At 34.1% G+C, this 838,980-nt stretch overlaps 5 protein-coding genes and 1 pseudogene across 5 annotated transcripts; 2 read left to right on the top strand and 4 right to left on the bottom strand.

The window, feature by feature from the left end:
* Window positions 1–36,686: 36,686 nt before the first annotated feature.
* LOC106644661 (uncharacterized) lies at window positions 36,687–37,910 on the bottom strand. The gene is made up of 3 exons (XM_089598557.1): window positions 37,783–37,910; window positions 37,002–37,704; window positions 36,687–36,959 (listed from the first exon to the last, which is right to left on the bottom strand). Exons 1-3 carry the CDS (start codon window positions 37,908–37,910, stop codon window positions 36,687–36,689), a joined length of 1,104 nt encoding a protein of 367 aa, XP_089454683.1.
* Window positions 37,911–77,832: 39,922 nt separating this feature from the next.
* LOC111643483 (uncharacterized) lies at window positions 77,833–85,668 on the top strand (annotated as a pseudogene).
* A 50,850-nt stretch (window positions 85,669–136,518) lies between these two features.
* On the top strand, window positions 136,519–753,627 carry LOC106641897 (neuropeptides capa receptor). Its single transcript, XM_089598482.1, has 6 exons — window positions 136,519–136,612; window positions 248,305–248,597; window positions 322,203–322,293; window positions 520,792–520,991; window positions 531,220–531,465; window positions 753,218–753,627. The coding sequence occupies exons 2-6, from the start codon at window positions 248,348–248,350 to the stop codon at window positions 753,457–753,459; spliced, it is 1,029 nt and encodes a 342-aa protein (XP_089454608.1). The 5' UTR covers window positions 136,519–136,612; window positions 248,305–248,347; the 3' UTR covers window positions 753,460–753,627.
* LOC149375503 (uncharacterized) lies at window positions 155,423–156,673 on the bottom strand. The gene has a single exon (XM_089598552.1). The coding sequence runs from the start codon at window positions 156,671–156,673 to the stop codon at window positions 155,423–155,425; it is 1,251 nt and encodes a 416-aa protein (XP_089454678.1).
* Window positions 157,313–159,888, bottom strand: LOC149375502 (uncharacterized). Its single transcript, XM_089598550.1, has 4 exons — window positions 159,416–159,888; window positions 158,775–159,355; window positions 157,673–158,627; window positions 157,313–157,568 (listed from the first exon to the last, which is right to left on the bottom strand). Exons 1-4 carry the CDS (start codon window positions 159,886–159,888, stop codon window positions 157,313–157,315), a joined length of 2,265 nt encoding a protein of 754 aa, XP_089454676.1.
* A 33,022-nt stretch (window positions 753,628–786,649) lies between the features above and the next one.
* LOC149375501 (uncharacterized) lies at window positions 786,650–791,572 on the bottom strand. Its single transcript, XM_089598549.1, has 6 exons — window positions 791,439–791,572; window positions 788,692–789,034; window positions 788,322–788,634; window positions 787,768–788,222; window positions 787,101–787,680; window positions 786,650–787,041 (listed from the first exon to the last, which is right to left on the bottom strand). Exons 1-6 carry the CDS (start codon window positions 791,570–791,572, stop codon window positions 786,650–786,652), a joined length of 2,217 nt encoding a protein of 738 aa, XP_089454675.1.
* Window positions 791,573–838,980: the final 47,408 nt, after the last annotated feature.

Raw genomic sequence — 838,980 nt, 5'->3', positions numbered from 1 at the left:
ATTGAAAACTTTATACGAAGTAAAACTATTCAATTAGAAGAAGTAGAATAATTTTATAAAATAACAAAATTTACTTTGTATAATGATGACTCATGTAAAATTCGATGCAACGTATAGAACAACATTGCTTATTTTGTCTAATCAGCTTGTATTAAATATGATTCACAATTAATTCATCAAAGATTTAAATGTGTTTAATACTTATTTCAATATTATACATACATAATATTCTTTAGATAATACTCCCTTAGAAAGTTATGGCTAAAACTGAATTAAAATATAATTTCAGCAATCAAAATCATGAGTTGCATCTGAAAAAAATTTCAAAAATTACTAACATTGAGAAATATAATTTGGTTAAAAAAATTGAAAACTCAAAGTCTATATCTTTTTAAACTTTTATCAATGGACGAGAAAACGTCAGAGACTTGAGCTTGTTTAAAACGTTATTTGTAAAAGATAATTACTAAAAAATCTTACATGGTTACGGAAACAAAAAGGTATTTGAGAAACGAATTTATTCACATTAACTCTTTCATGCCAAACCAATACATGACAGAAATTACTCATGAAAATTTAAAATTGGAGTAATCAATTTGAAATAAAAAAAAATTGCAACTTTGAATAAGACATGTAGTAAAATAATTTAGAAATATTAAAACAAGAAATGAATATTAAAGATTTTTTTTAATATTTTCATTACGGTAGTGAATGAGCCTTATAGGAAATACTACTTTAATGGATGCATATAGTTATTTACCACAAGGTAATATAAAAAAGACATTCAAAAGTAAAAAAAGCTATGATGAACAATTTTTATGATAAAAAAAGTTTTATTTCAAAATCACTGAAATTTTTCTGTGTAAATGTTTTATACGGGTGTAATAAAGCATTTAAAAAATCTTTAGAAGGAGTTTATAATAATTTTATAAGGAGTTAATAATTGTATTATAAAGGCATGTTAAGGATTAGTGATGAATTTGAAATAGATGTTTTAAAAGTACTTAAAAAGGCATTATGGAGACTATTATGAGAAACCAACTTACGGTATCTCACAAGGAGTTGTTGAGCGTAGCAAGCAAAGAACAAAGTCCTCCTAGTATATATACTATGACAACCTCCCACCAACCCTCCACAAACACCCACAGATCTACCATTTTATTGTCTCCTCGACGAGCTCCCACAGATCCTTCACTTATGTACATACCTTACAAAGTTAACACATTATTCTTTAAGATTTTTTTGATCTGATATGATAGACATTTTTAATTGCCTCAACTAAACGCCAATGATATGAGTAGAAAAAAAATTAATACTGTATGTATAAGCAAGTTTTTAGGTTTAAGTTTTTTCAGTAAAGTTTTAAGCATTTTAATATTTAGGACTAGTAACCTCATTTTGTAATAAATGTAATACTATTGACCAAACGACTATTGAAATCACTAAATATTTCAGAACATACATTGTTTGATATCCATTTTTTATGAATATTAAAAGTTTCTACATCTCCATTGCTTACATTTTTTTTTTCATCTAAAATCGTGGTACGTCTTAGGTTGAATGTATGTCATATATTTTAATGTTTATTTTTTAAATTAATTAAAATAAATTTTTTAATTTAATTTTAATAGGTTCAAAAATTACAAGCTTACATAAGAAAAATATGCATCCAACTGTGATCTGCGTTCTACAATCTATTCAAATAAATAATTTTCTAATCCACCATGAACTGTTTGCAAACCTGATTAACGCTTTCAGGTTTTGTCATATCCATATGATACCAGTATAGTAAGGTGTTCGTGCTTTTTACGCCGATTTGAAACTATCCGGAAGTAATAATATACAACTTATTGGACGTATTTCTGTACACATAGAGAATAATGAGTTTATGACTGTACTTAAAACTTAAACATACGTTTATGAAATGGCTCTTTCTAAATTTTGCGATGATTTGAACAGTTAAATCATCATAAAATCAACCAGTCACGGTGATATCCACACATTTATACTACCATACTACTCCCCCATTCTGGATTTTTCAAAAAGTGCACATGGCAAAACAAAGTATACTTGGTAACCTTTAGTTTAAGCGAAGAAACGTGTTTAACCATATCATGAAATTCAGAGGGAACTAGTGATCTGATTGACGCATTTTGTCCCACATATGAGCACATCCACGCGGAACTAGCCATCTGGCGCTCGCAGCACGTTTTTTCAGTAGAACGCGCTCTATTTAACTTACTCACAACTGATGGAAAATAGCTAGAAAAAAAATTTAATGACATGAATCGATAGATTTCGACCTGCTTTTTCTGATAGTAACATTTTTTTTCTGGAAAAATTTTTTGAAGCAAAAAACCAGACAGTCCCTTCCAGTCCAGACAAAGGTTGTAAAAACAAAAGAAATATTTACCAGTTCCAACTCTCAGAGAAGTTAAGAAACCTCAAGATTTGTAAAGGTCTGAAGTATTATCGTTACTTTATTTTCACATAAAATTTAGTTGGGATATTAAAAACTCTATCCACAGTGGAATTTCAAGTTAGGGGCTCCGGTATTACCACCAATTAATGTCACTTAGTATCACTAATGTAAGCGCACTCTTAGCCAGCATAAAAAAATATACGAGTATTGATTTCTTTGTCTGCTTATATGAGCACGTCTACGTAAAGCCAGCTACCCGACGCTCGCAGCACGTTTTTTCATTAAAACAGACGCTATTTAGCTCGCTCATAAGCGATGGAAAACAGCTAGAAAAAAATGTAATGACATAAATCGATAAATTTTGACCTGCTCTTTCTAATGGTGACATATGTTTTTTCTGAACAAATTTTTTTAGTGTCGAAAACCAAGTTTTCAGTTAAGGTCAATTTTTCTCTTAGTATGTTTTTCATGAATATATATATATTTATATATATATATCCTTATATTATATAAATGTATTGACGAAAGTGAGTCTCAGCCCCCCCGCTCCCTCTCAGCTCCCCTACAGCTCCCCCTCGATTCACGTAGTTATTTGCTTGTTTTAACGTCATTTTTAATCAAATCATATTAAAGTAGGCTCCACCCCACTCCCCCTCAGCTCCCCCTCGCTCCTCCTCCACCTCCGCCCCAATATAATACTTATTTATCTAATGTTTTACCATCATAAATGTTAAAAAATATACGCAATTTAGTACCTAAGTCGTACCTCGTTTTTAGGGTTTTTCTAAGTCACTGATCGTAGGTCTCCTACTGTCTATTCGCTTCCCCTTACTCACTATGTGTCTCTGAAGTACCATTATTTGTTTAACTTGATTGAACTTTTACATTTTTAATCTCTTTCTGGTCCATGTCTACTTTACCCAAATCTAAAATTCTTGATTACTTGAGGACTTTATTAAGTAAAAGACAGAACTCAGGAGGAGGTATTATTAAATAGACAAACACAATTAAGCTTTTAAGACAATAATTCATTCGGTTAGTTTAATGTTGTGACATTTTATGTGTGATTTTAATCCATCTGTTCTTTTAAAACCCTTTCCACATTTTCCACATATTTGTTTTTCATAGTTTTTATAAATTAATATACATCTGTTTTAATGTGACGATCTTCAAAGTTACACATTTTTGAATAACTGAAAAATTTCTATCCAAACAATATTTTTAATTTCTGATTTATTCTCAGATGCAATTTGAATAAAAATTCTTCTTGAATTCTTACGTGTTAATAAAGCAACGTATAATTGTCCGTATGAGAATAAAGGTTTTTTAATATACAATCCTCAAGAATTAAAACTCTGTTTTTCTGATTTTTTAATAAATGTAGAACATGCTTATACAAAGGAAAACTGTTTTCTATAGCAGACAAAAGGTAATGATAATAAGGTGCCAGTATTCAATGTTATTCTAGGAATATAAGCTTTGCTTTTTTTCTCCCATAATTATTTCTGCTTCTATGTTATACTTGAATAATTTTGTTATTTTTAATCTTGTGCCTTTACAGATACCGTCTGATATACTTTAAGTTCTTATTAACTCTACTATGGTGTTAAGGTGGTTCTTCACCTAACCCATTTACTTAAACTTACAGGGAAACTTGAAGGGATTGTTATTAAAGTTATAAGGCATCTTCTCTTAAAATTTTAAGTCCCTTTATCAGGCAAATTTTTGAAAACAAGTCAGTCAAAAAATGCACTTTTAACATGTATTCTTATGTAGGTTACTTTTTCATACTACGATATCATGTAATATCTCGTAAAGTAGACTTAAGATCGTAATAGAAAAAGTTTATAGTGAAAGAAGAACTTTTCAGCTTTCTAATAATATAATAAAAGTTTGGGCTGATCAGGGAGTTAGTATACGATATCTAATCGTAAACGAAATGTCTGCCGTGTAAACTGCGGCAACGTCTGCTTGAGTAGGAGCGTACATGCCATTTTCAGAACCTTGCATCAAAAAAAAATTTTTTTATAACTCTTACTCTGACTTTATTAGCTTGTTTATTTGTACGTAAATGCAATGATATTATAGTCAAGTGCCAGTAAAACATATTTAATGTTGCAAATAATAAGCTAATCGAAAATTAGAAAACCACAGGGTCCCGTGTCGCTTTGATACGGCACCATCGTCAAGAACCACCTTAAATAACGTTTAATGTCATTCAAGTTTGTTTTCAGCTTCAAATCAAAAACTAAAAACTGTGGACTACAGTCTCACGCTCCTTTACAGGCTGCGGGACAGCAGATAGTCCAACTATTTGTTTGTTTAAGAAAAATTAAAAGGATGGAAGAAGTAGAGTGTTGAATATAATATCCAGATTAACTTACGTTTCTTTCCGCTAATTATTATTTCGGATGACCTGCACTTCCTCTTTCCGTCGATTTATAATTATTTATTTTAATATTTATTTATTTGTTATTTATTATTTAATAATAATTTAAATTTCCTTTCCAATTAGTTGTATATCACATTATTTTATATTACTAGTATACATATAAAATAAAACAGAAAAGAAAAAAAAAAGACGGAACGTCTGGTTAATCTTATAAAATTAGTTATAACGTCTGCACTTGATGAGCGGCAGCGGGCTACTAACTAAAACGCCGCGCAAAGAAATGCACCTTGCACGAAGTTTTAGTTGAAACTTTTTTGTCTTACTTGCTATGGGGCCGGTACTTGCTGACTTCATGTGTTTAGGCTTTATGGCTCGCTTCGGTTGTCACTTGACACTTCCAAGAGTCACGAAGTACACAGTTAGCTTTGTTAGGCGACGACTCTCGTTGAGTATAACTCTGTAAATAGTCTTAAAATTTTATCATTGGGAATGCAATATAACAGAATAAAATAGAATAAAAATAAAAATTTATTAATTTACGCAAGTCGTCACCTAACAGCCTCTCCTTCTTAAAACTATCACCGTTCTCGGTGAATATATATTATATTATATTATTTTATTGGTTTTTTTTTTTTTTTTTTTTTTTATACTTTCATTTTATAAGTAAACATTCATGAGTTACATAACATTAACATTTTACAATAATCCTCGTAGTAATGTAATAAAGTATTAATTTACAGAATTAATACATTTGTTCATTCGGGACTGAGAGTAAGGGAAGGAATGGACTCGTGAATATTACGTCTTCTTCTTCTCCTTGGCCCCTGATTTTGTGTTGTTAACTACTAGTCTATTGAGTGCATCGAGATTTGCTGACATTCCCATCTCAAGGCATAGTTTATAGTGCCAGTCGTTTTTTACCAAGTTAATATTTTCCTGGCATGATGGGCAGATCTTTTTTAATTTCATTTGTGTTTTGCACAGAAGACTGTGCACTTCAAGGTGGCATTTGGATATTGAATTTTCACACTATGAATGTGTTATTATTTCACGGCTTTTTTGCGAGTCTTTTTGGGAGTAATTTGCCCCATACATTTTGAGTCCTTTGAGGGCCCTTTCCGTCGATTCTTCGTTACAGTATGTAGCGGAGCTTAGGTATAACTGTCTTGCATCGTCGCGTTTGACATCTAATGGGTAGTAGTTTAAATGGCTCAAAGGGCCAAAGGTCATTAACAACCGGGTGTATTCATCCGGATTCATAATGGCCGGTACCTTAGATACTACTTTTCGTGGAAGTGAGTCATTGTCTTTTGGATCGTTATTTATTTTTATCGTGTTTTCTGTTTTTGGTTTTTTTGTGATTACATTTTTTGGCTGCTGAGTTATGCAATACACTACTATCTGGCGAATGTTTTCTGCCCACTCAGCGGATCCATACGTTATATAAACGGGAATAATATCTTCCCGTGTTTGTTTTTTGGTTGAAAAATAAAAATCTTTTATTGGATGTTTGTTTTCGAAAAATTCAATAATATAGTTTGTGTTAATAGGTTTTTTTTAAAATGACGCTTATTTTAGTCCCGGTACGATTAACTCTTACAAATCGTAATATTGGACTAAGCTCTTCTTCATTAACTTTTTTAAGGGTTTTGACTTCCGTCGTTGACTCTGCATTCTCAGTTGATGCTTCGATGTTTCGTGAAGATGATTTGTCTTCTATTTCCATGGTTGTTGTATCATTTAAGGTTGCTGCAGCAACTGCTGCATCACATAGTTGGTAATATTCGGCCTCGTAGCTAGTGTATGGGGCCGAACATGGCTGTTCTTCTAATGATAACATCGGACCAAATTTGTTAAGCGATGTTTCCAATTGGCGCTTATCAATTGGTTCTTCGGTCATTATGTTTAACCTACGTCCATTTTCCGATATATTGTGGACCTTGACTTGTCTTTTATTTGGCAAGGGGACAGGTGCCGTTGACTTTGCCCAATTCCTCTCGTCTGATACATTCGACAATGAGTCGAATAGCTCCTGTAGCGTTGGCGCTGCATTTAGGTTATCAACCGCTAACGCTGTCTCCCGTGGTGAAAGGAATGCCACCTCGTAACTTGAGTACCCCATAGCACAGGGTTCCCGTTCGATGGACCTCACTATCCCGAAGTTTTCCAGAATTTTTTTTAGCACTAGCCTACTATAATCCCCCTGCAGCAGTATGCTAAGCTGGGATCCATCAGCCATTGCTTCTATGATATTAGCGTTTTGTTTGTCCATTGTGTGTGTAATTCTGCAAGCGTAAATATGATGGATGTTGTGAGGATCATCACTTGATACTGTACATGTATGAGTATTCTTGTAGTGTACTTCGTGTTCTTATTGTTCGTAAGTGATGTATGGAATGCAGATATGAGAATAAAATTAGGTTTATGAAACTATTGGATAATGGGTAGGGAATACATGGATGGATACAATTATTGCTATGCCGAAATATTTGCGTATTTTTAATACAATTAAATAAGTAGTTTTAATACATGCTAAAGCTTAATATTACAAAAGAGGAGAAAAAAAAAATTTTGACAATAGAGTAACATGGAGCTAAAATAGAATACAACATGCGCTTTTAAATTTAAAGCCTAATTATTATTATTTTTATAATTATCATATTTATTTATTTATGTTTATATATATATTTATATGTATTTTTTTTTTTTTTTTTACTAATAATAAACGTACTTCATATAAATCCTACAGATAAAATTAAATAATAAAGTGAAGTTAAGAAGAAGGAATACGTGAAAGGAAAAATTGATTTTACAAAGCTTAAAGTTAAAATCTTAGAACTAAGTGATGTGTATTCGACGTAGAAGGTGGCTAGTTGAATGGTAGGGTTTAATTATGGGGTTCATTTTCTGCTACTTTTGATCTTTTCTCGTAGATCAATGGTTTTGGTAAGGATTGACTTCGTTTCTGTAGTTTGTGTACAGCGTTGTCTCCTGCATGTAATCACATGTCTGTGGTAGGTCATTAACTCAACTTGTTGTTGACATAATTGGTGAGTCAATTTTCGGTTCATTTTGTATTTTGTACTCCTTTTAATTGGTTCAGCGTATTTTGTGCGATATTCGGGTTCATCGTTCTGCAATGCTAAAATAGCGCTTTTAGGATCCATGTATTTTACATATCCTTGGGATAATCTTCCTCGCCGATCTCTAACAGCATAGCAATATTCTAGGGTGCCAAATTGAGAGAAATGATTAAAGAAATCTCTTTCCCTTTTCGTTTCTTCTATATCCCATGGCAGAAGACACATAAGTCTTTTTGGATCAATGTTTGGTGTATCATTGTCGTTTCTTGATGGTGTTGGTGAAGAGATCTTTTCTGAGTGACAAATAGTGGATTTCATCTTAAAAGGAGAAAGTGATTGAACTTCTTCTCCTGTATTTAGTGTTTCATCAGTTACTTTAGTAAATGAATCACTATTGTATTTGGTGGTTATACTTCAATGTTCATAACTATGTAAATCCGTAAGTATGTGAATTTCCTTAATATTTCCTTTATTTTCTAATTGTTCGATAACTTCATGTAAAGGTTGGTTTATGTTGACTCTAGTCTTTATTGTTATTTCACAATCGGGGTTCATTGTTCTACCTGGAAGGAAAATAGTATCAAATTACTATTGATTTATGAGTCCATTTCCAGTTTTTGGGGTGTATGGCGTGGAAGTATCAAACTCCGTATCTTCAATATAGGTCTAGCCTTAGATGATTTAGGTATTTTTTGTTTTTCTTTAATTTCAACATACAGTTCAGTTAGTTCGTGTTCATTTAGTTCTTGTTTTATGCTTACTCGGGGTTCTGCGTTCAGTGGGTTGATGGTACGTTTTATAAATTTTTCCGAGACACTACGTTTCATAATCTTCTTGAAACAGCTTCTTGCTTTGCTGATAAGTATTGCTATTATAATCATAATAATAATATCTTCAATGACATATCGTATTAAAGAAAAAAGAGAAGTTTGTTTTTCCTCCAACTTTCGGGTCCGTATTTTCTCCATTTGATTTATTATATTTTGTACATTTAATTCTTCATCTGTCCATGCTTGTTCATTAAAGTTTAATTTTCGAATCGATTTTATAGCGTCATGGAAGTCATCAGTGTCTTTTAAGGGTTCATGTAGTACTGTTAAGTTTAAGTTCACTTCTACTTGATAGATATATTTTATTTGAGTGATAATCTTATGTTCACTGGTTAAGGTTAATCCGTGAGTTTTTCCCGTACATCCATCATTCATTCGTAGAAGACCTATACCTTTTACACTTTCTTGTTAATCCATTTTATTAGGACAGATAATGTTCAATTGTTCTTCATTGGGTGTTGAGAATAACCATGAACTATCAGCTGGTAAATAAATCCATTGGCTTTCGGTTTTCGGCGTGAGCATAATTTCACAGTATTTAAATACTTCTGGTCCAGGTCGTAATAACATAAGAATTTCACATTCGTTCATAGAATATAGTTCCTTCAGCGGTTCCATAGCCGAGCATATATAACCATATATCGTCTCATCGCATTGGTTAAATGTAACTTCGTTTAGTCGTAAATACGAATTATGGTCTGCTGCTACTGCTAGGTACGGGTACGACGGTTTTATGTAGGCAGATCCATTTTGTCCAGATTGGGGTATCATGACTGGATGTAGTCTATAAAGATTGTAAGGGGTTCGATCTACGAGTGGCAAATGTAATATTACCATGGTTCTATTTTCTTGATGTACAACATCTAGTTTGCTTAGGGTACTTATTTCGCCAGCATAAAGATTTTCTATTGGTGCTACAAATTCTAGATTTCCCGCAAGGTTCTTTACATCCCGGGCTACTGTTCTAAATATATTTGGAGAAAATAGCTTTGGATGTGCTTGACCTCTTCGTAAATTATGCAAGATGTCAATCGGATCTTCATGGTCACGAATAATGTGATCTAGGGTAGCCTCAGTTCTTTTAGGGTATGCTGACAAATGAATCAGATATCTGTCAAGAGTAAAATCCTGTCCTGAAGTCAATATATCAGCAACTTGTTTTGAAATGTGCTCATGGCTTTTCGTGGTATTGTATAATTCTTTGAATGGGGCTGCAAAAATATGGCTATTTTGTTCGTACAATTTAATATATTCTTTTTGATTGGTATCCAAATTGTTGATGTTAGTGTTTATAATGTTAATATCATCTTCTGTTAATAAGCCGTAAAGTCCTTTAGCATTGCTCCCAATAATTCCAAAAGGTGTCAGTCTTTTTGCTCGTATGCTGGGGGGTGGAATAATGTTATCTCCTGCATGGATTCCCACAGTATTTATTATGTTCAATAGTGTTGCTTTGAGGTTTGTCAATCGCTTTATTTTTAAATTCAAGAGGTCCATTTCCATATAGCGAGTGCAATTAGAATAACCAAACTGTACAATACAATATCGAAAAGTTTCTTTTAATCCTTGAGTAAGTGTTTGTTCCAATATAAATTTATTAACATCCAGCCATATCACAATCTTCCAATCGGCTCTCTTAATCTTTATTATACCGATTCGTTCGTAGTATATTCCAGGGTTTGTTTCAAGTGGTTCTATGCTGTAGTTGCCATGATTAGCATAGTTTAAATCTGCGTGACTTTCAAACGCTATTGTCATTAAAATGGCCAATATAATCTGCATCGTTGTGTTTTTTTTTTTCTCTGGAAGACATGTAGAATATGCTTCTTACAAGATATTATTATCGGGAAACTAGTTTTAATTTATCTGTATGTTTGCGTATACTTTCACCATTGGTTTTTTCAAGTAACACATTATTTCCCTCTAAAACTGTTCTAACCTTTAGGGGTTCATTATAAAAGCGATTAAAATAATGGGAACGCACTTCTTTTTTTACCCAAACGTAATCTCCTGGTTTAACATTTAAAGGCTTTAATTTTTTATCATATCTTGTTTTTGCTTGTACTTTCATCTTTATTTGTTGATTTCCTGCCGCAATTTGCATTTCTTGAAGTCGCCTTATAAGATCTTGTAAATATAGTGGGTATGTTCGTAATCTTTCATCTTTAGGTATCTTCAAGGGCAACCTCGCTACTCTCCCAAATACTAGTTCATAAGGCGTAAAATTTGTAGCTGCATGTACACTCGTGTTATACGTGAAAGCTGCAAATTTTGCTAACTTGTTCCAGTCATCATATGTTTCAGAGTAACTTCGTATAAAGTCAGCTAGGGCAGCATGACTTTGCTCTAGTGATCCGTTTGTTTGAGGGTGGTATGCTGATGTAGTTAGATGATTGGTTTTGAGGGTTCTCATGAGTTGTTTCAATAAATTAGACATAAATGTAGCATGTCTATCTGATAGAATTGCTCTAGGCGCACCATAAACTAATATTAAATTTTGTACGAGTGCATTGGCAAGAGTGCTTGATCTTAGGTCTGGTACAGAGACTAATATGATATATTTAGTCAAATTACACTGTATGGTCAGCAATTGGCAATTACCATTTCGTGTTATTCTCAATTTACCAACGGTATTGATCAAAACCTTATCAAAAGCTTAACAGGTGTATCTGTAAGTACCAAGGGTTCTCTTATTTTTAGTCGCTCAATTTTTTTCTCTTGAAACTTGCTGCATTTACGTACATAATTGAGAATATCATTTCTCATTCCGGGCCAATAAAACCGTTCTCTTATTTTCCGGTAAGTTTGGTTTATTCCCTTATGTCCTCCAACAGGGCTGTCATGTAATGTTTGTATTATTTTATTACGTTCTTGGATTTTCGGAAAATCAACGTCACCGTAAAAGACAGTAATTTGTATGGGTGTTTCATCAAAAATTGTTAATAACATTTTTGTTATCAATCCAGGTTCTAATTTGTCTGTAAGATCTCCTCTTCTTGAAATTCGGAAGGTTTTAAGATTTCGTCTCAACAATATTTTTTTAAGCGATTTAAAAGCTTTTGTAAGACTTTCTGAAGATACTAAATCGGTCGACGTTTCATTAATAACGATTGACAGTATATTATGTCCTCCATAAGGTGTTATTAAAATTTGGCCAACTCTTGGTTTCTTAGATTTCAAATAGCTAAAGTCCAGTGGACCTATCGATCTCAACAGCCTTGAGACAGATGTGACTGGTTGACAATCCTTGCTAATAAAATGAGCTATCTTGTCTCTTTTGTATGTAAGACAATATCTGGTGGTAATGACATTGTTTACTAGCTTAGCTCCATTTTCTTTTTAATAATTATCAGTACTACTGCTACTATCACTAAGACTCACGTACACTTTTCCGTGCTGTTGTTTGTATCGATTGATGGGTTGAAAAGAGTATAAGTCCGATAGTAACATGAAATCAGGTGCAATAGTTCGATTCATTGATTTATTTTCATTGCAGTTTATTTGTTTGTTGTTTTTATTTAAGTTATCCGGGGTTTCTTCTGTTATTTGTTGCAAGTCCGGCGCTTTAGATCGTCTGATTTTTGCAGTAGCAAAAGTACTCGTTTGCGTCGGTGTGCTAGAACTTAAGGGTGTATTTTCCTGAATGCGTAGGGTAATTGATAATTTTCCACTTGTCCTATATTTTCTTAAAATTTCTTCTTCATCGAATAGGGGTTCAAGACCTGTTGTACGTCTTAATATATCCGCAATTCTTTTATCTAATACAGAATCATCAAAATTATCAGGATCGTAGGTGTCCATTTCGGTTAATATGTCTTGAATTTCGGGTCCGGTTTATCCTCATCAGAAAATCTAGTTACTGATAAAAAATCGGCTTGTTCGGGCTCATCATCGTTGTTAGACTTGTCTAAATATTCTTGAAGGCTTTGGTTAAATCTCTTTGTTAACTCTTCTATTTCTTAATAAGAAACTTCATCAGTATTATTTGTCGTAGTTTTAGGTTGGTCTTCAAAAACATCATTATTTGAACTTTCGCTAAGTGAAATTGGTGTAACGGAAATTTCAGTATTTGTCATGTCTGAGTCTGAATCAGTATCCGTATTTGAGTCTATTTCTGTTTCAGTCAGTTCTTGCCGTGATCCACTTCGTCTAGGGTCATATACTGATATTTGAGTATCTTCTCTTGACGATTTTTCAGTATCGCTTGGGTCATTTTCGGAAAACATACTTGTTCTTGACGATGCACCAAGGTTAATTATATCTCTTACTGGTAATTGTGTCATTTCCTCATTTTTGGAACTATTATGTTTTATTTCTGTAGTTTCTAAATTCGTATCGCTAGCGTGTGATGTTGAGGCTACTGATTCTGAAAAATTCACTTTTAATGAGCTAGAATCTTTTGATGTATTTTTAGTGACATTTCTTAATATATTCGGTTGAGATGTAGATGATTTCTGTGGCTGTGGAGATGTTTTTGTTCGGATTCTTTGAGCAATCACACTATGATCTAATTTCGGCCGTTCTTTGTTTGTTTTTGAACCAAGGGGTCGTCCAGGGCCCTTGATCAACTTAGGTACATCTGGTTCTGATTTGGTCATGCTTCTTGGTTTTGTTACTCCTATTATTTCCTTCAAGGTTGTTGGCAATGCTTTAGGTTTGATCGTCGTTAATTTGGGTGCTCTTACTATTCCTTTCCTCTGACTTTGTTGACTTTGTAATTCTGTTTTCTTCTTTTCCTCTATTTTCTTTCGACCCATCATCATAACTCTTAGTAATGGTAATCCATTCTTTATATTATTTTCTGCATAAAGAAATGGTCCTACTGGGTTTCTAGATAATGCATCAGCGTTGGTATTGAGTCTTCCTGGTTTGTATTTAAAAGTGTATTCATAATCGGTGAATTTAAACATCCAGCGCATCAAACGCTGACCTGAGTCTTTTCTTGTATGCATCCAATTCAATGGTTCATGATCGGCTACGAGAACGAATTTATTTCCTAATAAATACGAACGAAAGTAATGCATTGAATATAGTGCGGCTAGACATTTCTTTTCAGTCGTGGAATAATTTATTTCGGCTTTATTTAAAGTTCTTGAAAGTTAAGCGACAGGATGGTCAAACCCATCTGTTTCTTGACTCAATACCGCTCCAATTGCATAGTCAGATGCATCTGTTGTTAACTTGAATGATTTACTAAAGTCGGGGAATTGTAAAATAGGCTCTTGGCATAGGTGATCCTTTAGTATTTGAAAACTCTTTTCCTGCACTTCAGTCCATTCAAATTTTTCTCCCTTTTTTAATGAATCTGACAATGGTTTAGCTATTTTTGAAAAATCTTTAATAAAGCGTCTATAGTATCCTGCTAGTCCTAAAAATTGTCTAATATTTTTCATAGTTTTTGGTTGGGGAAATTCTCTAACGGCTTGTATCTTTTTAGGGTCCTGTTCAATCCCTCGTTGACTCACTATATGCCCAAGAAATATTACTTCTTTTCGCAAAAATTCAACTTTATCTGATTGGAGTACCATATTCGCTGATCTTAACCGATCGAAAAGTAACCTAACTTTACGCTCGTGATCTACTAGATCTTTTGCGTAAATAATATTATCATCTAAATACACTAGCATTTCAACATTCATCAAGCCTCTCAATATGAGATCCATTAGTCGTTGGAACGTGGCAGGTACGTTTTTCAGGCCTTCGGGCATTCGTCTATATTGGTAATGTCCATGGGGTGTCATAAATGCTGTTTTATACTTATCGTGTTCATCCATGGGAATTTGTGGGAATCTACTTGCCAAATCGAAAACTGAAAAACATACGGCTCCTCCCAACTGGTCCATAATATCTGCGATATTAGGCAATGGATATGCATCACAAATGGTCTTTATATTAAGTTCTCGGAAATCAATTACTACCCTCCATCTTGGGTTTTCATGGCTATCAGGTTTTTTAGGGACAATCCAAAGAGGTAAATTATATGGTGATGACGAAGGTTCGATTATTCCATCGTTAAGTTTTTTTGCTACGTGTTTCTCTAAAACTTTTCTATGTACTGGTGGGTGACGATATTGTTTAGTGTTGATAGGGATGTTATTTTCCGTCGGGATTTCGTGTGCGACGAGGTTAGTACAAGGTAAAGTGTCTCCTGGTAACAAGAAGATTTCTGAGAATTCAGAAATCAATTGATATATCTGGTCTCGTTCTTCCAAGTTTAAATAAAGGGTGCGCACAAGTCCTTTTAGGTCGTTTATTCTATCTCGTTTATTTTTAACAATTGGTCTGTCATGATCGCTGCTAGTATCGGGATCAAATTCAGGTGCAATGTATTCGAAAGGTAGGATTTCTCTTGGGTCTATTTCAATCGTAATATCATCCTTATTAGTATTTATCGCCATAATATTACATTGACCGATCTCATTTTTTACTATTCCTTCTCCTAAATATATGTTATCACACCCTACATCTATTCGCGGTAAGTATCCTTCAGTTAAATTAGTATTAATTAAATTAATTCTTACTATTTGACGTGTTTGAGCCTTAATTGTATATTTAGTTGCCTTACCGGTATTTTTTTGTTTCTCATTAGGGCAATATTCTATACTAGGAGTATTTTTATTCTATTCAATGGCATGGGATTGGTCGACTAATTCATTATTTTCACTGTATATCCCACTTTTATCAGTTTTATTATCAGTGGCCTTCATAAGATTTTTACCTCTTTCTGATAAAATCAATTTGTCAAACTCATCTCGAAAATGAAAATCAGCTTTTATGTCTCCAAATTTTTCGTATTTAGGTATATTTGACCTTTCGGGTGGGCCTACGATGTATTCATCATAAAATTTCTGTTGGTTAATTTTATCCTTAAGGCATTCTGTCTCTTTGTTAGTATCAAGGGTTGTAGCTAAAATTTGATTTTTCCGTGCTTGTTTTTTGAGTTTCATTGTTTTTTGTTATTTTTCATCTCTTTTCAATTGCTCTATTTCCTCAAGAGTTTTTAAAAAAGGGATGGGGTTCATTACGTCATCATCTAGTACTATAGCATCATGATAATATGATAATGTGGCTCGTCGTTCCTTACAAAAGTTTCGACCCAATAAACCGCCAACTTTGATCGGAAAATCGTTAGGGATCACATGAAAAATTGTAGGTTTTCCTTTTATGGTCACATACGTTGTTCCTTTCGTTAAAACTGGGTGAGGTGTGATTCCAGTAAGGTTAATAATTTCACTAGTCTCTACTCGTGAATATGGGTGCAACTAATCTAATTTAATCAGATTTGTGGTGGCGCCATTATCGAGCATGAGTGTGATAAAGTGATTTTTCCCTTCTGGGATTGATAACCTTATGCTTGTAGGCTCGTCGTCTACGCCAAGTCCCTGGCAGGTACCAATGTGGACGGTTTCAATTCTGTTGCTATTTTCATTACCTGCGCTGAAACATTCGGTGTAGGGGTTGAATTCTGTCTTTGGGGGCTTACCTCCGAACGACGATTGGGGTGAGCTGCCTAAGAGTTTAAATGATGCGGCAAACGGTTGCCTCCTGGTTGGTATTGATTTTGAAAGTTCTGATTCTAATAGTTAGGATTAAAACTTTGTTGATCATAACTATTATAATTATTATTTCAGGGGTACCTATTATAATCCTGACCTCTGCCTCGGCATCCTTGATTATTACCAGGATCAAAATTAGCATTTCTTTGAGTGTAATAATCATTAGGATTTTCGTTATTATATTGTCTGAAATTATTCGGATAATAATTAGAGTTTCTTGATTGATTTTGAAAATTCCAATTTCTTCCCTGATTCTGATAATTTTTACAGTAATTCTGTCCATTATTTTGTTGTTGATATTGTCTATTATAATTTTGATAATTATTATACTGCCTATCAGTGTGATTATTCTCATTGTCGATCTGTTGTTCATTAACTTGTGCCACTTGATGTGATGAGAATGGCTGATCGGGATACCTATTCTGCTGTTGATATGAGTTGTTTAAATTATTTCTAAAGTCACTACGAGGTAGTCCTTGATATCGCGTATCCGGAATTATACCCGCTCTCATTCGGCTCTCCAATCTCAACGCGTAATCGAAGGCGTTGGCTAGGGAAGCAGGTTCTTTCGCATCTACCTGCTGGCTTATCATAGGTGCTAGTTCTTTTATGAACATGTCTAACGCCATGTCTTTTATAGGGGTCATCATATGTGCGTTGTATGTATTGCCTTTATCTTCCATCAAGGCTTTTTCAGCACCGCTTAGCAGTAGGTTTACATAATCATAATATTCACCAACCAATTGGCCTTGTCATTGGCGCCCTTTCTGTAGCTGAGTTTGATAGTAAGCAACGGTTTTTCCTGTTGCATCTTTTTTTTTTAATGGGTTATAAATGCTTCGAGGTTTTCGAAATCTTGGCCATTTACGCTTATGCGTGCGGCACCTCGTAGATTCTGCAATACTGCTCTTTTACATAAATCTTTTTGATCATCTCTGACCCAGCTTTCTGCATTTCTAACATGTTGTATATAATTCTTCAGTGGAATATTTTTCCCATCGAATATAGAGATGGATTTAATTGCATGCTGAAATGAGAAGTTGGAATTTAGAGACTCCATCATCGCTTCGGCTACTGTGATATCGGCATCATCGTTTCCATTGACCATTTTCTTAGCTGTATAATACCTTACGTGCGTTTTTTTAAATTTAATATAATTTTTTTCTATTCTTTATGTGTGTAATACTAACAAACAAAAAAATTATACTACTAATTGTTTTGGTTATTTGTTTTTGAAATATATTCTATTAAATCCTTGACATTTATCGCAGAAGACATAAGTAATAAAGAAATAATTGTATATATATACATATATATATATATATATACATATATCTGTGTATTTATTCTTGAGTGGATGTGTATGTCTTTAATGTGAGCGTTTGCTTAACGCATGCAAATTCAATAAGTTTGCTTTAATTTTTATAGGTATACGATAAGTGTACTATGTGTATGCCTAAAAACTAAAGTGAGAGAGCGTAATCGAGCGCACTTATATGATATCATCTGCTTTAAGCAGGGGAGTATACGGCGCAGGGATTTCTAATGTGACATGTGTAGCTATATATACAAATTGCTACTTGAGCATCAGCTAGTGCGCGGTGTTATATGGAAGGGCTCTTTCTGTACGAGAATACCCGACTTAACTTAACACTTTTTTCTCTTTAAGCAAGAATGGGCTCGACGGTCATGGTTTAAATACCGTATTGATAAATTTTTTATATATTCGTATGTATATGAGCAATCTTCTGCCTATGCGTTTATATGTTCTAGAGTGCCTTTTAGTAACTCTTTTTCAGCGAAGACAATTAATTCATCAAATTGTGTATTTAATTGAATTTTAAAATTATCGCATTTCCGCTGAACATTAATTTCTGGATTATAAAAATTATTTTTCTGAAACGTACTTACTACTTGTTTTTCGATTTTTTTGTTTTTTGATAAATTACTGTTTAATGTATCACAGTTATAGTAATTTTGTAACTGATTATTAATAAAATCTATATTTTTTTCTAGAAAGTTTTTCTCTCTTATAAGCTCCTGCATAAACAATTTTCTACCACTTCTCTTACCTTTTTTATTACTCGCAAAATTATTCGTTGGCGGTTTCATGAAATATTATTTTATAAACAATCGTGGGTATACAAGTGAAATCATGAATTACATTCAATCTTTACTCCGTTTTTTAAGAATTCTTCTTCTACTAACACTATTACGTGCAAATATGTCTGTGTGTATGTATTTGTTATTTTGATAGATCGCTTTAAGTAGCAGATTTAGGGTAAAGAGTGTCCGCTATTTCAGCAGGACTAATGGGGATGAACCGCTCTGGTTAGCAGATTCAGGGTAGGAAGAGAAAGACCGCTCTGGTTAGCAGATCTTGGGTATAGAATGTCCGCTATTTCAGCAGGACAAGAGGGATGAACCGCTCTCGTTAGCAGATTCAGGGTAGGAAGAGTGTATTTGTTCTGTCTTGTAAGCGTGTAGTATAAGAGGTCACTATCTTCTTATTTTCTATTATCATTTAAAACACATTATTATCTTATTACTTATTTATTTTTTTGTTATTTTAACGACAGTTAACTCTTATTTATTTTTCCGTTTATTTATTGATGTATTATATTTATTATTTACTTCATTTATTTATTTATTTTTTTTTTAGTTATAACGAAATATCGCATACACCATGCTATCTGCAAAAGCACAGCATATACGCGTCCACGCACAGTGTACTATATGGGGTATTACGCGTCATTCATTAACATGCTTCATTGAATGGTGTTTGGTGTTTCTTAAGAGAAAGATAGTATTAAGAGAATATATAATAAATAAACAAATGGCTAGAGACCATTAACCACGCTCTGCTACCAATTTTGTTAAATAACGTTTAATGTCATTTAAGTTTGTTTTCAGCTTCAAATCAAAAACTAAGAACTGTGAACTACAGTCTCACGCTCCTTTACAGGCTGCGGGACAGCAGATAGTCCAACTATTTGTTTGTTTAAGAAAAATTAAAAGGAAGGAAGAAGTAGAGTGTTAAATATAATATCCAGATTAACTTACCTTTCTTTCCGCTAATTATTATTTCGGATGACCTGCACTTCCTCTTTCCGTCGATTTATAATTATTTATTTTAATATTTATTTATTTGTTATTTATTATTTAATAATAATTTAAATTTCTTTTCCAATTAGTTGTATATCACTTTATTTTACATTACTAGTATACATATAAAATAAAACAGAAAAGAAAAAAAATAGACGGAACGTCTGGTTAATCTTATAAAATTAGTTATTACGTCTGCACTTGATGAGCGGCAGTGGGCTACTAACTAAAATGCCACGAAAAGAAATGCACCTTGCACGAAGTTTTAGTTAAAACTTTGTTGTCTTACTTGCTATGGGGCCGGTACTTGCTGACTTCATGTGTTTAGGCTTCATAGCTCGCTTCGGTTGTCACTTGACACTTCCAAGAGCCACGAAGTACACAGTCAGCTTTGTTAGGCGACGACTCTCGTTGAGTATGATTCTGTAAAGAGTCTTAAAATTTTATCATTGGGAATGAAATATAACAGGATAAAATAGAATAAAAATAAAAATTTATTAATTTACGCAAGTCGTCACCTAACATATGGCATTTTTTTAAAATTTTAATTCGTGTAATGGAAGAGCCTCTCTAATATTATCCCAAAATACTATTGGCAAATTAATATTTACGTTAATTTATTTATGTCAAGTTAATTATATGTTTTATCAACTCCTTTGTGAGTCACGTATTCTGCTGTTGGGAACTAATTTTCAGCCTGCATTTATAAATACACGAGTAATGTCATTATTTTGTCTACTCAATCTGTTAGTGGGGGGTTTGCGCATGGAGCGCGCAGGGGGGCGTTAGCCCCACTGGTATATATACTGGTATATACTGGTACATATACAAAACAGCATTTTATGAACAACATCTCCTCAAATTTTCAGAGTGGGAGAGCTAAAGGTGTAGAAATAGTAAGTAAATGAAAACTATGGCGCGTGGTAAAATGTCACTATCAGGAAGAGTAGGTCAAAATCAATTGATTCATGTTATTAAATTTTTGTCTAACTATTTTTCATCTTTAACACTACAAGATTTAAAAGATACCAAACATCTTGTCTGATAGTCCAAAGACCTTTTTGTCCAAGACTAATGACTGGTCCCAACAACAAGTTGTAATATAAATTCATTATTACCAGGATTCTAAAAGAAGCTTAAAACAATAACTATTACCCCACAATCTCCAGATTTCTTTGGGTTGTCAACCTCAAATTCACCAAGCACACCAGAAAGTACGAACGTATACTTACAGTCAAATGTAGGTCCTTAAGATAATTTAAGTTTACGACTTTCCAACAAACTGGAGGTTTATAGGAAGTGGTCTAAAGCACTATAAAAGCTTCAGCCTCTAAACAAAAGAAAGATTTAAAGTGAGGTTAGATCGTAAATTTAACAGATCATTTTACGCTTCCGACTTTGTCATGAAAACTAGACAACAAGGTGTTAGTACTGTGACTATTGAAATTTAATAGATTGCAAAGGATTTGAAGAATAAGGAAAGATTAAAAGATTAATCAATTAATGCTCTCACTTCAAGACTCGAACCACAAAAATCAGTTTCATGAACTACATTAGTAGCAAGAAGAACTTTAGGTGCTCTAAGAAACATCGTAAGTAACACAAATATTAGGACATAAACTATCCTTAGTATCTAGGTTCTTAAGGAGCACCTCTTATACTCGCTCATTGTCCTCCTTACTCGCGTTCTTATTAGAATCAGACGCATCTTTGTGCATTAATGTGAAATGCCTTTTGTGACATTTAGAGCAAGTATATTTTAAAAACACTTAACTGAGCTATGGTTACCAAAGCAAACTAGGTAAACTTTTTTGCTATTAAGAAAGCTCTTTTTTTGACTACAAGGTCTGGTTTTTAAATTACCACATTGATGCAGCCAATCAGCTTGATTACAGAACAAACTTTTAAGTGTAGTAACATCAGCCGAACGGCTACAGTCTGATGCATGGCAAGACATTTTTTGACCTGATTCTTTTGTTCAGAATTATTTGTCAGTTTTCAAACAGATGCTTCTAATGTAATAATGTGTGCAGTTATGCAGTGACGCAGCTGATTAATGATAGTAGCATTGGTACTACTTACCAAGTGTTTCTGCCGATCCTTATTCATACAGATATCAGATTTACTTGTAACCAAGGCTGTAAACATGCCATTATCACCCATCTACCTCCCCATAGCTATTAAATAGTTGAAAAGATCTAGTATTTTTTCGGATATGTACTTTATTTAAATCTAAAAAGCATTTTCTATAGGACGAGCACTAGTTATAGTGCTGGCGTTAGATGATCCGAAATTGGTTGTCGTGGAAGACAACCAGGGTTTTTAAGACCTGTCAACAATTTTCCTCTATGAGAGGTATATTTTCAGTTAGTACGCATGACTACTATCATGAGTACGTAGATGTTGACATTTAATTATTCTAGAAATATTTTGCTTGCTATGAGCTAGGGCTTCAAAGGCATTTCTAAAGTTTCTCCTATACTAAGGTTACCATCAACGACAGGGAGATTAATGGACAGTAACAAACAATATCCTTGCAAGTTGTTCAGTATTGGAGGAGAGTGTTAGAAAGAAGAAATTAGACCTGGATTACTGGTAAAAAGAGGAAACAGGTGGTCCTCAATGTCCCTAATAACCGAATAATAGTGGTATTCACAAACCTCAAATAGATTATTGTCAAAGTAATAATGTTATTTTGCAAGATTCTAATTGTAGCACACAGCATTGATTGTCGTAAGCTGCTTGAATGCATTTTTAAGCTGCTACATCCAATACACAGTTTGACCCCTTCTTGTTTTTTAACAGCACAAAGCTTTTTTAAATTCGTAAAATCATTTTTTTTTTTTAGTAAAAAGGCTAAGCTGTGGAAAATAATGTGCCATTATAGCGAGCAAAAGTTCACTTTACTTGGCAGTGACTAACTAGGTATATTGAAAGTGAAAATTGTTTAAATGAATTTTCTGACTAACGATAAAAAAATAAATGCTCTCAAATCGATTTATAACATGAACACAATTAGATTATAACGCTTATGCTGAAGCTAATTTTAAAATTCTAATATTGATCGATATATGAAATTATGTAGTTACCAAAATATAACTTTCTTAAATTTAATACTAATCATTATTTGAGAGTTCTGATCGTCTCGTCTGGTACTATATAAGCAATCGTTGAAATGTGTTACAATTTTTAAGTATTTTGAAATAAAGATGATATTAGTCATGTGATACGATTGTGTAAGTGGTGCCTGAATAGTATCTTTAATTAAACCAGAAAATCTAATAACGAATTGCACTGGACAAGCGATCTTTGTAGGCACGTGCACGATGACACCAATCAAAACGAGTCAAGTGGGTGTGAACGTGAAGTGCGCAGTGATGAGTGGCTGTGCAGAGTGGTAGTTCAAATGCTATTAGATACAGCTTATACTTATTACTATCGCTCGTACATACAAATGATAAAAGTACTGACTCGCTAATTTAAATGTAATTATTACACTGCTCTATTGTTATTGAATTATACCTATATTCAAACCTTGATGTTAAAAAAGAATGATACATTTATAAGGTTTGAGTTGTGTTCTGCATATTTCTTTTCAAGTCTTACTTGTAGTTTCAATTATAGTATGAAAATTTAATATGGCACCAGGAGCAAGATTTTTAGTAAAGGTGTGAGGGTTACTTCTCACTAATGCAGGGATTAATCAACTTCATTTTGAATGAATTACGTTTAACGAGTAAAAAAAGAAAATTACATTATTTAGAAGGAAGCAAGTAATCGCATTAGAACTATACAACCATACAAAAAACATTTTTATTGGGTTAAATTTCGTGGGTAAGACAAAGGGAGATTATTATATTTAAGAGAAGAGCTAAAATCACCTTATTAAGGGGAAATACGGGGGAGCCACACGAAGTTTTGTCAAATTGAAACTTTACAAATGTATAATTCAGAAAAACGTGTGCATGTGCGTATGCGTGCTTTCATGTGTGTGTGCGTATGCGTGTGCGTGCGTGCGTGTGTGTGTGTGTGTGTTTATGGCTCAACATCTCCATGCGCTCCATGCTACTCTATTGACAAAAACCATGTGACTTTACCACATGGTAAAAAACGTAGTTTTACCATATCGTAAAGTCACATGATTTTTTTAATAAAGTAGCTCCCTACTCTAACTTAAAGTAAGGGTCTTACAATTAAATCTATAATGTAATAACTTATGTAACATTTAAATTTTTGTAATGCTGTATGCTTAATGAATTCGTAATAATGCATACTAATACTAAAAAATTTTTTTAGTTTTTCATAAAACATACAATACTTATAATGCATATACATTAAAATATGCTTATTACACTCACGATTTTTTTAAATGCTTATGGTCCTACCCAGAATACCCCAAAGGAAACTCTGAAAAACATACTATTGGGCCTGCATTTCATTAAACACTGCTATTTAAAGATTAAATATTGTTTCTCAAAAAAACAAAAAACATTTCTGTTTGGGATTCAAATTACATAAAGTAAAAGATGTGACATCATTAGAAAATTTAAGAACGTATAATGGAATCATTGACAAAACATTTAAAGATGTTGCTATAGCAATGGGATTGATGAAATATGACACTTAAATTGATGATGTATTAAGAAAAGCTACTATCATTATGTTACCTTATTAATTGAGACAATTCTTCGCATGGTTTTTACTTACAGAAAATATTTTTGGTGAATATAATTAGAATGAATATAACCCAATTTTATAGAAGATTTTATTTTTTGATAAAAAAAATTTTGCTCTTTGGCACATAACTCAAATTCTTGCTATGGAAGACAAATTTCGTGAGTCGTTTAATTAACCTACTCGTAATAATTTGATTGTGTACAAAAAACAAATAACTCAAGAGAAATTTTTTTTGTAAATAAAATTTTCGAATCGCTCAAAAAAATCGTGAAAAAAAAATACGGGGGTGATCAGGTGTAAGAGCACATTGAGCGGAGTTAAAGAAGGGCTGAGGGGGAGAGGGGAACAAAAGAATGGAAATAAAATGAGGGGACTATTATTTATTATTATTATTATTATTATTAATGTTATTATTATTATTATTATTATTATTATTATTATAGTAAATATGATTATTATTCAAATGATAATAATAAGTTTTGAAGATTGTTTTAAGAAATGGTACTTATAGATTAACTAATGAATTATGTATTCTAATATCAAGTTTGCTTCGTTCTCGATTAAGTTGTAATTTAGTACGGTTTCATCGAATTTCAATAATGTTTTGTTTTCTGTGAGCTAAGAGCTTCACCTACTATGTTAAGCTACACTTGTTGAGTTGTTATACATAATTATACATTTAAACATAATTTAAGATTATTTTTGCAATCATTTTGTATTTTTTTTGTGCACGTGACCGTCCTGGTCTGAATCATATAGTTATTTCCCTATAATAAATAAATGCATGTTGTGCCACATAATCAAAACACCGTATCCCCTTTCTCGGAGAAATTGATACACGCACTTTATATAAATATATACTTATGAATATATAATATTATTTACATATTTTTATTAGCTTTTCACGTAACATTGGGTGTAATCCGCAATCGCCGCCAGTAGTTACATATGTAAGACGTGACAACGTTGCGTGGTTGGGGGCGCTACTGTTAATTTACTGGTGATGTGATCCGCAATCCCGCCAGCAGTAAAGCAGACAACGTCGGTCTACTTGCTCTTTTTCGTGACAATTTTGCTGTGATCAGACTATATTTTTTGCAAAGCAGACTATATTTTCGAGTAGCTTAATTGTTAGGATGTTTTTTAAGTCATCGTGTTTTTTATTCAAGTAGATAATTTCACATTTTGTATCATGAACACCAAGGAACATCATGGAGGAAAAACGTTTGAGAAGATCTGAGACAAAAGCATATCGAGAAGAGAAACTAAGTATTTTTAAAGCTATTTTGGAAAAAGTGCAAAAGTAACAATATATTTTCGATACTCATCGTTACAAAACTACGTTGTAGGAATTACAGTGTACATTAATACTTCTATTTTATTTTTAAAAAAGTTCAAATGCGATTGTTTTATTTTCTTTGGGATACCATAGATTATTCATAGTGTTCTCTGTAACGTAATACTAATTGTAAGTCTTACAAGACTGTTATTCATGATTTATCATTACATGAATAGTGAATGTAAGAAAAAAAGTCTGTTTTGGAAAAAAAATTACAATTAGAAAAGTTCTATTTTGTTTGAAGAACACAAATACTTGTGTACGTACCATCGCTTTAATCTAGTTAACTAAAATGTAATAATTTATAAGTCATGCAAGACTGTTAAGTATAAAATACCAAAAGTTACCAATTAATAAATAGTTAATGTATAAAATTACAATTTTCTACTATTAGATAAGTTACAAAGATTCTATTTTGTTCGAAGAACACAAATACTTGTGTACGTACCATTACTTTAATGTAGTTAACTAAAATGTAATAATTCATAAGTCATACAAGACTGTTAAGGATAAGTAACCATTACATGAAGAGTTAACGTAAGAAAAAAAAGTCAGTTGTTTGTTGTGAAAAAAAATTACATTTTCATACAATTACAAAAGTTATAGAAGTACAAGAATTAACAAAAGATTGATACAAAAATGCACTTGTAAGACAAAGCGTATTTTGCATTAATAATAAATATTACATACTTAAAATATTTCTAATGTTCTCTCTTTTAATTATACCTTCTTGTTTTTGAATGTTATCAATTGACAACGGAGGAGTACATTCATCGACTACGTCAGGCACCAGTATTGGATACTCACACTTATCTTCTTCTTTTATACATAAGTTATGCAAAATACAACAGCAAAGAAGAGAGTATGGTATAAGGTCTGTTCTTCTCATTTGAAGTTTATCTAGTCAACATCTCCAACGCGACTTTAACAATCCAATCGAACGTTCGACCATTGTTCTGGCTCTAGAAAGAGTTTTATTAAAAAAAATTTGTTCAACTGTCAAGTGTCCATCATCCTTATAAGAAACCATGACATGTTTTTGGATAGTGTACGCAGAGTCTCCTAAAATATGCTCATTATCCCGAAAGAACGTCTCATTGCACATCTGCTGTACACCAGAAAACTTAAAAATCCTCATGTCATGTACCGAACCAGGCATCCCGCAAAAGCAATGAATAAACTCCAGTTTATCGTTTTAAATAACCTACATAATATTCAATACATTTTACTACAACTGGTAGATTTCATTGACAATCAATATTACACAATTTTATAAACCTGCAGTTGTATTGTGTGTACATTTTTACGGTTGACATAGCTTTAACCATCTCTTTTAGGAGCTAAGATTTTGATGTGGATACCATCCGCTGCTCCAACAACTCCTGGAAATTTATATTTTTTCTCGATAACCTGTGTGATTCTGTCAGCCTCTTCGATGGAAGGCCATTTGATAAAAACACTGCTAAGCTTGCAGATTGCTTTCACAACTCTTTTCACAGATCTCCATGCAGTTGCATGTCCCACTCCGAATTTTGAAATAACTGATCTAGTTTTCAAATTAAAAATTTTGATTATTTACATCATTTAAAGAAATGCTATAACAGTGAAACCTATAACAGTCTGGAGTTCCTAAGAACCATAACGTTATTAGCAACTGTTTTTCAGGTTCAATAGGCATGTTGCCTGCAACTCCTGCAGTCCCCTTCATGTCTGGTCTTATCAAAGCAAGTAAGTATTAAAATGTACTTCTTTTTAATCTATAAATTAACAGAATTATTGTTATTATAACAATACTCATTATATACTTTTTATCAGTAGCGATACATAATTATGTATTAACCGAAAATTTTCTTGGAATTCCTTTGCATTAAATCTGTAAACCACAGTTTCAATGAAATTCATCACTCTGGGCTTTACTCTTCTTTCATCATTTTCATCGTCACTGCTAAAAAACGATGAATTATCGTCTGAATCACTAGAACTGGAACTGCTGGAGTCAAACATAACAGCAAGTATTGGAGCTGTTATTTCCATTTTCCTTTTTGGCACTTGAAACTATTTTTTTTGGTCTGCGTGTTTGTTCACGTCTAGCACAATATGCTTTGTTTACAATCAGAAAATGTCACGAAAAAGAGCAAGTAGACCGACGTCGTCTGCTTTACTGCTGGCGGGATTGCGGATCACATCACCAGTAAATTGACAGTAGCGCCCCCAATCACGCAACGTTGTCACGTCTTACATATGTAACTGCTGGCGGCGATTGCGGATTACACCCTACGTTAGCTAATTGTCTTTTAACGTAACCACCTTAGCAAATTGTCTTTTTATGTAACTACAGAAAACAACCCTATCCAAATATCAATACATATCTATTTATTATTATTTTTTATTATTACATATATATATATATATATATATATATATATATATATATATATATATACATAGAAAAGTAAAGAGATACGTAACATAGTATGGATATTTCTTAAAAATCGTTCTTCTTCCTGAAAAATTTTCTTAATAGTTTCATTATATTTTTTATTGAGCAATATTTTTATGCAGTACTTCCGATTTATGTATAATATAATTAATGTTATTTTTATATAAAGTACATTTTCATGGTTTTACAAAAAGACTGATGATCTCTAAAGTTGTTATTATTTCACCATGACATAAAATTCTATAGTTACACGTACGTATATCATGTCCTACACACGGGCACACGATAACAACAAAAAAAAGATCAACGCACCTGTTCATTCGCCTCATGGGCGGTGTAGAAAAAGTAATTGAAAATATACCAAATTAAATTATTATTACAAGGAACCATCGACCATAATTGTTTTAATAAATCTAATATTAAAATACAGAAAATTTTAAATCCTTATGAGAAGGGGTTGGGAGGAGGGGGTAAGAAAGCATGAAAAGACAATAAGGGTGAGGCGAGCAGATGTAAGAACAAATTGATGGTCGACAAGAGAGGCTGGGGGAGTGTCATAAAAAATTTTATTGTTTAAATTTCACATTGAAATTGAAAACAATTTTTTTTTGTTTTGAAGGGGGTGAAAAGGGCCGAGGGAAGCTAAGACACACGTAAAAAAAGAATGAGAGGGATTGAGCAGGCGTAAGAACAAATTTATAGATCGTGAGGGGGGCTGCCGGGGGGATAGTCACAAATTCAAGTGGGTTAGTTTCGCATTGAAATACAAACAATTTTGGCTTTTTTTGAGGAGTGGCTAAGGGAGGGCTGAGGGGTGGCTGAGGGGCTGAAGAAAAAAGTGTTAGGGGGTCAAGAGATCATGAAACTATGACAACGAGAGTAGGGCTGAGGAAAGCGTGTGTGGACAGCCCTGCTGAAATCACTATATATATATGTGAGTCTTTGCATTCTTGTGCGTTTTGCGCACCAACTTTTCAATGCTATAGTGATTATCATAACTATTTTCTTTTTAGTCTTGAATTATGAATTATGAGATTCCATACTTTAAAAAGTAACTTATATTGCATAAAAATATTTTGTATTACAGCATTGGATATAAAGCGTTATATGTATTTAAAAAAATAAGGTGATTTTGCTTAGATATCTATTTGTTAATCCGCAAACTTGATCCATGTTGGATCTGATACACCAAGAATGGATGCAGAAAAGATCCTATACTGATGATTCTTTTCATTAAGGATATTGTAAGAAATAAAAACAGATGCTTCATTTGAAGATTAAATCAAACTACTCCAAAATATATCAAACACAATGAAGATACGCGGTCGAAAATTTTACTGTTCAGTAATTGGGTAATTTATTTTCACTGTAATCGATTAAAACAATAAGTTTTGGCTCTTTGGCGATCCAACATACTTTTCTCTTGTGATTCATGAATTAATCCTCATTAATAATAAGGCATTTATTTAATGTTTATTTAGAGCTTTTATCTTATGAATAAATAATTACACATCCACGAGATAACATAATCTCGCTACAGGTACTCCCGAATGTCTTGCACCAAAGATACTTTTACCCAATATATTCTGTCCGTCATCATACGCAACTATCTGAATGGAAACAACTTCAGTCATTCTGCATTATTATAATACAGCTTGGATCCATGTTATTTTTAGAAATCAGGGTATGGTCACATGAAGCACACATTTCGCAATGCATAACCACTGAAGCTCCTGAAAGTGAAAGAGAGGCAAAGTAAAATAGCACGGAAGAGACCTCTCTCACTCTTCTGGGCTTGAGTTGTTCCGTACTATAGATTGCATGCTCCATGTGATCGTGGCCTTAGTTTCATTGTTCGTAAAACTTTTTGATTTCCTTTTATTTTGTTTTCCTAAAAAAAATAATGGTTTATAAATTACACGTACCAAAAACATCGAAGCATTTAATCCAAAAAGTTACTTGGAAAATCATTACATACCTGATCTCAACTGAATTTTTCCATCATGCTTAACATGGAGGTATTTACCCTCAGGTAAGGCTACCTATGCCAGAGCTCAGTATAAAATTTGCCAGCATGAAAGCAGCCCAACTAGAAATAAAAGTGGGCTGCCAATCTAAATTGCATAGGCCAATTTAAGCAACCAAACTTAGGTGCAGGTGGGTTTGTAATGCCAAGCAGACCAGGCTACGTCCAAGTCAGTGCCGTATAACAAGCCCACTGGGGGCCAGATCAGCTGATAAACTGTGGCCAAGGTAGGCAGCGTGAAAGCCAAACTTGACCCCAGTCTTTGTACCAAAATATTTGTATTTCTTTTGATTATTATTTGTATTTCTTTTGATTATTATTTGTTCGTAAAAATAAATGGATTTTTTGAAATAGACGTTGAATTTAAAAAGTTTGTTGAAATTTATCATACTTTAGAACAATCAAATATGAAAATCTCAATTTTAATTATAGCATTGAAAATAATTCAAGTGATTTAAATTAAACACTTTTTTTATACTAATGGCAGTAGACATTATGACTTATTACAACAAAATATAGTAAAAATTCATGAAAAATAAAAGGAAATTATGAACAAAAATTATTATGATTTTAAAAATGAAAGTTGCAAGATAATACAAACATTACAATTTCTAATAAAAACAAAAATCTTGTAGTGTTACAAATAGTAGAATGAGATCTAAAAATAATAGTTTGGGAAAAAAAATGTGTCAACTAATAAGAGAGATACAAATGCTGAATACAAATCTTGTTCTGCAAAACTTTGGCACAGTGAAAGATAAAAATTTAATTGTTGTAAACGTGGAAGAATATTTTAACCTGCTTTAAGTCTGTATATAAATAAATTAAAGCAACTATTGTTAAGCAATGAAAATTTTGAATATTTTTTTTGATATGACAATAATCTTTTCTCTTTTGCATCATTTAGTACTAATGTCATGAGTGCAAACAAAGCTATTTATAATTTTAAAATTAAAGGTTCATTCAACAACTCTTTTCGTAATAATCAAGAAATATTAAGGATTGCATGTTACCACGGTCTAATATTTCATATAATACGTAGTGCATCAAATCGTTCAAAAAATTTTGAACACAATTATGTGGTTAACATTTTCATTCTACCTCTAACATACATTGGGCATACCCTATAGTAGAATTTCGTTACACGAATACAACTGTCATACCAATGTTGAATATTATACGCATCCATCCAAAGTGTACAGTATATTTTCAACTATAATTATATAAGAGGAGATTAAACATTTTGTAAAATAACAAAAACAGATATAAACGCTAATGAAAATATTATAGAAGTATGTGATAAAATATCAGAGTATGTAGATGGTCATTATCTAAGCTTCATGGAAGCATCATAGCGGTTGCAAGGATTTCCTCTTTGAGGACGAAATCATTTGCTATTTAACTTACCATAACATGTTGCAAATAAACAAAATATAGTATTTGAACAAAAGAATAATTTCAATGCTATAGAAAACTCACAGACAGCTTTGACGACTTAATTCAATTTAAATAAAAAAGATAGTTCTGCAAGAAAAATTCACTACTGAAATTTTTACTGGTTTAATTCAGTAATAAAAACTTATCTCAAATAAAAAAAAGTCCAAAATAATTTAACAATAGGTTGACTCAGCATAGCGTTCCCTAAAGACTCGGAGCATTTTTTTTTTTTAAATAGTTTTCAAACGCATTACCGGAGCACAATCCTTTGAAATTTTAAATGCAGTTGATAGAATACTTTATAGTACATTTAAAAATACTACTAGTACTTTAGGTTTACTGGAACACGATTCCCAGATTTGTAATATTATTAAAGAAGCATGTAATGTTATGCTGCCATGCAAATTAAAAAAATTTTTGCGTGGTTTTTAATATCTGAAGATATTTGTGGCAAAAATTTATGGGAAAACTTAAAACAACTTTTTAATAAATGTTTCAAAAAATATTTAAAAAAAAATGCTTTATTGCAGATTAATTTAATTTTCAAAAGAAAAGAAAAATTGTGCGAAGATTATAGACTACCAAAACTAACTTTATCAGTAATTTTCAAAGAAAATGAAGAAGATAAAACAGTTATATTTAAAAAAACAATTAAATGATTTTTCCATTAAGCTCAATAGTTATTAAAAATATTTTAAACAAAATAATTCGAAGTACAACAAAATTATGTTTTATTGTTGGTTTGGGAGGTTTTGCAAAAACATTTTTGTACAAAACATTAAGTCATTATTTTTTGTCAAGAAAAAAGTTATTTTTATGGTTTGTACTGGAATAGCTTCAACTTAATCATGAGATAAGAATATTATTAACAGTATTATTTGAGAACATGAGTCTAATAAAAAAAATTACGTAAAGTACACTGAGAAAGAAGTGGGAGCGGTGATGTACCAGCGGTGGTGAGGTTATGCTCTCATAGTTAAAGGGCGTATGTAGCGCCACTTACGGCACAACAGGTATCCCGCACTCGAAGGATCGCTTTTGTATCCTGCATGAGTGGGAGCTGTGGCGTCCCACTGGGTGGACAAAATCGCACCGTCAGTGAAATAGCCACATAAGAGACAGTTGCAGTCTCGCCAAGTGAGATTGTGTATGCACCGCAAGGGGGGCTCTGTCTCTCGCTGTGGGACAGCAGCTGCCCCACTCGAGCGGAGATAAGTAGTCCTACTGTTTGGTAAAGCAGAGCTCCTTCGAAAGAGTTCTGCTCTCCCACTTCGTTCTCAGTGTAGATGTAGCTCTTTGGAATAAAGCCACAACAATCCCTAAGAAAGCTTTGGAAATTGTGGACAAAACATTAAAATAAGACTTAAGTTATAATGATTTGCCGTTTATTGGTAAATTATTTCCATCACGAAGTGATTTCATGCAACTACTTCTAGTAGTCAAGCATAGATGTTAAATCATAATTATTAACGATACTACAAAATACTTATTCTTGTGAAAAACTTTAAAATTGAAAAATAAAATGCGTTGCATGAATAAAGAATTAGCTTTGTTGTCCATAAAGATAAAAAATGGAACATTTAATATTCCTGAGAAACAGAAATTAATAATATTTATAAAAAATTAATGAAGATCAAGATGGTCTAAATGGTGATCTTTACAAGGTTATTTTAACAACTTACAATGAATTATCTTATATTTTATGCAACGAAATTCTAAATTAAATGAAGGGAATCGATCATACGTATTACAGTATAGATTATGCAAAGTATAATGAAAGTGATCGCACAGACGATTATATAGATGTAAATTTTCCAGTCAAAACTTTCAATATTATATATAAAGGCTTATTACCATATATTTTAAATTTGAAAGTAGATGCAATTGTTATGTTCATAAGAAACTTAAATATATGTTATGGTTCATGTGATGGAACTAGACTTATCTTAGTTGTTTAAATAAAATATTAAAGCAAAAATAGTAACTGAAAAAAAATCAGACTATAAGATTCTTATACTAAGAATTACATTGAATATGGGTGATAACTAATCCTTACCATTTATATTATACAGAAAACAAATAATTTGGTACGATCTTTTTATACAAAAATAAATAAATCACAGTGCCAAAGTTTTGATAAAATTGGATTTTACCGTAAAAGACCCTTATTTTTTCATGCGGTCAACACTATATTGCTTTCAAGATAAATAATAATATGTGTGTACAAAATAATTCTAAAAGTAATCAACCATTCAAAAAATTGTAGGGTTAAAAATTTTTTACGTTTAAAAATGGAAAAAACAATTTTTTTTCAATAAATAGTCGTATACAACTGTTATACTAATGAAACTGCTTTCTACACACAGCCAAATAAAATACATCCTTTTTTTTCACATTACTTACTTTAGAGTACTTTTTATACCAAGTGTGTCTATTACAAATCTTACTTTTGTATAAAATATGTCATTATTTAAAAAAAAAAAAGATATTATTAATAACAATGTAAATTTTTAAAATTACAACAAATGTATCAGGTTGTTATAGTAATCACTTAAACGACAATTTTACTGTATATTGTTTGGTATTTTTATCATGCAGTCATGGATTTTTATTTATAATTTAATTTAATAACTACCATGTGGGGCATCGTTAAGGGACTGGAAGGAGGAGGGAGCGGAGGGAAGGCTACTTAAAATATGAGGTGAGCGAAGGGGGATCGTTATTTTTACAGAATATTTTTTGTTTGGTTTACCAAACAAAGAAGTTTTGAGTTTTTTCCATTATTTTGAGGCGGGCTTAAGAAAAAATTCAAAGATGTGTGGATGGTCAAGAGAAGTTAGCAGGGGTTGGGGACTAAAATTGGTCTTAGAACTATATAAGGTAAGATACATATATATTTTTACTTTATCATTTGAACTTAAATTATACTTTAATTTTTAAATATGATTTAGTTATTCAAATAGTAATGAGGATTAAAAAATTGAAACATTCTTATATATTGGTTAATATGAGTTTAAAGTTATGAAAACATAGATAAATAACTGTATACTACAAGTTTAGATCATAATGCTAGCTGTCAATAAACTTCTTATTAATTATCAACATTTTACGTCATTAAGTTTACATTCCTGACAACCTTTTTAATTCCAAGAGCAACTTACACTATTATTAATTTATGTTTTTGTGAATTTATCTGTGATAAAAAAAGAGATAGCTACATGATAACAATAATAATTATTTTTATGTTGATGATACGAACAATAATAATAGGAGTGATGATCATTGTAATAATGATGATAATAATAATAATAATAATAATAATAATAGTAAAAATAATAGTAAAAATAGTACTAGTAACAGTAATAATTTTAATTACAATGATAATAATCATTCGACTGAGGCCGTCGACCTACGGGCCGCATCCCACGGATGGTGGATGGAGGTAAGATTTCCACGAGTGTATGGTTCTAAGGCACTGTGGTGGTTGAGGCTTGTGTCTGCGGGTAGTTGCAACGGAATAAAATAATTCCTATAGACCAATGGCCGAGAAGAAAACCTCGTTAAAAAGTCTACTGTAGCTTCTCAAATGAAACCAAAAATGGGTGACACTAATTAGAATGGAGTATCCCAGACTGTTATCTTTTAGAAGAAATCTATCACCAGTTTCGATCTGGTAAAAGCCTGGGTGACTGGTGTTAGCCTTATGGATTTTTGAGAAGGCCACAAAGGCGTACAGCAAGAAAGTGATATGCTTTTTTACACTGGAAGCAATACTTAAGTGGAAGCTGGCTAATTGATCAGAGCAACGGATTCCAGTACGTTGACCTTAATAGCTAGAATGAACATGAGCTGGTACTGGCTGAATCAATGGTAGTCGCTTACCTCAGGAAAATCCTGAGTAAAATAGAAAAAAGGGGGAAAAAAGCACTAGATTAGGTGACAGAGATCCTACAAAGTATTAAAAAAGCAGTAGACAAATAGCCTAATGCTAGTAAGGACGTCAAGGAAGGCAAAGTCCTTCTCGAAAGTATCTGTGGACTTTTGAAAGTTCTTAAGGGTCACCGTCAGAAGACTCTGTAGAAGATGTTAGCCGTAAAGACATCTTTTCCAGCCTGTGTTATCAGGCAGCCTCCCGAAAAAAGAGGTAGAGACGATAGGGCTACCGAAGACTGTAGCGAAACAAAAACAATCAAGTCCCGCGCAAGCAACACGACGGGTATCGTTCGTGCTATTACCATAGCGGCTGCGGAGGAGACCGTGCGGTAGGCACACGCGATTCTTAAGGATCCGATGCGCTGCACCAAAGTTAGGTGCTCTCGGAGATCCTTCCTCGCAAGTGCGTCCGCCCACACCTCCGCACCGTACAGCAGGATCGAGTTGGAGACCGACGCAAGGAGCCGTCTTTTGGCTTCCCGCGGGCCCCCAACGTTCGGCATTAACCGTGAAAGTGCCCCAGAGACCCCAGCGGCTTTATCGGCTGCTCTTCTGATGTGCTCCCCGAAGGTGAGTCGTGAATCGATCTACACTCCGAGGTAGCGCACCACCGGGCTCGCGCAGATTACCTCACCCGCAACGCTCAGGTGAAAATCACCCCCGAACCACCTCTGCCTGGTGAGGACGACCATCTCCGTTTTTCCTACAGCCAGCTCAAAACCGTGATCTCGGAGCCACTCCGACACCATCGCGACCGCCCACCGTATTTTGTGCTCGGCCTCCTCTCGTGATCTTGCTGTGACGTGCAATGCTATGTCGTCAGCAAAGCCCGTCAGCTTGACCCCCGGAGGCATTTCAAGGCGCAAAAGTTCGTCGTAAACCAGGTTCCAGAGATCGGGGCCAAGGGCAGATCCCTGAGCGACTCCCGACGTCAGACGCCTCTCTTTTGGTCCATCCTTCGTGTCGTACCGGAGTACTCGATCCTGGAGGTAACTGTCCAGGATCTTTCTCAGGTAGTCCGGTACATTCTGGCGCTTCAGGGCCCTCATTATGTCGGACCATTTCGCTGAGTTAAAGGCATTCTTCACGTCAAGAGTCGCCAGGACACAGACGCTCCTCGTCTTATGAGGAGGGTTTCCATGCCTCCTCGACCGACCCGAGGACCTCGGCCACAGCCATAACCGTCGATCGCCCCTTACGGAACCCATACTGATTTTCTGAGAGGTTGACTTCTCCTCTCAGGCGAGTTCTGATCAGCCTCTCTAGCATTTTTCCAGCATTGTTTAACATACCTAAGGGTCAGAATGACGACGGGACCAGGGGGGGTGGTTTGACCTTGTCCAGAAGAACGAGCCTTTGGATCTTCCAACGCCTGCTGAACAGTCCAACGCGCAGGCACGCATTGAACATGTCCAACAAAACGTGTGGTTTTTCCGCAGCTATTGTTTAGAGGACTTCGGACGGCACCCCGTCCGGGCCAGGGGCCTTTCGCCCCGGCGTCTCCGATGCCACCGACCTCAATTCCTCGAGAGTGAAGAGAGGTACCTGTCCTACACTTATGTCCTCCCCCCTCCTAGCGGGATGCTCCGGAAAGAGGCAGGAGACCACTCTCTCCAAGAAGGAAGGTTCCATCGGCGGCGCCGGGTCCGAACCGCGAAGTCTTTTTAACGCGATCTGGTAGCCCAGGCCCCACGTGTCCTTTTCAACCTCGGCGATGAGCTCGCGCCAGCATCAGTTCTTGCTCACCTTGATCGCCCTCACCAGCGCTCTTTTTGCTTCCTTGTATGCAGCAGCAGCTGACCCGGTGCCTTCGCGAGTCCTGTGTCGCTGTGCAAGACGCCGTAGATGCTGCGCCTCTCTGCGCAAGTCAGCAATGTCCTCGGTCCACCAGTAGCACGAACGTCGACCCCTCCTGGCAGACCTTTTGGGCATACACGTGTCGCACCATTCCTTGACCCGTCTCGTAGTGCCACTCACGAGTGCCTCAGCCTCCGCTTGATTATTGATCTTATTCAAATCGGCTGGAGGCGGCGCGCCAACCATGGCTTCCAGTAGCAGATCTCGGTTGAGTTTTGCAACGTTCCACCCGTTAACGCGCCTTCGGCTTACATCTCGTGAAGCTGCACCACGAACCTCGTGTATCACGAAGCTGACGTACTGGTGATAACTGGCCGTGTAGTCCTCCAGGACTTGCCAGTCGGAGACCCGTGCCGCCATTTCTGACGACACCAGCGTGAGATCGATGATCGTTCCCCGGTTACCAGGTCGCCTGAACGTTGCTGAACCACCAGAGTTCATGACGATGAGATCCAGCCTTGCAGCCATCTCTAACACCGCCCGTCCTCTGGGGTCGGTTCTCGGCTCCCCCCAAGCGATGGCCTTGGAGTTGAAGTCACCGGCCAGGATAACATCACCACTCTCCCTGCACACTCGAACAGCATCCTCGAGTTCGGCAAGCCGATCTCTGAAGACACCAATCGAAATGTTAGGGGATATGTAGCAACTCACATAGAAAGCACTCCCACACCTGATCCACACAAACCCGTCTCCGCCTCTGGTATCGGATACGGAGAATTTGTCGCTGAAAATCAGGATGGCTGCGCATTTTATCCTGTCGCAGTACCAGCCCCGGCCCGGTAGCGTGCGGGATGGCTCGTTTATAAAGAGCATATCCACACCCCGGGCACGGGAAATCTGGCACAGCAGATCATGCGCGAGCACGGTCCTATCAAGGTTCACCTGCAGGATCAGCGCCATTTCTTCGGCGCCACTCCCACAGCTGCCCGTAGGGCTCCACACCTGGCAGACCCAGCGACATGTCTGGTATCCGGCCTCGGGTTCACGTTCTCGCACAGGTAGCAGCTCGCTTCTTTTTGCGAGCAGCTCCTTGCCACGTGACCCTGTTTGCCACACCTGAAGCATGCCCCGACTCTGTCGGGCCCGCCACACTGGCTAGAGATGTGGCCGAACCCAAGGCACCTGTAGCAGCGCTCAGCTCTAGTCCTGGGCCGAATCCTGCAGTTGACCCAGCCAAGCCGCAGGTGGTCTATTTTGTCGAGGACCACCGCCGCAGACGCAGGAGCCTCAACATAGGCGACCCTGTTGCCTCTGGCCGTTCTCGACGAGAGCCGCACCACCATCTCTGGTGCAGCAGCCCCGTCGAAACGACCTTTTACCGCTACCTTAATCTCCTCTTCGGTTACCGTCAGGTCGACGTCCCCGATCTCCCAGGTCGAGCGCGGGGCTAGTGTCCTTACACCACCCGCGTCCGCCACGGCCCTTTTAATTGCCTCGGCGAACGCATCGCGGTGCTCGGACACGGTATTCTTCAGTTCGACGAGGACACCTCCTGTCCTCGTCTCCCTGACAGCTCCCACGCTCGCCCCGGTCCCGGCAACGTCAACCTTCTTCATCATTGCCAGGACCTCGGCATACTTCTTGCCTTGGGCTGGCACAACCAATATCGCCTCAGGCCTGACCCTGGGACGTCTCTCCTTCGCGACCTTGGGGGTTTTCTCCGTACCTTCTTGGGGCTTGTTCCCCTTAGCCTCTTTTTTTTCCTTTTTCCCCTTTTTTTGGACCTTCGTCCATTCAGTTTCCTCGGCCGGAACCTCTGCTGGAACACTGTCTGGTTTCAGCCGAGATCCGGCCCCTTTTGCTTTTTTCGCGGCCTTACTTGGCGTAAGCTGAGGGCTCGGAGTTTCTCCCCCTCGCCCTCGCTTCCTTTTTCCTGCATTTTTGGCCTTTGCCTGGCTGTTACTTAAAGCCAGTCCTTCTTTTTCTCTTACCCGCTCCCTAAGGCGCCTCAGGACACCCATGGCAGTCACCGCCGCAACGACGTTGGTCTTTATGGTGCCTGCCGTGTTGGGGTGCCTCACCATGAGTGCCCCAAGCTCGTCCAAGGCCTTGGACGCAGCATCGTCCAACTCACCTCCCTGGTCGGGCTTCTCCACGGGATCCTTGTTAAAAGGGTATACCCTCTCATCAGTTGCTCCTTCCCATCCTCCTTTGGTTGTTGAAGTCAGCGCCATATCTAAAACACACAGAATTCATCCCAAGGTCCCCACCGACCCATCTGGATCCCTCACCGGTGGAGGCCGCCGGCCGCCCCCAACACATGTCTGAAGGGCGGTCTCGGTCTGGGTGGGTAACCCCGAGGTATAGCACGCCCTGCCGCCCTAGCCCACCTCCACTCCCTCGAGCATCACGCCCCAACCAGAAGCGATCCACTCTCTGGAGAGTTTCCGGCAGACATCACGCGGCAGAACGCACTCACCACACTGAGGGAGCCACGAAGAGGAGCAAGCCAGAAACGCCGCGACAGCAGCCCCCCGAGCCCGGCGAGAAACCGCCAAGCCGGAAAGGAACAGGAGCTAAGCAGAAGACTGCCACGCCCCCACACCCACCCAGCCCAACAGGCCCCCCGCCAAGCCCGCAAGGCCACAGCCGAAGCGCGACCAGCCCGCCCCGGGCCGCGACTTTCCCAGTGTTAGCCGATTGACCGGACCTGGTTAAGAATCCGGCCTCCCGTCTTGCAGTCAGTAGGAGCCAAAGACAGCTTGGGTCACTTCGACACGCAGCCTAGGTATCGCCTTACTGCCCAGGATCTCCCTTTGGCCGCTCACGGGTCGCACCGCACGGCAAACACGGCGAGCCTTCTACCCTCGGCTAGGGACTATTTTTTAGGAGTTCCCAGAAATAGCAAACTAGGTGATAAGGTATTGTGAGAGTGTAGGGTGTGGTTCTCCTGCTTCATGCCAGCTCCGGCCCACGATTCAAGGCGAATGCAACCACCACATCGTTAACACCGGCCGAGCGAAAGAGTACCAGCTGGTATGCACTAATAGTGCCCTCCATATAGTCCGTCAATGGCCAGATTCCTTAGTTAAAAAGATCGCCACATCTTTTTTGTTTTCGAACGTCCGACTTTATCAGCGGTAGAGATACCCGGGCCTCCCCAGTCACCGCATCGAGTCTCACCACCCACTCCCGCCCGACACAGTGCCACGGGCGGCAGCAAGCCTCCGCACGCAAACCAAAGCGTCAATGCTGCAAGAGTATGTCAGTGTCGATGAATGTTAGTGTTTGAAGGATTTTGTGAGAGGATGGAGGAGTTAAGATGTGTGTAAGAGAGGAGGTATGCCGTTAGTTTAAAGCCCCCTCACCCGACCAAGGCTGCAAGCAGCACGGTCTTCGACAAGGTAACGCATACCATGGAGGGGGAGTAGTAGTAGTAGTAGTTTTTTTTTTTTTTTTTTTTTTTTTGTGGAGGGAGGGGAAATGCATTGAGGCACACCGCAGGGACAGCGGTAGTGTGGGACTCGGTGGATTTTTTTTATTAGACCACCCATACCCACTAAAACCCCCCCCCCATGCCGCGTGGCTTTTGATCCACCCCGGAACCGCGTTAGCATTACTTCAGGGTGGAGCCACCAGGGAGACCATCGCGTCTCACAGCTTTAACGAGCTAACTCGCCACCATTTGCTAGAGGTGCTGATGCTCTCGAGTCCTGAAAAGGACTCGGGGTCCCTGAGGACCAGCACCTTGTCTAGCGCTTCATAGCAGGCCGCCCACTCAGCCAGCACCACTACAAGCTTAATGCTTTCCCTTGCTGATAGGTAAAAAGTACCGAGCGCAGCGTGGGTCCACAAAGCCTGTCTTTCAACTCAAGGCCTCTTTGCCTTATTTAATTCCTGCTTGGGCCTTATCCCTGGCCTCTTTCAGGGCTCTCCTGAATAAAGGGCAGCTTCCGCTGCCTGCTTCGTGCTTGTTGTCCGTTGTTGGGCAAAGGAAGCACCGTGCTGGGCCTGTACACTCTTTCTTCCGGTGGTTTGAGCTTCCACACCGAAAGCACAGCTTGGATCTGTTTTCGTTCTCACAGTTGCCCGAGACGTGTCCATATCCCAGGCATTTGTAACATCTTATTACTTCAATTCTTCTTTGTATTCGGCAGCTTACGAAGCCAACTCGTAACCTGCCTTCCTCTTCTACTTGTCTGGCAGTTGTTTCGTCCACCTTGATTAAAGCCAGCCTCTGTCCTCTGGCATTTGGCTTTAAGAGAGTAACTTCTGGCTCCTGGCTCTTAAGTCCAAAAGTCTTAGCGAAAGCCTTTTTGACCTCGTCTTCCTCAACAATGGCATCCAGGTCTCAGACCTCTAAAGTCACTTTTCTGCTGCTTATTTTGACAGTACCTTGTCCGGCTACCGACTTTTCAATTTGCTGTGAGAATGCAGTAGCATTCTCTACACCTTTGGCCTTAATAAGTATGTCTCCTTTTTTTGTAGTGACAACACTTTGGATTGACACGTCAGTCTTATCGGGGTCGAAATTCGCCTTCATCGTCTTCAGCACCGTTGCAAAGGTTTGTCCTCCAGCCATCTTCACTACTACTGTTGTTGTGGCGTCTACTTTTTTCTTCTGGCTTGTTTTGTCATTCAGGGGAATTTCTTCTTGTTTGCCACTAACTGTTTTCTTTTTTTTTAAAGACATAATATGCTGGCGTTTCTCAGGGCTGTCCGATGGGCTCCTTTTTTTTTTTACTACGTTCTATTTGTTTAAGGGACGTGTTCAAGGTCTTCTTCTGAACATGCCGTCGAAAATTATCTCGCCTTTGTTCCCTCCACTGCAGGGATTCAAATGACGACTTCCAAGCGTTGACGTACGTTTCTTCTTCGTAAAGAAAGCCTTTTCTTAGCACCTCTGCCTCTTGAAAGTGTTCTAGCGCGGCTTTTAGCCCATTCTTAACAGCGTTCGCTGTGTTGCCGTACTTATCGTTGATTAATTGTAGCGTCTCTGTTATATCTTTCGTTGCTGATTGGACTTTATCAGCCAATTGCTGTCGCTTAACTCTAAGCTTAGCACCATCTTCTTCAAAAGAGGCAAGCTCCTCCCTTGTCTGGTTGCTGAATACTGACACGTTGCTGTCCTCGGTGTCGTTAGTGCCTATACTCGACAGGCTTCCTCTTCGTCCTTTGTCCGTTAAAAAAGGCCATGGAACATTTAGCAGTCCCTGTTGGCCATGAGACACGTCTTTGTGGCCCCCCCAGAATCCGTGGGGCCTGCGTCAGTCACCCGGGCTTTCACCGGATCGGAACTGACGGCGGATTCCCTCAGAGAGGTTACCGCCTGGGGTACCTGTTTTACATCGACGTTTTTCATTTTGGCATCTTTTTAGTGTCGTACTGACCCGCGAAGGCCAGCACTACCCTTTTTTCTAGAAATAAGTATTTGGAAAGGGTTAAAACCAGAGCAGCAGCCCTCTCTGTCACCAGAGAAGACCGCTACTTGCTCGGACCGGCCGGGAGTCGCCACTCTCCCTCAGACCCACCCGCGGAGACTTCCCTGGCGTTGAGTAACAAGTGTGAGAAGGGTGTTCGTGTGTAATGTATGTATTTGTTGGTACACAACGGTCATCCCAGCGAGACGAGCGGCAGGTGTACAGTCCCGAGACCGCGCAGAGAACCCAACAAAACGGGCTGGCGTAAGGCACTTAGGTGCCGCCATATAGCCTCCTCAGTGGTAGTAAGCCTAGATTAGTCGGCCCACCACGTCTTTTTTGTTCATGAGGCGTACAGCCATATCAGATGTGGTTACACAGACTTACCCGGGCCTCATCATCCGGCTTCACCCGTCGCCGGGCCCCCAACGCAAGCCCGGAAAAGGACCCGCCACACGCAACTCGGAACAATCCGTAAGTGTCCCTGTGTTTGTTTAGTAAGAGTGTGTGATGCATGTATCTGAGAAGAATGTTTTAACCGCCGCTTACTTCTATACACGACGGGTGCTAGTTTTTGTTGGCCCGCATCAAGCAATGGAGTGCCACCCGCGGAAGCAGCAAAAAGCGAAGAACAAGAAGCATAAGCAGAGCCGGCCCATGCATCCACACCGATGGAGGCATGGGGCACTAGTCCCCCGTCCACATCGCCGCAGATACACACGCCAACGCCACACACGCCCCCCGATCCACGCCCCCGACAGCCACCACAGAGAGCCACCCCAGCTGCCCATCGTCACCTCTTATTTTAAGAGGATGCCCCTATCCGCCACCCGGGGAAGCGCCCGGTATGGAGAAACTAGCGAAAACCCCACCCGGGAGTAGTAGTAGTAGTAGTAGTAGTAGTAGTAGTAGTAGTAGTAGTAGTAGTAGTAGTAGTAGTAGTAGTAGTAGTAGTAGTAGTAGTAGTAGTAGTAGTAGTAGTAGTAGTAGTAGTAGTAGTAGTAGTAGCAGTGACAGTAGCGAGGATGATGGTAAATATTATTAGATGCATCTTTTTCTTCAGTTATTTTCAAATATTCAAAATTTTTTTTAAGAACTACCGTTACAGAATGGCGAAGGAGATCGTCCGCGTTTTATCATCGAAAACATAACAACTAGACGATATCGTCGTTTTAATTACAAAGGACGAGAAATTCAAGGTAGATTGGCGAGACCACCCCCAAATGTTAATTTATACGCATGGCTTGAGGATTGTATGAATGATTTACATAATCATTTAGTCGAAAAAAGCAATCCTGAAGACTTTATACGTGTTACTATAAATTCTCAAATGTTTCATCACGGTCCGTTGTGGATATCTTTTAGGCCTACTCGAAATTTTATTGTTGAAGATTTATGGGATGTTTTGTTTAATGCCGTTCAGAGTTCGAGTGACTTTGAAATCGATGACAGTTTTTCAATTAATTGTGCCATTATAAGTGGCATCAGTGAAAGAGGACGTGTAGCCTTGACTGAGAACAACGTACGGAAAAAAATCAATATTAACCATCAATAACAATGATAATCTTTGTTTGCCACGAGCTCTAGCAGCAGCTTATGCTTACGTCGTCCGGGGAAAAATACGGACAGGTAGGCTACATAATTATTGGAACCTTATAAGACGCGATTTACGGGCTCACTCAAAAGAGAGCTGCCGAAGAGTTTTTGCGATTAACAAAAATTTGTGTGCCTGATACAGGGTTTGGCCTCGCAGAAGTTCACGAGTTCCAAAATTTTTTTTTCTACTCACAAGACAGCAATTGTCGTTTATTTGTTTCAAAATTTTGGGCGTGGTCATCGGCCCCTGTACGATGGTACTCGTTTAGTTTTAGAGACTCAAGGACAAATCGTTTATACGTTACGATTAATAAACTATGAAAACGCTGCGCATTACGAGCCTATTCTGAATTTGATCGGCGCAAGCGGTAGTTGTGGTTACTGTATACCGTGCAATAAGAGTTACTGGTGTATCGAGGATCACAGATGCTCCAACAAATGCTACAAGTGTATGAAATCTCCTCTTTGCGATGTGACGGGTCCATCAAAAAAGTGTGATTCGTGCCACAGATTATTTTTTAACTTCACGTGTTTTGAAAATCATTTAAAAAAGGGTTCGTATGATAAATCTTTTACCGTTTGCGAAAAAATCAAAATTTGCCCGTTATGTTGCAAAACTGTGCGAATATCAAACAAGAAACATCAACATCAATGCGGTATTTCTTTTTGTTGCAATTGTAAACAGTATTTACCCGTAAATCATCAATGTTACATTCAACCGTTAAAATTGAACAGCAAAAAATCTAATTTTTTAATATTATTCTACGATTTTGAAACGCAACAGACGACACCCATCGTGGGTGATGAGGAAAAAAAAATCCACGAAGTAAATCTGTGTATTGTTCAACAAGTTTGTAATGCTTGTAGCAACGTACAAGATATTTCGATAAACTGCGATCATTGCGGTATTCGAGAATATATTTTTCAAACTAATCCAATCAAACAGTTGGTAGATCTTGCTTCGGATCATCAAAAATATTTTGAAAAGATCATTTGTATAGCACACAATGCACAAGGATTCGATGCTCAATTTATTTTTAAGTACATAGTGGAAAAACACGGTGAACGCGTAGTACCATCCGTTATCATGAACGGATCAAAAATAATATTGATGGAATTTATGAAAATAAAATTTATCGATAGTCTCAATTACTTTCATATGCCTTTAAGCAGCTTACCTAAGTCGTACGGTCTGTCGGAAATTGAAAAAGGTATTTTTCCACATTTTTTTGACAAGCCCGAAAATCAATCGTACATAGGTCCTCTACCGCCGCTCGACGTATATTCACCTGATAGCATGCACACGAAAGATCGAGATCAATTTTTAAAATGGTACAATGAACAAGTAGAAAAGAATTATATATTTGACTTTAAAAGTGAAATTATAAAATACTGTAGGCAAGACGTGAAAATTTTAAGATTAGCTTGCTTAGCTTTTCGAAAAACTTTTGAAAAATTCGAGGTGGACCCTTTTGGGGAATGCACAACGATCGCTTCGACCAGCATGCGTGTGTATAGAAAAAAATTTCTGAAAAAAAATCAAATTGGTATAATACCACAAAAATGTTACAGAATGGCTAACAATCAATCTGAAATAGCTTCAAAATGGCTTTATTGGATGGAAAAACACGTTCTCCAGCGATTTATCCAACTCGTTGGACACTGCCGAGAGAGACGCTTACCAGAAGGTATCCTCGTCGATGGATACCGTACTCCTCTAGATGGTGTGCATGATCATCGTGGAATTGTATTACAATTCCAAGGTTGCTTTTGGCACGGCTGCCCACGGTGTTACCGAATAAACCGAGATACCATTTTGACGACCGGAGATACAATGGATGATAGATATGAGAAAACTTGCACGATTAACGAAAAGATAAGAATGTCAAATTATGAGTTAATAGAAAAATGGGAATGCGACTTTCACCGAGAAATACGTGAAAACGAAGAACTTTCAAATTTTATTCGTGAAAATAAAAATTATTAGAGTAGAAAGCCATTGAATCCACGTGATGCATTTTTCGGTGGTCGAACAGGAACCACTGTAAAAATGTACGATTGTCAAGATGGAGAAAAAATTAAATACGTTGACGTATGCTCTTTGTATCCATATATCTGCAAACGAGGTATATTCCCCGTTGGTCATCCAACGTTATACTCTAACGAAGGGGAGTGTAAAAAAATAATAGGTGACAATAATGATATTTCCCAAGTAAATGGATTAATTATGTGTGATGTGCTACCACCTAGAAATTTGTATCATCCTGTATTACTGGTGAAAATGCACGATAAGCTTATTTTTCCTTTGTGCCATACGTGCTGTGAGAATATGCTTCAAGAGCACTGTACCCACGACGATGAAAGAGATCGCATTCTAAGAGGTACGTGGGTATCCGAAGAAGTCAAGGTGGCTGTTCGCGTAGGTTATATCGTTAAAAATGTTTATGAAATATATCAATATCAGGTAACACAGTATAATCAAGAAACGGACAAAGGAGAATTATTTGCACATTATATTAACGAGTTTTTTAAACAAAAAACACTAGCTTCGGGTTACCCACCTACCTGAATATCTAATGAGCAAAAGGAATTCTATATCGACGAAATCCGTAGAACTGAAGGAATAAATCTCGACAAAAATGAGATAAACCTCAATGCTGGCTTAAGATCCGTTGCAAAATCATTACTCAATTCTTTGTGGGGTAAATTTTGGTCAACGTGAAAATTTGACAAAAACTGAGGTGGTGACGGTCCCAGAAAGATTAATGGAATTACTTACGAGTGCGGAAATCGATGTTAATGGTGTTTTACCCGTCAACGATGATACATTGTACGTTAACTGGAATTGTAAGACTGAGGCCCTGACGTCATTACCATCAAGTAACGTTGTGGTTGCCACTTTTGTGACGGCACAAGAACGCTTAGAGCTTTTCGAGTATCTGCATTTTCTAGGAAAACGTGCTCTCTATTACGACACAGATTCCGTTTTTTATGTTTCCCGAGAAGGACTGGACGATGTACCCATTGGCACGACACTAGGCAGTCTCACTGACGAATTGGCCGATAAAGGAGTTGGCGCATACATTTCTTCGTTTTTATCCGGTGGGCCATAGTTTTACGCATATAGGATTAAAAAACCCGATGGTAGTGAAGATTATGTTTGCAAAGTGAAAGGTATCAAATTAAATTACAGCAATATTCAAAAGATAAATTTTGACACGATTCGTGAGCTTGTTATGACTTATATTACGGAAATAAAATTGTCGAATTTTTCCATTCGTCGTACAATTTTTCACGATGTAGTAACTCAACCGGAAATAAAAACATGTCAACCAGTCTATAGTAAAAGATATTTTGACAGCATGACCACGAGTAATCCGTATGGTTACCAACGTGATGTCACAGGAGAAGGGATATAATACATCAGAGTAGGGGAAAACACTCACTTGGTCGAGGTACGACAAAGCTGTTGGTTGGTTGGTTCATTTCCCTTTTTACAACCGATGCATCAACAAGTAAACGGCAAGATAGGTTCGAAGCATAGCAAAGCAAACGCTACACCCACGAGCTCTAGGAACAATGATGATGATTGTCGAAAACCGCTTATAGAAAAAGCATGTGAAAAAAAAAAAAAAAAAAAAAAAAAAAAAAAAAAAAAAAAAAAAAAAAAAAAAAACGTTTCCCAAAATAATTTTCTGAATCAAAAAAAAATGGATACAGAGTCATGAAAGATAGTTAATCCAAATGCGAAAACCGGTCCTTTTCAGGACCAACACATCACTCATTTATACTAGGTAAAAATGTAATTGATTACCTGATACGCGTATCGGTGTTGCGTCGGATGTTTAATGAAATACGATACATATTTAAAAAAAAAAAAATAAAAAAAATAAAAAAAATAAAAAAAAAAAAAAAAAAAAATGACATCAGCACATTCTTCACCATGAAACTTAAACCATGAGTACAAAAATCATCCTTACGTACCGAAAAATGTATTTGATCGCTTTATTCTCGCGTCAGCGCATTCTTGAAACCGTTGCGACGAATGTTTGATGAAACTTGATACATATTTCGAAACCTGTGACATCAGCACATTATTTACCACGAATCTTTAACTTTGAAAAAAAAATTATCTCGATGTCAGTTACTCGTGCGACTTCAACCTCAAAACTGGCACGAATAAGGAGGAAACTTTGTAATAAGGTAATCTTGATCATGCGCAATAGGTACTCCAACCACCGTGACGTTACAAGCCGATTGGTCGCCATCCATGGGCGATGGTGGGGCGCGGCGGCGGCGGCGGCGGCAGCGAAAAGAGCTCGATTGGCTGTTGAACCGACGAAACGAGCTGATTGGTCGTGCGAGCCGCCTTTGCGCTAGCCTTCCAAAAGCTCTCGCGGTTTTGCGAGCGATCCGCGGAGGCCCCCGCCGCGGTCAATTAGCTTTTTGACAGAGTTTAGTTGGGCAGTATGGATACGCGATGGCAACACCCGTGGACGTGTACACTGAGTGGACCCACAGGTTGCGGAAAAACTGTGTTTGTTAGACGGTTTTTACGACACATTGTCCGTATGAGTGATACTCGATTCGAGTAGATCATTTTTTGTTACGGTGAGTGGCAGTCTGGTTACCGCAATCTCGGGAGTAATATTGAGTTTCACGAGGGATTACCACAAAACAGCGATTGGGTGCGCGATCATAGATCAAAACTGATTATTATTGACGATTTGATGCGCGAATCATCCGGTAGTAGCAGTATCGTCGATTTAGTTACTAAAGGTAGTCATCATAACAATTTGAGCGTAATTTTTATGACGCAAAATATATTTCATCAAGGTAAGGGTCAACACGATATATCGCTAAACTCGCAATACATTGTAATCTTTAGAAATTTACGAGATCGCGCTCAAATACAACAATTTTCGAGGCAAGTGTGTCTAGAAAATCCTCGATTCTTGCAAGAAGCTTATTAGGACGCTACTTCCCGGCTATTTAGTTACCTTTTCTTGGACCTCAAACAAAATACACCGGACAATTGTCGATTTCGAACTTGTATTTTTCCGGATGACGAGTATCTATACGTATACGTGGCTAAGAAACAGATGAAAGGAAGCGACACGACGAACCATGTTACAATCGTATCGTTGTAATGGCACCAAAGTCACGTTCCCCGTTTGGTCAAAAGCACGTCGCCATTTTGAGAGCTCTTTATCATCTCGACACCGAACAACAGAGAGCACTGTTGCGCAAAGCAGATAAGACGCTAATCAAGCACATTTGCGAGTATGCGTTGAACATTCTCGAAGGAAACGTTTCACTAACAGCGGCGCACAAAAAAACGCTTGCGTAGACACGCCAGCGTTCTCAGAAAGCTCGCGAACGCAAAAATTTATCCGTCGTCAAAGAAAAAAATCATCGTACAACAGGGAGGGAGTATTTTACCTGCTTTGTTGGGTCCACTCCTCGGAACGGTGTTGTCGATGCTGTAACAAATATGGAACACGAAAAAAAAAAAATTCTTCTGCCTCAAGAAAGCGTGGATCGATTGCGAAGCGCGTTCCTCAACGATGGTCTGAAGTCTGTACAAACGCTGGGCACAACAATGAGTCGTCTCGACGCAGAAATGAACGACATCTTGAATTTACCGTATACCGATGAGCGAGAAAAATGGAAGAAATACCAACGAATTTTACAACGATATTTACACCTTAGGGAATTGGACAGCGAAAGAAAACGACATACTGACACGATTACGGAGAACACCAAGGTATCGCAAGATAACGATCCCTCTGACGACGACGTCGACGAGGACGAAGAGAAACGTAAAGAGGAGGAAAAGCAGGATACCGAGGTTATCGAAAGCGTACCGAAAAAGTTTTGTCAAAAAGCTGCACTTATCATACGACGATTGCGCACTACTGGTAACTTTGAGTGGACCAATGAACATACCGTCATCATAGGTGGCGTTTGCATACCACAGTCGAACATTGTCGATCTGGTGAAAGATGCCTTGAGGAACATAAAAAATCGCATACCAGTGGGCCGTGATGAGTTTGCAGTGGCACTTCGTATGGCAAACATTCCGCAAGAGTGTGTCGGAAACGCTCAAGTATTAAAATTACTGATCAACGACGACGACGACGACGACGACGACGACAACGACGACGACGACGATAAATCAAAATCACCAAATAAGAGTCCGAGATCTACGTCGAATAGTGGAAGTTTTCTTGATGAAAGTGGTGCTGAATCAACGACGTCACCGAATAATAGAAAAAAATTTAAAAAGTTGTGCCTTCGTCGATTCAAGTACAAAGATGGCGTCGATTGAGCGGAAAAGTGACCAAGGCGAAGAAACAGAAGTAAAACTCGAGGAGGAGGAAAAAAATAGTACTCTCGACGCATTAATCGACTTGCTACCGTTTGAGATGCATGTACCTGGATAAAAATTTTGCGGTCCTGAAACGAAGCTATCGAAGCGTATTGAGCACGGTAATGTAGGTATAAATCCCTTGGACAAAGCATGTCGTCAGCACGATCTTGCCTACGCTACGGCGAAGAAGGGTCAACGTGTAAAAGCCGATCGGGCGTTGGCTGAATTTGCTTTTTCGCGTATGCTTGCCAGAGAAACACCGCCGGATGAGCGAACAGTCGCTTTTTTGACAGTATGCTGCATGTGTAGCAAGATTACATTTGAGAAGTTTTTTTCACGCATCAAGAGAGCCATTGGCCCCAAGTCTAAAAAGAAGAAACAAAAGAATAATTCATAAGACATTGCAAAAACTTTACTACGAAGCGGCGCGACCAACTGCATACGCTGGTGGTAACAAACTTGTAAGTGCTGTGAAAAATAAATTTTTGCGATCGAACGTTATTAGTTGGCTAGAGAGTCAAGATACCTATAATTTACATAGGCCTATAAGAAATCGCTTTCCCAGAAGAAGCTATAACATGCGTAACTTTGACGACGTGTGGGAAGCTGATTTAATGGACTTGAGAACCTTAAAAACTTACAATGATGGCTACGCTTATGTTCTCGTTGTCATCGATGTCGTCAGCAAATACGCTTGGGCGGTACCTCTCAAGGATAAAACATCGAAAAACGTCGCTAAAGCATTTCAACGTATTTTATCAAGAAGCGACGATCGTACACCAATGTGTCTCCAAACGGATAAAGGTAAAGAATTTGTAGGTCGTGAAATGCAATCCGTTTTACGAGAAAATGAAATTAAATACAGGGTAGCACGTAGCCCACAGACGAAGGCTGCGATAGCCGAACGTTTTATAAGAACTAATAAAGAAAGAATGTGGCGATACTTTACTCACGCAAACAATCGACGCTTCGTAGATATTCTTCCAAGTATAATAGCGTCATACAACCGCACGAAGAATTCGTCAACAAAGATGGCGCCAGCTGACGTGACTTTGCACAATGTTGCACGAGCACGAGAAAACATAAAGCAACGATATGATAGACATATTTATAAAAATACAAAGTACAACGTTGGAGATTTAGTTCGTATCAGTAAGACGAGAAGTGTCTTTGCCAAAGGTTACGAAAGCAGTTGGACTTTAGAGTTGTTTAGAATTGTACGTATCTTTTGCACGCGACAACCTCCAGCTTATTTTCTCAGAGATTTGGCTGACGAAGACATTGACGGTTTCTTTTACGAGGAAGAGTTAAGCAGAGTACGAAAGGAATTGAACGAGAGCTTCTTCGAGGATGACAAGATATTGAAAAGTAGAGGTAAAGGACGTTCTAAAGAACTTTTCGTCAGCTGAAAGAGATATCCTGAAAAATTTAATTCCTGGGTAAAAGGTAATTATTTAAAAGATATAAAATGAGGGACGACTTTCACGTTGTGTTGCCTAGCAACAGTAGCATGCAGTCTTATCCTGATAATACTACTGCGCACTACGTGACAAGATTACCTCAGTAAATTAGTTTGCAAGGTCAATGGAGTGTTGGTATAACAGAAATTTAATTACCATTGACGTTTCAACATGCGATAAAAAATAACGAAAGAAAAATTTCCTTACAATATATACTACACAATAATGTACACACAGAAAGTCCTGTGATTCATGTAGATAATTACATACGACCCGGTCTATACACAAATATCGAAGAAATGATACAAGAAATCATTAGTTTCGATACCATACGAGATCACGTGGTTTTCAGTTTGGAAAGGGGTGGTTATGTAGTGGCTAAGTTAGTATGTTCCGAAATAGTGCGCAGTGAATACATGTTTCGCTATTTAATATTGTCCGAAAAATTACGTAAAATCTTGGGCTTTGAAAGTACAACGAGTCTTTTCTTGGAAGATAATGAAATTCGATCCATTCATCCAGCAAATCTCGCCAATGCTTTACCGTCAATGCTCATGATTCACAGCGACCTCTGTGAACCATACATTGTAGGAGACGTTCAATCGCGTTTGTTGCGGGCGGTGTCATTGGATCTTCAAGGTTACGCGTACGGTTGTGTTAAAAATAAAATTTTCTCACCACCTATGTATATACCATTATTGTTGAGCTCCTTTCACAACATCGAAATCGATATAAGGGACCCGACTGGTGCCCCCATACCATTCGACTTTGGGACACTGATGGTAACGCTTCACGTACTTCAAACGAATCGATTAAAAATTATGGATCCTTACGAGGACTACTTTATTGCACAAAGTGGTGGTGGTGGTGGAAGTCTGACCACAATTTATGGAAACAGTGGAGGAGGTGTCGAACGCATTTACGTTGGGACCCCCGATCAACGAGGACACGGAGGTATCGGATCGTTTCTTACTGGAGTATTTCGACGAGTTTTACCACTCATTAAACGAGGTCCCAAGCGGTTGGCAAAGAAGCTGTTCGTGCAGGTATGAACATTATGTCTGACGTCACCGCTAAAACATACCTTTCAAAGAGACATTTCGCACTCGTGTGATGGAGTCTGGTAATGCGCTTAAGAGAAAAGCCGAGGAAAAATTGGACAAGCTGATGGAAGGATCGGGATATAAACTCGGACGGCGCGACGAACCATTTCAGTTGCAATTACTTCGTAGAACTGTGCAGTCAAGGCGTGGTCGGCGTAAGAGTAAAAAGAAAAAAACTAAGAAAGCGTGTAAGCAAGATAAAAAGAAGAAGAGAACAATAAAAAGAAAAAAGAAGAAGGGACAGAGATCTGCAAGAGATATTTTTGAAAGTTAAATTTTTCAAAAATGGCTTTTTTACACAGTCACTCATGCGAGTGCTTAAAGTCTGAGCTTCTTTTGTTTGATACTCCACCGACTCAAACAACTATTGAGGGATCGCACTAGATTCAATACAAGCCGATATCATCGCTCACGGATGATTCACCGATCGAATTTGTCGTACCAGGTAATGGTGACGAATACATCGATCTCGCGCACACGATGCTCAGTCTTCGTGTCAAGTTGACCGTTGATGAAGATGAAGAATTAAATACTGACGTAGCATCTAAAATCTCAAAGACGGGACCAATCAATAATTTCATGCATTCGTTGTTCAATCAAGTCGATGTGTTTTTCAATCAGAAACCTGCGATCCTAGCTCTGAATGTTTATAGTTTGTAAAAAATTTCATACGCAGCGTTTTTTTATCCGCACGCGATACACGATCATACTTGCTTTATTTAACGTTATCCTGAATATGTTGTCGACGCAATTTTTCATGCTATAACGTGACTTACCACCTCTAAACGTTTTTCATACTGTCTCTTTCGATCTACAACTAGTATAAAAAATCGGGTTAGTCGTTAGTCTCTGCCTGCTCATCATATCGTCAGTACAATTAAACAGAAAAATGGAGTTCCAGAAAAAAAAGGTTGGGTCGTCGGTAGCAATCGATCTCTCAAGCGCAAAACAGTATCAACAGTCACCTCCGCAGATTTATTGCAAGCTTTATGGCTTGAATAAATCATTTGGCAAAAAAGTCATAGTTGGTCTGGAATATAAGAAATTACTTGACAACGATTTGGAACCTGTAGTTTGTCTATTAAGCACAGATTTAAAAGGGATTCCTTTCAAAATTTTGGATTGGAACGAATTCAAATTGCCGTTTACAGACATTGAGAAGTATTTTACCACGGACGACAGCAACTTGCAGGACATCAAAATTTATGGGTCCAACTGGTCTCTAAAGTTTACTGTAAGTTATAACGACAAGGCTATTGAGCTTGAAGAAGGACGAAAACAAGGTATGAGTGGTAGTGTCGCGAAGCAATATCGTCGTAGTTTAGTTCTAAAAAAGGTGACCTTTGATCATTTAAGCGAATTCATTGTCAAATGTATTGATTGTAGTTTACGTGTATTGAGTGATTTGTCGGATTTGATGCCTATTGTTGTGCAGAAGTTTGTAGATTATATTTCAGAAAAAGGTAGTAATATGTATGAAGCGCAAATCGATTATTATAGATCCGATATTGTGAAGAAAATTGTAAGAGATATGAATGATTCAGATGTAGAGAGCGTGTATGAAAAAGCCGTGTCTACAGATACGATGAAATGCGAATATTTAACAAAAGAATATGTATGCGATTTTATATACAATATTGCGTCATTTCATACAATGGCACTTGTAGAGGCTTTGAATTCTAAAATAAATTAATAAACGTATATACCTTTGTTGTTACTTACCTAAAATTCACACCACATCCTTATAAATCACATGTTATTTTGATGTCATGAAAAAAATTAAGAAATATGTTGCACCCTTTACATTGGAGAAACCTATTAATATTATAAAAAGAATACCCATACTAAACGAGAGGGAGAATTTTTAACCTTTCTAGTAACTCAAAAGTGGGGAAGCCCTCTCTCCACTCTTAAAGTTGGGAGGGGCCCTAACCGTGGTAGGGTCATGTCCCCCACCCACATGCCTCGTCTTTGCTCATGATGGAAAGCTCCTACGTAGGTGGTGGGGGTTTGTTGTGGCGGGCCAAAGTGTTGCAACAACTACTGTCGTATCTTCATCTGATATTTTAGAGTCATTATTTTTTCTAATTATTCAACAGATTAATTATAAATAGTTTACGCTAGACATCTGAAGTAAAGAAAAAGAAAAGTAATTTAACTCTGCTTCTCAGTATACAAACATTTCGATCACGGGCGTTCTTTGCACTCATTGATAAATTACTCCCTATAAATAATCATCATAGGCCAGGAGAAAAACACTGAGGACAATCACAAACTCACTGGAAAAACGTATGGATATGCTCATAATCCAAATTCAAAAGGAAAATAAAATGGAATTTTTCGAAATATTTTAAACTAAAAACTCAGTTTATACCACTCAGCTTGACACTAGGGCCACCATTCAGTCGGTACATTAGAGAACTGGGATCTTACTGCCCACTAACCTTAATAAACTCGATAAATAAATTCAAAAGATTGTTGGCCAAGACGGAAAATGTACTCACACAAAGAAGTGGTTACGAAAACGTGGCAATGAGTACCGATTAGCCCTTGGGATAACTCCCAGAACCTTCGCTATTTCCTTTCATAATTAAAACTGCTTTCTTGGTACACCTGATTCGACTTCTCACTTTGATACCCCCAAAAATCTAAATCTAGTGATTTAATTAGATGATCTATGGTGTAAAAGGTCCCTATTCAAACTTTGCACCAAGCTGCCTAATTTGGACCCCCTTAAAGGTCGCCTGCTTACATCTCATATAAAATAAAATATATATTTAGTATTGCCAACGTATATCCTAAAGCGTGACCTTTCTCGGCCCTATTTTTTTTTATAATTAATAAACTTGACTGAATGAAAAATCCCATCTAACTAACAGAAAGTAATACTTAAGAAACGTAATAAATTGGTTAATTATTACTAACTCCCAATCGAGATGATCCTTTGAAATTACGTCTAGAGAAATAGAATCGGCGTCTCATAAATATGGGTAATCTTTATAATCAGGTAACCATGGAGCTGGATTAGGGGTAAAAATCAAATTAGATTATGATAATGAGAAATCGCCTGAGGTTGACCGATCGTCTGGCCTTAAAGTATGTCTCTTGTGGAATAGTCACTTGGATATTTAAAAATGTTCTCGACGTCTGGTTGGCGACGTTTTGACTGCCAACAACTTCTGAAGTTTGTGCAGAGACGCTCGTTTAAGGGGATACTTAAGCATCCTAAATAATCTCCGAAATTTCGTAATCACTCACGGTGCGATTGAACCAATTCAGGCGTGAAACTCTCAAGACATAGAAAAATTACACCCTAGTGACAATACATCTTTCTACGTCAAGCTTCGGAGATTCGTCTTTCCACACAATAGCTACTTTGACGAAAGTTTGGGGACGTATTAAATCTCTGAGGGCTTAATAACGATTGGAACCCTGGGCTTAACTTATTCTGATTTACGACTTGCAGATACAAAACTAATATAATCACTAAATAATAAAAAAAGACATGATTTTAATAGGGAAAAAATAAGACGGTGACAACCCAAGATATAAGAAAAATTGATAAAATATTCTTGTCCATCAAATTGACAATTGCCCCAGTTTCTATATTTCTCATTGTATGATCAGAACAAAAGCATTACGTGCAATGATTCAAAGATATTCGATTGAAATAGTCTCTTCTACACCTTTTCTTTTCCGTGTGTGGGATCGACGGTATGCGTCATGGACTGTGGACTCAGATGTTTGGGTCCAGGCCTTACGGGTTACTGCACGATCTATTTGCACGTCAGTAAGTACGGTGCCTAATTTTCTTTGCTTGGCGTTTGTATTTATCTTTTAGCATTTTCTCAACTCATCATAAGGCAAGCTCAAAGTGTCATATGATTCCTCAGTAAACTTCCTTCATGCTAACGAAAATGTAAGGTAAATGAAAACACCGTAACAACTTGTTTGGATACCATTATCAGAATCAACTCATGGAAAAAATGCCCTGAGATCCAGGAAGATAAATTACTTAGCGAGAAAAGAATAAAAAAAAATGAAAAAAATGCTTATGGTTTCAACACTCATTAATCCTAAAGGCTACTCTTTTTTTTATCAAACTCTTTCTGTGACGTATCGAAATCCAACACTAAAACATCACTGTTAGGATCACTAGAGTCAACCATTGGATTCAATTCAAATTTTGGGGTAATAAGTTGCACCTACATGATGCCATGATGACATGAAGCCAAATGCTCCTAAACCTGGACCAGTTGCAACCTCAGATGCTTGATTTCCGATTGAATCCCTACCACTTTCTGCGTTCGCCCCCTGTTAGCTTCGCAATATGGTTGCAACTGAGACCCATGGTTAACCTCGCGAATTTTTTGATGCTCGTAATCTGAAAGCTTATAAATCGTATTGCAAATAATTAGCGTTTTAAAGAACGATTCTTTGGAAAGGTGTAAAAACTTTAAGGTGATTCTGGATTTGGCAACTGAGAAATGATATGTTTCAACTTAAACCGGGTCATTAAGCTTATACTTTTGTAAACTACGAGACTCATCATATTTGTCAGCACGCATAATCTCCATTTTTTGTATCCTTCGAACCTTTTGAACAGTCGCTGTTGAGGTGGGAGATTGTTTTCAAAACCAAATAGGCTTCTTATTTAAATGTAACTCAATGGAGGTATACTTCGTAGTATCGTGATAAATTTTATTCATAAGTGCATGTATCAATGGTACAGATTTTATCCAATCACTATGTTTCTCCACTATTCATGATTTGAAAAAACGCCTTTTTTCATAACACGTTTCGCTTTATCACTTTGTGGGGGATGAATTTTCAAGAAAAGAGGTACGACCCGTCGTTGCTGAAGTTGTTCAGACCAATGTTTAGACCTAAACTGTGTACCATGATCGCTTTGGATCGGTTTGGGCTTACCTTAATTAATAACATAATGATTAGTAAATCGTTTTAATATAACTATCGTGGTCACCTTTCTGATCGGATATAAAGAAACAAAGTTGGTAAAAACGTCGACTGCTACCTGCTAAGAATATGGCCTGAAAATGCAATTCGGATTTAAAAAATTTAGTCTTCTTGAATTAAAGAGTGATATCAGTCTGCATAATGATATAAAGTAATCCATTTAATTGATCCATCTAGTCGTGCATATAAGTTTTTAAAAATATTTTGAGAACTTATGATATTAACTTATACACTACATTCACAATCGACAAAATATTTTCTAAATAAAGTATTAACACACTAGTTATCACATAATTTCTCCCTTAAATTGACTATAAAAAATTTTGTATTAAAAGTTTGTCAATATTTTAAATTTAAATATTTTTTTAACAATATCTTTTGATATCGATACTTCGAGTTACAATAATATCAATTTTTAAATATTGTACATACCTAAATGTGGAGTGGTAGGAAAATAATTGTTAAACATTTGTGTTTTATCTCTTTTAATCAGCTTATATTAAATAAAAAAATGTACATAATTTTAAAAATTATTTTCTTAAACATCCTATTTGTGAAATAGACTATAATACAATACAATACATTCTTATAATTGTATACTATTATCGTCATCAACATCAACATCAATCCATGTCATATTAAAGTAAAATTTCTTCATTCAACTAACATTATGAAGGACACACATGGATTTGTAGGCTCCATTGTGATGTGCGCAAGTAGTGACTAATCTTGGGAGTTTAAACGGTGAGTAGTCTGTCATATCAGTGACCTTAAGGCCAAGTTTTTCAAGCCATTTTTTTTCAAATCTCTGATAACATGTATATTTGTAGCATTTTCAAGATTCTCCTGTGAAATATTTCCTATCTCCATGTACTCAATTTTTTCTCAGTCCCAGGTTAGTCCATGACAAAAAAGTTTAAGGTATAAATTTTCATCTTATTACTTTTGTGGTAACTTTCACTAGACATAAAGTGCTTTGAAAAAAATACTTGTGTTTCTTAATCGTTAGTATTTAGTAGAAGTACAGTCAATTTTTTGAGCCCACAATCAGTACCCGGTTTCTTGAAACCTTGCGTGTCCACAAAATACTCCATCTTTCGCTATTATATTATTTAATTATTTTTTCAACTTTTTTGTTACCTTTATTTTTAGACCAAGATCCTTTGTGGGTTAAATACTTATTGACGAGGTTTTTCAGTCCAAATTTCTTGTATCTATTATCATCATCCTTATTTGAGGTTTTTTGACACTTAACATTAGTTGTGAAATTGCTCGTACACGGTTTATGCGACATATTGATTAAAGTAAAGCTTATGAGATAAATTAATTTTTCAAACAATTTTACAGTCTTTATTTTTTAGTTTTTTCACAGATTTTGTTTTTTCAACCTTTATGTCTTTCTCCACATTTCTCGTAATACACTTTTCATACTTTTTTTTTCGTCGTTTATTTTTCGCTTCTACTCTTCTCCAGCTGTTGATCTGGCTCTTATTCATGGCAGTTGAAATTACACTGCTACTAGCAAAGCCATGAATTGACTTTATAAATATTTACATGAGTTTCTTGACATCCCCACTCATCGGACTGTACTAAACGATACGGTCATGCAAAATCAAGCAATAAGCCAACCTATTCACAGGAAAATTGGTATACAACTCAAATTCTAGCCTCACATCTATTGGAGCATTTTTTAATGACTCGTTTTGTTTGGAACGATCGAGGAAAATTAAAGGTATTCGATTGAGAAAGTGATGTTTGCCTAGTGAAGGGGCACAATCTTTGCCATAATATAAACTTTGAAAATTAGCATACATTTTATACACAGAAAATAATTTTGAGCATAAGGAGATCAAGTACGTGTGCTTATAGAGTTCAAATCGTTTTGAATTCCTAGTACACAAGTACTTGGACTACCTAAGATCAAAGATTGTGTCACACTAGTTCAAATGTGCATTGAACTCGTAAAGCACAAGTATGAGAGCCACGCTGCCTATAGTTTGTGCGCACACAGTACGGCAGAGCATTGAACTGTAGAAGCTTGTGGAAGGGTGCTCATGGAGCTCAGCGATCGTGCTCTCACAGCACAAAGTCTGGGCTCATCTTATGTGAATAGTATAGGTATATACTAACGTGTGTATAATTAACGTGCTTTTGCAGTGCAAGCCTTGTGTCTTTTTTGTGTTTACATTAATGTCCACTACGATTAATGATAAAAAGTGATCATTTTGTAGTGGCCAGATACGATATTTAAATTGAAAAAGAGCAACTCAAACTGTATTTTTTAAATAAATTATTTATTACACAAGTTAAAACATTATTTCGTCCCCACCCCCCTCCAATTTTTTTATTTGTGTCACCATTTAACAAAATATCACGTTTATAAATTATTTAGTTAACTTGCTGTTTAAAAAGCTCCAAAACTCTTAGACTAATATCTATTAGATGCATTTACTATACTAGTGTATTGAGTAACAAAATTCATATTGGTAGTTCTGTGGTTCGAACAACTTTGGTTAAACTTATTAGATCTTGTTTTGCCCAGCACAGCTCTCTCAACTAACATAAGTTGTAACCTGAGGTATGTTTTGTATAAATAAATACAATATAATTAAAATTTGTTTCAATAATTTTTTGAAATTTCATAATTATTAAATAGAATTGTCAATCCGTTTATACATACAAAAGTATTTAAATTTCAAATACTCCTTTTTGTTCTATACTGAGTTTTATCTACAAACTACGTTTGAAAAACGTAGTTCCACGAAAGTTTTTTGATAAAATTTATTGATGTTATTGTTAAAACGATTCTAATGAAAATGCGCTGTAATGACTAAATGTAGTCAATCTTTTGATGATTTTTAAAAAATATATCGAAAATCCGTTATTGTTGCACTCAAGTATTTTCAAATATTGTAAAAATTTACGAGATGTAATCTGAATGGATAACTATTTTATTGACATGAAACAGCTTTCGTATGTTTGTTAAAAACCTATTTCCGTTGTATATATACATATACTCACTGTGGTCATTGGCCGTAAGCCTTTAGTATATTATTAAGCCCAATTATTAGGCTCATGTAATTCGATGATGTTTAGGGCCGAGGAGGTATACGCACGATTAAGCTTTCTCAGCCCAAAATACGGTATTGCAGAGCTCAACAAAGATTTGAACACACAAAGCCCAGACTTTGTGCTGTGAGAGTACGATCGCTGAGCTCCACGGGCTCCCTTCCACAAGCTTCTACAGTTCAATGCTGCGATGTACTGTGCGCGCACAAACTATAGGCAGCGTGGCTCTCATGCTTGTGCTTTACGAGTTTAATGCATATTTGTACTAGTGTGACACAATCTTTGATCTTAGGTAGTCCAAATACTTTTGTAGTAGGAATTCAAAATGATTTAAACTCTATAAGCACACGTACTTGATCTCCTTATTTTCCGTTTATAGCAATGCATATTGATTATGCGTTATATTAAGATTCATATCACCATAAGGATGATATTGTCAATTAAAATAGAGTTTCACTCTTCTTATGTTGCAGTGGTCAAACATATAAGTGCTTACATCTTCCTGATTATTACGGTTAGTTTGAAAGGCTAAAATAATGTAACGTAGCTTTTCTAAATGATTAGATGTTTTAATTGTCTATCTATGTTAGATAAGAGGGGATACTATTTAAAAATCTTCTTAAGTTGCTACTACCGTGGAATCAGTATCATTGACATTATCTGGAGTTTGCAACACGGCATTTATATTGATTCTTGCTCTTGTAAGTATAACTCATGTTACATTAACAAAACGGTAGTCTTCTTAAATTATCTTAAAACATATCCAGTGAAAGCATAATATCCAAAAAGCCGTTATTATTAGTAAGATTATCTATTATAATCTTTTTCTTCAACACCAAGCTAACCTACCTTTTTTACAGATTTTTATCGGAATGAAGAGATAGCCAATTTTTTATAAAGGTTGTTAATCCTAAATTTTCACACTTTTTCACCTCTATATCATCTATCCCACATTTTATGATTCTGTAAATAAGTGGTAAATAACGTAGTTTATCAACAAAGTATTTGTTACTGCAGCATTTACATCTGCTTCAACCGATCTTCCATAAACGTGTAATGAACTTCTAGATGGTAAAAGACATAAATCTTGATGTTGAATTGAAACACGAATTATATCGCTGTTGCCATATATTGATGATGCAAACGGCTGATGATCATAAATCTCATAGTGCACAATAGATTTGTCAAATGCGACTGGAGGCTGAATACTTAGAATCTCATCCATTTTGTATACAACCAAAAAGTATCCAACTTATTTTTCACCAGGGATTTTTATTCTTAGACTGAGACTTCTTATAAACTGTGGGTTAGCTTGGCGATTAATGAGTTTGTTTTTGACATGTTGGCTGTATTCTTAGATGTATCGATGCTATGATGGGCTATTTTCTCTGATGTCTGAGAAGTTTAAGAGCTCGTTGTTGACAGTGGTGGAGTGCATATTGAGCTGCCTACATGATTTGTTTGATTATAAATGATACCCACTATAAAGATGGTTTCATGTGCAATCTTATAATTATGATGACTTAGTTAGTTTAGTATACGTTGTTGTATATAATTAATTATACGCCCAATAACCGGTAAATAAATGATTTGTGAAAGAACTTTAACAGTTTTATATTCTGGGGGCACACAAAATTTTTGAATCGTGTGCACTTTGTTGCTATTAATATAAGCTTCACTCTTTAAGTTACATTCGACTCATAATGCGCTTATTTTTAGAAGGGCCACAGGTAAGTCTGAAGAATAAGGGGTGTTATTGTTTAGAACTGAGTTAAACCTAATAGACTGCCTATTGAACTTTTAGGTTTTAAATTAATGGTATAACTACACTTGATAATACTGCAAAGCGTATTCTTTTTCTGGTTAGTATGAAGAGTTATGTGGTGAGGTTATAAAACGTAAATTAAAAATTATCATTTTTGATGATGATATAATATCTTCAATCTCATAACTGCTGGTTGGTAATACATTCACTTGAATGATAATAGTTCTACTAAGCCAAGAACGTAGTTGTGTTTTGGCAATAATTCAATCTGTGAAAAATGCTGTGCTTCTCAAGTAGAAGTGTTCAGAGAAGCTGAGAATTAATGTTTCTTTCATGATTGCCAAAGTGTAACGTTTAAGTGATACGAGTAAGAAATTTATTCATTCAGTAGAAGAACGTATTGTTTTATGTTGTTATAACTTGTATTTAAATCTATCTTTTTGTGTTTGGCTGTACTCTATTCCATCAATCAACAATCTTATGCAAAAAATTATACTTTCATGATAGAATAGTTGAACAAAATACTGAAATGATCCATGTACTGGCCAACAAAAAAATAAATACCAAACAGTGGCATACCACAGTGTTTTACATACTTTCAGAAAACTTACATTATTTTTGACTGCACTGAAATTCAATTAATTTATTTAATTGATACATATGGCTGTTAAGCGTCCGATAAAGCTATTTTTTCTCAATCAAGTTTTCTTGAAAAATTGGTCCCCACTTATAATGCCACTATGGTTGACAAGACGTACAACATTGAAGTCGAGTGTGCTCAAAATCGTATTGATTTGATTATCCCTCTGAGGCTTGGAAAAAACAAACAACTAAATAGTAATGATTCTACTCTGACTAATCAAATAGCTGCTGTGAGAGTGTACGTCAAAAAGACAATACAGTGGCTAAAACTTTTTTACACCATGAATAAGAAGCTTGGAAATGTATTCAATATGTCAGAGGGCGGGTACATTGCTCGGAGTAAAAGCGAAGTTGCTTGGGATGCCAATTTTATACAAAAATATTTCAAAGTAACTTTTATCAAAATTTTAATTAAGTTGTTGAATAATCTATCAATCGCAGCAATACATACAGTAAATTGTAATCTTAATAACAAAATCAACTTATAATTAAACTCTGGAATTAACTTTAAATAATAATACAACTCGCATTGACCTGTGGAGAAGTAGATTTAAATAAATGAAAATAACTGATTGTTCTCTTTCTTAAACTTATTCACCTCTATTTTTCTCAAGAAAATTCTGTTTTTAATCTCCATGTCTTTCACTTATATTGATTTTAATAATTAGAGCAGTTTTTAAATTAACAAACAAAATTTTTATACTTTATTTCAAAAGATTTGAATCACTTCGAGATGAGTTGAATTTTGCCCTTGAAAACAAAATGAAGTTAAATTTTTAACTTAAATTTTTGCTAATCTATAATTAAAAGGATTTGAAATTTTCCCGCACAAATTCTACTACGTACATTTGGTTGGATTAGGGTGAATTATATTATTAGTACAACCACGGAGTGTGAGTCCTAGGTTTTATGCCTATTCTGAAATAGTCACTTAGGGCTAGGTCGTCCTTAGAGTCCTTAAGTGTCTTGAGCACAGCTCAAGCGATCGATCCAGGTACTTCGCCCAAGGAGCGTCGGGTCGTCGCTATTCTTAGTGCCTCAACTACTTGGTAGCTGTCTCTCTCGGCTTGTGCGCGTCGTGGTTTGTACCGGTGCACGGGAGAGTTCCAGATCTGGGTAGGCAGTGGATCTCCGCTTCCCAGGTTCGCTGGAGGAGAAACATGTTTCCTTGAGCGACAGCGAATTTGACAGCTGACTCATAGATAATTCGCTGCCGTAAACTGTGCTATCTCTCTGTGCACTATTGATTATACATATTCGCCGATAATCCTTGCGCATATCTTATTTAGTTTCCTGCGCGTGGTTGAAGCGCACATTTTATCCATCGTGCTGATTCCCTAAATTTTACCTTGGCAAATTTAGTGTTATTTATCAACTACAAAAAAAAAAAATTTATTAAAGGGATGTAAATAAGAATGTGTATTATACATTTCCAAGCAAGAAAGAGTGCCTTTTGCAAATAATGGTAATTGTACAGTTGTAGCTGATCTTGTAATTTTAGAAAACTTTTGAATATTTCATAAAAAATTTTAATGCAATGTGATTTGTTGCAGCTGATCTTGTTAATTTAAAAAAACCCTTTACTATCTGAGAAAGAATTTTAGTGCAACGTAATTAAAAATAAAAACTTATCTTTCCATAAACATTAATTCTACTAATAATAAAGCCAACGCTAAGTGAACATAATTTGTTTATTGTACATCACAGTTAATAAAAGTACAATTTAATCCTTTTTAGTGTAATTTTTTATTCAATGAATTTTTTAGTCATTATATTCTATTTGGTTATATCCATATTTGACAAATATAACAAAATATTTCTAAAATAAACGTAACGAAATTTTGATATATAATCTACTACTAGTTTTTCATCATACGCAACTTTAACTATATATCATCAAATAGTGCGTAAGTTGCAAAATCACAGTCGTGGATATCACTAAGGAAAATGTTAAACATCGCCTGACAGTAGTGTACGTGTAATTTTTTTAAATTGTAATGTACTATTAATTTTCACAAGCTAGCAAGCTATGTACTCTGAGTAACCTTTTCCGCAGTTTTTGTCTTATCTTCAGTGGGACTTTTGATTTCGATAACGTTCTTTCCAATCACTATTCCATCTGGACTGCAAGCAACCTATGATATACTTGGATGGCATATTTAATCACATCGAGGTACAGCAATCTTTTTCATTTTCTCATAGCAACTTCTAGATTTTGATTTATTTTTGACTCCCTGGTTTGTGCTAGCATTTCCTTTGAATTCGATATTTACATAATCATAGATTTTTTTCTAATTTACTTTTTTATTGTTCAAGTCAGTAAGAAGTAAATAGGCATGACTTGTAGTAATTATATTAATTCTTTCGTGTTTCTAAAGTTGATTGTTTAAAATTCTAGTTTCAATATTTAAAGCTATTGCTTTTTTAACCGTCAGACACACAGAAGATCTATAAAATTGTCTCTCATAGCCCCTGAGATCAGAAAATTTGACTGTATTCAAGTAAGCTGTATTAATTCTGTTAGGAATCGCATATAGTACACAGTCATATTTTATACAACAATATATGTCACTTCTAAATATTCTGTTAAGTTCAAGTTTGTCCATAATAAAACTATTTCCATACATTTTTTCTTCAGAATTTTCGTCAAAAATCCGTACACTACAATTTTTTTCATATCCCACCTTAAAATTTGTTGGAATACTAGTAGGATTATCTCAAATTATTACATTTCTTTTAGTAAGTATAAACTACAAATTACAAAAATTTTAAAAGGATGCAATTGGACCTTTTACCAATTAGGATTTTGCATGTCAAATTCTATTTGATTAATCTCGTATAGTTTTGAAAATAATCGACACGTATTTTTATTTATTTTCTAAAAAATAAAAATTGTTAAAGATATAGTACCTAAAAATTATGGTATTTTAAATGTTACAGAATACACCATATACATGTGACCTTGTGAAGTATACATTACACGTAATGTTCTACAAATAGATACGGAAAAATGAGCCCAGAAACCTAAAAAACGTTTTAAAACTTCCAAAGATACAGCGTTTGGAAAAAAGTATTAAATATACATATGACCTTAAATAACGTATAAAGTTTAACATTGTATAAGCTCAAAATTTAACCTCGTCTACATAATACCAAAATCAAGTATTCCTGAAAGTATCAAGAAAAAATATTTATTTTTCCTTGAGTTGTAGCAAAAAATCAAAATGACTGTTTTTCGTGCATATTATTATGACGTCACATACTCAAGGAGTATAGTTATAAAAAATGAAAAATCTTCAAAGGACTATATCTTGTAAGGTTTTGAATTTAAAAAAAAAATCACGTGTCGATTATTTTTTAAAATGATACAAGACAGATCAAATGGAATTTTTCGTGCAAAATGCCAATTAATCTAAAATTGCAGTCATATTTTCAGGATTAACAAATAGTATTTTATGCTTTAATTTTTTACTCCTCCGTAACAAAATTTGTTTATTAGTACAGTTGCATAACTTTTTTAACATCATTTTGCTTTTTCTTGCCCCAAACTTGTTTTGTATCAGTACATGTGGTAATTTCAATTTTCAGTTTTTCTGCTTTAGAATCTTTTTATGTAAAAAAAATAAACGACAGTGTTTTGTACTTTCAAGAAATTTGTATACTGTACCTAGTCAAATGAATTAAAGAAGCTGTAATATGTTTGCATTTCTCACTATTACCAGCCTTCTAGAAACATAGGCAACTAATGTGCTTAATATTATTTGTAAATTAAATTTTAAGCATTATTTCATGTAGGGGACTGAATAAATCACTTGGTTTCAGGCAAAATAACATTAGCTCAATATAACTACTCGTTTCTAAGGTTATATCACAATAAATAAGATAATTATCATTCGCTACATTTTCACCACATATTTACGCACTCCTTCGCCAACATAATTTACGAAATTAGTAACGGAAATTAAGTAATCCATTGTTACTATACTCAATACGTAATCAATATATAATCTGATTTCCTTTTAAAATCAACACAAAGGGCTTAGAACAAATAAACAATAATCGTTTCTCTGCAAAAACGAGTTAGAGGTTCATTTACATTTTATAATATTAAAACTATGTACAATTAAATACAAACCTGAAAACAAAGAAACTTCATTCAAAGTTTATTTTTTACCTTATTAGTTTAAGTGTTTTACAGAAAAATTTATGTTTACAATATAAAAATTTTTATAATTTTCGAACTCATAATGACTTAGTACTTTTTCATTTTCCTTATTCTTATTCTCTGCTTCGCATAATTAGATTACTATTATATCGACTTGAGTAAAGGTGCGGGAAAATCCAAACTAAGAATAAGGAAAGAAATTTCCTTACAAATATATCTATATTAACTAAGCCCACAAAAATTTCAGAACAATTTCAATGTAACATGTTCTGGTAAAATGTTAAACTACCAGATGGCGCTGATGGTACGGTTATCATAACAAATGCATTAGTAAAGCAGAACAATTGAGGGCTACGTTATGTAATAATTCAAGGAATTCAAGTTATTTTCCGGCTTCCCTTTCCCTATTGTATTTTTCCAGTAACTAGATCCTTGTAACTATATAAGCTACTTTGTTGATATCCTCAAGAAAATAATCTATTATAAAAAAAATTGTTAAATAGAATATAAATAATCATAAAAAATAGAAAATAAAATGAAATAACACAAGAAAAATAAAAATTTGAGTTAGGTTAAAGCATTCTTACAGTATTACAAAAGGCTTAGTTCCCCACATGGGATGCCAATTTGTTACGTCCGAACTTTAAACTGAAGGGTGGAGCTCATAGATTTGTTCTATAAACAAATAAATTTAATTTTTCTGTGTCAGGAACCAGCCGTTAGCCAAAAGGCCTTATTTTGTCTTGCTTAATGTATGCTTTTCTTTTAAATCGCTGACTTAGCGTTGCGGTGTTAGGTTTCACCGAATGGTATATGTATGAAGTGGTGTTTATGTATCGTATGCCGAGCTGATGTTAATCTACTGCTTGAATTTCTATCTTATATAATGCAGTAGAAGCGTATTTTATTCGTCTCTTTATCTTACATCCTTTGAAAGGTCTTTGTCATACAATATCTGCTTATTTTTGCTTTATATTGAATTTATCCATCAAAACTGAAACTATGCTTCTGTTAATTGAAATTTGGAATTTTGAAATATTTAAATTAAAAAATTTGACGAAAGATTTTATAAATAATACATTTTTGTTTTAGCTCAGTTTGTGATTCCTATATAGAAATATATCAAAAATATATCAATTTATCTTGAAAAATTTAATCTATTGTCTGAAATAAAAAAACACGTAAACTTTTTACTAAAATCCAATATTCTTTTTATATTAATTAATGATACTTAACATCTTTTTACTAACAGTTTTGTGAATGTTTCTGCATTGTCTTAATAATAAATCTTTTCTTGAAAATTTTGTTTCAGTAATAAATTAATAGTATTAGAAGGAGATTTTCGACAAATCCTACCAGTTATAAAAACGGTAATAGAACTACGATAATAGAAGAAACTATTAAATCATCATTTTTATGGAATTGCTTCAAAATTTTAAGATTACAAAATAGTATTCGTTCTAGTAATAAACAATTTTCAAAATTATTGTGAAGAATTGGAGAACAAGACATAGAAACCTTTAACACCCCTAAATCCTGGATAACACATGATGTCTGTACCAAAATATTTGGTAATTACAGCAACTGTTTTGATAATAACGTAATACTAACTTTACATAATGAATAATTTTTTTTTTAACAATAAAGTTTTAAGTAAATTAAATAAAGAGACTAAAACTTACTACCACATCGATACTGTAACCTATAAACGTGTTAATAAATCAGATGTTAATAGTTATATGAATTTTCCTATAAAAAATGTTAGATAATATTCGTGAAGGCTTGCCACCTCATGAACTTAAATTAAAAATAGGTACAATGGTAATGTAAATTCAAAATTTATATATATCATCGGATTATGTAATGGTACACGATTGCGAAGTACTAAATTATTAAAGTGTAACGTAGAAGGCAAAATAGTTACGGGAGAAAAAATTGGTAATAAAAATTTTATTTCAAAAATGACAATAAATACTCGAAATACTTAATCATTACCTTTTATTTCATATAGAAAACAATTCCCATTAGTTGTAGAATTTGCTATGACAATAAACAAGTCTCAAGGACAAAGTTTTGAAAATGTGGGATTATACTTGAAAAAACCTATATCATCTCATGGTCGATTGTACGTGGCTTTATCGAGATGTAGAAATGAAAATGGAATTTTTGTTCAAATCGATAGAGAAAATGTTTTAGATATTAAAAATATAGTTTGGAAAGAAATTTTTGAATATAATAATGTATCTAATATTCATAACATGATTTAATTATTATTTTTTTATGTAGAAGTAAAATTTATTAAATAATAATACATATCATGAATGTATATCGTGTTCATCTATTGTACTAATTTCAACATTCATTTATAACAGAATAAGAATAGACCTAAGTCTTCGTGGTTTGATAGGGCTTGATAAGTTGACTCATAAAATGAGTCATATTCATGCAAAACATCCACAGTTTGTATTTTTTACCAGTAAATGTAACTTACGCTTTGCTCAATGATCCCTTTTAAATTAAGTATGACTTTAAATTTTTTCTTGACGATGAAATAAACTATAGCGATAAAAAAGTTTTGTCTTAAAGTAATTTGGTAATGAAGAAGATTGATAATGAAAGATGAATATATACGTCACGAACACGTCTGTATACATATCAAGGTTCGAGAAAGACGTTATAATCCCTGTCAGATTTTCCAGAAGTAGTGTGTGGCTGGCAGGGGGGTGATAGGGGGTTACGAAAAATTACGTGGAGGCTGTGAGGGGTTTTTGAAAAAAACTGCTATGTGTTCAAATAAGGGAAAAAATAACGGGTTTGTGCCTCATTATGTGGGGAGGGGGAAGAGGTGGGTTATTGGAGGTTTGTAGGGGGCAGTGTGGAATGCCCTGCCGAGCTAACTATATAATAGAGGAAGATATGTGTGTGTATATATGCGTGTGTGAGTGTGTCAACAAAGTTTTTTAATATTTTAAGTATATATATATATATATATATATATATATATATATATATATCTTGGCCACGAAAGGCTGTATGTGAAGTGTTAGGACTCGACCATTTATTTGATTGAAAAAAAATTTTGTTTTTTCAAAGTGTCTAATAATGGCAATTCTAAATTTCCGAAATATTAGACTAATGTAATATTGTTTAATGATGAATAGTCCTACTCAACCATCCAAATTTTCATCCCTTTTTTATATTAAATTAACATATTATTCTTGTTATGAGTAGAACCTTGAAACCTGCAATAGATAAAGAAATTCCTTGTTTGGATTGTAAAATATGAAAAGTAACTATTACAGTAAAAAATACTCATACTTTACTGTCAGATGGCAGCGATCTCTTACTCTGTTATCAAATGAAGGATTGATTACATATATGACATAAAGAAGCTTGATCATACGTGACCTTCTCTGCTGTTGTGAAATTGATCATCTTGATAGGATTTTTACACAATTTTTTCAGTTTTAAAGTAAAAAGATAAAGAATATTAATAAATTGTTTAACAGGTGTCTTATCATTATTTTCATTATTTTGTCTATAAATTTGATGCTTTAATTTCCTATCATCATAAATACATTTGATAAAACACCCAATACTATACTATACATGGTGTTGATATGCACGTTTACTTATAACACATTTTAATAAACATTCAGAGTCCACATAAATAATAAAAAGTACTCGAATCTTGTATGTAAAATCTTAAAATTCCAGTATGGGATTATTCATCTTTTTTTAGGTGGAATAATAGTGGAACTTTTGATACTTTTACAATCTTCTTCAATTTTCTTTTGCTTTCAATTTTTCTGTAGACTAAAAGCAGTGAAGGCATCAATCATCAATCACATATGTTTGTGGCGTGCTGATGTGTGGACGACTGTTTGCATATTTAACGTGAAAAATTTTCAATCCAAACATAATGATAATTATATTTCGTAAGTAAAATTTTCTCATTTTTTAAGTTCACTCCTTAATCATTTTTTTCATTTTTCGTTGGTATATTCTTTTTGATTATTTGATAGTAGAAACTTATTACCTAATAAAACCATTAATACTGAAACCATCAGAGGAGCCCCATATGGTAGTGGAAGCTAGCTGTGGCTGTTCTCTGAAAAGTAAAATAAAATGAACACCGTAAATTTTTATTTTTTATTTTTACACTATTCAAATTTTTAATGTAACGTAGTATATCTTTTTCTTCTACTCCTTCTTTTTTTTTTCTTCTTCATCTTCATCTTCTTTTACCATCTTTGCGTTACTCTTTGCATTGGAATGCTTTCCTAATCAGTTGCTACTGCTGCTGTTGGTATTGTTTGGTACAGTGTAGGCAAGACATTTTCTTCTTCTGTTTCTTTAATTGGATTTAGCACTGTTTCAGAACTCCAATTCTGCTTCATCCTCCATGGAACTGATAAAGATAAATCTGTTAATAGTGACTCGACAGCCAATATTTCATCTATCCGTGCAGTTCTAGATGCTGTTAGGGTATTTTCTTTTTCTTTTAAAAAAACAAAATATATATTATATAATGGTAAAAATATCAAGATTTAATATAAACAAGCACTTTTTTTCTTACCTTTGTTTTTTTTCCTAAAATATCTGCTGTGGATACTGCATCTTGTGCAGTGTATCTGCAAAAGGATCCATAGCAGTATTTCGAACCGAATCCACAGCTTTAATTTAGGCTGCTACCACAGCATCTGACAAGGGATTCCCAGCATTTTTTGCATGATTTATAGGGTCCATCATAAGGGTAAACTCTTTTTCTTCTTCTTCATTCTACCTTGCATAATTGTTTAACACATGACACAAAAACCGTTGGTTAAACCTGTGGATGTCACTCATTGCTATCTTTTTAACCATGTTATATGCTGTAAAAAAATTATTACCTCTTGAAATGATAAAAAATTATTTGTAGTGGAATTTTTTTTTAATTTCAGTCAAAAGGTAGGTAATTGTACAAAAATCTCAACATTATTTACATAGGGAGAGATTGAACATCTTGAAATGATATGATATCTTTACATGATTTATAAATTTTTTTTTTATATACTTTATATTATTTATATCTAAATGATATGATATAAAAAAAATGATATTTCTAACATCATTTCTGCGATAAAAGTATTATTTAAATAAAGGAAATAGAAAATTTAAAAAACTGAACATCGTTGCTGTAGAGAGAGAGTTACAATAGAACTTGCGTGATTTACTACCTATGACTTGAAATGAAGGTCAAGAGCAGCCCTAAACTTTTTTGAAAAGTGCATGTAAATACATAGCAACGAGGGGGGTCGCATGTTGTTTCTGATGAGCTATTTAAAAATTTTGAAAAACCTATAATTGAAGGAAAAATTCTTACATGTAGATAATTACCTGTGTGCATGACACCAAGGGAGAGAATCGTTGTACATATCATAAGTATCAAACATAGTTTCGCATGCTTTGCATATATTCTGGGGGGGGGGAGGGAGGATTGCACTTGAATCTTTTTCGAACTCTGCTGCTTTCTTATTGCGCTTGTATCCTTTTCTAACATTGCTATTTTCTTATTGGATTGGAGTAGTTGAACTCAGGTTAAGAAAAGCTTAGTAGCCCTTTGATATCCATTATTCAGAAGCTGTATTCTGAACTATTCAGTTACACATTACTATTACAACTCGAAAACATGATCTTTTTAATATTTTTGATAAAGTTTTTCTATGGCAACTAACTGAAAATGATTTTTGGGATGATTCCATAATTCCATGAGCTGAATAAGAAAACGGGGCAGTGATGGGTAAGTTTAAAAAAATTATTTTCTCAAATTTTTTTTCTCTTTATCATTATTTTTTACTTTTTTTGTTTGACAGATGGTACACATTATTTTGAACATCTTTTTTCAAGGCTATGTTCCCCAGTTGGTGTCATCGAGGTAGTCCGAAAACCACCTTTATCTCTGATACGTTCATACATGGAGAGTTTTTATGCTCTTCAAGCAGCACAACAACAAGCTCCTGGCGGAGTTCCTGCTACATGAACACTACAGGCGGCTGTAGCCCGTCGTTGGTGATGGTGACAATTTGTGCTATGTCTGTGATCGAGTGAATTCTACTGTGATTTATATTTACATTTGTGTTTTATTAACTGTTCTTTGCCGACATTTTAACCAGTTTTACTACTTATATATATATATATATATATATATATATATATATATATATTTATTACTTATATTTACAGTATTGCTCTCACATTTATCACTCCTTTAGATATTGTTATTTTATTTGTTAGTTCTATTTGTTAGTTTTATTGATATAACATAATTTTAAATCCTCTCGAACTGATATATGTGTATACGTGTTTTGCAGTTACCTGCGGCAACTGCTGTTGATAACAATAATCATGTAGTAAGCAGAGCTATCAAGGGCTGTAGCCCTTAGCTCTTTAAAACAATAAATTCAATTCAATTCAACGTGTATCAGAACACACAGCTCCTCTTGCCCTGTCCATTGTACCAAAGCTGGCAAAAATCGCACTTAACACAACCAATATCGAAAATGCTTTATTTGGAGGTAAGTTTAATTACTTTTTAACTATTTTTGTGATGTGTCAGTTTTCTTATTTTTTTTATTGAAATTTTTTTTTTTTTTTTTTTTTTAGTTATTATTTTTAAATTTTTTCAATAGATTTCGAAGCTGATCGTCAGTTTATATCATCGAGATTATCTTTCTGTACTATTGCTATTGCGGTATTAGGAAAATCACCGCAATCACCAACTTCGTCATCCACTGAGAGTTTTTACTCTGTCCAAACGGTGATTGGGTGTGTTTTACTGCAAAGAGCACTACCCTACTTAACCACAATATCGCCCCAGTCAGCAGAGGTGCTACAAGTCTTTGATGTGGCATCATCAGTTGCATCACAAGTCATTAGTGTACGATCTTCACTAATGATTCTTATCGATTATTATCGATGTATCATCTGCAGCAGAAGTTCTAGATACAACTTTTTCTTCGCAGCCACCTCTAGACAATGTGGAATCGCCTCCGGAAAGAATTAGTTAACTATTTATTCAAAAGAAAGAGGGCAGAAGAAACAGTTAATAATAATGAAATAAAAAAGATATACCACGTACTAAGCTTTAAATAAGAAACGTTAAATAACTTAAATTATTATTTTGTACATGTATTGTAAAATAGCTTATTTTTAAATTAAACAATTTGATGAATATATGAGCATTTTCAAGAGTACAAGATCGTTACATTTATTACTATAGTATTTCCCTAAATTCCAAAAAACTTGCTGTCTGTGTTGTACGACCCAGTGCATAGTACACACATTCTCCATGGACTTGTCCATAAGTCTTTACATTATGACACTCATTTAGAAGGCAAAGGGCAAAGTTTAACATGCTCAATTTACATGAAAGGGATAGGATGATTTATTGGGAATTAAGTATGATGTGCTTTTACCATGGGATTTATTTGTTCACATACCCGTGACCGAAGAACGTATATTTCTCCTTCTAATGATGAAGTATATTGTAGATATTCAGTGTGTCAAGACCACAAAACACAAATTTCTCCTTAAAGAAATTTTCTATGTTAATCTTGGAAAAAAAAGGAATTCCATGGGAGTTGTAATAGTGCTTAAGCCGCCTTTTGAGTAGAAAAATTTATCACATGAGGACAAAAAGCAAAATCGTTGGCTAATAACCATAATTTCAACGGTAAAAGCTAGAATAGTGGGAGTGTTATCTATAAAAGAGTACTTAATATAATTAAAAACGAACTGGTTGACGCAGAAACAATTTTTTTCAAAGTTCTTTAAAAAATTCTAGAAGAAATAATACCATGCAAATACATATACTGGTAGGGTTTTGCCCTCTTGCGCGCTTTGCACGCCAACCCCCATTAACGGATAAGTAAAATCTATTCTCAAAGTTTATACTTAAGTTTTGATTCATTTATTTGTATTTTATTGGACCTGAATTAATTAGGTCATTCGAAGTTGAGTAAGCAAAAAAAAGTTAAATTGAATCTTACCAGATTTTAAAGACTAAGGTAAAAGCACCAGTACGTGAACACTTTTTCCATAAAGTCTTTGTTTTCTTATTTTTATTGAATTTCTGATTTGCATAACAACAAAACAGTCATTGCGCTAGTAAGTTTATATTTTTTCCTTAAAAAAAAAAAAAAAAAAAAAAGTTTTTCTAGGTCATGTGTACAATTGATAAATTAATTTTAAAGTTTTTTTACCAATGACCCAGTAGATAAACCGCGTGTTCAGGTATTAGTACCAATACGTATTTTTAACCGAGTACTTGAACATCCCATGTTAATTAAATGGGAGAGAGGTTATGTTAGCTGCCTTTTACTGATTTCTATTTTTATTATGTATTGCAAACAACCAAATTAAAAAATTTCTTTCTAATTTCATTGGTAACATATTATGAAAACTATAACGACTGGCTTAACATACTATTATTATTGATTAACAGTGATTTCAATAGTTTTTATGTGTTCGAGTACTGGGCATAGGTAAAACCTAATGGTACCAGTACCTGAACAGTCTCACAAGCCACCTTCATGCAAGTTGCACGAATAAATAATTCTTTTCTCGTTGAGTATAAAGACTTACTGAAATATAAATTTTGTTTTATCTAAAGAACGATCAAAGGATATCAGAAACATTTTTTTTATCCACTTAAATTGAAAATAGTTTATTCAAGCTGTTCAATTTACTGGTGCAATTTTAGGAAGTGTTCACGTACTGGTGCTTTTACCTTATGGCATTTCGCTAAAGTACTCAAAAAAAGAATTTCTACAAAGGGGGCTAGGTTAAAAATACGGGGCTGTTTTTAAAAATATTTAAAGAATAGACTGTTTATTCCAAATGAATGCCTTAAAGCTCACGTATAAAGAGAGATATGCCCTTCTTTTTTTTAGGCAAATTTTAGTGTCAGGGGTCCCCTGATAGTAGATACTGCCTTTTACACGTAGTACATGAAAATAAAACCAAATAAAGTCTCTCTTTATGTGTCATAACTTTATTAAATATTTTAAATGTTTTATGGTAAGAATATATTTTTAAAGATTAAATTGTACCTCTTTTGATTTTTTTAAGGTGTGGCTTGTAGTTTCAATTCAATTTTCGCTTTTTAAAATAATACCAGCATATGTTCGATTTAATGTATGCTCAGCTAAAGAGTAAACAAAAGAATATTTGAAAAATAATTTGTGAAAACATTAAAAACACTTATTTTGTAGATGATCCTCAAGGATCAGGAACAACCTTTTTATGTAAAACATTAGTTTATTACGTCACATCAAAAAGAAAACTAATTTGGTTGATGGCCTGGACTAGCATTGTGTCAGTACTCCACCAAAAGCTATATGTGCAAGTCATTCACGTTTTTCTACACTTTTAAAGTAGTGAATATCAAAGAATACGGACGTCCAGCTCTTGCAAATTTTAACGAAGACTAGTTTCTATGAAAGTACCATATATATCTAATATTATTTCGTTGTATAACAGAGTTCAGTTACCAACTTCCACTCACCCCCCATACAAGCATCGTCGGCTCTCAAGATTTAAAATTTTTCCTCTAGCCCCTTTCAAAATAAGGGACCAAACTCAAAATTTCTTCCTTCAAATGACCCAAAAATAAATATCCTACAAAAATAAAGACCTCCTTTGCCCCTCATGCTCCCCTCCAATACCCTTCATGATACTTGTCAAAATTAAATTATTAATCATAAGTTATGCATACATCATGAGAATATCAAACAATACACAGTAAAATTATCATTTTCCTACTTCGGGCGTTTTTGAGGGTGTGGTGTGCCCTCAGCAGTGGTGGGTAGATATAATGGGTGTAATCCGCAATCGCCGCCAGCAGTTACATATGTAAGTCGTGACAACGTTGCGTGATTGGGGGCGCTACTGTCAATTTACTGGTGATGTGATCCGCAATCCCGCCAGCAGTAAAGCAGACGACGTCGGTCTACTTGCTCTTTTTCGTGACATTTTCTGATTGTTAACAAAGCATATTGTGCTAGACGTGAACAAACACGCAGACCAAAAAAAATAGTTTCAAGTGCCAAAAATAAAAATGGAAATAACAGCTCCAATACTTGCTGTTATGTTTGACTCCAGCAGTTCCAGTTCTAGTGATTCAGACGATAATTCATCGTTTTTTAGCAGTGACGATGAAAATGATAAAAGAAGAGTAAAGCCCAGAGTGATGAATTTCATTGAAACTGTGGTTTACAGATTTAATGCAAAGGAATTCCAAGAAAATTTTCGGTTAATACATAATTATGTATCGCTACTGATAAAAACTATATAATGAGTATTGTTATAATAACAATGATTCTGTTAATTTATAGATTAAAAAGAAGTACATTTGAATACTTACTTGCTTTGATAAGACCAGACATGAAGGGGACTGCAGGAGTTGCAGGCAACATGCCTATTGAACCTGAAAAACAGTTGCTAATAACGTTATGGTTCTTAGGAACTCCAGACTGTTATAGGTTCACAATGAATTTTTTTTACATGTAAGTACGCATTTCTTTAAATGATGTAAATAATCAAAATTTTTAATTTGAAAACAAGATCAGTTATTTCAAAATTCGGAGTGGGACATGCAACTGCATGGAGATCTGTGAAAAGAGTTGTGAAAGCAATCTGCAAGCTTAGCAGTGTTTTTATCAAATGGCCTTCCATCGAAGAGGCTGACAGAATCACACAGGTTATCGAAAAAAAATATAAATTTCCAGGAGTTGTTGGAGCAGCGGATGGTATCCACATCAAAATCTTAGCTCCTAAAAGAGATGGTTAAAGCTATGTCAACCGTAAAAATGTACACACAATACAACTGCAGGTTTATAAAATTGTGTAATATTGATTGTCAATGAAATCTACCAGTTGTAGTAAAATGTATTGAATATTATGTAGGTTATTTAAAACGATAAACTGGAGTTTATTCATTGCTTTTGCGGGATGCCTGGTTCGGTACATGACATGAGGATTTTTAAGTTTTCTGGTGTACAGCAGATGTGCAATGAGACGTTCTTTCGGGATAATGAGCATATTTTAGGAGACTCTGCGTACACTATCCAAAAACATGTCATGGTTTCTTATAAGGATGATGGACACTTGACAGTTGAACAAATTTTTTTTAATAAAACTCTTTCTAGAGCCAGAACAATGGTCGAACGTTCGATTGGATTGTTAAGGTCGCGTTGGAGATGTTGACTAGATAAACTTCAAATGAGAAGAACAGACCTTATACCATACTATCTTCTTTGCTGTTGTATTTCGCATAACTTATGTATAAAAGAAGAAGATGAGTGTGAGTATCCAATACTGGTGCCTGACGTAGTCGATGAATGTACTCCTCCGTTGTCAATTGATAACATTCAAAAACAAGAAGGTATAATTAAAAGAGAGAACATTAGAAATATTTTAAGTATGTAATATTTATTATTAATGCAAAATACGCTTTGTCTTACAAGTGCATTTTTGTATCAATCTTTTGTTAATTCTTGTACTTCTATAACTTTTGTAATTGTATGAAAATGTAATTTTTTTTCACAACAAACAACTGACTTTTTTTTCTTACGTTAACTCTTCATGTAATGGTTACTTATCCTTAACAGTCTTGCATGACTTATGAATTATTACATTTTAGTTAACTACATTAAAGCAATGGTACGTACACAAGTATTTGTGTTCTTCGAACAAAATAGAATCTTTGTAACTTATCTAATAGTAAAAAATTGTAATTTTATACATTAACTATTTATTAATTGGTAACTTTTGGTAACTTATACTTAACAGTCTTGCATGACTTATAAATTATTAAATTTTAGTTAACTAGATTAAAGCGATGGTACGTACACAAGTATTTGTGTTCTTCGAAAAAAATAGAACTTTTCTAATTGTAATTTTTTTTCCAAAACAGACTTTTTTTCTTACATTCACTATTCATGTAATGATAAATTATGATTAACAGTCTTGGATGACTTACAATTAGTATAACGTTACTGAGAACACTATGAATAATCTATGGTATCCCAAAGAAAATAAAACAATCGCGTTTGAACTTTTTTAAAAATAAAATAGAAGTGTTAATATACACTGTAAACCCTACAACGTAGTTTTGTAACGATGAGTATCGAAAATATATAGTTCCGTTTGTACTTTTTCCAAAATAGCTTTCAAAATACTTAGTTTCTCTTCTCGATATGCTTTTGTCTCAAATCTTCTCAAACGTTTCTCCTCTATGATGTTCCTTGGAGTTCATGATGCAAAATGTGAAATTATCTACTTGAATAAAAAACACGATGACTTAAAAAAAATCCTAACAATTAAGCTACTCGAAAATGTAGTCTGCTTTACTGCTGTTGGGATTGTGCGGGATCACAGCAAAAATGTCACGAAAAAGAGCAAGTAGACCGACGTTGTCTGTTTTACTGCTGGCGGGATTGCGGATCACATCACCAATAAATCGACAGTAGTGCCCCCAACCACGCAACGTTTTCACGTCTTACATATGTAACTGCTGGCGGCGATTGCGGATTACACACAATACCTAGAGCAACGTACCAAGTTTCTGACAGGTAAGACACCTGGTAAGTTACCTCACGAGTTTCAGATAAGTTTCTGACAAATTAGTTTCTGACACACTCAACAATGATGTCAGTGATATCAAACCAGTGTGCCTAAGGGTAAGATAACATAGAGTCTGGCAGTCTGCAGAATGGCAGAATCGCGCTAAGTTTAAATTATGTTTAAATTATAACATCTCAGAATAATTTAGTAAAATAAAGAAAAAATTGTAATTATTGTCATAACAGAATAAAGGCTTAGTTACGATCAATTTCATTTACAATAAAACGTGTCAAATATTATTTTATAAATTTTTTTATAGATTTATGTCAACATCACACAGTCAGTCAGTAGGGTCACTGATGTAACCTGGTATGTACAACAATATGTAACTGTGACAAAACGTTTTTCGTCGCCTTTTTTTTCATAAATATTAGTTAATACAGAAATGCAAATGTATTACGATAATTATTTCTTTGCTTACGTAACAGGTTTTGAATATTAATAATGAAACATATTTTAAACTTAGCGTGATTCTGCCAGTCTGCAGACTGCCAGACTCCATGTAATCTCACTCTTAAAGTAGTACCAAACGTAAAGCGCAAAATTCAAATCAGGTCTTAAATTACAGGCGCCTTAAAACAAGTAAGCCTGCACTTTCCTAATCAATAACATAAGCGTCTATAACCAGATAACCCAGGATATTCAATGACTTTTTAAATTTTATTAAAAATAAATATTTAATAACATAAGCACCAGTTATCTGATGACCCAGGGCGTTTATTGGCGACCTTATTAATAATAAAAATTCATATTTAATAACATAAACACCTATCACTTCGTGACTCAAGGCATTTATTGACCACTTTATTGACAATAAACAAAAATAATTAAAAACATAAGCACCTATCACCTGATAATGCAGGGTGTTTACTGGTCACTCTGTTAAAAAATTAAATATTAATTATTAATACAAGCGTTCATCACCTGAAGACTCAGGGCGATTATTGACCACTCTATTAAATATTAAAATATTAAATAACTAGCAGCCCCCCCGTCTCAGCTTCACCCGAGACTTACTAAATGGAACATCGTAGAGTGTTGACATGTAATGTGAAACGTTTTCAGTTAAAAAGTTTACATCTATTCCTGACACTTCTCAGAAAAAAAATCTTCTTATTAAAAACATATTTGTTTGGAATCCATACAGTTCATTTGGTCAAATAATAAGCTATAAAAATTGAAAAAATAACATTATTATGCAGAAAAGTACCATGTGGTCCTTATGCCATAAAATAATCGTTGGCTATAATGGGGCCGTTAATTTGCAGTTTTTTTCGTATAATTTACAAAAAGGCTATTTTTTAAAGCTGTTAAGATTTAAAACGCCCAAAAAATAGATATTAAAAAAAAATTTTTTTCTTATTTCACAACTTTATTACCAGAGCAAAAAAGTCCTAGAGCTTAGTCTCAAAATTTTTTATAGCCAAAAAAATACATATACATTTTTTACTTATTTAAAAATCTAGAAGATTTAAGAGATAACTGTGAGGGTACTGATTAAAAAGCTGATCTCTCACGCAATGGATTTTTTATTCGTGAATTTTGACGCTGCTGTTTCAATCTCGACAAATGTTCTGCGTCAGTTCTTGACGCCTAAAATTGTATTCATTAGATACAATTAAACTTTTCCTTACAGTTCGCCCCCTTGTGACTTTTAGCTTTCTTAAGACTTTTGTGACCCCTAAAGGCTGTTTTCTGTCAACTTTGTTCAGTTCTAATACATTTATTGGCAAGGTGGTTCAACGTCTTATGGCCCTTAAAAGGACAAGTGAGTTTTTTAAGTAAACTCTTTCTTGACTGAAGTTAACAGCAATTGTGACTGCCTGGATACCTCAGGGTGGTCTTCTCTGGCCTGATATCGAAGCCCTAGACTAATCAGGAGAGAAATTACAATGTCCGAAGCTTTGGAGGTAGTTGTAGTGCTCTTTCCCAACGTCTCCTGGTATAACGTCGAAGACGGTATCTAAAGTACCTTTTTTTGCAGACTCCGTTATTTTGGTAATCTAAGATAGGGAGATTGGTTCGTGATGCTTGCTCGTTGAAACCTATCCCGTTGGCTCAAGCTGTAAGATTCGCCCTGCGCACTCTTTGGAAAGGATCGATGATTCCTGGTTGAATGCTTATATGAAGAGTAATGTAATGGAGGGTCATCAGTCACTGGGGTTCCCAGGCTTGCGAAGAACAACTCCACTCGTGACGACTGCCAGTGCATGACTGACTTGGTTTAATAGTAGCCGTCTTTAGTTAACATAGTCTTTTAGTTGACGAATCGCTTTCAGAAATGGTAGTAAGAATGTATTCGTTGGCAAAGTAGTTTAAGCTTAGGTGGCCCTTGAACTGATGAAATTGATGGTTAAGTAGGGAACGTAAATGCTCATAATGGCCATGAAAAGGGCCAATGGTAAAATTTCCAGTTATTCCTATTATTATTCTTGATGATGGAGAGCTAGCTGCGGATGACTTGACTTTTATCCTTAGAGTCTCTGTGTACGGAGACCGTAGAGAAGAGAAGTATGCTGCTGACCGAAGAATATCTCGTCTTTAGGTTGTTCCCCGGATAACCAACTGCTTATCGTCAGTCGGGAAAGTGGCTCTAAAGAATACCTTCTCTGTGGGTATGCCGTTGGAACGACTACTGAGAAGGAAGCCATTTTAGCTGTCCGTACTTCTCAGGGCTGCCTCCCCTGGCTTACATTAGTTGTATAAATTCTCTGATAGCACCAGGTTGGATGGTGGAATGGCCACATAACTCTAAAGTGTTGGAGCAGGTTGTACTCTGGCTAGACACGTCTCCTGGTATTCCGCTGGAGACGTAATCGGTTTGAATAGTTTTTTATTGGTGGCACTCGTCCACCGTGGAGCATCAGGATGGAAGTAGACCTAGGTCACTTGCCCATTGGAGAAGAGTGTCGTTGGTTACCGGAATACCCAGCTGCACGACTATTATATAGATATATTCTCGATGCAGCTTGATGAAGCTCGATTATCTTACTGAACTAAAGTGGCGTATTTTTACAAGACTTTGAGCTTATTTGTTGCTTTTGTTATTAAATTTTTCAAGATAAAAACTATACTAATATCATCTAGGAAGTGTCAAGAATCGGTATGCAAAATTTCAGCAAAATCGGTTCAGTAGTTTTCGCGGTTAGCAATTACAACGGTTTTAGCGACTTTGCTTTATATATTTGTAAGATAACACAAGCATCTATTACCCGCTGACCTGGGGCCCTTACTGGCAACTCTATTGAATAATAAATTATAAATTATTAACACAAGTGCCTAGTACCCGATGGCCCGGGGTCCTTATTGGACACGTAAAAGACATTCTTGAAATGTAAAGTGGTGCTTCAAAGCTCTTTAACTGTTCGATTATAGTAACTACAGTGACTCAGGTTCTCGGATAAAAGGAAGAAAGTTGCATCTCATATTCGTTCATGTTGAAATTATGTAATCTTAAGCAGCTGTGGATGGAAAGATGTCACCTATTCTCATAAAGAGAAGTTATAAATACTGGTAGTATCTTATTATTTTTTTAGTTTTACTAAGGTAACACGAATAGTAACAGCAATAGTGAAGAAGAGAACAGCGTCACATAGAGAATATATTCAGAAAATAATTTTGAACTTCAATATTCATAATATAAAAATACTCATTAAATGCATTATGGATTTTATTATAAGTATTCATGGCCTTTATAATGCTGATAGATACTTCATATTAAAACAATTTTTAGTGGTTTCTTTGCAAGGACATTGTTTGCATCGTTGTTAGACATTGGATAATCAAGCCACCTAGCAGTTTTGATAATTTGCCATTAGATATAAAAAAGCATAATAATTACCAGACGCTAGAAGCCTTCGAAATCGAATGATTTGAGGGCGATGTTACTTTAAATGACTTAAAGTATTATCTTATAACTATTGCTAAGAACCTCAAAAAAATTTATACTTACGGAGGTAATAAAATTAAGTTCATTAGCTCAATCTTGGCGTGCAAAGTTTACGATTCATCCTAAATATGTTGTCCTTTCAAAGACCTCGAAGATAAAGTCTCTTCTCCCGTATATCTTACACATGGGCGAAACCATTTAAAAAAACTATTTTGTGCCCGATATAAACCGCACTTATTAAAACAATAGTTTCTGACAAGCACATTAGTCAAATCACTAAGGCAATACAGCGATTCATATTATGCATCATATGAACGCTTTGAATAACAAAAGCAACAGCCTACTTCGATGACTGGCTATGACGTGGTTAGTTTAGGGAAGTATATGAGAAAAATAATAGTGAAAAAATTTTTATAGTATATTCTTATGTATTTCAAGAATAAGATGTTTAAGAAAATCATTTTGTAAATCATGCCAATTTTACGATTCTTGTTTTGTAAATAATGCACATTTTTTGTATTTCATATAAACTATTTTTAAAAAATTGACAAAAAATTTTCAACAATTACATTTCTACTACTCTACATCTTACATTATGCATCATGCAACGTACTTGCTAACATAAAAAAAATTTGTATGTATATAACTACCACGTTCACAAGCTGCACATGCTTTTGCTAATTCAAACAGCTCGCATACACTAACCCTGCAGACGGCCGTTGCACGTCAGAAGGTGGCACATCAGAGCTGCAGGCGACTAATGCATATTACAGCACGCATAAACTCAAACAGTGAGGGCAAACTAAAGCGGCATCGCAGGTGGCACACATAACTTAAGGCAGCTCACGCAGAAAAGTGTGAGAAAGCCACAGCTCATGCTCGCCCATTGGCTGAAGAAGAAACGGTTTCACCCAAAAAGAGAGAGAGTCACTTGTCATGGAAATAATTCGGATACCCGTGTTAATCAACGCATTAACTGCATTGCCCTGTAACGGCATTATTGTTTTCGGACAATAAATCGATTGATTATAACATGTGTTTGCGGAACCTTAACAATCTTGTTTATTTAGAAATTTTTCTCTAAATGTTAAATTAATTGAGTGAATATTCGGATGAACGTATCATTTTCAATCCACCGGTGCAAGGAAGACATCTGACAAGACTATCTAAAGAACCCGAACACGTTTTTTCCTTTTGTTAAAGAATTTTTCCCTATATTGACAACGTTGTATAGCTCATAACAATGTTAGGTCTACTGTCATTTAGTTTTCTGATTTTTAACATCGATTTTAATTACCTGCTTGTGCTCTCGCCAGTTTTCGGATGATATTTTTTCGCTACGCGTATTGTTAGAATTGGAACTCTGTGGATTGTAATTACTACGATAGTTATTATAAAATTAGTTTGGATTATTACTATTATTGCTATTATTTCCAGCTTGGGAACTTCTGTTGCTCATCGTTGAACGGCAAGGGATGCCTTGATTATTCGGGTTTATTAAACTGATATAAGTATCCCTATAATTATAACGAAACTGAACTTCCTGATCCTGTTCGTAAGGCAAGTTCAATCTACTCATCGCTTTGAAAGAAGTCAGCGTAGTCGTTCATCCGTTGATCGTTCTACAATCTCTTTTAAGTATAATTTGCTAGATTTGTCCGTTGAAGTGATGCGCAAACTAACATATTATCTCAAGCTCAGTAGGCACCCTTGTTAAGTATAGGGTTTGATTATAAAGATGCAGGACATATTTGCTACGCAAATAGTACTTTTCCTTTTTATAATATTCAAATTAAAGCTCTCACAGAATTGACATTAAAGTCTTCTTGTTTTAATGTTTGGATCCACGAAAACCATCAAAGTTACGAACACTAGTATATACAAAGATCTACTAATCTAATGATAAGCGTTTTAAAGCTTGGCCAATGACATATTTAAATTCACTACAGCCAACTCTTATACCCTGTTATTAAAACACTATTTAAGGTTTTAGAATTAATTGAGAAGTTTAACCGTGTCTTGTTTAATCATTGAAACCGTGATGAAAAACACTTTAATCACGTGGACAGCCTATTTATTGAAGTTAGTAACCTTTTGATCCATTTTTTAAAGTGACATACAAAATCAAAACTCAAATTATGTATTAGAAAATATTTGGAAATTTGAAAATATTTCTATAAATTGAAATAGTTTATTACATACTAAGGGAAGAAAGTACGTAATTTCCTCTTGGGTGTGAGTTGCCACGCAAGCCGAAGGTAAGGGTCGCTAACATCCGCGAGATGATGCCGTACTTTTTTTTTAAAACCGATATTCAATTTTTTCCCTTTCTTCGCCAAAAATACGACGTTTTTCTGTGATTTCAGGAAGAAAAATGCAACATAACATCTGAGGTAGAATTTTCGTTTACTACTTATTAAAAAAAGTATCTCACATTCTCTGAGAGGCAGCCACTAAAAAGACATCAAAATACTTTTTCTCTATACAGTACATGCGATTTTTTATCTGCGAGAAATAGTGTCCTTTGCTCTCTAAACAGGTAACAAAGTCGTATTTTTGACGAAAGTATGAAAGAAATATTCGTTTATATATGTATATAATATTCTTATATTATACAGTTAGAATCAGAATTAAAATTAAAATTAACTTTATTTAAGCCTTTTGGTAAGCCACGTCTGACTCTCCGAGATGAATATAAAGATAATAATAATGTTAAAAATTTTCGATATAATGCAACATTTGACAATCCAATTGGCTTACAAAATAAAATACAATAAAATAAATACTCATCAAATAGCACAGATCATATGTCATACACTAGATTAAAGCAGTAGACTGAGCACAATAAATTAATAATACAGTTATGATTATATAATTGAATGGAAATAGTTTAAAAATTTAAACACTAAATCATATAATAACAATGATAAACGCAGATAACACAATTAAGAACTGGTGCAAATCGAGAACGAAGCATTGATATGAATAAAATCAATAAAACCAATAAAGTTATGAACTCACATTGGTATACTTGTACAAAAAGTAAGTTAATAAAAAAAAAAAAATAAAATAAATATGTTAAAATAACACAAAATGTAATATAAAACGCAATACAATGTTAGCTTAAGTACAATGTTAAAATTTATCAAAGTTCTCATTTAAGCACTTGATTTTAATTTCATAAAAATGTGATTTTAATCGAATTGGCAAAGAGGTAGAGTTAAGAGAACAAGCCATGTACTCAGGAGGTAGCAAATTATCATTAGATGTCCAGTGAGGAGGGTTGGTAAAGACATTATGTCAATTATTTAATCGCTGATTTTCTAAGTCTATTCTATTTAACTTTGCCTCAGTAAAAATTGGAATAAGTTCAGTGTCACGAGATTTTTGCATATGAACAGTGAGATTTTTAAGTATTGGAAACAAAAAATTTATTGACTTATGGATTTTGATTGCTTTGCGCCGTAACTGATAAATAATAAGTGGTAAAAGTAGATGTAGGTAAATAAACGAATTTTTGCAAGTGCCGATCATATCATCAATTCTCACTTTCGCAAGCTTCTTTGATCTGCTCAGTATTTTATCACGTACATTCAGAGATACAAGGCGTGCAACGATAGCGCAAATACAGCTCGGATTGCCGGCCGATGTAACGAAGTATTCGAGTGACCCCTCGAGACATTCCAATTACGCAAGAAAAGTATACATATATACTGCAAAATTCAGGGCAACTCAAAAAGTCAAAGACGCTCATGATGATATCAGAACTAGAAATCGTAACAGATGCAGGAATATTTGTGATAAGCAGTTTACCTGTGTCATGCAAGAAAGATCGAGATTAAATTGTACCAATCGGTTCAGACACAATTTCAGTTTGCGTTCTAACAGCAGTGTCCAGGAGATTTATACGCTCACCCAATGACTCAGATAAATCAGAGACGGTAGAGTCAATTCTTTTCACGTTGCGTATTCGCAAACTTAACCTTAAGATCATCCTGAGATTAACTGATTTCTGCTTTTAATTAAACCTGTGAAGAGGCAAAATCGTCAATAAATTTTTGAAAATATGGAGGGGCTGGCTTGCCATCATTTGATGTCATGTCATAGGCCTGATACGTGCAATACTTAAGAGAAGTGTCAAGACGCGGCCACTTGTGAGTTTGTATACCTTCAAAGTCAGTGAGCAGCAGAGAGCGTTTGCGAGAGTTTCGAGATAAATCAGAAAAAACAATGGTAGGTGTGCGTGTAAGAGGTAGGCAGGTAAAAATCGTCAAGGAACAACAAATATAGTTAAGCGCTTTAATATCTGTAAACCAACGTGTATTGGTGTATTTAAGATGAAACGGCTAAGAGCATACCGAGCAACAGACACATGAGCGATCACCATATTTCAGATAATCAGTGCGTCTACAAGTAACAGAAGATTTGTAATTCATACGTTAAGCAGCCAATATGCCAGTTCTTCACCAAAATACTCACTACAATAACACAAACGTATAAAATTAAATGAGATAAGACATGTACGGAAGTATAAAATCAAAAACAAAGAGAACAGTATAAATAATAAGTGTCCTGATATAAAATGAAACCAAGATAAAATACACACTAATGAAATAAGTCAGGCAGACACATACACCTTAGTACATTCAGCCATGGGCATTGGATTATACGGCTAATACAGCGATAATACACGATGCGTGCAAAACAAAAACAATGTACGAGAGATTGAATAAGAAACCGTTACAGAAAACAATAAAGTACGATGGAAAATTCTCGAAACATATGTCAATTTAAACGGTCCACTTTTAATTTTTTAATTTAGACAGTCTTATAATGAAACAGTGTATTTAACACAAACAAAATGACTAGTATGATATGCTGAGTGAAGAGACTAGATGAATATTTATACAATAGCTGTAAAAATCAGCTGGGACCAATTTCTGTCCGCATATATAACTACACTCACTATGAAAGGAGTAGCCCAGGCTCGAAAAAGCCGCTCCAAGGATTTGGTCGCCCCACAGTGTAGATAGTGATGCCTCGATGATTGAGACACGATAAGGATGGAGATCAATTCAGTACTTGCACCAATACTTAGGAAACGATTCAAGAAGTGATGATGCAGATGGTCATCCTAAAGAGCAGTAGCATAGGAGAACCATTGGCCACACAACAGGAACCAGCGCTGACGCAACAAACTTAAAAGCAGGTAACTGCCAACTCCTTGGCTCAAAAAAAGAAAGCCTGTCGTACATCTCTTACGCGACTAGAGCCCACAGGAGTCAGGGTACCTGCAACAGATGCAATGCCTCAGAGAGGTTGCACAAAGCAAGTGTGGGTAAGCTTATTTACTACAAGGCTAAACAGCAGGAGCAGAAATAGACACGTCTGTCTCTACTCACCTATGGAGCGCGATGAGTAAGATGTGTGGGGTATTCCACATAACTCTCCACTCCTCTCACTGCCCTTACCACCCGCCAAAAGAAAATTTACGGGAAAATTCGTCTCATGTTAACGTTATTTTAACCCAATAAATATTAGACCAAAACCCCCACTGCTTCGTCACCACCCCTTTATTTCCCCCATCGGCCCTTCACAGTCCCACTACACAATTTTTCTTGCCTCTCCCCATCACCCCCCACCCCCACATGACTTTTTTACTGATAATCTATGGATAATAAACAAGCATGTGCTAAATATTTCTACAAAAGATAGTTTCAGTAACAATACAGGAGTGCTTACTGTTATGAGATTGATTAGTAAAAATGTTTTCTTATAATGTAAAATACATATTGAGCGAGAAAGCTATAAAATTTCAGCTATTTATTTAATAATTTGAGGTTTATAAGCTTACTTAAGTTTGAATATTTCCCACATGCTTTTGGAACTACAGAAAAATTGAAAATTTATCAAACAAAAACATAACAAACAATTTGTTAAACGTAGGGTACACAATATAGTCATAAAAAAAACATTACGTATGCCACGTAAGGAAGCACACGTACAGTAAAATTATACGTTGCTTTATCTGTGACCGAAAATTTAAGAGAACAACACATTTACGGCGTCATTTACATGTACATAACTCGGAGCACAATGAAATTTGTAAACATCGAGGAAAAAAACTTTCAAAAAGAGATGCATTAAAATGACATTACAATAGAGTTTATTATAGAGTAAATAAAGAATTTTAATAAAATATCAACAATCATCAACCACCATAGTAATGTTTGATATTCAATCTTCTTACATTTTTCAGAATATAGATTAAACTATTTTGAGCGGTAGATCAAATGTCAATGTGTACCCATCAATATATATTAAAATATTTCTGTGAATTAAAATAAATAAGAAATAAAACTCATAAATAAGAATTTTTATTAAAAAAAATATCCCTAACAATATTTATCGTAAAGGTACAATGATTAAATTCTTTTTTATCAAGTTAAATAATCATATTTCATTTACTTCATCACAAACCACTATTTATTTTTTACCACAGACCAACTGAAGCTGATGTTTTGACAACAACCATATTTATTTTACAAGAAATGTCTTTATCAAAATTTATAGTTAAGTATTTTTTTAATTATTGTCAAATCATGGCTAAGTGACTTTCCTGTGCGAGTAAATTTTGATTTACAACGTATAAGCTTATACTTATTTTATCGTGTATGCTGACTTCATACCATTGTTTTGATAAATTACTATTTTTGCTATCTATACTATATCATCGTCTATTTTAAAATTTGTACAATTAATCCCAAAAAAACCAAGTCAGAAGTTTTACTTCTATAAAACTATATGGCAAATAATAAAATAATAAATATAAGTATACCTCGTATGAAACGATAATAGTACAATTGTGGTGCAATTATCGTTGGAATATATCTACGTTATACGTATACCTACGTTAGTTGGGTGTGGTTTCAATAAATATTTTAATATCTAATTACAGAACACTTATAAACAATATTTTATGGTACAGTACAATATGAACAACATGTCTGCTGGTCAGTACAAGATTGTGCTCTTTTATCGAATCTTCCGATGGTTTCAAAACAATTTCCTGAGAAAATAAGAAATACCCTTATAAAATAGCAGATCGTTCAACTGTGCCCTTTTTTACGTGCTTAATTAAAAAATTTTCAATTTTACATGTAACCTCATGGAAAAATTACTTTACATTGGATTTATAAGATCTATATAAAGCTGCCACTTTTGTTTCTATGAAATTTTACTATTCGATGAACCTATTTCATTTTTAAATAGATCTATAGTTTTTTTTTTTAATAACACAAAAAAGGGGTCAAGTGTGCGTTAAAACGTGACAAACGTTACAATTAATGACAAATAAATGAATGTTCCAAATTTTTGAAAAAAAACATGTACAAAAAAAATAAACATTATTAAATAACCTATTTATTCAATGTACAATGAAACCAATTGAATAAATACACAATAAACAAAAATTTACACTGAAAATAATTTACATTAAAAATAATGTACATTGAAAATAAGTTACTAACTGTAAGATAAAATTAAGTAATCCATATTCCTATAACAAAGTGGGTTAAGAGCTTGCCTAGTGTGCAAAAGGAGGGGGGTTCGATTCTCTTCGTGAACTGTTTTTTTTTTTCTTTTTTTTTTTTTTTTTTTTTAAAGAAATCAGTTAAAAGAAAAAAAATGGTAAAATTCAAAATGTGTGGTGTGGTATGGTGCAATAATGTTGTATAATGTGGTGGGATGATGTTGGGTGATGTAAGGGGACTGGAAGTACGTCAAGAGGGGTGGGGCGAAGGGGGAGAATCAAGCAAAATCCACTTCCGTTACACTTTTTCTCAAGGTCACTAATCTGAAATGGTTGATTTACCCCGCACCCATTTACTCGCACATGCCTACAGCCTATCGATACAGTCGTGCACTTCAAAACTCTCTCCCGACTTGAGACAGCTAATAAACTGTAAAAGTACAAAAATAGACATAATTTTATTTCACATATTTCGATTATTTGAATTTTCAATTTTCCATGGTGCTGAAAACAAGGTTTAATCAGGCCAGGGATCACAGTTATCTCGTGAGCACTTTACTTCTTGTCTGAAACAAAATGTGTCATATCAATCATTTATTTTGGTTACAGACTTCTTTAAAAATGTGATTTCTGAATTTTTTATGGAGCTCGATAGGCAAGGGTTTTGTAAAAATATCTGCTGTCTGTTCTTTTCTATTCACCCATTTTCACCATATTCACCATGGATTACACATTCCTTAACATAATGCTCATGTATTTCTGTTATATGTCTTAATTGGCCACTCCCACTTATCTTTGAATTTAATTCGGCTGCCTTGTTATCACACCACAGGTCAGCCAGACAATAAGTTCTATTTTGGATGATTTTAAGGGAGTGGTCCACTGACATCAACTCTCTACAAGCTTCACTTAATGCCACATATTTAGCCTGACAAGTAGACAATGCCACATAGGTATGCTTGTGAGTTCGCCAGGCAACGGACTCTCCAAAGAGCCTAACGACGTGTCCACTCGTCATTAGAGATCACTTACAATCACCAAAGCTGGCATCTGAGAATGTTTCTAAGTTGTCCTGCCTTCCTAATAACTTTAAACCAAAAGATTTAGTGCCTGCCAAGTACCAGAAAACTCTTTTGACCATGTTCCAATCTTCGTCAGTTGGATTTATCTGATGTCGACTGAGTACATTTACAGCATAGCTGATGTCTGGACGTACAGTGTTCAATCGTTCTGCCTTTCAGATTGTTCTCTTTGTTTTCTTTGATTCAACAGATGCCCAGTGACCATGGGAGTTCTCACAGGTTTTGAATTTTTGAATCCAAATTAAGCCAAAATTGTATCTATATTATCAGTCTGAGTCAATGTTAAGACCTGCCTCTCCCTTTCTCTTCTGACTTCGATACCCAAAAAGGATTCTACTTCACCGAGATCTGTCATCTTGAATTTGCTTTGCAGACTTTCTTTAACAGACTTTAAGCGATTTGGATCATTACTTGCAATGATCATGTCATCAACATATAGAGCTAGAATAAGAATTTTATCTGCCTTGTGCCTAGTAAACAGGCATGGTTCTAAATTGTGTGACTTCCGACCTATTTTAATTGCCGCTTCCGAAAACTTTCATGCCATTTTTTAGGACTGACCTTTAGCCCATACAAGGTCTTTGCAGCTTACAGACTTTATTCTGACGTTCTTTGTCTGTGCAGTTTAAACCTTCTGGTATCTCCATATACATTTCGTCATCAAGAGTACCATTTAAGAAGGCTTTTTTTGTGTGTCTAGTTGACAGGTATCCAAGTTTAATTTATTGGCCAGAGCTAGAACCGTTCTGATCAAGGTCAATGTCGACACCGGGGCGTAGGTTTCTGTCAAATCGTATTTATTTTTATCTTTGAATCCCCGAATTATCAGCCGTGCCTTATATTTTTTCTGCCTTTGGGAGTCGACCTTTTTCTTGAGCACCCAACAAGAATCAATTATATTTGTTCATTTGCCGTTTATAAGTCCCACAGATCTTTCTTTAAGAATCCAGACGCTATTTTTTGCCATTGAGTCGAGCTCATCTTGTATCGCCCGAATCCAGTTTTTGCGATCCATTGCCTTCATTGCTTCTCTTTTTCGGCCTTACTGATTTTCTTCGTAAAATCGCAGGCTCTATCTCCGTTGTTCGCATCTCTTCCATTTCTTTCTCGAAAGTTAAAAACCACTCATCTAATTTTATGTCTATAGTTACTTTCTCCCAATTATTAATTGAATTTTTACCGTATACATCTCCATACACAAAACGCTCGTTAAATCTGACGTCCCTGCTTTCGTAAAACTTTCCTTCATCTGGGCAGAGCAGGCGATACCCTGTGGGTGTATAGCCCACCATGATCATTTGCTTTCCTTTAGCCTGAAATTTCGTGTTGGTGTTTCTTTAAACTCTCATGTAGTAGACGCAACCGAATCTTTTCAACTGATTTATACCTGTTCTTTGGTTTGGGGCAAGTTTGACCAAGGGGATTTCCAAATTGTTCGAGCAGTGTGGAGTGCGAATATACCAAAGACTGCCGCGTTTAAAGCCAAGTCTCACGTATTTTCCGGGAGTCCCGAGTCACATATGAGAGCTCGTACTTTCATTTGGAGAGTTTTGTTCAGTATTTCCGACGTACCATTTGATTCGGGGGTATCTGGACAGCTCAGATGAAGTTCAGTTCCAAAGCTGGTCAGTACTTCTCAAGTGCCCTCCCCCCTCCCGGTGAATTCTGTACCCTGGTCTGACCTCAGATAACAGACTTTAGTATCATATCCTAGAAGATTTTTACAGCCTTTGACGAAATTTTCCAGACATTTACCTGTATCACTTTTGTTCTTCATGGGGTATGCCATTGCAAATCTCGAGAAATTATCAATGAACACAGAAATGAATTTGTATTTTTTTGGAAAGGATGCCGGATTTCTTACTCTCATGGTGTCAGAATGAATAATCTGATGTGGTCTATCTGCTCTTTCTTGCATGGAGGGGAAAGGTAGTTTTTGAGACTTTGTTTGAGACAGACGTCACACATCCTTATTGCGTCACTAAAAACAGCCTCCTTCAGACTTTATATTTCCAGATATGCTTTCTGCAGCTCTCTGAGATATCCTAATGACGCATGTCCCAACCTGAAATGCCATAACATAGCCCCATTATTGTCTGTAAACATTATATATATTTCAGATAATTAACTTTGCTTTTCATTTATTAGTTTAGCCTCGACAGTACCGACATCATAAAACTTTCTATCTCGTATCAGAAATACATCGTCCAAAGAACAGTCATCTAGATCCACCCTTCCGGTCGACCTCTTCGAGTTATTTGTTAAATTCATGCTTTCCGGAGCTGAGTTTTCAGGACTAGTCTGTGCTTCTGGCTCTGCCCTTAGTATTTTCATTCTTTTACCACTTCCAATCTGTCTTTGACCAGACTTTCTAATGCTATCCGATATTATGAATTCAACTGTCCAGTACGGTTTTTGGTATCCAGACATTTTCTGTTTCAGGATCGAAAATGCTAATTTCTTTATCATTTAAATAGATGGACAGACCCATGTCAGAAAATTTACGTAAAGAGAGTAAATTACTGATTAAGTTCCGATCACAAACTACTCCCTTTAACTGTACCTCGTTATTTCTATTTCTAAGTAGCAGACTTCCCACTCCCTCCATTCTCAAATCTGCAGATGAGTCTGAATTTGCACATTTAATTTTTCCAATTTTTCTTCTGTCAAGGTTTTTAAATAATTTTTCCGACTTCATAAAATGATCGTCACTCCCAAATCAGCGATAAATTTAATTTTATCAGTCCCATCCAATTCTAAATTATTTGCCTAATTTGCAGAGTTCGAAAACAGAGTTTTGAGAGGCCTGATCAACGTCAGAGATTCACCTTTATTGAAACCCGACACGTTTTGTTTTTCCTTAGTATTTCGGTCCTGGTCAGAAACTTTCTGCCTTTTAAAATCTTTTCCATCTTTGAAGTTGCTAGAGTCTCTTTTCCAACCAAAACCTTGGGAATTTGAGTGGCCCTGACCAATGCCACAGCCACGGCCGTGATCACCTCGATTACCTTGATTTCCTCCCCCCTGCCTTATAAAATCCCATGAATCTGACTTAATTTGCTTACCACATCTTGGACTGCACTTCTTGTGGGCTGGTATTCCGTTCAAAAAAGTGCCACAAGTGTAGCACTTTTTAAGTTCAGTTCCAGCCTTCGGGCATCTATCGGCCATATGGTCCCAGTCGTCGTAGTTGAAGCACTGAAGGGGGACTAAAACACTAAACGCCATGATGCTGTCAACGCCACCGTCGTGGATCAGCCTCCAGTGGCTTCTGCCAGGCCTTCCAACTCAACCTTTAACATGTACGACATGAGATTTTCATACGTCATACCCTTTCCGTCTCTATTTTGCATTTTAAGCGTGAAATCTGTCACCTGCATGCTAGGTACCATTTCTACTACGGTAGTACAAAAGGCATCTCGCTTTTTTTCTTCATAAAAGGGAGTAGACGTACTTATAATCTCATAATTCCTTACCAATTCTTCAAATCATTCAACAAATTTACATACTGATTCTTTCCCTTTATTCAATTTAATTTCGTGCAATTTTGTTCGAATCGCGGCCATCGTGATGGGCGTTTCTCCCCTTTTAAAATCTTTTAGACTTTCTGAAACTGCAATCGGATCTTGCAGTCGCAATATTCTAAGATGATATCTCTTAGTTACTCTGTTCAACAGTATATCTCTGACTTTTAACTTATCACGAATCGCGTCTTCATTTATTGACTCTAAGCTTTTAACCAACGGATCAATAATGTACAGTAGACCTTTTGACCGGAGTTCTGATCAAGTTATCATAAAAGACTTTAAATTTAACATCTTTAGTAATACTTTAATTAAAGAAACTATGAGACTCACGTCCGAGTCTGGAATTAATCGTATTTGAAATGGTTGTAGCAATAAGTTCCGTGCCACTTTTAGATATGTTGTCTGCCTTTGTTCCGTTGAAGGAAGTTTTGAGTTTTTCTTTTATACTCACCTGATTTCTTTTAGGTCTTGACATGGAGTGTGAGAGGAGACTGGAGTTGGCCAGTGCCTCAAGTTTCACGAGCCTCTCATTCCACCTGTTCAGCCTTTGGTCAAAATTTTGTAGGATCGTATAAAATTCCTCTCTTGCCCGCTTTGCTTCCTGCCTTACCTCTTCTGCCTTTTTTCTTTTCTCTGCAGCCTTCCTATTCTTTTCCTCCTGCCTTTTTAATGTCCTGTCGAATTCAGCCATCAGACTTTCTAGTCGACGTGTTGGACTGTTTTCTGAAAATTTAGAAATTTTATTTTCATTTGAAGTCAATAGTCGTTTATTTACTGTCTTGGACCATTTGTATTTATTTGGCACTATTTCTACTTTCTTTATATTTATTCAAGAAGGTTCGCATGTACAAAAACGGTTTTTTCTTCATTTTCCAATGTGTTCTCAATGCCTGTCTTTCCGTCTAATTTCAATTTCTCGTCACGTTTTCTGCCATTACCGATAACATTGAGAGCATTTGTATCAGACGTTTTATAAGCCAACTTTATCTTATCAACTGTCTTATTTACATCGACCGACTTTACAGATAACCCGGGTTCATTTCAAGCAGAATTTTCGTTTTCGTAGTCTTCCTTAAAAAGATCTCCTGGTAGTGTTAGTTTTCCGCTCTTTAGGTCGAGGAAATTCAGTAAGTATAAAACGTCGTTTTCGATCAGGAACTCTAAAACACAACAAATAGCAGGAGTCTTTATAGATTTAACCTAGACCGACCTAACACAAGTCGTTTCTAGTTATCCAGCCCGGTGCACACAAACGTACTCGAACACAAAGCATTATTGTGTGCTGAGCACCTACACAGCCCTGCGTGACCGAAAACAAGCCTCATATGACATTTTTTAAATGTATTATACACACACACACACACATAAAATATATTACACACATTCAACATTTATAACTTAATGCCCAACGTATGCCCTGATACCGCTATCATCCACCGATATAATAATTACCGAACCTCGTGCATTCGGACTCACATGCAAACAAATCCCATGGGAGACTCTTGATAGGGCATCGAATGTCCGCTCATTTAAAATATTTTTGCTGCCTTTTATACCAAAAATATTCAACGAATTATCTCTGACTTTTATTTAATATGAAATATCTGCCTTTGTTGTATCGATCCTGGAGTTCTTATGTATTAGCCTTTCTGCCTTTATTAAAAGCAAAACAAAACACAAACTGGGCACGCGCATGGTTACTATAGAAAAACGTGAGAGAAAAATATTTCGTGGTTAGAAGTCGTGTAATGCTGTACAATGCATGCGAGAGAGACCATGTGGTCTCATGTTAGTAAGACAGAGCGAACTCTTTCTCTCTACTACCTCCCCCTATCTTTTTCCCGCACATTATAAAGCAACTGAGCACGTGCCCATGGAGCTTTTGTCATCGAATCCGAGTAGACAGTTTTGTTTATTTTATTTACTTTTTTTTCCTGAATTCTTCTAGGAACTCTCTGACCTTCTCCCGTTTGACTCTCTCGTCGTGGCACTGTCTCCAAGATTCGACACAAAACGTTTAATAATATTGTCATCACTTACCGATATTTGCCACCTCAAACCAAGCTATGTTTGCTGCCTCGGGTGATCCTGGAGGCAACACCGTCGCCGCGGCCTCATCCTCGATCCCGGTCTCCGGAAGCTCCTCGTCCACTAAAGTCGCGATCTTCTCACTCTCCTTCTCAGCCAGAGCTGGTTTTTTGTTGACCATTCTCCCAGGGACACGAAAAAGGAATAACACATGCGAGAAAATCGCAGTAAAGTGCGCTGGGGCCCGTAACCTGAAAGGTTAAGTGTTGAGGAAAATGAGGAGACGACTGAGCAGATTTAGTTTTATTAATTATTTATTGAACTGACTTGACCAAACTAACTGACGACTGACTAAAACGGACTTTTCTATGTATACATACTTAAATTTTCGGGGAGAGCGAAGTATAGCGTGCACACTTGACTAGGATTAAATCAGAACTGTCGCACACCTGACTGGTGCTGTTCATACATCTCCTTAAACACACGCATACATATACTCGTACATCCCTACAGCCTATCGATACAGTCGTGCACTTCAACAGATAGATAAATAAATTTTTATCAATATATAAGAAAGCTGCTTCACAAAAAAATTCAAGTAATGTATTTATATAATTTTTTTTCATTAACTAATTAATAAAACAAATGTAAATAAACATTCAAATAGAAAATAAGTAATGAAGCATACTGTAAGGAGAAGTAATAAAATTTCTCATATCGGAACCGTTCATAGCACAAAGGGTAAGGTACGTAGTTTGTGTGCAGAAGATCACTAGTGTGAATCTTAAGGAATTTTTTTTTTTCATGGAAAATTAGTTAAAGAATGAAAATCGAAATTAAAAGTGTGTATTGTGGTTGCTTGACATGGTGGGTGGTGGTTTGTGGCATAATGATAACTTACTGGAACATTAAAAGAAAACAACACATTATTAAGAGTAAATAAACTAAGTGAATCAGTGATTTAAGTATGTATTAGGTTTAAGTACAGTAATAAATTTTGTTTGATGTTGGCTCACGTCCTACGAGATCAGGAAAAAAAAAAAAAAAATGAATTGTAACTGTGTCAATATAATAGCACAATTGTTTTTGTCAACGAACAGTTAAGTTTGTATACGATAAATAATAAACTTTTGAAACTCTCTGTTTTGTAAAAAACTTGATGACAAAAAGACTAACGGTCGTGAAATTACTCTACGAGGAATAGAAGTAAAGATAAAAGCAAAGAACTAAATAAAACTTGGCAAGTATTAATTATGAATTTTATAAATTAATACATGAAGTCAGCTTCTGATTTCGACAAAACTAATTTTCCCGTATTTCAGGGGAAATTCTGTAGGGAAAGAACCAATTTTTCCTCTACTAAAAACCCTAAAATTGAATTTTTTTTTCGGGTAACGAACTAAACTGCCCCTTTTACAGCTAGTGCAATCTGTTCCACAGAGCGGGGTACGGGGAGTGGAGAAAAAAGAGTACGATACATGTTGAGTCAAGCTACATGTATATGCTTACAGTGGCTGTTGTAAATGTGTAGGTAGTGCTGACGGTACGTGGCGCGGGGAGGAACTACTGGCTGAATACAAACTACAGAGGCTGAACAGAAGAGAGCCATAAAATCCTTCGATTCGCGCGCAGGAAGAGAGAGATAGCTACGTTAGTTAACGTGTACAGCTTTTTGCACGGCTGTATCACTGTAGCACGGTCAAAAAAAGTCTTGTTACACTTTTTTCGGTCTAGCCCCCAGTCACTCAAAACTCATAACACGAGAAAGGGAACTTTGTTCTAGGAAACTTACTTTTATCATATATTTTCTTAAGTTTATAATTCTCAAACTATTGATTTACTTAAGCGCATAACACGCCTATAGAAGTATAATTTCCAAAATTTTGTTTAATGAAGTTTAACGTTGAGTTTGTACTGAAAAAGAGTGTAAATATTTTTTAAAGCTTCACTTACTCAATGACGTGATCCAACATGATAAAAATTGGTTATAATCCAATCCAGGAGGATATTGCTTATCGAAGAAAAATTATAAATAGCTCAAAATGTAATGCATTAGACGATATATTTAGGAAAACTTCTTAAAGTGCTCAACCTGAAAAAAGTGGAAAACTACTTTGTAGATGATTTGATGAGCATATTACTAGGAAATTTGTTGGTTCATGCATGTTGTGACGACGTTTTATTGAACTATACCGTTAAAGAAGCGCTGTATCAACCTAAGATATAGGCATAATTTTTGACAAACGTTTGTTGCATTATGAAAAACTATGAAGTTTTTACCTATGTTATTGCATATATACAGTTGAGAAAAATGATGACAAATTTACTATCTCATTGCTCAAAAACACATTTTTTAAATATCTTAGTTTTTGTTGATACAACAATTCAGACACTTGAAGACTGCCATGCCGATCCGAAGTCTAGTTGAAGTGTGACAGAAAATTGTAGTTATATATCAATCAATAGCTGACAAAAGTAATGTAGCTGCAATCCAACAATAGTTAAAAAACGACGTAGCCGTTATTTAATACTAATAAAGAAACGGTGATTATTGTTTAGCCGTAACTCAATAAACTCTCTTTATAGCTGCAGTTCGATATTTCCGCTTCATGCAACTTTTTATAACTATGTGAGTTATTGTTAAACATTCATAGAGTTTTATAAAAATATTTATTAGAGTTATTTTAATGCTTAGAAAAACTGTTCTAATACTCAAATCTTAGTAAAAAGCTTTCTTGCAACATTGTATTATTTTAATGCTTTTTACCATTTAAAAAGATTGAAACAACTTATAAAAAATGTGTCTTAAAGTGTTATCATCAAGAGACAAAAAGAAAGTTATACAAGAATGCTCATTAAATACTCAACTTTTTTTAAATGTCATGCAGATTAATTTATTTATTGCTAAAATGATAAAGCATGAATTTGTATATATTAGTAGTAACATGGGGGTGGGTGGTTCGCTGATACAAAAATGACTGGCTTTGATTCCCAGACCTTAAATTGTTTTCTCTGACTGTAAATATTTTTTCTTCAAAATCAAACATATTATTTCCAATTTTGATTTTTAATGCGTTTTGTCTCATAATAATAAATTCAGTTTTATCATCAAATTGGGAAAAGATAGATTACCTGGAAATCTGAGATCAGGAATAGTATATGTTAAACGCAGACATCATGGGCATTGGAAAAAAGAGTCTATTGATATAAAAGAGACAATTTGATTTAAAAAATTAATTCTGTTGCTACCAAACTATTTATGTATTTTTCCCATTCCTTAGATTTTTTTAGGGTTGTTTCGATTTTTTGGTTTGATTATAGTATATATATAGAAAAACTGATTTGTGCAACTTAAATCCTCCGTAAATGAGGTTTATAATTAATATTCACCCTTTTCTATACATAATTAACATTGAATTTTACACATGTTAATTTTTTCATTTAATCTTACATACCAGTTCCGTACGTAATTTGAACAAATTATACGTTTGATATATGAATCCATTCATTGTAGTAACTCTATATTTTAATAGCCACACGTCTCCATATTCCCTGTATAGTATTAATGAAACAAAATTTTTATTGAGACCTGCACGGTTTTGATTAATGCAATGTACATTTTTTCTTCCTTTGTCATCATTTATATGCGACTAAGTCGGATTCTTGAGACAAACATTGTAAAATTTATGTGCAGTGCTTTTTTGTACTTAAATCTAAGAATAATGATGTACAGCTTATTTGTACGACTTAATTTTTTTATTAGAACCTTATTAATTGTTTGTTTTTTATTTCAGTTGAGCAAACTATTTTACTACTTCGCATTTTATATTTTTGTTTGTTGACTGAAGAGGCTAACAATGATTGGTAAAAGGTTATAAATTTAGTTAATAAAAAGATGTTCCAAGACACTACGGCATGTCTTTCTTTTACTTAAAATTCGCAAGTGAAGAGCAAGATGAAGTGAAAGATATTTATAGAAATTTTTTTTTTTTTTTACTTTTTGCAGTCATGCCTGTGGGTGCAATAATGCATGTAATTCATTACTGACCTACCACTCACGGACATTAAAGTACAATTATTTATTGGTTATTTTAGTAAATTTGTATCCGTGGATACAACAAAAAATTTAGAAATAATAATAGCAGACTAGCTGTGGAACAAAGAAAATGTTTGCTATCTTACAATTTAATAATTACTAAGTGATTGTAAATAATTCAAATTTTTTTATAAAATTTGTTAGGACATAGCATCATATTTGATTTTTTTTTTTTTAATACGAAGAAAATTAGTAACTTTTTCATGAAATTAGTTGCGTTTCGCTATACGCAAAATTGACGGACTTATGAGTATTATTTAATTACAAATTTGATTCTTGTTCAAAAACTAGGTTAAAACTGAAAAAAAAATTTTTTTTGTAGAATGACTGTTCTTTGTATTCTTTAAAAAATGCCAAAATTTTTGAGTTTAACTTTTTTTTACACCTTGTGCTGGCAAACAGATTTTTAAATGAATATTTGAATTGGGCCATTTTTTAGATTCCCGTTAAACATGTTTAGTTAAAGTAAGAAAGAGATTTGATTAGAAACTGATATATTTATGCCATAGTCCTGAGACTGTACAGCAACAATATATAATTACAGTGAATTATGAAAGTTTTTAATAAAAACATAGTAACAACATTCTTCATAACAAACAGTTTTTACAAAATAATTTATGTCACTACTAAGAACTGTTATAACAATACCAACCGAACGAAGGGTTAATTGTAATTATTAATTTTTACTTACTAACTTGTACTCTTGGATTCAAGCTGTATAACGTATCACTAAATTCAGTAACTGATCAGAACTTAAATTAAGACCAAAACGAACAGCTACACCAACAAGGTATACATCGATAGCATACAATGCAGTCTTAAATGACCCCATCGTATCAGAGTCCTTGATAGCTTTCAGAAGCTCGTCCCAAAACCTGAGTGCATTTATGGTAAATGAATGCTCATGTGTAACCGTTTGGGCCAAAATCCTGTGAAGTTCCTCCACCATACGTCTCACTGAATGTCGCACCCTCTCAGCCCTGACCGGCAGGTAATTCAGGTACTGTGGTCTGTACTACTAACGGACTAGAAACAGACTCGAAACGGCCTATTCCAATAGATATCTTTGGCGTGCTCCGCTGGTCAGCTAACCCAAACGTCTATATGACGACCTCACTTACACGTCCTAACCCAAACCGAAAATAAAGTGGACAATCGTGTTGCATATGTGGTATAGTTAAGTGTCCAGATACTTTGACACATAAAGATAAACCAACGCTGGGTAATCGAAGTATGGTAGAAGAAGCATACCAGCCTTTTTAATGGTTCATGAAAGTGACTAGCCTTGTATCTCAATCTATGGAGGATTCCGAGAACAAAAGACGTCACGCGTGACACCTGAGCATTCGCAATCAGATTCTCGTGGAATAAATCTCTAAGGTTCTTAACCATAAAACTGCCACAAGGGAAGCTGGACAGACGTTGACCATAACAAGAGGCAAATCAGCTTGATTTATGCGCATATTGCACTGAGTAGTCACGAGCAACATCATTCTAAGTTTAGTTAAATTAAGCAAGAATCCATTACTAGTGGCCTGGAGTACGACCAGTTTAGCATCCTCATTCAGCTTCCTGAAAGCAGTCAGAAAATTCGTGGGGTGGCACTGGATGTAGATCTGCAAGTTATCAGCAAACGACATCACCTTGTAGTGGCACAATACCAAAATACGGGAATTTCTAAAAATTAAAATAAGAACCAGACCTGACGACGAACCTTATGGCAATCCAGACGTAACAGGACGTGATTCGTTATTCCTTCTATCCAAGCACACAAAGGTCTGCGACCGTCATTTGAAAAATTATCAAGAAATTTTTTGAAATTGAATTCATGGCTCATGTAAGATAGAAACATTGAAAAAAATGAACTGCATACATGTGGGGATGGGCTTTATAGCTGTTTAACATTCCAACGTAGTTGTTTATAATTTTTTCGTGAGCGATTAACGTGATCCGCTATGTAAGGTTGTACACCATAGACATGAAAGAAGAGCCATTACCGTATTAATAAGAATATATAGCAACCAAATTAGTACCTGGTTTTGTATAATTGTCAGTGTTTATAACAAATATTGTGGATTTCATAATACGCGTGAAATCTGATCTGCCGGGAATACACCCCAGTATCAAAATAAATTCGTGAGGGTTGTTGCAGTACCTGTAGACTGTCCATGGTTAATTACTGTTGTTTTTAATGATTTTTTGTTAAAACTGTGTTTATAGATCGAAGACTATTATTTGTAAACATTATTAATGGAAACTTGAAAGCACATTGATATTGTAGACAATCTGGCTTTAATGCGTGATGCATGCAATACTTCTCCTTTGAAAAGGTTTTTAAAGGCAGACAATTGATCTCGTATTCCAAACTGATTATTTCATAATTCGTAATTTTGTGCAAATCGTATCACTTTTTAGAACCTCTAACGGAAATTTTGCGTGCGTTTTTTCCAATATCATTCAAAATTTAAAAATCGCCTCTAAAGATACTTTGCCTTGAAAAAATTAAGTCCATGATGATAACGGGACACTCAAATATTTCGTCATTGCACCTCCTCACTCGATTATTGCAAACGAAAAAGTGATACGACCCCATATGAGAAAAAATCATTGTTCAAAGCAGTGATAGCACTTTTTTCAGCACTGTTACGGCTTTTTTACCTAGTATACTGAATGTCTACAACGAGGTCCATTGCATTTTGTGGATGGTTGAGCATACCAACAGAAACTAAACTTTGTAAGAGACAATAGATGTGTCAAAGCAGTAAGTGTATATGTAGTTAGTGGCGCTATCTAGTGACTAAAGTTGATCATAATTTGACGTTTTAACAGCTTAAGGCCTTATTTGCTAGATATGAATAATGTTCAAATATGCATAACGTAGGGATGTAGGTATTTACAAGTACGGCTGTAATGCTCGATCCAAGAGCCTTGTCCTTTCATTTACACATGTTACGAAGGCGCCCTCTCTGGATTTTCGTGGCACAAACTTGCCTCGTTTTGAGTCAGTTGTCTCGTAGCTCTGCAAGAGAGAGCATGCGTAGCGCTCTCAGTCTCTCACGATTTGCCACTGTGCATCATGCTTACGATTATCCAATCTGACGTGTAGGCATTGTGTATATATCAAAGAATTAGGCTTGTTGGCCTACATAACGACTTTTTAATGTTGCAGGGCCCCGAAATTCTTGTCAGCATGTACAATTCCTTGTGTTATTGAGTAATATTACATAACAGTCAATTACTAAAATTATTTATTTTGTTTTAAGCCTGTTTCGTTCAGTGCGCACGTTTAGTTATAAAGCTCGCGATAACCTTTGTTATAATAAATTTGAGTGTTAACGCATATGGAGTGTATTATTTTCTTAGCATAAGACTGGGTTTATTGAAAGTACGTAACCAAACTCCTAAACCTTAGGGAGACTTTAGAACATAAAACTTTCTGACCATACAGACGTGATGCATCGATTTCGGGAATATTCTTATACTCGGCATTCAATATACAGATAACAGTCAAAGTTAGGGCGTCAAAAAATTAAACGTCCAATTATACGTTACCGTATTTATTCAGATTCTAATAAGAACATTCGTTGGCCAGTAAATGTGGTGTTAAAGTGAATGCAAAGAGGCAGTAACCGTTAGCATTAAGATTCGCAATCGATTGATTTTCTTCATTGAGAAAGTGAACGTTGGTACCTGAACTACAAGTATAATAAGCCTCAACAGATAAATTATGAGTTCAAAAATGGGACTGTAATGGTTCAAAAAAAACTTCAATGCCATCTATGAATGAACAAAAAAAAAAGAATATTAAAATGATAAAAATTAAACGGATTCATAGTGCGACCGCCATTATAAGCTTAATTTTCAATGAAATTGACAATTATTCGCTTAGGTCATTAGCCCAAAACGATATTATTGTAAGTTCCGCCGTAAATACCTCTGTACATCATCACAGTTTTTAACTTTGACACGTGTAATAGACATTTTGCTGTGATCTTTGACAAAGCTTTAGTATAGGTTAGAAAAACAGATGGGCTTGTGTTAACACGTCTCACTAAAAGATTTGCTTCTTTGATGCAAATAGAAACCAAGTCTAAAGTGTCTGTGAGACAAAATGCATCGCGAGATCTTACTCATCACATTCTCACCTCGACACCATTGATGAGTAACTTTTCCTGATTGCATACATTGCAATCAAGGTGACCAATCATATTAATCCATTTCTTTGCTGGTAGAAATGTACATCGCTTGATGAGACTCGTGTTGGCATCCAACACATCGTCTATTTTTATCGCCATAACGTTGCACCATAGAGCACTCGTTAAGTGGAATAATTTTGCGGCAGGCCTGTAATTCAATAAAGTTTGCAAATACGTTCTGGAAGCGTACGCATTTTTAGAAGGTCTTATATGTTCATGATTAAAATTTATTTATCGGCCTTGATTTTGTAATTTTAGATGCTACATTAACAATCAACTCTTCATCTTTATTGACGGCCGACTTGATACGAAGACTGAGCAACGTGTGTGCGAGATCGAACTACAAATGATACAAAACTATTGAATTCTTGTATCATTGCTATGATATTTGTGTATAGACCTAGGGGTATGCAATAATTAACATTAATTAGAAGATGTTTTCTGTGTACATTATTGTACAGCCATGGTATGCATTTTACAATAATTTTTTTTTTACTATCGTTTACTGCGTGTTGAAACGTTAATAGTAATTGAATCTCTGTTGTACCAACACTTCATCCACCTTGCAAAATAATTTACTGAAGTAATCTAGTCACATAATGGGAAGTAGTATTATCAGGGTATTACTACACGCTAGTGCTGCTAGGCAACACAACATAAAATTTGTCCTTCATTTTATGTTTTTTAAATAATGGCGTCTACCCAGGATATAAGTTTTTTAGTTCTTATAAGCGCTTAACTTTTGCAGCCTTTGTCTGTGGATTATGTGCTACTCTATGTTCAATTTTAATTCCTTATACAATGTATTGCGTTTCACGGCCTCCAAATCTTTGACCTTTATCCGTTTAGAGATACATTGGTGTACGATCGTTACTTTTTGATAAAATATGTTGAAATGATTTGACGACGATTTTCGATGTATTATCCTTGACAGGTTCCACCCAAGTGTATTTGCTGACGACATTGACGATAATGAGAGCATAAGTGTAGCCATCATTGTAATTTTTTAAAGCTCTTAACTCAATTAAATCAGATTTCCACACGTTATCAAATTTACGCTTCTTTTAGAAAAACGATTTCTTATGAGTGTATGTAAATTGTAAACATCTTGACTCTCTAGCTAACCAATTACGTTTAATCGCAAAAATCTATTTTTCACAGCACTAGCAAGTTTGTTATCACCTGGGTATGCAGTTTTTTCTGTCACTTCATAGTAAAGTTTTTGCAAAGTATTATGTGTTACCATTGTTTTTTTTTTCTCTTTAGATTTCGATCTAATGGCTCTTGAAAAAAGCTTCTCAAACGTAATTTTGCTACACATATGCAGCATGCTATCAATTAAGAGACTGTTTGCTCATGTGATAGTATTACTCTAGCACGTATATGCAAAACAGCAAATTCAACCAACGCCCAATCGTCTTTTAGATGTTTGACCTTCTTCTTTGTAGCGTAGGCAATATTCTGATGACGACATTATTAGTCCAAAGAATTTATACCTACATTGCCGTGCTCAATGTGCTTTGATAGTTTCGTTCCAGGACCGCAAAAATTGTATACAAGTAGATGCATCACAAACGATATCAAGTTGATTAAAGCGTCGCAAGCACTGTTTTGTGTTCTTCCTCGAATTTTACTTCTGTTTTTTCACCTTAGTCACTTTTCTGCTCAACCGATGTCATATTCGTGCTTATTTGGATTTACTTTGTTTAAGATTTATCTAATTGGTTGGTTGTTAAAGCGTTCATCGTTGAAAAAAAAGCGATTAAACCGAAGGCAGAGATTAGTAGGAATATTGCTGACTGCCATGCTATGAAGTGTGCTCACTTTTTTCCAGTGGTTCGAGCGTCCTGCCGCGGCCAAGCGGCCAAACTGGGTGCACATTTTTTTTTTTATTTAAGAAGCACGGTAGGGGTATGAGAAGAGTGGAATCGCGTGAAAATGTCCATGTAGGCGCTCATTTTGGAGATGCGTGGAAGGGGTATACCGAATGTGCGCCTACGAGGAGAGGAGTAGAAATTTCGGCTATATAGCTGTATATAGCTGAGCGCACAGCCAAAGCAAGCGACGACACGAGTTTATCTCTTTTGAGAGTTTTTTGACTCTGCAACCGAGTACATGCTATGTATATATTTAACTGACTTGCTCTTGCTCTGGCTTCAATGTTATCTATGAATCTCATTTAATTAAATCGTGGAACTAAATGCTCATTAGTTATATACACAGACTTTTAATTTCAATACATTATTTTTTAACTCTCCCTTACTCTTAACATTCCCAAATCCATTTATGTTTTTAAAAAATATGTAGCTTCAACTGTTTTTTAAGGTTTTCAGTACAGCTTTAACCACTAATTCATTAATTTTACACATCCTAACTGCTGTAAACTGTAGGACAAGCTCCGGAGGATATCCATGAACATATGTGACTTCGAAAGGGATATAACATGTTCTTCGGATAGCTAAGATGGAAAAGGCTTATGCCTCTTCGTAGATTGTTTTGCACTTAAGGGTTCGAATCCACTTTATGGTAGATATTTTTTTTTTTTTTTTTATTCAATGTATTATTTTGTCTTCATTTCTTTTATTTATGTTTCGTTAAATATATATATATATATATATATATATATATATATATATATATATATATATATATATATATATATATAAGTTGTCAACATTTTTTTTCGGATACATCAAAATAAATTAATATTGTTATTTTAAAACTTCTTGTAAGCAAGGCAATTCCATAATTTTATAATACTAAAATAACTTTTAAGGATTTTAACATAACTTGTGTATTTTAAAACTCCTAAGAAATTATGAACATCCTATCTACGACAAAAAAAAGCCGAAGGCAGAAGAAAACTCATACTTTTACTACGATTATATCAAATATGATTATTACCGCAGTAAAGTACAACTTACATCCAATTATACGTGAATATTTATCTACGTACATATTTTATATTTTTGAGCTTATATTTACATTTCTCATTAATATCTTGTGTTTATTGCATTGACAAAATTCGTACTACAAATATGTACAAATATAAAAGTAGATTCTTCAGTCTTTATAAATAGTACGTATTTTAGATGCAAGAGTCTTACAGAAACTAAACAAAGCTTTTTTCGTTCAAGACAAATTAGTTTCAACCACCTGTAACTCAGAGTATGGATTTAAAAAAAAGGTTGTATTTTGTAAAAGCAATTAATCTTTTTACCTACAATGAATTGTCATTGTAATTTTTCAGAAATAGATACCAAAATTTTTTGACAGTGCATCAATCATATACAGTTAACAAAAATTTTTTTCCTTTGTTTTAAAGGTGGCACTATGTATATTTTTATAGATAAATAACTATACGAAATATTAAAATTTCACAATTTAGATTGCTCTTTTAATTATGTCAATCGATCAATTAATTTTACATTGTATGCAACACACGATTGTTGAATTGAATTTATTCGATTGTTTGTAGTTAATAAGATAAATCATCAAAAAACACCTCTAGCCCTACAACGCAATGCAGCTAACTTTTTTTTTTGTGGTTATAGTAACAGTTGTATTATCGGTATCTTTAACCACGTGACATAGGTTGCTTTTATTAAAAAGCTCGTGGAACTCTCACGACGAGTACCTTACCTTTAAGATCTTTAAAATGCTTTTTTCATAGCTCTACGTATTAATTTTTGAGAATCATAGCTGAATTAATTTATCATAAAGAAGTATGCACTTAAATACAGTAAACAATAATAGTTTGAATACTTCACGATTTTAAGAATAAAATGGAAAACTAGAATAAATAATTGGTCGATTTTTTCAGAAAACTGTAGATTTTTTAAATATTTTGCACTACAAATGTATATGTTGATACTATTTTGAGGGGGTTGACGTGGTAAAGTCAATTTCAAAATTGAATTTGAGTGTTAGAAATGTCTTTGTTCTGATTATTCTTAACAAAACAGGTAAATAATACAAAAATTAGGTGTATGAAACAGAAAACTGCCCAGGAAAGTAAACACAAACGTTAAAACAACAAATTAACCTAACTTTTGCCTTGGACTGTACCACTACATAGGTATTCTAGTAACGTTGTAACTGGACTTTAAACTGTTATATTTTGAAAACGGTAAAGCTAGGCTTGCCCAATTTTAGTATACTTATTTTAACTATAATAAACCCTAAGATAATTATTTTTTAAAAGATTTTTAAAAAAACTTCAAGAGTTATAAGTAAAAACGTGCATTTTCCGACAAGTCCTTCTTAAGAGCATATGTATAAGTAGCCAACTTCGTGATTTTATTTCTCAAAAACGGTGGATCTAGGATCTTTGAAATTTTAATACGTTATTTATGATACTGAAGCAAACCTATAAAAATTTTTTCAGAAATTTCTTAAAACAATGAAATATCACAACATCCCCCGTAACTTAATTGAAGTTTTTGCTAGCAGAAATAGACCCAGACTCAGTTTTTACTAATATGGAAATTTGTAGTTAAAAAATTTTTTCAGTTCTCACAATTCCTGATTCTAAATAATTTATCACGTTAGCATGATAAAGAGTCTTCTCAGAGTAATAGGCGTAAAAAAGCCTTTTCAAACTGAATATAAGAAAGAACCTTTAATTTTTATTTCTCTGATTTTAAGTTGGTACTACATTTATGTGTGTATTATATATAATTGATCTATAAAAACACATACATTACTACCTTAAAATAGAGGTAAACAAATTAGTTAAAAAGGCATTGATATCTTTTTGTTGAACTCCTCGTTTTGCTCTCCAGCATAGAATAAATGTGTGGATTCGTAAAAGGGTACGAGACCAACCGAGATCTGGGTGAGGAGCAAATAAGAACTCAAAAATGTCAAAGGATAATCTTGAGCGACGTTTCGTTGGGCTTAATTATACGATGTACCTCTGTACAAAAAGGCTTTTTCTTTAAGTTTAAGAAGACTTTCTTCTGCCCGAAAATTTAAAAAGGCTTTTTCTTGACTTTTACTCTAAAAAGACTATTTCTTGCACTTACCTGATGGTATCATCGTTATAAGTATTACGATGCTTTTTCTGCATTTAATATAAATGATTAAACTTCCTTAATAATCTACAGCCTAAAAATATGTTAATTACAATCATCACCTTTAAAGGTAATCCATTTTTTTTTATTTTCTAAATAAAATACTGCGGTATTATAAAAAATGTTTATAGTCTCAGAATCTTGCCGAATAAATTTCATTACTTATTCATTGAACTGTTTCATTTATTATTATTCTTCTGGCTGTCTAAAAATAAATCAAAGTAGCACACCTTATCAAAGATTTGCAAATAATTTTAAAATTTTTACAAAACTGTTTTCTATTGTGCTCATCAAATTTATTTACTGATTAAAATTTTAACATTTAGTAAATAGCAGTTAACGAGTGGCTTTTTTTGTCGTTAATAGGATGTGCATTATTTCTTAGGAGTTTTAAAATACACAAATTATGTTAAAATCGTTAAAAGTTATTTTAGTATTACAAAATTATGGAGTTGCCTTGTTTACAAGAAGTATCAAAATAACAATATTAATTTGTTTTGATGTATCTGAATTAAAATGTTGACGACTTATATATATATATATATATATTTTTTTTTTTTAATGAACCGTAACTAAAAGAAATGAAGACAAAATGATAAATTGAATAAAAAAAAAAAAAAATTAAAAAAAAATCTACCATAAAGTGGATTTGAACCCTTAAGTGCAAAACAATCTACGAAGAGGCATAAGCCTTATCCATCTTAGCTATCTGAAGAACATGTTATATCCCTTTCGAAGTCACATATATGTTCAAAGGATATCCTTTGGAGCTTGTCCTACAGCTTACAGCAGTTAGGATGTGTGAAATTAATGAATTAGTGGTTAAAGCTGTACTGAAAACTTTAAAAAACAGTTGAAGCCACATACTTTTCAAAACATAAATGGATTTGGGAATGTTAAGAGTACGGGAGAGTTAAAAAATAATGTATTGAAATCAAAACTCTGTGTTATAATTAATGAGCATTTAGTTCCACGATTTAATTAAATGAGATTTATAGATAACATTGAAGCCAGAGCAAGAGCAAGTCAGTTAAATATATACATAGCATGTACTCGGTTGCTGAGTCAAAAAACTCTCAAAAGAGATAAACTCGTGTCGTCGCTTGCTTTGGCTGTGCGCTCAGAAATATATACATGAGCTATATAGCCAATATTTCCACTCCTCTCCTCGTAGGCGCACATTCGGTATACCCCTTCCACGCGTTTCTTAAATGTGCACCTATATGGATATTTTCACGTGAATCCACTCTTCTCATACCCCTACCATGCTTCTCAAATAAAAAAAAAAATGTGCGCCCGGTTCGGCCGCTTGGCTGCGGCAGGACGCTCGGACCACTAGAAAAAAGTGAGCACACACTCCATAGCATGGCAGTCAGTAATCTCCCTACTAATCTCTGCCAAAAGTCACGATCGTTCTTTGGGCAGCTGAGCACCTTTCCTTTCTCTACACCATCATTTTATATCTCTTAATGCCTTGTGCTGTAAAAGAATTGAGTTATCACAATGCAGAAAGCATCCATAGATTTAGGGATCGTTCACAGTAGAACAACAGAGACATTGCCTGACGTTGTTGGACGTATCAAACAGCAGAAAGTGACAGAGTATGCAGCTTAAACCGTTTTGCTGTAGCTAACAGTACCTTATCTATTGTATGTGCATAGGCTACAGACATAAATAAACTATACATGAATCTAACAAGATACTTCGAGCTGCATCTTCTGCTACTTGATTTAGCTGGCTACGTCAAGCAACGTCAGGCAATATCTCCGTTGCTCTACTGTGAACGATCCCTTACTGATCTGCCGTATATTCATAACCGTATAGGTAACTTGCATTTGCAGTAACAAATCTCTTTTTTCCGTAAACTGGTTTGCAAGTTTATGCTTCTGGTAGCGTTATCACATCATGAAAAGCTGTTTGCCGGGTAACATTATTTAATAAGGTGAATTCTGATACATTCGATCTTATCGATTTCGTGAACTGTGTCGAAATTAATTTTTTGACTGTTAGAATAATTTAATCTAATACCATTTACCTTGTAAACGTACTTTCTATCTCCATTAGGTTTTTATATTCGTACGCGTTAAACTTTGGTTTACCAGATACAAACGATGTTATGTATGTACTGATACCTTTATCAGATAGTTCGTTCGCAAGACAGCCAAGTGTTGTACCGAAAAATATATCGAGTTCTCCTTCTCAACTTCCGTAAAAAATAGAATTCGTGTCATAATATAGTGCAAGCAGCCCCAATACGTGTAAGTAGCTAAACTATTTTTACCGAGCTTGAGCCGTAACAAAATCAAATATAACTACGTAAGTTTGCGAAGTTGGTGTTAAAACTTCTATTTTATCGCTCCAGTTCACGTAGAACGTATAATCGTTTTTCAGCCAAAATATCGTTAACATCTACTTTTGTACTGGTAAGTAGTTCCATCAATATCTTAGTGGTTCTACAACTTCTGTTTTCATTAAATTCTCGCATGAGCCAAATTTAACTTACAAAGAGTTCAGAGACAATTGAGCAACAGATGTTAATCCAGCATTAAAAATCCATTTTACTTTTATTGAGATCTAATCCTTCAGCCTCTCCTATTTAATGAATAAACGTATCCTTGCCTTCATTTGTGAGACACTCGAGGCGATAGGTGGGAAAATGGTGGCGAAATTTTTTTTATTTCTCTCTGAATATAACCAAACAAAGTTTGTGTTAAGCCCCATGCTCCCCACTACCCCCTCTCAAAGCCACCCACCTGGATCAAGTAGCCCCTTCAACCTCCCCACAAAAAGCCCGAAAAGATCAGCTTATAATAAATAATTAATTTGACAAAAGTTTTGCTAAAATTATAAAAATTATGTTTGAATATTTTATGTTGAAAATCAAAGCGTTAATATTTTTGACAAGATTACTATTTAATGAAAAATTATAAAATTATAAAAATGTAAAACATTTTCATTTGACTAATAAATTTTAAACTGATAATGGGGGTTACAGTGTAGAGCGCGCAGAGGGCGTAGTCCCACTAATATTTATATATATATATCTTCTTATATTATATAGTTGTATTGACGAGAGTAAGTCTCAGCCCCCTCCGCTCCCCCACTCCCCTTCAACCCCCCCTTAATTTACGTAGTTATTTGCTTGTTTTAACGTCATTTTTATTCAAATTATATTTGAAGGAGCTCCCCCCCGCTACCCCTTAGCTCCCCCTTAGCTCCCCCTTAGCTCCCCCTTAGCTCCCCCTTAGCTCCCCCTTAGCTCCCCCTCCACCTCCCCTCATACAATACTTATTTATCAAATATTTTACCATCATAATTGTTAAAAAATATACGCAATTTAGTATCCAAGTCATACCTCGTTTTTAGGATTTTTTAAGTCACTGATCATAGGTCTCTCTCTGGCTGTTCACTTCCCCTTACTCACTATGTCTCTGAAGTACCATTATTTGTTCAACTTGATTGAACTTTGACATTTCAAATCTCTTTCTGATCCATATGTTTACTTTACCCAAATATGAAATTCTTGATTGCCTGAGGACTTTATTAACAAAAAGACAGAATTCAGAAAAAGGTATAATTAAGTAGACAAACACAATTAAGCTTTTAAAACAATAATTCATTCTGTTAGCTTCATGTTGTGACATTTCATCTGTCGTTTAAACCCATCTGTTCTTTTAAAACCCTTTCCACATTTTTCACGTATTTATTTTTCCTGGTTTTTATGAATTAAGATATGTGTGTTTGAATGTGACGATCTTCAAAGTTACATATTTTTGAACTACTGAAAAATTTCTTGCTAAACAATATTTTTAATTTCTGGCATCTGGTAATAAGGCAACGTATAATTGTCCGTAAGAGAATAAAGGTTTTTTAATATACAATCCTAAGGAATCAAAACTCTGTTTTCCTGATTTGTTAATAAATATAGAACATGCTAATACAGAGCAAAACTGTTTTCTATAGAAGATAAAAGGTGACGATGATAAGGTGCCAGTATTTAATGTCATTGTAGGAATATAAACTTTGCTTTTTTTATCTCGCATAATTATTGCGGCTTCTATATTATACTTAAATAATTTTTTTATTTTTAATCTTGTGTCTCTACAGAGACTGTCTGATATACTTAAAGTTCTTATTAACACTACTATAGCATTTATTTTTAATTTTAATTCGTGTAGTGGAAGACCCTCTCTAATTTTATTTTAAAATACTATTAGAAAATTAATATTTATGTTATCATATGTTTTATCAACTTATTTGTGAGTCACGTATTCTGCTGTTGTGAACTAATTGTCAGACTGCATTGATAAATACACGAGTAATGTCGTTATTTTGTATACTCAATCTGTTAGTGGGCGGTTGGCGCGCGGAGCACGCAGGGGGGCGTTTGCCCCATTAGTATATGTATATTTATACATGGGACGTTCTTTGTCAAGCGAATAAGGGTTGTGCCCAAAATTGTATTAGTCGTAAAAAATTTCTCATGGGTAAAAACTTAAGCTTAGTTAGTGAGCTTTGATTTGCCATCCGGCTTTGTCCCGAAATTAGCAATGGCAGACCAATATAGTAGTAATAAGTGGTTAAAATCAACATAAAGAAAAGCAGTAAAATGAGTATAAAATTTTGTCTGCAACTAATTGTTGATTGTTTTCCTTGTGAGTTTGTTTACGTAGGTGTCAAACTCATCAAGTACAAGATTTATAACAGAACTCTTTTGATTCTCCCAAGTCTAGTCTTTGTTACGATGTAGTACTAGTAAAATATCACTGATTGATACTTTGAAATTGTTTATTATGACGCATCCTCTGTTTAACGTACATCCATAAACAAAGTTTTAATACGACTTATAATTATTGTTAATAACAATTATTTTTCTACTTATGCTGATGCATTGAAACATGTAAATTTTGATATAGTAGCACTTTCTTGCGTTAAAATCAAGTGTTAATTTTGGAATGCGGCATTTAATAAGATTCTACTAGAGTGGTGGTAGTTAAGGTGCACGGTTAGCAGTAAATAATACTTTTTTCTATCGATTTGTTTTATGACCATTGATGAAGGATACACATTTTTCCTTTATTAATTCTTTAATACACATTGATTAGATCATATGCATGAAAAAATTAGTATAGAATAAATTTTTTTTATTTACAACCATATGTACTTTAACAGACATCATGCGTATAATTTCATTAAATGTCGATTTCCAAAATCAGTATATGCTTGTACGGCAAGTGAGTGCTACTCTGCACTGCTTATATATTGTAGAACCTAATGGTCTATTCGTAAAATTATTAATTACATGTTAATCGTATTTTTTTATGTTTACACCATACTGCAGTGTATGTCTAAAATAAAACTTTATGGGTACGAAGGGACCTTTGTGTTTTTGTCATAGTATACTTTGTACTATTTACTCTCCACTTATACGATTATAATTCTAGTACTGATCAAGTAAAATAATATTTAAAATAAAATGTTGTCAACACTCATTGTTTATAACTATTGCTTTATTTGGTGCCTTTTTTTATTAGGATAACACTCATCACATTAAAAGTGTTAATAATGTCACAATCAAAACTTGCTTCGACTAAAGTACATTATCACAGATGCATCAATCCTTTAAAAAAAGATGGACATGTGGGAGAAGATCTGCGCACAGTTTCGAAAAATTTTCTATTATACGCTAGGTAACCAGCACTGAAAATGCCATTGTTTGGCAGTCAATTTAAAATGCTGTGTTGCACAAGCGAGTACGCCTATGCAAAGTCACGCTTAATAGACCGTCTTATATTTAAGTTCGTCATTCAATTAGGTATTTATAAGGTACAAAATGTATGTTTAGATAAAAGTTGGCTAATAAGAAGGAGGAACTATACATTTAAAGGCAAAAAATCTAGTTTTAACTATTTAGATGTACGATTGTTTCGTGCGCTGTTTCAGCTATTTCTCGTGCAAAAGGTGCCAAGGAGAAAAGTATGTCGTCTGCATCACGAATGATTCTGTTGTTGTTACAGCTTTGTAATGTCGATGACCTTTCTCATATTTCTGTAATTATTGATTTAATGGCCTACTCTGAATCATTGGCTCACTGGTTTTTGAATGACTACTTTCTAAATTTACTCAAATGAAACATACTTCATGAGTTTGTGTCAAAAATTGTACAAATACTTTTTTTTTTTTTTTGACTTAAAAAATTTATGTTAACAAAACATTTACATAACCTAATTTTGTATACTTCTATTTGAATATTATAATAATTAGTATTCGACTTTTCGCTTGCAGCCCTAGGGGTTTCTCTTAAAACCCGTCCTTTTAAACAACGAGTCTGATCGTCTCAAATTTCCTTTAAAGTGTTACTAACGTAAAAACTTTCGACAAGTTTATGACCTTTTGAGAGGCTTTTTTTGTGAAAGACTTTGGTTTCTATTTTTTGATATCCTGGTTGTATAGTAACAGCCATATTTTTAGCTAAAAAGTTGACATTTTATTTCAAATTTACAAATAAAAACATTCATTTCTGTTGGCTTTGCTATGATGCAGACATTTTGACACCACCGCTATTCAAATGAAGAATTCAGGAGGTGGCGTTACTGATTCGCGTCAAAGATAATTACCTACCGTATTATACCCATACATACCAGCTACAGCTAAAATTTGTAGAGCTTGCAGAAAAGCTTGCATTGCAGATGCAAAACCCTCTAACGATTCTTTGAGTCATGAGAGTATTGATATTGGCGAAGAACAATTAGAAATAAAGAGAGTCCGTATATCGAGAGAAGCTCAATTAAAAAAGATGTTGGATGAAATAAAAAAGATCCTCGATTAGTTTTTATTTTGACAATAGCACCTGACTATCGGATAATTCATGACATAACTTTAGAGTTTGGTTTCTCTTACAGGATTGCGGAAACATCACGAGATTTAAAAAATCAACATGGTGTTTTTGCTATTTCCGAGTCGAAAAAGGGTAAATCACTACCTAAAAATACGATGAGAAAAGTTATAGAAACCTATGAGTCTGATGCTAATAGTTGTGTGATGCCCAACAAAAAATATGTTGTTAGAAACAAACAAGATGATAAAACGGTATACGTTCCTAAAAGATTACTGCTCTGCGATATTAAAGTTTTTTAAGCACAATTTAAAGACGAATATCCTGAATGATCAACGAGTTTTAGCAAATTTGCAAAAATACGGCCTAAGTGGTATGTTTTGGCAGGGGTAAGAAGTACACATACTGAGTATGTATACGTAGTACACCAAAATTTTAAGGCTATTTTTGAAGCTTTAAATTTAACAGCACTTACAAAAAAATCGCGTAAGCCTTTAAATGGCTACAGTGACTACTTTTTATTTATTTTGTGTATGAATCCAACATCTGACTGTTAATTGAGGAAGTGCAAAGAGTGTCCCAACTTTTAAATAAAATTGAAGAAGTTATTTTTAGTATTTGGCAGTAAACAGATATATGTACTTTTAAAACGTCGTGTTTAATGATAGATGATTGTGTTTTGGAGTTGTCTTCTATCTTGGAAAAACTAATGCCACATCATTTTATCGCAAAAAATTAATCCCAATGTATAAAAGATCAGAAAAATAATTTGCGATAAAATGAAGGACTCTTGGAGACGGATTTTTTCAATAATTATGCCTATGTTGTTCAGGACGCTGCTCAAAAATTTTACTTTAATAATATTCAGTGTACACACAAGTGGCAGTGCTTTATTATAAACAAGGACAAGAAATAAGTCATCGCAGTTTTATATTTCTATCTGAATGTACAGCTTATGATACGTATGCAGTTTATATTTTACAAATAACAATCATACCTGAAGTAAAAAACCGATTTCGAAAAAATAAATACGATCACGTATACTATGTTACAGATGGAGCAAAACAATACTATACAAATAAATACCAAATGATAAACTTTGTAAATCATGAGTTAGACTTTCAGATAAAGGCAGAGTGATACTTTAATTTCACTGTGCGTCGAAAAGGGTCTTGTGACGGAGTTTGAGCTGTGTTAAAAAAAGAAGTGACAAGAACTAGCTTGCAAGCTAAAGCCAACGAGGCAATTGTGATGATCTTTTTAACTGGAAAAAAAAGAAATTTAAAAAATAGAATCTTTCCGCTACACTAAACAGGATCATGAATGATCAATGAGGACACTTAAAAAAAAGATTTACTGCGGGTCCACCAGTTCCAAAAATTTCAGGACACGTATTCATGCTTTCCTCAGATAGAAGTCTTACAGTGTTTAGATATTCTACTGCGACAGACTCATTAACGTCACAACATTATACATGAAAAATGATACTGAATCTAATTAAGACTCAATAAAATGTTGGATCAGAAATAAAAATAATATTAAAAAAAAAAGATATTTGTAAGAAAACGATTAAACAATTTTTATACATAATTTAAAATAAGGGATAAATTTTCATGCTACATGTCGATAAATTCTTCTTTCAAGTTCTCCTATAATTAGAATAACTGTAAACCACCAAAAAAAATTGTAAATAAGTGCTTCGAGGTTAAGGACGAACAGCAACATAAGCTAAAAAATATAATTAAAAAACCAATAAAATAATAAGTATATTATCCTTTAGTGTTAAGAAAGATAAGGCTACGAAATTTTTCCTGAATTATTTTACGTTTAAAACGAGTAAAAACCAAAAATAACTGGTTCGTTTTGGAATTTTCTTGAGTTTAGAAAGAATCAGTGATATGTACGACAAAAAAAATGTGAATTTGTGTGCAGGTCTGAAAAATACACATTATTTTTTTTTGTTTTTTTTTTTTTTGGAAATTTTTGACGTTTGAAACGATTAAAAACTACGAAAATCTGCTTTATTTTGAAATTTTTTAAGGTAAGGAAGGATGAGTAATGTGCTAGGTAAAAAATAAGAATGGGTTCGGAATCAACGTTAAAAAATGCATAAGACTAAGTTTTAATTAGAAATTTCGAGGGTCCAAAATTATTTTAAATTATATAAAGTAGCTGCTTTATGGTGATTTTAACGACTTTTAGCTGCCATATTGGTCTGCCATTTTAAAGTTGGGGAAAAAGCCAGATGGCGAATTAAAGCCCACTAATAAAACTTAAGTTTGCACCCACAAAAATTTTTTACGACTAATAGAATTTTGGGCACAGCCCTGATTTGTTTGACAAAGAACGTCCCACACTCACGCGCGCGCGCGCGTGCACACGCGCATGTATACATACAATAGTTGCTTCGTGTGGGCTAGTCATGATGTTCTATCACGCTCCCCCCCCCCCGTCACTCCACAGCCCCCCCACAAAATAAGGTAAAATTCGATCGTTTTATACGTGATACCTAAAAAATATGCTAGCATTACATTAAGCTCTCCCATGCCTCCCACAGGTTTTGTCCTTTTTCGATCAGCTGATAAGTGCACGCTGCTTTTTATTCACTGATAGCGCAGGTTCTTTCGTATCGTTTGTTCATTGTATCGACAGTTACTAAAGAAAAATCTATGTTTATTCTGAAACATCGTGGACAACCATGCCAGAAATAATCGTGAAACTGTAATACGATATCTCGATGTTTATCTATATCAATTTGTAAAGTGCAATAGCCCCTCGACAATGATACTTTTTGATGATCATTTCTCTTGGCATCATCCAGTATGTTTGATAAGTCGATCAAGAACATGCTTCTCCATCCGACACAGCCTTAACAGCGCTACATCAGACTGATTATTTACCAATCTATGACCTCTTGGTGGTAAAATAACGATTTGGTTTGTTATTCAATAAAAAAATCCACTTAGAATTTTGCAAAATTTGTTTGATTAGCCACATCAACTAGTTTCAAAATTTTTACGTTTTGTTTACAAAACTTAATAATTTCCTCTTGAAAATCGAATATATAATCGTTGACTACTTGTTCGTTGTGTCACTTCAAATAATTTTCTTTTTCTTGTGCAGATATACTATCAGGCGAATGTACACCCAATAGTGGTAAAGGACCTACGTGTGATTGATTTTTGAATGTGCTGAAAAATGTGAAAAAACGCCCATTGTAATATCAGTCTGACCATAAGTTTAAGACTACTCAAAGGCATGTGAAGTACTTGCAAAAAGAATCACGTAGTACAAGTGAATGATAAATGTAACATAAATTAGGTGAAACTGCACTAAATAATCTAAGAGAAAGTACATGCTGCGTAAAACTAAAAAATGTTTCTATGAGCAGATCTGCGTCCAAGAGAAAAAGCTTAACAAAAATAGACTCTGACTCTGCACACAAATTGAGGAGCTGGAAACGAAAAGGGCGCATAAGTTGAGAAACACGTAAAAGTATTGTCCAAGGAGTAAATTTTTCAAACTCACCATATCGATTTTTAAAAAATACTAGCTTGTATAGAATGAAAATCCACACCTTTTTTACATTTACAACTTTTTGAATCAAGTCGTACTTTTTGAGATAAAAAATAAAAACCGCATTTCTTGAAAACTCAAATTCAATCACTTTTAAAAACATAAATTGCTGTTTCTCAGTCAATTATGATCGAAATTGTTTGAAATTTAGTACGGGTACGTGGAAAGCCTCAGCGCTGCCGATGAATTAATCAGATTTAGTTGAATTTTTTATAATTAATTAATATTTAATTAGAAGTAGGTAGTGCACGGATTACGAAGGTTGTCATTTTCAATGAAATAAAGTGTGCGGGAAAGTTTCAGCTTGACAAAACTTTCAGCGACAAAGTTGTTCCTCAATATTCGAAGAAGTTTTCCTAAAAGTTTCAAATCGATTTATCAAAAAACAGCCGAGATAGAGAACTTTTTGTAACAACGTGCACGGATGGTAGGCAATAAGCTGTCACCGGCATGCAGCAGACGGCCTAACCTATGATGGTGTTGTTGAGCTGGGCGACCGCCGTGGCTCAGTTATTGTCAGCTGTGCACGTTCTATTTATACAAAGTTCTATATTTCGGCTGTTCTTCAAGAATACCTACTATACGCTCCTGAAATGAATAATGTGAATGATGAGCACCGTGGACGCAAAAGGATAAGAAACGAAAAAAACTGGCAATCAAACCTGAAAAAAAGAGCTAAAAATGAGGTATATATTTACGTATACGTGTCTGTTCATACGTATTGTTTTTTTACTCATTTTTTTGTTGAGCATTCACGAAATGCTATGGAAATTTGTGTTCATATATAAGTGAATACCGTTTGATATTTTATCATTGATTACCTGATGTTATTTATGTTGCTTACTTTGCAGGGTAAAACGTATGAGACTCTTTTGGGTAAAGAAGTTCTCGAGAAATCATTTGAACCTATCGCTAGCTGTTGTAAACATGAATGTTTTAAAAAAATTGCCGTACAATTACAGATTGATAAACATATTGATTTTTGGTCACTGGGCAATTACAATATGCAGAATGTTTATTTATCGAATTGCTTGAAATTACGCGATCCTTGTACAATAAATCCGAGTAATAAATCCCAAAGATTAGTCATATGGACTTATTTATTTCATACGTCAGAAGATGTTTATCAAGTTTGCCAAAAATTTATTCTTAGTTTATTTCAAATTGGAGAAAAAAGATTAAGAACAGTCCAGAGAAAAATATTAAATCAAGATAGTTTCAACGACCAAAGAGGGCAAAAAAATCTTCATAATTCAAAATTGACGGAAGAAGTGAAGCAGTTAATTTTATTGCATTGTGAATCGATTCCACATCGTCAGCCCCATTATTCATACGAAAAGTCTTCATTGAAGTATTTTGAAAACCCTACCGTTAATTCAAAAAATTTATATGAATCGTTTTTGACTTATTATACAGCTATAACTGGCAAAGAAGATCCTCCAATAGGAGAATCATCTTTTGCAAAATTTTTTGATCATCATTCGGGCTTCTCTTTTAACTTACCAAGGTCAGATGTATGCAACATTTGTTTTGAAAGTGAAACTGCTGGTGCAATCAGCCAAGAAGTTCAAGTTCATAAAAATAAGGCAGCAGCTTATTTTAAAATGAAAAAGCAGTTGATTTCAGAAGAAAATGCTTTGATTCTTGAGTTTGATTTTGCACAAAATCTTCCTTTACCCAAACTACCTGTTTGTGATCAATTTTTTCGTCGATTAATGTGGGTATACGTGTTTAATGTTCATGTGCATAAAACTGACGTCAGTTACATGTTTATTCTACCAGAAGGTATTGCTAAGAAAGGTGCTAACACGGTTTGCAATTTTGTTTCATTCGTTATCAACAAAGAATTTAAGCCTATGATTCATAAAAAAATTATTCTCTTTTCTGACGCTTGTGGCGGTCAAAATCGTAACTATATGATTTTAAGGTTTTTTTCTAGCTTAGCATCAGAGTTAAATATTGAAATTGAATATTTATACCCTGTTCGAGGACATTCATTTAACCAGTGTGATCGTAATTTCGGTCTATATTCACAGAAAAAGAAACATTTTGAACGAATTGAAACTCAACAAGAATATGTCAAAATCATCGAAAGTGCTCGAGAGCCGCCGTTTATTATCGTGCAAGAAAAAGAATATCAACTAATAGATTATGAAAAAATATTCAAAGGTGACATAAAAAATTTGTACATCAGCAAAGCTTTTCATATTAAATTTTACGTACAAGGAAAGGTTGATATCTATGTAAACTATGACAATTATTCACAATCATTTACAATAGAGCCAATTATTAAATTTGATAGTATCAGCTGCGTATCACCGCCTATAGTTGGTTTAGCAAGTGAAAAAATAAAAGATGTTGAAAGTTTACTCAAGTATGTTAGTCCACAAAGTAGAACATATTTTATAGAACATTTTGATAAAGTAGGAAGAAAGATTGTTAAAAAAGACATTGATCAAGAAAATAAAAACAAACTGAAAACAGAGCCAAAAAGAAAAAAAAACGAAGATTCTATTAGCCAGAAAAAAGAAATTAAATTGAAAAAAATTGTTGAACGGAAAAAAAGCTTAAAAGCAGCTGGCAAAAGCAAAGTACAAATTAAGCGTGATCATAAAAACATAAAAAAAGCATAAGAGCAGAAATTAAAAAGTGATGAGCAGTAACTCAAGACAAAAAACAGATTAAAACAGATGTAAAAATCAACAGAGAATTATTAATTAAAATTACTTAGACAGAATACAGTCAAATTTTAATAAAATAGTTAAATGAAATTTTAATGATTAAACTAAATAAAATTATTCAGAAAAGTTGCTTACTATAGTATTGTCTTCAATTCTTTACAAGATTTTATCATTTATATTATTCATTTCAGGAGCGTAGGTATTCTTGAAGAACAGCCGAAATATAGAACTTTGTATAAATAGAACGTGCACAGCTGACAATAACTGAGCCACGGCGGTCGCCCAGCTCAACAACACCATCATAGGTTAGGCCGTCTGCTGCATGCCGGTGACAGCTTATTGCCTACCATCCGTGCACGTTGTTACAAAAAGTTCTCTATCTCGGCTGTTTTTTGATAAATCGATTTGAAACTTTTAGGAAAACTTCTTCGAATATTGAGGAACAACTTTGTCGCTGAAAGTTTTGTCAAGCTGAAACTTTCCCGCACACTTTATTTCATTGAAAATGACAACCTTCGTAATCCGTGCACTACCTACTTCTAATTAAATATTAATTAATTATAAAAAATTCAACTAAATCTGATTAATTCATCGGCAGCGCTGAGGCTTTCCACGTACCCGTACTAAATTTCAAACAATTTCGATCATAATTGACTGAGAAACAGCAATTTATGTTTTTAAAAGTGATTGAATTTGAGTTTTCAAGAAATGCGGTTTTTATTTTTTATCTCAAAAAGTACGACTTGATTCAAAAAGTTGTAAATGTAAAAAAGGTGTGGATTTTCATTCTATACAAGCTAGTATTTTTTAAAAATCGATATGGTGAGTTTGAAAAATTTACTCCTTGGACAATACTTTTACGTGTTTCTCAACTTATGCGCCCTTTTCGTTTCCAGCTCCTCAATTATAGGAACATTTACACCTTTGTTAATACCAAGAGAGCCCCAGTGGAAGTTTGAAAACGTAAAAAAATGTAAGAAAAAGTAAACACGTGTAATAATATGCTGTAACCCGCAAGAGAATGTAAGGAAATGTAAGGAACTGTAATAGTCTCATGGATTTCGGACGTTTTTTAAATTTTATTATGTTATGTGACGTTTTCTTACATTTTCTTCACGTTTTAATATAATTTACCACATACTGTTACACTAATAGTTTTTCATAATAATTACTTAATGTTTTTTCATTTAAGGCAAGTTTTATTCGAAAATGTAAGGAAATGTGTCTAAAAGTTATTAATAATAACAAAATATAAAAAAAAGTGTAATAAACTACAAAAAACTGTAAGCTATTATAAAATATTACAGATGACAACACTTTCTTATAGTTTATTAGAGTTTACTACAGTTGCTTTTTCACGAGATTCAAGTGTCTTTTTAGAATTATAATAAAATGTAATGAGTCGTAAGATAATGTGTTGGGTTGTAGTGGACTATAATCAAACATAACAAAACCTAACAAACTGTGACTATGGTCAGAAATCCAACCAAACTTTACATTAAATCACAGGAAGTAAGGGTTTCTACGTTTTTTTACATTAATTTTTTTTCGTTGGGAGGGAGAGAGAGAGAGAGAGAAGAGTGGTTCGGTATGGAATACCCCGGGTATGGCAGATATCTGAAGTTGTGGGTACGCATATATGTTTAAGCTGCTGAAAATATGTGCGTGGCCTCCTGCTACGCTTTTTGCTCAAGAGTAAGTGTGTTATTCTTGTTACTCAACTTATTACAGCAACGACAACAAAATACTTATTATTTATTTACATTATTTAATAAGTTTTTTTATTATCTTGTAGGGTAATTCAGCATCTTAGTTACAATCTACATTTTCAAGTAACATTCAAATTGTCAATTTAAGGATTTTTCTGAATAAGTACATCTGAGGTGGTCGTGCTTCATGTTTTTTCATACCTGTCAGCTCTAAATTCATTTTTTACTTCATAATTTTGACTTAGAATAAACGCGTTCTTATTGATTTTTCACTGACAGAAAAGGAAATTTTTCGTCTTATTATTATTAAACTAGTAAAACTAATAAATTTGCTTGATCTTTAATGGGTGTATTAGATACTTATAAAATCAGTTTAATTTACATAAAATTTTTATACATTCGATAAATTATATCGTACGGCACTAAACAAAATTTTGAGAAAATTAGGATAAATCATTATTTGATTTCGAAATAAACAAGAAAACTTGTGCATGGTTGAAAATATTTGTGTTGGATACTTACAAATCAGGATTTATTTTTTAAAAAATTGAAGCTGATGCCTCTGTTAAACAAAATGATTTTTCCCAATAATGACACTATATTGCCAAGCAATGAAAACGATTTTCTTACTGGTGGCAGAAATTTCCTTAGTATATAATTTAATTAAAAGACTAATACTATAATTATTGTATAGTTATGTGGATTAGGCTTGCACGTATAAGTGTTGTAAAAAGGATACAGCTGAACAATTTGCAATTTTTTTGGGTATTTCTTATGGTATTTTTAGTATACTATTCATGCTTAAATAACATTTGTCTAAAAAATTTATGTATGATGAACGTCTTGAAGGCACATTTCCTGGCACGTGCTTCTATGCTACTAAGGAAAGCGGTACTACAGGATTGTTGGTCTTAATTTTTGAGATACAATCATATTTTGGGTATTCAATATGGACTACAAATAAGTATGTTAGCCTATGTAATGGATGTGAAAGTAACGTTAGATACACATGTTAAGTATATCGTACATTTATACCAACGTATATATAAGTACATGTATGAGCGCGTGGTGGCTCAGTCGGCTAGGCCGTGGATTGGCAAGCGGGAGATCGCGGTTCGATTCCCGGCCAGTGTGACTTTTCGGGGAAGTACCTCTGTGATTTTTCCCATGTGCTTTTTCACCACGCAATTTTCCTCGAGGAGGGCTTAGGCCACCTTCTCGCAGCGAAAATTGCCTAATTTTCCACCACCTCCCTCCTGTAATGGGAGGTTTTTCATCCCTTTCCTTGTCCCTTTCCCAAGTGCTAAGTGCTCATAGTAGTGCCCTTATTAAAGGAGCCGGACGTAGAGCACTATAATATAAAAAAAGAAAATAAAGTATATATATGAGAGATGGACTAGGGGCGCCATCTCTGGTAAATTACAATTGTATAATAAGCGTCGATACTTGGTACTCAAACGGGGGCGCAACACAGCTCTCGTCTTCCGTCTAAGAATTCGGTTGTGTGCATACACGCTAGGTAACTTGTGGGGAGTTGGCCCTGGCTTTGTCCAGTGCTCTCTCCAGTTCACGTGAGCTGCTCCAGGATGTAGGGTATTTACAATGACAATAAGGACGAGAGGTCGTTAGAATAATATAACGTTTATTTAGTAGTCATGTTGATGTGACCGCTCTGCTAGGCGGCTAGCCATGGACTGACTATACCACTTCATACAAGTGCACTTGCTTTGTGCTAGGGGAATCTCCGCACTACTAAGCTAGTTGTAATACAATATCCCCACAATACTCCCCCCAAGTTATGACCATAACTTACGAATTAACTTAGCTAAATCGCAGCTTACGCAGGCCTTAAAGGAGTTTACAAACAGCGGGATAAATTTATACAAACTGTTATCGCAGGTATTACAGGCAAGTCAGTCAATATTTAAAGAAAATACGAACAATAATTGACGCTAGTTATAATCATGGTTTAAAGAGATACACGCAGGTAGCTCATGATATAAAATACATGAAAAAGAAACAATGCCTAGGCGCAACTTCAACATTAAAAATACGTCTAATTAGTCTTAGGACTAAAGCTAACCTGTTTTTTGGCAAACGTTTTTCATACATATTTAGGCTCTGTACGCTGACTAGGAATGGAAAATGGTTCAGGAAAAGCTAAAGGTTGCAAATCGTCAGGTACGAAATGAGCGGGTTTAAGCTGTTCCGTGGACACCACCCAAGGATTACCATTAACATCTATCTTATAATCTAAATCAGAAATTTGCTCCAATACTTTATGCGGACCGGAGTAGGGTCTTTCGAGGAACTTCTTAACCGATGGAGCTTTCAAAAGAACATGAGAAGACGTTTTTAAGTCTTTGAAGAAAAAGGCACGGGGCTTGTGTCTATGGACCACCGAAACGGGTTTGACATCTGCATGTGTACACGGAACTCCTCTAAGAAGATCTGAGGATTTGGCGTAAAATCATCGGGCAAGCAGAATTCACCAGGCAAGTGGAGAGTTGTTCCATAAAAAAATTCCGCGGGGGATCCGCCTATGTCCACGCGCACCGCAGTCCTTAAACCCAAAAGTACAGTAGAGAGTTGACGCAGCCAATCACGATTTTTATGGCACATCAGCGCCTTTTTAAGATTGTGATGCCAACGCTCAATCAGGCCGTTAGAGGCAGGATGATGAGAAATCTTCCTCACACGTTGAGTAACAATTAGACTTAACAAAGCCTTGAACACCTGAGATTCAACTGGGCTCCCTGATCTGTAGTGATTATACGAGGAGCGCCAAAACGAGCTACCCAAGTGTCATAAAAGACATGGCTAACTGACAGAGCAGAAATATCTTTTAATGGGGCCACCTCAGGCCAACGCGAAAATCAATCCATGATAGTTAGAAGATAACAATAACCATCAAAATTAGGTAAAGGGCCTACGATATCCATGTGGATTTCTGAAAACCTATCATCGGGAGCGATGAACTGAACGGGGTTATTTTTATTGTGCAAGGAAACCTTAGAAATTTGACAGTCTATACAGAACTTGCTCCAGGCCTTAATACCGCGATGCATCGAGGGCCAGACGTATCTCTGTCTGATTATAGAGTCCGTCACCTTGGCACTTGGATGGGCAAGCATTTGGAATTATTTGTAAACGCGTCTTCGAAGAGGCTTAGGCACATAGGGACGTAAAATATTACCGGAGATATCACAGTGAATTTTATGTAGGTCCTGGCCCCATTCAATAGCCTTGAACTGAAGCGAGTGCTTTACTGGATCTTCAAGCAGCTTTACTAGTTCAGGATCAACTTTTTGAAGCTGAGCGAGCTCGAGAATATTAAACTCGACCGGAAGACGAATGAGGTCCACACAAGATAGGGCATCAGCAACTAAATCATCCGCGCCTGCCAGGTGTTTAATACAAGTCATGAATTGAGAAATAAATGTCAACTGCCTACATTGGCGAGGAGAAGTCTTCTCAGCTCGCTGTTGAAACGCGTGGATAAGAGGCTTTTGGTCCGTCAGGATGTGGAATTCTCTACCCTTAAGGAAGTATTTGAAGTACTTGATTGATTTGAAGATAGCATTCCTTATCGTACACCCCATAATTTAACTGGGCCGGCGAGAGTTTTTTTGAAAAAAATCCCAAGGGTTTCCAGACGTTACTCTGTAGCTGCTCAAGCACACCACCCATGGCCAGATTTGAAGCGTCGGTCATTAGACGAGTTTCAGCGGAAAAGGATGGGTAACATAAAAGAGCGACCTCAGCCAAATCCTACTTAATTTTTTCAAACGCTACCTCAGACTCAGGAGTCCAGATGACCTCACATTTATCATTTTTGGTTGATCCACGCAAGTATTCGTTCAGCGGAGCAAGAGTTTTAGCCGCAATAGGGTGGCAACGACGATTGGTATTAACTAGGCCCAGAAAACGGCATAATTCAATAACGGTCTTGGGCTTAGGAAAGTTGCTGACCGCTTGAACGTTGTCACGTGAGGGCTTAGAAACATCCTTGTTAATAACATGGCCTAAAAAGGCAATTTATGGTTTAAAAAACTTACATTTACTCAAGCTCAACTGTAATCCAAAATCCTTCAAACGCTCTAAGACAATGTTAAGATGCTTAGCATATTCCTCGGGGCTCGAAGAAAATATCAAAATATTATCCAGATAGACAAAGACACATTCCAAACCACTAAGGGGACGATTTATGAAGCGCTGAAATGTTTGACAAGCGTATCTCAATCCAAAGGGGACCACCAAATACTCGAACAGCCCAAAGGGGGTTATTACAGCTGTTTTGGGGACGTCTTCAGGGGCGACGGGAATTTGATAATACGCCCGGTAAAGATCCAAAGTGGAAAAAATCGATTTACCATGCAGGGTGACTGAAAAATCATGCAGGTGAGGAATCGAATACTTATCAGATTCAGTTACACTATTTAATCTGCGGAAGTCACCGCAGATAGGCCAGGATCCATCCTTCTTACTCGTTAAATGCAAAGGACTAGTCCAAGAACTACTTGAGTGTCTACAGATGCCATCCTGGACTAGTTTTTCAAATTCCGATTTAACAGCCTGGTATTAGTTAGGATTTACACGACGAGCACGCTCCGAAGCTGGGAGGCCTTTAGTAATAATGTGATGAAACACATTAGGCAAGTTCAATCTGATTGGAGGCTTCTGTCCAGTTAACTCGGGAAATTGAGACAGAAGCCTACTAACCTCATCACAAGCTACCACACTTACCAAAAAGGCAAAACCGACTTGACAAAACCCAGCGTAGACGCGTCAGAGCGGGGGTCAATTAACTTACGTCTACGAATATCAACTAGTAGTCTAAGGCTATCAAGCAGATCCGCACCGATAATAGGGTAAGGAACTGCAGCTAAACAAAACCTCCAGGTTATTGGATTATGAAAGTGGAGGTCCCAGACCAAGTCAGTATCTCCGATTAGCTCAATAGGAGTGTTATTAGCTGCTACTAGTTGAGTGGATGCAGGAGAAAAAGACTTAGCCGATTCCTTAGGCAATAATGACAGTTCTCACCCTGTATCAATTAAGAAAACTAAATTTGTCTCACGATCCTTAATGTGGAAACGTTTAGACCTATTAGCCTCAACCACTGCTCCAACATGGCGAGGTACTGTTAGTTTTCTGAGGGAGGAGACCAAGAACAAGGTTCAAAACAATGGTGAGCTTTGAGACCATACTTCTTGTGAAGACGACAAAGTTAGGAATCACCCTCCGAAGAGCCAGAACGAGGATTAGGTTTGCCACGGGACTTAGAACGGCCACTTTGGCGTTTAAATTAATCCAGATTAGTTTTAAGATCAGAAACTAGGGTAGTCAATCGCAACAAATCATTTTGTAAAGTTAGAAAAGAAGGGGCATAAACTGAAACAGCAGAAACTGCATTACTATAAGGGTCAGCTGCCTCCATGTATTTATCAGCTATTTCAGCGATTTTGATCAAATATTTAATACCCTAAATTACAATAGCAACGCGACAAGGGGCGGGAATCTGGTCGAGAAATACTATGCGAAGTATGTCATTGCTGCACTTAGTATCTAAAGCTTGCAACCTACTTAAAATTAAAGATGGTTTGCCATTCGAAGGCACTTGGCCTTTAATAAGTTGGCGCAACCTTGCTTCTGCTGAGCTACCAAAGGTGGATATTAGCCTAGTTATAATCTGATTATAAATATTGATTTTAATCCGATCATCAACTTTAAAATATCGATAGATGCAATGATGTATAACAAAACAAAAAGATCAGAACGTTACTGTTGTGTGCTGTTGGTTGTACAAATAAAAAAAAAAATTTTCTTATTAAACCATTCTTTTAATTTACAGCCTTTCTAATATTTCTGTAACTGTTAATCTTATGGAATATTCAAAATTGCTGGCTCTCTAGTTTTTAAATGACTACTTTCTAAATTTACCCAAATGCATATTACTTACTGCTGAATGTTTGCACAGACTCAATCCTGTGTTACAATTGCATAAATAATTTTTCTTAGTCCGGTGTTCATGTAGCTAGCAGAGTATGATAACTTACAATTAAATGCTTATTAAAACAACGATTAAACCATACTTCATAAGTTTATGAGAAGAACTGTATAAATAATTTTTTTTTGACGCAAAAAATTTATGTAAATAAAATATTTATTTAACAAAGTTTTGTATACTTCTATTTAAAGATTATAATAATTAGTATTTGACTTTTCGCTTCCAGCTCCAGAGGTTTCTCTTAAAACCAGTTTTTTTAAACAACGAGTCTGATTGTCTCGAATTTACTCTAAAGTGTTACGTACATGAAAACTTTCAACAAGTTTACGATCTTTTGAGAGGCCTTTTTTGCGAAAAACGTTGGTTTCTACTTTTTGAATACCTGACTTCATAATAACAACCATATTTTTAGCTCTAAAATTTGTAGTTTATTATTTCAAATTTACAATTAAAAAACATTTATTTCTCTAGCTTTGCTATGATGCAGACGTTTCAATACCACCGCTATTCAAATAGAAACTCCAGGAGATGGCGTTACTGGTTCGCGCCAAAGATAATTACCTAGCGTATATAAAAGTGACTGGCGTGGCAGTCTTTGTATAAGTTATTTTTTTTTATCTAATATGTATTTTCTATTAATCAGAGTGTGCTAATTTCTTGATCCATGGAATAAATCCCTGAAGATATTAACAATATAATCAGCATAGGCAGTAGGAAGTTGTTTTGAAACCATCGGAAGATTCAATAAAAGTGCATAGTCTTGTACTGGCCAGCTTCCATATTGCTTATATTGTATTGTGCAATATTATATTTTTTATAAGTGTTTGGTTATTTGATAATTAAATATTTATTATAACCACACCCAACTAACGTAGGTATACTCATTCCGACGATAATTGCACCACCTTTGTACACAATATCGTTCCACAGAAAAAATGTTTGTGTTCGTAATTCTATTACTTATCTGCCATATAATTTAATAGAAGTGTAACTTCTTACTTGGGTATCCAAGAACCCATTGTCCACTGATTTTTTTTTAGTTCAACTATTAGTTTTCAACTTATATACCGTGCTAAGTGAAAATAATAGTGTCTATTTTTACATCTCAAAGCCTTATAAAGACGAAACCTTAAAAAATCAGGTTTCCACATGCAATAATATTAAATTTAAATACATGATAACGTGAAGATCTTAAGAAAGTAAAATATCTTGTAGTGGAATGGATACGAAGACTAAATAGTCAAAAAGTAAATTTTTTCAAGTAACAAAATTAATGTGTAATCTCGTTTTTTATTCACATTTAATTTTACTTATTCATATTTAATAAATAAATATAATGATTTAAAAATTGTTGTTGTAGATAGAGAAGAGAAATCAATATATTAAAATAAAATTATTTCTAAAAACGGAAGACACATATTGTAAAAAAAATTTGACCGTTTCAAAATGGAATGAACATTAGAATAAACGTTACATACTATAATTATGTTCACGTATAATTTGTTTCTTTATTTTTCGGCATTTTACCTATGAAAGTATGATTGAGTTGAATAATTAGAATTTTTTAAATGTGACTTCTCTATTGAAAAACACCATATGGTTTTTCCATGTGGTAAGACTATATGGAATTTCCATATGGATTTACCATGTGAATTTTCCATATGGTTTTTGTTCCAAATATCCAAATGGTTTTTCAGTTATATCTATATGGTTTTACCATATGGAATTTCCATGTGGATGTACCATATGGATTTTCCATATGGTTTTTGTTCCAAATTTCAAAATGGTATTTCAGTTGTGTCCATATGGTTTTTGATATGATTTTTCCATGTGGTCTTACCATATGGAATTTTCACATGGATTTACTGTATGGATTTTCATATAAATTTTTTTGTTTCAAATATTTATATGGTTCTTCATTTATACCCATAAGGTTTTACCACATGATTGTACCATGTGGAAATTCTATATCGATTAACCATATGGATTTTCCATATGGTTTTGACTGGATTTTCCATTTGTTTGCCGTATTAACTGTCTGGATGATTCTATATATATTAATATACTGTTTATTCACTCGAAACCGTATGACTTCTTACTTGTAACTAAATGATTATATTACTAAAAACCCTATGATTATTTGCTCCGTAATACCATACAATCTACAATTGTACTTAAAACCATATTGTTCTGGTGTAAACCATGTTGATATCTATATAGTATGAAAATTGAGACGATGTACAGTTTTTTACTAATTAAAAAAAAAAATTTTTGTTTTATCAATACAAAAAATCTTTACCAGCTGTATTCGCTGTGTGCAGCAATCTGAAACAGCACCACCCGTATGGGAAACAGGGTCGATGCTGGATAACAGGAGTACCATAGTCTCTTATGCCCAGAGAACTTTGTAAACGATATAACTTTTCCTAAAAACATTTAATTTAGCATTTTGTTATTTAATCTTCGACTAATGCGTGTATACCATTAATTATTTTAGTATAGCTGAATGTATATAAGCCAAAGTTTATTAAAAAATTTATGTGAATAAGCTTTTGTTACGTGGGTAGAATTACTTATATGAGAGGGAAGTCGCGTGTGTCCTAATCTTGCGGGCCCAGTCCTTCCACTCTCGTGTCTCTAGCTTATCTCCCTTTCGATGCCTCGTACGAAGTCTAACCTTATTCACATTCTCTCATTTAAATAAACATTGAAAAATCTGAATAAGGATGGACTTCGTACGAGGTGTCGCTTTACTCTCTCCCTTCGCTCGTTCTTTCCCCTCACTTATCTTCCCTATTCCCCTACCTTTCGGGCCCAAACCAGCGGAGGCACACGCACGCATAGCTATATGCTATTGTGCGTAACACTTTTTTATTTCAATGCTGGGTTATAAAACAAAAAAACTCAATGCTTGAAAAATTTAATAATTATAAATATGTATGTGTAAACAGAAATTCAAAGATGTTAATGAAATTTTTTCGTAACTGCTGATTATAAACTACTCATGAAACTTACAGAAAGTTGTAAGTATGTATAGTTGTAGCCACTAGATCTTTCACATAAAGTTTAATATAAATCAGATTATTTTTAATTTCCAGCTTTGTATGTCTCATTATATTTATAGAAAAAGCTTTTTTTTAAAAATCCATTTAAAAAACATTTTACTATAAAAACTAAAAAATCTTTTTCTGGAAAATATACTTTCGTAATGATGAAAAACGTATGTTTACTAGATGGAAGCTAAATTAGCAATGTCATATTCAAATGTCTTGAGTGCATAATAGTATGTATAGATACAAAAATTAGCACAACACAGTAGAGCTGATAATACAGCATAAAAATTAAGCTGTAGTTAACACTTTTTTGCAAAACTCAAAAATAAACTACAAATTGTCAATAATAGGATATTTTAGAAAACAGTTATTACCATAGATAAAAAAGTTGTAAACTTAGCTTATTTCATTATTTACAAGGTCATTTTTTGTAAATAAAGTCCTAAGAACTTTGAAAAAATTAACTTACTCCTTAAGTTATGATTACAGCGATACACATGAAAATTATAGGGTTCTAATGAATTTTAATCGAAAGGATGGTTATAAAATAGAATTTGAAGCAGATTTATACCTTTAGCAAAAAACATTGCATAATGACAATTCAGTAAATTGGTTAGTTAAATTTTTCCATCGTGTGATTCTAGTAATAACTCTAGTAATTCAACATTAATTTCATTAAATGAAAGTATTTCAAAACCATAATATGAGAATTTCATTATTAATATTGAAAATCAGTTTAATTTTCTGTACACTTGCTGGTTATGCACAATAGATTCTTATCTTTGATAAGGAACTTCATCTACGTTCTTGAGATATGAGCTAAAAAATTTTACCTTTAACGTTATTCAAGTGTGTAATATGTATTAAAAGAAATATCTGGACCAAACATTATGCTGCTACGAGTATAAGATAGTATCAGAACAATTATTATATCGTGAGGGACAAAAAGTTTTAAAAAAAATAATTTTTTTGAATAAACTTTTGTTACAGAGTTAATATATGTGATGTTTGGCATATTTTTTAATTATGCACAGATAATAATTTGATGAACGTAAGTGATCTTACACGTATACTTAAAATCATTTCGTAATAATATCGAATGTGGCCTACAGTCCAATGAGAATTTGCTTATTCATTTTATTAGTGGTTATTAATGGTAATAAGCATCTTTTTGAGTTTTTAAATCCAAATTTTTTCAAATATTCGAAAAGTTTTGTGTGAGGAATACCACAAAGTAATAGTCATAATAAGTAAAAAAAACATGTTTAATTTCCTTACGTACCATAAAAGTTTGACTATATATAATCCTTACCGAAACTGAAACATATGGAATAATACTATTATGGAATAACATACATGCTTATGGATTCCTTTCAAAATAGTATTCAGCTATAATTTCTGCATGGTTTCTTCTAATAGCATAAGAAAGGTGATTTTAAATATGATTTCAGGATTGTCTACTACGCAAAAAAAGTTAGCTTAAACGGTACTGACAAACTAAAATTTTTTTTTTTTATGACATCTTTTTTTAATTTGACGCGAAACTGTGTACAAGCACTATTTTATAAAGTTATGCTGGAGAAAAAGTGTGAGTTTACGTAGTAGTTAAAGTTATTGTACATGCAATACCGATGAATTTTTATTTAACAAATGAGTTCTTAGAACATGCAAAAGTGGAACTATTTTATAGAATAAGCTACATATCCTAATCTACAACATTTAATATAATAATCAGCTGAGCGAAGTATCCTATATTCTCATACACACTATATACCTGTAGTTCAATTAACTGCAAGAACAAGGACTCTGCATAGAATTGAAACTTGTATCTCTGATAAAACTCATGAGAATTTTCCAAAATTGTAAGCCAAACCAGGGATTTACGGAGAAAAATACCAAGTAAGTAGAAGTTGTAGAAGGTTAGTAATCAATTTTCCTGTCTTTAATGAAAGAACAATCACATCTGTATATCAACACTGTCTAATATAACTAACAATAAGATTGAAGAATAACTAGGTGGTTGCAAGAATTTTTTACCCTTGATTTGGCTTCTGGCTGTCAGTAGGTACCCATATATTTGTAAGATTTCCCGATAAATACTTCGTCTATCCATTTTAACACTTGCAAATTAAAAGTATGCCTGTGGACCTAAGAGGATCTCCTAAAACCCTCCAAGTGTTGATGAACAAGACCTCATACGGCTTACAACCCCACTGAAAATATTCAGGTGACTTGTCATGTTATTTGTCAGGTGACATGTCAGGTTAAAAGCCGTGCCAATTTACCATATAGAAGTGTCATGTAGAATTGTCATGTGAAAGTGTCATGCGGATTTTTATAAGCTAGATTTTCGGCGATTCAAAAGTGAAAAAGTAAAACTTGTACTTCTAACTGCTTAAAAGCTGTGAGAATAGCTTACATTAATAGTAAAAAAAAGCATCAGTAAAGGGCTTTGAACATGGTCCGGATCATTGGTAGTCGAATGTCTTCACCACTGGGCCAGAATGGATTAGACATTTGGGACAGAATCTACGTCCTTATCAGGTACATCTAAAACTAATGTTTATTTTATGATTTCGTGAATAACATTTACCGCCTTAGTTACCTTATTGATAATTAACTTTTTGTAAATGTACATTTTACATTGTTTCGTGTCTCTTAATACGTTCGTCAACAGTAAATCTAGTGATTGATTTTACAACTTCTTTTTGTTCACAGATTTTACTTAAACTTTCCAGATACTTCACTTTCCAAGGGAAAAAGTCTATTTTTAAAAATGTTATAAATTTGTTATAACTGCTACAACAAAGTTGTGTATTACAATTTCCTCTTTACTACTTTAATGTGCGTATTGAATACCAACAGAAATGTATTTAAGATAATGCTTTATACAATTTCCAATTCTAGTTAAGATAACAATTTTCAAATTTTTGTTTGAATCTAATAGTTTTCGAAAAAACCTTTTTTTATGTATACGCTTACGTTGCAGAAATTTGTATAATTTATCTGAGTACTGTATAAATAAGTGAAAAATTATTTTTTTTGCTTGTATTCGATACGCACATTAAAGTATTAAAAAGGAGCAGATAGTCCACATCCTTGTTGTAGCAATTACAACAAATTCATTACACTTTTAGAAACAGACTATTTTCCTTTAGAATCGAAAGTATATGTAAAGTTTAAGTGAAATCCGTGAACGAAAAGTAGTTGTAAGATCAATTAATAAATTTACTGTTGATGAACGTATTAAGAGACACGAAACAATATAAAATGTACATTTACAAAAAGTTAATTATCAATTAGATAACTTAGGCAGTAAATGTTATTCACGAAATCATAAAATAAACATTAGTTTTAGATGTACCTGACAAGGACATAGATTCTGTCTCAAGTGTCTAATCCATTCTGGCCCAGTGGTAAAGACATTCGACTACCAATGATCCGGACAATGTTCAAAGCCCTTTACTGATGCTTTTTTTTTACTATTAATGTAAGCTATTCTCACAGCTTTTTAGCAGTTAGAAGTACAAGTTTTACTTTTTCACTTTTGAATCACCGAAAATCTAGCTTATAAAAATCCACATGACACTTTCACATGACAATTCTACATGACACTTCTATATGGTAAATTGGCACGGCTTTTGATCTGACATGTCACCTGAAAAATAACATGACAAGTCACCTAAATATTTTTAGTAGGGAAGGCATCGAATTCTTCGTGTACATAAATGACATCGCAATTTATGTAACTTAATTTGCTTCAAGAATAGTACAAAGATTAAAAAAATACTAGATCAATTGAGAACCACAGAACTAACCTTACAACCAGACAAATGCCTATTTTGTAGAAAACATGTTGCTTATCTAGGACTATCTCAGAAAAAGAAGTTAGGTCAGAACCTCAAAAAGTTTATGGGTTGGCTGATTTACTGACACTTAAAAACTTAAAAAGTATAGAACAATTTTTATGATCAACGCGACTCTGATTTTCCTTAATTAGTTAGACCCTTAAATTCATTACTAACGAAAGGTACCTCATTTCAATGATCAGAGTTATAGATATACCTACATAAACAAAGTTCAGTGGGAAGTTCCGAGCGCTCGCCCATTGCATTTTTTTTAAATGAAAAAAAGAACTTTTTTGTCCCAGCACCTCTACTAAGGCTTTAATCACGTAAAGATTTGTCTTATCGTAAGAGTATCTTATTACAAAAATAGTAAAAGAGTATCTTTTTTTTACGTCGAAAATGATTTTCAATAGGATTTTCAAATGGATTTGTAAGAAAATTTTTGTACTTTTTTATTTATAAAAAAAAATCTATGATCCTTTCCCCAACCAGTTTTTGTTTTTATGTAGTATATCAGTATACTAACAAGATTTACACTTTTGAAAGCTCTATAATTTGAGGAAAGCATATGACACACTTACAAGTACCAATTTTTCGTAACTAACAATTGGTCTTATTCGATGTACAGCGCTGTAACTCCGTCAATTGGATTCACATCCCATGAATATTTCCTAACATAACTTTCTTTTAACTATTACAACAATAAAATATACTAAAACAATAATAAGCTCTGAAGAAAAATTTTTCTGACCTCAGAAATGCCGATTTTCTGATCGAGTAATTAAAAATTTTCTTGTGTTTTGATTTCGAAATTGAAATTCATGATTCATTACTCGCCCAATTTTTATTTTTATGTAATTTATAAGCAAATTAATAAGGTATATAATTTTTAAAGCTCTAAAGGTTTAGGACATTATATAACATACATACCGATGTTTCGTAACTAACAATTGGTCTTATTAATTGAGGATGTACAGCGCTATAACTCCGTTTAGTGGATTCATATTTTATTTATATTTCCTAACATAACTACAAGTTAACTATTACAACAATGAATTACACAAAAATATTTACGAGCTCTGGGGAAAATTTTTTTCTGAGCTCAAGAACGCCCATTTTCGGATTAGGTACTGAAAAATTTTCTTATGCTTCTATTTCGCGATTGAAATATAAGATTCCTTACCCACCCAGTTTTTATTTTTATTCAATTTATAAGCAAAGTTAGAAGATATAAAATTTTAAAAACCATTAAATTTAAGGAAAATATACGACATACTTACAACTACCGACTTTTTGTAACTGACAATTAGTCTTATTTGATGTACAGCACTGTAACTCAGTTAATTGGATTCACACCCTATTTACATTTTTTGACAAAACTATAAGTTAACTCTAACAACAATAAAATGTACTAAGGTAAAGATAATAAGCTCTGAGGAAAATTTTAAGAGACCTCGGAAGCACCTATTTTCGGATCCAGTGATACAAAATTTTCTTATTTTTTTTCATTTTGCAATTAAAATATGTGATACCTTGCTCGCCCAATATTTGATTTATGTAGTTTATAAGCAAACTCACAAGGTTTATAACTTTTGAAGCTCTGAAGGTTTAGGGAAGTATGTAATTTACTACAAGTACCAATTTTTCGTAACTAACAATTGGTCTTATTCAATGTACAGCGCTATAATTCCGTTCATTGGATTCACATTCCATTTATATTTCCTAAAATAACTACATGTTAACTATTACAACTACATGTTACACAACAATATTTATGAGCTCCGAGGAAAATTTTTTCTGAGCTCAAGAATGCCGATTTTCGGATCAAGTGATAGGAAATTTTCTTATGTTTCCATTTTGCAATTGAAATATACGATTCCTTACGCACCCAGTTTTTGTTTTTATGTAGTTTATAAGTGAACTTAAAAAATGTATAATCTTAAAAACCATTAAATTTAAGGAAAGTATATGACATACTGACTACCGATTTTTCGTAATTGACAATCAGTTTCTATTGATGAACAGTGCTGTAACTAAACTGTTCGGTTTCAAATCTCTTAAATATTTTCTAACATAACTATTTATTAACTATAACAACAATTAAATATACTAAAACAATGATAAGCTCTGAGGAAAATTTTTTCTGAGCTCAGAAACGCCGATTTTCGGATCAAGTGATGGTAAATTTTTTGTATGTTTTTATCTATAAATAAAAATGTATGCCTCCTTACTGGCCAAGTTATGGTTTTTATGTAGTTTGTAAGCTAGCAAGCCAGATAAATGTATATACTTTGGAAAATCCTGCAGGTCAATGAAAGTCTATAACACACTTGCATTCACTGATCGTCCGTTACCGTCTGCGCTCAAACTCACTTAATAGGTTTTTAATTTCCATTATTTCTTTTACCATAAGTACTAGTAAACGATTATGACAATATACTTTACTATAATGATGATAAGTGCCAAGGAGAAGTTTTTTTATGTTTAGGATTGCCTATTTACAGATCAAACCATGGTGAAATTTTCACTTCAGTACCTCTTAATTTCAATATATGCTCCCTCACACGCTTATTTTTATTCTTATGGTATGTAGTATCTCTATGTAGTGGGAGTCAGCAATAAGATACACGCTTTTTATTAGAGAGATCAAATGGTTTATTACTTAACAATACACAAGGATACAGAGTGGTCATTGCGAGATGCATGCTTATGCTCCCGTGCCTGCACATACACTGGACTCGTACACGCCAACGCCACGCTCATGATCTGTGGCGCAGGCAACAGCGCTACTCTATAGTAGTTACGCTCGCACTCACATACACAACAATCCTCCCCCTTGAAAAAAAATAAGCCGCTACAAATTTAGTCTTTTTCTGCGCTTTGGCATACGTTCCGATTGTCTAAGAGGTATATTGTCAGCATGAGTCTTCGCTTGCGTAACTCTTACAGCAACTGACGGTTGTTTGATAATTTCGGCCGGTATTTCACACGAAGACGCATCTTTGCTTGTTTCATTACAAACCACAACATCATTAACAATCTGATCTGTAAGGACTCCCTGATTATTGATAACCATTTCTTTTTTACCGGAAGGATCTGTCTTGCTTAACTGTGGGACAGCTGAATGACTCAGCATACTTGGTTTGACATGGTCCAGATGTCTCTTCCACATCAGATCATTTTGAGTTTTTACCAAATAAGTGACTGGACCCAATTTGTCTACAATCTTAGCTTTTTCCCAGGAATTATTCCTGAAATCCTTGGCCACGACCCGATCGCATCATTACTGTGGAAATCGATTATTCTGTTACCGCGAAAATTTTCTTTTTGTAACAGTTGCTTCTTTTCAACTGACCTCTCTGCGCCTTTTTTTAATAGATCAAAACGCGTTGGAAATTTTCAACCGGTCTGGAGTTCGGCTGGTGAGAGACCAGTGGTTACGTGCGGAGTGGACCTATAGTGGTATAAATACTTGGATAGTGCTTCGCGCCTATTTAGTCCCTCTAACAAAAACAATTTAAATTTACTTTTGAAGGTTTTAACCGAATTTTCTGCAGCCCCGTTGCTAGCCGGATGGTAAGGTGGAGTTAAACAGTGATCGATCATATACCTGCGCAAAAACTTCCTAAATTCCTGAGAAATAAACGCTGGGCCCTTATCAATAACAATTTTTTCGGGAAGGCTCCACGCTGCAAAATACTCTTTGAACGCCTCAATAGTTGAATTAGCCGTGATATCACTCATTTCTCTCACGTCGACACATTTAGAGTGCGCATCAGTTACTATCAAATACATCTTGCCTTGAATAGGGCCTAAAAAATTAGCGTGTAAACGTAAATTTGAAGCCTGTGGCCATTCCCATACATTTAATACAGATTTAGGTGGATCATTACCATGTTTCGAACATAACTCACATTTTTTTGTAATTGCCTCAATTTCAAAATCAATGCCCGGCCACTAGACATAAGACCTGGCCAACGCTTTCATTTTCACAATGCCCATGTGACCGCCGTGTAATTCGCTCAAGACTAATGCGCGCAAGGCCCTGGGGATGACAAGCCGGTGACCCCATAACAAACAATCTCCTTCAATAGATAACTCAGATGCTCGACGCTAATATGACTCAAATTCGTCGCCAACCACGCATGGCCATCCGGTTCTGACATAGTGGCGCACAGTTTTGAGAACTAGACACTCATTCAACTCACGCAGGACATCGTCTATCGAAACGAAGCTCAAAACTTCTTGCGAATAATTTAAATACGTAAAATCTCCTTCTACAGGATTCGCTATCTTAGAATTATTTAACCTAGACAAACAGTCGGCGTGGCTATTATTTTCACCCTTAATGTGAACAATTTGATAATCATACCCTGAAGGAAAAACTTCCCACCTTTGCAAACGGCTCATTGACATATGGGGTAAACCCTTTTTCTCCCCAAATATGTGAACCAGCGGTTTGTGATCAGTTTCCAAAGTAAACTTAAACCCAAACACATACGGATAAAACTTACAAATTGCAAAAATAATAGCCAATGCCTCTCGATCAATTTGAGAATAATTTTGTTCCGCCTTAGTCAAGGTTCGCGAAGCGTAGGCTACCGGCCTTTCGCTACCATCCATCATGACGTGAGACAAAATCGCTCCAATACCCGTAGGTGATGCATCGCACGTGACCTTGATCGAAAGCTTTAGATTAAAATGAACAAGAACGTCAAAAGATGGTAAACTAGCTTTGGCTTTGATAAATGCATCCTCGCATTCTTCTGATCAGCACCAAGTTACATTTTTCTTAAGAAGATTGTATAAAAGATGAATGGTCATCGCATAATTTCTTACAAATTTAGAATAATTCACTATACCTAAAAAAGTTTGTAGCTGTTTCACGTTTTTTGGGCTAGGGATCTGCCAAATTGCATCTATTTTTTCACTCAAAACATGAATACCGTTGTCATCAACATCATAGCCCAAAAATTTAATTTAACTTTTTGAAATTAAGCATTTTAATAAATTAAGTGTAAGACCTGCTGCTTTAAGACGTGAAAGTACCTGAAATAACCGATCATCATGCTTAGCTTGATCTTTTTCCCCTATTCTGATATCGTCAAAAAATATACTAACCCCTTCAATATTACCTAACAGCCCTTCCATTTCTCTCTGGAACCAACCCGGAGCCGAGGCGATACCATAACGAACCCGCGTATATTTAAACAGTCCTTTATGAGTCGAAATGGTGGTCAACTCCTGTGACGCTGAATCCAACTCAATCTGCTGGTATGCTTGGGTTAAGTCCAACTTAGATTGAACCGCATGGCCCTGCAGGGTAGCTAACAGGTCTTGAACTCGAGGAATGGGGTACCTGTCAATTTTCATATAGGGATTAAGCGTGACCTTGAAGTCACCGCAGATCCGCACTTGACCGTTCTTTTTTAAGAAAGTCACAATGGGAGTGGCCCACTCACTGCTCTTAACTGGGACAAGAATACCCGATTCGACCAATCTATTCAATTCAGACTCAACTTTAGATCTAATAGCATACGACACTGTTCTCGGTTTACAAAAAACTGGTCTGGCATTGTTTTTCATTGCAATAGTAAATTTTTTTTACATTAAACAGTCCTAAAGATTCAGAAAATACTCCATTAAAATCTTTCAGTAACGCTCTCTCATCAATTTTATTAATCAAAACAACACCGTTAGAATCACGCTTTATTATGTCCAATGTCCATGACCAATCCAACCCAATGATAGGAGCGTTGTTGCCTGGCATCACAAACAATTCTAACGAGAGACTTTTATTTTTATATGTCACAGGCACAATAGCGAAACCAATTGGGTTCATGGTCTCTCCGGTATAACAATTAAAATGACGTGACGTTGGGTGGATTTTCATATCAATAGTAAAAAATTTACAATAAGTAGATTCGGAAATAGCCAATATGACCGAACCTGTATCAATTTAAAACGTGACTTCCTTGTTACAAACGAAAACATCTACGGTTAACCTTCTAGTATCAACATCGGAAAAAAAAACATTATCAACATCACTCACATCTTCTTCATCGCCCGATTTTTCCTCTACAAATTGATTTTTAGCTTTAACTTTAGAACTAACTTTCTTTAGCTTAACACGAGTTTGGTCACTTTTCTGTGAATTAACCTTACAAACGCGCGCTAAATGTCCTTTCTGACCGCACGCATTACAAACATACTCAACAAACCTGCACTTCAACGCCAAATGATTCGTATATCCGCCACGAACACACGCTTTACTTGTCCCCTCTGCTGAATTTGATGAACTGCCGATGCTGCTGCTGCTGCTGCCGCCTTTCTGCCACTGCTGCCACCCCTTAACGAAATTCATGGAACTGCTATCAAGAAGCATGCCTGCCGCGTCACGTGTTGCTGACTCCATTGCCAGGGCTTTTTTTACCGCTGAGTCAAATACTAAATTCTCTTCCCGCAGCAACATCTTCTTGATGCCATCGTCGCGAATGCCCCACACAAACTGGTCGCGTAGATGACTATTGACCTCGTCGCCGAAGTTGCAGTGTGTGGCCGCCTTTTTCAGATTCGAACAAAAGATACTGACTGAATCGCCGTCTCGTTGAACACACTTTTTGAACTTAAATCTTTCAGTTATTTTACTAGGTGCTGGGCGAAGGTGCCTCTTCATTAATTCAACCAATGCTGTATAACTCTTCGACGAGGGCAGGTCAGGCATGCACAAGCTCCTTATCAATGCATATCTTTTTTTACCCAACAATGTTAGAAGAACACTCACTTTCTTGGTATTATCAATGCCATTGGCAGTGAAATATAACTCTAATCGCTCAATCCATTGATCCCAGTCATCTTCGTCTTCGTCGAATGACTCGACATTTCCCAATGGACCTTTGTTTGCCATAGCTTCGTCTAATTCTGTTAACAAGTTGCGATTCTCTTGCCCTAACTTGAACACACTCTCAGTAAGAGTTTTCAAATTACTAGCTTGTTGTGCAAATTCTTTCTGACTTACATTGCACTATTCACACACATCTCTATTACCTGCCATTCACCTCGCTGCAACTCTCTACGTTGAAGAAGGAAAAAAAAAATTTTTACTTGGCGCCAAAATCACCAAGCACGTGCAAGCCACTGCCCGTTGTACTTGATCAGATCAACCCCTCAATCTTTTACCTCGTCACTAATGTAGTATCTCTATGTAGTAGGAGACAGCAATAAGATACACGCTTTTTATTAGAGAGATCAAATGGTTTATTACTTAACAATACACAAGGATACACAGTGGTAATTGCGAGATGCATGCTTATGCTCCCGTGCCTGCACATACACTGGACTCATACACGCCAACGCCACACTCATGATCTGTGGCGCAGGCAACAGCGCTACTCTATAATAGTTACGCTCGCACTCACATACACAACATGGTAGTCATGAGCTAACTCACTATGTATATAATTTTGAGAACCTTGCAGGTTAAGGAAAGTACATGACACATTTACAACCACTGATTTTTTTTTCGCTGACAGCCAAGCATTTGATGTTTAGCTCCGTCACTAAGCTAATAAGTTTTACATTCCTATTTTTTTTTCTAACATAACTACAAGTATATTTATGGAACAATGTAGAAGAAATAATTTATAAAAAAGTTTTGCATGTATTGATTGATTTTTTTTTTATAGATATTTCAATTCAAATTAAGATCATACAACAATTCAGTAAAAAATTTAATGTCACACTAACCCTTTATTAAATTATGATTCAATATATATTTTTAAAGTATTCAAGTGACAAGCATATGTAGTGTGAGGATGTTTGAATTGTATTAAAATGGCCATGGTAATATTCCTTTACACACACACACACACACACACACATATATATATATATAAAATAAGACTGGAATTTTTGCACTCATATTTTTTTAATGCAGCATGGAGTCACTTTAATATTGTATAAAGTAAAGGAATAGAATAATGTACAAACTAGGGAATACTTTAATTTTGTAATGAGGTAAAACGCCCAATACTTGGACAAAACTGAAATTTAGACCGATAGTTGGACAGTGGGAAATCAGTCATTGTAGCAAATAAAAAAGAGATATTTTAAAAAACGTAATAGATTAGTATTGCTATGATTATTATTGATGATATACTTGAATTTTTTAATAAATTTCAGCAAAATTTAATACAAGCGAATGATTCTAAATTTAACCGTAGGTGCCATAAGAGTGCGATAATTTTCCTCTGTTTTCTATGATTTTGATAATAGGTTATGCTCGTTAAAATTAATCCAATGCATTTGTATGCATACTGCATGGTATTATTTTACAACTTTTACGTTAATTTCAATGTAATCGTAGAAAAAAATGTTTATAATTTAAAATTAGCTGTCCAAGTACACCTCACGATTTCGTAGTAGTTGGGCAGACGTGGAGCTCTTGTCCAACGTCAGGTCATAGGCACAAAAACGTTGTAGCCAGTACATGGACATACAATCAAAGTTGTTTACCTTTTAACGTAGTTAATCTTTTACGCGAATTTTTTTTAACAAAAGTGTATGAAAAGTGAAGTACTTTGTCGAAAAAAAACACTGTACTAATCAATTTTGTTGTTAAGAGGTGCACCGCTCTAAGAAAATCGTTTTTTTAACATTTTGAAAAGTTAACCTCCAATTTACTGTAAATACAGATGAAGTATGGGTTCTGAAAAGAGGAAAAATGTTTTAAAAAAGATTTAAAAGAATGAAAACAAACAAAAGTGGAAGTCATACAACAAAAACAAAAAAGAAAAGTAAGAAAAATTACAATCTTATTAAAAATGAATCTTAAATTACAAAACTAAAAAAAAACAGTAAAATTGCGTTTACACTACTTTACTGATAGAACAATCGAAAAAACTAAGTGAGAACCGAGGTGAGAACTTAATTGAGTTGGATAATTCGTTTGCGATTGAAGAGATGCAGTTCCTGCAAAAGAAAATTCAAATCAAGAAGAAGTGCGATTCCTCACAAATAAAAATGTTGAAAATCAAAATACACCCTGAGGAATTCATCTTGTATTTAATAAATTATTTTTTGAAAAAAGATCAAGAACTTTATTTATGAATTTCACGCAATGAATTTGTTATTATTTATCACCTTCGTTAACCTTTTTTCGTTATAAGGTATTTATCTAAATACATACCTTAGTTTTAATAAGTACTTGCGCCTTATCATGATTTATACAACTGTAAAATTGTTTAAGTAAGTATTGTCTAAGTACTGCTTTCCAACTTGTCCAAGTACTGCAGCATTGTCCAACTTTTGGTTTTCAAGGTTGTCCAACTACTACGACAGTGGAGAATGATTGTCCAACTACTCCGATAAGTTGACATGTCTTAAAATGTACGATAACTATTATTTAAGAGCTATTTTAAAACATTTTTCGTGTGTTATATAACCCTAAGGCATCCTAATTACAAGTTAATATTTAAAAAATATGGAAGTAGGTATTGCACATTAACTTCGGAATATGAGCGTTAAAACTAGTTTCGAAAAATCTGTCCAAGTATTGGGCGTTTTACCTTGAAGAAAAAAATATTTCTAATTACGCGAGATGCTATATTTTACGGATGAAAAAAAATTTTCAGCAAATTATTTTACGTCTATTTCACTTTCTATTTAACTAGTGTATTTTTTCTTGATATTTACAATACATGATATAAAATTAGTGAGAAGCAAGTTTGATACATATGCATTCATACGTTCTACCCATATTGTATGTATTTCAAATTTTCTTAATGTGATTTTACCCATATGCACAAAAAACAAATTAAGGGGGCTTGGGCGTTTGGTGTCGTATCTATTGAGGGGCCCCTGTGGGGTATTTGTCATACAAATGATCCTTTGTAATATTTTTTTTATAATCATTTTGATTATACACATGTGTTAACAAAATAGCAATAATACGCGGAAAAGTCATTGGGAAAATCGATATTAAAAAATTTATTAGTTTTCCCGAGGTACCTTGTGTAAAGATGACGGCCCTGCCACGACAAAGCTGACAGCACTGTACTCTCTTGCTCTCATCTGCTCTTATATACCTATACTTGTGTTAGACTCAAATTTTCATGCTTGTATGTTTATGAATGTACAGCGCATGCGTACTTAAAGTAGCTGAACAAAACAATTCTCATGTTCGATGTTTTCCTCGCTATTTTCTCAAAATTTAACGTGTTGATCCTATTCTTTTTTTTAAATAATAGATTCTTTATACTTTCAAGTACATGTACCAATTTAATGTGTGGGCCCACAGCTTTTTATTGCGGTAAGGTAGTCTATTGAATTTCGGGTTCCGTTAGGTTGCGTGTTAAAATGACGAATTTTCACAAGCGATTTTCTCGAAAATAAATGTGTTGACCTACCTATATTGTTTTCCTAAAAAAATCTAGCAAACTTTATCTATATAATCTCTGAATTTCAGACCTAGCCAGCATTTAATTCAAAATCGCCCAAGCCTCCTTAATTTCGTAGTTTTCGCATTAGCCATCGATATTAAATTAATTATTTATACACTGCATATATACAGCCACGACGATGAACAAGTACCTTTAACTTTTGGAGGGAATCCAGCGTAGCTTAAAAATCACTCGCGATAATAAGTTTCACGTTCTACTCACTAGAGGGTGAACCCTCGAACAAACTGTAGGGATTGAAGTCGCTACTGTATGTAGATGTAAGCCCCAGCAGGAAGCTCCCCAGGATAAGGTGTACTACAACAAGAATTATACGTCCTGGTTGATTATGAACCGAGTGTTCATTCAAAAAGTATTATGCAGGAGAACCGCTTGGGTAGGTGGTAGAACAAGCACTGAATATCATGATGTACGCAGTTAAGTATATTGTGTCCACTAGAGATTTACTTCCGCTCATGCTAGTTACTTAAGGCTATATTCCCCACAATACTTCCCCCAAGTTATGACACTAACTTTTTAAATAAACATTCTACGTGTTAAACAATTAATGGGGGCAGTAGTAGGAATGCATGACTTTTGCATTGTGTAATCACAGTCGAACAGTCTATCGATTAATTACGTTTTTATAAAACATAAAGCTTTTACACAACTTAAGTTGTAAATTTATAAATGTATACAAGCGCTACAGAGATAAATCTTGTTAAACGTTAACAATACGTTTTGTCCTATCAATATAAAAAAATTTGTTTTTATCAGTGTTAAACACTACTGTCTCTGTAGAACTGTTAACAACTTTTTCATTTGAATACGTCTTAAGAATGTGACGGACTTCCGGAGCCTGTTTAGACAGTGGAAAGGCCTCTAAAAGTGGTGGAGGCTATAGGTCTTCCGGAACAAAGTGAGCTGATTTTAGCAATTCGGTCGAAGCTGTCTTTGGAGAACCGTTTACATTGATTTTATAACTTTGGCCCGAAATACGCTCAAGGACCTCATGAGGGCTAGAGTACGGTCGTTCGAGCATCCTCTTTGAAAGCGGAGCCTTTAGAAAAATATGCGTGCAGGTGCGCAAATCTTTTAAGAAGAATACACGTAACTTCTGACGACATGCGTCACAGGAATGGGTTCAACCTTTTGTAAGTGTACACGAAACTCCTCCAAGAAATACTGAGGGTTCGGCTTAAAATCATCAGGGAGACAACTTACCTGGCACCCTAAGTGAGGTACTATACAAAAAATCGGCAGGCGAAGCCCCAAAATGAAGACGCACAGCTGTCCGCAAACTAAACATAACAGTAGACAGCTGCTTAAGCCAGTTTTCATTATTATGGCGCACCAAAGCTTTTTTTAAGTCTCAATGCCAACGCTCGATCATACCGTTTGCAGCAGAATGATACGCTACCATCCGGATCCGCTATACGCCCAGGAGATTCAGAAGGCCCTGGTTAGTCATAAGGGTGCAAGGAGTACCAAAACAAGCGATCCAGTTATCGACGAAAGCTCGCGCTATAGTAGTGGCTGAAATCTCCCTAAGCGGTACAGCCTCCAGCCAACGAAAAAACCTATCAATCATCGTAAGGATATACGAATAACCCTCGCAGCTGCGCAGTGAACTAACAATATCCATATGTATATGTGTAAAGTGACCATCCAGAGCGAAAAAGGTACAGGGATCATTTTAAACATGCCAGCCAACCTTTGAAGCTTGGCAATCGACACAGGTCTTACACCAAGCCCTGATGTTGATATGCATCCTAGGCCAAACATACCTCTGTCTGATGATGTTATCAGTAACTTTGGCTCCAGGATGTGCAGGATCATGAAAAAGTTCGAATACTAGTCTACGAAGAAGCTAGGTGACATACGGACGAAGAACGCTTCCCGAAACATCGTAAAACACCTTATAATGGTCTTGACCCCGCTCAATGCTCTTGATAACTAGCAAGTGCTTACTCAAATCCTCCAACAACTTGGCTAACTTGGGATCCACCTTCTGAAGTTGAGCCAACTCAAGTAAGTTAAACTCCACAGGCAGACGTATCAAATAAATACGCGAAAAAGCATCAGCGACCGAGCTCTCAATACCGGAAATATGCTGAATAGATGTAGTAAATTGTGAGATAAACGGAAGATGCCTGCACTGACGAAGTTAAGCATTGTCAGCGCGTTGCTTGAAGGCGTGAACAAGGAGATTATGGTCTGTAAGAATATGAAAATTTATTGTCTCTAAGAAACACCTAAAATATTTGGTTGCCTCATAAGCAGCTATGAGCTCTCAATCGTAAGTGCTGTACTGGGTGTGCGCCGGTGTAAACCTCCATGAAAAGAAGCCCAAAGGTCTCCAGCACCCGCACTGACGCTGCTCGCGACAATAGTTCCCATCGCTAGATCCAACGCGTCCGTAAACAGACGGGTTTCGGCTCCAATAGCGGGGTGGCTCAAGAGAACAATACTAGCCAAATCTCTCTTAGCCATTTCAAATGCAGCGTCCACTTCCGGCGTCCACGCGATCTCACGTCTACCATTCTTTACCGAACCACGAATACACTCATTCAGCGGGGTATGCGTCTCAGCCACGTGGGGAATGCCGCGCTGATAAGCGTTAACGATTCCCAAGAACCGATGCAGCTGGACCACAGTCTTTGGTTTCGAGAAACTTGAAACCGCTTGAACGCTCTCAGCTGAAGATTTGGAACCGTCTTCTTTGATGATATCGACGGTTGGGTAAAAGACAGAGCCAACTCAGATACTTGGTGAAAAAGGAGCCAACTCGAAATTTGGGTTGAAAAAGGAGCCAACTCAGGTTCGGGTTGAAGAAGCAGCCAACTCGGGAGTAATTTTTTTTCATCAAGTTTTGTCGTGGTAGCACTGAAATTCACAATATAGGTATACCTATATAAACGAACAAAGATTTTTCATTAATCCAATGGTTCAGAAAAATAATTTATGTTATTGTAATAGAGTGTACTGTGTTTATTAAGATATGTGCTTTTTATACGTTATTTTTTTTATCTGTTCTTATGTTTGCCTCTCAAATCTGATTTAATAATACCATGGTCATCCTTTATTTTATTTTCAAAATTGTTCAAATCATATCGTGCTAAACATCTATAACAAACATAAAAAATGTAAAGCAAAAGTATTGCAAGTAAGAGAAATTAAAATTACTCCAGATTCTACAATTTACTTTACATACGATTTTGATGAACGATTCCAAACTACGTCTCTGAATTCAGACACACTTGTAAATCATGCACTAAACAAAGCATACAATACAAAAATTCAATTAAATAATAAAAAAAAAGATCTTAGAGATATGTGCCAGAGTGGTGTCATCCCACAAGAATATCACAGTTTTTTATGAAAATATTATGAAGTAGCGTGCCGCATTGACATACGTTTAGTGTATTAATAGTAGAGAAAAATTAAAGATTACAATAACTGTTTATGCTACAGTTCACAAAAAAAAAAAAACACTTGTATAGTTAACACAAGTTTTTTTTTTATTCAACACGACATTTAAAAATAAAAAAGTATTGAACAATTTTTGGAAGAACATTTAAAATGATTTACATCCATAGTCTGATCATAGAATTTACGTCTAATCGCAGCAGACTTGTAAAGTACATAATTTAATGAGTGTAGTACACTCTATTACAATAACATAAATTATTTTTCTGAACCATTGGATTAATAAAAAATCTTTGTTCGTTTAAATAGGTATACCTATATTGTGAATTTCAGTGCTACCACGACAAAACTTAATGAAAAAAAATTACTCCCGAGTTGGCTGCTTCTTCAACCTGAACCTGAGTTGGCTCCTTTTTCAACCCAAATTTCGAATTGGCTCCTTTTTCACCAAGTATCTGAGTTGGCTCTGTCTTTTACCTAACCGTCGATATATCCCAAAAAACTGACTGTACGTATATGTGAGGGTCTCTTCGCAGTTGAAGAGGCCTCGTGTTCAATAAGGGAATTTACGTTAACTCAATAATAATAATCGAACTGAATTATTTGAATTTTCTCAAATGTACTAAAATATCTACATTAAATATAATAAAGGACAGGATGGATCTGGTCGGGTAAATACTAAATAAGTAAATAGAATTGTGGGAAAAAGCTGAGAAGCATAAAAAATCCAATTTATTAGAAAAAAGCGGACAAATTAAATCAACTGTAATGTAAGTAAAACAAAAAATAATGGAGGTGTAAGCAGCGTGTGTATGCGTGTGTAGAAAGATTAGAGAGACGGTCAGTAGAAGTAGAGTACGAATGGGTCGGCACGTGGTGCTAAGTCTGAGAGACTGGGAAGACGGAGATGTCGATTCCGCGTGTTACTCGAGCTGGTGGACGTCCAAGGAGGTAGGTAAGAGTGGAGAGAAGCTCTCACACTCTACGGACCGGCTGGCCAAGCGCGGTCGCACAATTAAGGGCGACGATGATGACGTGCCCGGTCGGTGGTATTCACGGCGAAGTGAAGTCGCCGGACACACGTGTGTGGCGCAATCCACGGCACGTGGCGAGCCCGCACTTACGAGCAATTTACGCGTGTTCCACGTACACGACAAAACTATTATTCGCGATTAAAAATGTTGTTCACAGATTGAATGTTTAACATTAACCCAAAAACGGAATCGATGGTACAAACAAGTAAAAGTACTGATCTCACCAAGTGGCAACGGCAGAGGACTGTCGTCAGCGAGGAGCGAGAACAGAATGAACGAATGCGCGCGGCACTTTCCTGAAGATTCGGTAGCTCTCCCGCATTATCCTTTTCTCTCTCCTCCCGGTCCGAAAGCACACCAATTAGCAAACGATTTGTAATAGACACGCCCGTGCCCGTGTACAGGATTTTTCCGATGTGAGCCGAACGGAGTGTGCACGATCAAGAGAGACTAGCGTATACCTAAATCGGTTTGAGACGGAACACGCTCCCCCTGTTGCGAGGAAATGTGAGCAAAATGACAGATAGATAGAGCTGATGTGTCTGAGCGTGATGTAAAGTTTACAATGAAATTTGTGTGACTATGTTTCTATTGGTTATGGACAGAGTTGTGTAATATTTTGTGAGTATTCTCCTTGAGCGGTTTTGATTGATGCAACTCGGGTGATTCCGTCGCTCCCAGGATGAACCTTGAGGACTACTCCCAGCAGCCACCTTCTTCAGAAATCTTAACGCGCTCGCGAGATAAAGCGCCACACGGATAGACGGTTTGCTGGAACAGAAAGAAGATTATCCTCGGGCAGCATCGTGAGAGGGCGACCAATTAAAAAATGAGCAGGTGTAAGCGCGGAGGGGTCATTTGGATTGGTAGAAAGAGTGCAAAGGGGCCTGAAATTTAAAATACTCCCGACTTCTATGGCGAAGGTGTTAAGCGCTTCAAAAGTCAAAGGTTTTCCACCGATTACGCGTTTAAAATGATGCTTGAATGATTTTACCGCCGTTTCCCATATGCCCCCGAAATGGGGCGATAATGGTGGATTGAAATGCCACTAAATGTTTTTTCGTACGGCTTGATGGTGGATTTCGTCGCGAAAATTTTCAGAATCAAACATAGCTTACAGCTTCCGTAGCTGATTATTCGCACCTAAAAAATTAGTCCCATTGTCGGAGTATACGTGAGAGGGAATTCCACGGCGCCCGCAAAAACGCCTGATTGCGCCCAGAAACTCGTCGGTCGTCATATCGCTAACTATTTCTATGTGTACCGCCTTCGTCGTCATGCAGACAAACACACATCCATACGCCTTGATTTTATTCCGATTACAAAACTTTTTCTCTTTGATATAAAGTGGGCCGAAATAATCCACACCAACATTATCAAAGGTTGCCGCTTGGTTAACTCGCGATTTCGGTAAATCACCCATTTTTGCCTGCAGTGGAATGGTTTTGTGTGGGATACAAGTGACGCAGTTTCGGACGATTTTTCGGACTTGGGATTTTCCGTCCAATAACCAAAAACGCTGCCGTATATTAGATAAAGTGGTTTGAATGCCAGTGTGGTGATTATCACGGTGGATTTCAGTAATAATAAGTTTCGAAACGTGATGATATGACGGTAAAAGTATAGGGTATTTCTGTTGCTTGGGAATATTCGCGTTGTGCAATCGACCACCGACGAGTATTAGACCATGTTCGTCTAAAAACGGATTCAACGTGGCCAATTTAGTATTTTCGCCACCGGTCCCCGATATGCGCTTTATCTCTTGGCTAAACTGCTTATGCTGAATTAAAGAGAGTATTTTTCGTTCGGTTTTTGTTCTTTTGCGCGTACTGATTTCCCTTTCGGTATAACGACTGAGGCACAAACGTGACGGACGCAAACGTAAACAATAGGAAATTGAATCAAGCAAAGTGGAATAAGATGAAAAACGATTAAACAAAGTGCAAATAACGGGCTGTAAAATAAGGCAAAGATTTTTTCGCAATCCGGGCAGTTCAGAGACCATAATTTCTTTACTCGCGGGCCAAGTGTCAACGGCCCTTCTCAGCCAAACGGGTCCCGAAAACCAATTGGCATTCCGCAAAAATTCTGCTGGAAACTGCCCTCTCGATAACGCATCAGCCGGATTATCCTTTCCGCTTATGTGTCGCCATTCTACATTATTACTGAGGGCTTGAATTTCGGCAACGCGATTCCCTTCGAATACTTGAAGCGCTTGAGGGGATTTTTTGAGCCACTGCAGCACGATCATTGAATCCGACCAAAAAACTACCTGATCTACCGGCAGATTCAGTATCGCATGTGACTCCTGGTACAGGCGCGCTAAGGTCAAAGCGCTGCATAACTCGAGGCACGGAATTGTCATAGCTTTGAGGGGTGCTACTCGGTATTTTGAACAAACTAATCTAACAAGTACGCGGCTGCTACTATCGCTTGATCGCACATATAAACATGCCCCGTACCCCGCCTTACTCGCGTCGGAAAAATCATGGATTTGTATATGCGTTGGGTTGCTTATTATCACTCGTCACTCGATGGACAATTCGCGCAGGCAACCGATTTGACTCGCAAGCAAGTTCCATTTAGTATATAGAGCCTGCGGTACCGACTCACCCCACTTAATTTCGGCCTTCCAACATTCCTGCATAATCAAACGCGCGCATAAAATTACTCGGCCTAGCAAACCGAGAGGGTCGAAAATTTTCGCAGTTTCGGAAAGAATGTAGCGCTTTGTTAATTTGACGGATTTATCAATGAGTTGCACAGAATATTTGAGCTAATCGGATTGAGTATCCCAAAATACGCCTAAGTTCTTCTTTAGTTCGCTTTCCTTAGTAGCCCGGAATAAATCAATTACTTTATTATCTGATTCATTCGACAAACGCAAATTATTGGAGGCCCATTGACGTATATTAAATCCACCCCTTTGTAATACTTTAATCAGCTCGTCGCGTATTTTGAAAAACTCATCGAACGAATCCGTACCCGTTATGAGGTCATCCACTTAAAAATCGTGCTTCAGAATTCCACTAGCCCAGGGAAACTTAGCGCTCTCATCGTCGGCGAGCTGTTGGAGGGTGCGTATGGCCAGAAACGGCGCGGATGATACACCGAACGTCACGGTATTAAGCTCATATGCTCGAATCTCCCCTTGACTATACCACAAGATTCGCTGATATTTTCGATCGTCCGGATGTATCAAAACCTGCCTGTACATAGCCTCGATATCGGCGGTGAGAGCGTAAACGGGTGGACGAAACCTTCACAAGTGCTCGAATAGCTTAGGCTGTATAGTGGGTCCAACCATTAATGCATCGTTTAGCGAGCAGCCTTTGTTTACCTTCGCCGACGCGTCAAAAACTACTCGCAATTTGTCGTGGCGCTCGAGGGCTTCAAAACGGCGTGATGAGGAATATAATAGCCTCCCGACGTTTCCTGCTCCATCAGCGTCATGTGTCCCAAATCGATGTACTCTTGCATAACCTTTGTGTAATTCGCTTGATATCCCGGGTCGGCATTAAATTTACATTGAAGAGAAAAAAAGTGGCGTAACGCGTGTAACCGAGTATCACCGAATGTAGGATCATATGTACGAAACGGAAGGCGCACTATATATTTCACGCTCGAGACGCGTTTCGTGTGTTGGACGTAGTGACTTTGACACAGCGTTTCTTCGAGCGATCTGGTAGATTTATCGGTCACATCCTCTATTGCCCAGAATTTGGTTAGTTGGTCAGCTAATTCGGTTGGATTACAAGAAATCAAGCGCGCTTCTACGTCGTTATTTACACCCCCAACAATGGTCCAGCCCAATCGCATTTTTTGTAAAAATAAGTTGCAGTTGTCACGTGAAAAATTTATTTGGCCTATCGAAAACAAGGAGAGGGTGGCGCCTGCACCAATCAATAAATCTACGGCCCAAGGAAGGTGGAAGCACGGATCGGCTAATCTCACGTTCACAGGGATTTCGATTTCACCTCGTGGAAACGGCTCGCTCGGGACGAGGTCGGCAATCCTCTCTACCGTGAGAAACGTTAATGCCCTTTTAAACTGACAAGTACGCGAAAAAAAGTTAAGATTGAGACTGTTCTTCGACGTCGATTGCATAGCGTCCATTGCGTTGATAGGTACTACACACGGCTGCATGGGTAGTTGAAGTTTTCGCGCAAAGCTCTCCGTAATAAAATGCGTGGTTGAACAAGTGTCAAGTAGCATGCGGGCTTCGATAAATGTACCGTCCCCACCCTGCACGTCAACTACCGCGCTCATCATGAGCTGGTGCTGTGACGTACGAGAAGTCGTGCTTAAAGCATCCACGCCTAGTCAAGCGGCTGGTTTATGGGCTGGCTCGAATTTGGGGTTGCCCTTCGATATAGGGTCAGCATGCAACGAAGTGTGATGATGGCGAGTGCATCGTCTGCTGTGCATAGAGGGGCACTTTTTGAGGTGAGTACGAAGACAATTACGGCATAAGCTTGTCGTTTTCACGAAGTCCCAACGCTGTTGGACAGTTAATTTGTCATAAGCCGGACATTTAAAGAGCGCGTGATTGTCTCCGCACTTAGCGCAAGTGATCGTAGCGGTGGTCGTGTTAGTTACGAGCACACGGGCTCCAGCTTCATTCTTTCGCATTTTTGATGGACCTGATTGATCTACACGACGCTTTCCGGCGAAACCATTCCCCTGGCGAACGGGCGCATGTTCTGATTGTTCGAGTCGATACGCGAGATTTTCAATAAACGTATAAAATTGCTCAAGCGTGGGCAGCGTCTGCAGATTCACGGTTTTTTCCCACTCGTCAAGGATATTCTTAGGGAGCGCGCGCTCGAGAATCGCGAGAGTGAGGTGAGGATCGGGTTTTACGCCTAGAGAAGCGAGCTGAATAATGTGTTGGCACGTATCATCGACCAACCTTGATAGTCCGTTGGAAGTAGCAGCCGTTATCTTTGCCAGATCGATAATGGCGTTGAGGTGTTTCGATACCAACACGCGTTTCTTATCGTTTTTATCATTTAGGAGTTTCCAAGCCGGCTTGTAGTTTTCCGCGCTCGTCTCATAAACCGCGATTTAACTCAGAGCGGCTCCTCGCATGGAATTCTTTAGGTACATGAATTTATTGAAGTCATCGATATCAGTGCGCGAATCAATCATGTTGGTGAAGGTATTACGATACGACAGCCACTCGCTGTGATTGCCGTCGAACGTTGGGAGCTCGGGCATGGGAAGTTTCGGTGGACGCGGTTTATCGAGCAGCGTTGAATGACCGCCCGGAAGGGTAGCCAGGTTATCCAGCGACGTCGAGCCCGGCATGTCCTCAACCGTGCTTGACACGCTGTAAAAATCGTCCTCGATACTAGTGAAAATTGTCGCCAATTCGGTATTCTCGGAATCCAGTTCTTCAAGTTCGCAGTGTAAGGCTTCATACTTGTGAAACAGCGTGGTCAGGTTCGCGAGGCGCAATTTCGCGTTAGTTTTATCGAGCTTCTGCTGATCGAGTAACTTCGACAAGGTCGTAATCTTCCCTTTAAGAGTCGAGCGCTTTTTCACGATGTTAGCTATACGTTGAGCCGTGCCCGCCATGATGTCTCAGTAGCGAGGGTGAGAGAAATAATTCGATACAACTGAACGTTGAAACTCGGAAACGTTTCGCTGGCTCAAACACGTTGCGGTGGCACGATCAGATAAGCGATGAGTTACTCGTGGCGTTAAGCACGTGAATGCACGAACGGAAATAGGTGGAAAAGTCACTCTTAAGTACTAGGAGAGTAAAATTAACACAGGTACTTATCTGCTGGCTCGGCTACAGCTGCTGGAGAGCGAGGTATCCTTGACGGGAGCGACATCCGAGTTGATGATGTTGCGTGCAGGCAAATAACAGATGCCGTTGTTCTTCTTCCTTGCACTTTATGTGTGTGTAGGAGAAAAGGAGAAACGTGTATACGCGTGTTCACACCTCACAGGAGGCACCAAAAAATGTACGTATATGTAAGGGTCTCTTCGCAGTTGAAGAGGCCTCGTGTTCAATAAGGGAATTTACGTTAACTCAATAATAATAAGCGAACTGAATTATTTGAATTTTCTCAAATGCACTAAAATATCTACATTAAATATAATAAAGGACAGGATGGATCTGGTCGGGTAAATACTAAATAAGTAAATAGAATTGTGGGAAAAAGCTGAGAAGCATAAAAAACCCAATTTATTAGAAAAAAGCGGACAAATTAAATAAACTTTAATGTAAGTAAAACAAAAAATAATGATGGTGTGAGCAGCCTGTGTATGCGTGTGTAGAAAGATTAGAGAGACGGTCAGTAGAAGTAGAGTACGAATGGGTCGGCACGTGGTGCTGAGTCTGAGAGACCGGGAAGACGGAGACGTTGATTCCGCGTGTTACTCGAGCTGGTGGACGTCCAAGGAGGTAGGTAAGAGTGGAGAGAAGCTCTCACACTCTACGGACCGGCTGGCCAAGCGCGGTCGCACAATTAAGGGCGACGATGATGACGTGCCCGGTCGGTGGTAATCACGACGAAGTGAAGTCACCGGATACACGTGTGTGGCGCAATCCACGGCACGTGGTGAGCCCGCGCTTGCGAGAAATTTACGTGTGTTCTGCGTACACGACAAAACTATTATTCGCGATCAAAAATGTTGTTCACGGATTGAATGTTTAACATTAACCCAAAAACGGAATCGATGGTACAAACAAGTAAAAGTACTGATCTCACTAAGTGGCATCGGCAGAGGACTGTCGTCAGCGAGGAGCGAGAACAGAATGAACGAATGCGCGCGGCACTTTCCTGAAGATTCGGTAGCTCTCCCGCATTATCCTTTTCTCTCTCCTCCCGGTCCGAAAGCACACCAATTAGCAAACGATGTGTAATAGACACGCCCGTGCCCGTGTGCAGGATTTTTCCGATGTGAGCCGAACGGAGTGTGCACGATCGAGAGAGACTAGCGTATACCTATATCGGTTCGTGACGGAACACTGACTTCCTCCTTGACAAGCTTGCATTTACCGAGATTCAATTGCTGTACGTATAAATATTAGTACCTATATTATAGCTATAATCGGATGTATGAATAAGGTGTACGTAAACATTTATTTATAGGTATAAAATAGATGTATGATACTCAGTCAAAAATGTATAGCTATATATATTAGAACTAAGATTATAGCTATAACTATCTTTAAAATAGCTATCAATATAGCTTAAAATTTCGCTCGGATTTTACATAAAATTTAATTGAAAATGGCGTTTTTTAAAGGTTTATTAATCTACAATAGTGCTATCACCCGTATAATAACATTAAAATTGGAGGCTTAAAGTATTTTTGAATCAGTAGAAAAAAAACAAAAATCTTTAAAAATATTTTAAGTTTTTTAAAAATTGTTAAAAATTACTTCAGGCCTCCAGTTTTTATGTTATTATACCAATGATAGTACTAGTATAGTCAGATAAACCTTTAAACAGTCCGATTTTACACCGTTTTTTATGAAAATCTGAGCAAAATTTATAGCTATAATTTATACCTGTAATTATACCTGTAAATAAATGTTTATGTACACCTTATTCATATACCCGATTATAGCTATAATAAAGGTAGTTATAGCTGTATGTACAACTGTCAAAACAGCTGTTTGTAATAGCTATATTTTGCTCCTGTGTCATGCAGCTGGAGCCCTGCGACTTGCAACGACGATGATCACGTTGGGGTCACCAATGTAGGGATTGAATTCCCATAGCGAGCAACGACGAACAAGTACCTTTAAGTGTTGGAGGGAATCTAGTGTAGCTTAAAAACCATGCGCAATAATAAGCTTCACGTTCTTCTCACTAGAGGGCGAATCCTCGAAACAAACTGTAAGGATTGAAGTTGCTACTGTATATAGATGCAAGCCCTAGCAGGGTAGGTGGAAGAACAAGCACTGAATATGGTGCCGTAAGCAGTTAAGTATTTAGTGTCAACTAGGGATTTACTTCCTCTCATGCTATAGTTACTTAAGGCTAAATTTTCCAGAAACAGTAACGAGATAGCTACTCACGAAAACCTTTTTCCGTTTTCTTCGCTTTCTGTACGTGCGTGGTCCACCGAGTCTTCAGAACAAGTGACAACCGTTCTACAGTGGTTAGCGTACGTACTCATTCGTAAACAACAACACTGCCACATAATGTGAGATGGTTTCGCACGAGTCGGATCGCACAATGCAGGAAATTAAAGTAGTAGTAAAGTATTTTACTCCTCTGTATTCTTTTAGAATAATATCATTAAAAAGTTCATAGACAGCAGATGAAAATGACTGCAAAAACGGTAGGGGAAATCAGGGCACGCAGGGCACTCTAACTTTATTGAGCTGTATTTCTTAAAGGAATGAGGATTAGAGTAGCTAAAAATTTGTGTTGTAAAAGTATGATACTTGTGAACCTAGCCTACAAGTTAAAAAATTATTGTGCAACATTTAAAATTCAAAATAAAAAAAATTGCTCGTTCTTAAAAAGCTCTACTATGCCCCATGGGTGGGGTATGGTGAAGTAAAGGCTGGGGCATTCGCAGCGTGAGGGATACATAATAGTTAAGTAGTGTGTGCTATAGAAAAAAAAGTTAGGTAAATTTATATTTAAGCTTAGGTAAAAATTTATTTTTTTATTTTTGAATCTTTCTTCTCATTGTGAGTGAACTTATTACACAAAATCATGAACACATTAAATTTCTGTAATAACATTCTTTGGCTTTTGAATATGTTATTCACTGCATTACATCAAAGTAAATTATTAAATAAATTTTTTTCCTCTGAAAAATCAGTAGCAAAAAGGATTTGGCAGTCTGGAATCGATATATTATTCTGATTGCAAATAGTAGAATTCGCACTCTGATGTTCATTTAATTGTACTATTTTGTTAATATTTAAAGCTTTTAGTGAATTTCTTCGCGTGTTTTTTGTAGTCTTAACGGGTAAACTACCTATTGTTTACATTGTTCTGCAAAAAACTTAACCTAAAAATTAGCTGTGTAACGCTCGCGCCAGCGCTCACACTGCCGCGGCCGGGCTACGCTCTGCCCCAGCCAGATACTACGCTGTGCCCTTTATGACACGCTTGCTTGTTTTTGTTATAATTTTGTTGTTACTTCTTTTCTAAAAAAATTAAAAAAAAGGAATTGTAGCTAACGATTCCAGCTTACAATGAAGCCCAATTATAAAAATGTTGCTGTAATAGGCTATATTTAATCAGCTGTTGAAAATGATCATCTGGTCAATGTAAATACTACAAATATAAAACTTTTTTTTAAATGACTAAATACTTATTATAACGCCTAAAAATATTTATGGGAATTCAAGGGACATCAGTACAGGTGTCCAAAAAAAAAACCTGAAAATTATCATTAGTTATCTTTTTATTTAAATGCCACGCAGTCCCAGACTGAAACAATTACCCTGGTCTCCCCTATGTGCTTCACGCTGTTAAGTATTGTTACTATAATAAGATTTTTTATAGTGTGCAAACATTTCTTATGATAAACAAATCATGTTTAGAATTATAATGGACTCTGCAAAAAAAAAATTTAGTAAGAGATTAAAAAATGCAGTGGATAAAAGACAGCCTTTAGAAACAAAATATGCCCGGATCCCCACATTATGCAGAAACACAATTGATGATGTTGACTTTCGCTACGCCGAGGGATTTTTAATGAAGCAGGTAAATTGTTTTCTATTCGCATATACAATTGTTTTCATGTTACTGTCAGTACTTCAAAAAAAAATTATAGTATCTGTGTCGTTTTCGACTATGTAAAAGTTAACACAGGTCAATTATATAAAATTGTGGTTTTAAACTATCGGTCTTTTCAGTATTCCCGACATGCTTCTATATGGGTGATTCTGCCGTAATTATCTCAAATCGTGTCAGGTACTCATACTCACGTGCCGTAATAAAATCCAAAACTTTCAAAACGTTAAAATGTGTTAAATGTTGTCAACTTCACTTGACATATTGTCTAATACCGATATGTTAATTTCCTCATTGAGATAATCGATCATTTAGAGTCGAATTTTCCATTTCGACCCACGTCCGCAACTCAATTTCACTCATAAAAACTTTCACCGGTAAAAAATAAGGCTTATCTGCCATTTGGGTGTGTAAGCATTTTATACTTTAGCTATTGGAGATAGGATTTTTACCTTAGCCCAACCAAAAAATGACAAAGACGAGTGTGTTTTCACTGCATACATTTTGTCCGCATATTTACACCATAACGGTTTTAACAAAAATCAGTTCAAACTAGTAACTTTTTGGATCAAAAATGCTAACCAATAGTCACTTTTCAAAGTATAGGACTAAAATTAACAAATCCTCACGACAGTAGTACCAGAAGTTGTTACGTCTCGAATAAGCTAGCTCTTCTATTTGCGTATTTCGTGCGTACAAACATTTTATTCCATTCCGACCCCCCATGCAACAACCACTCGGTGTACGTGTGTAGGTACACAAACTACAGTTTTTTTTTTTTGCATTTGAGGCTAGTAAATCAAGCATGAGTGGACAAGTCATTGTGATACGTCTATGAGTCATACGAGCACTATAAACTTTGAAAATTTCATTTCGAACTTTTCCATTCTGACCCTACCTCACCTTAAAGTGCCGTTTTTTTTTTGTTTTAGAGCAATCAATCCCAGCCAAACTTTTTTTTCATCATTATTGGGCTAAAAGGCGAGACACGTATTTCGGGGTTTGTCAAATTGGCCTCTTTTCGCTACATAAATGCAAAAACGATGGTGCTACTTCCAACGTTGGTAGCCAAGTAATGCACTCCATTAGGTGGCTTTATCAGGGCTTAAATGAAGGAAAAACATAGTCGTAATGATTAAAATATCAATCTTTGAATTTTCTGCCCCGAATGAAAAGTTATAGTAATTGTATGAAAAATACTGAATTTTAGTCAAAATCACATTATTAGCGATATTTACGCTCTAATTGAAATAGCTGTAACTTTTGAATGGAGGCACAAAATCAAACAAAAATTTTTTTTAATCGATAGGTCTTGATGCAATTTTTTATTTAAGCTCAGTAAGAACACTCGAACTGTTGAAGGAGCTTAGCTACACATGTTAGAAAGAGATACAATTTTTCAAAAATAGATGAAAACTGACTTTTTTAAATATTGTATATCTTTTGGCTAGTTAATCTTGTAGTTGCATCGCTTTCGATATTTGTTACTGATGTTGTGTACAGTAGAAATACCATGAAAAAAGTTTTTTTTAACCAACTTTTTTTTAAACAAGTCCATCTGAGAAAGTTACGACAGAATTACCCATATCTATTTTAGCTGAATGAGTATCAGTGAAAGAACTTTGGGCAGGAGTTAGAGAGGAACTCCCCCCCCCCCTTTCAACCCTTGCCTCGCTCACTATCTTGCACATTATTTACGACAAACGTTAATAATTGCATAGTGGCTCTCGACAGTTAAGTGTGCTAATTGTACCGCATTAGCCTCATATCGGATTTTCGATTCTCACTTTTTTTATGATTTTTTTGTTAGATTATATATTGTTTGCTGTGAGACTTGAATATTATTATTTTACTAGTCTTTTTGTGAAAATTAAATAATTTTTGGATTGGGAGAAAAATTTTTAATATTCTGAATTATTTGGTACAATCAAGCACACTTTTTTTTAATCATTAACAATACGATGTACCATTTGATATGAAAAATTACGCTGCAGGGAATGATTCTACATTGATCTCTGCAAATAGATTAACTCAGTCAGTGTTATTACTCCCTAAATATCATCAAGTAAATTTTTACTCGTATTGAATGAGAATCTGACTACTCGCAACCGAGTAAAAAATTTACATGTAGATTGCGGATGAAATTTACTCGCAGCTACAAATGGCTACATCATAAGGGCTCAAAACACTATCCTGTGGGGCTTAAAGTAGCTGTTTTTTGCGAGTAGATGAAAGAATGTATTATGTACTTAGGGCGCGCTTGTTCTGTGTTTATGCCCGAGGCGAGAACGACTTTTTTCGTACTGAGGTCGGGAAGTGCAACTTTCCGCCCGCAAGCAGACTGTCTTTATGCCCGCTAATAACTTCCCGCCCGTGGACAGGAAAAACTGTACAACCCGCGATGGCGTGAATGTTCTTCCTGGCCTAGAGCGGGAAGTAATTACAGAGCCAGAAGTGCGTCCTAGGGCGGGAAGCACTGCGTCCAAAATACGAAATGGTAGTTTTTGACGGACATACGACATCGTCTCCCGGGTGATTTTTAAAATCACATTTTGAATTAGTTCTATTTGTTTATAAATATTAAAGTTAAAATATTTCTTTAAAAAGTTATGTCACTGTATCTTCAGCATTTTTCTGTAATAAACTGTTAATGACTTTCGTAATAAAATGAATAAAATTAATGATCATAAGTATAAAATTATATTATTCGTAATAAAATATTTGTTTTGAAAGTTACAATTTTTTTAAGTTTGGCCGTTTCAGTTTGAAAAAATTTTATTTTTTTCAATGATGCAATTACATTTTCAAGTAAGCTAATTTTTTTTTTAATAAGATGAAATCAGCCTCAGGCTAAATATATATATTTACATATATATATATATATATATATATATATATATATATATATATATATGGTGCCACCGAAATCAAAATCTCCTCCAATCTTTAAATAACGCCGCCAATAAAAGGTACTATAACTGTTTTGGTTAAATGTACTAAAAATTTAACATTATGTGACTGCAAAACTATGTATTTTTTCAATTATTCATGCAAAAAAATGAATTAATTTTTTCAAGATTCAAGATCTAAATCTCTGTTAAAGCTCAATGAAATCTTTATTGAGTCTTGAATCTTCATATCCCGTTTTTCATACTTATTGCGTGAACTTGAAACAGAATAAAATAAGTTTACATCATACATAAATTACAAAGAGTTTTTGGAGGCCTAAAAGGCCGTCAGGCTCGGGAAATGAGTAGTTTGCCCTCCTACATGTACAGGAGTATACATATCGAAAAAAATCGAATCTATCAATAATAATAATATCAATTTTTCTGTACGTATTGTGCGATCTAGTAACAAAAGTAAGATAATTTCTACCATAAATGCAAACAATTTTAAGGGTTCTTCAGTGGGCTCAAGAGCCACTAGGCTACGGAAATAGGCAGTTTTTCCTTTGTACGCATTTGAGCGTATACGGAAAAAAATCTGAAAAATCCTTATAACTTCATATATACTTATTGCATGAAATCAAAATATAATAAAATTGGTTTCTACTATTAACTATGTATGATTCTAGCGGCTGTTTGGGTTAACAAAAACTTCATTGGATTGTGTATGTGTAAAATAGGAAGTAACTATAATTTGTTTTAAGTTCTCGCAATTAGTAAAGAAATAGTTATAAGCGAATAAACTTTTTTCATATACGTAAGTACGAAATATTATTAAATTTAAAATCCTGGCAGCCCTTTAGCAATCTAAAAAACCATTTAAGGTAGCTCCCTTGTCTACTGCTCTAGTCAAGTAAGAGAGTTTCACTTGTGTACGTATGCTTATATACGAGGTGTGTTCAAAAAATAACGAGAAGTTTCGTTTTATGAAAAAAATACTCAGTTATTCATCAATATCTATTTTGTCCCCATCAAAATAATCCCCCTTCGATATAATACACTTTTGCCAACGCTTTTTCCAATCCTCGAAACACTTTTGAAACTCGATCTTTGTAATAGCTTTTAGCTCTGCTTTCAGCGATTCGCTTTTAATGTCATCTATGCTTGTAAAACGACGGCCTTTTAATGTTCTCTTTATTTTAGGAAATAAAAAAAAGTCACATGGAGCCATATCTGGTGAATATGGAGGCTGAAGCATCGTTACAGTTTTATTTTTGGCCAAAAATTCACGAACAAGCAATGAAGTGTGAGCAGGTGCATTATTGTGGTGCAAAAGCCATGAATTGTTTTGCCGCAAATCCGGGCTTTTTTTCGCATTGCTTCACGCAAACGGCGTTGAACTTGTAGGTAGTACTCTTTATTGATTGTTTGACCTTGTGGCAAGAATTCATGATGCACTATGCCACTTTTTTCGCGTTTTCATCGGTTGTTAAAGTGCTTGGGCATCCGGGTCGCTCGTCATCCTCAACGTTTTCGCGGCCATCTTGGAAACGCTTATACCACTCGTAAGTCCTTGCTTTACCCATAGCAGACTTACCATATGCTTTTGTTAACATTTTACAAATTTCACTACACTTTATTTAATTTTTTAGGCAAAATTGAATACAAATTCTTTGATCCCTTTTTTTTCACAAACAAAAATCACCGAGCTCGAAAAACACGTCTACCGTTAGCGGCTGCTACTAAAAAAGTAAGCAATGAATATTGCTGAAAATTTTATCGTACTTCAGGGGCACGTGTATCAACATAATAAAAAAAAAATTTTATACAAATGGACTCTCCAAACCCGCGAACTTTAAAAATTCTCGTTACTTTTTGAACACACCTCGTACGTACATCAGTATTGGTATTCTGCTACCATCCATCATTTATAACCATGAAGCTGATTTTCACGCCTTTCTCGGCAAATATCTTTGGAAAATGCCCCATTATCAGCATTTGATACGACAGGATTCGGAAGAACAGAGATTTTTCTACAAGCACATCATAATTTATCTGCTCAGGTTGTTTTTTGTGAGTTAGGAAATGCTTGTTAAGCTGATATTTTGATGATCTGCCATTTGAGCTTGTGTTCAACAGTTCAAATTTGAGTTAAAATATCTCAAGATTTTGCTCCACATGGGGTATAAACAAGGACACCGTTGGATTCAGTAGATCACAATCTATGAAATAAAACATTTTATTCCATAGGTTTTCGCAAAGGTGCTATCTTAAATTGTGAGTATTTACTTTAAAAAGTATGTATACTATGTTTGTAAGGAAAATTACTCATTTCCCAAGCCTGGAAGTCTTCCAGGCCTTTTAAAACTCTCTTTGATCGTGCGTGTTTGTTATAAAAAGCAATTTGACTTTGATTCAGATCCACCTAATAAATGTAAAGAAAGTTGACTTTGATTTTTTTCGTATACACGTGTACATTTGTGAGCGGAAAACTTCTCATTTTTCGAGCCTGGCGATCTTCTAGGACTCCAAAAACTCTTTTCAATTGTCTGTACATATGATTGAATCAAATTTTACTTTGTATTAAGTTCGCGCAATGGTTGAAACAAAAGTGATTAAATTTTTATTGAGTTTTTTATATACACGTACATTCTAATATGCGTTAACCTATGTATTTCCCTACACAATAACAGTTGTTTGTTGTTAAAAAATGACTAGATATTGTGGGGTTTTGAATAATATTAGTATCTATCGTTTTCAAAGTAAAATATGCTTGTCAAAAAATTTTTATGCCCTGGGGCCTCATAAGTGCGATTCGTCCCTGGTAAGGCTATTTTAGCGTAAGGCTAATTTTAGCTCCATTTTTTTCGAAGATTTTTTTTTTTCATGTGGCTCTGCCCTCTAGACCGCTGCTAGCGGTTTTGCAGTCGACCCGCCCCCCCAAAAAATATAAAATACAATGTACATAGTTTATTTGTATCGCCGGTATCGCGACGTTTTGTCGACGAACTTGTCAACCTCGTCAGGATAAGCTTACTATGAAGGCAGACAGGGTCATTGTATATATGTATAGTATGTTTATCAAAAAAAAACTCTGAGACTGCTTCTGATTTTGCAATTAAAATGAAAGGAGGTCCAAAAATATCTAATCTCACTGGGTATAGTTTGAAGTATGAGAAATAGCCACAAAATCATTAATTGGAGATCAATACTCAGAAATATTGAAACAGTATTAACAGCTTAGAAGGTGTTTATATTAGTTGGCGAAATCGTAAGGGATATTTTTTACCAAATAAGGTTCTTCCTTTTTTCCTTCAGATTATAACTTAAGGACTTTTCTTGATGTTAGTTCATTAAAATTTGTCGACATATTATACAATAAAGTATATTATTATTTATATACATTAATTTATTTCGTTTTACTCGTAGATCGCTGATAAGGTGAACAGAAAGTGCTCCAAATCATTCAGAAAACATGTACGATATATATGGGAAACAAAAGATTCAAGCATAAAAGAAAGTCTTCGGAAAACAATGAAGTTAAAAAGTACCAGTAATATAAATTTAAAAGAAAATAAAATTTTAGAAAAAATAAATCAAACAGCCAATACGTTTTTATGTTTTCAGTTGATCATTATAAAAACTAGGGGGAAAAGTTAAACTTACTCGATGATTTTTGTCATGATAACCCTTCAAACTCCACGAAAACACATGATGATGATAAACTAACAAATCAGGAAAAACCGTTCTCATGCACGCATGCAATCATGCCATAAATAAATAGGATAAAAAAAATCAGTTTTGAAGATGAGCAGGTGCAATCATCATTTTAATAATCCAATGCAATATAAATTTATAATGGGCCGTATTTGGAACCGCTTTGGAAGCGGGAATGATCGTGTCGTTGTATGGTGTGAGCATCAATATTATAAAAAAAATCAAGGAAAGTTGTGTTTATATCCAATGGTCAGTGAGGGTAATTCAAGTTTTAAACATAATTTACTTTTTACTGGTGATGAATGACCATTGGAACTTGTTGACTGTGATAAGTGCAGAATCAAAACATGTGGAAAAATCTGACAACAAAATAAATTTAAGTAAGGTGTATGATAATAAGCGTGATAACTGTTTTTAGTGTCGGTAATATGAATAAAAGCAGGGATTCTAGTAGCAACGATTGTGATATTATTCATCGATCTACTACAAGCACTAATTGTATCAATAACGACTGTGATATTAGTTATGATAGTATGGTTTGTCATAACAATGTATGGTCGGGAATTCCTCAACCCGAGGTTATCCCACAGTTGATATTTTGCTTTCTTTTTATATTGTTCACAGTCTCGCAAAATTACAAGTTAGAGTCTATTGGACACTAAAGATAATTGTTTATTTTGAAATACAACTCAATAAGGATACATAAATGTGCTTATAGCTAAGATTTACAAAAGTATGAAAGTATAAATGCGTGTTTTATCGATTTTAAGTTGTGGACACTTTATTGTATTTTATAGTCACGGTGTGAAACTAATTCTTTATGAAAATCGGTAAATTAATCGACGTCGGGGCCCCGTAGAAGAGATAACGTTCGTTCGTTACCAATATGAAAAGAAACTTCTTGCTAATCTCATTCGTGAGCGAAGACCCGGGCCCAAGTTTTAATAAATAAATATTAAAAAATGTAAAGAAAAACCGATAAAAACAAATAAAAACAAATAAAAACAAATATTTACAAAGATACTCTGTATGAATTTGGAAAATTATTTTAAATATATTTGAATTAATTTATTTTATTTTATTTTTTTTTGTAAATTTTTAGTAAGTATCTAATAATGTACAAAATTATTTGTTTTTATTTATCCTATGATAACAATTTTATTGTGAATAGACATTTTATTTAACCCGAATTTTATGTGCAATTATTATTAAAAGCCGTTAACAATACGTAAAAATTTTCGATGCAACGGATTTTAACAGAAGTCAGTGTAGATGAAATGTTAAGAACGTAATACTGTGACTACGTTACGTATTATTGCCGAAACGTTCGTACAACTTTTTTCAATATTCGTGAGTTGTACGAAATTTTAAACATTTTCATACTTTATTGATACTAACTCAATGTTCATTTCAATGTCGAATCAACATGCTGAATCAACGCTAAATCATTAATGAATCAACGATTTTTACGTCAAATTTTTACATGAAAAGTCCACGTGAAACTTACACCTAAAAAATTCATGTACACTTTTTTTTTAAAATCAATTTGTACGTAGACTTTCTACGCGGAAATTAGAAAAATATAAATATTCAAAAATATAAATATTAATTTGGCAAAATTCAAACATTTCCGCAATTCCACTCTTAAAGAGGATACTTACACGATCTTTTTATTCATTTCTACCCTTTTGTAAGTCAAAAATTGGGGGTATATATACTAAATCTAAGGTTGCAGTCACATGGGGCACGGAGTCCGCATACGGAACTCATTTAAGCCCATAGGAGTAAGAGAGAGGTATACGGAAGATCAGTTCCGTACACCTCTCTCTCACTCTTATGGGCTTAAATGAGTTCCGTATGCGGACTCCGTGCCCCATATGACTGCAACCTTAGCCTGTAATTTTTTTCAAAAAGTGTTTTGAGCCTAAAAAATTTTCCTTTACATTTTCTTGAATTATCATTACATTTATCACTTACATCTAGTAGTTAAGTAAAGTATTCATAATAAAAATCTGTCAGTCTTCAGTTACATTGTTTTCAGAATATAATTTTTAATACTGGATCAATATTTTTGTAGCGGCAACGGGAGCTGATATACCTACAAGCGCAGGAAGCTATTTTTCAATTAAAATCCACGAATATTAAGCACTGGAAGTGGCGTCCTAGCGAAAAAGTCAGCAGTTGAGCAAGCTTATGAAAGCTTAAAACCCAGTAAGTTTTACATTACTATGATGCATGCATCATGGAGGCAAAAAAATTTGTCAACCAGATGCATGAAAAAAAAAAAAAAAAAACACAAACTCTGAAAGTGTTGACCCCTAAAAAAAAAAGAGCTATCAGAGAACATTTTATTCACTATCTAAATCATTATAGATACAGAGAACCACTCTACAGTAATGAATTAGGCAATATAAATGATTATGCTCGTCGGGCAATAAATGGAGCAAAAAAGTGGGTTGAAAGAATTAAGGATTATCCTTTACTGGAATCAGACAGTGAAACTGGAGAAGCGGAATTTGTAGTTCTTTAAATCTTTTGCAATTTGTTTTGCTCTAAAAGTGTTCGAGTTTAAATAAAGCAGCATGCAGTTTACACAGTATTCATGAAACAATGTGCCTGATAGGAATAAGTTTGATTTGCTCTAAGTGATACTGTTTTATTATAATTTAAGAGATTAAGTGTTTTATCGTGAATAATAAAAAACATTAATTGACAATGAAAAAGAGCTAATTTTTTATCTTAACAGACCTTTTCATTATTGATTGTCGCACGAACACAAGTATGATTTTAATCGGAAATAAATTATTTAAAAAAAATAAGTAAATATTATTCATTAAAAAAAAATTTAATAAACAAAAGTAAAAAAAAAATACAAAAAATTGAAAAAAAAATTAAATAAAAATAAATATTTACAGAATTTTTTTCTAAATTCATACAGTATTTCTTAGTAATTATTAGTTTATATTAGTGAGTATTGGTTAAAAAAGGGTATTCTTCCAATATTTTTTTATTTTCTTCGAAAATATCTGTTTTTATTTGTTTTCATCGGTTTTTCTTTAAATTTTTTAATATTTATTTATTAAAGCTTGGGCCCGGGGACTCGTCAGCCAGGGCGCCACGATGGCTGCGGAGGTCGTTAACTACACTCGATCGAACAGAAAAACTCACGGGCGTCAGCTAACGCACCGAACACGACAAATCGTGAGAGGTTTTTTTTAGAGCACCATGTGCACCTTCTCGCTGCGCAGCAAGAACTGAATCAGAGAGCGCAGTCGGACAGGCTCGGCTTGGCGCTGCCAAAGGCTCCAGAAGTCAGACGCGTATACAGCTAATTCACACACAGGTATACGCCGGCCTCCTTTACTATGTATATAGCTTCTTTTCCCCCTACGTTGTGTCTCATTTTTTGCCATAAATACATGCCGTACAACAATGATAAAATTCCTCATATCTTTGGACTCTGCAACTGAGTACATGCTATGTATATATTTAACTGACTTGCTCTCGCTCTGGCTTCAATGTTATCCATAAATCTTATTTAATTAAATCGTGGAACTGAATGCTCATTAATTATATACACAGAATTTTGATTTCAATACATTATGTTTTAACTCTTCCGTACTCTTAAAATTCCCAAATCCATTTATGTTTTCAAAAAATTAACCACTAATTTATTAATTCCACACATCTTAACTTCTGTAAACTGTAGGACAAGCACCGGAGGATATCCATGAACATATGTGACTTCGAAAGAGGTACGTCCCGTCCTTACGATAGCTAAGATGGATAAGGCTTTTGCCCCTTTGTAAATTGTTTTGCACTTAAGGGTTCGAATCCACTTCATGGTAGATATTTTTTTTTTTTTTTTTTTATTCAATGTATCATTTTGTCCTTATTTCTTTTATTTATGTTTCGTTAAAATATATATATATGTGGTCAACATTTTTTTTCGGATACATCAAAACAAATTAAATTAACATTGTTACTTTGATACAAGGCAATTCTATAATTTTATAACACTAAAATAATTTTTAAGGATTTTAACATAATTTGTGTATTTTAAAACTCTTAAGAAATTGTGAACATCCTATTTACGACAAAAAAAAAGCCGAAGGCAGAAAAAAACTCACTCTTTTACAACGATTATATCAAATATGATCATTACCAGTAAAGTTCAACTTACATCCAATTATATGTGAATATTGAACTACGTACATATATTATATTTTTGAGCTTATATTTACATCCCTTATCAATACGTTGTGGTTATTGCATTGACAAAATTCGTACTACATATATATGTACAAACATAAAAGTAGATTCTTTAGTCTTTGTAAATAGTGCGTATTTTAGATTAAAGAGCCTTACAGAGACTGAACGAAGCTTTTTTTATTCAACACATACTAGTTTCAACCACTTGTAACTCAGAGTATGGTTTAAAAAAAAATTTGTGTTCTGTGTAAACAATTAATTTTTTTACCTATAATCAATTGTTATTGTAATTTTTCAGAAACAGTTACCAAAATTTTTGACAGTGCGTAAATCATTTACAGTTAACAAAAATTTTTTTTCCTCTGTTTTGAAGGTGGCACTATATATATTTTTATAGATGAATAACTATACAAAATATTAAAATTTCACAATTGAAATTGCTCTTTTAACTATCGCAATCGATTAATTAATTTTACATTGTATGCAACACACAATTGTTGAATTGAATTTATTCGATTGTTTGTAGTTAATAAGATAGACCATCAAAAAACACCTCTAGCCATACAACGCAATGCAGCTAACTTTTTTTTTTGTGGTTATAGTAACAGTTGTATTATCGGTATCTTTAACCACGTGACATAGGTTGCTTTTCTTAAAAAGTTCGCGGAACTCTCACGACGAGTAGCTTAACTTTAAAATCTTTAAAATGCCTTTTTCACAGCTCTACATATTAATTTTTGAGAATCATAGCTGAATTAGTTTATCATAAAGAAGTATGCACTTAAATACAGTAAGCAATAATATAGTTTAAATACTTCACGATTTTAAGAATAAAATGGAAAACTAGAATGAATAATTAGTCGATTTTTCAGAAAACTGTAGATTTTTTTTAAATTTTGTACTACAAATGTATATGTTGATACTATTTTGAGGGGGTTGTCGTGGTACAGTCAATTTCAAAATTGAATTTTCGTGTTAGAAATGTCTTTGTTGTGATTATTCTTAACAAAACAGGTAAATAATACAAAAATTAGGTGTATGGAACGGAAAAATGCCCAGAAAAGTAAACACAAACTTTAAAACAACAAATTAACCTAACTTTCGCCTCGGACTGTACATCTATATGGGTATTCTAGTAACGTTGTAACTGGACTTTGAACTGTTATATTTTAAAAACGGTGAAGCTAGGCTTTCTCAATTTTAGTATACTTATTTTAACTATAATAAACCCTAACAAGTTAATTTTTTAAAAAATTTTAAAGAAAATTTTAAAAGTTATGAGTAAAAACGTGCATTTTCCGACAAGTCAATCTGAAAGCATGTGCATAAGTGACAAACGTCGCGATTTTATTTCTCAAAAATAATGTATTTAGGCTCTTTGAAATTTTAATATGTTATTTATGATACCAAAACATACTTATACAAATTTTTTCAGAAATTTCTTAAAACAATAAAATATCACAACATCCACGTAACTTAATCGAAGTTTTTGCTAGCAGAAATAGACCCAGACTCAGTTTTTACTAATATAGAAATTCATAGTTAAAAAATTTTTTTAGTTCTCACAATTCCTGATTCTAAATAATTTATCACGTTAGCATAATAAAGAGTCTTCTCAGAGTAATAGGCGTAAAAGAGCATTTTCAAACTGAATATAAGGAAGAGCCTTTAATTTTTATTCCTCCGATTTTAAGTTGGTACTACATTAATGTGTGTATGTATATAATTGATCTATAAAAATATATACATTACTACTTCAAAATAGAAGTAAACAAATTAGTTAAAAAGGCATTGATACCTTTTTGTTAAACTCCTCGTTTTGCTCTCCAGTATAGAATAAATGTGTGGATTTGTACAGGGGTAAGAGACCAATCGAGAGCTGGGTGAGGAGCAAATAAGATCTCAAAAATGTCGAAGAACAATCTTGAGCAATGATTCGTTGGGCTCGATCATACCAATCGACGCCAACACCTCAGTGCAAGTGTACCTCTGTATAGCAAGGCTTTTTCTTTTAGTTTAAGAGGACTTTGCTCTGCCCGAAAATTTAAAAAGGCTCTTTCTTGACTTTTACTCTAAAAAGACTGTTTCTTGCACTCACCCGATTGTATCATTTTTAAAAGTATTACGATGCTTTTCCTGCATTCAATATAAATGATTAAAGTTCCTTTATAATCTACAGCCTAAAAATATGTTTATTACAATCATCACCCTTAAAGGTAATTCATTTTTTTTTTTTTTTTTTTTTTTTTTTAACAAAACACTGCGGTATTATAAAAAATGTTTAGTCTTAAAATCTTGCAGAATAAATTTTATTACTTATTCATCAAACTGTTTTATTTATTATTGTTCTTCTGGCTGTCTAAAAATAAATAAAAGTAGCACACCTAATTAAAGATTTGCAAACAATTTTAAAATGTTTACAAAACTATTTTATATTGTGTTCATCAAATTCATTTACTGATTAAAATTTCAACATCAAGTAAATAGAGGTAAACGGGCGGCTTTTTTTTGTTGTAAATAGGATGTTCACAATTTTGTAGGAGCTTTAAAATACACAAATTATGTTAAAATCCTTAAAAGTTATTTTAGTGTTATAAAATTATAGAATTGCCTTGTATCAAAGTAACAATATTAATTTAATTTGTTTTGATGTATCCGAAAAAAATAATGACTACATATATATATTTTAACGAAACATAAATAAAAGAAATGAAGACAAAATAATACATTGAATAAAAAAAAAAAAAAAAATATCTACCATAAAGTGGATTCGAACCCTTAAGTGCAAAACAATTTACAAAGGGCCATAAGCCTTATCCATTTTAGCTATCGTAAGGACGGGACGTACCTCTTTCGAAGTCACATATGTTCATGGATATCCTCCGGTGCTTGTCCTACAGTTTACAGAAGTTAGGATGTGTGAAATTAATAAATTAGTGGTTAATTTTTTGAAAACGTAAATGGATTTGGGAATTTTAAGAGTACGGGAGAGTTAAAACATAATGTATTAAAATCATAATTCTGTGTAGATAATTAATGAGCATTTAGTTTAACGATTTAATTAAATAAGATTTATGGATGACATTGACGCCAGAGCGAGAGCAAGTCAGTTAAATATATACATAGCATGTACTCAGTAGCAGGGGCCAAAGACTCTTAAAAAAGAAAAACTCGTGTTGTCGCTTGCTTTGGCTGTGCGTTCAGATATATATGCATGAGCTATATAGCCGACATTTCCACTCCTCTCCTCGTAGGCGCACATTCGGTATACCCCTTCCACGCGTCTCCAAAATGTGCGCTTATATGGACATTTCCACGCAAATCCACTCTTCTCATACCCCTACCGTGCTTCTCAAATAAAAAAAAAAATGTGCGCCTGGTTCGGCCGCTTGGCCGCGTCGGGGCGCTCGAACCACTGGAAAAAAGTGGGCACACTCCGTAGCATGGCAGTCAGCAATCTCTCTACTAATCTCTGGTTGATAGTATAAATAATGATTATAAGCACAGCGAGTATCGGTAATATGATAATACTAAGTTTCATAATAACATAAATATATTTTCTGAAATGATGACCGAAATGATGATAATGATGATGACGATGATGACGGCGATGCGACGACGAGGACGACGACGAAGACTGGACCTTAGCTTTTCACAGTAAAGTTAGATTTAATATTTGTATCATGATTTACTACTTTCACAAACAATTATGTAAATAAAAATAATAAAACATATCTTTCAAAGTAATAATAGGTACATAAAAGATTATTTCTGTGGTTCGATCTGAAAAACAGCATTTCTAAGCTTAAGACTATTCTTCCTTTGCGTACATCTTAAATATAGTAAAGTATACTGTTGTCATACTATACCGGTAAATATATTCAAACAAAAAATATGTAAATGTAAATCTCGTTACCCAAGCAACAGTGCTGTGCATCGAATATAATTGATTGTCAGCGATCGAAAATCGATGAGTGCCACTGTATCATGTAACTTCCTTAACCTAAAAGGTTCTCCAAATTATAGAAACACTAAGTTTACTCATAAGCTGCATAAAAAAAGATTTAGCAGGTTTATAATATTATTATTTATAGATAAAATCGTAAAAAAGTTTACTTTAATCAGATTTGCAAATCAGCGCAAATGAGTTTAGAAAAAAATTTTCTAAACATCTTTTATAATTATAGTGAAGGTTATTGTTGCAATGGCTTAACAGTTATTAAATAAAAAAAAAAACAATAAGAATGTGAAACATTTTACCAGAGCCAGAGCGCTATACATCGGATAGAACTGAGTGCCCGTGACGAGAAATCGGTAGTTAGAACCGTGTCGTGCATTTTACTTTATATAAAATTATCTAAAAATTATAAGTATTGTTTTTTAGATAACAATCTACATAAAAACACAAACTATGTAGGTAAAGAACTATAAAGTTTATTTTATATATAAAAACATCAAAGGGTAGTACGACTAGTTTCGAAAATCGGCGTTCCTGAGCTCAGAAAAATTTTTTCTTAGTATGAATCGTTATTATAGTAAAGTATACTGTTGTTATAGCTTACAAGTAGCTAAGTCACAAAATGAATAGAGATGTAAATACCTATTAACTGAGTTACAAACGCTGTACGCCGAATAAAACTGATTGTCAGCGACGCAAAATTGGTTGCTGACGTGTTTCATATACTTTTCTTAACCTGCAATGTTTTCCAAGTTTTATATCTTGATAGTTTGCTTATAACATACTTGAAAATAATAACTGGGTGGGTGAAGAAGCCCAAATTTGTATTTGTAGTAAGAACATAATAAAGTTAACTAACGCTCGATCTGAAAATCAGCGTTCGCAAGCTCAGAAATAATTTTCCTTGGACTAAAGAAATTTTTTGATCATCATAATAGTATCGTATATTATTTTTATAGTACATTAGTTATTATATAAAATAATATAAAAAAGATGCAAACTATTACCAGAGTTACAGCGCTATAATTCGAATAAAACTGAATGTCAGACCAGAAATCGGTGGTTATAAGTGTATCATACTCTTTCCATAACCTGTAGGGTTTTCAAAATTATATATATTGTACGTTTGCTTATGGACTGCATCAAAACAAAAATTAGGCGGGGAAAAAATCATAGATTTCAATTTTGAAATGATAACATAAGAAAACTTTTCATCACTTGATCCAAAAATTGTCATTTCTAAGTTTAGAAAAAATTTTCCTTAGAGCTTATTATTGTTTTAGTATATTTTCTTATTCTCATAGTTAACAAATAGTTATGTTAGGAAATATTAAGGGGATATGAGCCTGAATAACCTTAATAACCCGAACAACTGAGTTACAGCGCTATTCATCAAATGAAACTGACTGTCAGTTACAAAAAGTCGGTAGTTGTAATTGTGTCATATACTTTCCTCATAATTTAGGGCTTTAAAAATTGTAAATCTTGTTAGTATACTTATACTAACTTTATAAACTACATCAAAACAAAAACTGGTCGTGTAAGCGATTAAAGTTTTTTTTTTTTATACATTCAAAAGCACAAAAATTTTCTTACAATTTATTAAAAATTAGTTCTTCGACGTAGAAATAAGATACTTTTTTTGTTTCTAATATTTTCATTTATAATAACTTATGCTTACGCGATTAAAATTGTATTAGAGGTGCTGGGCCAAAAAAATGCAATGGGCGAGCACTCGGAACTTTAGACTCATGATTTTATTTTTGAAGCCCTTTCTTTGGTACCGAGATTTTTCCAGACCAGTAGTGAGTCTTATAGAAGCTTCTAATCACCATTACTCTTCTGACTTTGCTTTGGGAGCTATCCTTAGTCAGAAAAAGATTGATAAAAATGTACCTTATATCCTGTGCTTCTAGAAGTTTAATTAACACCAAAACAAGATGTACCACTCCCAAAGAGAAATGACTTTCCATGGTATTCGCTATTACCCACTTTAAATCCTATATACATGGACGAAAATTAACTTTAGGTTGCGTTCGAATAAATTGCATTTGTATCCCGATTGTATCCCAATCCTATCCTAATCCTATGCTGGCGTAGTAGTCGGGAATACGATTTGGATACGATCGAGATACAGATACGATTTATTCGAACGCAACGTTACTAACGGACCAAAAACCTCTTGTTTAATTATTTACCTTTGGTAACTTTGATTAGTTACGGGAATGTAATAAGATGTCATTTGTAGAGAAAAAATAACCTCAAACGCCAACGTGCTCTTCTAGAATCTGATTCCCTTGTGCATGCTAATGGATTTAAAAAATATTGAAACTAAAATATAAAATATATATTTTTTTTGTATAAGACCAAGATTATCTTTCCAAATCAGCTTCTTAACTCTACAAGACCCAATATCCTTACAGATATGACGACCCTAGAGTCCGTTGCAGAAAGCGTAGATACATATAAAGGCCATAAACTGATATGGATGTACAGTGGACTAAGATTGGGCCACATCCGTGTGTCGGAGTCAATGGATCATGTAAGTCTGTCTTTAAATGGTAACTTGCCTGTTGGAACAGTAGGTGTAATATTGTAGGTTATACGAGATTCAGTTTCATTGCAGGAAATTGAATAAGAGTCTGGTCTGCAAGGATCTATTCTGACCTTTACCCAGAACAACTGGTCCATTGGAATCATAGAGCTCTATGATTGGAATAGTGATAAAAGGGTAGGCCATCGGACAAGAAAAGGATACTGAGGTTATAGAAGAGAAAGATTAAGACAAGAGCGAAAATTAAATCTCAAGAATACAAAGTGGGTGCTGATGATCGTACTAGGGAACAGGGTGACGCCCCTGAAGAGAGAAACAAAAGAAGCACATAAAAAAAGCAACAGAGAAAAATTTGTGGGCTGAGGTGACGGAAAAAATAATCGGATCTGATAATGACAGTAGGAACGAGACTATAGTACTGGTACTTGCTGTTAAACGCGTAAAATTTTTAAAAGACCAGTTACTTATGGAAAAGGATAATATTGCTCAATGTAAATTAGTAGTAAAAACATTACATCAGTGTGCAAAAATTTAAAGGACTCAGAAATGATAGGCACTAACTAGATAAAACTCTAAGGGTTCCATACTATATATAGACTAGTATAATAGACGAATAGTTTCCTTTATATTTTTAAAAAATAAAGCTAAAGACATGTACTCAGTAAAGACAGTTGTACAATGTTTAAAGAGACTCAGAGACATTATGATTAATGAAAGAATAATGACAGTTGGTGTAGCCATGGTAGATAAAAAAAGACATTGACTGCTTGTAAAGTAACCTAACTTAGACCTAACTTAGTACTCAGACTTTTTCCTGATACGTGACGCAACAGCAAAAGTGATAGCTTCTCATTTAGCCTTAGAATTTATATGCAGATTGAGATGTCCAAAAATCATAAAGGCAGATCTAGGATCAAGTTAATAAATGCAACAATTGATTAAGATTTTCAAAATCAATTTATTAAAATTAACAGCACTGAGGCCTCAATCTCTAGGCTTAATCGACAGAAATCATCATTCATTAGTCAAGTATTAAAAATATGTATTGAGTGTATCCCTTTTGAGTTCCAAAGCGGTGGTAAAGACGAAAAATATCTCATATATTAATATTAACTTCTTAGCAAATCAGTTAATGCTTTATATACAGCCTGAGAAAAGTTAATAAAAGCAAGAAAGTGTCTGATGATGGCTATTATTTTACCACCTTGAATTTTTTTAAAAATGTTTATACCAATATTTATTAGGAATCAGAGTTACCCTCTTATTTGGATTCAGAGATGTCAAAGTATAAATAATTATGAAAGTAGTAGTAATATGAGACCAAAATAATATATATTGATTATATAACTCTGTGCTTATTGATTCCAATGTGTTTACTAAAGAACAGCACCATCTAGGGACAGTGCCAATTATATACTTCGTGACTCCTAAATGTGTCAAAATACAACCTGACCGAGCTGCAAAATTCAACATATGATCAACACGTATTTCAACCTCTATTTCAGTTGATCTTACTCGTATATAAAGTAAAGTCACTAAAACACTTGTAATCGATAACTGCAATAATTAATTCCAAGATGGATTTCGTGTAGTTTTTATCTTGATAAATTAATATCAATACCTTCGAAGCGCATCTTTATCAGCACCACCACCAGAGTTGTGAACTATCGCTTATGTACACATATGTGTAGACATATGATGTATATATACACCCAAGGAACGTATATTCGTTCCTAGTTCTTGTCCTAAATGACAACATCAAATATAATGTCCGATAATAATGTCGGTAACATGGATGGATATCGTCGATAAAACGAGAAATTACATTATTGTTCCTGTAGGTCACCTGTGCTGGCCAGGATATAACCTGCTGTTTACATCTTACTTTTTCGTGTTTGTTTACGTTTGGACCTCACCTGGCGGCGCTCAACCAATCGCGTGATCGCCGCCAGGTCAGCTCCAGGAGTCATAAGTTTAAGCTGTCATTAGATTAGCATCTCGTACAGTTCTTACATAAGGCAACTTCGATCTTATTTATTTACAATCTTCGTGGAGTAAGACTATCAAGTTGAAAGAGGCACTATTCAGCAGTTATGAAAAGGATCAAATGAAAGGGTTCTTGCAACAAGGTTAAGAGTGTTTGAATTGATTCAAAGATTGTTTACTTAGACATTACTTGTTAAAAACTGTTCGCAGTTAATATTGGATCAAGTTTGGAACGGTTCCGTACAATTTTTAAACTAACCAAACAAGAGTGCGTCATGTCATCTGGAGATCTAAAGAAGCTGGAGGCAGAGGTAAGTAGAGAGATTGCTAACGCCAATGCTACGATGGGGGTGACTTTTTGGCACTGATCGGAGCGCCCCGCCGTGGCCAGCCGTCGAACCGGGCGCACATCTTACCACTCATATCGAACAGCGTGCACCTACGAGAAAAGGAGTGGATTCGCGTGGAAATGATCATATAGGTGCACATTTTGGAGAGACGTGGAAGGGGTATACCGAATAGGTGTCTACGAGGAGAGGAGTGGAAATGTTGACTATAGCTATATATCTGAGCGCACAGCCAAAGCAAGCGATGTCACGAGTTTTTCTCTTTTAACTGCAACCGAGTATATCGTATATATAATGAACTGATTTTTGCTCCCACTCTTTTTTATCTTTTTTCTACTTTTAATACTTATTTTGAAGTTCAGTATTATTTTGAAAAAAAATTCTAGCTATTTTTTCAAGGATGGCAGTTTAGTTATAATCCCTAATTTATTATTTTTCCTCATAATTGTTATGAACTATAGGACAAACTCTGGAGGTTATTAATAAACGTAAGTGGCTTTCAGATACCTATGGATCGAAGTTTCGGTAGCTAAGTTTAATGATGCTTATGCCACCGCTTGAATTGTATTGCTATCACGGGATCGATTCCAATTTTCTGCAGATTTTTTTTTTAGCGCAGCTCATCGTTCTGGTTGAATTTGTTTTATTTACGTTTTATTTAAATTTATAAATAATGTTGCTAATTTTTTTTTTTGATACGTTAAAATAAATATATTTTTTATACAAAATCTATTCAATCATTTAGTAAGTTGATACTTCTCGTTAGCAAGACCATTTCGCAATTTCATAATAATAAAATAAATTTCTTAAGATTTATGTATAATTCACACATTTTAAAAATCACAAGAAATTATAAACATCTTATATATTAAGAGATCTTATATATTAAGAGAGAAAAAAATCCGAAGGCACAAGGAAATTTATACAAAACTGCCTAAGCATTTTGATTTGCATCTTTTGTTATAAATGTAAAAAATTACTTAAACACCCATCTACTATAATTACTGCAGGTTGAGATTTTACTCAAAAAAATCATCCAATTAACAAATGAGAGAACAAACCCAAAGGCACAAGAAAACTCACTTTTATTACAATAGCATCAAATATAATTATTACCAGCAAAATTTTTACGTTCCTCACAGTTTATAACTTGTGGTAACAACTACTTGTTATTTAACTAATTAATTTATAGTGAGTGTGTGTGTGTTTTTTTAAGGAAATGGTTAAGCTGTTCCAATCAGCAATAATCTATACGATGATTAATTATTTATTAAAATCGTTTAAAATACATAATAATATAAAACGTGAATAAAAGAAATTTAACCAGAATGATGAAAACCAAGGGAAACTTAATCTTCGTCATTCACTATCGACAAAAATGCTTAAGCAAGAAAATTACTTAAAATCAGTAAAAATAGTTACCCTTGATTTTGTCAAGGAAAAAAAAACATTTTCAAACATTAAAATTAAAGTAATCGTTCAATCTGTTATTGTTTGTTTTTATTTTATCAAAGATATTCACTGAAGTTGGACTCCTTCAACAAAGTATCTTTAAAGTTTTATAAAATTTAAAAAATAAAAAACTAATTGAAGAAATGTAGTAATCAGCATAGAATACGCAAGAATCTTGAGTAAATGTAGAAAAGAGTAGGTGCTAGCATATAAGTGACATACAATGAATGTTTATCACAACTGAGTATTCGGAATCTTAAGTTCCGGAGGTTATTAATAAACGTAAGTGGCTTTCAGATACCTACGGATCGAAGTTTCGGTAGCTAAGTTTAATGATACTTATGCCGCCACTCGAATTGTATTGCCATCACGGGATCGATTTCAACTTTCGGCAGATTTTTTTATTAACGCTGTTCATCATTCTGGTTAAATTTCTTTTATTCACGTTTTATGTTGTTATGTATTTTAAACGATTTTAATAAATAATTTATTATCGTATAAAATATTGTTGATCGGAACAGCTTAACCATTTTCTTAAAAAAAAACACACACACACTCACTATAAATTAATTAATTAAATAACAAGTAGTTGTTACCACAAGTTATAAACTGTGAGGGACGTAAAAAAAAAACAGCCTACATCCTTGATTTACTGATCCACAGATATTTCAACAAGCAGCCGTAGAAGCAGCTATAGCTTATCCAGAATACACTTTTCCATTAACAAAATAAGTATCAATATAAGAAGCGCTAGAGATATCTTAAGTCACCATATGTTTTAAAAAACCGTACCTTTTTTATCACACGGAAATTCCACTACTTGATAAACAAGCATTTTCGTTATACAAAGCAATACTCTGGCCAATCAAACAAAATTTGATGAATAGTACGGACACGTTTGCATACATATGGTCCAGAAGCCCTTACATAGCCCTTAACAACATTTCTAAAATCTACTTACCTATTCTAACCGAAGCTTTAGGCAAATGCAAAAAGCTGGATAGTTACTACATTTGTAAGAATACAGAGCCTATACGTGATGTAACAGAGCATTCGGCTTGTGAAATAAGACTAGCGATTAGCCGTGGTGCATTGACTAAGGGCTGTGACATAAGGATGGCAAGACTACAAGAAACATATTGGCATCGACTAGAAGCTTCTAATAGCTTCGTATTTTCGTTAAACAATAGATGTAACCTATACATTCAATGTCAAGGTGTCGCTAACTGTGTGACAATAATTTCAGAAACGGGTTTACTCAAACTTCAAGCGGGATGTTGCGCACGCACATTATATACAAAGATGTCAGCATCAGCAAAAATCACCACGGATACCAATATCACAAGTTTTGATGGGATAAATCTAAACATTTGGTCGATCATAGACATCAGCTTACTGGGGTTCAATGCTACTCAACTGATAGAAGAAACATTCGCAGAACAACGGTTAGTGGTAATACAGAAACAAGGTAGTGTCTTTGAAAACGAGTTAAAAACAGGAGCTTCACTACAAAATTTTGAAAACAAAGCCTGGAAGAGAGGTGGAAGAAAACTGGCTAAGGAGGAAATTCGCAACATAAGATCATATTTTTTTTCTACTCTCCTTTAAGCTTATTATAATTGCACCCACGGGGGTAGCGTTACGGAAATTGTTGTTCCCAGGGAGGGCCCTGTTACTAATTTGAATAAGATTGTTTACAAGTAAACGAGACATCAGAAGCAACGAAAGGCATAACATAGAGGTGGCTATCTTTAGAGAAAACAACACCATTCAGAACGAGGCACATACAATCGAAGAATATGCACCTGTAACTGTAGCTGATAATTTGAGCTTAGGCTCACACCTGCAGGCTATCGCAGTAGAAGGAGGGCGAGGTCTGCGAATGAAGCTAGTACCTGGCACCGCTCACGATAGGATCCACCACCAGCATCAATCACAGCAGTGAAATGCAACCTACGAAAAGTTGATATATATATATCTTCCTATATTATATAGTTAACTCAGTGGGGCATTCCACACAAACCCCCCACCACCCCCCATTTTCCCCCCATCGGCATAACCTGGCACTTCAACCCCCCTCTCGCTCCCCATTTTGGTGGTATTTGGGAAGCAGCCGTAAAACCACTTCAAGCGCGTTATCGGGGATCAATTGCTTAAATTCGAAGAATTGAACACCTTTACCATTGAAATCGAGGCTCTTCTAAATTCGAGACCCTTATGCGCTCTTTCCACCGATCCAAACGATCCGAGCGCACTAACACCAGCGCATTTTCTAGTCGGTCGCCCTATGACGATGCTGCCGGAATGTAATTTGCTTTCTGTTCCAGACAATCGCCTTTCCATCTGGCGATTTATTTCGAAGGCCCGACAACATTTCTGGAAGAGATGGCAAGTCGAGTATCTCACGGAACTCCAAAAACGGCAAAAATGGCACACGGGAGATGATGACCTCAAACCGGGCACAATCGTCCTCGTCATCGACAAAAACATCCCTTGTGCTCAATGGAAGCTGGGAAAAGTACTCGAGGTGCATCCAGGCAACGACAAGGTCACTCGAGTCGCTACAGTCAAGGCTGGAACCTCCACGTTTCGACGCAGCGTAACACTGTTATGCCCATTGCCGACAGAAGAGAACCTGCTAAAACCCTCATGAAGATTCTCACATACATAACACACAACAATTTTGCTTGGTTACTCGCAACGCGGGGAGAATGTTGCGTCGGTTCGGTATGGAATATACCTCTGTAATAGCCGCGTCGGTCCATAATTCAAGGAAGAAAGACTTTGCTTCCATGCAATCGTGCACACACATCCGCACTTGTACATGTACAGCAAGAAAAGAGGAGGGAAAGAGAAAGAGACAGTTTTCACACCAATTAGTCGAGACAGGATCGAGTCTCCCCCTGCCTGAGTGGAGAGAGGGAGGGGGGAGAGTCTTGACCAGCGCCGACGCATCAGAACTAATAACCTTTTGTTTTAAGTAATGAGGCTACTCTACGTCTGGCTCTCTTGAGATACTTACGTCGGCTCTCTTGGGACTCACCGTAGTAATTCGTGCTTATAGTTTTTCTGTGACCTCGTGTTTTTCTCACGTAGATTACGTTTAACTAACGCCGTGCTTTCTTGTGTGCTCTTTCTCAATCCCGCCTTCTGATCGATACGCCGCGGTATATTCACGTGTTCGCGACCGCAACGCACCAGCGTCCTCGTGGACACACCGAAGTGATCCGTGCCGCACGCGATCAGTGGCCCAGCCACCCACGACACCGTCGCTCTCGCATCAGCGCGAACGACCAGGCGCCAACCACTAGGTTAGCGACGCGCCGTTAACGAGCAGCTCTGAGTTGCATTCACACACACACACATACACACACGTTGGCTCACATCTTTGTATTGTATTTTATTCTTAGTTTATTCAGTGTATCATTTAACGTTCGTAATATTCAGTTTAATTCAGTTGCATTCAATCCAGATTGTATTTGTTTTTATTTCATTAATAAATTGGGTTTTTTTTTGCCTCCCGGCTTTTTTCCCTAAGTGCAGTATTTTTTCTTTCTTTATCCTCTCCCTATAAACATAACTACGAAGCCTCGTCAAACCGACAAGGTTTCGAGCGTACAATATTGTATAGTATTTTTTTTCAAAACATCCCACATTCACTGTACGTTATACAACTAAGTACGTTTAAAAACCAACTTATATGGAGTTAACAATATTTTGAAACCAAATAATATATACACATATATTGGTGCGCATACTTATTATATCATCATCACTTTTATAGTCCTTTAATACGCAATTCTTTTTTTCACGTACATAAACTTAAGTTAAATTAAGAGTATCAATAATATAAACAATGAAAAATTCGCATCACTTTAATAGTCATCCTATAAAGCCTGATTAAACCACGAATACTTACGTCCATTTCTATTCTGTTTTAAATTAATGCTGAAATTGGTACAATAGATGAACACGATATACATTTATGATATGTATTATTAATTAATAAATTTTACTTATGCATAGAAAAAAAAAAATTAATAATAATTAAATCATGTTATTAATATTAGATACATTATTACATTTAAAAATTTCTTACCAAACTATATTTTCAATCTCTAAACTGTTTTCTCTATCGACTTGAACAAAAATTCCAGTTTTATTTTTGCATCTTGATAAAGCCACATATAATTGACCATGAGAACTTAAAGGTTTTTTTAAGTATAATCCCACATTATTAAAACTTTAACCTTGAGACTTATTCATAGTCATAGCAAATGCTACAACTAATGAGAATTGTTTTCTATATAAAATAAAAGGTAATGATTAAGTATTTCCAGTATTTATTGTAATGCTTGGAATAAAAAATTTATTACCAATTTTTTCTCCCTTTACTATTTCACCTTATACGTTATACTTCAGTAATTTAGTAATTCGCAATCGTGTGCCGTTGCATAATCCGTCTGATATACTCAAATTTCGAATTAACATTACTATTGTACCTATTTTTAATTTAAGTTCATGAGGTGGCAAGCCTTCACGAATGTTGTTGAACATGTCTACGGGAAAATTTTTATAAATATTATTATCTGATTTATCAACACCTTTATATGTTGAAGTATCGATGCTGTAATAAGTTTTAGTTTCCCCATGTAATTTACTTAACATCTTATTGTTGAAAAAAAAAGTATATTCATTATGTGAAGTTAGTATCACGTTATTGTCAAAACAGTTGCTGTAAGTACCAAATATTCTGGTACAGACATCATCTTTTATCCAGGATTTAGGAATGTTAAATGTTTTTATGTACCCTTCTCCAATTCTCAACAATAATTTTTAAAATTCGTTATTACTGAAACAGATGTTATTTTCTAATCTTAAAATTTTGAAGAAGTTTCATAAAAATCATGATTTAATGGTTTCTTCTATTATTATAGTTCTATTACCGTTTTTTATAACTGGAAGGATTTGTCAAAAATCTCCTCCTAATACTATTAATTTATCACCAAAGCATAGTTTTGTATTACACAAGTCTCTCAACGTTCTATCAACGATTTCTAGAGCTTTTTTTGGAATCATGGAAGACTCGTCCGATATTATTTAATCAACTTCCCTTATTTTTTTTTCAGTTTTAAATTCTAAAATTACGTTTTTTATATTATCTAAGTCTAGAGGTAAACGACAAGTTCTATGACTGGTCATACCTTTTTGTAGTAATACAGATGCAACTCCTGTCCAAGCCATTGAAAAAATATTTTTACCTCTAGAAATAAAGTAATAAATGAGTGTCTTATATAAGAAGGTTATTCCGGATCTACTAGGACCATCTATGAAATGTTCTTTTTTATCTTGTTCACAAATAGTTTTAAAAATTTTTCTTTGATCTTCATTTAAATTTGTGTACATTATATCGAACATTTTTTTGCTAGAAGATATTTTCTCAATATTGCAATTATTTATATAGTTGCTAATAGTTGGTCTCGGTAAACTAAAAGACTCACATGATTTACCTTCCGATACTAAAATTTGATTAATATGTAGAAGAACACAATTATTATCATCATTATCAAAGACTTCCGTAAAATATTTTTTATATTCATTTCATATTTTATCTCCTTGAATGTTTTCTGAAATTAAAAACCAAGCAAAAAATTGTCTTATCTAGTATGGAAACATAATTATTGTAATGGCTTCTTTAAAACTATTGTTGATTTCAGAATCATGTTCTATGAAACCCATTGCAATTGCAGTATCCCTGAAAGTTTTATGTGTTATTCCATTATGTTAAACGTCTTCAAACGATGTAGCCCCATATAATTTTTTGAAAATAAATTTAAAAAAAAAGAGTTCATGATCTTTTGGAGATACTATGTTTAATCTACCTACAGCAATATTTTTCAGTATAATTTTCCTTTTTTTCCAAATTTTAAGTTTATTGTCCAAAATGTAATGTTCTGGAATGTTAACATATTTTAGTGATTTTGCAAAATCATCTACTTTATTTAATTCAAACCAAGCTGTGATTACAAATCATCACAAATCATCAGGAATCACAAATTCCCACTAAAAATTTGACGTGGTGATATAATTTTCCAATAATTACTTTACTGTGTAACTGAAAAAGTTAAGAATAAATAAGAATAAATACACTAGAATCATGAAAATGTAATTCTTATAAAATATTCAAAAGTTGGGGGGTTGGCGCGCAGTGCGCGCACGGGGGCGTAAGCCCCACTAGTATATATTTATACGAGTAGCCCCCCTGCGCGGTCCGCGCGCCAACCCCCCACTAACAGATTGAGTAGACAAATAATGACATCACTCGTGTATCTATCAATGCAGGCTGATAATTAGTTCACAACAGCAGAATACGTGACTCACAAAGGAGTTGATAAAACATGTAATAACATAAATATTAATTTTCCAATAAAATTTTTAAATAATATTAGAGAAGGTCTTCCACCACACGAATTAGAATTAAAAATAAATGCTATAGTAGTGTTCATAAGAACTTTCAGTATATTAGATGGTCTCTGTAGAGGCACAAGATTAAAAATATCAAAATTATTTAAGTATATTATAGAAACAGAAATAATAACGGGAGAAAAAAAGAAAGCAAAGTTTATATTTCTAGAATAACATTGAATACTGGCACCTCATCATCATTACCTTTTGTCTTTTATAGAAAACAGTTCCCCTTTGTATTATCACGTTCTATGTTTATCAACAAATAACAAGAACAGAGTTTTGATTCCTTAGGATTGTATATTAAAACACCTTTATTCTTTTACGGACAATTATACGTTGCTTTATTAAGATGTAAGAATCCAAAAAGAATTTTTATTTAAATTGAATCCGAGAATAAATCAGAAACTAAAAATACTGTTTAGCAAGAAATTTTTCAGTAATTTAATAATATGTAACTTTGAAGATCGTCACATTTAAACAGACGTATGTTAATTCATAAAAACCATGAAAAACAAATATGTAAAAAATGTGGAAAGAGTTTTAAAAGAACAGATGGGTTAAAACAACACATGAAATGTCACAATATTAAGCTTATAGAATGAATTGTTGTTTCAAAAACTTAATTGTGTATGTCTATTTAATCATACCTCCTCCTGAATTCTGTCTTTTTGTTAATAAAGTCCTCAGGTAATAAAGAATTCTATATTTGGGTAAGGTAAACGTGGACCAGAAAGAGATTTGAAATTTAAAATTTTAATCAAGTTAAACAAATAATGGTACTTCAGAGACATATAGTGAGTAAGGGGGAGAAAATAAACAGAGGGAGACCTATGATCAGTGACTTAAAAAACTCTAAAAACGAGGTATGTCTTGGGTACTAAATTACGTATACTTATTAACATTTATGGTGGTAAAACATTCTATAAATAAGTATTTTTTAGTGGAAGGTGGAGGGGGAGCAAGGGGGAGCTGAAGGAGAGCGGGGGGAGCTTATTCAAATATAATTTAATCAAAAATGACATAAATACAAGCAAATGACCACGTAAATAGATGGGGTGCTGAGGGGGAGTGGGGGGAATGGGGGTGGGCTGAAACTCACTTTCGTCAATTCAACTACATAATATAGGGAGATATATGTATTTATCTACATATATGTATATACAAAAATGTAGTAAACGAGAGGACATAATACAACCAATTGTAACAAACACTCAAACGTTTGATTTCAGTAAAATCGCAAATGGACCAGGATACATCGATTAAGGGCACTCCGATAACATCGATGATGGATAGGCACTTCCTGAAGGCCACCCCCGACAACAGGCGTACAAAGTGATGTCGACGAAGCTCAAGCCATTATGTATATTAGTATGTAACACATCAGGACTAAGCAAATTCTAATAGTTGCTGTTGGCTCTAGGAACATTTTCTATACAAAAAGAGTAGTCATTTGGCAAAAACATCAACGAAAGGGCCTTTAACACGAACAAATTTTTTAATACTTACACACTGCACGTATATTTGTTACCTTTTGATGTTAAGTAATCTCCAAATTGACATACTTACCACCTTGGAAAACAGCTCAAAACAATAAAAATAGTAATGACACAATGGCAACACATCATAAAAAATACCTTACCCAACGAATCGAGGGAAGCAAATGATAAGTTGAATTGAAAAAAAAAAAATAAAAAACGTAGTTATAGGTTGTATTATTGTGAAAGTTGGTTTTAAGTACCAGTTTAAATCTAAATTTACTTTTAAACAAAAAGGCTTAAGCTGAAAATCGGTACGTGACATGGGCTTATTAACCGTTTATTTATAAAAAATCTCTATACCCGTACAAAAAAGAAAATAGCCGAACATGGTGTGTGAGGTGACGACCGAGGCTTAAAAAAAATTTTTTTTATTTCTCATTCAGAACACTGCTTGTATCACTAGAGTATTATAAGAACTTGTTAAATCATATTGTTGTACACCCATCCCAAAACACACTTTACCACAACAGATAAACATTAACACAATAACACATCGCACACAAGAAATACAACGTGAAACTCAAAAACTCAAGAGAAATCGACTGCAGCAAGGCTCTAGAATCACCGGCAACAATAATACCCAATAGCACAGCTACTGGCAGCAAACCAAATAGCTAGCGGAGGTGCAGATGAAAGACGATCCAACGAAATGCGATATGACGGATGTCGCACGCCAGCTACCCATGCCAAATGTTTTCTTTTCTCTCGTTGCGATAAGACAATGTGTGTGTCATATGCAAAAAGGAAAAAGCAAGACATCAGAGATGTAGCAGGAGTAACTTAAAAAAAAAAAAAGAAGTCAACCGCTACGATAAAAAATAACGACTGCTGCAATTTGCTCACATGGAGAGGAAGAAAATGTCTTTGCATTGTCAATTTTCACTGTAATCTAAATCAAGCAGAGAGCGATTAAAAACTCAAAAAACTACAGATATTCCACACAACATTTTCCTTTTATCATCTTCCCGCATTCTCACATTGGTACTGGCAGTGCGCTGTATGGAGCTGAATGTCACAATCAGCGTAACGTAATCAATCGTATACACTGTCAAAATAAATGCACGACTGCATTGCCACACATCGCTCCTAATACATAAGCACTCGGATAACGCTACCAATCTCAACACACTCTTTTATAAAAAAAAAAAATTTTACATAATTAAATAAAAGAATAAATGAATAAATAAATAAACAAGATAAAAATAACAAAAAAAACAAAAAAATAACGTATTTTAACATAAGTATTTAAGTGTAATAAAAAAATTATGTATAAGAATGTAACATGGGCAGTGGTCTGTGAGTCAAGTAACTTCTTTTCAAAAATACATACATACGTATAGAAGACTTATATTCCTCATGTCCCTGTTAGGTTTCTTTTCCGCCGTTTAGGTAAGTTAGATACATAGACAATATTCCGTGGTGTGTATTCTTTATTAAAGGCTTATGTCTAGTTATACTGTAGGTTGTTGGTCAACTGCCGATTCAGCGTTGTTCTCTTCTTAATATTTTTTTCCACTACCATTGTGTTGGAAGTAGTGATGACCCCTATAGAATTTCATGTAAGTAGGGGTTCCGCGTTTAATAGAACTGATACAGTATTATTGCAATCGTCTAGGGGTATTGAGGAGCGATTTGTAGTAAGGTGGTGCCGATGACCACCTGAATTTGCGCCTTTTGGCGTGCATGTGAGGACATCAACGTTTCGAGCTAAAGCTAGATAACGTCTGTAACACTTACAACATAAACGCTTATCACTCAATGACACGAGGCACTTACTAGCTACATTATAAAACAATAAAATATTAACTCATAACACAATTGCCTTCCACCCGATGACCCGGGCGCTGCACTATTAAAAAATAAAATTTTAATTAATATTACGAGCTCCTGACACCCGACGATCTGGGGTACTTAATGGTCACTCTATCAATTAATAGACTGCGAATTTATAACACAAGCACCTATAAGCTAATGACCCGGGGTGCTTCTTGACCATGCTATTTAATAAGGAATTATTAACTAATAACACAAGCGCTTATTGTCAAAGGTCACTGTCGTATTGTACAATTAATTGAAATATTAAATTACTGGCATTGCAACCCTGTAAAATAGTAAGCTTTGAACGTTAAATTTTAATGCAACAGTACAAAGAATAAGTGTTTTAATGCATAAAATCATCTTAGTGTTATTAAGGCCTATTAATTAAGAAATAATAAACTTCAAAATCTTTTGAAGGTTTTTTTATCGTGAGTACACGTTGCATCATGGGTCGTTGCGCTTTGAATCAACAATATTATCAATGAATTGACTATCACACTTACTACTATCACACTTCATACAAAATTAATAAAAGCTTTTGTATTTGTTTATAGTGTATTATTTATTTTGTTAAGATAAATACTCCTCTGGAATTTAATTTTTTCGTAATAGTAAATACAGCCCCCGTTAACTAGTGGTAAGCGCTTGTGCTATTAATTAACATTTTATTAATTAATAGAGTGACCAGTAGGTGCCCCAGCTCACTGGGTGATAGGTGCTTCTGTTAATAATTAACATTTTTTCAACTAATAGTGCGGTGAGTAAGTGCTCCAGGTCATCAGGTAATAGGTGCATGTGTTATTATTTAAAAATCTATTTATTTATTTCGTGGCCAGTAAGCACCCTGGGTCAGCTTGGCCTGTCGGTCAGCACTGTCAGCAGAAAACTTTTGACCTTTGCGGCTAACGCAGTTCAGTTCAGTAAGATTAGCTAGGTGGTGTGGAAGTCAAATCGAAGCTACCTGCAATACAGTTATGTAAGTCTGGTTATTATATGCCCGAGTAACGTATTGAATACCACAGTCCACTGGCAGTGCATGAAGCATAGAGCTAGGAGTCGTGCAGCTGGATATCCTGGCTACTGACAACACTTTTTTCTAATGGATGAGTGATTTACGTCAAACTCCATCCCGAAGCACCAAGACTGATGAGTGCCACCAATAAAAAGGTGTTCTAAATGCTAATATCTCCAGTGAAATACTGGGAGACGTGTCTAGCCAGAGTGCAATCTGCCTTAGCAATTTGCGATTTTATGGCCATTCTTTAAACTATCCTGGGGCTACAGGACCAGATTTTGCTACAATAGAAAGCCAGAAAAAATAATTCTGAGGAGTTGGGGCAGCCACAGTGGCCTTTTTCTTAGTGATACATCCCAACAATAATAATAAAGAGTAGCTGGAACTTTCACTACTGATCCATTTCAGGGCCATTATAAGTATTTACGTTTCCTACTTAACCATTAATCTCATCGGTTTTTTTAAGGGCTACCTAAGGTTAAACTACTTTGCCAATATATATATTTTTACTACCATTTCCTGCAACGATTCGTCGGCTAAAATATTATTTAAAACCGGCCATTGTTAAAACCAAGTCAGTCATTCACTGGCAGATCTCACAAGTGGAGTTGTTTGTCGCAAGGCTGGGAACCCTGGTGACCAACTATCCTATTCACTGTGAGGATGAAGATCAGCACCACTCTAGAGGATTCTTCCCAAGACCTAAACGTGTTGTGAGCATAGAGATATTATTCTCTATGGCCGTGAGCCGATTTTTGTAACGTGATACATACAAACTCTACGACATAAATATTTATTGCAATTGATTGAGAGCTCGTGGTACTTGGCACTTTTAATTTATGAAAGTTAGTGCAACAACTTATTAATGAAAAATTTAATAAGCGACTCACAGTAACTCTAGTACATGTCTTTTCTTTAGTTACAAAAAGCAAAGTGTACACTGTACAGTCATCGCCATCGTCATTGGCACTGTGGCTGCAGTCAACAACCACACGCAGAGAGATACACACGTATATACACATGTATATACTCATGACCTTTTTGTGTTATCTGCAATAACTCCGAATTTTTTTTAGTGTATTTACGTTTATGTATCGCTTTGAAGTAAAAAAAAGTTAAATTAGCTAAGATAGTTAACCAATAATTCAACAATTAAAAACTATTAAAGATGTCTCTCTGTCTGCTTCTGTTTTTGCTCGGGCATGAATATATACATACAGCTCGCCTGTTTCTTGGCTTTGCCCTTGATATTTCTTAGTAATACACAGCACTGAGATAGGCTAAAAAGTTTTTTATGGATAATTCCTTACGCAAACTTTTGTATGTTAAAAGTTCAGAGTACCACGAGCTAACAACTTATTGCTATGAATATTTATGTCGCAGAGTCTGTATGTATTACGCCACAGCAATTGGCTCACGACACAGTGAGGTCTCAGGAAAAATCCACTTGAAAGGAAAACTTCCAATGCATTCAATGTATATAATTTTAGGCGTCAATAAACTAACACAAGACATTTATCAAGATTAAAGCAGCAGCAGCATCAAAATCGACGAATAAAGAATTTGTTAAGTGAGATATCAGCTCTTTATTATGACCCTCGCAGTTATCACTTAAATCTTCTAGCTTTTTAAATGGGTAGAATATATGTTTACAGTTATCACGATGATAAAAATGGGGAGATTAAGCTCCAGGAGTTAAATGATTGTGAGATAAGAGAAAAAATTTGTTTAATTGTATATTTTTTGTGAGTTTTAAATCTCAACAGCCTTAAAAAATAGCCCTTTCCATAGACTATACGGGAGAAACTGCAACTTAACGGCCCTTTAGGGCTTTTGATTATTTTATGGCTTAAGGAATTAAGGCACGGTACCTCTAACGGTACTTTTCGGCATAATTTTTTTTTTTCACTTCTTACAGCTTATTAATTGACCAGATAAATCATATGGATTCTAAACAAATTTGTTTTTAATAAGAAGATTTTTGTTTTGAGAAGTGTCAGGAATAGAAGTAAAATTTTTAACTAAAAACTAAGTCTCAGGCGAAGCTGGGAGGAATGAGTCTAGTTAGTTATAAAACTAAAAGCTTATTGTAATAACCTCGATATCATATCGTATGAGAGTTCCACTTTAGTATTCAACGGCCACATATACACATCTTTCAAATCAGTACCCCAAATCAAATGTATTATATTAAATTTATGTACGAAATTTCAAAAATAAATACCCCCACACACAATAAATACAACTTGCTTGCAAAATCATAATATACAAACTAATAACATGGTGAAAGTATGTGGACGTCATATAAAAGAAAACAACATTAAAATATTATTCACGCAAATAGACACATTTGAAAAAAAATTCATATTATTGTACATGAAACAATATTTACAATACAATATTATAACAATATTAATTTTGGCATACTTAAAATCATAATTGTATATTTTGTGTATTTCACAAAGTGTTGGATATACCCTTAAAAGTCTGTGTTTTTACAATGTAGTTGGTTGACAGTACTATTTTTTAATAAATGTTCCGATCTTATATTAGGTACCCCGGCCAACGTATCTTGCGCAGAATGCTCGTTCTCAGCCATCATATAATCCTACTGATGGCGTTATCCACACTACCGCCAAAAGAGTTTAAAATTTCGTAGAAACTTCTGACCTAGGAATACATTTGGATGCCAACACACGAAGCAAAGGCAAAGGTACAAGAATCGCTTCTTCCTTCGTAGATTATTTTTATTAATATGTTCTTCATAGGGAATCACCAGCTTGCGACAACATCTGAGGGTAAAAATGTAAAGGAGACGCCTTATCAAGCTGACAATAATATGCTGAACCGTGTTTACGAAACGCCAAGTCAGGATGCGCTTCGTTAATAAATAATTACTATTAAAGTAGAAATTCAAAGTACTTTTCTAAGAAAAAATGCTGGACTAGAAAATGATAAAGTAAGAAAAGAATTAAACATTCTAGAAATAAAACAATGGAAAAAGAGTCTGAACTAAAAATTAAAGCGCAAAATGCAAAACGTCTAAAAAATGAAGATATTATTGGAAAGAAAAGCTTGCAGAAGCTATGATCAAGAAAACTGATTTACGTTTAATTGATTACTAACCGTTTAAAAGTGCGAAAGGAACCCAGACGTCCTAGGCTGGAAGAATATTAGCCTGAGTTACTAAAAACAATGGTTGAACTTGTGTCTTTTGGAGCTAGCACGGAAAATATATGTTGTAGTGACGTACTTTGCAGTTGCAGGACGCTGTCTGATCTTCATGAGAAATTAGAAAAAGTAGGTCACAACATATCATGATCTGCAACGTATCTTCGTTTTCTTTGAAAAAAAGTAACTCAAACGAAGGTAAGAGATATGTCACAACGGTACGTGTGCGACTTCTTCGTCCTCAGGCAGATCTTTACAAGGCCTATACTGACCAGAATTTCTGCATGGTAACCATCGAAACGCTAGCTTTTACGCCAAGCTCAGATCAAGTTAATTTTATATCACAAGATGACAAGGCTATAGTACCATTAGGTATAACAGCTGTAAACAAACAAGCATCAATTTTGATGCACCTAGACTATCAGGTATTTAAAATTATGTGAAAATTAGTAGCTACTACGTAGTACTATAACTTATCCCTGTTGTTGCGGTTCAATAAAAACCAATAAAATTTTACAATGGGATTTTTCTATTAGTTTCTTATCGGTATTTGCACCCGTAAATCCAAATAAAATCCGAAATGGTTGAAAATAGATTTTCTATATCATTTATTATAACTAGGACATGATTGAACAAAAATAAATTGACAAATTTATGTCATACCATCCGGATGGTAACATCAAAACGGGGGGATTAGAGTATTTTATATGTAAATTGAAAGAAAAGTTAGTTATTAATTTTTATTAGAATTTTGTAAAAAATACTTTAGTCCCCCCGTTTTGGTGTTACCATCCGGATGGTATGACATAAATTTGTCAATTTATTTTTGTTCAATCATGTCCTAGTTATAATAAATGATAAAGAAAATCTATTTTTGACCATTTCGGATTTTATTTGGATTTACGGGTGCAAATACCGATAACAAACCAATAGAAAAATCCTATGGTAAAATCAATGAATTTTTTATCGGTTTTTATTGGACCGCAACAATAGGGATAGTTATATTCAACTTTTTACTTGGATAGACTAAGCTACCCGATCACGACTGGGTAGTAGCAGAGTGGCACAAGCTGGTGCCTTCTGTATACGCCTCTATTGTCATCAAGCTAGATTCCATGGGTCAGCCAGATGTCGTTTCTTATTCTAGTCCAACATACGTTGCCATGAGAAGTGGAAAATATCACTCTTCGACAGCCTTGACACTTGCTGCAAATTTTGAAAGACTCCTTGGTGTGTCATCCTTGCAGACTTTTATGACAAACAAAGAGGGTATGCTTAAGCCAGTTGTCATCCTCTCTATCGATGGTGAACCAAATAAAAATCCTTGGTACCCTAAGGTGGGGCACCCCTAAGGCACATTCAATTGACATCTTTCAAAAGCACAACCTAGATGCTTTGTTCATTTTTACCAACGCATCTGGAAGAAGTGCTTATAACCATGTTGAAAAGAGAATGGCTCCACTGAACAAGGAGCTAGCTAATGTCATCCTTGACCATGAACATTTTGGGCCTCATCCCAACGCCAGTGCAAAAACTGTAGATCCAGATCTTAAGATGCAGGAATTCGCTCATGCTGGTCGAGTTTTGGCTGATTTCTGGAATAATCTAGTTCTTAATGGGTACAATGTATTCTGCGAAAACTTGTTACTTGGGGGAAAGGGGGAAGCTAAAAAGAGCTGATTTTAGCGTTACGTAATTTGTGGATGGCCCCATAGTTTCAGTCAAAGATTTATTTGTCCATTTATGTCATAAAGTAAATTAGAGATTTCTGGATAAAAGTATATCTTCAATGTACTTTTTGACTGTATACTTATACATGAATATTTCCAAAAAAAGTTAGATCATAGTACAAATATGTTTTTATTCAGACTTAAACACGCTTTTACCTGTAAAATGAATTTGCAGTCAGTAAACACACAATAAGCAGTATTAGAAAAGTAAGAGAGAAGTCATTTCTGTTTTTCATTATTTTAACTAAAATTATTTTTTATTAAAACACACCATTTTCCTCTACCATTCTTATACATGCTTAAATATTAACTTTGAAATACTTAGTCTCATTTATGTTTGTACACTACCTAAGATTAGATTAATTTACATGAATTTTATTTTGATTTATATGTATGTATAGCGTTATCGAAGCAATAAGGTTTTATCGGTAATATTAGTGATAAATAATGTAAAAAATACTACATTTTTATTTGTTTTTGTATGACATGATACTCATACACAAATGAATTAAAATTACATCTAGTAATGCAATAATAATTATTACTGGCATAATAATTATTAAGTTTGGGTATTTGAAATTCTTTTAGCAACTTAACGTAAAACTTTTTGTCGTCATACATTTTTTATGGTATTTTTCTTATTTGATGGCTTACTATAGTTATTTAAGGTTGCGTGGGTGATTCTTATCGGCTAGATCAAAACCTCTGGAATTCTGTAATGATGTAAATAAAGTATGCCAAGTTCATTTGAGATAAGAAAATACTGGGGTTAACGACTCAATTTTTTCATAAATCGCTACTGAAAATTTACCAATATGTCACCTACTCTTATGGACAGTGGTCACAAAATTGACTATATCTTCAGAAATCTTTGATTAACCTCAAAAATTTAAAATAGTTCTTGCGTATTTTTTTACAAAAAATCTATAAAATTCTTAAAAAATATAGGGTCAACGACTTAACTAAAAAGAAAATCAGACAAAAAGTGTAAAGTAATAATCTGGCTTGCCTAGCAACATCTCTCAACTTTCACAATTTCAATTTCACAGTAGTTTTCTGGAGATTTCTTGATCTTTTACTTTGGTTTTATCAAAATAACTATATTTATTGAAAAATTTACCGTGGAAAAACGTTGAATTTTTAGGGGCCCTTATGGCACCCTACTCTAGGTATGGTACCAACCACCTAAGCTACCTTAACTTATACATTCAATAAAAACTAGAAGGTTGTGGACGGACCTCATGCTTTGTTACATGCCGTGAGACCGACAATTTTTAAATCTGTTTACTTGACAAGTCTGAGAGTTACACAGCTTTTTTTCTGTTTTAATTATTATATGGTTCTTTAACGATATTCTAAAGACAGTAGTTCTAGGTACAAAAAGTTATACGTGGAAAACGAATGATCTGATCAACAGTAATAATTTTTGCTTTAACATTAAACATGTTATTATTTTTAACTTATTTTATACTTATTAGTATTATTTTATTACCCAATCCATTTAATGTACTTAACTTATTTTATAATTTTTAGTATTGTTTTATTATACAACCTATTTTATGCACTTTATAGTTTCTTCTGTACATGCCTTAAGCCCCAATTTTCAATTTTAATGTATGTGATGAAAGACCTTTACTAATATTATTCATAACTTTTAGTGGAAAATTATTATAAATATGGGGAATGTTCTTACCAACCTGCGATAAACTAGCCATACCTGAAGAGGATATAAATGAGGAAGAAGTTAACCTCCCCACATCCTCTCTTCACCTATACTTGTAGGTATGGTATCAGCTAGTGTGTCCACTTAGTCACACCAGCTGGATCCCATTTCTGTTGCCATATCGTCGACATTTTCTCTCATCTGTAACCATCCTTTTCGTTGCTGGAGCACAGAAATTTCTTCCACCACTTCAGCGTGAGTAACATAACGACGATTATCCATGCTATCTCCATAAAGGTGGAGTAGAAAACTGTGCGATAGGTACACGCAATCTTTAGGGATCTGATGCGTTGGTAGGAGAGAGGTACTCTCAAGCCCCATATTGCCAGTACATCTGCCTATACCTCCACGCCGCACAGCAGTATCAAGTTGGAAACCCAAGCAAAATGCCAACTTTGGCTTTTCACTTACCCTCAACGTTCAGCATCAACCATATAAGTGCTTTTTCAACCCTAGTGGCTTGTTCTTTTGATGTGCTTTAAGAAGATAATTTTACTGACGTTGATTCACACTCCCAGGTAGTGCACCACTAGGCTCGTTTGGATTACCTCACCTGCAACGTTCGAAAAAAAGTCCCCCTGCCTGATAAAAATGACCATGTCTACCTTTTAGATTGTCAGTTCGAAACCGTTGTCTCGAAGATACTCCCACACTTTTACGACTATTTACTGGATCCTGCAGTTACTCAGCTTTTTTCGGGATCTCGCTATAACGTGCAATGCTATGTCATCGATAAAGTCTGTCAGCTTGATTCTCAGCAGCATTTCAAGACATGAAAGTTTACCGTACATCACGTTCCAGAAGTCGGGACCAAAGAAAGAGCCCTGCATGTCAGTCACCTCTTTTTTGGTCTGTCCTTCGTGTAGTGCTAGCATCCGATCCTAGAGAGAACTGTCCAGTATCTTTCTTAGGTAGTCTGGCATATATTTTATCGTCTTAAATCTCTCGTTATGTCCGACCATTTGGTTGAGTTGGAGGAATTTTGGACGTTGAATGTAAGCTAGGATGATGACGCTCCTCGTTTTATGAGAGGATTTCCATGCACCTTCACCCATTCAGGGATCTCAGCCACAGTCATGATCGTAAAATCTCCCATATAGAACCTGAACTGGTTGTTCGAGAGACTGTCTTTTCCTCTTAAGCGAGGGCATATCAGCCTTTTGACTATTTTTTCGGGATTGTCTAGTATGCACAGAAGTCTGAGTGATGACGGAACTGGTGGGGGGGGGGTTGCCCTTGAATAAAATAAAAAGCTTTTGGTTCTTTTAGCACACCATATAGTTGAAAGTGATATAAAAATATCAATAAATTTTTCTTATTATTATTTTTAGAAATATTTGAAGTAGTTTTTAAAATGTAAACTAGTAACCGTTGATAGCACTTAATATTTAATGTTTTTTGTTTACAGCAAAATGACTAAGTATCATATTATTATGCCATATTATAATGCATGTCTTATAACGCAATTACTAAACTCATAAGCAATTTAATACAAATAATATCACCTCATAGCAATATCTTAACAGTAGTTTTAAAATTTTCTAATAAATTATAGTAAAAACAATATATAAATAAGAAGTACTGAACAGAAAAATCAACCTGCTAAATAAAACAAAAAAATGAGGGGATTTAATCTTATGTTTATTAAGTAAGAGTTACGAAAATTTGTGCTAATGGAGTTAAGTGTGAAATACATTCAAATTAAATAAAATATAAACTTCAATAGTTTTACCTTATGTTAAAGTGTTAATAAAGTTACCACAAAACATAAGAAAGTTGGCGCTGACTTAAAAATTTTACTTAATTAAATAACAAGCAAACTCAGAACGCCTTTCTTTACATTGAGAAAAGACAGAAAAAAAAGGAAATTCAATAGATTTGATCCGTTACTTTAAATTAAAAAAATTGTTCTGTACACCTTTTACCCTACCTTCCATAATATATGTAAGACAACTATTATCCTTAGCTGTGTATATTCATCTGCTCTTTTTATTATATTTTAATTAATAAACATAATGTAACAAAATATTTTCAATAAATCTTTGTATACAATTTGGTAAGTATTATATTTAAGGCACGTCAAATTTTATTGTTATTATCAAGTACTAAGTAAGTAGTAACTGTTGAAATTCTAACATTTACGCTCATTTCTGCAGCGTGGTATAGTTATACATATTTATTGATACTCAAGCAGTAAAAAATAATAGAAACCATGGTAGTCATCATGAGTAGCCCTGTGCGAGCACAGACAGAATACCCTGATACCTGATTTTAAGGAAAAGAAACAGGTTTTTATGCATATACTAATGTGTTTACTTATTGCAATTCGGTTACATTACAAAAGTTTTTTTAAATTGCTCGGTATTTGCTTATTATTTCTATCTTTTCTAAAAAAATCTGTCTGTCTCTAACTTGTATTTTTTAAGGTAGATGTATTAAAGAAAAATTATCCAACGCGTAAAGGTTGTCATTAATACAACTACAATTTTCACTATGTAAGACTTTTCGTACAAAGTTCTAAAACCTGAATTTTTTAAATTATTTTTTTCTTAAACATTATAAAGTTATCACAAAAACTTCCTAATCTTACAAAAAAATAATGAAATGAACGATTCAATTTAAAGTAAAAATTCAAATAGTTATGCTCAAAAAAAATTCTAACTTCAACCATTTTCAACAAAATTGTAACAAAATGAAGTATTATCAAATCAAGTCATATACTTGTATTTGATAATGCTTTAATTTAGATAAACATTTTCAATTTATTACATTTTTTTCTTTTTATGGCGTGTACTACTACCTGATAATTAAAAATTTATTTCTAAACAACATTTACTCCTAATAAATTATTTTTATGTTTAATTTGCATACATATCCCATCTTTAGTTTTGCATATGTCTAAGAATATGTAAGATAGTAAGAAAGAAAAAAAAGCATTTCAAAATGAAGTATAACCTTTTTTATTAAAATAAAACAAATGACAGTTTTCTACAGAAGTAGATTAAAAACAACATTATAACCTAAATTGTATTACCATTGTTAAGATACTTGAAGCACTATTATCAAGATAAAATTATGAGAATTGAGATTTGCGCTTCAGTTTCAGCTGATTAAGTGTTAGCATGCAATGCCTGAAGGATAAAGAGACCGCACTAGCAAGTATATACAAGTGAGACTCCACCCCTTACGCACTCAGTGCGCTGATCCCCTACTATAACTTAAAATAGAAGTCTTTCAATTTAATATATAGAATATAAACTTGATTTAGGTTTATAAGTCAATTTAAATAAATATTAACAGTTTAAATTGTGTTAATTTTTTAACAGTTAACACAATGCTTACAATGAGTATAAATCAGAAAATGTTTGGTCTACAAATCATGATTATTTATTTAAGTGTGTATGATTTGAAACATTGTTCGGTTTATCTTTCGATGAATTAAACATGTCAAAATTTTTACTCGTTTTACATTTTGATACTATGATTGCGCTAAATTAAATTGCCATCAATTTATGTGTTATTTTTTTATTTTTTTTAATGTGGAAAATGCATCATTTTTTTGGTTTGTTAATATATTTTGCTGTAACTAATTATTATTAAAAAACGTATACTATATATTATAAATATACAACAGTTTGGGATTGAGCCCGAGTAAAGCGAATAATTTAATGAAGGCTTAAATGACCTTTTGCCAAATGCTGAAAGAGTAAGTAGAAGTTTGAGGTAAGGCAAAGAATTATACAACACGTGGACTTTACCTAAACACATGATATGTATATTTAACAGCAACAGAAATGTAGTGGATGCACTACAATACTCAACGAAATAAATTAGTGTCACCAAACGAAATATTAAATGCAGCTGGTAACACCTAACGAAATAATGAGTAACGTGCAAATCGCAAAAAAGTGTTTTTTGGCAATTTTTTGAAATTTCGATAACTTGCGTTCTAATTAATATTAAGAGCTGAAATTCTGACTAAGGGTAAGTATTGCAGCCCTTAACATTGACACAAAATTTTAGCTTGATGCGATGTCAACTTTTTTCAAACTACAGCAAAAACCAAAAAAGGTCCTTTCGTAAAACAGCTAAAAAAAAGTTGTTAGACAACGTACATAAATTTTTTAAACACGCTTGTATTCGTCTGAAGTTACTCTACAATACATCAAAGTCTCTTAAAATTATATGCTGTGGAAGCATTGTAAATGTTCACTGCAAGAAAAATTGAGATCGTAATGTTGGCACGGTGGCATGGTCGTGCTCTTTCAGCCACTGTAGGCCCATTTCCGCTTGAAAATATTTTTTTGAAAAAATTTAAAAAAATCTGAAAAAAAAATGTTTACTTACGAAATGTTGACAACACTGCTTTTTAACAATAACTTTGTAAAAATTTTTTTAGTGGTGGTAATTGCAATGAATAAAAAACTAAAAAAATCGTTTTTTCCTTTTTTTTTTTCAATCGTTCAATCATTTCATGTAATCACACTTATTTTGTCAAAGTATTAAATATGAAAAAATATATTGTAAACAACATTACTGTACGACAAGCATTTTTGTAATCAATCAAACGTCCGTTTAAATTTTTCATACTTTCCTTTTTTGGAAAAAGGCACTACCGATTCTATGTCTGCGTCTACCCTCTCTTCTATTTTTGTTGTATTCCTTGTGTTATCCATATTTTCGTCTTTATCTTCTTTCCCTTCACTTTCTTTTTCCTTATCATGACATACTCTGTCCATTGCTAATTCCACCAAGATATCTTTATAGTCCTCATTCGTGGTATCTTCAGGTACGTTCAGCTGAGTTAGTTCGACGTTGGAACAAGTAGCTCCTCGACAGAAGAGGCACAAGTGCGAACACTATAACTCATGCTTTTTGTAAACTTCATGAGTTTTTTTTACATCTAGTGACGCACCAACAAGAAATTTTTTTGTAACATCTGGTAGAGTTGTTCGTCATTATGAACATAGAACAGAACTAAGCTGTTCAGCGTACTCTTCCAGCTTCAATCGGTCGTATTTAAAGGAGGGCCTAGCTACGTCTGCACTTGTAGGAACACTCTGAGTAAATGTTGGGTGGCTGCTCCATCAGTTGGAGGAAGGTTTTGCAGTTTAAATGACAAACGGTTCATTGTTCGTAGCATGACACGTTCAATGTAAATATACTATTTTTCCCACCATATAAACGCAAAACGATCGTATTATAATGTACAGGGGGGGGGGGGAAGTTTGAGAGTAACCAGCGTAGCCTACATTTAGCGTGATGGCGAAAACAAGTTCAATAAATTTAGCGATTGTAGTGGAATTGCTTCTGTACCTTCAAAGCTGAAAACTATGAAATTTTTAACAGAGGTTTACAGTAATTTTTATGTACATTACGTTTTATCTTATTAAATATTTCAAAAACTTGTATGTAATTAAATATGTAAAAAAAGAAAAAAAGGAAAAAAAATTTTTAAAATTTTTTTTTATAGTTTGTTATTAATTACAATTATCACCCAGAAAAATACAGTCAAAGTTATTAGGAAAAAGCAGCGTTGTAAACGTTTTGATGAAGAATGTTTCTTGCCCAAAATTTTAAAAAAATTTAAAAAAAAAAGTATTTTCAAGTGGGATTGGGTCTATAGCGACTGAAAGGGCGCCACCATGCCGTCGCGCTGACGTCACAATCTCAACTTTTTTGCAGTGAAAATTTACAATACTTTCACAGCATCGAATTTAATAATACTTTGACGTATTGTAGATTAACTTCAGATGGATAAAAGCGCGTTTAAAAAATTTATGTACGTTGGCTAACATTTTTTTTATAGCTGTTTTACGAAAGGACCTTTTTTGGTTTTTGCTGTTGTTTGCAAAAAGCTAACATTTCATCGAGCTAAATTTTAGTGTGAATGTTAAGGGCTGTAATACCTACCTTCAGTCTCAATTTCAGCTCTTATTATTATTTAGAACGCGAGTTGTCAAATTTTGAAAAAATGGCCAAGAAACAGTTTTTTCTGCGAATTGCGCAAAAACTACTGGACTAACCGGGATTTGTAACAAAACATTTTTTTTAGTTTTTTCATGGTGGCTTTTTTTTCATGAAACACCTTTTTATGTCCAACGCATAGTTTTCCAGTAAATCACAAAAAACTGGTTTTGACAGATTTTGACATTTTTTTTGACAGCTACGCTGCATGTTTACAGTTATACAAATCAAACATTATCACTAACGTGATTATCTACGAAAGTTAATTTTTTAAATACTGGTATCCATTTAATTGGCATAAATGCCAACTCTGCCTGACTGCTAGTAATCTTGCAACTGTGTGTGTGTGTGTGTGTTCATGAGAGCTCTATATTTGTATGTTTAACGACCCTCAGTTATTTTTACTTGCGAACATTTTTGTCTATGAACCTAGTTATTTGCGTTTCAATTTATAGATCGTTTGTCGTGACCATGGTACAATAAAACAAGGTAGGCCCATGCACATATTTACATGACCAAACCAATCAGAGAACGAGCCTGTATGACGTCATAATCAGCGCTAAATTCAAACTATATATATATATATATATATATATATATATATATATATATAAGCAGCAAGCAACAAAGTGCTTTCGTTATTTATTAAGAAGGTGAGTTTTGATGGTCACTGTTACTTTAATATAAAGTATAATGTCGAACTTGTAAAAACGACTGACCTGTTCAAAAATTTTATAACTATAAGTTATGAGTTACGAAAAAGAAATGTATTAACTCTTCAAAAAATTTTCAAAAATTATTGAAAAAATCTTGTTGATAAGCCTCAAGTTTTAATTTATTCAAAAGCAGAAAGCTCTAAACCTTTGTACAGACACTCCGGTATACTACAAGGCTCAGTGCTTGGCCCGATACTTTTTTCCCTCTACATGAATCATATTAGTACTGCTATTAAATACTGCTCATATCATCTTTATGCTGATGATTTATGTATTTATCTTCATAGTTCGTTTGATAAATTGGCGAGTATTGTGCGTAGAAGTAATAAGGATTTGCATAATATTTTATTATACACACTCTCTAATGATCTTCATATCAATAAGGCAAAGATATGTGCTTTATGGTTGGGCCCACGTAATTTCATCAGTAGACTTCTAAGCATCCATGTACCTGACGTTTTGTTTCATGGTTTCATAGTTAAAATTTCTGACACACTAAATATAATAGGCATTGTGTTTGACTCTACATTAAGCTTTCAAGCGCAGTGCTGTAGTACATCAAATGAATGTTCTGTGCTGTATCGCTTTCGTAAATGCAGATCGTTACTTCCTTGGGATTCTAAGCTTACCTCAGTTAATTCGCTCATGCTGTCTTGCTTTGATAACTGTGCTGGCTTGTTTTTCTCACTGTCTAAGGAGCTTAAAACTAAACTTTTCAGGAGCATGAATGCAGCTATTCACTTCGTACCAGAAACATGCAAGCACGAGCGCATCACAACTGACTATAAAAAATTAAATATGCTTCTCTATTTCCTCAAAATTAAATATCTTACGCTTTCATTTCTTATTTTAATCCTCAGCTGTGGTTAGCCACAATATCTATCGTACAGATTCAAATTTAGACCTCATGATAGGCCTGGCACTAAACGGGAACCTCATCTTGATCTGTTTATCCCTTCTGCTCTCCTAAATTTCTGCATAATTCTTTCTTCATTAGTAGCGCTAGCGTGTGGAATGGTTTGCCAGTTGCTATATGTGACATATACCAGCGTCTGTATTTCAAGAAAGAATTATATAAATACCACCAGCTTGTGTTCGTCAATTTGCGTTGATTGTTATTTGTAACAAAAATTTATCGTGCTGTACCATTTATTTATTTACGTCTACCATCACTATTGTTATAATTTTTAACTTTTGTTCCCTTAAATTTTTTTATTATTTTACTTTAATTATGCAATAATTGTGATAGTATCTTTGGGCACTTATATTCAGTAGCCCCTTTTAACTGCATGAATGTACATACGGCTTAGACTATACAGGACCACTGAGTATGTCTCTGAGTTCTTAATCTATTAAATGAATAAATCTGAATCTAAGTCCCCACTAAAAGATTTTGCATGTTCTTTCCACTCATAATACTACCTCACAAACGTTTTGGCCAAGGCAAACTGCTGCCTGGGGTTACAGGCAGGGTGGATTTTCTCGCTCCTTATCTCTTAACGCCTCTAAGATTTCATATGTCTTTCTCTCTCTCTATCTCTCTCTCTCTCTCTCTCTCCTTCTTGACATATTTCATACTTTCTTCCCCCTCCCAACCTCACAAATACTTACATGCAACCACGGTGTGAGATATAGGACAGGTAGTCCCATGTAGGCATAATTTTTATAAAATATTTGTGCTGTTTGATTCAAGATTAAGCAAACGGCAAAATGAGAAACGAGGACCGTATCCATAGTTATACTACTATTGTTAGCAAACACTTGTGTAATACTAGCTGAAGTAATAGTGTATCGTTTGTTTCGAAAAAATTTATTGACATTAGGTATTGTAAAACTCTGAATAAAATATTTAACATGTAATGTATGATAAGTAACGAATACATTTAACAATTTTGATAATTTTTTGTGTTCTTTACTTTATGTTTATTGCAAGGAAACTTAAAATTGTAGTTTCGTACGATGCTTTTAATAGTTGCTTCATGTATAATATGTTTATAATTTTTTATGTCATCAACAGAATACTCTTTTATATTTTGCAGTAAATCATATGCATTGATATCGACATATACAAATTCTCGACGATTTTTTATTTTTACCAGTTCTGCCTTTGGCATTTCACAATTTTATAAATTTAGCAGTGTCAAGAAAACAAATAAATACATGACGAGGTAGCGAACACAATGAAGATAAAGATTTACCCACCTAATAACTTTGTTTAACGTAACGAATTAAGATTATTATTAATTCTTTGAGCTACTCTCTTGGCACTGAGATAGCCACGACGCAAGCATGTGTACCTGTCAACGGGCATAGTTTATCTGCCTAATACCCAAAACTAATACCTCCTTACTATCTTGTCATAGATACTCTGGTTCTCATCATAACCCGTACGAGTCATGTAAAAGCCATACAGTTTATGTTACGAGCCACAAATATACATTTTATTATACGAATATATATTTACTTAAGTTCTAACAAGCAGTAAGAATGTATTTATAATAAACAAAGCATTTTTTCAAGTTAATCTAGAATAAAGGATTAAACGGTTACTTTACTTGGAAAATAATTTTGCCAGATAGGTCTTTAGTGACATTTTTATAACAAATGTCATCCTCGGTGGAATATGTTCCCCACAAATCCAACTATTTCTTTTTAGAATGATATAAGCTACTGAAATAACCTCGCTCCATGATGTATACAGACTTTTGTCATTTTTTCGTGCACTAAATAATATTGAGCCACTTTTACAGTCTTTTACCCACAATTTTTTGCCCATTTCAATTAATAAATGTTCAAATCAATAAATACAAATGTTAATATAATTTTACAATTACGTTTATTATTTATATTTCTCCTTTTTAAAGTTTTGACTGGCTCCAGGTTCTCGTCTGCTTGGTCCTCGTTTTTTTATGCAAAACCTGGTGGGAGAAAGTGGAAATGACACGAAATGTTTACAAAATTTACTGTAGGGAATATAGAGAATAGAACCACCTGTTATATCTTACACCGTGCATGCAATACTTTGGCTCCGTCAAAGCAGGCCTCTACCCAAGTGGTGGGAGTTTGTTTCAGCAGGCCAAAGTGTTGCAACAACTACTTAAGTGTATACTCGTTATTAGAAGTAAGTATAAATTCTATTGTCCATACAATAAAGTTATTTTAATAAAAAGTTCATATCTTTACCAAAAATATCGGAACATACATAAGTTGTTTTCCATTTACTTGGCACTTGCATGTTTAAGTTTTTCTTTCTCCAATATTCAATAGTATATTTGAAAATGTTTTGTCAATTTAAACGAGTATTAATGTGAAGTTTTAGAATACGAAACAATGACCAGAGACCGGTAAATTCAATACTTTCTTTTACAATCATGCTTCTATGACTATTTTTCTAAACTAGAAGAATCAGTCCCAAATCTTCTCCTAAATATTTATTTACTACCAAAATGAATATTTGAATCACATGAATTAAGTAATGTTCTTTCAACTATTCCTAAGGCTTTTTTTATAACTTTTTATAGATCTAATAAGAAATTGTTTAAATTTTTTCCATGAAATTTTACGATATATATTTTTTGATTTTAAAAACCACGCCAAAAATTTTCTCAATTGGCATGGTAGCATAACGTTCCATGCTTTTTCAAAAACACTATAAACTTCAAAATTGTGTTCTAATAAACCTAAAGCAATAGCAACATCTTTTAATATAATATAAGGAATTTCGTCAACTGTTCTTAACATTTCAAAATAGTCTGCTCCATTATTGCGATCTGAATAAGTTTTAAAAAAATGCTCTTAATCCTTAGAGGACATTATGTTGAGTACCTGTAGTCAAATATGATTTCGAACTCTCTCGTTCTACTCCAGTTTTAGTAAATGAATTAAAACAGTAGTATTCCAGAATATAAACACAGTCAATTTTGTACCGCAAAATTTTGGCATAGTAAAAAACAAAAATTTTTTCCACTGAAAAATTGAAAAAATGATGTTGCATGTATTTGGCTACATTTTCCTGGAATATTGATCTATAGTACAGAAGAGCTTATACATCACCTTAAACTAACCGTGCATCAATAAACTACACCACAATTGCCAAGCTGCAGATTATTATAAATCTTTTATTAAAAATAAAAATTGAAAATAATGCAATGATGGTTGTGGTCAAAAATCGTAAAAAATGCTTTTTTCAAACTTGAAAATTTTTTAAAAAGAATCTGTGTTACTCGTTATTCTTCGTGATTTGGGATGAAATTTAACATAAGTCGCTTGTCCATTGGAAGAGAGTGTCGTCAGTAGTCAGGTTACGTAGCTGCAGGACTCACTTCTCTATTTTTGATACACTGCCGGTAAACAACTATTGTATTCGGCAATTTTCTCAGGAATACTATATATACCACTATATATACCAGACCTACTTACTTCAATTGCAGCAGCTTTGGATTTAACTTTTTCCCCACCTAGTGGATCCTCCTAAACTAATGTGAGAAGCTAGCGTATTTTTTAAAATTTTGAAACCTAATTATTGCCATCATTATTCATTTTCTTAGGAAAAAAGCTATACGTAAACTATCTAGAAATTGTCATTAATCAATATACAAAGTTTGAGCCAAACCGATTTATAAGTTTTCACAGTTAGCGATTACAATGGTTTTTGGAATTTTGCTTTATATATAAACGAGAGGATGACTTTACTTCTATAGAAAAACGTTCGCCAGAATGACTTGTTTTTACAAATTCTTGATTTTTGTGCATTAAGTTCTTATTTGTATCTTATTTTATTGTTTACTGCTTGATACATTATTTTCCAGAATGTTTTTTTTTGTAACTTTTTTAAAATTTAAGTAATTTTTGTTGGTAACTTCCTTTAGTTTTTTTGTATCCCGACATTACTGTGTTGTAATAAGTCATCATAATGCCTGCTGTAGTTATTACCAGGCAAAACGATAAAATTTTAATCATGAGAATTATTTTTAGTAATATATGTGAAGTTTAAACTTTGGTTGTTCAAAATTTAAGATAAAATAGTTTTTTTCTAATCATACAACCCTTATTTTAAGATAGAGTATTGGGAGGTTGGCAGACACTAGGACATTTATGTACTAAAAATATAATATGTATATGTACTATATAAAACGTTCTAGCGCCCCCCCCACATCTGATTCGCCCGAGACTCACTAAATAGAACACCGTAGTGTATTGACATGTAATGTGAAACGTTTTCAGTTAAAAATTTAATAACTATTTCTGACTCTTCTCAGAACAAAAATTTTCTTATCAAAAACATATTTGTTCAGAACGCATACAGCTTATTTGGTCAAGTAAAAAGCTGTAAAAAGCGAAAAAAATATAATTATGCTGAAAAGTACCGTGCATTTCTTATGCTATGAAATAATCGTTGCCCTTAAAAGGCCGCTGATTTGCAGTTCCTCCCGTATAGTTTATAAACAGAATTATTTTTTAAATCTGTAAAGATTTAAAGCTCACAAAAAATGTATAATTGAAAATTTTTTTTCTCTTATCTCACAACTTTAAACCAAAGCAACAAAGTCCTGGAGCTTAATCTCTACGTTTTTATCGCATCAAAAATACAAATACATATTCTACCAATTTGAAAATCGGGAAGATTCAAGAGATTACTATCAGGATTATGGTAAAAAGCTGATCTCTCACTAAATGAATTCTTTCGTCATTTTCTTGACGCCTAAAATTGTAGTCATAATATGAATTAAGAGTTTTCCTTTCAATTTGACTTCTTGTGACATTTGGCATAGTTATGACTCTTATAAGTCCTAAAGGCTTTTTTTTTCAACTTTATAAGGTTGTAATATATTTGTTGGCAAGGTAATTCAACGTCTGATGACCCTGAAAAGGACCAGTGAGCTTCTTAAGTAAACTCTTTTTTGACTGAAGTTTCCAACAAACGTGATTGCCTCCATACCTCAGGGTGATCTTCTCTGACCTGTTATTGCAGCACCACACTGATTGGAAAGTAAACTACAACGTTTGAAGCTTTGGAGCTGGTTGTAGAGCTCTTTTTCAACATTTCGTGGTATAACGTCGAAGACATTGGTGTCTAAAGTACCTTTTTTTTGTGCATACTCAGTTGTTTTGGTGATCTAAGGTGGGGATATTGGTTGATGACGCTTGTTCATCAGAGACTGTCTCGTTTGCTCAAGTTTATTTTTCCTTCATAGCTATTAGGTTCTCCCAACACAGACTTTAGAGAGGATCGGTAATTTCTGGTTGAATGCTGAAAATTGAGAGGATAATATAGGGTCGTCAATCACCAGGGTTCCCAGCCTTGTGACGAACAACTCTGCTCGTGACGTCTGTCAGTGAATGACTGATTTGGTTTAATAGTGGCCAGCTTTACATAGTCTTTTAGTTGACGAATCATCTCCAGGAATCGTAATAAAAATGTATTTGTTGGCAAGGTTATTTAAACTTTAATGGCCCTGAAAAGAACCGATGAGATTGATGGTTAAGAAGCTAACGTAAATACTTATAATGGCCCCGGATAGGGCCAGTGATATGATTTCCAGTTATTTCTTATTATTATTCTTGATAATGGAGAGCCAGCTGTGGGTAGCTTGACTCTTATCCTTTGAGCTTCTATGTATGGAGCCCATACAGGAGGAAGGTATGACGCTGACCAAAGAATATCTCGTCTTCACGTCGTTCCCTGGAAAACCAATCGTTCATCGTTAGTCAGGAAAGTGGACCTGGAGAGTATTTTCTTTGTAGGTATGCCGCTGGGACGACCGATAAGAAGGAGGCCGTTGTGGCTGTCCGTACTCTTCAGGGCTGTCTTCCCTGGCTTGCATTTGAAGTAGAAAATTCTCTGACAGCACCAGGTCAAATGGTTAAACGGCTACATAATGGCCAAAATTTTGGAGCAGGTTGTGCTCTGGCTATACACGTCTCCTGGTAAGATTCCACCGGAGACGTTGACATCCTAAACACCCATTTTTTCGTGGCACTTGGTTATTTTGGCGATCTGGGGTAAAACCCGATTTATTTCGCTTGCCCATGAGAGAAGAGTGTCATCGGTAGTCACAATACCCAGCTGCACTATGGACTATTCTGTTCTTGGTGTAGTTCCTACGATCAACTACGGTAATCGTCAATTTGATGGGGCATCTTATAACCACTCTTTACTATCTTTGATTGCGAGTGGCTTCAATTTTACCTCGACGCCACCCAGCAAATCCTACTGAACGAAAGCGTAAAGCTAGCTTATTTTAGCAAAACTTTGAGCTTATTTATCGCTATTGTTATTAACTTTTTTAAGAAGAAAACTGTATGAAAACCATCTTGGAATCATCAAGAATCAGTATACAAAATTTCAGCAAAGTCGGTTAAGTATCTTTCGCGGTTAGCGATTACAACGGCTTTAGCAACTTTGCTTCATATGTTAGTAAGATAAAAATGATTTAAATTCATATTTTATACATATATGTATGTATGTATGTATGTATAAAATTTATTATATGAATTTAAATTGTTTTGACGGTTTTTTAACAATTATTTTTTCTTAGTTGTTAAAGAAACTACCTTTTTCCGAATGATACGTATGTTTAGCTGTACAAAAATACACAAATAACTTCAAACGAACATTGTAGAGGAGAATGCAAATTTTTAATAAACATTACATTATCTAGTTAACATTTTTGATACGTTGAAAAATCTTTTTTTTATCGCCAGTAACTAATACTGCTATTAGATTATATTTTTGTGATTCAATCTGTGAGAAAGGGGGTAGGCTACATGATTATGATGATAATAGAGTGGTAATAGAGTGGTAGTCGTTGTTGTAATAGTGATGATGATAATAATAATTATAATTGTAACAATGACATTATCATTGTTAACAATAATCATAATAATGATAATAATAATGGTGATTAGAAGAATGTTTATTATAATCATAATGATAATAATAACGATAACTGTGGTAATGATGATGATAATTGTGATCATGAGGATAATGATGTTAATTTAAAAATTATTTCTCAAAAATGATTGTCTATATTAACAAGAACGTTTGCTACTTTTCTGTAAATTTTTAACGAATATTTATCGTTATGAAACATCAAGTTGAAACATCAAAACATCAAGAAAAAACAGTTAAAAATCAGGAAGTAAACATATCTTACATAAAATTGTCTGATTTTAGTCTTGTTTTGTATGAATTAATTTGTTGAAATGAATAAAAACTTAGAATTAGTTAAAAATTTGAACTGGAAATCAATTATTAAAGTACTATGAAAAGTACTTTTTACCCAAAAAAACAACAAATAAAGTCATGTTAGGAATGGTCCTTCAAGTAACTTTCTAACATAGATAGATGTATATATACATATTGTTTTCGTACTAAAAGCTTCAGTCAAGTAAATATGATTTTCAAATTTCTCTTGTACTCTCAATAAATTACAAAATCTTTTTTCAGAGATTGTGGAGATAGATAAGAAAAATATTACTTAAATGGGTGAAGGTTGGAGGTGGTTGTAGAGAGTGATCTGCGGGTAATTGAGTTGGAGCTGTGAGGGAGCGGGTGGGCCAGAAGTGGACCTGGCTCAAAAAATATGGGATTAAAAACTATGTGAACATAAGCAATTGACTACGTGAATTGAGTGATAGCTAAGAGAAAGCTAAAGGGGAGTAGTGAGGTCTGAGAATTACTTTTGTCAATAGAACTATTTAATATAGGAAGATATATATGCATACACATACGTTCAAAAATCCTCCAAAATGATGAGCATTAATAATTGACACGTAAAAAACGAGTGTCAAGAAGTACTTTAAAAGCTGAAATTCATTTATAAACTGTTTTTTACAACTAAACAACAAAATGTATGCATTAAGTCACATTGGTTTGTCTTTTGTGTTTGTACAATGAAGGAGCGTATTGCAATAGGTTGGAATTATCTTACACGCATATGTTGACAACATACGTTACAGCTTAATTTAACTAACAGCTAATATAAGAGCTCTAGATCAAAGCAGATTACTGTTCAAACAAAGAGCAAAACACATGTGTGCAAACTGTTAAATAGATGCCTTTATATATATCTGCCAGCAAACTTTTCTATGGTCAAATTGTTGACGTGAGGCGAAAATGTCCACAGCTCAGCGAGTCCCGTTCAGCAGGCAACGCATTAGTCTGACGTACGTTTATTGTCAGCGTCTTGGCAGTGATGAAAGACTTGAGAAAAAAAGGGTCTTAATGCACGATTTATCGTGCTCGATAGTATGAGACATGGATGATTATGTGGTACAGCCCTATTAAGATAGCTGAACAGCATCTCAACGTCTGGACTAATCAACAGCATGCTTATAAGGGAGGAAGGGGCAGCCATGGCACTCTAACTTAAATCAAATGTAGAAGTAACATTAAAGATGAATTCAGTATTTAAAAAAAAGAAACAAAAAGAAAAATTGGAGTAGAATTGTAATCCACAGTCAAAAAATTTTATTTTTTACATTATTGTCAACAAATAAACTAAAAATAATATACTTCGAAAATGCTCCACCTGCCCTACCGTTGGGTGGGGAGTGGCACCCCGTGGGGCAGGCGTAGCACGGTCGCAACATCTCATTTTTATATTGAAATTTTTATGGCATTTTTCTTTCTGTTTTGATTAAGTAAACATCAAAGGGTTGTAATAAATTTGTTAGTTGTTGTATATTATTATTTATTTTTATCAAAAAAAATTTTTTTTCATTACAGAAAATTAATTTAAAAAACTTAAAGTATTACTTAAGCATACCGACTTACGTTTAATTAATTGCTAAATCACAATATAATACTTCTTGTTGCCTTATTTAAAATTATTGCACTCAAGAATCCTTGATTAAAGGATCTCTTAGATGAATCTTATCTGTTGATAATTTACCTACAACTACTTAAGTATTGCACTTCTATTTTGTGGACTGCTAACATCAGGTTTATAGGTAAGTATACCTATACGTAACAGAATAAGTTAGGCGCAGTCAGCTGATAAAGTGCAGCAAATATATACCGCAACTGCTAACCGTGCTCCGCCTGCCCTACCCTCGGTGCTACGCCTGCCCCATTTTAATGAGGTTTTATATTGTTTATAACATTGTTTAGATAAATTAAAAAAAAAAAAAAAAAAAAAAAATAGCACTTTGAAGCTGAAGACTTAAGCTATCAAATGCACCCATTTTCGTTAAAAAAATCTAATATTTTCGAGTTGTTTCAAGCCAATGAAAAATGAAGCCAACTTTTTCTCAGCAGTGAAATTTTTAAAATTACATAATAAATCGGAAACGTAATTTTTCGACATAGAAAGCATAGAGGATATTAGGATAAGTATTTCTCATTACATTTATGGCAAAATTCGATTTTTTAAGTCTATGATTATTGATATTATGAGGGTGCCATGCTGAGCCATCGTGCTCTGCCTGCCCCACCCTCCCCTAGCTGTTGAGTGACCTTCTGTTCTAGAAGCATACTCTTGTGGTAGTTACAATGTGAATCCTACACTATATGGCACAGCTAATATCATTGCACCTCATCACAAATGTCCGATTTAACAGTTTATCAATAGGAACTACAACTACTATCCGTGGACATGGCCACGTCTTATTCAATAGCTGGTCATAATATGAGTATGCACTCTACTGCTAGCTTCTCCTTTTTTTCATCACTACTACCGCACCTGCAGCTTACGAGTTACTACTTTTTTACGTTATATAGCAGCAACCTCTTGTTATCAGGCAAACTCACATTTCCTTTCTCTCCCCTCACTAAAATCTATCCTACTTTCTCTTAGAAGTGCTCATTAGTCGAACTAAATGAGAAAAGAGAAGAAAAGAGCGTTAGATACGCCATCATACTATCTGCTCAGTCACCAAAGAACGAATATTTTATTCACTTCTTAGAGCAGCTTATATAATTCTAGGTTGATTCATCATCTATGTATAAAGACTATAATCAGGATGCATGCCTTTAAAGGACTGAGGTAGCGCATTGCTAAAAATAATTGTTCGACCAACGTTTTTTAAAATTATTTCTTTCTTTTTTAAATAATTTATATTGACTCAGGTTGGTGTCAAAAACCGTAGAAAAATTTTTATTAGAAATAAGAGAAAACGGTTTACTGATTAGAAAATGTGCTGGTATGAAGACTTGTAGATCGTAATTATTAGAACTCATTCGAATGAGAAGATACAAGTTTAGACAGGCCTCAACTTATATAAACACTGGTACAGCTATTTAAAAGTGAGCATATGTTCTATACTCATCTGTTTGTCCAGCGTCAATAAGCATCCGCAGTGAGGTGAACTTCAAGGTATAAAACTGCAATTGGTACCATCGTTTGCGAACAACTCAGCAGTCTCATGATAGATTTTTATAGTCTTACTGAACGTTTTATCGAGAATCTACTTTCAGCAACAAGGAATGCAGTAGCGTTATTGCTAAACAATGACCAGCATGGACCTTGACGCTCAAAAAATCAACAAAAGGCTGTCATAAAAGACTAAGAGGATACATTACTTACCGATGCTAGGTAAATGCACAACCTTTCTTATTTCGAACTGCAGTTGGCCCTGCACAATCTTGGTTGGATCTAGAAAATAGTCGAGACTTAACAACTTGATCCTGATGCAGATTTCTTATTAGTTAATGAGTGAAATGAGGCTTTGTTTTTGACAAAAAACACAACATTTTTTTTAAATTCTCCAAATCCAAAATAACCAGATTGATGAGGTAAAATCGTTCAATATTTGCGATCAAAACTTAGATGAGAGTGCTCTAATCTATCTCTTTTTCTTATAATTGGAAACTCCTGGTCAAAGAACGGCTTGTATTTTTTCAAATGATGCAACTTGGACAACAGCTTTACATTAGACAGCAACTTCATCTCTGGTCTCATGAAATAAGATTAAACAAGTTGAATCACTATCATTTTAGCTTTGTACAACTCAACCGTAGATAAAAAAAACGATAAAGGGGATCGATCAGGAAGACCAGACAAGAGGAGAGGTTGATTAACGAACACCTATCAACTTATCTCATTTTTGTGTGGTTCCATCACTGACAAACGTATTGTCAACGTAGACTCGAATAATGATAATTTTAGACCCAAAAGGATACTTAACTTTTTCATTGATTGATAACTGTTAAGGAGTTTGAATAGCTGAACCAGGTACATTAGCAGTATCGTCAGTGACGATGGTAAGCCGGTAATCTATCGGGGAACATTAGGATTGAGGAACCATTGAGGAACCAGACAATTTGTTAAAAATCCTGATGTTTTTAATAATATTGACCTTAAAAGCTACGCGATAGCAATACCAGTAAAGTAAAGTTAATGGAAGATCAGACTCTACAGTTAGGCTAGATGAGAGATAATTATTAATACTGTAACGATAAGTTTTTCCAGCCTTATCGAAAACTACTTCTGATTTGTGTTTATTAAATGAGATGGTGGCTACTGCATAATAAGGGAGGTACCAAGAATTTGTACGATTAAGTTTTGAACCAGGTATACAAGATATATAATCTAGAGCATTATCGAAGCCATGAATTCGTAGCTAAGGAATCGTCTCTCACGAAACGTTTATGCATTGACTTATTGTCAAGATTATCCTACCCCTAGTGGGCATTCTTTAACCAAACATGATTTCAAATACTACAATTTGTTAACATTAGGAATGTGAGTTAAATCATTGACCATATATTAAAAGGGTAATGTATCAGATAGGTAAAGATACGTAAAATCTGCAGAAAGTCTTCTAATCTTTTAAATTTTCTAAAAAAATAGGGAGCGAGAGTTCTTAAAGTGGGTGGCAGTAAATATTATAGCCAAAGCAACGTAAAAATAACTCAATTTTTTTTATTTTGTTTGGTCAGGTAGTGGTAGTCCTCTGAGATGCTGAAAAGATCTTTCCAAAATGATGTTTAGGTACTAAGATCGTGACAATTAACATCGGAGTACTCTAACTTGCTGGAGATCAACTCTTTCTGGCTAGGCTTGCTTCTTTTACATTCAGTCATAGTCCTTGTGTTGTTCTTCATCAAGTTGACTTTGATTAATTTCTTGTGTCTAAATAGTGGTAAGCCAAGCTTCCCCTTCTCTGAAAGGCGTCTCTTAAAAGACAGTGTTAAAAAAAAGCGTCTTTAATAAGTGGTGGCTAAATTTTCCGCCTCCAAAAAGTAGGAAGTTCTATTTTGTGACCTTGGTTGGTTCTTAGCTTTTGAAAGTATTGGGTGAAACTTTCCATTTTTAAAATACAGTGGCTAAAGAACTCGTTTTCTAAAAACAATAGGGTGAACCATCTATTTTCGGCAAGCAAGTGACAGAGCCTGATTCCAAAAGACCGTCAGCCAAGTTAGCTATTCTTAAATGTAGCAATGAATTCTAAAAGCATACAACTATTTTCTTGAATTTTTTAAAAGCATTTTGTTTTTTGGAAAAGCCTTAATATTTATTTTCGTTTATTGTTATTATTGTAACTGTTATTATTATTATTATTATTATTATTATTATTATTATTATTATTATCATTATTATTATTATTATTATTGTTATTATTATGCGTTTAACTCTTACTAATATTATCACTATTCTTGTCGTGATCTTTTTTTATTATCACAAATTCGAGCTTCCAGCTTACGTAAGATTCAAGCTGTCGAGATTTGTATCAACCTGTTCAAGATTGAAGGCTTTGATTAGAAGAAAACAAGACAAGCTCTCAACAGTTCCCCCTCTAATAAAATACAAGCTCATGGCTTTCATTTGTTTTAGTTGAAACTCTTTGAGGCCTAATATCGAAAAATCACTTCAAGATTTTATAGAAAAAATTTAGTTAGCTAGAATTATTTAAAAGTATATCAAGGTTTTGACTCATTTAATCTGTGGTTCTTGAGTTTCTAAGAAAAGTTTCAGAGCTGCATAAAAATAAGCCATTATTTTTCTCCGTTGGAATCAAGCCCTACTAGCAATGTCAACAACTCATCAAGAAAATTTTTCATACAATTTAAAAATGGTTGAAAATGTGTGACTTGTAATGTAGGGGTTTGTATTAGCGCTATCCTGTAACACTACTTCTACATAAATTATTATAGTTTTGTGCTAAATATTATGTACGCCAGTAATTTTGAGGCATACTATATTAATAATAACATATCTGGGTTCATGGTATTCAAATAATGCTATCATTTTATTCATTTCAGTAGTATGCAACGTCTTAAGTGCCACTCAATTTTTTTTAAGTTTACTGGAGCTACAGAAGCAATCAAAATTTAATAACGAGTGGAGATAAGAAGGTTAAAAATTAAAATGTAAGTTAATAAGCCTATGAATTACTAATAAACAAATTAGAGTAAGTAACGGTGAGTATCATAATGATCAGCCAGAGCCATCGATTATTGCACATACAGAAGAATTAATTAGATACTTTATTTCTCAAGTAACCAATATGAAAATTAAGGACACAAGCTGATGCACTATAGTCAAAAATGCAATGATAAATATAAGCCACACTACTCTTACTTTTTTTTAATCACCATTTACTCACTCAGGGTACCAAAAAATGTTTCACAATTCACTACAACCATCAGCATTTATAATTAACATGTAAAAAAGGAGTGTCACAAAGTACTATAAAAGTTTTAGTTTATTTATAACCGAACAATGAAATTAATTAACAGAGTCACATTGGTTTTTGTCTTGAACTCACATAATAGAGAAGAAAATCACAAAAAGTTCTTATTATCTTACATACATTCTCTTATAACATTTGTTAACTAAAACAAATACAAGCTCATGGCTTTCATTTGTTTTAGTTGAAACTCTTTGAGGCCTAATATCGAAAAATCACTTTAAGATTTTATAAAAAAAATTTAGTTAGCTAGAATTATTTAAAAGTATATCAAGGTTTTGACTCATTTAATCTGTGGTTCTTGAGTTTCTAAGAAAATTTACTAGGTTCAGCCATGTCATTGAAGTATCTCTCTCTCGAGCCGGTCTGGGAAAGCAGGATTCGGTGTAAGGGAGGGAGAGAGTTAAAGTTTGGCTAGTAGTAAGGGGTTGTTGCGTTACAACGTGGAAAAATAGTTACCACTAAATGACAGAAGCAAGAGAAGCAATGAGAAGAAACAGAGAAGCATACAATGAAGCCTACGCTCGTCTTGCGACCATCTAGTAAGCGAGACGTGGCCCTGTTCATGACCTGTTGCAATCATTTGCCTTTGTTCATGATTTCTTAGTGCTGTGATTCCTACTTGTGAACTATTAAATTGAACGTTTGCGATCAGGTTCGATGAAATTGACTGTGTTATACAGTGCAAGATTGACGGTGTAACTGCCACCAGAGTGTGATTCTATAAGGGAAGGTCGCTAAACGGCCACGTATGTGCTGATGATGAGTCCGATCGTTAAGCTGCTGTTTAGCCATCTTGTTAGGGATGCACCACATAATTATTTATCTTTTCCCGGGTCAAGCGCAATAAAATGCTGTCTTCTTCTCTAGTCTTCTTTACCACTTAGAGGCTGATGACAGACGCGAGTGGGACCAACGCATAAATAGCAATCTAGGTATTAGTTTGACAGTTTGAACACATGTGTTTTGCTTATCATTTAAACAGTGAGTTGCTTGATCTACAACATATATGTTAACTGCCAAATTATGCTGTAACAAATGTTATAAGAGAATGTATGTAAGATAATAAGAACTTTTTGTGATTTTCTTCTCTATTATGTGAGTTCAAGACAAAAACCAATGTGACTCTGTTAATTAATTTCATTGTTCGGTTATAAATAAACTAAAACTTTTATAGTACTTTGTGACACTCCTTTTTTACATGTTAATTATAAATGCTGATGGTTGTAGTGAATTGTGAAACATTTTTTGGTACCCTGAGTGAGTAAATGGTGATTAAAAAAAAGTAAGAGTAGTGTGGCTTATATTTATCATTGCATTTTTGACTATAGTGCATCAGCTTGTGTCCTTAATTTTCATATTGGTTACTTGAGAAATAAAGTATCTAATTAATTCTTCTGTATGTGCAATAATCGATGGCTCTGGCTGATCATTATGATACTCACCGTTACTTACTCTAATTTGTTTATTAGTAATTCATAGGCTTATTAACTTACATTTTAATTTTTAACCTTCTTATCTCCACTCGTTATTAAATTTTGATTGCTTCTGTAGCTCCAGTAAACTTAAAAAAAATTGAGTGGCACTTAAGACGTTGCATACTACTGAAATGAATAAAATGATAGCATTATTTGAATACCATGAACCCAGATATGTTATTATTAATATAGTATGCCTCAAAATTACTGGCGTACATAATATTTAGCACAAAACTATAATAATTTATGTAGAAGTAGTGTTACAGGATAGCGCTAATACAAACCCCTACATTACAAGTCACACATTTTCAACCATTTTTAAATTGTATGAAAAATTTTCTTGATGAGTTGTTGACATTGCTAGTAGGGCTTGATTCCAACGGAGAAAAATAATGGCTTATTTTTATGCAGCTCTGAAACTTTTCTTAGAAACTCAAGAACCACAGATTAAATGAGTCAAAACCTTGATATACTTTTAAATAATTCTAGCTAACTAAATTTTTTCTATAAAATCTTGAAGTGATTTTTCGATATTAGGCCTCAAAGAGTTTCAACTAAAACAAATGAAAGCCATGAGCTTGTATTTTATTAGAGGGGGAACTGTTGAGAGCTTGTCTTGTTTTCTTCTAATCAAAGCCTTCAATCTTGAACAGGTTGATACAAATCTCGACAGCTTGAATCTTACGTAAGCTGGAAGCTCGAATTTGTGATAATAAAAAAAGATCACGACAAGAATAGTGATAATATTAGTAAGAGTTAAACGCATAATAATAACAATAATAATAATAATAATAATGATAATAATAATAATAATAATAATAATAATAATAATAATAATAATAACAGTTACAATAATAACAATAAACGAAAATAAATATTAAGGCTTTTCCAAAAAACAAAATGCTTTTAAAAAATTCAAGAAAATAGTTGTATGCTTTTAGAATTCATTGCTACATTTAAGAATAGCTAACTTGGCTGACGGTCTTTTGGAATCAGGCTCTGTCACTTGCTTGCCGAAAATAGATGGTTCACCCTATTGTTTTTAGAAAACGAGTTCTTTAGCCACTGTATTTTAAAAATGGAAAGTTTCACCCAATACTTTCAAAAGCTAAGAACCAACCAAGGTCACAAAATAGAACTTCCTACTTTTTGGAGGCGGAAAATTTAGCCACCACTTATTAAAGACGCTTTTTTTTAACACTGTCTTTTAAGAGACGCCTTTCAGAGAAGGGGAAGCTTGGCTTACCACTATTTAGACACAAGAAATTAATCAAAGTCAACTTGATGAAGAACAACACAAGGACTATGACTGAATGTAAAAGAAGCAAGCCTAGCCAGAAAGAGTTGATCTCCAGCAAGTTAGAGTACTCCGATGTTAATTGTCACGATCTTAGTACCTAAACATCATTTTGGAAAGATCTTTTCAGCATCTCAGAGGACTACCACTACCTGACCAAACAAAATAAAAAAAATTGAGTTATTTTTACGTTGCTTTGGCTATAATATTTACTGCCACCCACTTTAAGAACTCTCGCTCCCTATTTTTTTAGAAAATTTAAAAGATTAGAAGACTTTCTGCAGATTTTACGTATCTTTACCTATCTGATACATTACCCTTTTAATATATGGTCAATGATTTAACTCACATTCCTAATGTTAACAAATTGTAGTATTTGAAATCATGTTTGGTTAAAGAATGCCCACTAGGGGTAGGATAATCTTGACAATAAGTCAATGCATAAACGTTTCGTGAGAGACGATTCCTTAGCTACGAATTCATGGCTTCGATAATGCTCTAGATTATATATCTTGTATACCTGGTTCAAAACTTAATCGTACAAATTCTTGGTACCTCCCTTATTATGCAGTAGCCACCATCTCATTTAATAAACACAAATCAGAAGTAGTTTTCGATAAGGCTGGAAAAACTTATCGTTACAGTATTAATAATTATCTCTCATCTAGCCTAACTGTAGAGTCTGATCTTCCATTAACTTTACTTTACTGGTATTGCTATCGCGTAGCTTTTAAGGTCAATATTATTAAAAACATCAGGATTTTTAACAAATTGTCTGGTTCCTCAATGGTTCCTCAATCCTAATGTTCCCCGATAGATTACCGGCTTACCATCGTCACTGACGATACTGCTAATGTACCTGGTTCAGCTATTCAAACTCCTTAACAGTTATCAATCAATGAAAAAGTTAAGTATCCTTTTGGGTCTAAAATTATCATTATTCGAGTCTACGTTGACAATACGTTTGTCAGTGATGGAACCACACAAAAATGAGATAAGTTGATAGGTGTTCGTTAATCAACCTCTCCTCTTGTCTGGTCTTCCTGATCGATCCCCTTTATCGTTTTTTTTATCTACGGTTGAGTTGTACAAAGCTAAAATGATAGTGATTCAACTTGTTTAATCTTATTTCATGAGACCAGAGATGAAGTTGCTGTCTAATGTAAAGCTGTTGTCCAAGTTGCATCATTTGAAAAAATACAAGCCGTTCTTTGACCAGGAGTTTCCAATTATAAGAAAAAGAGATAGATTAGAGCACTCTCATCTAAGTTTTGATCGCAAATATTGAACGATTTTACCTCATCAATCTGGTTATTTTGGATTTGGAGAATTTAAAAAAAATGTTGTGTTTTTTGTCAAAAACAAAGCCTCATTTCACTCATTAACTAATAAGAAATCTGCATCAGGATCAAGTTGTTAAGTCTCGACTATTTTCTAGATCCAACCAAGATTGTGCAGGGCCAACTGCAGTTCGAAATAAGAAAGGTTGTGCATTTACCTAGCATCGGTAAGTAATGTATCCTCTTAGTCTTTTATGACAGCCTTTTGTTGATTTTTTGAGCGTCAAGGTCCATGCTGGTCATTGTTTAGCAATAACGCTACTGCATTCCTTGTTGCTGAAAGTAGATTCTCGATAAAACGTTCAGTAAGACTATAAAAATCTATCATGAGACTGCTGAGTTGTTCGCAAACGATGGTACCAATTGCAGTTTTATACCTTGAAGTTCACCTCACTGCGGATGCTTATTGACGCTGGACAAACAGATGAGTATAGAACATATGCTCACTTTTAAATAGCTGTACCAGTGTTTATATAAGTTGAGGCCTGTCTAAACTTGTATCTTCTCATTCGAATGAGTTCTAATAATTACGATCTACAAGTCTTCATACCAGCACATTTTCTAATCAGTAAACCGTTTTCTCTTATTTCTAATAAAAATTTTTCTACGGTTTTTGACACCAACCTGAGTCAATATAAATTATTTAAAAAAGAAAGAAATAATTTTAAAAAACGTTGGTCGAACAATTATTTTTAGCAATGCGCTACCTCAGTCCTTTAAAGGCATGCATCCTGATTATAGTCTTTATACATAGATGATGAATCAACCTAGAATTATATAAGCTGCTCTAAGAAGTGAATAAAATATTCGTTCTTTGGTGACTGAGCAGATAGTATGATGGCGTATCTAACGCTCTTTTCTTCTCTTTTCTCATTTAGTTCGACTAATGAGCACTTCTAAGAGAAAGTAGGATAGATTTTAGTGAGGGGAGAGAAAGGAAATGTGAGTTTGCCTGATAACAAGAGGTTGCTGCTATATAACGTAAAAAAGTAGTAACTCGTAAGCTGCAGGTGCGGTAGTAGTGATGAAAAAAAGGAGAAGCTAGCAGTAGAGTGCATACTCATATTATGACCAGCTATTGAATAAGACGTGGCCATGTCCACGGATAGTAGTTGTAGTTCCTATTGATAAACTGTTAAATCGGACATTTGTGATGAGGTGCAATGATATTAGCTGTGCCATATAGTGTAGGATTCACATTGTAACTACCACAAGAGTATGCTTCTAGAACAGAAGGTCACTCAACAGCTAGGGGAGGGTGGGGCAGGCAGAGCACGATGGCTCAGCATGGCACCCTCATAATATCAATAATCATAGACTTAAAAAATCGAATTTTGCCATAAATGTAATGAGAAATACTTATCCTAATATCCTCTATGCTTTCTATGTCGAAAAATTACGTTTCCGATTTATTATGTAATTTTAAAAATTTCACTGCTGAGAAAAAGTTGGCTTCATTTTTCATTGGCTTGAAACAACTCGAAAATATTAGATTTTTTTAACGAAAATGGGTGCATTTGATAGCTTAAGTCTTCAGCTTCAAAGTGCTATTTTTTTTTTTTTTTTTTTTTTTTAATTTATCTAAACAATGTTATAAACAATATAAAACCTCATTAAAATGGGGCAGGCGTAGCACCGAGGGTAGGGCAGGCGGAGCACGGTTAGCAGTTGCGGTATATATTTGCTGCACTTTATCAGCTGACTGCGCCTAACTTATTCTGTTACGTATAGGTATACTTACCTATAAACCTGATGTTAGCAGTCCACAAAATAGAAGTGCAATACTTAAGTAGTTGTAGGTAAATTATCAACAGATAAGATTCATCTAAGAGATCCTTTAATCAAGGATTCTTGAGTGCAATAATTTTAAATAAGGCAACAAGAAGTATTATATTGTGATTTAGCAATTAATTAAACGTAAGTCGGTATGCTTAAGTAATACTTTAAGTTTTTTAAATTAATTTTCTGTAATGAAAAAAAATTTTTTTTGATAAAAATAAATAATAATATACAACAACTAACAAATTTATTACAACCCTTTGATGTTTACTTAATCAAAACAGAAAGAAAAATGCCATAAAAATTTCAATATAAAAATGAGATGTTGCGACCGTGCTACGCCTGCCCCACGGGGTGCCACTCCCCACCCAACGGTAGGGCAGGTGGAGCATTTTCGAAGTATATTATTTTTAGTTTATTTGTTGACAATAATGTAAAAAATAAAATTTTTTGACTGTGGATTACAATTCTACTCCAATTTTTCTTTTTGTTTCTTTTTTTTAAATACTGAATTCATCTTTAATGTTACTTCTACATTTGATTTAAGTTAGAGTGCCATGGCTGCCCCTTCCTCCCTTATAAGCATGCTGTTGATTAGTCCAGACGTTGAGATGCTGTTCAGCTATCTTAATAGGGCTGTACCACATAATCATCCATGTCTCATACTATCGAGCACGATAAATCGTGCATTAAGACCCTTTTTTTCTCAAGTCTTTCATCACTGCCAAGACGCTGACAATAAACGTACGTCAGACTAATGCGTTGCCTGCTGAACGGGACTCGCTGAGCTGTGGACATTTTCGCCTCACGTCAACAATTTGACCATAGAAAAGTTTGCTGGCAGATATATATAAAGGCATCTATTTAACAGTTTGCACACATGTGTTTTGCTCTTTGTTTGAACAGTAATCTGCTTTGATCTAGAGCTCTTATATTAGCTGTTAGTTAAATTAAGCTGTAACGTATGTTGTCAACATATGCGTGTAAGATAATTCCAACCTATTGCAATACGCTCCTTCATTGTACAAACACAAAAGACAAACCAATGTGACTTAATGCATACATTTTGTTGTTTAGTTGTAAAAAACAGTTTATAAATGAATTTCAGCTTTTAAAGTACTTCTTGACACTCGTTTTTTACGTGTCAATTATTAATGCTCATCATTTTGGAGGATTTTTGAACGTATGTGTATGCATATATATCTTCCTATATTAAATAGTTCTATTGACAAAAGTAATTCTCAGACCTCACTACTCCCCTTTAGCTTTCTCTTAGCTATCACTCAATTCACGTAGTCAATTGCTTATGTTCACATAGTTTTTAATCCCATATTTTTTGAGCCAGGTCCACTTCTGGCCCACCCGCTCCCTCACAGCTCCAACTCAATTACCCGCAGATCACTCTCTACAACCACCTCCAACCTTCACCCATTTAAGTAATATTTTTCTTATCTATCTCCACAATCTCTGAAAAAAGATTTTGTAATTTATTGAGAGTACAAGAGAAATTTGAAAATCATATTTACTTGACTGAAGCTTTTAGTACGAAAACAATATGTATATATACATCTATCTATGTTAGAAAGTTACTTGAAGGACCATTCCTAACATGACTTTATTTGTTGTTTTTTTGGGTAAAAAGTACTTTTCATAGTACTTTAATAATTGATTTCCAGTTCAAATTTTTAACTAATTCTAAGTTTTTATTCATTTCAACAAATTAATTCATACAAAACAAGACTAAAATCAGACAATTTTATGTAAGATATGTTTACTTCCTGATTTTTAACTGTTTTTTCTTGATGTTTTGATGTTTCAACTTGATGTTTCATAACGATAAATATTCGTTAAAAATTTACAGAAAAGTAGCAAACGTTCTTGTTAATATAGACAATCATTTTTGAGAAATAATTTTTAAATTAACATCATTATCCTCATGATCACAATTATCATCATCATTACCACAGTTATCGTTATTATTATCATTATGATTATAATAAACATTCTTCTAATCACCATTATTATTATCATTATTATGATTATTGTTAACAATGATAATGTCATTGTTACAATTATAATTATTATTATCATCATCACTATTACAACAACGACTACCACTCTATTACCACTCTATTATCATCATAATCATGTAGCCTACCCCCTTTCTCACAGATTGAATCACAAAAATATAATCTAATAGCAGTATTAGTTACTGGCGATAAAAAAAAGATTTTTCAACGTATCAAAAATGTTAACTAGATAATGTAATGTTTATTAAAAATTTGCATTCTCCTCTACAATGTTCGTTTGAAGTTATTTGTGTATTTTTGTACAGCTAAACATACGTATCATTCGGAAAAAGGTAGTTTCTTTAACAACTAAGAAAAAATAATTGTTAAAAAACCGTCAAAACAATTTAAATTCATATAATAAATTTTATACATACATACATACATACATATATGTATAAAATATGAATTTAAATCATTTTTATCTTACTAACATATGAAGCAAAGTTGCTAAAGCCGTTGTAATCGCTAACCGCGAAAGATACTTAACCGACTTTGCTGAAATTTTGTATACTGATTCTTGATGATTCCAAGATGGTTTTCATACAGTTTTCTTCTTAAAAAAGTTAATAACAATAGCGATAAATAAGCTCAAAGTTTTGCTAAAATAAGCTAGCTTTACGCTTTCGTTCAGTAGGATTTGCTGGGTGGCGTCGAGGTAAAATTGAAGCCACTCGCAATCAAAGATAGTAAAGAGTGGTTATAAGATGCCCCATCAAATTGACGATTACCGTAGTTGATCGTAGGAACTACACCAAGAACAGAATAGTCCATAGTGCAGCTGGGTATTGTGACTACCGATGACACTCTTCTCTCATGGGCAAGCGAAATAAATCGGGTTTTACCCCAGATCGCCAAAATAACCAAGTGCCACGAAAAAATGGGTGTTTAGGATGTCAACGTCTCCGGTGGAATCTTACCAGGAGACGTGTATAGCCAGAGCACAACCTGCTCCAAAATTTTGGCCATTATGTAGCCGTTTAACCATTTGACCTGGTGCTGTCAGAGAATTTTCTACTTCAAATGCAAGCCAGGGAAGACAGCCCTGAAGAGTACGGACAGCCACAACGGCCTCCTTCTTATCGGTCGTCCCAGCGGCATACCTACAAAGAAAATACTCTCCAGGTCCACTTTCCTGACTAACGATGAACGATTGGTTTTCCAGGGAACGACGTGAAGACGAGATATTCTTTGGTCAGCGTCATACCTTCCTCCTGTATGGGCTCCATACATAGAAGCTCAAAGGATAAGAGTCAAGCTACCCACAGCTGGCTCTCCATTATCAAGAATAATAATAAGAAATAACTGGAAATCATATCACTGGCCCTATCCGGGGCCATTATAAGTATTTACGTTAGCTTCTTAACCATCAATCTCATCGGTTCTTTTCAGGGCCATTAAAGTTTAAATAACCTTGCCAACAAATACATTTTTACTACGATTCCTGGAGATGATTCGTCAACTAAAAGACTATGTAAAGCTGGCCACTATTAAACCAAATCAGTCATTCACTGACAGACGTCACGAGCAGAGTTGTTCGTCACAAGGCTGGGAACCCTGGTGATTGACGACCCTATATTATCCTCTCAATTTTCAGCATTCAACCAGAAATTACCGATCCTCTCTAAAGTCTGTGTTGGGAGAACCTAATAGCTATGAAGGAAAAATAAACTTGAGCAAACGAGACAGTCTCTGATGAACAAGCGTCATCAACCAATATCCCCACCTTAGATCACCAAAACAACTGAGTATGCACAAAAAAAAGGTACTTTAGACACCAATGTCTTCGACGTTATACCACGAAATGTTGAAAAAGAGCTCTACAACCAGCTCCAAAGCTTCAAACGTTGTAGTTTACTTTCCAATCAGTGTGGTGCTGCAATAACAGGTCAGAGAAGATCACCCTGAGGTATGGAGGCAATCACGTTTGTTGGAAACTTCAGTCAAAAAAGAGTTTACTTAAGAAGCTCACTGGTCCTTTTCAGGGTCATCAGACGTTGAATTACCTTGCCAACAAATATATTACAACCTTATAAAGTTGAAAAAAAAAGCCTTTAGGACTTATAAGAGTCATAACTATGCCAAATGTCACAAGAAGTCAAATTGAAAGGAAAACTCTTAATTCATATTATGACTACAATTTTAGGCGTCAAGAAAATGACGAAAGAATTCATTTAGTGAGAGATCAGCTTTTTACCATAATCCTGATAGTAATCTCTTGAATCTTCCCGATTTTCAAATTGGTAGAATATGTATTTGTATTTTTGATGCGATAAAAACGTAGAGATTAAGCTCCAGGACTTTGTTGCTTTGGTTTGAAGTTGTGAGATAAGAGAAAAAAAATTTTCAATTATACATTTTTTGTGAGCTTTAAATCTTTACAGATTTAAAAAATAATTCTGTTTATAAACTATACGGGAGGAACTGCAAATCAGCGGCCTTTTAAGGGCAACGATTATTTCATAGCATAAGAAATGCACGGTACTTTTCAGCATAATTATATTTTTTTCGCTTTTTACAGCTTTTTACTTGACCAAATAAGCTGTATGCGTTCTGAACAAATATGTTTTTGATAAGAAAATTTTTGTTCTGAGAAGAGTCAGAAATAGTTATTAAATTTTTAACTGAAAACGTTTCACATTACATGTCAATACACTACGGTGTTCTATTTAGTGAGTCTCGGGCGAATCAGATGTGGGGGGGGGCGCTAGAACGTTTTATATAGTACATATACATATTATATTTTTAGTACATAAATGTCCTAGTGTCTGCCAACCTCCCAATACTCTATCTTAAAATAAGGGTTGTATGATTAGAAAAAAACTATTTTATCTTAAATTTTGAACAACCAAAGTTTAAACTTCACATATATTACTAAAAATAATTCTCATGATTAAAATTTTATCGTTTTGCCTGGTAATAACTACAGCAGGCATTATGATGACTTATTACAACACAGTAATGTCGGGATACAAAAAAACTAAAGGAAGTTACCAACAAAAATTACTTAAATTTTAAAAAAGTTACAAAAAAAAACATTCTGGAAAATAATGTATCAAGCAGTAAACAATAAAATAAGATACAAATAAGAACTTAATGCACAAAAATCAAGAATTTGTAAAAACAAGTCATTCTGGCGAACGTTTTTCTATAGAAGTAAAGTCATCCTCTCGTTTATATATAAAGCAAAATTCCAAAAACCATTGTAATCGCTAACTGTGAAAACTTATAAATCGGTTTGGCTCAAACTTTGTATATTGATTAATGACAATTTCTAGATAGTTTACGTATAGCTTTTTTCCTAAGAAAATGAATAATGATGGCAATAATTAGGTTTCAAAATTTTAAAAAATACGCTAGCTTCTCACATTAGTTTAGGAGGATCCACTAGGTGGGGTAAAAGTTAAATCCAAAGCTGCTGCAATTGAAGTAAGTAGGTCTGGTATATATAGTGGTATATATAGTATTCTTGAGAAAATTGCTGAATACAATAGTTGTTTACCGGCAGTGTATCAAAAATAGAGAAGTGAGTTCTGCAGCTACGTAACCTGACTAGTGACGACACTCTCTTCCAATCGACAAGCGACTTATGTTGAATTTCATCTCAAATCACAAAGAATAACGAGTAACACAGATTCTTTTTAAAAAATTTTCAAGTTTGAAAAAAGCATTTTTTACGATTTTTGACCACAACCATCATTGCATTATTTTCAATTTTTATTTTTAATAAAAGATTTATAATAATCTGCAGCTTGGCAATTGTGGTGTAGTTTATTGATGCACGGTTAATTTAAGGTGATGTATAAGCTCTTCTGTACTATAGATCAATATTCCAGGAAAATGCAAAATTGAGTCAAAATGGAGCCCTTGGAGCTATATCGTAAGTTTTTGATCTCCGTGTCTTATCTTTTCTTTCTTTCCCTTTGTGTTCATAAATAATACCCTCACCTTTAGCTTCCTAATTAGTTTGGTTAGTTAAAAGATCTAGTACCGAAGGTATTTTATTACGGATTTTCCTACTAAACATAAGATATGATGGTGATTTTCCCATGGTACCATAAAGCATGACGTTTGCTGTAGTTCTGCTTGTTAGTCTCATCCGTTAGCGTTGGCGATTCTTATGCGCTTTCTGATTGATCTATTCGTGTTTTATATTTTTCCATTTGCTCGAGGCTAGTAAAGTGTTGAGTGTATCAACTCAATGTTGTAATTAGAGCAAAAAGTTTTAAATTTTTCTCTCGTGAATGGTGCTCCGTTATCGGTTTTTACGTTTTTAGAAAATCCAAGACATGAGAACAATTTGATCAGGTATTTTATGATAATGGAAGCTGTGGTGCTCTTAAGAAATTTTATTTCTTGTTATCTGGAGTATTATTCAATGATTACTAATATAATACTTTTATCGGGTTGTCATGGACCCATGAGATCCATAGCAAGGTATTGCCAATGTCCTTCAGGAAATTTGTGTCTGGTTATAGATGGTGGTCTGTTAGGTTGTGAGGCTAATAAGCAATCTGGGCAGCTTTCAACAAATTTTTCAACTTGCTTATCTACTGAGGGCCACAACATTTTAGCTCGTTAATGCCATTTCATGACTGTTTACCCCAGATGTCCTTCGTGTACTAACTCTAAGACCTGTCTAATCAGCGTTTAGGGTATAAGAAATCTATCGCCTTTCAGAATAATGGATCCCATAGTGGTTGTTTTTATCCTGAAGGAAAAATATGGATTTTTGGCGTTTGCACCCCAACAATTGCTCTCATTTTTGTAAATAATATCTGGTATTTCACTGTCTTTACAGATTCAGAGACGATTTGTGAGATTTGCAATATTTTTGGTACGGCCTGCTCAATAGTTCTAAAAATGTGGTTTTCATTATCAGCATCGAAGGAATGTTCTTCTTCTATTTTACATAGCCTTAAAAAAGGATTAGCAATATTTTTTTTTCCAGTTTGTATATGACTTTAAACTTGAACGCTTGCAGTCTAAGTAGCCATCTCATGATCCGTGCAGGTGGTTTCGATGTAGATTTGAAAATGGCCTCTAAAAACTCATGGTCAGTTTCCAACTCGAATTATATCCCTATAAAATATAAATAAAAACGTTCTGTTTCCCAAACAAGTGCTAAACTTTCTTTCTCTGTTTGAGAATATCTTTTTTTGACATCAGAGAGTCTTTTGCTTGCAAAGGAATCACTTTTGAATTTTATTAATGGTCAAATTGCAGAAGAACTTCTCCAAGAAATATCGGACTCGCATAACAAATAAATCTGGTCCGTCTTTGAGGGTCAAAATATAATAAAATTAAAAGTTCTGATAAGGCGTTTTTAAAATTTTCAAAATCCAGCTGGGGTTTTTCTGTCCAATTAAATTTCGTTCCTTTTTGACAAGTTGGCGTAAGAAGTCTGTTTTAGTCCCCAAATTGTAAATAAGTTCACCAACAAAGATTATCATTTCTAAAAAACTACGCAATTCTTTTTTGTTTGTAGGAGCTTGAAAGTTCACAATTGTTTCTATCTTTTGTGGATGAGCACTAATGTCCTAATCAGATGGTTTATGTCCTAAAAAATGTAATTCACGAAATTTTAAGACCCATTTTGAGTTTAAAACAGTGTTTTTCTCCTTTAGAGCCTAAAAGACTTTTTTAAGTCAATCGTTGTGTTTTTTTTTCGTTCTTTTCTCACATGATGATATTATCTAAAGAATTCAAGCAATTTTTACAAGGTGCTAATATACTTTGAAAAATCCGTTGAAACATTTTAACAGCAGAGGTTACGCCAAGCAATAACTGCTTAAAGCGCAACAAACCCTTGTGTGTTATGAACGTTGTAATAGGACGTCTATCTACGTCAATTTCGAGCTGATAATATGCACTTTCTAAATCTTATAAAGAGAAAAATGCTGTCCTCTTCAGTCTCGTCATGAGGGACTCGAACGTTGGAATCGGGAAATTTTCTCTGAGTATGGCTTCGTTTGTTCTACGCATATCAATACATACCTTGATTTCCCTTGACGATTTCGTTATGATGACTATTGAAGATATGCACAGGCTTGGTCTTTTCACTTTTTTATCGATATCAAGTTCTAAAGCCTTGTCCAGTTTATCACTGACTTGCTTCTCCACAGCGATCGGAACTCTTCTAAGGGGTTGTTGAACTGGCTTGACTTTATAATCTATAGATAGTTTTATGATTACATCCTTGATTTTAGGAGACGATATGATCTCCTCCATTACATTAACCTCGATGTCTAATTTAAGAATTTCCAGTTGTTTATAGGTATATTTACCAATGATTGAAACATAACAACCGTTAATTACGTAGATGTGTGAGATGATTTTTTGTTTGCTAGGCAGATTAATCGTTGTCATGAGTCTCATTTCCATACTCGAAGGATTTTCTGATACGTATGGTTTGAGTACATCGGTTAGCTCCTTGTTTGCATCCCAATTAATAGCACTGTTTTTAGAAATAAGTTCCTAATAAACAGTTTTAGTACGTTTACTCTACACCCTGAGTCTATTCGAAATGTTACGAGTGCCTCCTCCCTGATTAGGAATCTGACAAGATCATTAACACTGTTGTCACGGATTTTCACACCTGGAGTGCTAATTTTGAAGCAGTTGAAACTTCTTATTTCATTTTCTGACTTAAGCTCTTGCTTTCTTAATTAACGTGGTCAACTTTTGATTTAAAACGTTCGTTATTTGATCCATACACATTAGATGAAGAAAAATTTTTTTTTAAGTTATCATTAGGAGCTTTGTAATGTACAACGAAGTGCACTTCGAAACCATATTTGTAAAAATTTGTGTTCTTTTTCGATGGGCAAGATTGTATACCAAACTGCTTTGTCGTACTACAGTGCGAGCTGTTAGTAGATGTTTCTTTTTTAGAATTTATTTGGTTGACCAAGGTCAATAACGAATTAGTTGTAGCATTGTTGACACCCATAGACTTAGCTTGATTAGATATTTTCTCATAGATCTGATAAGAATGAATAACCTTATGTAACGTATGATTCTTTATAAGAATCTTTTTTTTTTGAATCTGCTGGTGCCCCGGTGTCAATAATTTTGTTCTGTGTGCTTATTTTTAATGATTTACTTTTCTTTTTTCCAAATGAACAGTATTTTGTCTGGTGTCAGACTTTAAGCATGAATTTATTGAATTCTTCTCCTCGGGCTTTAGACTCCTGAAAGCATGCTGTTTTAAAATAGAGTCTTGTTAAGATAAAAATAGTCAAATAACGTCGTAATGAGAATCCTTAAAACGTCGTTGTCTTTGGTGGATACGAGAAAAGCATTTGGTACATTGTATGTAACATCTCGTATCTAGACGTACCCTAAAAGAAGGAGTTTGTTGCATTTTTTTCAGCTGCCTTTATCCGTTCAACTTAAAATATGGATTTAGTGATCCAAGTCATCTTTCCCTTTCAGTCCTGATCAAAGCCTTGTCGATATTTTCACAAAGAAAATGTGATATCCCTGTTTTCTCGTTCATTTCGCTCAAACGAATAATTAGCATAGTTGTCTCACATTCTCTTTTTTACATATCATGCATCGAAATATGCAAGGCTAGCTGTGATCTTGCAGCTTTAACTTTATACAGCTCACAGCTAATGATACGAGTGTTCATCAGCGACGACAGCACTTGCTCTTAATTTCGTGCTCACAGCTCACAAGGGTCTACTTGGCCCAGCTCTCTATCTCAGGTTCACCATTCTAGGCGTAGCTCTCAGCCCACCCAACCTTTTAATTTATGAGGTTACCTCTTGCAAAAAACAAAATTCTCGTCACCAAGTGTGCTACTCTAGAGCCAGGACAATACTTATCAATAATGTATATATTTTGTTAACATAAGTAAACACACGAATAAATAACGAATAAAGATATTATATTAACAAAACACAACTTTATTCAAGATCCTCACGATACAACCTGACATACTAATAGTCTACACACATATATTATATATCCCTGTTGCTGGTCCCTATCTTCAATTGCTTATAAAACATACAGCATCTTGTGGCTCACGTCCTGCTAGTCGCCATTAGTACGATGATACATAATATATTATAGTTAGTAAGTTAAGCTTATCTCTTAAGAAAGTTTCAAGCATACTATATTAAGAATACAAGAGTTCTATAAGCTATATGTATTTAAATAAACAAACTTTATTGAACGTATAAAAAAAACTACTTGTACTGTGAAATATATTAAACATTAATTTAAGATTCAAGTATATGATAACACAGCCCCACAAAAAAAAGTGTCGGTACTTTCGAAGAGACACACGTATTCCTATAGATTCAGAGCCGCTGATTCCGAATTTAAAGTCAAAACAGCACCTTCCTCGATCAATTTTTTAGATAACCTCAAAAATCTAGTTTTTTGATTATGTGATGGAAATACGTAATTTTTATTTAGATTTTGCACTGCTGAATTAAAACAAAAGTCACATTTTCAGAAATACTGATGACTTAGCAACATAACCATAAAAAAAAGTACCAACTCTTGTTTCTAACTGTATAAGCACCGCACACTCGTAGATTTTGAGGTGTGGAACCTGAAATTCTTATAGCTCAAAAAAAAAGTACACGTAATTAGACATATGTTTTTTTATGTATTTAGAGTCACTGAATTAAATTAATTTAGAAATTATATCGTTTTTTACGATTATTAGTAGACATAACCTTAAAAGAAACTTATGTTTAAGTGCTTGAGTTCCTCATATTACAGCATGATTTTAAAATATTTTTAAAGTTACTGGAGTGAGAAAAGTGCCAGGTTAGACATTGAGTAAGAAATTTGGTACAAGATTTCAAAACAAATCGAAGATAAGCATTTTTTTTAATGCCACAGTAAGTCCAATACTTAGTTTAAATCAGTGTTGGTACCTTACAGTTCTTTAATAAAGCAATTATTTTTCTTATTATAATGTGCTCTCTTGTATTCAAAAGACCTTCGTAGTGACTTTCTTCGTTTTCCACTTTTTATCTCATTCTCATCCCTTTTTAATGTTTAACAGTAATCTGCCATCATATTTTCATCCCATCGTCATTGATATCATTGTTCCATCACTTTGATATCTTGGTGGAATCTTTCTCTTTGTTCTTCACTGTAGTCTCCAAGATTTTTAGGAAAGTATTCTACGTGAGAATCAAAGAAATGTAACTTCAAATTCATCAAACAATTCAGCTTTTTGAAACTGTTAACCATTCTCGATATATTTTTTTTCTATTCGAGACTTTTCACATTGCCCAAAAACTATTCAATAACTTTTTTGAAACCAAGCCATAGTTTTTTCTCACGAGTCATCATTTTTTTCACAAATGTACCGTCATTAAATGGTTGCCGAATTTAAGGACCGTCAAATATTCCTTCCTTTAATTTTGCATCAGACACTTAAGAAAACTGAGACGCTGTATACTCAAAACATTGTCCTTCTTTGTCCCATGCTTACACAAATTGTTTCATAAACCTAGCTTTCCAGCAAGCACATTTTCTCAAGATTTCTTGTAGAAGTCTACAGGACTTCTACAAGAAATCTTGAGAAAATGTGTTTGCTGGGTTGATATGAACAGGTGGAAGGATAACTTTTGATGGATTCACTAATGGGTCATTGATGACGTTTTCAGATCCTGGTTCCAGTAACAATCTTTTTGGCCAAATTTTTTTCTTATAATATTTGCACGATCTCGGATATGACATGGGCACTGATTGCTGCCCCAGAAGTATTGTGAGAACTTTGAAATCTCCGCAAATTCACCATTGATGTTGTTCCTACTTTATATTTTCCAGGACAGTTTTTATACTTTTGTGATCTTCTTTAAGGTTTGTTGAATGAACTATTGAGACTGATGTATAAACGTTCGTGTTGTGTAATAGGACTGCTCTCAGGCTATGTTTAGAAGAATTTATGAACACTTATGAGCTTTGTAAATTATTGGTTTAAACTCATCCATCAGTTCATATATACCCGTGCAATAGACTAAAGACAGTTCTCGATTGAGATAAAAGTATTTTGAAAAACATTTTTCTCTGTTCCGATAAAAACTACACTTAGTTCTTTTTGCAAAATTGCCTTTTTTTATACTTGCAGTGAGGTGTTCAGCACCATTCTTGTGTCATCTCAAGTCTCAAATTAAGTCATTTAATTCATCTTAAGTCTACATACCCAAACGTTCCATTTTTTTGTTACATGAAGCGTATTCATTATGAGTTTCTTCATATTTAGAACTGGAATCTTCACTATTGCTTGGACCTTTTTTTTCTCTGGCACGATTTTCATTTTTTTAGAACTAAAACGAGAAGGGCCAGCCTCTACTTAAATCTCAGCATCTTTTTTCATATGTGGTAGTACTACCAAAGACACTTTTGTATGAGAATTCGGTTTTTTGCTAAAAATTCCTTGTTTTTTGCGTCGTTCATGCAGATGTAAGAATCTTTTTTATCCCGTGGTTCTTTCCAAATTACTAGTACAGTGAATTTCAATTTATCATTGCTACCCTTCTTCTCACATTTATACAACATTACATAACAAGCGGAGCAAATGATATGTGGAATCCAGCTGTCGTTGCGCTCTTTAAATTTTGACTTCAAAGTATTTTGTATACATGTTTCAAATTTTTTTGTTCATGTTTTTCCAATACTTTGGTATTTCATACTTTGTACAAACAAAACAAAATTGATCCAGATTGCTTGCGGAAATGTGTTTTTTTTTTTTATTGTGTTTTATTTTTAAAACCATGGTAGTTATAATTCCTGCTTACTAAAGATCCTGGCCCAATCACAGGCGAGTCCATCGTCCTGGGAGTGATAACCCTTATACCTCCTCAGGGCTAAGATGAGGGCTTTCCAGCTTTGATGAGGACAATGTCAACTTAGCACCGGACAAACTACGGCTTTATTCTTACACCTTAATGCCCCCCTAGGACAGCGTTACCTGGATTGATAGATAGATCATTCTACATATCCCCTTTTGGAGCAGTTGTCATTATCTTCACTACCCAGTACAGCAGCAGTTATGTGAATTAAGTGTCCGAGTGAATCGAGTACACTGAAGAGTTGGCATTTTTTGCTCTTGCCAATCGTGTGAAACACATAGTAGATTAGTAGATAGACCATTAGTAGATACCTTAACCCATTTAAGTATCAAATTGCTTTGTCAGTGATGAATAATCATTTAATAATTCGTTAAAATCTGTTGATAAAAAAAAGCTGTTAGTTCTTTTGAGTAGTAAGAATGTTAAATTTTGTTACCCATAAATGTTTAAAGTAATGGTAGATTATACGAACAGAATAACAAGTTGTTTGATGAAACTAGTTTCACGTAAAAAAAATTAATGATATAATATCTTACATGTTCAAAGTTTTTATTTACTTAAACAAATCGTATATTATATATTACATAAGTATATGGTTTGATTATTATCATTTGATGTTATCAATCAAGTATGAGTACTAAGAAACCCCAATCACTTGAAAAATATTTTATCTCTTAGTCGACGAAGAATTTTCTCAACAGCATAAGTATCAGAATATTTGGTTTTCTGCATTTCCTGATCGTAAAAGGCTTTATAAATTGGCTGATGTTAATTACTATTATTTAATTATTATATTTTGAATAGCAAGATAGCAAGTAGGTTGGAGCTAATTGTGCTATAATGATAACTAAGCAACATAACCTACAAAAAAAAGTATCAACTCTTGTTTGTAATTGTATGAGCACTGTACAAGACTAAGGACATTGAAGAGGGCAACGTCTGCGAAAAAGTGGAAAAGGAAGGTGGCCAAGAAAAAAATTAAAACGGCAGAAGTCCACCTGATTAAAGGCAAGAGCGGCAACGCCATAAATAAAATTATAGTGCTAAAGTTGAAAAATACAGAAGACAAGATAGAAATATAGAAATAATGAGAAACGAAAAAGATTTATAATAGAGGAATTTGCGCCGACGACGACCTTACATTAGTGGTGAGAGAGGTACAAAGGTCGGTCAGAGAAACAGCAAACCGATGAAGGAAAGAAGATAAAGAGGTAAGGACAGGATATATGAAGATCTGCATAGATAGAACATAGATTAAATGGGACGAAAAGTGCACCCAACTTAGAGAGCCAAAGGAGGAAGGCACAATGTCAAGCTAGCTAGTAGAAGAAGAACACTCGGATGACAGCCTCGCTAGGTGTGCTTCTGGAACGTGGCAGGAGTGGCAAACAAAGGTAAAGACTTTTGGGATCATATAAAAAAATTGATGTGGTAAGCCTGCTAGACACATGGGCAGAGCAGAAAGAATGTAAAAATATGATAGACAAATTATCAAGTAGGTTTACCTGGAAGCACACCTTGGTGAAAAGAGAATACAGGAAAGAGCAAAAGGCGAAATATTTTACGGAACAAGGAAGTCTCAGAGTAAAGCTACAATCAGCGGTGAAGAGCTGAGTGAAAATGTAGTGAAGTGGTCTGGTTTGATTAAAAAAAAGTGGGTGATTATGGTAGTGTATAGTTAATGAAAGTGATAGATAGAAATTTGGCAGACGATGGAGGCTATTTTTTAATAGGTGGCGATTGGAATGCAAGAACAAGTACGCTAAAAGGTCCGATTACTCATGACTAAGAAGTATTAATTACTAATGCCAAAGATAAGATAGAAAACAGCAAAGAAAAAACATTGATCAACGAGATTGAAGAGAGAGGATGGTACATCATAAATGGAACAGAGGAGAAGAGCTGGGCTACAGGTATATAGGGGAGAAAGTGCAATAGATTATATCATAACAGACCAAGAACTAGGGGAATAAGTTCAAAGCTTGAAAATGGGATTCAGAAACGACTCAGACCACCTGCTGTTAGAAATTCAAATTAATACAGGATCTAAGGAACAAGTACAAAGAGAAGACAGGGCCAGAGAGGAGCACCTGTAGAAGAGATGAATCTGATAAGTAGACGTAATTTTGAAATACTATGAAAACTGCCAGAACTAGGACATTCAAGAGACGGATCATGACAGACTATTTAATGATCTCAAGCAGAAAATAAGTCTGGCAGTATAAATGGAGAAGAGATGATATGACCGTGGCAACTAGGTATCAGACCATGGCATGACAAAGAATGGAAAAGTAAGAAATAGAAATGAGGAGGTTAGTTAGAGACTGGAGGAAGGCCAAAGTTGGAAAAAAGGTGATATTAGAAGCAAAAAAGAACTACAGAAGTTGATGCAGAGAGAGACAAGAGGCACACAAAAAGGCTGAACTGCAAAAGATAAAAAGGATCCTGGAGCTATTTAAGTTAGTACAGGAAAAATATACCAGGCATAAGCAAGGAAATAAGCATGCACGAGTGGAAAAAGCACTTCAAAAATAGAGTAGGAGGAAAGGGCAAGCAGGCCCAAAACGAAAAATAGGATGCGCAAAGACCGATTAAAAAAGAGGAGGTAATAAAACAAGTAAGAAGTTTCAAAGGTAATAGTACACCAGGAGAAGATGGGCTAGAGAACAAAATATGAATAAGAACGCTAATTCCCATAGGAGAAGTATTGCTAAGGCTCCTACAGAGCATATGTAAGCAGGAAGGTATACCAGAGAGTTGGAAAAAAGGCTTTGTATATCCAATATTCAAGAAAGGAGACAGAAATAGAGCAGAAAACTACAGAGGAATCACACTTCTGAACACGGCATACAAAATTTACGCAGTAATTTTGAATGAGAAACTCGATGAGGAAATAGACAGTAAATTACAGGAGAACTAACTAAGATTCAGAAAAGGCAGAGAGCGTACAGACGCAATCTTTATCCTTAACCTCGCAGCAGATGTGAGACTAAGCAAGCAGAACGGCAAACTATTCGTCTGCTTTACTGATCTCAAAGAAACGTTTGATTGCTTGAATAAAACTAAGCTAAAGAGGCATGTAAAGAATAAGCAGCAAAGAAGCACTCAAAAAAATAATTCTCGAGATGTACAAGGAGATGAGCAATATGATCAAAACAACAAAAGGCATCTCAGAGAAACTTTGGACAGAGAAAGAGTTAGGCAAAGCTGCCCGTTAAGCCCAACACTGTTTAACATATATCTAGTGGATCTGGAAAACTACTAAGAGAGTAAGGAAGTAGGAGGAATAGTGATTGACAAAAAGAAGATCAGGACTTTGATGTTCGCAGATGACATAGCACTCTTGGCAGAAAACGAGGAGGAAATGGGAGACATGCTGATATAGTTTAAAAGATACCTGGATAAAAAGCTCTTGATTCTAAGTATTAAGAAGACAAAAATCTTAGTTTTCGAGAAGTCAAAAAGGAGGCGAGCAAGAACATGAAAATGGAAAACTGAATATATAGAAATCAAAGAGATGAGGTACCTAGGATATGTTGTACAGTTAGATGGGAAAGCAGATAAACACTTAAGAGAAAAAAAAGGCGATTGAAAGGGCTTTAAGGTATGAAGAAAAAGCGAGTACCACAAAAAAAGGCATCATTCTAGAGTGCACAAAAGAGAGAAAGAGAGATGGCTTATATATACAGGCAAAATACTGGGCAAAACGCAGATTAAACCTACTGAACAACGAATACACAGTAGAGTTAAGAAATGAAGAGAGGCTACTTACACACACAGTACATATATTAAGAGATACAGAGAGGAGCAAAAGTTAGAAAAAATAGAGTGCTCCAAGTATAACCAAGATTATGAAAATATACTTACAGAAGAGAGTGACTAACCAAAATACTTGAGAATAGTCAAAAACGCCGAAGATAAAAATAATTATATCAAGGTTCAGATGTGAAAATAAAACTAAGAGCAGAAAATATTGGGAAAGAGAAGAAGATAGGTGGTGCAAGACATCAAAACATCAAGTTAATCACACACGTCCTGTTGGAATGCACATTCACTAAAACAGAAGGCATGACAGAAGGAGTATTAAACGAAAACACAGAAAACAGTAAAGGCAGAGGCAAATACTAGTCAAATACAACATTTTCACATAATGTAAACAGCATAACAGACATGTGAAAAAGTAAAACAAGGCGACCACGTGCAAACTAAAGCAGGAAAAGCGAAACCAAACAAGCAGAAATGAAGAGTAAAGAAGTGAACAGCAGGTGGCTAAAAGAGGTATGGGACAAAAAATCAGAAAATTAAAAAGATGCTTATTACATGAAAGAATCCCTTACAGAGGCTCTTATACAGTGCTCAGTGAACAAAAAAAATGCCTCTGGAGAAAAGATAGAAGGAGGAGATAAAAGAACTCAGTTATCAAAAAATACAAGTAGAAAATTTGTACGACACAATGAAAATGTACATTACATACGAGTTTGATCTCTTATCAAAGCACACAGAGCTAATCTTACGTATATTAATTTTATTCGTTTGGTCTTGACAGAGCCACAGCAGAAGGACAGTGAGAAATAAGGTACGAGCCCACTACTCTCTATCGATTCCTTGCTGGGATTGCCGCTCTCAGCTAATTTACGCTCTCTTATCACCTCGGTTTTCTCCCACTTAGTACAATGCCTCTGCTTCTTCTATAGAGTGCGGAAATTTTATTTTTAATACTATGTAAACGGAATTTTTCGTCAAAGTATGGTAGTACAATAACAGACATGATTAAAAACAAATGTCAATAGTAGTACTATAAGGATACGCTAACTAAATCCTGATTTTTTATTACTTTATGAATAACGTTCATTTTTGGATACATGCAGGAAACACATTCTATTGATAAATTTTCATATAAACTGCCATCTAAAACAACTTGAAATGAATGTTAATTTTTGATTTAACAACATGAGCTTCTGATTGTACATTACATTTTCAGAATTGACCAAACGCTGGAGAAATTCTATCACGAAGTCTTTTTACCATAGGTTGTATAATGTGTTTGATTTTCTTCTTTATCATTACACATCTAGTGATTATTAGGTTATTGCTCCTTGTGGCAGTTCGAAACACATTAGAATTCGTAATTAAACTTCTGTCTAAATTTAAATAGTCAGCCTAGCAGTTTATGCAATTTTTGCAAGCCTACAAACTTTTTGTCTTTGAAAAATAATGAGTTTAGAAAGTTTTAAGGGCTGATTCTAAGCCCGAGAAAAGATGTTAAACTGTCTTAAAGTGTGTCACTGTAACAATACCTAAAACAATTACTGATTGACATGTAATACTTTGGAACTTGCAGCTGTGACGCTATTAATTTAAAAATATCAACACTACTTTATAACATTATTTGCGCAAGTGGCTCACTTATTATAAAGGAACACATTTTACACAAAAATATTGCCAATTTTAGTAGCCTTTTTCTAGTATACAAACAAACTCTTTCTGTTTATCTTTTATTATCTTACATATGTTTGAAATTTCTTAGAGATAGTTCTCAGATGTATGATTTACAATTATTCTAATAAATGTGCTTTTCTAACTTTTAGATATTTCCAAGAAATCATTAAAAAATACCAGAAAACTTGTAAGATGTTATCGTTACATACAATCCAATCAAATATGTCAGAATCGGAATATCTTACACACGTCTTGGGTCCAAGATTCTTACCTTTAGATGTCATCATTCCTTTAACAACAATTTACGCAATAATATTTTTTTTGGGTATTATCGGAAATCTAGCTACTTGCTTAGTTATCATGAAAAACTCATTTCTACAGAGTGCCACAAATTTTTATTTATTCAGTTTAGCAATATCTGACGTTACACTCCTATTGTTAGGTAAGTACAAATAGCTATTCATATTTTCATTTATTTTTAAATAAACTAGGGTAAATTTCTTTGCTGCTCACAAAATATACACCTTAAAAAAGTTTATGCTCATTAATTATCTAATTTTAGCAAATATGTTTACGTACAGTTCTCGTTAATCTCATTTATTTGGAAAAATTGTTTATAATCCCTAAAATATATTTAACTTTCTTTTAACCGAACAAAGTTACAGCATATAGCTACAGGGCTTAAGCAGAGTTTCAACGGAGATGAAGCGCTCACACTTTGAACTTGGCTGATGTTGAATGAGTGGGATTTCACTGAGTTTTAAAAGAGGGCATAAGAGTGAATAGAGTATTAATTCAGTAAATGTAAGTAAACTTGAACAGGTTAGTGACATGAAAAGAGGATACAGTATGTGTAATAATCTGGGTTTTGAGCTTATTTCTCTTACAGTCTAATATAAATGGGAAAACACACTAAAATACACACCATGTACTAATTAAACTAACTTTTACCAAACAGCTAATCATCTGTACTGATGACAATTTTTTTTTCCTGGTTGTGAGTAAGTAAAAAAAAAATCAAGTAAAAAGTTATACTTCTACAAAATCATATAGCAGATATAAAAATTATGAACATAAACATACCTTCTATAATATGATATTTACAAGGGCGGTGCAATTATCGTACAATGAGTACACTTACGTTACTTACGTATAGTTTCAATAAATATTTTAATATTTAATCACTAAACCAATATAAACAATATGTTATGATACAATACAATATAAACAATGAGGAGGCTGGCCAGTATAAGACTGTGCACTTTCATTGAATCTTCCGATGGTTTCAAAACAACTTCCTAAGAAAATAAGAAATACCCTTAAAAAATAGCAGATTGTTTAACTGTATCCTTTTTCACACGTTTAATTTAATAAATTTCCAATTTAACATGTAGTCTGATGAAAAAATCACTAAAATTAAAATTGCATCATTCCTCCCACCCCCCTGAATTTTGAGCTGAACTTTTCCTCTTACTAACTATGTGATAAATGTCTTTAAGTAAAAAAATCACCTTTATCACAAAGAAAAAATTGTGAAAGCAGAAAACGCACTAAAAATCAATTATTGTATTTATATAGTACAAAAAATTGTTTTTTCAATTATAAAAATTTTTAAGCAATGTAAAATAATTGTATAAACAACAATATATTTTTTTGAAAAGAAAACGAATTGATGATAAGTAAATAAATTTTTAGTAATACTGATGAAAGCTGCTCTGCTAGTATATACTAATTTCCAAATTTCCAAATTTTCGAAAAAAATATGTATCTAAAAAATATATTTTACTAAATAAATTTTTTTTTTTTTTTATGTACAATCAAACCAAATAAATGGGAATTTACAATAAATTAACACTAAATAAGAACTCACAATAAATAAAGATACGAAATGTAAGATAACATGAAGTAATTTAATTTTCTCCACCGGGAGCGCACAAAGCAAAGTGAGTAAAGGCCCCCACTAGTGTTCAAGAGGTCGAGGTTAAAATCTATTTGGAAACTGTTTTTATTTATTTATTTATTTTTTTTTAAATTAATCAAAAGAAAAGGAAATACACTTTATACAATTCAAAGTGTGTAGAATGATGGCGTTGTGTGGTAATGTGGTGTACATGGGACCAAAAGTACGTCAAGGGGGTGGGGCGAAGGGGGAGAATCAAGCAAAATTAACTTCCATCACACTTTATCTAAAGTTCACCAATCTGAAATCGTTAATTTACTCTGTAGTGCAGAACGTACCTAAAGAAGGATCACTTAAAGAAAACAAATTTATCTGCAGTTTCAATTTTGTAGTTTCGTAATAAATAATAAATATTTTATACTGGTTAATTTATCATCTCAAACGATTTGAAAATAAGGTATAAAGTATTTTGACGTTTCAAATTTTTATTACGTGAGAATAATACATTGTAATATTAGTGCTCGAGGAAGGCAATTGACGCACGCATGTGTCAATCAGCTAACCTCTTGCACGTGTGGTGTATACAAATTTTCGACACATCGTGCGCGGGGAACGAGATTATGAGCCATCTAATGTGGCTTATAATCGAGTTCCTCGCGCATGGCGTGTTGAAATAGTACATTACGTCATGGGGAAATAAAGTACGAACACGAGTGCCCGAAGGGGACACTTTGCGATTAGTATAGCACTTCATATAACGTGGTGCAGGAATTACTGGAGCGCAAAATGTGGCCCAAAGTTGTAAAGTAGTACTTGTTCTTTGTGTGTATAATAAAAATGTATATTATTTTAAAGGCCACTATAAGCAAGAACTAGATTCATTTAACTCTTTTACTTAGAAAACCAAGTGTAGGGCGCGTCCAAGCCAAGCAGAACGCGTGGCTTGCACAGAGCCTTTTTCGCATTTAAAACGTTCTATTGAACTTAATTATAACAGATGGGAAATAGATAGAAAAAAAATGTGAAGACAAAAATCAATACATTTTGACTTGCTTTTTCACGCAGTGGAGTCAGTTTTTACGGAAAAATTTTTTTTACTTAAGGTGGCTCCTCACTAAATCAAAACACTGGAGTATTAAATGATATTTTAATGGATGATTCTTGAAGGTGCAAGGAGTCTTTTCCCAAAATTTTAGACCTCGTCACCACCAAAATTGTTGAAAAAAACTAACTGGAAAATAGACTCTGTAACATAGCCTCTTATGGAGGGTTGTCAAATTGGTGGCGCAGGTTGTATGATATCTCAGCAAAGATGCTGTAGTTCCTAATAAAAACTATGTAGCAGATAGAAGAAATCAGAATCTTTCCAACGACATTCAGGTACTTGGACATTACCATGGGTTTTATAGGATATTTTGTGAAAATAGTAGATAACTGTGCAAGTCACGGAACAGATGAAAAGTGTGGGGCGTCTGCTACACCGAAGAGCGGTAGCCCACGTCGTTTGAATTGGTCAGGAAGTTGTACGTAAAATGAATAGGAGTTCTGGGGAATCGTAATTATAATAAAAATAAATGAGACGCTGAACTAAGAAAATAATTTAATGCGGGGCTGACTTATGTACTTTTTTGACTAATAGATAAAATTAATAGAATATATCACGATAAAGTTAGGACATGGTTGTATTTACTTGTCACTAATAAATAACTTGTAGATTTTTTCTAAAGTTTTCTTGTCTTTGGTCACCCGTGGCTTATTATTAACATTTTCAGAGAGTAAAATGCGGAGACCCTCTTTACCGTTTGTGCTGAATGCTTCTTGTAAAATGGTATTAGTAATACCAGTTTCTGCCATTTTATTTATTATTCTTGAAGACAAGTTGTCTTTGTACTGTAATAAAGTACCTTTAATTTGTACTTTAAGTACTTTCAATCTCTTTTCTTCAGCGATAACCAATATGCTTTTTGCATGACTTTTGACGGTTTCCTCAGACTTCCCAGTTTCTAAAAGCAATTTTTTTAACGCTTGTACGTCGCTCACAGCATTATGAAGCGATAAAGACGCTTGGTCAGGAAAGTAATCATGTAGCAAAGCCCCTACAGAGAATTTGCTTTTCCGTTCAGTCAAAATTTTTTTGAAAATTCGGAGGGAGTCGGCAAATCCATGTACCACATCGCTGAACTGTTCGTATAATTTATGACATTGCATTAATCGCAATAATCGATCATTATCAAACCTGCAGAAATTACACATTAAAAAAAATCTTAGATGATGACAGTATAAACATATTAACTATAGACGTACGAAAAGCCGTTGTGAGCAACCAAAATAACAGGACTCTGGAAGCTCTGCAAATACTCTATAAATTGCTGGCAAGCAATCACGGCTGGAACAGACTGAACACGATTTTCAAACAGGTACAATTCACCAGATATCATCTGAAGACCTGTAACCTGGGATGCAGATTTTGTAAAGGGTTTCGACGGAACGATGTACGTATTGAACGGTCGTGTTTCTGAAAAAGACTCCGCTGCAATCTGTGAAAAATACAAATTTTATTTATTATTATAAACAAATCAAAAGTGAGATTGTTTGCATCAATCGAATACGAACTTGTACGATATCATCTTGGAGAGACAAACCAGTCGTTTCTAAATCGTAAATCAATACCTTACATGATTCCAAATTAATACTGTTTGATGTATAGACCTTATAGTTGGGTATTATATGAGACGTATCATTTAATGAATAGCCGCTTTCGTACGTGATACCCTCTCTTCGATCACAGGCAGCATTTTTGGATGATCTGAACTTTTTCAACGTTTGTCTTTTTTTTTTTGTCTCAATTTTACCGATTCGATTTCGCTTTACTTGTCGCCGAGCGTCGATTTTTTTTTTTAATAAGCAAACTTTTCTCACTCTAAGAATATCCCATTATTTGAAAAACATGCGTTGGGTATTGAACGCCAAGATTTTTTTGACAAACAGCAGCGCTTACTCTAAAATTTTATGACTCTGATAAGGCGTAGTGTCTGGACTTGGGACATTTTGAAGCAATCATGTGATTCAAGGACTCAGTACCTTGAGTCGAACCACATTGAGAAATTCGTGCAACATTTGACGCGTATCTATTGATTAGTTCACTTAGCTTGATTTTTAGGTCATTTTCAGTCAAAGGTTTCCCTTGGGGAAGATACTTGTGAGTGTAATTCTCGCTAACAGTACCCTCACACCAATCACCGCATTGGGAGTGATCACTAAATGCGTGTGGTACAATGGCTCTCAAAGCCTGTGAGATTTTTTTTTCATCTCCTCTGTTTTGCTTAATTGCAATAGAAAAACATTTACCGAAATATGAAATTAGTGCTGGAGATAATTTCAACGTGTACAAATGACTTGTAAATCCTTTTTTGATATGGTTGTAATCAGACCATTTCTGTACTTCATGTGGGGCAGCTCTCCTTACTGACGAAATCGTGCAGCTATCATCATCTCCAATAACAGTTCGAACTTCAACATTTTGATCAATAAACATTTTATTGTTTGTCAATATTTCCACAGCCATATGAGCTTCCATGGATTTTGCGGAATCTTCATAATTCAACTGGCAATCGTGGTCAGACTGAGGATGACCATTTTTACAAAGGCGACAATCTTTGCTTCTGACAGCATAAGTAATTACTTCACCTGAGTAATACCCAATTGCAGTCCCATGTCCTAAAAATGTCGCAAAATATTGTACAAAAAAGTATACAAATCAATGCACAAATTCAAATACTGCATTACCACTCAGGCTATTATAAGAACGACCGTTGCCACGCTTTTGCCAATCACTATCGTATGCCGCTTTCAGGTGTACCCTCTGGACACTCTGTTGACCAGAGTCAGATTCAACAACAGCTCTGCATTTCATACAAGAAGATAATTTGAGGAGAAGAATGGTATTGGAAGACAAGATAAAGATATTTTTTTAGTGCTTTTTATTTTAAAAAAATTTGTATTTTTGACTGAAGATTACATAGCATTTAGATGAAATAAGAGTAAGCATAAATAAGGAGAGTTTTGTAAAGGTGTAAAAAAAGATCGACGTACAACGATAACAACACACAAATATGTAAATAACTAATCTACGGTATAAATATATCTATGTAAAAATCATTGGTAAACTAATTGATCAAGCACAGATTGTTCAAAATAACTAAATAAAATAAAAGCCTTGGCGGAATCTTACAGCTGCTGCTCCGGTTCATTGTCTAATGTCACTTGCTTCTCCAGCTGGATAGCTTCAACGCATGATTGTGCTGCGACTTGCTCTATAGCATTGCCTACTTTTCGTTCATATTTCTTTAAGGTACGTTGTGTCATTGGAGGAATATCGATAGCTGTTAAAACCGTGTTAATGTGTGTTTCACCCACTCCTGCATCGATCATACCTGAAAATAAGACGTATCGTTGATGACAGACTTCCTATATTTTTGATACGTATACTCCATATTACCTACAAACACTTACCAAAGGCTACCTTTGAATTGATTGAGTAAGATTTGCTTTCCTTGTTGTACTCATTAGTGTGAACAGAAAAAACGTGGTTGCAATTCCAACATTGCACTGTAAAAACACTAGCTAATCCTTTTTTTTGTTCATCCAGTATATGAGATAGTGACAATGGAAATTTACAACTCTTGCACCATAATTGTGAAGCCAAGGTCTTGATCTCCACAACACGTCTTGAATTGTTCCAATCACTGCTCTGTGCCATTGATAAATTTATTATTAATGCAACTCTTCATTGGAGAGTTATTTTTTAAATCGATAAATATCAATAGTACTTACAAGATCTCGTACAACATTGTTCGACGAATAATCGACTCCTGACGATGCCTGCGATTCTCGTGCCCTGCTGTCCTCAACAGCTTTTAACAACTTCTCTCGGGCTATTACTACTTTTTTTTTCACAAATTGTCCTTTTTTTTCCTCTCGTACGACGAGCAGGACGATTTGTCGGGGGCATTGTCTTTTTTGTTAGGTACTTATCGCCAGCTTATTATTATTTACATACAAGGGTTATGTTGTCAGATTTGTATACATACGTCTGCTCGAGTCACTGTATTGTACGATATAGGTCAACGGTGTAGATGTGACTAAGCTTTTTTTGAAGGGACTATAGGTACCTATCCATTTTTAGTCAAGAACTTCCACAGCCAATGAAAAGCTGTGTTGCAGTATGCTTACTCTTCTTGTGGGATTTATAGTGAGGAGCCACCTTAAATCAATTTCCAAGTTTAGGCTATTTTTTCTCAAACAGAGTAGTGTGAACGTTGTAAAAGTTGTCAATTACACTGACTTACATAAATAAAAGGTACGTATATAGGTAGATCAAAAGTTCGGAGCCTATTAGAACCTTGCCGAGGTCTGTGAAAGGTTGGTGAAGATTTGGTGAAAACAATTAAATTGAAAGAGCTCCCGTCAGCCCCCACAACCTTCTAGTCCTCTTTTAAATAAAAGAAAATTGTATTGGCAATAACCTCATTTTTATTGGGTTAACTTTTAATTCAGCTTCCCCCGCTTACACTCAATTACCTTTTTTAACCCTCCTTAGGCCTCCTCACAATTTTATAACCCAATAACTGGATAATTCAATAAGTCTTCTTCTTAATTTTGAAAAAATTTCTTCAGCCACCCTTCAGCCGTATCTCTAAATGAGGTTGAATTAGTTTCAGCTCTTCTTTCACTTTTAAAGAATCTTCCTCTCAGCCCCTTACAATTTTTCGACATGCTGCATTGTTTGTTCTAATCCTCTTTATCAACTTTTTATCACTTGCTCAATAATTGTTGATATATATTATTTGTTAATACATTTTCACACAACCCTAGATATAGTGCAATGCTGTGCTGGTTCTTGTTTAGTAAATTCTCAGTAGACTTATTTATAAGGTTGTTAAACATGTATAAGAACACAACGCAATACTTTTATACTTACTTAAAAAACAACGAATTATTTTATCAAATATTAAATCCGTGGACCTTATTCTGAGCTCTATTTACCACGAAAAGATAGGAATTATCTTTATCTGTTTATTAAAATATGTTAAATAATTTACTAAAGCTTACACTTTTTGCTTAAGTCTAGATATAACGCATCTTACAATACAATAAAGTTGATGTGCAATAAAGAGAAGCTTTATATTATTCAACAACTTTATATACAAATAATTGTAATTTATATATGTTTATGTTCTACTTTAATACTTTAATATTACAAATGAAATTTTTGAGAATAAATCAGTAATTAAAATTATTTCCGAATTTACTTGTTTCCCTGTAATTATTCCATAACATATTAATAGTAGCCCCCCCCCCCAATGGAGAAGGCATTTCTGTATAAGAAAAAGAAGTCCCGTTGCCGCGATTATTGACCCTCAACATGTAAAACTGTTAGCTATCTGTTGCGAACCGTTGCTCGTACCTATGGGTACGCAATGTAGTCCATGCTTTCAATACTTATTCTAACACTATGTATACTCTATCGATAGCTATCTATTTAAGTGCATTACCACGTGTACCGTAGTACACTTTCTTTTATCTTTCTCCCTTTTAAGTTCAGCGTTGAGCTGTAAGTGTGGTTCGCTCTTTACAAATAAAGAACATAATAATAAACGTATCTTTTAATTCTCTTGCTTTCTCTTTTTGTATCTTACTAATATATAAAGCAAAGTCGTTAAGACCGTTGTAATCTTGAACCGCGAAAACTACTTAATCGATTTTGCTAAAATTTTGCATACTGTTTCTTGATGATTTCGAGATGAATTCCGCATAGTTTCTTTCTTGAAGAAGTTAATAACTATAGCGATAAATAAGCTCAAAGTTTTGCTAAATTAAGCTAACTTTGCGCTTTAGTTCAATAGGATTCGCTAGGTGGCATCGAGGTAAAACTGAAGCCACCCACAATCAAAGATAGTGAAGAGTGGTTAGAAGATGCCCCGTCAAGTTAACAATTATTGTAGGCGTTCATCGGCACTACTCCACGATTAAAGTTGTTAGTCGTGCAGTTAGGCATCCCGGCGACCAATAATGTTCTCCTTTCTTTGTAAGCCAGTGCTGGACAGCGTCTTCTTTCAGGGCGTGGGGCTCGTTTCTCTCCAGGAGAGTAGCTTGCTTCCCGATGGGCTACCCCTGGCGAGACTTCCTCTAGGTGTGAGTCTTCAGGAGCCGAGCTGAGTTGGCCGAGCCACGAGCGTCGTGAAGCGGTAGTATTTCGCGTTTCAGGTGCAGTGCCATTTGCGTCATTTCCCGTGCCGAATCAGTGATCATTCAAGAGTCTTTGAGCGTTGCTTCGGGACCACCCTGGCCGGGACACTCTAAGTGTCACAGGGCGAAAAAACGCAACGTTACATGGTCCCTATTTAACCATCAATATCATCGGTTCTTTTAAGGGCCACCCGAGTTTAAACTATCTTGCCAACAAATACATTTTTACTACCATTTCCAGGAACGATTCGACTAAAAGACTATGTAAAGCCGGCCACTATTAATATAATCCAAGTCAGTCATTCACTGGCAGACGTTATGAGCAAAGTTGTATTGTATGGCTAAGAACCCCGGTGATTGACGACCCTTCATTATCCTCTCGACTCTAAGCATTTAACCAGGAATTACCAATTCTCTTCAAGGTCTGCGCTGGGAGAACCTAACAGCTATAAAGAAAAAATAATGAATGTGAGCCAACAGACAAGCGTCATGAACCAACCTCTTCATCTTGGATCACCAAAACAACTGAGTCTGAAGAAAAAGAAGGTGCTTTAGACACCATTTTTCTTTGACGTCATATCAGGAAACGTTAGAAAAGACTTCTACAACTAGCTCTAAAGCTTCAAACGTTGTATTTTTTTTCTCAATCAGTGTGGTACTAAAATAACAGGCCAGAGAAGATCATCCTGAGGTATAGAGGCAATTACGTTTGCTGGAAACTTCAGTCAAGAAAGAGTTTACTTAATTTGCTCACTGGTCCTTTTCCGGGTCATTAAACGTTGAACTACATTGCCAGCAAATGTATAACAATTAAATAAAGTTAGAAAAAATAGCCTTAAAGGCTCAGAAAAGTCTAAATTATGCTAAAAGTCACAAGAAGTCGAATTGAAAAGAAAACTTCAATTGAGTCTAATGGATACAAATTAAGGCATCAAGAAAATGACGCTGAACATTTATCGAGATTAAAGTAGCATAAAAATTAATAAATGAAAAATTTATTAGGTGAGAGATCAGCTTTTTACTATAACCCCCATAGTAATCTCTTGAATCTTCTATTTGTATTTTTGTGATAACAAAAAATGTAGAGATGGAGCTCCAGGAATTTGTTGTTGTGGTAATAAAATTGTGAGATAAAAGAAAGAAATGTTTTAAGTATATTTTTTTTGTGAGCTTTGAATCCTTACAGCTTTAAAAAATAGCCCTGTTTATAGATTACATGGAAGAAACTGCAAATCAACGGCCTCTTAATGCCAACGATTATTTTATGGCAAAAGAAATGGACAGTACTTTTCAGCATAATTATGTTTTTTTCATTTTTCACAGCTTTTTACTTGACCAAATCAACTGTATGGATTTCAAGCAAATATATTTTTAATAAGAAGATTTTTGTTCTGAGAATTGTCAGTAATAGATGTAAAATTTTTAACTTATCATGTTTCACATTACATGTCTACAAACTACGGTGTTCTCTTTAGTGAGTCTCAGGTGAGCCCGAGACGGAGCGGGGGGAGGGCGCTAGTAATTATTGTAGTTTACTTTAGTATTTTTGTCGATGTAAGTGTTTTTGCTTTTTAAAAGTTCTCTATTGTAAATATGTATTATTTCGTTATCCCTTACTTCCCATGGGCTTAACGTGCGAACGAGTCAGTTAGTAAGTTTGTGAATAGTCAGTTATAATATTGTGCGCCCCTACTTGCCTGTGGGGTCATATGACATATTTGAGACCTCTGTGGAGCCAGATAGTTTTATGATTAGTTGTCGTATATTTTATTTGTGCTTCGATCAAGACAAGCTTGGAGGCATGAATGAAAAAAAAATCATTTCACGGTGGTGTATACCGCATTTATGTTTTGACCTGTGTCGTACATTTTTCTAGTATTATTTATCCTTACATTTTCTAAGACTATATTCTTCTACTATCCTTTCTCTCTTTTTTTTATGGGATCAGATTTAGGAAAGAAATTATAAGGGTATTTTATGTTGACTTCTACTTTCGATGCCGTACACGCATTTGCTGATTGCGTTCACTGATTTTTCCCTGTTTTTTTTTCTTACAACAACAAGACCTATATTCTTTTTCTATAATATCTGGAAAAAATGTACTTCCTGAGATTTGTTGCTGATTGAGTTCTCGAAGCTGAGTTTCGACACTGCTCGTGTGACAACGCGATTTCTCGCGCCATGAGAATTTTTGTGTGTAGTCCGTATGGACGCAATGGAGGAGCAGCTCACATGCACTGTTGCGCAATGTCGTTATATAAGTAACAGCGTATGTAATTGCAAATGCTCTTTATTTCTTTCAGCTAAGCACGTGGGTTGGTGTAGATTCATATGCCTTCTCTCTTCTTTCTTTAAGGTGGACGGTCTGACGAATGGTCTATCCGTTGCATTGAACATGGCAGTCAATTTGATATCTCAAAACGAATATGTGTATTGTCTCAGGCGTTATAGTTGCCAGCAGATTGAGACGGCAGGAGTAGGGTTGTTTCTAATGGGGGACGACGAAAGGGGGAAAAAGGAGGTTCAATCTTTTGTACTCGACGTCGGCTTGTGGGCCTCTTAAAAAATAAACTTATTTTTTCTGCGATTGCTGTATTTATTTTACTTTTATTTTTTTATGCTCTTCTTTACCTAACAATGATTGCTGTAATGATTTTTTCTTAAACAATAATGATGTCAATGGATTACCAAAAGAAATTTTTATTTGTTCATACTTTTTTTGCTTGCTGATTTCGCATTAATTTTTTTGTGTACCTCTTGCATAAATTTATTTAAATCTACAAGTACATATCTCAGCCTATACTTATATAATTTTTTTCCTTTTTATTTGCCTTTTACTATCTTTAATATGTACATTTAGTCTGTGAGTTAATTTTACGCTTATTAAGTATAACTAATTGATCCCTGCTTTCTGTTATATTTTTGCGCTACGTCCGGAGGCTGCGAAAAATTTCATGCGAAGGCGAATGTTGAAGTCTGTACCTTTGTGTCCCTCACCCTGTTTTATTCTCTGTCGGTGCCTTTACTATACATGCGTTTTTTAATTTTACTTACATGTGATACTCTTATTTCATCGCCTCTTTGTAGTTTTACGTTTCCGTTATAGTAATTAATACGTATTATGTTATACAAGCCCTCCTATTCTGAATCATATTTACTATCCGATGGCTCTTTCAGCACATAAACCATTTCTCCCTCCAAGAAATATCTTGTATGAAGTTTAAGGACAGTAATACTTTGATCGGTATTTTCCCTCAACTAGGTTCACTTCTGCGATGGTTTTCATTTCTATTAGGGTCTCAACTAACTTCTCAAAATGTTCATTTGAAGTTTGGCCTTTGGGTGGCAATTTGATACTGTATGGTATTCTAGCTCTTTTTCGAAAACTAGTTCATGTGGTGAGTATCCCATCCTCTGATGGTCAGTGGTATTATATGACTGCATGCACATAGATAAGCCTTAGCCCCCATGATCATTTTTTTCTACATAGGCATTAATGTAGTTCGTGAGAGAATGATGCTTACGTTTGATGATGCCGTTTTTTTGTGGGTAGAATTCTGCGTTACCCATTTCATCGACTTGAAACAACCTTGTGAATTCATCCATGATTTTGTTTATAAAATAAGTGCCTCGGTCTAATAGTAAACGTTATAGTGGCCTAAAGTATAATATAAATTTATCTGTAATCATTCTTACTGTTTCTTCAGCTGTTACTCTTTTCATGGCTGCAAGGACGATAAACTTCGTTAGCTAGTCTTACATAGATAGTATGTGTGTGAACTGATTTGCTGAGGAATGACTAATGGACCCGTAGAAGTCTATAAAAATCTTTTTGAACGGTCTACTAGATGTGACGGTGATGAGCATGGCTTGTTTTTTTTTAATTTGGACGAGATCTTTCGCTTGGCATTATGGATATCTTAGGATGACTTGCCTCAAATCTCGGCATATGTTGCTCTAGTAAAAGTCTTTGGCGATCCTATTATATATCTTGTCCATTCCTCTATGTCTGTCTATTGCCACTTCGTGGTATTCCCGTATGATTTTAAATCTTTGATCTACTGGTGAGATTACCAGAGTGTTCATGTAGAGTACCGCTGCTAGTCTAGCATCTTTGAATATTTTCTCAAAGGTATTGACAAAGTATCCCCACTGGGTTAGACTGAGGATAACTAGGTCCACAACGATTCGAATCGTTTTAATTTCATTTGCTACTGTTACATCTTGAAGGGCCTTGATACACTTTTCAATGTTCTATTTTAGTGCCATTCTTGGAAATGCTCCTTTACATACATGTTCATAAATTTTATTCTTTCTGCATTTATCATTTTAGCTTATCCTAAATCTCTTTTTTCTTGTTCTTGCATGTCAGATTAATGTATCCCCTCTCGTGCAGAACATCTATGACCTCTGTTTTAGGTACTGTTTCTGTTATTGTCATAACTGCTAGATTATGTAAGTATTTAAACGCGTGGCCCTTGATCCTGTTTAGTTTTTGTAGTAGGGGTGGGTCTTACCCCTCTTTTGGTGCCCATAGTAGCCTTTCCATTGGTAGGTGTGTTCTGCACACTCTATATTTTGCCATCGATGGTGAGTGTATGATTATGTTCGCCTTATTCTATCTCTTTGTTTTGTATAGCACATTATTCAACTCGTTAGTTTGCTTTCTTTGTTTCTCTGGTGTACGTTTATTGCTGTCGTCATCGCTGTTTGTCTGCTATCTACTCCCTCCTCGTTTTTTGTAAGCTTACTTGTATCCACTGCTCTTTCAGGGGGGTCTTGCTTCTTTTCTGAACGACTTTTGTCTTTTTTTCTCTACTTGACACTGTCTATTCTTTCATCTAGCTCAGATGCGTGCTTTTGCTCATCACTTCTCTCACTACTGCTGTGGTTTCTTCATGGGGTCTCTACCCCTGACTCATGTTTTGAATTTATCGCTTTAAAAACTTACATAAGAGGTGGATAGTATACATTTATACCTAAACCTTGTAGATGTACATGGCTGAATTCGCCATCTGCTTTTGCAATATAATGAGTGTATTTCCGATATATTACTCCAGATCGCGGTAAATTAGGTATATTTCCAAGCTTCTATTCGTGTTGTGTCTCTCACATATTCTTACCACTGATCAGGGTATGCAACTTTCTCCAGCTGCTCATTACGTTCGTTTCGTACCGTGTTCTTACTTTCCTCTGACTAAGCCATAATCCCTCTGTTGTGTGCAATTTTGTTTTCTTTTTCACTTGTGTGTAGCTCTGCTTCTTGTACAGTTATTATCTCGCTAGACTTCAACATATCTATCCTCATTTCCAGTCTGCCTTTTACATCTCGCTTTTCAATGTCAATTATTACTAGAGCCCACAAATCCTTGAACCTTTTCTCTAGTAAGTCATGTATATTCAGCTATTTTCATTTATCTGTTAAAAATTCCATCGCTTATTTCATGTTTCCTTTTTTTTCTTCTACATCAGTTCTCTGTTCTTCTGTAATTAACTTTTTATTTTATTTGTAACGCTGACAATTACGTGTCACAATTGGCTACTATTTATTCTTTTGACAGGCCAGTCATCATTTGCGTAGCTAAAAAACACGGTTAACGTCTATGCAAAATGTCGAGTTGTCGTTTACGTGCTTTACGTAATGTTTCTTTTCATTCAAGAATTGCTGGCGTGCTTGTAGCACTTATTCCCATTCAAAGGCCTAGTTCTTTAGAAATATCCTATGTCATGTATTTAATTTCAGTAACTTGAAAACACAGAGTTTCGTTTTTAAATTATAAAAAGCAAAAGCTCAGCGATCTCGAACATCAGGCGGTATACCTGCTTCTGCAATTGCGTGGTATATAACTTACTTCTTCTAAAACCAGCTACCATCGCAAAACTTAAATTACGCATGTAACCTCAGACAATATAATAAAACACTTACCTTATTAAATCAATTCGCACAAGTACACCAAAACATATGAATAATTGACAATTTCAACCTTTTTACTCCATATGTGCACAAAAATATCATACTCAATTTCAACAGCAACTTGTAATTTCAAAGAGATCAGCAGTTTTAACCAATAATTACTGTGAAATTATTGCACCACGTCTGTGCTTGTGTCAGTCAAAGGTAATTGGGTTAGGCTCTGATTGGTCTTTTAGATCCCCAACTTGACGTGTCCTCCTTAAACGAAAGAGTATAAAAACTCCTTGCACATAATTATTTTTGGCTTTTCTCTTTTATCAAGTGCTCTAAAGTAAGTATAATGGTTGGAGAGTGAATTCTGTTGCGTCTTTTAAGTGGATGTAAGGTTCAGTTTGGTAATTAAGCTACGTGTTAAAAGCGTGTATTTCAAACAAATGTAAGACTTAGTTCAGTGGCTAAGCTGTGTGAGAAAATCTTGAGCAAACCAGATTAAAATAGGTGGTTATAGAGTAAAACCCGATCCTTAAGAACTTTAGCCAAAAAAATAGAAAATAAAAATATAGAAACATTGAAAATATCTTAAAAGTGTGAAATAACCAACAATTTTCCCAAAAGAATATTATCCAGAGCAATTAATGAAGAACTCAAGTCATGTAAGCACTAAGATAACTGTATGTTTCGGAGGGAGTGCTTATTTACTAAACGAAATAAAATATCAAAAACTAATAGAATGCAACAACATTCTCTTCAGTGGGCATAGAGGCATGAATAAAACTTATAGAAGAATAAGACAATTGTATTAGTGTAAAGGTATGAGAAAAGGTATGAGAAAAGGTATTAAAAGTTTTGTACGAAAATGCAAAATTTGCCAAGAACAAAAACTAACACAGATAAACACAAAAGAATCTATGATAATAACTGATACTCCAGCTTAATTTTTCTTAAAAGTAACCATTGATACTGCAGGATCGTTGGCAACAACAACATCTGGAAATAAACATATATTAACTATACAACATTTATTTTTAAAATACTGTGTAGCAATATCTGTACCCGATAATCAAGCTATAACAGTCACAGACGCTCTGGCAAGACACTTTATAGCGTTGTATGGAGTGCCAAAAATAGTACTCATCGATAATGGAAAGAGTTTTCGAAATGGTAGACTAACGAATTCATCCCAAATTTTCAGTTTTAACCTTAAGACCACTACACCTTACTATCCCCAATCCAACTGTTCATTAGAACGTAGCCATGTCATGCTTGCAAGCTTTTTAACAACAAAGGCTACAACTTAATAGAACTGGGACAAAATTTCACCTTTTACTATAAATGAATATAATACATCACTGCATACAGCCACCGGATTTACACCATATAAATAGGTATACGGCAAAAGAGCACATCCACCAAGTCCATATCCACCCAAAAATCAAATGTAGTCTTATACTAATCATCCTATTGATTTAATCCATTGCTTAAGAGATATGCATGAAAAAGCTCATGATAAGCTCATCAAATGTACACATAAAAGTAAACAAAATGATGATAAACATGTTAGACCTCATAATTTAGAAGTTGGTATGAACGTTTACGCAATAAAAGGACCTTGGAAGGAAAAATGAGATAAATACTACAACGGAAGTTTCGAAATTATTAATATAAATAAAAATAACAATAATATAATAGTTAGATCAGGAATTGGAAGAATAATTATTTAACATCTGGATAAACTAAAATCCTGTTACGAATGAGATCTCCCTTATATTTCAGGAATTTTAACAACGTAACAAGATGATCCTTGGACCACTTATAATGGGATTTATTATAACAAAGGAACTCTCAGCATAATTATTGGACCACTCTTCTTTGAAAAGTTTTTATAAAAATCAAGAAATATCCCACAACCCGGGAATTCATTATGAGTACCAGAATGAAGTTTGTCTTATCTGCACACAATAGACAATAACCATACTTTTGGACTGTAAAAACCTCACAAACTATAAGGAAGAACTAAATTTTTAAGTATATGACTTGTTTTATCGCTACCATTAACAGCTAAATACGAACCGATGCGAAAAATTAATACCTCTATCACACTTAAAACAATTACTTGAAACCATCAACTAATAACGATTCGAGATACAACAATTTTTCTGACCAACCACTAAAGTTTCTGACTCATCAATAACTGAATCTCATAGTATGAAGAAAAGGGGGCACAACTCTTGAATTCAAGGGATGTATGTCTAAGAATTTTTGGAATAATGGACGCAAACGATAGCAAAGAAATTGCTTCTGAATTAAACAAAACTTATTTAAGGAGTTTCGGTCGTTTTTGAGGAGATTTATTCATTCACTAAAAAAAATAGATGTTGATTTTTAACATGCTTGAAGTACATATGCATTTCTTTCGTATTTTTTATTAGCTAAATTTTCAAGAAAAAAATTCCTGAAATTGCATGATTTAACATTGCTCTTATGGATGAGAACAATTATTCAGCCTTTGTTGCACAAATTTTGAGGCTAGAGATTTATTCATGATGAGAAAAAAGTTCAAACGGATCGCTCAACTTTAAAGGAAGACTCTCGTACTAAAAAATGTGCACCTTATCAGGCATTTGGAAAAAATATCTGTGCAAACGTAAGCAAAGTCGCGAGCAGATTTTATGCTGGCTGTACAGGAGAGAATCGAGCATCGTCTGCTGTCAGCTGGTCTGTTCACACGGAGCGAGACATCTTTACAAAATTGCGTCTAGAATTTGTTAAACTAGAAATCATGGTCTGAGACTTGGCCCAGCCTTTCTTAAGACTTCTAACTATAATCCTGTGCAAAAAAGTTTGTTTTTTGAAAATTCACAACACACTTTTGTTGATGAAAGTTAAGTTTCCTCTTAGTTTCTTAAGATTATTCTTTATTATGCAAACATGTTTTAAAGTTTTTTTACTTGAACTATCGGAAACAAACTGCTTTCAAGTATGTACCATAATTTGTTCATAGCAGTTAATGGTTTAACTTTGAAGCACTGACGAGTTAAACACATTTATATTAACCGTGATGCAGTAGTCAGTTTTTATGCATGGTTAGTACGACTTACTTTAACACGGTGTTTTATGGGAGCCCTCGCACACCCACTCACCCCCCGGGAAAAACGACTGAACCTCCTTAAAAACGAAAAGTATTTTTGTTCTCATCGCAAACCAAACGCATATTGTATAATTAAATTTAAAAACGCTTCATAAAGAAATGGAACGAACAAAAATCAATAATTTAAAAATTCACACAACGAATATGGTAGCTAACCATAAATTCCATGTATTTATTAGAACAGAAAAAAATTGATACAATCTTACAATCAGTTAGCATATGAGTTATACATTTTTAGGAATTCTTGTATTACATACTGCAATCCTATAAAACATTAATTAACACAATCGAAATTACTACAAAAGGTCATCTACACCCCCTTCTACTTTCCTCCGAACTATTGAGTCAAATAGTAATAGAAATTTACTCATTTAGTAACAAACATTCTCTACCAATAGATGAAGCAAGAATTACCGTTACTTAATTACATAGCTTTTCCCGTAAAATAGCTGTAATGAATTACGGGCAATTAGCAGTTACAATAACATTTCCTTTAATCAGAAACGACAAACATAGTATTTACAGAATGCATCCACTACCTATGCCACAAAATATACACCAAAACTTACAAAGTTAAGTCAGTATCAAGCCCAAAACGAACTATTAAATTATAAACCACCATCAAGCAAATTATTTTCTAGCTGATAAAGACTATAGTAATAAATATACACACTATGGTTGATTTCTACTATGTGAACCTACCTATGCAATAATGGAAGAAATCAACGATGCTACTTGTCAATTTCTCCTCTTTACAAAACCCACAGAAGAAGCCCTAAGAAAATGTGAAATTATTTTATATAACTCGGAAAAATCATATTAGACCAAATTAAAATACACTTAAAAATGGCTATATTCTACAACAGATCCTCTGACACTTCGTCTAATTTGTGATTATAATCATCGCCAAGAATGAACACTCAAGGGCTCCGGAATTCTTACATTAAGCGAGCAGTGCACAGCACATTCTTGTGACGTCACTCCATGTGGCATAAACTAATTTACACCTATATCTACAAACCTGAGTTAACCCTAAATCTATCCACATTAATATCTCAAGATGTACTTCCTCGCATTACAAAAAACACGCTTTATTAAGAGGAAGAAGAGAAAATAATGATTACGAAATGGGCTGAATAAAATGACACCCTACCGCTAGAAGATATCAAAGGAAAACTGAGAAAAATTGCAAACCATAAATAGAAAAAATCCCTAGAAAAAATCTATCTTGCTACAGCATTTGGTAGGAACTTGATTATCGTAATTATCATACTTATAATTTACCAAATGGATTTAAATTTGTCGTATAAAATCATAAGCCAATGGACCCACGCCATAGGTCGTCCAATATCCCTAAACATAAGACAACCAGTAGAAGAGCCCAAGATTTTTGCAACCCCAGCAAGACCATTAATGCAACCTATACCTACTCAAAAATGTTACTTCCCTAATAACACAGATAATATTTACGCTCATATAACGGGGACCATAATCTTACCCTCTAAGAAACATATCAAATTACCCACACAAGGCATGCATTAGCATCGTCATACACTGGTATTATTATTTTTTCATTTTTCATATCACTACACTTTTTTTCTCTTTTTTTTTCTTTTCTTTTCTCTTTCTTCTCTTTCTTTCCTTCCATCCTTCTAAAAAAAAACAAAAAAAAAAAAAAAAAAAGAACAAAAAACGAGTGAAGAGTATCAAAACCCCTGACAGAAGTAAAAATTTAACGTTCCACACATATATACGCATACCTGATGTGTAGTGAGAAGCAGGCATTTTGAGTGTATATATGGTGACTTGGCGCAGTAAAGCAAACACTGTACGGCGGCACGAACTATTGCACAGATGCATGTAGTTATCTGCGTGTGTATGCGTTTCATAACGCATCAAAACTTTGTATTGCAGCATTTCTGCTGTATATTTTACCATCAGACACAAGAAAATTACGTAGTTACATAAAAAAAACTGAGTTATAATCGTAAAACTATTTATTGAAAAAAAAAACTGGAATCTTTTCTTTTTTTTTACATTTATATTTATAAATATTATTTATTCAATTTTGTTTTTTTTTTCTTTTGGTTCCTTAGTCAGTTTTCTTTTGTGATCCTCGTTAATAATGTATATTTGTTTATAAATTTATAACATATGACTAATTAAAAATTAAATCAGTAATAAGATCTAACTACAACAAATTTGTAAGGAAATAATTTCAGTAGTTGAAATATACATAAATAAATTTCAAATAATTGGTTTCCAAACTAAAACTGCTTCAACAATAGTTGAATGTAAGAAATATTCAAAACTTATTACCAATGATATCCAAATTTTTAATCTCCTTAAAAAAAAAAAAAAAAAAGTTTTTATAGTCAAATGAAATTTTACAAAATTTTTTTTTGTAAGTTTACGTATACTACTCGTTAAAATTGTACTCTCTTACTGTATAACATCTAACTTGTAAACGCAAAATAAATTATGCGTATGTGCAAAACCATGAATGGAAGATTTCAAGTTTTTAAGATGTATTCCCAACCACTGACTTTCAACAACTTACTTCAACACCAAACATGAGTAACAATAAACCTCATAGTGTTATAACACAATTTTACGCAGGATTGAGAATAATATAATAAAGGCATGACAGCAACAATGCAGTACCTCCACTCACTTCAGGTCAATGAAGCATTACAGAACCCACAGAACTGTCACATAAAACATCAATGCTATTAGAATACTGTATTAAATGCAAAACATCCACGCCTACTACATATCACTATCAATTAAAACTACAATCAAGAAGAAAAGTAACCGACAACTCTCTAATAACTTCTATCAACACGCCCAACGACCGATTCGTCGCAATTCGCTCCAGATAACAGCTATATGTCAACCTTATTATGTACTCCAGTTACACAGTTACAGTATAGGGGCACCGCTATATCATATAATGCCTTAAGCAGAAAAAAAAGAGAGAGCTGACCAACAACTTCGAATCACCTTGCTCATAAATTACGATACAGTAAAGGGCAGGCATCATTCCTATCGAACACAGTAAGAATCAAGACCGTTAAGCTGCCAATTCCGAATTGCAAAACTATTCTACAATCATAACTATAGCACAACATCACATACAATGAATTTAACACAGAAGACTTGCAACGGCCACACCTTAAGAAATAATAATTGATAATATAAATTGAATTAATTAATATGTTAAACATAGTTCTTATGTCTTATTTTTATAATTTAACACTATATATTACTAGGAATACGTATATTATAAGTATGTTGTATTTTAAGTTTTTGACACGGATTCGACTGATTTCGCTCTTGTGATTGTCTAGGGTGGCGATTAGCTGAGGGGGGGCATGTGACATCTCATGTCATAAACTTAATATTTATTACTTCAAAACGAGCTCCGTTTTTAAATAATGAAAAGCAAAAGTTCAGCGATCTCGAACATCAAGCGGTATACCTGATGCTGCAATCACGTGGTATATAACTTACTTCTTCTGAAACCAACTACCATTGCAAAACTTAAATTACGCGTGTAACCTCAGACAATATTATAAAACATTAATCTTACAATATCAATTCACAGTGGTACACCTAAGAATGTGAATAATCAATAATTTAAATATTCACTACTGCGTATGTCCGCAAGAAATATCATCCATAATTTTTTAACAACTTGTGCCTAATATAAAATGTAAGAGATCAGCAGTTTTAACCATCAATTACTGCATCATTATTATACCATGACTGTATTCACGTTAACCAAGAATAATTAGGTTAAGCTCTGATTGGTTGTTTAGATCCCCAACTTGACGCGTCCTCCTTAAACGCAAAAGTATAAAAACTCCTCGCACATAACAATATTTGCCTTTTTTCTTTCATCAAGTGCTCCAAAGTAACTATAAAGGTTAAAGAGTGAGTTCTGTTGCGTCTTTTAAGTGGATGTAAGACTTAGTTCGGTGACTAAGCTACGTGTTAGAAGCGTGCACTTAAAACAAATGTAAGACTTAGTTTGGTGACTAAGCTGTGTGAGAAAAGCTCGAGAAAACCAGACCACTGTAGACTCGCCTAAAAAGTAAATCAATGAGCAACAAGAAAGAAATGACCGTTGACTTGGGTTCTGACGTTAAAAGCAGCTGCCTAGTTATTGTCATCGCCATGAGTACTCTCGTGTAGGATAAGGATCGTCGTTGCTCAATTAACGATCATAAAAGTAAGTTGAGTTAAGAATACTATAAATTGCATAAATTTGTGAATGCAAATTTGAAACCTTAGAATTTATACTACTTGTAAAGTCAACTATTTCTGGCTTTTCTAAACTTATTAAATCATCAGAGAAACGTAACTTTGTTGTTAATTAAATTTAATTCAAAATAATCCTAACTACTAAATTATATAAAATATTCCAAGATTCAAAATTTTTATTGATAGAAACATAATTCTTACTTGATTATTAAATTAAAAATTGAAGAAAATGAAATAGTAAGTAATTTAGTTCTTATCAGAGGTAGAAATCAGTGGGACGATTGCTGACCTTAATGCTCCAAGGTGTGTGCAGTTCTTTCCATTAATTCTAACAGCCTATCATGGAAAAGTGGCTGGACCATTGTCACACTTTTTCAGAAAAGTTTCATAATAAGGACTTAGTTATAGAACAGTAGTTACTATGTTTTATAATTAGGTATATTTCTATTCTGTATTTTTTTCGTAAGACAAGATAATTGTATAATTTACAACTATATTTAACAATTAGAATAATAATAGTAAAGTCATGGTTTTGCTAGAGAAAATCAACATTTTTAACATTAAAGCTGACAAATTAAGGAGAAAAATTCAAAGAATCGCTTATGTCTAACAAAATGCCAAACAATTTTAATTACTTATTAATTGAAATGTATGTTTTATTATTCTTTTGTAGTCTAAAATAAGAACGTAGTTACATACTTTACTGTGTATTCAAAACTACTAATCTCTGTCAGAGGCAATTATGTAAACATATACAAAGGTGCCTCATGGCACTACTATCTACAGGCAAAAGTAATAAGCTGCAGTAGCAGTATAGGGACCTGGCTTATAAAAATGTAATGTGATTTAGTCTTGAAAAAATGATTTATTTCTTAAAACTAGCTCCTGTTGCTACCATTTTCACTAATGTGAGGTTTTATATTAATATAATCGTAGCACTGTTATCGTTTTTTTCTTCATACTAGGTTCTTATACAGATAACTTCTGTAGTCAACTGTGACTACTATAGTACCAGCCAATTAATGGTCTTTAATTATTTCCTGTATTCATTCAAAGTAGTGTTGGAAAGCAATAATAAATATTAAATAAGGATCCATACAATAAAGTAAATTAGAGTTTGAGAATGGATAGCAAGTAAGCATGTGTTAAATATACATACTCAAGACGTTCTCAGTGTTAATATGGGGTGTTTTCTTTGATGGGATTGGTTACTGAAAACATTTTCTCAGATTGTAAAACATTAAGCGTAAAAAATTCAAAATTTTAGCGGTTTATTCAACGATTTCAGGTCAATGAGCTTACTTAAGCGTGAATACTGCCCAGATGTTTATAGAACTAAAAAAAAATTAGAAATTTATAAGAAAAAAAATAATGGGCCCAGGACCCATAAAAAAAAAATCTTATTTTTTATACTTTAAAATTTTGCACCGTTTGAGAACGTCACGTTTACGTACATTCCTGATCGGAAATTCTAACTAAGCTACCCATCTGAAAGATGGATTACGGCATTTCTTGCGGTTTTACATACGGCTTTGCAAAGGGGTTTTGAATTGGGGACGTCATATGTAATGCCGTATGAAAAAACATATGAAATTACAAATTGAACAAAAATAAAAATTTGTCATCTAGAAACAACTGCAGAATACTCTAATCTACCATACTTTCAAGTTTTAAGTAGTTTTGTTATTATTTGCATAAGCAGAGCAACGTCCTAAGTTAATGTATTTTTTTGTAAGTAACTACATTATCGATACCTTAAATGAAATGGATAAGCATATCACAATACCAACTTAATGAGTGATTTTTAAAAGAATTTTGATCATTTCATTGTTTAAATCTGTAAAAAGTATTATAACATGAGTTGAAACTTTGCACGATAACTCTTTGAATAGTTTGGTATCAGTTCTGTAAGTTTTGTTGACATGTATTATTTCTATCATAGTTTTGAATGCTGATTCAGTAGCCGTCCCGTAAGATCGTATGGTAAACACGATTCTTCATCGTGTTATTTTTTGATATTTGATATTATAACGCATGCTAAAAAAATATTAGTGGATTAAAAATAGTCTAAATACAAATATTTTCAATTTTCTTTTGATTCTGTTATTATTTTATACAACTAGACAACGTCCTTAACTAGCAAAAAAGTGCATAAGTGTATCGTGTTTTAAGAATTACTAAAGACAACGAGAACAGTTTAAATAATTTTAAGTAGATATTTTCTGAAATAATCAAAGTTTTATCCGCTTATTAAATAATGAGTCATTTCATTTCCTTAATCGATAGCTATTTTCTTTAAATTTTTAAAAGTTCTGAAAATTCTATGGAAGATCATTCTGTAAACAATACCTATATAGGTACACACAATCACTATATATGTATATCTCAACAAACTAGGATGTCTATGTAGGGCTGAGCTCCTCCCCTGTGCCATCACGCCACCATCCAATGCAAAGCATTTTCCATACAAGGACGAATGTATGCTAGAAAGTCAGCGTTCCTCTCCAAGACTGTGTATTCATATATGTATAGTATCCTTGTTGTATCTTGGTCGTTTTTCTTTTTCTCCTCGTCATTATCAGAAGATTTTGGGCTTGTACATTCAATTCTCACAATCTTTGGTTTCCACTATAAACTTTCTATCTTTCTTCCTCAAACTTTGAAAACTCTTACCAGGGATCCATCGCTGTTGCATTTCCCCGCATTGTTCTGTTGATTGGATATTTCATCTCTTGTCATCAAGTGGCCTATTTGTTATGTCCTAGTGACGTATACCTTTAAATTCATACTCTTGAAGTCGCACTTTGAGTCTATTAAAGCGAATGTCTAGTTTTCTTGATAATAGGAAACATTTAAGAGGCTTGTAATATGTGATAACTGTAAGTTGAAGCGTCCATATAAATGAAGTCTAAATTCTTTAGCAATGTTTGTTTCTTAGCGAATAAGATTGCCAGTAACTCCTTGTCACTTGTGACACATGTTGATACGGTCTCTTTGTTAGGTACATGACTATTGCTTGCAGGTAAGTTAGAAATTTGATACGAACAGTAGGTATACAAGCGAATGTTGATACATCTTTATTATTGTATCAAGAGGCGCATGTGTATAAACGGCGGCACTTTTTATACAAGCACTCTATATCCTACATACATACTTTTTTCTCACTATCCAGTATACTAAAGATTCATAACAGTAAACCATATAATTCATTTTTCAAGAAATTTTTTTAAGAAATAAACAAAAATCAGAAAAATATACTCCTTCGTTGCGGATCGAACATACAACCTAGACAGTTTACTAGACAGTTGCTCTACAACTTCAGCTACCGAGGAACCGTCTATACACATGTACCTCTTGAGAAAGATGTATTAACATTCGCTTGTTTACCTATTGGTCGTATTAAATTTCTAGTTTAACTACAAGCATTAGAGTCATATACCTACTTCATCAAGCTCAGGTGAAAGACAGCTTTAAAAATTGAAAATTAAAACTTATCTAAAGTCATGGTGTGAGTAAATGTATGGCTCCTCGGTAGCTCAAGTGGTAGAGCAACTGTGTAGTAAACAGAAGGTTGTATGTGCGATCAGCACCTGGAGAGGATATTTTTCTCATTTTTATTTATTTTTTAAGAAACTTTCTTGACAATAAAATTATATGGTTTACTATTATAAATCTTTAGTATACTGGATATTGAGAAAAAGGGCATGTATAGAGGATATTGAGTGCTTGTATAAGAAGTGCCACCATCTATACATATGCGCTTTTTGACACAGTGATAAAGATGTATCAACATTCACTTATATACCTTTTGGTCGTATTAAATTTCTATGATCTCTTTATGTCAATAACAGCTACTTGATACCTTCTGTCTATTAACATGTAAGTCGTAAGAAAATTTACCATTGTAATCGAAATCTCCTCTCCTATAACTGTCTCAAAAGTAGCCTTTCTATTCATTATTGTGAACTCCGTAACTGGAACAATGGTGGCATTGATGCCACTGAGTAGGGATGTATTCATATTCTACTGCAATAAGTTTTATTTCTTGTTGTAAGGTTTAAGTATTCAGGCTGTTATAGCGCGCTTTTACGTCCACTGCTTTTTCTCGCTCTGTTGTCTGCAGCCCGCAGTAAGAGATTATTAAATTTTTTATGAAACAATTAACTAAGATCAAGTAAAACATTCTAGAATAATAATTCTTCCTTAATGGTAATAGACATGTGTTAAAATATAGAGAAAATTATTCAAAGAGAATGAAAAAATGTTTTGTGGTAAGGTAATTCATAAAATTGATTAATTGTATAAGAATTTTATTTACGTAAAACTTGTTTTAGTACAAAAAATAAAGTACTTTTTATTTCTCTGAACTTATTAATATTTTCAGTAACAGAAGATTAAACTTTAAGTAGTAGATGATTTTTAACGGGTTTTATGCCACGTCACCTTAAAAAAGCTTTGTACAAACCATTTTTTAGGAAGCGTGCATTTCAAATAAATGTAAGACTTAGTTCGGTGACTAAGTTGTGTGAGAAAAGCTCAAGCAAACCAGGCCACTGTAAGATCACCTAAAAAGTGAATCAAGGAGGAATAAGAGGATGAGGACTGTCGACTTGGGTTCTGACCCTACTGATTGATATTTTGTAATCACATATGTAGTTTCATCTGTATTTGCACTTGTAAAGTCACTTGGAATTCTACTTGGAATTCCACTTGGAATTCCACATGGGATTTTGGATTGGAAATTCCAAGAGTCATTCCAAGTGGCATTCCAAGTGGAATTACAAATGACCACTGAAGATACGTTTTTTCCTTTTTTAAAATAGTTAAAATTGAAATTTCAAGTAGTATAATGGCCATATTAGGTGTTATCATCCATATAGTAACACCAAATTAAAGGGGTTCAAGTATTTGTTCTCAGATTTCGAAAAAATAGATTTTTTTATTTTTCGTTCAAATTTTCTTGAAATGACTTGAACCCCTCTGCTTTGGTGTTACGACATAGATGATAACACCTGATGAGGCCATTAAACCGCTTAAAATTTCAATTTTAACTACTTTAAAAAAGGAAAAAATGTACTTTTAGTGGTCATTTGTAATTCCACTTGGAATGCCACTTGGAATGACACTTGGAGTTTCCAATCCAAAATCCCATGTGGAATTCCAAGTAGAATTACAAATGACAAAAGTGTAAATACAGATGGAATTACATATGTGATTACAAAATATCAATCAGTAGGGGACATTAAAAGCAGAAGCTTAATTATTATCATCGTCACGAGTACTCTCGTGTAGAATTAGGAACATCGTTGCGGTCAACTTTGTAAGATCTTGCAACTGCATGCGCGCAAGTAGCGGCTAACCAACGATCATAGAAGTAAGTTAAGTTAACAAAAACTATAAATTGTATAAACGTTGTAAATGTGAATCTAAAACTTTATTATTTATACTGTTCGTAAAATCAACTATTTTCGGCTTTTCTAAATTTATTAAATCATCAGATAAGACAGAACTTGGTTGTTGATTAAATTACTTTCTTAAATCAAAAATATTCCAATATCCAAATTATATGAAATACTTCAAGATTCAATATTCTAATTGATTGACACATAATTCTTACCTTGATGAATAAATTGAATATCGAGGAAAAATTAAATAGACAACGTATGACAAAGACCTTTACAAGGACGTGAGATAAAAAGACGAATAAAATATGTCACTACCGTATGACATAAGACATAAACTTAAACAGTAGGTCAATGCCAGCTTGGCGTACACCACTCGATATATATCACTCGGTGAAACCTAACTCCACAACGCAGAGTCAACGATTTAACAGAAAAGTATACTATAAACAAAAGCTAGTAAAACCTTTGGGCCGACGGGTAGTTCCTGACGGACAAAAAATTATATTTATTTGTTTGTAGAACGAATCTACGAGTTCCGCGTTTCACCTATATAAGTTCGGACGTAACAGGGGCCTTCACATGTAGTCTTCATCGTGCCACGTTATAAGCTTTTCTTTCATAAGGTTGTGAGTTTAGCAATGTATCGTCATCACACACCCACTAAAACTTGTTTCTATTTTGTTAACTTGTTTTTGTTTCCTATGTTTTAGAAAGCAAAACTATCCTTTATCCTCTATTATTTGTCTACGCAGAAGCATATTGCGCATATCAGCGTCATTCAGTAGCATATACATATACTGCTCTAACTCTGCAGCTCGTTGTGCTCCTTCTGCTGCATTGAACTATGCAGACTTTTCCTTTAGAACAACTAAAAAGTAATCAATAAGTATCAGAAACATAAGCAGCGTTTAAAAAAGGCGAATAAAATTATAATCGAGCAAGGGATACTCTCACCCAATCTTATGATAGTCAACGTCGTTTAGTTTCTCCTTGTACTAATTCTGTCTTGAGCTGTTAAATAGCTCCTGATCTAAAATTTAACGCTTCTCTAAAGAAATGATGTATGTATTTGATTCCTTTGTAGCTTTCAATAGAAAACAGGGTGATGAAGATATCTTTGTCGATTTTGTAGCTAGCCGCTTTAATTTTAACATTAATAAAAATCGCCAAAGACGTCTAAGGTGTAGTACAAACCACTCAAGAATTAAAACAGTTTATTTTTTCTAGATTATAACTTTGGAGGCCTCTGTTGGGAAAGAAGTTAATACCTCTGATGGTAAGATGGAAAAACCTGAAAGGAATTCAACAATTCGCCAAAGCTCAGTAAATCATATACTTGTAGTTCTTAGTGTTTTGTATGCAACCAGTTACATCTTCAGCATCAGTGTGATAATTTTAAGACTAAATCTTGGGATGAGAGAGAACAGTATATAAATAATAAATGTTTATTCAAATGTTTTTAATAATATAAGTTGATGAAGATCTCTTAAGGTCCTTTTAGCAACTGCTCGTGTTTTTGTTGGTCAGCCTAATGGCTCTTGCATGTTGATTAGGGCGTTGGTGAATCAGGGCTCTTCAAGTTCCTTAATAGCTAGATTCTTGTATGATGTAATAGCATTACAGAGACTTGGTGCAAACATCTATTTGACTGTTATTGGTAATCAGACAGTAATTGTGGTCAAAAGTTCAGTTTACTTATTTTTCAGTCACACTCTGACTTAAATTTTAGTTGTAGAATAGAAGCTTCAGTTGTTTCAAATATTTCTGCTTATAAAATACCTATCCCACCTATCTCACTAAGTATATGTTTTGTTTGGTTTTAGCAGACCCAGATTATGGTAATCTTAACAGGATAGATATTCTACTTGATGCTCCAGTTCCCACTCTCACAATTAATGGTGCTGTTCAATAGGGTACGGCTAACCAAGCTGTTGTATCTTCCTCTAAACTTGAATGATTGTTGTGAGGTCCAGTACCTTAAAGGCCCTATGCCTGTCACGTTACACGTTTTCGGTAGAAAAGAAATTGAGAGTTCAACACAAAAGTTTTGGTCAATTGAAGAGCTTTTAATTAAACGTATTCTTTTAAAAGAAAGTCAAGAATGTGAAAGTAACTTTTTTCACTCACACTCACGCTTACCTAATGGTGGTTATGTGGTCAGTCTTCCATTCGGGTGTGCTAAGGAGGACTGGGGAAGATATCGCGAGAGTTTCTATAGAATAGAACATGATATGTTTAAGCATTTAGAAAAACGCTTGCTAACTGACCCATAGTTACAAGAGAAGTAAAATCATTTTACGTGTAAATAGTTCAGACTGAAGCAGATAATTAAAAGTTCCGATACAAGGCTCGCTACTTGCATTTTGCCCCATCATTGGGTATTAAATCTTATTGATCCGAATTCTAAGCCAACAGTAGTTTTTAAAGCAATATTCAAAGGCTCCAATGATTTCTTGTTGAATTCACTGTTAGATTTTAGTCCCAACTTGTTATTAAATATTTTTAAGATTGCTTGCGTAGAGACTTTCTAAATTTGCTTTACCACTTGAATTAAGAAAATGTCTCATAAAATCTCTGTGATCTCTGAGAATCAGGTGTATCAAGCTATTCTGTGATGTCTAGAATCTGACAGTTTAGTTAAAACCTTCTTGTAATCAACGGTGACCTGTGGTTAGGCGAGTTTCTCTATTGTGGAAACCAGGGTATTAAGGGTATTATTCTAGAGCTGGTAAAATTCTTTGAGAGAAAATGTATGTGGATGGCTGTTTGTCAGGTGGTCTCTCTCTTAAAGAAGTAAGAACTAAAATTGATGAATTGATGGCCCTAACTTAGTTGGGTAGATTTCCACTGCGAAAATGGTCTTTAAAAAATCTAAAAGACTTAGTGAATATTTCCGCATAATTTTAACTAAAACAAGCAAAGTATCTTAAAGTAAACGTTGAAAGTATTCAATACTTAGTTCGTCCTAGAATCCTCTAGGGAACTGTCTTGAATTTCAGTTTTCCATTTGTGATTTTCTTAGCTGTTAAATTAAGTTGAATGTTTTCCCTCATGAAGCAAAAAAATTTGACCCTTTGGAATAATTCGTACCTATTTTAATTATTGCTAAAGCCCTATTCCAGTCCCTCTGGTTATTAAAAATTTTTTTAGACTACAGCCTCCCATAAACAGTTGTAGTGAATTAGACAAAATGGTGGAGTGAGATTTCTATATTAAACTAAATTCGTGTACCATGGTAGAACTACTATGTACTTGATGTTAGTACCATTCAAGTACATGGGTTTTCTAATGCATTTAAGTTGGCCTACGCTGTTAACAGAATGGATTTGTTTAATGTACTTCATTGGCTGAGAGCTCCTCCATCGGAACGGCCTGTATTTGTAGCCAATAGTTATTCGAAAATTCATAAACTAATGCCAAAGAATAACTACCATCACGTTGTCTCTTTACAAAATCCGGCAGACTTGGCCTCTTATAGAGAACTGCCTAGTCAATTAGTGGAGCAACGGCTGTAGTTTACTGGACCATATATAATCCAAGTGCTCATACATTACATATTTTTATCCTTATAATAGATGATATATCTTCGACGAATCTCATATCCACTGTAAAAATGAAAGACATTCAATTCTTTGATGATTTTCTTTGTTCTCATATTTCAAGGAAAGGATGGTTAGTTCGAGTAACTGCTTATTGTATTTGTTGTGTTGATCGAAGTTTAGCTAGAGTCGTTACTAAGATCTGATACGCTATTTCAAGCTAAATTATGGTTTATTGATGTTCAAAGTTTCACTCGTCAGTGAATATTTATTCTGATATTAGGAGAATTAAGGTGTATGGGTCTATTTTTAATTTACACCCATCAAAGAAGGAATTTTTCTTCCAATGTCACTGTTATAATTATAAATAAAGGGTTTTTTATATGATGCTAAGAATCTCTGCCTCATTTTAGCCGCTTACGCAAATTCGCGCTTACTGTATCTCATAAACTGTTGAGAATTAGAACTAGGTTGAGTAATACTTTGTTGGATTCTTATGCTAAGCACTCCTTAATTATGTATGGCAAAGATTCTTTAATTTAGATGGTGGTTGAGTATTACCGTCTTTTGACATTACATGGGTACATTTAGTTAATTATTTCTTCTATTTATCAGTCATGTTAAATACTAAAGAGTAAACAAGTTGTTCGTACTGAGATCAGTCATTGTTTGAGATGCAGACGATATGCTGCTCTGCCTTAATCTCAGTTGATGAGCGACCTTCCAAGTGCTCGAGTGGTATCCTGCCCAGATTTTTAAAAACAGGTGTCAATCAAGCTGAACTCCCTCCTAAGATTAGTAGTGGCTTAGTTAATGTAAAGAATTTGTCACAATCCTGATCTGGGTAAGGAGAGATATATTTAGTCAGAGGCTAATAATATTTTCAGTAGATATAGCTCAGTTTGATCAAAAAAACAGCCATGACGTTCTTTACCGTAACAGTTTGCTGTGCCTAAATACCAAATACTACGTACTTGTAACAAGAGCTAACAACTTGATCTGCTAGTAGGTCTAGAGATCAATTAAATGAAAAATTCAGGTTTCTTATAACGAGACATATAAGACTGAAATACATAATTATCATTGAATTAAAACCAAACTAAAATACAACACGTTACATCGTATCTCTACTTTATGTATTACATGACTACGTTAAACTGTTAGTGTTCGTTAAGTTTAAGATATATGTTATGTTTCGACGAGACATGCGTTTTAGATTACAGGGAGTGTCGCCGAGGGTATCCGGGCAACACAAGCCTGGTCGAGGTCGTAGCTTCTACTTCGGTAATCCGCATCGGCTGTACCCCGTAACAATATATATATATATATACACACACTCCTACATTATATAGTCAAGTGTGTAGGGCATTCCACATAATCCCCCACTGCCCTTCCACCACACCTCTATGGATTCAGGTACAGTTCGTCTTATTTCTACGTGATTTTAACTCTATAAATATTTGATCGAGACCCTCCACTGGCCCCCACCACCACTGAACTGCCCCCATCGCCCCTCCACTACCCTTTACACGATTTTTCTACTGTTTCAATGCACTTCCGTTGTAAGTGTAGAATGGATAAAAAGGATGGACAATAAACAAGCCTGTACTAAACATATATACTGATGATAGTTTCAGCCATAAAACAGGGGCGTTCTTTGTAATAAAATCGTTTTGTAAGAATATTTTCTTATAATAAGGACGTTAAGCAAAAAAATCGAAAATTTCAGCTACTTATTTAATAGTTTCGGGTCAATAAGCTTAACTAAGTGTAAATGTTACCTATACATGTTTAAAACTACAAGATAATTAAAAATTTATTAAGAAAAACGTAACAACAAATTTTTTGAATGGAGTTTATACAATGTAGTTATAAAAAAAACATTACGTACGCCACGTAAGAGAACAAACGTACGTCAAAATCATACGTTCGCTTATCTGCGACCGCAAATTAAAAAAAGCAATTGATTCATGTCGTTATTAACCTGTACACAATCGGAAGTACAATGAAATTTGTAAATATTGTGGAAGAAAATTAAAAAAAAAGATGCAATAAACAAGCACAACAATAGAGTTCATAAAAAAAAAAATTAAGAATTTCAATAGCATGTCAGTAATCATCAACCATTGTAGTAATGTTTGATAGATAATTATCTTAATTCTTTTAGAACACAGATTTAACTATTTTAAATGGAAGATTAAATGTCAATATATACCAAACAATATATAAAAGTATTTATGTAAATCAAGACAAAAACAGACGAAAAATAATACGGATGAAAATTAATATTGACTGTAAAAATATTTTAAGTACTATGCTGAAATCATTTTTTTTTTAGTTAGATAACTATATTTAATTAGGTTTTATTATAACCCGTTCTTTATTGCTTACCACAGACCAAGTAAAGCGAATTTTTTTATAACAACAATACTCAACTTTTTTGAGAGGTATTTATTTTATCTTTAAAATTTATATCATCACTTATACAACTTACGTTTTTCAATTAATAAACACTTTTTTTATGTACGACCTTTTGCCTTCTACCTGAAAGCCTGGGTAAAAAATTATAATGCATTAAAAGGGCACGAAGTGCACAGGGAGCAGAGCCTTACCTGTATATATTCTCCTGTATTATGTAGTTAAATGTGTGGGTAATTCTATATAACCCCAATTCCCCTCCACTTCCCCCCACAACCACCTAAAAGATGCCCCACCGTCCCCCCATTGCCGTTCCACTGTCCCTCCACACAATTTTGATTGCCCCCTACTGCTCCCTCTACAATTTTTTTACTGTATAAATGCACTTCCGTTCTTGTTGGTGTACAATGGATGAAAAGGATGGATAATAAACAAGCCTGTACATATACACTAACGATAGCTTCAGTAAAAACCGAAAGATGCTCTTTGTAATAAGATTAATTGGTAAGAATTTTTCTCATAATGTAAAATATAGAGCGGAAAAAATCTAAAATTTCAGCTATTTGTTTGATAATTTTAGGCCAATCAGCTAACTTAATTGTAAATATTGCCCATATGTTTTTGAAACTACAGAAAACCTTAAAATTCATACAAAAGTAAAGTAACAAATTTCTTAAATGTAGTGTATGCAATACAGTTGTGAAAATACTATACATACATAACTTAAGAGAGTATACGTACGGTAGAAATATATGATGGCTTACCTGTGACCAAAAATTAAAAGAAGCAATACATTTACGGCTTCATTTACATGTACATAATCTGGAGTACAATACAATTTGTAAATATTGCGAAAGAAAATGTTTAAGAAAAAATATATTAAAAAGACATTACAATAGAGTTAATAAAAGAGAAAATAAAATAACTCAAACAGCATGTGAATAACTGTTAAAAATTATAGCCATACTCGATACATAATTTGCTTACTATTTTCAGAATAAAGATTAAACTTTGAAAAGGAAGATTCAACGTCAATGTGTACCTATTAGTATATTTAAAATCATGTTGATTATAAAGAAAATGAATAATAATGGAACTGATTAATTAAATGTATTGTAAGAATATTTTAAGTACTATGCTAGGATTATTTTTTTATTCAATTAGATAATTATATTTTATGAAGTTCTATTATAACCCGTTCTTTTTGTTCACCGCAGACCAAGTGAAGCTGATGATTTTATAACAACTAACTCCCCGAGTGCGGATCGAACACACAACTTCCTGTTTATTAGACAGTTGCTTTAATACTCAAGCTACCAAGGAGCCACATATTTACTCGCACTGTAGGCTTAGATAAGTTCCCATTCTTAATTTTGTATACAAGCAATATCGATACATTTATCATCGTATCAATTGACACGTATGTCGATAGCGGATTTTCCATATAAGCACTATTGAAACCATTCATACTTTTTTATGGTAACAAATGTGTAGTTGGGTTAAAACACTCAAAATCAACAACAGGAACTTATCTAAACCTACGGTTAGAGTAAATGTACGGCTCTTTGGTAGCTCAAGTAGTAGAGCATCTGTCTAGCTATCTAGTAAACAGGAGATTCTGTGTTTAATCCGCACCAAAGCTGGAAACTTTCTCATTTTTACTTAACATTGTTGTAACCAGATTTGTTCAGAGTACGGCCTTAACTACTTTATTTTAGTATCATTTATGGGTCCCTTAGAGCTCACCTTGTGAGCTGTATTTGTTTGTGTGTATTTAGTTGTGAAAAAGTTCTTCATTTGAATGATATGAATGATTTGAATTATTGTTTTTTTTATTCAAACAAATTAAAGTAGTTATTTTTTTTAATACAATTAACTTGAGTCACTTTAACAAAGTTTGGTATTGATTAGATTACTGATAAATATCTATCTATCACTGATTGTTATTACGTGCAGTATTTTAGAGTGGTTCCTTAAACTACACGAATTAATTTGTGGCTGGTAAGATGTAGCAGTTCCGGTTTCCTCTGCTATTGCCAGAACCACTTTCAGTAGGCCTCCTTCGCTGTACCTCACTCCATAACGTAGTCCGATACTATTAATCTTCTTAAAATGCACCCGATCTGCCTCAACCAACACGTTATGCTTAACGTGTATAAGGTACTTGTGACTCACGAGAGTTAAGAGTAGACTAAAACTTTGGAGAACATGTGATAGAGGTAAACAGAGCAATTTTTCTCTTGATAATGCGTTTTTATAGCATCAAAGTGAGTAAAAGAGGCCTTTGGTTGAAATAGGTTAAATAATAAGCGATATTTTTGCTGACTGCATTGATAGAAAAACAGTAGGCTTGCATGATGATGTTTTCATCTTATGTTTTTATGTATTAGAAAATTATAATATACCAGTACCAATCGCATTCTTCTGACAAGTGTGATTAAGTTTTTAGGATCAGTGATAATGAAAGTTTGCATCAGCAATAAAAAAAATACTAAATACAAGTACAAATGTGACGAATAAATATACAAGTTTTGCAATTAGTTATTTTGGAGGTCATACAATTAATTTTTAGTATAATAAAATAATTCATTAGTTACAATTTCAAATTGGTGTACATTATTAGAAATAAAGAATTAATGCGCAAGTTAACTATTCATTTATGCATACAATACAATTCATGCATTAATGCATATAACGTACAGTTTCAATACATAGATGCATTCTTACAACGAGGCTAGTCATACTATATGTCAGCGTATGATAAAATATTCACCTTAAAGCTAATACACACGTACGCATATAAGTAATGTATGAGCTCCACTTGTCATATGAGCTTGTATATATACACAATACATCTTGTAGAAATTTGACGAATAAATTGCATTTTCCATAATTACATGATTCGTTTGTATCAACTCAGGATGTAAAAGAACACTTAAGGGCAATGACATACATATTTATTTTTTTAAATATGATTTTAAGGGGGATTTTGAACACTGGGAAAAAAGGGGGTTTGCTTTTGCGTTGCAAGTGTAAGAGCCAAAATGGTTAAACCTTAAGAAAAAACACGCAAACCGTATCTCAGCTGAGGGGTTTTTAGTTAAAATATGATTCATCAGTATCAACTTGGAATGTAACACTATCCTTCTTCGATTGTTGTTGCCCTTAGCAACTTTGGTCCCATTGAAAATTTAGGCGAGTAGATAAGACGAATTATTACGATATCGTTTTGGATATAAATGTTTTTTTTCCTGCCTTTTTTTTGTTAAAAAAATCATTGATCAATTATTTTACTTTTCTACTTCCATCGTAAAGTAATATATGTATCAAGTTGTTAAATGAAAATGCATGCATAAGGTATCAATGACGCTGTAGGTTTGTTTTTCTTCATAATTATATACATAAATAATATTTCCGTTTTGTTAGTTTAATAATTAAAATAATAAATTTATGGTGTAGTTAAAAAGTTTTTCAGTGATATGCAATGAATAAAGTAGATATAACTTTTCATAATACTGTAGGATTATGGCGCGTAAAGGGAAACGCATAACAAAAAAACGTAGCCACCCACGCTGAGATCCAAACCCTTTCCTCCATCTCATCTCTTACACACTCTCTCCAGCTCCATCTCTTTCTTTCGCATGTACGCCACGCGCTCCCTTTCCCTCACACTGCTACTATACCTATACATATACACATATATTGTAGGTATATTGTGTGTATGTTTCTATACGCTCTGACTGAACTGATGCACGATGCGCTTGCTCAAGCTGATGAGGTATACGTATAGAGAAAGGGTATAGGAAGACAAAAAAAGCATTTTGCTGTGCATACCCATACTATAAGCAAAATATGCTATAAATATTGTATACTTGCATACGTGTTGCATGTCCCGGTCATTACATACATGTTAATATGTATACATGTATAAAAAAAACGTGCATTAAGTATTAAATATGTATAATGCAATACGCTAACCTTTGAAAACAAGGAAAAACGCTGTCTCTCGAAAGAAAAGCGAAATTGGCTGAATATAAAAATTTTTACGGGGTCCCTGAAGAGAAATAAGATGATTGAGGTGCACAAATATAAAAGCTAAATTAGACTATAAACAAACATAACCTTTTTTGATTACTTTCTTTTTCGACTGCATCTTGAAAAGAACAAGCAAAAAAAATTTTTTCATTCAGTATGGCATTTTTGGAACATTAAAAGGGTTGTGGACCAAATCTTTTAAGAATTTTTGTTACAACATAACCTTTTAAAGTTACAAAAACAGTCATATCTTGAAAGAAAAACTAGATAGGCAAAAATAACTCCACGTACAGAAAATAATTATTCAGGGGAAAATATTACATTACAATGATAGTGTGCGAGAAAGGCGATTGACGCACGCGTGTCAGTTCGCACGCAAGCACTAGCGAGTATTATGGTAGCCAAAATTAAAAAAAAATTTATCGAGATTGGAACAGCAGCGTCAAAATCGACAAATAAAGAATCCATTATATAAGTGATCAGCTTTACATTGTACCCTCACAGTAATCTCTTAAATCTATCTGTTTTTTAAATAAGTATAAAATGTATTTTTATTTTTGTGGTGATAAAAACTGTCAAGATTAAGATCCAGGACTTTGTTGCTCTGGTAATAAAGCTGTGAGATAAAAGAAAAAAAAATTTTTTTTCCATAAATTTTTTGGGAGTTTTAAGTCTTCACATCTTTAAAAAATAGCCCTTTTTGTAAATTATACGGGAGAAACTGTAAATCAACGGCCCCTTCTGGCCAACGATTATTTTATGACATAAGGAACGCATGATACCTTTCAGCATAATTAAATTCTTTTAATTTTACCAGCTTATTATTATTTGATCAAATAAACTGTATGGATTCCGAAAAAATATGTTTTAAAGAAGAAGATGTTTGTTCTGAGAAGTGTCAGGAATATATGTAAGATTTTTAACTCAAAACGTTTTACGTTACATGTCAACACACTACCATGTTTCATTTAGTAAGTTTTGGGCGAAGCTGAGACAGGAGCTGCTAGTTTACTATACATACTCCTTATGGCTGCGTTCACAGTGGTAGATTTAGTATAAAACTAGTGTCAGGGCTGAGCGTGTAACTTGAGCCATGTCGTAAATATAATTGGCATCGGGTCAAATATTATATTTACGACGTTTCATAAAAAGCAAAATCTTAAATTTGGTGATTTAACGTCACATGTCCCATCGTTGCTGTGAAAAGGGTGTGTAGACGTGCAAAAAATACTTCGACACCGGCAAAAGGATTCGACTGGGGCCATTCGGGTGTAATATTAAATATTTGTTCAAAAGTATCTTACCACTAGGCATGCATTATCTTAAAACTCGGGCTGAATTTAAACTTGATTTGATTGTTAAGACACGTAACAGAAAAAAAAAATGTTAAAGTGTGCGATCTATTTCCTACTAGTTTGAGGGCATTCGGTGTAGGTATGCGTCTTACCTTACGGGCTCCACTAGTTAAGTAAATTGTAGCGCGCTCGCCAGGAATCGATATTAATGGCTTTTTGAGAGTTGATCGCGACCGGTGACCGGTCACAATACACTCAGAAACTCAGTAGTTCAATCGGGGAATCCGATAATCGTCGACTTCGACGAGATAAGTCAAAGTAACGTGGCGTCAACTTAACCTTTTATCCCATATTTAAAAAGTAAATGACGTAACAAGACCAATACACTTTCCGATTTATTGAATTCACCGATTGATCCCCTGTTGGGGGATCTGATCGCGATATTTCGATACAGCCTGATACTATTCTATAAATCTCGAAAATAGCGCTCTAATTGGTTAGTTCCAGTGATATTCGATCGAATACTTAGTTCAGAATAACTGACCAATCAAAGAGCTGCATCGAGTGATATCGGGCTGTACCGAAGTATCGCGATCAAAAGCACAGGGACGTAAGAAAAGCATTGGTTGATACGTATGTATGTGGGGAAGTATGAGGCACTACCGGCAGCCCAACTTCATTAATTAATAATGACGAAACTTCTAGGAGTAGAGCTATGAAAAAAATCTCATTTCAAATGCACAGTATTAAAATCATGTATACTAAACATTGCCGTGTCAAACTGGTATTTGAAAATTCTTGTACGGCCATTTTTTTCGATTGACAATTGTAACCGCTACTTGTACTAAATTACTGTTATTATTATGTTCGTAATTTAGTTTTCTAGAAGAATCAGCAAAAACCATTCAGGACAATCAATTCAAAATAATTTTTTTTATTAATTCCTTGTTAGTATTAGAGACATACAGGGTGACGGAGTGACCTAACCTCCACCGCATGCACCGTTTTCACACTATCTGTGAAAACGTAAGTGCATAGTGCTTGTGTATGCACGTGTATATAGATGTACTAAACAGTGCTATTCTTACGTCTTTGCATATCATGTATATGCCAATTTAAATTTGGAATCGTTATGTTGTGGTAGCCCCATGGATGCAGGGTAGAGCTGCAGGACATAATTGTCTCTATAAGCTGCTATGCTTAGTCTATCCTGGGGCTCTACAATAGTAAACGATGTATCGTCATATTGCAAAATTCCTCTCTAAAATTTCTTTAGTTTTCTCAATTTTCTCAAACCTTTTTTATTCGAAGACTTTCAAGAGAAGTTTGTGATATCGCGATATATCGTTTAAGTTGGTAGAGCCTCTTGTGACAAGTTTCGATATATCGAAAAAAATAGTTTTTTGCGATATCCCATAGACCACGCATGCGGCTTAACATAAAAAAACTAAAATCGCAAGCACAGTCTTAGGGAATATCGCACAATTTTTTAGTTTTTTCGATATATCGAAACGTGTGACAAGGCTCCTTGAGTGGTTTTGGGTATCTTAAATATATGATTTTAGCTCTGGTCTCAACTTCAACACAAAAACCTGACGTCGCGTTAACATTTAGATATCTGTTTGGACGTGACGTCAAGATTCATGGTTGGTGCTGCGACCGCAGCAAAACCCAGATACTTAAGGGTGCGTTCGATTCACATCGGGCGATCGCGTATTGATCTCTCATCGGTTAGTTACTCCCAAGTACAGTATATCTACAAATAATACTGGTACTTGTACATGAATATACCAGACTATATCCGATCAGCAATCGATACGTGACTGATACGCAACCGTCTGATGTAAATCGAACGCAATCTTGGGTACCGCAATACCACCGTTACTACAGGATAGACCTTTTGCACAGCAGGATAGACTTCACACGGCAGCTTATGGAGAAATTCCATCCTGCATCACTCTATTGAGCATCATGTGACTGGGTTCGTATTCCGTAACTTGTCCAGCTTACATTTACGCTTACTACAGTAGACTCCAGTTAGCGCAAGTGTCAGCAACTAGCTAGCTATTGCATGAAGTTACCCCCGGGGTGGTATTTTGTAACGTGTCTAGCTTACATTTGCCCTAGCTAGACTAGACACACTAAACTTGACGTCATGTTACAATGCTAAAGTGAATGGTAACGTTCTATCAAAGCTAGCTAGTCTATAGTCTAGCGCTAGGCTAGCTGGTGCACGAAGTTACGGAATGCAGTCTTTGGACTTACACTGGACGTATTAGGTTATGCCACACAAGCTTATCCCCCAGATGGCGCGATCGTGCCTACGAGAATGTGGCGTCTTCAAGTGTAAGCATATATACAATGTCTACATGTATTCGTTTGTATTGAGTTCGGGTTATTGAGTTATTTGGAACTAAAAATCCTAATATTGGAGTTTCAAATGTTTACCACAATGTACATGTATACACGTCTATTTGCGGTACACCGTACTTCCACGTGAGGTGATGCGTCGATGTCGCGCGATGCATTAACATGCGTTTTAAATGGGATTGCTTGACGTGACAATATGGATGGGCAAAATATATATCGATGTACCGGAAGTACTGATATTTTTTTACCGATATATCTACACGTTTTGCCGTTACATTTTTCCACCGATATATCGTAGATCGATAGATTTTCAACGGTATCAAAATGACATCACGAACAATATATTTTCGTCCATACAAACATTTAACTGTCAAGATTATTAAAAACAAGAAAAACGGTGGAAAAGATTACGCACTGCAAATATACACAGTGCGTTTTTTATCAGTTAATTATTTTTGTATGTGCTAATACTTGAAATTAAACCCAATTTCCGTGTGCATTTATATACACATCTATCGATGTATCGGAATATCGGTGTACTATTCCGATAACATCGATATGCTTCAGATATATCATTAATATATGGATATATTTTATGAGTTTGCTCAAAGTAACTCATTGTACACTACACTTACACTGCCATCTATGCAACTCAACTACTCTATGTCTTTAAACGAATTTCGATACTTTCGACTGTATATGTGATAGTCTCCCAGTGTCCGGACACCGTTGAGACTATCATTTTTGTCAATACACTGACACTGCCATCTATGAATCTTGGGTGCTCCAACTATCTAAACAAATTTCGATACTATCGACTATATACGCGATACTCTTGCAGTGCCGACCCATCATTGAGACTATTAATTGTGTCGAGTCACTGTTGCGTCGTGTCGCGATACTCTCGCAGTGTCGAGACACTATTGACACTATCGTTTTTGTCGAGTCACTGTTGCGTCGTGTCGCGATACTCTTGCAGTGTCGAGACACTATTGACACTATCGTTTTTGTCGCGTAGCTGTTGAGTCGTGTCGCGATACTCTCGCAGTGTCGAGACACTATTGACACTATCGTTTTTGTTGCGTAGCTGTTGAGTCGTGTCGCGACAATTCAACGTCGGTACCTTAAGCTACATGATGGATCTAATAAAAAAAAAAAAAAAAAAAAAAAAAAAAAAAAAAAAAAAAAAAACTAAGCACCTATATATATGTATACTTAAATACAAAGGTTAATGTTCACTAAATTCTCAAAGACGCTCCTAGCTGTCTAAATCACCAAATGCAGGAATGCCGAGAATTCTTCTGTACCGACGTTGAATTGTCGCGACACGACTCAACAGCTACGCGACAAAAACGATAGTGTCAATAGTGTCTCGACACTGCGAGAGTATCGCGACACGACGCAACAGTGACTCGACACAATTAATAGTCTCAATGATGGGTCGGCACTGCAAGAGTATCGCGTATATAGTCGATAGTATCGAAATTTGTTTAGATAGTTGGAGCACCCAAGATTCATAGATGGCAGTGTCAGTGTATTGACAAAAATGATAGTCTCAACGGTGTCCGGACACTGGGAGACTATCACATATACAGTCGAAAGTATCGAAATTCGTTTAAAGACATAGAGTAGTTGAGTTGCATAGATGGCAGTGTAAGTGTAGTGTACAATGAGTTACTTTGAGCAAACTCATAAAATATATCCATATATTAATGATATATCTGAAGCATATCGATGCTATCGGAATAGTACACCGATATTCCGATACATCGATAGATGTGTATATAAATGCACACGGAAATTGGGTTTAATTTCAAGTATTAGCACATACAAAAATAATTAACTGATAAAAAACGCACTGTGTATATATGCAGTGCGTAATCTTTTCCACCGTTTTTCTTGTTTTTAATAATCTTGACAGTTAAATGTTTGTATGGACGAAAATATATTGTTCGTGATGTCATTTTGATACCGTTGAAAATCTATCGATCTACGATATATCGGTGGAAAAATGTAACGGCAAAACGTGTAGATATATCGGTAAAAAAATATCAGTACTTCCGGTACATCGATATATATTTTGCCCATCCATATTGTCACGTCAAGCAATCCCATTTAAAACGCATGTTAATGCATCGCGCGACATCGACGCATCACCTCACGTGGAAGTACTGTGTACCGCAAATAGACGTGTATACATGTACATTGTGGTAAACATTTGAAACTCCAATATTAGGATTTTGAGTTCCAAATAACTCAATAACCCGAACTCAATACAAACGAATACATGTAGACATTGTATATATGCTTACACTTGAAGACGCCACATTCTCGTAGGCACGATCGCGCCATCTGGGGGATAAGCTTGTGTGGCATAACCTAATACGTCCAGTGTAAGTCCAAAGACTGCATTCCGTAACTTCGTGCACCAGCTAGCCTAGCGCTAGACTATAGACTAGCTAGCTTTGATAGAACGTTACCATTCACTTTAGCATTGTAACATGACGTCAAGTTTAGTGTGTCTAGTCTAGCTAGGGCAAATGTAAGCTAGACACGTTACAAAATACCACCCCGGGGGTAACTTCATGCAATAGCTAGCTAGTTGCTGACACTTGCGCTAACTGGAGTCTACTGTAGTAAGCGTAAATGTAAGCTGGACAAGTTACGGAATACGAACCCAGTCACATGATGCTCAATAGAGTGATGCAGGATGGAATTTCTCCATAAGCTGCCGTGTGAAGTCTATCCTGCTGTGCAAAAGGTCTATCCTGTAGTAACGGTGGTATTGCGGTACCCAAGATTGCGTTCGATTTACATCAGACGGTTGCGTATCAGTCACGTATCGATTGCTGATCGGATATAGTCTGGTATATTCATGTACAAGTACCAGTATTATTTGTAGATATACTGTACTTGGGAGTAACTAACCGATGAGAGATCAATACGCGATCGCCCGATGTGAATCGAACGCACCCTTAAGTATCTGGGTTTTGCTGCGGTCGCAGCACCAACCATGAATCTTGACGTCACGTCCAAACAGATATCTAAATGTTAACGCGACGTCAGGTTTTTGTGTTGAAGTTGAGACCAGAGCTAAAATCATATATTTAAGATACCCAAAACCACTCAAGGAGCCTTGTCACACGTTTCGATATATCGAAAAAACTAAAAAATTGTGCGATATTCCCTAAGACTGTGCTTGCGATTTTAGTTTTTTTATGTTAAGCCGCATGCGTGGTCTATGGGATATCGCAAAAAACTATTTTTTTCGATATATCGAAACTTGTCACAAGAGGCTCTACCAACTTAAACGATATATCGCGATATCACAAACTTCTCTTGAAAGTCTTCGAATAAAAAAGGTTTGAGAAAATTGAGAAAACTAAAGAAATTTTAGAGAGGAATTTTGCAATATGACGATACATCGTTTACTATTGTAGAGCCCCAGGATAGACTAAGCATAGCAGCTTATAGAGACAATTATGTCCTGCAGCTCTACCCTGCATCCATGGGGCTACCACAACATAACGATTCCAAATTTAAATTGGCATATACATGATATGCAAAGACGTAAGAATAGCACTGTTTAGTACATCTATATACACGTGCATACACAAGCACTATGCACTTACGTTTTCACAGATAGTGTGAAAACGGTGCATGCGGTGGAGGTTAGGTCACTCCGTCACCCTGTATGTCTCTAATACTAACAAGGAATTAATAAAAAAAATTATTTTGAATTGATTGTCCTGAATGGTTTTTGCTGATTCTTCTAGAAAACTAAATTACGAACATAATAATAACAGTAATTTAGTACAAGTAGCGGTTACAATTGTCAATCGAAAAAAATGGCCGTACAAGAATTTTCAAATACCAGTTTGACACGGCAATGTTTAGTATACATGATTTTAATACTGTGCATTTGAAATGAGATTTTTTTCATAGCTCTACTCCTAGAAGTTTCGTCATTATTAATTAATGAAGTTGGGCTGCCGGTAGTGCCTCATACTTCCCCACATACATACGTATCAACCAATGCTTTTCTTACGTCCCTGTGCTTTTGATCGCGATACTTCGGTACAGCCCGATATCACTCGATGCAGCTCTTTGATTGGTCAGTTATTCTGAACTAAGTATTCGATCGAATATCACTGGAACTAACCAATTAGAGCGCTATTTTCGAGATTTATAGAATAGTATCAGGCTGTATCGAAATATCGCGATCAGATCCCCCAACAGGGGATCAATCGGTGAATTCAATAAATCGGAAAGTGTATTGGTCTTGTTACGTCATTTACTTTTTAAATATGGGATAAAAGGTTAAGTTGACGCCACGTTACTTTGACTTATCTCGTCGAAGTCGACGATTATCGGATTCCCCGATTGAACTACTGAGTTTCTGAGTGTATTGTGACCGGTCACCGGTCGCGATCAACTCTCAAAAAGCCATTAATATCGATTCCTGGCGAGCGCGCTACAATTTACTTAACTAGTGGAGCCCGTAAGGTAAGACGCATACCTACACCGAATGCCCTCAAACTAGTAGGAAATAGATCGCACACTTTAACATTTTTTTTTTCTGTTACGTGTCTTAACAATCAAATCAAGTTTAAATTCAGCCCGAGTTTTAAGATAATGCATGCCTAGTGGTAAGATACTTTTGAACAAATATTTAATATTACACCCGAATGGCCCCAGTCGAATCCTTTTGCCGGTGTCGAAGTATTTTTTGCACGTCTACACACCCTTTTCACAGCAACGATGGGACATGTGACGTTAAATCACCAAATTTAAGATTTTGCTTTTTATGAAACGTCGTAAATATAATATTTGACCCGATGCCAATTATATTTACGACATGGCTCAAGTTACACGCTCAGCCCTGACACTAGTTTTATACTAAATCTACCACTGTGAACGCAGCCATAAGGAGTATGTATAGTAAACTAGCAGCTCCTGTCTCAGCTTCGCCCAAAACTTACTAAATGAAACATGGTAGTGTGTTGACATGTAACGTAAAACGTTTTGAGTTAAAAATCTTACATATATTCCTGACACTTCTCAGAACAAACATCTTCTTCTTTAAAACATATTTTTTCGGAATCCATACAGTTTATTTGATCAAATAATAATAAGCTGGTAAAATTAAAAGAATTTAATTATGCTGAAAGGTATCATGCGTTCCTTATGTCATAAAATAATCGTTGGCCAGAAGGGGCCGTTGATTTACAGTTTCTCCCGTATAATTTACAAAAAGGGCTATTTTTTAAAGATGTGAAGACTTAAAACTCCCAAAAAATTTATGGAAAAAAAATTTTTTTTCTTTTATCTCACAGCTTTATTACCAGAGCAACAAAGTCCTGGATCTTAATCTTGACAGTTTTTATCACCACAAAAATAAAAATACATTTTATACTTATTTAAAAAACAGATAGATTTAAGAGATGACTGTGAGGGTACAATGTAAAGCTGATCACTTATATAACGGATTCTTTATTTGTCGATTTTGACACTGCTGTTCCAATCTCGATAAATTTTCTACGTCAGTTTCTTGACGCCTAAAAATGTATTTATTAAATACGTTTAAGGTTTTCCTTCTCTCTTCCGACTTTTGGCATGCTTAAGACTTTTGTAACCCTTAAAAGCTGTTTGCTGTCAACTTTGTTAAGTTCTAATACATTTATTAGCAAGATAGTTCGACGTCTGATGGCCCTAAAAAAGACCAGTGAGCTTCTTAAGTAAACTCCTTCTTGACTGAAGTTAACAGCAATTGTGACTGCCTGGATACCTTAGGGTGATCTTTTCTGACTTGCTGTTGAAGACCCGGACTGATCGTGAGAACAATAACAAAGTCCGAAGCTTTAGAGCTAGTTCTAGAGATCTTATCCAACGACTCCTGGTATAACGACGAAGACGTTGGTGTCTAAAGCACCTTTTTTTTGCAGACTTAGTTGTTTTCGTGATCTAAGATGGGGAGAGTGGTTCGTAATGCTTACCCGTTGGAGACTGTCCCATTGGCTCAAGTATTTTGTCCCTTGATAGCTGTTAGGTTTGCCCAGCACAGACCTTGAAGAGGATCGGTGATTGCTGGTTGAATGCTTAGAGTCGAAAGGGTAATGTATTTTCATCAGTTGCTAGACTTTTTAGCCTTGCGAAGAACAACTCGTGACGACTGACAGTGAATTACTAACTTGGTTTAATAGTGGCCATCTTTAGTTAACGTAGTCTTTTAGTCAAAAAATCGCTTCTGGAAATGGTAGTTGAAAATGTATTTATTGGCTAGGTAGTTTAAACTTAGGTGGCCCTTAAAAAAACCGATGATATTGATGATTAAATAGGGAACGTAAATACTTATTATGGCCCTAATAAGGGCCAGTGGTGTAACTTCCAGCTATACCTTATTGCTATTCCTTATGATGAAGAGCTGGCTGCGGATGTCTTGACTTTTACCCTCGAAGTCTCCATGTACGGAGACTGTGATGGAGGGAGGTACGCCGCTGACCAAAAAATATCTCGTCTTTGTGTCGTTCTCCGGACATTCAACCGCTCATCGTCAGTCGAGAAAGAGTGGGCATGCCGTTGGGGATACGACCACTGAGAAGGAAGCCGTTGTGGCTGCTCGTGCTCCTCAGCCCTGTCTTCCCTGGCTCACAGTTGCAGACAAAAGTTCTCTGATGACACCAGGCAGGATGGTGGAACGGCCACACAACTGTGAAGTGTTGAAGCAGGTTGTGCTCTGGCTAGATACATCTTCTGGTATTTCGACAGAGACATTATCAGTTAGAAAAATTTTTTGTTGGTGGCACTCGTCAATCATAGAGGTTCAGGGTGGATGTAGACCTAAGGCACTTGCTCACTAGAGAAGAGCGTTGTCGGTAACTAGGATACCCAGCTGCACGACTATCATCTACATTCTCAACGTAGCTCGATGAACTGCTGGTAAACAACTGCAGCAATTTCGGAGACGCTGTGGCCTATTAAAACCACACTTATTTAATTTTGTTGCAGGTATCCTCGATTTTATGTCGACGCCGCCTACTGGATGCTGCTAAACTAAATTAAAAATCTGGCATATTTTTGCCAAGCTTTAAGCTTATTTATTTTTATTGTTATGTAATTTTCCAGATAAGAAATATACTTAAACCATCTAGGAAGTGTCAAGAATCGGTATGCAAAATTTAAGGAAAATTAGTTTAGTAGTTCTCGTGGTTAGCGATTACAACGGTTTTAGCGACCTTGCTTTATATATAAGTAAGATGTATTTTATGCATGCGCGAGCTCAATTACGTAATAATAATGAAATTTTGACTATTTTTGTACCAGATTTTTAAAGACCTATTTAAATAAATTAAATAGAAAATCTTTCAATAAATCATGTAATATGATAAATAATTATTATTTAGAAAAAAATTTTTCTAAAAATAAAAAATTTAAACTCTCGAAAAATAAAAAAAGTATTTAAACAGAAGTTGACAACTCAATAAGAAATACATAAAAAATCAAACAGGAAAGGGAATCTCATATTACCTTAAGAGTTAATCATACTTAACCTTAACAGTTCGAAAACTGATTAGATAATAGTTTACATCAAACAGATAGGAATGGATTGTTCAAAATTTTTTATATTTTTTTGTATAATAAAGACTATTTTCATTCTAGAACAAGAGGTAGGATTGTTAAAAATGACGTAAAAAATAAAACTTTTATATCGATTTTATTGTTAAGAATAAGTATTTAAAAAATGTAACAAATTCTGAAAATCTTTTTGAAATAATAACCTACTCCAGAATTTATGGTACGTCAATTAAATACAAAGTATTGTGGGTATAATAAATCTACACATTACAATTGTTTTTCAAGATTGTATAAACGTGTTATATTTTGGTAATTGTTTAAATTATTTTCGTTAAATATTTAATTCTCAGAAACTAACGATTCGGGTATATTAAGGTTATTGTGTTAAAAAATAGGGTTATTGGAAGGAAACTACAAAATCTTATGGATATTGCATCTTAAAAAAAAAAAAATTCTGAATGTAAGAAAATGAATAATACGTTTAATAATAGAAATTTAAATAAAATTTTGAACAGTACTCTCAATAAAAATAAAGAATAATTAGTCAATCCTGCGTCTTATAGTGAAATTAGTTCTAAGTGTATGTATTGTTCAGCAATATTTCAGCCAAAAGAAAAAATAAGTCAACATGTTGTCACAAGGGAAAAGTTCGTCTTAGTCCGTTGAATAAATATAATTTAGAATTAGAAGAACTTTGACTTCTTAATGAAAATTGTAGTATACTTATCAGGTACTACAATAATGTGTTCAGTTTTGCATCTCTGATACGTAGAGAAATAGAACACAAAGGAAATGGTAAATAAAATATTAAAATTGAATGACAAATTTTTCATGTTGCGCAAAACTTATTTAATTTTGATCGTAATAAAAAACCAAAAAATAGTCAACTGTATATATATGATGACGATAATGATGATGATGATGATAATGATGATGATGATGATGATGATGATGATGATGATGATGATGATGATGATGATGAAGTTGCTATTGATATAAGGTTGAAATTTATAAATAGTATTAAGATTCTTAAAAAATATATCGGAAGTTTGACAAAAATTAAGAGGGAAAATCCAATATCAAGGAAGTACAAACACTTACATCAAATCGCAAATGTAAAAAAACTACCAAATCATAAAATTATTTTTAACAGTTAGTAAAAAACAAACTATTATGTTAGTCCTACGAACTGTCTGAAAGACCAAAAAAAAAAAATTGATTTTTATCCATTATTAAATCATTTAACATATAATAAAAAAAAATTTAAGAATTTTATGTTATCGCGGCTTATTAGATGCAATTGTTAATAGTGCATCCAACATTTCTAAGAATTTCGTGACAAAGAAAAGAATTGGACATCTTTCTATACTTCTATGAAGATACATTGGAAGTCCAAAATATACGCAGAAATAATAATGCAATGTCCATAATTAATAAATGTAGTAGACCAGATTTATTTGCAACAGTGACATGTAATCCTAAATGGAAAAAATGAAAGTTGATTTTATCAAAATTTCCTGAAAATACGACACCAAATGCTATTTCAAACATAACTGTTAGATTGTTTCACTCAAAATTAATGTCAGTTTTTGATGACATCATTAGAAACAGTATACTCGGTTCAGTGATGGCATACGTCTATTCTATCAAATTCCAAAAACGTGGTCTACCTCATGCACACATCTTAGTAAGTTTGCATCCTGATAAAAAAATTATTACACCTTAACAAATTAATGTAGTTATTTCAGCTGCAATTCCTTCTCGTACTAAAAAACATTTAAAATTAGTGATTAAACACACACTTTATGGACCTTATATAAAACAAAGTCCTTGTATAATTGAAAAAAAATGTACAAAAATTTTCCACAATTTTTTACAGACATCACTACATTGTAAACAATTAGTTTCTCAGAATTTACAAGAAAAAATAATACTTCCGAACAACATGTTTATAAGTTTTTGAGAAAAAATAAAATTCCAGTAGATAATTCAATAACTGTACCGTATAATAAATTTTTAGTAATGGTATACAAACGTCATGTCAACGTCAAATTTTGTGCATCTTTTCAAAGCAAAAAATATATTTATGACTACTCACATACACGTCATAGTGACAGAGCATGCCTCAAAATTCAAAAATTAAAAGACCGAGACGAAGAAATATTTGATGGAATTATTACTAATGTTAATGCTAGATATGTAGCTCCAATGGAAGCAGCTCAGATTTTCCGAGAATTTCCTATTTTTGGTAGAAGTTTTACAGTTGTAAATTTAGCTGTTCACCTTAAAAACAAACAAAAACTGGTTTTCGAAGAAAATAATATTGAAAAAGTTATAGAAAACTACAAAACCTAGTTAACAACTTGGTTTAAATATAATAAAAATAATCACTTTGCAAAACCCTTTAAGTATGTGAACATTTCAGAATACTACATTTTTAATGATAAATTAAAAATTTGTGCAAAGAAAAAGAAATGTAATAAAAATAAATACTGCTTTTTTTTAAAATTGTATTAAATAAAGTAACTGGTTTAACATTATTCAAAGGTATTAAAACATATAATAGAATAAAATATAAGACTTTTAAACATACTGTAATTGCATTAGGTTTAATAGGCAATGATAAAAAAGTAGATGACATTTGAAAAGAAGCTATTCCTATTATTTTTCCATATCAATTAAGGCAATTTTTCGTTTGGTTTTTAATTTCAGAAAACGTCTATGGTGATAAAACATGGAATAAATACAAAAATTTTTTACGGAGGATTTGCTTAATAATAAAGATAATTCAGCTTTTTTACATATTAAATAAATCTTAGAATCACAAGATAAATCATGTAAATGTATTAATTAACCCTACACCAAAAAAATGAAAATTAAAAAGGAGATATAGATTGAGAAATACGTTTCAGTAAAAAAATGTTAAACTTAATGTTTCAAAGTTTAAATAATGACCAGAACAAAAATATTTCATATTATATGCCAACAAACAACGAATATTTTCTTTATAGATAGCCCGAGAAGGTCGGGTAAAACTTATTGATATAAAATGTTAATTTACTTTTTTTCTCAAAATTAAAAAAAAATTATGTCAATTGCATGGACTGGCATAGCATAAATGTTGCTTTTATAGGGGATGACAAGTCATAGAATGTTTAGACTTCCTTTAGATCTCAATAATATAGAGTGCCTTTTTAGAATTCCAGTCAGATAAAAAGAAATTTAGAGAAGTTGATTTAATTAATTGGGATGAAGCTTTAATGATTCTAAAATAACCTTTGAAAATAGTTGACAGAACGTTAAGAAATTTATGTAACACTGGAAAATGTTTTGGAAGTAAATTAATTATTTTAGGGGTTGATTTTTTCCACATTCTCCTAGTGATCAAAAACAGTCATAGGAAAATTATAATTGAACAAACTATTTAATCATTATTTTTATAGAACTCCTTCCAAATTTTAAAACTAGAAATTAATGTTTCTTTTAACGATGAAGGATTTTTAAAATTATCATTGTAAATTGGGTAAGGGGAAATAAAAAATTTAATCATTCCTAAAAATTGGATATCAAACGATGTATGTTCTCAAATATTTTCTTATATCTATATTGTTTAATGAATACTGTTATACTAACATCATTAAATTAGAACACCTGTTATTAGAGTAATAAGATTCTTAAAAACTTAACTGAAAAAATTAAAATTTACTATGGATAACGCAATTTATAAGGGAGTTGATAGATTGCACAATAATATTTATTTAAATTTTCTGGTGAAAATGTTGAACAATATTTGTGAAGGATTACCACCTCATAAACTTAGTTTTAAAATTGATACAAAAGTGATGTTACTTAGGACATTAACTGTATCAGATGGACTATGTAATAGAACACGCTTACAAATCACGAATTCATTACAGTATAATATAGAAGGAGAAATAACAACTGGAGAAAAAATTGGAAATAGAGTCTTCATTCCCAGAATAACTTTAGTCACAGAAACCACCTTAACATTACCTTTTGTTTCGTATCGTAAACAATTTCCAATCGTACTGGTATTTGCTATGACAATAAACAAATCTAGGTCAAAGTTTTGATGACGCAGGTATGAATTTCAGAAAACCCTTATTTTGTTATGGTCAACTATATGGGCCTTTATTAAGATGAAAAAATAAAAATAGTTTGTTTATATAAGTAAAAAAAGAAGAAAATATAGAAATAAAAAATATTGTTCGGAAAGAGATTTTTACAGAATTAATTGACTTTACTTGATAATTTTTACAGATGAATCGTCAATATTTATGGTAATAATGTAAAAGTTAATATATTTATGAATATTTTATCATTTAAAAAGTACACATTACGTAAAAAATCCCTATTTTATCAAACAAAATTATATTATAATCGCTCAGTGTACATGTTATAAAAAAACTACTACAGCTGTCTTTAAATTATGTAGTTAATTTTATCCTTATTAATATTCGAAATTGTAGTTATGAAATAAAACTTTAATTTATTGATTCACAAAATCAAAATACTACAATAATTATTCTATTACACTTATACGTCAAAGAAATAGGTACGAGGCAGACGGATTCTTTAAATTGGGATAGTATATATAAGGTATTCTTTGTGAACGAATGACCCCCCTGCTATTCTCCAAACTTGGACTGATTTATTTAGATTCTGTAGATAGTCAAATGAAAGGTCTAAGCATCTGGTTTCTAATGCTAAGTGGCATATATTGAGTCAACATTCCTGATGCAATATGGCTGCCTGAACCACATGACCATTAGCTTTTTTTAAAAAAAAACTACTGTAAACCTCACAGCATAAGCCCTAAAAACATCTAAAAACGCTTTAATTAAGAGTCTTGAGCTCTCCCATCAAAATATGTACAAAAGAAAATTTTTTGTCTGCTATAAAATCCAAAATGGCCGTAAAAACAGGTGACCTTCAGATTTTTTTAATAAAACTACTATAAGCCTCGTAGCATAAATCTTACAGCCGTTTAGAAAAGCTTCAATTAAAAGTCTTCAGCTCTTCTATCAAAAAAAAATTAAGGAAAATGTTTTATCTGCTATAAAATTTAAAATGGCAGTAAAAATACGTGACTTGCGATTTTTTAAAATTAAACTACTAAGAAACTCACGATATAAGCTCTACAGGGGTCTGAAAAGGCTTATTTGAGAAGTCTTGAGCTCTTCTATCAAAAGATGTATAAAAAATTTTTCTGTCTACTATAAAATTAAAAATGGCGGCAATAACACGTGACCTACAGCTTCTTTGCAACAAAGCTACTAAGAAACTCATGGCATAAGCCCTACATTCGTCTAAAAAGGCTTAAATGTAAAGTCTTACGCTCTTCTATCAAAAGATGTATGAAGAAAATTTTCTGTCTGCTATACAATCAAAAATGGCTGCAGGAAGACGTAACCTACAGCTTTTTTACATTTAAGCTAATAGAAGTCTCGTGGCATAAACCCTACAGGGGTCTACAAAGGCTTGAATGAAAGGTCTGAGCATATCTATCAAGCATGGTACAGAAATAATTTTTTTGTCGAATATAAAATTTAAAATGACGCTAAAACACGTGACTTACATTTTTTTTGAGTGAACTGTAAATTTTTGGGCATGAACCCTACCAGGGTTTACAAAAAATTTCAATAAACCATGCTTTCATTGTTTAACAAAACAAATCAATTATTAAAATGAAGATATTCGGAGGTGCGTGAAACCACCAAACTATTGTATAAATAAAGTACTATTCCTTAAAATTTACTAATCATCATTTGCAAACTGTTCCTTATTTTATGATTCACAATATAAGTTCTGTTTTTTTACTATTATAAAAATATCTGACAACAGTTATTGGGTTGATCAAGAAATTTCAAATATAACTTGTTTTTGGCTACGATTTTGTTTGAAAGATTATTATATAATACTTTTCTATTGCAAATAATTTTTTATGATTTCTTGAGGTTTTGTGCATAAGCACACGATCAGTAAGAGCTAATTTAGGAGTGAGAATAAAAACTCCAAAGTCAGGTGTTAGTTTGAGCAACGTTTCGTTGGTCTTAACGCCAACCTCATCAGGCTCAGTCTATATCGTTAAGACGATCGTTACAGAACAGTCTGTAACGATCGTCTTAACGATATAGACTGAGCCTGATGAGGTTGGCGTTAAGACCCACGAAACGTTGCTCAAACTAACACCTGACTTTGGAGTTTTTATTCTCACTCCTAAATTAGCTCTTACTGATCGTGTGCTTATGCACAAAACCTCAAGAAATCATGGAAACAATTGGGAGCAGAACGGCACGTTCAACAAACACCGTAATAAATAATTTTTTATATCTCTCTCCTGCTACTATACGAGGTGTGATGAAAAAGTAAGGTGACTTTTTGAATTGCACGCGCTCTTTACACTGTAAGTTAAAAACTTTTTTTTATTATGTTGATACACTAGTCACGATCATATGTTCATAGTTTTGACTATATAGCAAGTGTTGTTTTTATGTGAGATACTTAAAGGTTTGACTCGTGTTTGCGTACTCGGCGATTTCTTTTTGTTGAAAATAATAGAGCAAAGAGTTTTTATTAATTTTTGTGTAAAAAATGGTATTAAGTGCTTAAAAACTCTTGAAATGTTGACAATAGCCTACGGTGAGTCAACTATGAGCAAAAAAATTATTTATAAGTGGTTTAAGTTATTCCTAGAGGGCCGAGAAAATGTTAATGATGAACCTCGCTCCGGGCAACCCAGCACGTCAAACACCGACGAAAATGTTCAGAAAGTGAAAGAAATGGTGCTAAAAGATCGTCAAATTACGATAAGAGAAATAGCTGATGATCTTGACACATCGTTTGGCTCATGCCAATCAATTTTGACGGATGTTTTGGATAGAGACGTGTATCCGTGAACACCATGATACCTGCGCACAAGTCGTTATTAGTTAGTAGTTTTTTGGCCAAAAACAGTACTTCTATCATGCCTCAGCCACCATATTCACCAGACTTGGCCCCCAACGACTTTTTCCTCTTCCATAAATTGAAAAAGCCCATGAAAGGACAAAGATTTGCCACGATTGAGGAGATTAAGGCTACATCGCTGGAGGAGCTCAATGCAATACCCAAAATAGCATTCCAGAAGTGTTTTGACGACTGGAAAAAGCGTTTGCAAAGTGCATTGTATCTGAGGGGGATTATTTTTAAGGGGATAACATAGTTTTAGATGAATAAATGAACATTTTTTTATAAAAATGAAAAGTCACCTTACTTTTTGATCACACCTCGTACATCCTAAATAACCTTGAAAAAATGATTGTTGAAATGCGTTTCGTACCGAAAATACTGGAATAATGTGGTTGATACCGCCATATTGACAATGAATAATTTACAAAATCATAAAACTGTACTCTACTCAGAGAAAACATCTATTTGTTCGTATTATAGCTTTAACACATTAGTGCAGAACCAATAATGACATCTCAAGTTTAAAACCACAGCAATTATATATTTTCAAAGTTTACATCATCATCATATAAGATGAATGATTATTGCAGATTTATTAGGACCTGAGTAGAACAAAAAAAATTTCTATCCTACAATTTGTTAAAAAGACGCATATCTCACATGTTTTTGACGCCATTTTTAATTCTAAGTTTAACAAAGACTTTTTTCAGAATGATTTCTAAGAATAAAACTAAGAACTGTCATTCGAATGTCTGTAGACCCCAGTTGGATAAATGCAGCACGTTCATGATAGTTTTAGTAAGAATAAGGTATGGGTCACGAGTTTTGCCGCCATTTTAAATTGTTCAGCTAACAAGAAATACACAGCTTTTGATATAAGAGCTCAAGATCTTTTATTCAAGCCTTTGTAGACCCCTATAGGGTTTATGCCGCAAGACTTATAGTAGCTTAAATGTAAAAAAGCTGTAGGTTACGTCTTTCTGCAGCCATTTTTGATTGTATAGCAGACAGAAAATTTTCTTCATACATCTTTTGATAGAAGAGCGTAAGACTTTACATGTAAGCCTTTTTAGACGAATGTAGGGCTTATGCCATGAGTTTCTTAGTAGCTTTGTTGCAAAGAAGCTGTAGGTCACGTGTTATTGCCGCCATTTTTAATTTTATAGTAGACAGAAAAATTTTTTATACATCTTTTGATAGAAGAGCTCAAGACTTCTCAAATAAGCCTTTTCAGACCCCTGTAGGGCTTATACCGTGAGTTTCTTAGTAGTTTAATTTTAAAAAACCGCAAGTCACGTATTTTTACTGCCATTTTAAATTTTATAGCAGACAAAACATTTTCCTTAATTTTTTTTTTGATAGAAGAGCTGAAGAGCTGAAGAGCTTCAATTTTTTAATAAATTATTCATTATGCCTTTCATTGGTTCTAATTTTATATGTATTTTTTTGAAATTCAAGTGCACAGTATAAGTTTGCTTTGCTTTACAATATAACAATGTTTGTGTAGATTTGTACAGATTATTTATAACCGTATTATTTCATCTCAATCATCTGCATCTATAGATCTGCATAATTAAAAAAAAATCCACCCCACATATTCTAGTAGTTCTCGTCTCTTAATTATGTGGCTAAAAATAACTTTAATTATATTATTGAAATTTGCTTCAATAAAATGTATTTGTGTTTTAGGTGTAAAAAATAGTTTTAGATCTTCGTATATTGATTTTGTTCAAAAGTATAATATGATTGTTTATCGCGTTTCTATATGTATATTGTACATCAAGGTATTAACTTTGCATTCTTGATTTTCAAGTACTATAGTACATTGTTCCAACGCAGTATCTAGTTGTTCATTGTATAGTTCAGTTTGGTATCGAATGCTACGAAAATCTTATGTAATAGTAACAGTACGAATTAGTCTGACTTTGTCAGTGAACTCATAAAATATACCTTTATCATTTACTAAAAGCACGCTGTCTTGAGATTTTTTATCTATATCCTTCTTGCTTTTTAAAATACAAGTCCTAAGTGTTAGCAAAAGCAGAGGGGCAATTTTTGTAGTCAACATATTGACCAGATCAATCTGCAACGAAAAAATAAATATTAACTTTTTTTTTGGTGTTGTAGTATGCATTTTTCTGCTGCGTTATTTCTTCTACTTAGATGGAACAAAGGTATATCTCCTCCACGTTAGTATTTTTTCTTCTGATATTAATGTTTTAAAGTTTTTTCGAATAATGGGCTTAGAAGTGTTTGACGACTCCATAAAGCAGTTTTTTCTAATTTCGGGAAGTGTAAGATAATGATATAAGATAAACACTAAGATGGATATAGACGCGTTTTGTGAGAGATTTATCGTGGTGAAAGTAATATGTACAATTTAAGACTATTGTTTGATGATCTGATCATTTGTTTCCTTACCTGTTCTGTCTCTTATATCAATGGAGATAATGGAAGGTGCTCTTTCTATATTGGAGGATACTTTGGTTATAAGTTCCAATGAGAAGAGTTGGAATTAAATACGTTAAATAAGGAAAAAGAAGTGAGAAGGGAAAAGAGTACAAAAATATAATTGTATGTATATGTGCTTAAGACTAAAGATTTGTAAATAAGATTTAACTATTATTTTTGTTTTTATGTTAGTATGAAAATGTAAAGAAACTCGATTAAATTAATTATCATGGACTTGCATGTGCATGACTATATTGATAATAATTTTTTTTTTAGTAGCAGCGTTTTACTTTGTTATTATGATTATTAATTATTTTTCAATTTTCTGATTTTAATATGACGTTTTTATAGCTTTTTTTTTCGTTAATTTTTAAAATTTTGTTATAAAATCTATCTAATTTTTCTTCCCAAAATCCCTTGAGCACATAGACTGTCATCCCAACTTCCAAGTTCTGTGGCTTTAACTTATAATCATAACATGATTTTGTATTTTGTTTTAATACTTTAAATCTATCACAAGCTATTTCTTGAACTGTAAGTAAAAAGTGGGCAAGGTCACTAGCATATGAGCTGTATATTTCTAGTTAAAATTAGTCTGAAAGTGGATTTGGAGAACGTACCTATCTATCAAAGACAAGTTCGAAGGGTGTAAAGTGAACAGACTACTGAACGAACTAAAGTGTTGCACTCATGCGTTACAAAGAGAATCATTTTATTCCGGTCATTTTGATTTTTAGCGCTATTTTTCAAAAAATCGTTTAATATAGCGTGGCATCTCTCTAACGAACCACTTAATTGCGGATAATGTGCACTAGTCAGAGCTAAACGGAATTCATACATTTCTGATACTTCTGTCAACACTTGATTAATAAAACTTTTTGATCTATCACTGGGAACAGTACTAGGAATGTAAAATGTTAAAATGAAATATCTTGAAACATCGGCAAACGTTATTACTTGTATGCAAGGAACAGGAACTGGAATAAAAAATTTTGTAAGTAAGGATTGCATTGTTAAAGAGTGCCTATTTCCAGATGTATTTTGTAAAAAAAGGCTTACAGTATCTATAGCAACTTTGTAAAATACTTATGATGGTGAGTCTGTTATCACCATAGGTTCTCTGCTTTTGTGTGGACTAATTTTTGTTCCTGGCAAATTTTACATGTTTGTATATATTCAGCAATGTTGTTCCGCATTCCCTTTCAATAATATTTTTCTCTCATTCGTTTATCAGTAATGACTACTCTTTTAGGACATCCAAGAAAAGCAGTATGACATTCAATAATTTTTTTTTCTGTCTTCTAGAGCTTGATGAAAACATGCGCTAAAGTAAATTTTTACCGCAAGAGGAAGGTGACGTTAATCTTTATATAAAAGTATTGACGTTTCTCTTCTTGGAACATTAAAGATGAGATCATTTTTCCTAGGAACACAAACAGTGTTAACTTCTCTTAATGTTATAGCATTTGCAAGATTTTTAAAGCACGTTTGTAAAATTCTAGGCTTTATTTTGTCATTGAAGTTTTTTTCACGACTAGTCAAAGTATGTAGTGATTTCGGTTTTTTGTAGTGATAACGTCTTCTAATATTAGTTGAACATCGAATTACTCTTTTTTTAATATAACTTCAATATCTTATTAGTAATTAATTGTTCATTGATCTTAAATATACAGTTTTTAAAATAAAATGTATGTTATTATCCTTGGTATAGGTTAAAATTCTTCAAGTATTGAGAAATGTTAATTTATTAGCTTTATAAGTTACGTTAGATGGATTTCCAACAGGGCTTATTACTTTCATCATCGCTTTGCTACGAGACAGGTCCTAATTTTTTTGTGTAGGTTGTAATGTTGCTGTATGGCTTGCTTGCAGTAAAATATTTTGATAAGAAGTTTCCTTGCTATCGTTATCAGTTTTATTTTGTATATTTTCTAATTGAGATTGGTCATCATTTCTTTCTTTACTTCTATTTTTTTTATTAGGTGATAAAGTTCTTTTTACAGTTTATCACTAGAGTCTAGCAATTTATTACTTAAAAAACAATTTCTATGGTGGTCTTGTAGTTTAATTAAAAATTTTCCTCTTATGTGATCTCCGTTTGCAATAAATTAACTTCACCAATTTATTCATTTACCATAGTAGAACAGATTCAATTTTGAGAAGACAACGTATGTCAATTTACTCATTCTTGATTAAAGTAACTGTCGTAATGATGTTAGTGGAGGATGTAGGTAAAGATTATACTTCTCCAAGAACGCTTTTATTCGGTATTTAATTTTTTTTTTGTAACCATCCCACTAAAATGAGTTTTAATTTTATTCTTCAATAAATCTTCCTTGGTTGCAATCTTTATTACTGTTAGTAATAATTCATAAATTAGGTAACTATTTTTTATTTCTAATAGTATAGTTTACTTGATCTCGTATGGAGCAGCACAAAGTAAACTGAAATTTTTGTTTTGCTGTAGTTGAATTTTAAGTTTCTTTATTATGAGGGGTAGAGTCAGCCTATGTTAAAAAATTACAGATTTCCTGATCAATGTTATTGGCTAGGGATGTACTGGATTTAATGGAAGTCTTAGTCTATATCGGTGAAATTTCTACATTTTTTTCAATTGTTCCTTTAATTTAATTGATTTCTGAATTTTTGTTACTTAGGATTTCGATTATATTTTGAGGGGTCTTTTCTTCAGGTAAACTTTTTAAACTTGCCATAAATAATAATTGTTTAAATCGTCTTAAAGCGTTGGATTTTAGCTCGCTAAACTGTGGGGTACACGTGGTGAGAGGTTCGAGTGACGACTTTTTTATTTGAACTCTTGGTGTTTCTTTCCTTTGTCTTGCATTCAATCTACCTTGCATTTAATTTTCTTTGTCCACCTTTTATACCCCGAGGTACTTTTAATAGTGTATCTCTAGGTTAATTTTTTCTTACTCTAGGTGCTGATTGTATACTTTCAATTGTATCAGAATGAGATTGATTGGTTGTTGACATATTTTGGCGAGCTATTAAAGTTTAAGTTTGTTTAGGTTCTAAAGGTAACAAACGAGCTTTAAATAATGTTTTTTTATCCGAAAAATGATTTTTATTGTTTTCATCTTTAAATAATTCTATTGAATTTCTTAATAAGGCATCTGCGTTCGTACTTAGTCTACCAGGTTTGTATTTACAAATATAATTACAACATTGAAGTCTTGCTCTCCATCTTTTTAGCCTACTCATAGGATCTTCAATATATTCAAACTGACACAAGTGCTTTGAATAATATTATTCTTAAATTTTCAAAGCTTTTCTGTTTTTTTGTATATATCTCTATTTTAATTTTTCTTTTTTATCAACAAGAACGTTAAAAGCTCTGGAATTTCCACAAAATTTTGTACAAAACGACGATAAAAGCTCTCTAATCCTGAAATTTGTTTAACGTTTGTTTGATTCTTTGGTCTTGGAAATTTTCCAACTGCCACTAATTTCTTAAAATCTCGTTTGACTGTGTAGTTACCCATCTTATGTCTTAAACATATAATTTCAGGCATTAAAAAATCACGTTCATCCAGTCTTAAGTTTAAATTTTGTTTCAATACTTTATAAACAAATATGTTATGTTTGTGACATGATCTTTAAAAGTTTTTGAGCAAACGATTATGACACCAAGAAATATAATAAATAACTTAATTCCTTGCAGTCATCAAGGAATTGCGTTTATTAATTGTTTAAGTGTAGCAGGTGCATTGCACAGCCCAAACGGCATTTCTTCATATTCATAATGACCCTTAAATGAGCTCAAAGCAGTTTTATGTGTATCTGTGGGGTCAACTTTTATTTGATGGAACCCACTGACTAGATCAAACAGGAGAAGTAATTTGAGCCTCCAGTTTGCTCTTATATTACAGTAATGTTTGGTAGTAGATAAGCATTTGGGATAGGTCTTTCGTTAAGTATACGGTGAACTATTACTAATCTGTATCTTTTAGATTCATTGGGTCCTTATTTTTCAGATTCTATCCAGAGAAAACTTCTGTAAGGGCTGTTTGATTTTATGATTGTACCGTCTGCTAATAATTCCTCTATTTGAGCTTTTATTTTTTTGTGTAACGATAAGGAGTATCAGTATCGTTTGACACATATAGGACAGTTTTCCGTCGTAGGTATTTTATGCATCATAATAGAAGTATGAGCCAGGTCACCTAGAATGTACAATAAGATAGCGTTATTTTTTACAATTTTCTTATTTCTGATAAACTAGATTTTTTAGATTCCATAACATCAAAAGGTTCAAGCTCTTGTGCAGGTATTGTTTAGTCAAACGCGACTAAAATCAAGTACCGCCATGTGAGCAGAGGAGGATCAAAGCTCAAAGTACGTTCGTATGCATCAACACATAAAACCACGCTTAAATTCATTTACTTCACATACACACGCGTTACGCGCGTTTTTTATTGTGCTCTGGATTCTCGCTCTCTCTCCCACTTCAATACCTACTTCTTAGCCTGTCTCGCCCATCTAAGGCATTGTTCGCGTCGCGACGCCCGATTGACACTCGTGATGAATAACACCTCCACTAATTAGCGCGCATCCTTAGAAAGAAAGGGGGGTAAAGGGAGAGTGAAAAGGTAGCGCCACTGGAAAAATTCGGTAGTCCTCGTCCAGTCCGATACTTGCCTCTCTACAGAGCGATCTCCAGTTATTTTCTGAGAAATCTTGTACGTAGCTTGTCTTGGGTAATTTTTGCTCGTTTGAGTTTTAGAGAAATTTTTCGTTGCACCACTACGCATTAACGTGTTTTTTTGCACTAATTTATCTTTGTTCGTCTAAATCTAGAATACAGCCACGTGCCACATCAACATTTACTACGTGCTGTGAGCACCCACGGCGAAAATCCGCACCCACGGAACCGTGGTACGAAGACGAGAAAGAGAACAGTGCGAACGTTAACTTACACTCACACTCATACACATTTATACCTCCACATCTGCACACCAATTAAAATCAGATTGTTATTCATTGTTCTCTTCAATTTTTTATCGGTCGTTCTTTCCTCTTAGGAGGTTTTTATCGCAAGAGTTTCCTCCTTTGAACCACAAATTATATCTTCATCAGTGGCTCATAAATAGCGTTTTTCATTTAGTTCAACCCAACCCATACTGTCCTTCGTAAATTAACGTAGATACTTTCACAATTAATTTCCTTTCATTTTCTGTAAAGTAGTTTTGTATTTTAGCTGTGTAATTATTGCGCGTAAATTTAGAAGTTTGTCCCGTGCTTCCGCATCATAGTGTTATACTTTTCTCGCGTTTTATATTTTGTATTTTGTACTTGCTTCGTGTTTTCTCCGTTTAATATCTTAGTAATGAATCAGATGGCTTCGTCGCTTAGACGCAGTCATAAGGGTGGCATAAGACCCCTGTGCCACAATTCAGGTATTTTTATTTTTGTCTGCTTATCTCTCGTATTTCAAGCTTTTGTATAATAATGACCTTCTTTGCAATCAACTACCACCTTGCTTATGTATATCTGGGTGTGGCAGTAATTCAACGAAGATAAGTATCGCCAGTGATCTTATTCTTAGCGTTTCTTCTTCAGGCTGGTAATTTATTACTTCTGTTGTTAATAACCTTAAATCCTTGATGATTATAATAAAAATACCGCGTGGGGATTTAGGTATCGGGTATTGGTTTTTCGGTTGTAAAATAAAAAAGTTAATTTTAAAAAAATCGATTTAAAATTTGGTTGAGTTTTCAGACTTAAGGGTTTTTCTTGTTTTTCATTAATTTAAGAGAGTTGATTGTATTATTTTCGTATGAAAAAAGGATAAGTTAAATTGGTCCGCTTTCTTCTATTAATGCAGTTAAATTGTAATTTATTCTCACTTTTTCTGTTTAGAAAGATCCATTTTTATTCCAGACTTATAACGTAATATTCATGATCTGTATCAAACAAATTTATCGTAACAGTCCAAAGAGCGTACACTTGCTGTGGAGCAATTCCTTCTTATTTTATTAATGAACATTTGTAGTGCTAATTTTTTAAGTTGTTATTTTTGTGTCGTCTAGAGTTTGTTATCATTCAGTTCAGTCAATAGGGCTGTTAAAGTAGCTTCTGTGAGAGAAGTTATTTTATGATAAAAATTTTTAATTGTTACGTTTTGTTTTATTGTAGTATTTAACATATCTGCCATATATTTATGATACGATTGGGTTAGCAAAAACACTTATTTTAGACGTTTCTTGAGCTGATTTATTGATGCAACAGTAGAACCTATTGAGTTCTCTCAAGTTTAGCCTTTATAACTAATTATAACAGTGCGTAGGTACATAGGTTTTTGAGCAGCTGTTATAAGAGTTTGTCTTTTTTTATATCATGTAAAAGGCTTTTGAGGAAGTCGAGTATCCGTCGTAACAAGGTGCGTGTTGAGATGCTTGATTTATGCACATCAATGAATTGGTGGCCTTTAATCCTTGTGAAACGTTTGAAAACAGTTGTAAAACGGAGTTATCTACTACAGAGTCGTCTTTACTATTTCTTGGTATTTTTTCTTATTTATTTGTATATAATTCATTTAAAAGGTGTTTTTTGTATTATTTTTTTCTTTTAAACAAAACTAAATTTGACAAACTCATAAGGGATGCCAATTTTTGACTGAATTTATTTAGAGTATGGTCTTAACTGATTGATTTTAGTGTCATTCGTGGGTAATATTCTTGAAACTATGTTTACAGCAAAACAGTCAGCTTGCACGAAAACGTTTCATTATATATGATTTTATGTATGAGGAGGTCATAATTTTGATCATTATAAGATAATTTGTTAATCACAATTGTCAAATCGGTGTAAAAAATTACAAATGGACAATCAATGCTCAAGTCATACATTCATTCATACATACAATACAATTTATGCATACATGCATGTAACGTACAGTTTTAATACATACATGCATTTTAACAACGAAGCTTGTCACATCATGTGTCAGCATATTATACAACATTTTTCTTGAAGCTAATATACACACATGCCTATAAGTAACATATAATCTTTATTTGTTTTATGAGCCTGCGTATATATAAAATACGTCTTGTATGCATTTGACGAATGAATTGCATTTTCAATAAAAATATGACTCGTATGGATCAACTCGGAATGTAACAAGTGCACTTGAAAGCAATGACATTTATATATATTATTTTAACTGTGATTTTTAGAGAGATTTTGAACACTACAAATAAAAAGGGAGTTAGTTTCTGCGTCCCAAATGTGAAAGCCAAAATGGTTAAACCTTAAGAAAAAAGTACGCGTTCCGTATCCTTGTTGAGCCCCTAAAAGTTAACTCCTATCAGGCGTGATGAGGGTTGTTTTCTTGGAATTTTGGCCTTGACGAATTAACATCCAATGGCTGGGAAGTATTTCTGCTCTTAAGATTTATATATGTATATAGTTTTTTTTATATTATAGTACTATACGTCTGGCTTCTAATTAGGGCACTACTCTGGGCACTGAGCACTTGGAACAGGGAAAGGAAAAGGGATAGAAGGCCTTTCTCTACAGAGAGGGGTGTCAAGAAAAATATGTAGTTTTGTTGCGAAAAGGTCACCCACCCCTTCATGAGGCGTTTTATGTGGCGAAAAAGCACACGTGTAAAATCACAGAGGTACTTGCCCGAAAAAGTCACACTGGCCGGGAATCAAACTGTGGTCTCTCGCGTGCTGATCTACGATCCAGCGAACTGAACCACTGCGGGCTTTAATATACATAGTTAGTTATCTTTGTGTACAAGCTTAGAAAAAATCTGGCTTACATAGTGAATCAAGATTATCAATACCCACTAGATAGAGCTGCAAATGCAGCTCAAGAGTAGGCCAGCAGTATAAAGTCACAAAACAATTAAAAATATATTTTTAAAATTTATACCTTTTTCTTTATAAAAGATGAAATAAATTTTAAAATAAAATTCAGGTTCTGTAATTTTTTTGTTTATGATCGCAAAAAAATCACAAAAATAAAGCGTAGATAAACGTTGTCTGATTTTTTACTGGTGAGATTGTAGAAAATGTCACCAACATATATCGACAGAAGCCCTTTTAGTCAAGCAATGTTGTCATGTCTTTAAGGGTGCAACCCTTAGGGTACAATAAGTCTATGCAGCAGCAGTAAAGGCTTAACATATTAGCTCATAGGGACAATTCTATTATGCACGCTCTATTACGCGTCGCGCCGTGAGATTGCACCCTTATATTTACTCCACAGCACTACGTCCACTATTTTGCATCACTATCTTACCAACACTAAAGCTACAGTATGCTACAGTTAAAGTATGTTTTTTATTGGAGTTTGTAATATATAGATGTCACTAGTAGTTTGCTATACTTTTTTTTTCTTTGATTTTAGAGCCATTCTGAAAAATGGTGCATATAACGGCTCTGCATTGCTGTGTTATTCCTGCATGTATATGCTATCGTCATTAGTATTGTGAAAAATCACGTCAGACATGATTGTTATATCAACCACTTAAACAGTAAAAGGAACCTTATTATAACATGGCTTATAAATCTTAACGACAAGAAAGTTTTGTCTTGAAGTAATCTAATTACAAAGCAGATTAATTTTAACAGATTAAAACGTAAATGTATACATACATACACGACACGCACACGTATGTGTACATATCTGACTCCGTAAAAGACGGTTTGATCTCTGTCAGGTTTTCCACAAGTAGTATGGGGGTTGGTGGGAGAAGGTGGCGAGGGCTAATAAATGAATGCGTTGGGATCAGTAGAAGGTTTGGGCAAAAATTGCGATATTTAAAAATAAGTGATAAAATGACTGAATTTTATCTTATTCTGTGGGTGGCTGTGTGTAGGAAAGGGGGGTTTAATTGATTTTTGGGGGGTTGTGTGGATTGCCAAACCTAGATAACTATACAACATAGAAAGATATAAAGGTTAAGTAGCACGTACCTCAGTTGCAACTAGGATGAGTTATAAAGAGTGTGAGTAGAAAATTTTAGGAAACACTTAAATGGCGTGGACCTTAAAGTGAGGCATAAGCCGTGAAAAAAAGGAAAACGGGTTTTGAATTGACTTGTGGGAAAATATCGTCATCTGATGCAAAAACCAGTAATGTAACTTTTGGTATGAAATTTTTTTCGTTCATTTCACAAAACTTATTAAATCATTTCAGACAAAAAATATTATGTCCATGTTAAAAAGATATGATAAAAATATTAAAAATAATAATTCAAATATAAAATTCATTTAAAAAATCGATGACTTAAAAAGTACAGTAAAATTATAACTTTTAATTGATACATATTTATGATTTTTTTTAGTTGTATTCCTTATTTATCACTGCTTACCAGCTAAAGTTTACTTTCAGATAAAGTTTAATTTTTGAATATAGATAAGCTAGCTTCTCATACAGAAGATCGTTTGATGATAACATTCTAACACAGTTTATTGATGCCAAGGGCTATGTACCGGTATGGCAGAGACTTCCAGAACAGTAATATAAAATAACAATTTCAAAAAAATTAGAAATGTAATAAATGCATATAAACTAATTTCGCACAACAAACTTATCTTACTAATATATAAAGCAAAGTCACTAAAACCGTTGTAATCGCTAACCGCAAAAACTACTGAACCGATTTTGCTGAAATTTTGCACACTGATTCATGATACTTCCTAGATGGTTTAAGTATAGTTTTAATCTTAAAAAATTTAATAACAATAGCAATAAATGAGCTCAAAGTTTTGCAAAAATACGCCAGCTTTTCACTTAAGTTCAGTAAAATCCGCTAGGTGTCGTCGACATAAAATCGAAGCTACCTGCAACATAATTGAATAAGAGCGTCTCAATAGTAATGTAGTCGAATTTCAGCAGTTCAACGAGCTGTATAGTCAATGAAGATTATAGTCCTGCAGCTGGATATCCCGGTTACGGACGACACTCTTATCCAAGGGGGAAGAGACCTACGTTTCCATTCGCCCTGAATCTCGACAAGTGCGATAAAAAAAAAAACCATTCCAACCGATAACATCTCCGGCATAATACCAGGAGACATATCTAGCCAGACCACAATCTGCACCAGCTCTTCAGAGTTGTGTGGCAGCTCCACCATCCTGGCTGGTGCAGTCAGAGGATTTTTAGCTACAAATATAAACCAGGGAAAACAGCTCTGAGGGGCACGGGCAGCCACAACGGCTACCTTCTTAGTCATCGCGTCCCCAGCACGCTTACCCACATGTCCCTGCCTAACGATGAGCGGTTGGTTATCCGGGGAACAACCCGAAGACGAGATATTCTTTGGTCAGCAGCGTACCTCCCTCCATCACAGTCTCCGTACATAGAGACTCCCAGGGTAAGAGTCAAGCAATCTGTAGCCAGCTCTTCATTATCAGGAATAATAATAAAGAATAGCCTGGAAGTTTCACTACTGGCGCTTTTTAAGGCCATTATAAGTATTTACGTTCCCTACTTCACCATCAATTTCATCGGTTCTTTTTAGGGCATACCTAAGTTTTAACTACCTTGCCAACAAATATATTTTTACTACCATTTCCGGAAGCGATTCGTCGACTAGAACACTATATTAACTAAAGACGGGCACTATTAAACCAAGTCAGCCATTCACTGGCAGACATCACCTGCGGAGTTGTTCTTCGCAAGGCTGGAAAACCCGGTGACCGACGACCCTATATTACCCTCTCGACTCTAAGCGTTCAACCAGGAATCACTAATCCTCTCCAAGGTCTGCGCTGGGCAAACCTATAACAGCTATGAAGGAAAAAAAACTTGAGCCAACGGGACAGCCTCCACTGGACAAGTATCACTAACCAATCTCCCCATCTAAGATCACCAAAACAACTGAATCTGCAAATAAAAAAGGTACTTTAAACACCAACATCTTCGACGTTATACCGGGAGACTTTGGAAAAGAGCACTACAACTAGCTCCAAAGCTTCGGACTTTGTAATTTTTCTCCCGATCAGTCTGGGTCTTCAACAGCAGGCCGGAGAAGATCACCCTGAGGTATCCAGGCAGTCACAATTGCTGTTAACTGCAGTCAAGAAAGAGTTAACTTAAGAAGCTCACCGGTCTTTTTAAGGCCATTGGACGTTAAACTACCTTGCCAACAATTATATTAGTACTTAACAAAGTTAACACAAAACAGCTTTTAGGGGTCACAAAAATTTTAAGCATGCCAAAAGTCGCAAGAGGGTGAATTGGAAGAAAAACTTCAAATGTATCTAATAAATACAATTTTGCTTAGGCATCAAGAAACCGACGCAGAAAATTTATCGAGATTGAAACAGCAGCGTCAAAATCGACAAATAAAGAGTCCATTACGTGAGAGATAAGCTTTTTCATTGTACCCTCACAGCAAACTCTGAAATCTTTGAAGATCCTACTTTAGATTTTTAAATAAGTAGAAAATGTTTTTGTGTTTTTGTGGCAATAAAAATGTAGGGTTTGCGGTCCAGGACTTTGTTACTCTGGTAATAAAGTTGTGAGATATGAGAAAAAAAATTTTTTTAATATAAATTTTTATGGGGTTTAAAATCTCAACAGCTTTAAAAAGTAGCTCTTTTCGTGAATTATACAGGAGAAACTGTAAATCATAGGCTTCTTATGGCCACCGATTATTTTATGGCATAAAGAATGCACGGTACTGTTTAGCATAATTATTTTTTTTGAATTTTCACACCTTATTATTTGACCAAATAAACTATATAGATTCCGAAAAAATATGTTTTTAATAAGAAGATTTTTGTTCTGAGATGTGTCAGGAATATGTGTAAAATTTCTAACTGAAAACGTTTCACATTACATGTCAACACACTACGGTGTTTCATTTAGTAATTCTCGGGCGAAGCTGAGACGGGGGACTGCTAGTAATACAATAATATTTGCAGTACTATGTTTTATTAATGTAAACAATACAAGTTTTAAAATGCATTTATTATTCAACAATGCCTCATAATGACTGAAGCATGAGAACATACATAGATAATACGATATTCTCTCCAAACTGCCTAACCCTGCTAAAGTAAGTTTTCATAGCATGTTGCTTAAATAAACTTAAGCGAATTTCTCAGTCTGATGCATGCAGAAAATTGGTCCCAGAGCTTCATATCACACTGTGAAGAAGATGCGGCATAACAACTGGAAAATGTACGTGGTCTATTGAAGTCCGATCAACAGAGACGCTCCGGACGATGTAGTGGAAAAAGACACTAACTACTACTAACTATAACTACTACTACTAACACTAACTACTACTGCAGCTCTTACGTGTTTAAAATTATGTATGCTCCTCCCGCTAAAAAGTAGTTTTGTCTAACACTTTGGTGCAATCACTCTACTCGTGTACGTCGTTTAGTCAAAACGACTAAAATTCGTAGACCACCTCGTGAGCGGTGGAGGATCAACCTCGCAGCACGCCGAAAGTGGCAGCACACCGAATTTACACAAAAATTCATCACATATTCACACATGCAATCGCTGGTCCATTTCTTTCTTACCTTCATCCTTTTTCTCTTTTGCTCTTATCAAGTGTTCTCGGGTCATAGGTCTCTCCCCCTCTTTTAAGTGCTTACATCATTTTCTCTCTCTCTCTCTTTTCCTGGCTTTTTACATAAGGTGTAAGGGATTGATGGGTCCTAGCGACTGCAGTGGGTGGGAGAATTAAAAAGGGAACGGGGTCTTGCGACTACTTTGGGTGGGCGCGCCAGGTCCATTCCGAACTATCTGTTTATAGAGAACGATCTACAGTTGTCAACTGCGATCTCGAGTATCTGGCATAGTTGGGTATTATAGTTGTCCTACTGGTTTCTACATCTTTTTTCATCATTATCACGAACATGCATTATCTTCGAGAAGCTTGGCGTGCTGCAAGTAAAGCACGGCGAAAATCCGCTTCGCAGACCGTGCGACGTTTTTCGATTCGTGAGTTTTTCGAGACACGTGCGGACGTGCACGTATACGTTTTCTACACACAATACACAAGTGCACACTCTTCATTACAGGAAATTTATCTCAAATTTTATAGTTCAACCTCACTCGTTTGTATTTCCGTTAATTTTTCTTCTCTTGGGTCTTTTTCTTCGGAGTTTTTCCCTTGAGCCACGAAACATATCTTCGTTCGTGGCTCATAGTCAGTGCATTTTTAATTTATTTTATCCAGTTCATTCCCATCCTCCGTTCCGATAAATTCAGCAAAATTGTTTTTTTTAGGTGGGTTTTTATCAGTTATTTGTCAATTGAGTAGTTTTTTTGTGCCACGATCCCTCATAAATTTATAAGTAACAAATTAGTTGACTTCATCAAAATAGACGCAGCCAACAGGGCAGCAATACTCTTGCTACAATTTATACGTTATTGTCCTATATACAGATCCCACCTAATGTTAAAAATAAACCTGATGACAGTATTACGAACCCTATTTAGTTTGATAAAAAGATACCCTAATAGTACGTCATAGACCAAGCATGCATATTCGATGTGGGCTATGATGAAGCTTGACACTACCATCGCCTTCAATGAGCTAGTTAATAGTCCAGCTCAGTGGCATAAACGATAGAGCACTCCATAAACCCACGAACACATGGGTGGTATGTTAGAACTCCAACCTTAATTGCCTGAAACTACTATACTGCGAATCTTCATCCACTTGTTGAAGAAATTAAAAGTTATCAGTCATCCGTTAGAGACAAAATATGAGAAATAAGTAATTACAAGATGTATTCATTTATTTCTTTTATCTCTATTCCAACGGATCAATGATCACTTTGAATTTCTTAATTCATTGGAGGGCACTAACAAAATTCAAATTACTTGGTAAAGGGTATCGAACGACTACTGGCTATGAGTGGCGGCAATTTAGTCGTATCTATGCGCATAAGATTCTAACTGATGCCCACCATAACAGCATACAACATATCAAAATTAAATCGCAGCCCATGATCGTCAGCCCAGCCTATGACTCTGCACAATGTCATCCTTAAACCGCGAAATAAACAATCTTAACAAAGCTGACTGCGTGCTTCTATTTATGCGAAAACTTGATTGCATGGGTAAAAGCATGTTTTTCTCCTCCAGAAACTCTGTTAGTCTATGTGCTATTAAAGTATAAAATACTTTAAGGAACGAAACTTGGTTTACGACTGAACAAAAGTTACTGGATCTCAGGAGGTTCCATGCCTTACCCAAAGGGACCACAATTGAACTCTTCGATGCAACTGGAAAAATGGAGAGAGAGAGAGAGAGAGAGAGAGAGAGAAAAAAAGAGAGAAAGAGAGAGAGAGAAGTAGTCTTTAGAGGCCCTGATGTTAAAGAAGAAACTTGTCCCTCACTATCCTACAATCTGTAACTAGCATGTTAGAAAGGGGATTATAACGTGACTTGCCCCTTACCCAACAATCAAAATCAGCTATACAGCTGTATCAATAATAAACTTGTAGTTTTAATTATAGTCATAAATAATGAGTTAAATCACTTACAATAATCGCCATATTAAACTACAGAGCTTAAAAGATCTAAAAATATAATCTATGAAATGGCTTACAGTTTAAAATTTTGCAAAACAGCTATGTATAAGAGAAATAATACAAATGGTTTGCTTATCGTATAATGTGAGGTCGATTACGAGATTTAAATATACTGGTGAAAGATGAAGCCTTGAAAAAAATTACTACCTAAGTTTAAAAAAGGCCAGTAGAATGTGTAGCAGGAAGAGAAGAAAAGGTAAAGACAAGAAAAACTGAGTGGACGTGACGGAGTGCAAGTACATTGTATCGATAATAAATGTATAGAAGATGGTAAAATTTCTAGTGAATCTCCAAAGAAGAAGACAGACACTGAAAGCAATAGAAAAAATGAGGTGGAAAAACGCTAAGTTATACTGTTATTTATGAAACTAGTAATGTATTTTAGCAGATGCATTGTTAAAAATATCTCTAAAAGAATAAGTTTACTTTTTAGCATATGGCTGTCTACACCTAGGTCATAGTAAGCACTTGATTGAGCCACGATTATCATAATAGCTCCAAAAACGCTTTTACTTTAACCTTGTCTACACTAGTTAACTATAAGTTTTTGTAGTATTTATATAACCTGACTATAATATAAAACTCTACGGAAGACAACGACAGGATCCCTTATGTTGATGACTACCATCAGTATGTAGCATATTACGGAATTGTTTAAAATTAAACTTTTATCTGTAAACTAAAATTATTACTTAATTAGCCTTATAGTAGTTTTCTACTAAAACTTATAAGTAGGCAACTGTAAAGTTATAACTATGAATTGCTAATGAAGTTCTCTGAACTGACACTAAAATTCATGACATATTTTATTAGAGGCCTAATAAATCCAAGCAATAATTAAATATAATTATTAAGAAATAGTTTAATTAGTTTATGTTTATGAAAAGTATTACTTATTACAAAAAATCAAACAGTCACATAAATGATGTTGTAAAAATTATATAAGCCTAAATATTAATATTCTTTAGGACTACCAAATGAGTTAGGTGTATTTTGGCAACAATATCCCTGGGTTCTTGGACTTGGACTATGTAAATTTAGAGCATACTTATCTGAAATGTAAGTTTACGTTTTGTTTTTTTTGAAATATTAATATAAATGCATATAAGTATTTGAATTATCATTTGAATGTACTCAAATAAAAAAAAATTAATTAATTGCGCAAAATATGAAGAGATGCACAAAAATAAAAAAGTACTGTGACCAAATAAAAATTGTATTATAAATTTAAATACAGCTAACAAATTGTAAGAAATAACTACTATTGAATCAGCAAACACCTTTTTTCAAAATGTCACTCTACTTTTAATTTTATATATACATCCAATGCATCTGGTAAAATTTATTTCTTATTTCAAATAAAAACTGATCAGCAATTAGTTTTATTACCGCATGATAATTCGTAATTTGTTGTTCTGAATGCATATGCTATCCCTATCACATGGCACTTTAATGACAATAACATGATATACTTTTCCGTACACTCTGGAGTAATAATCTGCTCGTCCGCGCCTTTCTTTCAGCTGTCTTCATTGCCAAAATTATTATTATACCTAAAAACTGCTAACCCTTAGAAAATTTAAACAATTTTTAAAGAGATAGCAGATCTCCTCCACTCTCCGTTTTTTCAAGTAGTGCTGCAAGGCTTGTAGCACTTTTCATTCTTCTGTCTGGTACATACTTACGCACACTAAGTCATGTTTTTATCTATAGGTATACTAATACACTATACTATGAGGTTCAGCTACCTCTAGTTTCTCACTACTATATTATATAGAATCCTTAAATACTTGAAATGAAAAAAACTTTCATTCCACCTTTGTGATACATATTGTTTCTGAATTTTCTGTCTCTCTTATATTATTTTAAGCTCCAATTTTCCTAAAAATATGTACTAATCCTTTCTCTTTGTCTTGCCCTATTGTTTTACTAAATATCACTTTATTTTTTACTGATACACTCTAGTTAACATTCTGGTTAGTATTCTCATTTTCTAACTTTTTATTGTCTCTCAGTTGATTTTCACCTTTATAATATCTCGCATGTGTATGTCACTTCACTTATAGTAAACTTCTCCAGCCCAGTTTACTTGACCTTTCTCTTGTTACCGTCACTCAGGAGTTATGATAACAGCTATCGAAATGCGCTATTTAGCATATGGTGTTAAGTTAAGAAGGGCAGGTTTTGGACGCCCTCAACCAACTGCAGCGTAGTTTTAAACCATTGACTACAAGAGTGATAGTTATGTCTCTCATGACCAGCTGTTGTGATGGAATTGCGTATTTGTTTGTGGCCATTTATAAACCAAGCATGGAGAGGATGTCCCTTCTTGTTTAAATGTTTGAATTCTTTTTCATTGATCATACTAACCACTTTTTTACCCTCCTCTTTAAATTTTTTTATATATCTCTGCTCTTCCTCCTCTTTTCCCTTTAGTCTATTTTTTGTTTGCTCTTAGTCGTTAATTTTATTTCCATGCGTATCTTTTAAATTGTCTTATTCTGCTGCCATATTCATCTTCTCTTTTAAACTTTTTTTTTTCTTTTCCTTCTATCTTGATGTTCTCTTCTTTGTGTCTTTTTTTTCTTTTCCTTTTCCTTTGCTATGTTTTATGATTCTACATCTCTTTTCTTTTTTTTGCTTTCCTTTGATTAATACAGTCTGGCTGTGACATATGTGGTCAATCGAAGACCATTTGACTCAAAAAAATTGATAGGACCGAGTCCCAGGGTACCATTACTCTAAAAAGCGTGGTAACTAACAGTTGGACACGGGAATAATATTAGAATACATCATTTACCTCTGTACCTGATCCAAGTTTTCTTACATTTTATGGGACATTTCCTCCCATACTCACCTGGAAAGTTTCTATTTAACTTTTTATCTTCAAACAAGATCTTTTCATTTAAAAAAAAACATCTAAGTAAAGTTTATTGCAGACATCATCAAGAGCAGAGGGTTCCTCCACATCGTCCAATGGTTAACATGGGCTTATATTTTCTTATGGAATTTCTTTATTTATGCTTATTTCTTCTTCTTTTACCTATCGATTCTTCGTATTTTAAGTTAAATTATTATCATAATTGGCTTGACTTCTTCTTTCCTATGTTTTTGTTTTTTTATTGACATTTTTCTGTAAATTATTGCTTGAAAGTTTTATTTTCCTCTCGTATTCTTTGGGATCCTCTTACTAAAAAGAACGAAAACTGTTCATTTTTATCTGATATACTTTTTCTTTATGAGTCTGAGCCTCTTTCTACTCATGTAAATTTGAAAAATACTTTACAATCATATTTTTTAGCTTATCTATTCTATTTCTATGCTCTTTTATCATTTCAAGTCATGTACATGAGCTTTAGAAAGGCATTCACTTCCTCCTTTTCTTTCTTTTAACATCTAGAAGATCGATGACTAAATTTTCACTTTTATACAAGGTTCTTCATATCTCTTAATGCGTCTTACCTCCTTATCTTATCCTTATAAACGTTAGCTCCCATCCGTTTTATAGTTTTAGTTGCTTCTATCTTTACACGTAAGCTCTTTACCTGATGGAAATATCCCCTATAGTTTAAGTTAACTAAAGACACTATTGTTATCGTCTAGGACGCAATATCTATTGCATGCTATATTTTTTAAGGTATTCTTCCTTATTTTAATGTTCTGAAGAGAGAAAAAACGATTGTGCTTTTTACCCTCATTTTACTTTACTCGACTGGATCAGCTAGTAAACGATGAGGTGGCATAAGCACGCGCCTAACCTCATATTACTTTAGTGTTTCTTTCATTAACTAATTATTAAATTTCTTATCATTGTTTGTAAGATATTAGTCTTGAACTGGCAACCAGAACATCACTAGTTTCTCAAATATTTAAGATAGAAATTTTCAATTTGCTTTAAACAGAGGATTTAGTCCAATTCATTGTACGTGTGGCCACACGAATTTTTTTTCCAAAATACACACTTAGATTTTAGATCACAATGAGAAAATACACTGAAAAATTTGTACAGATTGTAACGGGCGACTAACACTGTAACGCCGTTTACGCTTACCTAGACTGCGTGAGGAAGAAAGGCCAGAGAGAGAAGGGGGGTGTCATGATGTGTGCGAGAGAGAGAGAGAGAGAGGAAGGAAAGACAAGCGTCTTGCAATGCGTAGTAGCGCGGGACGCTCTTGGCCATTAGGTCAGAAGAGATTAGGTATAGGTAGGGTAAACACGTGCGTCTCTTGCTCGAAAAGCACACCGCGTCACTACGGGACAGCCTCACCATCGCCTTGTCAGCGCCTGTCACCTCACGTCTACAAACGAGTGGCTTATCAGTAAGACATAAGGCCGAGGGGTTCTGCTGAGAGATCATCTACTTGGCGAACGAGCGTAAATAAGAGACTGCGAAAAGCCAGGTAAGCGCAGTGCGTGCGTGAAAGCCGTGGTAGCCGTGTAATCTCTCTCCGCGCCCGATCGAATTATTGCGTGCCGTCGGCTCCGAGAGGAAAGCCTTTCCTTGGCCGGGCGTGCCTTGTAATTAGCGCGATCGAACGATAAACACATACACACATACACACCCAGATGCTTATGTACAAGTGCAATTAATATAGTCTCCGTTCATATAATTACTAAATGTTTGTGTCTTGCTTTACGTGAATCCTTCCTTGCATGAAGCCCTTCTAGCTACTCCTCATTTACAAGCTTTATTTAGAGATCACGACCTCCAAAAGGGAGTTGCAAGCCAAGTACCGGCCTTATCCAGCCGCCTCCGTGGGCTTACGCGTAAACATCGACGCGTGAGCATCCTGAGTTAAGCCGGGGCTGAGCTGGCCCCTCAGCAAGCAGACGACAATAAGGAAAAGTGGTCTCACTATCCGCATTGTAACGAGAGTGTGTCTTCATGGGTACCCGGGAAGCACAGTCCCGGTCAGAGTACTCCTTGCATAAATTCGTGTCTATCAGAGCCGTAAGCGGATACTGGCACCCCGTTACAAGCTGTATCGGCAGTACAACACTACCAAAATAGCAGTGCTGGCCACAGCAATTCTTGTACTTCACCATCCTGCGGCTTTCACAAGAGAGCCTAGAAGTTATGACAGTACGTCCACAGCTTATCCGTCAATTCAGTACCACCGCAAAAATCAGTGTACTGACTCCCGCAATTTTGTGCTTACAGCTAACACAGAAGTACATAGAGGGAAATGATCCAATTATTGCACAGCCACTAATTACTGTGCACTTGGTGGTAATAAAAAATAAGAAAAATAGACTGTCAAATTTTTGCTCAGATACTGTAACACGTTTGGATATTAATAACGTTTAATCCAGAATCATACGTTACATTATGGCAATTATAATTGGTTAACTGAAAGACTCTAAACGAATCTAACCTCCAAACATTTGTAGTCATGTGCAGTATTTGGTATGCAGCAATTGGATTTGGGCTTCAGCATAAAAAAAACTTACAAAAGATACCTAGGTAGTAATAAGAGTGCAGTAGCTGGTACTGATTTCATAACCGTGCACAGTAGTACAAGCAGGTAACATCAACACTGAAACAATTATTTTAAAAAATAAAGTAACATAACTGAAAAACATTTGTACTTTTAATCGCATAAGATGCTGCAAATAAAGATATAGTAAAACTGCTTCAATTGACATCGAAAAACATCGAGAAATGAGAAATTGAGCAGAGTATTTAGTAGAGTATTTATACCTATTTAGATTATATATTATGTAGCAAGTGTATGTATATAGATATAGTGTAAATAAGTGTTAATAAAAAGAGAAAGAGAACCTATCAAAAACGTGAACTTTCATCACCTGCCTGTTAATGTTTTTATACAATTAGATAGTTATCATTCATTCATTCATTTTTATTTCATTGAATAATTATTTTTTAAATATACTCAAAAACAATAGAAGAAACTATATTGCATGCATAGTTGGATATAAAAGTGCTACAAAGTAAATACGCTCTTGTATATGTAAATACTTCGGTGTACTGTAGCATGAGTATATACGCATTATATGTTGTAGCCTGAGTTTAGCAATCAAATGTATACGCACAGAGCATTGCATTGAGCGTGTAGAGCGTACACACTGCGTAAAGCGCAGGAGTCGGTACCGTGGTTTCAGTGATGGTACCGAATTAAGTGATTAGATGTGTACGTACCACCACAACTTCTTATCTCTCCTGCAATAGCCGCAGGACGGCGCTGTACAAGGATCGCTGTGGCCAGAACTGCCGTTTTGGCAGTGTTGCACTGCTAATATGGCTGCACAAATTTTTCAGTGTAACTTCTGAAGTCCTGCAAACGTGACACTGGACTTCAAGTTTTGACTTAGTTTTAGTAAGGTTTTTTATGAACTGACAACTTTAACTCCACACGCATGAAAGATTACTTTAGATCACTATGCTAACCAATGTCTCATGGATCAGTATTTATACCATATAGTGTAAGACCTATTTTCTCTCCCAGGTTTCTCTGAATTAGTTACACATGTGAATATCGCACCATTTTGATTATAACAAAGTTTCTATGTCTAGTACTAGGTCTCCAGAAGCTGGTTTTAGGAATGTATGAAACCTGCAGTTAAGCTTTGGGTTATACAAAACGGTGATCAATATTCTCCTTAGACGTTGTCTTTTTTTTAGCCACACTTACTTTAACATCTTGTTAATCTCTCTTATCTTGTTTCTTCTTCTTATTAGTACTTAAAACATCTTGTACTGTGACACAATATACTTACTCTTCGATTAATACACAGTTATTATCTGTTTGGATTACGTGTGTTAGAGCCAATTAGTCCAGAAATCCTCATCATACTTTAAATGTATTTTTAATAATAGTTAAAACGCAACCCTAGTCCATTCACTCATTCCTAAATAACGGCTCACTTCTTAAGGTAATACACAGAGCGCTTGCTAGTGGAATTCAACCTCACAGACACAAATTATCGCAAAAGCGATCGTGCGCTTGTTTACATTTAGGTAAGCATTACTCTGACTGATTTACAAACGTTGGGCTTAAATAAAATCACTTTGGACCTTTAATATGGCGCCAAGTTGTCTTGATCGACAATAGCACCTCGTATTAGATATTCGATACGTAAACTATCATTATTATGTAAAAATTGTAATTGTTAAAGAAGCTTAGTTAAGCAACGTTGTTATATTTTGTTTAAGCAATTAGCATTGAGAACAGCAAATCTTTATAATTTTGTATTAAGGACAGTCATACAGCGTTGATTTGTTTTGCAAGAGGATTTATCCTTAAAAAGTTTATGATTAAATTAACATCAATTAAGAAGCGTATTTTGTTATGGTTTCTAATGGTGACTTTTATTTTAGTTAAAAGTATATCGTTTTTCGTGCACTTATCGTATATTTATTTATTAATGAAGCATAGTCAATACCTTTCGTTATACTGCGTGTCCGAGGTTGATACGGTAAGTGTAGAATTCTACTATATACACTTACTATACACGAATATAAATATTAATTTTTTCTCCAACAAAAAAAGGCAATTCACAGTCTACTCCTTTTTTGACACTAATCTTTTTGTTACAGAACTTGGTATTGCATCCAATAAGATTCAGCAGAACTATGTAGTCTTTTGTTCTACCTGTCTTTACTTGTGAGCTCCGCTACAAACAACTCGCTGTTAAGATAAGCAATGAAAAACCGTTAAAGTTTAGCACCTAGTATCATAGATTGCGTTTGTTTCTCCAGTAACCATGGCCTATTCTTCCCCCTACCACTAACGTCGTCGCTAGTGTTGTGTAATGGCTTATTCACAAGACCTAAGATGTGAAAAATTAACAGCCTAAATGTACCATCCAAATTTAACGTGGGTAAACCCGCGTGCAGGCTCTCACTGGTAGTCTTTGAACTAGATGGAGATACTGGAATCTACCATTTCTGACTCTGATTCATTGTTGCTCGATCACTCCGTATATATTTACACGTCCACCATATTTAGTTGTGTCCTAGGGTACGGTATCAAAATGACCACTCACATGCGTCCAGAATATCTTTGTATTCAGCTACAAACAAGTTTTTTAGCTTATGATCTCCTATTCACACAAAAACATAATTACTTAAAAGAGTCTATCTCTTGCACTGTTCTTTCTACACTAAGACCTCATAAGAGTAACTTGCCCCTGGAGCCTTCAACTTTATTGCTCTAGTACTGCGCTTGAGTGCCTGCAGAGTGCTTGAATTCACAATCACCTGTACAATCTCTTGATGAGACGCTACAGTGTTAAATTAACATTGAGTAAAAATTAGTTTTCTATGTTAACCTTCCTCGTGGAGATGTGCAATTCACTAGTAACAGTGCTTAAAAAAAATATCACACGTGCATTTAATTATAAAAAACAATTGTCATTCAATCAGATATATTGCGAGGATTTTTCTTTACGTGGGATAAGGCATATGATAAAACCAGGAGCACAATGTGTATAAAGAAAGAAATGCAAAATAATTATAATTCAATTTCAAAGTATATTCAAATCTCTCGTCTTATAAAATAGTTACAAAATTTAATCTTGATGCAATGACTAATTTATTGATATAATAAAAAAAAATGAGAAAACAAGAAAATATAACGTAGTTATTACACAATATTCAACCCCAATTAATCGTGGATTTAAGATGAACTAGATAATATGCTTTTCCCGTTCACACAACTCACTCTTTCGGATCAAGAAATTATACAACTGTTTGGATAAACTTGCTTCGTAGAGCATTAACGCTACTTCTCCTGTAACAATGATATAATATGTATCTCACTCGAAAACGCCTTTTTTTTATACGAGTCTTACACGATATTTACGATTAACGTGGCTCTAGTATATCAATAAATCATAATTTTAATTAGTTTATTAACATACTTCAGACTTTCGCTTTTATTTTGATTTAATTACCATTAAACGCAAAATAGTAATTGTAAATAACAAAATTTGGATTCGCCTATACGATCTCTCTCGTGAACGAGTTTCATGTACTGATAGACAATAATTACATATTGAACTGAAATCCCTTACACTCTATACTCTATTGGACTGAATAATCTCGAGGATATAATATTTAAAAAAAACATAAAGAGTACAATCGTGGGCTCTTTGCAGAATCAACGGGATGTATCGGCTCAATAACACGGTAGCACGAAGTATAAAAACAACAAAAGAAAGGAACTTCAAAAAGAAAGAGATAGGCTAGTCAGTCAGCAAAGGAATATGAGTACGCCTACGAAGCCACCGCAAGGGAGTTATTGCTTCCGCAACGAGGAATTATCATAATGATAATTCACGAACTCCTTTTAATTGCCTATTAGATAGCCCCCTTTCACTCACGCAGACTGGGAAGAGAAAACAGATAGAGGCAAGAGGCTTGGGATGAAGAAGACTGTGTTCCCGGAGAGGACCCAGAGAAGAGAGCCAGCGGTTGCTGAGCACCCCTTAACCGTTCAACTTGATTAAGTCCGGTACATGAGGAACTCTTCCTCTGAATGACACTCACGTCTTTTCTCTCTAGCTTTTCTCTGCTTTTCCCTTTCCCTGTGGTGAGCCGCCAAAACCGATGCCTGTATTCGGGCATTTTCGCATTTCCTCGCCTGCGGTCGGGGCCCTACGCGTCTAGTCCCTGCAATATGTTGTACTTGTGTATTTAAAATATAATCTAAGAAATAATTAGTTGTAGCTCGAAAACGGTATAGTTTAACTTGAAAATACGACCAACTTTCTAACTCACCCTCGAACTAAAATTGACGAAAGGACTCTTCTCTTCAAAATGACTTTTCTTATACCTACTCTACCAATCCTATTACTTGTATTTGGACTTTTCTTATGTAGGGAGTTTGACTGCAATGTGTCGGCTAAGAAGAACGAGCTACTTTTAAATGAAAGAAGCATCAGTAGCAGCAGAGTGAGTTACTATATTAGTAAACCAAAGAAAAACATTAGATTCATGACGCCTGAAAGTATATTAATGAGAAACATTTAAAATTTTTCTTCCAATTTACCCTCTATAAACTTTTGGCATGCTTAATACTTTTGTGACCCCTACATTTCTGTCAACTTTATTAAGTTTTAATATATAAGTTGGCAAGATAGTTCGACATCCGATGGCCCTAAAAAAACGGTAAGCTTCTTAAGTAAACTCTTTCTTGACTGAAGTTCACAGCAATTATGACTGCCTGGATACCTTAGGGTGATCTTCTCTGGCCCGCTGTTGAAGCCTCAGACTGAGCAGGAGAAAAATTACAAAGTTCGGAGCTTAGGAGCTAGTTGTAGACATTTTTCCCAACGTCTCCTGGTATAACGTCAAAGACGTTGGTGTTTAAAGCACCTTTTTTTTGCAGACTCAGTTGTGTTGGCGATCTAAGATTGGGAGATTAGTTCATGATACTTGCCCGTTGTATGATGTCCCGTTGGCTCAAATTTTTTTTTCCTTCATAGCTGTTAGGTTTGCCCAGCACAGACCTTGGAGAGAATTGGTAATTCGTGGTTGAATGCTTAGAGTCGAGAGGGCAATATACGGTCATCGGTCACCAGGGTTCCCAGCCTTGTGAAGAACAATTGCGGTCGTGACGACTGCCAGTGAATGACTGACTTGGTTTAATAGTGGCCATCTTTAGTTAACATAGTCTTTTAGTCGACAAATCGCTTCCGGAAATGGTAGTGAAAATGTATTTGTTGGCAAGGTTGTTTAAACTTAGGTGGCCCTTAAAAGAACCGATGAGATTGATGATTAAGTAGGAAACGTAAATACTAATAATGGCCCTGAAAAGGGGCAGTGGTGAAACTTTCAGCTATTTCTTATTATTATTCCTGATGATGAAGAGCTGACTGCGGCTAGCTTGACTTTTACCTTCGAAGTCTCTATTATTTGGAGACTGTGATGGAGGAAGGTACGCTGCTCACTAAAGAATATCTCGTCTTCCCTGGATATTCAACCGCTCATCGTTAGTCAGGAAAAAGTGGGTATGCCGTTGGGGATACGACCACTGAGAAGGAAGCCGTTGTGGCTGCTCGTTCTTCTCAGGGCTGTCTTACCTGGCTTACATTTGCAGCCAAAAATTCTCTGACGGTACTAGGTGGGATGATGATACGGCCACACAACTCTTAAGTGTTTGAGCAGGTTGTGCTCTAGCTAGATACATCTCCTGGTATTTTGACAGAGACATTATCACTTAGACAAATTTTTTGTTGGTGGCACTCGTCAATCATAGAGGATCAGGGTGGTCGTAGGCCTAGGTTACTTGTCCATTAGAGAAGAGTGTCGTCGAAAACCGGGATACCTAGCTGCAAAACTATCATCTACATTTTCGATGCAGCTCCATGAACTGCCGTTTATCGAACACAGAAATTACTGAGACTCTTTCTCATATTATAACCACACTTATTTAATTCTGTTGCAGGTAGCATCGATTTCATGTTGACGCCACCTAGCGTATCCTGCTGGATGAAAGTGAAAAGCTAATGTATTTTTGCAAAACTTTAAGATTAGTTATTGCTATTGTTATTAAATTTTTTAAGATAAAAACTGAAATAAGCAAATTTTCACGCCACCTAAAAAGTACTACTACAAAGCATAAGGTTCTTATATTTCGTGGAATCTTACGCATACAGTAATAAATTAGTTTAAACAATTGAAATACATATTTTCGAACTGTGTCTATTGATTGTAAGTGATTTATAAGATCATAATAAGTAGCTTCAAAATCACAAAAACAATTATAAAAAAATTGCTAAAATACAGTTAATGACACTGATATCTTGTAATGTCAAGTTAAAATCATTTCTAAATAATTATGTGTGATAAAATATGAATAAATTAATTTATAATTATAAGGAATCACAATGTTTGATTTTTCTGATGACTTTTGTAGCTTAACTTTATTTATCGAATAGTACGTTAAAACGGTCCACTTTGTGAAGGGTAATTTGTGAAGGAAAGTGGATCGTGGTATTATGGCAGACAGAGGAGCTGAGGAGACACGCAACTAAAAAGAAACGAACTCAAAAATAATCTTATTTAATTCTCGGTATTTATTCAAATTTCTTAATTGACAGAAAAAAAACTCTTTAATATCAATCAAATAAAATCATAAGAAATTAAAGAACTGATATCGATTATCTTACACAATGAATCATTTTTTATGATTGAAAACAAACAAAACAAAAAAAAAAGAATTGTATACATAATTTTTTTTACTTCTGCGAAATCTGACTTAATTACAAAACGTGATTTTTTACAAAATTAATAGAAATCAAATAAAAAATCATCGACGAGATTCTATCAAATCACCTGATAATAAAAAAAAAAATTTCATTATCGCAGAAGACTCGTTTTTGTAGAATCCCCCTTATATCTCCCCATCACAAATATGTCACCTTTGTACATCAGATTTGTTTACCTTAAGTCTAGGCATGAAAACTATGTTACGATAACTCAAAGTACGACTCTTCAACAGGAGAGTTCCAAAGTTCGAACAATAATAGTAAGACGCATATGTATAAGATCACTATATATTAGAAGAAAAGCATCGCGGGTAAAATCAAAACGTACCACGCTTGAATACCTCTAATTCTTTATGAATGTAATATGCAAAAATCAAAAATCAAAAATTAACCAAGAGAGGGGCACAGAATTCAAGCACACATACAGTCAATACTACTGTGCGGATCGTTACACGAGAGCGTCGCCGATTCAATCAAAAACTTATAATAAAAAATAAATAAAAACCCTTAAGGATAACACAAAAAGCGGTCAGAAGGTCACCTCTTGGTTGACTTAACAACCGGGGATTTCTACCAACTAACTAAATGATCCCACGAAGTGAGATCAACGCTTGTCATCGAGCTTAAAAAAAACAAACAAATCCGATTCTTCCCCCAAACACAATAAACACTCCGTTAAAAGAAAACTATGGCTTCCAAGGCAAAGGAAACACCGGAGAAAAACTCCTCCAAACTAAATCACGCACACCGGGAGACTCAACGTACACAAAAAAAATCTCCTTCGTATCCGATCACTGACCTAAGGCCACCACTTGGTTGATTAATTGAGCAACCAGGGATTTCCGCCTTTTTTGGGTCTGAACTCATGAACTAAAGTTGATGAGAAAACGATATCGGAAATCAAAGGGAACACTTACTCCTTTAACTGTGCAGCAATCTGTAATAATTTCAAAGTAGCTAAACGATTCCCAGTGACAACCAGACGCACGAGTGGATTCCACAGGCCCTCCTGGTACTACTGCCAACGTCGTCCCCTCGGAGGCGAGCCGATCTAACTGCTCTCACGAGCTCTCTTTTCCGAGCTCCTCTCCAGCGAAACCCTACTCTCGGACCCCATCAACGTCCGGGTGCGCGTCCGTTATAAATTCCATTCTCGCGCAGTCCTATTCTAATTTTACCCCCCAACGCTCTAGTGCACACACACACACAAGTTACCCCTATATGTGTACTCTCAACGCAATAGAAAATACTTTAAAACATAAATATTTCTGCCTACGTAACATTTTCGAGTTTTCCATTATTTTTTTAATTTATCTGTATTATTATATGATTTATACCTTTAAATTGACATAAAGCTACATAAAACTTGTGGTGAGAGCACAATGATTCGTTAAAGTATTATCTTACTTTACCAAAATTTTGATGTTGTGATTTGTTATTATATGTTGAAAAGGCTAAAAAGAAAAAAAATTGTTTTTCGTACAAAAAAAAACAAAAAAAAAAACGTGTTTTAAAGGCCATTCTTTGTATCAGATCCTTATTCCCAATTTTTCATTACATGTCATTTTTTTTAAATTTGAATAATGTAACACTTCTTAATTGCACTTTATTATGTTAACTTGCAGGGACTAGACGCGTAGGGCCCCGACCGCAGGCGAGGAAATGCGAAAATACCCGAATACAGGCATCGGTTTCGGCGGCTCACCACAGGGAAAGGGAAAAGCAGAGAAAAGCTAGAGAGAAAAGACGTGAGTGTCATTCAGAGGTAGAGTTCCTCATGTACCGGACCTAATCAAGTTGAACGGTTAAGGGGTGCTCAGCAACCGCTGGCTCTCTTCTCTGGGTCCTCTCCGGGAACACAGTCTTCTTTATCCCAAGCCTCTTGCCTCTATCTGTTTTCTCTTCCCAGTCTGCGTGAGTGAAAGGGGGCTATCTAATAGGCAATTAAAAGGAGTTCGTGAATTATCATTACGATAATTCCTCGTTGCGGAAGCAATAACTCCCTTGCGGTGGCTTCGTAGGCGTACTCATATTTCTTTGCTGACTGACTAGCCTATCTCTTTCTTTTTGAAGTTCCTTTCTTTTGTTATTTTTATACATTGTGCTACCGTGGTATTTAGCCGATACATCCCGTTGATTCTGCGAAGAGCCCACGATTGTACTCCTTATGTTTTTTTTAAATATTATATCCTCGAGATTATTCAGTCCAATAGAGTATAGAGTGTAAGGGATTTCAGTTCAATATGTAATTATTGTCTATCAGTACATGAAACTCGTTCACGAGAGAGATCGTATAGGCGAATCCAAATTTTGTTATTTACAATTACTATTTTGCGTTCAATTGTAATTAAATCAAAATAAAAGTGAAAGTCTGAAGTATGTTAATAAACTAATTAAAATTATGATTTATTGATATACTAGAGCCACGCTAATCGTAAATATCGTGTAAGACTCGTATAAAAAAAAGGCGTTTTCGAGTGAGATACATATTATATCATTGTTACAGGAGAAGTAGCGTTAATGCTCTACGAAGCAAGTTTATCCAAACAGTTGTATAATTTTATGATCCGAAAGAGTGAGTTGTGCGAACGGGAAAAACATATTATCTAGTTCATTTTAAATCCACGATTAATTGGAGTTGAATAGTGTCTAATAACTACGTTATATTTTTTTATTTTCTCATTTTTTTTTATTATATCAATAAATTAGTCATTGCATCAAGACCAAATTTTGTAACTATTTTATAAGACGGGAGATTTGATTATACTTTGAAATTGAATTATAATCATTTTGTATTTCTTTCTTTACACACATTGTGCTCCTGGTTTTATCATAAACCTTATCCCACGTAAAGAAAAATCCTCACAAACTATCAGTTTTACTTATCTATAGTGTGATTGGTACTCTTACACCAATTCTTTGATATAATTTACGCAGCGAGAGATCTACTTAAAAACAATTTTAAATGCCTACAGAAAACTTTTAAACCTTACATCATTTTTGCAATTTTAACATTTAAAATGTTTGTATAAGTTTTTTAGCCACATGATTATTGTGATAATTTTTTCTAACCATTTTGACACTGTTTTGATAAATATATTTTTTAAGAATTTTTTTTTTTTTTTAAGCTGATTCTATGTCGAAATTCTAAAAAACAGCATTTACAATTAATGAAAACACAATTATTTTAATAAAAATAAGTTTAAGTTGAAGAAATTCAATACTATAGACAAACTTTAGGAATGACAATAAAATTTTTACAGTATATATATAGACTTTGAATAGTCATTTTATACAATCCCCCTCAATTCCTTTGGTACCACTCAGCCACCTCTCTTTATAAGGAACAATTCTATTAGTTTTTAGTGTATTTTAATTAGGTTTAGATTTTGTTCCCCCCTCCAACCCTTACTACTCCCCCTTTAATTTCATAACCCAATAACAGTATTACCGAACACAATTTTTTTTAGCCCCCTTCTACCCCCTCCTAATTTCATAACCTAATAACAGTATATTCTAACATAAGTTTTAAGATCTCTCTTTTGTTTCCCTTGAGCCGCATCTCTGAGATAAAATTATATGGGTTTTCATGTCATTTTTAGTTATATTACTTTTCTTCCCTCCCTTTTATGCAATCCTTAGAGTTTTAAAATAGCTTCTAAGTCTTCATACAATTTCTAAGCACATTGTTTTAGGAAAGCTCCAATATTTGTTATAGCCCTCTTCAGCCACTTACCGAACCCCCAAACTTCAGATTGGTAGTCCGGGACCTTATCCATTATGCTACGCATCACGCAGACCTGATTTCTGTTCATATCACTTATGGATACCAACCAAGGAACTTTTAAATCGGAAAATTGATTAATAGTTCGGCGTTTTTTATGTTATATGTAATTTAGCCCACTGATGGCAAATCAAATAGTTACAGTTATTTTTAAGTGGTCCAATAAAGTTAAAATCATGTTTTAAATTTCGTTTTGATTATATCTGGCGACGGTTTGAGATGGAAAAAAAAATAAAATACCAGCATGTAGGGCGAAAAATTTTCTATCAATAAACACTTTTTTTTGTTTTGTTTCGACAAGCGCAAAATATTGAGAAAAAAAATGCATTTTGGTATTACCTGTAAAAGTGAGATAGAAAGAGCCATCTATCGTCTTCTGTCGCGCGCTTTCTCTCTCTCTCTCTCTATCATCATCATCTCTATTGTTCTCTAACAGGTTATAATGGAAAATTCCGTTCACATAGTATTAAAAACAATTATTCCACATTCCTTAGAAGAAGGAGACATATTATAGCAAATGGGAGAAAATCAAGATAATGAGCGAGCAAGAATTAGCGGAAAGCGGCAGTCCCAGCAAGGAATTGATAGTGAGTATTGGGCTCGTACCCTATTCCTAACTGTCCTTCTGCTGTGGCTCTGCCAAGACCAAACAAATAGAATTAATATAAGTAAGACTAGCTCTGTATGCTTTGATTATAGATTAAACTCGTACGTATTATATTGAAAATAACAAATTTAAATAAACTACAAACTTAATTCTAATTTTGGAGCGTTTGTATCTATTGTTTGCTTTTAGTATACATATGAATTTAGTAAGGATGATTTTGGGCTTGCACCCTGAATTTTGTCTTTTCATCCATATATTTAACACCTATATTTTCTTCCCAAACAAAAATAAGATAACTACTCACCGCAAGTAGAATTATTGACGAGTCATTGAGAAGATGACAACTGGAGCGAAGATTACTCGTAAGAAAGAGTCACAACAACAAATATAGGATAAGTACACTCGTCGTGGATATTCAAAAACCTTTCTGAAATAGTTCGCGTGAAAGCACTAGTATTGCTGACACCAAGAACGTTTCTACTATATCCTGACTCCCTCCATATCATCTCCTGGAAGATCAGAAAATATATTTATAATATATAAATACAAACCATGCTCAGTGTATTAAGTTATTTATAACACTTCACTCCTTAGTTTCGATAATATATTAAAATATTACAGACCCATAATTATCGAATCATTACGATATTGATCATGAATTTTTCATGTTCTACGCACACGTATGCGTATCGATCCATATTTCGATATTTCAACTACCAAGGCCGTTTGAATTCTAGGAAATCCGTGTACTTCATGACGTTGAATCGAGTCAATATACTTACTGAAAAATAAACACTCTACGTGCGCCAAGTTCTTGAGCAAGCTATAGAAGCTTAAAAGGTATGCCTATAGGCCTTATTTCATTGCTTTTGTCAATATTTTGCCCTTGTAGAAAACTATAAATTAAACTTCAAATCAGTATTATTTTTTCATCATTTTTAAAAAATTGCTTTTTTGGTAAACATAATTATTTTGAAATATGAAAATTTCACCATAATTCAAAGTTTTTCTGAGATCTCCCAATTTTGTTCACTCAATTGTTGCATTTTAATCCTTTTTTAGTAAAAAGCTCACGAAGCTCGCGCATGTGCACAATTATGTATGTTTAGGTATCCAAAAAAGGACAGCGAGGAGAGAGACAGAGAAAGTAAAACACATGAACGTACTGTTAAACACATGTATTTACCTGTGTGTCAGTTGGTAGTTTAGATACTCTTTGCCATGTATTGTTGTTCTTTCTCATTCTCTTTGTATGTAAGTTCATGAATAAGCAAAGATTTAAAAACATTATTTTTTATTTGCTTTTCTCAAATCTATAATATTCGCTGGTAAAAATGCATATTCGTAGATAAGCTGTCTTTTCAATATGAAATCAAAATTATTTAGAGTAAAAAACAAATACTTTTCCATCACAGACAATTAAATATTATCGATATCAATCACTTATTCTTTGATGTTTCACATCTGTTGGGGATCTCAAGACCCAGACGTAGTTCTATCTATTTATATTGGCTCGCGCATTACCATACCACTTTTCAGGTAGTGCTATGGCACGCAAGTCTTTTTTTCCAGTTCTCAAAATTTTATTAATTACATTATTGAATATGTATTAAACATGTAGCATATGTTTAATAAATAGTTTAGTAAGTTTTTTGTTACTTGAAGTAATCCAAGCAGATATTTCATTATTTTTATCTCCAAGAGTGATTATTTTATTTTCAGAATGTTATATTATGGGTGAATGTGCACGCGGTACTTCGGAGTTTTTAGAGCTTCATTGTGTAAATATAAGCTTATATATTACCAAAAATATTTTTACGCATTATATCATCTAAGATTAATTGTAATTTTGTGTGGAATAGCTGAGCAGTTGTATTTGATGTAGTTTGGCACTTTTTTTTGGAAAGTAAGCCAGAACCGTTTTTAATTTTTTTCATTTAAAATTAATCGTTACTGTAACAAATAAATATGATCTACCACATTTTCTCATAGTAGTCACAGCATCTTAATAATAGGGTTGCATATAACGTGGTCCTCTAACATACGTAGATGGCAATATTTATACATCTCCAGTTTTCTTTTCATTTTCATAATTTTCTAATATAGTTGACCTACTATTTCTTACTGCATCAAATAAACCTTAATTACATTTGATTTTTAACTTTTTAAAAGTATTTTTTTAAAGTTTAGCCTATCGTTGTCAATTATAAGGTATACATGTAAAAGAAATTAAGTAATTACGACGTATAATAGAGGACTAAATTTTTGTATGTTTATGCTTAACGATAATCTAGATGAATAATAATACAACATAGTAAGATTATTATTTTCATTATTCTTATTACTATTATTACTATTATTACTATGATTATTATGACTATTATTATTATTACTATTATTGTTATTTTTATTATTATTATTATTATTACTATTATTACTACTATTATTATTACAATCACTATCAAAACAATGTTTAAAGTAATTAGTACTTTATCCTAAGTCACTAAATGGATACATCAACGGAAATACCATTGAATTCATAAAATAGGAGGGCTTATTAAGATGACATAATCTCCACATTTGGCAGTCAATGGTTTATTGTAGGTACATTTTTTTTTATTTTTTCGTAAAAAAAAATTTAATAATTAGGAATTTTTTCTCACATAAGCAATTTAATTCAAATATCTATAGTTCTTAGTTATAGGTTTTTTTATAATTGAAGTCAAGAGTTTACTGTAATTTTTATTTGGGTTACTGTTTTTACTTGAATTCAATCCTTGTTCAATCGCTGCTTAATCGTCATATGTACATAATTAGCCATGTGTAGTTATTTTGCTCTCATCTTATATAAGAGTACTAGATATAAAGTAACACATTTGTTCCTCAATTTTTATGTTATAAATAGATTTACCTTCTTGATTTACCTTATTACTTATGTAATATGCAAAATAAAAGATGTTACTGTAATATTGGATAAGTATTCTTAAGATTTATCATAAAAAAAAAAGTTTTTTATTTTTTTGTCATACTTACTTCAAGGACTTTAACAAATTTTACCATTGTGACAACTACACTACTAACGTTTTTCTTCCAAAATATTGCTTAACAATACTTATGTTTGTAACTCATTTCACCATAGCAAAAAGGTTCTATTAAGCATTCATTCTTATTTGTCCTACTGACACGATGACAATTCTCATAACGATTACTTGATTCTTCCAACTTGTTTTTTCTTTTTTTTAATAAATTAATTGTACAGTTTCTAACATGTTTTTTTTATTCACATTTTGAAAAGTAATTTAAGTAAAAAGACCAGAATCGATATCACCAGAAAATAATATACTTAACTTAAAATAACTAAAATTAAACAAATACCGTTACTTAATACTTTAAATTTAATTGTAATGTACACATGAAACATTTTTACAAAACATCAAATTTTTATTGCAGTGGCAAAATTACACTTTGTGACATATAATCAAAATAATTATTACTGAATATTACATTTTCAAAGTAATCATTTTCAGTAATCATAGAAAAATATTGGAAAATTGTTTAGTAAATTGTTTTCATAACCAACAATTACTATTTCATCAAAAAAACTTATAAATTTTTTTATTTTATCGTAATTGTCGTTGAAAGAAATACTGTTTTGATTTTTTTTATTTTTTTATCGACTTACTATTCTATTTAAATTATTATTAGTATCTGAATTTTAATACTCTAACATGTCATGATAACCTGACTCAAGAATTCCTGTGAAAAGTAAAGTCAATTTTTTATAATTCTTGGAATTTTTTAAATGTATTGTTTTTTTCTTGTTATTAAAAAATGCTTTTCATTAACTTTGTGTATTTTAACAAAGCTTTTTATGTAAAAACTTCGTATTGTTTCAACTTCAAACGGCAAAAATTAAAAAATTCAGTACTTAACTAATATTTAAAAATTTGGGGGTTGGCACGTAGAGCACACAGGGGTGCAAATTGCCACAAGTAAATACATATATATATATATATATATATATATATATATATATATATATATATATATATATATATATATATATATATATATATATATATATATATATGCATACATTTACATTCATGATTCATTCGTAAAAAACCTATACCTTTTACTCTTTCGTGTCGATCCATTTTATTAGAACAGATAATGTTTAATCGTTCTTTATTAAGTATCGAGAATAACCATAGAGTTTTAACTGGTAAGTAAGTCTATTAGCTTTCGGTTTTCAGAGTAAACATAATTTCATAGTATTTAAATACTTCTGATCCAGGTCGTAATAACATAAGAATTTCATATTCATATATAGAATAGGGTTCTTTCAACGGTTCCATAGCCAAGCATGTGTAACCGTATACAGTTTTATCACATTGATCAAATAAAACTTCGTTTAATAGTACATACGAATAATGGTCTGCTGCAACCGTTGAGTAAGGGTATGATGGTCTTATACACGCAGATCCATTCTGTCTAGGTTGAGGTATCATGACTGGATGTAATCTATAAAGATCGTATGGGGTTCAATCTACAAGTGGCAAATGTAATATTACCATGGTTCTATTTTCTTGATGAACAACATCTAAATTGCTTAGAGTGCTTATTTCACCAGCATAAAGATTCTCTATTGGTGCTACAAATTCTAGATTTCCTGCTAAGTTCCTTACATCCTGGGCTACAGTTCTACAAATTTTTGAAGAAAATAGCTTGAATGTGCTTGAGCTTTTTGTTGATTATGCAAGATGTCAATCAGATTTTCATGGAAACGAATAATGTGATTTAAGGTAGCCTTAGTTCTTCTCAGGTAAGCTGATAAATGTATCATATATCTATCAAGAGTAAAATCTTGTCCTGAAGTCAATATATCAGCAACTTGTTTTAGAATATGCTTATCGCGTTTCGTAGTATTATATAGTTCTTTAAATGCAGCTACGAAAATATGGCTATTTTGTTCGTACAATTTAATATATTCCTTTTGATCGGTAGGCAAATTGTTGATGTTAGTGTTCATAACGGTAATACTGTATTCTGTGACCAAGCCGGAAAGTCTTTTAGCAATGTTTCCAATAATTCGAAAAGGTGTCAGTGTTTTTATTTGTTTGCTGGGTGGTGAAATAATGTGACCTCCCGCATTAGTTCCACAGTATTTATTATGTTCAATAATGTTGCTTTAAGATTTGTCAATCGCTTTATCTTTATATTTAATGGGTCCACTTCCATATAATAGGTACAATTAGGATAACCAAACTGTGCAATACAGTATCGAAAGATCTCATTTAATCCTGGATTGGGTGTGTGTTCCAATATAAATTTGATAATATAAAGCCATGTCACTATCTTCCAATCAGCTCGTTTAATTTTTGTAATACCAATTCGTTCATAGTATATTCCAGGGTTCGTTTCAAGTGGTTCTATGCTATAGTTACCGTGACTAGCATAGTTTAGATCTGCACAACCTTCAAGCACTATTGTTATTAAGATGGCCAATAGAATCCACATCGTTCTTTTTTTCTAGAAGACATGTATAGTATACTTCTTACAAAGATACTATTATTGGGGAACTAGTTTTAATTTTTCTGTATGTTTTCGTATGATTTCACCATTGGTTTTTTCAAGTAACACATAATTTCCTCTAAAACTGTTTTAACCTCTGAGGGTTCATTATAACAGCGATTTTTATGGGAACAAATTTATGGGAATGTACTTCTCTCTTGACCTAAACGTAATCTCCAGGTTTAATATTTAAAGGCTTTAATTTTTTTTTGTATCTTGTCTTTACTTGCATTTTCGTTTTTATTTGTTGATATCCTGCCGCAATTTTAATTTCTTGAAGTCACTCAATAAGATCTTGTAAATGCAATGGATGAGTTCGTAACTTTTCGTCTTTAGGTATCTTTAAGGGCAACCTGGCTAGTCTCCTAAATACTAATTCATAGGGAGTAAAACTTGTTGCTGCATGAACACTCATGTTGTACGTGAAAACTGCAAATTTGGCTAAACTGTCTCAGTCATCATAAAATTCAGAGTAAGTTCTTATAATGTCAGATAGGGCAGCATGACTTCGCTCCAGTGATTCGTTTGTTCAAGGATAATATGCTGATGTAGATAGATGATTGGTCTTTAGGCTTCTCATGAGTTGTTCCAATAAACTAGACATGAATTTAGCATGTCTGTCTGATACAATTGCTCTAGGCGCACCGTAAACTAATATTAGATTTTTTACGAGTGCATCGGCAAGCGTGCTTGATCTTAGGTCTGGTACAGGAACTTATATAATGTACTTAGTCAAATTACACTGTATGGTTAGCGAATGGCAAATACCATTTGGTGTTATTCTTAATTTACCGACGAAATCAATGGAAACTTTATTAAAAGCTTCAATTGATGTATCTGTAAGCACTAAGGGTTCTCTTGTTTTTATTTGGTCAATTTTTTTCTCTTGACATTTGCTGCATTCACAAACATAATTGAGAATATCATTTCTCATTTAAGGCCAATAAAATCGTTTTCTTATTTTCCGATAAGTTTAATTTATCATCTTATGTCCTCCAACAGGGCTGTCATGTAGGGTTTGTATTATTTTATTGTGTTCTTGAATTTTTGGAAAATCAACTTTATCGTAACAGACAGTAATTTGTATAGGTGTTTTATCAAAAGTTGTTAATAACATTTCTGTTATCAATCCAAATTCCAATTTGTCTGTAAGATCTCCCCTTCTTGAAACTCAGAAAGTTTTAAAATTTTGTCTAAACAATATTTTTTTAAGTGATTGAAAAGCTTTTGTAAGACTTTCTGAAGTTACTAAATCGGTAGATGTTTCATTAATAACGATTGACAGTATATTATATCCTCCATAAGGTATCATTTATATTTGGCCAACTTTTGGATTCTGTGATTTCAAATAACTAAAATCCAGTGCACCTATCGATCTCAACAGTCACGAGACAGATGTGACTGGTTGACGATGTTTGCTAATTAAATGAACTTTATTATCTCTTTTATGTAAGACAATATCTGGTAGTTATTACATTGATTATAAGCTTAGCTCTATTTACGTTCTTGTAATTGTCAATACTACTGCTACTATCACTCAGACTTACATACACCTTTTTGTACAGTTGTTTGTATCCATTGATTGGTGAGAAAGGGTATAAATCCGATAGTAGCATGGAATCAGGTGCAACACTTCAAATAATTGATTTGTTTGTATTGCAGCCTATTTATTTGTTGTTTTTATTTAAGTTATCTAGGGTTTCTTCTGTTATTTATCTTAAGTCCAGTGCTTTAGACCGTCTGTTTTGTGCAATAATAGATGTACTCGTGTGCGTTGGTGTGCTAGAACTTAAGTGTATATTTTCTTGAATAAGAGGGGTGATTGATAATTTTCAACTCGTCACATATTTTCTAAAAATTTCATCCCCATCCAAGATATTTGAAGTCTACTGAAGGTCTTGATGGATCTGATATTTTTCATCCAGTACAGAGTTATCAAAATTATCGGGGTATCCCTTTCGATTAATATGTTCTAAATCTCAGGATCCGGCTTGTCTGCATCAGAAAATCTAGTTACTGATGAAAAATGTACTTTGTATCAGCTTGCTCTAGTTCATCATGATTATTAGACTTGTCCAAGTATTCTTGAAGACTTTAGTTAAATTTTTTTGTTAACTTTTGTATTTCTTGATGGGTAACCTCATTAATATTACTGGTTGTAGTTTTAATTTTGTCTTTAAAGTCGTCATCATTTGAACCTTCACTGAGTGAAATGGATGTAACAGAGATTTCAGTATTTGTCACGTCTGAGTCTGAGTCAGCATCTGTATTTGAGTCTGCTTTATTTCAGTTAATTCTTGCCGTAATCCACTTTATCTAGGGTCATATACTGGTGGTTGTGTATCTTTCTCCAACGATTCCTCAGTGTTACTCGGATCGTTTTTGGAAAAGATACTTGTCCTTGACGATGCACCAAGATTAATTATATCTCTGACTGGTAACTGTGGCATTTCCTCATTTGTGGAACCACTAAGATTTATCCTAGAGGTTTCTGTATTCGTATCGCTAGCGTGTGGTGTTGAGGCTATGGATTTCGAAAAATTCACTTTGAATGAGCTAGAATCTTTTGATGTATTTTTAATGACATTTCTTATCTTAATATACTCGGTCAAGATGCAGATAATTTATGTGGTTGTGGAAATGTTCTTGATCAGATCCTTTGAGCAATCACACTATGATCTAACTTTGGCCGTTCCTTGTTTATTTTCGAACCAAGGGGTCGTCCAGAACCTCTTACCAATTTAGGTACATCTGTTTCTGATTTGGCCACTCTTCTGGGTTTTGTCATTTCCACTGTATTTTGCTAGGATGTTAGTGGTTTTTAAGGTTTGATAGTTCGAAAAATTGGATGTTCTTACTATTTCTTTCCTCTGAATTTGTCATTCTGTTTTTTTCTTTTCCTCCATTTTTTTCGACCTATCATCATAACTATTAGTAATGGTAATCCATTGTTTATATTGTTTTCTGCATAAAAAAATGGTCCTACGGGACTTATAGATAGTGGATGGGAATTAGTATCGAGTTTTCCTGGCTTGTATTTAAAAATATATTCATAATCCGTAAACTTAAACATCCAGCGCATTAAACGCTGACCTGGATCTTTTTTTGTATGCATCCAATTCAAGGGCTCATGATCAGCCACAAGAACGAATCTATTTCCTGATAAACGAAAATAATGAATTGCGTATAGTGCAGCTAAGCATTTCTTTTCAGTCGTAGAATAATTTATCTCAGCTTTATGTAGAGTTCTTGAAAGATAGGCGACAGGATGGTCAAACCCGTTTTTTTTCTTGACTTAATACTACTCCAATAGTGTAGTCAGATGCATTTGTTGTCAACTTAAATGATTTACTTAATTTAAAAAATTGTAAAGTAGGCTCTTGACATAGATGGTCTTCAAGGATTGAATTCAGGTGCAGTATTTTCTAAGGGTAGAATTTCTCTTGGATCTAGTTTAATCTCAATATCATCTTCATTAGTGTTTCTCACAATAATATTACATTGACCGTTTTCATTTTTAACTATTCCTTCTACTAAATATACGTCCTCATGCCCTACTCCAACTCGTGGTAAGTATCCTTCAGTTAAATGAGTATTAATAAAATTAATTCCTACAACTTGACATGTTCAAGCCTTGATTGTATATTTGGTTGGTTTATTAGTGATTTTTCTTTCCTCATAAAGATAATGTTTTTCTTCACTAGGTGCATTTTTACTCTATTTAATGGCATGGAATTGTAGTGTATCTTGGTCGTTTAATGCGTTATTTTTACTATGTATTCCACTCTTATCACTTCTATTATTAGTGGGCTTCATAAAATTATCACACGTTTCTCATAAAATCACTTCATCAAATTTATCTCAAAAATGAAAATCAGCTTTTATGTCCCCAAATTTTTCGTATTTAGGTATATTTGATTTTTCGGGTGGACCTACACTGTATACATTATAGAATTTTGGTTGATCAATGTTATCCCTAAGACTCTCTGTCTCTTTATTAGTAGTAATAGTGGTAGCTTAATTTTGATTTTCCTGTGCTTGTTTCTTAAGTTTTATTGTTCTTTGGTTTTTTCCATCCCTTTCCAATCGCTCTATTTCTTCAAGAGTTTTTAAAAAAGAAATGGGGTTCATTACATTGTCATCTCATACTATAGCATCGTGATAATACGGAAACGTGGCTCGTCGTTCTTTACAAAAGTTTCAACCCAATGAACCGCCATCTTTGATCGGAAAATCTTTAGGGATCACATGGAAAATTGTAGGTTTTCTTTGTATAGTCATATACATTGTTCCTTTAGTTAAAACTGGGTGAGGTGTAATTCTGGTAAGATTAATAATTTCACTAGTCTTTACACGTAAATATGGGTGCAAATGATCTAATTTAATCAGATTTATGGTGGTACCATTATCGAGCATGAGTGTGATAAAGTGATTTTTCCCTTCTGGGATTGACAACCTTATGCTTGTAGGCTTGTCGTCTACGCCAAGTCCCTGGCACGTACCGGTGTAGACGGTTTTGATTCTGTTGCTGTGTTCATGACTTGTGCTGAAACATTCAGTGCATGGGTTGAATTCTGTCTTTAGAGGCTCACCTCTAAACGACGATTCGGGTAAGCCACCAGGGAGTTTAAATAATGCGGCAAACGATCATTTCCTGTTTGGTTCTGATTTTAAAAATTCTGATTCTGATAATTTAGACTGAAACTTCGTTGGTGATAACCATTATAATCATTATTTTGTAATAATATTAATATTTTGCATAAGCAAGAAAGAAATAATTAAAGATATATGTGTATATGTGTAAATTTTTAATATAAGCGTTTGTTTGGCGCATGCATGAGCAATAAAATTCCTTTGATTTGTGTAGGGGTTTCTCATATGGCCTGGGCATCTATATATCCTAACCGTTACACCGCCGTTATGTAGGGCGTGATTTAAAACTCTCTCTCCCGCTCTGCGTTGAATGAAAGTATTCGCCTTCTAGTGCGCTTAAATAAGCTATCACTATATCTTCTCTCGACCATTTACTAGTATACGTATTGTTAACAGTGTATGGATCTGTGTTTGTATTTCTACGCATCTATGCAAGTATTTGACAATGCAGGCACTAACGCCTTAATGCCAATTATACTGTATTTATCTACACAGTATTGATATGCTTGCTTATGTAAGGTGTTGGGTTCTACTTTTGTTTTCATTTACTATGGTTATACATTACGAAAAAAATGCACTGCGACCTAATACAGAATAATATTGAGTGTTATGTATGTGCAACGCGCAATTTGTGTGCCTATGAATCATAAATGAGGCAAGGGGAAATTGTAAGAAGTCTTGAATTATTAGTAAATTATTAGTAAATTTCAAAAATTTTTATTATTTTTCTTCTTTTAATTTTGAGAGTTTCCTTTACACAAAGATAATCAAAGTGTCAAATTGTTAATTAATTTGAACTTTAAAATTATTAACTTTACTTTCCGATAATTCAGTTTTTAATTCGTGTAAACTATGGAAATTTTATATTTCATCATTAATTAATTCCAATCTTTTTTTCTAAAACATTTTTCTCTCTCATAAACTCCTAGACAAACAATTTTTAACACTTGTTTTACTTTTCTTATTACTCGCAAAATTAGGTGGTAGAGGTTTCATAAAATATTATTTTATGAACAATTTTGTTTGTATAAGGGGAGAATCACGTCAACTGTCCCAGCGCCGCGGTGGACGGCCTGCGCGGTCGTCAAACACGACGTTTTCAACTCGTCGTTTCGGTGTCAAAACTTTGATAAAAAAATAATCCAAGAACATACTCTTACGTATTTTTTCCTCAGCTTTCTAGCGGTGGCATCAGTTTTTAAAAAATTTGCTCTTATAACCTCGAAAAATGCACTTGTTTGAAAAACACGTTTTATCTCCATGATCTTCAACTTTTGGAATTTTTTTGATAGTCTGGATCGAAAGATGAGACATTTTAACGTAGATATCGACAATAAAAAAAGAGGGATTTTTCGTTTTTATAACGTATTTAAACGACGAACGAGACGATGCGAGCCGCGGCGGCCGGGCCACGCGCGGCAGCAGCGCGTCCGCCATGTGTCGTCTGCTACGGTGAGTCTGTTTGGCTATATAATATATAATGTAGTAGTGGAGATGTAAACAACAATTAGTTAACCGGGGCTTACAATGGATAAATAATAAATGTTCTGATAAAATTTATTCATATATACAACAATATTATAATAAAGAAATAAATAATGATTAATATTGATTAAATATTAGATATTTACATTAATAAAGCAAAAAATAAAAACAAGTTTGTTCTACTTCGTTCTTTTTTTTTTTTTAGGCATGGTAATCGAAGTGACACTTGTTTTACGTTCTTTCAGTTTCGGAAAAATTTCATACTGGTTACTCAAAGAAGTTTTCTTCAACATTAATTTATTATCCTTAATGGGGATAAACGCATGATAATTCAGTGTCCCTGGAATCAGTTTCGCACTGGAAATTTCGTCTTTTAATCTCAAGGAAGTTTCTTCGTAGTCAGATTTGCTACTAAAAAAACCTTCGTTTCTTTGCAGTAAAATCTACGAAAACTTCGACTTACGATAGCACAACCTCAAGTCATAAAAATAATAAATACTTATATTTAATTAATCAATCGAAACTTGTTGCGAAGTGCAAACCGTCACAGTTAGGTATATTTGTTTACATCCAGTCAGAGAGACGGTAGCAGACGGCGCGCTCCTACCGCGCATGGCCCGGCCACCGCGGCTCCCATCATCTCGTTTGTCGTTTAAATACGTTATAAAAACGAAAAACCCCTTTTTTTTTTATTATCGATATCTACGTAAAAGTGTCTCATCTTTCGATCTAGACTATCAAAAAAATTCCAAAAGTTGAAGATCATGGATATAAAACGTGTTTTTCAAACAAGTGCACTTTTCGAGGTTATGAGAGCAAATTTTCGAAAAACTGATGCCACTACTGGAAATCTGAGGAAAAAATACGTAAGAATATGTTTTTAGACTATTTTTTTATCAAAGTTTTGACACCGAAATGACGAGTTGAAAACGCCGTGTTTGACGACCGCGCGGGCCGTCCACCGCGGCGCTGGGACAGTTGACGTGATTCTCCCCATAAGTGAAATTATTAGCTTATAATAAATCCTTACTCCATTTTTGAGAATTTTTCTTCTACAACTAACGATATTGAGTGCGAATTTGTTTGTTTACATGTACTTGTTATTTTTACACATCGCTTTAAGTAGCAGATCTAGGGTAAAGAGTGTCTGCTATTTCAGCAGGACTAATGGGGATGAACCGCTCTGGTTAGCAGATTCAGGGTATGAATAGAAAGACTGCTCTAGTTAGCAGATCTTGGGTTTAGAATGTTCGCTACTCAAACAAGACTAAAGGTATAAAACACTCTGGTTAGCAAGTTTAGAATAGGGATAGTATATTTGTTCTGTTTCGTAAGTCTGTAGTATAAGAAATTATCTTTTTTTTCTTTTATTTTTTTACTTTTATCACAACACAGAATTATTTTATTTTTCACTTTACTTTATTTTAATTTTATTTGATAACAGCAACCTTTTCTTGTTTATTTTACCATTAATTTACTGTTGTAGTAATATTCATTAATTTTTTTTTAATCCACTTCTATTTTGTACATTATAACCAAGTTTTGCATTTACTGAGCTCTCGACACAAGCACAGTATATATACGTCCCGCACACTTCACTATATGAGATGTTATGTATCATTTATAAACACGTTTCTTTGAATGGTGTTTATTCATTCTTAAAAAATAGCACTGAATACTTGTAGTAAACAAACAAATTGCTAGAGAACATTAACCACGCTCTGCTACCATTTTTTGTTAAGTGATGAATCGTAATTATTTAACTTTATCATCCAGTGAAAGTTAGATGTTTGTGGACTTGAGTATCACGCTGCCTGACAGGTCGCAGGATCAGCGGTATGTCCAACTTTTTTGGTTGTTTACTTTTCTTAGTGTAATGTGATTTTTTTTTATTTATATGTATGTGTGTGTATTAGAATAATAAAGGATCGAACACCTAGTTTTATTATCCTTGGTTGTTTTATACTTCGTTGCTGTCAATCTGGTGGTTTTTTTCTCTGTTTATTAATAGCCACTTCAGGTAAATCAGTTAAAAAATTTAAATCGCTTTCACTTTATTCGGTTTGTTGTTAATTGATTTATTTCTATGTAATTCAGAAACAAATTGATCATACAAAGTAATAAGGGGGAAAAAAACATTCAGTCACTTTTTAACAAAAATGTTTAGCAAGCTTCCTGTTTAATGATGTACTGCACTCGATGAGCAGCAGCGAACTACTTTCTAAAACGCCACGAAAAGAAATGCATCTTGCACGAGGTTTAAGTTTAAATATCTTTGTCTTACTCGCTATGGGGCCAGTGATTGCTAACTTCATGTGTTTAGGCTTAGCGGCTTGCTTTGGTTGTCACTTGACACTTCCGAGAGCCACGAAGTACACAGTTAGCTTCGTTAGGTGACGACTTTTGTTAGGAACGACTCTTTTAAAGAGTCTTTAAATTTTATCATGGGAATAAATATAACATAAAACGGAATAAAAATACGGTATTTATTTATTTATGCAAGTCGTCACTTAACAGCGAGTTGAGCTGAGTTTTGAAAATTAATGTTTATGGTGAACGGCATTAGACGACCTATAAATCTTCATATGTTGAGTAAGTTCATAATGTGAACTATATATTTTCAAAGACCATGAGAGTATCGGTGTTTGTCTTTTTATTTTAGAGGCTCTGTCAAAATTTTAGATAATTCAATGCATTACTTTTTGAAGAAAGTTACATTTCAGATTGTGCGCACCGAAACAATCTTTCATTATCAGAAAATGTAACTCTTCTCTTTCAATTTTCCACGGATTGCATTGAATTTGGGCTCAATTAATTTATAAAAGTGCCAGCTTAGGAGCTGTTTTAACCATTTTGGGCTTAAACGGTTATACAATTAGTTATTAACATTAATTTTTTATTATAGGAAAGTCGGTAGAGTAGAAATTTTAGATAATATACTGAATGCCCTTAAGCTTCAGTTACATGATAAGTGAAGTTTTTTGTATTAATATGATTCCTTATGATTATACTATCTGCTTTAGTTCAGTTATCTATCTCAGTCCCTGTTACTTTAGAATTATTTCATTATTTTTACTTGTCACTTTACAGTTATCATCTAATAATTGTCTTAGAAGTTATGAATTTTACTACTACCGTGTAAACTTATATAATTAAAAATCGGTTCATTGTTTTTAAAATACAGGTTTTTTGCTCATCTATTTTTTTTAGCTTCAATGTTTTTCATGACTATTAAGTCACATCTTTCTTTTTTTTGTGCACAGGTTTGTGTAATATCCGTGGTAGCACAGTCTTTGCAATTCTTACGTACTTCTTGCACAAGATTTACATCGACAGCAAAATTGTGTCTGCGAAGTCTGCATCTAGTATGCTTCCAAGATCTTACGTTATTCTGATGCGCGACGGGTGAGCAAGACTCTTGCGTAAGAAGCGTACAAATCTGACGGTCAGTCAAGTGCGTTATCATATTGGCTTGACGCACTTCCGCTTGCGTTAGATTTGCGGATGATTACCGGGCAGTCGAGTGCGCAAAATGCTTGTGTTAGAAGTGCGTAAATCTGACAATCAATCAAGTGCGTTATTTGTCTTGACTCGACGCACTCCTAATTGTGGCAAATTTGCACAAGATTTGCGTGCAAGCAAGTGAGCAAGATCCTTGCGTAAGAAGTGCACAATTCGTGGGTTTGTACTTGCTTCCTAAAAAAAATGTATCACAGTATTTTTCGACTTTCTATTCTTTTTCAGCACTTTGTAACTTAACAATATTTTTCAATGTCGTAATAAAAAATATAATCTACAGATACAACTTTTATTGACAACAATTTTTCTGATCAATATCTGAAAAACGTACTGTAAGTGTTTGGTTAAAAATTTATTGTTTGTATTGGTCAATTATTTGAAATCCTAAGCTCTTGTAACTATCGTTGTGTACACGTATATCTGTTTCTTTATTTAATGATCTAGTTTTCTTGGCTGGTTATTTTAACCCCCCTCTGTCACGATATCTTGGCCTTTCTAACCACCCTGCAAAGTAAAGAACAATTCGCTTGTTTTCATCAATATGTATTATAGGGTATATTCGTTGAGAGAAGCACTTATACCCCTACCCCAAATATTTTTATTTGCACCTCATACTCCTGTTATAATACTGACTGAATATTTCATTTTACAAAATATTTGGATCAATTTTTTAACTAGTGATTTCATTGTAGAATCTATTTTATTTATATTTACAATCAAATATATATTTTTTTCACACCACTTTATTCTTTAATCCTTTTCATCCAAATTTTCATTAGAGGAAGAAGTAAATACATTTTTTTTGTCACTATTTTTATTTTCATGTGAAATTATTAGATCACTGAATTAAATAACTCCTTCACCCCTTCATCCCCCATCTCAATTACTAGCTTTGTTTTCATTTATGAAGAGAACTCCCTTGTGATTCCTAAAGAAATTAAGCTATTCTGATTTGAAATAATTCAAACAACTCGTAATAAAACTATGTCCACCCTAGAGTCAATTATTTAACAAACATTTTTTTTTTATTAGTGGTTGAATAGTTGAATCATCAATAAACGATGTCCAACACCAAACTTTCTCCAAAGAGAGATGAACCTATTTTTTCTGTGCTCATTATGATACTTTCCCATAATTTATTGATTTAAGATATTATTATAGGAATGTGACTCTAATGTTTGTCGGTAAATAAGAATTTAAATACGTCCAATAGGTATACAAGCGAACGTCGATACACTTTAATCATTGTATCTATAGGCGCATGTGTATAGATGGCGGTACTTTTCATACAAGCACTCTCTATTACCATCCATACATGCTCTTTCTCAATATATAAGGTATAGAAAATACTGATAATACAAATCCACATAATTTCTTTTTCAAGAAATTTTTCTTTGGAGAAATAATTAAGAACGAGAAAAAATCCTCCCCGGGTGCAGATCGAACACACAACCTCCTGTTTACTAGACAGTTGCTCTACAACTTGAGCTAATGAGGAGCTGTGCATTCACTCGCACCGTAAGTTTAGATAAGTTCTCGCTCTCAATTCTTAAGCTGTCTTTCACCTAAGCTCGATATTATAGGAATGTGACTCTAATGCTTGTCGGTAAATTAGAATTCAAATACTTTGCCATCTATACGTATGCGCCTAGAGATACAATGATTAAAGTGTATCGACGTTCGCTTGTATACCTATTGGACGTATTTGAAGTCTCATTTACCGACAAGCATTAGAGTCACATTCCTATAATATCGAGCTTAGGTGAAAGACAGCTTAAGAATTGAGAGCGAGAACTTATCTTAACTTACGGTGCGAGTAAATGCACAGCTCCTCGGTAGCTCAAGTGGTAGAGCAACTGTCTAGTAAAAAGGAGGTTGTGTGTTCGATCCGCACCCGGGGAGGATTTTTTCTCGCTATTAATTATTTCTCCAAAGAAAAATTTCTTGAAAAAGAAATCATGTGGATTTGTATTATCAGTATTTTCTATACCTTATATATTGAGAAAGAGCATGTATGGATGGTAATAGAGAGTGCTTGTATGAAAAGTACCGCCATCTATACATATGCGCCTATAGATACAATGATTAAAGTGTATCGACGTTCTCTTGTATACCTATTGGACGTATTTGAATTTTAAGATATTATTATAAGGTATATATTCATTCTCCTGAAGCTGTTTGTTTTAAAAGTTACTTTTTTTTCTTAATAAAGTAAGCCCAAGTTTTGTACAGTATTTTTACAGCTTATTCCGCAGTTGTCAAAGACCATTCTAAGTATTGAAATAATACTTTCATAGTTTCTGTCTTCAAAGGTTAACGTTTAAGAAATAAAGTTGTGAACTGATATCTACAACTAAAGAAATTTTTTTTTTTTCCATTTTCAAAATGAATGATAACCATGAGAAATACTATTTCCTAACACTGGGCACAAAGTGCGGCGGAGCATTTGCGTGCTTGGGTCGCACTTTGTGCCCTCTGTAAGAAAAATAATGTACGTCACTCGGGCACAAAAGAAAAACAACAGCACCATTTCGGGGCTCATGTAATTACTTTGTGTCCCAGTGACCCAATGTACCGTTTCGCGCCCAAAGAGGCGAAGACCCACCACTGTATGTATACATACATGTATTATATAAATGTTTGGCCTTGTCTGGGAACCATAACCTGCGATATGAAAGTAATTCTGTATTATTTATTCTTTACTTACGACGATTATCGTGCATAAAAAGATGCCAACATTCTAATTATGTTCCTGAAATTAATTGTTCCTGCAAAAATAATAGTTTAGGCTTGGAGACTTTTTAAATGTTCAAAGTACAGTTAAAATCGCTGCAAATAAATAAGCGAAAAGCTTCCTCTAAATCCATATGTATAAAGTTTCTCTAAAAAAAATTCTTTTTTTGTTATAGAATGTTTTATTAATTTTTACTTGTAACCCAGTTGTTGAAATAAATGGATTTTTGAAACTTTTTCTTGTGAAATAACTTTTTTCAAGGGAGTTCACTCGTACGTAACCTTTTTGACGCATAAGATCAGCAGTATTGTAACGTGCATGACTATATATACAAATATACCGTGACATACTAACGGTAGCTGTCGAAAGAGAATTATTTTATTTACTAACTTATTGCTTATTCCACAAGCCATGAACGAAGATGAGACTGTAGCTAAGTAATCACCAAGTTTTTAGGTATTCTTTAAAAAATTTCCAAGCGAATCTTGACGTCGGCTATGCAGAAGTTGAAAGTTATTTTTTATCTTCAATCATTATCAAAGGTTGTTTGATTATTTTTATTCGTACAACACTAGAAAACTTATAAAAAAACTACTGTATTTTTCTTAATAATGTAAAACCCATACAATTTTTTCACCACTACAAAATATACAGAAAAAAAGAACATAGTACTAAAAACCCTTGGCTATTTTCATCTGTTGTCGCTTCCCTGAACTGTAAACGATTCGATTCTTTATAAAATTGTAGTATTTCTCGAATAAAAAAAGTTAAATAACAAAAGTTGATAAAAAAACAAAGTTAAAAAAGTTAAATAAAAAAACAAATAAAAATAATAAAAGACCCAATGTAAAAACCATTTGCCAGAAATCGAAAATACACTGTATCTATACCTTCATAAGGTACAAGACTTAAATTGATTTTTCATTCTGCCATTAGTACGTGACAAACAGAATTTGAAGCCCAGGACCATTGTTATCTATAGTTGTTTTCCTGACACATCAATAAATCTTGAAATTTTAGTATTGTACACATTTAAAGTAATAAAAAAAACCTATTAAAAGGATTAATAATTTAAAATAGTGTTGATTCTACACTCAAGAAATCAAAATTATTTTAACAGCAAAAAAAAATTATTAGACTCTTACTACAGTAAAAAACCGTGTCATAAATCGAAAATAAACAGAATCGACCTTGATAAGGTGCGAAACTAAAATTTCTTTTATAAGATTTTTACGAATATCCTTTTCTTTTGTTATTATTCTCTTATTTAATCATATGAACAATATATTTTCTGTTAAATTAACCTTAAATTCTATATGTTCATTAATAATAGTAGTATTATGTGCTTTTTGTGAGCTGTCAAGCTTTTTTTTTGGTACAAATCTTTACGTACCAATCCACTGCTTGAGTATTTGTCCAAATCACTTTAGTAAAACGTTTTTTAACACATAACACACTTAACAGTAGCAGATTTTATTTCAGGGGGACATAAGTAAAATTTCTTTTTACTTTTTTCAGTAAGTACTTTCACCTATGGCAAATCTATACTTATATCATTAATTTAAATAGAATTTGAAAATGAGGTATACTAAAAACTGCAACACTTAGAATGATTTAATACAAAAAAGAAAAAAATTTTGTGGTCAATCTTTAATGTTGGACACGTTGCGCAACCGTTTCAACATTTACAATTTTCTACGCAATACAGATGACTGTTATTGCTTTTCATTTGGATGTAAAAATTTTTAAAAATGTAATAAATCATATTTTGTTTGGATATATTTCACCATATACTACATACAACAATGCAGTATTCAGGTACGTATACCATAACATAATTTGACTTCTGGATGGACATGAATTACGTTAAGAAAAAAAATGAGGATTGCTTATGAAACAAAAAAAATTTTTAAATATCTTGAGAATGTACATAGAAAGGACTTATTATTTTAAGAAGGGGGGCTGGAAAAAAAATGAAGCTAATCTAAAAATAAAGAGAAGTCAAAGGCAGATCTTTTTTTCTGCGGCATTTTTCCTGACTTTATTACAAAATGAAGTCACTTTTTTTCTCATGTCCATAAAAGTAGCATCGTTAAATTCTTTCAGCCCCTTTTACACATGTTCTTTTCCAGATTATTACTAAAAAATGCTGTAGTTCTCTAAATCTGATCCGATTGACTTCAACATAGTTTTTTGCCTTTTTCCCACCTACTAAACAATCAATTATATAATTTTTTAAGGTTTAGTGAAATAAGAATGCAAAAGTTGTGTAAGCTTGAAGTTTTGTAAAAATACGCTAACTTTTCACTTTAAATCAATAGGACTCGCTAGGTGGCGTGGAAGTGAAATCAAAGCTACCTGCAATATAATTAAGTAAGTCTGATTATTGTTTCCCCAAACAAAGTACCAAATGTCACAGTCGATTACCGACAGTGCATGAAGCATAGAGGTGGGAGTTGTGCAGTTCGGTATCCCGGCTACCGACAACACTGTTCTCCAATAGACAAGCGACTAACGTTAAACGCCATCCCAAACCACCAAGATGACGAGTGCCACGAACAAAAAGCTTTTTTAAATGCTACGGTCTTTGGCAAAATACCAGGAGACATGTGTAACTAGAGCGCAATCTGCTCTAGTATGGAGGGATTTCATTACCTTTCTTTCAACCGTCCTGGAGCTACCAGAGTAGATTTTTCTACAATAGCTAGCCAGGAAAAACAACTCTTAGGAGTTTGGGCAGCCACAACAGCCTTTTTCTCAGTATTAGTCCCAACGGCATATTCACAGAGAAGGTATTCTCCAGGCCCACTTTTTCAACTAATGATGAGTGGTTAGTTATTCGGGGAACGACCCAAAGACAACATATTCTTTGGTCAGCGGCGTACCCCCCTCCAGCACGGTCTCCGTACACAGAGACTCCAGGAGTAAGAGTCAAGCTTTCCGCAGCCAGCTCTCCATCAAGAATAATAGTAAGAAATAGCTGGAAGCTTCAGCACTGGCCCTTTTGAGGGCCATTATAAGTATTTCCGTTTCCTACTTCTTAGGTTTCACTACTTTAATAACAAATACATCAACTACCATTATTGGCAACGATTCGTCGACTTAAAGACTATATAAAGCCGGCCACTATTAAACTAAGTTATTCATTCACTGGCAGACATCGCAAGCAGACTTATTAATCGCAAGGCTGAGAACCCCAGCGACCGTCGAGCCTATATTACCCCGTTGACTCTAAGCATTGAACCACGAATCATCAATCCTCCTCAAGGTCTGTGCTGAGTAAACCTTACAATTATGGAGGAAAAATAAGCTGTAGTAAACGGGAGTAGTAGTCTCTAACACTCAAGCATCATGAAGACATCTCTCCACCTTAGATTAACAAAACAACTGAGTCTTTGAAAAAAGAAGGTGCTTTAGACACCAACATCTCCAGCGTAATACCAGGGGACGTAGTAAAAGAGCTTTGCAACTAGTTCCAACGCTCTAGACGTTGTTTTTCTTCTTCCAATCAGTCTGGTGCTACAATAACAGGCCAGAGAAGATCCCCCTGAGCTATAGAGGCAGTCACGTGCTGGTAACTTTAGTCAAGAAAGAGTTTACTTAAAAAGATTTCTGGTCCTTTTTAGAGAGCCACCGGACGTCAAACTATCTTGCCAAAAAATATGTAAGAACTCAACAAAGCTGAAAAAAAAACAGTCTTTAGGGCTCACGAAGATCTCAATCATGCCAAAAGGCGCAATAGTGCAAATTGAAAGAAAACTCTTAAATGATTTAAGTGTTTTCACTTTTAGGCGTGAAGAAAGTGATACAGAACATTTATTGAGATTAAAGCGAAAGTATTAAAATCGACAAATAAAGAATTTATTAAGAAATAGGTCTGCTTTTCATCATAACCCTAACAGTTATCTCTTAAATTTTACAGATTTTTCAAATAGCTTGAATATGTATTCATATTTTTGTGTTGATAAAAAATGTAGTAATTAGGCTACAGAATTTTGGTACTTTGGAAATAAAGTTATGAGATAACAGAAAAAAAATTTTTAATAATTTATATTTTTTGTGAGATTTAAATTTTAACAGTTAAAAAAAATAGCCCTTTCCTTAGATTATACGGGAGAAGCTACAAATTAACGGCCCTTAAGTGCCAACGATTATTTCATACACCCGCAAATAAATAGATTGGCTCAAACCGTTGAGTATAGTGTCTTGATTGATGTGAGTTGCACAGAAATTTTTTTTTTTCGTTTGATGAAGCAAGGAGAAAAAAATCTTCATAGACACCCAAGATATTTTGGTAGTGGTGTCAGATTCACCTGGTGTGCTACCGACTAAAAAAAACTCCCCATCGGTCTATGAAGATAATTTTCCAATAAAATAAAAAGCTCTTAAGAAAAAAAGGAAAACGTAAAATAACTCAGAATTTGAGAGGCTTACTTGCTCTGAAAGGAACAAGAGCAGGGTCACTGGCGCATTTTTGTGAAGCTCAAATATTATCTTGCACTGGAGTAAAAAATCTTATTATTAGAACATAATCCGTCAACAGGGACTTGGTAGAAAGAGCATGTTGGAGGCCGAAGTTGTGTTTACATATGTATACTAGTGGGGCTTTATGCGCCAACTCCTTTATTTGTTAATATTAGGTATATACTTCATTCTTTTTGCTAATTTTTTAAAACTGAAATAATACATCACCCTTTGTGAAGTAGTTAAAAAATTGAGATAAAGGTTGTGTAAATTGAATAAATTCTTTTTCATGAATTTATAAGGCGATTTATTATCTGCTATCCAACCTCAAAAACAATCAAAGAATTTTTAAAGAATCTCACAAAATTTGGAAAATCTTTTTAATCAATTTATGAATTCTATACTGTTCCCTAAAAAAAGATAAAAAATGAATTTTTTACTTAATTTTACCGTCTTAGCATAGGACTCTCGTTAGTCTTGATATTGAGTAATGATAAGAATATTACAACAAGTTATAACAATTATATAATTGTATTTGTTTTATCTGGCCATAAAGTATGTGTAATAGTTTGTGTTCCGTCGGTTCAGTATGAAAGATCCATATACATATATGACAGCCACGTCTGTCCATAGATTGAGAGAAAGAGATAGGTTTCACGCCAACTAATTGAGGCAGGATCGAGAATCCCCCCCCCGCCCAGGCGGTCCCACTCGCAGAGAGAGAGAGGGGGGAGAGTGTCGAGCAGCGCCGACGTATCGGGAATAATAGTTTTTTCTGTTTAGCTAATGAGGCCACTTTACGTCTGGCTCTCTTGAGATACTTACGTCAGCTCTCTTGGGACTCACCGTAGTAATTTGTGCCTAGTTTTTTCTGTGACCTTTTGTTTTGCTAACATACATTACGTTTAACTGACGCCGTACTTATTTATCGTGCTTGCTTGTGCGCTCTTTGATATGATCTCTCTCTGATTGATATGCCACAGTATATTCACATATTTGCAACCGTGATGCAACAGCGTCCTTAGAACAAATTGAGGAAGGGCATACTATAAGTGGCACGCATTGTTATCCGTCAAGGTTTTCACGCCCTCCTTTTGGAGGCCTTTAAATTTTAATTATCCGTGACAAGGTGAGATGTCAGCCAGGGGAACGTGACTTGCAAAAATGCAGTGCCCATTGGCGTGTTAATTCCCCCTGTTACGCGGGATATACATTAATGCATTTCCCCTGCAGCAAGCATCCTTGGGTACTGGGACAGATGCTTTGCCCATTCTCATCCGTCGCCATGAAGCCCAATCCACCCCCTGATGTACAAGAGGCAGACCGAGATCCAAGAGCTTTATTTGAGAGTGCACATGGGGAACTTCGGGTAGGCGCATCTGCTAGCTCCCGATTGGAGGCTACACAAGAAGGAAATTGTTGCTAATGTATGGGCAGAGGCGCAACTCTCTGAGGCTGCCGAACGCAGTCCCTATTTACCCAACTTTCAAAATGTGCAAGAGTATCCCCCGGGCATTCACAGCCCCAGCGGCATTCCAGGCCCACCCACGCGTAGGCAGCCAAGGAGCCACCAGAACAGTCACGATTGGATGCCTGGAAGAGAACCCCTGCCTAGAGGCGATGCTCTTAGGGTGGCATTTACCTGTAGTGCTTTCAAGAGCTTTCAGCTTTAGCTCTTAATTTATAGCTTTTAACTTACAACTAATGTCGTCTGCCACATTTTTTCTTCAAGCAGGTGTTACGTCGAAGACGGCGTAATAGTAAATTCTGTATTTAGGCCTAAGCTTTCGCTCAATAGCCTGGGGACACGACAGCAAGGGTTGAAGACGAGGCACTAGGGTAGGAACAGGGTAGATGATTAGAGAAGGGTTAGCTAGCTACTTGGCCATCGGTATTTGTACCCACGGCACGTAACTTAGCGTTGCTTGATTTTTAATTAGAGACTAGTTGTTTGGCCATCGGCATTTGCACCAACCGGCACACAACTTAGCGTTGCTTGATTGATTTTTTTTTAAATGGAGGCTAGTTGTTTGGCCATCGGCATTTGCACCAACCGGCACACAACTTAGCGTTGCTTGATCTTTAATTGGAGGCTAGTTGTTTGGCCATCGGCATTTGCACCAACCGGCACACAACTTAGCGTTGCTTGATTGATTTTTTTTTTTTAAATGGAGGCTAGTTGTTTGGCCATCGGCATTTGCACCAACCGGCACACAACTTAGCGTTGCTTGATTTTTAATTGGAGGCTAGTTGTTTGGCCATCGGCATTTGCACCAACTGGCACACAACTTAGCGTTGCTTGATTGATTTTTTTTTAAATGGAGGCTAGTTGTTTGGCCATCGGCATTTGCACCAACCGGCACACAACTTAGCGTTGTTTGATTTTTTAAATTAAAATTTTTTTTGAATTAAAAATTTTTCCACCACCTGCTTGGCCATTAATATCCGGATTGAACGGCACGCAAAGTGGGTTTTACGAAGAGAAGAAAAAAAAACTATTAGGGGATATATGAGAATTAAGTTTAAAAAGTATTGTTACTTACTTTTATTAAAAAGAAACAAAGGGGGAATATAAGTGGCTCTCGAGGCAAGATCCGGGTGGCCGGATATAATTGAAATTGAAATTGTGGACCGGATTCTCCAGGTCACGAATAGGCTTCGACCGGATTCTCCAGGTCGTGTATTCCTGTCTGGCTACTACTCTCGGTGGTTTACCAAGCTGGCCTGACCATTGAATGCATCGACCGGGTTCTCCAGGTCGTATGCCTTTAGTCTGGCTACTGCTCTAGGTATACACCCAGGCTGGCCTGACCATTGAACGAATTTTTTTGAGACTGAGCTGCTCGTGCAGGAGGCCATGGGCTTATATAGCCGAAGATCTTGCCTCCTTATCACTGCCACTACGGCCAGAGACGACGAGACGCACATAGGTTCTCAGAATTAGTCTGCATCATCTCATGGCAGGGAGAGGGAAAGATTTCCTATATGCTTTCCGTCTTCCTTTACATATGTTGTTTTGGTTTTGGGGTGACGCTTACTTGCTAAAGAATATAATATAGTAACGATACTGGTCCCAGTGCTTGCTAATCGGGATTAGGTCGTATTATAGTTCGCGTTATTTTTCGGCTTGGCGTCTCTGGATATGTGAGTGTTAGAGAAAGAAGGTGGTAGGAGTATAGCATGCTGTTGTCAAGTCGCGTTGCATGAACGCTGGCCGATGTGTAGATCAACATCCCGGCTCGCGCGTCGGGTTATTTACGAATGGTTAGGACACAGAAGAGGGAAAGGATAGAAAATTATTAAATTTCATCAGGCGATGTCGACGTATAAGGAGGGAGGGAGATGTAGACTAGTTCTTCTTTGTCTTGCTCGGTTTCTCCTTATTTGTGTGTCACGAAGCCTTAGTTTCGGTACTTGGTGTATGTGTGCGTGTATGTCATTTAGCTTGCTATGAAAACGCGGCTTTACGAGGAGGATAAGGAGAGGAGGAGGAGAAAAAAAAAAAAGGGTACGTCGAGCGCAGCCTCGATGTAACACAGGCCAACACAAAGTTTTGTTAAGTCCACGAACACCTCTGGCGAAGACACCAAGAATTGGGCTTTGTTCGGCCATTTGCTCAAATTAAGTTGTCGCATAAAGAACTTTCGAGGGACCTCTCTCAGAAGACAATCAAACAGTCGGTGTTCGGATGTATTCCTTCTACCGCAGATACAGGTGTCGTAAGCCCAAGCTCATTCAACTTTGCTTTGAAGCCACCATGTCCTGTTAGCACCTGGACGCTTTGTCAATCGGAAACGAACCACCGTGCTTTCAGTCTCTGTCTAACGTTGCTGAAAAACGCTTTCGTAGCTTGACCCCTGGTAGCAGTCTCCCACCTACGTTGCCTCATGTCGAGTACTTCTTCCCTCTCTGAGATTTCCCGTGCTCTGGTCCAATCGGTAAAATTAAGCGTATCAAAAGAAATGCTTTTACCCTTTTGAAGGTTGTACAGAGCGATTTTGTTTTCAAGCAGGATGTCAACAGGGAGTGTGCCAGCGATGACACATAAGGCTTCCGTTGATGTGGTCCGGTATGCGTGGGTAGCTACCACCAGTGAGCTGTGCTGTATACTCGACAGCGTCTGGAGGTCGTGCATTGTGCATTTATCATTAACACAGCTCGATGAATTTTCAAAATAATGGCATGTTTCAGCCCCCATGACTTTTGAACAAGGTTTTTAATTTTGTGGAATAGCGGGTTGACTTTGTTTCTCAGGTATTTACAATATTGAAGCTCATACCTTTCTCTATGTAAATACCCAAGTACCTCACTTTTTCACAGACCTTGAGGCTTTTGCCACAAATTTTAATGACCAGATTCTTCAGAGACGGATTCAATTTGAGCTTTCGAATTTTTCACGCTCTGTCCGGTCTGTCACCATTGCAACGACCAACTGGCTTTTGAATAACGGCCTTAACTTGCAGGTAAATGCCTTCAGTTTTGCTCTCGGCTATCTGGAGCTTTACACTGCAGTTCCACTCCAGTACCAAGTTAACAACTTCCTGGCTCTTGCTTTCAATTTCTGCTCGCGAGGTGCTTTCTATTATAGTGATGACATCATCTGCATGAGCGATGAATTCTACGTCGGCCATGCTTTTGAGCTTTCAGAGCAGCAAGTCCAAGGAGAGATTCCAGCAGATCGTTCCAAGGACAGATTGCTGTGGGCATCCGTTCGATGCTGTCTTTAAAATACGTTGGTCAGATCATTCAATTTCAACTTTCCTGTTTTCAAAGAAGCTCATAATGAGGCTGTATATATTTCTAGGGCAGCCCCTTTCCTTCAACGCTGAGAGGATCACTGCGTGCTGAACATTGTCAAAAGCTCCATTTATATCGAAGAGAATCCCGAACGTGTGTTGACTGTCAGAGTCATCTACAATCTTTCAAAGTTCAGAGATAGCGTCTTTGGTGGACTGATTCGGTAAAAAGCCATATTGGTGATCTGATATGCCACTGAAGCCCAGGACAAGCTTGTTTATTCTTTTGACTATCAGCTTTTCTAGGAGCTTGCCCATGATAGGAAGAAGGCAGATGGACCTGTATGACCGTGAGTCCGTCAGATTCTTATCAAGACTTTTAAGAAGAAGCCTCAACCCACGCTTCCACACGTCTGGGAAAACCCCGTGCTCTAGGCACGCGCTTAGTAGTCTTTTAAAAATAAGCGGGATCACCGAGAGTGCTCATTTTACAACGACCACTTCAACAAGATGTACTCCCGGGGCCTTTCCATTCCTCATCCTTCTGGCCACACTCTTAATGTTTTCAAGAGAAAAGGGAGGCGAGTTTTCCATATTGAGGGCCTCGCCCAAGTCCCCTTTCATTAGTCTGAGCTCTGGAGTGCCTTCAGAGTCACCGTCATCTGGAATGTAGGTGTCAAGCAGTACTTTTTCCGTCTCGGATATGCTGAGCGTGGCACCACACGGGATCTTTAAGGTGCTAAAAGCGGTTCAGGCCTCACTTTTCTGGCCATCTGTTTGTATACGTACCCGAATACATAAGGGTTACCAGTGTCAGTGACATAATTCCTTCAGCTTGTAGTGCGAACCTCGCAGATTGCTGTCCTGTAAGCTTTAAACCTAACCCTTTACTCGCTAAGAGTATCCCAGCTATGCACTGCCTTACGTAATCTGTACGCTTTTCTAAGTTAAGCTTTCAATCCAGTCAGATTACTATTCCACCACTGATTTTGACGTGCTTTCAACTGAATCCTTTGCATCGCACTCTTGCAGGAGTCGATGATGACCTCCGTTAAGGTGCTCGCAAAAATCTCCACGTCACTAGCCGCACCCAAATCGAGACTCTCGAGTCTTGCTTTCAACAGTGCCTTAATCTTTTCCTCAAACTTTTCCCAGTCGGCTCGTTTTAAGTTGAACCTGCTGGTACTAGGCTGAGAGTCACTTCGGGCTTGGCTCGGGGTCTCAGTGTCATAGGTTATAGCATTGTGGCCAATATTGCTTACCCACGACCTTTGCACTTGTCATCCATATATTTGAGCACTCATGTTTGAACTCGTCAGGGTAACATCGATGTACGGTTTTCCTTCCGGAGTCTCAAAAGTTTGTGGCCCGGTTTTCGAGTTATGGACGCTCAGGTCATGGGCTGCAATCAGACATTCAACAAGTTCACCCTTATCATTTGTGCCACGGCGGCTCCAAATGGAGGACTCACCATTGGCATCTGCACCTATTATGACCCCTTTACCCTTAAGCTTTCAAAGCACTTGGCCAAGATGGTCCAGGTGCAACTTTCTATCGTTTGAAGAGAGGAGTAAGGTAATAGAGGTTATGAAAATGAACATTATAAATATTATGGAGTTAGATAAATAAAAGCATGCATAAACTTGAGTGTTTGCCATGCTCTCCTGCAAAAGAAAGCAACAGCTACGCAGCCAGCCAATCAATGGCATGCACAGTGTAAAACTAAAACTAAAATCAAAACTAAAACTAAAACTAAACTATACTATACTAGAATAGCTTCACTCACTTCTACAGTACAAAAGCGCACAGCACATACAAATAGATAAAGTGAGCTAGTGAAGAATAGATGTATAATCATATTAACTAAAATAATATAAAATAGCCATAACGTGAAAATTGAAAAGGAAAAACACGCACGCACAACGCCAAAAATGCGTGCAGGAGCTCGACTTGGGCAGCTATTGTCCGACTCGGCCACACTCGTGCACTACCATGATACTTTAAAAGAGCTCCAAGAGACACGTCCATCTACTACGGGTACCTGAGCCAAACTATGGCTGGCTGAGCCAAACTTAGTTCTTAGGACATACCGAAGTGATCCGTGCCGTGCGCGATCAGTGGCCCCAGCCACCCACGATACCTTCACTCTCGCATCAGTGCGAACGACCAGGTACCGACCACCAGCTCTGCAACGAATTGTTGACATGCAGCTCTGAGTTGCATTTACACACACACACACACACACACACACACACACACACACACACATACAGATGTTAGCTTACATCTCTGTATTTTTTTATTATTGCAAGTTTATTTAGTGTATCATTTAATGTTCATAATATTTAATTTAATTTAGTTACATTCAATTTGGATTGTATTTGTTTATATTGTTTATTAATAAATTGGGTTTTTTATGCTTCCCAGCTTATTTCACAAAATACAGTGTTTTTGTTTATCCCCTTTCATTTAATTTAATCACTGCAAAGCCTAGTCAAACTGAGAACGTTTTGACACACTGGTGCTAGCCTGCTGCAGCCAAGCTTCACTGCATTTAGCTGTTGATTTTATTTTTACTTCTAGTAGATTTAAAATTTAAAGAAAGTACAAACTACGCAATATTAACCAATCCCCCACGTGTAGTACGCTTACATGCGTGCCACTCGTGTATAGTTGTTTGCTCGTCACGTCTTGTTAGTTAATAAGAAGTGAAAGGTGCGTGGTAGTAAGATATTCCGTGCCTCATTGATCAGCGATTGTCACTAGCATAAGCTTGCCCGCATACACACGTGTTGTTTTTGTTTTTTCCCGCGTAAAACTTATATGTTTTTATAGAGTACACGTGCACGTGTTATTTTTTCTTTTTTTCCTGTGCAGGCCTCGTATGTTTGCATCAATAGCCCAAGTGCGCTTTGTTTATATTGAGTTTTACGCCCAGACCCCGTTTCACGCATAGACTTGCCTGCACGTGAATATCATTTTGTCATTTTTCCACTTAGGTCTCGTGTAATTCTATACATTTTTTTCTTCTGTTTTTCAATCACTATGACCGAGCAAGTAGCGTCATTAGCACGCAAAAGCCCGATTTTGAAAGGGAAGATAACCGCCTTAAAAAGGCGGTAGAACATGGTAAACTAAATAAAACGAACGCGTTGCTTCGTCTCGAGAGCCTTACGAACGCGTTGAATGAATACGAGTCCCTCAACAACGAGCTTGCAGCGATTGATGCTGAACACGCCAAGTTGGAGCATATGGCGGGCTTATAGTGCAGCTACATAGAGCTCGGGGTCCGTATAAGGAGTACGCCTGCCCACAGTTAGTCACAACGCAAGGCTCGGCAATCCACTCGCGCATTCAGCAATCGTCAAAAAAACTACGCTCTCTCAAGCTACCGATCGCAAATCTCCTGTGGTTTAACGGTGATTACGGTGAATAGCTTTCGTTTAAAAACACTTTTTTGTTAATGATAGATTCGCGTATCAAAATCGACGATTCAAACGAATTTTTATACTTGAGAGACTGCTAAAAGGGCCTGGTGTTTAATAAGCTCTTGCTTTGCGACGTTAGCAATGAGAATTACAAAACGGCGTGGGTAATGATCGTTAGTGAATACGAAAAGCCGCTTATACTCATGGTCAATTTCAACTGAATTATCGATATTCCAGCACTCACGTACGCGACCTTCGAGGGCTTGATGAAAATTGTGGACGATGCTCGTCAGCATCTTAACATGTTAAAATTGCTGAAGGTAACCTTAGAAAATGGCCTCGTAGTCCGATTGCTCGAGAGAAAGCTGCCAGCCAATGCACGGTCTAAATAGGATCAATTCCTTGATTTTAATACGTATCTGACTTTGGAAAGATTTTGTAAGTTTGTGAGTGACACCACGTTTGGATTAAGTACCCTGTCAAATAAAGCGGACCGTCAAGGAGATGGGTTTAACAAACGTCCGGTGGACAGAACTTTGGCAGCCTCGAAGGATTGCAAAACCGAACCAGGAGCGCGCTTTCTTGTCTCGGCAACACAAGCTGCCTGCTCCTGTTGCGATGCACACCATCCCATTTTTAAGTGCGATGACTTCTTAAGACTTACCATTTCACAGCAGTGGAACGCATTCAAGGACAAAGGGTTGCGCTGAAACGGTCCTCGCCTGCACACTGGCAATTGTGCGCTTTCCCATTGCAAGGAGTGCAAGTGGCATCACAACACGCTTTTGCACTCTAACCCAACGAACAACACGAATCTCAAGCAGGCTCCTAAGCCCGAGTCGTCCAACAACACAAAATTTACATGACTAGGTATGAAGTGCTTCAGTTTAGTTTCCCACGCCCCATGAGCTCAGCTGATAATGAGTGCAATGATTCTAATGACAAACGCTGACAGGAAATTTATTCAAGCACGCGCGCTTTTTAATACTTGTGCAACCGCGAATTTCATAACATCCAATTTCGTGTGAAACTTAAATTTTCCAATGCGTCCGTGCAACGTACCTGTAGGCACCATCAATGAGCTGCGCGCCATAAGACTTACAGTGAAATTTCGAAATTTTTAGTCATACCAAAAATCGCCGAACTGGTTCCGGATGAAGTTTTTCCTTGCAACTTTATCGAAATTCACTCTAACGTACGCTTAGCTGATTTACTATTCCATCTACCGTGATCCGTAGATGTTTTTTTTTGGAGCTGATATGACTTAATCACTTTTTAGTGTGGGTCAATTAAATTTGTCTCGCGGTAGAGGCGATTTGATTTTCCAAATACACAGCTCGGATGGATAGTTGGAGGTGGTATTGGAGAAATAAGCGGGGACACAACAGTTTCTTGTAACTTGATTGAACTCACGCGTCAAATGGAAAAGTTTTGGGTTATCGAGGACATTGGATCAAATTTATCAAAATCAATCGAAGGGACGCAGTGCGAGGCTCATTACGTCAAACACGAGCCTAATACAGTCACTTTTGGCGTGTCTTCTGCTCTTTTATATGCACAGTTCAGCAACTTGCTAATGACGATGGCTCACACTTTCCACGAGCTGCTCAAGTACTCAAAAACGACTTGTACGTTAACGATTTTTTAACTGGTGCCAATACGATTGAGTAAGTGCTCGAAATTTGCAACGAGGTAATTTCTCTTTTACGGAGGGGAGGTTTTGATATCCGTTGTTAGGTTTCAAACCATCACAACGCGTTGAAAAATCTTGAAGAGCAAATAATTAATTAAGATTGCGTGATCGAGACGAATACAGTTCTAAAAATGTTGGGAATCGCTTGGAACTCGCACGACGATAAAATTTTATATTCAGTCTATCTCAGTGATTCGAAAAACACATAAAGCCTTCAATTTTGTCGAAAATCGCTGCTATATTTAATCCGTTGAGACTTCTTGGGCCCACAACTTTGTATGCCAAGACGCTTTTGCTATCCAAGCAGTTTCGAGACAGCGTGGAGCACTTTGCTTCACATAAGGACATGACCTGGCCCTTCAACCCCCCTCTGGCTCCCCATTTTGGTAGTATTTAGGAAGCAGCCGTAAAATAATTCAAACACCATTTCAAGCGCGTTATCGGGGATCAATTGCTTACATTTGTAGAATTTAATACCTTTATCATTGAAATCGAAGGTCTTTTAAAATCAAGATCATTAAGCTCTCTTTTCATCGATCCAAACGATATGAGCACACTAACACCAGCGCATATTCTAGTCGATTGCCCTATGACGATGCTGCTGGATTGTAATTTGCTTATTGTTCTAAACAATCGCCTTAGCATATAGCCATTTATTTCAAAGGTCCAACATCATTTCTGGAAGACATGGCGAGTCGAGTACCTCATGAAGCTACAAAAATGCGGCAAAAATGGCTCACAGGAGATGATGACCTCAAACCGGGCACAATCGTCCTCGTTATTGACAACAACATTCCCTGTGATCAATGGAAGCTGGGAAGAGTACTTAAGGTGCATCCAGATGACGACAAGGTCACTCGAGTCACCTCATTCAAGACCAAAAACTCTACCTTTCTACGCAGCGTAACACTATTATGCCTATTGCTGACTGAAGAGAATCAGCTCAAAAACTCATAAAGATTCTCACATACATAACACATATTAATTTTGCTTGGTTACTCGCAACGTGGGGAGAATGTTCCATCAGTTCAGTATAGAAAATCCATATACATATGTGACAGCTGCGTCTGTCCATAGATCGAGAAAAAAAGATAAGTTTCATGCCAATTAGTCAAGACAGTATTGAAAGTCTCCCCCCACCTGCACGAAGAGAGAGAGAGAGGGGGAGAGTCTCGAGCAGCGCCAGCACATCAGGAATAATAGTTTTTTCTGTTTAACTAATGAGGCCACTCTACGTCCGGCTCTCTTGAGATACTTACGTCGGCTCTCTTGGGATTTACTGTAGTAATTTGCGCCTAGTCTTTTCTGTGACCTTGTGTTATGCTCACGTAGATTGTGTTTAACTAACACCATACTTACTTATTGTGCTTTCTTATGCGCTCTTCCTCAATATCTCTCTCTGATTAATACACTGCAGTATATTCATGTGTTCGCGACTGCGATGCACCAGCGTCTTTGCGGATACACCGAAGTGATCCGTATCCCGCTTGATCAGTGGCCCCAGCCACCCACGATGCCGTCGCTCTCGCATCAATGCGAACGATCAGGCGTCGATCATCAGGTCTGCAACGTGCCGTCGACAAGCAGCTCTGAGTTACATTCACATACACACACACACGCACGCACATGCACACAGATGTTAGCTCACATCTCTGTGTTGTTTTTTTTGTTGTCAGTTTTTTCAGTGTATCATTTAACGTTCATAAACTCAATTTTATTTAGTTACATTCAATCCGGATTGTATTTATTTATTTTGTTCATTAATACATTGGATTTTTTCATGCTTCCCGGCTTATTTAACAAAGTAAAGTGTTTTTCTTTATCCTCTTTCCATTTAATTTAATAACTGCAAAGCTTAGTCAAACTAACAAGGTTTCGAGTGCACATTTCGTACATGCTGACAGTAGCGTAGCCCAATCTCGTGGCATTACTCTAATCTATCATTGCTGTTCAACCTAAAGTAGATGGACAAATGTGATCGGAAAATAAAACTTGCCATAAAATTTGCCAGAATTAAGAAACCTTGTGAACTATGAAGATGTAAAACTTTATTGGTATATTTTGTTCTGGTGAGAATATGGGTATGTAAATAGTATTTTTTTGTCAGTTTCACGTACCAACTGCAAGGTCACTCAATGGATGTAAAATAAAAGGATATAACTGGTAAATGAAATTTGTGCCAACATTTAAATTGATCTTCAACTCAAAAATTGACATTTAATAAAATATTTTGCCACACAACAGCAACACCATGCAGCGGACTAATATAAAATTAATTTTACTTCTTAAAGAATAATTACCAGTCATAGAACATTTTGTCTACTATGAGACTTAAACATTTTAACAGTTCTTTGTGTAAATTTAAATCTAAAAAAAAATTCAAAAGAAGTAGATTTGTTTGTATAAAATAAGGCTACTATGATCTCTAAAGTAGTTTTAGAAGTATTAATAGTACTGAATGAAGTCTCGTCTCGTTTTGGTCTCGTCTTGAAGTTTCGAAAAAAATTCTGAGTTCTTCAAGACTCTCGGAAGTCTCGAAAAATTTTTTAAGAATTCCGATATTAGACCTTCGAGTCTTGAAGGTCTCGAAGAAAGTTTTTGACACTTTCGAGACTTTTTGGGGAGTCTCAGTGATCTCAAGAAAGATTTTCGAGATTTTCGAGTTCTTTCAATGATTATTGGAAAGCTCGGACTGCGGTCACATTCATGTTTACGTGGATTTCCAAAAAGGTGTACACGATACAATTATACGGGTTGAAGCTTTTTTGGTACGTAATATATGTATTTTTACAATTTTTTGTGACCACAGTCTAAGGTCACGTTCTGACGGACCAGCAATGGACGGGATGGTTAAACCTGCAAGAGGGCGTAAGATATGTACGGCAAAGGTGGTAGGCCACGGGTTACATGATGCCCCAATGCTTCACTGCGTCGTATATAAAGCCCATGAGACATTTGGAAGCGAGGAAAAGACACGTAAAAGACTAAGTTGTCTGACCTTTTGATTTGATTCTGACCATGATTTTATATGAGCTACACGCAACTTAATAACGCAATTAAGCACAGTGCAACACATGCTTAAAAAAGCTTAAATCCGTACAACTGTATCTTGTAAGCTTTTTTGCAATCCACGTACACATGTATATGACCACAGTCCAAGTTTTCCGCTTATCACTGAAGAAATTGGAAAATCTTGAAATTCTTCCTCGAGACCTCCGAGTCTTCCCAAAAAGTCTTGAAGGTTTCGAAAGTTTTCTTTGAGACAAGACCGAGATGAGACGAGACTTGAAAAAAATTTCGAAACTGAAACCAAAAAATTTCGAGATGGGACGAGGTATCGCACATGCCTAGCTTATGTTATTAAACTTTATGTTAATATTCATTTCATTGACAAATTCTTCTCAAAATCATTATTAGATATTAGAATAGGAAAAACTAAGTTATTGCAAGTGCCAAATAAATGGAAAACAACTGATGTTTGCGCAAATATTTTTGGCAATATATTACCTTGTTAATAAATACTTACTTCCATTAAACTAATGTTAAACTCACTTTTCTTAAAAAATAGACTTACTCTTTGAATAATAAAATTATAAATCATGTAAACAGAGAACAAAAACGTATTACAGAATAGATCATGTTAATGACAAAGGTGTTGATGAATCTAATAGTGATTTTTGTATAAATTTTCCAATTGAATTATTCAACGAAATTCGTAAAGGGTTACCTTCGCAAGCACAAAATAAAAAAAAACTTTCAATACAGGAAATTCAGTATCATTATCGTTTATTTTATTCGAAAAAAAATTTCCCTTAGTCTTAGCATTTTCCACGACTATAAAATCTTCAAGTCAAGAGTCTTAGAATACTGGATTAAATTTGAAAAAACCTTTACTTTAGCATGGTCAATCATGCAACACGTTATCAAAATTAAATCACGTCACAAACACACTATTTAAATCTTAAGAAATCTGCTAAAATTACATTTCTAATATAAAAATAAGAATATGAGTATAACAAAATTGTAAACAGTGCCTCATTGAATAAATAAATATTACCAAGTGAAGAGTAATACCAAAGGGTTGAACAGAGTTAAAAAGCTCAAATTATAATTTTATGGCACGTCATAAGTCGAATTCACATAATGCCTGAAGTAACGAGTTCATTGGTGACATTAAAGGCATAGACAAAAAAGAAGAAAATAAAGATGAAGGTATGATAATGTATACATTTCACAAATATAACATCTTCTCTCTCTTTTTTCCTATAAACTGGTAAATAGTTGGTCAGTCTGCTAGTCCTGTGGCCCATCAGGAGTGCAAAAACTCAAATCCACAAATATCCAGTATTTACTGGACGATGAAGTTAAATAATTACGATTAATTATTTAACAAAAATGGTAGTAGTGTGTGGTTAACTACATTAACACATTAACAAATAAACGATAAAATATACTAGAAAAGCTTGGCATTATAAAATTAAAAAAACTAGAAAAGTCCTGCTTTAATAGTGGACATTTTAAATCCAGGATCTGCGTATTTAAGCGATCTTTTCCCAATTATGTGTGTATAAATAAAGATTCGAAATACAATTGATATCAGTGCATAAATTCTCTAACGTGGACGGGTAACAAGAAAAACAAAAGAAGTGTCAAAGAACTTTACTTACAAAAACTATTAGTTGAGAAAATTTTCAAGAAAAAAACTTTTTTCTATTAATAACCAATTACAATATTACTATAATTCTCATAAGCCTTACACTAATTGAAAAGGAAACAATAAATACGAAACACAAGTAGTACGTACGCTGCAGAAAAATAATTTTTACAATTTAGAAACCAATGTTAAGCAGAAATGCAATAATTTTAAAATTCAATGTATAAACGCATAAGCAAAAGATTACTTACAAACACACAAATGTATGAAAATTCTTAAGACAGTGTTTAAGTGAAAGCCGTTGTACCCCCACCTAATCTAAAGAGGAAAAAGTGCGAAGTTATATGTTGGATACTCTCTCTCTATACAGAAAGAGCCTTCAATCATACACCACGTACTAGACGATGCTCGCGTAGTAATTAAGTATACAGCCGTACATGCTATGTTGAGAATCCCTGCGTCGTATACTCTTTTTCTAGCTCAAAGCAGAGGGTACCATATTAACTACACTCTCTCACTTTAGTTTCTGGACATTACACATAGTATACTTATCGCTCTGTTGGCAGGCATACACCTATTATAAAAACTTCTTTTCTATTATACGTGTATGGGCCCAAAAAGCATTTACACTATATATATATATATATATATATATATACACATTTTTTTGTACACATGCATAAAAAAAAAAAAAAAAGAAAAATAGTTTTCACTATTATCATGGGTAGCACGTCAAATACATGATTATCGATATTATTTACATATGTATGTATCCAATTTTTTGTTTGTCCCTTGTGTCTTTTATGATGCACGGCAAGGACCTGATAAAACGTTTTTCTGAAATAAGTAAGCTAAACAAAATTAAAATAAATAATAAATTTTTCTCTGGAACGTGATCAAGTCTAATTAAAGAAAGGAAAATATAAGAGAATGTAGTGTAAAAATAAGTAAGACGAAAAAAATATGCACATAACTTTAATAATCTAACAGAGATAATTATTAAATGGTAAAAATAGTATTTGAAAACGATGATCCAGCTGATGCCAATATATCGGTAGCTAAAGCGCTAATGGAGTCACTCAACGCCAACTTCTCATTTCAACATGCAATCAAATTAAGACTAGCACCTATGATGAGCCAGAAGGTAGATGCAAAAGAACTTGCTTCCTTAGCCGATGTCGTCGAGTATGCGTTGAGATTGGAGAGCCGAATAAGAGTGGGTTCAATCCTGGATATACGATACTAAGGACTATCTTGCAGTGATTTAAAAAGTAATTAAAATAACTTATATCAAAAGCAGAATAGGTACCCTGACAAGCCATTCTCGTAGCATCAAATAGGACAAGTTTATGAACACCAAATGAACAATCAGTATCAAAATCCTACTAGGCAATTCGATAATAATCCAAATTTTCAAGGAAATTTTAGAAATAATAAAAGAAGTTGATATCATGGAAATCAACAAAATAGTAATAGCTATGGGCAAAACAATTTTGATGAATATAGCAACGAGAATCCTAATAGTTATTATGCACAACAAAATTCAAATTTTAGTTCTAGAAGTTACCAATCGGGTTATCAAGGCTGGAAAAATAATTATCATAGATATCCAGAAATATAAATAAGGACAATCACAACAATTACAACCAACAAAATTTTAATTCTAATTATCAGACTAAACATTTTTAGACTTATCAACAGCGAAAAGACAGTTATTTGATGCGTCATTGAAACTCGCACATAACTCACCCCCAATGTCGTACAGAGGTGAGCTCCAGCATTTCAATCAGAACCAAACACCGAGAACTACACCTCAGGAAATAATTATTGCAACATAATTTAAGCCGTCCATATTGGTACCTGCCAGGGATTTGGCGTAGACGACGAGCCTACAAGCATAAGGTTGTCAGTCAAAAAATCGTTTTCATCGCATATTACCTTATTAAACTAGACAAGTTGCACTGATATTCACGCGTGAAGATTTGTAAAACTATTAATTTTACGAAGATTATACCCCATTCAGTTTTAACTAAGGGAACAACGTATATAACTACGTAAAAAAACCTAAAATTTTTCATATTATCCTTAACAATCTTTCCGTCAACAATGGTGGTCTATTATGTACCAACTTTTGTAAAAAACAACGAACCACATTATTATATTATCATGGTGCTATAGCATGAAATGATAACGTAACAAGCCCCATTCCTTTTTTGAAAAGTCTTGGAGAAATAGAGCAATGAGAAAGGGATGAAAAATAACTAAAAGCAATAAGACTTAAGACACAAGCGCAGCAAAATGAAATTTTTCATACTACTCTTAATACGAACAAAGAAACAGAGTGTTCTGGGGATAAAAATGACCAAAAAAAATTTTATGACGAATACATCGTAGACAAGCCCAAAAAGTCTAATATATCTAAATACAAAAAATTTGGAGACATAAAAGCTGATATGCACTTCGAAATAAATGTAACAAATTGATTTAATTAGAAAGAGGTGACAATTTTATGAAGCCCACTGATAATAAAACTGGTAAAAGTGGAATATACAGAGAAAATAATGGAGTAAACAACCAAGATACACTCTAATTCCCTGCCATTAAAGAGAGTAAGAATACTTCTAGTGTAAAACAATATTGTCTTAATAAGGAACACAAAAATACTAATAAACCAACTAAATATACGATCAAGGCTCAAACACTTCAAGTAGTAAAAATTAAGTAATACCAATTTGACTGAAGGATACTTACCACGAGTTGACGTAGAACATAATGGGGTGTATTTAGAAAAAGGAATAATAAATAATGAGGACGGTCAGTGTAATATAATGGCGATAAATACTAATTAGGATGATGTTATGATTCAAATAGATCCAAAAAAAACTCTACCCTTCAAAAACATTGCACCAGAATTTGACCTTGATACTAGTAGCGAGTATGGGAGACAAGTCATCAAAAATATAGATATAATAAAAGATATAATAAAAGACCTGAGAGAACTTGTGCTTACCTGTCAGGGAAACCTGGATGAATAAGACTAAATTTATCGATTGATTTCCGAACTTCTAAGAATCTTTTTGTTATCAGGGACCCTTTACCCTGTACTAATCTTGTTCTACATAAAACTCCGACGTAAAATAACATACCTATTAAAATTTTCTCATTCTTATTTATTTCTTAAAAAAATTTCTTGAAAAAAAAATTATGTGGTTCAGTATTGTGAGTCTTAAGTATATTGGATATTGAGGAAAAGAGTATGTACAGAGGATATAGAGTGCTTGTATAAAAAGTACCACCATCTATACATATGCACGTCTTGATACGATGATTAAAATGTATCAATACTCGCTTGTATAACTATTGGTCATATTTAATTTCTAGTTTACCGACAAGCATTAGAGTTATATACCTACTATATCGAGTTTAGGTGAAAAACAGCTCTAAAAAATTAGGAATGAGAAACTTATCTAAACTTACGGTGCAAGTGAATGTACAGCTCCTTGATAGCTCAAATGGTAGAGCAACTGTCTAGTTAACAAGAGGTTGTGTGTTCGATCCACACCCAGGGAGAATATTTTTCTTACTCTTATTTATTTCTTAGAGAAATTTCTAGAAAAAGAAAAAATGTGGTTAAGAATTGTTAGTCTTAAGTATATTGAATATTGAGAAAAAGAGCATGTATAGAGAATAAAGAGTGCTTGTATAAGAAGTGCCGCCATCTATACATATAAACCTCTTAATACAATGATTAAGATGTATTAACATTCGCTTGTATACTTATTGGTCATATTTAATTTATACCTATTAACAGTTAAAAATATCGTCACCCACCGGTACATTGGAAAGTCTTAAAAGGGCACGTAGCAAAAAAACTTAACGATGGAATAATTCAGCCATCGTCATCATCTTATAATTTACCCCTCTGGATTGTTCCAAGAAAATCTGACAGCCATGCAAATCTAAAATGAAGGGTAGTAATTAATTTCTGAGAACTTGATGAAAAGACCATTGGTAATGCAAGTCCATTGCCTAACAGCGCAGATATTATGGACCAGTTGGGATAGTCTGTATATTTTTCAGGTTTTGATTTAGCAAGTAGATTTTGACAAATTCCTGTGGCTGAATATGGTAAGTATTAGACAGCATTTACGACAGCCCATGGATATTCTCAATACAGACGAATGCCCTAGGGCTTGAAACTTGCACCTACCACATTTCAATTACTAATGAATCTCATATAAAGAGGTTTATCAAATGTTGAACCGTTTGTGTATTTAGATGATATTATTATTTACGCAAAAAGTCTAGTAGATCCTAAACTTTAAGTAAGGTTACTTATCGATTGATTAGGATCAGCAAATACGGTACTCCAGCCAGTTAACATTAAATTTTTGCGAAAAGAAGTTATATTTCTAGGATAAATAGTAAGACTACGAGGAGTTGAACCAGATCCTAAAAAGATAGAAGCCATTAAAGAATTTCCTAAGCCAAGGACTATGTAAAATAAAAGACAATTCTTAGGACTAGCAGGATACTACAGACGTTTTATTAAAAGTTTTTCGAAAACAGCTAAGCCATAATGAGATTTATCAAAAAAGGAAGAAAAATTTGAATGCACCAAAATGCAAGAAAAGAGTTTTTTAAATACTAAAAGGTCTTCTATGTCAAATGCCTATCTTACAGTTTTCCGACTTTAGAAGACCATTTGAGTTGATAATATATACATCTGACTACGCTATCAGAGCTGTATTAAGTCAAAAAAAGATGGGTTTAACCATCCTGTCAATTATCTTTCAAGAACTATAAATAAAGCCAAAATAAATTATTCTATGACCGACAAGGAATGCTTAGCCACCCCACATGCAATACATCATTTTCGTTAGTATTTATTGGGAAATAAATTTGTTCTTGTAGCTGATCATGAGCCATTTAACTGAATGCATACAAGGAAAGACAAAGGGCAGCGTTTAATGCGATGGTTGTTTAAATTAACTGATTTTATGGCTACACTTTTAAATAATAGCCAGGAAAACTTAATGCCAATGCTAATGCATTGTCTAAAAATATAGGAGGACCATTTCTTTGTATGGAAAATAATATAAATTACAGATTACTGTTATTAAGAGTTATGATGAAGGGTTAGAAAAAAATAAAGGAAAAGAAGAAAATATAATAATAAAGTCAGAGTAAAGTATTAGTAAAAACATGCAATTTAACGATAATTAAACCTAAAGCACTGCCAACAACCTTGAAGGAGACAGTGAAAGTAACAAAATCTAGAAATATGATTAAATCAGGAGGCTTAGAGGACTTGAACAAAAACATTACCACAACCACAGACATAATCTGCTCCTTAACCGAGTATATTAAAAAATGTCACTAAAAATACAACAAAAGATTCTAGCTCATTAAAAGTTAATTTGCAGAATCAGTAGCCTTAACATTATACGCTAGTAATATTAATACAGACATCATCGGGATAAGACCTTGTCATTGCAAAAAAGAGAAAATTCTCTAATTACCAGTCAAAGATATAATTAACCTTGTTGCATCGTCAAGGACAAGTATATTTTCCGAAAACGATGCGGTTGATACTAAAGAATCGTTGGGAAAAGATACACAATAACCGGTATATGACGCTAGACGAAGTGGATTATGGCAAGGATTGACTGAAGAGGAAGTAGACTGAAATACAGATCCTGACTCAGACTCAGACGTGACAAATACTGAAGTCTTTGTTACATCCATTTCACTAAGTGTAAGCTCAAACGACGACGTTTTTAAAGACCAATCTAAAGCTACGACAAGTAATATTGAAAGGGTTACTTATCAAGAAATACAAAAGTAAATGAAAAATTTAACCAAAGTTTTCAAGAATATTTAGACAAGTGTAACAACGATGATGAACCCGAGTGAGCTGATACGGGTTTTTTTATCAGTAACCAGATTTTCTGATGTAGATGAGCCAGATCCTGAGATTCAGGACATAATAATCGAAATGGGCACCTATAATCCCGATAATTTTTACGATTCTGTATTAGCTGAAAAAATTGCTGATTTATCTAGACGTACAACATACTTTGAAGCCCTATTTGATGAAGATAAAATTTTTATAAAATATATGACAAGTGGAAAATTATTAATTACCCCTTACATTAAGAAAATATCCACTTAATTTCTAGTACCATGACGTACACAGGTCCTTCAATTATTGCAAAAAACAGATGGTCTAAAGCACTGGACTTGAAACAAATAACAGAAGAAACCTCGGATAACTTTAGTAAAAACAACAAACAAATAAACTGCAATGCAATTAAATTGATGAATTAAAGTTGGAAATTGGTAATCGGTGATCCGTTGGGGGTAAGATACATGATATAAATAAGTACATACAAGGTGTATTTAAATTTTCTATGTTGTTTTATAAATGCAACGTTTTGCTGACCATTTGTGTCAGCCTTATCAGGCTACAAAATTAAAAACACAATAAAAGATCAGGTAAAACTAACACACAGAAATTAAATAAATTTAAGATATAAATTATTACCACAGGTACACGAAAATTCGTAAGTATATTGACTTACTTGTCGACTGTCAAACTATCGACTGACAATAAATTACACGATAAGCTAACACTTATATAGGCGAAGCAACAAAGGCAGAATGGTAAAGGGCGACGAATTCGATTGGGACATTTAAACTTCCGTAGTAAAGAAGGGTATGCTCGATTAAAAAAAAGCACATCTTCCTTTCTATTAATGTTACGCTTATCCAGTTTTATATAAAGCATTTAAGAAATCATATTTTTTTTGTGACTAGATTTTTTGTCAAGTATATTAAAGTTGTCCGAATCGAATTCATGGTTGAAAATATTTTGATGTGGGCAAACAACGAACTCAGAATTTTTGTTTGTTCTTAATGTGTTCATTAATACGAACGTTAGCAGCTTGCTTTGTCTCACCCACATATGACGCAGGACAATTTTTATAATACAATTCATACACGACACTTGTTAGTTTAAGTTTTTCTATCATGTCTTAAATGGATGACCTGGAAAACGACTGTCTTTCCATTTGAGAAAATAATTACAATAATAATCTAGCTTTTTGTGTTTGTTACGTAGATGATGTATTATTTGTTATTAACGTGGACCACATTGATCAAATATTAAATGCTTTCAACTCATATTGTCCTAAACTACAGTTAGCTCATGTAATGAACAGTGACAAAAATCTCAACTCTAATCAGAAATTTGAGCCACTTTAATTTTGACTGGATTAAAAAACCTACTTCTTCCAGACGTATCTTGAATTCTTTTTTTGTCGTCTTGTTAGCTACAGAGGAAATATTGTTTTCAATTTGGCTGATAGAGTCATCTTACTTTACGGTACACATTTTAACTGTGTAAACATTGCCACATTAAAAAACCTCTTCACAAAAAATAATTACCCGTTGAATTTTATAAACAAAAATATGGAAGTTAGATTAAAAAGACACAAATCAAGCAATTATAATAAAACTACTATAAACACTCATCCCCTCTGCAAAATTGGTATACTATATATAGACAATAATTTTGAGAAAACATTAACCATGTTAAAACTTTACAATATTTACACTTACCCTCTTATTAACTATAAACTAAACCACGTCATCTGCTGAGAAAAAGATAAAACAGAAAACTTTAAACAAACAAATATCGTATATGAATTGTATTGTAAAAATTGTTCTGCGTCATATGTGGGTCAAACAAAGTAAGCTGCTAAGGTCCGCATTAATGATTGAGAACAAAAATTCTGAGTCCGTTGTTTGCCCACATCAAAATATTTTTAACCATGAATTTGATTGGGACAACTTTAATATACTTGACTAAAAATCTAGTTACAAAAAAAATCATTTCTAAAATGCTTTATATAAAACTGGATAAGCGTAACATTAATAGAAAGGAAAACGTGCTTTCTTTTAATCGAGCATACCCTTCTTTACTACGGAAGTTTTAATGTCCCAATCGAATTCTTCGCCCTTTACCATCTACCTTTGTTGCTTCGCCTGTATAAGTGCTAGCTTATTGTGTAATTTATTGTCAGTTGATAGTTCGGCAGGTGATGAGTAAGTTAATATTCTTACGAACTTTTTTCTACCTGCATTTTTATTTCATATCTTAAATTTATTTTATTTCTGTGAGTAAGTTTTACCAGATCTCTTATGGTGTTTTTAATTTTGTAGTCTGATGAGGCTGACACAAATGATCAGCGAAACGTTGAATAAATAAAACAACATAGAAAATTTAAATACACCTTGTATGTATTTATTTATTTTGTGTATCTTACCCGAAGTAACTGATTAACCGATCACTTTGAATTTCCAAATTCATTGGAGGGCACCGACTAAAACTAAATTAATGAATAAATTGAAGTATTGCACCTCATTTTATTCTACTATCGGACTTATACCCTTCCCAACCAATCAATCGATACCATCAACAATATAGAAAGGTGTATGTAAGGCTAAGCGATAGTAGCAGTAGTAACGACAATAACAAGAACGTAAATAGAGCTAAGCTTATAAACAATATAATAACTACCAGATATTTTCTTACATAAAAAAGAGATAATATAGTTCATTTAATTAGCAAAGATCGTAAACCAGTCACATCTGTCTCGTGACAGTTGAGATCGATAGGTGCACTGAATTTTAGTTATTTGAAATCGAAGAATCCAAAAGTTGGCCAAATATTAATAAAACCTTATAAACGACACAATATACTGTCAATCGTTAGTAATAAAACGTAAAGTAACTTCAGAGGGTCTTACAAAAGCTTTTAAATTACTTAGGAAAATACTGTTGAGACGACATCTTAAAACTTTCTGAATTTTAAGAAGGGGAGATCTTACAGAAAAATAAGAACCTGGATTAATAACAAAAATGTTATTAACAACTTTCGATAAAAAATTTATACAAGTTGCTGTCTGTTACAGTAAGGTTGATTTTTCAAAAGTATAATAACGTAATGAAATAATACAAACACTACATGACAGCTCTGTTCGAGGACATAAGGGAATAAACCAAACTTATCAGAAAATGGGAGAACGATTTTGTTGGTATGGAATGAAAAATAATATTCACAGGTATGTTCGTTAATGCAGCTAATGTCGAGAGACGAAAATTGAACGAATAAAAACAAGAGAGCCCTTGGTGCTTATGGACACATGTATTGAAGCTTTTAATAAAATTTTTATTGATACTGTCAGTGAATTAAGAATAACACAAAATGATTATTGCCGTTTGCTAACTATACAGTGTAATTAAACTAAGTACATTATATAAGTCCCTGTATCAGAGATCAAGCACGCTTGCCGATGCACTTTTACAAAATCTAGTAGTAGTTTTTAGTGCGCTTCGAGCAATTCTATCACACAGACATGCTACATTTATGTCTAATTTATTAGAACAACTCATGAGAACCCTAAAGACCAATCATCTAACTACATTAGCATATCATCCTTTAACGTAGGGATTACTAGAGTAAAGTCATGCTGCCCTAGCTGACTTCATACAAATTTACTCTGAAACTTATAATGACTAGAACAATTGGGCAAAATTGGTAGCTTTCACATACAACACAAGTATACATGCAGCAACAAATTTTACGCCCTATGAAATAGTATTTAGGAGAGTAGCAAGGTTGTCCTTAAAGGTACCAAAAGATAAAACATTATGAACCTATCTATTATATTTACACGATCTTGTTGAGCGTCCTTAAGAAATGCAAATTGCGGCAGAAAATCAACAAATGTTAATGAAAATACAAGCAAAAAAAGATACTGTAAGAAGTTAAGGCCTCTTAATTTTAAACCAGGAGATTACGTTTGGCTTAAGAAAAAAGTACGTTTTCATAAATTTGATAGCCACTATAATGAACCCCTAAGGGTTCAAAACAGTTTCAGAAGAAAATGATGTGTTACAAAAAAAAAAACGATGGTTAAATCAAGCAAAGTCTACATGTCTTCAAGAAGTAAAAAAAGAGAACAATGCAGATTATACTAAGTATCTTAAAGACAATAGTGCTTGAAAGTTACGCAGATTTAAATCATACTAATTATGGCAACCATAGTAAAGAACTACTAGAAACGAACTTTAGAATATACTAAGAATGAGTTAGTACTACAAAAGTTTAAAGTGCTGATTGGAAGATAGTGATAAGGCTTGATATAAATAAATTTATATTAGAACACATCTACTCAAGGATTGAATGGAACTTTTCAGTATGGTTTTGTACAGTTTAGTTATTTTACGTGTACTAACTATATAATAATAGACCTCTTGAATAAAAGATAATGCAATTAAAAAATTCTTAAGTATCACTTTTTATCATAACACAGGCCCACAAAAAAAAAAGTTCAGTTTGCTAAGGAAGATCAATTTTTTCTGATGTATTACTCAACGCTGAATCCGAATTCACCATAAAAAATGGGAGTTAAGGGTCACATTTCGAAGATAATCTTAAAAAACATTAAAAAATGACGTTTTTCACTAGTTATAGCTTAAGAATAAAAAAGAATAGCAACAACAGTCTTGAAAAAAACCGTAAGTTTGTGTAATATTGCCTGCTGAATATAAACTTTGTATGATGAAAGAGATTTGACGTTCAGATTATAGACATAACCTCAAAAAACTACTTAAACGAAGTTTTTACTATGAAAAGCTCGAAAAAAGTAGGAGTATGGTTCGTTTTACATCGCATGTATCTAAGCTTTGTATATTTATGCCTGCTGTACTGGAACTTGTCATTATTAAAGCGATTTGATGTGCAGATTTCAGATATAACCTAAAAAAGCTACTAAAAACGAAGTTTTTAGTATTAACAGTTCGAAAAAAGTGTAAATATGTTTCATTTTTCATCGTAATTACCTTTTCTTTAAATATTAATGTCTGCTGAATCTTAATTTAACAAAGTAAAAGACGTTTAACATATATGTTTTAGGCATAACCTCAGCACACTACTGAAAACAAAGTTTAGTGTATTAAAAGCTAAAAAAATTGGAGTATGATTTATTTCTCATCGCAAAAAACTTAACTTCATATATTTGTGCCTGCTAAATCAAAATTTCTTATAGTTAAAGAGTTAAGACTTACAAATTTTAGACTTAACCTCAAAAAACTACTAAAAACAAAGTTTGAAAAAAAAAAAGAAGAAATAAATGAGAATACGAGTCGTTTTACATAAATACAGTAGTATTCCTGTCAGTTTGTATTTTTTGAATCTGAATGTATTACGAAAAATATGAGTTGAGTAAATTTTGAATATAAGCTTCGAAAACTTGTTAAAATGTTAAAAATCATAATTGTTTAATAAATTTGACGCTCCACTTCCTTGATTCCAGTGATGAACAAGGTGAAAGAATTCATCGAGACATGAAGAAATTTAAACGTAAATGGCAAGAAAAATGAAGCATAAACATGTTGGTGGATTATTTCTTGATGCTAAAAATAGATAAAAAATCTAATGATAAAAAGCGACATAGAAATCCACTACACATATCATTAGATGACAAACGTATATGCAAGCGTAAGTTGATATAGTTCTCGTGCATGATATTCTTGGGCTAAGACTGATCAAATTCATGTTTTTCAAGATTTCACTGCTTAAAAAGTGATTTTCAATAAGTTTTCAAAGCTGATGTTCTTTTTTAAATCAACTCAATTTACAATGTTATATAATTTACAATTTTATATAATTTATAGTTAAGACAATAATTAGTCTTCTGCTTTTAACGTCGAAGCGTAAGATAACGGTCGTTTCTTTCTTGTTCCTCCTTGATTCACTTTTTAGGTGAGTTTAAAGTAGCCTGGTTTGCTTGAGCTTTTCTTACATAGCTTAGTCACCGAACTAAGTCTTACATTTGCTTGAAATGCACGCTTTTTACACGTAGCTGAATCACTGAACTAAGTCTTACATCAACTTAAAAGATGCAACAGTACTCACTCTTTAACCTTTATAGTTACTTTGGAGTATTTGATGAAAGAGAAAAGGCGAATATTGTTAAGTGCGAGGAGTTTTTATACTCTTGCGTTTAAGGAGGACGCGTCAAGTTGGGGATCTAAACAACCAATCAGAGCTTAACCTAATTATTCTTGGTTGACGTGAGTACAGTCATGGTATAATAATTATGCATTGATGGTTAAAACTGCTGATCTCTCGAATTTTACGTTAAGTACAAGTTGTGTACATCTGCAGTAAAGATTGTTGAAGTTGTTGATTAATAACATTATTTTGTGTATTTGTGCAAATTGATTTCGTAAGATAAGCATTTTATAAGATTGTTTAAGATTGCACTCGTAGTATGAGTTTTACGACGATAGCTTGTTTCAAAAGAAGTAAGTTATATGTCACGCTATTGCAGAATCAGGTATACAGATTGATGGTTTGAGATCGCTGAGCTTTTTTTTTATAATTAAAAAACGAAACTCTGTGTTTTGAAGTAATAAATATTGAGTATATGACATAGGATGTCACAAGATTATCTTCGAAATTTGACCCCAGACTCTTATTTTTTATGGTAAATTTAAATTTTTTTTGTGGGCCTGTGTAATGAATACTGTGGGAACCAATGCAGGACATAACATCATTTCACCTCCCAGCATATGAACAAAAAGACTGACAGCTTTTGAAATTGTTGGAAGCTTTGCTGAAAGACTTTTTGGCTAAGTCACAGAAGACAATATTAATGTTATGAAGACTAACATTAACAATTTTCATACCGATCAAACGGAACAAATTAAATTATATGAACAAAACAGCCATACTTGTGCAGCTGCATTCAAAGAACTATATAATACTACGAAACGTCATAAGCATATTTTAAAACCAGCTACTGATATATTGACTCCAGGACAAGATATATCTCTAAACAGATATTTGATACATTTATCACCTAACTCTAGAAGAACTGAGACTACCTTGGATCATATAATCTATTTCCATGAAGATCTGATTAACATTTTGTATAATTTACAAAAAATTTATGCACATTCAAAGCTATTTTCTCTATATATATTTACAACCGTAGCCTAGAATGTAACGAACCGATCAAGAAATCTAGAATTCGTAGCACCAATACATAATCTTAATGCTGGCTAAATGAGCACTCTAAGCAAATTAGATGTTGTGCATCAAGACAATAGAACTATAAAAATATTACATTTGCCACTCGTAGATCGAACCTCTTATAATTTTTAGACTACATCCAGTCATGATACCTCAGTCTCGACAAAATGGAGCTGTCTACAAAAAACCGTCGTACCCTTCCTTAGCAGTAGCAGCTCACGATCATTCGTATTTATGATTAAATGAAGTAACGAAGTTTTTATATTTACATTTCCTACATAACCTATAAAATATTACAATTATTGACAGCACAAAATACACTATAACAGTACTCACATATATACATGTATCAATCAATAATCATCGTAACACCCATCAGACGTTTGCTTACAGAGTACATAAAATGACCAAGATAATAGACACCATTGACAGTGGACGTTCCCTAAACCTTATGCAAGAGGGCCGTATAAATAAACTCGAATGAAAACAGTTGCTTTAATGATACGGTACGGTCCAAACCTTACAATAGCAGCCCTGTGTTGCTCCATATACAACCTACGAAGCCATTTACTACGCGCCATCAGGGGCCGTTGATGCATCTACATCATTGATGATGAGTCCCACATTGATGCCGATGGACACCATAACAGAGGAGATGCCAATATTGGTACCCATTTGCGTTTGCGAATAAGACACCCTGCAATGTATCTATAACAGAACAAACATCAATTAAGCGACAGCCACCTATACCTAGACCATTACAGTCTAGATTAGATAAAAATACCGTGATCAAATCATGTGACAAGGATGCAGAAATACTTGTTCTCTACTTTGTAAGAGTAAAACGAACAAATAAATAAATTCATGTCCTGATAAAGAAATTTTATAATACTTAAGACCTGACGGAGTTCTTCAAATATCCGTACGGCTTACAAGATATGTATTTTTCCAACAAACCTTGAGACGGAAAATACATTGTACCTGTTCATATCAAATATGGTATGGCAGACAAAGCTGAGGTGATGCGAAGGATATTTATACATTGCATTACAACTCAATAAAAGAAGCCTAATGCCATCGCCAACACAACTAAAACCCCAACTACAATGAATATTCCACTAGTTGTAGACACTTTAAGCGGCACTCCCAGAAAATTACCACGAAGGTTGATGATAAAAGTACGGGTTGTTATTACGACTGACGAGTGGACTTAGTGTGTGATGATTTTTGGCCCATGTAAGATATTAGTTATATGTCACTCCAAGCCATAAGCATTGCATAGTATATTGTGTACAATCTAAATTCAAATGAAAATGAGATGCAATATTTATAATGAGAATGTCAGCTTTATCAAATATGTCTGGTATCACAACCTTTGTTGTAGAACAGGACCAAACACTAATCTCGAACGCTAACATCAACTAACGTTAAGAGTTAACGCAAATAATATTACGTTAGGGGGAAAAAGACAAACGACAACGGTGGAAAATAAAAAAAAAGAATCAAACCTTCCTTCCAAACCACACAGAAGTATGAATCTACCTTAACTCACATTACCATCATCAAACCTAATACAATCAGCTCATCATCCAATGCCTAAATTATATCAACCCAATATGAATCATATTTCCATTTTAGAAATAAGTTTCAAGCACTTAATATACATATTTGTAATGTAGTACATAAGGTTGTTTTGTATAATGCTTACATAACTGTATATTCACTGTTTCTCTGCCTCTTCGACATCATGAGCCGGAGGTGTGCCAAAGTTCTGCCACGGTGTCTAAGTCTGCAGCTTAGACATCAGGTCAGAAATGAGGCAGATACACCAGGCTATTCTGGATCAGGTTTTTCCTACAGAAGATTTTCTGGGGTTTTCCTGATCCACATGACAATTGTCATAGGCGAATGCGGAACAGTTGCTAGGGCCCTCCCTCCCTCCTTCCAATCCCATCCTAATTTTCTCCCAATCCCAAGTGCTAAGTGTTCTAAGTAGTGCCTCTACAACAGAGGCAGATGTAAAGCACTATAACAATAAAATAAAAAAACTACATATTCACCGAGGACGGTAATTGTTTTAAGAAGGAGAGGCTGTTCAGTGATGACTTGCGTAAATAAATAGATTATCATTCTATTCTTTTGTATATTGTATTTATTCGCTCACTAATAAAATTTTAAGGCTAAAAAAGTCAGACTTAACGAAAGTTGTCACCTAACAAAGCTGACTATGTACTTTGTGGCTCTCGGCAGTATCAAGTGACACCCAAAGCGAGCCGCTCAGACTAAACACATGAAGTCAGTAAGTATCAGCCCTATAACATGTAACCATGTAACACAAAGGAGTTTTAACTAAAGCTTTACGCAAGATGCTGAAATTGTAATTTGATTGCACGTCATAAGTAAAAATCTCATTTAACCTGAAATTACGAGTTAATTGTTGACATTAAAGACAGATACTAAAAAAAAGAAAATAAAGATAAAGGTATTTTAATATATAAATTTCACAAATATAACATCTTTTTCCTCTTTTTTTCTATAAAATGGTAAGGAGTTGGACAGTCTGCTAGTCACACGGCCTGCCAGAGAGTGTGATACCCAAATCTACAAATATCAAGTTTTTATGGGATAATAAGGTTAAATAATTACGATTAATCATTTAACAAACATACTTACACAAAAATTTATATAACTATTATTGTTTAGCTTACGAACCCATCTATATGTTGCGTTATCTTTGCTGTACCATGTTTCAGTTTCTTCAGTTAACTTTTAACGAATTCTTCCATTTAAGAAAGTGATATACTCATAATATTTTATAAGTATAACACTTTTAACCCAATAGCTATTTGAATCAACAAATATTTAGAAACACACATTATTCAATCTTCGTCCATCATGATCCAAAGGAATACTGATTTGAAAATTCACGATTTAAAGTATCCATAAAAATATTATAATAATAGTTTCTCAAGTTATAGCAGTTTTGTAATGTCGGTAAATTAAAAATTACCAATAATCTCTTCCCCACTCATTCGTAAGGCAATCTTCATGGAGATTTGAAAGCAATTCGAGCAAGGACCCACGTGCATCCGAAAAGAGGCATAAATCACCTGCAAGTTACTCGTAGCTGCAGCACGATGACCAACTATGATTCATGCACATGCACGAGGGCCTATGCTGACCGGAAACGACGAGCAAAGTAAAAACGAAATAATTATGAAAACCAATTAATGCAATAGTTCAACTGGAAATAGCTTCGCTGATGATTAATATTAGATATTAGTATGTATACATTGAGTTTCAAAGACGCGATGTTAAAAACTAGGATGACTTAGAGTTAAGACCCATAGACTAAGCGAGAATATTAGCAAATGCTAGAATTATTACATATGGCTAATACAACCTGTACACGCTACACCATTAGCCAGTAACAATATTACATAAATCTACGAAAGCAATCTTATTGACTCTCAAAGAATTATCCGATTTTTACCATTCATGTTTGCAGGCTCATGGTTTACTGTACAACCCTTTTGTATCGCGTTAATAATTTCATAAACATACTGCAATAGCCTAAATTGTAATCTTGTTAAAAACTGTCACTGCTTTAAATGTAAATGAATACGGGAAAGTCATGGATTTTCCCCCTTTTTCTGACACAGAGATGTCGAGAGAGAGAGAGAGTCCGCATTCTTGCCCCCAACACGGGTAACGGAAATTCCGATTCCCCAGGGCACCCTGAGCCGACTTCCTCTCCTACGACAAGCAGAGAAAACCATAGTTGACCAAATGCTACTAACATTTGGAAATACATGTACAACTAACAATGAATAAGAACTATTGGTAAATCTAAGTAAGTTAACAATATAATAGTTCGCGACGAGCACCCCACTACTGTTTCTATAGATATGCGTGTTTTAACCACAGAAACCACTGTTGTTAATTAATCATTTATGATTATTTATTAGTCCGATCAATGCTCACGTGTACAGGTGTAACTAGCGGAAAATCTAGAAATTATTACTTTTTCTTAGTATAGTTATGTGCTAATTTTTTAGTTTGAAACTATAATAGCAACACATTTTGGTAGTAATTATTCATAATATGTACGTTTTTGTGACAATATTTTAGAAAAAAAATAGTTGTACAACTTCGTAGTTTTGTTAACGTATGAAATTTATAATAAAAAATAAAGAACCATAAAGATCAAGAGGATTCTGGTCGAGTTGTTTGAAAGTGATGGGGGCAGTGGGAGGAGGGGGGTTAAGAATAATGCGTTGAGGCAGTGAAAGATAAAGGGTCTGTGGGGAGACTTTAAAGGGTATGCAGCTGCTGTGGGGGGGTGATGAAGGATTTGGGAAAAAATCGTCATGTGTCAAAATAAGCGAAAAATGAAGAAACTTTATCTCATTTTCTGGGGGGTTGGTAAGAGAATTGTGAGGGGAGAGTAGAAATCTGTTGGAAAGTTGTAGGGGGCTGTGTTGTATGCCCTACCTAGTAAACTATACAATATAGAAATATATACATGTATTTCTAGAAGTATCTACATGTACAATATGACAGGAGGATTAGATCCCTACATAGACTCCAAATAGACTATACATGGAGAGTTCACACAACCTTTTCCAATCCTTATAAAATTCTTTTATTTGTTATTATTAAAAGAATTGGAAAAAAATAATAATAAAACTGCATGCTAAGAAATGCTTAAAAAACGTGCATGAAACTTTTCAAAATTATAATACAACAGCTGAACCAATGAAAACATGAAAAATGTTGTAGTTTTATACTCATGTTAAAATTTTATTTTCAGTTTCTTTTATTCTCAATCTATGATAAGGCATAACTTAACCGTCGATATTTCAAATCGTGTTTATTATATTTAAAAAAATGTAAACATAGAAAATGTATGTGTGCGATATGAAAAAGTTTTGAATTGAAAAATGTGCAATAATAAAGATGTATTGGCGTGTATCTTCCATTTTTATAACTTTTCTAGATTCTCACATTTTCTTTCTTGATAGAGTTAGGAACATTACTCGATTTTATTTATTTGTCAATATAATGATAGAATATTTACTGATGCATTACTATTTGTTATCTTCCTAGATTTAATACACGATATACCATTACGATGGCTTATGCTGACACTCTGCAAAGCTTATTTATGCAGAATATTTCTTACTTATGATGACTGACAGCATGAATTTTTAATCTTGTAAGTATCTACAAGTATACAGTAGTGCAATAAGTAGTATCTACTATAAAGATAGAATTCTATAACAACACGAAGCAGAAAAAGCCAATTATTTTAATACATACCACTGTAACCTAAGTGTAACGACCAAACGTTTAAGTGAAGGGTGAAGCTCGTAGATTTATTCATAAAAAAAATAAATTTAATTTTTGTTTATCGGGAACCAGCCATTAGCCAAAAGGCTTTATTTGTTCTTACTCAAAATGTACTTTTCTTTGAAATCGTTGACTCGGCGTTGTGGTGTTAGATTTCACTGATGAGTATATATGGAGTGGTGTTAATGTATCGTACGTTGAGCTGGCGTTGACATAATGTTCAAATTTGTATTTTACGTAATCCAGTAGTAGTATATTTTATTTATTTCCTTATCTTACGTCTTTGTCATGGTTTTTGTCATACATTACCTAACTCATTTTTACTTGGTATTTAATTTATTCATCAAAGCTGAAATTATGTTAGTAAATAAACTATGGCAGTTCTGTGTCCCCCCCCCCACTCAGCTGCCCCCCTTCCTAGACAAGGGTCCATACGTAATCTCTCTCTTACTCCTAGCATGGTGGTAGCGAAGGTTAGTGGTAAGGATAGTGCGATACTGCGCCAGGGCAAGGGGTACTATAAGACGAGCTGTTAGGCAGGGTCCGAGCGTTATATATATATATATTGCTTCCGGTGTGATCTATCTTTTCTTCTTGTGCTATCAAGCAGGGGTCCACGCATTATCTCTTTTTCTCTCTTTTTCTAACACTCCCAGCATGATAGTGGGGATAGTGGAATACTATGCCAGTGGTGGAGCCTTGTGCTGTAGGATGGGGCCCACGCGTTATACATATATATATCTTGCTCCACAGAGTGCTCTCTCTTTCTTCCTCCTGCTATTAGAGTCCAAGTGTTCTATGTATGTATGTAAATATGTATGATCTTTCATGCACATGATAGCATTTACACATGCACGACGCACGAGCGTATACACATGCTTACACAAGGTTAAAATAGTGTGTTCATAATCTTAAATATTATACAGATGGCAACGTAGCTTAGCGTTCAAAAAATGTGCATATAAACATGCCGTTATTGTGGAATGTAAACCTTATTCGTGCTCTGTAATATGCAAGTCCTTAATAGATCAGTTTGTTAACCATCTCATTGGTATGATGTTTGAATGTGCGAAATCGTGTGCAGCTTGTGCACAAGGTAGTTATATGCAAACAAAAAACTGTTTGTGTTAACGGAAGCGTTGCATAATAATGTAGGATGTGAAGTGGTAGAACAATAATTTGTTTAATATTTTTTTGTTTTCTTTTTTTAAATCAGTTTATATTTAAAAAATGTACATGATTTACAAAATGATTTTATTAAAAATTTTACTCTTAAAATACAATACAATACAATGCATTCTTACAGTTTTACATTATTGTTATCATCAAACCATTTCATATTGAAATAAAATTTTTTCATTCACTCCAAACTCTGTTGTGATGTGTTTAAGTAGTAACCAATCTTGGGAGTTTGAATGGTGGATAGTCTGTCATATCAGTGACCTTGAAACCAAATCTTTCAAGCCACTTTTTTTAAATCTCCAATAACATGTATCTTTGTAGCATTTTCAAGATTCTCATACAAAATTTTTCCTATCTCCATATAATCAACTTTTCCTTAGTCCAAGGTTAGTACGTGATAATGAAGTTCAAGCTATAAATTTTCATGTTCATAATTTTGTGGTAATTTCCGTTAGGTAAGGATGCTCTAAAAAAGAAATGCTTGTACTGTTGTACCATTAGTATTAAGCGGAAGGATAGCCAATTCTTTGAGCACATTATCATTACCTGGTTTCTTAAAACCTTGCATGTCTACAAAATACTCCATCTTTCGCTACTATAATATTGAATTTTATTGTTTTTTTATTTTTTCATATCATTTATTTTTAGAACAAGACCCTTCGCTGATTAAATACTTATCGACAAAGTTTTCCAACCCAGATTTCTTATTTCTATCAGTATCATCCTTAGTTAAAATTTTTTAATACCTAACTTTAGTTGTAAAATCACTCGTACACGGCTTATGTGACATATTGATTAAATTAAAGCCTATTAAACACATTAATTTTCAAAAAATATTACAGTCTTTATCTTTCGATTTTCCCTCAGATTTTTTTTTTCAACGTTTATTTCTTTCTTCTCGCTTCTTTTTATAAATTTTTCCCACTTTTTTTGACGTCATTTATTTTCTACTTCTTTTTTACTCCAGCTATTTTATCCATGGTGATTAAAAATAAACTGATGCTAGTGAAGCTCTGAATTGACTTCATACATCTTTACACGAGTTTCTTGACATCCTCACTCATCGGACTATGCTGAACGATGCAGTCATGCAAAATTAAGCAATAATCTGACATACTGGAAGGAAAATTTGTATGCGTTTCAAACCTAGCCTCACATCTACTGAAGCATTTTTCAATAACTCATTGTGTTCGAAATAATCGAGGGCGATTAAAGGTGTTCGATTGAGAAAGTGATGTTTGCCCAGTAAAGGTGTACAATCTTTGCCAAAGTATGTATTTTGAAAATTAGCATACATATGATATAGCAATGCATGCCGATTACGCATTATATCACGATTCAGATCACCATAAGGATAAAATTGTGAATTTAAATAGAGCTTCACATTTCTTAGGTTGCAGTGATCAAACATACTGCCACTTACATGGTTCTGATTTTTTCGATTAGTTTGAAAAACTAAAATAACGTAATGTGATTTTCCAACTAAATAGATTTACGTGACCAGAGAGGTCGGGGATTCAAGCCAATAATTCAAGAGCCCCAAGAATTTGGAAATAACGGCGCTAGGTTTTACGCGTAATTTAAAAATAATTACCAACATAGCTTGGTGGGTAACATAAATTTTTTTTTGCAGAAGTTACGAGACTTGGTGAGTCAATAATCCAATAAGCGCGTGGTGCACAGAAAAAATCGCGAGGTATCCTAAGTAATTTAAATAAAATTACCGACGTTGCTTGGCCAGTAACAATAATTTTTTTTTTTTTTTTTTTAACTATTATGAAGGTAACAGGAGTGGGTGGTAAGTGGGGTTTTTTAAATAAAAACTATTCAAAATTTATTCTATACATATATTTTACAAGAAACATACACTATACGCTTACATATAAGTGCATACAAATTTAAAAAATAACAAAAAAATGCCTAAGAATAGTTTTTGCATCTGAAACATAAAAAAATTACATTGGTGCTTATAAATTAAAAAAAAAGTGCTGCCTTATATCTACTTTCTAGCTTACTTATTTTTCTCCCAAAAAAGTTACATTTCTAACATACTTTTTTGGAAACATAATAAGTTCAAATTCCTCAGTAAAATACACTTGAGGCTTGCGACACTTTTCTTCACACGCCTTTGTTTCACATTTCACTTCAAGTATTTTTACGTCATGGAGACAAAAGTTGCGGCTCTGAAACTTCACAGTAGCCTCTCAAACTGTATGTTCAACATCGTTTGATAATTTAAACATACATAAAAACTGTTTCTGTAACAGTGGTTCAAAAAAGATCAGAATACCTTTATATCTTGGCATAAATCTTTCTGTAGTCTTGACAAAATAACAAAGATGTTACTCCATACGCATTTTTTCCTGTAATTGTCTATGTTTAAGACAGTCTACAGAATGTAGCGGGGTTATTACACTGTTGGTGGGGATTCCACATAACATCACGAAAATTGCACAAAACACCCTCCTTCACCTAATTTTATTATGTATAAAAATTATTACGCTTTGTTTCTGAATCCGTTTATTTGTAGGCATGTGTTTACGTAAAATGATGTTATCTATGTCTTTGAGTATAAAATATTTATCTAATTAACGATTACTAACTCTTATTATTCTGATTAAAAAACTTGTTACATATAAATGCGTAGAAAAAGTATCGAAATACATTTTTTTCGTATAACTAAACACTGATGGGGGCAGATATTGAAATTAGGTCAAAAAAGCAGTGTTGAAGAAACTAATATTTGATTTTTGAATGTGTCAACATTTCGAGAAACAGTTTATTTCTCATAAGGCTCTAGGGTTATGAAGGTCGATTAACTACGAAACTGAAAACGTAGGTGAAAGTGGAGGAGTAGTATAACCCACACTACCTAACAATATTTTTAAGTCTTACAGGTGATGTAAACATTTTTTAAAAATTGTGCAAAACTATAAACAGTATTATGAAACGAAACGTCAAACAAAATCTTTTAATATCCTACAACATTATTTATTCTATTCAATTTAAAATGTGTGTCATTTAAAAGTATTTCTAAGCAGTACCTAGTTAACTCTAAAAATACCATATTAAAATTTTTCTCTAAAAAAAAAATTATCAATTGTAGAATAAAGATTTTCTTTAACATTTTTTCGTAAAGTTAAGTAATGTTCTTTAATCAACATATCAAAATTTGATACACTGGTTATTTTCACTAGAGTTACACTTTCTAATAAAACAGTTAACTCATTCACTATAAATGCCTTGCACTTATCAACTAGCGTTGCTGCACACTCGATTTGGTGCAGTATTTCATCCACACATATGACAGCTTGAATGAGTCCTAAAAAGGTACCGTATTGCATAACGATGGTTGAACCGTACGTTTTCTTTTTTTTCTTATTTCCATCTTGTCCATCGCTAATCTCATTTTTACCAAAAATTATTGATTTAATTCCGTAAGATAATGTGAATATCAACTCGATATCACCTACTTGTAAGCGTTCCATTTGACTAATGTTTTTATCGTTAAAGTAATCATTTATAGAAGCAAGATGATTCTTAAACTCACTCTATACATGTGCATTTATAATTACACCTCCCGTAAACTGACATTTGGAAAGTTGCAACAAAGACTCAAAACACTGACGATTTACATTACAATGAAGCCCTACGACAATTTTTTCGTAGCCGTCTTGTTGAGTGGATACGAATGCAGTAATACCTTTGCAGTGGATACTATACCACTTTCATTATTTGTAAAATTAATAATATCTGCTGGATGTTTACCGCTATCACGTGATAGAAAATGCATTTTTCTTAACTTAACACAAGCCATTTTTGCAGATTTATACGACACAGTTAATTTAAATTAAAAATCATTTTACCAACAAAATTTTGCAGGTACCGTGAAAATTATCTATGTCAGCTGTCATCTAAGTTGTAACGAAGACTAACGGGTCTATAAAAAAGTATAACCCTCGCGTTGGACAAACTTTTAAAGCTGTTGCATTCCCCCCCGCCCCTCAAAATTTCCACATCAGGTGCAATCTCCCACTCAAATTTCTTGGCAATGAGTGATTCATAAGGAGCGATAGTATATTCTTTATTTTATCATGTAAAATGCAGCGGAAAAAATTCATCAAACATGCTCAAACCTGAAAAACATCTCTCACTTACTCACCCAAAAAATATCTGCAAATGGCTGTAGAGAAAAGTAAGTAACGACAGCGGGAGTGCGATATGAAGAAAAGTAAGTAACTACGGTAGAAGTGAGCGATTGCCCCTTAAAGGCATTATTTCACTACCAAACTTTAACTCTAGAATTTTCCAGACTGTGACTAGAGTGGACCACCTGACTGTGTATACCTATAACGTTAATCATATATTGGCAACAATTTTTTCCAAAAAGGAGAAAGTATGAAAGTTAGTAAAGAAAAGAAAAAAAAGAACGCAAAAGAAAATCAGTCCTTATCTGACACTCTTCGTCAAATCATATTTTCTGGCTGATACGTTGTAACAATCTTACGTGTTACATCTCGTTTAAAGTCTTCCCTATTCTCAATGTATTTAAAAGTTTCATACAGTGTATTCTTTTCATTTTCTTAAACTTATAAAAATTCTGTAACAGTTTGTTTCTACTGTTGCGTTGCATTAGTTTTTGGTAGCTGCGCCGATTTTTCTTAGTTTTCTACACGTATATAAAAAAAGTAAAAAATGGATGCATCCATGATTACTGCTTTGTTTGGGATCGTACGTTCTTGTGCGTGATATGCGACCATAGTGTTAGAAGATGCACGTAAAGTGTACAGTATAAAGTGGTTCAAGAACATGCTACCTGCATACTCTATTAGCTAATGAATAGGACTATTGCAGAAGTTCCTTATAATTTACCTGGAGAGGGTACGCGAGGTCACGTTGTACCCTTCATATCTAACTCGTAATCCCATAGCCATCACAGTGGTGGTAGAGTGTCTACTTTCTAACGATAGAAACAACCAGATGACAAAGGAAATGTACAAGACGTACGATAAAATTGGTAAGTGATACATTACAGTTTTACAAAAATTTTTATGCCTACAAAATTTTGCATGATTGGGAAAAAAAAATTAAACAGAATACTTTGTAAGTTGCCAAAATATGTTTCGAAGATTCTGAGAGCCTTCCAAACGTTGATCGCACACTCAAAAGAAAGCAGTAAGACCCTTTGGACGATAATACACCTAAGCCGTCAGGAGCTATGTATGAAACTTTTTAAAAAACGTAAATTTAGTATAATATTTTAAGACAATGAAAGTTTTTTCACTCGCATAACACTATTTTATTTTATAAAAATAATAATGTCGTTTACTTGTTTACTAGAAGTATATAAATAACTCGTTGAAGTTTGTTACCATAATACGTACAGTTCAAAAGATAGGTTACGTACGACTTTGTTCATATTTATAGAATTATCTTTTAAATTGGTCATTGATTGTATGTCATATGAAATTTTTCTTGTGAATTCATAAAGAGACCTAAAATTCACAACTACCACGATTCTTTTATCAACCGAGTTGCGTAACAAATACATGAATTTTTATATTCCATGAATAGGGACATGTTCCACGAATAGTGACATTTACCTCATGTAGTATGCAACTTATTACATCAAAGTATCACTTAAATACTTAGAATTGTTTTATTTTTATGACTTTGTAACGCGTCAAGACATATAATTACACGATACCACTAACACGTGTATACATTCACCGATCCTTATCATGGTTAAAGTACGATGCAATGCATATATAGACGAGATAGAAGATAATCCCTATGGCTATCAGGTGATGCCATGAAAAGAGAGAAAAGATTGTTTGATGTTTCGTCCCAGGAGCACGCCAGAACTCATCAGTAAAGCTGATGACGTGCTCCCTGCCTTAGACACCTATATCGGTGGGGATACCCTAGCTTAATCTTAAACGCCCTTATATATTAACCAACATGAAATCCGGGCACTTGCGAGAAGGTCAAGTTGAATGGTTAGACACCTAGCGGATGGTTGGAAAATGACGGAGAGCCGAAGTGTACAGTGTGTGAGAGGGTCCCCGCATCTCCATGCTATTAGGGACATCTGTTGTGTTAAATTGCTTATTTTCGAGGGTGAGGAGTACCTAAAAATTTGGTTAATTTTGCAGTGAAATTTAAAAGTAAATTTTACTTCGCTTATCTGCATAGTATATAATTCTCAGGCTTTTGATGGTTAATTTATAATAATATATGTTGTAGACAATAAAAATGGTTCCCCCCGCAACATTACTCTCAATGGACGTACAGATTCAGTAATATGTACAAGAAATAATGAAAATGTAAGAGATTATAAACCATCTAATACCTTGTTATTAGTACAACTAACAGATGAATTAGAGGTGTATGGTGAATGATCGTATATAGAGACCTTTGTTTCAGGAGGTTCTAAATTTTATGCGTACCACGTGCGTACAGCTAGTGTGGGGTTTCATGATGTATACAACGTCAAGTGTATTAAATTAAATTACAAAAACTAATTAAAAATAAATTTCAATTTTATTGTAACTGTAGTCACACAATGGAAAGAAAATAACGTAGAATCAGATAACGCAATAAAAATTAAAAATACGATGATTAGAAAGTCTGACATACGTGAAGTCATAAGGCGTAATGAAAATAAAGCATGTGCTACAGTTTTTAAAAATCGGCAGCTTATCTCAGAAATCTTATCGTATCCTTTTGGTTATAAAAAAATAAATGGAAACAAATGAATTATTTTTGTTATAGATACCGTACACAAAATCAAAAAAGTCTGTGCAGACGGAAATTGTGATTTCCATCGTTACTGTTGTTGTATGCAAACGTGCAAGTTTTATCCATCCCATAAATCCTCTATAAAAAGATTAGCATATCACTCCCTTTTATATACGCTTGTTAAACTCAAAGCAGATGGAGAAGTTAATGAGTATCGTGAAGTGTATGAAAATCTATCCAAGCTTCATTTTTTTCTAAATATAAGAACATCAGAACATTTGCATTTAATTAATACAAATCGAGTATAAGAATTCATTTTCATTAAGTTCGACGTTTAGATGAAAAACAGCGTGATGGCGGTGTAATTTATAAATGTCGCAACGGTCATTTAATAGAAAAACATATTACAAATGATGGATTGATGTAGATAAATATAGACGCAGACTGAGGTTGTTGAAAAACGAATTTCAAAAAAAAATTTGTTCTTATGTATATAAAAATTACTTGATTAAACTAATTCCATACGATAATTTGTTTTTTATAGATTTCTTGTACACTATTTAAATATACTGCTCTCTATCAAAATGCTCATGTTGTGAAAAAGTTTGTAGATTTCTTAAATGTGTACGCTTTCCAACTTTTTGCTCAACGTTGCAAGGCTTATCGTGGCACTCATTATTTCATACCTGGATAGAATGAAAAAATTAAACAGCAGATATCCACCTACAGACAATTGTATAAAAAAATGTACATTATGAAAACACTTTCAGATATCATATTTCATGTGAACTTTATAGGCTATTTTAAAAATTCAAGTATGATAAATGATAGGTCGACAGTGACTTATGCAGACTTCACGTGCTCCTCACATATATATTAATAAAATAGTGGAATTATGCGGACGTCTGCATAATTTCTCTTTTATTTTCATAATTACTCTTTCATGTATGTAATTTTCCGCATAAGTCATCTTTTCATAAACATCTATTCATGTGATAGTCATACAGCTAGGATGACGATTGTCAAAATAACTGGTGTGTGTCTGTTGGTATGGACTTGCAAGAGATAAAAACAAAATATATCGTAATCATAATTTTAAGAAATTTTTTAATAAACTGTGTGTTTTCCCAACGTAAATGTAAAACCTTTTATTTTTTCCTAATTTTAAACTTTCTATACAATTTTAATACCAAACGTGTACTATATACCAATGCTGTAGAAGAAGAATCAATGGTGGTTATAGTTCAGTAAGGTGAGTCGCTTGCTTCTTTCATCTCTTTTACTCAGAAGACGATCATTTTTATGATATTTTTTGAAAGTGCGTATTAAGATAAAATTTTGTTTTAAAAAATTTCTTACTTATAAATATTGGGAATAAAAAATATATAAATAAAAAAACAATATGTAAGTCCCGAAGAGCTCGAGTTAAATCAACGTTTCACGCCAATAAAACCACTTAATAACTGAGCTATTCAAGACTTGTATCTTCCAAAATCCAAATAAGATACTACTACAACTTTCTAAGTAATAAAAGTAATAAAAGTATAAGAGTCAATCATTTTTGTAGTTGGATACCAAGTCAGGTAATATTTTTCCGCTGCATGCTCGTTCCATTTGCCCAAGAGAATAGTTGAGAGAAGGAGAGAGTGGCGTTTGATGTGAGCGTAGATACAAATTAGCTGGCGCACACACATTGAACCAACCCATGTGTAGATGTATTTCTATATATGTGAGTATACATGTATACATAAAAGTATTAGCTACGTCATCGTACCATCGCAAACACCATCACCTAGAGTTTAACGTACAATCTTTTCGAAGGATAATAAGTACAAGAAATATTGTCATAATAGATACCCACTGGCAACACCCGTGGACAATTATGATATGCGGTCCAACTGCCTGTGGTAAAACAGTTTTTGTGAAAACATATTTAAACCATGTATAAAATAAATGACAAATTTTACGTTTAAGCGTATTTTATTTTACTATGCGGAGTCACAGGATGGTTATCGAAGTAAAATTTTGTAAAAAAGTGGATTGCAAATTCAATTCTATAAAGGGTTGCCAAAACCATAGGAATATTTAACCGATCCTTATCTTGCGACAATAGTGAAGCCAAGTACGTTATTTCACTCTTAGCACGTGAAGTTTATGATTTGTAAACAATTAGTCCTTACTTGGAAGAAATTGAAGATAACTCTTTACCCATATATCATACACATTCAGAACAGAATTTCTAAAACAAACAGCTATTTTTTGCGTTACATAAAGCATACTTAAAAAATAGTTTATCAAGACCTTATCTTCAAAAACCTCGACGTATGATAGTGATGAGTATTACAGTGCATACAAATGTTATAAATTTAAAATAAAAATTAAGATTGGCTTATTAGAGAAGATGTCGTTGATGGTGCAATAAAAGAAATTATCTATAAAATTTCTAGCTGTACATGTTAAAGTAAAGTTGTAATCAATAAATGATATAAGCTAACACACTATATATTTATTAAAATTACCTATACGCAACCTTTCCTTATTACTTGCTTACAAGAATTAAAAACTATATAAAAAAAGTTAATTTATGAATTAAAATAAAAAATTATAAGTTCAAATCTTTAACGGATCAATATGATTTACAATATCATACCAATAAAACGCTTAACCAACTGAGCTATTGAGAACACGCATGTTACAGAGCACAAATAAAATCTACGTCCTGCAACAATGGCATGTGCATATACAGATTTTTTTTTATGTCAAGCTATGGACTGTATAATAATTTAAGATTGCGGATATACTAATTCAACCTCGTGTGAGAGCTCGTTCGCTTATGCATGCATGCGTTTGCTCACGATTGTGCGTGGTGTACGCGTACGATCGCAGGTGGTCGCGTACGCTCACACCTGGTGCACGCATACGATCACACGTGCTCGCGTGCGCTCGCGCGTGGTGCACGCGTACGATCTTGCGTGGTGCTCGCGTACACTCACGCATGTGCATGAGAGGTCGAACATGTATCCATACATACATATACATAGAGCACTCGAACCCTTGTCTAATAGTGGAAGGAAGAAGGAGAAAGTACTTTGCAGAGCAAGATATATGTAACGCATGGGCCCGATCTTACAGCACAAGGCTCCACAACAGGCATAGTATTTCAATATCCCCACCATCATGCTGCAAGTGTTAGAAAAAGAGAGAAAGAGAGATAACGCGTGGACCCCTGCCTAATAGCACAAGAAGAAAAGAGAGATCACACCGAAAGAAAGATATATATATATATATATACATATTTAAATTTTATTAATATAATATATAATATATATTTATATATTTAAATAATGTTTTTCTTCAAATTGAATCCGAGAATAAATCAGAAATTAAAAAATACTGCTTAGCAAGAAATATTTCAGTAATTCAAAAATATGTAACTTTAAAGATCGTCACATTTAAACACATGTATGTTAATTCATAAGAACCATGAAAAAGAAATATGTGAAAAATGTGGAAAGGGTATTAAAAGAACAGATGGGGTTCAAACGACACATGAAATGTCATTAAGCTAATAGAATAAATTATTGTTTTAAAAGCTTCATCCTGTTTGTCTATTTAATTATACCTTCTCCTGAATTCTGTATTTTTGTAAATGAAGTCCTCAGGTAATCAAGAGTTTCATACTTGGGTAAAGTACACATGGACCAGAAATATATTTAAAATGTTAAAGTTTAATTAAGTTAAACAAATAATGGTACTTCAGAGACATATAGTATGTAAGGGGGAGCGAACAGACAGAGGAAGACCTATGCCTAATAGCACAAGAAAAAAGGAGAGAGCACACCAGAAGCAAGATATATATATATCTTGCTTATTTGTATATATACATTATTTTATCCATGTATATATATGTATACATACAGTATTATATTTATTTATATGCTTTCTTGTATGTTGTATATACCTTAGTGTTTATATCAAATACATATGCATTAGTGGGGCTTCGCCCTCCCACGTGCGCCAACCCCCTACTGTTCTTACTTAAAAGGAGAGCCTTTAAGTTTCATCTGTTAATGGAAACATGTTGGTGCCCAGAATTTCGTGAGGAAGAGAGTTTTTGAACAACATTATTAAGCATTAGTTATATATTTATCAGTAAATTTCCACACCACCCAGAAGGTACTATTGTAGGACGTTAAAAGTTTTTTTTTATCTCTTCATTATGTTTAGAGAAAAAAGGTATACATTATTTTTTTAATGATTTAATTCTAAACAACGAAAAGTTTTAATCACTTTAATAACATAAATAATTTAAATTTAATGTAACATATACTTTATGTTTTTTTGTTACTATTATGCATTCTATATTTTATCGATTGATATAAGAGGTTAAAAAAAATTTTTCGTTTTAAATTCTATGACAAATATAGAAATAATTACTTTACAGTGTTATACACTGTAAATAAAAAAAATCGTTTGTACTTTGTACTAATAAGATTTAATTTAGAATCAAACTAAATATTCTTCAAATTTTAAAAAATGAACAATATGAAAGTTAGCTTAAAAGGGGACGGAAATTGTTTATTCAGAACTTTTTCTTATTTTCCGTATAGTGACGAAGATTTTCACATGAGTGCTCGTTCTTTAGTAATCAATAACGTTGTGAATAAATGGCAAAGTTATGATGAATTTATAGCAGGAAACGATTATTATCAAAATATAAAAAGTAGTGTTAAATATATAAACATAATGGCAAAAAATGGGACTTATGGTACAAGTATTGAAATTAAATGCTTCCGAGATTTTTCTACATGTTTACGTTATAGTTAATCTCTCAAAAAACGATATTCAAACATATGGGAATTCAAATATTTATGCCTACAAAATTTTACATGATTGGGAAAAAAAACTAAACAGAATACTTTGTGAGTTGCCAAAATATGTTTCGAAGATTTTGAGAGACTTCCAAACGTTGATCGCACACTCAAAAAAAAACAGTAAGACCCTTTGGACGATAATACACCTAAGCCGTCAGGGGTGGAGCTATATATAAAACTTTTTAAAAAACGTAAATTTAGTATAATATTTTAAGACAATGAAAGTTTTTTCACTTGCATAACACTATTTTATTTTATAAAAATATCGTACTTTGTACTAATAAGATTTAATTTAAAATCAAACTAAATGTTTTTCTAATTTTAAAAAATGAACAATATGAAAGTTAGCTTAAAAGGGGACGGAAATTGTTTATTCAGAACTTTTTCTTATTTTCCGTATAGTGACGAAGATTTTCACATGAGTGCTCGTTCTTTAGTAATCAATAACGTTGTGAATAAATGGCAAAGTTATGATGAATTTATAGCAGGAAACGATTATTATCAAAATATAAAAAGTAGTGATAAATATATAAACATAATGGCAAAAAATGGGACTTATGGTACAAGTATTGAAATTAAATGCTTCCGAGATTTTTCTACATGTTTACGTTATAGTTAATCTCTCAAACAACCACATTCAAACAAATGGGAATTCAAATAATAATCTTAAACTAAAAACTAATCTTAAAGGAAAAATGTAATAAAAAATGTTTCAGTTGGTCGATTAAACATTGTATCTCTAAAAGTTCATGAAAGGTTTTTTTTAAAACTTGTATTAAACAAATTAACTGTTTTGACATCGTTTAAAGACATTATAACATATAAAGGAATAACTTATGAAACTTTTAAAGATACTGCAATTGCAATGGGTTTAATAGACAATGATGAAAAAATCGATGATATTTTTAGAGAAGCTATTGCTGTTATGTTTTCATATCAATTAATTTTTTGGTTGGTTCTCAATTTCAGAAAACTTTCAAGGTAATGAAATATGAAATAAATAAACAGAATTTTTTACGAAGGGTTTGCCTAATAATAAAGATAATTTAACTATTTTAAATATTAACCAAATTTTCGATTTAGAAGATAAATCATGGGGATGTTTTAATTTACCTACACCAAAGAAAATGGAGAGTAAATGAGAAAGTATAGATGATGAAATATGTTTAAGTAAAGAAATGTTCAACTCGATGTAAAAAAGTTTGAATAATGACCAGAAAAATATATTTCATACTATTTGCGAACAAAAAAATTATGTTTTCTTTATGGATGGTCCCGAAGGGTCGGGAAAAACTTATTTATATAAAACGTTAATTTATTTTCTTATTTTTCAAAATAAAAAAATCATGTTAATCGCATGGACTGGCATATCATCAGTTTTGCTTTCAAACGGGATGACCAGTCATAGAACTTTTAGACTTCTTTTAGATCTTAATAAAATAGAGAGTGCATTTTTAGAATACGAGTTAGATAAAAAAAAATTAAGAGAAGTTGATTTAATTATTTGAGATGAGGCTTTAATAATTCCAAAAAGAGCATTGGAAATAGTAGACAGCACGTTAAGAGATTTATGTAATACTGAAAAATATTTTGGAAGTAAATAAATTATTTTAGGAGCTGACTTTCGTCAGAGTCTCCCAGTGATAAAAAACAGTAATAGAAAAATTATACTTCAACAAACTATTAAATCTTCATTTTTATGGAACTCATTCCAAATTTTAAAATTGGAAATTAATATTCGTTCTAACGATAAAGGATTTTCAAAATTATTATTAAACATTGGGGAAGGGGAAATAAAAACTTTTAACACTCCTAAAAATTGGATCTCAAATGACGAATGTTCTCAAATATTTTGTAGGGATTTTTGTTGAAGGATCTTGGGTGAGCATATTCAAATATACAAACTGTTGCAGTTTGTATATATTATTTTATTTTTGCTACGTTTCATCCGAGTTTCTCGGATCTCATCAGGCAACTGATGGAGATTGAACTTAAAACATTAAATAGTAGCCGAATGTAACTCATGTGAAACAGACGGCAGTCAGCACTCTACTGTGAGTATGCTCACCCAAGATCCTTCAACAAAAATCCCTACATAATTTTACATGAGCGAATTAAGATAATTACTGTACCTGTTCTCAAATATTTTCTAATCTCTACAATTGTTCGATGATTAGTGTTATACTTACATTGCATAATGAGAACACCTCTTACTTAAATAATAAAATTCTTAAAAAATTAACTGGAGAAATTAAAACTTACTATAGAATAGATAACGCAACTTGTAAAGGGGTTGATAAATCAGACAATACTATTTATTTAAATTTTCCGGTGGAAATGTTGAACAATATTCGTGAAGGATTACCTCCTCATGAACTAAATCTAAAAATAAGTACAATAGTGATGTTACTGAGAAATTTAAGTATATCAGATGGACTCTGTAATGGAACACGTTTACGAATCACAAAATTATTACACTATAAAATAGAAGGAGAAATAATAACTGGAGAAAATAAAATAACTTTAGACACAGAAAACTCCTTAACATTACCGTTTATTTTGTATCGTAAGGAATTTCCAATTGTTGTGGCATTCGCTATGAGAATAAACAAATCTCAAGGTCAAAGTTTTGATACTGTAGGTTTGTATTTAGAAGAACCCTTATTTTCTCGTGGTCAATTACATGTGGTTTTATCAAGAAGCAAAAATAAAAATAATTTTTTTTTTTTCTAGTAGAAAGGCAAAAAATTGCAGAAATAAGAAATATTATTTGGAAAGAGATTTTTACATAATTTATCGATTCTACTTGATGATTTTTATAGATAAATTGGCAAAATTTATGATAATAAATTGAAAGTCACTTATAAATGTTTTATCATTTAACAAGTATACATGACATGATGTATGAAAACTGGTGTGGGTGGCCTGTGGAGGGGCTGTGGGGAATCTAAGAAAAAAGTTAGAAAGTGTTAAAATAGCGATCAAAATGGTCGAATTTCAGCTTATTTGTGGAGGGGGCTGTCAGAGGTCCACGTGCAGGATCTGTGGGAGGCTTTGAAGGGTCTGTGGGGGGCTGTGGGGGGTTATGTGGAATGGCTCACACAAATCACTATATAATATAGGAAGATATATATATATATATACCGCTCGGACGCTGCCTAATAGCTTTATTTATGCTGACGGTTTATTTATTGTGTAATTTTATGTCATTTTATATTTTAATTCTGTTGAATGAATTGTATATTAACTAACGTACTAATATTACACTCATTTACTTACTGCTGATCTGAATTCAATCATTTATGGTATTCTATGATATAAAAACTCTATTGTTAAATGGGATACAGAAACTAGATTTTTGCCTAGATGGTAAGTTGATAAGTTCGGAGATTTTTGAGGTGACTGATTACAAATTTAATGTCAGATTTTCTACCTTTCACCCCTTTTACCCCTAATTGATCACCCTCTTGCATGAAATATCCCATATTTCACATCGAACTTGAGTCACTTGTTATTTTTGTAAGTTCTCGAGATCTCTGTTCATGAATGTAATGGTGAACTTTCTAAATTTCATCCCTTTTACCCTTAATTAACCCCCCTTTTTTGAGAAATATCCATATTTCACATCGTATGTAAGTGACGCATCATTTTAGAGGCTTGTAAGTTGGTTACAAAAAATCAATTCTAGTAATAAAATAATGACAAAGTAAAATAATTTATAGTATTAGCAAGTTTGTGTGACCAATTTATTTTTCAAAAATTTGCACTCATTTTCAGAAAATATAAGATTCAAATAATTTATCGTAATACATTCTTGTTATTTTTTTAATAGCTATTTTTAAATAAAAAATACATTTATTTTAAAATTTATTAAAACAAAATAGGTTGTCTCTCTAACAAGTCTTCATAAGTCTATTAGATGCTAAATAATCACTGAAATCAACATCACTAGCAGACTTTGCAATTTCTCCTTAAATAAAACTCACGTTGATTACAATAGATAGGGACAGTAATAATTGAACGACTTTGCCTGATAAAAATTTAAATTGTTCATGGGGCAGATCTCGACAACTCAATGTTACAGGGCATGACGGAATAAAAATCGAAAAAAAACATCTTTCCTAGTTTAATGTCGGAAATGTTTGCGTGCAAAATGTTTTTGGTATGCTTTAAAAAATTTATTGCATGATTTCTGAGCTTCTGCCTTCATCCACCCACTTTGTAGATATTTGTGCTTTTCTATTCATGGGCCATGGATTAACGGTTTATAAATACAAGTTGGTGTATCATACCACTCATACTTCAGTGCATATCATTCAGCTATTTTTAAGGAGGTTTGGGAGTATAATTCAGAGAAGCAAGGAACGGGGAGTCTCCCCTACCCGTAAAGCTGGGCCCCCTTTCCCGCGCACCTCCTCTTGCACTCTACAAACTTGAAACTATACGACTGTAACTGCTTATATTCTAAAAAAATGCCTGGCAAGGCTTGATTTTTTTGTCGAGCATCTTCCTTTAGTACCAAGGTATCTACAAAAACGTTTTTTTTTTTATTCCAACATATTTAGAATATACCTTAATTTCAATTAACAGGTAAACCCAACCTTGCTCTCTCATAAGAGACCGTGTTAAACTGTCAGTATTTCATAATTTTTTTCTCGAAAATTTCCCCTAGTATAAAATCTGAAAAAATTCGTGTGCACTCCTAATATGCTCAAATATAAGATACTTTTTTTTGGCATGTATCTGCATTTTGAACTTTTCTCCCAAACCTCCTTAAGCAATAGTTTTTAAAGCTAGGCTTTAGAACGCTATTATGTAATATTTTCAGATTTTTTAATGACATCTTCACCGTCAGTCACGATCACGAATATTAAATTTTTCACATTGACAACAACCTTGTGAATTTCAGTGGGAAAATTATGCGGGTCAAGAAGAATAAAAAAATACGTTTTCGAAAATCACGATAAAATTATTTTAAAATTTTGTAGGTTTGATTTTCAGCATATTACGGTGGTTTTTCATATTTAAATCAAAGTTTGGAAAAGTATGACAGCTTTCTAAATTATTTTTTTTTTTTTGTCAAGTGTAAACCATCGACTTTTCTTTTAAGCCCTTTTTGTCCCAAAATAGGCTGCGGATCAGTGTGGCCACTACAGGGCTCCAAAGATGCACTTTTCTTCTACTTTTGGATTCGTGAGAATTATAAGCATTCTGTAAAAAAAGTTATATTATAATACGTTTTTAAAGTCACTGGTAAATACCATGGTTTTCAAAATTAAATTTAAAAAAAGGCAAATCCCGTATGACAGACTGATACTCAGAATTTTACAAATTTTCCATTTTCCCCAAATGTACTATGATTTTTATACAATTTGTAGGAGACAGTAAACCTTGTTGTTTTTTGATAAAGTACATATCCAATTAGAAATAATTATGTTGTTTCGTTACGTATTTAAGTACGAATCAAAAATACGTTATTTCAATACGTAGTGTTTGTTTCAAAAATTCGTCACCTAGTTGTATCACGTGTTTTGCCATCATAAAGTGTAATCTACGTTAAAATAGTTTTACAATATAATTACGACGTGCATTGGCTTGATCGTACTACTAGTATGAAATTAAAAAAAAAAAAAAAACCAAGTACAAGTAGCACTCCGGGAGTGCAGGCAGAAGTGAAAACTTGAACTTATGGCGCGTTGGGCATTTTTTTGGGTGAGAATTTTTATGTGCGCTCGCGACATGAGAAATTGTACATGAAAAATCAAGTTTATCAAAGCAATGTGGGCACTTTTTAAATGGACATGGAGTATAATAATATAGAAACTATTTTCGAAGGAAGTGGTTTTATTTAAATGAGTAAATATTAGTAAATAGTAAATACAAAATTCATCAATTTTTTTTAACACAATACCATAGCAGCAACACAAGTCAAATGAAATATTTAAATAAATAAATTTTCCGATTAATATTCATTTATAAAAAAAATATAAAAAACTCTCAATCTCGTCTGTCATGAGGGCACGAATGAATGCCCATGCAAAGACTGCGTATCAGTGTTGGTCTGAGCATTATTCCACGCTCACAGTTCATGCTTGATCGCACATGGCGCCGCTGACTGGATCCCACCGAGAACTACTTCGCGCGAGAATTTGAATTCAAAATCGTATGATTTTTTCAACAGACAGTAGGCGCGGGAATTAAAATTCGAAAGAATTCTTGGTATACTATTTATGTATGTAATCATGTGGCGTCTCACAACTCTCGCGCTTCAGGCTCTACTTGCCAGGTGGCAAAGCCCCTGATGTTCGCTCCCGTCAAGCGGCAAAATTCTCGCACGATTTATATATAAGCGCGATCGAGTCACTCTAAATCCACTCCTCTTCTGTGTCTAAGGCAGGGAGCACGTCATCAGCCTTACTGATGAGTCCTGGCGTGCTCTCGGGACGAAACACCTTTTTTATCTCTTATAGATGACCTCTTGATTTCTATAGTCATACAACATTATCCAATATTTTTAGGCATTAATTAGCCAATACATACAAAGATTTCTTTCAAATTTGAATCTCTGCGCCTACTGTCTGCTGAAAAAATCATACGATTTTGAATTTGAATTCTCGTGCCAAGTCGTTCGCGGTGAGATCCATGCAGCGGCGCTATGTGCGATCAAGCATGAACTGTGAGCGTGGAAAAAGGAATAATGCTCAGACCAACGCTGCTGCGTATAGCATGCAGCGCTCTCGCATACCTATACACTCTGAGTATACATATAGATATGTAATCTCGTCTATCGCGAGAGCACGAACGAATGCCCATGCAAAGAGCGCGTACAGTATACATATATTATAAGAATACACGCGGAGTATATCTGTGTAAAATCTCGTCTGTCGCGAGAACGGCTGAAAATGCTCACCCACAAAAGTGCCCAACGCACCATAAGAAGTTTTCACTTCAAAAATTTGAAATCGTCATTTTTCCTATCTTGGGCTACTTTGAGGGTTGAGTGTGCCCTCGATAGGAAAAATAGGGTTCGCACATGGTGTGCACCCAACCAGGGCAAGCACAAGGAATCCTTCGGGCCCATATTCGCAGGTCCCCTGGGCCTGGTGCTTACCCTACTACTACTAAATTTTATGAAAAATACAGTATGATCATTTGAAATGCAAAATTTGTGAAATTCCAAGTATTGGTCGGCCATATTGATTTTACCATGTTGAAACATGATGTTTTGCATCATGTTATTGATCAGTGAATTCTGTAACATATAATTAAATAGCTTTTTATAGAATATTTATGATCCTAACAAGAGAAAATAGAATATTTAAAAATGTGCCATTTTAGAGCCTTCCAATAACAACACCAATCAGCAGCCTATTTTAGGAGAAAGAAGATTTAAAAAAAGATGGCCATAAAATAAAGCAAACAAAAAAATATTTAAAGTATCATAATTCCTGAAAAGTCAATTTCTTCATCTTAAATTGCTGTTATATGCTCAAAATCCCACCCAAAAATTTTAAAATAATTTTATTGTATTCTACCATTTGCTCACTGAGAAAAGTTGTGTTATAAAAATTATTACAACTGTAGTAAGAATTACTATATTGTACAGGAAAGCTAAGACATGATTTCCATATTATAAAAGTAACTATGATACACAGTAAAACCAGATTACATTAAAATTTGATATTTGATATAGTAATTTTAACTTTGTTCACAAATAATTTTCATGTTAAAGTTAAATAAGAAATACATTACAACGGTCCACTTTTGTTGATGGTGGCTCGTGGGGTAAAGAAAGCCACGCAATGAGCTTAAATTATGGTTAACAGAGATGTTGAGGACAGAGGCAACTAAATAAAAGTTAGAGTAAATGGGGAATTTGAATAACTTATTAATGTTTATTTAAATTTGTCAAAGAACAACAAAAAATTAAGGGAAATATAAATCACGTTGTCACATTAAATAGTTATCACTAGATCAATTATTCCAATGACCAAAACTCATTCCTTATGATTGACAAAAAAATAAAAAAACTTCGTGTGTTCTTGTAATAAACAAAAAAATACGAACAATGATTTTTCGTAATAATAATAAATTTATGAACTGTAATCTTACGCTCAGAAAAAAGAAGAAAAATTAGGTTTGCCAAATCATATTACATTGAAGACAAAAATCGTATTAAACAACAAGATCCGACACATTAATAATTTTGTACAATCCTTCCTATATACATCGCGAACCAACTCAGTGATCTTCACTGGGTGAAGTGTGTTTTTCTTCAGTTTAAGCGTTCAGACAACTCTATCATAAGTGTGCACAATATTAACTCTATTTACATTATAACGCTGAATTATCAAGAAACAATGCAAAGTAATCATATACTTAAGATCGTTGTTAACTATGATAAAATGAACATAGGCAAAGTTAAGATGCACCGCCTCTCGACTTTTCCAGCGTTTTATTATTCAAAATCAAAAATCAGATCAACTAATAAAAAAGAGAGAGAAAGACAGATGTAGCGCACACATACAGCCCATGCCACTGCGTGGACCGCAATACGAGAACGTCATCCACATGATCAAGAACCCCCTAAATAAAAATTATTCCCAAAAACGAAAAACCCCCTGGGGATGACTGAGAAAGTGGTTGGTAGGTCACCTCTCAGTTGACTGAGCAGCCGGGGATTTCTAACTACCAATTAAATGATCTCACGAAGTGAGATCGACGCTTGTCATTCACCTTTAAAAAAAACGCACTCAGCTTCCACCCACGAGTCGAATAAGAAATAAAAAAAAAAAATGCTACATCAGAGAGAAGAAACATCAGAAAACACTGGAAAACCTTCTCCAAGCAAAAGCACTGCGCACGAAGAGACTTTGCACAAAAAAATAGGCCTCCTTTGTTACTAGTCAACGACTTAGGACCACCACTTGGTTGAATCAATCAAGCAACCAGGAATAGTTACTGTCCTTTGTCTGAACTCACTAACAAATGTTGATGAGAAGACAATACCAGAATGTGAAGGGAACACATACTATTTTTTAACCGTGCAGCAACGTGTAGTGACTACGTTAGCTTCGTCTAAAAATCCTCAAGATCCCCAGTGGCAGGCAAGATACACTAAAGATGTACTGACGCCGCACGGACCCTTTGTATCGATGCCTTGCGTCATCCCCTTGAAGATCACCAATTCAAACTACTCTTCCAAGCTCCCCTTTCCGAGCTCCTTTTCAGTGAAGCTCTACTCTCAGACCACTGCCAAGCAGCGCCGTAACTGATGCGCGTCCCTTCCAAACTCATTTCTCGCGCATTCCCCATGCTAATTTGTCCCCCGACGCTTTCGCGCGCACACACACACACAAGGCACCCCCTATATGTGCACTTTCAACATACATACATATGTATATGTATATATATTGTACAGGAAAAATATATGTTATGAACAGAAGATTAACATAAATAGTATTTTGTGCATAGACATTTTTTTTTTTTTTAAATACAGATAACTACTCGAGTGTTTTAAAAATATTTTATTCTAAAAAGAAACTGCAGTGACTGGGAATGAAACCTTTGTCTTTTGTAGATTTCCTGTAGACCACACTGTAATTAGTTGATATGAATATATTTGTCTGCATGTATTAAATTTTTACTATTATTAGTCAAAAAATATGTTTCTCGTCATGATTACATTAACATAACCGTAAATTCAAAAATCAATAGGCGCGTACACCTATAAATATTGTACAAAATTACTTTTAAACGTAGTGATTCTTACTATCCACAATGTGAACCCGCCTCTTGCACCGCTCTCGTGACAATCAATAAAACTAACAAAAAGCAGGTAAGTGCTTACTGATCGCTTTGGTAACATCGGTGTATCCACATTAATTCTTTTTTTTCCTTTCTTCAAAACTTTCTGTGCGGATCTTAGAAAACTAAACGCAGGGGCCAATGTGCATTTAAAAAGAGGTTAATCACCTACAACATTGCTCGTAGTGAAGGTACTACAACCATGCATGATTTACATACTTGCATGCTGGCTCATGCTGACCGGAAAAGAAATCAAATAAAATACTTTTTAAAGCATAAAATAATAAAACAATTTTAAAGGAATAACAGATTCAAAAGGTTAGCTAGGAACAGTTGCGCCGGTAGATAAAAACTAAGACAAGTAGACTAAGATAGAGTTAATGTACGGTTGATAAGTAATCACAATATAAGTAATAATGTTAACTACTGTAAACCTAACAAAGCAACATTATAAGTTTTTCTCTCGTTTTTGATACATGAGTTGCCAAGCTACCCTCTTACACCATAGAATTTTTATATCATTTGCAAAAACCTACTTTTTGTAATCCGGACGAATGTTGCTACTTTTTAATATGTAAAAAAAAGCGGGAAAGTTGAGCCAACTGTTAACAATAGCTCCTTTCTCTTTCTCTGACTCAGATATGTTGAGAGAGAGTTAGTACGACCGAGCCAATAAAAGTAACGGAATTTTCAAATCCCCAGGGCACCACGTTCCGATGTCCTCTCCGACGAGTAAGCAAAAGGAAAAATGAGAATTGATCATGCTACTAACGTTTCAAAATACATCCGTAGCTAACAATAACCGACAAGCTTAGTTAAGTTAACAATCAATGGGTCATGACAAACACCCGATAAGTGCTTTGACCACAACTACAGCTATTTCAGAGATAAATAGATGAATCGCTGTTAACAATTACTCTTTTCTACTCTGTCAACACCTCGTAACGTTCCTTTTTGCGTCACGATGTTCTTCGATGCCCATCGTCGTCCTTTAGCGCTCATTATGCCTGGTTAGTAATGTCGGACCGCTTGCAGTAGGCGCTGCCGAAACCCATTTCTTATGAGCTGATTGGTAGCTTGCGGTAATGGGCCATACACTGAAGCCCCACAAGCATTGCGCTGCGTGCAGCGATCTACCTGCTCTTCACTCTGCGTGCACCTATTTAAAACAGAATTAGTAGCAAGCACAGTGCTAGCTATCAACATAAAATGAGAACAAAAATATTTCTACCTATAAAAAAAGATATAATTAAAGACCACTAATTACACATCGCTTCACCCATAATTATAAATTAATGAGAGAGACCAGTCGGTCACAACCTACATGAAATATTGGGCGATTTTTATTGCTCTTATTGCAATAAATTCGACTAAATGAACGAGCAATGCTTAGACTAAGTAAATTTTAGCAATATGTCATCCTAATGATAACATTAAATAACATGGGAAGTCTGTAAAATCTTGATGTAAAAGAGAAAAGAAGGGTGCAAGTGAGTGAATCACCTTCTCCTCTCTTGACGTGTGTAGGAAAACTAGCCAAAGTTGGAAAGAGCCAATTTCGAGGGGCTAAACTAGAGCAACTCCAGCCAATTAGGTCTTCGGCTATTGTCTTTCCCCCCAAAATTTTCGGTGGCAAGCTTTCCTGCATTTTTTTCCAGCCAGCGCTTGGTCAAGGTCTGCTACTCTTTATAAAAAGAGCCTGAAGGCACAGGGAAGCATAATTACAGTTTAATTTCACCCTTAAACGGTTGACTGGATAGTTAGAGTCCGCCACTGCTATGCCACGGTCCTCCCCAAATGGAGTTTTAAATCTTCGAATTCGGACACTTCGCGCTGGTTTGGCACATGTACGTTTCAGACTGAAAATAAAAGTAAGTCAAGTTTAAATACTAAAGTGACAAATCTATTTTTCCTCTTAGTTTCAACGTGGACGTGTTTTTAGAGTTTGAAATACGGTGTCAATAAAATACCACACTACGAGATTAAATAAAGAAATTATTCCTCACATAAAGTCTGGGGCAATCACATTTACTCCGGATGGTACTGGTGGCTCCTAGACCGGTCGCGAACTTAAATCATTTTACCCCCTTGCGTCACCTCTAGAGTGTAAATACCTTTGCTCGTTACGGTATTGGTAACCTCTAGATTGCGAACGGGATACTACTCGACACATCGCACCGGGTGTTCTCGATAAATCCGAGGCGCGCTGCGAATGAGTGCATCGCACTATTGCACGACAAACGCGTCAATTTAATGAAAAATCCGTCCTCACCCCCTCACCTCACCCCCTTTTAAAAACTCAGGCAAGAAATATAACTACCTTTGGGCCCCGAGTCCCACCTACGTGACCAGTGCGAGTCCTGAGTTGTCAAGCGAAAGCTTAGACTCGAATAATACGTTGCGTGGACGTTACACTTTATTTACTTAAAATAAATAAACTAATAAAACAAGTGCTAATTTCCGCACAACCCAAGGCACGTTCTGGTAATAAACTAATTACACAAGCAACCAGTAAGTGCCTTTAGTTGCCTTTTGATAAGCACTTGTATTATAATAAAATGCTGTAATAATACACACAGCGACTAGTAAGCGCCCCGGGTTGTGTGGTGATTATTGCTTACGTTATTTGTATTACTACAAATAATTAAAGCAACCAGTAAGTGCCCCAGGTTGTGCGAAAGTTGGTGCATGCGTTGATATTTTAATTTTTAATAAATAAAGAAACCAGTAAGCTCCCTGGGTCATGAGACAAATGGCTCTTATGTTTTATATAAATTATCGATAAATGAAAATGCTACTGAGCGACAAAAATTGTGCAGAGATTGGTGCTTGCGTTATTACATTATTTTGAAATAAATAAAGAAGCAAGTAAGTGCCCGGAGTCATGTCGGGGTTGACGCTTGCATTATTATTTCATTTATTGTTGATAAATAAAGGAACCAGTAAGCACCCCAAGTTGTGCAAATAACGGTAATTGCGTTATTATATGACTTTTAAATAAATAAAGGAACAAGTGAGCATCCCGAGTTGTGTGGTAATTAGCACTTGTGTTATTATTTGACTTTTCAATAAATAATGGGACCAGAAACCTCCCCTGGTAATGTGGGTATTAGCACTTGCATTATAATGACATTTATTTTAAATAAACAAAGGGAGACGTAAGCACCCTCGGTCGTGCGGAGATTGGGGACCGCGTTATTATTTTATTTATTTTAAATAATAAGAGAAAACAGTATGCGCCCCAGGTCGTGTGGGAATTAGTGCTAGCATTATTATTTTATTTATTTTGAATAAATAAAAGGAGCCATAAGCACCCCGTGTTGTGTGGAGATTGGCGTGTGCGCTTATATTTTATTTATTTTGAATAAATAGAGAGACTAGTAAGTACCTAAGGTCGTGCGAAGACTAGCACTTGCGTTATTAGTTTATTTATTATAAACAAATTAGGCAGCCAGTAAGTCCTCCCGTTCGTGCGGGGATAAGCAATTACGTTACTATTTTAAATATTTTAAATAATTAAAGAAAACAGTTAGTGTTCCGGGATATGTGGGAACTGGTGCTAGCGTTATTATTTTATTTATTTTAAGTAAATAAAGAGACAAGTAAGTGCCCTGGGTCGTGCAGGAATTAGCACTTGCGTTATTATTTAGTTTATTTCAAATAAGTAAAGGGACCAGTGAGCACCTTGGGTTGTGCCGGAAATGGTGCTTACATTGTTTTTTCATCCATTTTATGTTAATAAAGGGAAAAGTAAAAGCATCAGGTTGTGCGAAGTTTGGCGCTAACGTTATTATTTTTATCATTTGAAAAAAAATGAAGGGACCAGTAAGCACCCCAAGTAGTATGGTGATTAGCTTTTGCGTTATTATTCCGCTTGTTTTAAATATACAAAGGGAGACAAAAACATCCCGGGTCGTGCAGGGATTAGTGCTTGCATTATTATTTTATTAGTTTTAAATAGTTGAAGGAACCAGTAAGCACCCCAGGTCATGTGAAGATTGGTGCTAGCGTTTTAATTGAATTTATATAAATAGAGGGACTAGTAAGCACCCCAGACCATGTGGGGACAAGCGCTTGCATTATGAGTTTATGTATGTAAAACAAATAAAGCGGCCAGTAAGTGCCCCGGATCATGCGTGGATTGGCCCTTGCATTATTATTTTATTCATGGTAAATAAGTAAAGAGACCAGTAAGCACATCGGGTTGTAAGAGGATCGGAGCTTGCTTTAATATATTAGGTTTTATTAATTAAAGGGACCAGTCAGCAGCCTTGATCGTGTAGGGATTAGCAATTGTGCAATTAAATTAATTTTTAGTAAATAAAAGGGCCAGTTAGCAGCCCGGTTTGTGTGGAGTTTGGTACTTGCGTTACTATTTTATTTATTTGAAATAAGTAAAGAGACCAGTGAGCGCATTGGGCTTTTAGGAGATTAGCGTTTGCGTTAAAATATTAATTTGTAATGAATAAAGGAGTAAGCACCACGGGTCATGTGAGGATTGGCACTTCCGGATTAATTCATTTATTTTAGGTTATTAAGGGACCAGTTATCCTAATTAAGCACTGATTGGCACTCGCGTTATTTATTATTGATTTTAAATAAATAAAAAGACAAGTAAGCGTTGTAATAATTATATCAATTTTTAATAAATCAAAGGGACAGTAAGGGCCCAGGATTGTGTGGGGATCGGTGCTTGCGTTATTATATTAATTTTACATAAAGAAAGGAACCAGCAAGGGCATGGCGTTCTGTATGAATTGGCGCTTGAATCAATATAATAAGATTTAATAAATAAATGGATTAGTAAGCGCCCCAAGTTGTCCGGGAATTGGTGCTTGCGTTATTTTTTAATTTGTTTTAAATAAATAGAGTGCAAGCCCCACAGATCAGGCAGAGACTAGTGCTTGCGTTGTTAGATTATTCATTTTGAACAAAAAAATCAACCAGTACGTGCCCTGGATCATGCCGGGATTAGGGCCTGCATTATTATTTCATTTATTTTAAATAACGAATGGAATCAGTAAGCGCATCATATAGCGGCACGTATTCATCCCAGGACATGTGGGGATTCACGCTTGCGTTATTGTTTAATTTATTTTTAATAAACAAAAGGAGCTGTAACTACCCTTAGTTGTGCAGGGATTGGTGATTGCGTTAGTATTTCATTCATTTTCAATAAATAAAGAGACTAGTAAGAGCACCGAGTTGTGCAAGAATTAGCGATGACGTTATTTGTTTATTCATTTTAAATAATCAAAGCGACCAGTAAACGTATCAGGTTGTGCTGGAATTATCGCTTGAGACATAATTTTATGTTTCTTAAATAAAGAAAGAAACCAGTGAGCGCCATGGGTTGTGTGGTGATTAGCACTTATGTTTTTTTCTTAGTTCTCACAAAATAAAGGGATCAGAGAGCACCCTCAGTCAGCTAGAGATAGGAACTTGCGTTATTATTTTCTTTATCTTAAGAAAATAAAGTGACTGTAAGTGCTTTTGGTCGTGTAGAAATTGGCACTTGCGTTATTATTTTATTTATTTAAAATACATAAAGGGACCAATAAGGACCCTGGATAGTGTGGAAATTGGCGCTGACGTTATAAATAAATTTATTTTAAATAAATTAAGGGACCAGTTAAAACTTGTGCGGGAATTGGCGCTTGAGTTATTGTAATAACTTTTGGTCATTAAAAAGGTCAGTAAGCGTCCCAGGTTGTGCGATGATTGATAATTACACTTATTTTAAATAAATCAAGGGCCCAGTAAGCGCCCCGGGTGGTGCAGAGATTAGTGCTTGCGTTATTATAATAATTTCTCATAAATCACGAGAGCCATAAGCACCCTGACTTGTGCACCATTGTTGTGTGGAATGTGTGATTAGCACTTGGGTGTTTTAATTAGTTTTCAATAAATAAAGGGACCAGATTGTGCTTTTAATCAGGTGTAGACAGGCATGTGTGTTGTTATTTCATTTATCTTTAGAAAATGAAGGGACCAGTAAGGGCCCTGAATCATGCGAGATGGAGCGCTTACGTTACTTGAATAAGTTTTAATCGATAAAGAGTTTAGTAAGCGCCCTAGTTCATGCAGGAATTCAGGCCTGCGTTATTATTTCATTTGTTTAAAATGAGTAAAGAAACCAGTAATTGCATCGGGTTGTAAGTACATTAGCGCTTAATTTTTCACATTTATTTTTATAATTTATTTGGACCAGTGAGCACACTGGGTCATGTTGGGATTGGAACTCGCGTTATTATTTAAATTATTTTAAATTATTGGAAGGAGCCGTAAGCACTCCAGGTTGTGCGGGGATTGGCACTTGCGTTATTGTTTTTTTTTTTATTTTTATCAAATGAAGGGACCAGTAAGCGCCTTGAGATGTGTGCAGATAAGCGCTTGCGGTATTATCGTATTCATCTTAAATAAATAAAGCAACCAGTAAGCGCAACAGGTCGTGTGAAGATTGGCGCTTGCGTTATTAGTTCATTTATTTTAAATAAATAAAGTGACAAGTAAGTGCTTCGCTCGTGAGTGGATCAGTGCTTGAGTAATTATTTTATTTTATTTTTAGAAATAAAAAACCAGTAAGCGCCTTGGTCACGTGGGGAAAGGTGATGACGTTATTAATTTATTTATTTTCAATAAAGAAAGAGACCAGTTGGCGCCCTGGGACTAGCTGAAATTGACGCTTGCGTTATTGTGATAACTTTTAGTCAATAAAAAGGTCAGTTAGCACCCCGGCTTGTACGGTGATTGATAATTACGTTGTTATTTTGCTTTTTTCAAATAACTTAAGGGCCTACTAAACGCAACGGGTTGTGCAGAGATTAGAGCTTGCGTTATTATATTAATTTCTTATGAATAAAGGGATCCATAAGCACTCCAGGTTGTGCAGGGACTGGCAGTTGTGTTATTATTTCATTCATTTTAAATAAATAAAAAGACCAGTAAGCGCATCAGCTTGTGCGTTAATAGGCACTTGAGTTAAGATAATAATTTTTAATAGATGTATGAATAATAAATGGATTAGTAAGCACTCTGAGTTATGCGGGGATTGGCGCATGCGTTATTATTATATTTATTTTGAATCGATAATAGTACCAGTAAGCACCCTGAGTCATGCAGGGAATGGTGCTTGTGTTATTATATTAGTTCTTGATAAATAGAAGGACCACAAAGTGCCCTGGGTAATGTGGGGATGGGCACTTGCGTTGTTCTTTTATTTATTCTAAACAATTCAAGGGAGCCATTAGCACCTTAGGTCGTGCTGGGCTTTATGCTTGCGTTACTTGAATAAGTTTCAATCAGTAAAGGGTTTACTAAGTGCCTTGGGTTGTACAAGGTTTTATGCTTACGTTACTATTCTATTTATTAAAAATAAATAAAGGTACAAACAAGCACCCCTCATCGTGCGATGATTGGTGCTGACGTTATTATTCTATCAATTTTAAATAGAGAATAGTAAGCACCCCGAGTGGTATGGTGATTAGCACTTGTGTTATTATATTGGTTTTTTAAAAATAAATGGATTAAAAAACGCCCCGGGTCGGGCGAAAATTGACGCTTACGTTATGATAATGATTTAAAATTAATAAAGGGACGAGTAAGTGCTCTGGCTCATGTGAAAATTAGGGCTTGCGTCACTAGTTTATTTGTTTTAAATAAATGAAGCAACCAGAAAGCGCATTAGTTTCTACAGAAATTATAACTTGCGTCATTATTTTATTTGTTTTGAATAAATATAACAACACGAAGACGCCCTTGAACATAAGGAAATTTACGCTTGCGTTAGTGTTTTATTTATTTTAAATAAATAAACAAAGCCATAAGCCCTCTTAGTTGTGCAGGGATTAGCGATTGCATTATTATTTCTTTCATTCCGAATAAATAAAGTAACCAGTAAGTGCAGCAGGTCATGCAAAGATTAGCGCTTACCTCATTTCTTTAAGTATTTTAAATAATCAAAGCAACTAGTAAGCGTATTGCGATGTTCTTAAATTATCGCTTGAGATATGAATTTTTTTTCGAAATAAAGGAAGAAACCAGTAGGTGCCATGGGTTGTGTGGTGATTATCATTTGTGTTATTTTACTACTTTGCAATAAATTAAGGAAACAGAGAGCGCTTATGGTTAGGTGAGGATAGGCACTTACATTATTATTTTATTTATCTTAAGAAAATTAAAGGACCAGTAAATGACCTGAGTTGTGCAGAAATTGGTGCTGACGTTATTATTTCATTAATTTTTAATGACTAAACGGACCAGTAAGCACTCTGTGTTGTCTGGAGTTGAGTACTTGCGTTAGTATTTTAAATTTAAATAAATAAAGGGAACAGTGAGTGCCGTGGATTTTGCAGAGATTAACACTAGCGCTATAATTTTACTTATATTAAATTAATAAAGGTACCAGTAAGAGCCCTAAGATGTGGTGGAATCTGTGCGTACGTCATTATTTCATTTATTTAACATAAAAAAAGGGACTAGTAAGCATCTCAGGTTGCTTGTAAATCGGTACTTGCGCTGTTATTTTTATTATATTTGATAACTCCAGAGACCAGAAGGCACCCAAGGTCGTGCAGGAATAGGTACTTGCGTTATTACAGAAATTTTAAAATAATAGAAGGATCAGTAAGCACTCATAGTTTTGAGAGGATCAGTGCTTGCGTTATTATTTTATTAATTTAAAAAGAATCAAGTGCCAAGCAAGCGCTTCAGTTTGTGCGCAGATTAGTGCTTGCGTTATTATACTGATCTTTGATAAATAAGAAGACTAGTAAGCGCTCCAGGTCATGTTGGGATTAGCACTTGCAGTGTTATGTCATTTATTTTAAATCAATCAGAGGAGCCGTAAGCGTCCTCAGTTGTGCAAGGATTGGCACTTGCATTACTATTTTATTTATTTTGAATACATGAAAAAACTAGTACGCACCCAAGATCATATGAACATAAAAGCTTGTATTATTATTTTATTGTGTATTTAAATCGATAAAGGTACGAATAAGTACCTTAAATCGTGCGGATATTGGTGCTTACGTTATTTTATTTATTTTAAATAGATAAAAAGACCAGAAAGCACCCCAGATTGTGCGGAAATTAATGCTTGTGTTATTAGTTTATTTGTTTCAAAATAGTAAAGTGCTCCAGGTCGTGCACGGATCGGTGCTTGCGTTATTGTTACATTTATTTTAGATAAAAAAAAGCGACTAGTAAGCGCCCCAGGCTGTGTGGTTATTGGCCCTTACGTTATTATTTTATTTATTTTAAATCAATAAAGCGACCAGTAAGCACTTTGAATTTTTCGGGAATGGGTGCTGACGTTATTATTTTATTTATTTTAAATAAGTGAAAGGACCAGTTAGCACCCTGAGATGTGTGGTGATTAGCACTTGTGTTATTATACTCGTTTTGAACAAAAGTAAAGATCAGAAAGCTCACTGGGTCGTGCAGGGATTGGCGCTTGCGATTTCATTTCATTTATTTTAAATAAATAATAGGACCAGTAAGTGCCTTGGGTTGTTCAAGAATTGACGCTCACAATATTATAACAATTTTCAACAAATAAAGTTATTAGTAAGCAAGTCTGATAGCGCAGGGATTGGTTCTCACGTTATTATTTCATTTTTTTAAAATTAATTAAGGGCCACTACGTGTCCCGAGTTTTCCATGGATTTATGCTTGCGTTAATATTTTATATTATACTTACATTCATAAATGTACCCATGAGCACCCCAAGACATGCGGGGATTGGTGCTTACATTATTTTTTTAGACATGCTGAATAAAGAAAGTGCTAGTAAGCACCCCACGTCATGTTTAGAACGGCGCTTTCGTTATTATAATATTTTTTTTAAATAAATAAAGGGACCAGTATGCGTCACAGGTCGATCGGAGATTAGTGGTTGCGTTATAAGTTTATTTATTTGAAATAAAGAAAGTGACTAGTAAGTGCCCTGGGTCAGGTGAGGATTGGTGCTTGCGTTATTAATTCATTTGTTTTATACGAGTATAAGTAAAGAGACATGTAAGCGCCCCGGGTCACGCGAAGATTTGTGCTTTCATTGTTATTTCTCTTAGTTTGAATCAATAATAGGTTAAGTAAGTGCCCTAATTTGTGCAAAGATCGGTGCTTGCGTTATCAATATAAATTTAAATAAATAAAGGGAAAAGTAAACTTTTTTTTTTTTTTTGTTTGATGGAGCGAGGAGGAGAAAATCTTTATAGACACTCCAGCTAATTCAGTGGTAGTTTTGGAGTCACCCAGTGTGCCTACTGACTAAAAACTAACCTTCCTGCATTAGACAGGTCCCTGAGGACCACTCCCCAGGACGACAAAACGGCATAGGAGAGAAATGAAGAAGAAAAATAACGGAGAATTTTTGAGGCCAGCTCGCTCTCAGAGCAATAAGAGGAGGATCACTTACGCATCTGGGCGGAGCTTTAATCTTGACTTGCACTGAAGTAGAGTTAGAGAAGCTTAAATTTGGTGTTATTGTATGTGTGTGTAGATGTGTGAGTCTGCTGGGTATTGTGTATTTGGAAGCGTACTTTCGATAAGTGTAAGTGTTGTATAGGGTTCAAGCCGGGAAAGGATACGACGGATAGAAGGGTGCTCCTGAAGGGAGCGTACGGATTGAAGTCGGGTTTGTTTTGACGAGATCATGGAGATGCATTCGATGAAAGCAAGGGAGAATAATAACCTAGAGTATTGAGAGTTCTCGGGGTTCTGTGCTAGAGCGCATGGACGTCGTATAAGGTCGAAGCGCCCGGGTTGGAGGTTTACGAGTGTGGCGATGGTGGGGTTTGGGTGGTCCGTAATGGAGGAGTGGATTTTAGACGCAAGGATGGGAGCTGCTTATATTGGAGGGACGATATTGAATTCCTTGATAATCTGGATATTCCTGATGTACCACAGAATACCCAGGACCGACCTTTGTATCTTCATGAAAGGGCCCTGGATGCCCTGTAGTCGATTTTCCTTTGCAGCGCCCCACGTTGGTATTGCGTAGGTGCTAATTCTCTTGATGATGGCGTTGAAGGTGCGCAGCTTGGTCTTCTGAGAGACTGTTTTGTTGTTAAAAAAGTGCTTCAGTTGCACGAAGGCACCGTATGCTTTTCCGCGGGTGCTGTTGATGTGCCGAACGTATGTAAGTCGACGGTCTAGCGTTACGCCGAGGTACTTGGTGGAGTAGCTCTAGCCGATTTCTACTCCGTTGACCTTTATCTTTTGCAGTTTTTTCCTTAGATTTTTCCAAGAGACAAGCATGGCTATAGTCTTTGCCTCATTTACGACCAGTTTCTAAAGACTTTACCAGTTATGAAGAGTGACGATATGCTCGTTTAGAAAGGTGGTGCACCGAGAGTGTTGTTTTGACGTACAGCTGACCACGAAGTTGTTTGCATAGACGTACGTGTTGATATTTTCAAGCTGGGGCAGGTCATGGCAAAAAATGTTGAAAAGGGTGGATGAGAGTTAAGAGCCTTGGGGGACCCTGGAGTGTCCACTTAACGTGGATGTATCAGTCAGATAGGTAGGATTTGATGGTGCCGATGAGGTAGTGCTGAAAACCTAACTGAATAAGCTTGTACAGGAGACCCTTGTACCAAACTCTGTCGAAGACCTGCTGTACATCTAGGAAAGCTATCGCGGTGAAGTTTTTGTGGATGAATCTATCGAAGAGGTCTTCGGTGACTTTCAGAAGCTGGGGTACGGCTGAATGTCTGGCTCTAAAACCGTACTGCACGTCTGGAAGGATGTTATTTTCCGTGGCGTGCTTGTTTAGGTGGGTGAGAATGACGCTTTTGGTGATTTTACTGGGCGATGAGAGTAAGCGAATGTGTCTGTGGCTCGAAGGGTTGCTGATGGAATTTTCCTTCTTCGGGAGGCAGATGACGGTATCCACCTTCCACACACTTTGGAAATAACAAAGGCGCATGTCGGCGTTAGTGATGTTAGAAATCGCCGTGATGAATTTTTGAAGAAGGATATTTAAGATGCTTTTAGAAATGCCATCTCTGACAGGGACTTTCCAAGTTTTTAGGGAGCGGATGATACCTCTAATTTCGAAGGGTGTGCAGTGTTCGAAATCTGGATTATCAAGGAACTGTTGCTGCACCATGTGGTTGATTCTCGCGTGATTCTGCGTTAGCTCTTAAGCGCTAAGGTTGAGGGAGCATTGATTTTGTAGCGAATTTGCAAAGATCACTACTTTGTCCAAATCTTGTGAGTAGAGTTTGTTCCCTTGTTGAAGGGGGGGGGGGAGAGAAGGCCGTTTGTTACGGAGTTTTTTGTCGACCTTCCAAGTATTTCTTGGGTGGAACCCTGCCTCGGCTATGAATTTTTTTAAATTCCTTATTTCAAAATTTGAAGACTTGGAATTTAACTTCCCTTTCAAAGAAGTTAAGGTGAAGTCTTAGTTCAGGGGTTCTCCGTTTTTGCTATAGTTTCTGAACTCTTTTCTTTTTCTTGATGAGACGCAGGAGGTCCCGGGGGAATTTAAGTGTATGTTGGAAAGCTGTGGTTGTTGTGGTGGCTTCTTGTGTGCACCTGTTGAGTTCGTCTGTGAATTCGTCAACTACTATGTTGAGTTCCGTTTGGGACCTGATGGGATGACATTTAAATGGGGAGGATTCGCAAGGTTATACGCAAGGTGGACCCAGTCTATGCGGCTGGTGGTAACGGGTACGGTAAGAAGGGATCTAGGGATTTCTAGGTAGACTGGGTTATGGTTGCAAGGGAGATTTGGAGATGTCCGTGGTTCTGTAGGAATGGTCAAGTTTTTCGTCAGGAATATGTCTAAGATGCTTAGGTCTTGGTCTGGTGAGCTGGGATGATGAGTCAGTTCACTCGGAACCTCAATGTTGATGTTGAGGTTGCGCAAGTGTTTAAGGAGGAAACGACCCTTAGGATTTTCGTATTTGCATCCCTACGATTTGTGCTTGGCGTTCAAATCACCAGCAACTATCGTAAGGATGTTGGAGTCAAACAGCGAGTTTATGCATTGGAGGTTTAGATCATCTGTTAAAGGAGAATAGAGGGAGACGATTTTGATGGAGGTAGATGAAGTAGTGTGTACTTCGACTCTGAGTGCTTTACAATTAGCAGCGTCCGTACTTATGACTCGATGGCGGATGCCTTTGCGAAAAAAATAGCCCCTCCACCATGGAACTTTTCACGTCTGTCACGTCTGTGTACCGTGTAATTAGGTATAGAAAGTGTCTTTGTGTTGTCAAAGTGCATTCCTGTAATGCATGCATTGTCAATGTTTTTCGTCTGAAGTTTGTGTGTAAGTTCAGTCGTTTTGTGTGTGATGCTGTTCACGTTCCAGTTGAGTAGCGTGAAGTCCCTGTCTAGCGTGCTGCTGTTCTGTTGCCCTCGAGACCGGACACTCTTTGGTCGAGGCGAGTCAGCAGGGTCATTATTGAGTGGAGGATTGTCTCAGTGGTGGGTGTGTGTTGAGCAAAGGTGTCAGGGGTTGAGCTCCTGTTCGGTGTTGTTGAGAGAATCCCACATTCGCGTATGACATCCCTGGACGAATGGTGTTTGGTGTTGTTGAGAGAATGACACATTTGCGTATGACACCCCCGGGCGAATAATGTTCGAGCGGTGAGCTGTTGTCTGAGGGGAGGCTTTCCCAAAAGGAAGAGGAGGGGCAGTACTTTTCTTGGGAACGTGAGCTCCTTTTGGGGGATTTTTGGACAACCCTGGTAGAAGGCGTGGTGCTTGCCATTGCAGTTTGCACAGCGAGGGGTGATTTGATCCTTATCCTTTTTTGGACAGGTTGCGGTGGCGTGGTTTGAGCTACAGAAACCACAAACAAAGGCAGCACGGCAGTAGGCCGCCATGTGATTAAACTTTTAGCAGCGACGGCACTGTGGAATGTCGTTCGACTTACGCTTCTGTTTCACTCTAACAGAAATGCAGCTGAGAGACCTGATGTTGTAGATGTTGTGGGATTTGATATCTGACCCATCCAAGTATACCGTGACCAATGACCAGGTTCGGTCACCTTTGGTCATACGGTAGACACAACGGGCAGAGGGTACTTTTTCCTGGATTATGTCCAGGATTTCAGCTTCCATGTAGCAAATATTATAGCCATGGATGACGACTATCATTTCACAGTCCTCGTGAAGCTGATGGGTGGTAAACTCGACCTTTTTCTCGCCAAGGTCGTGGACAAGTCGTCGAAAACTGTCGACGTTGTAGGGGTAAACGCGTGTATCTTTTGAGGTCGTAATGACGCGGTGGACAGGAATATTCTCCACTATGAGGTCTTTGTTTATCTTGGGCCATAATTTTTGGTCCAAGATTTTCATTGGTAGAGGTGCCTATTTCTTGGGAGCGCTGTTGATTTCTTCCGTGTCATATTGGGCTTGGTCTTCAAGATGACCGTCCAAAGCATTTTTTCCTGCTTGGGAAGAGCTGAGTGGTAAAACTTGGGTTGGGGATTTTCCTATCTCCATGTCAGAGAAGTTTGCTGCGGAATTTTCTGCGTCGAGATCACATGTGCACCGTTTTTTCTGGGGTGGCTTTACGTTTGGGAATTTCGCAGAGGTGTTGTTTACCTTTTCTGGTAGCAAGGGGAATTTCTGAGCTTCCAGAGAAGAAGTCTTTAGAAGATTCAGGGGGTCATGATTTTGAGGTGACGGTTCAACAGCAAGGCCCGGGCCTTTAAGAAGCAGAATTTTCGCTGTGAGAGGGGACTTTGCAGAGAGTGCTGCAACGATCACGTCTTTTGCCACGTCGGAGGCTTTAGCACGTTAAGTTGCTGGATGAAATTTTTCAGCTGAACAGAGTATTCACTTACTTTTTTCTCCAGGTACTCGATCCGTCTTTTCTGGTTGTTAAGTTCCTTGGCGATTTCAGAAGGCACAGCTGTGTCTCGGGACAGCGGGCTGCGTTCCTGCTGCGTGCTGAGAGTTGCAATGGTTGATGCGGGGGTCTCAGCTCTTTAGCTTGAGGAATTGCTGGTCCATTGGCCGGCTGTCTGTCATGTTAGACTTTGCGGGGAACTGTGCACTATTGTCACTTGATCTAGCACTATCACTTGTACTATTGAGCGTGAACATCTCGGAAGATGAGGAGTTTATTTTTTCCAGCAGCGCGTCGAAAAAATTAGTCATAATGATATTGAATTGTGGATTATATACAGTGTTCATTGTTTGGCTGCGCCCTAGTAAAGAGCCAGCTATTTGAGCCACCCCTGAGAGTGGTACGTACGCGGGTATAGGATTCAGTGGAAACACAGTCGCGCAGAGCGACTAAGTCTCGGTTACGGAAGACGAAATATAGGTAGCCCTAAAAAAGGCCGTGTAGAGAGAACTCAAGTCTGAGTAAGAACGATGCGTAACGGGCGTGCGCAGAAAGCGTGCGTTCGGTACGAGCGCTCAAGCGAGACTCGGACCAGTAAGCACCATAGATTGTGTGATGATTATCACTTGGTTTATTTTACTAGTTTTCAATAAATAAAGAGACCAAAAATTGCTCTGGGTCATGAGGAGATGGGAACTTGCATTATTCGTTCATTTATTTTAAATAATTCAAGGGAGCCATAAGCGCCCTAGGTTGTGTGGAAATTAGCGATTGCGTTATTATCTTATTTGTTTAAAAAAAGTAAAGGGATCAGTAAGTGACTCAAATCGTGCAAGAATTGGCGCTTGCGTTATTATGTTATTTATTTTGAAAAAATAAAAAAATTAAGAAACCAGTGAGTGCTCTGTGCCGTGCAGGGATTAGCGCTTGCGTAACTTTATAGGTTTTAATCAATAAATGGTTTATTAAGCGCCCCAGGTTGTGCGGAGATTGGTGCTTATGTTATTATTTCAATTATTTCAAATAAATAAAAGGACTAGTGAGCACCCCAAATTGTATAGTGATTGGCTTTTATGTAATTATGTTATTTTTTAATAGATAAAGGGACCAGTAAGCGCCTAGGCTCATGTTAAAATTAGCGCCTGCGTTATTGGTTTATTTATTTTGAATAATAAAGCAACCAGATGGCAGCCTGGGTTGTGTGGCGATTTGTACTTGCGATATTATATTATTGATATTAATTAAATTAAGGGACCAGTTAGTGCAGTGGGTCAAGCAGTGATTAGTTCTTACGTTATAATTTATTATTTTAAATAAATATAGCGATCAGTAAGCGCCCAAGGTCGTGCGATGATTAGCCCTAGCATTATTAGTTCATTTATCCTAAATAAGTAAAATGTCTAGTTAGTTCCCTGGGTCATGTGGAGATGGGCACTTTTGTAAATCTTTTATTTATTTGAAATAATTCAAAGGAGCCGTAAGCGTCCTAGGTTGTGTGGAAATTATCGCTAGCATTATTCTTTTATTTATTTTAAATAAATAAAAGGACTAGTAAGTGCCCTGGTTTGTGCTGAAATTAGCGCTTACGTTATTATAATAAATTTTAATAAATAAAGGGACCAGTAAGAATCCTGGGTTGTGCGGTGATTGGTACTTGCGTTATTATAATAATTTTTAATAAATAAAGGGGCGAAGATTGACTCTTACGTTATAATATCAATTTTGAATTAATATAGGGGTTAGTAATCACCCTGGGTTGAGCAAGGATTGGTTTTTACGCTATTATTATTATTTTTTTAAATTTATTAAGGGCTTAGTAACTGCTCCAGATTTTACGCAATCATCTGCTTGCGTTATCATATTATAGTTTAATTCATAAAGGGAACAGCAATTGCCCTGGATTGCGTGGGGATTGATGGTGGCGTTAAATATTTTTATTTATTTCAAATTAATAATGGTACCAGTAAGCGCCCTGAGTCGTGGGGAGATCTGTGCTGATGTTATTATTTCATTCATTTTAAATAAATAAGTGGACCAGTATTTGCCTTGTGTTGCGTGGAGATTGGCGCTTACGTTATCATTATTATTATTTTTAATAAATGCAGAGACCAGTCAACGCCCTAAGTGGTGCAGAGATTTGCACTTGCAATATTACAAAAGTTATCAATTAAAAAAAAAATTAGTATGCACCTAGAGTTGTGGGGATTGGTGCTTGCGTTATTACTTTATTTTATATTTCAATTATTAAAGGTTCTAGTAAGCGTCCTAAGTGATGCGAGGATTAGTGCTTACGTTAATTTCTTATTTTTTTCAAATAATTAAAGGGACCTGTAAGCACCCCAGGTCACGTTGGAACTGGCGCTTGCGTTATCATTTTGATTATTTTCAATAGATAAAGGGACAAATAAGCATCTTCAGTCATGTGGGGATAGTGGCTTGCGCTAATTTTTTTATTTTAAATAAATAAAGGCATCCGTAAGCACGCCAGGTTCAGCGGGGTTTGGCACTTGCGTTATTATTTCATTTATTTAAAATAAATACAAAGACAAGTAAGAATCTCAAGTTATGTGGTGATTAGCCAATGTGTAATTCTACTAGTTTTCAATAAATAAAGGGACGAGAAAGCGCTGCTGGCCCTGTGAGAATTTTCACTTTTGTTATTTTTTTATTTTTTTTAAATAAAACGGAGAAGACGTAAGCACCTTAGGTTGTGCGGGAGTTGGCACTTGCGTTTATATAATAATTCGTTTTGAATAAAAGGATCAGTTAGCGCCCTAGATTGTTCAAGAATTGGTCGTGGCGTCATTATAATATTCATTTTAACAAAACAACGTACTGGTAGGCACTTTGAGTCGTGTAGGGATCGGCACTTGGATTATTATAATAATTTTTTATCAATAAATGGATAAGTAAAAGACATAAGTTTTGCGAGGATTGATGTTAACATAATTATTTCATTCAGTTTAAATGAATCAAGGGCTGAGCAAGCGCTTTGGGTTGTGCAGATATTAGTGCTTGTCTTATTATACTAATTTTTGATAAATAATGGAACCAGTAATCGCCCTGGGTCATGTGGAGATTGACACTATCGTTGTTCTATTTATTTTAAATAAATAAAGAGAGCCATTAGCGATCCTGCACCGACCCTAGAAATTGCGTTATTATTTATTTATTTATTTTTAAAAATTAAAGGGACCTGTAAGCGTCCTAGGTCATGAGGGGAATAGCCGTTACGTTACTTAAATAAGTTTTAATCAATTTGGTTCTCACGTTATTATTTAATTTATCTTAAATCAATTAAGGTACCAGTAAGCATCTTGAATCAGTTCGGGATGAGTGCAGACATTATTATTTCAATTATTTTTAATTAGTGAAAGGACCAGTAAGCATTCCGAGTTGTGTGGTGATTGGCACTTGTGTTATTATATAAGTTTTTAATAAATAAAGGGATTAGAAGGCACCCTAGATCTTGCCAAAATTGGCGTTTGCGTTATTATTTTGTTTATTTAAAATAAATAAAAGAATTAAAGAGTTCCTTGAATCGTTAGAAAATTAGCGCTTACCTCATTATAACAATTTTTAATTAAAATAAAAAGATTAGTAAGTACCGTGGGTTGCGCAGGGATTAGTTCTTACGTTGATATTCGACTTATTTGAAATTAATTTAGGTCTTTGTAAGCGTGCCGGGTTTGCGAAATTTAGTGCTTGCGTTATTATTTAAATTCTCAATAAATAAAGAAACCAGTAAAGATCCTGGGTCACGTGGGGGTTAGCACTTGCGTTATTATTTTTATTATTAATGACACATGCAAAGACCATTAAGCACCTGGGGTTGTGCGCGGATTGGCGTTTGCGTTATTAATTTATTTATCCTACATAAATAATAGAACAAGTAAGTGAACTAGGTCGTGCAGTGATTGGCTCTTGTGTTATTAAAATAATTTTCAGTTAATAAAGGGATCAGTCAGCGCCAAGGGTTTTGCAGGGATTGGTGCTTACGTTGTTATTTCATTCATTTTAAGTAAATCAAGGGCCAAGTAAGCGCTTTGGGTTGTGCGGTGATTAGCGCTTGCATTATTATTTAACTTTATATTCTGTGATGCGTCGTGCCTTGCTCACCTTGCAGTGAGCAGCAAGACACGGCACATATAAATTTATTCTTTATTATGACTTACTATAGGGCTAAGCGGATAGGAGAGATAGCTAGCAATCAGTATACATACATGGGCGAGATTAACATTTAAGCATTTATTTGCATTTATTAATAACTCAAAACTTATTATTATTATTTCTATACAATGTTTACTCTGCCCGACTATCCAACTTGGCCTGACTCTATACAACCTCAGCCCTGCAGGTGCAGGTCCGGCAGTTGCTGCTCTGCACAATGCTTGTCTACGGTAGGGACGGGATAAATAGGAAATAGGCCTACCGTTCTTTTGCTACAGTAGGGGTCTCTCTGTAGCACTATCCTCGGGCACCGGGAGGTCTGACGAGCAGGGGTTGGCACTCAAACCCAGTAGTCCTTGACAACAAGTATGTGAAGGTCACTGTGGCAGTCCGGGTAGCCAACAAGTAGCCATTGTTTTGCGCCTCTGGTGGCCGCTCGGTACAGCACACAGTCGTATCTAGCACACACACCCGTAGAACTATATAATGCTGCGAAGCCCTCGCATAATACGTCCGGGCGGGGAACAGACAAGACGGAGAGTGCCTTTTTGGTCGTCCTGCCGATTCGTGCTCCCTGATACTGTAGCTACCTGCCTGTGTATGCGTCGGTGCGCACACACACCCGCTGCTGCACACAGTTAAGTGCTGCCTATAGTAGGGATAAGTGAAGAGATAGGTCGGTACAAGGGCCGTGGGTGGGGTGGGGTTGGTGTGCACAGTGCCGCCTCTCCTCTTGTCTGTTACTACGATATACCTTCCTACCGTGACGTCGGTCTCCCATGTCACAATTCATATTAATGAAGGTACTAACAAGCGCCCCAATTCATGCAAATAATTGGTGCTAATGTTATTATTACATTCATTTTAAATCAATGAAAGGATTAGTAAGCACCCCGGATCGTGCAGGGATTAGCGCTTGCGTTATTAGTTTGTCACATTTGAATAAACAAAGCCACCAGTAAGTGTTCGAGGTCATGCAGGGATTAACGCTTGCATTATTTGTTTATGTATCCTTAATAAATAAAGGGATTAGCAAGCGCCTTGGGTCTTGCAGGGATTAGTAAATACGTTATTATTTTATTTTTTTCAAATAAATAATAGGCCAAGTTAGCGCCCTGGTTTATGCGAAGATTCGTGCTTTCGTTATTTTAATAGTTTTTAATAAATAAAGGGACCACTAAGCGCCCTAGGTTGTGCTGTTATTGGCGCTTGCGCTATTATAATAATTTTCAATGAATAAAGAGATTAGTCAGCACCCGAGGTTTTGCGGGAATTAGTGCTTTTGTTATTATTTTATTTATTGTCGATTAATCCAGGGGAAAGTGTGCGCTTTTTGGTGTACGAAGATTAGTGCTTACGTTAAAATAATAATTTTTTATACGTAAAAGGACAAGTATGTTACCTGAGTTTTGCGTGGAGTGATGCCTGCTTTATTATTTTGTTTTATATTTAAATTAATAAAGGTACTAGTAAACGCCCGAGTTATGTGGGGATTGGTGATTGCGTTATTATTTCACTTATTTAAATGCATAAAGGGACCAGTAAGCACCCAGGTCATGTTGGAGTTGGCGCTTGCGTTATCATTTTAATTATTTTTAATAGATAAGGGGACCTGTAAGCACTCTAGGTCATGGAGGGATTGATGCTTGCGTTATTTTATTTCTTTTAAATGAATAAAGGGAGCCGTAACCACCCCAGGTTGTGTGGTGAATGGCTCTTGCGTTATTATTTTATTTATTTTAAATAAGTAAAAAAACAAGTAAGCACCCTGAGTTGTGCGGTGATTGGCACTTAAGTAATTATATTAGTTTTTAATAGAGGAACCAAAAAGCGGCCCAGTTTACTTAGGGATGGCGCTCGTGTTATTATTTTGTTTTTTTCCAATAAACCAAGGGAGCTGTAAGCGCCTTATATAATTCGGTGATTAGCGCTTTCGATATTAGTTTATTCATTCGAAATAAATAAAGCGAACAGTTAGTGCTTTGGTTCAGGTGGGGATTGGCGCTTGCGTTATTATTTTATTCATTTTTAATAAATAATGGGCCCAGTGAGCGCACAAGTTTTTGTGGAGATTGGAGCTTGCATTATTATTTCATTTATTTTAATGGAATAAAGGGACTAGTAAGTGCCATGGGTCGTTTGTGGATAAGTGCTTGCGTTATAATTTTATTTATTTTAAATATAGAAAGTGACCAGTAAGTGCCCCAGGTCGTGTAGTGATTGGTGCTTGCATTATTCTATTAATTTTTAATCAATAAAGGGACCAGTAAACATCTCAGGTTTTGCGGAAATCGGTGCTTGCGTTGTTTATTCATTTATTTTAAATAAATATTGGGACCAGTAAGTGTTCTGGCTTATGTGGGTACTAGTGCTTGCATTATTGTATGAATTTATTATTATTATTTAATGTGTATTATTATTTATTAAAGCATGTGAGAATGCTTATGCACCTGTTGGGTTATTAAGTTGAAAACTTGAAATTATTTTATTGTGTATGAAATGCTGTTGAGTTATTTGAGTTTTGTGTCATGCTCTACATATTTGTCATGCAACATTTTAAAACGGTTACAGTAAAATCTACTATGTTTTATAGCAGAAATTGTACCATAAAATTTCTTACTATATTAGACATAGTAATTCTATTATGTTGCGTTATTATTTTTGTACTGCTGCTACACAGTAATTAGTTTTTTAAATATAATAAAAATTATTTTAATCGTATCAATTGGTGTCATTATGTTAATATGTCTTAGCTTTTCTGAAAAACATAAAAATTTTTAGTAGAGTTATTATCCTTCTTTTAGCAACACTTTTATCAGTGCGGTCATATTCAAAAATTTAAAATCTGTGTCTATCACTGGCGGCGAAGATGATTGTCAAAAATTCTGAAAAATTTACCGAATATTTCTGTCATGGAGAACTTTCCATCTTAAATGTTTGTAGGGCATTACAGGGTGCCAATCTGGTCAGTTGCCACGTTGATGATGCTGTTGATTTTTTCCAAGCAATAGTGGTTTTTTTTGTTGAAGGATGAATTTAAACTAGCTGTCACTAACGATGTAAAAAAAATTTTTTTTGTGTAAAACACCTTTATTGGTGAACATTTGTTTGTACTCGGTTTGACCTGAATTGCCGTTACAACTCAATCAACAAATCAAAATTAAACTTTTGAATTGTTCTGCTGGTAAGCTGTTGTTCACTTTAAGTTGATCTGATGCAGTACGGTTGATGATGTAGTAGAAACTGTTATTTATTTCCAGCACTATAATCTGTAATATTTATTATCTATATTTTTAAGATACTCTCGGTAATAATGCCCTTCTCTTACTTACCCAGAGAGATATAAGAATAGAGTGCAGAAACGGTTAAATGTAACGATAAAGGCAAAGAGAGAGACAGATGCTGACTATTCATCTGTCTCTATCTTACAGAGTACTGCGATTGGATAATGAGGAATGTTTGGTAGTAATTCCTATCACTTGCATAATGAGAGTATAGCAGACAAGCAGACATGGAGCTGTATGAAAATCGTGTATACATATACGTATACCGTGTATCTATACAAGCACGTTTTATTTTTTATTTCCAAACGAGTTAGCAAATGAAGGAATGTGACAAATTGACAATGCAAATAGTGTTATTAAATTACTAAAAAATATGAGTACTTGTATTTTATGCAATAAAAGTTATTCTCCGTTAAAAACAATCGGTTTTCATGTGTAAGTAAAATTACAACCTCAAAAGTAGTATGTTTACTTATTTTTTATTCGCACATTAATAAAATTTTCCATCTAGATTCCCAAAGAATGCAGAATTAAGTAAAAAATGCATGGTAGCTCTTCACTTATCAAACGTAACTAATCCACAGTCCAAACACGTTTGCAGTGATCGTTTTCATGAAAGTAGTTATTTGGAGTCTCTTGTAGGAAGTAGTCGGAGAAGACTTCCTACGGGGCTGATTCCAAGTCTCGTTATCAGTGAAGACATTCTTTCCCAAGAGAAACAAGAGAAGTTAAGTATCAACACCACAACAATGGAAGTAGTTAGCACAAGTCAAAGTCTAGAGAATGAAGCTCAGCATTCCTGGTCTCCATCAAGTATGCTACAGAATGGGATATCAGTCAATGATAATATTCAAGATGATGTTCATGATTGTGTAGCAAATGACCCAAAGAGAATTATTCATGTGGACATTAAATCAACTGGAGAGTTCGTACTATTGCTTACTGCGAGTCACAATTGTTACAACTCTACCAGTGCAAGACAAACTGTTAACAGTCAAAAAAGATATTTTTCAATACTATGTCAAGTTTGAAAAAATAGTTTGTTGATGATCAATACGCTCATGAATTACAGGACAGACGTATTGGCTGGTGGTGTACAAAACAAAAGTGTAAGATTCATGGATGGATGTCGAGTATAGAGGGAAGACTGCAGTTCAGATGAAGCTTAGAAAAAATTTCTCAGATTCAAAAGAAGACAAGACCTAATCTTTTCAGCTGCTGCTGGTTCAATTGTTTATGATTTAAAAAAGAAAATAAAATGCCAACATTGTCTACTACTTTTTCCGCCTTCTAACCTCAAAATAGCACCTTCGCCGCTTGATTTTGGGTTTTCAGGCGGAAAAATAGCATACGAAACTTGTTCAAAAAGGCTTTTTTACGAACCTTGTTACGGCTCTCGCCTTTGATCGAATCGAAGCCTTTGCAAATTCGTACGCAATATACTATTACATAAAACCTCTTTCACAAAACAGAGTGAATTAATAAATTTACGGAACTAGGGAGGGCTAAACTATGCATCAACTGATGTACAAGTTATTTGCAAAAGTGTTGAGAAAATTATAAGGCAGACTAAGGATCTTTTTTTGAAAAATATTTATACAAAAATAACCTGTGACACACTGAAAATATTTCCTAAAAGTATTTTTAATAATACACATTGTTCAGAACAAGAATTGCTGTTAGATCACCGATCGCAGCTAATTATGCTTATAATCAGCTAACATATAGACATTAACTTGCAGCATATAAGGAAATTGTTAAACAATCAGCAACAATGAAGAAGAATGCGTAACAATAATATAACCATATTCAGTAGTCAATCATATTGTATGTGACTCTAAATATAAATTAGAAATTATTTTTCATTTTTCGTCTACTTATTTGTGCGTTAGATTCTAAATAATTTGTATTTTTACCTGTCAAATGCTTTATACTTATATAATAATTGTACTCTGAAACCATGTTAAGACTTAATAAAAATCATTATGCTACCATTCCTTTATGAATAGTTCTATATGTACTTTTGACTAATTCTTTGATTTGTAGGATATTTAAAAAATCATGTAAGTATTATTCGAATTCAGTGCTGATAACAAAGATGAAAAACTGTGTGAAAAAACTCCCACTTCACCATCTTCAGTAGGGCCAATCACAACGCTCTGCAAGAGAGATATGGATGAATAGTCGACGTCTGTCTCTCTCTTCGCTTCTATCGTTTCCACTTACAGGCTAGTATAGCACTTTTGCACTCTATTCTTATATCTCTATGTACTTACCTATCTTAGAGCATAAATATATGGAGGAAGCATCGTATGCTTAAACTGCGTGTCGAGAAATGAGAGACAGAATACAAATAGTAGTACATCCTTTCTCTTTCTAACATGCTCGTGATTGGTTGACCCTTTTTCATTTGTATAGCTATACTTGCGTGCAAATTTATGAAGTAGTTGAGTATAATATATATATATAGTCACCTAGCTGGCGGGGGAGAAAGTGACAGAGGGGAGGTTGCAGAGCAGCTAGACGGGTAAAAAAATCAAACACGCTGTCATTAAACATAGTTGTATTGTATTATCAACGAATATAGACGTTTATAAAAGCCCACTTCCCCTGTTGAGAGGTGGTGACAAATTTTTGGCTAACAGAGCTTAGTTCTGTTAGCCGAACATGGTATGGCGCTGACGCTGATGACATATATCTGGCAGAAATTTCAAATGTGTGTGGTGGAACACTTAGAAGAATGCAGTTTGCAACTAAATACTTAGGACTTAGCCCTTTTATTATTGGAACTCTGAACACAAACATCAAAAGAAATAACAGCAACATTCTTTTAGTAAGTGAAGCAGGCGTGTTAGCATCAATAAATATGTAAGCTTCCCATACATTAGATGAGTATAATGCGACTTTCATTCTTCTAAAGGTAAATACTTCCGTAGCATAGGGGTATCTGTTTTGCCTCCAGTGCTTCAGGACTGCAGTTCAAATATACTTCGCATTGTTTTTTTTTTGAATTTTTCTTACATTATTATTTTTTTTGTTTTCGTATTTTTTTCTGTTTTATCCAAAAAAAAAAAAAAAAAAAAAAATTTTCGTCAGAGAGGTCGACGAGCTACTACTTAATAACAAAAAAGGCATATTAAATAATATGAGATAAGTTATATAAAATCCAATCAGTCAAAAAGCGATAGTTATTAAGTAAAGTTGGAAAAGTGCGTTTTCATAAAACGAGCATTGACCTAATTTTAAGTTGTCGACTGGCTTTGGCGTAGAAGCCGATGATTAAATGTAATTTCGTAATTTGAGGGTCATGTTTCCGAAAAAGCTTCAAATGACAATGGATACAAAAATTGAAAAAAAAATTTAAATCATTGAAACGGAAGACAAAGAAATAAGATACTCCGATTCCGTATTTATTAATTACTTTTTGTAGTTTTATACATTTTTTTATGCTTCGAAAACGTTATCATTTTGCATTCGCGTTGTCCAAACTTTACCAAGTTTAAATAGACATTTTTTTCTTGAAAAAAAAAAAACTTGTTTTTGCTGCTACTGTGCTTTATGAGAGAAATGTTAACGCTGTCTTCACTATCATATTTTTAAGGGTAGACTACGTGAACGCGAGAGTTTCTGGTATAAAACTCATAAAAGGATTTACAAAGCTCGAAAACAGCTTCTGAACAAAAAATTAAACCGACAAAGTAATTTTTTTGTAACCATCAATTTTATCAGTTAAAAAATTTATTTATTTATTTATTTACGTATTTGTCTTTCAAATATTAATGTAAGTTATCTTTTGCACATTAAATAATATTTTATATGATATTTAAGCAATTTTTTTTTTAAAGTCAACTTTTTTACGACCAACCATAAAAACAGTGGTATGGTACAAACGAAGAATGCAAAATACATCGGAAAACATAATAAATTTTTTCGTACGAGTGCATATGTTTTATAAATTAGAACAAATAAACTGGGATTTTAAAGATCGAAAAAGAACAAACGCGAATAGTAATAAAATTAATCGGTTTTTGTCAACACAAAGAAACATGTACAATTGTAAAAATGAAAAAACATTATGTTAAGAAATATAAATAATGAATAATATATTCCCACCTAACAGATTTAAAATAGACACTTTTATTTAAGAGAGAGAATTAAGCGATCAGTAGATACATCGGTACATTGATTCTATGATATAAAATAAAATAAAATCAGCTCTCTTTGAATTTATTTATTTATTGGTATTTTTTTATTTAATTCTTTTCAAGAAATGTAACAAATTGGCTGAACTGCGGACGATAGGCTAATTTAACATTCAGCGGTTCGGGCCAGCTGATTTAAAATTAATTGAATAGCTTCACCGTTAGTTTATTGTTTGCTACCGCTTACTAAAGTATTAAACTATGAAATAATATTTCAAAAAAAGACCTCTAACACGAATGAAATAATATTTTAAGTTGCAGCTTGCGTATCTTTCTAACAATACGTTCATAAAGAAAAAAAAAAAAAAAAAAAAAACCGATCAGAAAATTAGACCATAAGAAAAATAAAATATTATCAAGAAAAAAATTGATGGGTAAAGCGTAATTGAACCGTAGTCCTCAGGCTCCACAGGCAAAAGCTGATGCCACTTGGTTTTTTTTTTTTTTTTTTTTTTTTTTTTTTATAAAGAACATTTATTCATTAAATTGGTTGGATACATAGTCTGTGTTTGGAAGCGTTCAGGAACGTACAAAATTTCGCTTAGTGTATAACAATGGTGAGACACCTTTACAGTAAACTTTGTTAAGGTGTAGAATTTAGCCTTAGTTGGTAGTTGAACAAAGATGTTGTGAGTGATTACAATCAAGTGCAATGTTCTAGTACATTAGAAGTAGTTTGTGTAAGATAAAAGAAAAATATTGGAAAAACTCTTATTACGATTACTATGGTCTTAGGTATGGCAGTCTAAATGAACAATAAGTGAGTCCACTGATATATTTTGTAGTATAATAGGTAACTATCTGCATCGGATTTTGCAGCGATAGTTTCTTATGTGTATAAAAAATGTATAAGTATGTTTACAGAAATATTACAGAATCAAGAGGATTTATAAAAGAAAAGTTATTCTAAACAAGTATAATACAAAAGGTCTACTTAATAATAATAATTAACCGCTTATTTGGATAAGTATACATGCAAGTGCTTAGTGTACGTTTTTTTTTGTACAAATGTGTGTTGCATATAATTACATAGGTAGCAGGTTAGGTATGACTAATTAACACTGGGCTTACACGATTTATTCTATGATACATGATATGTTTACACGATACATTCTACGGCAAAGAACGGGTAAAGAAAACGGACACGGCTGGGCCCGATGAGGGCTATGCCGTGGTACTTGGTGCTAGTTTTTTATTTTATTTTTTTGTTTATTTATTTGTTTTTCTTCTTTTAGAGTGATATTTCAAAGCTCTCCTCTGTAGTTCAGCCATGTCCGTATCCCTGTCGCAGAGCCACCAATATTTGTTAGAGCTTAACCTAGAGAAGTCATAGTAGTCTATTTTTGGGATGATCTGTGAGTACTTCAGAGGAGGCATACTGACCCTATTTGCCGGAATTTTTTTGTTTTTTTGGTGTCTAGACCAATGAAAGATTATGAAGACGTTGTCTGAGTTTTGGATCAGGCCTTGTTGATCAAGAATCAAAAAGGCTTCTAGTGGTAGTATGTCCACTCTTTTTCCATTTTCGATCTTTAACGCGTCGGGATTAATAAGTTTATCTGAGACATAAGGGTTATCAATTTTGATTGCTTTAGCAAAGTGCTCTCTCATAATCCTTATCATAAAATTGTCTATTTGCGGAATATTAGCCGCTTCATAAAGCTTTCTGTTGGAAATAAATTTTCTGAAGTCAGAGTTTCATAACCTGTACATTTTAAGGCAGACCCTCAGGCAGGACCTTTCAAAGATAAGGATTCTTTTCATGGTGGAGGCACTTTGGTTTATCCACATAGGGGCCACACATGTGATCATGGGTCAAACAAGCAAGCAATATGCGATTATTTTAGAACGCTCGTTCAAGCGCTTATTGTAAAAAAATTTGCCTAAGCTCGCGAATGTGCGACGAGCTTTTTTCAATTGGATGATGGGTTGCTGGCTCATACGAAAGAGTTGATGGATTTGGATACCCAGGTATTTAACGCTGTCTTCGTGCCTTTTTTTCTCTGCCTAGTCTACTGCTGTCCAGTCTAATTAGGATGAATTCACACTTAGGGCCATTCACTTTCAGCTTCCATTAGTTATAATACCTGTTTATTTTGTTTACTAGTAATTCAAGATCATTTTGGGCAAGAGTGGGGGTCTTTCGTGGGCAGCAGAGTATGAGGTCATCTGCGAAGAAGGTAGCATGATTACCTCCCTCTTTGTTGAGATTAAAGAGCTTAGAAAGGTCACTGAGATTGAACAAGATGGGTGCGTTGACTATCTTCTGCTGGAGGCTCTTATAGAGAAAGAACTCGTCAGAATCAGTTCCGTTGTAGTGGACTATGAAGCGTCTGTTGTTAAGCATTTTTAGGACCAGATTAATGATATGAAGTGGGAAGTTTTTTCTCAGCAGTTTAAAAAATAATCCTTTCAACCAGATTGAGTCAAATGCCTTTTCAAGGTCGATCAGGCAGATAACGACCATTTCATGTTGGTGAAGTTGTGCGTGAATTTCGTACAAGACTTTGTGGATTGCGTGACAAGTGGATAGCTTATGCTGAAATCCAAACTAGTCAGGCGGAATGAGGTTATTGGCGGAACAATGAGCAGTGATTTGATTGTTGATTGTGGCTTCGAAAATCTTGCTGATATTTGGTAGTAAGCTAATTGGTCGGTAATTTTCAGGTTTGCGTTGGTCCTTATTTTTTTTCGCAATTGGTATGATCTTTGCTATTTGCCAACTAGGGGGGTAATAAGAGTTGTTTATTATATTATTGAACAGGATGGTATAGTTACTAATTGCTTTGATTGTTAAGTTTTTTAGAATTAAGTTTGGAATACAATCTATGCCGGCAGAGGTCTTGTTGTTAGCTGATTTGAACAGGTTGAGGATTTTTGAGAAATTTGTAAGAATCTTGTTGGGACCATCTGCCGGATGGGTGGATCGATTTTTATCACTAAACGTGATAAACCTTAGATTGATTGCTGCCCACTGGTCGTTTGCATCTTTGATTGATGCGTAGTTTTGAACTATTAGACGAGTGAGTGGGTCGTCGTTATTTTTGTGCTTAGGATTGCTGATTTATTGATAGTGAGCGGCTAAGGTGTTAGGTTTTTCTTTTTTTTCAGTAACAAAAATCTGTTGTTGATCAATTTGCTTATTTTTTATATTTATTTTTGCGTTATTTAAAATTTTAACATTGTTGATATCAATTTTGATAGTGTCAATTAAGTTTGTATTATTGTTTCGAAACATTTTGTTAAAGTTGGGAAAGAAATCCGGTTTTTTGTGGTCAAGGTCTTTCGTTTTTTGTGCCTAGAATTTGTTACAAGAAATTTAAAAAATTTTTTTGATTTCGTAAGTAATATTGTTCATATTTTTTTTCGTTTTGGCGATTTCTAAACTTATGTGGCGGAGGTTTGGATTTTGGGATCTGGTTAGTAGATTTAGATGGGTAAAAAGAGCTGCTCTAATTTCGCTCATTGTCTTGATATCTGGGATGATATATTTATCACAGCTATTGGCATGTTTGAATTGCGGTACTGCTGAATCAATAGCTTTAGAGATATGTTGGTTTAAGGTGGCTCCTCACTATAAATCCCATTTAGAGAAAGCATACTGCAACACAGCTATTCATTGGCTGTGGAGGTTCTTGACTTAAAATGGATAGGTACCTATAGTCCCTTCAAAAAAAGTTTAGTCACATCTACATCGTTGACCTATATCGTAAATACAGTGACCCGAGCAGACGTATGTATACAAAAAGTACATAAGTCAGCCCCGCATTAAATTGTTTTCTTAGTTCAGCGTCTCATTTATTTTTATTATAATTACGATTCCCCACAACTCCTATTCATTTTACGTAAGACTTTCTGACCAATTCAAACTACGCGGGGTACCGCTCTTCGGTGTAGCAGACGCCCCACACTTTTCATCTGTTCCGTGACTTTCACAGTTATCTACTATTTTTACAAAATAGCCTATAAAACCCATAGTAATGTCCAAGTACCTGAATGTCGTGGGAAAGATTCTGATTTCTTCTATCTGCTACATAGTTTTCTATTAAGAACTACAGTATCTTTGCTGAGATATACAACCTGCACCACCAATTTGACGACCCTTCATAAGAGGCTATGTTACAGAGTCTATTTTCCAGTTAGTTTTTTTCAACAATTTTGGTGGTGACGAAGTCTAAAATTTTGGAAAAAGACTCCTTGCACCTTCAAGAATCATCCTTTAAAATTTCATTTAACACTCCAGTGTTTTCATTTAGTAAGGAGCCACCTTTATGAGTCCAGAAAATGTTTCTGGTTTAACAGGTTCCTGTTATTCGGGATATGAATGTCCAGGCTATCAAGCACCTGTTGGAATTTTAACCATTTCGGGTTTTTATAGTTTTTTGCAAAGTTAACTTGGTTAAAGAAGGGGATAGAGTGAACATGTGGGTTTTAATTTTGTTTTAAATCAAGTCATTTATAGAGATTATGGAGTCCGCTATGCATACGTCCAAGTACGACTGGCTACTACGAAAAGCGGGTTTAGAAGGGGAGGGGGGGGGAAGTTAAAGTGGATTGATTTTTGTTGAATCCACTGAACAATGTAGCCCCCTCTAGAGTTTATTTGGAAATCACCAAATTTGGTGTGCCTAGCGTTGAGGTCACCTGCTAGTAAAAAAAAAACTATTCAGATCCAATAGGTTGTTTTGTTCAAAGAGGTGATTCAATTCTTCTAAGAACGATATGTTGTTATGATCATGGGTGTAAGCACTAATAATAATTAAATTGTGATGCGCGTTAAGTGAGATTTTAATAGCGCATGTTTCTAGTGATTTTGCATGGTGAAGGTTGGTGAAGTAAATCGTACTAAATTTAATGAATCTCCTAACTAAGACACCAGTGCCACCACCTTGGGTAGAGTTAGGTCAATCACACCTTACATGATCGTAACCCTTGAACGATAACTGAGGCTTATTGTTTAATTTAGTTTGGCTCATTAATAAAATGTCCAGCTTATGTATATTTAAAAAATTTACTGTATCGTTTCTTTTAGCATTGGTTACGAGAGATTTCACATTGACTGCTATGATATTTACGCATCGGGAAGCCATTGCAAATTCAATTTCTCATTTATGAATTTAATCTTATCAGAAATGGATTCAATTTTTTGTTGAAGGGAAATATTAACAGTATTTATTTGTTCGGATTGGCTTTGAAACGTGGACTAAATTCTCTTTTGTAATCGAATGATAAGGCTTTTGAGTTCGTTAATATCGCACTGTTCCGCTTCACGACTTACTTGACTAGTTGACTTTTGGACGATGGGTTCTTGGTTGACTGCCGTGTTGTGTAGGTTATGTAGGTTGCCCACGGCCAGCGCAGCTTTGTCCCTGAGAGAGGCACCAGCTTTAAGTCTTCTTTAGGAAGCAGCTGTCTTGCGGGCATCTATCTCCGCCTGGGCCGCCTTAAGATAGGGGCAGCCTCTGTAGTTCGCTGGGTGGTCCTGCTCGCAGTTTACGCATTTCACCTTATTATGGTTTGGGGTGTCTTTACAGGTAAGGCACTTGCCCAGCTCGTGACTGTCCAGGCACTTAACACACCTGTATGGTTGCAGTTTTTACTGGCGTGGCCTACTCTTTGACACTTTCTGCACTGGTACACTTTGTTCTTGCGGTATAACTCCCACTTTATAATTTGGTGAAGCAGCGATTTGCGTGAAGAAGGGCACTTTGGATCACTGTCACTGCTGAGATGAACTAGCAGAATATTGGTTTACGAGTTGATCTGTGATGCAGATAATTTTTCTATTCTGATCACAGTAGCTGCACTTCCTCCCACGCTTTGTAACTCTTTCTTAATCCCTCAAGCGAGAACGAAGTGTTAAGCCCTTTTAATACTATAAATTTCGATTTTTGATCATTCAGGGTAAGAGTGAAGAATTGTATATTATGATGCGTGAGGGTACTGTTAATATTTTCAAACGCCTCGCTGTCTTCACTCACAATATTTTGTGCTTTGTTGCCTGTTGCCTTGATGACGAACTCGTTTGAAAGGCCGTTAGTACTAAGAATGTCAATAAGCGATTTAGTCGAGTCAGCGAATGCGTGTATTGGCTGTGCTCGGTCGTGTTTTGTTTTTTCATCACCTTGCGATTTACCTTTCTCCTGTTAAAGCTTTCTCCTAAAGTAGCGGTAGGGTGCACAGGAGAAAGTTGTTGTTGCGTTGAGAAAATATCTTTCATAGTGTGGGGGAAGGGGGGCATGCACGCGTCTGGCTCTTGGAGGTTGGTTTGGTCTTCGAGCGTTTGGAAGCTGTTGCTGAGCTCAATGTGCGTGTTCACAAAATGGCCGCCAAGCGTTAAGATTTTGTTTAGCTTTCTATTTGTGGGAGTCTGCCAGCTCTCGTTTTCGCAGAGTTGAGAGTCTAGAAGGCTGCTGTTGGTGGGCTGATCACGAGGTGCCTTTTCCTCACTTTTAGCTAGCTCCTCAGAGCTAAGGTTTAATTCAGGCAGTTGCAGATCTGAGCTTCTTGCGCGCACTGAAATGTTATTTATAGTAGGTTTGAATTGGGTGCCACTAGGATTTTTACACTTGTTTACAAGTTTCATCAACTCCTTGTCTTGCCTGATGATGAGAGGTATTGAGGCTATTGATGATATGGTGTCACTTTTTGTCTTCTTGGCAGCAGAATTAAGCGAAAGCGCTGGGTCTTGTGGGCTTAAAGAAGTCTTCCCACGTTTAAAAAAGTGTTGGCTAACATTGCCGGACGTTCAAAAAATCTGTGAGGTCAGCATTTTAGATGTATGGCGTCACTGTGATTTGACTTATCTTGCCTCGACTTTTTTTTCACTAGGATGTTAATTTCACTCACTAAGATCTTGAGTTAGGAAAGCGCAATATGGCTGGTGATGACATTGTGCACTTTACGCATGACGCGAAGATGACCATCAAACAATGGATCGGCACTTTGACCTTTTAATAAAACTTACTAGTTTGGTTTTATCGGTTTCGAGAGCTTTCTAAAAGCAAGGGAGCAGGGAGACCGGTTGCAGGTTGAAATAGAAAAATCAGATTGGTTCAACTATGGCTAAGAGCAGTGCGTGGCAACTCACGGCGCGTACGACCGTTTCTTAGCGTGGTTAGAACGCGACTCCGCTAATGCCAGTGGGCTACCTTAACATGTGTACGTCATAGAATGAAAGTCGCATACAATCATCTATAAGGTAGGAAAACTTGTTTGTTCAAGCTTACACTCTTTCTTAAGTTATTCAAGGAATATTTATATTGTTAGCTGTTTATTTATGTACTCGCATGAAGTGTAAAATAATACGACTTAATAATAAAATACTCAGTAAAGAAGAAACTGGCTTTATCTGTCTCAAACTCTTAACCTCTTAATCATGCGAAATCGTACGAGTAGCGCTATCCACGGTGACTTAGGAACTATCAAAATTTGTCGCCACCCCCCCTATGCTGCGTGAGTTTCTACAAGCGTCTATTATAGAGATATTATAGATCGAGGAGAGAAGGTATTGGGTTGCCTGTAAGTGAAAAAGCGACGGTGGTAGAAAGAGAAAGAAGACAGCGATTTGGATGCATCTCTCTCGCACGTCTCCACTGATTTGTTGGCTCGATGGGGACGAGGGGAGAGAGAATAGCAGGGGAGAGAGTAAGGAGCCGACAGCAACATAACCAAACACGCAGCTGTTACAGCTGTATTGTCGTATTGTTTGGTTTGCAATTATCCATTAGTTTACCGAATGATGATCAATATGACAAAAATTTGCTTCGTTTGTAAAAAGCTCTGGATTTTGGGTGACTGTCGAAGTTTTTACAAATAAGTTCTTGTGACTATATTGACTGTTGATTTAAGTGATTGCACCATCTAATGATATCATGAAATATGTACCCATCGTTAATAATACTTTATTTTCGAAGATGCAGGTTTCCCAATAACATTGAAATGAAACAAAAGTGGATGAGCACAATCAGTGTGTCATTGGTCCCAAAAATAGCTACAATATGCAGTGATCATTTTGATCAAAATTCTTTTCACTAAACGGATGGATACACGACAGTACGACGCCTGCTATCTGATGCAGTTACTTTGATAGATATCAATTGCCAGCAGTCAAATACATCACCTATTGTTGAAAACAAAGATATTGAAAAATGCAGATATAATAAGAGATCGAATCATAAAGAAACGCCAATGGAAGAATTGTTTAAAGAGGTGGATAATGAATCCTGTCGAGTGTATAATAACAATGAAGTGCAAGCAACTGAGAACATCTGTGTATTATGATCTGCTGAGTTTAACGATAGGCTAAACGAAGAATCAATAAACCTACTCGATCAGGACAACAATACAGACTTAGACGTTTCAGAAATCAGTTTGTCAGTATCACATAATAAAAATACTGCTATTCCTAGTAATAAAAGGTAATTGAGTAATACTATTATGGGTGTGCAAGGAAAATACTCATTACAAATATGTGTTGAAAATGAATTTTATATATTTCAGGAGACGATCTGTCGATTTAAGAGATACTGCATCGATCAAAAAAATACGTTTTATGCATGGCTTTGAGACCAAGTATGTTAGGAGTACTGATTTTGTTTCTGATTCTGCATGGAAAAATTTTCTGTGTTACAAAGAAAGCAAGGACGCCCAAAATGAAGCAGCAAGGAAAAACAAGTATAAAACTCACAAAAAAATTAATAGTTACAAAGAACTAGTACACAGCTTACAAGAAAAAGAAGCAACGTCCGCTGCGGAGAATTTAGAGGTTATATAAGTTAGAATTAATGACTTGCGTTAACAGTTTTATTTTTTATTTACTTTTTTTTTAATTTAACTTGATCGCGTTTGAGATTTTTTTATAATTTAGTATTATTCGCCAGATACAATGAATTAGGCACTATTTTTTTTTTTTTTTTTTTTTTACAACTATTTTTATTAATTATTTTCTGCTCAGAAGTTGGACCATTGATTAAGCAGTGGAATTAATTTCTTAATCGTCAAAAATACATTACGTTTATTATTACTTATTCTGTTATTGAAACAAATACCTTTTTTATCTCCACTCTAGGCCTTACCTAAATTCGTGAAACAACTTGGTAATAGAATGAAAGACAATAAGCCCACTGCTCCATTTTCTCTTAAACTAAAAAACTTTGCTAGAGTACTCCATTTTCATTCTCCTGCTGAATATCAAATGGTGAGACAGAGTTTTTTGAAGTGCTCACCCTGTGTGGAAACATTAAATGCCTGGAGTTGCTCAGCTAAGTATACACCGGAAATTTCTGAAGAGATTATTATTATGTTGCAACTATGGTGCAGAATAGTTTACAGAACGGTCAAAAACTTATTTTCAATCTGACATTCGATGAAATGAATATAAAGAAATAGTCTATGTGTTATAAAAATTCACATGAATCGAAGGGCTTGGTCGATCTTGGTGGGCAGCTTGAAGAAGTTGACGAAAAGGGCGCAAGAAAAAAAGCTAGTAAAGCTTTAGTACTTATGCTAATAAAAATCAATGGTGCATTCAAAACGCCTATTGCATATTATTAGACCAACTCCTTATCAAAGGAAGGAAAATTTATATTATTAAAAGATATACTTATTGAATCACACAATCATTCAATACGTGTTGTAAGCGTCACATTCGATGGGGATGAATCTAATAAAAAATCATGTAAGATTTTAGGGGCTAACTTTGATTACAAAGACAAAAGAAAATTCAAACCGTATTTTCAGCATCTCTCGACGTCTGATAAGGCTTACGTATTTTTTTACCTGTGTCACATGCTGAAACTCGTCAGAAATTACTTTGTGTTAAAAGGACCGGTAAAAATCAAGGAGTCACGAAGGATCGCTTGGGGTTACGTAATTTAATGGAATGACCTACAGTACAAAAAAGGATTGCACTGTGCATGCAAAATTAAAAACAAGCATGTATATTTCTCCAACGAGAAAATAAAGGTTTTCCTTGCTGTACAAGTATGAAGGTCTAGTGCATCATCTGCGTTAGTTTATCTTGAAAATGAAATGAAACATGTCAATTTTCAAGAAGCCAGTGCAGCAGCCGAATTTTGCAAAATTTTCAACGACATATTTGATATATTAAATACAAAAAATCTGTTTTGCAAAACACATGGGAGAAAAGTCTTGACAATTGAATCATTGCCTGAACTAAAGGAAAAAATTGACGAATTCGTAAACTTCATCGAAAGTTTGCAAATATCCGTGCCAATAGTTAAAAGATCGAAGAACGCCGAGGATACTTATGTTACAAAAAATTGTGTTCTTAAAAGTGTCTTAAAAACTTTATTGCCCGTACTGGTTTTAATGGCCTTATTGTTTATTTACAGAATTTATATGCGTTGTGTGATGATCTTTTTGAAAACAAAACCTTGAGATATTTTTTATCTTACAAAATATCACAGGATCACGTGGAAATGCCTTTTGCTCTGATTTGACGCATAAATGGTTTCTCAAATAATCCTACGAGTGTGCAATTTCAATCAGCATATAAGAAACTGTTACTTAATAATATGAACGTGTCTGTACCAGCTACTGCTAATTGCACTCCCCAAGATCATACCTTAATGATTTCGGATGTTAGTGATCTTGCTGCTGCTAATGAGCCGAAAGATGTGAAAAAACCAGAACACAAAAAAAAACTGTAACAAAAATAACAAGGTCTAAGGGGACACATACTTTTCTAGTCGATGAGTATTTATATACTAATTATAAATTGTCAGACCACGATTACGGTAAGCAGAGTACCTGGATCGAATCAGAATATTCTGATGATATTATCAGACACACGGCTGGTGCAACGGTATTTTCAATTTAAAAAAAATTCATTGTGCTACATGCATCAGTTTTTTGGAGTCTTTGCCATTAATCATCTCGAAACTAACGTTATTGAAAAACAGAGGAGGCCTAAATTTTCCTTCAGATGACGTTTACACAATATTTCACAGCACTGAACAAATTTTAAGGCAACATAAACATAATTTAACGTCGAAAGATATTCATTTTATAATTGTTAGCAAAACATTGAAAATTATTCCCCCTGTAGTATTTTACCATGATCCTCATAATTTAGAGCAAGAACCGTTGTATGATCACCGGCAGCAATTGATATATTTAGTTATTCAAAATTACCTGGAAAAACGTTTAAAACATGAAAGTAATAAATTGTGTGATATAAAGTACCGCATTTGCATAATGTATAACAAAATGACAATTTTTAAAGGTGAGTAAATGTTGCGTAACAATTTTGTGTGTATATATTGTTATGTAAATTTAGGATGTTTGAATTAAAGGTTTTGGATGTTTGAAATAAAAGTTTTCGATGTTTGAGATGAAATTTTTTGTTGTGTGATTGAACATTGATGAGACTAACGAATTATTTATAAAAAAACAAGGTGGAACGTATTAAAATAACTAGGGATCCACAACTTTTTACAAATGCAGCAGATCGTTCTATTACAAATTATTCAGTAAACTAATTGATAATCGCAAACCAGACAACACGACAAATTAATACAGCTGTACAGTAACAGTTGCGCGTTTGGTTATTGTGCTGTCTGCTCCTTGCTCTCTCCCCTGCCCTCCTCTCTTCCCTGGTTCCCATTGAGCCAACAAATCAGCGAAGACGTGCGAGAGAGATGCATGCAAATCGCTGTCTTCTTTCTCTTTCTACCACTGTCCTCGGATCATGACTCGCTTCCCTTCTCTATCTGTAATATCTCTATGGCGTCTATATTTGGTGGTATTATTCAATTAAAATGTGCTTCTGTTAGTTTGGAAAACATTTTAAAATACCTATTAAATTAGTGCGTCCTAGGTTGTGTCTACGATAAGTTAATGTATTTTATTTGCAATTTCACTATTTGTAATATATTAGTTAAAGATTGCCCAAAAATAAAGAAAAGAGGATAAAATGGCTTCATGAGTTGAATCGTTTGTTTGTCATAGAGGACCAATCGTACTTGTTTGTTTGCAATTTACATTTTGACTCAACTTGTTTCAATGATTTTGGAAAGAGTACACGGCAAAGAATTAGAAATGGATTTGTCCTAACAATTTTTGTAGCTGCTAAGTAATAATTTTTAACCTAATATTGTGTATTCTTCAAAATCCTCTGTATTTGTAAGTATAGTATTTATCTTATGACTGTTTATACATCTAGATCTAGCGATACCGATGAAAACGACGAGAGCAACTGCGCAGCTACAATACCTGGTGTTATTAATGATGCCTCTCAGATGGATGCCATGAATGTAACAAATACAAATCAATCATGCATTGATAACAATCAGCCTGAATAAAGTAAAGTGAATGAAGTCTTCAGCATCCGCTATGAGGATGATAAAATTAATATTGATGACGCAACCAGTAATGTTAGTCTAGCTGATAACACGGATCGCATTACAACGAATAAGTTACAAACAAATATATGTGTAACTGATTCACTTGAGGATACTTGCAGTATCCTGCAGCAAAAATCATCTGAAATATAACGTTTATGAAATGGTTTGATACGCGCAATGTAACGTATTTATTTAAACTTTGTTTGCTGTTCTAGTAAAACAGTTGTACACAAAAATAACCAAGTAAAGTCTTCGTTGAATGTAAACATTAATTTTATTGAAAGTAAAACTGAGATAAAGCGTTTGTTACTGCTGGTTCAAGTTAAAAGGAGATAAATGCTGTTCGAAGAAGGAATCGAATTTTGAGTGCAGGTTATACTGACTTTAGAATAAAATGAAAAATTCCAATTTTTTACTTCGGCATACTTAAAACAAGAATTTTATTACGGATGAAGTCTCCCATATTCTAAAAGTAAGTCCTACAACTTAATAATGGTTACATCGAAAATTTTTTTGTATGTAATACGGTTCATTCTGAACCCTATGTTTGATATCTCCGATTATGGAAAGTAGTTTTTTTGTTAACGATTTTTAATTTTACAAAAAAGTGTGAGTTAAAAAAAGCTGTATATTAACTCGCTGACATAAAAAATGTACTTATTTGTGACAAGGTTGTTCTGTTTACTTCGTCAAAAACTTAAAAATCTAGTTGTGTACATAAGTTTTTTTTTTCTCACTAAATACTTTTGTATACTTCAATGAATTACTGAATGCATAAGATTTGATCTGTACACATTGTTTTTGTGAATATATTAGTTCTAATATGTGTAAAAAATAAGTATGTATACAACATATACATAGGTGTCTCATGTTATTTGCTATCATTTGTAGAACACGTCCTGAGCAGTCAAGTGCACTAAAAAGAAGATGTGCCTAGAGTTCTAAAATGAGACGGGAGTACGAGTAGTTCCATAAATGGGTGTATTTGCAGCTTTGATCGTTTGAGGTTACATTGCTTGAAAAATTATGGTTTGCATTTAAATCATATCTTACTAGATATGAATATGAGATCCTTTGGATTAACGATTCCAATGGATGTGCACCAGGTGCGAACCCTAATTTTTCTAGTATTTGAACGTCTTTTTTCTCAACAGATTAGCAAAACTTACTCTATATAAATACTTATAGATTACAGAAATATGTATATCAATTATTTTTCATACATGTATATGACAAAATCAAATGGATACAGTAGTTTTTAAAAGTCAAAAATGAAAAAAAAAATCTTTTAAGGCCAAATTGTTAAATGTTAAGTTTACACAGAGCGTCATCTATGTTACTTTAGTAGTACTTAATTGCATGACCGATGGTGTGCATCGTTCTACAGTTAGTGGAATACGAGCTACCAGCCTGTACACACGATGGTTACAAACGACGGTAAGGTTTTATGTAAAAGACAGCAAGACTGTATAATAATAATAAATTGTGTTTACCTTATAAATAACTGACAGTGTTCTTTAGTGTAACTTCTTGTACCCAAGCACAAACTTATCAATAAGCAGTCTCGCGCAGTGAAACTAATTATGTTAACAGATTATGGGCCCAGCACGTTTTAGTATTGCGCGGGACTGTTTTCTTCATGAGTGGCTGTGTGCTGGGGATCTCGTGCTTCCAATTTCTTTGTGTGAGCCCTGAAGTGATAGGTGTTTCTCTGTTGTAGTGAGCTTCTTTCTCGTTTTTATTTGCTAAAACATGAGCACAAGTGAGCAAGGTGAACATCCCGAGCCCGAGGCCGAGGTTGAGGTCGAGGGCTTGACAGACGACGGCGAGTTGGTTCCACCAGTGACGGGAGATGCGGCCGAGGAGGGCCAGGAGGTGCAAGCCGCGCCAACGCAGGAAGGACTGACGAGAGAGACGGAGGAAAGGCCGATGAGAGACGCAGCATGCCAAGTGAATAGTAAGTTGTTTTCCCTCTGTAGTTGCGAGTTGTGGCGAACGTGTTTGTGTGGTCGCATGTGGCCTCCATCGACCGGGTACTTCCGGGTTGGGACTTGTCCCGGGAGAGGAGATGAGCAGGCGTGAGGACGGTTTGGCGGTGTGGCGCCGTGGTTGCTGACATGGGCAGCCGGGGCGCCGGTTTGATGCCGGGGACGCCTGGTCTCACCTACGTGCCGAGATACCATCACCACGGCGTAATCATGGCTATCGGCTCTTTTCCACTCTCTACAGTCCCGAAGTGCACGCGTGTGTGCTGCGTCCGCATTTGTGTATGCACACATGGGCAGCTAATACGCCATGTTATTTTTCCTTAATCTTATCCCGGTACGCCGGGACGTACGTGTTCTACGTTTTCCTGTGCACGCTGGGGGGGGGGCGGCCTGGCCTGGCAGCTGTTTGCGCGCGTAATGGTTACATGCGTTGTATGCACGAAGACGGGAATACACATATAAAGACGGCTTTATTTTAGATGAGGAAGTAATCGACGCATATATGCAACTCTTTCAACTGGGGGCAGACATTTGTGGAGAATGTCTTGGGAGGGATTTATCCATGAGAATAGACGATGGATTAGTTATATATGCGAGTAAGAAAGAGTCGATCACAGCCATTTCAAAGAGTAACTTTGAGCCATCAGAGTTTGACAAAATATCACGTACGATTAAAAATTCTGGCAATGTTATATCTCTGTCTGCGAAAAATACTAAAAGTCTGAGAACTCCAAAAGGCTTGGACGCGCTTGATTTCTCGCCTGGGTACTTAAAGAGAGCAACATTTAAAACGACAGAATTAAAAAGGACTGAGCTTCTGACAGATAGAAAGACAGATGATGAGCTTGACGACGAAATGCATTTCGGTAAATACAACGACAGAACACTAAAAGAAAAGTCAGCGAGCCTAGCTTTTCTGAGACATCTGAAGATTATAAAAGACGGAAAGGTTGCTTTTGAATACGAAGGCCACGACAGAGGCAGCTGATCGACTGAGGGCCTTAGAAGAGGCGGTTGGCCATCTCCAGACTGACTGAACGACTGGAAAATTTTATGTCAGCACAAGAGGTTGGTCAATCAGATGCCTTAAACTCAACGGCTCTATCTTCGTCAAAACAAAATCACGAGCATAGAATTTATCCCCTTTCGGAAAGGGTTCTTAATCATACACTGCATGACAGAACAACTGATCTTGATCGGAGTAAAAGGTTTCAACTCGAACTGTTGAACAAAGACTCACCTTCTCGTTACGATTATAAATTAACTCTTAGAACAAAGATATAATTGTTTCTCGATAAATTATTTTCAGAGTTAAAAATTAAAATACTGCTGCATGTATTAGATGACACCATTCGATTTTTCATATTGTTGTCAGCCAAAGAATTAGAAAATCACAAAGAAAGGATATGACATATAATATTTAATCACATTGATGATTTCCATTACTTAAAGACTGCTCATTATTTCAACCCTAAAGAGCTGTTGAATAAACTAAAAGAAATTAAAAGAAATGAGACAAATCAGACGAAAATTGTATACTTTTCAGTATTTACCCAATAAATTGACAGGGTCAGACTTCGTTGATACATTTAAAGAGCTCCTCAAAAGCTACGAAAATTTACAAGGGAAACAATCCTTGTCCAAAGAAGAGATACGTGATGCATTCTATAATGCCATCGTTAACAACGTATCACAGATTGAAACCCTTGACGCCATGATCGAAGATGCGCAAGAAAAAAGAATGACTTATGACCGCTTGAAATCTTTCTTTTTAAAGACTGAGTCGAGACAACGAAGAGCCGGAGCAGCTGGAGGAACTGTTTCTACAACGGCACTCCGGGTGCACCAGACAAATTCAACGCACGACAATGTCCGGTGTTATCGATGTAATGATTTTGGGCACCACTCCTACAACTGCCTGGTCGACGCAGGACTAAGGAAGTGTTACTCCTGCGGAAGGCTCTAATGGAACCTTATGGAGCACAAGAGAACCTGCAGGGGTGCCTCATCAGGTGAGAAGAAAAACGTTAATTGGGATTTTAAAAGGCGGAAAATCAAAGATGGTCGTTGATCAAAGATCTCTACGAACAAAAAGGGAAAAAGAGAGCATGACAGTAAACGAAATACCCAAAATAAGAGACAGAATAAAGACAATGACAAAAGTAATAAGAATGAAAGTAAAGCCAAAGAACAAAGTAGAAATGCAAATGAAAAGAAAAGTGAGACTGTACTTAGGCAAAGCAACGTTGCTTTCTCCCTGTTTTCAAGGTCTATCAGTGACGCAAAGACTGATAACTACAACCTAATTAAATTTATTGCCGACTCAGGAGCAACCGATCACTTAGTTAACTCTAGACTGGTATTTCAGAGCTTGAATTGCAGTAAGACAGGCAAAGTTAAATGTTCAAATAGTAATCCTTCAGCAGACTTGAAAATGGAGGGTGAAGGTATGGTTGTTGGCAGAAACAATAATAATGACTTTACACTGAATAACTTGATTTGCTCTGATGCTTTGTCAGAAAATTAACGCTCTTTGAGAAAATTAGTAGATTTAGGCCTGGCCATATACCTTGACAATAATAAAATCGATATATTCGATCCAACTTCAAACGAGTTTTTTCTCACAGGAGTCTATCAACAGCCATATTGGCTTATTGAATTGAACATTCATAACAAAGATAAAAATAAGACTGACAGGAAGCTAGCATACCTGGTGACGAATGGCTCGGCCGAACCTCGGTATAATTCACGAACCAGAGCGATAACAAAAGACAGCAACCAAGACAGAAACTCTAGTAAAAATGTCGAGCAAGAGGAACCTACTGAAAATTTATCAATGCCACACCCTATAGACTCTTACTTTGAAAACTCAATCGAAGACCATAAGCTTTTGAATCCAGATAAAATAAGTGTGAAAAATGTATCCATTAATGACAGTTATAAAACCCTTGAGAAGACAAACTCTATAAACGTAGTGGTCTTGTGGCACGTTAGGTTAGGTCATGCTTTCCTCATCTACCTTAAAGCTTTTCATAAAAAATTTTCTGAAAACAAGGATTTAAAGAAAGTCACGTTTGATGACAGTATATCCAGTTGTGACATACGTTTGATGGCAAAATTCAGCAAACTCCCCGCTAAGACAGTAAGAGTCTAAGCTACAGCTCCCCTCTAGATCATTCATTTGGACACCATGGGTCCAATAAGTCCGATCTCACATCCCAAACGCTACAGGTATGGATCGGTATTTATGGACAACTATTCCAGGATGGCCATGGCATATCCAATGAAAGCTAAAAGTGACACAGAAATTTGCTTAGAAAACTTTTTCCAAAGCTCCAGAAACATCTTAGGGTATGACGCCAACTTCTGCTACCTTACGTCTGACCAAGGCACAGAGTTCACCGGTGGCTACACCCGAGAAGTGTTACAAAGACTGGGGGCTGAACTGCAGCTGGCTAGCCCAGATACGTGAGAGCATAATGGAACAGCTGAACGTTTCAACCAAACAATTGCAAAGAAAATAAGAGTCTACATGTTTTATTCTGGTCTCCCAGAGAATATGTGGGACTTGGCCCTGAGCGTGGCAGTCCATGCATTCAACTGGACACTTCATAGATCAAATGAAATGGAAATCCTGTTGGCGAAATTTGCACCGCATAAAAATCTCAACATCGAGCAGTTGAAACGGTTTGGATGCTTGGGCTATATAAAAATACAAAGAAATTCTGGTCCAAAATTTGGCTCATCAGCTCAGCGAATTGTTCTAGTAGGATACACTGCCACAGGATTTATCCTGATAAAATCAGAAGACGGAAAGTTTTATGAGAGTAAAGATGTGAGATTCAATGAACGACTGGTGTATAAAGACAGATATCTAAAGAACGATATATTAAATTAGGAATTAGTCACAAAAGAAATTAATAATGACAGCTGGCTCCTGAAGTTTGACGAAGAAATGGAAGAGAGTGCAAAAACGAAGGGAGAGACCATCAAACGAAAAACAGGACGACTTCCAAAGAAATCTGATACAGGAAAAACAGAAGAGACTCCACCATCAAAACGACAGAAGCCGATACATGACACTAGCTTCACATGACTGCAGATAGCCCATAGCCCAAACAACCAAATCAGTTTGGGGCAAGAAAACTTAGATGAAGAAGACTGCTCTGTAAATCAAAATCAGGATGAAGTGTACCATGCGTTATTGGTCGAAATTTACAAAGATCCAACCAACTACCAAGAAGCCCTGAGGAGTAAAAATAGCACAGAATGGTTGAAAGCAATAGATGAAGAGTTGAAAGCAATGAACGACAACAACGTCTGGAACGTTGTGAAGAAACCAATGACTGATGGCAAAGGCAGAAAACCAAATGTAATTGATTCTCGATGGGTTCTAAAAAGGAAAGAAGATAACTTTGGAAACATAAAATACAAGGCCAGGCTAGTAATCCATGGATTTATAGAAAGAGATCACTATGATTTGTTAGAAACCTATGTTCCAGTCTCTCGACTGGCTGTAATCCGAGTCTTGTTGGCAGTTATTAACAAATATGATTTGGAAACATGACAGCTTGATGTAAAGACTGCTTTCCTGAAAGGTACATTAAATGGCGAGATATACATGGAAATACGAGATGGTATTCCTTGTGCCCAAGAGTTAAGAAAGATCAAAGTTTACAAATTGGAAATATCTCTGTACGGACTTAAGATTAGTTTCAAACGTTGGTATGAAAAATTTTCAGAGACAGCTACTAAAATAGGACTCCTGGAACATCCAAGTAAGCCTTGCCTATTTATATGGAAATGTGATGACAAATTTTTGATTTTGATTCTGTATGTGGACGATATGCTAATGGCCAGCAACGATGTCAGAAAATTTATGGAAGTATGTGATAAGCTTAAAGCCGAATTCGAAATGACTAACCTAGGGGAAGCGAATAACTTCCTGGGAATACAAATCGACAGAGACAAAGTGAATCGAACTATTCGATTAACATAGAAAACCTACACAAATAAAATACTGTAGAGATTTAGCTTGGATAATACAGGACAGTGCAAAACACCTATGGTGACAAGACAAGTCGTTAACTTACAGCGAAGAGAAAGAGAAAAATCTGGGAACGAAGAAGATAGAAAAACGGACTAACCAGAAGATATTCTATATCGGGAAGCAGTTGGCAGTTTGCTGTATCTGGCAAACACTGTTCGACCCGATATCTCCTATGCAGTGAATGTATTGAGTAGACACCAGATTAATCCTACAGAAGAATACAGACAAATGGTTAAGAGAGTTTTCCGTTACCTCAATGGTACTAGAAAGAAAAAACTGACACTTAAAGAAAACACAGAAATCATGACTGTTTATTCTGACGCAAGCAAAGATTCGCACACGACAAGCGGATACGTTATAAAACTATTTGGCGACTCTGTGTCTTGGAAAACACACAAACAAACATATGTCTCGTTATTGACTTGCCAAGCTGAATACATTGCAATGAGCGAGGCATGTCAAGAACTGGTGGCTCTAAGAAACACTTTGATAGCGGTGTTAAATACTACATTTTATCCAATGACTGTATGGTGCTATAATAAAGTGGCTCAAGCAAGCACTAAGTCTTATGGTGGAACTAAACTCAGACACATAGCGTCTGTACAAGAACATTATGTGAAAGAATGCGCTCAATACGGGTTTATAGAAATTAAATGGATCGCCTCTAAACAACAGATTGCCGACATTTTTACCAAAGCTTTACCGATTGAACTGCATGAGAAATTGACTGAAAAACTGCTAAATGACTGATAACATTATACGACAGTAAATTCAGGTCCATCTTTCAAATCTAACAATTATTGTTTAAATCTGTTTTAGGCAACAATCAGTAAAGGAGCTCTAGAAGACAGAAAGAAGAAGACCGTCAGTTCACTTGCAGGGAAATGATAAGACAATCAGTCATAGACAACTTGAGATTGGCGTTCTGTGAAACTGAAGGGAGTGTTGGATGTAAAGTTTACACAGAGTGCCATCTATGTTATTTTAGTACTACTTAAGTGCATGACCGGTGCTGCGCATCGTTCTACAGTTAGTTGAATACGAGCTACCAGCCTGTACACACGATGGTCACAAACAACGGTAAGGTTTTATGTAAAAGACAGCAAAGCTATTTAATAAGTTGTGTTTAACCTTATATATAATTGACAGTGTTTTTTTGTGTAACTTCTCGTATCCTAGCACAAACTTATCAATAAGCAGTCTCACGCAGTGGAACTAATTATGCTAACACAAATTTTCAAGAAACATTTTTTTTAGTTCACATACTATACTGAATAAAGGTAATAACTTAAACAATTGATTAGGTCCATGTAACAGACTTTTTTTTATTTTCGTTGTCGAATCATGTAAGATTTTTGCTGTTTCAACTATACCCATAATTTGCTTAATAAGTGATTGAGCTTTTGAATCAAGCGTGTAAGTCGTTGCATAAAATTTGTTCCAGAGATTTTCCTGTGTATAAGAAATTTCACTCTCGTCGAAAATTGTAGGTACTTTTAGCCCTCGGGATGAAATATGCTGTCTTTTAGTCAATTGTGCCATAATATTTAGAAATGCAGGGATATATGAAATCATCTAAAATGACAGGAAATCGGAGAACTTCTCACTTAAGAGACCGCAACTCTGGACGACCTTTTGAAGCAAAGTTATGTTAAAAATGAGTAAACCAAAATATTTTTTTTTTTAATTTGATGTTCAAATTTAAAAATAATTAATCCAATACAGTCTGTCACATTGCTCTAATCAATTGTCCAAAGCATTTTATTTATTCTGTAAGGCGTGTGTGAAAAAGTATTTAAATAGTGTGTCTTTGACAAAATTTTTATGATTACGAAATCTCTTGGGAATCTTGGGATGACTACAATTATCTTTGAATTTTAATTTGTATTTCAGGAAACATTATTGACTGAAGTGTGGAGCTTTATCAAGAGAGTATAAGAGAAGCCAAACCATAAATTTCAATTTCTGATCAAACTGCGAACGTTTACAACGACATTACATTTTTACTCGCCTAATGCTTACTATCATGTTCGAGACAAATTTATGAAACATCTTCCCCATCCTAGTACAATTAGTAAATGGCATAATAAATTAAACTGCATACCAGGCATTAGTGCTGTCAGTATTGAAGCAGTATCAAGAAAAGTTGAGTCAGAAAGACAAAAAAACAAGGACAAAAAAATTTTGTGCAATTTCGTATTTAACGAAATGAAAATTAAAAAGTTAACCGACAACATTAACGATAAGGAATATGGTTATATTGACATTGGGACTGGAGCTGATACTGACAGTGTACCAGGAGCTGAAAATTCGTTAGTTTCTATGTTAGTAGCAGTTAACAGCAATTGGAATATTCCATCAGTTGCATTCTATTTTGTTAACTCTTTAAGAGGGGAGGAAAAGTCACGCATTGTGACAGATATTTTGGTAGCTTTGAGCACCACTGGCATTACTATAGTATTGATTATTTTTGATAATTTGGTATCAAACATTAACATGTGCCATAATCTCGAAGTCTCTTCAGGCGCTGAAAATAAGTGCTTCGTACACCCTACCGATAACAATATTGTGTACATTAATTTTAACGGTTGTCATGTGTTAAAATTGATCCGAAATACAATAACTAAATATGATTTTCATGAGGATGAAGGTAATCTTGTTTTTTGAAACTTCCTACGGAACCTAGTAAATTTTCAAGAAATAGAAGAAGTCCATCCTGGAACCAAAATTCGAAGGCAATATATTAATTTTCACGAAAATAAAATTAATGAGAGACTTGCTGCTCAAACATTGAGTAAAAGTGTTTCTGTAGCTTTGATATGTATTTTAAAGATGATGAAACAGAAAGTGACTTCCCACATAGCGAAGATACTGCAAAATTTTGTTCTGTTATAAACGAGGCTTTTGACATTTTGAATTCCAGAAGTATTTTTGATAAAAGTAGTTCAAAAAGTGCTATAACCCAGAGAAAGATCAAAGAGACGAAAGAAAAAATTTAAAAAATTGTTACGTACCTTTAATCCTCATGGCTACTTAATGGACAAATTGTCATTAATTGTAAAAGAAAAGCTGGATTTCTTAGTATGATTGCGTCCTTACGTAACGTCATTCATATTTACGATGTTTATTTTACCCAACCAAATTCCTTCCTTCTAGCATGTAAGTTATCTCAAGATCATCTTGAAACTCAAAAAATTTTTAGTGCTGTTCGATCTAAAGAAGGTTTTAACAATAACCCCACCTGCTATCAATTTATAACTATTCATAAAAAACTTGTAATTCATGCTGATGTGAAAGAATCGGCAAGATCAAACTGCTTAAGCCAAGATAACACCGAGCTTCTCCATGTAAATGTTGAATATCTGACAGGCCAAGCACACATGAAGATGTTCATACTAATATTGAATAACGTAACAGCGATACTGCTTCCGATATTCAGTCATTAGATTTTTATGATTGTGGCAAGAATAAGAAATATATTGATAACGTCGTCAGTCATCTAGCTGGGCTTACTGTACGCTCCATTTTAAAAAAAAGTAAGTGCTATCTTTGTCCACTGACATTGACCTCTGACAACAGTTACTCTGCTTTAACGGAAGAAAAAATCGGGGCAGGTTTATTCTTCCCTCTCAAAGTGCTATAAATATTTGTAAAGTAATAAGAAAATTCTTCAGATTATTTCACAAAAAAAAAGTTTTTTGGTACAACTTTCAAATATAATTGAAAATTTTATTTCTGAAACTTTTTTAGAAATCATGCACTCAGACGATCCAAGTAAACATAGAAAAAATATTATAAAACAAATAATTTTCACGTATTTAAGAATTCGAGTCAATCATTATGAATGTCAAGTGATGAAATCTAAAAAAAGAATTCGTAGATTTTGTACCAAAGTAATATCATTTAGAAATGAGTAATACCTAATTACCTATATCATACATTCATAATCATACCGAGTCAAATTTAACATTTGATGTTCATTTTTCGCTGTAATTTATTAAAGATTTCGTTTTATTATGTACTTTTTTTTATTTCCTTCATCGTTGATCTTAGCTAATATTCAATAATTATGATCATATAATTTTTCACACAAGTATAAATAATTATTTCTTTATTTTTTTACTAGCTATTTTATTGTAATGCTTGAGTTTGTAGTTATCTAGAAAGTTAATTGTGATTACCTTTTAATGATTTTTTTTTCTTCAGTTTATTACAGCAATAAATAATTTTTGTAAGAAGAATATTGTATTTTCATGTATAATACGTTTTTACATTTACTTTTACGTTTATATCTAATTATGTTTCTTTCTTATATTGAATTTTATTATTATAAATGGAAATTGTAATGTTGTAGTATTAATCATTTTATTACGAACAAGCTCTAAAAAAAAAATTATTCAGTCGTGATTTAATACGATATCTAGCCCAAAAAGTTTGTGAACCTTATTCAATCAGTTACAATGAATCCTACCCAAAAAAAGCTGTATAATTATTCTTTTGCGCTCATAGATGTAAGCTCCCGCATTTTTTTCTCTATTCCGAAAAAAAAAAGTTTTCAGCAAAAAAGTTGTATACTTATTTTATTGATAATATGCTTGAGTAGATAATTAGTTTGAAAATTTTTATAGAAAAAAAAAATAATAATAATAAATAAAACGAATGTGCAATTTTCCGTAATTTTTATTATATTCAAAAATTAAAAAAAAAATTATTGTGAGTGGCATTGACAGCTTAATAATTCAGCTTGAACAAAACGTTCAGTCCACTCGGCTATCAAAAAATGTATTTATTTATAAAACTTGTAAAATATAAGGTAAATGTACCAATGCTTGGCCACCAAAAATTTGGTCCCAAAGACTGGCCACAATCACAATTTTACGATTCGCACGAATTTTCGCAGCTGTAAAAAACATTTTTTTTAATATTCACGCTTAAAAATAATATTAATTTCATTGTTAATAGTTATCTTGATAATACTTTACTTTACTTTACTTTAACCAGGAAATTAGAAAAAAGTGTTTCTATAAAGTGATTTTGGTCGGCTGGCTAGGCTTTGGGACGTATATCAACGTGACCTCACTTTAAGTGTGTCATTATAACTGACCAATTTTAATTGCGTACAATTCACACGATTGGCTAGTTATTGGGACTTGACGCTTCGGCCACAGAGACAAGTTTTTTCTACAGTGGCCAAAAATTGGGACATTCCATCATGTCAAATAATAAATAAGAACTTTTTTTCTGCGTATGCAAAGAATCCTTTCTTTTTGGTACAGCTTAAAATAGTATTACAACTATAAAATAATCCCCATTAGGACTTAAAATTTTTTTTTTTTTACATTTATAGAGTACTTAAGAAGTTGGTCTACTAAGATGGCCAACGTGTGGTACATTTACCTTAAGGTCTTATAAGTGGGCAAAGCTTAGGTTAAAGTCCGCAGTAGGGGGGTTTTCCCCTACGTTACCCTACTATTTTATAAGCTTGCGTGCAAGTATAGCCATACATATGACAAAGGGTCAATCATGAGCGTATTAGAGAGAGAAAGGATGTACTACTATAGGTATTCTGTCTCTCTCTTCCCGACACGCAGTCTAAGCATACGATGCTTTCTCCATATATATATGCAATAAGTTACATATTCTTTGTCTCTTTCTTTCTCTCTCTTACTTGCACATGCACTATTATTCGGTATTTGCACAATATAATTTGCACACATGCGCGCGCAAAAAAATAATTCTGCTCAAAATATTAAGTGTAGTGTCTTCGTTTATGTAATTAAAAAAAAATTTTCGTTTAAAACTACATGTCGAATTCTTCCAGTTGTAAAAAATTAAAATAAAATTTATGTTGCAGAAGGAACTTTTAACCATTTAATTGCTTGGTATGCATTCTACATGTAACGTTAATTAATTATTAAAAAATTTTTATTGCTGCTGTTAGAGAGATATGAATTTTCAGAATACCAGAAAAATAGAAAACACATGATACATAAACATTTTTATAAACATTGACGATTTTTTAAATAATAATATTACATGAACGTCCCTCAATGAATTTATACTTTTTCAACAACAAAATGGAAAATAACGTGATTAAAGAAGCCGTAGTTAACTACAACATCGATCACGTGAGATGTAATAGAATAGATTAAGCCGATGACAATCTATATTCATACTGAACTTTTTAATAGAGTTCTTAAGTAATAGCAGAGGAATTGTGTTGCTACATAAACTGCATTTAAATAGTAACTTTATCCTATTAATAAGAAATTAAAGAGTATCTAAAGGTCTTTTAAATTATGCACACTTAAAAATAACTTAATTATTGAAGTACAAACGAACAGCAGAAGTTATCACTGGTGAGAAACAAGGAAGTAAGGTTATATTTTACAAATTACATTAAATGTATAGTCATCTTATTATAAGTTTATAACTTTTGTAGTAAAGGATAGTCATGAAATAGTTACTACGGGCATCAAAAATTTTATAGAATCAGCATAATAAATAAAAAAAAAGAGCAACGATACTAACAAGTCAAAATTTAGTCTTTTATTTTTTACAAATATTTCTATGTTTAGTACTAAAAACTTAGGTTGAAAAAAAATTAACGCACCATAGCAGTATCTTCTTAGAGGTAAAAGAATCTGTCATTACATCTTACTAATATAGAAAGCAAAGTCGCTAAAACCGTTGTAATCGCTAACCGCGAAAACTGCTGAACCAATTTTGCTGAAGTCTTGCACACTGATTCTTAACACTTCCTAGATAATATAGTTTTTATCTTAAAAAATTTAATAACAATAGCAATAAATAAGATCAAAGTTTTGCAAAACTACGCCAGCTTTTCACTTTACTTTAGTAGGATCCTTTAGGTAGAGTCGACGTAAAATTGAGGCTACCTGCAACAAAATTAAAGAAGTCTGGTTATAATACGGTGGCTGGAGCGTTTCGAAAATTTCTGCAGTCGTCTACCGGCAGTTCATCGAGCTGCATCGAGAATGAAGATGATAGTCGTACAGCTGGGTATCCCGGTTATCGACAACACTCTTCTCTAATGGGCGAGGGACCTAGGTCTACGTCCATCCTTAATCTCCACGATTGACGCGTGCCACCAATAAAAAATTATTGTAACCAATAATATCTCCAGCATAATACCAGGAGACGTATCTAGACAAATTACAACCTGCTCCAACACTTCAGAGTTCTATGGCTATTTCAGTTTGTTTGAGCCAACGGGACAGTTTTTAACGAGCAAACATCATGAGCCAATCTTGCCATCTTGGATCACCAAAACAACTGAGTCTGCAAAAAAAAGGTGCTTTAAACACAAACGTCTTTGACGTTATACTTAGAGACTTTGGGAAAGATCTCTATAACTAGCTCTAAAGCTTTGAAATTCCTAATTTTTCTCCTGATCAGTCTGAGGCTTCAACAGCAGGCAAGAGAAGATTACCATGAGGTATCAATGCAGTCACAATTGCTGTTAACTTCAGTCAAGAAAGAGTTTACTTAAGAAGCTCACCGGTCTTTTTCAGAGCCATCGGAAGTCGAACTAGCTTGCCAACAAATATATTAGAACTTAACAAAATTGACAGAAAATAGCCTTTAGGGATCACAAAAGTCGCAAAAGGGTGAATTGGAAGGAAAACTTCAAATGTATCTAATGAATACAATTTTTAGGCATCAAGAAACTGACGCAGAAAATTTATCGAGATTGGAAGAGTAGCGTCAAAATCGACAATTAAAGAATCCATTTCGTGAAAGATTAGCTTTTTATTGTACTCTCACGGTAATCTCTCAAATCTTTACAGATCTTAAATTTAGAGTTGTAATTATGTAGAAAATTTATTCGTGTTTTTGTGGCAATAAAAAATATAGAGTTTGAGCTCCAGGACTTTGTTGCTCTGGTAATAAAGTTGTGAGATAAGAGAAAAAAAATTTTTTTTAATATATATTTTTGGGAGTTTTACATCTTAATAGCTTTAAAAAATAGCCCTTTTCGTTAATCATACGGAAGAAACTACAAATCAACGGCTCCTTACGGCCAACGATTATTTCATGGCATAAGGAATGCACAGTACTTTTAAGCATAATTATATTTTTTTATTTTTTACAGCTTATTTTTTGACCAAATACACTGTATGGATTTCAAAGAAATATGTTTTTAATCAGAAGATTTTTATTATAAGAAGTGTCAGAAATAAATGTAAAATTTCTATCTGAAAACGTTTCACATTACATGTTAACACACGACGGTGTTCCATTTAGTAAGTCTCGGGCGAAGCTGAGATGGGGTTTTTTAGTGTATTATGAAATAAACTCTTGTCTCCTCTTCAAGTATTAAATTATAAAACTAAGTCTTGCTATTTTTTGTTCGGTTATTATATTAATAACATAATCCTGCTTACTGCAACTCTTATTTTATTTTGAAAAATAAAAAAAATGGTCTCATAGTTAATTTCAGCATTTCACAACGTACTTGTACAAAAATTTAATCACAAAATTTTGTTATGGCACTACCTGCACGTATGTATGTAAGAGTTATTTAGTGTTATTAGCAGCTTTTTAAAAAATTTTACGAACACCAGGAAGTAAAGAAAAATTTTTTGTAAATACGTGATATTTAACAAATAATTATTTTTTAACGGTAAAATTTTATTCAATATTCAAAAGAACACAAAATTTTAAACTGGTTAAAATGTAGTCCATGTTAACTGCAGTGTAAGAGATTCTTATACTTAACAAGACACATGATAAATTATAATAAACATCCCGATTATAAAACTTCAAACACATTGTTTAATCAAAAAACGTTAAAAATACTTTTATCTCATTTTTTGCGTACATGTTTATCATTGTTAATCTTTTACATTTTGATTTCTACAACATGAGTAGAAACTAAGGATGAGCAAATAAATAGAAAAAAACCTTTAAAATAATTTTATTCTATAAAAAAAATCAATGTTATATAGTCAGGATGTAAGGCCCATTAAAAACATACATGGTGCGTGAAGCTTATTAAAAATATTATGATTTCATTTTTTAAGGAAGGTGAAATGGGAATAAAAAATTTTTCTGGGGGTAAGAGTAACCATTCCCACCAAAACAATTTTAGAATGTAAAAAAAAAAAAGAATAATTGGAGGAACTAAAAAGAAATAAAAACAAGTGACCAGAAACCAAGAGATGGAATGATCTTATTTCAATTAGTTAAAAATCACGAAAAAACTACAAAGTCATCATTTCATTTAAAAAAAGCTAAGAATTAGCTAAGGAAGGGCTGACGAGTAGCTGAAGATATGCAAGGAGGAACAAGAAAAGCAAGTAGTTTCGAGAAGAAAAATAACGCAGAGGAAGAGGGAGGTGAATTGTGATGTAGTTTTATACAACTTCATAATATAAAAATTTATATACACAGAATATCTTAAATAGTCATTCAGAAGGGGCTGTCCACCCCTATTTTGCTCCTTCAAACTTCCCCTCATCGCCCACCTAGCCCTTCTTTGAGATGAGGCAGAAGTCCTTTTTAATTTCTGAAACTAACACAATTAAATTCTGATGTAGCTTCCCTCAACGTTGCTTAATACCTTTTGGCCCCCTTCACATTCTTCTTTTACCCCCCCCCCCCCCCCCTGACCTTCTCTCAGCCCCCCTTAGAATAAGGCAGAATTTCTTTTCTTTCTTTGTGAAACTAATCTTCTCTCACCTCGCACCTCCTTACTTTTCCCCTGGCCTCCCTTACCACCCCTCTTGAAAAAAAAATGATTCTCTTTATTTTTTATGCACCTCTTACCACTTCACATTTTTTATGCCATCCCTTACTCCCCCTCAAAAAAGGCAGAATAATATTGATTAAATTCACTTCTTCTTTGCTTTTCCTCAGCTTATTTAATCCCCTCTTTTATTTAAACATGGATTTTCTTTACTTCTCTGTAAAGTGAACCTCATTAAATTTTGCTTGGCAAATCAATCACATATAAGTTAACCCTCTTCTTTCACCTTCCCAACTTTCACTATCGCACTTTTTATTTTAGTTAAGCAACTCATCGCTCATCCTTGCCTCTATAAAAGGAGTCTGAATATTTTTCATTTCCATGTAAAATCAGCTGTGTATGATATTGTCTACTTTTACCACACCACCCATGAGGTAAATAGACACTCATCTGTATTAGAGTTGAAACTTTGAGATCACCGCAAACTTTCAATTGATGTTTTGAGTAGTCTGTTTTCTCCAATACTATCTGTAAATTCCCATAGGTTTTTTTTTGGTTTTATGGAATCAGCTATTGGAATAGGAGCATACGAATTTTCGTTGTGAACCAGATCTGCTTTGAGACTTTATTTTGATGAATTAATAAAAGGTCTCTACTCTTCGTCCTTGTAAATATTTGGTTTCAACTCATCAACTAATCCTTTCACGTCAGAGCAGAATACCAGTAAGTTTTCCTCATCTTTGGTAAAGGATTTTCAAAACTCCTTATCTCTATCACGATAAACGTAAGCATTAGTCCCTTTTGGTAGCAAATTCTTCTTCTTCAGTGCTGCTGTCAGGTATTCAGCTCCATCTTTGGGTAAACCAAGATCTCATATCAAATCATTCAATTCTTCCTGGGTAAATAGTTGAGGAGCACTTCTCTTAGAAACTAGTGAGTTATCGTCTTCCTCGTCATCTTTCTCACGTTCTTCTTCGAAATAATACTCAGTTTACATTGCTTCCTCTTCGCAAAATTGGTCAACATCCATGGTTTCTGGAGCTATTGTTTTATTTGAGGATACTATTTTTTTAGATCTCACAACTGAAGAAACATTAGCATACGAAACGTTAGTCTTTGTATCTGTGGTAAAACCTGTAGTATTTGTTATACAGAAATAACAGTTTCCATGGCATGATGGGGCAGACCATGACATTGGCTTCGTGAATCTCAAAATCTCTTTTTTACCACATCGTGTCAACATCGTATAACACGAATCGCAAACTATATGTGGCATCCAGTTCTCATTCTAACTGGTTTCAGATTCAACTTTAACTGCAATTCTTGAGTAGTGACACCTGAACTTTTGAATAGGAAGTTTATTTTCATGTATTACACACAGTAAGAAAGCATTAATGAGCATATATTATAACAAATTTGACCCCATCCAAAAACACCTTCTCCTAAGTATTTCAGAACACTGCCGATATTTTCTGAATCTAGTCAGAATTATCTTAATACATTTTTTTGCTTACTTAACAATTACTGATTTTGTTTTTCAAGGCTGAGTCAAATAACAATTCAAAACTTTTACAAAAAATGTAATAGTTTTAGCATTACCTGTAAGTGGAAGGTTGGTGGGCAAAGCTTCAATAATATAAATACTAATATAATATAGTGATTTTAGAGGGTCATTTCACACATTCCCTTTATCTTTAACTTGAGATTTATTATTAGTCATGGACAACTCTAATACCAAGTAAAATTTTTTTCTATATTAAACAAAAAATAATAAGGGTGCATTTCCTGCATTAACAGTCATTTATGGTTTAAAAATCAGTACAAATGTTTTCTCTGTTGATAATTTTTTATAGATTTAAAAAAAAATTTCATAACTAGAAGTGTTAAATAATTTGGATAGTAAAAAGTTTGTACTTACTTAAAATCTTTGCACCTGTGTACTGACTCGGCCTTACAATCTGATTGTGGCTGAGCGCTTGGGCGCTCGGCTGAAAAGCGCTGAGCTTGTGCTCAACGCGCAAGCCACGGGCGTAGACTGGCCACGCTGAACCACGTCTATGACACGTCTGAGGGTCGCAGGCCCTCGCCCTGGAGGGTCCTGACAAATTATAACAAAAACACAACCAAGGGGCAAGGCGAAGTTGTATTTATGTGTTGAAGGTATACGTGCTTTCTCTCGAAGAGAAGTTGGGTAATACAATTTAGTTTAACACAGAATAATAATAATAATGTTAATGATACAATAATAATTATGACAACTGATTTAGCGTGTTGATACAAAGCTGCGTATCTAACACATGGAATATGCGTTATTCCTGAATCTGAGTTAAATTGATATAAAGGTATGTGCCCTTCTATTTTATTTTATTTTTTTTTTTTTTACATGGATTTTTAAAATATTCCGTACTGTGTGTGTTCTCAGTCACAATTTTTACATACTATTAGTTGATTATAATTAATTGTAATACTATTCAAATACGTAAAAAATGTATATAAAAAAATAAAAACAATAAGGCCATCTGTTATAAAATACACAAGTGTTGAGGTTTCCGTGATATGGTTGTTGTTACCTCATTTTAATTAACACTAATACGCACATATTAACATACTCATATTACTCAAAGGAAGAATACTATTTAGGGAGGCCATACTCAGCAATCCCATGTAAATGACGTGCTTGCTGTGTTACTTTTAAATCATTACTTTTGTGCTGACTATCGAGTGTGAGGAAACCAAGTTGTGAGCTTATGGCTTCTACTGGTTTCCAAGTTCTGCTTTTTTTTTTTTTTAAGTGTCGACGTTTACATAATTGTACGTACTGTGGAGGTATGATAGCAATTATAAGAAGCTCCCATTACTTCCCTCTGTTCATGGCAAGCGTTCTCTAAATGGCATCCGTATTCCTGGGTGATATCCCATATGCTGATTGCGGTTTATATCAGTTTGGTTCGTCTTTACGCTCAAACCTTCAGTAACGTTGTTTAGAAGAAGGATTTATTTTTGTTTCTTCTCTCTTAGCGTTCTGTACTTTGCAGTTGGTATTAGCGGACCATATCGTTGCATCTGTTGTACTTTGCAGTTCCCGACTTTGACTCGCTCGAATTAGTGCCAGTAGGTGTTTTCTCTTTGCTTATAATAAAAAAAAAACAGAAACAAGATGAACCATGCTGCAGCATTTTTACTAACCGAATTTCCTGGGCAGCTGGCGTTTCATCAATCACGCCAAAAACTAGGGGCACGAGGGTGCAAGCTCTCATGATAGTCACCCCTCCTTTACTATTAAATAATCAGCTATAAAGGAGGTGGTATACGCCTGCGGGATGTGTAGAAAGGTAAATGAATTGTGTAATTTCTTAGAATGTGCAAGTGTTGTAATTTAGTTTTTTTTGTTTTATTTTGTGTTCTTTTTTGTTTTTTTCTGTGTTGTTTTTTTTGTTTTTTTTTTTTAATTGCTTTACGCTCGATGGATTATTACTTTCAAACAAAATTCCGGGTATTGTCATTATTAGCATGTGCGAATGTATGTTTTCTAAAAAAAACATGTTTTCAATAATTATAAATAAAATGTATTTATAATAAAGAGCAGAGTTAAATAAATATTTCCGTGTTGTAGTAGTTCTTCTTTTTTTGTTATATCTTCTAAAATTGCAGGTTGACCACCTATATATTAAATAAGTAATTGTGCACTATTTATTTGAAATATTTTTTTAATTTCCGTTGTTGTGATTAGTTTCCCTTCGTAGGCATTTTTGGCTGATATGGTTGGTTCTATTATACAATTGACTCTATGTCTATCCACCTTTGCTTCCTGGGTTACTGCCCATGTGCACTGAATTATGCTTGCCCAGAAAAAAGATTGCTGACGGAAACAAGTTGTTCTCTACGCTCCTCGTTTTGTTGCTGCATCTGACCGCCTGTAAACCTTAAGATTGTTAGTTGTAGGAACGCCCCCCCCCTGGAATAAGTATTTTCCAAACTACGAGTCCGCCTAACAGAACGCTGGCTAGTTCCATGACATATTTCCCTATGCTGTTTTTTACCCTTATTGTATCCACCTTCAGTCTTTTGTATTCTCGAAGCTCTCGGGCTTGTAAATAATGACGAGTAGAGTTAAACCCTGACTCAATTCCTGTTCCAAGGCCTTACCTTGGCTTTTAATCGTCGTTACTCTCTCCCTAAGTAGTAGCTACCGAATTGCTTCTTGTAACCTTGATGAGTTGCTGAAAGGGGTCGCCTTGTCAATAATTTTGTTTATGTTTAATCCCGTACCCCAAAAACATTGTAAGATTGCCTTCAGAGACTGTCGTTGACGCTGAAAACGATCTTTTACCATCTGAGCGTGCCTTACATTCTGCTTGAAGTGTTAAGGTGCCTATTCTATTAATTGTAGTGATGAAGTCATCAGAGCCGGTGCATTTTATCTCTAATGGTATTTCATCTGTCGTGGAGTAGGCCTAAGTGTTCTGTGCATGCATTTTATTCCAACAGATTTCCTTTAGCTGCGTGGCTCTTATCTCACAACTATTGTCGAGTCAGTCCCCTATCCTACCGACAACCTTACCTTAACAAGACACATGATAAATTATATTAAACATCCCGATTATAAAACTTCAAACACATTGTTTAATCAAAAAACGTTAAAAATACTTTTATCTCATTTTTTGCGTACATGTTTATCATTGTTAATTTTTTACATTTTGATTTCTACAACATGAGTAGGAACTAAGGATGAGCAAATAAATAGAAAAAAACCTTTAAAATAATTTTATTCTATAAAAAAAATCAGTGTTATATAGTCAGGATGTAAGGCCCATTAAAAACATACATGGTGCGTGAAGCTTATTAAAAATATTATGATTTCATTTTTTAAGGAGGGTGAAATGGGAATAAAAAATTTTTCTGGGGGTAAGAGTAACCATTCCCACCAAAACAATTTTAGAATGTAAAAAAAAAAAAGAATAATTGGAGGAACTAAAAAGAAATAAAAACAAGTGACCAGAAACCAAGAGATGGAATGATCTTATTTCAATTAGTTAAAAATCACGAAAAAACTTTAGAGTCATCATTTCATTTAAAAAAAGCTAAGAATTAGCTAAGGAAGGGCTGACGAGTAGCTGAAGATATGCAAGGAGGAGCAAAGAGAAGCAAGTAGTTTCGAGAAGAAAAATAAAGCAGAGTAAGAGGGAGGTGAATTGTGATGTAGTTTTATACAACTTCATAATATAAAAATTTATATACACAGAATATCTTAAATAGTCATTCAGAAGGGGCTGTCCACCCCTATTTTGCTCCTTCAAACTTCCCCTCATCGCCCACCTAGACGCCGAATTATTGGTTATATGCCTTATGGGTTCCATACTTTTACAAATCCTGATGTTACTTAATTTTTTACAGCTGTTAATTTCTCCTGCCAATATTGGCATGTAGATATGCAACGCATTGTTGAGAGCCAGGTAAGGGTTTTGTTGGCCATACACATGCGAAGTTACTGGTGGCATTCCCTAGGTCCTACTTGATGGGTAAGGATGTTGCTTTATACAAGTTGAACGTGAGAAGGTTTAACAGAGGTATCGAAATGTGACATATTAAGTGAGGATGTGTAAAGAAAATGGTGACCTCGGATATTTCAAGGAGTTCTGTAATGGATTTGGCGTATATAAGGGAAAAACGATTTCTTGCTTAGTTTCCTTTACTGTTATCGCTATAGAGCGAAAGATTCCTGGATCAATGAATCTGGGGTGAACCACTCCCTTTATAGCGAACAAAATAGCGTCCACAATTGTGTTTACGTCTCTTAAAAATTGTTCCACTTGAATGGTCAATGTCAAAATAATGTAGTTGATTTTGAAGACGTTGAGTGAATGTCTGTCATTCACCTTTGCTAAATCGTTTTCTAATTTCATTATGTTCAACCTACTTTCCAGATCCTCCATGAATTTATGAATTATTAAGGTTTGCTTTTGAATCAAGTTTGCTATATTACTTGACATACTAGAATTTTCCTTGATTGCATGCTCTAGTTATATTTGGTCTTCCGCATCCACAGTCCCGAAAAACCGTTTTAATCCTGTCCCCACAATGGGTAAGATTGTTGATTTATTAACATCAGGGACAGTCCGCGCACACAGAGCACCCCCATACAACGGCATCGTACCGCCGTATGCGGATTGCAAACGCAGCACCGGCAGGGGTATTCCGCACACGCGGAATATTAAACATATGTAGGTATCTTAAACCACGTACGTGGATCGCAGATGCAGTATCAGCGAGGGTAGACAGCGCAGGCAGAATACAAAACATAGATAGGTGTCATGTACTGCATACGCGGATGCAGCAACGTCAAGGGTATTTCGCGCACGTGGAACAATACTTACAGCGCTTTTCGCTTAATGTCACAAAATGTGTAGGTGTATACTGCTTTGCTACTTTTTATATTTAAGTACATTAAGTAACTTATGAACAAAAATTAAGGTACTTCTGAGAATTATTACATTTTATTATTAATAATAACAATTGAAGTATTTTCAAGTAAAAACTTTTTTCTTAAAAGAATTATTATATTTTTAAGCTCTTCTTTGTTGCTTTTGTCAAATTTTAAATGGATAACATGTTCTACGTCTCTTACGTTATGGTTGCAAACTTTATCAATCTTTATAATATTCATCCAATCAGCTGCAATTTTTTTCTTTTGATCTTTGTGCTTCTGAATGGGTCGAAGATTTATCAACAAGTACCGCAGCCCTTTTTCGTCTGAATAATAAAGGTCATCGGTAATAGTCTCATATACACTGGAATAAAAGTAAGCCTGCCACGCCACCAAAAATATCTATAGCGGCGTGCTCGTACTTATGGTGCTGCTGCTCGTCTGCTCTGGGTGCGCTGTGCTGTAGATCTGTTATAGTCTCTATATGATAACTCACGGTAAGATATTGTATATATACTAAAGGCAGTTTAATTCGTTGAGCAAGAAGTATAAAATTTACTAATGAAAGAGGTTATGTGATGGAATCAGCTAATGGGAATAAAATATTTCAATTTCCTGCTCAACGAATTAAACTGCCTCCAATGTACATTTATGTATACTAACTTGCTGATGCAGCAATGTACAAACTCGACGCGCAATTACATAGGAAAAATGCATTTGTAATATGCATATGCATACAATGTATAAAATGCATATGTAATGCATATGTATACAAATAGTAAAACGATGCAGTTAATTTTTCGATTCAATGCCAGTACTATTAGGTAAGGAAAATAAAAATGCATTCAAAGATATCAATTTGTAAGATATAATTATTATAATTTTAGATAATCACAAATCATGTGGAGCAACAACAAATAAGTCTCCATTTGATTTAATGTTTAATGCACAAGGTGCTATGTACGGTATTTCAGAGTGTTTAATCAACATATTTTTTCCATCATTGAAAACTAAATATGCATGAACATGTTCATAGAATGTTATCTCGGTAAACATTTCTGGAAAAAAGTAAACAGAGTTACCTAATTTATAAATTTTAAGAATTTTACCAAATTCTTTTTTGCTCCTCATCATGTAAGTTACAATCATCTTTCTCATCGCACGTTTAATACCATCAATATTAATATGACCGCTCTACGACTATCTGATTTTACTGCGTATCAATAATTTTGGTAGCCCGCTCTCCGTGCGATGTGAGCGCGCTCCGCACCCAGAGCAGGCAAGCAGCAGCACCATAAGTACGAGCACGCCACTATAGGTATTTTTGGTGGCGGGGCAGGCTCACTTTTTTCCAGTGTAGCATATCGAAAAATATGGTACATTTATCTTCATCCTGGGTTCTCTTCCTTTTTTTCTCTCGAGCTACAAAACTTCTTCTGATCATTGACATTTTCGTAACTCGGCTTTGCTGCATGATAACCTTTAAACTGTCTATAAAACATAATATTTTATTAGCTAGCAATCACCTTATGAATATTATCAAAAAAAATTTTCTTGTTTTTTTTAGACAGTACGAAAGGTCAGAAATTACTGGGAACGTTTAAGCCTGACCTACAATGGTTCGACCAAATTTCAAAAAACTCGCTATTTTTTTAATGTATGTTAATATAAATTTATCAAAAGAATCTGTACAACTTGTCGTATCCCCTACTAAAATTACAACTTAAAGCTTCCATTAAAAAAATATTTATAAGTTTTATATATGTGAACAAAAAAGTAAAACTGTTTTTAAAGAAATACCCTCGCTTGTTTTCATGATACAGCATATACTACATGAAAACTGTATGAAACAACGCAATTCTAACATACTTGTAACAGATATTTTTATCGTTACAGTGCCTTATGTATTAAGTTAGTGTATAATAGTTAGAGTATAATAGTTAGTGTATAATAGTTATAATAGTTAGAGTAAAGTGGTGGCGGCTCATCTGTCTGAGCCACTTAGAGGTGAGCCGCCACACCACTATCCAGCCAAGGGCGCCGAATGCGAAAGACCGCTTTTTAACCATTCATGTGTAACAAACTTGCTGGTGGTTAGATGAAAGGGCATTTAGAGATCTTATAGATGAATTCTTGACAAACAAGAGCATTTCTGAAAAATGGAGCTACGTTGTACCAAAACTTTTTTATGGCCATTTTACCAAAAGACCTTCTTTTAGTTTTCTTAGCGGTACACGAAAACTTTACAATCAATCTTACTCAAATTTTGTGCGTATATTTCTGGGTATGATACCTCCATTGTATTAACATTTGAGCTCTAAATAATCGTTAAAACGCAAGTTATAGAATTTTAAAAAATGGCCAAAAGTAACAGCTTTCTTATGTTCTAGAAAACGCCTTAACCGATTGGAACTCAAAGTAGCTCATTCTTTTTTTTCTTTGAATCGCGCAACTTTTTGTATTTAACTTCATTTTTTACGATTCTATTTTTTTTCTAGGTGCAAAAAATCTGTTTTAGCCAGATAAACTATTTTTTGGCCTTTGCTGAACTTTATAGGTGTTTAAAAGTCGAAAAATTGGTTAGAAATGAAAAAAAAATAGCGATAATATTTTCTCATGCTATTATTAATTTTTCAAAACTTCCGAAATTTCAATCGATTTGAAGCTAATTTTATTATACTATTTTTATTATACTACAATTTTATTGTGAAATGTTATTAATTTTAGTTTTTTGTCATCAATATAATTAAATAACAAAGAATCATACCAAAATTATTGTTATTCATAGTTTTACAAAGTCCATCCAATAGTCGTCAGGCATTGTAACGGCGCATATATGTATTTATCATTCAGTAATTTAGTACTGGAGCGAGAATTATCTCTTACTTTATATACCTTGAGTTGCTTGATAATCATCGGACATATTTTGTCAGATTACTTTCAAGTTGCACTTGCCTGATAAATAAACTTACGTAATTACTTAATTATAAATAACCAATCCGCTAAAACACTCACAGTGCAAGAAAAAAGTTCAGTTTTAGAGAGAAACTAGAAAAGTAGAAAGAAATAACTGAGAACTTAGCTTGTGGCAAAAGAATGAAAAACAACTTGGTAGATTTCAGAGAGTGTGACAAAACAGAAATTCAGGAGAAACTCCAGCATACATAAAATAATAACGCGAGCGCCTATCACCACACTACCCGGGGTGCTTACTGGTTGCTTTATTTATGTAAAATAAATATAATAATAACGCAAGCGCCAATCGCCACACAATCCAGGACGCTTACTGGTCGCCAGAAGTTAGTAGGGAGATTGCTGACTGCCATGCTACGGAGTATGCCTACTATTTTTCAGTGGTTCAAGCGCCCCGCCGCGGCCAAGCAGCCGAACCAGGCGCACATTTGTTTTTATTTGCGAAGCACGGTAGGGGTATAAGAAGAGTGGATTCGCGTGGAAATGTCCATATAGGCGCACATTTTGGAGACGCGTGGAAGGGGTATACCGAATGTGCGCCTACGAGGAGAGGAGTGGAAATGTCGGCTATATAGCTGTATATATCTGAACGCACAGCCAAAGCAAGCAACGATACGAGTTTTTCTTTTTTGAGAGTCTTTTGACTCTGCAACCGAGTACTATGTATATATTTAACTGACTTGCTCTCACTCTGCCTTCAATATTATCTATAAATCTTATTTAATAAAATCGTGGAACTAAATGCTCATTAATTATATACACAGAATTTTAATTTCAATACATTATTTTTTAACTTTCCCGTACTCTTAAAACTCCCAAATCCATTTATGTTTTCAAAAAATTAACCACTAATTTATTAATTTCACACATCCTAACTGCTGTAAACTGTAGGACAAGCTCCGGAGGATATCCATGAACATATGTGACTTCGAAAGAGTCACCTTCCGTCCTTCGAATAGCTAAGATGGTTAAGGCTTATGCCCCTTTACAGATTGTTTTGCACTTAAGGGTTCAAATCCACTTCATGGTAGATATTTTTATTTTTTTTTAATTATCTTATTCAATGTATCATTTTGTCTTCATTTCTTTTATTTATGTTTCGTTAAAAATATATATTTATATATATATGTAGTCAACATTTTTTTTTGGATACATCAAAACAAATTAAATCAATATTGTTACTTTGATAAAAGGCAATTTTATAATTTGATAATACTAAAATAACTTTTAAGGATTTTAACATAATTTGTATATTCTAAAACTCCTAAGATATAGTAAACATCCTATTTACGACAAAAAAAAGCCGAAGGCAGCAGAAAACTCACACTTTTATTACGATTATATCAAATATGATCATTACTAGTAAAGCTCACCTTACATCCAATTATACGTGAATATTTAACTACGTACATATATTATATTTTTGTGCTTATATTTACATTTCTTATCAATACCTTGTGGTTACTGTGTTGACAAAATTCGTACTACATATGTATGTACAAACATGGAAGTAGATTCTTTGGTCTTAATAAATAGTGCGTATTTTAGATTGAATATTTTGACAGAGACTGAACGAATTAACCTTTTTTTATTCAACACATACTAGTTTCAAGTACTTGTAACTCAGAGTGTGGTTTAAAAAAAAAATATGTATTCTGTGGAAACAATTAATCTTTTAACCTATAATCAATTGTTATTGTAATTTTTCAGAAATAGTTACCAAAATTTTTGACAGTGCGTAAATCATACAGTTAACAAAAACTTTTTTTCCTCTGTTGGGAAGGTGGCACTATATATATTTTTGTAGATGAATAACTTTACATAATAATAAAATTTTACAATTGAAATTGCTCGTTTAACTATCGCATTCGATCAATTAATTTTATATTGTATGCAACACACAATAATTCGCATAAATTTATTTGATTGTTTGTAGAGTATAAGATAAACCATCAAAAAACACCTCTTGCCACACAATGCAAGTCAGCTAATTTTTTTTTTTTTGTAGTTATAGTAACAACCGCATTGTCGGTATCTTCAACCACGTGACATAGGTTGCTTTCCCAGCAGGCATTATTTATTCTAAATGAATTCATTTTGAATTCAGAATATTTTAATGAATTCTACAGGTTGTCATGATATTAGCTAAATGAATTCTTAATGAATTTATAATCTCATCAGGTTATGTCATGTGTCTTGAGTTCGCAAGGAATTCTTAAAGAATTCTTTTAAAGAAACTTTTTATTACTTTTGTGGGGAGAGCTGCTGAAAGACCAGTAAAAAGAATTTATTTAAAGTTCATTATGAATACATTGATCATTCTTTAGTTAGTGTAATGAATTTATTTACTGTCCCTAAGGAATTCATTTAAAAAATTTTGGTACATACTTTTTATTAATTTGCTATACAGTAACAACAGAAAAAAATAATTTTTGCATCATTTTTATTTTCTAATGTTTTTTTAACATGTAACAAATGTTAGAATCTCTATGTTTAGAAACTAATTATATTATATGACTACGAATAATAGAGTACCTTTCAACAAATCATAAATTTATAAGATCGCACTAATCGTTTTACTTATCTAATATGTTGTAAACATAAATCACATAAATTAGTTATAGCATTGACGGATATTTAAACTACAAACTACTCATCAATTAACAAATAACCACTACTTTCTCATAATGTAGTACGGCAACCACAAACCATAAAGAATTCTTTATGAATTCACCAAGAAACTTGTTTTTGTATTCGCAAAGTGTTCCTGAAGTGTTCTTAGATTATTCCTAAAGTATTCATTTTGATCCCACGGTACTTAAAAATTAAACTTGAATAAAAAATTATTTTATTAATAAGTTGGTTTTCTCCTGTACACACTTACTCACTCCGGCTTTGGATATACATTAATATCCGAAAAAAGTCTGCCGACAAGTGGAATCGAACCCAGGTAGCTAGAGCCCGCGTGTAACACAAACACGCTTCACCACTAGGCTAACGAGGATTTGGAAATTCCCAAACATTAAACGCCTAAATTAACTATTTACAAAAGCTATGATTCTTTGTTATTTTAATTCCCTCTTATGATTACAAAATTGTGTGAAAAATCTCTGTGCTCTTCTCGCTAATGGACAACGCTATCTTATAACTTTTTATTACGCGCGCACTTATCTCTACATATTATAGCAACGTCATACGATCTGGATTATTTATTATTATAAGTACATGATCTTATAATGCAAATTATAAAAAAAGTCTTCAGACTTGTAACAAAAATTATTTTTAACACAAATAAATACAAAATTGAGATTGCGGAAAAAATCGTATAATCATAGCAAGCTTTCATATTTAGGACAAGCTTCGGAGCTTCACCATAAACATGATTAACTTTTGATCTAAAGACTTTCAGTGCTTTCGTAGCACAGGTGGCTCGCACGCGTATCTACCGTTTCTTTTTTGCATTCTCGGGTTCGAATCTCAGTATGGAAGATGACTTTTTTTTTGTTTCAGTGGTCTTACTGGTTATTCTGTATTTTTTACTCGACAAACTCTTTTATCATTATTACTTATGCAGATATTTAAATTTAAATTAAATATTAAATACCTTAAAAAATTTTATTTTCATTGTCCAATAAGCTTCAGATTGTATTTTTGTATCTTATACATACTTTTTCATTAAACTTCTATTCGATTCATATAAATAAGTTTTTTCCTACTTCAAGAAAAAAATAATAAATAGGATGTCGTATAAAAATTTTTCTTATAACTTAATAATAATTCTTCAGATTTATTTTGAATTTTAGCGATAGCTTATTTCGTGTCGTTTTAGTTGTTAAAAAGTAAAGCAGTGTTTAAAAACAATAAAAAATTCATGCACAAACGAAAAAAGTCTTAAAAGGATATCTAATTAAAGTTTCATTTATTTTTTGTATTAACAGGTGAAAATCAATTAAGTAGTGCACCATAATAAACTTTTACTACCTTATTAAATATTTAATTTTCACTTGCGTGTCTACCTAATTAATAGTAATAGAAGACTTTAAGTGAAAAAAGTCAATAAATAATTAATAAGGCCTTTAAAGTGATTTTTAAAAAATCAGATCACATGGATAAAGAGTCGAGTCCAAGAATGCAAAAACGAAACGACGAATTTGCATGCGAGCCATCTGCGTTAAGGGCAAGCTGTGTAAGCTACAGTCAAAAGTCACTTATATTCATAACAAAGCTCCAAAGCGTGTCCTAAACATCGCTGGGGCTCGTTAGAGTTATTATATTTATTTTGCAATCTCAACTTGGTATGTGTTCGTATTGATAATAATTTTGATTACACGTGCAAAAACTTTAAATAATAATTTTCATCGTCACCAGAAAACTCTGTGAAATTACATCACCGTAACTGCAACCTTTCTCCAGTACACACCTTTAATTTTTTCCACCCTAACAAGAATTAAATAAAATTATATAAAATTACGTACTTCACTATCACAGATGAATAGAAAGATTTATTAATTTTACTCATCATAAGCTATAGGCCAAGCTCCGGAGGTGGTCGATGAACATATGTGACTTCCAAACTATCGTGACACAATGTCTCGATAGCTCAGAGGGTTAAGGCTTGTACCTATGGAGAGATTATTTTGCAATGCTGGGTTCAATCCTCATTGTCACCATCATTTTTTATTTTTTTTTTATTTTTTTTTAAGTAATGGATTATTCTGTTTCAATTTCTTAGTATAACTTTTATTTCAACTTATGTACGTTGTCAACTCTTTGTGTCGAATACATTAAAATAAATAATTTTTCAATGCTGTGTTACGTGAGATTGAGAAGCTGGTAAGGAGGTGGGTCACAAAAAAAACTTAAGGGGAGAATCACGTCAACTGTCCCAGCACCGCGGTGGACGGCCTGCTCGGTCGTCAAACACGACGTTTTCAACTCTTCGTTTCGGTGTCAAAACTTTGATAAAAAAATAATCAAAAAACATATTCTTACGTACTTTCTCCTTAGCTTTCTAGTGGTGGCATCAGTTTTTCAAAAATTTGCTCTCATAACCTCGAAAAATGCACTTGTTTGAAAAACACGTTTTATCTCCATGATCTTCAACTTTTGGAATTTTTTTGATAGTCTAGATCGAAAGATGAGACATTTTAACGTAGATATCGATAATAAAAAAAGAGGGGTTTTTCGTTTTTATAACGTATTTAAACAACGAACGAGACGATGCGAGCCGCGGCGGGAGCCGCGGTGGCCGGGCCACGCGCGGCAGCAGCGCGTCCGCCGTGTGTCGTCTGCTACGGTGAGTCTGTTTGGCTATATAATATATAATGTAGTAGTGGAGATGTAAACAACAATTAGTTAACCGGGGCTTACAATGGATAAATATTAAATGTTCTGATAAAATTTATTCATATATACAACAATATTATAATAAAGAAATAAATAATGATCAATATCGATTAAATATTAGATATTTACATAAATAAAGCAAAAAATAAAAACAAATTTGTTTTACTTCGTTCTCTTTTTTTTTTTAGGCATGGTAATCGAAGTGACACTTGTTTTACGTTCTTTCAGTTTCGGAAAAATTTCATACTGGTTACTCAAAGAAGTTTTCTTCAACATTAATTTATTATCCTTAATGGAGATAAACGCATGATAATTCAGTGTCCCTGGAATCAGTTTCGCACTGGAAATTTCGTCTTTCAATCTCAAGGAAGTTTCTTCGTAGTCAGATTTGCTACTAAAAAAACCTTCGTTTCTTTCCAGTAAAACCTACGAAAACTTCGAGTTACGATAGCACAACCTCAAGTCATAAAAATAATAAATACTAATATTTAATTAATCAATCGAAACTTGTTGCGAAGTGCAAACCGTCACGGTTAGGTGTATTTGTTTACATCTAGTTAGAGAGACGGTAGCAGACGGCACGCTCCTGCCGCGCATGGCCCGGCCGCCGCGGCTCCCATCGTCTCGTTCGTCGTTTGAATACGTTATAAAAATGAAAAATCCCTCTTTTTTTATTATCAATATCTACGTAAAAATGTCTCATCTTTCGATCTAGACTATCAAAAAAATTCCAAAAGTTGAAGATCATTGAGATAAAACGTGTTTTTCAAACAAGTGCATTTTTCAAGGTTATAAGAGCAAATTTTTAAAAAACTGATGCTACCACTAAAAAGCTGAGAAAAAAATACGTAAGAATATTTTTTTAAATTATTTTTTTATCAAAGTTTTGACACCGAAACGACGAGTTGAAAACGTCGTGTTTGACGACCGCGCGGGCCGTCCACCACGGCGCTGGGACAGTTGACGTGATTCTCCCCTTAACTCGTTGGTCAATTATTTATTAGCTTCATGAAGGCAAAGGCATGTGTGTGTCTCGCGTGGTGTCCCCACTTATCGCCCGGCCTCTTGCCTGAAAGACACTCGAGTAGCTTTACAGCAAGTAGCATGACTTTTAGAATTTTTAAACATGGTGTAGTGATTTGAACAGTAGATAAGTAGGGAACACCGCACAAGACACACACACACGCGATTTTGAACGACATCCTATTTATTATTTTTTTCTGGAAATAGCAAAAAACTTATTTATATGAATCAGATAAAAGTTAAATGAAGAAGTATGTTTAAGATACAAAAATACAATCTGGAGCTTATTGGACAATGAAAATAAAATTTTTTAAGGTATTTAATATTTAATTTAAATTAACATATCTGCATAAGTATTAATGATAAAAGATTTTGTCGAGTAAAAAATACAGAATAACCAGTAAGACCCCTGAAACGAAACAAAAAGTCATCTTCAATACTGAGATTCGAACCCGAGAATGCAAAAATGAAACGGTAGATACGCGTGCAAGCTACCTGTGCTACAAAAGCACTGGGAGTCTTTAGGTCGAAAGTTAATCATGTTTATGGTGAAGCTCCGAAGCTTGTCCTAAATATGGAAGCTTGCTATGATTATACGATTTTTTTCGCAATCTCAATTTTGTATTTATTTGTGTTAAAAATAATTTTTGTTACAAGTCCGAAGATTTTATTTTATAATTTGCATTATAAGATCATGTACTTACAATAATACATAATTCAGATCGTATGACGTTGCTATAATATGTAGAGATAAGTGCGCGTGTAATAAAAAGTTATAAGATAGCGTTGTCCATAAGCGAGAAGAGCAGAGAGATTTTTTACACAATTTTTTAATCATAAGAAGGAATTAAAATAACAAAGAATCATATCTTTTGTAAACAGTTAATGTAGGGGTTTGATGTTAGGGAATTTCCGAATCCTCGATAGCCGAGTGGTGAAGCGTGTTCGTGTCACACGCGGGCTCTAGCTACCTGGGTTCGATTCCACTTGTCGGCAGACTTTTTTCGGATATTAATAAATATCCAAAGCCGGAGTGAGTAAGTGTGTACAAGAGAAAACCAACTTGTTAACGAAATAACTTTTTATTTAAGTTTAATTTTTAAGTACCGTGGGATCAAAATGGGATACAAAAAAAATTTTTCTAAATGATTATGAAACACATGTTAGTAACAACGCAATCTCTTAAATCAATTAACCCAGTAATAATTTTTAGGGTGCTTAGGTACGTCTCAAGAAAATACGATGGTTTAGGCTCTGACAATAATTACTACAAAAAAGTTGCATCGTATTTTACATACTGATATAAATTACTCTTAGCAACGACTGACTATTTAAAATAGACTAGCTTTGATGTTTTGTATTGGAACAAGCAGTGACTGACAAAAAGTAATGAATTTATTATGTAAATGTTAAATTTTGAAACTATTTTAATGTACTTCAATTAACATTTTTTAAGTACTTCTTGATTGAGTAAAAGATAATAATTAACATTATGTTGTTTTTTATAATTATACTCAGTTAAATATGAGGTTTCAAAAATCTGTATAATAATTTAAAGAACAGATTTGAAATGTATGTAAAAAAAATTTGAAATAAATGTGTAAAAACAGGTTTTGTTTTAGAACGATAGTAAAACTTCCAAGTAACTACAATGAAAATACTTTTTGAACGCATTAAACATCAAAACAAAGTAATGTTCTCAACTTAAAATAACAGGTTCAGAGCCAGCTTTGCGGCAGTAGTCTTCTTAGTTTTTTGTTTAAGCCTGTCAGAAGTATGTTGAAGCTAAGTCTTCACATGATGACTACATTTTTGTTTCGTATACTCTTTTGATGATTTTAGGATTCCATCTGAAATTCAATGTTTTCATTAGTTATAAACTCTTAAATACAGCCAGAAACGAGTCTAGGTGCACAAGGGTGCTGATGACGATGTTCTGCTTATCGTCACCTAGAGTTTTTAATTTAAAAAATTCAATGAGACTCTAACGAGAGTCTAGGTATACGGGGGTGCCGATGATGATGTCCTGGTGATCGGCACTGAGAGCTCTTAGTTATAAATATTTAAATAGACTCATAAACGAGTCCAGGTATACGAGGTTGCTGATAACGATGTCCTGGTGATCGGCACCGAGAGTTTTAATTTATAAACATCTAAATAGACTCATAAACAAGTTTACCGACCGACCGACTACTTAAAAAAACGCACCCAATGTACATACATACATACATTAGCCCGTTCCCCGCAAAATTTGAACTCTTTTCATTAATTATAATAAAATACGAGTGATAATCATAACCATATCGTAGTTGTAGATAAATGAAAGTTGTGTCGGGATTAACCTCGTAACAAAGTGACATCAATTTATTTTGACGTTCAGGTTATTGTAACTAAATAAATAAATCATTTGAATTTTGCTGGGAACACATTAAGATATCAGGCTGATATACATATGTGCGATAATTTCAGGCAGTCGATAAAGAAGATTTTTTACATGAAGACTAATGAATTCTTTAAGAACTCTTGTTGGGCTCTTCTCACATGACATAAGTTGATGAATTTATGAATTTTTAACGTGTACTTAACGACGTAAAATTATGATAAATAAGAATTCATTAAAAATTCTTTTTAAGACATATGATCACATATTGAATACATATTGAATTCATTCTAATGAATTCTTTAAGAATTAAAAAAAAAGAATTCAATTACAATTCACATTGTGTTTCCGTGCCTGCTGGATATTTTATTAAAAAATTCGCGGAACTTTCACGACGAGTAGCTTAACATTAAAATCTTTAAAACGCTTTTTTCATAGCTCTACATATCTATTTTTGAAAATCATAGCTAAATTAATTTATCATAAAGAAGTATGCACTTAAATACAGTAAACAATAATAGTTTGAACACTTCACGATTTTAAGGATAAACGGGAAAACTAGAATAAATAATTGGTCGATTTTTCAGAAAACTGTAGATTTTTTAAAGATTTTGCACTACTAATGTATATGTTGATACTATTTTAAGGGGGCTGTCGTGGTACAGTCAATTTCAAAATTGAATATTCGTGTAAGAAATGTCTTTGTTGTGATTATTCTTAACAAAACAGGTAAATAATTTAAAAATTAGGTGTAAAAATTGTATGGAACAGAAAAATGCCCAGGAAAGTAAACACAAACGTTAAAACAACAAATTAACCTAACTTTCGCCTCGGACTCTACCACTATATAGGTATTCTAGTAACGTTGTAACTGGACTTTAAACTGTTATATTTTTAAAACGGTGAAGCTAGGCTTCCCCAATTTGAGTATACTTATTTCAACTATAATAAGCCCTAACAATTTAATTTTTTCAAAGATTCTTAAGAAAATCTCAAAAGTTATAAGTAAAACCGTGCATTTTCTGACAAGTCCATCTAAAAGCATGTGTATAATCGGCCAATTCCGCGATTTCATTTCTTAAAAATGGTGTATCTAGGCTCTTTGAAATTTTAATGTGTTATTTTTAAGATACTGAAACATACCTATACAAATTTTTTCAGAAATTTCTTAAAACAATGAAATATCACAACATCCCCCGTAACTTAATCAAAGTTTTTGCTAGCAGAAATAGACCCAGTCTCAGTTTTTACTAATATAGAAATTTGTAGTTTAAAAATTTCTTTAGTTCTCACAATTCCTGATTTTAAATAATTTATCACGTTAGCATAATAAAGAGTCTTCTCAGAGTAATAGGCGTAAAAGAGCCTTTTCCAACTGAATATCAGAAAGAGCCTTTAATTTTTATTTCTCCGATTTTAAGTTGGTACTACATTTATGTGTGTATACATATAATAGATTTATAAAAATATATACATTACTACTTTAAAATAGAAGTAAACAAATTAGTTAAAAAGGCATTGATATCTTTTTGTTGAACTCCTCGTTTTGCTCTCCAGTATAGAATAAATGTTTGGATTCGTACAGGGGTACGAGACCAACCGAGAGCTGGGTGAGAAGCAAATAAGAACTCAAAAATGTCGAAGAATAATCTTGAGCGACGTTTCGTTGGGCTTCATTATAACAAACGACGCCGACACCTAAGTGCGAGTGTACCTCTTTACAAAAAAGCTTTTTCTTTTAGTTTAAGAAGACTTTCTTCTGCCCGAAAATTTTAAAAGGCTCTTTCTTGACTTTTACTCTAAAAAGACTCTTTCTTGCACTTACCTGATGGTATCATCGTTATAAGTATTACGATGCTTTTTTTGCATTCAATATAAATGATTAAACTTCCTTAATAATCTACAGCCTAAAAATATGTTTATCACAATCATCACCTTTAAAGGTAATACATTTTTTTTTATTTGCTAAACAAAATACTGCGGTATTATAAAAAATGTTTAGTCTCAGAATCTTGCTAAATAAATTTTATTACTTATTCATCGAACTGTTTCATTCATTATTGTTCTTCTGGCTGTCTAAAAATAAATAAAAGTAGCACACCTTATTGTAGATTTGCAAACAATTTTAAAATATTTACAAAACTATTTTGTATTGTGTTCATTAAATTTAATTACTGATTGAAAATTCAACAATGAGTAAATAGCAGTAAACGGGCGTCTTTTTTTTGTCGTAAATAGGATGTTCACAATTTCTTAGGAGTTTTAAAATACACAAATTATGTTGAAATCCTTAAAAGTTATTTTAGTATAATAAAATTATAGAATTGCCTTGTATCAAAGTAACAATAATAATTTAATTTGTTTTGATGTATCAAAAAAAAAATGTTGAATACATATGTATATATAAATATATATTTTTAACGAAACATAAATAAAAGAAATAAAGACAAAATGATAAATTGAATAAAATAATTTAAAAAAATAAAAATATCTACCATGAAGTGGATTTGAACCCTTAAGTGCAAAACAATCTACAAAGGGGCATAAGCCTTAACCATCTTAGCTATACGAAGGACGGAAGGTGACCTTTTCGAAGTCACATATGTTCATGGATATCCTCCGGAGCTTGTCCTCCAGTTTACAGCAGTTAGGATGTGTGAAATAATTAAATTAGTGGTTAATTTTTTGAAATTATAAATGGATTCGGAAATTTTAAGAGTTCGGGAAAGTTAAAAAATAATGTATTGAAATCAAAATTCTGTGTATATAATTAATAAGCATTTAGTTCTACGATTTAATTAAATAAGATTTATAGATAATATTGAAGCCAGAGCGAGAGCAAGTCAGTTAAATATATATATAGTACTTGGTTGCAGAGTCAAAAGACTCTCAAAAAAGAAAAACTCGTATCGTCGCTTGCTTTGGCTGTGCGTTCAGATATATACAGCTATATAGCCGACATTTTCACTCCTCTCCTCGAAGGCGCACATTCGGTATACCCCTTCCACGCGTCTCCAAAATGTGCGCCTATATGGACATTTTCACGCGAATCCACTCTTCTCATACCCCTACCGTGCTTCGCAAATAAAAAAAAAATATGCGCCTGGTTCGGCGGCTTGGCCACGGTGGGGCGCTAGAACCACTGAAAAAAAGTGGGCACACTCCGTAGCATGGCAGTCAGCAATCTCTCTACAAATCTCTGCTGGTCGCTTGTGTAATTAGTTAATGCTTTGGATTAATTAAGAAAGCGACCAGTGAGCACTCCAGATTGTGTGTTGATTGGCGCTTGCGATATTATTATATTTATTTTACATAAATAAAGCGACCAGTAAGCGTCCCAGGTTGTTTGGTGATTGGCACTTGCGTTATTATTTTATGTGTGTTATTCACTATTAAAGCTCGTGAGACCGCTGATGAGTACGTTTGGTTATTGGGTTAAAAAGCTTGGTGTTAATTTATCATATATGTAATACTGTGAAATTGTTTGGGTTTTGCGTCATGTTCCATATAGCCAATTTAATTTTCGCACTAGATCATGTGCCACTTACGAGATCTACCTCCCTTTCTTTTCTTTTCCCTTCTCTCTGCTTAACGCCGGCCGCACCGCCACAGAGAGAAAAAAAGATGCAAGAAGCGTATTCGCGCATGCACAATCTTTCTTCATTGTGGAAAAAATAACATATTTTTTATCACGTGTCAAACAGAATGTAGTTTGGTCGTACAGGCTTTGTTTGTTCCCACATGGTATACGATCTCAATCGATTTTCTCTTGTGGTCAAGATGCTGGGTCACGAATTTTTTACCCTTGCTGCATTAGAAGAGGCCATTAAGCTGTTTAAAAATGAAAATGACATTAAACTAGTGAAATTGCAGTGTAAAAAGGCAATACGGAGCATTCAGTGTATTGGTTCATGAATTACCAGTGCCGTCACCCAGGAAAAGTTGTCAGTATAGGAAGAAGGAAAAGTAGAAAAGTTGAGTGCCCTTTTCGAATACTTATTGGCAGTGCAAATTATAAGCTAACTGTGTTCGTCAAATCAAGCTTGCAGCATAATAAAGTGTGCAAAATTGTGCGAGGTGTGGCTACGTCACAGGAAATGTGGGAGATGGACGCAAATGCCATTAAAGAAAATGAAGTTGTGGAAGCTAACATGAAAATAGATAATGATACAAAGATTGATGAGACAAAGCAAGAGAAGGATGGAAAAAATAACAAGGACAATGATGTTGATAATGAAGCCAGGAATGAAGACAAAGACAGTGGGAAAGAACAGCAAAATTTTGATACAGAAAACAGAGAAAAGATGATTGAAGGAAAATATATTACTGGAACCATTAACCTATGATTTTTAATATTACCTAGTAATTATTTTAAATTCTACACTTATAAATATCCAGCCACTATTTAAAAAATTTCTAATTATATAATTATTGATAGGTTTTCCTGAAATTCTAACGCGTATAAGAAAATTGTTCTGTACGTCACCAAATTGCCCGCATACATACATATATATAAGCAAGTATTTGTATATGTACTGTACAACAAATTCTTTGCACCTTACGATCAAATTAATAAATGTCACATACATGCACACACAGATGTAATTGTAAGCATTATAATTTATCAAAGTAGAAAACTAAGTTATTTTCTATATAAAATTTTGTTTTACCTTCACAGAAAATTAATTTATCCTCGCCACAGAAAGCAAAAAAAATCGAAGTATACACCAATAAAACGCAAGAGCAACAAGCAAGTCTTCTGTTGTTGATGCTCAGCTTTACACATGAAGCAATCGAGGACTTGATGCAGAAAAAAGCCATTATAATGGAAAAACAACTGATTAGAAAAAAACTACCAGACAAGTTTTTAATTAGTAGTGTTAAAATTGCTGTCCTAGAACCATACTTTACACCTGAAGCTTTCACAAAACTAGGCAAGCTGAAATAAAAGTTACCAAAAAGCTTTGCTTGTCCTATTTGTTGACATAGAGCAAGTTCAAATGTAATTGGATGCAATTCGTGTAGGCATTGGTATCACTTTGATTGTGCACAAGCATTAGAAGACATTGAAGTTGATATCAGGTTCTGTGACTTTTGTCTCAAATAAAACACTTAACAAAAAAATCGAATAGTGCAAGATAACAAAAAAGTTTCATTTCATATATGTGCAATTGAAATATTTTCTTACCATCTAATTTCTTATTATATTTTAAATTTTTTTATTTCAATGTATAATGTTCACACTCCTGAAAAATATTTGTATATTTTCTGTAATATATTGGTAATTGTTCTACTTATAATATAAGGTAAAGGTACCTATTATGAGCCACTTACTCACTACCTTTTTGGAATCATGGTCATTGTAAGATAATAATACGTCTTCTTTTAATACTTCCGATACCTTCTTGAAGCGCTAGACTTATCAAATGTGTACCAATAGTAATAATTGTGAAAAAAAGTGTTGAAAAGATTAAAATTCAGAAAATGTCGACATCCTTTTTTGTATGTATTATGGGCCTCTAATTTATTTATGTCACTCTGGCCTATAATCTTTGTCCGCATTATGGGCCACTTTTAAAAGTTATTACACACAAATAAATCACACTTATTTTTTATTCCTTGTGATATTTAAATGAACAAATGATTTTAAGTAAAATATATTTTAATTTATTTTCACAAACGGGATTACTTTACTTGGCTTAAAAATTGTATGTATTCTTGTGGCCCATAATATGTATTTTGTAGGATTCTACATGAGTCCATATTATGGACCACCACATTGGCCCATCAGCATTGGTATATAAGTATACTGAAGGTAAACAAAGATTCAGTTTTATCGTCGTTTTAGGTTAACTTATTTCAACTCTTGATTTTAACAAGTTATTCATGTTCTGAGGTATAAAAATGTCTTCTTCAGCTTTATAAATGTGAACAAAATATTGAAAAACAAACATACTATTGGTGAATTGCTTAAAACAATGATAAAGTTGCTTATTATCCATGGCCCATAATATGGACATGCTTTAATGGACCGTAAAAATGTGTGAGCCACCTTGCTAGTACCAGCCCGTAATATATACAAAAAGAAATGATATGGTTCATAAGTTAGGCCACTATTTTATTTAAAAAATAGGATTTTTAATTGAAAAACTAAGATTATCACGTAAATCTACATGCTTCAAGCTACTTGCAACGTTATCATAACATGACCTACAAATTTCTTGTTATTTAATAAATTGCAGTTTAATGAACGTGGCCGAGAGCATATGATGCACTTACTGTCCTACAACGCCTGTTAGATGCCCCAACTTTATAGATACGAGATTTACCTTTTTTTTTTGATTAAAAACTTTTCAAAAATATATTAGTAAATAAGTCATTTTAAAGTGTGAGACTTGAATTTTCAGGTCCACTGATTTTCAAGACAATAATAGTGACCTGAATCCTTTATTTTTGACGATTAACGTATAGGTGGCCCATAATATGGCCGGTGGCTCATAATAGGTACCTTTACCTTAATGAGCGAATAGACAATTGTAATACCATTTACATTCCACGCCAGAGGTCGATAAAAAATTATATTTTGTAAAAGAAATTGTAAACTAGCTACTTCACGTGCGTGGAATACCCTCGCTGTTACCGCATCCGCAATCCGATTACGCAGTACAGGAGACCTGCATACCTTTTCTATTCCGCGTGCGCAGAATACCCTCGCCATTGCTGCATCCGAGTACGCGGTACATTACACCTACCTATGTTTTATATTCCGCGTGCGCTGACTACCCTCACTGATACTGGATCTGCGATCCGCGTACGGGGTACAGCACACCTACATAGCTCAAAACTTACTAAATCAAACACCGTAGTGTGTTGACATGTAATGTTAAATATTTTCAGTTAGAAATTTTACATTATTTTTGACACATCTCAGAAATAAAATCTTTTTATAAAAAACACATTTGTTCGGAATCCATACAGTTTATTTGGTCAAATAATAAGCTGTAAAAATAAAAATAAAAAATTATGCTGAAAAGTACCGTGCGTTCCTTATGATATAAAATAATGGTTGGCCATAAGAGACCGTTGATTTGCAGTTTCTCCCGTATAATTAACGAAAAAGTCTATTTTTTAAAGGTGTTAAGATTAAAGCTCCCAAAAAATACATATTAAAAAAAAATTTTTTTCTCTTTACTCACAACTTTTTATCAAAGCAACAAAGTCCTGGAGCTTAACCTCTACATTTTTTATCACCACAAAAATACAAATACATTTTCAACTTTTTGTAAAATTCTGAAAGATTCAAGAGCTTACTGTGAGAGTACAATGAAGAGCTGATCTCTTTCGTAATAAATTCTTTATTTGTCGATTTTTATGCTGCTGTTCCAATCTTGATAAATTTTCTGCATCAGTTTCTTGACGCCTATAATTGTATTCATTAGATACATTGAAAGTTTTTCTTTTAATTCACCTTCTTGCATGTCGTGGCATAATTAAGACTTTTGTGACCCCTCAAGGATGTTTTTTGTTAACTTTGTTAAGTTATAATATATTTTTTAGCAAGGTAGTTCAACGTCCGATTGCCCTAAAAAAGACCAGTGAGCTACTTAAGTAATCTCTTTTTTGACTGAAGTTAACAGCAATTGTGACTGCCTAGATACCTCAGGATAATCTTCTCTGGCCTGCTTTTGAAACCCCAGGCAGATCGGAAGAAGAATTATGAAGTCCGAAGCTCTGGAGCTCGTTATAGAGATCTTTCCCAAAGTCTCCTGGTATAACGTCAAAGACGTTGGTGTCTAAAGCATCTTTTTTTACAGACTCAGTTGTTTTGGTGATCTAAGATGGGGAGATCAGTTCGTGATATTTGTCCATTGGCTCAAGTTTTTTTTACCTTCATAGCTGTTAGGTTCGCCCAGCGCAGATCTTTGAGAGGATTGGTGTTTCCTGGTTGAATGCTTAGAGTTAAGAGGGTAATATAGGGTCGTCAGTCACCACGGTTCCCAGCCTTGTGACAAACAACTCCACTCGTGACGACTGTCAGTGAATGACTGTCTTGGTTAAATAGTGGCCGTCTTTAGTTAACCTAGTCTTTTAGTCAACGAATCGCTTCCGGAAGACGTAGTAAAAATGTATTTGTTGGCAAGGTAGTTTAAATTTAAGTGGCCCTTCAAAGAACCGATGAGAGTAATGGTTAAGTAGAGAACGTAAATACTTATAATTACCCTGAAAAGGGTCAGTGGTGAGATTTACAGCTATTCCTTATTATTATTCTTGATGATGAAGAGCTGGCTGCGGGTAGCTTGACTCTTATCCTTGAAGTCTCCGTGTACGGAGACTGTGATGAAGGGAGGTACGCCACTGACCAAAGAATATCTCATTTTCAGGTCGCTCTCCAGATAACCAACCGCTCATCGTTAGTCAGAAAAATATGGGTATGCCATTGGGGACACGACCACTGAGAAGGTAGCCGTTCTGGCTGCCCCTGGCTACTCTAAAGTACTGAGAATTAATTTTTTCATCGTAAAAATATTTGAACTATATTTTGAGTATGCTTAATTAATGGCTGCCATAGTTTGTACTTCTTCTAGTGTTTGGGATAAATTTCTTATACATTCGTTTGTGTTTATGGTTTGGGAGCGTGAACCACAGCTCATGGGGGTTCATGCTTTGCTACCAAAGACTAACTCGTGCAATAAGTAGCCCATGCTTTCGTGTACCATCGTGTTATAAGCGGGCATGCAGAGGTTTAACCAATTGTCCCACTCGTTTTGGTCTTTGCAAAATGCCTTCAGATACTTGGTTATTGTATGATGCATTTGTTCGATGCTGCCGTTGGACTGAGGTCTATATGTAGTTGTGTAATATTTGTTGATTTGGAAAAAACAAGCAAATTCTTCTAATAGCTTATTTCTAAAGTGTGTACCATTATCCGACAGTATATTATCAGGTGGACCAAAAAGGCAAAAAACTTTATTTAAGAGGTTTTCAGCTGTTTCCATCGCGTTTGCTTGCCTTACTGGTATTAATATAATGTATTTAGTAAAACGGTCTTGCACTGTAAGTGTCCATCTGTTGCCTTTCTCCGTTTCTGTTAACGGGTCGTAAAATCTATCGAAATTTTACAGAATGGGAAGGCAGGTTATCAGTCAAAATCATAGGTAATTTTGTTTTTAGTCGAATTAGTTTGTTTTTCTGACATCCGTTGCATCTTAAGATGTACTGTCTAATTTCGGGTTTTATATTTGTCTCGTACAAATCACCGGAAATGTTCTTACATGTCTTGTGTATGCCCCTATGGTCTCCTATTGCTGATTCATGGTATTCCTTTATTATTTGCAGTCTCTTTTTTACTGGTAGGATTGGTAAGTTATTTAAATATAAAACTGCTGTTAACTCGTGTCCTTGAAACATGTTTTCGAATTCTTCTAGCAGGGTTGCTTTAGTATTTCTAAGTCTCTTACAAGCCCTATCGATTTAATGTTGTTAGCCTTCATAGTTTTCTAAAGCTCTTTTACATATTTGTGTATATCTCTAAGAAGGATCTTATCTTCTAAGTGCGTTCTTATAAATACTATTATTATGGCTATGCCAAATGGCCATTGAACTTCGGTCCCACCTATCGACCATTCTTCTGTGTGAAGTCTTTCTGGTTTTATTAGGCCCCTTAAAATCCATGCTACCGTTATTTTCGTCTCCAGAATGCCTGATGAGGACCTTAGTATCACTAAATTTTCTGTGTTCTTGAACGGATGCTCAGTGACTTTCTGAATCTTGTAAAATATCTCCTTGCCTTATGGCCATGGTGATTTTTCCCGAGGTGGATGGGCATTAGCTACTGTGTAGCGTGTTAACCCTTACGATAGAGCTCTAATGTGGGCAGTGTTATCCACCGACACTGCACCTTAATTAGAGTTTTCCGATTCGCCCTATTTCCATGGTGATTCGGTGTCGTTCCCGTTGCTTATAACTTTGGGTCTTTCTCCTGAATGTGTGATGTTTGTCTCGTGCTCTATCCCTTCATTTCGTTGTATATAACATGCTTTGTTCAGTACGTCAGTGATTGTTTCAGCTTGTTCCCGAGGTAAGATATACTCGTCCCTTTCCTTCTTAAGCTGAACATCTACTAATTTCGTTCTAAAGTCTATTGTGTCCTCATAGTCTTTTTTATATACAAAATAGTTTACTTAAGATTGTGTAAGCCATTTTACGCTTATGTCCTCTTCGTTCCCGAATACATTTTGCTTAAGTTTTGCGCAACCTCTTGCGCCTCCCATATATCTATTCTTGCTCCGTGCTTGCCCTCGAGTGTTTTAATTTCCTCTATTTTTATGGACAGGTTGACCGTTTTCCCAGGCTTGCTACTTAAAATTATGCTAGCTATTTCCTTTCAGTTCAATCTTCTTTGCGTTTCCTGTGGTAAGCGTATATCGTCACTGTGACTTGTTTGCTGCGTTGAGTTAAATTCTTTTCCATCTGTCCATTTTCATTGAGTGACTGTTAGTTCCTCTGCAGTATTTGAATAGCTTGATTCTTCGTTGGATTTGCTGTTGTCCTGCACTGGAGATGAGCAGGTCTTAAAAGGTATGGTCACGTCTTTTCGTGCTGGAATGAGGGTCTCCTCTAGCGGCGTACTTGCTCCTCGAATTTCGATACTTAGAAATCCACTCTCTGAGGGGTATTCTGCTGTCTCATACGACTCTGTTTTGATTTTAATGCTTTTTTTCTCTGTATTGCTTGCATCCGAGTTAATGGTAAACTTTTTCGGCTTTTTATGCTTTTGAAATAATTTCTTGCCTACCCGTACAGTGTTGAGTTCCGTGCCTGGCTCCATGCTGTTGTAGTCAGCTGAAGAAAAATCTGAATCTGATTCCTGCGAGCTTGCTCCATCGATTTTTATTTTCTTGTCGTTTTCTTCATCATCCTGTTCTCTTTTAGCCCGAACCACAAACATCCCTGCTGGTGGCCCGCTTTCATGACAGATCCCGTCTTTCTCCTGCTCTTCTGCTAGTAGGTAAAGGTCTCTTTTTGGCAACTCTGGATTAATTTCCCTTTCCGCAATTACTGGATTCTTAGAGAAGACATCCACGTAATTTTCTTTTTTACGCCTATATACAATGTCGAATTCATAACCTAGCAATCGACGTCCATATAGGTAAGGACAGAATTATTCTTTCTCAAAGACTGAATCCAATAATATAATTATTTATATCGCTTACCGTGCGAAATTTCGAGATATTATTAATATAATATAGCGCTTTCTAACACGTATTTTTGTGGTGGAGCTCGCACAGGCAATGGAAACAACTTAAAAACTCAAAAAATTAATAGTTCCTGTCATAAGAGCACACACATTTTGTAGAAAAAACCTCTTTCGAATGACGCCTAGCAAAGTAAGTGTTACCCTGGAAAATTTTGAGATATTCTATTAAAAATTAATCAAGTCATAATATTTCCACAGGTTAATCTGTGTTCTCTTGGGCCAGTGATGCCAACTATACCTGAGTTTGCAAACAAACTCGAGACCTACGACGAAGATTAGCATTTCTGCACGAGGGAGCCTCCTTAATCATAATAGAGAAAGTTGATGTTGGATCACTTATAATAAAATCGATTAAGAAATAATGCAGGTATTGTTTTTCTAAAAATATTTCACGTTATGAGGCTGTATGTATAATATCAGTGCTAACAATACCCTAAAACTTGAAGACATTCTACTTTTGTTGAAAGGTAGTTTTTTATTCATTTCGTGACTTTTCTGGCATAATATTAATATTTTTTATGGGGGACTGCATTGAAAATGGAAAATTGTATTTATGTAACTAGTACTCATACCAGATGTTTTTTACCTAAAAAGTAGTAAATTATTTGATATTTATGTAATAATGTATTAGCTGTTTATTCATTTGAACAAATTAATCCATGCGTATTTATTGAGGTTCGGGCACTTTGCATTAAGAGCTTTTGGAGGTGTTAACACGGAATTACCAAGTATATTGAAATTATCTTACCTTATAAGTTATCTTGCTCTTTACTTTACTCAATACTCGTTTTTGATTTGCAGCAATCATTGGATATCCAACGATAAAGTAATTTCTTGATAATTGGTACTCCTTGGTTGGTAATCTTTTCTCATATTATGCATTAAACCAAATACCGCAGAAGTGTGAACTTGGAAAATAATAATTGAAGTATGTATAAGTTAACAGAAAGGGAGATCAAGTGTTTGTGAATAAAAAGTTTGAAGTTAGTAGAAGTTCTGGATGTTTATAAGCATGTTGATTGGTGAGTGTTCCAGAAAATGTATAGTTCTTATACTGCAGCCATGAAGGTTCAGTATTGTGCTAAGTGCACTAATATAATGCTCATTAAAAAGAAAATCGCTAATTAAAATGATATACACGTGTGCGCATGTAAGAATTTTTATTTTTGATTTATCTATCTACCATCTTTTTATAAATTTTGTGTTTTTTAACTTAACTTTAATGTTATGTTTTGGGAAAAAGTAAAATGTATACTTTATATAATTCTAATAATTTTTCTAATTTGCTATAACTTTGTTTCAAATTTTCCACCTTAACTTTATGGAGAAATATCCAAAACACTAAAATTTGAGCTTATGTTTTTACAACATCTTTTTGTTTATGCATCGCGATGTTTTTTTCCTCTTAGGAGATTGAGGAAAATTGTTATTTTTGGTCTATCTTGCTTTTATTTAAGATATAGCGTTGTTATCAACTCCTGGTAATAAAGAAGTACGGGTTTTAAGGAAAGCAATTTATTATCTAATTCAATGGATAACGTCTTGACAGTAAGCAAGGCTAAAAGATACTGACGTTCGTTTTTAACAGACAAAGAAAATAATAACCAAAAGAGTCACGTCGCGCGTCGTTGCCTTGGCAACAACGTGTGCCAACGCGTGTCAATTAATTCAAAAGAAAAAGAAGAGACGCATCTCGACTGAACGCCTGTGCACAAATCTTAATGCCTGTACACTCCGTGGCTCCCTTCATCTTATCAACTCCCTGAGTTGCTGAGAAAAGGAAAAGCACCCCCGACCAACCCTTATTCGATCAGTCGTGATGCGGTCTTTACAGAGACTTTCTATGTATCCTGTGTGATGATACGCCTTTTCTTAATTAAAAATTCAACATTAATAAATAAACAAATGCAGAAAACGAACGTTTAACGCAAGTCTAGCAGGAGGAAGTGGAGCCATTTCTGGATTTGCTGACTTTGCTTTGAGTAATTTGCATTTCACGCAAATAAAAGCTAAACTTCTTAACGCTTGTCTGAGTCCTGATATCCAAAAAGTCTGTCTTAGTTCGTTCAAAACAGTGTCATTGCTGCCATGAAAATATTTTTCATGGTAATATTTAATTACAAGTTTGACAAAAGTTTCCTTAGCATGTAAAATAATTGGTTAATAAAGAGATTCGTTTTCAATACTTTCAAAGTTTACTAATCTTCCACTGATTCTCATAAATTCATCGTTATCAATAAACGGTTCTAAACTACAAAATAGGCTATTTTTTGAAATTTCTTTTTTGTTACTTAAAGCATTGTATTCATTAAAAAAAGATATTTGTTGAGAGTTTTTAATGGAATATTTTTCTGCTTTACATCTTTAAATTAACAAGAATTTTTTTTTCTATTCATCTATAGCCATATATACTCGAACTAATTCAAAAATACAACAAAGAAATTTCGAAAATCGGCTGAAATCAATGACACTAACCTGAACGACAATAAAACAGAGAATTTCTTTTTTTAATTCGTCGGTGTATTTTACTTTTCTCTAATTTTTAATGTTTTGTACTGGCCATTGTGGTTATTTTTCTCTCGAAAATGACGGACCTATAAACCAACGAATATTTTTATTCAAGCTTCCAGAAGCAAAGCTAGTTCCATTATCCGCGGGATTTTCCTTGGAAGGAACGCAACGCCATTCGCATTCTTTTGAGTTTTCTAGAATCTTAATTAAACGATTTGCTATGAAAATTTTAAAATCTCTTAGTTATTTTCTAATCCAAGACAGTAGCATTGCCGAATCTGACCAAAATACACATCGTGTTATTTTATAATCGTGTTCCTTTACAATTAATTTTGCTAGTTAAGTGGCTAAAAGAGCAGCTTGAAGTTCTAAATGTGGAATCGTAGTTGTTTTAGTTGTTATGTGAATTTTGGATACAATAATACTAGTGTGAAATACATTTTCTCCAAGTGAAAATCGCCAATAAGCCATGGTCGCGTAAGCCTTAGAACTGGCGTCGCAAAAAATCTGTAATTTGGCTTCTTTTGTTTGAAATTTACTTAATTGATAGCATCTATTGAATTTACACATTTTTGCGAATTTTTGGTCCTTGAGCCATTCCTTTCATTTAGAAAATTCCTTATCGCTAATCTTTTCATCAAGATTCGAGAATGTATCGTGAAAGGAGAAAGAAAGCCTAAAGGGTAAACAATTGACATTATTACGCTTAAAAAATTCTCTTTTTGTTGGTATTTTAATTCCATTAATCAGTTCATTATCAATTTTATTTAAGTTTTCATTAAACCCAAGTTCATCTGATTTATGAAACCACTGGAAGCCTAAAATTGTTTTTCCTCCATTTTCTGGGGACTCTATTTTAAAAAGTTAAGAAGAGTCTCGAATTTTTTGAATAGCAGTTAACAAAGATTAATCATTACTGAACCAGCTGTACATTTCCCAGTTTGCGTGTAAGTTAATTTCAATGATTTCTTTAATTCGATTATGAGCTTTTTCGCGTGACTCCCAGGTGTCCAAAAAATCGTCTATATAACAATTCTCTATAAAACTTTGTGAGCTTTTTGGATGTTTTAATTTAAAAAAATCTGCATTTTTGTCTTTAATAAGTAATGCAGTACAAGGAGATGACTTGGCCCCAAAAAGTAAAGAGCTCATTAAAAATTCCCATGGTGGATTAGATCGATCTTTGTCCCTCCACAGACAACGTCGAGTATCACAGTCTTCTTTTCTGATTTTAATTTTAAGAAACATATCTCGCATGTCTGACTTTACTGCGAAAGAAAACTGACGAAATCGCATGATAATACCTGAAAGCGGTTTTAATAAATCGGGACCAGCTAATAACAAATCGTTAAAGCTTTTGGATTCCGATTTAGCAATGGCATCAAAAACTAAGCGGACTCTTCCTGGTTTGTTGACATTCTGAACTCCAAAATTAGGTAAATAACGAATATTTATTGTTAAATAAATGTTTATGAGCTTCCGTTGCAAAATTATTTTTAAAAAGTCGGGCCATTTCTTTATAATATAAATTTGAGTAAGTTTCATCTTTGTCAAGTTTTCTTTCCAGTAAAGCAAGTCTATGAAGTGCAGTTTGTTTACCAGATAAAAACATTTCTTGATCTGTTTCTCAAAAAAGACCTACTTTCCAAGAGCCATTCACATATCGACTTGTTTTATTCAAAATTTTTAAAGCTCTTTCGTCCTCAATTTTAATCGACAAATTATTGCTCGCCTCCAAAGAGTCCAAACCAAAGTAAAATCTTACAAGTTTATTTAGCTCTTCAATTCTGCAATAACAATCGCTATCGTTTGAAATTTCAACAAAATTAACTTCAGATTTCTTACCATTTCTTATAAATTCGGGATTATAATAACCATAAAGCGTCCAACCAAGTAAACGTTGACTCACAAAAAGAGTCTCATTCTGAATTTCTCGGATTTCTCGCGGTAAAAAAGGTCTATGTGATCTTGCCCAATAAGCATCGTAGGAGATTCATTACACGGTTTTCAGAAAATTCCAGCCGTTTTTTCATATAGTCGTCTAACGTGCTCGTTTATTATTTGAGATGTAAAAGGGAGACTATCAACAACCAAGACATTATTTATTTAAAAAGTTCCGTTTTCATTTGTTAAAATAAGATTAGCCTTTTTATTTGTTAAAGTGAGACCACCGAGACTATTAATAGTTAAATTATTGTCCAAGACCTTCTCCCCAATTTCGTCTATAACATCTGAACTAATAATAGAAGTTGAAGAGCCATTATCAAGAAAAACAGTTATTCTTTTCGATTTTCTCAAACCCTCGATAGTCAATGTAATCACTTTGAGAAAAACTTGGGAATAAAAATTTCGTTACTGAAAAACAGTATTAAAATTTTTTGAGTCTAGTCATTTTATCTTGATTTGATTTGACGATGACTCTGTGTTGGATTGGGGCATATCATGTAAAGATTCTCTGTGTGTTTGATGGAAAAGCTCATGATGCCTTCGTCCACATTTTTTACATGAGTATAACTTACATGAGTATAATTTCCACGAAGATGACCTATTTTTAAGCAATTTTAGCACAACTTTTTTGATTAGCCTTCTAACGCTTAGCAATTGATGATTTATAAAATTCTCTACAATCATTAATCATATGATAATTACTTTTATAATTCAAACACAATGTGTTAACTTGCATACTTCTCATCTTTATGTCTTCATTTTTTTTTTAGATACGTTTGCCAAAAACAAATTTTTTCGTTTTTATTACTTTGATTTGAACGTTCAGATGTTTTTGAAGACTTACTCAAAGGAAAAAAAGGACTCCCGCTGATATTGTTATTTCTGCCTCTTTAAACAAAAAACCACCTATTTCTTCAAATTCAGGTATTTTTTCATCTCCAAAAGCGGCAAAGCAAATATAATTATTCATCAATGATTCAGACATTTTTTGAATCATGTCAGACGATAATTCTAGACTATGCAAATAACCAACACTTTAGAGAGTTTTAATTGCAGACACAAAATTTTTTAAGCAGGTAGCGACTTATACTAAATTTCTTTTACGTGAATAAATTCTTGGTAAATCTCGAATATCGTTTATAATTTTGCTTGAATTCAGTTAAGTATTCCCAAATCGCATCTTTATTGTTTTCATTATTTCATTAGCACTTGTTCCGGCAACAAAGAGCTTACTACTTGCGTCACGAGCGTCTTCCTTTAAAGATTCTGAAAGCCTGATTGCATTTTCTTGATCACTATAATGATTTTGTACTGATTACATTTTCTTGATCACTATAATAATTTTGTACTGATTACATTTTCTTGATCACTATAATGATTTTGTACTGATTACATTTTCTTGATCACTAGAATAATTTTGTACTGTTAATAATTGATAGGCTTTTGTAAACTTTATTCAATTAAGTAGATCGCCAGAAAATAAAGATAAAGATTTTGACGGAATTCTATTCATGAGCGTCGAATTATTGGAAGTCAAACTAACCTCTCTAATAGTATCTGAAGTGTTTTCAATCGCATTTGTTAAGCTATTTATTAAATCCCTTGATTCAGGTGTGCTACGCGTACTATGAAATTGATGATTTAAATTATGTTCGACAATATCGCTTAATTCGCTACCTGAATCAAACGGGAAAATTTCTTCGTTATTGTTGAGTTCTTCTTCTGAAGACAAGTCGGAGAAACCTTTTTCTTGTAAAAGATTATGTTGTCAAAAAACAGGAAGATGAGCTGTCGCAGGGACCATTGGTGCAAGCTCTGGGATTGGCAGCACAGCAGCATGGTGTGGCGCTCGATCGCGAGCTACCACGGGAACTGCAGGTGCAAGCTCTAGATCTGGCAAAGTGGCAGCACGACGCTGATGAGGTGGCGCTCGATTGTCAGCTACCATGGGGTCTGCAAGCGCAGGCTCCGGAGCTACCAGGACATCAGCACGGCGTTAAGGAGAAGGTGCTCTGTTGCAAGCTATCACGGGAACTGCAGGTGCAAGCTCTGGATCTGGCAGAACAGCAGCATGACGCTGACGAGGTAGCACTCGATTGCAAGTTTCCACGGTAACTGTTGGCGTAAGCTCTTGAATTGGCGGTACAGCAGTACAACGTGCGTTGACGTTGTGGCGCTTAATTGTGAGCTACCAGTGGATTCGCAAGCACAGGTTACAGAGCTGGCAGGACAATAGCATGGTATTGACGAGCTGCTGGAGAAGATCTAACTCTCTTTCATCTCCCTCTGGGCCACGACGTCGTAAGTTCGCTATCTCTTGAAGAACAGCGTCAGCGTCTTAATTCTCATCATAAGGATGTCGTATAAAACTAAAAGGACGCCACAGAGGCTCTTCAACATCCATTGGAGGTTGGACTAGAGGTCCTTCATCTTCGTTGGGACGAAAATGACTCGCTGGTGGTCCACCTTGGAGTGGGCTCAAACTTCTCTTCATAATTATAATGATACAAGAACAAAAATAAAAACTTAAAACATTCCCGGACGATGTAGCAAAAATGTTACCAACTCCTTATGATAAAAAAAGTGGGTTTTAAGAAAAACGATTTATTATCCAATTCAATTGATAACGTCTTGACAGAAAGCAAGGCTAAAAGATACTGACGCTCGTTTTTAACAGTCAAAGAAAATAATAACCAAAAGAGTCATGTCGTTGCCTTGGCAACAACGTGTGCCAACGCGTGTCAATTAATTTGAAAGAAAAAGAAGAGACGCATCTCGACTGAGCGTCTGTGCACAAACCTTAATGCCTGTACACTCCGTAGCTCCCTTCATCTTATTAACTCCCTGAGTTGCTGAGAAGAGGAAAAGCACCCCCGACCAACGCCCTTATTTTAGTGCTTAACTATATATTTTTAATCCCTAGGATACCTTTCGTTAATCGTCATTTTTGGCCTATCCTGTTTCGTTTTCAAAAAATGGCGTATTTTTTAATATTTGGAAGTTACAATACATTTTAAAAACCCGTAGAATCAATATTGGCTTTTTGCATGTTCCATGCATGCAAAAATTTTTGGGTTATTTACTTTATTACAGCAATAAAATTAGCTGAGGTAAATGTCCCTATTATGACCACAAATTCCATGATACTTTTTTTTTAATTTTTTTTTTTAATTCTTAGCTTTTATGACAGAAATTTCAGTTTTTACTGGTGGGCTATAAATTTACTATTACTATTTTTATTTTAAAGTATGTTTATTTATTGTTTAGTTTTTTGTTTATGAAAAGATTGTAAGACCAAAATATACATAATTATAAAACATTGTGCTTATTGTTTCACGATTATGTTCCTATTTATAAAACTTTTTTTGATAACATACATTGAGTATAATATTGTATGACAGGAAAAGTTTCTTTACTTGTACAACACTATTATTTTCAAGCGAAATTACTTCAACATTTATTCGTTCATTAAAATTGTTTAAATTATTTTTTTAAGTTTGGTACTATTATACGGACAGTTCCAAAGACAGGTTATGTTTGACTTTGTCCCTATTTATGGAATTATCTTGAAAATTGGTTATTTATGATCAGTATAAAGAAACTATTCTTGTGGATTTATAAGAATATATAAAATATACAACTACCACAAATTTTTTTTCAAGTATATTGCATAAAAATTACATGAATTCTAATTTTCCATGCATAGGGACACGTTTCACAAATAGAGACATTTACCTTGGTCTGTATAAATATTATTGACTGCGAGCATATCTTAGATGGTGCTGCCAATGCTAAAGTTACGTACTAAATTTTTCATCATAAAATCATAGGGTTTAAAGGGAACATCTCTATTTTAATTATCTATTATACTATTTTAAGGAGGTTCGGTCGTTATTCCCAGGGGCTGAGCGGGTGTGCGAGGGCTCCCATAAGACACCGTGTTAAAGTGAGTTGTACTAACCGTGCAAGAACACGATGCCTACTGCATCATAGTTAATTCAACTGTGTTCAACTCTTCAGTGCTCAAAAGATAAACCATTAAATGTTACAACTAAACTACGGTACATACTTTAAAGCAGCTTGTTTCCAATTAAAAAAAAAAAAAAAACTCAAAAATATGTTGTTTGCATGATAAAAAATAATCTAAAAAAGTAAGAAGAGACTCAGTTTTCGTCAATAAAAGTGTGTTATGAATTTTCGAAAAACAATTATTTTTTTACTTAGCATTAGAGTTTAAAGTCTTCAGAAGGGCTGGGCCAAGTTTCAGATCATGATTTTCAGTTTAACAAATTCTAGAAGCAATTTTGTAAAGACGTCTCACTCCGTATGAAAAGACCAGCTGACAGCAGACGATGCTCAGTTCTCTCTTATACACTTAGCATAAGACCTGCTTGCAACTTTGTTTACGTTTGCACATATATTTCTTCCAATCGCCTGATAAGGTGCACATTTTTTGTTACGATAGACTTCCTTAGAAATTAAGCTATCCATTTAAACTTTTTTTTCATTATAAATAAAACTCTAGCCTTGAAATTTGTACAACAAAGGCTGAATGATTGCTCCCACGCATAACAGCAATGTTAAATCACGCAACGTCGGGAATTTTTTTTCTTGAAAACTCGGCTGATAAAAAATATTGAAAAAATTCATGTGTATTTCTAGCATGTTAAAGTACACCATTTTTTTTCAGCGAATGAATAATACTCCTCAAAAACGACCAAACCTCCTTAAAGTAGCAGCTTACAAAATTGGCAATCATTAAAAAATATTAGAATAGTTTATCAAAAAAGGTTATTTATGAGAAAACAAATCAGCAGAAAAATACAAAGTCAAGGGTTTTGAGGCTCTACGTTAACAGCACGTATTGACTATACCTATGTATAGTAAATCTAATTAGCTGACTAACCTGGCCTAGCTGGTATGAAATAAGTTTTAGTCACATATGATAGGAAGTAAAGTTGGGATGTACGGAAGTGCACTGGATGCGGGCACCGGAAGATCCGATGGGCAGGCGTTGGCACTTGGACACACCAGTCCATGGCAGCACGTGTGTGTAGTTTGTTGTTGCAGCCCGGATTGCCAACAGGTAGTTAATGCGGTCGGTCGGTGTTTGCACAACGTTATATATCTTTTTACGCACCCAAGAAAACGCACACCTATGAGATGCATCGTCCCCTCAGAATAATCATCACGATGGTAAGCAAACAAGAGTAAGAGTCATTAAGTTGTTAAGTCGAGAAAACATACGCCTACGAGATTTATCGTCGCCTCAGAATACGCGTCGCAACGATAAGCAAACAAGAACAAGAGTACTCCTCATGCCAGTCCACCGATTCGTGATCCTATATGCGCCCTGTGGTCAATTGCTATCCAAAAACTGGTAAAACAACAGACTCAAGATGTACCCGGGGCCAAATCACATGTACCTCTGCATTCATTAATGAATTCTGCAAGTTTGCAGTTACCAACAACTGACAGCATCAGTCAACCGCGTGTGGAATGACATAGTCATGGCTCAGGTATCTTACAAATCCAGCATCGATGTGCAAGGTCACTCCCCAATAAAACAATTACCCTAACGGTCTGCGCCCGAAGTTCTGAAGATCGCGTGCTATAAGAAAGTTGCATGAAAACATCATCAAAGAATCTGAGAGTGCGTGGTGTAGCTTTCCCCTTATCGCACCAAAGGCAAACGGGTAATCTTATTTTTGTATAGATTACCAAAGTCTTAACGAAATTACAAGAAAAAACGCTTATCCTATGCAACTTATGGACGATATCTTAGATAAATTGCGTCAGGCAAGGTACCAATCAAAAATCGATTTAAGCCAGGCCTACCATAAAATCTTCTTGGATGAGAATAGCAAGGAATACACAGCGTTGACTGTGCCTGGTAGAGAATTATGCCAATATGTGCGCATACCCTAAGGATTGACCAATGCCTCAGCTACATTCCATACCATCATGGATCATGGATACACGTACAGGGACGATATCATAATTATTACGAAAACGTTCAAGGATCTCTTCAAGTGCTTGAGGATTGTTTAAAGAGCATAAAAGGAGGTAAATCTTGTGACTAATTGCAGGAAAATCAGAGTTTAGATGTGGAGAGGACAAGTACCTTGGATACCAGGAATGGTCTCAGGACAGATTTTGACAAAGTCTAACTAATCTTGGAGTATCCCACACCCACTACTCTTAAACAACTCAAGAGATTTATAGGAATAATTGGATGGTATTCCAGATTTATCCCTGATATCGCCAAAAAGAAATCGCTCCTATAACGAAGCTAATGTCCAAAGACGTGAAGTGGCAATGGACTAACGACTAAAAGTCTGCCTTAAAAAACCCCAAACAAGCCCGGACTGAAGCCCCGGTTTTATCAAGGCCTGATTTTTCGCAACCGTTTATCCTACAAATGGATGCCAGCGACTATGCTGTGGCTGCCGTATCAACACAGAATCTTGAGGGTGAAGAACATCCAATATGTTATGTTAGCCGCACAATGAATCTAAAGTGAGCTATATCCCTACAGATCATAACAATGAAAGGGCGAGAAATGACATGCTTACTGACCAGGCGCAAGGCTTGGGCAGCCACGTCGAGGAGGGAACGTAATACCCGACTCGACGATCTACATCTTGAGCCTAGTAAGCCAGAGCTGTGGGGAACCAGTGTGGTCGCACACCTGGCACGGTTGGCCTTCCAACTGAGTCCAACATCGCCGAGGAGTCAGTCCACTCATGGAACGGCTCATCCAGATGGCCCTTTACGAGGTCCCAAGCCTGAGGGACCACTTATTACTAAGGGAAGTGATTCACCAGCACGGTAAAAGGAGGCAAATTTTGCCACTACTGATCCCTACCGAGACACCTGCAAGCGTTTTGCACAAGACCCCCTGAGATCCTGAGCCGGTGGGCCTGTGGGACCTTGAGACGCTGGACAAGATCTTGGGAATCGTCAGCACCCCAATCGAAAGGTCCAGGCCAAGGGGTGCCGATAAGTGGCTACAGATGGTACTCTGGCAGGTCCAACTAGGGCAAAGACGGTACGTGCTTCTCACGGCATCAGTGCCACCCTGCCCACTGCGTCGAGTAGTGCCACCATTCTTACAGCCACCCACACAAATAAAAGGAGTCCCGTGCTTTTTAGCATAATTTTTAATATCAGATGAAAGTCGTTATGTGTGGTTATAAATCTTAACATGATTTTTTACTGAAAATCGTAAAAGTTAATAAGGTTGTAAGACTTATATTTAAAAGGCGATTTTTACATTTCTTAAGTTCCATTGCTTCGTAAAAAAAGATCTAAGATGATCTTAGCAGTACTGATCTTTTAAGATCTTGCGACTGCTTGCGTGCACCATTGATCACAGAAGAAAATTATGTTAAGAAAAATTATAATTAGTTATAACACTGTACATATGGACTTAATAATTTATAATTTATGCTATCCATTACAATTCGACTATTTCCTGCTTTACTAAATCGATTCAACTGTCAGATAATACATAATTTTGTTGTTGATTACATTTCTTATCCAAATTTAGATATTGTAAAGCTGAAAATTCCAATTCATAAAACAGAATTTAAGCTTTAGTATAAAATAAAAATATACAAACTAACGTATAAAAAAGACACCTTACAAGGTCATACAATTAAAAGACGCATTAAAATCGCAACTACTGCATTACGTGAACAGAAATGTATACAGTAGGTCAGCGTCAGTTTGACGTATGACACACCAACACTACTTCATACATATCACTTAGTGAAATCTATCAGCACAACGCTGAGTGCACTATTAAAAAGAAAAGCATAAGAGCTTTCCTCTAACTTCTTAAGTAAGAACAAATAAAGTCTTTGGTCTTACCAGCTGGTTTCTTACTAACAACGATTAAATTCATAAGAACTAAGTTCTTTATCACGGGTTACGATGAGATATATGCTCCCCGTGTGTTTCCTGTGTATAAAGACGGTTGAGAACAAGGACCCATCAGCCAGACAGTGTAAAAAAAAGCATGCACTTTTAGAGGTGGGGGGGGTTTAGAATATCAGTGGCAAAATAGAGAGAGAGGGAGAGAGAGCCAGCCAGCCAGCAGGGACCCGTTAGCCAGAAAGCGTAAAGAAAAAGCTTGTACTCCCATTTTCTCTAGAAAAAAAAAAAACTTCAAGAGAATTTGATTACAAATCAAACGTAAAAACAGTTTTTGCAAACCAATGTTGTTTACATAAATGGAAGCACTTTTTTGGTCAACATGCATATACACGACTCTCACACCCATCGAAGCTTAGGCGTCACAATCACATAAAATTAATAAAATATACGCAGAGAGCAAGCTTGTACCCGCATACCAAGCAAACCACAAAAAAGTGTTTAAGGAGACTGAATGTGTGTATGTGTGTTGTCATCCTCACTTTGCTGCGTTAAAATTCTTACGTAATGCACATATATTTCTGCGCACTCGCTGGTTGAGAAATGAGCCTGTGTGCATGTGTATAGAATGTAGTAATTAGTATTAATACTACATACACTAGTTAAAATAATTATTTATAATAAAGTACATTATCAAATAGCAGATCGATGAAGATATCTAGTATTGATTGAACGGGTTCTTATAATATGGTATAACCTCCGATTATTTCAAAAAATGCCATATCTTTAAAAGGAAGCAAGATAGAGCACAAATAACAAGTTTGACAAATTTTTTTAAAGAAAAAAAATTGTGGCCCACAAAAAGAGAAATGTTGAGTTACGTAAAGACATAACCTCAAATTTTAGTATTTTAAATATCTCTCTATAAAATCAAGGTTGAAAATTTTCGGAAAAATCATAGAATATTTGCAAAATTAGTACAGATATGTAGGATATAATTCTCGTTTGTTGCCCAAAAATATTGAACTAACATGTATTTACTAACCTTGTATTTTACAGTATGCGTGTAATTCCTACATACATACGAAAACTTTTTTTTAACTGGGAGGCTCCGAGTTCCAGCACCAAATTCAACACCCCTAAATACTAACGTAATATTTCTGTTGGTTAAAATTGCAAGCCTCTTTTAAATCATTAGTTTAAATTAGATAGCTTGAGCCTTTCAAAAAGTTTAAATCCTCAGCAACTACTCTAACGGTAATTCAACAATTGGCTAATAATATTTTTTTAAGTTTATCAATATTTTCGTTTATTGTTTACGTACTTGGACGTGCGACACGCTCTTTATAGTTTACATCCTATTGGCCAAAGAAAATTTTGTACCATCGATAAATGTTACTTTTTCCCTGGTAGCTTCATTCTATACAATACATGTTTGACCTTGACAGCATAAGTAGGGAACATAAGGACCTGATAATGCCATTTGGGAAGCGAAAATTTGATACACATAAGCACACACCCATACACACACATAAATATCTCATTATATAGTTGTTGGACCAGATTCAGTTTACCTTTTCCTTAAATCCATTTGTCCTCGCCCGAAAAATTTTTATTTGTTCTTTTGGTCCCCTCTTTCCAAACAGGGAAAAATCTCCTATTACTTCTCCCATACCAATCCAAAAGAATGTTCTGCTGATCTTGGAGTATCAGCGAAGAAAACTAACGCCAAATATTTTTCAAGTTTCTGCAAGATAAATAAAGTACCATTTTTCCATATGAAAAAAAAGAAAGATATTGTAGACTATGGACACTGATGAGAGGTGCGAAAGAGCGACATACGCTGATCAAACTATTGGCAATTTCTCTTTATCTCACAACCAATACCAGAGAAAGTAACTCTTTTCCTCGAATTTTCCTTCTTTTCAAGTAAATAAGAACTTAATAATGTCACTACACTCATTATTATAAACAGCCTTACTATTATTAAAGTTGTCATTCTGCTATTAATATTATCATTAATTACACTTTTAAGTTTAAAGCTAAATAGTTCTTTCATTACTATTTACGATTATAATTATCATTATAGTTATTATTGTTACTGTTCATATATTTGTTAGTTTATAGGAGAATAGTAATCTCACTACAATTTACCATTACCATAATTGTCATCATTTGCACAGTAATTTATAAACTACTAGGCCTATCATCATAATCTATCCCACCTGAAAAAAAATGTCGGAATTCTATGTAAAATTACTTCTGTAATACTTTCAGGAAAGCCATATGGCATTACACATGGTTTTACATATGGCATTACATGAAGGGTTTTAGCTTGATGATGCCATATGTAATCCCATATGGAAAAACACATGGAATTACTAATTGGAAAAAGAAAAAATTTCTATCATCTAGAAATAACTGCAAAATACCATAATAAGTTATTTGCAGTTAACAATTTGTCCTACCATCGGGATTTTAACTCCAAAATAAGGGGGTTCAGCTGATTTTACTTCTATATAAAAAAATTTAATTTTTCAATTTTTTTTTCTTAATTTCTGAAATATAACTTGAATCCCCTTGTTTTGGAGTTATAATCCTGATGATAACACTAATTGTTCACAGTAAATGACGCATTACAGTATTCTGCAGTTATTTCTAGATGACAAAATTTTTTTCCTTCTTCCAATTTGTAATTCTATGTATTTTTTCAAATGGAATTACATATGGCATTACCAAGCTAAAACCCTTGTGTAATGTCATACGTAAAACCATATGTAATGCCACATGGCTTTACTGAAGGTATTACAGAAGTAATCACACATGGAATTCCGTCTTTATTTTTCAGGTGGGATGAATGTAAGTTAAACTGTTATACCTCATCACAAGATCGTTTAACAAACATAAATCAATTACAAATACAAAGATTAATCATTTTTTAGCTTCGTTTTTTGAAATTTCTTACTTGTGTTTAAGATTCAAGTGAATTTTAGTCGCATTTATTCATGTAGCTATAAACTTTTGAGTTTTTATTGCTGACAGCTACATTTTTACATTTACATCTCTACTTCAATTATATCATCGGAAAATACTACAATGCAAAATGCAAAAAAGAATTTGTCCAACGTTAAAAGCAACGTTCTATTTACTTTACACACATGATAACTGTTTTTAATACTCATGCATACATTTTTTTCTACACTGCTTTTCAGAATAGTTTTGTATAAGTTTGCCTAGAGCATGTAGAGCTAAAGCAACTAACTGTACACATTTTTTATAATATGCAAGGAGGTTGAACACTCAACGGCCTTTCATATTAAGCAATACTTAAAAGTTTGTAGAATATTCTGTAAATTAATAGTAATTCTTTGCTTTGTCTTCCACCGTTTCTGATTTATTGCTAAAGGTAACATTTACTGTTAAAATACCAAACAGTTTTAACCAAATAACTGTAAGTCACTTTCTTACATTGCTTCGTTTGGGAAATATTTTTTTTTTGTCTTCGTTAGAGATCGCTATTACCTAAGAACTGGTGTCGACTTCCATTGTTACAATAATAGTACTTACTCGAATTAAAAAAAAAAAACTTGTTCAGCCTTAATTTAAAACATTTCCTCCTCACATATAGTTTTACTTTTTAATATTCCAAAAAACTCTTTCGTAAATAATTTTTGCTTTCTGTATAAGCCATTTCACGTCAAATCGCACAATCAGTGTGCGAAATCACTTTTTATCGTTAGATCATAGTATCAGCATTCGTACCATATCTTAGGTTCGAAAACAATGCATCATTCATCATGAATGTTTTATTATAAAATATTAAAATTTTCACGTTATAATAAATAATTTTTATCAACTGAAACTTTGATACATTACACTATTATATGTTTAAATATTTTTCTATACCTTTGCAGTTTTCTTGGAAATAGAAGATTTTTTAATTTTTCGATTGGAAATTTTCAAAAAAGATGCAGATTAAGGATGTTTGATAAAGCTTGAATGTGCTTTTATCAAGACAAATAAATGCATGATAGCAGAGAATTTCAGGTATCATAATACTCTTATAGACCCTTTCTTTCAATTTCAAAGCAGCTTTTTTGTAAAATTCTTTATTACTGACAAATATCTCGGTTTCTTTTTGTAAAATCCATACAAACAATAAATTTACCGACTTCAAGATTTTTTTTTTTATAAAAAAGGAGATTGTTGTTCAACCCAAAAGGTGTGCGTTTTAAATTTCTTTAATTTTTCGGCAAATATATTAACTAATTTATGTGTACGTAATAACTGTTATGCTACATTACTTCAAATATGTTATTGTAACTAGAGAAACACTCTAATAGGTACTCATGTAAATTACTAGTGTTGAGAAAATCTAAACGATCTCTTAAAAAAGCACTTTGCTTCTTATTTGTCGCAAACAATCGAATTTACGTAGCTTCAACAGTTGGCAAAGGATAATTAAAATTTTTTTGTCAGAGCATTCTTACTAGCAGCATCACATTCTCATGCTGACCGCATATAGATACATTGTAAGTACCACTGAAATCGGCTTGAACATACTGTGAAGGTCTTCATTGCGTGAATTTTGTAAATTTAGTTTTAACTACTCGATTATTTTCTTGAAACATTATAAATTTCTCTTTAATTTTCAAGGACCAATCTTTTCTTGACATACTTACAGTCACCATTTTTCAGCTTTTCAGAGACAAAGTCCTTCATGCCAGGCATAACACGACTTATATGATCAAAATTTTGGACTAAAGAAACGGTATTATCCGAAATAACTTTATTTTTCTTTACAGGTTCTAGACGTAATCACTTTTCAGCAAACATTTTTTTCTACAATCAAACTTTATGATAAGAGCAATCTAACACTCTTTCTAATTCTCTCATTGATCAAAATTGTGGAGCTAGAGTAGAAAGTAAAACTATTTGACTACTTGACTTTAATTCTGAAATTTTTTACATTTTATTAAGAATTGCGATGCTTACTGTATGATCGTCCGATTAATTATGACGCCCCTCTTAATTAAGGACGCCCTTTTGAAGCTATAACATGTTTTACATTTTTTTGGGGTTATGATGACTTTTTTTCGTAATTTTATCGATTTTATCTAAAGCTGAGGTTATTATACGTAGGAAATGATTACTTCGATTTACCTTACTCGTAAATTTAATACTGTAATCAAACGATTAAAAGTGGTCCTACACGGCACCTGGGCGATTCAACGTGAAATGCCTTATATTAACGCCAGTGCCACAATCACTTTTATCTTTTGCTGTCCATGCTAAATTATGACATTTACGTTGAGAATTTGTATTATTTTTATGGGCATTAGCAAATTTATCAACAGCATCAAAACCAAATTTCGTTTGGCACACTCTTTTCAGATGACCTTATTTTAAAAAAAAATTACAACTCAAATGATTCACCCGAAAATTATGCATGCTAAACAATCGCAACACTGACAGACTATTTTTAATCTTTGCTGATTAGTTACATTTCTACAGTTACTTGCCGTTGTACCTTTCTGTTCTTTGTTGTTTTGGCGCTCTCTTTACCATACCGTAGTGCGCTTTAAGTTGATTGAATTTTCTATGCTGAGATAATTTGATGTTCTTGCTGCATTTTAAACGGCCGTTTCTTTTATCATCGCTAGTTTAACCACTAAATCAAATGTTAATTTATCTTGGCTCAACAATTGCATCTTGTTTTTTTTCATCAGCTTGTTCACAAGCAATTCTATCTTTAAACGTCTCTTCTAATTTCTTGAAGTTATAGTTTAAAGCAAGATCTTTTAGTCGTTTTACAAATTCTGCTACAGACTCATTTAGAGCTTTTTTTCAATTGCTTCAATTAGTGCTCATAAGTCTTTTATTATTATTAATGTTGTACAACTGATTTGAGTTATAAGTTGTGCAACTTTAGTTTTGGTAACAGTTACTTATTCTAAATTTATCTAAAGTTACTTATCCTTGGTTGTATTGTGTACAATATAATATGTATTGTGTTCAATGAAATAGGTGTGCATCCATTTGCTATAATTCTCTTAAGTTTCTTTTTTTGAAATGAATTTTCAATTCTCTTTCATGTTTCTTTCTGTTTTCGAAAAAAAACTAAACAAGTTACACACACATACATACGTGCATGTGTACACTGTATACGGGCACACTGCTCACAGTAACACACTACGAAGCGGCAATAGGAGTATACATAACATCACATGCTGACTATACATATGTAGTTGAATCCGAAGACGAACGATGATACTCGAGTTCCAGCGGGTTGCAGTATATATATAGAGCGCGTGGTGGCTCAGTCGGCTAGGTCGTGGATCGGCACGCGGGAGATCGTGGTTCGATTCCCAGCCAGTGTGACTTTTTGGGGAAGTACCTCTGTGACTTTTCCCATGTGCTTTTTCACCACGCAATTTTCCTCGAGGAGGGTTTAGGCGACCTCCTCGCAGCAAAATGGTCTAATTTCCCCCTACCTCCCTCCAAGTAATGGGAGACCTCCCATCCCTTTCCTTGTCTTTTTCCCAAGTACTAAGAGCCCATAGCAGTGCCCTTATTAAAGAAGTCAGACGTAGAGCACTATAATATAAAAATATATATATATATTTATGTACGTACTTACGTTTCTACCATTCCGGTCCCCAACTTAGGTGCGCCTGAAGAAGTTCTTACTTCAAAAGAATCTGAGCGTGGCTGCTTACGCACGCCTAGTTGCAGACGCGTAAAGAAAGAAAGAGAATGTAGGAGCAGGAGAGAGCGAGAGAGGTAGCGGCAATACGCGTGCACCCATATGCCCCTCTTTCGTTTTTCCTGCCACGCTATTTCTCCTTAAGCATTGTTCTGACGTACTGACTTATGGACGTAGGTTTAACGAAATATGTCGCTAACCAAGTGTGCACAGTAAAACTCTCATTGAAAAAATAAAAAACTTACCCTGATGAAAAAAAAGCCTTAAGTTTAAATAATAAGCAATAATAATATAATAAACTTAACATTATATAAAGCTGCAATAAAATATAATTGAAAAGTTAAACCAGAATAATCAAAACGTAATAAGATAAAAATTGGATAAAAGAATCCTCATATACGTATAGGTTCAGAAAGTGACCATAAGTTGGTTTTTTTGCTAATTATTTGAGTAGTTTAAAACCTGGTTATAATCCACTATACGCTTGTTGTTATGCCACTAGACGTATTTTATGAGAATGTAAATAACTTTTGTTGACTGCGGCCATTTTAACTATTTTTCTTCATAAAATTTAAACAAAAAATTGATAACTATGAGAGCAGAACCACAGAAGCACATAGCTAATAAAACGTATTTTGACATGGATTGAGGGTTCCAAAATATTTATTTTTAATGAAATGGAGGATTTATTTTTAATGGATGGAAATAAAAATACTCTATGATTGTAAAACATAAACAGTTTATTGATATTTGTAAGTATTGGCTATGATTTACTGACTGATAATATCAATAATCATTAAAGTTTACTTTATTTTTGATATAATAGTCAATAAATTTGAGGTCACAGATAATTAAAACTTTTTTTCATCTATTAATAATACACCTTTTATATCTTATCTAGGTCTTCAGATGTTTCCGTTTTAACAATCATGATGTTTACAATAGAAAGATATTTTGCAATATGTCACCCTTTCAACTTCAATATGCTGAAAAACTTACATGGTAGGATATGTCTTATTCTTATTTCATGGATTATAGCTTCCTTATGTGCATTACCGTTCGGATTGTATACAACTATAAGCTATGTGGAGTTTCCTCCTGGTATGTACAATTTTTTGACTACTTTGTAAACAAGGACTAATAAGGTCTTTAAACTATTACTACATTAAAATTGAGTTCTTACAAATAATAATAGGTAAGAAAAAGATTTAGGTCCTGGAGCATTTTGAATTTTCCGCTTTTGCGACGTTGCCATTGCATTTTTGTCAAACTATTATTTAATTTTTTTATTCATAAGCTAATCAGACGATTGCCACGAAACTTCGTGTAAATATAGTTAATAACATTATCTGTGACATATAAAAAAATTGGAGACACTCATCGCTCCAATTTTTTTAAAACTGAGTTTTCATAAATTTCCCATAAGCGACCGTGTTAAAATGACTGAACCTTGAAATTCAATATCTTGGAAACGAGAAACAAAAACCTCTTGAAATTTTAACAGCTTCATTGTCACAACACTAAGAACGTCTGGTTAAAATTTCAAAAAGATTCATCACAGGGTTCTATCTCTACCGAACGTCCTTAACCTACTCATCCAAACAGATCAATAAACAATTTAAAATAACGTCTAAACTTAGAAATAACTTTGAGAAGATGTAATTGAGCTACTCGATAAAAACAATGTCGTTTACCACATACCATGTGCGAATTGCAACTGTTATTATGTCGGTCAAACATCGAGAGCTGTAAAATTAAGAATGGCAGAACATAAAAGAGACATAGAGAGAAAAAGACACATCTGTACTATCACAACATAGCATTGAATTTACACTTAACTTTAATTTTGATAAAATAAAAATTTTAGACACAGAATAAAATTACAAAAAGCACCTATTTCTAAGATGTTTAATATTCATTATTTCAATAATAATAATAATAATAATAATAATAATAATAATAATAATAATAATAATAATAATAATAATAATGATAATAATGATAATAATAATAATAATAATAATAATAATGATAATAATAATCATAGTAATAATGATAGACAGTAATAATAATAATAAGATACAGAAAAATTGAAAAATATAAGTCTCTCGTTAAGTCAATTAAGAAAAGAGACTAACTTGATGTATATGATTGGAGGAGCCCTTTCATTTATAGTATAAGGAAAACATGATCTGCTTACGTGCGTCTTACAAGGAACTGCTTGCGATTCTTATTTGATTGTATTATAAGCGTATACTATGTTATTTGTGTATGTGCAGGGTGTAAAAGCAACTAAATTTAAAACCGTCACTACATTACGATTTTACATCCCTTTCGTAAGAGTCATAGGTTCATACACTTCACTTAATTTGCGTTTATTGTATTTACCAAAATTTGTATTATGAAGAATTTTTATTACTCATAGATTTTTGCACCTGATGAGGGTCGGGACATTGTCCAAACTGCCGAAATGTCGTTTTGTTTTTAATAAATACAAAATTTGACAGTATCACCATTGGACAATATTTTCAATTATTAACCAACTGTTATTAGACGTCTTATTTTATTATTTAACATCAATTACCAATTCAACCACATATTTCTAACGTCCTGGGCACAATTTCATCATACCTTTAAACGCAATTCCACCGTAGTTTTCTAATGAACGAGACACAACTTTACCATTCTATAGTAATACTTTGTAATGCAACTCGAAAAACTCGTTTCATGAATTCATATTTGATATTTAACTATTTAAATATATCTTACGACTGCTTTTTACAATTCACTACTACTGCTCTTAGGTATTAATATCCTGAAAGAGGTACCTTACAACGTTATTAAGACATTAATTGAGTAGTTTTTTTTAGCAGTTATCTTTTTTGTTCATGAATTTACTGTGAATATTATTTTTTGAATTTGTTATAAGGCTTTTCAGACGAATGAAAATGAAACTAAAATAGTACAAAATTATACATTTTAAAGAATACTGATGATAGACCAAAGTGTCAGTTTTATTATTAGTAACAATCTTTAACTCATTTTCTGGACACTATTTTTTTTCTTAAAGTTTCTTTTTTTTCTTGAAAATGGAAAAAAAAGTTGGCAGCTCAAGTGTAATGCAGCTAAGAATTTACTTCTTAATCCGAAAATTACCAAAGTTAAAGAGTTTCAGTTCTTTCACGCACCCTAAATAATGCAAAACAGGAAAGAAAAAAAAAACAGCTTTTTTTGAATATTTAATCCATGGAAAAAGTTTAAGGAAAATTAAAAATTAATTAGGCAAAAAGGTGTTATAATTATTAAAGAACGTCATGTATAATTAAACTGCGTAAGCACATTGACTATAAAAGTAGAAGTTGATTCTAATTTATTTTTCTCAAATGACTCAAATAAGCAGCCAAACCAGAGTGCCTTAGTACTTAAATTTATCATATTAAGAAACACATTATGCGAGAAATTGTTGCTATTATCACTGAGCACCACAGTCGTCTGTGTTATGAGTGTAAAATGTCCTGCTCCCCGTGTTATGAGTGTAAAGTGTCCCCTCTCCCTGTTGGGTAGCCCCCCACCCTTTTTACTTATCTCTTTTCAGTGGTGAGTACCCAAAATAGTAGACTTAGTGAGCCTGGAAGTATGACACTATAATATAAAAAAGCTGTGCATGCAAATTAAGCTTTTTTACATAAATCTGAATAAGCTTGCATGGTGGGCCATGATGAGACTAGTGCACATTTCTTAGCTTACCTCATTTCCCAGTGATTCCGTTAATACTAGTTCGGTAATAAGCGGATCTCTTGGATAGGATATGATAGAAGTTATTCTTTAGGTAAGAAGTTGTTACCTGGGTTAATCTTCTAGATAGTAGGTTTCAATAAAGATTTGAACGAAGTGACTGATTACCATATTTAGTTAAATATTGGCAGGAATAACCGTCACCCGCAACCATGAACCGTAGATCTAGTGAGAGAGAGTACAAATCTGATTGTAGTACTATGGATATCCTAATATCCAATCACATCTCCGATCATTATATAAATAATACATAAGTATTAGGCATCGCATACCTTAATTTGAACTTATAATATAAATTGTTTTATTAGAATTATGCAATAATTATACGGACATATCGATTCATATAAACGTACATATATGTACCGTTTTGCAACACATACACTTAAATTGTGACATTGTGGGGACAGTCAAAATAAATCAAATACTATCCTAATAAGACTCGCACCATAATTGAAATTAGAAGCAGTTATTCAAAAAAATCACTTAATTATATTTATCATCCTATATCATATAGTTATTTTGGTGGATTTGGTGATAAGCTCCCAAACATTGCAGAGTTGTAGTTTTAGTAGTCTTTAACAACCACACTTAATTGCAGCAAGATTGGATCGATAGTTTTTGCAAACAGCTGCTTAATGCAAAAAAAGGTACTTTGGATAAGGGCCTAAAAAACGTTGTTTACAACGTTAGATGCAATTTTTTAACGAATCATATTCTTGAATACTTACTCTACAATTAACAAACAATTTCAGCTCTTAGTGTTTATGCAAACGAGAGTTATTAATTTTTTGATATTGGCTCAAAAAACGAGGTCTTCTGAATTTTTTCGGGCAACCATTAAACCAATTGGGATCGACCAGCACTTATATAGTTCGTCTTTTTGCCACGCATATGCCTATATTTTTTATTTTTTACTTTAAGGCTTATTGTTTATTTCCGATGCTAAAAACCGTGTTTTGCCTTTTTTGCCATTTTTTTAAGCCTTAGTGGAAAATATTTTCTGTTTGATTTTATTACAATCGATTGGCATTGTTTGATTCTGTACAACATATTTTTCTTAAGCTAGTCTGAATTTCCATTGCCGAAAACCTAATTTTTTTCTCGGTCTTTTCCGACGGCATCAGTATTTAGGATGTCAAAAATCACTTGTGTCATTTTTAAAACAAGTAATTGGTTACTTGCTTACTTACTATTACTTATTGGTTACTTACTTAACTAGTGATGTTTGGACTTCCAGGGACTTCCTTTCCAAAAGAAAAGCCTGGCCAGCTTATCATTGTTGGTTATAAAAACGTTGGTACAGTAAATTAAATGGTTTATTGAAGAATATCTTACCATTAAATTCGATAATAGCTAAGGTATGCTTCAGACAATCACTGCGTCCTATAAATAGAACCCAGTAAAATGTATGACTAAGCCGTTTAGGGGATTTTTGCAAGGGACCCGCACGAAAGACTCGCATAATTGGAAAAAAGTACGGTAATTACGAAAACAAAACTCTAAAAGGTAGAGATCAGGGACATAAGATATGTTAAAGCATGGGTATTTATGGAATCTTAATACAAATACTAATACTAGTTAGAAAAAGGGAAATGTGACTAAGTCAGAACCTAATTAAAAAGAGATAAACTAATCAAATTCTCGAATGGAGCTATAAGTAGTTTTTTTTTTTTTTTTTTTTTTTTATATCGGGTTACCGCGACAGCCTATTGGCCCAGTCGCCGGGGCCACCCACTCACTACCTATGAGTGGGGGTGTATTGCCACACCCATTAAATCTTCTCTTTAATTGATACCATACAAATCATACCATGGGCACAGTGGAAGTATCTCCGGTGTAACACACCTTGTCAGTTAAGCTGACACTCTCTGCACCGGAAGAAAGTGCATCGGGTCAACTCACCACTGTGTAGCCTGGGTCCGAAGCATCGGATCCAGGCTAATTAGCATCCCCAGAGAAGCCCCATGTTTCAGGGGCCACTCCTCGCCGGTAAGGCCGGCGATCCCTGCCTGGCATCGGGCCCGCTAATCCCTACCTATTAGGCCCTAACACTGTTTCGCATTCACCCAGGCCCGAAAACCTGTGGAGCAAGGAAAAAACCCTGGAATTACTCTGGAGAAAAATTCCACGGTAAAACCCGCCCCGAAACAGCAGGGGTTACATAGGAACTTTTTCCGGTGAAAACAGTTTTTGAAAAAATCTGCACTCACCGGGAATCGAACCCACGACCATCGAACAGCGTTGTATCAGTCGCAAGCACGCTTACCACTGAGTCAATGCCGCTCCCTACCTATGAGTACTTATTTTAATAAAATTAGAAAGAAGGAGTCGAGTATGAATAAAAGCGTATGTATAGATATATTTGCAAGATCAAACTAATAGAAGCAGCGTTGCTGCATATTTCCACTGCTTTCACCTCTCTAAACATTCACCATGCTAACTGTAATAAACGTCCTTGAGTAAAAACATCACGTTGGTCCTGAATGAAAGTTTGTGAAAGATCAAAACGAAATAAAAACCAACTAATGTATTAATGGAAACTTGTATTAATAAACCGTTAATAAAAAAACGATGAAAAAAAATTACACAGGCTATTAATGCTATAACCATATTCCTTTGATTATTTTGCCACTGAACCTAAATTTCTAGCCCATTTCACCCGTAGATGCAGGGATTTTCCATAACCTGAAAAAACACCTCATAATTCACCAAAACCATTAAATAACATTTCAGATCACCACAACAAAAAGTTTCTAATCTAAGGGTCTAATAATGTTAACTATACGTTTTTGTTGTAGCTAAGTTTGAATTCAAGGTCTTAATAGCTTCATCTAGTCTGCATTCATGCATATCACCTCAAAAATCTGCAGTATAGGCTACAAAAAACGTTGAAAAATGTTTGCTCTGATCAGATGAGACAAGTAGGTTTACTGTGTGTTTTTGGAGTCACTACATTCAGATCTGAGGTGTTAATAGCTCCACCTGGTCTGTATTTATCCATAAACTTAATAAACATACTTTTATAGGCTTCTGTGTGTAAGCTTAACAAAAATTTTGCTTTGGTCTGAGAAAAAAATACGTATACTGTATGTTTTCAGTATTGCTGGATCCCTTGCCCCCACAATCCCTTAATCATGTAACTCCTTAATTCTACAACCCCAAAACTCCATAACCTTAAAACCCTAGTTATTGGGAAGACTTTATGCAAGAAATAAAAAAATTGTATGAATCCTTTAATAAGCAGGAATAATTTACTTTTCTTCACAGCTTTACACTGATAAAAAAGAAAAGCTTTATGACAATCTGCTTTTTCGAACTCTGTTATCCTTGAATGATCTATGAAGTAAATTACGGTTAAGTTTCTTAGCATTGTCTGTACTTTCTCTTTTTAACGTCCAACAGTATTTAGCCATCATATTCACACTCCAGACACCCTGATAATATATTTTCATCTCCTTCATATCTTGATGAAAACGTTCCCCTTCCTCTTCGCAGTACTCCCCTAGATTTTATACAAAGTCAACAAGATGTGAGCCATGAAAGTATATTTTGTAACTCATCAAGCAGCCTAGTGTGTAGTAGTTTTTCAGGAGATCATCCACTGATTCTCCATAATTTTTACTGTGGTTTCCTCAAAAGTTCTTAATCATGTTTTTAAAGCTCAGCTATGCAGTTCCTTCTTTCTTATTCATAGAATCAACGAACGATTTATCTCTTAACAACTTACAAATTTGAGGCCCATCAAAGATTTTTTCTTTAATTTTTGCACTAGATAAAGCTGGAAATTATTTGACCAAATAAGGAAAACATTGCACTTCCTTGTCCAATGCTTCAACAAATTCTTTCTTCAACCCGAGTTTAATGTGCAAAGGAGAAAGTAAAATCTTTGATGGCTTAACTAATGGTTTAAAAATGAAGTTGTGAGACCCAGTTTTCATTAAATCCCGAGCTGGACAATCTTTTTTGGTTTAATGATTAGCACGATCCCAACTGTCTCACAAGCATAGTAAGCATGGAAACTTCGTTAAACCAGATTGCTATCCCAGAATAATTGTGAGGGTCTTAAGATCACCACAAATCTGCCAATTGTGTTCAGTATATTTAATCTTCTCTAAAACTATTTTGTTATTTTCACATTTTTCTTTGAATATTACTGAATGGGCGATAGGTACACGAGCATATAAATTTGTATAATGTAAAAATACTGCTTTCATGCTTTGTTTCGAGAAATCCATGAACAATCACTAGTCATTGGCTTTGTATATGTATATTTTTTTTCATTTCATTCATTAGACCATAAACATTATTACAGTACACCAAGTCTTCTTCCCTGCTGAAGTACTTCTGGAATGCTTCTTTTCTGTTACGATAAAATGTCACTTTTTTTTCTCTGGATCGCATATTCCCTTCTTTCAGTCTCGAAATTTATGATTCTTCACCATCTTTCAGCAATCCAAGCTCTCTGATTAAATCACTTAGATCGTGTTGATTAAATAGTTTTAGCGTAGTATCCGTCATCCTTGGTGAATATTCTTCTTTGTCATGATCTTCTGTTTCACAAGTTTTTGCTTTACTTCCCTTTCCATACATCACATTAACTTCATCTATTTAAGCTACTCTATCTACTCTATCTTCTTCTTTTAGTTTATCTATGTTGACCCCAACTGACTTTATTGATATTTTTTAAACTATTCCGATATTTTCGTGCTACATTTTTAAATTATTTTAGAAAATTGCGATAGACGCTCAATATCGTTGTGAATTGTATAAGACCTTACAAATCCTCTTTTCAAAAGGGATGATGTAAGACGGTCTTTTGAAATTCTTTACAATCTCTGGAAACATATTTTTATAAATTGCAACCCAAGTGGTAAACGTTTAAATTAATAAAAATCTAGTACTTCTGGACCAATTTCTCTGATTTTTGTTGTTATGAAATATACGTCATTAGGTTATGTTATTATGAAAATGGTGAAAATATTCGAAAATTCTTATATGTCTTTTATTTCAAATCCTACGAAAGATTAGGAGTACCATTTGTGAGTATAAACTACGTTTTTAGATTATTTTTAGCTCTACTTAAAATAATTGTGCGTTTTATTCTCTTTGTAACAGTTTTAAGCACCTGATGATAACAATAATTTATCAAAAAAATTTATTAACTATACGATAGGTAAGTATCTGTGGTGTGAAGTACTTACACCGTCTCGTAGATTAATATTCAAATCGTAAGGTAGAAGAAACAATTAATGCTGTACTGAGTACTGATGTACTCAATTTGACATTACGTTGCCTGGGAACAGTAAGAATCAACTGTCAAAAAAGTTACAGTTGGGTAGATGATCCTTTCTAGTCGATCCGTACATAATCCTATTTATATACATTGTTGATTCTGGCTTATACCAAATGTCGGATATGTGCCTACAAGTATTAAACAAGCATGGCTATCTAGTATGCTAATCATTCGTTGTTTGCGTTTTATTCAAATAAGAATGTTACGGTTAAGTCCCTTGTTAAGTGTTTGGAGATATCAAGTGATAAATTTAAGAGTATTCCGGTTTTTTTATCTAATCCAAGGTCTAACTGCTTTTTTTTATATAGATTTTTCAGGAAAAATAGCAGCTTTCGTCAGTGGTATGCGTTTTTCCAGGTCTATGCCAGGTCTCAAGGACGTTTGTGGTACAATACTCAATACTTAACAGATCTCTGTGACTACCCTGGATGGAAATGTACGGGCAAAGAAATAGTAAACGATATTCTCCTACGGTGGTTGCAGTGAACTTTTACAGTAAAAGATAACATCTGAAGTACAAAATACAAAATTTAAAAAAATACTTGGATAGTTAAATATAAATTATACTATTAGCTTATTTTCTTTAGTGCAAAATGACATTAAAAAAGCTTAATTGCTTTCACTATTTTTTTCTTTCACAATATTAGAATTCTTACAACAACAGCAGATCAAGAAAAAAATCAAGCAGCAAAGAAGAAAGTAAACTAAAAAATCACAGATAAAGATATTTACTTAATAAGTATTGAGATTAATAATTTAAACAGACTTTATTTAAACAACATGTCTATCCTTACTTCAAAGTTTGCCTCACAGCTAACGCAACAATAAGACCATTTCGCAAACACTGAGCCCGAAAAAATCTTGTTTTGAACATTCTGAAATATGCATATCTCATTCTCATTATTTCAACAAATTTCTTGCACCTATTTTTCGGTAAAGCTGTAAAATAGGATTAAAGAGACAAAACTACATAAAAAAACAAGAAGCTCACTGACGATGGTAATTATGTTTTAGTATTTAAAAATTTGAGTACACGAATCTGGAGCAAATAGTAGCGTAGTCACCAAAGCTACGCTTCTTTCTCACGCTCTACGCTTATCTCGTAACACTACTGGATAGTAATTATATTTTTAGCTACAGAAACTTAATAACCAAGATAAAAAACACCATTGGATTAGAGCACAACTATAGAATTATTAAATATCTTAAGTATTTTATTAAAACTTATATCAATGTTACACTACACGCTTATGTGGCTTAAATTATGTTTTCATGGCAATGCAGCATCAATGGTACATAATTAAGAGTACTTTTCATAAACTATTATTTTTCATTGAATTTTACCCAGTTCAAAAGTGATCCTTTGTTATGGATCAAAAAGTTTATTTGAATAAGCGGTACAAGAACTTTCTTATTTTATCACAATGTTATTATTATAGCACATTGTGTTGTAAGAAAACTCTTATTATCATACTTTGGTGTATTTCTAACTCTTGCGTCACCCGCAGGAGGAAAAACAGAGTTTGCGCTTGGAGCGCATCGAACCAGGGTTAGAGCAAGGAGTCCTGGGGTTTACTCTGGTGACGTAAGCTACCTGATACAAAAACTACCTAATGACTAAAAAGACAGCTGAACCTTATCGCAATTAGAGTTACTGCATTGAATAAGTAAATAATACCAAAAGTAAAAAAGTGATGTAGTAAATTAATACGGCTGTAAACTCACGTATGTCATCTCAGACAGTTCAAAATTCTTAACGAGTGGTAACTATAAGTATATTTTTTGTTTATCTGCAGAAGAAAAGTTGTTCCAACATCCTGATATTTTTCTTTCTAGGTTTCTTTCCCAAAAACATACTCTGTCAAATACCAAAAATTAGTTTTGATAATTCTTAGCTTCAAGTTAGTAAAAATTTAAAAACAAATACGTTATGTCAAATACAACGGGCCAATTCTTCTGTTATTTGTGTTCGAGTATAATATAACTATTAATAATCTTGTCGTTCATTAAAATACTAATGGTTGATACAGCTTTTGGGTACTAGTCCTATCTTGATCTGAAAATAACGAATATTTTGAATACCTTAGTTTTAATCAAGTACATTTAATCCAGGAATGTTTAAAATGTATAGTACATTTTTGTATTTTTCTTTGTTTGCTGTATACAATATTAACTATTACTTAATTTTTTTTTAAATAGTTCTCTGTTTATGCATTGCAATACAAAGATTTGAATTTTCAGGTTCAGGAAACTATTCCGCAGCATCTGCCATTTGTGCAATGCTAGTCATTAATTTGCCAAATTATCCTATCTATGAACTTAGTAGTATAGTATTTTTCTTCATTCCAATGTTCGTAATCATCATTTTATACTTGAAAATAAGTTTAAAAATTAGAGAAAGTTATCAGCTGAGACAAAAACTTAGCGGAAAATTAAATTATGAACTGGTCTTAATGAGAAGGAAGAGAGGAACGACAAAAATGTTGGGTGAGTAAAACATCATCAAAATATTTGTTGCATTGTAAGTAGTACTGAAAATGTACACAAGTAAATAATGATTTTCTAACATTATTAGTTATAACATAAAAAATCTAAAAGACTAAAATTTTTAGAGTACAGTGAGAACCTAGCTGTATATAAGTTATCTCCTTACAAGAATTTGTGTTAATTTGTAAGAAGTACGATTTGATGTTCTTGGAAAGAAAAATGACGTACTTTGGGCACAAGCATACGAAATCCCACGCTTCAAACAAGATTTTTCTACTTTGCGCCCATGGTATAAAAAATACTGTTTCCAACCTCATGCGTTTTTGAGGATCAGGTGTGTCCTTGGTAGGAGTCGATGGCACTTTTATAACGAAAACTGCCATTTCTTGCTATAAGCATAAAGTTTAACTATCTCTTTACGCCATCAGATGACAATTAGTGCTCTTGTAATCATTTTGGGACCACGGGTAGAAAGGGTTGTTACGCCTCTAAGGCCTGAAGTAATTAATTAGGCGCAAAGAGTTTTCTAAAGATATTACACTTTGCAACCCTGATAACAAAAACAATATACGTGAGTTGGGCATGAACATACAACAACCATGCTCTTCATGTGCCACCAGCTTAGTCAACTTTGTGTTCTACTGACGCAACGTTCTAGTCTTCATGTTGCTTAGAAAAAAGTAAAACACATCATGAACTGTACATGTTAATAATACTGGAAGTAGACGAAGTTGTCACGAGGTAGAAATGGTAAACTGTAATGTGTTTTGTGTAGTTTTCTTAATCAGCAGAAGTACCATCATAAAAATTATTATTATAATAACAAAATACATATTGTTCTTATGAAAAAAATTTTGTTTACTATGAAGCTTCAAGAAAATTGTTCTTAGGTTTTAAATTTAAATTGTACAAGTCTACCTAATTGTCACAGATAATTAGTACAAAATGAGAAAAAGTTATGGCTCTACATGAGTTTGTTACATGTTTTTGAACGTAAGTATTAACGTTTTTCCCTATGCAAGTGGCTCTATTTTTCATTGCTGCACAAAGTAAATACTTACACTCGATTTAAACTCAAAGCTGCTTAGTAATGAGGCTTACAATAATTTGATGTATGCTGGAGAGTTAATTTGTATAAATAGTTTTGAATTATTACAATCGATACACTTTATCAAAAAATATAATAATCCTTGGATTTATCATGTACAATGCTTTTTTTCTAATTGACTACTGTATTTTACAATTCTCAACGTTTTCGTTTCCCAGCTAATAACGCAAAGTGGATAACTATATTTTTTACATACTTTTTAGATAAAATGTTTTGTATTGACATGCATTGACACACGCATCAAAACACACTAATGTGTCATTTACTCCACTAGATTTTACCAGTACGTCTTGTTCTAAGCTGACGAGGTCAAATTATTCTAAGTGACAGATATCAACAAACTGCGTGACTTTTACAATTGATTATTATTTATAACTTACAAAAACTCTTAAAGTGATGTGCAAGTTACAAAAAAGCATTTAAACAATTAATTAATTTAATTCTACTAAAAAAATAACCTTAGAATGTTTAATTATTCTTAACTCAGATTGTTTAGCTAATGAGGCTTGGATCCACCGAGTTTTATAAAGGTCAGTTTGACATTTATTTAAGTTTCCTAGTTTATTCTCTAGAATCTTGTGGGCTTTATAGCTCTTTAACACAACAAGCAGAAGAAAGTACCCTTACTTATCACACATGGTTAAAAAAGTCAAAAGTTGGGTAACGTTTTCACAATTTGCTACTTTTTTAAAAAATTTTCATCTTGAGCTCAAAACGACGCTCCGGACGAAAACAATCTTGGCGTACAAAGCCGGACGAAAACTATCTTTTGTTACAACGTTCGGACAAAGACTATCTTTGCTCTCCTCATTCGGAAGAAAAGAAGCTTAACTTATGAGGCCGGACGAAGACTATGCTTTACTCATGGGGCTGCACGAAGAGTATCGTTGCTTGCCATGTCCGGACGATGACTATGTTTGCCCACCGTGTTTGGACGAAGGCTATCTTTGCTCTTGATGCCGAACCAAAACTATATTGAATTTTTTTTCAAAGTCTAGGATTATCTAATAATGTTATGATGATAAGTATTAACTTAACGATATAAGTTTAACATTTAAAGTATTATTACTATGATAATTAATATAAAAAATAATATTGATATTAATGCTGATATTATTATTATTACTATTATTATGATGGTGATGATTATTATTATTATTATTATTATTATTATTATTATTATTGTACAAAGTGACTATTTTAGTCAATGTACAAAATATAATATGCAATTCACATTAACAGATAATTTTTTTTATCATTCTAAGATTATCAAATAGCATTTGATAAACGTCTTCCTATTACAAGGATCATGAAAAATATTCTACTTAACTTTTGCGATGTTACTCCTTTTGTTACTATAATATTTATGTAAAGTTTATTTTTTTGTCTGATTTCAAGGTAGCAATTTTTTTCGTAGCAACTTTCGATGATCGTTAAATATGGAGCTGAAACTAGCACCACGCTGCAGTAGCCTCACCAGGGACGAATGGGGTCTGGAGGGGCCCTAGAGCTGAGAATTTTTTTTTTTTAGCTTATTTCAGCTAGAAAACGATGAATATCGTCTCACTTCTCCCATACACGACTTAGATATTGTTTTTCAAGCCGTGAAAGGCCGCCAGGCTTTGAAAATAAAGAATTTCTCGTAGACTTGCATATAAACGTATACGGAAAAAATCGGGAAAAAAACCATAACTTTTTTAGAGCTCGTATGCCACGATAAAAATGAATAAAATACATTTCAATTGGGATTTTAACTCTGGCAGTACGCATCCTCGTGGAAAAGATGCGAAGCTGGGAGAGAAGGCTCTCATCCACTGCTCCATTTATAGTACGTGGTAAATAGGTGTATAGTAAACATAATGCTATAATGTTTAAAAATGCATTGTCATTTGACGATCCCACATTTCATAATATACCTTACATAAAGAATTTTTTCTCCCTCGACATAATTCTATAATACTTCTTCAAGCTAGTGATACATATTATTCATTTTATAACCTATAAAAAACAAGACTATTTTAATTCCATAATATGCTGCTTTAAATAAGAATAATTACAAAACTTCCTTATAAACATGTATACATCTAACAAAACGATGAATATTAATCAAATAAATTAATATAATTTTGATAATTATTATCTATAAAAAATGTTTGCATAAACCTATTAACCACGTACTATAAATGGAGCAGTGGAAAAGAGCCTCCTCTCCCAGCTTTGCATCTTTTCCACGAGGATGCGGACTGCCAGAGATCAAATCCAAATCAGCGTTTGATTAAAAGGATTCCCACAGTGGAAATTACGTATACGAAAAAAATCGGGAAAAAAATCATAACTTTCTTGAAGCTCGTGTGACACGATAAAGATCAATAGAATATATAATAATGATACATTTCTATGATGTCTGTTCATAAACTTTATGTGTTTTTTAAGCTCTGCAAGGCCGTCAGGCTTTTTTAAGAATTTTTTTTCTAATTTTTTCGTACGTGTAAATGCAAATCTGCAGGAAAATCTTCATTTTTTAAGCCTGACAGCCTTGCATAAATTAAAAAACCCATAGGAATTATAAATAGACATAATTGGGATCAGCGTTGGAGTAAGAGGATTCCCGCAGTAAAAATTACGGTCAGTAACATAAAGGTTACTGTCACTAACATAACAATCTATAGAGTGTTGAAGAAGCGAAAAGGCAAAGGTGGAAAGAGGATTCCATAAGTTCTCACCGGTGCTCCCAAATGTGACTAGCAAACATGTGAAAAAAAACATAACGCGCCCACACAACCCGGAGCGTTTACTGGCCACTTTGTTTGTTTATTAAATAAATTAATTAACACAAGCGCCAATCCCCACACAATCCAGAGCAATTACCAGTCCCTTTATTTATTCAAAATAAATATAATGATAAGACAAGCGCCAATTCCCACACAACCAGAAGCGCTTACTGGTACCATTATTTATTTAAAATAAATTAAATATCACAAGACGAATCTCCACACAACCCGTAGCAATTACTGGCTACTTTTTTTATTAATTAAATAAATTAAATAACACAAGCGCAAATCCCCACACAACTCAGAGCGCTTACTGGTCCCTTTATTTACTTAAAAGAAATAAAATAACACAAGCGCCAATCCCCACAGAAACCAGAGCGTTTACATGCCACTTTGTTTATTAATTAAATAAATTAAATAACACAAGTGCCAATCCCGACACAACTCAGAGCGCTTACTGGTCCCTTTTTTTATTTAAAATAAATATAATGATAACACGAGCGCCAATCTCGAACAACTAGAAGCGCTTACTGGCCGCTTTGTTATTTAATTGAATAAATTAAATAATACAAGCGCCAATCCCCACACAACTCAGAGCGCTTACTGGTCCCTTTATTTACTTAAAAGAAATTAAATAACACAAGCGCCAATCCCCACACAACCAGAAGCGTTAACTAGCCACTTGGTTAATTAATTAAATAAGATAAATAACACAAGTGCCAATCTCCACACAACCCTGGGCGCTTATGGTCCCTTTATTTATTTAAAATAAATAAAATAACACAAGCGCCAATTTCCACACCACCCGGAGCGTTTACTAGCCGCTTTGTTTATTAATTAAATAAATTAAATAACACAAGCGCCAATCCCCACACAACCCTGAGTGATTACTGGTCCCTTTATTTATTTGAAATACGTATAATTATACAACAAGTGCCAATCCCCAAACAACTAGAAGCGCTTACTAGTCCCTTTATTTATTTAAAATAAATTAAATATCACAAGCGAGAATCCCCACACAACCCAGAGCGTTTATGGGCCACTTTGTTATTTAACTAAATAAATTAAAAAACACAAGCGCGAATCTCCACACAACTCAAAGCGCTTACTGGTCCCTTTATTTATGTGAAATAAATTAAATAACACAAGCGCCAATCACCACACAACCCAGAGCGTTTACGGGCCACTTTGTTATTTAATTGAATAAATTTAATAACACAAGCGCCAATCCCCAAACAACCCGGAGTGTTTACTGGCTGCTTTGATTATTATTCAAATAAATTAAATAACACAAGCGCAAATCCCCACACAACTTAGAACACTTACTGGTCCCTTTATTTATTTAAAACAAATTATATAACGCAAGTGCCAATCCCCAAACAAACCAGAGCGTTTACATGCCACTTTATTTATTAATTTATTAAATTAAATAACACAAATGCCAATCCCGACACAACTCGGAGCGCTTACTGGTCCCTTTTTTTATTTAAAATAAATATAATGATAACACGAGTGCCAATCTCAAACAACTAGTAGCGCTTACTGGCCGCTTTGTTATTTAATTAAATAAATTCAATAACACAAGCGCCAATTCCCACACAACTAAGAGCGCTTACTGGTCCCTTTATTTATTTAAAATAAATTAAATAACACAAGCGCCAATTCCCAAACATCCCAGAGCGTTTACTAGCCGCTTTGTTAATTAATGAAATGAATTAAATAACACAAGCGCCAATCCTCACACAACCCTGAGTGATTACTGGTCCCTTTAATTATTTGTAATACATGAAATAATACAACAAGTGCCAATGCCCACACAACCTAGAGCATTTACTGGCCACTTTGTTATTTAATTGAATAAATTAAATAACACAAGCGCCAATTGCCGCACAACCCGGAGCGTTTACGAGCCACTTTGTTATTTAATTAAATATATTAAATAACACAAGCGCCAATCCCCACACAAACCAGAGCGTTTACATGCCACTTTGTTTATTAATTAAATAAATTAAATAACACAAGTGCCAATCCCGACACAACTCGGAGCGCTTACTGGTCCCTTTTTTTATTTAAAATAAATATAATGATAACACGAGCGCCAATCTCGAACAACTAGAAGCGCTTACTGGCCGCTTTGTTATTTAATTAAATAAATTAAATAATACAAGCGCGAATCCCCACACAACTCAAAGCGCTTACTGGTCCCTTTATTTACTTAAAAGAAATTAAATAACACAAGCACCAATCCCCACACAACCAGAAGCGTTAACTAGCCAGTATGTTTATTAATAAAATAAATCAAATAACACAAGTGCCAATCCCGACACAACTCAGAGCGCTTACTGGTCCCATTTTTTATTTAAAATAAATATAATGATAACACGAGCGCCAATCTCGAACAACTAGAAGCGCTTACTGGCCGCTTTGTTTATTGATTAAATAAATTAAATAACACAAGCGCAAATCTCCACCCAACTCAAAGCGCTTACTAGTCCCGTTATTTATGTAAAATAAATTAAATAACACAAGCGCCAATCGCCACACAATCCGGAGCGTTTAAGGGCCAGTTTGTTATTTAATTAAATATATTAAATAACACAAGCGCCAATCCCCACACAACTCAGAGCGCTTACTGATCCCTTTATTTACTTAAAAGAAATAAAATAACACAAGCGCCAATCCCCACACAAACCAAAGCGTTCACATGCCACTTTGTTTATTAATTAAATAAATCAAATAACACAAGCGCCAATCCCCACATAACCAGAAGCGTTAACTAGCCACTTTGTTTATTAATTAAATAAATTAAATAACACAAGTGCCAATCCCGACACAACTCGGAGCGCTTACTGGTCCCATTTTTTATTTAAAATAAATATAATGATAACACGAGCGCCAATCTCGAACAACTAGAAGCGCTTACTGGCCGCTTTGTTATTTAATTGAATAAATTAAATAATACAAGCGCCAATTCCTACACAACTCAGAGCGCTTACTGGTCCCTTTATTCACTTAAAAGAAATTGAATAACACAAGCGCCAATCCCCAAACAACCAGAAGCGTTAACTAGCAACTTTATTTATTACTTAAATAAATTAAATAACACAAGCGCCAATTCCAACACAACCCGGAGCGTTAACTAGCCGCTTTGTTTATTAATTAAATAAATTAAATAACACAAGAGCCAATCCCAACACAACCCTGAGTAATTACTGGTCCCTTAATTTTTTTGCAATACATATAATTATACAACAAGTGCCAATCCCCAAACAACTAGAAGCGCTTACTGGTCCCTTTATTTATTTAAAATAAATTAAATATCACAAGCGCTAATCCCCACACAACCCAGAGCGTTTACGGGCCACTTTGTTATTTAATTAAATAAATTAAATAACACAAGTTCCAATACCCACACATCCCGGAGTGTTTACTAGCTGCTTTGTTTATTATTCAAATAAATTAAATAACACAAGCGCAAATCCTCACACAACTTAGAACACTTAATGGTCCCTTCATTTATTTAAAACAAATTATATAACGCAAGTGCCAATCCCCAAACAAACCAGAGCGTTTACATGCCACTTTGTTTATTAATTTATTAAATTAAATAACACAAATGCCAATCCTGACACAACTCGGAGCGCTTACTGGTCCCTTTTTTTATTTAAAATAAATATAATGATAACACGAGCGCCAATCTCGAACAACTAGAAGCGCTTACTGGCCGCTTTGTTATTTAATTAAATAAATTAAATAATACAAGCGCGAATCCCCACACAACTCAGAGCGCTTACTGGTCCCTTTATTTACTTAAAAGAAATTAAATAACACAAGCGCCAATCCCCACACAACCAGAAGCGTTAACTAGCCACTTTGTTTATTAATAAAATAAATTAAATATTACAAGTTCCAATCCTGACACAACTCAGAGCGCTTACTGGTCCCATTTTTTATTTAAAATAAATATAATGATAACACGAGCGCCAATCTCGAACAACTAGAAGCGCTTACTGGCCGCTTTATTATTTAATTGAATAAACTAAATAATACAAGCGCCAATCCCCACACAACTCAGAGTGCTTACTGGTCCCTTTATTCACTTAAAAAGAATTGAATAACACAAGCGCCAATCCCCACTCAACCAGAAGCGTTAACTAGCAACTTTGTTTATTACTTAAATGAATCAAATAACACAAGCGCCAATCTCCACACAACCCTGAGCGCTAACTGGTCTCTTTATTTATTTAAAATGAATAAAATAACACAAGCGCCAATTCCAACACAACCCGAAGTGTTTACTAGCCTTTTCGTTTATTAATTAAATAAATTTAATAACAGAAGAGCCAATCCCCACACAATCCTGAGTGATTACTAGTCCCTTAATTTTTTTGCAATACATATAATTATACAACAAGTGCCAATCCCCAAACAACTAGAAGCGCTTCCTGGTCCCTTTATTTATTTAAAATAAATTAAATATCACAAGCGCTAATCCCCACACAACCCAGAGCGTTTACGGGCCGCTTTGTTATTTAATTAAATAAATTAAATAACACAAGCGCCAATCCTCACACAGCCCGGAGTGTTTACTAGCTGCTTTGTTTATTATTCAAATAAATTAAATAACGCAAGCGCCAATCCCCACACAAACCAGAGCGTTTACATGCCACTTTGTTTTTTAATTAAATAAATTAAATAACACAAGTGCCAATCCCGACACAACTCGGAGCGCTTACTGGTCCCTTTTTTTATCTAAAATGAATATAATGATAACACAAGCGCCAAACCTCACACAACGCTAAGCGTTAACTAGCCGCTTTGTTTATTAAATAAATAAATTAAATAACACAAGCGCCAATTTCCACACAACCCTGAGCGCTTACTGGTCCCTTTATTCATTGAAAATAAATTAAATAACATAAGCGCCAATTTTCAAACAACCCAGGGCGTTTACTAGCCGCTTTGTTTATTAATTAAATAAATTAAATAACACAAGCGCCAATCCTCACACAACCCTGAGTGATTACTGGTTCCTTTATTTATTTGTAATACATATAATTATACAACAAGTGCCAATCCTCACACAACCTAAAGCGTTTACTGGCCGCTTTGTTTATTGATTAAATAAATTAAATAACACAAGCGCAAATCTCCACACAACTCAAAGCGCTTACTAGTCCATTTATTTATGTGAAATAAATTAAATAACACAAGCGCCAAACACCACACAACCCATAGCGTTTACTGGCCTCTTTGTTATTTAATTAAATAAATTGAACAACACAAGCGCCAATCGCCACACAACCCGGAGCGTTTAAGGGCCAGTTTGTTATTTAATTGAATATATTAAATAACACAAGCGCCAATCCCCACACAACTCAGAGCGATTACTGATCACTTTATTTACTTAAAAGAAATTAAATAACACAAGCGCCAATCCCCACACAAACCAAAGCGTTCACATGCCACTTTGTTTATTAATTAAATAAATTAAATAACACAAGCGCCAATCCCCACACAACCAGAAGCGTTAACTAGCCACTTTGTTTATTAATTAAATAAATTAAATAACACAAAGGCCAATACCGACACAACTCGGAGCGCTTACTGGTCCCATTTTTTATTTAAAATGAATATAATGATAACACGAGCGCCAATCTCGAACAACTAGAAGCGCTTACTGGCCGCTTTGTTATTTAATTGAATAAATTAAATAATACAAGCGCCAATCCCTACACAACTCAGAGCGCTTACTGGTGCCTTTATTCACTTAAGAGAAATTGAATAACACAAGTGCCAATCCCCACACAACCAGAAGCGTTAACTAGCAACTTTGTTTATTAATAAAATAAATTAAATAACACAAGTGCCAATCCTGACACAACTCAGAGCGCTTACTGGTCCCATTTTTTATTTAAAATAAATATAATGATAACACGAGCGCCAATCTCGAACAACTAGAAGCGCTTACTGGCCGCTTTGTTATTTAATTGAATAAACTAAATAATACAAGCGCCAATCCCCACACAACTCAGAGTGCTTACTGGTCCCTTTATTCACTTAAAAAAAATTGAATAACACAAGCGCCAATCCCCACTCAACCAGAAGCGTTAACTAGCAACTTTGTTTATTACTTAAATAAATCAAATAACACAAGCGCCAATCTCCACACAACCCTGAGCGCTAACTGGTCTCTCTATTTATTTAAAATAAATAAAATAACACAAGCGCCAATTTCAACACAACCCGAAGTGTTTACTAGCCTTTTCGTTTATTAATTGAATAAATTTAATAACAGAAGAGCCAATCCCCACACAATCCTAAGTGATTACTAGTCCCTTAATTTTTTTGCAATACATATAATTATACAACAAGTGCCAATCCCCAAACAACTAGAAGCGCTTCCTGGTCCCTTTATTTATTTAAAATAAATTAAATAACACAAGCGCCAATCCTTACACAGCCCGGAGTGTTTACTAACTGCTTTGTTTATTACTTAAATAAATTAAATAACACAAGTGCCAATACCGACACAACTCGGAGCGCTTACTGGTCCCATTTTTTATTTAAAATAAATATAATGATAACACGAGCGCCAATCTCGAACAACTAGAAGCGCTTACTGGCCGCTTTGTTATTTAATTGAATAAATTAAATAATACAAGCGCCAATCCCTACACAACTCAGAGCGCTTACTGGTCCCTTTATTCACTTAAAAGAAATTGAATAACACAAGCGCCAATCCCCACACAACCAGAAGCGTTAACTAGCAACTTTGTTTATTACTTAAATAAATTAAATAACACAAGCGCCAATCTCCACACAACCCTGAGCGCTTACTGGTCCCTTTATTTATTTAAAATAAATCAAATAACACAAGCGCCAATTCCAACACAACCCGGAGCGTTAACTAGCCGCTTCGTTTATTAATTAAATAAATTAAATAACACAAGAGCCAATCCCCACACATCCCGGAGTGTTTACTAGCTGCTTTGTTTATTATTCAAATAAATTAAATAACACAAGCGCAAATCCCCACATGACTTAGAACACTTACTGGTCCCTTTATTTATTTAAAATAAATTATGTAACGCAAGCGCCAATCCCCACACAAACCAGAGCGTTCACATGCCACTTTGTTTATTAATTAAACAAATTAAATAACACAAGTGCCAATCCCGACACAACTCGGAGCGCTTACTGGTCCCTTTTTTTATCTAAAATAAATATAATGATAACACAAGCGCCAAACCTCACACATTCCTAAGCGTTAACTAGCCGCTTTGTTTATTAATTAAATTAATTAAATAACACAAGCGCCAATTTTCACACAACCCTAAGCGCTTACTGGTCCCTTTATTCATTGAAAATAAATTAAATAACATAAGCGCCAATTCCCAAAAAACCCAGGGCGTTTACTAGCCGCTTTGTTTATTAATTGAATAAATTAAATAACACAAGCGCCAATCCTCACACAACCCTGAGTGATTACTGGTTCCTTTATTTATTTGTAATACATATAATTATACAACAAGTGCCAATCCTCACACAACCTAGAGCGTTTACTGGCCGCTTTGTTTATTGATTAAATTAATTAAACAACACAAGCGCAAATCCCCACACAACTTAGATCACTAACTGGTCCCTTTATTTATTTGGAAGAAATTATATAACGCAAGCGCCAATCCCCACACAAACCAGAGCGTTTACATGCCACTCTGTTTATTAATTTAATAAATTAAATAACACAAGTGCCAATCCCGACACAACTCGGAGCGCTTACTGGTCCCTGTTTTTATTTAAAATGAGTACAATGATAACACGAGTGCCAATCTCAAACAACTAGTAGTGCTTACTGGCCGCTTTGTTATTTAATCAAATAAATTCTATAACACAAGCGCCAATCCCCACATAACTTAGAGCGCTTACTGGTCCCTTAACTTACTAAAAAGAAATGAAATAACACAAGCGCCAACCTCCACACAACCCGAAGCGTTAACTAGCCGCTTTGTTTATCAAATAAATAAATTAATTAACACAAGCGCCAATCTTCACACAACTTAGAGCGCTTACTGGTCCCTTTATTTATTTAAAATAAATTTAATAACACAGGTGCCACTTCCCACACAACCCGGAGCATTTACTAGCCGCTTTGTTTATTAATTAAATAGATTAAATGACACAAGCGCAAATCCTCAGACAACCCTGAGTGATTACTGGTCCCTTTATTTATTTGTAATACATATAATTATAAAACAAGTGCCAATCCCCACACAACCTAGAATGTTTACTGGCAAATTTGTTTATTAATTAAATAAATTAAATAACACAAGCGCAAATCTTCACACAACTCAAATTGCTTACTAGTCCCTTTATTTATGTAAAATAAATGAAATAACACAAGCGCCAATCACCACACAACTTAAAGAGTTTAATGGCCTCTTTGTTATTTAATTTAATAAATTAAATAACACAAGCGCCAATCGCCACACAACCCGGAGCGTTCACAAGCCACTTTGTTATTTAATTAAATATAATAAATAACACAAGCGCCAATCCCCACACAACTTAGAACACTTACTGGTCCCTTTAATTATTTAAAATAAATTATATAAGGCAAGCGCCAATCCCCACACAAACCAGAGCGTTGACATGCCACTTTGTTTATTAATTAAATAAATTAAATAACACAAGTGCCAATCCCGACACAACTCGGAGCGCTTACTGGTCCCTTTTTTCATTTGAAATAAATATAATGATAACATGAGTGCCAATTTTGAACAACTAGTAGCGCTCACTGGCCTCTTTGTTATTCAATTTAATAAATTAAATAACACAAGCGCCAATCGCCACACAACCCGGAGCGTTCACAAGCCACTTTGTTATTTAATTAAATATAATAAATAACACAAGCGCCAATCCCCACACAACTTAGATTACTTACTGGTCCCTTTAATTATTTAAAATAAATTATATAAGGCAAGCGCCAATCCCCACACAAACCAGAGCGTTTATATGCCACTTTGTTCATTAATTAAATAAATTAAATAACACAAGTGCCAATCCCGACACAACTCGGAGCGCTTACTGGTCCCTTTTTTCATTTGAAATAAATATAATGATAACATGAGTGCCAATCTTGAACAACTAGTAGCGCTCACTGGCCACTTTGTTATTTTATTAAATAAATTCAATAACACAAGCGCCAATCCCCACACAACCCTTAACGCTTACTGGTCCCTCTGTTTTATTTAAAATAAACTAAATAACACAAGTGCCAATTTCCACACAACCCGGAGCGTTTACTTGCCGCTTTGTTTATTAATTAAATAAATTAAATAACACAAGCGCCAATCCCCACACAACCCTGAGTGATTACTGGTCCCTTTATTTATTTAAAATATATATAATTATACAACAAGTGCCAATCCCCAAACAACTAGAAGCGCTTACTGATCCCTTCATTTATTTAAAATCAATTAAATATCACAAGCGATAATCCCAACACATCCAAAGCGTTTACGGGCCACTTTGTTATTTAATTAAATAAATTAAATCACACAAGCGCGAATCCCCACAAAACTCAAAGCGCTTACTGGTCCCTTTATTTATTTGAAATAAATTAAATAACACAAGCGCCAATCACCACACAACCGAGACCGTTTACGGGCCACTTTGTTATTTAATTAAATATATTAAATAACACAAGCGCCAATCCCCACACAACCCGGAGTGTTTACTGGCCGCTTTGTTTATTAATTAAATAAATTAAATAACACAAGTGCCAATTCCTAAACAACTCCGAGCGCTTACTGGTCCCTTTTTTTATTTAAAATAAATGTAATGATAACACGAGCGCCAATCTCGAACAACTAGAAGCGCTTACTGGCCGCTTTGTTATTTAATTGAATAAATTAAATAATACAAGCGACAATTCCCACACAACTAAGAGCGCTTACTGGTCCCTTTATTTACTTAAAAGAAATTAAATAATACAAGCGCCAATCCCTACACAACCAGAAGCGTTAACTAGCCACTTTTTTTATTCATTAAATAAATTAAATAACACAAGTGCCAATCTCCACACAACCCTGAGCGCTTACTGGTCCCTTTATTTATTTAAAATAAATTAAATAACACAAGTGCCAATTCCCAAACATCCCAGAGCGTTTACTAGCCGCTTTGTTTATTAATGAAATGAATTAAATAACACAAGCGCGAATCTTAACACAACCCTGAGTGATTACTAGTCCCTTCATTTATTCGAAATACATATAATTATACAACAAGTGCCAATCCTCAAACAACTAGAAGGGCTTACTGGTCCCTTTATTTATTTTAGATATATTGAATATCACAAGCGCTTATCCCCACACAACCCAGTGCGTTTACGGGCCACTTTGTTATTTATTTAAATATATTAAATAATACAAGCGCCAATCCCCACACAACCCGGAGTGTTAACTGGCCGCTTTGTTTATTATTCAGATAAATTAAATAACACAAGCGCCAATCCCCACACAACTTAGATTACTTACTGGTCCCTTTAATTATTTAAAATAAATTATATAAGGCTAGCGCCAATCCCCACACAAACCAGAGCGTTTATACGCCACTTTGTTCATTAATTAAATAAATTAAATAACACAAGTGCCAATCCCGACACAACTCGGAGCGCTTACTGGTCCCTTTTTTCATTTGAAATAAATATAATGATAACATGAGTGCCAATCTTGAACAACTAGTAGCGCTCACTGGCCGCTTTGTTATTTAATTAAATAAATTCAATAACACAAGCGCCAATCCCCACACAACCCTTAACGCTTACTGGTCCCTCTGTTTTATTTAAAATAAACTAAATAACACAAGCGCCAATTTCCACACAACCCGGAGCGTTTACTTGCCGCTTTGTTTATTAATTAAATAAATTAAATAACACAAGCGCCAATCCCCACACAACCCTGAGTGATTACTGGTCCCTTTATTTATTTAAAATATATATAATTATACAACAAGTGCCAATCCCCAAACAACTAGAAGCGCTTACTGATCCCTTCATTTATTTAAAATCAATTTAATATCACAAGCGATAATCCCAACACATCCAAAGCGTTTACGGGCCACTTTGTTATTTAATTAAATAAATTAAATCACACAAGCGCGAATCTCCACAAAACTCAAAGCGCTTACTGGTCCCTTTATTTATTTGAAATAAATTAAATAACACAAGCGCCAATCACCACACAACCGAGACCGTTTACGGGCCACTTTGTTATTTAATTAAATATATTAAATAACACAAGCGCCAATCCCCACACAACACGGAGTGTTTACTGGCCGCTTTGTTTATTAATTAAATAAATTAAATAACACAAGTGCCAATTCCTAAACAACTCCGAGCGCTTACTGGTCCCTTTTTTTATTTAAAATAAATGTAATAATAACACGAGCGCCAATTTCGAACAACTAGAAGCGCTTACTGGCCGCTTTGTTATTTAATTGAATAAATTAAATAATACAAGCGACAATTCCCACACAACTAAGAGCGCTTACTGGTCCCTTTATTTACTTAAAAAAAATTAAATAATACAAGCGCCAATCCCTACACAACCAGAAGCGTTAACTAGCCACTTTTTTTATTCATTAAATAAATTAAATAACACAAGTGCCAATCTCCACACAACCCTGAGCGCTTACTGGTCCCTTTATTTATTTAAAATAAATTAAATAACACAAGCGCCAATTCCCAAACATCCCAGAGCGTTTACTAGCCGCTTTGTTTATTAATGAAATGAATTAAATAACACAAGCGCGAATCTTAACACAACCCTGAGTGATTACTGGTCCTTCATTTATTCGAAATACATATAATTATACAACAAGTGCCAATCCTCAAACAACTAGAAGGGCTTACTGGTCCCTTTATTTATTTTAGATATATTGAATATCACAAGCGCTTATCCCCACACAACCCAGTGCGTTTACGGGCCACTTTGTTATTTATTTAAATATATTAAATAATACAAGCGCCAATGCCCACACAACCCGGAGTGTTAACTGGCCGCTTTGTTTATTATTCAGATAAATTAAATAACACAAGCGCAAATCCCCACACAACTTAGAATACTTACTGGTCCCTTTACTTATTTAAAATAAATTATATAACGCAAGCGCTAATCCCCACACAAAGCAGAGCGTTTACAAGCCACTTTGTTTATTAATTAAATAAATTAAATAACACAAGTGCCGATCCCGACACAACTTGGAGCGCTTACTGGTCCCTTTTTTTATTTAAAATAAATATAATGATAACACGAGTGCCAATCTCGAACAACTAGTAGCGCTTACTGGCCGCTTTGTTATTTAATTAAATAAATTCAATAACACAAGCGCCAATCCCCACACAACTCAGAGCGCTTACTGGTCCCTTTATTTACTGAACAGAAATGAAATAACACAAGCGCCAATCCCCACACAACTTAAAAAGTTTAATGGCCACTTTGTTATTTAATTAAATAAATTAAATAACACAAGCGCCAATCGCCACACAACCCGGAGCGTTTACAAGCCACTATGTTATTTAATTAAATATATTAAATAACACAAGCGCCAATCCCCACACAACTGAGAGCGCTTACTGGTCCCTTTATTTACTTAAAAGAGATGAAATAACACAAGCGCCAATCCCCACACAACCCAGAGCGTTTACGGGCCACTTTGTTATTTAATTAAATATATTAAATAATACAAGTGCCAATCTTCACACAACCCAGAGTGTTAACTGGCCGCTTTGTTTATTATTCAAATAAATTAAATAACACAAGCGCAAATTCCCACACAACTTAGAACACTTACTAGTCCCTTTATTTATTTAAAATAAATTATATAACGCAAGCGCCAATTCCCACACAAACCAGAGCGTTTACATGCCACTCTGTTTATTAATTAAATAAATTAAATAACACAAGTGCCAATCCCGACACAAATCGGAGCGCTTACTGGTCCCTTTTTTTATTTAAAATAAGTATGATGATAACACGAGTGCAAATCTCGATCAACTAGTAGTGCTTACTGGCCACTTTGTTATTTAATTGAATAAATTCTATAACACAAGCGCTAATCCCCACACAACTCAGAGCGCTTACTGGTCCCTTTATTTACTAGAAAGAAATGAAATAACACAAGCGCCAACCCCCACACAACCCGAAGCGTTAACTAGCCGCTTTGTTTATTAATTGAATAAATTAAATAACACAAGCGGCAATCTTCACACAACTAAGAGCGCTTACTGGTCCCTTTATTTACTCAAAAGAAATGAAATAACACAAGCGCCAATCCCCACACAATTCAAAGCGTTTACGGGCCACTTTGTTATTTAATTAAATAAATTAAATAACACAAGTGCCAATCCCGACACAACTCGGAGCGCTTACTGGTCCCTTTTTTTATTTAAAATGAATATAATGATAACACGAGTGCAAATCTCGAACAACTAGAAGCGCTTACCTGCCGCTTTGTTATTTAATTTAATTAATTAAATAATACAAGCGCCAATCCTCACACATTTTAGAGCGCTTACTGTTCCCTTTATTTACTCAAAAGAAATGAAATAACACAAGTGCCAATCCGCACACAACCCGGAGTGTTTACTGGCCGCTTTGTTTATTATTCAAATAAATTAAATAACACAAGCGCAAATCCCCACACAACTTAGAACACTTACTAGTCCCTTTAATTATTTAAAATAGATTATATAACGCAAGCGCCAATCCCCACACAAACCAGAGCGTTTACATGCCACTTTGTTTATTAATTAAATAAATTAAATAACACAAGTGCCAATCTCGACACAACTCGGAGCGCTTACTGGTCCCTTTTTTTATTTGAAATAAATATAATGATAACACGAGTGCCAATCTTGAACAACTAGCAGCGCTTACTGGCCGCTTTGTTATTTAATTAAATAAATTCAATAATACAAGCGCCAATCCCCACACAACTCAGAGCGCTCACTGGTCCCTTTATTTACTGAAAAGAAATGAAATAACACAAGCGCCAATCCCCACACAACCAGAAGCGTTAACTAGCCACTTTGTTTATTAATTAAATAAATTAAATAACACAAGCGCCAATCTCCACACAACCCTAAGCTCTTACTGGTCCCTTTATTTATTTAAAATAAACTAAATAACACAAGCGCCAATTCTCACACAACCCGGAGCGTTTACTAGCCGCTTTGTTTATTAATTAAATAAATTAAATAACACAAGTGCCAATCCCTAAACAACTCGGAGCGCTTACTGGTTCCTTTTTTTATTTAAAATAAATGTAATGATAACACGAGCGCCAATCTCGAACAACTAGAAGCGCTTACTGGCCGCTTTGTTATTTAATTGAATAAATTAAATAATACAAGCGCCAATTCCCACACAACTCAGAGCGCTTACTGGTCCCTTCATTTACTTAAAAAAAATTAAATAACACAAGCGCCAATCCCCACACAACTCAGAGCGCTTACTGGTCCCTTTATTTACTTAAAAAAAATGAAATAACACAAGCGCCAATCCCCGCACATACCCAGAGCGTTTACGGGCCACTTTGTTATTTAATTAAATATATTAAATAATACAAGTGCCAATCTTCACACAACCCAGAGTGATAACTGGTCGCTTTGTTTATTATTCAAATAAATTAAATAACACAAGCGCAAATTCCCACACAACTTAGAACACTTACTAGTCCCTTTATTTATTTAAAATAAATTATATAACGCAAGCGCCAATTCCCACACAAACCAGAGCGTTTACATGCCACTCTGTTTATTAATTAAATAAATTAAATAACAGAAATGCCAATCCCGACACAAATCGGAGCGCTTACTGGTCCCTTTTTTTATTTCAAATAAGTATAATGATAACACGAGCGCCAATTTTGAACAACTAGAAGCGTTTACGGGCCGCTTTGTTATTTAATTAAATAAATTAAATAATACAAGCGCCAATTCCCACACAACTCAGAGCACTTACTGGTTACTTTATTTACTTAAAAGAAATTAAATAACACAAGCGCCAATCCCCACACAACCAGAAGCGTTAACTAGCCACTTTGTTTATTAATTAAATAAATTAAATAACACAATTGCCAATCTCCACACAACCCTGAGCGCTTACTGGTCCCTTTATTTATTTAAAATAAATTAAATAACACAAGCGCCAATTCCCAAACATCCCGGAGCGTTTACTAGCCGCTTTGTTTATTAATGAAATAAATTAGATAACACAAGCGCCAATCTTCACACAACCCTAAGTGATTACTGGTCCCTTTATTTATTTGAAATACATATAATTATACAACAAGTGCCAATTCCCAAACAACTAGAAGCGCTTACTGGTCGCTTTATTTATTTTAGATAAATTAAATATCACAAGCGCTAATCCCCACACAACCCAGAGCGTTTACGGGCCACTTTGTTATTTATTTAAATATATTAAATAATACAAGCGCCAATGCCCACACAACCCGGAGTGTTAACTGGCCGCTTTGTTTATTATTCAGATAAATTAAATAACACAAGCGCAAATCCCCACACAACTTAGAATACTTACTGGTCCCTTTACTTATTTAAAATAAATTATATAACGCAAGCGCTAATCCCCACACAAAGCAGAGCGTTTACAAGCCACTTTGTTTATTAATTAAATAAATTAAATAACACAAGTGCCGATCCCGACACAACTTGGAGCGCTTACTGGTCCCTTTTTTTATTTAAAATAAATATAATGATAACACGAGTGCCAATCTCGAACAACTAGTAGCGCTTACTGGCCGCTTTGTTATTTAATTAAATAAATTCAATAACACAAGCGCCAATCCCCACACAACTCAGAGCGCTTACTGGTCCCTTTATTTACTGAACAGAAATGAAATAACACAAGCGCCAATCCCCACACAACTTAAAAAGTTTAATGGCCACTTTGTTATTTAATTAAATAAATTAAATAACACAAGCGCCAATCGCCACACAACCCGGAGCGTTTACAAGCCACTATGTTATTTAATTAAATATATTAAATAACACAAGCGCCAATCCCCACACAACTGAGAGCGCTTACTGGTCCCTTTATTTACTTAAAAGAAATGAAATAACACAAGCGCCAATCCCCACACAACCCAGAGCGTTTACGGGCCACTTTGTTATTTAATTAAATATATTAAATAATACAAGTGCCAATCTTCACACAACCCAGAGTGTTAACTGGCCGCTTTGTTTATTATTCAAATAAATTAAATAACACAAGCGCAAATTCCCACACAACTTAGAACACTTACTGGTCCCTTTATTTATTTAAAATAAATTATATAACGCAAGCGCCAATTCCCACACAAACCAGAGCGTTTACATGCCACTCTGTTTATTAATTAAATAAATTAAATAACACAAGTGCCAATCCCGACACAATCCGGAGCGCTTACTGGTCCCTTTTTTTATTTAAAATAAGTATGATGATAACACGAGTGCAAATCTCGATCAACTAGTAGTGCTTACTGGCCACTTTGTTATTTAATTGAATAAATTCTATAACACAAGCGCCAATCCCCACACAACTCAGAGCGCTTACTGGTCCCTTTATTTACTAGAAAGAAATGAAATAACACAAGCGCCAATCCCGACACAACTCGGAGCGCTTACTGGTCCCTTTTTTTATTTAAAATGAATATAATGATAACACGAGTGCAAATCTCGAACAACTAGAAGCGCTTACCTGCCGCTTTGTTATTTAATTTAATTAATTAAATAATACAAGCGCCAATCCTCACACATTTCAGAGCGCTTACTGTTCCCTTTATTTACTCAAAAGAAATGAAATAACACAAGTGCCAATCCGCACACAACCCGGAGTGTTTACTGGCCGCTTTGTTTATTATTCAAATAAATTAAATAACACAAGCGCAAATCCCCACACAACTTAGAACACTTACTAGTCCCTTTAATTATTTAAAATAGATTATATAACGCAAGCGCCAATCCCCACACAAACCAGAGCGTTTACATGCCACTTTGTTTATTAATTAAATAAATTAAATAACACAAGTGCCAATCCCGACACAACTCGGAGCGCTTACTGGTCCCTTTTTTTATTTGAAATAAATATAATGATAACACGAGTGCCAATCTTGAACAACTAGCAGCGCTTACTGGCCGCTTTGTTATTTAATTAAATAAATTCAATAATACAAGCGCCAATCCCCACACAACTCAGAGCGCTCACTGGTCCCTTTATTTACTGAAAAGAAATGAAATAACACAAGTGCCAATCCCCACACAACCAGAAGCGTTAACTAGCCACTTTGTTTATTAATTAAATAAATTAAATAACACAAGCGCCAATCTCCACACAACCCTAAGCTCTTACTGGTCCCTTTATTTATTTAAAATAAACTAAATAACACAAGCGCCAATTCTCACACAACCCGGAGCGTTTACTAGCCGCTTTGTTTATTAATTAAATAAATTAAATAACACAAGTGCCAATCCCTAAACAACTCGGAGCGCTTACTGGTTCCTTTTTTTATTTAAAATAAATGTAATGATAACACGAGCGCCAATCTCGAACAACTAGAAGCGCTTACTGGCCGCTTTGTTATTTAATTGAATAAATTAAATAATACAAGCGCCAATTCCCACACAACTCAGAGCGCTTACTGGTCCCTTCATTTACTTAAAAAAAATTAAATAACACAAGCGCCAATCCCCACACAACTCAGAGCGCTTACTGGTCCCTTTATTTACTTAAAAAAAATGAAATAACACAAGCGCCAATCCCCACACAACCAAAAGCGTTAACTAGCCACTTTGTTTATTAATTAAATAAATTAAATAACACAAGTGCCAATTTTCACACAATTCTGAGCGCTTACTTGTCCCTTTATTTATTTTAAATAAATTAAATATAACAAGCGCTAATCCCCACACAACCCAGAGCGTTTACGAGCCACTTTGTTATTTAATTGAATAAATTAAATAACACAAGAGCGAATTCCCACACAACTCAAAGCTCTTACTAGTCCCTTTATTTATGTGAAATAAATTAAATAACACAAGCGCCAATCACCACACAACCCAGAGCGTTTACGGGCCACTTTGTTATTTATTTAAATACATTAAATAATACAAGCTCCATTCCCCACACAACACGGAGTATTAACTGGCCGCTTTGTTTATTATTAAAATAAATTAAATAAAACAAGCGCAAATCCCCACACAACTTAGAATACTTACTGGTCTTTTTATTTATTTAAAATAAATAACATAACGCAAGCGTCAATTCCCACACAAACACGAGCGTTTTCATGCTACTTTGTTTATTAATTAAATAAATTAAATAACACAAGTGCCAATCCCGACACAACTTGGAGCGTGTACTGGTCCCTTTTTTTATTTAAAATAAATATAATGATAACACGAGCGCCAATTTTGAACAACTAGGAGCACTTACTGGCCGCTTTGTTATTTGATTAAATAAATTTATTAATACAAGCGCCAATTCCTACACAACTCAAAGCGCTTACTGGTCCCTTTATTTACTTTAGAAAAATTAAATAACACACGCGCCAATCCCTACACAACCAGGAGCGTTAACTAGCCACTTTGTTTGTTAAATAAATAAATTAAATAATACAAGCGCCAATCTCCACACAACCCTAAGCGCTTACTGGTCCCTTTATTTATTAAAAATAAATTAAATAACACAAGCGCCAATTCCCACACAACCCGGAGCGTTTATTAGCCGCTTTGTTTATTAATTAAATAAATTAAATAACACAAGCGCCAATCCTCATACAACTCTAAATGATTACTGGTCTCTTTATTTATTTGAAATAAATTAAATAACACGAGCGCCAATCATAACACAACCCAGAGCAATTACAAGCCACTTTGTTATTTAATTAAATATATTAAATAACACAAGCGCCAATCCCCACACAACACGGAGTGTTTCCTGGCCGCTTTGTTTATTATTCAAATAAATTAAATAACACAAGCGCAAATCCTCACACGACTTAGAACACTTACTGGTCTTTTTATTTATTTAAAATAAATAATATAACGCAAGCGTCAATTCCCACACAAACACGAGCGTTTACATGCTACTTTGTTTATTAATTAAATAAATTAAATAACACAAGTGCCAATCCCGACACAATTTGGAGCGCTTACTGGTCTTTTTTTTTATTTAAAATAAATATAATGATAACACAAGTGCCAATCTCGAACCAATAGTAGCGCTTACTGGCCGCCTTGTTATTTAATCAAATAAATTAAACAACACAAGCGCCAATTTCCACACAACCCTGAGCGCTTACTAGTCCCTTTATCCATTAAAAATAAATTAAATAACATAAGCGCCAATTCCCACACAAACCGAAGCGTTTACTAGCCGCTTTGTTTATCATTAAAAAAAATTAAATAACATAAGCGCCAATCCTCACACAACCCTGAGTGATTACAGGTCCCTTTATTTATTTGTAATACATATAATTATACATTAAGTGCCAATCCCCACACAACCTAGAGCGTTTACTGGCCAATTTGTTTATTAATTAAATAAATTAAATAACACAAACGCAAATCCCCACACAACTCAAAGCGCTTACTAGTCTCTTCATTTATGTGAAATAAATTAAATAACAAAAGTGCCAATCACCACACAACCTAAAGCGTTTACTGGCCATTTTGTTATTTAATTAAATAAATCAAATAACACAAGCGCCAATCGCCACACAACTTGGAGCGTTGACGGGCCACTTTGTTATTTAATTAAATATATTAAATAACACAAGCGCCAATCCCCACACAACTCAGAGCGCTTTCTGGTCCCTTTATTTACTTAAAAAAAATGGAATAACACAAGCACCAATCCCCACACAAACCAGAGCGTTTACATGCCACTTTGTTTATTAATTAAATAAATTAAATAACACAAGTGCCAACTCCGACACAACTCGGAGCGCTCACTGGTTCTTTTTTTTTACTCAAAATGAATAGAATGATAACACGAGCGCTAATCTCGAACAACTAGAAGCGCTTACTGGCCGCTTTGTTATTTAATTGAATAAATTAAATAACACAAGCGCCAATTTCCACACAACCCGGAGCGTTAACTAGCCGCTTTGTTTGTTAATTAAATAAATTATTTAACACAAGCGCCAATCCCTACACAACCCTGAGTGATTACTGGTCCCTTTATTTATGTAAAATGAATTAAATATCACAAGTGCTAATCCCCACACAACCCAGAGCGTTTACGAGCCACTTTGTTATTTAATTAAATAAATTAATCAACACAATAGCGAATCTCCACACAACTCAAAGCGCTTACTGGTCCCTTTATTTATGTGAAATAAATTAAATAACACAAGCGCCAATTACCACACAACCCAGATCGTTTACGGGCCACTTTGTTATTTAATTAAATTTATTAAATAACACAAGCGCCAATCCCCACACAACCCAGAGTGTTTACTGGCCGCTTTGTTTATTATTCAAATAAATTAAATAACACAAGCGCAAATCCTCACACAACTTAGAACACTCACTGGTCCTTTTATTTATTTAAAATAAATTATATAACGCAAGCGCCAATCCCTACACAAACCAGAGCGTTTACATGCCACTTTGTTTATTAATTAAATAAATTAAATAACACAAGTGCCAATCCCGACACAACTCGGAGCGCTTACTGGTCCCTTTATTTACTTAAAAGAAATGAAATAACACAAGCGCGAATCCCAACACAACCCGAAGCGTTAACTAGCCGCTTTGTTTATTAATTAAATAAATTAAATAACACAAGCGGCAATCTCCACACAACCCTGAGTGCTTACTGGTCCCTTTATTCATTTTAAATAAATTAAATAACATAAGCGCCAATTCCCACACAACCCGGAGCGTTTACTAGCCGCTTTGTTTATTAATTAAATAAATTAAATAACACAAGCGCCAATCCTCACACAATTCTGAGTGATTACTGGTCCCTTTATTTATTCGTAATACATATAATTATACAACAAGTGCTAATCCCCACACAACCTAGAGCGTTTACTGGCCGCTTTGTTTATTAAATAAATAAATTAAATAACACAAGCGCGAATTTCAACACAACTCAAAGCGCTTACTAGTCCCTTTATTTATGTAAAATAAATTAAATAACACAAGCGCCAATCACCACACAACCCAAAGCGTTTACTGGCCCCTTTGTTATTTAACTAAATAAATTAAATAACACAAGCGCCAATCGCCACACAACCCGGAGCGTTTACTAGCCGCTTTGTTTATTAATGAAATAAATTAGATAACACAATTGCCAATCTCCACACAACCCTGAGCTCTTACTGGTCCCTTTATTTATTTAAAATAAACTAAATAACACAAGCGCCAATTCTCACACAACCCAGAGCGTTTACTAGCCGCTTTGTTTATTAATTAAATAAATTAAATAACACAAATGCCAATCCCGACACAAATCGGAGCGCTTACTGGTCCCTTTTTTTATTTCAAATAAGTATAATGATAACACGAGCGCCAATATTGAACAACTAGAAGCGTTTACGGGCCGCTTTGTTATTTAATTAAATAAATTAAATAATACAAGCGCCAATTCCCACACAACTCAGAGCACTTACTGGTTACTTTATTTACTTAAAAGAAATTAAATAACACAAGCGCCAATCCCCACACAACCAGAAGCGTTAACTAGCCACTTTGTTTATTAATTAAATAAATTAAATAACACAATTGCCAATCTCCACACAACCCTAAGCGCTTACTGGTCCCTTTATTTATTTAAAATAAATTAAATAACACAAGCGCCAATTCCCAAACATCCCGGAGCGTTTACTAGCCGCTTTGTTTATTAATGAAATAAATTAGATAACACAAGCGCCAATCTTCACACAACCCTAAGTGATTACTGGTCCCTTTATTTATTTGAAATACATATAATTATACAACAAGTGCCAATCCCCAAACAACTAGAAGCGCTTACTGGTCCCTTTATTTATTTTAGATAAATTAAATATCACAAGCGCTAATCCCCACACAACCCAGAGCGTTTACGGGCCACTTTCTTATTTAATTAAATGAATTAAATAACACAAGCGCGAATCTTCACACAACTAAAAGCGCTTACTGGTCCCTTTATTTATGTGAAATAAATTAAATAACACAAGCGCCAATCACCACACAACCCAGAGCGTTTACGGGCCACTTCGTTATTTATTTAAATATATTAAATAATTCAAGCGCTAATCCCCACACAACCCGGAGTGTTAACTGGCCGCTTTGTTTATTATTTAAATAAATTAAATAACACAAGCGCAAATCCCCACACAACTTAGAATACTTACTGGTCCCTTTATTTATTTAAAATGAATTATATAACGCGAGCGCAAATCCCCACACAAACCAGAGCGTTTACAAGCCACTTTGTTTATTAATTAAATAAATTAAATAACACAAGTGCCAATCCCAACACAACTTGGAGCGCTTACTGGTCATTTTTTTTATTTAAAATAAACATAATGATAACACGAGTGCCAATCTCGAACAACAAGAAGCGCTTACTGGCCGCTTTGTTATTTACTTGAATAAATTAAATAATACCAGCGCCAATTCCCACACAACTCAGAGCGCTTACTGGTCCCTTTATTCACTTAAAAGAATTTAAATAACACAAGCGCCAATCCCCACACAACCAAAAGCGTTAACTAGCCACTTTGTTTATTAATTAAATAAATTAAATAACACAAGTGCCAATTTTCACACAATTCTGAGCGCTTACTTGTCCCTTTATTTATTTTAAATAAATTAAATATAACAAGCGCTAATCCCCACACAACCCAGAGCGTTTACGGGCCACTTTGTTATTTAATTGAATAAATTAAATAACACAAGAGCGAATTCCCACACAACTCAAAGCTCTTACTAGTCCCTTTATTTATGTGAAATAAATTAAATAACACAAGCGCCAATCACCACACAACCCAGAGCGTTTACGGGCCACTTTGTTATTTATTTAAATACATTAAATAATACAAGCTCCATTCCCCACACAACACGGAGTATTAACTGGCCGCTTTGTTTATTATTAAAATAAATTAAATAAAACAAGCGCAAATCCCCACACAACTTAGAATACTTACTGGTCTTTTTATTTATTTAAAATAAATAACATAACGCAAGCGTCAATTCCCACACAAACACGAGCGTTTACATGCTACTTTGTTTATTAATTAAATAAATTAAATAACACAAGTGCCAATCCCGACACAACTTGGAGCGTGTACTGGTCCCTTTTTTTATTTAAAATAAATATAATGATAACACGAGCGCCAATTTTGAACAACTAGGAGCACTTACTGGCCGCTTTGTTATTTAATTAAATAAATTTATTAATACAAGCGCCAATTCCTACACAACTCAAAGCGCTTACTGGTCCCTTTATTTACTTAAGAAAAATTAAATAACACACGCGCCAATCCCTACACAACCAGGAGCGTTAACTAGCCACTTTGTTTGTTAAATAAATAAATTAAATAATACAAGCGCCAATCTCCACACAACCCTAAGCGCTTACTGGTCCCTTTATTTATTAAAAATAAATTAAATAACACAAGCGCCAATTCCCACACAACCCGGAGCGTTTATTAGCCGCTTTGTTTATTAATTAAATAAATTAAATAACACAAGCGCCAATCCTCATACAACTCTAAATGATTACTGGTCTCTTTATTTATTTGAAATAAATTAAATAACACGAGCGCCAATCATAACACAACCCAGAGCAATTACAAGCCACTTTGTTATTTAATTAAATATATTAAATAACACAAGCGCCAATCCCCACACAACACGGAGTGTTTCCTGGCCGCTTTGTTTATTATTCAAATAAATTAAATAACACAAGCGCAAATCCTCACACGACTTAGAACACTTACTGGTCTTTTTATTTATTTAAAATAAATAATATAACGCAAGCGTCAATTCCCACACAAACACGAGCGTTTACATGCTACTTTGTTTATTAATTAAATAAATTAAATAACACAAGTGCCAATCCCGACACAATTTGGAGCGCTTACTGGTCTTTTTTTTTATTTAAAATAAATATAATGATAACACAAGTGCCAATCTCGAACCAATAGTAGCGCTTACTGGCCGCCTTGTTATTTAATCAAATAAATTAAATAACACAAGCGCCAATTTCCACACAACCCTGAGCGCTTACTAGTCCCTTTATCCATTAAAAATAAATTAAATAACATAAGCGCCAATTCCCACACAAACCGAAGCGTTTACTAGCCGCTTTGTTTATCAATTAAAAAAATTAAATAACATAAGCGCCAATCCTCACACAACCCTGAGTGATTACTGGTCCCTTTATTTATTTGTAATACATATAATTATACATTAAGTGCCAATCCCCACACAACCTAGAGCGTTTACTGGCCAATTTGTTTATTAATTAAATAAATTAAATAACACAAACGCAAATCCCCACACAACTCAAAGCGCTTACTAGTCTCTTCATTTATGTGAAATAAATTAAATAACAAAAGTGCCGATCACCACACAACCTAAAGCGTTTACTGGCCATTTTGTTATTTAATTAAATAAATCAAATAACACAAGCGCCAATCGCCACACAACTTGGAGCGTTGACGGGCCACTTTGTTATTTAATTAAATATATTAAATAACACAAGCGCCAATCCCCACACAACTCAGAGCGCTTTCTGGTCCCTTTATTTACTTAAAAAAAATGGAATAACACAAGCACCAATCCCCACACAAACCAGAGCGTTTACATGCCACTTTGTTTATTAATTAAATAAATTAAATAACACAAGTGCCAACTCCGACACAACTCGGAGCGCTCACTGGTTCCTTTTTTTTACTCAAAATGAATAGAATGATAACACGAGCGCTAATCTCGAACAACTAGAAGCGCTTACTGGCCGCTTTGTTATTTAATTGAATAAATTAAATAACACAAGCGCCAATTTCCACACAACCCGGAGCGTTAACTAGCCGCTTTGTTTGTTAATTAAATAAATTATTTAACACAAGCGCCAATCCCTACACAACCCTGAGTGATTACTGGTCCCTTTATTTATGTAAAATGAATTAAATATCACAAGTGCTAATCCCCACACAACCCAGAGCGTTTACGAGCCACTTTGTTATTTAATTAAATAAATTAATCAACACAATAGCGAATCTCCACACAACTCAAAGCGCTTACTGGTCCCTTTATTTATGTGAAATAAATTAAATAACACAAGCGCCAATTACCACACAACCCAGATCGTTTACGGGCCACTTTGTTATTTAATTAAATTTATTAAATAACACAAGCGCCAATCCCCACACAACCCAGAGTGTTTACTGGCCGCTTTGTTTATTATTCAAATAAATTAAATAACACAAGCGCAAATCCTCACACAACTTAGAACACTCACTGGTCCTTTTATTTATTTAAAATAAATTATATAACGCAAGCGCCAATCCCTACACAAACCAGAGCGTTTACATGCCACTTTGTTTATTAATTAAATAAATTAAATAACACAAGTGCCAATCCCGACACAACTCGGAGCGCTTACTGGTTCCTTTTTTTATTTAAAATAAATATAATGATAACACGAGTGCCAATCTCGAACAACTAGTAGCGCTTACTGGCCGCTTTGTTATTTAATCAAATAAATTTAATAACACAAGCGCCAATTCCCACACAACTCAGAGCGCTTACTGGTCCCTTTATTTACTTAAAAGAAATGAAATAACACAAGCGCGAATCCCAACACAACCCGAAGCGTTAACTAGCCGCTTTGTTTATTAATTAAATAAATTAAATAACACAAGCGGCAATCTCCACACAACCCTGAGTGCTTACTGGTCCCTTTATTCATTTTAAATAAATTAAATAACATAAGCGCCAATTCCCACACAACCCGGAGCGTTTACTAGCCGCTTTGTTTATTAATTAAATAAATTAAATAACACAAGCGCCAATCCTCACACAATTCTGAGTGATTACTGGTCCCTTTATTTATTCGTAATACATATAATTATACAACAAGTGCTAATCCCCACACAACCTAGAGCGTTTACTGGCCGCTTTGTTTATTAAATAAATAAATTAAATAACACAAGCGCGAATCTTAACACAACTCAAAGCGCTTACTAGTCCCTTTATTTATGTAAAATAAATTAAATAACACAAGCGCCAATCACCACACAACCCAAAGCGTTTACTGGCCCCTTTGTTATTTAACTAAATAAATTAAATAACACAAGCGCCAATCGCCACACAACCCGGAGCGTTTACGGGCCACTTTGTTATTCTATTAAATATATTAAATAACACAAGCGCCAATCCCCACACAACCTTTCTGTTCGCTGTGATAATCGATTTAATTAATTAAGTTATAACGCGTGTGCTTATCACCTGGATATCCAGGCTACTCACTGGTCACCACTGGTTGCACTTACATTATTATTTAATGCTTTAGAATAGTTATAAATGCTACTAGTAAACGCTCTGGCTTATGTAGTGATTGTCGCTTGCCTTATTATTTCATAGATTGTGAAATAAGTATGCGTCCAGTAAGCGCTCCGTGTTTAGTGGTGATTGGCGCTTATGTTATTTATTTTATTCAATTAATAAACAAAGCAGTGAGTATACGCTTTGAGTTGTGTGGAGATTGGCGCTTGTGTTATTAAATTTATTTTAAATAAATAAAGGGACCAGTAAGTGCTTTAAGTTATATGGGGATTGGCACTTGTCTTATCAGTATATTTATTTTGAATAATCGAAGACACCAGTAAGCGCTCAGGGTTGTGTAAGGATAAGGGCTTGTGTTATTTAAATTATTTAATTAAACAACAAAGCGGCAGGTTAACGCTTCAAGTTGTGTGGAGATTGGCACTTGTGTTATTTAATTAATTTAATAAAATAAGAAAGCGGCCAGTAAACGCTTTAAGTTGTGTAGGGATTGGTGCTTGTGTTATTAAATTTATTTTTAATAAATAATAGGATCAGTAAGTGCTCCTGGTTGTGTAATAATTAGAGCTTGTGTTATTTAATTTATTTAAATACAAAACAAAGCGGTCAGTAAACGCTCTGGGTTGTGTGGTGATTGGCGATGGTGTTATTTAATTTATTTTATTAAATAACAAAGCGGTCAGTCAATGCTCCGGGTTGTGTGGATATTGGCACTTGTGTTATTCAATTTATTTAAATAATAAACGAATCGGCCAGTAAACGCTCTGGGTTGTGTGAAGATTAGTGTTCGTGTTATTTTATTTATCTTAAATAAACAAAGAGACCAGTAAGTGGTCTAAGTTGTGTGGGGATTAACGCTTGTCTTATCATTATATTTATTTTGCATAAATAAAGGGACCATTAAGTGCTCCAGATTGTGTAGGGTTTGGCACATGTGTTATTTAATTTATTACATTAATAAACAAAGTGGCTAGTAAACGCTCCAGGTTGCTTGTGGATTGGCGATTGGGTAATTTAATTTATTTAATAAATAAACAAAGCGGCCAGTAAACGCTCTGAACTGTGTGGAGATTGGCACTTGTTATAATTAATTTATTTAAAATAAATAATTAGGCCGGTAAGTGCTCAGGGTTGTGTGAAAATTAGGGCTTGTATTATTTAATTAATTTAATTCAATAACAAAGCGTCCAGTAAATACTTTGAAATATGTGATTATTGGCACTCGTGTTATTCAATTTATTTTAAATAAATAATAGGACCAGCTAGTAATAGATTAGTACGTGCTCCAGGTTGTTTGTTAATTGGCACTTGTTGTTTAATTTATTTAATTAATAACAAAGTGGCCAGTTAACGCTTCAAGTTGTGTGGCAATTGGTGCTTGTTATATTTAATTTAATTTAAAAAAATAATAGGACCAGTAAGCGCTCCTGGTTCAGTGGGGATTGGCGCTTGTCTTATCATTATATTCATTTTAAATAATCAAAGGGACAAGTAAGCGCTGTGGATTGTGTGGGGTTCGGTGAATGTGTTATTTAATGCATTTAATTAATAAAGTAAGCGGCCAGTAAGCACTCCAGATTGTGTGGGAATTGGCACATGTGTTATTTAATTTATTTAATTAATAAACAAAGTGGCCAGTAAACACTCTGGTCTGTGTGGGAATTGGCTGTTAAGATATTTGATTTATTTAAATTAATAACAGGAAGGTTAGTAAACGCTCTGGGTTGTGTAAGGATTGGCGCTTGTGTCATTTAATTTGTTTTAAGTTAATAAAAAGACCAGTGAGTTCCCTGCGTTGTGTGGGGATTGAAGCTTGTGTAACTTAATTTTTTTAAATACTAAACAAAGCAGCCAGTAAACGCTCTGGGTTGTATGGTAGATGGCGCTTGTGTTATTTAATTTATTTAATCAAATAACAAAGCGGCTAGTAAACGCTCCGGGTTGTGTTAGGATTGGCGCTTGTGTTATTTAATTCATTTAAATGATAAACAACGCGGCCAGTCAACGCTCCGGGTTGTGTAGGGATTGGCGCTTGTTTTATTTAATTTATTTTAAATGAATAATAGGACTAGTAAGCGCTCCTGGTTGTGTAATAATTGGCTCTTGTCTTATTTTTTTATTAATTTTTATTAATTAAAGAGACCAGTAAGCGCTCTGGATTGTGTGGGGTTCGGTGCGTGTGTTATTTAGTTTTCTTTTAATAAATAAAGGGACCAGTAAGAGCTTTGAGCTGTGTACGAATAAGGGCTTGTGTGATTTTATTTGTTTTAAATAAATAATGGGACCATTGATTGCTCCGGGTTGTATGGGGATTATTGCTTGTATTATTTAATTTATTTTGAATAAATAATGAGACCAGTAAGCGCTTCAGATTGTGTGGTAATTAGAATATGTGTTTTTTAATTTATTTAATTAATAAACAAAACGGCCAGTAAACGTTCTAGGTTGTGTCTGGATTGGCGCTTGACTTATTATTATATTTATTTTGAATAAATAAAGGGACCAGTAAGCGCTTCAGATTGTGTGGTAAATAAAATATGTGTTATTTAATTTATTCAATTAATAAACAAAGCGGCCAGTAAACGCTCTGGTCTATGTAGGAATTGGCGAATGTGTTTTTTAATTTATTTAATTAAATAACAAAGTGGCCAGCGAACGCTTCGGGTTGTGGGAGAATTGGCACTTGAGTTATTTAATTTATTTAATCAAATAAAAAAGCAGCAAGTAAATGCTCCGGCTTGTGTAGGGATTGGCTCTTGTGTTATTTTATTTATTTAATTAAATAACAAAGTGGCCAGTAAACGCTTCATGAATAGTGGGGGTTAGCGTTTGTTATATTTAATTTATTTCAAATAATTAATATAACCAGTAAGCGCGTTAGCTTGTGTAAGGATTGGGGCTTGTGTTATTTCATTTATTTTAAATAAATAATAGTACCAGTAAACGCACTGAGTCGTGCAAGGATTGGCGCTCGTCTTATTATTTTTATTTTTAATGAATAAAGGGACCAGTAAGCGCTCTGGATTGTGTGAAGTTTGGCACTTGTGTTATTTAATGTATTTATTCAATTAATAAACGCTCTGGGTTGTGTGTAGATTGGCGCTTGTTTAATTTAATTTATTTAATTAATAAGCAAAGCAGCCAGTAAACGCTCCGTATGGTGTGTGGATTGGCGCTTGTTATATTTCATTTATTTTAAATTAATAAAAGGACCGGTAAGCGCTTCTGGTTGCGTGGGAATTATAGCTTGTGTTATTTATTTATTTTTAAATAAAAAGTAAGACTAGTAAGCGCTCCGGGTTGTCTGGGAACTAGTGCTTGTGTTATTAAATTTATTTAAATAAAAAACAAACCAACCAGTAAACGCTCCGGGTTGTGCGGTGATTTTACATGGTTTTATTTAATTTATTTAATTAAATAACGAAGCGGCCAGTAAACGCTCCGGGTTGTGTGGGAATTGGCGCTTGTGTTATTTAATTTATTTAAATGATATACAAAGAGGCCAGTAAACGCTCTGGGTTGTGTGAGAATTAGAGCTTGCGTTATTTAATCTATTTTAAATAAACATAGGTCTCGGTGAGTGCTCTGAGTTGTGTGTGGATTGGCACTTGTCTTATCATTATATTTATTTTAAATAAATAAAGGGACCAGTAAGCGCTTAAGATTGTGTGGGTATTGACATATTTGTTATATAATTTATTTAATTAATGAACAAAGCGGCCAGTAAACGCTCTGCGTTGTGAGTGGATTGGCGATTGTGTTATTTGAATTATTTAAATAATAATCAAAGCGGCCAGTGAACGCTTCAGGTTGTGTAGAGATTCGCGCTTGTGTTATTTAATTTATTTTAAATAAATAATGGGACCAGTGAACGCACTGAGTCGTGCGAGGATAAGCGCTTGTCTTATCATTGTATTTATGATTAATAAAACGGAGGGACCAGTAAGCGCTTTAAATTGTGTGGAGTCTGGCGCATCTGTTTTTTAATTTATTTATTCAATTAATAAACGCTCTGGGTTGTGTGTGAATTGGCGTTTGTATAATTTAATTTTTTTAAATTAATAATAAAACCGGTAAGCGCTTCTGGTTGTGTGAGGATTATAGCTTGTGCTATTTAATTAATTATAAAAAAATAATAAGACCAGTAAGCGCTCCGGGTTGTGGGGTAATTTGCGATGGTGTCATTTAATTTATTTAATTAAATAACAAAGCGGCCAGTAAACGCTCCGGGTTGTGTAAGGATTGGTGCTGGTGTTATTCAATTTATTTTATTAAATAACAAACCGGCCAGTTAACGCTCCAGGTTGTGTGAGAATTGGCGCTTGTAGTTTTTTATTTATTTAATTAAATAACAGAGGGGCTAGTGAACGCTCTGGGTCGTGTAGGGATTTGCGCTTGCATTATTTAATCTATTTTTAATGAATAACAGGACCGGTTAGCGAACTGAGTCGTGTGAGGATTGGCGGTCGTCTTACTGTTATACTTATTTCGAATAAATAAAGGGACCAGTAAGCGTTTTGGGTTGTGTGGAGATTGGCGCATGTGTTATTTAATTTATTTAATTAATAAACAAAAGGTACAGTAAGCGCTTCGGGTTGTGCTGTGATTTGCGATGGTGTTATTTAATTTATTTAATTAAATAACGAAGCGGCCAATAAGTGCTCCGGATTGTGTGGGAATCGGCACTTGTGTTATTTAATTTATTTTAAATAGATAAAGGGCTCGGTAAGTGCTCTGAGTTGTGTGGGGATTGGCGCTTGTGTTATTTAATTTATTTAAATAAAAAACAGAGCGGCCAGTAAACGCTCCTGGTTGTGTTGTGATTGGCAATGGTGTTATTTAATTTATTTAATTAATAAATAAAGTGGCCAGTAAATTCTCCGAGTTCTGTGTAAATTGGCGCTTGTGTTATTGAATTCATTTTATATAATCAAAGGAACCAGTAAGCGCCCAGGGTTGTGTGGAAATTGGGGCTTTTTTTTATTAAATTAATTTAATTGAATAACAAAGCGGACAGTAAACGCTTTAAAATGTATGGGGATTGGAGCTTGTGTTATTTAATTCATTTTAAATAAATAATTGGACTGGAAAGCGCTCCTGGTTGTATGGAAATTGGCAATCGTCTTATCATTATATTTATTTTAAATGAATAAAGGGACCAGTAAGTGCTAAGAGTTGTGTGGGAATTGGGGCTTGTGTTATTTAATTGATTTAATTTAATACCAAAGCGGCCAGTAAACGCTCCGGGTTGTGTTGATATTGGCGCTTGTGTTATTTAATTTATTTTAAATACAAGAAGGGACCAGTAAGTGCTCCGGGTTGTGTGGGGGTTGGCGCTTGTGTTATTTGATTAATTTAATAAAATAACAAAGCGGCCATTAAACGCTTTGAGTTGTGTAGGAATTGTCGCATGTGTTATTTAATTTACTAATAAATAAACAAAGTGTCCAGTAAACGCTCTGGGTTGTGTGTGGATTGGCGCTTGTTATATTTAATTTATTTTAAATAAATAATGGGACTGATAAGCGCTCCTGGTTGTGTGGGAATTGGCGCTTGTGTTATTTAATTTATTTTAAATAAATAATAGGACCAGTAAGTAAAAGACCAGTAAGTGCTCTTGGCTGTGTGTGAAATGGCACTTGTATTATTTAATTTATTAAATTAATAAACAAAGCAACCAATTAACTCTTTGAGTTTTGTTGGGGTGGCGCTTGTTATATTTAATTTATTAAAAATAAAGAATGGGACCGGTAAGCGCTCCTGGTTGTGTGAAAATTGGCGCTTGTGTTATCTAATTTATTAAATTAATAAACGAAGTGGCTAGTAAACGCTTCGGGTTGGGTGAGAATTAGCGCTTGTCTTATAATTATGATTGTTTTAAATAAATAAAAAGACTAGTAAGTGCTAAGATTTGTGTGGGGATTGGGGCTTGTGTTATTTAATTAATTTTATTAAATAACAAAGCGGCCAGAAAACTCTTTGAGTTGCGTGGGGATTGGCACTTGTGTTATTTAATTTATTTTGAATAAATAATAGGACCTGTGAGTGCTCCTGGTTGTGTTGGGATTGAAGCTTGTGTTATTTAATTTATTTTAGAAGAATAATGGGACCAGTAAGCGCTCCAGGTTGTGTAGGGATTGAGGCTTGTGTTATTTAATTTATTTTAAATAATTAATGGGACCATTGATTGCTCCGGGTTGTATGGGGATTATTGCTTGTATTATTTTATTTATTTTGAATAAATAATGAGACCAGTAAGCGCTTCAGATTGTGTGGTAATTAGAATATGTGTTTTTCAATTTATTTAATTAATAAACAAAACGGCCAGTAAACGTTCTAGGTTGTGTCTGGATTGGCGCTTGACTTATTTATATTTATTTTGAATAAATAAAGTGACCAGTAAGCGCTTCAGATTGTGTGGTAAATAAAATATGTGTTATTTAATTTATTCAATTAATAAACAAAGCGGCCAGTAAACGCTCTAGTCTATGTAGGAATTGGCGATTGTATTTTTTAATTTATTTAATAAATAACAAAGTGGCCTGCGAACGCTTCGAGTTGTGAGAAAATTGGCACTTGAGTTATTTAATTTATTTCATCAAATAAAAAAGTGGCTAGTAAATGCTCCGGCTTGTGTAGGGATTGGCGATTGTGTTCTTTAATTTATTGAATTAAATAACAAAGTGGCCAGCAAACGCTTCGGATTGTGTAAGAATTGGCGCTTGTGTTATTTAATTTATTTAATCAATTAACAAAGCAGCCACTAAACGCTTCGAGTTGAGTGGGGATTAGCACTTGTGTTATTTGAATTATTTAAATAATAATCAAAGCGGCCAGTGCACGCTTTAGGTTGTGTAGAGATTTGCGATTGTGTTATTTAATTTATTTTAAAAAAATAATGGGCCCAGTGAACGCACTGAGTCGTGCGAGGATTAGCGCTTGTCTTATCATTATATTTATGTTTAATAAATGAAGGGACCAGTGAGCGCTCTAAATTGTGGGGAGTTTGGCGCATGTGTTATTTAACTTATTTATTCAATTAATAAACGCTCTGGGTTGTGTGTGAATTGGCGTTTGTATAATTTAATTTTTTCAAGTAAATAATAAAACCGGTAAGCGCTTCTGGTTGTGTGAGAATTATAGCTTGTGTTATTTAATTAATTAAAAAAAAATAATAAGACTAGTAAGCGCTCCAGGTTGTGGGGTAATTTGCGATGGTGTCATTTGATTTATTTAATTAAATAACGAAGCGGCCAGTAAACGCTCTAGGTTGTGTAAGGATTGGTGCTAGTGTTATATAATTTATTTTATTAAATAACAAAGCGGCCAGTTAAAGCTCTGGGTTGTGTGAGAATTGGCGCTTGTAGTTTTTTATTTATTTAATTAAATAACAGAGGGGCTAGTGAACGCTCCGGGTCGTGTAGGGATTTGCGCTTGCATTATTTAATGTATTTTTAATGAATAACAGGACCGGTAAGCGAACTGAGTCGTGTGAGGATTGGCGGTTGTCTTATTGTTATACTTATTTCAAATGCTTAAAGGGACCAGTAAGCGTTTTGGGTTGTGTGGAGATTGGCGCATGTGTTATTTAATTTATTTAATCAATAAACAAAACGGCCAGTAAATGTTCTAGGTTGTTTCTGGATTGGCGCTTGACTTATTTATATTTATTTTGAATAAATAAAGTGACCAGTAAGCGCTTCAGATTGTGTTGTAAATAAAATATGTGTTATTAAATTTATTAAATTAATAAACAAAGCGGCCAGTAAACGCTCTGGTCTATGTAGAAATTGGCGATTGTGTTTTTCAATTTATTTAATTAAATAACAAAGTGGCCAGCGAACGCTTCGGGTTGTGTGAGAATTGGCGCTTGAGTTATTTAATTTATTTAATCAAATAAAAAAGCGGCTAGTAAATGCTCCGGCTTGTGTAGGGATTGGCTTTTGTGTTATTTTATTTATTTAATTAAATAATAAAGTGGCCAGTAAACGCTTCGGGAATAGTGGGGGTTGGCGTTTGTTATACTTAATTTATTTCAAATGAATAATATAACCAGTAAGTGCTTTAGCTTGTGTAAGGATTGGGGCTTGTGTTATTTGATTTATTTTAAATAAATAATAGTACCAGTAAACGCATTGTGTCGAGCAAGGATTGGCGCTTTTCTTATTATTATATTTATTTTTAATGAATAAAGGGACCAGTAAGCGCTCTGGATTGTGTGAAGTTTAGCACTTGTGTTATTTAATGTATTTGTTCAATTAATAAAAGCTCTGGGTTGTGTGTAGATTGGCGCTTGTATAATTTAATTTATTTAATTAAAAAGCAAAGCAGCCAGTAAACGCTCCGTATGGTGTGTGGATTGGCGCTTGTAATATTTCATTTATTTTAAAGTAATAAAGGGTCTGGTAAGCGCTTCTGGTTGTGTGAGAATTATAGCTTGTGTTATTTATTTATTTTTAAATAAATAGTAAGACTAGTCAGCGCTCCGGGTTGTGTGAGAATAAGTGCTTGTGTTATTTAATTTATTTAAATAAAAAACAAACCAACCAGTAAACGCTCCGGATTGTGCGGTGATTTGCGTTGGTGTTATTTAATTTATTTAATTAAATAACAAAGCGGCCAGTTAACGCTCCGGGTTGTGTGGGGATTGGCGCTTGTGTTATTTAATTTATTTAAATGATATACAAAGCGGCCAGTAAACGCTCTGGGTTGTGTGAGAATTAGAGCTTGCGTTATTTAATCTATTTTAAATAAACATAGGTCTCGGTGAATGCTCTGAGTTGTGTGGGGATTGGGGCCTGTCTTATCATTATAATTATTTTGAATAAATAAAGGGACCAGTAAGCGCTTAAGATTGGGTAGGTATTGGCCTATGAGTTATTTAATTTATTTAATTAATAAACAAAGCGGCCAGTAAACGCTCTGGGTTGTGTGTGAATTGGCGCTTGTCTTATCATTATATTTATTTTAAATAAATAAAGGGACCAGTAAGCGCTAAAGATTGTGTGGGTATTGACATATTTGTTATTTAATTTATTTAACTAATAAACAAAGCGGCCAGTAAACGCTCCGGTCTGTGAAGGGATTGGCGATTGTGTTCTTTAATTCATTGAATTAAATAACAAAGTGGCCAGCTAACGCTTCGGATTGTGTAAGAATTGGCGCTTGTGTTCTTTAATTTATTTAATCAATTAACAAAGCAGCCAGTAAACGCTCCGAGTTGTGTGGAGATTAGCACTTGTGTTATTTTAATTATTTAAATAATAATCAAAGCGGCCAGTGAACGCTTTAGGTTGTATAGAGATTTGCGCTTGTGTTATTAAATTTATTTTAAATAAATAATGGGACCAGTGAACGCACTGAGTCGTGCGAGGATTAGCGCTTGTCTTATTATTATATTTATGTTTAATAAACGAAGGGACCAGTAAGCGCTCTAAATTGTGTGAAGTCTGGCGCATGTGTTATTTAATTTATTTATTCAATTAATAAACGCTCTGGGTTGTGTGTGAATTGGCGTTTGTAAAATTTAATTTTCTTAAATTAATAATAAAACCGGTAAGCGCTTCTGGTTGTGTGAGAATTATAGCTTGTGTTATTTAATTAATTAAAAAAAAAATAATAAGACCAGTAAGCGCTCCGGGTTGTGGGATAATTTGCGATGGTGTCATTTAATTTATTTAATTAAATAACGAAGCGGCCAGTAAACGCTCCGGGTTGTATAAGGATTGGTGCTGGTGTTATTTAATTTATTTTATTAAATAACAAAGCGGCCAGTTAACGCTCTGGGTTGTGTGAGAATTGGCGCTTGTAGTTTTTTATTTATTTAATTAAATAACAGAGGGGATAGTGAACGCTCCGGGTTGTGTAGGGATTTGCGCTTGCATTATTTAATCTATTTTTAATGAATAACAGGACCGGTAAGCGAACTGAGTCGTGTGAGGATTGGTTGTCGTCTTATTGTTATACTTATTTCGAATAACTTAAGGGACCAGTAAGCGTTTTGGGTTGTGTGGAGATTGGCGCATGTGTTATTAAATTTATTAAATTAATAAACAAAGCGGCCAGTAAACGCTCTGGTCTATGTAGAAATTGGCGATTGTGTTATTTAATTGATTTAATTTAATACCAAAGCGGCCAGTAAACGCTCCGGGTTGTGTGGATATTGGCGCTTGTGTTATTTAATTTATTTTAAATACAAGAAGGGACCAGTAAGTGTCCCGGGTTGTGTGGGGGTTGGCGCTTGTGTTATTCGATTTATTTAATGGAATAACAAAGCGGCCATTAAACGCTTTGAGTTGTGTAGGAATTTTCGCATGTGTTATTTAATTTACTAATAAATAAACAAAGTGTCCAGTAAACGCTCTGGGTTGTGTGTGGATTGGAGCTTGTTATATTCAATTTATTTTAAATAAATAATGGGACTGGTAAGCGCTTCTGGTTGTGTGGGGATTGGCGCTTGTGTTATTTAATTTATTTAAAATAAATAATAGTACCAGTAAGTAAAAGACCAGTAAGTGCTCTTGGCCTTGTGTGAATTGGCACTTGTATAATTTAATTTATTAAATTAATAAACGAAGCGGCCAATTAACTCTTTGAGTTTTGTTGGGGTGGCGCTTGTTATATTTAATTCATTTAAAATAAAAAATGGAACCGGTAAGCGCTTCTGGTTGTGTGGAAATTGGCGCTTGTGTTATTTAATTTATTAAATTAATAAACAAAGTAGCCAGTAAACGCTTCGGGTTGTGTGAGAATTAGCGCTTGTCTTATAATTATGATTGTTTTAAATAAATAAAAAGACCAGTAAGTGCTAAGATTTGTGTGAGGATTGAGGCTTGTGTTATTTAATTAATTTTATAAAATAACAAAGCGGCCAGTAAACGCTTTGAGTTGCGTGGAGATTGGCACTTGTGTTATTTAATTTATTTTAAAAGAATAATGAGACCAGTAAGCGCTCCAGGTTGTGTAGGGATTGAGGCTTGTGTTATTTAATTTATTTTAAAAAAATAATTAGACTAGTAAGCGCTCTGGGTTGTGTGGGAGTTGGCGCTTGTGTTATTTAATTAATTTAAATACAAAACAAAGCTGCCAGTAAACGCTTCAGGTTGTGTGGTGATTGGCGATGGTGCTATTTAATTTATTTAATTAAATAACAAAGCGGCCAGTTAACGCTCCGGGTTGTGTTAGGATTAGCGCTTGTGTTATTTAATTCATTTAGATAATAAACAACGCAGCCAGTCAACGCTCCGGGTTGTGTAGGGATTGGCGCTTGTTATATTTAATTTATTTTAAATAAATAATAGGACCAGTAAGCGCTCTTGGTTGTGTAATGATTGGCTCTTGTCTTATTTTTTTATTAATTTTTATAAATTAAAGAGACCAGTAAGCGCTCTGAATTGTGTGGGGTTCGGTGCATGTGTTATTTAATTTTCTTTTAATAAATAATGGGACCAGTAAGGGCTTTGAGCTGTGAACGAATTAGGGCTTGTGTGATTTTATTTATTTTAGATAAATAATGAGACCATTGATTGCTCCGGGTTGTATGGGGATTATTGCTTGTATTATTTAAATTATATTGAATAAATATTGAGACCAGTAAGCGCTTTAGATTGTGTGGTAATTAGAATATGTGTTATTTAATTTATTCAATTAATAAACAAAGCAGCCAGTAAACGCTCTGGTCTATGTAGGAATTGGCGATTGTGTTTTTTAATTTATTTAATTAAATAACAAAGTGGCCAGCGAACGCTTCGGGTTGTGTGATAATTGGCGCTTGAGTTATTTAATTTATTTAATCAAATAAAAAAGCGGCTAGTAAATGCTCCGGCTTGTGTAGGGATTGGCTTTTGTGTTATTTTATTTATTTAATTAAATAACAAAGTGGCCAGTAAACGCTTCGGGAATAGTGGGGGTTGGCGTTTGTTATATTTAATTTATTTCAAATAAATAATATAACCAGTAACCGCTTTAGCTTGTGTAAGGATTGGGGCTTGTGTTATTTGATTTATTTTAAATAAATAATAGTACCAGTAAACGCACTGTGTCGAGCAAGGATTGGCGCTTGTCTTATTATTATATTTATTTTTAATGAATAAAGGGACCAGTAAGCGCTCTGGATTGTGTGAAGTTTAGCACTTGTGTTATTTAATGTATTTGTTCAATTAATAAAAGCTCTGGGTTGTGTGTAGATTGGCGCTTGTATAATTTAATTTATTTAATTAAAAAGCAAAGCAGCCAGTAAACGCTCCGTATGGTGTGTGGATTGGCGCTTGTAATATTTCATTTATTTTAAATTAATAAAGGGTCCGGTAAGCGCTTCTGGTTGTGTGAGAATTATAGCTTGTGTTATTTATTTATTTTTAAATAAATAGTAAGACTAGTAAGCGCTCCGGGTTGTGTGAGAATAAGTGCTTGTGTTATTTAATTTATTTAAATAAAAAACAAACCAACCATTAAACGCTCCGGGTTGTGCGGTGATTTGCGTTGGTGTTATTTAATTTATTTAATTAAATAACAAAGCGGCCAGTAAACGCTCCGGGTTGTGTGGGGATTGGCGCTTGTGTTATTTAATTTATTTAAATGATATACAAAGCGGCCAGTAAACGCTCTGGGTTGTGTGAGAATTAGAGCTTGCGTTATTTAATCTATTTTAAATAAACATAGGTCTCGGTGAATGCTCTGAGTTGTGTGGGGATTGGGGCCTGTCTTATCATTATAATTATTTTGAATAAATAAAGGGACCAGTAAGCGCTTAAGATTGGGTAGGTATTGGCCTATGTGTTATTTAATTTATTTAATTAATAAACAAAGCGGCCAGTAAACGCTCTGGGTTGTGTGTGAATTGGCGCTTGTCTTATCATTATATTTATTTTAAATAAATAAAGGGACCAGTAAGCGCTAAAGATTGTGTAGGGATTGAGGCTTGTGTTATTTAATTTATTTTAAAAAAATAATTAGACTAGTAAGCGCTCTGGGTTGTGTGGGAGTTGGCGCTTGTGTTATTTAATTAATTTAAATACAAAACAAAGCTGCCAGTAAACGCTTCAGGTTGTGTGGTGATTGGCGATGGTGCTATTTAATTTATTTAATTAAATAACAAAGCGGCCAGTTAACGCTCCGGGTTGTGTTAAGATTAGCGCTTGTGTTATTTAATTCATTTAGATAATAAACAACGCGGCCAGTCAACGCTCCGGGTTGTGTAGGGATTGGCGCTTGTTATATTTAATTTATTTTAAATAAATAATAGGACCAGTAAGCGCTCTTGGTTGTGTAATGATTGGCTCTTGTCTTATTTTTTTATTAATTTTTATAAATTAAAGAGACCAGTAAGCGCTCTGAATTGTGTGGGGTTCGGTGCATGTGTTATTTAATTTTCTTTTAATAAATAATGGGACCAGTAAAAGCTTCGAGCTGTGAACGAATTAGGGCTTGTGTGATTTCATTTATTTTAGATAAATAATGGGACCATTGATTGCTCTTGGTTGTATGGGGATTATTGCTTGTATTTTTTAAATTATTTTGAATAAATATTGAGACCAGTAAGCGCTTTAGATTGTGTGGTAATTAGAATATGTGTTATTTAATTTATTAAATTAATAAACAAAGCAGCCAGTAAACGCTCTGGTCTATGTAGGAATTGGCGATTGTGTTTTTTAATTTATTTAATTAAATAACAAAGTGGCCAGCGAACGCTTCGGGTTGTGTGATAATTGGCGCTTGAGTTATTTAATTTATTTAATCAAATAAAAAAGCGGCTAGTAAATGCTCCGGCTTGTGTAGGGATTGGCTCTTGTGTTATTTTATTTATTTAATTAAATAACAAAGTGGCCAGTAAACGCTTCGGGAATAGTGGGGGTTGGCGTTTGTTATATTTAATTTATTTCAAATAAATAATATAACCAGTAACCGCTTTAGCTTGTGTAAGGAGTGGGGCTTGTGTTATTTCATTTATTTTAAATAAATAATAGTACCAGTAAACGCACTGAGTCATGCAAGGATTGGCGCTTGTCTTATTATTATATTTATATTTAATGAATAAAGGGACCAGTAAGTGCTCTGGATTGTGTGAAGTTTGGCACTTGTGTTATTTAATGTATTTATTCAATTAATAAACGCTCTGGGTTGTGTGTAGATTGGCGCTTGTATAATTTAATTTATTTAATTAATAAGCAAAGCAGCCAGTTAACGCTCCGTATGGTGTGTGGATTGGCGCTTGTTATATTTCATTTATTATAAATTAATAAAGGGACCGGTAAGCGCTTCTGGTTGTGTGGGAATTATAGCTTGTGTTATTTAATTAATTAAAAAAAAATAATAAGACCAGTAAGCGCTCCGGGTTGTGGGGTAATTTGCGATGGTGTCATTTAATTTATTTAATTAAATAACGAAGCGGCCAGTAAACGCTCTAGGTTGTGTAAGGATTGGTGCTAGTGTTATATAATTTATTTTATTAAATAACAAAGCGGCCAGTTAAAGCTCTGGGTTGTGTGAGAAATGGCGCTTGTAGTTTTTTATTTATTTAATTAAATAACAGAGGGGCTAGTGAACGCTCCGGGTCGTGTAGGGATTTGCGCTTGCATTATTTAATGTAATTTTAATGAATAACAGGACCGGTAAGCGAACTGAGTCGTGTGAGGATTGGCGGTTGTCTTATTGTTATACTTATTTCAAATGCTTAAAGGGACCAGTAAGCGTTTTGGGTTGTGTGGAGATTGGCGCATGTGTTATTTAATTTATTTAATCAATAAACAAAACGGCCAGTAAACGTTCTAGGTTGTGTCTGGATTGGCGCTTGACTTATTTATATTCATTTTGAATAAATAAAGTGACCAGTAAGCGCTTCAGACTGTGTGGTAAATAAAATATGTGTTATTAAATTTATTAAATTAATAAACAAAGCAGCCAGTAAACGCTCTGGTCTATGTAGAAATTGGCGATTGTGTTTTTTAATTTATTTAATTAAATAACAAAGTGGCCAGCGAACGCTTCGGGTTGTGTGAGAATTGGCGCTTGAGTTATTCAATTTATTTAATCAAATAAAAAAGCGGCTATTAAATGCTCCGGCTTGTGTAGGGATTGGCTTTTGTGTTATTTTATTTATTTAATTAAATAACAAAGTGGCCAGTAAACGCTTCGGGAATAGTGGGGGTTGGCGTTTGTTATACTTAATTTATTTCAAATGAATAATATAACCAGTAAGTGCTTTAGCTTGTGTAAGGATTGGGGCTTGTGTTATTTGATTTATTTTAAATAAATAATAGTACCAGTAAACGCACTGTGTCGAGCAAGGATTGGCGCTTGTCTTATTATTATATTTATTTTTAATGAATAAAGGGACCAGTAAGCGCTCTGGATTGTGTGAAGTTTAGCACTTGTGTTATTTAATGTATTTGTTCAATTAATAAAAGCTCTGGGTTGTGTGTAGATTGGCGCTTGTATAATTTAATTTATTTAATTAAAAAGCAGAGCAGCCAGTAAACGCTCCGTATGGTGTGTGGATTGGCGCTTGTAATATTTCATTTATTTTAAATTAATAAAGGGTCCGGTAAGCGCTTCTGGTTGTGTGAGAATTATAGCTTGTGTTATTTATTTATTTTTAAATAAATAGTAAGACTAGTAAGCGCTCCGGGTTGTGTGAGAATAAGTGCTTGTGTTATTTAATTTATTTAAATAAAAAACAAACCAACCAGTAAACGCTCCGGGTTGTGCGGTGATTTGCGTTGGTGTTATTTAATTTATTTAATTAAAAAACAAAGCGGCCAGTAAACGCTCCGGGTTGTGTGGGGATTGGCGCTTGTGTTATTTAATTTATTTAAATGATATACAAAGCGGCCAGTAAACGCTCTGGGTTGTGTGAGAATTAGAGCTTGCGTTATTTAATCTATTTTAAATAAACATAGGTCTCGGTGAATGCTCTGAGTTGTGTGGGGATTGGGGCCTGTCTTATCATTATAATTATTTTGAATAAATAAAGGGACCAGTAAGCGCTTAAGATTGGGTAGGTATTGGCCTATGTGTTATTTAATTTATTTAATTAATAAACAAAGCGGCCAGTAAACGCTCTGGGTTGTGTGTGAATTGGCGCTTGTCTTATCATTATATTTATTTTAAATAAATAAAGGGACCAGTAAGCGCTAAAGATTGTGTGGGTATTGACATATTTGTTATTTAATTTATTTAACTAATAAACAAAGCGGCCAGTAAACGCTCCGGTCTGTGAAGGGATTGGCGATTGTGTTCTTTAATTCATTGAAATAAATAACAAAGTGGCCAGCTAACGCTTCGGATTGTGTAAGAATTGGCGCTTGTGTTCTTTAATTCATTGAATTAAATAACAAAGTGGCCAGCTAACGCTTCGGATTGTGTAAGAATTGGCGCTTGTGTTCTTTATTTTATTTAATCAATTAACAAAGCACCCAGTCAACGCTCTGAGTTGTGTGGAGATTAGCACTTGTGTTATTTGAATTATTTAAATAATAATCAAAGCGGCCAGTAAACGCTTTAGGTTGTATAGAGATTTGCGCTTGTGTTATTAAATTTATTTTAAATAAATAATGGGACCAGTAAACGCACTGAGTCGTGCGAGGATTAGCGCTTGTTTTATCATTATATTTATGTTTAATAAACGAAGGGACCAGTAAGCGCTCTAAACTGTGTGAAGTCTGGCGCATGTGTTATTTAATTTATTTATTCAATTAATAAACGCTCTGGGTTGTGTGTGAATTGGCGTTTGTATAATTTAATTTTCTTAAATTAATAATAAAACCGGTAAGCGCTTCTGGTTGTGTGAGAATTATAGCTTGTGTTATTTAATTAATTAAAAAAAAAATAATAAGACCAGTAAGCGCTCCGGGTTGTGGGATAATTTGCGATGGTGTCATTTAATTTATTTAATTAAATAACGAAGCGGCCAGTAAACGCTCTGGGTTGTATAAGGATTGGTGCTGGTGTTATTTAATTTATTTTATTAAATAACAAAGCGGCCAGTTAACGCTCTGGGTTGTGTGAGAATTGGCGCTTGTAGTTTTTTATTTATTTAATTAAATAACAGAGGGGATAGTGAACGCTCCGGGTTGTGTAGGGATTTGCGCTTGCATTATTCAATCTATTTTTAATGAATAACAGGACCGGTAAGCGAACTGAGTCGTGTGAGGATTGGTGGTCGTCTTATTGTTATACTTATTTCGAATAACTTAAGGGACCAGTAAGCGTTTTGGGTTGTGTGGAGATTGGCGCATGTGTTATTTAAATTATTTAATTAATAAACAAAGCGTTTAGTAAACACTCTGGTCTGTGTAAAGATTGGCGATTGTGATCTTCAATTTATTTAATTAAATAACAAAGTGGCCAGTAAACGCTTTAAAATGTATGGTGATTGGTGCTTGTGTTATTTAATTCATTTTAAATAAATAATTGGACTGTAAAGCGCTCCTAATTGTATGGAAATTGGCAATCGTCTTATCATTATATTTATTTTAAATGAATAAAGGGACCAGTAAGTGCTAAGAGTTGTGTGGGAATTGGGGCTTGTGTTATTTAATTGATTTAATTTAATACCAAAGCGGCCAGTAACCACTCCGGGTTGTGTGGATATTGGCGCTTGTGTTATTTAATTCATTTTAAATACAAGAAGGGACCAGTAAGTGCTCCGGGTTGTGTGGGGGTTGGCGCTTGTGTTATTTGATTAATTTAATGGAATAACAAAGCGGCCATTAAACGCTTTGAGTTGTGTAGGAATTTTCGCATGTGTTATTTAATTTACTAATAAATAAACAAAGTGTCCAGTATTCGCTCTGGGTTGTGTGTGGATTGGAGCTTGTTATATTCAATTTATTTTAAATAAATAATGGGACTGGTAAGCGCTTCTGGTTGCGTGAGGATTGGCGCTTGTGTTATTTAATTTATTTAAAATAAATAATAGTACCAGTAAGTAAAAGACCAGTAAGTGCTCTTGGCCTTGTGTGAATTGGCACTTGTATAATTTAATTTATTAAATTAATAAACAAAGCGGCCAATTAACTCTTTGAGTTTTGTTGGGGTGGCGCTTGTTATATTTAATTTATTTAAAATAAAAAATGGAACCGGTAAGCGCTCCTGGTTGTGTGGAAATTGGCGCTTGTGTTATTTAATTTATTAAATTAATAAACAAAGTGGCCAGTAAACGCTTCGGGTTGTGTGAGAATTAGCGCTTGTCTTATAATTATGATTGTTTTAAATAAATAAAAGGACCAGTAAGTGCTAAGATTTGTGTGAGGATTGAGGCTTGTGTTATTTAATTAATTTTATTAAATAACAAAGCGGCCAGTAAACGCTTTGAGTTGCGTGGAGATTGGCACTTGTGTTATTTAATTTATTTTAAATAAATAATAGGACCTGTGAGTGCTCCTGGTTGTGTGGGGATTGAGGCTTGTGTTATTTAATTTATTTTAAAAGAATATTGGGACCAGTAAGCGCTCCAGGTTGTGTAGGGATTGAGGCTTGTGTTATTTAATTTATTTTAAAAAAATAATTAGACTAGTAAGCGCTCTGGGTTGTGTGGGAGTTGGCGCTTGTGTTATTTAATTAATTTAAATACAAAACAAAGCTGCCAGTAAACGCTTCAGGTTGTGTGGTGATTGGCGATGGTGCTATTTAATTTATTTAATTAAATAACAAAGCGGCCAGTTAACGCTCCGGGTTGTGTTAAGATTAGCGCTTGTGTTATTTAATTCATTTAGATAATAAACAACGCGGCCAGTCAACGCTCCGGGTTGTGTAGGGATTGGCGCTTGTTATATTTAATTTATTTTAAATAAATAATAGGACCAGTAAGCGCTCTTGGTTGTGTAATGATTGGCTCTTGTCTTATTTTTTTATTAATTTTTATAAATTAAAGAGACCAGTAAGCGCTCTGAATTGTGTGGGGTTCGGTGCATGTGTTATTTAATTTTCTTTTAATAAATAATGGGACCAGTAAGAGCTTCGAGCTGTGAACGAATTAGGGCTTGTGTGATTTCATTTATTTTAGATAAATAATGGGACCATTGATTGCTCTTGGTTGTATGGGGATTATTGCTTGTATTATTTAAATTATTTTGAATAAATATTGAGACCAGTAAGCGCTTTAGATTGTGTGGTAATTAGAATATGTGTTATTTAATTTATTAAATTAATAAACAAAGCAGCCAGTAAACGCTCTGGTCTATGTAGGAATTGGCGATTGTGTTTTTTAATTTATTTAATTAAATAACAAAGTGGCCAGCGAACGCTTCGGGTTGTGTGATAATTGGCGCTTGAGTTATTTAATTTATTTAATCAAATAAAAAAGCGGCTAGTAAATGCTCCGGCTTGTGTAGGGATTGGCTCTTGTGTTATTTTATTTATTTAATTAAATAACAAAGTGGCCAGTAAACGCTTCGGGAATAGTGGGGGTTGGCGTTTGTTATATTTAATTTATTTCAAATAAATAATATAACCAGTAACCGCTTTAGCTTGTGTAAGGAGTGGGGCTTGTGTTATTTCATTTATTTTAAATAAATAATAGTACCAGTAAACGCACTGAGTCATGCAAGGATTGGCGCTTGTCTTATTATTATATTTATATTTAATGAATAAAGGGACCAGTAAGTGCTCTGGATTGTGTGAAGTTTGGCACTTGTGTTATTTAATGTATTTATTCAATTAATAAACGCTCTGGGTTGTGTGTAGATTGGCGCTTGTATAATTTAATTTATTTAATTAATAAGCAAAGCAGCCAGTTAACGCTCCGTATGGTGTGTGGATTGGCGCTTGTTATATTTCATTTATTATAAATTAATAAAGGGACCGGTAAGCGCTTCTGGTTGTGTGGGAATTATAGCTTGTGTTATTTAATTAATTAAAAAAAAATAATAAGACCAGTAAGCGCTCCGGGTTGTGGGGTAATTTGCGATGGTGTCATTTAATTTATTTAATTAAATAACGAAGCGGCCAGTAAACGCTCTAGGTTGTGTAAGGATTGGTGCTAGTGTTATATAATTTATTTTATTAAATAACAAAGCGGCCAGTTAAAGCTCTGGGTTGTGTGAGAAATGGCGCTTGTAGTTTTTTATTTATTTAATTAAATAACAGAGGGGCTAGTGAACGCTCCGGGTCGTGTAGGGATTTGCGCTTGCATTATTTAATGTAATTTTAATGAATAACAGGACCGGTAAGCGAACTGAGTCGTGTGAGGATTGGCGGTTGTCTTATTGTTATACTTATTTCAAATGCTTAAAGGGACCAGTAAGCGTTTTGGGTTGTGTGGAGATTGGCGCATGTGTTATTTAATTTATTTAATCAATAAACAAAACGGCCAGTAAACGTTCTAGGTTGTGTCTGGATTGGCGCTTGACTTATTTATATTCATTTTGAATAAATAAAGTGACCAGTAAGCGCTTCAGACTGTGTGGTAAATAAAATATGTGTTATTAAATTTATTAAATTAATAAACAAAGCAGCCAGTAAACGCTCCGGTCTATGTAGAAATTGGCAATTGTGTTTTTTAATTTATTTAATTAAATAACAAAGTGGCCAGCGAACGCTTCGGGTTGTGTGAGAATTGGCGCTTGAGTTATTCAATTTATTTAATCAAATAAAAAAGCGGCTATTAAATGCTCCGGCTTGTGTAGGGATTGGCTTTTGTGTTATTTTATTTATTTAATTAAATAACAAAGTGGCCAGTAAACGCTTCGGGAATAGTGGGGGTTGGCGTTTGTTATACTTAATTTATTTCAAATGAATAATATAACCAGTAAGTGCTTTAGCTTGTGTAAGGATTGGGGCTTGTGTTATTTGATTTATTTTAAATAAATAATAGTACCAGTAAACGCACTGTGTCGAGCAAGGATTGGCGCTTGTCTTATTATTATATTTATTTTTAATGAATAAAGGGACCAGTAAGCGCTCTGGATTGTGTGAAGTTTAGCACTTGTGTTATTTAATGTATTTGTTCAATTAATAAAAGCTCTGGGTTGTGTGTAGATTGGCGCTTGTATAATTTAATTTATTTAATTAAAAAGCAAAGCAGCCAGTAAACGCTCCGTATGGTGTGTGGATTGGCGCTTGTAATATTTCATTTATTTTAAATTAATAAAGGGTCCGGTAAGCGCTTCTGGTTGTGTGAGAATTATAGCTTGTGTTATTTATTTATTTTTAAATAAATAGTAAGACTAGTAAGCGCTCCGGGTTGTGTGAGAATAAGTGCTTGTGTTATTTAATTTATTTAAATAAAAAACAAACCAACCAGTAAACGCTCCGGGTTGTGCGGTGATTTGCGTTGGTGTTATTTAATTTATTTAATTAAAAAACAAAGCGGCCAGTAAACGCTCCGGGTTGTGTGGGGATTGGCGCTTGTGTTATTTAATTTATTTAAATGATATACAAAGCGGCCAGTAAACGCTCTGGGTTGTGTGAGAATTAGAGCTTGCGTTATTTAATCTATTTTAAATAAACATAGGTCTCGGTGAATGCTCTAAGTTGTGTGGGGATTGGGGCCTGTCTTATCATTATAATTATTTTGAATAAATAAAGGGACCAGTAAGCGCTTAAGATTGGGTAGGTATTGGCCTATGTGTTATTTAATTTATTTAATTAATAAACAAAGCGGCCAGTAAACGCTCTGGGTTGTGTGTGAATTGGCGCTTGTCTTATCATTATATTTATTTTAAATAAATAAAGGGACCAGTAAGCGCTAAAGATTGTGTGGGTATTGACATATTTGTTATTTAATTTATTTAACTAATAAACAAAGCGGCCAGTAAACGCTCCGGTCTGTGAAGGGATTGGCGATTGTGTTCTTTAATTCATTGAATTAAATAACAAAGTGGCCAGCTAACGCTTCGGATTGTGTAAGAATTGGCGCTTGTGTTCTTTAATTCATTGAATTAAATAACAAAGTGGCCAGCTAACGCTTCGGATTGTGTAAGAATTGGCGCTTGTGTTCTTTATTTTATTTAATCAATTAACAAAGCACCCAGTCAACGCTCTGAGTTGTGTGGAGATTAGCACTTGTGTTATTTGAATTGTTTAAATAATAATCAAAGCGGCCAGTGAACGCTTTAGGTTGTATAGAGATTTGCGCTTGTGTTATTAAATTTATTTTAAATAAATAATGGGACCAGTTAACGCACTGAGTCGTGCGAGGATTAGCGCTTGTTTTATCATTATATTTATGTTTAATAAACGAAGGGACCAGTAAGCGCTCTAAACTGTGTGAAGTCTGGTGCATGTGTTATTTAATTTATTTATTCAATTAATAAACGCTCTGGGTTGTGTGTGAATTGGCGTTTGTATAATTTAATTTTCTTAAATTAATAATAAAACCGGTAAGCGCTTCTGGTTGTGTGAGAATTGTAGCTTGTGTTATTTAATTAATTAAAAAAAAAATAATAAGACCAGTAAGCGCTCCGGGTTGTGGGATAATTTGCGATGGTGTCATTTAATTTATTTAATTAAATAACGAAGCGGCCAGTAAACGCTCCGGGTTGTATAAGGATTGGTGCTGGTGTTATTTAATTTATTTTATTAAATAACAAAGCGGCCAGTTAACGCTCTGGGTTGTGTGAGAATTGGCGCTTGTAGTTTTTTATTTATTTAATTAAATAACAGAGGGGATAGTGAACGCTCCGGGTTGTGTAGGGATTTGCGCTTGCATTATTCAATCTATTTTTAATGAATAACAGGACCGGTAAGCGAACTGAGTCGTGTGAGGATTGGTGGTCGTCTTATTGTTATACTTATTTCGAATAACTTAAGGGACCAGTAAGCGTTTTGGGTTGTGTGGAGATTGGCGCATGTGTTATTTAAATTATTTAATTAATAAACAAAGCGTTTAGTAAACACTCTGGTCTGTGTAAAGATTGGCGATTGTGATCTTCAATTTATTTAATTAAATAACAAAGTGGCCAGTAAACGCTTTAAAATGTATGGTGATTGGTGCTTGTGTTATTTAATTCATTTTAAATAAATAATTGGACTGTAAAGCGCTCCTAATTGTATGGAAATTGGCAATCGTCTTATCATTATATTTATTTTAAATGAATAAAGGGACCAGTAAGTGCTAAGAGTTGTGTGGGAATTGGGGCTTGTGTTATTTAATTGATTTAATTTAATACCAAAGCGGCCAGTAACCGCTCCGGGTTGTGTGGATATTGGCGCTTGTGTTATTTAATTCATTTTAAATACAAGAAGGGACCAGTAAGTGCTCCGGGTTGTGTGGGGGTTGGCGCTTGTGTTATTTGATTAATTTAATGGAATAACAAAGCGGCCATTAAACGCTTTGAGTTGTGTAGGAATTTTCGCATGTGTTATTTAATTTACTAATAAATAAACAAAGTGTCCAGTAAACGCTCTGGGTTGTGTGTGGATTGGAGCTTGTTATATTCAATTTATTTTAAATAAATAATGGGACTGGTAAGCGCTTCTGGTTGCGTGGGGATTGGCGCTTGTGTTATTTAATTTATTTAAAATAAATAATAGTACCAGTAAGTAAAAGACCAGTAAGTGCTCTTGGCCTTGTGTGAATTGGCACTTGTATAATTTAATTTATTAAATTAATAAACAAAGCGGCCAATTAACTCTTTGAGTTTTGTTGGGGTGGCGCTTGTTATATTTAATTTATTTAAAATAAAAAATGGAACCGGTAAGCGCTCCTGGTTGTGTGGAAATTGGCGCTTGTGTTATTTAATTTATTAAATTAATAAACAAAGTGGCCAGTAAACGCTTCGGGTTGTGTGAGAATTAGCGCTTGTCTTATAATTATGATTGTTTTAAATAAATAAAAAGACCAGTAAGTGCTAAGATTTGTGTGAGGATTGAGGCTTGTGTTATTTAATTAATTTTATTAAATAACAAAGCGGCCAGTAAACGCTTTGAGTAGCGTGGAGATTGGCACTTGTGTTATTTAATTTATTTTAAATAAATAATAGGACCTGTGAGTGCTCCTAGTTGTGTGGGGATTGAGGCTTGTGTTATTTAATTTATTTTAAAAGAATATTGGGACCAGTAAGCGCTCCAGGTTGTGTAGGGATTGAGGCTTGTGTTATTTAATTTATTTTAAAAAAATAATTAGACTAGTAAGCGCTCTGGGTTGTGTGGGAGTTGGCGCTTGTGTTATTTAATTAATTTAAATACAAAACAAAGCTGCTAGTAAACGCTTCAGGTTGTGTGGTGATTGGCGATGAAGCTATTTAATTTATTTAATTAAATAACAAAGCGGCCAGTTAACGCTCCGGGTTGTGTTAGGATTAGCGCTTGTGTTATTTAATTCATTTAGATAATAAACAACGCGGCCAGTCAACGCTCCGGGTTGTGTAGGGATTGGCGCTTGTTATATTTAATTTATTTTAAATAAATAATAGGACCAGTAAGCGCTCTTGGTTGTGAAATGATTGGCTCTTGTCTTATTTTTTTATTAATTTTTATAAATTAAAGAGACCAGTAAGCGCTCTGAATTGTGTGGGGTTCGGTGCATGTGTTATTTAATTTTCTTTTAATAAATAATGGGACCAGTAAGAGCTTTGAGCTGTGAACAAATTAGGGCTTGTGTGATTTCATTTATTTTAAATAAATAATGGGACCATTGATTGCTCCGGGTTGTATGGGGATTATTGCTTGTATTATTTAAATTATTTTGAATAAATAATTAGACCAGTAAGCGCTTTAGATTGTGTGGTAATTAGAATATGTGTTTTTTAATTTATTTAATAAATAAACAAAACTGCCAGTAAACGTTCTAGGTCGTGTCTGGATTGGCGCTTGACTTATTATTATATTTATTTTGAATAAATAAAGGGATCAGTGAGCTCTTCAGATTGTGTGGTAAATAAAATATGTGTTATTTAATTTATTCAATTAATAAACAAAGCGGCCAGTAAACGCTCTGGTCTATGTAGGAATTGGCGATTGTGTTTTTTAATTTATTTAATTAAATAACAAAGTGGCCAGCGAACGCTTCGGGTTGTGTGAGAATTGGCGCTTGAGTTATTTAATTTATTTAATCAAATAAAAAAGCGGCTAGTAAATGCTCCGGCTTGTGGAGGGATTGGCTCTTGTGTTATTTTATCTTTTTTATTAAATAACAAAGTGGCCAGTAAACGCTTCGGAAATAGTGGAGGTTGGCGTTTGTTATATTTAATTTATTTCAAATAAATAATATAACCAGTAACCGCTTTAGCTTGTGTAAGGATTGGGGCTTGTGTTATTTGATTTATTTAAAATGAATAATAGTACCAGTAAACGCACTGAGTCGTGCAAGAATTAGCGCTTGTCTTATTATTATATTTATTTTTAATGAATAAAGGGACCAGTAAGTGCTCTGGCTTGTGTGAAATTTGGCACTTGTGTTATTTAATGTATTTATTCAATTAATAAACGCTCTGTGTTGTGTGTAGATTGGCGCTTGTATAATTTAATTTATTTAATTAATAAGCAAAGCAGCTAGTAAACGCTCCGTATGGTGTGTGGATTGGCGCTTGTTATATTTCATTTATTTTAAATTAATAATCGGACCGGTAAGCGCTTCTGGTTGTGTGGGAATTATAGCTTGTGTTATTTATTTATTTTTAAATAAATAGTAAGACTAGTAAGCGCTCCGGGTTGTGTGGTAATTAGTGCTTGTGTTATTTAATTTATTTAAATAAAAAACAAACCAACCAGTAAACGCTTCGGGTTGTGCAGTGATTTGCGTTGGTGTTATTTAATTTATTTAATTAAATAACGAAGCGTCCAGTAAACGCTCCGGATTGTGTGGGGATTGGCGCTTGTGTTATTTAATTTATTTAAATGATATACAAAGCGGCCAGTAAACGCTCTGGGTTGTGTGAGAATTAGAGCTTGCGTTATTTAACCTATTTTAAATAAACATAGGTCTCGGTGAGTGCTCTGAGTTGTGTGGGGATTGGGGCCTGTCTTATCATTATAATTATTTTTAATAAATAAAGGGACCAGTAAGCGCTTCAGATTGTGTAGGTATTGGCCTATGTGTTATTTAATTTATTTAATTAATAAACAAAGCGGCCAGTAAACGCTCTGGGTTGTGTGTGGATTGGCGCTTGTCTTATCATTATATTTATTTTAAATAAATAAATGGACCAGTAAGCGCTAAAGATTGTGTGGGTATTGACATATTTGTTATATAATTTATTTAATTAATAAACAAAGCGGCCAGTAAACGCTCTGCGTTGTGAGTGGATTGGCGATTGTGTTATTTATTTTATTCAATTATTAAACGAAGTGGCCAGTAAGTGCTCCGGATTGTGTGGCAATCGGCGCATGTGTTATTTAATTTATTTAACTAATAAACAAAGCAGCCAGTAAACGCTCCGGTCTGTGAAGGGATTGGCGATTGTGTTCTTCAATTCATTGAATTAAATAACAAAGTGGCCAGCAAACGCTTCGGATTGTGTAAGAATTGGCGCTTGTGTTATTTAATTTACTAATAAATAAATAAAGTGTCCAGTAAACGCTCTAGGTTGTGTGTGGATTGGCGCTTGTTATATTCAATTTATTTGAAATAAATAATGAGACTGGTAAGCGCTCCCAGTTGAGTGGGGATTGGCGCTTGTGTTATTTAATTTATTTTAAATAAATAATAGGACCTGTAAGTAAAAGACCAGTAAGTGCTCTTGGCTGTGTGTAAATTAGCACTTGTATTATTTAATTTATAAAATTAATAAACAAAGCTGCTTATTAACTCTTTGAGTTTTGTTGGGGTGGCAATTGTTATATTTAATTTATTTAAAGTAAAAAATGGGACCGGCAATCGCTCCTGGTTGTGTGGAAATTGGCGCTTGTGTTATTTCATTTATTAAATTAATAAACAAAGCGGCCAGTTAACGCTCTGGGTTGTGTGGGGATTTGCGATTGTGTTATTTAATTTATTTCAAGTAAATAAAAAGACTAGTAAGTTCTCTATGTTGTTTGGAGTGTGGCGCTTAAGTAATTTTATTTATTGAATTACTAAACAAAGCGGCCAGTAAACGCTTAAGGTTGTGTGGTAATTAGCGCTTGTGTAATTTGATTTATTAAATTAAATAACGAATCGGCTAGTAAACGCTCCGGGTTGTGTGGAGATTAGCGCGTGTGTTATTAAATTTATTTTAAATAATCAAAGGAACCAGTAAGCGCTCAGGGTTTTGTGGGAATTGGGGCTTGTTTGATTCAATTAATTTAATTAAATAACAAAGCAGCCAGTAAACGCTATAAAATGTATAGGGATTAGTGCTTGTGTTATTTAATGCATTTTAAATAAATAATGGGACTGAAGAGCGCTTCTGGTTGTGTGGAAATTGGCGCTTGTCTTATCATTATATTTATTTTAAATGAATAAAGGGACCACTAAGTGCTAAGAGTTGTGTGGAAATTAGAGCTTGTGTTATTTAATTGATTTAATTCAATACCAAAGCGGCCAGTAAACGCTTTGAGTTGTGTGGGGATTGGCGCTTGTGTTATTTAATTTATTTTATAAAAATAATGGGACCCGTCAACGCTCCGGGTTGTGTGAATATTGGTGCTTGTGTTATTTGATTCATTTAAATAAAAAACAAAGCATCCACTAAACGCTCCGGGTTGTGTGGATATTGGCGCTTGTGTTATTTAATTTATTTTAAATACAAGAAGGGACCAGTAAGTGCTCCGGGTTGTGTCGGGATTGGCGCTTGTGTTATTTGATCAATTTAATTGAATAACAAAGCGGCCATTAAACGCTTCGAGTTGTGTAGGAATTGTTGCATGTGTTATTTAATTTATCTAATAAATAAATTAAGTGTCCAGTAAACGCTCTGGGTTGTGTGTGGATTGGCGCTTGTTATATTCAATTTATTTTAAATAAATAATGGGACTGGTAAGCGCTTCTGGTTGTGTTGGGATTGGCGCTTGTGTTATTTAATTTATTTTTAATAAATAATAGGACCAGTAAGTAATAGACCAGTAAGTGCTCTTGGCTGTGTGTGAATTGGCACTTGTATTATTTAATTTATTGAATTAACAAACAAAGCGGCCAGTTAACTCTTTAAGTTTTGTTGGGGTGGCGTTTGTTCTATTTAATTTATTTAAAATAAAAAATGGGACCGGTAAGCGCTCCTGGTAGTGTTGAAATTGGCGCTCGTGTTATTTAATTTATTAAATTAATAAACAAAGTGGCCAGTAAACGCTCTGGGTTGTGTGTGGATAAGCGCTTGTTATATTCAATTTATTTTGAATAAATAATGGGACTGGTAAGCGCTCCTGGTTGTGTGGGGATTGGCGGTTGTGTTATTTAATTTATTTATTCAATAAACAAAACGTACAGTAAACGCTTCGGGTTGTGTTGTGATTTGCGATGGTGTTATTTAATTTATTTAATTAAATAACGAAGCGGCCAATAAGTGCTCCGGATTGTGTGGGAATCGGCACTTGTGTTATTTAATTTATTTTAAATAGATAAAGGGCTCGGTAAGTGCTCTGAGTTGTGTGGGGATTGGCGCTTGTTATATTCAATTCATTTTAAATAAATAATGGGACTGGTAAGCGCTCCTGGTTGTGTGGGGATTGGCGCTTGTGTTATTTAATTTATTTTAAATAAATAATAGGACCAGTAAGTAAAAGACCAGTAAGTGCTCTTGGCTGTGTGTAAATTGGCACTTTTATTATTTAATTTATTAAATTAATGAACAAAGCGGCCAATTAACTCTTTGAGTTTCGTTGGGGTAGCAATTGTTATATTTAATTTATTTAAAATAAAAAATGGGACCGGTAAGCGCTCCTGGTTGTGTGGGGATTGGCGCTTGTCTTATCATTATATCTTTCTTGAATAATCAAAAGGATTAGTAAGGGCTCCGGATTGTGTGGGGTTCGGCGCATGTGTTTTTTAATTTATTTAATTAATTAACAAAGTGGCTAGTTAATGCTCCGGGTTGTGTGTGGATAGGCGCTTGTTATATTTAATTTATTTTAAATGAATAATAAGACCAGTAAGAGCTCCTGGTTGTGTGGGGATTGGCGCTTGTGTTATTTAATTTATTTTAAATAAATAATAGGACCAGTAAGAGTTCCAAGTTTTGTGGGGATTAGGGCTTGTAATATCTAATTCATTTTAAATAAATAATGGGACCAGTAAACGCTTGAGTTTGTATAAGGATTAGTTCTTGTATTATTTAATCCATTTTGAATAAACAATTAGATTAGTAAGAGCTCCAAGATGTGTGGAAATTGGCGTTTGTGTTATTTAGTTATTTTAAAATAAATAATGGAACAAGTAAGCGCTCTAAGTCGTCTAAGGATTGGCGCTTGTCTTATCATTATATTTATTTTAAATAAATAAAAAGACCAGTAAGCGCTCTAGATTGTGTGGGAATTGGTGCATTTGGTATTTAATTTATTTGATCAATAAACGAAGCAGCCAGTTAACAATCTAGGTTGTGTGTGGATTGGCGCTTGTGTTATTTATTTGATTTAATTCAATAACAAATCGGCCAGTTAACGCTCTGGGTTGTGTGGGGATTTGCGATTGTGTTATTTAATTTATTTCAAGTAAATAAAAAGACTAGTAAGTTCTCTGTGTTGTTTAGAGTTTGGCGCTTGTGTAATTTTATTTATTGAATTACTAAACAAAGCGGCCAGTAAAAGCTCCAGGTTGTGTGTGGATTGGCGTTTATGTTATATATTTTAATAATTTCATAAACAAAGCGGCCAGTAAACGCTCTAAGTTGTGTGGGGTTGGCGTTTGTTATATTTAATTTATTTTAAATAAATAATAGAACCGGTAAGCGCTATTAGTTGTATGGGATTTGACGCTTGTCTTATTATTATATTTGTTTTTAATAATCAAATTCACTAGTAAGTGCCTAGGGTTGTGTGGAAAATTAGGCTTGTGTTATTTTATTAATTTGATTACATAACAAAGCGGCCAGTTAACGCTTCGAGTTGTGTGGGGATAAGCGCTTGTGTTTTTTATTTTATTTGATTATTAAACAAAGCAGCTAGTAAGCGCCCTGGATTGTGTGGGAATTGGCGCTTGTGCCATTTGATTTATTTAATTAAATAACGAAGCTGCAAGTAAACGCTCTGAGTTGTGTAGGAATTGGCGATTGTGTTATTGAATTTACGTAAATACTAAACAGAGCTACCAGTAAACGCTCTGGAATGTTAGGTAATTTGCGCTTGTGTTATTTTATTGATTTAAATAATAAACACAGCGGCCAGTAAACGCTCCAAATTGTGTGGGAATTGGCGTTTGTGTTATTTGATTTATTTTAAATTAATAATGGGACCAGTGAGCGCAATGAGTCGTGTAAGGATTGGCGCTTGTCTTATCATTATATTTATTTTGAATAAATAAAGGGACCAGTAAGCGCTCTAGATTGTGTGGGAGTTAGTGCATGTGGTATTTAACTTATTTTATTAATAAACAAAGCGGCCAGTAAACGCTTTAAGTTGTGTGTGGATTGGCGCATGTGTTATTTAATTTATCTAATTAATAAACAAAGTGGCCAGTAAACGCTCCGGTCTGTGTGGGGATTGGCGCTTGTATATTTTAATTTATTTAATTTATAAACGAAGCAGTTAGTAAACGCTCCGTATTGTGTGTGGATTGGCGCTCGTTATATTTAATTTATTTTAAAAAAATAATGGGACCAGTAAGCGCTTCAGGTTGTTTGAGGATTAGAGCTTGTGTTACTTAATTTATTTGATTCATAAAAAAAGCGGGTAGTTAACGCTCCGAATTGTAAGGGGATTGGCGCTTGTTATATTTAATTTATTTTTAAAGAATAATAAGGCGGTAAGCGCTCCTAGTTGTGTAGAGATTAGCGCTTTTCTTATTATTAAATTTATTTTAAATAATCAAAGGATTCAGAAAACGCTTCGGGTTGTGTTATGATTGGCGCTTGTTCTATTTAATTTATTTTTTAAAAATAATGACACCTGTAAGCGCTCCTGGTTGTGTGGGAATTAGTGCTTGTCTTATCATTATGTTTATTTTAAATAAATAAAGAGACCAGTATGTGCTAAGAGTTAAGTGGGGATTGAGGCTTGTGTTATTTAATTAATTAAATTAAATAACTAGGCGGCCAGTTAACGCTTTGAGTTGTGTGAGGATTAGCGCTTGCGTTGTTTGATTTTTTTTAATCAATAATAAGACCAGTAAGTGCTTCTGGTTGTGTAGGGATTAGGGCTTGTGTTATTTAGTTTATTTTGAAATAATAATAGGGCCAGTAAGCGCTCCAAGTTTTGTGTTAATTGGCGCTTGTGTTATTTAATTTATTTTAAGTAAATAAAAGGACCACTAAGTTCTCTTAGTTGTGTAGGGATTGGGATTGGCGCTTGTGTTAATTAATTCATTTAAATAAATAATAGGACCAGTAAGTGCTCTGAACTGTGTGAGGATTGGCGCTTGTCTAATTATTATATTTATTTTTTATAACTAAAGTTGCCAGTTAACGCTCCGTGTTGTGTGGTGATTGGCGATGATGTTATTTATTCATTTGATAAAATAACGAAGTGGCTAGTAAACGATCTGTGTTGTGTGGGAATTGGTGCTTGTGTTATTTAATTTATTTAAATAATAAACAAAGTGGCCAGTAAACGCTCCGGGTTGTGTGGGGATTGGCGCTTAGGTTATTTAATTTATTTTAAATAAATAATAGGAACAGTAGGAGCTCCAAGTTGTGTGAAAATCAGGTCTTGTGTTACTCAATTTATTTTAAATAAATAATAGGATTAGTAAGTGCTTCTAGTTGTGTGAAGATTATAGCTTGTGTTATTTAATTTTTTTTTAAAAAATAATAGGACCAGTAAGAGCTCTAGATTGTGTTGGAATTGGCATATGTGTTAGTAAATTTATTTAATTAATAAACAAAGTGGCTAGTAAACGCTCTGGCTTGTGTGTGGATTGGCGCTTGTGTTATTTATTTAATTTTTAATAAATAAAGAGACTAGTAAGTGTTATTAGTTGCGTATGGATTGAGGCTTGTGTTATTCATTTTATTTTAAATAATAAGACCAGTAACCACTTTGAATTGTGTGGGGATTTGCACTTGTGTTATTTAATTTATTGAAATACAAAACAAAGTGGCCAGTTACCGCTCCGTGTTGTGTGGTGATTGGCGATGGTGTTATTTATTTATTTAATAAAATCACAAAGTGGCCAGTAAACGATCCGGGTTGTGTGGGAATGGGCGCTTGTGATATTTAATTTAATTAAATAATAAACAAAGTGGCCAGTAAACGCTCTGGGGTGTGTGGGGATTGGCGCTCAGGTTATTTAATTTATTTTAAATAAATAATAGGACCAGTAGGAGCTCCGAGTTGTGTTGAAGTTAAGTCTTGTGTTACTTAATTTATTTTAAATAAATGATAGGACCTGTAAGTGCTCCTAGTTGTGTGGAGGTTATAGCTTGTGTTATTTAATTTATTTAAAAAAATTAATGGAACCAGTTAGAGCTCCAGATTGTGTTGGAATCGGCATATGTGTTAGTTAATTTATTTAATTAATAAACAAAGTGGCTAGTGCACGCTCTGGGTTGTGTGTAGATTGGCGCTTGTGTTATTTAATTAATTTTTAATAAATAAAGAGACTAGTAAGTGCTCTTAGTTGCGTATGGATTGAGGCTTGTGTTATTTATTTTATTTTTAATAAATAATAAGACCAGTAAGCACTTCGAATTGTGTGGGGTTTGGCACTTGGGTTATTTGATTTATTTAAATACAAAACAAAAAGGCCAGTTAACGCTCCGTGTTGTGTGGTGATTGGGGATGGTGTTATTTATTTATTTAATAAAATAACAAAGTGGCCAGTAAACGATCCGGGTTGTATGGGAATGGGCGCTTGTGTTATTTAACTTATTTAAATAATGAACAAAGTGACCAGTAAACGCTCCGGGTTTTGTGGGGATTGGCGCTTAGGTTATTTAATATATTTTAAATAAATAATAGGACCAGTAGGAGTTCCGAGTTGTGTGAAAATAAGGTCTTGTGTTACTCAATTTATTTTGAATAAATAAAAGGACCAGTAAGTGCTCCTAGTTGTGTGGAGATTATAGCTTGTGTTATTTAATTTATTTTAAAAAAATGATGGGACCAGTAAGCGCTCCAGATTGTGTTGGAATCGGCATATGTGTTAATAATTTATTTAATTATTAAACAAAGCCGCCAGTAATTGCTCTGGGTTGTGTGTGGATTTGTGCCTGCGTTATTTATTTTATTTAATTAATAAATAAAGCGGCCAGTAAACGCTCTGGGTTGTGTAGTATTTGGTGCTTGTGTTATTTTATTAATTTTAGATAAATAAAAAGACTAGTAACTGCTTTGAGTTGTTTGAAGATTGGCGCTTGTCTTATCATTATATTTATGTTGAACAAATGAAGGAATAAGAAAGCGCTCCGGATTGTGTAGGGTTCGGTGCATGGGTTATCCAATTTATTTAATTAATAAACAAAGCGGCCAGTAAACGCTTCGGGTTGTGAGTGAATTGGCGCTAGCGTTATTTAATTTATTCTAAATCAATATAAGGACCAGTAAAATAGACAAGTAAGTGCTCCTGGTTATGTGGTGATAAGTGCTTGTCTTATCATTATTGTTATTTCAAATAAATAAACGGACCAGTATGTGCTAAGAGTTGTATGGGGATTGGGGCTTGTGTTATTCAATTAATTTTATTAATTAACTAAGCTGCCAGTAAACGCTTTGAGTTGTGTGAGGATTGGCACTTTTGTTATTTAATTCATTTTGAATAAATAATAGGACCAGTAAGTGCTATTGGTTGTGTGGGGATTGAGGCTTGTGTTATTTAATTTATTTTAATAAAATAATGGAACCAGTAAGCGCTCCGGGTTGTGTGGAAATTGAGGCTTGTGTTATTTGATTTATTTCAAATAAATAATAGGACTTGTAAACGCTCCGGGTTGTATGGGGATGAGTGCTTGTATTATTCAATTTATTTTAAATAAATAAAGGGACCAGTTAGTGTTTTGAGTTGTGTGGGAATTGGCGCTTGTATTATTTAATTAATTTAAATAATAAACAAAGTAGCCAGTAAACTCCCTGGGTTAAGTGGGGAAGGGTGCTTGTGTTATTAAATTTATTTAAAATAAATAATTAGACCAGTAAGCGCGGTGAGTTATGTGAGTACTAGCGCTTGTCTCATCATTATATTTATTTTAAATAGATAAAGAGACTAGTAAGCGCTCTGGATTGTGTAGGAATTGGCGCTTGTCTTATCGTTATATTTATTTTAAATAATTAAAGGGACCAGTAAGAGCCCTGGATTGTGTAAGGATTAGTGCTTGTATTTTTTTAAATTTTTTAAATAAATAATATGACCAGTAAGTAAACTAAGTCGTGTGAGGATTGGCGCTTGTCTTATCATAATATTTATTTTGAATAAATAAAGGGACCAGTAAGCTTTCCAAATTGTGTGGAAATTGGCGCATGTGTTATTTAATTTATTTTATTAATAAAGAAAGTGGCCAGTAAACGCTCTGGGTTGTGTGTGGATTGACGCTTGTGTTTTTTATTTTATTTAATTGATTAACAAAGCAGCCAGTAAGCGCGTTAGATTGTGTAGGAATTAGCGCATGTGTTTTTAAATTTATTCAATCTTTAACAAAGCGGGCAGTAAACACTCCGGTCTGTGTGGGGATAAGCGATTTTTCTATTTAATTTATTTACTTAAATAACAAAGCGGCTAGTAAACGCCCCAGGTTGTAAGGAAATCAGCGCTTGTGTTATTTATTTGATTTTTAATAAATAATAAGACCGGTAAGCGCTTCTGGTTGTGTAGGGATTGGCGCTTGTCTTATCATTATATTTATTTTAAATAATCAAAGGGACCAGTAAGCGCTCTGAATTGTTTGGGTTTCGGCGCATGTGTTATTAAATTGATTTAATTAAATATTAAAGTGTCCAGTAAACGCTCCGGGTTGTGTAAGGATTGGCACTTGTGTTATTCAATTTAATTAAATAATAAACAAAGCGGCCAAGGAACGCTCCGAGTTGTGTAGGGATTGGCACTTGTGTTATTTAATTTATTTAAATAATAAACAAAGCAACCAGTAAACGCTTCGTATTGTGTGATGATTGGCGATGGTGTTATCTAATTTATTTAAATAAATAACAAAGTGGCCAGTTAACGATCTGGGTTGTGTTGAAATCGGCGCCTGTGTTATTTAATTTATTTAAATAATAAACAAAGTGGCTAGTTAACGCTCTGGGTTGTGTGAGGATTGGCGCTTGTGTTATTGATTTTATTTGCAAAAATTAATAGGACCAGTAGAAGCTCTAAGTTGTGTGGGGATTAGATCTTGTGTTATTTAATTTATTTTAAATAAATAATGGGACCAGTAAACGCTCCAGGTTGTATGGGGATTAGTTCTTGTATTATTTTATTTATTAAAAATAAATAAAGGGACCAGTTAGTGCTTTGAATTGTGTGAGAATTAGCGCTTGTGTTATTAAATTTATTTAAATAATAAACAAAGCGGCTAGTAAATGCTCTGGGTTTTGTGGAGATTGGCGCTTGTGTTATTTAATATATTTTAAATAAATGATTAGACCAAAAAGCGCACTGAGTTGTGTGGGGATTGGCGCTTGTCTTATCATTATTTTTATTTTAAATAAATGAAGAAACCAGTAAGCGCTCCAGATTGTGTGGGAATGGGCGCATGTGTTGTTTGATTAATTCAATTAAATAACAAAGTCGTCAGTAAACGCTTCAAATTGTGTAGGGACTGGTGCTTGTGTTATTTAATTTATTTTAAATAAATAATAGGACCAATAAGTGCTTCTGGTTGTGTGGGGATTGGTGCTTTTGTTAATTAATTTATTTTAATTAAATAATAGGACCAGTAAATAAAAGACCAGTAAGTGCTTTTAGTTGTGTGTGGATTGGCGCTTGTGTTATTTAATTTTTTTAATTAATAAACAAAGCGGCCAGTAAACGCTTTGGGTTGTGTCTAGATTGGCGCTTGTTATATTAAATTTATATTAAATGAATAATAGGACCGGTAACCGCTCCTGGCTGTGTGGAGATTGGCTCTTGTCTTATCATTATATCTATTTTAAATAATCAAAGAAACTAAAAAACGCTTTGGATTGTGTGAGGTTCGGCGCATGTGTTATTTAATTTACTCAATTATCTAACAAAGCGGCCAGTTAACGCTTCAGGTTGTGTGGGAATTGTTGCATGCGTTATTTAATTTATATAATTTATAAATAAAGCGGCCAGTAAACAGTCCGGGATGTGTGAGGATAGGCGCTTGTGTTCTTCAATTTATTTAAATACTTAACAAAGCGGCCATTCAACATTCTAGGTTGTGTGATAATTGGAACTTGTGTTATTTAATTCATTAAATTAAATAATAAAGCGACCATTAAACGCTTTGGGTTGTGTGGGGATTGGAACTTGTGTTATTTGATTTATTTTAATAATAAACAAAGCAGCCAGTAGACGCTCCGGGCTTGTGCGGATTAGCGCTTGTTTTATTTTATTTATTTTAAATAAATAATGGGACCAGTAAGCGCTTGTGGTTGTGTGGAAAATAGCGCTTGTCTTATCATTATGTTTATTTCAAATAAATAAAGAGTCCAGTAAGTGCTAAGAGTTGTGTGGGAATTAGGGCTTGTGTTATTTAATTCAATTTGAATGAATAATAGGACCAGTTAGTGCTTCGAGTTGTGTGTGAATTGGCGCTTGTTATATTTAATTTATTTTAAATAAATAATAAGACCAGTAAGGGCTTCAGGTTGTGTGGGAATTGGCACTTGTGTTATTTAATTTATTTAAATACACAACAAAGCGACTAGTAAACGCTTCAGGTTGTGTTGTGATTAGCGATAGTGTTATTTGATTTATTTAATTAATAAACAAAGTGGCCGGTTAACGCTCTAGTCTGTCTGTGGATTGGCGCTTGTGTAATTTAATAATTTAAATTAATAAACAAAGCGGCCAGTAAACAGTCCGGGTTGTGTGAGAGTTGGCACTTGCGTTATATAATAATTTTAATTAATAAACAAAGCAGCTAGTAGACGCTCCGGGGTTGTGTGGATTAGCGCTTGTTATATTTTATTTATTTTAAATAAATAATGGGACCGGTATGCGCCCCTGGTTGTGTAGGGTTTTTTGCTTGTCTTAGTATCATATTTATTTTAAATAATCAAAGGAACCAGTAAGTGCTCTGGATTTGGTGGGGTTCAGCGCATGTGTTATTAAATTTATTCAATTAATAAACAAAGCGGCCAGTAAACGCTATAGGTTGTGTGTGGATTGGCGCGTGTATAATTTAATTTATATAATTAATAAACAAAGTGGATAGTAATTGCCCCGGGTTGTGTGTGGATTGGCACTTGTTATATTTAATTCATTTTATGAAAAAAATGGAACAAGTTAGGGCTCTGAGTTGTGTCGGAATTGGCGCTTGTGTCATTTAATTTATTTGAATAATAAAAGAAGCAGCCAGTAAAAGCTTCGGGTTGTGTGGAAATTGGCGCTAGTGTTATTTAATTTATGCTAAAAAAATAAAGGGACTAGTGAGCGCACTGAGTCGTGTTAGGAGTCGCGCTTGTCTTATCATTATATTTATTTTAAATAAATAAAGAAAACAGTATGCGCTCTGGATTGTGTTAGAAGTGGCGCATGTGTTATTTAATTTATCTAATTAATAAACGAAGCGGCCAGTAAACGCTTCGGTCTGTGCGAGGATTGGCGCTTGTGTTATTTAATTTATTTAATTGAATAACCAAAAGGCCAGTAAACGCTTCGGTTTGAGTGGAAATTGGCGCGAGTGTTATTTAATTTATTTAATTAAATAACAAAGTAGCCAGTGAACGCTTTGAGACGTTTAGGGATCGGCGCTTGTGTTATTCAATTCATTTAATTAATGAACATTGCGGCCAGTTAACGCTCCGGGTTGTGTGTGGATTGGCGCTAGTGATATTTAATTTATTTGATTACTAAACAAAGCAACCAGTAAACGCACCGGGTTGTCTGAGGGTTGGCGCTTGTTATTTTAAATTTGTCTTGAATAAATAATAGGACCACTAAGCGCTATTGGTTGTGGGGCGATCAAGGCTTGTGTTATTTAATTAATTTAATTAAATAACAAAGCGGCCAGTAAACGCTCCGAGTTGTGTGGGGATAGGCACTTGTGTTGATAATTTATTTTGAATAAATAAAAGGACCAGTAAGTAATATACTAGTAAGTGCTTCTGGTTACGTGGAAATTGATGCTTGTGTTATTTAATTTATTTTTCAAAAATAATGAGACAAGCAAGTGCTTCAGCATGTGTGGAAATTGGGGCTTGTGTTATTTAATTTATTTTAAATAAATAATAGGACTAGTCAACGCTCCGGGATGTGTGTAAATTGGCGCTTGTAATATTTGAATTATTTATTTAATAAACAAAGCGGCTAGTTAACGCTCCAAGTTGTGTGCAGATTAGCGCTTGTGTTATTTAATTTTTTTCATGTAAATAAAGGGATTAGTAAGTTCTTTAATTCGTGTGGGGATTGGCGCTCGTGTTCTTAAATTTATTAAAATACTTAACAAAGCGGCCATTAAACGCTCCGGGTTGTGTAGTAATTGGCGCTTGTGTTATTTAATTTATTTAATTAAATAACGAAGAGTCCAGTTAACGCTCTGGGTTGTTTGGGGATTGGAGCTTGTTATAATTTATTTATTTTAAATAAATAATAGGACCAGTAAGCGCTTCTGGTTTAGTGGAAAATAGCGCTTGTCTTATCATTATGTTTTTATTAAATAAATAAACAGTTTAGTAAGTGCTAAGAGTTGTGTTAGGATTGAAGCTTGTGTAATTTAATCAATTTAATTAAATAACAAAGAGGCTAGTAAGCGCTTTGAGTTGTGTGGGGATTAGCGCTTGTGTTATTTAATTTATCTTGAATGATCAATAGGACCAGTTAGTGCTCTGGGTTGTTTGTGGATTGGCACTTGTTTTTTTAATTGATTTTAAATATATAATGAAACCATTAAGGGCTTTGGGTTGTGTGGGGATTGGGGCTTGATTTATTTATTTAATTTAATTGAATACCAAAGCGGCCCGTAAATGCTTTAAAATGTGTGGGGATTGGCGCTTGTGTTATTTAATTTTTTTGAATAATAAATAGGAACAGTCAGTAATGAACCAGTAAGTGCTCCTGGTTGTATGGGGATATGAGCTTGTGTTATTTAATTTATTCAATTAACTCACCAAATAGCAAGTAAACGCTCCGGGTTTTGTGGGGATTGGCGCTTGTCTCATCATTATATTTATTCTAAATAATCAAAGGGAGCAGTAAGCGCTCCGGATTGTGTAGGGTTCGGTGCATGGGTTATCCAATTTATTTAATTAATAAACAAAGCGGCCAGTAAACGCTTCGGGTTGTGTGTGAATTGGCGCTAGCGTTATTTAATTTATTCTTAATCAATATAAGGACCAGTAAAATAGACAAGTAAGTGCTCCTGGTTATGTGGGGATAAGTGCTTGTCTTATCATTATTGTTATTTCAAATCACCAAAAGGACCAGTATGTGCTAAGAGTTGTATGGGGATTGGGGCTTGTGTTATTCAATTAATTTTATTAATTAACTAAGCTGCCAGTAAACGCTTTGAGTTGTGTGAGGATTGGCACTTTTGTTATTTAATTCATTTTGAATAAGAAATAGGACCAGTAAGTGCTTTTGGTTGTGTGGGGATTAAGGCTTGTGTTATTCAATTTATTTTAATAAAATAATGGGACCAGTAAGCGCTCTGGGTTGTGTGAGAATTGAGGCTTGTGTTATTTGATTTATTTCAAATAAATAATGGGACTAGTAAACGCTCCGGGTTGTATGGGAATGAGTGCTTGTATTATTTAATTTATTTTAAATAAATAAAGGGACCAGTTAGTGTTCTGAGTTGTGTGGGAATTGGCGCTTGTATTATTCAATTAATATAAATAATAAACAAAGTAGCCAGTAAACGCCCTGGGTTAAGTGGGGAAGGGTGCTTGTGTTATTTAATTTATTTAAAATAAATAATTAGACCAGTAAGCGCACTGAGTCATGTGAGGACTAGCGCTTGTCTCATCATTATATTTATTTTAAATAGATAAAGAGACTAGTAAGCGCTCTGGATTGTGTAGGAATTGGCGCTTGTCTTATCATAATATTTATTTTGAATAAATAAAGGGACCAGTAAGCTTTCCAAATTGTGTGGAAATTGGCGCATGTGTTATTTAATTTATTTTATTAATAAACAAAGTGGCCAGTAAACGCTCTGGGTTGTGTGTGGATTGGCGCTTGTGTTATTTATTTTATTTAATTGATTAACAAAGCGGCCAGTAAGCGCGTTAGATTGTGTAGAAATTAGCGCATGTGTTTTTAAATTTATTTAATCATTAAACAAAGCGGCCAATAAACACTCCGGTCTGTGTGGGGATAAGCGATTTTTCTATTTAATTTATTTAATTAAATAACAAAGCGGCTATTAAACGCTCCAGGTTGTAAGGGAATCAGCGCTTGTGTTATTTATTTGATTTTTAATAAATAATAAGACTGGTAAGCGCTCCTGGTTGTGTAGGGATTGGCGCTTGTCTTATCATTATATTTATTTTAAATAATCAAAGGGACCAGTAAGCGCTCTGAATTGTTTGGGTTTCGGCGCATGTGTTATTAAATTTATTTAATTAAATATCAAAGTGTCCAGTAAACGCTCCGGGTTTTGTAACGATTGGCACATGTGTTATTCAATTTAATTAAATAATAAACAAAGCGGCCAAGGAACGCTTCGTATTGTGTGGTGATTGGCGATGGTGTTATCTAATTTATTTCAATAAATAACAAAGTGGCCAGTTAACGATCTGGGTTGTGTTGGAAATGGCGCCTGTATTATTTAATTTATTTAAAAAATAAACAAAGTGGCCAGTTAACGCTCTGGGTTGGGTGAGGATTGGCGCTTGTGTTATTTGATATATTTTAAAAAATTAATAGGACCAGTAGAAGCTCTAAGTTGTGTGGGGATTAGATCTCGTGTTATTTGAGTTATTTTAAATAAATAATAGGACCAGTAAACGCTCCAGGTTGTATGGGGATTAGTTCTTGTATTATTTTATTTATTAAAAATTAATAAAGGGACCAGTTAGTGCTATGAATTGTGTGAGAATTAGCGCTTGTGTTATTAAATTTATTTAAATAATAAACAAAGCGGCTAGGAAATGCTCTGGGTTTTGTGGGGATTGGTGCTTGTGTTATTTAATACATTTTAAATAAATGATTAGACCAAAAAGCGCACTGAGTTGTGTGGGGATTGGCGCTTGTCTTATCATTATTATTATTTTAAATAAATGAAGAAACCAGTAAGCGCTCCAGATTGTGTGGAAATGGGCGCATGTGTTGTTTGATTAATTCAATTAAATAACAAAGCGGTCAGTAAACGCTTCAAATTGTGTAGGAGTTGGTGCTTGTGTTATTTAATTTATTTTAAATAAATAATAGGACCAGTAAGTGCTTCTGGTTGTGTGGGGATTGGTGCTTTTGTTATTTAATTTTTTTTAATTAAATAATAGGACCAGTAAATAAAAGACCAGTCAGTGCTTTTAGTTGTGTGTGGATTGGCGCTTGTGTTATTTAATTTTTTTAATTAATAAACAAAGCGGCCAGTAAACGCTTCGGGTTGTGTCTAGATTGGCGCTCGTTATATTAAATTTATAATAAATGAATAATAGGACCGGTAACCGCTCCTGGCTGTGTGGAGATTGGCTCTTGTCTTATCATTACATCTATTTTAAATAATCAAAGAGACTAAAAAACGCTCTGGATTGTGTGAGGTTCGGCGCATGTGTTATTTAATTTACTCAATTATCTAACAAAGCGGCCAGTTAATGCTTCAGGTTGTGTGGGAATTGTTGCATGCGTTATTAAATTTATATAATTTATAAATAAAGCGGCCAGTAAACAGTCCGGGTTGTGTGAGGATAGGCGCTTGTGTTTTTTAATTTATTTTAAGTAAATAAAGGGATCAGTAAGTTCTATGATTTGTGTGGGGATCGGCGCTTGTGTTCTTTAATTTATTTAAATACTTAACAAAGCGGCCTTCAACATTCCAGGTTGTGTGATAATTGGAACTTGTGTTATTTAATTCATTAAATTAAATAATAATGCGACCATTAAACGCTTTGGGTTGTGTGGGGATTGGAACTTGTGTTATTTGATTTATTTTAATGATAAACGAAGCAGCCAGTAGACGCTCCGGGCTTGTGTGGATTAGCGCTTGTTATATTTTATTTATTTTAAATAAATAATGGGACCAGTAAGCGCTTGTGGTTGTGTTAAAAATAGCGCTCGTCTTATCATTATGTTTATTTCAAATAAATAAAGAGTCCAGTAAGTGCTAAGAGTTGTGTGGGAATTGGGGCTTGTGTTATTCAATTCAATTTGAATGAATAATGGGACCAGTTAGTGCTCCGAGTTGTGTGTGAATTGGCGCTTGTTATATTTAATTTATTTTAAATAAATAATACGACCAGTAAGGGCTTCGGGTTGTGTGGGAATTGGCACTTGTGTTATTTAATTTATTTAAATACAAAACAAAGCGACTAGTAAACGCTTCAGGTTGTGTTGTGATTAGCGATAGTGTTATTTAATTTATTTAATTAATAAACAAAGCGGCCGGTTAACGCTCTAGTCTGTCTGAGGATTGGCGCTTGTGTAATTTAATAATTTAAATTAATAAACAAAGCGGCCAGTAAACAGTCCAGGTTGTGTGAGGATTGGCACTTGCGTTATTTAATAATTTTAATTAATAAACAAAGCAGCTAGTAGACGCTCCGGGCTTGTGTGGATTAGCGCTTATTATATTTTATTTATTTTAAATAAATAATAAGACCGGTATGCGCTCCTGGTTGTGTAGGGTTTTTTGCTTGTCTTAGTATCATATTTATTTTAAATAATCAAATGAACCAGTAAGTGCTCTGGATTTGGTGGGGTTCAGCGCATGTGTTATTAAATTTATTTAATTAATAAACAAAGCGGCCAGTAAACGCTGTAGGTTGTGTGTGGATTGGCGCTAGTGATATTTAATTTATTTAATTACTAAACGAAGCAACCAGTAAACGCACCGGGTTGTGTGAGGGTTGGCGCTTGTTATTTTAAATTTGTTTTCAATAAATAATAGGACCAGTAAGCGCTATTGGTTGTGGGGCGATGAAGGCTTGAGTTATTTAATTAATTTAATTAAATAACAAAGCGGCCAGTAAACGCTCTGAGTTGTGTGGAAATAGGCACTTGTGTTGATAATTTATTTTGAATAAATAAAAGGACCAGTAAGTAATAGACTAGTAAGTGCTTCTGGTTACGTGGAAATTGGGGCTTGTGTTTTTTAATTTATTTTGCAAAAATAATGAGACAAGCAAGCGCTTCAGCATGTGTGGAAATTGGGGCTTGTGTTATTTAATTTATTTAAAATAAATAATAGGACTAGTAAACGCTCCGGGATATGTGTAAATTGGCGCTTGTAATATTTGGTTTATTTATTTAATAAACAAAGCGGCTAGTTAACGCTCCAAGTTGTGTGCAGATTGGCGCTTGTGTTATTTAATTTTTTTCGTGTAAATAAAGGGATTAGTAAGTTCTTTGATTCGTGTGGGGATTGGCGCTCGTGTTCTTAAATTTATTAAAATACTAAACAAAGCGGCCATTAAGCGCTCCGGGTTGTGTAGTAATTGGCGCTTGTGTTATTTAATTTATTTAATTAAATAACGAAGTGGCCAGTTAACGCTCTGGGTTGTTTGGGGATTGAATCTTGTTATAATTTATTTATTTTAAATAAATAATAGGACCAGTAAGCGCTTCTGGTTTAGTGGAAAATAGCGTTTGTCTTATCATTATGTTTTTATTAAATAAATAAACAGTTTAGTAAGTGCTAAGAGTTGTGTGGGGATTGGGGCTTGTGTAATTTAATCAATCTAATTAAATAACAAAGAGGCTAGTAAACGCTTTGAGTTGTGTGGGGATTAGCGCTTGTGTTATTTAATCTATCTTGAATGATCAATAGGACCAGTTAGTGCTCTGGGTTGTGTGTGGATTGGCACTTGATTTATTTAATTGATTTTAAATAAATAATGAAACTAGTAAGGGCTTTGGGTTGTGTGGGGATTGGGGCTTGATTTATTTATTGAATGTAATTGAATACCAAAGCGGCCCGTAAATGCTTCAAAATGTGTGGGGATTGGCGCTTGTGTTATTTAATTTCTTCTACATAATTAATAGGAACAGTCAGTAATGGACCAGTAAGTGCTCCTGGTTGTATGTGGATATGAGCTTGTGTTATTTAATTTATTCAATTAACAAACCAAATAGCAAGTAAACGCTCCGGGTTTTGTGGGGATTGGCGCTTGTCTCATCATTATATTTATTCTAAATAATCAAAGGGACCAGTAAGCGCTCTGGATTGTATTAGGTTTGGAGCATGTGTTATTTGATTTATTTTATTAATAAACAAACCAGCTAGTAAACGCTCTGGGTTGCGTGTGGATTGGCGCTTGTAATATTTAATTTATTTAATTTATAAACAAAGCAGCCAGTAAACGCTCTGGAATGTGTGTAAATCGGCGCTTAGTATATTTAATTTATTTTAAATAAATAATAAGACCGGTAAGCGCTCCTGGTTGTGTGGGAATTGGCGCTTGTCTTATCATCATATTCATTTTAAATAAATAAAAGGATCATTAAGCGCTCCGGGTTGTGTGGGGATTGGCACTAGTGTTATTTTAATAATTCAATTCAATAAGAAAGCGGCCAGTTAACGCTTTAAGTTATGTAGGGATCGGTGCTTGTGTTATTTAATTCATTTAAATAAATAATAGGACCAGTAAGTGCTTATGGTTGTGTGAGGATTGGGGCTTGTGTTATTAAATTTATGTTAAAAAAATAATTGGACTAGTAAGCGCTCCGGGTTAAGTGAAAATTGGCGCTCGTGTTATTTAATTTGTTTAAATACTAAACGAAGTGGCCAGTTAACGTTCCGGGTTGTGTGGGGATTAAGGCTTGTGATATTTGATTTATTTAAAATAAATAATAAAACCAGTAAACGCTTCGGGTTGCGTGAGGATTGGCACTTGTGTTATTTAATTTATTTTAAGTAAATGAAGAAACAAGTGAGTTCTCTAAGTTGTGTGATGATTGGTGTTTGTGTTATTTAATTTATTTAAATAAATAACAAAGTAGCCAGTAAACGCTTTAGGTTGTGTGAGGATTGGCACTTGTGTTATTTAATTTATTTTAAGTAAATGAAGGAACAAGTGAGTTCTCTAAGTTTTGTGATGATTGACGCTTGTGTTATTAAATTTATTTTAATAATAAACAAAGCGGCCAGTAAACGCTCCGGGTTTCGTGGGGATTGGCGTATGTGTCATTTAATTTATTTTAAATCATTAAAGATACCAGTAAGTGCTTTAAGTTGTGTGGGGATTCGCGATTGTCTTATCATTATAATGATTTTACATAAATAAAGAAACCAGTGAACGCTCCAGATTACGTAGGGTACGGCGCATGTGTTATTTATTTTATTTGAATTTTAAACAAAGCGGCCAGTAAATGCTTCAGGACGTGTGTGGATTCGCGCTTGTGTTCTTTAAATTATTTTATTAATAAACAAAGCGGCCAGTAAACGCTCAGAATAGTGTTAAGATTGGCGCTTGTTATATTTAGTTTATTTTTAATAAATAATAAGGCTATTAAGCGCTTCTAGTTATTCGTAGATTAAAGCTTGTCTTATTATTAAATTTATTTTAAATAATTGAAGGGACCAGTAAGCGCTTAGGGTTGTGTGGGATTTAGGGCATGTTTTATTTAAATAATTTAATTAAATAACAAAGCGGCCAGTCCACGCTTTAAAGTGCGTGGGGACTGACGCTTGTGTTATTTAATTTATTTTAAATAAATAATAGGACCAGTAAGTAATAGACCAGTAAGTGCCTTTAGTTGTAAGTGGATTGACGCTTGCGTTATTTAATTTATTTAATTGATAAACAATGCAGCGAGTAAACGCTTCAAATTGTGTGGAGATTGTTGCTTGTCATTTTTAATTTATTTAAAATAAATAATGGGACCTTTAAGCGCTTCTAGTTGTGTGAAGGTTTGCGCTTGTTTTATCATTATATTTAATTTAAATAATCAAAGGAACCAGTAAGCGCTCTGGATTAGGAAGGATGCTGCACATGTGTTGTTTAATTAATTTAATTTGTAAACAAAGCGGCCAGTAAATGCTTCGGTCTTGGTTGTATGGAAATTGGCGCTTGTCTTATTTAATTTATTCAATTTAAAAACAAAGCGGCCAGTAAGCGCTTCTGGTTGTGTGGGGATTGGCACTTTTCTTATTATTGTATTTACTTTAAATAAATCATAAAATCAGTAAGTGCTTCTGGTTGTGTAAGAATTGGGGCTTGTATTACTTAATTTTTTTTTAATAAATAATAGGATTAGTAAGAGCTTTAAGTTGTGTGGGGTTTTGTGCTTGTGTTATATAATTTATTTTCGATAAATAATAAGACCAGTAAGCGCTTTGAGTTGTGTGGAGATTGGCGCTTGTGTTATTTAATTTATTTAATCAATAAACAAAGCTGCCAGTAACTACTGCAGATTGTGTGTGTTTTGGTGCTTTCTATATTTAATTTCTTTTAAATTCACAATGGGACCGGTAAGCGCTTCTGATTGTGTGGGGATTGGCGCTTGTCTTATCATTGTATTTATTTAAAATAAATCAAAGGATCAGTAAGCGCTTTGGGTTGTGTAGGGATTGGCGCTCGTGTTATTTAATTTATTGTAATAACAAACAAAGTGGCCAATAAACGCTCCAAGTTGTGTGGGAATTATCGCTTGTGTAATTTAATTTATTTAATTAAATAACAAAGTGGCCAGTAAACTCTCCGGTTTGTTTAGGGATTGGCGCTTGTGTTATTTAATATATTTGAAAACATATCAAAACGGACAGTAAACGCTCCAGGTTAAGTGGGGATTGGTGCTTGTGTTATTTAATTTATTTTGAATGAATGAAGAGACCAGTAAGTGCTCTTGTTGTTTTGAAATTGGCGCTTGTGTTATTTTATTTATATAAATAATGAATTAAGCGGCTAGTAAACGCTTCGAGTTGTGTGGGGATTGGCGCTTGTGTTATTTAATTTATTTTAAATAAATAAAGGGACGAGTAAGTGCTCTTGTTGTGTTGAGGTTAGCGCTTGTGTTATTCAATTTATTTAAAAAATAATTAAAGCGGCCAGTGAGCACTTTGAGATGTGTGGATATGGGCGCTTGTGTTATTTAATTTATTTAATAAATAAACAAAGCTGCCAGTAAACACTTCAGGTTGTGTGTGTTTTAGTGCTTTCTATATTTAATTCATTTTAAATTTACAATGGGACCGGTAAGCGCTCCTGATTGTGTGGAGATTGGCGCTTGTCTTATCATTGTATTTATTTTAAATAAATCAAAGGATCAGTAAGCGCTTTGGGTTGTGTAGGGATTGGCGCTTGTGTTATTTAATTTATTTAAATAATAAACAAAGTGGCCAGTAAACGCTCTGAGTTGTGTGGGAATTAGCGCTTGTGTCATTTAATTTATTCAATTAAATAACAAAGTGGCCAGTAAACTCTCGGGTTTGTTTAGGGATTGGCGCTTGTGTTATTTTATATATTTAAAAACATATTAAAACGGCCAGTAAACGCTCCGGGTTGTGTGGGGATTGGTGCTTGTGTTAGTTAATTTATTTTGAATAAATAAAGGTACCAGTAAGTGCTCTTGTTGTGTGAGGATTGGCGCTTGTGTTATTTAATCTATGTGAATAATAAATAAAGAGGCCAGTAAACGCTCCGAGTTGTGTGGCGATTGGCGCTTGTGTTATTTTATTTATTTAAATAAATAATGGGACCACTAAGTTCTCTGAGTTGTGTGAGGATTGGGCTTGTCTAATCATTATACATATTTTAAATAAATAAAGGGACTAGTGAGAGCTCTGGATTAGGTGGGGTTTCGAGAATGTGTTATTTAATTTATTTCATAAATAAACAAAGCGGCCAATAAAAGCTCCGGGTTGTGCGTGAATTGGCGCTTGTGTTATTTGATTTATTTTAAATAAATAATGGAACCGGATAGTGCTTTGAGTTGTGTGGAAATTGGCGCTTGTGTTATTTAATTTATTTGAATAATAAACAAAGCAGCCAGTAAACGCTCTCAGTTGTGTGAGCATTGCTTTTCGTGTTATTTAATTTATTTAAAATAAATAAAGGGACCAGCAAACGCTCCAGGTTGTACGGAGATTAGTGCTTGTATTATTTAATATATTTAAATAAATGAAGGGACCAGTAAGTTCTTTAAGTTGTGTGGGAATTGGAACTTGTGTTATTTAATTTTTTCAAATAATGAACAAAGCAGCCAGTAACACTCTGGGTTGTGTGGGGATTGGCGCTTGAGTTATTTAATTAATTGAAAAAAAAAAAACCAGTAAGTGCTCTTGTTGTGTGGGAATTGGCGCTTGTGTAATTTGATTTATTTAATCAAATAACAGGGTGGCCAGTTAACGCTCTGATTTGTGTGGTTGTTGGGGCTTGTCTTAATAAATATATTGAAGAACATATTAAAATGACCAGTAAACGCTCCTGGTTGTGTGGGGATTGGCGCTTGTGTTATTTAATTTATTTTAAATAAATAAAAGGACCAGTAAGCGCTTTTGTTGTATTGAGATTGGCGCTTGTGTTATTTTATTTATATAAATAATAAATCAAGCGGCCAGTAAACGCTCCGAGTTGTGTGGGGATTGGCGCTTGTGATATTTAATTTATTTTGAATGAATAAAAGACCAGTAAGTAAAAGACCAGTAAGTTTTTCTGGTTATGTGGGAATTGGGGCTTGTGTTATTTAATTTATTTTTAAAATATTATAAGACCAGTAAGCGCTCCAGCTTGTGTGGGGATTAGGGCTTATGTTATTTAATTTATTTTAAATAAATAATGGGACCGATAAGCACTCCTGGTTGTGTGGGAATTGACGCTTGTCTTATCATTATATTTGATTCAAAAAATTAAAGGAACCAGTAAGCGCTCTGGATTAGGTGGGGTTCAGCGCATGTGTTATTAAATTTATTTAATTCATAAACAAAGCGGCTAGTGAACGCTTCAGGTTGTGTGTGGATTGGCACTTGTGTTATTATTGTTTTAAATAAATAATATGACCAGTTAGTGCTCTGAGATGTGTGGGAATTGGCGTTTGTGTTATTTAATTCATTTCAATAATAAACAAAGCAGCTAGTAAACGCTCTGGGTTGTAAAGGGATTGGTACTTGTGTTATTCAATTTATTTTAAATAAATAATGGGACCAGTAAACGCTTCGGGTTGTATGGGGATTAGTGCTTGTATTATTTATTTTAATTAAATAAATAAAGGGACCAGTAAGTGCTCTGAGTCGTGTGGGAATGGGCGCTTGTGTTATTTGATTTATTTAAATAATAAACAAAGATGCCAGTAAACGCTTTAGGTTGTGTTGGGACTGGCGCTTGTGTTATGAAATTTATTTTTAAAAAATAAAGGGACTAGTAAGCGCACCTAGTCGTGTAAGAATTGGCGCTTGTCTTATCATTATATTTATTTTAAATAAATAAAGGGGCCAGTAAGCGCTCTGGATTGTTTAGGAAGTGGCGCATTTGTTATTTAATTTGATTAATTAATAAACAAAGTGGCCAGTAAACGCTCTGGTCTGTGTAGGGAATGGCGCTTATGTAATTTAATTTATTTAATCAAATAACAAAGTGGCCAGTAAACGCTTCGGGTTGTGTAAGAATTGGTGCTCGTGTTATTTAATTCATTTTGAATAAATAAAGGGACCAGTAAGTGCTCTAGTTGTGTGGGGATTGGCGCTTGTGTTCTTTATTATATTCAATTACATAACAAATCGGCCAGTGAAAGCTCCTGGTTGTGTGGTAAATGGCGCTTGTGTTATTTAATTCATTTCATTAAATAAAATAGCTTCCAGTAAACGCTCCTGGTTGTGTGGGAATTGGCGCTCGTCTTATCATTATATTTATTTTAAATAAATAATAGGACCAGTAAGTGCTTCTGGTTGTGTGGGGATTGGAACTTGAGTTATATAATTTATTTTAAATAAATAATGAAATTAGTAAAAGCTCCAGGTTGTGTGGAGATTTGTGCTTGTGTTATTTAATTTATTTTAAATAAATAATAGGACCAGTAACTGATCTAGTTGTGTGAGGATTAGAGCTTGTGTTATTTAATGTATTCAAATAATACACAAAGCGGCCAGTAAACGCTCCAAGTTAAGTGGGGATTTACGCTTGTGTCATTTAATTTATTTAATAAAATAATAAAAAGGCCAGTAAACGCTCCGGGTTGTGTCGGGAATCGTGCTTGTGTTATTTATATTATTCAATAACATATCAAAGCGGCCAGTAAACGCCCCGGGTTGTGTGGGGATTGGCGGTTGTGTTATTTAAATTATTTTAGATAACTAAAAGGACCAGTTAGTGCTCTAGTTGTGTGGGGATTGGCGCTTGTGTTATTTGATTTATTTAAATAATAAATAAAGCGGCCAGTGAACGCTTTGAGTTGTGTTAGGATTAGCCCTTGTGTTATTTTATTTATTTAATTAATAAACAAAGCGGCCAGAAAATGCTCTGGGTTGTGAGGCGATTTGCGCTTGTTATGCTTAATTAATTTTTATTGAATAATGGGACCAGTAAGCGCTCCTGGATGTGTGGGAATTAAAGCATGTCTAATTATTATATTTATTGTAAATAAATAAAGGGATCAGTAAGTGCTCTTGGTTGTGTGGTAATTGGCGCATGTGTTATTTAATTTTTTTAATTGATTAACAAAGTGGCCAGTAAACGCTCTGGGTTGTGTGTGTTATAGTGCTTTTTATATTTAATTTATTTTAAAAGAATAATGGAATCAGTAAGTGCTTCTGGTTGTTTGGGGATTGGGGCTTGTGTTGTTCTATTTTTTTTTAATAAATAATGGGAGCAGTAAGAGCTCTGAGATGTTTGGAGATTCAAGCTTGTGTTATTGAATTTATTTTAAATAAATAATAAGACCAGTAAGCGCTTTAAGTTGTGTGGGGATTGGCGCTTGTGTTATTCAACTTATTTGAAATAAATAAAGGGACCGGTGAATGTTTTAGTTGTCCGGGGATTAGCGCTTGTGATATTTAATTTATTCAAATAAGAAACAAAGCGGCCAGTAAACGCTCCGAGTTGTGTGGGGATTGGCGCTTGTGTTATTTAATTTATTCAATTAAATAACAAATTGGCTAGTAAACGCTCCGGGTTGTGTCAGGATTCGCGCTTGTGTTATTTATTTTATTTAATTACATATTAAAGCGGTCAGTAAACGCCCCAGGTTGTTTGGAGATTGTCGCCTGTGTTATTAAATTAATTTTGTATAAATTAAAGGACTAGTAAGTTCTCTAGTTGTGTGGAAATTGGCGCTTGTGTTATTTGATTTATTTGAATAATAAATAAAGCGGCCAGTAATCGCTCCAAGTTGTATAAGAATTGGCGCTTGTGTTATTTAATTCATTTAATTAAATAACATAGCGGCTAGTAAACGCTACGGGTTGTGTGAGAATTTGCGCTTGCGTTATTTAATATATTTGAATTAATAATGGGACCAGTAAGTGCTACAGATTGTGTTAGATTCGTCGCATGTGTTATTTAATTTAATTTATTAAAAAATAAAGCGGTTAGTAAGCGCTTTGGGTTGTGTGTGAATTCGCAATTGTGCTATTTAATTTATTCAAGTAATAAACAAATTGGCTAGTCAACGCTCTGGCTTGTGTGGGGATTGGCGATTGTTATATTTAATTTATTTTAAATAAATAATAAGACCGGTAAGCGCTCCTCGGTGTTTCGGAATTGGCACTTGTCTTATTATTATATTTATTTCAAATAACCGAAGGGACCAGGAAGTGCTTAGGGTTGTGTTAAAATTTGGGATTGTGTTATTTAATTAATTTAATTAAGTTACAAAGCGGCCAGTTAACGCTTCGAGTTGTGTTTGGATTGGCGCTTGTGGTATTTAATTTATTTTAAATAAATAATAAGACCAGTTAGTAATAGACCAGTAAGTGCTTCTGGTTGTATCTGGATTGGAGCTTGTGTTGTGTTATTTATTTTAAATAAATAATGGGATCAGTAAGAGCTCTTGCTTGTGTAAGGATTCAGGCTTGTATTATTAAATTTATTTCAAATCAATAATAAGACTAGTAAGCGCTTTAAGTTGTGTGGAGATTGGCGCTTGTGTTATTTAACTTATTTGATATAAATAAAGGGACCAGTAACTGCTCTAGTTGTGTAGGGATTAGTGCTTGTGTTATTAAATTTATTTAATTGATAAACAAAGCGGCCAGTAAACGCTCTGGGTTGTGTGTGTATTGGTGCTTTTTACATTAAATATATTTTAAATAAATATTGGGATCAGTAAGTGCTTTTGGTTGTTAGGGGATTGGAGCTTGTGTTGTGTTATTTATTTTAAATAAATAATGGGATCAGTAAGAGCTCTTGCTTGTGTAAGGATTCAGGCTTGTATTATTCAATTTATTTTAAATAAATAATAAGAGCAGTAAGCGCTTCAAGTTATGTGGGGTTTGGCGCTTGTGTTATTTAACTTATTTCAAATAAATAAAAGGACCGGTAACTGCTCTAGTTGTGTGGGTATTAGCGCTTGTGTTATTTAATTTATTTTGAATAAATAAAGGGACCAGTAAGTGCTCTTGATGTGTTGAGATTGGCGCTTGTGTAATTCAATTTATTTAAATAATAATTAAAGCGGCCAGTGAGCGCTTTGAGTTGTGTGAGGATTGGCGTTTGTGATATTTAATTCATTTTGAATGAATAAAAGACCAGTAAGTAAAAGACCAGTAAGTGCTTCTGGTTATGTGGGAATTGGGCTTGTGTTATTTAATTTATTTTCAAAATATTATAAGACCAGTAAGCGCTCCAGCTTGTGTGGGGATTGGGGCTTATGTTATTTTATTTATTTAAAATAAATAATAGGACTGATTAATGCTCCAGGTTGTGTGTGAATTGGCACTTGTTATATTTAATTTATTTTAAATAAATAATAAGACCGGTAAGCGCTCCTGGTTGTTTGGGGATTGGCGCTTGTGTTATTTTTTTTTATTTTAAATAAATGATGGGACCAGTAGGAGCTCTAAGTTGTGTAGGAATTGGCGCTTGTGTCATTTAATTTATTTGAATAATAAAAGAAGCAGCCAGTAAAAGCTTCGGGTTGTGTGGAAATTGGCGCTAGTGTTATTTAATTTATGCTAAAAAAATAAAGGGACTAGTGAGCGCACTGAGTCGTGTTAGAAGTCGCGCTTGTCTTATCATTATATTTATTTTAAATAAATAAAGGAAACAGTAAGCGCTCTGGATTGTGTTAGAAGTGGCGCATGTGTTATTTAATTTATTTAATTAAATAACAAAGTAGCCAGTGAACGCTTTGGGACGTTTAGGGATCGGCGCTTGTGTTATTCAATTCATTTAATTAATAAATATTGCGGCCAGTTAACGCTTTGGGTTGTGTGTGGATTGGCGCTAGTGATATTTAATTTATTTAATTACTAAACGAAGCAACCAGTAAACGCACCGGGTTGTGTGAGGGTTGGCGCTTGTTATTTTAAATTTGTTTTGAATAAATAATAGGACCAGTAAGCGCTATTGGTTGTTGGGCGATCAAGGCTTGTGTTATTTAATTAATTTAATTAAATAACAAAGCGGCCAGTAAACGCTCCGACTTGTGTGGGGATAGGCACTTGTGTTGATAATTTATTTTGAATAAATAAAAGGACCAGTAAGTAATAGACTAGTAAGTGCTTCTGGTTACGTGGAAATTGGGGCTTGTGTTATTTAATTTATTTTTTAAAAATAATAAGACAAACAAGCGCTTCAGCAATTGTGGAAATTGGGGCTTGTGTTATTTAATTTATTTTAAATAAATAATAGGACAAGTAAACGCTTCGGGATGTGTGTAAATTGGTGCTTGTAATATTTGGTTTATTTATTTAATAAACAAAGCGGCTAGTTAACGCTCCAAGTTGTGTGCAGATTGGCGCTTGTGTTATTTAATTTATTTTCAATAAATAATGGGACCAGTAAGTACTTTGAGTTGTGTGACGATTGGCACTTGTGTTATTTAAATTTTTTCATGTAAATAAAGGGATTAGTAAGTTCTTTGATTCATGTGGGGATTGGCGCTCGTGTTCTTAAATTTATTAAAATACTAAACAAAGTGGCTATTAAACGCTCCGGGTTGTTTAGTAATTGGCGCTCGTGTTATTTAATTTAATTAATTAAATAACGAAGTGGCCAGTTAACGCTCTGGGTTGTTTGGGGATTGGAGCTCGTTATAATTTATTTATTTTAAATAAATAATAAGACCAGTAAGCGCTTCTGGTTTAGTGAAAAATAGCGCTTGTCTTATCATTATGTTTATATTAAATAAATAAACGGTTTAGTAAGTGCTAAGAGTTGTGTGGGGATTGGGGCTTGTGTAATTTAATCAATTTAATTAAATAACAAAGAGGCTAGTAAGCGCTTTGAGTTGTGTGGGGATTAGCGCTTGTGTTATTTAATTTATCTTGAATGATCTATAGGACCAGTTAGTGCTCTGGGTTGTGTGTGGATTGGCACTTGTTTTATTTAATTGATTTTAAATAAATAATGAAACCAGTAAGGGCTTTGGGTTGTGTGGGGATTGGGGCTTGATTTATTTATTTAATTTAATTAAATACCAAAGCGGCCTGTAAATGCTTTAAAATGTGTGGGGATTGGCGCTTGTGTTATTTAATTTCGTTTAAATAATAAATAGGAACGGTCAGTAATGGACCAGTAAGTGCTCCTGGTTGTATGTGGATATGAGCTTGTGTTATTTAATTTATTTAATTAACAAACCAAATAGCAAGTAAACGCTCCGGGTTTTGTGGGGATTGGCGCTTGTCTCATCATTATATTTATTCTAAATAATCAGAGGGACCAGTAAGCGCTCTGGATTGTATTAGGTTCGGAGCATGTGTTATTAAATTTATTTAATCAATAAACAAACCGGCTAGTAAACGCTCTGGGTTGCGTGTGGATTAGCGCTTGTAATATTTAAATTATTTAATTTATAAACAAAGCAGCCAGTAAACGCTCTGGAATGTGTGTAAATCGGCGCTTGTTATATTTAATTTATTTTAAATAAATAATAAGACCGGTAAGTGCTCCTGGTTGTTTGGGGATTGGCGCTTGTGTTATTTTATTTATTTTAAATAAATGATGGGACCAGTAGGAGCTCTAAGTTGTGTAGGAATTGGCGCTTGTCTTATCATTATATTTATTTTAAATGAATAAAAGGATCAGTAAGCGCTCCAGATTGTGTAGGAATTGGCGCATGTGTTATTTAATTAATTTAATTAATAAACAAAGTGGCCAGTAAAAGCTTCAGTCATTATGGGAATTGGCAATTGTGTTATTAAATTTATGTAAATAAATAACAAAGTGGCCAGTAAACGCTTCGGGTTGTGTGGGGATTGGCGCTTGTGTTATTCAATTTATTTAAATCATGAACAAAGCAGCCTGTACACGCTTCAAGTTGTGTAGGAATTAGCGCTTGTGTTATTTTATTTATTTTGAATAAATAAAGGGACTAGTAAGTGCTTTGAGTTGTGTGAGAATTGGCGCTTGTCTTATAATTATATTTATTTTAAATTAATAAATGCATCAGTAGGCGCTCCGGGTTGTGTGGGGATTGGCGCTTGTGTTATTTAATTAATTTAAGTAAATAACAAAGCAGTAAGTAAACGCTTAAAATTGTATAAGGATTGGTGCTTCTGTTATTTGATTTTTTCTAAATATATAATCAGACCAGTAGGAGCTCCGAGTTGTGTGGGGATTAGGGCTTCAGTTATTTAATTTATTTTTAATCAGTAATGGGACCAGTAAACGCTGTGGGTTGTATGGGGATTAGTGCTTGTATTATTTAATTCACCTAACATGAACAAAAAGACCAGTTAGTGCTTTGAATTGTGTTAGAATTGGTGCTTGTGTTATTTAATTAATTTAAATAATAAACAAAGCGGCTAGTAAACGCTCCGGGTTGAGTGGGCATTGGCGCTTGTGTTGTTTAATTTATTTAATTAAATAACAAAACGGCTAGTTAACGCTTCGGGTTGTGTCGGGATTGGCGCTTGTGTTATTTAATATATTTAATAACATATTAAAGCGGCCAGTAAACACTCCAGGTTGTGTGATGATTGGCGCTTGTGTTATTTAATTTATTTTAAATAAATAAAGGGACCAGTAAGTGCTTTAGTTGTGTGGGGATTGGCGCTTGTGTTATTTAACTTATTCGAATAATAAATAAAGCGGCCAGTAGACGCTTCGAGTTGTGTTAGTTTAGCGCTTGTGTTATTTAATTTATTTTATCAAATAACAAAGTGGCCAGTTGATTCTCCGGGTTTTGCGATGATTGGCGCATGTGTTATTTAATTTATTTAATAACATAACAAATTGGCCAGTTAACAATCCGGGTTGTGTGGTGAATGGCGCTTGGGGTATTTAATTTATTTAATTTAATAAACTAGCGGCCAGTAAACGATCCAGCTTGTGTAGGGATTGGCGCTTGTGTTAAATATTTTATTTAAATAAATAATAGGACCAGTAAGTGCTCTGAGTTGTTTGAGGATTGGCGCTTGTCTAATCATTATATTTATTTTTCATAAACAAAGTTGTCAATAAAAGCTCCGGGTTGTGTTTGGAATGGCGCTTGTGTTATTTAATTTATTTAAGATAATAAAGGGACTAGTAAGTGCTCCGAGTTGTGTGGGAATTGGCGCTTGTCTTATAATTATATTCATTTTAAATAAATAAAAGGATCATTCAGCGCTCCGGGTTGTGTGGGGATTGGCGCTAGTGTTATTTTAATAATTTAATTCAATAACAAAGCGGCAATTTAACGCTTGAAGTTATGTAGGGATCGGTGCTTGTGTTATTTAATTCATTTAAATAAAAAATAGGACCAGTAAGTGCTTATGGTTGTGTGAGGATTGGGGCTTGTGTTATTAAATTTATGTTAAAAAAATAATTGGACTAGTAAGCGCTTCGGGTTAAGTGAAAATTGGCGCTTGTGTTATTTAATTTGTTTAAATACTAAACGAAGCAGCCAGTTAACGCTCCGGGTTGTGTAGGAACTGGCGCTTGAGTGATTTTATTTATCTAAAATATATAATGGAACCAGTAAGTGTTCCGGCTTGTGTGGGGATTAAGGCGTGTGATATTTAATTTATTTAAAATAAATAATAAAACCAGTAAGGGCTTCAAGTTGTGTTGGGATTGGCACCTGTGTTATTCAATTTATTTCAATACAAAACAAAGCGGCTAGTAAACGCTTCGGGTTGCGTGAGGATTGGCACTTGTGTTATTTAATTTATTTTAAGTAAATGAAGAAACAAGTGAGTTCTCTAAGTTGTGTGATGATTGGTGTTTGTGTTATTTAATTTATTTAAATAAATAACAAAGTAGCCAGTAAACGCTTCAGGATGTGTGAGGATTGGCACTTGTGTTATTTAATTTATTTTAAGTAAATGAAGGAACAAGTGAGTTCTCTAAGTTGTGTGATGATTGACACTTGTGTTATTAAATTTATTTTAATAATAAACAAAGCGGCCAGTAAACGCTCCGGGTTTTGTGGGGATTGGCGTATGTGTTATTTAATTTATTTTAAATCATTAAAGATACCAGTAAGTGCTTTAAGTTGTGTGGGGATTCGCGATTGTCTTATCATTATATTGATTTTACATAAATAAAAAAACCAGTAAACGCTCCAGATTACGTAGGGTACGGCGCATGTGTTATTTATTTTATTTGAATTTTCAACAAAGCGGCCAGTAAATGCTTCAGGACGTATGTGGATTCGCGCTTGTGTTCTATAATTTATTTTTTTAATAAACAAAGCGGCCACTAAACGCTCAGAATAGTGTTAGGATTGGCACTTGTTTTATTTAGTTTATTTTTAATAAATAATAGGGCTAGTAAGCGCTTCTAGTTATTCGGAGATTAAAGCTTGTCTTATTATTAAATTTATTTTAAATAATTGAAGGGACCAGTAAGCGCTCAGGCTTGTGTGGGATTTAGGGCATGTTTTATTTAAATAATTTAATTAAATAACAAAGCGGCCAGTTCACGCCTTAAAATGTGTGGGGACTGACGCTTGTGTTATTTAATTTATTTTAAATAAATAATAGGACCAGTAAGTAATAGACCAGTAAGTGCTTCTAGTTGTAAGTGGGTTGACGCTTGCGTTATTTAATTTATTTAATTGATAAACAATGCAGCGAGTAAACGCTTTAAATTGTGTGGAGATTGTTGCTTGTCATTTTTAATTTATTTAAAATAAATAATGGGACCTTTAAGCGCTACTAGTTGTGTGAAGGTTTGCGCTTGTTTTATCATTGTATTTAATTTTAATAATTAAAGGAACCAGTAAGCGCTCTGGATTAGGAAGGATGCTGCACATGTGTTGTTCAATTAATTTAATTTATAAACAAAGCGGCCAGTAAATGCTTCGGTCTTGGTTGTGTGGGAATTGGCGCTTGTGTTATTTAATTTATTTAATTTAAAAACAAAGCGTCCAGTAAGCGCTCCTGGTTGTGTGGGGATTAGCACTTTTCTTATTATTGTATTTACTTTAAATAAATCATAAAATCAGTAAGTGCTTCTGGTTGTGTGGGAATTGAGGCTTGTATTACTTAATTTTTTTTAAATAAATAATAGGATTAGTTAGAGCTTTAAGTTGTGTGGGGTTTTGTGCTTGTGTTATATAATTTATTTTTAATAAATAATAAGACCAGTAAGCGCTTTGAGTTGTGTGGAGATTGGCGCTTGTGTTATTTAATTTATTCAATTAAATAAATAACAAAATGGCCAGTAATCGCTCTGGTTTGTAAAGGGTTCGGCGCTTGTGTTATTTTATATATTTAAGAACATATTATAAAGGCCAGTAAACGCTCCGGGTTGTGTGGGAATTGGCGCTTGTGTTATTTAATTTATTTAATTACATAACAAAGCGGCCAGTAAACGCTTTTGGTTGTGTGGTAAATGGCGCTTGTGTTATTTTATTTATATAAATAAATAATGGGATTAGTAAGCGCTCTGGATTAGGTGGAGTTCAGAGCATATGTTATTAAATTTATTTAATTAATAAACAAAGCGGCCAGTAAACACTCCAGGTTGTGCGTTGATCGGCGCTTGTGTTATTAAATTTTTTTTAAATATATAATGGGTCTAGTTAGTGCTCTGAGTTGATAGGAATTGCACTTGTGTTATTTAATTTATCAGAATAATAAACAAAGCAGCCAGTAAACGCTCCGAGTTGTGTTAAGATTGGTTCTTGTGTTATTTAATTCATTTTAAATAAAAAAAGGGACGAGTAAGCGCTCTGGATTGTGTGGTGATCGGCACTTGTGATATTTAATTTATTTAAATACTAAACAAAGCGGCTAGTAAACGCTTCGGGTTGTGTGGTGATTGGCGCTTGTGTTATTCAATTTATTTAATTAAATAACAAAGTGGCCAGTAAACGCGTTGGGTTGTTTAAGGGTTGGCGCATGTTATATTTAATTTATTTTAAATAAATAATAGGACCAGTAAGCGCTATTGGTTGTCGGGGAATTGGCGCTTGTCTTATTTTTTTTTTGTTTCGAATAATTAAACGGACCAGTAAGTGCTCAGGGTTGTGTGGAGATTAGGGCTTGTGTTATTCAGATAATTTTCATTAAATAACAAAGTGACTAGTAAACGCTTTGAGTTGTGTGGGGATAGGCGCTTGTGTTATTTAATTTATTTTTAATAAATAAAAGGACCAGTAAATAATAGACCAGTAAGTGCTCCTGGTTACGTGGATTATAGGGCTTGTGTTATTTAATTTATTTTAAAAAAATAATGAAACCAGTAAGCGCTTCGGCTTAAGTGGGGATTAGGGCTTGTGTTATTTCATTTGCTTAGAATTATTAATGGGACAAGTAAACGCTTCGGAATGTGTGTAAACTCGCGCTTGTTATATTTAAATTATTTAAAATAAATGATGGGACCGGTAAGCGCTCCGGGTTGTGTCGAAATTAGGGCTTGTGTCATTTAATTTATATAATTAAAAAACAAAGCGGCCAGTTAACGCTTCAAGTTGTGTGGATATGGGCGCTTGTGTTATTTAATTCATTCAATCAATAAACAAAGCTTCCAGTAACTACTGCAGATTGTGTGTGTTTTGGTGCTTTCTATATTTAATTTATTTTAAAATCACAATGGGACCGGTAAGCGCTTCTGATTGTGTGGGGATTGGCGCTTGTCTTATCATTGTATTTATTTAAAATAAATCAAAGGATCAGTAAGCGCTTTGGGTTGTGTAGAGATTGGCGCTCGTGTTATTTAATTTGTTGTAATAACAAACAAAGTGGCCAGTAAACGCTTTAAGTTGTGTGGGGATTAGCGCTTGTGTAATTTAATTTATTTTGAATAAATAAAGGGACCAGTAAGTGCTCTTGTTGTGTTGAGGTTGGCGCTTGTGTTATTTTATTTATATAAATAATGAATCAAGCGGCCAGTAAACGCTTTGAGGTGTGTGGGGATTGGCGCTTGTGTTATTTAATTTATTTTGAATAAATAAAGGGACCAGTAAGTGCTCTTGTTGTGTTGAGGTTGGCGCTTGTGTTATTCAATTTATTTAAAAAATAATTAAAGCGGCCAGTGAGCACTTTGAGATGTGTGGATATGGGCGCTTGTGTTATTTAATTTATTGAATAAATAAACAAAGCTGCCAGTAAACACTTCAGGTTATGTGTGTTATGGTGCTTTCTATATTTAATTTATTTTAAATTTACAATGGGACCGGTAAGCGCTCCTGATTGTGTGGAGATTGGCGCTTGTCTTATCATTGTATTCATTTTAAATAAATCAAAGGATCAGTAAGCGCTTTGGGTTGTGTAGGGATTGGCGCTTGTGTTATTTAATTTATTTAAATAATAAACAAAGTGGCCAGTAAACGCTCTGAGTTGTGTGGGGATTAGCGCTTGTGTAATTTAATTTATTCAAGTAAATAACAAAGTGGCCAGTAAACTCTTCGGTTTGTTTAGGGATTGGCACTTGTGTTATTTTATATATTTGAAAACATATTAAAACGGCCAGTAAACGCTCCGGGTTGTGTGGGGATTGGTGCTTGTGTTATATAATTTATTTTGAATAAATAAAGGGACCAGTAAGTGCTCTTGTTGTGTGAGGATTGGCGCTTGTGTTATTTAATTAATGTGAATAATAAATAAGGAGGTCAGTAAACGCTCCGAGTTGTGTGGCGATTGGCGCTTGTGTTATTTTATTTATTTAAATAAATAATGGGACCACTAAGTTCTCTGAGTTGTGTGAGGATTGGGCTTGTCTAATCATTATACATATTTTAAATAAATAAAGGGACTAGTAAGAGCTCTGGATTAGGTGGGGTTTCGAGAATGTGTTGTTTAATTTATTTAATAAATAAACAAAGCGGCCAGTAAACGCTTCGGGTTGAGCGTGGATTGGCGCTTGTGTTATTTAATTTATTTTAAATAAATAATGGGACCGGATAGTGCTCTGAGTTGTGTGAAAATTGGCGCTTGAGTTATTTAATTTATTTGAATAATAAACAAAGCAGCCAGTAAACGCTCTAGGTTGTGTGAGCATTGCTTCTTGTGTTATTTAATTTATTTAAGATAAATAATAGGACCAGTAAACGCTCCAGGTTGTATGGGGATTAGTGCTTGTATTATTTAATATATTTAAATGAATAAAGGGACCAGTAAGTTCTTTAAGTTGTGTGGGAATTGGAACTTGTGTTATTTAATTTTTTCAAATAATGAACAAAGCAGCCAGTAAACGCTCTGGGTTGTGTGGGGATTGGCGCTTGAGTTATTTAATTAATTAAAAAAAAAAAAACCAGTAAGTGCTTTTGTTGTGTGGGAATTGGCGCGTGTGTTATTAAATTTATTTAATTAATAAACAAAGCGGCCAGTAAACGCTCCGGGTTGTGTGTGGATTGGCACTTGTTTTATTATTGTTTTAAATAAATAATAGGACCAGTTAGTGCTCTGAGTTGGGTGGGAATTGGCGTTTGTGTTATTTTATTCATTTTAATAATAAACAAAGCAGCTAGTAAATGCTATGGGTTGTAAAGGGATTGGTACTTGTGTTATTTGATTTATTTTAAATAAATAATGGGACAAGTAAACGCTTCGGGTTGTATGGGGATTAGTGCTTGTATTAATAAATTTAATTAAATAAATAAAGGGACCAGTAAGTGCTCTAAGTCGTGTGGGAATTAGCGCTTGTGTTATTTGATTTATTTAAATAATAAACAAAGCTGCCAGTAAACGCTTTAGGTTGTGTTGGGACTGGCGCTTGTGTTATGTAATTTATTTAAAAAAAAAAAAGGAACTAGTAAGCGCACTGAGTCGTGTAAGAATTGGCGCTTGTCTTATCATTATATTTATTTTGAATAAATAAAGGGACCATTGAGCGCTCCGGATTGTTTGGGAAGTGTCGCATTTGTTATTTAATTTGATTAATTAATAAACAAAGTGGCCAGTAAACGCTCCGGTCTGTATAGGGAATGGCGCTTATGTAATTTAATTTATTTAATTAAATAACAAAGTGGCCAGAAACGCTTCGGGTTGAGTGGGAATTGGCACTTGTGTTATTTAATTTATTTAATTAAAAAACAAAGTGGCTAGTAAACGCTCTGGGTTGTTTGGGGAATGGCGCTTGTGTTATTTATTTTTCTTTTGAGTACTTAAAGGGACTAGTATGTTGTCTGAGTTTTGTGCGAATTGGCGCTTGTGTTATTAAATTCATTCAAATACTAAACAAAGCGTCCAGTAAACGCTCCGGGTTGTGTGGAAATTGGTGCTCGTGTTATTTAATTAATTTTGAATGAAAAAAGGGACCAGTAAGTGCTCTAGTTGTGTGGGCATTGGCGCTTGTATTGTTTATTTTATTTAATCACATAACAAAGCGGCCAGTAAAAGCTCCTGGTTGTGTGGTAAATGGCGCTTGTGTTATTTAATTCATTTAATTCAATAAAATAGCGGCCAGTAAACGCTCCTGGTTGTGTGGGGATTAGCGATTGTATTATTTAATTTATTTTAAATAATTAAAGGGACTAGTTAGTACTCTTAGTTGTGCGGGAATCGGCGCTTGTGTTATTTAATTTATTTAAATAATGAACAATGCGGCCAGTAAACGCTCCAGGTTGTGTGAGGATCAGCGCTTGTGTTATTTAATTCATTTTAAATGAATAAAGGGACTGGTAAGCGCTCCTGGTTGTGTTGGGATTGGCGCTTGTCTTATCATTGTATTTATTTTAAATAAATCATAGGATCAGTAAGTGCTTCTGGTTGTGTGAGAATGGGGTCTTGTGTTATATAATTTATTTTAAATAAATAATGGAATAAGTAAGAGCTCCAGGTTGTGTGGAGATTTGTGCTAGTGTTATTTAATTTATTTTAAATGAATAATGGGACCAGTAACTGATCTAGTTGTGTGAGGATTAGGGCTTGTGTTATTTAATGTATTCAAATAATAAACAAAGCGGCCAGTAAACGCTCCGAGTTAAGTGGGGATTTACGCTTGTGTTATTCAATTTATTTAATTAAATAACAAAAAGGCCCGTAAACGCTCCGGGTTGTGTCGGGAATCGCGCTTGTGTTATTTATATTATTTAATAACATATAAAAGCGGCCAGTAAACGCCCCGGGTTGTGTGGGGATTGGCAATTGTTTTATTTAAATTATTTTAGATAACTAAAAGGACCAGTAAGTGCTCTCGTTGTGTGGGGATTGGCGCTTGTGTTATTTGATTTATTTTTATAATAAATAAAGCGGCCAGTAAACGCTCTAAGTTGTATGAGAATTGGCGCTTGTGTTATTTAATTCATTTAATTAAATACCATAGCGGCCAGTAAACGCTCCGGGTTGTGTGGGAATTGGCGCTTACGTTATTTAATTTATTGTAAATAAATATTGGGACCAGTTAGTGCTTTAAGTTGTGTGGACATTGGGGCTTGTCTTATCATTATATTTATTTTTAATAAATTAAGGGACAAGAGAGCGCTCCGGGTTGTGATGAGATTGGCGCTTGCTATTTAATTCATATTTAAAATAAATAATAAGAACATTAAGCGCTTCTGGTAGTGTGAAGATTGGCGCTTGTCTTATCATTACATTTATTTTAAATAAATAAAGGTAACAGTAAGCGCTCAGAATTGTGTGGGGATTGGCGCTTGTGTTATTTAATTTATTTCGAATAAATTAAGGGTTCAGTTAGTGCTCTGAGTTGTGTTGGGATTTGCGCTTGTGTTATTTAATTTATTTAAAATGAATAAAGGGACCAGTAATGCTTTGAGTTGTGAGAGAATTGGGGCTTGTGTAATTTAATTTATTTTAATTAAATAACAAAGCGGCCAGTAAACGCTCTGAGTTGTGTGAGAATTGGTTCTTGTGTTATTTAATTTACTTAATTAAATAAGAAAGGGGCTAGTACATGCTGAGGCTTGTGTAAGAATTGGCAATTGTGTAATAAAAATCATTTTAAATAAAAAATAGGATTAGTAAGCGCACCTAGTTGTGTGGGAATTGGTGCATGTCTTATCATTATATTTATTTTGAATAAATAAATAGACCAGTAAGCGCACCAGGTTGATTGGCGATTTGCGCATGTGTTATTTATTTAATTAATTAATAAACTAAGCGGCCAGTCAACGTTTCGGGTTGTGTGGGGATTTGCGCTTGTGTTATTTAATTTATTTTAAATGAATAATGGGACCAGTAAACGCTTAGCGTTGTGTTAGTATTGGCGCCTGTATTATTTAATTTATTTTAAATGAATAAAGGGACCAGTTAGTGCTCTGAGTTGTGTGATAATTGGCGCTTGTGTTATTTAATTCATTTAAATAATAAAAAAAAAGGCCAGTAAACTTTCCTAATTGTCCGGGGATTGGCGCTTGTGTTATTAAATTTATTTAATGAATTGACAAAGTGGCCAGTGAATGCTTCGAATTGTGTAGGAATTGGCGCTTGTGTTATTTAATTTATTCAATTGAATAACAAAGTGGCCACTAATTGCTCCAGGTTGTGTGGAGATTGGCACTTGTGTTATTTAATTTAATTAATGAAATGACAAAGTGGCCAGTAAATACTCCATATTGTGTAAGGATTGGCGCTCGTGTTATTTAATTTATTTAATTAAATAACAAAGTGGCCAGTAAACGCTCGGGGTTGTGTGGGGATTAGCACTTGTGATGTTTAATTTATTTTGAATAAATGAATGGACCAGTAAGTGCTCTCGTTGTGTGGGAATTGGCGCTTTTGTTATTTGATTTATTTTTATAATAAATAAAGCGGCCAGTAAACGCTCTAAGTTGTATGAGAATTGGCGCTTGTGTTATTTAATTCATTTAATTAAATACCATAGCGGCCAGTAAACGCTCCGGGTTGTGTGGGAATTGGCGCTTACGTTATTTAATTTATTTCAATAAATAATGGGACCAGTAAGTGCTCTGAGTTGTGTGAGGATTGGCGCTTGTCTAATCATTATATTCATTTTGAAAAAATAAAGGGACTAGTAAGCGTTCCAGGTTGTGTGGCGATTTGCGCATGTGTTATTTAATTTATTTAATTAATAATCTAAGCGGCCAGTCAACGTTTCGGGTTGTGTGGGGATTTGCGCTTGTGTTACTTAATTTATTTAAATAAATAATGGGACCAGTAAGCGCACTGAGTCGTGTGAGCATTGGCGATTGTCTTATCATTATATTTATTTTGAATAAATTAACGGACAAGTAAGCGCTCCGGGTTGTGTAGGGATCGGCGCTTGGTGGATAATTCATATTTCAAATTAACATTAAGCGCTCCTAGTAGTGTGAAGATTGGCGCTTGTCTTATTATTTTATTTATTTTAAACAAATAAAGGGAACAGTAAGAACTTATAATTGTGTGAGGATTGGCGCTTGTGTCATTTAATTTATTTCGAATAAATGAAGGGTCTGGTTAGTGCTTTGAGTTGTGTGGGAATTGAGGCTTTTGTTATTTAATTTTATTTTAAATAAAAAATAAGACCAGTAAGCGCTCTAAGTTGTGTAAGGATTGGCGCTTGTCTAATCTTTATATTTATTTGGAATAAATAAAGGGACCAGTAAGCGCTACGGATTGTGTCAGATTCGTCGCATCTGTTATTTAATTTAATTAATTAATAAATAAAGCGGTCAGTAAACGCTTTAGTGCGTGGTGATTGGCGCTTGTTATGCTTAATTTATTTTTAATAAATAATGGGACCAGTAATCACATTTGGATGTGTGAAGATTGGCGCTTGTTATATTTAATTTATTTTGGATGAATAAAAGGACCAGTTAGTGCTCTGAGTTGTGTGGGAATTGGCGCTTGTGTTATTTACTTTATTTAAATATAACAAAAAGATGGCAGTAAACGCTCCTAATTGTCCGGAGATTGGTGCTTGTGTTTATTAATTCATTTAATACAATAAAAAAGCGGCCAGTGAACGCTTCGGGTTGTGTAGGGATTGGCGCTTCTCTTTTTTAATTAAATTAATTAGAAAACAAAGCGGCCAGTAAACGCTCTGGGTTGTGTGAGAATTGGCGCTTGTGTTAGTTAATTTACTTAATTAAATAACAAAGGGGCTAGGACATGCTAAGGGTTGTGTAGGAATTGGCGCTTGTGTTATAAAAATCATTTTAAATAAAAAATAGGACTAGTAAGCGTACCTAGTTGTGTGAGAATTGGTGCATGTATTATAATTATATTTGATTTAAATAAATAAATGGACCAGTAAGTGCACCAGGTTGATTGGCGATTTGCGCATGTGTTATTTAATTTATTTTATTAATAAACTAAGCGGCCATTCAACGTTTCAGGTTGTGTGGGGATTTGCGCTTGTGTTATTTAATTTATTTTGAATAAATAATGGGACCAGTAAGCGCACTGAGTCGTGTGAGCATTGGCGCTTGTCTCATTATTATATTTATTTCAAATAAATTAAGGGACAAGAGAGCGCTCCGGGTTGTGAAGGAATTGGCACTTGGTATTTAATTCATATTTAAGATAAATAATGAGAACATTAAGCGTTTTTGGTAGTGTGAAGATTGGCGCTTCTCTCATCATTACATTTATTTTAAATCAATAAAGGTAACAGTAAGCGCTTAGAATTGTGTGGGGATTGGCGCTTGTGTTATTTAATTTATTTCGAATAAATAAAGGGTTCAGTTAGTGCTCTAAGTTGTGTAGGGATTTGCGCTTGTGTTATTTAATTTATTTAAATAATAAACAAAGCGGGCAGTTAACGCTCCGGGTTGCTTGGAGATTGGCGCTTGTGTTATTGAATTTATTTAATGAATTGACAAAGTGGCCAGTAAATGCTCTGAATTGTGTAGGAATTGGCGCTTGTGTTATTTTATTTATTTAATTAAATAACAAAGCGGCCAGTAATCGCTCCAGGTTGTGTTGGGATTGGCACTTGTGTTATTTAATTTATTTTAAGTGAATAAAGGAACCAGTTAGTGCTCTGAGTTGTGTGGAGATGAGCGCTTGTATTATTTAATTTATTTGAATAATAAAAAAAGCGGCCAGTAAATGCTCCAGGTTGTGTGGAGATTAGCGCTTGTGTTGTTTAATTTATTTAAATAATAAACTAAGCGGCAAGTAAACGCTCTGGGTTGTGTGGACTTCGTTGCATGTGTTATTTAATTTATTTTAGTAATAAACAAAGCGGCCAGTAAACGCTCTGGGTTCTGAAGTAATTGGCGCTTGTGTTATTTAATTTATTGTAAATAAATAAAGGGACCAGTTAGTGCTTTGGGTTGTGTGTAAATTGGTGCTTGTGTTGTTTAATTAACTTTAAATGAAGAATGAGACCAGTAAGCGCTCCGGGTTGTGTAGGGATTGGCGCTTGTGTCATTAAATTCATTCGAAATAAATAAAAGAACCAGATAGTGTTCTGAGTTGTGTGATGATTGACGCTTGTGTTATTTAATGTATTTAAATAATTAACAAAGCGGCCAGTAAACGATCCGGGTTGGGTCGGGATTGGCGCTTGTGTTATTTTATTTATTTTCAGTAAAGAGAGGGACCAGTTAGTGCTCTGAAATGTGTAGGAATTGGCACTTGTGTCATTTACTTTATTTAAATAACAAACAAAGCGGCCAGTAAACTCTTCGGGTTGTGTTGGGATTGTCACTTGTTTTATTAAATTTATTCAAAGAAAAGACAAAGTGGCCAGTAAATGCTCCAAATTGTGTGGGGATCGGCGCTCGTATTATTTAATTTATTTAATTAGATAACAAAGTGGCCAGTAAACGCTTCTGGTTGTGTGGGGATTGGCACATGTGTTATTTAATTTATTTTAAGTAAATTAATATAGGACCAGTAAGTGCTCAGAGTTGTGTGGGGATTAGAGCTTGTGTTATTTAATTTATTTAAATAATAAACAAAGCGGCTAGTAAATGCTCTAGGTTATGTAAGATTTGTCTCATGTGTTATATAATTTATTTAAATAATATACAAAGCGGCGAGCAAATGCTTAAAGTTGTGTAGTAATCGGTGCTTGTGTTATTTAATTCATTTTTAATAAATAAAGAGACAAGTAAGTGCTCTGAAATGTATGGGGATTAGCGCTTGTGTTATTTAATTTATTCAAATAATAAACAAAGTGGCCAGTTAACGCTGTGGGTTGGGTGGGGATTTGTGCTAGTGTTATTTTATTTATTTTATTTCAGAACAAAGCGGCCAGTAAACGTTCTGAGTTGTGTGGGGATCGGCGCTTGTGTTATTAAATATATTTAATTAATTAACAAAGGGGCTAGTGAACGCTCCGGGTTGTGTGGGTATTGGCGCTTGTGTTATTTAATTTATTGTAAATAAATAAAGGGACCAGTTAGTGCTTTGAGTTGTGTGGAATTCGGGGCTTGTGTTATTTCATTCATTTTAAATAAAGATAAGACCAGTAAGCGCTCCGGATTGTGTGGGGGTTGGCGCTCGTGTTATTAAATTTATTTTTAATAAATTAAGAGACCAGTCTGTGCTTCAAATTGTTGGGGGATTGACGCTTGTGTTATTTAATTTTTTTGGATAATAAACAAAACGGCCAGTAAACGCTCTGGGTTGGGTAGAGATTGGCGCTTTTGTTATTTAATTTATTTTAAGTAAATAAAGGGACCAGTGAGTGCTCTGAGTTGTGTTGGGATTTGCGCTTGTGTTATTTAATTTATTTAAATAACAAACAAAGCGGCCAGTAAACTCTTCGGGTTGTGTTGGGATTGTCACTTGTTTTATTAAATTTATTCAAAGAAAAGACAAAGTGGCCAGTAAATGCTCCAAATTGTGTGGGGATCGGCGCTCGTATTATTTAATTTATTTGATTAGATAACAAAGTGGCCAGTAAACGCTTCTGGTTGTGTGGGGATTGGCACATGTGTTATTTAATTTATTTTAAGTAAATTAATATAGGACCAGTAAGTGCTCAGAGTTGTGTGGGGATTAGAGCTTGTGTTATTTAATTTATTTAAATAATAAACAAAGCGGCTAGTAAATGCTCTAGGTTATGTAAGATTTGTCTCATGTGTTATATAATTTATTTAAATAATATACAAAGCGGCGAGCAAATGCTTAAAGTTGTGTAGTAATCGGTGCTTGTGTTATTTAATTCATTTTTAATAAATAAAGAGACAAGTAAGTGCTCTGAAATGTATGGGGATTAGCGCTTGTGTTATTTAATTTATTCAAATAATAAACAAAGTGGCCAGTTAACGCTGTGGGTTGGGTGGGGATTTGTGCTAGTGTTATTTTATTTATTTTATTTTAGAACAAAGCGGCTAGTAAACGTTCTGAGTTGTGTGGGGATCGGCGCTTGTGTTATTAAATATATTTAATTAATTAACAAAGGGGCTAGTGAACGCTCCGGGTTGTGTGGGTATTGGCGCTTGTGTTATTTAATTTATTGTAAATAAATAAAGGGACCAGTTAGTGCTTTGAGTTGTGTGGAATTCGGGGCTTGTGTTATTTCATTCATTTTAAATAAAGATAAGACCAGTAAGCGCTCCGGATTGTGTGGGGGTTGGCGCTCGTGTTATTAAATTTATTTTTAATAAATTAAGAGACCAGTCTGTGCTTCAAATTGTTGGGGGATTGACGCTTGTGTTATTTAATTTTTTTGGATAATAAACAAAACGGCCAGTAAACGCTCTGGGTTGGGTAGAGATTGGCGCTTTTGTTATTTAATTTATTTTAAGTAAATAAAGGGACCAGTGAGTGCTTTGAGTTGTGTTGGGATTTGCGCTTGTGTTATTTAATTTATTTAATCAAGTAACGAAGTGGCCAGTTAATGCTTAAAATTGTGTGGGAATTAACGCTTGTGTTATTTAATTCTTTTAATTAATAAACAAAGCGGCCAGTCAACGCTCCGGGTTGTGTTGGGATTGGCACTTGTGTTATTTAATTTATTTTAAGTGAATAAAGGAACCAGTTAGTGCTCTGAGTTGTGTGGAGATGAGCGCTTGTATTATTTAATTTATTTGAATAATAAAAAAAGCGGCCAGTAAATGCTCCAGGTTGTGTGGAGATTAGCGCTTGTGTTGTTTAATTTATTTAAATAATAAACTAAGCGGCAAGTAAACGCTCTGGGTTGTGTGGACTTCGTTGCATGTGTTATTTAATTTATTTTAGTAATAAACAAAGCGGCCAGTAAACGCTCTGGGTTCTGAAGTAATTGGCGCTTGTGTTATTTAATTTATTGTAAATAAATAAAGGGACCAGTTAGTGCTTTGGGTTGTGTGTAAATTGGTGCTTGTGTTGTTTAATTAACTTTAAATGAAGAATGAGACCAGTAAGCGCTCCGGGTTGTGTAGGGATTGGCGCTTGTGTTATTAAATTCATTCGAAATAAATAAAAGAACCAGTTAGTGTTCTGAGTTGTGTGATGATTGACGCTTGTGTTATTTAATGTATTTAAATAATTAACAAAGCGGCCAGTAAACGATCCGGGTTGGGTCGGGATTGGCGCTTGTGTTATTTTATTTATTTTCAGTAAAGAGAGGGACCAGTTAGTGCTCTGAGTTGTGTAGGAATTGGCACTTGTGTCATTGACTTTATTTAAATAACAAACAAAGCGGCCAGTAAACTCTTCGGGTTGTGTTGGGATTGTCACTTGTTTTATTAAATTTATTCGAAGAAAAGACAAAGTGGCCAGTAAATGCTCCAAATTGTGTGGGGATCGGCGCTCGTATTATTTAATTTATTTGATTAGATAACAAAGTGGCCAGTAAACGCTTCTGGTTGTGTGGGGATTGGCACATGTGTTATTTAATTTATTTTAAGTAAATTAATATAGGACCAGTAAGTGCTCAGAGTTGTGTGGGGATTAGAGCTTGTGTTATTTAATTTATTTAAATAATAAACAAAGCGGCTAGTAAATGCTCTAGGTTATGTAAGATTTGTCTCATGTGTTATATAATTTATTTAAATAATAAACAAAGCGGCGAGCAAATGCTTAAAGTTGTGTAGTAATCGGTGCTTGTGTTATTTAATTCATTTTTAATAAATAAAGAGACAAGTAAGTGCTCTGAAATGTATGGGGATTAGCGCTTGTGTTATTTAATTTATTTAAATAATAAACAAAGTGGCCAGTTAACGCTGTGGGTTGGGTGGGGATTTGTGCTAGTGTTATTTTATTTATTTTATTTCAGAACAAAGCGGCCAGTAAACGTTCTGAGTTGTGTGGGGATCGGCGCTTGTGTTATTAAATATATTTAATTAATTAACAAAGGGGCTAGTGAACGCTCCGGGTTGTGTGGGTATTGGCGCTTGTGTTATTTAATTTATTTAAATGATAAACAAAGCGGCCAGTAAACGCTCCGGGTTAAGTCAAGATTGGCGCTTGTGTTATTTAATTCATTTAAATAATTAACAAAGTGCCAGTAAACGCTCTAAGTTAAGTAGTGAGTGGCGCTTACGTTAGTTAATTTATTTTTGAAAAATAATGGACCAGTAAGTGCTCTGAGTTGCGTTGGGATTGGCACTTGTGTTTTTTAAGTTATTTTAAATGAATTATAAAACCACTTAGCGCTCTGGGTTGTGTGGGGAATAGCGCTTGTGTTATTAAATTCATATAAAATTAATGAAGGGACCAGCAAGTGCTCTGAGTTGTGTGAGGATGTGCGCTTGTGATATTAAATTTATTTAAATAATAAACAAGGCGGCCAGTAAACGCTCCAGGTTAGGTAGGGATTGGCGCTTGTGTTATTTAATTTATTTTATTTAAATAAAGAGACTAGTAAGATCTCTAAGTTGTGTGGGGATTGGCGCTTGTGATATTTAATTTTGTTAATTAAATAACAAATTGGCCAGTAAACGCTCTAAGTTGTGAACGGATTGGCACTTGTGTTATTTAATTTGTTTTAAGTAAATAAAATGACCAGTAAGTTCTCTAAGTTGTGTAAGAATTGCCGATTGTGTTATTTTAATTAGTAAACTGATAAACAAACCAGCCAGTAAACGCTCCGTGTTATGTGGGGATTAGCGCTTGTGTTATTTAATTTTTTTTAATTATTAACAAAGCGGCCAGTAAACGCTCTGCGTTGTGTAGGGATTAGCGCTTGTCTTTTTAAATTTATTTTAAATAAGTAAAGGGACCAGTAAGTGCTTTTATTTGTTTCGGGTATTGGCGCTTGTGATATTTGATTTATCTAAATAATAAACAAAGTGACTAGAAAACGCACTGGATTGCGTGGGGATTGGTACTGGTGTTATTTAATTTATTTTATTAAATAACAAAGTGGCCAGTAAGCGCTCCGGGTTGTGTGGGGATTAGCACTTGTGATGATCAATTTATTTTAAGTAAATAAATATAGGACCAGTAAGTGCTCTGAGTTGTGTGTAAATTAAGGCTTGTGTTATTTAGTTTATTTTAAATGAATATTAAGACCAGTAAGCCCTCCGGGTTGTGTGGGTATTAGCACTTATGTGATTAAAATTATTTTAAATAAATAAAGGGACCAGTGAGTGCTCTGAGTTGTGTGGGGATTGGCGCTTGTGTTGTTTAATTTATTTTAAGTAAATAGAGGGACCAGAAAGTGCTTTGGGATGTGTGGGGATCGGCGCTTGTGTTATTTAATTTATTTAATAAAATGACAATGTAGCTAGTAAATGCTTTAAATTGTGTTAATATTGGCGCTTGTGTTATTTAATTTATTTAAATTATAAACACAGCGGCCAGTAAACGCTTAAGGTTGCGTGATTTGGCGCTTGTTTTATTTAATTTATTCAATTAAATAACAAATTGGCCAGTAAACGCTCTAGGTTGTGCAGGGATTAGCACTTGTGTTATTTAATTTATTTTAAGTAAATAAAATGACCAGTAAGTTCTCTGAGTTGTGTCGAGATTGCCGCTTGTGTTATTTTAATTATTGAACTAATAAACAAAGCGGCCAGTAAGCGCTCTGAGTCGTGTTGAGATTGGCACTGGTGTTATTGAATTTACTAAATATAATAACAAAGAGGCTAGTAAACGCTTCGGTTTAGATGAAAATTGGCGCTTGCGTTATTTAGTTTATTTAAATAATAAACAAAGCGTCCAGTAAGTGCTCTGATATGTGTGAGGATTTGCGCATGTCTTATCGTTATATTTATTTTTAATAAATAAAGGGACAAGTAAGGTCTCCAGGTTGTGTGGCGATTGGCGCAGGTGTTATTTTATTCATTTAATTAATAAACAAAGCGGCCAGTTAACGCTCCGTGTTGTGTGGGTATTGGAGCTTGTTGTCTTTATCATATTTTGAATAAATAAAAAGACCATTAAGCGCTTCTGGTTTTGTGAAGATTGGCGCTTGTCTCATCATTATATTAGTTTTAAATAAATGAAGGGACCAGCAAGCGCTTAGAATTGTGTGGGAATGGGCGCTTGTGTTATTTAATGTAATTAATTAAATAAGATAGCTGCCAGTAAATGCTTTGTGTTGTGTTTGGATTGGCGCTTGTGTTATTCAATTTATTAAAAAAAAATAATGGACCAGTAAGTATTCTAAGTTGCGTTGGGATTAGCACTTGTATTATTTGAGTTATTTTAAATAAATTATAAAACCATTCAGCGCTCTGGGTTGTGTGGAGATTGGAGCTTGTATTATTAAATTTATTTAAAATAAATGAAGGGACCAGTTAGTGCTCTAAGTTGTGTGGGGATTGGCGCTTGTGTTATTTAATTTCTTTAATGGAATTCCAATGTGGCCAGTAAATCCTCCAAATTATGTGGGGATTGGCGCTCGTGTTATTTAACTTATTCAATTAAATAACAAAGTGGCCAGTAAACGCTCCAGGTTAGGTAAAGATTTATGCTGATGTTATTTAATTTATTTTATTGAATAACAATGCAGCCAAAAACGCTCTAAGTTGTGTGAGTATTGGCGCTGGTGTTATTTGAATTATTTAATTAAGTAACAAAGTGGCCAGTAAACTTCTCGAGTTGTGTGGGGATTGGCGCTTGTGTTATTTAATTTTTTTAAATAATAAACAGAGCGGCCAGGAAGTGCTCTGGGTTGTGTGGGGATTAGCGCTTGTGTTATTCGATTTATTTTATTAAATAACAAAGTGGCCAGTAATTGCTTTAGATTATGAGGGGATTAGCAATTCTGATATCAAACTTTTCTAATTAAATAACAACCGGCCAGTAAACGCTCCAAGTTGTGTGGGGATTGGCGCTTGTGTTATTTAGTTTCTTTTTAAGTAAATAAAATGACCACTAAGTTCTTTGAGTTGTGTTGGGATTGGCGCTTGTGTTTTCTAATTTATTTAAATAATAAACAAAGTGGCCAGTAAACGCTTCGGGTTAAGTGGGGATTGGCGCTTGTGTTGTTTAATTTATTTTAAGTAAATAAAGGGACCAGTTAGTGCTCTAAGTTGTGTGGAGATTGGAGCTTGTGTTATTTAATTTATTTAATGAAATGACAAAGTGGCCAGTAAATGCTCTAAATTATGTGGAAATTGGCACTCGTGTTATTTAATTTATTCAATTAAATATCAAAGCGTTCAGTAAACGCTCCTTGTTGAGTGAAGATTGGCGATTGTGTTATTTAATTTATTTTGAATTAATAAAGGTACAAGTAAGTGCACTGAAATGTGTGGGGATTTACTCTTGTGTTATTTATATAATTCAATAAATAAACAAAGTGGCCAGTTAACGCTCCGGGTTAGGTTACAATTTGTGCTGATGTTATTTAATTTATTTTATTGAATAACAATGCGGCCAGTAAACGCTCTGGGTTGTGTAGAGATTGGCACTGGTGTTGTTAAATTTATTTAATTATATAACAAAGTGGCTAGTAAACGCTTCGGTCTGTGTTGAAATTAGCGCTTGTGTTATTGAATTTATTAAATTAATAGACAAAGTGGCCAGTTAACGCTTCGGTTTGTGTGGGGATTGGCGCTTGTGTTATTAAATTTATTTAATGAAATGACAATGTGGCCAGTAAATGCTTTAAATTGTGTGGCGATTGGCGCTCGTGTTATTAAATTTATTCAATTAAATAACAAAGTGGCCAGTAAACGCTCTAGGTTGTGTAAAGACTAGCGCTTGTGTTATTTAATTTATTTTAAATAAATAAAGGGACAAGTAAGTGCTCTGAAATGTGTGGGGATTGGCGCTTGTGTTATTTAATTTATTCAATGAATAAACAATGCGGCCAGTAAACGCTCTGGGTTGTGTGGGGATTGGCGCTGGTGTTATTCGAATTATTTAATTAAGTAACAAAGCGGCCAGTAAACGCTCTGGGTTGTGTGGGGATTGGCGCTGGTGTTATTCGAATTATTTAATTAAGTAACAAAGCGGCCAGTAAACGTTTCGGGTTGTGTGAAGATTGGCGCTTGTGTTATTTGAATTATTTAATTAAATAACAAAGTGGCCAGTAAACGCTCCGGGTTGTGTGGGGCTTGGCACTTGTGTTATTTGATTTATTTTAAGTTGATAAAGGGACCAGTAAGTGCTTTGAGTTGTGTGAGGATTGGCGCATGTCTTATCGTTATATTTATTTTGAATAACTAAGAGGACCAGTGAGTGCTCCAGGTTGTGTGGCGATTGGCGCATGTGTTATTTAATTTATTTTAAATGAATAGGGGGACCAGTAAGTGCTCTAAGTTGTGTCGGAATTGGCGCTTGTATTATTCAATTTAATTAAATAATAAACAAAGCGGCCAGTAAACGCTTCGGGTTGCGTGGGTATTGGTACTGGTGTTATTTAATTTATTTTTTCAAATAACAAAGGGGTTAGTAAACGCTTTAGGTTGTGTGGGAATTAGCGCTTGTGTTATTTAATTTATTAAAATAATAATTAAAGCGTTAAGTAAACGCTCCAGGTTGTGTGGGGATTGGTGCTGGTGTTATTTAATTTATTTTAAAAAAATTGGAGGACCATAAGTGCTCTGGATTGTGTGGGAATCGGCGCATGTGTTATTTAATTTATTTAATTAATAAACAAAGCGGCCAGTAAACGCTCTGGGTTGTGTGTAAACTGGTGCTTGTGTTATAAACTTTATTAAAATAATGAACAAAGCGGGCAGTCAACGCTCCAAGTTGTGTGTGTATTGGCGCTTGTATTATTTAATCAATTTAAATAATAAACAAAGTAGCCAGTAGACACTCCGGGTTGTGTGGAGATTGGCGCTTGTTATAATTATTTTATTTAAAATAAATAAAAGAACCAGTAAGCGCTCCTAGTTGTGTTGGGTTTGGCGCTTGTGTTATTATTATATTTATGAAAAATAAATAAAGGGACCAGTAAGCGCTTAGGGTTGTGTAGGGATTGGCGCTTCTGTTAATTAATTTATTTAATTAAATAACAAAGGGGCTATTAAACGCTTTGGGTTGTGTCGGGATCGGCTCTTGTGTTATTTATTCTATTTTATTTACATAATGGGACTAGTAAGCGCAATTAGTCATGTGAGGATTGGCGCTTATCCTATTATTATTTTTATTGTAAATAAATAATGCGACCAGTAAGCGCTCCTGGTTATGTGGGGATTGGGGCTTGTGTTATTTAATTTATTTAAATAAATAACAAAGTGGCCAGTAAATGCTCCAGGTTATGTGAAGATTGGCGCTTGTGTTTTATAATTTATTTAAATAATAAACAGAGCGGCCAGTAAACGCTCCGGGTTATGTGGGAATTGGCGCTTGTGTTATTTAATTTATTTTATTAAATAACAAAGTGGCCTGTAAACGCTCCGGGTTGTGTAGGAATTGGCGCTTGTGTTATTTGATTCATTTAAATAATAAACAAAGCATTAAGTAAACGCTTCGGGTTGTGTAGGGATTGGTGCTGGTGTTATTTAATTTATTTTATTAAATAACAAAGTGGCCTGTAAACGCTCCGGGTTGTGTAGGGATTGGCGCTTGTGTTATTTGATTCATTTAAATAATAAACAAAGCGTTAAGTAAACGCTTCGGGTTGCGTAGGGATTGGCGCTTGTGTTATTTAATTTATTTTAAATAAATAGAGGAACCAGTAAGTGCTTTGAGTTGTGTGGGGATTGGCGCTTGTGTTATTTAATTTATTTAATTAACAAACAAAGCGTTAAGTAAACGCTCCGGGTTGTGTGGGGATTGGTGCTGGTGTTATTTAATTTATTTTATTAAATAACAAAGTGGCCTGTAAACGCTCCGGGTTGTGTAGGGATTGGCGCTTGTGTTATTTGATTCATTTAAATAATAAACAAAGCGTTAAGTAAACGCTTCGGGTTGCGTAGGGATTGGCGCTTGTGTTATTTAATTTATTTTAAATAAATAGAGGAACCAGTAAGTGCTTTGAGTTGTGTGGGGATTGGCGCTTGTGTTATATAATTTATTTATTTTAAATACATAAAGGGACCACTAAGCGCTCTGGATTGTGTGGGGTTTGGTGCATGTGTTATTTAATTTATTTAATTAATAAACAAAGCGAGCAGTCAACGCTCCGGGTTGTGTGTGGATTGACGCTTGTGTTATTTAATCAATTTGAATAACAAACAAAGTGGCCAGTAGACGCTTCGGGTTGTGTGGAGATTGGCGCTTGTTATAATTAATTTATTTTAAATAAATAAAAGAACCAGTAAGCGCTCCTAGTTGTGTTGGGTTTGGCGCTTGTGTTATTATTATATTTATGCAAAATAAATAAAGGGACCAGTAAGCGCTAAGGGTTGTGTAGGGATTGAGGTTTGTGTTGTTTAATTAATTTAGTTAAATAACAAAGCGGCCAGTCAACGCTTCGAGTTGTGTGGGGATTGGCGCTTGCGTTATTCAATTTATTCCAATCATAAATGAAGCGGCCAGTCAACGCTCGGGGTTGTGTGGGCATTGGCGCTTCTGTTAATTAATTTATTTAATTAAATAACAAAGGGGCTATTAAACGCTTTGGGTTGTGTGGGGATCGGCTTTTGTGTTATTTATTTTATTTTAATTACATAATGGGACTAGTAAGCGCACTAAGTCATGTGAGGATTGGCGTTTATCCTATTATTATATTTATTTTAAATAAATAATGCGACCAGTAAGCGCTCCTGGTTATGTGGGGATTGGGGCTAGTGTTATTTAATTTATTTTAATAAATAACAAAGTGGCCAGTAAATGCTCCAGGTTATGTGAAGATTGGTGCTTGTGTTTTATAATTTATTTAAATAATAAACAGAGCGGCCAGTAAACGCTCCGGGTTATGTGGGAATTGGCGCTTGTGTTATTTAATTTATTTAAATAATAAACAAAGCGTTAAGTAAACGCTTCGGGTTGTGTAGGGATTGGCGCTTGTGTTATTTAATTTATTTTAAATAAATAGAGGAACCAGTAAGTGCTTTGAGTTGTGTGGGAATTGGCGCTTGTGTTATATAATTTATTTATTTTAAATACATAAAGGGACCACTAAGCGCTTTGGATTGTGTGGGGTTTGGTGCATGTGTTATTTAATTTATTTAATTAATAAACAAAGCGAGCAGTCAACGCTCCGGGTTGTGTGTGGTTTGACGCTCGTGTTATTTAATCAATTTGAATAACAAACAAAGTGGCCAGTAGACTCTCCGGGTTGTGTTGGGATTGGCGCTTTTTATAATTAATTTATTTTAAATAAATAAAAGGACCAGTAAGCGCTCCTGGTTGTGTTGGGATTGGCGCTTGTGTTATCATTATATTTATAAAAAATAAATAAATTGACCAGTAAGCGCTTAGGGTTGTGTGGGGATTAAGGTTTGTGTTGTTTAATTAATTTAGTTAAATAACAAAGCGGCCAGTCAACGCTTCGAGTTGTGTGGGGATTGGCGCCTGCGTTAATAAATCTATTTTAAATAAATAATGGGACCAGTAAGTGGTCCTGGTTGTGTGGGGATTGGTGCTTGTGTTATTTAGGTTATTTTCAATAGATAAAAAAATCAGTAAGATCTCTGAATTGTGTGGGGATTGGCGCTTGTGTTATTTAATTTATTCTTATCATAAACGAAGCGGCCAGTAAACGCTTTGGGTTGTGTGGGTATTGGCGCTTGTGTTAATTAATTCTTTCAATTAAATAACAAAGGAGCTATTAAACGCTTCGGGTTGTGTGGGGATCGGCTCTTGTGTTATTTATTCTATTTTAATTACATAATGGGACCAGTAAGCGCACTGAGTCATGTGAGGATTGGCGCTTGCCTTATAATTATATTTATTTTGAATAAATAAAGGGACCAGTAAGCGCTCGAGGTTGTTTGGGGATTGGCGCATGTGTTATTTAATTAATTTAATTAATAAACAAAGCGGACAGTAAACGCTTCGGGTTGTGTGTGGATTGGCGCTTGTGTTGTTTCATTTATTTAATTAATAAACAAAGCGGCCAGTAAACGCTCCGGGTTGTGTTGGGATTGGCGCTTGTTATATTTAATTTATTTTAAATAAATAAAAGGACCAGTAAGCGCTCCTGGTTATGTGGGGATTGGTGCTTGTGTTATATACTTTATTTAAATAATAAACAGAGTGGCCAGTAAACGCTCCGGGTTATGTGGAGATTGGCGCTTGTGTTATATACTTTATTTAAATAATAAAAAGAGTGGCCAGTAAACGCTCCGGGTTATGTGGAAATTGGCGCTTGTGTTATTTAATTTATTTTATAAAACAACAAAGTGGGCTGTAAACGCTCTGGGTTGTGTAGGGATTGGCGCTTGTGTTATTTAATTCATTTTAAATAAATAGGGGGACCAGTTAGTGCTTCAAGTTGTATGAGGATTGGCGCTTGTGTTATTTAAACCATTTTAAATGAATAATACGACTAGTAAGCGCTTTGGATCGTGTCAGGATTGGCGCTTGTATTATTTTATTTATTTTAACTAATTAAAGGGACCAGTAAGTGCTCCGAGTTGTGTGGGAATTAGCACTTGTGTCATTTAATTTTCGTAAATAATAAACGAAAATGCCAGTAAACGCTCCGGGTTGTGTGCGGATTGGCGCTTGTGTTATTCAATTTATTTTAAATAAATATTGAGACCAGTAAGCGTACTGAGTCGTGTGAGGATTGTCGCTTATCTTATTATTATATTTATTTTAAATAAATAAAGGGACCAGTAAGTGCTCTAGATTGTGTGGGAATCAACGCATGTGTTATTTAATTTATTTAATTAATAAACAAAGCGGCCAGTAAACGCTTCAGGTTGTGTGGGGATTAGCGCTTGTGTTATTTGATTTATTTAAATAATAAACAAAACGGTCAGTAAACGCTTCGGATTGTGTTTGGATTGGCGCTTGTGTTATTTAATTTATTTAATTGATAAACAAAGCGGCCAGTAAACGCTTAAAGTTGTGTGTGGTTTGGCGCTTGTGTTATTTATATTATTCCAATCATAAACGAAGCGGCCAGTAAACGCTCGGGGTTGTGTGGGTATTGGCGCTTGTGTAAATTAATTTATTAAATTAAATAACAAAGAAGCTATTAAACGCTTCGGGTTGTGTGGGGATCGGCTCTTGTGTTATTTATTCTATTTTAATTACATAATAGGACCAGTAAGCGCACTGAGTCATGTGAGGATTGGCGCTTGTCTTATAATTATATTTATTTTGAATAAATAAAGGGACCAGTAAGCACTCGAGGTTGTTTGGGGATTGGCACATGTGTTATTTAATTAATTTAATTAATAAACAAAGCGGACAGTAAACGCTTTGGGTTGTGTGTGGATTGGCGCTTGTGTTGTTCAATTTATTTAATCAATAAACAAAGCGGCCAGTAAACGCTCTGGGTTGTGTGGGAATTGAAGCTTGTTATATTTAATTTATTTTGAATGAATAATAGGACCAGTAAGCGCTCCTCGTTATGTGGGGATTGGGGCTTGTGTTATTTAATTTATTTCAAATAAATAATGGGACCAGTAAGCGCTCCTGGTTGTGTGGGGATTGGTGCTTGTGTTATTTAATTTGTTTTTAATAAATAATGGGACCAGTAAGCTCTCCTGGTTACTTGGGGATTGGGGCTTGTGTTATTTAATCTATTTTAATTTAATAATGGGACCAGTAAGCGCTCTGGATTGTCTGGGGATTGGCGCTTGTGTTATTTAATTTATTCTGAATAACTAAAGGGACCAGTTAGTGCTCTGAGTTTTGAGGGGATTGGCGCTTGTGTTTTTCAATTTATTCATGTATTAAACAAAGCGGTTAGTAAAATCTCCAGGTTGTGTGGGGATTGAAGCTTGTTTTATTCAATTTTTTTAATTAAATAACAAAGTGGCCAGTAAACGCTCCGGGTTGTGTGGGGATTGGTGCTTGCGTTATTTAATTTATTTAATTAAATAACAAAGGGGCTAGTAAACGCTTTAGGTTGTGTGGGGATTAACGCTTGTGTTATTTGATTTATTTAAATGATAAACAAAGCGTTAAGTAAACGCTCCGGGTTGCGTAGGGATGGGTGCTGGTGTTATCTAATTTATTTTATTAATTAACGAAGCGGCTAGTTAACGCTCCTGGTTGTGTGAGGATTGGCGCTTGTTGTATTTAATTTATTTAATTAAATAACGGAGGGGCTAGTAAACGCTCCAGGTCGTGTAGGGATTTGCGCTTGTATTATTTAATCTTTTTTTAATGAATAGCAGGACCGGTCAGCGAACTAAGTCATGTGAGGATTGGCGGTCGTCTTACTATTATATTTATTTCGAATGAATAAAGGGACCAGTAAGTGTTTTGGGTTGTGTGGAGATTAGCGCATGTGTTATTTAATTTATTTAATCAATAAACAAAACGGTCAGTAAACGCTCCGGGTTGTGTTTGGATTGGCGCTTGTGTTATTTAATTTATTTATTTAATAAACAAAGCGGCCAGTAAACGTTTAAAGTTGTGTGTGGATTCGCGCTTGTGTTATTTAATTTCTTTAATTTATAAACAAAGCAGCCAGTGAACACTTCGGGTTGTGTGTGGTTTGGCGCTCGTGTTATTTAATCAATTTTAATAATAAACAAATTTTTATCAACAAATTTTCGGCACGCCAATGGGTTCTCCTATTTCACCTTTGTTTGCTGACCTAGTAATGGATGACCTGGAAAATGATTGTCTCTCCATCTTAAAAAATAACTATAATATTATTCCATCTTTTTATTTTCGTTACGTGGATGATGTATTACTTTTTATTAATGTTGACCATATTGACCAAATCTTAAATATTCTTAATTCATATCATCCTAAACTACAATTTACATATGAAATGGAGATTGACAAGAAACTCAACTTTTTAGACTTGACGATAATAAGAAATTCTAATTATTTTAATTTTGACTGGTTTGAAAAACCTTCTTCTTCCGGACGAATCTTAAATTATTTTTCTGGTCATCCAGTTAGCTATAAGAGAAACATTGTTTTTAATTTGGTTGATAGGGCGATCTTACTTGCCAGTACACGTTTTCACGGTGTGAATATTGCTAGGGTGAAAAACCTGTTGATAAAAAACAATTACCCTTTTAACTTTATTAATAAAAACATAAAGATCAGATTAATAAGACACAAATATAGTAATCATAACAGAAGCACTACAAACACCTACCCTCTCTGCAAAATTGGCATACCATATATTGACAATAATTTTGAAAAAATTTCAACCATGTTAAAACCCTACAATATTCACACTTACCCTCTTATTAACAATAAACTGCAGCATATCGTCCGCTTAGGAAAAGATATAACGAATAAACATAAACAGACAAATGTAGTATATAAGTTTTATTGTAAAAATTGTCCCGCGTCATATGTGGGTGAAACAAAGCGAGCGGCGGAGGTCCGCATCAGTGAACATATGAAAAGTAAAAACTCCGATTCCGTTGTTTGTGCACACCAAATCAATTTTGACCACGAATTCGATTGGGATAACTTTAAAATCCTTGACAAAGAATCCAATTATAAAAAAAGAATTATTTCCGAAATGCTTTATATAAAACTCGACAAACACAACATCAATAGAAAGGAGGATGTGCTTTCCTTTAATAGAGCATACCTTCCTTTACTACGAAAGTTTAAATGTCCCGATCGAGTTCATCGCCCTTTACCGTCTACCTTTGCGGCTCCGCCTATATAAGCGCTGGCTTGTGGTTGTAATTTATTGTCAGTCGACAGCACGACAGGTGACGAGTAAGTCAACCAAACTTACGAATTCTCGCGTATCTGCGGTAACAATTTACAAAAAATTTATTGTATTTTTGTGTTTGAGCCTTCCAGATCACTCATTGTGTGTTTTTAATTTTAATTTTGTAGCCTGATGAGGCTGACGCATATTGTCAGCGAAACGTTGCGCATCAATAAATCAACGCAGAAAATTTAAATACACTTTACTTGTATTTATTTATTTTCTTACATTTCGCCCCCAACGGATCACTGATCACTTTGAATTTCCAAATTCACCGGAGGGCACTGATGTATACTAGCAAATCATTATAAGTAACTCTATAGAAAAATTACTAATGACTTTTTCCACAATTCTACTAGAGTCTGTGTGCTAGAGGTTTTGCACAATAGTTTTATCACGCTGTGATTTGCGGCATTTTAATTTTAGTTCCAAAAGTTTCGGGTAATGTTTTGGCCTTGGCTATCAAATTTTGGGCTCTCAGTATGAACGTTTTCACTATGTCATTTTAGAGTATCAGTAAGTTATTTTATGTGGTTCATACATTTAAGTAAATGTATACCTTTTGACTGCAAAGTATTCACGATTGGTAGCAAGAATGCCGAATATTTTGCAATGAGATAAACACTAATAATCAACTCTGAATTTATAGCTGTTCAAAGCAACAGGTAAATCTCTCTCCTCATTTTACTGAAACCTATTTGACAGTATTTTAAACACGATAAAAATTTGCACAAAATACTCTTCAAATATTGCTACACAACTACGTTGTTAATATTATCAAATTTTGCAGGGCCTTCGCAATTGGTATCAGATTTTGACGCAGACAACATTCTCGAAAAAATGATATTATTGCTTCAATTGTCAAAATTTGTATTTCGTATCATTGCCATGCTATTTGGATCATTAACAACTAAGCTTCGTTTGTGAGTAACACAGGAAAAACACAGTATTTTCCTATACTTTTTTCGTAAAAATTTCTGGATAATGTCATTTTTTTCAGTCATACTATAAAGTCCATCGTATTCTTATCCAAAACATTTCTCTTTATCAAATCTTGTATTTTCTATAAAGTTATTAATTAAGAAGGGTATTCATATTGCATCCATGGTATTCAGCACTACGAAAACAAAACGTTTCTCATAAAACATCATTTTTTATTCATAAAAAAATCTTATACCACTAAAAACTATTTCTTTCTCTTATACGTTACTATTTTCGTTTGCAAAAGTACTATAGGACTTACGCCTTCTGTGCGTTATAAATTATATTATTTCTGATGACATTGCCTCAAAGGCTAATTATTTCATTTTGAATTTTTAGTTTTACGTATGAGGCATGTTTTCCACAATTTTCTAGACGATTTTTTAAAGTTTCGTCACAAGCTTTAACTAGGAGTCTCAACAAACGTTAAAAAGTACATTTGTGATGTTCTTTGTCCCTTAGAAGAAGGTCAAGTGTGGTAAAAAACACAATAGTTAAAGTTTTTCAATTTATCGCTTGCTTGTTAGCATATATCTCTTTTTGGTGTGTTGAAACTAGCTGTTAATCGATAGGAATGATTTCATTAAAAAATTTTGCTGCTACGACAGCTAATTTGTACCACTGAGATAACATACGGCTTTTTGCCAAAGTATGCTTATCTTTGCAACGTATAAACGGTTTCACAATAAATAAACCTTAAAGAAACTGTACATGAGTCGGTGGAAACAATACACAGTATATGCACAATACAACCTTCTACAATTTTGGAGTACGTAAACCAATGATTATTTTTCACTAACCAGCTGTATTGAACATTTCTCTTGAATAATCTAGCATTACTAGCAAAGTTGTTACTTGGAGGAGGTGACAACAGTTTTTTAAAATTTGTTTTTTTGAGAGATGGTCAAACTAGATAAACATTTAAGGTAATGTCCCACATTATTATGATCACAATTTTAATTATGTTCTATAGAATCTCATGTAAGTCAACGTTCACTTGATGTAGCTAAAACACCATAAGATGTAAGTGCAGTTATACCACAAAATTGTATCTCTCCTAGTATCACTTATGTCATGACCGGTATTATCTGGTTAAAGCTTTTTCTGTCCGTCTAAAACACAAAAGAAATAGTCTAGTTGCACTCTATAAGAATAATGTGAAAAAACTGCGGATGCTGAAAATTATACCATGTTGCTTCGAAACCAACCTAAACATGATAACGTATTAAAACAATACAGAATTAGGTACACACCTTCCGAACTACAAGACGTTTGAAGATCTTTCTAATATCCATCACAGACAGCCGAAAGTAAAAATACATGACTAATAAACCCACGAGTAGATAGGGTTTGATAATAAGAATATGAAAAAGGCTTTATCCAGAGCAACAAGATAACGAATCTACTTTTTGATAAAGTTAGTGTGTACTTTTGTATACCTATTACTAAGAAGGAAAAAGAAGGGTATAACGTGAAACTTGGCTGCTATTGCGAGCACGTCTTAAGCGATTGAGCAGAAGTTCTTCGAAATTTTCATTGTAAAGTACAGGCGATCATCGTGTTAATTGTTTAAAAAGAGAGCTAATGCTTGAGGTACACAGTATCTAATATCTAATCAAAACAAAGCTGTTAACAAAATTTTCTTATTGTAGCAGTTTTAAGACTATTTCAACACAGACAGCTTTTTCCCTCAAGGGCAACATCCCACAAGAAGCAAAAGGCTAACGAATTTCACCTTCAATTTAATTTTAAAGCTATGAGATCAATCAATTGTAATTCTTTAATTAATTATATATTGTGAGAAGCTAGTACTGACATGTTATCGTATCAATTCAAGAAATCTTTCGCTTGATTTTTTATTTTAGAAAATACATAAGGTGATAAAATTTGGGAGAAAAATCATTTTAATCATGTTAGTGAAGATTTTATCAAAAATAAACATAATTGTGCTCTTTTATGTACAAATCAAATTTTGGAATTCGAAGATAAATCTTGTGTATCTAAGTTTACTGATTTCTGTAAACATTCATTTATAAGAAAATGAGTCTTATAAAAATTGCATTTGGTACAAAAATGTTTAAATATATCTTAAATAAATTCAGATAAAATAACATTTTCAAAACAATCTAAAAATAAAAAAATAGAATTATCTTCATTTATGGTTATGGTGAATCAGGAAAATCATTACTATACAAAACATTAATATATCACCGTATTACTCTTATTAAATAAATTTTACGATGGCATGGACTTGTGTCGTCTTAATATTACTTCTTAAAGTTATGACCAGTCACAAAACTTTTCGTTTACCATTAGATTTGAAAAATGTTGAAAGCTCATTATTCGAATCCAAATCAGGAGAAAAACATTTTAAAAAGTAGATTCAATAATTTAAGGTGGAGATTTCCGTTAAATTCTGCCTGTTTTTAAAAAGTCGAGTATGATTATATCCGAAAGTATTCAATCATCTTTTCATTAGTCAGATTTTTATAGAATGAAATGAGGTGTTATTATTAGCTATAATGACCCGTAATTTTCTTCATTATAGTTAGAAATTGTAGGAAGAAGAACAAAGTCATTCAAAATTTATAAAACATGACGAACTGAATGTATGCTTGACAACTTTCTTTAAAACTAAAAATCGTTTAATAAATAATGTTGTTATCACTTTTCATAACAGATACACTTGATTTTTAAATGGCAAAATTTTAAATTATTCACCAGGAGGAATGAAAACTTACTATAGCATAGATCATGCAACTTACAAAGGAGTTTACAAGTCTGACGACAAAATTAACAGAAAATTTTAAGTTAAAGTTTTAAACAATTTTTTTAAAGGTTTACCACCTCATGAGCTGGGTTTGACAATTGGAGCAATCGTGATGCTGATCCGAAATTCAAGTGGTGCTGACGGTTTATATAATGGCACAAGATTACAAACTTTTTTAAGTATAGCATTTAAGCTGAAATGATAACTGGTGAGAAAATTAAAAAGAGTTCGTATTAGAAAGACAACTTTGAATACTGAAAATACATCAAGTCACGTGGGAACACGACGAGGTAAGTTTGAGAATGCAGACAAAGCCTTGGCAACTTTACTACTATTTACTTCAGATTCGAATACTCGAATTTTCAAATACCAAAAAACAAGTGTTTTTGCTGGTATGCAAACTACAAAAACGAGGCATGTGTGTTGTAGAATACTAAAAACCAGATTTTTTTATGGCTCAGTGTTCAAAAAGGGGTCTTATCATTAAGTTAGTTGCAAGCAAAATTTTAACTGTGTATGATTCGAATAGCCGTGTTCTTGAAAGTAATCAATGCTACCAACAGTGTGATATTGACTACAGGTATTTCCTAATCTCTCTACCTGGTATAATTCCTTTTACTGTGGCATGCAGATTTGTAGATAATAGTAAAGAAAAAATATGCCTTAGAAGAGGGGGGCACGTAAATAATTTTTTTATAGTAAAATTGTCTCAGAAGTAATAAATAACACAAATTAAAATATATATGTGGTAAATCAAAGTCATGTATATGTATGTCTGTACTAACAGCCTTTAAACAAAGCATTGCATTACTAAGGTAGGATACTTACTTGGCCGAAAATTTTAAATGATGCATAAAAATTCTTATACCTTGAATACATCAATATCCTTTTATCCTAGCACTGAATTTTATTCACCTTAAACGTGAACATAATAATTTTAGTGTCTGAAGTAAAATTCATAAATAATAAATTATTTATCAGCAATAAATTAAACAATGTTTTTGTAACAGTGTTAAGTAATATTGACTTTTAACAGGTACTTTATGCAAACCTAAGATCAAATACATTAATACTTTATTCTGTCGAAAGTATACGAAAATCTTAAGGCATAAGTCAATATTACTTAATATTGAAATGCAAACTTGGTAGAGCAATATCACTTAGTTTGATTTTATTAATGTATGAGTACTTAACAGTATTATACTACAAGTGTCATACAAAATGTATGCTGCACAAAAAAAAACAGCTTTACTATTTTTATTTTCTAATTTCAGAACATTTTAAGGCCACAGATTCATTAGAAAGAACACTATCTATTACCAGTGTATAAGGGCTTCAGAAACTTCTTATAAAATATTAACTCAGTATATCAAACCTTCCTTACGCTGAGGCTGAGACTCGAGAACTCGTGAACATGCGTTACCAAGCTACCCTCCCCCCCCCAGCTACAAGAACTCAGGCTCCACCTCAGACGTTTATTTACGTAAAATCTGCGACATTTGTAACCTTGTTTACTAGATATGTAATATACTAATACGATGTTGTATACGAAGTCGATAAGAGATCAGAGGCCTTCGAGACGGAAAAACTCGACCGCTTGTGAGCTTGTACGACCAACTTCGAATAGAGTAGCAGCACAGCAGCAGTAGCTCAACAGATATATATGTATACTGACACGATGGCTCAGTGATAGAGTCGCAGTCCTGTCAATCACCGATGTTAAGTAGCATTTGGCGTGGTTAGTACTTGGATGGATGATCGTTCAAGCCTCGCTGTTTTGCCTCTGCTGTTCGCTTTGTGGAAAGATTGACTATTTCTCTGTCTTTTTGACATTGTGAGTGGGAGGTATATTAGGAATAAAGCAGATACACTGAGCTGTTCTAGATCAGGTTCTTCCTACGGGTAATTTTCCTGGGTCCTGATCCACATGACAATAGTTATGTGCGAACGCAGAGCAGTAGTTAGGGTCCTACCCCTTTCCAATCCCATCCCAATTTCTTCCCAGTCCCAAGTGCTGAGTGCCCTAAGTAGTACCTCTATAAGAGAGCCGGACGTAAAGAACTATAACATAAATATATATATATATATATATATATATATATATATATATATATATATATATATATTTGGATACACACGTTCCGCTGATCGTCAATTGAGTGGAGTGGGAGAAGTATGTCGACCTACCGATTTTTCCTTGTTCACTCCTAGCCCCAGAAGAACGGTGTAAAAAAAGCTTTGCTTCAAAAACAGTACTACAATATTCACTTATGAAGCACAACACAAAAGCACTCAGCATCTTTGATCGGTCAGTCAGACTTGGAAAATTCGTTAACTAAGTGCCCTGTCAAGCATTCAATAGTTTTTGTGTTTGATGTTAACGGAAAAGTTTTTCATAAAATAGCTAGTTATGTATATAAATCTTCAAAGAATCATCACATCAAATATATTTTCGATGATTATTAACTTATAATATATCTATTACTGTAAAATAACTAAATCTATAGCTATATATAGCCTCAGTTAAGTATGAACAATGAATGCATTGGACTTAAAATAATAGGAAATGGTAAGACTGGAAATCCAACACACAAAATAGGTGAAAATTTTCCTGAAGATATTCCTCTCAGGATAAATGTGCCTCTTAATGAAGTTATAGAGCTAGGTCAGCCTCTACCTGACAAAAATGTTGAAGAGTTACCGTCTCTAAATACTATTGTTGGTAAAATATGGGGAGTAAAAATCTATGCTTCTATCGGTAAACTATTTTTTTACTGCTCAAAAAAAATCAGAGTCTTTCGTAGCAATTGTATTAAAAAAGGCATGTTGTACTTTACGTATTCCTTCTATTTTTAAATTAGAATCAGTTCAATACTATTTGATGTAAAAATAAAATGTTTAAGAAAATGAAGTGTTACAACCTAATAGCTCACCTAATTTTTAAACTACCTTAATTTCAAAGTTATATACCCAAGATGTATTTTAGAAAGAGAAGTTCATACTTTGCAGGGAAGGTTCCAAAAATTATAAAAACTGTTTAAAAGTCAGAAAAAAAGTAAATCAGGGTCTCACCTTGACCTGCGTCTATTTAGAAAAAGACAGTCAAGGATGCAGGAGAAAATGGACAATATTTAAATACAAGCAAGAAATTCAACTTCTCAAAGCTCTCCTAATAAAATACTAAATAAAGATCAACTAGTTCTACTACACAAAGAAAATATAAAAATTCTGCATTGATGTAATAAGACCTTTACTAAAGCATTTAAATTTCTCTTTGCTTGTGGTACATCAACGTATAAAGAAATTTTATGATAAAAGTTTTATTTTCCTAAAATAAGAACGTTGGCTTATATATAAAAAGGTTTAATATTTAACATTGGAGAACCCATTACTGAAATTTCAAATTTTTCATCCATCAACGTGAGAAACTTTGAAAATAAATCTTACAAAGATCGCATTACCATTTTGGACGAGATAACTCAGTCAAAAATTATTAGCTATTATTTTAACTATAAATTATAGCTGTATTTACAGCTATAATCAGCTACAATAATAGCTATAATTTACTACAAAGTAGCTATAATCTATACAAATAACAACTACAAAAAGTAGCTGTTTACAGCTATAAATTTCTAGCGAATTTTAATTAACAGAATTTATTCAATAATCTTTTTTTTTTTGAACAGTGAACGAAAAAAAATTTAACAGTAAAATTTTTTTGTTTCTTCGTTTATTGTTTAAAAATACTTGAACCCTCCACTTTTAGTGTCATTATACGGATATCACCTTATATGGCTGATATACCTTACAAAAAGAAAGATTATTGAATAAATTCTGTTAATTAAAATTCGCTAGAAATTTATAGCTGTTAACAGCTACTTTTTATAGTTGTTATTTGTACATGATTATAGCTACTTTGTAGTTATTTATAGCTATTATTGTAGCTGATAATAGCTGTAAATTTGTTTTCGGTTATCAAATCGAAGAATGCGATCTCCAATGCCGTACAAAAAAAACATTCGAATTCTTCTATAAATAGCAGCACACAGTGCAAAGAAATTTATAACCCAAGTTATATTAATATTAATAAGACAGAAGCAAACGTTTTTTTTTTAATATAAGGCTACATAGTTCAAAATATTTAAGAAATTAAAAAAACGTGTTAAATTTGTGTTTTACAAATTCAATCTTTATAGAACTTGTTCTGTTCTTGTAATATTCTCTTACACATCAAAGCTTGGAAGCGTAAAAATCTAATTTTTGTTAACAAAAGCACATTTTTTTATGGAAATAAAAAAAATATTCCGTTGGAATCGAGATCATTTATTACATAAGAGAATAAAATAAAGTTTTTATATATGGCTACATTTTCTAAAATAGATTAGAGTCTGCCAGAAAGCCATAATTTAAAATTAAAAATGATCCAACGGTTTTGCATGTTCTAACTTTATATGCGTTCTGGTAAAATAGCCCTACCCAAAAAAAAGCTTGGCTTATGCGAGCAAAATCTTTACGATGCATTAGCACAAAATAATATTCATTTACACACTATACTTTTTTCAACTTTAATACTTTAATGTAACTGTTTAAAAATATGTTATTTTATAACCTATATAATTATATTGTAACATTTTTGTAGAATGTACAGCTTCTCATGCTGTAATTTTCTGTATAATTTATTTAAATTAAATAATACTCTTCATATCAACAACTTAAGTAGATAAGACTTATCTTAACCTTAGCATAACGCTACCACATTCTTTGACACGCTTTGCATACCTGGAATATAATTTTCGATATATTCATAACGTTTTCTGATAACCAATATTATGTTAGAATATGATTTTTTAAATTTAATTTTACGACAACAAACAATAATAAATTTTTACAATGTTTTTTGGCATTTGATTTTCCTATTATCCATTCATACGTCAGGAAGTATTTCGGAACTGTTGACATTGTAGCTATATTCACTAATTAAAAATTGTACATTACGTCACTACGGCACAAAGTACAAACATAAACTGAACTGAAGGTGAAATTTTGGGTCTGTGAGTACGTTTTAAGCCCCGTTAATGACTTTGGGCCCTAGGGCAGAAAAGTACCTTATGCCTGGGGGGATAAACTAGGTGAAAGAAGGATAACAAGGGCTCAAAGTATGGCCTGAGGGTGCAAAGCGGCAATTGCACTTAGTGCTCATGATAAAGAAAAAGAACATTTTTTACGTTTATTCCACTCAAAACATGATAAGATTTTATTTCAATTTCTTATATTTCTACTAAGTTCAATGAATAAATTATTTTAATTTGTTTCCTGGCATAAAATAATTCAAATTTTTCCCTACACAAGCTTTGAGCTTTGCAACCAATGGCAGTGGCTCTGCCACTCCCTAACTTGGAGCCTACTAGTAGTCGTATTAATTTATGGTAACTATTTCTATTTGTATATATACAATATACATCCGAAACAATAGACAATAATGCTTCTGTGTATGTTAAAGTGTATGTATGTATTAATTAATGTTTACGTTCATATTATTATACGTGTAATTATATACACGTGTTTTATAATGTCAATGTCCACATGTATTTATACACGTCTATTAGAAGTGTGTGTGGATGCAAATGTACACGTATACACTTGCATATACCAATATGAAGGTATTTACTATCACATGTTTCCATAGATGCATACATTTGTATACAATCGTATGCACATATACGGATGAATACATACATTCATATATTTACATAGACACGTGGATTAATGCACACAAGTATCCACTGCAGCGCACACCATCATGCATTTATCCATACATTTTCGTGCAGATGCACGCAGTTGACAGCTTTTCTCTCTTCACCTTGCCTCGCTTTATCTTGCTACTTTTCCCTCGGCCCTGTCTCGCCCTATTCCCGGTAGCAGCGCTATAGAACACCTGTGAAGTGGGTATTTTATCTAGCAGCGTCCCTTACGGATCAAAATAATGCTCGATGGATTGGTTGCTTGCTCACCAACAATTTCCGCACCTTAACATCAGCAATCTCATAAGTGATAGAATATGAAGTGCGTGGAAATCGAATGAGGTAGAAATAGATATTCACGTAAATTAAAGAAAAAAAAGTACTCATTGCGTTAGCTAATAAATTTAAAAAATAATTTAGTTTAACACAAGAATTTAATTTTTATCTTTTTTGGTGAGCATTTAATGCATTATTTTTCATCTAAGGACTTGTGTACGTTTCACTAAACCTATATTATTTTTCTGCAAGTTGTTTTGCACAGAATACTACACTAAATTCTTGCTAAAACTCTTTACGATTACAATTATTCCTGATGTACGTACGGTTTTTTTTAGGTTAATCTTCAAACTTTCACGTATCCTTAGATGTATCCAGTTGATGGCTTCGGGTTAGCCTTGTACATTGTGAAAAATGTGACAATATGTAAAAACATTGAACATAACGCTCCCATGATTAGTCTTTTTTATTTCAGGATTTAAAATATAGATTCGATAAATGGTATACAATTGCAAGTGACGTTTTCTTAAAAACAATTGGATCATCATACTGGCACAACAAATCAATTGTACACGGAGAAAAGCGGTGTTAAAAAAAGTATTATAAGGATACTAAAAATTACTATATTTTTTAAAAGAGCTTCAACATACTCACCTGATGACGCAAATTATTACGTTTGAAATAATTTTTATTATGTTTTAAACAATTTGTATTATGTAGTAGCTCTACAAAAATTATTCCACAGTATAATAAAAATTACTATGTCTAACATAGTAAAAATTGTAATACTATAATTTTTGCTATAAAACATAGTAAATTTTTTTTTTAACGTTTTAAAATGTCCCACATTCAGAAGTAGCATTTGTTATGTGACATAATAAAATTTCTCATTCCACTGAATTGCTATTCAGTAAAAATTACTACGTTCGAAAATAATGTTGTAGGATGTCTATAGGTATACACACCTATTAAGTGGTCCAAATTTGAGGTTATACGAATGTAAATATTAAAAAAATCAAATTTTTTGATTTATAAGGTTAAAAAATTGATACATGCTAACAATCAATATTGAATCGACTAATTATCCGTTGTCAACACTGTGGTCCACAGGAAACCCTTTGATTTTTAACTTTATTGTGTGTATGATAAACAGTACACGTTCCCACATGTACTTTTTCCATACGCGCGTGGACATAATGTCCCGTGGTCTAGTGGTTGCGGAGCTTGATTCGGAAACCGAAGGATGAAGGTTTAAATCCCAGTCGCTGCAGATCTTTTCTAGAATAATAAAATTGTATTTTACATCAATATTAATTTGTACTCTGTGAAAAAATATCTATGTATATATAACTTATACATACAAATATATATATATATATTTTTTTTTTTAAATTTTCTGATAGTTACATGTACAGTCCCTGTGTATATATATAATAAATATATATATTTTTCTTATTTCTGAACAAAGCCAAAATTACTATGTTGAATAGCAAATTCTAATATGATCTGGTTTTACTATGTAGCATAGCAATTTTTATAATATGGCGAGTATGTCTTAGCTTTCTTATAAAATATAGTAATTTTATTATAGTTGTAACACTTTTTCTAACACCATTTTTCTCAGTGTATAAAGTGGGCTATATGACTACTTTAAGAGCAATCTCCGGCTAACTTTAATACTTTGAACTGAAAGCTCCAGTAAAATATTTTTATATTATATGTTTATTGCAATTACCAATTGCTTAAGGGTATGTATAATCACATTTAAAAACTTGTTTTTTCTAAAAAAAAATAATCCTCACAATTTTTTTTTCATTTTAGAAATTTGATACATAGGATAGTTTTTACAGCCTCGACAAGATTCTACTGAAAATGTAGAAATCGTCAGAGATTTAAAGAGGCAGTACTTGTTTCAATCTGAGTGATTGAGCTTTGTTCGACGACAATACTGCAAGTGTTCGGGAATATATCTACGAGGATGTATTATTTTAGTTATTTAAAAATAATGTATACATTTACACTATTAAATGATTTTTGTTAATGTTCTATATCATGAACATTTACAGTATTAAATGGTTTGTGTTAATACTTTATATTATATCCTCTGTCAATACGTATACAGACTTCGTATAAATTTTTTCAATAATGTGCTTAACTTATCAAGCATACTTTAATTTACTCAAACATTCCACATATTTTTCACTAAATTGGGACGAAAAATATTTTAAAAACAGTTACAGAAGCATTGTATATTAATAAGTATTATAAAATAAAACATTCTTTATTTTTTTCCTTTCTGGTGTATTTTGTTTGTTCATATCCAGTTAGTTGTATTCTGAATTTTTTCATTCTTTTTTATTTGAGCCTACGACATAAGATTTATTAAATTTACTTATCAAAAAAAAATTTTAATCAGAATTCATATAAAAATAATTTCTTATAGCAAAAAATACTAAATCAACTGTATTGTACCCTTTTTAATTTATATTAAATACATAATCATAACTATTTATCATTATCATCCGATTAAAACTAGATATTTGTGTACTTTCATCTTATGCTCCCAGTAGTACATCCAACTATTCGGTTCTTTACTTTCCTTAGTAGAATGTGACTTTTAACATACATGGGACGTTCCACGTCAACCGTAACACTCGAATGGCCAAAATTTGGAGCGACCAAAAAATTCTGTCAGGGCTCAAATTATGTGTCTAACCGTTAACTTTGAAAATCAATTAGGCCTTTTTGAAAATTCAAGATGGCGGATGCAATACGGCAGCCGAAACCTGGAAAAAATCGATTTTTGACCAAAAAAAGGTTTTAAAAATAAGAATCTGCAAAAATCAAGGTCCTTTTTTGTCTTAAATTACATAAGATATATGTTTGTTATTATGTCATGATGTAGGTTAAAAAATTGTAACAGGGCAGATCCAATATGGCTGTCAAACCTTCAATATGGTGGCCAAATTTTTTCAAATCGACCGATTTGTAACAAATTTAGTTAACGGGGATTGTTTGGTGTTGCTGTTCACGAATTTGGGATAAAATTTGCCAAACTCAAGATGGTGAATTCAAAATAGCGGCCACAATTTTTGGAAATGAATGGATTCATACTAGATTTGTAGTGCTCCAAATTTTGGCCACAAAAAAAACCGTAGACTTTTAAAATTAATTAGGGGTTTTAAAGAAAATTCAAGATGGCAGATGCAATATGGCGAAAAACTTTTCAAAGATTGATGAATTTTATATTTAAAAAAATACTATATAATGCTCTATGGCATTCCAAGTAAAAAATTTTTTTCCTGATTCATAATTATAATTGTCATTGTTGAAAAAAAATTTATGTATTTAAAAAAGTTTTCTAGCTTGATAAATTTGCACATTTTAGTCCGATAAGAAAAGACATCACGGTATGATAAAATTTGTATTGGTTAGCTTATTGCGAAATGGAGGTCTGTTGTTAAATAATTGTAAATGGCTATAAGCAATACTGATTTTATAGTACTTTTATTAAAAATAATTCATCAATATTGCGTACAACTCAAAAATGTTTTAGCTCCCGAGTACCTCATTATCTTTAGAGACTTATTCTCTACAACAAAACAACAAAAGCATGCTCATTCTGAATATTCTTTACTGCAAGAGCTGTATTAAATCATTTATTTGAATGTTTTCCGGTTTTTTCATGAAGTGTGCAGTAGCATGCATGTGCCAATCTACAGTAATACTAAAATCAGACTTATGATGAATCAAGTTGCACATTTGAAAGCAGTTTTTATAATGCTGCTTGGCCCCGTCTGTCACATAAATAATTTTCTTCAATTTGGGAATAATTTTTCTTATTTCAGGTATTAACGGCTGTTGTAAATCGTAAACAGCTGCGGACACTTCGTAAAATTGATGGACATGCTAATGGGGCCCTACCAAGGATGTTCTACAGTAACGTATTGACACGAAAGTGCTTCTAGTGCAGTACTAACTCTGTGGATCCAAATGCATGCTTTGGTACATGTTATCGGATTCTAATTTAAATGTCATCTTATATTGAATATCTAAAAACTGACAAAACATTGACTTTTCCTATTCCACCCTGCAATATTACTGTGATACGTCTGTTAAACTCCAATCTGATTACATTTATCGAAGCACTTATATAAACCCCAGAAGAAGAATTCAACTCGAACCTTGAGTCCCATACAAGTGTATAATAAAGCCAACAATCGTAGACAACAAGCGTACAATTACCAAGTTCGTGTTTAGTTATAATATCAAAGTACAATATAATAGATTTATCATAAATTATGTACTAGTCAGTAATAAGGACGCACTAATATTTGCTACCTAAGACCCCAGCAAATGTTAATTGGTACTTGGCGGATGCTCAATCGATCTTACGCTGATATCCTAAAGCAGTAAATGATGTCTATCTATATCGGTCCAAAACATGCAAATTTGTCAAGCTAGAAAACTTCTTCAAATTCACCAAATATTTGAAAAACAGCAATTTCATTCAATAATTAGCAATTGATATTTCGTGCTTGAATTTTGTTTTACATGAGATTTTATTCTTTTTTTAAAAATTGTTTAGTTTTTGATGAGTTGGCCGCCATGTTGGATCCACCATTTTAAATTTTTCGCCATCTGATTTCGGATTTGTAGCCAGCGTTTACAACTACCTAATTAATGTACAAACTTTTGTATGCGGCGATTTCTTTTAATATGAAACTGAATTATGCAAATTTATCAAGCTATCAAACTTTTTTTAATACATAAATTTTGTTTTAACAACAACAATTATAGTTAGGAATAAGAAAAAAAATTTCTTACTTGGAATGCCATAGAACATTATATGGTATTTTTTAAAATTAAAATTCATCAATCTTTGAGAAATTTTTCGCTATATTGCATCCGCCATCTTGAAGTTTTTTAAAAAGCCCCAGTTAATTTTAAAAGTACACCGTTTTTTTTTTGTGGCCAAAATTTGAAGCACTAAAAATCTAGTATAAATTCGCTTACGGTTATACAAATAATTTGAACCCTGACAGAATTTTTTTGGTCGCTCCAAATTTCGGCCATTCGAGTGTTACGGTTGACGTGGAACGTCCTATATATATATATATATATATATATATATATATATATATATATATATATATATTAGTGGAGCTTTGCCTCCCTGCGTCCTCTGCGCGCCAGCCCCCGACTTTAAATAAGGATTACTTAGACTCTAACTAAACCCCTGGTGGTTTCCCTCAGGGTCGATTGGTTAAAGTCTATTATGATTTATTTGTGTGTATCTGGTGTGTGCATGAGAAACATATTTTCCTTGCCATTTAATTTGTACAGAAATCAATTTCCGTTAGTTTTGGCACTTACTATGACTATAAATATATTTCAAGGTCAAAGTTTCGATAATCTTGGTATATACTTGAAGAAGCCTTTGTTTTCTCATGGTTAAATACATGTAGCCTAATCAAGATGCAAAAATAAAAAAACCATTATTATACAAAAAAACTGTAACAATGATTCAGGATAATAAAGAAATGGGATAAAACTTATTGATATAAGTTTTATAACATTCATAAATTGTAACAATTTAAGGAAATCAAATAACTTGAATACTAAATATTTAAAGAAAAACTTTTTATGTAAACAAATGTTGCCTTTTTTAAAAATAATACATAACATGACGTAATAAAATTTTAAAATTGCAGACTTCTGTTAAGTAAATTAACTTAGTGTATTGTATTTAAAAATAATAACTCATCTTCACGGCTTAGAATTAAAAAAGCTTTATTGGTAAAACTTAACTATTCTTTGTTAATAGAAAATAAGAATTGAATGCACAGCTCCTTGGTAGCTCAAGTGGTAGAGCAACTGTCTAGTAAACAGGAGGTTGTGTGTTCGATCCGCACTCGGGGAGAATTTTTTCTCGTTCTTAATTATTTCTCCAAAGAAAAATATCTTAAAAAAGAAATTATGTGGATTTATATTGTCAAGTATTTTCTATATCTTATATATTGAGAAAGGGCATGTATGGATGGCAATAGAGAGTGCTTGTATAAAGAGTACCGCCATCTATACATATGCGCCTATTGATACAATGATTAGAGTGTATCGACGTTCGCTTGTATACCTATTGGACGTATTGAATTCTAATTTACCAACAAGCATTAGAGTCACATGCCTACAATATCGGGCTTAGGTGAAAGACAGCTTAAGAATTAAAAACGAGAACTTATCTAAACTTACGGTGCGAGTGAATGCAAAGCTCCTCGGTAGCTCAAGTGGTAGAACAACTGTCTAGTAAATAGGAGGTTGTGTGTTCGATCCGCACCCGGGGAGAATTTTTTCTAGTTCTTAATTTTCTCTCCAAAGGAAAATTTCTTGAAAACGAAGTTATGTGGATTTGTATTGTGAAGTATTTTCTATATCTTAGATATTGAGAAAGGGCATGTATGGATGGTAATAGAGAGTGCTTGTATAAAGAGTACCGCCATCTATGCATATGCGCCTATTGATACAATGATTAAAGTGTATCGACGTTCGCTTGTATACCTATTGGACGTATTGGACGTATTGAATTCTCATTAACCAACAAGCATTAGAGTCACATGCCTACAATATCAAGCTTAGGTGAAAGACAGCTTAAGAATTGAAAACGAGAACTTATCTAAACTTACGGTGCGAGTGAATTGCACAGCTCCTCGGTAGCTCAAGTGGTAGAGCAACTGTCTAGTAAACAGGAGGTTGTGTGTTCGATCTGCACTCGGGGAGAATTTTTCTCGTTCTTAATTATTTCTCCAAAGGAAAATTTCTTGAAAAAGAAATTATGTGGATTTGTATTGTCAAGTATTTTCTATATCTTATAGATTGAGAAAGGGCATGTATGGATAGTAATAGAGAGTGCTTGTATGAAGAGTACCGCCATCTATACATATGTGCCTACTGATACAATGATTAAAGTGTATAGACGTTCGCTTGTATACCTATTGGGCGTATTGAATTCCAGAAAATAATAATGTTATAACTTATTTTTATGACATAATTTGTGCATTAAGTTACTTACTCTTAACAAAAGTTTGATTTCATACAAATATTTATCATACGTATTGAAAATAGTGGCTTACGAATAAATTTTTAATTAGATTATTAGTTAATAAAATATTATTTATAAAATTCCAAAGCACTACATTTATAGTGTTTATTATTTATTCAGTATTTTTTTTTATTGTTCTTACTACGTACGAATCCAAGAAATTCGTAAAGGACAGATACGTTGTTTTTTGAAAAATAACAAGAACATTTTTATTAATATTTATTACTGTTAATTTCTGAAAGAGTTGGGAGAGACTAGTTCTGTCTTTTTGTGGTGACATAGGGCTAATGTCGAGAGCTTTTTCAACAAAATTTTTAATCTTTAAATTGAAACACTTCTTGAATTTTTGTGAAAAATGTTAAACAACTGCTATAAATTATAAAGTGTTTGTGTTTTTTTTGTAAAAATTAAAAGTATATCGAAATTTTTGTGAAATTCCAGTAAAAACTTCGAACACTAAAAAATTAATATTTTCTAAAAATTTTAGTAGAAAATCCTTCGACATTCAGCAAACTTCCACGGTTTAAATTATTAATGTTATTATGTAAGTTTTTAGATGATGCATTTATTTTTATCATGTCATAAAAATGTATGTTTCGATCATTGACAATTACCTAGTACTAAGATAATACAAATGAAAGAAAAACATAACGTGACTTACACTTTACACTTATTGAATATAAGCTGTTAAGTCTTACAGTTTGTAAATTTAAATATATTTGTGTATACTCTACGTATATAAATTCAATTTGATAAGTTGAGATAAGTTATACGTTAAGTTAACAACTAATAGAATTTGTTGCATGAATATTTTTTAAGTGTAAAGTGTGTCTATTCGCCTCATGGGCGGCCTGAAAAGATAGACTGATAACGATGCATGGCACGTTAAAATGATATTAGGAAGCATAGGAGGACTAAATGTGCGACTACCAAATTTTTCCGCTTCGTCAAAATAACGTAAAAAACGAACAAATTTAACCTTATTTTGTAGAGGGCTATTTGTAAACAAGTTTTTTTTGTGGGAAAACTATGTGGGTTCGTATATAACATTAGTTAGTATATATAAACATGCAGAAATTTATGTTTTTTTTTAATACAATTATTGTCTCTGATTGGAATAATTCATTCTTTAGATAAAAAGTCTAGAAGGTAATTTGTTTAGATATTGTTTTTAAGAGATCATTTGTTTATCATATGTACAGTGTCTTCTAGATGCTTCATTAATTCTAATATAAGTTTATTTACACAGCAATAAATTTGTTGAATATTAGATTCTGTTAACAAGTCTTTGGTTTTAATCCGTTAAGTGATACAAGTTAAATAACGTTATCATAATATGTTTAGAACAATCAGATGCATAAGTTTTATTCTTATGCTTAGCACATTAAAATAGTTTGGGGGGCGGCTGTGTGGGCCAAATAAATCTGTGGGGGCTGTAGGGGGTGGGGCGTAGGGAGACTAAATGTGGGGCTAGCATATTTTTAAATATGTCAAAATCACGTATAAAACGATCAAATTTTATCTTATTTTGTGGTGGACTATTAAAAACAAGATCTTTTTTGTGGGGGGGAGTGGGGAGGAATTGTAACTGCCTTACACGCAACATCTATATGCTACAGTAAGATATATATGTTGATATGATAAAAGATCAAATACCTAGTTTTATTTTCCTTTGTTGTAAAATGTAAGTTAAGATATCGCTTTTTTTTATTATTATGTATACTCCGTTGGTGTCAATCCAATGTCCGCTATCTTTTTCTTTATTTATAGCCTCTTCAGATGAATTAGTTTAATAATTTTAATCACTTTCCCTTTATTTGATCTGTTTTTAATTGATTTATTTTCTACTTGGTATGGATATAAATTAATCGTACAAAGTGATAAAGAAGAGAGAAGAACAGTAAGTCACTCTTTAACAGAAATTTTTAGTAAGTTACTTGTATAATTAGGTACTGCTCTCGATGAGCAACAGTGGGCTATTAACTAAAACGCCGCGCAAAGAAATGCACTGTTCATGAAGCTTTAGTTAATACTTCTTTATCTCACATGCTATGGGGCTGGTACTTGACGACTTCATGTATTTAGGCTTCGTGGCTTGCTTTAGTTGTCACTTGATTCTTACAAGAGCCACGAAGTACACAGTCAGCTTTGATAGGCGACGATTTTTGTTAAGTGTGATTCTTTTAAAAGTCTTAAAATTTTATCATAGGGAATAGGTTGGGAAAAAAATAGGATGAAAACAAAAAACTTATTTAATTAGGCAAGTAGTCACTTAACAGTCTCCCTATTTTCAAACTATCACCGTCCTCAGCGAATGTATGTAGTAAAATAATCTGAGGTAAAGGTGAGAAGTGGCTGGTAAATTGAATACTTAAAAGAAAATTTCCACTTCTTTCAAAATAACTCTTACCTTATAAGTCAGCATTTATATTTATGACTAAATGGAAATAAGCATATTAGAATAATTGTAGTATTCTTTTTTTTTCTGTATCTTATAGTAAGTATTGCTGAGGATAAAAAAAGAAAATATTAATATATTAAAGGAGGTAGTAATTAATTTACAGAATTGTCATATTTATTTACTTGGAACTGTACAAAAAAAAGAAGGATAATTGGACTTGTGATCAGTTGTACTATGTCTCCTTTTTTCTCATTGTATTAAGATGATTATCAGTGTATTGAGGGCATTCAGATTTGTTGAAACACCCGTTTTAAGGCATAGCTTGAAATGCCAGTCGCATTTTACTAAGTTGATATCTTTCTGGTATGATGGACAAGTTTTTTCCAACTTCATTTGCATTTTGCACAAAAGACTGTGCACTTCTTAGTCGCTTTTATATATTTCATTTCCACACGGTAAATGCGGAATTTTTTAGCAACTACCACAATACATAGCTAGTAATATTCGGTCTCATACCCTGTATATGGGGCAGTACATGGCTGTTCTTTTAAGAATAACATAGGACCAAATTTTTTTAGTAATATTTTCATTTGGTGTTTATCAATTGGTTCATAAGTCATTATATCTAACCAAAGTCCTTTCTCGAATATATTGTAGATCTTAATTTGCTTCTTATTTGTCCAGAACTTATTTCTTTCAACATGAGCCAACTATAATTTCCTTGCAATTATATACGAAGTCGAGGTCCATTTGCCGTTGCCTTGACAGTTGTAGGGTTTTGCTTGTTAGTTCTGTAATTCTGTAGGTGTAAATATGATAGGTGTTATGATGGTTAGTGATTGAAACATGTATGTGCATAAGTACTGTTGTAGTGTATTTCGTGATATTAATAATTGTCAGGATTCGCTGGTTATGTGTGGAATATAGATATAAAAAATAAAATTGTGCTCATAGAACGTGTTGAATGATGTGCAGGAAATATATGGATGGAGACATCCATTACTGATCATGCTATGTTAAAATATTTACAGATTCAACGGATTAAGTAATATTATTACATGCTTAAACTTAATATTAAAAAAATTTTATAATAGAGTAATATGCAACTGTAATAAAATATCTCATGCGTTTTATTCTCAAAACCTAAAATATACATATATATATATATTATATAGTTGTATTGACAAAAGTGAGTCTCAGCCCCCCCGCTCCCCCAACTCATCCCCACTTCCCCTCAGCTTCCCCGAGATTCATATAGTTATTTGCTTGTTTTTACGTCATTTTAATAAAATTATATTTAAGTAACCTCCCCCAATTCCCCCCGCTCCTCCCCTCTCCCCCTGCTCCGCCTCGTACCCCCTCGTACCCCCTCCACTTCCCCCTAAAAAAATACTTATTTATAGAATATTTTATCATCTGAAATGTTAAAAACTATATGTAATTTAGTACCCAAGTCATGCCTCGTTTTTAGGATTTTTCAAGTCACTGATTATAGGTTCCCGTCTGTCTATTCTCTTCCCCTTACTCACTATATGTCTCTGGAGGACCATTATTTGTTTAACTTGATTTATCTTTACCATTTGGAATCTCTTTCTAGTCCATGTGTACTTTACCCAAATATAAAATTCTTGATTAACTGAGAACTTTATTTACAAAAAGATAGAATTCGAGAGAAGGTATAATTTAATAAACAAACACAATTAAGCTTTCGAAACAATAATTCATTCTGTTAATTTAATGTTGTGACACTTCGGGTATCATTTTAACCCATCTGTTCGTTTAAAACCCTTTCCACATTTTTTACATATTTTTTTCATAGTTTTTACGAATTAACATATGTCTGTTTAAATGTGACGATCTTTGAAGTTATATACTTTTGAATCACTGAAAAATTTCTTGCTAAACAATATTTTCAATCTCTGATTTGTTCTCAGATTTAATCTGAATAAAAATTCTTTTTAAATTCTTACATCTTGATACAGCAACGTATAATTGTCCGTGAGAGAATAAAAGTTTTTTAATATATAATCCTAAGGAATCAAAACTCTGTCCTTAAGATTTGTTGATAAATATAGAAAATGCTAATACAAAGGGAAACTGTTTTCTTTAGAAGACAAAAGGTAATGATGATGAGATGCCAGAATTCAATGTTATTCTAGGAATATAAACTTTGCTTCTTTTTTTTTCACCCGTTATAATTTTTGCTTCTATATTATACTTAAATAATTTTGTTACTTTTAATCTTGTGCTATTACAAAGACCGTCTGATATACTTAATTTCTTATTATCATTACTACAGCATTTATTTTTAATTTTAATTCATGTGGTAGAAGACCTCCTTGGATATTATTTAAAAATTCTATTGGAAGAGAAATATTTATGTTATCATCTGTTTCATAAACTCCTTTGTGATTCGCGTATTCTGCTGTTGTGAACTCATTCTCAGTCTGCATTGATAATTACACGAGAACTATTGTCATTTTATCTACTCAATCTGTTAGTGGGGGGTTGGCGCGCAGAGCATGCAGGGGGTACACTAGTATATATATATATATATATATATATATATATATATATATGCGCATGAGTGGAACCCACTTTAAAAAAAATACGCGATTGGAAAAACCGTTGGTTATTATCAAACTCAGCTGCAGAGAGGGCGCCAACGACAAGGCCAATCGGTTGGTAAATATTATGATTATGTAAACCTACTGCTTAGTGCTGCTGAAATGGCCTTGCTCAAAGATAAGGACAATACATACAACGCGCATATAATGACCCTTACATAAAACATGGCGTTAGACATGTTTATACAAGGACTAACATCTATGATAAGCCAGTAGGTGGATGCGGAAGAACCTGCTTCTCTAGCGGATGCCTTTGATTATGCGTTGGGATTTTATAACCAAATGAGAGCGTGTATGATCCTGGACACACGATACTAAAAATAACTCGTAGTGATTTTAGAAATAATATTTAAATTTAAATTTATTTAAATAATTAACATCAACAGCAGAAAAGGTACCCTGATAAACCATTCTCATCACTTCAAATAGAACAAGCTAATGAACAACAGATTGACAATTAGAATTATCCAGCTAATAGGCAGTATAATAATTTTTAAAATAATGAGAGAAAATATCAACAATATAGTAATGGACAGAATTATTATGGAAACTATCAAAATCAGGGGAGAGATCGGAATTTTTAAAATCAGTCGAGGAACTCTTATTATTATTAGATAATATAATAACGAAAGTCCTACCGATTATTCTACTCAAAAGGATGCTAATTGTAACCCTAGGGATAGTCAAAGATACTGAGGCAGAGGTCAGAATTATAATACATACTCACAACATAATATTTATAATGATTATAACTAACGAAATTTTAATCCTTATTATCAGAATCAAAGCTTCAAAATCAGTACCAACCAGGAGATGACTGCTTGCCTCATTATTTAAGCTCTCAGGCGGCTCACCCTAACTGTCGTTCAGAGTTAAGCCCACAAAAACAGAATGAAACCCCAACACCAAATATTTTAAGGTAAGTAATGAACATAGCTAAAGAATCAAAACCGTCCACATCAGTACGTGCCAGAGATTTGGCGAAGACGACGAGCTTACAAGCATGAGGTTGTTAATTTCAGTAGGGAAAAATATCTTTATCACAACTATACTCAATAATGGGGCTGCTACAAATCTGATTAAATTAAATCAGTTGCACCCATATTGACGTGTAGAGACTAGTGAAATTATTAATTATCTACACAAAAAATCAAGTAGATCATAATTGTTAAGTTAGATTATTTTTTGACTGGTTGAGATAATCAAATATGGTACTCCAGCCAGAAAAAATTAAATTTTTCGAAGAGAAGTAAAATTTCTTGGGTAAATAGCAAGTCAACGAGAAATTGAATCAGACACTAAAACAATACAGGCTGTTAGAAATGTTTCCGAACCAAAAATTATAGAACATATCAGACAATTCTGAGGACTAGCAGGATACTATAGATGCTTCATTAAAGATTTAAAAAATAGCTAAGTCTTTATCAGATTTATTAAAAAGGGAAAAAAATTAGAATGGACTAAAGTGCAAGAAAAGAGTTTTCGAGCACTGAAAGACCATCTATATCAAAAGCCTATTTTACGATGTCCTGACTTTAGTGAATTATTTGAGTTAACACCAGATACATCTGATTATACTATCAAAGCGGTATCAAGTCAAAAAAGAGATGAGTTTGACCATCCTGTCGCCTATCTTTCAAGAACTCTAAATAAAACCGAAATAAATTATTCAACAACCGAAAAAGAATGCTTAACTACCCCATATCCCATGCATCATTTTCGTTCATACTTATTAGAAAGTAAATTCGTTTTTGTAGCTTATCATGAGCCATTGAATTAGATGCATACAAGAACAGATCGGAATCAGCATTTAATGCGCTGGATGTTTAACTTCACCGATTATGAAAAAACTCTGAAACACAAGCTAGGAAAACTCAACACAAATGCTAATGCATTATCTAGAAACCCAGTAGGACCATTTTAAGAGTTATGATCATGGGTCGAAAGAAAATACAAAAAAAAAAACAGAATTACAAAGTCAAAGAAGAGTAATAGTGAGGACATCTAATTTAACAGCCATCAAACCTAAAACACTACCAACAACCTTGCAAGAGACAGTGGAAATGACAAAACCTGGAAGAGTGGCCAAATAAAAAGCAGATGAACCTAAATTGGACAGGGGCCCAGACGACCCCTTGATTCAAAAACAAACAAGAGACAGCCTAAGTTAGATCATAGTGTGGTTGTTCTAAAGACTTGAACCAAAAAATTTCCACAATCACAGACATTATCTATATCTTGACCGAGTACATTCAGAATTGTCACTAAAAATACATCAAAAGATTCTAACTCGTTAAAAACAAATTTTTCAGAACTAGTCGCCTCAACATTACACGCTGGTGATACGAATACAGAAACCATCGGAATAAAACCTAATAGTTCTAAGAATGAGAAAATGCCACAATATCAGTTAAAGACACAATTAACCTCCATGCATTGTCAAGGACAAGTATGTTTTCCAAAAACGACCCAAGTGAATCTTAAAAATCATCAGGAGAAGATACACAACCACTAGTATATGACCCTAGATGAAGTGGATAACGACAAGAATTGACTGAAACGAATGTAGACTTATATGAAGATACTGACTTAGACTCAGACACGACAAATACATAAAATATCCATTACATCCATTTTACTTACTGAAGGTTCAAACGACGACATTTTTTAAGACCAACCTAAAGCTACGACAAGTAATAATAATAAGGTTACTTATTAAGGAACACAAAAGTTAACAAAAAAATTAAACCAGTCTTCAAGAATATTTGGATAAGTCCAATAATGATAATAAACTCGAGCAAGCTGATACGGATTTTTCATCTGTAAGCAGACTTTCTGATGGAGGAAAGCCGGATCCTGAAATTCAAGATATAATAATTTAAATGGACCCCTATGATCTTGATAATTTTGATGATTCAGTATTAGATGGAAAAATTGCAGTTTCATCAAGACGTGCAACGGACTATGAACCCTTATTCAACGAAGATGAAATTTGAGGAAAATACATGGCGAGTGGAAAATTATTAATTACCCCTTGAATTTGAGAAAATATACCCGTAAGTTCTAGTGCTCTGACACACAAAAGAACTTCTATTATTGCAAAAAACAGACGGTCTACGGCACTGGAATTGGAACAAATGACAGAAGAAACCATGGATAACTTAAATAAAAACAAAAAACAAACAAACAAAACTGCAATTTTAACAAATCAAGAAATCGAAGTGTTGCACCTCATTTCATGCTATGATCAGATTTATACCCTTTCCAAACAATCAATCCCAACAATAGTACGGAAAGGTGTACGTAACGCTAAGTGATAGAAGCAGTAGTACTGCCATTTGTATCAACGTAAATAGAGCTAAGTTAATAAACAATGTAATTACCACCAGATATTGTTTTACATACAAAAGAAACAATATAGTTCAATTTATTAGCAAAGATCGTCAACCAGTCATATCTATCTCGTGACTGTTGAGGTCAATAGGTGCACTGGATCTTAGTTATTTGAAATCGAAGAAACCAAAAGTTGGCCTAATATTAATAACACTTTATAAAGGACATAATATACTGTAAAGAGTTAGTAATGAAACATCTACTAATTCAGTAACTTCAGAGAGTCTTACAAAAGCCTTCAAATAACTTAACGAAAATGATATTGAAACACATAACGAAAATATTATTGAAACTAAATCTTAAAACTTTTTGAATTTCAAGAAAGGGAGATCTTACAGACAAATTAGAACTGGATTGATAACAGAAATGTTAATAACAACTTTTGATAAAACATTGATACAAAATATTGTCTGTTACGGTAAAGTTGATTTTCCAAAAATTTAAGAATGTAATAAAAAAATACAAACACTACATGACAGCCCTGTTGGAGGACATGAGAAGATAAACCAAACTTATCAGAAAATAAGAGAAGGATTTTATTGGCCTAGAATGAGAAATAATATTCACAATTATGTTTGTAAATGCAGCTAATGTCGAGAGAAGAAAATTGAACGAATAAAAATAAGAGAGCCTTTGGTACTTACAGATACATCTATTGAAGCTTTTCATAAAGTTATCATTGATACTGTCAGTAAATTCAGAATAATACGAAATGATTATTGCCATTTGCTAGCCATACAGTGTAATTAAACTAAGTACATTATTTTAGTCCCTGTACTAGACCTTAAATCAAGCACGTTTGCCGATGCACTTGTACAAAATCTAATATTAGTGTACGGTTCGCCTAGAGAAATTCTATTTGATAGAAATGCTACATACATGTCTAATTTATTGGAACAACTCATGAGAGCCCTAAAAACCAATCATCTAATTACATTAGTATATCATCCTTGAACAAATGGGTCACTAGAGCGAATTCATGCTGCCCTAGCAGACTCGATAAGAACTTACTCTGAAATTTGTGATGACTGGGAAAATTTAGCAAAATTTGCAGCTTTAACGTATAACATAAGTGTTCATGCAGCAATGAATTTTACGCCCTATAAACTAGTATTTGGGAGAGTAGCAAGGATGCTCTTAAAGATACCTAAAGATAAAAGGTTACAAACCTATAAATTGTATTAACAAGATGTTACTAAGCAACCACAAGAAATACAAGTTGTGGCAGGAAATCATCAAATAGAGATAAAAGTACAAGCACAAATAAGATATGATAAGAAACTAAAGCCTCTAAATGTTAAACCAGGAATTCACGTTTGGGTAAGAAAAGAAAAGCATTCCTATTAATAGTTTTGGAGGTGAATAATGTGTTACTTGAAAAAATCAATGGTAAAATCAGACGAAAAGACACGGATAAATTAAAATTAATTCCCCAATAAAATCATCCTTGTAAGAAATATATTCTACATGTCTTCAAAAAGGAAAAAAACACAACGATGCGGACAAAATTGGCTATCTTAATGGCAATAGTGCTTGAAGGTTGCACACATTTAAACTTTGCTTATCATGGAAACTATAACATAGAACCACCTAAAACAAACCCTGGAATAAATTACGAACGAATTGGTATAACAAAAATTTAAAAATCTGATGGGAAGATTGGGATATGGCTGCATATTAATAAACTTGTATTGGAATTATTACCTACTCAAGGATTAAATTACACTTTTTGATATTGTATTGTGCAGTTCAGTCATCCTCATTGCACTTACTATGAAAAAATGGACCTCTTGAATTTAATCATAAGGCGATTAACATACCTCAAAGCAATGCTATTGAACATAATAAATACTGTAGGAACCCGGAGGAAAGATAACATTATTCTACCACTCACTATAGGAACAAAAAGACTGACACCTTTTGAAATTATTGAAAGTATTGCTAGAAGACTTTTCGTCTTAGTCACAGAAGACGATATCAACGTTATAAACACTAACATCAACAATTTGCATACTGATCAAAAAGAACATATTAAATTGTATGAACAGAATAGCCATATTTTGCAGCTGTATTCAAAGAACTATAAAACACTACGAAATGCCATGAGCATAATCTAAAACAAGTTGCTGATATATTTACTTCAGGACAAGATTTTCCTTTTGACAGATATCTGATACATTTATCAGATTACCTGAGAAGAACTAAGGCTACCTCAAATCACATTATTTATTTCCATAAAGATCTGATTGACATCTTGCATGATTGACAAAGAGGTCAAGCACATCTAAAGCTATTTTCTTTAAATATATCAAGAACCGTAGCCCAAGATGTAAAGAACCTGGCAGGGAATCTAGAATTTGCAGCACTAGTAGAGAATCTTTATGCTGGTAAAGTAAGTACTCTAAGCAATCTAGATGTTTTCATCAAGAAAATAGAACCATGTTAATATTACATTTGCCACTTGTAAATCAAACCCCTTACAATGTTTATAGACCACATTTAGTTATGATACATCAACTTGAACAAAATGGGTGTGACTATATAAAACCACCGTACCCTCACTTAGCAGTAGAAGCAGACCATAATTAGTGTTAACGATTAAACGAAGTTACATTCAACCAATGTGATAAGAAGATATATGGTTATATATGCTCGGCTATGGAACCGTTAAAGAAACCCTACTTTACGAAATAATTTGAATTTCTTATGTTATTACGATCTGGAACAGAAGTATTTTAATACTGTGAAATTGTGTTGACACCCAGAACCGAAAGTCAATGAATTTACTTACCAGCTGATAGTTCATAGTTATTTTTGACACCTAATAGAGAAAAATTAAACATTATATATCCTACTAAAATGGATTGACAAGAAAGAGTAAAAGGTATTTTACGAATAAATGATAGATGTACGGGAAAAACACACAAACTAACCTCAACTTCATGACTCTAGAAAATCGATTTGAGAATTAAACTTTAATGAACAAGCATAGACAGATGGAGAATTAAATAAACAAAATATAATAAATTAAATGAAAAAATACGAACTCAAAAGTTGGAGAAAAAACCAATTTCTCTTTTCATTTTAATGCGTTTAATTATTGAAGCTGTTATTTTTATAATTATAATAGCAATACTAATTAGTAAAGTAAACATCTGTTTAAAGAAGGCTATGATATATAGTGTCTCGGAAAACTTTATAGAACGCATCATCAATCCACTGAACGCAGAACCTCGAGTAACTATGAAACAAGAATCAAAAGAACACGAACCAACTAAACTCTATGTCAAAGCAGAAGAAAAATAAAAAACACCTAAATCAACTAAAACCAGACCTATAATGAAGACACGGAGTTTGTTACTCGTACGCGATACACCTCAAAAGTTGGAAATGGACTCATAAATCTATAGTAATTTAATACTATTGTCCTTTCAGGCTTCCCGATGAACTCTGATAGTGAAACAACGATAAAGACTAGAGTCAACGTAAATCATGCTATACATAAAGTTATTAAATAAGTAATCAGATAATAAAAGGAGCATTAAGGAAATGTAAATACTTCTGGATTTACATATTTACAAATACCAAACTATAACCGCTAAATACAGTAGCGATTTATTTACTAAAAGAACTGATGAAACACTAAATATAGGAGAAGAAATTCAGACACTTTTTCCTTTTGAGATGAGATCCACTATTTGTCAAGTAGAAGAGGTTTCTTCGCCAACACCATCAAAAAGCTACAATGATATAACAAACATTGATCTGAAATGACGTATGTGTCTTCTACTGTGAGATATAAAAGAAACGAAAATGCAAAGAGATTTCTTGAACCATTTTTTTCAATTTGGCACCCTAGAATATTATTTTGCTGTTAGAGATTGGGAAAGAAAACTATTCCAAGGATATGTAAAATACGTGGATCCTGAAAGTGCTTTTCCAGCCTTCCAGAATGATGAACCCAAGTATCGCACGATATATGCTGAACCAATTAAAGGAAGTGCAAAATACAAAATGAACAAGAAATTGACTCACGCTTTATGTCAACAACAAGTTAAGTTAATGATACATCAAAGACATGTCTTTACATGCAGAAGACAACGATGTACAAAAATTTCCCCCTGCCAAAATCATCAATTTACGAGAGAAAATCAAAAGTAGCAGAAAATTAACCTAATAATTGAGCCCTACCATTCAACTAGCCACATTCTACGTCAAGAAAATACATTACTTCGTTCTAAGATCTTAATTTTAAGCTTTATAAAATCAATGAGCAAATCATGTTTAGTTAATTATTACCGTCTCATATTCAAACTATGTTAGTAGATACAGATATCACGTAACTCATTTTCTTAACTGCGCTCTATTGTTTAGTTTTATCTTTAAGATTTATATAAGGTATGTTTGTTTTTAGGTTTTGCATATGACGAAAAAAAAAAAAATATGAATATATAAAACCTAAAAAATATATATATACATGTGTATACATTTATATATATATATATATATATATATATATATATATATATATATATATATATATATGTGTGTGTGTGTGTGTGTGTGTTTGTGTGCACGCGCGCGCATGTGTGTGTTAGGCTTTACCCCCCTTCACGTGCCAACCCCGAAGAAATGTTTAAAACTTAGAAATTCAAGAAAATTATATAATTTAAATTTAATATCTACAAAATAATGAACTTGTTAGATAAATAATTAATTGTAACTCAGTTTGTTTACTTTTTTTATGCTGTTTCCCATGTTTTGATGTACGTAAAGTATACCTGCAATATATACTTTCGTATCACAATGTTTTATTGTATGATAAATATAACTTAAGTTTGTATGTATCTGCATAATCGTCTAAATTAAAATATTCAGTAATCAATGTGTGAGGCTATTATTATTACATAGCAGCAATATGGTACTTAGTGCGAAAAAGGAAAGTGTGAAACTTTTGTGATAATGAAAATGGCGTTTGAAATTTTACGATGACTTTTGAAATTATAAAGTATCTAGTGTGAAATTGAAAGGTACCGTGTTCTTCAATTTTGTAAAATTAATTGTTTGCCAAAATTCAAAATTTTCAAGATAAATGTCAAAATTATAATATGCACGAAAAATTTTGTAATGCGATCATTTCTACTTTTTTTTTAAGCAAGAATTAAAAAAAATAGTGCCTTTATGTATAATTTACTTTTATGTTCTGACTCATTAAAAGGCTAATTTTCAAGATGCATTCTATATATTTAAAAAACTCAATTTCTTAAAGAAGAGTAAAAAATTATGAGAAATAATCTTTGACAAACAAATAATAAAATTAAAAACAACGTCCAATGGTGGTACTGTCAAATTTTGAATTTATTAAAAAACAAAACGACGTTTCGGCCGTTTGGACAACGTCCCGGCCCTCATCAGGTACAAAAATCTATGAGTAATAAAATTCTTTGCAATACAAATTTAAGTAAAATATAATAAACGCAAATTAAGTTACATGTATAACATACCTCTGACTCTTACGAAAGGGATGTAAAATCGTAATGTAGTCAGAGTTTCAAGCTAAGTTGCTTTTATACCCTGCACATACACAAATGACATAGTACACGCACGTAATACAATCGAATAAGAATCGCAAGCAGTTCCTTGAGACGCACATAAACAGTTCATGTTTTCTTAATACTATGAATGAAAGGGGTCCTCGAATCATGTATATAAAGTTAGTCACCTTTCTTAATTGACATAACGAGAGACCTATAACAATCTTTCAATTTTTCTGTATCTTGTTGTCTGTTAATATTATTATTAAAGTAATGTATATTTAGCATTTCGGAAAAAAGGCGCTTTTTGTAATTTTGTTCTATGTCTAAAATTTTAATATTATCAAAATTAAAATTATGTGTGAATTCAATGCTGTGTTGTGATAGTACCGATGTATTCTTTTTTTTCTCGATGTCTCTTTTGTGTTCTGTCATTCTTAACTTTACAGCTCTCGATGTTTGACCAACATAACAGCGGTTGCAATTCGCACATGGTATGTGGTAAACAACATTTTTTTTATCGAGTGGCTCAGTTACATCTTTTCCAAGTGAAAAGATCGATTTTAATTTATTGTTTAAACTGTATATAAGACCAATGTGAAGCTTCTTACAATAATATTTAATATGACTATGCAAGTGGGGAATATACGGTAATGATAAGATTAATTAATAATTATTTTTATTTCTGTTGCTATTGTCAATCGTATTCATGTTTTTCAAGGTATTTAATCTTTTATTCACAAATTTGTCAATAAATCTTTGAGGATAGTTGTTAGCTAATAAAAATTTATTAATCAATTTTAAATTATTATTATGAAATTGTGTGTCTGCTAATTTAATAGAAAAGTCTACAAGTGTGTAAATGATACCTATTTTATGTTGTATTGGATGGTGGGAAAGAAAATTCAAGTATCGGCCTGAGTGTGTAGGTTTTTGGTACCAATTAGTTAGTACTGTGTTATTTTTTTGAATAATAATCTCCAAATCTAAGAAACTGATGCTGTTGTTATTGTTACATGTCTCAACAGTGAATTGTAATTCAGGACAATAGCTATTAAAAATGTTTTTGGTATAGTAGATATATTTAGTAGGCACGCATATAAGGATATCATCCACATACCGTACGTACAATGGAACATCAAAACATAACTTATCTAAACATGAAATTTCAAGTAAACGCATTACGAGATCACACATTACTGGACTACAGGGACTGCCCATTTGGTAGAAATGTAAGTTTTATTTTTTATAAGCTTAGTTGTGTTCAGAGGGAATTGAAGAGCAGTGAGTTGAAGTGCAAATTTTTAATTAAATGTAGGGCTTATGGCGTTTTCCCAAAACATATTACACAAAGTACTAACAAGCTTAAATATATTACCTTCTTTAACTTCCGATCGAACATAAAACATAAATCAACTATATCTAAATTACATAAATCAATTTTGAATAATGAAATTTCGGACTCTTACACAAAAACTAATTATTTAAGAAATAAAATTCAACTAATACGAAATAAGATTTTAAGTAATGGCTGTGAATCTGTTGTAATAAATTTATTTATTGATTATTATGAATTAAAGTTGAATAGCATTTTTCGCGAATATCGTTGTAAGTTGGATAGAAAGTTTGATGCCCTTTTGTCACACGAAGAATCCGAGCGTGAAGGGGTATACGAAACACTTCCAGCTACAAGTGTCAGTGACCCTGGCCCGGTTCGGTGCCCTGAAATTGTCAACAATGAAGGCACAAGTGAAATAAAAGAAAACTGGCTATGTAACCTTTCTAATACACCGCTGCCAGATTGTGTATCAAGCATATTAGAATTAGGCGATAAATTTAATTTTGTTTCTAATATTAAAAAATCTGATTATTTTCATCTTTTTAAGAATGTTAAACATTCACTTAAATATTCTGGAGAATTTGAGACTGTTAGAAAGGAACTTCTTAACATTATCAATAACAATAAACATAATGTATCTACTCGTCTTTCTTTAAATGATGGAGTTCTCCAAGACAATTTAAAGCGAACACGAGCCTTCCTTAAAAATAATGAACACATTTTAATTACTAAAGCAGACAAAGGTAATGCCACTGTTGTCATTGAAAAAGAAACTTACATTAATAAAGTAGAAGAATTGTTAAGTGATGATAAATATTATTTACAAATAGAGAAAAATCCTTTATACCAATTAATAAAAAATACTAAGAATTTTGTAAGCAAGTGGGATAAATACGGTGTTTTTGATGAATTTGATGAATTAAGTAAATTTGATAAAGATATTCATAAAAAAGACTTATCTAAATGCTATGGACTGATAAAAATACACAAAAAAGACTTTCCTATCCGTATCATTGTCTCAACATTGAATTCACCCACATATAGTTTTTCTAAATTTCTTTCTGATTTTTTGATTAAGAATATTCCGCTGGCAAAATCACACATAAAAAATAGCTATGAATTAAAAAATAAATTAAAAGAAGTTATCATTCCACCTGGTTACACTCTTATTAGTCTAGATGTAGTTAGTCTATTCACTAATACTAGTGAAACCTTAATCACAAATGCAATAAAACATTTTTGGAAATTCTTGAATAATAAGATCAATGTTTCTTTAAATGAATTTTGCGCAGGAGTGTCATTGGTTTTGAATTCAACTTTTTTTCAATTTAACAAAAAATTTTACAAACAAGTTTTCGGCTCTCCAATGGGCAGTCCCTGTAGTCCAGTAATGTGTGATCTCGTAATGCGTTTACTTGAAATTTCATGTTTAGATAAGTTATGTTTTGATGTTCCATTGTACGTCCGGTATGTGGATGATATCCTCATATGCGTGCCTACTAAATATATCTACTATACCAAAAACATTTTTAATAGCTATTGTCCTGAATTACAATTCACTGTTGAGACATGTAACAATAACAACAGCATCAGTTTCTTAGATTTGGAGATTATTATTCAAAAAAATAACACAGTACTAACTAATTGGTACCAAAAACCTACACACTCAGGCCGATACTTGAATTTTCTTTCCCACCATCCAATACAACATAAAATAGGTATCATTTACACACTTGTAGACTTTTCTATTAAATTAGCAGACACACAATTTCATAATAATAATTTAAAATTGATTAATAAATTTTTATTAGCTAACAACTATCCTCAAAGATTTATTGACAAATTTGTGAATAAAAGATTAAATACCTTGAAAAACATGAATACGATTGACAATAGCAACAGAAATAAAAATAATTATTAATTAATCTTATCATTACCGTATATTCCCCACTTGCATAGTCATATTAAATATTATTGTAAGAAGCTTCACATTGGTCTTATATACAGTTTAAACAATAAATTAAAATCGATCTTTTCACTTGGAAAAGATGTAACTGAGCCACTCGATAAAAAAAATGTTGTTTACCACATACCATGTGCGAATTGCAACCGCTGTTATGTTGGTCAAACATCGAGAGCTGTAAAGTTAAGAATGACAGAACACAAAAGAGACATCGAGAAAAAAAAGAATACATCGGTACTATCACAACACAGCATTGAATTCACACATAATTTTAATTTTGATAATATTAAAATTTTAGACATAGAACAAAATTACAAAAAGCGCCTTTTTTCCGAAATGCTAAATATACATTACTTTAATAATAATATTAACAGACAACAAGATACAGAAAAATTGAAAGATTGTTATAGGTCTCTCGTTATGTCAATTAAGAAAGGTGACTAACTTTATATACATGATTCGAGGACCCCTTTCATTCATAGTATTAAGAAAACATGAACTGTTTATGTGCGTCTCAAGGAACTGCTTGCGATTCTTATTCGATTGTATTACGTGCGTGTACTATGTCATTTGTGTATGTGCAGGGTATAAAAGCAACTTAGCTTGAAACTCTGACTACATTACGATTTTACATCCCTTTCGTAAGAGTCAGAGGTATGTTATACATGTAACTTAATTTGCGTTTATTATATTTTACTTAAATTTGTATTGCAAAGAATTTTATTACTCATAGATTTTTGTACCTGATGAGGGCCGGGACGTTGTCCAAACGGCCGAAACGTCGTTTTGTTTTTTAATAAATTCAAAATTTGACAGTACCACCATTGGACGTTGTTTTTAATTATTTACCAACTGTCATTGGACGTTTTATTTGAAAATAATAAAATTGTTAACGATCAAAAGTTTCATGCCATACAGTGTTTTTAATGTTTGCTTGGTTCTCAAAATTATTTTCTATAAATATATTCTTAGGATTTTCTTATTTTAATACTAATACGTATAGTTGACCATAAGAAAACAAAGGTCTATTCCAGTAAGATCTTAATTGATCAAAATTTCAACCTTGCGATTTATTGATGGTCATAAAAAAGCTAGAACTACCGGAAACTGTTTTCTTTATAAAATAAACGGTAAAAATAAATGATTAACATAAGAATAGCATCTACTTTAAAATTAAAAGCATGTGGCTTTAATACTTCATGTATATTATTTTCAGTTTCTATAAAAAAATGTATGTTTATATTTTCATCAGTGCGATCACTACTTTTATGTTTTACATTATCCATGTTGTAATAAATATGTTTTTTTCCTTTAATATCACTAAAAATTTTATTGTTTGAAATGTACAAAAGTTCGTTATGAGTTGTTAGAATTTCTTTTTATAGGCAGCTATTTGTACCATCTCTATGAATTTTTTTAGAACCGTCATCAATTTTCCGTCCATTTAAAATTTAAATAGACTTTACTGTTCCATTTGCAATATCCATTAACAACAACAAAAATTTAAAATATGTATACCGTATATTACTTTAATTTTATAGTTTCACAGTGTTTCCATACAAATGAATACCTTATAGTTTTACTAATTATAAAACTTTTACACTCATGCTTTATAACTGAAAGTATTTATCTACAACCGCCTCTTAAAATAAACGATTTTCCACCAAGTAAAATATTGTTATCACATAAATCTTTTAAAGTTTTATCTACTATTTTCAAATATTTTTTACGTATCGTTAAAGCTTCGTCCTAAATAATTACATTTACTTCTCGTCACTTCTTTTTATCAGCTTCGTATTCTACAAAAGAACTTCTAATGTTGTTGCATTCTAAGAATACACAAAATATTCTATGACTTGTCATTCCTTAAGGTTATTAAATTAAAGCAATTTTGATTCAAGCCATAGCTATAACCTTTTTTTTTAAACAAAGAATAAAAATAAATATTTTGTATAAAAACGCTTTTTGAAAACTTTCTAGATCATCGATAAAATAAAATTTTGTGTCACTGTTCATATTTTGATCAAGAATTACTTCTTGATTACCATTGAGGTTAACAAATGAATCCTTAAAATCTGTTACTATATTAATTACAGTACGATTGTCCTCAACGCTTGCAGACTCTACTGTTTTATTTGATTCTGGTAGTCCATAATCTTATCATAATTTTACTTTAAATTTGGAGATTTCGTTTAAATGTAATGAAGCATTGTTTTGTTTATCGTCTTTTAAGTATTGAATACAAAATTGGTTGAAGTGATTATCTCATCTATTGTCACTTCTTTCGTAGTTTGGGTATCCATTTTTTGTAAAAACAGTATAATTAGTGAGCTTTTTCGAAAACTTTTTTGTACAAAATTTTTTGATGACTGGTAAGATATGGACTATCTTTAACATGAGGGCCATGAAGCATGTGTTTAATAACTAATTTTTGTATTTGTGAATCAAGGGGAATTTCCGCTGAAAAAAAATTAGGTCATCCAAACTTTTGCATTGTTACCATTGCATCTCAATAATGATATTCTATAGCTTTCTATCATTCTATAGGCATGCAAAAAAAATTGTTACGTTAATCTTTCAGCATAGAGGATGGGACTACAAATCTCACTATTTGGTAGCTAGGAAGTTCGATATAAGTTATTTTGAAGCAACGTAAGATTTTCTGCTTTTGTTAAAAGTTTTTGTCTTTCACATGTATTTCTTTCTACATCTCCTACCGGAAATAATAAAGGAAATCCAACATACAGCATCGATAATGCTACCTATAAAGTTATTGATAAATCAGACGATAATAATTATACAAATTTTCCCCTGAAAATATTAAACAATATTCATGATGGCTTGCCACTTCATATACTTAACTTAAAAAAAGGTAAAATAGGAATCATGATTCGAAATTTAAATATATCAGACGGCTTAGGTAACGGTACACGATTGTGAATGACTAAATTGTTGAAGTATAACGTAGAAGGCAAAATTGGTACAAGCGAAAAAATTGGTAACAAAGTTTTTATTTCAAGAATTACATTAAATACCAGTACTACTTTATCATTACCTCTCATTTTATATAGAAAACAATTCTCATTAGTTGTAGCATTTGCTATGCCTATGAACAAGTCTCAAGGTCTAAGTTTTGATAATGTAGGACTATACTAGTCAATTGAACGTGGTCTTAACAAGATGCAGAAAAAAAATGGAATTTTTATTCAAATCAATAGAGAAAACATTTCAAATATTGAAATCATAGTTTGAAAAAAAATTTTGATTATGAGTAATAATGTCTCTTATAATAACAACATAATTTGAATATTCTTTTATGTATAGACAAAATTTATCACCTAATAATACATCCCATGAATGTATATTGTGTTCATCTATTGTACCAATTTCAACATTAATTTAAAACAGAATAGTAATAGACCTTAATCTTAGTGGTTCAATAGGGTTTTATAAGTTGATTTGTAAAATGAGTCATCTTAATGTGAAACTTTTTATAAAGTAAATGGTATTTACGCTTTGCGTAACGAATTTTTATGAATCAATTGTGGCTTTAAAGTTTTTTTTACGATGAGATGAATTACATCGATAAAAAAATTTTGTCTTAAAGTAATTTAGTAATGAAGCAGATTGACGATAAACGATTATTATATACGACATGAACATGTCTGTACACACATTCAGGTCGGAAAACTACGATATGATCTTTGTTAAATTCCCCAAAAGTAATGTGGGGGTTAGTGGGACGACGTGACGGTGGGGGCCACGAAAAATAATGTGGGGGCTGGGGAGTTTTTTAAAAATACTGAGATGTGTCAAAATAAGGAAGAAAATGAGGAATTTCTACCATTTTGTGGGGGGCAGCGAGGGAAGACTGAATGGGATTCTGTGGGAGACTGTGGGGAGTTTGTGTGGAATGCCCCACCGAGATAACTATTTAACATAGGAAGCTATATATAAATGGGTTTTATGTATATATTATAACGGTGCCCCACCGTTAGACCACATAGGTAGGTTAGGTCACGTAGGGAAGTACGGAAAAGAGAGACAAGAGTTGAAGGGACTGGGTAGGAAAGTGATAAGGGAAAAGAGGGGAAGGCAAGGAAAAAAATTTGGGAGAGAGCAGATTAGCTTGGGCTCTCGAGCACGCGTATAACTATTTTTTTGTTACGCGATAAGCGATTTATTGGTTCTTACACCTAAACTTTTATAAATGTATATATATGCAGTACAAATGTTTGTTTGGCGCATGCTTGTATAATAAAATTGCAATACATTTCATAGGCATACGCCAGCTGAAGGAACGAATAGTGTACTATGCGTACTGTCCAGAAACTAAAGTGAGAGAGTGCAAGTAAGCACGCGAATATGGCACCCTCTGCTTTAAGCTAGGAAGAGAGTATACAGCGTAGGGATTTGTAACATGGTATGTGTGGCTTTATATTTAGATTTCTACGTGAGCATCGTCTAGTGCGCGGTATAAGATTGAAAGATCTTTCTGCACGAGAGGCATAGTATCTGACACAATTTGACACTGTTTCTTCTCTAAGTTAGAAGGAAGCACGACGGTCCACGTTTAGATAATGTATTAATAATTTTAATACAGTTGTGTGTATATGGGCAATGTTTTACCTATGCGTTTATACGTTTCTGAATGCCCTCAAGAACTTCTTTTTCCGCGAAAACAATTAATTTAGCAGATTGTGTATTTCATGTAATTTTAAAATTATTGCATTTCTGCTGAACGTTAATTTCTGAATTATGTAAATTACTTTTTTGAAACGTACATACTACTTGTGTTTTGATTTTTTTATTATTTAGTGAATTAGTGTTCATTGTATCAGAGTTGTAGTGATGGTGTAATTAATTATTTATAAAATCTAATTTTTTCTCTAAAAAGTTATTTGGCTGATAGATTTTGTAAGTAAAGTTCTTCCCCCTTTTTTTATTTTTCTTATTATATGTCTACGTTGAAAAATTCATGTGCTGGTACTTTTTGTATTACGAATCTTTACTTATAATTTTTTTAATTTATTTACTGTCTTATCATGTTTTTGTAAATTAGGAAAAGGTCGCTTTAATAAGCAAATCCTAGACTAAGAATGTCCGCCAGTAAAGCGGGATCAAGGAAACGAATCACTTTAATGAGCAGATTTAAGGTAGAAGTAGATAAGCCGCTTTAGTTAGCAGATCTAATGTTAAGGTGTATATCTGTATGTGTAGTATAACAGATCGTTATGTTTTACTTTTCTACTGTTTTTTTAAATACAATTTAATCTTATTTTTTCTGTTATTTTTACGACAGTTAACTCTTGTTTGTCATTCCGTTTATTCAATAGTGTAGTGTTACCTTAATTATTTTTTGTTTACTTCCATTTTTTACAACGATATGTCACATATACCATGCTCTCTGCAATATATATAAGAAAATACACTAAATGAGAATAGGAATATTTAGGAAACACGAAAAAATATTGTAACACTTTTTTTTAAGGTTAGGAACATTATACCACTAAATAACTTGATAAACAGAATAAAAACGCACAATTATTAATTAAAAAAAAATTATGATAATTTAATGCTATATTAAAGAATATTTGCGGTTAAAAACCATGCACTTCTGCTTTTTCACAAATATTTGGAGGTCAGGGACTTAGTTTTGCAGTTTGATGTATCTAGAATTATAGATTGACGATCACATATCAAAAATACAGTTATCTCCCATAATTATGGCATTGAATTACAACTAAAGTGGTTCAAAACCATAAAAAACTGATTATGTACAATTCTTTTTAGGTTTTAAATAATGTATAGCCTTAAATACTAGTAAAGTATTCAGAAAGTATCTAGAAATTAAAGATATCGAAAAGCACACAAATTTTTCTTCATAGCCATAAGCAAACCTCATATATCATAAAAAATTATTAATTTTGGGGCAGATAGACTGCTTTAAGCCACCATATTCGTTTGCCATTTTAAATAAATGAAAAAATCCACATACTATTTCAAACCAGCAAGTAAAAGCTACATTTTATGCCAAAACAGTTTTCAAAATTCTTTAACCAATTATGAACAGGGGGGTGTCTAGTTGACAATATATATATATATATATATATATATATATATATATATATATATATATATATGTATCCCTATATGATATAGCCATTTGTGTGGGGCATTCTACAAATCCCTCTACATCCCCCCTTTCCGCCCACCCACAACCCCCCGCAAAAGCTCCCCACATGTTCACCGTTAATTTGACATTTTAATCTTTTTCCTGAAATCCCCCACAGCCTTTCACATCACTCCCACAGCTCTCCACGCCATTTTTTTGTCCCCCCACATCCCCTACATTGTTCTTCTTGGTAAAGGTATAAAAAAAATTGTAATCTATTTTTCCACACCGCCAAGCAGGGCTAAGAGAACATATGGGTTCTGTGGGTACTACTACCCACGTGAAAAATTCTATGTGGGTGAAATACCCACGCAAAATTTGATGGCATGTATACACCGTATACACCTATATTACGTGAACTGAAAATAATTTTAAAATGAAACGTGAATGAACGACAAAAAATGAATGCACGCATTGTTTCGTTCTTTCTGAGAAGCATTTGGATGCTCTTCTTTCGGGCTATCATGTGGAAGGATCGCACTCGACGAAAATTGATAATTAATTTTAAATATTGAAATAGTGGTTTTCATACGATACGCGCACAAAGAAATGAACGACGAAAATCAAACACACCTGTAACCTTTTATATGGTTGTCGTATTTGTTTGCTTCTGTGTGACGTGCCCATTTTTATTCTCTACTTCCTTCTTTCTCTCTTTTAGTAATGGTAAACAAGGTGTCGAGAGTGGGGACCGTAGGAAAAAAAAGATGGATAGATTCGTAGTACGAGTCTACAGAAAAAATGAGAAGAGTATGGATGCTGCTAGAGAGCAGGAGAAAGCAGATTCAGAAGCACCAGTGGAGTCCAGTACTAGTGCCACCAGTAGAGAGTCTAAACTCACTGATGTTATAGTTGAGCATCTTCTACTAGCTCGGGCAGCTAACACTGAAAATCGTAAGTGTACAATGAAATCACTTAATTTTTGTTTTTTTTTGTTTTTGAAGACAATAAGAGGAGAAAAATTTAGAAATGAGATAGTTTACGTATGAGTGCTTATTTTAATTATACTATACATTACATATTCCCAAACACCAAGTCACCAAGCGACTGAAGTGACTTTCTTTGTATGTAAACAATATTATATATACTAAACCCTTAGCCAAGAGCCCAGCACTTGGTGATTAGGACTACAAGACGTTGGAGTCGTGCAGCTAAACCTATGTTGAACTGTACAGTGTATAAGCTCGTATACGTGAACTATCAGAGCTCAAGATTTTTCTCTCTGTGTATGCTCTCTGCTTGACCATCCATTAATCTTATACTCCAATATACCTGACTATAGGACCTTTTACTCTAAAGTAAAAAAGAGAATCTTCGTTATTTGTAAACTTTTTTTTTCTAGCGCCAGCTCCAATTGCTGCGAATACTTTTCCAGTCCCTACGATTATTAAAACTTGGACCAAGGACTATCCATGGCTTGAACTTGACAAAAACAAAAAATCTATTTGCACCATCTGTACTGAAGCGTGTACGCGAAATTTAATAATCAATTTAGACTAACATAATATTCAATCGAAGCTGGCTTGGGTCGACGATGGTTTTTGTAATTGGAAGCATGGAACGCAACAGATAAAAAAAACATGAAACAGGTTCATTTCACTTAAATTGGGCTAAAGTAATAAATATTGTGCAATCTATATCATTGGTTTAAAAAAGAAAATGATGGATAGTCATACAGCATTGCTAAAAATTTTAAGTACATTGAGGGATTTAGCTTAACAAGGTCTTCCTATGCGAGGAGAAAAACGATAAAAATTGCAATTTTATGGCAGTTTTACGGGCTTGAGCCGAAGATGTGCCACAACTACAAACATGGCTACAAAGAGATGGTCATTAGTGGCTTTATCATGAAAGTTAGAACGAAATTTTGGGGCTAATGGCCACTAAAATATTATCTAAAATCATTGACGAAATAAGAGCATCAGAGTTCTTTTCAATTTTATTAGATGAGACCTTTAACATATCAAAAACTGAGCAAGTATCTGTTTGTCTCAGAATCGTTTGTAATGACTTCACCTCAAAAAAATATTTTATCGATTTCTTTTCAACAAAAAATATTTGTGCAGAAACTTTATTTGATCTTGTAAATGATCTTTTCATCATGTATAAATTGCCCATTACAAAACTCAGAGGATAATGCTATGACGGCGTATCGAAAGTTTCTGGCAAAATTACTGGCCTAGAGTCTCATACACACAATAGAACCTAAACCTAGAGCATTATTTGTCTACTATAACGCTCATAATCCTAATTTGATAGTTCAGGATGCAATAGAAAATATTTCTGCAGCAAGATACTGTATAGGAACAATCAAAGAATTAAGAAGCGTTGTCAGAGTGTCACCAAAGCACATCGAACAATTCAAAGAGCTACAGGCTGAGAAAGAATACGAATACGACTGTAGTTGCAAACTACCTTCTCTTACAGCTTATTGTTCTACAAGGTATGCATTCAGGTTAAAAATTTTATAAATTTAGGATAGATTAGTATACATACAACATACGTTCTTATGTTGCAAATGGGTAGTTCGTATAAAAGCTCTGAAGGCTTTAAGAAAAAACTATCTACCATTAATGCAGTTTTTCAATGATCGATCTAATGATAAAGAAATTGACAGTTCGATATTACCATAAGCATCAGGCTTTATCGTTATTTAAAATCCTTTAATTTTATACTTTTTTTAACGCTTATGATTGAACTTTTTGATCGCATAGAAATCTTAAACGTTGAGTTACAAAAATCTGAATTGTGCGTTGTCGAATCTTATGAAAAATTGATATCGTTACATTTGTTTTAAATGCATCGTGAGATGTAAAATTTGACCAAGCTTGAGAAAAACCCTCAAAGTAGTTAATGAACTGGAATTAAACGAACCTCATATTCCTCGTCAGCGTAAAATATCAAAGAGACTCGATTCAGGTAAGGGTGGAAATGTTAAATTTGAAATACCTCAGGATTATTACAGAAAGTCATATTTTAAGGTCTTCGACCACCTTATAATGTCTCTTCGTAGCCAGTTTGATAACGATTCTGAAAAATTTTTTAAATTATTAGAAAGATGAACACTAGGCCGAACTGATGATGTTGATAATGATGGAATTATTAAATTTTACTACGAGAATTTTGACAAAGATTGATTGGTAAGCGATAGATAAATATTTTTACAAGCTGTCAAAAGGCAAAAAAAACAGGCAAAAAACGTAAGGAATGTTGTGATTTTTTTTGCGAAAGTATGAATGGACAACAGAGCTCATCCCTGAGTTCGTGAGGTTTGTGCGCCTAATTATGACTATATCAGAATCTTCCTGTACTAACGAGCGAAGTTTTTCCTTCCTGCAATGCTTAAGATCATATTTAAGATCAACAATGCTTTGAGATTGTCCTAATTTTATGGCTTTGCCTTGAGTCTATTCAAATATGACTGATGAACTCAATTGAGAACCGTTATTGAATGAATTCATTTCAAAACATTTAAAGCGTAGTAAAGTTTTTGTATTGCGATGAATGTGATAATCAAATTAATTTGGTAATTTAATTTTATTCATAAATAAAGTAAGATTTGAAAAACTTCTTTTCGTTGTAATTAAAATATAAAACGCATTTTTCTACTTACTTTAAATTTATTTTAGATACACTATAAATAATGTTTTGTATACAAAATTGAAATTTTTTTTACTATTGATGATTTTTATCACCAAATAAAATTCTTGTAAATAAACAAGCTATCTGTGGATCATGTGGTTTAAAACGGCCCTTATATTTATACAAAAAAATATGTCGGACAACTACCCATGCGGGCCAAGAACCGTCTGCCAGCCCTGCTGCCAAGGAAGCAAATAAATGGACTTTTTTTCGGTGCGATGTGTCGAATAGTATCCCGTTCGCGATCTAGAGGTTACCAGTACCGTAACGACCAAAGGTAGTTACACTCTAGAGGATACGCAAGGGGGTAAAATGGTATAAGTTCGTGAGTGGTCTAGGGGCCACCAGTACCATCTGGAGTAAGTGTGATTGCTCCAGACTTGACGTGAGAAATAATTCCTTTATTTAATCTCGTAGTGTGGTATTTTACCGAAACCGTATTTCGAATTCTAAAAAAAAACACGTCTGCGTTGAAACTGAGAGAAAAAATAGATTTGTCACTTTAGTATTTAAACTTGACTTACTTTAATTTTTGGTATGAAACGTACACGTGCCGGACCAGCGCGAGGTGTCTGAGATCAAAGTTTTAAAACCGCACTTGTGGAAGACCGTGAGATAGCAGAAGTGGACTCTAACTATCCAGTCAACCGTTCGAGGGTGAAATTTAACTGTTATTATTCCTCACTGTGCCTCCAGGCTTTTTTTAGAAGGAGTAGCAAACCTGGACCACACGCTGGCTGGAAAACGACGCAGGAAAGCTTGCCGCCGAAAATTTTGGGGGAACTGACAATAGCCAAAGATCTCATTGGCTGGAGTTGCTCTAGTTTAGCCACTCAAAATTGGCACTTCCTACCTCTGGCTAGCTTTCCTCCATGCGTCAAGAAAGAGGAAGGTGATTCACTCACTTGCACCCTTCCTTTCTCTTTCACATCAAGATTTTACAGATTTTCCATGTTATTTAATGTTGAAATTAGGATGATATATTGCTAAAATTTACTGAGACTAAGCATTGTTCGTTTACTCAACTAAATTTATTGCAACAAGAAAGGTGGAAATCGTCCAATATTTAATGTAGGCGTTGACTGAATAATCGTTCACTGCGTTGCTATATTAATAATAAGGTTAGTAATAATAACTTTTACACATCAGTAACTATAATAGTTGCTAGAGTTGCCAGATACATTAATCGAACAAGTTGATAGTTGGAAAGAGTAATTGTTAACAGCGGTCCAACCATTTATCTCTGAAGCAGCTGTAGTTGTGGTCCCAACACTTATCGGGTGTTTGTCGCGATCCATCAATTGTTAACTGAACTAAGCTTGTAGGTTATTTTTAGCTACGGATCTAGTTGTAAATGTTAGTAGCATGATCAATTCTCATTTTTCCTTTTGCTTACTTGTTGGAGAGGACGTCGGCACGTGGTGCTCTGAGGATTTGAAAATTCCGTTACTTATATTGGCTCGGCCGTACAAACTCTCTCGACATATCTGAATTGGAAAAAGGGAAAAAAGCTATTGTTGACTGTTGACTCAACTTTCCCGCTTTCCTTTACATATTGAAAAGTAGCAACAAATGTGCGGATTACAAAAATTAGGTTTTTGCAAATGATATAAAAATTCTATGGTGTAAGAGGGTAGCTTGGCAACTCATGTATCAAAAACGAGCGAAAAACTTATAATGTTGCTTTGTTAGGTTTACAGTAGTTAACATTATTACTCATATTGTGATTACTTATCAACTGTACATTAACTCTATCTTAGTCTACTTGTCTTAGTTCTTATCTACCGGCGCAACTGTTCCTAGCTAACCTTTTGAATCTGTTATTCCTTTAAAGTTATTTTATTATTTCATGCTTTAAAAAGTATTTCATTTGCTTTCTTTTCCAGTCAGCATGGGCCATCGTGCATGTATGTGAGTAATGCATGGTCGTAGTACCTTAGCTACGAGAAATCTTGTAGGTAATTCATCTCTTTTCAGATGCACATTGGCCCCGGCGTTTAGTGCTCTAAAATCGGCACGGAAAGTTTTGAAGAAAGGGGAAAAAATTAATGTGAATACACCGATGTACAGAGCTGTATCATAACCACGAAGAGACAGAACTCCCAGTACCCAATTTTAAATTAGGAAAATACCTGAGAATATTGAGAAAAATATTATCAATTTACACATTAATTGTATTGATAATAATTGTAATAATTAATAACTTCATAATAACATGTATACTAAGCTATTATGTCACAATCAACTGTGTTACAAAAATTATAGATTCTTTATTCTAAAAACTTATAGATTAAATTTTTTTAATAAAAGAGTATCATAATAGAATAAAAAATACATCATGTCATGTATTATTGTTATTGACCAAATCTTTATAAATGTAATAACTTTCTATTCATTGCCATAAATTTTGTCGTTTCGTTAAAAATTATTATTTGTCTATAAGAATTACTAAGTAACGTCAACTAATTATAAAAAATTTCTTTCCAAACCAAATTTTGTCTATTTTTGTATTTTTTTCCTATTGACTTTAATAAATAAATGACTTTTTTTTTGCATCTTGGTAGAGCCGCATATAATTGACAATGAGAAAATAAGGGTTTGTTTAAATACAAACTTACATAATCGAAACTTTGACCTTGAGATTTGTTTATTGTCATCGCAAATTCCTCAACGATTGTACATTGTTTACAATACAAAATGAAGGGTTATGTTGAGCTGTTTCCTGTGTCTATAGTTATTCTTGGAATGAAGAATCTATTTCCAATTTTTTCTCAAGTTATTATTTTTTCTTCTACATTTTACTGTAATAATTTCGTGATTTGCTGACGTGTTATATTACTCCTTAACTAAATGTACGATAAGAAACTTATTAATATCAATTGTACTTCAATTAACTAGTAAGTATAAGGTTCTTGGTTCACTAAGTTTTTTTTTGTAAGCACTTATGATAAGCTATGTGTGAAATGTTAATTATTATGTGTATGTATGACATTATTTTACATATATGTTTATAAGACCAATTAATTGATAAATTCAAATGACATTAGTTTTATTATTAAAACAAACCGTAGATGTTTCACATAGAAATGACTTACTTTATGAGTCAAATTATTAAGCCCTATGAAATCACGAAGACTTACGTCTGTTCCTATTCTGTTTTGAATTAATGTTGAAACTAATACAATAGATGAACACAATATACATTTATCGGATGCATTATTGGGTAATAAATTTTGTGCATACGTATAAGAATATTCAAATCATGTTGTTATTATAAGATACAATATAACTTATAATCAAAATATTTTTTCCAAACTACATTTTTAATATCTTAAATGTTTTCTCTATCGATGTAAACAAGAGTTTCATTTTTATTCTTGCATCTCGATAAAGACACCTACAATTGACCATGAGAAAAAAAAGGTTTTTTCAAGAATAATCTCACAGTATCAAAACTTTGATCTTAAGACTTATTCATAGTCATAGCAAATGCTACAACTAATGGGAATTGATTTCTGCATAAAATAAAAGGTAATAATAAAGTATTTTTGATATTTAATGTAATTTTTAGAATAAAAACATTACTACCACCTTTTTCTTCCATAAATTATTTGTCTTTTACCTTATACTTTAAAAATTTAGGAATTCGTAATCGTATACCGTTACATATGCCGTCTGATGTATAAGAATTTCGAATTAACTCTACTATTGTACCTATTTTAAATTTATGTTCATGAGGTAGCAAGCCTTCATGAATATTGCTAAAAATTTCTACAGCAAAATTTATACAAATATTATTATTTCATTTATTAACTCCTTTATAGATCGCATTATAGATGCTGTATGCCGAATACAACATGCCGATCTAATGGTATTTCCTTTATTATTGCCAGTCGAAGATGTAGGATGGAGTACAAACGATGGACAAAAAATTTTAACAAGAGCAAGAAAACTAACGTTGCTTCAATATTACTTACATCAAACTTTTTATGGTCTCAATAGTAAAATTTTGAGTCCCATACCCTATCTTGGAAAATATACGCAACAAATCTTTTTCCATGCATATCATATGATAGAAAGCTATAGAATCAACTTCTTTCATTGTGACCAAAAAATTCTAAGAATTGAATGTTATTATGATCCATCAAGGTTTAATAGATCACGTAATGCATATTGCTTCAAATAACTCTAAGAATTTTAAAAACAATAAAGCTGGAAATATGTTCATGTAACCTTCAACATAAATCGGTGGCACTAGGTATATGCAGAAACACTATCAAGATGCAATGGTAATTATGCAAAAGTTTGGAAAATCTGATTTTTTTATCACCGTAAAATTGAACCCTAAATAAGAGTAAATAAAGCAAATTTTAAAAAACTTTGCTGAAGGTATCACTCCGAATGATATACTACATATAACAGTTAGATTATTTCACACAAAATTGAAATTAATTGAGGATGGTATAACTAAACACAATTTTTTTAGAAAAGTCATTGCTTACGTATACTATTGAATTTCAAAAAAAAAAATTATCTCATATTTATATTATCGTAACATTGCATCTAAACAGTATATTATTTACTACTACTGACATAGATAAGGATACTTTAGCCGAAATTTAAACTGATTCACAAGTACAAAGATTAGTTACTAAGGACATGCTTCATGGACCTCTTAGTAAAAATAGTTCATGTCTTACCAGCCATCAAAAAATTTGTTCAAAAAATTTCCCGAAAAAGTTCACTAATCATATTTTTTTTTACAAAAAACGGATACCCAAATTGCAAAAGAAGTGCGATAGATGTGACAATCAAATATCTAGAATCAAAGAGAGTAATTAAAAAATTTTGGTCGATTATTCCATGGTGGTACTATACAATCAATTTATACTAACGAAATATAATTGCCACATTAATGTTGAGTATTGTGCATCTATTTAAAGTATGACGTATATTTTTGATTATGTTCTTAAAGGATGAGATAGAGCATTACGTGAAAGAATGAAAATAGATACGAGTGATAAAAAAGACGATATAGAAATTTTTTATAAAATATCAGAGTATGTAGATGGCGACTTTTTCAGCCCCATGAAAGCAGCGATTGCAAGAGTCCCTTCGTGTGGACGTAGTCATTCTTTGTTTCATTTACTTATGCATATTGAAAATAAACTTAAAATAGTTTTAAAATAAATTAATATGTACAAAGCAATAGAAAACTCTGAAACGGCATTAACGGCTTGGTTTAAATTGAATAAAATAGATAGTTTCGCAAAAAAATTAGATACGAGAAGATTCCAGAATATTACTGTTTCTATTAGATAGTAAGAACTTGGTTTAAAAAAGAAAGAGTTAGACGTAATTTTACAATAGGGCGACTAAATATAGCGTTACCCAAGGACTTACAGCATTTTCTTTTTTTTTAAATAAATTTGAAACTGGGGAAGTGGAGCTGAATCTTTCGAAAAAGTTTGAAAACAGTTGATAACATACATAACAGTACTTTAAGATATACTACTATAGCTTAAGGTTAAATTGAATACGACTCTAAAATATATATATAATATTTAAAGAAGCTTGTCACGTTATGCTGCCATATCCACTGAGAAAACTTTTTGCATAGTTTTCAATATCTGAAGTTGTTTGTAGTGAGTCTATTTGGGAATCACTCCAAAAATTTTCTATTGAAGACTTAAAAGACGATAAGTAAAATCATGCTCTATTATATTTTAATGCAATCAAACCAGAACCAAATCAAACAGTAAAATCTGACAATATTGGGGACAACAAAACTGTTGTTTGTTTAGAAACAAATTTTAAGGATTTATTTGCTAAGCTAAATGATATTTAAAAAAAAAAATTTTAATAAAAATATTAACAGTCATACAAATATTTATTTTATTGATGGTGTAGGAGATTCTAAATGAACACTTTTATTCTTAATAAGTACGATATATTAATTTTTTTAAAATTTTTTTATTTTAAAAAAAGATTATATCTATGGCTTGAACAGATATTGCTTTAATTTTATTACTTAAAGAAATGACAAGTAATAGAACATTTTGATTACCATTAGATGTCCATTACATTTGAACTTTTTCCTTAGAATAGAAAGCTGATTAAAAAAAATTATGAGAAATAAACGTCATTATTTGGGACAAAACTTCCATAAGGTCCAAAAAGCTTTGGAAGTAGTAGATACAACTTCTAAACATTCATGTGAAAGTGATATTTCATTAGGTAAAAATATTTATCTTAGTAGCCAATTTTAGACAAATACTTTCGGTGATAATGCATGAGTGTGATAGTTGATGATGCTTCTTCAAAAATTTTTAGAGATGGTACAAATAGCTGCCGATACAAAGTTATCCTAACAACTCATTGCGAACTTTTTTACATTTCAAACAATAAAACTTTTAGTTTTATTAAAGGTAAAGAACATAATTATTACATCATAGATTATGCAAAATATAAAGGTAGTGATCACACTGATGAAAATATAAACATTCATTTTTTTATAGAAACTGTAAATTATATACATAAAGTATTACAGTTACATGTTTTAAATTTTAAAGTAGATGCTATTCTTATATAAATAAGAAACTCGAGTATATTTATTGGATTTTGCAATAGCACTGGATAACGTATAACAAAATTATTTAAATATAATTTCGAAGCAGAAATAATACTTGGTAGAAGTCTAGTTACAAAGTTTTTATTTCAAGAATCACGTTAAATATAATTAACATTTAAGTTTTACTGCTTATTCTTCATAAAATACAGTTTCCAATAGTTCTAGCTTTTATCATGACAATTGATAAATCGCAAGGTCAAACTTTTGACAAATAAGGATTTTACTACCAAAGACATCTGTTTTTTTGTGGTCAACTATATGTGTTGGCATCAAGACGTAAAAGTCCTGAGAATATATTCATGCAAAATCATTTGGAGAACCAAGCAAACATCAAAAACATTGTATGGCAAGAAATTTTGTATCGTTAAAAATTTTATTATTTATTTGTCAAAGTTTATTCCTTATATTTTTTTTTTTTTTAAGAAATAAAGTTTTTTAAGTATATAGAATCCATCTTGAAAATTAGAATTTTAACAAGTGACAGCATAAAAAAAACTTATATATGAAGATACTGTATTTTTAAATTCTTACATTAAAAAAAATTGAAATGCTTTCATTATAAAACTTTTTGTGCGTATGATAACTTTGACATTCATTTTAAAAATTTCTATAGTTTGGTCAAAAATTAGTTTTTTGAAATAAAAAGACAGGATAACCTTTAATTTTGTACAAGAAATCCTATAATGACAAAAATCGTCGTATATTTTTAATCACCGATTTCGTAACTATAAAGATCTTACACTTTTATTTTTTGTGCAAAATACCATTTTTCTGCTATGTTTTAATAACAATATATGTTGGATAGTGAAAATTTTAATTTGTACAATGGTACAGATGTATTGATTTTTTTTTATAAAAATGGTTATTTAATAAAATTTTTATCTCTGAATACTTTAACTTCAAATATAAGTTGTATTTATCATATAATAAAATATTTTACCAAACTTTATGTTATATGTATATTTTAAGTATACTGGAATATTAGAAACATCATTAAAAAGAATGAGCAAACTGAGTAACAGTTGATTATTCATGTAACAAGTCCGTAATTCTGTAGATACAAAATTTAAATCATACGTTGTTATTGAATTTTAAAGTCTTAAGTATTCTTGGGGGTTGGCACGTGAAGCGTGCAGGGGAGCGAATCCCAACTTATATATATATATATATATATATATATATATATATCTACATTCATACAGTATAATGGTAAAAGATCAAATACCTAGCTTTATTTTCCTTGGTTGTAAAATGTAAGTTAAGAAATCGCTCTTTTTTCTGTATCATACTCTATTAGTGTCAATTCAACGTCCGCTGGCTTTTTCTCTATTTGTAGCCTCTCCAGGTAAATTAGTGTAATAATTTTAATCGCTTTTACTTCATTAAATTTGTTTTCCGTCAATTTGTTTTCTATTTGATTTGGATACAAATTAATCGTACAAAGTGGCAAAGAAAAGAAAAGAGCAGTAAGTCCATCTTTAACAGAACTTGTTAGCAAGTTACTTGTGTAATTAAGTACTGCTCTTGATGAGTGGTAGCAGGCTACTAACTAAAACGCCGTGCAAAAAATGCACCTTGCTCAAAGCTTTAGTTAATACTTCTGTGTCTTATTACATGCTGTGGGGCTGGTACTTGATGACTTCATGTGTTTAGGCTTCGTGGCTTGCTTCTGTTGTCACTTGATACTTTCGAGAGCCATGAAGTATACAGTCAACTTTGTTAAGTGACGACTTCCGTTAAGTATGACTCTTTAAAGAGTCTTAAAATTTTCTCGTTGGGAAGTAATTGGAAATAAAATAGAATAAAAAAAAAAAAATTTATTCATTCATGCAAGTTATTACTGAACAATCAAACTCATTTTTTTGCATTTCTACGTCAAGTGATGATACCATAACGTTGTCCTTTGTAAAAACATTATATTAGGCCCATTTCTTCGGTTGAAATCTTTGTTCAGGAATTTCAGTATAAATGGTGTTGCACTTTCCATTTCATATTCCTATATAGAGTTTAGGTACAATATTAGTAATCTTAAAACATTCAAATACTTTTAAATATTAAAAAATACTTTTACAATTGTCTAAGCTAATTGTTCGATAGTTGTCGTAATAATTGAAACCAATGTAAGTAAATATAAGTTTTTGACTTTCTGTTGGATTTGTAAAGAGCCTAACATCATTATATTAGGTGTAAAAGAATTATATCAACATTTTATACTAGAAAAAGTAGAAGGGTACACAAATTAGTTATGATATATTACGTACGAAATCATATCAATTTTATACTGGAGCTGATGTGCTATTTTTAATTTAAAAAAAAACTAATAACATGAAGTACACGTTAACGCTGGATAAGCTGAATATTAAGCTTTTAGGAACTTGTTACATCAAAATAATACATATTTGAATTGTTTGATAACATTTTTCTTATAAGTATTTTATAGGAGTATAATGTTAAATAATGGCTTGTGTATCAGAAGTTTTCAATTTTTGTTTGTATTATTTCATGTAATATACAAAGTTTCAATTCCGACTAAAACTATATGAAAAATACAATTTTTTCGCTCTGAATTCGATACTGCAGAATTGAGACAGTTTATCATGTAGTATTTGTAGTGGTTACATTTTTAAAGTAAAACAGTTCATGTACGTTAGCAAGTTAAGTGTAAATTAGTATAAGTTTATTTGCGTCATTTAATTTATTTTAGAAGATATTTAAAAAATTACAGAATCCCAAAATAAATGTAAGTATTAAACATTATCAGAACAACAACAACACATTTTTTCACCCAAGTTACAGTCAAAAAATCCTAATATTTTCATTTCCAACTCGTTTAACTACATGTGTGTAAATGTTTTTCACTGTTTAAAAAATTATGTAACAATTTTAAAATGTTCTACAATGTTAAATCAAACTATTTGCAAAACTTTACGTAGATATGCATATGTGTGTCTACCTAGGGTAACATTAAAAAATCGTGTTAAGTGTACGTCCTTAATGGTAAATGATACAGTTTTTATAAACTGATTTATTTAAACGAGTAAAGGAGACGTATAAGTAATTTTTCTGTGTGAAAAACCAGTTCCTTTGATATCTTGTGTAAAATTATCGATATTATAACCTGAAAATCGTAACAAATATGTTTGAAAAAATTAATCTTTTAAAATTATGTTACAATAGAAAAATAAAAGACGTATTTCTTGATTGAATGACTATTATCAAAGGAATAATCATGACGTGGTCGTTTATTCGGATACCTGCACAACATTTTCTTTTACCTTGCTTGAGAAAATCACATGCTTGCTAAAAACCAAAGGTTTATAAAAAAAAATTGTTATTTATTATTATGCACACATTGAAAGTATATAATACTTCTTTTTGTAAGTATGACTTTGTTGAGACATGTAAAAAATTGAGCTTATATTCAAAAAACTTCAAATTTGTTAGAGACTATTCTATCAATAATCTTGTATTTGTATAATCCAACATACAAACAAATTTTTTTAAAAGTTTTATTACCATTCATTAATTGGAACTAAAACGTATTATTTCTTAAAAATGTTGACTTTTTTAGTAAAGCCACTGCAGCAATACATATTTAGAGATATGTTTAAATTTCAAGTTTGTATGTAAAAAAGTGTCGAATACATGTATTTTTTATTTGATCATCGTCTGTCCTCAAACTATTGCTTATGTACTTAGTGTAAAAATCTATAACAGTGTCATTAAAGCACACATTTTTTTTTAATAGTGTAGATCCTAGACGTGTACACAAGTGCCACATGAAAAGAAATTTTAAAAGCTAGTACCTCAAACATCTTGTACACTCGTACTTACAAGAAGATTAAACGCTGGGACTTCCAATTACGATGAGCATGTAGTCAAATTAAAAAGCCCAGCAGTTCAAAAGAATTTGAACAACTGCACGTTAGACTTGCAGGTTCGAGGCCATGAGATTGGAAGTATTTGACTTCAGAGAGTGTTGAACACGCAGAGCTCCGAGCTCGAGGTCTCACACTTCAAAGTTGGGCAGCTAAAACTCTCAATTTTGAAGTTGCACAGCCTAATTCTATTGGAGCTGTATACTTACATACAAACATTGACTGCAAGCTCGCCAATGCAAACGAGAGAGACAACTCTATCTTATACTAATATATAAAGCAAATTCGCTAAAACCGTTGTAATCGCTAACCGCGAAAACTACTGAACCGATTTTGCTGAAATTTTGCATACTGATTCATAATACTTCCTAGATGGTTTCAGTGGAGTTTTTATCTTTAAAAATTGAATAACAATAGCAATAAATGAGCTCAAAGTTTTGCAAAAGTACGCCAGCTTTTAACTTTAGTTCAGTAAAATCCGCAAGGTGGCGTCAACATAAGGTCAAGGCTACCTGCAACGAAATTAAATAAGTGTAGTTATGATATGCCGAAGCGTCTAGGTATCTGATGTATTCGTACTTCGACAGTTCAACGAGCTGCATAGAGAATGTAGATGATAGTCTTGCAGCTGGGTATCCCGGTTATGGACGACACTCTTCTGTACGGAGGAATGGACCTAGGTTTCCATTCACCCCAAATCTCGATAAGTGTAATAAAAAAAAAATTAATTTCAACCGATGACGTCTCTGCCACAATACCAGGAGACATATCTAGCCAGAGCATAATCTGCACCAACTCTTCAGAGTTGTGTGGCAGTCCCACCATCCCACCTGATGCAGTTAGAGGGTTTTTGGCTACAAATGTAAGCCATGAAAAACAGCTCTGAGGGGCACGGTACCTTCTTGGTCGTTGCGTCCCCAACGCGCTTATCTACATGTTTCCGTCCAACGATGAGCGGTTGGTTATCCGGGTAACGACCCGAAGACAAGATTTTCTTTGGTCAGCGGCGTACCTCCCTCCATCACAGTCTCCGTACATCGAGACTCCCAGGGTAAGAATCAAGCAACCCGTAGCCAGCTCTTCATCATCAGGAATAATAATAAAGAATAGCCTGGAAGTTTTACCACTGGCACTTTTTAGGGCCATTGTAAGTATTTACGTTCCCTACTTAACCATCAATTTCATCGGTTCTTTTTAGGATCCACGTAAGTGTAAACTACCTTGCCAGCAAATACATTTTTACTACCATTTCCGGAAGCGATTCGTCGACTAAAAGACTATATTAACTAAAGACGGGCACTATTAAACCAAGAAAGCCATTCACTAGCAGACGTCACCTGCGGAGTTGTTCTTCGCAAGGCTGAAAAACCCGGTGACCGATGACCCTATACTACCCTCTCAACTCTAAGCATTCAACCAGGAATCACTGATCCTCTCCAAGGTCTGTGCTGGGAAAACCTATAACAGCTATGAAGGAAAAAAAACTTAAGCCAACGGGACAGCCTCCACTGGACAAGTATCACTAACCAATCTCCCCATCTAAGATCACCAAAACAACTGAATCTGTAAATAAAAAAGATGCTTTGGACACCAAAGTCTTTGACGTTATACCAGGAGACGTTAAGAAAGAGCACCACAACTAGCCCCAAAGCTTCAGACTTTGTAATTTTTCTCCCGATAAGTCTGGGTCTTCAACAGCAAGTCAAAGAAGATCACCCTGAGGTATCCAGGCAGTCACAATTGCTGTTAACTGTAGTCAAAAAAGAGTAAACTTAAGAAGCTCACCGGTCTTTTTTAGGGCCATCGGACGTCGAACTACCTTGCCAACAAATATATTAAGACTTAACAATGTTGACAGAAAACAGCTTTTAGGGGTCACAAAAATTTTAAGCATGCCAAAAATCGCAAGAGGGTGAATTGGAAGAAAAACTTTAAGTGTATCTAATAAATACAATTTTACTTAGGCGTCAAGAAACTGACGCAGAAAATTTATTGAGATTGAAAGAGCAGCGTCAAAATCGACAACTAAAAAGTCCATTACGTGAGAGATAAGCTTTTCATTGTACCCTCACAGCAATGTCTGGAATCTTTAAAGATCCTACTTCAGATTTTTTAATGAGTAAAAAATGTATTTGTGTTTTTGTGGCAATAAAAACGTAGGGTTTAAGGTCCAGGACTTTGTTGCTCTGGTAATAAAGTTGTGAGATATGAGAAAAAAATTTTTTTTTTAATACAAATTTTTTGGGGTTTTAAAATCTTAACAGCTTTAGAAAATAGCTCTTTTCGAGAATTACACGGGAGAAACTATAAATCAACGGCTTCTTATGGCCACTGATTATTTTATGGCATAAATAACGCACAGTACTTTTCAGCATAATTATTTTTTTAAATTTTTACACCTTATTATTTGACCAAATGAACTATATGGATTCCGGAAAAATATGTTTTTAATAAGAAGATTGTTGTTCTGAGATGTATCAGGAAAACGTGTAAAATTTTTAACTGAAAACGTTTCACATTACATGTCAACACACTACGATGTTTTATTTAGTAAATTTTGGACGAAGCCGTGACGGGGGGCTGCTATTATATATATATATATATATTCCTATATTATATAGTTAACTCAAAGGGGCATTCCACACTAACCCCCCACTCCCCCATTCTCCCCCCACTGCCCCCCCACGAACCCCCCACAATATGAGGTAAAAATCCGTTCTTTTCCTTTTGACATATCGTAGTTATTCTCAAAACCCCTAACAGCCCCCCACCGCCCCCACAGCCCCCCACCAACCCCCGACACATTTTTTATGGCCCCCCACCACCCCCTTACCAACCCCCCACAAAATATTATATGAATAGTATAGAAGTATGGTATAAGTCTTTATTCAAGCCAGGGGGTTCAACCACGTATGGCTTCATGGGATGATAACAATGTATGTTTTAATATTTAATCAAATAGTTACAGATTACTGCACAATACTATAATCGGCTAAACTTAAATACAATTAATTGTATTTCGATTTACTGTAACCCTTGGTTTCTTTGTAAGCATAAAGTTTTTGGTGGGCTGACTTTTTTTGTTAGCATTTCGTAACGTTGCATTTTGCCAGCCCTATCAATGTGTTAAAGTCTGTTACCACATTCCTACCAAATCACATGGGAATATTGTATAGTATTTTTTCTCAAAACATCTCACATTCACTGTACGTTAAACAAGTAAGTACGTTTAAAAACCAACTTATATGGAGTTAACAATATTTTGAAACCAAATAATGTATAAACATATATTGGTGCGCATACTTATTATATCATCATCACTTATATAGTTCTTTAATACACAATTCTCCTTTTTACGTACATAAACTTAAGTTAAATTTAGAGTATTATTAATATAAACAACGAAAGTTTCGCATCACTTTAAGAGTCATCTTATGAAGCCTGATTAAACCACGAAGACTTACGTCTATTTCTATTCTGTTTTAAATTAATGCTGAAATTGGTGCAATAGATGAACACGATATACATTTATGATATGTATTATTAATTAATAAATTTTACCTATGCATAGAAAAATAATAACTAATAATAATTAAATCATGTTATAAATATTAGATACATAATTACATTTAAAAATTTCTTTCCAAACTATATTTTCAATCTCTAAACTGTTTTTTCTATCGACTTGAACAAAAATTCCAGTTTTATTTTTGCATCTTGATAAAGCCACATGTAATTGACCATGAGAACATAAAGGTTTTTTTAAGTATAATCCCACATTATCAAAACTTTGACCTTGAGACTTATTCATAGTCATAGCAAATGCTACAACTAATGAGAATTGTTTTCTATATAAAATAAAAGGTAATGATTAAGTATTTCCAGTATTTAATGTAATTCTTGGAATAAAAAATTTATTACCAATTTTTTCTCCCTTTACTATTTCACCTTATACGTTATACTTCAGTAATTTAGTAATTCGCAATCGTGTGCCGTTGCATAATCCGTCTGATATACTCAAATTTCGAATTAACATTACTATTATACCTATTTTTTATTTAAGTTCATGAGGTGGCAAGCCTTCACAAATGTTGTTGAACATTTCTACGGGAAAATTTTTATAAATATCATTATCTGATCTATCAACACCTTTATATGTTGCAGTATCGATGCTGTAATAAGTTTTAGTTTCCCCATGTAATTTACTTAAAATCTTATTGTTTAAAAAAAAAGTATATTCATTATGTAAAGTTAGTAACACGTTATTGTCAAAACAGTTGCTGTAATTACTAAATATTTTGGTACAGACATTATCTGTTATCCAGGATTTAGGAATGTTAAATGTTTCTATGTCCCCTTCTCCAATTTTTAACAATAATTTTAAAAATTCGTTATTACTAGAACGGATATTATTTTGTAATCTTAAAATTTTGAAGAAGTTTCATAAAAATCATGATTTAATGGTTTCTTCTATTATTATAGTTCTATTACCGTTTTTTATAACTGGAAGTATTTGTCAAAAATCTCCTCCTAATACTATTAATTTATCACCAAAGCAAAGTTTTGTATTACACAAGTCTCTCAACGTTCTATCAACGATTTCTAGAGCTTTTTTTAGAATCATAGAAGACTCGTCCGATATTATTAAATCAACTTCCCTTATTTTTTTTTTCAGTTTTAAATTCTAAAATTACGTTTTTTATATTATCTAAGTCTAGAGGTAAACGACAAGTTCTATGACTGGTCATACCTTTTTGTAGTAATACAGATGCAACTCCTGTCCAAGCCATTGAAAAAATATTTTTACCTCTAGAAATAAAGTAATAAATGAGTGTCTTATATAAGAAAGTTATTCCGGATTCACTAGGACCATCTATGAAATGTACTTTTTCATCTTGTTCACAAATAGTTTTAAAAATTTTTCTTTGACCTTCATTTAAATTTGTGTTCATTATATCGAACATTTTTTTGCTGGAAGATATTTTCTTAATATTGCAATTATTTATAAAGTTGCTAATAGTTGGTGTCGGTAAACTAAAAGACTCACACGATTTACCTTTCAATACCAAAATTTGATTAATATGTAGAAGAACACAATTATTATCATCATTATTATAGTCTTCCGTAAAATATTTTTTATTTTTATTTCATATTTTATCTCCTTGAATGTTTTCTGAAATTAAAAACCAAGCAAAAAATTGTCTTAACTGGTATGGAAACATAATTGTTATGGCTTCTTAAAAAATATCGTCGATTTCAGAATCATGTTCTATTAAACCCATTGCAATTGCAGTATCCCTGAAATTTTTATATGTTATTCCATAATATTTTTTAACGTCTTAAAACGATGTAGCCCCATGTGATTTTTTGAAAATAAATTTCAAAAAAAAGCGTTCATGATCTTTTGGAGATACTATGTTTAATCTACCTACAGCAATATTTTTCAGTATAATTTTCCTTTTTTTCCAAATTTTAAGTTTATTGTCAAAACTGTAATGTTCTGGAATGTTAACATATTTTAGTGATTTTGCAAAATCATCTACTTTATTTAATTCAAACCAAGCTGTAATTACAAATCATAACAAATCATCAGGAATCACAAATTCCCACTAAAAATTTGACGCTGTGATATAATTTTCCAACAATTACTTTACTGTGTAACAGAAAAAGTTAAATATAAATAAGAATAAATACACAAGAATTATGAATTTGTATTCCTTATAAAATATTTAAAAGTTGGGGGGTTGGCGCACAGTGCGCGCAGGGGGGCGTAAGCCCCACTAGTATATATATATGTACATACGTGTATACAATGCGAGCGCGGCATGTGTACCTGTGCATGTAAATTTCGTTGTCAGTTCTTTACATATTTTATTTGCATAAATACATCATGCCAGAGAGTAGAATACATCAAGCTATTTGCTGCAATTATGATTGTTAATAATATTATGAGAAAAAAAGTTATCATTTATTATTTTTAAAACGGTTTATTTTTGGAGCAGTACGAGAGGTACCTACCCGTAAAAAACTGACCAGGCATGATAAGTTTTCTGCGATCTACTTAAACATAAAATATGTCACTACAATTACAATTTATTTTATTAAAATTAGTAGAGCCGACTGGGCATAATCAGTTATTAAATTTTACTATTACCTACATACATGAGCGCACAGCGGCTTGGTCGGGTGGTTTGTGGGATGGCACGCAGGAGATTGCGGGTTCGTTTCTCGGCCAGTGCGATTCTCCCGAGCAAGTACCTCTGTGAATTTTTACTTATACTTTTTTACCACGCAATGCTCCTCGTGAAGAGATAGGTGACCTTGCCGCGAAATAGGCCTACCACATATATTCCCTGCTTTCGAGGTGATCTATGTGACATTATCTTCGCACCAACGAACTACAACTGTATCCAATAATGTGAAAATGTAACCAATAATGTAACATGTAACCATGATTTGTAATACGTAACAAACATAATGTAATAATATGCCTTACTGTACCAAGGCTATATCGACGGCTCTTACGAAAAACAATGGAACTCAGATTTTCCCTTTTAAAATAACATTGGAATTTCTGAGTTTCGTTGTTTTTCGTAAGAGCCGTCGATATGTACTCGTTTACAATAAAACCTAAAAAATAAGCACACTACGTTAGTAAGTATTAAATTTTTGTTAAAAAAAAAATCTACATGCCTACATTTGTTTTCATACTAACATACTTATAAATTATATTTTCTACTTAGTAACAACATAATAAAAATATGTATTATTAACTAGTAAACATGGACTGATCGGATGAATTAGTTTATAATTAAAAATCTCTGCTGGTTCATCACACCAGTTAACCTCGTAAGCATATAAATGGCAACTAAAATAGACTACTTCAACATTGCATACAACAAAGTATACTTCACCAGAATATCTGAAAATATTAAAATTTAACTAAACTTTGGACTGTTGTCTTATACGTCCGTGACAACAGCAGTGCCTTGAGAAAATTTTTTTCCTGAAATAATAACAGATTTGTACGTGCTTGCTAAAGGAATGGTAGGTACAAGACTTTGAATATCCGTATCTTTTTGCCTAATTAACTTTTCCATTGTATGGTCAGGAGCACTAAGATTAACTTTATTTTAATAACATTCACGTTATTAATTTCTGATAGCAATCGATAGTGGAATATTCTTTTCCCTATTACATTTTCTATTAAGAGAGGCTGAAGTTTATTTAAAGATTCGACATTACCATAGGTAAAGCATTTAATACGATAATTTAAAGCTTCTAATGAAAACAGCTTTTCCTTTTCAATAAGGCAAGTCAGAACTTTTAATAGAGTGTAAGGTAGGATTCCCTCTCATAAATGATGCATGATGGCAAGTGATGAATTTTTAGTTATGTGAAAATCTATTAGTTTATTGAACACACATTTCTCCTTGACGCCCGTGATACGCAAATTTTTTAATACAGCAATGTCATAATTATCCTTATTTCTTAAAAACTCTTCAATTTCTTCAATCATATTTTGACATTGTGAAACAGTGGTCTGGCATATTCTTCAATAACGCGTTGCTGCGAAGCTTTCGACAAAACCTCCGATAGCATTAACACCTTAGTTATCGTCTAACAATAAAGCACACCTGAATAAAATTGTTTTGGAAAAACTATCAACATTTATAACTATGCCTGTTTTACATAGTTCAATAATTTTTTAAATTGAATTTCTGAACACATCGTTACCAAGCATTTTTCGATATTTAGTGTAAAATAATGAAACTGCATCATTATTGCTTAGTTTTGCTACAAAATTTGTTGAAAGAAAAGGAAAAGATTCATAAACTGCACCAAGCTGCTGTTGCCCCGCATGGCTTCCCAGAGCGTTGCCAAGCTAAGAGTCATCATAAAATAAAAAAGGGGAGTGTGAACTGTTCATTATCATAACTTTGCCGTAGTGAAACTTGCATGAAGTAAGATACAACAGGTTTCTTCTGTTGAAGTTCATCCAAGTATTTTAAAATTTCGTTGAACGATCCAGGAGTTTTTAATAGATTTTGGAAAGTGAATTGTAGAGGTACATATTAACTGTGTTCACAGGTATTTTTTGAACTTGAATATAATCATAATTATTAGTTTGAAAAACTGTATCTTACCCTATTTCGTATAACTCAGCGTATTGAAGAATACACTTTTTTTTCATGCGTTTAAAATTGTAAGTATCCCCTGGATACATTTTTAAATGGATTTTTGCTATCTTCCAACAAATTTAAAACTGTTTTACTGTCTATTTCATTATTAGGCTAAGCATTTTTGACAACCTGATTTTTGAAGTATGATTTAAATATCTCAGACATTAATTAATCAACTTTTATAACAATCTCTTGAACGACACTATGAGGGATTATTTGATAATTATACAGTGACAACGTAAATTTTATCATTTCTTTTTCAAAGTTAGCATAATTACAAATTCAAAATTTTGTAAATATAACAAAGAGTTCAGTGATGTGCAGACTAATGTTACAATAATTTAATGAAGATTTTAAAGTAAACATCAATGGCTGCTGTGATTGAATTAAATACGAATTTCACATCGTCGTTCACGACCACATAGACTTTTCTTGGATCATTCAATACTCCATACACAACAATAAATCGGTACACAAGGTCGTATCCAATTACTTGATATTAAGATTTTACAAAGTTGAGAATTTTCATGAAATCATCGTTTTTATCTAAGTTTCGTAGATCCTGAAAACCATTTTTATAAATGTGGCTTAATGTAATACGATTAGGTGATAACTGAACCTTATGATTATATATCAACTGTACACGCAAAAAAATTTTGTGTTGAATGAGTACACGTTACTTGGGGTAGGAACTTCCAAGTACCGAACTTATACAGCTCAACTAACCAGGCGCCATCTAGTTCAAAACTTGTACTTATACAACTCAAGGCACTGTTGAACTCTATGAGTCTGTGGAGGGGGTACCGTACGAGCCCAACGGGTTGGACTATTTGAGTGCAACCTCTAGAGCTTCTGGCTTCAGCCATATGTATATGTATATACATATTGCCTTGAGGTAATCCAAATGTCGCTAATCTTTTAGTGCTATTATTTTCTTCAGAGCTACTAGTAAGTATATGATTGTTTGTGTCTATGCTTCTTTTATAAGAACAATCAACAAGTTTTTCACCAATTTCAGGAGTATTTTGCATCACATTGAAAGGGTACACAAATTTTTCTTGGTGCTAATGATACTAAGTATTCAAGTTTAAATAATTCAAATTGGTCTGACAGCCAGTGAGTAAATTTTGCCTATAAGCTATGTGAGAATTCATCACATTATTAGAGCCATGCTGAGCTTGAAATACTAAAGTTGGCTAAAGAAAAGATTGATGGTGATACATGAAAGGTTCTGATTGTGAGTTCATGATCAGAGTGTCATGTGATGTTTGAGTTGTCTATAACGAATTTGGTAAATTCGAAAAGGAAGAATAAGACACAAGCTGATTCTGATGATTCACGTGACTATTAACTCAATTATTTGCGGCAGGTTTTAAATGAATGAACGGATTAGTGCTGACGGACAAATAAATAAATATGAAAAGAAGTGTAATAATGTTACTGTTTTGATAATCTTTATAAACATCTTGAAATGAGCTCGAGAAATCAAAAGTAGTTAATTTACTCATGCTAAATACACTCCAAGAAACGACTGTGAAATTAAAAACACGTACGCAAAACAACATAAACACTCGTTAATTAAAATTGAAAATGCAACTAAATACTTGAACAAAGGCAGATATAAATAAAAAATTATTAGTCAGAATTCGTACATTTGTAGGTTATATCGAAATTTTTTTCATACTTGTATATAGATAAACAACACTGGACAAATCTTTTTGTATTGTGAGTGTTAGTAGGTACTTTATACTCCCAGTTTACGATACACTTCTTCATGCATGAAATTATCAAGCATTGGCTATCCATTAGCCAATAATGGTGAACACAAAATTTCAGGATATAGTATCTCCGTCTCTTTTGGATCAGCTGATATCGAAATTGCTGTGTGTGATACTGTGATCCTATTATGTAGGTCAGCAGTCCGGTGCACTGGACATGTCCGGTCCGGCACGCAGGATACACACGCACGCGAACGCGTTGTATACACGTATGTAAATATATAGAGTTGTCTCTCTCATTTCCATTGGCGAGCTTGCAGTCAATTTTTGTATGTATTCGCTCCGTGCATGACATGCAGCGCCACCCTCGGTGTCAAAATCGCGCAATACCGTACCCCCGTATGATTAAATCGTAACACTGTCGCTTATAGGAGAAAGTATTATTTATTGAATAAGACGTACATACTGCTACCGCGTAAACATCAGCACCCTAAAAAATGGATATGATTATCCAAACAGGCTTTAAAAGTATAAGTTGCAACATAGTTTTTAATAATGAAACGCTGAAAAAAGCTAAAAAATTAGTAGAGACTGGGCACGTTGCCTACGTACAGAAATATGTAAATAAAGGAGTCGGTCATCTGATCAATTGCTATGTTGTGAGACAAACATCTGTCAGCTTAAATCCATACAAAGTAGAATTATCTGTAAGTACATTATTGCCTATGCTTGACAAATGTAGGTTATGGTAACATATACATAAATGTGTGCCACAAACTGCCATCAGGACTGTAAAATTTTCATGATAATTTTACTTATAATCAATAAAAATAATAAAAAAAATTCCGTAGGTTAGGTACGAACTTTTGTCTCCTAACTGCCCTAATCCACAGCTCCTTCTGTTTTGTTTCATGGGGTCTACTTGGAAATTTATACAGCACCACCCCCTGCTTTTCTTTCTTGTTGCAATTAACAACGCAACACTGTCTCGTACGCATTTCGTTACTTTGTAAACGTAAGCACTGATTCAGATTATACAGCTAGTGGCAGCCTACATCGACTGCTTGGAGTTCTTGCTCTCACGTATACAACATTACAGATAAGTATGTGTGTTGTGTACTATATGACAAATGATATTTAATAACCGATTATTTAAAATTTCGGGCGATTTGAAGTGCCTAGCAAAATTATTTCTCCGTATTATAGACCCGGTTTGGCTAAATAACATTTTTTTTCCGCCTTCAATTTCTCAACTAATTACTTTGAATAAAATAATATCTTTTCTCATATAAGACAACGCTTACTATACGATTCATGGGGGTACGGGTTCACCAACTTTGCTTACCTACAGCGCTGCAGTCGTTTTTTTTATCCCCTCCAACCTGATGCATGGAGCGAATAGGTACAGCTCTAATAGAATTGAGCTGTGCAACCTCAAAATTGGTAGTCTCAGCCACTCAACTTTAAGGTGTGAGACCGTGAGCTTGGAGCTCTGCGTGTTCAAACAATCTCTGAAGTCAAAGGTCTCCAATCTTGTAGGCTCAAACCTGCAAGTCTAACGTACAGTTGTTCAAATTCTTTTGAACTGCTGGGCTCCTTAATTTGACTACAAGCCCGTCGTATTTGGAAGTCCCAGCGTTCATTTTTTTTTGATGTACGATTGTACAAGATATTTGAGGTCCTAGCTTTCAAAATTTCTTTCCATGCACGAGATCAGGTGGTGTTGGTGAAATAAGTATACTGTAAATATTATCGAGTTTATAACTATATAATATAATAAACATTATTCTTAAAAAATACACAAAACTTACGTGTTTTTCATGTTTTTTTTATAGATCTTACATTTTATAGATTCATGAACCACCAACACTTTGGTTTTTTCTTTCATCTGTGTTGTTCGTACTTTGCGACAAATGCTTAACAGTATTATGATATGGAGTGTTAACTTATAGTGATAAAAGTTTATTATATCTACGTCTGCTTATTATCATGGGATCTTTTTTTGGTATAGTGGTTAGCTTAGCGGAAGAATCTTCGAGCTAGGAAAATGCTTAAAAATTTTAATATCGATTGGGGAGCACACAACTCTTAGGTGTATGATTTACTCAAATTTGACACATTACCATTATGTAAAAAGACAAAGTTTGTTTGTATATGTTCACAAACATCTCAAAAACTACTGAATCAATCGATCTGTAATTTCCACAGAAGTTCAATTACGACTTCTCTAATGTGTCATAGGCTATTAAAATGAACGATAACTTCAATAGTAATGTTTTAATGCTACTTATGAAAACTTACTGCAAAACAGCTCTAAAAGGTAGTTACTTCAATAAGTAAAAGTTTGTAGTAGGCTTTAGTAACGTGTGACATGCACATCAGCATATAGTTGATGTTGAGTGATAACGCATCTCATAAAATGTTATATCTCATGTATTACCATTATATTACCTGTATCAACGACAATGACTTGCTTTTTTATATGTAAAATTTTTTACAGTAATACTATTAAACTTACATTCTTTTGTACATTCAGGGAATATTTGTCCAAGACAGGGATCATTAATTTTTTTTTCCATAAGATATACAGTACAGACTTGTGATGCAGACATTTTAAGCTTTGCATTATTTTTTAAATAATCTAGACTGATTGGACGTAGAGTGTTTGAGTGTTTGATGACGTATGATCTCCTTAAACAACTTTACACTTTTTGCGAATCCTTAATCTTTTTTTTCTGTGTTGTAATTTTAAAAGGATTTTTGGACGTTTTCAAAGTCTTATGAATCTCTTTATAAATTTTTTCCACTTAAAGCCATGTCAAAATTTTTAGCAAACTTTATAACAAAATGGATTGCAAATACTACTTGTTAAATTTTCAACACTACCAACAATACATTGTACATCGCTTCTATTGAATCTTACATTTTTGTACAGCTTACTCGTGAAAAACAAAATATGATCATCCAAATTCATTTTTCGATATGAAACATCTTATGGTGGGCAGTGAACAGCCACGTAAAGGAAAATATGCAATGAAAAGTCTGGTCCGCTCCTCCGTTGCTGTTCACTGAGGCCTCGTTCTCTCTATATATAGATACACGCGATGAAACTTGTGTGTGTATATATATAAACTTTTTTTGTAAATAGTATGCGTACACACGCGTGTACTACCCGTATATATAGATATATAGAAGTGTGTATATATGATTAGATACCATGCACACACGTATTGTATATGTAGTATATATATATATATATATATATATATATATATATATACACATGTATGTATGTATATCGATGTATTTATCGGACATTCCACGTCAACGGGGACACCTGAATGGCCGAAATTCAACGCAATCTTGAAAATTCGTTTTGGGCTTAAATTGTTCGTATTATCATAGGCTTTTAAAAGTTATCTAGTCTTTTGAGGAATTCAAAATAGCGGATCCCATATGGCAGCCTGATTCGGAAAAATAAAAATATCTTATTCTTAAAAAATAGCATCAAATACTAATTGTAAGTCTTAGCAAGAATTAGCTCTTGCGAATTTCTATTTAATATTGCCGTTTTCTAGAAAAAAAATAATGAATATTTACAAATACGTTTAGCTTGATAAAAATGCATGTTTTGGTTCTATACAGAAAGAGATAGCCTAACTGAAGAAGTTTGCAAAATATGTTGGTGTTTAAGATCGCTGACTACGAATCTAAGGTCAGGTGTGCATAAATTTAAAATGGTAGATCCTAAATGGCATTGAAAAGGATTGGAAACTCCTAATATTTAAATTAGATTATCAGTAAACCGCCATTTTTTGACTCAATAGACGTATGTGATAAATTTCAGCATCATGCAATAGAATTTTACATATTTCTACATTGTAGTGCACGTATAGGTACCATAATATCCACACTGTGAATGTGCTATTCAGATTCCAAGTGGAATATACAGGGAATTGACAAAGATCTCACTTGTATTATTTTATGTTAGATTTTTGAATGAGGTTTACATTTGAAGTAGTGTCAAATATATGATTTCAGTTACGAACATACCCTTGCCGTTATTATATACCCATATCTGGGATAAACGTACGATACAGATAAGGCCCTCAATGTTGTTTCCTTAGAAAATATTGTAAGCTCTTCTAAATAACCTGATCTTTGTATCTGATCGTGATATTTAACTTACCTTTACGGTCAGAAGTATATTTTTGTTCAAGAGTCAAACTTTTGTATCATATACCTGTTAAAGAGGTTAGATTTATCAACAACAAAATTATCTAATCGTAAAGGTCAGTTGAATTTTAGGGTCAGATAAAAAGATCAGGTTGTTTAACATTCTAGGCTATAGGGCAATCACATCTTAGCAAGATTAGACGTTTAAGACGATCCAATTAAATCCATTAAGATATGTTTAACAATCTTGCTAAGTCTTCTTTAGTAGGCCGCTCCCATATAAGAGCGTGTGGACGCGTGCGTCCCGTGGATTGTGGATTTCAAAAATACGGGGGTCTGATAGACTTATGAGACTTGGATCTGATAAGTCTGGTAAGTCTGTTGTAATACCAGGCATTTAAAAAAAAAGTTTCAAGAGAACATTTCTACTCCAAAGAATTACCGGAACCAGAAGTTTTTAGAACGAAGTTCTTTATGTTGCGTACTCAAGGGGCTGGAATTTTAAAACCGACAGATTTTTTGAAACGGAAGTGGTTTACCCGAAGTCTCTTCCTCTCAAGTCTCCCCCCTCACCCCGTTCCCCTCACTTACTGTTCTCTACACACTTCCCCTCCCGCCACTATATGTGTATATCTGCCAACCATGCCGTGTTACTCTTCTGCACACCTTTGCCCACCATCCCCCCTCATACTCCCAAGCAATTAATTTTCAAACAACTTTTCATTTTATTTTCTCACAATAATTTTTCTTTAATTTAGAAATTTTTTCTTTAACAATTCTTGAAGAAAAAAAAAATGGGTCGTGGGACCCGCGATAGAAGTGAAACTTCAAGTATCAAACATTGAACTGATTTTATACAGAAAATTATATGAGAAGCAATCATATGTGTTATTATTACGAGTTAAGATAGACCTACAATTTCATAAAGATAGACCGCAAATACGAATTTGAGGATATGTAATCATAACAAATGACACCTCAATTTGTGCGTCTCAATATTTTATTTCCCTTTTAGGACACCCGTAAGAAATTGGTATTTTTGGCCTGTTTTGCTTCTCCGTCGAGATATGACGATTTTTCTTATTTTATGAGGTTATGTTGTCATGAAAACACTTTAAATTTCTTCGCGCACATCTGTATTATTAATGTTTAAAGTATACTGTAATTTATTCGCAAGTTATAACTCCAATTTCATAAAGATAGAGCGAAAATACGAATTTGAGGTGATGTAATCACAACGAATGACACCTCTATTTGTGCCTCTCGATATTTCATTTCCCCTTTAGGATACCCATAAAAAATTGGTATTTTTCGCCTATTTTGCTTATCCGTCGAGATATGACGATTTTTCTTATTTTGTGAGGTTATATTGTTATAAAAACACTTTAAATTAATTTGTGGACACCTCTATTAATTTTCAAGGTATATTATAATTTTTTCGCAATTTATAACTCATACGTCAGAAAAGTATAACTAAAATACGAATTTGAGGTAATTTCAGAACAAATAATACCTGATTACACACACACACACACACACCCATACACACACACACACGGCGGCTAGAGTTGGAGTAGTAGGGATGCCTGTTAGTATAGCATGTGGTGGCAAGGGGGACGCGGCAGAGAGATAGAGAGTGGCTGGAGTGGTAGGGATGCACTGCTAGTATAGCATGTGGTGGCAAGGGGGACGCATAGAGAGAGAGAGCGGCTCGAGTGATGGGGGGCTTAGAAATTTCGTGTCGCTTAAAAAAATTCACAACGTGCCATAAGAAATTTCACTTCAAAAAAAAAAAAAACACTTTCTACTTCAGAGATTTGAACCCTCGACCTCCTGCATATGAGTCCAGTACCTTACCCACTCTGCTACGAGCACTGCCGACTATAGGAACTCGGTTTCTCGTACTTATCGTGTGGTTCGTAACTATAATATTCCATTTTTATATGCATTCACTGATAATACATTCAATTCATGATAAATTATGTTCTTGTTTTCAAAATAATAAATCTAAAAAAAAAAAAAAAAAAAAAAGTAATGAACTTAAATATGAAAAAAAAAGAAATGAAATATGAAAGAAAAAGAAACGAAAAAAAAAGAAATTAAATTAAATAAAATTAAACAAGAAATAAAAACAAAAAATTAAATAAATCAATAAAATATAAAGGGAATTAAAACAACAAACCAGGGGGGATAAATGGGTCATGGGACCCACGGTAAGAACGAGGTTCTTTAAACGTGACATGAGTATAAAAACACAATTTCTAAGGTAACAAGGGGGTCGCCAGACCCGTAGGAAGAACAAAGCTCTATAAACGTAAGTACTGCATTCATGTAGTTCACTAAACAAAAACTTGAAAAACGAATGAAAAAAAAAAAATATTTCAGTACTCACAAAGTTGAACCATCGTGAGTACTGGACTATTTTTTTATTTCTTTTTTTATTCGTTTTTCAAGTTTTTGTTTAGTGAACTACATGAATGCAGTACTAACGTTTATAGAGCTTCATTCTTCCTACGGGTCTGGTGAGCCCCTTGTTACCTGAGAAATTGTGTTTTTATGCTCATGTCATATTTAAAGAACTTCGTTTTTACCGTTGGTCCCATAACCCATTTATCCCAGTGTTTCTAACAACCAAGAATTCTCGCGCATGCGCACAACGGTTTTACTCTCTCTCCGACCAAGCTAGCAGTGGAGGGAGAGCTCCCCCTACCTTTACCTTTAACCCAAGCTCCCCTCGCTCTAACACCTTAAATATAATCTTATATCTTAGAGGGGTATACTCGTCGTTGGTCGAGCGGGCTACGTCTTTTGCCCGCGTATAAAATCTGACCAATATGCCATCGATTCTTCATCAATGCACTTTTTTTTTTTTTCTTACTTTTATCATTTATTTAAGCGTCATTTTTTACAATAGTCATTTTATTTATCAAATACTTTTTCGAAAAATATCACATTTTTTGTTAAAAAATAATCTTTCGATCCCTTTAAATTCGATTTATAATTTAAATAATGTAATGTTAAACACGAAATATTTTTTGGTATGGTTATAATAATATTATTGACTTGTTTATAAACATTCTCTTCAAGTAAAAAAACTTTTTTATCATGTATTTACATGCTTGTGCAGCAAATAATATTTTTTCCATACCACCTTGCCGTAAGTATCTTGGTGTGTTGTTTTTTAAAGAAAAAATTCAAATTCCGCAACAATCCTGAGTTTAAAAAAAAACTAGATAATGTGCCATAGAATTTAGTAAAATTCAATAAAAAATACCTTTAGCACTGTCATTATCTTTGCTGATTTATTTTTTCTTCAAGTGGTTTCCTACGCCTAATTCCACTCGTAATCAATATTTTATATAATAAATATTTTTATTACTAAAGGAGACTAGTTGAGAGTCTAATTATTTAAAAAGTTTTTAAGTTTACTATGAATGGTGAATATTTCAAAAAATAGCTATTCCAGTAGAGCTCAACATAACTTTAAATAAATTTTACTAAATTCCATTTCACATTATCTAGTTTTTTTTTAAACTGAGGATTGTTGCGGAATTTGAATTTTTTCTTTAAAAAACAACACACCAAGATACTTACGGCAAGGTGGTATAGAAAAAATATTATTTGCTGCACAGGCATGTAAATACATGATAAAAAAGTTTTTTTACTTGAAGAGAATGTTTATAAACAAGTCAATAATATTATTATAAACATACCAAAAAATATTTCGTGTTTAACATTACATTATTTAAATTATAAATCGAATTTAAAGGGATCGAAAGATTATTTTTTAACAAAAAATGTGATATTTTTCGAAAAAGTATTTAATAAATAAAATGACTATTGTAAAAAATGACGCTTAAATAAATAATAAAAGTAAAAAAAAAAAAAAAAGTGCATTGATGAAGAATCGATGGCATATCGGTCAGATTTTATACGCGGGCAAAAGACGTAGCCTGCTCGACCAACGACGAGTATACCCTTCTAAAATATAAGATTATATTTAAGGTGTTAGAGCAAGGGGAGCTTGGGTTAAGGGTAAAGGTAGGGGGAGCTCTCCCTCTACTGCTAGCTTGGTCGGAGAGAGAGTAAAACCGTTGTACGCATGCGCGAGAACTCTTGGTTGTTAGAAACACTGATTTATCCCTCCTGGTTTGTTGTTTTATTTTTTACATAAGTTATTCTTTTTAATATTCAATAAAATAATTTTTTTTTTCAAACAACCACATACCTAAATTAACACCATGCTAATAGGTACAATCGTATAAATAAAAATCTCGCGCTGACCGATTAGATTGAAACTGCACATATGATGCATGCAATATCTATCGTACAAAAATAGTCATACACTGAAGAACACAAAAATCAATTTAATTGAGTTCGTCAATAAAAATATGTTTCGTTCATGATTGGGATAATGAATTTTGAGAAATAAACTTAAATTAATTTATTGATGTGTAAATTGAAATTTGAAGTAGCTCAAGAGCAAAATACAGTAATACGTTATTTTATACATTAACAAGACAATATCTTTTGTTCCAGCTTTGTGAAAATCTAGTAGAAAATTTTTTCGTGCTGTTTTCAAAAGCTGCATGTCAAATTGATAAAATTTTTTCTATTTTTATTACTGTCGTGCTCATAACATGTAATATATTGTTATCAGTATGTCCACATTTCAGAAAAAGATGTATACTGATAGATGTGTTAATCCTCATAATAACAAAGAGCTAAGATGTATTTCTAAAAGTATGCAAGCAGCATTTCCAAGTATCCCTCCCATAGCTAGAGTATGTAGAAATTGTAGACAGTTGTTCTCGGTAAGTCAACATTTAGTGAATGAGACTGATGAGCTAGTTAGTTAGTTAGATGAGCTAATCCAGTACTTGATTCTTCGTGTTTAGTATCGAAAGATTCAGATGATGAGACGCTTTCACCAAAAAAAAAAAAAAAAAAAAAAAAAAAAAAAAAAAAAAAAAAACATATATCAAGAGAAGCTGCTCTAGAAAAGATGTTACAAAATCTCAAAGACAAGTTTTCAAGTTTATGTGCAAACGATCCTCTGCGAATAACACTTTTGACTATATCACCAAGTTTCTGAAGTATACGTGACACTGCGGAAGAGTTTTGTACCTCTCGGAGAAGTGTTGTTAAATCACAAAAGCTGAGAAAACTTAATGGTGTGCTGGTATTTTCTCAGATAAAAACTGGAAAATCCTTACCTGATAGTACTGTAAAAAGAGTTGTAGAGTTTTATGAAAATGATTCAAACAGTCGAATAATGCACAATAAAAAAGACTTTTTCTGTAACAATTAATGATGCTAAGATTAAAATGCAGAAAAGATTATTTTTATGTGATATAAAGGTCCTTTATAGTCAATTCAAAGAACAAAACCCTACATTTCCCATTGCCTGAAGTAAATTTGCAGATTTCCAACCGAAATGGTGTGTATTGGCTGGTACCAGTCGTACACATAGTGTATATGTTTGTGTACTACACCAAAACCTTAAGTCAATAATTGATGCTTCAAATTTACCTAAATTAACTCTGAATCATGAGAATAAAATAACATCTTTTACAGACTCGTTCAAGATTGATTGTTCTGTGTGACAATCGATCGGCATCTTGTTATTTGGGCGATTGTAAAAACTGCCCAGATGTTCAACAGTTTTCGGATTTCATTTATGATATTTCGAGGGAAAATGACATCTTAGAGGTTACTTTTTCAACTTGGCAAACAACTGACCGTTGCACTCTTAAGAAAGAATATCTTCCAGTCGATGATTTCGTTGATGATTTATCTACAAGACTAAAAACTCTTTACCCCATCATTTCATTTCCAAAACGCAATCCCAATTTATATCAGACTTAAAAAATAATTTGAAAGAGGAGATAGTCTTAATACACACGGACTTTTCAGAAAATTATGCTTATGTTACCCAAGATGCAGCACAGGGATTTCATTACAATAATGTACAATGCACTGTACATCCCGCTGTTGTATATTATAAAGAAAAAAGAGTGATACAGCATAAAAGTTTTATTTTATTATTTGACTGCTAAACACATGACACTTCTGCAGTGTACATAATGCAACAACTGGTAATTCCAGAAATTAAAAAATTTTTGGCCACAAGTAAATAAAATAATATATGGCAGCTACGGGGCTAAGCAGCAATACAAAAATAAGTATCAAATGAGCAACCTCATCAGCCATGAGGAGAATTTTGGTGTAATAGCTGAATGGCATTGTTACGCTACTGTACATGGTAAAGGCACGTATGACGGCGTAGGAGCTGTCTTGAAACGAGAAGCGTCCCGAGCTAGTCTCCAGGCTATGTGGGCTAAAGCAATGTTGATACCAAAAAGCCTAGTCGAATGGGCAACAGAAAAGTTTAAGAACATACAGTTTTCTTACTATAGCCCACAGCATCATGAAAAGACGCGAAAATATCTGACTAGAAGATTTTCTGAAGCTCCTGCTGTATTAGGAATATCTACAGCTCATGAATTTATTGTGATTTCTAATGAAGAATAAAAAAATATGAGATTTTCAACAGCTCAGGATCCAATAAGGATTTTGCAATATTAGAAGTCGTCAAAACAATGTAATATTTTAAACGAGATTTTAGATAAGAAAACTCTTTATAGTAAAAAAACTGCTATTTAAGTTTAAGTAACAGAAACTTTGAGTTACATTGTTATTATTGTATTAAATAATGTTAAAATTTATTGAGCATTGAATAATAAACACGACTGTTAACTAATAACCTAAGTTAACTATTAGGAGTTTTCAATCCTTTTCAACGCCATTTAGGATCCACCATTTTCAATTTATGTACACCTGACCTTGGATTCATGGTCAGCGACCTTAAACACTAACGCATTGTGCAAACTTCTCCAGTTAGGCTATCTCTTTCTGTATAGGACCAAAAGATGCGTTTTTATCAAGTTGGACATATTTTCGAATGTGCACAATCTTTTTTCTCAAAAACGGCAAATTTAAACAAAAATTCGCAGGAATTATTTCTTGCCCAGAATTTTGAGTAGTATACGATAGAATTGTTTTAAAATACAATCCGTCAATTTTTTGGAATTCCGCTGCCATGTTAGATAGGCCATTTTTGATTTATGTTCACCTGACCTTGGATTCGTAGTCAGCGACCTTAAACACCAATGTACTTGAGAAACTTCTCCAGTAAGGCTATCTTTTTCTGTATAGGACCAAAACATGCGTTCTTATAAAGTTGAACGTACTTGTAAATTTTCATAATTTTTCTTCTCGAAAACGGCAAAAATAAATAGAAATTCGCAAGAGACAATTTTTGCTCAGAATTATAATAATTATGTAATAGTATTTTTGAAAAATAAAAATTCTCTTATTTTTCAGAATCAGGCCACCATATTGAATCCGCCATTTTTAATTTTTTAAAAGAACAGATAACTTTTAAAAGCGTATGATAACACGAAGAATTTAAGCATAAAACGAATTTTCAAGATTGCGTTGAATTTTTTGCCATTCAGGTGTCCCGGTTGGCGTGGAATGTACGATAAATATATACAAGTGCTCCGCGCGCCAACCTCCCCCATCCTTGTTGTGTTATGAGTCTAATTTTTTAGAAATAAGCTTCACATTCGTAAATTTTACAAAATGTTTAATCGAAAATGTGACAGTGATTTAGACTCCCAAATTGCAACGAAAAAAAAATTCTTCCTTTTACATCTACAGAGAACTTAATGTCTAAATTTAAGGTTGGACATAGATCTGTGTAAGAAAATTGTTACTATTACTACTATTTTTCAAGATATAACAAAATTTGAAAAAAAAATTATTTTCATCGCTGGTCCTGGTGGATCTGGAAAAACTTTTTCATGTAAAACAGTAATTTATTATTTCATATCAATTCGAAAAAAGTCTTACAATGGCTTTAACAGGTATCGCGTCTATTCTGCTTCCAAAGGAAATGACCACTCACATAACTTTAAGACTTCCTTTAGACTTAAGCACTATAAAAAGTGTGTTCTTCAAGTTTGAGCCATATAAACAAAAATTACGTAATGTAATTATTTGGGATAAAGCTTCTAGGATACCGAAAAAAGCGTTAGAAATCGTTGATAGGACTTTTAAAGATTAGTCTAGTAGTAATAAACCTTTTGGAAATAAAATACTAATTTTAGGTGAAGACTTTCGTCAAATTCTCTCAGTAGTAAAAAATAGATGCAAAATTACTATTGTTCAAGAAACCATTAGATTTTACAATTTTTGGCCTGTGTTAAATATTTTTTATTTAGAAAATAATATACTTTCGATTGATAAGAAGTTTTCTTCATTGCTACTGGATATAGGAGAAGGCAAAATTAAAACTTTTAGAATTCCTCAAATATGGGAAACAAATTATGTATGTTCTGAAATTTTTAATAACGATGATGATTTTTTTATAAGTAAAGCTATAATAACATCTAACAATAAATACACACATTTTTTGAACAAAAGAGTTTTAAGTAATATGGTTGGAACATTAGTGACGTATTAAAGTATTGATAAAGCAACTCACAAAGAAGTAGATAAATCAGACGATAATATTTTTATTAATTTCCCTACAGAATATTTGTATGGTTATAAAGGAGGTCTTCCTCCACACGAATTGAATTTGAAAATTAACGCTATTGTTATCTTAATACGAAACTTAAACATATCTAAAGGACTCTTCAATGGTACAAGATTACGAATTATAAAATCATTTAAATGCAGCATCGAAGCTGAAATAATCACAGATGAAAAGAAAGTAAATAAAGTCTTTATTCTAAGAATAACACTAAATGCAAACAATTCTTCTTTGCTACCATTTATATTGTACAGAAAAAAATTTCCATTTACCTTAGATTTTTCTATGACTATCAATAAATTTTAAGGTCAAAGTTTTGATGCCTTAGGATTATACCGTAGAAAACCATTATTTTCTCATAAGCAATTATATGTTGCATTGTCTAGATGTAGAAACCCAAAAAAAATTTGTATCCAAATGGAATCATAAAACAAATTCAAAATTGAAAATATTGTATGGAATGAAATTTTGGAGAAACAAAAAAACTATTTCATAGTTCATTACTATTTTTATACTTTCTTGCAAATTTTTTCTTTCATCAAAAGAGCAAATTTTAGTATCGTCTAGAACCTAGATTTATACACAATATCATACACAATCCGTTTTATGTAATATGTTTTCAGATACACCATCATGGATGCAAAATTTTATCAGTGTGACAAATGTAACTCAAAATTTTCAAATCAAGAGTGTCTATCATCGCACGAAAAAATTCACAAAAAAAATTTTTTTGTATGTGATCTATGTAGCATTATAATTTTAGAGAAGAAAAATTATTTTCGTCACACAAATAAATGCAAAAACATTGAGAAATATTTTAAGTGTATTAAATACGCGAAATGTTTCAAAAGAAAGTATCACTTACAGAGACATTTGAAAAGTCATGAAAAAAACGTTCAAAAAAATGTTTGTCAAAATTGTGGAAAAGTTTATGTAAGAGCAGAGCACCTAAAAAGATATGTTAGAGTTTGTCATTATAATAAACATCGTTAATAAGTTAATCTTAACTAAATTTTTTGTTATGGTCAAATAAAACTATATGTGAAAATTAGACCATTTGTAACAGTTAATATATAAAGCTTTACAAATCAATTTACATTATACATGGGGGAGCTGGGGGAGTATGGATGAATCTGGAGGGGTGGCAGGGGGAGCGGGGAGGAGCTAGCAAAAAAGTAGGATTACTCGAAAAATGCAAGGAAATGAAATAGAAGCTACCTTATTTGGGGGTGAGCTGGGAGGGAACGGTGGGGAAGCGGGGGGAAGGTGGAAGGGAGCGGGGGGGGGGGCGCAAAACCTCGCTCTAACTCTTACGACTATATAATATAGGAATATATATTTATATATACATATATATATTACATAATATATGTATTACATAATATATGTATTACATAATATATGTATTACATAATATATGTATTACTGAGTCTGAGAATCGAAGCCACATCTTTAAGATTGGTAGTTAGGAATCTTATCGATTTATCGAGCTTCGCACAGATGCGTAAGTGCCCCTTCTCTCATTGCTCTAAGAGCGAGATGGCCTCCAAAATTTTTCGTTATTTTCCTTCTTCTTTTTTCTCCTATGCTCTTTTGTCTTTTAGGGGAGTAGTCCTCACGCACCTGTCGCATGCGGGAAGGTTAGTTTTTAGTCAGTAGGCACACCGGATGAATCCGACAGTACCACCGGATTAGCTGGAGTGTCTATGAAGATTTTTTCCTGCACGCTCACCGATCTGACCTCTGTTCTTATTACTTTTGGATATCAACTGAAAAACTTCTGAGGTAGAAAATTAATTGGTAATTAGGCATTTTTTTGTAGTGTATCTAATTCAGCCCACTGATTTCAAGTAAAATAGCTTTGATCATATTTAAGTGGTCTGATAATGTTAAAATCATGTTTTAAAGTTCGTTTTTCTTATAACTTGGAATAGTTTGAGATACAGAAAAAATGAAAATACCAGCGTGTGGGGTAAAAAATTTTCTATCAATAAGCAGTTTTAACTTTGTTTCAACAAGCGTAAAATGTTGGGAAAAAAAATTGAAAAAGACATTTAGGCAGTACCTTTAAAAGTGAGATATTTGATATGATGAGCCATTGATCGTCTACTATCGCGCTCGCTCTCTCTCTCTACTGTACTCATACTGGTAGGCCTCTTTTATTGCTTTTTTTAGTACTTTTTGCTTGTAGAAAATGATGAATTAATATTAGAGCTAGTATGATTTTTTCATTATTTAAAAAAAATTTCTTTTTAGCAAACAGGATTATCTTAAAATATAAGTATGTGACCATAATTAAAGTTTTCCCGGGGTTTTCCAATTGTGTTCATTGAAACTCCATCCTTAACCAGTCTTTAGTAAAGAGCCGACGGAATTCGAGCACGTGCACAACTACGCACAGATATTTGAAAGACAAAAAAGTAGTACACATGTATTGTTAAATATATGTATGTACCTATTTGTAAGTAGGTAGTATAGATCCTCTTCGTCGTGTATTATTGTTATTTCTCGTTCTTATTGTTTACATGGTTATGAATGAAAAAAAATATAAACATAATTTAGTATTTACTTTTTCCTAATTTATAATATTCACTTATAACAATACATATTCGTAAATAAACTGTCTTTTTAATACAAAAATATGAAATGAACAGTGTTTAAAGGAAATAAAATAAATATTTTTCCTACGTCGGGTGTGTTCGAGAAGCTGTTGTGCCCTAGGTAGGAAAAATAGGTTTCATCACATAAACGCTATGCCTCCGTGGCTACCTTATGACGATGCCACTTATCCGACGAAAACTACTATTTTCATCATAGACAGTTAACTTTTACCAAGTTCAATAATATACTCTTTAATGTTCCACATCTTTTGGGGGTCACGAAACCCACACCTGGGTCTTTTTTTGTCCAATATAACAAAGTTCTAAATCTATATGGTATTAAAATAAGTAATAAGTAGGCAGACAAGATTTTGGGACTCAGTCTTCATCCAGTTCTACAAATAGCTTATTAATTAAGTGACTGGCAACGATTTGCTTTTCTTTTTTCATACAATACAAATGTTTTTGAAAAAAAAAAATCCAAATATGTGGACATCCCACCAGTGTCGTAGCCAGGATTGTGGTAAGGGAGGTATCACAGATATATGTATATATATATATATACATATACGTATATGTATATATAACCCGTTTACCCATACATAATACTAGGAACCTAAGCCCCATAACCCAATAACGAATAAAATAACAGACAATAAACTTTAAGTATCTTAAATCAAAAGATCATGCATTTATTCTATTAAACTAACATTAATTTTATTTTTGTACATTAATATAAATTTAAGTATATAGAAAATTAAGTAAATAAGTAATATAATAGTTGTTTCTTCCTTTTTGTATCCCTGATTTGATTTCACATTGTGATTCTCCTTGGTGTAGAAAAAACTACCGCATTTTTTTTTCAACTTAAATTTATAATTTACTATGTCTCTCTCGTACTCCTGAGAGTAATGAGACTTTTCGGATTTTGCGATAACAATATATTGTTTTGAATGGTCAGATGCGACTGATTTTAAAAGCTTCGATTTGATTTTGAGTTTATTTTGCTTTCGCGTATTACTATGTGACAGTGCAGCAGATTTGTTTTTACGTAAAATTTTTCATTTGTCACCATGATTTGATTAAGAGTCATTCAAAGTTTTTTGTCTCTTAAAAGGTGAAACGAAATTAGCTTGTTCAAATTTAGATTTGTTCATGATTAAAGTGTTGCTAGAAAAGTTCCTTAAGCTTTCCTTCTTTCTCTGATTGTCTGAAATTAGTTCATCTACGTCACTACTTCTGAGGGTAATGAATTTTTCTACAGTCACACCTAGAATATTTCTTTCACAAAAGTTTGAGCAAAAAAACTGAGAGCAATAAATAAGCTCATTATTTTAAAAAAATATGCTAGCTTTTTAGTTTAGTTTAGTAGGATCCGCTAGGTGACCTAGAAGTAAAATCGAAGCTACTTGGAATTAAATTAAGTAAGTCTGGTTATACAATCCACGAAAAAATTGCCGGATATCATAGTCATTCACCAGCAGTGTATGAAGCATAAGAATAGGAGTCATGCCATTGGGTACTCCGGCTATCAATGACACTGTTTTCTAAAAGACAAGCGACTTACATTGAACTCTATCCTGAACCACTAAGATTAACGAATACCACAAATAAATAGGCACTCTGATCTCTAACATTAACAGCGTAATACCAAGAGACGTCTAGCCAGAGCACAATCTGCTAACAACTTGGGATTTCATGGCCGTTTTCCAACCGACCTGGTACTACCAGAACAGATTTTGCCAGCAAGCCAGGGACAACAACTCTGAAGAGTTTGGGAACCGACAACAGCCTTCTTCTCAGTGATTTGTCCCAACATCATACCCACAGAAAAGATATTTTCCAGGCTTACTTTCTTGACTTACTAACAAACCTTTTTAGGGCCATCATGAGTAGTATCATTTTCTATGTAACCACCAATCTCATCGATTCTTTTAAGGGCCCTCTTCTTACCATTTCTGGCAACGATTCGTAGACTAAAAGACTACTTAAAGCCAGATAATATTAAATCAAGTCAGTCATTCACTGGCAGACGTCACGAGCTGAGTTATTCGTTGCGAGGCTAGGAACGTGAGATCCCTGACCACTGATGACCCTGCATTACCTTTTTGATTTTAAGCATTCAACGAGAAAGCATTGATCCTCTCTGAGGATGCGCTGTCTTCAAACGGGATAGTCTTCAACGGGGAAGTATCACGAACGAATCTCCCCAACTTAGATCACCAAAATGACTAAGCTCTGTAAAAAAAAGGTGCTTTAGACACCAACGTCTCTTGCATAATACCAGGAAACCTTGGAAAAGAGTTTTACAACTAGCTCTAATACTTCAGACGTTGTAGTTCTCCTCCCAATTAGTATTGTGCTAGAAAAGATCACCCCAAGGTATCCAGATAGTCACGTTTGCTAAAAACTTTAGTCAAGAAAGACTTTAGCTTACTGGTTCTTTTAAGGGCTATTAATTGTTGAACTTCCTTGCCAACAAACACATTACAACGTAACGAAATTGACAAAAAATAGCCTTTAGAGCTCACAAAAGTTTTAACCATGCCTATAGTCGTAAGAGGGCGGATTGGAAGGAAAACTTTAAATGCTTAAAATTGATACAATTTTGTTGCTCTGGTAACAAAGAATTTAAAAAAAAGAATTAATAAACTTTATATTTTTGTTAGTCATGAAACTTGAGAGTTTTAACAAATAATTTTTTGTAATTTATTATAACGTTAGAAAACGTAAATTAACAACTCTTTAAAGCCTACAACCATTGTATAGTGGAGGGAACGATTGGTACTCTTTAGTATTGTCATATTTTTTCATTTCTTGCAGATTATTATTTGACCAAATTAACTGTACAGATGCCAAACAGAAACATTTTTAATAAGAAGTATTTTTGTTCTGAGGGGTGACAGGAATAGATATTTTTCACTAAAATCGTTTCAAATTACATATCAACACACTGCCGTTTTTCATTTAGTAAGTTTTGGGCGAAGCCAAGACGGGGGCCACTAGTAATAAAATACCTTATCTTATTAGATACAAGCACATAAAAAAAATAGACGTTTAGACTTCGGTGAAAAATTGAAAATATCTGAATTATTGCTTAAACACTGATGGACTTATTAATCAGAAGAGTACGTTGTCTTACTTTATAGGGTATACTATTCAACAAAACAACAGCTGTTGGTACAGTTGTACGAAATCAGGTAACTCTTTCTTGCAACTTAAGCAGTACTTAAAATCTGTTAAGTTGAATGCGCAAAAAGAACACTTAGCCAAGTAGCCTCTGATATATTTCAATTTTGCCTAAGAATTGTAACGTTTATATAGCGTTATTTTACTTATAGACGAAGTCTTCGAGACTTTAGATGCTTGCACTGAATTACTGGGGATGTAGTTGCGAGAACTGATGATATCAACAGTACGTTTGATGTTGCTGATAATCTAGAAAAGTAGAATAGAAATATTATTTTCAATATAATAAGATTTTGCCGTATTTTACTTGGTTATGTTTTTTTCATTTGGTTGGCAGTACAGCCCTTCATAAATTATCGGCTACATTACCGTAACATTACTTACATTCCGCAATCAGCATAAGAAAACCATAAAAAATAGATAAAAGGAATAAGAGTACCTGGTTATTTTTACGAATGACCTTCCATCATAAATATTTATTTTAATGAAGACATTATCGACTAATCTGTATTCACAAATACATATTTTTGATAGAAACTACGGTTGTGGATAAATAAACACAAAGAAAATAATAAATAACATTCACACAGAAACGACAGCAGCCGCATGACATCGTCAAAAAACTATTTGTAAAAACTTTTACAAAATGATGGAAAACTGTTATGCTATGATTTTCAATTTAAAACTGACTTCTGACGACTATGAATATCGTCGATCGAAAAATTCGGTAAACATAGCGTACAGAAAGTGCAATGGTCTTTGCAGATGCGAATGAACGGCTCAGGGCCATTACTGCTGACACAAAACCTGGTTAGGTGGTGATTGTTTTTTAAAGGCTCCAATCTTCTCTTAATCACCTACCTGATCATGAAGATATGGTATACAAATAGTGAGACCTGTGATAAATAAATAAAAAAAGGAATATTATCCTGGTATGCCGATATTGCGAATTGATCCGCCGGAGTCCCACATCAAGTACTCGCATGGTTTCTGGAACGAGAAAAAACCTTGGGACCTTGCATACTTGCTTGTTTGTAACGTCGTTATGGCCCTTGAAACTCGGTTAGAAAGTGTACTCAATTGAATTGACGATATCATAGAATTCTTTGATGAAAATTTACGTATAGTGTGCGTTTGTGCACGTAGAAAACGAAGAGCTGTTGGGATATGTCTTAATCACCAGGATTTATTTCAATTAATATCCGAATTTTCACGGTAACAATTAGATACAGAAATTGCTATTCAAAAGTTTAGTATAGGAAGGACTGTGAAAGCTGCTTTAAAGTTGAAGTAGGAGCCACTTCTGAATAAAAAAATATAGTCACAAATTACGAGACATACAAAGAAAAAGATGAGGTCCTTCACAACTTAAATTTGATTACAAACAATATTATACTCCAAAGTTCTATTGTAAAAGTAAAATTTTATTTCTTTTACATGGTTATATTAACTTATATTTTTTTTATTAACGAATTTTCCTTTTACCATAAAAAAAAGTTTTTTGTAAACCTAACAGTTCGTGAAAATAACATTCATCAAATTCGATTTGTTAAAATGACTAGTAATCAACAATAGCATTTTTTAGCAAAAATCAAATGCAAATAATTAAAATTTCCTTTACCTGTAACAACTATAAGTCAATCATATAGAATGTATCAATTAAAATTGTAATATTGGAACAAAAATAGTTGATTCTAAGACACAAAATTTATCCACAAAATTAAATTAACTTGCAAAATTAAAAAAAAAAATTTCTTTTTAACATACTGTTACGTCACGACACGTATTTTTAGGCCAAGGCTTTCGCCTTGTAGACTGGGATCGATAGCACGGGGACAGGGGAGCACTTAAGACTTAGATCAAATCCGTGGGCTCGCGTTCGGTACTAACTGGGACTTATTCGTCAGCACATGGGGATCTGGGGATTTCGTCTACCTGATTTTAACCGTGTGCAATCGTTCGATAATACGTGGTTTACTCTAGCTTCGCGTCAGCGGCTTACGGGGGCTACGGAATTCATCGTAGTCCCGATGGCCACGATCTCTGAGCGTCTGGAAGGGACGTTAAAATTTCGTTCGCACCAGCTAACGTAACGTTAGCGATATCACTCGGACCAGTGGTGGTTTGTCCAGCTGCGCGCGAGATTCAGGATCACACACTGAGACCTCGTGCGCAACGATTTGGGGTAAAAGAAAAATAAAATATGTAATTTGACGACTTTACATTTTATTGACTTGAATAAGGTGCAACTTGTGTACTGGGAGCAGGGCTCTTGTTCTCTAGGATAAACACTAGAGGTAGGAACCTGATGGGGAACTGCTCTTCGTGCCTGTACGGGTCGCATTTATATACAATTTCTATGCGCTAAAGAGGGTTCGGCGTGAGGAGATTGGAGGTTCCTAATGACTTATGGTCAAATAAGATTGGGCCAAGTGTTTATGAGCCGATTGTACGGCACACACGTAGGCTGCCTCTCCCGCGTCCAGCTTTTATCACGTCAGAAAGAGGGAAAGAAGTTTTGGTATTACTTATCTCTTTCCGTCTTTCTTTGCACAGGTAAAAAATTGTAATTTATTAGCTAATTATCCTATTTTGCTCAATCAATTAGTTTTATATCACTGCCCTTATAATAATCTCGGTGAATAAAGCTAGTGCCAATTGGAATGGTGAAAATCGGCCTATCCAGTGAAAGATTACCGGAGGGCATTTAACGGCTCTGGCTGTATTCCTCGATTTTATTGCTAAACCTTATTGTCAATGTGTTGAGCCCATTATTACCAGGGTATGAAGTATAATTGAGTAGCGTGCACCGTTTTTGCATAAGGTTACTGGATTGCACAACATGTTGCTGCTTTGTTCGGTTGTTATTTCTGTGGCTGTACTTAAATGCTGTGGTATGCGTGTGTTATGAATGTTTAATGATGTTTGCGCGTGTCAACTGCCCTACATATTTAATGAACTAGTTATTTTGAAAATTGATATCGTGCACTGCTACTTGACGTTACAATACATTTAATATTCAGTGTTTATTTATGAATTTAAGTATCGCTGGCGAGTGTCTTTGCGCTGTTGCTGCAAGTTTTCCTTTAATTTAACTCGTGGATTTTGCTGTGCGAGAGGTAAGGGGTCACACTCCGGCAAGGAGTGCGTATTGAATACACTTGTGCGAGTGTGTCTGTTCCCCCTTTCCGCGTATTGTATAAAACATTTGATGAGGCTTGCCGCGAGTAGGTCTGGTTCGGGCAGTACGCTTGCGGCACTCTCCCCGTCCAGACTTCGAGCGAAGAAGACGTACATACGCAACAGCAATTATACTCGAGCAAGCAGTATAGTGCAGCAAAGTCGTTTTTCGGGCTAAAGATGTGCCCAAGCAGCAGCAACACCGCAGAGATTTACTACTCCACGCTGGATTTGTAAATTTTAGTATTTTTTATCTTTTAAAGGCCTAAGCAATAGAGGCAGCATTCAAATACATAAGAACTGCATGAATGGCTAGCTAATCGTCGTGTCAAGGCAGTGATTTTGTTGAAGCGTTGTCAATTTTATCTGCACGATCGACTCGCTATTCATCGTATCAGCAGACAAATTTAAAGCGTAGACAGCTCGCTTTGTAAAGCTGATCTAGTCTGAATTTTAAATATTCTTTGAGAGCGTCGCGATTTTCCATTATCTAAGAAATTATTGTTAATCTCTTTCTCTTTGGTAAATATATTTGTTGGTTGTTTAAAGTGAAACCATTTTGTAAATCCTTTCACTACCCCTCGCAGAAGCTTGAATTTATTCCAGAAAATTAGACAGCAAATTTCCACTTTCTTTAAATCGGCAGCAGCCCAAATTTGCCCTGGGTTTTTCCATTCGAGGCTTTCGAAGCTTCTCGAGCCTCGAAAAAAGCCCAGCATATATACACAAATATAAAATTTGGTAGCAGAGCGTGGTTTCTCTTGTTTTTCTGGAAAACAGATCTATAGTTGGACGCGGCCGTCGTCAAGACCATCGTGACGTCATCGAGCACGCAATCGTCCAAAACAAATCGCTACCATCGGAGAGAGAGAGAGAAAGAGAGAGAGGCATTTGGAGCGCACAAGGAAAGCCATCGCCGTCTCCTCTTTGTGAGGATCCTAGCTTCGGTGACCAGGCTTTTCCCCTTCTTCGCAACCTTCATAGCCCCAAGTCAAGCTCGATTCTCGCAGGCCTGTATTCTTCGGCGTTTGGACGAGACCAAGTAAAGGGGAAGAGGTGATAGGGACGGTAAGCCTGAGTAAGAAATGTCTCTAAACTATAAGGTTTACTGCTAGTAGTGAAAATTATCGACACAATAACCCGGTAACAGCCAAATGTAGATCTGTGATATTTTGAAAATTAGAAAATATAACAGATTTTGACTTATGTGTGTATCCAAATGATTTACTAGATAATATATCAAGTCTCACATATTTACACAAATAATCACACTATGTTGATTCAATGGTTTTTTCCTGACTACATTGATCAAAAGATGTAGGATAGAGCCCTTGCGAAATTTGAAAAAATTGTATGGAATCATAAATTCTTAGGCTGCTACAATATTATATTAGAAAAGTCACTGATATTTTCTTTTAAGAAAAATATCACCGTTTGGCGTTGGTTTTTCCTTCACTAAGCTATCTAAATTGCGTGCACTTGTCAATTTGTATTGACGAAACAAACATTTGGAATATTTAAACATCATACTTAAAGCTTACAAATCTACGTTGTAAATACGTAAATAAATTAAAAAGTTAACTGTAACGTACGTATGTATAGGAAAGATTCTAGGCTCTCTTTCCTTACATCTTGTAGTAAGGGATAAGGCCAGGATAAGGCGAGAGTGAGCAAGGATAAAAGCTTTCGGAGGAGTACTAAGAGTCTTGAAAGGGAATACACGTGCAACTTTAGCTTATAAAAACGATACCTCGAATAAAGTTCCATAACGTAAAAAGTGTTGATCATTTTTATCACACACATCTTAACCAGTCTCTTGTCCTTATAACAGACTTGGTGCCAAGTGTGAAGTTCAGTAAGAGTCGGAATTTTTTAGAACGAAGTTCTTTATGTCGCGTACTGGGGGGGGGGGAGGGCTGGAATTTTAAAAACAACAGATTTCTATGAAACAGAAGTCGCTTACCGCAAGTCTCTTCCTCCTAATTCATTGTATTTCACCCCTTACCCCGTCGCCCTCACCATCAGTCTCCTACTCACTTTCCCTCTTCCTATATCTTTCAACCCTGATGCGCTAGTCTCCTGCACACCTCGGCCCACCACTCCCGTTCACACTCCCAAGAAATTAATTTTTGAACGAATTTTAATTTTGTTTTCTCAGAATAATTTTTATTTAACTTTGAATTTTTTTCTTCTACAACTCTAAAAAAAAAACTTTCCAAGAAAGAGATTTGAACCTTCAACGTCCTGCATACGAGTTGAATACCTTACCCACTCTGTTACAAGTGCTGTCAACTTTAAAGTTTCGATTTCTTGTACTTATCGTGTGGTTCATAACTTATTATGCATTCACTGATATCATTTAATTAATGGTAAATTATTTATTTGATTATTTATTATAATGAAGTTCTTTACATCGCGTGCTTGGGGGGCTGGAAGTTTTAAAACGACAGAATTCCATAAAACGGAAGTCGCTTAGTAGAAGTCTCTTCCACCTAAAAAAAAATTTTTTTTCCAAATAATAAATTAAAAAAAACAAAAATTAAATTAGCATAAATATTGTTATGTAGATTAAATCGAATAAGGCGCGTTATTATTCATTAAATATTGGTATTTTATGCACTTAATGCATCAAAAACCGACCAATTTTTTTTGGAAACCTGATGTTTTTTTGGCATTAAAATAATGCTAATAATTACTGTTATAAATAAATTATTTGATAAATAAAAAAGTTATTATAGTAAACATATACAATAGAGCTGCAGAACGTATCAATGGTTTTTATTCGACAAACAAATTATGTTACAATGTCACAAAATTATATCAACATAGTAATTTATTAAATCAATAATGAATAAATTATGTAAGATCATTATATATGTATGTTTCAAGTAACATATCATTCTAATGGTTTTTAAGGGCGATTATTTTGAATTTGATAAACAAATATTGGCAAAATGTCATTAAATAGTTCTATAAAAATAAAACAAAGATCGTATTAATTGTTTATACCATTGCAAAAAAATTAATAAAAGAAAATGATTTAAAAAAAATTTATGTACAGAAATTCAATGAAAAAAATGTAAGCAAAATGCAATGATAAGCAATTAAAAATAAAGAAAAAGGTATTGAATCAAAATTAAAAAATTTAATAAAAAAAAATGAAAATAAGTAATTATAAAGTGATGAGAAAAATGAAATAGAAAATAATATGAAAAATAACTAGAAAATGAAATAAAAAAAAAGGAATGAAATCAGAAAAGACTTTAAAACATGAAATAAAATGAGAAAAAAAATGAAAATGGAAATGAAATGAAAATACACGAAATAAAATTTTAAAAAATGAAAAAAACGAAATGCATTAAAAAAAAAAAAATCAAACTACAAAAAGTAATAGAATTAAATATGAAAAAAAAATGAAATAAAACCAAAAAAAAATGAAAAAATACAATGGAATAAAAAACAAAAATGAAATAGAAAAAAGGAATTAAAAGAAAAGATTAAATAAAAAATAAAAAAAAAATGAAATAAAGGAAATACAAGAAAATGAGAAAAAAAATAATGAAATGAAATATAAAAAAAAGTAAATCAAGAAATGATAAAAAAAAAATAAAACAAGAAATAAAAAAAAATAAAGGAAATTAAAAAACAAACCAGGGGTCACGAGAACCATAGGAAGAACCAAACTCTATAAGAATAAGTACTGCATTCATGTAGTTCAGTAAAACGAAAACTTCTGGGCTCATCTCATGTTTAAAGAACTTCGTTCTTACCGTGGGTCCCATGACCCATTTATTTTCTTATTTTTCTCGTTTCAAAAAAATAAAATTCCGCCGAGAAACTTACATAGTATAGTGCCACGAGAATAAGACGATTACACATTGAGAGGCCAAAGATCTAATCAAAGACGATAAGACTGGCCATAGCTTACCAAAAAGCGACTGAACACTTTTCCCTTAGATTAACTCTATTCGGAACAGTCCGAGAATTTCTTTGGAAACTTTCAAACAGATATAGTAGTATAAGATCAACTCAGACACGTTAATGGCAAATGACAACAAAATTAGAAGTCAATAGAGGACTACAGTGGGAGGGTATAACATCTGTACAATAGGTTAAAAATGCTACACTACTCAAACCCAAGCCTGTTGCCAATTCAAAAGCAAGTTTTAAAAAAAGATGTAGAAGCAGAGGTAATAAAACAATTCACGTATAGCCTGAACCTAACATTCAAGTGTACAAGTTTAAACCCTAGAACTCTCTGAGAAGCAATAATAGAGGCACTAAAAATCAAAAGCCACTTTAGTTTACTGCACGCAATACCAGTCAGTGCACTGTCCATATAAAGTAAGGCCACAACCAGGTGGTGACCTCTAGTTAATCTTGCAAGAAAATAAATAATACGTGAGAAATCCCGAGTGGGGCACATGGAGCGACATTGGAAAATGAAAAACGCTGTATATACTTCAACGACTGAACTGGGAATTCGATTTGAGAATGCCAGAAACTACTAGCGTTCATAAACTACAGAAAGGCTTCAAGAGACAATTGGAAAGAATTTAAAAAAATTGTAATTATTTTCAGAAACCAGGGCACTACGTGACAGACTGCCATACTCACAGACGAGGTAATGAAAATGAATGCAGGCAGCAAGGTGGTAGACAAAATAAACCTAAAAAATATACATGGAACAACGATAATAACTAGTTATAACAAAGGTACTTATTTTTCTATTTATTTGAAAAATCAACGGGCAAGAGCTCTATACAATGTTTAACACAATTTAGTGGTAACACAAGGTTACAATCTATCATCCACGCTTATAAATAACGATCATGTCAACCATCGTCCCACACACTACATCAGCAAACTTTTAAAGGCTATAAAATTACTTGCATTTCTAATCTCAGCAGGAAGAGATTTCCATACTTTTCTGAGGTGAGACAACGCAGAGCTGTGTAGATAATTGCGCACTGTATTGGTTTCGAGCAAAGATCTTACATTTCTTAAAGTATAATTACAATCTTGAGATACAAATAATAAAGTGACCGACACACAATCAACATCTCCTGCAAGTAATTCAAACATAAAACAACAGTCGTTATAGTTATGAAGCTGACGAACATCTAATAGGTCATCTCTAACTAAATACGCCAGTAATCGTGATTAATTGGCGACATGGGAAACCCACTTCTAAACGACACAAATATCCAAAATCTATGATGTATTTCTTTAATCTTATATATCGCTTGTTGTCAATATGGTCTTTAGATCTGGGAGTAATACAATAGGTGAGGCAATAAAAGGGTCTTATACAGACACACCAGTGTACACACAATAGTAAAACTCCTACAGCTTCTTATCAAGAATCTAAAGGCCTTGTATGCCACTGACAAAACAGAGCTAATTTATTTGGCAAAAGTAAAAGAGTCCTTGAAGAGGCCACCTTCATCAGAAATGTTAGTCAGTCTTATCAGCGATGAGTAGTTCAGAGCATAGTCATGAAGTACGACCTCCCTAGACCTACAGAATAAAATTACAGCACATTTCGAATTGAAATAGGCCTATTATTTTTAACACAAGCCTTTTTACCCTTTTTTTAATACAGTAATAATCTGAGACACTTTCTAACACTGCGGCATGCAACTAGTTGCCAATGGTTGGTTAAACAAAATCATAAGAAGCTCTGAGGTATAGACTGAAATATTTTCAATAATAATTATAATAATGACAATTATAACTATCACAATAACTATAAAGCTAAAATGATAATGACGAATCAAGAAATGCAGGCACTTACTATAATAATCACAGTCATGATAATCAGCACAGTTATAACAGCAGAGAATTTCATCCATTTAACAAATACGAAAGTAGTGAATACATGAATCAAAACCGTAGGAAAAACTATGATAAAGATCGTACCAGAAGTGATAAACTTTCACCAAACATACCTTTACAACAAAAAGGGGCATATAAGCCTAGCAATAGCAGACAAATTGGTGGCCTTAAACTAACAAGATGTTTGGTATAGTTCCCGAAAGTCGAACATGAACTAGACAGAGAGAGAGACAAAAAGAAGCGTGTCTAGCAAGGAAAAGTGAGCAAGAGAAGGGCTGCCGACGACGGAGCAAGAAATAGTAGAGGTTAAAGTGTACTACAACTACTCCTACACACTTCTACACAGCAGCACGGAAAACGTACAGAAAAAGGCAGGAAAGTATGCAAAAAGGGTAATTGGACAAAAATGGACACAAATGTAGAGAATGACGAATCCAAGCTTTCCAAATGGGACAAAGAAATAGGGCAAATTCTCAAAATAATTATCAAACTTACGAGAACAGAGCATAGGCTATTGATCTAGTAACGGGACCCACAGTTAGAGAATGGAAAGGCAACTTTTTATGCAGATATAGGAGCAGAGATTTCAATTTCAAAGGAAAATTTTCTAAGCATCAACAAGCTGATGGGCAGTTAGTATTAAATAACTATTATTGCCGTAACTCATAGATTACGCAAAACATTGGGCACAGTACAAGCTCAACTGCATAGATTATATAGCACAATACCTATAGTCCCCATAACTTCCCAATTGACGTGGATGAAGTGTAGGGTAGGATACTTTTAAGTAATATCGGGGCCAGATAAGCGACAGTAACAATATGATTCAATGACATAGAGATAGCACTGTTAAGGCTGGAGTGTTTTAAGCTACCTGCAACATTAGAAAAAAATATAAACGTTTGAATGAAAAAAGCAGGAATAAAGCAAAAAAAGTACTGCATAACAGTACACGTAAGCTACTCTTGCAGAATTGCATCCACGAAAAACGTACATAAAGATTTTCCGGGTGCGAGGAACCTTGTCACCAGAGCTGCATTGAAGCTCAGCTTTAAAAACTCTGACAGCGACGCGAACACCTTAGAAAAAATGCATTTTCCCCATATATCACAGAGAAATAAAAAAAATTTTGTTGTGTTAAACGAAAAACAGCAAAAAGCCCTAAACCAAATTAGTAAATACGTTAACGCATCTACGGTGTTGAGTGTGGAAATAAACAAATAATACCTGTATGATCTTTTCCCTTAAATCTGATCGCATTAAAGAAGAGAGAGGAGGAATAGCAGGAAAATATCCTATTAAAACGTGTAAGATAAAAAATACTAGAAAAATATTAGGACACACGGTAAAATGTCAATGTAAAATACATTACCGTAAAATAAGTCACACCTTAAAACTTAACTTGACTAAAACATAAGTACATATAAAGCGATCGACCGTCAAACTACCTGACTCCACAATGTTCTTGAATATATTATATGATCTTGCATGCAAGATTAGGTGCACAATATTATAAACTGCATTTCACGTACTCAATAACCCACTCATGCCCACATAAATGCTGATGTGAAATAGAAAACAGCGTAATAAAACATATTTGTGATAGGAAAATTTCGAACAAGGAAAGAATATTCATATTGATAATGATACTTAAATGGTCAACAATAAGTATAAAAAAGGAGGGCAAGAGAATAAAACGATACGTGCATTTTTATATATGTAATATATAAAGAGCTCACAACAGCTCAACACTGAACTAAAAAAGGGAAAAAGAAAAATTAGAAGATACGGTACATACGGTAATGCAATGAAACAGATAGCTATTGATGAGATATAAATAATATCAGGATAGGTACTCAGCGCAAGGAATAAAACGCATGATCGTGGGCAAAAACCAGGGCTTACATCAAATAGCTAAAAGTTTCATACATAGCAGGATTAGTAATTGCAAGAAGGGGACTTCTTTTACTTACATATAAGAACCTCCTGTATCAGCGGGCCCTACTATAAATATGTTACAGAATGATTACAGGAAAGCAAAGGACTCCAGAAGAAATACAAGAATTAGCAAAAGTTCAGAACACGCCAATAGTACAACTCCAAGCAGAGAGGGGACTACAGCCCTCTAGACGCGTAGTTGAGTTGCCGTTGGCCATGACACGTGATCAAAATTCGCCAAAAAATAAGTATGAGCACCGGGAGTCGTTCAACTATATTTGGAGCGCAGTCCATTGGATAAGACCAAAAAAGAGCTTTTTTTTCTAAAATATTCAATAAGGAGAGAGTAATGTAAAACTTATTTGTATAAAAAAAAATAAACAAAAATATTAAAAAATTTATCGTTGATCATGCGACGTAAGATAAATCAACAAGAGAAATAGTAAGTAAGAGCACTGGAAGTCCCTCTACTGTATCGAGAAGCGGAATCAATAGGACGAAGACATAAAGGAATTTTCTTTTCTCTGTATAACATGATGACAAGAAATTTGTATGATAATTGTTTTTTGATGAATAAATGAATAAGAAATAAACACATGTAAAGGGTGAAATGAATATTCTATCTAAAATAACGTAATGGATAATTCTAAAGGTATTATATGGCATGTAAGAAAAAAACTTAATGTAAAGTAGTAATAAGCAGATGCCTTGCTCACAGAAACGTCATGCATACTTGCAGTATAAGACAAAGCAAATCCGTAATCAATATTGTTATACATTTGGCACACCATGAAAAAAGACAGAATGATAAGCAGGGCAAAAATATTTATGTGAGGAGAACAGTGGTTTCTTACGATGGAATGAAAAGATGAGTGTAAAATACTAAACTATACAAACAGCAGATAACAGGATACACTACAGCTCACGCACGCACGCACACAAGCGCACAGAGAGAGAGAGAGAGAGATACAGACAGACAAAATTGCAAACAAATCCGCATACTCAACACTGTGACAAGTCAGCGTCATCGACGGTGACGACATCACAGCATCAGACGTGTATTCGTAATCGTAAGCATTAAAAATATGCGTACTTTTTACTGTTGTAATAATTTTTTTTGGAATTATACTTTCTTCCATATCCACGTAATGAACAAAATCGTCTATGATGAAGAATTTTTATGTTTATTTTATATAACATTAACATTCATATACATTTTTTAAAATAAAAAACCATCTTCCAAATCTGACAAATCGATAACAGTAACAACTTTGTTCAATATATCATCAGTCTTAGAATACTTAAAGTAACAGCATAGTTTTCTATGTAATAGAAAAAAAAAATATTTTTTTTTTTAATATAGATTTTAAATTAAAATATCTTTAAAAAGGGTTTTTCAATTATTATTTATTTTTAATGTTACGAATATAAAATTAGAGGAGGCATAATAATGTTACTTAGGAGCCATTTATCGTGAGTGCATCAGCCGATGGCAAAGGTCGACAAAGGTAGTGAACGGTAGGCAATCAGCGTCAGTAGGTGACAAGCAGAAGCAATAAGCATCTACGATGCAGTTGCCGTCTGTTCTCTCACGGTTGTGTACTTTTGATTTATGTTGCCAGCTAATCCCTCTCTTGTTGACACTGTTTAACACGGTTTGCTGCTATTTGCCGGTACCTTTTCTCAACTGTAATCACGTAAACACTGTTTTTTTGCAGAGAAAAGTCTGTAGCAAGCTTTTTTTTTCTTCGTATACGATCACTGCTTTTTGTAATGGGTTTCGAGTACGGCTGCTGCTAGTGCTGATACTGATCGTCTTTTTTTTTGAGCTCAACTCGATCGTGGAACATTTTCAGATTCTCGATTGCTTAAGAACTTTTTTAAACAATAATAAAACTGCCAAATGACTTAAAACTTCTTGAGAAAGAAGTTCTTCTTCCATACTTTTTTATTGGAGATGCAGCCTATCCTCTCATGGACGTGCTCGTGAAATCATACCGTGAAGAGAAGTTAAATGCAGATCAAGAATATTTTAACGTGAGATTATCTAGAGCAAAACGAGTAGTAGTGTGTGCATTTGGCATTATGACTCAAAAATGGAGAATACTCTTGACTACGATACATTAAAAACCAGATGTAGTAAGGTAAACTTAACTGTGGTTCCGTGGCAAGAAATAAATTGAAAAAAATTTTTTTAATCTCATCCCATCAAATACAAATCCAAAAAGCACACACTGATCTTAACATTATGATGTTAATTTTTTAAAATATATCATTTCTTAAGTAGAGAACAAGATTCAACATTCTAGGTAATTTTGTTTTAATAAGCAAATCTTTTGTACTCCTCAGTTGACAAGAGTGAATAAACAATATTGAAAAGCCTTATACGTACTTAAATTAATGCTAGGCACTTACAAATGTGTTTTTATGTTTTTATACTTGTGACTTTCTCCTTCTTTTGTATTATGCCTACAGTGACTTTACCGCATATAACTTTGATAGTTTAAATGTTTTCAAGTTTTCACAATGATTATATACAATTATTAGTATTTTTTTTTCATTGAAAGTTTTAGCGACTAGCCTTTATATAATAAAAATATTATAAATCCACACGACTGCAGAAAAAAATACTTACTAGCATACTTGTTTCCAAGTTCAGCTACAACTTTATCCCAAGCCTTACTACGATAATGCGAGTTTTTGTAATTTTGATCTATTTTTCCATAAGAAAGGTCTTTTCATGATTGCACTGATAAGGATCTCTTCTTTGGCAATACTTATCACTAGAGGTTTGTTGCACACTTTCTTAAATTTTCTCACTTTCTTGATTGTAGAAAAAATGTAACGTGGTAGTATAAGATACCTCGTCAATTTCCGATAATAACTTCTGACAGCTCGTCAAGCTCATCAAAAAAGAATGATCAGCATCAGCAGTAGCAGCAGCCGTACTCGAATCCCACGACAAAAAGCAGTGATCGTACACAAAGAAAAAAAAGCTTGCTACCAGAGATTAGTAGGGAGATTGCTGACTGCCATGCTACGGAGTGTGCCCACTTTTTTCCAGTGGTTTGAGCGCCTCGCTGTGGCCAAGCGGCCGAACCAGGCGCACATTTTTTTTTTTATTTGCGAAGCACGGTATAGGGGTATGAGAAAAGTGGATTTGCGTGGAAATGTCTATATAGGCGCACATTTTGGAGACGCGTGGAAGGGGTATACCGAATGTGCGCCTACGAGGAGAGGAGTGGAAATTTTGGCTATATAGCTGTATATATCTGAACGCACAGCCAAAGCAAGTGACGATACGAGTTTTTCTTTTTTGAGAGTCTTTTGACTCTGCAACAAAGTACTATGTATATATTTAACTGACTTGCTCTCGCTCTGGCTTCAATGATATCTATAAATCTTATTAAATTAAATCGTGGAACTAAATGCTCATTAAATATATACACAGATATTTGATTTCAATACATTATTTTTTAACTTTCCCGTACTCTTAAAATTCTCAAATCCATTTATGTTTTTAAAAAATTAACCACTAATTTATTAATTTCACACATCCTAATTGCTGTAAACTGTAGGACAAGCTCCGGAGAATATCCATGAACAAATGTGACTTCGAAAGAGTCACCTTCCGTCCTTCGGATAGCTAAGATGGTTAAGGCTTATGCCCCTTTATAGATTGTTTTGCACTTAAGGGTTCAAATCCACTTCATGGTAGATATTTTAATTTATTTTTTTTTTTTATTCAATGTATCATTTTGTCTTCATTTCTTTTACTTATGTTTCGTTAAAAATATATATTTATATATATGAAGTCAACATTTTTTTTCGGATACATCAAAACAAGTTAAATTAATATTGTTACTTTGATACAAGGCAATTCTATAATTTTATAATACTAAAATAACTTTTCAGTATTTTAACATAATTTGTGTATTCTAAAACTCCTAAGAAATTGTGAACATCCTATATACGACAAAAAAAGCCGCCCATTTACTGCTATTTACTTAATGTTGAAATTTTAATCAGTTATAATATTTAATGAACACAATACGAAATAGTTTTGTAAATATTTTAAAACTGTTTCCAAATCTTTAATAAGGTGTGCTATTCTTATTTATTTTTAGACAGCCAGAAGAACAATAATAAATGAAACAATTCGATGACTAAGTTATAAAATTTATTCGGCAAGATTCTGAGACTAAACATTTTTTGTAATACCGCAGTATTTTGTTAAAAACAAAAAAAAAGTAAATTACCTTTAAGGGTGATGATTGTAATAAACATATTTTTAGGCTGTAGATTATAAAGGAAGTCTAATTATTTACATTGAATGCAGGAGAAGCATTGTAATACTTTTAACAACTAGACCATCGGGTGAGTGAAAGAAAGAGTCTTTTTAGAGTAAAAGTCAAGAAAGAGCCTTTTTAAATTTTCAGGCAGAATGAAGTCCTCTTAAACTAAAAGAAAAAGCCTTTTTATACAGAGGTACACTAACACTTAGGTGTCAGCGTTGATTGGTATAATTAAGCCCAACGAAGCGTCGCTCAAGATTATTCTTCGACATTTTTGAGTTCTTATTTTCTTCTCACCCAGCTCTCGGTTGGTCTCGTACCCCTGTACGAATCCACTTATTTATTCTATACTAGAGAGCAAAACGAGGAGTTTAACAAAAAGATATCGATGCCTTTTTAACTAATTTGCTTACTTCTATTTTGAGGTAGTAATGTATATATTTTTATAGATCAATTATATATATACACACATAAATGTAGTACCAACTTAAAATCGGAGAAATAAAAATTAAAGGCTCTTTCTTATATTCAGTTAGAAAAGGCTCTTTTACGCCTATTACTCTGAGAAGACTCTTTATTATGCTAACGTGATGACTTATTTAGAATTAGGAATTGTGAAAACTAAAAAAATTTTTTAACTACAAATTTCTATTTTAGTAAAAACTGAGTCTGGGTCTATTTCTGCTAGCAAAAACTTCGATTAAGTTACGGGGGATGTTGTGATATTTCATTGTTTTAAGAAATTTCTAAAAAAATTCGTATAGGTATGTTTTAGTATCATAAATAACGTATTTAAATTTCAAAGAGCCTAGATACACCATTTTTGAGAAATAAAATCGCGAAATTGGCCACTTATACACATGCTTTCAGATTGACTTGTCAGAAAATGCACGGTTTTACTCATAACTTTTGAGATTTTCTTAAGAATCTTTGAAAAAATCAAATTGTAAGTGCTTATTAAAGTTGTAATAAGTATACTTAAATTGGGGAAGCCTAGCTTTACAGTTTTTAAAATATAACAGTTTAAAGTCCAGTTACAACGTTACTAGAATACCTATATAGTGGTACAGTCCGAGGCGAAAGTTAGGTTAATTTGTTGTTTTAACGTTTGTGTTTACTTTTCTGGGGCGTTTTCTGTTTCATACACCTAATTTTTAAATTACTTACCTGTTTTGTTAAAAATAATCACAACAAAGACATTTCTAACACGAAAATTCAATTTTGAAATTGACTGTACCACGACAACCCCCTCGAAATAGTATCAACATATACATTTGTAGTGCAAAATCTTCAAAAAATCTACAGTTTTCTGAAAAATCGACCAATTATTTATTCTAGTTTTCCCGTTTATTCTTAAAATCGTGAAGTATTTAAACTATTATTGTTTACTGTATTTAAGTGCATACTTCTTTATGATTAATTAATTCAGCTATGATTCTCAAAAATTAATATGTAGAGCTATGAAAAAAGCATTTTAAAGATTTTATTGTTAAGCTACTCGTCGTGAAAGTTCCGCGAACTTTTTAATAAAAGCAACCTATGTCACACGTGGTGAAAGATACCGACAATGTGGTTGTTACTATAACTACAAAAGAAAAAAAAAATTAGCTGCTTTGCGTTGTGTGGCAAGAGGTGTTTTTTGATGGTTTATCTTATCAACTACAAACAATTGAATAAATTTATGCAAATCATTGTGTGTTGCATACGATGTAAAATTAATTGATCGATTGCTATTTTTGAAAGAACAATTTCAATTGGGAAATTTTAATATTTTGTAAAGTTATTCATCTATAAAAATATCTATAGTACCACCTTCAAAACAGAGGAAAAAAAATTTTTGTTAACCGTACATGATTTACGCACTGTCAAAAATTTTGGTAACTATTTCTGAAAAATTACAATAACAATTAATTATAGGTAAAAAGATTAATTGCTTACACAGAATACAAATTTGTTTCTTAAACCATACTCTGAGTTACAAGTGGTTAAAACTAGTATGTGTTGAATAAAAAAAGCTTAGTTCAGTCTCTGTAAGACTCTTTAATCTAAAATACGCACTATTTATAAAGACCAAAGAATCTACTTTCATGTTTGTACATATATATGTAGTACGAATTTTGTCAACGCAATAACCACAAGGTATTGATAAGGAATGTAAATATAAGCACAAAAATATAATATATGTACGTAGTTAAATATTCACGTATAGTTGAATGTAAGTTGAACTTTTCTGGTAATGATCATATTTAATATAATCGTAATAAAAGTATGAGTTTTCTTCTGCCTTCGGCTTTTTTTTGTCGTCAATAGGATGTTTACAATTTCTTAGAAGTTTTAGAATACACAAATTATGTTAAAATACTTAAAAGTTATTTTAGTATTATAAAATTATAGAATTGCCTTGTATCAAAGTAATAATATTAATTTTATTTTTTTTTTATGTATCCGTAAAAAAATGTTGACTGCATATATATAAAAACATATTTTTAACGAAACATAAATAAAAGAAATGAGGCCAAAATGATACATTGAATAAAAAAATAAAAAAAAAATAAAAATATTTACCATAAAGTGGATTTGAACCCTTAAGTGCAAAACAATCTATAAAGGGGCATAAGCCTTAACCATCTTAGCTATCCGGAGGAAGGAAGGTGACTTTTTCGAAGTCACATATGTTCATGGATATCCTCCGGAGCTTGTCCTACAGTTTACAGCAATTAGGATGTGTAAAATTAATAAATTAGTGGTTAATTTTTTGAAAACATAAATGGATTTGGGTATTTTAAGAGTACGGGAAAGTTAAAAAATAATGTATTGAAATTAAAATTTTGTGTATATAATTAATGATCATTTAGTTCCACGATTTAATTAAATAAGATTTATAGATAACATTGAAGCCAGAGCGAGAGCAAGTCAGTTAAATATATACACAGTACTTAGTTGCAGAGTCAAAAGACTTTAAAAAAAGAAAAACTCGTATCGTCACTTGCTTTGGCTGTGCGTTCAGATATATACAGCTATGTAGCTAACATTTCCACTCCTCTTCTCGTAGGCGCACATTCGGTATACCCCTTCCACGCGTCTCCAAAATGTGCGCCTATATGGACATTTCCACGCGAATCCACTCTTTTCATAACCTTATACCGTGCTTCGAAAAAAAAAAAAATGTGTGAATGGTTCGGCCGCTTGTCCGCAGCGGGGCGCTGGAACCACGGGAAAAAAGTGGGCACACTCCGTAGCATGGCAGTCAGCAATCTTCTTATAAATCTCTGTTGCTACGTACTTTTTTTCACAAAAAAACAGTGCTTACGTGGTTACAGTTGAGAAAAGGCACTGGCAAATGGCAGCAAAACAAGAGAGGGATTAGCTGGCAACATTAACCAAAAGTACGCAAACGTGAGAGAGCAGACGGCAACAGCAGTGCAGCTGCTAATTGTTTTTGCTTGCCACCTACTGGCGCTGGTTGCCTTCCATTCACTACCTTTACTGACATTTGCCGTCAGCTGCTGAACACACTGTAAATGGGGAATTATGGATTTTCTGTAAAAAACTGCTTTTATGGTGGATTTTGTGGGAATTCTCAATTAAATAATATTTCTGAACAGACTCGTGTCATAATGCTACCTGTTTAGTTTAAAAAGTTTACAGCTTTATTTATGTTTTAGAAGATATTTTATGTAATTAAAGTTAAAAAAATTATGAAAATGGTTAAATAGAAGATACAAAAATACGGATACAAAAAAATCGTATGTTTTTCGTACAAACAAAGTTTTGATATTACATTTTTGTTTGTACAATACATTTTTTACTTTACATTTAATTTCATTATATGGAATAAGGCCTGAAAAGCTCTAAAAATAATAAATGAAACGTTACATACTCTATGAAATACAAAAATTTTTCTTAGACTTTTTCAAATACTCTCCGATCGTAAAACACTTAATCAGTGTATGGGCTTTAAACAACCATCAAATAATTATTTCTTACTATTAATTTTGTATTTCAAAACGAAATGTTTATATTTATTTAACTAACAAATAAACATCATAATTGTAATCACCAATGAGAGGCCGAAAAGGAAAAACATTCAATGTTCCAGAAAAACTGTTGAAAAGAGTACTAGTGTAAGAATAGTTTATTGAAATTCTTTTCAAGCTAGCAGCGTTATACTTACGATTTGTACTGAATATACTTATTTTTTTAACTATCTCAAGTTCTTCTTATGTTAAGAATTTTTTTCTCATTTATTTTTAATAACGTATAGATTCAAATGCTTATAATTTTGTATGTTCACTATTGAAGTGCTTCTTAAAATTATTCCGTTGAGACATGAACTCTTTACAATTCAAAAGATAGCTTCTGTTATTATCATGGATACAAGACGTCAAAAAAAATGTTTGTTTTTTAAATAATAATTCACAAATCATAAGTTCTTTGAAATTTCTTTCTACTTTCTTAGTCATAAATACAGTGCCTTTCGTATTTTATCATTTTCTTTCGCTTGTTGTACTGGAAATATTTATTATAATGTATTTTTTAGTAAACTCTACACGAACATTTATTTTTGTAAGCCATTAAACAGTATTTACAGTTTACAGGTAACTAGATTCAGAATAAAATGTCAAATTATTACTTTCCTTTCTGACTGATCCATATTCTGAGATATGTTATATTTTATACATTTAGGGTGAGATTACATGGAGTCTGGCAGTCTACAGACTGGCACAATCGCGCTAAGTTTAAATTATGTTTAAATTATAACATCTCAGAATATTTTAGTAAAATGAAGAAAAAATTGTAATTATTGTCATAACAGAATAAAGGCTTAGTTACAATCAATTTCATTTACAACAAAACGTGTCAAATATTATTTTATAACTTTTTTTATAGATTTATGTTAACATCGCATAGTCGGTCAGTAGGGTCACTGATGTAACCTGGTATGTATAACAATATGTAACTGTGACAAAACGTTTTTCGTTGCCTTTTTTTTCATAAATATTAGTTAATACAGAAATGCAAATGTATTACGATAATTATTTCTTTGCTTACGTAACAGGTTTTAAATATTAATATTGAAACATATTTGAAACTTAGCGTGATTCTGCCAGTCTGCAGACTGCCAGACTCCATGTAATCTCACCCTTATATTATTTTCTAAAAATTAAATTACAAGCATTATTGTCTTAAAAAAGTTGGGCTAACATATTTTTATTAACTCTATATATTCTTATTTGATTGTATATTTAACTATTTGTTCTTTACCAGGTATATTTCTTCATATTTTGTATTTGATTGCGTTTATAATTTCAGTTAATTTATTATACAAATGTTATAATGAAGCAAGTATTAACATTAGTTACATTTGACAAATAAGGATTTGATGTATGTAATATATAAAGTAATTAAATATTACTTACAGTTATATTTCCTATAGTTAATTACAAAGTCATTAAGTACTTTCTAATTTACTCTTATATTTTAACAATTTGTAACCACAGTCTTTAAAGTTATCTAGAGCTTTAAGTTTTAATTTTCATCCCCGTGATTAGTTTTGCTTTCATATTACATTTAAATATTTCTCTTACTTTCAATCATATTCTTCTGCATGATTTACGTCTGAGATATTAATATTATTCTAACAGTGTTTAAAACTTTTGTTGGAAAATTTATGTATATTTTATCATCAGATTTATTGTTATCTTTATATGCTGCTTCATTTACACTCCGATCAATTATAGTTTGTCGGTTAATATAATTTGATATTTAATTATTTATAAAATATGTATGTTTATAATTTATTCCTTAAACCTTACTTTTAAATTTAAATTTGATTTCTTAACAAATGTTTTATGTCAAAAATTATTCTTTCGCCATTTTTTGAGAACGATGAATGACGTTACATTCCCATTTCATAGTTTGAATAATTATTTTAAGAAATTATAATCATTCGAACGAAGATCATTTTTTAAACGAAATATTTTAAATAATGGAAAAAAAAATGACAGAAATAATTACCTGAAAATGGCTCCCTCAAACCCATTGTTTGTTAGGTTTAGTATCATTGCATCAGTCTTAAAAAGTTAGATCAACTACTTGTAAAGCTTTTTTTTGAATCATTGAAGCTTCATTCTAAATACTATCAATCTTTAACTTAAACTTCTATTTCATCTTAACTTCCAAATGGTTACCTTATTGCCATAGGATAAACTCTAATTCGAACATTCTAATTCGAAACAAATTTTTGAGTAACTGGGTATAGTAAAGAAAAAAATTTAATTTCTGGATTCCTATCATTCTGATCAATGGGTAATAAATATAGATTAAATGTGTAGCTGGAGCTTGAAAGATTAGTTGCAGTTGATTGAGCTTTTATTGTCATCTTACATTATTATTGTCATCTTTGTTTGATTCAGCGTTATTTTTCGATTGTATGTTGAGCATCTAAAAGCAGATTTTGAATTGAGTACAATCTTTTTGCCAGAAAAATTAGACACCTCATGTGTCTTAAAAGTTACGGATTTCTGGCTAAAGTTATAAGTTGCCGGTGTAGTTAGAATTTAATATGTTTTATTATTAATCTGTACTGGTCTAGAATTTTTTGGATAATTTTGACCAAGAGATATTACTATTATAGTAGAGAAGTCAATATTTAATGTAATAGTGGAAATCTCTGGTTTAAAAAAAAACTTAGAGAGTAAAAAGACCTTTGCCCACTCAATTTTACCCATTGAGGAAAGTGCTAGATATACACTTGTAAATAAATACAGACATGATCATTTTACTTGCTCTCTCCTTACCAAGTAGACGCGATTTAAGTCCACTCCCAGTCTAATATAAATAACTCTTAGTGAGCCTCTGAAGTATTGGCGTTTGAATCTTTTTCTAATGTGTATTTTGAGTAGTTTGTTCTGTTGGTACATTAATTTAACTTGGCATAAGGAATCGCTTTTTCAGTGGTATTGGAGCACTTGATTTGAAACTAACAGAATTGTGGGGTAATGTACTGTTAGATTTAGATGAAAAATCTTTGATTGAAATTTTCAATGATTTTTTTCGGCTTTATTGGGACGCGGGCTCTTCCTTGCCTTTATCAATCACTACCAGCCATACGTTTATTTAAGGAACTGGGACTAGCCTCTTTCACAAAGATGCGTTATATACAAAAACGACCCCATTTTGGATCCACTTTAACGTATCTTTTGCTCATTGCAAGAATCAATAACTGATTCCGGTCTTACTCCTCACTCGTTTTGAGGTTTTATACGTGGTTGTCAGACTCAAAACAGTGTTGACTACATGAATGATTAGTATTTTATTGTAGAAATCAAAATATATGCATACCAACAACGTTTTGATATTGAGAACGACAACTTGGTAATAAGATGCATGACTATTTATTGACATAATTAATTACACAAATCAATATTTCGCTGGTTCTGCTGACAGCCTCTTCAGGGGTTTTTTTCCAACTCATATAAGTACTGCACAGACATGTCAATTGATGTATTAATTGATATGTCTGCGCCGTCCTTGAATGACTTTTGGAGAAAAATGTTTCTGATTTTTCTGATTATTATATAATTTAATTTTAAAGACATGACTGTTATTATAACTTAGTTAAGTTGTTGTAATATATGGACGAGATTCTAGGCACCATGGGTGTCCTGATTACCAGCTGAATTAGCACCTACATGATCTCTAATCCTCAAGAGGCTGTCAGCAGGACAGCGAGATATTGATTTGTGTAATTGATTATGTCAATAAATAGTCACGATTCTTAATATCCGGTTGTAGTTCTTAATATTGTTTATAATGACAAAGTAGAAAGTGAAAGGAGTGCATGGATAATCATAAATTACGTTTTAGTTATAAACGTCATCATTCCCTATTTCATACAAGCTCCTCTTTATATTTAAATTAGGTAATGGACCATTAGACTTTTGTCGCAACCTAGCTTGAGCTACGACTACGAGCTCATCTTGTGGCAAGTGTTCTGTGTTGCTTTTACATGAGATGCATTCTTGTAATGTGAGATACTTTTGAAACACAATCAAATGTGAGAGTAAATTTTTAATAAATATATGTTACATGTTTTAGTTGTACTAGGCAAATAATGAAATTAGTTCAAAAGAGGAATTATTGTCAGTATAAATGCTAGTTTTAAATCACAGTACTGTTACAACTTATTCCTTTACCTTTGAAAATAAATCTAAAATTAAATACTTTTAATTTACTTTGTACAAATAAATAGCAAAACTGAAAAGTAGATTTTTTTTATTAAAAAATTCTAATCTTTATCTTACTGTGTACATATAATACGAATTCATATCAAACAGTGAAATACTAACCATAACATATTAATAAAATAATTGCACACTTTACTTTTACCTTCTATTTGCATTAATTTAATACATATTGGAGTAAGGATAAAGTTAAAAAAAAAATCAATCTAGATTATCTATTGTTTTCTTTTTAATCCAAATTTGCCACTACGAAGTCTACAATGATTTATTTTACTTTAAATTTAACAACTAAAAGAGAAAAGGTCATAAATACTGTTTGCTAAATAAAAGCTTTTAATTTTAAAAATATTAAGAATGTCTACGATTACTATTAAAATAAATTTAATCTCATTCTAGTTATTTCTGCTAGGTAATGACACCCTTGCTTCATGAATAATTTACTGCTTGAAATAAGTCATTTTAAGGATGATAATTTTCGATACTGTCACAGTAGTTATGATAATACTATTGTGATCGCTAATCGCCCTAAAAAGAATATTTCACTGTAGTATCTATATTTTATGATTTTTTTATTACTTGGTCTTTATTATTAGACTAAAATCTTATTTATATATGTACGTATTTTAAAGCAATGAAGTCATGGAGTTTTTACGTACTGCAGAAATTTTTAATTTCACGTAGTCTGTTCTATTTTTTGCCAGACAACGGGTATCGAGAATAGAGGTATTATTACATGATCGGGAGTGACAGCTTTTTGATGTTTTTTTATTTTAAAAACGTACATATTTTTAAATTTTTTCGTAGGCTTTTACCGTAAGAATAGTGTTTTCCATTTTTACGAGCCATTTTTTCAGTAAGCTTACATTTTTTAACAATTACAATGGCAATATTTTTTCTTGCTGTTCTTTCGCCAACTTTATATTTCATGAATCTTGTAAATAAAGTTTTTTATAAGGAATTTCAGGCTTTGTAAGGGTAAGAAATGGCATAACTTGAGTTCAAAAAATTATAATTTTATCAATTGGGGTACATCTGCACGATTCTAAATCATGTAATATTTTGTATGACATCTACTGTGAGCTACTCATAATTTATCATAGTTCTTAGAAATCATAACCTTCTGAGATTTATTAAAAAGTTTTATTAATACAAGTTCTTTTTCTATAGTTAAAATTTTTATTCTTATGTACTATTGTTATTAAATTTTTTAGTAATTATTTGAGCTACATTTATATAAGTAAAGATAATTATTTTACAGGTTCAGTCGTACTTACTTTTATGATATGTTGGGCACCATTCCACATCCAGAGATTACTTTATATTTATGGACAAGATACAGATTACTATCCTGACATGAATGAATGGTTATATATATTCAGCGGGTGTTTTTATTATTTAAACACTGCAATTAATCCTTTACTTTACAATTTAATGAGTACTCGATTTCGTAAAGCTTACAAACAAATATTTAACTGTTCAAAAAGTGTTAATGATCTTTAAACTATTGTATGGCATTGTGTTGTACTGTATCAAATTTTAGAAATTACCATACCAGAGTTGTAATATTCTCTGTATAACGACGTCTACTATTTAATCCTTTTTTTCCTTACAGCGCTTTAAACGTCCTCAAAAACGTAGGGTCTTACTTAATCTACACAATTTATAAAAGTTAAAAATACGGTTTCTTGATGTAATAAAAAAATGTATCGAACAAGACTTGTTGGATCAGGATTAGTTGTGCATATTATTGAAAATAAATAAAAGATTTATTGTTAAAAATAATCTAAATTGGAGTGAAAAAATACATTTTCCAAATTGACTATTTCCCTGCTTAGGCCAGCCCTATAGAGTCCATTCAGAGACTTATCTTATATTCTTAGGATTTCGTTTTTGTAATATAATTTTGTAGGTTGATACTGAAATTAAGTAAAAATGATTAACAATCATTTTTTTCTAGCTTCTGTTTGAATTATTAATTTTCATGTACGTGTGTATGCAGAAAAAACTTTCTTGTTCTTTATATGTATTCTTTATACCTGTAAAATCATATCACAAAAACGAAATCCTGAGAATGTGATATAAATTCTATAAGCCTTGTCTAAACTGGACAATGATCAATTTATTTTAAAATCTTTTTTTTCATAATTTTCCCATTAACTATATTATTTTTAATCGTTTTTAATTTTTAAAAAATTCTTTGACGCACTGAACAATAATATCTTTTTCACTGAGTATCAAGTGATTTGCTTAACGATTGAAAGAAATACATTAAGAATATAAACCAAAATTTTAGATGGTATTTTTTAATTTCTTAGAAAGTATGTGATAAATCCGTAATTCAATGATTTTTTATTATGTACGGCTTTGTCGTTCACTTTTTTCCTAGGAAGGATCTTTTATTTTTAAGACAAAAAACTGTTTTTTTAACACTCATGAATTTTTTAGACTGTTTTGTTTAACAGCTGCAGAGATACAAGAGACATTTGTCTGATATATTTAATATTGTTCTTTTAAGCCGATTAGTAGGGAATTCAGCACATCCTTACATACATACACGTGATTTTTATTATAATCTTCATCACTTAGGCATAAGTTTTTAAGTAGGACTCATGTTCAAATGCATTCGTGTGTTTTTTCTTGCATTGTGTAATAGTATATGTTGTGTGTTTGTGCCCACACATACACTCACATCATCTTCTACCATTAAGCGTTGTCAGTGAGGTAGGTAAATATAAAAGAATTTTTGTGTTTCTTTGCGTATATGGATATACTTTTGTGTACATTTGCGTTGTAGCTGATGTTCAGTGTTCTGGCGCTTCAGAGTAGAAATAGAGTCAAAATTTGATGAAAATACTTAAATTTTGCGTAATCATTGTCACAAAATCAAATTATTTAAAAAAAATTAAAAGCAAGTAAAAATATAGCAGTAGTTCTAAATCAAAGAGTATCTTAAGAATGTTATACGGCATTTAGTAATAAAATACTGGATTAATTTGAAAAAATATAAAATTTTTAAAACTACATAACTGAAGAGAATATTTATACACAGATATTCTTATACTTTTTCTATACACCCCCTCTTCATAGTTAGAACTTAAATTTAGGTTCATTTCTTCAACCTGATATTACTGAAATATATTTTTTGCCTTTTTTTTCCTTTGAAGTTTTTTTTTTTAACTCTGAACCAAGCCATGCAACTTTAGTAAGGAATAAAAGATTATTACTCTTACAAAGTAAAAGTCTTCAAAAAATAAAAAAATTTGTTTACTTTGAGCAGTTTTAACAAATCAATTTGCGCGTAGTAGTGATCGAGAAAGTTGGCAGAATTTTAATACGTCTTTTGTGCATTATTGCACTATAAGACTAAGATTCTACTCTTTTTCAAGGATCATTATCAGTAGTTGTTGCAACACTTTGGCCCCTCACAATAAGCCCCCACCACCTACGTAGGAACTTTCCATGATGAGCAAAGACGTGGCATGCGGGGTGGGGGACATGACCCCACCACAGTTAGGTCCCCCTCCCAACTTTAAGCATGGAGAGAGGGCTTCCCCACTTTTGAATCTAGAGAGGTTAAAATTTCTCCCTCTCGTTGAGTATGGGTGTTTTTTTTATAATGTCAATAGGTTTCTCCAACATAAAGGGTCCAAAATGTTTTATAATTGTTTTCATGAAATCAAAATAAAATGTGATTTATAAGGATGTGGTGTGAATTTCAGGTCAGTAACAACAAAGGTACATACGTTTATTTATTTATTTCAGAATTCAAAGTCTCTACAAGTCCAAATGTATAAAATAACGCAATATTGTTTATAAAATCGCATACCCATTCTTTTGTTAAATATTCGCATTTCTTCGTATCTATTGACACGACTTTTTCATACATACTCTCTAAATCTGAATCATTCATATCTCTTACAATTTTCTTTACAATATCAGGTCTATAGTAATCAATTTCCGCTTCCTACATATTACTACCTTTTTCTGAAACATAATCTACAAATTTCTGCACAACAGTAGGCATCAAATCCGACAAATCACTGAACGCACATAAATTACAATCAATATATTTGACAATACACTCGCTTAAATGATCAAAGATCACCTTTTTTTGAACTAAACAACGACGATATTGCTTCGCAACACTACTACTCACACCTTGTTCTCATTCTTTTTTGAGCTTAATAGCCTTGTCATTATAACTTACAGTAAACTTTAGAGACCAGTTGGAGCCATAAATTTTGATGTCCTGCAAGTTCCGAACCAACTATGACTTTTTTTCCAAACGATTTATTCAACCCAGAAAGTTTGCAAAAAATCTGCGAAGGCGACTGTTGATGTTGTTTTACACTTGAGGGATCGATTGCTACCGACGCCCCAACCCTCTTTCTTTGGAACTCCATTTTTCTGTTTAATTGTATTGACTATATGACAAGAAGGCAGAAACTAACGAATAATCTAACTTTTTTATACTAGTTGTAGCTCAAAAGAGACAGTGTGAAAAACATTTGGAGGGGGTAAGTCACGTTTCAGCATGAAAAATTGCGTCGACAGAACATTCAGGATAACGTTAATTAAAACAAGTATAATCGTGTATCGCGCACTGATAAAAAAACGCTACGTATGCAATTTTTTACAATCTATAAACATTAAGATGTAGGATCGCAAAACGCTGACATCGTTTATTTTTAGAATTCACAATAATGTAACATTAGTATCTGTCGCTAAACGTTCAAGAATGCGCAAACTACAAGTACATTCATGGATAAAGTTGTATCAAAGACATTTTACTGCAACTATTTTGTAAACATTTTACCAGACATCTGCTGCCACCCGACACCGAGCTTCTCAAATTTATTTTTACTACATATCAATGACATAAGACGTCTGGTAATTTTGTCATTCTTTTTTAAATCAGCGGAAAAATTGTCGAAAAATTTTTGAAAACCCAAGCCGTTGCTCATGTAAAACAAAAACATCCAACAAAACTGACCACACACATTTGAAGATATGCTTACTAACTGTTAGATATTCCAACGCAGTTTCTTACAATTTTTACGAAATCGATTAATGTGCTACGGTACATAAACTTAAATACCATAGCTATCAAAATATTAACCATTAAAATGTGCATCAACGTAAATAGCGACCCAATGCATATCTGGTTTTGTGAGATCATCAGTCTTAATAAGGATTGCTGTCGGTTTGGTCCACACGCGTGAGGTTTGATCGGCTAGGAACACATCGGTGGTATGCGTTGTGATTTGCGACAGGATCAGCAGTATCTGTAGGTTGTCCATTACGTTCGCAGAGCCAAGATTTCAGTTTATGAGCGTTATTTAAGGCACACCGATATTTTTGATGATTTCGTTTCAATGCGTGATGCATACAATACACTACTGATGACAAACCTTTTAAAAGTGGACAGTCAATATCGTATTCTAAATTTATTACTTGACAAAGAGCTATTTTATATAAATCGTACCACTTTCCACAACCTCTGACATTAATTTTCCTTGCACTTCTTCTAATATCATTTAAAATTGTAAAAATTGCTTTTGAAGGTACTTCACCCTCAAAGAAATTAAGTCCATGATGATGTCGGGACAACCAAATGTTTTCTCGTTGCGCCACCTTATTCAATCTTTGCAAGCGACAAGGAAGTGTCACTACCCAATGTGCGAAAAAATCATTGTTGAAAGCAACGATAGCAACTTCTTTCGGCACCGTTACGTCTTTTTTCACCTTGAAATACTTAATGTCAACAATGAGCTCCGTTGCGATTTATGGATAATTAAGCGTACCAGCAGCAACTAATCCAAGAGACGATTGGCGTGTCCGAGTAGTGAGTGTAAGTATAATATATGTAGTTAGTAGCGCTATCTTACCGCTAAAGTCGACCATGATTTGACGTGACGCATCGAATTCAAGAATATTCTCGTACTCGGCATACACTATACTATTAACAGTCGAAGTTAGAGCGTCGGCAAATCGAACACTGCCGTGTTTAATTAGGTTTTAATGAGAACATTCGTTCGCTGATAAATCTGGTGTTGAATCGAAAACAAAGAGACAGTAACCGTTGGGATAAGATTCGCGATCAATGTGATTTCCTTCAATGAGAAAGTGACCGTCCGTGCCCAAAAACAAGGTATGATAAGCATCTATATACAAATTATGCATTTTAAAGTTTGGCTGTAATAGTTTGGAAGGAACTCAAACACCGTCAATGTACAAACAAAGAAAATTTATATTGAAATGATGAAAATTAAACGGATTCATAGTGCGATCGCCATTAAAAGCTTGATTTTTAACAAAACCGATGATTATCCGCTTAGGTAACTGGCCCAAAATAATATTATCTAAGGTTTCGCCATGAATACCACTATGCATCGTCACAGCTTTGACTTCGACACGCGTGAGCGGATATTTTGCTGTACTCTTTGACAGAGCTTTGGTATGGGCTAATAAAACAAATGGACTTAATTTAACGCGTCTCACTAAAAAATTTGCTCCTTTGATACGAACGGAAACCAAGTTTGAAGTGTCTATGTGTCAAAATGCATCGCGAGATCGTACTTATCGCATTCGTACCTCAACGCCATTGATGAGTAATTTTTCTTGATTCGATACATCGCAATGAAGATGACCAATCAGATCAACCGATTTCTTTGCGGGTAGTAGTGTACTTCGCGTTACTTGATGAGTCCCGCATTGACATTTAACACATCGTCCATCTTTGTCGTCGTATCATCGCACCATAATGCACTCGTTAAATGGGATGATTTTGCGGCAGGACCGCAATTCAATAAAGTTTTCTAATACGCTCTGTAAGCATACGCGTTGTTAGGAGGCGATACAGATTTCTGATTGAAAAACACATTGACTTGATTGAACAACGAATGCATAGAATTGTTGATCGGTCCCGTCTTTGAGATTTTAGATGTTACGTCAGTATTTTATTCTTCATCTTTATTGACGGCCAACTTAACACGAAGATTGAGTATCATGTGTGCAAGATCGATGTACTTGTCACCATACTTGGTACGACAAATTCGATCGGTGAATTATCCGTGAGCGATGGTATTTGCTTGTATCGAATCCAGTGCGATCCCTCGATAGTTGTTTGGGTCAGTGGAGTGTCAAACAAAAAAAGCTCAGACTTTAAGCACTCGCATGAGTAACTGTCTTAAAAAGCCATTTTCAAAAAATTTAACTTTAAAAAATATTTCTTGGAGTTCTCTGTCCCTTCTTATTTCTTCTTTTTATTGTTTACTTTTTCTTCTCTTTATCTTGCTAACGCGTTTTCTTAGTTTTTTTCTTTTATATTCTTACACTGACCACGCCTTGACTGCACAGTTCTACGAAGCAATTGCAACTGAAATGGTTCGTCAAGTCGTCAAAGTTTATATCCTGAACGTTCCATTAGCTTGTCCAATTTTTCCTTGGCTTTTCTCTTCAGCTCATTACCAAACTCCAACACACGAGTGCAGAATGTCTCTTTGAAAGGTATATTTTTAGCAGTGACGTGAGACATAATTTTTATACCTACACGAACAGCTTCTTTGCCAACAGCTTTGACACCTTGTTTAATGAGTGGTAAAACTCGTCGAAATACTCCAGCAAGAAACGATCTGATATCTCCGTGCCCTCGTTGATAGGGGGTCCCAACGTAAATGCACCCAACACTTCCTCCACTATTTCCATAAATTGTGGTCAGACTTCCACCACCACCACCACTACCACAATTTTTAATCGATTCGTTTAAAGTGAAGCGTCACCATCAGTGTCCCAAAGTCGAATGGTATGGGGGCACCAATCGGGTTCCTTATATCGATTTCGATGTTGTGAAAGGAGTTAAACAATAATGGTATGTACACAGATGGTGAGAAAATTTTATTTTTGACACAACCGTACGCGTAACCTTAAAGGTTCAACGACACCACCCGCAACAAACGCAATTGAACGTCTCCTACAATGTATGGTTTACAGATATCGCTGTAAATTATGAACATTAATGGTAAAGTATTGGCAAGATTTGCTGGATGAATGGATCGAATTTCATTATTTTCCAAAAATGACTCGTTGCACTTTCAAAGCCCAAAATCTTACGTAATTTTTTGGATAATAGTAAGCGATACATGTATTTACTGCGCGCTGTTTTGGAACGTACTAACTTAGACACTACGTAACCACCTCTTTCCAAACTGAAGATCACGTGATCTCGTGTGGTATCGAAACTATTGATTTCTGGTATCATTTTTTTGATATTTTAGTATGGACCGGATCGTATGTAATAGTATGCATGAATTACAGGACGTTCTCTGTGTACATTAATACGTAGTCGTGATTTACGTTTTACGGTAATATTTGCTTCCTTATTTTTTATCGCATGTTGAAACGTCAATGGTAACTGAATCTCTGTTATACCAACACTTCATTGACCTTGCAAACTAATTTGCTGAGGTAATCTTGTCAAGTAGTGCGTAGTAGTATTATCAGGATTATACTGCATGCTACTGTTGCTAGAAAACACAACGTGAAATTCGTCTTCCATTTTATATCTTTTAAATAAATTCCTGTCACCCAGGAATGAAATTTTTCAGGATATTTCTTTCAGCTGACAAAATATTCTTTAAAGCATCCTTTACCTCGACTTTTCAATATCTTGTAAACTTCAAAGAAGCTCTCGTTCCTTTCACACTTTGCTTAACTCTTCCTCGTAAAAGAAACCGTCAATGTCTTCGTCAGCCAAATCTCTGAGAAAATAAACTGGAGGTTGTCGCGTGCAAGAGATACGTACAATTCTAAATAACTCTAAAGTCCAACCGCTTTTATAACATTTGGCAAAGACACTTCTCGTCTTACTGATACGAACTAAATTTCCAAACGTTGTATTTTAGATTACTATAAATATGTCTGTCATAACGTTGCTTTATGTTTTCTTGTGCTCGTGCAACATTGTGCAAAGTCACGTCAGCTGGCACCATCTTTATTGACGAATACTTCGTGCGATCGTATGACTATTATACTTGGAAGAATGTCTACAAAGCGTCGATTGTTTGTGTGCGTAAGGTATTGCCACATTCTTTCTTTAATAGTTCTTATGAAATGTTCGGCTATTGCAGCCTTTGTCTGTGAGCTACGTGCTACTCTGTATTTAATTCAATTTTCTTGTAAAACAGATTGCATTTCACGACCTACAAATTCTTTACCTTTATCCGTTTAGAGACACAATGGTGTACGATCGTCACTTCTTGATAAAATATGTTAAAATGCTTTGACACCGCGTAGCCATCATTGTCAGTTTTTAAGGTTCTCAAGTCCATTAAATCAGCTTCCCACACGTCGTCAAAGTTGCGCACGTTATAGCTTCTTCTGGGTAAGCGATTTCTTATAGGCCTATTTCAGTTATAGGTATCTTGACTCTTTAGCCAACTAATAACGTTCGATCGCAAAAATTTATTTTTTATAACACTTACAAGTTTGTTACCACCAGAGTATGCAGTTGTGCACGCCACTTCGTAATAAAGTTTTTGAAAAGTCTTATGCATCATTCTTTTTTTTCTTCTTCTTTTTAGACTTAGATCCAATTGCTCTCTTGATGCACGAAAAAAACTTCTCAAATCTAATCTTGCTACACATACAGCATGCTGTCAATAAAGATACTGTTTGCTCATCCGGTGGTGTTTCTCTGGCAATCATACGTGAAAAAGCAAATTCAGCCAACGCCCGATCGGCTTTTAGACGTTGGCCCTTACTCTCCATAGCGTAGGCAAGATTTTGCTGACGACATGCTTTGTTCAAGGGATTTATACTCACATTCCCGTGCTTAATACGCTTCGATAGCTTCGTTCCAGAACCGCAAAATTTGTATCCAGGTACATGCATCTCAAACGGTAGCAAATCGATTAGAGCGCCAAGAGCACTATTTTTTTTCTCCTACTCGAGTTTTACTTCTTTTTCTTTGCCTTGGTCACTTTTCCGCTCAACCAACGCCACGTTTGTACTTCGAGAAGGTACAACTTTTTTATATTTTTTTCTATTTATCGATGACGTCGTTGATTCAGTACCACTTTCATCAAGAAAACTTCCACTATTCGACATAGATCTACGACTCTTATTTGGCGATTTTGATTTATCATCGTCGTCGTCGTCTTCATCGTCGTTGATCAGTCATTTTAATACTTGAGCGTTTCCAACACACTCTTGCGAAATGTTTGCTATAAGAAGTATAGCCACCCCACCGGTGTGCGTTTTTTCCTGTTCTTTAAGGCATTGTTTACCAGATCGACAATGTTCGACTGTGGTATGAGACCGCCACCTATGATGACGGTATGTCCACTGCTCCACTCAAAGTTACCAGAAGTGCGCAATCGTTGTATGATAAGTGCAGTTTTTTGACGAAACTTTTTCGGTACGCTTTCGATAACTTAGGTATCCTGCTTTTCCTCATCTTTACGCTTTTCTTCGTCCTCGTCGATGTCGTCGTCAGAGGGATCGTTATCTTGGGATACCTTGGTATTCTTTGTGATCGTGTCAGCATGTCATTTTCTTTCGCTTTCCAATTCCCTAAGGTGCAAATATCGTTGTAAACTTTGTTGGTATTTCTTCCATTTTTCTCACTCATCATTATACGGTAAACTCAAGATGTCGTTCATTTCTGCGTCAAGCCGACTCATTGTTGTGCCCGGCGTTTGCACAGACTTTAGACCATCGTTAAAGAATGCGCTTCGCAATTGATCCACGCTTTCTTGAAGCAAAAGAATCATTTTTTTTGCGTGCTCCATGTTTGTAACAGCATCGACAACACCGTTTCAAGGAGCAGACCCAACAAAGCAGGTAAGAAACTTCCTCCCTGTTGTACAATGATTTTTTTCTTTGATGACGGATCAGTTTTTACGTTTGCGAGCTTTCTGAGAACGCTGGCTTGTCTACGCAAGCGTTTTTTGTGCGCCACAGTAAGCGAAACGTTTTCTTCGAGAATGTTGAATGCACACTTGCAAATGTACTTGATTAGCGTCTTATCTGCTTTGCACAATGGAGCTCTCTGTTGTCCGGTGTCGAGATAATAAAGAGCTCTCAAAATGGCGACGTACTTTTGACCAAACGGGGAACGTGACTTTGGTGCCATTACAACAATACGATTGGAACTTGGTTCGCCGTGTCGCTTCCTTTCATCTGTTTCTTAGACACATATACGTACAGATACTCGTCATCCGAACAAATACAAGTCTAAAATCAATAATTGTCCGGTGTATTTTGCTTGTGATCGAAGAAAAGGTAACCAAATGGTCGGGAAGTAGCATCCTAATACGCTTCTTGCAAGAACCAAGGACTTTCCAGATACACTTGTCTCGAAAGATGTTGTATTTGAGCGCGATCTCATAAATTTCTAAAAATGACAATGTATAGCAAGTTAAGCGATATATCACGTTGACTCTTACCTTGATAAAATATATTTTGCGTGATAAAAATTACGATCAAATTTTTATGATGACTACCTTAAGTAAATAAGTCGACGATACTGCTACTACCGGATGATTCGCACATCAAATCGTCAATAATGACCAGTTTTGATCTATGATCACCTGCCCAATTGCTATTTTGTGGTAATCTCTCATGAAACTCAATATTACTCGCGAGATCGAGGTAACCAGACTGCCACTCACCGTAACAAAAATGACCCGCTCGAATCGAGTATCACTTATACGGTCAATGTGTCGTAAAAACAGTCTGACAAACATGATTTTGCCCCAACCTGTGGGTCCTTTCAATGTACACGTCTACGGGTGTTGCCATCGCGTATCCATACTGCCCAACTAAACTCTGTCGAAAAGCTGATTGACCGTGGTAGGGGCCTCCACGGACCGCTCGCAAAACCGCAAGCACTTTTGGAAGGCTAGCGCTAAGGCGGCTCGCACGACCCATCAGCTCGTTTTGTCGGGGTCAACTGGCAATCAAGTTTTTTTTGCTACTGCCGCCGCCGCCGCCGTTTCACCCTACCATCGCTCATGGATGGCGACCAATCGGCTTGTAACGTCACGGCGGTTGGAGCACTTTTTGCGCATGATCAAGATTACCTTGTTACAAAATTTCCTCCTTATTCGTGGTAGTTTTGAGGTTAAAGTCACACGAGTAACTGACATTAAAATGATGATTTCTTTTTTCAAGGTTCAAGATTCGTGATAAATAATGTGCTGACGTCACATTTTTTGAGATATGTATCAAACTTTATTAAACATTCGTCGCAACGGTTTACAGAATGCGCTGACATGAGTATAAGATAATTAAATACATTGGTACGTGAGGATGAATTTTGTATTTATGGTTTAAGTTTCGTGGTGAAGAATGTGCTAATGTCATCTTTTTTGAAATATGTATCGTATTTCATTAAACATCCAACGCAACACTGACACAAGTATCAGGTAATCAATTACATTTTTACCTAGTATGAATGAGTAATATGTTGGTCCTGAAAAGAACCGATTTTTGCAATTGGATTGACCATCTTTCATGACTCAGTATCCATTTTTCTCGGATTTAGAATAGTATTTTGGAAAACGTATATTTTACTTATTCTTTTTCTTATAGGATTTTTCTATAAGCGGTTTTCAACAATCATCATCATTATCGTTTTTAGAGCTCGTTGATGTAGCGTTTGCTTTGCTATCTTTCGAACCCATCTTGTTATTGACTTGTTAATGCATTGGCTGTGAAAAGAAAAATAAACCAACCAACAGCTTTGTCGCACCTCGACCGAGGGAGTGTTTTTCCCTACTCTGATGTAATATCCCTTTTCCTGCGATATCACGTTGGTAACCATACGGATAACTTGTGGTCATGCTGTCAAAATATCTTTTACTGTAGACTGATTGACATGTTTTTATTTCCGGTTGAGTCACTACATCGTGAAAAATTGTGCGACGAATGGAAAAATTCAACAATTTTATTTCCGTACTATTAGTCATAACAAGCTCACGAATCGTATCAGAATTCATCTTCTCAGTATTGCTGTAATTTAATTTTATACCTTTTACTTTGCAAACATAATCTTTACTACCGTCGGATTTTTTAATCTTACATGCGATAAACTTTGGTCCACCGGATAAAAACGAAGAAATGTACGTGACAATTTCTTTGTTAGCCAATTCGTCAGCAAGATTGTCTAGTGTTGTGCCAATGGACAAGTCGTCCAGTCCTTCTCGGGAAACATATGAAACGGAATCTATGTCGTGATAAAGAGCACGTTTTCTTAAAAAATATAGATACTCAAAATGCTTTAAGCGTGCTTGTGCTATCACAAAAATGGCAGCCACAACGTTATTTGATGGTAATGACGTCTAGGACTTTGTCTTATAATTCCAGTTAACGTACAATGTACCATCGTTGACAGGTAAAATACCATTAACATTGACTTCTGCACTCGTAAGTAACTCCATTAATCTTTCTGAGACCGTCACCACCTCGGTCCTTGTCAAATGTTAACAAGGTGCTGGTCCTCAGGGACCCCGAGTCCTTTTTAGGACTCAAAAGCATCAGCACCTCTAGCTAATGGTGGCAAGCTAGCTCGTTAATGCTGTGAGACGCGATGGTCTCCCTAGTGGCTCCACCCTGAAGTTTAGCTCACGCGGTTCTAGGATGGATCAAAAGCCACGCGGCATGGGAGGGGGGTTTGAGTGGGTATGGGTGGTCCAAAAAAAAAAAATCCACCTGGTCCCACACTACCACTGTCCCTGCGGTGTGCCTCAATGCATATCCCCTCCCTCCACAAAAAAAAACTACTACTACTACTACTACTACTACTACTACTACTACTACTACAACTACTACTACTACTCACACACACGGTCTCACTAAACAATCTCAGGGACACTTACGGATTGTTCTGGGTTGCGTGTGGGGGGTCCTTTTCCGGGCTTGCGTTGGAGGCCTGGCAGCGGGTGAAGCTGGATAATGAGGCCCAGGTAAGTCTGGGTAACCACATCTGATATGGCTGTACGCTTCATAAACTAAAAAGACGTAGTGGGCCAACTAATCTAGGCTTACTACCACTGAGGAGGCTATATGGCGGCACCTAAGTGCCTTACGCCAGCCCGTTTTGTTTGGTTGTTTGCGCGGTCGTGGGACTGTACACCTGCCGCTCGTCTCGCTGGGATGACTGTGGGGTACCAACATACACATACATTACACACGAACACCAATCTTACACTTGTTTCTCAACGTCAGGGCAGTCTCCACGGGTAGGACTGAGGGAGAGTGGCGACTCCCAACCGGCCCGAGCAAGTAGCGGTTTTCTCTTGTAACAGAAAGGGCTGATGCCCTGGTTTTAACTCTTTCCAAATACTTATTTCAAGAAAAAAAGGGTAGTGCTGGCCCTCGCGGGTCAGTACGACACTTAAAAGATGCCAAAATGAGAAACGTCAATGTACAACTAGTACTCCAGGTGGTAACCTCTCTGAGAAAATCCGCCGGCAGTTCCGATTCGGAAAAAGCCCAGGTGACTGACGCAGGCTCCACAGATTCTAGGGAAGGCCACAAAGACGTGTCGCTTGAACACCTCGAAGTGGCAGAGGTGCTAAGAAAAGGCTTTCTTAATGAAGACGAAGTGTATGCAAACGCTTGAAAGTCGTCATTTGAATCCCTGCAGTGGAGGGAACAAAAGCAAGATAATTTTTGACGGCATGTTCAGAAAAAAACCCTGAACACTGCCCTAAAACAAATAGAATGAAGTAAAAAAAACAGGAGCCCATTGGACAGCCCTGAGAAACGACAGCATACTATGTCTTTAAAGGAAAAAAAAACAGTTAGTGGCAAACGAGAAGAAATTCCCCTGAATGACGAAACAAGCCACAAGAAAGAAGTAGACGCCACAACAACACAAATAGCGAAGATGGCTGGAGGACAGACTTTTGTAACATTTCTGAAGACGATGAAAGTGAACTTTGACCCCGATAAGACTGACGTGTCAATCCGAAGTGTTGTCGCTACAAAAAAAGGAGATATACTTATTAAAGCCAAAGGTGTAAAGGATGCTACTGCATTCTCACAGCAAATTAAAAGTCGGTAGACTGCCAAGGTACTGTCAAAATAAGCAGCAGAAAAGTGACTTTAGAGGTCCGAGTCCTGGATGCCATGGTAGAGGAAGATAAGGTCAAAACGGCTTTCGCTAGGACTTTTGGACTTGAGAGCCAGAAGCCAGAAATAGCTCTCTTAAAGCCAAATGCCAGAGGACAGAGGCTGGCTTTAATCAAGGTAGACGAAGCAACTGCCAGACAAATAGAAGAAAAATGCAGATTACAAGTTGGCTTCGTAAGCTGCTGAATATGAAGAAGAATAGAAGTAACAAGATGATACAAATGCCTGGGATATAGACATGTCTCGGGCAACTGTGAAAACGAAAACAGATCCAAGCTTTGCTTCCAGTGTGTAAGCTTAAACCATGGAAAAAAAAGTGTCCAGGCCCAGCACAGTGCTTCCTTTGCCTAACAATGGACAACAAGCACGAAGCAGGCAGCGGGAGCTGCCCTTTATTCAGAAGAGTCCTGAAAGAGGCCAGAAATAAGGCCCAAGCAGGATAAAAATAAGGCAAAAAGGCCTTGAGTTGAACGACACGCTTATGTGAACCCACGTTGCGCTGGGTACTTTTTACTTATCAGCAAGGGAAAGCATCAAGCTTATAGTGGTGCTGGCTGAGGAGGCGGCCTACCATGAAGCGCTAGACAAGGTGTTAATCGTCAGGGACCCTGAGTCCTTTTTAGGACTCGAGAGCATCAGCACCTCTAGCAAATGGTGGTGCGTTAGCTCGTTAATGCTGTGAGACGCGATGGTCTCCCTGGTGGCTCCACCCTGAAGTAATGCTAACGTGGTTCCAGGGTGGATCAAAAGCCACGCGGCATGGGGGGGGGGGGTTTTAGTGAGTAATAAAAAAAATCCATCAAGTCTCACACTACCGCTGCACTGCGGTGTGCCTCAATGCATTTCCCCTCCATCGACAAAAAAAAAAAAAAAAAAAAAAAAGAAAAAAAAAAAAAAAAAAAACTACTACTACTACTACTACTTTTACTACTACTACTACTTCCGGGTGGGGTTTTTGCTAGTTTCTCCATACCAGGTGCTTCCCGGGGTGGCGGATAGGGGTATCCTCTTAAAATAAGAGGTGACTAGGCTCGGAGTAAAGCGACAGCAAGTTGCTGATAAAGTCCAATCAGCAACAAGTGACATTACAGAGACGCTACAAATGATTATCGATAAATACGGCAACACAGCCGTACAGTGAGTCTCACAAAATAAAAAGTGTTTTTGCTTAGCTTACCAATCAACTTGGATATTATGTTTCTTGAGTAGCTGATTCCGAATCCAAGGTCAGATGACCTTCTTAACGGATGGTTCAAGGTCATTAAAAGGTCAAATCTGAATGAATCGTAAAAAAACTCTGAAATCACCTTCAGATAAGTTTTTATAGTCACTGATCACACATCTAAAGTTAGGTGTGGAAAATTCAATATGCTTTGTCAATAATTTAAGTTAGAAACAATCAGAACAAAATGTTGTTTTAACGTCATAAACTACAAAGCTTTATTTTTTTATAGTTATAGAGACATTTAATATATCTGGGTTAGGAACCCTTATAACATTATATTGACCGTATACCAAGTACCATATCATAGTAGCAATGTGGCTGCAGAATCCAACTCTCCAAGAACCACTTTCACATGTGCAAAAATATTCGACGAGAGCCAGTCTACTTCTCTTATCTCGATCAACAAGTACAAAAGTATATTGGCTTTTTCCACTTCTATACCGGGATTTTATATGTGCTTTCACGAGCACTAGATCCATAGCGTTAATGCTATACTTAAAAACTTAAAAAAATTCAAGTCTGCGATTCTTTGTCTTGCATTAGGATTGAATTTCTGTTCTAAAGATATTTCTTCTGCCTTATGTTCAGCGTAGTATGACATGGAATTTTTTAATTGATTAGGGCCTAGGCAAACCTTATACAAATCGTCCAATGAAAGCTGAGGAAACTGCATTAGCGAATTATTTTCTTTATTATTTAAAGAAGTGAAAGCAGTGTCATCGAATGGAACTCTTTGTTGAGAAAGATTAGGATCAGTGAAAACTACTTTCAATTTATTCAGTATTCAATCTTGATTTCATAGTTTCCCCAACATTTTCATATCCATTATCAGATAGAATTGGTTTTTGGAATAAATTAAGCAACGCGCAAGCAATTAACAGGTTATCAAAGAGCTAGGACAGTGTGGCATTATGAACTGATACAGCAAGCAACTTGAATTTTTTTAAAGTCGCCCAAATACTTGCTCAATTATCTATCGCACCTTGGTAACATTCCTGGCTAGATTACCATCATACGTATCGCGTTCTTCAGTTCCAGGAATATGTGCTCTAAGCTTTTTTTCATCTTTTAAAAAGTCCATTATATCTTTAAATCCATTATTAACTAAGACAATATCATTTTCATGAAGCATGGATAATAGCTCATCATATTTTTGAAAGCAATCATTAAAAATTTCTGAATCGTTATGGTTTGCATTAAAAGGACCCAAGACAAATGGTATACATCCGTTTGGCATGCATTCCACCATGGATTTAACAAGTGGCAATTTCTTTTGCTCACCCCACAACTGCTTTTGACCAGCGAAGTTTTTTGATTTTTGAACTATCCGATAAGTGGCATTAAAAATAATACAGCCCTTATCTTCAGGTATATCGAATAATTCTTTTACCAATGAAGTATTATAAACTATTATGGTCTCACGATTGGGAATGTTGAGAAAGTAAGGAACCAAATTTTGAATTAAATCATTTCTTGCTTTTTCTTAACGGTTAGAAATTGATGAAGTACTTCAGTATCCAAAGAGATAAGCCAATTGTTCATGTGAAAATGCAGTACGAATTTTATACAAAAAAAAAAGCTACATCTTTTAATTCACAGTTCTTATTGAATTCACACATTTTATTGAATTTGTTTTTTTCAAATCCGAAAAAAGACTTAAAAGGCCCATCTGCCATAATCTCAAGTATATTGATATTGAATGTACTACTCACATTTTTATTTTGGTTCTGATAGTATTCGAACATAATATCGCTTACAAACTTTTGCTTTATCGGTGATACTTCTTCAAATATTTGTTTCACTAAAAGCCAATAATCGACATCATTTAAATGTTCAGAGCACATACGGGCATTAGGCTCAACAAAGAACTAATAATTCATTCAAAGGAGCTCACGTTTATTGCTAGAAACAGCAATTAATTTTGATGGGTTCTTACACCCAAATGTACATTGATTATGTAAGCTTAAAACTTTTCTATAAATGGATAGATTTGGCAACGTAGAGTAAGTTTGAATGCCAGGATTTTTTTGAACACAGTCGTAGCACAGTCTGCATATTTTGCTGTCCACAGAAATTGTTTCTATAGCTTCAAGTTCTTGTTTTCTAGTATTATATATAGTTCTCAATTATTGATAGCCGATAAATTCAGATTGTTGACACCAAAAAATTTTTTATCCTTTGATTTCTTTGTATGCTCACAGCGAAGACGTGTCAAAGAGTAAAGCATTTTTTAAAATAAATCGTAGACTGCAAATAATGTAAAAACATATTGGAAAGATAAATTGAAAGGATGATCAGTTAATTACAATAAAAAGACAAAAGTCTTTAACTATAGTACCTGTATATATAGTTAATACTTATTAGTAGTATAATTTAAAAGTTACGTTGACGAGCCTTGACGTAATAATTGGAGGCTAGTTCTAAGAAGCCAGTACCTTTTACATGTTTACAATCGACAACCACAACAACAATGCACTTAAAATTCCACTGACCCACATTATCAGAACTAAACCTATTTTTATATTAAGAAAACGACTAACTTTTTTGAATTATTCGATTGACTTACAAATAAGACAAGAAATCCACCTGTCACTATAAATCTCGTAAACATCTCTTACATCAAGAAACTAGCTGCATCTTCATCTGAAGTAATGGACACAGAAATCATTACAAGTATTATTTAAGATGAATTAATGCTTGATATTTCAAAAGATTTATCAACTCAGAACGTAAATCCTTTTGAAATAATAACTTCTATTTAGCAAAATAAAGCCATTGCTGACTTCAACCAAGAAATGAGTAAGCATTAAACCAAAGACATAGAAATAACTAATTTTTTAAAATTAGAACTCAACACCCCATTTAACCTATACATGAAAGCATCACATTTCACAAACGCCAACAGAAAAAGAATCGTAAATTTCGATTTTCACAAGACAGTAATGCAAATAAATTAACGGAAAACAAATTCACTAACACCTTAAGCACTGGTACAATACCCAAAATGAAGTATACTATCGAAACACCTAAAATTTACAACTCCAAAAATTTTACTCACAATTCTCATTTTCACAAAAAACCTACCTCCAGCACACTTTTCCAAACTATAAATAGCTTGTATAACATAAATAATTTAATTTGGCATCTACTCAACATCTTTCTATATAAAATGCAATTAAAATGATACCTATCTGCAACAAATCCATTATTCCTTTTCTCAACTTTTTTAGCTGGCTGCAGAAAACCAAGGCACGTTATTCAGAAAATAAAGGTACATGATTTAGCAAAATAAATTAAAATGACACTTTCAGGAGCATCATTACCTACCAACACACTACGTACCCATCATGTACCAAACCATCACACTAAGCAATAAACTTTAAGCTCAATTAATGATGATCAAATCAATCAAAAAGCATTAAACTATAGAAAAAAATTAGATCACTTGAATAGTGTATTTTAAAAAATGCCTACAACAATAAAATAAAGAAAAAGATATTGAAAAACGACTTAGATTTTTTTCAGAGAGGAAGCTTCGGAGAAACCAGCAATCTAACACTAACATCATTCCAAAACAGATAATAATTAACAAAACTATCTTACTAAATGTCAAAACGCAAACATCTCTTGTAACAATCAAATTCAGTAAGATCAATCGATCTTTGTTGTCAAGTCTAATACCAGTGCAAAGGTCTTACTCATTAAAGAATCCATTATTCCATCTTAATTTATAATTTTCCAAGATACCATTCTGCACCTACAGGAAACAAAAACCAGAGAACTTAAGACTCAAGGGTACATCATTCTATGGTTTCATAAATGCTTTTTCAAATTCATCATCATAACACCTTATTTTTCAGTAAAAACATATGGCCTAATAGAAAACGAAATATTTTGTATTTGTCAAGTAAAAATTAGTTGCTATGAAAATGACTTAAAAATACGAACTTACGTTATACGTACATAAACCAAAATAAATAACTCAAAGCATTTTGAAAAACATCGTAAAAATTCCGTTACATAAAAAAATATTTCATATGACTTCTGACACTTCAAAAGAACAGAGCACTTTTACTCGAAACCTCCGAGAACCACAAAATCAGAATTTAGTTGTAAACAATAAGCAAAAAACTCCAAATCATCGAAAATCTCAGAAATCCAAAGTCATGGAGCAAAAAATGAAATGAAAAATGCCCAAGTCTGAAATCAAAATACAGAAACTTCTGTAACAAATTCCAAAATCTGAAATTCAAAAAATCAGATCACAGACAACCACGACACAAAAATCTATAACTTTAAATTTAACCATAATCAAGTACCCTTATTTAAAAATCAAAAATATTCGAACCATGAAAGAAAATACTACGAAACCGCCAATGGTTTCAAAAACTCCCAAAGTGAAAATCATAATTACACTACATCTCAAAAACTACTCAAAACTCTTTATGTTCAAGATTATACTACGAACGAAAGCGACACGGAAAACAAGATCCTTGAAAGCCATAAAAGCTTAAAAAAATCACTTATACATGAAAATAAAGACTACGACTGCATTTAATATTCAAACGTATCTCAAAAATATTTCAACGCTATGTACCCAAGAGGATTTCAAATCTTGCACATAAAAATATATTTAAAAGAACAAAACCCTCAGAAAATGATACAAGCGAAAGGACGCTCTTACAATTGCGTCAAGAAGCTCGAATTCCAAATAAGAGAAAAATATACTATGAACATAAAAAAAATAGAATCTTAAACACATCAATACACTCCAACATAACACCACGTAAATAGAAGATTTTTAACTCATTACATGTCGAATACATTGAGCATAAAAAACTATCAACCATTAAAAAACTAGGTGTGGGTCTCGTGACCCCTGGCAGAAGTAAAACTTCCAACTGCATTGTTATTAAACTTGGTAAAACACAAACTGAAAAAATTTGATTACACCTTATCTTAAAAGGTCCTTAAGAATCCAATGTTAAAATAGTGAAAACTTCATTATTATTACGTATTCGAGTACGCGATTGTATAAAATACATATACTTATGTAATATGTGACTCAAACATTTTAAGTACTTCCATGTTTGCTATGATATAACTATGAATATATTTACAAATTTATGGTCATGTAATGCAGAACAAAACAAAAATTTTTGCCACAGTGCCCTGAAACAGGTACTTTTGTCCAGTTACGCAGAACAAAAGTTACTTTTATATGAAATTCGTGCATTTGATATGACATCATAAGTATATGTACTATTAATTCTCATTAGAATCATTGCATCTGGCAAATGAAAATTTATTTTAAATTTTGGCTACCGTAAAAGTAAAACAATTTATTATTGAGATTAAGGAAAACAAGAGACATATAGCTATTTTTCTTTATAAAGTTGTATTTTCTCATTCAATTCGTTTTCTATGACTATTTATCATTTAATATTAAAATTTACACAACCTTCTAACTAATTTTTACTAATCTTAAAATTAATTATAAGAGTACAGGTTTTGTCACGTGAGAATTGTTCTTATAATATATGATAAATAATAGAAAACTAATTAATATACAGCTAGGATATGTAGGATGTAGCTTTGCCTTTGAGATATGGGTAACTATTTCTATAATTATCACGATTGTTTGTATGAATCAGTGAAACATATCTTTTTGTACCTCAATAATTGTTTTCTATACGTGAAATTATTCTTGGCTTATCTGGATTCCCTTTCAAGATGTGACTTTTTTTTTAATTTTAAAAGGTTATGTTGTAACAAAAGTTTTTTGATAATTTTAAAAATGTCCATATTAATTTTTCAAACACGGCATGGAAAAAAAAATTTATTTTACCCATTCTTTTCAATATTTAGTCACAAAATAAAATGATTAAGGTTATGTTTTGTGCCTAGTCCAACTCCTCTATATTTGTGCACTACGACCATGTAGTTTCCCTTTAGGTAACCCGTAAAAATTGTTATTTTTAGCCAATTTTGCTTTCCTGACAAGATACAGCGTTTTTTATTATTTTTAAAGTAAGGTTCTCACATAATAAATATTGAATACTCTATCAACGTTTCTTCATATACATGTATACATATAAACACGTGTATAATGACCGGAACGAGTAACTCCTACTACGTGTAACTAATAATGTATTTAACCATCGATAATATATGTATAAATATGTATATATATATATATATATATATATATATATATATATATATATATATGTGTATATATATATATATATATATATATATATATATATATATATACAATCTACATTTTTCGCCTCTAGTATGTAGGTGCAGCTGTTATTTTTCTCTTCTATTCCCTTTTCTTGATAACTATACCTCAGCTTAAGCAAGCGCATCGATTTAGTGTTGAGGTTGAGTTGTAGCATAGAAACATACACACTTACTTACTAACATACCTATAATATATGTATACATGTATAGTTCTAGTAGCAGCGTGAGAGTAAGCAAGCGGAGTTACATGTGAGAGAAAGAGAGACGGATCAGTAGACAGTAGTAGGGTGTGCGCGCTGCGAAAGAGAGAGACGGAGCAAGAGGGAAAGAGTGTAAGAGAGAAGATTAAGGAGAGGGTTTGGGCCGCAGGGTGGGTGGCTACGTTTTTTCGTAACGCTTTCCCCCTCACGCGGCTGTTCACAGCCCAACAAAAAAGGTTTTACTTAAAAAAGAATAGTAGACTATGCTGAAAGATTTTATCTTAAAGATAAAAGTTTAGCTGCTACAGACCTCATGAAGCTGAGCATCGCAATAATAAATAGTACCCCTATCTAAATTAGGCCTTCCTGGCAACCTCCTGGCTTACAAAAAAAAACAAAAAAAAACAGACAGATCAGAGAAATCCTTGACAACGAAGTTATTGAGCCTTCCATGAGTGCTTACACCGGTTTTATGCATGCCAAAAAAGTTGGGACCAGATGGACAGAAGAGGTGCAGAGTCGTAATAGACTTGAAAAAACTCAATGACGTAATGACGAACTACAACCACCCTGTACCCAAAGTAAAAGATATTCTAGAAAAAATTGGCGCATCTTAATATTTTTCAGTGTTTGATTTGGAAGCTAGTTATCGCGAAATCAAAATAAAAAAGGAGACAGACATAAAGCAGCCCTTATGGGCGATCTAGGACTTTTTCATTTCAAAAAAAGGTCTTTTGAATTAAAAACTAGTGCACCAATGTTCTTAACATTTATAGCCACCATTATTTTAAACATCAAAGAGGCAGCTTCTTTTTTTTAAGATGTATACATTCACTTATAAGAATTGAATAAACACTATGAACTAATCATTGAATTTTTAGGGCTACTTGAAGAAGTTAATTTACTTTTACAGACAGAAAAGTGTGAACTTCTAAAACAAGAAATAAACCATCGTGGCCACATAGTAAGAAGAGAAGGACTGAAATCCAACCTAATGAAGATAGAAACAGTTAAAAAATTTCTCTGACCAAAAAGTCAAGACAATATTTGCAATTGTTAGAATTAGAAGGCTACTACCGAGGCATTATACAGATCTTTGCAAAAATAGCAAAACTTTTAAGTACAATACTAAAAAAGGATCAGAATTTCTCATGGAATAAAGAAACTTAAACTGCATTTAAAATCTTAAGAGTTAAACTATGCTCACCTCCAATTTCAATCAATCCAGAATTTGAAAAAACATTTATACTTCCGGGGTCTATCTGGAGAGTATTCGGCCTACCTCTACAACTCCACGCCATAGTATTCGAGCGATCCCTGTAATGCATTAATGCAAACAGTAATGTCTAACGAACTCAGTGGTTGCTCGTTGATAAAGTTTAGACGTGTAGCTTACACGAAGCACGTCTGTGTTGACAAGGTTTTTTTTGAGTTTGGCCGCTTGTGTGAATGTTAATCGACAAATTTGCATTAAGTTTTGCTTTTAGCTCTAAAAAACAGGTTCTTGAACTATTAAAATGATGCAGAAGATTTTTTAAAATAAATTTATGAGCAAAAAGTTAACAAAAAAGTGGTTTGAGCGTCAAAGGAGGCCGAACTTCTGTTGATACTGATCCTCGTTCTGGCTGACCATCGACGAGAAAAACATTGGATGAAATGAAGCAGATGCGACTTGCAATGAAACAACATTATCGAATGACTATGCGAGAACTAAAAAAAGACCTTAAAATACCAAAAACTATAATTTAGAAAATTTTACCCTCAAAGGACCCTGCACAAACTATTAGGAGACTTTCTCTTAGTTGAACTGACAAAAAATTTTATTTATAACACGTTAAGTGATCCTTAATAAAAAGCAACTATTTTTTTTCCAAACAACTGGATGGTTTTTTAGTGAAAAATTGTTAAAAATGTTAATTTGTCATGAGGTTAGTTTGCCAGGCGACATGAACCATTAGAACCTTATAATGTATGTATACAGACATATACATGTACATTTTTTGTTTTTGACTCTTAATCGCCATTTGCAGCTGCTGGAGAAGAGCGCGTCATAAATTCTTATTGAAGCAAGAGTCGACGGAGGGGTTAGGCTGGAAAAGAAGTAAATGATTCCATAACCTTAACGATGTGGTTTCAACGGTCGGATAAGCATCATCAACTGTGAAATAGACATTTATTACGTATGCGCTCATCTTCAATTAAATATGCTTGTTAAAACCATTTGTAATATTTTACAATTTTTTACTGTCTTGTTCATCATGAAAACTCTGTTGTTATTGTTTTTTTTTTTTTTATTTAACTTTGATATGAAATACAATTATTCTTACATGTGATTTTGTTTTTGACTCTTAATCGCCGTTTGCAACTGCTGGAGAAAAGCACGTCATAAATTCTTAATGAAGCAAGAGTCGACGGAAAAGTTAGGCTGGAAAAGGAGTGAATGATTCCATAGCCTTAACGATGTGGTTTCAACGGTCAGATAAGCATCATCAACTGTGCAGTAGACATTTATTATGTATGCGCTCATCTTCAATTAAATATGCTTGTTAGAGCCGTTTGTAATATTTTACACTGCCTTCTTCGTCATAAAATCTTTAGTTTTATTGTTTTTTTAAATTTAAATTCCATATAAAGTACAATTGTTTTTACATGTGATATTCATCCAATTTCATTCAAAACACAAATGAAGTTTTTTTATCTGTTTCTTCTTTAATACTGTAGTGTAAATGTGTAATACGAGCCCAGAACCTATTTCTTATTTAATAAAAGTCCCCGAGTACCAAGTGCCCATTTCATTGTTTTTAATTGATTAAAAGAATATACTATTATTAATCCCCTTCTCTGATAAATTTCTATACATTCCTCTTAAATAATTATTATAGTAAGTACACTATACTTTAACTTTGTATTATTGAATTAACCTGTACCCCCTTCCACTCCTAACCTCGTAGCTGTATCTGATAAAAAGCCGTCACCACTGATCCAACCTACTTATCAACAACTGCATCGTCGTAAACGGTCGTGCTCTTCTTCTTACCTTGGTGGCCGTAAGAACAATCCCACTCTGATGCTATTTACCGTTAATCCAATCCAAGCACTAAACTTAGCTGCGATTGATGTCTTCGAGTTGCAATCCTTCTTATTAAATACTCCAATGAGTTCAATAAATTAATAATGTATAAATATTCGTAAAAGTAAGGTGTTACTTTGTTTTACTATTTTTATTAGATACGACAATACCAACTCCTATTCCTTGCCATGCAGCTGGCTTTGATGAGAAACCGTCACCTCTACTCCAACCTATTTGCTAACAACTGCAGGGCTGTAAACGATCGTGCTCTGCTTCTTGATGAAGTAAAGAACTAGAATAATACTCTCTTTAATACTCTAATACTTTCTTTTATACAATTTTTTTTGTGACGAACAATAAGATCCAATTAGCATTGAGAACTGTTTCAACTCTATTTGTTTTGAGGTCCCAATAAAATAACAGGCTTTTATGTGATTTTGTAGTTTAAAACTACAAAAAAAATCTTGACATATGTTCAAGTCTTTTTACTAAAAATATGAAGTTTCATCCAGACTTAAGACGGATTCAAAGCCATACTTATAGCCGGACTTCGTAAAAGACATTCAGCCAGACTTCAAGCCATACGTTCTGCCAGACATTCAACAAGACTTAAAACCAGACTTCTAGCCAGACATTCGGCCAGATTTTCTGCAAGACTTTCAGCCAGACATACAGCAAGACTTACAGCCAGACGTTAAGCAAGACTTCCAGACATACATTCGGTCAATTTATCTGCCAGACTTTTAGCAAAACATTAATTAAAGATTTCAGACATACTGACTCCCAGACATTAAGCCAAACTTCTAATCAGACATTCAGCTAGTTTTTCTGCTAAACATTAAGCCAGACTTCAAGCCAGACTTTGAGCCAGACTTCTAGCCAGACATTTAGCTGGACTTTCTGCCAGACTTCCAGCCAGACATTTAGCTGGACTTTCTGCTAGACTTTTAGCCCGACCTAGAGCCAAACTTTGAGCCAGACTCACGGTTAGACTTTCATCCAGACTTACAGAGAGACTTTAAGCCAGACTTTTCGCCAGACAGTGAACAAAACATTAAGTCAGGATTCTGTTAATACTCAGTGTCAGACATTATAGCCAAACTTTTTGTCAGACATTTAGGTACTTTTTCTGACAGACATTGAGCCAGTTTTTTAGCCAGACTTTGAGCCATACATACATTTAGACTTTCAGCTAGACATTAAGCCAGACTTTAAGCTAAACGTACTGTTAGTTATTTAGCTAGTTTTTCTACCAGACTTATAGCCAGACATATAGCTGGACTTTTTGCCGGACTTTTAACCAGTCATTAAGCTGGACTTTCTGCTAGACTTCAAGCCAGACATAAAGGTGTTACTTTGTTTTACTATTTTTATTAGATACGACAGTCTCAACTCCTATTCCTTGCCTTGCAGCTGGCTTTGATAAAAAACCGTCACCTTTACTTCAACCTATTTGCTAACAACTGCAGGGCTGTGAACGATCGTGCTCTGCCTCTTGTTAAAGTAAAGAACAAGAACAATACTCTCTTCAATACTTTATAACTTTCTTTTAAACAATTTTTTTTGTTACGAACAATAGCATCCAATAAGCATTAAGTACTGTTTTAACTCTTGTATTTTGAAACTACTTGAAAGACGAGTATTAAAACCAATTCAAATATCTGTGGCTTCACTGATCTCAGTGCCTTCATAATGAACAGATTTAATGCATACTTTGTGATACATGCAACAAATTTCAGACGTACGTTAAGGCAAACCTTAAGATTTATTAAAAAATACGTTATAGAACATCACACAAGACCAGATATAAGATCAAGTGTTTGACTCTCTTCAAAACCTTTTACATAACCAGTTACAAAAAAATTTTTGAGACCTTGTTTAAGACCTATCATGAAACCGAATTAAAGACAAACCATAAGAGAAAGACTAAATCCATTTTCAGATCACTATTTCCATGATATTTAAGAATTATCTAACTATCAGATTTAAGACAAGATGTAAGACCTAATATCTAACAAGTTTTTAAAGTAACTACAAAAATTTTTCAGAACTAGTTAAGAATGGTGTCACAAAATATGGTGTTCGATAAATATTACTTGTTCTAACACGTTGTAATATTAATAGTAAGAATGTTTATAGATGTATTTGTAATCAGCTCAGGGACATGAATCAACATTCTTTTTAATACGCTGTATGTTTAGGGGTTCCAATAAAATAGTAGGCTTTTTTGTGATTTTGTAGTTAATAATTACTTTACAAATCTTGACATATGTTCATATCTTTTTAATATAAGTTTGAAGTTTCATCCAGACTTATGACGAAAATCAAAGCCATACTTTTAGCCAGACTTCGTAAGAGACATTTAGCCAGACTTCAACGCATACGTTCTGCCAGACATTCAACAAGACTTAGGGCCAGACTTCCAGCCAGACATTCAGCCAGACTTTCTGACAAACTTTGAGCCAGACATTCAGTCAGACATTATTCCAAATTGTAAGCCAGACTCACTGTTAGACATTTAGCCAGTTTTCCTGCCAAACTTCTAGCCAGACATGCAGCAAAACATTAATTTAGGATTTCAGACATACTGACTGCCAGACATTAAGCCATACTTGCAGTCAGACATTCAGCTAGTTTTTTTGCTAGACATTGAACCAGACTTCAAGCTAGACATTGAGCCAGATTTTTAGCCAGACATACAGCCAGACTTTTTGCTCGACTTTCAGTCAGACATACAGTCAGACATAAATCCAGATTGTAAGCCAGACTCACTGTTAGACATTTAGCCAGTTTTTCTGCCAGACTTCTAGCCAGACATTAAGCTGGATTTTCTGTCAGACTTTAAGCCAGACATTTAGCTAGATATTCATCCAGACTTTTTGCCCGACTTCCAGCCAGACATATAGGCAAACTTTAAGCCAGACTTCCAGCCAGACCTACAGCTAGACTTTTAGCCAGACAGTTAGCCAGACTTTAAACCAGACTTGTTGTTAGACATTAGGCCAGTTTTTCTGATAAACCCCTAGCTAGACATTAAACCAGACTTTTAGCCAGACATCAAACCAGTCTTTGAGCCAGACTTTTGGCCAGAGATAGAGCTAAACTTTTAGCCAGGTCTTCTGCCAGACTTTTAGCCGGACATTTTTCTCGACATTTAGCCAGACTTTGAGCCAGACTTCTAGCGAGACATATAGCCAGACTTTGAACCAAACTTTTTGCCAGAGATAGAAATAGACTTCCAGCCATTTGTTTAGCCAGTTTTTTTGACAGTCGTTGAGCCAGACATTGAGCAAAACATCAAGTCTAATATCCAGATATTTTTTCTCCCAGATTTTAAGCCAGACTTTTTGCCAGATTTTAATCCAGACCTCTAGCCTTACAATTAGCCAGTTTTTTGGTAGAGTATGAGCTTTACTTTAAGGCAGTTTATAAGCCATTCTTTTAGATAGTTTAACACAAAGCTAGATTTTCAGCCAGTTTTTGAGCCAGGCTTTGAGCAAGAAGTATAGCAAGACTTTGAGGCAGACACTTCACAACTTTTCTAAAACATATTGACATATTTTTAGTGTAATATATTTGTATTATAAATATTGTGATTGATTATTTACAATTTTTATATATTTTTTTACACTGGTTTTGTAATCAACAAAAACAAAAGTCAACAATGGATCATTCATAGAGTACAATACTTTTCCATTTGTGATTGCAATTTATTAAAATTACAAGAAAGTTTTTAAGAAGGATTAACTTTGGGAGGTCTTTGTTCTGCATTAAAGTAATTATAATTATTACATTAATTTCATTTTATTACCTTCGAGATTGATGGTGCATGTTATCCTGCAGTCGTTCGTAATTTTAATACTATATCATGCTTGCTATACGAACACATGTTTCTAAAGTACGAGATTCAGTTTTGCAAGTACAATAGTATCCTGTTATGGGATCGGTCTGTATATTCTCGTTTAGTTAATAAATAATTCACAATTGATATCTTGTTCTGTTACGATAAAGAGAATATACCCTGACTCTAATTAACTCTGGTTCAGGTAATCTGTTCTCGTTTTCTAGCATTGTAACCTGTCTTGAAAATATGATGGTGCCAATTCAATTTCAAATGTTCTGAATGTCAATTCTTTCAAATATTCCATCGTTAATATTGGAAAATCATCCAAATAATCTGCATCTAACCTTATTCATCTAAACATTTATACTACAATTCATGAATTCATTTTGGAAAATCTATCAAAGAACCTTTTGAAAATATATATTATCGAAAACACCTTTCAGCATTTTTTTCTGCTAAATTTTTGTTTTCTACTCTGTCTCTTATGTTATTGCTATTCAATTTTTGTCATCTCATTCTTTCTGCGAAGGCAGCATCAGCATTATTCATGTAAATTATTTGGTGGAACCTTAATATATTTTTTCTTAAATGATTGATGAATTCATTTTTCAAGCCTAATTATTTTTGTTATTATTATTATTTTTTTTTTTTTTCAAAACTTTTAGTTATTATTTAGGAGGACACCACTCTTTCATGGAAGTACACGTTAGAGATGATTACCTAGACAGTGCTAATCTTGTTCATTGGGGCAACGAGGGTGCGTGCAAAAGGTGTTTAATTGTACACCCAAACGATAACAACAATTTTTTTTAAATGTTATCATTAATGATTTAAAATTTTAAAAGAAAAAAAAAAAATGGCTTTGAAGATTGAATAAATAGATGTTCAGTTCAAATTGTACACACAAATATATTTATAACGCCATCATTTCTGTTCAAACACAAAATAAGATATAAAATAGTTATTCAAGAGGCTGGCGATTTAAATCATCTTGATAGTTAAGTTTGCCATCAAGTAATAAATTTTGAAATCGTTTTTGCAAAAATCGTCAACGTTGGAAGTACAAACAAAAATATCACCGCAAATCACTGTCTTCCTTGTGTATGCCCTGGCAATGCCATACAACAGATTCGCAGAAATGCTGGCTCATATGAAGTAGCAAAATCAAACTAAATCAACCTTTATGAGTGCTAAGAAAAAGGATGTCCTGCTACATTAAGTTTAAAAGCCAACTTAAGCATACAAAAAAAAGTTCACTGCCAGCAAAGTTCAGGTCCATTAATTTATTGATATTTCAACAAGCCATTCACTAACAACGAATCTCTTCGAAAGCATGCAGGAAGATATAATCCTCATCCTTATGAATCTAACAAGAGTATATGTCAAAACTGTAAAGATGAAATAAGATTAAAAACCTTAATCGTTGTTACTTCTGTTTAAAACAGTTTCGTAAAAATAGGATCTGGAAACATCGAGCAAGTTGTTTAGATAATCCGATAAATCGTTGTAAAAAATTAATATTAAAAGTTTCTTGAAAAAAAAAAATTTGTTAAACAATATTTTAAAAAAGTAAAAAAAAATTATAAAAAAAAATTTACAATATCAAATTTATTAGTTCACTTTAAAAACAAACCAATAAGTCTCTTTGCTTAAAGAATTACTTTTTTTTTAAATTATGACTTGGACTAGCTGTCACCCGTCACAGCTTTGTTAACGATAACAGCCTCAATTTATTATTCTTAATAACCAAAAATTCTAGAGGCTAAATAAATATCTGTCCAAAAGTCTGGCTTAAACTCTGTCTGAAATTCTAACAGTAACTCTAGCTTAAGGTTTGGCTGAATGTCTGGCTGAATGTCTGGCTCAAAGTCTAGCTCTATATCTGGCTGGAAGTCTAGCAGAAAGTCCAGCTTAATGTCTGGCTGGGAGTCTGGCAGAAAGTTCAGCTATATGTCTGGCTAGAAGTCTGGTAGAAAGACTAGCTAAATGTCTAACAGCAAGTCTTGCTTAAAGTCTGGCTTAATGTCTAGCTAAAAGTCTGAATGTATGTCTGGCTGAAAGTCTTGCTGAAAATCTAGCTGAAAGTCTAGCTATATGTCTGGCTAGAAGTCTGGCTGAATGTCAAGCTACTTGTCTGGCTGAAAATCTGGCAGAATGTCCAGCTAAATGTCTGGCTAGAAGTCTGGCAGAAAAACTGGCTAAATGTCTAACAGTGAGTCTGGCTTACAATCTGAACTAATATCTGACTGTATGTCTGGCTAAAAGTTGAGCAAAAAGTCTGGCTGTATGTCTGGCTAAAATTCTGGCTCAATGTCTGGCTTGAAGTCTGGCTTAATGTCTAGCAGAAAAACTAGCTGAATGTCTGACTGCAAGTATGGCTTAATGTCTGGCAGTTAGTATGTCTGAAATCCTAAATTAATGTTTTGCTGCATGTCTGGCTAAAAGTCTAGCAGATATAATGACCAAAAGTTTGTCTGAAAGTCTGGCTTAACGACTGGCTATAAGTCTGTCTGTATGTCTAGGTCAAAGTTTGTCAGAAAGTCTTGTTGAATGTCTGGCAGAACGTATGGCTTGAAGTCTGGCTACATGTCTTTTACGAAGTCTGGCTAAAAGCATGGCTTTGATTTTCGTCTTAAGTCTTGATGAAACTTCAAATTTATATTAAAAAGACTTGAACATATGTCGAGATTTTTTGAGTAATTATAAACTACAAAATCACAAAAAAGCCTATTATTTCATTGGGACCCCAAAACATACAGCGTATTAAAAAAAATGTTGATTCATGTCGCTGAGCAGATTACAAATACATCTATAAACATTCTTATTATTAATATTACAATGCGTTAGAACAAATAATATTTATTAAACGTTTTGTGACAACATTATTAACTAGTTCTGAAAAATTTTTGTAGTTATTTTAAAAACTGGTTAGATATTAGGTCCTATATCTTGTCTTAAATCTGATAGTTAGATAATTCTTAAATATCATGGGAATAATGATTTGAAAATAGATTTTAGTGTTTATCTTATGGTTTGTCTTTAATTTGGTTGTATGATAGATGTTCGAGGCGTGTGCGTTAGCACACACTAGGCTAGGATAGGGTGATTGGGAAGACACAATAAAACACAATAAAATTTAACAGCATAAAATATTAACTTTTAATGTCAGTTAAAGGCCAAGAAAAATTACAGTTAATATTTACAAAAGTCGTAAAGGTTAAAATAATATAGGAGAAAAGAATTAATGACAATAGTCTTAAAGCAATGAACTATTGAAATTTATAAAGGCGAAGAATGTAGAAAGAAAAGAGTCAAGTTGAATAACACAATATGTAAACATGCACTGGCCTTGAGCTCGCAAGAGAGTTTGAAAGTTACACGAAATAAATGTGAAAATGAAAGCACTGATATAGTATAACTGATTGAAATATTGATTAACTAAAAACTACTGTCTGTGGAAATACACAAGAGTTTCACTGAGTCTTGCTGTTGATAATCACTGGTAGTTCGATGAGATTAATTATTTGAGCTGCTCTGCAGATCATGCAGTGAGCAACTTAAACAAAGCACTAAGTGCACTGCACTGCACAACTGAGTTTTGTCCACTGTATTGCGAGAGTTAATCAGAAGATTAACACTAGCATTTAAGGTGATGTATGCACCTTTGAATGCTAGAGTTTGGCAACGTAAATTAAGAGAGTCTTTCTCTGACGAGAGCTGAGTATAATCTGGCGCTTACAGTATACGAAGCTTGCCGCGTAAATACGCACACACACCTCCAGCGCGCCAAGTCGACCAAGCGCACACGCACATAGCGTTAAGCTGACAGAGACTACACGTGTACACAATGTACACAAAAGCCGGGCCTACTGTCGGTCGCTCTCATTTTCAACATTCCGCCCGTTGTCAGTCAATGGCTGACAACAGCCGTAGACCGGCAGTGGCCCTAACTTGTGAATTGGTCTCTTGAGCGTGCCCACTGAGGTCTTGAGAGTCACCACTTTAACCAGGCCATCCTTGCCTGGGTGGACGTCGACGACTCTGGCCAGTGGCCACTTTCCTGGTGGTAGAGTCTCACTAGTTATAAGCACCAATGAGCCTGTCTTGATGTCATGAGCTGGAGTATGCCACTTGGAGATTGAGTTTAATCTAAGCAAGTACTGTGTAGACCACTGCTCCCAAAACCTTTGTTTTTGAGCTTGGATCAGCTGCCAGCGAGTGAGCCTTGCTGGAGGTTAATCCAACAAGCACGGCTTTAGTGGTGAGTTTAGCGCCAATTCGACTATGAAGTGTCCTGGAGTGAGCGTGTCTAAATCCTCTGGATCATTGGTAAGTGGTTCTAGTGGTCTAGAGTTAAGTATTGCTTCAATTTGAGTGAGCAACGTCGTGATCTCTTCAAGCGTGTTAAGAGTCTCTCCCATAGTCCGATGGAGATGGTGTTTCATCGACTTTACTACTGCCTCCCATTTTCCTCCCATGTGAGGAGCAGCTGGAGGGTTGAAGTGCCATGACGTTTCATCTTGGGCGAGCATGGATGATTGATGAGAATTTTGACTGATTGTTTCTGAGTATAACTGTTGAAGATCCCTGTCTGCACCAACGAAGTTCGTCCCACAATCAGAACACAACTTAAATGGATGTCCCCGACGTGAGACAAATCGCCAATACGCTGACAAGAATCCTCCGGTAGAGTAATCTGTCACTGCTTCGAGATGCACAGCAGAGGTCGAAAAACACACGAACACACACATCCAACCCTTGTATGTCTTCGACCCTCTGCCGCGCCAAGATTTGAGATGTATCGGACCTGCGTAGTCGATACCTGTGTGAGCAAACGGTCTGGAGGGAGTCACCCTGGCCTCGGGTAACTGTCCCATGAGTTGTTGTGCTCTTTGTGCCCGGTATCTGGTACATTTGACACAGTAGAGGATTCTGGATCAGATGGGGGCCCTTCCACCGATTATTCAAAACTCTTGATGAGTTTTGCTAAGAGTGAGCTGAGTTCCTTTGTGTAGAGTTTGCCGATGAGCCTGATCGATAACCAAACTGGTGGATTGAGCTTGACGAGGAAGTAGGGCAGGATGTTTTGCATCAGGTCTGAGCTTGGCATTCATGAGTCTGCCTCCCACACGCAGTATGCCAGCATCATCAGTATATGCCATCAACCGGTGGAAAACATGGCCCTTTGGGAGAGAACCTGATTTGAGCATCTTGATTTCCTCCTTGAAACATTCCTGTTGAGTTAATCTGATGAGTAAGAGCTTAGCTTGAGTGATGAGTTCTGCAGTGACAGCAACGGATGATTCCTGGTGTGTGAGTAAGGCTTTGAACTTGGCACAAGCAAGTAAGAGGGTGGCTGTGATACGATAGAGTTTATGCAATGTGGAGCTGGACTGAGTGAGCCTCAGTAGGAACTCTGAGTCCAAGACTGATGACACCAATACGCATCAGCAAAGCCATGGAGTTCCACCACAGAAGAAGGATGTGCTCCAAGCCATCTAGGAACCGTCACTCTGGAGAGTTTGGCTAGATCATCTCGTATTTGTAGCCACCTCTGAGCGAGAGCATCTGGTATGGGTGTATCCCATGTAATTTTGAGTAGCCACAATTTCTGAATGATGAGTTTGGCTGCAACAATCACTGGAGCAACTTTTCCAAGAGGATCGAAGATTTGAGATATTTCTGAAAGAATTGCTCTTGTCGTTGGAGTTTGACTGAGAGGCTTGAGTGTGCACTGAAAGGTGAGATTGTCTGAAAGTGGTTTCCAAACCATTCCGAGTACTTTAGCATCACAGTCATCGAGAGAGAGTGCTAATTCTTCACTGGAGTTTGAGTAACTAAATCCTGGCAAGTTTGAGTGCCACTTAGCCAGAGGCAATCCGCCCGCCATGCACAGCTCCTTAAGTTGGAGGGCCTGCTCGTTCAACTCATCTGGAGTCTCCGCTCCACCAAAAATGTCGTCCACATATCTGCCGCTGGTGAGAATCCGGGCTGCCTGGGGGTAACGGTGCCCTTAATCCTTCACCAGCTGCAGCAGTGAGCGTGTGGCCAGAAATGGAGCAGGCCTCGTCCCCTAAGTCACTGTGGTGAGCTGGAAGTGAGCTTCCTCGTGAGTTTTGCTATGCCAGATGATTCGCTGAAGATCCCAATCGTCTGGATGAACCTTGATCTGACGATACATCTTGGAGATGTCCGCAGAGAGAGTCCATTTGAATGTGCGTAACCAGAAGAGTATATCTGTTATGTTGGGCAGTAGATTAGGTCCCGTGTGAGTTATGCTGTTGAGTGCATGTCCAGAGGAAGTAAGGGCTGATCCATTAAAAACCACCCTGATTTTGGCGTTGTCTCGATCTTCCTTCAATACGCCGTAATGAGGCAGATAAAAATGAGGCTTGATGTTGAGCTCATCTGCAGGCACCGGTCGCATATGGCCTAGACTCAAATATTCATTCATGAAATCTGTATAGAGCTTGTCGTACTTGTCGTCTGTTTTAAGCCTGGCCACCGTGCGATCGAAGCATTTACGAGCACGGTTGACTGAGTTGCCCAGCAGAGATGGAGATTACTTCAGAGGAAGTTTCACCACGTATCTTCCGGTGCTATCCCGAGAGTGAGTTCGCACGAAGTGTTCCTCACACTCCTGTTCCTCTGGTGTAAGCTGCGAGCTTGACTTTGAAGGGACCTCTTCTTGAATCCAGAAGTTGATGAGTAATTCCCGAAGTTTATCTTCTATTTTTAAAACGATATGGTGAGTGTGACGAGTGATCTTTGTAACAGGCTGGTTAACGCAACCCGATAAAATCCAACCAAACAGTGTACATTGAGCGATAGGTACTAATAAAAAACCTCTGAGCAGATCTGAGGTGATTATAGCTGAATAGTAGTCAGTGCCAAGTAGCAAGTCTATGTCTCGTGGCAGATAGAAATGGGGGTCCGCTAAGTCCAGAAACTCCGTATGCAGCCACGATCTTGTCTTACATTAAAAAGATGGTAGTGGAGCTGTTACTCTAGGCAAGACGTTGAGCACCACATCGACACTGGAGTCAGAATGTAATGAAAACAATCTGAGTTCTACTTTACCAAGTGCTTTACTGACTACGTTGCCTCTAATGCCCAGGATACAGATGTTGGACTTCGTGCGCGTTAGCTGCAGACGCTTCACAGCATCTTCCGAAATATATGATAATTCTGAACCTTGATCGATCAGAAGCCTGAGATGATGATGTGCAGCTGGAGCACGTACCTGGGCTACTGCTGTTGGCAACAAGATAGATAAGTGACTAGATGTTTGGTTGGACGATGTGATCCTTGTTGAGTTTGACTTGATGTTGACTCTGGGACGAGTATTACTAGATGTGGAGTTTCGACGATGAGTTTGTCTGATGACTGCGCTGATTTCCTATTCTTGTTATTGAGTTAGCTGAGACGCCAACCTGCTGATCAGTTGCAACAACCGAGCGCCGTAAATCATGGTATGATGAGTCTTACCCCAGGTTTGGCACCTCTTCGTGTTCATACACTTAGCAGCAGCATGGCGGCCCAAACAGTTGAAGCACAAAGGCTTTTCATCCACGAATTAGTATCGTTGATCAATAGAGAGGGCCACGAATGCCAAACAGCTAGCAATAAAGTGTTGCTGGTTGCAGTACTTGCATGGGAACACTGAAGGAGCCGGTTTATCATCCTGCGACCGAGCCGAACTCCCAACCCGATTCTGCTGAGCGTTGCTGCCCTGTTAAGTATTGCCGAGAGGTTAAGTTTGATCTGTATGAGCGTGCTGAGCTTTGCTCGGTTTATATTGAGTCTTACTAGATGTGGATGAGTTATCTTGCCTCTTCCATCGAAAACTGCCACCGGATCACTCCCCAATCTTCCCGATTCGTCTCGAAGGACCACAATGTTTGGGGCGTGTGCGTTAGCACACACTAAGCTTGAATAGGGTGATTCGGAAAACACAATAAAACACAATAAAATTAAACAGCATAAAATAAAAACTTTTAATGTCAATAAAAACGAAGTAAAATCACAGATAATATTCACAAAAATAGTAAAGGTCAAAATAATACAGAAGAAAAGAAATAATGTCTATAGTCTTGAAGCAATAAACTATTAAAATATGTAAAGGCGAAGAATGTAGAAAAAAAAGAGTCAAGTTAAATAACACAATATGTAAGCACGCACTGGCCTTAAGCTCGCAAGAGAGTTTGAAAGTTACACGAAATAAATGTGAAAATAAAAGCACTGATATAGTATAACTGATTGAAATATTGATTAACTGAAAACTACTGTCTGTGGAAATACACAAGAGTTTCACTGAGTCTTGCTGTTGATAATCACTGGTAGTTCGATGAGATTAATTATTTGAGCTGCTCTGCAGATTATGCAGTGAGCAACTTAAACAAAGCACTAAGTACACTGCACTGCACAACTGAGTTTTGTCCACTGTATTGCGAGAGTTAATCAGAAGATTAACACTAGCATTTAAGGTGATGTATGCACCTTTGAATGCTAGAGTTTGGCAACGTAAATTAAGAGAGTCTTTCTTTGACGAGAGCTGAGTATAATCTGGCACTTACAGTATACGAAGCTTGCCGCGTAAATACGCACACACACCTCCAGCACGCCAAGTCGACCAAGCGCACACGCACAGAGCGTTGAGCCGACATAGACTACAAGTGAACCCAATGTACAAAAAAACCAGACCTACTATCGGTCGCTCTCATTTCCAACAATAGGTCTCAAAGCAGGTCTTAATAATTTTCTTGTAACTGGTCGATTAAAAGGTTTTAAAGAGAGTCAAACGCTTGATCTTAAATCTAGTCTTATACGATGTTCTATAATAAATCTCAAGGTTTGCCTTAACGTACGTCTAAAATTGGTTCCATGTATCACAAGGTATGCAATAAATCTGTTCATTATAAAGGTACTAAGATTAGTAAAGCAACAGATATTTGAATAGGTTATAATACTTGTCTTCCAACTAGTTTCAAAAAACAAGAGGTAAAACAGTTCTCAATGCTAATCAGATCCTATTGATCGTCACAAATAAATTGTTTAAAAGAAAGTGTTCGAGTATTGACAAGAGTATTATTCTAGTTCTTTCTTTCAACAAGAGGCAAAGCACGATCGTTTACAGCCCTGCAGTTGTTAGCAAATAGGTTGGAGTAGAGGTGACGGTTTCTTATCAAAGCCAGCTGCAAGGCAAGGAATAGGAGTTGAGACTGTCGTATCTAATAAAAATAGTAAAACAAAGTAACACCTCTATGCCTGGATGGACGTCTAGCAGAAAGTCCAGCTTAATGACTGGTTGAAAGTCTGGCAAAAAGTCCAGCTATATGTCTGGCTATAAGTCTGGTATTAAAACTAGCTAAATGTCAAACACTAAATTTGGCTTAACGTCTGGCTTAATGTCTAGCTGAAAGTCTAAATGTATGTCTGGCTCAAAGTCTGGCTAAAAAACTGGCTCAATGTCTGTCAGAAAAACAAGCTAAATAACTGACTAAAAATTTGGCTTTAATGTCTAACACTAAGTGTTTCTAGAATCCTGACTTGATGTTTTGCTCACTGTCTGGAAAAAAGTCTGGCTTAAAGTCTGGCTGTAAGTCTAGATGAAAGTCTAACAGTGAGTCTGGCTCAAAGTTTGGCTCTAGGTTGGGCTGAAAGTCTAGCAGAAGGTCCAGCTAAAGGTCTGGCTAAAAGTCTGGCAGAAATTCCAGCTAAATGTCTGGCTAGAAGTCTGGCAGAAAAACTAACTAAATGTGTAACAGTGAGTCTGGCTTCGAATCTGGATTAACGTCTGACTGTATGTCTGACTGAAAGTCGGGCAAAAAGTCTGGATAAATGTCTAGCTGGAAGTCTGGTTCAAAGTCTGGCTTGAAGTCTGGCATAAAGTCCAGCTTAATGTCTGGCTAGAAGTTTGGCAGAAAAACTGGCTAAATGTCTGACTAGAAGTTTGGCTCTAATGTCTGACACTGAGTGATTCTAGAATTCTGACTTGATGTTTTGCTAACTGTCTGGCGAAAAATCTGGCTTAAAGTCTGGCTGTAAGTCTGGATGAAAGTCTAACAGTAAGTCTGGCTCAAAGTTTGGCTCTAGGTTGGGTTAGAAGGCTAGCAGGAGGTCCAGCTAAATGTCTGGCTGAAAGTCTGGCAGAAAGTCCAGCTTAATGTCTGGCTAAAAGTCTAGCAGAAAAACTGGCTAAATGTCTAACAGTGAGTCTGGCTTACAATCTGGATTTATGTCTGACTGTATGTCTGACTGAAAGTCGAGCAAAAAGTCGGGCTGTATGTCTGGCTAAGAGTCTGGCTCAAAGTCTGGCTTGAAGTCTGGCTCAATGTCTAGTAGACAAACTAGCTGAATGTCTAACTGAAAGATTAACTTAATGTCTGGGAGTCATTACGTTTAAGATCCTCAATTAATGTTTTGCTAAAAGTCTGGCATTTAAAATGACTGAATGAACGTCTGGAAGTCTTGCTTAACGTCTGGCTGTAAGTCTGGTTGTAAGTCTGGCTATAAGTCTTGCAGAAAATCTGGCTGAATTTTTGGCTGGAAGTCTGGCTAAAAGTCTGGCAGAAAGTCTGGCCGAAAGTCTGGCTCAAAGTCTGTCAGAAAGTCAGGCTGAATGTCTGGCTGTAAGTCTGGCTCAATGTCTAGCAAACAAACTAGCTGAATGTCCGACTGAAAGTTTGGCTTAATGTCTGGGAGTCAGTATGTCTAAAATCCTCGATAATTGTTTTGCTAAAAGTCTGGCAGATATAATGACAGAATGTATGTCTGGAAGTCTGGCTTAACGTCTGGCTGTCAGTCTGTCTGTATGTCAGGCTCAAATTTTATCAGAAAGTCACGCTGAATGTCTGGCTGGAAGTCTGGCCCTAAGTCTTGTTGAATGTCTGGCAGAACGTATGGCTTGTAGTCTGGCTAAATGTCTTTAACGAAGTTCGGCTAAAAGTATGGCTTTGATTTTCGTCTCAAGTCTGGATAAAACTTTAAATTTTTATTAAGAAGACTTGAACATATGTTAAGATTTGTTTAGTAGTTACAAACTACAAAATCACGTTAAAACCTATTATTTTATTGGGACCCTAAAACAAATAGCGTATTTAAAAAAATCTTAATTCATGTCTCTGAGCTGATTACAAATACATCTATAAACATTCTCATTATTAAAATTACATTGTGTTAAAACAAGTTATGTGTATCGAACGTTTTGTGACAGCATTATTAACTATTTCTGAAAAATTTTTGTTGTTGTAAATAAATCCAAACAAAGTTTTTAATTTTTGTGTACGCAGTCACTCTTTTTAAATAAAAAATAGGTTCGGGGCTCGTATTACACCTTTACACTACAGTATTAGAGAAGAAACAAAAAAAAACTTTGTTAGTGCCTTGAATGAAATTGGAGAAATATCACATGTAAAAATAATTCTACTGCATATAAAATTTAAGTTAAAAAAAAAAAATAATAATAAAGTTTTAATTATGAAGGACGCAATGTCAAATATTACAAATGGCTTTAACAAGCATATTGAATTGAAGATGTCTTGAATATATGATGGTGCCAATTTAATTTCGAATGTTCAGTATGTCAATTCTTCGAAATATTTTATCGATAATTCTGGAAAATCATCCAAATAATCTGCATTTAACCTTATCTATCCATAAACTTAAATTACAAATCATTAATTCATTTTGAAAAATCTATTAAAGAACCTTTTAAAAACATATTCTATCAAAAATACCTTTGAGCATTCTTTTCTGCTAAATTTTTGTTTTCTACTCAGTCTCTAAAGTTATTTCTATTCAATTCTTGTCATTTCATTTTTTCTGCAAAAGCAGCATCAGCATTTTTCTTGTAAATTATTTGGTGGAACCTTAATATATTCTTTCTTAAATGATTGATAAATTCATTTTTCAAGTCTAATTGTTTTTGTTATTATTTTTTTTTTTTTTTTTTTTTTCAAAACTTTCAGTTATTATTTAGGAGGACACCACTATTTCACGGAAGTACACGTTGAAGATGGTTACCTAGACAAAGCTTATCTTTTTATTAGGGCAACGAGGGTGCGTGCCAAAGGTGTTCAATTATACACTTAAACGATAACAGCAATTTTTAAGAATTGTTACTATCAATGATTAAAAATTTTCAAAGAAAAAATGAAAATGGCTTTGAAAATTTAAAAAATCAATGTTCGGTTCAAATTGTACACAAAAATATATTTATAACGCCATCATTTCTGTTCACACACAAAATTAGATATAAAATAGTTGTTCAAGATGCTGTCGATTTAAATCATCTCGATAGTTAAGTTTGCCATCAAGTAATAAATTTTGAAATCGTTTTTGCTAAAACCGCCAACGTTAGAAGTACAAACGAAAATATCACCGCAAATCACTGTCTTCCTTGTGTATGCCTTGGCAACGCCATACAACAGATTCGCAGAAATGCTGGCTCATATAAAGAAGCATAATCAAACTAAGTCCACCTTTATGTGTGCTAAGAAGAAGGATGTCCTGCTACATTTTATTTAGAAGCCAACTTAAGCATACAAAAAAAAGTTCACTGCCAGCAAAGTTCAGGTCCATTAATTTATTAATATTTCAACAAGCCATTCACTAACAACGAATCTCTTCGAAAGCATGCAGGAAGATATAATCCTCATCCTTATGAATGTAACAAGCGTGTATGTCGAAACTGTAGTGATGAAATAAGATTAAAAACTTTAATCGTTGTTACTTCTGTTTCGAACAGTTTCGTAAAAATAGGATCTGGAAACATCGAGGAAGTTGTTTAGATAATCCGATGAATCGTTGTAAAAAATTAATATTGAAAGTTTCTTGAAAAAAAAATTTGTTGAACAATATTTTAAAAAAGTAAAAAATAATTAAAAAAAAAAACGTTACAACATCAAATTAATCAGTTAATTTTAAAAACAAACCAATGAGTCTCTGTGCATAAAGAATAACTTTTTTTTTTAAATTATAACGTGGACTAGCTGTCACTCGTCACAGCTTCGTTAACGATAACAGCCTTAATTTATTATTCCTAATAACCAACAATTTTAGAGTCTGACTAAATATCTGTCTAAAAGTCTGGCTTAAACTCTGTCTGAAAGTCTAACAGTGCCTCTATCTCAAGGTCTGGCTGAATGTCTAGCTAAATGTCTGGCTCAAAGTCTGGCTCTATATCTGGCTGGAAGTATAGCAGAAAGTACAGCTTAATGTTTGGCTAGGAGTCTGGCAGAAAGATCAGCTATATGTCTGGCTAGAAGTCTGGTAGAAAAACTAGCTTAATGTCTAACAGTAAGTTTGGCTTAAAGTCTGGCTTAATGTCTAGCTGAAAGACTGAATGTATGTCTGGCTCAAAGTCTGGCTGAAAATCTAGCTGAAAGTCAGGCTATATGTCTGGCTAGAAATCTGGCTCAAAGTCTGGCTGAATTTCAAGCTACATGTCTGGCTTAAAGTCTGGCAGAAGGTCTGGCTGGAAATTTAGCTGTATCTCTGGCCAAAAGTCTGGCTCAAAGACTGGCTTAATGTCTGGCTAGAAGTCTGGCTGAATATCTGGCTGGAAGTTTAGCAGAAAAAATGGCCTAATGTCTAACAATGAGTCTGTTTTAAAGTCTGGCTTACCGTCTGGCTAACAGTCTAGCTGTATGTCTGGCTAGGACTCTGGCTTAAAGCCTGGCTGTATGTCTGGCTGAACGTCAGGCATAAATCTGGATTAATGTCTGGCTGAAAGTCGGGCTCAACGTCTGGCTTGAAGTCTTTCTTAATGTCTGGCAGTCAGTATGTCTGGAATCCTGACTTAATGTTTCTCTCAATGTCTGGCTTAAAGTCTGGCTCAAACTCTGTCTGAAAGTCTAACAGTGAGTCTGGCTCAAGGTCTGGCTAAATGTCTTGCTGAATGTCTGGCTCAAAGTCTGGCTCAAAGTCTGGCTTGAAGTCTGGCTCAATGTCTAGCAGAAAAACATGCTAAATGTCTGACTGAAAGTTTGCCGAATGTCTGGGAGTCAGTATGTCTGAAATCCTTAATTAATGTTTTGCTAAAAGTCTGGCAGATAAAGTGACTGAATGTATGTCTGGAAGTCTTGCTTAACGTCTGGCTGTAAAACTGGCTGTATGTCTGTCTTTAAGTCTTGCAGAAAATCTGGCTAAATGTCTGACTGAAAGTCTGGCTTAAAGTCTAGCAGAAAGTCCAGCTAAATGTTTGGCTAGAAGTCTGGTAGAAAGACTAACTAAATGTCTAACAGTTAGTCTGGCTTAAAATCTGGATTAATGTCTGACTGTATGTCTGGCTAAAGGTCGAGCAAAAAGTCTGGCTGTATGTCTGGCTAAAAGTCTGGCTTAATGTCTGGCCTGAAGTCTGGCTCAATGTCTAGCAGAAAAACATGCTGAATGTCTGACTGAAAGTACGGCTTAATGTCTGGCAGTCAGTATGTCTGAAATCCTAAATTAATGTTTTGCTGCATGTCTGACTAAAAGTGTGGCAGATATATTGACAGAATGTATGTCTGGAAGTCTGGCTTAATTTTTGGTTGTAAGTCTGTCTGTATGTCTGGCTCAAAGCTTATCAGAAAGTCTGGCTGAATGTCTGGCTAGAAGTCTGGCCCTAAGTCTTGTTGAATGTCTGGCAGAACGTATGGCTTGTAGTCTGGCTAAATGTCTTTTACAAAGTCTGGGTTAAAGTTTGACTTTAATTTTCGTCTTAAGTCTGGATGAAACTTTGAATTTCTATTAAAAAGACTTGAATATATGTTAAGATTTGTTTAGTAGTTACAAACTACAAAATCACAAAAAAGCCTATTATTCCATTGGGGACTCAGAACATACAGAGTATTAAAAGAAATGTTGATTCATGTCCCTGAGCTGATAACAAAAACATCCATAAACATTCTTATTAATAATATTACAATGTGTTAGAACGAGTAATATGTATCGAACTTTTTGTGACAACATTATTAACTAGTTCTAAAAAATTTTTGTAGTTACTTAAAAAACTGGTAAGATATTAGGTCTCATATCTTGTCTTAAATCTAATAGTTAGATAATTCTTGAATATCATGGTTATAATGATCTAAAAATGTATTTTAGTGTTTCTCTTATGGTTTGTATTTAATTTGGTTGTATGATAGGTCTTAAAGAAGGTTTTAAAAGTTTTCTTGTAACTGGTCATATAAAAAGTTTTAAATAGAGTCAAACACTTGATCTTGAATCTGGTCTTATACGAAGTTCTATAACGTCTTTTTTAAAAAATCTCAAGGTTTGCCTTAACGTACGTCTGAATTCGGTCGCATGTATCTTAAGGTATGCACTAAATCTGTTTATTATGAAGGTACTGAGATTAGTGTAGCAACAGATATTTGAATAGGTTTTAATACTCGTCTTTCAACTAGTTTAAAAAAACCAAGAGTTAAAACAGTTCTCAATGCTAATCGGATCCTATTGTTCGTCACAAATAAATTGTTAAAAAGAAAGTGTTTAAGTATTAACAAGAGTATTATTCTAGTTCTTTTCTTCAACAAGAGGCAGAGCACGATCGTTTACAGCCCTGCAGTTGTTAGCAAATAGGTTAGAGTAAAGGTGACGGTTTCTTTTCAAAGCCAGCTGCAAAATAAGGAATAGGAGTTGATACTATCGTATCTAATAAAAATAGTAAAACAAAGTAACACCTCTATAACTGGCTTAAAGTCTAGCAAAAAGCCCAGCTTAATGACTGGTTGAAAGTCTGGCAAAAAGTCCAGCTATATGTCTTGCTAGAAGTCTGGTAGAAAAACTAGCTAAATGTCTATTAGTAAGTTTGGCTTAAAGTCTGGCTTTATGTCTAGCTGAAAGTCTGTATGTATGTCTGGCTCAGAGTCTGGCTAAGTAACTGGCTCAATGTCTGTCAGAAAAACTAGCTAAATGTCTGACTAGAAGTTTGGCTTCAATGTCTGACACTAAGTATTTCTAGAATCCTGATTTGATGTTTTGCTAACTGTCTGGCGAAAAGTCTGGCTTTAAGTCTGGATAAAAGTCTAACAGTAAGTCTGGCTTAAAGTTTGGGTCTAGGTCAGGCTAGGAGTCTAGCAGAAAGTCCAGCTAAATGTCTGGCTAGAAGTCTGGTAGAAAGACTAGCTTATTGTCTAACAGTTAGTCTGGCTTGAAATCTGGATTAACGTCTGACTGTATGTCTGGCTGAAAGTCAAGCAAAAATTCTGGCTGCATGTCTGGCTAAAAGTCTGGCTCAAAGTCTGGCTTGAAGTCTGGCTTAATGTCTAGCAGAAAAATCAGCTGAATGTCTGACTAGAAGTTTGCCCAATGTCTGGGAGTCAGTTTGTCTGAAATCCTTAATTAATGTTTTGCTTAAAGTCTGGCAGATTAAATGAGCGAATGTATGTCTGAAGGTCTTGCTTAACGTCTGGCTGTGAGTCTGACTGTATGTCTGGCTGTAAGTATGCAGAAAATCTAGCTAAATGTCTGGCTGGAAGTCTGGCTAAAAGTCTGGCAGAAAGTCTGGCTAAAAGTCTGGCTTGAAGTCTGTCAGAAAGTCTGGCTGAATGTTTGGCTGGAAGTCTGGTTTTAAGTCTTGTTAAATGTCTAGCAGAAGGTATGGCTTGAAGTCTGGCTAAATGTCTTTTACGAAGTCCGGCTAAAAGTATGGCTTTGAATCCGTCTTAAGTCTGGATGAAACTTTAAATTTCTATTAAAAAGACTCGAACATATGTCAGAATTTGTTTATCTTACTAATATATAAATAAAAAGCACTTAAACAGTTGTAATCGCTAACTGCGAAAACTACTAAACCGATCCTGTTGAAATTTTGCACACTGATTCATGAAACTTCCTAGACGGTTTTAGTATAGTTTCCATCTTAAAAAATTTAATAACAATAGCAATGAGCTCAAAGTTTTGCAAAAATACGTCAGCTTTTTACTTTAGTTCAGTAAAATCTGCTAGGTGGCGTCGACATAAAATCGAAGCTACCTGCAACATAATTAAATAAGTTTGGTTATAATATGCTGGAGCGTCTTTGTACTGTTGTAGTCAAGCTTTGGAAATTCAACGAGCTGTATAAAGAATGCTAATGATAGTGTTGCAGATGGGTATCCCGGTTTCGGACGACACTCTTCTCCAAGGGGGAAGGGACCTAGGTGTCCATTCACCCTGATTCTCGACGAGTGAGATCAAATAAAAAAAAATAAATTCCAACTGATGTCGTCTCTGCCACAATACCAGGAGACATATCTAGCCAGAGCACAATCTGCTCCAACTCATCAGAGTTGTGTGGTAGTTCCACCATCCCACCTGGTGCAGTTAGAGAATTTGTGGCTACAAATGTTAGCAAGGAAAAACAGCTCTGAGGGGCACGGGCAGCCACAATGGCTACCTTTTTAGTCGTCGCGTCCCTAACGCGCTTACCCACATGTTTCCGTCTAACGATGAGCGGTTGGTTATCCGGGGAACGACCCGAGACGAGATATGATTCGGTCAGCTGCGTACCTCCCTCCATTACAGTCTCCGTACATCGAAACTTTTAGGGTAAGAATCAAGCAACCTGTAGCCAGCTCTTTATTACCAGGAATAATAAGAAAGAATCGCCTGGAAGTTTCACCACTGGCGCTTTATAGGGCCATTATAAGTATTTACGTTCCCTTCTTAACCATCAATTTCGTCGGTTCTTTTTAGGATCCACCTAAGTGTAAACTACCTTGCCAACAACTACATTTTTATTACCATTTCCGGAAGCGATTCGTCGACTAAAAGACTATATTAACTAAAGACGGGCACTATTAAACCAAGAAAGCCATTCACTAGCAGATGTCACCTGCTGAGTTGTTCTTCGCAAGGCTGGAAAACCCGGTGACCGACGACCCTATACTACCCTCTCGACTCTAAGCATTTAACCAGGAATCACTGATCCTCTCCAAGGTCCGCGTTAGGCAAACCTATAACAGCTATAAAGGAAAAAAAACTTGAGCCAACGGGACAGCCTCCACTGGACAAGTATCACTAACCAATCTCCCCATCTAAGATCACCAAAACAACTAAATCTGCAAAATAAAAAAGGTGCTTTAGACACCAACGTCTTTGACGTTATACCGGGAGACGTTGGGAAAGAGCACTACAACTAGCCCCAAAGCTTCGGACTTTGTAATTTTCCTCCTAATCAGTCTGGGTCTTCAACAGCAAGCCAGAGAAGATTACCCTGAGGTATCCAGGCATTCACAATTGCTGTTAACTGCAGTAAAGAAAGAGTTATCTTAAGAACCTCACCGGTCTTTTTTAGGGCCATCGGACGTCAAACTACTTTGCCAACAAATATATTAGAACTTAACAAAGTTGACAGAAAACAATCTTTAGGGGTCACACAAATTTTAAGCATGCCAAAAGTCGCAAGAGGGTAAATCGGAAAAAAAACTTCAAGTGTATCTAATAAATACAATTTTACTTAGGCGTCAAAAAACTGACGCAGAAAATTTATCGAGATTGGAACAGCAGCGTCAAAATCGACAGCTAAAGAGTCCATTACGTGAGAGATCAGCTTTTCATTGTACCCTCACAGCAATTTCTGAAATCTTTAAAGATCCTACTTCAGATTTTTAAATAAGTAGAAAATGTATTTGTGTTTTTGTGGCAATGAAAATGTAGTGTTTAAGGTCCAGAACTTTGTTGCTTTGGTAATAAAGTTGTGAGATATGAGAAAAAAAATTTTTTTTCAACATAAATTTTTTGGGGGTTAATCTTAACAGCTTTAAAAAATAGCCGTTTTTGTGAATTACTTAGGAACAACTGTAAATCAACGGCTTTTTATGGCCACTGATTATTTTATGGCATAAAGAACGCACAGTACTTTTTAGCATAACTTATTTTTTTAATTTTTACACCTTATTTTTGGACCAAATAAACTATATGGATTCCGAAAAAATATGTTTTCAATAAGAAGATTTTTGTTTTGAGATGTATCAGGAATATGTGTAAAATTTCTAACTCAAAATGTTTCACATTACATGTCAACTCACTACGGTGTTTTATTTAGTAAGTCTTGGGCGAAGCCGAGACGGGGGGCTGCTAGTTAGTTACAAAGTTCAAAATCACATAAAAGCCTATTATTTTATTGGGACCCTAAAACAAATAGCGTATTTAAAAAATCTTGATTTATGTCTGTGAGCTGATCACAAATACATCTATAAACATTCATATTATTAATATTACAATGTATTGGAACAAGTTATATGTATCGAACGTTTTGTGACACCATTATTAACTAGTTTTGAAAAATTTCTGTAGTTGTAAATAAATTAAAAAAAAGTTTTAAATTTTTGTGTACTCGGGGACTCTCATTAAATAAGAAATAGGTTCTGGGCTTGTATTACACCTTTACACTACAGTATTAGAGAAGAAACAAAAAAAAACTTTGTTTGTGCCTTGAATGAAATTGGAGGAATATCACATGTAAAAATAATTGTACTACATATGAAATTTAAATTTGAAAAAAAAATAATAATAAAGTTTTCATGGTGAAGAAGGCAGTGTGAAATATTAAAAATGGCTTTAACAAGCATATTTAATTGAAGATGAGTGCATTCATAATAAATGTCTATTGCACAGTTGATGATGCTTATCCGACCGTTGAAACCACATCGTTAAGGTTATGGAATCATTTACTTCTTTTCCAGCCTAACTTCCCCGTCGACTCTTGCTTCATTAAGAATTTATGACGCGCTCTTTCCGTGTGGGTGCAAACGATGATCAAGAGTCAAAAACAATAAATATACATATATATGTGTGTATATCTTACTAATATATAAAGCAAAGTCGCTAAAACCGTTGTAATCGCTAACCGCGAAAACTACTGAACCGATTTTGTTGAAATTTTGCACACTGATTCATGATACTTCCTAGATGGTTTTAGTATAGTTTTTATCTTAAAAAATTTAATAACAATAGCAATAAATGAGCTTAAGGTTTTGCAAAAATACGCCAGCTTTTCACTTTAGTTCAGTAAAATCCGCTAGGTGGCGTCGACATAAAATCGAAGCTACCTGCAAGATAATTAAATAAGTGTGGTTATAATAGGCCGGAGCGTGTCGTTAGCTGTATAGTCGAACTTCGGCAGCTCATCAAGCTGTTCAGAGAATGCTGGTGATAGTCCTGCAGCTGGGTATCCCGGTTACGGACGACACTCTTCTCTAAGGGGGAAGGAACCCAAGTGTCCCTTCACCCTGAATCTCGACGAGTGCGATCAAAGAAAAATAATTTAATTCCAACCGATGCCGTCTCTGCCAGAATACCAGGAGACACATCTAGCCAGAGCACAATCTGCACCAACTCTTCAGAGTTGGGTGGCAGTCCCACCGTCCCACCTGGTGTAGTTAAAGAATTTGTGGCTACAAATGTAAGCAAGGAAAAACAGCTCTGATGGGCACGGGAAGCCACAACGGCTACCTTCTTGGTAGTCGCGTCCCCAACGCTCTTACCCACATGTTCCCGTCTAAAGATGAGCAATTGAGCAGTTGGTTATCCGGGGAACGACCCGAGACGAGATATTCTTTGGTCAGCGGCGTACCTCCCTCCATCACAGTCTCCGTACATCGAGACTCCCAGGGTAAGAATCAAGCAACCCGTAGCCAGCTCTTCATCATCAGGAATAATAATAAAGAATAGCCTGGAAGTTTCACCACTGGCGCTTTTTAGGGCCATTATAAGTATTTACGTTCCCTACTTAACCATCAATTTCATCGGTTCTTTTTAGGGGCCACCTAAGTGTAACTACCTTGCCAACAAATACATTTTTATAACCATTTCCGGAAGCGATTCGTCAACTAAAAGACTATATTAACTAAAGACGGGCACTATTAAACCAAGTCAGCTATTCACTGGCAGACGTCACCTGCGGAGTTGTTCTTCGCAAGGCTGGGAAACCCGGTGACTGACGACTCTATATTACCCTCTCGACTCTAAGCATTCAACCAGGAATCACTGATCCTCTCCAAGGTCTGCGCTGGGCAAACCTATAACAGCTATAAAGGAAAAAAAAACTTGAGCCAACGGGACAGCCTCCACTGGACAAGTATCACTAACCAATCTCCCCATCTAAGATCACCAAAACAACTAAATCTGCAAAATAAAAAAGGTGCTTTAGACACCAACGTCTTTGACGTTATACCGGGAGACGTTGGGAAAGAGCACTACAACTAGCCCCAAAGCTTCGGACTTTGTAATTTTTCTCCCAATCAGTCTGGGTCTTTAACAGTAAGCCAGAGAAGATCACCCTGAGGTATCCAGGCAGTCACAATTGCTGTTAACTGCAGTCAAAAAAAAATTAACTTAAGAAGCTCACCGTTTTTTTTAGGGCCATCGGACGTCGAACTACCTTGCCAACAAATGTATTAAAATTAACAAAGTTGACTGAAAATAGCCTTTAGGGGCCATAAAAGTCGTAAGCATACCAATAGTCGCAAAAGGGTATATTGGAAAGAAAACTTCAAATGTATCTAATGAATACAATTTGAGGCGTCAAGAAACTGACGCAGAAAATTTATCGAGATTGAAACAGCAGCGTCAAAATCGACAGCTAAAGAGTCCATTACGTGAGAGATCAGCTTTTCATTGTACCCTCACAGCAATTTCTGAAATCTTTAAAGATCCTACTTCAGATTTTTAAATAAGTAGAAAATGTATTTGTGTTTTTGTGGCAATGAAAATGTAGTGTTTAAGGTCCAGAACTTCGTTGCTTTGGTAATAAAGTTGTGAGATATGAGAAAAAAAATTTTTTTTCAACATAAATTTTTTGGGGGTTAATCTTAACAGCTTTAAAAAATAGCCGTTTTTGTGAATTACTTAGGAACAACTGTAAATCAACGGCTTCTTATGGCCACTGATTATTTTATGGCATAAAGAACGCACAGTACTTTTTAGCATAACTTATTTTTTTAATTTTTACACCTTATTTTTGGACCAAATAAACTATATGGATTCCGAAAAAATATGTTTTCAATAAGAAGATTTTTGTTTTGAGATGTATCAGGAATATGTGTAAAATTTCTAACTCAAAATGTTTCACATTACGTGTCAACACACTACGGTGTTTTATTTAGTAAGGCTCGGGCGAAGCCGAGACAGGGGGCTGCTAGTACATTATAAGGTGGTAATGGTTTCAGCTGCCTGTCAAACTAACCTCATGACAAATTGCCATTTCTAACAATTTTTTTTCTTGAAACCAGCCATTTGTTTGGAAAAAAATAGTTGCATCTTATTTAAGATAATATAATCTATAATGAATGAAATTTTTAGCTAATTGAACTGAGAGATAATGTCCTAAGGGTTTGTGCGGGATCCTTTACAAATGACACGCGTGTGTGTGAAGTGCGCCAGCGCAATTCATCGACTCTTGTACAACAATTTTTGACTTAACACAGTATCGTATTACTGCAATATTTTCTTTACAGTCCTGACATTGCCCCCTGTTACTTTTGGCTATTTCTGCAACTAAAAAAGTTTACTTAAAGGACAGTGATTTGATGACAAAACGACGGTTAAGAATAATACCACGAGTGAACTCAAGGCCATTCCTAAAAGTAAGTCACGAGGTTGTTTCAAGAAGTGGAAACATCGCTGGAACCTTGTTGTTCAATAGAATGGGGATTTCTTTGAAGAATACTATGCACCGAATGATGAAGAATAATACTAACGTGGAGTCACTAGGTAGACCCGATACTGTTCGGATGGACCTCGTACAACTGATACATCAAGCTACGCTATAGAAGGGGTACTCTTGCAAGGAGAAATGAGGAAAGATAGACCCATCGCTTTTGATACCTTGTATCTTGACAAAAAGTGAAAGCAACTACAGTACTTCCTCCAAGGAAACTCTAGCTTTAGTATATTGCATAGAGAAATTTAGAGTTTACCTGTATAGAAGTCAACTGATAATAATCACTGATTATCGGTTCCTTGTATGGCTTAATTCGATGAAATACCCATGCTCTCGAGTCACACGCTGGTGACTTAAGCTCGCTGATTTCGAATTTGATATAACATGTAAACCAGGCTTCCAGAGCGGTAACGCAGACACATTATCTAGAAACGCAATCGACGTTCACATACTTTGGCTCACCTGCACAAAAGAAGAGCCACAACAGCTGCCAAATACAATATCAGAAGAAACCTAGCAATACGGCGTAACGACCGCCAGAGGGCAGGTAAAAATATCAGCTCCAGCTACGACGAAACCCTATAATTCATAGAACCCATAAAACAAAACCTCAACAACAATACCAATAAAGACTATGTACCCAACGATGTTTAAGAACACCGAAGAAGAGCAGATGATATCTTCTGTAAAAGATAAACAAACCAAAGAAAACTTGCCAACTTCCCATTAAAAAAGCAATAAAAGACAACAATGACACCTTCATAACGGCAAAGAAATTTTTTTTATCTCTACCTTTATGCGAAGCGTACATTCTAAGAAAGCACAAAAAAAATTATTGACAGATTAGCCCACCCACCCAAATAATGCAAAAAAAAAAAAAATTGTTTCTAGAAAAAAAAAGTTGTATAATAAAAGACCTTACGTTTACTTCATTGACAACCATTGTTTACTATTAAATGACACAGCACAATATCTCTGCTCAATTAACAAATTACCCAGCTCGGAAAAATTCACTTTCAGGACACCTATGTTAATTAAACATAACATCAATTTTTACGTAGTTTTACCCCTAAGAGGTTAAGATAGAGATAGCATAATAAACATAACAATAGCACTAAACAAGTCACTGATTAACTTAAACAAAATAACAATAGAAAAAAATATATTAACAGTCAGCATCAATAGAACCACCAAATAAAAAAATATTAGGTTCCAAAAGATATTGAAAATGTTACAAAAACACATTTCACAAAAAAAATTATAATTAGTCTGGAAATAATACAACATGCACCTCTACAAGAAAGATGTAACTTTATTAAAGAAATGCATAACTTTGCTAAAGAAAGACACGAAGGAGTGAATAAGATTTTTTATAAACTAAAGCACAAATACTTTTGGAAACATCAAAAAGAAAATATCCAACTATACGTACAAAAATGCCTTAAACGCCAACTAGAAAAATTAGTACATGTAAAACCTAAACAAAAACTAATTATTACTGATAAACCTACAAAACCTGTTGCAAAACTTGATCTAGATATAGTGGGTCCGTTACTAGCAACGCAACAAAATAATAAATGTATTGTATTAGTGCAATGCTTATTCTCAAAATACGCTGTAGCAGAGCGACCATAGGATCAAACTGATATGTCAGTAGCAGACGCATTTATTCAGAAATTCATTTGTATTTATAGTGCTCCAGCAGCTATACTGACGGACCGAAGCACTTACTTTCTTTGTAAATTTATTAAGAGTTGCTTCGAAATAAAAGAACTCAAGACAACAGCCTTTAACCCCTAATCAAACGTCTGCCATCAAAGATCACACACTTGCTGAATACTGTACAATATTTATTACAAGAAAACAACACTAGAACAAAGGAGTAGAATTAGCGACATTTGATTTTGATATCAATAAACACAAAAACACACAATACACACCTTTCTTATTTGTTTTCGTAAAAATGACACGGCTACATAGTAGCGAGCACGTCGAAGCGGACGATTTATTATCTACATACGCACAGTACATGACAGATCTAGTAACTGAACTATATAGCCTGCATGATAATGCTCAAGAAAAATTGATTGATTGAAAAGACGACCAAAAAAAAAGCAAAAAAAGTACATATTAAAAAATCAAATTTTCAATTAATTAAAATAGAAGACTATTTTTAAAGCTCTTACAGGGCCCTAGAAGTTATAAATTTAACGATCACTATTTAGGACTTGTTTAGAATAAACTTATTTAAAACGCATGCACCATCAACAGATAAGTATCACTTTTTTTGCTGGTTTTGCTTACTCACCGCTTGTGTATATTCTCGTTGTCATGTTTGTTCGATTTGCTGTCAAATTATCACACTTAAGCATAAAACAATAACATCAATTAAAACTGGCTTAGTTTACAGATAGAAACAATTTTTTGGTTCATTATCTTTGCCAAAATTTTCACCCACGCCATAACAATCATTGGATATGATTGCAGACAATCTTTTGCTAATTTTACAACATTCTTTCTAGTCCATAGAATACTATATTATATAAACTTAACCAGAGTGCACGTGTTGCTCATTCAATTGAATGACTACGCATATACACGCGTTATGTATTGCTTAACTAAGCTCAAGAGACCAATACAACATTGCGGCAGGTGGTCGCAGACTTCGGTAATAAAAAACAGGTTAATCGTCGCATCCAGACGTCTCGTATCTTCAAGGAGATCTAGAGTGTTCAATTATTATTAGCATGAATTCTTGCGTTGTCATCTACAGCTCCCAGTGATGAGTGATTTTACATTTGTCAACGACGAGTAAAACGTGTATTATGACGATAAAATGGTAGCAATAAATGATGAAATAATTAGAAATCAATAAAATATTTTTGAATATTAAAATCCAGAACTAAGTAGTAAGAAACGAGAATATTTATTTATACAATTATTTACAGAAATCAATATTTCGCTGTTGTACTGACAGCGTAATTCCTAGTTTCCACACACTCACATACTTAAAGAATGGCACTAAAATAGGATGCGATAATCTTGGATCGAGGAGGTACAAAATGTTACCATAAGTTACAACCAAAAATGATCCGCAATCACTAAAGCTGGACACAGAGTGAATTGAGAAATACTCTAGTCCTCTTGACTTAGCAAATAGCGGTATTTATTTACATAATGACTTAGAGAAATTAAAAATCTTTATTATGTCCCCTTCTGAATGCTTGAAAGTATAACATTAAGTAGTAGCAAGTATAACAGAAGAAGCAAAACTGACCCTGCGATTTCCACTCCTGCATATCTCTGACAAAAAAACTTTACAAACACTCGTTGAAAATACGTAGAATAAAATTTGGCCAAAATTTATTTCTTTTCGTTTAGCAAGAGCCACTTTTATCATAAAAATAATAATTCTTAAAACTATTAAATTTATTCCAGGCACAATTACTTACGGATACGCTGTATACAGCATTTACAAATGGCCGATCTTCATTTTGGGGGCAATCTGGAACTCACTCATGAATCTGCTATTACATCTGGCCCGATCGCCAACAAATGGCGAAAACTCAGGCAACGAAGGAAATGCCACTGCAAAAAATTTATGAAATTACCAATAATAGTGTGAAAAAACTAGATTTTTAACTAAAAAATTCAGACTGGGCTAAAAAAAATTTTTCTATATAAATCTTAAGCCCGGTGACAAACGTAACTACTTTCGGACAACAAAAATGTCAACAAAAGGTCCAAAAACAATGGTAAAAATGGCTAAATTAGTTTTTTGTTTCTATCAGAAAAGCTGTAATTCGGCAAAAAAATGTTCCACGTAAAAAAGATCCGCAATTTCAAGACGAACAAAATGAGCTCTGTTAAACCTGAATCGGCCCTACTGTTTTTCCGCGAATTTTCAAAAAGTGCAAATTTCACCCTGTTTTTCGGTATTTCATAACTCGAGTTCTAATTTATATATAACCTCAAATTTCGACAAAACATGGGCTTTGTGATTCTTAACAAACCTCCAAATTTCAAAACGATCGGATGCAAACTTTTTGCAAACCATCAAATAAACTCAAAAAAGGTCCTTCCGAAAAATGGCTCTAAATAAAATATGAGACTACATAGAGCCATTTAAAAAAATGTTTTCTCTTAATAAGTTGTTAATCTAACACTGTGTTATATCGGCACGATGTATTATTCGAGTCTTAGCTTGCGCTTGATAACTCGGGATTCGCAGTGGGCGCGTAGGTGGGACGCGGGGCTAATGGGTAGCTCAATTTCTTGACAGGGTGTCCTGAAGGGGGGTTATCACTAGTTCGTGGCACGCCTATGATTTGTCAGGAGTACCCAACGCGATGGTGTCAAACTAGTGTCCCGTCCATGATCTAGAGGTTAAAGGTAGTTACACCCTAGAGGTTACGCAAGGAGAAAAATAGTTTGAGTTCGCGACCGATCTATGAGCGACCAATACCATCTAGAGTAAATGTGATTGCTCTGGATTTACATAAAAAAAGGAAGTACAAAGTTAAGTTTGCGACTGGTCTAAGAGCTATTTATATCATCTAGAGTAAAAGGTGATTGCCCCAGATTTACGCGACGTGTGAGTTTGAGTTCGCGATCGATCTGTGAGCCACCAATACATCCGGAGTAAATGTGATTGCTCTAGATTCAAGAAAAACACTCGATTACTTACTCTTGCGCTTTTAGAACTTATTAACGCCGTAGTAGGCAATTATGCAGACTTAACAACAAAAGAGAAAAACACAGTTAATTATTTCAATACTTTCAAAAACTTACTTTTATTTTTAGTATTAGAATGTACACGCGGAGAACCAGCGCGAAGTGTCCGAGGTTAAAACTTTTTAATCCACACTCATGGAGGACCGTGGGATATCAGAGATAGACTCTAACTATCCAGCCCACCGTTGGAGGGTAAAATTTGAACTGTACTGTGCCTCGCTTTGCAGTAGACTTTGTAGCATAGGTGGACTCCTACTACTCAGTCTACCTTGAAGGGTTCTAGTCGAGTCGAGTGCTTTTCTCGGGGCCTCTGGGCTTTTTTATAAGGAGTACCGGACCCTGCGACGTGTTGATTTGAGACGATGCAGGAAGATTTTGCCGGGAAAATCTTGAAGGGGAAAGACAATAGCCGAAAATTTAATTGGCTAGAGATGCTCTAGTTCTACCTCTAAAAAATTGGCACATCCCACATCCAGCTCATTCTTCTCCGTGCGTCAAGAGAAGGGAAAGTGATTCACTCATTAGTGCCCTTCCTTTCTCTTCTACATTAAAATTTTACAGAATTTTCATATGACTTAATCTTAACATAAGAATAACATATAATAAAAATTTACCTAGACTAAGCATAGTTCGTTTACTCAATTAACTTTATTGTAACAAGAGTGGTGAAAATCAACCAATATTTCACGTAAGTGTTGATTAAATAATCGTTTAATGCGTTCCTGTATTAATAACAGATTTAATGATAGTAGTTTTTATACGATAATAACTATAATAGTTGCTAAGGTTGCCAAATACATTAATCGAACAAGTTGATGGTCAAGAAAGAGTAATTATTAACAGCGGTCCAACCACTTGTCTCTGAAGTAGCTGTAGTTGTGGTCCAAATACTAATCAGGTGTTCGTCGCGACCCATTGTTTGTTAACTTAACTAAGCTTTCCGGTCATTTTAATTTTTGTTAGCTACGAATATATTTCAAAATGTTAGTAGTGGGATCAATTCTCATTTTCCCTTTTGCTTACTCTTTGGAGAGGATGTTGGCACGTGGTGCATTGAAGATTTGAAAATTCTGTTACTTTTATTGGAGCGGCCGTACAAACTCTCTCTCTATATGTCTGAGTCAGAAAAAGGGAAAGGAGCTAGTTTCAATTATTGGCTCATCTTTCCCACTTTCCTTTACATTCTAAAGAGTAGCAACATTTGTCGAAATTACAGAAATTAGACTATTGCGAAAAAATTCTATGGTGTAAGATGGTAGTTCATGTATTAAAACGAGGAAAAAGCTAACAATGTCACTCTGCTAGGTTTACTGTAGTACGTATTATCATTTGTCTATATGCATAAACTATACGTTATTCTAACTTTTAACATCTCATCAAGTTGTGCCAGCATTTAGTATTGCACCCCAGTTAAGCTGTTCCCAGTTCCGAAGAAACGAGCGGGGAAAAAAATTTATTAGTAACTATAGCTCATCGACGTTACAACTGGTTAAATTAACCATCGCCGCCGATTTAGGCCACGCCCAGTTTCTTGCAGCGCTATGCCAGTCTAGCGCCGTCACTGGTACTTTACGAAAAAACACTATTTTCCGATACATTCTTCGGATACTGACGAAAAAGTTAGAGATACCATATTTTTACCAGAGTTAGATTAAAATTTTATTAAGAGAAAACATTTTAAAAAATGACTTTACGTAGTCTTGCAACTTTTTTAGAGCCATTTTTCGGAAGGACCTTTTTTGAGTTTATTTGACGGTTTGCAAAAAGTTTGCATCCGATCGTTTCGAAATTTGGAGGTTTGTTAAGAATCACAAAGCCCATATTCTGTCGAAATTTGAGGTTATACATAAATTAGAACTCCAGTTATGAAATACCGAAAAACAGGGTGAAATTGGAACTTTTTGGAAATTCACGGAAAAACAGTAGGGCCGATTTGGGTTTAACAGAGCTCATTTTGTTCATCTTGAAATTGCGCATCTTTTTCATGTGGAACGTTTTTTTGCCGAATTACAGCTTTTCTGATAGAAACAAGAAACCTCATTTAGCTATTTTAGCCATTTTTTTTTGACCTATTGCTGACATTTTTATTGTCTGAAAGTAGTTACGTTTGTCATCAGGCATTAAGATTAAGATCCATACAAAAAAATTTTTTCTGCCTAGTCTGGATTTTCATAAAATAGGGGTAGTTTTTATCTAGTTGGCTCATGCTACAAATACTACAGTAGCAACTTACAGAAACATGGTGTATATATATATATGTATATATGTTTACACTCTCACAGCCACCATGCTTTCAAAGGTTGACACAACCTTCTACCCTACAATTCACGAACCCTAGATTTTATCTTTAGCCATCCACAGTAAGAAAGCAGAAACACAAGTTTAGAAACATCTTCATCTTTAAACATGGAACAAGAAGTACATAAATATTTAAGTTTAATACAAAAACACAATTTTCTTAATTATTTAATGCATAATAATAATGTAAGAATTTAGGCAAATCAAATTAAAAACAAATTGATCACAAATTATATCTTTAATTCATTTTTAGAAATCAGAAATGTTCTTTAGTTACATTTATAATCGTGAGCATTACAACTGTCCTGTTGTATCCGAATTTTATCAATGAAAATTTAACCCAGGAATCGCTTTTGAACAAATACGAGATACAAGAATAATAAGCGAATATTAGTCTATCATATATAACATCAAGAGTAAGCATCTTAAGCAAGCTTACTTTGACCTCACATGTATATTAACTAATCTTAACACGACGCTTCTAAAAAGAAACATTCATAATGACACCTTGTTTTATGCAATGGAAGAATTAGCAATCAAAATTCAATAACTAGGCAACCTCAATTTTCTATTCTACAGATTATTAATATAATACTAAATTAAAAATGCAGCAACACATTCCAAAGCAGTTAGAATTTTTAAACATATGTTTAGCACAAAATAACAAACCATCGCTAAATTTAAGAAATGCTCTTAGTACATAGGTAATAAAATAAATTAAAACGAAAAAACGGCAACGAAGAAACTAAAAAAATTATAACGTAATCTCACTTAATTAAGAAAGAGTGCAAACACACCGACTAAGATGCAAGTGCAAGCCAGTGCCTTGTCACTTGAAACCTATCACATCTTTATCGTCTTAAAAAATCTTACAGAAAAAATAACCAACTTAACGCAACAAAATTATTTTATACTTTCAGTAAGACTTATTTAGTACGCTATTTTATGACCACCATTTCTTAATAAGAAGCGCCAACTCCTGATGACGCAATAAATACTCAATCTTTGTCAATCTTATCATGGCCAGTATTTCAAAAAACAAACAGCTCTAATAGGACTAACGTAGCTCGCATACCCACGGCAGATTACTTAGCACCGACAGATGGCAATCTTACATACCATTTTATTTATTAATCAGAAATAAATGAATGTCTATTTATTGACGTGTATTGTACTAATTACTACCACGTGATATGAAATCGAACTCTTGTGAAGTAGAAATATTCCAAGACACTACAAATATTCAACCCTATAAATGTAATATACAAGTATTTAACGCTAAGCTATATTTTATTACTAAAATGATCAGCCCCTCATATTGGCTTTCTTCGACGAAAAATAAATCTTACATCACAGTCCTCTGAGAAGAAAGTAAATATCATCATCCATCCTTTGGATATAGCAACACATAAGCAGATTTCAGAAGCACCGTATAAGATGCAGAAAATGCTTCGACTCTAGAACTAATAAATATGTAAACAGAAATATAACTATCTCACATGTCTCTCTCACCATATACGATTTAAAAAAATTTTTAGTTACCTGTACGTATTCACCACAACAACAAACGTATCTTATAGTTCATTCAAGAATCCAACGAATATTAATATAGCTGCGATAATACTTTTAATATGCTTAACGCTATTTTTATCAATCCTCACTATATTTAATGAAGTATTTACGAAAAGAATCTTTGAGAAGTATGTAACAAAGATAGACCAAACCAGCATCAGTTATACACCTGTTAGCAGTATCGACTTCGATTTTCAGTGCAATTTTAAAAGCCCAACGCTTACTCCAGACAACAATGCAAGCCCTTCAGCCAAAAGGACTGAGAAACCTTACGATGTCTCAAACATCCCCCGTATAAGAGTAGCGTGCAGCTTAAGATTCATGTATAGTAACAAAAAACGAGTCTTAGTTGTAAAAGCAGATCCAAAAAGGTGGTGCACTGTTTAAATGTTCGTAAAAATAATTTAACGACTCTATAACGATAACATTAACAGCTCCTGCTATAATGCCTACCAAAGATCCTAAGACTTACAAAAAAAATCCCAAGAAAATGAAAGTGGTTGAAATCACACCCAATACCCTCACAGTCTTATCAAATTTTCCAGCAGCCAAGCCATTGGTTCCAAATTTTTCTAAGTTTAAGACCATTTTTTGGCACAGCTCCAATTGAAGTGAACAAAGCATAGCTAATCACGCCCATTTCTATTGTACAACATCTAAACAAGAAACTCACAAACAGTATGTAAGCTCGAGCATAACACACTTTTTTAATTATTTTCAAGCCTCTTGAACTAAAATTGTTCATCTCAACTACTCTACTAAGACAAACACACCCGTCATCATGGCACTAATCTACCACGGAAAAGCAAGCCCAGCACCAGAAGCCCTAATATTCATTAGCCTCACGCTGATAGCATTTTGGATATCTACACGAATAGTCGAGTCCATAAAAAGACTAAACCAAACAAGTCCAGGAAAGCTGGCAAGAGGAAAGGACCAACTGTGCCAAGAAAAGTCAGTCCAAAAAAACTTGTAAAGAAAGAATACCTCGACCAATAACCAATTTGTGCCCTAAATTACAGTTTCACCCGTTTAAATCTTGAGCAACAAAAACTTCCAATAAATGCATACAAGAATTGAATGTACTTCGTTGTAAATAGTATCCTCTAGAAGAACGAGCTTTTCTAGAAGATAATCCAGAAGACAAGCCAAAGACTTTTTCCACCAATCACTACGATTTGTTTTTTTTTTCTTCACAGAAAGTGTAATAAAACATAATAATAATAATAATAATAATAATAATAATAATAATAATAATAATAATAACAATAATAGTAATGACAGTAAAAACTAAATAAATAAACAAAAGAACACACGCAAAATAAAACACACAAAAAATTATCATACAAAAAAACATAAACTGAAAAACCAAAAAACATTATGAAAACACAAACAAAAATACAACAACCAAAATAAAAATACAAAACACACAAAAAAATGAGCAGAAGAAAAACAAAACCTCCAAAACTAATAACAAAAAACACCAAATACACAAAAAGATACCAAAATACATTAAAAAAACAGAACTCAAAGAAAAATACCCTGACCATAAAAAAGATTCTTAACACAGAAAAAGAAGTAACACAAAATAAAACACGAAAAAACACTTATCATAGAAAAACAAAACGAAAAAACCATTCCAAAAATACACAAACTGATCACAAAAAAAAACAGAACAACGCACACAAAAAAAAATAGACACAGAACAAAATAAACAACACAACAAAAACAAGGAGAACAAAGAACAAAAACAAAAAAAAAGTAAAATAAAAACAAAAAATATACTTTCACAAAATGTATGACAAAACACTTAATCGTATTAAAATTATTACTTATGTCACCACTTTATCTATCGCTAAGACTTTTGCTCCTTCCTAGAAAAATGTACATCATATTTAAATCCCACTATTTGTATATCAACCTCGTACCTCATCTTTCTGATCTACTTCGTATCGCATTGATGGATTCATAGATCATAACATACTAATTCTAAATACTGGGTCCTTCTTTGGAACATACGTCAAAATTATCGCTAAAAAAATACAAAACGTCAAGACGACTTTCTCAAATAGAGGGGGTGACTCATCATCACTTGTCGCATACTAACATATACACAACCAACCTCATATACACGCAAGCACGAAACCAACCATCACATAAAAGCTGAAAGCGGGAAAAATGACATGTAAAGCAGCACTCTATATCTATGGTGTTAAGCACCTACATACGTCAGGCAGTACTTGCATGTACCGCTCATCGGATAGCTTTATCAAAGATATAGTGTTAAATGTGTTACTGAACAATGTTTAATTCGTTTTTGAAATCATAACTAAACAATAACGAACGTAAGCTTTCAAGGTAACTCTTAGACGCTTGAACAACGGTTTTTAGCATCGCAAAGTAAGAAAGTTCATTGAACACCCCGAATAAAATCAAGCCGAAGTTCACAAACGAGAAAAATCCTTATTCAGTACAGCCGTGCATTACATACGCCACTCTTTTGGAGCAGCTTCTGTTAGTAGTAATAAGCTATAAACGACATTTAACTTCTCAATGATGCAAATTTTTTCTTCTGGACATTAAACTTTGGAAAGACGTTTATTATTTCCAAATTAATGAAGATGATGTCACCAAGAGATGCCAGCTTAAGTGCATAAACCTGGTACATCATTGGACCATACATAGCATTATCAGCCTTCCTTTGTGACGTGGCAAAATTTGCTTCACAATTTTGCACGTCACTGTCAACACCCCTATTCTGAAACCAATTCGTGTTCTTAATGGGATCCTCGCATAACCGAAATTTTCGTGTGTTTTAGAAACAACCAACGGTAAACCTGAGAAGGAGACACACACCTAGACCAGAAATGTAACGTGCGTACGAGTGAATGTGATGATGTAAGTGTCGAAGCGTCGGCACGTAAGAATGATCCAGAAGATAAGGTAGGGACTGGGTAGGTAGGTCAAAAGATAGTCAGTTGACCTACCAAACGACGAGTTGGGGACGGATGCGACTGATGAATTCAGTGGGTGTGAGACCACCGAGCGCGAAGTGTAGGAGAGAGTACGTGGAGCAAGAGAGCCGAGTGTACAGCGAGTATTAAGTGCGAGAGAGAGAGAGAGAGCGAGTGAGAAAGTGAGCGGGAAGAAGGACCTGGAAAAATAAGCCTGATCCCGACCCATCCGACCCTGAGCGGCGGCCATCTTGAGACGAAGCGTCCTCCCGTGATGACCCGAGCCGAGCCCGAGGTGAGAGGTGTACCGGACAGCAGGCGAGAGAGGCCCAGGTATCACACAGCGTCGACTTTCTGGACTGCAACCCTCGACGCTCATGGTGGACTGGTCTTACTGTAAGGAAGCACGGGATTCGCCCAGGTACAGTGAGTAGGTTACGCGGGGACGCGGGTGAGATTGTCGGCTATAGCGATAGACGAGAGAGAGAGAGAGAGGAAGAAAAGGGCGAGTGAGACCGAGAGCGAGTGAGTAGTCACATAGCCGTGGTGTAAGGGCGGGATGGATCGAGAGCCAGCGTCGGCGCGCTGTGAGTTGTAAGGCGTGTTGGTGACCGTCCCCGGTCGCGACGGCAATCCACGCCCAGGACCTATAGGTTACGCCGAGTGTAAGTGTGGGGGTGTGTCGGTATGGACAGGCAACCACGCCGAGGGGACCTGATCCCAGACTCAGAGTAGTGCGAGAGGAGAAGTGGGTGTAAAGGCGCGTGAGTGTGTGTGCGTGTGAGTGAACTAGCGTGGCTCTCCAATCGTACCACTGGCGTTGTGGTGGCGATCGAGGGCCTGCGCCATAGCATCGGGACCGAGAGGAGGTACGTGAAGTGATTGTAGATAGCGGTTGTGTTTATTTCAATAAATCTATAAAATAAAGTCAACATCGCCTTTTGTGTTCATTTGCCCAGACGCGAATCCCCTTTTGAGACAGTTCCAGTGAAGGGGCGAGTAGGGAGAGCGTTGTCAAGCAGAGACGTACGAGAGAGAATAATTTCGATATTTTCTCTTCAACGGTAAGTTACCTTGGGGAATGTAAAATATACGTTATACCTTGTGAGTCAACTTCAAACAATTTTGACTTCAACATTGTGGTCCAGCGATAATCAATTTTATTTCTTTTCTCTCCTAAAATTCCATCAGTATCAGTATCCAAATGGCGTCATCAAAAGACCTCTCCATCCTGTCAACCTAGCATTCTCATAATTTATTGTTAAATTATCACTAAGAAAGCAAAACTTCCAAGGCTAAGTCTAAATGTACTTTCGAACGAAGCAAATCAACGCCCAAATGTCATCTTAACATCACCTTTGTTATAATAATAGTAATACAAAAAAAAGTCAAAAAAATTATAGAAATCATGAGACTATAATTATGCAGGCACCTCTTGCGATACTTTTCTTGATTTAGGATAACATATAACTATTACTTGCGCAAATTGTAGATAATAAAACAATATTTCCTAAGAATGTAACCACAATCAAACCATGCAAAGATTTACGCATGTATATTTCAAATACGTAAGCCTGCATTGCTGAACATAAACTTGTCTGGCGAGCAAAAATCTGAGGGAAGCATGTAACCTCTAGTGACATCTACCCATCGTCGGTAACAAATACCATATAGCATCCCTCACCTAGCAGGCAAACCCATGGATCAATACGGTCCATCGGTCATATGCTTACCAACGATTTCCGCTCTCTAACTCAATCCTCGCCAAATTCAGCATTTTACCTCACCCTACAGCTGCACCTTTTTCCAGGAATATGTTTATCAAATTCACCTCTACTCCTTGACTTACCCCCAGTCCAATTCCTGATTATTGATTCAATTGAGAGTTTAAATAGGACTGTGCTCTGCGGGTTCAGTCTCTTTCTTCTGAAGAAGCAGCCAACCAGCTATTTAACTATTTTGATGAAATTTGTAATATCTGTGACTAAATAAAATTAGGTTTTGCTCATTACTTAACTGATCCTTTTTTCTAGCGATATAAATTGTCAACGAAATACCTATATAAGCTATTACAACAACTATTGCAGGAGAGCTGCCGACATCAAATTGTCCATTATACGTAAAAGTACTGGTCAATTATTTTTAAAATTTTATTTGCATTGAAACACTACTAAACTTAAACACATTTGATGTACACACGCTGCATGCTACATTTAAATACTTGCGTACAAAAGTTAAATCGAAAAGCTATGACGTTACAGAAATGGACTTTGCTAAGACTTCATAAAAAAAACTTCTGTAAAAGGTGCTCGCCATAGCAATTTTGTCTTATGTTCTGTAGTATTTTAGAAACACTATTTTGTAGTTCTCTGTTATAATCCCACATAACTTCCTCAAAAATAAGGTAATATAATACAAATATCTCTACAAATTTTAATCTCATATCTCTTTAGTCAACTCCTACACTAAAAATTTTTTGACAATTGAAAAAAAGATTGTTGGTCTTCTCAGGAGTCTCTCCAAGGAAATAAAATTAAGGAAAATTTTACTTTATAATATTTTATCGACACCTTTTTTGAACAATTTCCCTAAATATTTAATAAAATTCTTTACTATCTACAAGAAGTGACGGTTTTCGTGTTTTTTTCCACACTTTTTCTTTAAAAAAAAAAAAAAAAAAAAATCAAAAAGTTTAATACCATTTTTCCATTTTTTTCTGCAAGTATTTTTAACTATTTTTTTTTTTGACAGTATAATATCTATATATTTTTTATGTCCGCATCTTACATTTATTTTTACAACATGTTTCATACAGTAACATATTCATATTTATTTGTCATACCTGCCTAGAAGACAATAAAATACATGGGTTATGACTTATTTAAGTTATATTTCTGTACGGACGTTCTACACAAGAATAAACCAACATCTTTAATATTTGGCCTTAAAAAAAAATGTACAACACAAATAACTTAAATGTAAAGAAAAAAAGGTTAAAATTTTTGTTCTTTAAATCACTCCTCAAAAAAAAGGATTCTTACCAGCAACCTTGTGTATGTGAACGAAGTACCGTATCCACTGTGTCACAAGCTATTTCTTAGAGAGGGGCGTTTTAACTTTTTTATACTGTGATTCATAACTTTGTTTTCAATGTCAATATTTATTCACTTTTCACTTATAAATCCATTGTTACTATAAGTTGCATGTATTCTCAAGTTCTTTAGTTAACTAAATGATTTTTATAAAAACTTTGCAAATCTTGTGAGTATGCAAGTATATTTTAAGTAATTCAATATTTAAGTATATCACCAAACCAAAGCTATTGTTGATTTGAATTTTCATGCCTAAAGAAATACATACTAGCACCCTTTATAACGTAATGAAACGATAAAGTGGAACTATCTTATATCCAGTAGCCGAGCAACCCAAGTCAAGCTGCCGCCACAGATTTGGGTATGAAAGACCCAGCAGAGACACGGACTGATTACTCTGTTTTTGCCCTACGCAGCGAGTACGACCTTATACTCATGAGCAGGGCTGTTTGAAGCGTAGTGAACATATTTAATGTTAAATAAATTTTTACATACATATATTTACTTTATATTATTTCTTATTCAAACTTGGTTATGATAAAATATCGCTGTAGGTAAGATGATGACGGGACTAATATAGTCTCCTAGCACTCTCTCACCATTACTTTCTTTCTTGGATTACTTGGCTAAGGAGCCAACTCCCGGGTCATTGCAAACTGGGGTGAATCCTCTAGGTAGGAAATCGGTGGATCTTCAGGGCAATATGAACTGAAGCTATCCCGAGACATCGAGGAACTGTCAAGCCATGAAGTGTTAGAATAAAGTTAACTTTTTGTACATATTTATTAAGAGGCATAAAATATACCCAAGATGTCATGTACTACCTGCCAGGAGCAGTGCAAACCTGCCTATGTGCCTATATGCTCTCAATAAGGTCTCTCGTGCTACTTGTTGGAGGCATTGCGAAAGCAGCTTTGTACCCACGAGTTCCTTATTTGACTCTTCTTTGTCATAAAGGTGCCTTCATACTAACCTTTAGATAAGTATAAATTATCACGTCACCAAACTGTTTATACATATGTATGAATAATCAAAACTTTTGACCCTCACAACCTAAGTATTAAATTACTTTTATTTATTTTTTTTTTTTTTTCACTACTAAGTTAAGCTACATTCACTGTCATATACTATTACTTTACTTCAGATAAAGCAGTACTAATGCTTTTTTCTAAGACTTTCAGATTAATATTGTGGATATTATGTACACGACTTAGAATAAGTGTATAAGCATAATAGGTGAAATATAATAGGTGAAAACATAACATTATAAATGTTATGAGAGAATTTGTTTCGTAATAATCAGAAATTTTGATAGAAACAGGCAATCATGTACTAGCTAAGATTCCAAAAAGCCTGGCAGCATCACCTGCCATGGCTATTCTCTATTTTTTTCTTATATACATAATTAACTATGTATAATTGTTTATTTATTAAATATTAAAATGTTTTTGGACACTGGACCCAATTCAGGTAAAGTAGGTCGTACTGGAACAGCACATAAAGTGGCATTAGTACTGAAATGACGCTAACAAATTGTTGTTACAGACACAATATTACTGTAAATTATCATAGAAAAAATATATTTACATTCCTTAGAATACTATCTGTGACAATGCACTAAAATAACAGCACTTGATAGTCAATAAGAATAGTAAAAAAAATTTTACAATACCCCTTAGGCGAAGCAGGTTAATTTACCTATTTTTTTCATTTTGAATCCAAATATCAATTTTGCAGTTTGCGATAGAAAATAAAAAAAACCGTGACCAGTACAAAAATAATTGTTAATTATCATTGATATGGTAAAAATAATAGAAAGTTGGCATTGAATAACCAACAAAAAAAATTTTTAATTTAAAATCACTTGTTCCAGTATGCATCCCAATTTATAAAATAAGTATTCAATACTGGAACAAAATGGCGTACCTTGTTCCAAAATTGTTGTTCCAAAATTTAAAATCACTTGTTTCAGTATTGCTAGTCTTTTTTCAGCTAGGATCAGAACGTAAGCAAGTGTACAATTGACCGACTATCTTAACTATTACTTTAATCGTAGTTAGTTTTTATGAAGCAAGATTCAATAAATATTAGTGATAACGATATTTTTACTTGGTATTTTGATTAAGTGTTCATATAAGTGCGGATGAGTGAATGTGAATGGGCAAAATAATACCCCCTAGCTTATAACGCAGTCTAACCTCAAAATCATTTACTCTGTACATGTAACGGTAGGTTATTTATCATTAACTTTAACAAGTAAATGATTAAGTATCTGCTTAATCCCTTTTTTAATAACAAAAATAATTGGATTTGACATACTTGTATTTCAGTAATTATCAACTACAGTTGAAAAATGGTTAAAAAAAAAAAACGAATGAAAATAAGAACATTAAGAAAAGTGGAGTCATTCAACAAAACAAAAAGAGTAAAAATAAATTGAGTGAATCAAAAGTAAGTGTAAAACATTGCCACACAACAAGAGAACAGCGCTGTGAAAGTTAATCCTTTAATTAGTACTAGTGAGTATACTGTATGCCGTTTCTAGTTTTTTATTTATTTATTATATATTTTGAAAAAATATTCATTTAAGATGATACCGAAAAAAAACCAATTTTACCTAATTTTAAACTAGTATTTTCTTACCCTGTATTTCAAGCACAAAAAAAAGAAAAATAATACTTTATCACGAGAACTTCTACCTGCAGGCGTAGTTGATGATTTGCTAGTAGTTCTTCAGCGAAGAGAAATGAAAAAAAAAATAAAAATAAAATAAAGAAAAAAAGTTTTATTAAAGATACAAGGAAAAGAAAAGGCCAGAGCTATAAGAGAAAAAAAATCAGATGCCATAAAAATTTATCAAGAAACGAAAAAGACATTGGTGCAACACCAAAAAGATTATAATTTAGAAGTAAAAGAGTTTAAAAAGTCATTAAAGAGTAAATCTATTTAAAAAAATAATGAAAATAAAACAAGAAAGGCTATAAATTTAATTATATGATTATACAATGGTAAACTATTAGTCAATATATTTTTGTGCTTTTGTAAGTCACCATTAGAAGTCATTACTTTAAAATAAATTAAATTGTGGTTGTAATAACGTATACCATTACTAACGTTCCACTACCACTCTCGATATCGTTCCAGTATTCATGCCATACGAGGACACTAGTTCCAGTACTACAGCAAAATAGTTTTTTTTCTAAATTAAATTATTTATCATTTAAAGGCTTCCTAGCTATTTTTTTTGTTTTTTAATTAGTTTATCAAATAAATAATTTACTAAAAAAATTAAAATACATCGATGGAAGTGTTAATTTCGTGAAAAACAAAGGATTTACAACTTTCGTTATAGAATGTGTTCCAGTACTACCTACTTTACCTTAGTTGATATTCTCAGTTAATTAATGATTGCACCAGTTTTGATCATTTTGTTAAGAGTTGTTTAAAAAATTGTTTCAAAGACAGTATATTTCCAGTTATCCATTGTCTACCGTAAAAATATAACTTTATGCTTAAGTACCTAAGCACTTACGTTTAAAAATAGAAGGAAATTAACCAGAAAAAGCCTATTGTCACGTGACAGACTGTCTTTAAAGAACCTTATTCATACTAACGTACAGTAGCATTTAATTGAAACTGTCGTACAGTGTGATCTTCATGTTAACGAACTATTAAATGCAACTCCCAGTAGATTAATATTTTCAGTGTGTTTAATAGTCATCCCATTAAATATAATATTAGGTAATTATTTGCGGGTGATCGACTATTCATTCTTCTAGTGTCAAACCAAGTTACTTACGTTTTCCTATCATTAGCTATGCGGCCGTTGTGACTCAACCTCGTTGGAATATCTGCTAGGATTTTATTCACCTGTTATACAATATTGTTGGCTTCGTAGGCTTTACCTTGTGCATAAAAATAAGAATCATTAGCATCGCCGTGAAATTTATAATCTTTACAAATCACTCAAATAAGCAAGGGTGTAAGTAATCGTCCATGGGATACACATGAACCACAAAAGGGAGTCTGGGAGAGTTCACGAGACGGTGTACGGACGGTTGTGATATTTTAGTCAAGTAAGACCTGATCCACAACGCTGCAATGTCAGAGAAATCAATGAGTTAAGTTTTGCCAACAAGCAGATCAATATTTATTACATCAAAGGCTTGGAACAAATCAAGGTTTATCATTAGTGTAACGTAATTCATGTCTATGCCCTCCCTAACGTCATCAATTATGCGAATCAGTGCAGTGTGGCAGCTCCAGCAGCCTCCAGAAGCCAATGAAGCATAAAAACCTTGAAACACATCGTAATATTAAGATAATTTGTAATTTGCTTCAATACATATACCACTAAAGCTTTTACCAAAGCGCTTTGAAAGCACAAAAGATGCTAATTGGTCTGAAGTCATGCGCCAAGGTAAGGTTAAACTTTTTGGTATTGGAAAGTTTAATGCTTGCTTCCATCAGTCGGGAAAACGCCAGATTGGAGTTATGAGTAACATGTATTGACTTAAACTGGGTATATAATCAGCAGGAATATTTTAAAAAGTCTCAAGTTTAAGTGATCAGTACGAATTGAGTTAGAGTCTGGAGAATTAAATGTCTCCAGTACATCAGACAATTCAATGTGACCAAAGCAAAAGCGAGGGTCAGGTGAGGTTCTCGGACCTCAAGGCATCGATAGTAGCAAAGACTTTTATGTCCTAATAAAGTACTTATTAAGTTGTGTAGGTAATACAGAAAATTCTGTATTGTGTTTATTGAGTTTAATTACAGCCAATGACCTGATGGTATTTTGAGTTCGTGCAGTTTTTTGCAACCTGAACGGTGTACGACAATCCAATATTTTGGTTAACTTTTTTGAGAGAAGAACATACTTTATCTTTAAGACATACAGTATTTTGCAAGCAATTTAAATCAATTTTACTGAGATCATCCAGCACTGCATTTTCATCAACGTGTTTAAAAGATCAATAATTCTTAAATTCAAGGGATATTCGGAAAGTAAGAATATTCAACAGCACCTTAATGACATCGTGTGCAGAGATCTAAGGCTGTCTCAGTTGCTCACATGTCTTTACATAGTTAACTTTACTTAAGTCAATGTAGTTGGTTTTAGAGTCTGATGTAGCACGAAGATGAGTCTAATCAAAAGGCAAGCTTTCTAGGCCCATAAAACTTAGAGAGCACTTAAGAGTATTTTTATTAGTGAAATAGATATGCCACTTACTGTTAAAATTACTTTTTATTACTAGCTTATCAGATGCATAAGCACTATTCATCACTGCAGTTTCAACATCAGTCTAAAATTCTGATTTGGACGAGCTATACACTACTAGACAGAACAGAGTTTAACACTTACTCTTGAATTCTGCTATCTAGAAATTCGAGCGTTTGATATGTATGGGTGAAGTGTTAGATACTTTAATTATTCTGTATTTAAGCGAATCACGAACATAAACAGCCACACCTCTAGCACCTAAGGTACTCCAATCAAGCCTAAATAAATGATATCCGGATATGTAAGCTAAATTGCTTGGTAATCAGGATTAAGAATTTTTTTAGTAATACCAAGCACAGCCATATTATAGTTTTTTAAAAGTCTTTCAATGTCATGTGTAAGGGCTGGCGTGGATTGGACATTTACGTGTCCTATAACAAATCTGCTAGTGTTGATCGTTATGCAGTCATTCGCCATAGCTTATAGTGCAAGACTAACGCTCAATACCAACTTTTGACACTTGTAGCATTATATCAGAAACACATGATCATTGAATCTACACTTGACCCAAAAAAAGGCTTATTCTACTTTAGAGAAATATTTTTTATTAAACTAAGGCGGTAATTTCATTACACATGACCAGTTTTTTTTAATTGCTGGATACAGATAAACTACTTTTATTTCTTCTTGTTGATATTCTCAGAGAGTTTGTACTATTAGGCTACTGTGAATTTTCTCCCTAGTGTAATAAATGAGTACGCCATGTATGATTATGCGAAGCTGTAACTTCTGCATGGATTTGACTTCAAGTCAAGCGTTGTGGTTTGAGTAAATTGCCAAAGAACGACTAAGCTCATGTCTCAGCTATAATCTTACGAAATAAATCGTAACAGTATATAAATTTTTCACAGCTTAAGCTGATTAAAATAAAATACAAAAGCAACAAACATAAAGAAGTGAAAAATAGAAAGAAAAAAAAAAAGAAAAAGAAGTATAGAAAAACAAAATAATGATTAACAAAGTTTAAAAATAAAAATAAAAAAAAGTTGACAACTAATAACAATAGTAATAATAGTAGTGCTAATAAAGATTACAAAAAAAAATAAAGTAAATTACATTAAACTAATCCACTTCTCTTTCACATCCATATTTACCCATTCGTAACTACTAACCCAAGAAGGAGCTTATAAAGTTGCCCAACAAAATTTAGTATGTCGAAACTTTAGCCTAATTCGTGTGGCAGATTATTCCAAATACATGGAATAGCATGAGGTGGATAGGAGCGCTATTTTTAGGTTAAACTCAGAGTGAAGACGAGCACCATATTCGTTGGGGCACGCATTTTTACAACAAACTAATTTGGTGCACAGCTCACCAAACATATTTAACGCAATTAGAGAACAGTAATTAAAGGACAGAAAAATCAATGAGCTGACCAGCCTTAAGCAAATTGATCGCGGTAGGAAATCTCCTACTAGCACCTCCAAAGACCTGAGAGGCTCTCATAACTCCTTTTTGAAGTCTCAATTGCAAAAGGTCTTTAAGACGGAGTGCTGTCAAGAGTTATTTCAAGTAGCTTAAAGGATTCAGTGAGCTCCATACGCACTCCATTAAGAGTTGGGGTCCGATCAGAAGAACCGCGGATAGTGACCATGTTACCACGTCAGCTGAAACACGCTGCCAGAGTTTTTCTGCAGATTAGCTAAGAGAGAGAGAGAGAAAGAGATTGGTTGAGGGGAAAAAAGTAATTAGTTAAGAGAAAGAGAGAGAGAGAGAGAGAGCAAGAAAAAAAATGAAAAGAAAGAAAGAGGGAGATTTGTACGCCTTTTACCATAAAATGCTATACTACTTTTGCTGTCAAGAATGCATGTACTAGTGGTGGGATGAATAGGAACAGAGGGGTTAGAAAAGTGTGATGCTTTCCCTTTTTTTTGTCAAGTGAGGGCCGTACATAAGAAGCTCCATTTGAAAAATTTATTGATAAAATAACAATGACCGTTTTAATTGTTACCAAGGACTGTTTGATCCAAGTCATTGCAAGGAATCACAAAGCATAGGTGAACATTTTTTTGATGATTGACTTATATTTATAATAATGTAATGAAAAAGTTAAAACTTTTTAGCTCTAAAATAAATATAGAGATAGAGTACATCAATATTGATGTAGTGAACTCACGTCAGTATATCGATACTCTGTCAATTAAAAATTTCAATTCTTGGCTTCCTCTTGTCTGTTCTCTCTCTCTCTCTCTCTCTCTCTCTCTCTCTCTCTTTCTATTTTTGTTGTATTTTATTTTATTATTCAGAATATATAAGTTTAAATAAGACTTTCATAAAAGAGCAGAACAATGATTTATTAACTCTCAAACCTTAAATGTGTTGTTATCATTTATCTTGATATTATTTTATACAATACTAAAATTTAAAGTTTGCAATGAACAACATTTCTTGTTTTGTAAGCTTCAGGCAGTTTATTTTTATTTTAATGATCATTTTAAAATAATGTAAGTTATTTAGGAGATGTATATTCTGTTTTGAAAATTTCTGGTTTTAAGTAAAGTAAGGATAAGTTTCTTCTTATTAATTAATTCTAGCAGATATACAATCAGTCATTTATACAGCCTTATGTGTGCAAATGAGTTAAAATAAAAGAAATTGTTATATCTGCAATAGAAAGGACTATAGTAATTAAGTATTTTTTAATGTTTATTTAGATTTCTAATTAAAAAAGCACAACTTTACAAAAAAAAAAAAAAAAAAATACAATGAATAATGAATCAGCAGTATCAATAAAAAAAAAAATGAATTGAATAATCTTACTCAAACAAAATGCAGTTAATAAAACACATGTCATATGTACACATTGGAATTTACACGTAAAAAATATGAAAAATGAAATTCTAAAATTAGTTCACCCACGCTTTCACATGAGACAGAACAGATTTTTCAAACTTTTTATAGATGTTTACATTTTCCGTATATAATGAAACTTGAAAATAATGACAAGAGACTATAGGACGTCATATTGCATACATTATGTAACTAATAAAGGAGTTGATAAAGATAAAGAAATTAATGTAAGGATAGACAGTACTTTGTCGATGCTCCTCTGTTTACCTTATACTGTGGGCACCAAAGGTGTTCAGAGTGAAAGCCCTTTCTGTTATAACTTTTTTGGTCTTAAGAAAAAAAAAATTCATATGATTTGTAAGTCTTGACATTGAGCAAGGTCTGAAGCATTTTTTTAAATGCAAGAACCATTTTCTTTTGTCATTTTTTAAAAGTTTTTACTAAGTATCTTTAGAATAGATGCTCATAAGAGAAAATAATTAAGGCAAAAGCTCTTTGAATGATAAGTTTACGTAAAAAGAAGGCTTCAAGAAATTAAAAAAATTAATTTATTATTTTAATATGTGATAAAGGAAGGAAAATACGGAAAAATAATAACCCTTTACAGTAATAATGAAAATTCTTTCAAATAATAAAATGTAGGTTCATTAATTGAAATTGGAAGGTATGAGCAATAAATTTAATCCCAAAGAAGTTCAGATTAAAAAAAAATTAAATAATAGTTTATAAATAATCCGTACATTACCTCGCTAACCTCCTCCACACCATTCCGCGCCACGCAAGTCCACTACTACAACACACATGTGGAGAAAGTAAATTTTAAGTTTTATTCCTTACTTTTTTGCTAATCTTCTTAAAAAAATTAATAAATAAATAATAACAGGAAAATAATTTCTTCGAAATTGAAGCTAAATAAGGGAGCTTCTGCGCACGAGCCCAATACAATATCCACTCTGTTTTGATCGGCCCTGACATAAGAAAATCGATTACTTCTTTTTCTAATGTGGTTTGTGACTTATTTTTGATTAAAATGTTTACTTACTGTTTTATCAATTAATTATTTACCTTATATCAATTCAGAAACTGTTAATGCATCAATCTAGTTTTGTTAGCTTATTTAAGTTTTTTTTTTAAACTAATAACATAATACGTTTAATATCAATTTTATTTTAAATAATAAACATTTTTTAATTCTAACTATTTTTTACATTAAAAATTAATGAACAAATATCTGCTTAAGTTTTTTTTTTTTTAGTATTATTACATTTTTTTCATCTTTTTTAATATTTATTGTTTGTTTTTACGAGGGTCTATGCGTACTTTAATTTGACTTTTTTGCGTATTATTCTTTCACAACTTTATTTGCTTATAACTTAAGTTATTTTTGAGTTAAGGAAGTTGGTCACAGTGAGGAAAGTTAAGATATATGAAAGAAGCGCAAATATGCAACAACGCTGAAAGTTATTTTGCTCATATGGATATACCTGTGTGTACGCTTTCATGCATACTCGACCCCTTCTTTTTTATTAAAAAAAAAAAAAACTTGTAAATTTGTTTAAGAGTTTTATAAGTTTATCTTATAATTATCTGTCTTATAACAAAGTTTAGGAGATTTCTACAGATCAATTTCTTATAAATGCAATTTTACTTGATTATTCCACACATCACATATACCACTGAGCTTTTTTGAAACAAAACATGTAAAATACAGTACGGTCGAATAATCTTCAATTGTTTTTGAGTATTTTATATGCTATAAAGAATACGTTTAATTTTAAATAATACATATCAAACAACCTATGAGTTATGAACGTCCTGAAGTGACATTTACTGGTATGTTATACTACCCTCTTTCAGATAAAGTGGTGAGGATTTTTTTTCTAAGACTAGTACATACATTGTCCCATGACTTTACTTTAAACTACTTTTGATAAGATGACATGTTTTTTATAATTGCTTATTTATTTAATATTAAAAAGTGTATTTAAACTTTACCTGATTACTGAATATACTTATGTACAGTTTATTGCACCAGCTTTGACATAAAGTTAAAAATTATTTGAAATATTGTTTCATACAAGGCCTATTTACATTGAAATAGTGTCTGCCATATACGTACAACTTTATACTCGAGTACTAAAGCACCCACTGACTACTAGGTCTTTTTTTAAATTCATTATGAAATCAGTGAGTTCAAATGTATTTACTTCCATATTTCGAAGCTGAGAACTAACGGAAAGAGGCTTCTTAGTTATAAATTATTTATAAATAATTATTTAATTTTTTTATTTCAAAATCTGAGCTTTTCAAAAATTAAATTCATTGGTCATACCTACCAACTCTAAGTGATAAGATCTCTATACTATAGACAGGACAGACGTTCTAAAAGATTAAAATTTTGTAAACAACGTAAAAAAGTAAAAGTCATTTTACAGTTACAGAAATCATGTGTTAGCCATATTAAATATTAAGGTTGATATACAAAAAAATATAAAAATATGAAAATCGAACACAAAAAATTTTACAAGACGTATATTATGTCAATTGCGTTATTTTAAAGTAAAGAAAAAAAAAGCAGAAGTTACAAATAATACAGCAAAGTTTAGTCCACACTCTATTTATAAAAATTTTATACTGAGAATATAGCTTACTATCATCACATTTTCTATTAGATTTACTATTAAAATCAAGCGTCTAACAGTAGCAGCCAATTTTTTATTTTTTTTTTATTTTTATTTTTTATTATTATTTCTTGCTTCTCTTCAAGGTGTAGGGCTAAGTTGACTGCTTTAAGACTTCAAAGATGACACTTAAAATTATTATTATAAAAATTATACGAATTATAATGACAATAATAAAAATACACGTAACAATCATTATAATGATAGTTATAATAATGACAATAGTAATAATAGTAATAAACATCATTACGGTAATGGTGATGATAAATAATAGTGATGATAATGATGACAATGATGATGATGAGGATAATAATATCAATAATTATAATAAGTATAATAATAATGAAAAATAATAACAAAAGTGCTAAAATAAAGAATGATTATAAACTTGCAATAAAGGAAAATTAAAATTTAGTAAAAATGATGACTGTTATGATAATTACAGTAAAATTATAGTTATAATCACTACACTTAAAGTTATCATAATAATGACTGAAATAAATAATAAAATAGTAATAATGTGAGAAGGAATGATACACATAACGGTAATAATCTTAGTTATTAGAAGATAATAACAATAATAATAAAAATAATAAAAAATAATAATGGTACCTCGGGCTAAGGCAGTCGGTCTATGGGGCACGTCCTCTGGTAATGCTGGACAGAGGTGAGTGTTGCACGAGCATATGGATCTAGGTTACTGTGGTAGTTGGAGCTTATGCCCGTGGTTGGTTGGAATGTAATTAAATAGTTTCCTTAGATCAAAACGCCAAGGAGATATTTTTGCAAAAAATCCATCTCTTTGCGTGTAAGGGTGAACGAAGGTTAAACAATTTTCTTCAGACCAATTACTACACTTACACTGCACTAACATAGGTTTGTTCACGGGTTGTTCTTTGGGGCTGACCACGGGCATTGTTCTGTCACGGTGTGGGGATTTTAGTAGATCGTTTAATCTAGACAATGAGGCCTGGATAATGCTAGGTAACCGCATCTGATAAGGCTGTGTATCTTGCTCATAAAGATGTAGTGATCTAGGTAACATTGGCTTACTACTACTGAGGAGGCTATATGGTGGTATGCCAGCGAGAGCTGCCAGGCTAGTGTGCTGGCTAGAGATTTGCGTCCCTGTCAGCCTGCTTCTGGGGTGCTCGTGATAAAATACATGAAGCATGCACAATGTACACTCCAACTATAAAACACTTTTGCACAATGTCAAGGCAAAATAATTAAGAGAGTGGGATGACGCCAAGCCGGCTCAAGTTAATAGCACCTTTTCTGGAAATAGAAAAGACTGCTATTCTGGTTGACACCTTTTCTATAGTATACTAATTGATGAAAAAAAGGCAAGCACTGTCTTTCATCGGACAACACGACACAATCAATGTTCTGAAGACCAAATATGGAAAAAACTCTTTATTGGAGCATTTCGTGCGGGAACTTTAGAACCCTTAGCACTGGTGGCTTTGCCAGCATGAGGACAGGTGACGTTGTCATTTGACTGCACAGAGGTAGTGATAGGACAGACTACCTATTGTACTGCTGCAACTGAAAAGCTGAAGGAGAAAATCTTGGATAAAAAACATACACAGATAAGCCCTACGATATTGTCCAGCCACAGATGTGATAGTCTGTTAAGCACAGAAAGTGGAGCTAGTAATATCAGTGCTACTAGTTTCTTCGTGAAAAAACAGAAATTTACGTGGATTTAACTATCATAATACAAACAGAACTAGAGAACACACAAGTAAAAAGGATCATGCCTTAGCGGAACTCTCAAATAAAATCTGATTGATAGTTAACGTAGCTACAACAACGTATACCAAAACAACGATGCGAATCAATGAAGGCATAAAAATTGTTGTGAAGCTACTCCAAAAGTAAAAAAAAAGCAACAAAATTACTAAAATAAAGTTAGAATATCTGCTTCAGCAAGCTCAAGATGACCTCAAGAAAAAGACATACCATACAGAAAATAAAAAGAGAGACGCACTCGATCCAAATACGGTTTATAAGCAGCGTGCAGGGAGCCAATCAGAACAGAAGCCTCGAAGCTTGTAGCCCATTTTCCAAATAAAAATAGAAGTCAAAGAATGACATGATCTTATTCCTAAGATCACTGTGGATGGCAGCAGAAAAGAGAAACGAGATGTTAGAAAAAGAAAGGAAAGGATCCTTGTACAAAAAGGGAAAAGACAGAGCTTTTCTAAGATCCTAAAAAAAATAAGGACTGATGTAAAGCTAAAAGAGTCTGAGATCACTTTAAAAAAAAGTCATGTTGACTGAAGAGAGATTTTTACTTCAAAATAAGACAAGTGAAGACAGAAAAAGCCCTTATTAGCAAGAAAACATAGAATCCATTAAAAAGAATGATAAAACGGTAACGGTTAAGATACAGGATCTGGATCCAATTACCAAGAAGGCCAATGTCGTAATTCCATTGAATAGAATCCCTTGTTTGGAAATTCAAAGTGATCAGTGATCCGTTGGGGGCGAAATGTAAGAAAATAAATAAATACAAGTAAAGTGTATTTAAATTTTCTGCGTTGATTTATTGATGCGCAACGTTTCGCTGACAATATGCGTCAGCCTCATCAGGCGCAGATACGCGAGAATTCGTAAGTTTGGTTGACTTACTCGTCACCTGTCGTGCTGTCGACAGCACGACAGGTGACGAGTAAGTCAACCAAACTTACGAATTCTCGCGTATCTGCGCCTGATGAGGCTGACGCATATTGTCAGCGAAACGTTGCGCATCAATAAATCAACGCAGAAAATTTAAATACACTTTACTTGTATTTATTTATTTTCTTACATTTCGCCCCCAACGGATCACTGATCACTTTGAATTTCCAAATTCACCGGAGGGCACCGATATATACTAGCAAATCAGAATCCCTTGTTCTCCACCATGGATATAAGAAAAGACGCTAATAAATGAAAATAATAAATGAAAAAAAGAAACTCTGGTAAACACTAAAAAGGCTGATGTCAAGTCTTTAGAAAAAGAGAGAAGCTTGTCAACAGACCTGAAAAACTGTCAAGTGAGGGAACAGGTTAATGTTCTCAAATGCTACTAGGGTCTGAAGCATGGGCACATACCCGAAGACTGCTATAAAAACAACTGTTGAAAAAAAGTTTTAAATGCAGCAGGTGTAACTAATGCAAAAAAGATCACAAAGAGGGGTGCCGATGTTTTGCTTGTAAAACACAAGGTGCTAAACATGGAGAAAATCGCAACGCAGACCAAACATTGAGGAAAGCGGTAGAAAAAGTCAAAATTAAGGTGCCTAAGAGATTAAAATATGGTTGATGAAGACCAAAACAAGATGGGAATTGCCAGTTCAAGCTGCATCGACTTAACCAAGTCATAAGCCAGGCGAAGCATTGAGAAGCAATGTTGCCACTGAATCTTAGATAACATGACAGAGTACAGATAAGGCAATATCATGACAGTGCAGGCATGTCAATGAGGAGCAGCATCAATAGTCAATACTCTAGGGCCGCAAGTAAAAAATGAATTGTAAAAAAAGATCTAAATCCAGGTGTACCAGGAGATAAGTGTTGCCAGTTAAGCCAAGGTAGTTAATCAGTATCGCTGATACAATCGTAGTAAAAATTAACACCATCAATAAGACTGTAAGTCCCATACAAGAAAAAAAGTTTGTTACGATATAAAATTAATGACAATAACAAAAAAATAATAAAGATGGTAAAAAAGAAAATACAGACGACATTAATAATCATGATAAAAATAAATATCAGAATAATAATAAAAATAATAATAAAGGTTGTAATACAGATAATGAGGGTGACTATTAAATTAAAAAAAAAAATGTATAAATAATGAGAGCCAACTTTATACTAACAAAAATAATGTAGACACACATTAAATAGATAAATAGAGCCACAATGACAATTGCTATAATAATATCATCAAAAAGAATGATATTTAAAATAAAATGTTTACAATGCACAAAATAATAAAAATTATAATAATAATAAAAATAGAAATAGTGCTCTTAATTTTTTTCGACCTATCTTTAACAATTATAGTAGTCACGGCAAACCCTATTATATTATCAATAATATTTCTACTTATAATAGATGTAATTATAATAATAATATGCATGAATCTAAAAATAATAATAACAACATATAAGATAATGAAAACATCATAACAAAATATCAATGTAAATGTTAATAATAATGACAAAAATAAAAATAATTCTTATCATGCACGTGATAGTAATAATAATAGTTATTATCATAATTATCGAAATAATGCTGTAACATTCGATATCTTACCTTTGAACGTACACACTGGGATTATTAAACAAGAAGGGGCATAAAAGGACAACACCAAGGAATGGTGAAGATCGCTGGTCACTATTAACTCGATTTAACAGATCAAGTGAACCCGAAAGGGTAAAGGAATAACCCAAATAATTATGAATCGAAATTGGGGATAAAAAAAGACCATTAAGTTATACGTTTAATTTATATATTATCATTAAACTCGTTTTCTAAAGACCATAACAATAATCCAAATTGACCGTCGGTTATACAAAATTACTCCGTTTTACCAATAAGGACGCTAATGGATGATAATTATGACAAACAATTTCTTTATGAAACATTTGCGTTTCAAGTATTTCCGAAGATTATGAAATAGTTGACAATCATATTAATCATCGCATGAATTAAAAGGAAAAAAGAGATTTATACAAAGTGTTGTAAGGCGCGCAACAAATGACTGCTAACAAAAACTCGATTGGAAAGAGAGGCCTCGTAGCCTTCCAAGCAAGGAAGTCAAAGTTAGAGTGTCAGGTCTCTCTTCTAGCTACAACATGAAACATCGGTTTTAGGGCGGCATATGAATCTTCGCTGTCCTTGTTTATGATACCAATGTGCCAGAGAAAGAGACAGGTAGTCGCTTCAAGTCACATATTGTGATTCTCCCATGTAGTGCTAGCGTTAGGCTCGGTGACTGCGGCGCGGGCGACGGTACGGGATGTGCTGCGTAACAAGCTCCCAGAAAATAACCTACTTGGTGCGCGAGTGCGCTTGATATTTATGAGCGCCTAATTTAAAACTTACATCGTAACAAACAAAAAAAAATGTATCTATTTTTATGTAGTTACATGACCGATGGTCACAATGCTTATAATATAAAAAAATATGTCAATGATGACTGTTTCAATAATAATAATGATAACAATTATGATGACGAAATGGATAATGGCTATGATAAAAACAAAGATAATGATAATGCTTGTAATAACGATGATTAGGACAAAGAAAGTCATACGTATGATAATAATAATAATAATAATAATAATAATAATAATAATAATAATAATAATAACAACAATAACAATAATAATAATATTAAAAAATGATATACATAATAATAAACACAATATGAATGATGAACATAAAAATATTGATGATAATAATAAAGATAATAACAATGATAACGATTATGACAATTATAATGGAGATAAAAATTATAATTGTGATGATTATACTAATAATGACATCAACAACAATTATAAAAACGATAACAGTAATAATGATAATGAAAATAATAATAATGACAATGTTAATGATGATTTAAATAATAATATTTGTAGTTATAATATAAATAATAATAATGCGTACAGTAATTATAATGACAATAATTATGATAATGATAATAATAGTATCATAACGATAAGGATAATGATGGTGTGATAATAATAATAATGATAATCGCAATGGTAAAAATAATAATGACTTAAATCTTTATAATAATGATTATAATAATATAAAGGTTAGTAAAAATTATAATAAAAATATTGACACATACGTAATACTGTTGATAGTAATAATAGTTGAAGAAATAATAAGATTCATAACAATAATGGAGTTAATAATCATGATAACAATAATAATTATAATACTAATAATAATAATAATATTATAATTACTGGTCACAATAATACCAGTGATGATGATGATAATAATAAAAATGATAATAATTGTTATCATAATAAGAATAATAGTGGCGATAAAGATACTGATATGAACAGGAATTAATAATAAAGACATTGATGATAGCAGTAAAAGCAGTACTTTTAATATTAGTAACAATTATAATAACAAAAAAATAACAATGATGATTATATCAATTATTAAGATAATGATAATACTAAAAATGGTGATAAAAATTATGATAATAATAATGACACTGATGATACGAATAATGTTCATCATGATTATATTTATGATGATGATAAGAATAATAAGTTTTATGAAAACAACAATTAGGATTGTATTTATACTAACATTTATAATTATTATAACAATGACGATGATAATGATGATGATGTCTATGTTGATAATTTCATTGGTAATGATAACAGTGCTAATCATAATAAAAATAATAATAATGACAAGAATAATGATAATCATCATGATAACAATTGTAATTACAATGATGATAATGATGATAATAGTTATAATAACTATGATAATGCCCAGAGGTCTCCAATGAAGCGTGAATGGGGCAATCGATGCAGACGATCTTCAGTCTCAAATATTATGCAAAAAAAGGGTAGACATAGCGCTTATGAGCAAGCAGTACAGGAACTATAACCCGCCTAAATGGCTCAGCAATGCAGCAAACATGTCGTTCATTTCAGTTCCTAGACCAGAAAAAATCCGCCAAGACACAAGCGGATCAGAAAGACATTTTGTCTGGTTCGAAGGTGGAGGTGTTACGTATATTAGCTGCTACTTTGCACCAAATTCTAGTATTAAGGAATACAAGAGAAAAATAAATTACCTCAAAGATACCATCAGGGATGGCATGGAAGTTAACTTTAGAGTCGATGGAGACTCTAATGCAAGAACAGTAAAATGAAAAATCCCTATAATAAATTCTAAGGGCCGGGCAGTCCTAGATATGGCTGCAAGGCTGTGACTGTTCATTGTAAACGAAGGAAGAACCACGACTTTTCGAAGGCTGGACTTTGGCGAATCAATACCAGTTATAACACTGACTTTGAAGAACCTTGCGCCAAGAGTGAAGGAATATCAGGTAATTGAGGATAAAAATGGTAGCAATCACCAATACATCGTATTCGAAATCACCAATACAATAGACAGAAGAGGTATTACACGCAAAACAGGTTGGAAGGTTAAGAAGGTAGACACAGAACGACTAGCAGAAAAAGTCGAGAATAACATCACTGCTATTTATAGTGATGCACCAAACCTGAACACAGTAGAAGGAGTACAGAAGCTCACTGAGGTAACCATGTGACTCCTTAATACCGCATGCGAGGCTTCCATGCCCAGAAAAAAAGATGGAACAGATAATGCTCAACTTATTGGTGAAACAAGGAAATTGTGGAATTGAGGCGCCAATGTCTCACACACAGACGCCTTTATCAAAGGGCCAGAAACAGACCAGTGGCCGGACAAAGGTACTCAAAGTACCAGCTTACAAGAACGATGATGCGAGCTGCGATAAAGATGGCTTGGGCGGTTAGTACCGTACCTATAGTAGGGTGTCATTAGGGCCCCTAAAAAATCAGCACTTTTCGACTGTAAATTTTTTAATAAATGTAGTTATTTTAAAAAACTGAAGTGTAAGATCAAGTAATTGCCAGAAAAGTACCGTAAAATTGTAAATTAATATTTCGTACTTTTCTTCTGATTTTCTCTCAAGTTAAATCGTTTACCCTACATTTTCAAGAATTTAATAGATTCAATTTTAAAACAATACACAAGAACTATTTCAAATTTTTGAGGTTATTTAAGAACTTCCAGAGTTAAAGCAGTTTTAGTAACGATTTTTGTTAAATTGCAAGTTAAATTGGTGAATGTTCAGTAATTATTTGTGGAAAAATTAAGTCGTTGACCCCAGTACTATTTTATCACAAATGAATTTAGCATACTTTACTTACATAATTCTATGTATTCTATGTATTCAGTATTTATGATAAAAATGGTAATATTAATAACCAAGATGATGGTAATACTGAGAATTATTAAGAAAATCATAATAATAACAGTTAAGATAATAATTGTAATAGTGTTTATGATAATGAAGATGACGATGATAATGACAATAAAAACGGTCATAAAAGATGTAACAAAAAGAAAATGATAATAGTCACGATGATTCTGATAATAATTATAATGTTTGTAGTGTTTATGTCAATAATAACGATACTAATAAATGAAGTAATGATAATAATTATAATGATTATGATAGTGATAATGAGGATCATGATCATGTTAATAATGATAACGACGATAATGATGATAGTGGTGAAGATAATAATTATAACAATAACAATGCAAATAATAATGATTATAACGGTTATAATAAACGAAAATGATAATTATAATGATGGTATCGATGATAATAGTGACATCAATATGGTTACTGTGATTACTATCACAATGACAATAACAATTATAATGATAACACTAACGATGTTAATAATGATGATGTTGGTAATGTAGATGTTTATAATAAAAGTTGTCAAAATAATGTTGATTATCATAATGAAAATTATTAAAGTAAAAACAATAATTATGGTATTTATAATAATTATTATAATAATAATGATAACGATGTTGATAAAGATATTGAAAACGATAATATTATTAAGAATCATAATATCAATTTTGACAATGATGATGTAAATGATCTTATTAAAAATAATTAAAACATTTATTACAATAATAATAGTGATGATAGTAATAAGGATAATGACGACGACAATAATAATGATAATAATAAAAACCATAAAGGTGATGATAGTCGTCTAATATTGATGATGTTGATAATAGTAGTAATATACATATATAATAATTATAATAATTACGATAGAATGTTAATGAAAATAATGGTAACTATAAAAAAAGTAATTATAATTATCATAGATGGTTATGATGATAATAATAAGAACAATAACAGAAACAATAAAAATGATAATATAAATGACAAAAATGTTGATGACTATAAATAAAGATACTAATGATGGCAATGATAATAACAATGACAATGATAACGATTGTTTAAATGGATGTAAAAATAGTAATATTTACAATAATAATGATTGTTTTAATGATGCTTATTATTATAAAGATAATCTAAAACAATTAATTATTTAAGATTTATAATGATTTTCCTCTAGAAGAAATCAATAAGAAAAACAAAGTTAATAATTATGCTATTTACAACAATGTTAAAAACAATA

The sequence above is a fragment of the Copidosoma floridanum genome, unplaced genomic scaffold, assembly GCF_036245765.1.
Source record: "Copidosoma floridanum isolate Cflo_tuat_1 unplaced genomic scaffold, Cflo_Japanese_pri ptg000006l, whole genome shotgun sequence".
NCBI classification, from domain to species: Eukaryota; Metazoa; Arthropoda; class Insecta; order Hymenoptera; family Encyrtidae; genus Copidosoma; species Copidosoma floridanum.
The sequence above is the reverse complement of the archived record's forward strand: the minus strand, read 5'-3'. Positions and strand labels throughout refer to the sequence as shown.

What these genes read in the sequence shown, in the direction of transcription:
- LOC106644661 (XM_089598557.1), bottom strand. Translation starts at nt 37,910, where the DNA reads ATGCTCTTTATAAACGAGCCATCCCGCACGCTACCGGGCCGGGGCTGG. An exon ending in GATACCAGAGGCGGAGACGG is followed by an intron (nt 37,705 to 37,782) that starts GTTTGTGTGGAT and finishes TGGTGTCTTCAG; the next exon opens with AGATCGGCTTGCCGAACTCG. An exon ending in AGGAAGCAAAAAGAGCGCTG is followed by an intron (nt 36,960 to 37,001) that starts GTGAGGGCGATC and finishes TGCTGGCGCGAG; the next exon opens with CTCATCGCCGAGGTTGAAAA.
- LOC149375503 (XM_089598552.1), bottom strand. Translation starts at nt 156,673, where the DNA reads ATGACAATTCCGTGCCTCGAGTTATGCAGCGCTTTGACCTTAGCGCGC.
- LOC149375502 (XM_089598550.1), bottom strand. Translation starts at nt 159,888, where the DNA reads ATGGCGGGCACGGCTCAACGTATAGCTAACATCGTGAAAAAGCGCTCG. An exon ending in GAAAACGACAAGCTTATGCC is followed by an intron (nt 158,628 to 158,774) that starts GTAATTGTCTTC and finishes CCGCTTGACTAG; the next exon opens with GCGTGGATGCTTTAAGCACG. An exon ending in AGCGCCACGACAAATTGCGA is followed by an intron (nt 157,569 to 157,672) that starts GTAGTTTTTGAC and finishes GCACTTGTGAAG; the next exon opens with GTTTCGTCCACCCGTTTACG.
- LOC106641897 (XM_089598482.1), top strand. Translation starts at nt 248,348, where the DNA reads ATGTTATCGTTACATACAATCCAATCAAATATGTCAGAATCGGAATAT. An exon ending in AGAGCATACTTATCTGAAAT is followed by an intron (nt 322,294 to 520,791) that starts GTAAGTTTACGT and finishes TATCTTATCTAG; the next exon opens with GTCTTCAGATGTTTCCGTTT. An exon ending in AGGAACGACAAAAATGTTGG is followed by an intron (nt 531,466 to 753,217) that starts GTGAGTAAAACA and finishes ATTATTTTACAG; the next exon opens with GTTCAGTCGTACTTACTTTT.
- LOC149375501 (XM_089598549.1), bottom strand. Translation starts at nt 791,572, where the DNA reads ATGCCAGACTTCAAGCCAGACTTTGAACCAGACTTCCAGCTAGACATT. An exon ending in TACACCAGAGGAACAGGAGT is followed by an intron (nt 788,223 to 788,321) that starts GTGAGGAACACT and finishes TGGGCAACTCAG; the next exon opens with TCAACCGTGCTCGTAAATGC. An exon ending in CTCACTTCCAGCTCACCACA is followed by an intron (nt 787,681 to 787,767) that starts GTGACTTAGGGG and finishes CGTTACCCCCAG; the next exon opens with GCAGCCCGGATTCTCACCAG.